The 1,153,433-nt window shown below is 36.7% G+C and overlaps 8 protein-coding genes and 2 long non-coding RNA genes across 59 annotated transcripts; 5 read left to right on the top strand and 5 right to left on the bottom strand.

Moving 5' to 3' along the window:
• Positions 1-44,253: 44,253 nt before the first annotated feature.
• Positions 44,254-300,623, bottom strand: ATE1 (arginyltransferase 1). Of its 18 annotated transcripts, none has more exons than XM_007478886.3 (14): positions 300,533-300,623; positions 297,446-298,401; positions 288,816-288,879; positions 286,831-286,893; positions 281,892-281,995; positions 279,489-279,746; positions 272,716-272,945; positions 267,924-268,052; positions 266,867-266,995; positions 233,947-233,979; positions 162,514-162,695; positions 157,580-157,679; positions 93,704-93,824; positions 44,254-47,364 (listed from the first exon to the last, which is right to left on the bottom strand). In XM_007478886.3, exons 2-14 carry the CDS (start codon positions 297,549-297,551, stop codon positions 47,186-47,188), a joined length of 1,698 nt encoding a protein of 565 aa, XP_007478948.1. In that variant the 5' UTR covers positions 297,552-298,401; positions 300,533-300,623; the 3' UTR covers positions 44,254-47,185. The 18 variants fall into 18 exon arrangements, with proteins under 18 accessions (XP_007478948.1, XP_007478951.1, XP_056659216.1 ...); XM_007478889.2 differs by lacking the exon at positions 300,533-300,623 and adding an exon at positions 297,180-297,201 and having other exon boundaries at positions 297,446-299,636; XM_056803238.1 differs by lacking the exons at positions 266,867-266,995; positions 300,533-300,623 and adding an exon at positions 297,180-297,201 and having other exon boundaries at positions 297,446-299,636.
• Positions 159,199-161,340, top strand: LOC103095209 (MKI67 FHA domain-interacting nucleolar phosphoprotein-like). The gene is given in 2 exon segments (XM_056794370.1): positions 159,199-159,213; positions 160,367-161,340. Coding segments are annotated over 2 exon segments (873 nt in total). The 3' UTR covers positions 161,225-161,340.
• An 11,671-nt stretch (positions 300,624-312,294) lies between the features above and the next one.
• LOC103101299 (uncharacterized protein C10orf120 homolog) lies at positions 312,295-315,673 on the bottom strand. Its single transcript, XM_007478885.3, has 3 exons — positions 315,049-315,673; positions 313,641-313,716; positions 312,295-313,143 (listed from the first exon to the last, which is right to left on the bottom strand). The coding sequence occupies exons 1-3, from the start codon at positions 315,240-315,242 to the stop codon at positions 312,343-312,345; spliced, it is 1,071 nt and encodes a 356-aa protein (XP_007478947.2). The 5' UTR covers positions 315,243-315,673; the 3' UTR covers positions 312,295-312,342.
• Positions 315,674-327,443: 11,770 nt separating this feature from the next.
• Positions 327,444-375,592, bottom strand: NSMCE4A (NSE4 homolog A, SMC5-SMC6 complex component). Of its 2 annotated transcripts, XM_007478867.2 has the most exons (13): positions 375,489-375,592; positions 372,470-372,524; positions 358,531-358,846; positions 355,743-355,823; positions 354,430-354,560; positions 347,472-347,623; positions 336,895-336,994; positions 334,138-334,228; positions 333,782-333,876; positions 331,881-331,929; positions 329,443-329,534; positions 329,243-329,346; positions 327,444-327,629 (listed from the first exon to the last, which is right to left on the bottom strand). In XM_007478867.2, the coding sequence occupies exons 3-12, from the start codon at positions 358,796-358,798 to the stop codon at positions 329,284-329,286; spliced, it is 1,122 nt and encodes a 373-aa protein (XP_007478929.2). In that variant the 5' UTR covers positions 358,799-358,846; positions 372,470-372,524; positions 375,489-375,592; the 3' UTR covers positions 327,444-327,629; positions 329,243-329,283. The 2 variants fall into 2 exon arrangements, with proteins under 2 accessions (XP_007478929.2, XP_056659139.1); XM_056803161.1 differs by lacking the exon at positions 372,470-372,524 and having other exon boundaries at positions 375,489-375,565.
• A 37-nt stretch (positions 375,593-375,629) lies between these two features.
• Positions 375,630-680,931, top strand: TACC2 (transforming acidic coiled-coil containing protein 2). 23 transcript variants are annotated; one of them, XM_007478877.3, is made up of 25 exons: positions 375,646-375,782; positions 406,472-406,561; positions 408,938-408,997; positions 437,751-437,929; positions 465,411-470,804; positions 471,418-471,525; positions 527,063-527,188; positions 548,058-548,192; positions 610,008-610,144; positions 631,071-632,385; positions 635,205-635,240; positions 637,752-637,812; positions 640,478-640,679; positions 646,508-646,569; positions 648,556-648,671; positions 649,582-649,747; positions 651,349-651,489; positions 652,421-652,510; positions 659,897-660,040; positions 660,516-660,592; positions 663,864-663,907; positions 671,886-672,046; positions 672,886-672,992; positions 675,767-675,887; positions 680,366-680,931. In XM_007478877.3, exons 2-25 carry the CDS (start codon positions 406,529-406,531, stop codon positions 680,429-680,431), a joined length of 9,081 nt encoding a protein of 3,026 aa, XP_007478939.2. In that variant the 5' UTR covers positions 375,646-375,782; positions 406,472-406,528; the 3' UTR covers positions 680,432-680,931. The 23 variants fall into 23 exon arrangements, with proteins under 23 accessions (XP_056659021.1, XP_007478939.2, XP_007478932.2 ...); XM_007478870.3 differs by having other exon boundaries at positions 640,478-640,781; XM_056802986.1 differs by having other exon boundaries at positions 375,661-375,786; positions 640,478-640,781.
• LOC107652066 (uncharacterized) lies at positions 572,301-581,626 on the bottom strand. Its single transcript, XR_001629500.2, has 2 exons — positions 581,467-581,626; positions 572,301-574,389 (listed from the first exon to the last, which is right to left on the bottom strand). It is a non-coding gene; the product is annotated as an uncharacterized LOC107652066 (long non-coding RNA).
• LOC103099075 (uncharacterized) lies at positions 658,577-695,437 on the bottom strand. The gene is made up of 3 exons (XR_001629495.2): positions 695,282-695,437; positions 668,868-668,945; positions 658,577-658,797 (listed from the first exon to the last, which is right to left on the bottom strand). It is a non-coding gene; the product is annotated as an uncharacterized LOC103099075 (long non-coding RNA).
• A 65-nt stretch (positions 695,438-695,502) lies between these two features.
• Positions 695,503-826,124, top strand: BTBD16 (BTB domain containing 16). Of its 6 annotated transcripts, XM_007478881.2 has the most exons (18): positions 695,507-695,717; positions 697,313-697,376; positions 698,761-698,826; positions 699,652-699,800; positions 708,424-708,497; positions 712,048-712,155; positions 733,858-734,001; positions 738,868-738,957; positions 740,119-740,233; positions 755,871-755,940; positions 758,456-758,586; positions 766,289-766,408; positions 808,532-808,623; positions 812,225-812,307; positions 815,028-815,105; positions 819,040-819,138; positions 821,482-821,670; positions 825,968-826,124. In XM_007478881.2, the coding sequence occupies exons 3-18, from the start codon at positions 698,806-698,808 to the stop codon at positions 826,034-826,036; spliced, it is 1,632 nt and encodes a 543-aa protein (XP_007478943.1). In that variant the 5' UTR covers positions 695,507-695,717; positions 697,313-697,376; positions 698,761-698,805; the 3' UTR covers positions 826,037-826,124. The 6 variants fall into 6 exon arrangements, with proteins under 6 accessions (XP_056659132.1, XP_016288168.1, XP_016288172.1 ...); XM_016432682.2 differs by lacking the exon at positions 766,289-766,408 and having other exon boundaries at positions 695,504-695,717; XM_016432686.2 differs by lacking the exon at positions 821,482-821,670 and having other exon boundaries at positions 695,504-695,717.
• Positions 826,125-902,353: 76,229 nt separating this feature from the next.
• PLEKHA1 (pleckstrin homology domain containing A1) lies at positions 902,354-985,971 on the top strand. Of its 5 annotated transcripts, none has more exons than XM_007478865.3 (13): positions 902,354-902,761; positions 924,310-924,470; positions 933,077-933,133; positions 941,378-941,423; positions 948,050-948,147; positions 954,717-954,848; positions 956,535-956,678; positions 959,874-959,942; positions 970,289-970,353; positions 971,197-971,260; positions 980,338-980,427; positions 981,974-982,014; positions 983,340-985,971. In XM_007478865.3, the coding sequence occupies exons 2-13, from the start codon at positions 924,330-924,332 to the stop codon at positions 983,548-983,550; spliced, it is 1,158 nt and encodes a 385-aa protein (XP_007478927.1). In that variant the 5' UTR covers positions 902,354-902,761; positions 924,310-924,329; the 3' UTR covers positions 983,551-985,971. The 5 variants fall into 5 exon arrangements, with proteins under 5 accessions (XP_007478927.1, XP_056658955.1, XP_007478926.1 ...); XM_007478864.3 differs by having other exon boundaries at positions 902,355-902,761; positions 981,974-982,044; XM_056802967.1 differs by lacking the exon at positions 981,974-982,014 and adding an exon at positions 917,477-917,701 and having other exon boundaries at positions 902,355-902,761.
• Positions 985,972-1,021,651: 35,680 nt separating this feature from the next.
• HTRA1 (HtrA serine peptidase 1) lies at positions 1,021,652-1,107,052 on the top strand. The gene is made up of 9 exons (XM_007478862.3): positions 1,021,652-1,022,752; positions 1,055,628-1,055,727; positions 1,056,201-1,056,405; positions 1,094,782-1,094,976; positions 1,098,042-1,098,074; positions 1,102,355-1,102,469; positions 1,102,716-1,102,773; positions 1,104,144-1,104,239; positions 1,106,340-1,107,052. The coding sequence occupies exons 1-9, from the start codon at positions 1,022,263-1,022,265 to the stop codon at positions 1,106,506-1,106,508; spliced, it is 1,461 nt and encodes a 486-aa protein (XP_007478924.2). The 5' UTR covers positions 1,021,652-1,022,262; the 3' UTR covers positions 1,106,509-1,107,052.
• The last annotated feature ends 46,381 nt before the right edge of the window (positions 1,107,053-1,153,433 follow it).

The following is a 1,153,433-nucleotide window of genomic DNA, read 5'->3' as shown; positions in this document are numbered from 1 at the left end:
CACAATCTTCATGCAGCTGGGGGCAGGGGGTAATGTTTTCACTGGTTTAGGGAATTCCTGGCAAGGAAATTCTCTTACAAATGCTGATCTACAACTGTCTTACAATGTAGTCTTTCTTTCTTCTTTCTTTATTTCTTCTTCCTTCTTTCCTTTCTTTCTCTTTCTTCCTTCCTTTTTTCTTTCTTTCTTTCTTTTTCCCTTCCTTCCTTCCTTCCTTTCCTTCCTCCCTCCCTCTCCCTTCTTTCCTTCCTTCCTTTCTTGATTCATTTTCATTCCCTCCCCTTTTCCCTCTCCCCCTCCCAGAGTCAACAAGCAATTCCCTTGGGTTATACAAATGAATAATATATACTAGAACGACCTCCAGGAAGTGATGCAGAGTGAGAGGAGCAGAACCAAGAAAACATTGTTCACAGAGACTGATATACTGTGGTACAATTGAACAAAATGGACTTCTCCATTAGTCTCATTGCAATGTCCCTGAACAACCTGCAGGGACCAAGGAGAAAAAAACACTACCCACAAACAGAGGACAAATGGTGGGAGTAAAAACAGGAAGGAAGGACAACAGCTTGACTACAGGGGTGGAGGGGATATGATAGAAGACAGACAGAATGAACACTCCACTATGGAAACCAATAGCAAGGAAATGGGCTCTGGTTGAGGACACATGTGACACCCAGAGGAATCACGCATCGCCAATGGGAAGGTTGGGGAGAGGGGTGGAGAAAAAAAAAAGTGATCTTTGTTTCTAATGAATAACGTTTGAAAATGACCAAATAAAATAATGTTTAAAATAAAAAAAACAAAAAACAAAAATAAATTAAAAAATAAATTTGCTCAGGTAAAAAAAAAAACAAATGAATAATATATATTCTTAAAGAGACACCTAGGGCTTTGAAAGGTTAAAAAAATTAGTATGTGTAAGAAGCAAGATTTGAACTCTGAACTCAGCTCTCTTGCTACTATGGCACATTGTCTTTCTATATATAATGGCACAAATATATGTACATACACACTGGAAAGTCTGGGAAATAATTTTAAGTAACTGGAAATATTTTGGAAACATGCTACTTTTGAGTTCACATTTATTCAACAAATAAAATGAAAGGTCTTTTCTCATTTTCTTTGTACATCACTTAACATAGGATTTTAAAAAATTATGCTAGTAATAAATGTCATTGGATGCTAATGAGACTAAGGTAATAACCTATCTTCTTCTCAGTCACTATGGAGTGGGTCAGGCCATTTAACCACGAATAAATATCCTGCAGAATACAAATAAAGAAAGGACTGGGGGATCTAGAGTTGGAAGAAAATTTAAATATAATATTTCCATAGGGTCATGTCTGGAAGGGTCTTTAGAGGTCTTCTGATCTAACTGGGGAGATGGGGAGAGGAGGAGCTCATGAGAAATGAGTATGGGAGATTCACTAAACAACTCTTACCTTAGTTTCCTCATCAGGAAAATCAGGAAATTGGGTTTGATGGCTCTCTAAGGATCCCTTCCAAGTCTAAATTTCTGATCCCTATGAACTGGTAGAGTATTTAGTGTTAGAGAGGGCTACTTTATAGCAGGGGGCAGCAGCCCAGAGTCATTGAAAATATTTCAGTTTTTCAACTTCCTAAAAGAGACTTTTAGCAGCTAAATGGAAGAGTGTATAGGGCTCTGGACTAGGACCTCAGTTCAAATCTTATCTCAGACACTAGCTAGTGAGCAGCTAGTCACTTCATCTCTGCCTACCTCAATTTCTTTACCTATAAAAATGGGGATAATAGCACCTACATCCCAATTTCATGTGGGGATTAGATGCAATAATATTTATACAGTGCTTTACAAATGTTCAAGCTCTATATAAATGTTAGTTGTTATTATTTCCATTATTATTTTGACTCCAAGAACTCTTTGCCCATTACCAGTATCTATTCAATGTGTGTATGTTATTATTATTCCAAGTGACAACACTGGCTCTGGAGTCAGAGGACCTGAGCTCAAGTCCCATCTCTAATGCAAACTATTTGTGTTGTCCTTGGCCAGTCTCTCTCTTTTAATTAAAAAAAATATTTAATTAATTAATTTAGAATATTTTTCAATGGTTACATGATTCATGTTCTTTCTCTACCCTGCTTCCACCATCCCCCTCCCGTAGACAAGGAGCAATTCCACTGGGTTTTACATTTGTCATTGACTTGGCAAGTCTCTTAATAGTCTCTGGACTTGGACTCCTGGGGCAGGTAGGCAGCACACTGGAAAGCCCACCAGATCAGGAGTCATAAGGACACAGATTCAAATTTGGTCTAGGACATTTCTCAGTTGTGTGACCTTGGACTCGTCACTTAACCCCAATGAGCTAAGCCTTGCTGCTCTTCTGTCTTAGAATCGATACTAAGAAGGTAAGGGTTTAAAAAATATAGAGAAAGATCAACAAGAAATTATAGCAGAACCAGGAGTACATCCTTCGCAGCAACAGAAATATTGTTTGAAGAATGACTTCTGGATGTCCAACGCCAGAGAAAGAACTGATGGATAGAAACATGCATGACACAGTTTTATATATACACACATTTATATTTTGTCCCATGATGCTTTCTCTAGAGAGAGTTGGGGAGGGAAAGAGGGAAGCATCAGAACTTTCATGTAACCAACAAATAATCAAATATCTAACTTTTTAAAGATATAGTCTTCCATGGCTCCCTTTCTTTAGCTGTAAAATAAAAGATTAAATTGCCTCAGAAGAGCCCCGATCCTGTGCTACTGACAAGAGCCGGGTCCTACCATTTCCCAGGACCACCACGTAGTCCCCTTGTGAGGGACGAGAGTCCTGAGGGAAGCACCAGGGAAGAAGAAGGGCAGAAGTTACCGGTTGGTCTCTCCAGCATTGCCATGTGCTTCCTTGAGGCTTAGGGAAACTTGCAGGCAATTGGTACAGACTCGGGCACTAGCAGAGGCATGTCAGGAGTTGAAAGGAATGTACTTGCTCCCACCTAAATATCAAGGCAGCCCGAGGGATTTCCTGTTCCCTGTAGTTAGAAGAAAATTCTTCCCCTGGGGGAGGGGGCCATTTGTAGGTCCCATTGGGTGTGGCTCTGGGCTTGCCTAACGCAGGAGCGGAAAATCTGTTGATCAGCCCCAGGGACATGGGATGGGTGGTCCCACCAAAGGGTGATAAGGCTCCCTCGGGCAGGAGCGGTTTTGTAGGAGAATTTTTAAAAGCTCAGTTCCTGCTCTGAAGAGAAACAGCAAATGACCCAGTTTCCTAATTAGAAAGCTTTGCTTTGTGATTTATTGGTTCCTGATAACTAATAGCTCTTATTTCTAGATCACCCTCAAGCTTGCAAAGTACTTCATGTACGTTTACCTCATGTGATCCTCATAACAACCCTGGAGGGGAGGCCGGGAATCAGCGCTATTTTGAAGACGATCATTTTACAGATGGGGAAACTAAGATCTAGAGAGGTTAAAAGACTAGCTAATATCACGCAGCTAGTCTAAGGTGAGATTTGAACTTAAGTCTTCCTGACTCCAAGCCTGGCATATTGCCCAGCTATCCCACACTATCTGTTAAGTAGAGAATTCACTGCGTGGAAGCAGATATCCCTCATCCTCTTTTAGAAACATTAACAAAGCATTTAAAATTATCGTAGTGTGAAGCCTTTGATGAATTCGAAAGAGAAACCTTTAATGGTCTTTAACTATTAATTCCTCTCTCTTTTTAACTCAGGAAGGACTCCTTCCTGGAAATGATTTGGGCAGTGATCAGAGAAGGTTAAAGGACCTTCAGTTTAAATTTAGCACCCTAAATCTTACAACTGACAACCTATAACCATCCCTCAAAGGTTAAATAACATCTGAAACTTTTGATATTTTTTAGTGTAAAATCATCCTTTAAATTCTCACAATACGATATACTTGCTGTACTGTTTTAGACAAATGCCTCCCTAAATAAAGTTTAAATGCCCTTACCATTAATATGCTAGGATTGACTATGAATTTGAGGGTGGGGGTGGGGAGGAGGAACTGGTCAGGGAGGCTATCAATTCAGAGGAAAGAATTAATGAATCTAAAACTCCTTTCTACACATTGAAATCCTAGTTTTCTCCTGTGAGATTGTTCATAGAAATGGAAAGAACCATTAGATTTAGTATCGTTTTAGCCTCCTTTCTCTCAGCAAAGTCTAAAATAAGAGTGGCATGGGCATTGTACCCCTAGAAACTCTGGCAAACTATTATCAGGGAAATTCCTTTGCTCCCTTACTCCCAATCCAAAACATTTGACCCAGAGAGGATTATCTTCCTTAGATTGTCCCAATGATTTGAGATGGACAAAGACCCACCTCATCCATCTGTCCTCCAGATCAGGAAAACCATCCCATGCCTCCAGGCAAACCTCTTTGCCCCAACCCCTTGCTGAGTCATGTCCTCACTGCTGTAAAAGAATATAAAAACCCCAGAATTGAGGCATCCACTGATGCTGTCTTGCTGTCTTCCTGAGGAGCAGCTCTTCCACCCATGCTGTTCCACCTAGGAGGCAGGCTTCCACCTATGATGCCCTCCTGGCCAGATTCAACATTGCTGTCCAAATTAATACATTTCTTTTTTTTTATTTTTAACCTGTGTCAGTATCTTGCATTCTTGCAAAAGGTATCCTTCCCAAACCCCAGGGGTTCACCTCTGCACCCCACAACAGGAGTAGGTAATGGAACAAGCCCCAGAAAGGACATGAAATCTTAGCACTTATTAGTGGGGAATAAGGGGTTAAATGATCTTTTTGTTTTCGTTAAAATTTTATTTTGACAAGCAAACATACTGCAACATACTCCCAACCTTGTGGTTCACTTATTCAGTCATGTCCAACTTTTTGTGATTTGGTAGACCACGGCCCTTCTGGTCCAGGGGGTTTTCTTGGCAAAGACATTGGAGTGGTTTGCCCTTTCCTTTTCCAGTGGATCACCTTTTGTCTGAACTCTCCACTACCTTTTGGGTAGCCCTGTGTGGAATAGCTCCTTGTTACACTGAACTGCACAAGCGCCTCCACCATGAAAAGGCAGTGGTCCCAGAGAGGACACTTACAATTAACCCCAATAATGTGCAAATCTTAAACAGTTAAGTAAAACAGTTTAGAGAGTGCAGCTGATCAGAAGGTAGGCTTCTAGGTGATACTTGAAGAAAGCCAAAGAAGCCAAGAGGCAGAGATGAGGAAAGCAAGAATTCCAGGCATGGGAGATTGCCAGTGAAAATTCCTGGAGTCTGGAGCTGGAGGTTCTGATGGAAGGAACAAGGAGACTAATATCACTGAGTCACAAAATACAGAGTGGGAATAATGTGTAAGAAGACTGGATGGAAGGAGACAGGTTATGAAGGGCCAACAGTGGAGAGGATTGGGAAACCTTAAGAGAATCGAAAAACATGATTTGATAATGATTTTTGCTTACTACACATTCTTGGTGATACATGCAGCCATCTTGGGCCAGTAAAAGCTTTTTCTTAGTAGCTTCAGGGGTCTTTCTTGACTCTTATGGCCAAAGTCATCATGCAGGTCTTTCATTATGTAGAGATTAAGTTTATGGTTGGACTAAATATAAGAGAATGGGGGGAGGGGCAGCTGGGTAGCTCAGTGGATTGAGAACCAAGCCTAGAGACAGGTCCTAGGTTCAAATCTGACCTCAGTCACTTCCTAGCTGTGTGACCCTGGGCAAGTCACTTGACCCCCATTGCCTAGCCCTTACCATTCTTCTGCTTTGGAGCCAATACACAGTATTGACTCCAAGACGAAAGGTAAGGGTTTAATATATATATAAAAGAGAATGTGGGTGCCAATTTAAAAAAAATTAATACAACTCAAGTCAAAATTACTTTTTAGCAGCTTTATTTACAAAAGAGGGAAAGAGGGAAAATAGAGAAATGTAAAAGGAAAGTAGAGAAAATATCTAACCTTACACACTAAATATTTGCTCCAGCACCTGGCTCCACTCCAGTAGCGCTCCAGGAACCCCAGCCAGAGCGCCCAGTGGTGAATTAAGCCTTCCCCCTTGGGTCAGCTTTTTTTACTCATCAGGAGAAGATCCAAGAGCAGTCTTACCACAAGTAGTCCAAGAGTCAGATTCCCAGTCCAAGTCCCAAACTGGAGATCCTCCAAAGGGAAGACCATAGGAGAAAGTGTGTTTAGACAGGAAGTTCAGGGCTTTTACAATCCTTTTTCCATGTCACTTTCCATCCCTTCCTCCACTTTTTAGGGAACAATTGCAGTCTTTTAATTTTCTTAGCCCTGCCCAGAGGGCAGTCAGTCACTTCTGGAGGCATAAAAACCATAGTTTGTGAACCTCCCCTACTTAGAGTTAAGTAGGGATGTCTTTGCTTTGGTTGATTAAATTTAAAAGTAGGCAAGGGGAGAGTCAGTCCCATCTTCACAGTTACCATAGATTGAAAGGCTCCAGGTAGCTTCAATCCCTTTCTGGTTCTATGTAGGGGATCAGCTACAGAATTCCATCACAGTTCCATCTTCTGTCATCATCCCAACAATAAGATGTTTTTTGGCAACTGGAACTTGAGTCATTTAGCATTCCTTCCTTGGTTTTTGGCTTTTGTCACTTTGTTCTTCATTAGCTATTTGTTTTCATTACCAGCCATCCACAGACACGGGCTGAAAGGAAGGTGCATTTAATCAACAAGGTTCACACATGCACCTGGCGTGCGGCTGGTGAAGGTCCTCAATTCTCAGCTACGCTTTTATTTGATTGTAGTCCAGTTTCCTGGGTTCCACACATAGTCCTCATTTTAGAAAGTTTATATTGGCAGATACATGAGAAATGATTTGGTGAGGGAAGAGTCTAGAAGCAGCAATGAGGAATGGATGAGAGAAATGTTTGTAAAGATGGGATCCATCAGATCAGACAAGCAGGATAATGAAGAGTAGCCAACTCACCAGACTGGCTGTGAGAAAGACGTGTTCAAATCTCACCTCAGACACTAACTGTGAAACCCCGGGTCAATCATTGCATTCCTCTGGGTCTCAAGTTCTTGTTTTGTTAAATGATGAAGGTGAATTCAGTGGTTTTTAAGGTTCCATCCTATGATCCTATAACTTGGCAACCAGTAACACGAGAGGAGGCAAGAGAGAACAAAGAATTGAGGATGGTTTTGGAGCTGTGAGCCTGCCTGGATGACTGGAAAGGATGTGATGCTCTCAATAGGAAAAAAAAAGTTTGAAAGAGTTAGGTGAAGAATTACCTTCTTGCACATACTCCTCACATGCAATCAGCTGTCAAGTCTTACTGATTTTACATCTTCAGTATCTTTGGCATTTGAGCACGGCTCTCTACTCACACCATCCGAGTTCATGTCATCACCTCTCACTTGAACCTATTGCAATAACCTACTAATTGCAAACGTCTTCCTGGAGTTGTTCTCTGCTCCATTCCATTCTCTGCACAGCTGCCAAATGGATATTCCTAAACTGGAGGCTGACCATAGCAATATCCCAAACCAGAAGCATCAGTGGCTCCCTGTCTCGGGGGATAAACTTCTCTATTTTAGCTTTTAAAGTCCTCCATAGTCTGGCTCCAGCAAGTCTTTCTAGGCTGATTAGACATCCCTTCCGCTAAAACTCATGTGTTCTTGTCAAGCTAGTCTGGTTGCTGTTTCATTCGTCTTTGTGCCCTTGCACAGACTGTCCCCTAAGCCAAGAATGATTTACCTTCCTCCGTCTGCCTCTTGGAATCCCTTGCTCTCTTCTAGGCTTAGCTACAAGAGGCTTTTCTTAAGTGGACCCACAGCAATAACAATGATAATGTTTATAGAGCACTTTAAGGTTTGATTGATTCCTTTTGATTTATCCCTTTCTTGGAACTTCTGGGTCATCTGACCAGCCAGATGATAGATTAAGTCGTTTTCTCCAAATTTTTCACAATCCCACAGTCCCCTCCAAAAAAGGAATTAAGAGCCAGATATACAGTAATTACAACAAAATCCACAGAAGACAGAATCTCTGACAAGGTAAAAATTCTCAATTAATTAACACTGGAGAGCTCTAATACTTAAAAGTGTTTATGCGTGCCCTCTTTCCCAACCACCCCCCATGTGTCCCCAGCAGGAGCACAAGCCAATTTACAACCTAAAATGACATACCCTGCAAACTTGAGTTTAATCATCACTCAGTTGCACACACACACACACACACACACACACACACACACACACACACAGACAAGATGAAAGTTCAACCAAAGGGAGTCATTTTAGGCTTTCCTGCAAAAAAGTAAAAATTAAAAATAAACCAGAGTTGAGCCGAATATTTGATTTGTGAATATTCTTAACAACAGAAACATTAAGAAACTGCCAAGGAAATAATAAATAATAAAATTAATTATCTCATGCATTGAGGATATTATTTAAAAAAGAAAGACTGACCTAGAGGATAAGATAATGAATAAAGATAGATTAAATAATAAGAGATTAAAAAAAAAGATAGGGAGAGGGGGCAGCTGGGTGGTTCAGTGGTTTGAGAGTCAGGTCTAGAGATGGGAGGTCCTAGGTTCAAAGCTGACCTCAGACTTCCTAGCTGGGTGACCCTAGGCAAGTCACTTAACCCCCATTGCTTAGCCCTGTATAGTTAGAAATTCTTGAACCCCTAAAACTACATTATCCAAAATTCCTTTCTATATTACCTAGAATCCTTTTCCCTTTTCCTGCGTTCTTGAGTTTACATGATTGTATTTAACTTTGCTGTGACTCTTCCCTCTCTCTCTTCAGTTTTCATTATAGTGTTTTTTATTATTTTAATAAAACTTTTAAAATATAATACTTTAGTTTCCCTTACCACTCTTTTGCCTTGGAATCAATACACAGTATTGACTCTAAGAAGGTATGGGCTAAAAAATTTTTTTTAATTTAAAATTTTTATAAAGAGACAGGGAGATAGGAGATAATGGAACTTAAGGAAGCAGAAGAAACCAGGATAGAAGAGCTGAACTGGAGCATCATGGACTAACTCACCTGACCCATCATCAATTTTGTAGGTGCAAAAGGGAGAGAGATACACAAGATTTGTTGTTGTTGTGTCATTTCAGTCATGTCTGACTCTTCATGACTCCATTTGGGATTTTCTTGGCAAAGACACTGACATGGTTTGCCATTTCCTTCTCCAGCTCATTTAATAGATGAGGAAACTGAGGCAAATAGGGTTAATGACTTGCCCAGGGTCACATAATTAGTAAGTGTTTGAGGTCAGATTTGAACTCAAGAAGCTAAGATGTCCCGACTATAAGTTGGCACTTTATCACTGTACCGTGTAACTGCTTTAGATACAAGATCCTTCTGTGTATAAGAGGGATATAGATGTATTTATGAATCTGTGCTATGGCAAGGCCCTTTATAAAGTCCAGTTATCTTGATTTGACCACATCTCTTCTCTCTCTTCTCTCTCTCTCTCTCTCTCTCTCTCTCTCTCTCTCTCTCTCTCTCTCTCTCTCTCTCTGGATTTCAGAGATAAAACTCTCCTATTTTTCTTACGTTACCTAACTTTTGTTTCTGGTCTACTTCACTGGGTTCTCCTCTTGCAGTTCTTTAAGGTGAGTACTTCCAAGGTTCCATCTTTGATCTTATCTTTTTTTTTCCATGATTTCTCCTTTAGTCATTTCACTTACTGCAGAGGCTTTAAAAAGACCTCACCTCTCCCTTGTCAGTCCTGCCTTCTCCTTTGAGTTCCAGACCTGTATCTCCAAGCATTCATAGGATTCGGACCTCAAAATCAAGTCCAAATCCAGATTTATTATTCCCCCTCACCAAATTTGCTCGTAAATCTGATTTCACCATCATTGATGATGGCTCTTACCCGTGTTTGAAAACTTGATGTTGTTGGTATAAGCCAGGGAGCAAGGCATGGTGGAGAGTATCCCCTCTGGGGTCAGGGAGATTGGGGGGCAAATCTTGCCTCTGATTCTTACTCCTAATGGGGGTTTCAAATGAATCACTTCACCTTCTCAATTGGTTTTCTCCTCTATTCAATCGGAATGTAAATACCTGCATTACAGGCCTCCCAGGGTTGTTGTCCAGCTCAAAGAAGTTAAACTGGGCTGAGTTTTGGTAAATCTCAGGGGGTCAGAAGTCATCCCTTCGCTATGCCTTTGCTCAGCTGTTCCAGGCATTTCCAGTGCTGTCCCTCTTCCACTTTACCTGCCCAATTCCTATCTATCCTATTTTGCCAGCCAGAAATAACCTTCTACACACATTCCTGTGGACCTCACACAGAACTCTGCTTTGCATATTTAATTAACTTATCACATAATATAATCCATTCAAGTTATCTTTAGATCTTCTTATCTTAATGGATGGACTTGTACCTTACTTGTAATGATCATTTCCTCAGAGATTCCTGAAGTGCTTTTCATAAAGTAGGTATTTAATTGATTTAGTATTTATTAAGCATTTGCTGTATTCCCAGCATGGTGCTAAGCTCTGGGGATGCAAAGAAAAAATTTAAAAAAAAATTGTTCCTGCCCTTAAAGAGCTTAAAACTTTCTGCTTAATGGAATTGAATTTTTTTTAGCATAGGGGATAATTAGCCTAAATTATAGGATCAATCCCTGTTTTGCATAATTACTTTCACCTGTTTGCATGACCACAGATTGTATTCTTAATCACAGCTCATCATCTTGAAAATGTATGCTATGACTTTTGTGGTAGTGAGAAACTGGAAACAAGTGGGTATCCATTGACTGGAGTAAGATTAAAATTAATATTCAATAACCCCAAGTATTATATTTTATAAGATTTATTAATAATCACTTGAAGGAGAAGAAATAAAAAGACATGAGTAAAACCTCAGCAACAAGAAGTTTTCTCCGATCTGATAGCAGGAGAGGAAAGAAGAGAGGGGGAGGGTTACCAAAACTTTATCTCCAAAATGTCCCTGAAGACAAAAGTGGGATGCTGGGAATCATAGTTCAAGGGTACAGAAATTAATTACACAGTGCAGAATGGCTGCACAAATTGTGGCATATGAATAAAATGGGATACTCACTCTACTGCCAACAAATATGAGAAATTTCATTCAGAGAAACATAGGAAGTCTTCAAGGAAATGACCCTGAGCAAAATAAATAGGAATAAAAATTCAAATAATGACAAAACAATAACAAGAGCAATACAAAAAGGGAACTGAATTCAGTTTAATTGCAATGGCTAACACTTGACCCAGAGAACAGGTTATAAAATACTTCAACCTGGTAGAGAAGTGGGCAGCTACCAGTATGGAATACTGCATATGTTATTACACATGGCCATTTTATTCATCAATCTTTTTTTATTTTTCTTGGTTACAAGGGAAGATTCAATAAAATATGGAACTATGTCAAGGAATTTCTTTAGTGGGGAAGGGGCAGGTCTGTATATGGACAGGTGAAAATCTGGACAACAAACAGTTCGTTGACTCTCTTATTAATGGAGGGTTGTGTCATCCTCGTATGAAAATATATTCAAGAATTGAGATTGCTGGAGTTAGAGATGGGAAGGTCTCTTAGAGACCATCTAGTCCAGCTCTCTTATTTACAGAGGAAGAAATGAAGACCCAGATAAGGAAAGTAACTTGCCCAAAGTCATTTATATAGCTAGGATGGAGCTGAGCCAAGAGTATAGCCATGATCCTTTTTCACCTGACTGCAAAGCAATTACTAAGTTTCAAATCCTTGAACAGTTATGAAACTGGTTTGTTCTTCCAATATTGGGGACCTATAAAGCCCTGCTCTGTCAGTTAGATATAAAAATCAGCTTTCCCCCAGCAAATGTCCTTGCCCACAGTGGAATAAAATTGGGAGATAAGCGTATGTTTTTATTGCACAGCAGGCAGGGTAAAACATGGCACAATAATAGATGAGTTCCAGTCCTAGGCACTTGGCCTTGTATGGCGCCTGCCCCGAGTCTTACATTTCAGCTAGGCTGCCCTTCCCCCTCTCTTCGACCTCCATAAAAGGGAAAGAACCTTCATAATAGCCAACCACACATAATTGATATTTGCAAAGTTTATATATTTGTAAAAAAAAATGCTCACATGAAATGCAGACACATTTGGTTTTGATTCTCTTTGACTGACTCAGGGAGCAGTAAAAGATCTCCCTTCCCTGGAGAGGATGCTTAGGTCAGCCCATAAATTTTCCAAGTGCGGCATGTGGTTTCAGGCGCATGTCCCTTATTAAAGGCAATGGGAGCTGTGTGGCTCTGCCCTGAGAGACTCCCAAAGTGTTGGCCATAAAATGCCCATCAGAAATGGCAGCCCCGTTGACAGGTTCAGGGGAGAGAATGCTGACTAAATGGATGGCTCGCATCCGTTAGTCTGTTTGCACCACTGGACTCATTTCTCAGAAGCCCTCCTAGAGATCCCAACTCCATGCATCAGAGAAGATGCTGCATTAAAATCTTAAGAACAAACATCCAATGGGAGTCCAATTGGTCATTGAATCACCTCTAGAAAACAGCTTTACAAACACTCCTAACCCCGTTGAAGATAATTTGAGGGAAGCGGAATGGATTTATGGAAACAGCGCCTGCCCTCCCAGAAACCCACTTGAGAATTTTCCAATTTGACTGGTATCCATAGGGAGTGCTGACAAACAAACAAACAAAAACAAAGCTAAAGAGGCAGAGGGGTGCTCGGGATTTGGAGTCAAAGACCCACCTTGGTTTAGATGCAGGATCTGTTACCTTTCCTGGCCTCAAGTTCTTCATCTGTAAAAATAAGGGCATGTGGGACCACAAAGATTCCTTCTAACTCTAAATCAATGATTCTCTGATATTATGACAACACATGGGGGGGGGGGGTTGCTTTTAATAGCCGAGGGGTGGGAATTAATTTATCCCCCTAGTAGTCATATGTCCATATTTTCATAGAAAGGAGAAAATCTACCAAAAAAAAAAAAAGATTTATGCATGTTTATATCCTCAAGAAAAATTCAAGGTGAATTTGAATGCTTAATATATATATGACCTAGCAAGATTTTCTTTATCTGTTTCTAGGGAAATAATCCCTGATATTGCCACCGTGTTTTTAATTTCTCAAATCAATCAACCAACAAGCCTTTATTAAATATCTAGTGTATGCTAGGCATCATAATACTATGAAATAGATTGGGTAATAATTAGTAATCCTACTTGATAGGATCAAGTATGCTAAGAGCTGGGAGGAGATGCATACAAAATATAAAAACAATGCTAGTTCTTGATCTCAAGGAATTTAGATTCTGGAAGAAGGGAAACTACATATAAGGATGTATTAGCCCTGGAGAGATAATTTCTTTTTGTGAGATTTAAAATGGTTGAGGTCTTAAACTGTAGTGAGTTAAAATGGTGGAAGATATAAATTGTGATAGATATAAAAGAGGGTGAGTAAATTTGACCGCAGAAAATGTTTCACTACAGTGTCTTGGTTTTTAAATCAAATATAAGGTGGTCGCCAGGGAAATATTCCCAATTATTCAATTACCCAAGTCAACTGGGTTTTATAGAGATTTTAATTAATACAAATGTGGAATTAAAGAGAAGAGAGAAAGAGAGAAAAAGGAAATAAGTATGAAGAGCCTTAAGCCAAAATGGACTAGACCTGAGTCTTAAGAGAGAGAGATCAGTCAGTCAGTCTTTTAACACTCACCACAAGGTCTGCCTAAGCAAGGATTCTAGTGACACCAGGCCAGCTCCATCTCAGCTGCTTTCACCAGCTCCCTCCTCCATCTGAATGTTTCAGAATCAGTCCTTCCTCAATCTGAATGTTTCAGAATGACCTCCCCTAAGTTCTTCCATCTACCAATCACTGTAGATGTTTTCCAAAAGACAGCCCATTTTGAATTCACAGCTGAGTAGATTAGTCTCTTTAGTAAGTCAGAAAAAAATGCTACTGTGTCAACTAATTTCATTAAGAGAAAACCTCTGAGTAAGTTTTCACCTTTTAGGTCTAAGTAGTTTACAAGTTGCCCAACCTTTATAGGCACTTAGCATCCCATTGTATCAATTCATGGCTCAAAGAACTCCTTTCCTTTATAAGTATGGTTTTCAAGTACTTTCATTGTTTAGCAAGGAGTTTTCTGCCCTAAAGCAGTCAAGTACTGGTGGAATCGAGGTCCTCCCATAGCAAGGAGTTTTCTTCCCTAAAGCAGTCTTAAGTAGGGGTGGAGTAGGGATACTCCCATAGCAAGGAGTTTTCACATTCAAGTAGAGTTCTCACTATCTGGTAGGGAATTATTTCAAGTAGGAAATTGGAGGATTCCTCAATGTAGAGTAAAATTTTTAACATTCATAAGTCTGTGAAATTTTAAGGTTTACATTTTGTAAAGTTGTAGGTGGAACAGGTACATTGGCCTGCTTCTCCAAATTCAGGCAAGTGGCATCTGCTCTTCAGGGTTCTAGGGTACTACAAGGGAACTGGGGTGTTCTCTTTTCTACCTCCAGCAGCTCAAGCCCCCATTGACTGACTTTCCCCCTTCTGCTAGAGACCCCAGTGACTCAGGTTCCAGGTTCCACTTCACAATTTAATATTTAGTTTCTAGAAAAGGACATTTACTTTGAAGATTCTACAAGAACAGAAGCTGGAGGACACCCTTTCCCCTCTCCTGCCTTGGTCTCCAGAGAAAGTATACTCATTCATAGCATAATTATTTTATAGCAATAGTCCCATTAGAGGCAGCCTGACAACTGGAGGAGTTCTAATCTCAGCTGCAGCTGAGGCCTGGATGTCACTTCTCTGTTCCTTGGGATAGTGATTAAGAGTCACTGGCAAACACTGGGGTATCCAGACCCTGCTCTCCCTTCACTGAGAAGGGAAGAATGAATGCCAAGCCAAGCAAAGAACCCAGACCTATATTCACAGAATCACACGGGGCTTTGGTGGGAGGACTCAAGACCTCTCCTCTTAGAGCACTCTCTCTCACTGAATCTGAACAGAGAAGGAATTCAAAAGATCCACCAAGAATTCAAATGGAGAGAAAATGAACCAAGACTTAGCCAAGGCTAAATGCCCTCCCATTATACTCTCTCCATTAGAACAGTGTTGGATTAGACCTAGATAAAGCCGAGAGATTATTTTTGTTTTGGATAATGAATTTCATTTAATGTACATGCAGGTAGTCTATGCATGCACATATTTGTGTATGTGTGCCCATGCAATATACACCAACACATGGACCATGCATGTATTTCCAACCTGAAAACCTTAACCAATCTAAAATTCATTTATCAGCATCCTCTAGACCCAATCTATCAGTATGCTGAGAATAGACTGTGCATGATAAATGAATGAAAAGGTATTTATTAAATAAGACATTTATTTGTCAAGAACTGCACGAAGCTCTGGAAATGCAAATAAACAGAGGAGATAGCTCTGGCCTTCAAGAAGCTCACATAACAGGGAGAGACAAAGAGTATATGCATCTTCTCAACAAAATCAAGAAAATTCATTATCCTTCTTTCCAAAATCCCCCTACAGGGGGCATCTGGGTAGCTCTGTGGATAGAGAACCAAGCCTGGAGATAGGAGGTTGTGGGTTCATATATGACCTCAGACACTTCTTAGATGTGTGACCCTGAGTAAATCAATTAACCTCAGTTGCTTATTCCTTACCATCTTTCAGTCTTGTAATGGATGCTTTATATAGATTCTAAGATAGAAGGCAAGGGGTTAAAAAAAATTCCCTTACAAATGGCAGTGCAGTGGGAGTAGGTTTTTACTTTAAAATTTTAACTATAATTTTCCACGGGAAGAAAATATCTTTGTCCTTTAAATATCGATCAAACTTATGATCATCCTTAATATTATTGTTTATCATCTGAGACAAAATAAAATCTATTCCATCCATATTTCACTATATCCTTATTTATTTTGCTAATGTTTCCCAATTATATTTCAGTCTGATTCAGGTAGCACTCAGTAGTATGCTTAGAAGTGTGTTTGACCCTACTGCCCTACTCAATATAATTGCAGATCTCGGCACATCCTTTTTGAGTTTTATATCTTGGTCATTTGTAGTGTTAAGGGTTAAATTTTTGGTAGGAGTTTGACACAAATGTGGAGAATAGTTTGATAAAACACAAAACACTAAATTTATTCTTAGAAGTTCAGATAGAAAACAGGAAGGAGGAAAGTAAGATTATTACTCTAATATCTTATAACTGTTATACCTAAATTCCTAAACCTTCCTAAAATTTCTAAAAAACTCTACTCCAACTGTCTTCAAGGACAGGTTCTTCTGCCTGAGCCAGGTGAGGCCTAATTTATCTACTCTATCTACCTAAAATTACATTTGCTAACTACCTAAGCTAATCAATAAACATTAATCTCCTACAACCTCCTTAAATCCGGTTTCCTAAATTCCAACTGTCGGTGGGTTTAAACTGCCAGTCTGACTGAGACAAAGACACACTGACCACCTGCTCTCTAGGGAATCCAAAGGCAAAAGTCACCTCTCTTAACTGTCTTTCTCTTATATACTTTCCTCATCTCCTAGGTGATGGAATCTTCAGCTCTCTACACCTCTTCCTTAGAAATGTTTCTGTTCCTGCCTCTTTTCTGCCTCTTAAAGAGACAGAGGGAGAGATAAAGAGACTCCCTTTAACACTAGATACTCATCCTAGAATTATTTTTTTCCTTGTACCAAAAGCAGTTAAATTAAAAGATCCAACAAAGTCTAGGTCCGAAAATGTGTGCTGCATCCTCTGTCTACAGAGAGAAAGGAGGTGGGGTTTGTTAGCTGTTCTCTCTAGAATTAATATTGGTCTTTTCAATTATTCAGAGATGGGCTTCCTTGTCATGTTCTTGTCATCGATGTTACTGTAGATAATGTGTATGTTGTTCTGATTCTTCTTATCACACTGCCTCATTTCATAAAACTTTTCCCAATTTCTGTCAATTCTTCACATTCATCATTTCTTTTTGTATAATTTTATTCCATTACATCCACATAGCATAATTTTCAACCATTCTCAATGGCTAGGCACCCACTTTGCTACCAATACTTTGCTACCATTAAAGTAATGGTACAAACATTTAGTTATTGGATGGGTTGTTCCTTTGACTTTTGTCAGGAGTTTATTCCAATGTTGTTGAAGTTCCCTGGGAGTTCTATGTAGATATTTTCTACAGAAAGAAACTAAAGCACTTATTTCAATGAAGCATGATTTCACTTGGCTTCCAATAACCAAATGTAAAAATTAAAATTATATCTTAATAATAAAAATATTATATTTTCGGATGTTTATAAAATGATCATTAGAAATCAAGGAATAAAGAGGATACAAAATAAAAACCATGTGCCCATGGCTGATTAAGCCATTTCAGAATCCCCACCTTACCACCATCACCACTGGCTGCAAGTCAAAAGAGGAGGCAGAGCCTCAATGCCCACTCAGTATATCCTCTGTCTACAGGAAGTATGTAATGACAGAAAGTCAGTGGGCTCGGTAGCCATAAAATCCCACCTTTAGAAGGAACCTTAGGAATTATATAGTCCAACACATTTTATTTCAGAAAGCAAGAAGGAGACAAGTGAAATGATTTGGCCGAGGTCATACTGCTACATAAATGGCAGAGCAGGGGCCATGTCTCCTGAACTACTAGACCAGTACACTTTTCGTCCTCCCATCTTGGTTCCTCTATCTTTGAGGGAGAAAGGAGCAGACACTATTATAATCTATTTCTCAGACTAGGAAAATGACTTACAGAAAGGATAAGTAATTTGCTTAAGGTCACAAAAAAAATGAATATCATAGAGGCAAACTTAAAACCCAGGTCTCATGAATCCTAGACTATTATTCTTCCAAATTTCATTGAGGATCATAGTCATTTACTACACTCTGTAGCAAGAACATTCATGACATTCTATTTTAGAAGAAGTTGAATACATACACAAAGATTATTTTAATGTTAAGGAAAATAGCACTAAAAGACATCATAATTCAGATTAATGTAATGAAGAATCTTTTTTCTGGAGAGTTGAGAAGAAATATACTTCCTCTCAGCAAAGAGATCATGAACAATGGATGAAACATATGACATACACTTTGATTTGCTTAATTCTTTTTCCTTATAAGGAGAGATCTATGGAGGGATATATTATTAGGAAACAATTTTTAAAATTTAAGTTAAATATAATTACAAAATGTAAATTATGATGAAATAGTAATATTGTATTAAAATTAAAATAATATATTAATATATAATATAAATTTGACAATTATAATAAAAATTATGTATTAAACACATGATAAAAAGGATCAATAATTATTTGAAAGAGCTACTGAAACAGTAGTGCTATTCATGTGCCTCATACCCTTCAACTATTCCTGTGTTTGTTTTCACATTTTGTCTTTTCTATTGCTTCAAAATGACTGTTACAGAGGACTATATATTGAAAGATTCCATCATTTCTCTTCTACATTTGCATTGCATTAATTTCACATTCTAATACTTACAAGCCAGCAAGGAGCATTCCAGAAAGAGAAATTCTTTGTTTATAAAGAAATTCGAGTGTTGCCCTTGGTAAATCTCCTATGCATCCAGAAAAAAAGGAAGATCTTTAAAAGTTTATGAGAGTCAACATCTTTAATCCATCTTGCCCTGAAAGGCAGATAGTAGGAAGCATTCCCTGGAAACTTAAGAAAAATATGAATATTAAAAGCCAATCAATGATTTCACTTTGATACAATGATTTGGTGCCAGAATTTGTTTTAGAACTATAATTTCTTGATTAAACATCTGCTTTAGTATGACATATTTGGACCATATGCAGTTACCTTCTACAAAATATGTTTCAGCTTGATTCATTCAATTCAATTCAATTCCACAAACATTATTAAACACTTACAATGTACCAGGAACTGTTGTTTGTACTGGGGGATACAAAGACAATCTTCTACTGGGCAATGGTAATGGAATAAGTACAGAAGTCACTACAAAGGATCTAAAGAAGTAATTTCAAAAGAGAGATAAAGTATTAATAAAATGCATGTGTTTATATATATGCTCATATCTATTTCTTTTTATTGGTATCCTTCTTGTCTTGTTTTTCTACTTTAGTTCATAAATTCATTAAGGGGAAGAGATTTCACATCCCATCCCTATTTATTTAGTATTCTGTACAATCCCTTAATTCCTATTCATGAATTCCCAAAATAAATGGATGATGTAAATCAAAAATTTTAGACTCAGATTCTGCACTGCCGCCTACCAGTCCTGCTCTATTTTTTGCTGATAGATAGAGATATTGTTAAAGGCAATGACATTATAGACATGAATTCCTTTCACTGTCTAATTCAAAGAACATCCACAGGCTCAGAAGAGTTCATGGATCGCTGGAAATGATAACAGATGTGACTGTATCCAATCAATTACCCCAGCTATGACTAATCTCCAATAGCAAAATGAGACTACTTTTGTGGAATTGATCAATAAGCCTACTATGTGCTAGACATTGGAAACAACACAAAAAGTCACCCCACTTTCTGATCTTGCATTCTGGGCAATATTATCCTTATACTGGCCGGTGGCCACATTCTCTAGTTTCCTTATAATGGGCTGGTCAGCCTGAAGAACTTGGGGATGGGGATGGGAACTCCACCCACCTATAGAGTTTGTAACCAGTCTAGGATTTGGTAGATAAATCATAGGGAGTTTTCTGAGGTCCGCAGGGGTTAAGAGACTGTCCAGTGTCTCAAGTGTCAGAAGTGTTGGGTATTCTTGACTCCAAGATCAGTGCTCCACCTCCTATGTCAAGCTGCCTCTTGTCCTTAGTGTTAAACAAGAGTTGCTTGTGGTTTAGCAAAAAGATTTGGAATGTGGGGAGGCGGATGTGGTTGGAAGTCCCAGAGCCATTCTCCAGACCAGGAGAATGTTGTACAAAGTAATAATATTGTAGGATGATCAACCATGATCAATAGTTTAATATCACTGTCAAAGCCGGCATCTTGACTGAATGTGTGATTTCCCCATTGGGGATCTCCCTCTGACAGTGATGAGTAACACTTTCTCTGAAATTTCAAGACTTCTAGAGTTTCCTGGGGCTTTAAGACTTATTCCTGTAGCCAGTTTGGGGGAGAAGCGGGTCTGAAACAAGGTCTTCCTGACTGAAGGACTCTTTTTCTTATTGTATTGTAAGATTAAAATTGATATCCAATAACCCCAAGTATTATATTTTATAAGATTTATTCATAATCAATTGAAGTAGAAGAAATAAAAAGACAAAAGTAAAAAGCCTGAGTAAAGAGAGGTTTTCCCAGCCGGGTTAGCGGGGAAAGAGAGACGAGCAGGGTCACACAAACTTTTTCTCCAAAACGTAAGGATGTAACATGAGAACGAAAGTGGGATGCTGGGAATTGGAGTCCTGGGGAGCGGATTCTAATTACACAGTACAATTATGAACAAGTAGGAGCTAAAATTCTGCCCAGTGTAGGCATATATGTTAATTTAATGTTTAGAGGCTTAGAAGTAGTATCCAACAAGGGTTCTGAGCCTTGTGTGTTATGGAGCCCTTCGGCCATCTGGTGACACCTATGGGCCACTTCTTAGAAGAATGTTTTTAAAACCATCAAAGAAAATACATAGAATTATGATAGAAACCAGTTATTTTGACATATGGCTATCCAAATATTAAACAAACAAAAAATATGAACAAAGCCTAGTTTAAGAAACTTGCAAGTTTTAAAGAACCATAAAACTTGCATACTGTTTGACCCAGCAATACCACTACTAGGACCACATACCCAAAATATCAAAGATACGGGGAAAGGACCTATTTGTACAAAAATATTTATAGCTGCTATTTTTGTAGTGTCAAAGAACTGGAAACTGAAGGGATGTTCAGCAACTGGGGAATGGCTGAACAAGCTGTGATAGATCTTTTAATGGCATACTATTGAACCATAATAAATGACAAACAAGATGATCACAAAAAACCTTGAACAGACTCATATAAAATGATGCAAAGTGAATTGAGCAGAACCAGGAGAATATTGTACACAGTAACAATAGTATATGATGAGCAATTGTAAATGACTTCATTGTTTTCAACAATGCAAGGACCCAAGACAACTCCAAGAGACTCAATATGAAAACAGCTATCCACCATTCTAGAATGGAGTCTGAATGTAGATTGAAGCACACCATTCTTCTCTTTATTGCCACCATTCATTTTTCTCTAGTGTAAGTGATATGTGTCTTCTTTCATACCAAGATGAACGTGGAAATATGTAGGGTATGATGACACATGTCCAACTTATGCCAATAATACCCGCCATCTTGGGGAAGGGGAGGGAGAAGGGACACAGAGAATAAAAACAGCAAAATGTTGAAAATTGTATCAACATGCGAACTGGAGAACAATTGGGAAATACATCCAAAGAGCTAGAAAACTGTGCATACCCTGAAACCCAGCAAAGCTAGGTCTGTTTCCTAGATTAGGGAAAGAGGAAAAGGACCCTCATGTTTCAAAATATTGATAGCAGCTCTCTTTGTGGTGGCAAAGAACTGGAAACTGAGGGGATGCCCATCTGTTGAGGAATGGCTAACAAAATTGGGGTATACGATTATGATGGAATATTACTGAGGCATAAGAGACAATGAACAAAATGCTTTTTTAAAAACCTGAAAAGAACTCTATGAGATAATAAATAGTGAAATGGATAGAAGCAGGAAGACATTATACACAGCCACAGAACTAATATTAGAAGACTAAATGAGAATGTTACCTCCAGAAAGTGAATAGAAAGACAAAACGTAGGGGCAGCTGAGTGGCTCAGGGGATTGAGAGCCAGACCTAGAGATGGGAGGTCCTAGGTTCAAATCTGGCCTCAGACACTTCCTACATGTGTGACCCTGGGCAAGTCACTTTATCCCCATTGCCTAGCCCTTACCACTCTTCTGCCTTGGAACCAATACACAGTATTGACTCCAAGATGGAAGGTAAGGGTTTAAAAAAAAAAAGAAAGAAAGATAAAGCATAAAAGACTTAATTTATATGAAGATGTTGGCCTCCCTGACAATATCCTATGATCCTTTGTGAAGCAGGGAGACTGGAGAGGGACTGGGACACTTGTGGATGGGATCTATCATGTAAATATAAAGAAAAGTAAGGTAAACATATAGAAGTTTTGTGATTTCATTCATTGCAATGTCTTCTTTTTCTTTATGTATGGAAATGCATGTTTTGTTTGGCTTTTGTAAACATTTGGAATATTAATTATTAAAAATAAATATAATTTTAAAAGAAAAAAATGGTATCAACAGGTAATCTGGGAGAAATTTAAAATTTTTATTCTTTAAAAAAACTCTCATGTCAAATAAAAGAATCTCAGAATTTACCCTCAAAGGTCAAGAAATACACCTTTCCTTTTTAAAAATATGAGGAAGTTAAGGCTGACCTAGGTTAGGTAATGTACCCAGGAGTCACAAAACTATTTAATGCAAGGATTGGGCCAAGAACTCCAGTCTTGCTCCTTCACCAATAATACTTAGGTCCATCCTAGAGGAAAGTGAATTTGAGCAATAATTCAGATCCTACCTGACTTAATTAAAGATGCCTTCTGAGGACAAACACGTTAAAGTCCCAAAGGCCTCGGGGGCAAGAGTCCCAGAGAAGGGCAAGCTGTAGCTGCAGGATATGCTAGATGGATGTTCAGAGCTGTTTGTCCACAGAGCATACTGAAACAATTACTAGCCCTCTCCAGCTGATTGCATCTGTGTATTCTGTTACAAATCAATAAGATGATTCACTGGGAATGTCATGGTGCTCCCTGTGCTCAGTAAGTAGGTCAGAATACAAAGGAAACTGGGAAGTGTATCTCACAGCCTTGAACTTGCTCTGGAGTTACCAATTTCACAAAGTCGGCCTGAGCTGGCTAAGAATCAATCAATCAATTAATATGTATTAAGCCCTTGCTATGGGCCAGGTACTAAGCTGGGTAAATGGAGATTTGGAGCCTTTGGACTTCTCAGAATCTCCATTTATACAAAGCTAAGCGCAGGGAAGATGAATTAAGAAGCTAGAAGGCCAAAGAAGCTCTCAAAACGAGTGGCCTAGGCCTGTAAAAAGAAAAAAAAAGATCCGATTGACAAACGTAATATGGGGTAAAGTGAAATTTGACAAATTTTTCAGTTTAAGGAGGATTAGTTTCTTTGGTTGCCTGTTTCCTCGCTCCTCTTCTTAATCTCCAACAAATGCAAATGGTTCACCTCCAGTGTGAGTCAGTTTCTTCGTGTACATACAAATGAATCATCCAGGGTTCATGGTAAGAGAATTTATCTTTGTCTTTGTTTGGGGAATATATTTAATTATAAAAATACAAATGTTAAACAGGGATCACACTGATCCCTTTTGAGAATTTCCAGTTCTCTTGCAGCCCCCCCCACCTTTTTTTTTTTCTGATTCCAAGCAAAACAGAATCTTGTTCTTCTGCAAGCAGATGTTCCTCACCCTTTCTCATCCACAATGTCCTACATTCCCATCCCTGGACATTCGGGATCGCTGCACTGTATGCCCATAAAAGATTTACTGCTGACTTGAGTTTTCATTTAGGAATTACATAGCTGAATTCCTTGGCGACCTTAAATTAATATATATCAGTCTTTTAAAGTGATTCCCTTGTAACACCATCTGATCACACACATAGACATTCACTCAGGTTTGAAACACTCAGGCATTCACTTGGTGGGCCCTTGCCAATGCAGCTCATCTGTCTGCTTAAGATTCTAGAGGGTCAAGTCTAGAAGAGACCCTGCAATCATTTTTGCAGCTCTCTCGGAATGAATTTATTTTGCATATAATTTCAGATCATGAAGGTGAAATTTTTCTTGCAATAGCTCTGGGTCTAGCAATTGAAGATACATTAAGCAAATTGTGGGATTTTAATAATTTTAATAAAATGGCAAATGTGAAGAATGTGTGAAGTCGTGGGCAGTGAGGCAGAGACACTAAAGCAGAACCAAAAGAATGAACGATCTATAATTACGTAAATAAGAACAATCACAAAAATCTGGATAAATGCACAGAAAAAAAAAATCCAGACGTGCTTTGCTGTCGTTCAGTCAGATCTGACTCTGGGACCCTATTGGGGGTTTTCTTAGCAAAGATACTGGAGGAGTTTACCATTTCCTTCTCTAGTTCATTTTACAAATGAGGAAACTGAGGCAAACAGGATTAAGTGAAGTCCACGGTTACATGGCTAATAAGTGTCTGAGGCCAGATTTGAACTCAGGAAGATGAGTCTTCCTGACTTCAGGCCCAGCACTCTACCACCTAATTGCCCCTATGTAGTCACAATAATATTAAAAGCAGTGAGTGTACTTTTTACAAAACAAACTATAAGTAACTAAAGTTGTCATGTTTAATTATTGATACATTCTAGTTTTTATATTGAATATTTATATTTATCAAGGAATATTTAAGTTTGTCATAATTCTTTTTAGAATATCAACCCTTGCAAAATTCCATTGGTAGGCACTCTAGATACTATGTCAATACTACAAGTGCTTAGCAGCTTCAGAGATGACTTCTGGACTTCTACCCAAGCTAATATTGAGATGGGAGTTCTAGCATAAAACTTTAAAAAGTCTTGTTGTATTTTCCTTGTAAATATTTGTTTTGTACGTTGTTATTTTTATGTGTTAAAAATAAGTAAGATGTTAACTTCTTAATCAGTATTTTCTAGCACTATTTGTCTACCAGGCACAAAAAAAATACTAAGATACAAGATAGATTTCCCTTTATAGTAGGACCTTTAAGAAGACTCAAACAGGGAGCAGCTAGATGCTTCAGTGGATAAAGAGCCAGACCTAGAGAGGGGAGATCCTGGGTTCAAATCTGACCTCAGACACTTGATGCCTGTGAGATCCTTAACCCCATTGCCTAACCCTTACCACTCTTCTGCCTTGGAACCAATAGAAGGTATTGATTCTAAGATGGAAAATAAAGTTTAAAAAAAGATTTTTTAAAAAAAAGAGTTGAGCATACAAAACTATATATGGTGATTCCTGATTTATTTCATGAAAAGAGATTCTCCAAATAATGAGTTCTCCCGGCATCCTCTCTACCTCCCACAGGCAGAAAGGAAGCTGAGATTAGAGATGGCCCAGATTTTCTGGAAGGGTCCCCATTTAGACAAAAGAATGTATACTTGTAATGATGCTTTGCCAAAGGAGTATCTATCAGGCTTTGAATTCCCATTTGGGTTTCAGAAAACACGCTTACTGGACCTATCAGCTCCATTCCATCTCCAAAATCCATTTCTTCCCATAAAGTTCAGCTTAGGTAGGTACCACCTGGTCCTTGAAAGTGTCCCTGGCCCTCCAGGTTGAGAGAGATCACCTCCCCACCCCACATTTCTAATAGAACTTTCCCTAGAAGATAGGGATCTTGGAGGAAGCAATTCAGAGCTGAAATACTGGTCCTGCAGTCCCACAAATGGTTTTATGTTTTAAGTTTCAATCTCCTGGGAGGCTATAAGGTTTTTCCCCTGCTATGTAAGTAGTTATCAATATATAAGTGAATCTCTTGTGTTTTTAGTAAATGGAAATAAATAGCTGTCCCCTACTTGATGTATACAGTACAAGAAACTTTTCTACTACCTTTTGGGGGGGAAGCCCTAGACATGAATCCAAGGTCAGCCTGAAGTCATCTTTCCCAGGGCAGCAGAGAAGAGGTATAAAAGTTCAGAGAGTTTGAGAAAGTCTTACTTCTCGCTTTGGCCAGGTTTCTTAGAGATTGAACCTGGTCCAGTCCAGAGCTGAGAGCAGCCTCTGAGGGGAGAGGGAGAAGGTGAGTTTCCCCTGGCCTCCAGCTCCTAGCAATTGTTTTTCTTGTTACACTTAAGTGAAATCATATGCATGAAATACCTGGTAATCATGAAGTGCTATATAGATATGAACTCTTACCATTTTACTTTAAAATACCATCTCCTTTTTTTAGGGAAGAAAAAAAAACCCTAGGATTAATTTTTTTTTTCCAAAACTCTTTATTAAGTAGCAATCTACATCTGTGCCTGGATAGATCATTGGTGTCGGGTATATATTATTTTTAGCTCAAACCTTTAATTTTGTTAGCAAAGGAAAACCTCAGTGAGGAAATGTCCTCTCTCAGTTCAGATGGGCACTTACTCTGCCATTTATCGTCTTAGAGAGTTGGGATCTTGGGGAAGTTAAGTGATTTGCTCAGGGTCACACAATTGGTGTGTGTCTAATGTGGAATTTTAACCCAAAACTTTCTGCCCCGGGGCCAGCTCTTCAGCCACTATTCCCAGGTACTTCTAATAGGTCCCTTAATTAGTGTGAAATTTTTCCTGTTTGATGATTTTCTACACAATTAAATTATGAAATAAAAACACACCCCAAGTAGAAGCAAACCCTGAAAACACCATTGAAAGGAGACAAAATCTTAACCAAAATAGGACTCGCGTTCTTCTTGATGCTATGAGGAAGCCTCTTCCTGCCCCCTGGTGGTCACAAGGACAATCAAAGCAGGACCATAAAAGACAAAAAAGCAGGATGGCCACAAGATGCGGTCATTGTGCACCGATATGCCCCTGAAGCCTCTTTCCCATTCGTCCCTTCAGCAAATTGACTCGTTTTTCTGCCTGGGTCTAAGACGTCTCGGGAAGATGACCCCTAAAGTTTCTTCTAGTTCTACATTTTCTGAGACTGGGGCTCCATCTCTTCAGGGCGTCTAATAGAGATCCCGTTGTCCTGCTCCAAAAAGCCTGCAGGGCAGCTGGGTGGCTCAGTGGACAGAGAGCTGGGTCTGGAGTCTGGGAGACCTGGCTTCAAATGTGGCCCCAGATACTTTCCTTGAGTGACCCTGAGCAAGTCACAACTCCATTTGCCTACCCTTGCCTTTCTGTCTTAAAGTTGTTATTAAGGCAGAAAATAAAGGGTTTTTTTTTTAAGCAGTTATATTATATTAGTTATTTTATCATTATTGTTTCAATATTGTTTCAATCTGCTGCTTTTTGGCAGGGTGACTGTTTCGGGGAGTGATCAGCAAGCAACTCTGCCTTCTTTATTATCTTGACATACTATATTAGCATCTGAGTACATTTTCAATACTTTCTATTTTTTTTTTTTACTGGATGGATCTATATTTTTTGTCCAAATTGGTGATAGTTATTTTTTTTGGAAATGCTTCTAAGCAAGTATTTGTGTTTCTATAAGTATACTTTTTCTCAAGTTATTTCCAAAAATTATGCCTGAAAATGCTATATAAAATCAGAAGATAGCAAATAGAATGTAAATCAATTGGAAAATGTTTGCCATAGTTTAGGGAAGAGTTGACCTGGGGGATCTGTCCTGGAGGTGGTGGCCATGTAAATGGATAAAAGAGAATGGATATGAAAGTCTGAAGGACTTAGGAAAAAGAATGCTTTCTACCTCCAGAGAAAGAACTGTTGGAGTAAGAATGCAGATGAAAGTGTATGATTTATCAATTATTTATTTGGGTTTGGGGGTTTTGGTTTTATAGGATTATTCACTTGCAAAAATGAAAAAATAATATGGAAATGTGTTTTGCGTAATAATACATGTATAATTCTCAGAACTGAGCTGGATCATTGCATTACTCTTAGTAGCAAAGTCTATTACATTTGATCATCCCACAATATTTAATTTCTTTAATTAATTTAATTTTATTTAATTTTATTTTATTTCAATGTTCTCCTGGTTCTTCTTATTTCACTCTGCATCAGTTCATGTAGGTCTTTCCGGCTCTTTCAGAAATCATTCCATTCATCATTCCTTAAGCACAACACTGTTCCATCACCATCCTATACCACAATTTATTCATCCATTCCTCAATTGAGGGATATGCCTTTCATTTCCAATTCTTTGCCAACACAAAAAGAGCAACTATAAATATTTTTTTACAAACAGGTTCACTTTTTAAATCTCTCTGGGGATACAGACCTAGTAGTGGTATTATCAGATCAAAGGATATGCATTCTTTTATATCTCTTTGGGAATAATTCCAAACTGTCTTTCAGAATGGTTGGATCAATTCACAACTCCACCATTAATGTATTAGTCTCCCTATTTTGTCATATCTCCTTGAAATAGAAATGTACACTGAGAGAAACTATTACTCTTATTGAAATAGAAAGATAAACTGAGGGAACTGTTGTCCTCTGACTGGCTATGACTAGAGAGGGCTGCTATAGGAACCGAAACCTGCTTATTGGTAATGGAGGTAGGAATGAGAAACACTGAGGGATGCCACACAGGGATACTGGTACACAAAGGACTGCTCTGGGGTTTTGCCTATTGATTCCTACTGATAGCTGATTCTTCAATCTATTTCCTAACCTCCTTCCTCCCTCACTCTCTCCCTTAACCCACCCTTCTCCACCCAGTTCTTCTTGAAGCCTTTGGCTCCTTCCCTCCCCACTTGAGTAAACTATAAAGATTCTCTTTTCTTTTCCTTTTTCAAGTCAAGGGGTTTATTGGGATAACAGGATGGGAAACTGAGATAAGAGGAATGAGGATTTCCATAATCTAAATGAGGTAATTTTAGGAAGGGCTGAGAAAGTATTCCAGTCACAAAACTGTGACTATGAGACAGTTAGGGAGATAGAGGACAACGGCTTTTCAAGATTTTCTTTCTTCTTCACAAAAAATCAGTAAGGTCTCTCAGCTTAACCCCAGAAAGAAACAAAGTTCAAAGTCTCTAAGTTTCTCTTGGCCAGCTCAACTCTCATATAGACCACCAACTCAAAAGCCAAGTTTCTTTTCTTGTCAGCTTCAACTACCCAGAATCAGAGAGACTGAGAGACCAAGTCCAAAAGCCAAGTTTCTCTTCTCATAGTGAACTTCAACTGCTCAGAGCCAGAGAAACCCCCAAAACCAAGTCAGGCTCACAAAGGTCTTTCAGCCAGGTTCAAACCTCCAAGGAGTGCCTTCCAGTCAGAGACAAAGTCCCCTCCCCCTCTCAGCTCAAACTGCCTCCAATTGGGAACATTCCATTGGAACCCTGGTTCTTGCATCTTGGTCCACAAGTCCTGCAAAACCTCTCTCTCTTCATGTCTCTATCACACCCTCCAACATTTATCATTTTCCTTTAATGTCATATTGGCCAATTTTATAGGTATGAGGTGGTACCAGAGTTGTTTTCATTTGCATTTCTCCAATTAAGGGAGATTTAGAACATTTTTTCATGTGATTATTGATTTGATTTCTTCATCTGAAAATTTCCTATTAATATCTTTGACCATTTATCAATTGGGGAATGACTTGGATTCTTATAAATTTGACTTAGTTCTTTATATATTTGAGAAATGGGACCCTTATCAGAGAATTTTTCCCAGTTTGCTGTTTCCATTCTAATCTTGGTTGCATTGATATTGTTTGTACAAAACCTTTTAAATTTAATACAATCAAAAGAATTAATTTTATATCTTGTAATGTTCTCTGTCTCTTGTTTGGTCATAAATTCTTCCCTTCTCCATAGATCTGACAGGTAAACTATTCTATGTTCCCCTAATTTACTTATAATGTCAATATGTTTAAATCATTTACCCATTTTGACCTCATCTTGGTATAGAGTGTGAGATATTGATCTAAACCTAATTTTTATCATTCTGTTCTCCAATTTTCTCAGCAGTTTTTGTCAAATAGTGAATTCTTATCCCCATATCTGGGATTTTTGCATTTATCAAACACTGGAAAACATTTACCCCTAATCTATTCCATTGATCCTCTCTTCTATTTCTTAGCCAGTACCAGATTGTTTTGATGATTACTGCTTTATAGTATAGTTTCAGATCTGGTACTACTAGGCTACCATCTTCCCCTTTTTTTAAAATTAGTTCCCTTGCTATTCTTGATCTTTTGTTCTTCCACATGAATTTTGTTATTATTTTTTCTAGTTAGGTAAAATAGTTTTTAGGTAGTTTAATAGGCATGGCACTGAATAAGTAAATTAATTTAAGTAGAATTATCATTTTTATTATATTAGCTTGGACCACCCGAGCAATTAGTGTTTTTCCAATTGTTTAGATCTAGTTTTATTTGTGTGAAGTGTTTTGTAATGTGTTCATATAGTTACTGGGTTTATCTTGTAGAATAGATTCCCAAATGTTTTACGTTGTCTAGAGTGATTTTAAATGGAGTTGCTCTTTCTAACTCTTGCTGATTTTTGTTGGAAATATAAAGAAATACTGATGATTTATGTGGGTTTATTTTGTATCCTGCAACTTTTCTAGAGTTATTAATTATTTCAATTAGTTTTTTAGTTGATTTTCTAGGATTCTCTAGGTAAACCATCATATCATCCACAAAAAATGATAGTTTAATTCCCTTATTGTCTACTTTAATTCCTTCTCTTAAATGCTACATTAAAGGCACTATATATGCTGCCAGGGACACAAAGGCAAAAATGAAATAGTCATTGGCCCCAAGGAACTTAATTATATCAGGAAAAATACAACATGTACACAGATACTACAAGATACATAAGGTACAGAAAAACAAACAATTTGGGGGAAGGGTAAGAGATGAAGGAAGAGGGAGGGAGAATTTCATAGTAAGTAACACCTGAGCTTAGCCTGGAAGAAAGATAAGAATTCTGAGGAAAAGGACTGGGGGGATAGTCGATGCAAAGTTATGGAACAGAAAGGAGATCAAATGTTTAGACTGGAAAATAGCTGAGAGGTCAGTTTGGATGGACTATAGAGTTTATGAAAGGAAACTATAAAATAAGTAAGTCTGAGGAATAAAATGAAATATCTGGAAAGTGATGTTAGAAACAGATTAAGGAAAGGTTTAAAGACTAAGCTGAGTTTGTCGTTTATCCTAGATATAATACAAGAATTATAAAGTTGGTAGCTGTATAAAAAAATAGTTTGGAGGTGGGAAAGATTGAATGCAGAAAGAACAAGAAGGAAGTTATTGTCATTGTCTAGGTAAGATGATGAGAGCCTGAATAAGGAATAATGGTCATATAAGTGAAGAAGAGATAGGCACAGAATAGAATTTATAAAAGTTGGCAACTGATTTCTTATGGTAGGTGAGTGAAAGGAAATTGTTGTGGATTACTCTGAGGTTGCAAAACTTCAACCAGAAATTAGGAAACTTGATGAAGTTTATAGAGAAAGATAAATTTGATCATGTTCACCTAGATATCCAGTCAGAGATGACCAATAGGCAGTTAGACCTGTGGCACTGGAGTTAAATAAAGGGATTAGTTAATAGCATTGGATATATAGATTTAAGAGTCATTAATATGATTACTGAACCCTCCTAGAGCCCACAGGTGTTAATGAGCTCACTAAGAGGGTGTAAAGAGAAGAATGGCCAGGACAGTGCCATAGGGAACACCCATGGGGGTAGAGGTAGAGAAGACATAGATAATATTTCAGTAAAGTCCACTAAGAAAGTGAGGTTGGACATGTAGGAGAACCATCAGAGAAAAACTTCACAAAATCTCAAGGAGGAGAGTATACCAGGAAGGGGAAATAGTTAACCAGGACAATGAAAATGACATGAAGATAAGAAAATGCTATGAAAGTTCTAAATTATTAGTAATGTTAGAGAAGGCCATTTCAGTTGAATGGTGAGGTCGGAAGCCAGACTTCAAGGAAATTGAGAAGTGGAAGGTGAAGAAATGGAGGTAAAAATAAATATAGATAAATTTCTAAGACTATAAAAGAGATATTAGTAAGATGGTTGAAGGAATGTCAAAATCTAATGATTCTTTAATAAAAACTGGAGTCTAGGTCATATTTGTAGTATCAAGGAAGTAGCCTTTGGGCATTAAGAAGAGGTTGAAGGGGAGATAAATAAACAATGAGGTAAGTTGTCAGAGGACACCATAGTGGATCAGATCAGGAGTATTAAGTAGATCAAGGGGCTGACTTTGGCAAAGAAAAGGGTCAACTCTGTCAGGAATTAAAGCAAAAGAAGAGAGAATTCATAAAGGTCTAGAAGGATTTTAAGGTGTAGATCAGAGGGAAAGTGGGAAGACTTTCAGAACAGCCTCTATTTGAACAGGTTATTTTTATTTTTATAAAAGGGCAGGGGAGTACACTAGGTAGACAGTGTAGAAAGATAGAAAGAAAGTTTGGAACCTATTATGGTCATTAAGACCCTGGACAATATATTTAGTACACATGATCCTGCATACGAAGCTTTTTTGACATAAAGGGAGAAAAAATAAATTTATTTCTCTTATTAATAAAGCCTGGGGAAGGAATGTGGTTCACTGACCAGAGCAAGACACAAAATGGGATGTTAATGATGAAGGAGAATATTTACAACTATGCCATGCTAGAGATGCATTGCTAAAGGCAATGAGAGATTGCTCTGATAGGCCAGGTACATGGACCAAGTTTGAGAGTCTTAAGCAATCAGATGATGAAACACCCTCCCATTTTACGGATAGACTTATTGAGCTGGGAGGAAGATACATAGACCTTGACCTTTCCAAAGAGAGAGATATCAGGCAAATTAGAAGACAGTTTATAAATAACTATTGCAAAGTGGACCAAGATTATTTTAAGACAAACTGCCCAAACTGGCCTAATATGGACCTTGAGGAATTAAGGAGAGTCACAGTTTATGTATCAAAAGGCCATGAACAGAAAAATGTAGAGACAATGATTTGGTAGAAACATTAAGGAAGGAACTAAAATCTTTAACTGAAAGATTTGATAAAAAAAAATAAAAGGAGAATGAAGGTTAATCAGTGGTCATTTCCACTTTACAGGAATCCCAATATCAATCACATATATGCCATGTCTGTGCAAAAAAGAGTGACATAATGATGAACTGTAGGAGCTGGAAATAAGCAATTAGAAATAACAATTTTAGAAATAACTTCAGAAATTACAACTTTAGAAATAATAACAATTATGGAAATAATATTCCAAATCAGGCAACCAATAATTCACACCAAAATATCCAACAATAATATATCCACAGTGGAGCTTGCCTGTTATATAATCAGTGTACAACTGACCCTCAGTCTAGAATCCCAAGGTAATATCCAAAGATCTTTATAAAGGTGTTGGGGGTGGGGGAAGGCATTGGAATCAGAAGGTACAACCTTTGATTTCCCAGACCCTGATGTCTTAATGCCAGTTATCCCTATCCACTGCCCCCTCCATATAGTGATGAACGAACCTCATAATCATAATACTTATTATAACTGTCTCTTGGACACAGGAGCCTCCACATCTGTATTGATGAGTACACCCAATTCTGATTATAATTCCATTGGCTCACTAAATGTAGTGGGGGAATCAGGGCTACCTCTAGAGGTCCCAAAGCTTTCCCCTCAGATGGTGTCTGTGGGACCCTTAGGAGTGAAACATTCTTTCCAGTCAGGAGATGATGGAACTCATTTTTAAAATCCCAGCTGATATCTCTGAATCTCTCTGGGCAACATCATCTTCTGATGCTGACCTCCTTAAATCAGCTGTTCCTGTTCAGATTGGGACAAGATCTGGCCTACCTTCTTCCATTCCTCAGTGCCCTCTATTGGGGGAGGCAGTTGAAGGAATTGCCCCAGTGATGAATTCATTGGTTGAGCAGAAAGTAATGGTTCCATGCAGGTCTGAATGTGGTACATCCATCCTGCCTGTAGAAAAGCCAAGATTGGGCTCTGATTGAAAAACTGTCTATGGATTTGGCCAGGACTTAGGGGCTGTAGATAATCATATCATAAAAAAACATCCTGTGGTTTCAAACCTAAACTCAATTATCTCTAACATTCCTAGCACAGCTACATACTTTACTCTAGTAGATTTGTGCCCTGCATTCCTCTCCATACCAATTCATGAGAATTCCAGGCATATATTTGCCTTCACCTGGAAAGATTACAAGGACCTGGTATTGTTTGCCCCAAGGTTTTGTGGACAGCCCTACATTGTTCTCATAATTTTTGAATGAAGATGGAGATACTATTAAATTTGAACATAGCCATTTAATTCAATTATGGACTATTTGCTCTTGGCCTCATCAAATGCCATAGTGTGCCAAGAGGATAGCAAACATCTCCTTTTAGAGCTACACAAAAGAGTCCACAAAGTCTCAAAGGAAAAAGTTCAGTGGTATCTCCCCAAAGTGAAATATTTAGGGTTCACTTTAATTGCTGTTCTCATTCTATTTCTCCTAAGTGCATTGAAAATATTCAAAAATTGAGCACACCCTCCTCTAAGAAGAAATTGAGGGCAATTCTTGGAACAACAGGGTTTTGTAGGCAGTGGATCCCTTGCTATGGGGAAATCATTAAGCTCCTTATAGCACTAACAAAAATTTTGGTCCCTGAACTGCTTAGATTATAGGTGGAACACCTGTCAGCTCTTTTACAATTAAAACAGGCTATCCTGTATTATTATCCTATTTTGCAAATTTTAATTTCTTTTGAGAGTAAATTTTAGAATAAGAGACTTTCTACCTCCCAGAATCCAGAAAATTGAACTGCTTACAGAAGGTGCAATGAAGATGCCTGCAGAGACCACATGCTGCTCCAAAAGATCCTGAGTAAACTTTTGGATGTGCTGAATTAAACTTTGGGGGGGATTGAATGCATTTGTTTTTAATGTACACTTTTATGCCAAAGGGGACTTCCCCCTAATTGGTTTTGTTCTTTTTTCTCTTTTTTTCCCTCATCCCCAAATTATGGTAATTTCCCCTTAGAAACTACAATACTGTATGTGCCTTTACTTAAAAATCCTTAGAGTTATAAATTGATTATGTTTAAAATGATCCATTGGGGAGACTGGTCTCCCAATAGATCCTAGGGGAAATGTGTATTTTTTAAAAATTGTACACTGGAGACTTTATTTCCCAGCATCCTTTACTCTTCTCAGGGAGCTCCCATTGTTGCATCCTGGTGTAGGGTTTTGATATAAAATTTTCTAAAACCCACACTGGTGGGGCTTTTTGTTTGGTGACTTTGGCACAAGCATGGGAGGCTACTGAGGCTCTGGCTCTTTCCTCTGCTCACTAAGCCAAAAACCCCTTTCTCTCTCACCTTAATGAAATCCTATTAAATTTAAATTACTAAGAGTATTTTCCTTTTTTACACCTTACACTACCCTCATACATCTTTGACTGAATTATCTATCCCAAATCACTTTGCTTTCCTCCCCACAAGAGGAAAAGTTATTAAGCAGTGGGTAAGAGAAAGGGAACTCAAGAATACAACCGATAAAGGAATTAATAAAATACTTATCTTTTAGAAAATACCTTGCTTACTAATCTGGAGGGAAATTTTATTCTTGTCAAATTCTTAATCTTTCTCTGCTTATTACTTCTCCTGCTTATCACCTGAAGCTGACTAAAGGAAACTGGCAGAATCCCCCAACTTTATGACTTTTACCCTAGGGAAAAGACAACTACTACTACTATTTCTCTACTCCATCCCCTCATGCTAGGTGCTAGATGTTGTAAAAAATAGACTCGAATACAGGACTACAATCCCCATGAGCCTTTGCTCCACTTCCCCAGAATGCCTTGTAATCTCACCTGGGCCGAGATCGAGAAGGTATTTAAGTTGATTCAAAGGCTTTTGAAGGGCTCTTGGCTCTTTTTGGACTTCCGTTTTGGAGCAGACACGGCTCTTTCCATAATGTAGGTGAGGTCTAGGCCTCTGGCCTAGACACGTGTTTTTTCTTATCCTGTATTTTCTTTTAATCCTTAACTTTAATAAACCTCTAAAAAATATAATACTCCTTGCAGAGAGAAACTAATTTCTACCTGCCTCAGTCTCCCCATATTCCATAAATTTTAATCTTTACAGTTATGGCGACCTAATGGGAAAAAAAAAACTCAATCTTCTGAATTCTTTTCTGATCTTTAATTCAACTTTTAATAGCTAGTACCTAGAAATTTTTTTTTGAGCCATATCTCTCTGGCCAAGGTTTTCTACCCTCAGAAAGCTGCTACAGGCTCCGGACCTGCTGCCCACCCCACCTGGCTCCGTCCTGCCGCTTCCTGCCTCAGCCTGCAGCCCTGATCGTCCTCACCTGGTACCTGGTCCCAGCCTTGCCCACCCCCGCAGCCGCTCCAGCTCCTGGCCTCTCACCGGCCCGCTGCCTGCCTATTTCTGCGCCCCAGACCCATGAGCGTGACCCCAGCCGGCTCATCACCCAGATCCTTGGAGCAGATCGCTCAGGACTCATTGCGACCAGCTGGTAACAGTATTGGCCACGTGGGCAGAGGGGAGAGACCAGAGGGAAAGGAGACCCGGTAATTTTCCCTTAGGCTAAGCCTCCACGTGGCTGGGGGTATTGGCCGCAGGGGTATCAGAGAGGGGAAAGAGAGAAAAGACTAGAGAGAAGAAACAGATCTTTTCAAACAGAAACTTAATAGCAATGGGCTGTTTAAAAGGATTTTTGACTCTTCTGGCAATTTCATTGATTTTGCCTGCCTGTCTGGGAGCAGACTCAGCCCAAAGATTCAACTTTAACTTTGGGGAGGAAAATGGGTGGCCCAGCGAACTGGAAGCCAGGCCCAGAGACGGGAGGTCTCTAGCTAAAATCTGGCCTCCAATGCTTCCCAGCTATGGGGCCCTGGACGGATCCCTTGAACCCCTTAGCCTAGCCTTTACTACTCTACCTTTGGACAATAGACATTTAAATGGATAATTAAAAACAAACAAACAAACAAACAAACAAAAAACCCCAAGGAACTTTGAAGAGACTAAAGGCTACAGTCACTCAGAGTTGGACTTGAAGACAGGCACTCACCAGGAGTGAAGACACTTGGCTGTGGAACTGGACCCTTGGAGGAGCTCATGCAGGAGACTTCAGACTGCTTTCCTTTTAGATGGTCACAGGGTGAGTGATAAGGCTGACTCCCCTTTTCTTTGGCTTTCTAGAGAGGCCCCTTGGCCAAGGCCTCTGAACTCCTGCCTGGTTCAGATGAGGCCAGAGCAGATAGATAAATTCCCTTTTCCCTCTCTCATTCTTAATATCTTCCTCTACTGAAAAATAAACTACCATAATTCCAGTTACTTGAGTAATCATTTTGGGATTTAGAAATTAAATCCCTGGTGATCACAATTTTAATATTCAGTCCAACCATATAAAAAATTTTAACATATCCAATCTTTTTTCAACAAATTTTCCTATCATCTCTACTCTCTAATTTCAGTTTCTCCTTATCTACTTGCTGCTCTGCTGCCTACAAACATACCTGTTTCTTCACTAGTTTTGAAAAAGCTTTTGATCCCTTTGATTATGCAGATTATTGTCCTATATTTCTGCTCCCTTTTGTGGCTAAACTCTTTCAGAATGCTGCCAAAAATAGGTTCCTCCATCTTCTTTCCTCTCACTATTCTTAACTCTGCCATCTAGCTTCTGTCATCATTCATCTGATGAATCTGTTCTCTCCAGAGGTACCAATGATCTTTTTATGACCAAATCTAGTGGGCTCTTCTGTCTTTATTCTTGACTTCTCTGCAGTCTTTGTTAACAAATAATCACTTTTTCCCCCCTCCTTCACACTCTTTTCTGTTGTTGACACTGCTTTCTCCTGATTCTCCTCCTATCTGGCCATTCCTTCTAAGGTCTCCTTTGCTGTTCTAGATCATATCCACCAACTTTGGGTATTCCAAAGGGCTCTTTTTTAGGCCCCCTTATATGTTTTATTTATCTAATGATCTCATCAGCTCCTACAAATTCAATTATTATCTCCATGTAGAGAAATCTCAGATCTATCTATCCAGCCCTAACTTCTCTCCTAATCTCCAGTTTCACATATCCAATTGCCTACTGGACAGCTTGAACCCTGTAAGATTAAAAATTATATCCAATATTCAAAGTAACATATATTATAAAAATTTATTAATAATAAACTTGAAGTAAAGGAAACAGAAAAATCATGAGGAGAGAGAGAGAGAGAGAGAGAGAGAGAGAGAGAGAGAGAGAGAGAGAGAGAGAGAGAGAGAGAGAGAGAGAGAGAGAGAGAGAGAGAGAGAGAGAGAGAGAGAGAGAGAGAGAGAGAGAGAGAAAACTACTCCCAGTCAGGGGAAAGAGGAGAGCTTGGGAAGAAGAGGGTGAAGTTCACAGAAACTTATTTTCAAAAACATGAAGATGCAAAGTGGGGGATATATTTCAAGGAATTCTGTGAAAAGTAAAGGAATTCTGGGGAAGGTAGTCCTGGGGCACAAAACTCCATTTATACACACAGAAAGTCCAAAACCAAATTCATCTTTCCCCTAAGCCATCCCTCCAATTCCCTATCTTCTCTATTACTACTGAGGATGTGACCTCCTAGTTACTCATCCTTGTTGTATCATCCTTGATGACTCTTCATATTCTTCCAGCCCCTTGCCACACTTCACCTTTGCAGCTCTTTCAGATATTTCTCCCTTCTCTACTCTCTGACAGTGCCATCTCCTGGAGGGGACCTTCATCACCTCATACCTTAACTATTAAAACAGCCTTCAAGCTAGTCTCTCTGCTTCACCTCTCTGCCTATTTTTAGGCATCCATCCTTCAAAAAACAAATTGAACTTCCTAAAACACACAATCATGTCACCTCTCTGTTCAGTTAACTCCAGTATTAACTCAGTATTACTTCCAGGATCAAATAGGAAATTATTGGCTTATCCTGCCCACTTCCTACCTTTCCAGTTTTCATATACTTCATTCCCTGCTCCCCAAGAATTGATACAGTGACACTGGCCTCTTCATGCCTCCAAGGACAAGATCCTCCATCTCCCAGCTCTAGGCATTTGCACTGGTTGTCTCTCCTGCCTTGAAAGGTGGGTAACTTTCTCTCACCTCCTCCTCATCTCCTGGCTTCCCTGCCAGAAGCCTTACTTAGTCCTGCTTCAATTTAATGCCTTCTTTCTGAGATTCTCTCCAATTTATACCGTCTCTATGATGTTTGCATACTGTTTTTATTATCAGACTGAGTTCCTGGATTGTTTTTGTTTGTTGTGATCTTTCTTTATATCCCTTAGTGTTTATCAGTGCCTGGCACAAAGAAAGCACTTAAATACTTAGTGAATTGACTACATAGATTCATGTAATAAACGTCAAAAGAGAAGATAGTGCTGAGTAATGATAACAAAGTAATAATGAAATGTAAGGTGTTTATCTCCTCCTCCTCTTTAAGGGAACCCCCAGTATTGGAGATGGCCAATATAGTATATTCTGGAAAGAACTAAGTTTCTGTAGGTGTTATAAGATTTAAAGAATGTGAAATAAAAATATTTAGGGTGAAAGTGAGTTTATTTCACTTAAGTGGGTTTTCCAGATATAAGAAACACTGTACTTTAGTGAAAAGCTTTTAAAAAAATTTAAATGTTTTAGACCTGAAAAAAAATAAACAACAGTATTATAGATTTCTCTGTCTTCTAGGATTTTGAATATTTTAATCTTATTTTTAATAACTAGTAATTATTGTAAATATTAGTTATTTCAACATTAATTGATTTTAAGATGTGCACTTTAAGAACTTTACCATGTTTTACAAAGGGAAGTCATATAGTAATTTATTTAACTTGATCTGACAACAATGAGCACTCCTTATACAGGTGAACTTTAAAATGAATCTCTTTATGAAATTGCTTTTTCTAGATTAGGCTGATGACACTGCTTAGTCCCCTAAAAGTTTCAAATGTGCTTTGTGGACAATACTTACTAATTCCCTACTCCACTGGGATGATTTGGAACTAAATCAGATAAAATGGTATATTACCTGAGTTCCTGAAGATATACAGCTTTGTATAAACTTATAAGGTAATTAAATCATACTCTCACAAGATATTAGTGTATGTGATTGAGAATTACTTAAAATGCCTTTTAGACAAGTTTACATCTGTGTGTATTGGCATGTTTGTATGTATATAGACATACATGAACATATATTTACCTTTAATTTGGAACCAGCACTATATAAAGGGACCTGCTGGATCATTTTCTGGTTCACTTAGAAAAATGACTAGAATGGTAAGGAGCAAATTACTACATGCAATATATAAATAGTTGGTTTTAGAAAAGAGGGGAAAAACTAGGGAAAGAAAAATTAAGGCTAGAAATATTAGTTTTGATATTTTAATCTATTAATGGATAACATATTTATAGATATTTTCTATTATTGTTTCCACATCCTAAAGTTAGTTTCCAGAAAATAAAAGCACAGTATTTCATTCATATATATTTTTGTTACATGTTACATTTCAATGTAGCAGCTAACAAAGAATTTTGACTGAATTAATTCATACAAATTTTTTTCAGTGTCTAGTTTTGTCATTATTCCAAGGTTAAACAAAGGTAAATACCAATGGGTTTTGAAGACAAAGAAATGTAATTTTAGATAATAATAGAACATTCTATGGAAAAATTAAAGATCAATTACACATTACTTAAATAAATAGAATAATTTATAAAATTCCTAAATGCAATTCATCTTCTATAAAAGCTTTTGTTTTCTTACTTGGGCAGAATTCTTTCTTGGTCATATTCCAAATCATAAATATCAACATAATATTTCTGATTTATCTTCTACTTCTGTGCATCATTTTTTTCTTGGAAAGACATATATATTATTATACTTCTGAAGATTCTTTTAAAGTCACAAACTACTGCTAATTTAGGATTCAAGGAAATATTAATAATACATAATAAGGAAATTTTTCCATTTAGTCAGAACAAACTTGTTTGAAGGAAAAAAAATTAAATGAAAAAAATCACAAATAACAGAAATGTTAAGATGATAGAAATTTTCTTTTAAAATTCTGAGTTATGCTTTAATTTTTTCAATTGCTTTTAAACAGTTTAAAAGATCACATCAATAAACCATTTAGTTCAAAGTATTAATGAGGAAATATAGAAATTTAGTCTAGGAAAGTGGCACTCTAAAATATGAAGGTTAATAATTGATAAATAATTGTACTTTTGTAGTCACTCAAATAACTAAACATCTAATGAAAACAATATACTATGAAAAACCATGCTAAAATAATTTTTATTTAATTGTACTTTAATTTTTATTTTATACTTTCTTTTAACAAAATTCTATAAAATATAATTTCTATTTAATAAAATTCTATTTTTTTCTCTGAAGAAATTCAAATGAAGTTATCAGAATATTGAATATTTACATCTTGAATTATTTTATCAGGTTATGTGGCTACTACCAAAATGGAGATAGTCAAATCTTCACTTTCTTCATTTCATAAAATAATTTGCATTAGCAACAGCTGGATTTACAAGTTGCTGTCTAGTCGTTACAATTTTTTTAAGACTATGCTGAACAGGCACACAGGACTTCTCACATACAACTAGACTAAGAGCCTCAGGCTCTGAATTTAAAAACCTGAACTGCTATTTTTTTTTTCTATTTCATGATCAAAAAGGTCCATTAACCAAGAAATGCTATTCATTCTTCCTGAATACTGAATTACCAAAGTGTGATGAATTGGTCTTCATGAACTATTCATGAGTTCTCATTTAACGCTAATTACATTTAAAAAAAAAGCCTATGCTAAATGATTTTAAGGCACTGGCACAGACTGAAAAACCATGAAAAACTAAAAGTTCAGGGAAAAAATTCAATCCAAAATCACACTGTGGTCAAATTATGCAAGTTGGACACCCGGTATTTTAACCTTTCTTTTAAAGAGTCTATAGTCTATTTGTAGCACTGTAAACACTTAGAAATTCTTTTATTTGCTGAACTTCTTGATCAAACTTCATTGATGAAAAATATTTTTATGATGCATTAGCGCATTCTGCTTTAAGCTACTCTTTTCCTCATAAAAGCTAAGGTGTCTTATCAACCATGACTTTAATTTTTTAAATATACAAGCATCAAATTAAAAGTTGTATATGTCTGTGTGAGTGTGAAAGCAACCTATTTTTAAAATCACAAATGCAATAGCTTTAAGACTCCTATGACATTAGTTTTCTTATGAATATTTTATTAGGGATTTCTTTTACATCTTATAAATTTGGGGGAATAATGAGATAGATTATACATAAAATTGAGTTAAAGAAAATAGAAACAAAGTTCATGATCTCAACATTTTTGAAAATTACTATTTTAAATTTAAAATAAAATTCCTTATAAATAAGCTTTACATAAGGTTTTTCTGTAGATTAACCAGGTTATGAAGATATTAAATTGGATATTTCATGAACTATATTTCAAAATGAATCCCCAAAGTATTTTACCAACTCATTTCAATAGGCCAAGAACTGGAGTGAAATTAACAGCAAAGTTTTCTCTTACTTCATTGTTAACATCATTAACCAATTGGTATTCTTTAAAAAATTTTTTTTAAATTATATGTCTATCTCATTATTTAATTTGACCATACTGAACTGCAACTGTGTAACAAAAAAAAATTAAATCCTCATCATACATATGCTTAGTCTAGCAAAACAAATTTTCACTCTGGCCATGCCAAAAAATGCAAGTCTATTTTTTTACATTTTATTATTACCCCTCTGGCAGGACATGAGCAATGTGTTTCACCTTTTTTAAAGTCCTCTGCACTTATGGTTTTTCACTGCATCACAGTTCTAAATTCTAAGTTGTTTTTTTCTACAATGTTGTCATCATTGTATAAAATGTGCCCTTATTTCTGCTCATTTTGTTCATCATCACTTCTTTGAAGTTCTTGTTCCCTCAGAAACTGGATATTTTGTCATTTCTTATCCCATAGCAATATTCCATTATATTCCTATTTTTTTGGAATTATGGAATTATGATTTATGTGATTTATTTTATATTTTACAACTGTTTAATTTATTATTTCAATTAATTTTTTCATTTACTTCTTAAGGCTTTCTAAATAAGATTTTCACTTAATATGCAAAAAGTGAGGAATTTTTTTCCTCTTTGCCTATGTCAATTCTTTCAATTTCTTTCTTGTCTCATTGCTTGCTATAGGTAGCATTTCTAGTGTTGCGTTAAATACTTGGGCATTACAAACTCCATTTTTTTTTAAAAAACATTTTCTTAATAGTAGCAGCACCATTAGTGAAAGAGTGAAAGACTATAAACAAAGTGCAGCACATGAATGTAATGGAATATTGCTGTGCTAAAAACAAATTTCAAATACGGAGAACATTGATAAGCAAAACAGTGCAATGAATTGATGCAGAGTGAATAAGGCAGAAAGAGAAAAACTGTATATATGTATATAGAACATATATACATATAATGTGTATATTTATAAATTGTAATTAAAATAATGCAAATAGAAAAATAACAAGGTGACATTAATTATTGTATAATTATAATGCTCAAGCTTGACTCTGGAAGAAGAGTTAAGAATGTATGCATTTCTCCCATTACTGCAGAGATAAGAGGAAGTATGAGTATGGAATACTGCATATACTAGCAGACATGGTTTATATGTTGTTTAGTTTTGCTCTTTTCTTTTAAAATCTTTGTTATAAAAGATGGCTCAATGGATAATGGAAAGGGGAGAAAATATTTGGTAAAGAATGTGAGATAACAGAAAAGGTTATAGACACATTTTTTTAAAAGTAATGAACATTGAAGGTAGAGGCTTAGGGGAGATTCCTATGATCCAATGAAGGGCAGATAGTGAACAAGGAGAATGGAAATTTGGAAAATGTCACGTTATATAGCACTTCCAATAAGTTATAGGCTATCTATAGCACTTGAAATCTCATGGAGTACTCACAGTCACCCTACTGTTATCAAAAGTTTCCATTCACTAGACTGTAACATTATGAAAGAAATAAGAATTAAGACAAATAAAAACAGAAGGTAAGGAAAAGATGCTATCCCTAACAAAGGACATATTTTGCATCAATGCAGATCAGTAATGAATTTTAGAGATATCTGCAAAAACAGAATAAAAATTATGATTTATTTTATGTTCAATTTGATAAATATCTATTCAGTAAAGCAATTAATATTTAGAATGCATTGCTCTAATGCACTTTAGACATTTTAACCAAAAATGGGAATAATTTAAGAAATGCTTCTGTTAATTTCTGTGTAAATTTAGTTTCTATAAAATTTTGAGGAATGTTATAAATTTTTTAAAGTGAACAATTATCTCTTAAATTTATCCTTCATTCAAATCCAAATTTTCACATATTATTTTTTTAATTTAAAGAGATATTATTGTATTTTATTCTATTCTTAAATTAGGCAAAATATTTAAACAACTCCTATTATTAGAAAATACATGTAATATTCAATTAATGCTATCCATTGACTTCAGTGTCCTCACTCAGTGTCCTCAGTGCAGATGACATGTACTCAAGGAAAAAACCATGAAAACCTATAGTACATAAGTTCTGATGGATAACAGCCATAGAAGAAACATCTTTATTTTTTCCATTTAAGTTTCATGTAATTTTCAAAAAGCATTTACAAAAGCAATAAATTTACATGTATCTTTCATCTTACATTCACTGAAAATGAATACATCCAAGTAACTACCAATTAAAATACATTTTCCAATTATTATTCAATTTTCCTTTTTTTAATTTCTAGTTGACATTAGTTACTTTTAGTTATCTGACAATTAGTCATGTTCCTTCTTTACTTATACTAAAATAATCCACTGCTTAAAATCAAACCGTAATGTTATTCAGACATTCTGAATAGCTCATTTAAGTCATATATTCTACATTAAACATAATACATGCACTTGGTGTAATCAAAATAATTTTTAAAATAGACTAAACAGTGTTGAAGACTTACATTTGAAATAATAATTTCCTCCTCAAAATAACTGAAACCAAGAAGAATACAGGAATTAGAACTTAACCTCAATGTTTTTGAGTATTAAAAACCCAGATAACATTATTAAGATAATGAAAAGCCAAGAAAGCTAAAATAAATAAAATTAAAATGAAGTGGTAGGTATATATCCTACAGTTCTGTTCCCATCATGAGGAGGCATAAATTTATTCATAATCTGAAAGGGTCAGTAGTATACTACGGTCAAAATTTTTAAGTTTTAAATACTATGACTTTTTTATGGTTCTTTTGATCTCCTTAAATTAATTACTAACACAGAATAATAGGTCAACTTATTAACAGAATGGTTTGCTAACTAAAAACCTCAGATATCTCTTTTTGGGGTTCCTTTCAATGTAACCCCTTTAGTCCTGGAAGACTTTGGGCTAGAAGAATGAAACTTACACGTTTGACTTAAAAGTCAATCTTAAAGAGAAGTCTAAATATGAATATAGCCTTTGGATAAATGTACTCCAAACACAATTTGTTCCGTAAATTTACTTAAGTCATATTATAGACCTAGACTTATGAGTCTATAACTGTGGGGCAATGTTAGAAATTATGCTCTACCAGTAATTGAATCCTCTTACAAAGAATGTTCCCTATGTTAGACTTTGCAATAGAAGAGGGGATTTTTATTGCATGCTGCTTAAGAGAAATTTTAAGTCTTAGGCTTCATGTTTTCTTTAAAAATACTATAAAGTTACAGGATTTTTTCTTTTAAACAAAAAGAACTTAAACATTTGTACAAAAGTTATTTTTTGAAGTAGACATCTTTGGAACTTCTATCAATGCTGATATTGCTCAAAATATTTTTAGAATTTATATTTAGGAACTGCTGTTAAAACTAGTTGATGTGGACCAATGAAAGAAATCGGTCTCATTACTTAGTAACAGGCACACTTTATTTATGACCAAAAAACAAATTAACACTCATCACCACTGCAGACAATCAAAACAATGTACCACAATCTTTGAAGAAAATTGCCTAAAGAACAATCCTCAAAAACTTTTTTGCAATGGAAACATTATTAGAAGAAGTATATGGCAACCTTGAAGTGGGTAGCCTTCATTTGAATGCAAAAAAAATTGCTTGCATTACTTGATAGTATTTGGATCAAATGAAAAGTGTTCTCAGTTATGACATTTGAATACCGCATGTCTGAGGCAAAAGTCTAAACCAAGTGCATGGTATATTTCTCAGGTAAGACTTTTAATGGAGTTGAATACTCTTAATTTTACTCAGAAAAGAAGAATGCATACATAGAAGACAGCAAGGGGGCCAATGGACAAGGAGCTATCAAGAAAAATTGTGACTGGATTACTGCCTGGGAAACTCCTAGGAGGGGATATGCTCCCAGGCTTTGATCAAAAGAATATTCTGCATCCTTAACTATCAAACCCAGGAACATTTACGAGATTGACCTTGATCTTACTCCTGAGCTAAAGTAGGAGACTATGCAAAAAAGGAAGGATGGGTATTCCATCTCCAAAATAACATAAGTCACATAGGCAAATTTGTGACAAAAGAGATTAGAAAAAATACTAATTTAGACTATAACGATAGAAAAATAATTATGCATTTTTAAGTCTCAAATTAATTTTATGACAAGGAAATGGAGAGAAGGCACTAAGACATAAGAATAATTACCTTCTGATTCATGTCTCATTAAATATTATTCTTTAGTAAAGCTAGAAAGAGGCTAGACAAATTTCATCAATAACCCATCAGATGTCATATTCTAAGAAGAGAACCAATGTGGAATTTTTGGCTTAACCTCTGACTTTTATAGAACTTGGATCATGAGAAATGATATAGTTGCCCAAAAACCCATCTTTCAAGATTACTATAAATTCAACAGATAATATATTAAAAATAAAAATGCTTAATGTTCCTGTTTTTTGTTTTTTTAAAAGCACTATCCAGCTTCATTACATGTTATTCTATAATGTATAACCTATAGATTTTAATAACATATATAGATATTCCCCAGAAAGACATGACTGTTTAAACCGAGGAAATGCCTTAGTTTTTAAATATGCCTCTAGGAAATTTTCTTTACCAAAATTACTGGCTATTAACCAAGTTGGGGCAAAGATTATGCTTTAATTTTGCCAAAAGAAAAATCAAAGCACATCTATGATTCAAATCACTTAGATGCACCATAATAATTTTACTTGCCATAGAAAATCAACAAATGACAAGTCTAATGTAGTTTGGATAAAAAATAAAAAAAAACAACTTTCAAAACCCCAAGTGTAAGACTAAACATCTAGGCATATTTTTTAAATCTCTCTATACATTACATACTTCACAAACATTTTATTTTAAATATTTTGAGAGTAATATAATAGTTAAAATAGGATGCTTAATTTTAGATGGTTACAATGTTATCCTGTGGATCTATTAACAAAGAGATATGTTAATCATAATAAAATGGAGTGCAATCATGTAGTAGGTGGGATGAAAGTGGAATATTAATTCTTTAATAATTCTTTTTTCAGCTTCTAAACAGTAACATCCTTTCTGAACAGGTCTGTCCCACCAAGTCTGCATATTGTTGAACGACGGCTTCATCACTTGGTCCTTTCTGTCGTTTTTTATATATGTTGTAAGGCATAATTGTTCTCTTGTAAAGTACCCGTAATCGGTCAAGCTCTTTAATTTGTTCTTCATCAACTGCAATCAAACAAAACAATCCAAAAATTGTAAATTAAACTAATATTCTGAGTTTTATTTAAACAAAAATGGAACTGGATTGTCCAAAGAAAAGACATATAGAATCTAAATTATGGTATTATATGATATGATTAAATGCTGAGCTTTGGAAAAGCATCACAAGGAAATATAATACAATGTTAAACAATTTGATTTAACAGACACTGACACAAAATAATGCTCTAAATGCCTATCAAATATTAATTTTCTTCATTAACACACAAGATCAAAGTATCTCTGATTTAGAACTATAAGAAATCTTGATCATCATCTAGTTCCATCATCTAATTGTCAGATGAGGAAAGTGAGGCCCAGAGAGATGAAGTGACTTGTCCAACATGGCTCAGGTAGCAAAAGTAACCTTCCTCCAAATCCTCCAAGACCAATTCTAACATTTTCCTGGGCCATAGAAGACAAGGCAGTTTGGAATAATTACAGTCCATTTTTTAAAGAAAGTTCAAATACCTTACTAAAAACTCAGATGTATCTCATAGATTTGGAAGCTCCCTTCAAAGACACAGGCTATCTAATCTATATATCCCATTCACACTGGCCCATCCTCTGTGACCCCTACCCAAAACCAAATCTTGCCCTAAATTCACTGAGTTCACGATGAACATATGCTAGAAGCCTTCCTCTCTTTCTCTTGCCTCTAAACATAACCAGTCCAACTTCTTTCCATAATCCTTTCTATTTCCCTGTGTGATAATCATTTTCAATTATTTGAAAATGGCTGTAATTTCTGCCATACAGTAATACTGACTGAATAGTGTAAACCTTAAAATTTCTCAGACTTATGAATGTTAGGGGTTTCCCCCATTGGGGAATCTTCTACTTTAAAAAAATTCCCTAGCAGATGGTGAGAACTCTACTTGAGTGTGGGGGCTCCTAGCTATGGGAGTGTCCCTGCTCCACCCTACTTAAGACTGCTTTAGGACAGAAAACTGTTTGCTAAACAAAGAAAGTACTTGGATCCATGCTTATGGTGGGGCAAGGAGTTCCTTGAGCCAGGCCTGTTTTTAGAATTGATACAATGGGATGCTAAGTGCCTATAAAGGTGGGGCAACTTGTAAACTACTTAGACCTAAAAGGTGAAAACTTACTCAGAGGTTTTCTCTTAATGAAATTTGTCGACACAGCAGCATTTTTTTCTGACTTACTAAAGAGATTAAAACTACTCAGCTGTGAATTCAAAATGGGCGGTCCTTTAGAAACATCTACAGTGATTGGTAGATGTAAGGACTTAGGGGAGGTGACAGAGGAGATTTTGCCCTTAAAAATAAGAGCTCAGAGAAGAGCAAAAGAGGATCTCGATTTCTGATTCTCATTCTGGAGGAGAGCTCCTTGAGGAGCTCCTCTGAGGGGCTCCTCTGAGGGGCTCTGCCCCTCTGGGGTAGGAGCTCTAGAGGCTCTTGAGAGAGAGGCCCTTTGAAACAATCTCTGGCTGGAAGACTCTTTGAGGAAGGATGCTGGCCTGGTGTTACTAGAATCCTTGTTTAGTCAGACCTTGTGGTGAGTGTTAAAAAACTGACTGATTTCTCTTTTAAGACTCAGGTCTAGGCCATATTGGCTTGAGGCCCTTCATACTTATTCCTTTCTTACTTTCTCTCTCTCTTTCTTTGATTACTCATTGTATTGTTAATTAAAATCTCTATAAAAACCCAACTGACTTGAGTATTTGAATAATTGGGAATATTTCCCTGGCGACCACCTTATATTTGATTTTAAAACCCAAGACACTGTAGTGAACATATTTCTGCGGTCAAATTTACTCACCCTCTCTTATATCTATCACAATTTATACCTTCCACTATTTTAATCACTACAGTTTAAGACCTCAACCATTTTAGATTACACAGTAGTTAATATAAAAAAGCCTTTGCTTTTATGGGAAGCAAATTATCATTAAAAAAGCTCTTCAATTTCCTGAAAGCAATCCAGTTTGCTCTCCTCTTGTTCAATTCAATACACAATTCACTATTAATTTATCATTACTGTTGATTCCAAATAAACATATTGATGGACAAAGCTCTACAGGTTGATTATTTAAATATATGTGGCACTATGGACAAAAGAATTCTACAAATTGGTAACTTTTAAAGTCACCAAGTTTCATTCATAAATCTTACTTTAATCTTCTCTGCATACCACTCTGTTACATGAAGCATAAACACCTGCAATGAGGTCTTCTGCTGACTCATCCCTTTTAGAGTAAGGCGGCCTGCTATGCTAGAGAACTCTGGGAGTGACATCATGAAGCAAAATAACAACATTTCATTAGGCACGCAATCTAAAAATAATGCAGGTTTGAATGTGTGTGGATTTAATTTACACATTTTCCCATAATACATTAGAAAGTCCTATAGAGACGCTATGAAATTCCCAATAGAATTTCAAGTAATGAATAATTTTCACGTTAAAATTCAAATGGTTTCAGATTGAATGCTCCAAATACCCTTTAATAAAATATAAATGTAATTGTTACATTAGTAGTATTAAGATCAAAATGTCATTCCCCAAGAGGGTTCTATACTATATTTTGGAAATGTCTAGTAGTTTTAACATTAATGCAAAAGAAAGGTAATAGAGGAAGTAATTCTGCTTCAAAAATCAAAACACAACATATTCTAAAATCAAATATAAATAGTTTTGTGAATACTTGTGCAACTTTATTATAAATTCTATCATTTAAGACAGTCAAGTTCCTTCATTGACCTCTTTTTTTAGGCTAGCAGACAATAAAGAGAAAAATGTTACTACTACTACTTGTGTTGACACTATGCTTGAAACTTAGGGGTTTTATTAGCCACAGTCTGACTAAAGAATGGCCTAGGCTAAAAGTCAGGAAATATTTAATAGTCATAATCACTACAACATAATTTAAAGATACTTTTAGTATTTAGACTTCTACATATGACCTTATTCAATTAAAAAAATAGCCATGCTTTTGATGGAACTCCACATGCCTCTGCTCTAATCCACTCCATGTGTCCTGGCAAAGCACTCTTTACTGACTGACTAGAAGTGAAGTCATTCTCATATTCTTATGGTTCTCATCTTGGCAGTCAACTTTAAGGTATTAAAGGGTTATACTCAGCCCTTTAGGTTGACAGTTCTGCCCTAATGAAACCAAATGAGGAGCAAGAGATGACTTAGGCTTGCCAGTGATAAAAATCCAATACTATTTGACATAACTAAAATAAATCTGCAGTCCTTCTGGGGGTGGAGCCAAGATGACAGAGTAAGGCAGAGCAGCTCAAGGTTACCATGGGAATCACTTCCAATCAATTTTTTTTTAAAGTCACAAAATGAATACAAGAGTGAAAGACCCAATAAGGAGACAGAGTGAAACAACTTTGAAGAAAAGACTTAAAAGATAGGCAGAGAACATCTGGGGGCACTAGAGTGAAAGAGGAACACAGTTAGCAAGACTATAGCAAGGTGGGAAGAGCAAGCCAAGCGAAAACCATACCCCCCCACCCTACATCTGCTGTCCCAGATTCAGGATCTAAGGCCAAACCAACATTCATACCCTTAAACCCTATCTGGGCAAATAAAGGTCCACACCACTTGAGGTTTCAAATCTGTGTTGAAGTCTGGAATAAAGATGAATCAAAGGAATGAAAAAAAAAGAGGAAAACATGAAATATCTTATTTAAAAAATAACTGAGGAGGTGGAGTCAAGATGGTAGCTTAGAGGCAGCAAAAGTTCAGACCTCTGTAAACCCTTCCTCACCAATCAAAACCATAATATTTTGAGGGGACTGAAAACCAAATCTAACAACAGGAAAGAGCTAGGGAACCCTCCTCCTGGACCCAACTTAAAAGGAATGCCCCCTCCCCCCCAAGCCTCAACTCTAGAACACGTGGGTTTAAGTGGAAGGAAGGAGGAAGATCCCAGGGGCCTTCCCCCATCTACAGTGCTGAGCCTCCAGTGGTGGCTAGAATCTCTGGGTGGACAAGGGCACTAGTCCAGAGGGAGAACCTTGCCGGCAAAACTGTGCCAGGCTCAGGGCTTAGAATACAGGAGGCATAGAGGCAGCTGGAGAATAAGCACTAGCAGGCAGCCCAGTTGCAGCTGAAATATTTCATCTTGTGCCCTGCCCCTCCTTTTCAGGAGGTCTTAGCCTCAGGACACAGCCAGCTTTGCAGATCAATTCCATCCTGGATCAATCTCAAAAATAAGGGCAGATAAGAAACCATCAGAGGGCAAGGAAGCTTAAGCTCCAACACCCCTCCCCCACAGACTGATCTGAGAGCCTCTCTGACTAAGCTACAAGGGCAAAAGCTGTAACAAACTACAGGCAACAACTTTGACAACAGGGCAGTAAGCCCAGCTGCTTTTCAGCTTCTGCTGTCAGCCAGAAAAGAACAAACTACCTGATCAAACAGCAGAACAGAGAAGAAGCCCCTTCAGGACATATCAGCTCAAACTCACAGATCCAGCACAAAATGAGAGGCGCAAGACTACAGGCAGGGGAGAAGGGGGAAATATGAGTAAACAATAGAAAAAGAAAAAAGAAATTACAAAAGACGGTATCTATCCAAGCAATGAACGAAGAGCAAATGAAACAAAAGGAGGATCAAGGAACATGAAGCAAAAACACAGAAACTCCAGCAAATTGGACACAGGCTTTGGAAGAACTCAAAATACAATTCAAAAAACAATTAAGAGAGGCTGAAGACAACTGGGAAAAGAATTTAAAAAGCAAAATAAATCATCTTGAAACAGAAAATAGTGTCTTCAAAGGCAAAATTAATTGGCTTGAAAATGAGGCAAAGGAGATGGAAAATGAGTCAAGAATATGAAAGATGACCTCCAAAGAAAATCAGGCCAAACGGAGAAGGATGACCAAAAATCCAGGGATGAAATTCAGTCTTTAAAAACTAAAATACAACAACCAGAAGCAAACAACTTCACAAGGCAGCAGGAAACTATAAAACAAAATCAAAAGAAATAAAAAAATTGAGGAAAATATGAAAAACCTGATTCACAAAATGGAAGATTTAGAAAACAGGTCAATGAGAGACAACTTAAGAATCTCTGGTCTACTGGAAGATCATGACAAAAGAAAAAGCCTGGATATCATTCTATAGGAAATTATTCAAGAAAACGTTCTAGAGCAAGAGGGAAAAGTGGAGATTGAAAGAATCCACAGATCACCTCCTGTACTTAATCCCCAACTAACAACACCCAGGAATGTTATAGTCAAATTAAAGAACTACCAGACCAAAGGGAAAATAGTACAAGCTGCTAAGAAGAAGTCATTCAGATACCATGGAACTACACTTAGGATAACACAGGATCCTGGCTTGTATCTACACAGAAGGACCAAAAGGCATGGAACATGATATACTGGAAAGCAAGGGAACTAGGTCTACAACCAAGAATCAACCACCCAGAAAAACTTACTATATTCTTGCAGAGGAAAATATGGTCATCTAATAAAATAGAATATTTCCAAGTATTCGTAAAGAAAAGCCTGGACCTAAACAGAAATTTTGATGTGCAAACACAGAACTCAAGAAAATCACCAAAAGGTAATTAAGAAAGGGGAAAAACTAAAACAAAAAAAATTTTTAAGGAACCCAATAAGTTAAAATGATATGTATCCCTACAAGAAAGGATACTGGTAACTTTTCAAAATTATTATTATCACCTTGGAAGCTAGAAGAATTATACTTAGAGGGAACAGTGACAAACTGTAGAGGATGAAATCCCAAGACATAAACATGTGTATAGATATATGCATGCATAAATATATATGTATGTAAATACATATATATAAAACTAAAGGTAAAAAAGGTTAATACTAAGAAAAATGGGAAAAGAAATAAAATGGGGTAAATTTATATGTCATAAAGAAGAAGATGGCAGGAGTGGGAGAGAACACCAATAAACTAGAAGGGTAAAGAGGTTGGAGATAGGAAATACTTAGTTCTTACATGCATTAAAATTGACTCAAAGAAGGAAGAACAATCATATCCATTGGGGCAGAGAATTAATTTGCACCCTATAGAGAAGTAGAAGGGTAACAAACAGATGGTGAGGGAAGCAATACAAGGGAGGGAGAGGGTGGGATGAGGTAGTTTAAAAATACCATAAAGAAAAGAAGAGGGGAATAAGAAGGGAGCGAGAGGGGTAGAAATGGAAGTAAAATAAAAGGTGGGAATTAGGGGGACTGATTGAAAACAAAACACTGGTGTAAAAGAAAATAGTGAAAGAAAAGGCAGGACTAGGAGTAGAAATCAAAATGATGGGAAATACACAGCTGGTAATCATAACTCTGAATGTGAATGGAATGAACTGACCCATAAAACACAAGCAATTAGCAGAGTGGATTAGAAACCAAAATCCTACCATATGTTGTCTACAAGAAATACACATGAGGAAAGTAGACACAAATAGGGTAAAGGTAAGCAGATGGAGCAAAATCTATTGGGCATCAACTCAGAAAAAGAAGGCAGGAGTTGCAATCATGATATCTGTCAAAACCAAAGTAAAAATAGATCTAGTCAAAAGAGACAGAGAAGATAATTATATCCTGATAAAAGGAAGTATAGACAATGAGGAAATATCAGTACTCAACATGTATGCATCAAATGGCATAGCATCCAAATTTCTAAAGGAGAAACTAATGGAGCTTAAGGATGCAAAAGACAGAAAAACTGTACTAGTGGGAGACCTGAACCTTCCTCTATCAGAACGAGATAAATCAAACCAAAACATAAATAAGAAAGAGGTAAGAGAAGTGAATGAAATCTTAGAAAAATTAGCGTTAGTAGATATGTAGAGAAAAATAAATAGGACAAAAAGGAATACACCTTTTCAGCAGCACGCAGTACATTTGCAAAGAATGACCATGTACTAGGGCATAAAAACATTTTAAATAAGTGCAAAAGAGCAGAAATAATAAATGCAATCTCTTCAGATCACAATGCAATGAAGATAATAATTAGTATGGATAAATACAGAGGCAAATAAATAATTAATTGGAAATTAAATGACATTATTCTCCAAAATCAGTTAAAAAACAAATCACAGAAACAATTAATACTTTCATTGAAGAAAATGACAATAATAAGACATCCTTTCAAAATCTATGGGATGCTACCAAACTAATAATCCAGGGGAAACTTATATACTTGAGTTCATATATTAACAAATTAGGGAGGAAAGAGGTCAATGAATTGGGCATGCAAATTAAAAACTAGAAAATGAACAAATTAAAAATCCTCAGATGAAAACTAAATTAGAGATCCTAAAAATTAAGGGAGAAATTAATAAAATTGAAAGTCAAAGAACTATTGATTTAATAAATAAGACTAAAAGCTGGTACTTTGAAAAAAAAACAAATAAAACAGACAAAGTACTGGTCAATCTAATTAAAAAAAAGGAAAGAAGAAAACCAAATTAACAGTATCAAAGATGAAAAGGGAGACCTCACCTTTAATGAAGAGGAAATTAAGGCAGTCATTAAAAACTATTATGCCCAATTATATGTAAATAAATATGGCAATCTAGGTGATATGGATGAATATTTACAAAAATATAAATTGCCTAGATATACAGAAGAAATAGAATACCCAAATGACCCCATATCAGAAAAAGAAATTAAACAAGCCATCAAAGAATTCCCTAAGAAAAAAATCCCCAGGGCCAGATGGATTCATAAATGAAATCTATCAAACATTCAAAGAACAACTAATCCCAATATTACACAAATTATTTGACATAACAAGCAAAGAAGAAGTTCTACCAAATTCCTTTTATGACACAAATATGGTACTGATTCCAAAGCCAGGCAGGTCAAAAGCAGAAAAAAATGATAGACCAATCTTCCTAATGAACATAGATGCAAAAATCTTAAATAGAATACTCGCAAAAAAGAATCCAGCAAGTGATCACAAGGATTATTCATTATGACCAGGTAGGATTTATACCAGGAATGAAAGGATGGTTCAATATTAGGAAAATCATCCACATAATTGACCATATCAACAAGCAAACCAACAAAAATCACATGATTATCTCAATAGATGCAGAAAAAGCCTTTGATAAAATACAACACCCATACCTATTAAAAACACTAGAAACTATAGGAATAGAAGGACTTTTCCTAAAAAGAATAAATAGTACATATCTAAAACCATCAGCAAACATCATCTGCAATGGGGATAAACTAGAAGCCTTCCCAAAAGGATCAGGAGTGAAACAAGAATGCCCATTATCACCTCTATTATTTAACACTGTACTAGAAACACTAGCTATAGCAATTAGAGAAGAAAAAGAAATTAAAGGTATTAAACTGGGCAATGAGGAGACCAAGCTATCACTCTTTGCAGATGATATGATGGTCTACTTAAAGAATCCTAGAAAATCAACACAAAAGCTAGTGAAAATAATCAACAACTTTAGCAAAGTTGCAGGATACAAAATAAACCCACATAAGTCATCAGCATTTCTATTTATTTCCAACACCTCTCAGCAGTAAGAATCAGAAAGGAAAATTCCATTTAAAATCACCCTAGACCATATAAAATACTTAGGAGTCTATTTGCCAAGATAAACACAGGAACTATATGAACCCAACTACAAAACACTCTCCACACAATTAAAAAAGACCTAAAAAATTGGAAAAACATTAATTGCTCATAGGAAGGACTAGCTAACATAATAAAAATAACAATCCTACCCAAACTAATTTACTTATTTAATGCCATACCCATTGAACTACCAAAAAACTTTTTTACTGAATTAGAAAAATACCCATAACAAAGTTCATTTGGAAGAACAAAATATCATGGATATCTAGGGAAATAATGAAAAAAAATGTGATGGAAGGTAGCCTTGCAGTACCAGATCTCAAACTATACTATAAAGCAGTGGTCATCAAATATAAACTTGAATATATAGAGGAAAACTATAAGCAAATTAGGTGAACACAGAATAGTATACATGTCAGATCTTTGAGAAAGGAAAGATTTCAAGACCAAGCAAGAGTTAGGGAAAAAAATCACAAAATGTAAAATAAATAATTTTGATTACATTAAATTAAAAAGGTTTTGTACAAACAAAACCAGTGTAACCAAAATCAGAAGGAAAATAACTGGGAAACAATCTTCCTGACAAAAGTCTAATTACTCAAATTTATAAAGAGCTAAATCAATTGTACAAAAAGTCAAGCCATTTCCCAATTGATAAATGGACAAGGGATGTGAATAGACAATTTTCAGATGAAGAAATCAAAACTATTAATGAGCACATGAAAAAGTGTTCTAAATCTCTTATAATCAGAGAGATGCAAGTCAAAACAATTCTGAGATATCACCTCACACCTAGTAGATTGGCTAACATGACAGCAACGGAAAGTAATGAATGCTGGAGGGGATGTGGCAAAGTTGGGACATTAATGCACTGCTAGTGGAGTTGTGAACTGATCCAACCATTCTGGAGGGCAATTTGGAACTATGCCCAAAGGGTGATAAAAGACTGTCTGCCCTTTGACCCAGCCATAGCACTGCTGGGTTTCTGCCCTAAAGAGATAATAAGGAAAAAGACTTGTACAAGAATATTCATAGCTGCACTCTTTGTGGTGGCCAAAAATTGGAAAATGAGGGAATGCCCTCCAATTGGGAATGGCTGAAGAAATTGTGGTATATGTTGGTGATGGAATACTATTGTGCTCAAAGCAATAATGAACTGGAAAAATTCCATGTGAACTAGAATGACCTTCAGCGATTGATGTGGAGGGAGAGGAGTAGAACCAGGAGAACATTGTACACAGAGACTGATACACTGTGGTACAATTGAATGTAATGAACTTTTCTACTAGCAGCAATGCAATGGTCCAGGAAAATTCTGATGGTCTTATGAGAAAGAACCTATCCACATCCAGAGTAAGAACTGTGTGAATAGAAACACAGAAGAAAAACAATTGCTTGATCACGTGGTTTGATGGGGTTATGATTAGGGATATAGACTCTAAATGATCATCCTAGTGCAAACATCAACAACATGGAAATAGGTTTTGATCAAGGACACATGTAAAACCCAGTGGAATTGCACATTGGCTATGGGAAGGGGGTGGTTGGAAGGGAGGGAAAGAGTATGATCTTTGTAACCAAGGAATGATGTTCTAAATTGACTAATTAAGTAAAATTAAAAAAAAAAAACTGACCTGGAAAATAGATCCAGGGAAGACAATATGAGAATTACAAGACTATCTGAAAGCCATGATTAAGAAAAAAGCTTGCACATCATCATACAAGAAATTATTAAAGAAACCTGCCCAGATATCCTCAAACAAGAAAATGAACTTAAAATGGAAAGAATTCACAGATCACCTCCAGAAAGAAATGCTCAAATGACGACTTCTAGGAATGTAATAGCTAAATTCAAGAGTCACCAAGTCATGAAGAAAAATGCTGCAAACAGCCAGAAAGAAACAATTCAAACACCATGGAGTTATAATCAGGATCGCATAGGACTTTGTAGTTTCTACATTAGAGGATCAGAAGGCATGGAATATGATATTCAGGAAGGCTTTGAAATATCTAAGTTTACAACCCTGAGTCATCTACCCAGCAAAACTGAGTATATTCTTTCTGGGGAAAAATGGACATTCAATAAGAGAAGATTTCTAAGGATTCCTGAGGAATAAGCCAGAACTAAACAAAAAATTTGAAGTCCAAATACAAGACCTAAGAGAAGCCAAAAAAGGTAAGAAAGAAAAAATTTAAGGGACTCATTAAGGTAGAAATGTTTGTATTTCTGCATGAAAAGAGAATATCTTTTAGCAGTAGAGCAGACAGATGGAATATACTTAGAAAGAATGGAAAAGTAAGCTGATTAAGATGATAGGATGTATATTATGATACAATGTTTATTAAGTATTATATGTATATATGATATGTAAAAAAAGCAAATGGTGAAAAAGAGGATTACCTTGAGAGAAAAGGGAAGGGAGAGATAAAATGGGGCAAATTATATAACATAAAGAATTATGAAAAATCATTATGAGGAGGAGAGGACAAAGAGGGTGATGGGCAATACTTACACTTTATTCTCATCAAAAAACAAATATACTCATTGGGGTATAGGATTATATCTTACCATATAGAAAAGTAGAAGAGGAATAAGATAAGTAAAGGGGCAGGTAACTGGAGGGAGAGGGCAGTGGGGGTGATAAAAAGCAAAATACTGGTGAGGAGGAACAGAGTAAAAGGGAATATAGTAGCATCTAAAGGGAAAATAAGATGGAGGGTAATACACAGTAATCATAACTGAATGTGAATAGGATGAATTAATCCATAAAATGGATGCAGATAGCAGAATGCATTAAAAAATATGTTGTTTAAAAGAAACACATTTGAGGCAGGGTGAAAAACACAGATTAAAGATAAGAGGCTGAAATAGAATTTATTATGCAACATTTAAAGTAAAAAAAAAGCAGAAGTAGCAATCATGATATCAGTCAAAGCTAAAGTAAAAAGCAATTGGATTAAAAGAGATAAGGAAGGAAATTACATCTTGCTAAAAGATACCATAAACAATGAACAAATACTAAACATTTATGCACCAAAACTAAATGAGCTAAAGTTGGCAATAGCTAGTAAAACCATACTAGTGGGGGACCTCAACCTTCCCCTAGGTTCCCCAGATAAATTAAACCAAAAAATAAATAAGAAAGAAGTAAGGGAAATGAATGAAATGTTCGAAAAATTAGAGTTAACAGATATCTGGAGAAAACTAAACAGGAATAAAAAAGAATATACCTTCTTTTCAGCAGCACATACCAAGATTGACCATGTACTAGGGCATAAAAACATTGCAAAAAAATGCAGAACAACAGAAATAATAAATGCAAATTTTTCAGATCATAATGCAATAACAAGTATAATTAGTATGGGATCATAGAGACGCAAATTTAAAATTAATTAGAAACTAAATAATCTAGTTCTTCAAAACTGATAGGTCAAAAAACAAATCATAGAAACAACTACTGATTTCATTGAAGAGAATGACAATAAAGGGACAACATATAAAAATCTATGGGATACTGCTGGGGGGCCATCAGTCCACCACACCTTGACAGAGTCACGCATGGTAGCTGGGGAGACCACAGAGTGGTCCTTGGTGAGATGTGATTGCCCACCCAACCCCCTTTTACATGACCTCTTTCATCAATGCCCCTTACCTATGAATTAGCATGATTATTATTCCCCCTAGTCTCAAAAGAAATAATGCAAGAGCAAAACACCTGTACCCTAATTCTCTAAGACATCACCAAAAGATCAGACCCTTAAACCCAATCCCCAAAAGACTATCATGGGCTAACTTTTACTTAGGTACATAATTCCTAGCAAAACCACAGCTACAGGACAAGCCCAAACTTTCTCATGAAGCCAGCACACAAATCAATCATAGAGGACCAAGTGATAAGTACAAGTACATCAAGCTTCAGTATGTCTCAGTGATTCAGGAACTCCCTATTAGTCAGGAGTCTAAATTTGAATTGTGTTCCCAGACCCCTCAGTCCCTATGGTATGACTGTTGAATTGTCTTCTAAGAATTGCTGATTAATTATTCCATTTTATTAAAAGCAATACGTAATTTTTCTTGGCTGTTTGTAAGCTCAAAACTTCTCACAGGGTAATGAGAAAATTAAGCCACCTGGGACAAAATCATTTATCTTCTGTGCAACCTTTATTCTGTCTGTAATCACAATACAAAAATATAGAATGTTAATCAAGTGATTTGTTAAAAGTTGATGTATCACTTTTCCAATTATCTCTCTTTGATTTTGTGTATCTGCATGCCAAGAGAATGGGCATAAAAATAAAGATCAGACATTGGGAAAGTGGAGTAGCTATCAGATGCAAAGCAATACCATGGCTGTAATGATTAAGCTGTCTTCCGTTTGTTATTTTTGTTGACTGAGTTGTGGGCAAGGGTGGACTTTGCCCATGACAGGATACAGCAAACATAGTACTTGGGGGAAAATTTCTATCTCTGAGTGTCTATATCAACATAATAGAGAGGAAGACAACCAATGAATTGGGTTTACAACTTAAAAAATTAGAAAAGGTACAAATTAAAAATCCCCAGATAAAAATGAAATTGGAATCCTAAAAATCAAAGGAGAAATTAATAAAATTGAAAGTAAAAAAACTATTGAACGAATAAATAAAAAATATGAGCTGGTACTTTGAAAAAACAATTAAAATAGATAAGGTATTGGTAAATCTATTTTTAAAAATTATTATTATTATTAGTAGTAGTAGTAGTAGTAGTAGTAGTCGTCGTCATCGTCGTCGTCTCGGTAACCGAGGATGGCCATTGTCTTTGTGTGCTTTCATCTGTGTGTAGATAAGTGTGCACAAAAACACTTGTGCGTGAAGGAGATTTAAGTGGAAAAGTCAATGCACAGAGACAGTCCCACTCTCTCGGCATTGGAAGCCTGGGTCCAGTGACACGAAAAGTTGTTACACCTGGAGACTTCCTCAGCTGCATTGGATGGCCGTGTTGTCTTTTGTGCTCCAACACGCCCTGAGCACTCCACAGTGCTTTGCTGTATCACCCTCTCAGCCTCTGAACCTTCTTATTGGTTTCTTCCGTCTGTTCAGCCAAAGCAGTCTTCACATGCTGGGTGAGCAAATCCCTGGTTCACCAGGGGTCTATGACCCGATGGCTACTTTCACAAGGTTTAGCCGGCCTGTCGAAGCCATTGCCTGAGGTGTGGCCATCAGAGGACCTAGTTATTCTAAAATCTACATTCTGATGACCTCTTTGGGTCAAAATGTTCTCATCTGTGAAATGAGGGCACTGGGCTAGCCAGGAGCATTATACTTGCTGCCCCCAAAACTGCACAGTGCAACAGGAACCAGATAAAAATGTAACTGAGAAATTTTTAACAATAAAAAAAAAAAGACAAGATAGGTAATGTTAATTTGTGGTTTTCTAAGTTAATGCTATCCATAAGGATCCATTTCAACTTGTTTGGCACCACTAGGCTAGCCTATGATTCATGGAATATAGTACAGGGCATACTTTCTATCTTTCTTAAAGTCTGTACTACACCATTCAAGGCTCATTGATTGTCCTGTATATCCCCAAGGGGAGAGGGGAAGATAGAATGTCTCTTCTCAATGCACCAGAGTCTCACTGCTCAGGTTTGCCATTTCCAATCCATTTTTCTCAGGATCCCCTAATGATATTAGTTTTATAAGGATTCACAGAATGCTGGTGCCCTACAATAAAATATAATGGACTTCTCTACTAGCAGCAGTACAACAATCTAGGACAGTTCTGGGAGACTTACGAGAAAGAACACTATCCACATTCAGAAGAACTGTGGGAGTAGAAACAGAAGAAAAACAACTGCTTGATCACAAGCAGTTGATGGTTGTTATGGGGATATGATTGGGGATGTAGACTCTAAATGATCACCCTAGTATAAATAAAAATATGGAAATAGGTCTTGATTATTTGATTATTGAATTGCGTGTTGGCTACGGGAGGGTGGGAAGGAGAGGGAAAGAACGTGAATCTTGTAACCTTGGAAAAATATTCTAAATTAATTAAATAAAATTTTCCAAATAAAAAATATTTTTTTAAAAAAGAATGCTGGTGCCACAAGGGGACCACCTTAGCCATCTAATTCATTTTTTACAACAGAAATTGGCACCCAGGGAGAAAGGACTTGTCCAAGGTCATAGAGTCAAGAGCATTTTCCCACATGACTCCATCCTAACTCACCTTAGGTTCATGTCACTATCAGTACCGTGCTTAAGCTGGGCCATACTGCAAATGTTGTCTGGTACAGAAGGGATGTCTTTGGGATTCTGCACAGCTGGTCTTATATACCTGCTTACCTGTACTTAATTAAATGCTTCTCTCCATTCAAGGCTTAACTCAGATGTACCTCCCTCCATCATTCTTGCTTGATACCCATAGCTAAAAACATTCTCTCTCGATTCAAATTTTCCTAAAGCCTGATATTGTCTAGGCCTCCTTTGCCTTTTCTTTTTTAATTGTACAAAATGTCTCTTGCATGTTGTAGTAACCAAAATGTGTAGGGAATGCTGGAAAATTTGAGTTTAAAAAAAATCTATACAAAACATTTTGCTTCTTTTTCATAAATGTCCTCAGAAAGTTCTTCAAAATTTCTAAATTGTATATTTTGAAAAACAAAGAACAAAAGTCATAAATAAAACCAAGGCATTAAAATATCCATAAAACCATTTCTTGAAATATGTAATTTTCATGGCATGGGATTATGTGATCTTAAATCCTTGTAAGGCACCTCTGGCAGCTCCAGCCTGTCCATCATTTTCAAACTCCATAAAAGTAATGTGATGTCTCCCAGGTACCAATCATACTTCTTTGAAACCAGGAAACTGATTAAACAGCATAGATAATACCATTTCATTAGTCTTCTCTGGCAAGTTATTTATGAATACAATATAATTTGATGTGTAGTCAGGCACCTGAGGATTTAGGGTTGAATTTCCTTGAGTGTTCGTTGAATTTGGTGTAGCCTGACTAGGCCTTTTGTTTGCGGCATTAGCAGTTTGTTCCAAAGATTTAGCCTTTTTATTTTCTTTTCTCCAATTGATAAATGGTCAAAGGATATGAGCAGGCAATTTTCAGATAAAGAAATCAAAGTTATCAATAGTCATTTGAAAACATGTTCCAAATCACTATTGATTAAGAGAAACTCCAATTAAAGCCACTTTTAGGTACCACCTCACACCTAGAAATTGACTAATATGACAGACAAAAAAAAGAAAGAAAGAAAGAAAGAAAAGGTCAAACATTGGAGAGGGAGGATATAGGAAAATTGGGAAATATATGTATTATTGGTGGAGCTCTGAACTAATCTAACCATTCTGAAGAATAACTTGGAATTATATCCAAAGGGCTATAAAACTGTGCATACCCTTAGACTCAGCAATACTACTACTAACTCTGTATTCCAAAGAGATCAAAGAAAAGGGGAAAGGACCCATATGAACAAAATGTTTTTAGCAGCTGTTTTTATGGGGGCCAAACATTGGAAAATAAGGGGATGTTGTACAACTGGGGAATTGGCGGAACAAATTGTGATATATAATTGTCATAGAATACACTACTGTGGCATAGGAAATGATGAGTAGGATGATTTCAGAAAAATCTGGGAAGACTTACTAATGCAAAGTGAAATGAGCAGAATCAGGAAAACAATGTAGACAATAAAAGCAATGCTCTAGGATGATCAACTGTGAATGACATACTTATGTCAATAGTACAAAGATTCAAGAAAATCTGAAGGATTTATAATGATAGTTAGGAAGTATCTAAGGCCAGATTTAAACCCAGTATGTCCCATCTCTAGGCTTGGCTTTCAATCTATTGAGCCATCTAGATGCCCCCATATAATAGAGAGTTAATATTTACTGGTTGAAAATAGGTGGCTTTGATTTCTGTGCTCAATTGAAGAAGTTCCTCCCCTAATTCTATTGAAATGACTTATAATATTAACTAATTCCATGTTTTTGTGAAAGCATTAATATGGGATAAGTAGAGGGGGAAATCTGCACTATTTTGTGAAACTGAAGAAAAAATAATTTCTTTTTTGAAAATTACACATCACAGGAAAAGAATACTAAAATAATTTGGTCTTAACAACATAACCTAAATTCCCTATGGTATTTAATGATCATTGTTACCAATATGAAGATTTTAGCTGGAGTTCGGAACAGAGAAACCTAGATTTGCTAAATTAAGCTGTCTAGGTGAAAGATCATATTAGGAATACTATTAGGGATACCGAGTCCCATGTTCCATCTCCCAACTTGCCTTGGATTTATCATTAAAACTTATAAAGCACAGTCAGATTTGTCAAGTTCCTTGGTTTATATTTGAGGAGGTACCTGAACCAAGATCAACAGAGAGCCATCTAAGACCATTCCCTGCTGAAGCAAAGACTCCGAGGCTTGTCTCTGGATCCTCTCTATGTCCGGCAATCTGAGGTTATCCTTGGGTTTATTTGGTGAGGGAGACCTGTCTTCAACTCTCCATTTCCCATTCTCTTCAGGGAACCTCAATATACCTGTGCAGTAACTGTCCACAGCCTCTCTCAAGAGAAGTGAAGAGAGAGTAGGTGCTAGCTCATTCAAGCTCCTACTCCCTCCCACATTCAGATCCTTCTCCAGAAACTCCTTGTGAACTCCACTGAAATACTATCTAAGACAGTGGACAGATAGAGCCTGTATTTTAATCTCCCCAAACCTTACTTTTTACACAACTTATATGTTACATGAAAAGTAATATAGAACTGTTTTGTCATAGTTGCAGCCAAACTATACTTTAAAATGGCAAATAGGACAATGAAATACATATTATACTTGCTAAAGATGCTAATAAAGAATCTTTTAAAAAGGCAAGTAAAGGATGATAATATAATTTATATAACACACTAAATATGTTATATTACTATTCAGTTAATGTTAGAGATAATTTCAAGCTAATTCTATGGCTTTTTCTTTCACCCACTCATTCTTTAAGATTGATATTTAGGGGTAGCTAGGTGGCTTAGTGGATTGACAGCTAGACCAAGAGAAGGGAAATTCTAGGTTCAAATCTGAACTCAGACACTTCCTAGCTGTGTGACCCTGGGCAAGTCACTTAATCCCCGGTGTCTAGGGTGTCTAGCCCTTACTGCTCTTCTACTTAGAAACAATATTGATTCTAAGATGGAAGGTAAGAGTTTTTTTTTAAAGATTGATATTTAGTCTCTAATTAATTCAAATTTTGTGTTTCTGTGTTCCCTTATTACCTATAACGTTAAATGCATTATAGTCTGAAAAGGATGTATTTATCATTTCTGCTTTTCTGCATTTAGCTATAATGCTTCTATGTCCTAATCTATGGTCAATTTTTGTAATGCTAACATGTATTTTGGAAAAAAAGGTATAATCCTGTCTATTCCTATGTTATTCTCTCCTGATATCTATCATATTTAACTTTTGATTCTATTCATCTCTTTGACTTCTTTATTTTTTGGTTAGATTTATCTAGTTCTGAGAGGGGAAAACTGAAGTCTCCCACTATTATTGTTCTGTTATCTATTTCAATCTGAAATTAATTTAGCTTTTCCTTTCAAAATGTGGATGCAATAACATTTGATGCATATAGGTTTAATACTGATAATGCTTCCTTATCTATAGTGTCTTTTTACATAATGTAGTTTCCCTGTTTCTCTTTTGATTATATCTATTTTAGCTTTAACTGTCAAAGAGCCTATTTTTTTAATCATCTGAGGCATAGTATATCCTACTCCAACCCTTTATTTTTACTGTTTATGTGTTTTAAGTGTTTCTTGTCAATAGCATATATTACTAAGTTTTGATTTTTGATCCAATCTGCTATTTCCATTTCATGGGTGGATTCATCCCATTCACAAGGAAATCAGTTCCTGAAGTCACCAAAGGAACTCATGAGCATCTGATTTGAGGCAAATGAGCAAATGAGAGCCCTGGAATTGGGAGTATAAAAGAACTGATTTCAACTCCCACCCTCACAAACTTATAAGCTATGTAACCCCAGGCAAATCATAATTTCCCTCAGTCTCAATATCTGTATCTGAAAAGTGGGGATAATAATAGCACCAATCTATCTAAAAGAGTTATTGTGAGGGCTAAAAAGAATAACCAATGCATAGCACTTTGCAAACCTTAAAATGTGTATAAAACATTTTACATAAATTTCATTTATATAAAAATATTTTTTATTTAAGATAAATGTTTATTATTGCTGTTGCTAATATTCCATCTGTAAGGTTTGTTTTATGTCATAAATCCAGCTGTATCCTAGAGGTTTTCTTTTGGAAAATTTAATGATGAGTACAACTCTACTTTTCAAGCACCACATTTTCCTTGTATGACTAGATCTTTTGATCATTATGAAAAGTGGTTGTGAGGAAGGGAAGATCTATTATAAATACTGGGAATAGCAAAATGGTTTTATATAAGTTTTTAGGGCTTAATTTTAAAAGGATCTGGAGACTAATGAGCTATGATCATCAAATGTACTATGCATATAGTTCAGAGAACATTGTAAATTTCCCTACTGTTGGTATACTCTGTACTGAATTGAAAACAATTTCATTAATAGTGGTAGAAAACAAATAATACAGGATTGTGAGGCAAAGTATCTGAATTCCAGTTCAAGATTCACCACATGATAGTTAAAGGATCTTGAGTTGTCACAACCTATTCAAGCCATTTCAATTTTTCTAATCTCTTGTGAAAAAAAACTATATATTTGTGAACTACCTTTTTAAAAATAATAGAAGCATTACCTATAAGGTATTATTATGCAACTGGAGGGGGAGGAATTAAAATCAATTTATGCTAAGAATACAAATAATCTCCTTAAATTTCTAAGAGAAAAGTTCTGATAACTTTGGGCCATCTCTTTAAGGAAAAAAAAAAGAGTTACACATGAGGATAAGATTGAGGAAAAAGACAAAAGAAAAATCACTACTTTTTTTAGAACCATAATCTATTCCCTTTTCAAGCAATATGACCTGAAAAATATAACTTCCACTTGCAATCTATCTTTTGTTAGCTATTTTTGTGAATCATTATCCAGTAGGAGTGTCACTGTAAGGTCACTGGCCTATTATGCCCCTCATATGCTCCTGGCAGGCTTATAGATAGATCTTTCCCAGCAGGAAAGATGAAGTATTAAGTAGAAATGAAGAAGTTGCCAGAGATTTCTCAACCAGGAGATTCTTCCCCCTTATCATGCCCACCTCCCTCAGATACCCTACTTCTTACATATTTAACTATACTAACCTCTATAAATTAGTGTCTGTAAGGAGTCAACTAATCTTCAGGAAATTAACAATGTAGTTAGATCAAATATATTAGAACTATAAATCAAATATATTAAAGTCAAAATACAGTCTAAACTTTTCCCCCCTGAATATAACCTCAGAATTTGAGACCCCTACATTCTCAAATTATAGAATGCTGCCAAATTTGCTTAGCTGACAGAATAATGAACCTAAGAATTCAATATCAGCACAGCTCAAAAAAAAAAAAAAGAATTTTTTTAATGTACAGTAAACTAGGTTTCAGTCAATCTGGGATAAACATAAATGGAGAATTACTAAGGGTACAATGTAAATTACCCATTATACTAACCAGAATCAATACTGAAGCCATAAACAATGGTCTATTAAAACACGCCAATCCCTATGACTGGCAGCTTCTGGAAATGTTTTCAAAAAAATTTAGTTGCACTGGACTCTTAAAAGAATGAATTACAGGGGGCAGCTGGGTAGCTCTGTGGATTGAGAGCCAGTCCTAGGTTCAAATCTGACCTCAGACACTTACCAGCTGTGCAACCCTGGGCAAGTCACTTAACCCCCATTGTCTGGCCCTTACCACTCTTCTGTCTTGGAATACACAGTATTGATTCCAAGACAGAAGGTAAGAGTTAAAAAAAAAAAAGAATGAATTACAGACCTTTGTCATTTGGCCATAAATGCAATATTTCAAGCCAAAAGAATGATTCATTTGATGTTTTAAAACAAGCCAAACATACCAAATTCTTAACAAAAGAAAATTGCCCCATTCTAGACTTTTATATATATCTTCTTTTCCCCTAAAAATAATCTTATCACAGGGGCAGCTAGGTGGCTCAGTGTATTGAGAACGAGGCCTAGAGATGGGAGGACATGAGTTCAAATCAGACACTTCCTAGCTGTGTGACCCTGTGCAAGTCTTAACCTCCATTGCCTAACCTTTACTGCTCTTCTGCCTTAGAACCAATACACAGTAGAAATAATAATACACAGTATTGATTCTAGGACAGAAGATAAGGGTTTAAATAATAATAATAATATAACCACATAGATATTTTATCTCCATTTTACAAAAGAAATAAAGCCCAGAGTCACAGTAAGTACTGGTACAATTATCTGTCTACTGAACACTAAAAATAAAAGTATCAGTTGTCTTTTTTCCAATTTGTACTAACAGTATATCTGGTTAATGTCTTTCAGTGTAAAATGAGTTTAAAATTTAAATTTAAATTTAATTTATATTTCAAATATCCATGGTAGTCTTGTATATATGCAAAATGATCAATGAATTAACAGAAATCAGATATTTACAATCCCTTGAGAAATAAAATCTGGAATTCAAAATCCATCAAAACTTAAGAATTATGCTAGAGCAATATAATATGTAATAAAATTATTGTCAATATCAATAATAACTATTATTATTATTATTATAGTTAGCATTTATATAGTTCCTATGCTGTTCCAGGCACTTCAGTTAAACACTGATAGTGTCATAACTTTTACATTTTCTCAATTTTCTCTTCTAGACATCAAAACTACACTCGGCTAGAGTAAATGCTTTGAAAGGTAAGAATAATGAGCTACATTAGAAAGATATTATACACATGAACATCTTTGCTAGATCTACAGATGCTTCTATAATAATACTTATATTCATATTGTAAACCTCAAAATTTCTTAGACTTATAAATGTTGGAAATTTCACCATTGGGAAATTTCATACTTGAAAAATTTCCTATTGATAGTGGGTCTTGACTATTGGAATGTGAACCCCATTGGCATGGGAGGTTCCTTCTCCTACCTTCTTAAGATTACTTTAGGACAGAAACCTTTTGCTGAACAATGGAAAGGACTTTGACCTATGCTTAAGCATAGAACAGGAATTTCTTTGAGTCATGATTGATTTTAGAATTGATACAATGGAGATACTTGGAATCAATCTCCACCCTATTCAGTCCTAATAGGATTGAGTAAGGGCTGCAGCCTAGATCAAAATTTAATTATTCCAATCTCTACCCTACTCAGGTTAACAGGATTTAGAAAGGGCTGTAGCAAAGGATCAAAGATTTAATTATTTGAAAATATGACCTTCAACAGACATGTGCAAAGCCAGAGACCTCTGGGCGGTCCTGGGTTAAGCTAGAGCCTCCATTGGCACAGGGAAATTGATGGACAGGTGATTGGTAGATGTGAGGACTGAGGGGAGGGAACTTGGATGGTTTCCTTAAGGATAGGGGGGTCTGAAGACTCGAGGAGGTGGAGGAGTTTGTCGGGGTGGTTGCGGTGTGCTCTGAGAAGCTTGCGCCGAAGGAAGCTGAAGGTGGGGGCTCTGAGACTGTTTTCTCCATTTTTGGTCACGTGAGTAATAGGGACTGATCTCCTTTCATTGCCCCAGCTATCTAAGGGCTTGGGCCTTTTGGCCCAGCCTAAACAGAAGGGGTATTTAAGCCCTATTCCCTTCTCTCCCCTTTCTCTCTCCCTCTATCTCTCTATCTCTAATTCCTTTCTTCCTCCTGTTTGTAATTAAAACTCCATAAAAGGTTGACGGCTGACTTGAGTTTTCATTAAGGAATTACATAGCTGAATTCCTTGGCGACCTTAAATTAATATATATCAGTCTTTTAAAAGTGATTTCCTTGTCACAATATATTACATTAAAGTTTATACTGCTCTTTCCTCACAATAATCCTATGAAGCCGATATATTACTACTACATAGTACTACCTATACCTTATAGATTCAAAGAAGGTGTAGAAAATATTATAACAAATATTTTACACATACAAAGTATATTTTTAATAGAGTAGTAAATTGCAAGTTGACTTATTTTAAACTGTTTATTCATTAAAGATTGGTTTACATTGCTATACAATTACAGCCAAATGAACACATTTAAAATTAAGTGTTAGCTAATGTACAACTCTCTAGTAAATAATTAATCTTTTAATTAAAATGAAGAAGAACAAATTATAAAAAAATAAATAAAATATCCTTATCTTTAAATTCTTTATCTTTAAAAAATATCTTTAAAATATCCAGGTGTTCTGGATAAGCCAATTCTTTGCAGCTCAATTACTCTAGCAGAAAAGAAGCTTACAATTTTTTGAAATAAATATTCAAAAGCATACTACCTAGTTTTAGGGGAAACTATATCTAACCTTCAATCATCTACAGGATTACAATGATTCAGAGGAAAAAACCAAGAAGATATGGCACTGTAGGCAAGAATCAAAGTTTGTATGGATGAAATTGTTCACATACCATACAGTCAGAAACTGCCTCACTTTAAGCCTAAGGCATATCTTTTCTTTCTGATTTGAAATCAAACTTTAGAACCTAACAGACTAAACACTTTGACAAATACAGTCAAAATTTAATAATAAACCCAACTTGCTTTCACTGAAACAATAAGTCATTGTACTTTAAGTCCTATTATTTTAACACTCTAGATGAATGGAATATGTGAAAGATATTTCCTGTATGGCACATAAACAATTGTATCCTCTAACATTTCAGTGTGATTGGTGGTAATGTGAAAAAAAGATTTTATTCAAAAAGATTTTAAATAAACAAATGTATAAAACAACTTATACCACATAAAACTCAAGCCTTTCAACACAAATTTGAAATCTGTGATACCTGCAGAGCACTTAATCTTGCAAAGAAAGTACTGAGAGGTAATAATATTTAACAAAGACAGATATGAAAGAACTTCAAACTAAAGTTATGAGAGAAACTTTGAACCATTAAAAAGGCAAACTAACTCAGTAAAAGCTAGGGTTGCAGAATTCAGAATTATATGCAAACATACTTTTGAACCATAAACAATGGACTTACATATGATAAATTAATTTTTACCTATTAGTTTAAATTGAAGTGGCCATTTGTAATACTTACATATATCTAAACACTACAAGATGCTCAAATTGCTCCTCCCTACTTCAGTTGACTATGAACTAGTTATAATAGCAATTCACATCATTTATATCATAACACTTTAAATTTTACAAAACACTTTTACCACAACTACACTGTGAGCCATATAATACAAGTTTTATTATTTCCATTTTGTATACAAGGAAACCAAAGTTCAAGCCTGCAAAAGACTTTCCCGTTTTGTTGTTTAGTGAGGTCCAAGTCATTATGATTCTGAACGGGGTTTTCCTGGCAAACATTTGGAATGGTTCCCATAGTCATTGCTAATAAGCAGAATTTGGACCCAGGTCTCCTGACACTAATTCTGACTTTTTTTCCTACAATTACAGATTTAGTTAATATTCATGAATTGGTAAAATATATTGGTTTTTATAGTTAAGCATAGATTATAGAGACCTGAAAACAAATGAATATAGTTAAAGAACTTCTTTAAATGGTCCTAGGCCCTTTTCATGATAAACACAATCAAATAACAAAATGAAAAATATAACAGATAGGATCTGCCAGTTCAGTATTTGAATGAAATTAGCAATAGGAAAAATCTAAGAAGCACCTATAAATATTTTGTTTGGAATTTAATTTGGAATTTTCAGTTGTCTGAGGTTTGAAAAAAGTAAATACAATTTTCTGTTTTCCTTTTCGTGTGTTAAATCCTTTGAGTGATAAAATATACAACACAAATAATTTTTTAGTATGACTCATTTTTTTCTAAAATCATCCTATTTAAAGTTACAGTTAATGCTGATAATTACCTATAAAATTTGCTGTTTATTTTTTTATGAACCCAGATCTCTGACTCCAGAGCCAATATTCTTTCTCTTATACTACGCTTAACCACCTCATTTAAGAGAGGCGGAAACTAAGGCCAGGAGAAGTTAGGTAACTTGTTCATGGTCACAAAAATGTTAAGTTGAATGCTTATTATTATATTAAAATTCAGGTCATGGAATTATCTTCTACACTTTTCTTTCAATCCTACTACCTCACATAATGAGTTTACCAGAAAAAATCACTCACTCATTATTTATAGTTGACATTTATCTTAACCTCTTTTTTTTTTTAGAGTTTTCTAACAAGATATAAGGCCACAGAATTAACTATTCAAGGCAAATACAGTCTGCTCTTATTAAATTTTTTGGCAAACCAGGTCCAGAAGTTTATTACTCATCATCAGAAGTCTAAAATTAGATCATTCTTGGATTACTTATCTTAGTTCCTCGATGTGTTAAAAAAATAAGAAAAATGCAAGGATTTTAAAAGATCTGTTTAAATTATTTTGTTATTTAATAAAATAAAGACAGAAACTGATACAATAGAATCTCCTAACTGTTTTTATAAGCTCTTAGGAATCAGAATGGAAGTGAGTTAATAATGACAATCTTTCTCAATCATTTACTACAGGACTACCTCATGCTATACACTGTATTGAGAACTAAAAATGCAAATACAAAAAGAAAAGAAAAAAAAGAAATAATCTTTATTCTTAAAGAATTTGTGTCCTATAGGGAAAAACAACACATACATATGTAAGTATATATAGAATAAATGCAAATAAAATATATAATAGCTGAAGGAAAAGCAAGTAGCAAAAGGAGATCAAGAAAATCTTTTGGGCAGAGGTACTGGTGGAATGATACCTTGAAGGAAGAGAAGGAATGTTATGAGATGGAAGTGAGAAGTACATTTCAGGAAGGGGTAAAGAGCCAGTGCAAAATACAGAGATGAGAAATGAAGTGCTGTGCATGAGGAGCAGAAATAAGGCTGCCTTTAAAGTTCAGGAAAGGGAGCAGTATATAATGAAGCTAGAAAGGCAGAATGAAGACAAATTGTGAAGGGTTTAAAAAGCCAAATAGAGGAATCTATGTTTCATCCTAGAGGTAAAAGAAATAACTAGTATTGGTTGAGCAGGGCAATGATGTGGTGAGACCTCTACTTAAGAAAAATCACTCTGACAGTCCTCTCAGTGTAAAAATTAAAATTAATCATCAATAATTAAAATATTATATTAAAAAGATTTATTAAAGATCATTAGGAGCAAAGGAATAAAAAGGTAACAAAATAAAAACCACATGCACATGGCTAATCAGCCTGTTCAAAATCCCCGCTTACCACCACAGTTGCCAGCAGGAAGGAAAAAGTCAGACCAGGAATACCCAATGAATTTTATCCCCTGTCTACAGGAAGCATATAACAACAGGAAGTCAGTGGGCTCCCAGGAAATGTAGTTTTTTGGGTAACATTTCCAATTACAAATCAGAAGGATTAGAGTAGGAGGATCCTTAAAGCAGAGATCAGTGCAAAGCCCCTGTAATATTCCAGGCAGGAGGCTGCTGTATGAAGAGAAGAGTCCTATGCCATAGATGTGAAGAAGTATAGCAAAAGCTTGATAATTGACTACATATGCGATTAAGGGAAAGTGAATAATTGAGTCAATATCAGGGTATAAACTTGGAAGGTAGAAACCAGGCAGGCATGTTTTGGAAGGAGGGTAAGACAGAATTGTCTTTTGCATATATTGTATCAGAGGGGTCTCAGGGTTATCCAGTTTGAAATGTGGACATAGCAGCTGGTGATGCAGGAGAAGTTTATTAAGAACCTCTTACTATGTACTAGACTTAATGCTAAGAGCTTTAAAAATATTTAATTTGATCCTCAGAACAACCTTGGGAGATAGGTGCTATTTGATAGGTGCTTCACCATTTTACAGCTAAAAAAACTGAAGCAGATGGAGATTAAGTGACTTGTCCAGGGTCACACAGGTAGTACCTTAGGCAAGATCTAACATAAGAAATTCTTTATTCCAGGCCCTGTGCTCTGCCCTAGCTGCTTGTGAATGCTTCTACTTTCTCAGTTTCTTTACTAGATCTTCAGGCAGAGAAGGGAAGAATGGAGGGGAGGGGGGGAGCAGGTATAGCAGCAGGAGTGAGGAGAAACTTTGGAAGAGCTTTGTTAGGTAGAGAAATATGGAGTTAATTAGGAAGGAATAAAATGATTATACTCTGATGCAGAGACAGCCAAGTGGAAGCAGGATACATAATTTTGGAGTGAAATCAGTCAACATGCTGGGTGACTTCTGGCAGCTCTGTTGAGCAGCACATGTGTAAAAGCAGAGGAAATGAATTGTGGGACCATCCAAAGCTGTGATCTGCCAAACGATGATCAGGAAGAGGATAAAGGGGAAAGCAGAGGACAGTGTGGTGCTAAATCTCTCAATGATAGGATCCGATTTTTTTTTTTAAACCCTCACCTTCTGTCTTGGAGTCAATACTGTGCATTGGCTCCAAGGCAGAAGAGTGGTAAGGGCTAGGCTATAGGGGTTAAGTGACTTGCCCAGGGTCACACAGTTAGGAAGTGTCTGCGGCCATATTTGAACCTAGGACCTCCCATCTCTAGGCCTGGCTCTCAATCCACTGAGCTACCAGCTGTTCCCGATAGGATCAGATTTGTGAAGGAAGGTAAAGCAAATGGAGAGAAGGGGCAAGACCTAAGGAAGTACTGACAGTTAAAGGGACAGGAGGCTGCAGAGAGATATGAAGGAGAAAGGCAGTGACAAAATCTTATTCATGTCAAGGAATGTTAGAATTTTTGATTAAGGAAGTAGAACATAAGTGGGTAATGGTGAGATCCAGGGTCTGGCCATACTTGAGCGTGGCTGAAATGTATCAGAGGAGGAGGAGGAAACGGGACCTGAGGGGACTGAGATCCTGGGCCACAACTGCTAAAGTCCCCTTCATTTGATTCAAGAACTAGGGAGGAGAACATGGTAAGCAAGGGGCTGAATGCCTTCTGAATGAAGAGATGCAGAGCTTGGAGTCATGATGCATAAGTCCAAGACCAAGACCAAGACCAAGACCAAGAGCTCCACCAGAAGTGGAGCTCACAGTGTTGGGACTCACCTTCAGGAATGAGGCGGTAAGGGGCGGGCTGCAAGTGAAGTTATAGTGGTCAGGGAGACAGAGCTTGGAAATGAGAGCTCAGAAAGAACAAGCAGATGTAAGAAGAGAAAGAGATCTACAGCAAAGGAGAGTTTTTCCCCTTATGGAAAGGGAATTCCAAAGGGTACATAATGGAAGGGATAAAGAATCTGAAAGGAACAGTAGGATACAGCTGAGAGGAGAGAAGGCTAGGATGCCTAGTTATCCATCCTGGGATTAAGTAGTATGGTAACAGGGAGAATAGTGAGAGGTAGAGATGTTTGCTAGCTCTAAGGGACATAGTAGGGGAAGTAAGTATTGTTCACATTCTACATGAGGTAACAAGTTAGGCTATCTAGGGCTTAGTCACATGCTTACACATCCTGGCTAGGTGGAAGAGGGTCTGAAGTATACTGAACCTTAGTCAGCCTTACTGCCTAGACAATAAGAAATCTACAATGAAACAGGGTATCTAAATGATTCTCTAAATAAATCCTGTTTTGGAAAAAATAACTTAAAAAATAAAATTTCATGAAATTCCAGATAAACATTGAAAAAGTACAGAAAATAGCATGCTGACCTATTTTTAAAGGCTGGGATATATATATATATATACACACATATATATGTACATATATACATATATTTTAAAAGTCTATTGATAGAAGCACTTTTATAGTAGCAAAGAAGAAGTAGATGTTCCTCAACTAGCAAGTAGCCGAAAAAAATATGGTATATGACAGTAATGGGATATTATTATACAGTATGAAATGAAACACAGAAAATTTGTATGGACTGATACAGAGTGAAATAAGCAGAACCAAAAGACTGTCAATTTGTTAGTTTAATCTAAAAACTGACCATTTTTAGATCTCTCTACCAAATATATAATACAACTAAATGAAGATCAACTCAGAGTGATCCTGGAGAATTGGTAATAAAACACCCACCCTTCCTTACAACAGAGGAGGGGGATTATTAAGGGAAAATGTCATATGCATTGCTGAATAGGCTTTGGTATTTAACTCATTTTTCTTTTTAAGAAGAGAAGATTCACAAAACTATTAAAAAGCACATGAAGAAGTGTTCTAAATCTCTTATAATCAGAGAGATGCAAATAAAAACAACTCTGAGGTATCGCCTCACACCTAGCAGATTGGCTGGCATGGCAGCAAAGGAAAGTGGTGAATGCTGGAGGGGATGTGGCAAAGTAGGGACATTAATTCATTGCTGGTGGAGTTGTGAACTGATCCAGCCATTCTGGAGGGTGGTTTGGAACTATGCCCAAAGGGCAACAAAAGAATATCTACCCTTTGATCCAGCCATAGCACTGCTGGGTCTGTACCCCAAAGAGATAATGGACAAAAAGACTTGTACAAAAATATTCATAGCTGCGCTCTTTGTGGTGGCCAAAAACTGGAAAATGAGGGGATGCCCATCAATTGGGGAATGACTGAGCAAATTGTGGTATATGTTGGTGATGGAATACTATTGTGCTAAAAGGAATAATAAAGTGGAGGAGTTCCATGGAGACTGGAACAACCTCCAGGAAGTGATGCAGAGCGAGAAGAGCAGAACCAGGAGAACATTGTACACAGAGACTAATACACTATGGTATAATCGAACGTAATGGACTTCTCCATTAGTGGCGGTGTAATGTCCCTGAACAATTTGCAGGGATTTGGAGAAAAAAACACTATTCATAAGCAAAGGACAAACTATGGGAGTAGAAACACCGAGGAAAAGCAACTGCCTGAATACAGCAGTTGAGGGGACATGACAGAGGAGAGACTCTAAATGAACACTCTAATGCAAATATTATCAACATAGCAATGGGTTCAAATCAAGAAAACATGTAATGCCCAGTGGATTTACATGTCGGCTATGGGGGGTGGGGGGGAGGAAAAGAAAATGATCTATGTCTTTAATGAATAATGCTTGGAAATGATCAAATAAAATATTAAAAAAAAGAAGAGAAGATTCAATAGGAGTGGAATTCAGAAGGAGTGCTTTTAGAAATAACTATCATGTTAAAATAAAAGCTATCAATAAAAATGATAAAAGTCTAACTTTAAGCACAAGCATTACCAAGTCTGACATTATAGAGAAAAGGAATTTCAGAAAAAAAAAGTACAATCCACGACAAATATCTTTGTCTCCACCTTCCCCAAGAACTAAGTTAAATTGGGGACACACAGAAAAGACAATTTGAGGTCTAAACACATTGAATAAGTGAATGAAAAAAATTTATAAAAATTTAATATGTGACAAGCACTGGGGAAACAAATGCAAAAGGAAATATAGTCCCAATCTCAAAGAGCTTGTGTATTAATAGGAAGACATAATAGATATAGGAATATGGAGGACAAGGAAGACTGTTTTGGTTTGGAAAAGTTACAAGAATAGGAAATAAGGCAATAGAGAAATAGCCGTGAAATATGTTTTCCAAGAGTGCTGGTAGTAATTATTTGATTATGGTTGGGGATGGATGGTAGATAAGGTATATGCCCATGGTGGCAAGATGTCAAAAGATGAAGTAAAGTTTGAGTGAGGCTGGACAGTTAAGGCAGGATACATGAGATCCTCAACAGATTGATTAGCCCCAAGTTGAATGTCTCAGACATAAAAAGATTAAGTAGCCCTCTACAGCATGGTTTTTGGTCCAAACATCAAGTGCCTGGCATGGAGTAACATTACTTTTAGTATGTTATTAAAATCAGGTTCCTCAAATTAAGGGTACTTTGGAGGCTATGTAGTATTAAGGAAAATGACAGATATGGTTGGAGTTTTGAGGTTTGGGTTCAAAATCCAGTTTTATAACTTAGCTATGTGACTAGCCAAATCACAACTTCACTGGGCTATAACTACCTTACTTATAAAATAAAAAATAGTATTTGTACTATTTGCCTCCCAAGATTGTAATAAGGAAAGGTGCTGGTAAGCTATTACTTATTCTATAAAGTAACCAAATTTATATTACTATCAAACTTTAAATTTCATTTTAAAAATAGAAATTTGGGGTTTTTTTTAATTGGCAAAGTGATTTATTTTTTAAACTTAACTTTCCCAATGAATAAAAATCTATTTTCTCTCCCTTACATTGCTCCCTTCCCCACTGAACAAAGAAAAATAGAAACAAAAATCAGGTAACAAATATGCATAGTAAAGAAAATAAATTCTTGCATCAACCATGTCCAAAAAATAAATCTCAATCTCTGCATGAGTACATTACTTCTGTTAGGAGGTGGGTTACGTGTTCCATAGTGAGACCCTCTAGAATTATGGATTAATCATTGCATTTATCAGAGTGATTAAATCTTTTGAAATTGTTAGTCTTTACAATGTGATTATTATTGTATAGACTGTTAGCCTGATCTGTTTGTTCACTTTATCAGCACATAGTAAATCTTCCCAGGTTTTGTCATCCCCTATATTATTTCTTACAGCACAACTGTATTCTATCTCATTTGTATACCATAATTTATCTATTCCCCAAATTATGGGCATCCATTTTTCCATTTTGTTTTTAGTTCCAGGTCATCAAAAAATGAACTGCTATAAGTATTTCTGTACAAATAGTATCTGGACCCACTGTTTTAGTACATTTTATCACTTTTTGAGCATGATTCCAAACTACTTTCTAAAATGGCTTCACCAACAATGAATCAACATAGCTAGATCCTGATTAGTGTAAATAAGCTGAATATTTCCATTGAGTTGGAACCAATGACCATATTTTTGATAATTATAACTTGGGATACATATGACTATTTCAAGGGATTCATTATTCACATTAACCAAGACCTAGCTGTATGCCTTTCTCCCCCGCAGTTCCCCTAGCATTTCACATTTTCCTTTTTTTTTTTGTGAACTTTTCCTATCTGATAGACAAAATGGAATTTTAGAGTTGCTTTAATCTGCATTGCTCTGATAATTAGTGATTTGGAGCATTTTTAGATTTCTTCCTCCAAAAACTGATCATTTCTATCTCTTATTTGGTCATAAACTCTTCCTATATACATATATGGCTCAGTCATAATCTCACAACAAATTAGTAAAACAAACAACATAATTTGTTATAACCCTGACATCTGAAGACACATAATATCAGTATCCCAGACTTAAATTTATATTAAAAGTTCTGATTATCTACAAATTAATATCTAAAAGGAAGCATGGCAGTGCTTTCTGGGATGGCTTTAAAGTCAGAAAGATTTGGTTTCAAATACTGCCTCTAACACATACTGACTGAATATGGGTCACTTATAGCCTTAGTAACCAAGGCAACTAATGAAGACTGAAAGTCACAGAAAAATTATTGACCTTGTTGGTAAAAGAGTGTTTCCATGACAGGATTTACCTACACCAGTAATGTCAGAAGAATGGCTCCCTCCTTCCCCTAAACTCCCTAGCTAAAATTGCTTGTGTAATCAAATCATTGAAAAGCTTGTATTTGTAAGTCACTTCGCCAACTGATAAATGATCAAAAGAAAGAACAAGAAGTTGTCAGATAAAGAAATAAAAGCTATCTGTAATCATATAAAAAAAACAATCTGTCACTATTTATTAGAGAAATGCAAATAAAAACAACTTTGATTTACTACCTCATACCTATCATGTTGGGTATTATGACAGACAAGGAAAATGACAAATGTTGGAGGGGGATGTAGGAAAATTGGGACATTAATGCACTACTAGTGGAAATGTGAACTGAACCAACTATTCTGTAGAGCAATTTGGAACTATGCCCAAAGGGCTATAAAACTGAGCATACTCTTTGACCCAGAAATACCACTATTAGGTCATTATTCCAAAGAGACTCTTTAAAAAAGGAAAAGAACATATATGTACAAAAATATTTATAGAACATCTTTTTTGTATTGGTGAAAATGGAAACTGAGGAAATAACCATCAAATGAGGAATAGCTGAACAAATTGTAGCATATGAATGTAATAGAATACTATTGTATTCTGGAAAGATTTTAATGAACTGATATAAAGCAGAAATAGAACATTGTACAGAGTGGCAACAATATTTTAGGATGATCAACTGTGAATGACACCATAGCATTTTTTAATGTGGCTTCTTTTATGTTTTGACTAATATGGAAATGTTTTGCCTGCTGCAAATATCAAATTGCCTGATATCTCAATGTGGAAGAAAGGGAAGAAAGGAAAAAATTTGGAATTCAAGTTTAAAAAAAAAACAAATATTATATTTTATGTTTATATATAGTTGGAAAAAATAAAATATTTAATCTTTTAAAAAGCTCTTATTTGCTATCTAACATGCTTAACTTTAGCAGGTATTTAATTTTTTAAAATTAACTGATAAAAAGGTAATTCAATATATTTTTTTAAAATCTGATATTTAAATAACATTGTTGGTAATCTAATCAGTATGGATATACTACTGCCCTCTACAGATGTAGACTATATAAATCAGTGCAATTCTTGGGGGGGGTGGGGGTGGGGGAAGGTTATCTTTTTTTTTTTAATTATTACCTTCCATCTTAGAATTAGTCCAAATAAGGCAAAAAGCAGTAAGGGTTAGGTAATAGGGTTAAGTGACTTGCCTTAAATGACTTACACAGGTCATACAGCTAAGACGTACCTGAGGTCACATTAGAATTAAGGAGCTCCTGTCTTTAGGTCTGGCTCATAATCCAATGAGCCCCCTAGCTATCCATTTTATGTGTGTTTTCCCATCAATTCCCCATAAAAGGTTCTTCCTTGCTCCATTCCTTCCATCTCCCAATGGAGGCCTTCATTTAATTCTTCTAGTATCTCTAAATACCAATTACTGGATAGGTATCCCACCGCTTTGTCTCATTCTATAATTAATAGTTTCACCTCTTTTTTCATAATGTTTTCTGTGCCATTTCTCATAGGAAAATTAATTACAATGTAAACAAAAAAAAAACATTTGCTAGCATAGAAAATGGGTATCCTCTCAATGCTATAAATGTAGTCACAGAATTCCAAAATTAAATCTGCCAAGAATTTATATTTTAAAAATGTGTTTAGCTCCTTTTGGGCATAAAAAATCATTGTATCTTAGGGCTGAAAAGTACCTTAAAGTTTATCTAATCCAAGAATCTCATTTTATGGATATGGAAATTTAGGTCTTGTGAAAAGCGAATCCTTTGTTCTCTTTGCCTAATTGGAGTTAACACTTTGGAATAACAATAACTTAAGTACCCTTACTTAATGCCTCACTAGGGAAAACAGGATTAACTCTTTTTTTTGTCTACTTTTGAATTAATCAACAAAAGTGAATATACCATACTTAACCCTAAAATAAGGGAAGTCCACAAACTCTTACTCCTTAGAGGAGAGTTAACACTTTTAGAGGTGAGAAGCCAACAAGATACTTGGAAGATCTCCACCCTTTTTTCTAACTCAAACAGCCAAAAACTTTTGAATTCTTTTAAGAGTTTACACACACAGAAACATGTGAATCCAAAGGTGTGAATCCTAGGAGGAGAGTCGCTACCTTCAGAGGATGAAAGGTGTGTCAATTATGGAAACTCTGATTGGACCCTGTGAAGAGGGACAGGGATAGAAAACCAGCATGAAAGCCATAGAATCCTTCTGCTTGGGAGAGTGATGAAGTTGAGTCTTATGGAGACTTCAAGGGAACCTCATTGGAGAATATAGTGTGGATCCTGACTTTAACTTCACTCTCTGACTCCTGGACTAATTGGTTGGGTGAGTGAAAAAGCTGACTCCTTTCCTAGTTTCCTAAGAGACTAGCTTCCATCTTGGAGGAGGCCACATGTTACTCACTACCAGCCCTCCTGGCAGAGGACTAGTACAGGTATTTTCTCTAACCTCTTTCACATTTCTCTACTTTATTGTTTCCCCTCTATTTTGGTAAATAAACTGTGTCCAACCATTAAATTTAACCTTTATAGCCTAGAACACTAAGTGACTTGGCTCAATGTAATACAGTGAGTTATCAAGAACAGAATTCAAGCCTACTGACAAATGTACCTGGCATAATGACAGTTTAAATGCTTTTCACTATTAAAGATAGCTGTAAATCAGGGAAGGACTTAATTGGTTCCAAAAGTTAATACATGTAATTATGAACTAACAATGTTGTGAAATGAAGTTTTCTATTTTTTGTTCAGTCATTTTCAGTCATGTCTGACTTTTTGTATCCTCATTTGGGTTTTTCTTGGCAAAGATACAGGAATAGTTTGACGTTTCCTTCTCCCTCATATTACAGATAAAGAAATTTAAGACAAACAGGGTCACTTGACTTGCCCAGGGTTACACAGGTAGTAAGTGTAGACGTCTAGATTTGAACACAGGAAGATAAGTCTTCCTGATTCCAGGGCTGGTACTCTATCCACTGTGCCACCTAGCTGTCCCAAAGGTTTTTATAGCTTTTATCAATGAAAACAAGAGTATTTTTATATAAGCCAAAAGGTTTAGTTAAAGCATGCACCTTGTATTGCTTTCCCTTAACTGCAGAGTTGGAAGCAGGATAACTAGTGTTTAAAGCACAGCTTAAGTTTTGAGACTAGGTTATATTGCTAGTTAATTCTGCTATATATTTTTTCTTTTTTAAAATTTATTTGTTATAAGGATGACTGTTTTAGGGAGAGATTTATTAAGAAATAAAAGTGATATAAAAACAAAAGATATAAAAAAATTTTTTTTAAGAAACATTCTTTTTTATTTGAGAAACTCAAATATTCAGGTGTACTATTGATATAATTCCATTGGGGAAGCAGAAGGAAACCTTGCTATACAATGTAAACAAACAGCTATTTTCAGTGTTTAAAGAAGCAATGCAAGAATTGAAGGCAAAGCTTTATGCTTATTAGCAGTCTATAAAGGTACTTGGAACATGTGCCCCTTTTAAAGGTCACATCATTAATTATCATTAACCACAGGAAAGATATCAAGATTTTTATGGCATCTTTTGCTTGAAGACTTCAAAATAATTTTATAAATGTGATTGAAAAGAAAAGGCATTGTTTTCATATTTCTTGATGAGCACTTAAACATTAAAATAGAAATAACATAAGCAACTATGTAAGAAGTAACTTTCATTACCTAAAACAAATCCATTTAATTGACAGTCATTGATTCACCTTTCTCTTAGCATGTTTGTGAGGACATGTATTATGATATCTTCTTTATGTGGAGAAACTGGGCAAATGTAAATTATTCAATTTAATCTTGAATTAGAAGAATTAGAAGTAGAATCCAGGAATTCTAACTCACTAATAAACTAATATCATTAGCCAAGTATTACCCAGCTGCCAATCTGTAGCATACTTATTCTGGTCTATAATATTTTTATTACCCCAAATCCTTATTGTTTGGGGGGTTTTTAATTTGCACTTTAAAAAAATCCCCAAAACTATGGTTACTCTTTTCCTCTTCCTTATTCTTTATATTCTACTCCTCCATTATAGCAACCCAGAGGTTTCTGTCCCTTTAAACAAAGAAATTAATGACTTTCTACAAAGCAACTGAAGTTTCTATTAGTGTCATTTCCTGCTTTATCACTAAATGGAACCAAAGAAAATGAGGTTTTAAATAGTAAGAAACATTCAAGAGTCATATGTTACGTGTCAGAAGCTTATCTACTGCATTGTCAGTTTCAGGTACAACAAAGCAACGACATTCTATAGCTTCCTTCTTTCACTTATCTTGTTAGTTTTCGCTTCACTATATCTTGCATGACAAATTTAATTTTTTAAAGAGAAATTCACTAATAACCTAATGTGAATATTTTTTGCCTGTACATTCTTCTCCATAGACATATGCTTTAAATAATTTATAGAAGGCAACAGAGTACAATGCACTTCGTGTGTGTGGTGAGCAATAAGCTGATACCAGTACATATAATATTTTAGAATAGGTTTCTAATGTTTGACAAAGCTTAGGAATGCTGGAAAAGTTTAGTTTTAATTCTTCCCCTTATTGTTGGTCACACTTCTAGTTCCATATAGCATTTTACTTTTTATTAATGTAATATTACATTATTATCATTATTATGTACATTTCATAGAAGAAAAATAAACAAGTCAATTCAGTTTAACTGAAATCTATTACAAATATGACCTAGGAAAAAAAATTTTTTTTACAAGAACAGCAATCCTATTCCAGTTCCTTTATTTATAATGAAAACATTGTGTTAATACTATCATGTAAAGGAATACACTAGTAAAATAAACCTTCTAGTTTGCATCCTCATATCTAAGCCTCCAGATTTTTTTTTTTGGCAGAAACACAACAAGTTGGAATTTATGAAAGTGGAGCTCATCAGTTCTTAAATACTTTCCATTATTATGTATGGAGCATATTCTTAGATGGAAGTTGGGTGGAGCTGGAAAAAAAGAGACTTAGAAATACTTAGAATATGGCTGACATTTCTAAGGACCTTGCAATAAAAGGATATTTTATCCTTTAAAATATCAAAATGCTCTGAAATATACTATTCCCAATAAATGTGCCCTCTACTACTACTTCATACAGGCTCCCTCAAGCAGGGTAGAAAGGAAAGAGTTCTGAACTGGGAGTCAGGATATATATATATATATATATATATATATATATATATATATATATATATATATATATGTGTGTGTGTGTGTGTGTGTGTGTGTGTGTGTGTGTGTGTGTGTGTGTATGTTTTATAACTTTTCCTAATCTCAATTTTCTCATCTAGAAAATGAGGGGAAACAATACTTGTAATTAATACCTCACAGAATGACTGTGAGAAAATTATTTTTATGAATGTTAAAATGTGAATTTTTGTTACTATTTAACTAGTAAAAGAACTAGAGTACTAGAGTAGGAAAAGCTAGTCAGTCAATAGGGACTCAATCAATAAGCATTTATTAAGCCCCTACTATGGTGCCAGCCACTGTGCTAAGTATTAGGAATACAAAGAAAGGCAAAAAACAATCTTGGCATACAAGGAGTTCAGAGTCTAATAGGGAAGACAACAAGTAAAATACGTCCAAGAAAAATCGGAGATTATCTCAGATGGAAGACAATAAGATAAGAAGGACCAGAAAAGGCCTCTTGCAGCAGAAAAGATTTGAGTTAGAATTTGAAAAGAAGTCAGGGAAACTGGGAGGCAGAGAAGAGAAAGGAGAGAGAATTCCAGTCATGAGGGATAGCCAATCAAAATGCACTCTGGAGAGTATCTTGTACAAGAAATTATGGAGGTCAGTGTCACTGGATAGAGTATTGGGGACGAAGGGGCAGGAAGCCTGGCAGAATAGGTAGAGACTAGGTTATGAAGGTTTTAAAAGTCATTGAATTTCATGTCTGAATTTGGAGGTATTAGGAAGTCACTGGAGTTTACTGGCTAGGGGAAGTGACATGATCAAAACCTGTGCTTTAAGATAACTCTGAGAACTGAGTAAGGGAATGGATTAGAAAGGAGAGGGACTTAAGGTACAGAGACCAACCAGAAGGCTATTTTAAGAACCTAAGTAGAAGGTAGCAGTAATGCAAAGATCCAGGACAATTCTGAGGGACTTATGAGAAAGAATGCTATCCACATCCAGAGAAAGAACGTAGGAGTAGAAATACAAAAGAAAAACTATGTCCCCAATCATATTCCCATAGAACCATGTGAAGATCACTGACATAAGTAAAATCCAGTGGAATTGCTCACTGGCTATGGGAGGGGGGTGGGAGGAGGGGAAGGAAAGAACATCAATCATGTAACCATTGAAAAATATTCTAAATCAATTAATTAAATAAAATTCTTCAAATTAAAAAAAAAGAAAAAAGAAAAATATTCCAAATTAATTAGTTAAATAAATGAACTTTAAAAAAAAAAACTAAGTACACGTAATGAGGGCCTCACCAGTGTCAGGAGAAAGGGGTGCATAGAAGAGATTTTACAAGGTAGAATGGATAGAATTTAGGAGAGAGGGGTAAGAAAGGGTGGAAAGTTGAGTATAATAACTAGGTTGTGAGCCTAGGTGAATAGAAAGATAGTGGCACCCTAGAAATTAGTAGGAACGTTCACAAGAAGGGAAAATTTGAGGGGGAAAGATACTGAATTTGGTCTTGGCCATAATGAGTTCATGATATATATATTGCAACATTCAATTCAAGACATCTGTCTAAAAGACATTTGAAGATATGACACTGGAGGTTAGAACTAATAAATAAATCTTAAGAATTATCAGCAATGAGATCTGTGGGAGCTAAAGAAAATTCTCAAATAAAAATATATTCTAGAAAAGAAAAAAGGGTCCAAGATTGAGCACTGAAGGATATCCATGAGTAGTGGATATGACATAGATGAAATTCTAGCAAAGAAAATTGAGAAAATGAGGTCAGACAGGCAAGAAGAGAACCAAAAACAAACAGAAGACAAACTGCAGAGACTAAAGATGAGGAGAAAAAAAATTGTAGATGGCATTCTTAAGAAATTTAGACATTAAAGGGAAGAGAATAGCTAGCAGAAATGGGCAAAACAAATATGAATTTTTAGAAGATAGGAAAGACATAAGTGTACCTGAAGTCATTAGAAAAGTAGTCAGTAGATAAGGACAGATTGATGGTTAGTGAGAGTTGAGATAAAGGACATAGCAATCTTCTAGAGATTATAAAGTGGTTTGCCTTGACAAGGAGGACCACTTCTTTATGTGAGACATGAGTGAAGAAAGGGATAGGAATAGAAGGAATCTGAATAATATGAGAAAGGAACAAGAAAAACTTCTCAAGAAATGGTCTCAATTTCATCAGTCAACAAGCCTTTACTAAAACACCTACTATGTGCCAGTTACTGTACTAAATATTACGGACAAAGAAGGGGGCAAAAAAGTCCTTGTCCTCAAGGACCTCAAAATTTAATTGGAGAAACAACAAGCAAACACATATATACAAATAAGCTATATGTGGGATAAATGGGAAATAAATGACAGAAAGAAAGCATTTGAATTAAGAGGGATTTAGAAAAACTTCTTGTAGAAGATAAGGTTTTAGTTGGTACTTGAAGGAAACCAGGGAAGTCAGTATGCAGAGATGAGGAGAGATTAGTCCAGACAGGGGTTGGGGAGGAGTCAGAGAAAATATCTGGAGCTGAGAGATATCTTGTTGGTGGAATAGCAAGGAAGCCAACATCACTTGACTGAAGAAAAGGTGGCAGGGAGTAAAGTGTAAGAAGCTAGAAAGAGGTTAGGTTATAAAGAAGGGTTCTGAATGCCAATCTGAGGATTTTATATGGTCTTGGTGACAGGAAACCACTGGAGTTCATTTGAAAAGAGGGGTGATATGGTTAGATCTCTGCTTTAGTTTTGCGATTTTGGCAGTTGAATGGAGGATGGATTGGAGAGAGGAGGCAGACAGATCCACCAATAGGCTATTTCAATTATCCAGGCATGAAGTGATGAAGGCCTACCACAGTGTGGTGGATAAATCATGGAAGAGGGCATATTCAAAAGATGTCGCAAAGGTAAAATTGACAGGTCTTGTAGCAGTCAGTGAAATCTGAGACAAAGTTTTTAGCCAAAAGGGTGGGAAGAGCTGGAAACCAGGGAGGTTTAAGGAAGGATGAAAAGTTCTAGAAAAGTCACTGTGGTAAGAAGGATAGTGAATTGTTTAGGGAAGTGTAAAAAGATTGCCTTGCCACAGTGAAGGTCCAATTGAGATGATCATTTTGTGAATTTAAGTAGATAATTTATGTTTAGAAACTACTTTGTAAATATAATTTTAGGGAACTCCTGGGGCTGATTTTCTGTGAGTTTTCCCAAATTAATCTTTCTACCTTGACTAGAGACCCTCATTATAATTTTAAGATATATGTAATTTTATATTCAAGTGAGCAAAAAGTTTGAGGATTAAATGGCTCACCTAAAACATTCTTAATAATATATTATCACATACTAATTGCCAAAGGCGAAAAGTGTACATTTTAGAATCCAGATTAAACTGAATTTCCCTTTCTTTTTAGGATAATAGCTCTCACTAATTAAAATCAGTTTGACTTCATTTAAACACTTTTAAGCAATTGTAAATAAATTAAGAAAGCAATACCAGATTAGAAGTAGGAATACAGGAAAGAGCTCTCTCAGATAGAGTTAATCAAAACTCTACTGTTCTTTCTGCCCTCTAATCCTTTCTGATTTGGAAAACTGTATCCCATGCTGGCAATGAATTCCTTCTTCACTTCTATTTTTCAGAATTCCAAGTACTCCTCAGGATTCAGCATCAATGTCATCTATGAGAGGGCTTCAGTCCCCAAATTACCTTTTATCTATTTTACATGCATACACAGAAACACATACATGTATATATACATGCACAATACATATATATGCATATATATGTATATACACACACACACACATATACACACACATATATATGTACACTTGTTAATACCTCCCTCTCTTCCCCACTAAACAACTCAAGGGCAAAGACTTTTTATTTCTATATTTGTAACCCAGCATTTTACTCAGTGCTGGCACACAGTAAGTATCTACTAAATGCTTAGTGATCATATGATAGGCATGGTAGAAAATCTACAAAACTTTGGGACACAGGTTCTCAAAAAAAAAAAAAGGGATGCAAGTTTCACAGTGTGCCTCAAAATTAGCTATTGCATTATTACAGATAAAAATTTTTTGAATAATTTTAACATAAATTTTGTTAACCCAGAATTTGTAGTATAATTTATGTGCAAAATAAACAGCTTGTCCATTACATGTATGCACTAGCTTCAAAACACATCAGACTTTATCTTTCCTAGAAAAGACTAGGATATTTGTACATTGAGTGCTATACCTACTTATCATCATCCCTTTTCTATAAATTATCTATATTAGACTCTCCTTCAGTTTCATTCCTTATTTTTTTTTAAACCCTCACCTTCCATCTTGGAATCAATACTATGTATTGGTTTCAAGGCAGAAGAGTGGTAAGGGCTAGGCAATGGGGGTTAAGTGACTTGCCCAGGGTCACACAGCTGGGAAGTGTCTGAGGCCAGATTTTAATCTAGGACCTCCCCTTTAGGCCTGGCTCTCAATCCACTGAGCTGCCCCTCATTCCTTATTTTTTGTAGTAATTACAGAACTGTATTCCTCTGTCCCTTTCTTTCCCCTCTGGAGTCTGTTACACTCAATGAGCAGATCAGATGCTGGAATAAGAGATTTATCAGAAGAACTCCAAAAGTCAGAAAAATATACAGGAAAAAAACCATAGCATATGATGGTGCTGTCTCAAAATACATAGTTCAACTCAACATGAAAAAAAGGAAAAATGTAACTGAATCATCATATTTTCTAACTCTATCAACATTTAAGTATAAACCTAGGAAAACCCCTATTACTTAATACTATATGAAGTTCTTTCTTAAGGGGTAAGATTAGACAATAGGATATTTTAAAGAGTGGTAAAATTTTTATATAATTAAATGGCATTTTAATTTTTCAGTTTCTGTATGCTAGTTTACTTTAATATGTTACTTTACTTTGTTCAGAGAGCACAATAAATGTAACAGATTTTCATTTTAGGAAAGATTTCCTGACCCATATACCCTGCCATCTAAAAATAAAAAAGTAAATAAGTAATTCATCAAAGACTAAGTTTTCTCAGAAGACTGTAGCAGAACTGTTTGATATCAGCAGGAATATTTGGGGAGAAAGAGATATAGTTGCATATTGAAAATGGATTTTGTTAATAGGAAAACCTGGAAACAATCATTTGGGCCCTTTCAGTGCAAGATCACCATTAAAAAGATAGAAGGGATAAGAATTAGTGACAACAGCATCATGCAGTGCTGTCCAGGTTGTTCATTTTATACTGTACATTTTTTTCTGAAGGAATTGGAAAATTACAGATTGCAGTAGGTCATGAAAAAATAACATGGCCCCTGAGTGGAAAGCAGCTTCCTCACAGACTACTATTTAAACCTCAAATGACCACATCTCACAGCATGCCCAATACATTTCAGCATGTAACTGCATTTTAATTTCCTAAAACCCCAGGATGTCAGTCTGATTTTAAGTCACGTCTGGGCTGTGATATTCAATACTGATAAAATTGTTAAGCTTGGACTGAAAATTTCAAGTAGATAGGATATAACAAATCCTCATGTTGTTCAAATGTCATCTTTTGAATACTTTACTCATTATCTCATTATCTTTCTCTGAATTTGTTCTCAAAACTGAATTACAAAAACTATTAAGAGAATCTCTAAAGAACCATATTATATAACTAAATGGTAGATATAAATAGTAAATATAGACAATAACAATTTGTTAAATAACTACTAGAATTCAGCCACTGTGATAAATTAGTCAAGAGCTAAGTATATAAAGATAAGAATTAAATAGTCCCTGTCTTCAAGGAGTTTACATTCTATTGGAGGAAATATACAAGCAAAAGAAATTCAGAGACATTTTTTGGAGGAAAGGCACTAACAACAAGGGAACTGGGAAAGGCTTCAAGTATTCTGTTTCACATATGTAACAAAGTGATTTAGGAATAATTTCAATGGCATATATACATATGGCATATTGGCTTATAACTAATCTTGGGTAAAAGATGAGAAAAATGAGAAAAATTCATCATTAATATCAATGAATATTTATGAAATCCCACTGCCCTACAATATGTAACATTCAGTTAATTATTGGGCAAATTTTATGAAATGTGAAGTTGTGGTCTCTACATTTCCAGATTCAATGTCAATAGGAAAGAAAGACTAAATAAAAATATGAACTAAACTGAAAAGTTTGAGATGAAAGGAAATTCAAAGAGATTTAAAGCCAATTTTAAAAGGTATTAAATTTTAGATCTAGAAATGACCTTACAGATCAATCTTTATTAGGAGATAGGTCATGATTAAAAGAGAAATTGTCTATCAAGCTGTTACTCAAAAAAGTCTGTTTTTAGTTTGAAAGAAGCTAATGATGAGTCAAAGTGTTCCTTTTTCCTTTCTACTGTTGTATTGTTTTGTTTTTCCCTTGGACTTCAAACCTGGTTAAGACACATTTAACAGAAATTAGTTTCCAAACAAGACCACTGAACAAGCATGGGGAAGGAACAGGAACCATCTTTACCTCTAATTAAGTGATCAAATCAAAAAGCTAAAAATCACTTATTTAAATAAATGGCTGTGGTATAGTAGAAAAAGCACAGCATTTGCAAATCCAAAGACCTGACTTCATGTACTGGTTCCAACATTCACTAGCTATGTGACCTGAGGCAAATTACTTTACCTCTGAGTCTTAGTTTCTTCATCTGTAAAATAAAAATGCTCAAAAAGCCAATTTTTATGAGGCTATTTCAAGGGTCAAATACAAAAGTAATTTTCTCATGCTTTTAAAATTTAGATATTTTGTAACTGTATGCTAGTAAATGTTTAACAACTGGCTCTCAAATGGAAAAATATATACAAGACATACTTTTAAACTGAATCTACATTATTACATTTTTGTCTATCTCTGATAGGTCCATAGTATCTTAAAATGTAAAAACCATTTTCTTAGCAGGCTTTTTTGATCCACAGATTCTAGTCTGCCAACCCCTGGTCTAAACAATCAACATAAAAATAAATCACACTCAGGGTTTGCCAATTTCAGAGGTGCATCTATTATGCACACATTGAAAAAAATTTTAAATGCTCTTGTGAACCTGTTAAAGATGGTTCTAGCACACCCCTGGTGCTATATAAATGCTATAGAAATGAACTTCATCCTGTTACTCTTCTAGAATAATTACTATTTTTAGAAGAGGCTTTGGGATTAACCAGTCATTTTATACTTAATCCCATGATGTCATTCACCCTGATCTGTGTTTTCTGTGCTCCCTTCTCTCTCCTTGCCTTTGTGATTTTTGCTTTAAAAGCTCTTATACTGTAAAAGGCATTGAGCACCCTGGTACAACAGTACCTGCAGTGTTCCAATGGCACATCCCCTGGATCCTGTCCAATTAAAGACACAATTAATAAGACTTCTAACTCCTTTAGTCTATTTATCCTAAGTCATAGGTCAACAATGTAATCCATGAGCATTACTAATTTTTGGAGCTTCCTAAGTTCAATGATATGTTTAGCAGACACAAACTTGTAATATTTAATGTTTAATGTCTAATATTTGGATGCTAAGCACTTAGTGCTAAGCTATTCAATCAAATACTATATAAATACAAAACTAATAATTTTTACTGATTGATTAACTCTAGAAAAAGAATAAGCATGTGTGACACCTGGATCAGTTTTGAGAAATACTATTGTTCTTCACCATATGTATTTCATTTTTTTTCTCTCTCCACTATTTTTTGGCACTCAAGGTATAACAAATGACTGTGTACCATTGCAGAGATGCAGATGAAGCTAAAAAAAAGCTATTCATTAAAAAACTTTGATATTTTTCAATTATGTTTTATATTTGTTTAGTGATAAGAAATCCAAAAGCTTAACAAAAACACATTTAAGCAATGCTCTGTTTTGTTTTTAAATCTCTGATATGTTTTTAGTCTTTTGATAAGTGACTTGACTTCTCTGGGTTTGTTGCCTCATCTGTATGGTGAGGAAGCTGGAAGAAATCATCTCTAATGTCCAAGCTCCAAGCTCAAGAAACCATCTCCAAATCATCTCCCTTTAATTAGTTCTAAACTGTAGGGAGTCTATGAAAACTAGATAACATTTGCTATAATTTCAGAAGTTAATTATGTAATCAAATTGTCAGAGAGGAAGATTGCCATTTAATGTACTTTGGATCTACTATAGAGTATACATGCAATTTTGAAAATAATTTTCTATTTTAATATTTTAACTACAAGATATGAAATAAATATTATCAAATAAAGGTGATGCTAAAATTTAAAATGTCTATGAAATGTAAGAAAACATTTGTAGACCATACTGTACAAAGAACTAAGGGGCCACAAGTTTAATATATATTGCCTCAGTTATTTAGGTGCTCAATTCTTTACAGCATAGTGTAACTCCCTCCCTCTCATAGATTTCAATTATTGATCAAGAAAATGGCTGGAACAAGGTTATGACCTTTCATGACTTCGTACCTTCCTTCAGTCCACATACCCCAAGGCTGCCAAGTCTGAATTCTAGACTCGCTTCTCTTACTAACTTCTTAGATGACCTTGGAGGATCATCAAGTCTCTCTGAGCCTCAATACTGCTATTATGGATCCTAATTCTCTCATTAATGCCTTTGATGACTTTGGGAGATCATTTATTCTCTCTAAGACTTGTAAAAGGAAGAAAGGTTGCACTATATTTCTTCTAACTCAGATGTTTTATGATTCTATTACTTTTACACTGAGACATACAATAAGGACTAATTAAGAAAATGGAAGCTGTGATCCTGGCCCTCAAAGAACTTACAACATATCCTAAGGGACTAGTGAGGAACAGCAGCACAGACAAAAGGACCTTAAGATTTTATTTCCAAGCCTATGCTCTCCACTTCACTCCCTACTTTTAGTTCTCTCCCTTGCCCATGTACATATACATGTATAAAAAATTTATATAAAGCTATCTGGATCCTTTTAAGAACAAATGTCATGACACTGATTGATAATAAAAAAGTCTGACAATGTTCAGACATACCTCCAGTTATAAACCTACCTGCTTTTGTGTCTTGGTTGAAGCGACAGTATTTAGAATTCTCAAGTGCAGGCAGACACTGTTCTATGGGTACCCAGACATATGTCTCTGGACACAGCAAATCGGAAGGTTTATATTGACCCTAAAAAGAAAGGAGAAAAAAAGTACAAATAAGTTAATGATACAACTTCCTGGCTACCAGGTTGCTAAGAAAGTAATATTTTTAATCATCAGTCTAAACAAAGTCAACCAGAAACATCCTTACTGTACAAATTAAGTGACCAGCTAGTGATTATTTCACCATTTTAATAATACAAGTTTAATTAATAAATAGCTTTCTAAAATTGACACTGTACATTTTATATTACCTATCATTTGATTAACTTCAGCTTTCCCTTTTCACCAAAGTAAAATCCAAAAATCAGCATTATGGAACTGATAGCTCACTAGAAAATTGACTTAAAAGCAATTTGCTTCAATCAAAAATTATCGAAATGAATGCAGACAGGGAGCAGCTGGGTAGCTCAGTAGATTGAGAACCAGGCCTAGAGACTGGAGGTCCTAGGTTCAAATATGACCTCAGACACTTTCCAGCTGTGTGACCCTGGGCAAGTCACTTGACCCCCATTGCCTAGCCCTTACCACTCTTCTGCCTTGGAGTCAATACACATTATTGACTCCAAGACGGAAAGTAAGGGTTAAAAAAAAAAGAAAAGAAAAAAATTATCGAAATGAATGCAGAATTCAAATCTTTGAAAATGTTGCATGATAATTTTGATTATATTTCTGTTGATGTTTTAGAACTTTAAATACTGATAATTTCCACAAATGAAGATTGACTGTTATTCAAGAATACATTACAGAACTTAATGGATTCATCTTCACTAAGAATATATTTGCCAATATCAATATAAGTTTATATGCTTCAATTCTATCTGGAGTACATTAAACAGAATTGGGGGGGGGGGGGAAGATGAGCTTTTGCTTGTAGACCTTTTGAAATTCTCTTCATATGAGTTTGTTTTTTTCAGTGCCCCTGGTCACAATAATAGTTGTTTATTATAGGAGTTGTAGTTTTTTTTTTGTTTACTCATTCTTTCAGCTCAAGTAAAAACACAGCTTGGCTACAAGATCAACTAGAATTCTTTGAAGAAATGAAACAAGAGTTCCAAAACATTAAAAATAAAATGAGAACCCCAGAGGAAAAGAACAGGATAAAAAATTGAAAGTTCTAGAGAAAAGACTTGAAAAGGGAATTAACAGCTTAGTATAAGAGATACTAAACCTTTTAACTAATAGGCTCCTGAAAAAATGGAAAATTAAACAGATTTCAATGACTCAAAGAAACAAAAAAAAATTAAAACAAAGTTAAAAGACTGTAAAAAATAAAAGAAACAATAAAATTTAAGATACCTTGGATCAAAAACAATTGATCTGAAAAGTAGATCAAAGAGAGAGAAATTTAAGAATCATTTAACTACCTGAAAACCATTAACACAAAAAAGCCAAAATATAATACTTTAAGAAATCATGAAATAAACTGCACAAACCTATTAGTTGGAGGCAAAGTAAAAATAGAATCAATCCACTCATCACTTTCTAAAAGAAACTATAAAATGAAAACTCCTAGGAACAAAAGAGACAAAACAGATCTTCTAGCTCAAAGGGAAAAAATGCTATAATCATATATAAAGAGAGAATTCAAGTATCATGATGCCAGTCAAGATCACACAGGAAATAAAGAAATCACACAAGATTTAGCAGCTAAGACTATGAAAGAGCAGAAAGTATAGAAAACACTATCATCAAAGGCAAATGATATAGGACTACACAACCAAAAACAATTTACCAAGCAAAAGGGAAGGTTATTCCATTGGTGGGGAGGATAATGAACCTTTTATGAAAGAGAGGACTTCCAAGCATTCCTGATGAAAAGACCACAACAAAAAAGAAAATTTAAAATATAAACATAAATGTCCAGAGAAAATTTAAAAGGTAACTGTCCTTCTTGTTATTTCTCAAGTAAGACATTCCATATCTCTCAACCTCCAGACATTTTCATTGACTGTCCCCCATGCTTGGAACTCTCTCCTTATCTCTGCCTCCTGGCTTCTCTGGCTTCCTGTAAGTCACAGCTAAAATATAATCTTCTATAAGAAGCTTTTCCCCATCTCATTTAATGTCTTCCCTCTGCTGAATATTTCAAAGTGATTCTTTACATAGTCTATTTGTACTTAATTGTTTGCATGTTGTCTCCAGAGTAGACTATGATCTTCTTATGAAAAGGGACTCTTTTGCCTTTTATTGTGTCTCCAGAGCTTAGCATAGTGCCTGGCACATAGTAGGTCCTTAATGAATGTTTGGACTAATGATCATGCAAGGAAAGAGAAGATAAAAGAAATAGGATAAAGAATAAACATCTCACATAATCAGCATGAGTGCCAAGTAAATTATTTTAGACTATACAAAGGAGGAAAGAGTATGGATGAACTGGATACCACTTGAATCTAATACTTTGTTTTGATTTGTTTAAAGGAGGATAGTATATCCAAACACAAAGATTTTAGTGTATTATATTTTCATCTCCACAAGAAAAGGAGGGAAGGAGGAGAGAAGCAATATGAGCAAAGGCAAACTTAGAGAGGGTTTAATCATGAGCAAAAGAAACTCTAAGCTTGGATGGTAAATTGTGGTTAGAGGCTTAAAAGGAAAGAAAGTAACAAACTGTAAAAGTTTAGGAGAGAGGAAGAAGGGTATGGAAGAGGAAGCTGATAAAGAGAGTAGTACTCTCAAACAGAGTAGTACTGAGCATGGAGCAAAGAGAGTATCAATGAATTAAGATGAAAAAAATACAGAAATAATTGTAACTGTAAAAATAGCAAATATTAAGCTAATAGCAGAGTCAGAACTAAAATTCATATCTTCTGATTCCCAGTCCAGTGATTTTTTACATTAAAACAATAAAGTCATCTATAATCCTCTCTTTTTTAATTCACTCTTAATTCTCCACAACCCTAACCCTTTCTCCAAGGTAGCCTTCTCCTAGAATAAAGAACAGCTAAATGAAGCAAACCCAACAAATTGTCTCTGAATGACAACATAGGTCTTATTTTGTAGCAATATTTCATTGTCATTCTTAAGACAGTCACCTCATTGATCAGAGTTCTATGGTTTTCCTTACATTTCTACATTTTTTGTTTTAAAAAAGCTCACAATAGCTTTTAAAATGCTATTTTAAATAATACTGCCTATAAACTTCCTCCAAACTTATAAAAGACCTACTCACTTTAACACCATCCTCTCTCCCTTGCCTCCTTCTAAAATGCCATTTGTGTCATTGTGTTAAAGAAAACAAAAATCACATACCAATAGCAAATACATCCAACATTTTCCCCATCACATAAATCCATATTAAAACTAAACAAAACAAGAGAAGTTTAAAAGTTTAACAAATATGCTATAATCTCTGCCAGCTTTTAGTTTGGCTTTCGTCAATACAAACTCATGGTTATATCTCATTTCCCAAGTAGCTTTACAAACATTCTTCTATAATTTTACATAGAAAATTAAAATAGTTCAGTACTAAACAAAACTCCATTCTCTCTCTAACTTTGGCCAAGAACTACCAGTCTTCAAAAATACTAATAGCAATAGCTTCATATTTACATTTTGATTTAAGTTATACAAAGTGTTTTAAATCCACTAATAGGAGGTATTTTCTTCCTACTAGATAATGATTCATACCAAATACTTGTGACTTTTAAAAAAATTCATTTATGAAATTAGTGGGCTCTTTTCCTACTCATTTATGGCTGATTTCTATTGAACTATATCTTACTACCTACCATCAGAGAAAAAATTACTAACCCTCTGATTTCCTTACTTTCTCACTAATTCTTTTCATATTTTCCTAGATGTCCTTAGGGGAAAAAAAACATTTCTTTGTAATAAAATGAACAATTAATTAAAAAAAAAACAGTGGCCAAAGTAGGTCATTATTCTATCTGAAAATCTTATAGAAAATCTCAAGGCAGTGAATATATGGATGCTTATTCTCACAAACTGAAAAAAGTTCATAAATTTACACAGGTTGAAAATCTTGAAGTGCAGGGTTTTAATTTATTGAAATAAAGTCTTAAAAATATATTTTTTTGCCTTTCAAAAAGACATGTGGGAACCTGATGTATGCAAAAATTGACATACAAGAATTCCCTTTCAATGGTCTAAATTACATGTAAATGAGTGGTTGATTCCCTAACTAAAATTTCAACTATAGTAGTTTTGCTGGTTATTTTTTTCTATTTTAAATATAGTAAAAGTGATTAAAATGCTTTCATATGATTCACTAAAGTAAGCATTCTCAGCTTATAATTGGAAACATTTGGAGATAGACTTGGGAAACCATAATAGATGTGAACGTACCAATTCACATTCTCCATTCTGAAGAATTTTCATTCTACAGTTTTCAAGTCAAAACTGAATAGATTTTCCCTTAAACTTCTGTCCAAAATTAAAAGATATAGTCTCATAAGATAATATTCTGCTGATTATTTAAAAAATATTTTGGAATTTGTTTATGTATGAGATAAACACAAGTTTACATAATTTATTGTTACAAAATTCAGCTACTAAAATTTAAGAGTTAGAAAGAAAAAAAGATACTTGAGGGATTGGGAAGAGGTGGAGAGGTTAAATACCAGTAGCACTCAAAAAAGAAAGATTAAACACACATTTAAGTCTTTTATCAGTCAAAGTGTACATCTGCAATCTATTCTTCCACAATAAATCTATTGATCTTTTATTAAAACTCAGTTAGGGCAACCAGCTGCTTAAAAAGAAGCTCTAATGCTACATAAACAAAATGTTCCAAAATTGTCCATAGCAATCCATTAAAGCAGAGCTGCACCTCAGGAGAAAGTGTTAGTCAGGCTAAGAGCTTATTAAATACAGTCTCTGTTCACTGAAAGACAACACCAATGGAATCCCATCAGCAAAGTACTACAGCAGACCCTTTACTCCCAGATTTCATTACATAAACAGAGATTGACTTTATCAGTCCCCAAGAGAGTACTTTATGAGTAACTCTAGCTGCTCTGTTTTCACAAATTGTGTTTGGACTGTGCCATACTGAGCTTGTGAGGTGAGCCAGGACTAGTAAAGACAAAAGGGCTAAACATCTGAATCCATTTGTGCTTCAAAAATTCTCAAAGTAAACATATGTACTCCATGTGCTGCTGTACCAAACTTTCCCAATATTGCAAATGGGAAATGCTTTTGAAATCTTAATGTTTCCCCCAACTGCTAAATCGTAGTATCTCTTTAATTAAATACCATATTGTCCTTCAGACATTTACAATAAAGTAATTTTACAACTATATTATTTACTTTATTGGTAGCAAACAACACGAAGAAGTGGAGGTTCTAATTCAATTTCTTTTATTGTCTTTATTTCCCTATTGAAAACACTGAACCAATTATTTTTTCTTGAAAATTTAAAGAGGAGGAAATTAGGAAAATCAATTTTCAGTCCCAAATTAAATTTTAAACTTTGGAGAGGTTAATGAGCTGAGCAGAAAGGAAACAAGGGAAAGTGAAGAAAAAAAATCTATTTACAGGGGGAAAAACTTATAAAGAAAAAAGAGCAAAAGTAAAAATTGAAGTTTTTTTCTTTTAAAGATAAAGTAAAAGGTTAACAGATAGTAAAGCTGAATTAATAAGGAATTTTCATGACAGACATAATTTTTCCATATATTCATTTTCCTAACCAGCAAAAGTCTCACACCTACTCATGATTTTGTTTATAACTTTAAATTATAAAATAAGAACATTACATAGACCATAGTACAGAAAAGGTACAATTTCTGATTTTACTTTAAAAAAAATATCTATTGGTTAAAACTTCCAAGTAATTTAGTGGATTAGTCACTTAAAAATATTTTAAGTGAGTTTAATCATATATATATAGTCGTCAAATCAATAAAATGTTAAAATATTCTTGAATTAATAATAAGCAGGTTTTATAAAATTACTAAGCACTCTAAAAACATCCATTTTTCTAAATTATAATTGTTATCTTCTCCCAAAATATAAGAACAATAAATAGTTTTCAATGGCTAGACAATCTTAACAGCAAACATTTGGTTATTCACAAGCCTGGGGAATAAAAATTGGCTATCTACATATTACATACATTCCAGAAGTGATTTCTTCTAATCACTTTTCTTTTTCTGCCTGATATTCAACACAACTAACTTAAATGTTTTATTCTTAAGTAAAAACTATTCCTCTTATATTTGCAGGCCCTGTTAAAAATTTACTTTCTCTATACATCAGTGTCATTATTGTTATATCTTTGAAGAAATAATTTTGCTGAGATGCTGTAGTGCTTTGTTGTACAGGGCCTTTATTTCAGGAAATTCATAAAACACTTTAAGTGATTTTCTCTTCTAAGTGATCTGTAATCCAAATGTGAAGAATATACTTTTTTCTAAATGAATTTGAATATATTCAAAGGATGAATAAAATAGTATATTGAAGTTTATGTCATCAACATGAAACAATCTTAGATGACTATTAAAAACACTTCCCTTAGGGGGCAGCTGGGTAGCTCAGTTGATTGAGAACCAGGCCTAGAGATGGGAGGTCCTAGGTTCAAATCTGGCCTTAGCCACTCCCTAGCTGTGTGACCCTGGGCAAGTCACTTGACCCCCATTACTTAGCCCTTACCACTCTTCTGCCTTGGAGCCAATACACAGTATTGACTCCAAGATGGAAGGTAAGGGTTTAAAAAAAATTTTTTTTTAAACCACTTCCCTTTTAGTGATAACCTCTTTTAAACACGTTCAGAATATTCCTTAGTCCACTAGCTATTTCACTGCAGAGTAAAAACAAATTGCCTTTAATACCTATGCTGTATTTTTAGCAACTCAATATTTTATCCTCATCCTTTTCTCAGTTCTCATCTTTCTTTACCTCTCTACAGCTTTAGATACTCTCAACTCCCCTTCCACATTCATGCATATATTGTTCTAAGATTTCTACCTACTGTCTGACTCTCCTTCTACTTCTCCTTCTACAAAGGAAACTCAGTTTCCTTTGATATATTATTATCCATCTCCTGTGTCTAACTATGGATGATTATCCAAGTTTCTGTACTGACCCTTCTCATTTATTTCTATGCCCTCTCTACATAGATGATGCTCAAATCCACACTATACTTCTAGCCCTAATCTCTTTTCTATAGTCAAATCCTATACTGCCAACTTCCAATAATTTCTCTATGATTCTTCAAGCTCAATATATTTTCCCCAAAACTTGTTCCTCTAGCAAATTTCTTGGGGGCACACAACTCAGTATCCACAAAGGACTGCAACCTCAGACATCTTTAATTCTTCTCCTCTCTGTCTCTCTCTCACCTCTCTCTCTCTCTTTTATCTCCTATAACCAATCAGTAGCTAAGCATAACTCCACAACTCTCACATTTGTCCCCTCCACTTGAATGGCTACCTATCTAGTTCAGGTCTCTCCCATGTGCTACTGCATTATCTCCTTAACTGGCCTCTTTGTTCCAGGAATTATACTATACAGTTCATCCTGTATAGAACTATCAAAATCATCTTTCTAAAGCAGTATAACTATGTCACTCCCCTATTTGCCTCTGGGATAAAATAAAAACTCTTTGACCTGGCATTCAAAGTACTTTCTTTTTTCCCCACAGTTTTCTCATTCCTCAAATTATGTGTATTACACTAAGTCTGATGGCACTACATTAGTCATAAAAATAATTCTGGTTTTAAGGAATTAGTATGTTTAGAAGACTTGCTTCAACATAAATAGCTATTGGTTTGCAGTGACTTTAAGGTAATATGGTAATTTATCAACTTCTGGTACCATAGCTCCTAAATAATATAATTTAGTACCCAGAATGCATTTCACTAAACATTTTCCTCAAATGTTTCTTCTTTAAGGCTTGGTTCTAAAATCTCCCCCACCTCCCATTCATATAGGCTGACAATTAAATGAGAATTTTGGCTATTCTCAAACTTCTTGTATAATCTTTGAAACTTAAGATCTAGAACTGTTGCTAAATAAGTCAGGTTTACACGTAATTATTTGGCTTTATTTGGAAGAATAATTATCTCTGTAGTTTATAACACTGTCATTAACTCTGCAAACAAGTATGCAGAAACTCCTGGATGAGTTCATAGGCTCAATACAAAAATGATTTTCAATAAAGTTAATTTTTACAAGGCAGTTTAAGAAAAATGTTTAGTCATAAATTAAGATATAAAAAAGACCATAAAACTAGCATGCATTGTATGTATAAAGATTTTGAAAATAACATTTTTATATGACTAGAATTTAAACTAGACATTAACATGAGGAATGATTAAGCTAGCATTTTAGAATCTATACTCCTTTTTGAATCATTGAAGTTACCTTTAGAAACAAAATTATATCTTTTACTAAAGCAAATAATTTGATATTTAATCAGAAAAAACTACAAAACAAAAAAACACTGTAAAGTAGTAGCAATTAATCCATTAATCGAGAGTATATATATATATATATATATATATATATATATATATATATATATATGCCAGACTCTATTCTAGGTATTAGGTATGCAAAGGCAAAAGTATTATTATTGATAGTATTAACCATCAAAGTAATCTTAAAATAATTTTGTTTCCTTAATTACATGTAAAAACAATGCTTAACATTATTTTAAAATTTGAGCCAAATTCTCCTTCTCTCTTCCTTTCTACCCTATTCCCTCCCTGATATAGCAAGCAATCTGATACAGATTTTACATGTGTAATCATCTAAAATATTTTCCCATTTTAGTCATCTTTTGGAAGAGAAAAACAAAACAAATACCAAAAAATGAATGAAAAAAGTGAAGTACAGTATCTGCATTCAGACTCCATCAGTTATTTCTCTGGGGGTAGATGGCAATTTTCACCATTAGTCCTTGGGCATTATTTTGGATCACTGAATTCTTAAGAATAGCTAAGTCATTCACAATTGCTCATCATATAATATTGCTGTTACTATGTACAATGTTCTCCTGGTTCTGGTTCACTTCACTTTGTATCAGTTCATGTAGATCTTTCCAGGTTTTCTTGAAATCATATAAAGCATGACCTATTCAGCCATTCCACATTTGCTAGGCATTCCCTCAAATTCCAGTTCTTTACTATCACAAAAAAAGATCTGCTATATTTTTTCTACAAATAGATACTTTCCCCTTCTTTTGATACAGACCTGTTAGTTGAATTTCTGGATCAAAGGGTATGCACAGTTTTAAAGCCCTTCAGGAATAGTTTCAAATTACTCTACAGAATGGTTGGATCAGTTCACAATTCCAGCAATGGTGCATTAGTGTCCCACTTTTCCCACATCCCTTTCAACATTTACTGTTGTTTTAATTTGCATTTCTCAAATCAAGAATGATTTAGAGCATTTTCTTCAGGTGACTATAGAGAGCTTTGATTTCTTCCTCTGAAAAGTGACTATATCTTTTGATCATTTATTAATTGGGGAATGGTTTGTTAAAGGACTTTTTAAAAATTAGTTTTCTATTATAATAATAAAGTTTTAACTAAATAATTACTAAGAGTTTTTAATGTTAAAATTAATGAAGGATTTGTACTCCTAAAGTGCATTTTTTTCCATAGTTCTGTCATTGGAGATAATGACTTAACCTAATGACCCTCTAAAGTCTTCACAACATAGCTTTTTCAAAGACAGATGGAAAATTCTAACATCACTTGAAAATTCTTTGAATATGTGGCATTTGGTTATTAGTTCTCCTTGAAAGTATTGAGGGTGAGGCTAAACGTATATAGTACAATTACTATTATCTTTAGTTGTAAAACTATCTTTAGTTTAGCTAAAAAAAAAACCCCAACTATTAGTAACTAAGACTATATAGACAATTCATTTAAAGTAAAAATTTCATTTTTCCCAAGTAGAGATTAGCAATATTTCCAAATAATATGCCAATTGGTGATTCTTGTCATGGTAGAAACAATGGGAAGAGTGGATGGTGCCCTTGAAAAACCACCAGCATACCAATAATAATTTATCTATCTTAGCTGTACATAAATTTAATCCTGATTCTTTATAAATCAACAAAATTTAATCCTGAATTCTTTATAAAACAACAAAGCAAAATAATATGGTCACAAATTTGAAGGAAAAAATTTAAATCTTAACACAGGATTAGAAAATAATAATTAGGCAAATTTCCTAGGTTCTTCATTAACTAGAAGAAAACCCATTTAATAAATTGCCAAACATAAACCTTGATGCCAATAATGAAAGAAAAAAAAAGAACCTCCAAGTAATAATAATCTTTATATATCTTAGTCTGTTAAGGACAATGAATATTAGAATTCACAGTTTCATTTTGTTAGTCCTACATATTAGCTTTAGAAGAAATAATCTGAGGTCCCTTCTAGTCCTGAATTTATGATGCAATGATTTATTTTAATAGCAGAACCTACTACTTAAAAATTAATAAATGAAAAAGCATTTAACTGCTTATTACATGCAAAGTACTGTAATAAGGGGGGGGGAGAAAAGCAAGACAGTTCTTGATCTCAAAAAGTTCACATTCAAATAGGGGAGACAACACAAAGGAATGTTTTCGATGCAAGTTAAATGGAAATACCCATTGGTCCTTAAGGTACAGTGGAAAAGTCAATGGTAATAATGCCTTTTCTTGTATGTAATTTCCACTGGTTAAAATCATATCAGTTTCTGATATTGAATAGTTTTGACAATGCCAAGAACTTTTGATAGTAAGAACTTTTTTCTGGGTCCTCAGCAACTGTTGCAGGAACACTAGTAGGAACAGTTATTAGGGTACATCTCCACAGAGATTATTTCCCAGGATAATGGCTTCATACACAAGGTTGGAGGTATTACTATTTCCAAAGCTAGGCTCTTGGGTTCCTTTATGGTTGTGGACAACCCACAGTGAAGTCTAAGGGAGATGAGTATCAAAATGATGGTAGTGGTTTGACTTGTTTGGCAGTTGGGGAATGGTCACTAGTTGGTGCTGAGGGGTAAGGAAAGTACTACTCCACAATAATTTTCTTCCCTAAATGATGGTTCCAGGAACTGTGCTGGAAGCAAGTATGGTGATTTGGGAGGCACTGCTATTCCGAAGGCTCTTGGGTTCAGGGTCCAAGGATGTCTACATAAACATCTAAGGGAAAATGGTGGTCAAGGGTGTGTTCATGGTGATTTTACATGCCTAGCACATGAAGACTCTCATTCAGTGTCTTAATACTTCAGAATTGGGTGCCTTTGAATAAGAGATTCTGCAATTAGTACTATACCCTCCAATGTGGTCAGTAATATACATTCATAGCAATAATTTTTGAGGAAGCAAAGAGTTAGAAACAAAGCAAGTTATTCACTTGCTGAGAAATAGGTAAATAAACATGGTACCCAAACATAAAGGAATATTACTGGGCCATAAAAAATGCCAATATAAAGAATTCAAAGGAGCAAGGAAAGAATTATATGAACTAAAACAGATTAAAGTAAAAACAAGAAGTTTAAATATGTATATATTTACATACATTAAAGAAAAAAATAAATTAGTATAAAATTACTACCACTACCACCTTCCACTCTTTCCTTTCCCCTAGTCTTTGACAAAGAGGTGATGATTCTCCTTACCAAGCCCAACCTTTGTTCAAAGGCATTTGATGATCTCCCTTTCTAGTTTATCCAGAAGATTACATCCTCAATTATCCCCAGTACCCCACAACCAGTCATAAAAGTCCAGCCTCTCTCTAACAATTGGTTCTTTCCCATTGTTTTCAAACATGTGTGGAAAGGAAAACTGAAGCAAGTTTTGGACTTTCTGCCACTCAGGTGGAACAAACAGCAGTTGGAATGTTAGAGAGAAGATATTGACAAGAATGACAGTTGGTGGGGGGAGGGGAATTTGGAGTGACAGGTGGTCTGTGGCTCTCTTTCCCTGCCCTCGGACTGAAAGGAGCCTCTCTCCATGTCTCAGGATAGAAATACCTCTATTCCTGATTTTTCCCAACTGTGGGCTCTATCTGGATTTCTGTGATCATGTCATCAAACAAAAAGGATTTAAGGCAAGCAGTTTGAACTGTAAGGCTGATCTTTAGGGGAGTCAGTCCAAAGAGACAGGCCTAACCAGATCTGAAGGTCAGAACCTTTTCTTCCTCTTACTGTCTACTGCTAAAGACTTTGAACTTAAGAAAGCTATCATAGATATAGATAGCATAGACAGAAGTAAAAGAAATCCTCCACCAGCCTGTGAGGCCTGGCCTCAGCTCAAAAGCTGAGAGAGACTAAAACCCAATCTAGGGAAATCCTGATTCCCTCTTCCTTGATACCTCCCAATCCAAACTTGTTATTAAATTCATCTTGAGTTAAATAACCCACAGTTATGTAAGAAGACTCTCATTTCAGGGGGACATAGAGGGAACTGAAGCTAAGGACAACCATTAAACCATAAACAGTTCTTATCGGATCCCTGCAGGGTGACCTTGGTCTGGGGGAGGCTTGTCCCTCAGGGATGGGGTTTGTGCTTACCTACTCTGGGGTATCTTCAACATCAATCAATAGAGAAAACACCTCCTCAGGCAATCATAGGTGGCCCATTTCTCAGGAACCCAAATTTTCAAAGATAGCCTCTTGGCATGGGGTTATCTCTCTCCTTTTACCTCACCAGCAGCCATATTCCCTCTCTCCTTGCAACTCCTCCATTCCTTTATTACAAAACCTTCTTTATCCCCTGTCCCTCTTCAATCCTCTACAATCCCTTTAACTATTACACATTTCCTTGTTTCCTCAATTCTTTCTTTTTAATCTTATCTTCTGTCTTAGAATCAACACTGTACATTGGTTCCAAAGCAAAAGAGTGGTAAGGGCTGAGCAATGGGGGTAACAGAACTTGCCTGGGGTCACCCAGCTAGGAAATATTTGTGGCCACATTTGAACTTCCCATCTCCAGGCCTGCTCTTAATCCACTTAGCCACTTGCTAACACTATTCATTCTTTTTTTTCCCCACCAGTCAATAAATATTTTTTTAATTACCTGCTATGTGTCAAGCACTATGCTAAGAACTGAAGATATAAAGAAAGTTATAATCCCCTTTCATTCTTAATATACCTTCACTGGAACCTACTATTCCCTCAAATTATCATTTGATATCTTTCTCCTTTTCTCAAACTCCTTGAAGAAGTTATCTAGACCCACTGCTCACTTCTGTTCTTTTCTCTTTCCTCAATCTTTTTGCAATTAGAGCTTTTCAATATATCACTCATTGAAATGACTCTCTTCTACCTTATCAATGATCTCTTAATTGCCAAATTTGAAGGTCTTTTCTTAGTCTTAATCATTTCAAACTTATCTACTATATATTTGACACTCCTGACCAACCTCTTCTTTTGAAAACTCTCCCCTCTGGGTTTTTCTCTGTTTTTCCCTCTCTGAGCCAGTTACAATGAGAGTAAAGTTTAAGCACTGCCCATGACCATCCTTATCCTCTCCTCCTCATAATAATTTTTCACAATTCATTGTTATATAATTTGCCCCATTTTTATCTCTCCCTTCCCTTTTCTCTCAATGTAATCCTCTTTTTCACCCTTTGCCTTTTTTACATATCATATACATACATATAATCATATTTACATATACATTGTATCATCATACATCATTTTATATATCCTATCATCATAATCAGCTTACTTTCCCACTCTCTTTCTAAGTATATTCTTTCTATCTGTTCTACTGCTAAAAGATATCCTCTTTTCACATAGAAATACAAACATTTCTACCTTAATGAGTCCCTTAAATTTTTTCTTTCTTACTTACCTTTTTAGGCTTCTCTTGGGTCTTGTGTTTGGACTTTTTGTTTAGTTCTGGCTTATTCCCCATGAATGCTTGGAAATATTCTATTTTACTGAATGTCCATTTTTTCCCCTGAAGTAATATACTCAGTTTTGCTGAACAGGTGACTCTGAGTAATAAGCCTAGATCTTTCACCTTCCTTAATATCAAATTCAATGCCTTCTGATCTTTTAATGTAGAAGCTGCTAAGTCCTGTGTGGTCCTGATTGTAGCTCCATGGTATTTGAATTGTTTCTTTCTGGCGGCTTATAGTATTTTCTCCTTGACTTGGGGGGGAGGGTAGGAGAGGCTTTTGAATTTAGCAATTATATTCCTGGAAGTTTTCATTTGAGGATTTCTTTCTGGAGGTGATCTGTGTATTCTTTCAATATCTATTTTATTTTCTTGTTCAAGTATATCCGGACAATTTTCTTTGATAATTTTGTGTATTATGATGTCTAAGATTTTTTTTTTTTGATTATGGCTTTCAGGTAGACCAATCATTCTGAGTTGTCTCTCCTGGATCTATTTGTCAGTTGTTTTTTTAATAAAATATTTCATGGTTTCCCCCACCACTTTTCCATTCTTTTAAAATTTATTTTATTGTTTCTTGATTTCTCATGAAATTATTAGATTCGAGTTGCTCAATTCTGATTTTTAAGGCCTTATTTTCCTCTATCAGCTTTTGGGTCTCCTTTTTCATTTCTTCTATTCCCTGCCCCCCCCCCCCCACTTTTCCTCTGCCTCTCTTAATTGGTTTTTCAAGTCTTTTTTGAGCTCTTCCAGAATCTCTATCCCATACATGTTTTTCTTTTGGATTTTGTGTGTCTTTGCTTTGCTCTCACTGTCCCCTTCTGTGTCTGTACCTTGCTCTTTGTCTCAATGAAAATTCTTTGAGTTAAGTGCTTTTTTGGTTTGCTTATTTTTCCTACTTTTTTGTAAGTAGGCTCTGTTTTCTAGGATGTTAGGTTTACCCTCTTAAACTTCGGTCCTTCCTTGATGATCCCTTGGCTTATTTTTTTTTGTTTCTTCCAGTTTTCATTCTTCCACGGTGGTATGATGGGCTAAGAGTTGGGAGCTCTGATGGTCTCCTCCCACTGCTGATTAGATTAACCCTTGAGATACTGATAGCTTAAAAACTTTCCTCAGGCTTGGGTGTAAGCTTTTGGTCTGACTCTGAGTTGTTAAGGTTAGGAGCTGCTCAAATTCTAGCCCCAGGCTCAGGCTCAGGTTTTTGGTCTCAATGTGTACTTGATCCAATCAGTTACACAGTTGATTGCCCTGTCCTGGAGCTTCACCCTGAACTCCTGGCAAAAAGATCTGGACCACCTCCCAATTGAACAAAGGGCCCCAAACTGGGGTCTATGACCTAACCAGAGCCCCAGATTAGGACTTCCAGCTTTCCTCTGGGTCCAGACAGATCAGTCCCCCTCAGCACAGACCGCCCTGGGTTGGGATTAAAACTTCACCAGTTTTGAAGCCACAGGGGATGTACTTTGGCTTGAACCCTTATTTGCCCAGGTAGGGTCTCAGGTTCTGAATGTTGGCTTGGCATTACATTCCAAACCTGGAACTGCAGATGTGGGGTGGTGGGGTGGGGGTTGCTCTTGGCTTGCTCTTCACTCCTTGCTACAGTCTTGCTGACTGTGCTTTCCTCTCACCACAGTGCCCCAGATGTTCTCTGCCTACTTTTTAAATCTTTTCTTGAAAGTTGTTTCTCTGTGTCTCCTTGTTGGTTCTTTCACTCCTATATTCATTCTGAGGCATTAGTTTAATATTGGTTGGAAGGGATTCTCATGGTGACCTTGAGCTTCTTTTCTTTACTGTGCCATTTTGGCTCCACCCCCAGAAGTTCCCCTCTTAACATAACCTTCCAAAGTTGGAACTAAAGTAGGATATTGTTTTACATGATCAATGCCTTCTCAGGACCCTTCATGTAAGTTGAAAATTATACATAATAGTGAACCACATTACTGAATCAGTATTTCTTATACAAACATACCTAGGTACATTATGACTTTTCATAGACTTATCAGAACTACAAGCATCATTACTCTTGTACTTTACAGTCATTATTAATAAATAAATAACATTAATGAAACAGAGAAACACTGCGCTGACAAAGATATGAATTATTACAAGCAAGAAATCTGGACAAAGACTGATATGGAAGCTAATGTTTGGTAGAAAACAATGTAATGACTAAATGATGCTTATCAGAAGGAGAATAAGCATGACTGGGCAAACTGCTATGAGATTTTTTGGAATAAAGGTGTAAATTTAGCACATAATTAAAATATTTTATTTAAAGATTTTTCTGCCTTTACTTTTTTCAATTGCCAATCATGTATATTTGAATTCACAAATGCTGAGTTTGAGTAAAACAAAGTCTTGCTATATGTCATAAACATCTTTATTTTTTTATTCTCACTTTAAAGAACCCCATTTTTTTTTTAATAAAACCCTTGCCTACTGTCTTGGAGTCAATACTGTGTATTGGCTCCAAGGCAGAAGAGTGGTAAGGGCTAGGCAATGGGGGTCAAGTGACTTGCCCAGGGTCACACAGCTGGGAAGTGTCTGAGGCCAGATTTGAACCTAGGACCTACCCTCTCTAGGCCTGGCTCTCAATCCACTGAGCTACCTAGCTGCGCCCCCCCCAAACCCTAATATTTAATGAGCTTAAGAGCCTCCCTTAATAATGCTTCCTTTTAAATATGTGAAAATGTCTGAATGAAGACTAGATAATTTATCAGAATGTTTCTAAAAGTGTAAAATGGTCCAACCAAGAAGTCTTGGTGTAAAATTTTCCAATTAACATGATTGTTAAAAGATTAGGAAAGGAATAAAATTTCCTCCTAGTATTATGTAAGAGAAATAATTTAAAAGGAAATGTAGGTTAAGTTGTATAATAGGATATAATACCAAAAAAATTGAGAAAACTCTTTCCATTGTATTTAAGGTAAATGTTATCATTCTCATTTTCTTTTTTTGTCAAGCCTCCTGAGAGAAATGAGGCTGGGGAGAAGTTTCATTTCCGTTATTGCAAAAAAGCTGACATCACTAGACTATTCAATTTTCTTTAACTCTCTTGAGAACTAGCAAGCTATGCTTAGGAAGTACTGAAAAGGAAAATTACCTTTAAAAGTGCAGCACTTCAACTTGAAATTCAAATGGCTCACCAGAGAATAGCACTACTAGCTTCCAAAAGGGTGTGTAAAATGTATCATTACCTAAATAAATCTAATAATTCTCAGCAACATAGGGGTATATTTGCCTTTTATGAGTTAATGGAAAGCAACAATAGCAATCAAATGAATTTTGGGGGGGAAACATTCTATTCAAAACCATGTTCTGTTTGATTTTCTCATATTCTTTCTTCCTCTCCAGTTTAGTTTTAAATGGATTCTAATATAAAATTCCAATTTGTCTTAAAATAAAATTCCAACTGAATATGCAATAAGGAAGATTTTCGTAATATTCAGCATGAATTTGCAATAACTATATTAATCAAAAACAAAGGAGAAGAAAATAATTTCATTTCAATCATTTCAAAGGGAAGTGCATTTTCTTTATATGTATGTGTATATATGTATATGTTTGTGTGTATATGTATATGTATGTACAAAACATTCAAGTTAATCCACACTAAATGAGTATTCACATTTTTAGTATCTAAGAAGTTCATCATTTATAACCAGGGAGAAAAACTTCAAATACTCTCCCCCGCCCCCAAAAATATATTTATTTGTGTGATAGGAACTGGCCAATAGGGGTATCTACTGTTCAGGCAGGTCCAGAAATTTAATTAAACACTAGTTTTTCATCTTCTGTGATAAATACATTCCTGCTCAAAAGTTTACAATGAAAACAAGAACAGAATGATGATTTCTCAAAATCCTCAGCTCAAGGACTTAATCCCCACAGATAAAAATATTCATGTAGAAGAGGCACTGATTATTATATTGTAACTCACTTAAGAGTCTAAATATTTTAAAGTTCCAAAACAAAAAGACAAATAAAACAAAATTTCTTAATTATTAAAAAGTTTAAATATATATAAAATGCCTAAAACAAAAAATTCCACAAGTACTTAAATTAACTATTTAATGGCTTACATAGTATCACAAGTCTATTTCAATAAAAGGTAGTGGGTTTATGTGAGCACGTATAGAACATGCCAGAGTACTGCTAGCTATTACAATCTTAAGCCATTTCTACATTTAGATACTTTGTATGAAAGTAATACTTTAATAATTTAAATGATCTACAAATTTTAGCATAGCATAGCACAGGCACTTTTGTCCACCAGTACAGATTTAAATAGTTCATACTCTTTTACAAATTCTTTTGACTAGAATTTACAGTAGTTAATCATCAATCTCTTTTAATGAGCCTGTAGTAGTAGTAGTCTCTCGGTAACCGAGGATGACGATTGTCTTTGTGCATTTTCATCTATGATAGATGAGTGTGCACAAAGACACTTGTGCGTGAAGGAGATTTAAGTGGAAAAGTCGATGAACAGAGACAGTCCCACTCTCTCAGCATTGGAAGCCTGGGTCCATTGGCACGAAAAGTCATTACACCTGGAGACTTCCTCAGCTGCATTGGATGGCTGTGTTGTCCTTTGTGCTCCAACATGCCCTAAGCACTCCACAGTGCTTTGCTGAGTCGCCCTCTCAGCCGTTGAACCTTCTTATTGGTTTCTTCCGTCTGTTCAGCTGAAGCAGTCTTCACATGCTGGGTGAGCAAATCCCTGGTTCACCAGGGGTCTATGACCCGATGGCTACCCTCACAAGGTTTAGCCGGCCTGTCGAAGCTGTTGCCCAGGTTGTGGCCGCTGCCGCATGCTCACAGTTACTAGGAGCCACAAGTGAGAGGCTGGAAAGCTGCCCTAAGAGGGCATGTCAAGCCCTCCATACCAGAGATACTACCCCTCCCTGAGCATCCCATACACTTATCTAAACTGTCCTTAGATAACAGACTCATGGTTGGGCTTATATATTTGAAGCATTACTAGCTTGATAGCACCTGGGTTTGACTCCTACCTCTTCCACTTGCTATCTGTGAGACTTTGAGAAAGCTACAATGTGACTTAACCTCCTCTGGGCCTCATTTTCCTCATCTGTAAAATGAGGTGTCTGCAAAAGACAAGATGACCCCTGAGAGCTCTTCCAGTTTTAACTGAATAATATTATAATCCTAAAAAGTATCACAAAAGAAAATGACAACAATGTGATGATATACTCAATTTGTGGGAAGGAGTTAAAGCAGTCTGTAGGAGAAAGTGTTTATCTCCAAATGTTTTTATAAACAAAAGAGAAAAAAACAGATCAATGAACTGAGCTTGAAACTAAAAAGATTAAGCATCAAATAAAAAAATATCGAAGTAAAAATTACTGAAACAAAAATTTTTAAATGAACCAAATTGAAACAAAAAAAGCTGAAATGATAGTGGGTTTTTTTTTATTTGTTTGGTTTTTTTTTTTAAGTCCATACCTTTTGTCTTAGAATCAATACTGCAGATGGGTTCCAAGGCGAAGAGTAGTAAGGTTTAGATAATGGCCATATTTGAACCAAGGACCTCCCATCTCTAGGTCTGCCTCACTCTCTATAACTGAGCCACCTAGCTGTCCCCAAAAGACTTTTTAAAAAAGATTTTTAAAATGTTTGTATGATTTTTAAAAAAGAAAAGAAACCCAAATTGTTGATATAAATGAATGAAAAAGGATAATTCACAACAATAAAAAATGAAATAAGAGAAAAGTTTCCAATTAAATGACAAAAAACTGATAATTGATAAAATGGAAGAAATATTTGCAAAAACATAATCTCAGATTAAACAATAAAAAGTACTTAAATAATCTAATACCAGAAGGAAATTAAACACTGAAAGAACAATTAATTCTGTTATCAGGTGAAAAATAAGCAAAGAAGTTTTCAAAAAGTAAGGAAAAGGAATTCTGTACTTTTTGTATGAGGTATGTGGTGATACCTAAACCAAGGAGAGACAAAATAGAGCCAGAAATACTAGGTAACAGTAAAAAGATTGCTATTAATGATGAACCTCAACTAAAAACTAAGCACAATACAACATCAAAAAGATTATAAACTAAGACCAAGTCGTATTTATATCAGAAAGAATATATAAATGGTTTCAGATAAGTAAAAGCATAAACATAACAGGTCATGTTAATGACAAAAAATTTAAAACATTACTTTATCAATGAATGCTAAAAAAAAGGGTGCTTTTGACAAAACTTAATATCTATTTCTGTTAAAGACAATAATCTTCCATTTGTATGCACTCAGGCAGTAGTTTTTATGCCCATTCTCTATGTTTATGTGTCTTTGAACCATGTGCAAGCTCCTTCCCTCACCTAGCAGCAGCTTTCTTCCTGCCTCTTTACTTCCCTTGGAATTTAAGGTTGACAACAGGTAACTGAAAACACAGAAAGTGAAATTGAAGATAAGGGGAAGACTACTGTATAATGGAGAAAGTCTGGAGACCTCTCTAATAAGATCAAGGTTTCTTAAAGCAAGGCTGTCCATTATCATCACTATTTTTTAACAAAGTGTAAAAGATGATAGTAGGATTAGGACAAGAAAAGACATAGGTAAAGAGTGGAAAAAATCCTACCTTTTTTTGCCAAAGATATGATGAACAATCTAAAGTAAGAGTTCTTAATCTTTTCTGTATCATTGACTCTTTTAGTTTGCTGAAGTCTATGAACACCCTTATCCCCAATTCCTCTTTCATGTTCAATCAAGACTCTGGCTTCAAGCTGTGAAAGTTTCCTGTGGCCATGACAGCCAGCTTGATCACAGATTTTCAGGAGCAAAAGTCTACCAAAGGCTGCAACAGAGAAGCACCAATGAAGAACCAGTGCCAGGGAAAGTAGTTCTGTAATGCTGGTGCCAGCAGGCTCTAAATTCCTAGTATCAAATCAGAGAACTAAGGAACAGAGGGAATGGGATAGGTCACCATTCATGTGATGGACCATTTATCACTCCGTAAAGCCTGGGGGGAAAAGCATAGCATCCAACTGGGGCCAATTCCAAACACTCAAAAGTCATTTCATACAGAGACCTAAGCTGGTGAACTGTGAATTACTCAGTGTGGGAAAGGTAAAGATGCTCTGAGATCCAGCCACTAAGTTTCAAAACTACAATCAGAGGAGAGGGAGTCCAAAAGTGAATGATAAGGAAAATTGGGGGGAGGGGGTAGTACAACTGAAAATTTCAAGAAATCTAACAGATCTTGAACATAAATACATAAATCAATAGGAAAAACAATAACAACAGAAGGAAATATGGTCTCTAGATCTAATAAATTAGTTCTGACATCTATGAACAAATAATACAAAATAGAAGAAAATGATTCAACACTTAATGAAATAGAGGACCTCAAGAAATTTGAAGAACAAGAAGCCACAACATGCTGTACCTAAGTGATTTTAATGAGAACTATGAGAGTTGAACTATATCCAGAACATTAAAAATAATGAGCAAAATTTTAAAACTTCAATATACAAAAAAAACCTCACCAAGAAAACAAGAAAACAGAAGAAAATAAAAAGTAATAATATTAACAAATTATGCTCACTCTGCAAGCCTTTCATCCTTTATCACAAAGTATAGGGTCTATTCAGAACCCAACTGCACTTTGATTGTCTTTGACCTGCTCCATTTCAGATCTGGGCTGGTTCACATTTCCTTAAGCATCCTGGTGGCCTTCTGCTCCAATCTTAGAATATTCATTCTGTACTTAGTGGGGACAGACAGTCCACATAGCCCACTTCAGCTTTATTTCAAAACTCTAGATCTGCCGGCCTCAGCCTTTACTTAGATGAAATTACAGTCATCCCTTGCTATATCACGGTCCACTTATTGCTACTTCACAGGTTAAAAATATTGCAGGATCTGGGAAAATTCTATGCCCAACGGTTGCTTCATCTCAGAGTCTGCTCTCCTGGAAGGACCTAAGGCTTAAAGAAGATTTTGAGACCAGTAGAGGAAAGAGGTTTTTGGATCTGGCTGCTGGCAGCATCAGTAAGAAGATCTCTGGACCTGCTTGTATATCTACCAACTGAAGATCCTGGCCCTATTTGATTGGACTCCTGGTGTGAGACTTGGATATTAGAAAGTTAATGCTTAGCTTAATAAGACAGTTTAGTTAGTTTATAAAAGTTAGATTTTAAGATAAATATAAGTATAGCTACTCTGTTCCTTCCTACCCTCCCAACCAATAAGTTTGAATTTATTTTAGTGTTCCCTTTTGTTCTTTCCTCACCCCAAATCCCATCTTAACAGTTTTGGTGAGCTAGTCTAGCCTTATCAAGATGAAGAGGCCCAGTCTTAAAGAAAAGGAAAAAGGCATTATCCAAATAGGACAAAATCACAGAAAAGGAGATAGCATCACTTGGAAAAAAACCAGCTGCCACTAATCAATGTGTACCTATATCATGCATCTATTCAAAATAATTGCAATTTTTGTGCTTTTTCACATATCTATGACTACAGGAAGGACAAGCATAAAAATGTTCTTTCAAGACAAATAAAGAACATAATTCTACATATGGTTACAACTGTCATAGTACTTGAGTTGTAATCTGCTGCTAAGAAAACCAGCAAGTTTATGAATTTGAAAGAGTTAAGGTTGAGTATTTAGCCAAAGAATAAAAGAATGATGTTCAGTTAACAAGTAGGTATGACAAGGGTAGCACTTAAAATTTTGAAACAAACAGCTCAATTATTGCAAATATGTGCTCCAAAGTTTTGGATAAGACAAGAGCTATTATTTAAGCCTTTCAAAGCAATCTCTTTGAATATTTAGTATTTTATTTATTCAGTAAATAAAGGAATATTCTCAAGGAGTTCTCTTCCATAATTACAGTCTTAAAAGTTCTTCAGTTATTCAATATCTTTGTTAAATGTAATCAAATATATTTTCTAGAGCAATAACCTTTAAAAACACTAAAAGAAGTTACTAGGATGCCATATCACTCACTACTTTCTTAACTACTTATGTCCAATTTAACTTTTAGTAAAAAAAAAAAAGTTAGAAAAATATACCTCTTGAAAATTAAGTATAATACAATAAAATGAAAACTGAGCCCTTTGTTTTGATTATTTTACTTAGAATAATAATTTGAACATTGCCTTAGGCAATGTCTGGAAATAGTAAGGTTTCAAAAGCACTGTTGAACTAACAAAACCCTTGCATTTACCCCATGCTCAAAAAGTGAATAAAACTTTTTGCCAGTATCTCATCCAATGCTAACCAACCTTACTAAACTTACTAAATTGACCCCAACAAAAAATTCTGCAAAGCCTTAGGGAAATAATTTATTAAAGCTAATATGAACTTAAAAAGACACAAAAATACTTAGCATCACATAAGATTCTTCATATTGTGGCCCCATTTCACAAAGTATGTCAAAGTTCTATTACTCTAATGATGCTATTATTGAAAGCAATTTATCAGCCAGGAGTCGGCCTAACTCCATGAGGTTGAACTGGTATGTACTGCCTTGAATAAATGCTGGCAGAAATTTTGTTTCTAGGTCATGTATTCTATTCTAAAACAAAGTCAAGCAACAATGATACATAGTTTGTAACATTCTTAATTCAAGTCTGGTGTAACAGTAACATCTACAGGATATCTCTTAGGACAAGTTTCTAAACATATTCCTGCACTCAAGATTAAGAGCATTTTTTAAAAATCAGTAGGTGATGAGAAAGGAGGGTTGGTTATTGAGTAAAAATTAGTTTGAATCTTAGCATTCCATACTAATAATATGCCTGTGACCCATGCATCCACACAGCAGTAGTTTCTTCCACATATATCTACTTTTCCTGGTTTCAACAGGTTGCTATTACATTGAATTACCTACTTCAACATGCTATTTTCTCTTCTAAAAAGAATATTAAGACAGTGACCAAAAACTATATTCACAGTGACAATCAATTAGCAGTAGAGTAGGATAAGAATATTAAGTGCTTAGCAAAATGCTAGGCACATAATAGGTGCTTAGTAAATGTTTACTGATTGCTATATAATAATAGCTGATTTTGATTACCACTTAAGCACTTTACTGATGCTATTTGACATTAAGTACATCAGGTGTTATTACTGCCACAAAAGATGACAATGCTGTTTCAGAGAAGTTAGGTGGCTATCTACTACATTGGACACACATGGCCATTCATTCTTAAATATTGAATTTTAAGCCCTGGTTGTCCAGTTCTTCACCCAGCATTGCCACTGCTACTATGTCACACAGTTGCCTTTTTCATGACCCTCTCCATCTGCCCCTCCTTGGTTAAAAGGAACAGAAAAGAAAGCTTTTGCTACCAAAAAGAGCTCAACATTTGCATATGATTATACCAAAAGGCAGTAAACCCTTAAATTAAAATGTAAGTACATAGTTCCATGTTCCAAAGGATTTTGTAAATGACATATTACAGGTATTTCTTTTGAACTTCTATGAAAAAAGGGTGCCATGATCATTCTGGTTTTAGTTTTCATAGTTATTGTATAATAGGCTGAAAGGGACCTTTTAGCCTTTGGGTTAGAGGTCATGCACCTGTTTCCAAGGCAGGACTTTTGTCTAAAACAATCTAGATTTTTCAAAAATCACTAGGAAAAGAGATTCTACAACCTTCCTGGGTATAAACAGTCCTATGATAATCCTCCTCAATTTTTATATAAATAACAGAAATCCACACACTCACTTTTTAGTTGATCAATTTACACACACACACACACACACACACAGGTCACGTTCTAATAGAGGTCCAGATGACATGTAAATAACTATGCACATAACATATTATATACATTCACTGTAAGGGAAGGCACTAGTAGTTGGGGGAAGACGGAAAATGCTGCAGAAGGGGGGATTTGAGTTGAATTTTGAAGGAGGCAGAACTTTCCAGGCATAGGGGCAGCCATAACAAAACCATGGAGTTAGCAGATGAGAGAAATGTGCCAGGATAACAGTAGGCCAGTGTAATTCACTGTAGACTATGTGGGTGAAAGTAAAATGTAAGAAGACTTAAAAGTAAAGGAATGGGACTAGGATATGACAAAGCCATTTCATATTTGATCCTAAAGCTTTTTAGGAGCCACTAGCATTTGGCAGGAGACTGGGGAGGAATATGAGTAGGAAAGAGGTGTTTGGCAGGCTGATAAGCTCCTGGGGTATGGATCAGGGTGTAAAGAAACTTGAAGCACAGAGAACAACCAATTGCAATCATCTAAGCATAAGGTAATGAGGGCATCTACTAGGGTGGGAGCTTTATGAAGAGAAGATATTAGGGAAGGGAGATGTTAGGAATGTAAAAATAACAAGAAATAGAAAATATCTTGTTTCCTTGCTAGCCCAAGATCCCTGAACCCAGAATCTTGAAAACCATCCCCCAAACCATCAGGCTTACTTCTAGCCTCACCCCTGCCGCTATTGTTGGGTACAAGGGTACCTTCCTCATCAATACTAATAACTAACCAAATGCCAGCAATATGAATGTAGGTACCAGAACCCTGAAAACGGCCACTCCCACCCACATTCCCCATCATTTCTCCTGCTTCCAGTCCAACCTTCCCAGTCATCAGTGGCTCATTCTCATAATGTCTCTCATAAAGCAGACAAACTAGCCTCCTTGAAACAAGGTAAGTGTAAATTTTAGATTTACTCCACCCTGCTTGGTCTTTAGAATTCTAGCAACCAGGAATGTATACACCCCCCACTTAAGGACTAACTGTGAGGAGGATGGCCTATGACCCACATGTGCTAGCAAGTGACAAATCAGAAACAACTGGCAGACCCCTTGGGCTGTCCTAATCCAAGCTTAAGCTACCATTGGCATATGTGAGACACAGGAAGTAATATAAAGAACTGCCTTTATATTTCACATCACTTCCTGTGAGTGGGAGCTTTGGCAGAGTTGGCCCTGGAACTTGAGCCTAGAGGAGCTCCTCAGACTGCTTCCTTTTAGACGGTGTCACGTGGTGAGTGATAAGACTGCCTCCCTTTCCCTTGGCTTTCTGAAGAGGTCCCTCGGCCAAGGCCTCTCAACTCCTGCCTGGCTCAACCCAGGCTGGAGCAGTTTAAATTCCCTTTGCTCTCTCTCTCTCTCTCATTTCTTAATCTCTTCATTCTATTGTAATTAATCCACCATAAAAATCCAAAACTGATGAGTATTTTATTGGGATTGAATTTAAATCCCTGGTGACCACTAAAATAATATATTCAGTCAACAACCCTAATTTTACCCTTAACAGTCTGGCTAATCCATGAAGGTTGTGACAAGTACTCTCAAATCTCTGTGAAAACTTTCTTTCCTCTTACTCTATTACCTCCTCAAATCAGTCTTTTAAGAATCTATAACTCAGCAGTTCAAAACACAACTGAGAGATCAGGTGAGTATAAAACATTTTTTTTTCTCTTTTATCCTTAATTTGAATTGAACACAGTCTTTTTTAACCTGAAGCTGCAGGACCCTGAGGTCTTTGCCAGGGAAGCTGTTTCCAAATATCCCTTCCCTTAGGTAACAAACAACCCAATTGCCAACCCTCAAACAACCCAATTAGCCACCCCTCACTGACAATACTAGCTGGCTAGATTACTCTTAACTAGCAGTGAGAAAAACCTGGAGGTCTACTTTACTTCCCCCCCCCCCACCCCCCAAGCCCCAATTTGTCTCTAGTTTTTAAAAATTAAGTGAGAAGTAAAAAAGTCTGGTGAGGCCAGCTAGGAAAGTGGAGGCTTTGCTCAAAAAGGAAAATGGTTTTACTCTGAAGGGAAAAGAGAGAAGGCTTGTGACCCCTCCCAAATTAAGCAAAAAAAAAAATCAGCCTTAGCCTCAAGCAAAAGGCTTTGTTTTCTGTCCTTATTTGGCCTAGGAGTTGATTGGATTAAAAGGCTCTTTTAAAGGACACTACACCCAGATCTTTTGTTTTCACTCCCTGACTTTAACCCCTAGCCAGTAGCGACATCTACTGACTAAAACCAGAATTATAAATAATTACATTCTACAAAATTTGTATGACATTTGAAAAATTAGGGACATTAAAGATTTCAGAATGCCTCCCATTTCTTATGTTCTTAGGTCATTTCATTTTTATACTCTTAAATATTGTGACAAGAAATGCTACCTTGAGAAAATTTGAAGCTAAAATTCAGGAAAACATGCAAAACAAATTGGATAAATGGGTCAAGTGGCAACTACTGACCCCACCCAAAACATGTCTGACCCTTACAAACCTGCTTCCGAACCTCTAAATAAGGAAATTCCTTCCCCCGAAATAGAGATGGAAAACACCTCTCCTATAGTTTAGCTACCAGACTACTTCTCTCATGGTCTGAAAATCTTGGCTGAACTTACTTCCCAAAGCCCTTCTCCTGAAATCCAAACTTCTGAAATCCCAGTTTCTCCTGTTTCTTCTCTCACTCCAAAACCAATTCTAGTCCCAAGAAAAAACTGTCCTTCTAAAGAAACCCATTCTAGTCTAACTGGCTCACATGTACCAAATTCAACTAGAAGTACCTAAAATAGGATGCAATGGTGATATGGTGACTAAGGTACCATATAACGTTTACTCCTCAAGAAGTCAACAACCCTAATTTTACTCTTAACATAAGCTGAGGGAGAGACAGGAGATGGCATGTACTAGGCTAAGTCAAACCACCATCACCTTTAGACCCACATGGAGACAGTCCAGGGTCTGAATCCAAGAATCTTGAGAACTGCTTCCAGCCCAGGGTCCTCAGTCCCTATCCTGGAAAGCAGGTAGCCTGGCATCTGGTCTTACGGGTGTTACAGAAACATCTACTGAAGATGTAGAAAAAGAATGTGTCTTTTTTTAAAGTACCTGATGCTTAAATGTTTCAAGATCTGAAAATTATGTGATTTTATCAGTAAGGACATGAAAAAGAAGGAATGACCATCTGCTTTGTTGCCATATCTTAAGGACTATGGGCACTTTCTGGTTTGACTTACAGCTGAAACCTTTTCTTTGTGCTGTCTCTATTATCAGAACATGAGCTCCCTGAAAGTGAGCTGTTAAAATTTAATACAATTCTTTTGACATAGTAAAGACTTAATAGATATTCATTCGTTGAGCCTCCTCAGCTTTGCTAGAGCTGTAAGCTAGCATTTGTCAGAAATGAGAACTTTCCAGTACAAAAGAAAAAAGCAGAGATGCCATCTTTGGAACATGTTGTTTCCTTTGCTTCCAAATGAATGCAGTTGTGAAAGAGAATTTAAACTCTCTTTGTCTATTTTAAGTTAATCAATCAAGAACCTGTAGTGCCCTGCCTTTCTCACTTAGTCATTAACATTAGTTAGTAAGAACCTTTTTACTAGAAAAGGAAGTTCATACCTTAAAAGACCACAAGCACTGCCCCTCCCTGAATAGTGCTAGGCAAATTGGTTGGCTGTGATTGATTCCTGAGATGTGACAAGGAGAGCTGACAGGTAGAAAAAACTGCATATAAGCAGGAGCCTCTGGGACCCTGAGAGTTCTTTTTGTGGTCTTTTGCTTTATAGTCATGAGCTCTGGTGAGGTTCTTTTGCAGCTTTGGATTTTGGCTTCCTGATTTGGACTTTGGATTCTGGTGAAGATTTGGCTTTCTGCATTGGAGATTTGGGCTGAAGAGGGGTGCTTACTCAGGTGAGACTCTTGCTTCCTTGGTGTGAGACTATCCTTTGTGGCTCAGCCTCTTTGGTGTCTGTCTTTGGTTGTTGAAATGCCTGGCTGGAGACACTCTCATGGACTGGTAAGATTCACATTCAGATTCACATTCACGATCTGGAGGCTCTCAAACCTAGACTTATGGTATTTTTAGATAGGCAATATTTTCTACCTCCTGCCTACATTTCCCTTTCTTACTATCACTATTTTGCTGTAATAAAACTACTAAAGCTACTAATAGACTCACGATTTAAGAGTTAATTTTTATAAATGGCAACAACAACTTTTTAAATTTGCATATTTGTCAAGACCATTTTAATTATTACACAGTAGACACAAAACTAAAAGCTTCATGGTATCTCTTTCTCCAGTCTTTATGGAAGGCATCATCAGTCATAAAGATTGTAATTTAATAAATATCACTTGAATACATAAATTTTTGTGAACTTTCTCCTTTTCTCTCCCTAAAATGGCCACTGATTTCCTAGATTTAGGTTATCTGGCTCTTGACATCTCTAGAAACTTCCTAGGGAGTCCTGTGTCATCCTGAATCTAAGTCAAATGCCTATCTGAGGCCTCTTTGATACACAGACTTTTTAAGAGGTTCTTCTGAGCCCACCCCATACAACTTCCAGCTCCTGTCTAAGGTAAAATGAGCCAATTAGCCCTCATTGGACACAACATCACCAACCACTATCAAGCTGGACCTTAAATAAAGGCATATAATAGATGATGAATAAATGCTTATTGAGTGAATTAAATAGTCAAATAACCTACCTCCCTCAAAGACCACTTTTTCAGCCCCTGATATAGAGAGCAGGACTCAGTCCTCCCTCAATGGAATGCATACTCCCTCCCACTCATATCCTCTCTATCCCAGTGATTGAGAGCTACAGAAAGTACAAACCTTATTCTGTGCCTTCATCTCCAACTACTGACCCTTTCCCTTCCTCTCCCTCAAACCTATCCCTCTCTCCAAATGTCCCATATCCCACTCCAGATCTATGACTCATTCCATTTGAACTCTCTGGAATGCCTTTACAGCAGGCAGCAAGTTTACTTTCATCTTGATTTTCCTTTCTCAGTCCTCTTTCCACCTAGGCTCATTGAGACATGGCTACCTCCTGATAACTGCACCACTGACTACCCTTTCTAATACTAAATGTGCTTTAGGTCACTCACTGCTTCTCTAGTGCTGAAGAGGGAGTCAGAATACTCCCTGCTCCCAACTGCTATTTCCAGACTCTCCCTCTAACACCATCACATCCTTGGAATTTCACACTATTCAAATTTATCACTCAATCTAGATCCTGGTGGCTGTCTTCTATCAAAAAATGGAACACTTCAATGAGTTCAGTGTGTAAAGATTAAATTTAACTCTCCTCTGATTGTGAAAATGAAATTAATTAACTCTCCCCTGATTTGTGAATATTAAATTAACTCCCCTGCCCATTTTTAGATTTAATCACCAAAAGTGTAAACATCCCACTTAATCATTAAGTGAGGTATGTGACCCACATGTGCAATAGTGGGTAACGAATTAGAATCAAACTGACTTCCCCCTGGGCAGTCCAAAGCAAAGCTTCAACTATAATTGGTAGACATGAAAGTGGAGGAAGGCATAGGAAGTGATACAAAAGAAAGTATCTTTAAAAGGAAGTTACAACTTCCTGAGACAACTTTGGCTTCTTCTGGGGTTCTGAGTTTGAATTGAAGGTTGGTAAAGAATCTGCTGAGTGGACCTGAGAACTTTCCTGGTGAGACAATATCTCTCCTTTTGGATTGATACGTGGTGAGTGAGAAGAGCTTACTCCTTTCCTGGATATTCTGAAGAGACTAGACTCAGGAGAGACCTATTCTCTTGAGAGAGGCTCCCTGCATCCCCAGGTCCTTGGCTCAAAGCTGAGGTCTCTCCTGCTAAGGACTAAACTCCTCTGCCTAGGTTGAGCCAGGGGCTGGAGCAAAATACTTAGTGTTTAGGCTAGATATATTACCCTATCCTCTCTATCATTTATTTCACTCTTTCTATATTTTGTAAATAAATTGTTAAATAAATCTCTTGAAATTAATTAAAATTCCTGGTGACTCTATTCTTAAATAATCCAGTCCAAACTTTTATATAAAACCCCCTATTTTCCTTTCACAAGTGGTAGGATCAAAATCTTTCCCCCCACAAATCCTACCCTCATTTTCAGAGAGAGAGAAAGAGATTAGGCAGACAGACAGACAGACAGACAGACAGACATATAGATAGATAGATAGATAGATAGATAGATAGATAGATAGATAGATAGATAGATAGATAGATAGATATAGACAGCCACTCCCTCAAATAACTGAATTCCCTGTACCAAAATCTACTCGGTTCCCATGATCTACCCCTACCTTTTATCTCAACTAAACATAGAGGGGACCAGATCTTTCCATTACCTGCAAGTGTTTTACTTCCACTATGTGTTGGTTATTCTGCCTGGTTTCAACTCCAATGAATAAGATGTCCACCATCACAGGTAAAGTTCTATCTTTACCATGCTGCTAACTCAAGGCTTAACTGACATCATCTCTCTCAGCCTTCTCTCCCCTCTAGGCTGCTCCCCATTTCCTCTAACCTTCCTGCATCCTTTTGGGTCTCTCTCCCTTGATTGGACTATGAGCTCCGTGAAAGCAGGAAATGTCTTTCTTTTCATCAATTGTATCCCCAGTGCTTATATAGTGCCGGGCACATAGTAGATATTTAATAAATGTTTACTTGATTATTGGAGTGGATGTTCATGAACTCTGGAGATTCATTGATCTGATAATAGCCTATCATTCCATCTTTCACGATTCCTTATATACCCCAAACCTACTTTTTATCCTCATCATGACCTCTAATCCCTCCACCCCTCAGTTCACTCCCAGGCAATACATTGCCTCATGTCCAACTCTTTGTGACCCCATTTGAGATTTTCCTGGAAAAGATAATGGAGTAATTAACCACTTCCTTTTCCAGTTCATTTTACATATGAGGAACCTGGGGCAAACAGAGGTTAAGTAAGTACCTTGCCCAGGGCCACACAGATATTAAGTGTCTGAGGCCCAGTTTGAACTCAGGTCTTCCTGACTCTAAGCCTGATGCTCTATGCTACCTAGACACCCATAATTAACTCTATATTGTCTACAATCTCCTTCACAATCTCTTCACCTTGGTAAATGAGTTCAACTATCCTAAAAACTCAATTCCCTTGCACTTTTGTACTATCCTAGATCATGTCTTGCCAAATGCTAATCTTGGCTTACTCCCACAATTTTCCATTCCTAATTTACATACTGCTACGTGAAAATAAATAAAGTCATGAAAAGACAACAATTTAGTCCACTACATATTTACATTATGTAATCTTAAATGGTCCTTCATTATAGCAAGGCAATCTTTTCATGCTACCATAATAGATTCACTTCCACAGTTACCACAATGAATATTTTCTGTAAGATTTAAATTTAGGTTTTATGACTAAATATGAGAGTTATAAGAGTAATATTGTGGTCACCAATTGTAAAATATTATAGCTTAAGTCAAAATGACTTTTAACAGCTTTTATTTACAAAGAGGTGGAAAGAGCAAAAGTGTAAAATGTAGATAGACAGATTCCAAACAATCCTACAAGCCCTTCTCTGGTAAAGTCCAGCTCTGCAGGCAGAGGCTCCCCCCCCCTCCCAAGTCTTTATATCCACATGGATTTCCCAGTAATGCTCAGCCAGAAGTCTCGGTGGTGTCTTCCACCAGAGTTCCATCAAGGCAGCCTCCTCCAAAGCCAAGGCAGGAATCTCAGCCACTCATTCCAAACACCAGGAAAGGAATTATGTCCCAGACCACATTGGTCTCCTTTTATACCCCCTTTTCCACATCATTTCCTATCTTTTCCCCTCTTCACAGAAATCAATTGCAATCTTTCAATTTGTCTAGAACTGTCCAAGGCAGGGCAGTGTTTGTGGCCTTTGGGAGTGCGAACTAGTAAGTGACTTGTGAGCTCCATTACCTAATGGTTAAGTAGGGTATTTTAAGTTCTTGATTTGATCAGCTAAAAATAGACAAGGGAAAAATTAATCCTAACTTCACAATTCCAAAGTTTCTCATAAATCTTCCCATAGAACCTCTACCTTAACCCTCTTAGCTGAGGATGCTACTTCATAAGAGCAGACCCAAACCTGAGCTCTTTCTCTCCTTTTCTCATCTCACATCCTCAGATGTCTTCTTCCACTGTCTCTTCCTTCACCTCATCTTTCATCAAAAGATGGTCCCCTCTCCTTGCCAAGGTAAACTCCTCTGCAGGTAACCTTAATCCTATCTCTGCCTATCTTCACTAGCCAATTGCCCCTTCTATCATCCCTACTCTCTAATTTTCCATCTCCCCCATCTACTACTTTCTTTCCTGCTACCTACAAACAAATCCATGACTCCTCCACCTTTAAAAAACTCACTTTAGGGGGCAGCTGAGTAGCTCAGTGGATTGAGAACCAGGCCTAGAGATGGGAGGTCCTAGGTTCAAATCCGGCCTCAGCCACTTCCTAGCTGTATGACCCTGGGCAAGTCACTTGACCCCCATTGCCTAGCCCTTACCACTCTTCTGCCTTGGAGCCAATACACAGTATTGACTCCAAGACGGAAGGTAAGGGTTTAAAAAAAAAAAACTCACTTTATTTCATCCCTAATAGTTATTGTCCTATTTCTCTCCTCTCCTCAACTAAATTCTTTGAGAAAGATATCTACAATTGATGCCTTCACTTTCTCTCTCTCAATTCTAAGGTCTTGGTAATCTGGCTTCTGAGGTAGATAAATTTTATGAATAGTTGATTTTGAAAACTTTGATAATTTACTTTAGTAAGAACTAATCCCAGCTAATAGAATATCTAATAACCAAGTTAAAACAAAATGAATATCTTTTCTATGATGTAATTACTCATAGAATCAAGAAGTTAATCATCTAGATTATGAAATATGAAGTGGGGAAAAAGTTGTATAAGAATAAGAATAGTTATTAATTAGAAATCAAAAGTATAAACTCCCTTTCAGTTAATTAAAAATTCTCTCACTGTACCTACAACCACAAAACCATAAGGCTTCTATAGTATTGGCTGTTGAACACTTGCAACATTTCAAAGATCAGCCTACTTAAGCCTGAATTATGGCACATTGGAAACTATGGTTATTATGCAAAAGAATTTTCTGTGGAAATCTGTAAATCAACTTCTCTGCTCTCTTGCATTATAAAACTCAAACATCTTAACACTGTGATGGTGAACCTATGGTATATGTGCCAAAGAGGGCATTCAGAGTACTCTTTGTGGGCACTAGGCTACCCTCCCTCCACGCCTCCCACCTCTAGAATCCATTACTAGAAAGGCAGAGGAACTTGGGTGGAGCTGTTCCCCTCTCCCTCTCCACTGTGCTTGATGACATTTTTTTTTTACATCACCTGCCCCTCTGCCCAGTAGCCTAATGGAAGCACTTCCTATCTCTGATGTCTGGAATAAGTTGGGCTGCTCACATGCAGCAGAGCTGGAGGGGAGCAGAATGCTTGGGCCACTCTCCTCTCCTTTCCACATGTGCCTGGGAAACGTCCTCAATTCACCTATCTCTCCACCCATCCACCCAATGGGAGCACTTTCTCCATCCCTTAGGGGGGCAGGGCAGAGCATGGAACATTGACTCTAAAAGGTTTGCCATAACTGAAAACACCCCCAATATAAATTCTCCCCTCACTGTAAATTCCTCTTTTTCACTATAAAGTGAGCTCTCTAAAACATTTGACTGAAAAATGTATGTCAGTAGACCTTGTTTTATGGCAATCACTGACCTTGCAAGAAAACATTATGATCCAAAGTTTGTTTTATCAGTATTTTCCTTTCTAGATAAAGAAATTCATTTTAATACTTCTGACTTCAACATTTAACTGAAACTACTCTCTAGTCATCAAATGATCTCAACTGCCAGATCTAAAGGTCTTTTCTCAATCCTCATCTCTACTTGAACTCAGATTGACTAGATATAGGACCCTAAGTGAGTTACTTAACCACTGTCTAATTCAGTTTCCCCATTTGTAAAATGATGATAATTGTAGTACCTATCTTACAGGACTTGTGTGGGAATCAAATGAATGAACAAATGTGTATAGCATTTTTAAGATCTAAAAGCACCACATAAATGTTGTTGTTATTAACCTCTCTGTTGTCTTTTACATCTTCAATGACAACATTCCTTCTGAATGCTCAGTTCTGATGGTCTTTCCTGGTTCTCCTATGTGTCTGGCCATTCCTCATTCTGTTTTCTGAGTTCTCTTTCAAGGTCACAACCACATGGGTATCTCTCAACCTCTCTTGAATTCACGTATCAAATCTATTGCTAAGTTCTATTGATTCTACCTTCATGACATTTCCTTCTTACCTCTGCAGGTTAGCACCTTCTCTGCAACTCAGATTCTTAAAGTTACTTAGACAGAATTCTCAGAGGCTTAATGACTTGCCCAGGATCACACAACTGGGTCCTGTCTTGAGGCAAGTCTTCCTAGCTTCAAGCTGATTCTTGATCCACTGCACCACACAAATATATAATACAGCAACAATAATCAAAAACTATTCAGAGGTTATTAGAAAATAGAATAAAAAAGAAAGAACAAGAAATAATCAAGGGCAGTCCAGTATTCAATAAGATCAAGAACACAAACTATGGGATAACTACCTTATTAGCAGCTACATGGCTCAGTGGATAAAGTGCTAGGCCTAGAGTCAGGAAGACCTAAATCAAATTCAGCCTCAAATGTAGAGCTGTGAACTGATCTAACCATTCTAGAAAACAATCTGGAACTATACCCAACAGGCCATCAAATTGTGTATATGCTCTGACTCAATAATACCATTAAGTCTATATGCCAATGAGATCAAAAATGGAGAAAAAGGACTTATTTGTTAAAAAATATTTTTACTGGCTCTTGTTGTGGTGGCAAAGAATTGGAAACTGGGGAGATGTCCATCACCTAGGGACTGGCTGAACAAGTTGGTAAATGATTGTAATGGAGTCCTACTGTGCTATAAGAAATGGCAAACAAGACGATCAACAACAACAAAAAAAAACCCTGGAAATATTTATATGAAATTATACAAAGTGAAAAAAACCCTGGAAAATACTGTACACAGTAACAGCAATAATGTTTGATGATCAACTGTGAATAGCTAACTATTTTCAGTGATACAAGGATCCAAGTCAACTCCAAGGGACTCATAATGAAAAGGCACCATAGAAGGAATTAATGGAGTTTGAATGCAGATTAAAACATGCCATTCTTCACTTTATTTCCTCCATGAATGTTTCTCTAGTGTGGGTGAAATGGGTCTTCTTTCACAATATGACAAACATGGAAATATGTATTATATGATAACGTGTACATCTTTTATCTTTCTTGGTGAGGAAGGAGATATAGTGGGGAGGGAGAAAAAATGTCAGAAAATAGTTATTAAAAGGTATATCAACAACAACAAAAAAACTAAACTAATTCAGCCTCAGACACTATCTGTATGACACTGGGAAAGCCATGTGATCTGTTTACCTTAATCCATTAGAAAAGAATATGGCAAACCACCCCAGAATCTTTGCTAAGAAAAGCCCATGGACAAGTCTAAGGGGTCACAAAGAGTTGGACACAACTGAACAATGTTGACATGGAAATCAACTAACCTATAGAAATAGTCATGAGAGATTTTTGGTAGGTATTGAAAATTTCTACCTGCTACTATAATTCCAAGAGCACACACTGTGTTGATTACCCATTAACTAAACCATCAAATTTAGTATGAGACTTTTCAAATTTTTAATTCCTTGAACTTAACATCCCAGTCCTACTTACCTGCATTTGCAGAAATTATCACTCATATGTTGCCTGCACTCTCCTCTTACTACAGCCTTTCAGAATCTTTGTCTTCCTTCAAATGGCACCACAGATGCCAGAACTTCTCCCTGAAGTCTTCACCAACCTCCTCTTAGAGCTGTTAGTGCTTTCTCCTCAACCTCAAATTCATAGGGATGATTTTTTCTATCTTTCCCTTGTCCCATTTATGCTCTGCCTTATATTTACTTTTGTCACCTAATGCCCTATTCTCCTTGAGAGAATTCTGCTTAACAGTCCTTACATATTGTCCCTTCTCTCTTCTGATATTCCATTGTTAGTATTGTATCCCATTGGTGGTTTTCTTGATAAAGATACTAGAGTAGTTTGCCATTTCCTTTTCTAGCTCATTTTATAGATGAGGAAACTGAGGCAAACAGTGTTAGGTGACTTGTCCAGGGTCACACAGCTAATATCTCAGGCCAGATTTTAATTCAGGAAGATAAGCCTTCCTTACTTCAGGCCTAACACTCTATTCACTGCACCAACTAGCTTCCCCTATTCTAGTATAAGCCTACATTACCTCAGTTTTTAATTATTGCAACCACATACTGGTGGGGTCTGCCTGCCATAAGTTTTTCTCCCTCTTCCAATCCATATTCCACTTAGCTGTCAAAGTAATCTTCCTAAAGCACAAGTCTGACCAGGTCATTCCTCTAATCTATAAACTGTAGTGGTTCCCTGTCATCTTTAAGATATAAAATTCTCTATGTGGCATTCAAAGCCCTCCACCTCCATATTCTGTACTTCCTGACTCCCTTGACTTCCTTCAAATCCCACCTTCCAAAGAAAGTCTTTTGTGATCTCCCTTAAATTCCAGTACTTTCCCTCTGTTGATTATTTCAAATTTGTCCTGTAGATTAACTTGTTTACATAGTTGTTTGCATGTTATCTCTGCTATTAGGCTGTGAGCTCCTTGGGAGCAAGGGCTGGTCATTAACCTTTATTTGTATTCCCAATGCCTGGCATATAGAAGATACTTAATAAATATTTACTGAGTAATGGCAGGGATTCTGTAGATCCAGTAATTAGCCTTGACACTGCACATATACTTAATATTTACTAAACTAAATTGAATGTGTAAAATATAGAGAGACTATTTTACTTCAGTTTCACAGAATGAAGATACACAAATTATCTATTGGATTTATAACTATCACCAATTTTCTTGATTTTCTAAGCTCATGGAAGAAAAAGGTCATGGATAAGGCATAAAACAACATATCAAATATCTATAATTTCATCAGCTTAAGAACTCCCAGCATCTACTTTCTACAATTTAATTACAATTTGTCTAAGGCTCAGAAATATTATGACTTGTGTGATTACAAACAAGGGAGTATGTCTCAGGCAGAATTTGAAAACATCTTCCAAACACCAAAATCAGCACTTAATCCAGTATATCATTCCACCTCATGGAAATTAATTATTTAACAGATAGCCAGCTACACAAAATACATTCAGATATGTTTTATACACATCTAATCTCTTCCTAGGTTGGCTCTAGAGTATGTAGCCTGGGAAGTAGTAGGAAAAAAAAATCACAAAAAGGACACTATATTATGTTTGGAGATTATCAATAGCTAGATATAGTCGGTCAATTACAACATTAATAGCAGACCACTTACAACACAAACAAGAAAACTGTATAGGTTGGTCTAAATAAATCACATGGTAGAATCTTCATTGCATAGATATTATCTGCTTTAAAAGTGATGTGGAAGTTATACATGCCACTCTGTCACTCAAAAAAAAAAAAAGAGAAAGATTTAAGGCACTCCTGAGATCATCAATGAATTTTTGGGGCCCCTTAGGATAATGAAAAAGACATTAGTAATTTCTCACTAATGTATCATTCATAGGACCATTTGTTTCAGGCTTGGTTTAAAGTGATTGCAAATTAATCTTTCTAATTGCTATTTTTAAAAACAACAATAGTTAGATTACTCCCATAATAATTCTGGTGGTATTATAAAGTTCTAGAGCAGTGGGTTCTCAACCTCTCAATTTGTAGCAATGAGAATACATAATGCATATCAAGTATTTACATTCTGAATCATAACTGTAGCAAAATTGCAGTTTTGAAGTAGCCACCAAAATAATTTTTTGGTTTGGGGTCACTGCAACATGGGGAACTGTATTGCAGGTTCACGGCATTAGAAAGGTTGAGAACCACTATTCTAGAGAGTTGACTAGCAATTCAGTGACTCTTTGGAGTATATAGGAATATGAGCTCGAAATAAAGTTATATTATTTGGAGGTATTCCATTGTCAAACAAATTATTTCATCAGAAATACTGTTTGTGATATAAAGTTGTAAATTTGCACAACGCTTATTATCTAACTAAAATTTTTATTCATATTCTTTATATACAGTCACTTAACATGACTATCATCGTATTAATGTATTCTTAATATGCATAAACTATATTTTAATATTTCAAATTATAATTTATTTATATTTCAAAATCAAACTACTTTTAAAAGGAAATATTCAAATCAATTAATATTTTCATCATGAAGGACATCATTTTCACTGATCCAAATCAAATCATAAAAATTTTAGTTAGTACCTAATATAACTATTTATTTATTTAATTAATTTATTTATTTTTTTAAAAACCCTTACTTTCCGTCTTGGAGTCAATACTGTGTATTGGCTCCAAGGCAGAAGAGTGGTAAGGGCTAGGCAATGGGGGTCAAGTGACTTGCCCAGGGTCACACAGCTAGGAAGTGGCTGAGGCCAGATTTGAACCTAGGACCTCCCGTCTCTAGGACTGGCTCTTAATCCACTGAGCTACCCAGCTGCCCCCCTAATATAACTATTTAAACCAGTATAGTCAAATAGGGGCTACTAATGTATACATAAGGATCCTTGCAGGGTAATTTCAATAATTTCTAAGTTGATATTAATATTTTTAATTTTTAAAATATTTCCAAATTACATTTTAGTCTAGTTTGTACCACCCTCAGAAGTTCTGTGGGCCACACATGGCAGAGACCACCAGTCAAATGCATCTGACAATTATACTATATGAGATACCCCAAATTCAACAAAAAAGACTACTAGGTAAATTCTGAGTTGCAGTTGAATTTTGCCAGCAATATAAAAGGAACTCTAGCTCTGCTGCTCATTAAATCTATAACTTGGGATAGTCACTTAATCTCACTGAGTCCCAGGTCCCTCAGTTCTGAAAAATGGGGAAGTTTCTAAAGTTCCTTAAAACTCTATGATTTAAGAGCCCATCAATTTAAAGCTTTACTTACTTCTTTGATTTTTTAAAAATAAAAATGTCTTAATATTTCAGAAGAAAATAATTTTAGATTATAAAATACTCAAATCTCATGGTAAAGGCATTGAAACAACATGGAGAACAAGAGAAATTCTGTAAGTGATCAGTATCAAAAGTTTTTGCTAAAATTCTTTTTATTATGTCCTGACTTCATTCAATAAGCTCTTACCTTAGAAAAATACACCAACTGATGAGAAAAGCAGGCTTAAAAAAATAGTAGTGGAATTTGAAGAAAACACTTCAAGCCATTTAAATTCAATATTGACACCAATTTACAGATATAAAAATCTTCAATTTTATTTTGTCATTAAAGATGTCATATGAAATTAGAGACTAAATAAGAGACTAAGTAAATATACATATGTGAGAGAGCACCGCTAAATGCATTTCATACAACAAAGAGAACATTCATTTATATTGTTTCATGGGGAAAAGTTGACTTTAATTATCCTTAGAAGTATAATTCTTATAAAAGCAAGTTAAAATACTAAGTGATAACTAGAATATAGATTCTTCAACTAAACACTAAATTGGTTACATCTGATAGACAAAGATATTCCCACATATGGTGTAACTTGAATGAAGTCTGTACCATTCATCATTATATTATCTATTTCATCATTTCTTTTAAATATATTATTTTTCACAAAGTGCTTAAAAATCAGTTGTTTGGAAATTTTGAGTTTAACTAGAGGATTGATTAACTTGTATATCCAAAAAGAATAACAATTTATGGTTGAAATATTGAGAAGAAGAATAAATAAGAATTGTCAAAAATAAAAATATAAACTAAAGATATGTGAAGCATAAAAATCCCTTTAAACAAATTAAGAATATTTATAATCAAGTAGCACATAGTAAAAGTGTTACTATGTTTGTAACATTAAAAAATGACATGACCCACTGTTAAAAAAATATAATTCATTGGTAACATATTGATCAATATCATTTTATAGACAGAGAACTGAAAATTAAATGACCTGTTAAATTATTTTTAGCCTGCTTCTAGTCTCTCCTTTCTTTCTCTAATCCATTCTTTCACAATGCTACCAAAATAATATTCCTAAAGCATAGGTTTCATTCACTAGGTTTAAATCTTCAGCCCTACAGAATAAAATATAAACTCTTTAGCTAACGAATAGCTCAACCTAGATGTCTCAGCAACATATCCAACTCAACATGTTCAAAATTGAATTCATCAACTTGCCCCCCCCCAAAAAAAAAAACAAAAATCTCTACTCTAAAACTCCTTATTTCTAGAACCATCCTCCACATCATAAAGGTTAGACACCTCAGTTATTTTGGATTTTCTTGCCATTAATCCTCCATATCTAATCAGTTTTCTGTTTTCTCTTCAGTATCTTTGAACTCTCTCCCCTTCCTGCCCCTCATAATGTCATCAACATAGTCAGTCAGCCTGGACTATTTATAAAGAGCCCCTACATGGTTTTCCTGACATCCCTTTCTCCAATTCATCCTTTATACAGCCATAAAAATTATAGAAATCACTTATATGCTCAAAATTTCCAATTCCCAAGATAAAACATAAATCCATTAGCCTAGCATTCAAAGTCCTCCACAAATTCACTCTAATTTGCCTAGTCAGCTATATTTCAAATTGTTCCATTTCCCAAATTCTATGTTCCAGCCAAAGTAGATTACTAGCTATTTCACAATCAGTAGTGTATATAAATCTACTGTCTCCTACCTTAGTGAATAACTTCCCTTCTACCACCAATAACAAACCCTCTTTATTAACTGTGTTCATTTCTTTCAAGATTCAGCTCAGGTCCCAACTCTTGGAAAGTTTTCACTAATCTCTCCAAGTTAATAGCATTCTCATCCTTTTCACTTTGACTAGTATACTCATTTGCTCTAAATCACTTACATTTATAATGCATACCTGCTTTATCTATCCCTTTTCCTCTAATTAATCTATGATGGTCCCGAAGAATTTATATAAACTGTCATTATTCATCTTTTTATATGCCTGGCAATACAATTTATATGCCTGGTAGTAAGCATTTAGCAAATGTTTAGAGAATCTAGAGCATTAAGAACTCCTCAATCCTCATATTTCCCCTGAAACTAAGTATAACTGATTTTTTATTTAAAATATTAAGTGATTTTTTCTTTATGAAAATCAATATGGCAATACATGACTGTGTGCAACTTGATGACATTTGACATTAACAAAATGTATGATGAATAAGAAATCAAGCTCTTTATGTAAGCCACCAGCACTATGTTGAAGGTAGAGAGATAATTTATATTCCTTTCAAGATAAGTGAAAACCATAGGGACTTCATGTATAAACATGGATTGCACCTTGTTGTGGGTTTTCCCATTAGGCTGCAAATTCAAATATGCTGAAATCATGTTAAGTAATTTTGTGGTCAGAAAATCTTGAAATGGGGGTGGGGAACAGGAGAATTCTCAGTATTTTAGCTGAACACATCCAAAGATTTTGCACATATGGATCTGTAGATTACTGCTGCTTAGGTTTTTCTTGATACTAAATTCTTTTTTTTTTTTCTGAACAAAGTCCTGCAGAATTCTAGGGGCACTCTTTGACCATAATCAGGCTGAGTCATTCATTTAAAAATGATTAATCACAGATGAATCAGCCTTTTGTTTCTTTTCAGAGCCCTTTCTAGTGTTTCAACTATCTGATGTCTGGCCATGTCATGATACCAAAGTAGACTGCTTGAAGTGAATTCATTTACTTTGGCCTGCATACAAGTCTGGATAGAGAATTCAGTCAAAACACCTCCTTTGGATCATATAAGTCTTATAAGCAGTATACTAGATGGTAGTATGGTAAGAAACTTTGAGTTAGGTTTAATACCCCAAAATACTGGCAATTTTTCTTGGAAAGAAATAAATGTTTTCTTGTGCACTCACTGTATGTAAAAAAAAATAAGCTATAATATCAAATAAAGCTGAATTATTTACATATTAATATTAAACATTTTGTGACCCCAAAAAAAGCTTCACCTAAAAAATAAACAAGTAAAATTCCAATCAATTAAGAGCTGAAAGTCAAATAAAAGGTTTGAGAAAGAAAAGGGAACACAAAGGAAAAAAGCAGTATTAAAAATGTAAATGCAACATTTTAAAGCTAATAAAAAATAATCTGAATGTAACAATTATCAATCAAAAAATTATAAAGCAAAGATGGGAATGAGGAAAAATAAAAGGAGCCTAGATCAGTACCCAGAGGCATTAAGATGCTTTTAAAAAGTTAATAATAGCAAAAACATTTACAATAGTTAATTCTTTTTGTAACAGAAGGTGTTTTAAGATTAAAAATTCACCCACATAAAATCACCCCCATTTATATACGTATCACCAACAAAGTCCTGCAAGGAAAGAGATACCTCATTTAAAATAATCATAGATGGAATAAAATATCTGGAAATATACTTGCCAAAACAAACCCAAGAACTACACAAACATAATTAATAAACACATTTTACACAAATAAAGTCAGATCTGAATAATTAGAGAAATATTCGTTGTGTATTAGTGGACAGAACCAATACAAATAAAATTACAATTTTATCTAAACTATTTACTTATTCAATGCCATGCCAATTAAATTACAAAAAAAATTATGGAGCTGGGGAAAAATAGCAAAAATCGTTTGGAAGAACAGATAATATCACAGGAATTTTTTGTAATTATCAAAGAAATTAATTAAAAAGGTATAAAGGAAGGAGGTCTAGCTGTACTAGATTTTAAACTATTATAAAGCAGTAATTATCAAATCTATATGGTACTGGGTAAAAAATGGAAAGGTAGACTAGTAGAATGGAACAGACTGAAAAAGTAGTAAAAGATTATAGTGACCTTGTATTTGATAAAAGTGTAAATCCAAGTTTTAGGAATAAAAATTCACTATTTGGTAGAAATTGACAGAACAATTGGAAAGCAGTTTGGCAGAAAATGCTTGTAGACAAATATCTTCTACCATGCACTAAGATAGATGAAAATGAATACATAACCTAGACACAAAAGGAGACAATCATGAGCAAATCATAACAAGGAACATTTTGCCTATCAGATTTATCAATAGGAAAAGAATTTATGAATAAACAAGAAATGGAAAAAGTCCTATACAAATAAAATTAATGTAACCAAAATTAGAAGGAAAGCAGAAAATTGGGAGAAAATTTTTACAGATAGCTTCATGAACAGAGGTCTCATATCTAAAATATAGAGAGAACTTCTTCAAATATATAAGAATCATTCCCAAATTGAATAATGGGCAAAAGATATGAAACAACGAATTTGGGAATGAAGTAATCAAAGTCATATGTAGGAATATGGAAAAATGTACTAAATCACTATTGATTAGGGAACTATAAACCAAAAAAATTCTAAGATATCCCATATCACACCTATCAGACTTGCTAAAATGACAAAAGGGCAAAATGACAAATGTTAGGAGATGATGTGGGAAAATGGGGACACTAATACACCGTTGTGAAGTGATTTAGTTATTTTGAAGAGCAATTTGGAATTATGCCCAGAGAGCTATAAAACTGGGTATACCCTTAGACCCAGCTGGGTGTATTTCACAAGAAGATCAGCAAAAAAGGAAAAGAACCTATATGTTCCATATTTATAGCAGCTCTCTTTGTAGTAGCAAAGAACTAGAAACTGAGGGAATCTCAATCAATTGGAGAATGGGTGGTCAAATCATGAGTTATGATTGTGAAGGACTACTTCTACGCCATAAGAAACAATGAATAAGTTAACTTTAAATCTTTTTGCCAAATGAGATTTCTATGATGTGGAGAATGGAAAGACCTACTGAGATACCTGGTAATAAATTGTATTAAATAAATACTTTTTACAAAAAGATCTGGCACTATGATTACATTAAAAATGAATTTACACAAATAAAATCAATGCAACCAAGATTAAAAGACAAACAATAAATGGAGGAGATTTATAGCAAAACATCTCTGACAAAAGCCTTATATCTCAAATATATAGAGAACTCTGTCAAATTTATAAGAATATTACACATTTAATTCTGAGACAAAGAAGTTAAAACTCTCTTTAGTCATATGAAAAAATGCTCCAAATTACTAAAACTCTCTTTAGTCATATGAAAAAATGCTCCAAATTACTATTAGGGAAATTCATATTGAAGCAACTGTGAGGGGCCACCTCACACCTAATAGACTGACAAAAAAAGGAAAAATGACAAATGTTGGAGGGGATGTGGAAAGAATGGCACACTGATAAACTACTGATAGATTTGTGAACTGATACAACCATTCTGGACAGCAATCTGGAGCCATGCCCAAAGGGACATAAAACTATGCCATATATAGCCTTTGACCCAACAATACCACTACTAGGTCTCTATCCCAAAGAGATCAAAAGATAGGGAGAAAAGACCTAAAACAGCTTTTTTTTTTTTTTGTGGTGGCAAAGAACTGGAAACTATAAAGATAGGATTAACACTCCCCTTTCCTATTTTTAGCTAATCAAATCAAGAACTTAAAGTACCCCTACTTGACACTAAGTAAGAGAGTTCACAAGTGACTTGCTAAAGTGGCTGACAAGTCCAAAGGCTAATGCCACCCCACCTAGGCAGTGCTAGGCAAATTGAAAGACTATGTAAAAATGGAGATTTGAACCCCAGACTTCAATCCCCAGAAGTCCTTGGCAGTTCCCAGAATTCCCTATAATATCACCTGAATCCCCACCTGAGCCAAGAACAAAATTTGTATTTAAACTGACTGTACCGCCAAATTGCTCTCTGTCTGCTTTTGCTTCTAGGCTCACGCGACTCTCTACCTAGCAGGCAAGATGTAACAAGTAGGTTGCACGTGCTTTCTTATTTTGTATTTCTTTATTTCTTAATTCTAATAATCTTTAATGAACCCCTAAAATATAATACTTTTAATAGAGAAACTAATTTAATTTTTACAGTTTGGCCAACCACATCGGTTGTGACGGAATACCCTCAATCTTCTTAACTTTCCCAAATCTTTTCTCTTCTGTGACTAAGTTCAGCTTTTAATAGCTACTGCCTAGATTTTTTTTTAAGCCAAGTTTCTCCAAGGCTTTTCAGAAAAGCATCTTGATCAACTCACTGGAGCCTGCTTGCCCTTGCCTGCTCCTGCCTATAGCCATCCGCTTCAGACCTTCTTGATTCAATATAGCTCACTTGGTCCCAGCCCTGCCTGCCCGGCCCAGCCTGGCCCAGCCCGGCCCTCCTGCTGCCTACTTGCATCTGCACTCCAGCAATCCCGACCTCTGCTCTCACTCACCTGGCCCAGCTGATCCCCAGCCCTAGCAACTCTGGCCTCCAACCCAGATGGCTCATGGCCCCAGGCCCAGCCCCAGGACCCAGGCTGCTGTTAGCAGCCCGAATTTCTACAGGATCAAAAACCAGCTGGTAAAAAAAAAATGGGGATGATTTTTTCCTTAGGCTATGATTAGTCTCCACATGGCAAGGGGCAGGGGGTAGGGGGAGAAAGAGGAGAAGGAAGAGACTTTTACTAACAGGAACTTACAAGCATGACTGCTTTAAGAGGATATCTTTTGAGTGCATTGATACTTTTATTTACCTCACCTGAGAGTCAGGAGAAAATTTCAACTCCCTGCAATTCTTTGGCCAAATTTGGGATTCCAAAAACCCACCCTCACTATGGGGAAGCAGCTCAGTGTCTCAGTGGATTGAGAGCCAGACCTAGAGATGGGAGGTCCTGGGTTAAAATCTGGCCTCAGTCACTTCCTGACAGTGTGGCCCTGGGCAGGTCATTTAACCCCCGTTGCCTACCCCTTACCAATTTTCTACCTTCTGACAATAGGCATCTAAATGGATAAAAAAAAAAACAAGGAACTTTTAAAGAGACTGGAGGTTATATTTTTAAGGCATTTCAGACTCCAATGTTTTATAAAAATCTCTGTATTTTATTGCATTTTACTTATTGTTTTAAGATTTAATCTTGTTGGTTTATGTCCATATATTACTGCATTCAATACTATTCTGTTACACTGAAACATTTTAATGTACTGGGTTTTAACTATTGTTATATTCTGTTGCTTTTCCCCTATAACCATACTGAACATACATTATTGAGTAAGCCCATATAAAAACAGCTTTTCTATTTTTGACTTTGTAAATTGTCACATAGAGGATAGATGGACTCCATCAGAACATTGCTACAATTATATAACAACCTTTGGAAAATTTAATGAGCTAAATATCTCAAGTTGATTTTAAGGGGCTTTTAGACATGATTTGTATATATATTTTTTAACAATCTCTGATCTTTTTGCCTGCCCCTAACAGGAGGTGAGGCCTACTTTAGTAGCTGAAGTTAAATACAATTATAACCCCCCACCTCCCACATTTAGAAAAATGTGAACAGAAGCTGGGAAGTTGATCCCAGGGCATATAGCACCCCTGGATGGCTCCCCAAAAGAGGAGCATCTCTCATTTATAACTCTTCAACTCACTTCACTTCCACCAGAATGATATCTAGAATTCTTGATGATGTTCTAAACCCAAAATAAGTTTTACTTTGTTTAAAAATATGTTTACCAAGGTTGAAAGAATTGCTATGTCTGTAAAAATTATGACAAATATCCATCAGTTCATAGGCTTTTAAAAATGCCATACAGCAAATCATGTGAAATATGATAGTGGGTTTGTTTCTTATTATAATTAACTGGACTATTGAGAATCGTGGGGATAAGAATACCTACATATTTGTACTACTGTTCTCTATTTTAAAAAAAACTGTTACCTTGTAAAATTCAATATTAACTCACAGTGGATCATGGCCAGATATGAAAAAGAAATGGATCTCATTTTTGGTGAGATTCCATATTTTCTTAGCTGACATAGTGTGTCAATGATTATAAGCTACATTTTTATTTTTAAAACTCTTTTATTATTATAATTTTCTTGCATGTGCAAAATACTATTTCAGTTTTTTCTCTCCTTTTTATATTTGAAGCACATGTCACCAGTATTAAGATTTTCTTTAACTTTGATTTAGCAGTAATAATAAAATAAAAATTTAAAATATATTTGCTATAATGTCAATGCATGCCCCAAAAGCTCGAGACTATAAAAATGATGCCACTAATTGTTTAAAAAAATTTGCTTAATGATTCTGTCTGATTCCAGGACAAAATATACAAAAGAGCCATTGCTCAGGGCCAAAGAAGCACAAAGCTAACCCTGAATTGTGCCCAAAGAGCACACAGGTCAACAAAGAAACCAATCCAGGAAGGATTGATACACTTCTAAGCCAATACAAAGGACTTGAACCTAGTGTGAAGACTCAAGGTTGGGATGCTTAACATATGTTAAGACACAGGCCTTCCTTGTATCCACACTCTGAAAATACTTAAGAGGAGTATCCCAAACTTGGCTCCTAACCTGGCTCCTATAATCTAGTCCCTTTTCTGTCTTTCATAGGGTGGCAAACTTTCTGTAGTCCTGGCTACTGACTGGGTAAATGCTTACTTGCTTATATCATTTTAATTGGACCCTGATTCAAGGACATGTTATAGATTTATTTTTCCTTAGAAGTTTTACACATAAGACTTTGGTAGTCTATATTTTCACCCAGAAATTAGCTTTTTTATTTGGAGTTTTCTGATGTCTTTTTAATTTCTCTTACCAATTGATTCATATACCTTATAACTCAGCCATGCATTCCTAAATGATCCCTGTGTTTTTCAATAACCCTCTTCAAGGGGGGGATGTAAAAATATTATTATTTTAAATTGCAAAGTTTAAATTCCTTTTGAGAAGAATTTTAGGTTAAGAAACATGATACCTCTCTGAATCCCAAAACTGAACTGTTTGGAGAAGACACCATGAAGATGCCTCCAGACGACAAGCTGCACAAGAAGATCAAGAATGAACTTTGGGTGTGGTTAATTGAACATTTATTTGCATATATACTTTCATGCCAAAGGGGACTGCCCCCTAATTGGCTTTTTGTCAATGCGTCTAGCAATTATTAGTTTTGTTCTTTTTTTCTCTTATCCTCAAATTATTGTAATCTTTAAGTTGATTATGTTTTCATGATCCTTTTTGGGGAAACCTTTCCCAATAAGGATCAAATGGAGAGATGTAAAAATGGAGATTTGAACCCCAGACTTCAATCCCCAGAAGTCCTTGGCAGTTCCCAGAATTCTCTATAATATCACCTGAATCCCCACCTGGGCCAACAACAAAATTTGTATTTAAAATGACTGTACCACTGAGTTGCTCTCTCTCTGCTTCCACTTTTAGGCTCACACATCTCTCTACATAGCAGGCAAGATGTAGCAAGAAGGTTGCACGTGCTTTCTTATTTTGTATTTCTTTATTTCTTAATTCTAATAATCTTTAATAAACCCCTAAAAATATAATACTTTTAGTAGAGAAAGTAATTTAATTTTTACAACTGAGATTGGTTCCCATAAAGTGGGGGAGTGACAAGAAGTGACATGGAAAAAAAGACTATAAAAAGTTCTGAACTTCCTGTCTAACAGACTTCTCCTTTGAACTTCTTCTCCTTTGGAGTTCACCTTTGGACACTCTACATCAGTGAGCTAGACTGAAGGAGGAGACTCTATCCCTGCATCCTGTGTGGGCTTGCTGGGCGAGTAATTGGCCTTTCTTTCCTTACTTCTGAAGAGACTGATTTTGGAGAGGCCTTCCTTTCCTGGAAGAGGCTGCATTGGTGGAATCCTTGCTGAAGACTCCACCAGGACTTCTGGCTGAAGATTACTGAGCCCTGCCAGGGCTGAGCCAGAGCAGCACTTAGAGTGGTAAGCTAGATAATTCTCTACCTTCTTCTTACATTTTTCCATTTTTACTCTTTCCATCACTTTGTAAATAAAGCTACTAAAAGTCATTTTGACTTAAGCTATAATATTTTTAAATCAGCAACCACAATATTACTTTTAGAATTCTCATATTTAGTCAAAACCCTAAATTTTTAATTCTTACAAAACTGAAGGAATATCCATCAATTAGGGAATGGCTGGACAAATTGTAGAATATAATTGTAATGGAATACTATTGTGCCATAAGAAATGAAATAAGATGATCACAAAACCTGGAAAGTTCATATGAAGGAATGAAAAGTGAAGTATACAGAACCAGGAGAATGTTGTATACAATAATAGCAATAAAGTATGATGATCTAATGAATGACTAAACTATCATCAACAACTCTGAGGGATTCCTGATGAAAAAGGCTCTCCACTGCCATAGAATGAATAAATAAGTGATGGCAAACCTTTTAGAGACCATATGCCATACCCCACCCCCCACCGAGTGCCGGGTATGTCCCACCCCTCACCCCACACAGGGGAAGGGGAAAATGTTCCCATTGGGCTGAGAGGGGGAGGGAAGTGGACTGAGTACTCTGCTACTCTCCAGATCTGCTGCTTGTGAGCCTCCCACCTTATCTCCTGTGAGCTCCCACTGGCTGTTGGGCAGAGTGGAGGGGGATGTGAAAAAATGTCTTCGAGCTTGGTGGAGAGGGGGAGGGGATCAGCTCTACTCAAGTCACTCTGCCATTCTAGTAATGGCCTCTGCGGAGGCAGAGGATGCCCACAGAGAGCACTCTGCATGCCATCTTTGGAACCTATACCATAGGTTCACCATCATTGAACTAGAAAGTGTCAGTGTCCAAATACATGAAACACACTATTCATTTTATTTCTTCCCTGAAAGGTTCTCTAGTGCAAGCAATATATATCTCATTTCATAATATGATGGACAGAAAAATATGTATATGATAACTTATGTACAACCTATATCATATTACTTGCCTTTTGGGAGAAAGGAAAGATTTTTGGACAAACCTAATATGAATATCTGTTTCTCTTGGATAAATATATATAATTATAATTTATCACATATTTATAACAAATCATATTACTATGTTATTGTTGTTACATATATATAAAAAAGGAAAATAAATAGTAACAAAAAACCTAATTAAAAAACTGGTGTTTAAATTAGGAAAAAAATAAATGAATGAAAAAACAAAAGTAGCTGAATTTGTGGCTTCTAATTCCAAGGCTTATAGATCTATGCTGATATATCACTATTTTTGGGAATACAAGAAATATTCTGATCTTTTTTTGGGGAAATATCTAGTTAGATGACCAGAGAAATCTTCAAAGCAAGGTAAAGGTGTTTTCAAATATTTTTGAGTGCCATTACCACCACTCAGCCCTTAAAACCCTTACTTTTTATCTTAAAATCAAAACTATATATTGGTTCCAAGGTATAAGAGTGGGGGGGAGGGGCTGGCCCACAGCCCTCCCACTAAAGGAAAGATAGAAGGTTGGCCTTGAGGGAAGGATTGGAGCCAAGAGGATGGATAAGGAAGCAGGCAGACACACACACAATATTTAACAAATGAGCTCCACAGAATAAGCTCAGCTACTTAGCCTTCACTAGGACCTGAACCAGTTAAGTAGCTTCAAACTAACATAAGGGAGTAAGCAATGAACATGGAGATTAGCTGAAAGAAAAGCCACGATCCCTTACAGCCTGGGCTGCAGGTACAGATCAGTCCGGCCTGAGGAGAGGAGATAAGAAAGAAATCACCTGTTCCTTAGAGCTGGTACTCTAAGCACGAACCACTTGAGGATAAGAGATCCAGGAGGAAAGGTCTTTCAGAGAGAGAGAGAGGGAGAAAGTTAAAGTTGAGGTTGGCCGGAGGCAAAGCTCCAGGAAAGACAGAGACAGGTGAGGGGTGATAAGGTAAAGAGAGCTGGATCTCTGTGGAGCTCCTATTTATTATTATTGAGATGCAAATGTACACAATACATAGGGATGAGTACATAGTGGATTACCATTGGTTAATTGTAAATTATGACAAGGTATAGGTGTGGTTTGTCTCAGCCAGGTGAGCACAAAGAAACCTAATTTCGGGCCTAAAGCTGGGGGACTCTGGGATCAAGGGTCAAAGGCTTTACTTGCCATGCGCAGATCTGAGCATGGGCTCTTCTAAGGCAACCTTTACATTTTAACTGTTTCCCTTGATCATAGATAGGTGTGGACTTCTACACAAGGCAAAAGAACAATAAGGGCTAGTTATTGAAGAATGAGTGAACTTGCCCAGAATCACACAGCTAGGAAGTGTCTGAAGTCATATTTGAAACCAGGATCTCCTATCTCTAGGCATGGCTCTCAGTCACTGAACCTTCTATAGTTAGCCTTGTCTTCAAATACCTTTGACGAACTGTCATCTCTATTGTGGTCTCTAAATTTTTTTGACTATGTAATTAAAAAGGAAAAAATAACTTTTGAGTGTTCATCCCCAATATATCTATATTTTACTTAAAACCCCAAAATTTGAATTTTAAGATAATCAGAAGTTGAAATATTTAAAATATTTTTTATTTTATGAACAAAAGCCCAATTACTCTCACTAAAAATAAAGTAATATTTTTATGGTGACAACAAAAAATTTTTTAACCCCTAACTTCCATCATGGAACCAATACGCAGTATAAGGACTAGGCAATGGAGATTAAGTGACTTGCCTAGGGTCACAGCTGGGAAGTGTCTGAAGCCAGATTTGAACCTAGGACCTCACAACTCTAGGCCTGACTCTCAATCCACTGAGATACCCAGCTTCCCCCATCCTTTTACTTTATGAAGAAATTCAAGTTATTAGAATGAGGCTAAAAAGTATGACTTTGGAATAAGATCTTTTATTATGTCAACCATTGCCTATAATATGAAGGAAAATATACTGCAGTAACCATGTTGAAATACTTATTTGCACTGTGCTTATAGTAAACTATTCCTGGGATACTTTTTTCATGTGTCTCCATTTAATTCACCATAAATAACAAGGGAACCATAATTATTCAGGAACTTTTTTTCCTTAAGGAAATTCACTAGCCAGTCTCCAAGCCCTTCTTCTTAATATTTGTAGATATACTTGGTGGTTCCATCACAGGATGTCTTACAAGAAAGTCATTCTCCTGATCCATACTTCTTTTGTGTTTTTAATAGTTGCTCACATATAACACTGCATTACCTATATCTGTCTTTGTACTAGTTATCCTCTATTTCTAGAATTCACTGCTTCCTAATCTGTATCTTTTAAAAATTTCTTAATTTCCTTCAAAGTTCAATTCAAACTGTTCTTCTAGATTAAGACTTTTCAACTCTCATCACCCCACTCCCCTTCTGCTAAGATTTCCCCCCAAAATCATCATTTATCTATGCCACTATTACTACTACTATCACCATTCTATTATCTATTTTGGATCTATCTATCTATCTATCTATCTATCTATCTATCTATCTATCTATCTATCTATCTATCTGTACTTGATATCTCCCCTATATTCTTTAAAGCAAAGAAGATTTAACTTTTATCATCATATTCCCAAATCCTAGAAGGTGGGAGGTGACAAATAAAAACTTGCTGATTGTCACTTTCTATTGACCATTCAAGTAGACCCAGCTTCCTAGCCTAACTGATGTATGCCATATCATCTACTTAGCCCTATGGTAGCCACTTCTGCCTCTATCACTGTCACTTCTCACCACTCCCACCACAGCTGCTGGTCTTTAATGCAAAGGTTCTTAATATTTTTTTTTAGGTCATGTTACCCTGTGACTGGTGAAATCTATGGATTCCCTTTGAAAATAATGTTTTTAAATGCACAGAATAAAATACAAAGGATAATAACCCAATTACATAGAAATACAATTATTAAAATGATTATTGAAAAACAAAATAAGTCCTTAGAACCCAGGCTAAAAACTCCCTGCTTTGGAAAAGTGGAGAAGAAAAAAGGAACAGCCAGACATCAATTGAACACTTCTCTTCGGTCTACACAGCTTCATCAGACTCAGTCTCCTTGGACTTGTTGCCTTCATCACTGGACACCACCACCTTTTACAAGTGTTGCCACCTATGGTCTTTGCTCTTGATTAGTCACTAGTTCTTGTCATTCACCACCATCCCTTAACTGCCCTGGTCTCTCCTTCAGACTGCATCTTAAGTCAAAAAGTATTTAAGTGCTAAGCACTAGAAAAGTAGGAATGAAATACAAGTCTCTGCTTTTAAGGAGTATACATTCTGACAGGGAAGACAACACAGAAAGAGAAGAAAAATAAGGAAAGTAGGGGAGAAAAGGGTCTAGGGCAAAAGCACAAAAGAGAAAACCTATCCCAATTGTCACCATTGTCCAATCTTTGGAGGGCAACAAAGAAAAAGAGAAAATGTGTGGTTTCCTTGCCAATGGCCCTATTAAAAGACAGAAGCCTCCATCAGAAACCACAGAGCTGAGGGTGGAGAGATCCTGACCTAAATGCACCCTCTTTGAAGCAATGTTCTATAAATAATACATTTCTGTATAGCTTCATGCTATAAAAGAAATTCTATTGAGGTAGATTTCTGTACAACATTAAGTTTTTAACAAATGAAATGGAATATCTTGGGAAGTAAAGAGGAAAGTATCACTGGAAATATTCTGGCAGATGTGGGACATTACTATGGACCACTATTAGCAGTGCCACCGCTGCTATGACTATGATTGTAATGATGACAACTGCTACTACTACCATATTCATAACTACTATTGGTAGATAGGGAAGTCATCTTAGTTAAAGCAGCAAAGTACTCTGAAGAAGGGACAGAAGGCAGCATATGCCAATCAAGTCAAACCACAACTAAGAATGCCCTTTAGACTTGATGGAAACATAGGACAGGACCCTGAATCCAAGAGTTTTGAGAAGAGTAGTGACCCTCAGAGCATAATATCTGATCCCATCCCAGGTCACAGAGACACCACTGAGAGAAGCAATCACTTTGGAGAATGAGTCCACCTTCCTCACTGCCATCAATACCAAATAATCAACTGCCAGTAATGAGCAGGTATGATCATAAGCCTGAAGAATAGCAGCTCCTTGATCCACGAGATCAGCTACTAACCAAGTCTCTATAGCCATCAACCCAAGAGCAACCCCTTTTAAGATACAGCCTAGCAACTACTTCTACAGGTGTTAAAACTACTTTGTCTTTGCATGATATCTTTTCCATCTGATTTGATACCGAAACCTTCTTTATGTATTGTCTCCCCTATCGGAGTGTAAGTTGGGGGGAGGGGGGGACTGTTTTACTTTTCACTTACCATCCCCAGTACTTATGATAGTGCTTTGCACAAAGTTAGTACTTAATCACATCTTTTTTTTTCTTTCATTCTTATTTGTCAGGGATGTTGTAGAAAAGAATCCACCTTGATTTGAGAAACTGGCTTGGATAGTCTCTAAAGTTCCTTCCGAAAACTACAATTTAATAATAAAATCAACTATAATTCTCCATTAAAACACAACTTTATTATTATAAGCTGTTAACACCACTAATTTAGAAACCCTTTTAAAATGTAGGTTTTACTATTAACATGTTCTCTCAAGAACTGTTTAAAGAGGGAATTTACATTATTTGTAGTTGCTTTTGAACAAAATGCTATAATTTGGTGATCTGATTCTGTCTGAATGAAAAATTATTGTTACAGTTACTATGGGATACGTAAAAGTATCTTCAGGAGACAAAAGAGTTAGATAATCAATTTTTAAAATTCAGTTATGTTGAGCAAGAAATTGGGTCTACAACCACCTCATGGTGCCTGTTTTTAGGGGGGGCCTTTCAGGTCAGTCTGGTTCAAAGTACATATAAATCAATCTGTACATTATTAGTTAGCAAAAGGTTGTGAGTCATGATATCCCAACTTGTCATGATATCCCAACTTGTCATGATATTTCTATGCATAAAACTACTCAGGTGACACTTGCATTTGTTTTTAATATCATCTTAACAGAAAAGGAACAAGTTCTTTCTGTATCTGGAATTTGTTAATATATGAAAAGTCTATTGAGTTAAGTATATCAAAAAACTTTGTGTCTTACAACAATCAAACTTTAGCTCTTCTTACAACACAGAGTTCAAGAACAGCTCCCCTATGTAATTTTCTAATCCTAAAACAATGGGCAGGCAGGGGCAGCTGGGTGGCTCAGTGAACTGAAAGCCAGGCCCAGAGACGGGAGGTCCTGGGTTCAAATCTGGCTTTAGACACTTAGTAGTGATGTGACCCTGGGCAAGTTCACTTAACCCCCATTGCCTAGCTCTTACTGCATTCTAAGACAGAAGGTAAGGTTTTTTTTTTTTGTTGTTGTTGTTGTTGTTGTTTTTAAGTGGGGAGGCAGGGAGGCTCCAGGTAAAATAGAAGAGGTGATGCATTAAAAAATCTAACTACTTATCAAAACCTCACAACAGCAAAAAATGCACCAAGTAATTAACAAAAAAATAACAATAAAGAAGAGGGAATATTTCACACAAAGTTAATTATTACTAGAAAAACAACCACAGGTGGCATTAAAACCAGTTTTCTGTTCAATCCCCACTGCTGTACCCAGAGCAACATGGCTACAGTGGTGTCTGTCACTGTATCATAGGGCTTGCCCTTAGCCATGATCTAGCCAGACAGCCTATGGCCCCAATAGTTAGGAGAGCTTGAGCTTGTGAATTCACTCAGCAATGGAGCTCTGAATGAGAGGAATCTAGTAAAGCTCAGTGATGCTCTAATACTATCTAGAACAGAATAAAAAGGGTATTCAAAAAGAAAGTTCATTGAAGTACATTATAAGTTAAGGCCTACCTCAACATCCTAAAACCAAAAGAATAAAAAAGCAATTAAGAGTGGAAATGATAACTGAAAGAGGAGAAACAGATTTACCAAAAGTCGAGGTTAAAGATAGCTACCCTGCTCCATCTTTATTGTTTGCTTTTTTTTTACCAGGCCTGGAATTTCATTGCTATAGTGTGAAGAGTGAATCAAACTTTCTTTATCAATCAGCAACTTTTAAATTAATCAATCAAGAACTCAAAGCACCCCTACTTAAAACTAAGTAAGAGAATTCATGAGTCACTGCTAGAGTGGGTGACAATTCCAGGGGACACTGGTAACCCCTTGGGCTATGCTAGGCAAATTGAAAGACTGCAATTGCTTCCCGTAAAGTAGAGGAAGGAACAGGAAGTGATGTGGAAAAAGGACTATAAAAAGTCATCAACTTCCTGTCAAAAGGAACTTTGCTTGGGAACTTGGCTTTTGGACTTTGCCTTGGAACTCTGCGTCAGTGAGTTGGGCTGAAGGAGACTCTTTCCCTGGATTATGCACCAGCTTGCTAGGTGAGTAGCTGGCCTTCCTTTCCTGACTTTTGGAGAGATTAGTTCCGGAGAGGCCTTCCTTTCCTGGAGAAGGCTGCCTTGGTGGAATTCTTGCTGAAGACACCACTGGGTCCTCTGGCTGAAGATTACCAAGCCCTGCTGGGGCTGAGCCAGACCCAGAAAAACACATAGGGTGAGAAGCGAGACATTTTCTCTATCCTCTTCTTACATTTTTCCACTTTCACTCTTTCCACCTCTTTGTAAATAAAGCTACGAAAAGTTATTTTGACTTAAGCTATACTATTTTTAAATCAGCAACCACAATATTACTTTAGACCTTTAATATTAGCATTAAAACCCAAATTTTTATATTCTTACAATAGAGAACATTGTCTGAATACTGAAATTTTTTTCTACCAATCTAGATGATAACTTACTCTGTAATATAATCTTAAATGTCTGAATAAATAAGACTTGCCCGTGCCATAGAGCTACACTGTATCTCAGTGGGGATTTAATTCATATCTTCTTGACTATAAGGCCAGCTCTCCACTCACTCTGCAATTGTTTCCTTTATCGCCCTTGTATCACCTTAAAGTAGCAAGAAATGAACTAAATCATAGTGAAGCAATCATAATAAACATTAAAGAGGGTAAAAGAAAATAACTCATCACAAGAAAAATCAGCAGAGAGTCTGATAGAAAAAGAAAATGGGAAAACCATTCTTTAAAAATATCCAATACAATAAATAAATATTATGAGGTGAAGCAAATTAACTTGAAAATCCTCAATAGAAATAAAAGTACTATAGAAATGACCACAAAACCATGAAAATGAAAAGTAAGTTCCAGAATGGTTCAGAAGAACAATGTAAGAATTAAATGTGAGGCAAGAAAGAAGGGCAAAAAATAAAAATAGAAATGAGTATATAAATGAATACTCCCAAAGAAGTTATCAAAAAGACTGGTAAGAAAATTTTAAAAGTTTAATGGAGAATGCCTCTAGAGTAGAGAAATAATCATACTTCAGAAATCTTCAACTTCCAAATTGTCTGAATACTTTGAACAGGTTGGAAATATAAACTTCGTTAAAAAAAAGTCATGATCATCACAAGAATTCAAAGGCAAAAGTAGTTGTGGTAATATTAAATTCTGATCCTATCTAGAGTTAAAAACCAACAGTTCGAAATTAGAGAAGTATTACAAGATAATTAAATCATCTATGCTCTGTGAAAGGGAATTTTTATTTCCTTTGTCTATTTTAAGTTAATCAATCAAGAATTTAAATTATCCTCACTTAACACTTACTAAGTCACTAACAAAGATAGTTTATGCCCTAACAGGCCACAAAGCACTCCGCCCCCCCCCCCTCCCCTGGGCAGTGCTAGGCAAATTTAAAGACTGTGATTGATACCTGAGATGTGATGAGGAGAGCTGATAGATGGAGAAAACTGTATATAAGCTGGAAAGTGAGAGAGATTCAGGGTCTTCATTCTTGGCGGTCTTGGTCCTATGTGTGCTTAAGGTTTTCTGAGGTTTTCAGAGTCTTTTGGCTCTTTGGATTTCAGCTTCCTGATCTGGACTTTGGATTCTGGTGAAGATTTAGCTTCCTGCATTGGAGACTTGGGCTGAAGAGGATTTTTACTCAGGTGAGACTCTTGCCTCCTTGGCATGAACAACTGCCCTTTGAGGCTTAGCCTCTTCGGCATCAGTTTTTGGTTGCTGGAATGCCTGACTAGAGACACTCTTGTGGACTGGTGAGATTTGGATTCACATTCTCAGCCTAGAGGCATGTGAATTTTAGATTACTCCACCCTGCTTAGTCTTTATAATTTTAGCAACTAGGAATGTATACACCCCCACTTAAGGATTAAGTGTGGGGGAGGATGGTCTGTGACCTCTGTGTGCTAGCAAGTGACAAATCAGAAGCAACCGACTGACCCCTGATCTGTCCTAAACCAAGTTTAAGCCACCATTGGTACATGTGAGACACAGGAAGTGATGTAAAGAATTGCCTTTATATTTCATGTAACTTACTGTGAGATGGTCTTTGATGGCTTTTTGTGGTGGTTATTGACTTGGAGGGCTGGACCGTGGAGACTTGAGTGTTAAGGCTGAATCCTCTTTCCCTGGCTTTCTGAAGGCACCGAGGAAGCCTCATGGCTGGAAGCCGAGCTAGATTTAATCTTCTGGGAAGGCCCCTTGGCTGAGCCCTCTGAACATCCCCTGGCTCAGACCAGGTCAGAGTAGATCTTCTACCCTTTTCCCTCTTTCTCCCTCATTCTTAATTTCTTCCTTCTATTGTAAATAAACCACCACAACATTCTATTCTGAATTGAGTATTTCATTGGGATTTAGAATTTAAATCCCTGGAGACCATTAAATAATATATTCAAGTCTTCTAAAAATTTACCCTTAATAGGCACTAGGATTAGGACTTATCGTGTTTTTAGTGAGGTGATATTTTCTACCTCCTTCCTATATTTCCCACCTTAATATCTCTACCTTGCTATAAATAAAGTTACTAAACAGCCTATTGACACATAATTTAACTTTAATTTTTATAAATGGCAACCACGACAACTTTTTTAACTCAAAAATTTAGTTTAACCCTTATAGCTCACAGTTAAATGTTGTTGTTGTTGTTTTTAAGAAAAGTGCTTTTGCAAACAAGGAAATAAAATTTAGCAAAGTCAAATTTGTTGATGTGGAAAAATTAAAAATAAACTAATGGTGATTTGTTAAAAGACAAGCCAAAAGAAATTACATTAAAGTTCTGAAATACAATATATTTAATTTAAAAGGTGCTCAAGGAGGGGTAGTATCTATGGTATGGAGGGCTTGTCGTGCCCTTTTAGGGCAGCTCTCCAGCCCCTGCCCCTCACTTGACACCCAGCTCTCACTTATGGCTCCCAGTAGCTGCTAGCATGCGGCAGCGGCCACACCCCAGGCAACGGCTTCGACCTCCATGCATAAGTGTCTTTGTGCACACTCATCTATACACCATAGATGAAAACGCACAAAGACAATCATCATCCTCAGTTACCGAGAGACTACTACTACCCAACACATTTAGATTATGAAATCATGATGTTGTGATGAAAAGTATTTCCAAAGTCTAACAGTATAAAAAAAACTTCATATTAAGTACTCAAAAATTCAAAAATGAAAGAAATATTACCTCAACAAGATTAAAAGAAAATAATACTGAAAAAACCCATCCAATTTCTATAAGTCAGGAATAATGAATCTGAAAACAGGATTCAAGAAGATAATTAATTATAAGGATTATAGTCTTAAAAAAAAAACCAAGCCCTTAAATATGAACTCGTGGAAGCAAAAGGCACAAGAGTATTTGACACAGGGAAATATTCAGAATCCACCTCATGCTGACAGGGTACAACTAGAAGATTAAGTCATCAAGAAATGAATTCTTAAGATAGTCAGAGAAACAAAAGAGGTCAGTTTCCATAACAAAACAACGAACTCTACTACAAGGAGGCCAATCATTAATGAAAAAAAAATGAACTTTCATGGAAAAAGGAGGAATGAGTTTTCTTCAAAACGAATCAAAGGTAAGGACAATATTATAGAAATTAACCAAACCAATAAAAATAAATAAATAAATAAAAAGTCTGGCTAAATAATTGCAAAAAATCAATGCTTAAAAAAAAACCCTCCTAGACTGAGATGGAAAGAAAGAAGCCATAATTATTTTTGGTTTTGTGATCAGCATTGAAGAAGGTAGAGGAAATAAGAGCAGTATACTAAAGAAACATATACAAATGTGGAGGAAAAAGTTCCCATATAAGGGGTTGAGTGGAGGAAGGAAGGAAAAGGGCAAGGTAGGATTTGACAGAAGTTTTACAATGACATTTCAAAAGATCTACTTTAGGCATGGCCATCCCCCCTAATAGTACCATTTCCAATTTTAGAAAAGTGTAAAGCTTTAGTACCAGGAAATTTCTGGTATATACAGCAGCTGAAACTCAGAAGAATGGGGGCACTGGTTTAAGAATGGGTTAAGGATTAAATGAAATGGCTCACAGTTCAGCCATGCCTTTGATTTTGGATATAGAGTTCTTACCATTTCTTACTGTCCTATACTTGGATTTACTACTCAGATGTTGAAATTCTTTTAAATAAATGAAGAGGGGGCAGCTGGGTGGCTCAGTGGATTGAGAGCCAGGCCTAGGGATGGGCAGGTCCTAGGTTCCAATCTGGTCTCAGGCACTTCCTAGCTGCATGACCCTGGGCGAGGTACTTCACCCCTATTGCCTAGCCCTTACCACTCTTCTGCCTTGGAACCAATGCACAGTATTGATTCTACGATGGAAGGTAAGGGCTTAAAAGTAAATAAAGAAATAATAAAATAAATGAAGAAAGAAAACAGTGGTAAATAAATTATGCTAATGATGGTCTTGACAGAGAAGGAAGTAGTAAGACTTCAATTTTACAATAACCTTACCTCTTATGAAGATCACAGGAAATAAAAAGAATACAATAAAGCCCACTAATGAGAAAAGAGATTTTTATAGCATCCTAGAAGACAGAAAGGGTTTAAAAAAAATCTACCACATGTCAGGCATTGTCCTAAATGGAAGATAAAAAAATAAAGATAAAAACAGTTCTTGCTCTCACACAGCTCACAGTCTAATGGGAACATGCAAACAAGCTACCTACAGGAATTGAAGGACACAGAGGTCCAAGGAGATTCTTGTAGTGAGCACCTGGATCAGGGAGGTGGCAGTGGGAATAGATAGGAAAAACATAATAAAGGAAGACTCAATAGTCATTATTAACCTAGTAGATGTATGGAGAGAAAAGAAAGGGTCTAATATAGGATCACAGATATAGAGCTAGAAGGTACTTCAGAGGCATCTCATCTACCCCTTTCATTTTATAGATGAGGATATAGCAGAAAAGACAGCTTAAGTGAATTGGGAAAATGTCACAAAGGAAATATTCAAACTCAAATCCTCTAATTCTAAATTCTAAGCTCCACACCTATCATAAATCTCTTTCCTTCCCAATTCAAAATTCATGAACTGCTCTGCAGTGTACAAAGTACCAACTCCTTAGCTAGCATTTAATGTTCTCCAAAATATACATTCCTGCTTTTTCAACTTGATTTCCCATCACTCATTTGCATAAATTCTCCTTTAAGTGTTACCTTCCTTCAAGGCACAGTTTGAGACCCATTACTCCCTAAATAATTTCTTATTAGGGGCAGCTGGGAGCTCAGTGGATTGAGAGCCAGGCCTAGAGAGGGGAGGTCCTAGTTTCAAATCTGGCCTCAGACACTTCCCAGCTATGTGACCCTAAGCAAGTCACTTAACCCCCAACTGCCTAGCCCTTACCACTCTTCTGCCTTGGAACCAATACACAGTATTGATACACAGTATTGATTCCAAGACGGAAGGTAAGGGTTTAAAAAAAAAAAGAATTTCTTACTGATCTAATCCTTATCACATCTTCCTTTGATATCATATAGTATTTTTTCCTATACTCACTCAGCACAATACAAATCATTGTTTTATCATTCCTTGTCCTTTTATGGATATGTTCTGTTTCCAAAACTAAAGGAACTCTAAGTCATGAGAGATGCAGAAACCTCATTTCCTGCACAGTAGTATTGTTAGGATCAAATGAGATGGTGTAAGTGAATAAAATGTTCACATTAAATAGTTTATATTTCATCCTTGAAATCCTAGCATTACAAAAAAGGTCCTTTTGATATTTCTATAGTTAGAGATAAAAGTCTGGACCTATAATTTCAGGAAATTTCTGAGTGAGGAAATCTCTATCAATCCTGGTAGGCCTCGTCTCTGTAATTTATAGTTTTAGTGAGTTGCCTAGAGTACTGAGAAGGTTGAGTGTTTTGATCACAGTCACATTCATAGCAATTATATAGCAAAAGTGAAATTTCAGTCTAGGTCTTTCTGGCTTCAATGCTTCCTCTCCAATTCACTCTATCATGTTTCCTCGCACTTTGGTAATTAAATAAGTTAAAACTTTAAAATAAATTGGCAAGATTCTTTCACAAAATCAGCACATACTTTGATATACTCTTGAGGTCAATACAAAGGTATGAATAGATAAAAATGGTAAAATAATTTTTGAAAAATGTAGATCTGCAGTAAGGAATAAGAAAAGCCCAGGATACATAGCTTAAAGAGAAACCTGGCACCCATTCCCACTCTACACTTCATTCTCTTCCTGGTTTTGATCCTGACTTTCCATACTTCAATACTATCCTTCAGCTGTTATGTTATTCTGTAACTTCCCTTAGTGCCTAGACACTCCTTGGCCTAGAACATCCAATCAAACTTGGGACTTTCTCAATCTGGAATATCCTTTAACTAACCTGTCCAATTCTTCCATTGATCACTTCTTCCTTGGGTCTCCATTTTTTAGAGGAACTCAGGCTGGCCAACTTCCTTCGTGGCTCTGCTCCTGACCTGAACTTCAAAACCATACCTAACCTGTTGTCTTATCCTGGACCTTCCTTCAGACATGAAGGTCTTGTGTTCTTTTTAGTCTATGTGTAAGCTCAAATGAGAATACAAGTAAAGAATAAAACAAAAAATGGGTCCAATGAATATTCTATGGTTTAGTTGAGGACATTAAGGGAAGCTTTGCTGAGAACTATAAATTTCCCAGATTTCTGCATATGCAGATTACCCCACATCCTAAAGGAATATAATAAACAAAGTTCTACTATTCAATAAAATGTTTATTTCTTTAGATAAGACTTACATTATCATGAGTTTTAGATCTTGCAGTTGTTATATGGTATGATGAGAAACATACACATAAAAAAAATCACAATATTTACCCAATCAAGCAAAGAATTAAATTCACTTATTTCCATTTATACTTGATAAATGTTATGAATAAATTGAACCTTACCTTATATCTCATTTTGGGGCAAGAGTGAATGTAGAAACCCATATAGTAATAACTGAGTTGAGAAGTTTTCTCATGAAGTTGCCTAGTAAATGCAATTTCCCTGTAAATAATAAATGAATAAAGGATACTTAATTAACTTTCAGTTCTAATTTTTGAAAAGAATATGTGATTTAATAATACAATTATTTTATGAAACTTGAGCATGAATTACCTAGAGATTCAAAGTCTTGAAAAAAATTGCAAGTACAATTAAAGAAATAACTACAATCCTCTATATTATTCTTAGTTGTTCATAGTTATTTGTAGCAAGTGCTAATTTGAAATTCAAAGTACATAGGCTCTATTTAACAAAAAAGCCGAAGGAATTTATTCAACAGTTTCCTTTTGATACTCCTCTTCAGCAGATAAAAAATCTGAGTTTGTGATTTTATGTACTCAGATTAAAGCAATATACATATCAAATACTTAAAATACGCACATTTCTCCATAACAGGTATATTTTCTACAAGGATGCATTTTCTAGGAACGTGCATATAAATACCTTTATCTATATGTAATATAAAAATGTTTTCCTAAATCTAGGAAATGATTTATTATCTTTTCTAAATAACAGAAAAAATGGGTAGCATTACTTAAGCAAAAATATAATCGGGATTTCCAGTGTAACACAAGTGTTTAAGGCAGGTGTAATCAGAAATTAGCCATATCTCAATTTAACAGTCTCTTCCTAGTTGCCAAATGGAGTGTTGGTAGTAACTGAAAGTTATAACATTTGTATTCACAAAATTATAAGTACTCATCCCTGTGACTAGAATAAAATTCATTCTTAAGTGAATTGTTCTCTGAAGTCCTATTTTATGGACATATATCTACATTTTTATTTCTGAAATTAGCTAAAAATATTTATTCATTCAACCATCAATATTTACCAAATAATTGTTACAGATAAAAGGCACTTATGCAAGGCATTCTGAGTAAAATCCAAAAAAAGAATAAAACTGTCCCTAATCTCATTCAAAAGCTGGTAGGAAAGATAAAATGATATAAAAGTATAAGAAGATAATAGAGTATTATGGTAATCAAGAGCAGGGGTAAATTACTTGTGGCTGAGGGAACAGACAAAACTATATGGAATAAATAACATCTAAGTTACTATTTAAAATGAAACGAAAGGAAAGATTACTCTAAGTAAAAGGCACAGGATAAGCAACTGAGCAGGGGAAGGAAAAACCTTGAGTGCTCACAAACCAATAGTTAATCCCTTTGGCAGAAAGAGGTACTAAAGTATAGCTGAATGACTTGTTGATTTGGGAGTCAGGCCTGAACTGGCTTAAAGCCACACTTAATGGGTTATGACCCTGAACAAGTCTTTAAACCTTGTTGAGTCTTACTGTCCCCATTTGTAAAATGGAGGTACTACTACTTGTATCACTAAATTTACATGATAAAGAAAAACTATAAGCCATAAAGCACTATATAAATTTGAGTTGTATTAGTTATTAACAACACAGATTTCTTCAATACTTTAAGGATGTGTGATTTCATCAGTGTAGGTCCTTCTCTTTCCATTAATGTGATAAAAATCTCTCCACAACTTAGGTGATCTTTTAAAAGTTACTATGGGAAATCTGATGGTGAGCTTCTATAAATTTAAGACAGTCTTCATTTAACAGGCAAAAAGTATATTTATTGAGCCCATACTGTCAAGATAAACTAAAACAGGGGAATATATTCATATGTAAAAATAATTTTTCTAGATAACAATTTTAAATAATAAAATTGTGAGTAAATATTCAACCCTTTTGTAAATCTTCCATTAAAGCAAAAATACATATGAACTCTTCAGTTACATCTATTAAAAGCTTGCTGATTGGCTGATAGATATATTACATGACATCTTTAAAAATAACTGCTAATTTAAGAGTCATGTCTTTCAGCCAAGTTAAAGATAAATAACTGAACTTTCAATGAAATACATCAAAATTGATGCTAAGTGCATAACTTGCCATATGACCTACTGCTCCCACTTTTGTTTCCATTTAACTTCATTTTCTTACAACCTTTTCTTTTTCTACCCAGAAAATGAAATTGTCACACAGCATGCAGAAAAAATTAATAATAACTATACAGTGGCAACTTCCTTACACTGAAATTGCTTCTAATACTTCCTCAAATTTTCTCATGTGTAAAAAAAGAAATTATGGATACCTTATGCAGGGTTCTATATAATTATTCTGGGAACTGGTCATTAACTCCCTCAAATGCAGAAAGATTAATGAAGCATTCCTTAGCTTTAATCTATTAACCTATGAAGATATTTTTGTATACTTATAGTTTCAATAAAAATTGTTACCCAAGAAACAAATATTCTCAGCGTTCATCTGAATGGTCTATAGGAATCTAATAATACTCTGCAAGGTAAGAGCCATATAAATTAAAATTGATAAAACATATAGCAAGGGGGAAAAAATCAAACTTTTAATTAACATATATACATAAAAATCCTGGTCTTCTATTAGTAAATATAAAATTTGAAAAAGATACTTATAATGAGAACTGAATGTTATGTTTATAAGAGAATGCTTTAATAAAATGTTATAAAAGTATAATAGTAATAAAAAATAGGAAATTTGCTTATTGGACATCTTAAAGAAACAAAGAATTTTGAGATATGATAGCGCAGCAGTGTTCAAAAGATATGGCTGAGGCTACGGCTACACATATAGCCTCAGCATTGAAGTTGGCGAACACAGTTCCCAAAGAGCTTTTGTCACTGGACCCACAAAGCTTCAGATCGAGTTTCAGAAGCATGTGGCTAGTGTCCGCAAGTGCGGGGCTAATAAGCCAGAGAAACTGAGTTCTGGAGTGGTATATTTGGGTCACCTTCCCAGAGGACTTTATGAACCTCAACTCAAGGAATACTTCACTCAATTTGGAACTGTCAAAAGACTCATGCTTTCCAGAAGTAAAAAGACTAGAAATAGTAAGGGCTATGGATTTCTGGAGTTTGAATCTGATGATGTTGCTAAGATTGTTGCTGATAGAATGAATAACTACCTTTTTTGTGAACGGCTACTGAAGTGTAATTTTGTGCCACCTGAAAAAGTACATGAAGAACTTTTCAAAGGCTGTGAGATTCCATTTGCAAAGCCCTCTCATCTAGCAGTAAAACGTTATAACAAGGAACGAACATATAAAGAAAAGATAAGAATGAAGAAGCAATTTAAAAAGAAAGAAAATAAACTCCAAAAGAGATTAGCTGAAAAAGGAATAGATTACACATTTCCTAAATTAGTTTTATGAAACAAAAGAAAAAAAAAGGTTGCAGGAACTACTACTCTTCAGAAGAATGTTGATAATAAGGAATTGCCCAAGAAAGAGAAAATGAATGTTTCAGATACTGCCCTTGATACTGTGGCTAGCCAGGGTGCCACACCTATTTGTTCACCAACATTTTTAGAGAGGCGAAAAGCTCAAGCAGTTGAAATGAATGATGATGATGATGATGATGATGATGATGATGATGATGATAATGAAATTATATTTACGCTACAACCAATTATTAACAAGAAAGGAACACTATTGACTCAGACTCTACCAAGTTCAAGAAGAAAAAAGGCAAAGAAAAATAAAGGATTATCCTGAATATCACATCTGCTCGGGGAACTTGGGTTTTGTTATTAGAACCTATTTTTGCATATATGATGGCAGTTTTGAGTGGTTCTTCTTAACCATTTGTTCAGTTAATTTTGTGGAGGAAATCTTTTGTAAAATTCTTCCATTTACCAATATAGATGATGCTAACTGAAAAAAAAAAAAGAAACAAAGAATTTGTTATGATCTAGTTTCAATATAGTAGATACTCCTGAGAAGCAATCCTAGACCAGGAGAAGGTAACTCTTTTTCCACTGAAGGTTATTCAATCCAAAGATAAGAAAGCCATATTAACTTCATTTAGTAATTGTTTCATTTTATTTTATTTATTGTTCCACTGAGGTACTTCTTAAGTTATGAGCAAGGGCAATATAACTTTTAAAGATATGCAACAACAAATTAAAAAACTCTGAGTTTACATTATGATCTAAGAAAGAATGAATTTAAGGGAAGTAAAAAAGGAGAAAAAACAGATAATGGCAAAAAAGACAAAGAGAGTTACAGAGTAAGAAGATAAAGAGAAAGGGAGAGATATATCTATCTAGTGGAAATAAGAAAAGCACAGAGAACATACACAGAAACCTCCTTTCAATACAGAAGCACACAGAAAAAGCAAAAGATTACACAAAGATTTTATGAAGCAACACTCCCATCTTTTGGAATTTTTAGATATTGCAGCTAGTATTTTTAAGGCAAGTTGCATATTTGTAGCTAAAAGCAAATAAGGACATCATCTCTTATTAAAGGTTACTACAAAAAGAACAAATTAAATTAAAGACTAGAGTTTTCTCATTTTTGTTCTGCATAATTGTTATTACTAGACAACCATCCCAAAATAAATTACAATACTGAGTTTGACCAACTGAAATAATACTACTATAATGAATTTAAATACAACTAAAGATCTATTTTTATACTAATGATCACTAAAGTGACAAAGATAAAATTAATAACAAAAACATAAATAAGAACACGATAAAGTGTCTCTGGTAAAGTTGGTGAGGCAAAAGTAGAAACTGAAGAAATATGTAGAAACACCAAATTAGGTAATGCAGAAATATTAACATATAAAAACAAACAATATAAAACATTAAAATAAAATTTATCTTAGCAAGTAGGTATCCATTCTAAAGATGCTACATTTAGAGAGCATTATGACAATAAAATACCATAGCTTATAAATGAACTCCTGTCACAGGGGGTTAAGACAAAGTTAAGATAAGAAATAAAAGACCAGGAACTGCTCTAAAAGGACAAAGAAAAAATACAAGTCATCTTACCATAGGGCAGAGTAGACACCCAAAGACAGAAATGAGTAATCAGGGTCATAGTACAGGTACACAGATGATACACAGTATGGAAGGATATCAATGACACCCACAGCAATTATCTTCCCATCCAGCCAATACTGTTGATGAAAAGATCCATAACCACAATCAGGTCCATTAGGAGGATTCTCTGCCTAAGAAAAAGCACAACCTCATATTAATATTATTGGAAGTTTTTTCTTTATATTAACATTATGAGGAGAAAAAAATAACTATGCAATAATTGATCCACTATAATTCTTTATTTCACTAAGGTTTATATGATTTCCAATTTTTGTCCTTTGTCCCTGACACTTATCCTATTCACATTCTATTGTCCAGGATCATAACCTTTTTTTCTCTATCAAGATTATTATTGCCATAATTTCTGATATGTATAAGAAATTTAACTCATGTTTTAAATTAAGTGCAAGCCTTTATTTTTTTATGTTTATTTTGTTATCAGTTTCTAAGTTAATATTTTAAATTTATGAACAGAAATCATTACATTTTATGTTGTAATTCCAATAAATATAAAATTATAGTTCTTTGGTTCCATTTGAGAGTCAATTAGGGACAAAAAGAAAGAGGATAAGAAAGAAAATATATAAAACACAGAAAGGAAAGATGAAAAAATGAGAGGTTAGGGAGCTCAATAAATTATAGGTTATAGTAACAGATGCAGAAAAAGCTTTTGACAAAATGTAACCCTTATTACTATTAAAAAAAACTAGAAAGAAGAGTAATTGGTGGAACCCTTTTAAAAAAATAAGTAGTATTTATCTAAAACTAAGAATGAGTATTATCTGTAATGGAGAACAACCAGTAGCCTTTTCAATAATATTAGGAAAGAAGCAACACTATCCATTATCACCAATATTATTCAAAATTATATTAGAAAGGCTAATTTTAGCAAAAAACAATAACAAGAAATTAAGGAAATAAGAATAGGCAATGGGAAAACATAACTATCACTTTTTGTACTTGACAGGGATTTAAAGAATCCTAGGGAATCAACTAAAAAACTAACTGAAAAAATAGCTTCACCAAAGTGATAGTATATCAAATAAAGCCACATAAATTATCAGTATATTACCAATAAAACCCAGGATAAAGAGAGAAGAGAAACCACTTAAAATAAATGCAAATAATATTAAAATACATTAAAGTCTACCTGCCAAGAAAAATATAGACTATATGAACAAATTTATTTTTAAAAAACTTTTCACAAAAATGGAAGGATGGACAGATGGATGGGAGGGAGGAAAGAGGGAGGGAAGGAGGGAAAAATGAGTCATGAGGTAAGAATCACAACAGTAATAACTAACTGCTACATTATTTTAATAATTATATACTCTTCAAAGTGTTTTTTACTATTATCCACTTCATTTTTAACTGCTAATAAGTTTTTCATAGTAACTACTGTTTGTAGATCTTCATAGGATCCTAAACCTTTGGAGGTTCTGCATAGAAAAGTATTCATCTATTCCAAAAGCATCAGTAACAGCAATCAAAATGACATTGACTCAAGGCTGTCAGTTTCCTAACTTTGCCCAATGACATCAGAAACTAGAATTATCTTTTAAATTTTAAGTTAAAGTGGTTTTAATCTAAGGGACCATATTCAAAAGGAAAAGGGAAATACTTTAAAAATCTGTTACCAAATGATTTTTGAAAGGCAAAAATAAGATGTTGCTATTTCTGACTCATTCTGTAACCTTAAATTACACTGTGGAAGAAATTGCCTTGCTCTGATTTTCTTCCTCTATAGCCCCACATCTCCTGGTTTCAGACCTTTATACAATGTAAAGCCAATTCTATTGATCCTGGGAGTAAAAGAAAAATACAAGTGCAAGAAAAAAATAAGAAGCACCCACTAGACTATGTAACAATCCTTTTTTATAGCTGATGACTCACAGTTAATTCTCAGACCCTTTCTTTGACCCTTGTATATCTATCCTTAATTCCTGATCTTGGCTTTAAGTATTTCTTCCTTCAAGACTCAGTTCAGATGCCAACTCCTCCAAAAAACTTTCCCTAATAGTCAAGTGCTCTTTCCTAAAGGTAGCTAAGTGGTACAGTAGATACAGTACTGGGCCTGGAGTCAGGAAGACCCGAGTTCAAATGTGAACTCCAACATTTGCCAACTGTTTGACCTTGGACACGTCTCTATTTCCTCGACTGTAAAATATGATAATCATAGTACACACTATCTCTGCTGCCAGGCTTCCCCAATAGCTAAAAATTCCATCTTCAATAGGAAGACTTTCCTGATCCTTCTTAATTTTAATTCCTTCCCTCTGTTGATTATTTCCAATTTATCCTGTATATACTTTGTTTGTACATAGTTTGCATGTTGTCTCTTCCAAACAGCAGCACAGTGCCTAGAAAATAGGAGTTAAATAAATGCTTTTCCTTCTTTCTCAAATAATCTTGTAATTATTTGATTACCTGTTAATATGAGGTATCCCTTAGCAAAATGTAAGTTTCAAGGACACAAATTGTTTCTCATTTTTATTTTTGAGTCTCAAGGGCCTTAAATAATTCATAAATATTTTAGCTGAAGTCAATTTGTGGGACTAATCTTTTCTCTCCTTGGCCAAAAGTTACCTTTCTTATTTTTTTCTATAGCCCATCTCTGGCCCATCTGACTTGTTATGTTCAAGCCTTCTTTCTCTATAGCCTAACTCCTGGGCCAGCCTAGTCTTGTCAACACTAAAATTTTAGAATATCATAAAATTACTTTCCCTTCCCCATCCCTACCACCTCCCAATTAGAGATTCTTGGAATATCATCAATAGGACAGCAATTGAGCAGGTCTATCTGTGTAAAACCTAATTACAAATGTATTTTAGGATGAACCTTTTAGAAAATAGTCGAATCCTTCCAAATTAACAGAGTAGATGTAAAGAGGTCAATTTAGGTTCAACATGCTAGAGAATCTTCCTAACTTTCAGAGCAAACTAAAAGTGAAATCAATTGCTTCAGAAGATACTGAGTTTTCTATCATGGGATGTTGTAAGCAGAGGCTATAAGACCATGTACCAAATATTTTATGATAGAAAAATGTTGCCCTAGCCAAACATGTATGTTTTCTGTAGGAATTAATATAGATCTAAGATTAAGGAAGAACAAACAGAAGCATGATTCAAAAGGGAAGGAATAAGGTATTATAAAATTTCAACTGGCATACTTTAAATGACTACAATTTTCTCAAGTGCTAATAAAATCTTAAGCAGACTCTTACAACTAGAAAATGTAGATGACATTAACTACATAATAGGCAATAAACTATTTTTTTACTCAGTGATTTTTTTTAAAAAAAGCTGTATTAAGGAGACTTTTTGCGATCAGAGAAATGAAAATGTCAATCTACAAATAATAATGCAGGAAAAGTCATCATTGAAATGCCATGGAGGAAGAAATAAGCTGTCAGTTCACACTGCCCAAGGAGAGAGCCACTAGGGAAAAAATCTCAAGTCAAGACCTGGGATATTTTTCAAAGATTCTGAATTATTCAACAACATCCAATTGGAATATGGCAAGATTCATAAAATCTAGTATATAACTGAAAATTGGTTTAATGAACAAGTATTTTTTTTTTTAATGTCTCCTGAGTGTCAATACAATCAATGCCTTTTTACCATGATATATCCTCACTTTCCTCCCTAAGGTATTTTCTCCCAAGAAGAGGCAACTATATAGTCATAAATGTGCACTGCAGCCTTCAGGAACTCATTTACTCAGGTCTTTCAAACCAACCTGGTCTTCTCCATCTTGCTTAATTTCTCTAATGTCTTTGTTTTACTCTTTTGAATCTAAATATAAACAATTTACCTCTCCTTAAGACTTATTTTCTACCCTATAATTCAGGTAAAATTTGGGGACTTTGCCTAACAGAAAGAGCCTTGGATACAAGTCCAAACAAGTGAGTGTGAATCATGGTTCTGTTAATTACTTCCTAAAACTTCAACCCTGGACAAATCACAGGTTCTCTGAACCTATTTCTTGTACAATTAAAGGCCAGACTAGATGATTGTTAAGGTTTTTCTACATTCTACATCTTGTGACATGTATATTGCTACCATAGCTTTTTACAGTCGTAAAATGCTTCAATTATGATCTTTGAACATTTCATTACATAATCAATTTTGGCCAAATGTGCATCCCTACACCAACTAATAATAAGTACCTTTCCACCAGAAATAGTATAAATATGTATGCTAGCCTATGTGGGATGATATTAATTCAGAGAATGAAAAAAATGATCACATCTATCAACAGCATCAGGAAGAACATGACTGTGAGAAATAGAGGGAAATTTCGAGGGGTTTCAAAACGAGAACATTACTAGCATACACTGGGAGGATGCAGGAACATTAATCTAACTAGAAACGAGGTTCTTTTTCTTGATTCCTATTTTTTCTGAACAGAAAAGACTTGGAACCCTCTCTAGGATCTTAACACAAAGTACACTATAATAGGGAAGTCTTTTCCCAATTTGTCTCTAAGCTTATTATAGTATATTTCATTTTAAAAATTCAACATATAGACAATATTTGTAGAATTCCATAAATTCAAACTCCTTGAAAGGGCCATTTACAACAAAAGTCTTCATTTCTTTCCTTTCATTCTTTTCCTAACTCTCTACACAGTCTGGATTCTGACCACATCATTTAATCAAAAAAGCCCTAATTTCTTTCCTCATTCCCCGGCTCATACCTCCAACTGCTCATCAGACATCTCAGCCTGCATATCCCATAGACATTTTAAATTCAACATGTCCTAAACTGAACTCATTATATGTTCCCACAAACCCTTCCTAATATTTTCCTAATATTAAGGATACCACTTCCTAGTCACCCAGGTTTTCAATCTAGGACTCATCTTTTACTTCTCAACTGCTCCCCAGCCCCATACCTATCTATTGTCAAGTAACATTTCTATTTTACTTCAACATAATACATAAGTTGAATATATACATTACCAACCACCCCGACCCCATGCAGCCCTTCTCTCCTCATGTCTGAATGTTCTTAATAGCTTGCTGGCTCTCCTTACTCCAGTCCATACTCCACTCAAGCTGCCAAACTGATCATCAAAAAGCAACAGTTTGACCATGTCACTTCTTTTATTCAATAAACTCCAGTGGCTCCCTATCATCCCTGGGATCAAATATGAAATACTCCAGTTTTTAAAGCTCTTAACAATCTGGCCCCTTTCAATTTTTATAGTATAGTTAGACCTTACTTAACTCTATAATACACTAATAATGATCTCCTTGTTCTTAAAATAAAATACACTAACTCCAAAATCCAGGCATTTTCACTGGCTGTATCCCACACCTGGAATTCCTTCCCTCCCTAATCTCTACCTCCTAGCATCTTTGGTTTTCTTCAAGTCCCAGCTAAAATATCAACTTTTACAAGAAACTTTTCTCAGTTCCTCTTTAATGTTAGTGACTTCCTTCAGTTAAATATCTCAAATTTATCCAGTACATAGTTTGTTTCTACACAGTTGTTAATATGTTGTCTGCCCAATTAAAATATGAGTTCCTTGAAAGCTAGGCCTGGTGTGTGTGTGTGTGTGTGTGTGTGTGTGTGTGTGTGTGTGTGTGTGTGTGTGTGTTTTAAGTTCCAGGGTTTGGCACAGAGGAAGTATGTAATATTTGCTTCTCAACTGACTAATTTATCTCCATATGAACTGGAGTTAATCATTTGGTGTTATAATCAAATATCATAATAAATTTTTCAGATTAAAAGGACATAAAGGATAGGCTCAAAGGAGTCAGGATGAATTAGAACAAAGGATGGAAAAATCTCTAACATGAAATCTTATATGTACAACTGATGGATTCCAGAAGGCATGAATTGGGGGTCATCCCTAAAGATATACCATAAGAACTGCCATTAAATTCAGGTTTGTTAACTCAAAGTCCATCCATCAACCTGAAATAAGACTCTTATTTAAATATAATCTCTTATAATCCAAAGCATCTTGTAAAGATCTATAACTGCCACATAGCTAAGTCAGAAAAACTAGAAGACCATTTACACAATATCTACAATAATATAAAATAAAATAGCATTGAAAGACTTCAGAATACTGATCAATATGGTGAACCTATGCCCTCAGTAAGAGAAGGAAAATTGCCTCTTCAAAACAGTGGCAAATCAAAGGTACATAACGAGGCATATATTTTCATACATTGCTAAATGCTCTTTTGTTTTGTTTAACTAATTTATTGGGATAGTGGGCTTAGAAAAAGGTGCTAAGGGGAAAAATCACTGGAAAGTGCCAATGATTTTCTAAAAATAGAATAATAAAAGATTTTTAAATGCAATCTTACTTACTAGCAATATTTCAAAGTAGTCTACACGAAAAAAAGAATGATAATATGAAAGCACAGGGTGAGTAGAGGGTGAGATAAAAGTACAAAGAATAATAAAATCTGTTTAAGTCATAAACCAACAGATTTCTTGGAATAAATCTAAAACTATTCAGTCACCTCTTAAAACGTTTGAACAGCAACATTATTAATAAATCATACTTTCTTATCAATTCATATGCTGCAATACACTACTTACACACCTGTCAACTACAAATGTTATCAGAGTAAACTGAAATTATCTTTATAAACATTGTATATAATGAACTATTGAAGTTGTACTTAGCCAACATCTGCTGACTCTACGTATCAAACTATATGTTCAATTTTGGTACCAAAAACATTTCAAGATTTATAAATTTTAATCTACTTGGAAAAAACTCATGGTTGTATACCCTAAGCATGCTTTTATTTTCTTTCATTTAACTAATCCTTGCATAAAATTCAATCAATCAATAATTTTCTATGTGCCAGACATCAAAGATATTAACAAAAGTATAAGAGTACTTTACTTCAAGAGGCTTACATTTTAACCCAGAAGAATGAATATGAATATAAGCATAATGTATATTAAAATATATAGAATATTTCCAAAATTAATATAAGATTGTTCCAGGAATGCTCTACTAGAGACTGAAAGGATCCAGAAAGGATTCATTAGAATGGTGGTTCTTCAGTAAAGTTTTGAAGAAAAACAGAGATTCCAAGAGTCAGAGGTAAAAAGAGAATGTATTCCAATAGGGACAACCAATGAAAAGATATAGAGAGGAGACAACATTATGTATGTGTGTGTGTGTGTGTGTGTGTTTTAAAACCCTTACCATCCATCTTGGAGTCAATACTGTGTATTGGCTCCAAGGCAGAAGAGTGGTAAGGGCTAGGCAATGGGGGTTGAGTGACTTGCCCAGGGTCACACAGCTGGGAAGTGTCTGAGGCCAGATTTGAACCTAGGATCTCCCATCTCTAGGCCTGGCTCTCAATCCACTGAGCCACCCAGCTGCCCCCAACATTATGTGTTTTTTAAAAAAGTGAACAGATCAATATAGTTAGTCTACAGATTGCATGGAGAGGAATAACTTGTTAGAAAACTGGAAAGGTAGAAATGAGTTAAGACCATTAAATTCCAAACAGAGGAAAGTTTACAGTTGATCCTAGTGCCAAGAGTTAATGAGGAGCGTGATATTGTCAAACTTGATAGACCAGGGTTGAGATAGGGAAACCAAAGTGAAAGTTGCTACAATATCTGAGTGAGAGGTTTAGAAAGCCTACTCTGTGAGAAGAGAAAAGAGGATAGATGAGAGGAATTTTGTAGAGGTAGAAATGACAAGATGTAATAGGATGTATGTGGTATGGGAGTGAGAACTCAAAATTAGCAAGGAGATTACCCTGAAGATGATAACATGGGTAACTAAAAATAAGATGGCCCTCTAAACAAAACAGGGCAGTTCAGAAGGTTTGGAGGGGGAAATAAAGGGAATAAGATCTGCAATGAATATTGTAACCCCTCCACCTATGACCACTCACCACCCAAAATGAAAAAGAAGTCAAATCAAGGCTCTTACTCATAGGAGCTAGAGACTGCCTTCCAAGGGTTATCTGCTGCAGCAATAAGGTGACTTGAAGGACAGGGAGTGAATATGATAGGATAGGAAGGGTTCCAATGATCCCAGTGAATGGTAATTAGGTTATAGCCTCCCAGAGGGGATGACTTCTTATGAGAAAAAGGAAAGATTAGGAACTTACAGAGTAGAGGGAGAGAGGCAGAAAGATAAGAACAGGTAGAATTATGCAGGAGAGAAGCCCCACTATTAGTTATCACAGGAAGACTAGAATAAAAGTGGGATGCAACTCATTTTCCTCGCCAACGTTAGGCTACAGTCCCCTTCAAATCAGAATGCAGGCCCCAAGGTGACCTTCACTTCCAGTTTGGAAACACTCAATAGTAAATTCTCAAACTTTTGGGCACCATTATTTCTTTAACATCCTTAAATATTATTGAAGACACAAAGGCCTATTGCTTCTATGTGTTATACCTATCAGTGCCTACTGTACAGTGATTCCAGGATTGCTTTGCATCTTCAATCATTCTCCACTCACTGATCAAGGTGGGAAAGCTCCCCACTGTCACATCCAGGCTCTCTTCCTTCCTCCATCACTCAGTCACCTCTTTTTGTTTGAGAATCATTATTCATAATCTGCTACCAATAAAAATTCTGGTAGCTATTATCTAAAGACCCACTTTCCAAACTCCAGATCACTACCCTTTTGAGTTCAAAATTTGGCTTACAATTTTTCTCTCTTCCTTGTCTCATGTCTTCATAGGAAGCAGCTTCAACATATATACTGATTCTCTCTCAACCATTCAGTTACTCAATGTACTTATCTCCCATGAACTATACTCCTTCATCCAAATTCAGCTATTCAAACATAACCAATTGGCTTTTCACCTCTCCCTCTGTCTTGCCTTACAAAATCCAACAATTAATCCATGACCATGATTTCCAATCCCTCAAACCCTCAATTCTCTCCCAGACCATCTCCCCTGCACTAAACAACTCTCATTATATTACCAATCCCGCCTCAACCTTAGATTATTCTTACTCTTTGTCGCTTTCACTCTCGTACATATGGTGAAGAACAAAGGCGAAGCACTAATGCATTGCTGGTAGAGTTGTGAATTAATTCAACCATTCTAGAAGGCAATTTGGAATTATGCCCAAAGGGCTTTCAAAGACTGCCTACCTAATGATCCAGCCACACCGCTAATGGGTTTGTACCCCAAAAAGATTTTTTAAAAAAGTTTGTACAAAATATTTATAGTTGCGCTTTTTGTAGTGGCAAAAAAAACAAACAAACTGGAAAACAAGGGGTGTCCCTTGATTGGGGAATGGCTGAACAAATTGTGGTATATGATAGTGATGGAATACTAATGTGCTGTAAGGAATGATGAACCGCTTGATTTCTAAATGAACTGGAAAGACCTCCATGAACGGATGCAGAATGAAATGAGCAGAACCAGGAGAACATTGTACACAGAAAGTGAAACGTTGTGGAATGATCAAATGAAAAAGTTTGCCACTAACAGCAATGCAATGATCAAGAAAAATTTAAAAAAAGAAAGCTATCCACATCTAGAGAAAGAACTAAGGAAGTAGAAATACAAAAGAAAAACATGATTTATCACTCAATTATGAGGACATATGATTAGGGATTGTGGTTTTTAAGAGATTATTAAACTATGAATAATACAGAAATGGGTTTTGAATAATAAGACATGTATAAACCAGTAGAATTGCTTGTCAGCTCTAGGAAAGAAGAGGGAAGATGGGAAGGAGAGAACATGAATAATGTAACAATGGAAAAATATCCTAAAAAATAAATTTTTTAAAGGACAAAGGTGTAAAAAATCATAGTTCTATACATTCCTCTTTCTTGCTCCAAAGCCTTCAATTAATTAAACATTTATTAAGCACTGATTAGACTATGTGCCCAGTGTTGGGGATACAAAAACAAAGGGTTCTCCAATTTATCAAACCAAATAAAGTCTACATGCCTTAGCAAAGGCTTAAAAGATCTCTGTAATAATCTGTTTCCAACTGCCTTATCCATTTTCATTCTTTTCCAAAAAAGGTGCCACCCTGAATGTGAACAACAATCTTTCTCAAATACATTGTATGTTTTCCCCCCTTTTTTAGCCTTTACTCATAATTTTCACCCCACCTGGAATAGTCTTCTACCACTATTTTCCTACCCCAACATAAACCCTGTCTATTCTTTAATATCCAACTCTAATACAATCTCTTTAGAATTTTGTTTGATTCCTCTCAAATGAAATTTCTGTTGCTGTGAATTCTCACTGTATTTTGTTTGTAATTCTACTTAAGGATATATAATATACCTGTACTTTATTTATATACATATCTTTTTTCCTTCTGAATATAAGAGAACTTTGAAGGCAGAAATCACATCTTATACACCTTTAATATTAAAAGTTTGCATAAATTAATCAAGTTAAACTAATATTATTGTTCCATCCTTCATTTTTAAAGAGGACCAACGGCATCACAAGGTGATGACTTGACTTGTGTGAATTGGATTTAGGGGGGCAGAGTTGCAGAGTTGAACAAAGTCATTAGGTTTTAGTATAGTGAGTATAGACTCACAGAGTAAATGGATTATTCAAAACTATTGTTATAACCAAGATCTCTTTGATTCTACAGTTCTCTTTACCTAATTAGATCACTCTTTAATTCACTATATTTTGCTTTTCTGAGTTTCCTTTTGAATTGAAAATCTATTCTCTGCCTCAGAATCAGAACCAAAGGGCCTACTTACTCATCATCATTTATCAACTCTTGAAAATTAACTCTAGCCAATTAGCTGGATGTATATGTACACAAATATACACATGCACACATATACATGAGAAATATGTAAACAAATAGCCCATAGGTCAAACTATGGGATAGCCAGGAAGATGTATACAATGGAGGGCAACATGAAGCACTTTAACTTTTTATGCACAAGTATTATGCAAATATATATAATTACAGAGGTCTAAGAGTAGCTATCAAACTACAGCTCTTAACATCTACAACAAAATAAGAAACAGAAATCATTTTATACCAAATGAGAGCTAATGATAGGTTTTCATTATATTAAAATAGGAATTAAATTCTAAAGAAAGAACTCATTTAATACAAAGATTATTTAAACTAATAATCAACTGCATTTAAATTTAAAATTTAAATTTAATTTAACTTTAAAACTGCATTTAAATTTAAATATGCCACACAGAAATAGTGGGGCCTAAAAGTCAGAGAGGTGACCTTGGAGTCAGCAAGACTTCTGTTCAAGTACCATGTCTGACACATACTGGTTATACTAATTTAATTAATTTAGTTAATTTCTCACTTCCACATATGACAGATCAAGACACAATCTCTCCTACAGTGCTCTAACCAACTCTCTAAAACTATATAACATGCAGAGATGATTCTGATCTACATTGGTAAATTGGTAAAACAACACTGGTAAATGTTGTTTTATTAACCAGGATTGCTCTATATCAATGAAAGAAAAGGTCTGGTCCTTATCCCCTAAATACAAAGTCAACAATATGTAATTCTATACTGGTTCAACTACTGCCTGCCTTCTTCCAAATATGGCTTATAAAACAGTGAAGTACAGCCTACTATTAGACTACACAGTGATCCCTTCCACACTTTAACTTTCCTCATTGTGATTTCAATATACTGAAGCATAAGAAATTAAGTGAGAATTGTGGTACAGTTTTGTGGAAGCTGCAGATGGCATAGAAAAGTGTAGATGGGACAAGAACCCACTATTTGACGAAAACTGCTGGGAAAATTGGAAAACAGAATGGGAGAGATTAGGCTTAGATCACCCTACACCAAGATAAACTCAGAATGGGTAAATGAGTTAAATAATGAAGGACATTATGAATAAATTAGGTGAAGATAGGATAGTAAATTTGTCAGATCTATGGGAAAGGAAAAAATTTAAAACCAAGCAAGAGATAGAGAATATTACAAAATGTAATAGAGAATATTACAAAATGTAAAACGAATAATTTTGATTACATTAAATTAAAAAGGTTTTGTACAAACAAATCCAATGCAACCAAAATTAGAAGGGAAGAAACAAATTGGTAAAAAATCTTTATAACAAAAACCTCTGACAAAGGTCTAATTTCTCAAATTCATAAGGAGCTAAGTTATTGTACAAAAAAATCAAGTCATTCCCCAATTGATAAATGGTCAAGGGACATGAATAGGCAGTTTTCATATAAAGAAATCAAAACTTTCAATAAACACATGAAAAAGTGTTCTAAATCTCTCAGAATTAGAGAAATGCAAATCAAAAAACTCTGAGTTATCTCCTCACACCTAGCAGACTGGTAAATATGAGAGTTGTTTTAATAAGTACCATACATTAACTGGGTCAGAAGAAGGATAGTAATACAGAGGGAAACATATACAATTATTGATTTTATTAACAGGAAAAGGGATGAAGGATTTGGGAATAGAAGGAAGGAAAGCATAACTGCTAACACTTATCCCAGATATTAAACTTTCTAATACCTATCCTAAAATCTAAATATCTAAGCTTCTTAAAGTTAAGTCCAACAAACTAACAGAATCTCACACACAAGAGTCCTTGATGAACCAGGAGTCCCAAATGATGTTCACAGATGCTGGAGGGCAGAGATCTTTCTCCAGTCAGGGTGTCCAGTAGGCCAACTAGATATACTCTCTCACCCCAGCTGAAATCCTCAAAGGCCAGTTGTCGATGGATGATCAGGATCTTTTCAGCCACATACCTTACTCCTTCTCCTGCTCCTCCAGAAAGAATGGCAGTTGGAAAACCCCCCACCTCAACTGCTTGAAACCTTGACCCAGTAGGCTCATGAGATTCCAAGTCCCGGAGCCAATCATTTGCAATTGCTAACTTTCCTTGATATAGTCGCTACTTTGCACAAAGCCTAAATTGTGTTGAAAACACTATTTTGGCATTGGTGTACAATCTGAAGTACTTAAAAATTGCCTAAATTAAAATATCTACCCCAAATAAAAAAGAACCTACACTCAACTATCTTAATCTAACTAATACTAACCTATTCTAGGGATTTTAACAAGGAAAGGGGAAAAGGAATTAAATAATGAACAAGTACAAATTTCAAAATGAGCAAAGCACAACAAGCAAATAACATCAAAAGCAAAAGATGAACATAACTTCCATGCAAACATTAAACTTATAAATACTATTATCAACTAATACAGAATATTCTAACAATAACAATAAACACAACATTGCATAAGTTTTTACACAGAAATTTAACCAAAACATTAAACTAACATGCAAATACCTATAACAATAGATTTAATCGAGCTATGTACATAATTTACACACATATATACACATAGTATGTGCATACAATATATACATACATGCCATACATATGTACTTATTTACATACATCATATTTATACATATATTACATATGATACAAATATATATACTTACACTATAATACAATTAATTTATAATCCTAACTATCATAAATACTATTTACATATGTATATACAGGTTTGTGTGATATGTGAAGTTATGTTATTTGTGTTATGTAATGTATGTTGTAATGCAAGTTAGTATCTAATCTTATCTACTTAAACCTACCTAACTAAATCTCTATTTTCAAAATTCTTCTATCTAAATTTCTATACTAAAACTAAGTATCTAAGTAGCTAAGTTTTGTTAGTAACTAATTACTCTACAGCTAAATATAACAATGTTAGTATACTAACTATATACTGTTTCACTCATTCAAATAGTGATTCAATGTAATCTAAGCATGCATATATTTTTGTTTTTATGTTTTGTTATGTTGTTACTTTATGTTATGTTATTTTGATAGTGTAATGTCAATGTTACTGTTATATTAGTGTTTTGTTACTGTTGCATGCAATATACTTACCACTATTTCAAATCTTTCCTTTTCTTCACATATCATTTTGCTTGAATACTTCTCTTCCAATTCCATGGTAGTAAATATATTTATGTTTGTGTGAATGTTATGTTGTTTTGTGTTATAATACATTACCCACAATTTTAATTCATTAGTCCATTAATTCTTTGATCCTCTTCATTAGAAATTCCTCAAAGTCGTTAAATTTATAAGTTTCAGTCTTTTAACAATGTTCATTAATTCCTGAATTCTCTTCTTGATCTGCATTGTCCTCTTCTAGCCTCCTCTACTAGAATAGTCCTCTGGTTACTGATCTTTTTGACTGTAGACTCAATTTGCCTGATGATTCTAACTTTCTACAATATCTTCTTCATTTTCTTCTTCAATGATTAGTAAAGTCTCATTATTTATACTTTGTGCTAATTTTATATGTGAACAATTATACCATGAATCTCTACCCAAAACTTATACTGAAGATGGAGAAATTAACACAATGGTGTAAGGACCTACCCAACTCCCTTGTGTTGCTGATGTTTTAGCAAAATTTTTAACATATGCCATATCTCCTGGTTTGAAATCATGGAGAGAAAAATTCAATGGATCAGACTGAATTAATATTCCCATATCATGTAATTCCTTGAGTCACTGTTGCAAAGCACTTAAATATGAAGCAAGTGGATAATCTCCTCCTAAGAGTGATATATAGACTGTCTTACACGTTTTTGCTTGTAGTGGAACATGTCCAAAGAGCATTTCATATGATGATAAATGTAAATCTACTCTTGGTCTCATACGTAGGTAAAACAAAGCTATGGTAAGAGTATCTGGCCATTTGAGATGAGTTTCAGCACAGATCTACCCCATCACAGTCTTGAGTTCCCTATTTATGCGCTCCACTTGACCTGAACTTTGTGGGTGATAAGGAACATATTTTGGTGTTATTCCTAGATTCTCATACACTCTTTTCAGGAAGACTTGGGTGAAATGAGATCCCTTATCAGAGTCTATAGTTAGTGGTACTCCAAATCTAGGTATAATTTCGTTAATCAACACTTTCATCACAAAACTAGCCGTATTTGTATTTGATGGAAAAGCTTCAGGTCATTTGGTCAATCTGACTACTATTACCAGGCAAAACTTGTATCTTCCAGCTTTTGGCATGCTGATGTAATCAGCAATCAATGTAATCAATGATGTAATCAATTTGTAGACTCTCAAATAGACAATATGCTAAAGGTCTATCACCTAAACCTTTCTGTCTGAATGCACCTTGATTGAATTTTTGGCAAACAGAATAACTTGTACAGATCTTACTTGCTACAGTACTTATTCCAGGAGCTACTTTTTTTTTTAGCCTCTTTACAGTCAATTACAGCTTGAGTACCAAAATAACCTTTTGTGTGGATGGTTTGACACAAAGAGGGATATAATTCTTTTAGTAACAGCAGTTTTCCAGTATTTGCAACCCATATTCCATGTTCTTTCCTTGCTCCAAACTTCTCCTTTCATTTCTAATTTCTGAGTCTACATAAGGTTTTTCTGGATCATCAGATTCAATAGTTGACGAGTTCATGACATATACTGGAGCATTCCTGGCAGCAAATGTTGCAGTAATCTCTGCCATATGTATGACTTCTACAATGGATCACAGCTAGCTGTTTAGGTTTCTGGGTAGCATCCAACAAGGTTTTCCCAGTGTAGTAATAAAACCTCATTGTTTCCAGATCTGTCCCCTAGCATGACAAACAGAAAGCATAACGGGAGTCTGTATATAGTTGCACTTTTACCATCAGCCAGAAGACATGCTTGCTTCAACGAGACTAACTCTGCACCTCAAGCACTAAAGTTACTAAGTAATGAGTCATACCACAGTGTCTCATATTCTGTGACAACTGCACACCTGTACATCTAATTCCATTACACAAATATGAAAAACCATCAGCGAATAAAACCAAGTCTGCATTTTCAATTGGAGTGTTTTAAATCCATCCAAGGCATATCCACTAGATCTATTACTTCTACACATTCATGTAATAGTTCACTGTTCTTTGGAAAATCAGGAAGAAGTATACCTGGATTTAATATACTACACCATCTCAACTAAATGTTTTCACTACCTAGGAGTATAATTCATTGATCGGAATATGCTTGAATACAAAATTTCCTCATTAGTGTTCCTATTTGATGTGAACAATATACGGTCAATAGACATGCCAAAATGAAATCAGCTGACTTCTGAACTAACACAGCTGTAGCTGCTATACCCCTTAGACAAGGAACTGTACTAGCAGCAATTGGATCTAGCTGACAACTATAGTATCCAATTGGACGATAACTTTGTCCTAAAGTCTGTGTCAGCACACCAGAAGCAATATCTTTGGTCTCATTTACAAACAGTTGAAATGGTTTTGTATAGTCCAGGATACCCAAAGCTATTGCATTTAAAATCACTTACTTAAGCTTACTTAAGGCTTGCAGATGTTCAGGTTTTAGTTTCAGAGATTCTAGTTCTGTATTCCTGGTTAGATCTGTTAAACACTTAAGTTATTTCACTATATCCAGATATCCATTGTCTACAAAAACCAGTTGTTCCAAGAACAGCTCTTGAGTTGCTTCTTGGTCTTAGGTGCACTCCATTTCTGGATGTGAGCTATTCTTTTCTGTGTGATACTTCTGGATCTCTCTGACAACCCAAATCCAAGATATTCAATGTGAGGGAAAACCCACTGTAATTTTGCCTTGGAGATTTTATGCCTACATTTATATAATTCAATCAAAAGAATCTTGCTATCTCTTAAACACACTTTAGCAGATGGGGATGCTAAGAGGATATCATCAACAAAATGTACTATTTTACTCTCCTTAAATATTATAGTTTTAAGGTCTCTATTCAAAATTTGTAAGAACTAGCTCCAGGAATCAGTGAATTCCTATGGAAGACGAGTCCATGTCCACTGGGTTTTCTCCCAAATAAAAGTAAAGATCTTTTGAGAATCCTCGTGAATCAGTATCAAGAAAAACACTAAGAATAAATCTACCATGGTGAAATATCTTGCTTGACTTGGAATGGAAGAGATTATAGCAGCTGGGCTTGGTACAATAAGATGTGTCTTATACAACATGATCATTTACAGCTGTCACATCCTGGATGAATCTGTAGACAATTTTACCATTCAGATTTACCTTTGACTTTTTTAATTGGAAGTATAGGTGTATTGTATTCTGAGAATCAAGTATTATTATCCCTTGTTGGATTAGGGACTCAATAATAGGTCTGATACCTTCTATTGCTTCTTTACTTAAGGGATATTGGGTACACAAGGACCTGGTCCTTCCTTAGTCCTCACCCTTTCTGGAGTAGCTGATTTCAATAGACCTACGTCTATGGAAGACTTTGACCATAAATCTTCAGGGTTATCCTCAGGAATAGGATAGATGGAATTGAACTCATCCGCTGCACTAATTGAATCTATGAACAGCAATGGAAAAGCTTTTGGAGATTCTTCTGGTAGATGTAGTGATATATCACCAGAATCAGTACACTGGATTATTGCTCGTAATTTACACAACAAATCCCTAGCAAGAAGATTCATGGGGCAGTCTGGCATACAAAGAAATGCATGCTCCACAGATAAAAGGACCTAAAGTAATCATTTTAGGTTGTAATTTTGCTACTGTTTCTGGTTTCCAGTAGCTCCTATTACTTCCATTGTACTAACAGCTCTACAATCTTTAGGAAGACTTTGTAAAACTTATTTACTGACTCCAGTATCAACCAAAAGATCATATATCTGAATACCTATTGTAAAAGATACATAAGGCTCTGTACTATTTGAAGGCTGAAATGTTTCTCATACTGGTGCTAGCACAGTAACATCAGAACAAAGCTCAGTCATTTACTGTCTATCCAAGTGTATATCTGCTTGAATTACATGATATTCCCAGGAATTTACATTATCAGTAAAGGAAAATAATAAATGTTGGAGGGGATGTGACAAAATTAAGACACTAATACACTGCTGGTGGAGTTATGAATTAACCCAGCCATTCTGCAGGGCAACTTGGAACTATACCCAAGGGGCTTCAAAAGACTGCCTGCCCTTTGATCCAGCCATACCACTACTGGGTTTATAACCCAAAGAGATAATAAGGAAAAATACTTATAGCTGCATTCTTTGTAGTGGCAAAAAATTGGAAAATGAGGGGGTGTCCATCAATTGGGGAATGGCTCAACAAATTGTTGAGTATTGATGGAGATGGAATACTATTGTGCTAAAAGGAATGATGAACTGGAGGAATTCCATGTGAACTGTAACGACCTCCAGGAATTGATGCTGAGGAAAAGGAGCAGAACCAGGAGAATGTAGTACATAGAGACCAATGCATTAAGGCACAATAGAACATAATGGACTTCTCTATTATAAGCAATGCAATGATCCAGGACAATCCTGAGGGACCTAGGAGAAAGAACACTATCCACATTCAGAGAAAGAACTGTGGGAGTAGAAATGTAGAAGAAAAACATATGATCGATCACATGGTTTAATGGGGATAAGATTAGAGATGTTGACTTTTAAGTGATCACACTACTGCAAATATTAATAACATGAAAATAGGTTTAGAACAATGATACATGTATAACCCAGTGGAATAGCTCATCAGCTCAGGGAGGGGGGAAGAAAGAGGGGAGGGAAAGAACATGGAAAAATATTCTTAATTAACTAATTTTTAAAATAAAGAAAAATTTTAGAAACTTAGAAATGAATACTTAACCCAAAATTTACAATAAGGACCATAAATACCACATAAAAAGAAAAACAAAAAAAATCTGAATTTCTTCTAACCCCTGCAATGTGGAAGGAATAACTATAACTTGCTTGCCAAGATCCAATGTATTCTAGTATAGAATTTACAGAATTTATAGAATCTGTGTAGGCCTTTTTTGGAGAAGTATGGGGTAGTTGTTTTTTAATTTAATTTTAACCTTGTCTGCCAAACCTAAAGGTCCTTAAATTATTTCCTTTGGGGCTAGTTCCAGATTACAATTCTTTATACCCTTCTCAACCTTATGGAGAACACAATAACTTGGGAATAGGGGTGGGGGGACCTTTAGTTGGATTTATTTATAGATGACCTGATATAGTATCTCTAATTCTGTTTTATTTATTTACTTATAAAAAGACAAGTTCAGTATTACTATGGAATATATGTTTAGTAACCCAAGCATGCTATCTTTGAGAGGCTTATAAAATCTAAGCACTAAGTTAATAACACGACATACTATATGATCAGTGGTCACAGTCACAGAACTTCTGAGTTTAGTTGCCTCAAGGACTTGACTTTTCCTTCTTGACTGTATCTATGCGCTGTGTGTAAGCCTTGTTAACACATACTCTACCATTTAAAAAAAAACATTTCACTAACTTTTGTTTTTTTAATATCACTTTCACTTCCAAATAAACATCCTTCCTCTAACCCCAGATACACACACAAAAAAAGAAAACACATCCTAATTCTTGTCCTATAAAAAGAACTAACTGTTGAATACTGGGGTGACTGAGTAGAGATGCTATACCTCTCTGATTAATTAGTGAGATAAGTATATATATCAACATTAATAGTTTAAAACTGGGTTGAGTGCCAAATTATCACAATGTGCAAGGTAACAACAATAAAGTACCCATGTCTTCTTATCACCTGTTTTTTGTACCTCATTTATGCCAGGAGTAAACATTAAAAGAACAAAAACTAATGTGCATGACTAACTTCAAGGCCATCACTGAATTTGAAGAGATATAAAGGAGGTTTTGAGGAGAGACATCAAAAAACTCAATACAGTTTTAATGGAGGATAAATCCTGTTTTTCTTCCCTTTAACACCCATAAGTTAATACCCTACCATACCACAAAAATCCAACAGGCTTTTAGTAGTCTTTTTATGCAATTTGTAAAAACTGAGTTTATTTAAAAATAACCATTTCAGGTTGTTTTTGTGAAGCAATGAATAAAAACTTTAATTATTTTTAAAACAAAACTTCAAGTGTTCCCTCAAGCCACCAATACTCAAAAACAACCATTTGATAATTCCAGAATTGCATGCATACACACACGCATACACACACACACACACACACACACACACACAAATGACAACTAGGTAGTGCTAGACTTGGGAGTCAGGAAGATTTATCAAATCAGCCTCAGATGCTTTCTAGCTATGTGACTGGTCAAGTCACTTAACCCTCCTAATCTTTAAAATGAGCTGAAGAAGAAATTTGCAAACCACGCCAGAATCTTTGCTAAGAAAACACCAAAGTAGTTGTAAAGTCAGACACAACTTAAAATGACTAATGAACGACAATATATATTGTAAAAATGGAGATTCAAACCCCAGACTTCAATCCCCAGAAGTCCTTGCTAGCTCCCAGAATTCTCTCTAATCTCCCTGAGTGCGAGATCACAAATTATTATTTAAAGGAGCTCTCTGCCTACTGGAGCTCTCTCTCCCTACTTCTGCTTCTTAGCACACACAGCTCTCTACCTAGAAGGCAAAATGTGAGTGGTTGTGAATAGGCTCTCTGGTCCTAGCCACGTGCTTTCTATATATCGTATTTTCTTTATTTCTTAATCTTTAATAAACCTCTAAAAATATAATACTTTTATTACTAGAAACTAAATTTTAATCTTAACAGTATGCATGTATATATACATACATACATATATAAACAATATATAAAATGCTTGTGTGTATACATATGTACACACAATTATTACAACAGAAATCTTTGTATAACTTGTTATAAAATTGTTAACACCAGGTTACTTAGCTGAGAAGAAAGGGTAGGGATCTTCAAAAATGTTCACACAACCAGGAATGCCTCTGGAGAAATAATAGTCCTCCTTACCAGACCTACTAGTAACACTTAATGGATTAGTTAGGGGGGAAAAAAAGACACCTGAAATGTATTACAAGTTGTGTATAGTTTAGAAAAGATAGCCATTTTGGGAACCAGTTAACCATGAGAGCACTTCCTCAGTATTGGGGGACAAAAGGAAGGATTATCACACTCCCCTGAGCTAAGTGGCACTCTCTACTATGCCCTTGCTCTGTTCTTTGCTTTTTAAAAACGACTCCAGGGAAGAATAAAAGATGCAAATATGAAAGAATGCTCTAAAAGAGAAAAGTTCACACTAAAACTATTGTTTGGTTTTACCTGACAGGCATCACTTTCACAAAAATGACAAACAAAAATAGTCAATAAGGGAAAAGCTATGAAAATGCAAATGTACTAATGTACTGCTGGTAGAGCTATAAATTGGCCTAATTATACTAGTAGCAAACACCTCATGATTATACTATAAAGGTCAATATCTGTACATCCTCTATGACTCAGTTATAAACTCCTAACCATATGCCACCCCAGGGGAATCAAAGGAAGAAAGGCTTTATTTATCTTTGCATGTGCTTATGTATACATACATTTAATAAACCTCTCTCTATATATATATGTGTTATATATATATATATATATATATGCACTTATAAATAGTCATAGAGGCACTTTCTGACTAAAAAAAGAAACTAAAAAGAAAGCAGGTAGCCAAATGGGGAAAAAATTAATGGAATATCACACCATAAGAAACGACAACTATAAAGAGTTGGAAATGAAGCAAGAGTAAGAATTTATATAATATCTACAAAAATGCAAAAGAAAACCACACCAAGAAAATGTAGAGGGGATTAATGTCTCCAAAGAGCCAGCTGATGATGAAGCATGTTTCCTACTTTTCACCAGATAGTTGGTGGACTGAAGCAAGGAAAGAAACATACATTTTCAGGTATATATTTATTAATTAGTTTTGCATAACTACTTTTTTTTTAGAAGCAATGGTTATATTGGGAGAACTGGAGGAGTCACTTGGAAGTATTAACTATGCATTAATAACAATAGCTAACATTTATATAGTATTAACTATGTGCCAAGCACTGTGCTAAATGTTTTACAATTACTATTTTATTTGATCCTCACAACAACCCTGGAATGAAGGTACTACCACAGTCACTATTTTACTGAAGAGGAAGTTGAATCAAATAGAAGGATTCAATGACTTGCTCTGGTCACACTGCTAGTAACTGACTGAGGCTAGATTTGATCTCGGGTATTCTTGATTCTAGGCCTAGTGATGTATCAACTGTACTATCCTATCTGCCCCAATGTAAACAATGTAAAAAAGAGCATCAATAAAACATTTTTAACAGAATTAAATGTGATACCTTCTAAAGTACAATAAGTTCTGCAGTTAAGTAAGAGGAGTGAATCATAGAAAAACAAAGACATATACATAAGAATACACTGCCTATGAGAAATTCTTGTGTTAATAAAAGCTTTCTGAACTCCATCTCTATGGTATGGCTATCATTGGGCAGAATTTAGATCCTCATATTGCAAGAGTAGGCAGCGGTTGTAGCTTTAATGGCACGACTGAGCAAACTCCTGGTATAAAGGGAAAAGGAAACTTCTAGAAGGAAAAAGGACAATCATGCCCTATCCCACTCCTAAGTAGATACAGCCTTTAATCCTAGGGGGATTTTTAACCCCTTTAATCTAATGGGAGGAGAAATACTCCTTATATAGGCAAATAGGTGACCTAATGAAGAGAGTGCTAAACTTGGGAGTTGGGGTTGTTTTTTGTTGTTGATGTCCCACTTTTCTTGACTCGATTTTGGATTTTCTTAGTAAAATACTGGAGTGGTTTTCCATTCCCTCTCCAGCTCATTGTACAGATGAGGAAAATGAGGCAACTGGAGTTAAGTGACTTCCCAGGGGCCAGAATTATACTCAGGTAGATGAGTCTCCCTGAATCCAGGCCTGGTATACTATCCATTGTTCCACCCAGCTAACTGTCCAGAGTTAGGAGAAAATTAGCTATTTAAGCCTGGTGTAACATTTAAAAGAGTGGATGATATAAATTATAGTAGATATAAGAGTGGGTGAGTAAATTTGTGACCGCAGAAAATATGTTTCACTACAGTGTCATGGTTTTAAATCAAATATAAGGTGGTCACCAGGGAAATATTCCCAATTATGAATATACCCAAGTCAACTGGGTTTTATAGAGAATTTAATTAATAATACAATGAGGAATTAAAGAAAAGAGAGAAAGAGAGAAAAAGGAAATAAATATGAAGGGCCTTAAGCCAACATGGCCTAGACCTGAGTCTTAAGAGAGAGAGATCAGTCAGTCAGTCTTTTATCACTCACCACAAGGTCTGTCTAAGCAAGGATTCTAGTGACAGAGTCTCGTCAGAGAGAGTTCCAACCACAGTCCTCCTCAAAGAGCCTTCCAGCCAGAGACTGTTTCAAAGGGCCTCTCTCAATAGTCTCCAGAGGGACAGAGTCCCCTCAGAGGAGCTCCAGCGAGACCTCCTTAGAGATTGTCCTCCAAGAGCTTCCCTTCTCCAGAGCCTCTCTCAAGAGATTCTCCAAAAGGATCCCCCTTCAAGAGATTCTGCTTTTTCTTATATAGGGGGTTTCCTCCTATGTCACCTCCCCTAAATTCTTCCATCTACCAATCACAGTAGACGTTTTCCAAAGGACAGCCCATTCTGAATTCACTGCTGGGTCGACTAATCCCTTTAGTAAATTTGAATCCTAAAAAACACTGCTGGGTCGACTAATCCCTTTAGTAAGTTTGAACCAGAAAAAACTTCTGAATAAGTTTTCACCTCTTTGCTCCTGGCAAGTTTACAAGTTGCCTGACCTTTAATAGGTACTTAGCATCCCATTGTATTAATTCTAAAAATAGGCATGGCTTAAAGAACTTTTTGCCTCATTATAAGTATGGGTTTAAGTACTTTCATTGTTTAGCAAGGAGTTTTCTCCCCTAAAGCAGTCTTAAGTATGGGTGGAGTAGAGGTCCTCCCATTTCTGATCCAAGTAGAGTTCTCACTGTCAAAATGGAGAATGTTCCTAGTAGGGAATTGTTCCAATGGAGAATTCCACAATGTGGAAATTTTTAACATTCACAAGTATGAGAAATTTCAAGATTTACACTGGGACAAGTGATTCAACCTCTATCAGCCTCAGTTTCCTCATCTATAAAATAAGGATAGTAAAAGCACCTAATATCATAATAATACTAGCTATCACTTATAAATTAATTTAAAGTTTGCAAAGCATTTTCCAAATAGTATCTTATTTTATCCTCATAACAACCTTGGAGCAGCTAGATGGTACAATGAATACACAGTACTGGGTTTGAAGTCAAGAAGACCTGAATTTAAATCTAATTTCAGACAATTACTAGTGTTGTGAATCTGGGCAAATCACTTAAACTTTGTTTGCCTCAGTTTCCTCATCAGTAAAATGGAGATAAAAATAAGCACCTCCCTCCCAGGACTGTTGTAAGAATTAAATGAGATAATATTTGTAAAAGTGCACATTGCATGGCACATTATAAACACTATGTAAGCTACTACTACTATTATGTGCTATTATTCTCTCCATTTTACAGATGAGGAAATAAAGGCAGAGATATCAAATCACTTTATTTCTCTTCTTTTACATAAAAATTTTCACAATTTTAACAATACATTATAGTGCTTTTCATAATAGCATATCAAAATATAAATACTAAATATAAATAAGGTTTTTCTTTTTTTTTTCACTCAAAACAGTTGAAAAGATGAAGAAAGTAATAAGCAAGGGAAGATTCAAATTGGATGATATATGAGGCTGTGAGTAAAGAGGCTCAGATGTTAGTTCAGGAGCTGCCCCATGACCTGGTGGGAGTCACTTCACCCCTCTGGGTCTCCAAGTAACTCCTCATTCTAAATGACCTTATTATTAATTAAAAATGAAATATTTTATAGATATAATGCTTATATTCATAAAATGTTGTGATAAGAGCTTTAAGAAGTAAATTCAACTGAACTTAAAAAGGCAGGAAATACAATCAGTCAACTGAAAAGATCCACATGAAATTATTTCAATGTATATTGATTATCTATAACTCTTAGAAATATATTTTTTAAAAACCTATTTTTAAAGTTTGCCAAACATTTCCTAATGTGTGAAATGGATTTGTGTGGCTTTCCCAGATGAAACATTTGGCTTATTTCAAATAAAGTCAGATTAGATCAAATAATGTTTAAATTACAAAAGATCATTTGGTCTTTTATCTAAAAAAAACTCCCAGGACAAGTCTGGGATAAAGGCTTCTAAATTCAAGGGCAACAGCAGATCTCAGGTACTTTTTATCTCATGAACAGATTTAACTCTTCTTGGGGTTTGTAATTCTTTTGCATATTGAAACTTGGCTCACATTCTCAAGATTGTAAATCACAGCCCCCTCAAGATAAAGGGACTAGACAGAGGAGAGAGGGAAAGTCTTGTGTCAGGAATATTATAAACAGTCTGTTCTTATACCCAGAATTTTGCATTTTGTGCCATTAGGACATTTTGTAACTTTTCATGAAAGTAAATAAAAACTGATGCCTTACCATACCTGCTACTCTCCAATTCCAGTTTGTTGAAAGTGGGAATATTTCAGGGCATTTATTTTTATCCCACACACATTTTGGGGGCTCATCCGGGATCTTGAATCAGCAACAGGCTCTCAGTCTCATCTTTTGGGAGGTAATATGCATTAACCAGTGCTTTTGGCTACTTCCCAAGAGAAGAAGGTCTGTGAGCCTTTGTCAGTTTCCAAACCCAGAAAAAGGAAGGGAAAATAGGATTGAAAAAAGCAGTGAAGATTCAGAAAAGCTGCAGCAAAGTGAGTACATAAGTATACATGCAGGACCCAAGTGAGGGGGAGGTTTGATCATGACTCTGAAAGGTTCCTTTGGACATGAATGTGTGGGATGCATCACAGATGTGGGATGAGTGTGGCACTACCCAGTACCCAGTTCTGGTTTTTCCTCCAAAGAGCCAGTTGGAAAAGAAGCAAAACAAGGGTTGTATGTGTACAGGAGATGTGGGGGAACAGGCCAGAGTAGGAGGATGTTCCCAGGTTTGCTGAGGATTTGCAAAGTTGAAACAACTCTGGCTAGATCATGGGATCCCAGACAGGGAAGCCAAGGGATACACAAAGTTTTTTTCCTCCGTTGCAAGACACCTCAGGCAAGGCATAGGTTGCACTGTTCTGAGAATGAGCAAGTCAGATTTACCAGTTTTCAGAATATTCTGAATTGATGAATCCAAAGGGATTCAAAAATTGGGGAATTTTCTGCTGGCAGGGATTTTTACAGAGTTCTAGACATTCTGATTCAAAGGCAGATGAATAGGCACTGAAAATGAGGCAAGGAAGTTCAAGTAGAAAGAACAGCAAAAAAGAAAAAAAGAATTTGTATGAAATGACCAGAAATAGCCCTTCAGGAATTAGGTTAGAATCCTGGGAGAATGTAACTAAATTTAAATATATGAACAAACAGATAATGATAAAATATTGTTGTCTAAAATGGATTGGGTTGCCTCTAGAATGAGGTGTTTTGACCCAGGTTCAGGTCCTAAGAGGACAGGGTATCTTGTTGAATCTTTACATGAGTTCAAAACAGCCCAGAAATGAGGAAGAATGTGTTTATGCTAGCCTCTGGCAGGCAGAGATAGGAACATTTGTTCTAAATGAGAAGAAGGAGGTTTTAGAATTATGTAAAGAGGATGAGAATTCGTGGGATTCACTTAAAGCTCTTCCTCCCCAATATTTACCAGCTCTGGATCCAACTCTTCTACCACCACCACCACCTCTTCCTATTCCCCAGGCATCGGCACCCTGATCTGAGAGTATAGTTTCTCTACCTACTACTCCTGGATCCCTGTGTCGAGAACTTAACTTGTGGAGAATCAGAAGAACCTAACTAGTTGGTATGGGGAGGGGGGAAAACAAAGCAGTATCCACTCATGGAGATGCCATTAGGATTCATAATTGCATATGTTAATGCTTCCTTGAGTGGTTCTAAAGTTGGGAATTTCAGGAAAGAGATGAAAAATCTCCTGAAGGATCCAATAAATTTAGTAGACCAGTTTGCTCAATAACTCTATCCTCTATTTCTTTAAAACCATTACCTTCTGTCTTAGAATCAATACTATGTATTGGTTCCAAGGCAGAAAAATGGTAAGGGCTAGGCAATGGGGGTTAAGTGACTTATCCAGTGTCACACAGCTACAAAGTGTCTGGAGCCGATGACTCAGTCCTAATCTATATCCCTGGTTTAAGATAGTGTTCATGTTGAACTATCTTCTCTCAGAAGAAGAGCAAGGTAAGATTAGTCGAGCTTTTATGAGGGCCTAGGACCATGAGCATCCTATAGGGACTAAGAGATGAACAAAAATTCCCTCTTGTGATAAAGGATGAAAAGGTTTGCAATTTGCAAAAACTGTTGAAAAAACTGAGAGATGCAAACCTTAGGGAATAATTGACAGTAGCATGTGACCGGGGGGTCACATGGGAGCCTGAGCCTTCAGATCTGGGAAAATTCTATGCCCAATGGTTGCTTCTTCTCAGAGTCTACTCTCCTGTAAAGACCTAAGGCTTGAAGAGGATTTTCCCTGTGATCAAGAGAGGAAGGAGGTTTTCTGGATCTGGCTGCTGGCAGCATCAGTAAGAAGTTCTCTGGACCTACTTGGAAATCTACCAACTTAAGATCCTGGCCCTATTTGACTTGGACTTGTGAATTTTAGATTTTCTATGCCCTGATTAGTTTTTAAAATTCTAACAAACAGAAATGTCTACACCCCTACTTAAGGATTAAGTGTTGAGGAAGATGGCCTATGACCGACATGTGCTAGCAAGTGACAAATAAGAAACAACTGACAAACCCCCTGGACTGTTCTAAGTCAAGCTTAAGCTACTATTGATACATGTGAGATGCAGGGAGTGATTTTAAAAAGAGTCTATATATTTCGCAGCTCTTCCTCTCTCCAGCCACTTTGGCAGAGATGTGGCTCTGGCTCTCACAGAGACATGGCTCTAGCTCTGTCTCTCAAGACGTTGGTCTCTGTTGGAAACGTGGGGGATGTCGGGCAGCTTTTGGCATCTTGGGTTTTGGCATGAGCATGCTAGGTGAGTGAGTTTAGGATGATTCCTTTTTCCTTTACCTTCCAAAACACTATTCTCTTAGGAAGCCCATAATCTTCTGAGGAGGCCTCATGGCTGAGTTCTCTGAACTTCGCTTGGCTTAGGCTGAGCCGGAGTAATCTTATACCTCTTTCTCTTCTTCTTCTTAATTCCTTCCCTCCATATTAATTAAACCACCATAAAATTCCCAAACTGACTTGAGTATTTTTATTGGGATTTGAATTAATCCCTGGTGACCACTAGTATAATATATTCAGTCAAAAACCCTTAAATTTACCCCTTACAACTTCCTGGTGTGAGACTGGGATATTGGGAAGTAAATGTTTTAGTTTAGTAATATAGTTTAGTTAGTTATAGATATTATCTTTTAATTAAGTATGAGAAAAAAGTTATTCCTAAACCCTTATTCCTTCCTACCCTTCCCAAACAATTAATCAGAATTTATTTATATGTTTTCCTCTTGTTTTTTCCTCACCCCAAATCCTACCATAACACTCTCCAATATCCAAATTTGAATAACAACAATCCAGTCCATCAAAAAAATATTAGAGATCTTAGGAAAATTATTATTCAAGGGCATAAGAACAGCTGTGCCCTGGAATAAGAACCTGAATAAGATATGTGAAGTCAAACAAGAGAAAGATGAAACCCCCACTGTTTTTTTGAATCACTTGAAAGATTTGATGAGCAGATACTCTGGTCTAGATGTGACACACATTGTTGGGCAAGGCTTTTGAAAGACCTACTTTGTAACTACTTCCTGGACAGATATTAGTAGAAAGCTCCAGAAAGTGGAAGATTGAGTGAATAAGTCACTGGATGAGCTATTACAGCAAGCCTAAAAGGTATTTGTGAGAAGGGGGATGATGAAATGAAGGGTAGACTAAGACAATGCTTCAAGTTCTGCAACAAAAGAATGAGCATATGACCATCCAGACAGTGAAAGATGAACTACAACAAGGTCAAATTAGGAATGAAATAATTCCCAGAAAGAAAGGAAGAAAAAATCAATTACTTGCTATAGCTGTGGAAAGGTAGGTCATTTGGAAAAGGATTGTCCCAAACAACAAAAAGAGCAGAAGAATTTCTCTTGCTCATATTTCACTACTGTTGGTTGGGTGATGGGGACAGGAAAATGTTCTCCTTTTACCCCAGTCACAGTAAGTTTCCTGTCACTAAGCTTAGACACTGGGATCAGGACAATAAGAGACAACCTAGCAGCACCCATGTCTATCAGGAAGCTAACCTCCACTTCCTGATCCCCAACCTTCAGTGTTATCAAGGGCTTCAGGTGGGAGTCATCAAAGAGGCCCTGAACCCTTCAGTCTTCAGTCTCTGAGAGAATTTTCTGTCATCTTTGTTGTTTGGGACAATCTTTTTTCAACTTTTTACTTATGTGTTCATAAATATTGTTGAGATATGCCTTGTGTGAATCTTAAAAACTCTCAGACCCTACTTCAGAATACTTGGTTAAGACCATTCCCCATTTTAAACAATGAAGGAACTTAGTCAGGAATGTGAGAACTCTACTCCACCCATACTTAAGCATACTTTAGGGTAAGATAAAGTTGTAAACTCTTTACTGAACAATGAAAAAGTACTTAACCCATACTTATAGTGAGGCCACGTACTTAAGCTACGTCTATTTTTAGATCTAATACAAAAAGGTGCTAAGTACCTATGAAGGTCAGGCAACTTGCAAACTTGCAAGGGGCAAAGAGGTGTGAACTTACTCAAAAGTTTTAGTCTACCCAGAGAAGTTGAGAACTAAAGAAGGTGTGAATTAAGAATGGTCAGTCCTTTGTAAAAACTTCTACTGTGATTGGTAGATGTGAGAACTTAGGGGAGGTGATATAGGAAAAAATTCTCTTTAAAAGGAGCTCAAAAGAGGTATCTGAAAGATTCAGCTTGCCAAAGCTGAACTGGAGAGAGGCAGCTTGCCAGAGCTGCCTTGAAGGGCTTGGTGGCTGAACTTAGTTCAGCTTGCTGAAGCTGAACTGGTGGATCTCTCTGAACACTAGAATCTTGCTTGGGACAAATCTTGTGGTGAGTGGATTAAAGACTGACTGATCTCTCTCTTAAGCTTTAAAAGCCTAGGCTGGCCTATCTCTTTTCTCATTGTTTCCTCTTACTCTCTCTCTTTCATTAATTCCTTATTTGTATTCATTAAAATCTCAATAAAAACCCAGATGACTTCGGTAGATTTCATATTTGGGAATTTTTCCCTGGCGACCACTATATTTTTTATTTGAAACCATATTTATGTGGTCACAATTTAAGGCAACACTCTTTTATCTGTCACAGTTTATGCCATACACTACTTTAAATATAACAGTTTATGGCTGACCACAAAATTGGTGAAAAAACCCTCAAAAGTTTCTGTGAAATCTATTTCCTTTCTCTCTTTATTACTTGCTCTATCAGTCAGTCTTTTAAAATGTGCTAACTCGGCTTCAAAATACAGCTGCAAGAACGGGTGAATAAAAAAAAAAACATTTTGATTCTCCTTCCTTTAGAGAACAACTGCCTAAATTGGGATTAAGAAAAACCTGGGAAAAGCTTTTGGCCTTGTCCTGCTTCCCATGTGTTACTTTAGAAATATGTGGTTACAGCCAGTTCACAACATACTTAACAGCTCCATGGCCAACCTTGTAAAATTCGCATTCGTTGTCCCTCTGAAATTTCTCATACCATGGGGCTTATGGCAAAGTATAATTGACACACTGCTTCCCCTTGGGATTTTGATTGTTATAGCTGTAATATTGTATTTCTTTACAAAACCTACTTCTCAGTCAAAACAACCAAGTATTCCTTCTACTACTCAACAAAATGAAGAACTAAATACTCGGCTTGAGCTTATGGAGGAAAGTTTGGGGGAGATCATAGCTTTTATGAGAAGCATTAAAAGAGAGTTAAGAACATTATCAGAATCTCTGTCCCACCCTTCTCTGAACAATAACCCTCCTAACCAACCTACCCCTCCCCCTGTCCCCTAAGCCTCAGTCAGCCCCACACATTCCACCCTGAGTTCACACCCCACCCATGCTGATCACCCTACACAATCCACTCTAAGTTCACATCCCACCCATACTGAACAACCTAATGCCTCTAACCTAAATTCACACCCTACCTCTGATCCTTCTGCCACTATGGGACAACAAACCCTCTCCTTCAGTGTGCCCAACTCTTCTCTTTCTCATACCTAACCCATTGAGAATGGAGCAAGAAGCCTAGAAACAGAAACAGGAGTATCAAATAATTCAGCTAGGTTATTTCCTTTAAAGAAAGTACCCACTTTTAATAAAAAATAGAAACTTGATCTCTGTAAGACATCATACACCTTTTAGCCCTGAAGATTTAAATAAATTTAAGGAAGATCTTCCATCATTTGAAGAAGAACCAATATTAATTATAAAAAAAATTAGAGAACATATTCAGAACTTTTGACCCCACTTGGATGGATGTTGAAAATTTGTTTGAGACATTTTTAACAAAAAGAAAAAAACAATTATCGTCTCTCTGGCTAATCAAAAACGAGGTAGAAGAGGACATTATTGGCCAACTGAAGATCCACATTAACCCCAATGTTGAACTAGATCACACAAAACTAAACCAGGCCAGAGAAGCATTATTGACAGCCATGAGAGCATGCTCAGAGAGACCTGAAAAATGGTCAAAATTTGAAAGAACCCAACAAGATATTGATGAAACACCCTCCCACTTTATGGACAGACTTATTAACATAGGAAATACATATATGGACCTTGATTTATCCAGAGAAAAGGACATTAGGCAAATACGTAGGCAATTCGTTGAGAATTGTTGTTCAGTGGTAAAAGACTAGCTGTCCTAATTGGGACTCTATGGACCTTGAAGAATTGAGGAGAGTAGCAACCTATGTTTACAAAGGTCGTGTAAAAAGACCTGAGGAACACAATACGTTAGTGGAAGACTTAAGAAAGAAATTGAAATGTTAAAGAGACAATTGAAAAATAAGGGAGAGACTGCAGCCCCTTTGTGGGAATTCACAAATAAATCAGTAACCTGCCACTTCTGTGAGAAGGGCCACAAAATGATGGAATGTAGAACCTTTCTTAAGATGATCAGAAGGAATACACAGTTTAATAACAACTTTAGAAATAATAACTATAGAAATGATGATAATAATCACAGAAACCAGAATTTTAGAAAATTTAGAAATTATAATAATGACTATGGAAATAACTATAATGACTATAGGAATAAGAACCTTAGAAACCAAAATTATAGAAATAGGAATTGGGAAAATAATGACAGTGCTTCAAATGAAGAAAATGATAATGCCCAACAACAATATATAAGAAATGGTGCTCATCCAAAAAATAGTTTAGGTGCTAATGACCCTCAGAGGGGTGCCCAAGGAACATTCCAAACACAATGAAGGTGTCTGGGGGGGGGGGGGCTGGGGCACAGGAATCAGAGGATACAAACTTTGATTTTCGGGGCCCTGATGTCCCACTACCTGTTGTCCCTATCCACTGCCCTCCCCATACTAATGAACCCCATGTTACCTTAAAGGTGGGTAACACCTATTATGATTGTCTCTTAGACACTGGAGCTACCAGGTCTGTATTAAAGAATGTACCAGATTTAAATTGTTATTCCATTGACTCACAAAGTATAGTGGGAGTATCAGGAATATCCCAAAGAGTTAAAAAAAACTTCCCCCTAGAATGGTGTCTGTAGGACCCCTAGAGGTACAACATTCCTTTCATTTGATGCTTGACTCCCCTTTAAATTTGCTGGGGAGGGATCTTCTATGCAAACTCAGAGGCACAATAACTTGCTCCCCAGATAGCTCCTTAACATTGGAAGTACCAGAGGAATCTTTAAATTTACTCCTTGTACTTCTCTCAGAGAGCCAGGAGGCAAAAGAACCTTCCACTTTTGAAAAACCTAAAGATATACCTGAGTCTCTTTGGGCCACATCTCCTTCTGATGTAGGCTTACTTAAATCTGCTGTTCCTGTGCAGATAAAAACTAAATCTAGCCCACCTCCTTCCATTCCTCAGTATCCCCTCTCAAAGGAGGCAATTGAGGGTATTACCCCAGTTATTAACTCATTAATGGGGGATAATAATCCCTTGAAAATCTGAACACAACAAGTCCATCTTGCCAGTTAAGAAACCAAAAAGAGGGCCCGATGGCAAACACCTCTATAGATTCATAAAGGATCCGAGGGCAGCGAATAATCACATTATAAAGAGACACTCTGTAGTTTCCAACATAAATACAATTATTTCCTCTATTCCTAGCACAAATACATACTTTACAGTAGCAGACTTGTGTTCAGAGAACTCCAGGCATATTTTTGCTTTTACCTAGAAGGGCTCACAATATATATGGAGTCGTCTGCCACAGGGTTATGTGGAAAGCCCGAGTTTATTTGAGCAAATTTTGAGCCAAGACACAGATAATATATCATTTAAAAATAGTAAATTAATCAAATATGTAGATGGCTTCAACAGACACAGAAACATGTCAAGAAGATAGCAAACACCTTCTTTTGGAATTGCACAAAAGAGGACATAAAATCTCGAAGGATAAGGTTCAATGGTGTCTCCCTAAAGTAAAATATTTGGGATTCATCCTGACTGCGGGTGCTCGTTATATTTCTCCAAAACGAATTGAGAATATTCAAAATTTAAGTGCTCCTACTACTAAGAAACAGTTGAGAGCAATTTTAGGAGCAACAGGGTTTTGTAGACAATGGATTCCTTGCTATGGAGAAATTACTAAAAGCCTTATAGCAATTAGAAAAGATTCGGTCCCTGAACCCCTCAAATTGGAGCCTGAACACTTGTCAGCTCTATCAGATCTAAAAAAGGCTATCATGTCTGCCCCTGCTATAGGTATCCCAGATTACAACAAGCAATTTACTTTGTATGTGCATGAGCGAAGAGAAGTAGCTTCTGGTGTTTTAACTCAGACTTTGGGACCTTCTCAGCTCCCAATTGCCTATTATTCTGCCCAACTGGACCCAGTAGCAGCAGAAGCACCTCCATGTCTTAGAGGAGTAGCTGCTACAACCTGACTAGTGACAAAAACTACTGTTGATTTAGTATTGGGATGTCCATTAACAATCATGTGCACACATGAGGTAGAAGCATTGTTGCTAAAGCATAGAACACAGACATTCTCAGATCAGAGAATTACAAGGTATGAAATAACCTTGTTAAATAGTGAAAACATTACCTTGAAACACTGTACAACCTTTAACCCTGCCACATTGCTTCCAGATTTACCAACTTCAGGAGAACCATTACACAATTATGAAACATTAGTGTCCATGGCAGAAAAGCCTCGAGATAATCTATTGGACACTCCCTTAGACAATGCAGATCTGATTTTATTTACCGATGGTTCCTCTTTTATGAGAAATGGCATACGCAAAACTGGATCTGCTATAGTCTCAGAATTTGCCACTGAATGGTCAGATTCACTACCCTCTAACATTAGCACTCAAGGAGCAGAACTCATAGCTCTGAAGCATGCTTGTACAATTGCCAAGGATAAAAAGGAAACAATTTATACAGATTCTAGATATGCTTTTGGCAGTTGTCACTCAGTCAGAATGCTATGGCTCCAAAGAGGATTTTTAACCTCAGCTGGAAAATCTATAGCTAATGCAGAAATTATTTATGAAGTTCTTTCTGCTCTACAGCTGCCTGAAGCCCTAGCTGTAGTTCATTGCTCTGCCCATACAGGTAGCACTGACCCTGTCTCTAGAGGAAATGATTGAGCAGATGCCGCTGCAAAGCTAGCAGCCATAGAAGGACCTGGATTAATTTTAACATTAACAACCACTGATTATTTAAATTTATCACTTTCCTATAATGAAAAGGAAGTGGAAAAGTGGAAACAAAAATTTAAAGCAAAACAGATTAATGGAGTATGGGTGTCATCTGAAGGAAAACCCCTGCTCCCTAGAAGTTTCTATCACCAAATTTGCCAGTCTATTCATAAAAATGGTCATTTTGGCACCCAGGGCATCGTGGACTCTGTTAAGAGAGTATGGAGAGCCCCTGGTATAACTACTATAGCCTCTAAAGTGTGTTCAGCCTGCTCTACCTGCCAAGCATATAACCAACATGCATTTCGTGGCAAAGCCTTTGGTGGACGTCCTCTGAACATCTACAGATAGATTTCATAACAATGCCAAAAGCTGAATTTTATAAATTTTGTCTAGTCATTGTAGATCAACTGACCAGATAACCGGAAGCATTTCCTGCGACCCGAGCCACAGCGGATTTTGATGCTAAGATACTTTTAAAAGAAATTACTCCTCGCTTTGGACTGCCAGCACATATTGATTCAGATAGCATAAGTCATTTTACTGATTCTGTCCTAAACAAGATATATTCTTGCTTGGGGATAACTCCCAAATTTCATGTTCCATATCATCCCCAGAGCTCAGGCCAAGTGGAAAGGATGAACAAAGAACTTAAGACTATGACTGGAAAATTATGCACTGAGACACATTTAAAATGGCCTGAAATTCTCCCTCTAGCCCTATTTTATCTTAGAAGCAGGCCTAGAGGAGACTTACACATCTCACCATTTGAGATGCTTTTTGGACATCCGCCTATACAGGCTAAACCTTTCTCCCCTGCATATACATCACTATTAGGGGGAGATACTACTATTGCTTCCTATATACAGGAGTTACAGCACAAACTATGTGAACTTCATGAATCTGGAGCAGCAGTACAAGTCGGACCACTAGACTTTTCTCTTCACAACCTGAACCCAGGAGATAAAGTGTATATTAAGAATTTCAAGCGTACTGGAGCCACTCAGCCTTCGTGGGAAGGGCCATTCCAAATATTATTAACTACTCCAACATCTATAAAGGTTGGAGAGAAAAACTCTTGGATTCATTACTCACATGTGAAGAAAGCATCTTCTGTTGAGACTGATTGACTCTATCCTATCATACCCATTGAAGATAATAATCAATTGACAAATGGATGCTGTTTTACCGAGAACACATTGAATACCTGATTTTTCCCCTTATTTTTTATTGCTTTCCTTTTATTTTTTATCAGAATACTTGATTTTTTTATTTTTTGTACTAAAGGTACATACAATCAATTAATATTTTCTTTTGCAGTAATACAAGATTAATATATATATATATATATATATATATATTCATGCTATAATGCCAATGCACACCCAAAAGCTTTAAACTATGGGAACCTGCGATTTATTGATAAAACATTATGGTACTGTGATTAATGATTGTGTATGATTCCAGAAAATAGGATAAAAACAAGGAGCACAGACTTAACCTGAAAAATGACAAAAAGCACACAGGAAATACTAATGTGAGACTCGAGGTTGTGACGCTTGACATATGTTAAGTTGTAGGACTTCCTTGTATCTACACTCTGGGAAGTACTCAGACAAGTACAAAATTTGACTATCATGCTGGCTCACTATATCCCTGAGAATGACAAAAAAAATCAGACAAGGCAATGACACTTCCCTATAAAATAGAATTCTAATTCTTTTTCTTCTTATAGTACGGCAACTTCCTGTAATCATGGCTGCAAATGGGGAAGTGAAATATTACTGCATTCTGTCCTACAGACTTGTGAGATAGAAATTACTTTAAACTGGACCTGTACAAGGGTCTATTTTGAATTTTTTTTCCTTATGTTTTTGGTTGTGTTTTTCTATTCTTTTGATAATTGACTCATACACCCCCATAACTCAACATTGCATTCTGAGCTGAACTGAATTTTTTTAACACCTACTTCGGGGGGGGGGGGGTTGTATTTTAATTTAAAATCCAAGAAATTTTGATTTTTTGAGATTGTATTTTTATACAAATCCAAGATTTTTATTTTGTTCAAGAAAAGATCTTCAAGGAAGAAGCTTGCTAACTCCTAAATCCAAAGAATGAACTGTTGCAGAAAGATGCTGGAAAACCCACACTACATCAGGAAGATCAAGAATGAACTTTGGATATGGTTGATTGAACTGAAGTTTGATAGAACATTTATTGTAAATGTACACTTTTATGCCAAAAGGGACTGCCCCTAATTTGGCTTTCTGTCAATGAGCCTAGCAAAACATTGGTTTTGCTTTCTTTCTTTTCTATTCCTCCCTCACTACTCTAATTTCCTCTTAGAAAATTGAATCTTGTATATATTCATAGTTAGAAGTGCATTTAGGACTATAAGATGATTATGTTAAATGATCAATGGGGAGACTAATCTCCCAATGATCATCAGGGGAGATTGTGAATCTTAAAAATTCTCAGACCCTACTTCAGAATACTTGGTTAAGACCATTCCCCATTTTAAACAATGAAGGAACTTAGTCAGGAATGTGAGAACTCTACTCCACCCATACTTAAGCATACTTTAGGGTAAGATAAAGTTGTAAACTCTTTACTGAACAATGAAAAAGTACTTAACCCATTCTTATAGTGAGGCCAAGCACTTAAGCTAAATCTATTTTTAGATCTAATACAAAAAGATGCTAAGTACCTATGAAGGTCAGGCAACTTGCAAACTTGCAAGGGGCAAAGAGGTATGAACTTACTCAAAAGTTTAGTCTACTCAGGTGTGAATTAAGAATAGTCTGTCCTTTGGAAAATGTCTACTGTGATTGGTAGATGTGAGAACTTAGGGGAAGTGACATAGGAGAAAATTCTCTTTAAAAGGAGAGCTCTCTCTGAGAGAAGGGGGCTAGCTGAAAATTCAGTTTGCCAAAGCTGAATTGGAGCTCGGACTAGTTGGGAGTAGCTGGGTCTCTCTGAACACTAGAATCTTGATTGGGACAACTCTTGTGGTGAGTGGATTAAAGACTGACTGATCTCTCTTAGGGCTTGGGCCAAGGCTGGCCTAGGCTGGCCTGGGCTGGCCTACCCCTTTTCTCATTATTTCCTCTTACTCTCTCTCTCCCTTTCATTAATTCCTTAATTTGTATTAATTAAAATCTCCATAAAAACCCAGCTGACTTGGGTATATTTCATATTTGGGAATTTTTCCCTGGTGACCACTTTATATTTGATTTAACTCAAGACAATATCTTGAAACCATATTTCCGTGCTCACAGTTTATACCAACCACTACTTTCATTGTAACACTTGCAAAGGATTTTTAGCAGGAACATCTCAAGGACCTCTGATAGCAACTTGGAGCAGAGGAACAAATTTCCTGAGAAGACCCATCCCTAACAGTAGAAGATGATTTCTGAAGACAGAGTTTGTTGGCTATGGGAATACTACCTAAATGCAAGGAAGTCTAATGTTTAATCAATGTTAATTGCTATTTTACTGATTTCCTCTGTTTCTATCTGGAACTTTGTTAATAATACTCTAGAATATATTCCAAGAACTATAGAAAGTATGTATGTGTATACACACACACATACATATACATATACATATTATATATATATAATCTTTTAAACCCATTCCTGCCCCGAATCAGTGTTGAGAATGATGATTTTGAGGAAACAAAAGGTCCAAGATTTGAAAAAGATAAATGAAGAAGATTTTGACTGGAATGTTGAAATGATTCTTCAGCAATGGAATGAGAAAGCACACAGTTAATGAAAAGAGAGAGAAGATCGTGTGAAATGGATTCGTATGGCTTTTCCAGATGAAGCATTTGACTTGTTTCAGTTAAAAGTCAAATTGGCAATAATGTTTAAATCACAAAAGAACATTTGGCCGTTAATCTAAAAAAATCCCAGGACAAGGGATTTTTGGAGGAGGTGATTGATAGCAAAAAAAGCCAGCCTGAGAAAATACAGAGGCTTCTAAATTCAAGGGCAATTTTTATCTCTTGAGCGTATATAAGGGGGATGTAACTCCTGTTGCGGTACATTGTTAGATTAAAAATAGTTTTGAGGTTTAAATTGTTGTAGATAGGAGAGTGGGAGCCATAAACTGTGATAATTAAAATGTTTTGGAGCAATGGAAATATATATAACAATTATGACCGCTGAAATATGTTTTCTACTGTGTCTTGGTTTTATATAAATATAAGATGGTCGCCAGGGAATATATTCCCAATTTACGAATATGCCCAAGCCAACTGGGTTTTATAGAGAAATTTAATTTATAATACACTGATTAATCAATAGAAAAAGAGAGAAAGTAAGAAAGGAATAAGAATGAAGGGCCTCAAGCCAATGAGGCCTAGACCTCAGTCCTAAGAGATAAATCAGTCAATTGGTTTTATCACTCACCCAAGATCTCTCTAGGTAAGGCTTCTCATGCCAACCTCAGGCTCCACCTTCAAGAGAGCCTCCTTTCAAGAAATGTTTCCAGAGAATTCTCCTCCTGACTCCTCCTGAGTTCTCCTTCCACAGCTTCCTTCAAGACCTCTCCAGGAGCTCTCCCTCCAGGACCTCTCTCCTCTCAGACCTCCTTCAGAGCAAAACCTCCTCAGTCCTCCTTCAGAGCAACCTCCTCAGTCCTCCTTCAGACCCCGCTACCTTTTAAGCCAACAATCTAAGTTCCCTCCCCTCAGTTCTCACATCTACCAATCACTGTCGATGTCTCCGCTGTGCCAATGGTGGCTCTAGCTTAACCCAGGACTGCCCAGAAGCCTGGCCTCTTTGCACATGTCTGTTGAAGGTCATATTCTCAAATAATTAAATCTTGATCTTTGCTGCAGCCCTTCCTAAATCCTGTTACTCTGAATAGGGTGGAGATTGTAGTTTCCAAGACCTGGTTCTGTCATTCCAAATATCTCTATTGTATCAATTCTAAAATCAATCATGACTCAAAGAACTTCCTGTTCTATGCTTAAGCATAGGTCAAAGCCATTTCCATTGTTTAGCAAAAGGTTTCTGTCCTAAAGTAGTCTTAAGTAGGGAGGAGAAGGATCCTCCCATACCAAGGAGTTTCACATTCCAATAGAGTTCTTACTATCAGTAGAAAATTTTTTCAAGTATGAAATTTCCCAATGGGGAATTTTCCAACATTCATAAGTCTAAGAAATTTTAAGGTTTACAACATCTTTCTTTTGTATACTGAAAAAACTTACATGCTCAAGATTGTACATCACAGCCCTCCTTGCCTCCCCTAGACAAGGGAGCTGGACAGAGGAGAGAGGGAGTCTCCTGTTAGGAATACTATAAAAAGTCTGTTCTTAGATCCAGGCTTTTGCATTTTGCCATTAGGGCATTTTGTGACTTTTCATGAAAGAAAATTAAAACTGATGCTTTATCACACCTGCTACCCTCCAATTCCAGGTTGTGAAAGTGGGAAGTTTTTGGGCCATTTATTTTTATCCCATACACTAGTGATTTTAGATGTAGGGACACTGTTCATACTCTAAACTAAAATAATCAAAAACAGAAAGCCCACTAACAAAGGCTCCAGGGAATAAAAGGAATAAACGGCAGTATAGGCTAAGGGAAAGAGCACTGGATTTGGAGTCCAAATTCCTGCCAGGCCAAAAACCTTGGACAAATCTAGACCAGGAAAATTAAAATTTCACCATAATATTTGTACTATTTAGCTTTCAGGGTAGTTGTAAGAATTGTGTGAAAGAGTATAATGGAAGCGATTCATAAATTATATACAAATAAAAGGAACAATGAATAAATATTAAAAGTTGCAACCTTGCAGAATATGCTTCTATGTATATAAAAGAAAATGGAAAAAAATAGTTCTCCAAAATAAAAGAAACAGGTACAACATAAACTGTCTATAATTAGAAAGAATGCAGATGTCCAAAGAATGGAGAAGGCAGGACTCTCCATAAAAAGGCAAAGCTATACACAGAATAAAATAAAATGAAATAAGAATTAAATGCTTGCTTCAAAAACAGAGCACTATGCTAGGTATGGTCCCCAAAATTTGGAAGGAGGCTCCAGAGTAGGTGTGGAGCAGAGAGAAAATCCTCAAGTCGTAGTCACCATTTTTCTCTTCTCTGACCCTAGGATCACAACTAGAAACACTCAATGACTATATGAGCCAAAGGAAGCAGGCAGCTCATATCCAATCCAACCCCAGAAAGTGAGGACTTGATCAGCAAGCAGTAGCAAGACATAGTGAAGAGAACAATGAACATGACAATCAGGAACTAAAGTTTAAATGTCACATTAGATGTTTACTAGTTATATGATCATAAGGAAATCACTCAAACTTTTTAAACCTCAGTTTCTTATTTGCAAAATAGAAATACTACTACTACTTATTATCTTCATCAAGTTGTTGTCGAGGTCAAATAAGACAATGAATAAAGTGCTTTACATATGTTAAAGCATGCTAAATAAATACCAGCTATTATTATTATCAATTGTTAATTCCCCATGATTAAAAACATGTTCAGGATCCTCTTTTCTCTTAGCCCAATGATCCAAAGACAAATACTAAAGTGAAAATTCTCACCCCTTCCTGCATCTTAATGGTACATCATACTTGTTTTAATTTGCACATCCATTAATTATTAGTTATTTAGAGCATTTTTCATGACTATTGATAATCTTGATTTCTTTCTTTAAAAACTGCTTAGTAATATACTTTGACCATTTATCAATTGGGGAATGGCTCTCATTAATCTTAATCAATTCTAGAGTGATATTTCCTTATGAAATAAGGGACATAAGCAAAAAATAAAAGATAATTTTGATTACATGAAACAAAGTATTTTGCACCAATAAAATTAAGACAACCATGATAAAAATAGAAAGTATTAACTGAAGCAGAAAAAAATGACATATCTTTGATAAATTACAAATATCTAAGATATATAAGGACCTAATATATCTATATAAATCAAGTCACTCACAAATGGACTTATTAGAAGATATGAAGCAAAACATAAAAAATGATATTTGAAAGCTTGTTCCAAAGTGCTTTCCAGAATTATTGGAACAATTCCTAGTTCTACTTACAGTGTTTAATGTGGTTGTCTTTCCATAATCCTTATAACATTGATTATTCGGATCTTTCATGATCTTTGTCAGTCTACTGGGTTTGAGGCAAAACTTCAGAGTTGTTCTGACTTATAGTTTTGTGATTATGTTATCATATAATTCACCCCTTTCTACTTTCTTTATGAGAATTGTATGATCCACTTTTTGATCCACTACTAAGCATACTTCAAAAAGATAAATGGTAAAAATAAAGATCCCACTTAGATCAAAATGTTTAATGAAGCACCATGCATTTATTAAATGTTAAGGGAAAGATAGCTAGGTGGCTCAATGAATAGAGAGATAGTTCTGAAGAAGTAAGGTCCTGGGTTCAAATATGGCCTCAAGTACTTCCTAGCAGCATGACCTGGGGTAAGTCACTTAATCCCAATTAAATAGCCTTTACCATTCTTAGGTGTAGGAATGGATACTTAAAATCAATTCTAAGACAGAGGATAAAGATTTTTTTTTTAATGTTAAGGCAACTAGGTGAACAAAATGACTGACCTCGATGGGTGACCCTGGGGGCAAGTTACTTAGGTTCCTTCATCTATAAAATGAGAATAATAATAGCACCTATCTTCCAAAGTTGTTTTGAAGATAAAATGAATTAATACTTGTACATGCTTAATAAAACAAAGTGCTATATGAATACTAATGATCATAAGGCCATTATAGTCACATTTATGTTATATAAATTTATGTAAATTTTTCATCATAGTGTGATATATTAAAATGATACAACAGATATATTTTATCACTATTTTATTATTACTTTATTATAATTACATATAAATTATTGGTATAAAATATAATACAATGTTATCATTACTTGGAAATAAAAATATGGAGTGTATTTTCTTTATGGAATAGTAGCAAAAAACAACAGTTGTCTGCTATGAGAAACAAGCTATACAAAAAGCCATGGAAAGGCTTATATGAATACATGCACAATGAAGTTAGCAGAACCAAGAAAACATTACACACACAAGTACAACAGTACAAATGGAAAGGATCAGAAAAAAATCAAAACTGAATGCTATGACATTATAGAAAATAAGACAAGTCCCAAAGAAGAGATATAAGAATATAACATCTTCCTATTTTTCACATGGGTGGAATACTATCAGTGTGATACCCTGCATATAATATCATATTTGTATGATGTATTGTTAATTTTTTTTCTTTTCATTCACATGTTAGAAGAGATAAGCCTCAGAAAAGAGTAGAGGGAAGAGATATTTTAGGAAATGTGGGTGATGTAAAAATAAATTATCAAAAATGTTTTGATTTAGCTATGATTTGAGAATCAAAAGAAAAAGTGGGAAAGATGAACAAAAGACCACTAGGTGAATGACTAAAGGATACAAGTGATATATAGCTAAATAACAAGGTCAATATGTTGAATTCAAAAATGGAAAACAAAAAGAAGAAAACTAAAGGATAAACCCACAAAAGGGTTAGTTTTTCTTTCAAATAATTCTTCTGTTGCTGCCAACTTCTAAAATGGTGTTGAGACAGCACTCTATTCAATCTGCTGGCTGAATTTGTCTCAGAAAAGAGAATTTCAGGAATCTCTTGGTCTCTGATATACAATACCTTTTATTTAACTACATCTAATTGAAGACACATTTTGTGTGGTGCCACACAAAATTTAATTGAGGTTTAGAAATGTCAATAAAAAATGTCTGTAAGAGAGAATTCTAATATAAACTTAGCAGGGGAGTATGCATCAGCATCTACAAAACCACACAAAATTAGGAATATAATAGGAATCTGTTGCATAACTTGATGAGGTGACAAAAAGCCCTTTTCCTATGAAGCTTAATGAGCTCTATTAGTCTTTAGCTTGCAGAAATGTAAAAGGGCCAGTTCCACAGAGGAAAGTAACTGACTCTCTGACACATGGCTCCATTCAAATAGCAACATATCAAATTACTGATACAATCACTATAACCTGACAATTTCATTAGTCATGTGGTAGTTAACTCTTTAGGATCTATAGCAAAGAGCCAAAAAAAAAAAAAACCCACACAGTTCATATCTATTTGATTTTTTTAAATTTGTAAATTTAAAAAATTGAAATTTTACCATAAGCTACAAATTTCATGTTTGTTTGATTCCTATTTTAAAAAAAAAACACATAAGCAATTATTTCTCATTTACCAAAACTTGGTATTTGTCATATTTATTTCTAGATCTACATGATTTCCAAATACTATCACCTAACCTCAAAGGTACTGACTTAGAACAGAAAGAATTAGCAAATCTAAATTTTGCAGTTTAAAAAAATGTGCATGGGTGTCCAGAATTAGTCTTACCCTAGAATATTAAATTCTACAATAGACATATATACTGTAAACATAGAGAAAGATTCAAAAAGATTACAATTCAAAAATATTATGAAAAATAATTCAGTCATTAATAATACTGATGTTGCCCTACTCTTCTTCACCCTTCCAAGTTCAGATCTGTGAATTCAATGGCATAGGTAATTCCAGCAGAAAAGATTTTGAGAAAACAAGATTTCAAAAGATTAAAGGGAAGGAGAAAAGAAGTCTAGGAGATGCTAAAGAATGCATTTCTGTACTGATGATGAAACAAGCCTAACTGGACAAAGAAAAGATGCAGCAGAGGTGAAGACAGAGAAGTCAAGATGGCGGTGTAGAGGCAGCGAAAGTTCAGACTTCTGAAAACCCTTCCTTACCAATTACAAACCAAATGCTCCTAGGGGATTGAAAATCAAACCTGACAACAGGACAGAGTCAATGAACCCTCCTGCTGGACTCAACTTAAAAGGTACATCCCCCAAAAGCCTGAATTCAAGAACAGTCAGGTTTAAGGAGCAGGAAGAAGGTTGGTTCCTGGTGCGCTGAACCTCCAGCGTTAGCTGGAACCTCTGGGCCGGCAAGGGCGCTAGTGTGGAGGGAGTACCTTGTGGGCAAAGCTGTGCCAGGCTCAGAACATTGAACACAAGCCGTGAGCATGCAGTTGGAGAAAAAGCACAGAGCAGGCAACCTAGTCGCAGCAGCGGAGACACTCCATATCCCACCCCCTTCCCAATGTTTTGGCCTCAGGGCACATTCAGCTCTGCAACTCAGCTGGGCTTATTCTCATCAAGCCTTCAGAGGGCAGGGAAGCTCAAGATCCAACACCCCTCCCCCACAGACGGCACTGAGAGATTTGCTGACTAAGCTCCAAGAGGGAAGACTGACAGAAAACCCCAAAACCATAGATCCAACACATAATGAGAGGAGCAAGAGTGCAGGCAACTACCGGGGGGGTGGGGGTGGGGGGGGAGAAAAGGCAAATATGAGCAAACAACAGAAAAAGAAAAAAGAAATTACAATCGACAGCTTCTATCCAGGCAATGAACAAAAAGCAAACAAAGAAGGATAAAAGAACACCAAGCAAAAACACAGAAACTCCAGAGAATTGGACACAGGCTTTGGAAGAACTCAAAATACAATTCAAAACACAAGAGAGGCTGAAGATAACTGGGAAAAGAACTTAAAAAGCAAAATAAATCATATGGAAACAGAAAATGGTGTCTTGAAAGTCAAAATTAATTGGCTTGAAAATGAGGCAAAGGAGATGAAAAATGAGGCAAGAAGATGAAAGATGACCTCCAAAGAAAATCAGACCAGAAGGATGACCAAAAGCCAGGGATGAAATCCATTCTTTAAAGACCAAAATACAACAATTTGAAGCAAGTGACTTCACAAGGTAGCAGGAAACTATAAAACAAAATCAAAACAATGAAAAAATTGAGGAAATTATGAAGCACCTCATTCACAAAACAGAAGATTTAGAAAATTGTTCCAGGAGAGACAACTTAAGAATCATTGGTCTACCGGAAGACCATGACAAAAGAAAAAGCCTGGACATCATCCTACAGGAAATTATCCAAGAAAACTGCCTCAATATTCTAGAACAAGAGGGAAAAATGGAGATTGAAAAAAATGCACAGATCACCACCTGTACTTAATCCCCAACTGACAACACCTAGTAATGTTATAGTTAAATTCAAGAACTATCAGACCAAGAAAAAAATATTACAAACTGCTAAGAAGTTATTCAGATACCAAGGAACTACAGTGAGGATAACACAGGACCTGGCTGTATCTACACTGAAGGACCGAAAGTCGTGAAATATGATATTCTGTAAAGCAAGAGGTGAAGACAAAGATACATTTCCAGGTAAGAATAATCTGTTTTTTCTTTTGTTTCACAATACTTATCTCCTAAGCGGGAGAGGGAAAAGTATGAATTAATTGATAGGATAGTGTTAGAGATGATTAAAAAAAGATGCATCAATAAAACATTTTAAAATACACAAAATTAGATGAAAAGTACTTCTTGAAGGACCATAATCATGCATAAATTTTGTTACCCTCTTGTTAAATTTTAAAATACTTTCTTTTTTAACCACTGACCTTCTGTTTTAGAATTAATATTAGGTACTTGTTCTAAGGCAGATACACAATAAGGGCTAAGCAATTGGAGTTAAGTGGCCTGCCCAAGGTCACAAAGTTTCGTGTCTGAGACCAGATTTAAATCCAGGACCACTCATCTCCAGGACTTGTTCTCTATTCACCGGGCCACCTAGCTGCCCCTAAAATACTTCTAAAAGAACTCAGCCCTCAGTTCCCCCTTCCCTCTTTTCTGGGACCCTCCCCAAAGTTTCTTTTGTTTCTCCCTCCCCTAAACACTTTGTTCATCCACATCCAGAGCCTATCTCAATTTCTTTTGGTGCTATTCTGGCCCTTGCCCCTCCAAACCCCCCTGAGGCTCTCAACATTTCTGGGCCTTTCAACCCTGCCCCACAAGCTCTAAGAGTACACCCTTTCATTCTCTTTATCCTCACTTTTTATATTCAGTCTCCACTCAGGCTTTAGACTCAATGTGGAAAATGTTAACTCCCCTAAGGGCATGCTTCCTTTGAGGGAAATTGCTACACATGATCAGAGGCAACTTGGTGACATTAGGAAATCACATTCCAGCCTCCTCGGATCTCAGCATGAGGATACAGAATACACCCTGCTACGATATTGAACTCCTGATTGTTTTCTGAAAGGTCAAAGCCATTTTTCAGTTTTAATCCAAACTGGGGTGATATAATGCCTTAGCCATTGAGGGAGATAGACAGGAAATACTAGTAATTCTCACAATGAAGATGTGAAACATTAGTCATTACAAAACTGACAATAGAACTCTAGTAGTACTAAGGACTAGGTGAGGTTGTGAGTTCTGTTGAAAGGAATGAGGGATTGCTCTACTCCCCCAGAAAATTGGTAAAAATTGTAATATGTGCATTGGGAAGAAAATGAGCATCCAACCCAGTTTTATGAGCACATTTGTGGGGCAGCAAAAAGATACACCAATTTAGATCCAATTAAGCTCAAGTGACACATCATGAGGCACCACTTTGTGAACCACTACTCCCGAAAAATAAAAAAATACTTTCAAAAGCATTGTCTTTGTCCAGCCTAGACTAGTATGAATATAGAACAGCTAAAGAGGATGTCTGTATGTTTTTGAAGGGTGTGAGATGGGAAAAGAAAAAAGCCCAAAAGGAATAATTAGAATTAAACAGGACAGGGAAAGAGAGATGACTATTTTGGTTCCTATTTTAGTATCTTTAGTTCAGGAACTCATAGCTCCATTGAAAGAAGTTTAAAGACTGTTAGCAGGCAGAGGTTCAAAAAAGTGTTAGCAGACCAGGTCATGTAACAATAAATTGTAGGAGGAAAAATAAGAATTTAGAAACAAAAATTGAAGAAATAATAGAGACTCCCAATAGGGCTTGTACTCCTCAAGAAAACCACAGCACCCTTCAAAGTGAACTGTTAGTGTGGGGGACAATGGAGAAATATTGTGAATTGTGACAATGTAAGGAAGGAGTGAAGATGAGGTCTACTCCTTTCCAGATCCTGATATTTTGAGGTAAATTCTTCTGGTCTGTTCTCCTCACCCTACAAAAGAGCCTCATGTGATCTGTAAGGTTGGGAACATTTATTATGACTGTCTCCTGAGCACTGGGGCTTCCATATCAGTGTTAGTGAGCAAATCAATTCTGAATATAACCCCATAAGTTCTTTAAATGTGCTTGGAGTGTCAGGGAAACCTCAAAATGTTAGTAAGCTCTCTCCTCACATTATCTCCATGGGCCCTTTATCAGTAGAAGTCATTCCTTTTAATGCTGGAAAGAGCTCTCAAGTAAACTAATATCATGCTATCCAGACAGCTCTTTGTCCCTACAATTGCCTGAGGACTCTCTGATTTTGTTCATGGTCCTTCCTCCTGATAGTCAAGAGATGATAGCCCCTTCCTCTGAAATCCCAGCAGATATCCCTCAATCTCTCTGGGCCTCATCCTCTTCTAATGCAGATCTACTTAAATCAACTATTTCTGTTCTGATTAAGAGAAAAGGTAGCCCCCTCATCTTCTATTCCTCAGTAACTTTTAACCAAGGAAACTATTGAAGAGATATCCCCAATAACTGGTTCATTAATTGAGCAAGGGATAACTTCATGTATATCTGAACATAGTTCACCACTTCTCCCAGTAAAAAAGATTAAACCTAGATGCGAAGCTTATTTATCAGTTTGTACAAGATCCACATGCAGTTAATTCACAGATTATATCTATGAATCCAGTGGTTCCAAATCCTACAGTCATCATCTCCTCAATCCCTAGTGAAGCTAAGTATTTTTCTAAACATTGATCTGTGTTTTGTACTATTCTCCATTTCTATCTATATAGATTCTAGGAAAATATTTGCTTTCTACTGGAAAGGTTTCTAGTGGACATAGACAAGATTACCTCAGAGATCTGTAGACAATTCAACCTTATTTTTTCAAATTTTACAACAGGATCTAACTAAATAATTTTTAAGGGCTATTCTCTATTTCAACATGGTAATGACTTGCTTTTAGTGGTATCAGATACACAAATATGCAAAGAACACAGTGGGCATCGCTTTTTAGAGCTTTACAGGAAAGGCCACAAGATTTCTAGGTCAAAGTTTCAGTGGTACCTTCCAAAAGTGGAATATTTAGGCTTTATTTTAGCTGCTGGAGTATGCTCCATGTAAAAAATAGACTCGAATACAGGACTACAATCCCCATGAGCCTTTGCTCCACTTCCCCAGAATGCCTTGTAATCTCACCTGGGCCGAGATCGAGAAGATATTTAAGCAAAGGCTTTTGAAGGGCTCGGCCCTTTTGGACTTCCGTTTTTGGAGCAGAGAGGTCTCTTCCATGATGTGAGGTTATTTTGTCTAGGCCTCTGGCCTAGGCACATGTTTCATACTTGTATATTCTTAATCTTTAACCTTTAATAAACCTATAAAAAAATATATATTCCTTGCAGAGAGAAACTAATTTCTACCTGCCTCAGTCTCCCCCTCTCCCCTAAATTTTACTCTTTACAGTTTGGCTAACCACTACGGGAAAAAGAACTTTCAGTCTTCTGATTTCTTTTCTGATCTTAAATTCAGTTTTAATAGCTAGTACCTAGAAAGCGGCCCCGCCGCTTCCTGCCTGCAGCCTGCAGCCCTGATCATCCTCACCTGGTACCTGGTCCCGGCCTTGCCCACCCCCGCAGCCGCTCCTCCTCCTGGCCTCTCACCGGCCCTCCGGCCCTACCTGCCTGCCAGACCCTCCAGCGTGACCCCAGACGGCTCATCACCCAGATCCTCGGAGCAGATTGCTCAGGACTCATTGCGACCAGCTGGTAACAGTATTGGCCACGTGGGCGGAGGGGAGAGACCAGAGGGAAAGGAGATTTTCCCTTAGGCTAAGCCTCCACGTGGCTGGGGGTATTGGCCACCGCGGGATCAGAGAGGGGAAAGAGAGAAAAGACTAGAGAGAAGAAACAGACTTTTCAAACAGAAACCTAAAAACAATGGGCTGTTTAAAAGGATTTTTGACTCTTCTGGCAATTTCATTGATTTTGCCTGCCTGTCTGGGAGCAGACTCAGCCCAAAGATTCAACTTTAACTTTGGGGAGGAAAATGGGTGGCCCAGCGAACTGGAAGCCAGGCCCAGAGACGGGAGGTCTCTAGTTAAAATCTGGCCTCCGATGCTTCTCAGCTATGGGGCCCTGGACGGATCCCTTGAACCCCTTAGCCTAGCCTTTACTACTCTACCTTCGGACAATAGACATTTAAATGGATAGTTAAAAACAAACAAACAAGAAAAAACAACCCAAGGAACTTTGAAGAGACTAAAGGCTCTAAGGCATTTCAGACTCCAATGGTTTATTAAAAAATCTCTGTATTCTATTGCATTTTTTGTTTAAGGTTTAACTTTGTGATTTTAAGTTCATATATTACTGGATTGAATATTATTCTGCTTGAACTGAAGGTTGATCGAATTTATTTTGAATGTACTGAGTTTTAAAATTCTGTTGTTTTTCCCCTATAACTGTGTTGAACAAATATTGTTGTGAATAAGCCCATATATGAAAAAACAGCTTTTTTCTATTTTGCTGAGGATAGATGGACTTCAGAACTGGTTATAATTGTATTAACAACCTTTGGAAAATTTAATGTGCTAAATACCTCAAATGATTTGATTTTAAGGGTTTTTTTAAATATGATTTTTGGAATTTTTTTTAACAGTCTGGTTATTTTTGCCTGCCCCTACCACGAGGTAAGGCCCATTCTAGTAGCTGAAGTGAAATGTATTTTATAACCCCCAACCTTCCCACATGTGAATGGAAGTTGGGCAGTTAATTTCAGGGCATTTGTATCCCTATAAGCCTCCAAGAAAAAGGAGCACCTTTATTTATACTCTTCAGCTCACTATTTTACTTCTACCAGGATGATATATAGATTTCTTGATTATGTTCTAAACCCAAGATGAGTTTTACTTTGTTTTAAAAAATATGTTTAAATACCAAGGTTGAAGGATTGCTACGTTTGTAAAAATTGTGACAAATGTCCATCAATTCATAGGTTTTAAAATGTCATACAGCAACTTATGTGAAATATGAAAGTGTGTTTGTTTGCTATTGTAATTAATTGGGCTATTGAGAATTTTGGGGATTTTGATATCTACATATTTGTACTACTGTATTTTTAAAGATGAAAAATTGTTAACCTTGTTCAATTCATTTGCCTTCTACTCACAGTGATCATGGCCAGATACAAAGAGGAAATGGATCTCATTTTTTGTGAGAAAGCCTTGTATTTTCTGATGTCTTTTTAATATCTCTTGCCAATTGATTCATATACCTCATACCTCAGCCATGCATCCCTAACTGATTCTGAATCTTTCAATCACCCACAACACGGGGGAATGTAAAAAAAATCATTATTTAAATTGCAAGTTTAAATTCCTTTTGAGAAGAATTTTAGGTAAAGAAGATGCTACCTCTCTGAATCCAGAACTGAACTGTTGGAGAAGCCACCATGAAGAAGCCTCCAGACCACAAGTTGCACAAAATTGAACTTTGGGTGTGGTTGATTGAACATTTATTTGTATGTATACTTTTATGCCAAAGGGGACTGCCCCCTAACGGCTTTTTGTCAATGTGTTCAGAAATTATTGGTTTTATTTTTTTTTCTCTTATCCTCACACTATTGTAATCTTTTAAGTTTATTATGTTTTTATGATCCTTTTGGGGAAAAATTAATTTTTCCACAAATGATCACACGGGGGGAATGTAAAAAATAGACTCGAATACAGGACTACAATCCCCATGAGCCTTTGCTCCACTTCCCCAGAATGCCTTGTAATCTCACCTGGGCCGAGATTGAGAAGATATTTAAGCAAAGGCTTTTGAAGGGCTCGGCCCTTTTGGACTTCCGTTTTTGGAGCAGAGAGGTCTCTTCCATGATGTGAGGTTATTTTGTCTAGGCCTCTGGCCTAGGCACATGTTTCATACTTGTATATTCTTAATCTTTAACCTTTAATAAACCTCTAAAAAAATATATATTCCTTGCAGAGAGAAACTAATTTCTACCTGCCTCAGTCTCCCCCTCTCCCCTAAATTTTACTCTTTACATCCATTTGCCCAAAGTGCATTGAATCTATTCAGCAATTTGCAGCTCCCTCTTCTAAGAAATAGCTGAGAGGAATCATGTGGGCAACAGGGATCTGTATACACTGGATTCCATTATGGGGTAATTACTAAGTTCCTTGTTGCTCTAACTAAAAATCCAGTCCCTAAACTACTTCAGTTAAATTGCCAGCACCTGTCAGCACTCACAGAATTTTTAGCCATTTTATCTGTCCCTGCTCTAGGAATTCCAGACTATAAAAAATCATGTACTCTGCATGTACAAGAACTGATGGAAATAGCTTTTGGGGTCTTGACTCAAGCAGGTTACTATTCTGTATAGCTGGATACAGTCATCACTGGAACACTGTCCTGCCTCAGGGTGGTTGCTGCCACAGCTTTTACTGGTAGAAAAAGCCTCAAGACATAAATTTGGGTTCTCATTTAATTGTACTCACATGAGGTTGAGGTATTATTGTTCCAAGATAGAATACATGAATTTTCAGATAAAATGTTTGCTAAATAGGGGAACTTTGTTAGGGAATGAAAAAAAATCACCCTTAAACACTGTCCACTTCTTAATCTTTGAACATTGCTTCCTAATTTGCCAGTCTCAGGGGAAACACAACATAACTGCATCAGTGGTGAACAAGGTTCTCTCTGACACACCACTAGAAAACCCTGATTTAACTCTATACACTGATGGTGGTTCTTTTATAAGGGATGGCATATGCCACATGGGTGTAGCAGTTGTATCACCATAATACCATCTAGGCAACTTCATTACTTTCTATTTTTGGTACTCTGGGAGTGGAATTTCTAGCCCACCAAAAAAAAAGCCTATATACTTGCTGAGGGAAAGAGAGCAACAATTTACATGAACATGCTTTTAGGGTTTGTCATGCTGCCGGGATACTATGGAATTAAAGAGGTTGTCTGACTACTATGGCAATATAATGCAGAAATTATGGAAAAAAAAAACTTTTCTCTGCTCTTCAGCTACCAGCTGGCTTGGTTATTGTTCATTGTTCTCCTCCTACAGAAAGAAATGACCCTGTCTCTAGAGAAATCAGCAGGCAGACATGACAGCTAAGTTTTCTGCCTTAGAAGGACATGGATTCATTTTAACTCTGCCATCTAATAATAAACCAATTGTTTTTCTCTCCTCATGATGAACAGGAAGTGGCCGCAGGTATTACCAGTATAGCCTCCTATGTGTGTGCCTCTTGCGCTATCTGCCAGGCATATAATCCTCATGCTTTCTGTGCCAAAGCTTTTTGGTGGGCATTCCATGACTTACACACTTTTTGAACATTTGCAAATTGATTTTATCAGTATGCCTAAAGCTAGACATTATAAAGTTTGCTTTGTTATAGGTGATCAACTCACAAGATGGATAGAAGTCTTCCCTAGACCTCGTGCTAAAGCAGCTTTTGATGCTAAAATGTTATTAAAGGGGATTGTTCCCTCATTTGGCCCACCTGCAAACACTGATTCAGATAGTGGAATTCATTCTACTGATTTTGTTTTATCACATCTATTCTTATCGGGGAATTACTCCCGAAGTCAATATACCCCAACATGCCCAGAGCTCAGGCCAAGTTGAACTTATGAATAGAGAACTTTAAAACATGATTGGCAAATTATACTGAGATTCAATTTAAGTGGTCTGAGATTCCCCCCTTACTTAGCCTTATTTTATCTTGCCAGCAGACTCAGGGGAGATCTACATGTCTCAACTTCAAAATGCTTTTTGGATACCCCCCTATATAAGCCAAATGTTTTACCCTGCATTCATATCATTACTTGGGGGGCAAAAAGGGGAACATTTCTGTTGCTTCTTATAGATAAGAATTACAGGTCAAATTACATAAACGTCATGACCCTGGGGCTATAGTACAAGTTGGACCCTTGGACTTCTCACTCCATGACCTACACCCAGGAGACAAGGTATATGTAAAGAACTTTCAACAAAAAGGAGGAACTCAGCCCACTGAGAAAGGTCCTTTCCAAATGTTGCTAACTACTCTGCCATCAAAATTAGAAAGAAAAAAAAAAAGCCTCTTAGATTCATTGCTATAATGTAAAACGAGTACCATCTACTGATGTTGATTATCTGTCCTGCCACGTTCATTGTACATTATTACTGATTTGGTCTTGCTTTTATTTTTATTCTTATCTTTTTTATGATTAGGGATTTTCTAGATAAGCCTAATTAGTTCATTTTTTTAAATGCTACTCTCATTTTGTACTATTTTGTTTTCAACATTAAGCCACATTACATTTTCCTCTTTGTTTCCTCTTCTGATGACTGAACTAGGGATAATGCTAATATTAAGGTCAATAGCCAGGCAGGGCCATTAGACCATATGAATACTAGGACTATCACCAGCTGGTCCACTGAAGCTGTTTTATTATGGACAACAATTCCAGTCTAGATGAATCTCTGCCATACCTTGCACCTCATGAGTCATATATTGCCCAACAAGCCTTTTGCCCCTTTTGGATTTTTTTTTGTTATATGTCACATCAAAAGTGACAGGTAGAGCCCATCTACCTGGACAAAATCACTATCATTGGTCTTTGAGAGATTCAAAGATTTTCAAATCTTGGTTGATTTTAATATGTCTTTTAAGGTAATTTTCAGATATATGGAAGAGCCACTACCACTGACTGACCAAGTGCCCACCTTTGACTTGTGTTTTTAAAAGAGGTAAAAGACCACTGAGTAGCAAATATATGGGTGACAATGTAAATGCAACCTTGTTATTCCATTCTGGAAGAGACGAGAAACCCAATTTGTGCAAGGAGCAATTTCTGACAAATCAGATGCAGAGAGAGAGTGGGGAAGACACAAGAAGAAAAAAAAAAACAACAACCAAAGGTTCCAAGAGGAAATTTGAGGGAGAAAAAACTTCAAATGACCACACAACTTCCAGCTAGGAGCAAGAGAGAAGTGGCAGGTCTCTCAGGCCAGGAAGAAGTTTGGATCTCTCTGGAGATCAATTGTTTCCCTGTGAACCCCTGGACACCTCTCACTCAGCTCTCAACAACAGCACAGAGCCATCAATGAATACTGTGGAGAGGGGCTTGAAGAAGCCCTCCACTGAGATCCTCTTTTCAAGGGTCTCATTCTCCATCTCTCTCCCTAACTTGTTCCTGAACTCCAGTACTCAAGCTAGTTAGCTCAGGAGTAGGGCCAAACCAGCAGCTGGTTGGAAGAGGGATCAAGGTGGAGAGCTTTGAACCCCAAGACCTTAGGGGGGCCTAGTCTGCCAGAGAGGACAAGTCAAATGGGCTTCCTGCTCACCCACTTCCCTTGCCTAACACCCTTACCTCTCCTTTCCTGTCTGAACCCAAATAAATTGTCTACTACTTTAGAATTACATTGGACTAGTTTCTGATATTAGGAAAGGGGACAGAAGAGTTGGGGAGAATCACACCTCTCCCTAAAGGGGAAGGCTAGCTCAGGATCCCAGTGATCCAAATAATCAGACCCAAGGAATAACCATCTCTCCAGGGTTGTGGAGTAAACCAAGGTCTGGGAGGGAAGTGGAAGTTGGTGTACCTGAAGGATCCAGAGGTAGAAGAGTCCATCCTGCCTCTCAACAATAACTGAGACCAAAAGGGAGGCAGTGTGTCAGCTTACCAAAGCTTTTCCCTCTAGTTCTTAACCTCCATCTCCCAGAACCATTTTCTGAGGAGACATACTCCCTCTCTCAGGGAGACAAGACTTGGTTACCTTCCCCCAAAAGAAAGAGAGAGGAAGGTCAATTTCTTCCCCCTCTTCATTCTTTCAATTCTTTCTGTCTCTCCCTCCCTTTCCCCTCTGTTTCCCTTTCAGACCATACATTACAATTCCCTCATTTATCTGTGTTAAGATGAAGCTTAATAGCATAAAGGATAGATCACATAAATACATATCCTGTGAAAATATTCCTGACTCATCTTGATTGAAAACAGATAACCCATAGGATTTGGTGATGCTCAGACAATAAATGCTAAATATGTTTGTAAATCTTCAATTTACTCTTCCCTTCCCTAAGGGTGGCACAGGAACTGTGGTTTGGCCTATGTTACCCCATCAGTGTGAGTGTATAATTATTTTATTGGCTGTATAGACAAATCCATAGCTAGGACTCTGGGAACTTGATGCATACACAGAGTAAGAGACTTAAGCCTAATTCAGTAACCATTTCATCTGTAGCACAGAGATTGTTCTGGACTGCAACACTCACTTTTAGTATGATGACAGTAATAGATTCTATTAGGAATATCTCTGCTAAGGTCGAGAAATTGGCTCAGGATACAGTTTGAGCCATCTGCCAAACTTCTAAGACTATCTCTTTCTTCCAGGAGGAAACTGATTCCTTGGCAAAGACAGTCATGCAGAACTGGCTAGCTATGCTGACAGCTCCTGCTGGGGGTGCAGCTGGGGGTGCATGTGCTCTTATTAAATTAAAAATTAATCTTCTCACATAAATAGATCAGGTGAAATTGTTATAAATGTCAATGAACTTCAGAGAATTTTGCATGACACAGGTTACTTTAGAGACCCATGTAATATCTGATGGTAGATGGTGGAACCTCAATGTCTGCAGGGCACAGGTTTGTTGGCAACTATGGCCAAATGAGCCTTTTTAATCCTAGGAAATTTTGTTCTTTTCAGACTTTGTCTTAGTTGTTATATTAAAGCTTATGTCAAGCTTTTACCAGGAGAAAAATCTATGTATGAGTACTAAAGATCATAACCATGTTAGAGATATAACTATCTATAGATAGAGATTTAACTTTAAAGTAATGAATCTATATATTTTAATGCATATGTTTAACTGTTACAATTTAATGGGGTTTGACAATTATTGTTTTGGGGTTTTTTCTTATTTAAGTATGATTTTTTTGTAAAACTTCAGTTTACAGAATAACTGATATTTGGTACTGAAAAATCAGTTTACCATGTCTAACAATCCTGATAACATTGAAAAAGCTTAAACTATTGGAAAATGCCACTAGTTATTACATCTTATGGGGCTATAATTGATATTTGATTCAGATTCAAAGAAAACTACACAGGCACTGCAAGTCGCTGATCAGTGCTGATAAGCAGATTATTATGGATGTCACCTCTGTGGGGGTGATAAACATCAGTGCCAAAGTGAAGGGGGCTATCTCTGAGGAGAATGGAAGAAGCAATTGTTCAATAAAGTTCTGAGGTTGGCCTTCCCTGATTTTACCTATATCCCTATTTGGCTCTACCTTCAGCTTGCTATCTCTACAAAAGAGTAGAAATCAGAATGGGGACCACACTTTCCTTTTTGTCAGACTTCTTTCCCTTTTTTTCCCTTTGGCATGGCAACTTTCTTTAGTCACAGTAGATAGCGGGTAAATACAATGTTGACATACATGCTTATAGGATATAAACTACCTCCACTAGACCTCGAATATGTATCAGGGACTTATTATTATATATAGATATTTTTTTCTCTTCTTGTTTTTGGGAGAAGTAATCCATATATTATTTAATATTCCTTTTTTTTTTTAAGTAAAAACCCTTACCTTCTGTCTTAGAATCAATACTGTGTATTGGTTTTAAGGCAGAAGAGTGGTAAGGGCTAGGCAATGGGGGTCAAGTGATTTGCTCAGGATCACACAGCTAGGAAGTGTTTGGGGTCAAATTTGAACTCAGGACCTCCCGTCTCTGGGCCGTCTCAATCCACTGAGCCACCCAGCTCTATTTTCCTCCTTCTTTCTCTGGGCCACCCATACTCATCACTGCTCATACTCAGTCCCAGCCAAGCCATCCCCAGCCCCTGTCCCTGAGCTGCTCCTGCCTGCACCAGCCTTCCCAGTGCACAGAAGGTAAAGTATAACTCCTTTCCCCCAGCCCCTAGTACTACAGTGGCTTTCAAGCTGCCCTACAGTTGCTGCACTAGTCCTTCTAGCTGTATGCTCACTACTACCCCACTTTGCTTCTGGCCATACCTAACCCTTCCCTCTCCCCACATAGTTTTTTTCCCCTCAAACTCTTCCCTACACCCATGTGTGGTGTTTAAACCTCCAGTTTCCTCCCCAACCCTATCCCTAGGCTCCTGCTTTGGGGGGTTACACCTGCCAACTTAGCAGGTGGGGACGGGTGTCTAGTGTTTTTGGTTTTGATATTCAGTTACAACTGAAGAGACACAACGTTGCAAGCAATGTTTGCAATTTTAAAAGAAAACCTTTTGTCCTCAATGGTTTTTCTACAGTTGTTAAAACCTTAGGTGTTCAGACTGGCTTTTTCTTTTGATAAACCTAGGAGGTTTTCTTTTTATTAACCTCAACACTAAACATTAAATGGCTACCCTGCTTCAAATGCAGACCCAATTGGATAATTTCGAAAAATCCTTGCCTAGTCTCTAGATGCAAAAGGAAGATTCCTCACCACCTATAACTCAGATAGAATTTCTCCTCTCTCATCTTGTACAGCTCCTGGCCAATCTTCCCTCTCCTGCCCTGTGTCCCAGCCTCCAGCTCTGCCTATCCCTGGACCCATGGGGCTCCTCACCCCCTCCTCCTTCCCTGATCCTTTTCCTTACTTTCTCTGTATCAACACAGACACCCAGCAAAAAGACAAGAACGAGAACCAATTCAATTGAAGTCCTTTTCCATTTAAGTGAAGTGCCCACTTAAAGATGAATGGGAACATGGTGACCTTAAGGAACAACACACCTTTTATACCCCATCATATTAAAAAATTCAAGCAAAATGTTCTTTCTTTCAAGGATGAACCTGTGGTCATAATAAAGAACTTGGAGAACATGTTTTCCACATATGATCCTTCATACCAAGATGTACAAAACTTGCTCCAAGCTTTTTTGACCAAAAGGGGAAAAAGTAAAATTATTTCTGCTGTTAATAAAGCCCAAGGAAGGAATGTAGTTCATTGACCATGCTCTGGTTCATTGACCAGAGCATGAACTGAAATGGGATGTAAATGATGAAGGAGAATATTTACAACTATGCCGTGCTAGAGAAGCATTTCTAAAGGCAATGAGAGACTGCTCTAATAAGTCAGGTACATGGACCAAGTTTGGGAGTCTTAAGCAATCAGATGATAAGACACCCTCCCAGTTTATAGATAGACTTATTGAGCTGGGAGGAAGGTACATAGATCTTGAACTTATCAAAGAAAAGGATAAGGAAAATTAGAAGACAGTTCATAAACAACTGTTGCAAAGTGGTCCAATATTATTTTAAGTCAAACTGCCCAAACTACCCTAATATGGACCTTGAGGAATTAAGGAGGGTAACAGTTTATGTATCAAAAGGTCATGAACAGAAAAATGTGGAGACAAATGACTTGGTAGAAGTATTAAGGAAGGAAAACTGAAAGACTGGATAAAAAAAGAGAATGAAGGCCAAGCAGTGGCCATTGCCCTTTGCAGGAATCCAAGTATCAAACACTTCTATACCACTTCTATGCAAAAAGGGGTCACATAATGACAAACTGTAGGAATTAGAAACAAGCAAATAGAAATAATAATTTTGGAAATCATAATTTCAGAAATTACAACTTTAGAAATAATAACAGGAACTTCCAGTCAAGATGGCGGCTTAGACAAAGCTAAAGTTCAGATCTCAGGAAAACCCTTCCCGACCGATCTCAAACTATAAGCTCCTAAGGTGCCGAAATTCAAAACGATCAACAGCACAGACCCTGGGAATCCTCCTCCTGGACCTGGACCTGGATCAAAAGGTACGGCCCCCCTCAAAAGCCAGAACCCGAGATCACTCGGACCTAAGGGGTAGTAGCGCAGAGTCCAAGGCTCCGTGAAGCCGCAGCCCCGCCCCGCTCAGAGAGCAGGGTCGTCTGAAACAACAGTAACCCTCAGGGCGGGCAAGACAGCCTCACGGGCTGGATCCTGCTATCCAAGTCTCAGTGAAAGTCACTGCCCTCGGAGCTCCGGGAAGCCGTGGCTCCTTCCTCCGCAGAGAGCAGGGTCCTCTGAAACAACAGCAACCCTCAGGGCCGACAAAACAGCCTCACGGCCAGCTATTCTGAAGGCAACTTCCGGAAAGCAACCCGACTCAGTCCAGTCGAGGGAGCACATTAGCAGCAGGGAAGCAGATAGAGCCGGGGGAGAGTGTGGCCCGCTGGTCCTACCCTTCCATTCCAGTTCCAGTGAAAGTCATTGCCTTAAGGGATACTCAATTTAACCCAGGGAAAGCTCATAGAACCGACAATCTGCCTAGGACTAAAGCCTCTGAACACCAGACAGAGATAAGAAAAGTTAATCCTCCCCATTCAGAGATGGCAAATTCCACAGAAGCACTGAAGCCCCAAAATCCCAAGAAAAATAAGAAGAAAGGGGCAACTTCGGACACATTCTACGGAGCCAAAATACAAAATGCAGAGGAGATAGAAGAGGATACGCAAGAAAATGCTCCGAAACCTTCCAAAGGAAATGGAAACTCTCCACAAACCCATGAAGAATTTGAATCAGAAATGACCAAAAAGATGGAAGCCTTCTGGGAGGAAAAGTGGGAAATAATGCAAAAGAAATTCACGCATCTACAAAACCAGTTTGACCAAAGTGAAAAGGAAAACCAGGCTTTAAAGGCCAGAATCAGGCAGCTGGAAGACAATGATCGTGTAAAAGAGCAAGAATTAATAAAGCAAAGCCAAAATACCAAGAAATTAGAAGAGAACATAAAATATCTCACCGACAAAGTGACAGATCTGGAAAATAGAGGGAGAAGAGATAATTTAAGAATAATTGGACTTCCAGAAAAGCCAGAAATAAACACCAAACTCGACATGGTGATACAAGATATAATCAAAGAAAATTGCCCAGAGATTCTAGAACAAGGGGGCAATACAGCCACTGACAGAGCTCACAGAACACCTTCTACACTAAACCCCCAAAAGACAACTCCCAGGAATGTAACTGCCAAATTCCAAAGCTATCAAACAAAAGAAAAAATCCTACAGGAAGCCAGAAAAAGACAATTTAGATATAAAGGAATGCCAATCAGGGTCACACAAGACCTTGCAAGTTCTACTCTGAATGATCGTAAGGCATGGAACATGATCTTCAGAAAGGCAAGAGAGCTGGGTCTTCAACCAAGAATCAGCTACCCAGCAAAACTGACTATATACTTCCAAGGGAAAGTATGGGCATTCAACAAAATAGAAGACTTCCAACTTTTTGCAAAGAAAAGACCAGAGCTCTGTGGAAAGTTTGATACCGAAAAACAAAGAGCAAGGAATACCTGAAAAGGTAAATATTAAGGAAAGGGGAAAAATGTTATCTTCTTCTTTTACTCAAACTCTCTTCTATAAGGACTACATCTCTATCAATCTATGTATACTAACATGTGGGGAAAATGTAATGTATAAATAGGGGGTAAAGAAAGACCAAATAGAATAATCTTTCTCACACAAAGATTCACATGGGAAGCGGAGGGGAAGAAAACTCCTATAAGAAGGGGAGGAAGAGAGGGGTTTTTTACTTAAACCTTAATCTCAGGGAAATCAACTCTGAGAGGGAAAAACATCCAGATCCATTGGGATCTTGAATTCTATCTTACCCAACAAGGGTAGGGAGAAGGGAAAACCAAGGGGGGAGGGGGAGAGGGAAAACAAAAAGGGAGGGAAATAGAGGGGGTAGAGGGAGGGAACAAAAAGGGAGGGACTAAAAAGGGAAATATCAAGGGAGGGGACAAGGGGGACTGATTCAAAGTAAATCACTGGACTAAAAGGTAGAGCCGAAGAAGTGTGACAAAGAAATCACTTTAAAAGACTGATATATTTTAATTTAAGGTCACCAAGGAATTCAGCTATGTAATTCCTAAATGAAAACTCAAGTTTGCAGTCAACCTTTTATGGAGTTTAATTACAAATAGGAGGAAGAAAGGAATTAGAGATAGAGAGAGAGAAAAGAGAGAGAAGGGAATAGGGCTTAAATACCCCTTCTGTTTAGGCTGGGCCAAAAGGCCCAAGCCCTTAGATAGCTGGGCAAAGAAAAGAGATCAGTCCCTATTACTCACGTGACCAAAATGGAGAAAGAGTTTCAAAGGCCCCCACCTTCAGCTTCCTTCAGAGCAAGCTTCTCAGAGCACACTCCAACCACTCCGACCAACTCCTCAACCACCACCACCTCTAAGTCTTCAGACCCCTCTCTCTTTAAGGAAACCATCCAAGTTCCCTCCCCTCAGTTCTCATATCTACCAATCACTGTCCATCAATTTCCCTGTGCCAATGGAGGCTCTAGCTTAACCCAGGACCGCCCAGAGGTCTCTGGCTTTGCACATGTCTGTTGAAGGTCATATTTTCAAATAATTAAATCTTTGATCCTTTGCTACAGCCCTTCCTAAATCCTGTTAACCTGAGTAGGGTAGAGATTGGAATAATTAAATTTTGATCTATGCTGCAGCCCTTCCTCAATCCTGTTAGGACTGAGTAGGGTGGAGATTGATTCCAAGTATCTCCATTGTATCAATTCTAAAATCAATCATGACTCAAAGAAATTCCTGTTCTATACTTAAGCATAGGTCAAAGTCCTTTCCATTGTTGAGCAAAAGGTTTCTGTCCTAAAGTAATCTTAAGAAAGGAGGAGGAGGAACCTCCCATGCCAATGGGGTTCATATTCCAATAGACAAGACCCACTATCAATAGGAAATTTTTCAAGTATGAAATTTCCCAATGGTGAAATTTCCAACATTTATAAGTCTAAGGAATTTTAAGGTTTACAATCCCCCCTGATGATCATTGGGAGACTAGTCTCCCCATTGATCATTTAACATAATCATTTTGTAGTTCTAAATTCACTTCTAACTAAAGATATACACAATATTCAATTTTCTAAGAGAAATTAGAATAGTGAGAGAGGAAATTAAACAATATGATACTCCAAAACCGTTTAGTTAAAGAAGAAATCATAGAAACAATAATTTCATCGAGGAAACTGACAATGGTGAGATATCCTTTCAAACCTTTGGGGATGCAGCCAAAGCGGTAATCAGAGGTAAATTCATATCCCTGAATGCTTATATTAACAAACAAGGGAGAGCAGAGATCAATCAATTGGAAATGCAAATGAAAAAACTCGAAAGCGATCAAATTAAAAACCCCCAGCAGAAAACCAAACTAGAAATCCTAAAAATTAAGGGAGAAATTAATAAAATCGAAAGTGATAGAACTATTGATTTAATAAATAAGACAAGAAGCTGGTACTTTGAAAAAACAAACAAAATAGACAAAGTACTGGTCAATCTAGTTAAAAAAGGAAGGAAGAAAAGCAAATTAACAGCATTAAAGATGAAAAGGGGGACAAGCACCTCCCATGAAGAGGAAATTAAGGCAATCATTAGAAATTACTTTGCCCAATTATATGGCAATAAATACACCAATTTAGGAGAAATGGATGAATATATACAAAAATACAAACTGCCTAGACTAACAGAAGAGGAAATAGAATTCTTAAATAATCCCATATCAGAAAATGAAATCCAACAAGCCATCAAAGAACTTCCTAAGAAAAAATCCCCAGGGCCTGATGGATTCACCTGTGAATGCTATCAAACATTCAGAGAACAGTTAATCCCAATACTATACAAACTATTTGACATAATAAGCAAAGAGGGAGTTCTACCAAACTCCTTTTACGACACAAACATGGTACTGATTCCAAAACCAAGCAGGTCAAAAACAGAGAAAGAAAACTATAGACCAATCTCCCTAATGAATATAGATGCAAAAATCTTAAATAGGATACTAGCAAAAAGACTCCAGCAAGTGATCAGAAGGATCATTCACCATGATCAAGTAGGATTTATACCAGGGATGCAGGGCTGGTTCAACATTAGGACAACCATCCACATAATTGACCACATCAACAAGCAAACCAGCAAGAACCACATGATTATCTCAATAGAGGCAGAAAAAGCATTTGATAAAATACAAAACCCATTCCTATTAAAAACACTAGAAAGCATAGGAATAGAAGGGTCATTCCTAAAAATAATAAACAGTATATATCTAAAACCATCAACTAATATCATCTGCAATGGGGATAAACTAGATGCATTCCCAATAAGATCAGGAGTGAAACAAGGATGCCCATTATCACCTCTACTATTTGACATTGTACTAGAAACACTAGCAGTAGCAATTAGAGAAGAAAAAGAAATTGAAGGCATCAAAATAGGCAAGGAGGAGACCAAGTTATCACTCTTTACAGATGACATGATGGTCTACTTAAAGAATCCTAGAGATTCAACCAAAAAGCTAATTGAAATAATCAACAACTTTAGCAAAGTTGCAGGATACAAAATAAACCCACATAAATCATCAGCTTTTCTATATATCTCCAACACAGCTCAGCAGCAAGAACTAGAAAGAGGAATCCCATTCAAAATCACCTTAGACAAAATAAAATACCTAGGAATCTACCTCCCGAGACAAACACAGGAACTATATGAACACAACTACAAAACACTCGCCACACAACTAAAACTAGACTTGAACAAATGGAAAAATATTAACTGCTCATGGATAGGACGAGCCAATATAATAAAAATGACCATCCTACCCAAACTTATTTATCTATTTAGTGCCATACCCATTGAACTACCAAAATACTTCTTCACTGATTTAGAAAAAACCATAACAAAGTTCATTTGGAAGAACAAAAGATCAAGGATATCCAGGGAAATAATGAAAAAAAAAACACATATGATGGGGGCCTTGCAGTCCCTGACCTAAAACTATATTACAAAGCAGCAGTCATCAAAACAATTTGGTACTGGCTAAGAAACAGAAAGGAAGATCAGTGGAATAGACTGGGGGAAAGCGACCTCAGCAAGACAGTATACGATAAACCCAAAGATCCCAGCTTTTGGGACAAAAGTCCACTATTCGATAAAAACTGCTGGGAAAATTGGAAGACAGTGTGGGAGAGACTAGGAATAGATCAACACCTCACACCCTACACCAAGATAAATTCAAAATGGGTGAGTGACTTAAACATAAAGAAGGAAACCATAAGTAAATTGGGTAAACACAGAATAGTATACATGTCAGACCTTTGGGAGGGGAAAGGCTTTAAAACCAAGCAAGACATAGAAAGAATCACAAAATGTAAAATAAATAATTTTGACTACATCAAACTAAAAAGCTTTTGTACAAACAAAACCAATGTAATTAAAATCAGAAGGGAAACAACAAATTGGGAAAACATCTTCATAGAAACCTCTGACAAAGGTTTAATTACTCATATTTATAAAGAGCTAAATCAATTGTACAAAAAATCAAGCCATTCTCCAAATGATAAATGGGCAAGGGACATGGATAGGCAGTTCTCAGATAAAGAAATCAAAACTATTAATAAGCACATGAAGAAGTGTTCTAAATCTCTTATAATCAGAGAGATGCAAATAAAAACAACTCTGAGGTACCACCTCACACCTAGCAGATTGGCTAACATAACAGCAAAGGAAAGTAATGAATGCTGGAGGGGATGTGGCAAAGTAGGGACATTAATTCATTGCTGGTGGAGCTGTGAACTGATCCAACCATTCTGGAGGGCAATTTGGAACTATGCCCAAAGGGCACTAAAAGAATATCTACCCTTTGATCCAGCCATAGCACTGCTGGGGCTTTACCCCAAAGAGATAATGGACAAAAAGACTCGTACAAAAATATTCATAGCTGAGCTCTTTGTGGTGGCCAAAAACTGGAAAACAAGGGGATGCCCATCAATTGGGGAATGGCTGAGCAAATTGTGGTATATGTTGGTGATGGAATACTATTGTGCTAAAAGGAATAATAAAGTGGAGGAGTTCCATGGAGACTGGAACAACCTCCAGGAAGTGATGCAGAGAGAGAGGAGCAGAACCAGGAGAACATTGTACACAGAGACTAATACACTGTGGTATAATCGAATGTAATGGACTTCTCCATTAGTGGCGGTGTAATGTCCCTGAACAATTTGCAGGGATCTAGGAGAAAAAAACACTATTAATAAGCAAAGGATAAACTATGGGAGTGGAAACACCGAGGAAAAGCAACTGCCTGAATACAGCGGTTGAGGGGACATGACAGAGGAGAGACTCTAAATGAACACTCTAATGCAAATATTATCAACATAGCAATGGGTTCAAATCAAGAAAACCTGTAATGCCCAGTGGATTTACTCGTCGGCTATGGGGGGTGGGGGGAAGGAAAAGAAAATGATCTATGTCTTTAATGAATAATGCTTGGAAATGATCAAATAAAATATAATATAAAAAAATAATAACAATTATGGAAATAATATTCCACATCCAATTCCAAATTAGGCAAATGATAACTCACATCAAAATACCCAAAAACAATATAGCCAAAGTGGAGCTCATCCACACTAAACTCAGGATGAGACTGTCCCTCAGATTAGGGGAGCCCAAAGTATTATCCAAAGATCTTTATGAAGGGGGGAGAGATTAAGGCACTGGACTCAGAGGGTACAATCTTTGATTTCCCAGACCTTGATGTGTAAATGCCAGAAATGAAAAGGAATATTTCCCTTCCAACAAAATAGTATAAATATATACAAGAGTTTATTTATGCCTATCATTGAAAAGATTCTCTTAGAAAGTTAAAACCTGGCTAATAAGCATAATGAAATATCCAAATCACTAGAAAATATTAATTTGGATCATTATTAAACTTAACCCAATTTTGTAAATATGTATTTTTCTTAAGTAGCAAAAGCACCTCAAAATGACTTACAGTATTTAGAGCTTTACAACAAATAAGTATCTGTATTTTTAAAACAGACACTACACTGTGAATGACATAAATTTTTTGGCGGGAAAATTTGTGGCTCCATATTTAAACTGTTTGTATTGTTGAATCTATAATATTCTGTTACTCTGTCATTTTTCTCTGCTGTAATTTTTGCTATAGGATATATCTGTTTCACTGTCTTATTTGTGCCATTCTATACTTGAACTTAAGAAAAGTTCATAAACTAGTTAGAAGAAACTTGTATTAGTAACCTTTAGATAAGTTGATGTGTTTTGTGTGTGTGTGTGTGTGTGTGTGTGTGTGTGTGTGTGTAAATTTTGAAAATTTTCTTTGAATGTGCATGGCCTGTTATACTACTGTTTTGTGAACCTGTTACTTTGTGAAAATCATTTGCAATCACACTGCGAAACATGACTAAGTTAAAATGGAAATAGATCTCAATTTTTTTGGTGAGAAACCTTTGTCTTCTACCTCTCCGTGGCTGGCACAGTGTGTCACTGATTGTAAGATATATATTTTTCATTTTTAAAACATTTTTTATTATTGTTTTTCCTTGCATGTGCAATATAGTATGAGTTTTTCTTTTTCCTTTTTATTTTTTGTACTTGAAGCACATGTCATCAATACTAAAAGATTTTTTTAAATTTTAAACTAGCATTAGGTTTAGAATGTCCATTAGCCCTAAATGTAAATGCATGCCCAACAGCCACAGACTGTGGAAAGTGCAACTGGTTGTTTAAATATTATGAGACTTTGCTTCATGAATGTGTCTGATTCAAGAAAAAGGGATCAAAAAGGAGCACAGACTTCACCTGCACAATGCCAAGGAACCACAGATTTAACCTGCATAATGCAAAATGAACATACAGGTCAAAGAAACAAATCAATCCTGGTAGGATCAATGAGATTCTGCTCCAATATGAAAGGACTTGAACCTTGTGTGAAACTTGAGGTTGCAGCTGTTTGACATATGTTAGACACAGGACTCCTTGTACCACACTCCTTGGACAACACTTTCTATCAAGTATCTAACAATGGCTGTTCTGGCTCCCCTATACCTGAGAGACGAGGAAAGATCAGACCAGGTAATGATATTTCCCATTTGTTTCAAAAATCTAGTCCCTTTTTCTCTTTCATACTGTGACAATTTACTGTAGTCCTGGCTGCTGAGTGGGTAAGTGCATGATTACTATTACAGACTTATCAGACATAAATCACTTTGATCAGGTCCTGATTCAAGGACCTATTATAATTTTATTTTTTTCTTACTTAGCATTTTTTACATATAAATCTTAGTTATTTTATGTTTCATTCAGTAGTTACTTTTTTCTCTTTTATTTGAATTTTGTGATCTTTTTTTTTTTTGGCAAGCGATTCATATGCCTCACACTTCAGCCACGTATCCCTGTGTGATCTATGTGTTTGTCAATATGCTCCTCGGGTGGGGTGGGGGGGAAGGGGGAAATGAATTATTATCTTATAATGCAAAATTTAAGTTCTTTTGAGAGTAATTTTAGGGTAAGAAACTGGCTACCTCCCAGAAACCAGAAAGTAACCTGCTTGCAAAAGATGCCATAAAGATGCCTGCAGAGACCACACACTGCTCCAAGAGATCCTGAGTAAACTTGGATGTGCTGAATTGAAGTTTGGGGGGGGTTGAATGCATTTTTTGTATGTATATTCTTATGCCAAAGGGGACTGTCCCATAATTGGTTTTGTTCTTTTTCTCTTTTGTTTCATTTTGTCCCCAAATTATTGTAATTTCCCCTTGAAAACTGCTGTATTATATGTCTCTTTAGTTGAAGTTATAAGTTTGGTTGTGTTTGCAGGATCCACTGAGGAGACTGGTCTCCCAATGGATCCCAGGGTGATGCGCGGTTTGAAAAAACTATGCTGGGGGACTACATCCCATCCCCCAGCATTCCCTGTACCTCCCAGGATTCCCTTCCCTTTACATCCTGGCATGGGATTGGTCTATAAATGGACCAATCCCATGCTGGAAAGGTTTTGTTTTTTTTTAAAGACTTTTGACCAGGTTGAGTTCAAGAGCAGAAGGGGAGAGCAGGAGCTTGCCTGGTATTTTTTCCTTATTGAAGACCTTTTTTTCTTCACATTTCCTCTGATTTCTTACTTTTTTTTCAACATAGTGACTCAGATTAGTTAAGCACAGCCAAATAATTCTGTGACTACCTCTCTTTTACTCCAACTTTTACTAATAATTAAAAATTAATACACAGTCTCAAGAAAATTTATTCATAATACTTACTACATGGAAATATGAGTATAATGATATGGATATAAATAACCTATCTGAGTAAAATCGTGAGAAAAAACCTCATATTATTCTTGTGGAAAAGATGGACAGACATGGACTGAAATATTTAATTAGATGAATTCAGAAGATGTTGGAGAACTGGAATCAAAGGCAAGTTGTTAAAGGTTCAGTGTCAATGAGTCAGGAGATCTACAGTGAAGTACCAGGTTCAGTGTCAATGAGTCAGGAGATCTACAGTGAAGTACCCCTAAGAATTTGGCACTGTGCAGTTGAAATACCTGTATCACTTCAATAAATGCATAGTTGGCAAGTTAAATAAATTTGAAGGATGAGAAGGCTGGGAAAAATTGATAATATACAGATGACATTCAGTATTTTAAAAGATCTTCACAGACTAAAATACTGGATTGGATCTAATAAGGTGAAATTCAAGAGAGAAAATGTAAAATGTTATATTTAGGAATACACTAAAAATCAACTTCACAGGCACAATATGGGACAGGCATGGTTACAAAGCAGTTTTCTGGAAAAGATCTGGAGTTTCAGTAGTCTGTGAATTCAATATGAGTCAGCAGGATCATGTGTCCACCAAAAAAGAAAATACAACATTCAGCTGCCTGAAGAATGGCATAGCTATCTGGCATAGGAAGGTGATAGTACCACTATATCCAAATCTCATCTAAGACACAGGAAAACAATACAGGCCAAAATAATACAGCTTAATAGTAAGGTGGTTAAGAATGCTGCAACTGGAGTCAGAAACATGCACCTTCCAGAGTTCAAATGTGGTCTCAGATACTTGCTAGCTATGTGATGCCGGGCAAATCACCCTGTTTCTCTCAGTTTCCTCATCTGCAAAATGAGCTGGAGAAGGCAATGTCAAACCACTCTAGCATCTTTGCCAAAAAATCCCCCAGAGTCCATCAGAGTTACACATAACTGAAATGATCAAACAACAAAATGGCAAAATAAATGGAAAGAATAACAACATAACAGCCAAAATGAATAACGCCAAAACATAACAACAAAACTCAATTTGAAAGAAAAAATACAAGAAATCATTTCCCCATTCCTCACTTTTTTACAGAAGGATGTGAAACACGGCACATCACACTTTTTTTTAAAGGTTTATATAGTTCCCTAAATTTCCCTCCCTCTTATTCTTCATTATAAGCAGGGACTCTTTGGAAAGATGAATAGGGAAGAATATATTGAGAAATTTCAATGTTTAAAAACAGAAGATATAGATAAAAATGTAAATAAAAATAAAAGCAGGGTTTTTAAAAAATCTCATCTAAGAGTACTTGTGTTCAGTTCTGGGTACCATGGGAGAGGCCTATACATTCCTAGAAGGAAGAATATCCAAAGAGGCAAAGCAACCTTGGTGAATGTATATATATATATATATATATATATATATATATATATATGCCTTCAAGTATTTTAGGTGTGGTTGGGTGGAAGAAGTATTAAATTTGTTTTGTTTGTCCTCAGGAGGCAGAACAGAGAGCAAAAACTTCCTAGCAATTAAAGATGCTTGCCAAAAGTGGAATGAGCTACTTCAAGAAGTGGTGTATTCCATGTGTAACCCAGTAGAACAGCTTGTCAACTTTGGGCAGGGGGGATCATGAATCATGTAACCATGGAAAAATATTCTTTAAAAGAAGTGGTATATTCTCCTTCTTTGGAGATCTTCCAGCAAAGACTGGATGAACACTTGTCAGGAATGTTATAATGGAGATTCCTTGTGTATGGGTTGGACTAGATAGGGTGCCAAGATCTCTTCCAATTCTTAAAATCTAAGATTCTGTAACTTCTCCCTCTCTCTAAAAATCAAGTGAAATGTACAATTTTATCCCAACAATCTAACATACAACTCTACAGTTTTTTATTTGTTCCATGTGATAAAGTCTTATTTTTTTCAACCACAGTTAACTTCTTGAAGACAGTAGCAATTTCTTACTTTTTTTGTTCCCATCATTAATTCGAGCACAGTTTGGAACTCTTAAGAGCCTTCAATAAATGCCCAGGAAATTAAAAGAGAGTAATAGATAATACTGACTTAATTAAGGAAATGTTTTAAAACTAAGGATGAGTTTCCCAGGGACAAATGAAAAAGAATACAAACTGAAAAATGCTCATGAAAATGACCTTTTGTGCAGAAAAAAAAATATGACTACATGGTTTGATGGAGGATTGGGGATGTTGACTTTAAATAATCGCTGTATTGCAAATAGTAATAATACATGTAAACCCCCCCACCCAAAAAGGCTTTTGGTAATAATATTGTAGTAGTTATTATCTAAAGGAATTATCTTTTTCTCCTAAGTGCCTTTAACAGTTTTACTAAGAACTATATATCCAAATACCATAAATCCATGATTGTACTTTATTATATACTTGCCTATAAAAAACTATAATAACAAATATGCTATAACAATCTAGTTCGAATAATAAGTAAATTCTTACCTCCAGTGGTGAACTGCAAAGGAATCTTGTGAACTGCATAATGTGATTGGAACAGAATCATATTCCCAAAAAAAAGGAAGACACACACACGAAAGAAAAATAAGAAAAAATATTATAATTCAAAATCCATTTTAAATAATTACATCCTTAAATATACTAAAGAAACTTAAAATACTAGAAATATATTTTTTAATCACTGAAAAGTTCTAATCTTCTGCCCTCTTCAGCTCTAATTTGTCTTTTTCCTAGTGCCCATGTATAATAAGGCTTTTGAAATCCATGACTTATACACTATTCCCTGAAATTGAAAGTACAACACAAAGGCTGGATAACTTGTCAGAGATACTATAAACAGCAATTCATAAACCATATTTGAAGGACATTCCTAAAAGATTCCTTCTATCTCTAAGAGTCTATACTTTTAGCCCATACATATGTATATGTACATACATACAAACACATGTATTTGTATGTAACACTGCTTATGAACAATTTAAAAAAAAGGAAAAGAATAAGTTCTGAAACAGTTTCTGGTACACTCTTCTGGATTTCTCTCTCCCTACTACTACTGGATTTTTACAACTTGCAAACTAATTTAATATTACAATATGAAATTATAAAGAATAAAATAAATTTTAATACTAGATATTTTAAATATCTATGTCTTCCTCTCCCCTTTCTGGCCCCAACTCATTATTAATTAATTTGAGTAGTAGTAATAGTTTGCATTTACCTAATATTTTAAAGTTTATAAAATATATTACATTATTACCTTAAGATTGAGACCAAAATTCTATCTTTGTTACTTATTGACTGTGTCACAATGGGCAAGTAACAATCTCTCTAAGCCTCAATTTACTCATCTACATAATGCAAATAATATCTACAAATATTAATAATATGGAAATAGGTTTTGATCAATGTAAAACCCAGTGGATTTGTTCATTGTCTATGGGAGCGGGAAGAGATGAGGAGAGGGAAAGAACATAAATCATGTAACCAAGGAAAAATACTCTAAATTAATTAAATAAATAAATGAATTTTTTGGAAAAGAATGGAAATGATATCGATGGCTCCTACCTCACAAGTTTGTGATGAAATTCAAATGAGATAAATGTAGAATATGTTAAACTTAAAACACTTGCTATTTGTGGTCTCCAAAAAAACTAACATATTATTACCATTACTCTTACTTTCCATAAACAAAAAGAATTTTAGTTTTTTATCTTTATTATTAGATGAACATTCTGGAAGTCTATATCAAGTGATCAAATTATCACCACTATAGGTTTGTACCACAATCTAAAGAAATTCAACTCCTGTCATCAAAAACCCTACTTTAATCAGTCTACATAAGCAAGTTTCTACCTTTCCTAGAGTAATATTAAATAATAATGAATAATAGCATATTTATATAATGGCATATAGTTTGCCAAGTATTTTAATACCACTATAAGTAAGTCTAATCTTCAATATCCACAAATTAGAAAACTCAAGTTTCAATAAACAAAGTGACTTGCCCAAAATCACAAAGGTATTAACTGTCAGGGTTGGGACTTAAATTTGTGTCATCTGAATCTAAATCTGTGCCTTTTATACAATTTACTGATACATTTGATTTTCTATAATAATTTTTGGTATCTTGAACTTAATAACATCCTATATATAAAGAACAGAAAGAGGACTGTATGTGAAATCCCGAAACTTCACTACATATGATTTTTTTAAAGTACATTCTGAATTCCACATACCATTTCCAAGATTTTCAGTCTTAACTTCCTTCTGTTCTATGCACTTTTAAAAAAGCTTCATTGATATATTTTATTATTCATTTTTTGCCTCACTATCACTACCCACACTTCTATTCCATCAATAATTTTTTCTTATGAAGCCTTCCTTTCTTGAACTGTAAGAATAGTTAATTAAAACAAAATCCACATTCTTATGTTGATAAGAGGAGTTTTTCTTTATGATAAAATATTTTTGAAAGATTCTTCTCTTCTTTCTGTACATTTTACTCTGCATCAGTTCATACAAGTCTTCCCAAATTTTCTGAATATGTCCTTTTCATAAATTCTTTTGGTAAAATAATGGTTGTGTTCATATAGTAGAATTTATTCAGTCCTTTCCAACGAATGAGTACTACTTTAGTTTCAAGTTCTTTGTTATAGCAAATATCACGATGAATATAAAATCCAGCAACATGAGTCTCAAAGTTTTAAAATATAATCAGAAATTAATTTTGTTTTGCATAGTTTACAAGTTTTTTTCTGAGAGTTTTATATATGAGAAGAATAATATGATGGTTCAATTGACATAAAATGTGATTGCTGGTAAAAATATAGATATTAGGTCTTCATAACTGTCTCTAGATCCAACAGTGTATATATTTTTCTTTAATTTCCATTTTGAGTTAGAACATTCATAAAACAGGTATTTAAAAAGGATCTAAAACTTCCCCTCTGAAGTTGAAAAACATGAAATACAAAAATCAAATACAAAATACAAAAATTCATTCTCCAAAGGGGGAAAAAAAACAAATGACAAATCACAAGTTATATATCCATATTTCTATTGGCAAATGTGAAAAAGGATTCCAAATTCTAATCCTTCTATTAGTTAAGTTTAAAAAAAAACTTCTAAACATTTTACTTTATCTATTTACTATTTACCTTCATATAATATACTTTGAGGAATTAGGAAATAAGAAAAATAAATGATTGCAAAATGCACTTGGTATACTGACTCCATAATTAGAATTCTTTTAAAGAAAAACAATCATGATAACCAATTCAATATAACTAGATCCCTTCTATATCCTGCTGGCAGCCCATATTAACAATATTTTGTGAATGTAGACGTAAAACTGCTTTGAACCAGAAATATTGGGTAATAAGCCTGTTCACAAGTAATTCCCTAACTTATAGTAAATATGCATTTTTAAAAATGTTCCCTAAGAACATCCTAGTAAATGTGATATTAAATGTTCTTAATAAAATTTAAAACTTTTACAATATTAAGTAATTTGGCTAGGAAAATATTCATATATATATATGAGAATACAATTCATTTTCATTCAAAAATCATTTATTATGCACCTACTCTGCAAAAAGCACTATGGATACAACACAAAAATAAAAAGTCACAACCTTCAAGGATCTTACAGCTCTCCCATGGAAGAAGTCAATATGAAAACATGAGGAAGAAGAGAACACTAATAAGGAGCCATATCAGGAATGATTTCTTGGCAGAAATGGGGCCAGAATTGACCCAGGGAGAAGATAAGAGGAAGAGGTGAAAAAGTAACCCTTTCAAAGGAAAGCAGCCACATAAAATGGAATGTCAGTTCAGAAATGGGGAAGAGCAAAGCCAATCAGCTGAAAGAGTACTTAAAAGAGGTAATAATGCAGCAACAGATTGCTAATGTGTTATCCCTCTAAAAGGGCTGCCTGAACCCTTACTAAGAATGGCTTTAAAGCAATGTTGAAGAGTTAATAATTTATCTCTGAGAAAGCATAGAACCACTCAAAAGTCTTTATCAGGATCTATGCTTCAGATTATCTTGGCAGCTCTATACAAGTTGGAGGTGAAGAAGAGAAAGGTTCTAAGCAGAGAAACTAGGAGGCTACAGCAGTAAGTTAGACTTGAAATAGGGTGGTAGCTATGTCTGTATAAATAAAGAGGTGGATTTGAGAGAGGTACAAAGAGGTGGATTTTGGAGGTAAAATCTATTAAGACTTGGTAAACTGACTGCATTTGGGGGAAAGATAAGGAAGAGTAAAGAGTCAAGAATGACCAAAGACTGAAAAACTGAGTGACTTTAAGGATGAAGGATAGCATTAGCCAAGAAAAAATGGGTTATCTGGAAGAGAAAGTGGTTTGGATGAGAAAGAAGTTCAATTTGGTTCATACTTTTTGACCTACTTATGGGGATGTCCAAACAAGCCATCAGTGATGTAAGTCTAAAGTTAAGGAGGGAATCTGGATATATAGACAAAAATAACTGAGTCTATGAAATAAACTGACCAACTAAGACATCAAGACCACAAAGAAAGAATGTATAGAGAAGAGATTCTAAGTTACATACCTAATTAGGAAGTCAGAGAACAAGATGCTTGTCACAAAAGCCTAGAAAACAAAAATTAACCGGGAAGAGTGGACAATCAGTCATATCAGAAGCTATAAAAGAAAGACAGAAGTAAGAAAAAGTCTTTGGATTCAGAGCTTGAAAGATTATTGTTAACCTTCAAGTAGTTCCAGCTGACTGACAGTTTGAAAAGCCAGCCTACAGAGGGCTGAGAAGGAAATGAGAAGGTATGGAGCGCAGACAACAAGCTAGACAGCTTTTTCTATGAGTTTGCCTGTAAACAAGTAGAAAAATACAAGACAATGGTTTGGGAGTATGGTAGGGTCCAGGGAGGGATTTTTGAGAATGCAGAAGATCTGGGTATTGTTAGTAGGCTGAAGAGCTTTATGCATAAGGAAAATCAAAATTGGGAGGGGGAGTGAAGAATGACAGAGAAGCTGCCAGAGGACATGGAAAGAACATGGCAAGGGGAAAGACCATCTCTCTTCCAATATGGAAGTCAAGGAGAAAAAGGCTTAGAGGAGTTTTTAAAAATCAGAACTGAAGAGAAAAGAGCAATCATAAAAAAGCTGCCTTTTATTTCTAAGTAGGTAAGAAAAATAAGACAAGGGTAGGGAAGGGTTGAGGAATGAAGAAAAGAAGGGAATAGCTGCTCTGGAAAACACAGAAGAAAGTCAAATGAAGAATAAAGGGACAAATGATCAAACTGAGAGGCAGTATAGCACAAATTCCTAGCAGACATTCTGCATGTTTCTGTCACTTCCTCCAGCAACACATTGATAGAAATGGAGGAAACAGTTGATGGGAGTAACCTAGGGCTAGTGTTTGGAAAGGCAGAAGCATCAGTAGAACAAGATGCATGGAATCTGTAGAGGACAGTGTAAAGTGAAACTGGTTAACTACAGTAGCTAAGTGGTACAGGGGAATCTTGAGAACTAAATTCAAATCTAGACTCAAACACTTATTATAGCTGTGTAACTCCAAGTTTTTTTTTTAACTTTTTTTTAACTTCTGCTTGCTTCCATTTCCTCAGCTGTAAAGCAGAGATTAATAATAGCACCTACTTCCAGGGTTGTTGTGAGAATAAAATAACATTTTTCTGAGGCAACAAAGTAGCATAATGAATAGTACTGGATCTGAAGTCAGCAAGACCCAAATTCAAATTATGCCCCAGACAATTAACAGCTGTGTGACCCTGGACAAGTCACTTACCCACTGTCTGCCAGTTTCCTAATCTATAAAATGGAAATAATATCACATATCTTGAAGGGCTGTTATAAAAATCAGTGAGATATTTGTTACAGTGAAATTTGTAAATCTGCAAACCTTAAAGAGTTTTAAAGGGCAGGTAGGTGGTACAGTGGACAGAAACTGGGCCTGGAATCAGAAAGTCCTGGGTTCAAAACCAGTCTCCGACACTTATAAGCTGCAAGACCCTTTAAAGTCACTTAACTGCGGTTTGTTTCAGTTTCCTCAACTGTAAAATTAGGTTAATAATAGCAATTACCCTATAAGAGTTGATGTGAGGATCAAATAAGATATTTGTAAAACACTTAGCACAGTGCCTGCACATAGCAGGTACTATACATAAATGGCTAACTATTATCATTGTTGTTATAATAAGGTCAAGACTTCAAAGGAAAGAAAGGTAAGTCAGAAAGGTTTGAAGGACTATGAAAAATTAATGGAAATCATGGTAGGGCAAAGAAATGTTTAAGAGGAGTGAAAGGGGAAACAAGAAAGAACAAGGTGTAATTTTTTCAAGAGGATTCAGAGTTCAGAATCATTAAGGTAGAACAATTACCAAGAGTGAAATCAAACATCCCCATTCCTGGGTGTAGCTGAGGCAGAATGAAGGTGATGGTAATAAAAATTGAGAGGTTCATTGAATTAAGAGGCTGATGTTTGAGGGGTGCTCAAAATTAACTGAAAGCCCCAAATGAAGCCAGAAGTTGGGGTAGAGAGAAATAAAGAGCCAGATACCAAATACTTTGTGAGAGCTGATAAAATGACTTATGGATAGAAAAGTACCAATAACAAGGATGGAAGGAGACTCAAATGCTGAGAAATTAGGGCTAAGAAAAGGTCTAGCACTAGCAGTGAGCAGCAAGGAGTATGATGACTTCTCTTTGTGACCCAGTGTGCTGAGACCTAAGAAGCATAATACAAGAGACACAAAGTCCTAGAGAGGATAGCAAGGAATACAGTCTTCAGGTAAAGTGGTAAAGTTAGGCTTCTGTTAGTGCAAGAAGTCACTGTGGGAGCATAGTAAAAGGAAGAAGGATAAGACAATGGAAAGTTTATTAATGACAGAACAGAGGATTCCAGAATGCACAATGGAAGGATAGGACAGAATAAGCTGTGTTAACCTATAACTTCACATTTTAGTATAAAATAGCCAACAATTCATTATCAAAACATTTATTCAAACATTTTTCTGAATAGAATGACACAAATTTGGTTCATATGCTGTAAGTAGAAGAAAGAAACAATCTCTCAACTATAAGAACCAATCAAAATGTATAACAGCAGTCCTTTCTGCTTTATTTTTACTTTTATTAAATAAGGAGTACTATTTATATATCTATTGGCCATTTCAAGTATTAGATCCTGATACAATCTAACTCAAAGCATAAATGTGATATCCAAGAATATGCATAAATACAAAAGTATTATGTCCTGTTTAAAAATTAGACAAAATTTTTCATTAAATTATGTAAAAATAACTTCTTTGAATAACCAAAATCTGCTTCTCATTCTTATTACATATCTGTTACTTTCTATGCCTTTGATTTTTCACTACAGCTGCCAAAACTTTCATGCATTAAAAATTACATTTCTAGTGACCCTTCTCTTCACTCTTTAACCTACACACTGCAATGCTTCTCAAATTGTCAGGAGACAATATTTTTTTTTTCATGAGTAACTATGGTTGTTTTGTAAAATAAAATCTCCATTTACAGTTTTAGCACTTATCAAATTAAAATGCAACTCAATGTGAAACTTTAAGTATATCCAGAAATTTAAAAGCATTAAATTTTGCTAAGATTTTAAATTGAATTATGGATATCTTTAGACTTTTCCCCCCTAATTTTGGCATATATTTATGTTTTTTCTAATTGACTTTTAAATCAATGTGAATATTTAGTTTTTAAGAAAAAGTACCATCTATAAGTATATAATACTTTGAAATTTAGCTCCAAACAAAAACTAAAATTCTACTTTTTAATATTCTGTTATGAAAAAAGTGGCATTCATAAGAGCTAAAGATATAATAACTACATCACTCATCAGAAAAGATCCTCTAGACATTCACTTGCCCCTTGAACCTTCTCACTTTGGACCATTCCTCCTTATCAATGCCAATTCTTTTCCCCCAAATGAGTTCTTTCCAGGCCTCCATTGGGGGGGTGCGGGGGGGGGGTGTAATTTAGCCCTAATGGCTCTGCTTCTGACTTTTAGAACTTTGTCATCATGTCTTGGGTGCCATCTCATCACAGAACTTTCCTTAGTGCCTGGTACCTCCTCACCCTGGAACATACATTGACCTCTGCAATCTTCTCACCCTAGAGCAACTTCTCCATTTTGGCAATTCCATACCTGGAACATAATATGATCCCTTTGTCTCAGTTCCCCATTCCCCTAGTTTTTAGCTTTCTTTTGTGGTCTTCAATTCAAGCTCCTTGAGGGCAGGGATCATCTTTTTTGTTTATATTTGTATCCTTAACGCATAGCACAGTTCTTGGTATATAATACATACTAAATTCTTAGTGCCTTGCCTTATCTGATCTTTAACAGAAATATAAATGAAAAGGACTCTCCACCTACCCCCAAACAAAATTCAAGATTTGAGAACCAAAATTCATAACCTCTGCATCTACTAATTTCATTTGGAGAACAGAGAGACATAAATGGAAAATGAAGACCATTTGTCAAATTAAATCTCTAATAGGTCTATAGTAGTTAAAAACACTTTTTGTTAGTAGAGATCTCAAAAATAAGAACTACAAACCAGAAAACATTATGAATACAATGAGCAACATGCCAAGTTTGTCGATTAGAAGAATCTAAATTAAATAACACAGTGGATAAAAGGCAAGGTTTAAAATTTAGGAAGACCTGAGTTCATATACTTCCTCAGCTACTTACTAGAGGTGTGGCCCAAGGCAAGTCACTTAGCATTGGTTTCCTCATCTGTAAAATGACAGAGTTGAATTTGGCCTCTAAGATCTATTCTAGCTTGAAACCCCAGGATCTTTTTTTTTTTTTTAAAGATTAGGATACTGGAAGCAAGGAATATGTATGAAAACTCTAGACTAAAGGCCAAATCTCCTAGTTTCTTTAAAAGCAAAAGCAATATGAACAGAAAAATAATATAAATGATATTCCATTTGGGGAATAATTTCATCATAGTGCTTGCACTAAAGTAGACTATAAAGCTAAGAGTAAATGCTGAATCCAAATGTATTTCTGCAATCAAAAACATATTTCAACTAAACTGCTCCTGAAAAGTGGAGGCACTGTGTGACCACAGATGCTGTCTGCATTTACTTAGCCAAAAACACTAGTCAACTACTATTTCCAAAAATATTATTCAAGATTTTACTGGCAACTAAACAGTTTTCTAATTGGCTTATATCATCACAGAAATCTAAGGAGGTTTCATTACCTTTTAACTACAAAGTGAATAAACTGCTATTAGAACTATCCCAGACTTATTCTACTTAACAAAGTATTAGCTACAATTTGTAAATGATCACAAATAACTTATACCTGCATATTTTCTGTAATTTTCAAAAGTAGCTATCATATTTTTAACTGGCAATTGAAGATAAAAACTTATGGCTGGACAATTTGGAAAAAATGGCATGTATGCTTTTAAAATATCAAACCAATTTATCCTTCAAATAAAAATAGTAGGCTGACAGTCAGGATATATTCTGTTTACTTATACTAAAGAAGATCAGCATGTAAAGTCATAATTGAAGTACTCTGGTAAAATATTTCCAAAAGGCCTTCATTAAATCTTTCATGGATTTAAAATATTCATCATACAAAATAACAAGGCAACAAAAGTCTTGATACTGTATTCAAACAAACACCATTTTTAAAAATTAAATATTTTTCTGGGTATCTATGTCTTTATAGGAAATAGAAATTCTCTCTAAATGTAAAAATAGGTTAATATAATTCATCTATTTCAGAGGAATGTTTGGACAATGAAAACTACCAACTAAAGTGCAGAGTATTTTCTATACTAGAATTAGATTTTTTTACATTATTTTAATGGAAAAATAAGATTTTTAAAATTCTTAATAAAACTATCCAGTGGTAGCTCTTTCCTCTAATCTTCACTTTACTTGTTAATGCTGTGGCTAAGACAAAGCAAAAGCATGTGCTCACAACGGTGTCTCTGTGTCACACTGTGTTAAGTCTTACAATAGTAACTTTTTCATTATTATTTTATTTATCATGGTGACATATGATCAATGATCTTTGAGGTTACTATTCTAATTGTTTTCGGGCTCCATGAATTTCATTTATATAAAATGATTAATTTAATCAACAAATTTTGTGTGTGTTCTGATTGCTGGCTCCACCAACCAGCCATTTCCTTGTCTTTCTCGCTCTCCTTGGGGCTCTCTTTGAAAAATATTACATATAAACTTAGAAAAGAAATTAGCAAGGTTTGAGAGAATTGATTCCAATTTTGAAATAGGTTCTATTATGGGTAAAATACTATCAAATCACAGAGCACACTACAAAGAAATTTTCATGAAAGAAAGTCAATCTATGCAGCAAATTTCACTGTTGTCTTATTTTAAGAAACTGCCACAAACACCTCCAAAATCAACAATGACACCACCCTGATCAGTCAGCAGCCATCCACCTTCCAACAGCAAGATTAGGACTTGCTGAAGGCTCAAATGGTTAACATTTTTTAACTATGAATTATTTTTTCATTATTGCTATGTACATTGCTTTATTAGACATAATATTATTTCACACTTAATAGACTATAGTTTTCTCTGTCTGGGAAACCCAAAAATTCATGCAACTAATTACTGAGATGGTCTGGAACCCAAATAGAAATATCAATGGAGTATGCCTGTATTTCTCTTCTTCTCAGCTCTCATTATATCTATCATCTTATTTGTTTATTCAAATAAACATATAAACTCAGATAATCTCTAAAGTTATTTCCAGAACTGGGAAATTTAAGAATCTAATTAACACATTACCTCAATTTGTACTCCTTTTTCAGAAATGTTCAGTAAATATTTCTATTATTGTCAGGAGGGTTCTATACAAATGACAATATATAATTAGCATCTTCAAAATTATGGTTCTGTTATATTTTCAGACATTAAAGTAGTTTTTATTATTGTTAATAATAAAGTACAAAAAGAAGTGTATTGGTTAAATTATAAAGTGACCATAATTTGTAGTTTCTTGCCATCTGTAACATTTCTCCCAGTTCCCAAAAGTGTATCAAAGAAGGATTTTAATATAATTAACTAGATAATAATTGACCTATGTAGTCACTGTAAGAAATAACAAATGATATTTTGTACATAGTAAGTCACAATTATTTATTGATTTTATATTTTAAATAAGGCTTTTTTCTCTGGATTTCAAATAATTAGTTTAATTAAAATATTAAGTATAAAATATGATCCCACATCTGAATGAAATAATTCTAAACATTATAAAGAGAATACTGTTTTAGAGAGAAAACACAATATTGTTTCTTACTTATTTCTTACCAAATAATATTGTTTCAAATCTGAAATGATCAGGCACACAAGCACCAGTGCTCGTTAGAACAGATTATCAAAACTAAGAGTACATTAAGGAGAAAAACTTAGGGAAAATATGGGTAAGGTAATAACCACTCACTTAAAAATATTATGGATGGGGCAAACCTACATTACCTCTTTTACTTTTCCAGAAGGTGGTTGCCAATTTGCTACCAATTTCTGGCAGTTTGCTAAGTACCTAAGTACTGAATAACAACCTCCTATCCCCAAGACAACAAAGTTCTACCAAAACAAGTGTCCAGTTAGTAAGCATAGATTAAAAAAAAAAAAGCATATTACATGCAAAAAAAAAGAGACTTTCTCCCACTGATACTTGTAATAAAGAGGATTAATTAGATGATACTTAAAGATCCTTGTAGCTCAAACATCATCCTATGATTCTATATAATATAATTTAGTAATATGTAAAATAGTTTTCACATCAGTTTTTTGATTACTGGTTTTATTAGTATTTTTAAAATTTGTCAGGTAAATATATTTAAAAGAATGAAATATTTTCAATGTGATTTTTAAAATTTTCAATCAGGGAAACTCATCTTGAGAAACTATTATCTTTAAGAAAAACAAAATGGAATCTTTAAGAGTCAACTGCATTTGAAAAAGTTCATTTTAAATCTCTGCAATAATAAACAATTTGGAGCCAGTTATTTAAAATCTACCAAATCTTTTAATTTCTTCTGTGGATGATATGATTTAAATGAATTTCTGCCTGCTCTTGGTCTTCTATCTGAATTTCTGTACTAGTTCATCATTCTTTCTTGTCAAGGAAACAAAAAACACAGAAAAGAAAAAATCTGGACACCAAAACATTTTATCCTTCTTGACAATATAATTCCTTAAGTCCTCCAAAATTATTTTCTTTCTATGCTAATATTTAGAAGCATAAGATTAAGCTATTGACAAGTACTTATTAACCATCTCCTATGTACTAGGCACTAGGAATACAAGACCAAAGAATAAAACAATTCCTACTTGAAAGGAGAAATGGGGAAATACAAGTACATATAAATAAACATCTACAGCATAAAGTTAATAAAGACAAATATATACAAAGTAGTTCAAAACAAAGTAATTCATTAGGAGTGAGGGCACAAGAAGTTGAATGGGAGATCAGGAAAGGTTTCGTTCAGAAAATGCTACTTTTGCTATCTATAAGTCTTTAAAGAAGTTAAGGCCTGAAGCAGAGAGAAAGAGTAAAGTCCAGGCACATGAGAAAGCCAGTGCAAAGATTCAGAGACAGAGGGTGGAATACTGTGTGTGAGGAACAGGGAGAAGACCAGTTTGGCTACACAGAGAGTATAAGAAAAGGAGTAATGTCTAATAAGGTTAGGAGAGGCTCAGGTTATTGTCTGAAGTGAAGGGCTTTCCAAGGCAAAGTTTATATTTTATCTTAGAGGTAATCAGAATCCATTGATTCAATAGGAAAGTATCATGGTCAGATATACACTTAAGTAAAACTACTTTGACAGCACTGTGAGAAGAGGGGATTTGCGGCAGGGAGATCAGTGAGGAGATCACTGCAGTCATCTAAGAGAGAGTTAATGAAGGCCTGAATTATATTGGTAACTGTTCAATAAGGGCAAAAGGATAAATGGAAGAGAGGCAGTGAAGGTAGAAACACCAGCATTTGACAACTGATTACATACGTGGTTTGAGGGAGGGATGAATCCAGGAAAATGAGAAAGTTACAAAACAGTAACTGGAAGGATAGCACCATCCATAGAAATAGAGAAGTTTAGTTGGTGGCAGGCTGTAGAAGAAAAAATAATGATTTGTTTTAAAGATAGCATGAGTTGTCTCTGGGCCATCCAACCTATAATGTTCAAGACAATCAATGATATGGCACTGAAACTCAAGGGGAGAGACTGCACCTGGAAGATCTGATCATTTGAGATCATTTGAACAGAGATGATAATCAAATCATAGGGCATAATGAGATTTCAAAGGAAGAGAGTACAGGATTAGAGAAGAGAGCCTAGGATAGAACCTAAATTGAGGGGATCTGATATGGATGATGAGCCAGAATAGGAGAAAGAGTTGTGGTCACACAGGCAAACCAAGAGAAAACAGTGTCACAAAAACCTGGAAAAGAGAAAGATTCCAGAAAAGCATGGTCCATAGTATAAAAGCCAGCAGATAGGCAAGAAAGATGAGGACTGAGAAAAGAGTATCAAATTTAGCAATTAGGACAAGAATCTTATGCAGGTACCTTTGCAATGGAAATAGGAAGATAGTATTATTGGTAATAGCTTCATCTCTCTAGCCAATCACAATTTTAAAATAAATAAATAAATAAAGGTTGTAGTCCTGGCTCTACCACTACCCAATTGCAGTGTATTAGGAAAATCACTCAATCTCTGAGTCTGTACTAATAATAGTTTTTATATAAGGCTCCAAGGTTTGAAAAATATAACCCAATCTTATTTGATAGTACTGTACTGAGTGGTAAATACTATCATTGTCAATAGCTCTATGCATCTCATACATTCTTTCCAGAGATATCAACCATTTCCTTATCCCTTCTTGCCTGAACTATTGCAATAACATTTGAATTGGATTCTTGCCTCAAATCTCTCTCCTTCCCTCATTGATCCTCTCCACAGATCGTGAAGAGTAAATCAAACTTTGTCTATCAATCAGCAAATTTTAAATTAATCAGTCAAAAAAACTTAAACACCCTTACTTAACAATAAGAGAGTTCCAAAGTCATGTACTAAAGTGGATGACAACTCCAGAGGCCACTGCCCCACCCCTTGCACAGTACTAGGCAAATTGAAAGACTCTGTAAAGTGCAGGAAGGAACAAGAAAGGTCATGGGAAAAGGTCTAGAAAAAGTCCTGAACTTCCTGTCCAAGATATATTGTGTCTTAGAGTCACCACATCCCCGTTGCCAGGTACTTCTCTTAGAGGAAAAAGGCCTGTAATTGAATTTGGTACCTGTGGGTCAGTTTGACTAGAACAAGTTTCTTTAGAAGAACGAGATTTCCTTGGGGCTGGAATTGGTTTTTGGGTGGGAGGACATTTCCTTGGGGCTGGGATTGGTTTTTGGGTAGGAGAAGGAACAGGAGACACTGGGATTTCAGAAGTTTGGAATTCAGGAGAAGGGTCTTGAGGATTAAGTTCAGCCAAGATTTGCAGACCATGAGAGAACAAGTCTGTTAGCTGAGCTATAGGAAAGGTGTTTTCCATCTCCATTTCGAGGGAGGGGATTTCCTCATTTAGAGGTTCAGAAACAGGTTTGTCAGGTTCAGGCCTGTTTTTGGTGGGGTCAATATTTGCCAATTGATCCTATAAGAAGCACTTTAAATTATCCAATTGGGTTTGTATGTTCTCCTGTATTTTAGCTTCAAATATTTTTTTATGTTTTCCTGTATTTTAGTTTCAGATTTTTTTTTTGTTTTTCTATACTTTAGCTTCAGATTTTTACACAATTTCCTGTATTTTAGCTTCAGATTTTTGCGTGTTTTTCTGCCAGCTTCAAATTTTTTCAAGTTAGCATTTCTTATCACAGTATTTAGGAGTATAAAAATGAAATGACATAATAACATAAGAAATTGGAGGTATGAGACTTCCAGTCAAGATGGCTGCTTAGAAGCTGCAAAAGTTCAGACCTCTGAAAACCCTTCCTTACCGATCACAAACTGAATGCTCCTAAGGGACTGAAATTCAAACTTAACAACAGGACAGAGCCAGGGAACCCTCCTTCTGGACTCAAATCAAAAGGTACGCCCCCCCCCCCAAAAGCCAGAATCCTAAATCACTCAGGTCTAAGGGGAAGGCAGAAGGAAGGTCCCAGGACCCCTCCCCCCCATCCCAGAACGCTGAGCCCGCAGCAGCAGCAGGAACTTCATGGCCGGCAAAAGGACCTCAGGGCCGGCTGTTCTGAGGGACGCACCTTGAAAGCAACCTGGGCCAGTCTCGAGGCATCCAACACAGACGGCAGGGAAGCAGCCTGAGAGAAACAGGGGGAGTCTGTAGGCCCCTGGCTGGGTCCTTCCATAGGAGTCTCACTGGAGGTTTCTGCTTCAGGGCACATCCAGTCGAACCCAGCTGAACCTAATCCCATCAGGAGTCCTCAGAGCTCAGGGAGGCCAGGACCCACCCCCCTTAGAGTACAGGACCCTCTGAAAGGACAGGAACCTCAGGGTCAGCAAAGGCATTGAGGTACCTTGTGGACAGTGCTGTGCCATGCTCAGAGTGTGGAAGTAAGGCATCGGAGAAGCAACTGGAGGGAACTGAGAGCAGTAACACCTGAAACGCCAGCAGGCAGGGGAAGGCAGACCCTGGGCTTCTTCAGGAAGACAATGCAGCTGCGGAGAACAGACAATTTGCCTGGGGCTAAAGCCTCAGACCATCAGACAGATACACTAAGAGCCAGTCCTCCTCACTCAGATTTCTGACTGGAAAGGGGAAGAAAAACCACAGAGATGGCAAACAGTACAGAAGAGCAAAAGCCTCCAAACACCAAGAAAAGCAAGAAGGGGGTGACTTTGGACACATTTTATGGAGCAAAAATACAAAATACAGAGGAGACAGAAGAGGAAACACAAACAAATGCTCCAAAACCTTCCAAAGGAAATGGAAATTCTCCACAAACTCTTGAAGAATTTAAATCGGAAATTATCAAAAAGATGGAAGCCTTCTGGCAGGAAAAAAAGAAATTGGAGGTATTCTGAAATCTTTAATGTCCCTAACTTCTTCAACTGCCATATAAATGTCGGAGAATGTAGTATTTGTTTATATATATATATATATATATTTTTTTTTTAACATGGTTATTTTTCTAGCAGCCTCAAAAGACACACGGGGAGCAGGACAAAGCCAAAACTTTCTCCAGGTTCCTCTCAGTGCTAATTAAGAGTAATCTAGGCAGTATTGTCAGTGAGGGTTGCCAAATTGGGTTGTTTGTTCCCTAAGGGAAAGGGGATTCATACATAAACACCTTCCCCAGTCCTGCCACTTTTAGGTTTAAAAAAAAAAAATCTGTGTTCAATTCAAATTAAGGAGAAAAGAGAAAATAAAATGTTTTATACTCACCTGATCTCGCAGCAATATCTCAAACTGCTTAAAAAGTTGACTTGAGGAAGTAATAAAGAGAGAAAGGAAAGAGATTTCACAGAAATTTGAGGGTTCTGGTCACACCCTTCATGGATTAGCCAGACTATAAGGATAATTTTAGGGTTGTGACCCAATCTAAATTAATTTTAGTCACCAGTGAATATCCCAAATAAAATACCTGTCAGTTTGCAAATTTATGGTGGTTCAATTAATATAGAGGGAAGGAATTAAGGAGAAGGAAGAGGGAAAAGGTGTAGAATTTCTCCCGCTTGGACTGTACCAGGAGGAGTTCAAAGTCCTCTACCACGAGGTCTCTGAAGAAGATTGGTGGCTTTATAAGAGGAGAGTGTTTGGAAGGTAAAGTAGAAAGAATCAGCCTAACCTCCAAGAGGGCTCAGTAAAGATGCCTCACCTGAAGTAGGCTACTCAGTTTCCTCCAGTATGGTATCAAGGAAAACTCCTCCATGGCCCCTTGCTCTCTCTGTTTTGGGGGAACATTTGGTCATAGGGTAATGTCATTAACAAGGAAGAGGCATTCTTTGAATTCATGTGAGGTGTCAAAAAATGTGGTCTTATCCTCACTGCCTAAGAACCTGTACCTTTCATTCTTAGCCCCAGCACAACTCCCTAGATTTCCTATTATGAGATTCCTTTTAATACTAATAGTTAATTAAATGAACTAATGCAAAGTTATGAGCAGAAACAGAATATTGTACACACACCCAGTAATAGCAACACTGTACAATGAATAACTGTGAATGACTTAGCCATTCTGATCAATACAATGGTCCAAGACATTCTGAAGGGCTTATGATGAAAAATGCTATCTACCTCCAAAAAAAGATCTAATAGAATATGAATGCGGAATGAAATATAATTTTTCCACTTTGTTTTTCTTGCTTTTTTGGCAACATGGCTAAAATGGAAATGTTTTAAATGATTTCATATGTCTAATGGATATCACATTTCTTCCCATCACAATGAGTGGGAGAAGGGTGGGAGGGAATTTGGAACTCAAGAAAAAATTTTAATAAATGTAAAGGCAGAAATGGCAAGAACTGGCAGCTGACTGGATATATGGGAGAGGAAAGAGGAATGGAGGAAAACCCGAAGGTTAAAACTTTGGAAGACTGAAAGAATGATGGTACCATTAGGTAGAACCTTTCTTTTTTTTCTTTTTTTTAACCCTTACATTCAGTCTTGGAATCAATACTGTGTATTTGTTCCAAGGCTGAAGAGTGGTAAGGGTTAGGCAATGGGGGTTAAGTGACTTGCCCAGGGTCACACAGCTGGGAAGTGTCTGAGGCCAGATTTGAACCAAGGACCTCCCATCTCTAGGCCTGGCTCTCACTCTACTGAGCTACCCAGCTGCCCCCAGGTAGAACCTTTCTGAAGGACTACAGAGAAGACCTACAAAGGTATGGATGAAGTATATCTGCATTTATGAGTATCATAAGTGTGAATATCAGACTTATAAGATCACGCATCCACTGAAATATTAAAGCATTGCTATATTTCTATCTGGCACTACCTGGGATGAATATACTTATCGCGCTAGGTAAATGTCATTTTCTTCTATATTTATAATTTCAGAAGCCTTAGAAAATAAATTTTCAGAGAAATCCTTCTAAAAATTTACTTTAATTCCTCTGCTCTATGAAGATGCTAAGCATAGTACCCTAATACATAGCAACATATGTGTATATCCACATATATATAAATCTATGCTCATTTTAATAGGCAAAATTCATTTTCTGCAAGCATATTTATATACCAAATTCAGCATAACAAATATATTTAATGTAGCAAATTAGTGACTGAGATACTTTTCTGTTAAACTCTTAGAATCAATACTGTGCATTGGTTCTAAGACAAGAGTATTAAGGACTAGGAAATGGGGGTTATGTGGCTTGCCCAGATTTACACAGCTAGGAAGTATATGAAGCCATGTTAAAAGCCAGGGCTTCCCATCTGTAGTCCTGGCTCTCTGTCCACTGAGCCACCTTGATGCCCCCAAGATGCTTTTTTTAAAAATCATATAAGTAATTACTTCAAACCTTTTGAAATGTAAATCAATTGCCTCACCCCAAAACAAACATTACTTTACTACTTAGACTAAATCATCAATGATTTGTATTGCTCACCTGTCAAATTATTAGTAGAATGCCATAAAACCTGATCCTTCTTGGATATAATGGAAAAAACAGATCTAAAATGCAAATGCTAAAAACAAATGGCACTCATAGCAAAATCATTCACATCACAGGAGCTTTACACTCATTAAAATGTATTTAACTGATTATTGGTAAAATCTCAGTATCCATATTCAGGAAATTAAAAACAGCTTTTATTATTACATTACTAACAACCTAAGATCTTTTACCATCATTTGATTATTCCTTCTTATTTTATATCATAAATTTAAGAACAGCACTTTCTATCCTGAATACTTTTCCATTTGTTAAAAAAAAGGATTTTTCTTCCTAATTGTTTCTTAAGAGAGCTATCAATCTGCTTATCCATCTATTTCTCAAATATTTACAAGGCACCAATTATATGCAAAAGAATGTATTAGGTGTTTACTTTCCTGTCTTTCATGAAAATAGTCTAGACTACTCTTATAAGCATGAAAATCATGTAGAATCAGTGCCAAAGTTAGGGAAATTATCTAATACAAATACCCATTTTATAGGTGAGAAAACCAGAATCCCAGAGAAGTCCACCTTGCTTAAAAACCTACCACTGTAGCAGAACTGGGTCTAAAAGCAAGAGGTCTTTAATCTTTAGCCAAATCTTCCTATATAACATCATGTTAAGGATTTCCTAAAGATAAGTGGTTCATTTCCTTTTCAAGTATATAGACCCCAAAGTCACTCAGGGAGGCAGAGTCAAGATATGTCTGCTTAGATGCAGCACAAGTCCAGACCTCTGAAAACCTTCCCACACCAATCAAAAAACACAGCCCTTTGAGGGGACAGAAAACCAAATCTAACAATAGGACAGAGCTAGGGAACCCTCCTGCTGTATCCAACTTAAAAGGTATGCTCCAAAAAAACATGAATTCTTGAACACTCAGGTTCAAGGGAAAGGAATAAGGAAGCTCTCAGGACCCCTCTCCCACCTACAGTGCTGAGTCTTTGAAGTGGTTGAAATCTCTGGGCAGGCAAGGGTGCTAGTCCAGAGGGAGTGCCTTGTTGGCACACTTGTGCCAGGCTCAGGTCATTGAACACAGGGGGTGGGGAAGCAGCTAGAGGAAAAATGCAGAGAGAGAAGCCTAGCTGCAGTAGCCAAAACACTCCATCTTGCCCCCCCCCCCCCACACACACACACTTCTTGAGGTTTTGGCCTCAAGGCACATCCAGCTCTGCAGATCAACTCCACCCTGGCTTAATCTTATCAATAGGACAAATAAGAAGCCTTCAGAGGCCAGGGAAGCTCAAGCTCCAACACCCCTGCCCCATAGATTGCTCTGAGAGCCTGCTAACTAAGCTCTAAGGGCCCAGGCTACAACTACTACAAGCTGCAACCTTGATAACAGGGTGGGAAGACCAGCTCCTTTTCAGCTTCTGCTGCTAGCTGGGTAAGATCTGGCCTCAGCGCTCATTAATACCATCAGCCTAACCTGATCAATCAGCAGAGCAAAGAAGAAGCCCCTTCAGGACAGAACAGCCCAAACTCACAGATCAAGCACATAATCAGAGGAGCAATATTATAGGCAATTACAGGGGGGGGGGGGGGGAGAAAGGAAAAATATGAGCAGACAACAGAAAAAGAAAAAAGAAATTACAATCAACAGCTTCTATCTAGGTAATGAACAAAGAGCAAATGGAACAAAGAAGAACCAAGGAACACCAAGCAAAAACACAGAAACTCCCAGCGAACTGGACACAAGCTTCAGAAGAACTAAAAAAAAAAAATTCAAAAAACAATTAAGAGAGGCTGAAGACAACTGGTAAAAGAACTTAAAAAAGCAAAATAAGTCATCTGGAAACAGAGGCACATGAACTAAAACAAGAAAATCAAGTATATGGGCCCTTTTTTAATGTCCTGATTGCTCCTTAAACTCCCTACTACAGGAATTAGACTATTAATATCTGAGAAAATACACAGTGATAAAAAGCTACTATGAAGTTAATCTTGGTTTTAAATGAATTTGTATGTTAGCAATCACAGCAGCATCTACATTATCTGAATAACAGTAATATATATGTTCAGGACATTTTTCAGTTTACAGAAGGTGTGTTTGCTTATTTACAAATTCATATATGGTTTCACTGACCCCCTGAAATGATTGCTTATCCTCCTAGGACTTTATAGTCCACAAGTTTGGAAACCACTTTTAATGATTAACATGATGCTTTCAGAAAATGGCCCTCTAACTCTCACTTGAAGGGAACCACCAAAGGAGCTTAGAACTCATTCTACTTCCACCCTGTTGGAGTTGTTTTCTCCTACAACTTCATTAATATCCCTCTTGGCAAATGTCATTTTTGGTACTTCTTCCAAACTCTACTCAGAAATTTATCAATCTCAGGTTTTCTAAAAAATACTGCATTTCCCCACAAAAGATTTCAAAATGATCATTTACTCTTTAATTGTATCATTATATCCAATTTAAGTAAACCTTTATTAAGTATCTATTTTGTGCAGGTCACTGTGCTTAGTACTGGGATACTGAGAAATTAGAATTTGTTACCCTAAAAACTATGATTCCCTATAAAACGATACCCAGCAAAAATTATGATTCCTAGAACCCAACTCATTTCCTGTCATTATGTGCTGACTTAGACAGGATATAAATTTGGTGGAGTGTCTAGCCCTCTTTTGCCAATTGGTGACTTTGGTGGAGTGGGCATTTTGAGCAGGTAGAAAAACTTAGTCACATGGTTCTATTTTGTCAGATAATAAACTTAATAAAAATAATACTTGAAGTGTTGGATATTAATTTAATTCTTACATTTATGGCGATCAGAAGTGGAGTTCAGAAACCTTTCTCTCCAAGTAGATTAGTATGAAAAGAAACCAAGTTTCTCCTGCCATGGCTTTTTATCCCCCAAGCCCCATCAATTCTTTACGGAGCTGCCTCCTGTTGCTGCTGCTAACTTCCTGGGTGGTCCCAGTCACCCACTCCTGTCTGCTCCTGCTCTCTGGAGGTTTAGAAAGTATGAAATCCCTCTTTCCCTTACATTGCCAACAGCTGAGTGCTTGCTCGCTGCTTGGCTTGGAAGCCTGAGTGTGTTTCCCTCTTAACTCTCTGTCCACATGGCAGGGGAAGTAAGCCACTCCCTGGTGTTTTACCCCTGGAGGAAGGAGAAGGAGAAGGAAGTTTAATCTTCCAAACAGGAAGTAGAGTTGTAAGCATGGTCCACTCTATGAAAGAGCAGTCCATTGCCTATTTCAAACAGCTCCCAGTTTTAGGATGTTTTTTCTTCCTATCTTTCCTGGGTGCACTGGTCCTTATGATTAGCTTGCCTGAGATTCATCTCCCTACACCCTCTTGCCATTCTGGTCTGCCCAGCCTAAACAATACATCCAATATTGGATTCCTCCACACTATGTTCATCAAGGAATTCTCCCTCACTATGGCAGATCCCAGAGGTGTGACAAAAGGAACCTAAATGGATAATGATCCTAGGGAGAGAAAGGAATCTTAAAGAATATTGAGGTGGATTTTTAAGCCTTTCCAGACTGCATTATCTTATGGAAGTCTCTGTTTCAGATTTGAAAAAAAAGGCTCTTGAATTCAGTGCCTGTATTCTGTCACATATTTTGTGTTTGCTGATTGTTTCTTTTAAGATTTTAATAGTTCTGTTATACTATATCACTTTAAGTTATTGTGTTTTGACAATTAACTATATATGCTGTTACATACTCTTTATACCTCTCCATAGGACTGGACTAGAGAAAATACCATTGCAAAAATCCAGAAAATTTTAATTATCTAAAAAAAAATTAATTAAATTGATTTTGCACCTCCAAAATACAATGGATGAGACATATAAAAGACACGCCTTTGGAGCTGTTACAGTATAATGCCAAAGGAGGGAGCAAACCCAAGGGGTTTGATTACCCCATGATGGGTTATAGTCTTATACGAGAGGTGGGAAAATTAGGGGGAGTGATACCCCTAAATGGCCCCCAAGAGGGAGCATTTTCAGCCAAGATTTAAAGCCATGAGCTTCATTGGCTACCTGAGTTTATCCCTGTGTTAGTCAACACCCTCCTCAGGGGAGATTGTATAATTGTCATAAAATTCTAGTTTTATAAAAGTTTTTCTTGTTTGAGGGTAATTTTAGGCTAAGAATCTAGAAGATGAATTGCTTGAAGAAGGCACCATGGAGATGCCTACAGAAACCTCACACTGCACTAAAAGATCCAGAATGGAGACTTCCGGGTAATCATGGCTGCAATCTAGACGCGGCACGCTTCCTCTCCCCAGCACCGAACGAAATAGACTACATCAAAGGAGCATAAAATCACCTTTGGAGGAACAGAAGGACTCCCCAGTACCCCACAGAGGCAAAGGTACGTGGGGCTTGAACATTTCCACACTAAAACAAGAAGGAAAAGCTTGCACAGAAAAGTGAACTGAGCCGCCCTTCCCCCACCCCACCTCCCCCACTAAACCAGAGTGAGCTACCTGAGCGCTCACCGGGACAGCGAGTGAGTGGGGAGCGTCTCTGTCTGGGGGGGCACTCCAGGGTCCTTGGGATCTGGGGACTGCCAGGAAAAAAACGTCTCAGGGCGCTTTTACTGGAGAATCCAGCGGACCTGGACTCGGTGCGGGCTGCACTGAACAACGCGCGCTGATTATCTGGGCGGAGCTGAATACCTGGGCTCGGAGGCTGGGAAGAACTAGTCTGAAGCAACCTAAATTCACAGAAAAACCGCTCTTATAACCCAGACCCCAGACCAAAAAGGAAAGGGAAATAAAACCACCAAAGGGATGGCTCACATGGCCCAAAATCAAGCCTCCAGGAAGAAAGGGAAAAAAGTGACTATTGAAAACTTTTATGGTGGAAGTACCCAAGGAAAAGAGGAGAATGAGGAGGAAATCCAAAAAAAATTCAGAACACGCCTCCCAAAATGGAAACTATCAACAAGCTCTGGAAGATCTCAAACTGGAACTTATCCAAAAGATGGAAACCTTCTGGAAAGAAAAATGGGAGAAAGAGATCAGCTGTCTGACAGATAAGACTGCTCAATTGGAAAAAGAACTCGAAGCATCCAATAGAAGGGCAGACAAGGCTGAAAAGCAAATCCAGTCCCTAATGACCAGAATTAAGGACCTCGAAGAAAGTGAGATGATAAAACAGCAAGAATCAATAAAGCAAACCCAAATAATTAATGAATTGGAAGAAAACAGAAAATATCTCACTGAGAAGGTCACGGACCTGGAGAACAGAGGAAGACGAGAAAATCTCCGTATCATCAGTCTCCCAGAAAAACCAGAGGTAAACAACAAATTGGATTTTATTCTAGAGGAGATTATAAAAGAAAATTGCCCCCACGTTCTGGAGCAAGGGGGCAAAATAGAAATAGAAAGGATTCATAGAACACCTTCTATACTAAATCCCCAAAAGACAACGCCTAGGAATGTAATTGCCAAATTCAAGAGCTTCCAAGTAAAGGAGAAAATCCTACAAGAAGCCAAGAAGAAGAGCTTCAGATATAAGGGGGCTCCCATAAGGATCACACACGACTTAGCGGCTAATACACTAAGAGACCGCAAAGCATGGAACACGATATTTAGAAAGGCAAGAGAGCTGGGTCTCCAACCAAGAATCAACTACCCAGCAAAACTGACTATATACTTCCAGGGGAAAGTATGGGCATTCAACAAAATAGAAGATTTCCAAGCATTTGCTAAGAAAAGACCAGAGCTCTGTGGAAAGTTCGATATCCAAGCACAGAAAGCAAGAGAAACATGAAAAGGTAAATATGAAAGAAAGGGAAAAGGAGATAAATCTTATCTTTCTCTTTAAGTCAAACTCCCTTCTATAAGGACTACATATACATCTAATTATATATATTAATATGTGGGGAAAATGTTTTGTGGAACTCTTATAAATTGTATCATCATAAGAGTAGTTAGAAGAAACATGCATAGGGAAAGATTGGGGAATTAAGAAGATTTGGGGAAAGTTGGGGCAAAAAAAGGAAAAGGGAGGGGGGAACCGTGATAATACTAAGATTAACTTCAAGAAATAGGGGGGGAATCAATAGAATAAACTTTCCCATATAAAGATACACATGGGAAGGGGAGGGGAAGAACTCTCATATGAGAAGGAGAGGAAGAGAGCGTGAAGTGGAATTACTTAAACCTTACTCTCAGTGAAATCAAATCTGAGAGGGAAGAACATCTAGATCCAGTGGGATCCTAAATTCTATCTTATCCATTAGGGCAAGAAAGAAAGGAAAATTAAGGAGGGGGGGGAGGGAGTACAAAAAGGGAGGGAAGGAGAGGGGGGAGGGGAAGGGAGCATAAAAAGGGAGGGGCTAGAAAGGGAAGCATCTCAAGGGAGGGGACTAGGGGGACTGACCTAAAGTAAATCACTGGTTCAAAAGGAGAAAGCTAAAGAAGAAAGGTCAGAACTAGGGGAAGACATCAAAATGCCAGCGAATCCACAAATAACAATCATAACTTTGAACGTGAATGGGATGAACTCACCCATAAAACGCAGACAAATAGCAGATTGGATTAGAACACAAAACCCTACCATATGTTGTCTTCAAGAAACACATATGAGACAGGTTGACACTCACAAGGTTAGAATTAAAGGTTGGAGTAAGACCTTTTGGGCCTCAACCGATAGAAAGAAGGCAGGAGTTGCAATCATGATATCTGACAAAGCCAAAGTACAAATAGACCTGATCAAAAGGGACAGGGAAGGTAAATATATTCTGCTAAAAGGAAATATAGACAATGAGGAAATATCACTAATCAACATGTATGCACCAAATGGTATAGCATCCAAATTTTTAATAGAGAAACTAGGAGAATTGAAGGAGGAATTAGACAGTAAAACCATATTAGTGGGAGACTTGAACCAACCACTATCAAATTTAGATAAATCAAATCAAAAAATAAATAAGAAAGAGGTAAAAGAGGTGAATGAAATCTTAGAAAAATTAGAATTAATAGACATATGGAGAAAAATAAATAGGGACAAAAAAGAATACACCTTCTTTTCAGCACCACATGGCACATTCACAAAAATAGATCATACACTAGGTCATAGAAACATGGCACTTAAATGCAGAAAAGCAGAAATATTAACTGCAGCCTTTTCAGATCACAAGGCAATTAAAATATTGATCGGCAAGGGTACATGGAGACCCAAATCAAAAATTAATTGGAAATTAAATAACATGATACTCCAAAATCGGATAGTTAGAGAAGAAATCATAGAAACAATTAACAATTTCGTTGAAGAAAATGACAACGGCGAAACATCCTTTCAAACCTTATGGGATGCAGCCAAGGCAGTACTTAGAGGAAAATTCATATCCCTGAGTGCATATATTAACAAATTAGGGAGGACAGAGACCAAGGAATTGGAAATGCAAATAAAAAAACTTGAGAATGAACAAATTAAAAACCCCCAGAAGAAAACCATACTAGAGATCCTAAAAATTAAGGGAGAAATTAATAAAATAGAAAGTGACAGAACTATTGAGCTAATAAACAAGACTAGAAGCTGGTACTTTGAAAAAACAGACAAAATAGACAAAGTACTGGTTAATTTAATTAAAAAAAGGAAAGAAGAAAGGCAAATTAATAGCATCAAGGATGAAAAGGGGGATCTCACCTCAAATGAAGAGGAAATTAAGGCAATCATTAAAAACTACTTTGCCCAACTATATGGCAATAAATATACCAACCTAGGTGATATGGATGAATATTTACAAAAATATAAATTGCCTAGACTAACAGAAGAAGAAATAGTTTTCTTAAATAATCCCATATCAGAAATTGAAATCCATCAAGCCATCAAAGAACTGCCTAAGAAAAAATCCCCAGGGCCTGATGGATTCACCAGTGAATTCTATCAAACATTCAGAGAACAGTTAACCCCAATATTACACAAACTATTTGACATAATAAGCAAAGAGGGAGTCCTACCAAACTCCTTTTATGACACAAGCATGGTACTAATTCCAAAGCCAGGCAGGCCAAAAACAGAGAAAGAAAACTATAGGCCAATCTCCCTAATGAATATAGATGCAAAAATCTTAAATAGGATACTAGCAAAAAGACTCCAGCAAGTGATTAGAAGGGTCATCCACCATGATCAAGTAGGATTCATACCAGGGATGCAGGGCTGGTTCAACATTAGGAAAACTATCCACATAATTGACCACATCAACAAGCAAACCAACAAGAATCACATGATTATCTCAATAGATGCAGAAAAAGCCTTTGATAAAATACAACACCCATTCCTACTAAAAACACTAGAAAGCATAGGAATAGAAGGGTCATTCCTAAAAATAATAAACAGTATATATCTAAAACCATCAGCTAATATCATCTGCAATGGGGATAAACTAAACCCATTCCCATTAAGATCAGGAGTGAAACAAGGATGCCCATTATCACCTCTATTATTTGACATTGTATTAGAAACACTAGCAGTAGCAATTAGAGAAGAAAAAGAAATTGAAGGCATCAAAATAGGCAAGGAGGAGACCAAATTATCACTCTTTGCAGATGACATGATGGTCTACTTAAAGAATCCTAGAGACTCAACCAAAAAGCTAATTGAAATAATCAACAACTTTAGCAAAGTTGCAGGATACAAAACAAACCCACATAAGTCATCAGCATTTCTATATAATTCCAACACAGCTCAGCAGCAAGAACTAGAAAGAGAAATCCCATTCAAAATTACCCAAGACAAAATAAAATACTTAGGAATCTATCTCCCGAGACAAACACAGGATCTATATGAACACAACTACAAAACACTTTCCACACAACTAAAACTAGACTTGAACAATTGGAAGAACATTAACTGCTCATGGGTAGGACGAGCCAATATAATAAAAATGACCATCCTACCCAAACTCATCTATCTATTTAGTGCCATACCCATGGAACTTCCAAAAATTTTTTTTACTGATTTAGAAAAAAACATAACAAAGTTCATTTGGAAGAACAAAAGATCAAGGATATCCAGGGAATTAATGAAAAAAAACACAAAGGAAGGGGGTCTTGCAGTCCCAGATCTCAGACTATATTATAAAGCAGCGGTCATCAAAACAATTTGGTACTGGCTAAGAGACAGAAAGGAGGATCAGTGGAATAGACTGGGGGCAAGCAACCTCAGCAAGACAGTATATGACAAACCCAAAGATCCCAGCTTTTGGGACAAAAATCCACTATTTCATAAAAACTGTTGGGAAAATTGGAGGACAGTGTGGGAAAGATTAGGCTTAGATCAACACCTCACACCCTACACCAAGATAAATTCAAAATGGATGAATGACTTGAACATAAAGAAGGAAACTATAAGAAAATTAGGCGAACACAGAATAGTATACATGTCAGACCTTTGGGAAGGGAAATACTTCAAAACCAAGCAAGAATTAGAAAGAGTTACAAAATGCAAAATAAATAATCTGGATTACATCAAATTAAAAAGTTTTTGTACAAACAAAACCAATCTAACCAAAATCAGAAGGGTAGCAACAAATTGGGAAACAATCTTCATAAAAACCTCTGACAAGGGTTTAATTACTAAAATTTATAAAGAACTAAATCAATTGTACAAAAAATCAAGCCATTCTCCAATTGACAAATGGGCAAGGGACATGAACAGGCAATTCTCAGCCAAAGAAATCAAAACTATTAATAAGCACATGAAAAAGTGCTCTACATCTCTTATAATCAGAGAGATGCAAATCAAAACAACTCTGAGGTATCATCTCACACCTAGCAGATTGGCTAACATGACAGCTATGCAAAGTAATGAATGCTGGAGGGGATGTGGCAAAGTGGGGACATTGATTCATTGCTGGTGGAGTTGTGAATTGATCCAACCATTCTGGAGGGCAATTTGGAACTATGCCCAAAGGGCGATAAAAGACTGTCTGCCCTTTGATCCAGCCATAGCACTGCTGGGCTTGTACCCCAAAGAGATAATGGACAAAAAGACTTGTACAAAAATATTCATAGCGGCGCTCTTTGTGGTGGCCAAAAATTGGAAAATGAGGGGATGCCCTTCAATTGGGGAATGGCTGAACAAATTGTGGTATATGTTGGTGATGGAATACTATTGTGCTAAAAGGAATAATAAAGTGGAGAAGTTCCATGGAGACTGGAACAACCTCCAGGAAGTAATGCAGAGCGAGAGGAGCAGAACCAGGAAAACACTGTACACAGAGACTGATACATTGTGGTACAATCGAAGGTGATGGACTTCTCCATTAGTATCAATGCAATCCCTGAACAATCTGCAGGGATCTAAAAAAAAAATACTACCCACAAGCAGAGGATAAACTGTGGGAGTAAAAACACCGCTGAAAAGCAACTGCTTGACTACAGGGTTGGAGGAGATAAGACTGAGGAGAGACTCTAAATGAACACTATAATGCAAACTCTAACAACAGGGAAATGGGTTCGAGTCAAGAACACATGTGACAACCAGTGGAATCATGCGTCGGCTATGGGAGAGGGAAAGGCGGGGGGGGGGGGGGGGGGGAGGGGGGGGAGGGGAGGGGAGGAAAAGAAAACAATCTTTGTTTCCAGTGAATAATGTATGAAAACGACCAAATAAAATAATATTTAAAAAAAAAAAAGAAAAGGAAAAAAAAGATCCAGAATGAACTTTGGGTTGTAGTGAAATTGAACTGTGAGAGGGTTATAACACATTTATTTTGTATATATACTCTTATGCCAAAGGGCACTGCCCCCTAATTGGCTCTTTTTCCAATGTACCTAGCAATCAGTGGTTTTATTCTCTTTTCCTTTTATCCACAAATTATTGTAATTTATAAGTTAGTTATGTTTAAAGATCCATTAGGGAGACTAGTCATCCAAAGGATCTCAGGGGGAGGGGGGATGAAATTAGAATCTGTTAACCTAAAAACTACAATTCCTAGAACCCCACTCATTTCCTGCCATTACATACTGACTTAGACAGGATATAAATTGTTCCATGTCTAGCCTTCTTTTGCTTCTTGTCAGTGGCTCTGGTGGAGTGGGCATTTTGAGCAGGTAGAAAAACTTAGTCACGTGGTTCTATTTTGTCAGATAATAAAATTTATAAAAATAATACTTGAAGTATTGGATATTAATTTAACTCTTATGATACAGAAAGAGAAAGAACACAATCCTTGACCACATGGAATTTATATGAGTGAAGGGAGGAAGTGATGGATTCCAAGGAAAAAAGTCAGCATAATCTACGGCAGTGAGTAATGAAGTAAAAAGGAAGACCTAAACAAAGAATCTCTAGGAATATGTGAGTAAGAGAACCCTTTTGGCTCAGGAGTAGTGGAGAAAAGGGAGGTGAATCACTTCAGCTGAAGGTCTCTGAAAAGCAGCAATGAAGAGAGCTATCACTCTAGGTGTAGAGTAGAATCTGAACAGATTCAAGATCACAGAGGGGTCATGGAACTAGGAAAAGTCGTACACTCAGATCCCAGCCCTTCCACTAAGTGCCAAAATGAGCAGGCCAAGTCATAACCTGTCCAGACTTCATTTTCCTCATCTATAAAATGAGACTTGAACTTCACTCAGACCAGAACATAGAATTTGCTATTGAATGGTTTTAAAACAAGTGAATGATATGGTGACTATAAAGGCTTTAGGAATATTATTTAGGCAACTGAATCCATTAAGTTTTCGAAATTGGAGAGGTAGGACAAATGGAGCCCAATTAAGAAACCTGTGGGGTAATCCAAGCAAAAGATGAGAGTGGCCAGAAATAAGGTGGCAGGACTATGAATGGAAAAAAGTGCATAGATACAAAATATGTTAAGAAGGTCATTAACAAAAAAACTGACTAGAAGAGGGAATAATAGGCAAAAGAAGAAAAAAAATGACAAGGATGTTTTGAGCCTAGGTTAAAGGAAGAAGAATTGTTGCTATCAAGAGAAATAGGTACCTGAAATACAGGTAGGACAAATGATGAAATTTAATATGGGACAATTTGAATCTAAAGTACCAATGTCTATCCAAGTAGAGATGCTCAGCAGGAAGTTGTAAGTTCTATCATCACAGATAAGATAAGGTAAACAGAGATTAATTGACTTATTGAAGGTCACACAACTAACAGAGTGAAGATTAAAACCCAGCTTGCCTAACTCCAAAAGAAGCAATCTATTATATAGTACCTCTCTCCTTTGTTGTATATTGTACTTTTAAAATGTTTTAAGTTTAATTCAAAAATTTTTTAATATTTCTTTTTAAAAGGTATAGGGATCAGTAGTGTGTTCCCAGGAAATCATATGAAAATTACTTTGAATTCTGAATTTTCATTTTCCTATAGTCAACTGGAGATGAAAACCAAATACAAGTATTTTCAATATTTAGCATGTTTTCTACTTTCTGAGTATCTTTCAGTGGGATTTGCTTTTCAGAAGTGTTATGACTTGATTTTTGCTATTTTAGAATATATAAGCAGACAACCTATATTTAGTTCTTCTCTCACCCAACAGCTGAATAAGTAACCAACTTTTCTATTTTTATGATTGTTATGCAATTACCATCAGATGAAAAATGAATTTTATGTGTGAAATCAACTGACTGAAGAAACTGAATGTTTCTAACTTAAAATGTTTAAAAAACAATGAACAGAAAAAAAATTCATTATTAAATAATCTTATTCTACTAAATCAACAATGGTACTCTAAAGAATCTTCCACACTGCCTTGAAGGACTGTTCGTGAGCATGTTTTAAGTTAAGCCTGATAAAATAGGGAAACTTTTGAACCTAATTCGTTTCTGAGATTAGCTAGGTTTTTTTTTCAGAGAATATTAGTTAGGAGAGTATTGATAATTGTAGATATTGGGCATAATAACAATTTACTTATGGAAGCAAAATACACTTTCATGCATTTATAAATGATTTTTGTACTCTTTGGTTTAAACTAGATTCCTTAAATAAAAGCTCCAGGAGATACAAAGAAAACCAGTAAGATCCCAGGCGGCTTCTTTTTAGCAACTGGTCCCAAAAACAAAGTAATGCTTATAAATACTTAGGTAACAGGTTTTGATGGTCTAAAACAGCAAAAGGTGGTCCTCACCCAGCCCAATGCTGAATTCTATGGAGAGCTATTCTAAGGTAGCTGTAAGCTAAACAAGATTCTCTCTTAATGGAAGCAAAAATGTATTTTTTGCATGTGGAGAGGTTACCAACTTGCTAAGAGACAGTCCAAAAGATGTAACCCAAGAAATATCTTGGTTTGAAACAAATTTTTCATCTTCAATACTTTAATTCTTTTAAACTTGATATTTCAGAAGAAAATAAATTGTACTATTTGATAAAAGCCCTTAACATTAAATGGTGTGAATGAATAATATTAAGCAGCATCAAATACAAAAACATGTAGTTGTATATGTAGTCATTCTATGAGCTATTACAATACTGCTACAACACAGGGTGTACATTTTACTTTGACACTTAAATAGGATAAAATAAGAATGATGTTCCCACAAGTAAAGAATTTAAGTTCTCTTTACAGAGGAAAAGAAAATAAAGGACAAACATATTGAACAGCACAACACAAAGTAATGATACACAAAATATTATTTAGAGAAAAAGTAAAATCAAACATGAAAGACATTTTTGTTTTCACCATATCTACCTAAGTCGTAATGAAGTAGTTTAAACCAATATATATGTGAATATAATTATTTGTCATCATATTTGGTTTCTTTGAAAGTCTGTTTTCCTGTATGATAGATTTTTTTAAATTGTTATGAGAAATAAATACCATAATATATGCTGTGTTTTAAAGTCTGGGTTTCAAAGGCAGCAATATTAGCTTTGCCAACAGCTAAAGCATAATCCTGCCTCCTCTTTCAGAAACATCTATTTGCACATTTTTTCTATGTAAATTTCCAATAACAATAAGAATGGCACAACGAACAGGGACTAAAGAATTACCAGAAATGCTTAAAATTCAGGTTAACCCCTATTATGCCCAAGTAAAAAGTCCTGTATGTTTGCAATATTATCAGAGAAATGCAAGATAAAAAAGCAATATCTCGACCTTATAACAATAAAGTCTACCTATATCCTTTTTGCACATTATCAAATCCATGAATAATAAAGGGATATCACTGAATGATTCTCTTTGATTCTCACAACAACTCTAAGTTATGATGCCCATTTTCTACATAAAAAAACTGAAGCTGAGATGAAGATGTGATCAGTTATGTAACTTGTAAATGAATAGCAAAAGACTATGGCAATGCTCAGATCTTTGCCTCCAGAAGATTCCATATGCTCTACACATAGCAACTTATTTGTCCTTAGAACTACTCAGTGACCTAGGTCACATTTACTTTGGGATTTCCCAAAAGCTTGCTTTTCCTCATAAGATTCTATAAGGTAGCAGTACTACAAATATAATCACCCCTGCAGTAAAGATGAGGAACATATTCATAGTGACTGAATGATGTGTACACCACCACAAACTGATGGGGGAGCTGGGCCAGGAGTGCTCTTTCCTCTATTCCACACTGCTCGCAGAAGGATGTCACATTGCCTTTATAAACAGAGAACTGTCATCTGGAGCTTTTGTTGTCAGCCCTAATTATGACAGCTAGTCACATGAGGAATCAAGACAGGCAGCCACCTGAAGCACCATTCTCCATTAGATTATGCTTCTCAGGCTTGTTGGAGGCAGAGCATAGCTTTAGCAGTTCTTTATTATGGCATCCTAATAGTTTACAAACATAAAATCATCAACAGAGGCAAGAACATGTAACAAACAGTACCTCGGATTCCCCACACACAGCTGCTGTATCCTTGTGTATGGCCATTTGATACTTGGCATATAAAGAGAGTGACTGGCGGAAGGACGACTTGAACTCTGGGTCCTCAAAGGAAACAGGTACTAACCTCACCTTCAGAGCAAGGAAAATACAGGTATATAATATTGAAACTTCTCTCTGATGATATGCTTCTGAAGGCAAGGCTAGTGTAAGATCTCCTCAACTCCACTTCCAAAGCTCAGCATTGGAATCTTACCTATAATGAAATAAACCCTACTAAGGGTTAAGTGGCCTAAAGGGTAAACTTTATGAAACTGACTATAGTTATCTCTTTAAGGGTCAGTACTCTATTATCTGTTTCTACTCACTTATTACAGTTCTCTGTGTACAGTGAACATCCAATAATTTTTATACCTGCCTATGACAATGGCAACATTCTTAGCTTCCATTTTATTTTCCCTCCAGAAGTTTTAACTTTGTCTTCAGGATCTTTTTTAACTATTTAAAATTATTTAATTACCCAAACTACAAAGTGGGCAGAATATTATGGCTTTTAATAAACTATTTTTCTAATTCCACTCATATTTTTAAGGATGGTACTATAACCAAAATAATTTGACATTTCTGTACTGCTTCTGTTAATTATTTTAAATATGGATACAGAATGTTTACAGGGTTGATTGAAATACAAGCATCCTATAAAGATATGAATTGGGGTCTAAGAAAAATTTCTGAGTATAAAACACAGGATTATAAAGATTGATCATCAACAACAAATTGAATGCATCTAAACCCACTAACCCTGTGGAAAGTAAAATTAGCTACTTTGTGTGGCACATTACCATTTAGAAGTTATATATCGGTGGTATCTAATGAAATTTGCACTTCCAGAATGTTCATTAGTTTACTATTTCTATCTCTTTGAAGATCTGCTTCAAACTGAATATAATCAACATGTACCATAAAATAAAATTCATTCTCTAACCCAGGATTCATGCAATGGTATTAAGTTTAGGGGAAAGTTCATATTGAACATAAAAATTATACTTGGCCTTCTGACCTGGCTTACAGTTGGTTTATCAGGTGGGTCCTGGTGAATAACCATCTGGTAACGTTTATAGACCTGGTAAGACTCCTGAAATGAGGCTTTGAACTGGGAACTTGGTGGGGATGATCTCACCACCCTCACCTTCAGAAGGAGTTGAAAAACAATTCTCATTAATAAAAAAAAATCAGTAATAACCATTCATTCCTGAAAATAACTGAAATTTTTTTATTTTAGAAGACACATGATAACTATATGTTTATTGATGTCAACATTAAAAATGAATCAAGTAATAAAACACTAAAACTGAATCAATTAATAAAACTTTTAAATTTATTACTTCTGTTGCCAAAAGAGGCACACAAATTACAGGAAGCACTCTCAATTTCTACTTGCTAATTCTGAAGTTAATAAAGATATTATTTAACCAAACTATTACATTTCTAAAGTTGATTTAAATTATGAGTGGCTTTCACTTTTGATTTTTGGATATCAATGGCATATGTTAGTATTTTCCCTAGAATTGACTATAGAAAACCAACAAAATCAATTTTAATATAATTTGGTTAAAACGTTCTTTCTGTAACATAAAATTACAAAAGGGTCAACAATTACTTATCAATTTGCTTTATTATGAAATCATACTATGAATATTCATAAAATCTGAAAATTAAAAATATTTTAAAATAATTTTGAGAAAGGAGAGAAAACTTTTAAAATGAAACATTTTTATCTGTAATAAATTAAGATTGTTGATTTGTATTTTAATTTTAAATTTTGCTTCTGTAACATTTTATCCATAGGAGCTAATTTGGGGGATATATTTAGGCACCAAATATATAAGAATAATTTGAAATTTAATGCTTAAGATGCAAAGGGTATTAAAGATTTTCCATTCCAACCCTTTTGCTTTATAGATGCAAAAACTGAGGTTTAGGATCAGAGAAGTGCTATGACTTGCCCAAGCCCCACAGTCAGTCACTGAGCAAGGCCTTAAGGCCCAAACCCATTCCCACCCCACCCCACTTTTAGCAAGGATACACAAAATATGGCCCTTTAATGTACATAGAAAACTTTAGGCCAAGAAGTACATTTTACACTTTTAATAACTTTGTCAAGAAGTACCTAACATCTTTAAATTTAAAACTAAGATATAAATATTGCAGTATATATGTATTTTTTTAACAAAAAGAGGAGCAAAGAGAACTGGCTCTAGAGCAAGTTTCTTAACCTTTTTTGTGTGTCATGGATCCCTCTGACAATTCTATAAAGCTTCTGGATCCCTTTCTCAGAATATTTTCACTGTACATAGGATTACAAAACAAACTATTTTTATTGACACAGAGATGTAGTTTTTCCCACAAAGTCCTCAGACCCACTGAAATCTAATGGACCCAGGATAAGAACCTCTTATCTAGATTCTCCAGGTCCTAAAAGAACCTGGCTCTAAATCCCACTTCTGATGTTTATTATCTATGTGATCTTGGGCAAGTCACTCACTTGTAAAATGAGGAAGATGGGACTATAGACTTTGAAGTCCCTTCCACCTTTAGATCTATGATCCTTTGATATTTTCATTAAAATTAAAAGTGTGAAGATATATGTGTATACATACACACATATAATACATACACACATATATATGAATTATATATTCAGGTAAGAAATGAAAACTGTAATAAACAGAAATCAACAAATCATTAACATTTTGTGAAAATAGTTCCTTTAGATACAAAGAGTGACATCTAGTGAACATATAAATCCCTTATATCCTATTATGACATTCGGTCCTGAAAAGAAAAAAGTTAGCATCTCACTTTTAAGATTCATCTTAAACTCAGAAAATAAGCTATCAATCAATTGAACCATATAAAACTTTTGAAATTTTAAGTGGCAATTAATTATCAAAAAGATTTATCTTCCAAGTGGGTCCTTGACCGCAATTGTCAAAAATTTCAAAATGTTCTGCAGGGACAAAATAAGTTATATTTTCTACTAAAAATAGTAGAGTAGCATATATCTAACAAACTACTAATGTTTGCTAAGAGGAAAAGGGTTTGATACTTTTGATAACTATTCTACAGTACTTTCTCTTTCAATGTTTTATTTTTATTCTTAAGTTATAATGGAGGGGGTGTGAATAGAAACCTGGTTAAGTATGACAGAGCTGAAGGATAAGACTTCTGTTAAAAATGTCTCCCCATACAAAGCTTCAATATTCCCAATGAAACCACATTTGGATCTCTGATGATACTTCCTTGATGGAATTTGGTGTACTCTTGCCTCAGTACTCTGTGGTTCACTGATAGCATATTATGATGAATGATTTGAGTTGTGTATATATATATATATATATATATATTTTATATAATATAATATAATATATTGCATGAATGAAACAGAACTATATGTGAGTGGTTAAGTGAAGGATAGTGTACTTCTAAGCTATTTTAGGGTTGGCTTTTAAAAGGGAAAGGATACAGAGATGTGATGAGAACCACACAAAGAAAAGCCAATCTAATCTGATGCCCACAGACTGATTCCTGGAAAGCCAATTACAGGCACAGAGTGAGGCAAGAGTAAAGCCTTTTTGTTGTCTTGTTTTACTTGACTGTACCTGATAAGAGGAGGGAGTTTCACTGGAAAGCAACAATGATGTTAAAAAAGAAAAGAGGGGGCAGATAAGGTGGCTCACTGGATAGAGAGCCAGGCCTAGAGATGGGAGGTTTGATATTCAAATCTGGTTTAAAGAAATTTCCTAGCTGTGTGACCCTGGGAAAGTCATTTAATTCCTACTGACTAACCTTTAGTACTGTTCTGCCTTGGAATCAATTCTTAGTATCAATTCCAGAACAAAAATTAAAAGTTTTTTTAAAAAAGAAAGAAAAAATAAAAAAGCATCAGTGTAATACTTTATTTTTGTTTCTTTTTAAAGTGCAGCCTGTGTAGCCTCTGAAGTCCCTCTGGGGAACCATGTGACTCCAGGAGAGGAAGAACCATATTGCCCTGGAGCAGCAAGAACAGTGATGATTCAAGAACCAACCAATCTTCTAGTGACAAAGATTAGTTTCTGAACAATACTGCATTCATAGCTCAAGCAGGAGTTGGAACTACAGGTCAGCAAAGGACACATTGCAAAAAGAACAACCTGGAAGCTGCCTTCCACTACTATTGCAAATTATAAGAATTGTGCAAATCTGTGGGAAAGGATTGATTCTCTAGCAACCTCAGTTCTTTTCCCAAGTTCTGGGTGGTATTAGAAGTTTCAACAGCTGACCAAGTAGAAAGAGACCTATTCTTTAACAATTCCCAATGACTTTCTCTTTGGGAGGGAAGACTCAACCCTAAGCTATTATCTTACACCTGGAGGAAAGTATGGTTCCCAAGTAAACTGGAACTAACCAGAACAGCAAAGGGTGAGATAAGAGGCCTCCATGATTTTTTTCTATCAGGTGAAATAAAGTCTATCTTATATGTCAAATATTGTTAGCTTGGGTATTTATGTAGAAGCTGAGGGCCTTTTTACTTTTTATACACATGCAAACATGAGTTATATGTTGACATTACCAGGTAGATTCTGGGTAGGGGGTATAAGCTAAAAAGAGATTTTGAAAAATGTCCTTAAAATGAACTTACTCTACATAATCATAATAGGGTTTACAGACCTCAAATTATGTCTGTAGGGTACTCAATCAGATGGTGGGGAAGGATTAGGTATATGACTTCCAAGTCTTTTGACTAGAGAGAGAAAAAGCTGTTTTCTATTTATTTAAAAAAAAATTTTGTTGTCCTTTTACATTGTGTGGTAGTTAGAGCACTGTATTCCAATATCTAGAATCAAATTCTATCTCAAACATTTAGTAGCTGTGTGACCTTATCATTTAATCGTTCTAAACTAAGCCTTGAAAAGGGAATACTTATAGCACTTACCTCACAAGGTTGTTGTGAGGATTAAACGAGATGTTAAAAGCTAAATATATATCAGCTATTAGGGAATTTATCATTTTTGATGGGAATGGTTTCAGTCAGTCTCTGCTATAGTTACTGTAGTTGTGGTTAAAAAGATTACTTTGTGAAAGTAACATTAAATCTATACTAGACATTACCTAAAAATGATTTTTCTTTTTTCCAAATCAGCTCTACAAGGAAAAATAAAAGTTGTAGAAGCAGAAATAGACGTATTAAATGTCTATTAAGTATAAACAAGTTCAAGAAAAATTTAGCTAATAATAGACTCTTAATGGTAGTAAGAAAAATGACCTATGTTTTAGATCATAATTCTAATCTCCTTAAGGTAAAAATCATGAAGGGAATCTGTGCTTTCCCATATAACATACCTTGGTACCACTGCCAGTCAAGGAATATTTGACTGGATAAACATACTGTCTGACTTACTGTGATAATCTAGGAATTATGTATAATCCCTCCTTTACTTAATTCAAATTTATAATCCAAATCCAATTTTTAAATGTCCATTTTCCTGTCTAATTTTAACTAAACAGAAATTGTTATACCAAAGAGTCAGAGCGCCCTCTACTGTGAAATATTTTATTTTTATAGCTATTTCTCTCTCAAAGGTACTTTTCATAACTCAAAGCCCTATCTCAAATTAAAGGTTTAAAAAAAGAAAGAAAAATAACACTGAATTACAAAAAAGAAATAAAATTTTTAAATTTGGAAAATTTTAAATCTATTCCGTACAAGTTCACATCATTTACTTCCTTCAATTTAAACAACATAGTTTAAATTTCCTAATTTCAACTTAAAGATAAAACTATGAATGAAAAATCATTATGTGACAGAATACCTCTAATCGATGTGCAGCATCCTCAGGTAAGGTGTCAAAAATGAAATCTTCAATGGATTTAGGCTGATTTAATTTAGATTTTTCTGAGGGCAAAAGCTGTGGTTCATGTTGAACTTGGACACCTTCAAGCTTGTCTGTCTGACTCTTAAGAATGAGTTTCTGCCTTTTCCTTTCTTTCCGTATATCCTTTGCTTTTCGACATGGAGGCTTACTCAAATCAGCCCCTTTGCCTAAAATGACCAAGATATGTGTTAAGATTTTTCTCTAAGTAAAACAATATTTTTCAAAGACACAATAATTCTCCAAGTTGTCCCTAGGTCAGACACTGCTACTGCCAACCCAAAACAGATATTCATAGTTCTAGTGAATTGCCTTTTGATGATTATGCCTTTCTCCATTACTAGAATTCACGACAAAGATATGGAACTCAACACAGTAGCATAAACAATTCAGGAACCTGGGAGTCAGGAAGATGTAGACTAAAACCCCACTTCTGGTATTTTCCCTGTGTGACCAAGATCAAGTTATTCAATCACCCTGGGCCTGTTTCTTCTTGTATATGTAGTCTAGAGATAAAGTGTCTACCTCACAGTTCAGCTCCCCAAAAGCTGAATCATCTCTTTGGAATTCTCAGTCAAAAGATGGGGGCAGGGAGATTATGTGACCCTGGGAAAGTCACTTAACCACAACTGCCTAGCCTTAATTAATACTCTATCAGTTCTAAAACAGAAGGTAAGGGTTTTTAAAACAAAAGTGAGTTATCAGTAAGGGTACATGGAGAGCCAATTCAAAAATTAATTGGAAATTAAATAATATGATACTCCAAAATCGGTTAGAGAAGAAATCATAGAAACAATTAATAATTTCATTGAGGAAAATTACAATGGTGAGACATCTTTCAAACCTTATGGGATGCAGCCAAAGCAGTACTCAGAGGAAAATTCATATCCTTGAGTGCATATATTAACAAATTAGGGAGGGCAGAGATCAATGAATTATAAATGCAAATCAAAAAACTTGAAAGCTAACAAATTAAAAACCCCCAGAAGAAAACCAACTAGAGATCCTAAAAATTAAGGGAGAAATTAATAAAATCGAAAGTGATAGAACTAGTAAATTAATAAACAAGACTAGAAGCTGGTACTTTGAAAAAACAGACAAAATAGACAAAGTACTGGTCAATCTAATTTAAAAAAGGAAAGAAGAAAAGGCAAATTAACAGCATCAAAGATGAAAAGAAGGAACCTCATCTCCAATGAAGAGGAAATTAAGGCAATCATTAAAAACTACTTTGCCCAACTATATGGCAATAAATATACCAACCTAGGTGATATGGATGAATATTTACAAAAATATAAATTGCCTAGACTAACAGAAGAAGAAATAGAATTCTTAAATAATCCCATATCAGAAAAAGAAATCCAACAGGCCATCAAAGAACTCCCTAAGAAAAAATCCCCAGGGCCTGATGGATTCACAAGTGAATTCTATCAAACATTCACAGAACAGCTAATCCCAATACTATACAAACTTTGACATAATAAGCAAAGAGGGAATTCTACCAAATTCCTTTTATGACACAAACATGGTACTGATTCCAGAGCCAGGCAGGTCAAAAACAGAGAAAGAAAACTCTAGACCAATCTCCCTAATGAATATAGATGCAAAAATCTTAAATAGGATACTAGCAAAAAGACTCCAGCAAGTGATCAGCAGGATTATTCACTATGATCAAGTAGGATTTATACCAGGAATGCAGGGCTGGTTCAATATTAGGAAAACCATCCACATAATTGACCATTATCAGCAAACAAACAGACAAAAATCACATGATTATCTCAATAGATGCAGAAAAAGCCTTTGATAAAATACAACACCCATACCTACTAAAAACACTAGAAAGCATAGGAATAGAAGGGTTGTTCCTAAAAATAATAAACAGTATATATCTAAAACCATCAACTAATATCATCTGCAATGGGGATAAACTAGATGCATTCCCAATAAGATCAGGAGTGAAACAAGGATGCCCATTATCACCTCTATTATTTAACACTGTACTAGAAACACTAGCAGTAGCAATTAGAGAAGAAAAAGAAATTGAAGGCATCAAAATAGGCAAGGAGGAGATTAAGCTATTGCTCTTTGCGGATGATGTGATGGTCTACTTAAAGAATCCTAGAGAATCAACCAAAAAGCTAGTAGAATTAATCAACAACTTTAACAAAGTTGCAGGTTACAAAATAAACCCGCATAAGTCATCAGCATTTCTATATATTTCCAACACAGCTCAGCGGCAAGAATTAGAAAGAGAAATCCCATTCAAAATCACCTTAGACAAAATAAAATACTTAGGAATCTATCTCCCGAGACAAATACAGGAATTATATGAACACAACTACAAAACACTCTCCACGCAACTAAAACTAGACTTGAGCAATTGGAAAAATATTAACTGCTCATGGGTAGGATGAGCCAATATAATAAAAATGACCATCCTACCCAAGCTTATTTATCTATTACTGCTATACCCATTGAACTTCCAAAAAAATTTTTTACTGACTTAGAAAAAACCATAACAAAGTTCATTTGGAAGAGCAAAGGGTCAAGGATATCCAGGGAAATAATGAAAAAAAAAATACAAAGGAAGGTGGCCTTGCAGTCCCAGATCTCAAACTCTATTATAAAGCAGTGGTCATCAAAACAATTTGGAACTGGCTAAAAGACAGAAAGGAGGATCAGTGGAATAGACTTGGGGTAAGTGATCCCAGTAAGACAGTATATGACAAACCCAAAGAGCCCAGCTTCTGGGACAAAAACCCACTATTTGACAAAAACTTCTGGGAAAACTGAAAGACAGTGTGGGAGAGATTAGGTCTGGATCAACACCTCACATCCTACACCAAGATAAACTCAAAATGGGTGAATGACTTGAACATAAAGAAGGAAACTATAAGTAAATTAGGTGAACACAGAATAATATACATGTCAGATCTGTGGGAAGGGAAAGACTTAAAAACCAAGCAAGACTTAGAAAGAGTCACAAAATATAAAATAAACAATTTCGAGTACATCAAATTAAAAAGTTTTTGTACAAACCAAACCAATGTAACCAAATTGAGAAGGGAAGCAACAAATTGGGAAACAATTTTCATAACAAAATCCTCTGACAAAGGTCTAATTACTCAAATTTATAAAGAACTAAATCAATTGTACAAAAAATCAAGCCATTCTCCAATTGATAAATGGGCAAGGGACATGAACAGACAGTTTTCAGCCAAAGAAATCAATACTATTAATAAGCACATGAAAAAGTGCTCTAAATCTCTTATCATCAGAGAGATGCAAATCAAAACAACTCTGAGGTATCAACTCACACCTAGCAGATTGGCTAATATGACAGCAAAGGAAAGTAATGAATGCTGGAGGGGATGTGGCAAAGTAGGGACACTAATTCACTGCTGGTGGGGTTGTGAATTGATCCAACCATTCTGGAGGGCAATTTGGAACTATGCCCAAAGGGCGATAAAAGACTGCCTGCCCTATGATCCAGCCATAGCACTGCTGAGCTTGTACCCCAAAGAGATAATAAGGAAAAAGACTTGTACAAGAATATTCATAGCTGTGCTCTCTGTGGTAGCCAAAAATTGGAAAATGAGGGGATGACCTCCAACTGGGGAATGGCTGAACAAATTGTGGTATATGTTGGTGATGGAATACTATTGTGCTAAAAGGAATAATAAAGTGGAGGAATTCCATGGAGACTGGAACAACCTCCAGGAAGTCATGCAGAGCGCAAGGAGCAGAACCAGGAAAACATTATACACAGAGACCGAAACACTGTGGTACAATCGAATATAATGGACTCCTCCATTAGTGTCAATACAATGTCCCTGAACATTCTGCAGGGATCCAGGAGAAAAAAACACTATCCACAAGCAAAGCAACTGCTTGACTGCAGGGGTGGAAGGGACATGAATGAGGAGAGACTCTAAATGAACACCCTAATACAAATACCAACAACATGGAAATGGGTTTGAATCAAGGACACATGTGATACCCAGTGGAATCATGCGTTGGCTAGGGGAGGGGGGGGGGGGGAAGAAAAGGATCTTTGTTTCCAAGGAATATTGTTTGAAAATGACCAAATAAAATGTTTAAATTGAAAAAAAAAAGTGAGCTTATTCAGGAAAAGTCTAGTTACAATTTCTCTAGGACTAAATTGTTAAAATAAGACTTACCACCCTGGAAAATGTATTTGTCTGCTAAAAGTGAAATGTTGAACTTTTAGAGAAAAATTAAAGATTTTTAAATTGTAAAATAAATTTTAATCCATAAAAAAGTTGTATGATATATTAGTCCAATTGGGAAAAAATTTCTTCAGTCAGAAAATGCTTCTAGACTACTCTTGTTATACTAGTGAAAGAAATGCTAATCAAATTTCAATTTCTATGCTAAGGAAATTTTAGAAATCAAATTCTGGGGGAGACATTAAAATGAAAAATTGTTCAAGTTCTAATATGTAATATTCAAATTAGAAATGAAAAACATAACCTTTACATTTCTTATCCAATACTTTAAATTATGTTATTATAAATAAGAAACTAGAAATTAAAATTTTATAGAAGCTGCTCTGTTTAGTTTGAATTAATTCTGAAAGCACCATTTATTGGTCATTTGTTTACCCAAATTTTTACATAAACAACATTATCTTAGAAAATATGTGCTTATATGTTAAGCATTTCAATCTGGAATTTTTTTAGTACAGTTAAACTTGAAGAATATGATTACATTGCCTTAGGATGACCTAAATTTCTGACATATCCACTAAATATAAACAGTCTAAACTTACACACTGGATTGTGTTCAAAAAAATGATTTGTAAGATGGCTGTATGGATCTCAGAAAGCAATTTCCAACAGAAACAATTTAAATGGTAGTTATTAAGTTTTCAGACCAAGCCAAAAAAGTATATTTACATATAATATCATCCTCATTTACATATTTAATTTAATTTAATTTAATAACATATTTAATCATTTACATATTAAATCATCCTCCCCATTCATCATCATGGCATGATGGGGTTACTGAAAACTATGCCAGCAGAGAACATTACCAAGTTAGAAAGGTTTCTGGGTCAAATGTATCTCACCAGCCTAATTCAGAAATGGTCAAGACCAGAATCTTAGCCATGAGGTAAAAGGTTCTTTTCTGCCAGTCAGTCAAAGTCGTAGTCTTCTAAGGCACAGAAAGATTTTATTTCATAAGTAGAAAAAAGATAAACTCAGACTGGACACCTAATAGTATTTTAAAACCTACATTGGCGTTGATATCCATGTAGCAATAATGTTTCTATGAGAAAACACTCTGAGGCTTTTGACTTGGGACAAAAGAAACAAATCTACCTCTCATTCATTTGGTATAGAAAGAAATTTCTCATCCCTTCCCCGCCAAATGTTGGCAAGTATCCTAGAATGAGAGATCCCATGAATTTAGGTAGTGACAACAGCAGCAGGATATATGTACTTGGAGTACAGATAAGAAAAGGAGGTTGGATAAGGACACATAGGAGGTGAACAAGCCTCTTGAAAGAATAAATACTGGAGAATACTTTCCACTCAGTAAGCTCCCCAGTGCCCCTTTCTCTTCTTCAAAGTGCATCAAAAATTGGCCTAACTACTGGCTTTCTCCTGCTGAGACCTACTGCTATGGATTAGAATCCATCCTCTTCTCTAACCCCCAAACATCAATTCCACATCTATTCAGTAAAGAAGAGAGATTTGGAATAATCAGCTTCTATGGAGGGAAGAACAAGACAGGGCTACTTGGATAAAGAGACAACATGTTGCTCACAATTTTCTCACAAATTTGAAGTTCCAGAGTTCAATTCAATTTATCAAATATTTATGAAAAGCTATTCTATACAAAACACTATTAAGTTCTAGACACATAAAAAAGCTCTCCTGACCTCAGAAAGCTTACATCATATTTTACAAATACAACCCTATAGAACAACTTGAGGCATCAAGAAAGGCTTCCCATGAGAGATGGCATGTGAGATGAACCCTGAAGAAAGTGAAGGGTTCCAAGAGGCAGAGGTAAGAAGGGAGTGGATTCCAAAGATATTGGACAACGTATACAAAGGTACAGAAGTAAGTGATTAGAAAGCCAAGTGTAGGGAATGGTAAGGCATGAACGGGAAGTGATTAAAGTAAGTTTAGGAAGGTAATCTGGAGTTTACACTGAGAAGATCTCTATATGCCAAGCTGAAGAATTTGAATTTTATCCTACAGACAAAAGGGAACTACTAAGACTTCTTGAGGAGGAAAGCAGTATAGTCTGAACTTTGCTTTAGGAAGATTATTGTGGCAACTTCTAGAGAACAAAACAGACAGGAGAGAGAATAGAAGCAGGGAAGCCAAACAGAAGGTTATTGCTATCATATGAGCCTTAATCCTGATTACTGAGACAGGGTTTCCTGAGTGCAATTGATGTAGAAAAGGAATTAATAATTGCTTATTAATAGTTACAAAACAGTTGCTCAAGGAAGTGGTTTCTAGCTTTTTTCAATACTAGGAATGAGGAGAGATATTTTGATTGACAATCCATCATATCTACTTATTGATGAGATGTAATATGTCAGGGTTTTATTGCATACAAAAGAATACTGGTAATTAAACTACTAGCTTAAGTTGCTGTTTAGTGACCATAGTGACTACAGCAAGGAGAAAAGCATTTATTCAAGATGGCAAGACCCCAATGGTCAGTACCTGGATTGGGAACTGTAGGAACAACTTTAACAGAACTTGATGGCTCACCAGACCCCAGTTTCTCTTTTTTAGTATATGATTGACTTAATTCTTTAGTTTCCTTAGCACCCAAGTCTTCTTCTTTCTCCTTCACTTCACTCTCTACAACTTTGTTGTGATCTTCATCAAAGGGTCTATGATCAGACTGTATGTCCAACTTGCTTTTTAGAGCAAAATCATCCACAGCAGCATCATCCATTTGAGAATCCATAGGCTCTTCTACAAATTGGGGGAGGGAGGAGGGAAACTTCAGTGAGTAAATTCAGTAACTTAAGATATCTAAACTTGAGAAGAAAAGTATTTTCTTATCATGTGAATATGTCATATACAAACTGATCACTCTTAAACCCACTCAAAATAATGGCAATTTCTAAATTTAGTAAAAAAAATGAATTTTGAATAATAAAATGTTAGAACTAGAAAGAACATTAGAGATCATTTAATCCAATCTCCCTCATTTTATAAATGAAGAAACTAGTCTCAGAGGTTAAGTGATTTTCGCAGTTAAAAAGCTAAAGAAAGAATTCAACTTGAAACAAGGGCTCTTTTCTCCCAATTCACTGACCACTACATAAGCAAAGATAATGATCGGTTTATATATAGTATGCATTATAAAAAGTTCATTAGTGAATCAATTATTTAGAATTTAGAATACATTTTTCCCAAGGAGATCATATAATAAATGAGATAGGAGCATTTTTAATAGAATTTATTCCCAGGTATCTCAATTCCTTCCTTCCTCTTCCCACACCACAGAAGACATCACCCAACAAAAAGATATGTATATATAATAATGTCTTTTATATTCCTATTTGTCAGTTTATTCTCTGGAGGTAGACATTCACAAGTCATTCTTCAAATTTTTAATTCTATAACTATAAATAATAATCTCTTGGTTCTATTCATTTCACTCTTCATTATTTTGGGTAGGTAGGTCTTTCCTTTTTTTTTATTAATCTGATCATCAGCATTGGTATTGCTATGGCTAAGGGTACAAAAACAATTGTTATAACTCTCTCAGGAGAGTTCTAAATTGCTCTCCAAAATGGTTGGTTCAGTTCACAATTCCACCAACAGTGTATTTATTAATGACTTCATTTTTCCTGCATCCCCTCCAACATTTGTCACTTTGCCCTTTTATCATTTTGGCCAATCTAATAGTTGTGAGATATCTCAGAATCATTTTGATTTGCATTTCTTTAATCAGTAGTGATTTAGAGCATTTTTCATGTAACTATATCTGTCTTTGATTTCTCTAGTCAAATACTGTTCACACCTTTTGCCCATTTATCAATTAGGGGGTTGCTCTTAGTCTTATAAATTTTACAAAGTTCTCTTTCTATTTTAGATATGAGACCTCTATCAGAGAAACTGTCTATAAAAATTTTCCACAGTTTTCTGTTTTCCTTCTAATCTTTGTTACACTACCTTTATTTGTATAAAACCTTAAATTTAATGTAATAAAAATTATTCATTTTTTCATTGCACAATGCTCTCCCCATCTCTTATTTATTATAAATGATGTTTAACCAAAAAAGGCTATTTTATCCATGTTATGATTGGACCATAATTCAATAGTAGTTCTAAAGTTTCCTGAATTCTCTAAGGTCTACTATAAATAGTATTATAGGAACTTCCCATTTTAAAGCTGGAAAGGAAACTGGGAAGAACTCTATGAACTAACACAATATGAAATGATCAGAATTAATAGATCAATTTGTACAATGATATTATAAAGAAAAACATTGTAGATATTAGAACTCTAATGGATATAATAATAAAGTACAGATGACTAAAGATAAAAGATGTCACCCACCTCCTCTCTGGGTGGATATGGGCTTAAAAATGCAAAATGAGACACACATTTTTTAGCATGACCACTGTGGGAATTTGTTTTGCTGGCCCATAAATATCTATCTTAGGGTTATTTTTCTCTTTTTTAATTGTTCAATAGTTGTATAGGTGCAACAGGAAAGAGAAATAATGAATGCTTTTAAAAATCAAAACAAAAACAAATAAAAAAGCGTGGGGAAAATAAACCCAGTGAACCTGGATATTGTGTATAATCCTATGTGAAAAGTTATTCTAACTACTCTTATCTTAGAAGAATTAAGGAATCTTAATAAAGCCCAAAGGAAAGACAACTACATGGAAGCTATAAGTGCTGACAGTGGTTCACTTAGATGGATATGAATCAAACAAAATTATTTAATTTATTTGCACCTCAGTTTAAAAAGAATAATTACATCTTTCTTCTATCATTCTGAATAATTAAGATCACCTAAATATCCTTAAGACAGATAAAATGATTTATAGTTACAAAAACAAAAACAAATATCTGTTTAGAACTACATTCAATCTTACCTGTAATATTCCCTTTAGGAAATTCTCCTTTAGACAAAAACTTCAACATTTTCTTTAAAACTTTCTTATGAGATTTTGATGGCTGGAAATGTAAAGGTCGGCATCTAAGAAAGCAAGATAAGTTTAGAAATTATACTTAAATTTCAAACTAATGTAATTTGTTCTCAGTACCTAAATCATCCAGCCAGTTAGTTATATCTACCTCTGAATATTGAGAAATTCTTATGAAGATACCTAATGTCAGCCTATCAAGTAGCTATTTAGATTCCATAATATAATCAATTTTACTTTGTTACATAATTTGTAGATATGTTCCCATATGAACAATAAGGTTTTATTTAAATTAGTGTAAGAAGTTTGTTAAAAAAGAAAAAGAAAAAGAAAAAAAAATTGGGTTCTAGTCCACAAAGCTAAATGTAAAATAAAGCATTATAACTAGCCACTTTAGAAAATGTTATGATACATGCTAAATGCAAAATATTTTCCTATTTTAACATTCCTTTAATAAGATATGTTGATTTAACTTTATATTATTAAACAGCATAATATTTGGCAAAAAGCTTTCCAAATATTACTGATCAGAATAAAAAAACTATTGTTACTTAAGAAACTATTAAACAAAATACGGCTTCCTCCCCCAGAAAATATTAGTTTAACTTTCCAGGCTCAGACTAGGGACAAAGCATTCAGACTTTGCCCTAGTACTCTGGAAGCAATGAAAGCTTATGGTCTCTAATCTGTATCTAGGACCCTAGTTTAACACAATATTCAATATTCCAAGAAAGCAGCTATTAAGACTACCTCAGAAATTCCCTCCAGTGTGAATAGCTTAGCTCAAATACAAAATCCAAAATTAGAAAATAAAAAAGAATTTTCCCATAATGAGTTATGATGGTGGCAGAGATACATTTAGAACAAACAGAGAAAGAGCCTCAAATTAAAACATAGCTTGGAAGAGATGAAGCAAGAGTTTTTTTTAAGTTATAAAATTTTTTTCATGAATAGAATAGGAACAATTGAGGAATAAATTAGAAGATAAATGAAAGATATGAGAGAAAGAAATGGAAAAGGAATTAACAGCTTGGTACAAGATGCACAAAACCTTGCCTATGGAACAAATCTCCTGAAAATTAGAATGGACCAAACAGAAACCAAGAATTGCATGAGGCAACAAGAAATACTAAAACGAAGTCAAAAGGCTAAAAAAAGGATGAAAATGTAAAGTATACCATCACAAAAATAAGTGACCTGGAAAACAGACAAAAGAGAAAAAAATTTTAAGAATCAACTGGACTATCTGAACATGGGTGACCAGAGAAAGAGCCTCGATAACATATTTCAAGAAGAAAATTGCCCAGATCTCTTAGAACTAGAGGGCAAAGCAGAAAAAGAAAGAATCCACAGGTTACCTCCTGAAATAAACCCCAAAAATGGAAACTCCCAAGAATATCAGAGACAAAATTCAGAGTTTCTAGGTCAAAGAAAAAATAGGGTAAAAAGAAAGGAATAATTCAAGTCCTGAAGAACCAAAATCAAGATCTAATAAGATTCATCAGCCATCACAATAAAGTAGCAGAGAAACTGGAATATGATATTCCAGAAGGCAAAGAATATGGGTTCATGTCGAAGAAAAAACTACTCACAACACTGAACATAATGCCACAGAGAAGAAAAACTGCCTATATTGAAACAGAGAATTTCCAAGTATTCCTAATGAAAAAAGATCAAAACTACAGAGAAACTCAGAAGTCCAAACACAAAAAGGAACAGAAATACAAAAAGGTAACATAAATGAATAATGGTAAAATGATCAAAAGAAAGAAGAACACATAAACACACACACAGTTGGGCAAAGAAATACATTTCACTCAATAAAGAAATAATAGGAGAAGAGGAAAAGGGAGGTAGGAAGAATCAGAATGAAGATATATTAAGGAAGGAATTATTCTTAAGCAAAACAAATTCGAAGGATGTGCAAACATAGTTATAGCTCTTTTTGAGGTGGCAAACAATGGGAATCTGAGGAGGTCTCCATAAACTAGGAATAATATGAACATGGTATGGTAAATAATTGTAACAGAATATTCACATGCTAAATTCTTATCAGTGTACATGAACAACTAGGATTCCAGAGAACTAATTATAAAATATGTCACCCACTTCCTTATAGAAAGGTAAATGAAACTAATATTTTTAGGACATATCCAATGAGAAAATTAGTTTTAATTGACTTTATGTTTGTGATGTCATTTGTTTTTCCTCTTTCTCTAAACAGTGGGGGCAGAAAAGGTAAGAAGGCAGTTCTTGGTTGATTAGAACATTTAAAAAAAAGAAAAGAAAGCTGATCAACTACAATTTCTGAGGACTCATGATCAAACAGAGTCTACAACTTAATAAAGAGATAATGGACTAAAAGTGCAGATTGAGACTATTTTTAGACATGGTCAATGAAAAAATTTGTTTTAACTATAAATGTTTTAAAAGGGTTTGTTTTTGTTTTCTCAATGTGCATGTGAGTGTGCACACTCACATGCGTGTTCACGCATGCACACATGCATTGTGCACAGGGAAAGATGAGAGGGAATGAAGGTTGATCTTTGAAAATAAAGTAAAATTTCATTTTAAAAAATTAAAAGCAAGAAAATTTCAGAGTATTTCACTAAGAAAACAAATGTTAAATTCTATATGAATATAAAAATACTTTAAACCATATTCAAATACAATTACTAATTATAAATACTGTTTTTAAAACCAGCAATGATTCTATTAAATTGGCTCTAAAAGGCTACAATCTTAGAAATATAGCTGTTTACTTCTTCTTAACACAATTCCTTTCTTCCTTGGAAGAATAGCTCAGGCTTTTGTTATTCCAAAGAACTAGAAGCTAGGGAGTGCCCACCAACTGGGTAATAGTAAAAAAAAATGATGGAAAATAAAATGCATTGGAGTATTATTGAACCATAAAAAATGAAGGGATGGTTTCAGAGATGCCTGGAAAGAATAATGAGTTGATGTACAGTGAAATGAGTAAAATCAGGAAAATAATTTATATGGTAACATTGTAAAGAAAAATAATTTTTTAAGACTTAAGAACTCTAATCAAACCAATGATCAATAAGGATCCCAGAAGACTAATGAAGAAGCATGCTACACCCACCTCCTAACTGAGAGGTAATAGACTTAAGATGAAGAATAAGACACATATTTTCAAACACAGCCATTGAGAACTAGAGACAAGGTTGTCAAAAAAAGGAAAATAAAGAAAAGAAGGTCATTGAAATATTTTTGTAAAGCAGAAGAAAAAATATAAAGGCCAGAAAGAAATACCGAAAGTCAACACAGGTGGAAAGTAACATTGAGAATTTATTATATATGTAAAAAGAAAACAAGATTCCATAATAGATATTTGAAATTCTATGTACAATCTCCTTTTTCTTCTCCTTTTCTATATCTAAAGAAATGCTCATTTTATGCTAATTTTCAAAAATAAATGTTTTTAAAAGTCACACCACTGGAGACAGCTGGGTAGCTCAGTGGATTGAGAGCCAGGCCTAGAGATGGGAAGTCCTGAGTTCAAATCTGGATTCACACACTTCCCAGCTGTGTGACTCTGGGCAAGTCACTTAAACGCCCATTGCCTAGCCCTTACCACTCTTCTGCCTTTGAACCAATTCATAGGATTGATTCTCTAAGGCAGAAGGTAAAAGGTTTAAAAAAAAAAAAAAGCTCAAGGTACTCACCATCCTCTAGAACAATCATTTCCTTTCCCAATTATTAGTGCTCTTCTCCCTCGCCTAAAATTACTCTGTACTTTCTATATAAATGTTGTTTATACTTGTCTATGTATATGTCACTTTTCCTGCAGTAAAATGTAAGCTCCTAAAAGATATGGAGTTTTCCATATTTTTATCCCCAATTGCATAATACAATGTTTGGCAGATGGCATATACTCAATAAATGCTTATTGGATTGAACTGGTTGTAGAAAATTCTTCTTTTTAAAGAAGCTTTTCAACAAAACTATCTAGTTTAGACTATCCCATGTAAGATTAACCATGTCAAAGAAGGATTGAACTTGTTCTATCTGTCCAAAGGTGGCAAAATTAGAAGTGGAAAAATGCAAAGAGGTGATTTTAAGCTTGATGTTTGGAAAAGCTTCTAACAATGAGAGCTATGCAAAAATGAAATGGACTGCCTGAGGAAGTATGAGAAGTAGCCCCAAACTGATGTATGTTAGCAGTAGCTGGAAGACCACTAATTAAGTCTGTTATAGTAGAGATTTCTTTTGCATTGTACTAAAAGGCTACTGAGGTCCTCTCCAATTATGAAATTCTGTGATACTCTGATGCGTGCTAATATAAGAGATGAAGAAAAAGCAAAATTAAGTATAACTCTCAATATTACAATGAAATTCTTCTTCTTATATGCTAGTCAGTCCATCAGTCAGTCAACGGGGTTTTATTAAGAGATAACTAATTGCTAGTCCCTGTACAAAATGCCTGAAATACAATGAAAAGCATAAATATTCCTCATCCTCAAGAAACTCACAGAACATAGAAGGTAAAGGACAGTGAGGTGTAGCAGTGGACAGAGATCCAGCTCTAGAGACAGGGAGACTCATTTCCTGAATTCAAATCTGGTTTTAGATACTTCCTACCTATGTGACCCTGAGCAAGTCACTCAATGTATTTGCTTCAGTTTCATCTGTAAAATGAACTGGAGAAGGAAATGGCAAACCATTCCAGTATCTTTGTCAAGAAAAGCCCAAATGGGGTCAGGAAGAATGAGACAGAACTGAAATGAATGAATAACAATAATAAAAACATACAAGGCAAAGATTTCATCAGGACTAGACTCAAAGAATGCAACTTTCATACCAGAGCTCCACTATTTCTATTAATACTGTGCTTGAAAGAGTATTTGCAAAACAAAGGCCTTACCTTATGGTGTACTGAGGACAACATGTTTGATTCATAACAGGTTTGTATACATACTTCCCACTTCTAAAATAACAAAATATTCTTGTTAATTTCTCAGACTTTTTCCTATACACAGAAGATTAAAATATTTCTCAAAGTAAAAATCTAATCACTAATACAGAAAACTTTACTTTTAATTGCCCTTCCTCAATTAAACATTTTTTCATCTCTTGATAAATGTATAAATCAAAACTATTTCTTTTCTTCAAACTCTTCAATATAAAGGCATGCAATGAAAGTACTGACTCCAAAAGGGCACATCATCATCTCTATGGCTAGTGAAAAGATACAGGCCTGAGTTTGAACCTAGGATTTCATTAAGAATGATATAAATTGGGCCAGCTGGGTGGCTCAGTGGATTGAGAGTCAGGCCTAGAGACAGGAGGTCTTAGGTTCAAATTTGACCTCAGACACTTCCCAGCTGTGTGACCCAATATACAGTATTGATTCCAAGACAAAAGGTAAGGGCTTTTAAAAAAAGAATGATATAAATTAAATTTAGGCTGAATATTGTGATGAAAAAATCTTCCAATAAAATCCAACTATGATGAATCATCAGAGTGTGGACATGGCCCTAGGTTCTTGGTAGTAAAAGCTCTGGTGAGGTTCTCCCCAACTTGGTTAAGTTCAGAACTCCTTTTATCACCAATTTGGGTCTCCATGTAACTATATCATGAAAATCACAAACCATATGCTGTAAGATAAAAAGCAATTAAAATCCATGACAAAAAATATATACTACAGAAAGGGCAAGTTTTTATAGTATATATAAAAAGTAAATATAAAAAGCTGATGGGCAGAAGAACTATTATAATTATATCTTCAGGTTCAATGCCACAAGAAGGCTTTATAATCAAGCCTTTCTGATGTCTCGATTAAACTAAAATGGACAGATCCAAAGTTTAATCACTTCATACCAAAGTCTACAAATAAGTAATAGCAATATAACTTAACTGTTAAGTCTAGTTGAATAAAATTCAATACAATTTGCAAGCCAAGATGAGAAATTAAAGATATTCAAAATTGCGAGATGTAAAAGATTTTAAAAGTATGAACAGCAATTAAATTTTAAGCTAAAAAGGTAGCAGTAGTAAGAATGATAGCATCTAACTTTTTAAGTGCTTTTATATTCTTTAGTTCATTTGACCCTCCCAATAATACATCCACTTTACAGACAGGAGTTATTTGTCCAGCCAATATCACAAAAACTTTAATTTGAGATAAGAACACAGGTGATCGTAACAATTAGTACAATACCCTACCCATCAGAGATTGTTTCATTACTTAAACATAATACTAAATACTCTAAACACAACATTTAATCATACTACTACTTTTGCCACAATTAACTTAAATGCAAAAAAGGCTTTAAAAACATTTTGGAAAAGCAACAGGGTGTTACAAACAGATACAGAAGTTGCCAACAAGACAGGAAGACCTGATTTTAAATCTTATCTTTGACATTCCTTGGCTGGGTAATCCTGGGCAAATCCTTTAATCTCTCAGTACTCAAAATAGCTAAGGCTTACTTTATATTACACAGAAGTCAACCCATCCTAGACTTTCCTCACCAAGGAGTTCCCTTTGCTACTAATATCAGAGGTCTAATCCCTGTCTTGATTTTTAAGATTTTATTAGTCTTGTCTTTATGTCACAGTTAATTTCTACAATACCACTCCCACTGAACTGACTTGTAAATTAAGAAAAACAACCTCAGCCACTATATGTGGAACTTTCTATACAAAACCCTCCTCCCCTCCATCTCTCTACAGATGCATCTGCTCTTTTGGACTGACCAAAACTAGACAATATAATTCATCTCCTAGGAAAGTTTATATTTGTAATAATGTAAACTGTAATGTCATGTAATGTAATTGTAATGTAATAAATATAAATTCCATGAAAAACCCATGGGGCTAGAAAGTGTCTGTATTAGGTAGTTTTACCTTCGCCATCCACGGTCTATAAGATCTTGGTAATCTTGAACTGTCATTGAATGTGCCCACATACCTGTTATCAACAAATAAAAGTCAAAGTTAATAATTCTAACGGATTCAACATTTTAAAATAAGTACAAATTTTAATTTTTAATTATGAAAATAAACATCAGTAGCAAAACAAATGTTTTGTCCTGGAAACTACATTTTATCCGAGGACTTCACCCATTGGTATTAATTTTCATAATATTACCTAATACATGAATAAATCAACTTTTATTAATATGCCACGCACAGTGCTAAGAGTTATAGACATAAAGACAAAACAAAACAGCCCCTTGAGGAGTTAGCTTCAGCAAGAATTCATCTCTGACTCATCTTGAAAAAGGTACCTCATCTGATTCTCTTCCATTTTTTTAAAAATGCCTAGGTTAGCCATTCCCATGTTTGAATGAGAAACACCAAGGCAAATATGCTATTATTCACCTTTGGAATGTTTTAGGTACAACAGGTCAAGGTTCTACAATCTCTAACACAAAAGAAAAGTCAATGGCATTGTGGAAGTCTTAGAACTGCCTAGGGCCCTCTGATAAATGCTGTCCCTAAAGCTTGTTTATAATAACACAGCATAGGGAACATATAAAGAAAGTCTATCAGCCAAACAGGTTTCCCAGAAATACAATGTTCTGACATACAGAAGTTCTACTTGGCTTTCTTTCTCTCATTCCCTTGCCGGCTTGCCAGCAGGAAAGCCCCTTCCTCCTTGCTCCCCCACTTTCTTACCCTAGGCTGTACAGAATCCATTGGGGCATTGCCTACTGGCAGAGCAAGTGCTACAAGGTACCCTTCCCATAACATTCTTACCAACTGCTCTCCTACCTTCTCTCCCTGCCCCAAATGATTTTCCCCAACCTATTGTTATGGAAAATATGCCACAATTCCCATTCCCCTGCTATCCTCATGCCTATTCTATATTTCCCAGAAGTAGCAAACAGGTCCCTCTACTAGGATTCAAGCCTTTAAAGCTGACATGGTTATTCATATCATTCTAAACAGGAGGTTAATCTTTCCAGTGTGAAGCTATCCTAAAGATCCATAGACTAAGATCTTTTTAAAACAATTTTAGGAAAAGATATTGCCAGTCAACTGGACCAGGAAAGCAGATATCCTAGAGAAGATGCTATAATGATCATCATGATTCCAGACAGACTAAAAAGATATTATCAATAGAAGATGTCCCCAGAAATCAAACACTGCATCATGAAGCTCTGAGTGAGCCTTTGGATATAATGAACTGAATCATGGAGATTGGGCCCACCATCCATTTTTGTTCTTTCCGTGTTTTTTTAATCTTGATTCTTAAAAATCCTTGTGCCAAAGAAGGGGAATGCCCCCTAATGGTTCCTTAATGCACCAAATGATCATTTTTTAATATGTTAAGAAATACCCAAAATGTAGTTAGACCCGCCATGAAATGTTTATACACACTGATAAGACAGTCCTGAAATGTATAGATATTATATATGGGGATGGTTCATTGGGGAAACTAACATGTTAATCTCACAAAGTAAATCAGAGGAGGGAGTGTGTAAATTTAATATAAATTATACCTCTTTTTAAAAAAGGAAAGTTCTGAAAACCCACTTTGGTTGGTATCAGCTCCCTTTGATTGGACATGTATGCATACTCTGGTACAACTCCAGGGGCCCAGAGGCTCTCTGGCACCTGGAAGAAGCCGGCTCCTTGTCCTATGTGACTTCTGGCAACCAGAAAACTAGCCTCTGACCCAGACTGAGGTCAAGTCTGTCCAACCAGAAAGACTCAGAAGGAATGACAACACCAGGGGTTTTAAGAGAGGGTTAGAGGAAGCAGCTTTCTCTTAGACTAGAGCAATGCTGACAAATATTTCAAGATCACATGCCCAAACTACACTTTCAAGCTGCCTGTGAGCCGCCCCCTCCCCCACATTACCCTAGACAGCAGAGGGAGGAAGTGCTTGCATTTGGCAGTGGGGCATGTGAAAAATGTCTCAGGCATAGTGGACAGGGGGAATCACGCAGTCCCTTCCCACACACCTTACCATCCTTACCATGTAAACACGGGTCTACAGGCTCTTCCACTTTTGGTTAGGGAATGGAGGCAAGCACAGTAAACTCAGACTAGGTAGGTGTGGCCAGGTGATTATGTGACTATTGTGTAATTAGAAATCTGTTACCCTAAAAACTATGATTCCCAGGAGCCCACTAACTTCCAGTCAGTACATGCTGATGTAGACAGGAGATAAACTGGGTGGAGTTCTTGGTCTAAATCTCCATCTTCCTATGGACACATTCTTTTTTGATCAGGTAGAAAAAGTTAGTCACATGGTTCCATTTTGTTAGATAATAAACTTTATAATACATAATACTTGGAGTTATTGTATGTTAATTTTTAAACTTATACCATCGCTTTCTCTTACTCCAACTTTTACTAATAATTATATATTAATATAGTCTCCAGAGAATTTTAATCATAACACCAGTAAAAAGGAGGCCATTTAATCCTTATTATTTGCCCTGGCACTGTCCTACAATCTTCTGGGCCTTACCTTCTTTCCTGAATCTATGTCTTTAAGACCCTATGACAGGGTCATCTAACTTACTATGTACTCTTAAAAGACCCCTGAGCCTTGTCAACTACCCCACTTCTGCATCTTTAGGACTTCTGAGCTTCTCCATCCATCCGAAAGCTGAATTCTCAGGGGCTATCACACATTTAAATTTATATTCCTAGCATTTAGCAGAGTGTTTCACACATGGTAAATACCTAATTTTTTTTTTCATTCATTCTACAGGCTTTATTTCATTCAAGGTGGCATGTGCTAAGTACCAATGAACTAGGAACCTTTGCAAGAGGCTCCTCTATGCTGCAAGATTCCATATTCCAAGCTATAATCAAACTCAAATCAGTATTTTCTGAAAGTGATTCATCTACATGAGCTTTCAAGACTAACTGAGATAAAAAAAGTCCATGGTTAATAATTGAATTTTGGAAAAGACTTCAAAATAGATTAATCAGTGAATACATTTTTACTGACATGTAGAATATACTACCTATAGACCCCATATGACAATAAGTACTATCTATACTCTTATTCCATATATTTAAAGCAATACTTAATCTAATTCCTTTTTATGGTGAAATATGCCAAAAAATAATGATAACAATATGATGGCCTCTGTTCTTAGCTCATTTTTTCAAGTAGCTTCTATATGTATTTGTCCATGTCTGTGCTTTGTAGCTATACAAAATACTTAACAAATGCCAATCTTTTTGAGAACTGAGAAGAACACAATGGAGAAAGCAAAAGGTATGCTGCATTTTGCATCATTACTAGCAGCATCTAGGACTGGCAGGTTAGTTAAAAGGGCTCCTGAGAAGTGAGAATAGTGACTCCTAACAATACAAACTAAGGCTAGCAATAAACAGGTGGCTTTTTGAGAAATTTGGTTGTTTGAAGAGTCCTAAGGAAATGCAGGTAAAGTTCCAGGGTTCAGGAAGGGCCCAGGTATACTGCTGGTGCTAGCTTACCTCTGGGTTTCTCCCTGATGAGAATATGCCTATCAACAGTTCAATGATTAGTGGAAAAGAAGCTACAGAATGGGGAAGGAAGTACTTCCTTCTGTTTCCTTTCCCCAGGCAACTTATAAGTTCTATGACTGTAATTAGAAGCTTCCCTAAAGGTTATAGGACCAATTTTTTAACAGAGACAAGGTGTAATAATATTACAGATAAACCCTAGCAACATTTCTTTTAAAAAATATTTTGTTATGTTTACTGTTGTCTTTTATTTTTAAATCATGTATTTATTTCCAAATATATTCCTCTATCCAGCAATTTATCTCATGTAACAAAAATTTTAAAATAGAGGGGAAAAAAATCCTACAAAACTAACACATGGATGGGATCTGAATAGTCCTCCACAATGGTGGGATGGGCTGCATATTTTTTCAATCCAGGGGTCAAACTCAGTCATAACTATGCAGTTATCAATTTTAGTTTGCTGTTCTTTCCTATGTTCTTTTTCAAAATGGATGTGTTACTGGACATAAAGTTTTGATAGTTCTGTTTCATTTAATCTGTATCAGTTCCAAAGTATTCCCATGCTTTTTTGCATTTCTGATATAAAACTTTTCTGTGATTCTGTTGTATGACCCTTGTTTGAGACTTCAGAACTCTGCAGGGAAGACAGTTTAGGAGTATGGATTTCATCCATACAGGAAATGGAGAGCCAATAAAGGATTTTAAACAGTCAAATAATGCATAAAACGATTTTTATAAAGATTGACTCAGTCAGTGGTTTATAGAAGTAATTATGAAGTGCAGGCAAAGAGTGTCATGCAGTGAAGAGAATTGGATTTGTAGTTCAAGGACCCAAGTTTTAATCCTGGCTCTGCGTCTCACAACTTTGTAACTAACCTTCATTAACTCATCTAACCTCTACAAGCCTCAGTTTCCAAATCTTTAAAATGACAGCACTGGAACAGATGATGATTAAATTCCCTTACAGTTCTAAATCTGTGATGCACAGAGCAGTGGCAGTAGGAGAAACAGCACTAGAGTTCCCATTTGTCTCTAAAATAAAATACCAATTGTTCTCTTTGGTATTTAAAGCTCTTCACAATCTTGTCTCCAGCTACCTTTCTACCCATTCCTCACTGAAGCCAAAAAGGCATCATTGTTGTTATTCCATTTCCCATCTCTGGACCTTTGCATAAGAGGCCTTCATGCCTCCTCACATCTCTATTTATAACCATGACCAACCTAGGCAGGTCAGGGTCAGGCAGCAACCTTCCCATTAGCAGTCTTGCACAGGATCAGATTCTCTTACTCAGTTCAGTCTTCACACATCTGCCAAACTGATATTATTTCACCACCTTGTTTAAGAAGCTTCAGAGAATTCACATTATCCTTGGGATAAAATACAAATTTAATAATCATAATCTGGCTTGCAGATAATCTTTTCATGCTGATTGCACATTACTTGCCCTGGAACAAAATGAACTCTAGCCAAATTAGTTCACAAGTTGTTCCTTTTATATGGTAACCCTCATCCTGTCTCTAGACCTTTATACTAGGTTTCTTCCATCTTGGAATAATCTCCCTCATCTCTACCTCTTAAATCCCACTAGGTTCCTTCAAATCTCAATTCAAATGCTCCTTTCCCTCCTTCAAGAGGCTTTTCCTGACCTCTCTCCAATTGTTACTGACCTCAGGACTCCAATATCCAACATTATTTCCTTGCCTGCAAACGTAATGAACATGTAGAATTTAAGTTCCCTAGTGAGCATTGTCTCCCCAGTGCCTAAATGATGCAAGGCATATAGTAAAGACCTGGTGCTTATTAAGTGATCGGAACATACTCTCTCCTCACTTCTATCTCCCAGAATCCCTGGTTTTTCTTCACAAGGCTCAGTTCAATGCCACCTCCACATAAGATCTCCTCTGATCCTTTCCACATTGTTACCTTCCCCACACTCCACAAATTATTTTGTGTTTTATATTTAGTTGTGTTTGTGCTACTTTCACCTAACAAAATGTAAGCTCCTTAGGGCAAGCTTTATTTCATGTTTGTCACTGAATAGTAATCAGTAGGTGTGTAATATATGTTTGTTGAATGAAAGGATAACATTGTAAAGTCAACCTCAGTTACAGGATCATAGACCTAGAGGTGAAAGAAAATGTCATCTAATCCAACTCCCTTCATTTTATCAATGAGGAAACTGAGGTTCCCAGATATTAACTTGCCCAAGCTCATTTGTACAACATACTAAATACTTCCAAGTCTTCATCCTACCACCTGAAAATCTTAGTGTTTGTTCAAAGATTATATAGTACAACTTCTACCAAAAGCATGCATTTATTCTAGAACACCACATTTGTACTCCCTTCTTTCTAGGTTTTCATGATGCTGTTTTCTTCTGTTTTTCCTCCTACTTGTCTAATCAATCTCAGTCTTCTTTGCTGAACCTTTATCCAGGTTACATCTATAAAGCACAGTTGTGTTCCAAGGCTCATTCCTGGACCCTCTTTTCTCTATGCTATATTCAGCTGGGAATATCATCAGAGCTCACGGATTCAATTATCATCTCTGTGCAAATGACTCTAATATCCATTTGTTCAGCTCTGACCTCCAGTTTCACATCTCTAATTGCCTACTAGATATCCTGCACTGAATGTATTACAGCAGTTTTAAAGTCAACATATCCAAAAATGAACTCATTATCTTCTACCCCCCAACCCTGTCTTCTCTCAAACTTCTAAATTACTCATGAGGGCATCACCATCTTCCCAGTAACCCAAGCTAGATATCTAAGGGAGTCATCCTGGACTCCTCACTCTCTCACATTCACCATCCTATCAACTGTCAATTCTTATTGCTTCTACCTTTGCACTATCTATCATTAGTATGATACTGCCCCTTCTCACCTCTGACACTGCTACCAACCTGGTACTGGTCCTCATAACCTCACACGTGGACAGTACAAAAGTCTTGTGGTTAGACTCCCAGGCTTAGGTGCCTCCCCATTCCAATTCATTCTCTACTTAGCTGTCAAACTTATCTTCCTAAAGTATAGGTCTGATTATGTCACCCTATTCTCCACCAGTCAATAAACTCAAGTGGCATTCTATTATCCTCTAATATGAAATACTAAGACCTGTCATAACCTGGCACCTTTCTACCTTTATGGGCTTTTCAAACCTTATTCCTTTCCTCACACTCTGTGATCCAACTCCTAGCTTCCCTGGCTTGCTTCAAGTCTCAGTTAAAATCCACTTCCTACAAGCTTTTCCTTGCCTTCCTTAATCTTAGTACCTTCTGATATCATCTTCAATATAACCTTTCTTCTTGCTGGCACATTGTTGTTTTGATTTCTCTCACTTAAGGTCCCACTTCTAGAGATCAGAAACTGTTTTTTACTTTGTAACCCCTTAACATAGTATCAGGAATGAAGCTAAGCACTCAATAAATGCTTGTTGACTTAACTTGCTAGAAGACTACCAATAACAGGAAACTCATTACCTATCCATTTTGAACAACTAATTAAACAAATTATTGTGTCTTCTTACTGTGTATGTACCACTTATCACAGGGTTGGTAGAACAGTTACTAATCTCAAGGTTTTATAGGCAAAATATGCCCATAAATATTTATAAAACAAAATACTAAGTACAAAAATAAGGTTCAACATATTTTTTAAAATGAATGGAAAAAGGATCATTCTACATGGAGGGAAAGATCCAGTCAAGATAATAGAATCACTTGACAGAATGGCAGTGTTCTGTGAAAGAAAGATGAGAACTGAGAAACAGTATAGGGGAAAGGGCATTAGCTCATGAATGAAAGGAAGTTGGGTTCAGATCTTGCCTCTGAAAATTGTGTGATACCTTGAGCAAGTTAAGTTATGGTTCCTGGAGCCCAGTTCTTCCATTTGCATAATGAAGCAATTGGACTGCATGGCTCTTTCAGTTCTAGATGGCTTCCTTCAATTCTTTCACTAGTACAGTTTGGCAACAAAGGTAGGATGCAAGGAAGTAGGGTCAAACAAGACCTAAAAGGTATTCAATAGCTAGACTAAAGTCCTCAAAAGGCAGGACAAGGAATATGTATTCTTTCTTAGGGGAAATTTGTGAGACAATAAAGTCACTTAAGCAGTCAATCTCTTCTTTATCTTTTCTCAAGCCAACCTGAAAACGAAATTAATCTTTCTTCTAAACAAAATTTTCAAATGTATTTTTAAAAGCGATAAACTGCAATAGTATATAATGGGAGAGGAGGGGAGAAGGGGGGGGGGGGCGGGAGGGGAAGGGAATAACCAAACACTGGACAAGGAATTTGGAAGTCTTAATCTATGACTGTTTCTAGTGCTACCTCCTCTAGGTAAACCCAGGCAAATTAATTCCCCCTTTCCCAAACCTATTTCTATGGTGTACTGGACCAAATCATCATAATTACATTAACAAGCACTTTAAAGAAGATGGCTCTGAAGGATCTTTCTACTCTGACTTTATGCAATATTTCAAAAAGACACAGGAGGCGGAAACAGCCTGAAAGCGATGAATACTTTTTTAAGTCACTGAAAATAAAACTAAAAGCACATGGTCTCCAGGGCTTATGTCACCACATTAGACTCGCTTCCTTTCGGAGTGCCCAAGGAGTCTGTCAGTCAGTCAACAAGCATTTATTGAGCGCCTACTATGCGCCAGCCACTGATGATACAGTGAAAAGTCAGTCTGTCAACAAGCATTGATTGAGTGCGATTATGTGCCAGCCACGGAGGATACAAAGAAAGGCTTAAAGACAGCCCCTGCCCTCAAGGAGCCCAGTCTCACTCGGAACTGAAGAGTCAAACACCTGGGGGCAAAAAAAAAAAAAGGAAGCTCGAGAGGTAGGGTACAAACTCTGGGGACTACAGCCCACGCGCGGAGGAAAGCTGAGCGTCCGCCCCACCGGCCCGCAGCCAGTCAGGAGCGAGTCTGGCCTCGCTCTGCCCGCCCCCGCCCCGCCCCGCCCCTGGGCCCCTCCCGTTACCGCGCGGACCAGGCAGGGCTGGGCCCGGCAGGCATAGAATCGGGCCTGGACAGCTGGGTTCCCTCACCATTGGAGCGGCTGCCCGTCTCGTTTTTGCAGTAGCCGCAGTGGTAGAAGTCCTCGCCCTCGAAGTATTCTACGATAGTCGGGGATGTTCCGGGAGCCGCAGCCATCTTCCCAGCCCCGCGGCCAAACCCAGCCGCTCCGAGCCGCTGCTGCTGACACCCCACAATGCCCCGCGCCGGCGAGCGGTGGGGCAGGCGGAGACGGGGCGGGGAGGCGGGCAAAACCACCGGTCCCCCCGAGGGACAAGCCTCGCCGGGGCTGACCGCGGCAGCCGGGGTGGGATGACGACACTCATGCCATATTTGGCAAGCACTACGCGGGACTCTTTTTAGTCCTCCCTTTGAACAACGGCCATCTTCAGTGACGGCGAAGCTGCTGGGATTGCAAAATGAGCCGCGGGAAAAACACCGAGCCGGGGGAGGGAGAAAAAGAGAGAGGAAGGAGGGAAGCTAGGCCGAGACAGCGCGGCTACACTCACCGCTGGAAACTTTGCCCGCTGGGGAGTCGCAGTAGCCGCAGCGGTAGCCCTCTTTAGGCCCCTTGTACTCCACCACGGACGCCATGCCGGGCTTGTAATCTCAGTCGGACAGTGCGGCCTCCTCCCGCCGCCGGGGGGCGACTCTGCACGGAGCCCCACGGCGCCCCCTGCTGGGACGGAACGAGCCGGAGTAGCCGCAGCCTGGTTTCAGGGGGCTCTAGCCGCCCCAGGCGAGAGCGGGGCGGAGCCAAGCCTTGGCCTGTGAGCTTCAGCTTTTACTTTCACTTCTAACGTTTTATGGAGCAACTGCCATGTTTAGCGGCCCTTGTTGCTTGGTGGAAAAAGCTAAGCAGAGAAAAACCGAGCGGAACTCCCCCACCTTGCACGAGGCTCCTCTAGGAAAAGGTGGAGAAAGAGCCAGGATTGATCAACTTGGTGGGTCATACAAGATCTGACCTTAAGAGCTTCGGTTTCCTTATCTGTAAAATGAGGATAATCATAATTAATGGCGAGTAGAGGCTGGTGGGATTTTAGCTGGAAGATTAGCAGTAAGAAAGAGGAGGGAGCATGCGGGGGGGGGGGGGGGAGGGGAAGGAGGGAGGTCTAAATTAATTCAGCATGTTATTCTCTTTTTGAGTAGTTACTTTTTCCATTTATTTCTGAAGGATCTGTTTTGCCTAAGCCTGATCTTTTGGCAAATTCCATGGTAATTCGTTTAGATTTTTTTTTTTTGAGAGATTTTTGCAGCTCAAGTTGTCAAGCTGGAACTTTTTTGATCGACCAGTTATCAGTGAAAATGACTTGTCAGTCACATGGTGCAATATATCTACCCAAAAGTGAAGAACAATTTCAACATTTTCTTTATGTAATATTTGAGATAAACTTACATTGCTCAAATATCTTAAGATAACATTAAACCAGATCTCTACTTTTCTCCCATACCCAGTTCTCATTAAAATATAATTTAAGGACACGTCTTTGCATGGTGAATAATGGGGCTTCAGGCCAGCAGGACTGGGTGATGTTAAGCTAGTCAAAACACTCCTTATCCTAGGCAACTCTGAAGCTATTGTAAAAAGATCTGGACATGCATTGGTAGAGGGAAATACTTCATCTTGGCATTTTCTGTGTCGGTGAAATTGAAGACCAAATTTTTCTGTCAAGACACAAATACTGCCATCATTATTACAGCTGTCCACACCTGCTACCTAAAGCTATATCTCTACAGCCCCCCACCTCCAACCCATACCACACAGGTCTACATATTTGAAAAGACTTACAAAGTAATAATAATGTTCTTTGAGCCTGTGATTCTCCACATCTTGGAAGCTCTCATTCTTTGATGGAATTGTATGTTTTTACTGTAGTACTTACTGAGGATTAGTTACTGCTTGTCAAAAGATTAGAATTTTCTAAAAGCTGTCTAATGGAAATGAAGGGATGGAATGTTTTAAATTGAGACTGTCCTGGAAAATCTGAGTGTTTTTTACATCCTACCTTAAATATGCCATCTCTGTCTCTATTCATTTCCATTACTTCCTTCTAAGAAAGTACATGCCATTGTTTACTGCATTTTGTATTCACTTTAACAAATTAAGTTTAACTCAATAAATGTAAATGTAAAGCACCCATTGGTTGCTGGGCATTGGAATATAAAGATGAAATAAAATATATCTTGCCTTCAGGGAGCTTTCTAATAAAAGCTAAGATGTACCCAACTAACAATAATAATAATATATTAGAATATAAGTGAAAAAAGGAGTCCAAAGTGCTGTGAGATTTGAATAGGAAGAAATTTAATTGCATTTGGTAGGATCTGGAAGGGTTTTACATAGAAATACGACACTATTAGAATTTAAAGGTGAGTACAGCACTACTCTTAACTTTGTATCATCCACAGCACATTCCTTGAACATAATACTCTACAATTAAATATTCACTGAATAACAAACTCTATATTTAGTAATATTTGAGACACTATGTAATATCCATAGAATAATGAGACACTAAATCAGTAGGCATAGATCTTAACAATCACTTTTTTTCTATAAAAGTATGATATTACATGTTTAGGACCAATGGATATGGAGTCATTTCATAAGTGACTTTAATATCAAATATTTTAGCTTGCCAAATTGAACTATATGCTGGGGAAAAGAGATTTTTTAAAACATGTACAATTTAAATGGTGTTGATTACACTTATTTCACCCTTCCATTCAATAAGTTTGTGCTCATAGTTAAGTTGATATGAGATGTAAATCTGCTGTCCTCTCAGTCCTCAATTGATCTCACTCTGAGTGCCTGTCATATGATGAACATCACTAATGAGAGTATGCTTCTAGAATCTTCTCTTCATCATGCTCATGGATCTTCTATCCCTTCTACTTACACCAAAACAGTATCCTTAATAGGTCTTCCTAGAATTCCTGGTTAGCTAAAATCACCCCTCCCTCCTCTTTGATGTCCTTGTATCTTTTCTTTAAACTTCAAGTAAAGTAGGAAAAATAGAGTTATATGCTGCTGTGATCCACCCCCTATAGTTTAGATAAGAAGTCCTTTTAAAAAACATTTTCCCTTAAATAACAGTTTTCCTACCCTAAGCTTTTACCTGTTTAGTAGGCCTAGTTTTCATATCTCTTCTGATTGAGCAGAATGAAAAACAACATTTACATTCAGTTATTTCCTTAGCAACCATCAAACCCATCTATTCTTTGATATGGACTGCCTTCTTAAAGAGACCCAGCACTTTTCCAACTAAATTGTTTAAACATAATTGTTCTCTCCTTTATGGATTACTTAAAGGAATTTCAAGAGTAATTTTGACTGACTGCATGATTTTTACCCCTGTTCACTTTAGAATCTAGCCCTCCCCTTTTCTAAGTTGTGACACCACTGTAAAAGAGATCTAAACTTATAATCAGAAAAAAACCTAGGTTCAAATCCTGCCCCTAACACCAGCTTTGTGATCCCCATGGACAAGTCAATCACTCTTTCTTTGAGCCTTAATTTTGTAAGGGGTGCAAATAGTGAAGTACTAATTCTTGAGAGTATTTTTAAACATCAAATAAGATAATACATGTCCTTCCTAACAATAATACTATATAAAAGCCAACTAGTATTGTTCACCGTGTGCCTTGTGTGAAATGCTTCATTTAAGGGAAACAAACCAGATAACATTACCCCTTTTGTTTTTTATTTGGATCTTTAATAAGCATTTCCTTCTCCCCAAACCTTTTAATAAATCCACTTGGTTGCTGGGGGAACCTGCTTTCAGTTTGGAGTGGAGGACCCTACTATGCTTCTACATAAGATCATGAGTACTAGAGGCAACTGTTGCCTACTTACTACATGAAGACAAAGATGGAAAGCCAAGACTGAGTTTGACTTAAACCTTTTCTCTTTGGTGGGGAGCAAGGCAAGAACTGCTGTTGACCAGCTGGGTCAGGGGACCTGGCTACCCAAGTGGCTGGCAGCTTAGAATATATAGTGTCTATGTTACTTCTGTCCCTGAAGTATCTATTCTTAGGCAGAGGATTGGAGGGATGGAATAACCAATAGAGCTAGCCAGAAGCCTTAATAACTGAAGCCCTTTGGCAACCAGCTTAATCCAGCTCAACAATTCATCTACTTGATGGTGAAGCCTTATGACCAGCAAGCAAGAGTAATCACTTATCAATCTGCTATGAAACACCCAAAAGTGAACTCTTTAGTGGAAATGTTTGTAGCAACAATTTTAAATTTGTACCCACTCTCCCCAGAGATTAAGGTGGTGAAGGGAAGAATATATTTAAAATGTAAATAGTTGTATGGTATAGTTTGGAGGTGGGATGGATGGTTTTGGTTCTTGCCATATTTTTAAAGTATTTAAAGTATTTTTAAATATCCCTTCATAAAAATTAATTGATATAAATTGATTATCACTGATGCTGAGGAGATACCAACTGGCATTGGCAAATTATATGGGGAAATAATCACTGGCGGTTGCTATTAAGCAAGTATAGTAGAATGAGAACTTGAGCCAATAGCATTACAAAGACAACCCAACCTGTTCAGGATTGAGGATACCTCAATTTTAGGTATTCTCAGGATATCCCTGAATTTTAAAGGGGGAGAAATAACAAACATCTGGAGATCCAGCCTATGCATACTAGCGGGAAATTGGGAGAGGAAATTCAGAGCCTACATTCCCTACAGAGAGAACTCACATAAAACTAAGATGTGCAAAGTAATAAAATTTACTCATTTTTTAAAGAGCCACAAATTTTTTACTCCTGTGCAGAAGTAAAAGGAAACTTAGTGAACATCTTAAGTATGGAAAATTAATAAACACTATACCTCTTTCTCTTGGAATCCTGTTGACTATTTCTCTGTAGAAGGGATAGGATACCACAGTTGTTTGTATTTCTCCCCCTGCACACCCACCTCCCAATAGAATGCTGTAGCTCTCCTTGAATGAAGACATCATTTTGTTTTGACTGGTACAAAATAGAACTTAGCAAACATTGTTGGAGCAGCGAGGTGGTGGTTCCGTGAATAGAGCTAGGCCTGGAGACAGGAAGTCCTGGATTCAAACTTGGCCTCAGACACTTCCTAGCTATGGGACCCTGGACAACCCTAGTTAACCCTAGTTGACTAGCCCTTACCATTCTTCTGTCTTGAAACTAATGCTTAAAATAAGGTAGGGGTAAAAAAAAATGTTGGATTGAATTGAAAAGGGAAGCAGAATTTAAGATTGTTATCTATAGCCCCAGAGTTGCCTAGCACAGTGCTGGTAATATATAGTAGGTTTTTAAGTAGTTATTTATTGACTAATAGGGTATTTGCTTAGAGCAATCTAAATAATGAAATTCCTGAAGAAACTGGAGGTCAGTTTCTTCACAAGAGTTCCCAAATGCCTCTCCTTTCTCTTTCATTCAAGAGCTCAAATTAGCTTTTGGGACTCCTAGGGGATATTTAGTCCATGAAATGCCACATACAATATGTTTGGCTAGATTGCCATCTCGCTCTCCTTTCTTTGCCTGCCTCAGATATATTCCTAAGCCACTTTTTTTCTCTCCAGTCCAAAAGCACTCACTGAATGTTATTAGTTCTTTGTCCAATGTTCAAGAAACTGCTAGAGACCAGACATGGTGGAAGGACAACCCCAACACAATGAGATGAATCCCTCTAAGAACAAAGGGGCACACTGACTATATCACAAAATTTGGTTTCAAAATCCTATCATTCACTTTCCTGTGTGACCCTTTATGCAATGCTCTTAACCTCTAGGCTTCAATTAGCTTATTGGAAAAATGAGGAAAAAAGCAAATCAAAAGTAAGAATTTATGTGATGAAAACAAAGACACTTTGTGAGGGAAAGAACTTATGCAAAGGAACAAAGAAAAATCCTAGCCAGTTTACTCCAATCAAGTAATCTGAGGCAAAAAAAAAGTATACATAAGTCAAACATGCAAAAAAATTTTAAAACTTAGTAGAATAAAACAACACTCCGTATGAAAAATGAAAATAGCACTTCATGTAAAATTCCTGAGTATGTAATTCTCAAAAGATATTAGAAAAAATGTTATTAAAAGTTTGTGGATCCTATGGTCAACTTACTAATAATATATATATATTTCTGAGATGAAAGTACTTTCATAGTTATTACTATTAGACAGCTACCATAGAAAGTCCCTAAATTATTCTCCTTCAAAATAAAAGAGTTAAAACTTCACCGAGTTGGAGGAAGAGATAAGATCAACACTTTGAAACCCCTAAAGATGAGTCAAATCTCCGAGAGGATCCAACAAAGGAGCATTGGATGCTTGTGCTCCATACTAGGGGATATGATCAGCTCAGTGTTAACATCTCCCCAAGGGTTGAAGGTGTAATAAGAGACTTAAAAGAGACACCCCACAGTGCCCTGTTCCAGGAAAAGAAGGCAGAAATATCAGGAAACTTGCCTCCTCTACTAAAAAACAATATCCTATCCTGGAATCTAGGGCACATCTTAAGCATATGATATAGAAATGCACTTTATCTCTTTACTGAAGAAGATAATGAAAGGAATACCATTTTCTTGACAATAAAAAAAAGATATCCCCAAGAAGATAAAATGGAGCCAAAGCAGAATGGGCTTAGAATAAAATACTTAGTAACAAAAAAATTATAGTCTATTAGGATTCTCAAAGAACAGCAAATGCTGAAAAGCATGCCACTTAATAAAAAGTAAATAACATTTTAAAAAATTTTTATTTAGTCAATTTAGAACATTATTCCTTGGTTACAAGAATCATATTCTATCCCTCCCTCCCCTACCCTTACCCTTCCCATAGCCCATGCGCAATTCCACTGGGTATTACATGTGTCCTTGATCAGAACCTATTTCCATGTTGTTGGTGTTTGCATCAGGATGTTCATTTAGAGTCTACATCCCCAGTCATATCCCCTCGACCTATGTAATCAAGCAGTTGTTTTTCTTCTGTTTCTACTCCCGCAGTTTTTCCTCTGGATGTAGATAGTGTTCTCTCCCATAGATTCCTCCAAGTTGTTAAGGATCACTGCATTGCTACTAATGGAGAAGTCCATTACATTCGATTGTACCACAGTGTATCAGTCTCTGTGTACAATGTTTTCCTGGTTCTGCTCCTTTCACTCTGCATCACATCCTGGAAGTCATACCAGTTCCCATGGAATTCCTCCAGTTTATTATTCCTTTGAGCACAATAATATTCCATCACCAACATATACCACAATTTCTTCAGCCATTCCCCAATTGAAGGGCATCCCCTCATTTTCCAATTTTTGGCCACCACAAAGAAGGCAACTATGAATATTCTTGTACATATCTTTTTCCTTATTATCTCTTTGGAGTACAAACCCAACAGTGCTATGGCTGGATCAAAGGGCAGATAATCTTTTAGCGCCCTTTGGGCATAGTTCCAAATTGCCCTCCAGAATGGTTGGATCAATTCACAGCTCCACCAGCAATGCATTAATGTCCTGACTTTGCCACATCCCCTCCAGCACATCATTACTTTCCATTGCTGTCATTTTAGCCAACCTGCTAGATGTGAGGTGATACCTCAGAGTTGTTTTGATTTGCATCTCTCTGATTATAAGAGATTTAGAGCACTTTTTCATGTGCTTATTAATAGTTTTGATTTCTTTGACTGAAAATTTCCTATTCATGTCCCTTGCCCATTTATCAATTAGAGAATGGCTTGATTTTTTGTACATTTAGCTCCTTATAAATTTGAGTAAATAGACCTTTGTCAGAGGTTTTGTTATGAAGATTGTTTCCCAATTTGTTGCTTCCCTCCTAATTCTGGTTACATTGGTTTTGTTTGTACAAAAACTTTTTAATTTGATGTAATCAAAATTGTTTATTTTACATTTTGTGATTTTTTCTAAGTCTTGTTTGGTTTTAAAATCTTTCCTTTCCCAAAGGTCTGACATGTATACTATTCTGTGTTCACATAGTTTACTCATAGTTTCCTTCTTTATGTTCAAGTCATTCACCCATTCTGAGTTTATGTTGGTGTAGGATGTGAGGTGTTGATCCAAACCTAATCTCTCCCGCACTGTCTTCCAATTTTCACAGCAGTTTTTATCAAATAGTGGATTCTTGTCTCAAAAGTTGGGATCTTTGGGCTTGTCATAGACTGTCTTAAGTCACTTACCCCAAGTCTATTCCACTGATACTTCTTTTTGTCTCTTAGCCAGGACCAAATTGTTTTGATAACCACTGCTTTATAGTATAGTTTGAGATCTGGGACTGCAAGGCCACCTCCCTTTGCATTTTTTTTTCATTATTTCTCTGGATATCCTTGATCTTTTGTTCTTCCAAATGAACTTTGTTATGTTTTTTTTTTCTAATTCAGTAAAAAAAGTTTTTTGGTAGTTAGATGGGTATGGCACTAAATAAGTAAATTAAGTTTGGGTAGGATGGTCATTTTTATTATGTTATCTTGTCCTACCCATGAGCAGTTATAAATAACATTTTTGAAAACTCCTAAAACAAAAAAGGACTCCAGAAATAGGACTTGAAAGAAAAAGATCAAAGAAGAAAAAATATTAACTAAACTTTTTCCAATTCATACACCTTTGGTGAAGGAGGAGATAAATGAATTTGACCAGGTCACTATTTACTTCTTGATTTTGCCTTGTGACCAGTACAATATACTAACTGAAAATTCACAGAAGACTAAAAGCACTGTTCCATAAAGAAATGTTAAGTATTCCACTATTTTGGAAAGAAAAAAACAGGAAAAGGAAAGATTATTATTTGGCTATTTTTTAAAGTTTTGTCTTACTTTGCATCTTAGCTGAAATGCATTTTTATGGCTATCATTAATTCAATGGCCAAATACCTTTTGTTCTTGTGAGGCCTTAAGGGTTGCAAAGGAATTCACATGCTAGAATTCCCTATCACCCCCTTACTATCTCACCCCAACTTTTGTTGATTCTATCTTTCCATAAATTGGTTTGAAGCCTTAATTTTAAGATTTAGAAGGGAATGTTGGAAGGGTTTAGCTGGGGGGGGGGGGGGCTGTCCTTAATCCATCCCCCTTTCCCTCATCTTTAGCCTTTATCTGTGGGTTCCCTTCTACCTTCAATATACCTTAGTATCCTTCATCCTCCGACAATAGTTCTATATATCTTCCCTTTTCTCAGCCAAATTCCTTGGAGAAGCTTCCTGCCCACTCTTTTTCTTCAACTTTTTCACTCTTTCCCCAATCTTCTATAATCTACCTTTCCTGTCTCATCATTCAACTGATATCAGTTAATAATTATCGACTATTTTAATTGCCAAATCTGATAATCTTTTTTCAGTCTGCATCCTCCTCTACATATTTGCTGTATTAGCACAGTTGACTAGCTTCTCCCACAGGGTATTCATGAAACCACCCTCACCTGCTTCACTTGCTATGTATCTGATTTCACTTTCTCAGTCTCTCTTCATGGCTTACTATCCCTAACATGACTCCTAACTGGGGATTGTTTCCTTGGCCCTCTTCTCTGATTCCTCTACATGCTCTCTCACTCAGTAACTGCAGTAGCTCACAAGAATTTAATTATCATTTCTATGATGATAACCTACCCGTTGATATGTCCAACCCTAGTCTCACCCCAGCTTCAACTTCACATCACCAGTTGAATGTTAATTAATATTTCAAACTGGATGTTCCAGAGACATGATCACCAAGTCCACTCAAAATATTTTCCCTACAAACTTTTCCAAATGTCCTGTTTCTTTAAAGATACTCCCATAAACTTCCTGTGTCACGGAGATTGTAATCTCAGCATTTACCCTAACTTCTTTACCCTCCCCATATCCAATCAGTTGCCAAATCTTGCCTTTTTTTTCTTTCACAACATGTTTTTGACGCTAAGTCCTCTGCTCTGCCACTTCACGTAAGGCCCCTCATTACCTCTTGCCTTAGTTTGTAATAATCTTCCTATTGATCTCCCTGCCTCAACTTTATCCCCACAGCACATCCTCCATACTAAAGTAATGTTTCTTAAGCACTGCTCTGATCATTCTCTCAACTCTTATGACTTTCTATTGCCAGTAAGATAAAATGTTTAACTTAAAAACATTTTTTTTCAGATTACATTGATACAATTTTTAATAATCGTTTTCTGACATTTTTCAGTCTGTGTTTTCTCCCTCCTCAAGATAGCAGGTAATAAGAGATAGGTTGTGTCTGTGTCATCATTATAATACATATTTCCATGTTCATCATCTTGTGAAACAAGACACATATTGTTTACACCAGAGAAAAATTCAGGGAGGAAATGAAGTAAAGAATGATGTGCTTCCATGTACATTTAGACTCTGCCAGTTCTTTCTGAGGCAATGGATAACCTGTTTTCTTCATGAGTCCTTTGTAGTCACTAATAACAGTGAAGTCATTCACAGCTGATCATTATACACTATTGTTGCCAAGTGCAGCATTCTCCTGGATTTGCTCAATTCACTCTGTATCACTTCATAGAACACCTTCCAGGGTTTTTGTGAGCCCCTTGTTTGTCATTTCTTATGGCACGATAGTCTTCCATTATAATCATATACTACAACTTGTTCAGGCATTCCCCAATGGATACACAGCCCTTCATTTTCTAGTGCTTTGCCACCACAAAAAGAACAACTCTAAATATTTTTGTACAAGTGGGTTTTTCCCCCTATCTTTGATTTCTGGGATACCTAGTATCGCTGGATCAGTTTGATGGCCTTTTGGGCATGATTCCAGATTGCTTTCCAGAATGGTTGTATCAGTTCACAGTTCTACCAAGAATGTATTAGTTTTAATACATCCCCTCCAACATTCATCCTTTTCCTTCTTTGTCATGCTAGTCAATCTGATACACATGAAGTGATATCTAAAAGTTGTTTTAATCTGCATTTCTCTAAATAATATGATTTGAAACATTTTTTCATATGTCTAAAAATAAGATCGTTTTAATTTAATCTGAGAATGGCCTGTTCATCTTCTTTGACCTTTTGTTAATTGGAAAATCTTTGTATTCCTATATCAATTTGCTACATATTTGAGAAATGAGTTTTTTGTTAAGAGACAATTGCAATATTTTATTCCCAGTTGTTTCTTTTCTAATCATTTTTGCATTAGTTTTTTGTGTGTAAAAACTTTTCAACTTAATTTAGTCAGATATCATACATATTATAATGTTCTCTATATCTTCTTTGGACATAAAATCTTCCCTTATCCGTAAGTCCAACAGGTAAACTATTTTGTGCTCCCCTAATTTGTTTATAGTATACCTCTTTATTTCTAAATCACGTATCTATTTTGACTTTACCTGGGCATATAGTTTGAGGTGTTGTTGGTCTGTGCCTAGTTTCTGCCATACTGTTTTCCAGTTTTCCTAGCAGTTTCTGTTGAATAATTATTTCTTCCAAAAAGCTTGGATCTTTGGGTTTGTTGAACACTAGTTTACTATGTTCATTTATTTCTGTGTTTTGAATGCCTAAACTATTATATTGCTCTACCACTCAGTTTCTTTGCCAGTCCCAGATTGTTTTAACAGTTGCCATTTTATAATATAGTTTGAGATCTGGTACAGCTAAGCTACCTTCATTTTTACCCCATTAATGCTTTTAATATTCTTGGCCTTTTGCTCTTCCAGATGAATTTTGAATTTTTGAAATTTATCATTTTTTTCTTGCTCTATGAAATAATTCTTGGTTGGTATAGCACTGAATAGGTAAATTAATTTAGGCAGAATTATAATTTTTATTGTATTGACTCAGACATCCCAAGAACAATTAATTTTTTCCAATTGTTTAGATCTGACTTTATTTGTGTGAAAAGCATTTTGTAGTTGTGATCATATAGTTCATGGGTTTGTCTTACCAGGTAGACTCCCAGATATTTTATACTGTTTACTCTTAATTTGAACAGGATTTTTTTACCTCATAGTTGGGCTTTTTTTTGTAGCATAAAGAATGACTTATGTAAGTTTATTTTATATTCTGCAACTTGGCTAAACTTGTTAATTGTTTTGATAAGTTTCTGGTTGATTCAAGTATATCATCATATCATCTGTAAAAAATTATAACTATTTCCTTATCACCTATTCTAATTCCTTTAATTTCTTCTTATTGCTAGAGCTAGCATTTCTAGTATAATACTGAATAGTAGTGGAGATAATGGAATCACTCCTGATCTTATTGGGAAGGTTTCTAGCTTATTCCTATTACAAATAATACTTACTATTGCTTATTCCTATTACAAATAATGCTTACTATTGCTTATTCCCTACAAATAATGCTTACTATTTATCATTTTTTAAAATGTTCCATTTATTCCAATGTTCTCTAGTGTTTTTAATAGTAATTTGTGTTATATCTTATCTCAAAAGCTTTTTCTGCATTTATCAAGATAATCATATGGGTTCTATTGTTTTATTATTGATATGGTCAGTTAATGCTGATGGTTCTCCTAATATTGAACCATTCCTGGTTCTGCATTCCTGGTATAAAATCCACCAGGTCATAGTGTATGGTCCTTGTGATAAATTGTTATAATCTTCTTGCTAGTATTTTGTTTAAAAAAATTTGCATCAGTATTTATTAAGGAAATTGGTTTATAAGTTCCTTTTTCTGTTTTTTTTTCCTATTACTGGTTAAGGTATGAAAACTATTAGTAGTAGTCTCTCGGTAACCAAAGATGGCAATTGTCTTTGTGCATTTTCATCTATGGAGGATAGATGAGTGTGCCCAAAGACACTTATGTGTGAAGGAGATTTAAGTGGAAAAGTCAATGCACAGAGACAGTCCCACTCTCTTGGTGTTGGAAGCCTGGGTCCAGTGGCACGAAAAACTATAATGAAAACTATAATTATGTCATTAAAGGAATTTGGTAGTTTTTTCCTCAGCTATTTTTCCAAATAATTTATATATCAGGGTACCTTACCTGAGGGTCAAGAGAGTAGAATTTAAAGTGAGTATTAGCAGAGCTTTATATGACAGAGTAAGAACTGGTCATTTTTTTCTTTGCACTCTTGATGCTGGGATTTGCCCCCAGGAACATGTATATATCTCCAGGATTTTTCTTCAAAAGACCTGTCCCAATATTTAAAATTCATTTGTGAATCCATCTGGCCCTGGGGCTTTTTTTCTTAGGGAATTCATTGATGGCTTGTTAAATTTCTCTTTTCTGAGATAGGATTGTTTAAGTACTTTATTTCATCTTCTAGCAATCTGGACAATTTATATTTATCAACCCATTTCACTTAGATTATCAGATTTATTGGCATATCATTTGGAAAAATAACTTCTAATAATTGCTTTAATGTTCTCTTAATTGATTGTGAATTTGCCCTTTTCACTTGATACTAGCAAATTGGCTTTAATTTTTTTTTATCAAATTAACCACTTTTTTACCTATTTTATTTTTCCTAAATCATGATCTTTAGTTCAATGGTTTTCTTACTTTCAATTTTAATAACTTCTCCTTTGATTTTCGGAATTTTAAATTGATTTTTAATTTGTTCTTTTTCTCGTTTGGGGTTGGGCTTTTTTTTTTGCTATATACCCCTGAATTTATTGATCTGCTCTCTCTCTGTCTCTCTGTATCTGTCTCTTTTGATATAAGCATTTAGAGATAAAAATTTCCCTCTAAGTAGTGCTGTGGTTGCATCCCAAAAATGTTGGTATGTTGCCTGCTTGTTCTTCTCTTTAATGAAAGTATTGATAGTTTCTATGATTTGTTCTTTGATCTACTCATTATTTAAGATAAGGCTAGTTTCCAATTCATTTTTAGTGTAATTTTTATAGCATTATGGTCTGAAAAAAGATTTAATTTTTGTTTTATTTGTTTTCAACTTTGCTTTTTAATAACTCTAACCTTCTGTCTTAGAATCAATACTAAGCATTGGTTCCAAGACAAAATAGCAGTAAGGGCTGGGTAGTGGGGGGGTTAAGTGACTTGCCCAGTCACACAGCTAGGAAGTGTCTGAGATCAGAAGTGAATCCAAGATCTCTCATCTCCACTGAGCCACCTAGCTGCTCTCTTTTGTTTGACTTAAAGACTTACAAGTCCTGTCTCCAACCTCTCTTCCTGCTTCATTGTACACTACTTCCTTCCCTCACTGCAATATACCCAGACTTTTCTTCTCAATGTTTTTTTTTTATTCATAACACTCCTATACCCCATTTTCCTCACCTTTTTACTAGCCTCATTTCATTCCTGGAATGCACTCCCTCTTTGAAATAAATTTCTTCCTATAAGATACAGCTCAAACACCCCTCTTCCTTCTTGATCCCCCATCAGCCCTTCCTCCCAAATTTTACATTTAGTCATCTTATTTCTAGCCTCTTTTCAGCATATGTTTATAGATGGATTTGTTGTCTTTCTTATTAGAATGTAAGCTCTATTAAAATAGGGACCTTTTCATTATTTGTGCCCAGAGCACAGCATGTGGCATATAGCAAGCTTGTTAATTGATTAGCTATTCTGAATAAAATGCTTTTCCTAAATTATCTTTTTCCTACTTCTTTTTTATTCTTACCCAACTCTTTGAGGAAAAAGTATACTTTTGAGTCTACCTTTGCTAGTAAAAGTAAATTTTAAATTCTCACATCAAGGCTATTCAGAGGTTTAAGAGCGAGTTTAGGCTGCTATGTTATACATGCCTTACCCCTCCAACATGAAAAATGAACTTTTTTATTCTTTCTTATTCCCTTCACAATTTAATTTTATAGAGGTATCATCTAGTATTATAACTTCTATTTTAAAAGCCACAAAAAGTATTTTCATCCAAAATATTTAAACTTTGGCCTTAGAAATCTTTTTTTTTAATTTTATAGTATTTTATTTGTTCATTTCCATGCATTTTTCATTAAAGACAAAGATCATTTTCTTTTCCTCCCTCCCACCCCCCCCCCCCCCCGTTGGCCTTAGAAATCTAACTTTAATAAGAATTCATCTTTTCTAGTTTACTCTTCAAAAATGGTGGTATTTTCAAGAATACTGAACAAGTTGGCATTTTGTTTTTATTCTCTTCCTGCTTTTTCTCCCCTTTGAACTTTGACTTTTCAATAAGGATTCTTATTTCCAGCTGCTTTCCATGTCGAGGTTGGAGAAGTGGATAAGCAGCAACCCAATCATAAACTCTTACTTGCTTTCTCTTCACCTCAGGTTTGGAAACTAGAGGAAACTGCTTGGGGATTCTGTGAATATGCTTTTCCATCTGACTTTGCATAACCTCTCTCCCTCGTATCATGCGCTCTCGATGTTCTCTGATTTGCTTTGTTGCCAGTTCTCTCATCTGCTCACTTGTTTTAGGTCTTTTCTGGTTGTCTCTATCCTCTTTACTTTCTGCTGTCCAAGCAGTTGGAAGAAATTTTTTCCTTTGGATATTGGCAGAGTGTGGCAAGTACATTTTGCTTCTAAGGTTTCTAGCATGTTCTGTTCTATAAATATGCCTTTCTATTTGCTTTAATTCTCTCTCACTTACTAAATAGTCCCATTTTGGGGGATGCCATATTTCTTCTTCTGCAAATAGTTCTGAATCCTCTTGTGAATCAGGTGAAAAATACCTCTGCAACTGAGCCATAATTTCATCTTGTTTGCTGGAGGTGTAATAAGCCTCAGCTCGGCTGAGCCGGTAGTCCAGAGATGAAGACTTGAATTTATGGATGCCTTTACGCTCCTCTTGATATTTTTGAGCTAACAATTTTTTTGCAGCTGCACTATGTGTTCCACCTAAACGCTGTCAAAGTAAAGTACAAAATTTACAATTATGATGACTTTTCTCCAAAAAACATATTTTAAATATTTGCTGTCTGTGGAAAATACCAGGATCAGAATATTTTAAAATTGCCACAAAAGGAGGCCTTTTTAATACAAGTTTAATAGCTTATTGTATAGCACAGGAAAGAATCTTTACGTTTACCCTTCACTACCATGTATGTATTCATTATACAAGTATTCCCAAACATCTTCATTACTAAGCATCTCTCTCAGGGATTTTGTTTTGTGAGGCATCATCACTACATGTCAATAAACAAAAAAAAAATTCTTTTGTCGGGTGATCATATGTGAAAAATCTAAAAAGTACATTCATAGTTTACAAAATAGCCGGGGAAAAATGCCAAAAGAAACTTCAAATTAAAATTATCATTTGGACCTCTAGACTTTCAACCTGTTTGTTCATTCTTTCTGGTAGCCTCCAAATTGCATGATGATTTGGTATGGTAGTTGGCTTACCAAGATCTTTTTCTCTAGAGGGGATCGGAGACCTCTGGCAATCCGAGGGTCTTGAGTATTTTTGACCCAGGCTAACCTGGAAAATAAGGTGGAATCAGGCTGAGAGAAAAGTCTTAGAGAGAAGTGAAATGTGACTAGACTCTTTGATACTGTCAAACGGTGCAATTTCAGAAACCATGGCAGGTTCCCTGTATCTGTGGGGCATATATATAGTCCAAAACCTACCACGAACATTTGCTGACCCCTATGTATGTGTTCCCTTTCCCTGCTCCTGTCCCTCCGCTCTGGTCCCCAAGGTCTCCCATCCACTCCCTCAAACCTTTTTAAAAGAAAAGTAGGGATAGAAAGTAAAAGCAGAAGAGAGGGCTGATGCTTCCCAAGCCCCATAAGCAATCAAAGGACACCACAGTAAACAGAACTTCAGATTCTATTTATTCAGATAGGGGGCCCTGTGATAATCTGATCTGATCAATGGAAATGACATTTAAAAAGTGGCATTAACATCTTCTTTGCCACTGTAATCCTAAGGACCACAGGACTTACCTTTTTTACGTTATCACACTTAGAGAACAAGGACTGGTTTACTTTTCTAAACCCAATGCTCCATACATAGTACTTAATGCTTCATTCCTTGTACAGAGAAAACTGGCCTCTGAGATCTAGGCCTATGGTATCTGCTTTGCTGCTTAAAGGACTGGGCACTATTATTTAACTTTTGCCCCTGGGAACTCGTGAAAACTGATTCGCAGAGCAGGTGCTAATCTCAATAGGTTGAGGCAATTTCCTTCTCAGGAACACAAGACCATAGATTGAGAACTAAGAGAAACCCTCGGTGCCATCTAGTCCAGCCCTTTGATTTTTAAGTTCTCTACACCATTGGGAAAAAAACAAAAACAGGTTCTATTTAAAACTTTTTCAAAAGGAAGAAAAAGTCTTTAAATAGTTTCTGATATGAATGAACCAAAAGGCATAATAATCTGTATAGTTATGGTTAGGGTATTTCATTTACTGGTTGAAACCTATTCCTGAGAAGATATTGTGAATAGAAAGCCAGCATCAGTCAGGAAGATATGGGTTTAAGACTTGCGTCTTACACATACATACATTCTGACTCTGTCACCCTGGGCAAGTTACTTAACCTCTCTAAGTGTCCCAAAAAAGTCTAAAATTATAAATCACCAAACTGCATTGATAGAAGAGAAATAAATCACTAGGAGTAAAATATGGGTCTAGACCTCATTCCCTTTTTTTTCCCCTCTTGGGAAATTAAATCGTTTCTCTACAGATGGGCAAAGTCCCATAAGCATTGTTATTTCTCATTAGAAAAATAGTTGTCCTTCCAAAGGAGAACAAGAAACATTTACAACCTTTTATTCTTTCTCCAAAAGGGGAATCTGGTGATACTTACTGCTCTTGTGCACTTAATGTCAACCAGTCTGAATCTTTGATGGGTTCATGGGATTGCCGATCACTGTCCAAAAAGGATTCTTCAGAGATAGAATTTTCTGTATGTGGAGGTGTTTTGCTACCCTGCAAGGATTTCTTTTCTCTCAGTAGCCATTCAGCAATTGCCCTCTCTGCTTCTAATTGCATATACAACATGGTTGTTTTCCAGTCCTCCTTAGTGCCTTGTATTCCTTTGTCCTCAAACCTCTAATTTTGCCCTACAATTTTACACTAAATTCTCCTCCTCTTTCCTTCTGAGTTGCTTTCTGTTTTATATTCTGCCTCTAGTCTGCAAATACTGCTCTCTCTGGGTTTGGAGTAGATAACTGCACAGAATGAACATTTGCTTTTGCCTTGGGTTTGTTTACAGGCAAATTAATGGCAAGCTATGAGGAAAGGTCACAAACACTTCTTATGTCATCACTGGCCAAGTCTGAAGCAATTATGAAATAGGATATGAAGGCACTAAATACACTAGTGTGGCAGCTGTGAGAGAGGAAGAGAGGCAATATATCCCAAAGAGGTTGGGAAGGTAGACCTGCCATTAGTGTCAGCAACTCTGCCATGGCAGATTGACACCTTGCCCAGCAATTTGTCACTTTAAAGATTTGCCCATTAGCATTGAAAGGTTCATCAGCTTGCCAAGAGCTACAGCAATATGAACCAGAGGCAATACCTGAACATCCTTGAAACCATTCCCTCTTTTACCACCCCACATCACACTGCCTCCTTAACCTATATTTTAAAACAATAAACATCAAAACTACTTATTATGGGTAAAAAAAATTGAAAACAAAGTCAGTGAAACAATGATAAGTAAGATCCAGAAGCAACTGAATACAGAAACCTAGATCTTAACCCCCAAACACAAACCACTGGGGGATGAGATCCCTGTTCAACAAGAGGTACTGGGAAAACTTCTGATAGAATGTGAGCTTAAATCAATCTCTTATACCATATATCAAAAAAGCTTCAAGTGGTTACATGGCTTTAACATGTTATGATTGAGGGGGCAGCTGGGTGGCTCAGTGGATTGAGAGCCAGGCCCAGAGATGGGAGGTCCTGGGTTCAAATGTTACCTCAGATACTTCCCAGCTGTGTGTCCCTGGGCAAGTCACTTAACTCCCACTGCCTAGCCCTTACCTCTCTTCTACCTTAGAACCAATACCCAGTATAGATTCTAAAACAGAAGGTAAGGGTTTGTTTGTTTGTTTTTAAAGAAAAACAAAACATTTTATGATTGAAATTCTTGAGAGGCAATATTTCTTAATTTAATTTATTAATCAACTCCTCAAGATCATCTAAACTAGCCAGGCCACAATCTGAACAGGCACCAGTGAGAGTGAGCAGGACAAAAGAGAGCTCAGCAAAAGAGCCCGGGTAGCCAGAAGAAAGAAAATGCAAGAACCTCTTGGGCACCCCTGGACATCCCAGGATACCTCTGATTGGTAAATAGTTACCAAAAGGTGGAGTTAGAGACCCCAGCTCCTCCCTCATTACTTCATCACAAGAGATGGGTCTTAAGGAGACCACCAGGCTCTTTTCCTCTCTGCCATATGATTTTTGGCCGCCGAATTTAGCTTGCTGGTTTATTTCTTTACCTAATCTTTCAAGAGGGTCAAGAAATGGCTGCTCAGGCCAACCCTAAATTCTGTTATCCTTTTAAGATGTAAATAAAAGGAGTTCCCAACTCAGTTTCATAGTCTGGGATAAAACAAAACAAAACTGTCTCAGCCTTAAACTCAAACTCTTCTTGGGAAGCCAAAGGGGAAATGATTTCACACAAAATATCACAATTCAAATTCATTTCCCACAAACATAAAAAGCCACATTATAAAAACAAAGTTAGAGAACAAAAGTATATTTCATATTTATGTTTTTGGAAATAATTTGTACAGATCAGAAAAAACTAAATAGGATATTTTAAATATTGTGAAAAGTTAATATTAATCTGTATCCTCTTTTTTGCCACCCCAAACAACTTTTTAATTTTAAAGCAAAAAAATTTTATGGTTGAAGTGCTAAACTGTATCTCTCTGAGGCCATGGGTAGACCTTCCTCTTTTTGTCCAACCTGGGAAAATATTGAGGGTATGAATCTTCTAATGAAAGGCTTGGGAAAGGCACAGCACAAAGTAAATAAACATATAGAGGAAGGGAAGTTCCTCTCTTTTCCTAGAACCACTGACTTAGGAGGGTATCAGGCCTGGCTCAAGGTTGTCTAGGCCTACTCCCAGCTAAGGCAGCTGAAAGAGCTAGCCAGCACCCCTAAAAATGATCTAAGTCCAGTTGTAAAAATCCAAGAGAATAAAGTCAGACTTTCTACATACCCCTGAGTCAGGGGAGTCCATGTCCACTGGGAACCTTTTCAGTTGAAAGTAAATATTTTTCTAGAATTTATATGAATAGGAATAGAAAAGAAAGTAGAACAGAGATCTATCACTGTAAAATATGTAGCTTCACTAGGGATTGAGGAGATGGTAATTACAGGGTTTGGCACCACTGGATGCCTAGGTATTACATGTGAATTAATTGCACACAAATCCTACACAAAACAGGCTTCCCATTAGAGCCTAGCTTAGGTTTTTTACTGGGAAAACTGGTGAATTGTATTGGGAGTTGCGTGAAATTATTATTTCTTGCTTAATTAATGAATCAATTATTGGGATATTCCTTCAGTAACTTCCTTGGATAAAGGATACTGAGGAATAGAAGGTGGGGGACCACCTTTTATCTTAATACTAACAGAAATAGCTGACAAGCAGGTCTACATCCAAAGAGGAAGAGGCCTAGAGGGAGTCAGGGATATCTGCTAGAATTTCAAAGGGAAGAGTTACTATCTCCTGATTGTCAGAGAATCCACAAGGAACTTCAGAGACAAAGAACCACCTGGAGAGCAAGCTATTCTGGCCCTGAGTTTACATAGGAGATTCATGGGGGAATCACACATTAGGAGGAATGAGCATTCTATGGACCTATAACATGAGGGAAGGAGAAAGTTTACCATCATTTTGAGGCTGCCCTGACACCCCAACACATTGGAACACCCCATGGAGGCTCATTCAGAATTGGTTTTGCTCCTTAAGACAGATCTGGAGGCTCCAGTATCCAAGAAACACAAAGTGCCAACATCCGATAGGAGCATCTTGTACAGGCTTAATCCTAAAACTGGTTGGGAAGCTCATCATCATCATGTAAACCTCAACATTTCTTAGACTTATAAATGTTGGAAATTTCACCATTGGGAAATTTCATACTTGAAAAATTTCCTATTGATAGTGGGTCTTGTCTATTGGAATGTGAACCCCATTGGCATGGGAGGTTCCTTCTCCTTCCCTTCTTAAGATTACTTTAGGACAGAAACCCTTTGCTGAACAATGGAAAGGACTTTGACCTATGCTTAAGCATAGAACAGGAATTTCTTTGAGTCATGATTGATTTTAGAATTGATACAATGGAGATACTTGGAATCAATCTCCACCCTATTCAGTCCTAACAGGATTGAGTAAGGGCTGCAGCCTAGATCAAAATTTAATTATTCCAATCTCTACCCTACTCAGGTTAACAGGATTTAGAAAGGGCTGTAGCAAAGGAGCAAAGATTTAATTATTTGAAAATATGACCTTCAACAGACATGTGCAAAGCCTCTGGGCGGTCCTGGGTTAAGCTAGAGCCTCCATTGGCACAGGAAAATTGATGGACAGTGATTGGTAGATGTGAGAACTGAGGGGAGGGAACTTGGATGGTTTCCTTAAGGATAGGGGGGTCTGAAGACTCGAGGTGGTTGAGGAGTTGGCCGGAGTGGTTGCAGTGTGCTCTGAGAAGCTTGCTCTGAAGGAAGCTGAAGGTGGGGGCCTCTGAGACTGTTTCTCCATTTTGGTCACGTGAGTAATAGGGACTGATCTCTTTTCTTTGCCCCAGCTATCTAAGGGCTTGGGCCTTTTGGCCCAGCCTAAACAGAAGGGATATTTAAGCCCTATTCCCTTCTCTCCCTTTTTCTCTCTCTCTATCTCTAATTCCTTTCTTACTCCTATTGTAATTAAACTCCATAAAAGATTTATTGCTGACTTGAGTTTTCATTTAGGAATTACATAGCTGAATTCCTTGGCGACCTTAAATTAATATATATCAGTCTTTTAAAGTGATTTCCTTGTAACAATCGCCAATGACATACTCCCATCTATGCCAGTTTTCTGGATGGGTAGAGCAGTTGCACATTGCTTTTAGTCCATCCCTGGCATCCTGTAACTTCACTGAGTCCTCAAAATTATTCAGGTCCTGTTGTGGATCCTTTAATGGCCACCACTTCTCGTCCCCATTCTGGGCATTATGAGTGGCCTCCACAATGGCCTGTCTTTCTCCCTGAGAGAAGGGAGAATGCTTTAGAGCCCTTCCATCCACCCAGGTTGGATTAAAAGCCTGAAAAATGGCCTCCAACGTGAGCAGCCATCAAGCAGGGCCAGTTCCTAATCAAAGGTGGGAGTATCCCCATCCCAGTCCCTCTTTGGTCATTCATTGAGACTTCCTTCAGAGGAAACATGCCCTCAGAGGAGCCATTATTCACTCTTTTGGAGTGTAGAGTCTGTGGGAAGCCAGAGGAGGAGGAGGGTAGGGTGGAGGTGGGGAGGCTGAGAGAGGAGCTGAGAATGTGGGTGGCATGATGGGGGATGGGCAAACCTAAATGTGTGGGGGTGGGGTCAGAGGGATAGAGGCACACCTGGAGGAGGAAGAGGAATGGAAATGAGAAGGGCTTGAGGGGTGGAGTGTAGAATGGGAGGGTCCAGGGCATGGAAAGGAAATAGAAAATAAGTATGGCCATAGGCAAAAATAATGTTATGGGGAGAAGGGAGCAAAAGAAGTCTAGAAGGAGGGTTCCTGAAAAAGAGAGTAAGGGGAACAGGCAGAAGCAATGGAGGGCTAGAAAGGAGCTGTAAGATAAGAACATCAGATGCACTGGGTATCTCCTTGAACTCCACTGTAACTTTTCAATAGTCTTTCCCCACATTTATTGACATATTCGTATTTTTGTTACTCTTTATGTTACATTTTGTTGATGGTTTTACTAATATTGAATTAGCCCCACATTTCTGGTATACCTAATTTTGTTGGCTTGTATAGTCTTTTTTATATGTTGCTATAACACCTACGATAATATTTTATTTAAAAATTGGGGGGGGGGCACTGTTCATTAAGAATATTGGTCTCAGAGGCAGCTGGGTAGCTGAGTGAATTAAGTCTGGCCCTGGAGGTCCTGGGTTCAAATCCGACCTCAGACACTTCCTAGCTGTGCAACCCTGAGCAAGTCACTCAACCCCCACTACCTAGTCCTTACCACTCTTCTACCTTACAACCAATACCCAGTATAGATTCTAAGATGGAAGGTAAGGGGTTTAAAAAATAAAATAATAATTAAAATAATAATTCTAAACATTTTGAATTTTGAATTCCAAATTCTTTCTTTTCATATTTCCTCCTCTCCCTGAAATGGCGAGCAATTTGATATAGATTATACCTATGCAGTTATGCAAAACACTTTTCTATATTAGTCATGTTGTAAAAGAAAACACTGGGTGTCATTATCTTTAACGAAATTATCTATTGTTTCTATTATTTCATCTTTGACCCACCAATGCTTCAAAATTAGGTTATTTGGTCTCTAGTTAATTTCAATCTTTCAGTGACCCCTATATAACTTCATTCCATTATGCTCAACAAATAATGGTCAATTTCTCCACTTTTGTGCATTTTTGAGGGCCTTTTTCCCTGACACATGGTCAGTTTTTGTAAAGGCACCCTGCACAGCTGAGAAATAAGTATACTATTTTCATTCAGCAATTGCCATAAGTCTGTCATTTCTAATTTTTCTAAAATTAAAATCAGGTTTAATTTTGTTCTTTGTTTACTTTTTGGTTAGATTTGTTTGTCTGAAAGGGATACTTTGAAATCTCAATAATAGTTTTACTATATTTTTCCATCTAACTTGTTTACCTTTTTTTATACTTAAAAAAAAATGTAATGCCATGCTATTGGGTGCACATATAAGTACTGATATTAATTCATTTTCTAAGGGTTCTTTCATCACAATCTAGCTTCTCTGTTCATATATTTTAATTAAGCCTATTTTTGCTGATGTATTATCTAAGATCATGATTGATATCCCTGACTTTTTTAGTTCATCTGATATGCAATAGATATTTCTCTAGCCTCTTATTTCTTTGTCGATTTTTATTTTCCAAAAATGTTTCTTGTAAATGCTGTGTTTATTGTTGGATTCTGCTTTCTAATCCATTCTGGCATCTACTTCCATTTGTTAAGGTGAGTTAATTTTATCCACATTAACAGTTATCTGTGTATTAATTTTGCATTTTTCTCCATTCTTTTTTCTTTATAAAGCAATATCTGTCTTGTTTTATACAATGACAAATATGGAAATCAGAAAATGGGAAATTATATTACATAATTATTATTAAATTAAAATTATTACACAAAATAGGAAAATATGTATATGCTAATATATGTACAACCTATATAATATTACCTGACTTTTGGAGGTGAAAGGAGTGGGGGGGTGAGAAGGAATGAGACAGACTTTTGGACATGGTAAATGTGAGAATTCATTTCTACACAGGAATGGCCACAGGGAACATTTACAGAGAGAGACTGTGCCCCAAGGCAAGAAAAGGTTCATAATCAGGGTGGACAAGTAGAAGACTATGCAAATCAGAAGGGGTGGGAGGAGGGTTGATATTTAAATCTAATATATCAGAACTGGAAACAGGAAAGATACATACACAAGCTGATGGTTACAAAAATACTGTTCACTCAACTAGAAAACAGGAAGGAAATAGAAGAGTAAAAAATGAGAGGAAGATATTGAGAGGGAATAGTCCTAAGAAAAATAAACTCTAATGATATACAAAAATATAGCACCTTTTTGTGGTTTCAGAGAACTGAAAAATGGGAGGGGGTACCCACCAATGGGGGAATGGCTAAATACGTTATGGTATATAAGCGTGGTAGAATAATATTATGCTCTAAGGAATTATGAAGAGGATGATTTCAGAGAACCCTACGAAGACTCACTATCCTACCCACCACCCAGTAACTTTTACAAAACTTTTTCTTCCTTCTCAAACTTTTCGTAATTTCCCCTTTCCCCTTCTCTCATCCTTGTCTCCCCTATTTCTCTGAACAAATTAAGGCCTTGTTATAGTGGAGTCAGGATGGCTAAATGAAAAGCTTAAAGTCTAGCTTCCTACTATCCCTTCTTCACAACAATCTAGAAAATGCAGCAGATTGAATTTTGATTGAGTCAAAAAGTCGTCACAGTAAGTCATTTTTCCACTGCAAGAAACTTAGGGTGTCAGAAATGGCCAGGAGTGTACATGGAGCATTCCAGAAGCTCATCGACTGAATGAAGGCTAAGACAGGACTCCAGCATGGGAAACACTGGGACAGAAAGAGATCCAAAGAGATCCCTGAACTAGCGCTGGTACTAGCAGAAGGAAAGGATGCCGTTTAGTGGCTGTTACCCACTGTCTGATTCTAAGTAACAGATCCAGGGCATGTAGGAATAGTAGTATTGTGTTTGGTCCTAGATACATACACCTAGATACAAGGTAATGGTTTTAAATAAAACTAAAGCCATTCAGGCCATTCTTAGGGGGAAATGTGGTTTCGGAGGAGAAAGAACATTAATTTTTGTGTGCAAATTCAGTGCCTAGCATTTGTTCCATCATGAGGAAATTAAATTGTATAAACTAGGTAGGAGTCATTCAATGATAGCTCTCTTCTCCCTTCTCAACTGATATTCCCCAGATACTTTGTTATTATTTACTCCCCCAATCCCTATTCACATGAGGAAGTGACTAACCTCTTTTAGTATATTTTGCATAGTGTACATGGATATTTGATGTCATATTGCTTGCCTTCTTAGTGGGTGGAGGAGTGGGGGTGGGTGGGTAGGAGTGTGAATTTTAAAACTACTCCACCCTACTCAGATATACTTGAAGACACTCTTTAACAGAATCAAGAACTTAGTACTTTACATTACTCCACCCTACTTAGACATACTTTAGGGTAAGATAAAGTTGTAATCTCCTAATTGAACAATGAAGGTACTTAGTTTTCAACTTATAGTGAAGCTAGAACTTTAAGCTAAGTCTATTTTTAGACCTTAATACAAAAAGGTGTTAAGTAACTATAAAGGTTAAATTAATCACAAAAAGTTCAAGTAACTAACAAAAGGTGAACTTAACAAAGAAGTGTGAAGTAGCTCAAAAGATATGAACTAATCAAAGAAGGTGAGAACTAAAAGTATGGGCAGTCCTGGAGAAAGCCTTTGATGTGATTAGTAGATGTGAAAATTTAGAGGTGGAGACACAAGGGTGAAAGGTCTATATATTTGGGATTTTTTTCATCTCTCATAAACTCTTTCCCCGGAAAGTTGGATCTGGCTGTTCACTTCCTGTGAGCAGCCTAGGCACTAGTTCAATCCTGGAACTCAGCCTGGAGGAGCTCACCCAGACAGCTTCCTTGAGGTCTTGTGGTGAGTGATAAGACTGACTTCCTTTTCCCTTGGGCTCAGGGAGGCCCCTTTGGCCAAAGCCTTCAACTCCTGCCTGGCTCAGCCGGAGTCAGAGCAATTTAAATTAATTCTTTTTCCTCTCCCTCTCTCTTCTCCTTAAATTCCTTCCCTCTATATAAATTAAATTACCATAAATTTCCAGACTGACTTGGGAATTTTATTTAGGGACCATTTAAATCTAGATTTAAAGTCACAACTCTAAATTCATCTTTACAGTCAGGAATTTGGAATTCCAAATTTAAAAAGAAAATATTTTAAAATTACCTCCTTAGCAAGGCTAATCCCTCCACATACACATTATCCCATTCCATCCCATCTTCTCTAGCAGACTGTCTTCTCTATCATCTCCATTCTTTCACTAATCTTTAATTGCTGTCTACTGGATATTTCTCTACTGTCTATAAGCATGCACACATCTTCCTCATCCTCAAAAATTTGTCCTTTCCACAGTTAACATCTTGTATCTCTCCTCTCTTTTGTGGCTAAAAATACTCCTTGAGAAAGTTTTACAATTAGTGTCTTCCTTTCTTCTCATCCTTATTTCTGCAATCTGACCTTCAGTCTTAGCAGTAACCAAAACTGTGGATCTAGTTCCTAAAGGATCCTTTACATTCCAAATCTAATGGACTTTTCTCAATCCTCACTCTTTTTGAAGCTTCTATAGCTTTGGACACTCTCACTCTTTTCCTTGATGTTCTTTTCTCTCTGGGGTTTTGACACAGCTCTCTCCTGTTTCCCTTCCTATCTTTCTGACCACTCCTTTGTCTTTTGGATTCAAGATCCTGTTGTCTCAGAGTCCTAAGAGGCTGTATTTTGGGTCATCTTCTCTTCTCCTTCTATATTTGGTGATCTCATCAGCTCCCATATTTTCAATTATTCTATGTAGATGATTCTCTGATGTACTTGCTGGTCCCTAACCTCTCTCCCACTGCCCAGTTTTCAAGTATATCTCCAGTTGCCTTTTAGATATCACAAACTCCATGGATGTCCCATGTCCCATGTATGTCTTCAACTTAACATGTTCAAAGTTGAACTCATTTTTACCCCAAAGCTACTTTTCTTCCAACCTTACCTAGTAATTTCTAGTGCCTCAGGCATCCAGGGCCACAACTATAACACTTCATCCTCCTATCAGCCATATCCAGTCAGTCGTCAAGTTCTGTCACTTCTACCTCTCTAACATCTCATTCCAGTAAGAATGGGAATGTCCTGCTTTGTCCAAAAAGGCAGACAAGGCTGGTGATTTCTCCATTTCTCCCTCCCCCTGCTCTCTTCTAGGAAGTATTGCTTATTCTCTAATTTCCATTTCCTGGTTTAGCTCTTTTTTTTTTTGGCCATTTAGGATGAGGTAGCTTTGTACTATATTAAAAATTTGTATATATATTGGGGTAAAGAACTAAGAGAGGGATCATAGGTGTAAAATTCTGGAGAAACAGGTTTTAAATTTCTACAGATTTATCAAAGGTACCAAGTCTCTTTCTAGTCATTAGACCCTTTCCCTCACTGGTTACTTGAAATAAACCAAAGATTTTGGTATTTCACTTTTATAGCTTCCCCAAAGCAGAGAACAAGTGAATCTGGACCGATACCTAGACACATATGAGCCCAACAGCTTGATGGCGCTAAGGAATAAACTGCAGCAGATATTTGAGGGGCTGCCTCAGCTACCCTGACCTTTTCTTCTTGTTCTCTGTTTTACCCAAGTTTGAAAGGGTATCTGCTTCTTAAGGGCTAGAGCTGAGGGCCTTGAATAGAGTTCACAGTCATAGCCTTCAGAGGAGATATGGAGGCCTAAGGATTGGAAGGTCTCTACAAGAGGTTGGAGCCAGACAAAAGGAACTGGTATTACTATTCACTATTTGTTAAACTACGTTTCTTTTCTTTCTTTCTTTTTTTTAATCTGTACCTTCTTTGAATCACTACTAAGTACTGTTTCCAAGGCAGAAGAGTGGTAAGGACTGGGTAATTGGTGTCAAGTGACTTGCTCAGGGTCATACAGCTACAGGGTGCCTGAGGACAAATTTGAATGCAGAATTCTCATCTCCAGGCTTGGTTCTATCCCCTGAGCGAACTAGCTGCCTCTCAATTACTCTTAATATTGGTAGAAATATAGCACTGCTGCTATTAAATGATTTTGTATTATTTAAGCACTTTTAAAAACTATTTGTTGTCTGAAGCCTCCACATTATTATGATAAATTAACTCCATCACTGTCCCAAACCTACTGCAGTTTCTTGAAAGACAGTCCTGTTATAAACTCCTGAGTAATGAAGAACTTTAAGATCTCAAATGGGCAGATTTTGGAAGAATTTAAGAAACAAGTATTTATTTTTTAATGTTAAGATAAAGATCACCTAGGAGCCCCCAAATGTGTGGAGAAGCTGGCCCTTCTCTACACAATCGTTTATTCCAAGTTCCTACATCCTAAAGGGTGCTAGGAACAGACTTCCCTAGTGAAAGATTCCCTCCCTGAGATTATTTTTAAAAAGCTCACTGGCTCTTAAGTATTCTTTTGTCTTAATTTGTATAATTTCACCGATTCCTGTATATTATTAGCTTGGATAAATGGATTGACTGACTATAATGTTTTTTGTGTACCAAGCATTGTTGGGCAGCTAGGTGGCATAGTAGTGGATAGAGTACATGACTAGAAATCAGGAAGACCAGAACTCAAATTCAGCCTCAGATACTTGCTGTGTGTGACCCCAGAAAAGACACTTAACCCTTTTTGCCTGTTTCCTTGTCTAAAATTAGCTGGAAAAGGAAATGGTAGAGCACTTCAGTATCTTTGCCAAGAAAATTCCTAATGAGGTCACACACAAAGAACCAGACACGACCGAATAACAAAACATGCTGGCCAAGTGTACTAACTGCTAACTTCTCCATAATGAAAAGCAGCTTTTATTCTAAAATTTTAAGAATGCCTAGGACCTCTAGAATACAACATCTGCCCTCAATCCAGGTTACTGGTGGTAGGGACAGCCATGGCTCCCTAACTCTCCAGGAAGTTCATGGAAATTAGTATCTTCTCAGCAATGAGGTGGGAAAGATTCCAGATATCTATGCCACACTGTACAGGTTAGCTGTTCTGTGGCAAAGAGCCATTTACCTATATCATACAAATGGCTGTCATGGTCAGATAGGCCACAGTTCTGTTGCTGTCACTCTACACCTTACTTCCTTCCAGTGAGTATTCCCTTGGACTAAAGATTAAAAAATAGTTCAGCAAAACCAATGAGCACATTATTCAATATGACAGCATAGCTGATATTCCTTATCCATAAAATGTCATTGCAATAATCTGGAAAAAAAGTGGATGAGGGACTAAATTAAGGCTGGAAAGAGATCCAGATGCAAGAGATGTTATGAGGACAGAAACAGTAAGATTTGGAAAATTTTTTTTTCATTAGATGTTGGGGATGGGGGTGGGAATCTGCCAAGGACTCCTGGACACTATATGAGTAACAAACTTGGGAGACTGAAAGAATGGTGATGTCTTCAAAAGAACTAGAGAAATTTGGAAGGCTTGTGGGTCTTCAGGGAAAAAACAAGTTAATTTTTCATGTTGAGATGTCTCTGTAACATCCAGTTTGAAAGTTCCAATAGGTATATAGTGATAGGAGACTAAAGCAAAAGGAATTGGGAATGCAACTGAATATAAAAATGTGAGTCATCTGCATAGGTACCTGTGAAGACTCATGAGTAAATAACCTACATAAAGTTCTATGATCCTAAACTATAATAATGGAAGAATCAATAAAAGACAGACAATTATGTAACAGATATGGCAGTGAATTTCTTTAATCAGAGGAAAACAAGGCAGCTTCATAAACTATAAAATAAAATACATATAAATAAAAAAACCTAAACATATGATTCTCTGAAAAACGTGTTTCATAATACAATAAATGATATGTGCTTCTTTCCATTCATGGTGCCAATTTTCATTTGGATCACCTAAGAATAAGGAATAATCAATCAAAAACACAAATTGAAATAAAATCCAATTAATATAGCTTAATTTGCTGGATTGTCAGGAAAGCCCCACAGACATACAAGACAAGGCATATCACATATTAAACATGCTATTCTGATTTTTATACAGGTCAAAACAAAATCAATGATAGCTTTATGGCAGGAAAACCATTACACAAAAGAAGCTTGAAGGTTATATAAAGTTTACATAATCCCACTTAATTTACCTCACTGATGGTAGCAAATTTCATGGGATGATGGTAGGTATTCAATGTATTTTTTTTTTGGTAGAAACTGTTTTCTCGCCTACCCCTAAGTATTTTCCAAGTCATTGCCAGGCTATTGGCAAAGAGGGGTCCCTCACAAAAGGCCAAGGAAAGAAATAAAGGGAATCTATGGATTAGAACTACCTTAACCTCAACAGTTAACTAAAACAGCAGTAAGCTTTATCCAAAAAGAAATGTAAATAAACATGACTGATTAAAAAAGGCACATTATAATGGCTGGTGATGACCATTATTATTGGACTCCTAGTATTCATTTACTTAAGTGAAATTGCAATTGCCTGGCAGAGACCCTATAGAGACCTCCTTTCTCCCAACACCAAATTTTTGGTGCTATTCCCACTTTTATTGGCAGACAAACAGGATGCTGGAAAATAAAATGTTTATCTACACAGCTACCAAAAGCTGTAGATATGAAAAACAATATTGTCATAAAATCTGAAAAGTCAAAATATTAACAGCTAAATTATATTTTGGTAATAAAATAATGGTCAATAACTAATGGCAAAATATTAATCCTAAAAAGTACTTCAAATAACAAGGATGTCATTTCAACCCATTCCTAAGATTTCTACCAAGCTCGAGGGTATAGAATGTGCAACAATCAGCTAATGGGAAGCTCTTCATAAACCATCTGATGACTAATTTCATTATAGAAAAACTTTACCACATGAAAATGTATTTTGTAAAAGAAACTAAAAAAAAAACTTAAAAAAAGCTCCATTTGCAAATACAATCAATTGTTAATTCAATATTTATAAATTATCTATGAACAATTTCCAGAGTTATTTTGCTATAAAATAAATATGAAATCAAAATATATATTAACTTTATAAAGGTTTTATGTTAACTCCTGGGGTGTCAAAAAGTGACAAGCAAATGAAATATTTACAACTTTATCTGAAATCCGTTTTTCCTAATCTTTAATTTTTAATTTGAAATTAGGAGCCACATATACTTTCCCCCATATAATAGCAGTAAAAGAAATCAATTCAAGAATTGGGAAAGTCAAACATCTTGGTGCTCCTTCAAAAGGATAAATTCCTGTTCTAACTGTTTTTAACATGAATATTTTTTTTTTTTGCCAGAATCACCACAGAACTCTAACCAAAGAATAAACTTTGCTAGCTGATCATGTTTGTTCTGCCAGTGTCCTACAGTCAAGATGACACTTATGAAAAATGAAGCTGAGGGATACACATCAACTATATAAAGGAACCTAAAACTATAGAACCCAGAGCCAATTATTATCTCCATGGCATATGTCATTTAGGAAAGTAGTTTTGGATGCAAAATAACACAGAACCATACCTTAGACAGTAAAAACTCAGTTTGCATTAAAAGACTGCATTTCACTTGCTACAGCATGGAGGAGAGATCATAGGCTGTGAAATTTCAAAAGTTCTCACAATGTCCTGGTAGAAAAAAAAAGAACATTAAAGAAAATATCATTCGACTTAAAAACAACATAAAAAGTCAAGATCTCACAAAATGAGGATATGTGACTTTACCTTCCAATCTTGATAACTCAGTGATATAATATCTTGGTGTCTGATTTGTGTACTTTCTTCTTCACTTTCCTCATTACGTTGGGTAATGGGCTCTGTTAGACAAAAAAAAATTTCAAACATTAGTAAATCATAAGAGTTTTCCTTCTATAATAAATTTTAAATTTATAAAATTTATAAAAATTGTACATTTAAAAACATTTGTTATTGAATTAAATAATTATATGCCACTTCATTTAAAATATATTGAATGCAATCCAACATGTGACATATAAACATATTATCAATTTATTACAATAACAATATGAATTTTCTTCCTTTTATTTTCAACAGTAATTGTGTATTGGATAAACAATTATTTTCCTCCCCATAAATGTGTTGAGTACTTCTGGTATGTATAATAATACATGAGGAATTTTGAGTGAAACTATGGAAGGAAAGATTACTACTACTGATGTTGAGGAGTTTGCTATATAGTTGGCTAGATCATACATAAAACAAAGGGAAACTTTCAAAACAGCATATATTTGTACACAAGAACATATGAGACATACAAATATGAGAAAGTTTAGAAAAAATGAAATCGAGTGATCAGTGAAGTTTTTCTCGAAAGTCATGGGTTTGGTGTTACATACTATAAGAAATAATTAACAGGTTGGTAGAATAAAGGGGAATGAATTCTAAGTGAAGAAAAAGGTTTATATGAATCTAAAAATTATTAATAATACCTAAGGGGGTGGAACAAACAAATTGGTCTGGATAGAACAAAAGTATTCTGAATAGTAATCAGATTGAAAAGGAAGAAGGAACTATGTTATTTAAAGATTTATTGATCCGGGAAGTTTCTGGATGTGATAGGTAATGGGAAACCATCATAGCTTAAGAAATAAAAAGTGGTATATGTTGGTGATGGAATACTATTGTGCTAAAAGGAATAATAAAGTAGAGGAATTCCATGGAGACTGGAACAACCTCCAGGAAGTGATGCAGAGTGAAAGGAGCAGAACCAGGAAAACATTGTACACAGAGACTGATACTGTGGTACAATCGAAGGTGATGGACTTCTCCATTAGTGGCAATGCAGTGATCCTGAACAATCTGCAGGGATCTAAAAAATACTATCCACAAGCAGAGGATAAACTGTGGGAGTAAAAACACCGATGAAAAGCAACTGCTTGACTACAGGAGTTGAGAGGATATGACTGAGGAGAGACTCTAAAGGAACACTCTAATGCAAATACCAACAATAGGGAAATGGGTTTGAGTCAAGAACACATGTGATAACCAGTGGAATCGTGCGTCGGCTATGGGAGAGGGAAAGGTGGTGGGAGAGGGGGCGGGGAGGAAAAGAAAATGATCTTTGTTTCCAGTGAATAATGTTTGGAAATGACCAAACAAAATAATGTTTAAAATTAAAAAAAAAATAAAAAAATAAAAAAATAAAATTGGTTCAGAGGTCAAAAAAAAAAGGAGATGATTGCAATTGTTAAAATATAGAGTACTTTAGAACAGTGGAGACTATAGGAAGATCAAATGAATGAGACATTTATAACTGAAAAGAATGAGGTATTTATATTTAGACTTCTACGAAAAGCATTATCCTAAGTAATGGATTTCATCCAATCTCACCCAAGAGAAATTATGGTAGAAGAAATGACAAGAACTTTTGACAATTAAATTAGGATATAAGGGAGAATTAGCAAACAAGGGGCAGAGCACTCCAAAGATAAGTGCAAGAAAAACATGGATGACAATAATTTGATTAAAAACAAAAGTAAAAATAGGAAATAGTACTTCTTAGGAGCAAGATGACAACTGGTTTAGTTTTCAACAGGCTAGGTTTCAGGTGGTGATCTGATGGGCAACTGCAAATTTGGGAATGCAGATAGAAACGGGTGGATTAACAAATGAATGCTAACACACTGTATTAAAAGACACAGAATAAAGAAAAAGGAAGAAAATCTAAAATGGAACATTTTAAGGAAATCTTTAAGGAAATTTAGAGGACGGTAATAAATATTTATCTAGAATCTATAAATTTCCAGGCATTGTGCTAAGAACTTTTTTTACAATATAATCTCATTTGATCCTCAATAGCCTTGCAAGACAGATGCTATTCATCCCCATTTTACAGTTGATAAAACTGAGATAGACAAAGGTTAAGTGACCTGCCCAGGATCAAAGCTGGTGAATGTCTGAGGCTGAATTTGAAATTAGGGTTTTTTTAGACCCTAGTATCAGAGCTCTATCCAGTTGTTTCATTTCTCAGACTTTATGACAATGTATTTAGCTATACTTTCATTTATTGTTTTGAACAACTTCATCTTATTTACGTGTAAACCTTCTAATAGAACTCAGTTGCTCTTAGCAAAATAGAAATTTTTAATTTTTTTAATTTAAAAAGTCTCTATAAACTAAATTTTTTTTAACAAAATCATTACCTATTATTGGCAGTTTATCTTGGTCAAGCCTTATCCTTGCAAAACCATCCTAAAACACAAATATGATACATTATTTTACCAAATGTTATTATGAGAAAGCATCTTATTTTCAAAGCCTCTCTCTCAAATAGTAGCAACACAGCATCAGAAAATTGAGGTAACAGTACAAATAAGGGTTAGAAACCTGATTTTCCTTACCTTCCCTGTCATGCTGTGGACAGTAATATAAATCATGGTATTTGGCATTAGAAAAGACCTATATACACAAATCTATGCTGAGAATAAACACAAAATCTCAGCTACCTCAATGGTATGTTAGAAGTCAGCAACATTTAGCAGGCCAATTTTACAGTAAGAAAAAAATAGCACTGAAAGCTGTCTAGCAATGGGAAAGACTGTCTTCAAAAGGGGAGGTTTCACTGTCACTAAAAGTATCCAAGCAAGAGTTGGACAAAGGTAGGATCTATCTATGTGACCTATCCATTCATCCATCCATCCATCCATCCATCCATCCATCCATCCATCCATCCATCCATCCATCCATCCATCCAGACTCAAGAATCAGTGCTTTATTCATTATGCCACCCGTCTTTGACTTAATGCTCTGCAAAGTATACTCACATTATGACTTTATAAAACCAAAAAATATTTGATATCTTTGATTTTTATATTACCAAAATTTTTCCCAGTGTCTTTTTCCTTCCTCCCTCACAAAGAGCCAATTCATCTAACAAAGAATAATTTTTAAAGAAAAAAGTGAAAGCAGAAAACCAATCTAGCAGAACTGATCATACATTGGAAAAAGTCTAAAAAACTTTTGTGCACATTCTATATATATGAGTGGAATAGGGATGTTTTCTACTTCTTTGGGGACATATGTTACTTTTAACAATTATAGGGGGCAATGTACACATGTATCTGATTAATCTGTACCAAATACAGGTTTCAGGTGGATGGGAAGACTGTCAACACTGGAGGCCCCCTTAGGATTTCTGGGCTTTCATATTCACTCTTTGTCAGAACTCATTTTTGTGTTTTCTCCCCCAACTTGAGTTTGGGCATCCTTAGGAACAATGACTGTCTCATTAGCACTTAATACAGTACTTAATCCATAGAAGTGCTTAAAAAATACTTTTTCTTCCATTTATTCATACATTCTATGACTGACATTTACTTTAGAAAGCTTTATAGTGGTATAATATGAACATAAATCAAGTGATTTTATATATGTTTACATATATAATAACTGTTTTTTGCTTTAAAGTTGGTACAGTACTACCAATCGGAAATGCATCTCCTAATTACATGATTTCTTTCTTTCTTTCTTTTTTAAAACCCTTACCTTCCATCTTGGAATCAATACTGGGTATTGGTTCCAAGGCAGAAGAATGGTAAGGGCTAGGTAATGGAGGTTAAGTGACTTGCCCAGGGTCATACAGCTAGGGAGTGTTTGAGGCCAGATTTGAACCTAGGCTCTCAATCCACTGAGCCACCCAGCTGTCCCCCTAATTACATAATTTCTATTAGAAACTCAGAGTAAGTCTTCATCTTTTTAAGAAAAATATCTTAGTATTATCTCAATATTGGTTCAATGATTAGCTGTATCCAAATCTAATTATGTTTTAAAATAGCTTTTAAAATGTCAAAGCTATACTAAAAATACTGATTTTATTTTAATTAATTCAATATTGACAAGGTAAAACCAGTGTTTCAGAAAACATCAACTAGTTTGTACCTGTGTGAGTTTCTTTTGGCTATTCATATACAAACATCTGTATTCAAATAGGGAGGAAAAATAAAGATTTTTAGAAAACTAGCTTTAACAATTATTTTGCATTCATATTGTTTGTAGCTTTTAAAAACTTATATAGATAGTTAAAATTTTTTTAATTAAGTCTTACCCTTATAATGAAGGAAACATGGAAGATATTTTCCACAGTTCGGGCAAAAGAATCTGGATCAATTACAAAGTCAAAGAAGGATATAGGAGTCTCAGCTATAAACAAGGAAAAATAGAAAAGAAGAAGTTATACCTTTATACCAAAGTTCATATGACAGCATTTCCTGAGTGAAAGTGATTTGAACTAAAAGATGGCAACATATTTTATAAAAATGTTTGTAAAAATATTCTTAAAAATCATTGTTTTAAATAGACTTTTAGGATAAAAAGAAATGCCTAATCACTTCATTTAAAATTTACTTAAAATTTTATAACAGTTTCTAAATGCATCAAGTTATAAGTTGAAGTCACACTCACGCTCTTCTCTAAAATAGGTCTGCAGTAATCCCAAGATCCTTTCTACCTCTTTTTCTGTAGCCTCTTGGTGGGATTCTTCCATTTTTTTCAACTGGAAATTACAAGCAAGTTAACAAGCATGAATTCTCATCATCATAATTATAGAGAAAGGTACTACCCAAAACAAGTTGAGCCACATATATGCTTATTCATATGGGAGACATGAGGGTTTTTAGTAAATCACCAACTCAAGTTGAAACAGTATTGTGACATGGAAGTCAAAAAAACTAATGGGATCCTAAGTTTCATTAACAGGAGTATTATGTACAAAAGGAGAGATGGTAATTTTATTTTATGCTGCCCTGATAAGAACACATCTTATGTATCAGCTCTAGATTTCACACCACATTTTAGAAATACTGATAAAAAGACATACACTAGAGGGACAACTAATTTGATGTGTGGACAGGAAACTCTAGAACAGTTGATGACAAACATTTTAGAGATGGAGTACTGGGCCCCATCCCCATTCCACCTCCCAGACTAAGTGCTGTGCCAGTCCCTCCCCAACATGCTGGGTATGCCAACTTCTACACCCACCCACAGAGGGAAGGGAGAAAGCACTCCCATTGGGCTGCTGAGTGGAAGGGCCAGGGAAGTGTGATAGAGACTGGGAGAGAGGTTTTGCAGGACAAGCCAAGATGCAAAAAACAAGTCTGGGGACCTGTCTGTCAATCAAAAAGAAGGTTCCAAATGGAATGATCCCAGGAAGAGAGGCAATTGAGGCTGGCTGAAGGACCCTTGTGGGGTGGGCTTGGCTTTGGGCTTTCTGACCAAAGGAGGAACTGATTCTGTCTCTGGCTCTGGGAGTTGAAGCTGACCAGGGGAGAAACTGGGACTTCTGACTCTGTCCCTCTCTCTCTGATATTTGACTGACCAAAAGTTGGAGGAAAGCCAGGCTAAAGGAGAGACTTTCTTGTTGGCTGGCTGAGGGAGAAAAGCCCTGAACAATCTTGTTGGCTTCTGTCCCAAACTGAAGGACCCTTTAACTGTCCCTGAGTCACAATTGTGACAAGACTGACTATTTCCATAACCCTCCTAAATTCTCCTTATAGATTAGGGACACCCCTATCCCCTTCACCTCAATTCCCATGCTGTTTGTTTCCAATAAACCTCTTTACCTGAGAAACGAGAACAAAAGCAGTTTCTCTAAACCTCACAGTCACCTTTAAGTTACATAGAAAGGAGACTGACAAGGGGGAGGGGAAGGGAGGCAGGTGGGAGAAGGTGAAAAGGGAGGGAGTGAAGGGAGGAGAAGGTTAGGGAATAGATTGGTCCATTAGCTTCACATAGGGATCAGTAGACAGACCCCAGAGCATTCCCCTGTGGCAGCATCTCTCAGCATCCCTCTATCTCAAGCAGTATTTCTCAGTCTCTCAAAGTACTTCTATCTCCACCATTGTAACTAGGTACCCCCAAGTGTGTTCTCATACTAGTAGCAGCTCTCTCTATTCACAAGTCAAGAGTATATCAGTCAGTTACAACAAGAAATAGTCACAGATTTGCTTAATTTACTTACACAAATAATACTATCACAGAAGTGAGGAATGTCCTCAGTGAGTGTAGAGAGGGGGAGAGGAGTGGCCCGAGAGCTCTGCTCCCCTCCAGTTCTGCTGCCTGTGAGCTGCCCACCTTATAGAGTGTTCCCATTGGGCTCCTGGGCAGAGTGGCAGGGGATGTGAAAAAATATCATCAGGCACAGTGGAGAGGGGGAAGGAGAGACATTCTGCCCGAGTCTGCCTTATTAGTAATGAACTCGGGGTGGGGGGTGGGGAAAAGGGAGGTCAAGTACCCAGAGAGTGCTGTGTGCCATCTTTGGCACTTGTACCATAGGCTCGCCATCACTGTCCTAGAATATAGAGATAACATGAAGATACTGAGGCTATTTTATTTAGCCTACAGATGAAAAAACCTAGATGGTATGTGATCATTGTCTTCAAATGTTAGAAACAGCTATCAAATGGAAAAGTGATTAGATTTATATGTTTAATTCCAAAGGGTAGATCTAAGTGCCACCAGTAGAAAGCGCAAAGAGGGAAATTTCAACTTGATAAAAAATAATTAAAAAGTTAAATTAAAATTAAAAATTAAAAACAACCTCCTTAATAATTAGAACTGTCCCAAAGTGGAATAAGACTTCAGAAGGCAATAATCTATCACTAAATGTTTTCAATGGGGATTGGATAATCACTTCTAAGGGATATTATATAGAAAATTCCTATCCAGGTATAGGCTAGTCTAAATTATCTCTGAAGTCCTTTGCAAATATGATATGCTGTATTTATTTACTCTCTCTAGCTGCAAAATGCATTTATTTACCAAGTAGCAGTCTGGATGACATCCAAGTATAAACTTGTCAAATACAATAAAGATTCCGTTTAAAAAGAATAAATGTAAAGTTTCCATTTCTAGTAACAGAGCTTAAAAAATTATCCCTGCTAATAGAAGAAAAAAGTAAAGTTAACAAATATAATTCTCAAAATGCTTATAGAAGAGAAACTGATAAATGAATTCCAAAATGAATGAAAGCCAGTTCCCTTAAATTTTTTTAAAAGCAACCAAAACATGAAAATGATAAATGACAGGAAAAGCACAGTTCTAAAAATTCATCCCATTTTCCTATCTCATGACTCCCATATGACAATGTCCTTTAAACTTATAAAGATGGCTGAATATCGCATCTAAATATAAAAATGTTAATGACTGCAAGAAGCAAACCTCTGCAGGCATGGCCCTTTCTTCTTCTTTGTTATCTTTTCTTTTCTGACGTTCATTCCGTTGCTTTGGCACAGGAGGATCAGTCTTAAATGAACCAAACCTATTAGAGAATGAGAAAAAAAATCTCTATTCAAGCAAACTATAATTTACCCAAGTAATTTGGTAACTCCTGCTCATCACTCCTGTACATCACAAAGAGTGCTTCCTTTGGGGGTAAATTTTGATCTGAGTTTGAATGACAACTGTCTTTGGGACTTTGGACAATTCCATTTACTTCTCTGGACCTCACTTTTCTGATCTTTAAAATGAGAAGTTGGATTACTTTTTTAATGTTTTACTCAACTAAAAATACCTTTTGATACATTTTCAGTTTCTCTTAAGTGTTTTAAGTTTGCCCTAATAAATCTTCCTCAGATTACTAGTCCCTAGATCTTGTAATAATTTTTTGCAGGAGATAAAGGATAGAGAAGTGGGGAAGAAGAATTTTAAATGGGATAAAGCACTAGGTACGAGTGAAGCAAGAACTGACAAGGACAGAGATCCCATTCCCTACTGAGACTATATTTCTAAAAGGAAGAATTTTATTGTAGGAGAAAAATTTCAAATTTAGAAAGTAGAAATAACATTAAAGATAACCTCACCTATGACATTTTAGAGATCAGGAAACAGACCAAGATAATTTAAATGACTTGTCTGTGCTCATAAAAGCAGTAAGCAACAGAATTAAGATTTTAATTCAGGCTGACAGACTCCAAATCTAGTATCTAACCACTATACTAAGTGTCTCAGGAAATCTTAAAATAAGTAAAATCTGTTTTAAAGTAGAGACAGCATGTTGTAGAGCACTTTCCAAACTTTTTTGAACATACACTGAAACAATAAAATAAAATTTAGGCAATTCCCAGTATGTGTATATTTGCTTATTTTGTAAAGTATACCCATATATTATCATATTAGTAACTGTGTTATGTAATTATGCACATATAAATATGTAAAGATAATAGATATAAAAGGACATGCTAAAGATAAAATAATATTTTATCTCAGAGCCAATAGGGAGCCAATGGAACTTGAATGAGACAGTCACATCTGTGCTTTAGAAAAATCACTTTGACAGCTATCTGGAGGATGAACTAGAAAAGGGAGAGACGTGAAGTTATTAATGAATTACTTAAGAAGCCATTGAAATTTCTCAGATAAGAGGTGATGAGGGTCAGAATTAGAACAGTGCCTATGAGAGTAAAGAAAAGGATAGAGGCAATATGTACATGGTATAAATGACAAGATCAGGCAACTGATCAGATATGGGAAATGAATGAAAACTTAAAGATGACATGGCAGTTGAGAACATGAGCGATTGCTGATGTCCTCTACAGCAAAAGGGAAATTCATAAGAGAACCAAGTTTTGGGGATAAGATAACAATAATATGCAATGCAGACTGTAACCCCTTAAATGAAAAGGGGTAGAGTATCCTCTTATTTACAAAACATTTTCCTGGAGGGAGGAGCAAGCCAAGTGCCTGCTACTGCCTTGAGAACAAGGCGTGCTAAAGACACTGTGGTAGGGTGGAATTTTGACAGGAAATTCCTTACAAGTACTGGGTGAAACTTAGGTTATGACTACTCTAAGGCGCCAACACCGGGGCAAAGAACTAGGGAAGTTAGCAATGGGAAATGGCAGAGTGAAGCAGTATAGAGCCACAAATGGATGAAGGAAGTAAAACTGATAAGTTAAAGAAAAGTCCAAGGCTGGCTTAGGGAAAGCAGAAGGATATATCCCTTAAGGTCATATAGCATGGCTTCTACTTTGGAGAACAATGGACTTGGTATCAGAGAGCATTATGGTTCAAATCCTCTCAGATACCTCCTAGCTATGTGACTCAGTAAGTTTCGAGGCTTCAGTTTCCCCAACCTATAAAATGATGGGGATGGACTCAATGACTTTTTAAAAACTCCTACCTCTAAACGAACATTTCTATAAGACTTTCATCCCAATTTTCAATGCCAGGTTCTGAAGATCCCCTGAAGAGTAGTTTTCTAACAACTAAGTCTAGTAGTTTTTTCTACTCCTACCCTCAATTTCCACTTATTAAATTCTGTTGTTCACCTGAGGGCTCAGGTTGGATGCAATTTACCATAAGTCTATGTTCATCACATCCCCCAGATAACAAAATAGTTAATGTGGGAGACATGAAAGGATTTTAATTTGCTAGAAGTACAATATGAATCAAAGTGAGATGACTGTTCAAAATAATACAATCTTAGGCTGCACTGGTATTAGAAGTGTCTAGTTTAAGGGAATTAATAAATACCACTTGCATGTTGTATTGATCAATTCACATTTGGGGTACTGTATATAGGTATGAGAGTCAATCTCTAGGGAGCATATCTAATAAAGAACAACTAAGATATTTAGGACATATTAACAATTGAAGTAAGTCTAAAGAAGAAAAGATTTCATGGACACAGGACAGTCACTTTCAAATATCTGAAGAGCTATCATGTGGAAGAGAGAATAAAAACTTAAGTTCTCCTGCACCAGAGAGAAAAATTAAAGGATTGTAAATACTCAATAAAACCAAGTAAACAACATAATGTTTAAAAGCACCACGGGTAAAAGAACCAATATTATACTAAATATATTTGTGTATGAAAAAGAAGAACATCTAAACACATGAGAGGAAAATTAGAAATGATAATCTCTAATATCTCCCGACTCTAGTAATCTGGAGATTGCTAAATGGGAAGAGGAAGGATTTTACATTTCAGTCATGCATTTTAAAAAGCTGACCATGTGGGGGAAGCTGGGTAGCTTAGTGGATTGAGAGCCAGGCCTAGAGACGGGAGGTCCTAGGTTCAAATCTGACCTCAGACACTTCCTGGCTGTGTGACCCTGGGCAAGTCACTTAACCCTCATTGCCTAGCCTTTACCACACTTCTGCCTTGGAGCCAACATACAGTATTGACTCCAAGACGGAAGGTAAGGGTCCTTAAAAACAAACAAACAAATAAATCAATAAAAAGCTGACCATGTATTAGGGAACAAAAGCTTCACAAGAATAAAAAATAAAAAGTAGGAATACTGAAAGCATTCTTTATCACAATGTGATAAAATTTTATTCAATAGTCTTTGAAGAAAAAAAATAACAATCAACTAGATATTCTATTATGATCTTAAAGAACTGTAGGGTCAAAGAGCAAATCATAGAAACAAGAAAAATCTTATCCAAGAGTATAACAATGAAAAACAGACCAAAACTTCCAAGATGAAGCTAAAATAGTCTTTGGTGCAAAATTTATATTTTTAAATGCTTTCATAAGTAAGAGAAAAAGAATAAAAACAATGAACTGTACATGGAGCTTAAAAAAAAAACCACATCATAAATCAAAAACTCCAATTTAACACCAAAGCAGAAAATTTGAAACCGAAGAAAAAGATTAACAAAATTAGAAGCAAAAGAAATAAAACTTTTTCTGAAAGAAAAAAATCAAATAAAATAATTAGCTTATGACTTTTTAAAATCACAAAAAGACTAATTTTCATAAAAAAGGAGAATTCACAGTTGCAAAAAAAATCACAAAAACTCTTGCTCAATTATGTGCCAATAAAACTAATAAGAATAACTGTGATTTAACAGATGAGTGAAACAACTGAGTAACAACAGACAAACTTATAAAAATGGTATCCAAATTAAGAGAAGAAATATTCTCTAAATAATCCAGTATTAGACAAATTGAACAAAGCCATGAGTGAAATCCCTGCAAGAAACCCCAGAACCAAAAGAATTTAAAAGTGAATTCAATCAAATAGTCAATTTTGATATTTTTTTGAAAAAAAAAAGAGGATTTTAAAATTCTGCAATCCAAAATTGGCTTTGATATTGTGTAATTAGAATCTGTTACCCTAAAAACTACAATTCCCAATACCCCACTCTCCTCACATTATGTGCTGACAAAGGGAGGATATAAATTTGGTATAGCCCCACTTCTCACTCTCTTCTTCCTACCGGGACTTTGGTGGAGTAGGCTTTTTTAAATAGGCAAGGAGAACTTAGTTACATGGTTTTAATTTTGTTAAATAATTAAGTTTTTTAAACTTCTATTTCCTTTTATTACTTCTATTTCAAGTGATTATTAATAAACTTTTTAAAATACTTGGAGTTGCTGGATATTAATTTAAGTCCTACATTTATGGTAACCAGAAGTGGGGTTTAGAACCCTTAATTCTCTGAGTAAATTAGTTTGAAAAGAATCCACATTTCTCCTGCCATGGCTTTTTAAATTCTCTCCTCCAGGAAGTAGTAGAATCTCGGCCCGTCTGCCTTACTTTCCCCTGCTATTTCTGCTGCTGCGGCTTCTGCTTCCCTTATTGCCTGGGTGGTCTTGCCCTCCATTGCAGCCTCCACTGCTGCTGCTGCTGCTCCTCCTCCTCCTATTGCTGTTGCTGTTAAAGTATTAACCCCTCTTTCCCTTGCATTGCTATGACCTGAATGCAAAGCCTGGGTGTTTCTTTTAGGTAACAATCAGCCTCCTAAAGAGCTTTTACCATAGATGATGCTTCTACACTCTTAACTCCCTGTCCATATTGGCAGTGGAAGCAAGTGGCTCCCTGGTGTTTTTTACACATGGGGGATGGGGAAAGAAGGTTACTCTTCCAAACAGGAAGTAGATTTGCAACCAATTTAATAAGCAGAATTGCAAGCATAGCCCAGTTTTCTGCCTATCTCAATATGCTTCTATTCCGGGAGAGCATTACAGAGCTCCCACACCTCAAAGTTTTGGGGTACCTTTTCTTCCTATCACTCCCAGGTGCACCTGTCCTCGCAATTAGCTTGAGTAATCCCGAGATTCAGGAGAAAGATTCATCTCCCTAACCTCCTTGCCATTTTGCCCTGCCTAGTCTTTGCAACACATCCAATATGGGATTCATCCACACTATGCTCGGTGAGGGTATGGGAAACCCCAGAGGTGTAACCAAAGAAACCTTGATGAATGATGATACTGGGGAGGATAAAGAACCTTAAATAGTCTGGAGGTCAATTTTTAAGCCTTTTCAGACTTCATTGTTAACTCATTCAGTTTTGTTCCCCTCCAAATAGTGAAGATGTCTCTGTAATGTGGCCATTAGAATTGGAAAAAAAAATGACTCTTGAATTCAGTGCCTGTATTCTATCACATATATTGTATTTGTTTTGAGATTTAATTTTGTTTAAGTTCACATATTGACCTAACTAATACTATTTTGTTACAATGGATCACTTTGGTTATTATGTTTTGGCCACTAGCTATATGTTCTGTTACTATCTTTATTTGTACCTCCCCATATGACTGGACTGGAGAAATTATAAAGTCCATAAAAACTTGTATAAACCCTTTTCCATGGCAAAACCATAGGTCCTTATGGATGCTGAGTTTGTCACCAGCTCCATCAAGTTCACATGTTGCCTAAATGGTTTTTTTGTGCCTTTTTACCTTTGTTAATTGTCATATAGATGATGATGGATGAACTCCAAAGTGCTTACAATCTTTGGAGAATTTAATGACCTAAAAATTTAAATTAATTTTAAGGGGTCTTCAGAAATGATTTTTAGATATCTAGCAGCACCACTATCTGTGACTGATCATTTGCCTACCTCTTGAGTTGTTTGTAAGAAGAGGTAAAGGGTCCATTTAGTAGCTGAAGTGAAGTGCTATAGCACTATTATATTTCCCACCTCCACATTTATAAAAATGTAATGGATGAGACATATGAAGTGATTTTCACTATTGTAGCCCTCACCTTCACAGTGCAATGGATTGGACATATAAAGACATGCCTTTTAAGGCTGTTACAGTCTCATGCCAGAGGAGGGAGGTTCATCTGGAGGTGGTAGTTTTTTCTAGGGAGCGTGGTATCCCTTAATGGCCTGGGAGAGGGAGCATTTCACATGAAGCCTAGTAGCTTCTGAATGGTTTTTTATATTTGTAATTCTTCAGTTTACTCTACCCTTTTACTAGAATGATCTAAATTCTTGGTGACATTTTCGACGCAACAGGTTTTCATCAGCAATACAGAAGTTTGTGTTTTTTATGGGCTCTTCTGCCAAATTTTAGAATGATGGCAGTAACAGACTTTTAAAAAAAATGTTTCTGCCAAGGATGAAAGATTTGCTAGATTTGGAGAACTTGTGACAAGTATCCATGAGCTTTAGTGGCTATAGACTTATGTGAATCCTAATGATAGTGGATCTGTTTGTGATTGTCATTTAAATATGTTCTTATGATTTGGGGGATTTTGGTACTTCTTGAATGTGCATTAGCTGCTCTACTGTTTTGAAAAGCTGTTACTTGGTAAAAATCATTTGCACTCACACTGAATCATGGCCAAGTTAAGGAAATGGATCTCATTTTTGGGTGACAAACTTTTGCATTCTGTCGCTGTTGGGCAAATACATTATGTCACTGATTGTGAACTATATATTTTTGATTTTTTAAATTTTATTGTTTTTCCTTGTATATGCAATGAGATATTTTGAGTTGTTTTCTCTCATTTTTTGTACTTGAAGCACATATTACCAGTATTCATGGCTTTTTGATTTTGCACTAATTTAAGTTTAAAATATCCATCTGTTCTAATATAAATACATGCCCCAAAGCTTTAGACAATGGAAACCTGCCATTGATGGTTAAATATTATGGAACTTTAATTAATGATTGTGTCTTATTCCAGGAAAAAGAATCACAAAAGAGCGATTAAACAGTGCCAAGGAAGCAAAAGTTAATCTGCACAGTCACTACAAGTACAAGGTCAAGGAGACCAACCAATCCCAATGGGATTGATGAGAATCTTTACCAAGACAGAAGACTTAATTTTGGAGTTTGAGGAAGTGGCTGTTTGACAACATCAGATGCAGGATTTCCCCATGTCATATTCTGAAAGTACTTCAATTTAGCTAGAATATTGGCTCCCCTATCCCTGAGAACAAAGGTAAAATCAGACCAGGGAATGCTATTTCCCATTTGCTACAAAAAGCTAGTCCCTTTTCTGTCTTTCATAAGTGTGACAATTTGCTGTAGTCCTGGCTGCTGATTGGGTAAGTACATATTGCTGCAATGGTCCTCCAGGCATGTGGGACATAAACCACTTTATTGGGCCCTGATTCTAAGATCTGTTTTAGACTTATTATTGCCTACTCAGAATTCTAATATACTATTTAATATTGACTTTTTTCTTTTCCTCTATTTGGTTTTTTTATGTTTTTTGAGTTCCTTTTAACAACTGATTCACATACCTCAGCCATGTATCCCTGGGTGATCTGTATGTTGTCAACATCCGCCTCAGGGGGGGATTGTATAACTGTCATAAAATTCTAGTTTTATAAAAATGTGCCATGGAGATGCCTGTAGAAACTACACACTGCACCAAAAGATCCAGAATGAACTTTGAAATATAGCGAAATTGAACTGTGGGGGGTTGAATGCATTTATTTTGAATGTGAACTCTTATGCCAAAGGGGACTGCCTCCTAATTGGCTTTTTGTCAATGTGCTTAGCAAACATTGGTTTTGCTCTCTCCCTCTTCTATTTCCCTCTTATCTTTTAACTGTTATAGTTTCCTCTTAGGAAGTGCAATATTGCATGCACCTTTAATTAAAAGATCTTTATAGGTATAAGATAGTTATGTTTAAAGGACCCATTGGGGAAACTAGTCTCCCAAAGGATCACAGGGAGATGTATAATTAGAATCTGTTACCCTAAAAATTACAATTCCCAGCACCCCACTCTCCTCACATTACATGTTGGCGTAGGGAGGATATAAATTTGGTGTAGCCTCACCTCTCACTCTCGTCTTCCTATCAGGGCTTTGGTGGAGTGGGCTTTTTTAAACAAGTCAAACAGAACTTAGTCATGTGGTATTAATTTTGTTAAATAATTAAGTTTTTTTACTTCTATTTCTTTTTTATTCCTTCTACTTCAAGTGATTAATAAAAAACTTATAAAATCAATACTTGGAATTACTGGATATTAATTTAAGTCCTATAATATCGAAAGCAGGGAAAGGCAAAGCTTAAGAAAGATATAAACCAAGATTCCTAATGCATATTAACAAAATGTCAAAAAGAGTCTTAGATTTTAAATAATACGATCAGGTTAGATTTATATTAGCATTATAGGGCTGGCTAAATATTAAGAAAACCACAAACAATTTTTGTTGTTCTTCAGTTTTTCAAATTCTTCACAATCCCAATTTGAGGTTTACTTAGCAAAGAGCCTGGAGAGGTTTGTCACTTCTTTCTGCAGATCATTTCAAAAATGAGGAAATTGAAGCAAACAGGGTTAACTGCCTTGCCCTGGGTCACATAGCTAGTGTCTGAAGTCACATCTAAATTTAGGAAGGTAAATCTTCCTGATTTTAGGCCCAGTATTCTATCCATAATGCCACTTATGCTACCTATAAATTCATTAATAAAAAAAAATTTTTAAATTAAAACCACATAATTATAATCAAGATGTTAAAAGTAAGATTTTTTTAATCTAAAAATTCTAGTATGTCATGTAAGAGATTTGTCTATATCTAATATTTTGCCAGACCGCTTTCCAATTTTATATAACAATATAGAAAGCATAAGAATAAATGAACTATTCCCTAATATGCTAAGTAATCTATATATTTAAAACCAAGAGTAAAATTATATATAGAAGTTATACTTTTCCAATATCACAGGTAAAGCAAGGATTCCTATTATTAGTGCTAAAATTTAACAGTTATAAATTATAATGACAGCAATAAAAGAAATGTAGGCAATGAACATAAGCCAAGAAGAACTATACTCTCACTTGTGGAGATATGATGATTTATCCAGAAGAATCAACCAGAAAGTTCAATGAAACAAATTCACATAAATCATCAGCATTCCTGTTTATTACTAATAGAACCCAGCAGGAATACAATGAAAAAAATGCATTCAAAATAATTACAGAAAATATAAAATATTTGGTAATCTATTAGGATATACATAGAAACTACATTAATAAATTACAAAACACACTTCATGAACATACAATGAAAGCTAAATAATTGGATAGGTATGCTAAGCCAATATCATCGAAAAAACAATACTATCTAAATAAGTCTATTTATTCAGTGCCACATCAAACTTACCAAAGAACTACTTTAGAACCAGAAATTAGTAAATTAATCTTGAGGTACAAAAAGTCAAGAATCTCAAGGAAAATGGAAAAATTGGGAAAGGGAATTAGAAAAGCAGGAAAGAAACTACCTCTAGGATCTATAAAACAGAGGAAGACTTTACAACCAAACATCAGATAAAGAAAATTTAAGACAATAAAATGAACAAAAGGGATCACAGACAAATTATCTGGACTCACATAAATAAATCAATCAGTCTAAATAGCTGGGAAAAAAAGGGACAATTTTGATTCTATAAAATTAGAGAAGTTTTTGCACAAAACAAAGCCAATGCAGTTAAAATGAAAAGAAAAATGAAAATGGGGGGGGGGATATCTTTACATAGAGCTTATCTATGTAAGTGGATACTAAATTTACATAGATAGATATGTAAATAGATATATATAAAGCTAAGAAACAGGAATTGATGCAAATTTCTAAGAACAAGTCATTCCTCAATTGATAAATGGTCAAAGTGTGAAATGGCAACTTTCAAAGGAAGAAATCTAAGCAATCTTACAAAATAAGTGCTCTAAATACCATAATTAGAGAAATGCTATCAGAGTAATAACTCTGATATTTTACTTAATACCCATCAGATTGTCAAAGTTCACAAAAAAAAAATGACAAGCCGCAGGAGTTGAAAATAATATACTATTGGTATAACAGTGAATTGATCTAACCATTCTGGAAATCAGTTCAGAATTACAACCAAATAGTCAAACCAAACATTAAATTACACATATTCTCTGATCTAGCAAAACCACAATTAATGCTCTATACCTCAAAGAGATGAAAAAAATTAGAAGACCTACCTATATAAAAATATTTTTAATAGCTCTCTTTTGTAGTAGCAAAAAAGACAGCTAAACAAATCATGGTATATAAATTATTCTTATAAGAAATTACAAAATGGAAAGTTTCAGAAAAAAATTGGAAGGATCTTTATGAAATGATGCAGTGAAATGAGAAAAACTAGGAGGACAACTTATACAGTAACAGGTTTTTTTTTGTTTTGTTTTGTTTTGTTTTTTTAAGTTAAAAGACAAGATCTCTGACCAATGCAATGACAAATCACAATTCCAGAGGACTGAAGATGAAGCATGCTACCCACCTCCTGACAGAGAGGTGACGGACTCAGGATGCAGAATGAGACATACATTTTTGGACATGGCCAATGCAGGAATTTGCTTTGCTTGACTATGCATACTTGTTATGAGGGTTTTCCTTTTTTTCTTGTTCATTTGGGGTGGGGAGAGTTGGGAGGGAAAGAAAATACATGCTTGTTAATAGGAAAAAAAAAATTTTAAGTGCTTTATGAAGTTCATCTATACTCATGCCAAACATGTTATTTCTAAGATAAATTGTTGAATATCAACCCTTCTGCCATTCCCCAAATAAACTTACAAAAAGTGGAATGTTGGAGCACTCTTCAAGAATCTTATTGATATTAATCCTATTCTGAGCCAGGAATCTTGAGGTAAGAATCCAATAATAATAGTTTCTTCTTCACTGTCACTTTCTTCTACTTCAAGCCGATTTAGGCCCATAAACTTAAGCTGAAAGAATAGGGGGGGAAAGTCTTAATTTAGCCAAATGCTTAACTTACCAGGGAAAAAACCATTCCTAAGTCTGATTAGAACTTTATCATATCTCAGGGATACACATAGCTACAACATAGCAGCTAAATAAGTTTATGAATAGCCATGAAATAAATTGCATGTCGCATGAAAAGGAAAGCTTACTTATTGAACCTAAAAGAAAAATTAACCACCTAAGTCATAAACTCTTAGTAAGAAAGTATAAAGGTCTAACTCTTTAGCATCTTAAAAATGCTGTTTTCTAGCAACACAATGTGTACTAGATGTTCTTGCACATGTCTACCAATTGTGAGAGAATTCTTTATTGTGTATGCTGAGTTAACACTAACTTAAGTACCCCTACTTAGTAACTCACTAGGCTGAAGATAAGATGAACTCTCCTTTGTCTACTTTTGAATTGAATCAACAAAATATTAAACACTCTACTTGGTACTAGGTGAAAAGTCAGCAAGGTACTTAGAGAATTCACAACCTTATAAATTCAATCAAATTAGGAAACTGTGAACTTTTTGATTCAATCAGCCCGGAATCTGTGAATCTTTTTAATGAGAATTTAACCTTTAGAAGGTGAAAAGTTGATCCTACAGACACTGCCCCCTGGGCAATGCTAGACAATTTGGAAATTGTGATTGGCCCCTGTGAACAGGGGAGGGGACAACATGTCACCATAGAAATCAAGCCCTGAATAGTCTGAAGAGATTGCCTTCTGGAGATAAGTCTTAAAATAGTCTTCGAGGAAGCTTTGCTGGAGACTACGACTTGGATCATGGGCTTGGAACTTGGCTTCACATTGGACTCTGACTCTTGGATTACTTCGTTGGGTGAGTAAAAAGCGTACCTCTTTCCTAGCTTCTGGAGAGACTAGCTTCCATCTTGGAGGAGGCCTTGTGGTTACTCATTACTAGCCTTCCTGTTTGAGAGCTAATTGATCTCTGTCTGGATTAAGCAAATCCAGAGCAAAACATTTGATAGGATAGATAACTTTTCTATCCCCCCTCACATTTCTCTTCTTTATTGTTTCCTCTCTATTTGTAAATAAATTTCTGACTCAAGTTATAATAAATACTAGAGACCACATAATTTCACATAATCATCGTCCAACCATTAATTTAACCTTTACACTAGCTCAAATGTCAATCAACTACTAAGAATGTGACACATGTAAAACACTTTTCTGGTTGCTCTAAATATATAAAATCAATACTTTATGTCCTCAGACTGAAGATTATATCTTTGGGAGAGTCACAGATTCAAGTGGCCATTTTTAATAAGGCCAGTGACACAACAAATGAAATTTAATTAGAAAAAACAATCTTTATTTAAAAAAGGGATACCTACATTAGACTAATTCACTAAAATAGAACTCTGAATATATAGAATATTAATCAACAAATATTAACTGAGCAGCATGCATCATGCTACTAAGCAGTGAGGACATGAACATTTTAAGATCTGGTTCTTGCTTTGGAGTATTTAAGTAACCAACTTTAATACAATCAAAATGGTATCACAAAGTCAAAGCATAGATGTATGGTCAATTTTGTTTTGCTAATCCAAGAAAATTGGAGTGATTCAATTACATCTGAAAAAGGATATTATTTATTTAATTTTTCTAGATAAAGTTAAGAAAAGGTTCAAAGTATTCAGGAGACAAGACCAGAATCTTGAGGTCATGTCAATCTATAGGCTTTTCCCTATGTGAAATTTCCTTTACCCTATGGCTGGCCTATTCTTCCCTGCTGTTCCTCAAATCCCTAAGACTCAGTTATAATCTGCCCAGGCAAAAATCCTCAATCACAAATCTCATCTAATGTTCCCTTCAAAGTTCCTCCACAGCTTGGTCTGTGCCATCCAGAGTCTCTGCTTTATCAATGCCATTTCACTTTCTACCTTTATCAACATCTTTTGGCAATAACCAAAACCCCATTCCTTACCATCTACAACACTGACAAATCTCTCTCATGCCTTGGATACAAGGGGCCAGCAAGAGGAGTTGGTATACCCATTGCTCCCCACTGCTACTTGCAAATCCTCCCTTTGCCAATTCTCAATAAGCAACTTCTGCTACTTTGAAGACCATACCTTAAAATTATATTGTCACGTTCACAGCCTCATTAGGTCATATTCAATGAATACAAGATTAACAAGGTGTAAATTATCTCCAATCAGTTCTCACCAAAATCTTCATTCTAACACTCCATCTGAAACCTCTCCACCACTCTAATATTCTTGCCAAAACTACCCTTCCATTTTATCATATTCTTCTATTCCTTTTGGCAGTTTGTCCCTTTGATCTCTTGTAGACTTGGGAGAAAGAGACTTAACATTCTATGCACAAGTTGTATTCCACCCACCCACAACCCTAAAGGGATCCTCCTAAAAGATAGGGGCTTTGTCTTAGCTCTTGAACAATGCCTTATAATACCTAGAAGCTTAATAAATGCTCACTAAACAATGACTATTAGCATGCTTCATTAACATCGAAGAAAAGGTTAAATTAAGTGAGGAAAGTTCCAAAGCATGTTAGGTAAGGTATATATAAGAATTGCAGGCAGCAAGATAAGAGCCATACCAGAGAGGGGCTCTGCTCTACATCCATGGAGGCAGTCATCCTATTGCTGAGATCAGTGCTGTGATGAGATCACAAAAGAACTGAAGTAGCAGCATTTCAAGACCTTTGTCAAATAGTGACAAACACAGCAGAGGGAACAGAAGGGAAAGGGAATAGGCATTTTTATAACACCTATTATGTGCCAGGCTCTAAACCAATGGGGTGTCCAATGAACTACAATCTTAAGCCAAAACAAGACAGTGGTCATCTACTTCCTTTTACCTAGATGGACAACCAAACTAAACTTCTCAACTGTGTGTACTCCAGGAGGCCCCTGCAACTATTCTTGTGCTTGATACAATGAGAAGAATAATAACAGCATCTGCGGACAGGAGTATATGGAAGATTTCAATATTTACAGGGAAGCCCACGTTCACAAAGACTTTGCATCTCCATGACAGTAGCAAATACAATTCTAAATCCTGAGCCTTTGGATGAGTGCCAAAGCTCTGTTATATCCAACAGGAAATTATGTATAATTTTGATATATGCAAGACACCTTGTTGGAAGAAAAGTCTTTTAACACAGCATGTTGCTCTACTGAATCAATTTTTAAAAACTATCAGGAGTAAGCAGAACCTACATTCATATATAACATATATATATATATATATATATGTACACACACACACACACACACACACACACACACACACACACACACACACACACATATATATATATATATATGTATGTATATCTAAAAAACTGTAATAGTGATGTACCGGTAAAGGCATAATCTAAAGGGAAATATTACTTGTGAAAACTCATTTCCTTTTAAGGTCCTTACCAAATTTCAATATATGTATTCTTATTTTCATGTAAATTTTATAGAAAGGAAGGTAAATATATAGGTTGGTAGTTGGTACTGGGTCCTAGGATCATAGATTTGGAGATAGAAGAGAACTTAAAAATCAAGTTCGACCTCCTCATTTACTGAAAAGTTAAGTTGCCCAGACCACACACAAAAAAGTATATGAGATAGGATTTGAACTCATGGCCTCTGACTCCAAAGCCAGTTTTCATTGTACTATGTGATACATCTTGCCTCTGGTGGGGTGGGGGGAGGCTAGAAAAATTGTCTAAGATTTCCCCCCACACTTTTCCAGGGGGATTGCTCTCTTCCCAAACAGTCAGACCTACCACTTCCAGCAGATACTCTTTCTCTGGTTACATTGGATCTAGTCCAGCTGCTTTTGGCTGTCCTTATTTTTATCAGTACCTTTCTTACCTTTTCTCTACATCTATCTGAGGCTATGATGCTATAGTTCAGTGATAAGGCTCTTCATCTCTTGATGATGGAAAGAACTGGCTCTAACAACTTTTACCAATCTTTTTTTTTTTTAAACTCTTACCTTCCTTCTTGGAATCAATACTGTGTATTGGCTCCAAGGCAGAAGAATGGTAAGGGCTAGGCAATGGGGGGCCAAGTGACTTGCCCAGGGTCACACAACTGAGAAGTGTCTGAGGCCAGATTTGAACCTAGGACCTCCCGGCTCTAGGCCTGGCTCTCAATCCACTGAGCTACCCAGCTGCCCCCAACTTTTACCAATCTTTTGTCTGTTTTCCTACTGTCCTCAGGATGACTCTACTTAGTTGGATCACTGTAACAAAGCTCATTAAACTGGTTTTACCATATCCTGCATGTTTTTAAGAGGAAATATTTATCATAATCCAACACTGTTCTCTGTAAGACTTAACCAAAAATTTCATGTTATAATCCATTGTTTTCCCAAAATTCCATATATCTCCACCTGGCAAGTATTTGCTGATTAAGGCACTTTATTATTTGGTATCCTTGTTTTAACAATTAATTTATATTGGTTAAACTTTGGTGTGAAATTGTAACTGAGTCTTTACTTCTTTCCACGTCTTCTGTCCCTCTTCCCCCCCTGCTTTTTGACCAACTTGTTACAGTGAAAGCTATTAAGTTGTATTCCATTTTTATGCTTTCATAGTTTTGTATTCATTTTAATGCTTTTGTTTTGTTTTTTTTTTAAACCTTTCTTCCATCTTAGACTCAATACTGTGTATTGGTTCTGAGGCAGAAGAGTGGCAAGGGCTAGGCAATGGTGGTTAAATGACTTCCCCAGGGTCACACAGCTAGGAAGTGTCTGAGGCCACATTTGAACCCAGGACCTCCCATCTCTTGGTCTGGCTCTCAATCCACTGAGCCACCCAGCTGCCCCCATTTTAATGTTTGCTCTAACAAACTCATAGTCAGACTATACAAAAACAGCTGATTCAAGTAACTCCCACATCAAAAATGCATTGTTTCCTATTAAAACATAATTAATAGTGATGTTAATTGGTGTTTGCCTTCCCATTTTTCTAATAAATACAATATAAAGGCATTAGGCTTTTATGTAGCCTAAGTCTTCTGCTTCTATTCCTTATTCATTTCTCACTAGTTTGCAATTCAGTCCCCTCCATCTTACCCCCTAAAACCTCTTCTTCCTGAAAGATCATTTTAGCACTGAAATTCATGCCTTGAAAGTCCCTGCAGCTCCTCCTAGAACCTCCATTTAAGAAGGGTGCCCAGATCAACTATCATTTCATTCTTGCTTCCTCAGCAAAATACAAACTGGAATCCTCCATCATGCCCCCAATCAGAGCGCCTAACTCCTCTTTTCATTGTTAATTTGCCCTTCAGAATGTAAACTACTTGAGGACAAGGATTGTCTTTCTTTTTGCTTGATTTTGTGATTCTAGTGCTTAACACAGTACCTAGAATAAAAGCATTTAATGTTTGTTGATCAACATTTGTTGTCTAAATTATTTCTGATCTGTATTTTCCAACATTCTTCATCATCCTGATCTATTCCTATCACTGTACTTCACCTTACCACCAAGTATCCGAATATATGTTAAGATCCTCAAAATCAAATCCAGGGTACAATTCTTACCTCTTTATTCTGTGCAATAAATATCTGTGCCTAATACGCAATTACTCTACTTATTACAAATAACATGCAATACCCAATGAATGGCCTAATGAGAATTTCTTGTTACCTTTGGATGCACAATAAAACTGAATCCTCTATTTACTTCATTCAAAGGGGAAGTTCTAAGCCATCTTTGGCTTTAGCTATTTTATTTTGCCTTCTATTTTCATTTATAGCAAGACTATAATAGCATGCCCACATATTGATTACTGGACAAAGACCTCATACTTTGAGTACCGGCAATATATTTAATCAACTATTCATTATGTATGACTAGCTTATTCCTCAAACACAATGCCTCACTCAGCTCTTAAAAGGCTATAGCAGTATAAGCTCTGGCTGGTTCTAGTATGTGGGACAGGCTTCAAGTTTAAGTCAAGCCAACAGAATGATTATATGCTTTCTGAAGCCCAGTCTAGTTAAGTACGGAGAAAGGCTCATCATTAGTAGTTTGGCCACTTGGTGATGATTTCTTTAGTTATGGAAATTCATGAAACAAAGAAAAATATAAAACAATCTTCAATCCCATGCAAGCCATTTCAGGCTCTACAGGACAGTGGCAGAGTGATAAGAATTCTTACTTGAACTGTCTATAAATTTTAAGTAAGCTGTCTGTTTGGTGGGAGTCAATCTTTTGAAAGAAGTCAATTTTATTAACAGATTATAATTAAAAATAAAAGGATCAAAGTAGGGAACTACTTAGGCTGGATTTGAATTTCACCCTTCCACAGAGGAAAAAATGGAAATTCTAAATAACTTTTGGAATTCAACCAGCTCCAATTTCACAAAGAAAAAAAATAGTCTTATTTTTTAAGTGTCAGAAACCTTCAGACATTATGTTAAAGCAATACATATATCTCTATGATTATAGTAAATTTCTAATACCCAAGTTATTACATACCTAACTATTAGCTCCATGCTTGATTCCAATGACCATCAGCTAAACTTAGTGGTTTATTTTTAACCAAGTCTTTATTTTTAACCATGAATCAATGTTAGGAATGAAAGTTCTAGATCATTCCCAATAATCCACAAAGTCTAACAATTGACTTATTTTTCTCCTAATCACTTATTTATAATAATCACAAAAGTCACAAAGGAACTGGAATATTAACACTTAAGTCTGAAAAAGAAAGTAATTTTAAAATCTTTTCAAAATCTAGTAAAGTGAAATAGAGGTTCCTAAAATTCAATGGCTTTGAACTTACTAAATCCTCAGCAAATGATGAAGGATCAAATAAAGTCATATCAGAGTGCAACTGATTTGCTTTTTCTTTACCCAAGTCTGAAGCCAAAACAAGAAATTGGGCATCTAGGGCTGCTTCTCTTGCTTGAGACACTGTGCAAAAGAGAACAAAATTATCAAGATATAAAAGAAAGAACAGCCAAAGTGTCTGAATTCAATATATATTAGTCATGAGAATAATTTTACCCGTATTAATTTGTTGCTGGACTTTTTCACTTGGGATATGATATCCCTAGAAACTAAATATTACCTTTCTCCTAACCAGATATTCCATCTCTGCTCTCTGTACAAGGCTATCCTTCTGTCAAGAACATGCTCCATCTTCATTGCTACTTTTAGAATCTTTCCTCTTAAGGCTCTACCCAGGAGCCATTTCCTTGATGAAACCTTACTTGATCCCCCCAGTCATTAGTATCCTCTTTCTGAGGATCAACAATCTATAGCTGGAAGAAATCCTAGAAGCCATTTAGTCTAACACTCTCATTTTACTCCTGAGGAAACTCAGGCTTTGACACCTATGTCACACAGGTAAAACCTTTGAAAGGTGGGATTTGAACCTACTTTTTTGTGCCCAGAGTCAGTGTCCTTTTTTTCACTATCCTATGCTATCTTTTAAATGGCTTTCTATTCATATGTACACAGTGTTTAAAATCCTTTAAGGGTTTATTTCATTTTTTATCTTTACATGCCTATCATTTCACACAGGGCCTCACACAAAACAGATTTTTTTTGCACTGAATTTCCTAAAACAGAATTCTTATCTCTTTACCTAAATAAAATTCTTCTTTTCCCTATTTCTGTTAGTTATTATTTTACAAGCCATTGAGACTTAATTAAATCTTAGTCATCTCTGATTATTTTCTCCTCCCCTATATCCAGTCATGATTATTACAATTTATATAGCATTAATCCTAAGTGATACAAAAAAGCACAGGCTTCAATCAATGTTAGGCAAATTGCCAGGAAAGTAATGGGATATTACTGAACTGTAAGAAATGATGATAATGAAGAATCCACACAGCCTTGAAGATGTATGGAAATGATGAACAACAAAGTAAGCAGAGCCAAGAGAATGTAGAAAATGATAAAGATACAAGTAAAACAATACTGAAAGACAACACAATTCAGATCAATACAATAACCAACCCCTTCTTACAAAGCTCTCCTTTTGACAAATTTGAGATCAGCAATTTGAATATAGTTTTGCCTTCAAGTAGAGTCATTTTAATATTCCTGGTTAAATTTAAAACACAGCATTAGTAAAAGCTCACTTACCTCTGTTAAAAAGCTGGTTGGCTTGTTCAAGTGCATCTGTTAATTTGTTGCTTTTTGAACTCAGCATATCTTCCCGTTGCTCTATTTTAAAAATACATACTTCAGAAATTGAAACATTTACTAGTATATCCTTGACAAAACTCAACAGCTATAGCAACTACTTCTAAAGGTCCTGTTTCTCAATGTTTCAGAAATTATCATGAAGATCTTTAACTTGACACAAAGGTGGTTTACTGTTTTAAAACAGTCTAACAAATGTAGGATCCTTATTCCTTTATATTCTGAACTAATTTTTTTTTATATCTAATGAGCTCACCCTCATATAACTAGCCTATAAAGGGTATGTAGCATGTAGTCTGACTGTATCAGGAGTCAGAAGTACCAAGTTCTTTTTTTAAAAAACCTTTACCTTCTCTCTTAGAATGAATATGGAGTGTTTTTTATAAAGCATAAGAATGCCAAGGATCCAATTAGGGTGGAGGGTAAGTGATTATTTGAGCCCAGGACACTTCTAGTCCCTAGGCTTGATGCTCTATCCACTGTACTACCTAGCTGCCCCAAAAGAACTGAATTTTACTCCAAATTTTGCACTTTTACCACCTTGGTCAAATTACTCTTCATTCTGGGTTTTACAAATGAAGAATGGGGACAACTTTGCTTTGAGAACATTTTGGAAAACAAAATTTAAGGCATGATTTGCATATGGTCCTAGCCTGTAATTTCAATGGGGTAAGGAATTCCTCAGTGAAAAAAAAAAAACAAAAACTCTCTCTACCAATGTAGACTAGCAACTGTTCTGCAACTTTTAATCTCAGAGTTACCTGGGACATTGAGAATGACTTGGCCAGGGTCACATTGCCTGTAAGAGTGAGAGGAAGGGCTTGAAACCTCTTCCAGTCTCAGAAGTCAGTTCTTTGTCCATTATGTTCTGTTTTATCTACTTACATAATAGGGCATTAACACCAATATCATGATGATGATGATTATTTTTTTTTTTTGATGATGATGATTATTAAGTAAACAGCACAATCCTCTTTAAAAGAAAAGGGAAATTTTGTATAGTACCAAGTGCTACATCAAAGTACACTGGGGAAGAAAAGGTCCTTTGTGACAGTCAATTCTAGCCTCTACATCCCAGGAAGAAGACTAAGATTCAGAAGGGTGAATGGCTGGTCCAAGGCCACATTGACCAGAAGCCAGGCTTACCTTCTCTCCCCCACAGGCTAGTGAAATCTTTTCATAGTTCTCCACTACTTCACACTCTCCTTCTGCCTTTTTGGTGGTTATTTTTTGAGATCCCAGTACTATATACCCTTTGTTGCCTTTCTTTTTAAAAACAACCTTAAGCTGTGTGACTTGGGCAATTGCTAGCACCTCCCAGTCATCTAACTTGGAACCAATAGCTCATATCAATACTAAGACAGAAGGTAAAAATTTTAAAAAGACAAAACAAGGAATCCTAAAAGGTGCTAGGAACAAAATCAGTAGGCAAGAGGGAACAAAAATAGCATCTCACATTTATAAAGTACTTTCTTCAATAGTCCCTATGAAGTAGTCAATTATCAACTGTATTTTGGATAGAAAACAGTTCAATTATCAAGCATTTATTAAGTGTCTGCTATGGACCAGGCACTGTACTGAGCCTAGATTTAGAATTTAGTTCAAGAATTACTGCTTTTAAAGATGAAAAAAGAGCATATGAAGTGTCTTACTCAGGATGACATAGATATAGCTACTGAGTTCAAATTCATATATCTATGTGACCCTGGGCAATGCCTGCCTCAATCTGCTCATCTGTAATATGAGGATAATAGCCTCAATCTCTGCTGGTTGAGAAGATAAAATGAAATGTTTGCTTGTAAAGTGCTTTGCAAACCTTTAAAGGCAGGTTTAGTCATGTCCAATTCTTCTTGACCTCATCTGGGGTTTTCTAGGCAAAGATACTAGAGTGGTTTGCCATATCCTTCTCCAATTCATTTTACAGATGGAGGAAAACTAGGGTTAAGTGACTTGTCCAGGTTCACCCCACTAGTGTCTGAGGCCAGATTTGAACTCCCTAAAATTAATCTTTCTGATTCTACGCCTACTGCTCTACCTACCACACTACCTTGCTGCATATTATTAAAAGCTCATTATTATAGTGATTCTGGGTAGAGGTCAGCTATTAACCCCATTGTACAGATGATATGGGGCAGCTAGGTGGTAGGGATGGAAGAGTGCTGGGATCAGGAAGCCTGGAGTTCAAATCTAGATTCAGACACTATACAGGTGTGTGACTCTGGGTAATGGCCTGCCTCAATTTGCTCATTAGTAATATAGGGATAACAGTATCTACCTCCCACAGTAGTTGTGAAGATATGTTGGTTTGCAAACCTGAAAAAATATTTATTAAATACATACTATCATTATTATTGTGATTCATTAGTTGTGAAGATGGTAGGATGGTGGTTTCTAAAGCACTTTACAAACTCTAAATTTTTATTGCTGTGACTCAGGGTGCTATTAATCCCAACGGACAGACGACTAGAGCAGGGGGGAAGAGCTCTATCTAGTTAATATGTTCAGAGTTCAAATCCAGCCTAGCTGTGAAACCCTGGGCCAGTCACTTGAGTTTTTTGCAGTGAAAAACACTGTACATAAGCCCCCTCCCAGAGTAGCAGGGGGAACCAAATGAGTTGCTAATCGTAAAGCGCTTATTAGCACACAGAGGGAAAGAGCTCCTCCTCCCCCTCCTCACGGAAAACCCCTCCCCGTCCCCTTCGCTCCCTACCCTACTACCCCCGCTCACGCTGCACGTTGTGAATGAGCTCGCGGTACTGGTGACGGATCAGGCGCCGATTGCAGTCGTCACCCTCCAGCTCGAGGTTAGGCTCCGAGGCTCCGGGGGTCTGGCAGGTGTCGTCCTCCGCTGTCTCGACGCCATCGCCCCGGTCGTCCATTCCCTGGCTGCGCTGTGGAGTCCGGCAGCCACTTGCCTCTCGCGGAGCGGGCGGGAGCGAATCCCGCTGCCTGCTGGTGCCCGCCCGGGCGGCCCCGCGGCCGTAGTTGCCCGACATGGCCCCGGACCCACTATTTCTTCTCTGAGGAGAGTAACTGTTGGCAACCTGCGGGGGGAAGAGGGGGAGGGGAGAAAGATGGGCTGCTGCGCGTGCGCAGCAGCACCGGGTGGCTTCCCGCTTTCTGTATTAGTTAACTTATCTTCCTGTGCCAAATTAATGAAAGACGGACGGTGGCCCAGAAAGCACAAAATGCGTTTGTTTTCTAAACGGAGACAGTGGATACAACACTCCTAGAGCTTCGCTTTCCTACGCCTGTGGTTGTGTCCTGGAGGCTTCTCAGGATAATGTTTTTCAAATGCAGAAAATAAAAGGCATGTGTTACAATGGAGGTGAAATACGGTTACCAGAATATATATAATATATATATAAACAATTTTACTTACTCCAGATAAAGAACCTCTGCAGAGAGGGAGGAGTTTGCAGGTCACATCCCATGCAAACACCCCAGGCTGGTGGCTTCTTTATTTTGCTTAGCAACGTGCGCCCCTCCCACCACCTATTTTATGTCTTCACCTTTCTTAAACAACATGTGGATATCCAGTAATTTCCACATTTTATCCAAATAGAATTAAGGATTTATTGCATTGTTTATAACATACTTAAATGTAAAATAAAATTGCATCCCAAAGAACTGATTAAATCCTTTTTGGAAATATCAGTATCAGTTATCTTTATAAAAAAGACAAAAATTTGTGATGAATAGGCTGTTTTTCAGTAAAACAAACAAACTTCTTGTTATTGGTGGTATTGCTACTAATAAGTCTTTTCCATGAACCACTGTAGTGATATCTTGTCATTGAAACAAACTAGCAGTTTGTACCTATTTTTTTAAACTTTTTTCAATTTAAACATTATTTTATTTGGTCATTTACAAACAATATTCCTTGGAAACAAAGATCTTTTTCTTTTCCTCCCCCCCTCCCATCACCCCTCCCCTAGCCAATGCACGATTCCACTGGGTATCACATGTGTCCTTAATTCAAACCCATTTCCATGTTGTTGGTATTTGTATTAGGGTGTTCATTTAGAGTCTCTACTCATTCATGTCCCCTCCATCCCTGTAGTCAAACAGTTGCTTTTCTTTGGTGTTTTTACTCCCACAATTTGTCCTTTGATTGTGGATAGTGTTTTTTTCTCCTAGATCCCTGCAGAATGTTCAGGGACATTGCATTGACACTAATGGAGAAGTCCATTACCTTTGATTGTACCACAGTGTATCAGTCTCTGTGTATAATGTTTTCCTGGTTCTGCTCCTCTCACTCTGCATCACTTCCTGGAGGTTGTTCCAGTCTCCATGGAATTCCTCCACTTAATTATTCCTTTTAGCACAATAGTATTCCATCACCAACATATACCACAATTTGTTCTGCCATTCCCCAATTGGAGGGCATCCCCTCATTTTCCAATTTTTGGCCACCACAAAGAGTGCAGCTATGAATATTCTTGTACAAGTCTTTTTCCTTATTACCTCTTTGGGGTACAAACCCAGCAGTGCTATGGCTGGATCAAAGGGCAGACAGTCTTTTATCGCCCTTTGGGCATAATTCCAAATTGCCCTCCAGAATGGTTGGATCAATTCACAACTCCACCAGCAATGAATTAATGTCCCCACTTTGCCACACCCCCTCCAGCATTCATTACTTTCCTTTGCTGTCATGTTAGCCAATCTGCTAGGTGTGAGGTGATACCTCAGAGTTGTTTTGATTTGCATCTCTCTGATGATAAGAGATTTAGAGCACTTTTTCATGTGCTTATTAATAGTTTTGATTTCTTTGGCTGAAAACTGCCTGTTCATGTCCCTTGCCCATTTATCAATTGGAGAATGGCTTGATTTTTTGTACAATTGATTTAACTCTTTATAAATTTGAGTAATTAGACCTTTGTCAGAGGATTTTGTTATGAAAATTGTTTCCCAATTTGTTGCTTCCCTTCTCAATTTGGTTACATTGGTTTTGTTTATACAAAAACTTTTTTAATTTGATGTAATCAAAATTGTTTATTTTATATTTTGTGACTCTTTCAAGTCTTGCTTGGTTTTAAAGTCTTTCCCTTCCCAAAGGTCTGGCGTGTATACTATTCTGTGTTCACCTAATTTACTCATAGTTTCCTTCTTTATATTCAAGTCATTCACCCATTCTGAGTTATCTTGGTGTAGGGTGTGAGGTGTTAGTTTGTACCTATTTCACCTAAATAAGATGTGAATAGCAAATAGCAGTGAAATTTATATTACTTTGTTTAATATAATTCTTTATTATCAGATAATTCTTTTTTCATCCATTGTGTCAACATGGAATCTAGGAATCCCAAACTTGTTACCTAGCAAGATCCATTTCCTTTTGCAGCTCATTTTACAGATAACATTTATATATACATGTATGTGTATGTATATATGCATATGTACATATGGAGAGAGAGAGAGTACATTTTTTAAAAAAGTATTCATCAAATCTACATTTCAGAAGAAAATTTTTGTTATAAAACTACTTTATCATCACTAAAGAAAAATGATCATTTCTTCTCTTAGCTAACTCTATGAAGCACTTTGACACAAGAAAACTAGGGTTTTAGAGCACTGTAAGTGACCTATGCTCTACTCCAATGTCACATAATCTGCAAAGAAATTTCCTTTTAATGGATTTATTAGTAAAGCTGATTACTCTTGAAACAACTTGAAAAATTGTGTAACTACTGATTCATATTTCTCAGTATAGTGAAACATAAATAATGATCCCTCTGAGACATTTTTTCCTAGCTTGAACTTTTACACTAGCCTCAGGACAACTACTATTTTCAGATTCTAGGGGTACCTCTGGTTCTACATTCCTAAGAGTTCATGAGCACCCCTTAGTAAGCTTTCCATTAGTTCTTAGCAAAAGCATTCACTCTGACATAGTAAAAAACAGTCACAAAACATTTCCTTGCACAAATCTGAGGTATACTCCCCCACAATTTCAAACAGAATGTGGGGAACGAATAGGAACAAACTTTGAGTACATTGGTGGTGAGGCACACACATGTGGAACATGTTTCTAGGAAAACTCATGATCTTGTGGTACAGGGATCTGAGGTTGTTTTTGTCCTCACACTACTCCCTCCTGGGGAAAACATCTTTCCTGGGTGAGCCACTCCATTGGGTTCTCTGGGTCTGCTCTTCTCCACTACCAAATTCTCAAATAACAGGACTAATTTGTCTTCAAATTCATGGTTAGCTCTTTTCTTTGCTGCTAAGTGTCTTATTAACTGAAGACATTTCCTGCCTGGAATGCTGCTCTTCTCTGTGTCTGTATCTCTCCATTGTCAGCAACTGTCTCTGCTCTCTGCTGGGAATTATTCAGACTGACTTGGAAATTTAGCTTTTGAAGGGTCATCAGAGCAACCAATGGAATGGCCTGCTTGAATTCAACTAAGGCAAAAAATTGTTCATGCTTTACATAGAGAAATACAGGACATATGTATATTGGTACAGCTAATAGTTCTATTCCTTCCTTTCTGTTTCTAGGTTATTAGATAAACCATGCTCTTTGGATTTGCATTCCATAAGGATCACAGACAAGTGATTTGAACTTGTTGGTTGTTGGTTTTCTTGTTGATTTTTTTCATTTATGCCTCATTCTTCATGACTCTATTAGGAATTTTCTTGGCAAAGACACTGTAGTGGTTTACCATTTCCTTCTCCAGCCCATTCAACAGATGATAAAACTGAGTCAAACAGATGATTTGCCCAAGGTCACACAGGAAAATAAGTGTCTAAGGCTTGATTTAGACTCAGGAAGACGAAGTCCAATGTTCTATCTGCTTCATCACCTAGCTTCCCAGAGTGGTTTGCTTCTTCCTTCTTCAGTGGAAGGATTAAGCAAAGAAAGGTTAAATCATTTGATCAGTCATATAGCTAGTGAGTGTCTGAGCTGAACTCAGATCTTCCTGACTCTAGGTCCAACACTCTATCCAAAGAGCCATCTACCTGCCTCTGTTCTGACTCATATCATAGTAAATCAGAGTCTAGTTCTGCTAGAAAGTGAAAAAAGAAATTGACATGGGCTAACTACTGAAGTGTGCTCTAGATGAACCAGCATTCTAAGGAAGCAAAATCCTTATGCATTATGGAAATGGGTACAATAATGTAACATATATGCCTCCTCAACAATTCAGTGATGCACATGGTAATGCAAATATCAATAATATGGAAATAGGTCTTGATCAATGACACACGTAAAACCCAATGGAATTGCACGTGGGCTACGGGAGAAGAGAGGGGAGAGAAAGAACATGAATCATGGAACCATGGAACCATGGAAAAATATTATGAATTAATTAAATAAAAATTTAAAAAATTCAGTGATGCAGAATTTGTCTCAAAGAAACTAGCCTGATTGGTAAAGGAAATACACCAGAAAACTGACTGTCCAAGTACAAATCAAAACAAAAAAAAATATGACATTTTCTCCGCTCAATCTCTGAATACTTAGGATATACAAGGAGAGTTCTGGACAGAAGATCTCCCCAATATACACCTAAAAATTCACAGAGAAAACAAATATATCCCATATGCAGCCTCCATTAGCTTAACCTGATACTCTAATGACCTTTGGTATAGGGGCAAGAGTTACTCAAGAAATATTTATTAAATGCTTACTATGTTCCAAGCATTGTAGTAAGAGCTTGGGATTCAAAGAAAGAGAAAAACAATTCTTGCCTTGAAAGTTTACTTCACATTCTAATATGGAAGTCAACGTGTCACACACACACACACCCCTAAGTGCTAGGACTACCATAGGAGGTAAAAGACAGTCTTTGTCCTCAGGGAACTTATAGGCAAAAGAGGAAGACAGTAAGAAAAATATATGTAGAAGCAAACTATATACATGATATAAAGACACTTAATAAATTTTCTATGTGGAAGTCCCCTAGAATGAGTGGCTCACCCAGATATTCGTGAAGAGAAATATGGAGTCAGGCGCTAAACTGAGTGAGGATAGATAGAGGCACAAAGATCTGAACTTTATAATAAATAAATAGCATAAACTGGATAGCATAATCAAAAGAGAATTTGGCAGTGATCATGATGTAAAGAACACATAGATCCTGAGTGGAACAATGGACAAAAGAATTTAAATGGACGAATTTAAATTTAAATAAAAGAATTTAAGGAAGTGAGTAACTGAGGACAGAGAATGGGGTTTGTATACAATTCACTTGAAATCTTGATACAAGAAGTATGTCTAATATTGCCCAACCAATGAGATTATCCCCTTCAATTCAATCAAATATAAACTTATTTATGTTTCGTAAACTGGACATAGACGCATCTTTAATAGTTGAGCCAGGCCCAGAGACAGGAGGACCTTGGTTCAAATCTGGTTGCAGACACTTCCTAGCTGTGTGATCCTGGACAAATCACTTAATGTTAATTGCTGAGCCCTCACTGATCAATTGTAGTATTGTATCAATTCTAAAATACAAAGTAAGGGTTTAAAAATTAGTTAATTTAATTCCTTCTTATCTGGTCGTTACTTTCTCTTACTATATCTACTAATGGATTGAGGAAGGTTAATTAATTATATAGAGACTAAGCACCCATGTACTGCAATATACATAAATTGTATGAAGTTGAATTGTAAACTAATGGTTGTCAACCTGCTTTTCATCCTTTTGTCAGCTGAGCATCATCAGGGCAGAGTTCAGTACAGTTCTCTGATGATATATCATTTTCATTTTAAAAATCTATAAATTATACTGAAATTATTTTCGTGATATAGTATTGCCAAAAGCAAGTTTACAAAAGAACAAATCTTTCTTAATATCAGTTTCTAGACCATAGTGTGAATGTAATCATATTTTAGCCACTTTAACTCCATATACCAGTTCATCCACCTGCCATTTTGGAAATTTTAATTTTACAATTAATCAATCATAGAGCCTTTAGGCATATAAGCAATTATATTTTTCACTATATCAGCAAATAGAACCATTCAAAATTGGTTTGCATATGATTAGACAAGAATCATTTTGATAATCAGAGATGCAGGTGGAACCCATGCTTCGTCTAACAAATAGGACTTCTTACACTTAGCAATTCTGTAAGCAACCTTATATAATGCAAATTCTAATGTTGCTTAGGTGGTTTTGCAAACAGCTTGTTTTTGTTATTAGAAACATTTTTTTTCTTGAAAAAATGTTCTTGCATTGTCAAGATGTTGTACAGTTGATTAGATTTCATATCATCTATGGTTAAAACATTCATACAAAGCAATTACGGTCTGTGTTCTCTATCAATAATAGTACATGAGAATCGAAAGGATAACTATAATAAATTTTATTAAGATTTTTAATTTTGTGTCTTTTTTTTGCTGCTTAAACTTTTCTTTGTTGTTTTTGCTTATACTAGTTTCACTTGCCCCAATGGAGAACTAGTGGATTTTCTCTTCAAACCTGTTATGTTTGTCTACTACAGATATCATTTCACTAAAAACTAGAGATAAAAAGAATAAAAATAAGAAATTTATGTTTAAATGTTGAAATTTCAAATGGTTGTAATTTTTCTTGAGCTATTTCCATTTTTAATAGTTTAAAAGTTCCCCATATATATTTGAGGGGAAATGAATTTATTAAATTTTACTTTCCAAATTGAATTATATGAAGAAACATGAGATATTTTTGTGGTACTTTTTACTTTTAATAGAAAGATTTTTAAACTTTTTTTTTAGATTATGTCAGATCCATATGCAGCAAGTAACACAACAGCACAATTCATCAGACTTGTCCCTATGTTAATGGGGTAGATTGTACCTACATCAATATTCATCATACATTAACTCAAAGTTGACTTAATTTGCTTATGCCATTATAACATGGCCATTCACCTACATATAATAAGGGGTGTAAAGTGTGACTCAAAGGGAGGCCAGAATAGATAGATATCTAGAGAGGGGATACTGGAGTAGAATTCTTACTTTTTTAAGTCTAGGGGATATAGTTTTTAGGTTCAAGCTATATTGCTTGAGGCAACGGTAAAGACTGGTGAGGGAAGGATTAAGGGACTATGGTTTACCTTTTCAAGGAGAAAATCCACTTCATCAGAAATTTGGAGTAAAAGAACAATTCAATTTATTTGTTTTGATGACAGGAATAACTATAAATTATGGAATAACATAATATTTGGGGAATCCACATTGTGAATGACTCAAAGGACTAAAGGGGAGACATGATGGGTATAAATAGGCAGCAACATATTAACAATGAAAATTTGTGCTCAAGAAGCAGCTAAAAGGTATTAGCCAAGAGCTGTATGATTGGAAAAGTAGATAGGACAATTATGTCTCAAGAGTGAGAGATGAGTACAGGTCAATAGCATGAGTACGATGCTATCTATTTGATACTGGAAGAGAAAGAGAAAGACTTCCATATTCCAGGGTGGGCACTTTTTGAAAGGATTTATAGGAAGGTGTGTGTAAGAATTGGTGGGATGAGAAAGTATGGATGAATTACAGTTTGCAGTGTTGTAAAAGATTACCTTTGTTGGAATATAAAGCATCTGGAATCAACTCAGTGAGCCCCTTAAGTATGGGTACATTTGATTCTCCTGTGAAATCAGGACTCACGTCTTCCTTAAAGTCCAAAGTACAAGGCTGTCCTATAGGGAAGTGTCCCAAGCCCACCAGGGCAGGGGCTAGGGCTATACATCTATAAGTATAATTTGGAGTGGGGAGGAGGAAGGGAAGACACTAGTATTTGGTTGGAGTTCAAGAAAGGCTTCATGTTGAAAGTAATATTTGAACTGAGCTTTGAAGGAAATTATGTATTTTAAGAGGTAGAGGGGAGATGTGCATTCCAGGTGAAGGCCAGTATATGTAAATATATACAGTTTGGAGCTGGAATGTTATATATAAGGAAAAGAAAAAAAAAGAACAGTTTGGTTTTAATGAGAGTGCATGAAAGGAAGAATATTTTATGATAAAGCAAGAAAAGTATGCTGAAGTCAAGTTGTAAAGGGCTTTAAAAGTTAAAAAAAAGTTCTTATTTGAATTAAAAACAAACCATTCCTTCCATCTTAGAATCAATATTGTGTACTGGTTCCAGGTAAGGTCCAGTTGAGGCCCTAGACCTGCCACTCTACCACTCAGTAACCTCCCACTTGAATATTTCTCCAATATTTTATTTTTGAATGCGCTGATATTTCTATAGATAAGAGGAAGCTCTTGAAGTTTTTGGAGTAGTGGAATGCCATGGTCAGGCCTGTGTTTTAGGAAGACCACTTTTGTGGTTGTATAGAGGATAAATTGCAGAAGGATACATGAGACACAGTCCAGCAAGAAGGCTATTTCAGTGATCTGGGAAAGAAGCCATAGGAACCTGAACTGCAGTGGTGACTATATAGGTATAGAAAAGGGGATGGAGATGAGAAATGTAAATATTGAATCAACAAGATTTCTCAGTTGATTATGTGAAGAAGTCAAGGGTAGATGAAGAGTTAAGGAGGATTGTGAATTTGCTCAATTCTCATCCAAGAAAAATCAGAGAAGCTAGGATTAATCATCGTTGTAGTAGCAACTACAAAGGAGATATTATGTCCAAAGTTTCATATAACTGCCAGTAATTTCTAAGTACTTGGAAGGCTAAGAACAAAAAAAAAGTATTCTTAAGATTCTATTTGAGAAAAAGATTGAATTATTGAATTAAATCCTACACAACCCATATCCATGACACTCTCTACAACATATACATTATAGACGAGGTCTTATTACTCTGATTATTTTTTAAATTAAAATTTTTGTATGAAAAGGAACTTTAGTCGAAGGATTTATTATTTCTACCAACATGATTCAGTGAAATATTAGACCAAAGATTTTGGATAGTCCTTTGAAGTTAGTAAAAATGTGACAACTTCTCCTTCAAAGAAAAAAAGTAGAAAAAACTGTACATAGAGTACTAATTTTCTCTGTTGCCTGCTCCAGGTTAAAAAATTATGCAAGAATTACTCATCTTTACAAAATGGTTTCTTTATATGCTAAACTGATGACAATGAGAGTATATATGAGTGATATTAGACTAGTTCTTCAAGTTAAGAGCAGCAATCAAGATGTAACTGAACTGATAAGATTTTTTTTTTTTTGGTAGAGGAGTGGTTCTACTTGGTTCTTTTTAAGAAATTTCATTTTCATTCAAATGTGTCTGAAGAAAGGGTGTTAGGAAGTAGATGACACACTACTAAAATATTCCCATTTCCTCAATTTATAGCCCAGAAAATCATGGCAGAATGAATATTTCATAGCTTAACAACTTCCATACTTCATTATGCCAATGTACCTGTAAACTAGTCAATATATTTCCTCTAAATAAGGATTTTAACATATGCCTATCCTGTGAGATTCTTGTTCATGTTCTTCTATGAGTTCAGCATAAGGTAGTTTACATAACATGCTTGACACCTTCATATTCTTCCTTATTTTATTTTTTAAGATATTTTAACACATAATTTTCATTTTTATGTCATTTGTATTTGCCATTGCAGTCCTTCCCTTTCTTCCATAAAGAGCCATCCCTAATTCCAAAATATGAAAAAAATGGAAAACTGCAAAATTAAACAATATAATAAAAAGCCCAGTTATATTTGATATCTTATGCTCATGATCAAAAATGAGTGAAAGAAATTGTCATTTGATCTCTCTTCTTGTGGGATGAATTTGGTCATTCTAATTTCATTACATTTAATTTTAATTGTGTTGTCATTCTTTCCATTTACATTGTTGTAGTCATTATTTATGTTGCTTTTCTGGTTCTGCTTCAGTTTGCATCAGTTCATATAAGGCTTTCCATGCATTTCTGTATTTGTCATATTTGTTATTTCTTATTCATCGTTATCTTCCACCATATTCTTGTATCACAATTTGTTCAGCCATTTCCCAACTGATGGTTATCTTTGTTGTTAGGTCTTTATTAACATACCCAAAAAAGTGTTGTGTAAATATTTTAGTTTATATGAGGCCTTTCATTTTGTCATTGATCTCTTTGCCTAGTATATGCCCAGCACAGTAATTTCTGTGTCAAATAAAAGGGATGTTTTAGTTATTTTCTTAGCATGATTCCAAATTGTTTTCCAGAATGATTCTATTAATTCATAGAGCCAACAAAGTGTATTAATGTGTGTTTTCCCATAATGTCTCCAACATTGACTATCCCCATCTTTTTTCATCGTTGTCAATTTTCTGGGTGTGAGGCAAAATCTCAGAGTTGTTTTGATCGACATTTATGTTACTATTAGTATTTTCAGGGCATTCTTTCTTCTGGTCATTAATAGTTTGCAATTCAACTATTCATTCAGATACACTGACTACTTTTCACTTGGGAGATGAATGGCTTGTGGTCTAACATATTCTTTGAGTAGTCGATATAACTTGATTTCAGACCTTTATCAGAGATCTTTGATTCTACATTTTTCTTGAGCTCAGAGGGCTCTGGATATGCATATGGATAGCTTTCACTCTCTCAACATGGCTGAGTAATCTTTTCAGTTATTAGTTTTCTTGGTAATATAATTTACTTTTCTTTAACATCATCACTTCTTTTAGGCAATAATAGTAATAGTAATGTTCATAATGTTACCTCCTGTAGATTATTGCCCTTTGAATGTTCCTCAATTTCAGTTCTTCAGACACTGTAATATTCTATAACTCAACCAAGAGAAGAATAATGTTTTTTTAAATGGGCTTTTGAATCATGTAACTATGGAATAAATAAATTTTAAAAATTGGCTTTTGTTTCAGAGAGAAGTTTAGGGTCACTCAAAGAATTTTGCAATTTCCCAAAGACATTCCAGCCTTCTCTCTTTGTGTTCAATTCTAAGTCCAGACGTTATTTTTCAAGCCTTAAAGGGCTGGCATGTTTTGATTGGGAAAGGCAGTGAGTGTTGTGTCTGACCCGACTATATACCAATTAACCTCTTTAACACTACATCAGTATATCATAATAACCACCAAAACCACAGATCAGAGAAGCATGTAGATTTTGTTTCCTTCTTGCCCTGATCCACATTCATTGTACAATGGACCAGAGCCCCATATCCTATTCCTTATCTTTTCCCCTTTTCAATGTCCTTTTTTTTCCCACCGTGAGCTCCCAGTATCTCCTAAGTCACCCTTCCTGTCCAGAAGAAAAGGATCTCATATACTTCTCCCTACTGTGATAGAGACTTGGTATATTTTCATTGTCTGCCCAGATACCTATTTCTCTAGTATGTTATGCAGGAGATGTTCTTTCAGGTGTAGATTGGATTAAAAGGCCTCCAAACTCTGAGATCCTATGAGAGAAATTCTATAGACTATTAGTTTAACTGCATTTCATGTAGTCAGGATACGAGACTGAAAAACATTAGTAGTAAATTAAACCTTTAAAGTGCTTCTGAGTGGTACCTGGAATCATATAAAATCATCTTAAGAGAAGGGGGAACAAATTTAAAGTGGTTGTGATTATTGGGTGATCATAGTTCTCATTTGTGTTATAATATATAGAGTCAAATTATAGTAACTTATCATCACAAATTATGTCTCAAAGTATAGTTTTTAAAATTATAGAATCCTTTTACCATTCTAAAAGAACTGACCAAAATATAAATTAATATACTCCTTGTAACAACGCTATAAGATAGCTGATTGAGTACTAGTGTTTCCAATTTACAGTTGAAAAAAACTGAGTCTCAGAGAAGTTACCATTTAACCAAGATTACATAGCTAATAAATGACAGACAGGTTACTGATAACTAGTCAAATGCTCTAATTATTAGATATTTTAGAACCTCATAATCTTAAATGACTTTAATCTTAAAGCTGATCTTTTTTAAAATTAAAAAAGTTATTTAGAATATTTTCCCATGGTTATATGATTCATGATTTTTTCCCACCCCTCTTTCCTTCCCACTCCCAGAGCTGACAAACAATTCCTCTGGGTTATACATGTTTTGTTGTTCAAAGCCTATTTCCATAGTATTCATATTTGTAGTAGAGTGATCTTTTAACATGAAAACCCCAATCATATCCCTATCGAACTATGTAATCAATTATATGTTTTTATTCTGAGTTTCTGCTCCTACTGTTCTTTCTCTGGATATGGATAGCACTTTCTCATAAGTCCCTCAGAATTGTCCTGGATCATTGCATTACTGCTAGTAGAGGAGTCCATTGTGCCATAGTGTATCAGTCTCTGTGTATATTGTTCTGGTTTTGCTCCTTTTGCTCTGCATCAATTCCTGGAGGTTGTTCCAGTTCATATGGAATTCCTTCAGTTCATCATTCCTTTCAGCACAATAATATTCCATTACCAAATCAAGGGACACCTCATTTTCCAATTTTTTTTGCCACCACAAAGAGCACAACTATGAATATTCTTGTACATGTCTTTTTCCTTATTATCCTTTGGGGTTACAAACCCAGCAGTGCTATGGCTGGATCAAAGGGCAAGCGTTCTTTTAAAGCCCTTTCGGTATAGTTCCAAATTGCCCTCCAGAATGGTTAGACCAATTCACGACTCCACCAGCAGTGTATTAGTATCCCAATTTTGCCACATGCCCTCCAACATTTATCACTTTCCTTTGCTGCCATATTGGCCAGTTTGCTAGGTGTGAAGTGGTACCTCAGAGTTGTTTTTATTTGCATTTCTCTAATCAGGAGGGATTTAGAACACTTTTCACGTGCTTATTGATAGTTTTGATTTCTTGATGTGAAAATTGCCTATTCATGTCCCTTGACCATTTGTCAATTGGGGAATAACTTGCTATTTTGTAAATTTGACTTAGTTTCTTATATATTTGGGAAATTAAACCTTTGTCAAAGAGTTTTGTTATAAAGATTTTTCCCCCAGTTTGTTATTTCCTTCTAATTTTGGTTGCATTGGTTTTGTTTGTACAAAACCTTTTTAATTTGACATAATTGAAGTTATTCATTTTATATTTTGAAATGTTCTCTATCTCTTGTTAAAGCTGAACTTCTTAAAGATTAATGTCTTTAAAATGCTGACCAAATCCTTTAGCTCCCAGTCATTTAAAGTATTTAATATACTGGGAGGCAGCAAGGTGTAGTTTATAGACTGCTAAGTCAGAGTCAGGAAAACCTGGATTCAAGTATTACCTCTAACATATTCTGGCTCTGTGTTTCTGGCAAGTCACTTAACCTCTGAGGGTCCTAGGTCTAGGCAATTCTTTAGTTCTAAGTTTCAGAGCAAGTACCTACCACCATTGGTGGAGAGAATTTCCTTACTGGGAGTTCCCTATGTCAATGAAATTGCAAGTCCAAAAAGATGAGAAGCCAGTGTTGGAGGGTTTGGTAGGCTTTGTAAATTGGCCCAAACATTCTGGAAAGCATGAAATTATGTTAAGAAAGTGACTAAAATATTCACATTCTATGATCCAGAGATTTCATAGCTAGGTATAGGAGCTCAATCACAAAAAGAAAGACCCTATGTACTCTAAATTATTTTTACTAATACTTTTTGTAGTAGTTAAAAAAAAACAACAAAAATGTGGATGCCTATTGATTGGGATAAATATAACACATGAATGTAATAGAATTATCTAGAATATAATTAAATAGAACATGATAGAAACTTAGCTAGGTGGTGCAACGGATAGAGAAGTCATGAAGACTCATTGTCCTGGGTTCAAATTTGTCTTCAGATACTTACTAGCTGTGTGACCCTGGGAAAGTCACTTAATCCCTGTTTGCTTCAGTTTTCTCATCTGTAAAACGAATTGGAGAAGAAAATGGCAAATCACTCTCATCTCTTTGCCAAGAAAGCCCCAAATGGGGTCAGAGTTGGACACAACTGAAATGACTGAAAAGCAACAATAGAATATAACCATGCAGTAAGATTCATTCAAAATGATGAGTATAAAGAAATTTAGAAAAATGTATATGAATTGGTGCCAAGTAAGAAAGGACCAGGAAAAGAAAATCACAATGATTGTAATCGTGTAAATAGAAATTACTATAAGAACAAAATCATTTCAAGTTGAATGCAATGAAATTATAAATGACTAACCTTGACACCAAAGAAGAAATATGAGAAGGCTACATCCCTGCTTCTATGAAGAGGTGGGAGCCTGGGGGCAGATCCCTGAATATTGATGTGTAAGATTTTTTTTTGGTTTAAGTTTATTTATTTATCGAATTTGTTTATTACATTAAAGTACCCATGTATTTCCTTGCCTCACTCCTCTCCCCATACTAGAGAAGGCATCATTTGATTAAAAAAATAAATATATACATATATACATATACATATAAACTAAGAACATTCAAAATATTCTTTAAACAATATTTCTGTTGCTGTATATAGTCTTCTCTTGGTTCTGTTCTTTTTGCTCTTCATAATTTCATGTAGGTTCTAAACCTCAGATTTCCTAATTCAAAGGGCCTATCCCATAAGGCCAGATTTTTGATGAAATTTTACTTACAGTAAATTATTCAATTAAATTCTTCTCATTCCTTATAAGTGATAAACTTCAAGGGAACAAAAAAAAAGAGAAACATGATTTTGTGTTTAGAAGATTGTTAAAAAATCATTCTTTTCATCAGGGCTAGTTTTCAAAATGGATCTTGAGGTCATCTTATCCAACTTCCTCATTTTACATATAAGGAAACTGGGGTTCCCATAGGGGAAGAGAAATGTCCAGGGTGATAAACCTAGATTGTTACAGAACTAAGACTAGAATCCATGTCACCAGAGTTCAAATCCAGCGCTATCTACTATTCCACACTGACTCTTTAGTGTCAGCTCCTGGCCATCTTAATTAAACATGTGACAGCCTATTATGACAAACTGAAATGATATTTCCCAGTAAGTGGATATTTTAAGATGACCAAAAGCAATTGAAGACCGTTGAGAGATAATTTTGACTCAGAGCCTGGTGTCTTAGAAAGAACAGAGAAAGAAAAGAGAGCCAGGAGACCATGAATCAAGTTTCAGGCTTGCCACTGAGCTAGCTGGGCAAGCTGTTGCCTCTCCTGCCCTTATTTGCTTCATCTATACAGTGCCTAAGAGGGAGGACTAAATGATTTGTGATTAATTCCAGAACTAAACCTATCATCTTTTAAACTATTCTATGCCTTCTTATCTCAATTTTAAAAATAAAAATAGTGTCACTCCTATATATTCTATAGTATTCTTTCAAAGACAGAGAGAATGTGGAAAAAACACTGCCTTTTGAAGCAGATGATGTGGATTACAATCATTTTTAAAATTTAAAATTTATTTATTTATTTGTTTGTTACATGAAAATTCTCATGTAACTCTCTCCATCTATCCGCTAAATACACAATTTACCAAAAATATATATGTATTTGTAAAGCTATGTCTTGCTTGTTTCTATTTATCAGTTCTTTCTCAGGAAGTGTGAATACAACAAGTCATTCTTTAAACAATATTTCTGTTGCTGTATATAATGTTCTCTTGGCTCTGCTCATTTCACTCTTCATAATTTCATGTAAGTCTAGCCATTTTTTTAAAATAACCTGCTCATCATTTCTTACTGCAAAGAAGGATTCCATTACAATCATATACCACAACTTGTTCAGCCATTTCTCAAATTAATGGGCATTTCCTCAATTTTCAGTTCTTTGTCACTAAAAAGAGAGCTCCTATCAATATTGTAGAACAGTAGATTCTTTTCCTTTTTCCCAAATCACCTTAGAAATCAGCCTTAATAGTGGTATTGCTGGGTCAAAGGTTATACACAGTTTCATAACTCTGGATATAATTCCAGATTGCTCTACAAAATGGATCAGTTACCAGTTCCACCAATAGGGTATTAGCTTCCTCATTTTCCATATCCAATGTGTAAGATTTGCTGAAATATTTTTTCTTTCTTATTCTTTGTTATAAGGGGCAGTTCTCTGGAAGAAGACACTTCCTCTTGGCATAGAGTTCTCAACCTCAAACCAACTCATATTTGTACAATGCTTTGATCCTAGGGATTAATAAGGAATCATGAGTAGGAGACAGAAAAACAATTTCAAAAAGTTACAATATCAGAAAGTTTTTTTCTGTATATTTATTTGAACTTGAATACTGAGTAATTATGTCACAGGAATAGATTGGGGATATAAATGATATGAAAGCATAAGATGTCAATAGAATGTTTTAAAACAAAAAAAGAAAGTATGAGGCCAGTCAAAAAATTTTTTAAAAAATTTTAATGGTCCAGGAATAAAACCTATTTTTAATCTTAGAGAACTGCCCACAGTTCAGACAAGTTATGTGCCCTGTGTTCAGTTTCAAAGGTAATAAATGTCAGAGACAATATTTGAACTCAGATCAATGCCATTTCCCATGCTGAGGCACAAACTTTTTACAATACAAGCTTAAAAACTTCTAAAAAAAAATCTCATGAACACAGGTCTCCTTTTAAAGTTGAATAAAGAGGAATTTATTTAAGACATTCCAGGATAAAAAAACAACTGCTTTGTTTTATGAAACCTACAGGGGCATATGTGATCAGCATGACGTGCTACCGTGTACCAGGAGGTCCATTAATTTCACAGGTTGTTTTCCACCCCCTTGGTCTTAGTGTAAAGCACAATTTGGCCAAGTCAAAGTATAGGGCTATTTCAATTAAATAAACTGCATTAGAGTGTCCAGGATGCCTTTGCTTTCCAGGAGGCTGCACAGAACACCCCCACCCCCCGCCCCTCCTTAGCCCTACCTGAAGGCTGTTATTCTTGTGTTGTTCTCATCTTGCGACTGAAAATTCCTTTTGAGAACTGACGTGTCACAGCAGTAAAGCTCCCAGGGTCAGATTCCTTACACTTCGCTGCCATCCAGCATAGTGTTCTCAACCTTTAGCCAACTCACATTTATAGAACGCTTGCTTTCATGTGATCCTGGGGTGAAAAGAGGGACTATGAGTCGGGAGAGAGAAAAACAGTGGTGAAAAGTTACAGAATCAGGAAGAGAGTGGTCTTTTTCCTTATTCTTATTCATGCTAGAACAACAGCTGGTAAGTAAGTCACAGATCCTATTTTCTTTATTCCTTTTAATGAACTTGTACTTTGAACTAGTTTGGCAACTGAGATTAGAAGGATAAATGTTCAAAAGTCTTTTTTTCCCCCTCATACAGCAAACTTTAAAGCTCATTTGTGATTCCATTTTTGGTCTGTTTTTAAAAAATAAGAGAGTTGTTACTTCTTGCCCTAAAAATAGCCAGTGATTTTTAAAGCAAAATAGTGGCAAGTATCCCAGTTTTTCTGAGCCTCAGTTTCTTCATCTTTTAAATGAAAGGGTTGAGCTAAATTGTCCAAGGGTCCCTCCTTTCCAACCTTAAAATTCTACAATTTAATGAGTCTGTCAGCAAGAGATATTATTATACATTTGTAGTTAAGCAGCAATGTAATTTAAGAAGGTATTTGAACTAATGACTTTATGGAAATAAGTTATTTATAAGCTCTTAATCATGTTGGCTTATAATTGCACTTGTTGTCATTCTTCTTTGGATTTTCACAAAACAGAATAACTTTCCATGCAGATTTCCTGCTCTGTAAAATGAGAGAACTGGACAAGATGATCTCTAAAAGCCGTGTTCAGATGTTGTGATTATTAATTTAAGCTTCCACAATGTTCATTCAAAATGTGTTTTCTAGATTGATTCTCAGTGGTAGTTATTAGCTACACAGACAGATTAAAGCTGATCCAAGGCTGACCCTAAGGCTTGGGACAGTCCACATATTGTGTTACTAGAATATTTAATTTTAAGGAATCATTGCCATTCTTTTTACAATTTGGTGTTTGAGTTTGGAGTTTTTAAATAAGTTCTGGGGATTCTTAATATCCCTATGATTCTATAATTCTAATATCTGAATTCTATAATTCTATAAATATAGAAATCCTATAAACATAAAATTCTATATATCTATAATTCTAAATATCTGAATAATTTCAGATATTTTCCCATAGTAGTAGGGAAAAGAAACACTATAAAATGGTGCTTTATTTCATGTTAAACCAAACACAACTTTAGGAGATAACTACATAAAATGGAAAGAGCAATAGACTCACCATTGGAGGACCTCAAACTTAATCCTGGTTTGACCCCTAAAACCTGTGTGATCTGAGATAATTGACTTAATTTACTTATCCTTTCTTTTTTTCTCTTTATTTTTAATCATCCTTTTTTTAATTTTAGTGTTCTTATTTGTAAAATGAGGGTATTAGACAATATGGTTTCTAAATTACCTTTTAAATATAACTTATGATCCTCTGGTCTTGCTATATGTTTAGGATATTATAGGACAGCAGTGAAAAGTTAAATTTGATTAATTTTCTCTGAGGGAAAAGGAAAGTAGTATCTTTCAAAATTTGTATTTGTGCATCTCAAATTCATTATGTCTAAAATAGAACTCATTTTACTTCTGCCTCCATCCTTCCATTCACCTAAGTTTGGAACCTTCAAGTCATCTCTTTCTTCTCTTACATTCTTACCCCCAGTTCCCAACTAATCAATCATCAAGTCTGCCTACTTCTGCCAAATCTCCTATCTATCCCCTCTTCTCAGGTCATGCAGTCTGTAGTTCACACCCCCATCACCTCTTACCTGGTCTTTGCTGTTAATTTCATCTTTCGCTATTTAATTTCCATCCAGCTGCCAAATTAATATTCCTAAAGTATAGCTTGACTGTGTAATTCCTCTTATTAATAACTTTAATAAGCTCCCTGTTCCTCTAGAATAAAGGACAACGCCTTCTGTTTAGCATTTAAAGTCTTTCATAATCTGAATGCTTTCTAGAATGATTTGATATTACTTCTCCCTTTTGACCTCTAAAATTCAGCCCAAATGGTCTATTTGAGGTTTTCTTCATATAGTGGCTCATTCACCAACCCAATGGCTAGCACTATCTGTCTGCCATATGCAAAACATTTTCCTTTAAAATCTCCTCTCAGGAGCCTATATGCCAATAGCCTATTCTATATGAGGCCTTTCTTAATTCTCTAGGCCACTATACTCTCCTTCCCAAATGTTAATTTGTATTTACTTTGTATATATTTTACATTAACTTACCTGTGCACATACATATAGGTCAGGAACTATTTCTTACAGTGTCTTGCACAGAGTAATTGTTTAATAAATGTTTGCTGAATTGAATATATTCTGAGGTTGAAATGAAATTATGCAATCAGAGACCTGGAAGAGAACCTTGAAAGGCTACTTAATCCAACCCACTGACTCCATATAGCACTACATTCAAATGATTCCCTAAAGATAAATGCCCTTTCCTTAAAGGTCTATGAACAATAATCCATGATACCTTCCTATCTCAAATCTCATCTTTTAGTCATATAAATATATTCACCTATTTCTTCTGCCCTGCCTTCAGGGGAAACACTCATATGATGATCTTTAGAAGGGATGGAATTTAAGACTACCTTGAAGGACCAAGCTGCATCAATTGAAAATGACATTTTTATTAAAAATCCAGAAGGCAAAAAAATGAAAATTTTTATTTCAAAATAAAATTATAATAAAATCTTTGTGTTGATTTATATATGTGGTCCTGCTACTGTTAAATCCCCTCTCCATCTATTCTTTGCTGGAATTGAGAAATGTATTTCCTTTAGCATCTCCCAATATTAAACAAGATGGTGCAGAAGATAGGGTGCCAGGCCTGGAGTCAGGAAGACTCATATTCCTGAGTTCAAAACCAGTCTAAGAACCTTACTAGCTATGTGACCCTTGATAAGTCACTTAACACTGTTGCCTCAGTTCCTCATCTATAAAATGAGGTGGAAAAGGAAATGGCAAACCATTCTAATATCTTTGCAAAGAAAACCCCAAATGGGATTATGAAGAATTGAACATGACTGAATAAAAACAACAATATTAATCAAACATAAATTTACTGATTAGTATGATGGTTACAAAGATCAGAGACCTGATGCTTTTCTCTGAAAAGTTTATGGTCTAATTAGGGAGAAGTTCAGCTCAGGGAGAAGACAGTTTAGAAAGATACCCTGAAAATGGGAAGAGCCAAAGGGTGGTACAGTTTCTAACATTCTGTGGGAGTTCAGAGAAGCAAGATGTTGTGACTCAAAAAAAAAAAAAAAGATTTGTGGGAAGGATGTGAGCTGAGCTAGAACTTAAAGGAGGAGCCAGATTTGGGGAGAAAAAAAGGAAGCATCCCAGACAGAGATAATAAATGATATGCATAAAAACACATGGAAAAGAAAACCCAATGGGGACAATGTATAGATAGGTTTAGGGAGAGTAGAGGATTTGTGTCAGGAAGTTCCTGGAAAGACTGGAAGGGTCTTGAATACCAGGTAAAGGCATTCAGATTTTATCGTAGGTGGTGAGAAATGGTACAAGAGTTCTGGGAAGAGAAATTACACGAGAAAGTGATGTTTAGGAAGGTTTACCTGGCTTCAGGTTGGAAAATGGATTGGAGGAAGGAAAGATGGATGAAGCTGAAATTAGTTCAAATACCAACAATTCAGGTGTGAGATGGTAAAGACTTAAAGAACATGGAGGGAATAGGAATGAAAAGGAAGAGATGGATGCAAAAGACATCCAAAAAATCAACAGGACCTGAACAATGTCTCAATGGGGAGGAAAGCCAAGGTGACCTCTTGTAAAGAAATATAAACATAAATGCATTAAAAATTATAGTTTGTAAGGATAAATTGTGTCTGTTCTTCTGTCCTTGTGAAACATATATGTATAGAAGAAATAAGTATTTTTGCAACATTACTGCCTGAGGTTTCCTAAATATTATTAATAATAGTATTTAAGTTGATAGAGTGTGATTAGTGCCCTTAGTATGTAACAAAAAAAGGGGAAATCCTATTGTGCCAGATTAAAGTCTGTGAGCAGCCCATGTGGACTGGAGCCAAGATTAGTTTCCATGAATTTTAATTAGAGATTAACTCCAGCATTATATACCAGTGTTGTAAATCAAATAAGTCCAGGCAGAAAGAAGAGCTTTCTATGGTCAAACAAGCTAACATCTGTTTGCAATCTGGTAGAATGAATTGTGTCTCACTATTCTGTACATGAAGAATTCTAAGGCGCAAAAAAGTATTTATGGATGAGTATGTTTCTGGTTTGTATTCATTATTCAATTCAGCAACATTAACAGGCATCTTCTGTGTTCTGAATGAGCCCCGTGCTAGAAGCTGGGAGAAATACAAACTTTAGATAAAAGTATGGTATAATCATGATGCTAGCATGTAACTTTGGATTATTAATAATAATATTAGACTCGAAGGATCATGGCTTACATTTATTTAGTACTTTAAAGTCTGTAAAGTGCTGTACATACATCATTTCATTTGCTCTTCACAACAACCCCATGAGGTAGGTTACCATTATTTATTTATAACTGTTTTAGAGATGTGTCAGGTAGGTCTCACAGAGGTCCAAAGATCTGGCTATGATCACAGAGCTAGTAAATGTTAGAGGTAAAAGCCCAACCCTGTATTTAGACAGCATTTTATAATTCAGACCTCATAACACTCTTCAGGAATAGGTACTACAGGTAACAACCATTTTACAGATGAGGAAACCAAGGCTCCAAGAAACTAAGGGACTTGGCCAGAGTTAAACAGCAAGTATCAGAATATGAGAATTAAGGACAGGTTCTTCTGACTCCAAAGTGTATGCAAAAAACTTGACGAATTTTTTTCAAAGCTTGGATCAAAGAATGATTACAGCTAAAAGAAGCTATTAAAGAAAGAATGGTTGGCTGTAAAGCTGAACCTCATGGATCTGATTCTCAATCTGGTCCGTTCAGAAAGAAGCTCGATTTAATCAGTTCATCCAAGGTTCCTGAACGCTGAGGAGCTGATTCACCCACTACTGGAACTAGAATGCCAGTTTGCTGACTAACAATGACAAGTGAACTGGTTTCAGTCTTTTGTATGGGTGTTTCTTCCAGTTGAATCAATCCACTTAGGAGGCCAATTTACAAAGCCAGAAGGTTGTTGCTGAGTGTAGAATTGAAACCAAAGGAATTGGAAGTTAGGTACTATTTCCATCAAATCAGGATAGTTTGACAAATGATACTTCTCCACTCTGCCTATATTTCTTTCCAAAGAACCAATAGATCATCTTTAATCCAAGCATCTTTTCTCCTGAACAGTGCTGAATAAACACTAACAAATTCTTAATCTTTGGTTTTCCCTTTCCTAGCCTCTAAACAGACTCTTCTGTTATGAAAATATTACATTTAACTCACACAATACAATAGAGAATGGAATACTTTTTAGACTTTTGAAGTATTTTTTCCAATTACATATAAAAATTATTTTTAAATCTTTTTTTTTTAATTTTCAGTTCCAAATTCTTTGCCTCCTTCCTCTCCTCTCAATCACTTACATGTTGGTCACTTCTTGAAGGAGATTCTGGTAGACCCCAAATTCAGTTTTGGATACTGTTCTTCATGGAGGAGATCATGACTTGTTAGTCACCCAAAAGCAACATTACCTCATGCTATAGTATAGTGCTAGAGTGAAGGGTTTGTTTACTTTAGCTATACTTTAGATTCCTGTTACCCTGAGGGGGTTTCAGAAGTCTTTACTCTCATCAGCAGCCTATTCACACGTCATCTCTTGGCCAACTTCATTTAATGCCTATGTTATTTCAGAGTGACACTTTCCTGACTTTGTTTCCAAATTACAGAGGGAGGCCCCAGATCAAGGTTTATAACCTCCATGTTTTGGGGAACATATATTTCATTTTCACATATGCAGAGAACCAGTCAACCAATTGGGCAATGATTAGATTTCATAAGATGTGTAGCAATTGGACGCACTTTCAGGTATTTGGTAAATGTCTGTGAGCATTCTTTTGCAAAAATTGATAATAAAGCTCAAGTTAGAACCTGACAAAGTTCTTTTGCGTCTCAAATTTCATACCAACCAGATGAGACAGCTAACACTTGGACTCTAGGCCAGTCACAAGATCTCCTGCTCATATTTTCCAATTCTTTGAAGAGCATTTCATGATATTAATGTTTGTCTTGCCAAATGAGAAGTACACTCTTTGGCAGTTGATTAATGCTTCCTCCATGCCTACGGTACTTCAATTTACTTTGGAAGACATTTCCTCCTCATTTTTTACACTTGAAAAATCTCTGGTCTCTTTTTACTTAGAATACCTTGTAACACAACTTTGCTCACATTGCATTCTATCTTGTATTATAGTTATTTGGCTCTCAGTGGAATTTTACAAATTTCCCTCAACTCTGAATATAAATTCCTTAGAGGCTATGATCATTATTTTATTTTATTTTTATTTTATTTAAGTTTTTTTTCATGATTCCATGATTCTTGTTGTCTCCCTCCCCTCTTCCCTCTCAACTCTCAAAGTTGACAAGCAATTGCACTGGTTTAGACATATATTATCATTCATATCCTATTTTCATATTATTCATTTGGGTAATAGAGTAATCTTTTAAAACCCAAACCCCAAATCATATACCCACATAAACAAGTGATGTCATATGTTTTCTTCTGGATTTCTACTCCCACAACTTTTTTCTCTAGATGTGGATTGCATTCTTTCTTGTAAATCTCTAAGAGTTGTCCTGGATCATTGCATTGCTTTTAGTAGCAAAGTCTACTATATTTGATCAGCCCATAGTGTTTCAGTTACTGTGTTTAATGTTTTCCTGGTTCTGCTCATTTCACTCATTATTCTATATAGGTCTTTCCAGTCCTTATAGAAATCAAGCACATCATTCCTTATAGCACAACAGTATTCCATCACCATCATATACCACAAGTTGTTTAGCCATTCCCCAATCAAGGGACATTCCTTCATTTTCCAATTTTTTTGCCACCACAAAAACTGCAACTATAAATATTTTTGTACAAACAGAACCTTTCCCATTATTTTTTTTTGTCTTTTGGATACAAACCTAGTAGTGGTATTGCTGGATCAAAGTACATACATTCCTTTAAAGCCCTTTGAGCATTATTCCAGATTGCCTACAAGAATGGTTGGGTCAATTCACTATCCTACCAGCAATGCAACTGTGCCCCAATTTTGCCACATACCCACCAATTTTTATTATCTTCCTTTGCTATCATATTGGGCACTGCTAGGTATAAGGTGGTACCTCAGAGATGTTTTGATTTGCATTTCTCTAATCAGGAGGGATTTAGAACATTTTTTCATAATTATTGATACTTTTGATTTCTTCATCTGAAAACTGTCTATTCATATCTCTTAACAATTTGTTACATGGGGAATGATTTGATTTCTTATAAATTTGACTTAGTTCTTTGTATATTTGAAAAATTAGACTTTGATCAGAGAATTTTGTTATAAAAATTTTGCCCCAGTTTATTGCTACCCTTCTAATTTTGGTTGCATTGGTTTGTTTTTTTTTTGCACAAAGAATTTTTTAAATTTAATATAATCAAAATTATTCATTTTACATCCTGTAATGTTCTCTGTCTTTTGCGTGGTCTTAAATTCTTTCCTTCCCTATAGATCTGACAGATATACTATTCCTTGTTCACTTTATTTACTTATAATATCACCCTTTATGCTTAAATCATATATCCATTTTGAATTTATCTTGGTATTAGGTGTGAGATTCTGATCTAAACCTAATTTTGCGATACTATTTTCTCAGCAATTTTTGTCAAAAGTGGGTTCTTATCCCAAAAGCTTGTATCTACTGGTTTATTGAACACAAGATTGCTGAGGTTATTTATCCTTAGTCTATTCCAATGATCCACCCTTCTATCTCTTAGCCAGTACCAGATTGTTTTGATATGATCATCATTTAAAAAAATCTTCATATCACCAATTCCTACTACAAATAGTAAGTGTTCAATAAATGCTGAATAGAATCTTGGCTAGAGAGGAAAACATTTATATAGCACTTACTATGTACCAGACATTGTGCCAAATGATTCATTACTCTGGGAGGTAGGTACTATTAACATCCTCATTTTTCAGTTGAGGAAATTGAGGCAAACAAAGGTTAAATGATTTGCTTGGGTTCAGACTAATAAGTAGGATATCTGAGGCAGGATTTGAACTCAAGTCTTTTTGATTCTTGACCTAGGACTCTATCCACTGTCTCTGGCTAGGGCTAGATAGCAAGCCAATGGTAAACAAAGAAATGAAGATTTATAGTCCTGTAGCTTATCTGCATATAAGGTGTTAAGTCTTGATCTAAATCTAATTTATTAATATGATTGATTAAATTTATAGTTTTCTTAACATTAAACCAATCCTGTATTCCTGCTATAAATCCAGCCTACTAATAGTGTATAATCTTTGTGATATGTTGTTTAAAGTTCTCTGTTAATATTTAATTTAAAATTTTCATATCTATGTTTCTTGGGGATATTGACCTATAACTTTCTTTTTCTGTTTTGAGTCCATGTGGTTTGTATATCAAGACCATATTTGTCAAAAGAAGGTATTAGAGGATAGTCCCTCTTTTTCTATTTTTGCAGTTTTTATAATATTGAAATTGTTTTTTGAATATTTGATAGAATTCATTTGTGAATCCATCATAATTTTAGAGGCCTGATGATGAAATGTGCTATACATTATAGAAGTGAAGGACTTAGGGTACAGAATGATATATATATATATATATGTATATATTTTTTTTTATGTAACCACTGAGGAAATTTGTTTTGCTTGACTATACATATTTGTTGTGAAAATTTTATTTTCTTTTTTTTTTCTCAGTGTGGGTATAGAAAGGAAAGACAGGAAAACAGATTTCTATTTTTTGGTTTTCTTAAAAAATAGGTTAGGGAGTGCTTTAGATGTGGCCTGTTGAAGTCTTTTAGATGAAGCCACTGTACAATTCATTTTACTGACCTGTTTTACTTTGTCACAAGAGACTTCACAGAATGAGAGTAATCTGTAAGCATTTATAATAGAAAAAACAAAATATAGCCATAAAACTTTTCAAAAGATTTGATTATGGTGGTCATGGAGGGGGCAGAATTGAAGCTTCCAGGGTGCTCCTTGGGGAACATAGACATTCTCTGGGTATTTGCTTCAGAAATAACTCCTAGGATCCTTCTAAAACAGATTACACAAATAGGAGAGGGAGAGCAACCTTTATGTGGCAAGGCTCCTAGATTTCAGAGACAGTGATAGGGTTTCTTTCCCTGCCTCTGCCCCTGACAATGTAGCTTCTCTACTTAGACCCATAAAGTCTACCATTTGAGATTCAAACCCAAGGAGACTGAGGACCTCTATATCTTTGATTTTTCTCTTTAAATGTAAAGTTTTAGAGTGGAAGCCTCTGAAGCCATTTTCAGAGTTCACCTTAAGGCTAGAACATTAGTACTGCAATGGAACTCAATTACATCAGTGCTTTGCTGATCATTGTCCATAAATCCTGTAAAACTTGTGTATGTTCTCCCACAAATTCAGCATCCTGGGGGTCTCTGGATGAATTGAAGCTACTTGCTGCAATGGGGTAGGGTAGGAGGTGAAATTCTAAGAGAAAAGAAAGAGGAGGAGTAAAAGGGAAATGGAAAAAGTATTAGAGACAAATTTAACCTACTTTGAGACTGTGGTAGAGGACTATTTCTGATTATGGGACAGATGATCATCAAACCATCCAGAGGCTCTTCAAACATGAAGAAATCTCCAGTCTGCTGTGTGGGAAAAAAAAAAAAACAACAACCAAAACTCTTGCCCCTTCCAAGGCAGCTAGTATATTGGAGGGGAAGAAATATTGGAACCTAATCCAAATTTGTGTACTGACACTCATCGTCTATGCTATTTCAGACAAGTCACTGTTTTCTGGAACTTAGTTCAGTTTCCTCATCTTTATGTAATGGGGGACTGGCAATGATAGCCCAAACCTTATGAGAACATAGTGTTTTCTGCTTGAAGCAATCTTCTTGGATTCCTTTGAACTTTGGAGGATGTATAGTGACTCTTCTAGTATCTGTTTATCAAGGGATGAAGAGAAAGTCCTCTTTGTTGAGCAGGAAATGATCAAGAGTACCAAAGACTCCCACCGCAGCAACTAAAATTCTTCTGAGAACAACTGAGTCAGAAAGCATTATGGACCTCATCTAGAAGAAGGACCTTAGAATTGGTTTTCTCCCATGTAGCCTATGAACACATGGACGGGCTGTTGTTCCTGCCTCCTCTCTGTCTGTCTTCTTTCCTTTGGTTTAGGACCTTGTGAAATTTCAAGAGCCCCAAGAAGTGGGGTGTGCCAGTAGCCCAGTGTGGTATGGCATCAATTTCCTGCTTGACCCAATGTAATGGCAGATTTGATAATTTGATAATGCTGGGCCATGTAGTAAGAAAGTTAACCATACTATATTCAGAAGTGAATTTGGTGGGGCAAATGTTCTGTTGCCACCATTTTATTGGAGCCCATTGTTTTCCGGGACCTAAGGCAGTATAGAGGAGAGTGGGTCCCTAAGTATTAGGGAAAGGGAATCTTTATAACTTCTGTTTTTATGGGATCTTCTCAGGAAATGCCCCCTTGTAAAATGAATGGGATTGATCAATGATTTTTTTTTTAATTTAGTCATTTCAGTTGTATATGACTCTTCGTGACTATTTGGAGTTTTCTTGGCAAAGATATTGGAGTGGTTTGCCATAGGAAACTGAGGCCAATAGGGTTAAGTAACTTCCCTAGGGTCACATACTTATTAAATGTCTGAAGTCAGATTTGAACCTAGGAAGATGAATTTTCCTGGCTCTAGGTCTGGTATATCATATCTATCATAGCTGCTCCCATACTACCTTTAAGTGGTGATTGATATTGGGGAAACCACATCAGCTTGGGGGCTCAAGCTAATACCATTAGAAAGAAAATCCCAAGTCCCCAGAAGTACTTCTAGAAAAGTCTGTTTTGCTTTGTGAAGCCTGACACATCCATGTGAGTGGGAGTTGGGATACAAATTGAGTCTAATAAAGATATACAGATAAAAGGAACAAATTGTATTTGATGATCTTAAAGCTCTACCTAGCTCTACCATTTCACAATTCTATACAATAGCAAAAAGTAAGAAGATTTAGCAAGGCACCTTGTCCTTCAGGCCTGCTGGGCTGTTCTCTGGTACATTAAACCCATCATTATCTAAATAGTCTTCTTTGAAATAATCCTGCATTTGTTGTCTCCTCCATTAGAATGGAGGCACTTTGAAGTCAGGGACTGAGTTTCTGTCTTTCTTTTCTCTACCCAATGCTTAGCAGAGTTTCTGGCACACAGTAAATTCTTCTTTTTTTAATTCTTAATAAATATTTGGGGATAGGCTGACCTGGCAAACTTCTTCCTGGTAGCTATTTGGTGTTCTGCTCTGCCTGCTTCTCTTATAATAATAGAAAGAGCACAGGATAGAGTCAGAAGAAGTGTGTTCAAATCCTAGGACTTCCCAGTGTGGGAATGTATCATCTATCAAAGTAGATCATCAATTATTTTGCAACTTATGGTATTAGAAAGTCACTGTAGTCCTGCAAAGTTAAGTAACTTGTCTAGAGTCACACAGCCAGTGTGTGTCTGTCATAAGAGAAGCTTCATATAGCCACTATTTTGCCTGAGATGGCAAGTCACATAATTAGCTGAAGCATTTAAAATTTAGTTGAGACACCAAAAGTTTAGCTTTGGTTAATGATGAAAAATTTTCTGATTGTTTATTTTAGCTGAGAAATCTCATCTTTGATCTGATGTTATCTAACTAGTTCCTGTTCTGCCTACAAATTCCAGTTAAAATCCCCAAATATTTGCTAAGTAAGCTAGGTAGTACAATGGATAGAGTACCAGTTCTGAAGTCAGGAAGACTTGAGTTGAAGTCCAGCTGTGGACTGTCCTATGTGACTCTTAGCAAGCTTCTTAACCCTGTTCATCTCACTTTCCTCATCTATAAAATGAGCTGGATAAAGAAATGGCAAATCATTCCAGTATTTTTGCCAAGAAACTCCACCCCCCAAAAGAATCATGAAGAATTGGACATAACTGAAAATGTATGAACTCTAACATTTATTGATCTGATCATCAATTTACCTGATTCTCTCTCTGCTCTCAGTTCTTTAAAACTAGAAATCTTTAAATTCTTCTTTACTCTCTATAAAATTCTAATTATATCCATCCTGCCTGTCCTACACAAGACTTTTGGAAATGCTGCTCTTGTGCCATGGAACTATGCGAGCAAATAAGAAACCAGTTATTAAAATATCTATATGTGTTGATAGATATGATTGGCATCAGTACCTATCAATGAATCCTGAATGTTTTAACATCATACCAGGAGTAGAACTTGAACCACATCTTTCTGTCTTCCAGGCTGGCTCCTAAAAAACTTCCTGAATAACGAACCTATAAATCAATGCTATCATTAAAAGTAATATTATGGCCTTTGAATGGCCAAGTGCTATTAAAACCTGCAGCCTCAGGAGGGCACTCTAAAGAGACAATCATTATATACCTATTGTGCATATTATATGAATTAGTTAATACAACAACATCAACAAAATGAGCTGTCACTTAGTGATGTCAGTGAATCATGGTGGGCAACCATGGTCATATTAATTACTCTCCTTTATAATAGATTTTAAACAGCTATAAATCCTTAGTATGAGAGACTGTTTGGTATAGGGAAAAGAAAACTATGCTAAGTCAGAAAACATGGGTTTAAGTCTCAGCTGTTTCAAATTTCCTAGATTTGTAAGCTTGGCCACGTCACATCATAATCTGAGCCTCAGTGTCCTCATTGTATTTTGGGGATAATAATACCTGTGTCAACCTCCCAGAGTTCTTGTGAGGCTCAAATGAGATCATATATGTAAAGTGTTTTGCAAACTTTAATGCTTTATTTGTACAATAGCTATTGTGATTATAGATGTCAATTTTGTCACCTGGGAATCACCATATTACTGTAAGGTGTCATTAAAAAAATGAGGAAGAAGCACTCATGTTCTTAATAAGCCTCAGAAACACTGGATACCCAGCATCTTCTGAAGAGCTCAGCTAAGGAAGAAAATCTTTAAAACCTACTAAATAGGACAAAATTGTGATTCTTGCTCTCCAACAAATAAATGAATGATGAAGAAAAGCATAGATTGGCTCAAAGGGTAGCAAGGAAATTCTGAGTTATTTTAAAAAATATAAACTTTAAAGGAACACTTTACAAGCTCTGAAGAAGTAACTTCCTAGGTCATTTGCCACCCTCCCACCAATACTGGTCAGAGTTCTTTCTAAGGCGGCAGGTCTTCCTGCTTATTATGTGCCAGGAACAAGTTGGCCATTTTTCTGGTAAGTTCAGCTGGTCTATATGTAAATGCCCATGACTCTAAAAAGTATTGATATCCTGGATTCTGACTTAAACACCTAAGCATTCTGGTCAGGCTATATAAAGGGATAAAAATAATTTCCATGGCAAATTCTCTTCTTCTCAGGAGCCTTCCCATGTCCCAACATTCCCTCCCTTCCTTCTCTCTTCTTCAAAGTCATCTCCATCCCCATTATATTTCTCTTGTCCTTGATTTTTCAAAATAACAGCATTGTTCAACTTTTGAGTCAAACACCAATGTCTGGATTTTTGTGGGTTTCAACAGCTTGTTTTCATAAGGAGTTTGGTTCTTTCTAATTTCTAGCCTTCGTGGAAACTCTGAGTAACTTAAAGCTGAAGTTTGAAAGTTTCAACAAGGATTTGTTCTAAAAGGGAAAAAAATGAGCAAGGGTAAAAAAGAGACCCTTTAGTTCAAATCAATATAAAGTTTTGGATTTTATACTGGACTGAATGACTACACTTATGGCTGATTTGATATATCTATATTTTCAAAAGTGTATGTACATACACACATATAATACATACTAGATATAATATATAACATGAATTATTATTCTCAATTTAACTTTTAAAAATGGTATGTGTAATGTAAGAAAGAGAGATCCAGAGGATTACAATGGGAAGCCAGGCTGAAGGAAAGATCAGCTGAAGAGCAGCAGAGGAGGGACAGAAAGAGACAAGCTCCAACTGTCAATGGTCTTCCAGCCTGGGAGGTGGAGGAGGAAAGGAGGTTTTCCTAGAAGCTGAGAAACAGCCCATCTATATGGGGCCTGTTATTCCTTCTGGGACCCAAAACCACCTCCACTAAGACTCTTCAAGAACAGTTACTGGAATTCTCAAGGGGGTTTTGGATTTGGACTCACACTGGCCAGAGTCATCCAGATCTTTCCTTGAGATTTCTCTCTCTTCCTGAGATTTCTCTCTTTCCCTGAGATTTCTCTCTCTTCCTGACCTTTTCCTAGACTCCTGAATTAAAAGCTAGTTAGCTGAGGAATAGGGATCAACCAGCAGCTGGGTGGAGGAGGGTTCAAGGCACTCAGCCTTGAACCTCAAGAACTTGGTGGGGGGGCAGTCAGCCAGAGGGGACCAGTGTTAGGGTTTCCTACTCCCCACTTTCCTTGTTTGACAACCCTATCTCTGTGTGAACCCAAATAAATTGTTTACTACTTTAGAATTAGGTCTTGTTGGTTTCTGACACTAGAAAAGGGGACAGAAGATTTGGGGAGAATCACATCTCTCCCCAAAAGGGGAAGGTTAGCTCAGGATCCCAGGGATCCAAACTCAAAGAACAACATCTTTCCTTGATAGTGGGGTGGCCCCAGGTTTCTTTTTTTTTTTACTAGTCACAATATACTATTTTATTTTTTATTTTAAATTTTATTTAGTCAATTTAGAACATTATTCCTTGGTTACAAGAATCATATTCTTTCCCTCCCTCCCCAGCTTCTTCCCTTAGCCAACACGAAATTCCACTGGGTATTACACGTGTCCTTGATCAGAACCAATTTCCATGTTGTTGATGTTTGCACTTGGATGTTCATTTACAGTCTACATCCCCAATCATATCCCCCTTCACCCATGTAATTAAGCAGTTGTTTTTCTTTGGTGTTTCTATTCCCACAGTTTTTCCTCTGAATGACTCCAGGTTTCAGAAGGGAAGTGACAGTGGGTGTCCTCCATTCCCAGAACTATTCTCTGAGGACACATACTCCCTCTGTGTTTCTTACATTACATATACTTATTAGGAATCTACTATGTGTAGAGCATTATACTAGATACAAGAATGTATAAACAGAAAGGAAGCTGCCCTTTTCCTGAAGGAGTTTACATTTTATTGGGGGATAAATCCAGGTTTTGATAAACAATTATGGGAGTTTGTGAGCTCTTAGGGCAATGGCAATCACTACAAGCTAGTATGGCTTCATCAAGAATGGTTAATTCCAGACTAACCTCATTTCCTCTTTTTTAACAGGATAACCAAACTGGTAAACCAGAGGAATGCTGTAAACATAGTATACTGTGACTTCAAATAAAGCATTTTGCAAAGTTTCTGGATAAGGAGAAATATTAAATACATTTCTATGGTTAGTCTCCTTCCTCTTCTCAACAGTCTCCTCACCCCTCTCCATTTCCTCCCTTCCTCCTTCATACTTCAAAATCCTCTCTTCATCCCCATTATATATAGTTTGGTTGGATTATAATTGATTGAATGACTGGACTCAAACAATAGGCACCATTGGGTCTATGTCAGTTTGGAAGGTCTTCTCTCAAAAAGTAATCTAAAAATTTATCCATGTCCTGTGCTGTTCAATATTTTAACGAATGATAACTTGGCATGTTTGTAAATTTTCCTGGAGGTTTGAAGTAAAAAATGAAACATTTCCTGCAGTTTACATATTATAGGGAAAAGGCTGTAACATATATATACAGATAAGTGCAAAATACTTGCAAAACAAACAAAACAACTTGAGTAGGGAGAGCAGAGTAACACTTGAGGAATTTAGGATACATGGTCCTTAAACTAATCCTTGAAAGAACTAGGAGGTGGGGGGAAAGAGGAAAAATATTCCAGGAATAGGGAATGACCTGTGAAAAAGCAGAGATTAGTATCCTAATTTGTGTAATTAAGGATTTGTGAATATCCCTTTTATTGTACTCATCTTCTTCCTCTGCCATTGTTAAGGGTTAACAAAATCCAGAAAGGAGCACTGCAAACTTTAAGGCAAACTTCTTGTGCAATGTTATGGCTCAAAACCCATAGGATCATGGATCTAGAACTAAAAGGGACTTTTCCTAGTGCTCTCATTTTTACAGATACAGAAACTGAGGCCTGGAGAAATTAGTGTCTTTTTCAAGATTACACAGGTAGTGAGTGATAGAACCAGAATTTGAACTCATGTTCTGTGTCTTTAGGTTCAGCGGTCTTTCCACTATCCTATTCTAGGCAAAGGATTAGGGGTGTGATGTAGGGAAGGGTTAAAAAGACTAGCAAATAGACCAAGATAGACTTCTGATTAAAATAGCAATGTAAGAAACCAAGAAGGAGCCAAGATGGAGGAGCAACAGGAAAAAGCATAGCTTAGCTTCCCTTCAAAGTCCTCCAAAAATCCAGAAAATTTGCCAGATTGAATCTTGATGGGGACATTCCCTTCCCTGCCAAAAGAACAAAAAAGTACATTTTTTTTCCAGCCTAGGTAAGCATAGGGAGACAAATAGAGAGATCTATGAACACTGGGGAAATCAAAGAGCTAAATCTAAAAGCTAGTATTAACTATATCAAAGACATGTTAAAGGTATCTCCAAGAAGATAAAAGGTAAAGCAAGGATTTCCATTTTCATTTTCTATAGTTCTAAAAATACTGGTTTTAGCAATAAAACAAGAAAAATTGAGGGAGTATGCTGATTTACTTGGAGAGATTAATAGAATATTCCATAAAATTAATAGAATATTCCATAAAAAATGACCAGCAGGTCAATTTTGGAAAAACAAGGAAAGATCTTTATAAAATAATGAAGAAATGAGCAGAACTAAAGCATTATATACAGCAATAGAAATATTGTTTGAAGGATGAAATGTATACCCACCTACCCATAAAAATTGATAAATAGAAATAAATAAGACATAGTTTTAGGTATATCTTTTTGTCAAATGATACCTTTTCTAATGGGGGAGGGGAGATAAAGGAGTTAATGGGGTATTTTAATGTAACAAACAAATTTAAATTAAAAAAATTAGTAGAGAAAATAATTTCAACCAAATGTTAGCATGTAAAATTAATCCATATGAATTAGTAGCCTTTCTACTTTGAAAAAAATAAACCAGCAGAATGAGATAGAAGAAGAAATTTCATTCAAAATAATTAAAGACTATATAAAACTTTGAGGAGACTACCCTCCCAAAATAAACAAACTATATGAAAACACTGCAAAACATTTTTTACATAGAGGAAGGCTTAAATAAATGGACATATGATAATTGCTATTGAATAGACTGTGTCAATGTAACAAAAGATTTTATTACTAAGATTATTCTGCTTAGTCAAAATGATAAGAAAAAAGCTATCAGTCATTTTGTAGAACTAGAAAATAAAGAGTAAAACTCATTTGGAGAAACATCAGGGAAATAATTAAAAAAAAGTAGGATCTGAGGGCCTAAAAGTATTATATTAAACAATATAAGTAAGTAGTAATTATCATTATTTTTTTGTTGCTGTAAAAAACAAAAGAAAAAATGATCAGCAGAACATGTTAAATACTCAAGATCCAGAAGCAATTGAACAGTGTTCAAAGTTTAAACAGACTTTTAGGATCTCAACTACAGAGTAAGGGCTTGCTATTTGACAAAAACTCCTGAGAAAATTAGAAAGTTGTCTGGTTGAAATTAGGTTCATGGAAAAATATAATATTGTATGTTAACATGAGCCACAAATGGATACAGGACCTAGATATAATAATATATATTATAGCTATATAATATATTATGATATTATAAACAAATTAGAGAAACATAGAAGATAATTTTTATAATTTTGGATAAAGTGAACATTCTTGATCAAATAACAAATAGAAGAGACCACAGGAGAGAAAATGAAAACTTCTGAATATGAAACATTGAAAAGCTTCTGCCCAAACATTGTCAATGCAGGAGGAAAAACTAAATGGGTAGCAATGATCAACCAAAAAAACTCTTCAGCAACTTCCTCTGGTGAAAGTTTCCTATACAAGATTTACAGGAAACTGATTTAAATATATGAGAACAAGAATCATTCTCCAATAAATACATGGGACAAAGATATGAATACACATCTTAAAGAAGAAAGCTATCAGCAGCCATGGGGAAAATGTCCCAAATTTTCAACAGTAAGAAATATGAATATTAAAACAACTCAGAAGTTCCATATCAAATCCATAAAATAGACAAAAAAGAAAAAAAAGGAAAATGACAAATGTTGGAAGGTCTCAAGAGAAGCAGACTCATTAATGAACTGTTGATGGATCTGTGAATTGGTCCAATCATTTGGAAAATAATTTGGAACTTTGCCCAGAAAAATCGCTAAACTTTGAAGTCATACTTTTTGACAGAGTGATGTTATTACTTGGTTTAATCATGAAAGTAAGAGAGAAAAGATCTGTAGTGGCACAATTTATTGCATCAAAGAACTGGAAACAAAGTGGATACCAATCAGTTGGGGAATGGTTGAATAAATTGTAGTATATGAATGCAATGTATATTTTTGCATCATAAGAAATAATCAAAGGGATGAATTCAAAGAAACCTGGGCAAAAATTGTATGGGCTGATGCAGAATGAAGTGCATAGAACTAGAAAATGATTAGAACATTTTAAGGAAAATAATTTTGAAACAATTAAGAATTCTGATCATTGCAACAGACAACCAATGACTCCAGAAGCCCAGTGATGACCATCATACTCCTACAAAGAGGAGATGGTTTAGAAATGCATAATGAGATGAACCTGATCAATGTATGTATTTATTTTGCATGATTATTTTTGTCATAAATGAGGTTTGATTTTTTTAACTTTAGGAATCTTTTGAGAGAGAATGGATGATTGGTAGTGATATGAAAAAGAAAGAATATAGTCAATGAAGTGTTTTTAAAATGCATAGAAAACAGCAAAAAAGTTCAGAGGGAGATAGACAAATAAGATAGCTCTGAAATGTTGAATTTGTTGAAGAAAAGAGCTAATTATTCATAATAGAGATTAATGATATATATAATCCTCTTTTGTCTGTATATGTAAATTGCCATTTTGTTGGCATTTCTCAAGTAGAGAAAAAAATATTTTAAAAAGTCCATGTATGGCCATCATCATGTATAATAATATTTATATAGTATTTTAAGACTTGCCAAGTGCCTTAAAAATTCCATTTATAACTATTAATATTAAAACTATATTAAAAGTATTGTCTCTTCCAGTAATTAGTATACCATTGTATACTTTCTCCACCCTTGAATCTCTTTCTTCACCAACTCATTCACCTTACAACTGCCAAAGTGATTTTTCTAAAGTATAGTTCTGACCATATCATTTCTCAACTCCAAATGGCTCCCTATTATCTCTAGGATCAAATGCAAAAATTCATCTTTTGTTATTTAAAGTTCTTCACACCCTGATTTCTTCCTACTTTTCCTGTCTTCTTAAGCATATTATCCACACCAGAATGAAGTGCATAGAACTAGAAAATGATTAGAACATTTTAAGGAAAATAATTTTGAAACACTTAAGAATTATGATGATTGCAACAGACAACCAATGACTCCAGAAGACTTTGCTCTGCCTCACCCAAAATGCCTAGAAGGCACTTTCTCCTAACCTTTGCCACTTGCCATCTCTATTTTCCTTCATTTAGTTCAAGTATTACATGAAAATTTTCCTGAAATCCTGATATTAGAGCCTTCCCTGGTCAAACAATATTGTATTCATTTTGTACCTAGTCTGTGTGTGTATGTGTATACTCTGGTCTGGACATATTCTCCCTCCTTGCACTCTCATTCATGAGTTGGCTTTCTGCATTGATAATGTTTGTACAGAAATTTTTCCTAAGTTTCGTCATCAAACTTGTCCCTTTTATCTTCTGTAAACCTCCCTGCTTTGTGAGTTTTCCCCTATTCATGCCTGTAAAAGCTATCTACTTCCTTTCTCCTCTAATTTCTTTAGATATGACATCTTTACATTTAGGTCCTGTATCCACAAGAAGGTTCAGGGTGGAATGTTTATCTACACCTAATTTCTAATTGACTTAAATATAATTTTCTCAGTAGTTTTTATTGAATAGTTAAATCTTACCCAGTAGTTTGGTTTCTTGTATTTATTGAACACACAATCCTTTTGAATACAATAGGATGGTGGTTCTTAGGAACCTAATCTGTCCCATTGATCAAAAGTTCTATTTTTTAAACAGTACCAAATTGTTTGGATGAGTACTACTTTGTAGCACAGTTTGAGATCTGGTACTTCGAGGCCTACTTTCTTCTTACTTTTTTTCATCATTTCCTTTGAGAGCTTTCACTTTTTGTTTCTTCGGATGAATTTTGTCATATTTTTTATAGCCCTACAAAGTTATTATTTTGTATTTGATTAATATGACATTGATTCTATAAATTCATGTAGCTAGTTTTATAATTTTTATTACATTAGCATATCCTCATTGTAAACAGTTATTTTTCTCCAGTTATTAAATTTACCCTTAATTTGATAAGGAGTTTTATAGCTGTATTCATACAGTTCCTGTGATGTCTTGTTGATGAACTCCCAATTATTTTATATATCCTTTATTTTTTTAAATGGCATTTCTTTTTCTCTTTCTGCAAGATTTTGCTGGTGATATAATTCCCAAAGGATGACATTACATATATTTTGTTTTATAACCTACAGCTTTATTGGTTATTAATTCTATTGACTTTTTAGGCCTAAGTAAATCATCATGTCATATACAAAAAATGTGACAATTTTTTTCTTGTTTGTTTATTATTTCAATTTCTTTTTTCTTATCATTACTATAACTAATGTTTCTAGAATGTTGTCAAATAATGATGATGACCATTATATAGGCCTCTAGTATTTCTCCTATATAAATGAGCTACCCGTGGATTTAGATAAAAATGGTTTATTATATTAAGGAAAATATTGCTTATTCCTATTGCTAATTGCTTGGGTTTTCTAATTTTTTTAAAACTTTGTAAGTGGTTATTGTACTTTTTCAAAAGCCTTTCATCTCTTGATATACTCATCTGATTTTTATTGTTTTAATTATTAGTTGGTCCATTGCATTTACATTTTCCCTAACATTGAACCCCAACTCTAAATTCCTGGTATAAATCTAACATGGTCTTAGGGTTTAACATTTTTCATTATTGATGTTACCTTTTTGACATCATTTTATTTAATATTTTTAGTTCAACATTTGATAGGGATACTAATTTGTAGTTTTTTCTCTGCTTCACTTCCTTCTGGTTTCAAGCTCAGTACCATATTTTAAAGAAAAAATTATTTAATAGAATTTATTCCTAGATATCTCAGCCCTTCATGAACCTCTCTGCACCACAGAAGGTATCACCCAACAAAAAGATGTGTAAATATAGATTGTGGGCTTTGTATTTTTTTCAATACATTCTCTCAATACAAATTAATCTTAAAATATTAATTCTATAGCTTTATATAGTATTGTCTTGGTTCTATTCATTTTAGTCTTCATTACTTCATGTAAGTCTTTCCAAGTTTAAAAAAATGAACTTGCTCATTATTTCTTACAATATATAGCAGGATGCGATCATAATCATATACTACAACTTGTTCATCCAATCCCTGATTAATAAACATCACCTCAGTATCCAGTTCTTTGCCCCCACAAAGAGAGCTGCTATAAATATCTTGGAATATATAGGTTCTTTTCCTCTTTCTTTGATCTTCATGGGAACAGTCCCAGAAATAGCATTGCTTAGTTTAAAAGGATATGTACAATTTTATAACTCTCTGGGCAAAATTCCAAATTGCTCTCTCAAATGGTTGGATCAATTCGCCATTCCACCAGTAGAGTATTAGTGTCCTCATTTTTCCACATCTCCAACATTTGTCATTTTGTCCATTTATCATTTTAGCCAGGTTGATAGGTGTGAGATATCTTAGAATTGTCTTGATTTGCATTTCTCTAGTAGTGATTTAGAGCATTTTTTCTTATATTTATAAATGGCTTTGAATTCTTTATCCAAAAACTGTCTGTTCATATCCTTTGCTCATTTATCAATTAGGGGATGACTCTTATTCTCATAAACTTGAGAAAGTTCTCTATATATTTGGATATGAGATTTCTATTATAAAAACTTTCCCCACAATTTTCTGCTTTCCTTCTAATCTTGGCTGCATTAACTTTATTTGTACAGACACTTTTAGCATATTTCTAATAGAAAGATTTTTTAAGTATTTTTTCTATTTTCTTAAGTTTCTATAATATTGTTATTTGTTCTTTGAATATTTGACAAGCCTCACTTGTGTATCCATCTGGTTCCAAGTTTTTTTCCCCCTACTGTGAGTTATTTTATAGCTTGTTCAGTTTCTTTTTCTAAGACTGACACATTTGCATTTTCTATTTCTTATGCTGCTTATCCAGGTAGTATATTTTTGTAAATATTCATCCATCTTATTTATTAATTTTGTTGTCAGATAATTGGGTAAAATAGTTTCTAGTTATTTCCTTTAGTTTCTCATCATTTGAATTCTTTTTCCTTTTTTATATTTTCAGCTTGTTTTTTCTTTTATTTGATATGATAGATAATGCTTATCTATTTTATTTACTTTTTATTTATTTTATTTTATTTATTCACTTTAAATCCTTATCTTTCATCTTAGAATCAATTCTGGGTATTGGTTTTAAGGCAGAAGAATGGTAAGGGCTAGGCAATGGGGGTTAAGTGACTTGCCCAGGGTCACACAGCTAGAAAGTGTCTAAGGCCAAATTTGAACCCAGTCTGGGTTCTCTGGGCCTGACTCTCAATCAATTGAGCCACCCAGCCGCCCCCTTATTTACTTTTTAAAATCAGTTTGATGCTATTTTAATTTTCATAATCTCTTTTTTTAATCAAGTTTTTATTTCTTTGGAATTTTTTATTTGAGGCTTTAAAAGATTTTTAGGAATTTATTTGCTTAATTCATTGATCTATTTTTTTCTGTCATTTGTTGCTTTAGCTACATTCCAAATTTTTTAGTACTCACTGTTGTAATTTTTTGTTATTGATGAAATTATCTATTATTTCTATAATTTTTCTTTTACTCATCAATTCTTTACAATTAAATGATTTTGTCTTCATTTAAATTTTAATCCATTCCTTGATTGTCTTTGATTAGTTATAATTTTTATTTTAACATGTTATTAAATTATGTATCTAATATTTCTGCTCTTATGCATTTACGACACTTTAATTCCTTATTTAAGGACATGTTGTAAAAATGCCATGTACATTAAAAAATTTGGATATTACTTTCTATTCCCTTTCAGCAATTGCCACATAATCAGCACTGACCTAAAATTCTGCTCAGGTCCTTAATTCCTTTCTTTCTTTCTTTCTTTTTTTGCTAGATTTCTCTAAGTCTGAAAGGGTAAACTGAGGTCCCTAACTATTATATTTTACTATTCTTTTTTCCATGTAATTTTATTAGTTTTTCCTTTTAAGTATTTAGATTCTATTTCATCCATTGGATTCAGGTGCATTTCAATGAATGTTAGGAACAAAGAGAACCCCAGAAAATCAGAGAAAAGGCTATCCATTGTTCCTCACTTCTAATCACTGTGCCCATATCCCAATTCTATCTTCCCATTTAAAATTCCCTTTCCTCAATTTTCTGTCTCTATTTTCAGTTTTGTGCATATATATGTATGTGTACATGCCTTTGTATGTGTTCAACTGTCCTTTGATTCAGATAAGAATAAAAGTTATAAGATGCTTACTTCCTCTAGCATGTCCTTCTTTTTGAGTGCAGGTATAAGAAATAATAAGTTCCTCCTCCTTCATAACTTAGCTAGAGTACTCCATTTTCCTTTCTTTTCTTTCTTCTCTAAAAACAATCATAGCAAAACAAATATCCCCATGTTTGTTTAGTGAACTCTCTTAACTTCCTCTATGTCCCTTGTAGCCATTAGAGTTTTTAAGAGACATTTGTCTCTTTCTTCCCATTAGAATGTAAACATTTCATCAATATTATTTCCATTCTAGTTGCTAAAATGTATTTGCCATTCTACATTTCTTTTGACTACTTTGTTTGAATAATTGGAAGTCTTCTAAACAATTGGAGGTCTATTTTTACCTCTGTAATATTATACTCAGTCTTACATGGAAAATTATTCTTGGTTATAAAACTTTCTTTTGCCTTTTGGAACATTGTCTTCTAAGATTTGACTTGACTATTCTTTATGAGTAGTAGAATCAACAAACATTTATTAAGCATTTAGTTATGTGCCAGGCACCATGCAAAACCCTGGAAATACAAATTACAAGCAAAAAAGAAAAATGGTTCTTGCTCTCATGGAACACAAGGAGGAAGACAGCCCATAAAAAAGAAGCTAAAAGGAGCAGGGGTGATGCAAAACATATCCTTGAGAGGACAAGGTAGGAAAGGTCTGAATTTTCAGGAGTAGAGCCCAAAGAGAAATGAAAACATAATCATCTGGGGCATTTTCCTTAACATGGTTATGGGAGGAAATGGCCAATTAGAGGAACAGACCCCAAAGGAAAAGTGAATATCCAAAACGAGAAGACTACCATGACATGGTGGAGAAAGAACAGAGACCCAGGAAGAGAGTCAGGTGAGTAGCAAAAGCAAAATCTTGTGGGCTCCTCACTATAATTCCTTGGTATTTTATACCTCTTCATCTAGCTAGTTATAGGATTTTTTTTCTTTGAGTTGTAAATTTTGGATTTTACTTATGGCATTCCTGAGTGTTTTCAATTTGGGTTTCTTTCAAGAGTTGATTAGTGGATTCTTTGTATTCTTATTTTGTCCTCTCATTCTAATACAGTTGGACAGTATCATTTCATGAAATATTGGATCTCAGTTCTTTATTTGAACACAACATTCAATGAGTTTTTTTAAAAACCATTATCTTTCATCTTAGAATCAATACTGTGTATTGATTCCAAGGCAGAAGAGCAGTAAGGGCTAGGCAAGAGGGATAAAATAACTTACCTAGGGTCACACAGATAGGAAGAGTCTGAGGCCAATTTGAAAAATGTTCTTTGATTCTTTGAGACTAAGCCATTTTTCTCTCCGAGGCTTTGCTTGTATTGTTGATAAGGTACTTTCTTCTTATGGATTTACCTCTTCGTTGTCTTTTAACACATAATCTTTTTTCATTGTGTTGGGTATTTTCTTCTACTTACTGATTTCTCCAGCCTCAGTTTCTATGTTGGGACTTTATTCCCCAAAAGATCCAGAATGCTCTCTTGCACAATCTTGCATGGAATAAACAAGCCACATTTGGTCATATCCCCACTTTCTCATGCATCTTTGAATGTTTCCATATCCTCTTGCTTCTGTGCGGCAGCCTTCAGGCTCAATATCATACTTGTTTACCTGAGTCCATTCTGGCTTCTCTAGCAGGACTCCTGTCTTAGTGTCACTAAGGAGGATTTGGAAGGACCATATTTGAGTCTCTCTAACACCACCAGAGAGCCAATTAGAATTAGAATTATATAGGAATCTTTCAAAAGTACCCCAGTTGATTTGTTGGGAATAGCAGATATTTAATGTGGGTGGGAGAAGATATGGGCATTGATCAGGGACTCTCTTCCATTTAACAGAGATAATGAAGTTTTGAAGTTTAAATCCCTTTCAGATTTTGAATTCAAGCATTCACAATTTATAAAGTGTACGAAACTTTTCCTGATTGAACTATTCAAAAATTGTAAAAGAGGTACAAAACCAAGAGTGGCTCATTCATAATTTACAAAGAAAAGGTAAAGAAATGGCCTTGTATTTATTTTATTTTGTAAATCCTTCTATGTTTACATCTCCCCAATAGAATGATAGAATATAAGTTTATTAAGAGTAGGAACTATTTCATTTTTGCCTTTAGGTATTCAGTGCCAAATGTTTCCCCTAGCATGTGTAGGTTCTTAATAAACTTAGAGACTATTTAGTTCAATTCTTCACACCACAGATGAAGACACTGGGGCCCAAAGCCAGGAAATTATTTATCAATTTCCCCCAAACCTTTTAGTGGCAGACCCAGTACTGCAACCCAAGCCTCCTTACCCTTGGTCCAAGGTTCTTTCTTATCACACTCTTTCTCCGGGTCCAACAATTTGTATTTCAAGAAGAACCTCCTAGAATAATAAACCCCCTTAAAGATGACACAACGGTGGTTATTTCAGAACCATGCCAGGGCTTGAAGAGAAAGTATTGCTGGGCAGGTGAGTCCCTTGGCAACTCTCCAAAGTTACCTCATAGTCAGCAATCTTTTCTCACATATGGGCTGTTCCCCACTATCAGGGATCTCTATAAACTTGATGCATTTGTGCATTCTCTTGTCAAAACCAATCATTCATTTTTAAGAATAAACAAGTGCCAGACTGTTAGCATCACCATCTTTCAAAGTGTGTATTGCTTTCCAGCATTATTTACTACAAAGTAATTCCCATGTATAAATAGTATGTTTAATTCCTTTTCCCCTAGACAGGAAAACTCCAGTTTCCTGCTTTAATGGGCTAAGGACGAGCAAGCATATAGTATTCCAGTATGTTTTTGTACCCTTGCATTCAGCCCCACTGTTGTAAATCACTGACATAGTTTTAATTTGGATAAGCCCTTTCTAAAAGGAATTCTGCTGATGGAATAATTGGGAAAGGCCTCAGTGGTAAAAGCAACGAACTAGTTATTAGCGCCAATGTGTTCAGCTCTTCGTTTCTAAAATGTCAGCTCTGTATTAGAAACTTTCAGGAAGCCTCACTTGGGCCATGCCCTGTCTAAGGAGGTATGAAGTATAGCTGGTTTCCATCTTCCAGGGCTGACTGAGGGTGGAGACAGTACTGTTTGTTAAACTGGTTAAGGTGGCTTAGTTTAAAGCTCGTATGATTCTGAATGGAGGAGAAGAAAGTACTTTGTGAAATCACATACAGCTGGAAGTCAAATAATCAGGTTTGGTGCAACTAGGGGTTACCGAGCCCCCAACTCATCTCTTTAATGTAAGTATAAAACAAAGTTATATTCTTTGGAAAAAAGTATTATTGGAAAATAAAGGGACTATGATTTCAAAATTTATTAAGAAAGTCTCTCTAGTCAGACCCTTCATATGTGCTTTTTAAAAATGCACATCTAATCAGAGGTAGCTTTCCCATATTTGTCTATCTAATTGCTTTGAAATATTTTAGATGTTTTGGTTTTAAAACCAAATATTTGCTTTTATTTTGTTTAATATGCATCTTAATGGAAGGGACTGTTTAATTTTGAATTTGTAGCTACATGTTAAGGATTTAAGAAATGCTTATTTACAAGTAAATGACTCCTTTACAAAGTTATGATAGTTGGTATACTGTTTTTCTTTTCTCTTTTTCTAACTAGGAAATATTTTCCAAATGGATATTTTACATTCATGTAATACTCTAAAATTTGTAATACAATTTCTCCCAAATCCTGAGGTGGGTAGTACAAGTATTATTGGATCCATTTTACAGATGAAGAAACTGAGGCTCTAAGAAGTAAGGGGCTTTCCCATGATCACAAAACTAAGTAAATGTCTGAAGGAGGATTTAAATTCAGGTTTCCTAACTCCAAGGGCCTATCTCATGCTGCCAGATTTTGATGAATTTTTAATTTATAATAAATTCTTCAAGTAATTAATTTCTTCTTATTCCTTATAAGTAATCAATTTCAAGGGAAGGAAAATATAATTTTATGATTAGAAGATTATTTTTTAAAAATCATTTCATCTGGGCTAGTTTTTCAAAATCGATCTAGATGTCATCTTGTCCAACCTTATTTTATAAATGAGGAAATTGAGGTTCACAGAGGTAAAGAGAAATGTTTGGGATGATATACCTAGATAGTTACAGAACTAATAGAACTTATAGAATATATAGAACCTATCCTCCTGAGTTCAAATTCAGGGCTATCTATTATTCCACATTGACTTGTTAGTGTTAGCTCTTGTTCATTTTTTTTTTATTAAAAACCCTTACCTTCCATCTTGGAGTCAATACTGTGTATTGGCTTCAAGGCAGAAGAGTGGTAATGGCTAGGCAATGAGTGTTAAGTGACTTGCCCAGGGTCACACAGTTGGGAAGTGTCTGAAGCTAGATTTGAACCTAGGAGCTCCCGTCTCTAAGCTTGCTCTCAATCCACTGAGCTACCCAGCTGCCCCTTCTTGCTCATTTTAATTAAACATGTGATAGCCTATTATGATGAACTGAAATGACATTTTCTAGTAAGTGGATATTTTAAGCTGTCCAAAAGCAATTGAAGACTGTTGAGAAATAAAATTGACTGAGAGCCTGGTGTCTTAGAAAGACTTAGAAAGTCTGAGAGCCAGGAGACCGTGAATCAAGTCTCAGGCTTGTCATTGTAGCTGGCAAGCCTCTCTTGCCCTTATTTGCCTCATTTATATAATGTCTAAGAAAGTGGGGCTAAATGATATGTAATACCTTCCAGCACTAAAAGTCTATCATCTTTTGACTGTTCTATGCCTTGGTATCTTAAAAAAAAAATTATATATCCTCATTTAAAAAAAAATAAAAAAATACACTCCTGTGTATTCTATAGTATGCTTACAAAGACAAAAGCAGTATGATACTTTGGAAGCAGCTGATTTTTTAAAATTTAAAATTTATTTACTTTTTTGTTACCTTCAAATTTCCAGGTAACTTGCTTCCTCTCCTCTCTACTCTAGAGAAGGCATCATTTGGCAAAAAGATTTAAGTATATATAAAACAAAGTCTTGCTTGTTTCTATTTATCAGTTCTTCTGGAAGTGCACATAAATGAGTCATTCTTCAATCAATATTTCTATTGCTGTATATGATGTTCTCTTGGGACAGCCCATTTTACTCTTCATAATTTTCTTTATGTCTTTCTATGGTTTTAAAAATTAACCTGCTTGTCATTCCATCATAATCATATGCCACAACTTATTTTGCCATTCCCCAATTCTTATTTTAATGCTTATTCTTTATATGTTCTTGAGAAGTGACAATCTCCCTGGGCCTCAGTTTCATCATCTGTAAACGGAGGAAGTTGGACTACATGGTCTTGGAGGTACCTTCCAGTTCTAAATTTATAATGACCTTTATGTCTCTTATAACTGCTATATTAGAAAGAACTATGAGAGGAGAAACACAGAAGAAAAACTACTGCTTGATCACATGGTTCAATGGGGATATGATTGGGCATATAGACTCTAAATGATCACCCTAGTGCAAATATCAGTGATATGGAAATAGGTCTTGAACACATGTAAAACTCATTGGAATTGCATTTTTTGGAGGGAGGGGGAAGAACATGAATCATGTAACCATGGAAAAATATCCTAAATTAATTAATTAAATAAAAATTTTCAATTAAAAAATAACTGATATATTCCTAGGGGAGGAAAAATAAATCGATGTTTTTTACAATTAAAAGATGTTAAGAATGAAGACACAAAAAAAACTAGCTGAATTTTGTATCAATTTGCAGTCTCACCAAATATCATAACAATCTCTCTTTTTTTATCCCTTGACTTCTGTCTTCTAATCACTTCTGTATATGGGTTCCATGGCAGAGGAGTGGCAAGGGCTAGGCAATAGGGTTAAGTGACTTGCCCAGGGTCACACAGTTTGGAAGTGTCCGATGTCAAATTTGAACCCAGGGCATCTTATATCTAGGCTTGGCTCTCAATCCCCTGAGCCACCTCACTGCCCCAAGATCCTAACAATCTTGAAGAAAATAGCATGCAACAGCTATGGGATCCCTTGTAACCATATAAATGGAAAGCACCATCATTGTGATGATGAGTAATAACACTATTCAATATATTCCCCTATTAGGCATTTTTAGTTCAGTTGGCAGTACAACCCTGTACAAGGGGGCAGTCTAATTCAGGCTTAGGTTCAGATCTTACCTTTGACACTTAATTTACCTTTGTAAATATATTAAGTATATATTAATATATTTAATTATATTTAATTAAATATAACTAATATATTTAATTAACACCTTCTTCATCTGTGAAAGGAGGGGTTTGGACTGGAAGAACTCTGAGGTCCCTTCCAGCTCTGATTGGGCTCTAATGCTACCCATTTTCTTAAAGCAGAAGAACCACATTCTAATGTCTCCCAAGTCTCCGCTGGAGTAATAGATGTAGATGTATATCTCTGTGTCAATTACTTTGATAAAAACACACACACACATTGTTGCTAGTAAAGACTCTGATGACCCTTTGCCTTTGAATTGTATTGTTACCAATTGTGCTCAGCCAACTCCAGGCATCCGACTCTCAAAGGGAACAGTTACAAAGACTCAGCAGCGGCAGCCTGGGCAGCAGCCCCGACAGCCAAGGCACTGCCTCCGCCTCTAACGCAGCACTCTTGGCAGGACCATGTCTCCGCTTATATAGTCACACGTAACTCAGGAACACAGTAACAAAACTGGCTTTTCGGCTGCGTCTGCCAACTTTGGGGTGGTAAAAAAAAACAAAACCATGCGACTGCCAACCCGTATTGGGAAAGAACTCCTGGGTGGCACTTCGCTCTCCAGAGAAAAGTTTTCCAAAGCAATTTTCCATGATGAGGCTGTTGAGAAAGAGTCCGAATGCCTTATAGGAGCCGCAGAGCTGGAGCAGATGAGTGCGCCCAAAGTAGGGGTCCTGTTCTCTTGGGGTTCACAGACTCCTATTCCTTTTCATCTCTTCCAGTTGCCTGTTTCTTCCTAATTAAGACGGGCCTGCTGAGAAGTGTGTCTGCCTATCACAATGGGGAACGAGAACAGCACCTCTGACAACCAGGTGGGTGTTAGGAAACTTCTTCACTCTTCCTCCACCCTGGCTATCTACCCCCACCCCCCCACGCCATGCTTAGTCTCTATGGAAGCCAATTTTTTTTTTTCCTGGCTGGAAACATCCTCCTCATCTGGCCAGCAGCTCATTAGTAGGGATGAAGGAGCCTACCATTTCTGTCTTTTCCAGGATTCTATTTTAATTTAGGTATAGCTTTTTTTTTTTATGGACAATGGGGGGCATTTTCATTCTCTCGATATCTGTGGCATCCTCTTCTTTATGAAATAGATTTCACAAATTCTTTCTAGACTCTGTAATTAATAGCCACATAGTTTCAGTAGTCTGGTTAAAATAGAACCTGCCTTCTCTGGCCCAGAAAAGTTTGGGCTGTTGGAAGGTTAAAGGGAAAAAAAAAGGGTAACAAATCTATATTACTCAGAGCTGTGAAGGAATGTGAAACAGATTGTCTTCATGATAGATAAGGTTTCAGTTAGCTTTTCTAAGCCAAAAATGTACAAAAATTGAAGATTGGATTTCAGTCTTGTAGTATGTAATGTTTCTCATCCATTGAGATTTCATAATGGAGGAAAATAATTCTGGCAATATTAATCACATGTCTTGGCACAATCTCATCTAGCTAATTAATGCAGCAAGAATATGATGCAGATTTAGAATGTAATGGTATTGAATTCCTCGAATGAGAAAATTAGATCTAGGTAGTTGGCATTCTCCATCTGGCTTTCTGTCTGCCTTCTTCTCCTTCTGATGCAGGATTTCTTAAGAGGAATCCTGCCTTGACAACTTCAATCTGACCTTGGAGACCTGTGTACTTTGACTCCTTGAGGCATAGTCTGGGAAATAGTGGGATGCCCTGGAACAGGGACCTCAAACACAAAAGAGAAAGTGTGCACAGGGGCTGAGCAGAACCATGCAATTCAGTCTCTCTGAACAAGGAGTTATCAAATCAACTTTTTCTTTTGATCAAATTGGAATTAATAGACATCTTGGAGAGGGATGTTGGATCTCAGGACAAAGGTCCTGCAGGGTTTAAAGAGACTGCTACACCAGCTAGGGAAGAGACAGAGCATGAAGATGAGTGGGTAGGACACAGTAAGGAATAGTTCACTTGGGGTCCAGCCAGTTGAGGAATGGGAAAGGGGAGGAAGTGGGCCATCTGTTTCTTATTTTAGTTCAATGAAATCCAATAAACATTTATTAATCTTATACAAATTTCGTAGGGATACAAAGTCAGAAAACGTGAAATTATCCCTGATCTCAAGGAATCAATCAGTCAACAAGCATTTATTAAGCATCTACTATGTTCCACACATTCCTCTAAGCAATGGGGAAATAAAAGAAAAATAGGAGATAATCTCTGCTCTCAAGGAATTTATGATCTGATGGGTAGAGGGACCATAAATTAAAATAATACATGTAATAGAAGGGGGAAAAGAATGTTAACAGCTAGAGGGAAATCAAGGATGCTTTCATTGAGCAGTTAGCATCTGAGTTAAGTTGTAAATGAAGACCCATAGAAAGCATTTTGTAGATGTTGAATTGAATTAGATGACCAGAGCAAGTCACTTCCCTTTATCCTACCTAACTAGGTGCTAACCTTCATTATTTCTATCTGCTGAAGGAGCAAAACTGCTGTCAATGCCCTGCCATTTTCAGTACCTTGTGACAAAACCCCTAGTACACTACCTTAGTTATGGAATTAGAATATTATGCCTTTCCCTTTTCTTCAGATGGATTAAGAAGTTTTTGTGAAGGAACACAAAGATTTAAATAATAGTAATACAAACAGATGAGAGCTATATACTTAAAACAAATATGAAATTTGAGTTTTTGAGGCTATTGACCTGGAAAATTTTCTCCACCTCTCTAATTTTTGTTGAATTCTTACTTCTAAGATAAATAACATTCTATAAGAGATTTAAATTTTCAATATATCTTTATTTTTCTTTTATCACATTTGTCACATGGCAATCCCCTTTCTTCTCTGCCTCCTGATTTCCTTCAAGACTTTTCTCAAATTCCACTTTTTCAAACCTATCCCTAAGATCTGCTGAATGTGGGTAATTTCATGGGGCCTACAATATGGGGAAGGGAGGAAAGCAAGAAGATCCTTTGTGTCTTTAATAACTGGGATACTCAAAGAGGCATCATGGTACCTTCTTTTTTTCTTTTAATACCATGTCAGCAATGATTTAAACTTAATTTTACTTGGATAAAACTTGAAGGGATGACTCACAAGATATAATTTATTCTGACTCCCATATGCTTTAGAGAAGACCTTGAACCCCATAACTCCAGTGTTGCTGCTGCCAACAGGTGTTTTAGCTCATGGTATACTCATAACCATTTCACTATATTTGCTTTCAGTCAGAGGATGCTGGCTCAAATAACATCATCCTGCTGCCACCAAATCCGGGTGTACCACAGGTACTGGAAAACATAATTGATATGCATGGCTTGCATTTCAACCTGTTGAAAGCATTTGTGGATAGTTTCCAACTTTGTATTCGGCATAACTGCTTTGGAAGCTTTTTTAGGGGGGTCTCTCTCTCCCACCCCCAGCAAGTTGTGGAACATATTCAAAATTTGCTTTCTCTTAATTATGTGGTTGGATTTTTAAAAAAAGATATTTCTGCACACCCTCAAGAATATAGTGCTTAATATGCTCTTGGGAGTTGGAGAAGGTCTGTGTTTGTAATAGTAAATTAGATATTGGATATTAGATCCTTTTTGGTAGCTCTTTGCTAAATCCCTTGGGCTAAGTTTTGGGACTTGGTTCCTAGAGGTACCATTTCTCTCAACAGGGCAAACTAAATTGATGTAAAAGAATGGCATTTATAATCCAAGGCAATATCCTTATGTGGTGTTATAAAGGACAAAAGCCGTGCTGCTTTGGCTTATATATTAGTCATTTGGGAGACCTTGAGGAACAAAAATGATGTGCCAAAACTGCATCAATTTCATCATTTTTGTGGATTGTTGATTTTTATGCACTGATTGTGGGTTACTATGATTGAATAAATTAATTACCTAGCAAATTAGCTCTTCAGCTGTTGGAGTCTCTCCTTGGCCTTTCCATGCTAACTTGATAAAATGCTGAACAATACAGGGGTACTCAATGATAAAAAAGAGAGCGGCTATTATTCAGATTTTAGGAAGTTCACCTACTCTGTGGTGCTGCGCTTTGTGCCCATCCCTACCACCATTCCAAAGCCTGTATGCTTTGATTTTGTTCCATTTTTGTATGACCTTAAAGCATTTGCAGGTTCCAAATAAACTCTTTCATTCTCTATTACCTCCAGGATCTAATATAAAATTCTCTGTCTAGCTTTAAAAGCCCTTCATTTACAACCTAGTTTCTTCTTAACTTTCCAGTGTTTTTTAATCTTATACTCCTTAACATGCTCCATAATTCAGTTACATTGGCATCTTTGCATCTGACACTCTATCTTCTTGACTTTGTGCCTTTTCACTGGGTGTCCCTCAATGCCTTGAAATTTCCCTGCTCCTATCTGCCTTCCCTTGGAATTTCCTGACTGAAACCTAATTTGAAGGATATATATTCGGGGGCAGTAGGCAATAAAACTAGTTATGTATTATAGGGCCAGCTTTCAAAAGGACTGTTTTCATGGTTTCCTTCAAATCTTTTCTTAAATTTTACCTCCCTCAAGAGGCTTAGTTCTTCTCAATGTTAGTATCTTCTCTTTGTGTTTATCCTATATGTGTAGAGTTGTTTACATATAATCTTCACCATTAAATGTAATCTCCTTTGGGACATGAGCTGTTTTCCCCTCTCTTTGTAATCTTCAGTTATATTTGATTGTTCCTCAGTCCTTTAATTACTGTGTATAATGTTTTCCTGGTTCTGCTCATTTCATTCCTCATCAGTTCATGGAGGTCTTACCAGTTCTTATAGAAATCAAGCAGTTCTTCATTCCTTATAGCACAATAGTATTCCATCACCATCATATACCACAATTTGTTTAGCCATTCTCCATTTGAGGGAGACCCCATCATTTTCCAATTTTTTGACACCACAAAAACACAGCTATAAATATTTTTGTACAAAAAAATCCTTTCCCCATTTTTGATCTCTTTGGGATACAAACCTAGTAGTGGTATTGCTGGATCAAAGTACATGCACTCTTTTGAAGCCCTTTGGGCATAATTCCAAATTGACTTCCAGAATGGTTGTATCACAGAATTTTACTTTATTAGCAAACACCATTTCTATGCATTGTTTCCTTATTTTCTGTCCTTCTTACTTGCCATCAACAATGGTTCATTAATGACCCTCCTGAATCTGTCCAATAAGCCTATGTTACTTAGGATGCTCTCAAATGTGAGTCCTAGAAAGCCATATCCAAGTCTGAGTTCTCTAACCAAGATCCTAAGATGCCATCAATGTTTTTATTTTACCAAACTAAACAAGAGGAAAAAATAATTCAAAGTAAAAGGCTTTTAAATACAATACAATAGAAAAACAGACCACAATTTCCCCCAGATAAACAAGGACAATATTGTACTCCAGGTTCTCATGTCACTTGTAGGGGAAAGGAACATGCAGAGCCTAGACAACTCATGTTGTCTAGGAGCTTCTTCAACTCAGGAGCTTCATCCTGACATCATCCCAGTTGGTACTTTATTTTTGGTTTCTAAAATCACTACTTGCAAATTTTCTGTAGAGCAAATGGTATTATTTTCTGGGCTATTTTCTCATCTGAAATTCAAACTGCCAGTATTATCTACTATGCTGCCTACTGAACTGCTGCTCATTTTCCACTGAATTATAGCTGTGATGTAGCTTATTTGACATTCTGTGATTCTATGATTCTCTGTGAGAGTGTTGACAGCTCTTTTAGCTCTTAGCCACATGGAGCTACTTCATTCAGCTCTTTTGTAAATTAGGCTCACAAATGGATCCAGTCAGCATAACAAAAGCCCTGTGAGATTTAAATCAATATCCAATAACTCCAAGTATTATATTTTATAATGTTTATCAATAATCACTTGAAGTAGAAAGAAAATAAACTAAAAGAAAAAGAAGTTCAAACCTAATTATCTAACAAAAAGTAAACCCATATGCTTAGGTTCTCCTGCCTGGCATAAAGTCCTCTTTCCCACCTTGATCAGGGAAAAAAGAGTGAGGGGCAGGGCTATAGAAAACTTTTATCCTCCCTACATTAGCACATAACATGAAAGGGAACGTGGGAAGCTGGAATTTAGAGTTCTGGGGAGCAGATCCTAATTACACATGACAAATATACCTTTAAAAAAAACTACTTACCTTCCATCTTAGAATCAATACCAAGTATTGTTTCCAAGGCAGAAGAGCACTAAGGACTAGGCATTGGGGGTTTAAATGACTTGCCCAAGGTCACACAGCTAGGAAGTATCTGAGGCCAGGTTTGAACCCAGGAGCTCCCATTTCTAGATCTGGCTCTCAATCCCTAACAAATATAGCTTTTAAATTGCAATTCACTTTCTCAGGATTATCTACTATTTGGGATAAAGTGAGAAATTTTCAACTCTTTTTATGCTTTTTGTGTCTATTGATAGGCCACAAAGATTATCCTAAAGCTTCCCTCTAAAAATATTGCCTATAGTTATAGTCAAATCTCTTCTCTTCTTATACCTGGATGTCTGGTGTTTGTCAGGATCAAATTTCACTGACAAAGAAAAAGGAAGAATGAACCATTACAGTATAGTTGGTTTAGAACAGAGATTCTTAACCTCAGGCCTATGAATTTAGCTTTAAAATTTTTTTATAGTATGTCAATAAAACTGATTTCCTTTGTAATCCTATGCATTTTGTTTTATGCATTTTAAAACATTATTCTGAGAAAGAGCTCATAGCCTTGACCAGATAGCCAAATGGATTCTAGGCAAAAAAAAAAAAAGGTTAAGAATCCCTGGTTTAGAGTTACCTGTAAAATGGATTCTAACTTCTGGTGAATCCATCTATATTTAACAGTGTGTTAGGTATTGGGAAAAGATATGAAATTTAGATGACATAGTCCTTTTTATAGTAGAGGAGGACACACAGAGAAACAATGATAGAATAGAACACTGTGTTACAAACCATAAGTCCAGGCATTATTCAGACCTCATTTACCTAGGACTTAGGGGACTGAAAAATAGGATTTAGGTTCAGTCTGGGGAATAAAGTAGTGCTGGAAGGAAAAAAAAAACCCTGTGATTTCCCAAGGGAATGGGCTAGATGAGGGACCCATTCACTAGAAGGAGAATAAAAAAAATACACTTGGAAGAGATAGTTTGGTGCTTTGGAAATGTGCCAAGCTAATTAATTCATATGAGACTGTGTACTGAAAATTATCTTAACTGTAGTTTAGACACTAAGTTCTCCTTATATTATAGTAAAGCTTAGTCACAAGTTTCATAGGGTTCAGAATATTTTTTGACTGAGGACATTAGAACAGGTGGGGTACCACCAAAGAAGAGAAAGTAAGAAAAAAATGTTTTTTGAGTTCCCAAAGTGAAAATTTGCCCAGTGCCAATGGTAGCAAGAAAAAAAAATCATGTCTCATTCCAAAGACCTCCTTTGGAATTTCCTAATAGGAGCCCAACTTTCTGGGAATATATTTTGGTAATAACATGGAATAAATATTATAGAGTCAATTTTCACAGAAATTTGAAAGCCAGGCAATAAAATTTTGGACTTTGTACCAGAGATAGTAAGTGTCTATTGTGTTTTTGAGCAAGAAATATTTAAGGAAGGGAAAAATATTTTAGGAAGATTATTGTGACTGTACCATCAAGGATTAGTATTCTAGACAATATCAAGACATAGTATCTAGGATTAGAGAGTTGATAGCCCTCCCTAGTCAAATCACATCTATAATATTGGGTTAACTTATAGCCACCACAATTTTAGACAGTACTTGGTAAATTAGAGAGAGTTCAAAAGAGGGCAGTAACATTAGTGAAGGGCTTTCAGATCATACCATATGAAGGTCAGGGGGTGATTGGGCTGGCATTGAGAAGACTTAGAGGCAAGGAAATGATATTCTGTGTTCAAGTATTTGAAGAGCTGTCAAATGGTAGAAGAATTAGATTTGCTATATTTGGTCTCAGAGAGGATGGATGTTGTCTAGAAGCTTTATGAAGAATTATAATTGAAGTAAGGAAAAATTTTCTGATAACTAGAGATATCCCAAAATAGAATGGGCTACAGGGTTTAAAAAGGAAAATTGTCTCCCAACAGTTGGAACCCAATATTGGATCATTTGGGATTTACCTTAATTTTAAGGTTTTATTCCCTTTAAAATGCAAATACCTCTGAAAAAGATAAAGCTTTTAGCTGTTGACAGATTTAAAACAAGAAGAGAACCTCCTTATTTTACATATGATAAATACAGTATTTACTGTGAATTAGATATGCTGCACTGACTTCTGTGTATGCATATAAAATAAAGCAAGGAGTTTATATTCCAATAGAGAGAGAAAAACAATAGAGAGGGAAAGGGATTAGCCTGGGTGGCTTGGTTTAGAAATGGTGGCCAGGAAATGATGTGGAAACCTGGTTCTGGGTAGGATAGGGCAAAAGCTTTGTCAGAATTGGGGATGCTTCTAGGGGCAGAGCCCAAGGTGAGAAAACTATTACCCAGAGAAGTTTTTGCACTTAGGTATATTTGTGTACATTTCAACTCTGGCTTTGACTTTCTCTTCTTTGGGATGGAGGAAAAGATTCAGAAGTTATTGGAACCCCTGAATGGAAAGAAAAGGTTGAGCAACAAGGGGAGAAAAGGTAACAGAAGAAATAATTGGAAGTCTAAATAATAGCAAACTACCTATTCTCAGTTTTAAGTGGACCCTAGTAGCAAAAATAAACAGCAGAAAATTTAATTAATGATGGGAGGCAGTAATTAGATCTAAATGGTGTCACAAGGTGGCACAATTTCAAATGATTATCTCTAGATTCTTTAAAACAGTTCTTTTTAATATCTTTTAATTTGTGACAGCAGATATTACATATTGAAGTTGTCACCTGACAAATTACAACCCATACAACAATTCTAATGCTTTGGGATGATTTAGATCTGATTAGGATAGAGAGCTAGCATTGGAGTTACAAAGAACTGGATTCAGACATAGACTACCTGTTTGGCTGTGTTAAGAATTCACAACCTCGGGGACAGCAAGGTGACTCAATAGATTGAGAACCAGACTTTAGAGTTGGGAGGTCCTGGGTTCAAATCTGGCCTCAGACACTTCCTAGCTGTGTGACCCTGGGCATATCACTTCACCCCAATTGCACTTCTACATTGGAACCAATACACAGTATTGATTCTGAGATGGAAGGTAACCTCTAAGTGCCTCAGAAACCTCTTTAAGATAATTTCTTCATGGAGGATTTCCTGCCCTGTAAGAGTCTTGATCTATTAAACAAATAAAATAAAACTTGAAATAACTGGAAGACAATGAAAAAGTCCCCATTTATACAAACCTGTAACTTATGGGATAGCTCTAAATCTAGACTCATCACTAAGACTGGTAGTTTGTAAAATACTGATACTCCCCCAATCTCCTTGACTTTTGTTATTGGTCATTTGTGTTAGGATGTTCCTGTTTGGGGTTTTCCTGGCAAAGATACTGGAGTGGTTTACTATTTCCTTCTTTAGCTCATTTTAGAGATGAGGAAAAGGAGACAAACCAGGTTAAGTGACTACTTATTCAGAGTCACATAGCTAATAAGTGTCTCTGAGACTAGATTTAAACTCAGGAAGATGAGTCTTCCTGATTCCAGGTCTACTTCTCTATCCACTGTACCACCTAGTTGTCTTCCCCTTGTCTTAACCTTTGTCTTTATTTTTAGTCCTGACCTCAAATTTCATCAATGTATGGCTCTCCCTCCATTGCAACCATTTCAGATTGGCAAAATTTAGAAGGTGTAATGATAGAGCATTGAATTGGGGGTGTTGAAAAGGAAATGATTTGCTCAACATCAATCCCAGCCCTACTATGTGTCAGGGACAGGACTTAAACCTAGGTTTTCCTAGCTCCAAGACTACCCCTCTACCTGTACTTCCTCTCAAGCTCTATGGCTTTTCAACCTGGCTAACAAATTTACATGTTATTTTAAAAAGGAGCATGTTTTCATAGGCTTGTCTAGAAGCAATCCCTGCTGCCTGGGTGGAAAGAGGCTGTGCCCCACCTCATTTCAGATGTCAGGGGACTTTCTGAATTTCAAAGCACTTACAAACAAAATTTCCAACATTGCTAATGCCCCTCTTCTGTTTGTGTTTCCATTTAGAATTGCTTTATTGATTTAAAGAGTTGCCAGCTGCTGCTGATTCTACTTAATAAGATGAATCAACTATTCAGCTGCAAACCCTAGCTGCCCTGTGAAAATTATTTGCTGCATGCTGGGACCTGAATTGTTACTCCAACATCTCTCCAGGCAGCTAATCCAGGACTAAGAAGTGGGGTTGGCCCAGCAAGCCAAGTCTGACTTGTGATATTAAAATACCCAGCAAGGAAACCTAAGCTTGCTGTCATTATGCTTGGGTCATTTGTTTTCTCTAGGTTCTGGACTGGAGGAGGGGTGCCAATGAAATGGATTTAGGCAGATAACTTCTGAGGCTCCCTCCAGCTCTAAATCTATGATTTATCAGCCCCCCTAACTTGTTACTGTAGTTTTTCTCCAGAAAGTAAAGGGAGAAAGATGATAGCAGTGGGTATCTTAAATTTCATGCTTCTCTTTTGCAGTAAACTGTAATGGTTTTTTGAATGGGGGATTGAGTGAATAGGGGAAGGTAGTTTATCAGAATGTCTTATATTTGAGATAAAGAGATGCTCTCAGCGAGTCTTAGAACATTGATGCATGTAGTGACTCCCATGGACAAAAAGTGGAGGAGATTGGCTTGGCAAAGATAGGACTGTTTTCCGGAAGTACCTTTCTCTAATTTTATTTGTCAGAGGTATTGAAACATGACTTGGGCTTGTGATGAAACCTCAGTTTTAGTCCTTATCTCTTTAGTTTGAACCTGCTGGCTAAGGAGCCTGAAGAAATCGGGGTGAGTTAGGGTTAGAAACAGAAACAAACCTCTCTAAGTTTGAACAATAAGTCTTCGAATAGACCTGTTTTCCTTTAGTGCAGCAGTCTACTTAATAGAAAAAAGTAATAACTGGACCCCAGGAGAGTTGGGAAGAAGATTTTGACACATTGCCACATTTCAGGTAGATGCTTTGTCCCTAAATGTACCTGTGGGTTTGCCTACCAGTCAACATAATTCTGTCCTTGCTCATTCAACTCAAACTAATTTGAAGAACCCTCCCTCTCTGAGGGAGCAGGTACAGTGTGTGAAATCAGGAATGGATTTTTTTAACCAGGAAATCTTTACATATTTTATTTAAGAAACATGTTTGGATTTTCACAAAAAATAAAGCATAGGAAAGCTTAATTTTTCCTAGTTTCAGTTTACAAGTGAGCCTATAGCCATTAGACAGATGATTATTTGAGTCAATCACAGATACTGTCTTCCATGTGAAGGGATCCTGATGTGGTTTGCAGAAACTTCTAATCCTCAAGAATCAATGATGATGATTATTGTGAAATTTCTAATTTTAATAAAATGTATCCAAAGTTTATCAGAGGCAAGATACAAAGAATAATGTATAATTTAGGAAGGAATCTATCATATGTAGGTGCTCCAGAGGAATAATTAGAATGTCTCTTGGCATAGTGCTTTAAAAGGCTCATAGATTGTCTTTCTTGTGTCATTTCAGTGATATTGCTAGTGTACCATCTTCCCCATTTTTCCAGAGGGGAAAAGAGATGGGGGGGGGGGCTCAGTATTAGTGTGAATTTGCCCAGCTTGTAAATTGTAAAGATAATTTTAGGGTTGTGACTTAAAATCTAAATTAATTGGTCACCAGTGAAAAAATCCCAAATAAAATACCCAAGTCAGTCTGGAAATTGAAGGTAATTTTAATTAATATAGAGGGAAGGATTTAAGGAATAAGAGGGAAGAGGGTATAGGATTTCTCCCATCTGGCCTGTGCCAGGGGGAGTTCAAGATTTCTACCAGTAGGTCTCTGAAGGATATTAGAGGCTTCTAAGAGGATAAGTTTAGAAAGTAAAGGAGAAAAAACTCAGCCAGAAACTCACCACCGAATAAGACAATAGCTGTAGCCATGCCAAGATGCCGAAAGGCCCAGCACTCTGCCACCAAAGGTACTGGAGAGAGGAAGTGACAAGAAATATATAGACCTTTTACTCTTGTGTCTCCTCCTCTCAATTTTCACATCTACCAATCACATCAGAGGCTTTTTCTCCAGGACTGCCCATTCTTTAGTTCTCATTTTCTTTGATTAGATTATATCTTTTGAGTTACTTAACACTTCTTTGTTAAATTCACCTTTTGTTAGTTACTTGAACTTTTTGTGATTACTTTAACCTTTATAGTTACTTAACACCTTTTTGTATTAAGATCTAAAAGTAGACTTTGCTTAAAGTTCTAGCTTCACTATAAAGTAAGAACTAAGTACCTTCATTGTTCAGTCAGGAGATTACAACTTTATCTTCACCATAAAGTAAGATCTAAGTAGGGTGGAGTCATTTAAAGTTCATAAAATGTCTGGCTAGTATTTGTACCTAGGGCCCCAGCATTCATCACCACACTGTATCTTTAATAACAACATGTATGTATAAGAGAGGAACAAAGTGGTAAGTGGACAGAGAGAGGAGAGAGACTTTCTGGCTTTGAGAGATAGTATTTGAGTTCCTGAATGTCAAAACATAGTTGTATTGAGAAAAGTTGATGAGGTTTTAAAAATATGCTTTATTTATGAATCTTTGCCTGCATAAAACTTGTGTACATGTTGTTTAGTAATATGGTTAATTTGCAAAATCAATTTGCTTTTTTTGGATATGCTCTCTTGACTCCAAGACAATCACAGGGTCAAAGAGTTACAACAATAATGAGTCAGTTTTTTGAATAAATAATCTTTTTATTGAAGCAGATGACTTATGGAAAGGAAAGTCAGTGTAGGGTATTATTGTATAGGCAGTCATGTGAATAGGACTTGGCGTTAGGAAGACCTTAGTTCAAATGTGGCCTCAGACACTAGCTGTGTGACTCTGGGCAAGTTATTTAACATCTATCTGTCTTAGTTTCCTCTAAAAATGGTGATACATATAACACCTACTCTCCTAAGGTTCGATAAAATGAGAATATATTTATGAAGCGCTTTTCATACTGAAAAGTGCTACATAAATGTTAATTATTACTATGCATTAAAAGAAAATAGAGAGAAGCCAAGCATTATAATTTCAAAAATCAATTTCAGTTAGCAAGCTAATTTCCTTTGATTTTTGTGCCAATTATTGTCCCTCTTAGAACTGACTCTTAAAGAATATGCATTGGCCTTCAGTAGCCTTAACTGCACATGGAAGAAGGACCAAGACAGATAGTAGTGTTTTGAGATTTGTTACTATTCAGTCATTTTAGTTGTGTCCTACTCTTCATGACTCCATTTGAGATTTTGTGTGCAATGAAGGGCCTGAAAGGAACACACAGGGAAGATGGAGCGGAAGAGTTGAGAGGGCTGTTCTTCCCCTCTCCTTTTGGGAGAAGGTAACCAAGTCTTGTCTCCCTGAAAGAGAGAGAGTATGTCTCCTTAGAGAATGGTTCTAGGAGGTAGAGGACAAGAACTAGAGGGAAAGCTTTGGTAAGCTGACACATTGCCCCCCTTTTGGTCCCAGCTATTCTTGAGAGGCAGAATGGAGTTTTCTGCTTCTGGATCCTTCAGGTACACCAACTGCCACTTCCCTCCCAGACCTTGGATTACTTCACAGCCCAGGAGAGATGGTTGCTCCTTGGGTCTGGTTGTTTGGATCACTAGGATCCTGAGTTAGGCCTCCCTTTTGGGGAGAGGTATGGTCCTCCCCAAATCTTCAGACCCCTTTCCTAGTATCAGAAACTAGCCAGACCTAATTCTAAAGTAGTAGACAATTTATTTGGGTTCACACCGGGAAGGAGAAGTAAGGGTGTCAGGCAAGGGAAGTGGGTGAGCAGGAAGCCCTATTGATTTGTCATCTCTGGCAGAGTAGGCCCCCCCCCAAGGTCTCGGGGTTCAAGGCTCTCTGCCTTGATCCCTCTTCCAGCCAGCTGCTGGTTTGGCCCCTACTCCTGAGCTAACTAGCTTGAGTACTGGAGTCCAGGAACAAATTAGGGAGAGAGATGGAGAATGAGACCCTTGAAAAGAGGATCTCAGTGGAGGGCTTCTTCAAGCCCCTGTCCACAGTATTCATTGATGGCTCTGTGCTGTTGTTGAGAGCTGAGTGAGAGGTGTCCAGGGGTTCACAGGGAAACAGTTGATCTCCAGGGAGACCCAAGTTTCTTCCTAGCCCGAGAGACCTGCTTCTTCTTTCTGGCTCCCAGCTGGAAGTGAGGTGAAGAGAGTGATCAGTTGGAGTTCCCCCAGCTTCAGGTTCCCTCCTGGAACTTTCAGTTTTTTCCCCCTTCTTGCACCTCCCCTGCTCTCTCTCTGCATCTGATTTGTCAGAAATTGCTCCTTGCACAAATTGGATTACTCCTCTCTTGCATTTGGCAAAGATATTAAGGTGTTTGTCATTTCTTTCTCCAGTTCATTTTACAATTGAGAAAAGTGAAGCAAACTGGGTTAAGTGACTTGCCTAGGGTTACACAGCTAGAATGTGTCTAAGGCCAAATTTGAACACAGGTCTTCTTGACTACAGGACTGGTACCTTATCCACGGCACCACCTAGCTGCCTTTGTCACATGCTTACATGTATTTTTTTAACTGCCTCTAATATGCACCATTTCTTCAGAACCCTCTAAATATCATGATGAATAAATATAGGATTTCTCAGATTTTCAGACCTATGATTTAATCCGTATTGGGAACTCCCTTTGAAGGAATGCCCTCCCCCGATGCAGATTGTCATCTGTAATTTACAATTTTAGAGATGAGATAATTTGCTCAGGTTCATGTAGCCAGTTTGTATGAGTGTGTAGCAGGGGATGTGGGTTAGGTGGGAAGACTTGAGTCCACATCTTTTTGATTCTGAATTCAGTTCTCTCTCCACAATGCCATAACTGCCTCTTAGAGACAGAGCCAAATTGGGGATTAGTCTTTAGCTGAAGTGTAAGATGCTGGAGTATATAAATACCAAATATGAGTCAAGATGGTGAGATTAACATAATAAACATCAAAAAGGTATCTAAAGGGATAGTAGTTTCAAATTACCTACAATAAAGTTTCTTTCTTCTTCAAAGGTACATACACATGGAGAGAAGTTCCATGTTGGGCCATATCAAGCTTTGTTAGTTTGAGGTGTGAGTGCCCTTCCAAATTCCAAGCTTTGCTCCTTGGAGATTTAGTTCTGGTTATAAGAGCTATAGGTAGGCCAGCAAGAAAAGATGGCCATCTGGGGATATCTAATATCCTAATCTGGCTAATGCTTTCAGTGCCTCCCATCCCCACCCCCATCCCCATCTCTGGTCCTGACCAGCTGCCCCAAGGTTTGCATCCTTGCCAGTGCATTGCCTGTTAAGCTGTTTTGCCTTCTCTTGTATGCTAGGCACCCATTCCCAATTTTTCAGAGAAATTTAGAAGTTTTCATAAAACCTTAGAATTGGCTGGAACCTTAGATCCATCCCCCCTTTGATTTGACTGAAACATACGTCTACTAGGTGCAGAGGACGTTGTTCTGGTTCATGGGGGAGATTCAAAGATGAAAATAAAGACAAGATCTCTTAAGGAGCTCAATCTAATGGGCGTATATACAGATAACAATAATACACAACAAATAAATTGAGTCCTAGTGAGATACCCAACCAAGGTCACACAAAAATTGACTCACGGCAGTTGCCAAGACGAGGACCCAAGAACAAGTCCAGTATTCTTTCTTTTTGTGATGCTGTTGAATCGGGCATGAAGCCCAGAGCTTGAAGCTGGAGGTTTGCCAATGTGGAAGTGGGAGACATTTAGAATAGTATGACATAATAAGGTATAGTATAAGACAATAGAACATATTGAACATCTAGTGAGAACCTTTTGTGGGTCCTTTCATGAGAGCAGAACGTTCTCCCTGTAGGTCATGAAAGAGTAGCCTCCCCTGAGCACATCCCATCTTATGTCCCTCTGCTTGTTCATCAGTTCTCCACACGTGGGATGTTCATCTCCCTTTGATGAGAATGATGGGTGGCCTGCTGCCTCTAACATTTAACATGTGTTCACCCTCCATATTTGGCCAGCTTGGCAGTTGTTTCTGAAATCTGATTCCTGAAGTCATGGGGATGACCTTTGGTCTACTTCCCAGCATTCACCTGCAGCCACATGGTTCCCTATATCAGATCCTTAAGGAAGTGCTTGACTGGTCATCTTAAAGGATTGGAGCATTCAAGTCAACATAACCAGTAAGCTTGGGTGTCTGCAGAGAGCTACAGGGAGGGAAAAATTTAAGAGGTAATATCAGTGGGATCTGTGGGAACTTGGGGTGAGGAGTGAGAAGCTTCTTTCTTTCTTTCTTTCTTTCTTTCTTTCTTTCTTTCTTTCTTTCTTTCTTTCTTTCTTTCTTTCTTTCTTTCTTTCTTTCTTTCTTTCTCTCTCTCTCTCTCTCTCTCTCTCTCTCTCTCTTTCTCTCTCTCTCTCTCTCTCTCTCTCTCTCTCTTTCTTTCTTTCTTTCTTTCTTTCTTTCTTTCTTTCTTTCTTTCTTTCTTTCTTTCTTTCTTTCTTTCTTTCTTTCTTTCTTTCTTTCTTTCTTTCTTTCTTTCTTTCTTTCTTTCTTCTTTCCTCCTTCCCTCCTTCCTTCCTTCCTTCCTTCCTTCCTTCCTTCCTTCCTTCCTTCCTTCCTTCCTTCCTTCCTTCCTTCTTCCTTCCTTCCTTCCTTCCTTCCTTCCTTCCTTCCTTCCTTTCCCTCTTTCCCTCTTTCCCTCTTTCCCTCTTTCTCTCTCTCTCTCTCTCTCTCTTTCTCTTTCTTTCTTTCTCATAAGTCATGTTAGGAATGGAAAGTTGGCACAACTGTTTTTAAAATTGTTTTCAATTGCAGAGAGGATATTTGTATATTCCAAACTGCTTCCAAAGGTTATAGATTTTAATCAAACAAGGCAGAGAGAGAAGAAAAAGTGATTTGCAGAAGCAACTTAAGAATAAATTTGCCTTTGGGATTGGATTTTTTTCCAATTTCTTTCTTTATTTCAGTCCTCTATTGTTAAGAGTAAATGACAACTTCATAAATGCCGTTTTTAAGTGATGCCGGGTTTACGTTGAAACATCAGACCTCTTGGAATCTTGTAACCTAATACACTGAGCAGCAGTGCTCAGTGCTGTTGCTAGGATGTTAAATCTAGGGGGGGGGGGGGGGGGGGGGGGGGATGGGAGACTCAATGGGAGTTGTAGAAAATATGGCCGAAGGGAGCTCAGATATCCAAATAAATTTTTTTCAAGATTTGCAGAGGCTGTCATATTAAAGTTGAATATTATAAGTTATTCTTTTTAATTGCTTTGTACTTTAGTGTCCATAAATATGCTTTTTATAAAACAGAAATGACAATGTTCTTCCAGATCTGACTCCTCTGGAGTAGATGAGAGGAATGAGAGGAGTAGCATGTCAGCTTTTTAATTTCCTAAACATTTTATTCAAACTCATATATTTTTTGCCTGGGGAAATTTTCATTTGTTAGGTATTTAAAGGGCTGCTCATTTAATGTATGTTATTTGTATCTGATCTAGTGCTAGTGGATATGACAAAGTCACTCCAGGATTGCTTTAAAAGGATCTGGCTTATGGAAAAGAGTACAGATTTATTTGATTTTCAGAAAATCACATTTTCTTCCCTTGTCATGTAAAGATTTTAAATAGGACTGAATCTTGTAAAATTTTGCTGACAGCTTAATTAATATTTGCCAAAAATCTTAAAAGATTAAATTTTACATAGCCCAGAAATTTGGCACAGGCATTGATTTGAAGTTGTAAAAACTCAACAATCCTGATTATCAAGAATGATTCTTTTTATTTCATTTCCTGAATTGCCATAGTAAATTTAAAAATCATCCCATTCATTTTTTTATCTTTGCTAAGTTGTCTAATGACCATTATAGTTTGTGTTGAAGGCAATTTAAACTCCCTAATATTCTGATTTGAGGACTCAGCAGGGATTCTTGCGGCATTTTATAGATCAGGCATAACAATGCTGGGACCTGATATTCAGTATTATTCTGTATGACATCCACTTACATGAACCTGACTGTGGCCAGTTCACTTTTTACCAGGTGAGGACATCTGTTCGTCCTCTTGTCATTTCAGCATTTAAGGATTTTAAACAGTCACAATTCTCTTCCCTATATCCCAGGCTAACTGAATTGTAAGAAATAATGAAGGTTCTTGAGGTGTACCTTGGCAGAGCCATAGTTGAACTCATCCTCCTGAGCTCAAACCTGACCTCAGATACTTACTATGACCCTGGGCAAGTCACTTAACCTTGTTTACCTCAGTTTTCTCATCTGTAAAATGAGTTGTAGAAGGAAATGGAAACCACTCCTGTGTCTTTGCCAAGAAAACTCCAAATAGGATCAAGAAGGGTCAGACAGGATTGAAATGAATGAACAAAAAAAAAACCCTGGGGTGCTTATGCCTGTGTTAGCCACTTCTAAATGAGATATCCTGTGCAGATACTGGGAAGAGATCTGGGTGATCCAGTCACTCAGAAACCTACAAGAAATATTCCAGAAGAGCCCAAACAACTTTCTATTAAGTCCACATAGCAGAGGAGCAAGAGCACTGAACTTGCTGTCAGAAGACCTGTGTTCAAGTTCTGGTTCTGCCTTTTACGAGCAGGGATGGCAGGCAGTCATTTTCCTTCTCTGTAAAATGAACAGGTTGGACTAGATGTCTTCCAAGTTTCTTTCTAACTCTGACAGTCTATGATACCATGTCATTTGTATTTTTTAGACTAGAAATATTCATAAAACTTCCGTGGTTCCCCAATCTCATCAGTGAATCCTTCTTCAGTGTAGACCACAGCTCATCCATGGCTCTTCTTTGTCAATAGTCAATAAACACTGAGGCAGCTAGGTAGCACAGTGGATAGAGCACCTGGCTTGGAGTTGGGAGGACCTGGTTCAAATGTGACCTCATATACTTCTTAGCTCTATGACCCTGGGCAAATCATTTAAAGTCAATTGTCTAGCCCTTGTGGTTTGTCTGGCGTAGAATTGATATGATGACAGAAAGAGGGTAAGGGGTTTAAAAGGAAAAGAAAGACTATAAACATTTATTAAGTACTTCTTATGGGCCAGGCACTGAGCTAAGCCTCAGGGATAAATATGAGATAAATAAATATGAGATTTAAAAAACAGTCCTTGCCCTCAAGGAGTCTAGAGAACACAAAAGGAAGTACAAAAGAGTGTGGGGTGGGGAGGAAGAGGAAGAGGAAGAGGAGAAAGTACCCAACATGGTGGCTCATTGGAGAAATCAGTTAGAAAAGTCTCAAAGTAGTGCATCCAGGGGAGAAAAGAGGTCTCTGAGCTGACCTCTCATTATGTACTATTCTTGGCAGAGTTCTCCAAGTCTAATATCCGTCTTTCCAGAAGAAATCAAAGGAACATCTGATGTGATATAATCAGGAATACACTAAAATATCCTAAGGTTCTCCCCCTATAGAGTTGTTTCCTCTTCTCTTTGACCCCTCCAAAAAAACAAACAAACACCCTTTCCTTCTAACTTTAGCCTCTTCTGTGAGTTTTTTACCTGAATGATCTGGGACAGTGGTTAATCCCTTCAGAAGGCAGAAAATAATAAACTATCTGAAGTGAGGCAGGGGGAGAGATTCCCTTCCTTGGTCATCAATCAAGCATTTATTAAGTACCTACTGCTGTTACTAAGAGCTAACATTTATATGTCACTTTAGGGTTTGCAAAGAAAGCCCTTTTGTGATTTACACAATAATTCTGTGAGGTAGATGCTATTAATATCTCCATAATCAGGGGATCAGGAAATTAGGCTTTGTTATTTAGCTGTTTTAATTGTGTCTGACTCTTCATGACCTTGTTTGGGATTTTCTTGGCAAAGATACTAAAATGGTTTGCCATTTCCTTCTCCAGCTCATTTTACAGATGAAGAAACTGAGACTAAGAAAGGTTAATGACTTGACCAAGGTCACCCAGCTAGTCTGGGACTGCATTTTTTTATAATCCAACAAACATTTGTTGAATACCTAATACCTGCAGGGCTCTTCTAGGCAGTGAAAGCAATAATACAAAGAAGAACTTAAAATTTCCACCTTCCAAGAATTTTGAGACAAGTAGGACTGGGAGATGAGACTTGAGACAGGGAGGGGACACATATGCTCCCATCTTCTTTTGTATTCATTTGTAAATTTAAGGTGCAAAGTATTATGGAGGGAGTTTAAAGTCACTTCTAGCTGGAAGCATCAGAGAAGGTTTACTGGCTCTCTTTTCCTACTTGTTTTCTTCTTTCTCCTCTTCATCCTCATCTTAAATTGACTTTATTGTCATTATTTTAATTTTTAGGGCTGCATCTGTGATTTCATCATTTTGGGGTAAATTATAATTAGTAATATTTATCTCTCAAAGAGTTTAATATAGTTTATATAAAGATCCCTGGGATAAATTCTAGCTCAAGTGAAATTCCAGGATATAAGATGCGTGCTTTCTTTCAACAGTAAAAGAAAATGATGTAGTTTATTGTGTTTCCCTTTCTACTTTAGCTGGAAGAAAACTTGATGTCCAATTTATTACCAGGCAGTAGTTCTAAGGTTCCTGGTAGTACCTTCTCCTGCTTTCTTAGATGAACTTTGTTTTGTATTTCTCCAGAATGTGTCCTGTCCACAGGTAAACAAACAATTGTATTTTAACCTGTCTGCAACCTGAAACCTTCTTGGAAATAGTGGGGTGTGTAAGTGGTAAGTAAAAAAAAAAAAGGAAATTAAGAGGATGGGTGACATTTATATGAGGTCATTTTTTTTCTGTTGGCAAGGACAATAGCAATATGATCTGGTTGATAATGGTTTTTCCCTCTCCCTCTGTGTTGTGGTGAATTATGTCCATTATAAGTTGAAGGAATATGAGATTGGCTTTTTCTGTTTTCTTGAACTGCTGACATTTTGACTTCATATTGCCTTGGGCCAAATAAAATATTTTTGCCAGGAGGGGATTCCCAGGTTGGTTTTATTTCTAAGAATGTAAACAAGTCCTCAGGGACTGCCATATACCTGAATTTGTCAATATTCTTGACATTTAACACTTACTGGGTAGATAGCAGTCCCCGAAGGTTTTTCCTTTCCCTCTAGGGTCAGTTTTAGAATCATACCACATTTCAAATGCCCTAAACTTTTTTTTACATTTCTGTGCTTTCAAATGTGCTATTTCCTCTCACTCAAATTGCTTCTGTGTCTTTTAAGACTCAACTCAAGTGTCACCTATTCCATAAAAACTTTCCTGATCCTTCTATAAAATGTCTGTACAGCTTGGACGAGGATGGACCTCTCCTTCTTACAAATCCCTATAAAATTTCAGGCCAATGTTTCTTGTGGCACTTACTATATCTTGCCATAAATTGTAGGTATTTGTGTGTCTGTCTCATCCACTAAGCCCCTTAAGGTCTACAATCATGTCTGATTCATTTTATAACTTCCACAATGCCCAAGCAAGTACCTTATATGTAGTAGGACTTTAACCTGGATATGATTTTGAATTAATGAAAACTAGGAGTGAATTTAGATCTATAAACATTTCCATGTGGCAATATGGTAAAAATCAACTTCATAAATCAAATTTGAACAGTGCTGAGTTAGTTGTTATGTGAAAATATGTATGAAAATAAAAACCAAGTGGGGGAAAATCTATCTCATAGCATCTTCCTCGGTGGCTATTAAAACTGAATAGAATGTTCTAATCATGCTTCGATATATCCATCATCTTGTTGGCATGAGTATTTAGCCCGCCTTCCCTCCATTTCCTTATTTAAAATGCTAGCCCTCTATGATTTCTCATTAGGTGTAATTATGGTTTATGTTTCTGTTGTGTCCTCTGTAACCCAGTTTTATCTCCCACAAACTTCCCTTCACTTTACACCTAATCCTTTCATGATTTTATCTTTTTGCCATCCCTTAGACTTGGCTTCCCTCCAGAAGATGCTGTCTTGTCTGACTGTCCTTAATTGTAATGGTTGCATCTTTTCTCATGTCCCTGACACACTGGTCCACTCACCATTGCCACCACTGCCCTCTTCCTTTGCCACCATCACTAAAGAACATAATATCCTTTTAGATTCATTCAGTCTCTCAAGGCAATTATCTATCAAATTATCCATCTACTAAGGTTATTCTCCCTCATTTCGGAAGGAATATCAATTTCCATATGTTGTTACACTTGCCATTTACAAACCGACTTACTTTCAAGGATGTTCCAGGTTGTATCTGTAGACAAGACACATTCTGGAAAAAAACATCATTTGTTACCTGGCTTACAGACTTTCTGTCCATCCAACCCAAAGTCTTATCCTATTATACTTTATATACAAGTTGATATTTCCTCAGACATCCAATTCATCAATCTCTTTCACTTCTATGACCCACAACTTGTTCCCCCCTCAGCCATACATAGGCATATTCTTGAACTCACTGTCACCATAATTTCTGTAATCAAAACTTTGAAAATTCTTGTATCCTACCATAAAATACTAACTTTGCATTGCTCTTCCTAAATCTGATTTTTAAAATTTTAACATTTTTGGTATTTTGAACTTCACAAACAGAACTTGGATATTTTTATATATAAAGAAAACTATATATGAAAAGAATCCATTATTCTAAATCTATTATTCATATGCCCTTCTCTCTTCCATTTTTAAAAAATTTAAAAATGTTAAATTCTTATTTAATTAATTAATTAATTTTATTTATTTAAATAAAAAAAATTTTAAATTGACCTACCATTCCTGCAAGCTATCACCTTCTACAGCTTTCTTCTAGTTCATGGCCAAACTTTTGGGGAAAGCTGTCTAAATTTATTGCCTCCACTTCTTGAACCCCTTGCTGTCTAGTTTCCATTCTTATCAACTCTTCTGAAACTCCTCTCTCCAAAATTACCAGTGGTTTCTAAATTGCCAATTTCAATTGTGTCTTCTTAGTCTGCATCCTTCATGACTTCTCTGTAGCATTGGGCATTTTTGACTGCATTCTCTTCTTCAGTACTTTCTCTTCACTGGGTTTTTTGACTTCTCTCTTAGTTCTTCTGTCTAACATAATACATATTTTCATCTTTGTCTTATTGCAAATTCTCTAGTTTCTTCTACAAATAAGTATGTATTTTAAATAGGTGTTGCTTTTGGCTGCTATGCCTTTGCGTTTGGAAAGGTGATTGTGCTTGTTGGCTGAGGTGGTTTCTGGCAACATGATATAATGGGAAATACACTGATCTGGGAGTCAGAAGAGATGAGGATTCAAGTGTTGCTTCTGCCCACAGAGGGTTGTTGTTGTTAGGATCAAAAGGGCATTGTAAACTTTAAAGCTCTTTACAAATATTAGCCAAATGTTAACTTGGGATATCAGTGTTGTTGTCTTTGGGAGTACCTCCTTCCCTGGTGTAATCCTTTTATCTATAGCAACAGGAAACATCAAGTGTCTTAGCAGTGTATAAGATCCACGCATTCTCTGGCTGAAGATCTTTAAAAATTTTTTTCTTATTAAAAAATTTTAATAACACATTTCCACATAAGTTTTCCAAAGTTATATGATACAAATTGTTTTCCTCTCTTCTTTTCCCCACTCCAGAGCTGACAAGCAATTCAATCTGGGTTATATATGTATAATCACACAAAACATGTTTCCATTTTATTCATTTTTGTAAGGGAATAATCTCATAAAATCAAAACCCCCAAACATCTACCCAACTAAACAAGTGATAAATTCTTTGCCACCACAAAAAGAGCAGCTCTAAATATTTTTGTACAAACAAGTCCTTTCCCATTTTAAAAAATCTCTCTGGGAAACAGACCTACTAGTGGTATTTTTGGATTAAAGGGTATGGATTCTTTTATAACCCTTATTTTTACATTTATATACATATATACTTATAACCCAGATTGCCCTCCAGAATGGCCAAATCAGTTCATAACTCCACTAGCAATGCATTAGTGTCCTAATTTTGCCACATTCCCTCCAACATTTATAATTTTCTTTTACTGTAATATTGGCCAATTTGATAGATGTGACGTATTTTAATGTGCATTTCTCTAACCGAGAGTGATTTCATATGCTTATTGATAACTTTGATTTCTTCATCCAAAAACTGACTATTCCTATGTTTTGACAATTTGTCAATTGGGGAATGACTTGGATTCTTATGAATTTGACTTAGTTTTTTATATAATTGAGAAATTACACCTTTGTCAGAAGAATTTGTTACAAAATTTCTCCTTAGTTTGTCACTTCCTTTCTAATCTTGGTTGCATTCGGATTGATTGTAGAAAATTTTTTAAATTTAATATAATCAAAATTATTCATTTTACATCTTGTAGTGTTCTCTATCTCATGTTTGATCATAAATTCTTCCCTTCTCCATAGATCTGACAGGTAAAGTATTCTATGTTCCTCTAATTTACTTATAATATCACTCTTTGTGTTTAAATAATATACTCATTTTGACCTTATCTTGATATAGGATGTTAGATATTGACCTAAACCTAAATTTTTCCATACTGTTTTCCAATTTTCCCATGCCTGGAGATCTTAGAGTGGACAGTGATTCTATTGGGAAGTCAATAAACAAATATTTATTGATTACCAGACACTGTGCCAGACACTGATGAATTCCTGAAGTTTAGCCAATCAGTCAATATATATTTATTAAATGCCTAGTAAGTGGCAATTATGTGCTGAAAACAAATACAAAAAAAATGAGGCAATCACTTGATGTTGTCCAGTCATTTCAGTTATATCTGACTCTGCGATTCCATTTGGAATTTTTTGGCAAAGATACTAGAGTGGTTTCTCATTTCCTTCTCTAACTCATTTCACAGATGAGGAAACTGAGGCAAATAGAGTTAAGTGACTTGTCCAGGGTGATATAGCTAATGTCTTGGCCATATTTGAACTTGGAAAGATGAGTCTTCCTGACTCTACGCCCAGAACTCTATCTGCAGTACCACCTAGCTGCCTACCTCATCACTTTAGCATTTATCCATTCTATGTGTCTTCCCACATTTCTCTCTTCCTAGTCCTATTCAAATGATTTTTTTCTTTGGCCCAAGCCAATAAAAAATCTAAAATCTAAAAATATAAATTTGTAATTGAGAGGTAATAAGTTTTGGTAGAAAAAAGATGATGCCCTGGGACTGTAGTGTTTGGACACTGGAGCAATTAAGTCCTATTGTCAGAACCTACTATGTCCTGAGGCAGCCCATCTTACTTCTGGACAACTCTGATTGTTGGGAAGTTTTTCCTTTTCAATCGAACTAAAATCTTCCTCTCTCATTTCCACTTATTGATCTTGGTTTTGCCTTCTGGGGACAAAAAAATTCCAATCCAATCTCTGAAACACATGATATCTTCATATGTTTGCAGGCAATTATGGCATCCCTCCAAATATTTTATTCCAAGCTAAACATTCCAGTTCCTTCAACTGGTCCATATATAGCTTGGTTTCTAGTTCTCCTGACAACCTGGCTACCAGGGGACACTCCAAATCATCACTGACCTCTAAAATTTTGGTGACTAGAACTGAGTACACTATTCCAGATGCAGTCTAGCTTAGGCAGACTTCAGTGGGACTATAATTTTTCTAATTTTGGATACATCTTGCTTCACAGACTTGAACAGGTCTGTGATTTTGGAGATCACTGTGTGGGAACTCCCTCCACTAGTCTGCACTAGTCCTGGCCCCTCTGTACCTCAACAAGCACTTTCATGAGCGTCTGGGGCTGAATAAATTCATTGTCTGCCAGCTATCCTTTTAGCACTTAGCTAATCCTGGGCTCAGATGATGCACACATTGCCAGACCCATCCATGTCCAGAAGCCTTCAGCTTTTTCCTTGTGCTTCGGTAGCATAGCTTTTGAGACCCCAGAGTTGTCCCTTTCATGCTGTAATGAATATTCAGTCCGGAGATCAATTAAGTGGAAGAGTCACGTGTGCTGTTTTATCAATGTAACCTCACTTCCCATTAGCTTCTGGGGCTGCTGGGTTACCCTGTTAATTCAGATTGAACTTGTAGTCCATTAAAGCCATTAGTCCTTTCTGAGTGACCTTTCCTTCTTTGGTTCCATTTTCTGGAACCAAAAGCATCTGGAAAAGCACTAAAAGCTAAGGGAATTAGCTTCTCATCACCTAGCCTCTATCAATTCTATGCATTTTCCTACAGTGCTCCCTTTTCTGGTCCTATGTAAATGATTTATTTTTACCCAAGCAAGTATATGATTCTATAATCACAGCTGACAGACAATATCATGTGATGGGGAAAAGGCAAAGGATCATGTGATTTAGAAGACCTTGGGTTTGATTGTGTGATCTTGGGAAGTCACTTAATTTCTCGACTCTGTTTTTTATTTGTAAAAAAAGAGAGGAGTGGACTAAATAATTTCCAAGGTCTATACTTCTATATGTTAAGTTCAATATATAAAGTTTTTATATATAAAGTTCATAGGCTATTTACATGCTTATGAACTCATTTATTATTTATTTATTCATTAGCTGGCTAATGTTTGAAGCAAGTGGTTTTCCTCACTCCCAGTATGGAAAAGTTTGTTTTATTTTGGACTGTTAAATGTGTTAATTCTAAAACCAGTGTCCTCTTGCCGGCATTTTAAATTTGGAATCCGTGACACTTTAAAAAAGTTGATGTGAGGAAATTTTAAGAGAATTGAAGGAATTAGGACAGCAAGTGGTTAATTGTGGGAACTGAGTGAACCACATTGATTCTCTCATGTGACTCAATTATGGAGCTAGCTTAGTTCCCTTTCTATTCAGTTGTGGGCCGAATCCAAATTCTGTCCTATGAGAAAAGTTTATTTGTAGAGATTGGGAGACAACCATATTGCATTATCTGAACCTAGCCCTGGGTGGTTGGGAAACTGGACAAGCTGTTTAGGGATCTTTACCCAAAGATCTGTTGAACACAACCTCTTCCAGATTCTAAGATTAGTTTAAGGAACTTTCTCATAATTATATATCTCAAACAACCCATATGTCTCATCTGAAAACTGGCTTCATACTGAATTAGTTACTGCTTCTATTTTCCTTTAATTGTTAAGAGATACTTGGGGAAAAGTGGGATACCTCTTCTGAATTCAGGGAATGTACCAGTTTTCTCTTCCCCTCCCAACTTGGAAAGTCCCTAATTTTTCATCTAATTTGAAATACGATTATCTAATGTTGTTTCCTTTTAATTAATTAGTCTTATTTGACTAATTGTTTTTACTATAAAAAGGTCTAACACCCCCTGTATTTGAGACCCAACCCCAAGCTGAGGAGGGGACTTGGTCCCAATTTGTTAGGCAATTGGCATGTAATAGTAAATCAATATGTTCAGAAGATCAGATCTTTTGTTTCCTCAGTCATTTCATCTTTCACTGGTTACATTGTTAACTATATTTAAATATAATTGATTTCCTTTGGTCATTTTTTGCTACGTACTTGTCATTGTGAAATTTAAAATATTATTCTAAATAGGTTTCACTAGACTTCCAAAGGGGTTCATGACACAAAAGAGATTAAGAAACCCTGATCCAGGACCTGTATAGATGGGAAGCCTGGGTTAGCACTAGCCAATTATTGGTTTTTATGTTCTGTTGTTGCTGTGGACCCCAAAAATTGAATTGATAATAGAACGAATAGCATTGATATGCTGGAGAACATCTGAAAGAAAACAGCCATGATGTTATATGAAAGTCATTTGGAGGAACTGGGAGTGTTCAGTTGGTAGAAGACTTAGGGCAGGGAAAAAATAGCTTTCTTTAACTGAAGGTCTCTCATCTGGAAGACAGATTAGTCTTATTCTGCTTGTCCCCAGAGAGAAGAATTGGGAACAATGGGTGGAAGTTGCAAAGGAAAATGGATATAAGGAAAAGCTTCCTAACAATTACAGCTATCCAAATGAGGAATGGGGTATCTTAGGAGGTAATGGTTTTCCCCTCACTGGAGGTCTTCAAGCAAAAGTTGGGTACCTACTTGTCAGGTATGTTGTTGAGAGAATTATTTTTCAGGTATGGATCAAATTAATATGGCCTCTGGGGATCTTTCCAATTCTGAGATTCCATAGTTTGGTCACAGGGCAGGTAGGTTGTATAGTAAATATAGTGCTAAGTCTGGAGTCAGGAGGACTTCATTTATCAGTTCAAATCTGGCCACAGACATTAGCTATGTGACCATGGATAAGACACTTAACCCTTTTTGCCTCAGTTTCTCCATCTGTAAAATGAACTGGAGAAGGCAATGACAAATGACTCCAGTTTTCTTGCCAAGAAAACCCCAAATGGAGTTGGATATGACTGAAAATGACAGAATAACAACGCTAATGTAAAATAAGGTTTTGATCTTAGTTTTCCAAAAGCAAACAAAAAAGATTTACTTTTCACCTTAGATTTTGAATTCTTCTTGTTGTTCAGATCCATGATTTTATAGGGATAAGGATCTTTTGGTGTTGAAATTACCACCACTGATGCTGATCAGCAGTTTGTGTGTAATTTCTAATCTAAGAGAATTACTTTGAGCAGCAAGACACTGGTCTTACAGCTAGCATATATCTAAAATAATACTTAAATCTACTTTCTTCTGACTGCAAAGCTGGTTTTCTATCCACTTCATCCCACTGTGTCTCAGTTCCTTTAATGTTGCCTAAATGTTTTTTTCCTGTTATTATTCTCATCACAAACTTTTTGCTCTCTTCCCTCTCATTTTCATGAGTTTAGCTCTCTTTATGCAGAGATCCAAGATACAGGTATCTAGGTATAGATGGGCACTTCCTCTTGCCTGCAGGACCACTCTAACTGGATATCCTGTAGTTATCTCAAACTCATACTGTCTTAAATGAAGCTTGTTTTCTTTTCCTCCAAAATCTACCCCTCCTTCAAATTTCCCTGTTTTTGTTGAGGGCATTCCAGTCACTCAGTTTTATAATCTGATCCATTATTGACTTTTCCCTGCCTCAGACTGTCCCTTATCTAATCAAATGCTCACTCTTTTCAGTTCTTGCACCATGTACCTGCTTCCTCTCATGGAGCCATGAATTTAGTTTGGGTCCTTATATTTCCTCTCTCCTGGACTGCTTCAGCATCCTCCTAATTGTGCTCCTGGCTTCCAGTCCTCCCATGTTTGCTCTCTTGACCTCACAGCTGCCAAATAATCATCCCACTAGAAACTATAGAGCCTTCCTATTTGTTGTTGTTTCCATTCGTTATGTCTGACTCTTTCTGATCCCATTTGGGGATATCTTGGCAAAAATACTAGAGTGGTTTATCATTTCCGTTTCCAGCTCATTTTACAGATGAAGAAATTGAAACAAACAGGGTTAAGTAACTTGCCCAGGGATACACAGCTAAGAAATGAAATCAGATTTGAACTCAGGTCTTCCTGATTCTAGGTCTAGTACTCTATTCATAGCATTATCTTTCTATTACCTCTAGAATTAAGGTAAGTTTCTCATCCTACAATCTTGTTTCAACTTATCTTTCTTGGCTCAGTGCGCATTACTCTCCTTCACACACTCTAAATTTTGGCCAAATAGACTTTCTTGTGGCTTCTTGTATTTGGCATTCTGTCTCTATGCTTTCCCACAATTCATCCCTCATGCCTATCATGTGCAGCCTCCTCACCTTGACCACTCAGGATCCCTCACTTCTTTTTAGACTCAGTTCCTGTGCTACCTCATTTAGCATGTTTGCTTTCCTGGTCTCCCTAGTTATTGATGCCCTCTTTCCTATTCAAACTGTCATGTATGCTAATCTGTTTACATGTTCGCTCCCATAACTTGAATGCCAATTCATAGCGAATATGAATTATTTTCCCTATATTTTAAAAATGTTGCTGGTATGTCCTCTGTACTTGGTAGAGTCAGAGTGTCATAGCTATATAGTTGTAAGTAGCAGCCCAACTAATTTGATTTGACAGGTATTTGACTCAACATAAGCATTATTTTCATTGACTGAATAAAGGAAACCTTTTCCTAGAGTTGAAAGTAAAGGTGACCATCTCTCAGAAAGATCTTGTCCTTGAGTAGAATTACTAATCTTTATATTTTATATTATATTTAAATTATTTATATTTTTATACTATTTAATTATATTAAATGAAAAGTATGGAATATATTATGTATTACATTTATTTTATTGATATATTTGTTATATTACATTTATTTTACATTTCTATATTTTATAGTCTTAACAATGAAACCTATCCAAAATTGGAATGGGTTTTGGAGGTTGTCAAGCAGAAATTAGACAACTGTATATTGAGGAAATTGTAGTTGTAATTCCTACTGCTAGGACAGAAATTCTTAGCCTTGTGTGTGTGTGTGTGTGTGTGTGTGTGTGTGTGTGTGTGTGTGTGTGTTAATGTTAGTCTTGGATCCCTTTGGTAGTCTAGTGAAGTCTATAGACCTCTTCTGTGAATGACCAGATAACGTTGTTTGTTTTTTTTATTAAAACCCTTACCTTCCATCTTGGAATCAATACTGTGTATTGGCTTCAAGGCCGAAGAGTGGTAAGGGCTAGGCAATGGGGGTCAAGTGACTTGCCCAGGGTCACACAGCTGGGAAGTGTCTGAGACCAGATTTGAACCTAGGACCTCCCGTCTCTAGGGCTGGCTCTCAATCCACTGAGCTACCCAGCTGTCCCCTCAGATAACATTTTAAAATAATTAAAGGAAATGCCAAATTTCAGTGAGAAATTAATGAAAATAAGATGTAATTTTTTTCTATCCAAGATTCCCTGAAATCTATTCAAGGTCCCCAAAAGAAGAATTAGGGATCTCTGCTTCAGGTTGTGGGTTGGACTAGTAGGATGCTAAGGTCCCTTCCAAATTTCAAATTTTTCTATCTGTGAAGATGTGTTCTCCTTTCTAGGCTTTACATTTAAAATCTGGAATATTTAGGACAATTTGAGAATGTTTAATCTAAGTCTACTTAAAGACTTAACAATCTTATTATTGGTGTTTTGATGGACCAAATTGAGGACGACAAAGATCAAAGACTAGACAGATTTGCTTGGAGAAGGGAATACCTCTGCCTATTCCACATTAGTTCGTAGTTTTCCTGAGCAGTAGTCAGACTGATCCCAGGACCTTGGGATGAGGCTAAGCCTGTGGATGGAGTTAACTGGCTCTCCTTGAGGGACCTGGGCACCCATAGGAGCAGGGATCCAGATTAATCATTATAAATCCTAACCTTTTGCTTCAAGCAAAAAGTCCCCTTTGTGCCATGAACCACTTTGAAAATCTGGTAAAGTCTATGGACCCTTCCTCAGAATAACGTTTTTAAATACATGAAATAGAATATGTAGAATTATAAAAGATGCCAATTATATTGAAGTACAATTATGAAAATATCAAAAAAACAAGTTCACAGAACCCAAGTTAAGGATCTTTGCATCTGGGGCAGCAATAGAAAAGGTTTGGATAGCATCTAAACTTCAGTAAATCAGGGAGAAGCCCATTAATTGGGATAAAGATCAGAAGAATCACAAGGTTTATTTTTCCTTACCTACTGAAATACATTGGATACATCTAGTTGGGCAACAGTTAACAAGATTCAAGAAGGCTTTTGAAGATTGGGAAGAGGAGGCAGGGAGCTGAGGTCTTGGTTGGTAAAGTCCAGAGCCTGGAAAATCAGAGTACTGCTGAACAAGATTAGAGAGCTCTCATCCTAGAAATCAATTGGTCAACATCTACTAAGCAATGTGCCAGGCATTATCGAAACTAATTTCTTTTTACCCTGTTTTATATTCTCTGTTATACATGATGAGCTCTGTACTAATAGAGGCAGATCATAGCTAGGAGCTCAGAGACCTTTAGGTGATTCCTGGCTGCTATTGGGGGCAAGAATAGAGAAACTAGGATTACTTCTCATTTTGAAGCTTTATTCTATGACAAATGAGACAAAGAGTCTGCCAATGCCCTCTCCTCTCTTTATGCCTTATTTAATTCCCTTTTGTTCTTTTCCCTCCCTTTTTTCTGTTTCAGGGGGTGTCCCCGACTCCTGCACCAGAAGCAGCACAGCCTGCTGGAAGTAGTTATGATATAAAGCAGAAGCCGGAAAAGAAAACTGGAAACACTGGTAGCAATAACTCCTCTGGTGTCTGGCCAACTACAGCTGTGTCCCATGTTGAAACTACACCTCCGTTACTGAGCAGTGCTACCAGGTAGGAATAGATTTTTAGGGAAATAGTAGACTCATGGCATAGCCTGGCATCTGATAGTCTGTACAGTTGTTGTTTAGACAATCCAAACCAACAGGTCAGATAACCAAAGAGCTGAAAACTTCACTGCTTTCCATCTATCTTTAGAATCAGCTTGTATTAGAGTATTTGAAAATTCAAGTCTAATAAGCCTTAAATAAGTGCCCTCACTGTGGTAGGCTCTGGGAATACCAAGATAAAAGGAAAAACACTCTTGGCTCTCAAAGAGACAATAGTCTATTAGACTGGCAGTCTTCTTCCAGTCATGTAGTAAATGTGCTATGTGGCCTCTTATCCCTTCCAAGCTCACATTCAGACTTGAAATGTAAGATTGAGAAAGTGAAAAAGACTTTCAGAAGAGTCTGCTTCCTGTCTCTCTTGATGACAGGGCTAATTATTGGGGTAGCCAATTTGCCAATTGGGTGATAAACTCAGGCAAAGGACAAATGTCCCAGATGGGATTGATGGGCATAATCCAGACAAATATGGGACTAAAATCCAGATTGCTTGATTTTTGTAGCCAATTCTCAGCCAGATTCAATATGTCCAAAACATCCATGATGACACTCTTGTCCCACAAGACCAGACACATGAAGCTTTACTTGACTTGGAAGCTTTGCCATTTCCTTTGCTATATGACACTCCTGAATATAGGAGATTTTTCCATCCTTAGATTTAAAAGCACACTGTACCATAGCCATTCCCAAAGGATCTTAGCCACAGCAACTCTGCAAAGAGGTTCCAATTTGGGGTTTTGGCTGCTTAAAATAAATACAATTGACTACAGGTGTTTGGAATTCTCAACCTCTTCCCCATCCTTCCCCCTCATCATCTGTAAGTGGCCAACATGACTCATTGTGTAATTTAGTTGTGTAGTTTCAGGGGGAGGGACTAGCTACTCTCTTGGTATGGGTGGAAGATTTTTTCAGGGAAATGGAAGCAACTGAGATTCTGAGTGTTGTTGTCCCAGAGAGGAAACCAGCCATACCAGAATGGTGTCACTTTTCACCCTTCCCTTCTATTTGAGGTTTCCTCTCTCCTTTCTTAAAGCCTGCTCCATTTTTGAAATTTTTTTAGCACTAGTATAGTGGTTGTGATTCCTGTTTTCAACCATACAAATTAATTAGCCCAATATGACCATGAAATTAATTAAAGACTAATTTTTTCCTGAAATTTATGCATAACAGAAACCACCCTTGGCAAAGACTCAAGTCTTCATTTCTCTTTCTGTTGTGGTTGAGAGAGCCCTTCAGCAGTTTATGGGTCTGGGTTTTTTGGTTTTGCCTCACATCTGGAAGGGCAGTAACTTCTCATGACCCCAGCCTCTATCACTTTTTTTTTCCTCTGAAAATTTGCCACTTGTTGAAATGAAAGTGCAACAGGAAAGAGGTACCTTCCCATTTTTGCCTTAAAAAGTAGTTTCCTATTGACAAAATATGAATCCTTATCATCAATAAGAAACACAAACTATTTGAATGCCTACTATGTGCCAGGCAATGGTAATACAGGAACAGAGGGGCAGAAATCTAATTTTATATCTTGAAAAACTAACAATCTAGTTGGGAAGATGTGGAAAAGGAAACACAAGCTGTCTTGTTTTGTCAAATAATGATATGCAATAATGGGAATAGGCTGTTAAGATTGTCTACTATTGTATTTGGTAGAATGAACATAGACTGCAAATAATGATATGAGTTAGACCCAGAATTGAGCAGAGGAGTAGAATGGACTTAGGGGATTTGCAAAATTCTTTTTACCACTCCCCCAGCTTCTCTCTGAAATGAAGATTGGTCTTTTAAATATTGATGTTCTTTAAATGATGTTATTCAGCACTAAGTCATAGAATACTATTTATTGTCCCTGAATAATTGAAAATGAGAGTCCTTCAAAGAACAATAGTCAGTCAACAAGCATTTATTAAGTGTTTTCTATGTGCTAGACACTGTGCTAAATGTTTTACAAATAGTATCTCATTTGGTCCTCACAACAACCCTGGGCAGTAGGGGCCATTGTTATCCCCATTTTTCAGATGAAGAAACTGAAGCAGACAAAGGTTAAGTGCCTTGCCCAGGCTTAAACAGTTAGAAAATATCTTGGGCAGGTTTTGAATTCAGGTCTTCATGATTCCATGCATAGTGCTTTATTTACCTGCCTATCTGCCTACCTCCAAAGGGGAAGATAACATATATAAATAAATAGATCCAAAGAAGACTATATATATATATATATATGTGTGTGTGTGTGTGTGTGTGTGTATGGTAATCTTTATATACATATAGGTGTACATATGTGATTATGGTTATACTCACATATATATATATGTTTCTTTGAATCTAATTATTTATATGCTGTTTTCCCCTTTGGAGGTAGGTAGATGGTACATGATGCTATATATAGATAGGTGGTATATGATGGTATGTATATATACATATATGAATATATGTATAGATGATATATATGTATATATTTATATAAATATAAAATAATCCTAGAATCCTAGAGAGAAAGACATTAGAAACCGGAAGAACTAGGAAAGAAGTCCTGTGGAAGATGGGCTTTACCTCTTTAAGTTGTATCTTGAATAATATCAGGGGAACTAAGAGGCAGAAGTAAGAAAATAGAACATTCCAGACATGAGGAACAGCCAGTACAAAGGATGGGAAATGGAATGTCATGTAGGAGAAATAGCAGGCAGGCTAGCTGGATGACAGAATATGTGGAGAGGAACTAACATGTAAAAAGGATGGAAAGGTAGGGAGGGATCAGACTGGGAAGAACTTGAGTCAAATAGAAGAGTTAATATTTCATTCTTGAGATGATAGCTACTGGAGTTATTGGTTAGTGAAGTGACATGATCAGACCAGTATCTTAGGAAAATCTCTTTAGCAGCTATTAGAAAGATTAATTTGGAGTGGGGAGAGATTTGAAGCAGGGGGACCAATTAGGAGGTGATTTTAATAGTCCAGGTAAAAAAGACATGAATTTGAACTTGAGGAGTGGCTGTATGGATAGAGAGAGAGAGAAAGTGATATACACAGAAGATATTGCGAAGGTAAAGAGCTGTGCAGTGGACATGATCAGGTTATACCATGCTACCAATGTGGAATTACCAAAGATAAGGCATGGAAAAGTTATGATCATGGAAATAGATGAGCAGAAAAGAGGAAAATTATTACTTTTATTACATAGTAAAGGGGGTAGAGATGACTGATGGAGGCTCCACATGCTTTGTGGATATCTAACTCAAGGAAGGCTCTTAGCACTTTGGATGTCAGAAGACATGGATTAGGACAGTGATGGCAAACCTTTTAGAGACTGAGTGCTCAAATGGCAACCCTCACACTGCATGTGAGCTCCCACCCCAGACAGAGGAGGGAGGAAACACTCCCATTGGGCTGCTGGCCAGAGGGGAGGTGATGTGAGAATTGTCCTCAGGCAGGCATGGAGAAGGGGAGGGCATCAGCCCCCTCTGGCATGTGTGCCATAGGTTTGCTAACACAGGATTAGGGTCACAGAGGATAAACAGAGATGAGGGGTTGCAATCTATACCACTAGAGTGCACCAGCGATAATTGTTGAATCATACTAGTAGTTTAAATGGAGCAAAGGTGAAGAGGCAGAAAAACACAGATCATTCAGGAGACAATGAAGAGACCAATGGAGCTTAAATGGGGAATTTAGGTAGGAGAATACTTAGAGATAAGTCTGGAGGGGTGAGTAAGCACCAAAATGGAAGCCAGGTGGCCCAGAGGACATAGTACTGAACTTGATGTCAGGAGACATTAAAAAAAAATCAGTAGTATTCAGATCCTGCTTCAAACACATGTTAGCTGAGTCATTTAACTTCTCTCAGCCTCAGTTTCTCCATATGTGACATGGAGATAATAATAGCACTTATCTCACAAGGCTATTGTGAGATCAAGTAAGATAACATTTGTAAAGTGTTCTGCAAACCTTGAAGTGCTATTTAAATGTTCATTAGTACTATCATCATGGATAATAATAAACTCTAGAGGGCTTTGAATGTCAAACTAAGATGCTTAAACTTTAGCCTATGTGTAATAGGAGAGGCAGAAATGCATACTAAACTTAAATATGTAATTAACTAGTGTTAAGATTATTAACTCTAGTGTGATGGATGGATGGATGGATGGATGGATGGATGGATGGACTGAGGTCTGGACTCATGCAGCAGTTTAACATGACTATAATGTTGACCTAAATAAGGTTAGTGGGAAAGGGATTCCTAAAAATAATACTAATAGGTAACATGTGCATGACATTATGAGGATTGGAAAGGATTTGCTTTAGTAAAGTAACTGTCTCATTTGATCTTCCCAGCACCCCTCTGAGGTAGGCTCAGGTTATGTCAGGGTTATCACCATTTAAAAAAAAGATGGGCTGTGTGACCCTGGGCAAGTCACTTGACCCCCATTGCCTAGCCCTTACCACTCTTCTGCCTTGGAGCCAATACACAGTATTGACTCCAAGACGGAAGGTAAGGGTTAAAAAAAAAAAAGATGGGTGCAGATCTTGCCTCTGCTGCCTCTAGCCTGGGTAACTTTGGTGAGTCACTGGATCTCTCCAGATCTTAGTTTACTCAACTATAAAATGTGGGTCTTGCATTAGATGGGCTCTAGGACCCCTTCTGGTTCTAGAGTTATGATTCTATGATTCTGTTCATGGTGAGCCCTACTCTGGGCTCTTTTAAGTATAATAGAAAAGTTAAAGTTTGGAGCTTTGTGCTGTTAGCTTAGTGACTCAAGGGCTGAAGACTCTCTTCCCCTAAAAGAACAACTACCAAGTTAGGGGATAGAGCAGATTAAATTAAAAAGGAAATTAAAATGAAAAGGATTGATATTAGATCCAGAACCATAATGTTTTGTAGTTTACTTTCATGTTTTAAACATAAAATTTATTCTTCTTTGGCTTATCAGAGGCAACAAGTTGACACAGTGAATAGAGCTCCAGCTTGGAGAGAGACCAGAGTTTTAACTTCAGCCTGGACTCTGATACTTCTTAGCTGTGTGAGGCAAGTTATTTAACTTCTGATTGCTTCAGATTCTTCATCTGTAAAATGGGGACCCCATTATTATATTATTATGTATTATATATTATAGCACTTACCTCCCAAGGTTATTGGATGGATAAAATGAGATAATAATTGTAAAGAACTTAGAACAGTGCTTGGAACAAAATAAACTCTATATCAGCGTTAACTATTGCTATTATTATTATTTTTACATATGTAGTTAGGGGTGACTAGTTAGCACACTGAATAGAGCATTGGATTTGGAGAAAGACAAGAGTTTAAGTCCTGACTCTGACACTTATTAACTGTGTGACCCTATGCAAGTTACTTAATTAACTAATGGCTGCCTCAGTTTCCTCATCTGTAAAATGAGGATAAAAATAGCACCCACCTCTTAGGATTTTTGTGAAGATTAAATGAAATGATAATTGTAAACCTCTGAACCCCATGCCGGCACATAGTACTATATAAATATTTATTATTTTTTCATGGCTAAAGGCAGCTAGCCAACACAGTGGATAAAGCATTGCCCTGGAGTCAGAAAGACCTGAATTCAAATTTTGCCTCTGACACATACTAGCTGTGTGACTCTGGGCAAGTCATCTAACCTCTGTCTGCTTCAGTTTCTTCAACTGAAAATGGGGATAATAATAGCATCTGCCTTTTGGAATTACTGTGAGGATCAGTTGAGATATTTGTAAAGCAGTTAGCAAAATCTCCTGTAACATAATAAGTGCTTAATAACTGTCTTGAATTAAAGATTTTTGGTGGCCATAGTTTAGTGAGAAAAGCAATGGATTTGCAGCTAGAAAACCTGAGCTCCAGCATTGCTTTGCCACTTACTAGCAGGTTGACGTTGGGCAGGAAGTTTAACTTCTCTGAGCCTCAGTTTCCCTCTCTATAATATTGAGATAATAATGGCTATGCTATACTAGGTGGTTGCAAAGAAAGCAACAATATTCAATATAAGTATCAGTTACTGTTTTTAACTTAGCTGGATTGCATTCCTATCCCTAGCCAGTTGTCATGTAATTTGTCACAAGGTGGCACTTTGTGGGTGGATCAACTTCAACTCATTCTGACTCTTGTAAAAAGAATCAAAACCAATGGCAGCTCAGTCTTCTTTGTAAATAAAAACTAAAATTACTTATCAGTTCTTAAGAGACAGGTCCATTATTTCCTGCCTTAAGTTAATGTCCTGAATACTAGGATATCAGCCATTCCAGTGTCTGGTGGTTCTCTGTCCAGAAATAGAATCCTAATCACTTTTCAGTATGCCAACATGTCGGTGTGTTGATAACTTTGTTTATCAACAGATGTTTCTATGTGGCAGAATCCATTGGATCAGGTGCCAGGAAACCTGCCTTCTGCCATTAATAACTGTGTGACCTTTGGTGGGGTGACTCAGCCTCTCTGGTTCCTACTTTCATTATCTTTAAAGTGAACTCACTAGCGCTGACATTCTGAAGTCTAGATGCCTTTGGTCTCCTGGAGGCAGGGAGTATTCCTCATCTGCTTGGTTGGCCCCTCCTTCCAAACCATTTATTTGTGGAATGATGTCATGATTAAGTTGGGACACTCAGAAAATGAAGACCTTAGAAGGACAAATACAGTCAACTTTTAATGTTAATGTTCACATTCAGCTCAGCTCCAGGAAACATGACAGGTAGACATATTAAAGGTATCACTTTCTATAGAAGAATTTTCATTTAAAACTAAAAATCTCTTGGTGTTTTGGGTAATGGTAACTTAAGAAGAAAGGAAGGAGAAATGCAAGAAAAACACAAAATTCCTTAAGAAAGATAAGGCTTCACATTCAGGGGAAGGGATGTTTCCCAAACTGTTTGCCATGTGATCTTTATATTTAGCCCAGTGCCTGGCACATAGTGGGTGCTTAATAAAAAATAAAAAAATAAAAAAGTGGGTGCTAATCTAATTGAATTGAAAATATGTAAAGTTCAAACTATGATAAGCCAGTTCTAGAAATGAAATTTCTTAGCCTCAGCAAAAAATCAAAACCAACCAAACAATCCCCCACTTCCACCTTCCCTCCCCCAATTAAAAATATGATCTGGGCTATTTACAAATAACAAGTCTGACCCAACAGACCAGGCAAAGCTTTTTATAAATGCCCAGCATTTTCTTAAACTGCTCATTTCTACCCCTCCCTGCCACTCTTGTAAAATTCCCTGCTCCACGCCTGTACTCCTGACATGCCAGGATGTGTCCAGATAGGATGGGATGGGATACAGCTTCCACCCCTCCCAGTCCTGTGGATGACTCACCAACACCCCCAACAGGAAGTAAACACTCCCAGAGTTCTTCTTGGCGTGACTTTCTGAATGAGAAGATGCTGTCCTTAAGGAGAAGAGCAGCTGTCTTTTGGTGTTGGTTGGAGAAAAAGGATTTCTTATATAATGCATGATGCTTCTGGGAGGGATCTGTATTTAAAAATAAAAGAAATTTAAATTGATTAAAACATAGCAAGTCTGTGGAGCAATGCCTCATCCAGCTCCAAGAACTCTTCATAATAGCTCTTTTAAGAAGGGAGTTAGGACAAAAAAAAATACTGCTTTGTCCCAGCCAATTAAATCCCTGGATGCAGTTGATTGCCATTTCCTCCAGATAATAGTAATCCAGCCCTATTACAGAAAACCAAGGATTCTAAATTGTTGTTCAGTCATTTTTTAGTCATGTCCAACTTTTTATGACCTCATTTGGAGTTTTCTTGGCAAAGATACTGGAGTGGCTTGTCATTTCCTTCTACAGCTTATTTTAAAGATGAGGAACTGAGGCAAACAGAGTTAAGTGACTTACCCAGGGTCACACAGCTAGAAAGAGACTCAGGTTAGGTTTGAACTCAGGTCTTTCTGAGTCTGTCCTTCATGCTATATAATAGTAAGTTTTGAAGGAGTAAGCTATATAGAATGAAGAGTCTTTCATTTTATGCTATAGTATTTAAAAGGCAGCAGAGTGTAGGGATTAAAACCCTGAATCTCAAGTAAGGAAAGGTGTTTTTGAATCTTGATTTCCATCTTTACTGTGTTACTTTGGGTAAGTCACTTAACTACTTTAAAGCTATTTTAAAAATTGAAAATAATATCCACACCTGTATCTCACAGTGTCCTGAGAAAAGTCAATTCAACAAGCATTTACTAAGTGGCTGCTAGGTGCCAGATAAATCTTTGTAAATCTGAAAGTTTGATAGAAATATGAGTTACTAACCTTATTTAGAATAGAAAGATGCTGATTATATAATTTTTCCTACAAGAAAAATTCCAAATGGGTTTTAGAAGTTTAAATTAGATTCTCAAATAAGTTTCTCTGTTGTTATGGAAGGCTGGACATCCTCCAATGTCCTGTAGGCATCTTAAATCCAATATGTCCAAAATTTTTCATATTTTCCCTCAAATTCTCTTTTAGTATCTGCCTTCCATATTTGTTGTGAGGATCAAATGAGATAATATTTGTAAATATTATTTTGGTACGCATTCGTTGCTTAATGAATCCTTATTCCTGTTCCTTCTCCTGTATTACCAAACTTCCCCATTTCTATTGATGGCATCTTCCTTGACTCTTCTCCTCCTTTGGCTCCCATACCCAAGCCTTGAAGATGGCACCTCTGCCACTTCTAGGGCATCAATTTCTTTCTTTTCCATCAAACAGTCTCTGCTCTAATTCAATTTCCCATCATCTCTTGCCTGTTCTATTACAACAGCCTCCTAATCTGTTCTCTGCCCTGCAGTCTCTACTCTCTCTCTAATCCATCCTTCGCAGTAGATGTGTCAACTATGCTGCCTGTGGGCTGCATGGGACCTGTAGCATGCCCAGTACTGCCAAACCTAATTAAAATATAATTGGGAAATGTTTAACAAAATAACTAATGCAATAGAACATAGATAATGTTAGTAGGTGATTTTCCCAGTTGATATGTGGCCTGGAGGGATGCTTATTCCAATTTAATGGCCTTCATTTCAATTTTTCTATTATTCTTGAGGCACCTAAGTGGTGTAGTAAATAGAACAGTGGGTTTTGTAAAAATTAATTATATATATATACTAATAAAATATTATATTTTATGAGGTTATTTTATTAAGGATTATTAGAAATTAAGGAATAAAGAAGATACAAAATAATAATCACATGCCCATGCCTGATTAGCCAATTCAGAATCCCGTGCCTAGCTTACTTACTACATCATTGCAATGAAATGGAAGAGAGAGAGGGAGGCATTACTGCCAGTTAAATACTCATTGTGATCTCGCCCAGGTGGAGACTCGGTTGAGATTATAGGGAATTCTGGGAAATGCCAAGGACTTCTGGGGATTGAAGTCTAGGGTTCAAAATCTCCATTTTTACAGCTTGTAGTCAGGAAGATCTGTGTTTAAATCCAATTTCAGACACTTAATAGTTGTGTGATCCTGGGCAAGCCACTTCACTTCTATTTGCCTCAGTTTCCTCAACTGTAAAATGGAGATAATATTAGTATCTGTCTCCCCAGGTTGTTGTGAGGATCAAATGAGATGCTATTTGGAAAGTACTTGACACAGATTCTGGCACATAGCGAGGATTATTTAAATGCTACCTATTATTATTGAGTTTAACACCACTTCTCTACACAATTGCCAAACTGATATCCCTAAAAAACAAATTTGACCATGTCTCCCCTCCTAGTCACCAATTTAAAATACCTTTCCATGTCTAGAGCGTAAAGCCCACCATTGTCTGTCTCTGACAATCTTTGAAAGCCATTTAATATACTTCCCCTTCATAGTCTCCATTCTGGTTAAATTGGCTCATTAACTGTTTTAAGAGCACGATTTTCATCTCCCAGATCCATGCCTTTGTATAGGTGGTTCCTAGAGCCCTTCTCACTCCTACTTCCAACATTCCTTCAGAAAGTAGGCCAGATGTTGCCAGTCACCAAACGGGTGTTATGATGGGGTATAAAAAATAGAATAACAAATTGAAAATCACAGAACCTTAGTTCAAAACTCAGCCACTTCTCTGGGCCTCAGTTTCCTTTTCTATAAACTGAAGAGGTTGAATTAGATCCTTTGTTTCCATACTTTATTGATTCTCATCCATACTTTTAAGCATACACTCCCACTCCAACAGATGGATACATATTTAAGTATATATGGATTACTGCACTATATATTATGTGCATTCTAATATTTTATGTTTGTATTATGTGCTAATTTATTTATGTTTATTTTCTAATACATTGTGTGTATTATAACATTTTCTAAACTATATTTTACACAATTTATAATCCTAGAGAATTGTCTAGAGCACTGAGAGATTGTGACTTACCCAAAGACATACAGCCATATGAATCACAAGTGGGAGTTGAAACCAAGTCTTACTAGCTTCAAGGCCAAGCTATCTACATGCATTAAAAAAAAATCCGAATCTAAAATGAATTAAAAGGAATGAAATCATTATTTGAAGAATTATTTTGAAGAACTACTTATTAATGGTTTTCTGTAGTGTGGCATGTAAGGTGTGTGCTGCTGGGGTGTTTATAGGTCAGATCTCCCGATTAGGGTAGCTAGGTGGTGTGATGGGTGGAGAGAGCCCTGGCTTGGAATCAGGAAAATTCGTCCTCATGAGTTCAAATCCACCTTCAAATTCTTTCTAACTGTGTGATTTTGGGCAAGTCACTTAACCTTGTTTGCCTTAGTTTCCTCATCTTCAAAATAAGCTAGAGAAAAAAATGGCAAACCACTCCAGTATCTCAGCCAAACAAATAAAAGAGGGTCATGAAGAGTTGGACGTGACTGAAATGACTGGGCAACAACTTGACTTTCTGCCTCCCTGTTTGCCTGGGGAGGAGCATATTCGGTGGACTGTCTGGTACAGCCTGCCTTGCCTGTAAGCAGAGATAAAAAAAAAATCAGCAGAGGAAGGCAAGAGCTGCATTCAGGTTAAACAGCGGTCCTTCCCTCCTCCGGTCTAACGCTTTCATTGTGCACTTAAATGAATCATCTCATAAGCTCTCAGGGAAGTGCATACTCCACTTTGGAGGCCACTAAACTAGATGACCTCAGAAGTCCTTTCTAGCTCCAGAGCAGGGATTCTTAACCTTTTATGTGTCCTGGACTCCTCTTGAGAAGTCTTTTCGTAAAGGCTATGGACCCTTCTCAGAATAAGGTTTAAAGGCATAAAAGAAAATACAAAGAACTATGAAGGAAAACAATTCCATTGAAATAGTTATCCATTCTTTACAGTTTCTAGATCTCAGGTTAAGATGCTCTGCTCTAGACTTGTGATCCCAAGAATGTTTCCTGATTCACAGCTCCATTATTAGCACTGTCTCCCCCTTGAAATAACAAAGAATGTGTGTGTGTGTGTATGTTGGATTTCTCCAATAAAATGTGAATTCAAGTGTAGTTAGGGATGGTTTGTGAGAGCTTTGTGTCTCCAGGACCTAGCACAGTGCCTTATATGCAGTGGACACTTTAGAAAGGTTGATTGAACACATTTACTAAGAAATTCAGTGGAATCTGAAGCCTGTGGTTGGTATTTGTGGATCTAGAGCCATTGAAATAATCTTAAATCAGAAATGCTTCTAGCATGGTGGAACCTAATAATTACATAGTCTTTCTAGGTGCATTTTGGTAGAGCTTTTTTTCCCCCTAGAGTGAGTTAGGTTCCAGACTTTGAATATAATAATAGGAACTTAGATTGATAAATCATGGAAACCCCTGAAAAGATGGGCAATTCTAATTTTATTACCCTTATTCTATAGATAAAGAGACTGAATGTTAGGGTGAATTCGAAACTGGTAGAGAAGGGACTTAGATTTAGGTTTTTCTGATTCTTCTTCTCCCTAAATCACATAGTCTCTGTATCCAGCTATGAATGAACTATGCAATGAAGTGAGCCTGGCCCTTGGAAAAAGTGTCAAAACTAATTAAATATGGGTTACTTCCATTTTCCACCTTCCCATTCTCACTAAATATCCAAAATCTCTTCTGGTTTCTCTTCATTATGAGAGGCTTAAAATTAGTCAGGCTAAAGTGGAAATGATTGATAACAGCTTAACTCTCTTGGGAATACGACTGTCAAACAGAGTCAGAGCTGCAAGCTAAAGGAATAAGGCTACTTTCTTTTGGAATTTCAGGCATCAGCCAGCAGGTGGGGAAAGTATTTGGCAAACCTCCAAACTTTCCTATGGTCTCTGAAATCACACTCACCCGAAGGTTTAAAGTCAGCCTTGTCCAGAGCATCAAGAGACATTTGGCAATCTAACTTTCTGAAGCATTTTCCAGGATTAGAAATCAATATTTTATACTGCCTTTTGAAGGTCAAATTGCAAATATGAGCCCAGAAGTTCCTTAAAGTCAAACATTTGGTTCCTGATATGTATACATATTTTTGAAAACATAGAAAAAATTGATAGAGACTTGGAAGAGATCCCAGTAGTAAAACATTTTCAGACTAATGCAGTAATCCTTGCAGTGCATAGCAGGAATGGCAGGCTGTTTTGATATAATTCTCAGACAGTTCATGTATGGTGCTTTTAGGAGCCTTTAGTTGTAATCGTAAACCTTTGGTGAATGGTTTTTTCCCCTCTGACTCTACCTGGGGTAGTGAGAGTGGGATGTGAGTGTCTGACTTAAAAAAGAGATCTCCACTCAGAAGCTGCATCCAGGTATCTCTTAGCTAATGTGGATGTTAGTGACCATGTAAATTTGTTCTTTACTCCTGAACAGATATTGAGATGCCCAATTAGAACGGAAAAAAGTAGCCTTGGAGTTAATGGTAGTAGATGCATGCAGCAAGTTTAACCTTCACAATTTTTTGGCTCCCACTATAATTTAGAAACTGTGTTTATCCACTTGATAATTTAAAAAAATTCCTAGCCTACCTGAACAGCCAAGGATTCAGCACCATATAGTTAGTAGGCAGAGTTTTTAGTCCCATTTCTGCCTCTGATCAGCTCTATCAATTTGGGCAAGTAACTGGCCCTTTCTGAGCCTCTGTTTTCCCCTTTGTAAAGGCAAAGGCTATTAGAGGAATAGATGGCAGGCCAGTGGCTGGTGTAATCATGAGCAATTCCTTTAAACTTCTTAGTAACTCTAGATAATTCTCTAAGACTATAAGGAATTATTGATTTAAATGGTAGAAGAAATTTCCATGTCAAAAGTTTTCTAAATGGACCATATCCTATATTTGGACAAACAAAACAAAACAAAAAAAGGTGATTAGACTAGTTGGTTTCTTGTCTGTGTTTCTAACTCATTTGCTCTGTGGCTTTACCTTAAGAAAATGGGCAAATTCTTGTAGAATGAGGCCCCTAAGTCTAGAAATTGGTGAAATTCTAATTGACTTCATGCTGGCACTGGATTGGATCTCAGAGCAGTCGCAAGTAAAGAGGGGAGGCCAAGTAGGGCTGCTCTCCTTCCCGAGTTCTGCTGTGAGTGTCACAAGCACAGGTTACTTGAGAACCCAGTTCCAGACCCATGGAGACACTGAGGACGCAGCAGTGAAAAGAACATTCTGAAATCCTCCGTTGGTTCGGAGAGCCAGAAAAGGATGTTATCTTATTCAGACCCACTGCCAGTTTCAGGCTTGTCACCGAGCCTGTCACAGCCCCAAACGAGGGCACTCTGGAAGAGCTGCTTAGAAATCCAGCTTGAAGCAAGGGAAACATTTGCCTGCTCCCCCATCGCTCTACCCCTCCCTTTTCAGGCTGCAGGCTGGCATGCAGCTGTTCCAAGCCCTTGAAACAGCTGAAGCCTCTCTGTTTCAAAGACTGGCAGTGGGCTCATGCCTTTACATAACTCCTAAACAATAGTGACTGGACAGGCCAAAGAAACATTCAGCTGGCTGCTTAAACTCCCACTTGCCTGATGTACTTCTCAATGTTCTTTTACACAAACATGAAACAGAAATGTCCCTTTTTGCTAAGCTTCTTAAGCTTTAAAAAGGAAAAAAAGGGGGAAAGGGGGAAAAAAAGGCAAAGAATCCTTTTAATCTTTTGCTGAGAAATTTTTGGACCCCTCCAGAGTCGGAAATCTAAGAGGAAACACAGGAAAGAAGTGATGTTTTTCCTTACAGAGCTTCTCAATGAAGCTGTCTCACAAGCATGCTGACTCTTGAGTCAGTGGCCTTTTATAGTGTTGGACGTCATCCTTGGGATCGGTCCATTTCCCCTTCACTGTTCTTGCTTTACCCACTGCTGACCTGGAAAAAGGAGGCAGGGGTCCCCCCAAACTGGAGAGTCCAGGGCCTGGGAGAATGGGAGGGGATGTTAGTGACCATTTAGTCTAATGCTCACACATTTTATAGAAAAAGAACCTGAGATCCAGAGGTGGGAAGTAGCTGCTTGTAGCTTACTGAGGAGTCCATGACCTTTAACCAGCTTGCTCCCAACTAATCTATTTGGAGATGTTTCCATTTAAACCTATGTGAAGAGGCAGATTTATTCAGCTTACGAGAAAGAGGGAGATGATGAACATTTGGATTCATTGGAGCTTTAGAATTCTAAAGAAAATGAGTTTCATGAAACATGATCTCATTTGTTCCCCAAACACTCCAGCAGGGGAGGCGGTACCAGTGGCCTTATCTCCATTTTAGGAACCATAGTCCAAGCTTAAGTGATGCCTCCCAGCTGACGTAGTGCCTACCCCAATATAATTCTGGGTCTTTGTCCTACAACTGTTATTATCCCATTTGGGCAAGTGAGGAAACTGAACATCGCTTAAGGGAAAAAAAGGTGGGGAGCTAGCACTTAAATCCAGAGTCCTCTATCTCCAAATTCAGAGCTGTTTCCGCCTCTCTTTTTTACTTCATGATGTGGTCTGTGGTCACATTGCAGGTTGAGTGATGGCTTCTTTCATACAGTTCTTTTGTTAACCTACAGAGATAAACAAATTCAATGATTCCAGTTAACAAAGGACAGTGACTTTTTAATGACTTCTTAATAAATTCCACCTTGGGGCACAGAATAAATAAATAGTGCTTCCCCCATTCTCACAGAGTTTGTTAGGTTGCAGATGTAAGTTAGAAAACTCTGGGTCACAGAAACATAGATGTAGAAGCGGTTGGGACTCTGGGGGATCATATCTATTCTGTGCAATCCCTCTTGTTTTGAAGAAACTGAAACCCAGAGAAATTATATGATTTGCTTGAGATCACACAAGTGACGGAAATGGAATTTGAACCCAAGTCTCTGACTCTGATCCTTTACCATCATACCACACGGGGTGGAACTTTATGGACTCTAAGTTGATTGACTAGCTGTCAGGTTTCCAGGTCATATGCCTAACACTGACCTGAAAGGCTTCTTGTAATGTCCCAGTGCATCTAACTTACTTCCAGGGAGTAACTTGAGGAATGAAGACTTAGCAGCTATAGCCTTGTTGGTAAAAACAATGATGACCTTGATTTTTGAGGCAGGAGAGCCAAAATACCATCAGACTTCTAACACTCTTAAGTACAGGCTAGCTCTGCTGAGAACAAGCATCAACTACTTCCTTATATCAAAAGATTTCATCATGCTTTCTGTTAGTAGAGAGCCTTGCACACCTTAAGAGATAGCTTTTATGAGTCAGTGTCGGCAAAACAATTCATCACTTTTTTATTGCTATGCTTGTGCAAACTCATTGTTGATGATGTTCATCTCCTTGTGCTCACCAGGCGTTTCTTCACTGTCTTTTTGCTTCCCTGTAATTTTGATTATTGTTAGCTGCAGTTGGGCCAGCAGAAGGCAGTATGATGCAGTGTCTTTGGAATCAGAAGATTGGGTTCAAATTTAATCTATGAGGCTTACTACTTTTGCAGCCTTGGACAAGTCACTTAAATGTCCAACTCTTCATGAACCCATTTGGAGTTTTCTTGGCAAAGATACTAGAATGGTTTGCCATTTCCTTCTCCAGCTCATTTTACAGATTTCTTTTTTTACATTACATTTACATTAGTAGGAAGGAAGGAAAAATAACATTTATTAAGTGCCTTCTCCTTGCCAGGCATTGTGCTAAGTGCTATTTACAAATATTATCTCATTTGATCCTTACGACAACCCTGGAAGGTAGATGCTATTATTATCCCCATTTCGCAGATGAGGAAACTGAGGCAAACAGTGGCTAAGTGGCTTGCCTCAGATGACACAGCTAATAACTGTCTGAGCCTGGATTTGAAGGCAAGTCTTGCTGACTCCAAGCACAGTGCTCTATGCACTATGGTGTCCCTTGGGTGCCTGTACAAATTTAACTACTCTTCTCTGGTGAGAATTGTTTAAGTACTTGAAGTTAAGTGACCATATTCCTTCTTAGTCTTTTCTTTTCCAAGGTAAATATCTCTAATACCCCCAACTGATCCTTTTATAATCTGACCCTTCACATTCTGGTTGCCCTCATTTGAACATTTTCTACTTATTAATGTAAAATATAGCAACATGGTTTGGCCAGTGCATAGAGGAACCATGACTTCTTGTTCTGTACTCAATTCTACTCTAAATGAAGTCTGAGGTCCTCTTTTGCAGCTTATACATAGTTGTTTACATGTTGTCTCTCTCAATAAACTGTGAGTAATGTGAGGGAAGAGACTGTCTTTTATCTTTCTTTGTAGTCTCAGGATTTAGCACAGTACAGGGTACACAGTAGATGCTTAATAAATGTTTGTTGAATGATTGACATTGTCCTTCTTGGCAGCCAAACTCAAAGTTGATTCCTATTGGACTTGTAGGACTAAGACTTCAGCATCTTTTTCTATATCAACTCTTTTCTAGCCACATTTCCCCCTATTTAGTACTTGTGGAATTGATTTTTTGAACCTATTTATACTCTATTATATTTATACTTATTAAATTTTTTAATTTATTTTATTTTATTATTTTATTATTTTATTTTATTTATTTTATTAAGATTCTATGCTTTTGCTCCTTTTGTCCAACTTTGTTTTGTTAATGCTTTTAGTTTTAGCAGAAGCTAAACACCTGAGAGAGATGCAAAACCCAATTTCTTTTAGGAGTATTATCATATGATTCCTAGAATATCAGAGCTGGAAGGGGTCTAAAAGATCATTTAGTGGTGTTAGTCATTTTTCAGTCATGTCCAACTCTTCATGAACCCATTTGGCATTTTCTTGGCAAAGATACTAGAATGGTTTGCCATTTCCTTCTCCAGCTCATTTTACAGACTTTTTCTTTTTACATTTTACATTTACATTTACATTTTACACAAGAAACTGAAGTAAATGGTTAAGTGACTTTCCAAGGGCCACACAGCTAATTTGTACCAGATTTGAACCCAGAAAGATGAGTCTTCCTAATTCCAAGATCAGTAGTTTATCCACGTTATTACCTAGTTGCCCCATGACATCATCTAGTCCTATTTAATTGCTTTATAGTAGAGGATATTAAGATGTCGAGAAGAGTGGCATGTCTGAGGTCACCCTACTGAGTTGGGGTACTACACTAGCAGAAAGTCAATTAGTATGTTTGAAGTCATGGCTCTTGTACTTAGAGGATTAGCTACTCACAAACATAATGGACAAGCTGAGTCACGATGAGCCTCCGACCCCTTGGTAGCTTCTAAGAAAATGTAATAAAAACTGAGTTGCTTTCATAAGCAGGGGAGTGAGTTTTTAATACATATATGAGGCAGGAAGCAGAAAGGGCTACACCTCAGGAAGTTTGTCAGAAGCAAATGTAGATGAGCTAGAAATCCAGTTGTGCTCCTCCTACCTATGATTTTATGAACCAACAAGTGGACTGTGAAGTCCACTTGCCCTTGCCACTCTTGCCTTCAACCAGTGCCTCTTCAAGGGTGAAGGAATTCACTCTTCAGCCATTCAGAGACTTACTGCCCAACCTCTATCCTGATCTAGCTTATTTAGGCGTTTGCTTTTTTCTTGCTGATTTTTGATCCTTGGTTTTTATTTTTTATTTTTTCCTCTTGAACTTATTTATTTATTTTTATGGAAAATTTTATTTAATTAGTTAATTTAGAATATTTTTTCATGGTTACAAGATTCATATTCTTTTCCTCCCATTCCCCTACCCCTCTCCCATAGCTGACATGCAATTCCACTGGGTTTTACATGTGTCATTGATCAGATCCTTAGTTTTTAATTAAACCATGGGGCTCCTTTATTAATTCTTGGAAAAGGAGGCAGGAAGTTAAAACCATTGGCTAAGACCAGTTAAGATAGTTGGCAAAACTAAAGTTTCTGTAATGTTTGGGGTAGACCTTTGTGCGCTCTCCATTATGTTAGATTATTGAGTATAGGATGCTAAGATCCATCTTTGTCCAGGAAGTAACATGAAAGTTTGTATCAGTCAGTTGGCATTCATTAAGTATCTGCTATGTGTCAGGCACTTGTGATACAAAAAAAGACCAAAAAAAAATCCCTTCGCTCAAGGAACTCCCAGTACAATGGGGGAGACAACATGGAAACAACTATGTACAAACAAGCTATAGATAGTCTAGATTGGGGGCAGATAGTGGAGGGTAATAGCATTAAGGGAGGATCTGGCAGGTTGTCTTATAGAAGAAGAGCCTTGAAGAAAGCCAAAGAGTCCAGGAAGCAGAGATGAGGAGGGAGGGAGGGAATTTCAGTTTTGGGGGACCAGCAGTAAAAATCCCCAGAGTTGGAGGATGGAATGCTGTGTATAAGGTGTCCAGCCTTATCTCACCTTACTCTCTTCCAAATACAATTTAACTAAATTAGACCAATTTCTGTTATCCATAGTCTGCATACTTTCTTGTCTTTCTCCATCTGTATCATTGTTCCAGTTGATTATAAGTGCCTAGAACATCTTTTGTTTCTCCTACCTCCATTTCTGTTGCATTCTGTTTTAGAAAACCTACATTTTCTGTCTTGGAATCAGTACTGAATATTGAAATATCAATTCCAAGGTAGAAAATCAGTAAAGGATAGGCAGTTGGTGTCAATTGACTTGCCCAGGGTCATACAGCTTGGAAGTGTCTGAGGCCAGATGCCAATTCAGGTCCTCCTTTAGGCCCCTGGTGAATTCTCCTCCATGAAATCTCTTCTTATCTTCTTCTGTCCCTTGGTCAAGTTGATAATAATTTCTCTTCCCAGACTTTGCATCCTTCCTAAGAACTGAGATGTATTCTAATTCTTTGAATATGTGTATATTTCCCTACTAGACTATAAATTCTATAAAGACAGAATCCATCTCTTAAATTATTCTCCCTCAGCAACTTAGCACAATTCCCTATGCAGAGTCATTGTCTAGTGAATGTTTCTTAAACACTGAATATTTTGTGGAGAAGAGGAGAAATGAAGTTCATGGCTTTAGGATTTAGAGGTCTAGACAGAGTAGTAGATACTTACAGATTCTAGGGACAGCTCCCACCATTTAGTTGTTGGGTATTGTATTGCTTTGCTGCAGACTTTTCCCCATTTTCTCTCATCCACAACAGTATCCACAAATATTTTAGGGCATTTAGGTGGCTCAGTGGATGGAGAGCTAAACCTGGAGAGGGAGGTCCTGGATTCAAAATTTTGTCTCAGATACTTCCTATTTGTGTGACCCTGAGGAAGTCACTTAATCCCAATTGCCTAGTTATTACCTCTCTTCTGCTTTGGAACCAACACGTATCGATTCTAAAATAGAAGGTAAGGGTTAAAAAAAAACAAACACCTAAATATTTCAACTTTGACCCCTCAACTGTGTTGTAGTAGTGATGTGCCCTTTGTACCTCAAAATGAACATATGTGAGATAAAACTGGATTTTAAATCCTGGCCTTGAACCATATAGCACTGCCAAGGTCAGCAGAGTCTCCAGGCATCCTCCAACGGACTAGTGTTTGGACAAGTGAAAGCTTGTGCATTTTTAATTGAATCCACTTTGTCAAAATTCTGGAAGACCTTTCCACAGAAGTTCCTTTTTCCATTAAATGTTATATTCTAGATTTTAGCGCATGGAAATTGTCTTGGCCCTGCCAACAGGTCAAGGTTTTTTCCCCCCTTTAGCAGTTGTTCTAGAGTTAACTGAAGGTATACAGTTCTCCTGTCAGTCAAAACATACATTAAATACTGTCCTGAGGCAAACTCTGAACTAGGTCCTTAGGTAAATGGCAGAAAAATAGCCTATGTATGGCCAGGTAGAGTGGCGCAGTGGAATGAGCACCAGAATCAGAGTCAGAAGTTCAAATCTGACTTCAGACATTTACTAGCTGTGTGATCCTGGGCAAGTCATTTAACCCTATTTGCCTCAGTTTCTTCACCTGTAAAAAATGAGCTGGAACAGGCAATGACAAACCGCTCCAAAATATTTGCCAAGAAAGCCTCAAATTGGGTCACAGAGTCAGACATGACTGAAATGACTGAATAAGGAAACATATGTAAGGAGACTTCTCTCAGGAAGATCTGGCAGGTTAAATACATGAAAGGTTAGAATTTCTCTATGACAAGGCAGAATCAATAACACAATATCTAGTTTGACTTGAAAGGCATTGAAATGACCTCCTACCCCAAAATATATATGAAGTTTTCATATCAATTCCTCCTTGCTCTTAAAGAAAAGGGTAGAGTAGTATAATAGAGAGAAGGTGTAGTTTCAGGTCCAAATTTCCTCTTGATTAATTGTGTGTCCTTGGGCAAGACCCTTTACCTTTCTTGGTCTTAATTATTCCCTCCTTTAAAAGCAGGAGTTTGGGTAAATTAGAAGTTCTTTTATATCATGGATTCCTTTGGCATTCTGGTGAGAACTTCGGAACTTTCTCAGAATGTTTTTAAAAGCATAAAATAATCTATATACAGTTGCAAAGAAAACCTATGTTGAAATATAATTATCAATATAAAAAACACAAAGTGTTCATGGGTGCCTCAGGTAGACCTCTGGCCTACATGATTCCTAAAGTTCCATTTCAGTTCTAATATTGTGAAAATGTCCTTGTTGGCTTGTACTTTGGGAAGAAGTCAAACAGTAAGCTATTTATCAGCCATTGATATCTTGCTATTGGGTAGTTACTTGGAGAAGTGGATATAGTGCTGGGCCAGAAGACAGGATGATGAGTCTTCCTGAGTTGAAATCTGCTCTCAGACACTTATTAGTTACGTGAGCCTGGGCAAGTCACTTAGCCCTGTTGGAATCAGTTTTATCATCTGTAAAATGAGCTGGAGAAGGAAATAACAAACCAGTTCAGTATATTTGCCGAGAAAATTTAAAATGGGATTATGAAGTATCAGATATGACTGGAAATGACATATTTTTAATTTTAAATTTTATTTAAAATTTTTTCCATAATTCCATGATTCATGTTATCTCCTTCCCCACTGGGTTATACATGTATTATCACTCAAAACCTATTTCCATATTATTCATTTTTGTAATAGAGTAATCTTTTAAAACCAAAACCCCATATCATATGTACCTATATAAACAAGTGATAACTCATATGTTTTCTTCTGGATTTCTACTCCCACAGTTCTTTCTCTAGATGTGGATAGCATTCTTTCTCATAAATCCCTCAGAATTGTCCTGGATCATTGCATTGCTATTAGTAGCAAAGTCAATTATGTCTGCTCATCCTACATCATTTCAGTTACTGTGTATAATGTTCTCCTGGTTCTGTTCATTTCATTCCACATCAATTCATGGAAGTCTTTCCAGTTCTTATAGAAATCAATCAATGCTTCATTGCTTACAGCACAATAGTATTTCATCACCATCATGTACCACAATTTGTTCAGCCATTCTCCAATCCAGGGATATCCCCTCATTTTCCAATTTTTTTGCCATCACAAAAAGTACAGTTATAAATATTTTTGTACAAACAGGCCCTTTCCCACTTTTTAAAATTTCTTTGGGATACAAACCTAGTAGGAGTATTGCTGGATAAAAGGACATGCATTATTTTAAAGCCTTTTGGTCATAATTCCAACTTGCCTTCCAGAATGACAACATCTTAGCTTCAACTGGTTTCCATTGGGTCAGGTTCACTTAGCAAATTTCTGAGGGAAAGAGACTTGATAGAGAAATCTTAATTTAGGGGGACAGGAGGACAAGAAGGGAAAAAAAGACTAGAGTATGAAGTTCAGTTTGGTTAAACAAACATATATTAAAGACCTACTGTTGTGCAAGGTAAAAGGTAACTTGATATAGTAGAGAGTTGGTCTTAAAGTCAAAAAGACTTGAATTCAAGTCTCACCTGTGGTAGAAACTGGCTATATAACCCGGGGCAAGTTATTTAACTTCTCAGAGCTCCAGATGACTTTCAAAGATTATAAGCTGCCAACAAGGTGTCCATCTTTATTGGTTGTGGAAGTTCCTCACTGGACCATGGGATCAAATAATTCTATTTCATGTGAAAGACACCATACTAGGCACTGAAATTTGTAGTCAGGAAGGCTCATTGTCTCCATTATACTTGAGGACAGACTGGGTAATTGGATAGTCATATTGAGAGAATTTACCAAAAAAAAAAAAAAAGAGTTAAGATTTATAATAAACTAGGTGGATTTCATTTGTTCCAGGAAAGAACTGAGTAATCTACTTGTTTTTAGATTGTACTAAACTTCTTTCGGTCAGTTCCTGGGTTCTCTATAATTGCTATCTTTTCTGTGTTCTCTATTAGAGTCAAGAAAACTTGGGTTCTGATCCAGTCCCTATTACAAATCACTTAATCTCTGTTTGCCTCAGTTTTTTCATCTGTAAAATAATCTGGAGACAAACTACTTTGATATTTTCACCAAGAAAACCCCAAATGGGTTCATGAAGGGTCAGACACAACTGAAGAGCAACAGTTATTTTTATTATTATACTTCTGTGAACACTTATAAAATGGATATAATAATACCTCTAGTATGAAGCTCAAGTGATAGCATGTACTTAAAGCACTTAAAAAACCTAAGCTTCTGTCTTGGAATCAATTCTGTGTATTGGTTCCAAAGCAGAAGAGTGGGAAGGGCTAGGCAATGGGGGTTAAATATCCCACAGCTAGGAAGTGTCTGAGGTCATATTTGAATCCAGGACCTCCTGTCTGTAAGCCTGGCTCTTAATCCAGCTGTCTCCAAAGCACTTTCTAAACCTTATAGTGTTAAATAGTTGTAGGCTGCTAACACTATTATTAATACACACAAATATAAAAGGCAGCTACATAAAGTGATGGGTGCAGAGCTGGTCTGGAATCCAGGAAAACCTGGGTTCAAACCCTGCCTCTGATACATGCTGGCTATGAGCCCCACATAAGTTGCTCAGCTCTCAGTATTCTAGACAACTTTCTAAGAATATAGAAGAAGGTGTAATATGCATCGATGGATGGGGCTTCCTTATTCTGATAAAATCAGAAGTCTAACCCCTGACTGTTTCTATACTCCCACGTACATAATTTGTGTACTATACAATAATCTGCAAAGAGACTCAAAACCTTATTTCTAATTAATTTTCTTCTCAATAAAATAGCTTTAGACTACACATTCTTTAAGGTGATTTCTTACTCTATTTAGATATTAAGATGCTAGCTTTCCTTTTATATTACTTTGATAAAACCAGAAAACAATTTGTGGGATATGGTTACTATTTCAATGTCTTTCGGTGCTCAAGTATAAGCTAATTCTAGGGATAACTTCCACTTATTCTATTTTAGAAGATTCATTGAGAATATTCATGCCTGTTCACTGACTGGCACTTAAGTGTACGTTAGATAAGTTATGATGAGAGAATCCAAAGGGTCACCAGCCTTTTAGGAATGAATCTATCATTGTTTTCTACTAGGATAGTTTGAAGCTCTTTTCCTTATTTTCCACAATGGAATTGAAAATTGACCAGGTTACTAGTAGCCTGTTTTTGCTGCTAGAAGTCTCTGGTTACTCCCACATTATTTCCATTAATTATATTGGTATTCTGATTTCATGCAAAAAGTTTGAAGGATGTGGTCCAGTCCTTATAGCCACACAGACTTTATTCAGAAAGGGAATCCATTGTAAAGATTGAATGCCTTCCATTGTGGTGTCCAACTGGCCAACAGAGTGCTCAGTTTTATTCTGTATAATGTCCTATCAAGTTGAACACTGAGTCTAAATCACAGAAGCATAAAAGGACATTTTGTGGACTGTAATTAATGCACAGACCTAAACAGATTAGTTCTGAGGAAAATTTCCCCCTGGCAAATCTGCTCCCAGTGAGTGGCTTTTAATTTAGTTTTGACATAAATATCTATTGACACAAAACTAAGGAGATCACCAGCATCCAGATCACATGCAAGAAAATGTGAGTTGTTTCTTTCAAAGTTGCCTATATCTTGACATGTTTGTGCCTAGATACTCTTTGATGATATTTGCTTAGGTTTTCAAGGTTCTAGAATGAAGTAAGTTTATAGCCTTGTCTGTTGTTTACATCACTTCAACCAAACTTGACCATAGTCATTTACCTACCTCAAGTGGATTTTTGCAGAGGAATGGAAGTAAAAAGTGCCTTAGCTTAGTTGATTGCCTATATATCTGATGGGATGGGCTATATTTGGATATTGATTGCTTAAAACTGACCTAAATGGAGATACTCTATTTCTGAATTATATGTGGTACATCTTTTCTACTACTCAACTATTCAATCATTAGTTTAATGAATAAGGTGTAATTAAATTTATGGAGCTTATTAAGATGAAAATTAATGAGCTGAGTTCAGTGTGGTTTAATCTATAGGAAATTTCAATAGGTAGACAGTGCCCTAGATAGGAAGGTTGATTTTCATGGAAACCTTGTTGATTCCTATAGATTCCATTGAGACAATCTAGTCCAGGGTTCCTTAACACTTTTTGTGTCATGGACCCCTTTGGCAGTCTGATGAAGCCTATGGATCCTTTTTTACTGTGATGTTTTTAAATGCATAAAAATTTTTTGAAAAAAATTACTAAATAAATCAGTTTGTAAATATTTTAAAAATTCACTGGACCTTTGAAATTTATCCATAGAGCCCTTGGGGACTCTGTGGATCCCAGGCTAAGAATCTCTGGTCTAGCCAGTAACAACTTTGCAGTTGGCTTAAGGAATACATTCCCTACCTGAAAGTTAGTAGCTTCCTCTGATTTATTCTTTCCTCGATGGTCATTTTGGAATATAAGATATTGGATATAATTATCCCAATTTGATTTTTCCCCCTTTCTTTTTTTTTGCAACTCATTTTTTTTCAGTTTCGTTGATGTTTAAAGAATGCTAAAATAGCAGATAAAGAAGTACTCTTTCATCTTCCTTTGGCACTTTTCTAAAAAAAATAATGGGTAGGAGGCAGCTAGATGGTATCTCTATCACAGTGGCTCAGGGGATTGAGTCAGGCCTGGAGGTGGGAGGTTCTAGGTTCAAATCTGACCTCAGACACTTCTAGCTGGATGACCCTGGGGAAGCCACTTAACTCCCATTTCCTTACCCTTACTACTCTTCTACCTTGGAACCAATGGAGATAGATTATTGATTCTAAGATGGAAGGAAAAGGTTTTTAAAAAAATGAGTAGCAAGACCTGTGGAAAACTATGATAGTATTATAGAATGTTAGGAATTAAATTTCAAGGAAGGAAATGACTTGTCCAAGGATTACACAGTTATGGACATAGAGTCCATTTTCCTTGATTCCCACTTAAGAGCTTTTTCTTTTCTGCTACCCATAGTATAATTATGGAAATAAGATACATAAAAGAAACATCATTACTTTGATTGGAGCATACTTTACAGATAAGCTTATATTTTAGGTATCATCATTGAGATGGTTCATATTTATAAAGAGATGAGTATGAGATTTGAGTTATCCAGTACTCTTCAGTTTTGATAGTGGTAATATCAAAGTCAAGTTTCACTCCGATGATTTGTGAAAGAAGCCAGTTGAAGTATATCTCTATACTTATATGTGTGGATGTGTTTTAGGGCATAGGGAGCTCATTAGCCTAGACCACAAAACCTATGCTGGCACAGATTTTACAAGTCAAGATATTATATTTGCTAAACAACTTTTAAAATGACTATGAATCATTGAATGACTTTCTTTACCACAATTTTGTGTTTGGTCACATTATTTGGTCATGTTAATATTATTAGCTCCATTTTACAGAAGAGGAAAAGACCTGTATTTAAATCCTGCCTCAGATATTTAATAGATCTGAAGTTCAGAGAAGTGTTTTTTACTTTGGTCAGAAAGTCAGAAAATGTCAGAGTCAAGTCTCCTGCTTTCCATTCTAACGTTCTTCCTGCTAGGCAGGACTTCAGGTCCTTCATGTATAAAAGGACAATAATTTCTTTTCTCTCCTTCCCTTCCTTTCCTTCCTATCTTAGTAATAACTAAGAGAGAAGCGCAGGGGCTAGGCAAACAAACAGGGTTTAAGTGACTTGCCCAGGGTCACATAGCTAGAAAGTATCTGAGGCTATATTTGAACCCACATCCTTCCAAATAATCTCTTCCAAACTTGTTCCATGTATATTCTTTCTGTACTTGTGGTTTTGTTGGTATAGGGAACTCCCAGCAGGGAGACTACCTCTCCCAATGAAGATCAGTGAACGTTTTGCAACTTATAGTCTTAATTATGCTGTGTAAGTGACTTGCCTCAGGACACACAACCAGTACCTACCTGTCAGAGGAGGGACTTGAACTCAGATCATTCTGACACCAAGGCTAGCCCTCTATCTATATGGGAAATATATTTGAGGATATCAAGCATGCACATGTAGCTCAGATTGTGCTTTCATAATTTGCCTTCTGAAGTTTGAATCTGATTTTCCTGTTTTTTTGTGTTTTTGTTTGTTTGTTTTTGTGGGAAGAGAGGTGGTAGTGGAAATGTCTTGTTTGTCTTTTTTTTTTCTCCCAGTAAGGCAGCTAGTTGCACAGTGGATAGGACTGTGGGCCTGGAGTCATGAAGATCTGAGTTTAAATCCTACCTCAGATATTTAATAAACTTGTGACTTAAGCTCTGTTTGCCTCAATTTCCTCAACTGTAAAATAGGAATAATAATAAAATCACCTACCTCCCAATATTGTTCTGAGGATCAAATGAGATAGAATTTATGACAACTGGTAAGCACAATTCCTGGCACATAGTAATAGACATTATATAAATGTTTATTCTCTTCCCTTTTCCTTCTCCTACCAGCTGCTAAGTAGTATTAGATATCTCAGAGCAACACAGTTGAGATTTATTGCTTGAGGCATTCTGAATGGAGAGAGGCATAGTGGCAAGATTCCTATGAGGCCTGTGAGCAGGGCTCCTGTCCTGATTTTTTCCTCTCTATCTTGGTGACTTTGGCAAGTTCCTTCTTTGTTAGCTCTCTAAAAATTCTTCTAGTGCTAGCATTATAGCTATTATTTAGTCTCTACAATAAGTCTGACTACATGGGAGGAATGACCCCAAACACCCAGTACTTTAGTTGCTTTTTGGGGATGGGGTGGAGAATTTGTTTGCTTCTGTCCTCAATGATATTGAACCAATGAAACATTTCCATTATTGGCAGCATCAATCATGGAGTCACCAGTGACTACACAGTGGAGGGTGCAACCAACCCCAGTTGTGCTGAGTCTTTGGAGGTGATTGGACCAGGAGAATTCCTACAGAAAGACAAGAAGACAACAGTGTCCAACTCCTCATCCTACCCAGCTGAAGGAACACAGGAGAATAGCATCCCTGGCTCCATGCCTTTTGCAGAACATACCCAGGATATTATCCAAGCGAATCAGGCCTTGGGCAATGAGGATGGCCTCGCTCTGCACAGTAACCCAGGGGAGCCCGTGCCAGATACGCCTGAGGAAGACCAGGTGGCACTTGCCCAAGTGATAGATAGCAGTGTGGAGACCAGTCTGGTCACTCCTGTTGTTCTTATTGATGATGGAAAGAATGAACCAAGGGAAGGGGGAAGGGATTCTTCTTCCGCTGATCATGTTACCCCATTGCAAGGGAAGCCAAGGACACATTCAAGGATATTGGAGCCATTAAAACCAATGGCACAGCTGTCTGGGAAGGATGATCCACATGGCAGCTTTTCCCCTCCAGGGAAAGAAGCAGATTATGTTACCACTCAAGAGGCCCAGCAGAATCCAAGGCCCCTGCAAACAAATCACGAGGCCCCAGCTGTAACCCAACAAGGTGAAGAGTACACAGATGGGACGACTGATGTGCTGTTGAAAGGCGAGACCCTATCACTGAATGCTACTGCCCCAGTATCAGATGGAGAGGAAGGCAAAAAACATCAGAACTGGGCTGATGATTCTGAAGTCCTCAATGCCCACTGCCAAGGTTCTAAGAATATAGGATCTGCCCAAGAAACTAAGGAGAATGCTGTTCCTTTGGAATATCATCAGGAACCAATAGCAACTAATTTTCCTCTACCAAATTTACCCCAGAATCCTGTCTTGGATCCAGAGACCAAAGGTCCTTTGAGGGAATCTGTCACCATAACTGATACTCAAAATCCCCTTCTGAGTGGGACACAAGAAACTTTATCTGAAAAACTAGACCCCAGTGCCAAAGAAGATGGGCTTAAATCAGTATTTTCCCAAACACAGGAAGTAGATCTGATTTCCAGTAAGGTTTCAGAGAATACTCCATATGCAGCTGCTACTATTGCCGAAATGGGATCTAGTTGTTTGGCTATAGAAACTCCTGGTGTCTTGGCTACTGAGATTCTTCCAGACCCCACAAAAGAGTATCCCATGACAGATGTAGGAAGGGTACCAGAGGATTTAGATTTGAGTGGCGAGAACAAGCATCCTGAAATGAGGCCTAAAAATTATCCTGTCCATTTATCTAAGGATGAAATAGAAACTCCCTTGAGTGCAGAAAAAACAGAGAGAATACAAGGGGCAATCCCCACTGTGTCTCCCACTGGGTTAGATAAAAGCATGGAGGCAAAGCTGGAATTGAATGACAAAGGCCAGGAACTTTTTGATGCTGAAAACAAAAATGGCAGTAAAGAAAGAAATCAAAGAATATACTCTCAAGGAAAGGAAGTTGCCACTCAGAATACTGAATGCACAGAACCTGTACATTTAGAAGAGACCTTACTTGATTCCAGCAGCAGATCCAATCAGATTGTGGGTGAAGTGAAAACCACAAATTTGGAGCCTCGCTTGCTTCAGCATGGAGACTCAGTACAGTTGTCTAAGAAGATTGAACCAATGGAGGCAGAGCAGCCTGACAGTCAATCAGAAAACTCACCATTGTGCTCCCTAGCCTATGAGATGATTGATGGAAACTGTGCTGCTATTGGTACACATGATCTACTGCCTATGCATAGTGGAAACACTAATGTTCAACTTGTTGAGCAGGCTGTAGATTGTGGACAGGCTACTTCTAAGGAAACTATTCTAGAGGTTACAGGTCTAAAACCTGAGCTCCCAGATACTCTTCAAGGTACCAAAGGAGGGGAAAGAAAAAAGTCTGTTTCAATTGCAAAGCCTGGGAAATCTGATATATGTGTATCTCCCAGAGGTGGTGTTAATCCTGAAATCCAGGCAGCTGAAAGTAAAAGACAGCATAACCAAACAACTAAGATGCCTTGTAGCAAAGATGCTGAGGTCCTGCTGGTAGCTACAGTTGAACCTTTAATTGCTCCTGCTAATGATGAAAATGGACAGGAATTCAACCCTGTTGTGAAAAACCATCCCAATGATGAGATCTTGACTGTAAAAGGTGGAGTAGAGCCCCAGGGTCCAGAGCAGAATCAACAGGGAAGTGCATTGTCTGCAGGTAACAGCAGGATAAGAATCACTCAGTCAGGAAACCCTGAACCATTAGCAGGAACTTGTTTCCAACAATCTCACTTGTGTTCAGAATTTTCTGCCTCCTCAACCTTTGGAGATAAAACCACTCCTTCTGAAAGTAGGAAAGACATTTCTCCAGATGGTCTTGAAGGGATGAAGACCAGGACTGAAGATTTCTCAAAAATCTCACCAACCCCAGAACCTAAGGAGGATTTGAATTGTCCTTTGCCCTGTGGTGGACAGGAGCCAATTCCAATATCAGAATTCCAAAATAGGCAGCACGAAAAAGATCTGAGTGATAGTTCAAGTGCACATGACCCTAAGGAGTTCATTTTGGACAGTTCTTCAACAGAACAGTTGGACTCAACAGCAATAACAAGAGAGAAGCTGCCTCTGGTGATGGACCAAGAGAAACAGTGCAGTGGTGACCAGTCCTTTGCTATTTCTTTTCCTATTGTGGTCAATTTAAAAGACTCTTTTCTTCAAGATAACTTAAATGTCAAAACAGAAGAAAGTTTTTGCACTGGGCAGATGCTTGACAAGCCCCAGCAGGAGAAGGAGGATGCTTTGATCTCTGGCAATCAGCAGGAAGAAACATGCCAAGAAAATGGGTTTTCTAAGGCAGCTGACATGCACACAGAGATCAGCAGCTTAGATAATATGGAAAATCCATGTGAAAAGGAGGAAGGGGCTCTACCTTGTCATCTAGATACACAACCAACTATTAATGCTACTGACATCCCGCCTGCTCCAGCAACTGGAACAATCAACATCATATCTCTTGATGTCCCAGAGAAAGTGCTTGAGGAAACCTCAAATAGCAGCCAGATTCTGTTGGATACCCAGGAGAAGATAGAGCTTCCAGTCATCTCAAACCAGGAGGCTCAAAGGCACCTGCCACTCAGTGGCAAAATCAGCCCCCAAGAGGACCACGTTGAACAGAATTTTGAAAGCGTATCTACTGATAAAAGTAGGAATGTTGATCAAGAAATCCTGGATACATGTCTGGCATCACAAAAGTTTGGAAAAATTGTTCCAAATGAGAATTTCCTTCAGACTGAATGTGGTCCTGAGATGGATACTGAGCTAGATCCCAGTAGTGGTGAGATTGATACCTTTGTCTCAGGTAGTCCCTGCCAAACTGGGCAAAAATCTGTCAGCTACAAGAATGACTCATGGCTGAAAAGTGAAATGGGTGGAATTGTCAGTAACATCCTGGGTGTTTCAGCATGTCAGATCATCTCAGAGAGAGAGCAGTCAGAATTGCCAACTGCTGGTGTTTCTGGACAGTCACTAGAGGTAACTTCTGAGAATTTTATCCTCAATACAAACAGTACTGATGGAAGAAAATCAGAAGATAGCAAGACAAGGAATGCCTCCACTAAAGAGTTGAGTGTTTCTGGAGACAGTTTCTATATTGAAGGAGAGTCTGTGTTCACTGCTGAGGACTCTGCTAATTTGCCTACAGACTACCTCTCACCCACATTGAAGCCTGTACAGACAAGGGAAGAAATATCTACAATTAAATCCAAAGAGGCCCAAAACAAGGGGAACGTCAAGTCTCAGCCAAGGAATTCTGAGGAAAGTATCGAGAAAATGGCAGAAGTTCCAAGAGGGGGACCAGAGAAAAGTAATGAGAAGACAGGAGATTCTGCTAAGGGGAGTATGGAAAAATCTGATCATGAGAACTTGGGGTTGAGGCAAACTGGCATTATGGCTGAATTTCCTGACTTCAAGGCACACATCAGCAAAATATTTGAGAAATCTGTCCTCAGTGCTTTCACCACTGACCGTCCACAGCTTACACTGCAAGAAAATTCAAGGGTTGAAGGGAACCCAATGGGAAAGGACTCTTTGGTGCAGCTAAGCACAGAGAAACATTCACAGCATGGTCAAGGAGGAGACTATATCATGATTTCTACTCCTGATGGACAAGGGGTAGACAGAAAAGAAAAGGAGCAGAGGTTGACTTTAGAGAATATCTCTTGCCAAACTACTACCCTGGACAAGTTGACTTATCAAGAAGGTACAGTTGCAAAAAAGTCACCAGGCTTACCTGCTCTTACTGAGAAACAGCACCTTGATACCAGCTTGGAAAAGAATGGAATTGCATCTGGTGTCTCACAAAAAGAAAATAGAACAGAAAAGTCAGAAACAGCTGGTGAAAAATGTACAGGGATTACATTTGAGCATCAAAAGCTTCAAGGAGAAGGAAAGCAGGGATTCATTTCAAGTCTCCCTTTAGACATTGCTGTTCAGAAGACACCTATGGAAAATGCTCCCCTTTTTAAGGATGAGGAGTATTATGTCATCTCCCAGACCCATGCAAAAGTGCCTTCATCTCAAGAGGGTCTGAATCCTCCAGGAAGCCAGCAGAGAGAAATACCCCTCAGCAAAAAGGTGCCCAAAAGTGATGGGATCTACGCTTCAATTGGCACTGAAGAACTGGACAACATTCCAGAACTCAGGCATGTCCAGGAAATTTCCTCTCCACCTGTGGACATTCCAGCTTCTACAGCTACAATTAATAAGCAGCTCAGTGCTGGCCTGCCGAAGGATGAAAAGCAGCCCCAAGGTGGTGACAGTGCTCACAGTGACTTAAAAACTGTGGAGAGCCCAAGAACAGAAACTGTTCTGGATTTACCAAACCCCAGTGGGATACTGACACCCTCTATGGTTGATTGCTTCAAACAAGAGCTAGGTTTGCAAAGCTTCCAGTTAGATGCCTTACAAGAACCTGGCTTAGTGATAGAAAAGGTTTCCAAAGCAAAAAGAGAGAATTATTTTACTAAAGTGGAGCCTGAGGTTTACACCTCTGATGATCAGCCTTTAAAAACCATCCCTGAAACAGGTACTACGAGAGTGTTATTTAGTTCAGCTTGTGACTCAGCTTTGCAAATGAGACACCCAAATCAAATCCCAGAGTCCCAGAGTGGCTCTCTGAAGACAGTTTTGGGGATGGAGGAGAAGAATGCCTCTGAGTGTTTGGAGAATCAGACTGGGAACCAACAGATTGAGGAGCATTCTGAGCATGAATTCTCACCACTTGACAAGAATGACAAGATTCCTGTCTGCTCACTTCCTGAGCCAGACAAAGGACAAGTCCAGAAACCCCAAGATGTTGTTTCAGAAGAGGGACTCACAGAAAGGTACTTAGAACCAGTTAATTCTTGTGGGGAATCATCCTATTCCTTACAAGACTAATTAGAGATTAACTTCCTAACTAGAAAAATCAATTTAGCATATGGGTGGGCTTTCAGGGAATTATATCCTCTTTATTCAACTGCTTAAATTCTCATCTGCTAACTTCTCTGAATTGCAGCAATTTAGACTTAGTACTTAAACAACTGAAAAGGGAAATAGTTGGAGAATCATGACAATTATTAATTTATCACGTGCTTTCTTCAATTCTTTCAGTTAAATTAAAACTGTTTTAAAGTATGAACTGTTTACTTTTTGCCCTGTGAATTGTAGTGTCATAGGTCAGCAGTCATTCATATAATATGTTTTTGGTTCCTATGGGAATTTTGATACATCTGTTTTCTAATCTGGATTTGCTTAGGAGAAGCATATTTGGGGGGGAGGCTGATAGGCTTCAAAAGTCCCTCAGAGCTGTTGAGTGAATGAATTTAATTTTTCCCGTGCATTTTAGCTTAACTGTTGCACGAAGCTCTCATTGGAAAACCATGTGTTCATTCAAAGAAACTTGGAGATGAAAACCAGCTAACAAATTGTACTTGTTGCTTTCTTCCATCACTTCAGAAAGAGCCCTGAGCCTGGTCAATCTCTTCTCTCCCTGGTACCCCAGAAGAATGCTCTAGATATTACGGCCATTTCAGTCAAGTCTGATGAGGATGACACGGTCAAAAGGTAAAGTAACAACTCCAGTTATTTGGAGAACCTTCATGCCATTCTAGATGTCCTATAAAACAATATGCAGGCCTTCTGACTTGGGTTTTTTAAAAAAGAAGAAAATAACCACTCTGCTTACATTAGCACTTACACTAGTAATAGTAACAGAACTAAAAACCTCTTTTATTTATTTCCTACCATGTTAAAAAGGGAGTTTCTTTTGCTTTTCAGTCCATTTTAATTTTGAGATAAATTTGCTGAACATTGGTCCAGTTTTGCATTCCACTTCCATGAGTTCACTTTTGAATACAACTCTTGGTCTTCCAAGACCCTCTCTGGGCTTATTATGAAAGTGAGGAGGTTGGCCTAAACAATTCATCATTTTCCTTCCAAGTCTAAGTCTTATGAATCTACATAGATGTATATAGAAGCAGGAAAAAAAGTCTTTGACTCTGGACAAGTTATTTAATTTCTTTATGTCCCAATTTCTTTGTCATTTTAAATTAAGGCATTAGACTTGATGGCCTCTAAAGTCCCTTCCAGTTCTCAATCTATGAAATCCCAGAATTCTATGAATCCCAGAATTTACCATCCCCCTCACCCCACCATAGCCCTACTGTCTTTCTCCCATTTGCTGCATGGAGACCTACCCCACTCTCAGTGGACTTTTTCTAAGCGAATTGCCACCTATTATTATTAAAAGATGCTGCTTTAAAGTGGTTTCCTTTGGGATGTTCTGGGCTGGGAGTAGAAAGGTACAAAGTTAAGAAACATTTGTGAACAGACTGGGTTTAACTCTTTTTGTGGTTCTCCGTATGACTATACGTGTGGTAGATATCGGACTTTAAATTAGTACCTGTGGCCACCAAAATGCACTCTACCAAACAGCTGCTGGCATCTTATAAACGATTTGATTAATATTTTGCACATGCTTTAAGAATGTACGATCACCTGTTTTTCGAGTCTGAACACTTCTTCCAAGAACCAGCTGCCTTCAGTGGCCTACAATAGCAGCTCTATTATCTTGGTGCCTGGGCGTGTGGGTGCCCAGCATGATGTATGCATATTCTCCATAAACACATGTAAAATTAATCTCCAATCAGCACTTGTTTCTGCTACTGACTTGTCTCAGTTCCCTAGGGCTTTTGCTGGTATGTATTTATTACATTCCCACTCAGGGTGTAGAAAAGTATTTGCTCAACAGGACAAGATTAGAGTTGTAGGTATTTTTCTTTTTCACATATAGATGTATATATTTTATATATGTGTGCATGTATATAAATATTTTAGATACTTGATAAAATTAATCTGTGAGTTAACCATTCTTAACATGGAGCCCTGGAGATAGTTGATACCTAAATATCAGGAGGCATCAGATTGTGATGGAAAGAGTTTAGGATGTAGAATTAGAAGATCTTCCTTCAAATGTGGTTGTTTCACTGTCTATCCACATAACAGTGTGCAAAGCATCTGATCTCTCTAACCCTCATCTTTACAACGAGAAGAATGATACATTCACCACATAACTGTAAGGGTTTTTTTTTTGCAAGGAAATAATTTTATATACTATAAACTGCCATTCAACTATGAGATACTATTCATGCACAAAAGATGCTGGGCGGGTCTTGATGATGGACAACAGATGGACTCCCTGACTAACAGATTGGGTCCCATGTGAGTACAAATAGCTAAGAGCCTGAAAAATTGATGGGATGAGCTAATAATCTGTTCCTTTTGCAATATGATGGCAACATGGGTCTTGGGTTCTCATTTGCAGTAAATGTGTATATTGGAATTGATTTAATATAAAATTCATGTTGCAATTGTTAAGTTTTCAATTCAGACTTGAGTTATTTGAATCAAAGTTCTTCCAGATTACAACTCGGAAAGTTGAGGAAAGAATGAATGTAATAAATCTTTTGAAAGAAGAATAGGCAAGATTTAGTGATTGATGGATGTGGAGAGAGCTAAAAAGAGGAGCCAAGGTTTTCAGATGGGCAGAATAATAGTATTATGGTAAAAAAAAAAAAGGGAAGACTTAGGTAAGGTAGTAGGTTTTAAGAAAAGTTGATGCGTTTGGGTTTAGTTATGCTGAATGAAATACTATATATGATCATATATGGCTATTAATTTTATAAACAAACTTGCCTATCTTTATTTTTAAATCCCTCGCAATCTGAAGATTATGGTTGTTTATGAGGCAATTCTGATGGATGCTGATCTCAAATAAAAGGGAATAGTGTAGCTCGACCATGGGTTAAAATCTTGCCTCTGATGTTTATTATTTATGTGACCATAGGCAAGGGAAAGGGATAAGCATGTAGGCCTACTATATGCCAGGCACTATGCTAAGCACTTTTCAGAAATAATCTCATTTGAGCCTCATGAAAACCCTATAAAATAGATGCTATTATTATCTCCATTTTACAGGTGAGGAAACTGAGGCAAATAGGTCAAATTACTTGCCCAGAGTACACAATTAGTAAGAGTCAGGCTGAAATTGAACATGGGTCTTTCTGTTCTGAGATCTCTATCCACTATGCCTCTCTGTGCCTTAGTTTCCTCATTTGTAAAAATAGAATGTTAGACTAGATTGATCTCTGAGTACCCTTCTAACTCTTGCTTTGTGATTCTATAATCCACGATTCTTGCATATGTTCTGATAATGGAAGGAAAATATGACTTGGAGCTTGAATTATTCAGATGGATAATTTATCATTTATTCCTTTACAATGGACTGTAAATATCTGGCATAACTGAGTAACTGTGCCATTCAATTTTAGTAATGCATTAAGTGAGGAGAGCACTGAACCACCGTAGAAAGACCAGGAGTTTGAAACTAGGGAGAATTCAGAAATAAAGGGACCATAGTTGGTTATAGGAGAAATGATTGACTAATATAGGCTATTACCTCCCTGTCAAGAAATGGAGAGAGCTGATTGTAGCAGTCTTTGCATCCGAAAGGAACTAGTATGCCAGAACCCAGAAACAAGATACCCCAGGCTTCCATTATTTGTCAAGAACTTTCCACTGCTATTAAAGTGGAGCACAATACAATTTCCACTGTGTTAAAGAGGAACTCAAGTAGATGTGGCAAATAAAATTACTCTGAGAGATCACCATCTGCATAATTTGACCAATGGGGTCTCACATGGAGAAGTCATAGGTAAATGTCTCCTTGCCTATCTCCTTCCTGGTAGGGACTAGGCATTTGAAAGTTTTTATTTATACACCACTTGAAATATGGCAATTTTTGGGAGTTATCTCTATTTCAAATCCATTCAGCACAATCCCAGTAAGAATTGGTGCAATACTTTTTAGAACAAAGTGACTCTGCCATGAGAAAATTGACTGTTATCCTTATGAGAGTTTGTCTACCATCTTGCAACTCTAGGTGGATAGCTGAGCAGTTTTTTGAGCTCCCCTAAGCAGTAAGAGAGGCACCATTATTCTTGTGTTGCTCAGGGATGTGGTATTTGTATTAATGGCAGCAGGTGTGGCACAGTCCAAGAGACAAACAAGATTCATACATTATTACTCAAGTACTTTAGTGGACTCATGATGTCACTGATTTTGGAGTTCCCTCTAATGATGCTCACAGATCATAAACTCTCTTTGCCTACCCATCCTGTTCAACTTTTCTTCATGTTTTCCTAAAACATTGTTTGAAAAGCAATAATAAGCTAGCGCAATATAAAAGTACTTTAGTTTATTGTATCAATCAATCCTCACACCAGCCCTATGATGTAGGTAGTGAAAGTAACATCATTGGTTTTATAATGAGAAATTTAGACTTGGGCTGTGTGAATACCCATGGTCACCTAGTCACTTAGGGACAGAGCTAGGTCTGCCTTTAAATGCAATGTTTTCCTCTCTTAATGCATTGCTGAAATTAAATGGCATAGTTACCCAGTTATGTCTATCAGGCAGAAAAAGTAGGAGTCTCTAGTTTTAAATTGAATTTTGCCCAAGGTTCTCTTGAACCACCACTTCCGTCCCTCTCTCCCTCCCTCCCTCTTTTTCTCCCTTCCCTCCTTCCCTCCTTCCCTCATCCCTTCCTCCCTTCCCTCCTCTCCTTCCCTTCTTCCCTCATCCCTTCCTCCCTTCCCTCCTTCCCTCATCCCTTCCTCCCTTCCTCCCTCCCTCCCTCCCTCCCTCCCTCCCTCCCTCCCTTCCTTCTTCCTTCCTTCCTTCCTTCCTTCCTTCCTTCCTTCCTTCCTTCCTTCCTTCCTTCCTTCCTTCCTTCCTTCCTTCCTTCCTTCCTTCCTTCCTTCCTTCCTTCCTTCCTTCCTTCCTTCCTTCCTTCCTTCCTTCCTTCCTTCCTTCCTTCCTTCCTTCCTTCCTTCCTTCCTCTCTCCCTTCCTCCACCCACCCTCCCTTTTTAAAACAGTCTGATGGTTTAATCAACAATCCTTCATTAATAGGATGTTTTTTTTTTCCATGATCTCTATCTGTGTTCTTAAATGACCAAGCAAGCCCAGTGGAGACTGGAAGACTGCAACAATGCAAAGAGGAATGAGCACACATAGAAGGCTTGCCCTTTGTGTGCATACATGAAATATGACAATATTCATATGTTGTATCTTGTATTATTAAACCCCACTTCAAATTCATTCTGCATCATCCCAGCTAGCCCTTTGCTGTCACTTGACTCATTCCCTACAATGACTATTCCAAACTTTTCCTTATTTCTTGCCTTCCTTAATTTCACCTCTACCCTTTGCAACTTTGAACTTTACTTTCTGAACTTTCTGCCTTCACACTTATTTTGTACTTCTCTAATGAGCATATGAAATATGATATATTGTATCCCTTTTCTCTGTTTTTCCTCTTTCTTCACTCTGATCTCTGTGAGGACACAGATCATCTCTTTATCTAAAACTGTTATTGCTTTTCTAATACCTTTATATACAGCTTGTATTTACAATAGATAAATACTTGTTGATATTTGTCCTTCATTTTCAAAGAGATGGATGACATCACTGGGTGATGTCTTGAATTGTGCATGAACTGAATTTAAGAGAGTCAGAGTTGCACAAAATTGTCAGCCTCAGTCTTTCTTCCAGAGTCACAGACAAGAAAAAAATCAGGACAACCAGAAAAGGCCTGGGACGTAGTGAATGATCTTCATGTCTTTGATGTCTGACCAAGCTCCAAGTAGTACACAGCAATTACTTCAGTCACATTCATGGTTGTAGAACAATTTATTTTTCATTTACTCATTCCACCAAGGGAAGGCTTCACATGTTTGGGGTAAACATCCCCATAAATCCCTGATAGGTTTGTGATCTGTCAGTTACCCTCAATCCAGTTTAGTTTATCTACCAAGATGGTTCATTGGGGTATAGCCACTGCACATGCAATAGCTTCTTGGAACCATAGGTGAGAGTTGAATGTTAGGTGGACACCAAAGGTAGATGAGCAGTCCTGAAAAGGGCTCAGCAAACCTTCATACCAGAAGTGTTAGTATGTCTTGAACACCCACATGCCCCAGATAAATACCTGTTGGTTGAACGAATGAATGCATGTGTATCTTTATGTGGAATGGGGTTGAGCCATAGTTTTCCTTGATACCACATAAAACTCCAGATTTTTAGATGAATGAGGGAGTTAGATTAGGTAACTCAGTAATCCATCTCAATTTTTCCCATTTGTTCTTAAAGAGGTCATTGAAATAATTTTTTTACTATTCTAACATCTTTTTCTTCCTGTGTCCATTCCTCCCTCTGCTCTTGGTGTCTTCTATGGTTTATTGATTAAAACTTAAGTTTTACTGATGCTTTTTTTTATATCACAGTTGTTTCTTTGCCCCCCTCCATGTAGAACCCTCCCTTGTAACATAGAAAAACAGTTAAGCAAAAACACCTGGAATAAAGATGCTTCTGACAGTGTATATATACAAGAGAACAGTAATTGTTTGGGAAACCTAAAATTGGAAATTTTGTTTATATTTCTGAGCCAGAAAAGCTGACCTCGCCAAACACATTTCTAGATTCTTCATCTCACCAATTATGGTCATGCAGGATCAATCACCACAGAGGGTTTTTCATTTGGGGAAAGTGGTACAATTATGTCCTTGCATTTAGACAGACCTTTTGAATTACTTGTGCTCTGTGAGTAGCTTGAGTGCTCACTGATGCTTGCTTTCCTTTAGTATGACTTCAGATTAAACCATCTGAACCATGAGGGGAAGAGAAAGGGAAGATAGAAGTATTGTAATTGGCTGAGAAAATACAGTATTGGTTCCAAAATAGTTTTGCAACCCTATTCCTTTTCTTACCCCTTTGCTCTTTCACCCTATTGGTTTTTTCCCTTTTTCTCATTCTCTTTTCTCCTACACTGCCCTCTCTATTCCTGAAAAGTATTAGTCATAATAATGAGAATAAGTTTTTATATTAGATTAAGGTTACAAGTAGAAAATAACAGCCCCACTCTCTCTGCAAGTCTAGGGAGACCTTGAAGCCAGCTTATTTTCTCAGATTATTCTTTTTTTTTATTTGATCATTTCCAAACATTATTCATTGGACACAAAGATCATTTTCTTTTCCTCCCCCTACCTCCCATAGCTGACGCGTGATTCCACTGGGTATCACATGTGTTCTTGATTCGAACCCATTTCCATGTTGTTGGTATTTGCATTAGTGTTCATTTAGAGTCTCTCCTCAGACATGTCCCCTCAACCCCTGGAGTCAAGCAGTTGCTTTTCCTCCGTGTTTTTACTCCCACAGTTTGTCCTCTGCTTGTGGATAGTGTTTTTCTCCTAGATCCCTGAAGATTGTCCTGGATCATTGCATTGCCACTAATGGAGAAGTCCATTATGTTCGATTGTACCACAGTGTATCAGTCTCTGTGTACAATGTTTTCCTGGTTCTGCTCCTCTCGCTCTGCATCACTTCCTGGAGGTTGTTCCAGTCTCCATGGAATTCCTCCACTTTATTATTCCTTTGAGCACAATAGTATTCCATCACCAACATATACCACAATTTGTTTAGCCATTCCCCAATTGATGGGCATCCCCTCATTTTCCAATTTTTGGCCACCACAAAGAGAAGATTATTCTAAACACTGTCTTCCTTTGGATTTTGTAGATTTCATGGAACATTCAAGAATAGGATGAATATTAAATAGTTGCTTTTTAATAGAATGACAGGCATAGTGGAAAAGAAAGACAAGTTCAAATTTTGATTGTGAAGTTTATTTACTATGTGACTGTGGGGAAGTGGAGCCATATCTGGAAGTTCTTGTGCCCAGAGTAAATTCAGGGGAGGGAAGGGGCAGAGGATAGACTGCTTTAGATATTGGGAATGAGTATACTTGTCTCCTAAAGTGTCTTATCTGTAGCTCCACAGTGTGACTGATTGTCCGTGATTACCCAATTAGAGGAGGTAAAGAAATTGAAGAAGTGACATTGGCCGAAAGGGTGTGGGATGGAAGAAGGCAGGTCCTGGGGAAGGGTTATCATGGTAATGGTGTTCTAGGATAGCCATCTTTGGTAGGGCATAGGAGTGTGATTAGTCATATGGCATGAATTGGCCAGTAGAACACCATGAGGCATGGAAAATGAAGTGTGTCTCTCTTGGATGTTCACATCCTGATTTAAAGCTTTAGAGTTCCTCCCAATGATATTTCTGTAATAAAATAATTTTATTTCATTGAGCTTTTGTCACTTTACTATTTAAGTGGTTATTGTAATCTTTGTACTGTTTCTATCAGAGAGTTACATCATATTACATGCATCAAGTGGCAAGAAGGTGGCACATTTGCTCATCAGGACAGTCAATCACCTTGAGTTGAGAGATGCAGAGTTGAAAAGATTAAGTTATCCAGGATGTTACTCTAAGAAATATTGATTGAAGTGCTATATAAATGTAAGCTCTAATCTTAATTAAGATGTGCTATGAAAGAATTCTCATCTTTAGCTATTTCTTATATTTGTTCACATGTTTGCTGGAAAATAAATAATAAGTTTGAATTCCTTAGTCACATCCCAGTTTAAATCCTGTCAGGACCGGGAAACAAGAGACCTACCTATGCTTTCTCTTTCTGCTCTCTCTACTACCTAGCTGGGTGACCTGGGTCATGCCTATTGACCTCTCTGTTCCTCAATTGTGTTGTCTATAACAGAGAATAATAATATGTGTTCTGTATTACAGGGTGGTTATTAGGACAAAGTGAGATAATAAAGAACAGTACTTAGAAAAATAAAACATTGTATGAATGGTATGTATCATAATAAAAGCCTGGTTTGGAAACAAATGTAACATTTTTGAAAAATTATCTCTAGACCTCAGAGATCTTTTTAAAATGTAGCTATATTTTAACTTTGGTGATCTACAATTTAAAGACTATTCATTTTAGAATATTCTATGATTATACATATGTATGTACACATATATAAATAAAAATATCTTTTGGAAGAATTAAGAGTAATAGATTCAGAGCTAACAGAGACCTTTGTGGTCATATAATTCAAGGCTGTCATTTTATAGATGAAGAAACTGAGACCTGAAACGGTTAAGTTAGTTGCCCAAAGTTCTGAGACTCTAGATCATTTTAAATTAATACTTGGTTTGAAAAAACCTTTTTTGATATTTTATACATTGCTTAGAAATTTCTGAGCCTCTTCCTTTATACTTCCAGAAAGCAGTCCCTCATAATGAAGAATTTAACAAAGGAAGAAAAAAATTTAATTAAAACCAACCTACACATTGAAAAATATGTTACTTGTTTATATGGATATATGATTTGGGGTTTTAGTTTTAAAATATTACTCTATTACAAAAATGAATAATATGGAAATAGGATTTGAATGATACTATATGTATAACCCAGTGTAATTGCTTGTCAACTCCATGAGTTGGGAAGGAAGAGGGGAGGGAGACAAGAATCATGTAACCAAGGGAAAATTTTTTTGAAAAATAAAATAAAAAACAACTTAAAAAGTATGTTAGATCAAGTGTTGTACACCCATGGATGCTGATCTTTTCAAAAGATCATGGGGGGATATCTTTTTCTATCTCTTCCTTGGAATCTATATTTTCATTGTTTCATTTTTTTGTGGTTATTGTTTTATATTGTTGGAGTCATTGTATATATTGTTTTTCTAGCTCTTAATTTTTGTATCAATCCATGTCTTTCTATACTACTTTATGTTCATCATGTTCATCCTTTCTTACATAGCATAGAAATATTCAGTTACCTTCAGAGCCCATTTGTTTAATTATTCTACAATTAATGGGCATCTACTTTTTTTTACTTCCTTGCTCCACAAGTAATACTGCTATAAAAATTTTGGTATTGTAAAAACCATGCAGAATGTAGAGACCTTATTTTTGTCAGTGTTCTCCTTGAGATATAAGCCTAGTGGTGGAATCTTTGGATCAAAGCTTATGGATATTTTAGTCCTTTTATCTGAATAATTCTGAATAGTTTTCCAGAATGTACAAGTGCATAGCGCCGCCAACAATGCCATAGTGTACTTATACCTTCAAAACTCCATCAACATTGACTATTCCAGTGTTTTGTCATTTTTACTAATTTGTGGGGTGTGGGTATGAAAACAGGTTTGTTTTGATTGGTATTCCTGTAAAAATTAATTATTTGGCTTGTTTTATTTAATATTATATTGTGCAGTTTTTCTTTTGAGTGTTCTTGTCATTGGCTACTTTTCTATTGAGGAATGATTTTTGCCCTTATTATTTATTTAGTACCTTTTGAACATTTCTAGAAGGGGTGGCACTGCTCTGTGGGGGGAAATGCCATTATAATTCAAGTTTGTGAGGAATCTAAAAGCAGTGTTTTTACTATTTGGTCTTTTAGACTTAGAGGGACCCTTTATAATCACACTGTAACTAAATCCAACAGACAAGCATGGGAGGGGGAAAGTATCCAACAATAATTCAAAAATCTTGGGGGAATTTAGAACTGAAGGTGGTAATTACCCAAATTAAACAAGGACAGATCGCTCCTCCTTCTCTTGTGGAACCTTTAATTACCATGACCTGGCTGAAGCTCTGACATCAGGTTTGGATGCAGCCTTATTTTTAGCAACAATATTTTGGGATATGCTGTTATTTAGGAGTGAAGCAGTCACCATAATGGACCATGAAAAACTGAGAGCTTTGGGTCCAGGTACCCATTTTTTGCTACTTAAAGAATGAATGAAAAATATACAATGAGATTAATTCTAGTGGCCTCGACGGTTTAGTTTGCAATCTGGCAAAGATTCATAGATTTATAGAATTTTAGAGCTGGAAGGGAACTTGGAGGTCATGTAGTCCAACTCCTTCATTACAGATGAGGAACCTAAAATCTAGAGTGATGAAATAATTTGCCCCAAGCACTCAGGGCCAGGGAATATGATGACAATGATAATAACAGTAATAATCATATTCATATCAGGCTTTAAGGTTTGCAGGTATTTTATGCAGGCTCACTCATTTGATCGTCATTATTGAGGTAGGTGCTATTATTATCACCATTGGACAGTTGAGGAAACCAAGGGTCGGAGAAGTTTGTCCCTGGTAACACAGCTAATGTGTGTGAGATGCTTAAATTTGGGCTTTCCTGATTCTAAGTACTGTGTTCTAGCTATGTTACCATCTAGCTGCCCCAGTGGGCAGTATTAATGGGGGTATTGTTGTTGGAAGAACTGGATCCTATCTTTATAATGCTGCTTCACCTATAAGGTAACCTTCTTGAAAGGAAATCTTGTGCCTTATTTCATCTTTGTTTGTTCTCAGCATGCAGCACAAGGTCACATACATGGGAATTGGACTGTTAGTATATGTATTGACTGTATTATATTATAGCGGCTGTTAGTATCAAAGTATAAGTAGATTTTAAACTGAAAAGCGTCTCAAAGGGCAATGAAATCTTAGAGATCATCTTATCCAATCCTATCCTCTTACAGATGAGGAAACTGAGGCCTCAGGATCAGGACTTGCCCTAGGAACACACAGAATGGTAGGAGCAGAGCCAAGATGGGATCTCAAATTCTCTAATTCCAATTCCAGAACTCTTTCCACTATATTGCTTGATGGGATGGCACCATGACAATTTATGAGAATTGACTTATGACAAATATAGTCCTCCAAATCAGCCTTCTCATCAGGCTTCTAAAGGATGTCCCTTGTTTGCCCTTAAACAACAACAACAACCCTTACTTTCTTACTTGGTAATAACTCTAAGACAAAAGGGCAAGGAGTAGGCAAACAGGATTAAGTGGCTTGCCCTGGTTTACATGATTCACATATGGCCTCAGTCCTTCCGACTCCAGGCATGGTGCTCTATTCATTCTATTACTTAGCTGACCCTTCTCTCATATGCCTTTGCATTGAGTTGTTCACTGAATAAAAGCCCAGCACAAAGATGTGGTTTTAAAATTGATTTCCTTGTGCTCTTAATATACTAAGAAACTTTGGAGGAAAAGCTTGTGTAAACATGGTCTAACTTACTAGGGACCTGGCTTGACCTTTTCTTCCCCAGGCATAGTAAGTAATCCAGTATTAAATATTTTAATAGGTTTGTTGACTCCAGTATGGATTTCCTAACTCTTTCCCTTTATTCGGGTACTTGGGGCAGGATCTGATTACTGATACTTTTAGGGCCCTTTACTTCCCTTTCTATTGGAAAGGTAGTTATTTGAGAAGCAAATTTTCAGGAGAGTGGCCTAACTCTGTCCTTTGGAAGGAAAGAATATTTGAAAAAATATCAGGGAACTTGGATCAGCTGCTGCACAGATGCTGGAACAACAGGATTAAAGCATGGTTTAGGGAAAAGCTCTAAGGTGAAGGTCAGAAGAACTTGTTCTTGACTCTGTTACCAATTATATATGTGATCTTAAGTGAGTCACCTTAGTTCTCTGGGTTTCAGATTTCTTTTCTGTAAAATGTAGGTGTTAGATTAGCTGATCTCTAACATAACAATTGTGACATAGCATAATTTTTTAAAAAGTCAGTGCATAGAAATGAAATGAACTGCCTGGGCTCTGGTTAAAGACTCCTAACAGGCATCCCTTCTTCTAGTCTCTCTTCTCTCAAATCCATCCCTCACAAGCTGTCAAAATAATCTTCCCAAGACACAAGTCTGACCAAATCACTTCCCTGCCCAAAAATCTACCATAGCTCCCTGTTGCATTAAGGATTTTAACAGAAACTTTTTACTTAACCTGGCATTTAATTAACCCAAAGGGCCAAGAGCATCATTTGATGTAAAAGTGTATTTTGGTCCTTCAAATTATTCTTAAATTGCAGTACTTCTTTAAATTGGCTCCAGCCAACCTTTCTATAGCCATATTTCACATTATTCTCTTTCATGCACTTCAGTATTCTAGCCAAACTGGATCTGGATTGGTTATCTTCCATACATTCACACAATTTGCCCTGCGTGCCTAAATTGTACTCCCTTCTCCTTTCTATCTGTGTTAAAAGTCCTTCTCTTCCTTCAAGCACCACCTTTTCCATAAAATTTTCTAGAACCATTTTTTTGAGTGTCACTCCTCAAGTTTTCCTGGAGTGTTTTGTCTGGCTCTCTCCTATAACAGTGTCTTGCCCATAAAAGCCTCTAAAACTATTTTTTGAAATTGAAATGAATCCCTTAAGTGGACTCATCAAAATCATTCAACAAACATTTTGGGGCTTGTACTCTGGGCTTGGGAGAAATATACAAAGTAGTCTAAATCACCACCCTCCCATCAGGGAGTTTAAATTTAGTTGGAGTGAAAAGACTGGTATACATGAACAAACAGAACAGAATAGGAAAGGACTAAATTGTGGGGAACAGACTGTGTTGCCCAAGTTCAGAAGAAGGGAGTCCTCTGAAGGCTGGCATTCTCAGGGAAGGGTTTCTTGAAGAGATTGGATTTAAAGTTTGGTCTTGAAAAACAGGCAGGATTTTTATAGGGGAGAGAAGCAAGAACTCCAGATAAGGGAATCAGTTTGAATAAGCCACAGAGGCAGGAATGAGCATGATAGGGAATAGAAAAGTGTGCAGGGTCAGTAGTAGCATATATAGTCCTTGACTTTCACATTACAAGGCCTCTGCCAATTATACCCATTACCCATGCACTTAACACAATGCCTGCAACATAGTAGGTAAATAATAATGTTGATTGTTTGATTCAAAAATCTCCTGCCCCAGCTTGTTCAGTTTCTGAGACTTGGATGGCTTCCCTTCCACATAAAATCATGCTTTTTCAGAACATCCTAGGCTCTCCCCTAGCTTGTACTTAGGGGATCTGTTGGATATTTTCTAGGGATCCCACAACTCTTCTTCCTGTTCTGCACAACCTTTCTCCCAGAATCCCTGAGATTCTCTATTACAATTAAACTAACATGTTTGCTGCTCCTGGGACTCGACATTCCTTCTCTCGCCTCTCTATCTGTGCAGAAATTGTCCTGCATCCCTGAAATGTGCTCTTGCTTCTCCTTTTGAATCCTCAGTTCATTTTAAGGCAATATTCATCCTACCTTTGATCTTTTTAGCTGGTAGTACTCTCTCCTCAAATTGTAATGTATTTATCTGTTAAAGCATCATATATTATGGGTTGGAATAATTTAAGCCCCTTGTGGAATTATATTTTGTTTTAGCTTTCTTTGTTTAGCACCTTACAAAGGACCTTGGACACAGTTCATGCTAAGTAAATGCTTATTGTATTGATTTTTAAGCATTTCAGCAAAATTATAATGAACAAAGTAATAGTATATAATTTATTGTTGGTAAAATATGATGGTTATGGCCAAATGGAATAAGAGAAAATGTCAGTGAACTATTTGAGTGGTATATTGGTACCCCCAAAACGAAAATATAATTCAGAAAAACATCCCTAGTGCATTGAAAGGATCTTTTATGAAGGCTCTCTGAAAAGATAATATATATATTATACAAGATTAGAAGGCTTAAAGGGGTTTTCAATTTGCATTATTGGAGAGAGTATCCATGCCGTGAAATTATGGATTCATCAAAGTTTAGTCTCTTCTGTGAAAATTTGGCTAGAAATGTGGTCAGAAATGAGACCTCTTTGAACTATTTAAGTACCTGACATACCATTTTGACTAATAGTACATTTTCTAATAAAATAGCAAAGCTTTAAGTTTCTGTAATAGAAAATTTGATGAGGTTCAGTGGATCCTACATATCATTCCATTGCTTTGTCTCTCCAATTTAAGGCACTTAAGAAATTGGAAGGCAGGACAAGCCACAAATAATAAAGCATTAAAACACACAAATGCGCAGACCAATCAACTTCAGCAAATCCCTATTACTCTCCTGGTTTAGAACTAATGCTACCTAAATCATGGGTTTCATATATGCACCACTTCTCATGTCTTTGTAGTGATAGTTTTGACCCTGCTTCCCTAGTTCTGGAGGAGATATGGCAAACGACTTCATTAATCTTTACCAAGAAAACCACATTGGCAGTATTTCCTCTTGGGGTCACAAAGAGTTGTATGTGAATGAATGAATGACTGAACAACAGTTGTCTGGTTCAGGTAGTGCCTTCGTCCATTAGTCCTACTAGTGCTTTGACATGTCGCCCTTTTTTAAAATTTTTTCCTTATTTTTTCTATGATTTGGCACCTACTTACCTGAGAACTTGTTAGCAGCACCTCCTACTCCCTAATCCTGAGAGGATTCACTCAGGACCATGGTTCCTCCATAAGAAAAGGAAATGAATATATCTTGACTCTTTTGGGACTTAGGTATGGGTCTTCTGCATTTTCTGCTGGGCTAAATAAAGCATGCCAATTTTTATGTTTTGTTATACTGAGTGCTTTATAGAAATTCACTTCCTTTTTAGGGAAACACATGAACCATAGTCTAATGTTCCCAGGGGAAACTCTGGGTCAAAACCTGACATGGGAAATTCAGATATAATCTGGGGAAAGGGGGAAATAAAACCCAAAGAGATTATGAGACACACCAAAAGTTGAATCTAGTCAATATGAGTCTAGAGCTCTCATTCTGTTTTCTAAGTTATTGATAGAACCCAAATCTAAGCCCTTACTTAGAGGAATAGTACAAGTATGTGCTTATCAGGCAAATGCCTTTTTTTCTCTATGGACCAAATAAGCTCCAAATAAATGTCACTAATTCTATTAAATAGTATGTTCTTTGTTCTTTTGCCCAAGAGTATTTGGAATTTGCAAATAGTATCTTACAACGGTAGTTATCCCTAGAGGAATTGTCTTTCTGGTAGAAAAGACTTATGCAGCAGCAGCATCTTAATAATGTCATTCAAAATTGGTAAATTGCCTTACATACATGATTTCATATGGTGCTCACTCAAATCTTGTGAAGTGAGTATTTTTTTATTCCATTTTACAATTTAGGAAACTGAGGAAGGGAAAAAGCTAAGGGACTTGACTGCATCCATGTAGCTACTAACAACATTCAGAAGCAGAATACATATTGAAGTCTTTGTGGAAACTTGGAAACTGGTGCTTCAGCCACTGTTTTCCTTCCAATCTTTCTCATTACATGTTCAGACTATTTATGACTGACTATACAATCTATATACAGAACATACTTTCTTCCCCATGGAAAATCAGGGCTTTGGGGTTAATGTCCTGAAATAGATTATCGTAAAGATGCCCAAACTAATATCTGTGGTGGGAGGATTCCAAAAGTTTTTAGAAAACCAATTAATCTTAATGTTTGGTAACATCCTCTAACTGTATTTTATGGGACAACCTCTGGCTCCCATCACATGAGTGCAAATTGCTGAGCTACTGTCCATTCCTCAGAGTACCCGAATGACAAACGGGGATGGGGCTGGAAGTAGTCAGACCCTAGCACTGAGGCATAGAAAATAAGACTTTTCAAAAATAATGAGCTGGAGGAGATTTGTCTGGGCAAATGACCAAGTGGCTGCTGCATAAACATGTGAGACCACAGTTGGCTAGAAAATGAAAATTCTGAAGGGGGATGCCAAGTGTGGGCTTATTCTATCAGCTATAGGGCTGCCTTTCTGTGTTATCACCAAAGGACTTCAGAGAGAGCCCCCACAAACTACTGCTAGCCTTATATCAGGAATGCTCCATTCTTCAGAACCTGGTTTACCTGGGTAAAAATCACTTGATGATGACAAGGACTGTGGGTGTGATTTGGATCATTGGTGGATATATCTTTAGCTATGAGGGTTGGGGGATCCATGATGGCACAATAGGTTCCGTGTAAAGATCACTTCACTTTCCCCTCTTTCCCTTTTCCTTCATTTTGTCATTGGATTATATCTGATGAGCAACACATGTGTGCACACTAGCTCCCAAACTTTGTGGAAAATGAATTAAGCTTCTGCCTTTGTTATGAGACAGTCCTGAGTTTCTTTTGCAAATCACCGATTGCATTACCTAGAAACTACCATCAGCATCAGGCATACACTGAGCAAGAGATCTCAGTTTTGCCTCCTTTCTTTTAGAGGTAGGTAAATAAATTGCTAAGAGATATTAGTTGGGATGATAGAAAGAATCGTACATCAAATAGAGATAGGCAGGCACCTGAAGTTGTCTGGAGCTCCAGAGAGGGAAGGGGACTGGTCCAAAAACAGAGAGGCAATCCTCTTTGATATTTCTTGCAGAAGACATTCCATGTCCCTACTCTGGGGGATTCATCTCCTATGCCTGGAAGTCTCTTCTTCCTCATCTTTTTCTCTTAGCTTCCCTAGTCCCTTTAAGTCCCAATTAAAATCCCATCTTCTACAAGAAGCTTTTTCTGATCCCTCCTAATGCACTAGCATTAAGCCCTCTGTCTGTGGATTATCTCCATTTCATTCTGTCTGTTTCTTCTTGATATGCAGTCATGTACATGCTTTTTCCTCATTACTCTGTGAGCTCCTTTTGAGCAGAGACTATTTTTGGCTTTTCTTTGCATCTCTTTTGCTTAACACACTGCCCAGAACAGAGGCATTTAATAAATGCCTCTTACTAACCAACCTAGCAAAACCTAGATTCAAACAAGGACTGGCTAATTTCAAATCCAACGCTGTTTCCACTGGATTATGATCAATTTGTTTATGAGGAAATGATGGCTCATAACCAGTTCAAGTCTTCCCATACCAGAGTTTTTGAGCCCCAATGATTTATGAGAAGGCATCTTGATATAGTTAAAAGAGCCCTGGAATTGGCATCAGAGGACTTGGGCTAGAATCCAGATGCAGTGTGACTTTGGGCGAATCAGCTTCTCTGAGCGTTTACTTTGTACATCTGTAAAAGAAGAGACTACATGAGATGCCTCAAAGGTTTCTTCTAGGCAGTTAGGTGCCACAATGGATAGGGAGCTAGTTTTGCAGTCAGGAAGACAGTTCAAATCTGGTCTCAGATAATTACTAGCTTTGTGACCCTGGCCAAGTCACTTAACTCTGTTTGCTTCAGTTTCCTCATCTGTAAAATGACTTGGAGAAGGAAGTGATAAACCATTCCATTATCTTTGCCAAGAAAAACCCAAATAGACACAACTAACTGACAAAATAGTAAGGTCCTTTCCAGCCCCAAATGTGTTTGTATGGAAAGTTCAAGGAAGAAAAGTTGGAAATACACAAAGCAGTCAGTTTCTAATATATTTGACTGCCTTTGGTGGTTGATGACAAGAGAAAACCAAGTTCTTATGGCTTCCTTCTGAGTATAGATAGCTGGATGTATGTATGTTCGAGGTACCCTTTGGACAAGGGGCAAACACTTGTTAGCTTAAAAAGAGGGAAAATCAAATTGTAATGGCTTAAAAGTTTTTGACCAATTTTGAAAGTCTTGAGAACCAGGGCCAGAGACGGGAGCTCCTAGATTCAAATGTGGCCTCAGACACGTCCTAGCTTTGTGACCCTGGGCAAGTCACTTAACCCCCATTGCCTAACACCACTCTTCTGCCTTAGAATCAATACAATGTATTGATTCCAAAATGGGAGGTAAGGGTTTAAAAAAAAGAGAGAGAGATCTGAAAGTCCACTTTTTTGAGATAATTTTTAGTGTTCCTTACCTCACTACCACAGTCACTTGAAAAAAGTACTATTCCTTAAAGTCTGCCAATGGACACTTCAGGTCTTTGTCATAAATTACTTTTCCTTTAGCTCAAAAGAATAAAACAAATTGGGACAAGTTAATGCTAATATGAAATCTAGAAGTTGGCAAATATGTGAGGGCTGTAACTGCCAAAATAAGTTTCTGTTGTCCTTTTTATGATAATGGCGGATGGTATAATGAATAGAGCCCAGGACCTATAGGTAGGAAGATCTGAATTCAAATTTGACCTTAGACACTTACTAGCAGTTATGTGATTCTGGCCAAGTCACTTAACCTCTACTTACTTCCGTTTCCTCAACTATAAAACAGATATAATAATAACACCTATCTCACAGAGTTGTGAGGATGAAATATTAAAATATTTGTAAAGTGCCTGACACACAAATAATAAATGCTGGTTTATTTCCCTTCCCATTTTGTTTCCTATTATTGATCATACATTGGATCTCCTAAACAGCTTTACATGTACTACACAAGCTTTGTGTGAAGAATAGCTTTTTAGAAATCTTCCCATTAAAGCATGCTTTAAGCTTTACTTAAGGTCATTCCTCTCAACAATACTGTAGAGGTGGGTGGTACAAGTATTAGTGGGTCCATTTTATAGATGAAAAAAGTAAGTCTCAGAGAGGTGGTTTTTCATCTAAGGTCAAGCAGCTTGTATGTGGTAGATCCAGGACCCAAGCCCAGTTTCCTCTTATTCTTCTTATCTTATTCTTTTCACAGTACCATTTTCCCTCTAAGCGTGTCTTTGGAAACATCAGCCTTCCATGTGAAATGTTGCCCAAACATTCTGTCAAACAATCTCCTTACCCTCTCTCTTATTATGAGATGAGCTCATTCAAAAAATGTCTCAATTAATTGATTAGTTGCAGGAACTGGGCCAGTATGGGCTTAGTCTTGTCAGATTGAGTAGGTTTTTCCTGACACAAAAATAATCAGATGATGAGGTCAATTAAATGAAACAACTGGCCAAGTTTGTTGGAAAAACAAGTTATTCAAACTGATCATTTGGCATAAAAGAAGACTAGGAAAAAAAAACCCTATCACCCTAGTTCTTTGAATTTCTGACTTTTAAACCAGTTGCTTTAATGTCATGTGGATTATCTGACCCTTCCTCTTGGGAAAGTTCTCCTTGCTTAAGGAAGCCAGGAGCAGCTGTGGGGTTTTGCCACTGCAAGTTAATCTTGCTTCCTTTGTTTGAATGTTTGATATCAGGGCTAGGCCAAGTTCAAATCACTGGATGTTCTCTGCTCAATTCTTTTTCTGAGCCTTCTGAATCTGAATCTTTAAGAGGGCAATGTATTTGGCAGTGTTGTCAGGTCTACTTGCTTTTTGGAATAAGACACTTTGCTGATCAAATAAGACTTCTACCTTCCCCGGTGAAGTATTTAATTCATGGAGACCTTCATGTGCCAAGCTGACTTTGTCTTTGTGTACAGCACTCTCAAGGAAAATTCCAACACTGTGCCTGGAAAATCTGGGTGAGGCTAAGACACCACATGGAATACTGCCCACACATTTTTCTGTGTGTAAATTTGTGTCCAAGCTGACATTTAGTTTTAGCATGGGTGGAGATAATGCCTGAATTTTCTGAGGGCTTGAGTCTAGCCTATAAATATTTGTCTGTATTTCTCCGTCATTCCTCCCCCTACCATTCCCCCTTTCTGCCTCCCACCTAGCACCATAGTATCTCTTTGTTAGCTGAGATTTGCCATTGGGTCAATGCTGGGCCTCACCTTATTGTTCATGATGGAAAACTTGGATTAGGTGTACAGATCATGACCCAAATAAGAGTATACTTTTGGAAAATAGCTCCACTAAATTTTTTTTTACTAAGAAAAGCATATGAGGGAGGAGCTATAAAAAGGAGAAATCAAGTTGCTATTAGCTGATACAAAAGTTGATCCAATGGGACAGAGGTAAAGTCAGACAGATATTCCTTAAGCTTCTCAAGCAGTATGCTTTTTATTGACATAATTTCAAATCTTAGGTAGTTTAAGCACACAAAACAATCACTAGAAATTTAGACCTTAGTGAAATGAAAAACCAAATGTTATTTTCAAGCCTTAAAACCTCTTAAAAACATGAATCATCTTGGCCAGTAGTAACAGTAGAGGATAGGTTGCTATGTGATAGTGCAATATCATTTTTCATGAAGTTCAGCTATCAGAAGTGTTTGATGACAACCTGAAGAAGCCAAGATGGGCATTTTGGCATGGCCTTCTAGTCAGTGAATGAGCATTTATTTATTGAGCACTGTGTTAAGTTCTAGGGGCTACAAAGAAAGACTGAACCCCCCCCCCCCAACATGGTAGCTACATTCAAAAAACTCACATTCCAATGGGGAGGACAACATGCAAACAACTATGTATATGCAAGTATATACAACTATGCATATACATGATGTCCTTATTTATGTGTGTGTATACACACACACACACACACACACACACACACACACACCGTAAATTCAAATGATCTTGGAGGGAAAATACTAGCAATAGAAGAGGGTGGGTCAGGGCAAAACTTCTACTGAATAACTCACAGACCACAAATGGAACTAGAGAATAAGTCACTCTAGTTGGATGTTGGGTAACATGGGCAGATAAGTATTGTTATATGAGGAAGTTGAATGTAGAAATATTCCATTGACTCATGGAAGCCTAGAGTTTCAAGGCACTTGGGGTGCCATCAAGTCCAGCCATTTATAAAAGGGTTTCTTCTATAATGCCTCTGGTAGTCATCTAGCCTCTGCTTGCAACACAATGAGAAACACAAAAACAAAATGACAGACAACTCACCATCTTAGGTACTTACTAGCTATGTAAACCTGGGCAAAGTCACTTGACTTCTGTCTTCCTCAGTTCCCTCATTTTTGGATTCAGCATAACAATAGAACCTACCTCACAAGGTTGCTTTGAGGGTCAAATGAAATACTGTATAAGTGCTTTGTGAACCTTAAAATACTCTATAAATGCTTGCTTATGTTGTTGTTATGAGCTACGTCATTCCATTCCCTATAGGTCTAATTATTAGCAAATTCTTCCTTATTCTGAGTGGAAATCTATCTCCCTCTAATTCCTACTTGTATATTAGAAGGAAAGACAAGTTAGTATGGCAGAAAAGTTAAAGAATGGAGAGTTAGTTAATAGTTCTTACATTCTGGTAGTAGCTATGCTACTATTTCCCTAGGCTTCATTTTCCTTGTCTACAGAATGAGAGAGTTGAACTACATGACTTCTTTGATTTTCTTCCATGTCAGAAATTATATTATTCAAAAGTAGTGTGAAATCTATGAAATTATGAGCAGGATAGATAAAATGAATATGAGTTGTTTACTAGATCTGAGAATAGTAAGACTGGGGTATATTTCTGTAATGGATGCTTAGCACAAATATGAAAACATTCATGATCCTAAGGACTGGAGCTGGCAGGAAATATAAATAGATTCAAAAGGGTCTGTATAAATTCCTAAGTGGCAGAGGCATACAAGGTTATTAAAAGTATCCAGAATTCAATTCAGTGGAACATATATTGACTGAGTGCTACAGTTTGCAAAGAATTGTACCTAGGGGCTCTGAGAGATAAAAAGATAACTAAAATTCAAATTATGCTTTTAAGGAATTTGCAGATGAGTCAGATAGGAAGTAATATCACCTATTTCTATAGTTCTTTAGGTTTTCTTACAAGAACCCTGAGAAGTATTAGATTCTAATCCTTGTTTTATAAGTGAGAAGCTGCAAACTGCTGTTGAGAGAGACTATCAGGGCTATATGATTCTTAAGTGGCATAGCTGGGACTTGAACCTAGGAGTTCTGACTCCTTTTCCAATATTGTCTATATCATATCTTCTTGTTGTGGCATGTTCCAAGAGGTATTGTGTAGTTTTAGAGAAGGGAGGAATATTTGATGTGTACATATGTGGATGTAAAGAAATCAGAGATGGCTCCATGGAGCAGATATAATGTCAAATAGGCTTTACAAAATTTTGACAACTCTTTAGATACAGGGGAGGGATAGTATTCCAGAGAAGGAGGTGAGAGAGGGAGGGAGGAATGGAAGGAAGGAAAGAAAAGGAAAAAGGAAACAGGGAGAAATGGAAGGAAGGGAGGTAGGAAAAGAGGGAAGCAAGAAAGGAAATAAAGGATGGGAAGAAGAAGGTATGAGTAAATAAAAAGACTAAAGGAAGGAAGCAGGGAGAGAAGGAGAAATGGAAGGAAGAAAGAAGAGAAAGAAGGAAGAATGGAAGGAAAAGCATTTATTAAACTCATACACTTGCTAGACACTTTATGAATATTTCATTTGATCTTTACAACAACCCTGGTATGTAGAAACAAGAAAATATTAGAAATAGGGTAGCCCTTAGCATAGTATCTGACAGAATTGAATGGAAGATATGACTGGATGATCTATCCCAATGAATTTACACTGAAGAAAATACAATTTCATTGGAGTGGACCTAGAGGAAGTTGGGGGTACAGTGACTGGAATATTGAACCTGGAGTCAGTAAGATTGGAGTTCAAGTCTTTCCTCAGACACTAGTTGTGTGACCTTAGACACGTTACTCAATTTCTCTCTGCTTCAGTTTCCAACTTGTGCAATAGAGAAAATAATAGCATCTACTTCATAGGGTTGTTGTCAGGATCTAATACAATCACATAGGAAGTTTTTAAATCTCAAGCTATTTGTTACATAAATGCTACCTATTTAATATCAAGTAATATTTATTATTTTGTGATCAAATAAGAAAGTAATTATAAAGCTCTTAGCCCAGCGTCTGACACATAATCAGTGCTATATAAATGTTGTTATATAAATCAGTGCTATATAAATGCTATATAAAATAAAATTTCTATTATTATTATAAAAGTATTATTTTACATTAGGTTACAGAGTATAAAATGTGGTCTCTGCCTTTAAAGAACTTATAACATATTTAGAGAGATAGTATATATACTTGTTCAGTCATATTTTAGTCATGTCCAACACCGAATGACCCTGTTTGGGATTTTCTTGGAAAAATTCTGGAGTGGTTTGCCATTTCCTTCTTTAGTTCATTTAATAGCCAAGGAAACTGAGGCAAACAGAGTAAAGTGACTTGCCCAGGATCGCACAGCTAATAAATATCTGAGTCCACGTTTGGATAGCCAAGGATGAGTCTTCCTGACTCCAGAGCCACTTAGCTACTAAAGGTATGTGTGTGTGTGTGTGTGTGTGTGTGTGTGTGTGTGTGTGTGTGTGTGTCTGTGTGTGTGTATACATATGACAGTAAATGACAAAAAAAAAACATATGACAAATACCAAGTTCCTGTAGAAATAAAATAAATAAGAACTGAAAGAGTTCAAAAGAGGCAGCATTCCCTGAGGTTTAGGGTGGTCTCAGAGGAAGCGGGGTTTAAATTGATCCTTAAGGGATAACAATTAGCCAAGGCTATTTCAAACAAGGTGGAGGGAATGGAGGAGGAAATTTGTACCATGTAAGATGAACTTGGGTGGGAGTGGAGATTTGGTGATGGGAAGTAGTCAGACCTGAAGTTGATTAAATTAGCTAAGACTAGATTGTGGAGAACCTTGAATATTGGATTAAGGAGTTGGGTCTTTATCCAATAGACATTGGAGAGGCACTGAAGGATTTAAACTTTTTTAGTCCTTGTCTATCTAAAGGAAATATAAGCCTTAAGGGAAGGGATTGTTCCTTATACTTTATATTTCCCAAGAATCCAGGTACATGTCTGTGCGCATAGTGGGTGCTCAATAAAGACTTGTTAAATGTATTAACAAAGGTGTCACTTCACCTTTAGGAATCCAATACAGCAAGCATTTATTAAATGCCTACTATGTGGAAAGTACTATGCTAGATGCTATAAATTAAAACAAAAACAAAGTCCTTATTTACAAAGAATTTGCATTTTGCTGTTGTTCCTGGCACATAATAAACAACTTAAAATATGTTAATTGATTTCTGGGTTACAACATGAAAATAGAAAAGGTACATTTGCTTATAGGAAAACAAATTAAAGAGTTCAGGTCATGTTTCTGATAAGAGGTGGCACATAAGAAGCTTTGAATAAAGTCAATGAGTTTAAGGATTAGAGTGCAGGAAGGACTTTCCTCTCATAGTAGGACAAAGTATACAAAGGTATGGAAGTGGGAGATAGAATGTTGAGTTTAGGAAGCAGTAAATTGGCCAGTTTTGTGGGGGTAGTATTCCTCTACTTGGGTATAAGAATATAGACTAAACAGACCATTAATTCTCCAAGCCCAAGGTGTTAAATTCTGGGAACCATGCTTGACATAGTTTCCTTTGAGATATTTTTAAAGCTACTCCCTAGGACTCCATTTTAGGCATTTGACCTAATATCCACCAGCTTCTCCTGGCAGATTGCTAATGTATGATCTTTATTTAGGGAGGTGCCATACCTTACTCTCCCATGTGTCTTGTTCACTATCAATTTAGCAGTGAATTTATGTGCAAGTTTCAAATCTCAATCTGTAATTCTCAGTACTTCTCCATTGGACATTTTTTTCCCTTTGTAAGGTGGTTTAGTACTGGGGTTAGGGATTAGAGAGAAAGAAGGTTAGAGAGAAAGCAGGGATCAATAGGATCAAGTTGAAATGACCTTTCCTGTGACTCTAGTCTGTCTTCATTCTGAGTTCCCATTTCAGTTATGGCTGCTAAATTCCACAGTTTAGCACATATTTATTTACTAATTTTTTTCACCTATGGTTGTCTTTTGCCTCAAGCTAGAGGCTAAATCCTTGAAGACAGGGATTCTATGACACTTTGTTTGTTGCTGGCCAGAAAATCAGATAATCAGTGAGACTGATAATGATTTGGTTTCAATCATTTGGAAACCAATATATCATAAAAGCTATTCATCAGTTATTCTACAGTTTTACTACATGATTGGCTTACCACCTTGTAAAATTATATCTTGTTCATGTTTTCTCAAAATTTCAGATGATCACCTCAATATTAGTGGTCAATAGTCCTACTCAATATTTTTATTTGCTGGAAGTTCCTTTTGTCTGCTAGCCCATTTGATTGCATGAGCTTTGAGACATTTTCTTTTCAAGACTCATGATTAGAATTGGCCTCCCAAAGAAGTTGGCATTTAAGACTTGTCACAATCTGCAACCACTTTCTCTTTTCTTACTTTCTATGAAGTAGCCAAACTGGACTATTTGCCATCATTCATATGCATTCTAAGCTTTCTTGCCTTTGCATCTTTGTTATTACCTCTTCCTTTGACATTCCCTTCTCCCATATTTACTTATAGACATTTTTCTAATCCTTCAAAATCTGGTTTAAATGGCATCTCAATTCACTAAATACTCATTAAGCACTTACTATGTGCTAAAGAACTTCCCTAGATACTAACCAAGATGCTGTGGATACAAAATAAAAAATTTAATTGTTCTTATCATTAAGAAGCTTACATTCTACTAGGGTTGGGATGACCAGTATGAACAGAAATAAGTTGATGCAAAATAAATATACAGTGATTTAAGAAAGATGGAATAGAGTGCTAACAACCAGGGGCATCAAGAAAGTCCTCTTATAGAGCAAGTGAGAGTACTTAAGTATGAATCTTGAAAGGAACCAGGGATCCTAAAAGGCACAGGCAAGGAAGGGGTAGCATTTAAGGTATAGAGTAGGGGGGGAAGGGGAACACAAGACAGAATGTCATGTATAAGGTACATCCTATAGTCCAATTGGGCTGGAAAATACAAGGTGGGATAGAGAATAATTTTAATATTTTACAAGGTCTCTAGATTATTTTTCAGTTAGAAATTATCTTTACCTCTTAAAATCTTACATAGTATATTGCTTGAACTGATCTTGTGTGTTTATTCTGTTTTGCATTCTATTTATTCAAGTATATGTCTAAATATCCTACCTAAACCAATCTACAAGTGTTCATTTTTCATATTCTCTTTTTTAACGTACTTGTCAAAAATCAATATACATAAACATTAACCCATACAAAGAATGGAAAATATTATATATGAAATTATAGCTTTATTGTGAATAGATTTTTAAAAAATTATATTCATTTTAACATGTATCAATATTGCTCTGCTTATTTGTGGCTCCCTTTGAATCTCCTCTTATGGGTATTATAAACATATTTAATTGATACCCTTCCTTTTCTATTTTTTTAATATCTATCACTTCCCTACGACTTTACTCCTACCCTATAAAAAATAACATCCTCCCTTGTAATGAGGAAGTGCACCCAATCTAAACAAATTTATCCATTGGTTATGTCTGAAAATGTATGTCTCATTCTGTATCTGAGGTCCATAATCTTTCTGCTAAGAGTCAGGAAGTATGCTGATTCATCAGTTTTCTAAAGTCATCATTGGTGATCACATTAATCAGATTTCTTTAGTCTTTCAAAGTTGTTTTCCTTTATGATATATTGGTTATCATATAAATTATTTTCCTGGTTTTTCCTATATCAGTCAACATTGGTTCAAACAAACTTTCCCACATTTCTTAGAATACATTCCTTAAGGCATAATACTAACCCATCATATTCATGTGCCATAATTTTTGGGGTCATTCCTAAATTGATAGACACCCACCTTGTTTCCAGTTTCTTGCTAAAACAAAAAAGTGCTGCAGTGATTGGTGTGTGCATATGGATCCTTTCCAAGCTCCTTTGATCTGTTGGGTGTGGGGTAGGAGGGTGAATGGGGGTGATAAATGTCTACATGTGATATGGCTAAATATATTGTATGGTTTAGTGACTTTTGAAATACTGCTCTAAATTGATTTCTAGAATAGTTGGACCATTTCATACCTTCACTAAAATGGCAGTGAGGTGTTTTTCCTCTTACATCCCTTCCAACAATTACTGTTGTTCATTTTTCCCACCTTTGCCAACAGGATACAGGTGAAGTAGGTCCTCAGTGTTATTTCCATTTTCATTTCTCTTATTAGTGATAGTATTTTTCCCATAAAGTTGTTGATTGTTTGCTTTTCTTCTTTTTGAGAACTGCCTATTTATGACCTTTGACCATTTTTTCTTGGGGGAATAGTACTTATTATTATATATTTGTGTCAATTCCCTGTATATTTTGGATATCAGACATCTATCAGAGAAATTTGTTGCCAACATTTTCTCCTAGTTAATTGCTTCCCTTCTGATTATAATTGCATTAATTTTGTTTATAAGAAACAACATGTATTAAGTGCTTATTATATGCTAAGTACTTTGCCAAGCACTGGGGGTGCAAAGAAAGACCTGTCCTGAAGAAGCTAGCATTCAAATGGGGAAAATAAAATACCTAAAGTCCTTATGTAAAGATATTTACTGTGTGAATGACTGGTAATCTCAGAGACAAGACTCTAGTAGGGGATATAAAAGGCCTCCCTAAGAAGTAGGGATTTGAGTTGTATCTTGAAGGAAGCTGGGGCAGAGGTGAGGTGGGAGAGCATTCCAGGTATGAGCAACAACCAGTAAAAAGATAGAGACCAAAGAATTGGAATGTCATATTCAAGGAACAACAAGTGATTGATTGTAGATGGATTATAAAATTGTATAGAGAGGAGTAAAGTATAAAAAGACTTGAAAAGTAGTTTTCTTTGTTCTTTGAAAAATAGTTTTCAAGTTCTTCACTTGAAAAGTGAAGAGTTTTAAAGGCCAAAGAGAAGATTTTACATTTGATTCTAAAATTAGTAGAGTTAGGAATGTATTGTGTAGGAGAATGACAAGGTCCTTATGCTAGCCATGGAGAGAGATTCTAGGCATGGGTGCCAATTTGCAGTATACATCTGTAGTCCAAGAAAGAGATGATGAATACCTGAACTAGGGTGGTGGCCATTTAAGTAGAGAGAAGAGGATGAATGACAAATGGTACATGTTGGTGATGGAATACTATTGTGCTAAAAGAAATGATAAGCAAGATGATTTCAGAAAAAGCTGGAAAGGGCTGCATGAACTGCATGAAGAGTGAAATAGGCAGAATGGGAAATAAAATATACACAGTAACAGCAATATTGTGTGATGATCAAAATGTGAAAACTTGGTTACTCTTAACAATGAAATGATCTGGGACAATCCTGAAAGACTCATAATGGGGAAATGCTATCCACATCGAGAGAAAGAACTGGGGATAAGCTGGATGTGGATCAAAGCATGCTATCTTTCACATCATTGCATTTATGGTTTTATTTTTGGGTTTTGGTTTTGTATGAGTGTGCTCTTACAACATCAACCAATGTGGAAGTGTTTTGCATGATAATAAAATAAAATTTTAAAAATACATAAAAACAATTCACAAATATTAAATCATTTTGCCTTCAAAACAAACAAAAATTAAAATGTCTGGATTTGCCAAGAATATGGCAAATATCACAGTAGTAGTATATAAACAAATATTCTTGAAAATGTTAAAAAAAAAGTACCAGTGGAGCTATGGAACTATGGGGAACTAATAGATAAAAGACATGGGAATAACAAGGTGTCTGTAAGTGTCTCCTTTCATCTGTGAGGAGGAAGAAATAGGGAGGGATGAGGACTCAAATATTTCTTAGCTCTACTTGATTTCTTTTAGTCCCAGTTTAATTCCTTTTAAGTCCCAAGAATACTCCTGAATGGATGGATAGTGGTGTATGGTTTGTCTACATTGTCTTCAAAAAGTTGTCTCAAAGGTATATCTAGATTCAGAATTAAAGTGACCTTATATGTCATCAAATCCAATGCTAATTTTATAGATAAGATATCTGAGGTCAGAGAATGATTAAATGACTTGCTCAAGGCAATAAGTAGCAGAACTGGGATTCAAATCCAGTTTTTCTAATGCCAAATCCCATGTCTTTCCCACTATATCATGTTGCCTTCTTAACCTGAATGTAAATATGTGCTAGCTTCTAGACCTTTAACTAGCTGTTCGATTTAAGGCAAATTAGTTCACTTTTCTGATGTCAGTTATCTCATAGATAAAATAATCTAATAGATGATCTCGAAGGTCCCTTCCAAATCAGAGCATCTTTGATCTAAACTACCCAAAGACTGGGGTAATTATTTCATAAGTATTTCTTTCAGATCTAGGACCTAAAGATTGATTGATGAGCTAGGGACCACATTTTCTGTTGAAAATATTTCATTAATTTTAATACATCAATGGATCTGTGATCTCAGTAAGCCTTGGACCTTAGGCAAGTCACTTGCTCTTCTATGCACATCAGTTTTCTTATCTGCCAGATGATTGGATTGGACTAGATGAAATCTTAGGTTTATTCTAGCATTGAATCTATGCTTCTTTGGCTACCCACAAGGATCCATGGTCAGTATTTCAAATGATCTATGTCCTGTTGTTCAACATTTTAGGACTTTCCCCTAAGACTTCATGATATTCCATAGGTACCAGTGGAACAAGTGGAATCTCTCTTTGTGACTGTCCCACCTCATTTTCTGGTCATGTACCTATTTGAGAATATCTTTCATATTGCTTCTCCTGTTCAGGGTATTAGGTTTGATAGGCTATAACCTACTCACACTGATCATATACCTCTGCACTGTACTTTGAGGGACCTACAACCTGAATTTTTTAAAGGCTGTGGTGTTCTATAGTGGAGAGCCATATAGTATAACTGAAAGACCTTTAGAATTAAAAAAAAAAATCAGTTTTTGTTTCAGGAAGAAGGCTCAGGGAAGGCTGGGGTTTGAATTCTGCCTCTGGAGCTTACTAGATACATGATCATAGGCAAGTTATTTCACCTTGCCGAAAGCCAGTTTCCCAGGCTGTAAAATGGGGAATGTCTATAGTATCTACTCCAAGAAACTTATGTGAGGTTTAAATGAGATAATTTTATGAAAGTGTTTTGTAAATCCTAGTAAAGTATTATTTAAATGTTTCCCTCATTTCTTTGATTGTTTTTCTTTGCTTTGTTTCTCTCTAGTTTCTCTGACTTTTCACCACTTAAATGTGAGACTTCCCCAATCTTATGGCCTCAGCTTTCTTCTCTTCTCTTTCCACATTCTCTCTCTTGACTCTCAACATTTAAACATCATTTGTATTCCTATACAGATGACCCTCAAATTCACATCACCAGGGCTAGCATCTTATATGAATTCTAGATCAATATTTCCAACTGATCATTAGAGATCTCTATTAGGATGTCCTGCTAGCACTTCTGCTCATTTTCCCCAAATTGAATTAATTATAACATCCACCAAAACCTTCTCCTCATCCTAACTTCCTTATTAGTGGTACAACTATTCTCCTAATTGGGCTCCAAACCTTAAAATCATCTTTGAGATTCTTTTCTCCTTCATTTCCCATGTTTCATTAATCACCAACTCCTGTAATTCTGTCTCTGCTGATATCTACCCCACTCTTTCATTATGTATACCACCACCCTAGATTAGGTCCTTCTTAATATTTACCCAGGTTTTAGCAATAACTACTACTGCATCTCCCTGCCTCCAATCTCTTCTTCCATCCAAACCTCTGTATATTCTCTTGTCAAATTAATCATCCTAAAACAGGGAACTGAACAGATTGCTGTCTTCTTTAGAACCCTTCAGTAGCTCTTTATTGTCTAGAAGATAAAATCAAATTATCTTGGTATTTAAGGTTTTCCAAATATGGTTCTAACTTTCCTTATTTCAAACCAGAACCCTTTATCTACTTTATACCATAGAACAGAGATTTGTAATCTTTTTGTGTCATGGACCCCATGAGCAGTCTGGTGAAGCCTATGGCTCTCTTCTCAGAATAACATTTTTAAATAATTAAAGGAGGAAATGCTACTTTTTTTTATTAGGGTTCAAATATAAATATATAATAAATAAATCAGTATATATATATGTAAGATAAAGATGAAATTTTTCCCAACCAAGTTCATAGACTCTGTGAAGTCTATTCACAGAACCCATTTGGGTAGCCTATGGAGCTCATGTTAAGAATTGGCCTCCTGAGCATGGTCATTTTCCTACCTCCATATTTTTACTCACACTAGTTCTTATGCCAAGAATCCCCTTCTCAACATCTTTGCTGTTTGAAATCATACCAGTTTTTCAAGACTTGGTTCAAATGCCACCTCTTCCATTAAACCTTCCTTGGTTCCCCAAATGGAACTGATCTTTCCCTCCTCTGAAATACAATAGCCACTCTAAACACTCATTCATATTACATTCTCCTTAGGGTCAAGGGTGTATACATACATGATGTATCTTCTTTGCTAGACAGTAACTTTTTTTGAGAGCAGGAACTGTTTTACTTATCTTCTACCTTTTTCTTCTCCTTCCCTCCTCCCCCATTTGCCTGCTTTAGGGCCTTGAACCTTGTGATAGTCATGAACAAATCTCTGAGTTTAAGTGAGGGACTAGATTTGTGAGACTGCAACTTTAAGAGGAGGAAATAAAACGCTGAATCATTTATGAGTCTTTTGCCCTTTGGTCTCTGAGTGTGCAAAATATACAGAGTTGTTTTTTTTTTAACTTAAATGGGCATACCTAATATATCCACAGAACCTTGTGAGTATATCCGTACAACTTTGCTTCCTTAAAGAACAATCATAACACTAAGTAAGTTACAGTTGGCAGAGGGTGGGCATTAAAAGAGTTAATTTGGTCTGTATGTTTTCTTTTTAAAAACACACACACACAAAAGCCCTTCAGAAGCCTTTATTGATTGGGACCTTACACTCTACTTATCTCACAGGGGCCTGTAGTGGGAAAGAGGACAGGATTTGCATTCAAGAGAGACCTGGCTTTAAATCTAAAGTGTCCCCAGCCACTTACTAGTTAGGTACTTGGAGCAACTTTTAACCCATTTCCTTCTCTGTACAATGGGAAAGATAATATTTACACAGCCTACTTCATATGTCTGGTGTAAAGCTGAGTTTTGAAAATTTATATAGTACTATGGAAGGGATGACTATCTAGTGAAGAAACGACTGGATATAATTGAGCAAGAGTCAAAGTCATTCCAGCTTTCTTTCCCTTTGGGATCCTTTGTGCTTGACATCTTCCAGTGTGGTTGCCTATTCCTTTCAAAGAGGCTCTGAAGTGAAATAGTAACCAGCATTCATAGTCTGCATTGTTTGGCCACCAGGTTTGTACTTTGCTGTTTTAATCATTTCACATGTCAATGTCCTCATTGCCTAGCCTTGCCATGCGGAGTGGAAAGAGTTGTGGAAAGACCCAAACAGCTATCAACTTGTCATGACTCAAAAAGTCCTGGAAGGGCTGCCTGTAATGCACTCAAGGGAAAAAGAATGGGAACCACGTGCCTCTCTCTCTCTCTCTCTCTCTCTCTCTCTCTCTCTCTCTCTCTCTCTCTCTCTCTCTCTCTCTCTCTCTCTCTCTCTCTCTCTCTCTCTCTCTCTCTCTCTCTCTCTCTCTCTCTCTCTCTCTCTCTCTCTCTCTCTCTCTCTCTCTCTCTCTCTCTCTCTCTCTCTCTCTCTCTCTCTCTCTCTCTCTCTCTCTCTCTCTCTCTCTCTCTCTCTCTCTCTCTCTTTCGCTCTCTCGCTCTCTCTCGCTCTCTCTCGCTCTCTCGCTCTTACTCAGTGTGGGCTAACTTCTTGGCAGGGCTCACAGACTGGGTGTTTCTTCATTGAGCAGACCCCATCCTTTGGGCTTTTAAGGAAAGTTGGAGTTTCAAGAGGAGAGGGAAGGGATGGGGGGAAACAGCACCGCTGCCAGCCATGCCGCCCCCAATTCCTCCAGCCAGGAGCCAGATCGGATGCCTCTGGAGCAATCTCCTGTTAGTTAGATACCACCCTCTCCTCGGCTTGCCTCGGGGGAGGAGCCTTTGACCGACGGCTGGCTGCCGTTTGAGAGTCATTGGCCTTTGTGCGTTTCCATTTCCAAGCCGCCCTTCTTCATTCAGAAGGGAAAGCACCCGGGAGACATGCAGCCCCAAACAGCTTGGAACTGGGGGATGCTACCTGGGCTGATTGGGACAAGTTCGTCCTCAGCCAAGGCTCTGCCTTGAAGTCTGGCGGCAGGCAGCAGGCAGCGTGGGAGTGCGTCCGGACTTCGGAAGTCTCCTTTGTAGCAATGGTGGCTATATAGAAGTGACCTCCCCAAGGAAGGAAGGAACTGTATCCCCGCGTTTGTTTTTCTCCAGTCTCTCGTCCAGTCCTCTCTCCTCCCCTGGCGGTCCCAGGGTGATGGTTCTCAGCCTCAGTTCTGGGCATTCGCCTACCTTGTCATGGGTAAGTGCACTGTTCTCGATGGTGGCGGGGACAGGACAGCAGTGAACTTTCAGTATTCGGAGGCAGGCAGACGGGCAGGCGGGCAATGTAACCTCAGCTACCAAAACGAATGGGGGTATTTAATTTATAAATGATTTATTTTTTAAAAAGTATTTAAGTTGTAATAGTGCTATTTAAACAACAGCAACAAACAAAAAAAAACGAGTCGGTTAAATGTCTACAGGTCTAGAGAGGGGTGGGGGCGGGGGCCGGAGTTCCAGGTAGTCTGAAATAACTACCTAACTACCTGGGACTTCTAAGGAATCCTGTTGCGCCCCCCCCCCCCCCCCCCATGCGGATTAATGTTTGTTGTTAGTAGCTAGGAAGGGCTTGTCTTGGGTGATGGACATAGAAGCCTGGTTTTCCCTCCTCTGAGGTCTGGCATATGCCAGTGTACCTCAAAGCTGTTTCAGAGAGCTTTATGTTCTAGGTGAAGCCATAAAACTTTTGACTTCCTCTTAGTTGGGGGACTTAAATTCCGTAATAATTAAGTCAGCGGGGCTGAACATAATTTAGGGCTTCCAGAGGAGCATGTGACCTTCAATTATCTTTCCTTGGTCTGTTTGACTTGCAGCTATGTCAACGATAGGAGCATTTTATCAACTTAAAAAGAGTTTTATGTGGACTGAGATATCAGTGACAATAGTTGATATAGGGTATTGTGTTTTTGTTGCTAAGTATGAGGACAGGATTTGCCAAAAACCTTCTGGCTATTAGTATAAAATTTGTTTTATGATTTGCTAAGCTTCATAATTTTATTTTTAAAATTAATATCCTCTTAAAATTATATTTTAAATATATCAGATTTTTTCTCTGCTTTATGGAGAATTTCCCCTTTTGTAATCTAATTTAAATGGGCAAAATGAGAAAAATGTATATTAAATAGAAAACATGGGATGGAAGGGGTAAAATGAAGGTGGATAAGTGGAAAAGGAGGCACATTTGGAGGAGTTTAGAGAGTAAAAAAAAAGTTGAATCCCTATAAGACATCCAATACATTACACTGTGAAAGGAACACTGAAAAACTATCACTAGTAAACATGTTTGTGATAATCTACTTGAGGAGGGAGTCTTTGTATACTTAGCCCTTGTGACAGAATTTAGAATTTTATAATTAAAAGCCTTAGAGATCATCTCACCCAACTGTCTCATGAAGATGAAGTCCAGAAATGGGAGGGGCCTTACCCATAATATGCCATATCCTACAGGAGGAAATGGCAAATAAAGAGTCTGGCTTTAAACTTTACTTAAGGAGTCTGCCCAAGATAATTGCCTCTGAATGAAAGGTTCAGGTCTTTTTAGTCAGCAGGGGATATTGAGATTCTGGTTTCTCTTTGACTATAATAGGCAGTTTGAAGTAGGTGTTCATGTTTTATTTGGAAGCAACTTTATTTAGGGATTGATCTTCAAACAGTCTCAAAGCCTCCTTTCATAGGTTGTTTCATTCCCCAAGTTGAATTATTGTGTAGCAGAAATTGTCCTTGCCAGGTAGTCAAGAAACCAGGGATCTTATTCTCATTGTGACTGTGTAAGTTTGGGGAAATCCCTTCCCTTTTCTGTGCCTTTGTTTCTCCAACTGTAAAGCCAGGGTTTGGGGTCCATAATCTGTAAGGTTCCTACTCTTCCAGCATTAACAGTTTATGACTGATTTCTAAATCAGAATGTTTACTGAGGGACTGTATCTTGTTTGACAGCTGGAAACTTTATAGAGGGAGGGAACTTGCTGAAGGCTCCTCTGGGAGTCAGTGACTGAATTGGAGCTCAGAGCTCCCAGGTTTCCAGTTCTACCAGACATGCTGCCTCTTCTTAATAAATGAGGTTAGTCTTGTCTGTGCCCTTTTAGGGGGATGGAGTGGGCTGTACCCTTGGGGCTCCTTCTTAAAGGAACTAAAGAGGGATAGAATTTCCTCAGAGCATGTCTTCTAAGCATGAATCTGTCAGACTGCAGTATTGACACCTGGAGGGAATGTCTTAAAACCTGTTGTTAGTTGTTTGCTATCCACATGTTGGAGTCAAGTCTCTGCTACCCAAAGTGGTAGAGTAGTAGGTAGTTTACTGAAGTTGAAATCAGGAAGACCCAGGTTCAGATCCTGCCTCAGAAACTTAATAGCTATATGACCCTGGGCAGGCCACTTAACTATATGAAGCTTCAGTTTTCTTATCTGTAAAATGGGGATCAAATAGCAATTAGCTCTGTGGGGTTGCTGTGGAAATTAAATGAGATAATGTTTGTAAAATGCTTTGAAAACTTTAAGGCACTATATAAATTCTAGGAATTGTTATTATTATTAATATGGGCAACTAGGTGGAACAGTGAACCAGGTGTAGAGTTAGAAAGACCTTAGTCAAAATCTAGATTCAGAAACATACTAGCTGCATGACCCTGAACAAGTTGCTTAACTTTATTTTACTTCAGTTTTCTCATCTGTAAAATGAGCTAGAGAAGGAAATGGTGAATCCTTCCAGTATCTTTGCCAAGAAAACCCCAAATGGGGTCACAAAGAGAATTGGACATGATTAATTGACTAATTAAGAAAGTTATTTTTATTATTATTGTTATAAATTATCTATGACTCATTGTCCAAAAAATATTTTTTGACCAACTGTGATACTCCAGGTACTGTCTTAGGCATTGAAGGGAATTAAAAACAAAATACTGTTGTTGCCTTTCAAGAGTTTATAATCTAGTTGGAGAGACAATATATATGCATGTAGAATCCTAACAATTCAAGATAATATAGAATTGGTTTTAAGTGAATGGTATGGGCTTGAAGTGCCTTGAGATTTACGAGGCCAGAGTGAGAGAAAGTTGCCTGGGAAGGTTAGGAGTGGAAAAACTGCTATAGAGATAATGTGTTAGTTAATAAAATAATCTAGGCCAATTTCGAACCTGGAACTTTGTAAGGTTTGGAATGTACATTAATGCTGTGTGCCTTTGGAGGTAATTGGGACCTAGCGGAAGGGACACTGGATTTGATCTGAGGAAAGACCTCTTTTTTGAACTAAAACTTTGGCATAGATATAGGCAGATCACTCTCTGAACCTGTTTTATTTTTAAATGAAGATAAAGAATAATAATTGCATTTAAATAGCTCTTTAAAGTTTGTAAAACACTTCCCATATGTTATCTCATTTCTCATCTCAATTCCATCCTCTAGACTACCTAGTGAAATAGTTGTTATTATCCTCATTTTATAGAAGAGGATAAGAAAAATTTAAGTGACTTGTCCAGAATCACAGCTAATAAGGCAAGTCTTGAACTCAGGTCTTCTTGATTCCAAGTCCAACAGGATCCACTGGGCCATCTTGCTTATTGACTTCCACAGGATTGTTAAGAGGAAAGAGGTTTGGAAACTTTAATTTGCTTTCGAAATAGAATTTATTTTTGTCCACTGATTTTAGCCAAATGGAAATGATTTTTGAACTATATGGGCCATGGTTCCATTAGCATAGAGTTCTATTTTATAGTTTAGGGAACTAAGACTCTGATAGGTCAAATGACCTATATGAGTGAACATGGCAGGTCAGAAACAAGAAGTCTGTAGACTTTAGAGTGCCTCTCTTTTTTCTGGTGGATCTGTGGATTACATTCACTTAGTCTTTCTCAACTTTACTGAAGCTTGTGCAAACCAGCTTTCTTCCCTACTGAGGTCCTAATCCTTTGTTTATACCATCAATAACTATTTCCACAGCAACTGTGGTAATAGCAAAACACATCTCTGGAATTATGAAACCTTATGGGAGACAGGAGAGTAAAATACAAGGAGGAACTATGAAGAAATAAAATTCTACAAGAAAATTCTTTTCTAAATATAGAATGAGAAATTTTGAATTGATTTGATACTTCAGCAATTTATAAATGGAAATTTTTATCTCAGAATTTACTTCCTTTCCCCAAATGAATATGACACAAGTTTATATGGTCTTTTATTTTTAGGTAATTATAGAAACCAAACAAGTACACATTTCAAAAGTCATATAGTGGTCTATTCTACACAATGGATACAGACTGATCCTGTGGATAAAGAACTGAATTTGGAGCTATAAGAGAGCTGGGCCATACCTCTGGCCTGATGACTTATTAGCCATGTGCCTTTTAGAAGGTCTTTTAAATTTTCTGGGCTTGTTTTTACATTCTGTAAAATGGGGATAATAATTCTTATACTTCTTATATTTCAAGGTTGTGTGGAAAGTGCTTTGTGCCCCATATAAGTGAGTTGTTATTGATATTTTATTATTATTTCAGCATTTGATTTGTCAATTATATTAAATATTAACAAGAAAACAAGATCCATTAATAGACTCTCATTCCAAATTCCATCTATATTAAAATGATCTTCTTTTTCTTGATGGAAGGATGAGGTGGATAACTTTTCTTCTTTTTAATTCACTTCAGCAAGCATTTACAAGGACCTGCTTGGGGATGGGGCTATATAAAGACAAAAACCAAACATTCCCTGCCCTCTCCAAGGGAGGAAATTCCCTCCTTGGGGGAATAATCTTGTACCCAAATAAATATAAATTGTAATCAAAGTAAAAATAAAGTAATTTTAGGGAAGGAGGAACCCACTAATAACTGGGCAAGAAGAATTTGAAACATGAACTGAGCTTTGAAGAGAACTGAAGTTATAATATACCTGTATGTCACATGCTGAATTCTGAAAGTTGTAATAGAGGGTTTGTTTGGTTGTAAAGAAAGAAAGGGAGAAAGAGTGGAGACCTCCTTTTCTCAAGTTGGGGTTCAGGAGGGACAGCTGATGTTTAATTTGGCCAAGGGAGAGAAAGGGGAAGTGAATCTGTAGTTCCCCCCTTCAGCCTCCTCTCAGTTATGGCTACCCACCCAAACTGCCCTTGAGTTCCCTTCTATTACTATTATATACAAGAGCTTTTCCCCTGAGAGAGAGAGAGAGAGTATTCTCTCTTTCCCACAGCTAGAACTGTTTCCCCACTCACTCTGGATTCAATTGGGAGAAAAACAACAAACTTTATTCTAGGTGATCAATCAGGAATGACACAGGGAAATGGCTGTAAGGAAGAATCTGTGAGGAAAGAGGGAAAGATGTCCCTAACTGGGTAGACCTTCCTACCCCCTCAAGTTGGGGAACCCAGGCCTTGACAGCTTTGGGCCCCCCTGAGAGATTCAGGTTTGAATGACCCTGGTCTTGGTCACAACCGAACACAGTTCAGATCCAGGGCTCTAGGAGCTGTGAAATGATCTTGTTAGCTGCTTTGTTTCTTCTCAGATTGGTCATTTTCAGTTGGGAAATCAGTGGGGAATGGTGTTCAGGCACCAAGAGGAAGATTTGAATCTTTTCCTCAGGATCCAGTCTTAATAAGACCTCCTTTGGCTGTCTCAAGACTGCGAGACCTGACTGACTTTAGTCAGAACTTTTTGGCTTCTCAAGATTCCAGACCTCCTGGGGCCCCTCCCCAGTTGAGTAGAGAAGATTTAGCAGCACCTCAGCCTGTCACTCTTCCTTGAGTTCAGATCTCTGTCACAATCCTCCATTTCCTTTTGTGAGTGTGGCGTCACCATGATCCCATGCAACTTACTTACCTTATCTCTATTACTATCATAATCTAGCTAGTGTAGCTATTATTCCCACTTAACCTTCCCCCTTACCAAAATAACAAATCCTATCCTTCTGGGGATCTGGGGAGATCTTGTCTAGTTATATAGTTCTGAAATATATTACTACTAGACACAGGGTCCCCTTAGGAATTTTAGAATCTGACTTGTATATTTAAACAAGCCTTAATTACCTTGTATACTCAAACTAACAAAAGTATTAAATATGATAGATTTTTTGACTTGTGCTGGATTTTGGCAATAGCAAGCCCCTCCCAGTGAACCTCATTTCCTTTTCCAGAGGTTCAGTTCTCAATTACTGAACATCATTTAGCAAAATTTCTGCAGTTTTGGGTTCTTTGGATTGTGCAACATTCCAGTATGACATCTTTCCTCAGCCTCTCATGGGACTTTGTGATAGGACCAAAGGCAGTGACTGCTTTGCTTTTCATCTATGCAAGATCATACCACAGTGTTCTCTGCCCACTGTTAGGTTTTTTCCTCTGCCTCTTAGCATAGCACAAGCAGTATGTACAGGACATGACATCCCCCAGTCACTTGGGTCCATGCTGGCTTCACTTTGACATGGTGGGTTAACCTGGCAGTTCTAGCTTGGTGTATCCAATATGTACCTTTAGTCTCCTTACCTATCTTGGGTGTGGGTGTGGCAGGGAAGGGTCTGGTAAGGGAGAGGAGAAATATTGTTTTAATTCCCATCTGCACATTCCCATTCCATATTGGTGTATATTAAATAGTCATTTCTTAGTAATCTAGTGTATTCATATATAGTGTATATAGCATATTAGTATCTAGTGTTCCAAAATTCTGAGTGAAAATAAGCCATTTTTAGAGCTTAAAACTATCCCAAAAGTTTGGGAATACCTTGTGTCAATTTTCTGATTTGCTTTTTATTATAATTGTAGGCATGTAGACAGGGTTACTAGGTAGTACAATAGATAGAATTCTGGGCCTATAGTCTTCAAGTAGAAATCTGGCCTTAGAAACGTACTAGTTGTGTGACCCTGGGCAAGTCACTTTACCTTATTTGCCTTGGTTTTCTCAAAGTATAAAATGATCAGAAGGAAATGGAAAATCATTCCAGTATCTTTGCCAAAAGAACCCCAAAGAGTTGGACACAACTGAGATGACCAAATAACAATAAGAGTGGGCAGTTTGTCAACCGCCAATTATGAAGTTGATCCTGTAGATGACTAAATACCTAGTATATTATTAAAATGTCAGTTTTAGTAGTAAGCAATTGTAGCAAAAAAAAGTTTTTGGCATATAAGTTAGAAGACCTTTCAGAAAGTTATTCTGCCAATGACTAGTTATCTGATTTTAGCTGCTGCTTTTCTCCCTCAAGCCTCAGTTTCCTTATTTGTGAAATAGTGGGATTTTAGGATGAAATTAAATTAGATAAAAAATAACACATTTGTATGGCATTCTTATAAAGTTTTAAAAATACTTTTTCTTAACCTTACTTTTCTGTCTTAGTAACACAGCTAGGAAGAATTTGAGGTTGGATTTGAATTCAGGTTCTCCTGACTCCAGGTCTGGTGTTTTATCCACTAAGCCACTTACCTGCCCCTCAAGTGCTTTTCTTATACCCACCCCGTATAAATCATTTCTAGGACAAATATCACCATTTTATAGATGAGGAAACAGGCTCAAGGAGGTAGGGTTTGTCCATAGTTACCTGGCTGGTAAATGGTATAGGTAGGATTTATGTCCAAGTCACTTCTCACTCTATCCAATACCGTGCTGGTGAATCTTTCTCTGTAAAGTTATTTTCAGACCTTTGTGATTCTGTCATTACATGATTTTTTACTAGAATGAAGTTCTTGGAACTTTCCGTCCTATCATACCAGAGCAGCATAAGTTGGCTGTAGAAACATGTTTGCTTTTAGGTAAATAATAGTAAAATTCTCATCTCAGCATCTTTTATTGATTTGGGTATAGCATGCTAGTCCTGTGATCATTAACGTGTTCTTGTGTTGGACATAAACACAAGAACTGGGTCAATGACTGACCCCAATAAATGTAGATGAATAGATCATTACCATCAAGGCCTTCCTCAATACAGCCTTCTTTGACCCCTGGATGAAAGTAATCTCTCCCTCCTCAAATGTCCCTTTGCCTAGCTTTATTTGCTCCTATCATAGTCTACTCTGAATTGGATTTATTAGTATAAATGTTGCAGCTTGCTTCTCACCCTCACCCCTTTAGAAAATAAGCTCCTTGAGGGCAGGAATTATGCCCATGTCTTTTTTTTCCCTTCTTTGTTTCTCTGAGGCCTAAGATCATGTTTCAAATATAAATGCTTAATAAACATTTATTCTATTGAATTCTTTATTTCAGCATCTCCAGTGCACTTTCTTTCCTTCTCTCTGTTCCTATTCAACATTGTTATCAATTGTTTGGATGACAGTCTAGTTAACATGTTTGTCAAACTTTTAGTTAACATTAAGCTGGGTTGTTTTGCTGTTGTTCAGTTGTTTTAATCAGGTCTGACTGTGACCCCTTTTGGGATTTACTTAGCAAAGATACTGAAATGGTTTGCCATTTTCTTATCCAGCTCATTTTACAGACGAGGAAACTGAGACAAACAGGATTAAGTGACTTTCCCAGGGTCACACAGCTAATAAGTGTCTGAGGCCCAATTAGAATTCAGGAATATGAACCTTTATGACCCCAGGCCTCAGGATCCTATCTGATGACTCTACAAATTAAAATAATAAGTGAGATCCAACAGGATGAAATTTAATGCTGATAAATGTAAAGTTCTACCTTTGGGTTCAGAAAATCACTTTTAGTAATCCAGTATGGAGCTGAAGGGAGGCATATAAATAAATGAGAGGAATTGGCCCAACTTTTCAGAAAAACAATTTGGAATTGCCCTAAAATACCCATACCCTTTGATTCATACGTCACACTGCCATGCATGTGCTCCAAAAAGGTTCAAGGCAGAAAGGTCTTCTATATATAAACATAGATTCATAGTAAAATTTTTTTGTAATAGTAAAGATTTTGAAACAATGGCCAAAGATTGGGGAAATGGACAAGTAACATATGTATATGTTAATGTAGTGGAATAATTCTGACTATGAAATAATGAATATGAAGAATTCAGAGTCATAGGAAAGCTAATATCAACTTATGCAGAGTAAAGTAAGCTAAGTAGAAAGAATGATGATTACAATGATAAAAATGGAAGGATATTAAATAAAATTAAAAGCCATGTAATTATAATGACCAAGCATGTCCCTAGAGAAGAATGAGAAAAAGTACATACCTCTTGTCCCTTTTTGGGTAGAAGATGAGGATTATGGGTATGAAATATTGAACTTATTATTGGTTTCATTAAACTACTTTTTTATATTAAGCCTAAGGCTAGCCTTGAAGAAAACAATTTACTTTATTCATTATAGGATTTTTGAAAAGTGACTGGATAAGATGGAATAGTAGAGTGTCTTGGTATTATCTTCTTTATTCTTTTCCTTTAAAGCCAATATCTCTTATACTTAACACAGTGCCTGATGGGGTGTTCAAGGAAAAATAGTACCTCTGGTGTGAGGGCTTTCTGAACCCTTTTAGGGATACGTTTCTCCTTCGGTATCCACCTGCTACTCAGCTCTCACTTGTGACTCCAAGAAGCTGTAATATGCACAGCAACCAAATCACGGTAAAAATCATATTAGCAGATCAAATTGAGAGTAACTGATAGACATCAAACATATTGGTGAGTTAAGGAGTTGTCTTCCCTGAGTATATGAAGACTCCCTCCATAGAAAGTACAGATGCAGACAGTTGGTTGGTTCCAACAGCCATGGAGGCAGCTGAAGCAGATGCTCAGGGATTCTTACAGCTTGGTTAGATGTCTGAGATACCAAGGTCATCCACTGCATCCTGATCTGTCCCCTGCTGTTTACTTTTGTCTGGTTACTGGACTTTGATGATTCTGGAAGAGAGTGTGGCTGATGACTTTGTGCAACTCTGATGCAGTTCATTTCAATTTATACATCACAGTAATGCCATTTTGGTCCTCTTTGAGCACAAAGGCCAATCAACTAAGTGGCCTGGCACCTAGTAGGCACAATATAAATTCTTATTTCTTTTCCTTTCCCTAACATATTTTTTTCTATCTCAAGGCTCTTGTATATTAAAATTTTAATTTTTTAATGTCCCTTTCCTTTTCTTATGTTACTAGTATCCTCTAAATTTGTCTCTTGGGCAAAGTACTGGTGATTTTACCCTACTTTCAGCTCTACAACATGGTTTTATTTCCTGCTCCAATTGTCCTGTAGTCTTGTGGTCCAGAGTTTCTGTTGTCTCAAGTCCTCTAGCAATTGGCATATAGGAACTGAGAATTGTGAACTGGAGAAAATTGCTGAGGCCTTGGATGGGCTTGAGGGCAGCACAAAAGGGTTGTCAAGATGGAAAAGCATGAGCAATAAACAAGTCTCTTAGCCCTGGGGATAAGGGACTGGGAAAGAAAGTGTTTGATGGCATGAAATAGACACCACCACTACTGAGGACTAAGACCAGGACTTTTGTCTTTTAATATGTTTAAGTGACCAACTGGACATGATAGATAACAACCGAAAGTATCAGGAAGAACTGTGGGCTTTGGAAGCTATTTACAGGTTTTTAGAAGACTAACAAAGTGACATAAGAAAAACTAAATATTTGTTCTGGTTGCATTAAAGGCATATTAATTATGTCTCTTGGGGCCTCAGTTGCCTCAAATATATAAAATGAAGGGGTTTATCATAGGATCTGGAAGCAAACTTAAGACATTTCAGTTTAACTCCTGTCATTTTACAGATGAAAAAAGGAAACTGAGGCCAGAAAGGTTAAGAAATTTGCCCAAGATCACTTAAGAGAGAATTTCAAAACCAGGTTTCTTGATTTTGAATAAAATATTCTCTCTGTTGTACAATACTTATTTCAAAGGTCTCTTTTAGTTCTAACAGTTTATGAGTATAAGTAACTTATTGATTTTCATATCATTACCATTTTACATAATTACAGTCCATAGATTTAGAGAACTAAAATTGGTTTTAGTCCAGAGGGAGACACTTAAAGTGACTTTTAATTAATCTGCCCTTGTTTTCTTTTATGTCTATATGTTAAAAATAAAAGATTAATTCATGCTCATTTGCAAAATTTATAACTTAAATTTAAAGGTGAATAGTTCTATAGGCAAGAAACATTTTCTTCTTTCTTGATTTTGTTTTTGTTGTTTGTTTTTGAGAGAAGTTTAAACCTTAGTATAGTAGGTTGGTATCTACTTACACAAACTTTTTTTTTTTAAACCCTTACCTTCTGTCTTGGAGTCAATACTGTGTATTGGTTCCAAGGCAGAAGAGTGGTAAGGGCTAGGCAGTGGTGGTGGGGTGTTAAGTGACTTGCCCAGGGTCACACAGCTGGGAAGTATCTGAGGCCAGATTTGAACCTAGGACCTCCCGTCTCTAGGCCTGGCTCTCAATCCACTGAGCTACCCAGCTGGCCCCTCAAACAAACTTGAATCCTGTGAAGAGACATCATTTTGGAAGGCATTCATTTTTGAGATTATACAATATTCATCCATTAAGCATTTACTATAATAGGCTATGGAAACAGTGGGATGGTTCATTGGACTCATTGGAAAAGATCTTGGTATTGGGAAATATTGGAGGCAGAAGGAGAAGGGGATAGCAGAAGTTGAGATGGGTAGTCATAGAAACAATGAAAATGAACTTGGACAGACTTTGAGAGTGGAGATTAGGGGGAACTGGTGTGCTATGGTCCATGGGGTCACAAAAAGTTGTATGTTACTGAACAACTGAACAACAACATGATAGACTAGAGACAGTTTTTTACATAAGGCACTCTCCTTGCCCTCAAGGAGTTTGCAACCTAGTAGTAGAGCATAAGGCACAACCACAAATTACGAACAGATAATATTGCATGAGATATGAACATTAAAGGTATAAAACAGTGAAATGTGAGGCCCTGGGATTAATGATTCAAAAACTCAACCAATATATTATGCATTTACAGTGTATCAAACTGTACCAGTAGAACTAACTATGAAGTATATTCATGGAACCTAATGGGATTTAAACTGTTACAATATGCTTAATTGTTATGCCAAAAAGAAAATAGTTGCTAACTTTTTCTAAAGAGATTCTATGTCCCAAATATAGGATCCTTCCAAATAGAGATTATACATTTCAAATATAAACTTCTTGAAGCAAAATAAATACACAGCTATGAACTGATAAGCAATTATTGTGTCAATGTATCAGGTTTTTATTTACTTTATAATTATAGTATCTTTTCCAGTTCAAACAGTTGACACTTATTTTTATCTCCATCAATCATCTTGCCTTTGTTATTTGTGTTGTTCTCTAAGAGGGTGATTATTGACTGTACTTGTGTCTTGTATAAGTCAGATGTGGGAGGGGGGGGGAGTATGATCTTGATTCAAACTAGTTTTGTACTTTTCCCTTCGGAAACATCTTCTCTTTTGACATCCCATAAAAACCTGAATGAACATTCATTCATGTGGCTCCTATTAATCATGAAAGCCTCGACAATAGGATTCCTCTTTTTAAGGTATACTGAGAAATCAAGTGATTTTTCCACAAGGGCATCTAGTGACCCAGAACAGAGAAAGTCATATAACCTTTGGCATTTATCTTTCCTGGGTGACCTTGGACAAGTTAATTCACTCCTTTGGGTCTTTGTTACTTGTTACAGAAAAAATGGAGTTTGAATTGAGTAAAACCCCTTATGTCCTTTCTAGCTTTTAATATTTTATAATTTTGTGATTTTTCTATGAAGAACTAAGGAATTTGGTATTTTGTTACTGCAGGCAAGTCTCTGGTGCCTTAATTTTCACCTGTGTAAAATGAGGACCTTAGATTATATGGTATTTTTGTTGATGTTCAGTTGTTTTAGTCATGTCCAACTGTTCATGATCCCATTTGGTTCTTTTTTTTCTTTTTTTTTGCAGAAATACTAGAGTGGTTTGCCATTCCTTCTCTATTTCATTGAACAGATGAGGAAACTGAGAAAAACAGAATAAAATAATTTGCCCAGTGTCATACACCTAGTAAATGTTCAAGTTCAGATTTGAATTCAGGTTTTCTTGACTCCAGGCTTAGCATTTTATCCACTGTGTCACCTAGTTGATATGTGGTTTCTAATTTATAACCTTCTATTATCCTATGACACACTGGTCCTGAAATGGTTATAACAAAGCTAATAACATCTTTTTCTTTCTCAGCTTCTTGGGGCAAGCCAAGGCTTTTCGATTAGTATTACTTACAAATCACATAAGTTTCAGAAGAAAGAACTGAGCAATAAAGGGCCCTTAGTGGTCATTCCCTTAAAAGGAGAAACTGAGGCTAGAGAGACAAGGCAATTTATCCAAGATTACACTACAAATTAGTGGCAATCCCAAATCTTGAACTAGGGTCTCCAGATTCCAGAGTTTAGTAGCTCTTCAATAGTAGGATCTCTTCCAACTTGTTTTCCTACATAGGCAGTTTCTTATTTTAACTGCTTTGGTTTCTTCTGTTCTGTTTATTTGATTCCAAGTTATATTGAATGGTTTTTGCTGATGAAGAGGACAATACCATATACCTAAGGGAACATAGCTCAAGCAGAGTTATTATTCCATTTTATAACCATCTCCTTTAAAATATAACTATTAGGAATGTATTCTACTTGAAAATACAGACTTCTCACTTCTATTATTTAACTTTGTACTAGAAACAGTAGCAGAAGCAATTAGAGAAGAAAAAGAAATTGAAGGTATTAAAATTGGCAATGAGGAGACCAAGCTATCACTCTTTGCAGATGATATGATGGTCCACTTAAAGAATCCTAGAGAATCAACCAAAAAGCTTGTTAAAATAATCAACAACTTTAGCAATGTTGCAGGATACAAAATAAACCTGCATAAGTCATCAGCATTTCTATATATCTCCATCCCATTTCAGCAGCAAGAATTAGAAAGAGAAATTCCATTTAAAATCACCCTAGACAATATAAAATACTTAGGAATCTATCTGCCAAGACAAACACAGGAACTATATGAACACAACTACAAAACATTCTCCACACAACTAAAACTAGATCTAAACAATTGGAAAAACATTGATTGCTTAAGGGTAGGACGAGTTAACATAATAAAAATGACAATCCTGCCCAAAGTAATTTACTTATTTAGTGCCATACCCATTGAACTACCAAAAAACTTTTTTACTGAAATAGAAAAAACCATAATAAAGTTCATTTGGAAGAACAAAAGATCAAGGATATCCAGGGAAATCATGAAAAAAATGCAAAGAAAGGAGGACTTGAAGTCCCAGATCTCAAACTATAAAGCAGTGGTCATCAAAACAATTTGGTACTGGCTAAGAGACAGAAAGGAGGATCAGTGGAATAGACTTGGGGTAAATGACCTCAGCAAGACAGTATATGATAAGCCCAAAGATCCTAGTTTTGGGGACCAAAACCCACTATTTGATAAAAACTGTTGGGAAAATTGGAAGACAGTATGGGAGAGATTAGGTTTGGATCAACATCTCATACCCTACACCAAGATAAACTCAGAATGGGTGAATGACCTGAATATAAAGAAGGAAACTATAAGCAAATTAGGAGAACACAGAATAGTATATTTGTCAGATCTTTGGGAAAGGAAAGACTTTAAAACCAAGCAAGAGCTAGAAAAAAAATCACAAAATGTAAAATCAATAATTTTGATTACATCAAATTAAAAAGCTTTTGTACAAACAAAATTAATGCATCCAAAATTAGAAGGGAAGCAACAAATTGGGAAACAATATTCATAAAAAAAACCTGACAACGGTCTAATTATTCAAATTTATAAAGAGCTAAACCAAATATACAAAAATTCAAGCCATTTTCCCATTGATAAATGGGCAAGGGACATGAATAGGCAATTTTCAATTAAAGAAATCAAAACTATTAATAAGCACATGAAAAAGTGCTCTAAATCTCTTATAATCAGAGATGCAAATCAAAACAACTTTGAGGTGTCACCTCACACCTAGCAGATTGGCTAACATGACAGAAAAGGAAAGTAATGAATGCTGGAGAGGGTGTGGCAAAGTCAGGACATTAATGCATGGCTGGTGGAGTTGTGAATTGATCCAACCATTCTGGAGGGCAATTTGGAACTATGCCCAAAGGGGTGCTAAAAGACCGTCTGCCCTTTGATCCAGCTATAGCACTGCTGGGTTTGTACCCCAAAGAGATAATAAGGAAAAAGACATGTAAAAAAATATTCATGGCTATGCTCTTTGTGGTGGCCAAAAATTGGAAAATGAGTGGATGCCCTTCAATTGGGGAATGGCTGAACAAATTGTGGTATATGTTGGTGATGGAATACTATTGTGCTCAAAGGAATAATAAAGTGGAGGAATTCCATGGGGACTGAAACAACCTCCAGGAATTGATGCAGAGTGAGAGGAGCAGAACCAGGAGAACACTGTACACAGAGACTGTTCCACAGTGGTACAATTGAATGTAATGAACTTCTCCATTAGTGGCAATGCAGTGATCTTGAACAACTTGGAGGAATCTACGAGAAAAACCACTATCCACATTCAGAGGAAACACTGTGGGAGTAGAAACACAGAAGAAAAACAACTGCTTGAATACATGGGTCGAAGGGATTTGGTTGGGGATGTAGACTCTAAATGAACATCCTAGTGCAAACATCAACAACATGGAAATAGGTTCTGATCAAGGACACAAGTAATACCCAATGAAATTGGGCATAGGCTGCGGGAAGGGAGAGTTTAGGGGAGGGAGGGAAATAATTTGATTATTGTAACCAAGGAATAATGTCTTAAAATTGACTAAATAAATTAATTGAAATGGAAAAAAAAGTCCACCAAGAAATTATTTTCATGAATGCTTAGACCACTCTAACTATGAGTTATAACAGGAAAGTACGAAGGAGGATAAATGAGCGGCGATTATGTCATGAAAATTATTCCAAAAAATCTGGCTGTCCTGTAATAAAGTAAACATGTATTAAAAGTGCAACTATTCTCAAACATTTGTCAACAAAACAAACATTGCTCTAAGAAATCTAAGCTTTATCCAGAAACATGTCATACAAAATGAATGCTTATAAAAGCACCATGTAGCTGGGGGAAAAAAATTACCTGGAAAGATGTCAGCATGTATATGCTATGGATAATGTGTGAAAGTGGATAATGTCCATGTTAACAGATGAATATCTAGCATGTATGTCTGGAGTGAAATAATATATGATGGTGAGTGTGAAAAACTAGGTAAAGACTAAGCTATCACTAGAAAGAATACATAGAAATATGACTAAATATATATATATATATTACATATGTTTATTTATATAGTAATACTGAGCTTGGAATCGGGAAGAGTCATCTTCATGAGTTCAAATCCAGCCTCAGATGCTTAACTGTGTGACCGTGGGCAAGTCATTTAACCCTGTTGGTCTCCATTCATCATCTGTAAAATGATATGAAGAAGGAAATGGCAAACCACTCCAGTGTCTTTGCCAAGAAAATTCCAAATGGGGTCACAAAGAGTCAAAGATGACTGAAATGACTAAATGATAATAAGAAGTAGTAATATATACAGTAAGTATAATACATATAGTAAATACATGTAGTAAGTGGGTTAGATATTAGGAAACTTAGTACTAGTCTAGGCTTGTCATTCAGTAGATGTGTGTCTGACCATAGGCAAGGAAACTTTCTAGGGTTCAGTTGCCATATCCTACTCAAGGCAAGTCTGACATACCCAGTGGGAGATGATTTCCACCTGGGAAAGAGATGCATGATATCAATGGATTTCTTGGTGTAAAAAAACTTAAGAGATTTATCTAATTTCCTCATTTAATAGACAAGGAATCCGAGGTCCAAAGACATGAGCCGACTTGCCCAGAATGATGTAGGTAAGGAGACAGCCACAACCGGATCCACAACGAGGAGACAAAAACTGAAGAAACAAAACCAAAACACAAATTCTACCTGAGTTGGTGCAAAAGAACGTCCATCTAGAATTGAGATTTACAGGACGGGGCTGGGAAATCTGGGAGATATTAGCAAGTCATACTGAAGAGAAGAACAGGGCGTTGTACAGAGCTAGTTGAGTGTCTGAGCCCAGATTCTAACTCAGGAGGATGAGCCTTCTTGACTCTAGACCTCGTACTCTATTCATTGTGCCACCTTGCTGCTCTCTAAAAATGCTAGTTATTAGAAGCAATGTGATGATCCAGGACAATCCAGAAGAACTTATGGGAAAGAATACTATTCACATCCAGAGAAAGAACTGTGGGAGCAGAAACACAGAAGAAATACATAGGATCCATCATGTGGTTCTTTGGGTATATGATTGGGGATTTTGACTTTAAATGATCATTCTATTGCAAATATGAATAGAATGGAAATAGGTTTTGAACAATGATACATGTAAAATTCAGTCAAACTGCTCATCAGCTCAGGGAGGGGGGAGGAAAGAGGGCAAGGAAAGAACATGATTCATGTAACTGTAGAAAAATATTCTAAATGAATAATAAAAAATTTTTAAAAAAGAAAATACAGACTTCTCTGAGGCCTTAATTCCCTGGCTCAAAATCTTGACAGGCTAGAAAATTGGGCTGAATTGTCTAAGATTGAGTTTTAGTGAGCATCAGTGAAAGGTATTGGGTTCTTGGGTTCAAAATGTTGACTTCACAAATATAAAATGGTGGAGATATGCTTTTTTTCCAAAAAAGATCTGGGGATTTTGGCAGACTACAAGCTCAGCTTGAGTTAGCAGTATGATATGACACCCCATTCCCCCCAAACTCCACAAAAAGGTCAGTGCAATAATGGGCTCCAGGGAGAGGTAAGGTTTAGGAATAAGTGGTAGTTCCAATATACTGGACTTAGGTTACACCACACTTAGCAAATTGTGTTCAATTATGGGTGCCACATCTTAAGAAAGACATCAATAAGGTAAAAAAATATCCAAAGAAAGTTCATTAGAATGGTGACAAGCATCTGGTTCACACCATATTAGTGTTGTCTGAGGAACTTGGGGGTTTTGAACTAAAGGAAGAAGGAGCTCAGGAAGGACATGATAGCTGTATTTAAATATTCAAAGGACTCATATGGAAGAAGAATTAGACTTGTTCTCTTTGACTTCAAAGAGTTGGAACAGTGATTGGATAGTAGAAAGAGATAAACAACCTTAATGGGGTTGAAAATTAATATTGAATCTGGATATTTTTTGAGAAATGGTTCCCTTTTTGGTTCCCAAGAACAATTTGATTTTTAAAATTATAAAACTGTCTCTCCCCCAGGCAATGAAATTGGGCCATGTCCTCCTTTCTTTGTCAAGATGTAAAAACTGCCAAGGTGGAGATATGTAACTGTATCTGCATTTATAAATTAGGAATTGATTAGGTGATGAAATCAACTACGCAGGTGCCATGTTGGGAAGTGTGCCACCACATAGAAAGTTGAATGAGAGCCTCTTGGCATCCTCCTGAAGCCCACTTATTCCTGTGATAAAATCCTAATCTTCTTTCTTAGAATTAATACTCTGTACTGGTTTCCAGGCAGAAGAATGGTAAGGGCTAGGCAATGGGAGTTAAGTGACTTGCCTAGATTCATAGCTAGGAAGAGTCTGAAGCCAAATTTGAACTGAAGATCTCCCATCTCTAGGCCTAGCTCTCAATCCACCAAGCCACCTACCTGCTCCTAAAAGGGATTATTTTTTGAGGGGAAGAGTTGGATTGGATGGCCGCTGAGGTCTCTTCCAACTCTGAAATTCTGTGATTTCTAGCATTAATTTCATGGGACTATTACAAAATGCTTTGTAATCAATGTGAAATGCTACATATACAAGGGGCTGTCATTGTTATTTATTGAAGTTGATGATTCTGAGTCTCATAGGGAACCTAACAGTACAGAAGCTTTATATGCTTCACCTTCCTTGTCAACACCAACTAGACTTGCTCCCTGGGGTCTCCTAAACTGAGTGTCTAGGAAATCACATCTAAAACCAGAGCACAGGTGTCTGGTCTTCAGAGAGAAATATAAACACTGTCTGAATTCTTAGAGTAGAATCTTAGAGTAGGATGTCTGTAACTGTGTTAGAAGTGCCTTTGCTATTTTTTCTCACTATCACCAAATGGAGCCTGGGTCCACAATAATCCAGACAAAAGGATGTTATATACCACTGGATAGACTGGGTTCAAATGCCCAGATATCTGCCCCATACTGGATATGGAACCCTACTTCTCAGGGTCCCAATCAGATCTCCAAGACTCTAAATTGCAGTGAGGTACTGATCTACATGGGCAAAAGAGAATTTCTTCACTTGGAATTCCCATTACCAAGGAAATCACAGGATCAGTCCCCCTTACCCCTGACCCCCTATCACAATGGATTTTTTTCTAGGTAACATTCAATAGGCATAAACAGTATGGACTGAATCTCACCCATTTTTTAGATGACTTTGTGACATTCTTATCTTGGAGAGATTTGAAAAAAAGCCATTTTTAGCTACAGTAGAATTTTTAGAAACTCTCTCAGATCTTAGTGACTCCAGAACCTCTTTGGAAAAATCTTTGTTGATAAAAGCTTCATTTTGATAACATTCCAATAGCAAACAACTCCTAGGCTGCCTGACTCAGCTTACAGTGAGCTGTTTGCAGCTGTTTTTTAGCAGCTGATTGTAAAACTGCAGTGAGTATTTTTTTGAGGGAGGGTAAAGAAAAAAAATCAACTTCAATCATACTAACTTCACAGAAAGTGGCAGAATTTAGCAGATATTTGTAGGAGTAGATTTAATACTGTTCCTTACTGAATATGTTTGGTCAAATATAGTAATACTCCATTTGCATGGAGGACTCCATCATCCAAGGACTAACTTCAGTGACTGCTGATTTAGAACCTACTATGTACAGAACACTTTAAATGCTGGGGGGGGAATACATAGATCCAGTCATAGAAAATATTTATGAAGATCTTTCCATGTATCATTTTATTTGATGCTATAATAGTTATATGAGAGAGATAATATTATTGTTTTCTCAATTTTACAGATGGGGAAAGTGAGGTTAAATTGCTTGCTGGTGGTATGCAGCTAGTATCTGAGGCAGAGTTTGAACTCAGCACTTCCTAGTACTTTATTCACTATATCATCTGGGTGAAGTTTTGCGAAGTATACTGGTAAAATATTTAACAACTTGATCCCCAGAAATGAATGACACATTTAAGTTTAATCTGCATTATTAACATTTCCTCCCCATCACTTTCTCAAGATTAGACAATTGGCAAAATAGTAAATCAAGCCCCAATTTGTAATGTTTTCAGATTTCTGTGGTATGAATTATAGCATTGAAAATTTTACAATTCACCCACCAGAACCACTGGAGCAAGATTCTAGGCAGTTTCAGTATACTCCTAGATTGGTCCATGCTGTCATGGAACTTATAATCTAATGGGGCATGTTTGTGGTGGTAGTTAAAACACTACAAATAAATAATAATTGCCAAAAATTATTAATGAAATATCCGTATGAAAGATAGAAATCTAAAGCTTGTTGAGGTACCAAGGAGCAAGGATTATTACTGCTTGGAGGAAGGATGCTATTTCACCTGCAGGAATAGATGATATTTGCATTGATGATGAATTGAATTTGGAGCAACAATATTTATTACTGTACTCACTTTATATAAAATACCATGTGTGAAATACAAAGAACTAGCATAGTGCTGTGCACTTACTACTCAATAGGTGGTTCAATGAATGTATGAAAGAAAAATAAAGCACAATATCTGCCCTCAAGAATGTTATTTCTTAATGTGAGGATAAAGCATATGTAGTACACAAGGTTTACAAAGTGTACAGGCATTCAGAGAATAGAGAAATTACATCTGGATGGGGTGAGAATAGTGTTAAGTTTCAGAATTTAAGCAATAATATTCTGAGTCGTGGCTACAATAATTGCAATTTAACAATAGCTTGTGTTTATATAGTTTCTTAAAATTTGTAAAGGTCTTTATATGATTCTCACCACAAACAAGTGAGGTAGGCATTGTAATTACCCCCTTTTTATAGATGTGGAAATTAAGAATAAGAGCAGTTAAGAGCAGTTAAGTAACTTGTCTAGGTCACATTTCAGCTTGTAAATGTTTTAGACAGGTTTAGAACTCCGGTCTTCTTGACTCTGAATCCTGTGCTATACAACTGCCCATAATATAGGTCTATCTTAAGACTTCATTCTACTGGAAAGGTTTTTTATTTGTTGTTTAGCTCTTATTGAGTATTAACTTATAAATAACTTTAATAATGGTGCTTATATTTTTCAGTCCTCAGAAAATTAGAAGGCATAAATTATGAGGAAGGGTTGAATACCAGCATTAGAAAGAACAAGTGACAGCAAGGGAATAAACAAATGGATCAATATTCTATAGTCCAGGACAGAAAGTAATGGTCATAGAGATGGCCCTCCATCACTTAACATCTTGAGACCTCAGCTTCCCCATTTTCAAAATGAGAGGATTGGGTTATGAGCTCTAATGTCCCTCCCAGCCCAAAATTTATGATTCTGTATTGAGAAAAGATTGTCACCTGCAGTGTGTTCATCATTTAAGAAGGCAAGGATGTATTTCTTACTTCTTGAAAAGATTTCCTTTCAAAATTGGTAAAAACAATATTTTTAATACAGCAAAATATTTCATTTATGTGGAAAATTTGTTTTTGTTAACTGTATTATTCCCCATTGATGTTGGCTAAAGATAATGTTAATGAATTTTCTTCTGGTTTAGAACAAGATTCCTAAACCTTTTCAGAGTTTAAAATAATAATGACAGAAAGCACGGGAGTCTTTGCTCAAACTTTTGTGGTTTTTCTGTGTTTCAGTGAACTGAGTATTGCTGGGTTTTTTTTTTGGAGGTTGTTTATTTGTTTTTATTTAAATTGTAACTTAATTGCCATAGTTTTGATCACTTAAGTTGAACATTTTCCAAATGAACTAACAGAGAATTATGGGGGTCACTACCCAATTCTTATCGCCCCCCATTTATTCTTATTTCCCCCAAGTTTCTTTATCTTCACAAAATACCATGTTAACACCACCACCACCACTACTAATACTGTTTCATATTGTAATGCTTTAGAATTGTCTAAAGCTCTTTCACATGTCTCTGGGGAAAGGACTGGATTTTGCACCAGATTTTGTATTTTGGCTCTGCTTCTTTAAAACCTATGTGATTTTTGGGCCTTCTTAACTTTTCTGTGCTATAAAGTACAGACTTCTGCATAGATGAAGAGACAGCAGACTCACTCTGCCCAGATGTGGCCTTAGAAAAATCCTAAATGGAGTCCAGTGTACTATACTTGATTACAGTCTGATTTGGGATCATTTTAAAGCAAGTCACACACACTGGAGCCATACTGTGGAGTGAAATTCATTATGTGGCAAGAAAGCATTGGAATGAATTCAAAGCAGCTTTATTACTGACATATTAAATGAATTTTTGTGTCTATCTATATGGGAGGTTAATATATAAACCTTGGAGGACAGCCTTATGACCAGTGACCATTTTCAGACTGGGATAAAATGTTCTTTAAAAGAAATATTCTTTTATCTAGTAACAATTATCTTCCTAAAAAACCCACAAAAATTTAATAAAATCTGAGTTGTGACTTCTGACCTCTTCCATTCTCTTCTCTTTTTTCCAGTTCTCCCATATTAGATGATGTCATCCATTCAACAGCATCTATTTATCCATCAGCTCATCCTGTAGCTGTTTCTTCTACTTGTCATGATGTTACAGTCCTGGATACTGATGAACTGACTGCTTCAAGGTATGGTTAAAGTCTGATGAAAAGAGCTGAATGATGTGTGGTTACAGCTTCTTCTACTCCATCTCTACTTTAACTGTGCTCATTTAAGAAATTGTTATTATTATGTATGTGTAGATAGCCTCCCACGTGGCATAAGGTGAGGAGTATAGGGAAAGGCTCCCTTCCCAGAAACATTACCCACTCTGATTTTTTAACTAGTGCCTCAAAATCCATCATTGGAGATTCATTCCATTATGATCTTCAAGACCCTTAATAAAAGGCAAATTTTGGGGGCAGCTGGGTAGCTCAGACACTTCCCAGCTGTGTGACCCTGGGCAAGTCACTTGACCCCCATTGCCTAGCCCTTATCACTCTTCTGCCTTGGAACCAATACACAGTATTGATTCCAAGATGGAAGGTAAGGGTTTAAAAAAAAAAATAAATAAAAGGCAAATTTCTCTAAAGATAAAGACTGTAAAGCTTACATTTATATAATGCTTTAGAGTTAACAAAGGACTTTCCTCACAATTGTATGTATTAGATAGTGCATATGTTATTTTTCTCATTAAACAGGAGACATGAAACATGATGTATTTAAAGAAGTTAGTAACTTTGAAAACTGGGAAATAAAAAAAAAAACTTAACATCAATGACTTGGCTTAACATTATTTCTTAGAGAAGTTTAACTGTTATAAAATTAATCACCATAGTGAAGAAGTCAAAAGAACCCTGAAATTGCCTCAGCCAGCAAACATTTGATCTCCTTGCCAAGCAGAGACATGGCAGCCAAAACCAACAGAAGTTTATCATAAAAGCTCATTTGTAAAACATTATAGAGGATGATGATGGAAGATTATAAGCAGTCATTTCACAAAATAGCAATAAGTGAGGAAAAATTAACCCATAGAAACTTTGACATAAGAACTAAGGCAGATCATTCCATCTATTTATAGATAAAAGAATGAAGTTAACAAACAGGAATAAAATAGAACAGATCTTTTAGCATTTTATAGTGATCTGATTTCATTATCAGTAATGGAACAGCCCCTCTTTGAGCTCTGATGCTTCTGTGTCTGAGGGACCTATATGAGGGAGTCATAAAGACACATGAAAAAATGAAGTTGAAGAGTTACCAGAAAAATGCTCAAAACACTCAGAAGAAGTCTATATTAGGAGTGACATGATTTGAAAAGCATTCAGTGGTCAGTTAAGATATTTCAAAGAAAGAAAGATTACAAAAGGATAGAAAAGATCACATATGATATTATGTTTTAAAAAACAAAAAACAGAAGTGATGGAATGGAAATTAGAACTTCTGACCCACATGCCTACTGCCTCATTCTTGTAAAATCTTTTTGAGAATGATTTATTAAAGGCATCCTTTATGGAATGATTTTAATATCTTAAACTTAACCAGTATCAGCAAAATAAGTAATCAAATGCATAAAAGCTAAGTAAAATCTTAACACCAAATCCTCAGAATCTGACAAAGTAGACCTTTTCAATTGGCTTCCCTTCCTTGCTGAATTTTATAATAGTGTTTGATTTTGTGGAGCAAATGATAGCCCTTTAAGGGCATCACCATATTTTTTTTTCATATCTTTAAGAAAAAAACAAAAAAATTGGTTTCCCATGAAGGACTTCCTTTCATTTGGGGGTATAACATGTAAACAACTTGAGGAGGAAGATCATAGTTAAAATTAAGGGAACTGGGAAAGGTTTTGTGAAGGAGCTGGTGTTTAAATTGCACATGGGAGGGAGTCAAGAATTCTAAGAAAAAAAGGTGAAGAGGTAGTACATTCTAAGCATGGGAGAGAGCCTGAACACAGTCATGGAGATGGGAGATAGCACACTGTTTTGTAGCCACAATGGCTAGGCCAGATTGGCTAGATCATAAAATGTATGAAAGGGGAGTAATTTACAATAAATCTGGAATAGGTTATACTGTAACCTGGAGTTATATTGTAAGTGGCTTTCTTTCTTCCTTCCTTATATAATATTTTATTTTTTGTCAATTACATATGAAAACAGTTTTTAACATTCATTTTTAAAAATTTGAGTTTCTAATTCTCTCCCTATCTTCCTTTTCCCCTCCCAGAGGCAGTAAACTCTTTGCTATAGATTTTATAGTTGCAGTCATACAAAGCATTTCCATATTAGTCATATTATGAAAAAAACATAAAAAGAAAAATAAGGAAAAGTGAAAAATAATATGCTTCAATATGTATTCAGACTCCATCCATTTTTTCTCTGGAGGTGGATGAATTTTTCAACATGAATCCTTTAGAATTGCCTTGGATCATTTTTCTGAGAATAGCTAAGTCATTCACAGTTGATCACTATACAATATTGCTGTTACTCTGTATGATGTTTTTTGGTTCTGCTCACTTCATTTTATATCAGTTTGTAGAAGTCTTTCCAGGTTTTTCTTAAACCATCTTGCTTGTCATTTCTTATAGCACAATAGTATTCCATTACAATCATATACCATAATTTGTTCAACCACTTTCTAGTTGATGGACATCCCTTCAATTTCCAATTATAAAGAACTTTCAGTGACTGACTGAGGGGTTTATATTTTATCTTAGAGGAATTAGGGAGATAAGAGAATGACATGGTCAGACCCCATGCTTGTAGTAGATTATTTTGGCAGCTTTGTGGAGGATGGATTGGAGAGGTGAGAGACTGTAAGATGAAAAATCAGTTATGAGATTGTTGCAGTAGGCCAGATAAGATATGAAGTAGTCCTGAAGTAGAATAATGACTTATGAGTGAAGAGGAAGGAACATTTATGAGATATCTTATGAATATAGAATCAATAGGCAACTGATTTCATTTGGTGTAGTGGGCATGGGAGTTGGGAGTGAGAAAGAAGGAAGAGTTAAGATTATTTAAAAAAAATCTGGGTGACCAGGAAACTGCTAGTAACCTCAAGAGAAATAGAGAATTTTAAGAGAGAGCTCAGCTTATTTGGGTCAAGATAAATTCTGCTTTTGACATTGAATTGGAGGTGCCTACAAGACCTTTTAGGTTATCTAATAGGCAGTTAGTAAGGTGGGTTTTGAGTTTGAGAAAGGACATCAATTTAGAAATCTTGCCAAATAAATTTGCCAGTATCTTGGAGGATGTCATCTGTAGAGCAATAAATGAAATAGGGATTATATAATGATGGTGAAGTTCCCTTGTTTTTAGATGACATTTTGCTGATTATATCAAGATCAGGAGTATGACAGGAGCTCCATAATTAGATCCACCAAACATTCAAAAGAAATGGGCTTCATAAATCACATAGGAAAAACTAAACAGATCAATATATATTGCTTAGAGTATAGCACATAGTTGGATGGATAACCTATTTAATCAGTCCCTCACTGTATTTAAATACTTCACTGAAAGTGGACAGCAAATTGGACCCTGACCTGAAAAGGGAAGAGATAGTTTGGATCACATTGGTGGAATATCCAGGGTTTTTTAAGATCCAAAGTTACTATCAAAACCCCTCCACATTTTTTTTCTTCAAATGACATTTTTCATTTATTCTTTTATTTTCATATCCTCTGATTTCCTAGTATATTGTTCTTCCTTTTCTATCTCTGAGAACCCTCCTTTATAACAAAGATATAAAGAAGAAAAAGACAGCTTAGCAAAATGAACCAATAGATCAGCCAAGTGTGATATGTGATATCACTCCCAGCCATACTTACATACTCTGTCTCTACAAAGAAAGGAGAGATATATATTCTTATATCTCTTCTTTAGAGCCAAGCTCAGCCTTCATAAATCATATCATTTAGTTTTATTTGTGTCCATTTATAAGATTATAATGATTCTATATATTGTTTTCCTTATTCTGCTTTACTTTTGTGTCAATTCATATAAATCTTACTATGCTTCTCTATTTTCACCTTATTCAGAATTTCAACTCTACATGACACACTGAAGTTGTTTACAATTTCCTTTTCAAGTATGTCCCCATTTTACAGATAAGGAACTGAGGCAAATAGAGGTTGAGGGACTTGCCCAGCATCACATAGCTACTAAGTGTTTGACATCTGAGACCTTCCTGATTCTTGTCTCCATACTCTTATTCATTTCATCACCCAGTTGCAACTCAAAGTTTCTTATAGCATAGTAATATTCTCTTATACATTCATAAGCTACAGTTTATTTAGCCAATCCCTAGTCATTCATCATTTACTTTGTTTCCAGTTATTTGCTACTATAAAAAAAGTTCTGCTTTAATTATTTTGGTGTATATGGAACCTGTCTTTTAGAAAATACTTTTCCTTTTCTTGGGAATACCTTTTATTTAATGAAAAGAGAAGAAAATGACACTTGTATGAGAAATATAGAGAAAAATTTGAGGCAAAACATGATCAATTCTAAGACCTTGAGAGAAAACAACTCTTCAGATAAAAGTACTTAAATGGCCTGACTGAAAGCAGCTCAGAGGCAAATATACTGACTCATGATAGAGTGAACTCAAGTGTATTGTTTTCCAGTACTCAATCTGAACATAACTGGTTTCAGGACTTTGGAATTTATTGGGGATGATTGTTATTGCTCATTCCAGTTGTGTCTGACTGCAACTCGATTTGGGATTTTCTTGGCAAAGATATTGGAGTGATTTGCCATTTTCATCTCCAGTTCATTTTACAGAGGGGGAAACCAAGGCAAACAGGAGTAAGTGACTTTCCCAGGATGACATAGCTAGTCATTTGAACTGATGAAGATGAGACTTACTGACTCCAGGCTAGACACTTTGTCCTGAGGAAAATGGAAAAATTGTACTAGACTGTTAGTGTAATATCTGATAAATGTTTAAAAAATAAAAGACTTACTTAATATTGAAAGCAACTTCTACTTAAAAAATTTTTATTTGGAGCAAGAAATTTGGAATTTTCCTAGAACAAATCAATCAAACAATAATGTTAAAAGCTCACTATATTCCCAACTCTCTTCTAGGTGCTGGCAATTCAAAGAAAGGGCCAAAATAATTCTTGCCTTAAGAAGCCAACATTCTAATAGCACACATAGATATGTTGGTATATACAAGATATGTGCAGCATATGTATCTTGACCTAGGCAGTAGATATTTAGTCATATTTTAATTTAAAAAAGAATGTTTCGGGTTCATATTTTTTATTTTTATCCATGCAGGGAACTCTCTTTGTGGAAACTTCCTCCACTGATTCAGAATGGTAACTCCATTGTCACATAGCCTTAGAGAACTGCCCCTCAACACCATGACTTGCATGTGGTCACAGAGCAAGTATAACCTGAACCCAGGTTTGATTGATTCCAAGGCCAGTCTTTTATCTGCCTCCTCACACTGTCTCTTGTCAACATGGAATCTAGGAATCCCAAACTTGTTACCTAGTGAGATCTGATGAACCCCAGTTTTCAGATTTAGCTTGTAGATTGGAGACCCCAAAGATTGTACTTGTTCCCTGTTCCCATGGGAATCTACCCTGAAGGGAATCCTAAGTTAGAAGTTTCAGACTGAGAGACCCTCAGGAAAAAGGACAATCCTGGTTGGATGAGATAAGCATATGCCAAGGACCCTCTTTGTTTTAGGTAGTCTCCCCTGTTGTATTAGAACCTTTCCCAGGAAGATCCACACCTGAGCAGGAACCATCCTTTAGTGTCCATTGTAAGAGGCCCCTTCTCTTACACCCCAGCCTCTAGCTATGATCCTTTTCCCAAGCTTGATTGTAACCTGTCAGTGTAGTTTGAACACTTCCATTTCCTTGTAGCTATAGTGATGTCAATCATCTTTCCCTGCCCCTGGACTCCCCAAATGGTATATAGGTTCCCCAAGTTCTTTTGTTCCCTGGAGTCCATCCTGAGTCGGTGGCACTCCCAGGGGTCACTGACCAGGGCGTCCAGCCTCTGTGCAGTCTCAGGGAGCAGCTCTATTGTCGTAACTTAGTAGTGCTAACCCCTTTACCCCTTGATTAAAGAGTGACTGACTACTTAATAGTTCTGCGTTTTTTCTAGTTGACACTCTTTAAAAGAAATACTAATTAAGAAATGAGATTTTCTCCACTTAAAAGAAGTCAGAATCCCTATGAGGAAGGCGGTACCGCCCCTGCAATTACTGGTTTCCATTTCTTTGTTCCATTTGCCACACCCCAGCACCTCAGGAATGCTGCCTGCTGTTCTGTCCTGCTGGTCTGACAGATGGTGTGAACTCTCTTTTGATGAGACATGTTTTCTGAATTTGAGGTCTCCTTATCATTAAAATGGGCCAGCTCTCCTTTATTTGCCACTGGTCAATCCCTAAGGACCAGGTTAGGTTGAGGAATGGCTTCTAAACAATTACTCAGGGAGTCAAGTCAGGGCCCTGCAATGGAGAAGGCCTGCCTGTATATAACTTTTTAAGGTTTCTTTAGCTCAGGAGTATAGGATATCTTAAAAACTGGGCTCCTTTTGGGCTAGTAAGGAGAAGAGGATTTATGCAAAATTTATGAGTAGCTAGCAAGAATAGGAAAACCACATGCATATACTCACTTGGGATATTATGTTTGGGTTAGGATTTTTGGAAAATTAATTAGTTTTGTTACATTAAAGTTCCTAGCTATCTCCCTTCTTCCCCTCCCCTCACTAGAGAAGGCATCATTTAAGGAAAAAAAAATGTGGATATATAAAACTATGCCATGCTTGTTTCTGTTTGTTGGTTCTTTCTCTTCTTCATCACACAATATTTCTCTTGCTGAATATAATATTCTTTGTTTCTGTGTGTTTCCCTCTTCATAATTTTATGTAGTTCTTTTCCATTAAACAATCTCCTTATTCCATTACAATTATATGTCACAACTTATTTAGCTATTCTCTAATTGATGGGTATCCCTTCAGTTTCCAGTTCTTTGCCACAACAGAGCTGCTATCAATATTTTAGGATATATTGGTTCTTTTCCTTTTTCCCTGATCACATTAGAAAACAAATTTACACACACACACACACACACATGTGCGCGCACACACATATTCATAGTCTCCATGGATAGAGCCAAGGAACTCCAGATAGAAGTTGCAAGAGGAAAGATTTGAGCTCAACTGGCTTATTTTCAGTTTGAGCCATTCCAAAGTAGAATGGGCTGCCTTAGAAAGTGGTGAATGGGTATTCAAGCTAGAGCTGGAGGGCCTCTAGTTGCATTTAAATTGCAGAAGGAATTCCTTTTTAAGTATGAGTTTGATTAGATGCCTAGGAAGGTCCTTTCTGGTGGTGTGATTAGAATACTGGAGCTAGGAGGGACATCAGCTATCCCATTTTAGAGGAGAAACTTAGGCACAGAGAAAGGTGATTTTTCTTGGCTTCCACAATTATCTATTAATCAATAAACTATTTTCCTTACATCACATGAAATACAAAATATCCAAAGAAGAAAAGATTTTGAATAGGAAAGAGGTTGTTCAAAAGGTATGGGACTGACCAAGAATGACTAAAATTTACTGAAGAAGCAAATGACGAAATATTGACTTTCATGTTTTAAGACTCATTTGTTTTGCTTTCCTGTCAAAAGAATGGGAGCTGAAGAATTATTAGCTCTAATAATAACATTTAGGGTGGCAAAGAATTAGAAATTGAACGGATGCTCATCAACTGAGGAACAGCTAAACAAATAGTGATATATGATTGTGAAGGAATGCTACTGTGCTATAAGAAATGACAAACACGATACTTTCAGGAAAACCTAGAAAGATTTAGGTAATTGATACAAAGTGAAGTGAACAGAACCAGCAGAATGTTGTACACAATAACAGGAATATTTTATAATAATCATCTATGGAAGACTTAGTTATTTTCAGCAGTACAGTGATCTGAAGTAACTTGAAGAATTTATTATAAAAAATACTTTCTACCTCCAAAGAAAGAATGGATGAAATCAGAATATAATTCAAATCATACTATTAAAACTTTATTTTTCTCTCTTGTTTTTTGGTCTGTGTTTTTTTTTTTTGCAACATGGCTATATGGAAATATGTTTTGAATAACTGCACATGTATAATCGGTATCAAATTACTTGTCTTCTCAAAGAGTGGAGAGGGGAAGGAGAAAGAGAATTTGGAACACAAAATTTTGGGGGAAATAAATGTTAAAAATTTTACACTTAATGGAAAAAATAAAATAAGAGGTTTATGAAGTACTTTACATATGTCACAGTAGAAAGAATAGGTTATATGATTGGGGGGTTGGGAATATAATGAAAAGAAAGAAATTCATGGAGGAGAGGGTTTGAACAAAGACTAAATGATTTTTGCCTTTCAGTATCATTTAACATTTACCTCACTTTGTTGGAAACATGAAAATCTTTCCTATGAAAGAGCAATTCTGATTAGAAATTATTTGGGTTTAAAAAATGATTAGGTAAAGGCCTATTTAAAAATTTGTAACTGCCTTAATGGCAGAATTTTTTTTTTAAGTACAGAAATTCTGTCTTGCAAGGAAAAAAAACCTACTATTGTTTCTTCTTCCCTCATCTCTCTTTTCTCTCAGATTTTCCTTTGTTAAAGGGTAATGGAGTGTGTGCTTTGTGCTCCTTCTGCCTCCCCCTTTCAGGAATTGTTTTTACTGAATAAAGGAGAAGATAACTTCTGGTTCTCCCATAGAAATTGGTTTTCAAATAAAATCAAACAAGTTTTGATGAATATCCATCTTTATTATTGATGACCTGAGCAGAACATCAAAGATGATGTTCCTTCACAGGGAAAATCAGACCATATTGCCTTAAGGTATCTACACATCTAACTTCAGAATTTGTTAATAAGGGGAGCTTGAAATACCTTACTTGGCTTAATTGTTGGTCTTAGGATCTTCACACAGTATTCTGAAAATATCCTACCTAATGATCTACTAATGTAAATCTTTGGAATCATGATTTACTTTTATCTCATTTATTTCCATGCAGTTAAATGATGCTTTCCTGTTCACCACTCCATATCCTTCCCCAATTCCCCTTAACAGCTAATAAATTTTGGTAAATGTGAGCATACACATATACAATAACGCTCTGTTTCTCTCTGCCTCTCTCCCACCCAACCCCCCAAATACATACACATTATGTGTACATATATACGTATATATATATACATGCACATATATGTGTGTGTATATATATATATATATATATACACATACACACACACATTAAAGTGAATGTCTGTTGATTGATCTTTTGATCTGAAGGTGAGCTCTCCAAAGTAGCTGGTTCAACTGTTATATTGTTTCAAAGCCTTGCCAAAAAAGCATTGTAAGCGGGGAAAATGGTTGGACTGGATTATTTAAGAGTATGGTTGCCAGGAATTTAATTTATTCCAAAGAGATTTATTTACAATTTATTTACAAAATGTAGAAAGAATAAAGCAAGAAAATCAGAGGGAGGATAGGGTAATATATCTAGCTTAAGCACTAAGTAATTTACTCCAGGTCCCTGGTTCAACCCAGGCATGGAGAGTTAGTCCTTAGGCCTCAGCAAAGCTGAGGACCTAGGGAAGTCTCTCTCAAGAGGCTAGTCTCTTCAGAAAATCCAATATGAAAAGAGTCAGCCTTTCACTCACCATGTCTCGGGTCCAGTCAGCAGATTCTCCACCAGCCTCCACTCCAAGTAGCATTGCCAGTAGAACTGTATTTGGGAAGTTGTCACTCTTTTAAAGACAATTTCTCTTGTGTCACTTCCTGTGCCTTCCCCTAATTCTATGTCTACCAAGCACAGTTGAAGCCCTGCTTTAGGACTGCCCAAGAGTCAGTCAATTCTGATTCGTCACTCACTATTGCACACATAGGTTACAGACCTCCCTCTAAATGATTAAGTGGGATTTTTATACTTTTGGTGATTAGATCTAAAAATGGGCAGATCTCCATACTCAACTTTTAAGAAGAGTGTTTACACTTTTGGTGATTAAATCTAAAAATAGGCAGGGGTTACAATTTAATCTTCACAGCATATATATACTGAGCAGGTTGTGGAATTTAAACTCTGGGAAAGAGATCAAAGCTTACAGAAGCCATTGCCCCAAGAAATCAGGCTAGTTTCTGACTTCTACTTGGTTTGCCCATCACCATCAAGTCAATTAGATTACATTGTTTGGTTGTTTTTTGTTTGTTTGGTTTTTTGCATCTTAATGTGGTTTTGGGATCTGTTCGACACACACATGAGATCATATATACATCTTCGGTTACTTCGTAGGTTACTTTGTCTCAAGAATACTCCAAGAATCTGTTGTTTAAGAAGTATAGGGAATTCCTTATGTGGAAACTTCCTCCCTTTCCAAACATAGATTGCAACAGATTTTTGAGTTAAGTCCTAGGGAATTGTATAAAGCACTTGGAAGTCATAGGAACATAGATTTATAACTAGATGGGACCTTTGAAGTAATTAAGATTGACTGAAGCCCAAAGGAGGTTGTGACTTGATCATAGCCACACAGCTTTAAGTGTTAGTCAAAATTTGAAAGCAGGTCTTCTTGATGTCTTCCCTGGTACTGTCTACTACACCAGGCTGCCTGCTACGTTTAAGAAAATAGAATACCAAAATTAGAATTTACAAAACAGAAATTTGGTAATAATTCATTTTACAAGAGAAGTCACCACAGTTTTTCTTTAGCTAATTTGTTTAGCGAATTTTAAAATTAATTTTGTTTGACCAAAAATAATTGAATTGGTTGTTTCTCAGAAATTATCCTGGATAAGATCAGGTATACTTTTTATTAATATAAAACAATAAAATCTTGCTTATCCTGACCATGCTTCATTGAATTATACTTAAAGATTTTTGGAACTAGAAAGGTCTTTAGAGAATATTTGCTGACTTGCTTCATACTGTTTCTATTTTGCGTTGTAATTGTTCTGTCTAGATATTTTATATGTATAAATTTCCTATGCCCCAAATAGATGATAAATTCCTTGATATCAGGGACTCCATGCTTTCTTTTGTGTCCCTGGATAATCCTTTGAACACAATAAACACTGAGCAAATAAGTGATGGTATTTGTTTAGGGGGAGAGAGAGAAAAAATGAATAATTCAATAGTCATTTGGGGTATTGAATCTTCAGTGATTTTTTTTCTTTTGGAGTTCACATTTTTCTTTCTTATTGTATTTGAATGAAGCTACAATTAAAATTGTTTTCTCTTGTTATTTGGGAGCAGAGGAATATAGCCTAAGGAGGTTCTGGATGGGATGTGAGAATTAGGAAGCTAGCTTGGAATAAGAAATTATTGGGGATAACCTGTAAGCAAATATTTGGGGACAACCTATCAGCAAATATTTGAGTTGAGCACATACCATGTAATTTAGTCATGCATACAGACACTTGTATACTGTATAGCTGTGTGTCCTACTAGTGATATGGAAGTCAGCTAGATTTACTTTAAAAAGTTTCATTGCACAGCATTTGATCCAATTTATTTCTCTCTCAGCCTATGTTCTGATTTCCCATTCAGAGTCTTTCAAAGGCAGTTCTTTTGAGTCCTAGCTGCTCTGATATTATGGATCTCCCAGGAGAGTTTAATTAAAATCTAAATCTCCTTGGACCATTTGCCCAGTGCTCATCATTGATGGGCCTAAAGCTCCTCAAATCTTCAGTTTCAAAGCATTTTTTTTTCTTTCAACATACATTCTTACTACTAATTTGAGCTTAGTTATGGCTCAGATGATTTTGTGATCGGGTGCTCTTGGAAAGGAAAAAAAAAATAGGCAGCCTCTGAGGAAAGCCCATTATGCTAAATATCTTCCAGATGGTGATGTGAAACAGGAGATAAGACACTGTCACTCCATCTGTCCCATAAAGGAATTATATATTAGGTTTCCACCTCAGGGGCAGTTATCTCTCCCTATGGTGATAGTCTAATACTCGCCCCTTAGGTCAGTCTAGTGTTTGTCCTTGGACAGAGGCTTAGTTTGGCAACTCTAGCCAGTCTCTGAAATGAAATTAGCAATCAGTTCACTGTAAGATCTGCCAAGAAATACTCAAAAGCCTTTGTACAGAGAACAAAAGAACACCAGTTGTTGACAGTATATCACTACAGTTGAACTTGTGTTCTTCTCAAATAGAACCCAAACAACTGCTTGGGAAAACTTTCTCTTAAAAGTCACTCACCTACTCTAAAGGTTACATGTATAAGAATCTGTGACTTAATGACTTCCAACATTGAAAGATTTCTCTCTCTCTCTGTCTCTCTCTCCTCTGTCCTTCTTTTTCCCCTCTCCCAACTGTTTCTCCCTCTCCCATTTTCCCCCTCCTCTTTTTTTCTCTTTTTCTTTCTATGATTTCTTTCCAAAGATCCTAAATAGGGTTTTTTTTTTTAAGTTCACATTCAAACACATACAACAACCCATCTAAACTCAATTTCTTTGCCATTCTTATTTGAAATGGATTATGTCAATAAAATTGATAAATTCTTTCTTTGGGCATTCATTTAGAATCTTAGAATGTCAGAAATAGAAGGGGACTTAGATATCTTTTCTAACCCACTCATTTTACAGAGGTAGGAATCTGGGCCCTGCAAAAGGAAGTGAGATGCCTAAAGTTAAACAAATCAGCAATGGCCCAGCTTTATGAAAGTTTGGGATTTTTTAGCTTCAATCCCCAACTGTTTTTTAGTTTATAGGAAGTAGTATAATCCCTCCTGTGAATGAATCAGTTAGCTCAAAGAGGTGGTACTATCTATTGAAAATTTCAATAGCTCTTCCTGCAACTGAGCTTTGCACAAGAGTAAATAGATTATTATAAACTTCCCTAACCTGGCGATGGGAAGGGAATAAAAGAATTGTACATCTTATTTTGCTCCACATTTATATATATAAATGAACATCCTACCCAAACTTATTTATCTATTTAGTGCCATACCATTGAACTTCCAAAAAATTTCTTTACTGATTTATAAAAAAAACATAATAAAGTTCATTTGGAAGAACAAGGGATCAAGGATATCCAGGGAAATAAAGAAAAAAAATACAAAAGAAGGGGGCCTTGCAGTCCCAGATCTCAAACTATATTACAAAGCAGCGGGCATCAAAACAAGTTGGTACTGGCTAAGAGACAGAAAGGAGGATCAGTGGAATAGACTTGGGGCAAGTGACCTCAGCAAGACAGTATATGATAAACCCAAAGATCCCAGCTTTTGGGATAAAAATCCACTATTCGATAAAAAACTGCTGGGAAAATTGGAAGACAGTGTAGGAGAGATTAGGTTTAGATCAACACCTCACACCCTACACCAAGATAAATTCAAAATGGGTGTATGACTTGAACATAAAGAAGGAAACTATAAGTAATTTAGGCAAACACAGAATAGTATACATGTCAGTCCTTTGGGAAGGGAAAGACTTTAAAACCAAGCAAGACTTAGAAAGAGTCACAAAATGTAAAATAAATAATTTTGACTACATCAAATTAAAAAGCTTTTGTACAAACAAAACCAATGTAACTAAAATCAGAAGGGAAACAACAAATTCGGAAACAATCTTCATAAAAACCTCTGACAAAGGTTTAATTACTCAAATTTACAAAGAGCTAAATCAATTGTACAAAAAATCAAGCCATTCTCCAATTGATAAATGGGCAAGGGACATGAACAGGCAGTTCTCAGATAAAGAAATCAAAACTATTAATAAGCACATGAAAAAGTGTTCTACATCTCTTATAATCAGAGAGATGCAAATCAAAGCAACTCTGAGGTATCACCTCACACCTAGCAGATTGGCTAACATGATAGCAAAGGAAAGTAATGAATGCTGGAGGGGATGTGGCAAAGTGGGGACACTAATTCATTGCTGGTGGAGTTGTGAATTGATCCAACCATTCTGGAGGGCAATTTGGAACTATGCCCAAAGGGCGATAAAAGACTATCTGCCCTTTGATCCAGCCATAGCACTGCTGGGTTTGTACCCCAAAGAAATAATAAAGAAAAAGACTTGTACAAGAATATTCATAGCAGCAGTCTTTGTGGTGGCCAAAAATTGGAAAATGAGGGGATGCCCTTCAATTGGAGAATGGCTGAACAAATTGTGGTATATGTTGGTGATGGAATACTATTGTGCTAAAAGGAATAATAAAGGGGAGGAATTCCATGTGAACTGGAACAACCTCCAGGAGCAGAGTGAAAGGAACAGAACCAGGAAAACATTGTACAGAGAGACTAATACACTGTGGTACAATTGAAAGTAATGGAATTCTCCATTAATGTCAATGTAATGTCCCTGAATAATCTGCAGGTATCTAGGAGAAAAAACACCATCCACAAGCAGAGGACAAACTGTGGGAGTAAAAACACCAATGAAAAGCAACTGCTAGACTACAGGGGTTGAGGGACATGTCTGAGGAGAGACTCTAAAGGAACACTCTAATGCAAATAGCAGCAACCTGGAAATGGGTTCGAATCAAGAATTTATGTGATACCCAGTGGAATCGTGTCTCGGCCAGGGGAGGGGAGGGGAGGAAAAGAAAATGATCTTTGTCTCCAATGAATAATGTTTGGAAATGACCAGATAAAATAATGTTTATAAAAAAGGATATACATATATCAATGGCTATCTCTGTCTGCATATATACAACCATATACATCCTCCTATCACTTCTTCTTTATTAATCTGTACGCACACAATGATATGTTCACATTACTGCATCCACACATACATAGGGAAGAATTAGCTGTACAGAAAAGGAAAAGGAAGCCTTACTCACCATCCTGAAGGCAAATGATGCTGTACTCTGAGTTTGCAAGATAGGATCACAAAGACATTATTCCTTTTTCAGGCTTATGAAATGCCACTAGCCTAAGGCAAAGTTAGGAAGTCAGCATATTTCTTTAATGCTTCTAAGCCTGATTCTGCCTTGCTTCTTTCTTTCATTTTTCTTCCTCCTCTCCTCTTCTAAATATGTATTGAGAGCCTCTCATTTGAAAGTTATGAAGTTTTCTGCTTTGAGAGATTCCCTATAGCAGATGAGATAGGACACGCAAAGGTAATTAACAATAGAAAACAGCATTTAACTAACAAGTGAGAAGGCATACAGGATGTCCAGAAGATGGTTCAGTGCTTCGAACACTGGATCTGGAGGTAGGAAGACATGAAGTCAAATCCAGCCTCAGATATGTAATAGCTATGACCTTGGGCAAGTCACTTGCCACCTATATTTCTCTGTTTTCTTGTCTGTAAAATGGGGATATTTGTAAATGAGATATTTTAGGATGCTTTGCAAACCTTAAAGTGCTACGTAAATGGTATCTATTTTATTAATATTAGAGGATTTCAGAGGAGGCAAGACACTCACTATAAATTAGGGTGGCTGGGGAACAATTCACATAGCAAGTAGATTTTGAGTTAATGTTTGAGAAGTGAGTAAGGTGATGCAGATACAAAGGGAAAAAGATTATCTTTGGCTGTTTTCTGCTAGACAAAACTTCTGGGCCTTTCCTTTTACATCCAGTGCTCTCTCAATTCAGATTTGCTTTTGAACAAGGATTCAGTATTAGTAATTTTCACCTTAGAGATGATTTAAGCCAATAGTTGACTTCTTTCCAGAATATGTACTTTTTAAATTTGGTCTCTTGTTAGATAATAAAAATTTTTCACACCACTGACAACTAGGGAGCCTATGTTTGGGGCAGGGTAGTGGGGAAGCCTTTCCCCAACCCTTTGAAATCATTTCCATGCCTGCCCCCTGAAATGTGCACATTTTAAAGTAAATACCCTAAACAGGAGAGATAAGTATTACTAGTTTGTATGTCCTAATTTGTTTTACATAATTTGGATATATTAAATATTAGATTTCTGTGTTTTGGTTGTCCATGGTCACCTTTTCTTGATCTCTAGTTAGATCTCTAGTTCTAGATCTTTCTCCTAGGCTTCCTCTTTAGATATTCCATTAGGTATTCTTCAACCTTAAGGGATGATGTTAGCTGGGGGAGGGGAGACAAAGGGAGGTTAGAATCTATAATGAACACTAGCATAGCCTCAGTCTTTGAAGTCACTTTTAAAAGCTTCTATTTCTCTGGGAGAAAGGTCCTTTGTCTAATGACCAGAGTATCCATCCAGGTAAGCCCTAGCTAATAGCTAACATTTTTATAGCACTTAATATGTGCCAGGCACTGTGTGTGAAGCATTTTATTATCTCATTTCATCCTCACAAAAATCCTGGGAGATAGGTGCTATTATTTTCCCCATTTTACAGTTAGAGAAACTGAGGCAAACTGGCGTCACATAGCATAGAAAATCTAGCCAGGCTAGAAGGGGACTTGCCAAGTGATACTGTAGGTAACTTAAAACATAGGTCACCTGGGGCTTAATAGATTCCAGCTAACTATCTACAGTACAGCTGACAAGGGTTGGTCAATGACTGATATAATCAGGTCACTGAGGACAATTTGGACCACACTTAAGTCATCTTCATTTCCTTCTTACTCTGGAGGAGCTGCTCTGGTCAGGAAGATTTGCTGAGCCCATAGGCCTTTAAAATACCATGAAGAACTTGTCATGCTTACCTTAGAGAAACTTATAGTGTACTGGGGGAATTGGAGAGTTACATAAATAAAAACACCTTGAATCTGGCCTCAGAAACTTTCTGGCTGGGTGACCCTGGGCAAGTCACTTAACCCCCATTGCCTAGCCCTTACTGCTCTTCTGCCTTAGAACTAATACAGGGTACAGATTCTAAGATGGAAGGTAAGCGTTTAAAAAAACAACATTAAAAATTTTAAAAAATCGAGAACAATATCAGTCTGGACTTTTTTCCTCTTGGCAGATGTTCCCTATTTCTTAGGGTTTTTGTTTTTCTATTTTACTTTACCTTGTTGAAGTTCATTTAAGAGCCCAGGTGTGTTGAGTTACTCTGCTTTTCCAAATTTTATTGAGCCTGACCATTATTAATTAATGCTAGAAGAAGGAGGAGTCAGATGTGTGGGAGGTTGGGAGGAGAGAAGAATGGGGATTTACTATTCTTAGCTGTAGAGTGATTTGTTTAGACCCATTGAGCTAAAGTAATACAGAGCCAAGCAGGAAGGGTGTGACTGTGGAGAATTCCTTGGATAACAAGATGGAATGATGGAAGGGGGAAGGGTGGCCAGGATGCCCTCTGGGAGATTTCCCTGACTCATCTAAGACTCACAGCTTCTCCTAGGGTAGGAAGTCTAGCAGAGGAGATAACAAGATTTAAAAGTTGGAAGTAATTTGTGTTAAAACTACTTGGGGGGGGGGGGGGCAGCTGGGTAGCTCAGTGGATTGAGAACCAGCCCCAGAGACGGGACGTCCTAGGTTCAAATGTGGCCTCAGACACTTCCCAGCTGTGTGACCCTGGGCAAGTCACTTGACCCCCATTGCCTAGCCCTTACCACTCTTCTGCCTTGGAGCCGACTCCAAGACAGAAGGTAAGGGTTAAAAAAAAAAAAAACTACTTGGGTACATCAATAGATGATAATGCACAAAGACAATTGTCATTCTTGGTCACCAAGAGACTGCTACTATACTATACTTGGTGTGGTGAATGGTGAAGCCACTTGATTTAACTGGCTGGGCTCTTCTCTTAACACTTGAGTCTTCAGGAGCATGTACAGTATTACAGAGACTTCTTGTAGTCTTTAGTGGAGCTGCCAGTAGGGTAATAGATATTTCCTCTGCCTCCTGCATTTCCCCCCTAGGGTTTGCAGGACTGGCATTTTTGTTTTTTTTCTTTCTCTCTTGATTCTAATGTGGATTTTCTCTCTTTACCTGTCATTCTTTTCTAAGATGGAATCTTAGAAACTTGCTTTGAGATTGTGTACCTTAAACCAGAAGAAACACCATTCCTAAACACACAGTTCCTAGATGTTTAGTGAGTGGAATCAGATTTTATTTATTCAGAGTGACCACTGGGGCAGAAGGGGTAAAGGAGATAAGTCTTATCTGAATTAGTGAGGCATCATTATGATTCAGTGCTTTGAAAAGCATGTCTTGATTACTTTTAAGCACATGCAGTAATGGAAACCAGGACTCTCACTTTAATCCCTAGATGCCTAGGATACATGTTTGTTGAATAAATAAATGAAAATAGCTTTTAATTAGTAAATTCTTTGGATTGATATGCTATGAATTTCTGATTTCCTCAATATCTTTGCAGGGACTTCAATAGTAGAAGCCAACTACAACCTTTCTGTGACTTAGGAGATAAATCCTAGAAGGTTGCCTAAGGCACTGAAAGGTTAAGTGACCGGACCAGTCAAATAGCAATGTGTCAGAAGTGGAATTTTGAACCCATGTTTTCCTGATTCCAAGCTCAACTTTCTGTTTACTAATTCATCCTCTCCACTCTCCGTTTATCCATTATTTATATGTACTTCTAAAGTAATTCTCCTAGTTTAATCCCCCCCCCCCCATTAGCTCTTAGTTTTTTACCTTAACCTTTCAAGGTAGATTCTAGCCCACCCAACTTCCAGATGCTTACAGAGGCCAAATCATTGGTGGTAGAAAGCCCTGGGTGAGAAGCTTTCTCTGTTCAACATAAATTGTGGCACTTTCTCTTCCAGGATTGGGGTAGGGGTGGAGTGGGAGGCAGAGGGCAAGAAATTCATTGACTAGTCAAGGGTCACAGAGCCAGTGAGTGTCAGAGGCACAATGGAACCAAGAACTTCTTGATTCTGGGGCCAGCTCTCTATGGACTCTAACACTATCTTTTGGTGTCTGATTTATTAAAGTTTTATTTTATTTCCAAATACATTTTCCACATTTTATCTTTATGAATATTCAAAGGTATTTTTATTTGCTTAAAGAAACCTGTTCTCCCTGCCCCTCAGCTGCCCTGTTCTCAGGGGGGAATAATGGCCCCAACTCCTCCTATGCATTCTTTTTTCTCTAAGTCAGCAAACATTTATTAAGCACCTGCCATATGCCAGGTCCTGTGCCATAGTGTGCTGTGCCACATTGGAAAGATCCTAGGACTAAGAACAGGCCAGGGATATAGGTTTTTCCCAACTAGCTTAGTGGCCTTAGGCCCTTGAAGAATATATAGATTTTGCCAGTGGGTCCAAAGCCAGAATAAATTGCCTAAGACTCACAGTTGGTTAGTTTCTGGATCTCAGTTTTTCATCTGTAAAATAGCGAGGTTCTCTTCCATCTCGAGCCCTTCAAAGTCTATCTTTGCTTCTCCTCTTATGCTGGTCTCTTATACTTAGACTAGTCTTACAGTGGGATCTTTAAACCTTGAGACATCAACACAACTCAATTTTTGTAAGAAATAATAAGGAAGGAGGGGAGGGAGGGTATCCTTAATTATTTGCTGTTTGGAAACAGCAGGTGTGGAAGCTTGGGAGGAGAGGAATCCATTACTTGTAATGAAGGCTGTGAAATCTCAATCACTGATACTTTTCAGGTGATGACCTAGCAGCTGGATTTCAGAAACCTCAACTGCTGAGTCATTTCATTTTAGCCTCATTGACTCACTGTAAAGGGCCCAGCTTCTCTTCTTTTTTCTATCTACCAACTCGTTTGGACAGCTGGACTGAGGTTCAGAAAGCAAATTCCTTCCTGGCCCACTTGGCTACAAACTGTTCACAGTTTTGTTTCCAAACAGACAGGGCATTTTTGTTTTTGCTGATTTGGGGAAATTAAAACTGATTTTAAGTTGCAAAACAGGGATTTTGCTCCCTTGGCTTTTTGAGAGCATATTTTCAAGTTGTTGGATCATGTGATATTTTCCACTTCCCATCCCCACCCTCTTCTCTAGCTAAACCAAGTGTATTTCCAAAAACCTTTTTAAGGGACAAGTCCCTACCTGAACACTTAGCAGTTACCATGACTGTCCAGTAGAGGACACCCTTTCATTAAAATACCATCTTGAAATCATCTCTAAGCATCCCCCCCAAATCTCATTTCCATGCTCTGTGCTTTGGAGTAAATCCTTCCAGAGAAAGGGGCATATATCCCATGAGTGCATCGATGTACTTCATTCACTTTTCCATGATCTAAAACTACTTAGTCTTTCTAGGAGACATCCTCAGGGATCATCTTCCCTCTCCAAATTTCTTATAACTCCTTTTTTCCTGGGTCTTTCCTTTGGGCTTATGCATGGAATCTCACAGTTGCAAGGGTTATCAGAGTCCATCTAGTTCAATCTCTACCTGTATTTGGAACTTGAATTTCTTTTATAGCATCTCAGATGAGTGGTCCTTTAGCCTTTGAATGAAAATCTTTAGTAAGGGCTCATGACCTCCCCATAGACTGCCCATGCTACTTTGGGAAGCTCTGATTTCCCTCTTCCTTGTATTACAGTTGCTTCTTTACTTTTTTTCCTCCACCACACATTTATAATATCTGATCTTGAGACCAGAACTGTATTTTATCCACAGAAATAAGCATAATGGTTTGTCTCTAATAAGAGCCTAATAAATGCTTATTGAATCCATGGTTATTAAAGTTCTTATTTCACTACATGGACTTTTGTGTTATATTTAAAATAATACTAATAAATTGCAGTCACTTGAATATCTAAACTTCTTGAGTGAAAGAAATGTCAGATTGGGTTTTGTTTTTTTCATAACAAGGGATTGGATTTGGTAGTGACAGCATAACAGTGGTCTATAGGAACATTAGAGGTCACCAAATCCCTATCCCTCCATTTAAAAAAATAAGAAACTGAGGTACAGAAGGGTTAAGTGGCTTGATTAGGTTCACAAACTAGTAAATGACTAATGTAGGATTTAAACTCAGATCTTCCTAACTTCCAAGATCAATCCACTATACCATCTAATTGTATTTTCTACCACTCAAAAACAGGATTTCCAGGGAATAGCATAACAGTATTGTTTCTTTAAATAGCCTTTTTCTGGGAGGAGCAGGGAACAGTTTGGTAAAGTTTTATGAATATGGACATTAAGAAACAAAGCTTCCATTCAAAATAATTCTTCCATTGCTTTTATAGGACCTCCAAGGCAATAGCAACCTGTGAGAACATTGTTCCCTCATCCTCTGAGGACTTACATTTGGCTCCCACCCCAGCCAATGATACAGTATCACCAGCTTCTCAAAGCCAGGATCTGAAGAAGGACTTAAAAAGGTATTTTTCCAAGTGTGCCTAGGAACTGGTCTCTCAGTAGAACCTCACAAAACTAAGAATGAAAAGAGGTGAAAGCCAAAATTCAGTTTTCCTTTTTATCAAACCAAGGCATATCACTGTGACTCTGGGCAGCAGGCACCAACTTCTCTGGATGTGATTCTCAGTGTGGCAAATATAGCCTCAGGTTTCATCTGTTTTGGCTCAGAATGTGTGATAATTGGGCTTTGCTCTCTGAGCCCCATTTTCATAGAATGTACAAAATGAACGATAGAAAAAAAGAATAAAATCTACCATTTACATGCAAATAATTGAGAATTTATTATAATCTTGAAGGCAGATTTCATCTTCCTATGCCATCTCTCAGGATGCCTTGTACATATTAGACACTCAATAAATATTTCTTTAAAAGAATAAAGTATGCTAATTATGAATCATTGTTTGTATTTATGGGTCCTATAAGGAGTTCTTCTGGGAGAACTCTTTATTAGCCTAGTTTCAATTTTAAACCAATGTTTATTGAATGTCTACTATATGAATAGCATCAAACTAGGTGTGAGTGGATAGAGAGAATCCTAAACTCTGTCCCTGAAGAGATTATGATCTTTCAGGGGACAAACACAGGAAAGATTAAATAACAGTCAAGGAACAAAAATACCAGAAGTGTCACAAGGCAGTATTTGTTAAACATCCCATGAATAATACAGAACATGAATGCTATAGATAGTCAGAAGAGGTCATCATTGTGGGCTGGTTTGGTCAGAAAGGTTTTTATGGAGGAGATGGGACTTGAGTTAGGTCTTGAAGGATGGGTAAGGTTTGGATGGGTAGAGAGGAAGAGAGGATGTTTCAGATGGGGGCAAGCAATGTAAGTAAAGGTCCTGAAGCAGGAATGTGAATTGAGTATTATAAAAAAATTAATTGTTTAGCTTTCTTTACACATGATTCTTCAGGATTATGTATTAATTAAAAAGATATTGGCTACCTACAAACTATAGTTCATGTTGTTCATCAATTCAGATAACTTAATGAGCTTTTATTACATAATCAGAGTAGTGTGAGGCATCCGAAGGGAGCTATTGAATTCTTTGCTCAAGGGCAAAAGTATTGTTTTGTCTGATTTGAGAAGACAAAATGAGAAATAGCCAATTGAAATTGCTGAAGCATTTCCATGCCTTTATAAGGAATAAAGCTTAACAGAGCTGTCCAAAAGTGGAATGGGCCTGCTTCAAAAACAGTGGGTCTGTCATCACTTGAACTCTTTGAGGGAAGCCTGGATGGATGATGACTTGTTAAGAGATATCATGGAGAGGATTTCTGGTCAGGTATGGACTAGAACTGGATGTCCTTCTAGCTCTCAGATTCTGTGCTGACTTTTATATCCTCTGCTCTAAATTTTGGCAATTTATATAGTGGTGTAAAGAAGCTGGCATCCTGTTAGTTTAGGTTCTGTGTGTTGAATTAAAATGAGATACTCATAGGTCACTCAATAGCTAACAAAAAATCTTCTCAATCAGAGCAGTGCGATAACCAAGAAGGATATGCATTGAGGACATCTTGGTTGGTTCAGCTTAATGGAGCTTCCTTGCTTAGTTTACTCATCATTTTCTACCAGCCAAGCATCAGAGAGCTGTTGCAGCTCTTCCTGTTGCCTAGTAGTCAGGCAATGAGAAAGTAACATAGATAATCTGAGCCTTTAGTCCCTTGAGCCATTCAAATTCGAGGGATGGTCTCAATACCTTTTAAGGAAAAATGAATGTGCATTGTGGTGGGAGGAATTGGGTGGTAGTGGTGGGGGATTTAATTAATTGTTCCATCTACAAGTGATAAAAGTTATAAATATCAGCTCACAATATAATAGACTGTCAGAGTTGGTTAGGCATTCAGAGTTCATCTAATATAATGTTCTCATTTTGTAGATGAGGAAACTTGAAGCCTATATCTACTTGTTATTGACATAAGACTTCTAGAGACACTGTACCTAAGTATCCCATTTATTTTAGCCCCTGTGGTGACAGAAATTAGGGCTTCCCACATCCTAAAGCTAGTGCAATTTCACTGGGCTAGTTGATGTTGTATTTATGTTAATATCTCTAAATTCCAACCTTCTATGTTGTTACCATCTGCAGCATCATAGTGGCAACTCTGAACCATCAGAAGCCCTAATCCTCGACCTTTTTTTCAAAATGGACCTTTTATTTATACCTTCTTGTGGTGCTCATGAAGTTTTCAAAGTAGATTTTTTTCAACATGTGAGGAGGTGAATTCATTTCACTGAAACTTGCATTATTCACCAGGGCAATAGGAAAGCTACAGACCTCATTGATGTTTTATGATCTTGATGATTCATTCTAGATCAGTTCAAGTTTCAAGCCAATATTTGCCCCTTTGGGGTATAGCAACTTTTTCTTACATTATCTGTGTAAGGGCTGCTGAAGTTTATTTCTTTCCTTTCCCTCCTTTGGAAGTATGAAGGCACATATCCTGCCTCTCTGAACTCAGGGTGACTCTTCATACAGAATCAACAGATGTTGTGGCCCATAGCTATCCACAGTGACTTCCTGTCACCAATGAGCCCATACATTTTAGCCAATCCAATATCTGTTGCAGAAATCATGACATCATTCCATATTTTGAGCTGAAATGTGGGCTTTTCTCCAAGAATTTTCACACTCCCACACTATGATTACTGATATTCATTAGGCCACAAGACTTATAAGATTCAGAAAAAAAAAACACATGTGGCACAGAGGGAGGTGGGGGAGTTATATAGTAAGGAGAAAGAGAGTTCAAGTCACCATACCTTCTGAATCAAATGTGACTGAAGCCAAATCATATCTCAGGAGAAAGATAACTCACCTCTGGGAATGATTAACAGTTGAGCACCTCAAGGGACCCAGATGTGTTGAGAAATGTAAGATGGCCACTATGTGGCTTGTTGCCATTATTCTATCATTTCTGCTCAGGAGGGAAGAAAATAAATTAATTATGGCTAGACCAGAGAAATTGGCTTGACCTCTTATAACTGAATGAAGTCAGACAAGAACATCTGGTGGAAAGAAATGAAGAAAAAGGAGATCCAAAGGCCTCCCTTTATTAGATAGAAAAGTATAGCCATTTTCCTTTTCTGGCACACTAGGTCCTGACAAAATGGTTAAGGAGTTTTTCCACATGAATGGGAACAACATTTGAGCCAAAGAAATCAAATAACAAATTCAATTCTTGAGGTTTCCAGGTTGTGATTCTCTCTTCTTTCTGCAGGTGAATTATATATCTAAAATATATTTCTTATATGAAGCTTAATAGGAGGACTCAGAAATTTCTTAAACAAGGTTAGGCTTATAAAGTTTCTTGTAAATGTAAAGTTCCATGTGAGTGAAAGGTATTATTATTAAGAAAGCAAAAGTAGAGAGGGATTGGCTGGGATTTAAAATAGTCCTGGAAGAAATAATAACAATAATTAAAAGTATTGTCAAATGACAAAATCATGTAAATGTGACTATGAAAATCAATGAGTTTATGGTAGCAATTCAAGACCGGGTAATTTCCACAAGAAACTAAAGAAAAATTATCCTGAAGTCTCTTACACTTACAGAATAATGTAGTGCATATAAAAAGATGATAGAAACTATGCAGGATATTGCTGTTGATGGCAAAAATTCTGCAACTACAAAATATCTAGCAGAACACAACCTATTGGACAAAATTATGCATCAGAAGCATACTGTCTTTAATAAACCAATAGATGGCAAATATAGTCCTCAGAGTATTTTTGAGAATTAAATAAACCATGTGGGAACTAGAATATCATCATAGTGGAAATTGTTGTCCACAATCACCCAGACACAATACTGATCAATAATGATTTGAGAACAATATTTTTAGTAGATCTCACTGTAATAAAATGCCTATAATCTCCAAGTGACAGAAATAAAATCTTTCGATACAGAGAGATATAGTGAAGAAATCAGGTCACATCAGGATGAGGTACATATCAACCTGCTATCCTGTCTTTCAGAAGTTATCCCGAAGCTGCTTTCAGAAAACCTATAGATTCCGAAGTCAGAAAGACTGATCTTTCTAAATTCAAATCTGACCTCAAACACATACTACCTGTGTGACTTTAACCAAATCACTGATACCTGTTTATCTCAGTTTCTTCATCTGTAAAATGAGTTGGAGAAGAAAATGGCAAGCCACTCCAGTATCCTTGAGAAGAAAACCCTAAATGAGGTCACAGAGTGTTGGATATGACCGAATATGAGTATACATGCCACAACTTTAATTCAATTACAGAGTTCTTTTATCCACTAATTCACAGAAGGTTAAATACTTTTAAGTAATAGGATAGCACCTTGTCTCCAGATTCTTTCTATCTGAAGTCCCCTAAAAAAGATGAGATGAATTAGATAATATAATGACATTCATGTTTCTCTAGGACTTTACATGCTTACAAAATAATGTCTATGCAATAGTCATTCCTCATTTTACATATAAAGAAACTGACTCAGAAAGGTCTAATGACTTTTCCAGTGATGTCAATGCTAGTAAATACTGGAATTGAGATTCAAGACTACCCTATGACTCCACTTTTAATGACCATATGAAATGTCTGTGTTAGGTAGACTTGAAATATTTATTCACAGATCATGGAATAGGGAACTATAGAGTCTAATGCATGGCAGAATGTATTTACATAAATGATGCTTTAATCATTGTCTTAGTCTTATTCCAGCTGTTGTATGGCAGACAACTAATTAATACATTGTACAATATTACCATTTTAATGAGACAGAGAAAATGCTCTCCAACGTCAGATTTCAGAGTTCTTGGTTGACTTAGAATATATTGATTTTCTTCAAGTTTTCCTAAGCAATGCTATCCAACTGAAAGCCTTGTATGTTGGTGGAATAAATAATTTGGAGAGGTTATTGGTATCATAGGATTAAATGATTTAGAGTTAAAAATGACCTTTCAGAGAATCTGGTCTAACTCCTTCATCTTATAGATGAAAAAACTAAGGCCCAGGTAGTGAGTGATGTTGGTCATTTAGCCAATAAGCATTTAAGGTCTTATTATAGACAGCTAGGTGGTTGCTGTCAGGAAGACCTGAGTTCCAATGTAGCCTTACATACTAGCTAAGTGATCTTAGGCAAGTCACTTAACCTCTGTCTTAGTTTCTAAAACTAGAAAGTGGAGATAATAGTTCCTACTTCCCAGTGGGCAAGTTACTTATCTGCCTCAGTTTATATTAGCACCTATGGCAGCTTTGTGATGCAGTGGATAGAGTTTGGAGTCAGGAAAACTCATCTTCCTGAGTTTGAATTTGATCTCAGAAATGAACTGTGTGACCATGGGAAAATCACTTAATCCTGTTTGCCTCAGTTTCCTCATCTGTAAAATGAGCTGGAGAAGGAAATGGCAAATTAGTTCACCATCTTTGCCAAGAAAACCTTTAATGGGTCACAAAGAGAGACAATACTGAATAACAACAACAAAGCTTATTATGTGCTAGGCACTGAGCTAAGCCCTGGGAGTGAAAGGGAAAGAAAAACACTCTTCCAGCCCAAGAGGAGGGGATGCTGCCTTTATTTACTAAGTGACTTGAGAAGTTCACCTCTTTGGTAATTCTTCCAGCTCTAGTAAAATGAAAGAGTTGGACTGGATTTACTTCAAATTCAATACAGAATTACTAAATATCTATAATGTGCAAGGAACTGATGATACAAAGACAAATGAAACTGTATCTGCCTTCAAGAAACCCATATTCTGCTGAGGGAGGGAATACAACATGCATACATATTAGTAAATAAAGTGTATTTTAAAATAACTTTAGGAGGGAGAGAACATAGGAAGTGACTTTTTAGGAAGAAGCCCTTGAGTTATGCTTCAAAGAAAGCTGGAGATTTTTTGAGGCAGGAGTGAGAAGGAAAGGCATCGCAAGTATGGGGGTTGGGGTGCAACTTTGACAAGCCAAAAAACAAAAAACCAAACAAACCACCTAGCAGACTCAAGAGTTCCATGATTCTTCTCATCATGCAAATATTAATGAAATGCTGGGCCCAGGTATTTGACTGTCATTCTGTGTGGACTGTTTGTCCAAGGCATGCCATTGTATTGGAAAGAAAAACTCAAAATAAATAAGAGGAAAAGAGCATCTGGCTGCCCTCAGTGAGTGAAAGTCATCCAGCCTGGATATAGTGCATCCCAGTGAACTGACTAGACTAGTGGATGTGATTGCTGAGCTCCTTCTTGGCAAAAACAGCCAAACAAAGAAGATGAAGCCATGAAGATTATAAATGGAGCTGAAGAAGAAATGGAGTCCAAAATATTGTCCTTATTTTCCAGGAGAGGGAAGAGGTTGAGATTTCCCAGTTTTGCAAAGGCTGTTGACCTTGACTTCTATTCCTAGCAGAATGCTAGCACTTGTTATTTTAAAAGTGGTTTGTGCACATTTAGAAAGGAAAGTGTTGATCCCTAGGAGCTACAGGTCACATGCCAGGCTAACCCCTTTCCCTTTTCTGATAGGGTGATTAGATGAGTAGATTATAAGGATGCCGCAGATACAGTGTACCTAGATTTCAATAAAATGGCATGCTTGTAAAATTTGCAGACAACATAAAGCTAGGAGAGGAGTTAACTAACTGAGCAAGGAGCTGGAATTTTTGATAGGCTAAAATTATGGGCCAAATTGAATAAGCTGACGTTTAATAGAGGCAAATGCACTAGAATTTTAAAAACTCAACCGTATAAATAGACAGATCTGAGATGAGATTAACACAGACAATTTGTATGAAAAAAAGGTCTCAAAGTTCTTGTAGAATGAAAGCTCAGTATAAAGAAATAGTTAAATATGTTAACCTAAAAAGCTAATATGATTGTGGACTGCCATGTTTTGAGAAATTGCTTATCCAGAATAAAAGATGTGCAATTGCACAATGGACTCTGCTCTAGCCATACTGCTGGAGTATTTTTTGTCTACTTCTGGGCACCCTATTTCATTGGTTTATCTACCATTTGACAAAACTAGATCATGTCCAGAGGAATGCATTATGATTTTGAGAGTTTTAGAGCTATGCCAGGTGAGGAATGGTGGAAGGAACTGAGGTGTTTAGCATGGAGAAGAGAAAAAAATGGAAGTGGGACATGAGAGTTGGTATTTGAAAGACTATCATGCAGATAAGGGCCTTATTTGATGGGCTCATGACAGAGGTGACAATTAAGAGTAATGAATGGATAGAGTTTGCAGAGAGATTTGGGCACAATATAAAACTATCCTGGAGTTTAAGAGGTAGTCACAGGAGAGAGCAGGTTCTACCTCACTAAGTTGGATGCAATGTCTTTAATCAGAGGATGGTTGATCACTGGTCATGAAAGTTATAGGGAGTGTTCTCAGGTAGCCTCTGAGGACCCTTCCAGTGCTGATATTCTGTGATTTTTGGTGTCTGTGGCAGGGCTCTAATTGGCAATTAACACATTTATCTTTCCTGGTGGTGTTATATTTCATTATGGATTCTTTCACGGGTTTCTTTTCTTTAAAGGTCCTCACAATTTGAGTATCTGTCTGTCACATCAGGAAATCACTATAAACCTGCGTGTCAAATCTTATTTAACTAGAGCTTAAAATATTTTGTTTCAAGGCGAATGTAATGAAAATAGTGATGCACATTACAAACTATTCTTGCCTGCTAATTCTCTTGAGACTTGCTGTGTCCCACCTCACATGAGAAGGAATGAAGTTATTCTTATTGCTCACTTTCTAGGATTATAGAACAAGAGACCCCACCTCTTGAGAAGCCAACGGATGATCTGGGCAACAGTGAATGGATATTCCTTGGAAAGGGGTCTAGATTTTCCCAATAGTACCTGCATAGTGACAGCTGTGGGCACCCCATAGTGTTTGGGCTATAGATGCTCTGGGATGGGGACTAAGAACAGATCAGAGGGAAGAGATTAGGAAACTTATTTAGCAGAAGGAGTGTTAATGTGGAAGGGGGGGATGTTTGGAAATATGAGTAGGGCTAGTTTCATTGGAAGCAAATCCTGTATTTTGCTTTTTATGCCACCCATATTCTCTCCCTTTTCTTGGTTGATCACTTGTCTTTGGGGTTAAGATATGACTTGAGAATACTGCTTTAGACCATAGGCCAAATGAAACAAGATGCCTGTCCCCCATAGGGTACTAGTATATACCCTAGTTAAAGGATCAGTACCCAAAGGTGAAACACTCATTTTAATTACAAAAATAAAATTATTAAAGGACAGTGAATATCCCACGGTCAAATATAGTGTTATTGCATAGATGGGTGAGAACATAAGGGATAGGAAGTGTCTATTCTTGATTTTTCCATATTTAGAGGGGGAATAGATGTTATCCTTCAACTTCTACTTTTCTTCTAAGACAGGCATATTACTTTGAATTCATAGGCTTACCTGAAGGTATTGAAAAGAGAGGATCAGGCATTCATAAAATGAGTCAAATTTAAGAGTGGAAAGGAAAGTGAATTCCAAGTAAAGGAAGAAACCAATACAATATTAATTTTAGATGATCCCTCTGTGTACTTGACTTTGCAGAGGTGACAAAGAAGACAACAATCACTAGAATATTCCCTTTATGGGATTATTCACCATCAGTAGTTAGTCAGAGGTATCTTTAGCAATCACATCAATTTCCAGATGGGTTCAATTGATATCATTAAAGCAAGACATGAGCCAGTGACTTGTGCTCTCAGGAGTGTGAAGTTATGAGTAATGTGAATATAACTGGAGCAATTAGTACCTTCCTATCTGTTTTGGAACATTTTTATTCTTTGGTGGCATATTATATAGTTCTGCTTGTGATTTGCCTTTTTCCTGGGTGTCTGGGAATCACTGGCTCATAGACAGAGCAGGGAAGGGATCTCAGAGGCCATGATATACAACTCAGTCATTTTACAGATGAGAAAACAGATCCACAGAAGTAAATGATTTGCTTAAGGTCCCCACAAACACTGTCAGAGGTGAGGTTCTATTATTCCAGAGCTAGTGCTGCTTCCTCTGTTCTTTACTAACTCTTGTTTATACATTCTGTCCCAAATTAAGTAATTGACAAAAAGAAGTTTTGCTCCTTAGTCCCTGAAGATAGCTTTGCTAGTATCAAGCTGTATGCCTTTATCTCTGCCTTTGTAACTGAGCATCATCACCTGAAGGGACAAACTCCCAGGATCAGAGACTCCTTTTGGTGTCTCTTTGGTTTAACACAGTCCAAAAACCAAAAAATACTTGGTTTCCTTGACTAGTATCCATTCATATTTTCATTCCATAAGTATTTGTTGAAAATGTGCTATATTCAGGGCACTGTGTTGGGGGGATTCAACACTTCAAAATGGGGAGTGGTCACAGCATCTACTTTAACATTAATTAAAACAGTAATATGGAAATCAATGAGTTAATAGTGTACTCCAGAGCCCTTTTTTCTTTCCAATATCTTATGGGAAATGTTTTTGGTTCATAGTTTAGGTTTTCATGTGGTACCTAATAGTATTATGTAGTATAGAGAAGAACAATGTGAAGGGGAAAGGAAAAGCATCTACTATTTGCCAGACACTGTGCTGATTGTTTTACAAGTATTATCTTACTGGATCCTCCCAACAACCTTGGGTGCCATTTTTTTCTTTTTTTAACTCAAAAAGATTTTAATAACAAATTGCACTTAAGTTTCCTAAGTTATATGATCCAATTTGTTTCCCTTCCTTCTTCCCTCCCTGCCCCAGAGCTGGCAAGTTATTTAATCTGGGTTATACATGTATTATCTTGTGTCATTATTGAAGATAGGAGAGACATGATTGTAGCAATAGGAATAATTGAAGGTGCCATTATTATCTCCATTTTATAGTTGGGGTAAGTGATTTGACCCCAGGAGGTAGGTGCTATTGTTTCAGTCACTACTCTTTGTGACCCCATCTGTGGTTATCTTGGGAAAGATACTGAATTGGTTTGCCATCTCCTTTTGTTCATTTTACAGATGAGGAAACTGGACAAATATGGTTGAGACTTGTAGGGCCTGCCCCAGGGTCACATAGCTAGTAAGTGTCTGAGATCAGATTCAAACCCAGGAAGATGGAGCTTCCTGGCTCCAGGACCAGCATTCTATCCATTAGCTTTCATAGGTGCTATCATTTTACAGTTTACAGTTGAGAAAGCTGAAGCAGCCCCAGGGTCACATAGCTAGTGTTTGAGGCTAGATTGGAACTCAGTTCTTCCTGACTAGAACCCACTGCACCACTTAGCTGACTAGGTGACTTCCATCTTAAAAGCAGATCTGGGTACAAGTTCTAACTTCAACACTTACCAGCTGGGTGACCTGGGCAAATCACTTTCTCTCTGAGCTTCAGTTTCAGGATCTATTATAATAGAAAGCTCTCAGTCTGTGGAGTCAAGATCTGGGTTTCTATTCTACCTCTAACACTACCTGTGGGACCTTGTGTAAAAACACTTAACCTACCTGGACTTGATTCCTCATCTCTAAAATAAGAGGGTTAGACAAACTAGCCTCTGAGATCCCTTCTGCATTTAGATCTATATAATACTAATATTTCCACCTGCAAATTAGGGTGAGTCTGTATGCTTGGAGGAGAGTAATATGTACCTTGCCATTCTCGTAGGATTTCGGTAAGGAAAGTTCTTTGTAAACTTTAAGTTGCCATTTAGATATAAGCTATTATTAGTGCTAGTACCCAATATGGACATGGCCATCTCTGAAGCCAAGGAATCTATTTGAGATAACCATGTGCTTAAGGAAAAAAATATCTTTAGAAGATAGAAGCTTGGGACTAAGCCACTATTCTTTGTAGCCAGGGCATTCTTTTTTTTTTTTTGGTAGTGGTATTTGGAAGCAAGCCAAGAATGAGTCTCTAAAGAAAAGAAAGGAAGGTGGTAGGTGGGCTTTTAGGGGAGAGAATGGAAAAACTAGAAGGAAGTATGAGAGAAAAGTGTTCTATGATGGCTAAAGCTAGGATAAGGTTAAAAATTCTCTCTAGAAGCATGTCAAAGAGCCCCAAATTATCTAACAGGCATCTTTTTTCTGGTTGAATTAATTCTGACTCCTCTTGGGAATACTTAACAAAATCTCTCAGATCATTAGCAGTTGGGGATGTGGCTATAAGGCATTAGTATGAGGACAATTTAGAATGCTGCACCCCACAGCTGAAACAGAGGCAGACCACATATTGTGACCTAAAGGGACTTTCCTGCAAGAAGAAGCATCTTTATAACAGCTAGAGACAGACTTAGCTGAGGTTACTTTTTCCTTTGGGCAGTTGTTCAGAGGCTGGCAGAAACTTCCTTCCTTGGTAGCACATCAAGGTAGGATGTTTTCTGGATATGGAGATTAGTTGAGGGTAGATTATTTGTACTGGTTCTGATTGGGGGAAAGCTGGGACAAGATTTAACTGGAGTGTCCTAGAAGCAACTAGAAATTTCATGGGGAATCTTGCATTTGTCGGGATTGGCAGGACTTTGTTTTTTCTTTCTTTAAAAATTTTTTTTTATATTTTAATTTTAGTTATTTTTTTTACCAATTACATGTAATAACAAATTTCCACACAAGTTTTCCCAAGTTATATGATCAAACTTATCTCCCTCTTGTTTATCTTCCCCTTCCCAGGGCTGGCAGGTGATTCAATCTAGGTTATACCTATATTATCATGCAAAACATATTTCCATATTGTTCTTTTTTTATAAATGAGTAATTTTGCAAGACCCCAAACCCCAAACATAAACCCAAATAAACAATTGAAAAACTGTAAGCTTTCATCTGCATTCTGACTCCAACAGTTCTTTCTCTGGAGGTGGATAGCATTCTTTATCATAAGTCCCTCAGAATTGTCCTGGATGAATTTTAGCAATCATCATCTAACCTCCTCCCCCTTTTACAAAAGAGGACATTGAAGATAAGAGGTGAAGTTCAGCATAGTACACTGGAAAGAGAACTGAATGTGGAATCTCAAGAATATAAGGATTAAAAATTAAAGAGTTGGACTAAATATACAAGAAATGTGGTCACCAGAAATTACCTCCAGAAAAGCCAGGAAAGAGAGTCAGCCCTTTTCACTCACCCACATGGTAGTCCTAAAGGAAAAAAAAAAGAGCAGCCTGAGGTCCCCAGCTGGAGGTCCTCCAGGGCCAAGTTTGAAGACAAAAGAGCTGGTCACAGGAAATTCTTGCCACTTTTAAAGACCCTTCTTTTTGTCATTTCCTGTGCCTTCCTTCCACTTTATATGGACCAATTTCATCTTTTAGCTTAGTTTAGGACTACCCAGGGGGCTGTCAGCTGATTCTGATTTGTCACCCACTATAGCACACATGGGTCACAGATCTCCCCATACTTAAGAATAAGTGGGGTGTATACTCTTCTGGTGATTAAATGTAAAAATGGGCAGGGGAGAGTTAATTCCATCTTTATAAGACCCAAGTACAAATCTTTTCTCTGTTATTTACTGCCTGGGTGATTTTGGGCAAATTTCTTCAACTTGGGGATTTTAGCCTCCTCTTCTTCAAAATGTTTAAGTGAAGATGGGGAAGCAGTGTGGTGCCATGGTTAGATTACTGACTGGAGTTTAGAAGACTCTAATCAAAGTTTTACCTCGTCCCTTTATTACCTGGGTGACCTTAGACTCAATTAGTCTTTTTGGACCTCAGTTTCCTCATCTGTAAAGGAAGGGATTGTATTAAATGGCCTCTAAAGCTGTGATCCCATGATTTGATGACTTTTAAAGTTCTTTTCCATGCTCATTCTCTCTTACAGTTAGAATCAGGGCATCATAATGCCAGATCTGACAGGGATCTTGGAGATGTAAAAATTAAATTATATTTCTAGTAATAAAATTATTATATTTTTATGAGATTTATTAAGGATTATTAGAAATCAAGATACAAAATAATAAACCATGTGTCCCTGGCTGATTAGCCCATTCATAATCCCCAGTTTTAGCTTACTTACTACATCGTTGCTATGGAAGAGTGAGAAGAGAGGGAGGCATTACTGCCAGTTAAATACTAATTGTGATCTTGCCCAGGTGGAGACTTAGGTGAGATTATAGGGAATTCTGGGAAATGCCAGAGACTTCTGGGGATTGAAGTCTAGGGTTCAAATCTCCATTTTTACATGCAATAACACCTACCTCTCTTTCATTGCAATGACGTAGTAAGTAAGCTAAGCACAGGGATTATGCATGGGCTAATCAGCCATGGGCACAAACGTGGTTATTATTTTGTATCCTTGATTTTCTAATAATCCTTAATAAACCTCTTTTAAAATATAATATTTTTATTTAATTAGAGATACAATTTTAAATTTAACAGAGATAACTCAATCTCTCATATTTAGTGAACTGAGGCAAAACAAAGCTAAGTAATGAGTCTGAGATCACATACCTATATAATAGGCAGAGCCTGATGGGCCTTGAACCCAGATCTCTCAAGTTCTAGTTCAGCCTTATTTCCACTACACACTTCTCTTTTGATGATTTCAAATCTAAATTCTCTTTCTGATGTTGCAGAGCTTCCTATTATCCATTCTTCTTTTGTGCATAGTCAATCAGAAGATGAAGCAAATGGGGTCAATTGCTTTAGGCCCAAGTAATCTTCCTGTTGCTACAATCACGTCACTCCTATCTTCAAGGGGCAGTTAGGTGGCTCAGTGGATAGAGCCAGGCCCAGAGATAGGAGGTCCTGGGTTCAAATACGGCCTCAGATAACTTCTTAGCTGTGTACTCTGGCCAAGTCATTTAACCCCCATTGCCCAGTTCTTACCACTTTTCAATACTATCAGTATTGATCTTAGTATTAGTACCAAAGATAAGGGATTTAAAGGAGAAAAAAACAACTTCCAGTAGCTCCCCATTGCTAAATAAAATATGAATTCCTGTCATGTTCAAGGCTTTTATTCAAGCATACTATTCTCTATGTTCCAGTCAAACTGTCTTCTTTTCTTGTCCTCTAGTCTCATTTGCCCATACCTTTGCTCAAATCATCCTCCTCTTATAGAAAGGTCTCCCTTCTTTTGCTTCTGGCTGTCTGTTAAAGTCCTTTCCTCCCTTCAAGGTCCAGCTTATTTTAACTCTCCTTAGATCCTTCTTTGACCACTCCTTTCCAAGGGAAAAAGATCCATCTCACTATAAATGCCTCAAGTCACTTTGCCTGGATTTCTCCTTGGTGTTTAATGTCAGTTGACCTTGTATCTTTAATTTGTATATTTGTCCTCTGTATCAGAACTGATAGCAAAGCCAATAACGTACCTATTTTCCCAACACCTGGCAGTTCATAAATATTTGTGGAATTAATACTGAACTCCAAGAAAAGTAAAGTTGTTGGGACAGAAAATAGTCTGTAAAGCTGAAAGTTCGCAAAGTTGTTACTACTTCTGCCTGCCCTATGTTCTTAATCTTTCCACAATCATTCCACCAGTGTCTATTATTTAACTCTCCTGGGAATATTTTAAATTGTTTTCAGCTGAGCCTTTGAAAGCAAACAAAAAATCCTCAACTTTTTAAAGCCTTAAGGATTCCCCCCATCTTATTTCCCATCATCCCATCTTACTCATGGCCATGAGCACACTGCACGTATCTTCAACAAAAAATTACCTCAAATGTGTAAAGTTGCTTTCTTTGGAAACTGATTTAGGGCTCCCATTCTTAGAATGGAGAATACATCTATGTCCAGAGGGAAGTAATAGCCTCTTGCTAGAATTCATTGTCAACAAAGTGTTAATTGGTACTTTGTTCCCTTTTATACCAATCAGTGAAAGGACTATTGCCCATCAGATCAGATTATATATAATATCTGTACAGATTAGGTTGAAGCCTGGGGAGTGAGTGGGCCATGGCTAGTGAGAACTGAGATAGAGAATACTAGGGATTGATTTTAGCTTGTTTTCTAAAAGAATCATTTAATGTGGTTTTGTTATTAAAAGGAATCACCTCACTACAATTTTGAAGTTCTCCCCTCTAGAAAAATTGGGGAGATGTGTATCAGAATTGTTTTACCTATAAACATAAGCTATGCCACCTTTTGTTGCCCCCTCATTTTTTATTTTTGCTTAAACCTATGGAAATTTTAGGTTTTCTTTTAAATTATTATTAGGAAAATTTATTTTTGCAAGTTGGCAGTAGATATATTGGGCTGAAATACAAATTAACATGAAAATAGAACTTTTATGTTTACATTCTGTAGACATGTACAGAATATGAAGGTAGAACAGCCTTGCATTTCCAGACAAAGCTATATATTTTGCTGAAACACCATGGATGGCAAATACTAGGTCCTGCCCCTCTTTTATTTTTATTACATGTTTGCCCTTGAATGTAACAGTGAATAGTATATTAGCCCCAACTACCTAAAGGTGAATCATGTTAAATTTTACTCCTCTCCTAAGTCTCTGTTAACTGTAAGGGAGTTAAAGATGTTAGATATCTGCTATGGATTCCAGCCCCCACTGGGTTTGCTTCCACAATATTAGGGATCCCCAGTTCCATCTAACCACTTAACAGTGATATTAGTTTTACAAAGTATTATTTACTTCCAAAGTATTAGAAAAAATATACATTCTGCACACCCCCTTAAAAAGGGAAAATGAATCGTTTAAAAAGCATATTCAACTCACATTTTTTGCCAAACCATCTAAAAGTATCTTATGCTCAGCCCCTTGCTTTTTAATTGTGTATCCTCTTCATAATGAGACCTTGAAGTGGAGAACCCTGAAATGCCTCAATACAATGAGGAAATGGAGTAAGCTATTCTTCTGAGAAGGTTTCCTAGGAGGGAGGGAACTCATCCAGATGTTTATCCATCAGTTTTCAACTGCTTCATGAATTTTCAAAGAAGACAAGGGAAATCTATTACAGCAAGTTGTCTTTTCTTAAGAAAAGTAATATTCTAATAAGGCTTAAGCCTAGATTTTGATCTGGGCTTTATGCTAGAATCTCTCAAACTCTTTAGAAACCAATACCACCCCCCAAAAACTCCAGACAAAAGAAAACTGTCATGAGAGATACAGAGTAATTTAAGGTCCAGTTTCTCTACTCTCCTCAGGTTAGAGTCTCATTACAACCAAGGTTCTTACATTTCAGAGCTTGCTGGAAATGACATGAAAGTGATTCTTTAGGTAGTGAGACAAACTGGTTAGTAACCAAGATCCTTTTTATCTCTTTGATTCTTGAGGAGAGATAAATAGACTGAGAATCTGGGAGAACTGAGTTCTAATCCCTTCTCTGCTGGGTGGGAGAGAATAAGAAATTGTTTTTTCATTCTTTGTATTTGTATTCTTAGTGCCTGGTAGAGAATAGCTGCTGAATAAGTGACTTTTGATTGGCTGATTGAAGTTATTTAGACTCAGTTGGACTCAGTTTTCTTTTCTGTCAACCCACGATGTGATTGTGAAGGTGCACTCCAGCTTTAAAATGTTATGTGCTTTTTAGATCACTTAAAGACCATACGAGGTATTGTCTTTTATTTACAAGAGGTAAACAGAAAGAAAATGTTGTTCTCTCCTGAAAAATTAAAATTCTAAATTTTGGAGTGTGCCTATACTTTTTTTCTTTTGGTCTTTGATTCTCTAAAGCACATAAGCTAAAAGGTGAGAGGGGCATAGGGTTATAGGATTTAAGCATTTTTTGTGTCTGAATTGAACTAGATGACTGCTAAAGACCCTTTATATTAATAAATTTCATAAATCTATTAGTTAGAGCCAGAAGGAATTCCATTCTTCTGTATTCATGTCTAATAAAGTCTTTTTTTTTCCCCCTTAAAGGCCCAAGTTAGATTCTACTTTCTCTTTTCTCTACTTCCTCCAACCCTCAGGTAAAAATGATTAGCCTTTTCTTACCTTGACTTCTCTTTTGCATTTATTTCACATTTCTTTGCATCAAAGGTTACTTGGTTTAATCCTTCCCTTGAATGGATGTGAGGTCCAAAAAAATGAAAACATTTGTCCAAAGTCATGCGGGTAATAGGTGGAAGAGCTAGGATTCAATTCCAGGTCCTCTGGTTTAACATCTGTTTTTTTCCCACTATACCACACTGATTCTATTACATAGAATATAATAGAATGTATAAGACTGATAAATAAGGTCAAATCTGTCAATGATAGTTACCCATTACAATAGTAGCCCACTACATTAATGCTAAGGTTGAGAACCATTTCAGTGGTATAATTCTCAAAAGTTTGTATAAAACTATTAAGTTTATTCATCTCTTTCTAGATAAGTAGGTTAGACAGAAAGGAAAGAAAACCCATAAAACATAGTTGCATTTGCTTAATATAAAATGTTTTATAACAAATTAGGAAAAATTGCAAGCATCTGTTAATTTTTATAATAAGCACATCCATAACATTATTTTTCTATCAGCTAGATGGAATAATTCCATCAAAGTATTAACTGGGATGACCTGTTGTCACAAATGGATTATCTCCACGTGATCTTGGTTTTCAGAGGAAAAAAAGAAATTGGCATTCTAAAATAATAACAGCAATCATAACTAATCTTTATATAGTGCTTTAAGGCTAGCAAAGTATCTTATAGATATTATTTCATTCGACCTGAATGTATTTTTAAACTATCATGCTTCACTTAATGCTGTATTAGTGACTACAAAGAGACCCATCTGCCCTTCTGCATTTGTTATGAAATGTGGAGATATTTTACTGTTAAAATAGAGTCCACTCCCTTAGATTAAGATATAAATAGAGGCAATGATGTTATTTCAAATTCCAAGAATTCTGGGCTAGTCTGATCTGGAACCTGGGAGTTAGAATTTTTTAAAAGTCCAAGATACTTGCATCCATTCTTTGACTCAAAAATAGATAGCACCACTTGAGATTTTGAATAGTTCACCCACTAGCATGTGGAAAGTCATTTGCAACCTGAATCACTGAAGACTTCCATGACCTAGATGGTTTACCCCTGTGAAAACAGGTGGAAAGGATATTAAAAGGTTATAGTAACTCTCCTAATTAAAAAACAAGCAAGACTGAGAAAATGCCTACATGACAGTAGGTTTGTAAATATTTTAAAAACCTTTTCTTCTTTGAAAGTGTTTGGATTTTGGAAAATCTTTCTGACCTATGAATATCATGAAAGTCAACATATATGTTACTAACTGAAAAGTTGCTCAACTATAATGTTTAATTCTTAGGTGTGTTGATAATAAGACCATATCTCAGAGATGTATGTATAATTGCATAATTAGTCCTGGACTTGCAATCAGAAGATCCAAGTTCAAATCTTAGCTCAGACAGTTACTAGTGGTGTGATATATAACCCTAGTCACACTTAACTTTCTTCAGTCTTGGTTTTCCCCTTTATAAAATGAAGATAATACTAGCCTTTGTAGTTGTTGTGAGGCTTGAGTAAGATATAAGAAGTGCTTTGTGTCCATTAAGGTGCTATATAAGTATTAGTTATTTTTATTCTCAATTACCAATGTCTTTCTTGAGAAGACCTTTCTCTCTGGCACAAATACCTTTCATATCAATAACTTTTAAGTTCTGTATTTCTTTAGTGAATTTTCTAGCAGATCAGTTAATCCAAATATCCCATTAAAATCTTGTCACTGACCTTAAAAAAACAAACAATAAAAGCAACTTTGAGTAGAGTGGAAAGAACATAACTCTTGAAATGAGAAAGACTTGATCTTGAGTGATGGCTATGACACTACCCAGTTATGGGATGTCATCTAGGTAAGTCACTTTGGTTCTACCACATTGCTATTGCACAATTCATTAAGCTGTTGACCTTTTATAGAGGTGAGTGCTTTCCATGAATATTGTAGCAGGGTCCTGAGTGTTTCTAGTCTTAGTAGATTCTAATACTAAGATACTAAGTAGTCTTAGTAGTTCCTGATGGTGTTTTTCTCTGCTTATTCCAATATAAGTATAGGTTTTACATTGCTTTGGTATTTCAGGTCAAAGTTAAAAAATATATAACTTCTTTTTTGAGCTTCTAGGTGTCAGAACTCAAAAAAGTCCTGTTGTTTTCTTCCTTGGTGTGAAACAGAACGTCATTTCTTCATTAGCCTCTTTTGGGGATTATTTTAGAGGATCATTTATCTTTTGCTGCATTCCAGGGTCTAAAAAGAAAAGCATTGTTAACACTATTTTTTTTCATGTATCAATTGAATGAAGTTTGGTTTAGTTTTACTTGAGAATGATGCCACTGAGAGAATTGTTCCTATTTGAAAGGTACTATTGGGGCAGGTAGGTAGCTCAGTGGATTGAAAGCCAGGCCTAGAGATGGAAGGTTCTGGGTTCAAATATGGCCTCAGACACTTCCTAGCACTGTGACTCTGGGCAAGTCACTTGACCCCCATTGCCCAGCCCTTACTGCTCTTCTGTCTTGGAACCAATATATAGTATTGATTCTAAGGTAGAAGGTAAGGGTTTAAAATAAAAAAGTTAGATACTATGTTTGAATTTGGTAACTATTGGGCAAATACAGTCAGAAGAGATTTCTGAAGTTGGGCAGCAATTCAGCAAACATCTATGAAATGTCCACTGTTTGCAGAGCACTGTAGAAACCAGGAAAAAGTAAAAACATCTTTTCATGGTTAAAATCCAAAATGGGTAGATCTCCATACTCAACTTTAAGTACTGTGTTTATGCTTTGGGGTTAAAATCTAAAAATAGACAGGGGATTACAATTTAATCTTCACAATCAAGGAAGAGCTAAGTACCTTCATTATTACAATCAGGGAGGAGCCAAATCCAATCTTCACACCACCTGTAGCACAGATTCTTGCAGAAAATAGATGTTCAAAATATATTTGTAAATTAGTTATGCAAAAATAATCTGGACACAGTTTCTCTACCAAAGGTATGAACACCCATTTCATACTTCAAGTGGGAGGTCTGTCACCCATATGTGAAAGAGTGGGCAATCCTGGAGTGGAGCATCAGCTGTGATTGGTAGACATAAAATTTAGGGCATGTGATACAAGAGAAAAAGGTCTTTAAAAGTGGAAACAGAGACACAGAGGACAGGTACTCGGACCTGGAGTGAAGGGACACTTGGAGTGAAGAGACACTTGGAGTGAAGAGAGACTTGGAATTTTATTTATGGTTGGATTGAATATTTAATTGGTCACCAGGGATTTAATTTCTAAATCCCTTGAATAAATTACTAAAGTCAAATGGAATTTATGGTAGTTTATTTTTACAATAGAGGGAAGATACTAAGGAGGAGAGAAAAGGAGCAGAGAGAGACAGACAGAGAGAGAGAGAGAGAGAGAGAGAGAGAGAGAGAGAGAGACAGAGAGAGAGAGAGAGACAGAGACAACAAGATATAGGCTAGCCAGAGTTTATGTAGTAAACTCTAAGCAAAGAGATCATGAGTATAGTAGACAAAGAATTCCAGTAGTACCTGGAATAAAAACAAAACAATGTAAACTCCTTGACAGCAAGGCTAGTTTTCTTTTTGTATTTCTATGAACATGAATTTATTCTGTCTTTTAAAAGAAAAACAAGCTATATATAATAGGGATTCTGTTTTGTATACAATTCCTTCCATTCTATGGTTTATATGGAAATGCTCATTTGGTATTTGTCATCAAATTAAATGAAAAACTTCAGAACAATAAAAAAGAACACAAATATAATAAAAACCTGGTTACATGATCTTGAAGAGTGGGAGGCATCCATCCTGTTTTTCCCATTCTTACATTGGTAATAGTTATGATACATCAGTTGGCAGCAGTCAGTGGGCCAACAAAACATAATACTAACTCCATGGGTCACATTCTCTATTTTTTTTTTAATTTAACATTCTTACTAGTTTCCAAATGGATTTCTCTGTGGTGTGACCTACTTTTTCTGAGGCCTGTGGATCTGTGCTAATTAGCGCTTAGGGGGTACTCCATGAGCAGTATTTGGATGCTTCTGCTGCTATGGCAACTGAAGAGCTTCCTGAGATTCCAATTTGTGATAGTAGAGCTTAACATGTGTTTTTATTGTTATGATAGAAGTTTTTTTCTATTATTTGCCTTCCTTGACTACTTCTGTCCACTTCGGTTATTCTTGCCACTGAACTTGATGGTATTTATAGTCTGAATCATGCAATTTGACACTTGTACCTTTCTTTGTTTCTATTTTTCTTTGTCTCATGTGGGTAATCGTTGTTTATCTTTCTAAAAAAAAAGATTGTAAGCAACTTTAGAACTGAGAGTGTTTCTTGTCCTGTTATTTTTGTTTTTCCTACTGTGTCAAGCACATAGTGTAGAGCCAATGAGTACTCACAGGATTTATAACTGGAAGAGACTTGAGAGCTCAGCTGGTACAAACCCTTCACATTTTATAGGTCTTCTCTACAAATATCTGACCAGTGGTTATCCAGCTTTGTCTTGAAGACTATATCACACCCATACAGTCCATAAAGAGAGAGGTAAACTGGTTTGTCTGAGATCATCTTTGAACTTTGCACTGAAGGAGAATTTGGTGATCATCCAACCCAAATCTCATTCTGCAGAAGTGTAAACTGGAGACCAAGGGGATAGTTAAATATTAGAGCCAGGATTTGAAGCCAGGGTCTCTGGAACAGAAAAAAAGGCTATTTGATTTATCAAGATTTTATAATGTTGAAGATAATTATAGCAGGCTAGCCTACCTGGCTGCTCAGAAACCTGTTTTGTTACTTTTGTGTTTTTAGATGTTATTCTGATGGCTGAAACTGAAGGATAAATGAGGTGCTACCATTATCTGGATTCCAGAGAAAAGGAATATATTACTGTAGTTCATTTTTCAATATTATCCTTAGGATAGAAAAAAAAGAACTCAGTTCAGCTTCCTTTTGTGAATTGTCTTTCCAGTTATATTATAAGCTCTTTGAGGGCAGAGACTGTCTTTGTTTTTATTTGTTTATATAAACCCAGTAGCTAGCACAGCACCTGATACATTGTAGGAACATAATAAATGTTTATTAACTCTTCCAGATATATATGTATACATTATACATATATGCACATAAAACTATGTGTATATATATACTCATACACATAGTGTTATATATAGTATACAACTATATATACTATATATGTATGTACATAAATACATACATATATAGTATGCATGTATTGTAGGCCTGGCATGTAGTAAATGTTTAATAAATGCTTTTTGAATACATTTGAATATATAAACATATTTGTATATGTATATATGTGTATAGACACATATATGTATACATGTGTATGTATATACACAAATACACAGAGGTATTTTCCTTTTCCAGTGACAGAACAATATACTGAATACAAAACCTACATTGGTTGCTCTGGCAAATTTTCTAATTATGTAAAATTGAGTATTCTGGGTATCTATGTTAATATCCTCTTATGAGGCTGTAAACTCTGTCTTAGATACACTTTCTATCTCTCTGGTCCTTAGCAGAGTCCTCTGCAAAAATTGGTTGGGTGAATGAATAGATCAGTGAATGAAATGTATGTTGTGTATTTTAACTATTTTTTCATGCATTTGAGGTAGTTAAAATAAGGAAAAAGAAAATCAATTGCTATCACCTCGTGTTAAGTTACTCAGAAAGAAGTATTGCAAACTGTGAGAACACGGTCCCTTTCCTCAAGGTATTTACAATCTTGAGAGGGCTTTACGATGTTTTTTTTCCAGGTTGACTTGGTAAAACTATTTAGCTTAGATCAGAGAGACCAAATAAGAGAGACCTGGAAGCCTCCTTATAATATGAAAATGAACCCAGAGGGTACTTTGGATAATAGTCAGATGAATGCTGAGTGGGAGCTCTGTACTATGATAACACTGACTGGTGTTGAGTGACAGCTTCCTCTAGAGTGGATTCTACATTGAGATCCCCATCATCCCAGCCCTCTGACAGTTCCTGCTGGCTCCCTGGGAGATTGGCATATTCATTAGCTATTATTTTAACATTAATGGAAAGTAAATCCTCTCAGTGCTTCTTGGAAATTCCATGTTGTTCTCTCTCAGGAAACAATTTGGATTTGCTGGTTTTCTGTTTGACACTGCTGTTAAATATTAGCATACAGGAGTCAGCTTTTTATTAAGCTTTAAAAACTCTCCTCCTGAGTGGTGCTTACCAAATGCTCTGATCCAGATTTCCCTATCTGTAGTTAGTACAACCTTAATGTGGTGCGATGTGAGTGGGGGAATGGAGTGTATAGTATGGAACTTAAACATCTTTGAGAAGAATACATTTTTTATAGTATTTTGCTTTCACTCGTATTTTGAATTACTTGATCAATGAATTAAGAAATAAGGGTTAGGGGCAGCTAGGTGGCTTGGTGGATTGAGAGCCAAGTGTAGAGATGGGAGTTCTGGGTTAAAATCTGGTCTCATACTTCCTAGTTGTGACCCTGGGCAAGTCACTTGACCCCCATTGCCTACCTCTTACTGTTCTTTTTTCTTGGAACCAATACACAGTGTTGATTCCAAGATGGAAGGGTTTAAAAAAGAAAAGAAATAAGAGAACTAGGCAGCAAGATGAATGGAGAACTAGGTCTAGAGTTGGGAGAACCGGGATTCAAATTTGATCTCCAACACTTCTTAGCTGTGTGATCCTAGATAAGTTACAAATTACCTAGCCCTTGATACTCTTCTGTCTTAGAATTGATACTAAGAAAGTAAGAGTTTAAAAAAGAAAGAAAAAAAGGCAGCTAATGATTATCTTGGGTTATGTTTACATAGGTTGCACTGTAGTCCTTGATTTTTAAATAGGCTATGTTCTAAAACTTTGTTTAGAATGAATTTCCCAATCAAAACTATAAGTTGAATAATGAATAAATTTCCAGGTTAGCTCACAAAACCCTATTGAACTCATAATTTAGCTGAGTTAATAACTGGTCACATTAGACTAAATCTCTAAGATCCCAGAGATCATTTCTGCGTTGGAATACTAGAAGTTAAGGTGCTATTGTACCGTACAGTGCCTCTCTGCACTAAACCATGAATCTCTATGAACCCAAACTCCCTTGAGTCTTAGTGAAGTGGAAAATTTAAAGATTTAATGTCAGGGGACCTGGATTTGAATCCTGGCTCTGCTACTTATTGCCTATGTGACCTTCGGCAAGACTCTTCACATATCTGTTTTCCCATCTCCAAAATGAAGGGGCCAAAAGGTCTTTAAGATACTCGACTGGCAGAAGAAGGAGAGGCAGTGATGATGAGTGATGAGAAAGGCAATCTATAATCTATGAGAAAAGCATTCTGAGGGGTTGAGAACTCCAATTCCAGAAGATGAAGTTAATAGTTGCAGGGGTTGTTTTAAGTTCAGTGGTCTTCCATTGGCAATTGTCTGCCCTTAAAATCAGACACCAGTGGGCTATTTGATTAAACAGCTTAAAGAGGAAATTGAATTAAGATTTTTCTATAGCCCTCAATTTTTCTATCTTATCACCACAGTTACTACAATGCTTTGGGTTTTGAATGGCTGCATTGCTCTTTGGTTTGTGTGAACATTAGGAATGTGTTTTTCCTTTGTGGAGAAATCAGGTTTTTGGCCAAATATGGTATGAGTAGCAAATGGAGAATCTGTGCTCTCCCTTCTTCCTTGCTGGCTGGGTGAGAGCCCCTCAGACTTCCGTAAATGGGCACACTTTTGGATTGAGGGTGAATTGCTGTTTCTATTCAGAGCCTGCAACCCATCACAGGTTCAACCATTCTATCCCTGGGAATCACAGTCTTTCCTGAGTTCATGTTTAACCTGAAGAAGGGGTGGGGGGTGGGGAAGCAAGCTTTTTGACTAGAGAAAATGGTTAACTGAGATGTCAAGCCTATGGCTCTGGGATGCTCACACACTGGCTTGTTTACCTTGGCTTACCCAGGCCATTCTCCCCACTTTCCTTGATGGGAGAGTCCATTGCCTTTTTTCCAAGAGGGATGAGCTACACAATGGACCCGGCTCGGATCTTACAATTTGTGCTAGAGTCCTTCCCCACATCAGTATTGGAAAATGATCATTGTGCTCCTCCAATAATAGGAACTGGGCATACTGGATCTATTACCCGATTCATTTGCATTTCAAATGCCTAGGGCCGGCGACACAATGCAATGGTTCTGCCTGCGGGTCCCCCAGGGCGACACAGCACAGTAGCTGACAATGTATGCTTAAAGGGAGGGTCTTCATTTCTTTCTCTTCCACTCTCTCTCTCCTAGCCAGTAGCAGAGCCTTGCAAAGGTGCTGGTTGTTCAGCTGGCTTGAAAGTGGCTGATTAGGGATTGATGACATCATCGATTCTTACACGGTAGCTGGGATCACTCTCCGGATCCCCCCCTCCCCTTTTTAAATAAGAACAGAATCTTCGCTTGGACCACACACAGACACACCATCCTGGCTCCGGTTCAGGGAAGGGAAGCTGGAAGGGAAGCTGCTGCTGAAGTGTCTCCGCTGCTGTTCCTGTTGCTGCTGCTGTGGCGGCTGCCGCCGCTACTGATGCAAGCAGCTGTTTCCATCTGCAGTGCAGTATCTATCCCAGGCCAGGCAGGCAGAGCTCTCAGGGCTCCTTGCTGGGGGAATTTAGCAAGGAAGCTGGCCCTGCTCCCCACAGCTAGCCTCGACTCAAGGGCAAGCCGAGGATGGGAGGGTCTCAGTCTCTCCAGCAGGCCCCAACGAGCAGCCTAAACCGGGAACCCTCCGAGGCAATGTGAGTGCTCTATCTCCAAGCTCCATGTCCCCGTTCTTTCTCTTGCTATGATTGCTCTCTCCCGCTCTCTTTCCCCCTCTTTCTCTTTGTATCCCTTCTCCTCTCGCTCTGTCTCTCTCTTATGCATTCTGCCAGGTCTCTTACCATGCTGCTTGCTTTCATGTTGGGTCTTTGTTAATGTCGCTTTAATTCCAGAGGAGCAGTTAGAGGCTTGCAGGGGCAGGGGTGGGGGAAGATTAGCAAACCGCTCCCCCAAGACCCCCTTTTAGCCCTTCTTGACATATTAGAGCTTCGATTCCTCTTTATCCAAAGGATCTTCTTCAATGGTCTGTTTCATGTAGCTGCCTCAAGTATGTGACCTGGGGAGAAGAAATCACTTGAGAGTTTCTGTTTAGATTGCAGAGCATAAGGCATCATTTCTGCACAGTGTTTGGGCTTCTCTTCATACAGGCATGTTTCAGCTCAGCTCATCAGGCTCAGGAGTCACATCTGGTTTGGAATTATTTCTTGCAAGGAAGTACCATAACTGGCTATTGGCAGTGATCTTTTCCTAGGGAGGAGGATTGTAAATGATAAATCCACTCAGAGAGAAATGACTGCTATTAATGGTCATCCAAGTAACTTTGTCAATTGCATGTAGCAGGAATCCAGTTTGGGTTAGTTTAAACACCTATTTATGTGAAGACAATCCTAAAAGCACAGCCATTTGCTAAGTGTAAACCAAACTGTATGGACTCGGTATTTTATAGTATCAGGCCTTAGCTGTACATTGAGCCAGGAATCTAAACCACGGAATAGAGTGGCCTTGATCCTCAGTGTGTGTTTGTGAGAATTGCCATTCCTATTATTGCCATTCCTCAATGTATATAGGCATGTTTAGAAGATGGGACTTATTAAGCAGAGATGTCTGCGGAGCTCATGTTTCAGGGAGTCAGGCTGGCATCCACAGTGAGCTTCCATGTCCTAATCTTACCTGCTTTCCCTTTCAATGTGTTTCTGGGAAGAGTGTTTTAAGGAATGGGGGGAGGTGGTGATTGGTGGAAGAGCTGTTTATTTGCAGGTTAAAAATCTTTAAAAGACAATAGCTGATGTACTGAACTAGGGTAGAATGGCCAAATAGTCCAAATAGATCTTTTCCAATGGTTCCTAAGACCAAAGCATAACAGAAGAAACAGTGAAATGATGCAGTGCTCAGCTATGCTATGGGTTGAACCCACGTTATTTCCCAGGTTTGTAGCTTCATTTTCAATACTGATCAAAGCTTGGTGGTTGTGCTTGTACTATTTTATTTTCTACTTTACAGATACAGAATTCATCCTCTTAAAAAACAGGAACAACATATTTCCTTGAAATGCTTTGGATCTTGAGCTAATACAATCTTATGTCTATTTTTGACTCTCAGTATAATGGATTCTAGTCTATTTGGAAAAAGCATTTCTTAATTCATTACTGTTTTACATTATGAGATTAACAAAGAATTCATCAAAAATTGATAAAAGATACCAGTGGTAGTAATATTCAGTATAGACCTGAAATGCAATGATAGGCCATTTAAATGTATTTCAGAAAGTATGCTGTGAAATCTTTAGAAACTCAGCTCATCAGTAGCTATCACCTGATTCTTTATACATTTGAATAAAAAGAATAGCTAATTTTTACTTCCAAAAATTGATCTTTTAGAATAACCATCCCACCATTTCAGGATAATGGAGTTCAGAGCATTCAACATTTTAGATATAGTGCTGTAAAAATAGAATTTTGGAATTAAACAGACTATGCATAATTGGGCATGCATATTAATTTTTTTGAGTTGTTGTTCCATATATTCCCTTCTTAGAATTCTCACCAGAAACTTCCTCTACCTGAGCAACATTAATTCTAAAACTTTCCTAAACATAGATCTTTAATATATACCGTTTTTGCCACACAATTTTCTCTTCTTGCTACACCTTAACATTTTCTTTTTTTAAAAAATAGGATTATTCAAACGCTTGGATTTTTGCTTACTGCTCTCCCTTAGCAGCCTATTTTTGACATTATCAAATATTAAATAACCTGGATTTATTATTACAGAGCAATACTGATTAAATTAAAACAAAATCTAACATTTCTTTTCATCTCAGTAGAAACTTCTTTCAGTGAGGTTGTAATTTGGAAAGAGACTAAGAGAGAAGAGTTAGATGACTATCAAGTAATTGAAATTTCCCTCTACCCAGTCTGTATCTTATATGTGCCTATTCTCTCTCCTATTAGCATGTAAGCTCCTTGAGGGAAGGGACTGTTTATTGTTGCCTTTTCTTTTTGTATCTCCACTACTCATGATATTGTCTGACATCTAGGAAAAGCTTAATAAATATTTGTTAATTGTTGCTGTTTTTTTTTTTGAGAGAGTAGAAATACAATTTTATTCCAAGTTTCAGATTTGAGATTTGAACAAGGACTTTAAGTTTCTAAAGGACTAGACTGCAAACTCCGGCCACTTCTTTCTCAGTACAGGAATAGAAGCAGTTATGGTAATGGTGAATTAGCTTTATAATCTCTAGTATCTATTAGAGAGGGAGATGGAAACACAAAGGAGGAACTGGAGTAGTAAACAAGTTGGGTTTCTGGAGGGTGAGGGATGAACCACTATAAACAGATATGTATATCACTTTAACTTTTTTATTTGCTTTGTCAAATCCAAGCAAATTCTAGTCATGCTGTCAATTGTATTTCAAAGCAACAAAAAAATAGAAGAGTGAAAAAAATCATAGACTCTGTATCAGAAAGCTACCTTTAGTAACATGTCAGAGCTGGACTAGACCATCCATGTCCTGAAGTTAGGACTTCCACAATATCTTATATGTGCCTTTGGACAACCCACCTCTTTTCTGTGTCTCAGTTTTACCATCTACAGAACAATGGCATTGAATTTGATCATTTGAAGGTACTTTCCAACTCATAAGTCTATTAGGGAATTGGCAATTTTTGTTTTATTTGGACTTGTGAGTTCATTGGTATTATAAAACTCCTGATTGTGAAACTTTTATTCCCATTCCCAGTAAGCACCTGGTCAGAATAACTTTCGGTTTTAGAGATTTACCTGGGTGGCTGAGAAGCTGAGTGAGTTGGTCAGAATCAAATACCTTCTATTTGTCAGAGAAGAATTCAAACTTTGCTCCTTTTGACTGACTCTTTATACATTATGCCATACTGCCTCGATGCTACAAACAAATTTATCTTGAGAGGTAATTTTTAGTGTACACAATGTATTACCCTGCCACAAAGTATATTCTGGAAAAGTTAGGCTTCTAAAATATTATCTTAATGAGAAATTCAGGAAATATCTTCTAAAAGACTTTTGCTTTGTATTGTGTAGTAATAACATTCAGATTCTTTACTCTTGTTCTAGAATATCTGTGGATTGTCCTAATAAGCACAACCTATTCTTACATGTAGTGTAGAATTAAAAGGGATGTTCATGGTAGGTGACTGAAAAACTATTAAAACCAAGATCTCTAATTGAAAATTCATTTAGCAGATGCTTCCCAAGGATCTTTCATAGATAACATGCGGTGCATGTGTAAGCCACTTTCTCTGAACTCAAGAAGTTTAATTGTCTAGAAAGGATGGCAAGACATGAAGAGAGTAGTACCATGTCAGTAATCAAAACAGAGAACTAACATGATTACTTCTGCCTGGGTGATTAGAAAAGGTTTCATGAAGTAGTTGGGTTTAACAAGTAGACCTGGAGACATGGAGAATAAAGAATATTATTAGGCTGAGAGAATTTCACAAACTAAATTGTAGAAGCAGGAACATGTAAGTTTGTTGGGTAATAGGATCCAGAGTAGTTTGCTTAGCATATATACCATTTGCAGTCATGAGAAGCAGGCTTGAAATGTAAAATAAACCATACTAGAGCTGAAGGATTTGAATATCAGGGTAAAGAGTTTGTATTTCATGTGTTAGTATGAAAGCTCCCTTTTTTCTGAGAGCAGGGGACAGCCACTATTGCCATTGTACTCCATTTATATATTTGAGATACAAATAGTTCTAAATAAAGGACTCTATCATGTAGCGTACCCCTGTGGAAAATTTGAAAGAATATTAACAATATTCACAAAGGGTTAAAAGAGGTGGATAGACTATAATCCATGATGCTGGAGGAAGCAGCTGTATCATTGAGATCAGACATATTGGAGAAGAGAACTCTGAAGAATTATGAACAGAGGAGTGATCTGATCAAAGCTATCAATGCTTTAGGAAAATTAATTTGCTAATTTCAGATAATAGCTTATATTGGAACAGGAGACTAGTGAAGGAACATTTCAGCAGTCCAGGGAAGAAGCATGGAGGTCATGAACTGGAGTGGTGGTGTAGAATTGAAAAGGGAAAGATAGAAGAAATTTTAAAGGAGGATTGATTCAATGGAAGGGATGATGGATGGAAAAATCAAAGATCTGGTCTGATGCCCAAGAGAATGAGAAATTGCTGATGTTCTTGACAGACAAATAAAGAAGTCAGAAGTCACTGCTTGGGAATGTCTATGGTAGAAATCGAGACGATGATGGCTGCTGTACTGAGTTTAAGTTGTTGATAGGATATCCAGGTAGAAAAGTCCAATAGGCAATCAGACAGGAAGGACTAGACCTGGGGAGAGAGTTCAAGGGTAGAGATAGATTTGAGAGTTATTCCCACAGAACTAAAAGTTGACACTATGGGATTATAAATGAGGTAGGGAGTCTGGAAGAAATATCTGAAGGCTAGTGGTTAGGAAACCTGGGTTCCAATCTTAGAGTTCTCTCACCCAGTTCTATGACCTTAGACCCAGCTTCCCCATACATCATGACTGTCTAAAGAATGGGAATAAATACAATACTTTCCTGACCTAATTACATATTTGCAGTGAGGATCAGAGATAATAAGTAAAAGGACTTTGAAAACCTTAAAGATGGTACAAATGCCAGGGAAATGTAGACATATTCTACAAGCTTCCTGGGCTAGATTACAAAAATGAGAAAGACAGTGTGGGCTGCTTTCTTTAGACTTCTCTGTATCTTTCTTATAGCCATCCTCTGGAGGCCACATGTGACTAAGTAGTTTATCTTAATTGACATTATTACTAATGTGGGATGAATGCAAATTTTTCTCTGGGCTTTATAGTTGCTTAGCCTAAGAAGAGATTTTTTTTTTTAGCTAAAAAATTGAAATGATTCACCCTCTTTTATAATTTGCCTACATTCCTCAGGTTTACTGATCTGCTGATTCCTTGTTCCCCAAACCCTTACCAGACTCCTCCCAAAAGCCCTAGCCTTTGTTATCAGCTCTCTTTATTATCATTTCAGGTTACTCTTTCTTATTTTCTTATAGATAAATGCATATGTTTATTGATGTTCTTGTCTTTCTCTCTTCCTTATGAAGACCAAAAGCATGTTGCTATTTTTCCCTTTGCCCTTTTCTTCCTATAACCACCCTCACCTTGAACATTTTCTCATTAGTAAAGGAGTAGAATGAGAAGACAGTATGACTTCAGTGTAATTGCCACTTGTGGGCCTGGGACTCCTGCCTGGGGTTAAATCCTTGAGATAATTTCTGGCTCTCCATATCCCACTTCTTTTCTGCAAGGCTGAGAGCCTCTGGCTTCTTTAGTTCACTGCCAACACACCTACTATTTTTCAGCTGAGTTCTTCTCTATATATCTATAACCCTTAGGAAAAAATGGTTTACAACTTCTCCCTTATTTTGCTGTCACTGAAATAAGTACACAACTCTTTAGATATTCAAAGGTAAAGAGGTTCTTAATGCTCCCTTCCTTCCTTCCTTCCTCCCTTCCTCCCTTCCTCCCTTCCTCCCTTCCTCCCTTCCTTCCTCCCTTCCTTCCTTCCTTCCTCCCTTCCTTCCTTCCTTCCTTCCTTCCTTCCTTCCTTCCTTCCTTCCTTCCTTCCTTCCTTCCTTCCTTCCTTCCTTCCTTCCTTCCTTCCTTCCTTCCTTCCTTCCTTCCTTCCTTCCTTCCTTCCTTCCTTCCTTCCTTCCTTCCTTCCTTCCTTCCTTCTTTTCTTCCTTCCTTCCTTCCTTCCACAAAGTCTTTGGATCCCTTCTCAGAACAATGTTTTTAAAGGCATAAAATTACACAGGGAAACCAGTTATACTGAAATATTTTTTAAAAATAAGTTGTTGGAACCCAAGTTAAGAAACTTTATAAGGGCTTTTTACTAAAGGTGGTTGTTGTTCAGTCATTTTTAGGTGTGTCTGACTCTTTCTGACCCCGTTTAGGGTTATCTTAATAAAGACTACTCTAGTCTTTGGTTTGTCCTATCTTTTTTTCAGATCATTATAGATGAAGAATCTGAGGCATACTGGGTTTAGTGACTTGCCCAGGGTCACACATCTAGTAAATGCCTGAGGCAGGATTTTAACTCAGGTCTTCTGACTCTAGGCCTAGAACTCTATCTACTATGTCACCTAGCTGCCCCAAGCTGCATGTAATCCCAGGGAAACAAAAGGTACAAGTTACCAATTTAATAAAAGTCTTAAATTCCTCTAGTAGGTGACTCTGGACTTCAGCAAAATGTGGAATGTGGATGTAGCCACGTCAAGTCTATCTTTCTAGCGTCTTCCCTGTTTCATTGAATCATCTTTATTTTTGGTCTTGTCTCTTGAGTCATCTTAGCTGTACTTAGTCTTTATTCTAGCCAACCTCTCAGGCTTCTGCTCTAAGATTTGGGTTGGTATGGGCTCTAGATCAGGTGGGATTTTGTTTGCCCCCACTTTCAACCAATAACCTAGTCTTATCTCTGGACATGCACTTTCAATTTGGTGAGCAGGCTCTTCCCCTACCTAACATTCTCATATTTCCTTACCCCTTTGTAGACTACCTTGCACTGACATGTTCATCATCTTTTCTTTTTCTCATAACTTTGAAAGCCCTAATATTATCCCTGACCCATTTTTCTTTGTTATCTGTTTAGGTTGAGGTATAATCAGGAATGGGTTGTTAAGAAAAATCCTGGACTTGAGTCAAGTACCGCTTCTGGTTCTAGAGTAGAATCTTGGTGTCTAATCCCTCTAATGGACATGGCTATGGTGATAGGTTCCACTGTTTGTTGGATTTGTAAGTGAAAAAAAGGGGGGTTAAAGATGTCAACTCTATTTAGAGATGGGGAAATTGAAAACCTTCAGAAAAAGGATGTGACTCCTAGAAAGTCACACAAGTTTACTGTGGCAGAACTGAGATGTGAACCTTGATCTTCTCTATTCCAGGCTCTTTCTACTATATCATGCTTCTGGAGCTGGATTGTATTACATAAGCTTCCTCTTAAGAGCATTAGATTCTTTCCCCTCTTTTAAAGCTTGTATATTCTCTCAGCTCTCTCATTAAGCTCCTATTTAAAGTCTTAGGAATGTCTCTAGTTCAATTTTTAGCTCATTTATAGGGCTAAAATGACTGATGCACCCTGAACCCAATGACTGATAAAGCTCAAGTTCCTAGATACTGTAGTAGGTTCTTTTGATCCGTCTGGTGCTCTTTAACTCCCCTACCCCCAATATACACACCAGAAAATGGCTTTTCTAGAATCTGTCTACAATAAAGAAATCAATAGTAAGAGGACTGGTCTCTGTACTCTTCATTAGCCAAAGGGGTTACCTTGTTGTATCTTCTTGCTGTACAATTGAGATTGAGTATCTCCTTATATTAGGGTCAAATAGCCAGGAATGGGATATCAATGGAGTACGCTAGTACAGGCAGGCTTGAGAGCCCAGCTCCTCTGCTTTTCCTCCTCTCTCTCCACCTCACTGCTCTCCCTCCCCCTCTCATTTATTTCTACTGTTAGCAGCCTGTTTCTGAGGCTATATTGTTGGTTGCCTAGGAACCTACTTTAGGCTGAAATATGATTGGCTGATCTTGTCAAATTGATTGCCAGAGCTGGGGCAGCATCTTGGGTGTGCGAAGGATTTTTAAACAATTCCGTTTTCATCCCTTAAGATTAACAGTGAGGAGTTAGTTACTCTAAATGATTGCTTTTAAGAAGTCGGCTGTGAAATTGATTGTTCATGGTATAATATTTTATTCTGGGTGAAATGAGTTTGGCCACAAGGAATATTTTTAAAAGACTGAGTCAGCCAGAAATGCTTATACACATCCATCCTGTGATGAAAGCTGGTGGCCTGGGCTGATGTTTGTTCCCATTTTTATTCATAGATTACTTTTAGCTGTTGTTTTAAGAGTATAGATCTTGGGTTTTCTTCACTGCCACCAAATAGAAGGAACAGGATCTGAGGTGTTAAAACTAAGATTAGAGGGGAGAATATGTCTCTCACAGTTTTCTGCCTATCTCTAGTAACACAGAGTGATTATCAGATCTTATTCTCTTAAAATCATCCCTAACATTGGAAAATAGATGAGAATATAAAGATTACCTAGTTTAGCCCCTTCTTCACAACTGATGTTTAGTGACTTGCTCAAAATCACATACACCAAAATTTGCACTGAGATTCTCTGATTCTAAATGCAGTTCTTTTTTTGAAATAGATAGGTATCTCAAACTTATAGTCTTTCCCCATAAACTCACCCTTCTTCCAAACTGCTCTATGTCTGTTGAGGACAATATCCTGCCTGGATTCACAATCTCAGTGCCATCCTTGATTCCTTACTCTTGTGCATCCCATATATCTAGTCATTTGCCAGATTCTTTTGTTTCTGCTTCCATTACATTCCTCTTCCCTCACATAACAACCACTCTACTAGCTCAGGAATTCATCATCTCTTGCCTGGATTATTGCATTAACCTCCCAGTTGGTCTCTCAATCTCAAGTTTCTCTCTCCACAAATCCATCTACTACATAGGTATCCTAATGAGTTTTCCTAAAGTGTCAATCTTCTCATGCTAGTTTCAGTAAATTCTAGTGGTTCCCTAGTGCTTCTGGGCTCAAATACAAATTTTGTTTTACCTTTAAATCCCTTCACAACCCATCTCCAACCTATCCATTCAGCCTTATTACACATGACTTCCCTTTACACATACAATGGCTCAACCAAAATAACCTCATACTTTTTCTAATAATTGACACTTGCCCCATTCCTGTGCCTTTATAATGATTGCCTCTGATGACTAGAATTCACTTCCTCATCACCTTCATCTCTTGGAATTCCTAGTTCTTTCAAAGCTCAATGCAAGCTGTACTGTAAGCCTCCTGGTCTCCCAGCTCTAGTGCTTCCCCTCACCCCATTTATCTTGTATCTGTTTTGTAGATGAGAGGCACACCCTAATGGAGAGAAAACCAGCCTCAAAGCTAGGAAAATCTGGACTTAAGTCCTGCCTTTGACATATATTGACTGTATGACCCTGGGCAGTTCACTTAATGTCTTAGTGCTCCCAATGAATGGTGTCTAACTCAAAAAGAAATTGGGGCTACTAAGCCACATGTAAAGATCCTCCTGAGTCACATAATGACTTTTGTTGTTATTTAGTCATTTCAGTCTTTCTGACTCTTTATGACCCCATTTGGAGTTTTCTTGGCAAAGATACCAGAGTGGTTTATGATTTCCTTTTCCAACTTATTTTACAAATGAGACAATGGAGGCAAACAGGGCCAAGTGACTTGCCCAGGGTCACACAGCTAGTGTCTATGGCTGGATTTGAACTCCTTTTGACTCTAAGCCTGATGCTCTATCCACTGTGCCACCGAGCTTCCCAGGCTGGTACATATTAGGTGCCTAATAAATGTCCCTTCATTAATTGATTGACTGGTGGTGAAACAAACAGTTCCTCTATTAAACACATACACAAAAGCTTTCTAATACAGAAGGAAAAACAACTCTTAGCCAACAAAAGCATTGATCATTTTGGGGGTTGGGATGTTGTTCCTCTGAAGCCCTGGAAGTTTCAAATACTACTTTTTCCTCTTTCCTCTCTAGTATGTATCTTTTACTTCTCTCATTCTTCTGTTTCTTCTCCCTGAAGCATGTGTTCCCTTCCTTAGGGAAGTCTCTATGCTGTTTCCTGGATGCCAAGTTCCCTCCCAGAGGGGTACCCTATTGTTCATTTCACAGGTGCAATATTTTCTGCAATCCCTCTCTGGTCCTTGACTGCTTTCTTCTAGAAAAGGTTTTGAGAAAAGATGTCATCTAAAAATTACTTTTTTATTTTCCCCCTAATGAGCCTAAGAGCCCATTAAGTGCCCAAGAGTGGCACTAGACAGCTCGGTGGATTGAAAATCAGCCTGGGAGATAGGAGGTCCTGAGTTAAAAAATATAGCCTTAGACACTTCATAGCTGTGTGATCCTGCTGCTTAGCCCTTACCACTCTTCTGCCAGGGAACCCATATTTAATACTGATCCTAAGACAGAAGGTAAGAGTTTAAAGAACAAAAAAGATCCTGGGAGAATATGGCAGAGAGATGGCACTCTGGATTTGGCTGCACAGAAGACTGGGGTTCAGATCCCAGATTTGCACCTAACTACCCATGGACATGTCAGGGATTCCAGGAATTTAGTTTCCTAGTCTTTAAAATTAGAAGGCTGTACTGAATGATTTCTGAGATTCTCCTCTGAATTCTATGATTCTACAGGTATTGCTATCAGTGGCTTTCCCCCTGCTATCTAAATTGGAACTTTGAAGAGAAAAAGTGATTCTGTCAAATTGTCTGTGGGTTTTCTTTGCCACAATAAGTCCCAAATACTCCTTGGGGCTTTTGAAGTCTCTTAAGGTTACACAGCTGCCAACTCTCTTTATTTAGGAGGGCTCATTCCCTAGGGCTTTTCTTGATTAGCTGACTGCTCACTGGGTCCTCTCTCTTATCCTTAAATGGAGCGGCACTGTCTCCTATCCTCTTAAGAAGAACCCTGCCAGGTCTGAGGGCTGAAACAGGCAGTGGAGATGGGACTTGGGGCCCTGAGTTTGGCTTGAGGTTGTTAAAGGCAAACTTCAGTATCTCCTTTCTTTTACATGCCAAATGTTCCCTTTTAGAACACTTGTAGATCTCTTATGTTCTCCCAGTTCACTTCAGAGCCAATAGTTTTTCTCAGAACTAAATTATACTACTACTAACTAGTATGTATGTAGTGCTTTAAGATTTGCAAAGTGCTTTACAAATAGTATCTCATTTAATCCTAATAACAACCTTGGTGGGGAGGGAGTGGGTGTTAATATTATCCCAGTGTTACAGATGAGGAAACTAGAGCAAACAGAGGTGAAATGACTTGCCTAGTGTGACACAGTTAATAAATAGCTGAGTCTGGATTTGAATTCAGATAATCCTGACTCCATATCCAGCACCCTGAGTGATAGGTCTAATGGAGCATTCTTGGATGTTTAACTATTGTTTGTATTAAATAGTTGGTTAAAACAAACTTGGGAAATTTCACTGAGGCTTTTTCTAGTAGAAAGACCTTAAAGTAAACTCAGTGGTTTAAAATTTTCCTTTTTTCTCCCCTCACCTTTCAGTTTACTTAAGTAGACTAGGGCAAAAAGAGGGAGAGTTGGAGTGTATAGAGCAACAAAGTCTGTCACCTAAAAGAGAATCATAGAATTCAGAGTTGGAAGGGATCCTAGAAAATACCTGGAATATCTGGCTTCTCCATATCACTGAGTCCTTGGGGGGGGTCTAACTTCTTTTATAAAAAATTTATTATCATGCAAAATACATTTCCATATTATGGTCATCATTGTAAGAGCAAACGCCTATATAACCAAAACCCCAAAATAAAACCATAAATACACTGATGTGAAAGATGATGCCAACAGTTCTTTCTCTGGAGGTGGATAGCATTCATAAGTCTTTCAGGATTGTTCCAGTTCAGTGCCCAAGTTCAGTGCCCAGAAGACAAGTTTTCATAGATAATCATTGAACAAGATTGCTGTTATTGTGTACAATGTTCTCCCAGTTCTGCCTATTTAGCTCTGCATCAGTTCATGCAGATTTTTCCAGATTTTTCTGAAATCATCTTATCATTTCTTTTAGTGCAATAGTATTCCATCGCCAACATTTGCTACAGTTTGTTCAGTTATTCCTCAGATGATGGCCATTTCCTCAATTTCCACTTTTTTTTTGTTACTACCAAAAGAGCTGCTATAAATATTTTGGTACAAGTAGGTCCTTTCTCCTTTTTTTTTTTATTATCTCTAGGATACAGACCCAGTAATGGTATTACAAGATCAAAGGGTATGCATTGTTTTATAGCCCTTTGGGCATAGTTCCAAATTACTCTTCAGAATGGTTGGATCCATTCACAATATCAACAGTGCATTAGTGCCCCAATTTTGCCACATCCCTTCCAACATTTACTACTTTTGTTTACTGCTATATTGGCTATTCAGATAGGTGTGAGGTGGTATCTCTGCACTGTTTTAATTTGCATTTCTCTAATTGAAGTGATTTAGAACATTTTTTTCATATGATTATTGATGGCTTTTGATTTCCCATGTCTTTTTTTTTTTTAAGCCCTTGTCTTCCCTCTTAGAATTATTCTTGTGTATTGGTTCTAAGGCAGAAGAGCGGTAAGGGCTAGGCAATGGGAATTAAGTGACTTGCCCCTGGTCACACATACCTGAGAAGAATCTGAGACCAGGTCCTTCTATCTCCAAGTATGATGCTCTATCTACTGTGCCACTTACCTGTCCCTTTGGATTTCTTTAAGTAGCAGTGTTGAGGAAGGAGGAAATAAAGAGCATAGTTTCCCTGGGGCCCACATTCCTCATCTATAAAATGAGGGTATTAGATTAGATGGAGCTTCTGAGATCTCTTTGAGCTTTAGGTCTCTAGTGTCCTGTCACTGTGATCACTCTGAACTAGGCAGTTTTCACAGGATAGGAGGCAAAGCCAATTGATATATCCCTAAACTTTGTGCTACTGTGTGTTCCTTTCAATGCAAAAGACCAAATCTTTATACATTTAAGTGTTTCTCACATCTCTAGACCACCCACTGGTTCCTCAAAGAAATGGAGCAAGACCCAGGGGAGTGGTTATTCCAGACTTCCCATCCCAATCTACCTAGGATAGCCTGAGTAACCTTGGACAGAAGTTTCTTATCCAGTGGTAGGAAGCCCCTGGGAAATTCAAGAATCACCTAACTACCAGCAACCAACAGTTCATCACCATGTACCTTTGAAACTCATCTGCACCTATTGCAGAGGATCCCTGAAGAGATAGCAGCCTATGAAGGTCAAAAAATCTAAAGTGAGTTGGAATCCACATTTAGCAAGTCTGTTGGTAAAGAGCAGAGTGATGGATAGTAGTTACTGACCCCTGGCATTTTCATAGCTCATAATGGTCCTATAATTTTAGCATGCTGTTTGTTTATAATAAAGTTTATCATCTGGAAAATACTTGAGCTTCCTCTTTGTAAATTGTCATGATCCAGATGTGGGAAAAATACTAAAATTACAGTTACAGGTCTGTTAGCAAACTTTCACCTCTCAAAGAGCTATCTTTTCTGTATATCTACCATGGTATTCCCAGTGTTCAATATAGATCAGTTTTATGCCTGTTTCTCCTGTTTTTATGTGAACTTCAAAAGTAGTTAGATCAAAGGAAGCTCCTGCCTCTGAGATTCCTTTTCTCTGTCAGCCACCAGGCTTGCTGATTGAACTCACTAATTCTTCATTGTTATACATTTAAGGGACACTAATAAAGTGCTCTGGATTTTTTTTTCCACTTCAGGAGAGGACAACTGGATAGGACATCTTTATTTTCAGGAAAAAAGGTCTTTCATGCATTTATGCCATATATGAATGGAATTTCTAATCAGTGCCTTGACATATATAATTTGTGTTTATTTCCTTAAAGTAGGGAGTTGGCCCCTAAGCAGAGAGAAAGAGAGGGAAAGTGAATGCATGTGTATGTGTGTGTGTGTCTATGTTCATGTCAACGTCCATCTAGTTGTTTGACTGTCTCTGTGGAAAGGGAAGTGGGTGATTGGATCACCATAATTGTAGAAGTGATTTCTTATGGTATTTGTTGCAGAAGAAGTACTCAGCCAAAGTACAATGGCCCAAGATTCCTATTGTGGGTAAGAAGTAGAATCTAGAATCAAAAAAGAGGAAATGGGAAGGAAGGAATGAATGATTAACTCTTCCATCTAATTTTTATTTTTTATTTATATTTCAATTTATATACTTATATAAATTATATCTTTTATACAACCATTTCCTAATACTTGACATCCTTCTTCCACTATTCTTCCTTACAACAAAGAAAAAGTAAAGCAAAGTCCAGGCAATAGTGACCTTTTCTCCTTCAAAGTCAATTCAATTTAACGAGAATTTATTAACTTCCTATTAAGGTGCCAAAAATGTAAAATAAAATAACAACTCTATATGTACTCAAGAAGTTTATGTTTTACTGGGGAAGGGGAGATAGGAGAATAATAGATCATATAAATAAGTATGAATGGATGAATGAAAAAGCATTTATTAAGTACTACATGCCAAGTACTGTGCTTAGTGCCAATACTACACATACTAAAAGAAAGTTAGTTTCTACATTTCAACAGGAAAGGATTCTCATGGAAAGCACAGTCTTGTGAAGCTGTTACTTAAGTTGCTTTGTTTTATAACCTAAAAAAATCCATAGAGAAGGCTAGTGAGACTTGGGAGGGGCAGCAAGTTGTTTTACAAAATAGCCAGAGGCTAAAGAGTGGTAATACCTGGTCAGAATAGAGGGCTCTGGGTAAAACAGTTTTTTAAAGTAGCTTTGGGATGGGAGGAGATCAGTTCATAGTAGCACTTAACAGGACTAAAAGGAAGTAGTCTGACCCTGAAGAGGGAGAATGTTCTTGACCTGGGGGACAGCCAGAGAAGACACCTGGAAATAGAGGGTTTTGTTTGTAAAATAGATGAGTAATATATAAGAAGACAGGAGAGGTAGGAGAGGGCTGGATTATGATGAGTTTTGAATGCCAGAATGTTCATTTTATATTTGCTCCTTGAATCAATAGAAAACTACTGGAATTTATTTATATATGAGGGTGTGTGTGACATGATCACATCTACATTTTAGGAAAATCACTTACAGGCTAAATAGGAAATGGATTGGAGTGGGGAGAGATTTGAGGCAGGCAGACCAAACATCAGCAGTGTCAGAGAAGAAAAAGGGGTATATTCAAGAGATGTTGCAAAGGTAAAATCAACAGATCTTGGCAACAGCTTGGGTATGAGAGATAGTGAGAAATCTAGGATAATTCCTAGGTTGTAAATTACAGTTAAGCTTCAGATGCTCTTTTCTGTCCTTCATTTGCCTTATTAGTTTGCTTTTACACACATATAAACTGGAATCACTGGGTGAACAGAATCCAGATTAGAAATCTACTAACCTATCTGTGGCTCCTTAGCAAGTATCAGGAGACTTGGGTTTCAGTTGCTGCTTGCTAGTTCTGGAATTTAGTTACAGAACCAAAATTAATTCATGGAATCTCATAATTTTAGAGTTGGAAGAGACCCCAGACTCTATTTAATTTAAATCATCCCCATAGAGAATCTCTCTTGTTACAATATCCCAGATCCAGGTGGTCAATCATCTGCTGTTCACTTGATGACCTTCAGTGAATCTACCTGTGTGGCTTTAGGAAAGTCTCTCAGCCTAGGGGTTTTTTTCCCTCACCTATAAAATGGGAGTATTAGAATAGATGATTGAGAAATTCCCTTTCTGTTAAAATCATATACAATTGCTGAGTATTCTATGAAGGTTTCTTCTCTACTCTCCACAATCTCCTTTTCATAGGCTCAAATGGAGAAATCGATTGGTGTCAGATTATAATGATTGTCCCTAGCCCATGAAAACAACCCATTTGGTCTCTTTCCCCTTCGTTCTCTGAAAAAAATTGTAAGATATTTGGTTTCAGGCCAATAAACATGAATTATTTTGAAATTCAAAGGAAGATAGCTATGAGAGAATTCTTCCCGCCCCCCAGTTAACAGTATTGGTCAGCTGGCAAGAAGTCTCTTTACTCTTTCGAATTCCTTTGCCCTCCATTGCCTGTGAGGAGGAGAAGCAAAGGTGTTAGGGGATTAGGTTTATTTTTGAAGGGAGAAGGGATGGTGAAGGGTAACCACTGCCATTCTGACAAGATGCAGTAACTGAACCAGCCTTTCCCCTCCGTGTTAGGTGTGATTATCAGGATATTAGAAAGCAACCTTTCCTCTCCTGCATCTAAATCACATGCAGTTTTTAGAATTACCTTCCTTGACCTACACAGCTGATTCCCCATGAAGCTACATGGGGTCATCCACTCATCTCTGTAGCCAGATGTAAACAATAATGGGGTTTTAGCTGCCAGTGACAATCTCTAGTTCAGGCTTCTAAAACCAGTTGAATGTATAGAGGTAGAACAAGATGGAATAGAGTTAAAATGAGATCCAAATTGGGAACATCATCTACTTTGTCCTTGGCCCTAAGAGACGCTAAGCTATTAGCTCCTTAGTATCTTTGCCTGTTCAGGGTATCAGTGTCTCCTGATTAGTTAGCAACAATAATAATAGTGGCATATTGAAATAATGCTTTAAGATTTACATACATTTTCTTTGTTTCTTTTTTCCATATCTCTCTCCCTTCTTTCCTTCCTTTCTCTTTTAGAATCAATATTAAGTATTAGTTCCAAGACAGAACAGTAATAAGGGCAAGGCAATTGGAATTAAATGACTTCCTTGGGATCATACAGATAAGAAGTACCTGAGGCCATTTTTGAACCTGGAACCTGAAGTCTCTATTGGCTCTCAATCTTTTGAGCCACTTTGATGTCTGTCCTTACATATATTTTGCTTTCTATTTCTTTTTAAAATGTTTCAATTGATGTCTTTTTAAAAAATCATCATATTTCCCCCCAGTTTCTTTTCCCATTCTCTTCCCAGAGAGCCACCCTATGTAACAATTTTAAAGAAAAAAGGGGGAAAGGCAATACTGACCAATATACTTAAAAAGTCTGAAAAATATGTGCAATATGCAACATTTGTTGACCTACCACCTCTGAAAGGAGTGAGGTGGAAGTATTTTCTCGTATTTCTTTAGAGCCAAGTTGACATACATTTTCATTTTATTCTTATAAAAACTTTTAGAAAGGTTTGATTACTTACCCAGGCTCATATAATTGGAGTTGGATTCAAATTCAAGTCTTTCTGATTCCAAGTCTGATTCTCTAATTGCTATTCTGAGCTTCTTCATGTACTAGAGTGATAATAGTACCAGGCTTAGATTTTGCTTGTTCTTAGATGGAAGACTGAAGGATGTTTTAGGAAATGTAAGGGTTATATTTAATGGTTGGACAATAATTTTGTGAAATTATGTGGTCACCAATATTTAATCTTGAGTCAGAAATTTATTTACAAATATTTACAAATAAAGAGGAAACAATAAAGAAGAGAAATGTGAGGGGAATCAAGAAGCTATCTATCCTATTAAACTAAATGTTTATTCCAGGTCTGCTTAATTCAGGCAGAGAGTAATTATCTCTCAATCAGGAAGGCAGGTAGTGAGTAACCACATGGCCTCCTCCAAGATGGAAGCTAGTCTCTTAGGGAACTAGGAAAGGAGTCAGCCTTTCACTCACACAACAATGTAGTCCAGGAGTCAGAGTCTAAGTTGAAGCCAAGCTTCAAGCCCATAATCCAAGGCACAGTCTCCAGCGAAGCTACTTGGAAGACTCTCCCCAGTCAGAAGACTGAAAACACTCAATTTCTTCAGACTATCTTCTCAAAGACAATCTGCTCTGAGGGAGTTCTGAGCTTTCTTTTTTGATGACTAATTTTCTCTTCCCCTTTTCACAAGGGCCAGTCACACTTTCCAAATTGTCTAGCATTGCCCTGGGGGCAGTGTCTGTGGCATTCACACCTCTCATCCTTTGAAAGGTGTCAACTCTTATCAAAAGAGTTACAAGTTTCTTTGTTAAAAGGGTGAAGTTCTCCAAGTAAGTGACTGTGAACTAACTCTCTTTCTTAGTGTTAACTAGGGGTGCTTTAAAGTTTTTTATTGATTAACTTAACATAGACAAAGAGAATGAAGAATTCCCTTTCACAGTACTATATGTAAAGATAAAGCAAAAACAAACTCTATTCCTTGGGTAAGGAAAGGACTCATAATGAAAATGAAGAACCTTAAGCTTCTTAGAAATACACACACACACACACACACACACACACACACACAAACACATATATACACACACATATATTTTTATACAGATTTCAATGACAGCTCTGATACATCCCTTCTAACTATAATATTCTATGGATTAAAACTGAATATAGTTAAATAGCATTCACTGACTTGGCTACTAATTTATTTTGTGAATTTAGGTATATGACTATCTGGGCTTTCCTTCTCTGGAAATAAGGACATTTGATTAGATGATTCAGAACATAGTACAGTAAATAGAGCACTGAAAGTGGAGTTAGGAGGACAATTAGGGTTCAAATCCTGCCTCAGATGTACTATATGATCCTGGATGAGTCATTTAATCCCTATGAGCCTCAGTCAATAAATTTACATCAATAAAATTTCAGTTAGACCTGATGACCTTCTGGCTCTAAATCTCTGATTCTGTTATCTCAAAGGTCCTTTCAAGCTTTAATGTCCTTTATGTCTATAATTCTCTTTTACTCAATAAGAACAGCTGACCTTGATCCAGAACCAACAAAATTCAGGGAATGTTCCTCTGGACATTTGGTGCCTGTATAAATGTGTGTGTGTGTATGTATATGTATATATAAATTAAAGATTTAAAAGAAACTTCATAATAGTTAAAGTAATATGGGAGAGGGAAATAAAGAATTAAAAAAGTGATAAGGCATCTCTATCCAGAGTTTTGACAACCAGGTCTCTGGAAAGCAGGACGTACTTTAAAGTTTAATTTTATCATGAACATGTAAGCAATCAGCAAAACAAATCAAACCTTGATCTCTAGTATCCAAGGTGAAAATTTAACAATCTTCTCTCTCTCAAACTAATTAGAGCTGGCTCCAGCACAACCCTTTCTCCATCTCATCTTTACATTCTTAAAAGAAACTTCATAATAAATTACAGTATAGTAATAAGGGAAAGTGTCATTAAGGAGAGACTTAAAAGAGATCAATCACCTATATATTTTTTTGCCAATGTAAGGGACTATGGGTATAGAATAGTGTATATACAGTTAGGCTTAGTTGTGATGGTTAGTTTTTCTAAACTGCTTCCTTTGCCCTTCCCTTATTCTGTGTTATAAGGGTAGAAAAAAGGGAATGGATGCCTAAATGAAGAAGATATGAAAACAAAAAAAAATAGCAACAGCATTTTTAAAAATGACCAGTCACAAACTTTTGTCCAGAATAGTCACTTGATCAATTGGATAGAAATAGAATGGGAGGAGGAGAGAAATGGAAAAAGAAAGGACAGGATTGTTTTGATTAGGTACCATAACATGCCATGCCTTCTTTCTCTCACACACCTGAGTTTTCAGTTTGTAACTTGATAGTCAGGTTGGCTTTGTATTTTATTGATCCTTGTTCCTTGAGAAAAAGAATTCACCTTTGTATTTAAGGATTAAGTTTTGAAATATAGTATGGTCATCCTGGAACCAACCTTCCTCAGGCTCAGCCCTGTTTTAATATCCAACATGAGTTCCTAAACTCTTGTGTTGGATGATGGTGTTCTATAAAATAGATTGGGTGACAGTAAAAAAATGGCTTGAATTTTGAAATTTTAAAGAAAAACTTTGTAGAAATGTGATGAAATTTATTGGTATTAATATCGTTATTGATATAATTTACAAAATAAATTATTCCACTCAACCTATCCTTTTTAAGTTAAGATAAAATATCAATATCACTATTCTTAATATCTGATTGTATAGAAAATTTTCTGCCAAAAGGAAATATTTTGGGCTATGTAGTTAGAAATATAGAGAAAATTTTTCAAAAAAGGCATTAATAAGTTATGTGAAACCAAAGTTTGTTTTTATAAAATTAATTATAGTGAACTTGCAAGGGAGGAAAAGAATAGTGATTTTAGAAGACTTTTAAAGCTACTTTTAAAACATTCATTTTATTTTATATTTTTCCCAAGCATTTATTTTCTCTCTCTCCCTCTCTTCTCCAATTGAATAAGAACAGAAAAGAAAATCCAAATAACAACTAAGCTTATTCAAGAAAAACAGATTCCCACATTGGCCATGTGCAAAAAGTTATCTCATTCTTTGTTAGGAGGAAGGTAGCATGCTTGCTATTTGGTGCCCTGGAAATGTAGTTTTTTACTGTATTGATCAAAGTTTTAATGTTGCTTTTAATTATTCTCCTGGTTTTGCAAACTTCACTATGTATCAGTTCATAGAAATCTTCCCAGTTTCCTTGGAGAATTTATAGATAAGGAAAAAGTAGTAGTAGCAACAAGGAAGGATGCTTGGGAAGAGAAGAGAGGACAGAAATTGCATTTGGCCATTTGTTGTAATCAAGAAACAAGGAAGTGGTTCTCTGTAAGGCTTTTAAAAAACAAATATAACGAATTGTCCAATGATTGGCTTCTAAGCAGATTGCTAAAGCAATAGAAGAAAACCACAATAGAGGTAAAAAAATTGGGTGTAGCAAGGAGTTAAAAGTCAGTGGCACAATGGAGCTGTGATTTGATTTACAGAGGCAGTTAGACCCAAGCTTTGCCACATGGACAATTGCTTTTGAAATATTCTTTTTAACTTATGTCTGTTTTTCACTAGTGGTCTGCTTGCTTCCATTACAGCAACATTCCCTCTCAGGCTTCTTAAATCTGCTGAAGGAAGACCTTTTAGGGTCTTCCATCTCCTCCCTTTGGAAAATGAGTCCTGGAGAAGCAAGTTCCCCTCTCTACAATCAGATTGTCCTGTTTTCATTCTAGGGATTTTCACCATACTAGAGAACAGATTTTGACACTGTAGTAAGCTACATGTGCAGTGTGATTAGGAAATTCTTCTGTGGGTGGCTTCCAGCTGGGAAATAGATATAGAGGATGGAGGCTGTAGCTGACTTTCAAAACAGTTCTTTCTACTAGGATCTTTAAAGAGGGTTGCTAATGCCTTGGAAGAATGGAGGGTCTTCAGATTTCTTTGAGGAAATGTTTGGTCCTCTATCTATTTCTAGTCTTCTTCCCCTCCCCCTAGGGTTTACAATATGTTTAAATGCCAGGAAACCAATCTTTTCATCCTTTCTGACTCCCACTGGGGGTCACCTTGAGTGATAGCATGGAGATTGCATCTCCATCTGGAAAAGGGATGTTAAAAATATCCATTATCTTAGGATAAAGTGAAATTGCATTAGGAAATCCTTATTACACTATGATAGTTAGTGAATAATCAAGAATTTGCAGACCAAAGGCCCAAATTGTACTAAGTGACATGTGTGAACCTCTTATCTCTCATTAAGGAATATTGTTGGGCCTTAAAGTGAAAATTGTATAGAGAAAATTAGGGTTTCTCCAGGACAAATGTCTTATAATACTTAATGAGTTTCTGATTCATCCCTTCCTTGAATGTGACCTCACATTAATCATTTTGGGGGCAAGGGGATGAAGCTAACTTCATGACTGAAGTTTAACATAAGATTTATTGAGTTTTCATTTACACAAATCTAGAAGCTATGAAATTATCATTGTTTTTAGACTCTTGTCAAACCGAATTGACTAATTCCATCACCAGTTCATAGCCCCATTGACTCATAAAACTAATACTGAAAGGATCTGTGCTAATGATAAACTAGTCTTTGGAGTTACTGACTAACTTCTCATATCATTCTCCTCTCCTCTCATGGGGTTTTTGAGCTCTAACTCATTGACTCACTGTCTTTTGCCTGGACTGTTTCTCTCACATGTTCTATTGTCATAGTTTCCTAATTGGTCTCTCTAGTTTTTCTCTTCTTTATACAGTTTCCTCCCAGATACTAAAAATATTTTCCTATGGAACATTTCACCTCCTTATTAAAAAAATCTTCTGTGACCTCTAGGATTACTGTACAAACTGCTTTGCTTGGGGTATAGGGTTCTCCATAATATGCCTCCTTTCTACTTCCCCAGCCTTATTTCCCAGTATTTTCCTTTACATATACATTTCAGACAAACTGCTCTGATAATATGGCGATATGTTATTACTGTATTAATTAGCTACCAACTGGTCTACCATTGTCCATATTTACCCTAATCAGTTTCCCATTTCCAGAGACTAGTTACTTCCTAGCTTCACTCTCACATCCTTACTTTCCTTGAAAGGTCCTCTCAGATACCACTTCTGTGAAGCTTTGTTGATCCTTGTTCTCTACTCGGATGGCTACCACTTTAGTTCAAGTCGTTGTCATCTCTTGCCTTTTATTGTAATGGTCTCTTAATTGGTATTTCTCAAGTCTCCCTGCCTCACTTCATTCTGCTGCTGACAAAGTGATTTCCCTTAAGGGTAGTCCTGACCATATTGCTCGCCTACTCTCTTCATGTGATCTCAAATTTACTTGCTGGTATACATCTCCCAGGAGAAACTTCACTCCTTCAGGGCAACAATAATTTCCATTTTCGTCTATATGCCCCCTGTACCAAGCAGTGGCTGGTGTGTAACAAATGTTTACTTGCTCACTAAGCATTTAGAGAAGCAGTGTGGTATAGAGAACAGGCATTGAAACCAGGAGGATCTGGTTTCAAGTTCTGCCTTAGCCCCATCCCATACTTACTGGTGTCAGGAGTTTAGTAACTTCTTGGTGCTCTAAACTCTAAGACTAGAATTAAGTTGCAAAGCAGATATTAGTAGAGTAAGTTCCTTACAAATGAAATCACAGGTCTGACAGAGACAGAGACAGAGAGAAAGGAAGGAAGAGAAAATCAATGGGCATTTATTGAATCCCATTTACACACCAAACACTATGGGTACAAATACAAAAGTCAAAATAGACCTTGCCCTCAATGAAAATACATTGTATTGGTAGAAAAGAAAATGGACACAGAAGATTAAATACAAAGTATATACATAGAGATATAAAGTAATTTCCCAGGGGAGGGATATTGGCAAGGGGGTGACTAGAGGGGTGGGAATCATACTTTTCAATAAATACTGGATTTAACTGAGATATAACATGGTAGAGAAAGACACTAGACCTGTGGCTTCCTTAATATAGGAAATTTCTGGGTAGGGAAACTGTCCCTACCACTGTAAACAAGCAACTTCCTGTGGCTGGGGCACTGAGTGGCTAAGTGACTTGTCTAGGATCATACAGTCACTATGTTTCAGTGTTAGGACCAAGGTCTTCCTGGTTTCCATCTGGCCTTAGAGTAAAAGAGTTTTTAATTTGGCTTTGGGAGACCTGAGGTAGATGGAATTGTGACTCTGACCCTTTATCAGCTGTGCAACTAGGCAAATCATTACATGTTCCAGAACCCCAGTTTTTTGTTTTCTTTTTGTCAAATGAGATTGTTAATCCTTAGCAATATTTCTACTACCAATCTCAAAGGTTTATTGTGGGCTAATGCTGTTATTTATTATAAATGAGAAATAGGCAGTGTAAGTATCTTCAAATGATGTCCACTAAGAGTGGTAATAAAGCCAGCTACAACAGTGGGAGCTTGAATGGGAGAGTAGTCACTTTTTCTCCAACTCTGAGCTCATTAAGGTGCATATTCCCCGCAGCAATGAGGATCAGTTCATCCATGCTGTCCTGTACTTTGCAGCTCCTATCCATGTCCTTCTATAGATTCATCAGAGAGGGGTAGGGCAGGTCAGCCTCTTTACATCCTCCTGTAGTGTGAGGAAACCAATGGAGGATGTGTACGTTCTGCCCATCACTCTTCCTTTGTTCTTGCCAATCTTTTTTTCAATCAGTTGTTTTCTTCATATCATACACATTTTTTATCTTATGCTCTCTTCTAGGGAGTATATTTTCAGTAATATTTTACATGGTATTTATTTGTGTCTGTATGAAAGACACACATAAATAATAAGTAATCATCAGAGTGGGTGCCTACAGTGCCTTATGCACATAATCCATGGGATGCAGGAATGGGGCATCAGTTCTTCCTCAGATAAACATAGGAAGGACTCCTTATGTTTTGATAGTCGGTCTCTAAAATATAAGCTGAGGGAATTCGAATTCTCTGTGGTTCTGAAGTCTAATTCATCTTAGAAAGCTTCTTATAAACATCATCTGTATTTTATGAAGTACAGGTTATAGTCACAGGGTGACAGAATGACCAGTCTGGAGTCAATGATGGACCCTAATTTGGATTTTTTCATTATAACACTTCAGGGAGGAGTATTAGAAATAGGTATCATTGAGACAGAGATATTACAGAGGGGGAGGAAATACATCCTACATAAATAGGTGTCAAGAGGAGATTATGAATTTCTGAATATGTCAGCCAGGGACCCAGTGGGGAACATGACTTAGGAAGCAGGAAGACCTGAGTTCCAATCCAGACTCACATACTCACCAGATATGTGACCCTGGGAAAGTCACTTAACTTCTCTCAGCCTCAGTTTCCTCATTTGTAAAATGAGGATAGTATCCGTACCTACCTTCCAGGGTTGCTATGAGAATCACATGAGACAATATTTGTAAAGTGCTTTGCAGATGATAAAGTGCTATTTAAATGATAGCTACTGTTAGCCACCTGTTTTGAATACAAATATGATACTGTCTGTCTAAATCATTCTATGTCCTTAGTTCTAAAGTTGAAAGTTTGCATTTTGCAGGAATGAAAAGTTTATGTTGGAGGTTAGAAGTGCTTGATCAGTCATTGATAACCAGGGCCACCTTTGGCTCTGATGAAGCCTAAATTATATGCCAGCGCTTTTGTGTGTGTGTGTGTGTGTGTGTGTGTGTGTGTGTGTGTGTGTGTGTGCGCGCGCGTGCGTATGTGTGTGTAAAATAAATATCTTAAAATGATAGATGGACGTAAGAAGACCACTCTACAAAGTTTCAAAGTTTTAGATGATTTTTCATGGAGCTTATAAGAAAGTCCAATTGCATCACAGAAACTAAAACAAACACTGTCAGCATTTCTTTTGTTTTGCTGAGTTCGATTCCTCTCAGGGTTGCTGCACTATAATTCAATGAACACTCAAGTGGAATTTATTACTTCACGTCATGATGCCATATTCCATAGCCATTTTAGCAGTGAACATCAGGCTTTGCAGGGAGAAGTCAAGAAAGCCAGATATTTTATCTTCAGGTCATACATTTGTGTGCATCTCTATTACTCTCTTGGGATTTATACATTTAATAAAAATTCCTTATTTTTGCCCCACTCAGTTATCATGGTCAGGGAATGGAGTGTTCTGACATTAAATATTCTCATTATCTCATCATTCTCAACATCAATTATAGACATTTATTGAGCACCTACTATATTCAGGTTTTTGTTCATGTTTTACATTTATGTGATGCTTTACAGTCAGTCAGTAAGCATTTATTAAACATCTACTATTCACTGAAGAAAGAAATGGAAATCCATTCCAATATCTTTGCCAAGAAACCCCATGAATAGCATTGGCGTGCTATGTTCCATGGGGTTATGAAGGGTCAGACATGATTGAAGGAACTGAACAGCAACAACCGCCCATGCACAGTGTTCAGGCTGTCTTTTCATTGACTTTCTCATTTGAGATGTGCTGGCTGGGCCTTATTCTTCCTACTTAACAGACTGGGAAGCTGTGAGGCAGAGAAGTTGAGTCACATAGCTAATAACTGGCTAACAGAGCTGAAATGTGTATAAAGCTCTTCCTTGCTGGATTGACTACTGCAGCTGCTTATCCTTTGTAACCTTGAGCAAGTCCCTTCACCTTTCTTCTCCTTAATTTCCCCACCTTTAAAGGAAGGGGGTCTGAGTAGGTGACCTCTAGGATCACCTCACTCCCAGCCCCAGCTTTCAGAGTCTACGAAGATTTTCACTCACTCCGCTGGGGCTCTTTGTACTCTACTAGACCACACTCTCTACCAGTTTTCCAAGAAATACAACAAAGTAAATTGTGTAGTAAGCACAGGACTACAATAGGCATAATTTAATCTTTCTTCAATGAATCAGAACCTTATGGTGCTGTTGGGTCATCATTCTCAACATCAATTATTATGAGGATATTATGGAGAAAAAAAATGGTTATTTGAGCTTTCTGGCTTTTGGGTTAGAGATTTTCCTACCCGACTTTCCTCCAAGGAACTGAATGCTTACTGAATTTGAAAAAAAGGGACTCATCCACGGAGACTGAGATGTGAGGCCCCTCAATGAAGGTGAACACAAGCCCTCCTTCTTTCTTTGTCTTCTCTGCTTCCTTCCCTTTCACTTTTCCTTCCTTATCAAATATGAGATGCCCCCAAAGTCTTGGTTTAAAATCAAATAGCTTAAGCTTCACAGACTTTGTATAGAAGTAGCAATTCCATTTGTTGGCTTTTTTCCACCTCAAAGAGAGACTTTCTAAGGGAATTAGCACTAGATTAGCCCATTTCTTCCCCAGATAGCTGACTTCCAAAACTGGTGGAACCTAATATAGAAGGAAGGAAATAAGCATTTATTAAATGCCTATGATGTGCCAGACACTTGATCATCACAATAACCTTGGTAAGTGTTGTTATTGTCCCCATTTTTCAGTGGAGGAAATAGAGGCAGATAGAAGTTACTGGTTTTTGCCCAAGGGTCTCTCAGCTAGTAACTGTTGAAGCTGAATTTGAACTCAGGTCTTCCTCACTTTAGGTCCAGTCCTTTTTCTACTGTGCCATTTAGCTTCTCCAGAAATTAGGGTGGAAGCTCAGATTCTTGGGATGTTTGGTCAGCTCCTGTAGCTAGCTGTAAAGAACTGGTCACTTGTACTAAAACTTAGGCAATATGGTCTACTGGTTGTATCCAGTGATAGAGAGACCAGGATCCCCCCAAATTAGGTCTGATAATTCACTGATTTGGGCAAAGGGTGCCCCAGGTTTCCAGTCTGAAGTGACAGAATCAGCACCTATAAAATCCTAAAGATTGGAGAAGGGATAAAGAGGCCTGGACTACCCACCTCAAAAGGTTGCTGTTAGAAAATGCTTTGTTAACTTTAAGACCCCATAGAAGGAGTGATGATTTTTTCCTCTTGAGGCTTGTAAACAAGCTGGGCAGCTTCCAAAGCTTGTTGGAAGAAGAGTTAAGTTACAAATAGTTTGTCATTATCCAGTAAGTGTTTAATTCAAAACTATTTCTGCATTTCCTACAATTGTGCTATAGGCATCAACGCCTTTATTTCTTAAGCTTAGGGATTGGTGTCATTTTGTAAATAAGTTCTCTCTAACAATGTGTGTTTATGAGAGTGCCCAGGGACACATGCTGTCAGAGAAAGCTATCCCAAACTCTTGTCATTGTGAAAATGTTTTATCTTGCAGATGTTTCTTGGCTATCACCCCTTAAGGGCAATGAGGGCCTAATTTAATTTGTAAATGCTTGGGAAATAACCAGTGTGCCTGTACAGTCTAAGGTTCTGTCCTTTGGATGGGGGAGGAGGGATTCCCCCTCTATGATCAAGATTTCCATGGAGATTTTTTAATGCACTGCTCTGTGAAAGTCAGCAGCTTTGGCTCACTGGGGATAAATGCAATCACTCTGAGCGGTGACAAACCATGAATCTCCAAACACGATGGAAGTGCTAATACTGAGTTATAAGCAGCTTGGTAAAAATAGAATAATTGACCTTAATAGTGGTCACTCATTTTTAACAGCCTGGTTGAAGTCAGATGAACTTTTTCAAGGTTTCTAGTTTCATTGTAAACATTTTTAGTTATTTCCCTTTTGCTGTTGTCCTCTACAGAAATTCCATTAAGTGACTGTTATGTATAAACTGAAGTTTTGCTCTATGGCCTTGCTCTGGGTATTTTTTAGAAATATAGCCTGTCATTAAGAAGACCAAATTCTCCAATGTCACCATCTCTACTTTTGCCCATTTCTTTTGATTCTTTGCTCTCTGCTGTCATTTTTGGATGTAATAATAGTATTTGTGGCTTTATAATACCTACATCTTACTTTATTTGAGCATCGAACTTTTTATCCAGAGAAATCTGGGTTCTAATCTTTCATTCAACACATACTCATGGGAATCTTGGGTTAGATGCCTATGTTGTCTTTAGTTTTGTACCCACCCAGACAATAAAACTGATCTTTGATTGCCACGTCTACCAGCCCAGTTTATGAAGTATGGTTATGTTTGTTCTCATTGTTGTATGTGGTTCAATCATATTCTACTCTGTCACCCCATTTGTGGTTTTCTTGGCAAAAAATACTATAGTAGCTTGCCATTTCCTTTTCCAGACCACTTAATTGATGAGGAAAACAAGGCAAACAGGGTTAAGTGTCCTTGCCTAAGATCACACAGCCAGTAAATGTCAGAGACTGGATTAAAACTCAGGAATGTAAGTCTTCCTGACTCTAGGTCTGGCCCTCTATCTACTGAGCCACCAAGCTATTCTCATCAGGGAAGGCATACACCCTCACCTAGCCCAGATATCACCAATCAATTATGCTTGATCCTACTTTATGTTTTGGGACCACAAAGTGATCTTGTATCCCTGAAAACAAATCCAGAGAAGAGTCATAGGAGGCTAGAAACATCATGAACACGCAAAACTCTACTTAATCATATTTTTCTTCATTCAAGGTATGAAGATGATGGAAGTATAGGAAGGGGACTGTCCCTTTCCTCACCTTTAAACCCATTCTGCCTATAGTTCCCAAATTTCCTTTCTATAATGCTGATAATTGGAAGAGTCCTGTGGTATCATCTAGTTCAGCTCTCTCATTTTTAGGTGGAAGAAATTGAGACCTAGAGAAAATGAAGGAGGTAACTTACTGAAAGTCTCATAGCTAGTATGGAACAGAACTGAGTGTTTAATCCAGGATTCCTCTGTCCTCTACCCATTAGACTGGAGCGTGGAGCTAATGATGAGTATTTTGATGAGTTTCACTAGAGAAATATGTTGATTTGTGCTTCTCTTGGGAATTTATTCACCCTAAAAATAGCTTCATGACAATCAGTTGACATTTAAGAAACAGGTAATTGTTTCAGTCCCTGTTTTCTACATTTCCTTTTCATTAAGAATTGCTAGTATGACAGAATTTTCTAGTTCTAGCACTTTATATGCAGGACAAAGTATCGAATTATACAGGCAGCACACAATGAAGAGACATTCCACATTGTCAAGCATGGGGTGGGGGAGCTACTAACTAAGTTACTTACCTTGGATAAACTATTAACCTTGAGGACTAAATGACTTCTAAGTGCTTTCTAAGACTAAATTCATTTAATCTACAATTTAGTGTTTAATTTGGAAATATATCCTGATAAGGTAGCAGAATATTAGCTACTCTTAAGTATTTCATTATTATTATTAATAGTTTGCAGCAGAAACACAGCATTTAATAAGGTTTTGATGCAAAAAAATACCTCAAGGCACCTTTTAAATTAGCCTTTTTATGAGCTTTTAAAAAAAAGCATCATTTGTTTTTTTATCATGCTTACTTCCTAACATATCTCTCTCCCCCACTCTTCATCCAGAGAGGATTATCCTTCAAAGAGGCAGCATCAAAAAATCAAACTTTAGCTCTAGAAATAAATACTATAGATCTTTATTATAGTACACCTTCTTGCCTATACCTTACCATTTGGTGAAGGCATATCATCATTGACCTTTGTAACCATATAAGGCTTGAAAAACTATTTATACTCATAATCTTATTTGATACTCATTCATAACAGACATGTAAGGTAGGTGCTGTTATTCCCATTTCACAGGTAAGTCTCAGAGGGGCTAAGTGACTTGTCCATTGACATACATCTAGTAAGTGTTAGAGTTAGAATTAGAATCCAGCTTGTTGAGATTCTAAATCCAGGGTTCTGTCAGTGAAATGAGAAATATTTGTAAAGTGCTTAGCAGAGTACTGTTTTTGCTGTTGTTCATTTATTTTATTCATGTCCCACTCTTTGTGACCCCATTTGAGATTTTCTTGGCAGAGATGCTGAAATGGTTTGCCATTTCCTTCTCCAGCTCATTTTACAGTTGGGAAATTGAGGCAAACAGGATTCACTGACTTGCCCAAAGTCACACAGCTACTAAGTGTCTGAAGTTAGAATTAAACTTGGAAAAATGAGTCTTCCTGACTCCACACCCTTCACTCCACTCTTTCTTCTCTGCCATCTCACTGTTCCACAGTGCCTTAATTCGTGCTTAATAAATGTATGTTCCCTATCCTTTTCCTGTATCTACTATGATTCATTTTCTATACCTCCCTTTATTTATTAAGCATAAGCCACTATGTATTTTGCTCTTGATATCATTGCTATTTCAGGAAAAGATACCCAGTATTGCATTTTGCTTTGGTTAAAATCACTTGTTTGTTGCCAGCCCCAAGAGAGGGGAGGAAAGGGAAGGAGGGAGACAATTTGAATCATATAACTTTGGAAAACGTATGTGGCAGTTTGTTATTATATGTAATTAGAGAAACAAAATCTTTATAATAACAAAATAAAATGGTAAAATCACATGCATGAATTTGCTAGTATCTATATTTAAGTTTTTGAGATTATTATTTTTCTTCAATAAAGTTCTATTCTGATGTCCCTTTAGTAGTGGTAATTCTTGCTTCTTAAAGGCAATGCCAGTGAAACCTAAGCTGGGAGGCTGGTACAACTTTGAATATAAGTGGAGGAGTGCATTATTTGTTATATGAAAATTGGCCTCTCTAAGAGCAGACTCAGCACCAAAAGGCTCATTGCCAAGTGGTGGGAATTTCCACCCTCCCCCCCCCCCTTCTTTTTGTAATAGCAACTGCCTACTAAAGCATGGAGGGGTTGCAGTCTCCCTTGGAGGGAAGTCTCACAACTAATGAAGTTAGCTTGTTTGGAATGGTGAAATGTGCCACCTACATAGCATATATTCTATCCATGCATTTGTAAAGTGATGAAGTCTTTATAATCTGGAAAAGTTGTATCTCTTTCTGATACACCAGCAGTTTGCCAGTTTCAGTCTTGGCAAATGAAATCAACCTCATTTTGGAGCTACAAGAGAACATTGTTTTTCTAGTAGGGGAAATAAAAATTACTGTTTCTATGCTGTTGGGACTCACAAATACTGCTATATTTTTATGTGCAGACTCATTGTGGGTGGAACACAGAGATTCCTAGTCTTGAAATACTTTTTTGAGCACAAGGCCATTGAATACTGAAAAACAGCTCATTAAAAATGCTGCCATCCGCTGCTTTGAGTTAAATTGCTTTCAGCTACAGAGTTTGCTGAAATGTGCAGGGGTCTATGCTTGGAAACAAAGAGTGAACTGAGAGAAGTTGATGCAATGCTAATCATTGATAGTGGCATTGTGTTTTAACCAGGAAGTTGGAGTAAACAGGCAGTAGGAACAATAGCTCATGTCCTCTTGGCTCCTGTTAGGACTCTGTGCAGGTATTATGATGGATGGGCACCTCCAGAACAAGTGGTAGAGTCTAGGCAGCTGCAGGAACACAGATCTCATTGGAATTCAACAGAAATGCTAAAGAGCATCCGGCCCATCATACCACTTGATCTGTCAAGAAAGAGCCGGAGTCCTTTGTGCTCTGATAACCACATGCTGCTACCCCAGAGGGAGACAGAAGCAAGTGGAATAAAATATACTTTCTTTGCTGGTGCTTCTGCAGGTGTGGAGCTCTGTGAAGGCATCTAAGGACCAAGATAAGTCCAGGAAACTGATAACTAGGGAGCAGTTGTTTGTTTGCTTTGCTTCAATTTCTTTTTCAACATCTAAAGAGATGTGGATTCTGTAGGAAGCCAACAGTAAAGGAATTAGTTGGAGGATATTTTCTTCAGATAAAATGGCTTTCACTTCCTGGCATGTCTGGTCTCCCATGGAGTGGGCACGTTGGATGTGGACGGCTGTAAGAAGCACTGGAGATTACAATTTCTTAGTCCTTCAGGGAATTTCAGGAAGGAGGCAAGTTGGTTCTTTCTGTCTTTCTAATGTGGTTGCTTTGTGCTGCAGGTCTATAAGAATGAGGGTGAGACTTAGGGAAAGACATAAAAAGGAACCCCACACTAGGGTTATTGAATCTAAATGTGTAAAACCTGTTTTCTCTTTGTGTGTCAATGTGTAACTTTTTTGTATTTTTTCCTACAGGTACAAAATTTTTTAAAAATTTCTATTCCCTAGAGGGGGGTTCATAGAATCATATGATCATAGGTCTAGAGCTAGAAGGGACCATAGAAATTGTCTAATTCAGTATCCTTATTTATAGAAAAAACTGAGGCCAATGGAGTGAAGTGATTTCTCCTAAGGTTTTATAGGTAGTAGGTGTGAGAGGTGGGATTTGAATCTAGGTCCTCTAACTCCAGAGTCTGTTTTTTTTCCAATATACCACCCTCTCTCACAATACAACAGAGAGATTACAACAGATATTTTTTTAGATATCTGGCTGTACCTGTGCCAAGTGCTAGACAAATATAAAGTTTAATAAAAGTGTTTTCCTTACCTTCAAAGAGTTTATAATCCAAAGTTTGGTCCATGGGTATTCTGTGTGGTTTGTAGGATAATCTCTTTTGATATTGATACATATTAAAAAACAAAACAAAACAAAGCTCTCCTTTTGTTTCTTACATGAATTAATACTTCAATTGTGCATTTAAAAAATTGTAATGATTTCATTGGTGTTTTCTTCTTCTGTTTTGTCTCATTATTTTTAATGGTGTTAACTAGAAAACACTTTAGAAGGGGGAAGGGAGCAGAGAACTTTTTTTGCTAAATTGGTCAGTAGACTAAAGAATGCTTACTGAATGTTCTGGGATTCATTACTTTCCATTGGCACTCGGTCATACTTCAAAAACATTAATTTCTCCATCTCATCCTTTTTTTTCTGTGTTGCTCTGACTGGAGAGTGATGGAGGTTGTTGGGAACCCAGGATTTTAACAGCTTAAGAGCAGAAATCTAAAGAGTTAAAGCTGGTTCACAATTGGCATTAGAATCAGGGATTTCAGATCAGCCAAACAACAAATATTTATTGAGTGCCTCTTGTGATTAAGCAATTCTAAGGTATATAAAGACATGTAAGAGGTAATTCCTGTCTTCAAGAATAATTACAGATGTACCAGAGAGATAAATAAGACTTAGGAAATAATATTTCAAGGACCTATCACTTCATTGAATGTGGGTCAAAACAGATGATAACTTACAGTCTTAAAGAATACCTGCCTAAACCATAGAGAGGGTATGTGACTTTGATCATCAACCCAAAGCTACTCAGTCTGTCAGAAGTAGGACTTGAACCCAGTTCTTCCTGATCCTAGATCATCCTTCTGCCCATTATTCCATATTGTCTGTACAAATAGATAGTTTATGACAAGTACTAAATGAAACATAAAAAGTGTTTCCGAGTTCATAGGAGATTGAGATGGCTATGAGCTAAAGTGGGTTTGTGAAAGATTTGATAGAAAATACCAGGAAGACCTGGAGTCAGTATCTACTTGGTTTCCTATTGCTTGTGTGATCTTGATTGTTTTTCATCTCTGAGCCTCAATTTCCTTATCTGTAAAGTTAGGGGATCAGAGTTAATGGCTGTAAGAAAATCCCTAGCTTCTCTTCCTAATCCTGTGAGGTGAGACTTAAGCTTTGGCTTTGAGGGCTAAACTTAAAGCTAGGTTGTTACTATAGGACTGAGTTTAGGCAACCTGGTTGAGTAGAGAAGATAACAAAGTGGGAGACATGAAAGCTGATGTCAGTACTTAATTCTCTTGCTTCCCTAATGGTTGACCTGCTAAGCACTCTTAAGAACTTCACAAATGATTTTTTTGTTGCTATAAAAGCCTCAGGAGATTCTTTCTAGTCAATTAAGATAAGGATAGTCACTGTAGGAGAGACAGTGAACTAAGCTGTTGAAAAAAGATTTTTTGTACAGTATTGGGAATGCCATTATGGAGAAATTCTTCATTCTGGTTCAAAATTCTGGTTCAAAAGGTATATATATATATATATATATATATATATATATATATATATATATATATATATATATATATAGTATTTTGTTTTGTATATTATTCTCTTAACCAAGGGCAGGACTCTTAATGCTCCTCAATAAAACACTCATCTTTTTCATTTCAAAGTGTAGCCATTTTGGACATGCACTTGTAGTGGTTTTGTTTTTGAATGGAAACCTAATTTGAGAATGAAATTCATTGCAAATATTTTGACCACACCTTTCTCCCTTATATTGTGACTGGGGAAGCCTACTTTGAATTTGTGATCATGTGGAGCTTATAATATACAAACCTCTTGATTATGCATTATGCTTAAATGATAGAAGTGTTCCCTGGAACACACACACGCGTGCATACACATACACACATGTGCATGCCCAAATCTTATTCAATCTTTCTGTGTCTGCTTACATAATTCTGTTCCGAGAAATGTGCCTTAAGTTCTTTTTTTAAAAAGACCTCATTATATTTGTTTTCCATGCAAAACTGGGAAATGCCTGTCTCCAGTAGAATTGAACTTGAAGTAGGCATTCATTGAACAATAGGGCCATATAAAACCTATAACAATGATATTCTTCCTTAGGAAACATGATGCAAAATGAATTTATTAATTTTTACTCTACATCCAGCCTGATTAGAAACTGAAAAAATTGTATCTAAGTGTCACTCAAACAACAAACATTTATTAATGTCCAGGTATTCATCTGTGATACTGGGGATGTGAAAAAAATGAAACCATCCCTTTCATTAAATACTTTACATTTTTGTTGTCAGATCGCCTCTTAATTGATCACTTTGCCTTATCTCATCCCTCCCTTTTGCAATCTGACTCCCATACAGCTGCCAACAGGATATTCTTTTTAAAAAAATTTATTATTTTGTTTGTTGCATTACAATTCTCAGGTATCTCCCAACCTCCTTTCCCTTCCTGCATTAGAAAAGGTATCATTTAACCAAAAAAAAACATACATGTAAATATAAAATGATGTCTTGTTTGTTTCTGTTTATCAGTTTTTTCGTTGGAAGTGGAGAGATACAAGTCATTCTTCAAAAAATATTTCTATGAGACAGCTAGGTTGCTCAGTGGATTGAGAACCAGGTCTAGAAATAGGAGGTCCTGGGTTTACATCCAGCCCCTGACACTTCCTAGCTTTGTTACCCTGGGCAAGTCACCTAACCTCCATTGCCTAGCCCTTACCTCTCTTCTGACTTAGAACCAATACATAGTATTGATTCTAAGAAGGAAGGTAAGGGTTTAAAAAATGCTTCTGTTGTATATAATGTTCTTTTGGTTCTGACTGTTTTATTCTTCATAATTTTGTATAGGTCTTTCTATGTTTAGCTTTCCTTTCCTTTCCTTTTTAAAATTTGAGTAAGGGTTAAGCAATTGGGGTTAAGTGCTTTGCCCAGGGTTGCGCAGCTAGGAAGTATCTAAGTTCAAATTTGAACCCAGGATCTCTTGTCTCCAGGCTTTCTATTCACTGAGCTACCTGACTCTCCCTTTTCATGTTTTTCTGGAATTAATGTCATCATTTCTCATGTCATAGTATTATTCTATGACAATCATATGCCACAATTTATTTAGTTATTCTCCAATTGGTAGCTGTCTCCTCAATTTTCTTGCCATTACAAAGAGAGCTGCTATAAATACTTTAGAACATATATGTTCTTTTACTTGTTCCCTGATCACTTTAAGAAATAAACCTAATAGTGATATTATAATTCTGGTTCAGAAGGTATATATAGTTTTTTAGCTCTTTCAGCATAATTCCCAGATTGCTATCCAAAATGGTTGGATCAGTTCATAGTTCCACCAACAGTGTATTAGTAACCCCATGATTTTCTTAAACCTCATTTCTGATTATGTATGACCCTATCTCTGTCTCATGCTCATCCCTTTCCACCACTCAATAATTTCTAGTGCTTCCTTTCTATTTCTACGATCACATATAAAATCTTTTGTTTGGCATTTATAAACAACCTGACTTTTAAATTTTTAAATTTTATTTCTTTATTATTTCAATGTTTTTATATTCCCATTATTCCCCTTTGTAGACACTGTAACACACACACAAAATTGTAAGCTGCCATCTATTTTACCTCTCTTTGACTTCCCATCCCTTAGTATAGTGACAAATGGTAGGTGTTTAATAAATGCTTATTAATTGGTTGATTTTGTTGGAAAGCTCCATTGACTACCATAGTTGTGAAACTCTCCGATCTAAATCAGTTCATTTTCTCTGTTTTGATCAGGAGTTCTGACTCTGAAGAAGCATTTGAGACTCCTGAATCAACAACTCCTGTCAAAGCCCCTCCGGCCCCACCACCTCCACCTCCAGAAATCATCACAGAACAAGAAATCAAACCACAGCCACCCCCAGAAGACCCAGGTAAGGAAAATGAGGGGTGGCTAGGATTGCTCAGGAGGGAAGTCAGTCATGTGTTTGTTAATTCCAAAAAGAAAGGGTTCCAATATATTTGGAGACTTGGCTAGAATAGAACATCAAACCCCAGGAGTTCATTTATATCCTTAGGAGGGCACTAAATGTAATCTGAGCTCTTTTTGCAAACTGGACCTTGAAAGCATGTTGTTGTTTAGGGATATGTGTGAGGAGAGTTTGAGCTTCATGCATATTTTAGTACAATTAAGTGCACAGCATGTGAAGATAATGAATTATTTCATGCAAAATATTGACTTTATCTATTTGTGGAGGCTTTAAAAAATTCTGGTGAAATCACCCATTTAACTGAAGGTATAGTCTATGGGAGAGTAAGGGATTTGAAAATTAAAGATTAAGAGAAGGTAAATTAGGGCCAAAAGGGGCTCAAAAGAGCATTCAAGGGAATAATATCCCAATGTAGTCTTAAAAATCTTTGTTCACTGACTAACCCCATATTTTCTGTTATCTGACGATATTCTCTCTCATTCTTTCTCATTTACTCTCTTCTAATAATATGTTTAAACATGGCCACAGATGTGTTAATTCTAGATGTTGATATTATTAGTCCTGAACATCCATCCCATGAATTACTGCTAGTCTTCTGAAATCTATCTCCTTGTATCTGAATTTCTTTTGCCAAGGAGGAATTTTGACACATATCTGACATATTCATAGAAAAATGTTTATTTGGAGGAATTGAAGGAGGAAGGAAATATCAAAAGTGAACACATTATGCTGATTTAAGAAAATGTTGAACCTCAGAAGAAAATAGAATTTTGGCCTGGATGTTGTTTTTGCAAAATGGATATAGTACCATTTTAGATCTCTAGGTTTGAACAAGCCATTGTCTCAAAAGCAATTGAGATCAGGCAGTGCTTTGTTCTTCAGCAAATATACTTCCCGAGGCTCATGGATAAGAGGGGAAAAATCAAGGAAAACCTACTGCCTTTGCTAATGTCAGAAAAATGCCTCAAGGAGTGTTACAAGTTGACAAATGCAATTTTAATACTCTTGCCAGCAGGTTTTCTTCAGTGGTATCAATCAGTCAGCAGCAGTATCCAGATATACTTAGCAAATTTGAGACCTTATTCTCAAAAAGAGTAATTTCTTTTTATTTATTTGATTGCAAAGTGGGAAGGAAATCTATAGGGATTCTTCTATTTCTCTTTTTTTTAATCTACTTTTATTTACTTTCCATCTATAATAAAACTCATGGGGAAAAGCTGAATGGTACTTAATTATTTAGAATTTTTAAAAAACTCATTTCAACACAGCTTTTCATGGAAAATTACTGTGTGCCAAGCATTTTATAGTCTTTTGATCCAAGGTGGAATTAAAATGAAAGTATTATTTGGGGGGGTTAAAATTTTACTCCTAAAAATGCACAGTATAATTTAGAAAATGATAAAAAGGAAAACCCAGCTCGTTCAACTCTCAGGGAGGTGCTCAGGGGCCTTTCTATTGCTCTAGTCTTAATATTTATCTTTTTTCTTGAGGCAGCTAGGTAATACGCTTCAGTGTTAGACCTGGAGTCAAAAAAATCCGAGTTCAAATTCTACAGAGAATTTAATCAAATATAATATGATCCAAAGAATTAGTGACAGAGGAGAAGATGGAAGCTAGATCTCTTGACTCCTAGGTTAGTTCCCTTTCCACTCTGAAATATAGATATTAATCTCTTAGAAAACTGTCTTTTCAACATGGAAGCCTGCATGATTATATTACAAAACACTCAAATCTACGTTCTATTTTGCTGATTGGCTAAAGAAAAGAAAGCAATCTTAATAGAGAACTAAACCAATGAAGGGTTAGGAAAGAAAAATCTAAAAAGTCTGTGATTTTTAACTATCAGAGTCACTGCTGAATCTTACTAAAAGAGCAGTTTTACACAAAAGCCAAAAATCTATCCAGAAAACTTAAATTTTCTATTAAACAATCTTTTAAAGATCTGTTATACAATTGTCTTGATATGTGTTTTGCTTACATGCTATAATTGCATTTCTGGGGACAGTTTCTATCATATATATGAGGTAAAGACTCAGGGTCCATTCCTAATTAATTGGTTAACTTTGGGCTAGTTTTTCTCAGGAACTTGGTTTCTTCTTCTTTAAAATTTAGGACATTAGGGGGGCAGCTGGGTAGCTCAGTGTATTGAGAGCTAGCCCTAGAGACGGGAGGTCCTAGGTTCGGATCTGGCCTCGGACACTTCCCAGCTGTGTGACCCTGGGCAAGTCACTTGACCCCCATTGCCTAGCCCTTACCACTCTTCTGCCTTGGAGTCAATACACAGTATTGACTCCAAGACGGAAGGTAAGGGTTTAAAAAAAAAATTTAGGACATTAGATGAGATGAAATTAAAAGCTGGTGCTAGGTCCAAAAACCTATGAATCTGTGCAATAAAATCTTTGACAAATCTCTGGAGCAGAGGTTCTAAGCTATTTTTTGTATTCTGTACTTCTTTGGCTGACTGGTGAAGTCTATGGAGTCCTCAGAATCATATTTATCTTCTACATTAGTTATTGAATGAAATGATAAAAATCAAGATGTAAGATGATTTTTTTTTATATCTAGCTTTATAGATATGCTGAAATCTTTCCATGAATCCCTTGGGGATCCTTGTGTCCCAGATTAAGATTCCCTGCTATAGAAGAAGGACAAAGGCATGTGTCAAACTCATTTAGGAGTTGATTAAATTACAATTATACAAATGCCTTATATCTCTATGAAGTTATATAGCTTTATGAATTCTTTTGCAGACATTACTTAATTTCAAAATTAAATTAGCCCAGGGCATGGATAATGTTCTACAGATGAAGGAAACTGAGCCTCTAAGAGATGAAATGACTTGTCCAAGGCAACACAATTATTAGATAGTAGACTAGGACTTGGAATCATATTTCCCATCTTCTTGTCCAATGCTTTTCTTACTGTACCACACTAGTTCAATCAAGCAATTTCAGCATAGCCAGATGGAAGATCAAAGTATCCTGAAAACCAGAGGGACCTTGACCTTGCCAATGAAACAGGGGTTAGTGATGCAGAAGAGTTGCAAGATGCGCAGCAAATATGGTGTCACAGGTGAAAGGATAATAAGGACTAAAGGAGAGAATGATTTATTCAGCTGGTCATTATTCTTCTACATGATGTCATTCCTGGCACAACAGACCCCCCCCCCCCTAAGCTAATCAAGATAAGCCTTCTTAATTCTATCACACTCAGATTATGTTTAATGAATGGTAGACTGTTAACCTCATCCATGCCAGAACTCTGCCAACCACAAGTGTTTATTAAGGATGAAATGTGAGGGGGAGACAAAGCCTATGATTGAGATTAAGGAATAAGGATAATAGAAAATTCCATTCCTAAGCAGGCTTGACATTTATCTATAGACTTACCTTTTGTTTCTTCCTAGAATGAGTTAATATTCTTTGTGTGGTTAAATTTGGAAGCCTTGGGGTTGATCAGATCCTAGGGACCCAGCATGAAAGGCTTAGGAATGATACAGCTTTTATAGCAAGCACAATTTTATTTTAAACTAGGAATTTACTTGTCACTCTGGATTTAAAGTATCCAGCAACTCTATCCAGAACTGCATTAATAGAGGACCCAACTTGGATCTCCATCTTTCTCAGCTTTGTACACAATTACATGATAAGACTTTAATTGTAGTTATCTTTCGGAAATGCAAGATCTTTTCCATTTGGCCCCTTGTTTTGTTGATGAAGTGTGTCAGCACAAAGGAATTCCATCTTAGGAGTGGCACTTTATGAAGGGGAGGAGCATGGGGTTGGGGTCCTGCTGACTTTTTTTAATGGGATATTTGGAATTTGATGTCTTGGATTCAAATCTTGATCTTTTCGTTTTCCTAGGGGAAAATCACAGAAACTCTCTGGGCCACCTATAAAATGAGATGGGATTAATTGATCTTTCAGTTCTCAATCCTATGATTCTGTGTTAACTTGATGATTTTCAAATTACAAGGCACTGAAACTGTTTTAAGCAAGTTACAGATAGGGCTAGAAAGGTTTATTGGATGAATGACGGACAAATAAGACCCAGTGGAAATCAGTGTGTTTCCACCAGGGCTGTTCCCAGTGTATGCAGTTATCTCAGAACCTCAGTTCAATGTCCTCTGAGATCCATTGTTGATACCATCAAAAGCCAATGTGCCCAGTGTATGGGCTGCTGCAATCAGAGTTTGAGCCTCTTGATCTCTACTGGGAAACTCTTGAATAATCCCCCTTCATGGGGAGGCTGGGAAATAGAGGAAAATGGCAACAAAAGCAGAGTGTATGCTAGACCTGGAGTCAAGGATGTCTGAGTTCAAATCCTGCCTCAGACTTTTTACTTACTATATGACTTTGAGCAAATCCCTTAGTCTCTCTCAACTTCAGGTACTTCATCTGTAAAATGGGAATAATAAGAGCAGCTATTTCATGGGGTCATAGTGGGAATAAAATGAGATAATATATGTAAAGCGTTTTACAAACTTTTAAGTGCTATGTAGATATTAGTAATTGTTATTTTATCTTATCTTTGGGAAAGATTGAGGAGGAGTAAATCTGCCATATTCCTTCTCTGAGTCTGTCTATATCTTTATCCTGCTACACTTATAGGTCCCATAGACATGGATCTTATAAGCACTGGAATTTGTCTGGGTTCTAAAAGATGGAGACAGATTTAGCTAAGTTCAGCTAACACCAATTTAAGCAAGATTTTGGTAAAGCCAAGTAGAAATACTTCATTAGCTTAATGAGTCTCAGCATGCTGATCAAAATAGATGATGCCCATTTATATAGCATCCTTCTTCCCCATCTTCCCAACCATCCATTTGTGCCTGGCTTCAAGACTTTAAAAGATGACAGTTTCAGTGAGCAGCCTTTATGAATTATTGTGGCCCCAAATTCATCACTTGGTAACCAAACCTTTCAATGACAAAACTCTACGAATTAGGTTCTTTACGGTCCACAATGTATCTTATGATCCATACTGGTGGTAGGTTTTAATACTAATCTAGGTATTCTAATAGAATTAGCAATCTTAATTGCTGTGGTGAAGCAGTCCTCATTGAGTTCTTCTTGAGAAAATTTCTTACCCTGAAAGTCTTTTTCATCTTAGTTAAATAATTAGCAGAGAGGGCAATTAGCATTTCTCTGTACCTATGGCCTTTACCGTTTTACAAATAAACATTCCAAAGTCAGTAATTGAGTAGGAATGGGGAAAAGATAAGGGCAGAAGACTCCAGAATGAAAATCTCATATTTTAAAATGAAATAGCTGGAATTGGTGCTAAAGGACTTAACTCCCTTCATCCCTTGCTCATCTCCTACACATCATCATAAAAACCTGTTATTCAGCAGTATAACATGGGTTAATCTTTAAAAGCATTGAAGCCTATTCTACAATTCCCTTTTCTCTCTATCAGGATTTTGAGGTTTATATGTTCCTGAGGCCTTGTCCTCACCAGTCTGTGAAAAATGATGACCCACCAGAGTACCAACAGTATTCCCAATGGCTTTCAGGTTTCTTTTAATGCCTCTGTAATCTAATTGATTTATAAGTGTGTGTTCAGTTCTTAGAACAGCCACAGAGTATAAAGCCTGGGGTTCCTTTTCACTGATAATACAGGCAATGGATCCTATTTCCATACACACTGCTGTTTTCTGATATTTTCTTCCAAGGAAGTAGGATGTTTAATGGGTTAGGAGAGGATGACAAGGCACAGTACACACTGTACCATCCGTCAGTGTCTCCAAAGATGAAGGGAGGCTAGATGCCCATGGGGGCTCTTGCTGAAGTGGGAGGAGGATTGGGCAGTTTCTATCAGGGAGAGAGAAAAGGAGAAGGTGGCTAATTATTGGGAGTGAAGAATTCACATTTTATGACCTTGTTACTGTGTATGCATAGACCGGATGACATCTTTATTTTATTGTGATTTACTGAATTAAAACCAAACTTCAAATAGCAACCTCTATAAAAGCAGAGTTCTTTCTCCTTGACCCACTCTTGTGGGTTTGGATTATCAGTGCTTTTTATGAACCACCATTAAATCAGAGGCTACTTCATTTCTGAAATCACGCCAAGACCAGACAGTCTTAATTATCCAAGGAGTTTATTCTTCACAAAGGTTGTTCTTATCCCAGAATAGGAGTAATATATGGAAGATGCAAAAGAAGCAGATTTGAATTTGATATAAGAAGAGCATGTTTTTCCCCTAACTATTAGAGTCAAAGTAGAATAAGCTGCTTCAGGATATAGTGGGTTCTTCTTCACTGGAGACCTTGAAGCAAAGGCTGAATCATTAGGTGCTGGAGATGTTTAATGGAGATATCACTGAGCTTTGTATTGAACTAGATGACCTCTGAGATGCCTTTTAACTCTAATTCTGCTGAGTCTCTGTTGCTAGTGGGAGAGTGGGTAAAGCTCTGGATTTGGAGTTAAGACCTGAATTTTAATTCTGCCTCAAATCCTAACTAGGTGCATGACCCTGGGCAAATCAGTGTCTTACTCTACTCATGTCCTCATTTACCCAGCAGGGCTAATAATAATGCCTACCTCCTAGCATTGTGAAGACTAAATGATAATTTAGGTAATACTTTGCAAACCTTAAAGTGCTATATAAATATTGTTGTTGTTAAATAGATGCTTTCTCTCCTCATCTGTATTCCCTGTACACCCAAGCCAATTGCTGCCCATTCATGCCATATCTCCTGTTTCATCTGTGACTTCCCATAAATCTTCCCAAAGGAACTGCCCATTCTGGTGGAAGCCTTCCTCTAAGCCTTTAACCATTTCATGGGTACCAGCACAGGTATTGTTATCCACCTGTTATCTCTCCTTCCTCACATGCCTAGCCTACCTCTTTCTCCAAATATTCATTTCCATTGAGATCTTTTAACTGCCACTTCTTGGTGAGTCGTTGGTGGTCATAGGTTGCTGTAGAGTTAGTATGCAGCCCATTAAACTCAGAAATAGCCCTAAAATTACCCATCTATGTTCACCTTATCAAAACCTGTTCATAGAAATGAACTGAAACTTATTTACATTAAGATGTAAATGACTGATAATAGTTCAAGTGTCATGGATGGAGAGAGACTTGCATTTAATCAGAATCAAAACCTTATGCTAAGGGATAGAACTCTGGATATTAGGCATTCACAAATAGAGATGGTAGAATATTTTTTGTAGACCATTACCTGTTCCCTCTCTGCAAAGATAGCCATTCCTCACCTGCCCACGCATCCTTTTTTTTTTTAATTCTTTCCTTTGATCTTGAAATTGATGCTAATTATTCATTCCAAGGCAGAAGAGTGGTAAGGGCTTAAGTGGCTTGCCCAGGGTCACATAGGAAGTATCTGTGGACCTCTGGTCTCCAAGTTTGGTTTTCTCTCTAGCCATGGAGCTACCTAGATGCCCCAAGGCAGGTAATCTTATCCTTATGCTCATTTTACAGAGAGAGAAACTGAGTCTCAGGGAAGCTGATTAATAAGCTCAGGATCACACAACTATTAAATGTCCAAAGTAACATTTGAACAGATATTCTTGATTCTAAGCAGAATTCTGTCATATCACCTAATTAATTGTCCCAGTGATCCATGAGGTATAAAACTCCTCCTTAAAGCCATCAGCCTCCAAATGTATCAGAGTCATTTGCTGCCATTCCATAAAACCTTCTTGTATGAAGACCAGTCTTGATAACCTAAGAAGCTTGCTACCTTTAAAAGAATTCTTGACACTCCCTGGCATATAATTTCTTCTTCTTAGGATCCAGACATAAAACCAGACACAAGCTACTAGTTGCCTTCCCCCACCCCATTCCAACTTATGGGATCCTATTTTCTTAAATGTATAAAAATTGAATAACTTACAGGAAGCAATAAAAATAATTACAGTTGGCCTCTGTGCTATATTTGAAAGTTTATGGATCCCTTTTCCTTTATTATTTCACTGAAACCTCATAATTGCCCCCAAAGGGCTCCCATTTACCAGTGTCCATGTTACAAAGAACAAGAGCATCCATTTGCTTAAAAAAAATCTCAAGGCACTTTATTTAAAATAATCATAGTTGCCATTTATGCAGAACTTTAAGGTGTTCAAAGCACTTTATTTTATATATTATTTCATGTGATTCTCACAACAATCCTGTTTAGGAGGTGCCTTTAGATTCTAAATGATCCTAGAAACTTACACCATAACAATTTTTGAGGCAACTAGTTGGTGAAGTGGATAGAGTTAGAGTCAAAAAGACCTGAATTCAAATATGATCTGAGATAATTACTAGGTCCTGGACAAGTCCTTAAATTCCATTTGCTTCAGTTTCCTTATCCATAAAAATGGAGATGATAATAATATCTATCTCCCAAGGTGAGTGCAAAGATAAATGAAGTAATATTTGTAAAAAGCCCTGAGAACTTTAAAGCATTATATAAATGTTGTTATCATCCCTAATAATAACAATATTGCTTTTGTTATTATTCCTAATAGTAATGCTATTGTTTCTAATAATATTCTTAATAATAATAACTGGATATATAACTTTAACATGTATATATATTGCCTATAGAAGTGGACAGCATTATATAAGTATTTGTAATAATATAAACAAACATAAATGAAGGTACTTTAATAATAATGATAATGAGTCAAAATTATAAGAATTGTCTTTTTAACCATTCCAATATGATGCTCAAGGGCATTCTTTACCCTACTTAGTTAAAATTCTGCTTGGCATCATTTCAATGGTAACTACATGATTGGGACTAAATGACCTAGGGAACTAGAGTATGGTATGAATAGTTTCTGGATCATTCAAACAGAAAATAACACTGAATAATGTTTTATTTAGATCTAGTTCATCTAAATAATTTTGAGATATTTCTAATATGTACTCACATTTAAGTAACTGCAGTAGGATAGTATCCACACAATTAAAATATAGGATTGGTTTGTCTGAGTATTAAAGCATTTATTTTAGAAATAATATTATTGAACAATTTTCTTATACAGCTTTAACTTCTGGGAGATATTAATTTTATTTATTTATAAATGCTTTATTATAAGCTTTATTAAATGCCTTCTAGTTAACTTGGCAAATGTTTGCATTTCAGTGAACTCATTTCAATGCAGATTGTGTCATAACTCGTGAGTCCCATCTTAATTTTCATCAGGATTCTTTCTCCATTGTCCTTTACTTTTCCTCATATACAGTAATAGTGTTCTCTGTTCTGGTTCTGCTTTTTTTGCTTGCAAAAGGGCTTAAAACATAAAAATCTTTTGTGATATCTTCATTTCTCTCATGTTTATTGGTTTTAAGTTCATTATTATATGTATTCCATTACTTCAGGGTATCACAACACATGTAGCCATTTTTGGACATCAGATTACTTCCAGTTTTATTTATTTAACAATTACAAATGCAGCTTTTGGAATATATTTTAACAGACAGCTCTTCTCCTCCCCCATTTTTACTAATGTATTTAAGGTATATTGTCAATAATGGGATTATTGGAGTTGCCAACAGTGTCATAGGGACTTGCTTAGGATCACCAGACCCAGCACCATGACCTAGAGGTCTTATCTCCAGGACTTGCTCTTTCAAACACATCATGCCTTGAGTAGAAGTGAGCACTAGATTTTGGTTGAATGAGTGTGGTCAATTAGAAGTCACTTTTCAATAGAAGTAGATTTATGTGGTATGTTCTTTGAGCCCTTCTGTGATTACTGACCAAATACACAATTCAGTTTCTGCAAATGATCTCTTTGTGGGAAAGGTGAGCAGCTCAGTTGGTGGAAAGAGCTCTAATTAATAACAACCAGAGGAGGGTGATGGAAATCGCCACTGGAGAAAAGAAAAAAAAATCAATCAGATTACATCAATTATACCTTATTAGCATTAACTAGAATAGAATAGAATTGAAGTATAACTTTCTTCCTCATCCTGGGGTTCCTGTAAGTTTTCCAAATGTTTACAATGAACCACACACTTTCCTTCAAGTTCTAAATATTTCTTTCTACATGCTGCCCTTCTCCAGGGACAGAGGTAATCATAGTGCAGCTCCAGGAGATTTCTTTCTTTTTCTTTTTTTCAGACACAGCTAACACAGGAATTTATTTTTCTTGGACTATACATGTTTGTAACAAATTTTGTTTTTCAATATGAGGAGAAGGGAGAGAGAAAAATTAGGACTGAAAAATCAAATAAAATTAAGTTTTCTTTTCTAGTACCAGGAGATCCCTAATTAATCTTTCCAAATATGAGTTACCTTCAATGGCTCATTCATCAGGTTTAGCTCATAAACCCTACCTAGGGCAAAGGGAATTTATGACAAAGGACACATCACAGAATGTGTTAGTTCCTTGAAAGTAAGTGTGTGTGTGTGTCTAGCACCCTGAGAAGGAAGCTGCATCATTCATTCAGCAAGACTTTGTTAAGCAATTACTAGACAGTGTGCTGATATAATGAAATGATTACATTTAGAATGCCACAGTTTAAATTTCCATTCCTAAAAGATTATCTTCTTATAGGGAAGCTTAAGGTTCCATAGTGGATATAGTGCAGGATTTGAAGTCAAAACCTGAGCTTGAATTCTATTTGGGACACCTTCACTAGCTGTGTGACCCTGGGAAAGTCATTTAACTTTTACGGCCTCAATTTCCTTATCTGTACAATGGAAATATTGTACAGTACTTATTTCCCTGAGTCTATTTTCATCTAGATCAAATGGGTTAATGTTTGTAAAGTACTTTGCAACCCTTAAAGTGCTGTGTTGTTGCTATTTAGTCATTACAGTCCTGGCCTACTCTTCATGATCATATTTAGAATTTTCTTTGTTTTGTGTCTTTTTAAATCTTTACAATCTGTCTTAGAATCAACACTGAGTTTTGATTCTGAGACAGCAAAGTAGTAAGGACTAGGTAATTGAAGTTATGACTTTCTCAGGGTCATACAGCTAGGAAGTGTCTGAGGTCAGATTTGAACCCAGCATCTCCCATCTCCTATCTCTGGCTTTATCCATTGAGCTACCTGTTCCTTCCTTTTAAGATTTTCTTGACAAAAATACTTGAGTTGTTTGTAATTTCCTTTTCCCAATCCATTTTATAGATGAGGAAACTGAGGCAAACAGTTAAATGACTTGCCCAGGGTCACATAGGTAGTATGTATCTGAGGCTGGATTTCAACACAGGTCTTCCTGACTACCTACCTGTCACTTGTAAAGATTAAAATTTAGGGGGAACCTGAGGCAGGGTAGAAATTAGTTTCTCTCTGCAAGGAGTATTATATTTTTAGAGGTTTATTTAAGATTAAGAACTTAAGAATATACAAGTAAGAAAAGCATGTGTCTAGGCCAGAGAGAGGCCTAGACAACCTCACCTACATCATGAAAGACCCGTCTCCTTGCAAGCGGAAACAAACAGGAAAGAAAAGAGAGGCCCAGAAGCTTTTCCAATCAGGTTAAATACCCCATCTCGATCTCAGCCCAGGTGAGAATTCAGTGATATTACAAAGCATTCTGGGGAAGTGGAGCAAGGACTTCTGGGGATTGAAGTCCTGGATTCAAGTCTCAATTTTTACAGACTCTATCCACTGTGCCACCTCGCTGTCCTAAGAACTATGTAATAGCTAATTATTCTTACATGGTTAATCTAAACAAAATATTAGTGGGTCATTATAATACCAAAAATGAAGCATTTAGAGTGGCTTCTTCCAAGTATTACTAGTCACACATTTTCAATGTGTTTTATAGTATATGATGATTTAATTAGTGGATGTCAGGTTCAGACAAGAAAATCATAGTGAACTGCTGAGCAGCATTTTGTTCTTGGAGATAAGAATGTGCAGATGGCTAAGTGTCATATCTGCTAAATATTGTATGATTCAGAGGTGGGCTGCTGCTTCCTTTTCATATGGCCTGTGCACACTTCCTTCATATCTCTTTACCTTTACTGAATGAAAATCCTCAGTCATATTCCATTTTTTTCACTTATTCCACAAACATTTATTAAGCACCTACACTGTGCTAAACACTGGTGGGAACACAGATAAGGAAAAAGAAGTTAGCCCTCTGCCCTCAAGAAGATAACAGTTTAATGGGGCAAGACACACAAAAGGAAGCTGGAATGGGGAGTGGGAACTGGAAACGAGATGTGTATCTGCCTTGGGGCATCTTGTTCTGTGGAGTTGAGACCAAGAAAGCTACAGATGCAAAGTGGAGCGATCTGTGAAGTCCAAGTTCTGCCTTCTAAAAAGGAAAGCTTTGGGTACATTTCAGTGCTCTGCCTTCCAGAGGGGATAGGAGGCTCAGGAAGTTAGTATAGCATTGAGTATATACAAAATTGAGTTAAATAGCCTATAATGAGCAAATTTCTGATGATCAGCTTATTCTGGAATGGGCATCTTGTTTCCAAGACTGAGCTGAATTGTAGATGCTTCCAGTCTGATAAGAGAAAAAGACACAGACACAACTGAGGTGAAAAACATGCTACCTTCTGGATTTGACCCTCAGAGAGCTTTAGAGACCATCCTTTCCCATCTCCTTCCCCTCAATTCATTCACATTTGAAACTACCCCCTATCTGAGCTGCCTGATGGGTGAGTACAAACTCACATGCTTATTAAATCTAGTCATCTCCAGACTATGTTTCATATGCTGTCCAGTCACCCATCAGGTAATTTGGGGCATCCTGCAAATCTTGTTCCATCCCTGGATATGGCTTATTTTTCCTTTTTTTCCCCATGCCCAAACTCCTATCTTTCCACCTCTTATTAAAAGGAAATAGTAATCAAATCAGAATGATGGTGGCTTCTGGGAAGGGCATGATAGCCCCAAGCTCTCTGATTCCCCAGATCAGAATTCCCTTCCTTGACTCTCTCCCTCCATAAGTGTTGTCTCTGCATAGGAGAATATAAACCTCTGGTGGGTCTCACTTTGGTATTTGTATCCCTAGTGCTTGTCACATAGTAAGCAGGTCCTTGATACATGTTTATTCATTCATTTGTATATGAGGTGTAGGCATGAGAGAAAGCTGTTTGAGAATGTGGTTCATATTTGGGCTGCAGAGAACAATCCATTCCGACTGGAAAACACTGTGCATGTAGCTGCTTGGCAGTTCTGTTTATGATCACCATCCCATGACTGCTCATTTCTGTCTTACCTTTGGTAATTCTGGTTCCTTTCACTAGAATGCTCTCCCTCCTGCCGTTTACCTGTCTAGACAACAAATGTTGGTCTTTGCCTGTCTAGACAATAAATGTGCTATGAAAGGAAAAGAAAGAGAAGAGGAGAGAGAAAGAGTGGGAAATAAAAAGAGAGGGAAAGAGCAGGTCATGCAAATTATAAGCCAGGGAGTGTGACTTCAATTGCTGGCAAAACCATTTAACATATTATTAAAAGGGTGGTGAATGAATATTTAGGGGAAAAAAAAGCCTTGATCAGAGGGAGCCAGCATGATTTCAGCCAGAACAAACCTTACCAGCCTAATCTCCTTTCCTATTTTAATAGTTACTAAAGTGGTAGGAGAGGAGGATGCTGTCTGTAAAATTTACTTAGATTTTAGCAAATCATATGATACAGCCTCTCATGCTATTTTGTTAGAAAAGGTGGAGAACTGTGGACTAGATATTGGTACCTTTAGGCAGTCTCATAAATGTCCAAACAGACAGATTCAAAGAGTAGTCATTGGTGTGGGTCAACATCACTTAGAAAGGAGTTCCATAGCAGAGCGCCCTGGGAGTTTGAGCTTGCCCCTGAGACATTTATCATTTTTATCAATATCTTGGATCAGGGCATAGAAAGCATGTTTACAGATGAGGCACAGCTGGGAGAGATAGTTACAAGCAATATGTCAGAGGTGACCTAAATAAAGGTATCTTGACAGGTTAGGACATTAAGTTGAATAAAGTAAGACGAAATTTAGTAGGGATAAGTATAAAAATCTTATTTATGCTTGAGTAAAAGAAAACTCAGGCTCATAAATAAAACATGGGAGACATGGATAGATAACAATCTGTCCCAAGATGATCTGGGGAGTTTAGTGGTTTGCAAGTTCAGTATGAGTCAGTGTGATCTAGAGTTTCTAAATGCTAGTATTTGACTGCATGAAGAGGAACATATCATTCACTGTAGGGAAGAGGATGGTACTTATGGTACATTGCCTTGGTCTGGCCACCCTTGTTATTATACCTAGTTCAGGCCACCACATTTTATTAAGGATGTTGCAAAAGGCAGTAGATGGTGCAGTGGATAGAGTGCTCGGCTCCGAATCAAGAAGACCCAAATTTAATTCCAGCCTCAGAAACTTACTCTGATTCTTGACAGATCATTTAATTGCTGTCTGCCTCAACTGTAAAATGAGGATAGTAATAGTGCCTTGCCTTTCAGTGGACAAGTCACTTAACCTACATCTGCCTTAGTTTCTTCAACTATAGGAGAGTAATGATAGGGTTGTTATGAGGATCAAATAATCTAACATTTGCAAAGCATGTAACACAATGCTTGGCACATAGGAGGGACTTCATGCATGATTTTTCCATTACATTAAAATGGAGAGCATCTGGAGAGGCCAACCAGGTTAGTGAAAAAGCCTTGAGAATTTGCCATATGAAGATCAGTTGGACCGATGGGCAGTTAGCCTGGAGTAGAGCATATAGCAGAGTATTCTTGTCATAAATATTTTAATAAATGTGATATTTTTCCAACTGTTTATTGAGAAATTGTAAATATTACTCATTGAGACATAGTAATTACTATGTAGTAGTACCTATAGTAATTACAGCCTATAGTAAATTGACAAATTCCTAGAGGGCAGAACTTGAAGTAATGGTTAAGACTTTTCAGTGAAACAAATCTTAACTTGATGAAAGGATCCAGTTGGAAATAGTAATATTTAAAAATGGAATGGGCTACTTCTGGAAGTACAGAGTTTTCCCCAAATTGTAGGTTTCAATGGAAAGATTGAATGACCATTTGTGGTAGATGAAATTCTTTTCCAGAAGTGGGTTGGACCAGAAGACTTCTTTCTTATCTGTTTTTCTAAGAAATTTTGTCTTTGAAGGCTTGTTCAAATCTTGCCTTCTCCATCATTCTCTCTTTTAATTCAGTTTTAATTTTTCTCATTCATTCAATACTTTTATTTCCTTCCATTTAAAAATTGATAGTCTTTTGGGGTTTTAAAAAAAATCTCAATACCATTTCCTAATATAGTCTCATCATTCAACCCTCCTTTGAAGAAAAAAAAAAGATAGTTTAGATTAGAGCTGCTGGGAGTGACCCAAATATGATAGCCCATACAAATGTCCTACACTTTTAGATCCCCACCTCTCTATTATGAGTTTTAGCCTTTGTCCCCTGGAATCCACAATATTCACTGCAATTAATTTGAATTTGTTCCTTTTTAGTATTTCCTTTACGTTATTGTAATCATTGCATATTGTGTCATCTTGATTGAATTATCCCTTCTCTGAATCCCTTTGTATGAAATTTCATGTTTTTCTGAATTCCCAATATTCATCAGTTTTATGGCACAGTGGTGTTGCAAGATATTCATATATCATAATTTCTTTAGCCATTCTTTATGCAACAGCCTCTGTGTTCCCAGGATTTTTTGTTGTTATTGTGTCAGAGCAAATGAGTATTTTATTATACATGGGGACTTTGTTCCTTTCTATCATTGACCTCATTGGGATATATTCCAAGTGGTGGGATGTCTGAGTCAAAGGGTATGAAAAATTTAGTGAATTTTCTCACATAATTATAAATTGTTTTCCCAAATGATTGGATTAATTCACAGCCCCAACCTCCGCTTTCTTGGTTTGCTTGATTCTCACAGCTCCTCTAAAAGTGACTAATTCCATTAAAAAAAAATTCTTGTTTCAATTTTAAACAGTAGTATATAGTTTAACATTGAATATTTATCTAATCCCTTCAAATGCATAATTTGTCCTTGTCCCTAATTAGATTGAAAAGTCTACAAGAGGCAAGAGGGGTCATAGACTTTTGTCTTTCTCCGCAGGGACATCTAGCAAATGTTTAATATTTTGCTGCTGGTCAGTTGATTGATTCACTCATTAAGGTTGTATTTAGAATTGGGAGAAGAAAGAAGAAGACTAAAGTTTGAGCTGATAAAGGTTCTTTTCTATATCACTGAAGAAATAAAAGTTATAAGGAGAATCAATAATTAAGGTGAAATTAAGTATATCTTCAAAATACTTTAATAAATATAAGCTAAATTTTTCTAGCTATTTATTATAGGAATGATAAATACTCCACATTGAGGCACAGTAATGCCAGATTGTAGTAGTGTAAATAAAAATTTTCCTTGATTATTCAAATTCAACAAACATTTATTGAATGCCTACAATGTATGGGGGAGTATACTAGGCACTGGGGATACTGAGATAAAGTGTGTCACAATCCCTATCCTTAAGGAACTTCCATTCTTCTGGGAGAGAGAATGGAATGTGAACTATATAGAAATAAATATAGTGCAAATTAAGGTGGGATGGGATCAAAATAGAGCTCTCTAGCCCTTACTGTTCTTCTGCCTTGAAGCCAATACTTAGCATTGAGTCTAAAACACAAAGTAAGGTTTTAAAAACAAAAAAAAAAAGGAAGTTCTTTGGTAACATTTGAGAAGATGAGAAAACATTTTGAGCTGAGTCTAGTTGTCTAACAGCATTTATTAGATGCTTATTATGTTCTTGACCCTGTACTGAAAACTCAGATACAAAGGGAAAAATAAATATGGTCCCTTCTCTCAAGGAACTCACATTATAATGATGTCTGGAAGAATTGGGATTAGCAAAGATTTTGTGGAGGAAATGTTACTTAAGCTGAGCCTTGAAAGAATAGGCTAAGATGCAGTAATGCCTCTCCTTCTTAGAAATCATATAATGTAGAAAGTGTGTTATTTTTATGTAGCATGAGACAAAAATCTCTCTTTGAGAGTACCCACATGTAAATTAGACATGCATATTTTCAGTAAGAGTAACAATGAGTAAGAAAAACATTTTCTAGGGACAAAAGTTTTCTGTGATTAGAATTCATATTTTTCAGAAAGTAAAAGTTATATTAATACTGCTCCTGGCAAAATGAGATCATGGAATTTAAGATTCTCAAAGCTCAACTGTAGGTAGTTAGCTCAGTGGATAGAGAGTCAGGTCTAGAGTTGGGAGGAGCTGGGTTCAAATTTGGACTCAGACACTTTCTGGCTGTGTGCAAGTCACTTACCCCCATTTGCTTAGTGCTTGCCTTTCTGTCTTAGAATTATTACTAAGGCAGAAAATAAAGGTTTAGAATAAGAGAAATCTTAAAGCTTTCCTTTTTCTAGTTTCTTTTTTTAAAACCTTTACTTTTCATCTTAGAATTAATAATATGTTTAGGTTCCAAGACAGAAGAGAGTAGTAAGAGCTAAGGAATGGGGGTTAAGTGACTTGTCCAGGGTCACACAGCTAGGAAGTATCTGAGGTTAGATTTCAACTCAGGACCTCCCATCTCTAGACCTGACTCTCAGTTCACTGAGCCACCTACCCCTTGCCCTTATTCTAGCTTCTTTTAAATGATTTTATATTTAGACAGCATCATGCTCTACAGGGTCTTCAGTAAGACCTCATTTATTTAGTGGTCACTTTTATTGCTGGCCCTCAGTGACCCAGAATAGCATAACAGATTTAGGAGAGTACTTATTTTTTGAAGCAGTGGCAAAAATAGCTGAAGACAAGCAAAGATGTGAAAATAACACTATGAGCTGTTGCAATTGGTAAAGAAGAACTTTCATTGTGATAGCAGTGTTTGTCTATAAATGGTGAAAAGCATGATAAAAGGAGCAGGAGAATCCTAGGGATAGCCAGGAGGCTCATTGGATTGAGAGCCATACCTAGAAATGGGAGGTCTTAGGTTCAAATCTGGCCTCAGACACTTTCTAGTTGTGTGACCTTGGGCAAATCACTTAATCCCTGTTGCCTAGCCCTCACCACTCTTTTGCTTTAGAACCATACACCATATTGATTCTGAGAAGGTAAAGGGGAAACAACCAAACAAACAAGAAAGAGAAAAATGTCTGGAAGAATTGGGTATAGTGAAGATTTTGTGGAGATGTTACTTAAACTGAGCCTTGAAAGAAGAGGCTAAGAGTCAGAACAAGAAGAAAATAGGAAGGGATAGAAAACTGGATAAGAGAGAAGAGTGTGACACATAGGAAGAGTGGAAGGAAAGATTGCTTATTCAGAGGCAGACCTATCTGATCTGGGAAAGCAGGTGAGGGAAAGATAAGAATCAGAGATAACTTTAAGCTTCCTGGATAACTAGCCTAAAGGTGATACCAGGTAGCAAGGAATATGGAAGGGAGCAGCAGCAAATCCACTGAACAGGGTAAGGCGTGACTGCTAAAAGTGAGTACCCATGGTGATGAAGACAAAAGAAATAGCAGTTAGGTCAGCAGAGCAATTCAGAATCAAGACAAATTGAGTCAGGTGTTTTTTAGGAGCCCCAGAGGACTTTGCTGGTACCAGCAAATACAGTGTTTTATTATTCATTTTTATTCATATTGATTGTGAGACATCTAGAAAAAGGTCCAATATGTTCAGTATATTCTATACTATGACAAAGAAATGTATAATGTATTTTTAGGGGAAAATGCTTTGATGACTATCAGAGGGGGAAATTATGCATCCAGAATCCACCATCCAACCAACCTAGGCATCACTATGCATTTCCTTGGACTTGTTCTCCAGTTGCTTCAGATGTTTGCATCTAGGTTGGGTCCATGATATCTACATGAACTAGGTTAGATGTTTCTTTAGGGTAGTATTCATGTTAGCAACCAGCATTTGAGATGGGTGATAGTAAACCACTAGCTTTATTTGGGGGGTTTGCTTTCTATTACTGAACTGTCTGAATTGACCATTTTTTCTCATGTTGTATTGATACAGCCAAAGGTACACTCCACATTGGATTGTTGACTCTCCTGTGAGCATCTTCTCCTTTCTTCTGTTTTATCTTGTGACTATACATCTGCATATTTTCCTTTGGGAGGTGGTGTGGTATTCTTGACCAGCACCAATACTGAGAAATTTGTAAGAGGTTTAAAAAAACAACTTCACCTTTCCTCAGGTTGCATGGCTGAGAGCTGACACAGTTTGCCACCTGTGCATGATAATGTAGGGTTGGATGCTTCCAAGTACCATCCTAACTTCCTTTCAGCTAGCCTTGTCCAATTCAAATCAGCTGGACCCAAATGTGGAAAGTTGGAATTGGCTACAAGGAGCATTTTATTTGGGTTTTCTGGGCTGGGGTCCTCATGGAATGAAAATTATTTTGTACTTTGAGCAAGCATCATGTCACATTTGGAATTTGCTAAGCTTCATTGCTAACCTCCCACTTTGTCCTACTGGATATTGGAGTAATAATTGCTCTTCTGTGAGCTTTTCCATCTGTACAGAACAGATAGTTTTTAAAATGTGGGAATTTTCACTGATAGTAAGTGCTATTTGTGGTTATCTTCTCTCCCAAGAGAGGTTAGGCCATATGGTTGGAGACCATAGCTTCAGGTTATCTTCTTGTGTGTCTAAAAGAATACAGCTTTCATAGTATTCATTATAGAGCAAAAGCATGTTAGTTCATGGTTCGTTTTTTTCTATAGCCTATTTCATTGCTTCCCTTCTCTCCTACACCTACCATGTGGCCCTCCCATCAAATTATTCTTTGAGGAGCCTCGAGTTGAAAACTTTTCTGTGCAATATGGAAAAATATATTGATTTACTACTTTTGGTATCCAATATTACTTTTATCCCAAATGGTATATACATTGACAAAGGAATGATTCTATAAAATTTTTTTTTGCTGTTGATTTCAAATTTGCATTTTTCCCCAAATGAGGGAAATTGGAGGTTTCTCTAAGGTTTAATACTTGCATAAATTGGATTTAGTATAGGGAAATGACTTTAAATGGTGATATTGAAAGACTGAACCAATTCCTATATTATGGGGAGGCTACAGAAGGTCATATATATATATATTAATTTTTAGCTATAGTTATATAAAGTTGTATTTCAAGAGACAAGGATTTGTCTCTCAGTGTCTTAAGTTATGTAATAGTGAACCTAGTAATAATATTCTCCCCTTAATAAATGAGTTTGTTGGCTTAGTGGATAGAGAGCCATGTCTAGAGATAGGAGGTCCTGGGTTCAATTTTGAATGTATAACCTTGGGCATGCCACTTAACCCCAATTGCCTAGCCCTTATTGCTTTTCTACCTTGGAAATAATACTTAGTATTGATTATAATACAGAAGGTAAGGGTTTAAAAATTGAGGTCACAATATTTTAGTAGTTTGGGGAAACATTACAAATGGAGATCATCATGCCCTAATTAAAAAAAATTCATACTATGTGCTACTGGGGCTAATTGCAGGAACATTAAGTGCCCCTAATTTCAAAGAGAGAAAGATGCCTCTAGAGGACTCTTTGGGCTATAAATTATTGTTTAGAAATTACTTGATCCAATTTTTAACATGGAAACCCCAAGTTCATTCTCTTCCCTCTCATGAGTAGATTTCCAGCTATGGGAAAACAGAGCTAGGAAATTATACTTTTTCAGGTTGCTGGACACATCCAGTAGTTTCTCGTGGGCAATTCATTATTTCCTCTTTTTAGAACTTGCCTGAAATTATTTATTAAGTTGGGAAAATGGAATCTCAAAATCTTGCAGCCTAACCTAGTAGGCATTCCAGCGGACCCCTGAAAAAGAACTATGCCTCCCTTTTAGCTGATGCTGTTGCTTTGAAATTTCCTCATTAGCTCTGAAAATTTAAAGTTCTGACTGAAGGAAAGAAAGGAAAAGGCAAAGTTGAACATCTTTGACCTGTTTGTTTCTATTCCTGCAGGCTTGTGTTCTGAGACGGTTTCCCTCCCAGATGTGCCGCATAGTGAATCAGTGGAAGGAAGCCCTTTCCGTCCTCCATCACATTCTTTCTCCACCGTCTTTGATGAAGACAAACCAATAGCCAGCAGTGGGACATACAACTTGGACTTCGATAATATTGAAGTGGTAGATACTTTTCAGACCTTGGAACCCAACTCCTTAGATGCCAAGAATCGGGACTCCAAAGTGAATGTCCGGAGAAAATCGACAGATTCTGTCCCAGTCTCCAGATCCACTTTGTCCCGATCTCTCAGTTTGCAAGCTAGTGACTTTGATGGTGCTGGTTCTGCCTCTTTGGAAAATAATGAGGCAGTGGCAGTAGCAGCTGATGCATACACCACAGGTACAACTAGTGCTTCTAGTACCCTTAAGAGAACTAAAAAACCCAGACCCCCTTCCTTAAAAAAGAAACCGGCCACCAAAAAACCCACAGAAACACCACTGGTCAAAGAAACACAACAAGACCCAGTGGAAGAGAGTCCTGTTATTAGTGAGGAAAATCCAGTATCTGAAACAAATATTGACTTGGGTAAGATAGAAGGTTCAGGACCAGAACTCTCAGAGGAGAGCCCACTGGAGACTACTGTTGGATCAAAATCTACCTATCCCCTGGACCCTGATATTGCAGAAGGGGATATTCCACCAACCACTGGCAGCACCAAAGTACAGAATTCACCACCAATTGGGAAGAAAACATTGCCTCTGGCCACTGCTCCTGAAGCAGTGGAGGTGACCCCATCTGATACTGGAGGGCAGGAGAACTCTCCAGCCAAAGGGCTCTCTGTAAGGCTGGAGTTTGACTATTCTGAAGATAAAGGAAGTTGGGACGACCAGTTGGAAACTCCGCCTCCCAAAAAGATAGGTAAAAAGCCAGTTGCCAAAATGCCACTAAGGAGGCCAAAGACTAAAAAGACAGTGGAAAAACTTGATAATGCTCCTGCCTCACCCACCAAGTCCCCTGTTGACCCGAATGAAATCCCTATCTCCAAAGGCTCTTATACCTTTGATATAGATAAATGGGATGATCCCAACTTTAACCCCTTTTCTTCCACTACAAAAATACAAGAGTCTCCCAAACTGCCTCAACAGACCTACAACTTTGATGCTGACGTCTGTGATGACTCCATTGACCCATTTAAGTCATCTTCTAAGATCTCTAGCTCCCCTTCTAAGTCCCCAGCTTCTTTTGAGATCCCAGCCAATGCTGTTGAAACCAATGGTGTAGAAGGAGACAGTGTCAACAAGCCTGCAAAGAAAAAGAAGACGCCTTTAAAGACGTAAGTTCAAGGGTAGAGTTGTATAAGGATTTCTGAAGGGATAATGCATATTAGAATGATTCTCATCCTAGTGTCTGGATATATTTATGAAGACTCTTGCCTGGGCTTCAGTCATTATGGAAATGACATTGGATAGGGAGAATATTTTGCCCAATTCTTTGCAGCAGTTTTGATGGAATTTTCTCAATCATTTAAAGGCTGCACATCCAAGAACTACCATCAAGAAGTTCCTTAAAGATTTGGATCCCTGAGCTATTGTATTATTAAGTTAGTGTTTTTAATATTTTATTAATTTTTGACACCAGAAACATTATTATTTTGGACAAACACCAAATCCTTAAAAAAAAAAAAAAGAAACAGGTCCTTTATGCACTGAATTCTAAGAGAAAAACTTTCGCTTTGCACATCCGTGTACAAATTTGTTTCCTGAAATGGCTGAGTGACCAGGAAGCCTGACCAATTTTTTATTTATAAAATGTTTGTAACCCTTTTGTAGTGATTCTCTTCTGTCCACAAAATGGGAAATTAGAATCACACTTGAGAAAAATCTGTGGACCTTTGGGTTACCAACTCATTTGTTGAACTTATTCACTCTCTTTGGTTTAGAAGAGAAAAATGCACCATTTTCCCTTGGACTGCTGGGACTAGCACCAGCACTTTAGCTCCTCACCCTAAAGCTGTTTGCAATCAAAAGTCCCAAACCCTAGTCTTCCAAGTGGAACAAATAATACTTTAAAGGAGGGAACAGTTATTTCCAAATTTTATCAGACCATTAAAAATAATTACTAAAAGTAATGCATTTTAAAATTTAGATGTATATTGACTACAGTGAGCTCTCTAGGCAACCTCTATAAGATTATAAGTTGTAGAAAAGAATGTTATTTTGCATTGGTAGAGATATTATTTATTGTGTAGGAGATGAAGTATTGGATTGGGAGTCAGGAAAACCTGGGTTGAGATTATAACTCAGACGGTAGTAGTAGTAATTCTAGTACCACACCCAATATTATTACTACCATCATCACCAGCCCTACTACTACAGCTACCAACTAGCTAGAATTTACATAAATCAAAATTCTTTACAAATATTATCTAATATTATCCTCATAACAATCCTGAAGGGAAAATATTATTAACCTCAGTTTATAGATAAAGAAACTGAGGCAAAGATTAAGTGATGTAAGACTAAAAATGAATGAATACTCCAAGTATTTAAATTTATAGGATTTAATAACAACAAAGTGAGAGAGAAAAGGGGTTCCTTCAGCCGAATGAGCAGAGCAAAGAGCCAGAGACTCACCAGCCTTCTTTGCTTGAGCCAAAGGGGGAAAAAAAGCCCTGCAGTGTAGGTTTCAGCAAATTTATAAACAAACCCATGCCAAGGCACAACATAGGGATGCAAGATAAGGGAACTCCGGGAAGAGTAAAGAATGCTGGGAAATGAAGTCCCTTGGCCACAATATTTTTAAAACCCACAGTGGTTTGCCCACTCATAGCTAGTAAATTAGTTCAGATTTGAATTTGTCTTTCTGACTCCCAAGCCCAGTACTATATCCATTGTGCCACCTAACTGCCTAGCAGTAGGACCTTTGGCAAATTCCCTCTCTGTGTCTCAGTTTCCTCATCTATAAAATGAAGGGGTTGGACTTTCTATCACTCTATCTAAGATCCCACGAGTTTCCCCTATGCTCGAAATCACAGGTTCAGTCCCTGTCACTCCCCTTAGAAGGAATTCATGGGTGACATTCCAGATTCAGAAGCCAGCTGGCTCCTTAGTAAAGGTATTGAATCTAAGTCTAGTGCTGTTATCTGCTTAGAAACCTTGTACTTTTCCTCCATTTGGGGTTCTGTGCCTGGAACCTTTGAAGATTTCATAGTCCTTTTGTGTCCAGTCATCATGCTGAGCTGCCATAGAGCAAAGGACAGCTGCTGCCCTCTGTCTATCCTCTTAGCCATGGATAGGGAACAGGTGGCCAGCTCAGCTTGTGGTCAGAACATGCCCAGGATTTAACATAGGAGGAGAACTCAGAATGTCTCAGGACAATCGTGTGTAGATCTAGAAGGAGATAGCCTTGAAATCACCCTTAGCAGGAGGGCAGGATCAGACAATCTAGGGGAACTGATTAGGAGGTTTCCTGTCTCTGTTTATCCTTAGAGAAGCAGAATCAGTGGCAGAAGTCATTATACCCCAAGCTTCAAATGGAAAGAAGGCATGTTCTTGTCATTTGAAATGCCTGACATCAAATCTCTCTTTTTGGGAGGGAGGATGAAAGACATGGAGCATTTGGGGAGGAGAGGGAAGGGTAAAGGATCAATAGAATTGACATATGCTAAAAGAAAATTGATTCTTTGTGCACCAACTTATTATCCCCAGCCCCACTATTGATCTCCTTGAGAGCTCCTGGGCATATGTTGCCAAGTCAAACCAGTAAGCATTATTTAGTGTCTACTATGTGCCAGGCACTGGGGCTACCAAGAAAGGCAAAAAAGCAGGCTAAGACAAGATGGAGCTGTTCTGAGCAGTATTTCACTCTCATTCCCTACCCCTTAGCCCCCTGCCATATATGGGGCAGCACTTGATGGCTTGGGAGGTTCTGAGCCTTGAAGATCTGCCAAGAAAAACTGGAAGGCTTAAATCAAGACATTTCCCAGAAAGTCTACCTCCTCCTACCATCTTGAATGTTTAAGGCTTTTTCAACAGGGTCCACAGTGGATGATGATTTTTTTCCTAACACATTAATAATCAATTGTCTGCAGATTTATCTTTTTTGTCAGTTCCTTCTGTCTGTCTCTCTTTTTCTTTGTCTTCTTTGTCTTAGGATGGTAGAAGATGTGATGTCTGTATGTTCTCTGTTGTAAGTAAACTTAATGGAATCAGATTCTTATGCTATAAAGGGCTTTCCCTCACCCCCCCATCTCCCACCCCCATTTCTTTCTGGCTTCTGAACTTTCTTTGTTTATAATTCATGGCTGTTCCATAATATTTTTGTCGCATGATGGGGGAATTATGGGGCATGGGGTTTCATGGTATTGTGAGTCATCATTTTGTTTGTTATGATTCACACAAGTGAAATTGCTTGCCTGCCTCTTGGGAATGAAATTTTTTTTTCTCCCTACATCCAATGTTATCATGTAAACCTATTCTTTCATTTTTTCTTTGCATTTTTTCCCTTTCCTCATTGGTTGGATGGGTAGAAGATTGCTTTGGTTAACACCGTGACTCAATTTACAACTATACACCAAAATTTGAATCCATAGATTTAGACTCACAACCAGTCCTGGAGTATGGCTTGCTCTTTCTAATGGGCAGCATTGAAATGTTTTAGTAATTACAAACTTACACAAAATTCTCAGATCCAGAAGCCCTTAGGCCAGAAATCTTTTATTTTTTTCTTTCTTTTTAACTATTGTGTGCACGGATGATAAAGCAATCCATAGCCCTTCATACATTCCCCCTCCTTGTCTTCAAAGACATTGATGGGCTGTCAGTTGGAATGCACCCTTGGCATTCATGTATGGTTGCTCTAAGCTTTGATGAAAGCAAAGCTGATCAACTCTAAGCTTTTGCTGCTATGCCCTGGCCCACAGAGCTCTATCAAATGGCCCAGGTGTGGATAAGAGGGAGGTAGCTTCTCTTTCTTCTTTTCCTTAATTATGAAAACCAGCATGATCTTAAACAAGTATCTGGCAATGCCCTAGGGAAGGATACTTGCTTTACCTCGGTCTCTTCTGCAAAGGGGACTTTATTGATCCTTCAGAAGAACTTTTAAGGTGTAAAGAATATACATACAATGTGTATATTTTTATGCTTAAAAATTATATATGGAGACCTCTCAATTGACTGCTCTCAGAGAAGTTGCTTTTTTGCTTTAGTGTTTTACTTTTTAATATAACAATGCCATTGTTGGAATATTTTGGTTGAAAGAAAGTGAAGATTTTGATTGCTAAAAGTTACACTGCAAAATAGGTGGGAGACTTAAAAAGAGGTTATGATGAGCATAGCAGTCAGTTCCCTCATGTAATCACAGCTCAACCCTTAGGGATATATAATAATAATTCTTATGGCTGTGGTACAGAATGTAAAAATGGATTCTGTACTTGCCTAAAAATATTCTAGTCTATTTACCCAAGCTGTTGTATTTTAATATGTTATACTCTGCTTCCTGGGCTCTTTCTTGTATGTATCCATCTCTCACTTCTCCTAAGCTTACATGGTAACTGTGGTGTAGCAGGAGTTTGGTAAATGAGATACTCCCATACTTCAAGATTCTCAGTGAATTAAGTTGATAGGAAGTCCAGAAACTGAAACTATCCCTGGGTAGTCTATAGATTGCCATGGGATCTTGGGAAGCTACCTAGTACATCTTGCTACCTTTTGTCAAGGTCAATGGTATCTTGGTAAATGGTAAGCAGTTTATTATCCAAAAGAATAAATAAATACATGAAAGCATGATACACTTTCAAGTTTAATCTGTATTATTAACATTTTCTATCTTTATTCAGTCAATACAGTTAATGAAACAATTAACCAAACCCTGATTTATGGTGCTTAATGACTGCCAAAGTATGTCACACTGAAAGTGTACCAATTGCTTCTCACAAGCTGGTATGATTAAACTCTAGTATACCTATCATACTTATGCCCTCCAAGAGAATTGAGACTGTATCTATGTGCATGTACATATACATTATGCAATAGAGGTACATATATGTGGATAGACAGATAGACAGATAGATTGTTCTTAAAATAAAGAGATGCTTTAAATAGCCTTCAGAAGCACTTGTTGACCCTCACATTTCATTTTTGTGGCAGGCTACTACCAGTCTGTCAATCTGGTTGTGAGTTCTACTCTAGTTGACTAACTATTAAAGGAATACAATAACATCAGCTTTGTAGGCATATTGTGAAGTCAAGTGAGGTAATATTTGAGAAATATATTATGGCCCTTCCACTAAAGGGAGAATATTTTTAGAGACAATGAGCCCATCAGTTTTTCCCCTTGCTTGGTCTAATGTTTTTTTTTTTAATAAGACAAATACAATTAATTGGCTAAAACATTGGCTTTTTGAATGTAGTTATAGTTCTACCCTAATTCAGCTTCACTTTCTGGATCCCTTCTCCAAAATGGCATCCCTTTGTTATAGACATGGCTTTCTTTTACTTTTTCTTGGGGACAAATTTGTAGTAGTTGCTAAAAAGAGAATTTATTTTCAGGAGGGATGTATTTCAGTAATGCTGGTGTGGTGTACATGGGAGTATGGAGCAGGATGGGCTAGCAGGAATGGCAGTGGTAGTCCGCTTTGTATTGCATTGGGGTTCCCTATGCCTCTGTTTGTTCTGTTTACATTTTAAATTTTGTTTTCAGTGATACATTTAGGGTGAAAAAGTCGCCAAAACGGTCTCCTCTGTCTGATCCACCTTCACAGGTACATAATATTTTTCTCATATTATAATTTCATTGCTTATGGGGAGTTTTATTCTGAAATAAATATTTTCAATCCCTTAAGGTGAGTTCAGGGTAAATTTTCCACTCATTATGGATGAGTTTCTAGTGGGGCAGCAGCATGGGAGGTCTTAGTGAAAAGACCCAGAGTTCTCTTCCGATCTATCATCTCTGGGCTAAAACAAGGGATTAATACTTTCCCTGTGTAATTCACAAGGTTGTTGTGAGATTTAAATAAATAATAGATGTGCAAGTGTTTTGTAAAAATTATAATCGGCAGAGTCTTGTATGGAGCATTTGGATTGTTATTGTGAGGAACTAAAGAAAGCAAGTTTTACTTTGCCTGCTTTGAGTCATTCTTCAGTGACAGAATCACAGTCATCATGAAGGAAGGGACCTCATAGACCATCTAATCCCAACCATTATCCCCTCTACCATCTTCCTGACATGTGGTCATCAAGCCTGTATGTATTATAGACTTCTAGTAAAAGAATAACCCACTGCTTGACTCAAAGCCACTCATTCTCCTTTTTGGTCATTTTCATTATTAAGGAGATTTTCTTTGAACCAAGATTTGTTTCTTTGCCAGATAGTTGCCATATTCTATGGATTTTTTTCACTTCTATCCCTTGATTTACATTTCTGTTAGCTTCATCTCCTTTAAACTCTAATTACCTATTTCTTTTCTCAACTATTTTAATAGTCTCCTGATTGTTCTTCCTGCCTTTAGTCTCTCCTTCCTCTAGGACATTCTTCATCATTGCCAATGTAATCTTTGTAATCCATAAATCCATCAGCTCCCCTATTCAAAATCCTTCCCTGGCTACCTGTTGCATAAAGGATACAATATAAACCCCTGACTCTCACATCCAAGGTGTTTCCTATTCCCCTTTATGGATTCCTCACATTTCCTAAATTTGCCCTGCCTTCTCTGACCTCCAAGCATTTATATTATATCTATACTCTGGACCTGAAACACGTTTCTTTTTACTGGTGAAATCTTTCCTTTCTTTTATTGCCCAGGCAAAATGTATAGGCTATTAAGAATCAGTTTCTGGACATCTCTTCAATTTCCCAGCCAAAAGGGATCTTTTCATTCCTGAATCTTTCTTGCCTCTTCCACTTTGATCTGCCCCCTCCACTTTCTTCATTTTTGCTCATATTACAATTTATTTCTATTCATGTCTCATTCCTTTATTTAGATCCATTCTAATTATGGAAGATCATTCTTTGGGGGAATAAGAAGATAGTTTCAGAAAACCTTAGTTGGCCTCTAGAGGAACAGGTGCAGTTTATTTTATGCCATTCTATTCTGACCAGTTAGTCTTTGAAGTACTTTGAAAATATCTCAGTTGTGAAGGTCAGAGTACAGTGAGTATATGAATGATAATGATCTCCAGTTTGACAACAGTGTTTTCAAACAAATACAAATAGATCCTTGCATGCCCCTCATATTGTCTTAGGAATCCCCAAATTGATATTATTTATTTTCTTTTAAATTTATTTATTTTTATTTATTTTGTTAAACATTTCCCAGTTACATTTTAATCTGGTTAGGGTGGTATTGTGTATTTGAACCCTCTATTCAAAACTCCTAGCAGAATCTCTAGCAAGATTTAGTTGTACAGATAATTCATTCTTTAAAAAAAAAAAAAAAAACCTTTTCTTCTTAGAATCAGTACTAAGTATTAGTTTCATGGCAAAAGGGCAATAAAGGCTAAGCAATTGGGGTTAAGATAGGAAATGTCTGAGGTTAGATTTGAACCAAGGTCCTCCTAACTCTAGACCTGGCTCTCTATCCACTGAGCTACCTTGCTGCTCTTCACATTTACTCTTGCATCAAAACATATACTAGAGCTTTGACAGGAGGACTAAGAAGTAATTTCTCATAGAAATGTGGGAATGGAGTTCATTTTCAAATATGTTAAATAGTTTTCTTTGTTTGAGTTTTTGTCTTCTCCCGATTATTATATTTTCAAGGAACATAAGCACTCTTAGCTCTCTAAGGTATCGTGGGAATAGAGGGAGAGAGCCCTAGATTTAGTGGCAGAAGAGCTTGCAAGCTTTTTTTAGGACTCTGGGCAAATCACAACTTTTCTCATCCTCTATCTTCTCATTTGTTCAGTGAGGGAGTTTTATCAGAAGATCCTTTCCAGCTCTAAATCTATGACTTACCATTGTCTTTTTGTGTTTGCTTTTAACAGTAATGGGAAATTGCTACCTTACAAGTATATATTATGTTTAAGACTGTATTATATATATTCTATCACATTCATGTGATAGAATATGTATAATATGATATAATAACATATAATATAGTATACATATATAATATATTAAAGTATTATTTGGGTTTTCCTGTGGGTAATTGGAAAAAAAGCAATTTCTATCTCCACAAAGCCAATAAAACTACTTTCAAAGTTGTAAAAGATCCTTAAGTGGTTTTCTAGTATTTCTTGACAATTGATGACTTCAAATTACAATGATATTGGGGTATATTTAGTTTACCAAAAGAATGACCCTTCATCAGAATTTGCATTCTGGAAAAGCTGGTGGGAAAATTGGGGGAAAGGACAAAGCTCTGGGTTGGAAAAGGCATTCCTGATTGGAAAATAGAATGAATTAAAAACAATACTTGCACCTTGCAGGATCCTACTCCACTGCCTACACCAGAAACACCTCCAGTGATCTCTACTGTGGTCCATGCAACAGATGAAGAAAAACTAGCCGTGACTAATCAGAAATGGACTTGTATGACAGTGGAGCTAGAAGCTGACAAGCAAGATTATCCTCAGCCCTCTGACCTGTCAACTTTTGTAAATGAGACCAAATTCAGTTCTCCCACAGAGGGTAAGCAAATTAATGGCCATTTGGATCCCAACCTCAGCCTGGAAAAACTTGCTTCTAAAGAGCAAGAAGCAATGAAGGACCATAAAGAAAAGCAGAAGCCAGGTAATGTGGGCTGCCAGTTGACATGTTCTTTTTAAGCCCTGGAGATGAAAGCTGCACTTTGATTTAATGTGTGGCTTCCCCCTGCCCCCTTAAGCTATAACTGCTATATTCCACCATGGCTGGTGGGTCCTAGCACCTGATATGAGCTTTGCTTCTCTTTGCCTGCATTGCTGGTGATTGTGAAGGGCTCAGCCCAGAAGGGTTGAGTCCTCTAGGGCCAGGCTGGCAGTGATGCTGAGCTTCCTGATGCCTCCTAATGAGCCCCATAGCTGCTGAGATGTGTGAGCTAAAGAGGTTGAAATTATCTGGTCAGTCATCGTGATTGAAAACCTATACCAGCAATGAATCTAAACATATTTACTAATAACAGAGGGAGTCTTTTGGAAATGGAATCACTGACTCTAAGCTTCTTTAATTTCTAGCTTCCTCTTCAATTCCTAGATTTCATGTTTTTTCTTAATTCTGTGCATTATAAGAAAAGCAAATTTCAGGAAAGCCTGGCATCTGAATAAAGTATGCCAAAGGGAATCTAAAAGTATTTTATATATCCAGTTGAAGGCATTGGTTTGTGAAATTCAGGAGAATTGCATACTGGGACACCTAGCTGTGGTGTTGCTATGGGGAGTTACCTTAATTAATTTCTCTGAGACTTATCTTCCTTACCTGTATGACAGGCATAGTAATGCATATCCTGAGACATAGCCTAGTGGATAGAAGACCAGCCCAGAAATCCTGGGTTTCTCTCCTCATCTAGCTCTATGACTATAGTCAAGCTACTTAAGCTCAATGCCTCAGATGCAAAGTAGTTGCTGATCTGTCTCAAAGAATAGAGTCTCCAAGCGAAGGTTCCTTTAGTGAAATCACATCTCTGTCTCTTTTTCCAGCCCGTAGCACAGTGCCTAACACAGAGCAGGCACTTAATGAATGCTTCTAGATGTGTGTATGTTTGTGTATTTCTGGGTGGATGTGGGGTGGAAATCAAAGAACGTAAAATATGTGAAAAATGCTAAACCAATAGAAGGGGTTACCATTATTCTTTTAAAGAATATTATTGCTAAACTAACGTTTAAAGGCCAAGAATAGACCGTTAGAATGAAAGATTTGCCAATCTGACCAGGATGGAAAATATTTGAATATGATCTTAGTAACGCCTAGATTGTGTCTGCTGTTTGAGACCTAGACTAGCTTAGTCGGCTGTCTATGGAGTGATGAATTCTTTGATCACAGCAACCCAGTGTTGAAAGCTAGACCCACAACTAGAAATTTTGTTACCTGGAACTTGTTGCATGAATACATACCCAAATTAATTTTGTAATTCATGATATGAAAAATAATAAAAGGAGTAAGAAATTTATTCGAGTAAGTAAGGGATTAGCTATTTTATTGACTTTTTTAGGCTAATAAGGGAGTTTGTTGTTGAGTTATTTCAGTGACTCTTTGTGACCCCTTTTGGGGTTTTGTTGGCAAAGATACTAGTGTGGTTTGCTTTTTCCTTCTGCAGCTCATTTTACAGATGAGAAAAACGAGGGGAAAGGAGTGAAGTGACTTGCCCAGGGTCACATAGCTAGTGCTTGAACTTGGATTTGAACTTCCTCGACTCCAGTTCCAGCACTCTCTCTACTGTGACACCTGCTAAGAGTATTTCCATGTTAAATCTTTGCCTCTTCAAAATTCAGTTCCCTGAAATGAAGCTGCAGTCATAGCAGTCTAAGCAGGACTCTCAGACATCTGTTAAGTTATTACTTTACCCAAGGGTCGACTGTCTCTTTCACCCCTGATTTTTTTTAAGGGAAAATGGAACAAGCATTTATTAAGTAACTACGATGTGCTAGGCACCTGGCTAAGCATTTTACAAATCTTTCGTTTGATCACAATATTAGTTAACTTCTAACAAAGTAGAATGGTAACATACTTTTCTGGGTGGTTTTAACTTCTCATCACATAAGAATTGTCCCAGTAGTAATGTTTGGTTTCAAAGTGATTTCAAAATCCATCTGGAAATTAGTATCAGGAAATACACAGCTTTATTGTTTTTTAAAAAGTGCTTTTTAAACCTTACAGCAATACAGAAACATGAATTTGTATTCAGTTTGAAGGCATTCCTTCCAACTCTTGCTAATAATAGAAAGAGTACCAAGATCCTAATTAAATGCTAATGACCATACCATGCTCATGTACTGAGTGGTGTGATGTTCCAGAAAATCTAGATAACAGTAATTATATCACACAATGCTTCCTCTTGAGATTACTTAAATAACTGGGCTTTCCCTTGGTCGTTTGGTTTGTACTTTGGGAAATCTCTGAATTATACAAAAGAATTTCCACTGTGAGTCACTTAACACATTTCTCAGTACTTTTGTGAATATCTCTGAAAGCTGCCTTTATGGGGCTTGACAAAGAGCAGACTGCCCAGATTTTGTCTCTTTGGGCTCTCATTTGGTCTGGTATTTTATATATCAGTGATGGAATTTCTTTCCCTTGTTTATTTTGGTGGTTGCTGAGAGGGAAATGACTCCCTCTTTATTTACTACATCCAGATTTGAACTACGTCATCGACAAAGCACCATCTTCTTCCACAGTTGGAGAGGGCTTACTGTCAACTCCATAGATTAGCTCCATCTTTAGCAGATGGAGAGCACTTGGCCACTTGGTGGAGTTAGATGTCAGGGCAGAGGAAAGCTTTTTAATCTCAGGAACAAAGGATGCTGTCTTGTCAGCAGGTATACATGTCTCTTTTGATATTTTCAACAGTACCTGTTGTTTTCTGATGGTTAATTATTTCCTGGGGTTTACTATATTGACTCATTCTCATCCTTTCAGACAAACAAATAGGGAAAAGCATTCACTATCATTCTCATTCTTCTGCTGTTTTTAGTTTTAGCCAAGTTTTAGCAGGTCTGCAACCTAATCCTGATGAAGTTATTCAACTGTGGCTGCTGAAGCTCATCTCCACCTCCCAACATTTTAGTAAACTCACTCAGATTGTGTCCAGTGTGACAACATTTATCTCTAACATCATCATCGACAAGAAAATACTCCTAATATGTAAATGTTTATGTTGGCAGTATAGTTGAAAGTAATTCTTTTAAATGATTATGGAGTGTTATTACATAGTGAATAAATTGGTGGTCTCTTGTAATTTGCTTTCTGAATGAACATAATTGCAGTTTAGGATATGCTATAGGACATAGAAAGGATGTGATATTTACAATCAGAGATTGTATATCCCAGACCTTCAATAAAACAAGAAGTTTTTGCATTTGAAGGAAGTCAGGTTCGTAAGCACCCCGGCATGCATGAGTCCTCATTCTATGTGATCTTGGAGTTGAACTAATGTATGACATGGTCCCTCTCCTCTTTGATGACTATGGAGGGAGAACAGAGGGGAGTGATACCAAGATATGACTCCAAGTCAACTGAGATATGTGCCACTAAGATGTGAACACCAAGTTAGTTGAGGTATTTCTTCCAGGTCCTGGAAAGAGCACTGCTAAACAGAAGAGCTGCCTCATTGTCCAGCTTATATTCTTAGAATCTTAATTTGGCTCATCATTTCATCAAGCTAAAGATTACTGTGTACAAAGCATTTTGGACATGGATGTTATCACTGTTCTAAAATCATAAGTAGGAGGTCTAAGAAAGCTATTTTTTAAAAAATGAGTCATAGATTCACAAATGCTTTTGATCCAGGGAGAAGTCCAGTCATATCTAGGATGGATACTCATGTATAAAATTAGGCTTCCTCTTGGCTGATTCAGCACATTTTAGATATCTATGTTTATTCCTTATTCTAACTGCCTTAGTTTTGAGCTACAATTTCCCATGTTGTAGAGGAAACAGATGAAATTGGGCAATTGTACAGGAGAAATAAACCAGATGAGATATCTGAAATTTGGCACAGATTTGCTGGCTAGATTAGATGATAGATGGAAAGTTGCTGAATATCAGTCTTTTGGAAAACACTTTTTTCTTTTTATTTTTTTGGTCACATTTAGCATGTATGCTTTCAGCTGTTGTGAGAAATACTGGATTATTGCTTTTGAATAATTAAAGGTCTTGTATTGCCAGCCATACTAACAATATCATGGGGATGGGCACAGGCTGAATCATTCATTCTGTCTACCATATAAGAAAAGGAAGTGCTCATATAACAAACTTTTGTACCTTATGCATTAGAGAAACCCTGGTGTCCTGAATTACAATGAATTTTGCTTATAGTATTTTTCTAATTCACTGGCACTATAATGTGTTTATTGTAGTGTCATAGAATGGTAAAGTAGAAAGAAAATTAGATGTCAGTTAATTGAATTATCCATGACTTTTTCCCTAAGTGACTCAACAAAAAATACAAATTATTTATGTTTGAGGCTCTCAGGAAAAAGAAAGCTGTTTTTAGATGCCATTATTTCATAAAATCATCTTTATCCTCAGGAGGGAGTAGTTTCTTAGAGCAAAAAGAATTTGTTTTGCCACAAAAGACATAGAGAGGATCCCAACAAATTGCTAACACCTTTTCAGTTCTTAATTCATTGACTCTTTACAATACACAAAAAAATCTACTTTGAAAAATTGCATTAAGTAATATTTTATTTTGAAAATTATATTCTAAATGACCAATAAATAGAAATTAATGGACCTAGTGAGGAATCACCCTGAAGTGTTGGTACTGAGGACTTTAGGCTGGACCATGCACAAAAATGATTCATTAATTAAGAATAAAAAGTTGACATAAGTTTGTAATTGTACATCTCTGATGAAAACGTTTGATCATTCTTCTTTAGTGTCTGTATAATTTTGTATCAAAAATTATATTGAAGGGTTGGAAATTGAATAGACATCCAAAAAATCCAATTTAATGGATTTTAGAAATGTTTCAGATAATATTTAAGGTTATAAGGCAGTTTAGTATGATAGAAAAAAATGGTTCAGGAGACCTGTGTTCAAGTCCTGGCCTTAGTGCTTACTCTCTATGTATGTGTGTATGTATAGATATAAATATATATCTGTGTGTGTATATACATATATATAACGTTTATGTATATATTACTTAAACTCTTTAATCCTCCATTCCTTACCTTTAAAATAAATAAGATATTTATATTCCCTATCTTACAAAGACTATTATGAAATGTAAAGATTAAAATTTATATCTAATGCTCCAAGTATTATACTTTATACTATTTATTAAAAATCAATTTAAAGCACAGGGAAAGTAAAATTTAGGGAAAGCCAAGCCAGCCGCTCCCTACCTCCATGTGGGTCCCAGCAGAGAGAGAGGTCGCCTGGGAGTGAGCATGGCCAAAACTGAAATTCAATACGAAATTAACCAGTGACGCACGTACATGGAAAGAATCATTAGCCTACATGATCTCTCAATTTCCCAACTCCAATTTTCTATAATTCTCTAAACCAATAAAGAGATAGGATCACTTCCATAAATGAAATTTTCAGTTTCACAATTTAATTTACCTATGGTATCTATTGATCTCATATGGCAGATACTCTTTCTCAGCAGATTTCAGCAGCAGCAAACAGGGAAGTGTTTTCTCTTTTCTTGTGTATTAGCTTTCAGTTTTTATAAAAGCTTTAAAACTGGAGGGCAAGTCAAATTGCTTGAAAAACAGACTTATCTGCAGCATGATCTAATAAATACAGGCCAGCTACAGTGTGGACTAGCCATTTTTTCCTCAATGATCCTTAATATTGGTCTTTTGTTTCTTTTGCAGAGCTGGATTATAGAAACTCCTATGAAATAGAATATATGGAGAAAATTGGCTCCAACTTACCTGTAAGTTCTTTCTTTACCTTCTTTGTATCAATTATCATGCTTCTATTTATTGTTCTGTACTGTAAATATTATGAGAATATAAGAACCAAGAGCAAATTGTGTTTCACTAATTGTAGCCAGAATAAATGCATAGAAAATTAGTTTAGTCTCTGTGTTAATATCTAACATGAATAAAATAGTTTAAGAAATAAATAATGGAAAAAGTCTCTGCTACAAAACCACTTCAGTTGATTCTGGAGTGTTTGTCTCTGGGAAATTAAAGTTAGAGCTTTCGGAGGAGAGAACTGTTTTATTTAAAACAAGCAAAAACTCTCCAATAGAGTCCTCTCTGATGTCTCATCCTGGTTGGTAGGTAAAAACTCTAGGTTCTTCAGGGCAACTAGATAGGACAGTGGGTAGAATGCTAGGCCTGATGTCAGAAATACTGACTCCTTAGTTCAAATCCATTCTCAGACATATACTGTTTGCCCCTGCCAAGTCAGGTAGCCTTTGTCTGCCTCAGTTTCCCCATATAAAATGGGGATAACAAAAGCACTTACCTTCCTGGATTTTATGAGTATCAAATGAGAATGTTTGTAAAGGGCTTTGAAAACATTAAAGTAGCTATAGAAATGCTGGCTATCATCATTAGTTCCATTAAATAAACATCTGTTGTGGGAAGAATACTATTGTAAATTTTGAAAGAAGAGCACAGAATCTTTTTTGTCATTGAATTTATAGTTTAATAGATATATACTATTCTCGGGGATATGTGCCTTTAAAAGGCAGCTGGTAGTACAGTGGATAGAGCTCTTGGCCTGAAGACCTGAATTCAAGTCCAGCCTGACATTTAATACCTCTGTAATGCTGGTCAAGTCATGTAATCTCTGTTTGCCTCAGTTTCCTAATCTATACATGAGGATAATAATAGCCAAAGGTTTTTGTAAGCATTCAATTATGTAATAATTGTTAAGCCCTTTGCATGGTGTGTTGCTTGGCACATAATGAGTTCTTTATAATTGTTAGCTATTATTACTGTTATTAGCATCATTCATTGTTATTAAAGATGGTAGAATAAAAGCTCTTCATCACCTCCTGACCTACGGTTAACTCCCTAGTTCCTCTGGCTTGCTTTAAATTATAATTCCTATAGGCCTCTGGGACTTCATCTTCTACTTTGGCCATTACAAAAAATCAGTTATAGATGCAGTTGACTGGCTCAGATGAATGACTATTTCACCCTGTATATGGTTGACTGAGCCCAGTGTTCCTGCTCTAGAAAAACTCTTGCCGCATTGCTTTTGAACCCTGAGAATAAATTATAATAGATGTAGTACTTTTCTGTGTTTGAACTTTCTGGCTTGGAATGTTGTGGCCAGTTTATATTTTTTATGTATTTCTTGGTTTCCTTTTGTTTGTATGTGTGCCAAAACCTTAGTTTGTTTAATTAATTTATTAATCCTAATTTGTTTACTTAATAAATCTGTGGCTCTTGGTCCACAAATCTTCTACATACACTACTTCTTTTACCACTTTCCATACACCTATCTATTTAGGGATAAAGAGATATGATGCTATTTCTGTAAAATGGGAACCTGAAAGTCATCATTACTATCTTTGCTTCCTGTGTCATCTCTGAAGGGTTATCAGCCTCCAAATTGGACTGACCCATAGTGAAGTAGACTCTAAATAGGAATTGACTATACTGAATATGAATCAATTTCACAGAGAAATTTACTAGAATCAAGGGTATAAGTATTGGCTATATTAAATAATCAGCTTAAGATCCAGTTATTGTTTGTTATAATTATTTAGTTACTTGATAAAGAAAAGATTTTATATTAATAGTGATTTGTCTTAGCTGTATAATTGAAAATAACAATATCTGCTCTTGTCTGTCATCAAGTTGCTTTACCACATTAATTCTACCCAGATTATTCTAATTTATTGGAATTGGATTGGAATTTATTGGAATCTAATTGGAATTAATTTCCTTTCTTTTCACAGCATGATGATGGCACCCCAAAGAAACAGTCTCTGTATCTTATGTTCGATGCTCCTCAGGAGAGTCCAGTCAAATCTCCTCCAGTTCGGTTATCTGATTCTCCAACTCCATGTTCAGGGTACATTATTCTAATAAGGAACCTGTAATACTTAAATATTTTCTACTTGAATGGATGAAAAAATATTAAGTGCCTTCTATGCACCTAGCACTATAATAAGTACTGGGGATACTAAAAGAAAAAGCAAGTCAGAACTCTCTTCTCCAGGAATTTATATTCTGTGTGAGAAGATAGCACCAATGGGATGTTCCAATACAAGGGGGATGGCAAGATCCAAACAACCTATGAAAATTATAATTTAAAATAGGCAGTAGAGGCAAAACCCTATTTTATTGTCTTTATATATTTTCTTCCATTTTATTGCTTCCTAATACCACTCTAACCTATAACTGATTAATAAATTCAATCATTTTGGAGTGAGCATGTTTTGAACTAAATCACAATCTCTTAAAAATACACATGTGGGATTTTTTTCTCTCTTTTAATTTCATCTTAGTGCATTTCTAGATATATTCAGGGTCTCATTTCCAATTTTGAATGTTTTCAACTTCTTCCACTCCTCCTTTGTTTCTCCTTGAATATAGAGATTGAACCCACACTTTCATGGTCCCTTGAACTCTTCTTCCTCTATGTGCTAGTAATCTTTAAGAAAAGGAGTTGGCCAGAATAGATGTAGAAGCTGACTGCTGGTTCCCCTCAACTTGTTTGAAGCTTTAAGAGTATCCCCAAATCCTTCAAGGTGTAGATTGGATCTGCCTCTCCCTTAGTCCTACCATATAGATACATGGCAGAGTCTATACCAAACTGTTGTATTACCAAGCTATGATATCTCTGCTACCATCTTTTTCAAGGAGAAAACAATTAGAAGTTAAGTATTCTTGAAAGACCTAAATGATATCTTATGTTCACTCTGATTTTGGATGAATTTCTGGATAAAGAAAAGGATAAGCAACATTTTTTCCCCTCTTAGGTCAAGTTTTGAAGAAACAGAAGCTCTGGTGAATGCTGGAATGAAAATCCAGCATCCAGTCTCACGAGTCTTGGCTCCAAACCAAGAGACACATTTGCAGGCTTCAGAGAAATCAAGCCAGAAAGAGTCTATGGGCTTAGGAACAACTTCAGATGCTCTCGAAAGAGTAAGTGGTGATTTAGAATATAATCAGACCCCATGAATGCACAGGTATCTAGCTAATGGACTAAAAACAACATCTCACTGTTCAAAATGCATAAATAGTGAGTTCCAAAGCCTAGAAACACATTAAAGTAATTTGTCCTAGAAGGTACAGTTACCTGAATAAGCCATCTTTGGAGAGAACAACATTATAGAAGTAAATCTATTTTATTTAAAATTCCTATTGTGTTATTTACCATGATGATGTCACTATTTTCTACTTGAATTCCTTGTGGTTGAATTGTCACCTGAGCATTCATCTGCTGATCTTTTACTTTTCCTAGTTCTTTTATGATGGTAGTTTAGGCCATTAACAGTTGTGCTAGGGAAGAAGGATAACATTCTTTTGAGGTGAACAGCAGGTTCTCCTGTCCTTGGGACCCCATTTAAAAAAAAGAGTCTTATCTCCTTTTACACAATGAGATCTTAGAGCTCAGATGTAACTGTTTACAGTTTGAAGCCTGATAGAGAAAAATCCATTCCCCTGCTATCCACAGGCTTTCTTAAGTATCAGAATTTTTTTTCTATTTTTTCAAATTTTCCTATGTAACACCCATTATTTTATATTTATTTACTGGAAATAGAGTATGCTTCAAGATTTAATATTTTACTTTTATTGCACTGAATTGATTTGTTAATGAAAATTAACTTCCCATTTTAATGACTCTTTAATGAGACATCTAGGATACCCAGTGGATCAAAATGCCAGGCTTTGAGTCAGAAAGAACTGAAATCAGAGGTCAAATGACCTCAGACACTGGCTGTGTGACCATGGGCAAGTCACTTAACCACTGCCTGCCTCAATTTCCTCATCTGTAAAGTGGGGATAATAATAGCAACCTAGGATTGTTGTAAAGATAAAATGCATTAAGATTTGTTGAGTGCTTTACAAATCATAAAGTTCTATATAAACGCCAGCTACTATTTTTATTATTATATGTGAAAGTGTATTTTCTTTCTAAGTAATCACACAGTGATTACTTAGTTTATAGTTTGAAATATCAACAAATGGATCATTTCCTTCTCTTTACCCAACCCTAAGCTGCTCCCATCCAGTTTGCAGTTAATAATCAAAGAGTATATTGGGTTTTTTTGTTTTTATTTTACTAATGGGCTATAGGAAAGAGAATGTTAGCTATCAACATGATTCAAATAGCCAATAATTCTCATCACTACCAAACCAATCTCAAAACACCTATTGTTGTGGCAGCTAGATGGCCTGCTGGATAGGGAGCCAGTCCTAGAGAAGAGAAGTTCTGGGTTCCAAACTGACCTGAAACTTCCTAACTATGTGACTCTGGACAAGTCACTTAACTCCCATTGCCTAGCCTTTTTTTCTCTTCTACCTTGGAACCAATACATAGTTTCCATTCTAAGAGAGAAGGTATGGGTTAAAAAATAAACAGAACAAAAAAAAACAAAAAAACAAAATCTGTTGCCCTTAAAGAATTGGTTATTTCTTTAGCATGAAATAAAAAATGTCAGGTCAATAGATGATACTCACCTAGACATGCTATTCCTCTTTTTCTCCTCTATTTTCTTTTCTGTATCCTCCTTACCATGTAGACAGCTCCTGAAGATTCCTATGTCTCTGCTGAAGCTCTCCTCAATAGGATATCTCATCAAACCTCAATATGTGATGCACTTGAATATCTAGAGCCTGATTTAGCAGAAAAGAACCCCCCAATATTTGCTCAGAAACTTCAGGTTTGTAGCCCAAGTGTAATCTGTCAGTGTTCCTTTCTAAAGTTTATCACACCTCAGTAGAGAATACAATCTCTTAAACATAAAACCAAATGAATTAAATGGGGGTGAAGAGGGGATAAGAGGTTGGGAATGGTCAAAAGTCTTCCAAATAAAATATTTTCTTCACCCAGAGATATATTTTTCCCCTAAGGATGTAAAAATGATGCTTATGTTGTGATTATATTCTTAACAAGATGATTCCTTTTAAACATGGAAATGAGATTAAGGCTTCATTTTTCAGAGGTCATGCAGTATCCCTAAAGGCATTTTTAGTAATTTATTCACTGAACAGGCTATATTAAATCACCCTTGAGTGAACTATTTATATACATGAGAATTTTTCTGACTCCTATTGCAATAACATCTGGACACAGTGTAACATCTGGAATCAAAATAATTATCTACCATCTAATTTAAAGTTGGCGATTTGAATTGCTTTTCTTTATGTGAGAAGACTCTCTTATGGAACAAATCTCAAGAGATTATGAGAGCCATGTGAGAGATGAAGCTTTGTTAATTGAAATTATTAGGAAACTTTATATTGAAAACGTAATTTTGGGCAAGTAGGAAAAGGAACAAAAACAACCAAAAACTTTACAAAAAGAGAAATTTTGAAAAAAAATCATTTTCATCCATATAATGTTTATGTTTCCTGACATTTATTTGAAAGGCTTCTGCATTGTTCTTAATTTAAAAAAAAATTCAGCCTTCTGCTTTCTTGGGCTGCTGAGGTGTTTCTCATGAAAAGAGCACTGACTCTGTGTGTTATTTCTGAGTTGTCATCCCAACACGTTTACGTGTAGCATCCATTCTTTGGATGTGGACCACATTTACATCCTGTCTTAACGCATTTTTCTTCCCATGGTTTACTCATGATGCCACCATCTAACAGGAGGAGTTAGAGTTTGCAGTCATGAGGATAGAAGCACTGAAGCTAGCCAGACAGATTGCCCTGGCTTCCTTTGGTTCCTTAGATACCAAGGTACCTGCTCCCTGCCTGGAATGCAATGCTACCTGGGTGTGCCATGTGTGCTGATAATGAAACAGGAGGCTGCTTTCCTAACCATGAGGCACAAGTGTGGTGCTAGAGACTTGCAAAATAGCATGTTCCATAGAAGAGGAGGGACCCCGTCCTCTAATCTATGAGAAATTGTTCCTGGGAAGGGACCTAAAAACCACAGTCCCCATAGATTTCTCTCTCAAGTGCTAAATCCCACTGACAGTTTGCCTAACTCTTTGGTTTGAGCCAGAAACTCCTCTGATATGTTGTGAGAGTACTATTCAGCAGTTACATGCCAGCATTAATTCAGTGGTGATGACAAGCCAGTATAGTATAGTCTTGATGTTGTAGGAGTTTTGTTCTTGATCAGCTGTGTGTGAATGTTCACACCTGGCACATAGTAGGTGCTTAATATTTATTGATTAATTGTATAGTGTAGTCTGTCTTTGATAAAGAGGGCTCATTTTTTGGATTTTAAAGTTTTAGAAGCTCGGAGCTTTGTTCTCTCAGGTCCTAGACAGTTGTAATCTGAGATTAAAGAGACAGAAGTTCTTAGTCTCAGCTCTTTTGAGACCCTGGGCAAATCATATCACCTATGTGGGACTCCATTTCCTCATCTCTAAAAGGAAGTTGAACTCAGTGATATCTATTGTCCTCTGCTTTAAGATTCTGTATGTTTTAGTGATAGTAATAATGGAGATTTAATCACTAATAGAGACTAAGTCTAGGTTTTAAAGGGTTAATAATCTTTGTTGTTTTTAATCATTGGTATTCATAATCATAATGACTATAACAATAAAGATGATAACTAAAGTAGTAAAAATATCATATTTAGACTTTTTGAAATACTTTCTTATTTCTTATTTTTATTCCATCTTCACAGTGAATTGGGGCAGATGTAATTACTCCCATTCTACAGATAGGCAAACCAAGACTTAGAAACATTTGGTGACTTTTTCAAGGATAAGCAATGAATCAGTGGTACAGCTAAGACCAGATCCTAAATCTTCTGATTCCTAATTTAGTGCTCTTTCCATCCTAATTCAAGTTGTTCTATTCCTGATGGTGTAATGCTTTTTTTTTTACCCACCTTCTTGTGACATGCCAGTAGGAGATACACTTGTGTTGTCTGATTATGATGTCAATATTCAAGCAATGTGCCTGGACAAGTTGAGTGTGCTGTGCTTATCTTGGAAACTCTCCCAATTTAATGAGAATGCTTATCACTTCTAATATTCAGATTGGAGGGAATTGGACCCAGGAAAAAAGACTCAATTGTTAATTACTAGTCAGCAGTTTTCTTGTTCCTTTTATTATTAAAACAGAAAATTGCTGGTTTGACCTCAACATCTTCCTTGTTAATTTCTTTTGGAATAGGATATTCCAAAGCTTTGGGAAATTGCTTCAGATAGGTACCTATCTCTACTATCTTAGAATAGCTTGGCTCTGAAAGTTTACCCAAGTGACTATTATGACTATTCCCTGAATACTTGTTCTTGTAATCAATATTGATGAGACTAGCTGCCTCCAACCTCTTTGGAATTATAGCTCATGTTCAAGTTATGATTCAGTTTGTTGTTATTGGATGGAAATTGCTGGGAACTTGAACTTCTTCTGAATTTGTATTTTAAAAAATAAGATAAAAAATAAATTTGAAACTATTCAGTGGTCTAACCCAGTGATTTATTTCTCCAAGTATCTTATAGACTCAAATGAGAGTGGAAGAAATATTATCCTGGACCCTATTTTCATCTTTAACTTTTTGCCACCATCTATGGTGTTTAGACCTTTGGAGAATTAATGATTTTGAAGACAAATTGTCTGTCTTTTCCTAAGCTGAAATAGCCCAAGAATAGCTTGTTTCATATAAACTCAAAATTCCACTGAATCTGTGATCTCTTCTATGTAGCATATGTTTACAGAATTCCTACTTAGTTTCTGGAAAGTGATGATGCATCAAGAAAGAAAATAGCAACTCCTTATGCTGTTTGCTCTTCTTACAAACATATTTCTTCTGTAGGTAACATAAATAGATTATGTCAGTTTAAGAAAAATTCGAATGGGGTCACTTGGAACTAAAACAATGTTATGTATATGTAAGGGATCATGAAATATGATGTGGTGTGAACTGCACATGACTTGTAGAGTAGACCCAATTTGTGTTCTACATTAGACTGACACTACTTACATCATTGCATAGTTGATCCTTAAGGAAAATAACAGATTTATCTTTCATTAAAGAGGAAGCATTCCATCAGGAAACATCAATTAAAATCAAATGCCTGTTTGGAATTTTATCCTTATTTCTATGTACATCTGGTTTGATTGAATTCAGTTATTTTTTTAAAAGGGGACTTCATTCATGTGACTACATTTGCCATTGAACTTTTCAGTTTTCAGCTTGCACTTTTGCTTTTTATATGGACAGAAACTTCATGTATTTTCTCCACAGGTTTGCATGAGATATTAGCAGTGAGGGAGATTAATTTCAATTATATATTTCACTCATCCTGATTAAAAAAGCAACTAGCTTTTCTGGAACAGGAAAACTCAATTAAAAAGATGTAATTACACATCTCACCAAATAATTGTATGAATAGGTTGTTTGTGGAATAGAAAAAAAAAAAGAAGCATATTATTAGGAGAAATATTTTGTTTTCCATGAAGGTCACTTATTCCTCTAAGATTCTTCTGATGACAGAAATGTGAAATTTTGAATCACAAAAAGTAATAAAAATCTTTAAAAAGTAATATACAGTATCAAAATGGGTATTGTCAGGCATAGGTAGAACTGGAACAAATAAACAAGGTGGGGTTGATAAAGTAGGTTTAAAAGAACAAAAGGAAACTTTTCAGTCAAATCAGATGGAACAGGCATTTATTAACCACCCACTATTTCAGACATTGTGTCAAGCTGGAAAGGAGAGATAGAAGGACAGTCATTTAGAAACAATAGATTGTAAACCCTGATGCTGAGAGAAGATTCCAACCGTGATCAGGGACAGGAGAGTATCCTTTATAGGAACCAGAACTTAGTATAAGACAGGCAAGAAAGGAAAAATAGGAGACAAAAGAACAAAAGAATGTGCAACAGGCAGGAAGATTACTATCACCTTTCTTTTGGAGTTGGAGTCAGTGACTGGCCTTCCAGACCAGGTACAATAGCAATTCCTCCACCTGGTCAGTAATGGTATAATAGTATATATTAGTATAGTATAATATTATAAGTGCAATAAATATAAATGCAAGGATTGCCCATACCTGGCAGTTCCAGACAATTTTGATCAAATGCCCTCATTTCTTTCCAGACCCACTTAGTTTTATTAGTCCACACGCACCATGGATGGTATGCTAATTTGGGCAAGATTTTACATTTTTTTAAATATGCATAACTATTTGATGCCCAAGACTTTTCCACTGAAAACATTGAAGCTATTCCAAAGAAATATTTCTGTGCCTTATCTGGAACCAAGATCTTTAAAGCAGAGAGTATCATTTGGATATTTCAGCAATTTTTCTTGCTGTAGTTGTGAGAGAACTTATTAAAAAATTTTAAAAAATCAGTCTGCTACTTAAATTTATTGTTTGCATGATGCCAGAGAACAAAACTGACTGGATCTTTGGTCAAATCCATGAAAATAATTTTATATATTTTTAATGTGAATGAGACATTATTATGTGAACCTACTATCATATTTTCCATTCTCATCTGAGAATTTTTAAGAATAATGAAACAAAGAGAGGCAGCATGACCTCATAGACAGAGCCAGTCCTGATTTCAAGGGGACCTGAACTGTAAACTGAGATCTCTTCTAAATCCTCTTCCATCAAACAATTCTACAATTCTCTAACGTATATGAGCTGTGTGATCATGGATAAGTCACTCATTTTCTTAGTGTTAAGCAAATTTCTAAGACAGCTAAGTAGCCTGTTTACAAAGGTGAAAAGAGGTTCCAGCCTGGGATTTTTCTATACTGATGAAATCACAATTTTCAGATTCCCCCCTCAAAAAAAGGACATGTTGAAGGAAATGAAGCTATTTGCTTTTAGTGAGAATTTTTTTTTTCACCTACTGGATAAATCTACTCAAGAATTCATCAGCTTGTCAGTAACAAATGTATCAGATCTATGCTTTGTAATAATGTAGTGCTCATTGTACTAAGGCCCCCAGACTCAATTAGAGAACATTTATTTTGTTAAATAATAGACCATCAGGAGATCTATTCATGCAAGCAGTTGGGTAAGTGTGTAGAAATCAGTGGTGCCAATCGATTGTGGCCAGGTTGGCAGTCCCAATGTATGTGTGATTCATGAACTTTTGTTGTTTGAAGCCAGGCTTGTTCGTCAAGGTGCCACGATTCATGATCCTAGTTTGTGATCCTGTTGGCTTTTTTTGTTTCTCTGAAAGGGCTATTTCAGGATTGTGTGAGTGAGCAAAAGCCTAATCTCAATCTGATCTTAAAACACTGTAAATAAGAGGCAAAGCTGTTCATTTCAGTGAAAGAGAATTCCTTGGGGTTAGGGAAACCCAGAGTGCAGCAACTGCATTTCATTAACCAACAGATGTACATTCACTCATTCAAATTGGTTGTGAGACCATTACTTCTTTTACAGAAAACACCAGGTGGCTGCTATGAAAGGTGATAGTGAATCTCTGTATCCAGCAGGGTTGGTTTTCCTTTGTTTTGAAAGCTCATCAATTTCTGACTTTAGTTTTCAGACTAATACTAGAAAGAAATTTTAAATTCATTTAATTTGGGATTATGCTTTAGCAAGTTTGATTTTATATTCAGGCAAAATTGATTCATATTTAATCATTGTAGTAATATGACCACAGGTAGTTTTCTTTATTTTAATGGGCTTTAGTCTCCACATCCATAAAAGAAGAGAGTTGGACCAGATAAGGTTTCTTCCAACTCAAAACATCCCAAAATTCTAAGACCATAACCTCTTTCTTTTGTAATATGAATTAGCACCTGAAGACAAATAATTTTTGATAGTAAAAAGGAGATAGCATGATATAACAGAAAGAGCACTGGCTTTGGAGTCAGAGGACTTGGGTTCAGATCTACCACTGATGTTTTACTATCTCATGACCTTGGGCAACTTGCTTTAACCTCCATGTGCCTCAGTTTCCCCAATTGTAAAATGGACAGGTTGGACTAGGTGACACCTGAGGTCCCTGCTACCTCTAGATCTGTGAGACTTTAATCCTTATGCAGAAGCCTTTTGCTCATGAACTTGCACTCTCATGGTTAGCTTCAATCCATGTCTTATCTTCTGTTTTCCTACAAAGAAGTTTCCTTACATTTAATAAATTGAAAAACATTTAAAGAAAAGTAGTTTACCTCTATACGTATGATATTTGAGCACTTGTAGTTTCCCCCCGATAGTTTAGTCATATTCTCCCCAATGAGATATTGGCAAGTTTTTAGTCTTCCTTAATATTTTGCAAACGTGTACACCTTTATGGATTATATTTGCATGCAACTATTTATAATGGAGAATTTATCTATAATTCTAAGGACTGAAGTCTAGGTAAACCACCATTTGAATAAAGAAGAATTTGTTCTAGGCTACATCTCCATGGTGAGTGGCAGTCTTTTCATAGCTGAGTATTCTTGGTCAAATCATAAGAATAAAACCATACCAATAGAAACCTACCTCTAGAACAAGTTAAAGCATTTATTTCCCTTGCATGAGTATTACTAACTAGACATAACAAATTGCTTCAAACACCTCCAGTCCTATCCATTAAATTTTTGTTTCAGTTTTGTTATATTTACTTACTGAAGTAAAATTTTCCTCAGTGTGATAGGAATAAACTTGGCAATCTGTATTTGTATCTGAATAATTCAGCCAATACTAAGGCATCTTCTTGATTTTTTTTCCAATGACCAAAAATGAGAACTTATCCTTTAGTGCCTCCAGATATCACCTTCTCCATCCTCTTATATATATATATAATAATATATATAGCTGTTTATCAATAATTCTCAAATTATATGTATTGCCCTTTAAATGATATAATATTTTAATAGAGTGTCATCACAGAATAGTTTTTTATTTGTGCATAATGACCAAGGAGATAGGGCAGATCCTTTTATTCTCACGTATTTATTTCTCCATGAAGTGAGAGGTCCATTGAACGTGTGAGACCACACCTGCCAACACTACTTGCAGTAGTAGTACTTGGGCTGGTTCTTTATGCTTTCTCCAACTTTGGCAACCACAGTGGATGTTTTCAGCTTCAAATTAAATAACAACACCTAAAAGTTAATGAATGGGACTGAGATCATGATTGATTTATCCTTTTCTTTGCAGTGAAAAATCATGCTTATTTACTTCCATAATTTACTCTACTAGTCTCTGGTTCCTGTTGTGACTCTGTGCACATAGCATCATGTTTTCACATGCTTTCACAGTGCCAAACATTGTCATAGCATCATTTAGTAGAATGTTAGAGGCTGGGAGGGGACATCACAGGACAAAGTTATTATTACCATTCTAAGATCACCCACCATCTTGATTCTATGGTAACCTCATACTGAAAGGATTCCTGATCAATTTGATCAAACTTATGGAAGCACTGGTCATTGAGGGTGGGGGGGAGGAACCTGGTTGTTTGGACATATTAAAAAAAGTTGCTGTGATGGACTGAAATTTTCAATTTCTAATTCTTTGTCATGTAAATCCATCTTGAGGGCATTGACTCAGTCAGCTATAATCAGCACTGGGAAAATGGCTTTTTAAGGTCAAATTGATTGACTAACACCTCAAAAATACCACCTGATCTAGAGTCTCACAAGGGAAATGTATAGTCCTGAAATGTAGGCAGTCTTACAAAGGTGATCAAATACACATCTATTGCAAACTGAGAAAACAGAATTGAAATCCAACATCTGCTTCCCCCTCTTTTTTTTTTACATCGTGTGTATGCTAAAGAAGTAGGATCCTGTTAGAGAATGACTCTGGCTGTTCTTACTTGTTCTGTCTAAACTTTTTTTTTGCTTCCTGATAAATGGCTGTGATAAACAGACTTCTCATATAGTCTATTGAAAAGCAAACTGTACTCCCATCTAACTTCATTGTTTCCAGCACAGGTGCACAATGATAGATTTTTCGTGGATTGTTGTCACACAGTTTTCCCATCCATTTTCATGACTCTTCACATTTTCTCATAGTTTTTTGTGTTCATCATTTACAAAAAAACAAAACAAAACAAAACAAACAGCACTTCCCTACTCCCCCCACCCCCAGCCCCAAACACATACATTATAACTGACCCATTCATGAACCAGATTATTGTGATCTTTTTTGTCTTAGGATTAATGTTAATTTTTTTTTTAATTAACAACAATTCCACAGAGAGAGGCTGCCCTCCCAGCAGATGTCCCCATCTCTAAAACTGCCTTGTACTCTCGCCTTGGGACTTCCGAGTCAGAAAAACCTCCAGCCCTTCTTTACCAACAGTCGGATTTAGATGCTTCACTCCGAATCGCTAGAGAAGAGGTATTTCCAATGTGGGATTTGGAGATGGGGCCCCTTTGATTGACTCATTAAAGATCTGGTTCCCAACACATGTAAATAAAGAACATATATGTGTAGAGTCCAAGACAACCTCATCTTTGACCATTTTGTTCTTATTTTAAATGCTATGGGTAAAAGAGGGATGGTTGATGAAGCCAGGTTTTGATAGTCTTCAATACAGTCACCGTGAAATGTGTCTGTAGAATTCAATTGGATTTGTGGCCAAAAATATTCTCAGTCTCACTTCTCTGTGATCAGGCATTGCCCAAGGATATAAATGAGTTATTCTCTCTCTCACCAAAGTCCACCAATCAGAAGTACAGCTTGGTTGGGGTGGACTGTTCCTCTCAAGACATGTTTAACTGGTTGCTTTTTTTTTTCTTCATGTATCTTCAAGTTCTGTGAAGATTACTTGGCTCTAGACTGACTTATCAAATATTTCCTCCTTCAATACTAGATCATCACAAAGGAGAGAGAGGTCTCAGAGTGGAAAGACAAGTATGAAGAAAGTCGACGAGAAGTGATGGAAATGAGGTCAGTGATTAAGTTCAAAGAGCCAGAGTTGAAAGATTTATCTTCTTGTTGCCCTGAAAATTCTTATGCTATGAGTGATCATGTGAGACATCTTGGATTAGTGGCCACAGGGCTGGCCTTGGGATCAGGAAGACCTGAATTCAAGTACTAGTTATGTGACCAAAGGCAAGCTCTTAACCTCTCAGACAGCTCTCTAAGACTCAGTTACAGATGAGTGGTTCATCTGTGTCAGTGGAAGTTGTTTCCACACTGGAAGCCTTCCACACTGGTGAACTCACAGAGCTGGACTCCCTCTAAAAAAAGTGAGTAATCATTATTGATTATAGGTATCATTACTGGTTTCTTTTCCTTTATTTCTACCTTTGGGAAGTCTTATGTGCAAAATTCATTGGTTTTTCTTTGGAATTACCATTTGTTATGCTTGTTTAGTCCAGACCTGTGATTTATCAGCGTAGGAAAATCCCTCTATTAATGCAGATCACAACTATTTTGCAATTTGTAATTCTAGGGGCTCATCAGAGGCAATAAGAGGTCCATATAGTCTGTGTGTATCTGAGATGGGACTTGAACTTGAACCCAGATCTTCCTGTTTCGTAGACCTTTCCTCTACTCAATGCTATATGGTCTTTGTTCATGGCACATATATACACACACACATATATATGCATGTGCATATATACATATATGCATACATACACAAAACATAAGATCTGTCCACATAAAGTCTTTTTAAAGTAAAACTATTGAATTCAGTTACCAAACCTACTCCCTACTCCCCAAACCAATAAATACATCATTTGTTACTATTTTAATGAACAGATAAGACAACTAGACTGTGATATGGACTGCATTTTCTTTTCCATCTATATATTAGATAGCAAAATATTTCTTTCTTTGTCCTATGGATGCTTTCTATTTTCTGATTGAATCTTTCTGGCCACATCTGAAACTATAAATACTGTTTGTTTTTAAAATACAACCTTACCTTTTGCAGTTAAACTGCACCTTACCCAGTGAAATTTTGGGGATGGTAACAGGAATTTGAAGAAGCACCTATTAAGGATGCTGTAAGAAATTCCAATGGACCATTTTTGTTTGACAACTTTAGACCCTAGACTGGTATCAGAAGTATTTTTTAACAGTGGGTAAGCTGATGATTCCTGGTCATGTTAAGAGAAAGTAGCATCCTCTGATTTATGTTATGGTCGAGCCCCACCACCTCAACCCAAAAAGAATATTTTAAGAGCTAAAGCTGCCTTTTATACTTTCTGGGACCAGCCCCTCCCCTGTTCTCTGTATCCCTTAGGAATATTGGTATTTGGTCTTTTCTCCTTAACAGTTTGCCTATGATGCACATTCCACAAATAATGACATATCACACACACACACACACACACACACACACACACACACACACTAGCAAAGCCTTTGAAAGGACAACTATTTCTATGAATGCTAGAAGCAAAGGGATGAGCTGGAAAGATATGGCTTTGACTCTTCTTACATAAAGTATAAAATATGTCTGTAGAATTTAATTAGATGGGTAACCCTGAATGTCCTGTTAGAGCTACTTTTGTAGCTCTAGTAGTGTAATGGGTATTGCATAGAGGGGGAATCTGGCTATTGGAAAAAGTGTGGTTTAGTAGAAAGATGATTTGATTTGGAATTGGACGAACTGGGTTAAAGAACGAAGCTGCCCCACTCTGAGCCTTGTTTGAGCTTTGCTTGTTTTTGTTGTAATTTTTTTAATTAAATGAAAACAATACTACTTACATGATCTATTTTAGGGTTGTGATGAGAATCCTATTATACAATATAAGTGAATGTGTATTATAACCATAATGTAAATATTATGATTTATAATGGTGCTAATTCTCTTTCTTCTAGGGATAAGAAAAGTTAGTTCAAGTCTTTGTGAAATTGTTACAAATTTTGTTTTTGTTTTTTTTTTCCCTCTATTTGTGTCAGGAATAAGGAGAAACTTGGGCCAGGATGTGTAATCAGTCACCAATTAAGGCTCTGGATTAAGTGTATAGTTTCATTGGGTATACATATCATGCCTTCTTTTGGTTAGGAAAACCAACTGTTGGTATAGCCAAAATGCTCTTCAGAGAATTGCCTTACTGTAAGGGTAGACCTACTGTATGAGCAGCTAGACAGCTCAGTGAATAGAGCACCAAGGCTAGATTTTGGGAAGACCTGAGTTTGGGTCTGGCCTCAGACATTTAGCTAACTAGCTGCATGACGCTAGGCAAGTCACTAACACTAAATTTGGGTTTGCCTAAATTTCTTCATCTGGAAAGTGAGCTGAAAAAAGAAATGGAAAAGCACTGCATTATCTTTGCCAAGAAAACTTCAAAAAAGGTCATGAAGAGTTGGACATGAGTGAAATGACTAAACAACTATAGGCTTACTATCATAACTCAGTTTTAAAGTGTTTGCAAAATTTGAGAGTTATCTCATGCTGAAGAGAAGCAAGATTTCTCATGAATGAAAAACAATGATTTCTAGCTCATTCCACAAATATTTATTGAACACCTACTTTGTACAACTCTGTGAGGCACGCAGGAATGAATAAGACCTCATCTTCAAAAAGTTCAGTAGGAGACTTAAAATGTGGACACAAAGATCAATAATACACAGAAGCATACAATTGATGCCATAAGAGAGGCACACATAAACTGTTATCTGAGTTTAAAGAAGGGAGAGGACACTGTTGAGGACTTCATGAAGGAGGGAACATTTTAGATTTCTGTGGAAAGATAGAATTTCAACAGATGGAGATGAGGGGTAAGAGAGGAAGAAAGAAGTGGGTGGGAGAGGCATTTCAAAAAAGGAATAGCTTGAAATGCTAGTATTTTAACTTGATTATGGTAGAGAAGCAGCCTGTAAGGAGAGAAATGGGAGATAAAATTGAGAAGGTAGAAAAGGGCTAGATCATGGAGGATGTTAAATGCTAAATTAAGGGGTTTGAACTTCTTCGAAGATAGTATGGAGCCACTAAAGTTTTCTGGAATGAATGGATGGAACGAATATTTGGTTTACACCTATTGTTCATGTGTGTGTGTGGACAACTCGCAGAAGTAAAAAACCACTTTATTCAGTGGAATTTCTATAAGTTGCTTCCTATTTAGAGATAGCCCAATTCTTTATCCATAAATATGCATTGCTGTCATTGTCTGTGGCTTCTTGGCCTCATGAAATAAAATAATGTGTCATGAAGGATCAGGACCCTTGGAAAATATCTGTACTGATCTAATTTCTCTTACAGGAAAATAGTAGCAGAGTATGAAAAGACCATCGCTCAAATGATAGGTAGGTGCTAACTTTCTGATGGGTATTGTCCTTACATCTTGATTTTATAAAGATTTTGTGGGGAAATTTCTATTCTATCAAACAATCCCCTACAGAAAATATACCTAGGTTAAAGAAATAATTGATTTAGAAAATTTATTTGGATATGGAAACATCATTGACCCACCAGCACAACCCAAAACCTATGAATGCAATCTTAGCTGTTTTCCTGTAATAAGGGTATCATCTTTATGACTTCTCTTTAATCCACCTAAACTCCCTGGTCAGGAATAAATTTAGTCTAGTTTCTATGATGTATGCACCCAGTTTGTTCATAGCAAAGAACAAATTCATGTGATAAGAGATCATCTTCATTCTAAGTGACCATTAAATCTTTGAGACTTACTAGCCAGATCTATTTTATTTTAGTTTTTTTGGTCATAATGAAAAAATCCAATTTATACCTTTAAATTTTAGTACAAATCCTTCAACATAAAGCTTAGTTCTGATTAGGTATTATTTTCAAGAAGCTTAGGCATATTTTTTTTTTACCAAGTAGAAGCTTTGTGTGAATACAGTAATATCTAGATTAACTGGAATGCAAGTTAACTGAAAACAAAGCAGAAAAGGTATTTTGTTTCATTTCCTCTTATTGAAAATCCTGGTCCTATGATTTATGTCCCTCTCCTTCCTTAGTAAATATAATATCACAAACATAACTTCTTTAGCAATTAACATCTGGTAATTATTTTTAATGTCAGTTCTTGTACAGTGTTGTGCATATGACAGATCAGGAATGTTCAGCATTTACTACAAAAAGTTACATTTGGCCTATACCTATATTTTAGGTATTTTCTTGAGTTTGGGTCTCTTCTCCCTAAGATAAGAGAGGTGTGTAAGGAGATTTAGAAGTGGGCAATTAGAGGTTTTGTTACTGCATTCCAGTTAATGAAGGTTTTACCATATGGAGACAAGATAAAAAGTTGCCTTTGGTGGAAGATAAGATGATTTTTCTGAATAATGATTTGATAAATTTCATCTGATCCCATATTATTATACTAATAGTTTTGGCATCAATGGAGAGGGCATCAGTTTCACCATTTTCCATTCTAATGAACTGTAGTATAAGAGCTTTAAACAGATAGCCCCTTCCCTTCAATGATATGAAGAGAGGAAAATTGCCAAAAGCTCTTCATGTTTGGATTTTGCTGTGTTATCTAGCTATGCATAATTTATTATTTATTATCTTTTATTAGTGTAACAATTTATGATGGTATGTGTACATGAAGCTTCATCCTTTCTTGAGTTAAATTTTATTGAAAGTGATAATGTTGAAGGTCTGTGTCCTCCATTATCTAGTATTTGACAACTTAATAAAGCCCAAAGGTTTTTGATAAAACCTTTTGATGTGGGAACATCAGGAAAACCCATTACCATTTGTCTCTTCACAGCTGAGTAATAGCTTCTTAGTATTGCTCTTGGTGTGGATTTATGAGCAAATATTGAAATAAAGAAAGGGGGAGTTTCTGCTCATTAATGAAATTCTGCCTAAAGGCACCTTTTGTTTCTACAGCTGTTTTTTTTAATAAGCTTCATTGCTTGCTTTTTTTATTGCTTCCCCCCCCCCCTTACCCCTACATACATACAGTAAAGCAAACAAAAAAAGAGAAAGAAGCATTCTTGTTTGTGGCCTGCCCTAGTTGACATAAAAAAAGGATATTTTTCATTCTGCTGCCTTCTTTACAGCATAATCCCCTGAGATTGTTTATTCAGCCAATGAGTACCTTTCTTTTTTCCTTTCCACTCAATCTCATGAAATATGGACAGGTCTGGGCAAAAAAGATGAATTATAACTAAGCTTCTCTGAAGAATCAGAATTCTTTCTTTCATAATATTTTTATGTCTCTAGACCCTGTCATCCTGCACTGACACAAGAGTTTATAAATGTATCACCTGAAGATCTAATCTAACAAGCAATATGGTGACAGCTTCACTTTGATAGCTTTCTGAACATTTGTTGACAGTTTCATGTATTTCTCCCAGTATCTGGTGCTCTGATTTCTTTCCAGCACCTGGTCCAGTTATCTTAAGATTCCTGCTTTCAGAAGTGTCACTGCCTTTGAAAAGAAAATTTCATTGTGTATCTTTCCACCCTCCATTCCCAAATTCTCATTCATCTGCATCCATCTACTTTTTCATTGCTTAAAAAAAAATTAAACACGGCATGTTTGTTGACAACGTCAGTCCATCAGCCATGTAGATAGCTGATTAAAGGCCACCTTTGCATTTAAAAGTTCCTTTTGTCCTCTTCTGGAACAATGGTGTGCTATTAATATAACTGAAAATTGAAAAAGGACTTAGCCCGCATCAAGGCTATTTTCTAGGGATCTCTTAACACTGCATGAAGTTCTATGTAGGAAAAAACCAACACATTTCTCTTTTAATAGATTTCATGCCTCTGTTTTCATCCCTCCCTCCCAATCACTTCTGTGTTCTAGGCATCATGCATGACAAACAGTTAATGCTGAAGGGAAGCTAAGAGCCAGAAAATGGTTTATATATCTAGGGGTCAGACCTGTAGTTTAAATTAGAGCCACCTTCCTTACACAGAGAGAGTCCTTTGTGGCTATGACCAATGCTTGTGTCTGTTACATTTCCTAAATCTTTCATGTTCCCAAACACTTGCATGTGATGACAAAGTTCTTTTGCATTTTCATTTCAGTTTGTGCCATTTTCAATCCCCTTTGTGATTTTTAAAGCTATTAACCAATCTTCAGCCTAAATGTTAATAATTCAAGATTTTTAAAAAATGCTTCTGTGCTTTCTGCATTTCAGGTTGTTTCACTGTTTTTTTCTGCTTTCCTAACAATTTCCCTTGTTATCTGTTTTGCTTTCGTTTTTGTTGCTTCTTGTTATTTGCTTGCAAAACAAAAAGGCAAGCCTGGTAAGTAACGCTTCTCATCCACTTTTGACAGCTTCATTATGCACTCTTAATCTTTTTGGCTTTCTTTGCTTTTATTTTGTGTACTTGCTATGTTCCCTAAAAAAATTACAGGCATTTAATTCCATTATTAGAGTTAAGGTATACCTACATATACATTTTTATAAACATATAACTCCATCATTGGGGCTCTAGAATACCTAAAAATAAAAAAAATTTTCAGAGGCATATTTTTCCCATCTCTCCTAGAGCACTTGTGGCTCAAGGGCTTATTTCAAGATTGTAATCATGAAAAGAGGTTCATATTTGTGAATAATTACATCTTTTGCATCAGGAAGAGAGAAAATTCTATTTTAGAATTGAGTCTGAAAGGATATAGGCAAAGGTTGTAAGATTATCTAAGTCAGAAAGGAGTTTTAAAATGTTTTTGATAATTTTTTTCTGGTTAAATAAAACCAAAATGGACCCACAAATATATATGGTATATATGTTCTGGGATCTACAGAAGAAAAACATGAAGCCAACTTGGAGACAAAAGCAATTTATCTTGTGAAGCAACTCCAAATACCCTTTTAGTTATTGTAGCTTTAGATATGAATCTTTAAAATGTTAATGGGGGGATACTAACTCCTTTTTTGCCTTGTTAGACACTAATCTATTTCATAGCACACTATAACTTTTTTTAACTCTTACCTTCCATCTTAAAATCAATACTTTGTATTGATTTTGTATTGATTGTATTGATCCAAGGCAGAAGATCATTAAGAATTGGGCAAAGGCTCGGAAATGACCAAATAAAATAATGTTATGAAAAAAGAAAATAAAAGTGAAAACAGAAAAAAAATATTCATCCATATCACCCAGGTTGCCATATTTGTTGCCATCTAGTTGGGCAAAATAGTTTTAAAAAAAAAGAATTGGGCAAAGGGTTGCCCAGAGTCATAAACCTAGAAAGAGTCTGAGAACAGAGTTGAATCCAGGACATCCCATTTCTAGGTTTGTCTCTCAATTCAGCCACTTAGCTGCCCCCAGCACAAAATAACTGTACATTGATGCTAGTCAGGGCATATGTATTATGGAATTATGATAAGGCAGTTGCCCAAGGTCCCTCTAAAATTTCTGATAATGGATTTTTTAAAAACTTGGAACATTTAAAAATTGACCTGGAAGGACCCTTAGAGATCATCTAGTTCATCTCCCTCAAAAACAAAGAGAAACTATGGCCCATTGTGGTAAAGTAACTTATCCAGAGGTCACACAACTAAGAAGCCACAGAGCTAGGAAAGGAAGCCAGTTCTTCTTGGCCCTCAGCCCATTAGTCTTCCCACTATAAGACACTGTCTTCACTTCTTTAATAGCACAAGATTGTGTTGAATTCTAAGATACAACCAAGCTCCGAAATCCAGAAAAATAAACTTCACCAATTAGGGGGACTGGGATGCTATAAATCTGAGAATTTAAAGCATCCTCAAATGTTTTTTTCTAATTCATAGCAAGAAAAGGAAACATCTTGGCATTATTTATAGCTTCTGAATCTAGTTAAAGGAGAATTAACTATCATTTCTGTCAAAATGAGCCCTTTCTGGAGATAGCTGGTCTTTGTGTGTTCACTTTCTGCTGTGGCCCTCTAGCACAATGTGAAGCCAACTATGACTTCACCAAATATATCTCAACACCTAGTTTGATCTGGGTCTCTGGGGACAATTTCTCAATTTTCACAGTGGAGTCCCCAGGAGACAATTTCACAGAATATAACTGCTTTCTCCTTTCTGTTGAGTCATCCTAAGGAGTAAAAGCTAAAATCAAGAAGTAAAAATTCTGGGGGAAAAAATTGCTCCCAATGGAAAGGTCACAGCAGAATTTCAATTTACCAGTTGTAAAGTGATATGAGCTTATGGGGCTTTAGTCCTGATGAAAAGACAGGTGTAATTTCCTGATTAGACTAGTCTAAAAATAATTCCAGGAAGAAATGGTTGAAAGGAACAATAAGTAGGACAAATACTTGTCAGCATGGGAGGGAGTAGGGAGTGTTAAACTTACCAAGATGGTCTCTTCTGGTTTCCTTCATCTGAATTAGTCTGTCACAGCTGGACCAAGAGTCAGTCTCATTTTAGATCACTGTACCAAAAAAAATAATGCCCTAGTTTGACACAAATAGTCCAGTGATAATAGAATTTAACATTTCCCATGTCCCAAATTAAGTTCCTTGGTTTATTTGGGAGACATTATTAACTAGAGTTTAAGTGTAAGACAGTTATACTGGCTTTATCTTGTATTGATACTGGAAGGAGCATGCACTTTCTTTTTTTCACTTATTTAATTTTCATTTAGGTAGTGGTAGAACTACCAAACACTTCAGCCATAATTGGACTTTGATCCAAGTTTGGAGTTGGATTCTAGAGCAAAATGCAATAAAGTTTTCATAGACTCAGAGCCATCACAGGTCATCTAAAACCTTTCCCTGACCAAGAATAACCTCAATAATAACCCCAACAAATGAGAGGAAGGGAGCCTTTCAACTAAATGGAAACTCATTCAATTTGTAAAAATAAATTGTGGTTAGGAAGTCTTTCTTCACACTGAACCCAATGCTGCCTCCCTTGCAGCTCTTTCTATCCTTGGAGGCCAAGCAGAAAAAGTCTAATCCATCTTCCAGTTGACAGCCTCTGAAAACTTGAAAACAGCTACCATGTTCTCCATAAATCTCTTTTTTAAACTAAATATCTCATTTCTTATCTGATACAATTAGGCAATCTACCTCCCTGTTCTGGTGGCTCTCTTCCATGCCAGTCTATTAGTGTCCTTAAAATGTAGCACTGAGAACTGAACCCTGCACTCTAACCATAACAGAGAACACAGTAGGACCATCCCTTCTCATATTCTGGAGGCTTCATTTCTTTTTATGCAAATATAAAATCACCTTAATATTCTGGCTGCCATAATATTATTGACCCTCTTTGAGTTCATGGTCCCTAGATCTTTTTCAAATGATCTGTTATTTAATTATGTCTCCCTTTTTTTTTTCTACTTTCTATCTTAGAAGATCAAGTGTCCTTGTTCTTTATCCAGACAAATCACTCTATTTGTACCCTTATTCTCATATATTCCTTTTCCCTCCCTCTCTCCCTTTTTTTTGTCTCTTTCTCTCCCTAGCCTGGTCCTCCCCCCTCTCTCTCCCTCTCCCTTTATCACTCTTATACTCTGTTTCATTTTCAGTCTTTCCTTTCCATTAGTTCTTTCCTATTTTCCTACAAATATATTCATGTATTTTCACTCCTATAAAAACCTTCCTTCATCTGTTCTACCTCCAAAATACTACCAATCCATTTCTCTTTTTCCCCCTTTACCACCTAATATCTTGAAAGCCATAATCCAACTCCCAAAATCAGCTTCTTTCTCAGCCTTTTTTCTCTGGCTTCTATCCACATTACTAATGAAACTCCTAATGGTCATCAATAACTTTCTTAAATCCAAGACAGATGATTTCAGTTATCATTTTCTTTGAATTCTCCATATCTTTTGGGACCATTGATAATCTCCTGCTTCTGAATACCATATTTCACTTTCAATCAGATTATAATACACTTCCTTATAACTCTAACTCCTTCCTCTCTTTTCCTTTGTATTCCTTATTCTTTGCCAAGCCTCTAAATGCTATCCATTCAAAAGATTGTTCTCAGCTATCTTTTCCCTCTAAAACTTATTCATTCCAGTGACTTCAACTATCATTTCTATCCAGATGACTTCCAAAACTACATTTCTAGTCCCAACTTTTCTCCTAAATTTAGATAATTGAATTAAGACCTTTTCATCAGTCTTCTTATCTTCTCTTCCCTTCTACCCAAAATTGATCCCTATACTGATATAATCCCTAGTTTAGACAGTGCTGATATCATTTATCTAGTCACTTGTCCCTGAAACTTTGATGTTAATTTTGGTTTTTACTTCTTCACGTGTCCAATGATTTATCCATTTTTGTCATTTCTAAATCTTGAGCTCCAAGAATAATGAATTTTAAGAAATGAAAAGGGGTACGTCTCATCAACCATACATGGAAGAATCCTGATGTGTAGTATAATGAGAATTATTCAGTCTCTAAATAAAGGAGGGGAAGAAATCTAACCCCTCTTAAATAGGATAGCCCTTCACATACACACCATATCTTTTCTTTTCCAGACTAAATAATCCCAGTTTCTTCAACCAGTCCTTATAATATTATCAACTCAGAGCTCTTCACCATCTTGGATGCCTTCTTCTCTTTTTTCTCCAACCTATCCAGGTTGATCTTCCTTAAACATGCTCACTTCATTGGTTCCTTATTGCCTTCTTTTTTTTTTATATTAAAGACTCCACTGACTGTCAGTACTCTCTCTGTCCAGACTTATCCCACACTATCCCCTGACTCATCTACCAAACCAAATTATTTCCTGTTATCCAAGAATGCTATGTGATATATAACCTACATGCATTTGCTTGTGCTATGTCTGGATACCCCTCTTTGCCCTCCCATATCCACCTTTTTGAATCCTATCCATTCTTTAAAGCTGAACTCTCAAATACCTCTCATCCATAAAACCTTCCCTGAGCCTCTCCAGGCAGTAACTTCCTCTCCAGCAAGCACAAGGTCTATAACTCTTCATGTATGTAACCTGTATCATCATAGTGATGGTTATTTGTGTATGTGTCATTTCTCTTTCCTAGTACATTGTCAGCTCTATCACAGCAGGGACTGTCTTATCTAACCATAATATCTCCCACAGTGCTTAGCCTAAGTGCCTAATAAATGTTTAAAGTTGACTTTTTTAAAAAAAAGACAGATGTCAGGTTTCCACATCAAATGATCTAATGATTCAGACTCAGTATTATTTGGCTGGTATTCCTTTATTCTTCCACTTCAAAGGGAGAATGCTGGTACCTTCTAGAAAATCATTCTGTTTCAGAGACTATAGTAACATGGTATCTTGCTCATTAGGCTCAGTTACATGGGACAAGACTATTAGTAAGGCAGTGCATCAACCATAGGCTTAATTATTTGGAAATTTTCTATTTCTGAACCAGAGGATGAACAGAGAGAAAAGTCAGTCTCCCACCATACTGTCCAACAGCTGATTGTGGAGAAGGAGCAAGCTTTGGCAGATCTGAACTCCGTGGAGAAATCTTTAGCTGATCTTTTTAGGAGATATGAAAAAATGAAAGAGGTCCTGGAGGGGTTTCGCAAGGTAGGTTTTAGGAATTGATACTTAGAGCCTTTAGTCTTATGTATTGCGCAGAGATACTCAATTTGGTGAACAAATATCGAGTTCTTGTTTTCTCAGATTTCTCTTTTAATGGGTATGGGCAGTTGTGTGAGAATAGTCTCATGGTTCATATGATCACAGCTTTCAAGGTCCAAAGGTCTGACCCTCCTGTTTTACAGACAAGGACAATTAGATACAGAGGGATTAAAGTGAACATAGGTATTTTGCATCTGAGGTGTGACTCAACTCTGGTTTTTTTACTTTAAAGCCAACACTATCCACTCTACGACACTGCCTATTCTGTCCTGGACTCATGTGCTGGCTTCAGAATCAGGAGAAGCTTTAGTTTGAATTCTGTCCTTGATACCAGTTGTGTGGGAGCCTCAGTTTCTCACCAATGAAATGGAGATATCAATACTGATAGTAATCCTCTTACATGACCATGTGAGGTTCAAATAAGATAATGTACTTTAAACATTTATAAATATTTAGGTGCTATATGAATATCAGTTATTTTTAATATATTTAGTTCAGAATTGGGTATTGATTACTGCATGAAGGGAGGACCAAAGTAAGGAGGACAAAAGTGTTTTTTGAATTAGAAAAAATGATTCCTTTTAGGAAAGGGAATGAGTAACTAGTTACTGTTATGGAAACATTTTTTAAAATAGTCATATTATATGTGGGTTAAAATTAGCTATAGAACCCTGGAGTCAAGTGGTTTTGCTTCTGCTAGAAGCAGTGAGTTCTCTAGGTTATATTTTATGCTGGTGAGTCTCTTTTGTCTCCTGGGGTCTGATGTCATTTTCCTTCCTTGCTAGAATGAAGAGGTGCTAAAGAAATGTGCTCAGGAGTATTTGTCCCGTGTGAAAAAAGAAGAACAAAGGTACCAGGCACTCAAAGTACATGCAGAAGAAAAACTGGACAGGTAAGTTATTTTTCAGCATGTCATTCTTGATTTCACACTCTCTCACCTCCCTATGTCCAACCAGTGGTCAAGACCTGTTATTTTTTCCTTTTGGAACATCTCTTAAATAGCTACTTTCTTTCCTCTGATCCTGCCGCCATCTTGGAGCCAGTCCTTGTCACCTTACACCTGGTCTATTACAATATCCTCCTGGTGGGTCTCCCAGTTTTAGGTCTTCCCATTCCAATCTCTTCAATTCAGCTGTCATACAGATCTTCCTAAGGCACAGGTCTGACCAACTCACCACTATTCAGCCAATGTCAGTGGTTCCCTGTCACCTCTAGAATCAAATATAAAAAATCCTCTGTCTGACTTTCATAGCCTTTTATAATCTGGCCTTTCTTCTTTCCATCCTTACTATACCGTATTGCCATACTTACTATACCTTATTCCCCGTGAGTATGGCCTTCTTGCTATTCCTCCCACAAGAAGCTCCAAGTCCCAAATCTAAGTACATTATATTGTCACTGTCTCCCTTGCCTTCATCTCCACTTCCTAGTTTTTATGGCTTCCTTCAAATCTCAGCTGAAGCCTCACCTTCTGCTTCTCTTTTATTCTTAACACCTTTGCTCTGAGATTACCCCCCCAATTTATCCTAAATATGTCATTTTTAAATTGTTGTATTTAGTTTGCGTGTTGTCTCCACCATTAGATTGTGATTTCCTCAAGAGAAGATTTTTCAAATCTCTGTATCTCTAGTGCTTTGCATAATGCTTTCCAAAAGTAGAAGCTAAGTAAATGATAGTTGACTGACTGTACTGAATATTTATTTAAAAAATCAAGTCTGTATGTTATAGATTTATCAGTTTATAAAAATTCATTTAAACAGATTCGCACCATAGGGGGCTTCTGCTTCTGCTTTTAAAGATGAATATTGATCATTTTATTTTCTTGTAGAAACCTATTTAATAAAAAAAACAAAACATCATGACTGGAAAAAACAGCAGGATAGTATTTAGATCCCAGAATTTACAGAAATAAACTCTGAATACATATGCATAAATATGTGTAAACATAACTTCTTAGACTGGATAAATTATTAAATGTATGTATAAACATTTTCCTAGAGAGAACAAATTTTCAAAATATATTCAAAGAAAATCCATGGAAATATTTACCTTACTTTGTGGAATGTAAACCTTTACAGAAAGCTTTCTTAGTTCATAATATTAACTTGTCTGATTGGCACACACACACTTCATTTGGGAGATGAGGAGAAAAAGATGACTTCCCCAAAACTTAGCTCTGAAAAGAGTGACAGCATTTTCCTTTTGAACAAAAAAACATGCTTTTTTCCTAACCAAGGTTGTGTCTTCCTAAAAAATTTTCCATGATTTTTGAATTTCAGAGTAATATTATTTGCCATGTTGATGATTTGGCATTAGGAAAAATGCTATTTCACCAGGAACTAGTTAAGGCATATTATGAGGAATGAGCCAAAAAGCTATTAGAAATTTAGGAAAATAATCCTGGTGGAGTGTCAGTCTTCTTACCCCTTCTTCAAGGTAAGATGTACAGAAAAATGTGGGCATTGCAGACTTCTGGCATATGTAAATGATCTTGATGTCATTTTATCCCTGGCTATCTTGCTTTCAGTTGTGGTATTTTGGTAATCATTAGCAGGAATAGGTTTAGGACCAGGGAGCCACTCCATCTAAAGTCTCCTTGATGAAGGTTTTCAGAGAAATCCAGGGAGACCTCTGTGAACTGATGAAGACTAAAATGAGCAGAAGCAAGAAAACAATGTATACAATAATAATGTGTAGAAATGAAAATTTGGGAAAGAATTAAGAATTCTGGTCAACTGTATATCAATAATAAATATATTTCTTGCCTTCTCGATGGGAGGGGTGAGGGTGAAGATAGGAAAAAATTTTAGAACTGGAAATAAAAATAAAATCACAAAAATTTGAAATAAAGAGTAAGAAAATATTCTGCTTATTAACACATTGATCAATGACAATTTCAGAGAACTGCTAAAGAACAGTTCTACCTACCTCCTAATAGAGGGGGAATCGACTAAATATTCAGAATGAAGAGTGCATTTTTGGACCTGGCCAATATAGGAATTTGTTTCGCATGTTTATGTCTATGCATTATAAGTAATTTGTTGTTTTCTTTATGGGGAGGGGGGAAGCAATGAGTTATGGAAGAAAAAATAAATAAATGCTTCTTGTTTGGAAAAAAATAATTAAAAATAAATAAAATCTGCCTATTTTCCACTTTGGGGTTAAATTTTTTAAGCTTTAAGAATACCAAATTAAGTTCCAAAGTGCACGATCAATCAATCAACAGTTTTTTTTTTAATTAAGCACTTATTATGTCAGATAAATAAGGTTAGCCCTGTAATTTCATTGATGTGGGGAACTCCCAAATGATCAAACTTCTTTCAAGACATTTTCTCAGAAATTAAGAATTGTTAGAACAAAAGGTCCTTGTGATCTCCAGAGCCTGGCACATAGTAGGCACTTAATAAAGGCTTGACTATAAAGTTACATGAAACACTTGACAGGTTTATTGGCTTGCCTTGGGTCATATAGCCAATACTTCCTGAATTCAAGCCAGCTCTCAGTTTACTACAACATTTTTGTAGTATAATATGATGCCTTTTGGCAGTATAATACAATAAACATTATATATAACTGAATTGAATTATCAAACCATAGAAAGGAAAGTAGAAATGTTAATGTTTCCTTAATTATTAGTGCTTATCTATGCATCATGTATTCCTACAGAGCCAATGCCGAGATTGCACAGGTCCGAGGAAAAGCTCAGCAAGAGCAAGCTGCCTACCAGGCTAGTCTCCGAAAAGAGCAGCTAAAGGTAGATGCTCTGGAAAGAACACTGGAACAAAAGGTAATTCATTAGGTGACTTCATCATGTTCTCAAAGCAAAGCCTTCTTGGAGCAGTAAGTGTTTGCCATTATGTCAGTTTATCAAAGATAATGTGGCTTCCTCCTTCTGCTTACTCTCAAATTGAAGCTAACAGAATGTGGCCAGAGCCAATGGAGCATTTATCTTTTATTCGGGTGAAAAAAAAATTCCTTCTTACACTCTGACTTCCTGAGTCTGAGTCTTTACCCCCTTTTCAGCCTTTCCACTTGACTCTTCTTGGGTACTCTGAATGGCAGCATTTTGGGGTTCTTCTCATGACCTTAAACTCTAAATGTAGTAAGTTTCCTGATGTCACAAGACTCTTAATTCTTTGGTAAACTCATTTCTACTCTAGTACCCTTGAGAAGAGAGTCTCAAAACCCTAGAAAGTATTATTATTATTATTATTATTATTATTATTATTATTAAACCCTTACCTTCCATCTTAGCATTGGCTCCAAGGCAGAAGAGCAGCAAGGACTAGGCAATGGGCATTAAGTATCTTGCCTGGGGTCACACAGCTAGGAAATGTCTACATTTGAACTCCCATCTCTGGGACTGGTCTCAGTCCATTGAGTCACCCAGTTGCTCCTACCCAGAACGTATTATTAGTTATTCCAGCCCCTTTGGAATAAAAGTAAACATTAAGAGTAAAGAAGGTGTCTAGTTTAGTCACTTCGGGTCAGGAATCAAAAATTCAACAACAATCATAGTTATTGATCCTTAGTGCTGAAATGGAAATTAAATATCCCTTAATTCAACATTCTCATTTTCTGTGTGGGGAAACTAAAGTCAGAGGTGAAGTGATTTATTTGCCCAAGATTTGTATTTGTATTTAAAGGACCTGAGTTTGAATACCAGCCCTGCCACTCTCTGTATGACTTTTAGTGAGTCACTTAATCTTTCCACAGCCTAGTTTCCTAATCTGTAAAAAGAGGTAGTTGGAGCCAATGACTCCAGTGGTCCCCAGTCGTACATCTACTGTGAGATCCTATGATGTCATGAGTAAGTAGGGTCAGAACTCAAGTCCCCTCATACAGAACAGAGCCTCCCTTCAGGGTGAGCTCATTGGGGCTTTTGTTAGGGCTCTAGTGAGTGAAAAGCAGCCTCTGTTCTTTGAGAGGTCTGGAGGAGGTGCTTCCCCTTTGCTGCCTGTTGTCTAACCTGATGTCTCTGGAAAGGGACCTACTTAAAGCCCCAGACTGACAGGTATGAGGTCTCACTGTCTCAGCAGGCGCTGGCTCCAGGGTCTCTGAGGTCTTCAGTACTCGTTATAGTCACTGGAGCTATAGCTGGAAGGGAGCCAGGGCAGAGTAGTGGACATGGAGGACAAGAAGACCAGGAAATCTTGCCCCAGACACGTATTGGCTATGGGATACTCCCAAGGAATTCTCCCTCTGTGAGCCTCATGGCTTCATCTTTGAAATGAAGGGGATGTATTCAAGGAATTTCTAAGATTCCAACCAGAAATCATTTCAGTCTTATTTGACTCTTGTGACCCATTTTGAGGTGTTCTTGGCAGAAATACTAGAGTGGCTTGCCATTTCCTTTTCTAATTCATTGTATAGATGAGCAACTGAGACAAAGAGGGTTAAATGACTTGCTTCGGGTCATACAGCCAGTGTCTGAGATTGCATTTGGATTCATGAAGATGAATCTTCCTGATTCCAGGCTCAGTGCTCTATCCTCTGCACCACCTAAATAATATCCCATAGTCTTACCAAATCATCTAGGCCAGGGGTTCTCGACCTGGGGTCCATAGACCCAGGGTATCTCTGAACATGGCTAAGAAAAAATATTGCATCTTTATTTTTACTACTAACTAAATTTTTCCTTTAGTTATTTAAAAACATTATTCTGATCAGAGGCCTTCCTGTTTCACCAGACTGACAAAAGGGTCCATGGCACAAAAAGTGTCCCCCCCCCCCCCCCCATCTAGTAACCTTTTCATTTTACAGATGAAAAAAAAATCTCCAATTAAATTAAATGACTTTGTCAAGGCTACATAGATGTTGAACTTAGTTCTTCAGACTTTCAATCCAGATTTCCATTATGTCATGATGTAGTAGAGTCAGGAAGATTCATCTTTCTAAGCTCAAAACTGACCTCAGACACTTATTAGCTGTATGACTCTGGACAAGCCACTTAATTCTACCTCAGTTTCCTCATTTGTAAAATGAGCTTGAAAATGAAATGGCAAATGCTCGTGTATCTTTTCCAAGAAAACTCCAAATGGGGTCACAGAGAGACACGACTGAAAAGCAACCAAACCACAACAAATGAGGGAGAGCTTACTTAGTGCTTGTCCTGAAGGAAATATATTTTGGTCAGGATGGGGCCATCATTTAGCTCAGATAACAATGTACACATTTGTGATCATCCCACTATTTCGTTTTTTTCCTTAGACTTTGCATGGTACTTCATACCTTTGTGTTTATATCATATTCTTCATTTTTGTTTACTACATGGTTATCACATATTTGTTTTGTAGTAATTTCCACATATTTGATCTTCCTTACTAATGTTTATTCTCTTCCCTTACTGGACTGTAAGTTCCAAGAAATCAGTCATTATATCTTAATTATCTCTCCATCTCCCGCTATTGCTTAATATAGAAACTATTGACAGGATATCTTCACTACTCTTAGGATCTGTGATATTGTTGTTGGCAAAGGGTAGGGAACATCATTTAGTGCATACTGTGTACCAGGCACTGTGCTAAGTGCTTTACAAACATTTGATTTGATTGTTACGATAATCCTATGAGGGAGGTGCTATCCCCATTTTATAGTCCGGGACACTGAGGCAGTCAGAGATTCAGTGACTTGCTCAGCCTCACAATCTAATGAGTGTACAAGACTGGGTTTGAACTCAGGTGTTTCTGACTTTAGACTCAACACTGTCCACTGGGTCATCCTAGCTCTTGGTTGTGCTACTCCCTCCACCAGTGTAGATCACAATCCATTCATTCTTTAGTAATCAATCTTCTGAATAGAGAAGATGGAATTCCTGTAGGGGGGAGGGGAAAGCCATGACCTCTTGGCTAGCTTTCTCATTATAATTCCCTCTGATCTTAGCCCATGGTCAACTCCATGCCAACGTGGGCCATCAGAATATAAGAGGAGGGAGGGGTTGCAGGTCATAGATGCTTAATAAATGGTTGTAGAGAGGGCAGTTGGGTGGCTCAGTGGATTGAGAGTTAGGCTTAGGTTCAAATCTGGTCTCAGATACTTCCTAGCTGTGTGACCCTAGGCAAGTCACTTAACCCCCATTGCCTAGCCCTTACCACCAACCAATACACAGTATTAATTCCAAGATGGAAGGAAAGGGTTTACAAAAATAAAATAAAATTAGAAAAAATTTAAAAATAAATAAATAGATGTAGAATGAATGGATGAGTTTTCATGGCAAAATGTCTTCTGGTACCTTATTCAACTTTATCTAGTTAATCAGATACTTGGGAATAATTGGGGTGATTAGTTACCCACTTGAGGAGTGAAGAATCCTGGGTATCTTCAAAAGATGTGGAGACAGATGATATATATGATTTAACAAAGTGACAGCCAGGAAGAGATGCACATGAATGTACCAGCAATCCTTCTGTTATAAGGAAAATCTAGTTCCCAGTTGTCACTGATGGTTGAACTGGGTGCCTCCCACTGAGAACAATTATAATCCAATTGTTTAGATAAGTTGGTTGTGGGAGGAGTTCATTTGATTGGCTTTGGGATGACAACTGATTTAAAAAAAATTTTTAAACCCTAAATTCTTTGTGTTGATTCCAAGGCAGAAGAGTGGTAAGGGATAGGAAACAGTATTTATTTAAGTGACTTGCCCAGGGTTGCACAGCTAGGATGTATCTGCGGCTAGATATGAATCCAGGACCTCTTGTCTCCAGACCTGGCTCTCTATCCACTGAGACACCTAGCTGCCCCTGACAACTGACTGTTAATTTATAAAGGCCAGAAAGCTTAGCCATGGTTTTGTTTTTATTTATTTTTTTCCTTTTAGGGATGGAGAGTGGAAGAAATTTCTCATTTTATTTTTGCTCATAAAAACATAAGGTTATTCAGATTGGCGGCTTTTTGAAGCTTCTATCAGTACCACATATACTTTTAGATGCTTTGAAATCAAGTCATTTTAGCCTCTTTATGCAATATTAGTTCATTGGAGATTCTTGATTCAGCAGTCACAATTTGAAGTCAAGATGTAGCAGAAACAATGCTAACACTAAACTACATAGGATTATTTAATACTTTTTTTCTGATATTTCTCAGAAATTCTTGCCAGTGAGTTACTGGGTTTTTATAGAAAGAGAGAATCCCTAGAATTACTTGTCTGATATATATCAGACAAGTAATTCTGGGGATCAGAAGGGCATAGTAGATAAGGATTCCCAAGAGGAGCCAAAATGAATGTTTTTCTTCCAGTAAAAATCTCTTTCTTTCCTTCACTTTCAGAATAAAGAAATAGAAGAACTGACCAAGATTTGTGATGAATTAATTGCCAAAATGGGGAAAAGCTAATTTTGAACCAAATTTTCGGACTACACTATTGAGTGCAATATGACCATTGGCACACTGATGTCCATACCTTTCTGTGGACAGGTTATATTTTCACTTTTTCGTATGCACTACTGTATTTTCTCTCTAAATAAAGTTGATTTAATTGTATGCAGTTCTCAGAAAACTATCAGAATTTCTTGCTATTGTTTGCATTTTCATAGTATAATTCATAGCAAGTTGATCTCAGAGTTCCTGTATCAGGGAGATTGTCAAATTCTCTAATAAATGACAAATTGCTGATCCTAGCTTATCCCTTTGTACATGAGTTCCCATGTTGGGTGTCTTTTGGATTTAATATGAACACGTATAACTTTGCATGGGGACTCTTGCCTTAAGGAGTGTAAACTTGATCCGCATTTGCTGATTTGTTTTAAAAAAAAAAGAAAAGAAAAAGAAAAATGCATGTTTCAAATAAAATTCTCTATTGTAAATAAAAAATTTTTTTCTTTGAAACTTCAAAACAAGTGTGGCTATGTTTTATACTCTATGAAGACATTTGGTGCCAAATCCCTCACTCCCTTTGGATAACCTTTAAAAAATAGTAGAGGAGGCAGCTAAGTGGTTCAGTGACTAGAGAGGCAAGTCCAGAGATTGGAGGTCCTGGGTTCAAATGGGATCTCATACACTTCCTAGCTGTGTGACTCTGGGCAAGTCACTGAACCCCTCTTATCCAGCTCTTACCACCCTTCTGCCTTAGAACTAATACATGGTATTGATTCTAGACAGAAGATAACATTGTTTTAAAAAAGGAAAAAAAAGATTAGTGGAAAAGAAGACCTGTTCTTGTTGAAAGAAAGGGTAGACTAGATTTCAAATGTTCTTTCAGGTTTCTTGATCATCAGCTGCATGATGTAGAGAGGAGGGAGTTCTTTTTCTAAACCTCGTATCCATTTCTCTATCTGTAAGAGACATATCTTGAGAGAGAGGAAAAGTCATCCTATGCCTTGTCTATAACACGAAGCTACTGAAAAATACTGATGATCTTTAGTAAATGAATTGACCAAAATGGTTTAGTTATGGATAAAAAAAAAACTTTAACATTAGTTTTTAAAAAATCCAATTTCTCTTTTATGGATTGAAAAAGAAAAAAGAGTCTGAATTCCTCTAAATAATTTTCTTGATGAATAAACACTATAGTAATAATAACTTTTATAGCACCTACTGTATACTTTACACATATCTCACTGTATCCTCACATTAATCTTGGGAGGTAGATGCTTATTTATCATCCCTCTTTTACAGATGGGAAAATGGAGACAAACAGAAATTGAGTACCTTGCCCAGGATCATACTACTACTAAGTGTCTGAACTCAAATTCTTACTCCAGGCCTTGCACTCTATTCACTATACCACTTAGCTACCTCTGGTTGTTTTGGGGGAAAAAATAAAGCATTATATAAATGTTATTATTATTACTCAAACTAAAATTTATCTGTGATTTCATTAATGTGGGTAATCCCTCCAATAAAGTGGACCACAGCCCATCAATGCCTATTCATTATTAACAATAATTCTAAAACTGTTTCTGTTCATTTTAATGTAGATGACATTAATTGAATGAGTTTAATTTATTAACCGAAACATTTTCTGGTCATTTAACTTAACACTTAAATATTAGGAAAGGACTACCATCATGCTGTGCAAAATATGTAGTCTAACTGCCCTTGAGGCTAAACTACTCATATGTCATAATTTATTTAATTGTTGCTAGCTAGAAATTATGAAATTGTCAGGTGATCACAGTTTTACCTGTATAGGAGAAGGAGTAATAGGAAATAAGGGATAACTGGGTAAGGATAGTATATATTTTATCTCTGCATCCACCACAGTGCCTTGGACATACTGTAGTTGCTTTAACAAATGCCTGTTGGATTAGATTAAATTTGATTAAATTAGTATTGAATTGAACTGAAATCAAACAGAATTGGAAGCAAATCAGAGACATTAACCCCTAGCCCAGTCTGATATTTTCAGGACTGCCATCTCTCACCAATGGAAGCAAAGCTGATGGTTGTTTTCCTGGTTTTTGAATCATCTTTATCTTCAAGTAGAAGAAAAAATTGTTCCAGTGATCCACAAAATGGGAAAAGTTGGTCATCCTCAATATCTCTGTCTACCTTGGCAGAATGAAGTAGGGAGCTGATCTGTTGAATGCATCGAGGTATATGGCCAGTTGGTGCCACAAAGGGAAAAGCAAAAAAAATCTCTGCTCTTCAAAAGCAGAGTGGTGCCATCCTTGGATGTTGGACTCTTGCAAACTGGAAACATCAGTTCTAATCCTACTTTTGACTTTTTTGACTTTTCTGATCCTTGCTGCATGACCATGGGTAGACCCCTAAAGCTCTGGGCTTGGATTTTGTCATCTTCAACATTTGCACTACCTACCTCACAGGGTTGTTGTGAGGAAGTGTTTGTAAGCCTTAAAGCACTATGGAAAAGTCACTGGCCCAAGAAAGTTTGTGCTTTCTTTTGTCATATTTTTCTTTAATTATCTTTGTTGAAACAGTAAGAGATTCCCAGGAGGCATCTGCTGCCATTCCCAGCTTCTTCAAGATCCTGCCTTACTCTGGACAGCCATACATGCATGCTAACCCATTGTCTTCTCCTGCCACCAGGAAGGGAGAACACAGAGCATCACATCGCCACTAGTGTTGGGTGGACCTTCGACCTTCTCATTCATTCAGGTTCCTGAGATGCTCATCTCAGTCTTCACATTTGTCTTTATTATATATGTTTTCTTTCCCCATCTGAGAAAAACTGGTTGTGTGTATCTATGTGGACTCTGGGCAAATTCCCTCAAGTGCTCTCAGCCACCCATATCAAACTCAAATAGAAACAGGGACCTCTAATCCATACATAAGGATCCCTGCAGGCTACATAGTGACTTCACTTGAAAATCTAATGTTATCTGTTATTGTATTTTTATTTTGTTAAATATTTTCCAGTTACATTAAGAAGAAACCCTTATCTTCTGTCTAAGAATTGATATTATGTATAGGTTCCAAGAGTAAGGACTAGGCAATAGGAGTTAAGTAACTTGCCCAGAGTTACTCAGCTAGGAAGTAGCTGAGGCCACATTTGAACCCAGGACCTCCCATCTCTAGGCTTGGCTCTGTATCCACTGAGCCACCCAGCTGCCCTGCTCCAATTACATCTTAATCTGATTCAGGTCCTCTCAGGAGAGTGGTTGAGGACAGTGCATTTAATACTTCCAATCCAAGCAGCATTCTATGACTAGAAATTGCCAAGAAAGTCCTGAACTGACTTGGTAAAGTTTCTTCATCTGAGTTTCCTCTACATATGAAATGACAGGTCAGATCTCTAAGCTAGCCCCTGTGGTCCCTGTGCCAGTCTGAACCATGAGCTCAAAAGCTTATATTTCCTGCATACTTGAATTCCATTCCTGACAGTGTCCTCCATCCTAATTCAGACCTGATCTACTTCCCCCTGACGCCCCCAGAGGCTTTGCTTTATTGGATAGTTTTGTTTTTCCTTGGCTAAATGTCATAATACAACCAGTTGTAGAGATGATACACTTGGTCACAAAGCACAGTGGTTGTGGCCATCCTCTGCCTGGCTTGGTCCATCAAGACTACTCTAGTCTGTCCATTCAGATATCCAACCGTGACCATGTTGGACATCTGAATCAGTGTGTGCTGACACGTTTGACTTTGGTCTCACCCCCCAGGGTTCAGTAACTGGGTACCGTTTTTCTATATTAATGCACCCTCCCACAAGTATCTTGCTGCTATTCCATCTGTTGTCATGATCTCACAGGAATCTTTGACCTTTAATGTGGTGCTGCAAATCTTCCTCCTCTCCCCTTGTGCCCAGGTCTTAACAGGGCATATTTCCATGAACATTTCAGTATGAATTCTTTCCAATCACTCAGTTTCCCTCCCTTTGTGGCCTTTAAGATTTTTTCTTGAAATTAAGGGACAGGAACAGCTACTGAGCTCAGAGGATTGAGAGCCAGGCCTAGAGACAGGACATTCTCAGTTCAAATTTGGTCTTAGATACTTCCCAGCTGTGCAACCCTGAGCAAGTCACTTAACCCCCATTGCCTAGCCCTTACTGCTCATCTGCCTTGGCACCAATACAGTATTGATTCCAAGATAAGGGTTAAATCAAAGAAACAAACCAAAAAAACCCTCAAAGACAGTAATAATAGTAAGTTGGGTGAGTATAGTTCTATAGAGCCCACCATTAACTTTTCTAAAACTAAGTTCATTATTTCCCCTCCTCCAGTCTCCAACCTGAAGTTCCTTCTGATAGTATGAACAATTGACAATCCCTGTCTCTTAAAGCCCATTTTTTTCAAATTAAATTTTATTTTTTCATTTATCAAGCATTTATTTTTTTCTTCCTCTCATCCCATCTCACCCCCCCTCCCAAAGAAAATAAGAAAGCCAAACTCTCATCATTAATCTGCACAGTCAACGAAAATTTCAGTATTGGCCATGTCCAAAAACAAGTGTTTCATCCTTCATTTTTCACATGTCAGGAGAAAAGTGAGTTTACCTTCTAATCCAGGGAGCTAACACTCCAAAGAATAATGAGATTATATAAGGACCTGGAATAGCAACTTTCAGTAATAACCTCCCATTCTCACCTCTCTTCTTCAGCTGATGCAGTGGAGAGAGCCCTGGATTTGGAGAGAGGGGGGTCTAGATTTGGATCTCTCTGCTGTGCTATTTCTTAGCAATGCATCCTGGGCAAGTCCCTCTTGCTATTCAAGTCTTATTTTCTTCATTTTACAGATGGACTCTGGGAACATGCCAATGGGAGTGGGGTTTGGAATTAGGATTCAGAGACTAAGTCAGCTATATACGGAAGTATACAAAGGTAATCCTTATGCAAGAGAATTATCAGCCAAGGGTCCAGATGCACTTTAAGATATTTTATTCCTCTTCTGGTTCACAGTCCCACTCCTACTCCACAGAACCTGTGGTAACATCTGTGTTTTGGTTTCTATTTTCCAGCCCAGCTTCCTGAAGCTGATTTTCTGAATCTGATTAGTCATTTTATGTTGTTCAGTCAAGTCTAACTCTTCATGACCTCATGGCCCATATCATGCTGGTATTGTCCATGAATTATTCTTGGCAAAGGTATTAGAATGGTCCTGCCATTCTGAGATCAGATTTGAACTCAGTTCCACCTAACTGCAGGGCCAGTGCTCTAACCACTAAACCACTTAGCTGCTCCAAGAAGATCTTAGTAATATAAACTTTTATTGAAAAGGAAAGAAATGAAATACAATTCTAAAATGGGAAGCCAATACCAGAGATATACTTCCCTAGAATCAATATCCTTGAGCTTGAGGCTTCTCTAAGAAGAAATACTTTTCCATAAAGTCCTATCTGTGGAAGGGCAGGCACAAGGGTCCTGTCTATCTTTCTCTGTCCCCACTTGCTTAGGCCAACATAGCCATTCCTCTAGTCTGTAAATTATTAACAAAAGACAAGTGCAAGATGAGGGCAAAGCACCTATCACTTGAGACTTTTCTTTTCCATTTGTCGCCACCACTTTCTTACCACCTCCCTTTCTCTTATTTTCTCAGATCTCTTTCTTTCTTGCTAGTCCCACCTAAAACCATACAAATCCCTTGGGAAACACATTTTATTTTCTCCATTACTCAGATTTGGAAAGGAAGGAACAAATATGCCTAGATTTCAATATAGCAGGAAATACGATTTTTAAAAAGGGATTACAATCTATTCTTTACATCTATTCCTTAATAAACTTGATTAGTGAGTGCTCTTGCCATTAACCTTTCAGCTCAAGCTCCTTATTGTGCTCATAGACTATAAAATGTTTTTCATTGTTTCACTTATCAGCGTATCAGCAGGGGAAGACGTGAGAATTAACTCTAAACAGTGGTGCTGTTGGGGTTTTCTGCTTAAAACATTAAGCTTCTTAAGTGCAGTCAGTAGTACCAGTTGGTCTTCACACATTTTTTTCAGGGGGTTTTCCTAGGGCAGAAATGTGGTTGAGTTGTTATTTAGTAATTTTTCAGTTGTGTATGACCCTTCCTGTCACTATCTGGGATTTTCCTGGCAAAGATACTAGAATGATTTGCCATTTCCTTCTCCAGCTCACTTGACAGATGAGGAAACTGAGGCAAAGGGTTTAGTGACTTGCCCAGGGTCACATAGCTAGTATGTGTCTGAGGCCAGATTTGAATTCAGGAAGATATCTTCTTTATTCCAGGTTTAGGGCTCTGTGCACTGTGCCACTAAGCTGCCTGTGTGGTTGAGAAAAAATATTATATTTTGGGACTATGTGGGCAGTAAGGCTGCCCCAAGCTGGCCTGCTAAATGGGATAAAAGATGCAGTGTTAGATACATGGAGTCAGGAAGAGCCAAGTCCCAATCCTGTCTGAGATATTTACTAGCTTTATGACCCTGGACAAGTAATTTAAACTTTCTGTGCCTTAGTTCCTTTTGTAAACTGAGTTCATTGAATTCAATGGCCTCTAGGTTCTTTCATCTCTAAGTCTATAACATAGTAGAAAGGACTTTAGACATGGATTCAGAGGACCTGGGTCCAAATTCTACCTTTAAGGACAGTTCAAATCTGCCCTCAGACACTTGTATGACTGAGGAAATCACTTATTCTCTCAGCCTCAGTTTTCTCATCTGTAAAATGGGGATAATAAGAGCACCTCACTCACAAGGCTAATAATAGAATCTATCTCACAGGATTGTTGGGAGGAGTACAAGAAACAATGCCTGTAAAACACTTCATAAATCTTAAAAAAGCTATAAAAATGTAGGCTAGTGTTGCAGTTGCAATTAAGGCAACAAAGTTCCAAACAGATTCAATTTATTGGTAAGGCTGGCAGGTATCAATAAAAAAAAGGGGGGGGGTCTTTAGTTCCTTAGCAAACTGAAAGAATCCAAGGAAAAGTTTATAAGATTTCTTATAGTTTAAGGAAAATGAATAGAAATAGAATAGCAAGTAAATATGCTATAGAAATAAGTCATCTGGTTTCTGTTGGCGGAAAGGATGATTATTTTTTTCCTTGTTCTAGGGAAAGCTGATTGTGTCCACCTGTATCCTTGCAAAGATAGCTAATGGTACAGAGATAACAGGTCTTGACATAAAAATAGAATAGAGGTGGCAGCTAGCTGGCCGAGTGCATTGAGAGTCTGAGTGAGAGACGGGATTCTGGATTCAAATCTGGCCTCAGATACTTCCCAGTTGTGTGACCCTGGGCAAGTCACTTAACCCCCATTGCCTAGCCCTTATTGCTCTTCTGCCTTGGAACCAATACACAGTGTTGGTAAGGTTAGGTAGGTAAGGGTTTAAAAAAAAAAAGATTAGAGATTTACAGGAAGGCTGAACTTCTGAACTTAACTCCGAGACAAAGAAATATGACTCAAACAGTTATACAAAATGCTGATAGAGAATGGAATCAATTATAAAATGGAAACAATTTGATTCTCTCATGAGTAGTATTAGTTGCAGCAGCAGCCCCAAGCAGAAGCAGTAAGTAACTGTGATCTTGGACAAATTATTTAACCTTTCTAGGTCTCAGTTTCTTCATCTGTAAAAATGAAAGCATTAAACTAGATAACCAACTTTGTATCTATGAGACTGTGAAACTATGACCATTGGTGTAATCTGTGGAATATCAGAGGGAGAAGAAATGAGATTCCAAGAAAGAGAGGCATTAATGAACAATGTGCCAGATTCATTCTGTATGGATGGAGGCTGAGATGGATGAAAGGTTGAAGCACAAGAGAAAAGGTCAAGAAGTATAAGACATGGGGATCAAGATTAAGACGTAATTTGGGCAAGAGTCACAGAATGTGAGATGCCATCTCATCCAAACTCATTTTACACAAAAGGACATAGATTTTGATGCAGAGAATGCCCAAAACTTGCCCAAAGTCACACTTTTCTTGTCATTGTAAAGCCATGCTAGAAGCCACATATTCTGATGACTACTTCAAGAGTCTTTTGTGACGCCATGCCATCAGTCACATTGCCTTGTGCACAAATGCTGTGGAGGAAGAGAAATGGAGGAGAGCTGGAAGGTGAGAGCCTAAGAAAAAAGAAAAGGGGAAAAATGACATCAATGATGATGTCAATGGCAGCTAGGTGGTACAGTAAATAGGCTACTGGGTCTGGAGTCAGGACAACATATATTCAAATCTAGCCTCAGATATTTTCTAGCTGTATGACTGGGCAAGCCATTCAATCTCTATTTGACTCAAGTTTCCCAACAGCGAAATAAGAATAATAATAGCACCTACCTTCCACAGATGTGCAGAAGAAATAAGATAATATTTATAAAGTGCTTAGAAGGCAGAGTCAAGATGGTGGCTTAGAGGTAGCAAAAGTTCAGACCTACTCAAATCCTTCCTCACTGATCAAAAACACAATGCTTCCAGGGGACTGAATACCAAATCTAACAATAGGACAGAGCTAGAGAACCCTCCTGCTGGACTCAACTTAAAAGGTACGCCTCCAAATCCTTTCCCTACTTCTCACTCTCTCTTCTATCCCACCCCCTCCCTAAGACAGAAAACAATCTGATTTAGATTTTTACATGTGCAATCACATAAAGCATTTTTCCTTGCTAGTCATTTTGTGGAAGAGATATCAAGTGGGAAAAAAGAATTAGAAAGTGAAAATATAGTATATTTCAGTCTGTATTCAGATTCTACCAGTTCTTTTATATTGCCGTCACTGTGTACTATGTTCTTCTTGTTTTGCTCATTTCACTTTGCACCAATTCTTATAATTCTTCCCAGATTTTTTTGAAATCATCCTAATTGTCCTTTATAATAGCACAATAGTATTCCAATACAATAATGTATCATAGTTTGTTTAGCCATTCTCCAATTGATAAACATCTCCTCAATTTCCAATTCCTTGCTACCACAAAAGGAACTGCAATAAATATTTTTGCACTAATAAATCCTTTTTCCTTTTTAAAAAATCTCTTTGGAATTTGGGCCTACTAGTGGATATGCAGTTTTTAAAGTCCTTTGAGCATAGTTCCAAATATTTCTCCAAAATGGTTGGATAAGATTGCAGCTCCTCCAAAACAGTATTTGTGTCCCAGTATTCCTGCATCCCCTCCAATATTTATTGTTTTTTTTTTCTGTTATATTAGCCAATCTGATATTTATGGAGTGGTATATCAGAGTTGTTTTAACTTGCATTTCTTTAACAGGAGTGATTTAGTGCATTTTATCTGAAAACTGCCTGTTCATATCCTTTGACTATTCATCAATTGAAGAATGACTTTTATTTTTTTAATAAATTTGACTTAATTCCCTATGTATTTGAGAAATTAGACCTTTATCAAAGATATTTGCTGTAATATTTTTTCCCTAGCTTTCTGCTTTCCTTCCAATCTTGGTTGTATTTTTTTGTACAAACTCTTTTTTAGTTTAATATAATCAAAATTAACTATTTTATATTTTATAATGCATGCTCTCTCTCTCTCCCCCCCCACAAGTTCTTCCCCTGTCCATAGATCCGACAGGCAAAGTACCCCATATTACCTTAATTTGTTTACAGTATCATCCTTTATGCTTAAATCACATAGCCCCAGGGGCCTTGCCTCAGTTATATGATATAAGATATTGATCTTTTCCCAGTTTATGCCATACCATTCCCCAATTATCCCAAAAGTTTTTTGTCAAATAGTGAATTTTTGTCCCAAAAGCTTAGATCTTTTGATTTATCAAACATAAATTACTTTGATAATTTGTCACTAGGTTTTATTGTATCTAAACTGTTCCATTGTTTCACCACTCTATTTCTTAGCTAGTATCATATTGTTTTGGTGATTACTGCTTATAATAGTTTGAGAGCTGGTACTCCTAGACTACCTTCTTTACATTTGTTTTCATTAATTCCCTTGTTATTCTTGACCTTTTTTTCTTCCATATATATGAATTTTGTGATTTTTTTAACTAGCTCTAAAATAATTTTGGAGCAGTTTGATTGGTATTGCACTGAATAAATGAACTTAAGTAAAATAGTCATTTTATTACATTTACTTAGCCTATCCATGTGCAATTAGTGGTTTTCCAATTGTTTAGATCTGACTTTGTGTGAAAAGTGTTTTATAATTTAAGTCCACACAAGTCCAGTTTTTGCCTTGCCAAGTAAACTACAAAGTATTTTATATTGTTTAGTGTTAATTTAAATGGAATTTATTTTTCTATCATTTGCTGCTGGGTCTTGTTGGTAATATTTAGAAATGCTGATGATAGGTGGGTGGTTCAGTGGATTGAGAGCCAGGCCAAGAGAGGAGAGGTGCTAGTTCACATCTGGCCTTGGATACTTCCCAGCTGTGTGACCCTGAGTAAGTCACTTAACCCACATTACCTAGCCGTTACTGGTCTTCTGCCTTGGAGCCAATATACAGTATTGATTCCAATACAGAAGGTAGGGGTTTAAAAAAGAAAAACAAGAAATGCTGATCATTTATATGTGTTTATTTTATATCCTGCAATTTTGCTGAAGTTATTATTTCAACTAGTTTTTTATTAGATTCTCTAAAATTCTGTAGGCACACCGTCATGCCATCTGTAAAGAGTGATAGTTTTATTTATTCATTGCCTTCTAATTCCTTTAATTTCTTTTTCTTCTCTTATGTCATAGATAACAATTCTAGCACAATAATAGTGGTGATAACGGACATCCTTGCTTTACTCCTGATCCTATTGGAAGACTTCTAACTTATCCAGACAATTCTTGCTGATGATTTTAGATAGATACTATTTATCATTTTAAGGATACTATTTATCATTTTAAGGAAAGTGCCATTTATACCCATACTCTCTAGTATTTTCAATAGGAAAGGGCATTGTATTTCATCAAAAGCTTTTCTTACATCTGTTGAGATAAGTATATGATTTCTATTGATGTTGTTATATATCTGGTCAATTGGACTGATAGTTTTCCTAATATCGAACCAGTCCATCATTCCTGGCATCAAACTTATTTTATTGCTCTAATCTTCTTGCTAGTATTTTATTTAAAATTTTTGTATCAATATTTGTTAGAGATATTGGTCTATAGTTTTCTTTCTCCATTTTTATTTTAGGTATCAACACCATATTTTCATCCTAAAAGGAATTTGGTAGAACTCCTTCTTTGCCTATTTTTTCAAATAATTTATATAGTTTTGGGATTAATTGTTCTTTAAATGTTTGTTCTTTCTGGCCCTGGGGAATTTTGAATTTTAAAAAATTATATATAGTGGAGTATAACCCAGTTATATATAACTCAAGTTCAAATTTTCATATTCAATTCCTTCTTTTTTTGTTTCTCTTTTTATATGAAGTGTTCATGTTTATTAAGTTTATAAAAGAAAATATTATTTTAAAATAAGAAAAAGTAACCTACCTTCACCACCTCCTGAAAAAGAAAAGATTGGGCTTTTTGGTTTTCAAATGTGTTTGCCTCTTCATGACTCCATTTGGAATTTCCTTGACAAAGATACTGGCATGGGTTTGTCATTTCCTTCTCCAGCTCTTTTTACAGATGAGAAAACTAGGGCAAACAGAGTTAAGTGACTTGCCCAAGGTCACACAACTGGTAAGTTTCTGAGACCAAATTTGAATGTAAGAAGATAAGTCTTCCTGACTCGGGGCCAGAGCTCTATCCATTGTGCCACCTAAATATTGGGTACCCCTGGCCTAGGGTAAGGACCCGACACCAGAGATGTGGGTTGTTCAGAGACTGTTAAAGATCTTGGGCAAAATATATTCTTCAGAGTTGCTTTTACATTACGGTTCAGTGAGCAAATAGAGGTGTAGTTGATGATTCCCATATATATGCAGCTACGTGGTGTTTACCCATGCAGCTCAGGCTGGCATGAACCTTGCCATGATTCCCTGCCCTCTTTTGACAGTCTGGTGCTCCCAGTTGACCCATGGCTCATGCAAAGACCTCTCCAGCAATGGCTTGGTTTTGACAGCCTACAATTAAGAAACTCTACAGGAGAGTCCTGCAGCTGTAGAGATAAAAGAGCCTCATTCATTCAACAAGCATTTCATTCAGCTGACCCTAATTAGGGGTCTTAATGTGTGCAGAGCACTGTGTCAGGTGGTAGGGAAATTCAGAAAGTGAATCCAAGGCTCAAGAGGCTTGATTTTGCCCCCTCCCGATTCTAGTCACTGCTAGATCTTCAACTGGGGGCAAGTTAAATTATAATTAGGCCAAATCTTTACAGAATAAAAGAATTATAATTAAGGGACGCCAAGCCCTCTGTTCTTCCTTTGCCTCATTTATGAAACTGCAAAGGTTTTGCTTCATAATCTCCATGATCTATTTTATCTTTGAAACTGGATAGCTTTCCACAAAATGACTAATATGGAAAAAATGTTTCACATCATTACATTTGTAAAATCTATATTAGATTGCTGACTGTCTCAGGGACAGAATGAGGGAGGGAGGATAGGAAGGAGGAAAAACATTTGGAACTCAGAACTTAAAAAATGAATGTTAAAAATTATTTTTATATGTAATGGGGAAAATAAAATATTATTTTAAAAAATGTTTAAAAAAGCAAAACAAACGCAAGACACACACACACACACACACACACACACACACACACACTTTATATAGCCATATTTCCATGTTCCCTCATCTACTTGAGTAACCATGTGGCCAGCAGGGGGTGCCATTGTGTGCAAGATGCATCATGCCTAGGTTATGTGTCTAATAGTTCCTTTACTTTGTTGCACTTCTCCCTCTCCATCACTGGCCTATGATATTCTAGTCCAAGTGATTAAGGAGGCAGAATTATCCCTCAGCTGTCTTCTGGCCCTTCTTTCCACCCCAAGTCTCTAAGACTTATTCCTCCGGGAGAATGCATAAAAACTATTCATTATTATTATTATTATATAAAAACCATTATTCCAAAAGCACAAATTGTGCTTTTGGAATAATGGTTTTTATAGTGAGCAGAATTGGAGAGCACTGTACAAAGTAACAGCAATATTGTACAATGATCAACTGTGGATGACTTAGCTACTCTCTTGCAACAATACAGTGATCCAAGACAATTCCAAAAGACTCATAATGAAAAATGTTATCTGCCTCCAGAGAAAGAACTCGTGGAGTCTGAAGGCATTTTCCCTTCTTCTTTTTTTGTTTTTGCTCTGTGTTTTCTTTCACAATATGACTAATATGGAAATAGGGTTTTCATGGTTGCACATGTAAGACCTAGACCAAATCGCTTACTCCCTCAGAGAGTGAGGGAGAGTGGGAAAGAGAATTTGGAACTCAAAAATTTAAAAAACAAATACTAAAAATTGTTTTTTACATGTCAATTGCAGTGGCACGGGTTTCAGTAGGAGAGGAGAGAAGGGAATGTATATGAGCATTTGGGAAGGAGAATTGGCATGATTTGGGTGCAGATTGGAGATGGGGGGTGAGAGTTGAGGATGACCCCTCATTTGTGAACCTGAGTGACCAGGAAGATGGTGATACCCTTAACAGTAATATGGAAGTTAAGAGGAGGGGAAGACTTATGGGAAAAGATAATGAGTTAATTTGAGACATGTTAAGCTTAAGATATCTATCCCAAACCCAGTGGAATCGCGTGTCGGCGATGCGGGGGTTGGGGGGGGGAGAGAAAATGATCTTTGTCTCCAATGAATAATGTTTTGAAATGACCAAATAAAATATTGTTTAAAAAAAGATATCTATCCCAGTTCAAGATGTCTAATAGGTTTCATTTCCCTAATTTTCCCCTCTCTCATCTGAGATCCCTCCTCATCTTCCTTGATTTATTCTTGTAGTCAGTCATATGAGATATCAAGACTTGTAAACTTTTTTAAAAATCTCCCAGGATTCTCCTTGAAATCCTACCCTTTCTATTGACAAGTAATTTCGTATCATGAAAATTATTGATCTTGGAGTCAGAAAACCTAGATTTGAATCCTGATCTTACCTTTTAAAACCTGTGCACTCTTAAGTAAATCTCTTAATCTACTTGACCTCGGTTCCTCATCAGTAAAATGAGTCATGCATGTGGGGAAGGAGAAAGATGGGGTTGGAATTAGATCATGTAGCAGATCCAAATCTATAGGGTTATAAAATTTATTATCTATGTGACCATATGCAAATTACTTAAGGAAGGGACCATTTAAGCATAATCAGTCACTGTACAAAGTGCTTTACAAATTTTATCTCGTTGATTTTTGCATCAAGCCTGGGAGATGAGTGCTATTATTATCTTCATTTTACACTTGAGGAAACTAAGGCAGCCAAAAGTTAAGTGACTTGCCCAGGCTTACCTAGCTAGTAAGTATCCAAGGCTGATTTGAACTTGGGTTTTCCTAAATCCAGGCTCAGGTTTTTCTTCATTATACTATCCCACAACCTGTCTGAACTTCAGTTATCTCATTTGTAGAATGGAGATAATATTTTTACCACCTGCTCCCTCCCAGGGTTCTTTACATCCCCAGTGCTTTGCAATCGAACCAATCAACAACATTTATTAAGTACCCTCTATGTGCTGAACACTGTTGTGAGTGTTGGATGTACAAAGACAACAATGAAAGTCCCTACCATCAAGTAGCATGGTACATGTTTTTCAAAAAATCCTCTTAGATTGGACTGCATTGGAAAGGGCTTTGTAAGCTAGAAAGTACTTTGTAGATGTTTTGTCATCGATATGTTCTTATTATGGCAGGAGACAGAATTCAGAGTTAGTTCCCTATCTAGTCCTTAAAGCCTTCTGTATTACAGGTAATCCCAGACTATAGATCAGGATTGGAGATGAAGTTTGACTTCAGGAGACCATTGGATACCTGAGGGAGACTCACCTAATAGATAGAAGTCTTTATAGGAAGCATCCCTCTGTGTCAGAACAAGGAGTCATTTTAGGTCTCTTCTCCCAATAGGCCATGACTTTCCTTCTAGGGGGCTACAGTGTCAATGAACATGGGAAGTCGGCCTCACCTGAGCCCAGGACAGGAACTGCATGGAACCTTCCCTACTGTCTCCAGGGAGACCACAACTGCCTCCCAGGGAACCAGGGAGACTAGCTCTCACATCCAAGAAACTGAAGTGGGCGAACAACGAAGGGCCCCTTCCAGTTGTCATGAGCCCTCTGCAAAAAACAGACTTGCAAGGCAGACTATCCTTTGCCTAAGATCCAGCAACTCTGAAAGTATATCCATAAAGGCCACCACTATGCCAGCTTCCACCTTCACACCAATTCACTGATCTCAGCCCCAAGGATTCTAGAGCTTGTTAGTGGTAAGTCTCACTTGGTGTTGTTATTCCATTTCAGAGAAAATCAGCACAATCAGAATGGTGGAAAATGCTTTGGAGTCCCAAACATTATTCTCCATTACTGATTCTCTAACCAGAAATAGGCTGACTTATTAAAATTATATTTTAAAATGAAACCAACATCTTAGTAAGGTCAAATAGAAAGAAAGAAACGACAGAGTTGAAATAATGAACCACTTGCCTTTTTTCATATAAGTCACTTGACCCCTCTCTTCCTCCCCCCTCCCCAGATTCTGACACTCATTAGGGCTCTGACCATAGGCAAGTCACAACTTCTCCAAGCTTCAGCTTTTTCATCTGTAAAATGGTCATAATGCTTGCCCTGCTTACCTCCTTTTTGGATTAAAGTGTCTTGTAAACCTTGAAGCAAATTTTAAACTTTCAGCCCACTAGTCTTAACTATGATTAAAATATGATTGGGAAATGTTTCACAAAATAAATGAAAATGCAATATAATATAGATAATGTCAACTTGTGGTTTTCTAACTCAATATAGGGATTGCAAGGATCAGTTTCTAATTGAGTTTGACACTATTGGGGTTTTTTTTTGTTCATTTATTTTTAAAAATATTTTTCCATGTTTACATGATTTGTTTTCTTTCCCTTCCCTCTTTCCTCCCTCCTCCCGGAGCTAACATATAATTCCAATACAAATGTTATCACTTGATACTTATTTCCATACTATTTGTTTTTGCAATAGATCAATCTTTTAAATAGAGCATTCTTTTAAAACCAAAACCCCAAATCATGTACCTATATAAACAAGTAATGTCATATGTTTTTCTTCTGCCTTTCTACTCCCACAGTTCTTACTCTCCATGTGGATAGCATTCTTTCTCATAAATCCATCTGAATTGTCCTGGATCATTGCATTGCTACTAGTAGCAAAGTCCATTACATTTGTTCCACAATGTTTCACTTTCTGTGTACAATGTTCTCTTGATTCTGCTCATTTCACTCTGCTTTAGTTCATGAAGGTCTTTCCAGTTCATATAGAAATACTCCAATTCATCATTCCTTTCAGTACAATAGCATTCTATCACCATCAGATACCATAATTTGTTCAGCCATTCCCCAATCTTAGGATATCCCCTCATTTTCCGATTTTTCACCACCATGAAGAGTGCAGTTATGAATATTTTTGTATAACCCTTTTTATTATATTTTTGGGGTATAAACCCAATAGTGGTATTGCTGGATCAAAGAGCAAGTGTTCTTTTAAAGTCCTTTGGGCCTAATTCCAAATAGCCTTCCAGAACGGTTGGATCAATTAAAACTCCATCAACAATATATTAGTGTCCCAATTTTGCCACATTACCACCAACATTTATTATTTTCCTTTACTGTCATATTTGCCTATCTGCTAGGTGTGAGGTGATACCTCAGAGTTGTTTTGATTTGCATTTCTCTAATCAGGAGAGATTTAGAACACTTTTTTCATGTGCTTGTTGATAGTTTTGATTTCTTCATCTGAAAACTGCCTATTCATATCCTTGACACTATTGTTAAATGCTGTGTAAAAAGTGTGTGGTCATTATTATTATTTCTTGCTATGTAAGACTTAGGAAAAAGTCCCAGGAGGAGCAAGGTACCCAACATCTTGGTGAGACCTCATCTACATTGGTAAGATCTATAGCTTAATTTATTACCCAAACCTAACAGCAGGACAGGGCTGGCATTTTGGATAAGATTTGGGAGAAGGGGAGAGCCTCTAGGCAAGGGAGGAGGACCAAGAAAGAGAAAATCCTAGTTGACCTGCATATTTTGACATAGGACTAGTTTTATAATATCCTACAAACTTTGTAATTAAGATGTTCCCCAGGATATGGATCTAGATGTGATTCTCTTGAGCAGGATTTTTTTTTTTTAGTGTTATAGATTCCATTAGCAGTCAGTCTGGTGAAAAGTCTATGGACTACTGCTTGGAATGTTTATAAATTCATAAAATCAAATATATAGAATTACAAAGGAAACCAATGATATTGAAATAAAGGGATCAAAATATTTTTTAGGTCAAGAATCTGTGCTCCAGAGCAACACCCTCATTTTATAACTGAAGAAACTGAAACCCAGAGAAGTTAATTGACTTACTCAAATGCACTGTTCTTTTTTTCCCCTTTTAACTCCCCCCCCCCTCCAAATTACATATTGGTACAGTTTTCAATAATAGTTTTCCAGCATCTTGCAATTTATATTCTTTCCCTCCCTCCACCACTCAGCCTTCTCCAGGATGGCGGGCAAATATGACATGGTTATACAAGACATATTTCCATGTTCCTCATGTTGTGAAAGAAGACATATATTGCTCATACTAGAGGAAAATTCATGAAGCATACTGTTATTTTCCCATACACTCAAAATACATTTTCCCCTAGAGAGATGCCCTAAAAGAAGGGGTAAGTGCTCTTTTCTGAGCAAGGGGAAAAAGAACCTTTTTCTAGTCCCACAGGTTTAGTTGTGAGGGTGAGGAAAGAGTACAAGGAAGAATAATCACTGTCATTCAATGAGTAACTTATGTCCCAGGGTTTATTGGTAGACAAAAAGAGTGGCATTACCAGGTACCTAGTATTAATCCTCCTCGGTTTAATCTCCTAAAGATCCAAAGAGCTTCTAGTAGCCCTTTCTCTAGCTTTCTCCTGGCAAGAAATCCATTGATTCCACAAACTTTCCTATCAAGTCTTCTGCTTGATGAAAGAAAACAAACAAACAAAAAAGCACAATCTGACCTACAGTGTGGTTGCTTATGGTCTTGTCTTCACTGACTCCTAAGTGAAATTAAAGGACATTGCTCTTAAATTGGTAAAGGATGATGATAGCCCAGTAAATATGAAATCTAAAGAGAAGAGCACCTCTTCTAGAAATATGCATTTAATTTTAGTAATTGTCTTTATTACACTCAAAATAGTTAACCCTAACTTGCTCTGGGAGAAAGTTCACAGGAAACAAAATCTGTGCAAAGGTAGTCTGGGGGATTTTGCCTCAACTTTGCCTCTCTTCCATCTTCCAGGTGATTGTTCAGACTCTTTCATAATACTTTGAAGAAATCACATCAATGGAAAAAATGTTTAACCAGGTATGTAGACTGGTGTCCTTAGAAAACCTAGGAAACTGTGATCCAGAAAACCTTTGATTTGCAGAGGGGACAATTGGGTCTGAGTCTCATCAGCAAATTGTCTTTAATTCCTACTCAGAAACAGTAACTTGCCTCATTGTTTTCTAGACAGGAAATCCCATCTTTAGAGTGTGAATTCTTGTCTTCTACTAAAAAAAGAGATATCTTTCCTATTTAATATAGGTATCCTTTTCCTGGCCTTTTGCCTAAGGAAACTCTTATTCTAAATAACGGAATCCAAGTTACTTTGGGCTTTAAAAGCATCTATCCTCTCACTACAAAATTTTTACTTTTTTTTCCTGAAAGGATATTTCACTATTTATTTTAAGGTTGAAATGCATGGTATTATGTTCTTCCTTAAGAGCTAATGTCCTGTGGTACCAAATTCAGCCATTGCAGTTACACAGTATTAAGTTCCATTTTGCTGTTCTTTTCATTTGCATTATTTTAGCTCTATCATTCCCTTAGTTTTGTTTTTATTCCAGTCTACATTGGTCCATTTTTTCTCACATTCTTCTAAATATTTTATATCCATAATTTCTTAAGGTATAGTTAATATTTCATTACATCCATGCACCACAATTTGTTTGGCCAATTCATTGCCCCACTTGATGAGCCCCTGCTTTTAAGAAAGCCTTTATTTTCAAGAGATAAATACTTATGAGAACAAATATTTGCACAAAGACAGATTTGTTTGCACACTAACTGCTTTTCAAGTTAGAAACCCTAAATAATGAAAGAGAGCTAACAAGATTTTCTGTTTCTTTCTTTGGGTTCTCAACTTAGCAACCAGCAAGGTTGGAACGCAGAATCAATGGAGCTAATGATCGTTGGCGCTTTTCAAAAGAGCCTAATCTGGGTGACCTTCTGGGGCTCTCCCAGTTAACTAGAGCAACTGGAGAAGATATCGACAGTGAGCTAAAGATGATTGACAGGTAGAATGTAAAGATACATTTCCACAGAATATAGCACTTCTGTAGACCATGTGATTAGATAGCTTGGTCTAACGTTAGACTTTTCAAGTTGGGGTGGAAGGGTTTATTGCTGTTTTTTATATATTATGTAAGACACAAGAATAGAGATATGTCTGTAGGAAATATTCTAGTACTGCTATGGCACATTTAGATCTACCTAGTGAAATGCCAATGTAACTATTTCCTTTGGGTTTATTTCAGTGGAATGGTTAAGCCCCAGAATAAAACATTCTAGTTATACCCATTAAAATGGGATGTTGGTATTATTTCCTGATTCCTTTGACACATGAAGCTTTGGACAGGATAGAGTTTTGTAGAAGACCTCACTCATGCTCAGTGATCACACAGAAGGGCTATTCTCTTGAGAACACCTGCCTTGTTAGCTGATCAGAATTTAAATTACTCTCTTTGTACTCTGGTAGCCCATTTGGGAAACTGGAGCCCCTCTTCTTGTGTAAAGCTCCTTGTGGTAGGATTTTGAGCACTAATATCTTTAATCTCCCAGACTCTCCTGCCTTTGTACACCATCTCTAGGTACAGAGAGCAATAGATGTGATCTCTTGTAGCAGGGTATCTACTGCCTTTCTCTTTCAGATGTATTTGATTTCCAGGTACATTTGGCTTTCTCTTCTCCCGGGGAAACAGCAGCTGACCAGTTGCCGATGGATTATTTAGCTTATGACAACCTAAAAAATGAAGTGGTCCTCAGTCTTGTGTAACTTTTCCCCAACTTTGTAAGACAGTGTGGCAGACAAGTGGTAGAGGATGCTAAGATTCATACAAGTTTTAGACTTTCCAAAACCTTTAATAGCTATTAGTACTCTCATGAAAGTTCCTTGTCTGATCACTGAGTAGACACCCTATTAGAAGAACTGGATTCATAGAAATCTTGGTATTCTCAGTATGATTGAAACCAAGATGAAGACAACAATAAAAAGTTACAACTAAAAGGAAGGTTTTTTCCTAGATTCTCCTTAGAGATGAAGGAACTGGTGGCATTCACTTAATTTTATATCCCCAAATCCCCCAAAGCATCATTTCATAGGATATTTGATCACATTCTATTGCAGCATTCTTAATAAATAGTTGCCAGAAGACCACCATTAAAATTGAAGCCTATTCAATAACACATGTCACAGAGGATGGGGAGGAAGAGAAATTCTACAAACATCTCAGACCCTCCTAATTAAATCAACAAATCAACTTGAATGTTTGCTGACTTCACTAAAGAAGTGGGAAGGAATACAGGAGGATGACTAAAAAATGTTGGGAAATATGATTCAAGACTAAGAAAGAGACCAAAGACTTGTGGAGTTTCAAATAAGCTTCACACTGAGATATCACAAAAACTTTCCTTGAAAAAGAATAAGAATGTGCTGAATATCATGGCCATAATTTTTCAATGGGAAATACACTGGATTTGGAGTCAGAGGACATGATTTAGAACCTGTGCTGTTCTATTTAGTACCTGTGTGACCCTTGGCAAGTTATTTAACCCCTTTGGGCCTCATTTTCCTCATTTCTAAAATGAGCAAATTGAATTAGATATTCTCTGAGCCCTCTCTTAGAATTAAATAATTTCTGTGGTCCCTCCTAGTTCTAAGTTTGTCAGCCTTGTCAAAATCACAAAGAAAGAAACTGATTACATATTTAAAGAGTAGAAATGACTTGTTTACTAATATGAGAGTTGTTCCTAAATTGGTGGTCTATGTATATTTAGACCACTGAGTTGTTAAGACAAAAGGCAGAATTAAAGCAAAGCTAGAAGTATAAAAATTGGGAAAATATTAGATGTGATTATAATCACCCTGTCCTATTAAGTAAGTTATTAATTAAAAATTAGGAAATGACAGGAAATAATGAATCACCAATGACAATAATTAAATGCAAATGATTGCCCAATACAAATCAATTACGATAGTAAGAGAGCAAAAGATTCCTCATATTATCTTCATCTTCAAACACTTGACTTTCTTGCTACCCACATAGAAAGGATCATGAATAGCAAAACTATTTTAGACTATTAACTTGTTTATAAAATCATAGGGAAGATCATGGGAGATTATGAAATGTATCAACTCATAAAATCGCAAGATGCATAGGAGGGTAAGACCAGTTTAAAGTGAATCTAGACACTCAATCAAGGAATGTCATCCCAAGAGTATTTAAGAATGAAATTAGAAGACAAAAACAGAAGAAATATGGAAATAATATGCAAAGATGTCTATGCCATATTATTTTCACCAGTGAGGAGAATGAATCTACCAAGCACAGAGTCTAATATCACAGTCCTGGAATTACTTTTTAGAAAAGATAGGAATGCCACTGATGCTGAGAAATGCAATTGAGTTACATCGAGTATGATTAGAGGAGATAGATCTATTCATGAGGTCATGTAATGAAAAGTGTTAAGAGAACTTTTTAAAAGGAATCTGAAGATGTTGAAAGGTACCAAAGATGTGGGAAAATAGGGAATCTTTTATCACTTTCTCAAAAAAAATAACTGAGAGCAACTATAGGTCTACTTTTCCATTCATATAAATTTTTTATGAAAATGACATGCATAAATATTGAAGACATGTTAAAGGTGAAACAGTGGATAGAGCCTTGCATATGGAGTCAAAAAGACCTGAGTTCAAATCCTGCCTCACTGACTACATGTGTAACTCTGGGCAAGTCACTTAACCTCTGTCTCCCTTAGTTTCCTCATCTATAAAATGGTGATTAAGGAAACTACTTTGCCTACCAGAGCTGTTTTTGAGGATAATATAAGATAATATTATATTGTTATAAGATTTTTTATAATTTTAAAAATATTTTTATTTACAAATATATATGTATATGTATAAACATAAATATTGTTTAGCAAGCTTTAAAGTACTATATAAATATTAGCTCTTATCATTGTTATCCTTGATGAGGATGTTAGTAAAGAAGGAAATTTTCATAAGCTATGTTGCATAGTTAAATGCATTTTCACCATCACTCAACTGATTGAGAGATATCCATGATACAAAATCCTACTGAATTTGCTTTTTATTGACTCTAAAAAAGACTTTTATTTATTAGAGAAAAGTGCAACTTTAAAGCCTTCTTCCAACAAAGTGTCTGCCATGTAAACTGTTCCTCAATTCAGTTGGGTAAGCATCTTGACATGGAGGTAGACTTTTTTAATGACTCTCTGATCATTAATATCAGACAAGGTATAACACCAAGAAATGTCTCCTCCTTTCCTCAGTCATGGAAGAAAGAAAGCATTGTCCAAGTAGAACAAGAATTCCCTGTAGATGGTGAGGTCTTACAGATGATAATGACATTTTTCTGGTTGCATGAATCTCCAGAACCTTGCAGATACTCCTTGACGAAGGCTCATATTTGAACATTAACATTCCTTTGACATTGTGTGGTTGTGAACCATGTAATACTCTGGTCTCCAGTGAATTAAAAATGACTATCCCCCCAGAGAGTAGTGGAGATGTGCATGGCAGCTGGAAGCACACTGCAACACATAGCAAGAAACTATGAGAAAGAATTGGAGTAAAAGACCTCATCCAATGATCAACAAAGACAATTCTGAGCTGGTCACATGGTACAATGCTACTGTGGGAAAGCTTCATTGCATTGTTTGAACCTACCCCTGCATGGCTGAGAAACCTGAACTATTGCTTAGAGACCAGATTTATTTAATGCTCAACTCAAGACTTAGATTGTGCTGCCCAGAAATCTTTCAAATTCAAAGATTAATGTAAGCAATTTCTCCTGCCATATATCAAAAACCCATGCTTCATATGTGAAAACTGCCTCTGTGCAGATCACCATTTCCTTACTCCTTTGTTTGAATTCTTCATTATGTGAAATTGACACAATGGGGAGCCGGGAGCCACCCTTTTTTCTTCTCTCCCCTCTGTCTGATGACTTAATAAACTTCTTTCTAAATCATTTCAATTCTGGGTTTTCTCTCTGCCACATCACAAGGAAGGGACTACTGCTGGGCAGACTGTGTTATCCTCACAATGAGGAGAGAGTGAGGAAAGCTCTAAGAATTTTGGATGAATTCCCTATGGACAACTTATGGTAAATCACAGACAAGAGCTTCAGTATGGGCAGATTGAACAATTAAGTCCATATTTCATTAATCTCACTAAGTTCATATTAAAGAGATCCCAAATCCCACTGAGTGGACATACTATGCCAGGTGATGGGGGTGCAAAGACCAAAAATAAACCATCTCTGACATTAAGCAGCCCACATTGTACTGAAGAATATATTAATGTGCAAATAATGATTATATGAGGTGTAGTGTAATAGAAGTAAAGAAGAATTTAGATAAACCTTTTTTAGAAAAAGCTAAGGATGGAGAAAGCATGATCAACTGAAAAGATGGAAGATAGAAAAGAAAAATTTAGGAGGTGACACTTGAGCTTGGAAAGATAAAGAACCAAATGTCAGGGATGAGGAGAGATTTCATTCCAGGCTTGCAGGATGGCCTGGAAAGGCATATTAAAGATCTATTAATAGCTTAGTTTTATAGCAATGGAGAGAATATGGAAGTTAATATCAAATAAGGCTAGAAAATTAGGTTGAAGCAAAATTTTTGGTAGGTCTTTAAAAGCAAATCTCAAAAGTTTCTCCTTAAGGCAACAGAGAGCAACAGTCAAACCAGTGTCTTGGGGATATTTTTGGCAACTGTGTAAAGGATGAATTGGCCTAGGTATACTGGAGTAAGAAAGTAATTACAATAGCAATACAATTACAATTCCAAGCAAGAGGTAATGAGGCACTGGAGTAGTTTGGTTGCTTTGGAAATGCAAAGGAAGAGTCAGATGTAAAAGATGATGTGGATGTAGAATTGACAAATGATAGAAAATGAGATTTGGAGGAAGAGAGGAGTTAAAAATGACTTTGAGGTTTTAAACATGGGTGACCATGAAGATGACAGTTACCACTATAGGAATAAGGAAATGTGGAGGAAGAGTAGACTTGAGGGAGAAGGTAATAAGTTTAGTTTTGAACATGTTGAGTCTGAGATGTTGGCAGAACATCCAGGTAGAGGTGTAGGACTAGATTTAAAAAAAGAAAAAGATCAGAACTGGTTATATATTTTGGCCATATAGATTTGGGTGTGATTCACACCCCCTTGACTGATTTGTTTGATTTTGATTCCAGAGACACCACGCCTCTCCCAGAAATAGGTCCTTAAATGGAATTTTGTCATCACAGAGGTTTCAGTTTTGGTTTTACACTATCTTAACACCCAGCAACTCAGTGCTTCTCCTCTCTGATCAGAGGGCTGAAGGGAAGAGCAATAAATTCCTTTTAAAGCATCCCTTCATAGAGGGCTCACATTATTATAGCTAACTTCCTTTTCCATCAGCTGCTCTGCTTGGTATCCTCTCATATCCAGCCCACTCCTACCCCTTTTTAAGTTTCTTTCTGTATATTGTTTTCCTCTATTGTTTTCTAAGTTCCTTGAGGTCAGGGACTATCTTTATTTTTCATATTTCTATTCCCAGAGCTTACCACAGTCCCTGGCATGCAGAATGCATTTAATAAATATTTATTAACTGTTGACTGTGTAGATAAATGAAGCCATAGATGAGACCATTAAAAGAGAATGTATATATAGAGAAAAAGAGATGGCATGGGACAGAGATTTAAGGGATGCTCCCATTTATGGAGGGCAACATGGATGATAAACCAGCAAGAAGGACTGAGTAAACAAATAGGTGGTGTCATTGATTACTCAGTCAGGTTTCATCTTTTAGGAAGTCCTGGACCTCTGATGTCACTCAACCAATACCATCTTACACATTCTCTGCTTCTTAATTCACTGGCCACATTGATGTACAATAAATGGTGATATCACCAATAGAGGGGACTTGCCTTTAGTAATATTAATCTAGGGATGTGTGGGCTAGTTGTTTATATAACTTTTTTCCTTACCTTAGTCACTCACCTAAGCATTACATTTCAGCTAGCCCCTGTTGTTGGCTCTTAGTTTTTATTCACACATTTTAATATGTGGAGAGGCGCAAAGGATAAAGTTGAGAAAATTTATTTCTTATCAGCTAACTTCTCTACTGCATTTCCTCAGAGATAAGATGATTTTTGTATAAATGGATACATTTAAATGCTTTGCCATTAAATATGAAAAATGGAACATAGGGAAGTCAGAGGGAACTAGAGAACTAAAAGGTGACAAATGTCAGAATTTGCCAAAGGGACCAAGGCACAGAAAGCGAAAAGTTGAAAAATGACCCTTATTGCTTTTTGGTTTTGAAAACTTCTGACTTTTTTTTAGTTTAAATTTCAATAATTCCTTCCCTTCCCTCATCTTCTATAAAGGAGACAAGGTGGCCCTGTTTACATATGGGCAAGTAAGGGTCTATAAGGTGGGCATAAAATAATGAACAGAATAAGGAGTAGTTCAGTAAGGATTAGAGGCAGGGGAAATTCGTGCCTGGTACAAATTGAAGCTTTAGAAGAAAAGGCATGCATAGCCAGCACAATACTTAAGAATCAAATCTTCTGGCAACTATTTTCTGAAATAAAATTCTTGCCAAAATAAGGCTTCACATGATATCTCAGAACTTTGTGAATTCTAAATGTTATAGCAAAAAACAAAGCAATACAATTTCTAAATGGGCTTCTCAGTGGTATTCTATAAGATTCATGACAATCATATAAATCCTCTCTTTCTCCTATGGGTAAAGTCTTTTCATTCTGAATAATGGTCAGTAAAATCAGGGTACAGATCAGGATGCACTCTAAGATAGCTGGTAGGATTTAGAGCTGAAGGGTCTTTAAGAACTATCTAACCAATTACATGTTGCTTTAGAAAGGACATTGATAAGATAAATAAGTCCAAACCTGTTACTTTATAAAGAGAAAAACTGAGGTATAGAGGTGAAGTAATTTGCCCAGGGTGGCTGAACTAGTAAATAGCAGGCTTGGGAATCTGAGCCCAGATCTTTTGGTTCCAAGTGCAGTAATCTTTCCATTCTCTCACTTTGCTCCTACAGGCTTTTACATGCCTATCTGCCATCTTAGCTATGATTAAAGCTCTCTTAGTACATACCAATGGTAAAGGATGGGAAACAAAGCCCATTTCTTTTCAGTAACATTGAAACAGTTCACCCTGAGGGTCTGGATTCTTCAAAACCCCCAACACAAGCAAGACATCATGCCCCTGCAGCTTTGTTGATCAGGAGTTAAGTCAATGTATGACAATTCATGTTGTAACGGTGACCTTCTAGCTCCGTTGGTTAGATGATATAGTACCAGATAGGTCATATGTTTAATCTTCAAATTCTCCAGTGAGCTTTGGTCTGTTCCACAGTCACGGCCTGCCCCATTAGCCCTTGCCAGCTATCTTGAAACATGTGACCTTGGCTACAAGGTGAACTGAATGAAAGAGTGCAGTTGGCTCTAGGTAAATCCATCCCCACTGTTAAGAAAGGCTGAAACCTACAGATGATGAATAAGCAGAGTCATCTTTGCTTGGAAAGGGCAACATATCAACACCATTCCAGTCTACTATTGGTTCTCATTATAATCTCCATCCCTGAACTTCCAGAATGTGAAATAGCCCTGTGGCATGACCGAAATTAGTTAAGTTAATCTTTCAGGTCTTCATCAATTCTGGTTGTTTGGCTATCTCTGCTCCTAAGAGGAGTTGGGGGTAGGTAGATACTATTTGAGTACCATTATATTTTTCTCAACTGCTAACTCAGTATGATGATGATTAGATGACCAACACAATATAGTTCATATTAGATTAGAAATCTCAATAGGTTATCTGGTACCAGTTCATAGAATTAAATACTAGCTAAGTAAAATGCTAATCTGCTGCCTGCAATGGTTTTGAGGTAGTCTTTTTCATAGACTGAAGAGCCAAATAAAGACCTCAGGTCTTTCTCACGTCAACTGTCAAAAATAGAAGCTGACCAAAAATAGAAACTAGCAAACTGTGCCCAATGTGGAAAAAAAAATATTTCAGGTGAACTTGTGCCCTGATTATAGGCAGCTGTGGGTGGGGAAACTTTCACCTAATATGGAGGGGAAAACTGGGGTTCGAGTCTTACCTCTGTCACTTGGTACCCTTGGGCAAGTCACTTAACACTGTTTCCTTATGGGTAAAGTGAGGATAATGTACTATCTACCTCAAAGAGTTATTGTGAAGCTCAAATGAGATGAAGTCTGTTAAGCACTTTGTAAACCACAAAGAATACTGTCTTTGGAGACAAGAGACCTGGGACCAAATCCCAGCTTTGGCTTTTACAAGCCACATGATCACTGGCAAATCACTTATCCTCTCTGATTTAGGGAGCTTAGTTTTTTGTTGTTGTTATTTGTTTGTTGTCTCTGTAATACAGAAATAGTAGTTGTACTATCTATCTCACAGGATAGTTGTAAGGAAAGGTTTTGTAAATAAAGAAGTCATTAGTGTAAGTTATTACTAAATGCCATGTAGTATTATTATTGAATCATTTTGGTTAGAGATGATGGTGATGATGATGATGTGATGCTATTTGCAAAGTGGGTATCAATATTAATTCCTGGATTTAAAATAATTCTTCTTAAGGTTACATATTCCACATCTTCAGAAGATCTTAACTGGTGGAATTAAAAAAAAACCCAGCCAGCACTCATTGGCAGGTGAGTCTCTAACTCCAGTGATATAAATAACTTAGATTATTGTGTATCTATGTAAAGAATGGGGTCTTGAATTCATGGACTGAATCTTAATGGTAATCCAATAAATATGTTTAATGTGCTTATGAGCATAAGCAAGTTATCAATAATCCACAAACAATCTCATTTTGGAATGAAAGCTTAATTAAAATACCATTTATGAATATATTTATTATCCCTTCCTCATTTTTGCTATTAGTAAGAATTTAGTTCTTTGATATGAAATGTACTTTTGTATTTCACTAAGATTTTTTTTTTCTGTAGAGGAATCTAGAAATAGATAAAAATCAATGAGAATTCTCATCCAATAAGAAAAAAAGCTAGTTGGGTTTTGGAAGGACTTAGGTTAGTTAACTTAGCTCCTGCCCAAAGTACAAAACTTAAGGAATGTTCTATTCCTTTATCCATTATTGCAATTATAACTGTCAATTAACAAAAGACCTGAGCTAGACATTTCTTATTGATCTAAAATCTTGGGCAAGAGTTCCTAACCTGTGTGTAAATGTAATTTAAATTTTACCCCTCATTCTAGAAGACTCACCTTATTCAGTAGGATACCATTGAGTCATGTAACTAAATGGCAATGTACCAATTCAGCCAATTCAGTTCCTGACCAGTTGAAGTCCCTATAGGTGATATATTTAAAATTTAGGACTCTAGGTTGGGAACTGAAGTAAAGCTTGGCCAATTAGAGATGCCCAGAAGGAGAGAATTTAGCTGAGTGACTATGGGCAATAGAAGTTCCAGGATGGAACTCTTTCTCCTTGGCCTTATCTTATCTGACAGGGTGATCCAGTCCCAGCTTGTCTGAGGTGGCTGTGGCTTGGTCTGTATCCTACCTGGCTGAGCAATCTCTGGCAAGTGGCCTATTGCAGCATCCTGAACACAAGCATGCAGCTTAGAGAATTTTTTTTTTGTTAGACTGACCAGGTGATCTTTTTTCTTTCTCTCTCTAACTTTTACAAATACTGATTATAATATAATATACAGTCTCCAAGAAAATCTTAATCATTACACCTGGAATCTATAACTTCAAAAATTATTATAATAACTATATTTAATTGTAATTGGCTTCTTTTACAATCCTATGTTATTTCATTTTTAATTTAAAAGCATTATTCTCTCTCTCTCCCTCCCTTTCTTCCTCTCTCCCTTTCCTTCACTCTCTCTCTCCTTTCCTTTGCCCTCTCCCTCTCTCCCTCTCTCTCCATTCCTCCTTCCTCCCTTTCTCTCTCTCTCCCTCTCTCCCTCTCCTTCTTTCCTTCTCCCTCTCTCCCTGTCTCTCCCTCTCCCTCCCTTCCTTTCTCTCTCTGTCTCTCTGTCTCTGTGTATGTGTCTGTCTTTGTGTCTATCTATCTGTCTTTCTTTCTCATTTTTCTAGCTGTGTGACCCTGGAAAAGTCACTGCTTCAATCCAGTATCTTTGACAAGAAAATCACAAATAGGTTCACAAAGAATCAGAAGCAACTGAAACAAATAACATAAACTCAACTTGAGTTGGGAGGTACCTTACAGATTATTGAGTCCCACCTTCTCATTTTACATATTAAAAAGGCAAAAAGATTTGCCCATAGTCACCCAGCTAATTAAGCATAAAACTAGAAATAGAACTCATATCCTGGTTCTCGGGTTAGTGTTCACTGCATGATACCTATATTCATATTGTTGAAAGAAAATTCTTTCCTTTTTGACTTTTGTCCTAATTAATGAGGCAAAACTCAGGACTAAGTATATTAAAAGGAGTTTATTAAAAATACATCAAGGTAGCAACACATTGATAGACTGATCTCTGGAGACCAGTGAACTTTTCGGGGTAGATCAGCTTTTTATAATTAGATAAAGACAAATTCTGATAGGTTTGCATCAGCAAAAGAAGTTGGGCCCTTGCAGCTCAGTTCCTCCCCAAATACATTACATTTTGCATAGGTAGGATTTTGAATGTGACCATTACTACACAGCTGAGGCATGTAGCTTGTCTATGTGACAGATTGAGTGATGCCTCTCCCTCAACACTGATTTACCAACAGGGTTGAGAACACAGCCTTACCCATACTCGTTGTCAGAAGGTGCTTTTCATCTCCAGGTTACACAAATGAATTTGCCTAAAAGATGCTTATTCAATTCTAAGTCACAAAGACCTTGAATGGGATGTGTAAATATACTCCCAAGCTGTATACAGAGAACAACTTACATGAAGCAAGTTGTCTATAGTAAAACATATTCAGTCATTAACCATATTCAAATTACACCATGTTAAGATTAAAATTCTCTGGGGAATATCTTAACTCAGAATTATTTTTTTAAATAATAAAAAGTGAGCCAGAGAAAGAAAAGGTACAAACCATGTGTGACCAGCCATTTCCTTAGTAGCCTCCTCCCTGAGTCAACTATGCAAGATCTAAGCCAGACCCTGAGTGCTCTGGCACTACCTTAGCCAGCCCTGAGACAGAGCACCCATGCTGACATCCTTCTAGCTGCCTTGCCCAGGCCAGATGTGCAGTTAGACCATGGGTATGCCAGCATTCTCTTAGCCACCTCCTCTCTCCATGATTCTAAGGAGAGAAGACCCTGCTTGCTTTCCTTCCTCCAATTTATGTTTCTTATGATGTCCCTTCCCCAAGCTCCTCTGACTTGGAGGACTTTTGGAGTCAAGTCTTCTGGATGCCAGGAGTCATCATGCGGTCCTTAGAATGGCTGCACAGCACCAGTACGGTATCTCTCTGCATGATAGGGAAGAGTCCACCCGTCACCTCAGAGAGATATAGTTCAGAGTTTCAAAAGTAAGATATTTTGCTTTAAAATCCAAAGGTGCCCCCAAAGGGGTATAGACTAGTGTTAAATTTCCACAACAAACATGCATTACTGCTTTCTTTAAACAACAGACATATCTTTAAAGTAATTCTTGAGGAATTGCGTGAGGACATCACACAGGTTTTAATCCCAGTTTAAGTAACAGCCTTAAGTAAAATAATATTCCCTGTTAAGATAACACAAGATAACCGTAAATTACTGTCTACTAAGGTAACTGCATTGAATTTCTATCCTTTAAAAGAAAAACAGAAGAAATTCCCAACAGCCTTATATAAGTGAACATTTACAGCTGTTTTACAAGGTCCTTTGTCTTTAATATTACGAAAGAATGAGATTCTTCAGGGACCTGTTTATGCTATGGAATGACTTCCACTTCATATCGAAACAGCAAAATCTTTTTCACTTGCAGTTATTATGGTAATTAAGATGTTTTGGTATTATTCCAATAACTGAAAGATTCAGTGTTGCAGTGACAAACCCCCACTGTTTCCCTTCTTTGATAATAGAAATTTGTTATGAGAGGAAGAAAAGGGACATGATTATTAAAAGTATTAAAACTGGTTCAACAGATCCAAGCCTAAGGTCACCGAATAACAACAGAGGTATACTAGTATAAAGCATCCCTAGCTCTGTTTGAGTTCAAGTTAGTCATGAGTTAAGTTTCTGGAGCATTCAGTCATACAAAGTCCTGCTTCCATTAACAGGGTGCCAAAGCCAGACTCGGAATACAACCAACAGGGGAAGTGCTCTATCCAAAAGGAAACATAATTGGGAAGCTGAGTCAAGAGGATCCAACCTTCAACCATGCCAAGGTCATCCTCACAACCTTTCTCAAATGTAGATATCTTCACCAGCAATAGTTCCTGGACCATAATCCCTCTGGGTAGCACCTGGCATTCCCCCTTGAATGGTAGACTATTGGCCTTATGACCATGCAGACAATCAGACCTGAAATCAAAACTCAAAATAATATCAAAGTACAATCCCATGAAATTTCATCTCATATAGAAATTTTTCCTCAAATAGTATTTTCACTAACCCCAAATCTGGGCTAAATTACTATTTCTTTCCTGGTACTCCAATAAGTTTGGCATTCCTTAAAATTTACTTATATATTCTCCTAGAGTTTAAACTCATCCTTTTATAAAATTCTATCACTAGAAATAAAAATAAATACAGGTATCTTTTCTCAATCATGACTTTCCTCATCTTAGTTTCAAGATATTATGGGCTGGCATAAGAAATTAGGAATTTGGGGAGAGTTTTGTAGAAACTACAGGTGACACGTGAAGGCCAGCAGATGATACAGAAAATGTTTAGAAACCCAGAAATGCAAAAAAAAATGCATAGCACTGTATAATATAAACATATTTTATTTTTAATATAAATATACATAATTTCTAAAACTGAAATAAATAAAAAATTAAAGTTTGTAAAAAAGAACGTAAAAGCTAGCAGATAATACACTAGGCTGGAAATGATAACATTAACCTACATATAGCCTGTGACCAAATACTTAACACAGATTTTGCAATAAGGTACTGTAAATACCCCATAAAAAAGGAAAAAAATTGGACTTCTCTGATGCTAAGACCAAGAATTTTACATGGATTTTCCGTATTGTGGGGGCACTGAACCTCTAACCCCCACAATGTGGAATAGATACATTCTGGAATTTCACACAAATCGTGAATGTATGGTAATTTACTAAAAAACCTGGAAAAAAACATTGGCCAATTGCTATAAATCTATAGAGTAACCAAAATTGGAGTTTGTTGAAGTTAAATTGGCTCAAGATATAACTTCAATATCTTTACTATGTTGATATGCTTTACAAGTAAGAGGTCAAAAACCTTAGATAAAACTCACACTCCATTATAAATGGGTTTAAAATTTCTCCATCATTTTTGTAAGGGGATGCCAATTATGCAGTAAGAGTTCCACAGTGGACTGAGATCTTGCTTTGTACCTTTCTTACATATATTTCCAAATTACCTTATATAGGATTATTTAATTTTATCATCTTTTGCATTTTAAAAAACTAAAACTCTGTATAAATTCAATAGGAAGTGATTACATTCCACTAAAGAAATAATAATAACAATAGTTAATATTTATCTAATGCTTGTATATCAGACATGGTGTAAAACTTTACAATCCTGAGCTCCTCACAACAACCAAAGGAGGCAGATGCTAATATTTCATCTTTCCTTTTGGACAGAAGTGAATTCACACAACCAATAAATTTCTCAAATTGGATTTTAACTTGTGTTTCTGAATCTATGCATTTCCCCGCATTATCATTTTTCCTCCTAATGTCAAATAACAAATATATTCTTACACTGAGTTCTAATTTACCAAAATCATAACCGAGGAGAACATTGTAATTGAGATCATGATATGTTTTATTTTCAGTACCAAATCAAATCTGTATTTATAGTCACTAATAAACATTTAAATATAAATTTATCCAAGGGTCCCTTACCATTAGCACTCCAAAAAAAGAAAAGAGCCCAATTTATAAATACTTAATTTTAAAATTTCTCAGCTTCCAATAAGTTTGTCCCTATTTTCTTTCAAAGAGCTAGATCAAGTTTTTGTCATCACCCAGCAGCAGTTCTCAACCTGTGGGTTTGTAGCAATGAGAACACATAATGCATATCAGGGTATTTACATACTGAATCATAACTGTAGCAAAATGACAGTTTTGAAGTAGCCACCAAAATAATTTTTTGGTTTGGGGTCACTGCAACATGAGGAACTGTATTGCAGGGTCGCAGCATTAGAAAGGTTGAGAACCAGATCTAATCAGTTCTTTTTGTGTCCATTGAAACAGTTCCCTAAATTTTTCTCTATCAATCCCAGAGTCTTTTAAAATAAGTGGCTCTAAACAACAAGGTTTTTTCCCTTTCAACTTTTATTTTAATAATTACTATTTATTAGCAGCAATGTTCTGCTATATAAAGTGCACAAAGATGAGCGTGCACAAAGATGAGCGTGCACAAAGATACTTCTGCGTGAAAGAGATTTAAGTGGAAAAATCGGTGCACAGAGACAGTCCCACTCTCTCGGCGTTGGAAGCCTGGGTCCAATGGCACAAAAAGTCGTTACACCTGGAGACTTCCTCAGCTGCATTGGATGGCCATGTTGTCCTTTGTGCTCCAACATGCCCTGAGCACTCCACGGTGCCTTGCTGCATTGCCATCTCAGCTGTTGAACCTTCTTATTGGTTTCTTCCGCCTATTGAGCCAAAGCAGTCTTCACATGCTGGGTGAGCAAAGCCCTAGTTCACCAGGGGTCCATGACCTGATGGCTACCCTCACAAGGTTTGGACAGCCTGTCAAAGCCGTTGCCCGGGGTGTGGCCACTGCCACATGCTAGCAGCTACTGAGAGCCACAAGTGAGAGCTGGGTGTCAGGTGGGGGTCAGAGGCTGGAGAGCTGCCCTAGGAGGGCACAACAAGCCCTCCATACCAAGGGTGCTACCCCTCTGTGAACACCCCATATATATATAAAGTACTATATATGGGAAACACAATATACAAAACTTCAAAAAATTAAAATCCATTTATTTCCATTGCCATAAAAAGGTAGGTAGCACATAAAAAGTATTCAAACTTGTGGTCTATTCTTCAGGAATGTAAACTCTAGGTATACAATTAAAAAACAAATATTGCTCTGAAAAAATTAGCATTACTACATAATCAGAAGATAAGGTAACAAAGGAAGTGGAGCACAATAGAAATTATACATGAGAAAGATCAGACTGATAAAAAAAACAACTTCACATCAACATATTATGTGGATTTGGACTAAATGTCCTTCCACTTTTAAAAAAAGTGATATCCCATTTTCTACTTTCTCCAATGCTATAATCTATAGTTATGAAGTAGTTATTAACTACAAAAGAATTACACAGTACAAAAAAACAAAATATATTTTATGTCTGTAATAGGGGTATTAAATGTAATTTTAACACTGATAAGAATAATTAACCGTAATAAGCACAATTTTACTAAGCAAGCCTGGAAAAAAAATCCATCCTCATCAAAAGCTGTAAAGTTGGGATTCAAGATGGTGGCTTAGAAGCAGTAAAAGTCAAAACCTCTGTGACTTTCCTTCCACACCAAAAGCAGAAATAAGCACTTCAAAATAGACAGAGAGCCAAACTCAACAAGACAGAGCCACAGATCTCTCCTACTCGATTAAGGGCAAGATTCAACACCCCTTTCCCACCTACTGCACAAGATCTTTAGTAGGACTTGTGGAGGAGACTCCAGCTGACGGTGGGATCCAAGGGCAAGGCTGCAACTGCAATGGAGTTCCTGGGCACCACTGGGAGGCTGCTGGCAGAGAGGAACAGAAAGGAGGACAGAGCAGCTTCTACACCTTCACCTTCACCTTCACCTTCACCTTCACCTTCACCTTCACCTTCAGCCACTGACAGCAGCTGGGGAAGATTTGGCCTAAGGACTCATTAATACAATAGGTCAGCTCAATCAACTAATCCAATTTACCAGCAGAACAGAGAAGAAGCCCCTTCAGGGCAGAAAAGCTCAAACTCACAGATCCAGCAAATAAACAGAGGAGCAAGAATACAGCCCATAAGGAGGGGGAAAGAAGGAAGACATGGGTAAAATCTAGCCATACTAATGCTGAGATTTTATCCCGAAGAGACAATAAGGAAAAAGACTTGTACAAAAATATTTATAGCCACACTCTTAGTGGTGGCAAAAAATTAGAAAATGAGGGGATGACCTTTGATTAGGGAATGGCTGAACAAACTGTGGTATCTGATGGTGATGGAATGTTATTGTGCTACAAGGAATAATGAACTGGAGGAATTCCATATGAACTGGAATGACCTTCAGGAATTGATGCAGAGCGAAAGGAGCAGAACCACCAGGAGAATGTTATACACAGAGACTGGTACAATTGAATGTAATAGACTTCTCCTCTAGTAGCAATACAATGATCCAGGAACTTGTGAGAAAGAATGCTATCCACATTTAGAGAAAGAATTGTGGGAGTAGAAATGCAAAAGAAAAACATTTGATCATTCACATGGTTTGACAGGGATATGATTAGGTTTTTGGTGTTAAAAGATCACTCTATTGCAAATATGAATAATAAATGAGACTGAATTTCTTGAATTTCTTCATCATTTCCCCCCTGTTGATGCTCCTTTAAACTTCAAAGTTCAGTGCTATCACTTAATAAATTCTAACTTTCCTCTACCTTTGCATGTTTGGAAAATGGAAACTCACTTCATAATTTGTATCCTGTGCTGATTGTAGGAATTTGTCACAAAAGAAAGACTTTAACTTTCTTTATAGTTCTTACATGGACACAGAGTATGTGGGTCAACACTATCTGACTTCATACCCAGCCCAAAGCCATCACTGGCTCATGCCATAACTATTTCACTCTGGGACCATCAGTATCCAGGTTTAGAAAAGGTCCCAATTGGGGTGAACCCCAGATTACCTTTTCAACTGTTCACTTCTCCTCTGAGTGCCTTCCAGGTTCACAAAAATATCAATGATGAGTCAATCATCAGACAGCCTGAAATCCAAGCTTACAATAATATCAGGTGCAATACCCATAAACCTTTTGTCTCAAATGGCAAAAATCCTACTCATTGTTGTTTTTTAGCATATTATTTATTTATTTAATGAATTTAGAATATTTTCCCATTGATACATGATTCATATTCTTTCCCTCTCTTTTCCCTCCCATAGCCAATGAGCAATCCAACTGGATTTTACATGTATCATTGATCAAGACCTCTTTCCATAGTATTAATATTTGCATTAGAGCGAGCATTTAGAGTCTACTTCCCCAATCATATCCCCATCAAACCATGAGATTAAGCAAATGTCCTCTGTGTTTCTACTCCCACAGTTCTTTCTCTGAATGTAGATAGTGTTCTTTCTCGTAAGTCTCTCAGAATTGTCCTGGGTTATTGCATTACTGCTAGTAGAGAAGTCCATTACATTCTATTGTGCCACAGTGTATCAGTCTCTGTGTACAATGCTCTCCTGCTACTGTTCCTTTCTTTCTCTCTGCACCAATTCCTAGAGGTCATTCCAGTTCACATGGAATTATTCCAGTTCATTATTCCTTTTAGCACAGTAGTATTCCATCACCAACAGATACTATAATTTGTTCAGTCATTCCCCAATCAAAGGACATCTCATTTTCCAATTTTTTCCACTACAAAGAGCGAGGCTATAAATATTTTTGAACACGTTTTTTCCCTTATTATCTTTTTGGGGTACAAACCCAGCAGTGATAAGTGATATGGCAGGCAGTCATTTAAAACCCTTTGGGCATAGTTACAAATTGCCTTCCAGAATGGTTGGACAAATTCACAACTCCACCAGCAGTGCAATAATGTCCCAATTTTTCCACATCTCTTCCAACATTTATTATTTTCCTTTGGTGTCATATTAGCCAATCTGCTAGGTGTGAGGTGGTATCTCAGAGTTGTTTTGATTTGCATTTCTCTGATGATGAAATTTAGAACACTTTTTCATATGCTTATTGATAGTTTTGATTTCTTTATCTGAAAATTGCCTATTCATGACCCTTGTTCATTTATCAATTAGGGAATGGCTTGGTTTTTTGTACAATTGACATAGCTCCTTTTAAATTTAAGAAATCAGACCTTTGTCAGACATTCTTGTTATAAATAATATCCCAATTTGTTGCTTCTCTTCTAATTTTGGTTGCATTGGTTTTGTTTGCATGAAACCTTTTTAATTTAATGTAATAAAAATTATTCATTTTTACATTTTGTAATATTCTCTATTTCTTGCTTGGTCTTAAATTCTTTCTCAAAGATGTTACAGGTATACTACTCTATGTTCACCTAATTTACTTACAGTTTCCTTCTTTATATTTAAGTCATTTATCCATTCTGAATTTATCTTGGTGTAGGGTGTGAGATATGGACCTAAACCTAATCGCTCCCATGCTGTTTTCCAATTTTCCCAGCAGTTATTGTAAAACCCTACTCATTATTGTTGAAATTGTTCTAATTCTATTAATTTTCCATAATTTCAAACAAGCTTCCTGCTTACTTGCCTAGTTATTCTAATGGCTTCTAAAAATCTTCACTTTAAATAAGTGTGTTTTTCTCCTTTAACTTCTCTATATAGTAAATGCCAATTCTATATCTTCTTTATACCTTATTTATTTGTCATGCCATGGTTGTCAAAAGACTTTCTCTCCCTATCTCAAATTCTAATTAAAATTAGTTTATTTTATTCAGTTTTTATTCACATTCACTTTTTTTTCTTTCTGAGAACACTCAGGGCTCTCTAGTTTGCCCCTCCTTCTTGGCAATAGGGGGAGATTAAACAGTTAATAACTTAAGCTCATTTGTTTAGAGTCATTGGGATTCCATTTTTAAATTTATATGGATTCCTATACATTAAGGAGTCATGTGCCTCAGTATCAATGAGAACCTTTGCTTCGATAATGGAATCATTTTTCAATAAATAATCAGATTGATTTGTGGTCAATAATCCTGTCTTTTTACTTCACAAACTTCTGCCAGAATTCTGCCTTTCTCTTATCTCTCTATAAATAGAGCTATGGAAAGGGAGAGGGAAAAGCTACAGACGAGAGGATCTTAGTCTTAAAATAGTAAAATTATGAGACTGGCATTAATTAAATTTGTTAGGATTATTTAGATACATAAAATATGAGAAATAGATAGAGAGATTTAAAGTAGCCTAATCTAGCTCCCATGTGGGTGCTTCTAGCAGCAAGTTTCTTCTCCAGACACCAGAGACAGAGTGAGCACTTCCCCATTCTCCCATTTTATCGCCTTTTATCCCGTTCAAATTCAGAGTCATGTCCTATTCAAGTTTAAAGTCATGTAGGCTATGCCAGAATGCAGGGCATTCTGCAGGGCAGGCAGGGCAATATCCCACCACCACTCCAAGAGAGGGGTGTAAATTCCCTTCACACAATCCCCCTCTGGAGACATCCATTCTAAGATACCTCGATTCTAATTCAATAAGTCTGTCATAGAACTGAGATAGTCTCTCATTCTCTTTCTGTCTGAGGTCATCAAATTTAGTCCAATTACTTGGCCTGTCAGAAAGCTTTCATTCCCCTTAATAATGCATTCCTAGTTTCACATAGATGCAGGTCATCTTTGGCTGAATTAAAATTCCATTTCAGGTTTTCTACGGGCCAATGTGCTGCATCATCATTTTGGGATCCATTCACAATGGAAAGGATCATATTCCTTTCTCCTTCCTTTAACAGAGCATGAAGTAATTCTGTAATGTCTATCTAATTGGGGTTATGTGTCCTAAATATACTCTCAAACTTCTTAATCACCACCATAGGTTGCCCTGCCTGCGTCTCTGCATTCCTGAATTCTGGTGTAGGCTCCATGACTCTAAACTTGAACTGGATGTGACTCTGAAGTTGAACCAGATGTAAAAGAGAGGATAAAAGGGGAGAACCAGGAAGTGCTCACTCTTTCTGGTTCTGGTGTCCAGGGAAGAAACTTGCTGCTGGGGTTGCTGCTGGAAGCACCCATGTGGGAACTAGATTAGATTACTTTAAATCTCTCTCTATTTCTTATCTTTTACCTATCCAAGGAATTTTAATAAACTTTATTAATTTAAGTCCAGTCTCTTAATTTTACTATTACATTTGGCCACACAAGGATGCAGGCAGGGCAATGTCCCACTGTAACCTCAAGAGAGGGGTATAAGTTCCCTTCACACAGTCTCCTGATTTGGGATTCTTCCCAAACTCTTTTCTTTATGCATTTTAAACAATTCCTCCCTTTACCAGAGCAACAAATAATTTCTTTGGAGACATTCAACATTTCTTTCCCTTTTCTCTTTTCACATTCAAATTGTACTATTTCTATAGCAATTTTAAAAATAATAACAGGTTGATAGTTCCAAGCCTGATCTCTCAAAATAAAATTCTGACATAACACAAATAATTTCCTTTTTAAAGACACTCCAAAACTTGTAGTTTCTCCTTTTAATTAGCCCATTACATATGTAGCTTTTAGCTTCTTCAAAGTCTTTATTTTCATTAGGTCCCCAAGAAAATTTTTTTAATCACTTTATGTAAGGGTTGCAATATCTGGGTGTGCAACCACCAATAACCGAATTAACCTATAAGCCTCTGAGCATAAATTTTACACTTTTAGAAGGACCTTGAATTTTCATAGGATTTATTTTTCATCTAAAAACTCCTCCTTCACATATATTCCATCTATAAGTTCCTGCTTTTATCAATATCTCTGATGGCTTTGGTTATTTTATACCAGATGAAGATTTAGTCAAGTTAGCATATCAGGGACTCTTAGGTTACTTTTCTAATGTTTATGAGGCAACTTATTAATCATTAACTTACCTATCATTTTTAATGACAAACTCATTTGGGACATGAAATGTTCATCTTAAAATTAAAAACCCAAACAGGCCTTTTGTTTGGCAGGGCTGCTCACTTTGCCCTCCTAAATGACTTCTGAAAGCCTTATAAGTTTACAGTTAAAATTTTTCTTTTCTCTTTAAAATTTCCCATATAGTAAATACCAATTTTACATTTTTCCTTTATTTTATCACTTACTATTTTCATCCTTGAATTGCAATGAAAAACAATTACATACACTTTCTCCTCTTCTGTGAGTCAGAAAAGGGTTAATAAGTTGGCAGGTGGTTTTAACTTCTTAGTTGCACTATCTCAAATTTGTCTTTCTAAGATTTATTATGGCTCCATAGCCCAGTTGTTTGCAGTACTGGGAAATGAGGAAAATAATTATTTATTAATAACAACTTTCTTTTTTTTTCTTCACAGCTTAGACTTCCAACATAAAACTTGCATATTTGAAACTTTTACATTATATTCCTCTCAATGAACTTTAATTAAAAGCCTGAAAACTTTTAAATTGACTTTGATAAGTCTGTTAACAACCTGTTTCCTTCATTTTCCAATGCAAAATTCTCTCACTGACTTCTAATTGCTTTTTCATTACCATTGGTCTTAAAACTTTACTCTTTTTCCCTTCAAACCTCTGAGTAAATCAGAATTATATTTGGTAAAGCCGAATTATATTTTATATTCTCATTCTCCCCACTTCATGTATCTACTTACATTGTTCATACATTATGTCTTCTGGCTCTCATAAAGAGGTCCCATGTTCTCCTATGCCTTATATCTTTCATATGCTTATTCTATACCTTTTTCACCTACTATGACTTAGTCTTGCCAACACTAAACCCAACTCCCACCAACTATTCTGTCACCTGCTTTTAGTGGCTCAGAAGAGCCCTGTTTATATATTATATTATGTTATGTTATGCTATGTTATGTTATGTTATGTTATATATTGTCTTAGATAATTCATTCTAAACATTAATTTGGTTCACAGTACAAATTCATAAATCATTGTGTTTACCCCAAAATGCATTCTAACAAATTGCATTTAAATCCATATTTACATTAAGTAATAAATTCATTTTACCCAAGGTACATATTTTGGCAACAATTTGTTTATCCCAATCAGTTACAACAAATGTTTACAATTTCTGAATTCCTTTTGCAATATTCCAAACTCATTAGATGTTTCATTCCAATTTTCCAATTTCCAAATTTAAAACTCCTTCTTCTCCAGTGTTCATTATATTTTCATTTTTTGTTTAATTCAATAGTACATACATTAAAATTTGAAAACCCAAATTTAGATCATACAGAATTTTCTCCCTATTACATCACATTTTCTTCTTCTAAGCTGGTACTAAATTTTTATATACTTTACAATTCATTAGACTCTCATTTTCATTAAGCAGCCAGCACAGCACTTATCAGAAGTTCACCTCTCATCCATTTCTTTAAAGTAGAAATTCTTTCTACTGATTAGGATGGCTACCCATTACATTAATTAAAGAAAACTAAAAAAAGAGTATGGATGGGGGAGAGACACAGAGTTGATACAGTACTTTCCACTTAGGGATCCCTCAGAATACCCAGCCTTGATCTCTGGGTATTCTAACCTACAGTTAGTGAGAGTGAAGCAGAATCACTTTCTCTCACTGGGCCAGTTGAGCAAATGCCTTATAGATGATTGATATATAAAATCAATATCTCTTTTATTTTTAGAGGGAATACAAACTGAGTATCAGAACAAGGGGTCCCTAACTCCAAGGGATCTAGCTATTCACCCAACAACCCTCTACCTCCCTCACAAGAGGGAGTCTTTGAGTCTTCTGGCTAATTTACCAGCTCCCTATTTCTATCTAGATGTTCCCCAAAAGCTGACTAAGCTACCTATCTATGACTCTCAGTAGTTGGTTAGATTTAGTTCAGAAAACATCTTCAATATCCATCATGATTGCTCTCAAATGGTTAAGTCAACCCCAGAGGGTCTGATCCCTGAGGTAAACCCTTAAAGCCAATCTGACAAGATTTTTAGATAAAACCCTTCTGGAAAGCACAGCAAATATGGTCAGATCCTTTTCTAGATGATTTAGGGGTTTCTCCTTCTCCCCAGTCAAGTTGAGGTAGCTAAGCTCCCATAAGCCACCCCTCCACCCTTCCAGACAGGAAGAACCAAACCTCCTACAGGAAGTCACTCACTCTACCTGTTGTCCCTTCCAAACTGTTCCTCCTCAGCCTTCTACCTGATAATATCCTTTCCCTTGAGTTCTTGGTATGTGCCTTAAAGATAACCTTCTACTTCTCTTAAATCTTATCCTGTCTCTATCCTTTTCCCATTACAAAACATTATACTTCTAATTTCCAGTTGACTCAAACAAAAACCATTTAGGTATGTCCAAACATTCAAATCTCTAACCCTTGTTCATTTTAAATTTCAGTGAGAATAGACAATTCTCTCATCATTAAGTTTTGTACAGAATCAAACTTATCTTGGAATCTTATAAAACTGATAGACAATTTTCAAAACTGAATCACTTTACAATCATTTCACACAATTCCACAAATACGTTCCAGAATCATTAGTGATTTTTCCAAAGTCATATCTTAAAATTATTTAAATTAAAATTAACACCATTAACAAAAATCAAATCATGGGATCAAATCTCCCTCCTCTTGTTCTAATCTTCCCCCTACCCTACTTCATTGGCCAGCTGAAACAGGGCAGGGGAAGAATGTAGAACAAATCCTTTTTTTCACTTAGATGATCTTAAAGTTTAAAAGATTAAAAAATTCACACCCATGTGTTTCTTCTTGAATCTCTCAAACACATTCTCTGGTCTATCTATTCCCACTTTCTAGAATGATGGGAGACAGAGAGAAATAGATTTGCCTCAAAATTATTTAGAGGTTTCTTTTCCCAAACCTGCTTTTGAGGGACAACAAAGGGACACAATACAAAAAGACCAAACAATAATTAACATGAAAGCATGCTCCAAAATCAATGTTAACCAATTCCTTCTCAAAATAAAACCTTATAAACCTTCACACTTGGGTTAAGCCTTGTGCCAAAAGTTACCTAGGAGGTGATAAAGCTCCTCTTCTACCTTGCTGGTAGGTTCCTACTCTGGAACCTTTTCCTTTCAACAGTGATCCTGGGGGTCTGCAGTTTCCAATGATCCTCGTAGAGCTGGGTTTGGCCAATGCTCAGCAGGCCTCCAGACACACATCTAAGGGAGTTTGGCATAACTCCAGTGAGGCAAGACTTCTGAAGTTCCGCCCAGGTGGACTGTATACAGTGGTTCAAAGGGCTAGCTCAGTAGAATTCCCAGTCAGAGAATGAAAATGTTACAACAAGGAATTTCACTGAAACTCTGGATCATGGAAAGCAGCAGGTTTGTTAGCTGGAGCCATCTCCCAAAAGCTAAGCTCAGAATAGCTATAGAATATATAGGGTTTATGGATAAAAGTGGAGTAGGGAACAGGGAATAGGAACTGAAAGAAGTTGAATGATGGGCCTGTTAACAATCCTTGTTTAGAGAGCAGAGAAAGAGGGGACAGTGAGCAGGCCTGGGCACAGACAGGTCAAGACAAAGGGAGGGGATGCAGGAAAGGGAAGAGGTGAGTCAGAGTCTGATATGTCTTAAGAAAGTAGGCAGGAGGGGAGATTCAGAATTCAGGGAATAAAGGAAGAGAGGATATTCAGAGAAAAGGGCAAAGCTTAAGATTCTGCCTCTATAGCCTCTCTCTCAATACTAGGTCACTGAGTCAATTTATCTTTTAATTGTTCCTCTATTTGGTGCTAACCATATATATGGAAACAACTGAACAACAACAAAAAAAATATATATGGTTTATTACCATATTCAGTCTTATTTCATACCTTTATCCCCAACTGCCACATCTTAATTTCTGTTGTTTGCAACAAATAAATTTGAGCAAGCACTAGAGGCCATGAGTCACTGAATCAATCCATCTTTTAATATTATGAAAGGTCTAGAAATAATGGCTCTTAACTATGACCTAACCAGTGGCATTAGAAGTTCTAGCTGCTGAGAAGAAGCCTCTGGGTCTCAGGGTTGTATTACATCAGGGTTTTAAAATACTTAAAGATGTGGATTTTTGCAGCAAGGGGTAAAGTTAGTTATTCCAGGCAGAGAACCCATCTAATCTGAGGAATATCTGAATTAGTTGGCTTCCTAGACAGCAAGCTCTCTGTTTCCTTTGACATGTTCTACAGAGAACCAGAATAGCTACAAGGGGTTCCAGGTAGCCCATGGTCATCTTAGGGGCAATTTTTAAAACTTAACTGGCTTCAAACTGACCTCTTAAAGATAGTCCAGTGGTATCTCAGCTTTTTGGAGATGAAAAGGAGAGTCTGAACACCACCACCCCCCCCAAAAAAAAACCAGGACTGCTCTAGGCAAAATGTTTAAGTAGGGGAATGAAGGAAATTGAGCTTGATTCAATTCAGCTCAAATTTAATTCAAAACAAACCTTCAACATTTATTATGCCAGGCATTCTAAAAGACAATGAAACAGAAAAAAAGCAGTCCCTACCCTCAGGATGCTCATAATCTTCTAGGCAATAGGATGCATGATAGGGATGAGCTCTGATGCAATAAGTATAGGGAAAATATGTACAGAATAAATACCAAATAATGGGAGGTTGGGGTGGGAAACACGAATGGCTGGGAGATAAGGATAGGATTCCTATACTAAGTGGCATAAATTATTCTGAAGAAAGCTAGGGGACTCTACAAAGTAGAGATGAGGTGAACAGCCTACACAGTGAAATAGTCTTTTCTAAAGGACAGAGACCAATAAGGTCTATGAACCTATTGCAAAGGGGATTTGAAGGATGTGACACTATTTGTTTTCTATCTATATTACTTTTTTAAAAAAACACAAAATTCTCTATCTTAGAATCAATATTGGTTCCAAGGCAGAATAGTGGTACAGGCCAGGCAATGGGGGTTAAGTGATATGTCAAGGGCCATACAACCAGGAAGCAGCTGGGGTCATATTTGAACCCAGGACACCCCCTCCGCCCCCCACCAGTAGGCCTGGCACTCTATCTACTGAGCCACCTCCCTGCCCCAACTATTTCCTTAATACATGATGTAATGCCAGTAAAAAGTTTTCATGTATTAAGAAAATAGTTGGAAATTCATGGCTAAGATTGCTGTAGAGAGGAAGCACGGGTCTTCTTCTCACAACCAACCAATATGAAACACCTCAAAAGAACAAAAATCAAAATCAGATGAATGAAGGGACTCTACTGTAGGGTGCAGCCTTGAAGGTAGGCAAGGTTTGTACATTTCCATACTATAAAGGGATAAAATTACTTCTACCAAAGCATGAGATGATCACCCCTTCCCTCACACCACCTCTGGCACCAGATACAGAGCTAGCACTGGGAAATCTCTAGGTTCTGGGGAGGAGGGATGTTTTAGGATACCACAGACTTACCCCTGAGGGCAACAATACTTGGGACCCCAGGAGACTGAGAAACATGGAGCTTGGGCACAAAGATAGGGCAGAGAGGGGCTGCCCACAACAGATGCAGTAGAGACTAAAAAATAGCCTCAAGGCAAAAATCACTCTGTTGCTCCATTCAGAGGGAGCTGTCTACCTTCCTCACTCAGACTTCTGACTGGGAAGGGAAATTAAAACTAACACAGCAATAGCCACCAACACCCAAGAACTACAATCTACAACTACACCCCCCCCAAAAGAAAAAGAAAGAAAGAAAGAAAAAGCCTCTGACCCTGGATAACTTATATGGAGAAAAACAGCAAACTACAGAGGAATCATCAGAGAGTGACAAACAAGCAAACACATCCAAACTATATGGAAATTGGTCATAAGTTCTCAAGGAACCAAGTAAGAGAGATAGAAGAAACTTGGCAAGAAACATTAGAAATAGTTAAAAAACAAAACAAAACAAAACAGAATCTCCCACTTGGAAAAAGAAGTCCAGAAATCACATGAAATGATAAGAAAATTAGAGGCCAGAATTGACCTATTGGAAGCCATGAAAAGCAGGATAGACTAAGCCAAAAAGGAAAATCGAAAGATCATAGATTAAAACCAGTCTTTAAAGACTAGAATTGGGCAAGTAGAAGCTAATGATCTCACATGATAGCAAGAATTAATAAAGTTAAAAGAATGACAAAAATAGAAGGAAACATGAAATATCTCTTTGAGAAGATGATGAACCTGGAAAACAGGTCCAGGAGAGACAATTTGAGAATCATTGGTCTACTTGAAAACATAGAAATAAACAGAAACCTTGGCATCATACTATAAGAAGTTATCCAAGACAACTCCCCTGATTTTCTTCAATCAGAGGGCAAAAATAGACATTGACAGAATCCATAGATCACTCTATACTAAATCAGCAAGAAAACAACCCCCAGGAATGTAATTGCCAAATTCCAAAGCTTCCAAGCTAAGTAGAAAATATTACAAGAAGCCAGAAAGAGAGAATTCAGATATCAAGGAACACCAATCAGGATTACACAGTATCTGGCAGCCTCCACACTAAAGGACTGCAAGGCTTGGAATATAATATTCATAAAAGCAAGAGAATTGGGTCTACACCTAAGGATCAACTACCCATCAAAACTGACTATATACTTTCAGGGAAAAGTATGGGCATTTAACAAAATAGAATATTTCCAAGTATTTGTAAAGAAAAGACCAAAACTAAATTGAAAATTTTGATGTCTAAATACAAAATTCAAGAGAAACATGAAAAGGTAAACAGGAAAGACGGGGGAAAAGTTTTTAAAGGTTTCAGTAAGGTCAAATTATTTATATTCCTTTATGGAAAAATGATATTTGCAACTCTCAAAAACTGTATTCACTATCATAGTAGTTAGAAGAATTATTCATAGGTAAAGGTTTGGGTACTACATGGTTTAAGATTATATGTAAAAAGGGGGAGAATAGAAGATGGCACCAATAGAAACTTGAAGGAAGAAGAAAAATAGGATAAATTATACCACATAAAGAGTTGCATGGGGGGAAGAGGGGAAGAATACTATTATAAGAAAGAGAGGAAGAGAGTGCTAATAGGTAATACTTAAACCCTACTTTTAGTGGAATCAGGACCTGATGGATTCACAATTCTATCAAACATTTAAAGAACAATTAATCCCAATATTATATAACATATTTGACAAAATAAGCAAAGGAGTTCTACCAAAGTCCTTTTATGACACAAATATGGTACTGATTCCAAAGCCAGGCAGACCAAAAACAGAGAAAGAAAACTACAGAGCAATCTCCTTAATGAGCATAGATGCAAAAATCTTAAATAGAATACTAGCCAGAAGACTCCAGCAAGTGATCACAAGGATTATTCACTATGATCAGGTGGGATTTGTACCAAGAATGCAAGAATGGTTTAATATTAGGAAAACCATCCATATAATTGACCATATCAACAACCAAACCAACAGAAATCACATGATTCTCTCAATAGATGCAGAAAAAGCCTTTGACAAAATACAACACTCATTCCCATTGAAAACACTAGAAACTATAGGAATAGAAGGGCCTTTCTAAAAATAATAAACAATATATATCTAAAACCACCAGCAAACATCTGCAATGGGGATAAACTAGAAGCCTTCCCAATAAAATCAGGAGTGAATCAAGGATGCCCATTATCACCTCTATTATTTACCATTGTACTAGAAACACTAGCTGTAGTGATCAGAGAAGAAAAGGAAATTGAAGATATTAAAATTGGCAATGAGGAGACCAAGCTATCACTCCCTGCAGAGGATATGATGGTCTACTTAAAGAATCCTAGAGAATCTACTAAAAAGCTAGTCAGAATAATCAACAACTTCAGCAATGTTGCAGGATAAAAAATAAACGCACATAAGTCATCAGCATTTCTATATATTTCCAACACATCTCAACAGCAAGGGTTAGAAAGAGGAATTCCATTTAAAATCACCCTAGACAATATAATATACTTAGGAATCTATCTACCAAGACAAACACAGGAACTATATGAACACAACTACAAAATATTCTCCACACAATTAAAACTAGATCTAAACAATTGTAAAAACATCAATTGCTCATGGTTAGGATGAGCTAACATAATAAAAATGACAATCCTACCCAAATTAATTTACTTATTCAGTATCATACCTATCTAATTACCAAGAAACTTTTTTAATGAATTAGAAAAAAATTATGACAAAGTTTATTTGGAAGAACAAAAGATAAGACTATGAAGGGAAGTAATGAAAAAAAAAGTGAAGGATGGGGGCCTAGTAGTACTAGATCTTAAAAGTGTACTATAAAGCAGTGGTCATCAAAACAATTTCATACTGATTAATAGACAAGAGGGAGGAACAGAGGTCATTACCTGGGGTAAATGACCTCAGCAAGACAGTGTATGATAAACCCGAAGATCCCAGCTTTTGGAAAAAAAAACCACAGGATTTGACAAAAACTGCTGGGAAAATTGGAAAACATTATGGGAGGGTTTAGGTTTAGGTCAACATTTCACACCCTACACCAAGATAAATTCAGAAAGGGTGAATGGCTTAAATATAAAGAAGGAAAGTATAAGTAAATTAGGTGGACACAGAATAATATATCTGTCAGATATATGGGAAAGGAAAGATTTTAAGACCAAGGAAGAGATAAAGAATATTACAAAATGTCAGATGAATAATTTTGATTACATTAAATTAAGAAGTTTTGTGCCACCAAAACCAATATAACCAAAATTAGAAGGGAAGCCACAAATTGGGGGAAAATCTTTATAACAAAAACCTCTGACAAAGATCTAATTACTCAAATTTATAAGAGCTAAATCAGTTGTTCAAAAAAATCAAACCATTACCCAATTGTTAAATGGGCAAGTGACATGAATAGGCTGTTTTTGGATAAAGAAATCAAAACTATCAATAAACACATGAAAAAGTGTTCTAAATCTATAATACAAATCAAAACAACTCTGAGGTGCCACCTCACACCTAGGAGATTGGCTAACAGGAGAGCAAAGGAAAGTAATAAATGTTGGGGGGATGTGGCAAAATTGGGACACTAATGCATTGCTAGTGGAGTTGTGAATTGATTCAACCATTCTGGAAGGCAATTTGGAACTTTGCCAAAGGGCTTTAAATAATTGCCTGCGAGACTTCCGGTTAAGATGGTGGCTTAGAGAAAGCTAAAGCTCAGATCTCCTGAAAACCCTTCCCTACCGATCTCAAACGATAAGCTCCTAAGGCGCCGAAATTCAAAACGATCAACAGCACAGACCCTGGGAACCCTCCTCCTGGACCTGGACCCGGTTCAAAAGGTACGGCTCCCCTTAAAAGCCAGAACCCGAGATCACTCGGACCTCAGGGGTAGGAGCGCAGAGTCCAAGGCTCCCGGAAGCGGCAGCCGCGCCGGGCTCAGAGAGCAGAACCCTCAGGACCTTCTACAGTCCCGGTGAAAGTTACTGCCTGGGGCTTCCGCTGCAGAGAGCTGGTCGAAACAACAGCAACCCTCAGGGCGGGCAAGACAGCCTCACGGGCTGGATCCTGCTATCCAAGTCTCAGTGAAAGTCCTTGCCCGGAGCTTGGGAAAGCTGCAGCCCATCCCCCCGCAGGCCGACGAAACAGCCTCACGGCCAGCGATTCTGAAGGCAACTTCCGGAAAGTGAGCCGGGGGGAGAGTGTGGCCTCGTGGTCCGACCCTTCCATTCCAGTTCCAGTGAGGCATATTCAGTTTAACCCAGGGAAAGCTCATAGAACTATCTGCCCAGGACTAAAGCCTCTGAATACCAGACAGAGACAAGAAAAACTAATCCTCCACATTCAGAAATGGCAAACTCCACAGAACCACAGAAGCCCCAAAATACCAAGAAAAATAAGAAGAAAGGGGCGACTTTGGACACATTCTATGGAGCCAAAATACAAAATACAGAGCAGACAGAAGATAATATAAAAGAAAATGCTCCAAAACCTTCCAAAGGAAATGGAAACTCTCCACAAACCTATGAAGAATTTGAATCAGAAATGACCAAAAAGATGGAAGCCTTCTGGGAGGAAAAGTTGGAAATAATGCAAAAGAAATTCACGCATCTACAAAACCAGTTTGACCAAACTGTAAAAGAAAACCAGGCTTTAAAGGCCAGAATCAGGCAGCTGGAAGACAACGATCGTGTAAAAGAGCAAGAATCAATAAAGCAAAGCCAAAATACCAAGAAATTAGAAGAGAACATAAAATATCTCACCGACAAGGTGATAGATCTGGAAAATAGGGGGAGAAGGGATAATTTAAGAATAATTGGACTCCCTGAAAAGCCAGAAATAAACACCAAACTGGACATGGTGATACAAGATATAATCAAAGAAAATTGCCCCGAGATTCTAGAACAAGGGGGCAATACAGCCACTGACAGAGCTCACAGAACACCTTCTACACTAAACCCCCAAAAGACAACTCCCAGGAATGTAATTGCCAAATTCCAAAGCTATCAAACAAAAGAAAAAATCCTACAGGAAGCCAGAAAAAGACAATTTAGATATAAAGGAATGCCAATCAGGGTCACCCAAGACCTTGCAAGTTCTACTCTGAATGATCGTAAGGCATGGAACATGATCTTCAGAAAGGCAAGAGAGCTGGGTCTCCAACCAAGAATCAGCTACCCAGCAAAACTGACTATATACTTCCAAGGGAAAGTATGGGCATTCAACAAAATAGAAGACTTCCAACTTTTTGCAAAGAAAAGACCAGAGCTCTGTGGAAAGTTTGATACCGAAAATCAAAGAGCAAGGAATACCTGAAAAGGTAAATATTAAGGAAAGGGGAAAATGTTATCTTCTTCTTTTACTCAAACTCTCTTCTATAAGGACTACATTTATATCAACCTATGTATACTAACATGTGGGGAAAATGTAATGTATAAATAGGGGGTAAATAATTGCCTGCCCTGTGATCTAGCCATACCACTGTTGGATTTATACCCCAAAGAGATAATAAGGAAAAATACTTGTACAAAAGGATTTATAGTTGTGCTCTTAGTAGTGGCAAAAAAATTGGACAATGAGGGGATGCCCTTTGATTGTGGAATGGTTGAACAAATTATGCTATCTGTTGGCAATGGAATACTATTGTGCTCAAAGGAATAATGAACTGGAGTAATTCCATGTAAACTGAAATGACCTCCAGGAATGGATGCAGAGTGAAAGGAGCAGAACCAGGAGAACATTATACACAGAGACTGATACACTGTGGAAAAATTGACTGTAATGGACTTTTCTACTAGCAGCAATGCAATGATCCGAGACATTTCTGAGGGACTTATGAGAAAGAACACTATCCACATCCAGAGAAAGAACTGTGGGAGTAGAAACACAAAAGAAAGACATTTGCTTGATCATATGGGTTGATGGGGATATGATTGGGGATGTAGACTCTAAATAATCACTCTAGTGCAAATATTAATAATATGGAAATAGGTCTTGATCAATGACACATGTAAAACCCAGTGGAATTGCTTGTTGGCTATTTGAGGGGATTGGGAGGAGAGGAGGGAAAGAACATGAATCATGTAACCATGAAAAAAATATTCTAAATTAAATAAATAAATAAATAAACTTAATTAAAAAAAAAGAAAATAGTTGGATGATTTTTGATTACAAAGAATTGATTTTTAGTCTTGTTTTTGTCTAGAAAATTCCCAAGTCCCAATACTTTTTTTGGCCTTTTCATATCATTGTACCAATGATAATTGCATTGCTCTTTTCTGGCTTTGGGTTTACCTCCTCTCTCCATCTTAGTTTCTTTTAGTTCTTACCTCTTCCTCCTCATTCATTCCCTAGTAAGTGAGAAGGTTTCACTTACTGGCAGGCATTTAGGCTCCCAAATCACTTCTGTTTTCAACACTTTAAAAGCTCACCAGGGCAGGAACAGTCATCAGTTCCAACAAGTAGCATAGAACCATAGACTTAGGGGTGGATGAAACCTTAAAGGTCTTCTAGTCATAGGATCTTAGAGGTCAAGTAGTCCAAACCTCTCACTTTACAGAAAAGAAAACTGAGACCAAGAAGAGTGATTTATTTTCCCAGTCATCAAAATAGTATCCACTGTGCCACCTAGCTGTCCACTATACTATGCTAACTAATGGAAATTTTCCCGACTGCCTCAGGTTGATTATCTAAGTTTTCCAGGGGTAAATCCATACCTGTGGTAGAGTAAGACAACAAAGGAAGAATAATTAAAAGAGATATTTGGGGCAGCCAGGTTGTATAGTGGATAGAGCATTAGGCCTGGAGTTAGAAAGGACCTGGGTTCAAATCAGACCTCAGATACTTCCTAGCTGTGCTTTCTTGGGCAAGACACTTAACCCCAAACTGCATAGCCCTTACTGCTATTCTGGCTTGGAACTGAAATTAATAGTGACTCTAAAATAGAAGATGGAGGGAAAACAAGAAGGAGGAGGAGAATTAGGAGGAGGAGGAGGAGGAGGAAGAGGGAGAGAGGAGAGGAGGAAAAGGGGAAAGAAGAAGAGAAGAAAGGGATGAAAGAAGAGGAGAGCCAGAACCTTGGGGAACCCATAGTTACTGCGAATGACTTGGGAAAGGAAGAAAGGAAGAAAGGAAGAAAGGAAGAAAGGAAGAAAGAAAGAAAGAAAGAAAGAAAGAAAGAAAGAAAGAAAGAAAGAAAGAAAGAAAGAAAGAAAGAAAGAAAGAAAGAAAGAAAGAAAGAAAGAAAGAAAGAAAGAAAGAAAGAAAGAAAGAAAGAAAGAAAGAAAGGAAGGAAGGAAGGAAGGAAGGAAGGAAGGAAGGAAGGAAGGAAGGAAGGAAGGAAGGAAGGAAGGAAGGAAGGAAGGAAGGAAGGAAGGAAGGAAGGAAGGAAGGAAGGAAAAAAGAAAGAACAGTCAGACAGGTAAAAGGAGAATCAGAAGGATGCAACATTATGAATATCAACAAGGAGAGAGTATCCAGGAGGTAAGATGGGGAATGAGAATGTCTTTGTGTTTATGCTTCCCCTAAGTGGTTACTCCTTAGAACATTCTAGCTAGAAATATCATCAAACATTTTGTTCAAAAAGCTTTTCTTTCCTCAGATGTGACCCTTGAATGTCTGGGCTTCAAATGGGAACTCCATCAACCCCAGCTCTTCAATTCAGGAACCCTAACGAAGCTCTACATATATGCATTGTCCCAGAAAACCACAGACCCTCTGAAAGATTTGGAGAAACTTCTAAGAGGTATCTTTCTATCTGATCCAAGAGCCCAATATGTACTGGGGAAGTGGTGGGGGGGGGATACTCGTAAAATTTCATTGTGAGCTTAAGGGCTCTAACACAGATATTGCCTTTAGATAGCTGGGAGAAGGGTTGACTAGCCCCATTGCCAATATTTTTGTTTGTTTGTTTGGGTCTCTCATTTTATCTGTGTAAGGATTTTCAGGTAAAAAAATACCTTCTCCCACTATTACCTCTACAATTCCCTCTACAATAGCACCTTCCCTTTAGCTTATGGTCTTAGACAGTTCTCAATTATGCCCTGAGAGATTAAATAAATGACTTACTCAGGGTCATACAACCTGTTTGTATCAGTCACTCTGTCAGTGTACAAGCCCTTATCTTGTGTCAGACATTGTCAGAGAAAGGATTTGAACTCAGTTCTTTCTGGTCCAGAATTCAAGTGTCTATTTCACACCATACCTCTCATCTCATATTTGCAGTGTTTTATACTTTGCAAAATGCGTTCACTTTCATAATATTTTTTGACCCTCATAAACAACCCTGAGAGGTGGGTAAAGTGATTTGGCTAATAAATGACAGCGGTAAGGGGCAGCTGGGTAGCTCAATGGATTGAGAGTCAGGCCTAGGGAGGTCTTGAGTTCAAATTTGGCCTCAGTCACTTCCTAGCTGTGTGACCTTGGGCAAGTCACTTAACCCCCATTGCCTAGCCCTTACCACTCTTCTGCCTTGGAGCCAATACACAGTATTAACTCCAAGACAGAAGGTAAGGGCTTAAAAAAAATAAATAAATGACAGCGGTAAGACACAAACTATGCCCTTTGAATCTCAAATTTGAGCTCTTTCTACTGTACTATGGTATGTCTCTAAAGGAAAATGATTTCTTCTTAGATCTATGAAGTCCTGCCTATAAAACTGCATTCTGTCTTTTATCTGTAGGTTTGGAGGCCCAAACCTTGCTGATCAAGTTTTCACAACTTTAAAAAGCAAATCCCACTCTTGTCTCCACAATTAGCAAGTTGCCCAGATGGCCATGTATAGCCATGTACTGTCCTTTGGCACTGTGCAGCATGGCCTCATGCCCAGCACGAGAAGCAGGTGTCCCAGAAAACCAGCAGACACTGAAGCCTACAACGTGCTGTAGGACTTGAGTGGAATTTTAAGTAGGAGATAGCAAAGCTCTGGGACAATGGCACCAAACAGGTCACTGGAGGTGCTTAGCCTGCTGACTCTACTCCATGGGCTTAGAGAATTCCTCTGATAAGGAATGGGGAAGATGACCATAGATGTACACATCATGAACTACTGCCCTGCCCAGTTAGGGAGAAAGAGGCTACCCCATTGGGAATACTATACTAACATTAACAGTTCCTTGTACTAGTGTTAACAGTTCCTTGAACTGTAGGTAAATAGCTGGGAAATAATGGTTTGGAAGATTAATCATTGTTTAATATCAATTAGCTTACCTGAGCCTCAGTTTCCTCATCTGTATAAATGAGAGAGTTGGATTCAGAGGCCTGTAAGAGCCCTTCCAAACTCTAGATCTGTGGTCCTATGATTCTTACATAGGTTCTTAAAATCTCTATTTTAAGTATTTCCCTTCCATTTGGCTTCCATATGTCTCCTGTATATTTTCCCCCTTAGGAGAGCATTCCAGGTTGTTTCCCCATTGGATCCAAGTTACTGGTTGATCTATGATGGGTACTCCATTGATTTAGAGTAGGAGTCCTCAAAATATTTTTATGCCATGGATTCCATTGGTAATCTACCAAAAGCTAAGGACCTCTTTTCAGAATAATATTTTAAGTATATAAATAAGAAACCAATTATATTGAAAAGAAAGTTGTTGATTTATTTTTAAGCAAGTTTATTAATCTCAGGTCCCTGGACTATACCCCCAACCCCAAAGAGTTTAAAAGGAGAAAAAGAACAATAGAATGAATAAATCGGTAATTTTAAAAGATGTCTCTTAGCATTATTTTCAGTGTTAAGTCTAAGTTCTTTGAGGGCAAAGACTTCATTATATATCCCTCAGGACTTGCATGTAGCTTCTGCCTGTTAAGTGTTTATTAAATTGAATTGGAATTTTTATTTGATTTAACCTAGTAAGTCATCCAAACTGATTTGATTGAATTTTTTGCCTCTGACTTATGCTTGCTATCTGACTGGCTAGTGATTGGAAGTTATGAAGAGATGGACTCCTTTAGAAGTGCCTTAAATACTTATAAATTTTGAGCATCTGCTCCAAGCATCACAACTTAGTTAAGTCCAAGGAGGAAAGAAGGATCACTGAACATCATCTTTTCATTGTATAGAAGGGTCTACCCACAATAGCATTTTATAGATTTCAGAACTCAGTGGGATCTTGCAGATGAACTAGTCCAACACTCTCATTTTATAAATGAAGAAATTGGGAACTTAAAAAGGTCTGTGGTTTGCCCAAGGTTGCCTGGTTGTAGCAAACAAGAATTTTAATTTAAATTTTCTGACTCCAAATCCAGAGTTCTACCATGTTGATGTAAAATGCTATAATATCTAAGGCCTCAAAGGAATAAGTGCCAGATCAGTGATTTTATGAAATAGATTTCCTATTACTGATGCAGGTTGGCTCTGTGTCCACGATGAAGGTTTTAGAGAATTGATTAGATCACTGAGAGCTTAATTGCCTTATCCAGAATCATACATAGTCTTTATATGTCAAAGGTAGGCCTTGAACTTGGTTTGTACTGGCTGCAAGGTCAGTTTTCTATCACATTATTACAAAAATAATTCTTTCTATACCACTTCCAAGTTTTACTGCCTTGGATAAACTTAAGGTTAGGATTTCACTGTATGCTTTTTCACTTAATGATTTCATCAATTTCCATGGGTTCAATGATCATTTCTATATAAATTATTCCCATATTTATATATTTAATCCTAATGTCCCTGATGAGCTATAATCATGATTCTCTAAATGCTTCTTAGCCATTTCAAACTGGTAGGTCCTATAGACATCACAAACTCAAGATGTCCAAAAGAAAACTTAGTATCTTTTCCCCAAAATCCTTTTCTCTCTGAACTTTGGAGAGCACCACTCTCTTCCCAGCCACCCAGGCTTTCAACTTCAGTTTCACCCTTAATTCCTCACTCTTAATCTAATCCATTGTCCACTCTTGCCTTTTTATCATCACAACAGCTCTTATTATCATTCATATAGCTCCAACTCTATCTTAGACTCTCACTATTTCTTGCCTGGGCAACTGCAATAGTTTCCTAACTGGTTTCCTTTGGTTCAATTCTCTCCCCACTTCAATCCTCCACTCAGCTGCCAAAATGACTTTTCTATAGCATAAATCTATGTTGCCTGCCCTGCTCAATGAGTTTTAGGAATTCCCTACTACTTCCAGCATCAAATATAAATTCCTTTGTCCTTTTATAATCTATCCCCCTACCTAATCTTCTTACAACTTATTCCCCTCTGCGTATGCTAAATCCATAGAGTATGGATATAGGAGGTGTTCAGGAAGGACTAGCATCTCTGGGGTGAAGGCTTGCTCAGTCTTTTTCAGGAATAGTCATCCACCTTTGGTGTCTACCTGTCATCCACCTTTCACCTGTGACTCCAAGAAGCTGTAGCATGATTGTGTATATATATATATATACATATATATATATATAGCCACACCTCAATAAATTCTCTAGAATTTATTCTAGAGAATATTTATAGAATAAATTCTTAACCCAATAAATGGGTTAAGACAAGTCAAGGGTAAAATGATAGGCCACAACCACATTGATGAGTTGGAGGGGGTGCTTACCCCAAGTATGTGAAGATTTTCCCTGATGGAACAGGAGGATGAGTACAGTCTTTTCCAGTGGCCATGAAGGTGTATGAAGCAGGTTCTGTGGAGTGCCTAAAGCATGGTTAGACATTGAAAACACTAAGGACATACTCTCCATCCCAGGCTATTGTCAGTTGTCCTAACTTTTGTCTTGCCACTGGACTTTGATGACTCTGGAAGAGAGTGGGAGGCTTATGACTGTATGCAACTCTGCCTCACTTAACTCAATTCACCAACAAATCAAGTTATCACCCATTGATGCCATTGGTCCTCTTTAAAAAGGAAAGATGAACAATATTCTATAATCTAGTTTCACTGACCTTCTTGTAGTACCTTGAACATACTCTGACTCCCATCCTTATCCCGTCTCCTGTATCTGAAATCCTGTTCTCATACCTCCCATCTCTTTGTTGCCTTGACTTCCTTGAAGACAGCTCATATTCCATCTTCTCTAGGAGGCCTTTAACAGTTCTCCCATGTACTCTTGCCATATTGCATTCCTAAACTCCATACATATCTTTCCTGAACCTAGTTATTTATGTGCTGTCTCCCCAGTTAGGATTGGAACTCCTTGAGAGCAGGGACTATTTTTGGTCTTTCTTTATACTGACAGTTCTTGGCATTGTGCTTGGTACATGGTAAGCATTTCAAAAATGCTTGTTGATTGAATGACCAACTGACTGGATTGAAGACCTTCTGTTTCCATATATATATGGAAAAGTGGGTGGTAAATTGAATGGCTTCTCTCAAATCTTCTCTAGCTCTTAAATCTATGGTCCTAAGACAGGTAGAAAGAAACTGACAGCCAAGTTGATTGCCACTGTTGGCCAAGTTCCTCTGTCTTTTGCAGTCTTCAGTGAAGGGCACATGACCATGACAGTTTGTTTAGAGAGTGATAAGACTTTGAGAGCCTTCATAGCTCCTTGCCTACTCCTTGGGGTGTGGGGAGGGTGGACTATCATGAAAATATCTGGGAACGTTGACTATGGCTGGAACAGTATCAGTTGCATAATTCTCAACATATGTATCCCACTTAATTTCTTAGCTCAAACACCCAAGGAAATCAAAGAAAAGACTTCAGTAAAGAAGATAGTCATTTCCTTGAAGATTAATGATCCACTAGTCACTAAAACTGGTAATGTAAACTGCCTTGTTTTTTGAGAATGTCATTGAATTAGACATCCATGTATGTGAAGAACCAGTGTTAATAATCTATTCATTTAAATGAACTGAATATATGAAAAGGAAAAAGAAGCTTACAGAATAAAAAATAGCTAAAGAATTTTTACTCTGAAAAATAAAAATTAAAAATGAACATTTAGTGAAATTATTAAAGATGGAAGTAAAATTCTTGGCAAGGAAATATTGTGGGATATAAGGATAGGCAGTCAAAAAGGTACAATGTCAGGTATGTGGCCTCAGAAAAACTTATGTTCCTTGGGTACAAATGAACATCTGGCTTAGGAAATCCCTCTTCTTGGACATCCTTTACCAAAGACTCTCTTCTTTAATATGATCTACCAACATGTCCATCACCACTCAGCTTCTAGCCTCATGCCTTGTCCAATTTGGGCCCACTGTGTCACCATTCTTTATTTCCACACCTTCATAATCAAAATAAAATCCTTTATTTTAATGCAGTGCAGGCCTCTCTGGTTGTACCTAAAGTCTGTAACCACAGACTCTGTGAGCTTGACCATTTTGGTGTTTGACCAGCTAGGAAAATAGATCAGTGTGGGAAACAACTGATGTGGTTAAACCACTAGTCAGAATGGTCAAATTAGGTATATTTTCACATTCCCAAAGAATATTTCATATACCAGAGTTTTACAATGATGCAATTTACTAGGTCATTAAAATTGGCAGATATATTTTAAGCTCCATCTAAAGAGAATTAATTATTTAAGCACCCCAAATACCTTGTTAGTAAGTGATTTCAAGGTTAAGAGGGACTGTCAGGTATATACTTGGCTTGCTCTCTTCTTGTAACCTCTCCTTTCCAGCATTTATTCAATATATAGAGAGTATTCAAAGTCCTTTTCTTCCATTTGTCCTGGCTTTCCAAATAAGGTGGTCTGAATGATTTAAGTTCATGACAAAAAGCTGTCTTCACGGAATTCTGCTCTTAGACAGTTGGTCACTGGTTTTCTGATCATTCTGTCCTTCTTAGGGCAAAGAGCCCAGGGAATTACAATGTGGGCTCATTTATAAGTCTTTTGGATGGAGGAAGTTGAGGGACTTGCCCCAAGGAACCTCATGCTGAAGCAATTTTCTCTTTGAATGTTGCTTCCTACAGCCTTTGCCACAGCCCTGAAGAGTCTATACAGCAGTGACACAGAGGTGCAAATGGAGGATGTCCTGGGCGTTTTGGCATCCGCACACATTCTCCAGTTCTCTGGTTTGTTTAAAAAGTAAGGAAACTCCCAGCTTTTGGGACAAAAATCCACTATTCGATAAAAACTGCTGGGAAAATTGGAAGACAGTGTGGGAGAGACTAGGAATAGATCAACACCTCACACCCTACACTAAGATAAATTCAAAATGGGTGAGTGACTTAAACATAAAGAAGGAAACCATAAGTAAATTGGGTAAACACAGAATAGTATACATGTCAGACCTTTGGGAGGGGAAAGGCTTTAAAACCAAGCAAGATATAGAAAGAATCACAAAATGTAAAATAAATAATTTTGACTACATCAAACTAAAAAGCTTTTGTACAAACAAAACCAATATAACTAAAATCAGAAGGGAAACAACAAATTGGGAAAAAATCTTCATAGAAACCTCTGACAAAGGTTTAATTACTCATATTTATAATGAGCTAAATCAATTGTACAAAAAATCAAGCCATTCTCCAATTGATAAATGGGCAAGGGAAATGGATAGGTAGTTCTCAGATAAAGAAATCAAAACTATCAACAAGCACATGAAGAAGTGTTCTACATCTCTTATAATCAGAGAGATGCAAATCAAAACAACTCTGAGGTATCACCTCACACCTAGCAGATTGGCTAACATAACAGCAAAGGAAAGTAATGAATGCTGGAGGGGATGTGGCAAAGTAGGGACATTAATTCATTGCTGGTGGAGTTGTGAACTGATCCAGCCATTCTGGAGGGCAATTTGGAACTATGCCCAAAGGGCGACAAAAGAATATCTACCCTTTGACCCAGCCATAGCACTGCTGGGTCTGTACCCCAAAGAGATAATGGACACAAAGACTTGTACAAAAATATTCATAGCTGCGCTCTTTGTGGTGGCCCAAAACTGGAAAACGAGGGGATGCCCATCAATTGGGGAATGGCTGAACAAACTGTGGTATATGTTGGTGATGGAGTACTATTGTGCTAAAAGGAATAATAAAGTGGAGAAGTTCCATGGAGACTGGAACAACCTCCAGGAAGTGATGCAGAGCGAGAGGAGCAGAACCAGGAGAACATTGTACACAGAGACTAATACACTGTGGTATAATCAAACGTAATGGACTTCTCCATTAGTGGCGGTGTAATGTCCCTGAACAACTTGCAGGGATCCAAGAGAAAAAAAACACCATTCATAAGCAAAGGATAAACTATGGGAGTGGAAACACCGAGAAAAAGCAACTGCCTGAATACAGAGGTTAAGGGGACATGACAGAGGATAGACTCTAAATGAACACTCTAATGCAAATACTATCAACAAAGCAATGGGTTCAAATCAAGAAAACATCTAATGCCCAGTGGACTTACGCGTCGGCTATGGGGGGTTGGGGGGGGAGGAAAAGAAAATGATCTATGTCTTTAATGAATAATGCTTGGAAATGATCAAATAAAATATATTAAAATAAAAAAAAAGTAAGGAAACATGAGTATGACTGTGAATAGATAGGGCTGATCCGAAGGGAAATTTTTTGAAAGGATCCTGATGTTTTCCTACTTTTCCCTTAAGCAGCCTTCCCTGACTTTGTAATATCTTTGCTTTTCTGCCTCATGCCCAGTGCCCTCGTGTTGCTCCAGATGTGCAGGTGCCCCATCTGATTTGCTTTCTCTGGGCAGTCCCTGATGCCCTGGCCTTTTCCTTTCCATCTCCCAAAGCCAGCTGGAAAGGATTTGAGGCAGATAATGAGGCACAATGTTGTGGAAAAGAGCACTGGATCAGGTGCAGAATATCAAGGTTTTAAAATCCTTTTTACCTGAAGGGGCTAGCTCAGATAACTTCAGAAGTCCCTTTTGGTGGGGAACTTTTATGGCTTTATAAAAGATGAGACAGAAAAGATGGAAGGCATTGCCCAGGAGTCAGGAGATCTAGCTTATCCTCAGTCACTGCCTGCTGTCAAATGTTGAGCTCAGGTTACACATTTTCTCCTCCTTGGCATCAATTTCCTCACATGAAAAATCATAATCTAATAAGAGGTGAGTTATTTCTCAAGTGAAGTTTTTCATATTAATAGGGGGAAATGAATACAAATGGATTTTTTCTAAATATAAAATTTCAGGTGTCAGCATTTTTTAGGCAGAAGAGTATTTGCATTTGCCTAGTAAGTCATAGGTAGTCAATGATTCCTCCCATTGCTCAAACTGAACCTGTTTGCAAGTTCTTGACTGAGTCTCTTATTCATTAAGGATAGAGATAGGGACTAGACCTGTTACTTTAATGATTCAGGGAATCCCAGTTGAGGAAACTTCCCTCTACCAATGCAGGTCAGTACCTTCTCTTTAACTTAAAGATTTAGAGAGTTGCTAATGAACACTGAGAGGTTGAATGACTTTCAGACAGTCACATAATCTGTATGGAACCTGAATCCAGATCTTCCTGGCTTTGGAGCCAACTTTTTATAGAGAATGTTATGGCTTCCTCTCCTTTACTCATTAAATTTTCTTATTTGGAAATCCCACATTGGTATATTTATGATCAAAACTTTAGAGTTATATCTATGGCATATTTCTGGGTGTTGGCAATGCAAATAGGATTGGACAGAGGCTGGAACGGAAGAGAATAGATGTCTTCAAGTGAATTGTCCATTGACTTGAATACTTGATTTTTTAGGTACTTGGTGAATTCTGCTGCCAATTAATCTCTCCCTAGAAAGGGGTTGGGGTGGTTTGGGTGTTCAAAGAAGACTAGGGCCTCTGGTGCTGAGGGCTTTCCAAGTCCTTTAAATGACTACTCATCTATCTTTGGTGTCTACCTTTTACCCAACTCTCACTTGTGACTCTAAGAAGCTGTATCATGCATAGGGACCACACCCTGGTGAACTCTATGTAGAAGTTTGAAACCAGATTGAGGGTTACAAATGGCTTACGAATTCATTGGTAAGTTAGCAGGATGACTACCCTAAGCAGGTGAAAACTTCCCCTGGTGGAATGGTAGGATGAAAACAGTTTGTTTCAAAATCCACGAAGGCAGTTGAAACAAGCTTAGAGCTCGACCAGATAACAGACACCAACGTCATCCACTACATCCCAGGCTGTCACCAGTTGTCCTGACTTTTGTCTTTCCACTGGACCTCAAAGACTGGAAGAAAGAGTGAAGCTGACAATTTTGTGCATCTCTGCCTCACTTAGATCCAATTCATGCATAAATCAAGATATCACCCCATGATGTTATTAGTCCTCTTTAGAAACAAAGGACAAACAACCCAAAAAGGAGTCAGATTTTTTTTTATATGAATTCATTTCATTAAGCAGCAAGGTGGTACAGTGATTAAGAGCTCCGGACATGGAATCAGAAAGACTTGAGTTCAAATTTGTCCTCATTTACTAGCTATATGACCCTAAGCAAATCATATAACCTCTTTTTGCCTCAATTTCCCCATGTATAAAATGGGCTTAATAATAGCACTTATCTCCCATGGTTTTTATGAGGATCAAAGAAGATGAAACATGTAAAGGACTTTATAAACCTTAAAGGTCTATATAAATGCTAGCCATTACTATTAAAAATTTATTTTGAAAGCTTAATCCATTTAAAGTATGGTGATTGTAGGGAGATGGCATTCAAATAAGTTTTTATCTAAATGCTATTTGAAATGTGGCCAGAGTGTTTTCAGACAGGAAGGCAGAGATGTTATTTATAGTTTGTGTGGAAAGGCTTTGGTTGTAATGGAAAGAACCTAGTATGGAACTCATGAGAACTATGATCTGTGCTAAATTATGCCATTGATTGATTATGTGAATCTGAATTCTTTAAACCATTAAAAAAAATCTATATCCAAGGCTAACCTTTTCTACCCAACCTGTTTCAAAGGATTATTGAGAATAAAATGGGATTGTGTAAAATCAATTTGTAAAGTGGTAAGTCTTATAAAAATTGGTTCTTGCATATCCACAAATCTAGCCCCACTGCCACTCTTCATACACTAATTTAAAAGTAGTTGGTGTTTGCAGATAGTTTGGCAAATGGGTAATTCATAAGTGTGAATACATATGCATATGCATATAATATATAACATGCATGCATGTATGTGTAAAATATGCATGTATGTCCATGTTTATATATACATGTATATTACATATGAAACACCCAAAGTTGCTATAAAAAGTACTTCATCTCCTCCTAGGACTGCCTCTTTTTCCTCTCTAGTTCTGCCATTTTATCAGATACTTAAGTAATAAGTATTTCAATTTCATAGGGCATTCTCTTGGTGGCATTTTCATTAGTGATTGACTGATCTCTTCATCTAGATTCTAGATTTCTCAAGAGTAAGAGTCACACTCAGGAGGCAGCTAGGTGGCTCAGTGGATAGAGAGCCAAGCATAGAGACAAGAGGTCCAGGGTTCAAATGTAGCTTTAGATACTTCCTAGCTCTGTGACCCTGGACAGGCCACTTAACCCTATTTGCCTAGCCTTTATTATTCTCCTCTGGAACCAATACTTAGCATTGATTCCAAGATATTAGGTAAGGATCTTTAAAAAAAAGTTATGTTTTCCTACCCACTTCAGTACTCTGTACATTGTAGGATTTAAATAGTACCACCACTATACTCAGTAAACATAATCATTTGTCACTGAGGATGCACTTTTCATGACACCAGTACAAATGTTTGAAAAATGAATTCATTTAAACATCTAATTCTTTGGTCTATTGAGCCCATGTTAGAGACTACCCCATAACATAAATGTTAGGGGTACATTTGGGGAGCTTTTCTTTTGGCTTATAGTGCCCACCTAGAAAGTAGAAAAGGATGAAGATCTGGCACCTTTGGACTTATGATATCACTTTTAGATTAGCCCACTGTAGTAAAGGAATATTTGGGATAACTATCTGACTATTTCAGTATGGTTCTCATGGACTTGATTACATCTAAGTAGGGTTCCTAAGGTCCAAGGATTAGCCCTTAGCTTTTCAGTTTCCAATAAACCAATTTAATCAGATCAACCAAGATTGATCAGGATCTAGGGAATTGATTTCATATTAATTATACTCTTTTTAAAAAGGAAACCCTTATCTTCTGTACTGATTCCAAGGCAAAAGAGCAGTAAGGGTTAGGCAATGGGGGTCAAGTGACTTGCCCAGGGTCATACAGCTAGGAAGTGCCTGAGGCCAGATTTGAACCTAGGACCTCCTGTCTCTAGGCCTGGCTCTCAATCCACTGAGCCACCCATCTGAGCACATATTAATTATACTCTGAAGAGTCTGATTCATAAATCTTAATGCCAAACAAATTCATTTAAAATGGAAGTTAAACGTTTTAAGTGACCAAAATATTTTAATCATTTCGGTGTCTGAAATTCAAGTCACCAAGTTATCCCTATGTTACTACCTTTCCTGTTACCACCCTTCATATTCCCTTCTCACTTCTCTATATGACCTTTAAATCATACCCCCCAACTTCCTTCTCCCTTATATTACTCCCTCCATCACCCCCTTTCTTATTCCCTTTCTATTTCTGTATAGGGTAAGATAAGATTCTATGCCCCAATGCATCTGGCTGTTAAACCCTCTCTGAACCAATTCCAATGAAAATAAGGTTTAAGTATTACCCATAACCACCCTCATCTTTTCCCTCATTGTAACAGGTTTTTCCCCCCATCGTACCTCTGTATGTGTTACAATTATTCCACTTTACCTCTTTCTTTCCATTTTTCTCAGTGCAATTCTCTTTTTTACCCCTTGATTTTTTTTGCATATCATCCTAAATAGCTTACTCTGTCTATGTATATTTCTTCTAACTACATGATAAAATTTTAAGAGTTACAAATATTATTTTTCCATGTAGGAATATAAACAATTGTTTTGGTGGGTAGATGATTCTTGGTTGTAAACCCAGTTCCCTTGTCTTCCAGAATATCATATTCCAAGTCTTCTGGTCCCTCAGTATGGAAGTGGCCAGATCCTGTATAAACTTGACCAGAGCTCTATGATATTTGAATAGTTTCTGGCTGCTTACAGTATTTTCTCCTTGACATGGGAGATCTTAAGTTTGACTATAATATTTCTGGGAGTTGTCATTTGGGGATATATTGTAAAATATGCCTTGTAGATTCTTTCAATCTCTATTTTTATCTTCTTATTCAGGAATATCAAGGCAGTTTTCTTTGATAATTTCTTATAATATTTTTCCTAGGATTTTTTTCATCATGACTTTAAGGTAGTCCAGTAATTCTTACATTGTCTCCTTGGTGCTGTTTTCAAGGTCATTTGTTTTTTTTCAGTGGGCTATTTCATCTTTTCTTCTAGCGTTTCATTCTTTTGATTTTGTTTTATTGTTTCTTGATGTTTCATGAAGTCATTGGCTTCTATTTGTCCAATTCTAATTTTCAAAGACTGATTTGCTTCCATAACCTTTTGATCCTCCTTTTCCATTTGATCCATTCTACTTTTCATGGAATTATTTTTTTCCATTGGATTTTTGTGCCTCTTTTTCCACTTGACCAATTTTGCTTTTTAAGCTGTTACTTTCTTTTTGCATTAATTTATTTTCCCCATTTCTCTTCCACCTCTCTTATTTGACTTTTGAATTCCTTTTTGAGCTATTTCAGTGCCTGGGACCAATTTCCATTTTTATTTGGAGTTTTACATGTAGTTGCTTTCTTTTCACTGTTCCCTACTGAAGGAGATCCTTGCTTTTCTTTGTCTCCATAAAATTTTTCCATGACTAGATTTTCTTTTACTGTTTACTCATTTGCCCCCAGCCTCCTTCCTTTTTTTTGCCTGTAGACTGAAAATTCTGAAAACTGCAAATTCTGTCTCCTCTGCTAATGGCTTGCATGACTTAGAGCACTTACACTAGGGCTAGGGGCTTCACCACAGGCTTGAAAGGGCTAAGCACTAAGAACTTCAGGTCTCATTGTGAGCTGGTGCCAGTGCATGGAACTTTAAGGGGTAGGTGAGGGGTGCTCTGCTGTTGGCTTAAGCAAGGGCCCAACATCCTACAGGTGGCCTATGCCCAGGTTCAGAACCTGGCATAGTAGGTGGGGGATGGTTGACCAGCAGTCCTTTCTGTGCGGTTTTGCTTCTGGTTCCCTCTTATTCCATGAAAATTGACTCTGCCTACCTTTCAAGTTATTTTTTGCAAGGGAGTCCCCTCACTTTGTTTCCTTTTTAGATCTCTGACTTTAGGTATTTCAAGAAGTTATTTTAATTTTATTTTGGGAGGATTCTCAGAGTGATTTCAGCTTTTGCTGCTACTAAGCTGCCATCTTCCAAGGTAGTCCTGTAAGATGAGTTAGCAATCAAAATACTGATTGTTGAATCATATAACAAAAGCGAAGAAAGTTCGATGATCTTGTGGGGATTATAACAATTTTTCTGTTTGGCATTTCACAGCCTGGCCCCTTCCTATATTTTGAATCTTCCAATACGTTACCAGCTCCCTCCCCCTTTATCATACTGGGCTTCTTGCTGTTCCTCAAAAACAATACTCCATATCCATTCTTTTACATTAATTGTCTCCCTTACTTGGAATTCTCTTGACTCTCATCTCTACAATTTCATTGCCTTGCAGTTAAGTGACTTGCTCAGGATCACATAACTAGTAAGTTTCCAAGGTTAGATTTGAATTCAGGTCTTTATGACTCCAAGCCTGGCACTCTATATACTATGCCACTTAGTTGCTCCATTTGACATTATGGCAAACATTTAATTCCAATAGGACATTCTCTTAAAATTATAATAGAATTTGTACTCTCCTATATGAAAATGAGAACAAATTTTGTTATCTTTTGTTATAGGGACTGATAGTTCCTAGTTTTGAACCAAAATTTGAAAATATATCTTAATTTGAATGTTTGTTTCCCTATAGCTTTCATATGATCTCCATATGGGCTTCTCCACACAATCACATACTTTTAAAAAAGGAGAGGACATTAGAAATCATATAATACAACTAAGCTCCAGGGAATTGAAATCATTTGCTGAAGATCTGGGCAAACTTAACTGGGATTATGAGAGTCAATTAATAGTAAGAATAATTCATGATTAGGAATAAAGGCAGATGGAGCCAAGAGGTGAGTTTGTTTTACGATTTTTGGGAAAAGCTGTTGATGTAGAGAATTAGGTGGAATATGACAGCAGAAAGCCCTAATTTATCAGACTGAAAAGAGATGATCTCCTTGGTCCTTTCCATACAATCTTAAAAGCCATAGGATCTTAGACCTGAAAGAGAACCTTAGAGGTCACCTTGCCCAATCCTCTCACCTAAAGCAAGGATTTATCTTGCTTTCTCTTGAGTATGATTCCAGTGCAACTTGGGCATCTGGTTCATTAAGTAGTTATGATAGAGGTTACCAGGTGTCATTCCTCTGACTCATCCAGCAATGTGGGAATTTGCACTTCAGTTTCTTGGCTAGATAAATTGCTGGGTGACATTTAAACACGTGCCTTGAGAAGAATGTTTTTAAGACTGTTTAGGCTTATTTATTCTGAGTCAGAATGTCAGGGCTAGAAAAAGATTAGAGGTCATCCTAGAAGTCTTCTTTTGGCTATCCCTGATCAGTGGGAGTCTACCCAATTGTGAAAGATCTCCCAGGATAGTACAATCAAGAAAGCAAATCTAGGTAGACCATTATACATAACAATAACATTTCACATTTATTTAGCATCTTAAAATTATAAAATATTATATATATATATTATTTAAGTCAATACAACAACCTTATAGAATGCATGCTATAGATATTTTTGAATTACATTTGTGGGGGGCAGAGAGGCTCAGTGGAGATAGCCCCTTGAAAGACAGGCCTACAGATAGGATTCAAATCTGGCCTCAGACACTTCCCAGCTGTGTGATCCTGGGCAAGTCACTTAACCTCCATTGTCTAGAGCCTTACCACTCTTCTGCCTTGGAACCAATACACAGTATTGATTCTAAGACAGAAAGTAAGAGTTTAAAACAAATTATATTTAAGGAAATTGAAACTCACTGTGGTCGTGACTTACCCGAGGTCATGAAATTCCTAACTAATAGGGATAATACTGTAGCCCAGATCTCCTGAACCCTAAGGAGATGTTCCTTCCACTATAACATAGTGAAATTCATGCCTCCTCTACTTTTGACTATTTGTAAGACCAGCAGTCCAAAGAACTTTGTTTCATTGGAAGAAGGTAGAAAACTAGTAAAAAAAAAAATAAATTAGAAACTAGGAGAACCATGGCTGGAAGGGACCTTTGAGATGATCAGATCCAACTCCATATATTTTACAAATGAAAAAATTAAGATCCGGAGAGGTTAAATGATTTGCCAGGATCACATAGATTTAAGCAAGAGGCATGGCCAGGATTTGAACTCAGATCATCTTCCTGGGTTCAAATCTGGCCCGAGACATTTAGTTGTTGTGTGACCCTGGGCAAGTCACTTAACTGTGTTGGCTTCAATTTCCTCATCTGTAAAATGAGATGGAGAAGGAAATGGCAAACCACTGTAGTATCTTTGCCAGGAAAACCCCAAATGGGGTCATTAAGAGTCAGGCATGATAAACAATTTACAAATGCAATCAAATTCTCAGCTTGTAATATGAAGATGAAAATCAAAACCAGTTGAGAACAATAGATAAAGATATGAAGGGGATACAACATGTAATAGTGGTAGCTACAATTTAACCTGTTCAAATAAATCATTGAGGGTAAAAATGTACAATGAAATGAAAATAGAGTGACATGGAGTGTCACAATTTGCAACAGAGATACTTTATGGATATAGAACAACTGTTACAATGAGGCAAAAAAACCCCAGGAAACCCTACCTTACCTTTCAAACTTTTGACCTCCTCCCCAAATGGAAAGTCAAGGGCAACACTGGTTTAGAATATAAGTTCTTTTGCAAATCTTTATAGAGAAGAATAGTGAAAGATTATGAGTAGTATTGTCTCACAAAACAGTGAAAAGCAATAGGAGGTAAGCCAGTTTTGTAGTTGGCTTAGTGTGGAGGCACTTAACGCAGAGTTTCTGAAGAACATTTAAAAATTAAACTTGGAGGAGATAAATAGGTGAAACTTCAAGCAGATGTTTCTACATTTCTATAACAGATGTTTTCTTTACCAATGACAGTATAACCATCATATTTGGATTTCATGACAAAGAGAAAAGCAACTGAGCTTAACCATGTAATAGAGAGAAATTCATACCAGAGGCAACCCACTTTTGAGAACATTGAGGCATAGATTCTGAAGATACTGAAAAGAAAGAAAATTACAAAACTATTGGGGGTTGGGGGAATCTGATCATTTACAGATTGTATATGCCTACTTTTTATATGTATAAAATTTATTTGATTGATCTATAGAAAAAATTGAGGGTATCCTTGATAAAAATACAAGAAGGAAAGAGGAATATTTTCTCAAATGCTATTGTATAGCAGACCACATTTTCACATTTATATGAATTTCTAAAAGCTACAGATCCTACTGTTCATAGTATTTCATCTGTAAGTGAAATGTATTTATAGAGGCTTTCCTCCCAGAACATGTATATTGTAAAATCATACAAGATTTCTTCTAAGGCTTCACATCAGAGAAATCATTGCTCAACAATTCTCTGACTGTTGATAAGTAAATGTGGCATAGTTTAATTCCACTGCTCCTTCATATTCTAGATCTTTCAAAAAACTGGTTCTTAGTATCTTCTCCTAACAAAATTATTATATAAATTTTGCATATGCAACCACATACACATATAAATATATGTATGTATATGTTCATATAGATAGATATTTTCTGTTGTTCTCAGTTGTGTCCATCAGTAATGAGTTGTTGGTCAGATGACCACATTTGGGAATGGCTAGTAAGTAACAGAGTTCAACCAGGAAAAGTCTTCCTAATCCCAAGCCTATATTCTATCCAAGTGATGGCAAACCTTTTAGAGATGGAGTGCCGGGTCTGACCCCCCCCATCCCACCCCCCAGATCACTTGCCATGTCACCTCTCTCAGAGACCACGTACAATGCTCCTTCCCCCACCAAGTGCCAGATGTACCCTGTCCCCTGCCTTTATCCCACACAGGGGAGGGAGAAAGCACTCCCATGGGGCTGTTGGGCAGATGACTGGGTGAAATGAGATATGTCCTCAATTAGTGTGGAGAGTGCGGCCCAAAACTCTGCTCCCCTCCAGCTCTGCTGCCTGTGAGCCACTCACCTTACCCCCATGTTCTCCCATTGGGCTGCTGGACAGAGGGGGAGGGGAGGATGTGAAAAAATGTCATCAGGCACAGTGGAGATGGGGAGGGGAGCAGCTCCAACTAAGTCCCTCTGCCTATATAGTAATGAACTTGGTTGGGAGGGAGGGCAGTCACCACAGAGTATTCCATGTGCCATCTTTGGCACTTGTGCCATAAGTTTGCCAACACTATTCTGTCCACTGCTACACCATATAAGTATACAAACACATATATATGTATGTATATATATATTACATTCATATTATATGTATACACATTCAATAGACTATATATTCCTTGAGGACAGAGACTGTTTCATTTTTGTCTGTATTCTCAGTGCCTGGAACAATATAGGTGCTTGAAAAAGGTTTATTATTTGATCTAACATCCTTCTGATTTTTAATATGAGGCAGAAAGCAAGGAAGATGAATATTCACATAAGCTGTTCAGCTCTTGAAGGAGGATGTCTAGTATAGAGTCCAAATAAAAGAAGGATTCTTAATAGGTAATTACATTCTCCCAATTCTGTTTGTGGATACCATTGGACTGGTTGTATCATATCTTGAAATATTACAGAAACTAGTATGAGAAATATATAATCTTTCAAAGGAGTTTCATGTAATAGTCCCAGGAGGAAAACAACTTTTCCAAACTATTGTCAACATGGAAAACTAGAGATCCCCAGTTTATTTAGTTTGAGGGTAGAAACCCCAGGTTTTGACCTTGTCACAGGAGAGGTTTCCCCCTGAGGGAAGGTCCCTCTTCACCAGACAATAGACATCCACTTCAGGTGGGGAGGCAGACCCCATTGGAAGTCAAGTAACTCTTTTGTCTCCAGAAGCCTTTCCCAGTGTATCACACTCTCCTTCCAAGGATCGAACTCGGGACCTTCAGCTTGCTAGACTGCCACACTACCTACTGCTCCAAAGCTGAAGTGGATGTCTATTGTCTGGTGAAGTGGGACCTTCCCTCAGGGGGAAACTTCTCCTGTGACAAGGTCAAAACCTGGGGTTTCTACCCTCAAACTAAATAAACTGGGGATCTCTAGATTTCCATGTTGATACAATGTATCATATGAAGCTGAGTAAACAGTGCAAAAAGTAGATCAGTATATATGTATATATATATATATTTTTTTTTTAAACCCTTACCTTCCATCTTGGAGTCAATACTGTGTATTGGCTCCAAGGCAGAAGAGTGGTAAGGGCTAGGCAATGGGGGTTAAGTGACTTGCCCAGGGTCACATGGCTGGGAAATGTCTGAGGCCAGATTTGAACCTAGGACCTCCCATCTCTAGGCCTGGCTCTCAATCCACTGAGCTACCCAGCTGCCCCCTCAGTATATATATATTTTGAATAGATACTGTTGATGAGTAGTGGGCCCAGAATAGAGTAGGAGGAAGTGAGGAGATTGGCTTGCATTTGGGAAATTGCACAACATTGCTAACAGTCCCAAACCACGTCCTGAAACAAAAACCCGCCTTTTAACATCAATATTCTATCTGTGATGCTATGTGGTTATGAATTATGGAACAATTTCTAAAGAATCAAAATTTGGAGTGACCTAAGTGGCAATGGAGAGACTTAAACTGGGTATAATAAATTATAGCATATTACCAATGAAGATTTGTGTGCAAGAGGTAACAAAAATATAATCCAAGTGGTGTGTATTTGGTTTTCCAAGCAAACTAATCCAGGTGGACTAGACATGTACTAAGTGTAAAGACCAATTTACAACCAGTCTAATCCCTCCATTGGTTCTCTTTTAATGTTAAAAGATCCAAAGGAAAGTGTCTAACCTACTGGCCAGACTCCCTACGGAGTATTTTTGGAAGAACACAGGTGAAAGTCAAACAAGATGAGCAGTTGTAATTGGATCACAAGCTTCACCAACTTCATCATTCACATGAGCTTTCCCACTGATGTTAACATGTATACAAATATTGAGGATATTCAGTTTGAAGATAACAAATTCCTGATGTTATACTTTTTGTTTAAAGCATGACTTCATCATACTTATCATAAATTGATTTCTTTTAACAACAGAATTACTTTTTTTGATGTCTGACTTCTTATAAGCTCAGAAAATTGGAATAGACTTGGGGAGAGGCCATGAATCCAAGAGAGCTGCTGTTACAACAAGGCTACTAACACCATTCTGCTTTGTAGAAGGCTCCCAGAAAATACAATACCTCTGATGGTTTGTTTCTGCTCTTTTGCTTCTATTTTGTCATCCTTTATTGAACTAGCAAACCATGTTTAGGTCAAGCATGGTTACGATAAGAAAATTCTATGAGTGTGGTGATTCTACCTTTTTTGTGAAAGTATAGGATGATGGGTTTTTTAATGCCAGAACACCTAGGATGAGTTTCTTTTACTTTACTTAAAATTGGCATTCAAAAATAAAGCTCTTAATCATTGGTCATTGTTTTTAGCATGAGGCTACCATGTGATGTGGTGTCCAGAGTAGTAAATTTATCATTAGAAGTCTTGAATGGATTTTGCTAGTTTTGCTACATGACACATGAACCTAGGCAAGTCCTTTAACTTTCTTAATCCTGAGTTTCACCAAATACAAGCAGGTATACCATTGTTCGTGTTGTCTATTTTATAGAGTTGTCAGGAGAGCCAAATATAAGACGACATATAAAGGGATATATTTATCTTTCATCTCTTTATAAAGAGTTAAATTAATGCCTCATGTATAAATATTCTTATTTTGCATCATCTCCTAGTGTCTATATGACTAATTCATAATTCAATTTACATAAAACTTAGAAATTCACAAAGTTCTTTCTTTTAAACTGCTATCATAGTGGTATGATATAGGTAGAAGGAGCACTGTACTAAGAGAGAATATGGATTGGAATCTTGACTGTATTTGGGAGCTTGAGTAGATTGGTTTACCTTTCTGAGCCTTAGAGATTGGTTTACCTTTCTGAGCCTTAGTTTACCCTCCTGCAAAATGAATGAACATACTATTGAAGGAACTGAATCAGATTGATCTTGATATAATTGTTGTAAATGAAGCCAGAGATCAGAAGGACATTGAGGCTAAATGGAAGGATGACTCACTTGCTCTCCCAGTTGCTCAAATCAAAGGATTGGAAGAGTTTGATTTTACTGTGTGTCTAGAAGTAAGAAGAAATTAGATTTAAAGTTATAGATCACCAAAATGGGAGTCTAGAGGTGTGTGGTGGTCGGGAATATGCTCCATATATTAACGATGAAGAATTACTCAGAAGAAGTGGAATAAAGGATGCCACCAATGAGATCTTTGATGGGAAAAATGGCCTGGTCATGTAGCATGAACAAAGGATAATGAGTGGATAATGTGTCCCTCTAGTTTCCACAAAATGTAAAGAGATGTTGAGGAAGGAATTAAGCACATTGGGTGGATGGCCTGGGGATGATGTGTGAACAGATGTGGACAAAATGACAGCATGAAAAGGCATGGATGGGTTGTGTACCACTGAAGAGCATACCTATATTGATAAGATCCCAAATGCATTAGGGCAGCACAGAATGTTCCTTCTGTGAGGTAGGTATTACAAGTATTATGATCTGTTCATAATGATAATGAAGAAACAAGCTTGAGACCAGTGACCTATTCTTGGTTACATGACTTCTATGTCTTGAGTTCAGGTCCTCTGACTCCTAAGAAGGTCTGTGCCTTTCGAGGATAGAGTACTGTCTTTCTGACAGTAATTACAAAGCTTGGCATTTATTTAGCAAGAATCCTTCAAAGAACTCGTTATTTTCATATCTGTTATCATCCCTTTGGGAGTATTATTATCCTCTCTCTCAAGACAGAAATAAAATGAGAGAGATGTAAGATGACTTACCCAGGATGCCATGCTCATACATCTTCTATATTTTGAGAGGGTCCAGACTTGCAATTTCACTGGTGTAGAGAATTTCCAGTGAGAAATACATAGGATCTATATAGTGCTTTAAGGTTTGCAAAGCTCTTTTACATGTATTATCTCATTTTATCCCCACAACAATGCTTGTTATTGGTAGAGTGTTATAATTCCCCCTCACTCCCCAGATGAGGAAACTGAGGCAGACAAAGGTTAAGTGACTTGCTCAGAGTTGCACAGCTCGTAAGTAACTGAGACCATATTTGAACTGTAGCTTTCTTGACTTGCAGCTCCAGAATTCTACCCTCTGTACTACCACTTGCCTAGAATATTAACTCCATCAACCAATACATCTCTGCAATTTTTCTATATATTATAGACTATCTGCAATATTTCTATATCTTAGAAAGTTTTCAGGGACACTAAGGTTGTTACTTGCTCAGAGTCCCATAGTTGGTATGTTTCATAGGTAATATTTGAACCCAGTTCATCCTGCCTCCAATGGTGCCTCTATCCACAACACTATGCTGTATCGACTTAAATTTTTTTTAAATCAATGGCATTCAAATTCTAGGACACTTTATAATAGACAACACTCTTGATTCTTTCTTTCTAGGTGTGTATCCATGATGAAGGATGGAATTTCACCTTCCACCATTCATACTTTTTACATGGCTGCCTGCAAGGTAATTCATGCTGGAAACCTACCACATGGGGGACTTAGCTGTTCTTACATCTGGCATTAGCTCTTTTCAATACTTAAAATGACAATGTGTGTGTTTTTATTTAGCATCTGATACATGCATGAATCAGGTATTTATAAACCTATAGAATACATCTATTCAAAAGTTAGAACTAGTTCAATTTATTCTCCTTTTTTTAACCCTTACCTTCCATTTTTGAATCAATATTGTGTATTGATTCCAAGACAGAAGAACAGTAAGGGCTAGATAATGGGGGTTAAGTGACTTGCCCAGGGTCACCCAGCTAGGAAGTGTCTGAGGCTAGATTTGAACCCAGGATCTCAGATCTTTAAGCTTGGCTCTCAATCCACTAAGCCACCTAGCTGTCCCCATTTCAATTCATTTTTGAACCAAAATTCACTCAATAATCCAGACTGGACAAATCACATAGAACTCTAGACACATACTCACTAAGATAGAGTGTGACAAGATTCTTACTTCCCTCATTTTACTTTTATCCTTATTAATTTTCATCTTAGATTCAGTCCATCATATCCTAAGCTGTCAGTATTTTATGTATTATTTTGGAGCTCAAAGAATATTACAATGGAAGGGATATTAGAGGGATCATCTAGTTAAATCTCCTATTTACATTTGAGAACTGAGTCCCAGAAGAAGTTGCAACTTCCCCAACGACCCACAGTGGCAGCAAACTCAGATCTCCAGATTCCTAGATTCCAAGGTTATTTTCAAATAGGAAAAATTTGTCTACAAAATCTCTTCTTACAGAATCATCACTTTCCCCCTTAGAACCCTTCTTCCCCCAAGGATTTTCAAACTGTCCCAAGATATACTCCCAAATTCTTCATTCTCTAAAAATTTAAAATTCATTCTTTCTTTAAAAATTGTTCTGCTCTCTGTCCCATACCCTCATAGTCTTGTTCTCAGAGGCCAGTAAATCTGACAAATAAATATGATCACAAGTACATTGGAGCCTACTCACACAAAGCACATGAGAGCTGACTGTAAAATGTTCACTATATGGACATTAGTTTTCAGAGATCCCATTGTTAAACATTTACTAGCACACCCCTGTTAAGAAACTAATGACTGGAAAAATCACTTAAGTCAGAAGACCTGGGTTTAAATCTCAGCTCTCCCATTTACTAGCTGATTAAGTTAGTTTACATTCATGGCCTTTCATTTTCTCACCTATAAAATACAGGTAATAGTACTTGTGTGGTTGTGAGATTCAAGTGGAAGAATATTTGTAAAAGACTGAAACAAAAACTGCCATAAAAATGTCAGCTGTCATTCCATCCCTACTGCAGGATATATGCCACCTTAACCAAAATGACAGTGATTCTGACTGGGCAGACTATCAGTCTGACAGAATGTTTGAGAGCAAAAGGGATAACAGGGGAGATATTTTTGGTGGATCTTTCAAATTGCACAAGTCCAGAGATGTGCTGGAGCCAGCTCATACTGACTGGCTCAGGAGAATTATTTGTTAAATTTTCAAGCATGCACATTTATACTCCGCAAATCGGCAAATCCTACAGATCAGGGCTTGATATGTTATTTTGCTGACTTTAAAAAGTGATGGAGAAAAATGTAAAAAATACAAATTAAACTTAAAAGTGTGGCAAATATGTAGTTTTTTAGAGCGTCATTTGTTAGTTACCAATATATCCCTGAATCCATGCCTTCTCAAAAGGACTGACATTTCTCCCAATTGTGAAAGTCTTCAACTCAACATCTAGAACAATGCTGATTACTTAAAATGACTCATCTAGAACATTATGGATGCCCCCTACTTAGTGTGATGAAAGAAATAGGTATCAGGAATTACATGTAATCCCAGTTTATGAATAAATGCTGATGTACAAAGTCATTTGATGAACTTTCCTGAATGAGAGAGAGAGAGAGAGAGAGAGAGAGAGAGAGAGAGAGAGAGAGAGAGAGAGAGAGAGAGAGAATTAAGTATCCCAAACTGGAGACCTATTTCCTTTTGGAACAGTAAAATATATCGGAATTAGGGGTCAGAGGACCTGGATTTGAATTCAGACTTTGTTGTTTCCTATCTGGGTGATCTCCTGGACCTCAGTTTGCTCCATTGTAAAAATGAGGGATTTTGAGTGAAATCCCTTTGAAACCTTGTGAGATAACAAAAAACCATTCTGTCTTCCTCCTATGCTTCCTGTCATGTACAAAAGAATTACCTCAAATATTTAATTTCCTTTTATTTTTCTATCAGTTTAATCTTCTTTTTGCAATGTCCTTCTTTGCTTTCCTACATATATTTGTTACAAGTGCTTGACTTTCCTTTATTTCCATGAGGGGAGGAAGAGAAAATTAAGTGCTTGTTAATTGGGGAGAAAAACAATAAAAACAAATATCCCCCTTTGTTGTTGAACTAGGCTAGTTTTTAATGGCTTAGTCATGCTAGGCCTCGCCACTAGGTGGTGCCCAGAGCTCATCAGTGACTTGACAAATCTCTTTTCCCCATCTCCATCAGTACAAGGAAGAATCACTTATTTCGGCCTGTGAGAAGTGGCTAGAAATGAACTTGGTTCCTCTGATTGGGAAGCAGATTCACCTCCGGACAATACCTCAAGAACTACTCCAGAAAGTACTGCGGTCAGACAGGTCAGTGGGTAGCCCATCAATGGCTCTCTTTTGAGGACTGAAGACTTGGGAGGGATCTAGAAATACAGTACTGGGTAGTGGATAGCTAAAAGAGGGGAAAAGAAAGTTTTATTTAGGGACTGCTAGGACTAGCATTCTTACTCTTATTCCCTAAAAGTATTAGTATTCTCTAGGGCACAAAATGAAATGGGAGGTATCTAGGTAGGTCTTATGGTCTTCTTTCCAGTCTCATAAAGGGAATGCTCTCCTTTTAAGCCCCAGATTATATTTCCCTCTGTGCAAATAAGGGGAGAGAGGATGAAACAGATCATAGCAATGGGCATGATCATAGATCCCAAGCTAGAAGGGATCTCAGAGGTTACCTAGTCTTGCACTTTCATTTTCTAGATGAAGAAACTGAGGAACAGAGGGTAAGTGGATTGCCCAAAGTCATACATCCTCAAGGTTCATCCTTCTTTTCCTTATTAGAAATGTCCACCCCTGATTAGGTCATATAGAGATAGTTGGGAGAATGTTCCCCTTTCCCCATTTTCTCCCTACTTTTCCTCCCATTTCAATCAGTACAAGGAAAATCTTCCTCCTGGATCTTAACACTCCAAATTCCCAAGAGCGCCTTTTCTGGGCAGATGAATTTCAAAAGTGATAATTGAATTCCACCAGGGATCCCACTAAAATTTTAGGTGTCCAGTTTGAAATTAATGTTTTCCTCACATCCCCTCAAAGAAAAGCATTCAGATTTTTTTTAATCACCAGCAGAACAACTCTCGAGAGTCGTATCATTAGTCAATTCTTATTCCAGAATGGCAGATTCTTGGGGACAGGGCAGTTGGTTGTCAAGCTTATCTTTAATGGAGAATGAACTTGGCAGAGCATACTTCCTTCCCTCTCTACTATACAATGCTTTGTTATCAAATAAGGCCTCACTAATTCAGGACCCAAGACCTGATGCTGGCAGATCTGTCTTTGTTCAATGCATCATCCTTTTTCTGGGTACAGCAAAGAAAATGTTTTGAAATGGTTGGATTAAAGATAAACACGTCTTCTCTTGCACTTTCAAAACATTCCCACTCTCTTGGAAAGAGTGTGCTGTTGTACTCTGGTAGTATTTGACCAAGGGCGGAAGGGTGTTAAGGGGAAATGGGGAAACATTTGACTATGAGCCAGAAAACTGGAGGTGGGATGAGGACTTAATTTCAAAATTACTACAGGGATGGAAAAGAGGCCAAGAAACTGAAGCGTCTAGCGTCTTATTTCCAAAACTAGGGTAGTTGTGACTGACTTGTATAAACTGGCTCTTTTCCCCTTTTGTCCAATCCAAAGTTTTGTCTGTACAGTGAGTACCAAAATTACTATAAACTTACTTCAGTGTTGTATAAATAGCACCCATCCCTGGATGAGTTAGGATTTGGATGGCCAACCCTGTTGGAAGGATGAAGCCCAATGACCAAAGCTTATAACTGACCAGGTTATGCCTTGTCCAGACAATCGCCAAAAACCCCATTTATGAAATACTGAAATTTGAAGAGGTACCAGACAGCACAGGAGACAAACGTTCTTAAACAGCTCTCATAAGGATAGGTGTGATTGGCTCACCTTGTTAAAAAAATTAAAAGTGGAATCTCCCTAGTAATGATCTAGCTTTTAGTTTCCCAGGCTTCCTTTAAATCTTACTTTCTACTGGAGACCTTTCCCAGCCCATCCACCTGCTGGAGCCTTCTCCTCTCCTATGTATGTATCTTGAGTGTACCTGTTTATTTAGATGTTGCCTGTCTTCATTAGAGTGTAAGACCTTTGAGGCCAGGGACTTTGCCTTTTCTTTATATCCCTAGAGCTTAGCACAGTGCCTGACACATAGAAGGTACTTAATAAATGCTTGCCTTAACTTGGTTGGTTGGTACAGATTATCTAAGGTAAAATGGATAAATTTGGTTTAGTTCTAGGAAGACAGTTCTGTTTTATGAAGAAAAATCTCTGAGATAAAAAGGGCTTTGGATGAAGATGCCAAATGCTGCCATTAACTTCTAGTTAACTTCTAAAGGTAGATATTTGGTGCAGGGCTAGAGAGCTAGCCTTAGAACCCGAGTTCAAATCCTGCCTGAGACACATACTATGTGTTCCTGTGCAAGTTACTTACCTCTGTCTACCTCAGTCTCCTTATCTGTAAAATGAAGATAAAAATAGCACCTACTTCATAGGATGAAATGATATAATCCATGTAAAGCATTCTGCAAGCCTTATGGCACCACATAAATACTACTAATTATTATATTATTATTCCATCTGAGGGCCAATGTATACCCTTCCCCAAGAATTGCCCTTATGAAACCTTGGGGACTGCTTGGGTCTTTGGGAATTAATATTTGGAGTTGAGGGCTAGTTGGTACACAGTCTCTCAATTTTTCCATTAGATCCTAGTCTGGTTCTGTTCAACTCATGACTTTCCTCGCTCCCCCCCATTCCATGTTGCTTGGACTTCAGTTTCTTTGGGGGGGCAGGGTTCTCTCCTTCCTATAAACACCCTGAAATAAAATATGTATGGTTTTCTGGAACTTCATCTGTAGTGGTTTTTCCCATGTTTACTTGGGCATTCAGTGGGAAATTAATTTTCTTCTGAGAGGTCACCACTAGGTTAGTTTGTTATGGAAACTCCCAAGCCCTGTGTAACCCTCCTTCTTAGCTGTGTTTCACTGGAACTTATAGTCCTCGTGTAATTTCAAGAACAGAGACAACCTCCAGCCATCAACTAGTTCAATCTTCATTCTTCATGAAAAATATTTCACAGGAGAGGTAGGTGGCTCAGTGGATAGAGTACCAGACCTGTAATTGAGAAGACCTGGGTTCAAATCTGACTTCAGACACTTCCTAGCTGTGTGACCGTGGGCAAGTCACTTGACACCAGTTGTCTAGCCCTTATCACTCTTCTGCCTTGGAACCAATACTTGTATCATTTTTTATACAGAAGATTAGAGTTTAAAAAAAAAAAACCTAACCCAAACCTATTCCTACCATCCCAGAATGATATAACTTATCTTTTAAAAAATTTCCTCTGATTTTAATAAGTAATCTATATACTAGGAAAATCACTAATTATGAAAACAAAGATGGTGCTTGATAGAGAAAGCATTCATTCCATCGCTTAGATCTTGACTTCCTAAGCTCCTTTAAAGAAATTATTATAATCATTATTATTTAAAGATTGGATCTCACAACTGATTGTCTGACTTTGACCTGCTACTTTTTAAACCTGGAACAAGTCATCCTTGGTGAAATGGCAGCCCCCTCCTCCTGGGCCCTCATCATAGTAATGCTGTAGCTCAGTCTTTCATTTAAGAGTTCCACCTGCCTCAGCCTTCCAGATTACAAGAGTTATAGGCATGTGCCTCAGACCCAGATGAAGGACCTAATACTAAAAGGATCCCTCCAGATGCTTAATGATTTCTGAAACTATTCATTACCTAGCAATTAAAAAGAGGCCCACTGTAGTTGGGTGTTAGCCGATAGAGTGTAAGGGGGAAAGGTTTTTTTTTTTTTTAATGAAAAGGTTGGACTGGATTATTTAAGAATAGGGTCACCAGGAATTTAATGGAATTCCAAAGAGATTTATTTACAATTTATTTACAAAATATAGAAAGAGTGAAGTAAGAAAATCAGAGAGAGGATAAGGTAAGATACCTAGCCTATGCACTAAATATTTTGCTCTGATCCCTGGATCAACCCAGGCAGGACTTAGCAGGAGAATTTTCAGCCTTGAGCTGAAGACCTGGGGATGCAGGGAGCCTCTCTCCTGATAGGTCTCTCCTGAGGCTAGTCTCTTCAGAAATCCAGGAAAGGAGTCAGCTCTTTTACTCACCAGTCCAAAAGGAGAGAATTAAGGACATCCTCACCGAGTACAGGGTCTCAGGTCCAGTCAGCAGATTCTTCACCAGTCTCCACGACTCAAACTCAGAACTCTGAAGAATGGGAGCAGTCAGAAGTCCTAAGCACAAAGAACTAGAGAACTCTCAGAAGAAGCCCTCCAAAGATCTCTGAACAATCCCTCACAGGAAGTTGTTAACTCCCTTTTAAAGACACTTCTTTGTGTCGCTTCCTCTACTTTACTTGGACAAATTATAGTTGAAGCTTTGCTAGGACTGCCCAGGGGCAGTCAATTTGATTCTGATTCGTCACCCACTACATCACAGGTGGGTCACAGACCTCTCTCACTCAAGTGTGAATGGGGTGTTTACACTTTTGGTGATTAAATCTAAAATATGGGCAGGGGAGTTAATTTAATCTTCAACTAAAGACAAAACTCTGGTAAACTTCTGCACTTCCTGAGTAAGTAATCAGCTGATGCCTCAATCAGGGTCCTGTTTTCACTTTTGTTAAAGGATAGATGCTTATGAAGCTCTTTACACATTATCTCACTTTGTCCTCCTAATAAGCCCTACAAATATTATCATTCCCACTTTCCAAATAAACTAATCTGAAGACAGACTAAGTAATGATACAACCAGAAAGTGCTGAAGAGTTGAGCCTAGGTTTCTGCTGACTCCCACCAAGTATAGATGCCTTCTTGCTACATCATGTTACTTTTATGATAAAAACTTTCCTCTCTGCTTTTTTTAAGGGGGGGGGAGATTTAATTTGATTCTATCATAATTAAAGCCATTTGCATCCCTGAGAAAATGAAACTATTTAATTCCTTCTTGGTATTATTTAAAATTCTTATAAACTTAGGGGAAGCTGGGTGGCTCAGTGGATTGTGAGCCAGGCCTAGAGATGGGAGGTCCTAGGTTCAAATCTGGCCTCAGACACTTCCCAGCTTTGTGACCCTGGGCAAGTCACTTGACCCTCATTGCCTAGCCCTTACCACTCTTCTGCCTTGGAGCCAATACACAGTATTGACTCCAAGACGGAAGGTAAGGGTTTAAAAAAAAATTCTTATAAATTTAACTTTAAACACTAACAATGAGACATATTTGAAAGTTTGAAAACATGAATAAATATGATATCCAGAGAAATTTATTATTTACTCTCTGTGTATATCTTCTCTTCATCCTTCCCTCAAAAAGTCTGAATTTTATATATCACAAACCTTAAAGAGACACATAAGCATCTACCCTTCAAAAAAAATGAAAACAGGACGTTGATTGAGGCATCAGCTGATTGCTTACTCAGGAAGTGAAGTTTACCAGAGTTTGGTCTTTAGCTGTATAGGCTAACACCCAACAACAGTGGGCATCTTTTTCATTGCTAGGTAATGAATAGTTTCAGAAATCACTAAGCATCACTTCTTCAGCAAGTCCTCTCTGAAAAAGAATTATTGTTTTTTCTGGTACACCATTATCTCAAAGGATGCTAACCCAAATATGCACCTAAACCCACTGGATCCCAATGCAGTAACCAAAATAGAAAATCTTGCTTAAATAATTCTCCTTCACAGTATAAGGGAAACAGAATCTTAATTTATATGTTTTAGTAAGAGACATGTCAAACCTTACTTATAAACTTGCATAACTCAAACACAGACAATTTTAATTTAGACCACAATGGGAATGAATCATTTGACAGCTCCTTGATACTCTAAATCTTAAAAAAAAAAAAAATTCCTCTCTCATGGGACAGCACAGCATTAAGCTCTGTAGGAATTTTCCCTTTCTTGCCTTAACATTATTACATGGTTTTTTCTTACCAAGGTCAAATCCAAATGCACCAGCAAATGACATAAAAACCAGATACCAAGCAAAAGTCAACTCTGTGCTTGCCAAAAATAGCACGAAATGGTGGTAATATTTCCACTGTCCTTTCTGAAAACAGATTCGTGCATTCATAGGCTTTCCATCCACCATTGCCATCAAAAGTGGCAGCTGAAAGAGTCATCAACAGAGCAGTGAATATATGGGCATGCATAGAACAAGCCAGAAATAAGGAGGATACCATCAGCCATAGTTAGGAAATGCAAATTAGCTACAGTACAATTAAGTTAGATCTATGGATTGCAAAGTCACAGAAGGTTAAGGAACTAAAGTTGTAGGAAAGTGGGAGGTTTGAACATTCCTAACTTTCCAAGCTTGTGGTTATAGAAAGCATCCACAATCTCTCATGTATCATTATCCCATATAGTATACCTGTTAAAGCAAACTAGGCTAGATGGTCCATTCTTATGTTTAAAAAAAATTTTTTTTATTGTAAATATCTTTCCATGGTTACATGATTCATTTTATCTTCCTCTCCTTTTTCCTCTCCCACACCCCCTCCCCAGCCGACAAGCAATTTCACTGGGTTATACATGCATTATCACTTTATACCTATTTCTGTATTATTCATCTTTTTTAACAACAATCTCTTAAAACCAAAACCCCAAATCATATACCCATACAAACAACTGATTAATCATGCATTTTTCTTTTGTGTTCTACTACCACAGTGCTTGCTCTCAATGTGGATAGCATTCTTTCTCATAAACCCCTCAGGATTGTCCTGGATCATTGCATTGCTACTAGTAGCAAAGTCAATTACATTTGATTGTTCCACAGTGTTTCAGCCTCTGTGTACAATGTTCTTCTGGTTCTGCTCATTTTGCTCTACATCAGTTCATGGATATCTTTCCAGTTCACATGGAATTCCTCCAGTTCATCACTCCTTATAGTATTCTATCACCATCAGATACCACAATTTGTTCAGCCATTCCCCAATTGTGGAATACTCCCTCATTTCCTTTTTTGTCACCACAAAGAATGGCTATGAATATTTTTGTACAAGTCTTTTTCTATTATCTCTTTGGGGTACAAACCTAGTAGTTGTGTCACTGGATGGGCATGCATTCTTTTAAGGCCCTTTGGACATAATTTCAAATAGCCTTCTAGAATGGTTGGATCAATTCAACCTCCACCAGCAATGCATTAGTGTCCCAATTTTGTCACATCCCCTCTAGTATTTATTATTTTCCTTTACTGCCATATTGGCCAATCTGCTAGATGAATTCTCATTTTTTTATTGAAACGCCATGACTAATCCCACTTTCCTCAGGTAGGATCGAAAATCTAACCTTCTATTTTAGCAATAAAACATAGCATAACATAACAAATATAACAGCATAAATGACATGATAAACTATTATAATAATTATAGTAGTATGTTAATACTATAAAATTAATACTATATTAAATTAATGCTATCATATAATATATGAGAATGCTATGATATAATAAAAGAATATTATAACAATAACTTTAGTTGTGTTAGGCTTTTCAAATGAGGATTTTTCCACCATTTAGTTTTACTCCCCTTCCAGTTTTACTCTGTCTAGTCTGCATTTACATATATGTGAAAGGATACAAGTCTGGTGAGATGGAAAAATAATCCCCAGATATCTTCAATTCACTCAGTTCAACTTATTTCAGCAAGAATTTATTAAGTTCCTGTTACTGAATTAGAAATCTGAATGAAAGACAAAAAACCAAACATTGTCTGGCAAGGAACCCACAGGGAGAGAATGGGGAGGGGGGAAGACCAAGGGGGTGGAAGACAGAAGGAGGATGATGTACAATGTTCTCAAAAATCTCTTCTGGTTCAAAATCCTATGAGTAAGTAATGTTCTCCCTTGAAATAGTTCTCAACATTTTCTTCATTATACTATTTGTTACAGGTGTGAAAGATTAGTAAGGATCTGCTTTTCTAAATAATTTATTCCTTTCTGTCTTTTTTTTTTTTTGGTCAGGGTATTTACTTTCAGTGAGTTTGATCTTCTAAAAACAGCACTATACTGGGTATATCTCCAACTAAACCTCAAACTTCAATCAATTCCAATCTATGAAACTGTCCTGGCATTTTTTCACAGGTAACAAGCCTCAAATGTTAGTTATTATGTAAAACAACAACAATCGCAAACTTCAAATGACTTCCCATGAGATGTAATTGAGTTCTACAATAAGAGTAGAATGCAATTTCATTATGGAACATAAGATCTGAGGATGGATTTTAGCAAATTACTTACTTAAGAAACATAAATATAGCTGTTATAAAATGACCATATGGTTTTGCAAATTTGTTTTATGTTTAATAATAAGCATTATATAGTTGGAATATATATCTCAGAAAAGAAATACTATGCTGGTCTTAAAATACCTTATGTTTGAAATGTATTTTAATTAGGTTGTTGTCCTTATTTAAACTACACTAGCCAAACAAAATACTATTTGATTACTAAGCAATTAAATATGCATACATAGAAAAAACAATGATTGTGAGGTCAGAAGATCAAGGTTGAGTGCTAGTTCTTACAACAATTGATTGTGAAACTTTGAATCAATCACTTCAACATTTTCCCCCACTTATGTAAAATGTAGGAGTTGGACTGGATAATCTCTAGGGTAATGGTCCTTAAACATTTTGGTGTTGGGATCTTGTTATACTCTTAAAAATTATTAGGGGAAAGGGGACAGCTAGGTGGCTCAGTGGAATGAAATCTGGATTAGCAATGAGAGGTCCTTGATTAAAATATGACCTCAGACACTTCCTAGCTGTGTGAACCTGGGCAAGTCATTTAATTCCCATTGCCCAGCCCTTACTACTCTTCTCCCTTGGAACCAATACACAGTATTGATTCTAAGCTAGATTGGGTTAAAAAATTATTAAAGACCCCAAAGAGCTTATGCTTATGTGGCTTGTAACTATTGATATTTATTACATTAAAAATTAAAACTGATAATTTTAAAAATTTATTTAATTATTAAAATAATAAACCCATACATTAACATAAACAGCATTTTAATAAAAACCATATTTTCCAAAACAATAAAAATGTAGTGAAAAGAGAAGCATTGTTTTATATATTTAATTTTTTATTTATTTGTTTATTGCTTTGTATCTCTCTCCCTCCTTCCCTTCTCAACACTGGAGAAGGCACAACTTGACCAAAAAAAGTATGTATATATATGTATATAAGCTATGTCTTTTATGTTTCTGTTTATCAGTTCTTTCTTTGAATGTGGATATTCCCAAGTTGTTCTTTAAACATTAATTCTATAGCTGTATATGTAATGTATTCTTTGTTCTACTCATTTTGCTTTCCATAATTTTATGTATTTCCCTTTTTAAAAATTAACCTGCTCATCATTTTTATGACCCAGTAGTATTCCATCACTGTTATATACCACAAATTGTTCAGCCATTCCTCAATTGATGGACATCCCCTCAGTTTCCAGTTCTTTGCCTACGCAAAGAAAGCTGGCCAAATTATTTTAGAACATGTAGGTTCTTTTTCTTTTCCCCTGATTTCCTTGGGAAATAGACCCAACAGTGGTATTGCTGAGTCTAAGAATACATGCAATTTATAACTTTTTGAGCATGATTCCAGATTACTATGTTACATATTTTGCAAGTTTCTTTAATGCATAGCTTAATAGAAGAAAACTGAGTTCTCATATCTGCTTCTTCATCCCTATATGTTGTTTTGATTGAGGTATATAAAGAAAATTGGGTCTCATGTAGTTATATCATTGGAAAAGAGAAGAGTATTTCAGTAGACAGATAACATTTTAGTGTTATTTTGAAAATAGTTTTGACTTTGATGCCTAGAAAGGATTTTGAGGGTCTACAGACCACACTTTGAGAATTGCTGTTCTAGGAGATCTTTCAGATAAGACATTCTATGAGTTTTTAACTTTCTAAAGCCACATGTTTTAGCCATCATTTATCACACACATTGAAAAGGATGAAAGAAAATCTTTATATTAGAAAATAACCTCTCCAATGAAACAGGACCTGGAGAACAGTGATGAGGTAATATGTTACAGGTACACCAGTACTGCTGGGAGCCTAGAACAGTGTTGTGGATTCTTAGATAGTTCAATGAGCAGAACAGCTTAGAATGGTATCTTATGGGTACATCAGTGTTTCCATGATCTTTTTAGCAGTCCTTATCAGTGTCAATTGCAATCTATCATATCCCGTCACTAAGGTGGGTTTGCCCAATGTTATGGGGGCCTTTCTCTTTTAAAATTTTTTTTAAATTTCTTTTAGTGGTATCTTATAGATATCAGTCCACACTTTGGCCATCTCTCTGTTGCCCTGTGCTCTTACTGAATGGTCCATCTCCTTTTCCATTCACTCCAGCTTTTGAGGATGCCTTATTTTAATTTGTTTATGCAAATAATTTTAGATAACATCTGGCACTTGCTTATACTTCCATCCAGTCATACTCTTGCTCTTTGGGTCACCTGTAGTTGTGACTCTGCTGTAGTTGTGGTGTTCCACTATTTTCAGTTATTAACTGACTTTTCAGAAATTGTAGAAAAAAGTAAATAAAATAACATGAATATTGCTCTATATAGCAAGTCTGAAATCCCTGGTTCTTTAAGGTCCAATTACTCAGTCAATAAGCACTTATTGAGTGACTACTGTATGCCAACTGCAGTGCTGGGGTCTAAGATATATAGACAAAAATTAAACACACATATATTCAGTCCATAAAGAATTAATTTTTAATTAAGATGATTTAGAGGATAAGAAAGACCTGATAGTGAAAGAAGTATTTAAGTTAAACCTTGAAGGAAACCAAGGATTATAAAAGATAGAACTAAGGAGAGAATGCATTCTATACCCAAGGAAATCAGTCAGTGCAATAGCACAGAAATAGGAAAAGTGGAGTCATGTATAAGAGATATCAAGGAGCCTAGTTTGACTGGACTGCACTGTGCATGAAGGGAAATATGTATAAAATGAAGATCAAAAAAGTAGGTTAGGACCATATAGTGAATGACTTTAAATCTTAAATAAAGGCAGTGATAAATCTTAAATAAATCTTGATCTTGGCAGTGATATGGAGTCAGTAGAATTTAATGAGAAGGGAAGAGACATGACCAGATATACACTTTAGAAAAATCAGTTTGTGAGGGATGGATGGAAAATGATATAAGGAAATAAGTTGGAAGGCAATTGCAATAATCTAGACAAATGGTTATGAGGACCTAAAACCAGGATAGTGATTCTACAGAAAAAGACAAATGGGAGATCTGTTTAAAAGATGAAATTACAAGGTTTGGCGATTGAATGGATGAGGTGACTGAGAGTAAGGAGCAAAGTATGACTCTTAACTTCAAATCTGGATAACTAGAAGGCTGGTAGTTAAGTACCTTGAAAGAAATAAGGAAATTCAGAAGAGGAGAGCATTTGGAGGGAAAGATAATGAGTTCTTTTTTAGACAAATTTAGCTGAAGATACTTGTGTGAAATCCATCTTGAAATGCCCTGGGAACATTTGATTGTGGAGGTCTCAAGCTCAGGAAAGAGGTTAGGGCCATCTAGATCTCAGAGATATCAGGATAGGTATGATTATTAAATCCACATAAACTGATGAAGTCACCAAGAGAATTTAGAGAGAGAGAAGAAAAGGGTCCAGGACAGAGCACTCTCACAGTAAAAGGGCACATGATGCATGATGATCCAACAAAGGAGACAGAGAAGGAGCCATCAGACAAGTAGGAGACAAACCAAGAGAGAACAGTGTTATAAAAACCCAAAGAGAGGATATTTGCAAGGAGAGGGTAGTAACACTGTGTATTAAGTTGATGTTAGGAAATTCTTGTTCTTGGTAGAAAAGGTCTCTGACTGTGTATGCCTTCTGAGCCCCAGTGTCATGAAATCATGGAATAATAATCATCCCCTGCCAAAGACAAAAATAATAGGTTCTACAAGACTAGCAATCTAATTGCAGCCTCATGCTGTTGCCTAGGACTAGGCAGAGTGTCCCCATGCTACCTGAGAGAATAGATGAGTTCTAGGGTTCCCACAGCATGCTGGAAGTCTAGGATTAGGAAAAAATTCCTACTTTGGCTCAGCTCCCAGGATGAATTGAGGCTACTGCACCCCAGATTCGCCAGATATCAGCAATATCCAATGGCATAATATTCACTGTTCCACATGGGTAATGATACTTTCCAGGTCATTCGCAACTCCACTCTTCAAATATAAGCTGTTTGAGAGCAGAGACTGTTTTCCACTTTCTTGTTTTTACATAGGTAACAGTGCCTCAAACATAATAGGCACATGGTAAATGTTCAATTGAATTGCAATAGAAGTGTGGTGTTGGGGCTAAAGGAAGAGCTGGGGTCAGATCCCACATCTGATATATAGTAGCTACAAGTCATTTAACTTCTGGATGCTCATTACAACTGTTTGAGATAATGTCACAGAGAAAGTATCAACCTGCATTAGTAGAGAGCTTTTTCTCACCTGGGAATGCCCCATACCAATGAACTCACAGGCCCAGTCCCTATCCCTCTCTTTGGCTTATTTAATAAACATCAGTTATGGTCATCCATTTTTAACCAAAGTTCTTCTAGGTTGGTGTATCATTTTGAAAGCAATGAGTCAGATTTCTGGCATAGCTGTTCACCATGTTGACTAAAGCATCCATCTTTAATGCCTTCTTTTTTTGGTCCAGCTGTCAGAATTACACATATTTTGCTCTATTTCTTTGTATGTTCCTCTGAACCCAAGTGTTTAGACTTTCTATTTTTTTCTCTTCCTGATACCCCATGAGACATTCTTTCCTGTGAGTCATATACACCATAAGAAATTTGTGTTTGGCTCAAAGTCAGGCTGTCATTTTGGAAATAACATCTCCACACCAAGAGATAGGAAATGAGCTAAAATGTGAGTGATTCATAGGGATTCTGACTATGTTTACTGTGGGAGAAATTAGTGGGAAATAAGAAAGTGATGGTGTGGGTCTCCTTCCATTTTGTTATGGGACTATGACATCACCTGGTGGCTTTATATACCATTCCCCAAGTCACACATTCAAAGATTATCTCTGACGTTTATTACAGCATATATATTCTCCCTCTCAAGCACAGCTTTTTATTCTTCATGAAGGTATGTTGATTAGATTCTTAAAACCACATTATAACCAGCATGCAGTATGATGTAATTGATTTAAAACCCCTTTGAGACAGTCTCTTTAAATCATATAATCTCATTATATTTCATCTTGTTATACCACATTTCATTTTTCCCAAAGGTTTTTAATGTCATAATATAACTTGAAGTAAATCATGTCTCTGGAGGTGATGAAATTGTATGTATTTGGATATTTGGCTCAGAGATTTCTAATGCCATTTTCCTAGTAGCTTATACCTTAGTTACCCTAGCTAGTCTTTTTATGATGTCCCTTCAGCAGAAAAAACAGTGGGAAGAAAGCAAGTTAAGTTAATAATCAAGAGGTTCTTACTCCTTTTTCTCTGACACACACTGGCTATTTTGATGGTCTAATGGGGCCTCTAGTTCCCTTCTTGCTTCTTATAAAATGGGAATAATGATAATAATATACCTATTTCACAAGGTGATTGTGAGGATCAAATGATATTACATATGTAAAACACTTCATAAACTTTAAAACACTATAAAATTCTATTCTTGGCATAGAAAAAATTCATAGGATCATAAAGGAAACCCATCATATTGAAATTTGGTTATGAAAAATATTTGAACAAGTTCACAGAACTTGGGTTAAGAATTGTTTACTCACCCTGGTGCAGTTATCAATAATAAGGAAATAGGTCTTGATCAATGATATATGTAAAACCTAGTGGAATTGCCCATCGGCTATGGGGTGGGGTGGTGAGGAGGGAAGGGAAAGAACATGAATCATGTAACTGTGGAAAAATATTCTAAATTAATTAAATAAAAATTTTCAAATAAAAAATTGTTTACTTAAAGAAATGATTTCTCTTCTTATTTTTAGGCTCATATTTATTTCCCCACTATCTAGCCCCCTTTCAGACAGAGGTGCCCGATGTCTAACATTTGCTATTCCTCCCTCTTTCCTCCACACAACTCCTTCTCAAACCTTTTTTCCATAAATGAAGACAGTCTTTCATGCTTTCCTCCATCTCTCCAAACTCACTTATCAAATATTATTAAACATGTTTTCTCTCCTCTGACCATTCTGGGCTGCTAATTGCAACATATTCACAACTCACTCTTTCTATTCCATATCAATATGCTATTCCTCCTCCTCGGTTCCCTTCCTTCTTCTCAAAGTCAATCCACATCTTTTACTTTCTCCAAAACTCAGTGTAATAGCTAATAATAATAATAGCTGGTGTTTCTCAAGAAATTTAAGGCTTAACAAGTATTTTCTCATTTTCTCATCATAATAACCTTGGGAGTAGTAAACCATTTTTAGATGGGAAATAGAGGCAGGTGAAAGTTAAGTGACTTGCCCAGGGATCACCTAGCTAATAACTATCTGAAGTTGAATTTGAACTACCTAACTCTATGCCTGGCAGTCTATCCACTATACCAACTAGCTAACTCTAGTATGAAATATGCCAGCCCCACACAAGACTCCCAGTCCTAGCATTCTTTTACTCCATTCTTCCTTGGACCTTATTCCATGCTCCAGGAGCACTTATTCATGTCTTGTCTCATACTTAGGAATCTGCTGTTTTAGAGGGTGATAGACCAAATAGAGTTGGGCAGATGTACCCAATTTAGGAACATTTAAACTTATTTAAACACTTTAGCTTGTACTTAAACCTATTAAAATATTTACAAAATTTAATAGCTCCAGGAGGTCTCATTAATGTGAACACTTCCTCACATAGCCAATCCAGGTCTTCTCTTCTGGGAAAATCTCATTCGTGCTTTTCTATCCTCACATATTAAAGAATGTCCTCTGGGTCATTTATGTTTTGTAAAAAAGTGTAATATTCAGGCTGTTCATCTGTTGTCCTTTATTACTGCAGTTTTACGAAAATAGTTTATTTGGGGGGGGGGCATCTGGGTGGTTCAGTGGATTGAGAGCCAGGCCTAGAAACAGGAGGTCCTGGGTTCAAATGTGATCTCAGACACTTTCTACTTGTGTGACTCTGGGCAAGTCACTTAAACCCCATTGCCTTGCCCTTACCACTCTTCTGCCTTGGAACCAATACACAGTATTGATTCTAAGATGGAAGGTCAGTATTTTAGCAAAAAAAAAGTTTAAATTTTTTTTACTAAGGAGAAATATAACAATTGTCTTTTTTAATACTTATAATGCCATTTTTTGTTTTAACATTACAAATATTTTCAGACAGCATCCATCCCATGAGAAATCTTTTATAATACAAAAAAAAATAAAATAAAAGAAGGCAAAACAAACAATAATGACTTCATCTGAGTGTATGCAATATTCCACACCTGTAGACCCCCCATTTCCAAGAGCTTTTTTGAATAAACAGAAACCTATTTTCTCTCTCCTCCCACCTCTCCTCATCTGATTGAAAAAGGAAAAAAAGAAAAACAATTTTTAAAAAATCATATCACATAGTCAAACAACACCAACTTTCTCTTTGGCTTTCTTTAAAAAAAATAAAACATTCTGCACTTTAAACCTATCAGCTATCAATTTCATCACTGGTGCTCTGCAATCATGCATACTCATTTCATTGTTATGATTCTTATAGCTTTGAAAATTATTTATCTTTAGAGTGTTGTCATTATATAAACTGTTCTCCTGGTGCAACTCATTCTATCCTTCACCAGTTTCTACAAGTTTTTGAGATTATCCATTTTTATAATATTGATGCTATTATATAAATTGTTCTCCTAGTTCAGGTTTCTTCATTGTGCATCAATAGCTTCCTTAAACCATCAATTTCCTAATTTCTCATAGCATAGTTATATTTTGTCCCATTCACATATTACAATTTATTGAGCTATCATCCAGTTACTTGATGGGCATTCCTTTGGCTTTTAGTTTTATTGCCACCACCAAAAGAGCTTCTATAAATTACTTTGTACAACTATTTTTACACATTTCTTTGATATCTTTTAGATATATAGTTACCAGTGGCACAGCTAGTGGTATAGCTAGGACATCTAGATAGATCAGTGGATAAAATACAGGTCTGGAGACAAAAAGATCTAGATTCAAATCCATTCTCAGACACTGACTGTGGGACCCTGGACAAGTCATTTAATCATGCTTTGCCTCAGTCTTTTCATCTATAAAATGGGAATAATAATAACACCCATCTAATAGGTCATTGTGAGGATTGAATGAGATAGTAGTTGTAAAGCACTGAGCACAGTACCTAACACATAGTAAATGCTTCATAAATGTAAGCTATTATTAGTATTTTTATTATTATATATTATAATATATATAAATAATATACATTATAATATAGTATTATATAATAAATAATTATAATTAGTATAATTAAGTCAAAGGGCAAGTGCTGTTTGGTAACTTTTTATTTTTCATAATGATTATACCCATTCACAGGTCCACTAACCATCAGCATAATTATTTCTCTATAGTTCCTCCAATGTTTATCATTTTCTTTTTTTTTTGTCATCTTTGCCAATATGTTGGATGTAAGGTAGAATTTTGGAACTTCCTTTGATTTGTATTTCTCTAATTAGTGATTTGCAGCATTTTTTCATATAATTATAGATAGCCTGGATTTCTTCTCTTGAGAACTATCCATTTGTTTTCTTTAAACCCTTAACTTTTGTCTTAGAATTAATTCTAAGATAAAAGAGAAGAACTAGACAACTGGAGTTAAGTAACTTGCCCATGAACAAACACCTCATAAGTGTCTGAGGCCACACTTAAACCCAGGTTCTCTAGGTGCTCTCTCTACTGTGCTGCTCCCCATTCATATTCTTATCAATTGACCTTTATTCTTATAAATTTGAATCCATTCATTATATATTTTGGAAATGAGATCTTTATCAAGGGAAACTAGCTGCATAGATGGTTTTCCCCCACTTACTTATTTCCTCTTTATTTGTAGCTTTATTGAATTTATGTAACACCTTTTTATTTTATGCAATCAAAATTATATATTTTATTTTCTGTCATCCTCTATATCTCTCGTCTGGTTGTGAACTTTTCTTCCACTCTATCCAAATAGCTGCTAGATAATTTTTTCATATTTTTCTCACTTGCTGATGATGTGACCTTTTATATCTAGATCACATATCTATTTGGAACTTATCTAGGAATAAAGTATATTATGTCCAATTTTCATAGCAGTTTTTATTCAAATAGTGTGGCCTTTTCCCAGGAACTAGAATATTTATGCTTCTCAAGTTCTAGGCTACTATATTAATTTGGTTTTTTCTGTACCTAATCTGTTTCAGTGATCAATCTATTTTTTAAAAGGTACAAATTGCTTTGCAAAGTACTGACTTGTGTTATAGTTTGAGGTACTTCTTTATTCCTACTTTTTTCATTATTTCCCTTAAGATTATTGACCTCTATATTAATTTTGTTTTTTTTTCTAGTTCTATAAAGTAATCCTTTGGTAGTTTGTCATGAAACTGAAAAAGTAAATTCATTTAGATAGTATTGTCATTTCATTAAATTGATTCAACCTCCCATAAGCAATTAATACTTTTTAAGTCTGTATTTCTCTAAACAGTGGCTTGTAATTGGATTTACATAGTTCTTGTATGTATGTTGGTAAGTAGACACCTAAGTATTTTGTATATTCTGTGGTTATGTTAAATAGAATATGTATTTCTCTCTCTTCCTTCCAGGTTTTATTAGCATTATATAGAAATAGCAATGACTTATACAGATTTCTTTGTTATGATGTAAGTTTGCCCACATTAATTGCTTCAGTTAGTTTTTGGTTGACTCTTTAGGGTTTTTTCAGTATGTAATCATATCATCTGTTAAAAAGTGATCATTGTGTTTCTTCTTTACCTATACTTATTCCCTTAATTTCTTTTTCTTGTCTAAGTTGTAAAAGCCAGCATTTCTAATACTAGGTTAAATGAGTATTTTTGTTTCATTCATTCCTAAATTTACTGAAAATGTTTCTCCTTTATTCCTATTGCATATCATGGTAGCTCTTGGATTTAGATATTTGTTATTTTTAGGAAAAGTCCACTTATTCCTACATTGTCTATTACTTATAATAGAAATATATTTTGTAAAACCTTTTTCTGCATCTTGGTATAATTACATTTTGTTATTAATATGGTTAAATTTATTTTTTTTTCTAGTAAACCAATCATACTTTCCTGGTATAAATCCAACTGGTCATGGCATATAACCTTTGTGATAAGTTGTTTTAAGTTTTTTGCAAATATTTTGTAGCCATATTTTATGTAAAATTTCTTGCATCAATATTCCTAAAAGATATTGGATTTAGTTTTTTCCCCTCTATCAACTTTCTATTATTTTTATATGAAGACCACATCTATGTTATAGAAGGAATTTGGTAGAGCTCTTCTTTTGCAACTTTTGCCTATACTTTGTATAATAATTGTGTAATTGTTCTATTAATGTTTGACAGAATCACTTTTGAAACACCTAGTCCTGCAGGTTTCCCCCTTCTCCCCTTTGGAAGTTCATTTATGGCTTGTTCAATTTCTTCCTCTGAAAAGTAGTTATTATTGGGATATTTCATATATTTGTAAATATTCATTTAAAGACTCAGCTCAAATTCCAGCTTCTTTATAAGGCCTTTCCCATAATCCCTCCGTTTCTTCTCTCTGCTCCCCATATGATAGAATCTTTCCCTCTCAGTTTACTTCCATCTACTCTGTATGGATCTTGTGTAACTATTTACATTTTATCTTTTTCATTAGAATGTGAGTTTAATGAAGTTAGGAATCCCCATTTCTTTATATCTCTAGGTCTTAGCATACTGACTAGTGCAAAAAAAATACTGTTTGTTGAATGAGTGGCTGATAGACTTACTGAATCGAACAGAGTTAAGAAAGACCAGTCCTAGGTTCAAGTTCTATCTCTGATAGTCATTGGTTGTAGGACCCTAAGTGAACCATTTAACCTCTTGGTGCTCCCAGAAACCCTAGGATAATAAGTTTCAGGGAAGGTGCCACACCAATGAAACTGTATGAAATTAATAAAATTAGAACAAATATAAACCCCTCAATAAATAAAAAATAAATCTCATAAATCCTTTCTATAAATGAATAAATAGGCTTATGATTCACTGGTTTTCTTGGCCACTCTTTTTCATGTAACATTTCTATGATCTTTGACATTCTTTTAGTTTCTACCCTTTTTATCTTCAAAATCTATCCCTGAATAATTTGAAAGTACTGCTACCTCCAGAGCTGGCTTCTCTGGATTTTTCTCTCTGAGTAGGTGCAGTCACTTTTTCCAATTTCCCTTTCTTGACTGCCAATCTCTATCTCCTTATATAGCCAATAAGATTACCGAGGTGTTGGAGTCTTAATATGGAAGTTCCACTGTCGTCAGTGATGAAAATAGATCACTTTAGAAACGTGAGCAGAGCTATCCCATTTCACAATTATTGGTTTGTCTTTGTTTAATTTCATCTGTAATTGATTATGCAACGATCTGACTTAATGAAATCTCAGGCAAAATTTTCTGTAGGTTTGTTTGCCCTCAACTGTTTTTTTTTTACTATTTTATGAAGTCATATTGGCTTATGATCTTCTAATTGCCTATGCCATATTTTGCAAGTAAATTTCTTTTGTAAACTATTGCTACCATTTCTCTACTTGGTTGAAAGATCCAATGTTTACTGGCTAAGAAAGTCCTTTGGGATCCTCTTGTGATTGTTTTACATCTTACTTATCTAAGAAATGTTGGTCAGATGACCAATATCTTTATTTTTATTCCCTTCTCTTCTTTTTTGAAATCTTTACTTTCCATCTTAAAATTAATATTATATATTGGCTCTAAGGTAGAAGAGTAGTAATTGCTAAGCAATGTGGGGTGAATAACTTGCTCATGATCACACAGCTAGGAAATATCTGAGCTCAGATTGAAACCTTGGACCTCCTGTCTCCAAGCTTGGCTCTCTATCCACTGAACCACCTAGCTGCCTCCTCCTTCCCCCTTCTTCAAAGAACGTAGCTTATTTAAACCATATTGGAGTGATTTACTGGTAAGTATTCTTCTAATCTTTTTTTTCTCTTATTGTGGATTTAGTTTTGACTCTTACCTAGTCAATGGTCTGAATTCAAGATGTACCACTAATCTTAAAATAAGTTACCAGCTATTTCCTATTGGTTAAAATGGTTAATTTAATTTGTTGTTGTTGTTATTTGCTGTTCTCCATTTCTACCAGTCAGACTTTACTTCTTGAAGAATCTGTTTCTACCATTATATGACTTATGAATAATCCACAAGTGTTTGACCTCTTTTATTTCTAAATTCTTTATTACATTTTCCAGCATTTCACTATATCCCTCTAGGTCTACTTTGTCAATAGAGTCATTGAATACAAAGCATATCCTGACCTTATTCAAAAGATCTTGTCAAATTCTATATAATATTTCTCCTCTTAATAATTTGCAAGAGATAGTGATACATAAGTCACAACTATCTCACATCAGGCCCATTTCCTGCGTTCATCTTAGGTGAACACTGAAGGATATGATGAATAAACTGTTCCCAGGTATTGGCATTTCAAATTCATCCCAATGGTTTGACCGATGAGTAATTTTTCTCAGTGTTTTGTAAGGATTTTCCATTGGTCTAATATTTAACAGTAAGAAACAACTCAAAATTGGCATTCCTGGTCCTTTCCCAAATCATATCACTATTTCAGTTGATTTTAATGACCCTCTATTCTGGTATAAAGAGCCTTTTAAAAAGGAAAAGAGCTCTCATTAGTAGTGTTCTTGAAATACATAAATTATGTTTTAGGATGGGTTTGGGATCAGCAACCAGCAGGACCTGAGGTTTACTGATGGGTCACATCAGATCAGAGATATCTGTGACACATAGGAGAATGGGGTGCTAAAGTGAGGTTTTTGCTGGTGTATCTGTGCTACTGGATTCAGGAATCCTAGGATGGTCACTGGAAAGCTGCTTTATGTCAGGTGAATCATTATAAGATGGGGTTTTGTGATGAAGTGTCACTCCTACATATTTGGGGTCGTAGAACAATCTAAAATACCTTTTTATTTGAGAATAGGTCAAAGTACAACTGACTAGCCCACAATAAGAGATAGTAACACATTTTTCTGTTGGAAGCAGAAGCAGCAGAGTAGAATCTAAGGTGATTATACTGTATCTGTCTTTAAAAACGTGAATTTGTGGAGTAACCATGCTCCATAAATATTTAACAGCAAGAGCAGTTACATTTAATTGGAATGGGGTTTGAACAGAGGTTGTTCCCTCGTAAGTGTGTAGCCTGAGGAAAAGGCAAAGTATCACAAGGGATATAATTGAGAGAATGGATTGAAGGAAATAAAAATGTATCTTCAACTGTTTCTCATGCTGGAATGAAACCCACCTCCAGGAGGTCTTTGTGGAAGAATGGACCCAGGTTGTATTCCAGCTCCTAGGAAATGAGCAAATACAAACAAATAGTACATTTTTAGCTTTTCCAACATAAATCATTCAAAAGCCAACTTGAAAGTAAAAAGTGCCCAAACTCTGTGTTGTACCTCTCAAGATGTCTCAAGGATACTCCCAAGATGTTATTTCTTGCTCTAGGAAGCATATCAGAAAAAAGAGACAAGACACTGGATGATGAAACTGGTTTTTTTCCTGGCAGCTTCTATTTAGGAAAAATCCATGGACTTGCCAGAATGAAATGTAATATGGCCATAGAAGAAAAACAAATATGAGTAAATATGGCCTTTTGTAAAATGAGTATCCACTATTCCATCCTAATTATTAGGTTCCAAAGATCAGGGATGATTATGAGAGTTTCCCGCTGAATGAGGGAAGGGGTCTGAAAATATGCCTTTTAAATGCCTTTAGCAGAGAGGAAGCTAGGTGTCACAGGGGTTAGAAATGGGAGGTCCTGGGTTCAGATCTGACCTTGCATACTTCCTAGCTGTGTTATCCTGGGCAAATCACTTAACTCCATTTGTCTAGCCCTTAATGCTCTTCTACCTTGAAACCAAAACTTAGTACTAATTCTAAGACAGAAGGTAAAGTTTATTTTTAAAAAAGAAAAACAAATAAATGACATTAATGTGATGGAAAAAATGTCGGTTAAAAACTTGGGAAGTCTGATGGAGAAGACAGGAGATTATTCTCTAATTTGCCTGGTCAGAAAAGGGAACTATTTAAAAAGGAAACTATTAAGGATTTAGAGCAATTTTCCCATCAAGTATCTCATACAGAATAAATTGGAGTTGTCTTAGCATTGAACAGATCCTACTGGAAGAGAAAGCAGATTTTGAATCTGCTAATCCCTGTCTGGCCCAGAGTTCTGTTTTTGAACACTGTCCCACCTGTACTAACCACATGGCAATCTCACATTCCAAAGTTAGAACTGTCCTCAGCATTTCTGCATTTCCACTTGCCCATAACCAAAAAACTTGAAACTGAAACCTAGGCATGTTATTTAACTTTCTTCCGTTCCCTCTAGTTCCCGGCTAGACACCCACTAGAATACAGAAATGCCCAACCTCCTCACTCCAAGATCATTTCACTTTGGAAAACTTTAAAATCTCTGGGAATTCCACTACTCCAGGAAGGAGAAATTAAAGTACTCTGTCCTAACCCTGAAACCTGGGCTGGAATTATTTTTCAACTACAGTCTCCTCTGCTGCCTTAGTCAGTTTCAGTAGCATATGAAATGCATTTTTTAATTATTCAATTTTTATTTTAATAACAAATTTCCACATAAGTTTTCCAAAGTCATATGATCCATATTGCCTCCCTCCCCTCTTCCCTGCCCCCTGCCAGAGCTGACAAGCAATCCAATCTGGCCTGTACATGTATTATCACAGAAAACATTTCCAGATTATTGATTTTTGTAAATAATTTTGTAGATCCAACCCCCCCCCAAATTACCCAAATAAACAAGTGATAAATCATGCACTTTCATCTGAAATGCATCTTTTGGATTCAGTGAGCAATATTTTCATTTTGGGAGATGCATTTTGTGAAGGTGTCCTCTCTTTTTGCTCCTTCTTGTCCTTTCCCTCCTCCCTTTTTTTCTACTGACGTTCAGTTTTCTGCATCCTTACTCCTTGGTCCCTTATTATATCTTTTTCTCTGACTCCTTTAAATAGGCTTCTGCTAACCAAAAGACTTTAACATGGAGATTCCCCCTCCTCTCCTCTGCTTAAATGAAAATAAATAGATATTTCCCTGCCATACAGATTACTGCCCTTAATACTGAACAGTCTTTTCTGAGTCATTAGGTTGGAGAATGCTCTCCTGTCTCCTCCATGAGGTCTTCCATAGTCCTAACCCACATTTTTTGGCAATCATAAAGTAATTGAAAAGTCATATTTTCAGATGCACTCCCTCATTGAGTTGGAGAGCTTCATAACTCTCCTTATTATAGTTTATGGTGTTCTGGTGCAAGCCAAGGGAAGAGTTCATACTGGAACAAAGCCCTGGAAATCTTTCTTTTGTGTATCTGAGAGGTTCAGCTAAGGAATAAAATAGCAATTAAGGTCCTACTACTGGTGATAAGTTTAAACTTAAATTTTAGTTCAAGTTTGGTTATGACATGATTCCTAGTGTCAGGGGAAAGGGCTTATTTTAATTTTTTTTGCTGTTGTTTTTGGCAAGAAAAGTAGTGAGGTTTTTTTAAAAGCTGAAATTCTGTTGGTGTCTGAATGGAAAATAGTCCATGGTAGTAGAAGGATTTGGGGGACCAGGAGAGAATGTCCAGGAACTCGATTTTCAGATTTCTTGGTCCTATGACTATATAAACAAATATGATGCTATGAAGTTCTTTTTCTTCCTTTGGATTTCTCAGTATATAGATAGTGTGGTGGCAAGAGGCATCCAAGGACCTAAGGTGAAATTCCTGCGATGCTTATACTGGCCTTAGGAGACTCATTTGCCCTCCATGAGCCTCACATTCCTCATCTGCCAAACAAGGGAGTTAGATTAGTGGATCCCCATGATCCTTTCCAGCATGATCCTGGGAACCACTTCAGTCTCTTTGAGTTTCTCTTCTACTTGGCTTTGCAACATGGTTCAACAAGAGGATTCTTTCCCCCAGAGCAAAGCAATTTTTTTTTCATTCTCAGTGAAAAAAAAATACTTGAGCATTTTGAAGAATCTGTTATTTTATCTGTTATTCTTGCCACAGATATAGATTGCAAGCTCTTCATACCTTCTTTTCCTATAGGATTCTTGCTCATGTTTGCCTGTAATCCTTTGGAGAGGACCCACCCAAGGCAGGGAATGAAAGACTTTAGTATCTCAAGGATATTCATTAACCTGAGAGACTATCTATCTGTTGTGTCTCATCATTGGTACTTGATCAACCAATCTCCTTTTCCAGTCGATGTAGAAGTCACAATGGAAAATACACTGTAGTCTCCAATGTCTCTCTATAGGCCTTTGGGTTATTTGTAATTTTAATTATGAGACCTGATGTTCCACAATTTGCAGTGAAGAGAATTAAATCATCTCAGACTACTTCTAATTTACTTCCATTCATTATTTTCTTAATAACTAGCCCTGAACCATTGGTTTGAATTGAACCAATTATTCGCTTAGTAGTGATCATTTGTATGTCAAAAAACATTTATTAAGCATCTGCTATAAGCAACCAGAGCTACAAAGATGAAACAATAGTCTCTCATCATGAATAAAAGAGCAAAAATCTTTATTAAATGCCTACTATGTGCCATGCATTACATTAAGCTCTAAGGATACAAATAAGAGAGTGAGGCAGCTCCTGATCTCAAGCACATCATACTCAATTAAGGGAGACAACACAAATGGGAGAATCCAGCTGTATTGCTGATAAAATAATATGATAATAAGGCCTGAAGGTCCCAAGAGAACCAGTGGGACTGGGGGCAAAGGCCAGAGGACCTCAGGGTTCATCAGCAGATCAGATCACAGTACCTGAAGTTCTGAAGGGGCAAGTAGTCTCCATATGACATGGGAATGCTGAAATAACTGAGGAAAAGCAAAGGTTGGAGCTTCTGAACATATTGATTTATTAAGCAATGCATGCCAGTTGCATAAGGAAGCAGGATTAGACCTCCTCAGCTTGGCACTAGACCCCAAATAAAAGGGGAGATGAATTGTTATACACTAAAAGAAAATAACTAACTAAATATAAACTAGGATACAAGGTTAGGTTATCTGATTTCTAATTGGAGGAAAGATTAGAAGCTTTCTGAGTTGGGAGGAGGATGTGAGTTTGGAGATTTGAGAGGGAGAGAATCAACAGGTGAAATCAGAAAAAGAGGTGTCCCACTCTCCCTAAAGTATCCGTATTCACTCAAAGAACAGGGAAGAGGTAAGACATAAAAGTTGCATGTACAATTGTGAGAAAACTCTTTGCATCAGTCTTTGGATCTGACTGGGTTTCTGGTCAGCATAACCTTGGTCCTTAGTTAAGGATCTCTAAGTCACAGGTAGAAATGGTCCAGCTTCCTAGCCACACAGGGCTAGGTTCAAACAATGCAATAAAGTTTTCTCACCTATCCTCCCACTGAATAAAGTTTTTTTTTTTCACAAGACAGAAATTGGACTAGAAAAGGAACTGAGTTAGATGCAGAATTGTCACAAGATAGAGTCAATGTGGTTCACTCAGTTCCCTCATTCATATAATACCAAATTTTAAATGGCACATAAATGCCAAAAGAATTCATGCCCATTTTAGATAATGGAAGTAGAGATGTGGAGAGGATGAAGAGGGAATGTATCCTAATGATTCCCTGGATGGTTTGATATTTATTTAGAATCCTATTTACCTAACATTATAGAGGGGAGAAGATTATCCATACAATTAATTTTTTTGGATAACATTTTCTTTTTAGTTGGCAAATCTTTTTTTTTAATGAGCCATTTTACTGAAATCTTCCTAAAACATATTATGCCTTTCTGTGCCTTTGTAAGTAAGGGGCATATCATCTAACCATTTTTAATGGTACAGGGTCATAATTATAAACATTGTTGTATTATGTTAAGATATATTAATATCCTCACAGGCTATTTGTTTACTTCCCCTTCTCCATACAATACACAAATACATATACAACATGCATATTACTATACTTTCTAGTTCAGTTTGCATTTTCTCTTTCCATTATTTCAGCCCAGGAGTTGTCAACCTTCTCTGATGTCAGAATGCCCACCTATACCCATATCCTTCTACCAATCTAATTTGTCGCTTCTACTAAACTGTAAGCTGGGCAATGTATAGTAAAGATTATCTTCTGTCGTAAGCACCACATGTAGGAGTAATATTTTACAGCTGGGAAGATGTCCAAAAGAAGGATGACCAGGATGTCAAGTAGACTTAGACTGTGTCTTCATGAGGTTTAGCCAAAGAAGTTGTATTACCAGAGAGATTTAGAGGGAGCATGGTCACTATATTCAACATTTATTATGTGGAAACAGGTCAGACTTCACTCCAAAATGAACAATAAGGAATGGTGGGCAGAAGTTATAGTTTGGAAAATTTTGACTCAAGATAATGAGAAATTGTTTAGCAGTCCAAACTGTCCAGGCTTATGAGGGAATGAGTTCATTTTTATTGGAAGTCTTCAAAGGACAGCTTGCAGTTATTATAGAAGGGATTTATGCTTTAAGTAAGGCTTGAACAAAATTCACTTTGAGATCTCTTCCAATATAAGAATTTTATTCTCTTTGTATCAAAGTATTACGATTGCTCCAAGTCTAAGAGTTTTTTCATATTTTCCAAAATGAATAAATTTTTGTACCTTGCCTTTGTGGCACAACTACTCAGATGCTTCCCTTCCATCTTAGTGTGCTAGAGGATGGAGGTTACTAAACACCTGATCTTACAGTGCCTGACACAGAGTAGGCGCCTACTTAATAAATAATTGTGATTGATATATTACTATATAGGCATACATCTCATAGATAATAACAATAGTATTTATATGATGCTTTAAGGTTTGCAAAATGCTTTACATGTTATCTCATTTGAATCTTGCAACATCCCCATAGGATAGGTGCTATTATTATCCCCATTTTTCAGATGAGGAAACCGAGGTTAAGGGTCACGCAGCCAATAATTGTCCAAGGCTAGATTTGAATTCTCTAGTCTTGCTGATTCCAAGTCCAGTGGCCTATAAAGTGACTAAATGTACTTTACCAAAAGAGTAGTTTTTTTTTCTTAAAAAAGTATTTTTTTTAAATGAGAGAATGTCAAGGACTTTTGGGGAATCCTATCCACTTCCAGAGGAAAAAAACTGAGTCAGGTAGATGCAGATCAAAAAACACTATCTTTCACATCAATGTATTTATGGTTTTACTTTGGAGTTTTGATTTTGTTTGAGTATGCTCTTACAACAGTGGCCAATATAGAAGTGTTTTGTATAATACACACTTGGCTCAGATCATATTGCTAACCATCTCTGAATGGGGGAAGGGAAAGGAGGGAAGGAGATGGTTTGGATCTTATAATTTCAGAAATCATAGGTTGAAAATTATTATTGCATGTATTTTAGAAAATACACTATCTTTGAATTTTAAAACGAGAGAATGAAATATTACCTTAAATTCAAGGAGAAATAACTGCCAGGGTTAGGACTGCATGGCTGCTAAATAAATTCAATATTTTTCCTTTATTTTTTCCTTTATTTAAACCAGAAGTGAGGATTACCTTCTTTTCCTGTGTGTGGGAAGCTCTTCTCAGTTTCTTTTGTCACTCTCTTATTTGAATTAAGATCACGAGCAAGAGCCATTCAATAGTTATCAGTCCTAGTAAGGCTTCTCTCTCTCCATTCCTATTTACAGACTCCCCACAAGCTGTAGCAATCATAGCTCCTGTCCAGGTCTTGAGGCTCCATCACAAAATGACCCAAGCCCTAAGCCCTCCAACACTTGTTCTTGATTATGATGGTGTTTCCTTCCATCGAGAGTGTTGTCCAAGAGGGTTCGTGCATGGTGGTAGATGAGTCAGCTTTGGACAAGAGCAATGTGATGACAAGTATTTTCAACCAGAATCAAATCATTTCCAGCCTACTTTTGTCCTGGTTTGCTTTTACTTTTTGAAATGGCTGAATGTCAATGGATCCTAAGATACAGAGCTGAGAGGCACTTAAGAGATCTTCTATTCCAACTCCTTCAAGAGAAGCTGAGGCCATGAGGGTAACTGATTTGCCCAAGATCACCCAAGAAGTAAATGCTTTATCCAGGATTTGAACTCATCTTCTGGATGATGTCAGATGAAACACTAACAACATTGATCTAGTTTTTAGGATCTTTCAGTTATCAAGTGCTGGAATTATTTTGAGGCATGATAGAGAGAAAGGAGACCTGCTCTGAAGTCAGCAGAACAGGATTCAAAATGTTTTCCTGAGGCTTATTACCTGGGTGACTGTGGACAAGTTGCAATCTCTCTGGACCTCAGTTTCCTCCTCTGTAAAATGAGAAGGTTGGATCAGATGATATCCAAAGTCTCTTCCAGATCTAGACCTATGGTTCTTTCAGGTTTCATGTAGTGCTGCTTAAATGAAGCAAGATTAGATAGTCTGGGGTATTATAATCCAAAAGAATCTATATTGAATTCAGGAAAAACCAAGTTTGAGTGCTACTTCTGACAGATCCTGACAGGGAAACCATAGACAAACTTGAGCTTTTAGTGTTTACCAATCTGCATTGGTAGATGAGTTTTCTCATTGGAAGTTCCCCTACACAGGTCCAGCTGAGAAGCAAATTGACCTCACTTGCAAGCAGCATTTCACTGGTCTATAGCAATGGCTTCATGTAGTGGCAAGAGCACCAGACAAGGGAAGCCTTTTAAAGGCAGGGATTCTGTTCCCAGGTCTGCTGCTCCTTAGACCTGTACCCTCCAGCAAGTCTTTTTCCCCCTCCTCTGGGTCTCCTGCTTCTCTGCAAAGTAAAGAGATCAAAGACAAATGATCATCTAAGGTCCTTTTAGTGCCAAAGTCTGTGCTTTCATAATTCTGTTTGACAAGAAGGTTCACCTGCAAATTGATTCTCTCCTAACAAGTCATTATATAATACAATTGCTAGTTGGGAATTTTTCTGTACCAATTGGTAACTTCATAGTTGAACAACCAAGTCCAGTGGGTGGGCAGAATAAAGCTATGGGGGCCTGCTGAACCCTTTCCATTTCTCTTCAGGACTTATTTTATGGAATTATTTTATGCTATTTTAGATAATGAGACTCATAGGTAGATGGGTCCAATGTTTCTCTTTTAATTATTTGTTTGTAATGTGATAGAATTGAATGTGGGAGACAGAGGGGTTAATCATCGATTAAATAGCTATGCCTTAAACAGAAGCATGCTTTTATTTAGCTTGGGAATGATTCCAATCAGTGTGTTCTGGAATAATAAGAATAGAATTAAGTGGCAAGTACAAGTGACATGTATTGTGTATGAAGTCAAGAAAAGCACTAGTGACATTCTCTAACAACTTGCTGAACATTATCAGGTCAAATGAAACATGACAAATTTGTCCTGTGTGCATTTATTTCAAAAGGGAAAAATATTTTCAGTTCAAAACTCCCAGCAGCCTAATAATCATTGACCCGTCTCACAGAATCTTGCATCCAAGTAAGCCCCTTCTTACTTAAGATTCTTTATTTTTTTTAAACCCTTATCTTCCATCTTGGAATCAATACTGTGTATTGGTGCCAAGGCAGAAGAATAGTAAAGGCTAGGCAATGGGGATTAAGTGACTTGCCCAGGGTCACACAGCTGGGAAGTATCTAAGGCCAGATTTGAACCTAGGACCTCCCATCTCTAGGTCTGGCACTCAATCCACTGAGCTACCCAGCTGCCCCCTGAAGACTCTTAAAAAAATGGCCAAAGCAGTAAATTTTTAAAATGTAGAATAAAGAAAAAAAAATCCCCTTGTAGGTCCATACTTACAGTAATGTGAAGAACTTCATAAAATAGAGGCCATATAGGGTGATGGAAATAGCCTTGAACACACAGTAAGAACTCAGTTTGATTCCCAATTTATTCACTATGATATATCATTTGGGCTAACTATTTCACCTTTCTTGTCTCATTTCCTGTTCTTTAAAATGAGGAGGGTAGGCTAGATGATAGCTAAGGTCCCTTCCAGTTCCAACATTTTCTCATTTTATAAAATAAGCCATTTCTTTTTACCTAAAGCATGGATTGAATCCTATATTTGTTTATTGCCGGTTGTCTCAAATTTGATTTCAGAAGGAGAAATTTATATTGACGCTAGGGAAAGCATTTTCTAAATCATGGGATTTGGGGGCTAGAAAGGACCTTGGAGAGTGCATGAAGTCCAAACCTCTCTTTTTTTTCCCAGGAGGATGTAGGCAAGGCCTTGAATGTAAGGATAAATTCTCATTTTGTCTTGGTGTTCTCAGTTTTGTACAGGGACTAGCTTAAATGCTTGTTGTATTGGCTTTTACAAATGAAGAAAATGAGGTTGAAGTAAAGTGATTTATGTAAAAACAAATTAGTTCAGAGCAGCATCAGAATAAATTCAAGATTTGTCATTTCATTGCTCTTTTCCCACTCTACCATGTTGTGTCCAATGATAACTTACACAAGCAACAAAGCCAGATCCATGATTCAGAGTCCATGGCCCAGACACAGTAACAACAATGTTGTCTTCTATGATAGGCTACAAAAGAACAAGAACAATGACTTGCCTTTCTTTCTTGGAGATTCACTTGGCTAGCACTCAGAGCAGCCTCATCTTTTTCTAAAACCCTTATAGCCATGGTGAATTTAATTAATAACGACTTTGAGGAGATAGACTCTTTCCTGAAATACTTTATTTCAACAATGAAAGTCACTAAACATTTAATGCCAAGTAAATAATACACCCCAGTGAGGAAAATAGTAACTTTTAAATTGGCACTGCTGCTCCATTCTAATTTGAAAGCAAGTGCTGGAATTTTTTCAAAGCCTATGACTTACATGAATGGACTTTAGGTTTTAAAAAATAATACTAACAATGCTTTATATTTTTATAGTTATTAATAGCCTAAAATGCTTTTATATTCATTATTTTATCTGATCCTTACAACAATCCTGTGAAGTAGGCATAGAAGATATTATTATTATCCCCATTTTTTTTGCATGTAAGAATACTGAGTATTAGATAGCGGAAGTAAATTTCCAAAAGTCAATATTTAGTTAATGACAAGAGTTCATACTTTAATCTAGAGCATATCACTTACCTAACTGCCAAAATAATCTTCCTAATTCATACATGGATCTGACAATGTCATTGCCTTGTAAAGAAAAAACAAACAAATAATTAAGGAACTCTTTATTGTTCAAAGGATGATTTATGTGGGATTTAAGGCCCTATACAACTTGACCCCAATTTACTGTTTCTAGGTTTATGTCATATTAGTGCCTTTAAACCAAAAATACATTCCAAACCAAATGGATAGCTAACTTCCCTGAAATCAATTTGCCAATGCCTACTTCCTTGGATTGGGACAAGCTCTCTCCTATGCTGAAATGTACCCCGCCCCCTCTAATCTCTGCTTTAATTTTCATTCTCTTCTTCAAAGTTCAGCTTAGAGGACTTTTCCTCTGTGAATCGTCTCCTGGTTTGGGTTTTTTTTTTTTTGTGCAATATTCTCTCTCTCTCTCTCTCTCTCTCTCTCTCTCTCTCTCTCTCTGTGTGTGTGTGTGTGTGTGTGTGTGTGTGTGTGTCTCTCTGTCTCTCTCTCTCTTTCTCTCTCTCTGTCTCTCTCTCTCTCTTTCTCTCTCTCTCTCTTTCTCTCTCTCTGTCTCTCTCTCTCTTTCTCTCTCTCTCTCTTTCTCTCTCTCTCTCTCTCCCTCCCTCCTTTGAGAGAATATAAGTAGAATATAAGTTCCTTAAGAGCAGGAACTATTTTCATTGCTTTTGTGACCTTATTTGTATAGCTAAATAACTGGCATTTGGTAGGCACTTAATGATTATTAATTGATTGGTTGTTAGGATACTCACCCGACTAGTACATATATCATAAACCCATCTTATAAATTTGACAAAGTTCTCTATGTATTTTAGACATAAGACCTCTATCTGAGAAACTGTAAATATTTCTTCCAATTTACTTTCTTCTTTCTAATCTTGGTTATATTAGTATTATTTGTACAAAACCTTTTAAATTTGATGCATTCAAAATTACCCATTTTATATCTCACAATGCTTTCTATCTCTTGTTTATAAATTATTTTCTTATCCATAAATCTGGTAAATAATACATTCCCTGTTCTACTTTGCTTAGGATATCTCCCTTTATACCTAGGTCATGTCTCCATTTTGATGTTATCTTTGGAATTGGCATAAGATATTGATCTATTTCAAGTTTCTACCAGAATGATTTCCAATTTTCTCAAAATTTTTACCAAATAGTGAATTTTTATTCCAAGACTTGGGTCTTTACTTTTGCCAAACACAAGGTTACTATAAACTTTTACAACTGTTTGTTGTAGTCCATTATGTTCCTCTGATCTAGTTTTCTATTTCATAGTCAGTACCAGATAGTTTCGATTCTCATTTTATATGGTTCTTGCTCCTGTTTTCCCATAGATTTTCTAAAGCAGTCCAACCCAAGGAACTGTTCTTTTTATTGTTCAGGCTACCATTGTACTATATAGGTGGTCTCTCTACCTGTTGTAACTCATTTCATATACCTGGCCAACTTCATGAATATTGATGTACATTCTTTTCTTTGTTCTGACAAACTAGACCAAGAAGTAGAATAAACATGCTTCTTGCTCCTTATTGCTCCTATTCTAATTTCTGGAGTCTTTTGTTGTTTCCCTACACTTCCAGGCTCTGTCCCTACCATCATCACTCAGTGTCTTTTCCTCCTTAGAGATCCAGTGCATCTATCTATATGATTCTGTTTTCTCATGGTTCTTTTCAATATCTATCTCATTATGTTCCTCATCCCACTCCACCCCACCCCAACCTCTATTCTCATGCTTGGGGATGTTTTGTACATGTTGATATGCCTTCTTTACCCTAACTTCCTAGTCAGCTGAACTCTGTGGATTTTATTCATCATTTCTTCCCTGCTGCCCCTCTCTCTCACCAAAAATGTTTATTACCAGGAATCTCATCACACAGATAACTTCAGCTTTGGTACTCATACCTCACCAGAACCCTCAGGAACCTCCGTGTCTCTGATTGGAGGGCTGAAGGGTGGTGCAAAAACCTTTCCCTAAAGCCTCCATATAAAGGGGTCTGAGAAAACTAATGAACCTTGATTTCCTATCTGCTGAGCTCTTTGAATTCCACTCTATCATTATGATGACCTGGGAACCTTCTCTCTCTGATCCTCTTCCTTTTAGCTTAAGTTCAATGTCTTCTCTCATAAGATTGTAGGTTGCTCAGAGGGCAGAGACTATCTTTCCTTTTCTTATTCATGTCCTCAGCATTGACATATAGGCACTTAATAAATGTGTGTTGTATATGGAAATAGGTTCTGATCAAGGACACATGTAATACCCAGTGGAATTGCACTGTTCTATTGGTGCTCATTCCTTCTTTGATTTATTCAAAGATATTTTAGTTTTCCAATTACATGTAATAACAATTTTCAATATATGTTTTCCAAAATTAGAAGATCTAAATTGTCTCCCTTCTTCCCTTCTGTTCCTCCCTCTTAGAGAGAGTAAGCAATTTGATCTGAATTATCATGTATTATCATACAAAACATACTCCCATATTAGTCATTGTTGTAAGAGAATATTCATTCTCTTACCCCCCCCACACACACACCTCAAAAGGTCTCCAAGAACATTTCTGGACCATTTCCAGACCTCCTGGTCTTTGTGAGAACCTTTGGATGGACTTCTGGTCCCTATAACTTCTAACATGAATTGGTTTAATATAAAATACATGATTAAAATGGATCCACACACTTAGGATTAACATAGCAATTTATGATTAATATGACAACACACTTAAAATTACTATAATAATACACACACTTGAAATGATGACTTGGGGTTACATTCTTAATTTGGTTACATACAGAGATTCTAATGTTTGGGACTATATTCTTACTATAAATCACATACTTACAAGGTATCAAACTAAAGTGATTCTTAAATTAATACAAATGAGAGGCTGCTGAATTAAATTTCTTTCTTGCAAATTATAATCTCACTTATGTTTGTATACAAATCTCACTTGAGATGATTCTTATATTTTATTATTTAAATATATTGCCTAATAACTCATTTTCTCTTCCCACATATAGACTGTACCCAGAATGCTTACTAAAGCTTGGTTTATGAATTACTAAAATCAACTTTAGAAAGCCAACAGTCTTAATTCCTCTTATTTGGTTTTATGAGTTCATGTGTTTCTCTTGGAATTTTCCCATTCAGATCAGATTCTGGGTCTTGGTTTTATTCATATGTTCTTAGGACAGAAAAGATTCCTGGGAAAATCTATGTCTTTCTGTGAATAATAACAAAAAAACAAGGCTGCTGGTTTGGTTAATGGGTGCAGCAGCTACTAATGTGGACAGGCTACAGACTAGTTTAAATAGGGTCTCATCTGAAAGCAGAACTCTCTAGTGTCTTTCCCTACACGCTAAATTTGGAACCTGAGGAAGAAAATTAATTCTTCACATGAGAAATCTATATTCTAGTATTCATTGTGTTGAGACATAGTTAATCTCACATGTTCCAGTTACCATGTTAGATGTTCCTAAAGCATTACTGAGTGTGGTATTTAAAAATATTGAGTAGGGGGCAGCTGGGTGGCTTAGTGGATTGTGAGGCAGACACAGAAACGGGAGGTCCTAGGTTCAAATCTGGCCTCAGACACTTCCTAGCTGGGTGACCCTGGGAAAGTGACTTAAACCCCATTGCCTAGCCCTTACCACTCTTCTGCCTTGGAACCAATACACAGTAGTGCTTCTAAGACAGGAGGTAATGGTTTAAAAAATAATAGAAATAAAAATAAATAAAAATACTAAGACCATAAATCTCATGTAGCCTATCCCTCTCTCATTTGTGATTTACTCCTCTTCATTGCTTCTACTTTACATATTATAATATTATTTTATACTAGAATCCCTAGAGTAGATTCACAAGGGTCATGTGGCATTTTTGATTAATGATTGCCAACATGGATCCAAAAAGTCATACATAATTGTGGTAACTTTAATGAACTCTTTATCGGAAACACCCATGAATCATAGACATTGGGCCATTAAGTCATCTCATTCAAAATTGCCCTAAGTCCTATGTGTGAATAGCTGGTACATTTTAAAATTTAAAAGTCTCTCTTTATCTTCTTTCTTTTCCCTTTCTTCTTTCTTTTTTCTTCTGCTATGTCCATCTTCATAGCTACCCTTCCTAGGATTCCCACCTTTCTACTCTCCACCATTCCTATACTACCTAGCTCCTTTATTCCTTCATTTTTCCAATTTCCTGAACATTTTAATACTTCCTAGCATTTCTCAGTTGTCTGCTTCTGCACCTCTTCCTTTATGCTTTATCAGAGAAGACCCAGATATCTTGATTAAATTGCTCAAAAATTAAATATAACTCTTGAAATCAGTTCATAGGGACTTTGACATGAGGCTCCATGTAGGAAATATCTTTTGATTGGTTGGAGAAAATCAAGTCATGCTTCTTGGGCTACATATTAAAAATGTAGGTCATTTCAGAGTCAATCATTTGAGTGGGAAAGGATTCAGAAGTTCCTATCCAAGGATCTGAGGCCCCTAGGAGGGAATTGAACTTGGAGAAAGGGGAGAATGGTTCCTTTTCTCTTCCCCATTGGCCATATTATTAGAAAGACTGAACTAGTAGAAGTCAACACATATAGTTGAGGATAAAGAGAGACATGTCAATGGCAAACAAGTTCTTCTGAGAAAAGACTTCTGAGAAAAGTGTCCAGAGATAAACTGAACCAAACTCTAAAAACTCAGAAAGCTGGGAGGTACATCAGTGTCAGTAGTAGTATCTACAAGGGCCAGTAGCTACACCTCTAGAGCGTCTCTAGAGCATCAGAGGCTGATGGAGGTATCAGTATTAGTAGCTAAGGATATACTATCTACATCAAGAAAAGAGCTCTTCAGAACTCTATAAGGACATTGCTCCTCAGCACTCAGCAAAGAGCTATATCTAAGGGGTGTGATTTGAGATTGTAATTAAGAGGTTTAGTGATTAAGGACAGAAGGAGAGGTACTGCCAGATCACTGTCTTAAGGCAAGCTTGGAACCTTGAGTGGAACCCCAGTTTTCTTCTTTCTTTACTGTTGATACTGTTGATGTTTTTCCTTTAGCTAATTCCAAAAACTCCAAACATCCTCTGTTTCCCAACTGTCACTTGGAAAATCCAGGTTACCCTAGAGAGCCGAAGATTTCCAGCCCCTCCCAAGTCAGACACACTCAGGAGTGTGCCTCAAGTCAGTTGGTTACCAACAGACTTTCCACCTCAGGATTCCCTGTCAGGAATCCTCAAGGCTCCAAGCTTGGCTTAAAACAGTGATCTGGCAGTACCTCTCCTTCCATCCTTAATCACTAAACCTCAATTAAAATCCCAAATCTATTATATTCCTAATAGGGGGTAAGTGTATAGGGCAGCTAGGTAGTATAGTGGATAGATCACCGGGGTCTGAAATAAATAAAATTCATCTTCATGAGTTCAAATCTGATCTGAGACATCTAATAGGTATGTGACCCAGGGAAAGTCACTTAACCTGTACTATTTGCCTCAGTTCCTCATCTGTAAAATGAACTGGAGAAAAAAAATGGTAAGCCAGTCCAGTATCTTTACCAAGAAAACCCCCAATAGACTCACAGAGTCAGACACAACTGAACAACAAATATCTATGGGGAACTCCACAAAGACTCCAAGAGGGAAGAAAAAAAATGTCTAGTAATTCAGAAATATGAGTTACTCTTTTCCCTCATGGATTCCTTATACCTCCCTCACTACCATTTTACTGTAAATTTGAGCTTTCTCTTCCCAAAGTCCTCAGAGTTCACCTCCAACTTGAGAAGAGGATTTCTGTAACCATTGCCCTTGGTATGTTTGCCCAAGTAAATAACTTTTATAAAGGCTAATTAAGTCTAGTTTGATCTTTGAGAAGCAATCAGGTAGAGGATAGTGAGCAAGAGTGTTTAAACCCCATTTTCCTCAGGGTTATTCCTAGAACCCAAAGAAATCATAGTCATCAAGGGAGTTAGGAAAATAGCCCCAAAGGATTTCTACACTTTCTTCTACACTTTCCCAAACTGAAAAAATATTCTTAGGCCTTAAAAAAAGAGAACAAGAAACCCCTCACCTTCTGTCTTAAAATCAATACTAAGGGGGTAGCTGGGTAGCACAGTGAATTGAGAGCCAGGCCTAGAGATGGGAGGTCCTAGGTTCAAATCTGGCCTCAGACACTTCCCAGCTGTGTGACCCTGGGCAAGTCACTTAACCCCCATTGCCTTAAAAAAAAAAATCAATACTAAGTATGGGTTCTAAAGCCGAAGAGCAATAAGGGCTAGGCAACTGGGATTAAGTGGTTTGCCCAGGTTCACACAGCTAGGAAGTGTCTGAGTCCAAATTTGAATCCATAACCTGCCATCTCTAAGCCTTGCTCCCTATCCACTGAGCCAATTAGATATCCCACCACGTGCCTTTGAAACCATTTAAAAACCATTTTGGGGAGCAGATTTTAAATTTCATTAGTGTCAGGAATTCCCAGTAAGGAAACTCCTTCCTCTAATGCAAAGTGACCACTATTTCTCATGTTTCAGATAGCTTCTTAGAGCAATGAGATGCTAAGTTGCTCAACATCATCCAGCCAGTGTGTCAGAAGTGAAACTTGAATCCAAGGCTTCCAAACTCAGAGACTGGCCCTTTTTTCTACACCTGGATCAAAACATAATATTTAATACATGTTATGTGTATGTATCGTAAAAGGAGTGCTGGAATACGCAGAAGATAGGCGTTTTAGGTCTCTACTGCCATCTCTACCACTTATTAGCCCTGTGACATTGGGCAAGTCATTTTAGACTCCTGTTTCTTCATCTGAGAAATGGGAATATTAATGTTTTAACCACCTACCTTACAGGGCTGTTTCGCAAATCTTTGAAGGGTACCTTACAGCCTTCTGGAGTTAAACTGTCCATTGTAAAAGGAGCAAACTGCCCTCTTCCATTACAGTTGCTGCCAAAACACATCCATTTCAAGAAATGCCTTAGGAGGCACTTAGTGAAATCAACCACTGAAAAACTGAAGGCTTTGGGCAAATGGCTTTGGGCCAGGATTTTAACAGAGTAAAAATGGCTTAGAGAAAAATGGAATGAAGGAAATGAGGTCCCTACTGTATGTATGCAGCCCTAAATTCATAAACCAGACTAAATACCTGGGGAATGGGGAGCACACAAAGACACTGTATTTCTAGAGGGGAGCGCTGGGGGGAATCCATTTGGAATAAGCATTTGTTAAAGTCCAGGCACTTGACTAGGTCCTGAGGATATAGATGTCAGCATATCCCAGAGGCTGAAGACATAAAATGATTTTGAATAAGAAAGACTGAGCTCTAATTGATTGTCATGCCAGTCAAAGTTCAGCAGCTTTGTGTCAAGTGTAATTCTTTGTGGCCCCATTTCAGTCTTTCCCCACCCCCCAAAAGATATAGGAATGGCTAGCCATTTTCTTTTCCAGTTCACTTTAGAGATAAAGGATGAGGCAAACAGAGTTAAGTGATTTGGCCAGCATCCAGCTAATAAGTGTGTGGTGCCAGATTTGAACTCAATGATGAGTCTCTCTGACTCCAGACCTGGCATTCCATCCACTGCACTGCCTAGCTGCCCCATAGCATTAAAGGAATTCTTAAAAGTTGTTTGTTTGTTTGTTTTTTTCTGGCATGAACTCATTCTATTATGAGTCTGGTAAATCCTATGGATTGCAATCATAATGACTGAATGTTTACTAGGAAAACCATGAAGGCAGGCTACGTGGTGGTAACTCCATGCATTATTTTCTTACCCTGGGGTCATTTAAAAAATCCTTACCTTCTGTCTTAGAATTGATACCGTGTATTGGTTCCAAGGCAAAAGAGTGGTAAGAAATAGGCAACCGGGGTTAAATGACTTGCCCAGGGTCACACAGTTAGGAAGTGTTTGAGGTCTGATTTGAATTCAGGACCTCTTATCTCCCAGGTCTGCCATGGGATAATGTTAAGGTCTTGGAAATTGAGTCAGGAGACCAGCATTTTTATCTCTACTCTTCTGCTGTCCAGCTCTTCTACATTGGGCAAGTCACTTCAACTTTCCATTTCCTCCTCTGTTCAATAAAAGGACTGAAATAAGTCATCTTTAGAGATTTTATCTTTAGAGATTCCTACTTGCCTCAGCATAAGAATGCCAGCAAGAAAAAAGACTCCAATGCTAATGGTGGATTTGCTAATGCTGGAGGCAGCCTGGAGTAGATTTCACTTTTCCCTTGGATATAAGGTCGCTGGTAATGGAAAACTGTAATTAAAATACATTCTAACATTCAAGGGTCTCTATCATTACAGATATAAACCTTTGGAGTCAAGAGCACACCTATATTAGACACTTTCATCATTAATGTATATATATAGTAAACGTTAAAAGGGGTTTATTTTTAAAAGGGTTGGGTTATATTTTATGTCTGGTCACCAGGAATCTAATTAATTCCAAAGAGATTTTATTTACAATTTATTTACAAAATGTAGAAAGAGTGAAGCAAGAAATCAGAGAGAGGATAAGGTAAGATATCTAGCCTAAATACTAATTAAATTGATTCTGGCCCTTGGGCAGGGAGAGTATAGTTCTTAGCTGGAGGGACCTCAGCCCTTGTAGCCAAGGCCTTGGGGATACAGGGAGCCTCTCTCAAGAGGATAGGTTTCTTTCCTGAGGTCTGTTTCTTCAGGGAAAAACCAGCAGTTAAGAGTCAGCTTTTCACTCACCACCTGTCAGTCCAATCAGGAACAGGGTGTCAGGTCCAGTCAGCAGATCAAAGAATGAAGAATTTTTTCTTCTCACAGGAAATAACAGCTCCTTTTAAAGATGCTTCTTTTGCATCACTTCCTGTGTCTTCCCCTAATTCCATGTCTACCAATCACAGTTAAAGTTCTGCTCTAGGACTGGCCAAGAGGCAGTCAGTCTATTTTGATTTGTCATCCACTATTGCACTTCATGATTAAGTGGGATGTTTGCGCTTTTGGTGATTAGATCTAAAAATGGGCAGATCTCCATACTTAACTTTAAGTAGGGTGTTTACACTTATGGGGATTAAATCTAAAAATAGTCAGGGATTACAATTTAATCTTCATAATGAGAGGAGAGTTAAGTATTTTCGTTATAATCAGGGGAGAATTAAATTTAATCTTCACAATATCTATGTATCATAGAATTGGTAGAAATTGTAGCAGGTCAATACATCCACTCTGAAGTCTGTAGTTAGGGTTACAGTCAAACCACTCAAACTTATGAGTGTCTCTAGAGAATCCTAGAAAGGAAACCCTTCAGCATTTTAAAGGAAACAATTTGTGGCTTCTACCACATATTTCTTCCTCAGACAGTCTAGTAGCTTTCCCACAGTCACCCATTTCTTCAAACCACTGAAAGAGGGGAGCTGCGGGTTGGAAAACTACCAGTCCCAATGGATTATCTTCTTACCTTTGCTCTTTCCTGTGGTAAAAAAATGTGACTATTTAGCTTATGTCATCCCTATCTTTGTTCTATTTTTCCAAGCAAACTTCTTTTTTTCAATCTATCTTTTTCAAGATATGCTTTCAAAGGCTGTAGAAGATCCATTTGTACCCTCTTTTTTACTTCTTCCCTTTGAGTGATTTCATTGGTTATCCACACCTTAGTTAAATAATGGAAAAAGGAATATAAGGAGGTGAGATTCGATTCAGGCAAGTTATCTCTCCTTGTCACTTTTTTTAGAAGAAGAAGATCTAACTGGAGAAGGTAGAGGAGAGAGAGAAAACTCTTAACCTAGTTGAAATTGTTTATAATTCTCAGTGACTTTAGGTTATTTTTGCTAAAGGGCTGATGTAGTACCAGCTGCCCTGCCTCTCCCTCCATTAGTACAAGCAAATTTCTTTGCTCTCTTTTCCACTTCCTCCTGACGCCCCTCAGACATTGTTGACCTAGGTAAAGGAGTCTACTCTGGATGTCTGGATAAGTTAACACATTTTCCTTTGAGTCTCCAGAGATCATGACAATAAAATGGTTACTAGGGAGTTTGATCAGAGTACCAGGCAAGGGTGGGACACAGAACCCCATCATACATTTGACTCAGCTGGGACATTTTGTGATTTGGGCACCACACTTGATTCATGGAAAAACAATCTAAAAGTGTCCTTGGCCCGTCTTGTACGGGATGTGTCCTCAATGAGTGACTTTGTGTTTCCAGAGGGACTTGGAAAATCTGGCACAGTTCCCCCCATATTTTAGGAGGAACCATTTTAGGAATAACTTGTTCCTGGGTATGTGTCTGTCTAAATAGCTTCATGATTATATCAACCCATTTCTGATGACCACCCATGTGTGGATCAGCTGGATTAAAATTGAACATAATACGCCTAATCATTCTATCAACTTTTTAAGCAAATATCTTAATAAAGAAATAATATAGTTTTGTATTTGTATCATGACTGTTTAAAGAGTCTGCCTACTTCATTCATCCAAAAAGTACTTATAGAGCACATATTGTATATACAACATTGGTCTAGTTGTCACAGTCCAGAAAGATATGCTGTAATGCACATTCTCTGCCCTCCAAAAACTGACAATCTACTTGTGGATCCCAGATTTACATATGATGAAGCAGTTAAGTAACAATTGGAACAGTTTGTGCCTTTCCTGAGCCCCGCTCCCCAATTGTTAGAATTTCCCATCTTCCAAACTATTATAATAAGCTGCTATTATTTCCACCTTCTTCTCCTCGGGATCTAGCACAGTGTCTAGAAGTTAATAGATATTTTAAAAGTGCTCATTAAATTGAATCTATACCAAATGGGAAGCTTAGCTATACAGGCTGTAAATACAATAGAAGTTCAAAGAATGGTTAAGAACTGGCAGGATGTACTGGAATGACCTCCAGAAATTGATGTAGAGTGAGAGGAGCAGAACCAGGAGAACTTTGTATACAGAGACTGATACACTGTGGTACAATGGAACATAATGGACTTCTCCATTAGTGGCAATGCAATGATGCAGGACAATTCTGAGGGACTTATGAGAAAGAACTCTATCCACATCCAGAAAAAGAACTGTGGGAGTAGAAACACAGAAGAAAAACAATTACTTGATCACACGGGTTGATGGGGCTATGACTGGGAAAGTAGACTCTAAATGATCTCCTAGTGCAAATAATAATATGGAAATGGTTCTTGATCAGTGATGCATGTAAAACCCAGTGGAATTGTGCATCAGATACGGGAACGGGGGAACGGGGGTGGGGGGTGGGAAAGAACATGAGTCTTGTAACTGTGAAAAAATATTCTAAATCATCTAATTAAATAAAATTTAAAAAAATAAAGAATAGGCAGGATTTGTTGGAGGAGACAGGGAAGACAACAGGATTGGCAACATTTAGAGAGTCAAAGGGAATACCATAAACAAAGGTTTGATGGCTTTGCTTTGAACAATATTTTCCTTTCTAGTACATTACTCTAATTTTCTCAAGAGAACTGAAATTCAAAGAAGTTAAGACTTTTACCCAAGATCATACATCACAGTAAGGATTGGAACAGAAGCTCAAAACCCAGTCTCCTGCGTCAAATCCAATGTTCTTTCCATTATTCTATACTGCTTGAAGAATGCAGTGTTCGTGTATGAAAGGATCACAAGCTGAGGTTGGATTGTGTATTGGGCCATGTTGTCAGAAGCCTTGCTTGGCAGCTTTGAGTATTTTGAATTTTACCTTAAAGACAACGAGAAATTGTCAATATTTTCTGACTTGTACAATGCTGAGCAATGCACTTTGTGGAGAAATTTAGACAATGAAGAAGCATAGATCTAGAGCTGTAAAGGATTTTGGTAGCCATCTATTCTAATTCTTTCATTTTACTCATTGAGGAAAATAAGGTCCAAGTAAGTTAAGTGATTTGCCCAAGATCATCAGAGGTGGGATTTAAACTCAGATCCTGTTACTTCAGGGTCAATATTCTTTCTTCCATGATATCTTGTTAAAATAATTATTTTTATTTCAAACCTTTGGGCAATATAATTGATATGATTTCAATGTAGCAGCCTCCTCTATGGTTTTAGGGAGTTTATTTTAGGAGAAAAATTATGAGTTCAAACATAGTTGTTCTGAATCCCTAGATTGGAAAATTTGGGCAGAGATTGGGCTCTTTGCCTAAATTTACATTGATAACTTTCTAGTTAATCCATGTTCTCTTAGTGGTTGAGACAAAAATTCAGATTATTGGAAATGTTTATGTAACAAAATGGCAGATAATATTATAGTGTTTATAGATAGATAACAGGGAGAGAAATTGGTTAGAGAACAGATCTTTTCTCAGAATTTACCTGAGTCTTTGAGTAAATGAGCTCACTAGTGGAATTAGCCTGAGTTGTCTTCTCTAATATGCTTTTTAAAAAAAATGGTTATGGTCCTTAGTATCTCCTTTATTTGCCAAAAGCTCTGTCCTACCTTTTTTCCTCCTCCTTTCACTGGCTAATGGTTCTTGGTCCTGCTCTTTATTAATCTTTTTCTAAACCTCTAACCTCTCTGTTTCCAAATATTTGGCACACTTCCAAGAGATCTATATGGTTCTGAGATAATTCTTTCTTTTCATACAAATTCCTTTAGATAAAGTATAAAGTAAATATAATATAAGATAGATTATACAGCAGTATATCAATCCGAAAACTTGAAGTGGGAGTGAGCGCTTTGAGTTGGATGGGTCAAAGAAGGCTTCATGGAGGGAATAGCACTCAGATTGGGTCTTGTGTGAAGATAGAGATTCTGAAAGGTGGGATTCAGTGCATTCCAGGAAAGAGTAATAGGCTAAATAGAAACATGAATATAGGTGACAACATCTTAAATTCAGGAAAAGAGTCTAATTTGCCTAGATCCAAGACAATGTAAGGGAAATAATGTGAAATAAGTATGGAAACCTAGATTGGAATGAGGAACAAGGAGCTAGGAACTAGGAATAATTGGAACTGTGAACTAGGTATAGGTTTTAAATGTCAGGTTAAAGGCTGTGCATTTAGGAGTGACTGGAGGATTTTGAGAAGGTGAGTGACCTAGATAGCCCTGTGCCTTTGGAAGATTATTTTTGTAGCTCATAGGAGGAAAGATTAGAGAAGCAAGAAACTAGAGGTGAGGAGACTCATTAGGAAACTTTCATAATATTCTAGGTGAGAGGGGTTTTGCCCGAACAACAGTGGTGGCCATGTGAATAGAGAGAATAGAACAAATTAAGAAATATTGTGGACTTGACAATGGATTAGATACAGTATGGCAGTGAGAGAAAAGAGTCAAAACTGCCTCTAAAGTTTTAAGCTTGAGTGATTGATTAAGTAATAGCAAATATTGTTGTTAGAAGAGCAGTTTTAGGATTGAAGATAAAATGTTTGACATGTTGAGTTTGAGGTGTTAGCAAGATAATTTACTAATACCTCATCCTTTATATGACTGGCAACTAGTCGATGATGGGGAGAAGAGGGAGAGATTGGAACTGGATATATAAATTTAGGAGTCATCTAACTAGAGGTCATAATTAAAACCTTAGGAACTAAAGAAGTTATGAAGAGAATGAATGAAAAGAGAAAAAAGGAGGTAAGGTAGACTTTAGGAGACAATTACACTTAGAAAGGGTAGTAAGATGAACCAGAGAAGTAGGTAGAGAATGGTTACATATATAGGGGGAAATCAGTAGAAATCAATGTCACAAATACCAGGGTTGAAGGGATGATCAATAATGTGAAATGCTACAAGGAGGATAAGCATTAAGCAGTGATTAGCAGCTTTAGCAATTAAGGGGCAATTGGTATACTGTGGTAGAACTGTGAATTGGTCCAGACATTCTAGAAGGCTGTTTTGAATTATAAATAACAGCCCCCCAAAATGAGTAAAATATCCACACTATTTTACTTAGAGATTCCACTGCTAATTGTCTCTGTTAGGAATTAAAAAATGAAAACATAGTTCACATATCAAAATATTCACAGCAGCAGTTTTTGATGTAGCAAAGAACCAGAAATAAAGTGTATGTCAATCTAATGGGCAATGACTAAATCTATTGAAATATAAAATGTAATGTTATATACACATTCTAAGAAATGAGGAATGTGGAGAATTCAGAAAAGCATAGGAAGACATATAAACTTCAGAGTGAAGTAAGTAGAAGAGAAAAGAAATATACACAATGACTACAAAAATGTAAATGAAAACTACAACAAAATAAAATCAGACATTGACTAATGAACAAGACACTTGATCTTGAATTAAGAACTGTAAAATTTACCTTCTTCATAGGTACAGGTCTAAAGCTGTGCAATATCACATAGATTGTTAGACTTTGTTAATGTGTTGGTTGGTTTTGTTAAACTGATTTTGTTTTCTTTCTTTTTTCTTTGATATAAAATATATGAAAAAATAAGAAGGATATATTCAGAGGTGAACTGAACAAAAACAGTATGTCAGTATAATATATTTTTAAAAGAGTTCATCAGTGTTGGATTGGAAGTCTGATTGCAAGGAGCTGGTTGAGGAAACAAGTGGGTGTTAAGGAAGTGGAGAAAGTATATTTAGGCTGTTTGAAGAAAGACAGAGACCTGAGCACATCTAGCAGGAGGGAAGGAATAATATGCAGGGTGATATTAAAGTAAGCTCCTAAAATAGGCAGGAGTAGATGCTATCAAGGGCATGAGTGAACCCATTAGACTTAGAAAAGAGAAGGGTCCTAGCATCCACTGACATTGAGAAGCTATATTGGAAAGTCCTGGTGAAGATGGCAGAATTAAAGATGAGGAGGGGAGGAAAAGGAGCTCGCATTAGATGAACTCAATCTCATTAAAGTAGGAAGTAAATTAATCTACTACAAGACAGTAAATGGAGGTAGAGATAGGTGTAAAGCAGCCATTGTAGGGACTGCATTAAAGGGGCAATTAGATGGGGCAGCCAACTGGTTCAATGGATTGAGAGTCAGGCCTGGAGACAAGAAGTCCTGAGATCTGTGATCCTGGGCAAATCACTTAATCTCTATTGCCTAGCTCTTCCCACTCTTGTGTCCTTGAACCAATACAATATTAATTCTTTTTTATATTAATTCTAAGAAGAAAGATAAGAGTATTTTTGAGTCAGTTAAAGGAATAACTGAGCAAGTTGTGGCATATGATTGTGATGGAATAATATTGTGTTATAAGAAATGATGAACAGGATGCTTTCAGAAAAGCCTTGAAAGACTTACATAAACTGATGCAGAGTAAAGTAAATAGAACCAAGAGAACAGCAATATTGTACAATGATCAACTATGAATGATTTAGCTATCCTCAGTGATATAATGACCTAAGACAATTAAAAAAAAAAGTTATCAACCTCCAGAGAAAGAAGTGATTACAGACTCAAGCATATTATTTCTCACTTTATTTCTTCTATTTTTATCTGTTTTTTCTTTCACAACATGACTAAAATGGAAATGTGTTTTGCATGACTGCACCTATATAACCTATATAGGTTATATATATATATATATATAACCAAATATATAACTATATAACCAAATTGCTTGCTTTCTCCATGAGGGAGGAAAGGAAGAAGGGAAGCAGAGAATCTGGCACTCAAAATTTACAAAAACCAATGCAACCAAAATTAGAAGGGAAGCAACAAATTGGGGGGGGGGTTATAATAAAAACCTCTGACAAAGGTTTAATTCCTCAAATTTATAAAGAACTAAGTCAACTGCACAAAAAATTAAGCCATTCCCCAGTTAATAAATGGGCAAGGGACAGGAATAGACAGTTTTCAGATAAAGAAATCAAAACTATCAATAAGCACATTAAAAAGTGTTCTAAATATCTCATAACTAGAGAAATGAAAATTACAACAACTCTGAGGTACCTTCTCACATCTAGCAGATTGACCAATATGACAGTAAAGAAAAATAATAAATGTTGGAGGGATTGTGGCAAAATTGGGACATTAATGCATTGCTGGTGAAGTTGTGAAATGATCCCACTATTCTGGAAGGCAATTTGGAACTCTGCCCAAAGTGTGCTAAAAGTCTATCTGCCCTTTGATCCACCCATAGCACTGCTGGGTTTATACCCCAAAGAGAAAATGGGGAAAATATGTGCACAAAAATATTCATAGCTGCGCTCTTTGTAGTGGCAAAAAACTGGAAAATGAGGGGGTGTCCCTCGATTGGGAAATGGTTGAACAAATTGTGGCATCTGATGGTGATGGAATACTATTGTGCTCAAAGGAATAATGAACTGGAGGAATTCCATGTGAACTGGAATGACCTCCAGGAATTGATGGTGAGCAAAAGGAGTAGAACCAGAAGAACATTGTACACAGAGACTGATACATTGTGGTATAAATAAAATGTAATGGACTTCTCTACTAGCAGCAATGCAGTGACCCAGGACAATTCTGAGGGACTTAGGGAAAAGAACACTATCCACATCCAGAGAAAGAACAGTGGGAGCAGAAATGCAGAAGAAAAACAACTGTTTGATCACATGGTTTGATGGGGATATGATTGAGGATGTCAACTTTGAATGATCACTTTAATGCAAATATTAATTACATGGAAATAGGTTTTGAACAATGATACATGTAAAACCCAGTGGAACTGATTGTCACCTCCAGGATAGGGGAGAAAGAACATGAATCATGCAACCATGGAAATATATTCTAAATTAATTAATAAAAATTGTTAAAATATTTTTACATGTAATTAAAAAAGTAAAATGTAAAAACTCCACCTCAAAATCAATTAGAGATAAAGAAAATGATTGCTCTGTATCCTAGAGGATCCATTTGATGTTAAATAACAGGAATTTGCAGTGAACCTCATTCTTTCCAATTTAATGAATGTTCTCCAGCAGTGTTCTTTGACTCTGCAATAGGAGAGAAGGTAGATGATAGAATCATCACCTTATAGTTAAAAGCAACATTGCGTGATGGTCAATTGTGAATGATGGCTATTCTCAGCAATATAATAATCCAAAACAATTTCAAATGACTCATGATGAAAAATGTTGTCTGTTCTAGAGAAAGAACTGATGGAGTCTGAATGTAGATCAAAGCATACCATTTTTCACTTTTTTTTCATTGTATTTTTCTATATATGTCTTCTACAACATGAACAGTTTGGAAATATATTGTGCATGATCACACATGTATAGAATCTGTATCAAAATGCTTACTATCTCAGGGAGCAAGGAAGAAAGAGAGTAAGGGAGAGAGTTTAGAACTCAAAATTTTTGAACACATGATAAAATATTTTATATGTAATTAGGAAAAAATTAAATATAATTGGTTGTTACAAAAATATGGGTTTTATAGATCAGTTCATCCCCCTCATTGTTCAGGTGAGGAAACTGAGGCCATGAGAGCAGCAATATTGTATGGTGGAAAGAACTACCATACAGTCAAAGATGTGAGTTCAGACTCCACCTCTGTTGTTTACTACCCATATAGCCTTGGGCATGTCACTTATTGCTAGAATTCACTTTTCCTCCTCTGTAAATTAGGAGGTTGGACTAAATAGTCCCTAGAGTCTCTTCTAGCTCTAGTTCTATAATCCTATAATAGTACAGAGTTCGGTGACTTGCTTAAAATCACACCACCAGTAAATGGAAGAGTCATGATTTATATGTAGATCCTGGACCCCCAAATCCTGTGTTCTTTCCACTGTAGAATACTGCTTCCCTGGCCTTCCCTCACTTCCATTGTTCTCTTTTTTTCTTAATCTTCCTGTCTTAGTATCATCCCCAAGACAGACAAATAGCAAGGGCTAAGCTATCAGACAGACAGGTAGCAAGGGCAAAACTATCAGGGTTAAGTGATTTGCTCAAGGTCACACACCTAGGAAATGTCTGAAACCAGATTTGATCCTAGATCCTCCAGTCTCCAGGCCTGGAGCTTTATCCACTGAACCACCAAGGTGCTCCCTTCTGCTGTTTTCTAAAACATATAAGGAAATTTATTTTAACCATCAGAATTAATGAGACCAGAAACCTCAGAGATTACCAATAACATAAAGCTACTTTCCCTTTTCATAAATATATTCTTTCTGCTCCATCTAAAAAGTCTATCTGGTAAATATTTGAGTAGCTCTGGGATATTATTCTTATTTCAGGTGAGTTTATTTTGTCATTGAACCTCAAATATTTTTGGATATCGTAGAATTGTTGAATCCAAATTCATAAGTTTTGGGATTAATGGAATCAGAACTGGTAGAAAGACTAAAGGGAAGGGGACTCAAAAGTGGATAATCATGCCTTATGAAACTATTTAGTTCTTGGATCAAGATACTACCATGAGAGAAAAATTAAACTAGAGAAAAGTGAAACTAAAAAGTGATAGATGGAGAAAACATTAAGGTTAAAAGATTTGTGACCAAAGTGAGAATGGAGAACTAGTTTAGGGGGAGTAAGGCAATAGGAAGGGTATGAAGGGCAGAAGATTCTGATCAGAAAGGGAAACTGTAGAGCTTGGGGATCCTGGATAGCTTTCCATTTTAGGTGATTGTGGTAGGAAGTATAATCATCAGTCATGTGGAAGACTGGGATCAAGGAGAGACAAAGGTCATGGGAACTGAGGAGATCCATGAACAGGCATGACAAGGTATTCAAAGGATCATCAGTATGAATACTGAAATCAGCAAGGATGGGAGGTAAGGAGTTCACTTGAATATGGAGATGGAGGTGGAGGTTGTAAGTCAGCTACTGAATTCACCAAGGAAGGAGGAATAGGTGCAAATAGAGAATAAGAGGTGATGAGAAGAATCTAGACCAATGTCCAGTAAATTGTACAGTAAATTGAAGTCCAAATTAAAATGAGGTAGGAATGGGAAAACAATTTCATAACCCTTGATATTATGCCTAGACCTGTATAGTGAAAGGAAAGGAAATTTCTGAACACCTTCTTTACTTGTTTTTCTGCTAAGCTTCCCCAAGAAGTGTCCATTTTTGGAACGGGAATTGGGACAGAAGTTCTTGCCTGTATTTCTTTGTTTGCGTCTACATGGCATCACCAGTGGTAAGTTGCAATGTGTGTGTATACACTCTGTAGAATGATTGCATTGTTAGAGGCTCTCCATTCCTCTCTCTCCTTAGCTATTCATTGGCTACCACTAGCAATTATCTCACCCAACTGTGAAATAGCCATTACATGCCAGAAGGCTCTGGGCCTGAATGAAATCAGATTGTGACCAAAGTAAGCAAAAAAACAAACAAACCCAAAACGAAACACAACAGACCCCTCTAAGTTATATATGTGCTGTCTCTGTTTTATACAGTGTTCTCAAAATCCAAGAATATTGGGTGTGGAAAGGATCCTAGGCACATTAATATTTCAAAATGAAAGGGATCTTAGGCATCACTAAATTCAACTTTTTCATTTCATAGATAGCCAGAGAAGTGATTGGATTTACCAAGGGCACATATATAGTTATTCACATAATTGAGATAGTTTAATTCAGAGCTCTTCATTCTTAATCCAACACTCTGTGCTCCACAACACAGGATAATTTCACAAGATTTGGGGAAAATCCTGGGGAAATTAATGAAATAAATATATGAAAAAAATAATGAAATAAAAATAAATGATGAAAATATCAAAGCAATAATAATAAAATTTGGGGAAATTAACTAAAGTCAAACACTGATATTCTCATAATTTAGTGATGCGGGGAGCTGTAGAAAGCATCAGTGACATGGAAATGAACTTTTTTAAACAAAGAATCTATCATGAATGCAGTATTTTTTAATTGCAGCCCTGAGCTCTGCACCTTCTGCTAATGCCTCTATTGACTTGCTTTGGCATAAAGAATGAGCCAACCAACTCTGTGTCCTGTAGAAAAGCATATAAATGTTATCTGAGATTGCTCCTAGATGTAATGCCAATTAATGTTAAATCACAAATAAACAGTATTTTAAATAGAAAAAAAGAAGGAACATGGGGAAACATGCATCTACAGCTCTAAGAAGATCTTGGAATAAAATTTCTATAGGCCTAATGAACTTTGAAAACAGTTTTCAAAGCTCTTTCACACTTTCAAAGTGAATAGAAAAATCTTTATCACTTAAAAGCAGTAAAAAAAAGCAGCAGTAAAACCAGATGAATTTTGTTAGGATGGTTTCCAAAATATACATTGAAAACTGATTCATCAAACTAAAATTGCCACTAATGTACACAAAATATGGCCAGGAAATTCCAAATGGTTTCAGAGAGTGCATTGTAAACTTTATATAGTTACTTAGACTATAAATATTCCAGAAGTCTTTAAAAAAAACAACTTCTGAGATGCAGAAACTGTCTTCCTCAAAGGTACACATATGCTCTCCTTTCCTACAGTTTGTAATAGTTGGAGAAATAAAAAAGTCATACAAAGAGCATTCATTGATTATGCTGATAACTTCTCAAATCAAAAATGTGCCTTAAAGGTAGTTCTCAAATGTTGGTCCAAGATATTCTTGTGGCCCATGAAAGCCTCCTGGAAATGGGCTTTTGTTCTCTTGTGGAGTGGATATCACTAATTTGATTGGGCCCATTTTGTTTGAGGCATACATTTATTTACTGTTCCTTTAGAAGAAAAGTCAGACAACAAGACAATGGATTTTAAAGAGACAAAAATGGCCCTCAGCTGGTTTCTTGGGAGCTTGAGTCAAAGAGTCAAACTAAGGGTGTCCAAATCCAGCAATGTAGAAATTTTTCAGAAGGACCTGTTAGAACTTTAAAGGTAGACCACTGACTTTAATTCTAGCTCTATGACCACTGAACTAAATGGCCTTGTGAATGTTACTTCATCTTCATTGGATTCAATTGTCTCAACTTTAAAATAAAAGGGCTGTACTAGATAAGCACCACCCATAATTCTTCCCCACTCTAAGCATCTAATCTCCAGATATTTGGTCAAGAGAGACAAGATCTATTTGTCTTAAGTATATCATTGCCACTTATCCTGTGAATGTTTTTTGTATTGATTTTAATGCTGAAAAGTGGAAGTGAGTGAGTAAATGATCTATTGCCATGTTGGAAAACCTATGGCACTTGTGCTGAATGGAGCTGTTCCCTTTCCCCTCTCCACTGCACCTGAAAACATTTTTCTCATCACCTGCCCCTCTGCCCAGCAGCCCAATGGGAACACTTCCTCCCTCCCCTGTTTGGGGTAAGGGAGAGTTTCACATGGGGAGTGAAGGTGCAATTTGGGCACTTGGTCTCTAAAAAGTTTGCCACCACAGATCTATTGGGTACTTTTCTTAGTCATCATAGTCCACAACCTGAAAAAAAAATAAAGACTAGGTATAAATTGAAAATTAACTTCTGAAATTATGAAAATAGAAGCAGGCTGGGGGGTAAAAACCATGATTGGCAGCAATCATAATTTAAACGCAGAAACTATGGGTGCAAAAAGTCCAGAAAATCAGGACAAGTAGTAAAAAGCAATGCAGAGGGGATAAAGTGGTGAAAGAAGATAGAGAAGGGGATGTGGAGCAGGGGGAATGGTTACAGAGTCAGAAAATATCACTCATTTAACCATGGATTTGAGTTGTGAACACTAGGCAGCATGGACCCAATAGAGAGGAGAGAGTACTCTGAAGGGCAGGAGTTTGAGGTCTCATTTTTTTTTGGATTTTTTGGGAAATAGACCAACTTCTATCTGTGTCACCTTAGGTTTAGTTCATTAACGTATTCAAATCACTTCAGAGTTATTGGTAAAATCCAAGTCATTATCCCAAAGTTATAAGTACCTTTTGGTATTCTGCTGGTGGAGCTATGGAGGTCTGATTTTCTTCTGGAATTTACCTATCATAGGACCACAGTCCTAACAGTAGCATCTTGATGTGGAAACCCTGATTCAGCACTTCTACCTTAAATATAGATTTGGTTAAGATAAGATACAATTTGGTAAATTTATACTCCTACGATCTTTGGGCTAATATATACATGACTTCCAGTTTCTTCTTTTCCATTTTATTTCCTGCTATTATTACCCCTTTATACTGATTACCCAGAAACTTACTTTGCCAACTAGAAGGGGAATGGTTGTCAGGGGGACCAGAACAAAATACAACTTTAACACAAGGAACATGAAGAAATTTGGAATGGGGCCAGTACTAATTATGAGATGTATAAAGTAAGGCATAATTGGGGAAAGAAGCATGATAGTGGAAGTGTCTTTTAGTTGAGGCCCAGGGACTCCTAAGTGGGGCAGTCCTCCCAAATACCTTAATAAGAATTTTGAAATTTTGAAAAAATTCCAAATACTTCATAACTCTCAGAAACACGCTACTTTCAGGAGACTTTGTCCTAAGAGTTAAGTTGTTACATACACAATCCAAAGTTCCTTCTTAAAACCTTAAAAACTTAAAAATGAAAATACCATTCAAATTAGAGTTCATTCATTCATCATATGTGAGGTTTGTATGTGTAAATCCAAAGATGACTTTAGAATGAAAATAACTGGAAATAAACTCATGTATTAGTCCCATGAAGTCTTTTTTGAGCTTTGCCAAACTCAATTTGAAAACAAGACACCATTCTGCCCCCACCCCAACTCATAGCCTTATTTTTGTATGTGAAATTTTGTGGAGATAAATAAAAACTTCCAAATTTCTTCTTTATTTTTTTCCCCAAGGCAGGCACCTGGAAGATATAAAGCACATTAACTTCTTCCCTGAGACTTGGCTAGTCCGGATTTTTGCCAACCATTACCATGCAGTGAGTTGCCTTGCTTAGAAGAGGAAGCAATTATATGGATTTATTGCTTTTCTGACTTCCCCCTCTTCTCATCCTTCCCTGCCATCAAGATGTGCTTTCCATCTGCAACTATATTAGGAGATCTGAGTGTTTGGGGTTGGGATGACTCTAGAGTAGTAATAGTGAATCTATGACATGGGTGCCAAAGATGGCGTGCAAAGCACTCTCTGTGGGCACATGGCTACCCTCCCCACCCCTAAGTTCATTATTAGAAAGGCAGAAGGACTTGGAGAGACCTGCCCCATTCTCCCTTTCCACTGTGCTTGATGACAATTTTTCACATCCCCCACCTCTCTGCCCAGCAGTCCAATGGAAACATACAAGGGGTAAGGTGGGTGGCTCACAGGTGACAGAGCTAGAGGGGTGTGGAGTGCTTGGGCCCCATCCCTTGCCCTCTCTACACTCACTGAGGACATTCCTCACTTCACTCACCCCTCCACCCAAAAACCCAACGGAAACACTTTTTCTTCCCTTGTGTGGGATGGAGGGGGAGGGGCATGGCACACCCAGCACCCAGTGGAGGAGGGGCACAGCACTCAGTCCAGGAAGGGGAAGGCACAGTACTTGGTTCAGGGGTGGGGTGGGGGCAGGGCCTGGCATTCTGTCTCTAAAATATTTGCCATCACTGCTCTAGCGCCATGTTGGTGAATCTTTGGCACACATGCTGGCGGTGACTGTTCCCTCCTCTTCTCCACCTTGCCTGAGAAAATTTTTCACTTCACTTGCCCCTCTGCCCAGTAGTCCAATAGGAATTCTTCTTCCCTCCCCTGTCTGGGGTAATAGGGCAGCTCACATGTCTTATGAGGGTACTTAGTCTCTAAAAGGTTTGCCATCACTGCTCTAAAGCCTACATTATGTAAGAAGCAAGTGAAGTGGTGAGGGGAGGAGTCATTGCCTTTGGGGTCTGGGGCTTTTCAGAATCACTACAAGCTAATCCCCTAGTCCTGGTATGCCAGGCCACATACAGCTCTGTTTATATAGAGTTCTTTGAGAGACGAGACTAGTAGAATGGCTATAAAGGTAGCCTTCGAGTCAGGAAGACTTTGGTTTTGAGTCATACCTCTGACATGGATTAGCTGTGTGGCTACAGATAAATGCTTTCATGTCTCAGTATCAAAGGCAGCTCTCTGAGATGAAAAGTTAGAGAAGAGCTGCTTGTCCATACTGCTGGAGAAAAATTCCAGATCAAGAATCCCTTACAAGGGCAATGAGGGAGCATAGTAGATGGAGCCTGATGGCTTGGGATCTGAAGACCTGGTATCAGATTTGGTCTTAGATGCTTTCTAGCTGTGTAAACCTAGGCAAATCACTTAACACTGATTGTCTAGCCCTTTCCTCTCTTCTGCCTTAGAACTGATAATAAGATAGAAGGCAAAAGTTTTTTACAAGTTCCTTACGTATTTTGAAAAGATAGACCCAGGCTTTATTAGATAAACAGAAACATAGATAAATGGATGGATGGATGGATGGATGGATGGATGGATGGATGAATAGATAGGGAGAGAGAGAGAGACAGAGACAGAGACAGAGACAGAGACAGAGAGAGATGGACAAATGAACAGATATACAAATATACATTCACACATTTATACATATGCATACATACTATATACATACATACACATATATATGCATATATATGCACATATGTGCCATACATATACACAATACAAACACATGTATGTATATGCATACCCCAAAATAGGTTTTTTAAAGAATTTTATAGAAGATTATGCAATTTTCTCAAGATTGCACAATTGCCAAATGCCAGAAGCAAAGTCTTCTGTCTCCTAAAGTCTACTCTTTCAGGTAGATTCTTTCTAACAGATCACATTGTCTTTCAGTTGAACAACATGTATAAAAGATGGTATCCTTTTCCCATGAGACTCTGTATTCTTAGAGAGGAAGATACTTGTTAGAAGGTAGATTCTGAAGATTTATAGTTCACTTATTAACTTCCAATTAGGTGGATGATAACTCTAGTTAATTGTGAATTTAGATTTTTTAATAATATTTTATAATTATATTGTAATATAATTGATTTTCTTTACAACCTTATATATTTTATTTTATGCATTTAAAGCCATTCTGGGTAGGGTTCTATAGGTTTCACCAGGTTACCCATTCAAGGGTTTTGTGACATAAAAAAAAAAAAAAAGATTAAGAATCACTAGTCTGAGGGCAGCTAAGTGGTTCAGTGGGTAGAGTGCCAGTTCTGAGTTATGTAAACCTGATGTGAAATCTGACCCCAGACACTTCCTAGCTATGTGACCTTGGGCAAATCATTTATCCCCAATTGGCTAACCATTACCACTCTTCTGCCTTAGAAGTAATACTTGCATTTATTCAAAGACAGAAAGGAAGGATTTGGGGGGAAGCTGGGAAAAGAGAGAATCAATTGCTCTAGAGTATATTCATTCAGTGGTATAGCTGAAGTGACAAAAGTGGTAGAAAAGGGTCTCCCTCTGTGTGTCTCACTGCCTTAGTAAATTTACCCTCCCCCACTACCTCTATTGTCTTTGAATTTCTTAGCTGTTTATAAGCTCTCTTAGGAATAAATTAAAACGGAAATTCCATGATGCAACACTTCAGGAGTTGTATTAGAATTAGTCGATTTCAGGATGTAAGGGAAATATGGTAAGTACTAAACTTAAATACTCTCTAAATTGTATACATTTCAGCTTGAGAGTGGTGGAGACATGTTTCATGCAAAAGACCTTTCTACTCAAGCTGTAAGATTTGGTCTCCTAATTAACCAGGTATGTAACTAGCAGAGAGACTTCCAGTCATCTGTCTTGGTTGACATCTAGACATCATTCTATAAATATGTAATTGGCTTTCCCAAAATCAAGACTATAGACCCTGCTCTGGCATTAATTAGCTGTGTGACCCTGTGGAAGTCATTTAACTCCCCTGGGCCTTGGTTTCCCCATCTATATAGCAAATTAGATTAAATCATGTCCAAGTTCCTTTCCATAACTAATGTTTGAAGGTTCTCTGTAGTTTTACTATAAACTTTTCATCTGTTTTCTTTAACATGCAATGGCTTTAATATCTGTATAACTATATTTTTATTTTTATATTATATTATAAATATTATATATTTATTTATAATTAAATAACTTCAAATAAAACCATGGGCTATAATCAACTGGATTGCTCAAACTTTAAAAGGATTGTTTAAAAATATCTTAGACTAGAATTGAATTGTAAGTATATACATTTTATAGACTGCTTAATACAAATGTGGGGGTATGGAAGAGAGAGATAACACAGAAAGAAAAATTATATACAGAAAACCATTCATTCTATATATAAACTTCTATATGTAAACTAAAGTTTCCTTCCTTCCTCCCTCCCTCCCTTCCATCCTTCCTTCCTTCCTTCCTTCCTTCCTTCCTTCCTTCCTTCCTTCCTTCCTTCCTTCCTTCCTTCCTTCCTTCCTTCCTTCCTTTTGCAGAAAACTGGCAAGGACTAGGCAATTGATTTTAAACTTTGTATCACATAACTAGGAAATGTCAGAAGCTATATTTGAATCTGGGTCTTCCTGTCTCCAGGCCTGGCTCTTTATTCACTGGACACCTTTTGAATACCTTTTATATGCAAGACAGTGAGAGCTAAAAACAATAGAAAAAAACCAAAAAACATTCCCTTTCCTCTAAAGGCTTACTTTTAATGGGGAGGTTATTTGTAACATTTAAATGTAGAAATAAATACAGTATGACTTGAACAAGGAGAGAATACTAACAAGTTGGGACCTCAGAGACAGCTTGAATGTTAAATGAATGTTCTAATGGGTTGGCAAACACTGGGATGGGAAAGGAAAGCAGAGGTTAAACCAATGATGGTGAACATATGGCGCTGGTGCCAAAGGTGGCACGTGGTTATTCCCACCTCCTACCCCTCCAAATTCATTACTAGCAAATCAGAGGGACTTGGGTGGAGCTGCTCCCTTCCCCCTCTCCACAGTACCCGACAACATTTTTTCACATCATCTGCTCCTCTGCCCAACAGCCCAATGAGAGAACACAGGCAGTAAAGTAGACAGCTCAGAGGCAGCAGAGCTGGAGTGCTTGGGCCACTCCCTTTCCCCTCTCTACATTTGCTAAGGACATTCCTCACTTTACCCACCCCTCTCCCCAGTAGCCCAATAGGAGTGCTTCTTCCCTCCCCTGTGTGGGGTAAGGGAGGGGGGCAGGACATGACTGACACTTGGTGAGGGGGGGGGTAGAGCCTGGCACTCCATCTCTCAGAGGTTTGCCTCTGTTTGGGTTAGACAAACTGGAGTCCATGGGCTGGGCTGACATACCTGTGCTCTGTTCCTCATCAGTAGAATGAAGGAAGTTTGAATATTTTTTAAGGTTCTGAACTTCTACATATATGTAGTAAAAATTATCAACTACTTATGCAAGTCAGAGGATTCAGGAATGTTATATCCTTGACTATAAACTCCCCCCAGGTGTAAGTTTTAGAATAGATTTATGTCTGTATACTTACTTAAAAAATAAAAAGTCAGTGAAGTTGTAACTAGAATATTTTTTCACTTAGGGGCAAAAAACCTTGGAAGTAAGACAGGTGGAATAGCAGTATAGAAGCTGGTCTGACAATAGACATAATCACAATTAATAAAAGGATCATAACTAACATTTATATATTGCCTTAAGATTTACAAAGTGCTTTGCAAATACTATCTCATTTTTTCTTCCCAACAATCCTGGATGACAGACAAAAGTTAAATGACTTAGCCAAGATCACACAGCCCAAATCTGGATTTGAAATCAGGTTTTCCTGACTCAGATTTTAGTACTCTGTCCTCTGCACCCATTACTCATGATCTTTTCAATGTGTTACATTGGCTCAAATGAATTTTGACACGTTAGCTAGGGCTGGAAGAAGACTATGAGATGAGACTTAAACAATATCAGTAGGAAATAAAAACCACCCCTGCCTGATATGTCTTACTATCAATTTTGAGACAAAAATGGCAAGGCTAAGCAATTGGAGTTAATGGACTTACCCAGGGTCACATAGCTAGGAAATATCTGAGGTCACATTTGAACCCCGATCCTCCCAACTCCAGTACTGGCACTCTCTCCACTGTGCTGCCTAGCTCTGTCCTTGTTCTGTTATAATTCTATACTGAAGAGTGCAAAAGGCTAATTCTTCCTAAACATAAATAGAAATCAATATAAATATGGCAGCCAAAAATCCCAAGAGCCAATCACAATATCTTTCATGCTAGTTATAAGACTTAGTAGTCACTTGGCGCTTAAAGATATTTCACAAGAATCAATTTCCCCTCATATTTATTTATCCCTGGTAGCAACCCCCCAAATTCCTTTTTCAGAGTGTCAGAGGCAGGATTATTTATTAATGTATTTTATTATTGATCAGAGTAATTCCTTATTATACTAATGATTTTGCTGTTCCAAACTACTTCACTTGTTAATTATTTTATTTTGAAAGCAACTCTATAAAGGAAGGTAGTTCATTTTATCTATAAGGAAACTGAGTCTCATAAAGTTAAGCAATTTGACCAATATCATATACTAAGTGACAATAGTACTCACTAGACGCCTGGCTCTATTTCTTGGGAACTGTTAACTATATGATTGTGTACTTAACTTTTCAGCCTCAATTTACTCCCCACATGATACAGTTGCACTGTGCAAATTTTAAAATGCTGTTTGAGTTGGAGTAAAAAATTATTGCTATTAATAATAAAATGGAATCCCTAAAGCATAAAGAAAATGTCAACAAATTATAAGCCAGTGAACTTGATTTTGATCTTGGTAATATTTTAGGAAGTATTATTAAAAGGATAGTGAATATCTAGAAAAAAGGAGTAGAGAACAGAGTCAGAATGGCCTCATCAAGAATAAGTCATGGCAGGACAGTAAGAGGACTCGGTGGATGAAGAACTAACCTTGGAAATTGGAGGTCCTGGGTTCAAATCTGCCATCAGAGACTTCCCAACTATGGGACCCTGGGCAAGTCATTTAATCCCAAATTGCCTACCCTTTCTGCTCATTTGCCTTGTAGCCTATACTTAGTATTGATTATTCTAAAAAGAAGATAAGGATTTAAATTAAAAAAAAAAGTCATGTCAAATTAACCTATGCATTTGACTGATTCCCAAGTCCATACTCATACTGCATTACCATAAATACCTTCTATGGAAACCTCCCCATCTCTCAGCCAAGTCTACATTATAATAAGTTCTGGGCCCATGTCTGTTGGTTACCTTGAGCAGCCAGAACACGAATATTATTGGCTGGTTTTTAAGGTATCTTCAGTGGCCAACTCATCAATCACAATGCCATAGATGTGCAATAATAATGTATTCAGAGTCTCTTGGACTTAAAGAAATGCAGTGAGGCGTTCTGTTTCCAAAGGTCAGAGGACAATGATTTGTCCATCTGATAGGCTGCCTGATTGTCTTCTCTTTGTTGTTCAGAAACACATGGAATGGTTCAAAACAGATGCAATTTGCCACTGAATGAGTCTTTGGATTATAGTCAAAGTATGAGTTTCTTTGTGGTTCTTATCTGAAGATTAAAGTATAGATTTAGACTTTTAAATCAAATATCAAATGAATCTTTTACCTGAATGAAGTGAAATTTTTTTTCTTTATTTTCTTTATTTCTTTTTTCATTATTTTATTTATCTCTTTCCCTCTTCAATACAACCTAGGAATTCAAGATTTACTCAGAAACGATTGGCGTATATGGATTCTTCTTTGAAATTAGGGGAATCAAACATGGTGACTTCTCCTATAGTTTTTACATGCAGGTAAGAAGTAGGTAACATATGAGAAAGTAAAATTTATGAAAGTTTTGCTTTTGAAGCACTAAAGACAGAAAAAGAGACCTTTTAAATCACCCTTCCATAATGAGTAATGCTTTGCGTCAGACAAATGGAAAAGAAGACTAATTTTGTCTGAAGAGGGAATATGGTGTAGTGGAAAAGTATCCTGGAGAATGAGTCAGGAGGTTTGATTTGTGATTCTGTCCCATGCCACAAATTAACTATGTGACCTTGGTCAAGTCATCTCATTTCTCTTAGCCTCAGGTTTTGTTTTTTAATTTATAAAGTGAATAAAAATGGAATCTCTGAAGAATGAGGAAAATGTTGACAAATTACAAGTCAGTGAACTGGACTTCAAATATTGGTAAAATTTTAGGAAGCGTTGTCAAAAGGATAGAGAATATCTAGAAAAAGAAATGGAGGGCACAGAAGCAAAATGGCTTCATCAAGAATAAATCATACCACATTAACCCGTGAGGCAGTTAGGTGGCACAGTGTAGATAAGAGTACTAGCTATACCTGGAATCAGGAAGATCTGAGTACCAATCCAGCCCCAGAAACTTATTGGCTGTGTGACCCTAGGCAAGGCACATAATCACTATTAGCCTCAATATCTTCATTTATAAAATGAGGTTAATAATGGAACTCATCAAACAGGCTTTCGGGTTAATAAAATAATATTTATAAAGTGATTTGCAGACCCTAAAGCAATATAAATGCTAGTATGGGATACTGTGGACGCAATATAGTCAGATTTTAGCAAGGCAATTGACAAGGTATCTAAGCCTGTTCTTGTGAAAATATGGAGAGATGTGGACTAGATGACAATATTTTGGCAGACGGAGAATTGGTTAAATGGCCAACCCCAAAGAGTAGTCATTTATTGTTTGATGTTAACTTGGAAAGAGGTCTCTAGTAGCTCCAGAGTACCAATTAGTCCTGTGCTATGTGACTTTCCAGTGACTTGGATAAAGACACAGATATCAACATGGAATCTAGAAACCCCAGACTTGTAGCCTAGTAAGATCTGATGAACCCCAAGTTTTGGGTTCATCTGATGGTTTTTTGGGTTCAGCTGATGAACCAGCTGATAAGCTGGAGACTCCAAAGCTTGTACTGGTTCCCCATTCCCCTGAGAGAATCCTGAAGAGAATCTTAGGCTAGCAATTTCAGACTGAATAATGGACCCAAAGGTAAAAGACAATCATCCTCAGATTGGGCCAAGCCCAAGTCAAGTGGCTCTTTAGCGAAATAGGCAGCATGTCAGTCTTGTAAGCTGAAGGTCCTGAGTTCACAGTCCTTGAAAGGAGGAAATGATACAGTAGGAGAGGCTTCTGGAGACAAGAAGATTCACTTGGCTTGGGCTTGGCCCCACCTGAAGGGGATTGTCTTTTACCTTTGGGGTCTCCAACTTATCAGCTAGTCCTGAACTTGGGGTTCATCATATCTTACTAGGCTACAAGTTTGGAGTTTCTAGATTCCATGTTGATACAGATAACATGCCTGTCAAAATTATGGTTTACACCAAGCTAAGTTGGGTGACAAAGTCAATATTTTAATAGATCCTGACAGGCTAGAACATGGGTCTGAATCTCTTAAATACTCAATTATTAAGACTAATCTAAGGTTTCATTGATAATGTATCTCCTCCAATAATGCAGTTCATGGTCTATCTATATCTGCCCATCTCACTTGTCCATATTCTTGTCCATATTCCCCCTAAGTTCACCATAGAGATCCATCCCACATGCCAGAAGCCTTCCTCTTTTTCTCCTGACCTTGCAAGGATTCAAGCTCTCTATCTAGTCTATCCTTATTCTCCCTCAGCATCCCATCAAAGGATTAGTGGAAAGTGGGAATATTAGGCCTCATGTTAGCTGTCTTCGAGTATATGAAGGACTATCCTGTGGAGGAGGCAATAGACTGGTCTGCTTGGCTCCAGATTGCAGAGCTAAGGAAGAATTCCCTAAACATTACCGTTATCCAAGTGTAATGGGCTGGGGTAGGAGGAAAGGGGTGCCTCTTACGTAGGGTGTAAGAAGAAAACTGGATGGCAATGCATTTACCTAGCTATGTTGTCAAATGAAAACTTGATCAGGTAGATGCTCTCCCAGGTCTATCCCACTTCTGAGGTTCTGTGAGTCCGAGTACTGCAGACCAATGATGATACTTGCCCAGGGTCACATCATCAGCAAATGACTGTTGTCTTGAAAAAAAATCCAAAAAACAACCCATAGCCCCCACAGGAACCACTGAAATTCTAGTAGGCACAAATAGTTGCCAAACTCTTTTGTGATTTTTCATTCAGTTAAATTAATATCCTTTCAGAGAATCAAATATTCAGAAACGAACTTACCACCCGCCGTAGCTGAGAGGAGCCCAATTAGCCTCAGACCAGAACGCCTAGTGAAATATGAAATCAGAGCACAATCTTTGGTGAATGGAAATTGGCAGGAGTTCAGTACTAATCCAATGACCCAAAAATTTGGACTTAACAAGTCAACTAGCAAAAGTCATGTAAGTTTCTGTTTTCAATAATATGACAATAACAATAACAACAGCAACAACTAGCATTTATATAGTGTCTTAAAGTTTCAAAATGCTCTTTATAAGTTATTTGATCCTCAAAACAATCCTGTGACATAGATGCTATTATTATCATGCCCTTTCTATTGATGAAGCAACCGAGGCTAAGTGATTAAGTGATTTGTCCAAAGATGCACAGCCAGTAAGTGTATGAGGAAGGATTTGAACTCAAGTCTTCCTGATTCCAAATCCAGCACATTGTACCACCTAACATCAACCTTGCAACTAAAGTGGGTGGTGATCTAAGAATGAAGTTTTCTCCATTATTTTGAGCTAGCAATTCCAACTCTGGACAGCATCAGGAGCCCTCTTAAATAATGAGTGGTCAGCATCACATAATCCAATCCAAAGGAGGAATATTCAACATGGAAGATGTATATTAGGATCAGCACTGTACAAGCTAACCTTCCATTGCCCTTGCATTATGAATGAGAAGGTAAAAAAGAAATATGTAGGTTTAAGGAAGTGAGAAGAATACTTACTGCCAAAAATTTTACAGTAACAGAGGAAGGACCCACCAGGCAAATTTTGGCATAGGAGCTTGGAATTTAATTGTTGTTCAATCATTTCAGTCAACTCTTTGTGGCCCTATTTGGAGTTTTCTTGGCAAAAAGATGAGGGTGATTTGCCATTTCCTTCTCCATCTCATTTTATCCATGAGAAAAGTGAAGTAAACAGGGTGGAGTGACTTGCCCAGGGTCACACAGCTAGTAAATGTTTGAGATCAGATTTGAACTCAAAGAGACGACTCTTCCTGGTTCCAGGTCTGGTGCTCTGTCTGATGTATCACCTAGCTGGCTCGAATTTAATTTATCGCTTCTATTATTACACACAAAGTAGCACTCCCTCATTCATTTGTTCATTCAGGCAGTCAATTAGTCATTCACCAAATATCACCCACTGTGCCATATATAAAAAAACAATGCTCAGCTCTTGGGGAAGGTAAAAAGACAAGGTTATGACAAAGTTTCAGCCCTCACAAGATTTTAGAGTCTGGTGGAGCAGGTGGCAGAACAGGGCACAAACCCAGGTAAACTGATGCACAGAATTACATTATAAGAGCATTGCAGTCATACAAAACCAAATGTGGGCTGAAGCTAGAGGAACAGGTTTTATTGACAGATGGATCAGTAAAAGCTTCAAGGAAAGCTTCAGATATGGACTTCAACAGAGAGGTAACATTTCTTTCTTTCTTTGATTTTTTTCTGATGATATGACAAACAACTAAAATTAAGCTTTTTATTCATCATTTTGAAAAAAAAAATGCCTAAGCAGTGTTAGGAAGATAATTCAGTTTGGCCAGAACAGAAACTATTTTGAAGAGATTTCTATGAGGTAAGATGGAAAAGGCAGAGTAATACCAAAAAGGGAAGAAGTCAGGACTGCCAGTTAAAGATATTCAAACTTTATTTAATAGGTAATTAAAAGATACTGGAAAATGTTGGTCTTTGAAGTGACATGAACGGATATGTCTTTGCATAAAGTAGACCATTTTTGGAGTGATATGAGGATTACTCTGGTGTAATGGAAAAAAAGGGAGACATGCAAGAGAGGATGATTTTTTAGAAGGCCGTTGGAGGGGCAGCTAGTAGATGGAAAACCAGGCCTAGAGATGAGAAGTCCTGGGTTCTGTAGAATTTAAAAATTAATATTCAATATTCCAAGTATTATATTTAATAATATTTATTAATATTTAACGTGAAGCAAAAGGAAACTAAAAAGCTAGAGAAACAGGGAAAGCTCACCTAGCCTCCCATGTGAAAAAAAGAGCCAGAGGGAGGAGCCACCAAAACTTATATACAAAGGTAACAAACGAAACAAAGAATTCTGGGACAAGAAAAGAATTCTGGGATATGGAGTCCAATTTTTTTCTAATTATACAGTTCGAATCTAGCCTCAGCCTCTTCCTAGCTGTGTAACCCTGGGCAATTCCCTTAAACCAGTTGCCTAACCCATATTGTTCTTCTGCCTCAGAAAGAATACTTAGAACTGATTCTAAGTGATAAGTTAGTTTTTTAAGGCTATTAGAATAGTACTAATAAGTATATACATATATATGTGTAAATAATACTAATAAGAATATTAGATTAGAATAGGTGGATGAGTAATGAGAGCTTGAATCATGATAGTGACAGGGATTTGTAGGGAGTAAAATTAGCTCGGTTGTGACTTTTTCTAATGCTATCTTGCTATCTGCCTTGAACCAGAATTTAAAAAATCAGATGGTGGGAGATACCAAGATATAAGTCATATTTTTGGGTCCCCATGGGTTCAGGAGGCAAGAGATTGTAGGATAGCCGTCAGTGAAACTTAAAAGTAGGATGAGGGGGCAGCTGGGTAGCACAGTGGATTGAGAACCAGTCCTAGAGATGGGAGGTCCTAGGTTCAAATCTGGCTTCAGCCACTTCCCAGCTGTGTGACCCTGGGCAAGTCACTTGACCCCCATTGCCTAGCCCTTACCACTCTTCTGCCTTGGAGCCAGTACACAGTATTGACTCCAAGACGGAAGGTAAGGGTTTAAAAAAAAAAAGTAGGATGAAAACTATAGGGAGTCAAGTGAAAATAAAGCAAGGAACAGATTGAGAGAATAGAAATGGTTTAAGGGGCCAGGGGCAGTTAGGTGGCATAGTGGATAGTGCTGGGCCTAGAGTCAGGAGGATCTGAGTTCAAGTCTGGTGTCAGATATTTACTTGGTGTGTGACCCTGGTAAAGTTATTTAACCCTGGTTTGCCTCAGTTTCCTCATATGTAAAATGAGCTGAAGAAAGAAATGGCAAACCACTTTCAGTGTCTAAGTGGGGTCACAAAGGGTCAGACATGACTGAAAACAACTGAACAGTGACAACAAGGGTCCAGAGGTCTCAGTAAGTAGGAAGACTAGGTTTAGTGGGAGAGGCAAAAGAATAAGAGGTTATGGTTTGGGTAATAAAATTTCAAAGTTCTATAAATTTCAAAAAGTCTAAAGTCTTGCTATGGTAGCAAATGGCTGAATACAGAGCAGAAAAGAAGGTGATAAATTTGATATTCTAGAGTAAGTCATTAAGGATGATGGAATGGGATGAGGTAGAAAAGAGGACTATGAAACATATTAAAATCTGGACTCAAGGGAGCAGCTGAGTGGCTCAGTGGATTGAAAGCCAGACCTAGAGATGGGAGGTCCTAGGTTTAAATCTGGCCTCAGACACTTCCTAGCTGTGTGATCCTGGGCAAATCACTTAACCCCCATTGCCTACCCCTTACCACTCTCCTATCGATTCTAACATGGATGGAAGGTAAGGGTTTAAAATAAAATAAAATCATAACTAGACATTCTCTAAGGTCCTTTATAGCTCTAAATCCTATTAACTGTAGAAATTATTTGGAGGTGGGAAGATAGCAGCAATGCACTATAACAAGTATTTATTAAATGCCTGATATACACTAGGTACTGGGGCTACAAGAATAAAATACTAGGATGCAAAGCTAGCGATGGAAATAGGGAATGATGGTATAAATGGATGACATGCACTTCAAAAGAAAGAAATGCAACAGCTCTTCTTCATGGTCCTATGAGTCATAGTCAGTGGATGATGAAGTAATTACTGGAGAGGACTTCAAGCAATGTGGTGCCAGAGGACACCCAAAGTTTTAATTTAAGCAAAGGGTGAAAAAGATGTTTGCTAGAAATTTGAGGCTCTGAAGGAGCTTATGGAGAATAGAATGGGGATTCCAAAGAATTCATTGACATGGCTAAAACAGTGAGTTAACAGTTGAAGTGGCCCTGAGCAAGAATAGGGCTGATTAAAATATGAGTTGATAATTTGAGGGTAAGTAATGCAAACTGTAATGTAGGCAGTGAACTTACATGACCAGAATTGGAGAACCAGTACTCTAGAAGGTAAGTTGATGCCCTATGTCATTCTACTCCACTCCACTCTATATTGACATGTTTCCAGCTATTTGGTTAAACAGAGATCAATATTTGAATACTTCAAATGATCTGTAAACAGGTATCTAGTAGCAGTTCCATGCAAGTAGCTGATGAGAGGACACCAGGGCTTGCTGTTCTGTTAGGAACATATGAGCACATGACTTAAGAAAATGAACTAGTGGTTTTAGAAGCCATCAGTAGAAGCAACATGATTTTGCCTGATACAGGCAACAGCAGGACCTCCTTTTTTTTCTTTTTTAATTTAATGGAGCTGTTACTTCAATCCTAAACATCCCCTTTGTTTTACTTTTTGTTTTAGACCTTGAAAATCGAAACTGTGGGCAATCCTATCTATGTGGCTTTTGCATTCATTTTTCCGGTATCGTGACAGTTTCCAAAAGACATGATGGGATTTCTACTACCACTGATCAACATGAAAGAAAACAAACTATTAAAGGGCTCAAGTAAAAAACCAATGTTGCTGGTTGATGTTTGTCACACTCTGCCTAACATTCAGGTCAGTTTAGGGTGAAAAGTCCAATGGACACATGCTCATTTGCCATCTTTGTCTGCAGATTGGCAGGAAATGGAAGATGATTCTTCTCTATATTATTCCATCCTAGTGTTGAGGTATAATGACTTGAAAAATGTTGCAGCCAATGCATCATCTGGCTGTACTTACCTCATTATTCCTTTCTAGGGTGTTGTACAGCATAAAGATATGGCAAACCAATTTTGGTCTCTGCATTTTAGGCCAAACAGATTACACAGTTCCTAACATGAATCAAGGAAAAGGAAAGTAAGTGGGTAGATTGTGTTCTATTTCAACTGGAGGAATGTAGAAGTAAAATGATGTCCTATTTATTATAATATATACTCAAAGATATTAGTATGGTTTCAACCCACTTCATCCTCTGCCCTCACCCAAAAAAAAAGTGGGATGACCTTTTACTCCATTTCCATGTACCATTTAATTCCACAAAGAAAATCATCTTCTATGGCTATGGAGGAATTACTAGATATTAGGAAAGGATATGCTGAGAATGAGATGATTTTACGTAAATTTGGTCATTTATATTGGGCTTAAAGAATGAAGGGAACTATGCAAAAGGAATCAAGAATTGTGTGTGATTTTCACACTTCATGGAAGAGTGGTTAGGTTGATCATAAGTAGAGATGAGGAAGAAGTGAGTTGGGGTAATAAACATCAAACCACAGAAAGGAAGCAGCGGACAGAAGGCTAGATTTTTGAAGGGTAGATGGATATGACCTGGGAGGAAAATTATATTGGCTATAATCTGAAAAATGAATTGAAGGGGGAAAAGGACATTATCAGAGAAAGGGTCACAGTAGTTCAAGAGCTAAATGAGGATAGTTATACAGAAGAAGCATAATCACTGAAAGAGTTCAAGGCTAAGTAATCACCTATTATGGATGGTGTTGAGGAAATTCCTGCACTGGGCGGGAAATTGGACCAGATGACTCTAAGATACTATCACATGTGGGCAGAAAGAAGCACTACTCTCTCAATTCCACACAAAGAATGGTTGTCCAAGGCCCACACCATCTGGGTTCCATCCTAGTAAATTCTGACAATGCTCCCAAAGTGGTATGTGGTAATTACTTGGAGATGCATCCAGTTCACCCACTACTTGGCAACCACCATCCTCTGGCAAACACACCTCTAATTAAAGAAGAAACCTCATACAAATTGTTAAAAAAAAATTTATTCCTCAGAATTTCTTGATAACTGTATTTCACTAACTGTAAAGAGATGACAAAGGTTTCCATATAAACTGGAAGTGAGTGTTTATCAACTTCTTTAGATATGCCTCTAATACTCAAAGTAATCAAAATGGTGAATTGTGAAGCATTGAGAGAGGTTTATTGATAGTCTGTTCCTTAGAAGAGAGATGATGGATCCCTACAAATGGTGTTTGGATTCCTAATTTATGGACACTGACTCAAACTAGTAAAACTTTGAGAAGACTTTGGTTGTTTGTCTAGAAAAGAGGAAAGATCAGAATGACTATTTCATAGACCTTTAGAGTTAGAAGGGACCCTAGAGGTCCTGTAGTCCAATTAATATCATTTTATAGAATAGGAAACTGAGTCCCAGGTTAGATGACTTGCCTAAGGTCATTCATCTAGAATAATGAAATCAAACTTTAGACCTAAATCTTCTGACTCAAAATCGGTTACTTGCTACTTTCCCTCACTAATTATGAAAAGCCTTCATTACAATTTATAGTTCATTTGGCCCCTAAAAGTGCCCAAGTTGATTTCTCTCTTTGGGTATAACAAAAATAAAATAATCTTCCTAAGTTCCAATACTTTAAAGAATAAAGTGTAGAACTCTGTGAAGTGAGGGGGACTGAACTTGGAATCAAAGCTAAATATAACTAGCACCTTAAGAGACAGATTCTCCAACGTCAAATAAATGAGTATTTTGAGAATCAGACAGGCTGAGGATTCAGTAAGACTTAGCAGAACAGCTTACTATTGGACTATTTTATTTGCCTGGTACTTAAAATATTTGCAGGGTAATGTTTAAAATATTCATTAACATATGATTCTTGTCAAGTAACATATAAATATGTCTATTCATATACTGTTTTTTTTTCTATTCTCTTTTATATCTGGAAATGTTTTCTCTCACACAGATGCCTATTCAATTCAGAATAAAATTAAATAAAATACATGTGTATAGATGTTATTTATCAATACAAGTAATGCCTACCCTGTTTGTTTCTTTTGTTGAGGTACACTCCTTTTCATCTCTAGGAGTCCTGAAGAAATCATACAGAGAGGGTTCCGACATTAGTCAATCAAGGAGCATTTATTAAATGTTTTCTATGTGCCAGGCACTGTCCTAAGCACTTAGGGATACAATGAAAGACAAAACAACAATCCTTCAAGAAGTTCACATTCTAATGGGGGGAGTCAACCAGCAGACAACTAGGTACAAAGAGGATAAATTCCGAGTAAATGGAGTAATCACAGAGGCAAGGAAGGCACTATAGAGGTAGGGACACCAAGGAAAGCTTCTTGAAGAAGATAGTGTTGGAAGCGAATCTTAAAGGATACCAAGAGGTGGAAGTGAGAAAAGAAGAACATTCCAGGTATTAGGATGGGGGGTGGGAGGCAGGACAATCAGTGAAAAAACATGGGAGGATAGGCAGCTAGGTAGCTCAGTGGATTGAGAACAGGCCTAGAGATGGGTGATCCTGGGTTCAAATATGACTTCAGAAATGTCCTAATTGTATGACCCTGAGCAAGTCACTTAACCCCCATTGCTTAGCCCTTACTGCTCTTCTGCTTTGGAACTGATATTTAGCATTGATTCTAAGAGAACAAAAGGGTTTCAAAAAACAAGAGAGAGGAATAAAAAGAAGGCTAATGCCACTGGACTTTAGATGATACAGAGACAAGAAGTACAAAGAAAACTGGAAAGGTAGGAAGGAATCAGATGGCTGTGAAGGGATGTAAACACCAAAAGATTTTCTGTTTGATTCTGGAAATTTCAAAGAGCCACCAAAGCTTTTTGACTGAGGGGTGAGAGTGAGAGTGACATGATCAGCCTAGTATTTTGGGAAAATCTTATAAATCTTTGTTAAGTTCTTTGTATCTTGAGAACTACTTAATGGATTAATATATTGTCTAAGAATAACATGGGATGTGTATCTAGAGAGAAACTTTAGTGGACCTCCAAAGCTTGATGAAATCCCCTAAGAAAAGTACAAATGCAACTATTGAATTTCACAGTTGTGAGACTTTGGGAAGATTTCCTTAGTTTTCTGTCATAAGGAAAGTCCACATTAGCTCCCTTACCCAGTGTTTGCAGAGTGCTCAGCCATGTTCTCCATATGAGAATCCTACAGGAAGGATAGAGGAGAGATCTTGGGAAAACTCAAACAATGAGGTTGTTTTTTTTTTCTACGACACCATAAGAAGGTAAAATCAAATGGCCTTGTCCAAAGGCAGGCTCCCCAGTAGAGGATCTTTTCCTAAAGGGTATCTGTGTACTAATGCTAATCCAGTTCTACTTGTTCACTGATTTTAATTTCACAAGTAAGAAAATTTTAGAGAAATCATCAAACTTTACTCCAATCAGCTACGGCCATGGAGAAATAGGCTTCCTTCACATGGGCAACATGAAGCGTTTCTTTCTCTTTACCTCTTTTTCTTTGTAGGTTTTCCCCCTTCACTCATTGATCCCTTCCTATTTGTCATTCTTCCACCTTCTCAGAATGATCAGTTTAGTATTCTAGAAAAGACACTGAGCTGGGCATAGTATATCAAGTCAATAAGCATTAAAGTGCCTACTATATATAGACACCGTGCAATGGGGGAAATGAGAAAAGAAAAATCGCTTCTTTTGAGGAGTTCACAGTCTAAAGGAGACAACATATAAATTATGTACAAGCAAGATTAAATGTGTATATTTTATGCATATATTTTATATATAAGATTACATATAGAGATACATATAAACTAGAGATAATCTAAATTATAGAATAAAATACAGATCAAAATAGTCTATATGGCATATACATAATAAATGAGAGAAAATCTATATCTGATATGTAATAAATTATAGATAGTCTAAACATAGTGAAGATATATAGAGAGATAATCTTAAGAGGGAAAGCACTAGCATTAAGGGGAACTAGGAAAGACTTTTTTTTTTTAACCCTTATCTTCTCTCTTAGAATCAATATTGATTCTAAGGCAGAAGAGCGGTAAGGGCTAGGCAATGGGGGTTAAGTGACTTGCCCAGGGTCACACAGCTAAGAAGTGTCTGAGGTCATATTTGAACCCAGGACCTCCCATTTCTGGGCCTGATCCTCAATCCACTGAACCACCCAACTGCCCCCTAGAAAAGGCTTCTTGCAAGAAGGTGGGATCTCAGCTGGGGTCCTAAAGGAGTTAGGTAAGCTGGGCTCTGTTTTTAATCGGCTATATGACCTAGTAAAATAATTTAACCTCCAGGGGCATTTGTCTATTGAGGGACTCAGATAAGATGACCTGGCCCAAGGCTCAGCTTCCTTTCTGTTTTAACATCGAAGGAGAGCGTATCTTGGGTAACCCTCGAACTCCATCACTGCCCACTAGAGGGAGTGGTCCCCCCTCAAAAAGTAAGACCCGGCACGTACTAGTAGAAAGTAACCGCCAAGATACTAATTTGTGCAGCAACAAGGATAATTAAGTTACTATGCCAAGGGTCAACTTTTCTGCATCTCCCACTGGGGCATTTTGCCAGTTTGGGTTCATCCAAAGAGCCACAAATATATTTAATAAGGCATCTGAATTAGATCATCTGAATTGTGTGTAAATAAAGCTAACCTAGAATCACAGAACGTTAGCCCTGCCCTGTTCGAGATTTCTTGGAGATCCTCTAGTTCCCCTCCTCCGCCCCGTATTTTACAAACGAAGAAATCAGGGTTCAAGAAAGGAGGTGGTTTACTTAAATTCGCCCAGCTTCTTCATTGCACAACTGGAACTAGACATTCAGTCTCCTGACCTCTACTTCGAGTTCACTTTCTACCTCACCAAATGAGTCAACACGTAGAGCTGCTTAGCAGCAGGACTCGCCACAAACAAAACTATGATACCATCAGGGGTGTGCTGGAGCCAGCTCTAACAGGCTCAGGGAGAAGGCTGAATTATTCAATTTTCTGTGTGAATGTATTTACACTAATGGGCAGTTTAAGAATCGGGGATTGTTTTATCGTTTCGTTGATCGGCTAGGCTTAAGAGAAGTGTTAATAGTGCAGATTAAACGTCAAATGGAAGTGCATCCTTTTTTTTTTTTTGAGAGCCTGGCTAGTAAACGTTTTTCTGCACTCTCCTGTATTGCTCTATAAATATTGCTTTTGAGTGCATTTAGCATTGGGTTCTTTGAACACACTGAACAAGCGTGTATGAAAAGTTATGGGAATATAGTTATCCCTAGCCTGGAGGCCTGGTAACTAGGGGCTAATAATAATAATAATAATTGGTTTACATGGCATTTAAAATTTTTTATTTGTTTGTAACATTTAAAATATTGATACTGAGTTAATTCCCTTCCTCCCTTTCCCCTATCAGAGAAGGCATCATTTGACAAAAGGATATATGTATATCTAAAACTATATCTTATTTATTTTTCTCAGTTCTTTCTCTGAAGGCAGACATACCCAAGTCATTCTTCAAGTAATATTTCTGTTGTATATAATAGTCTCTTGGTTCTGATTGTTTCACCCTTCAAAATTTCACATAGGTCTTTCCATGTTTTCCCCAAATTAACCTATTCGTCATTTCTTATAGCACAGTAGTATTCACAGTCCTATGCCGCAACTGGTGTTTTTTTTTATTTATTTTATTTTAAATATTTACTTTTATTTAATTAACTAATTTAGAATATTTTTCTATGGTTACAAGATTCATGTTCTTTCCCTCCCCTCCCCAGCACCGTCTCCAGTAGCCAATTTCCTTGGGTTTTACAACCACAACTGGTTTTAAACTGATTTACCTCCATTATCTCATTTGAACCTCACATCCCTCCAGGATACGAAGCACTTCTGTCTTCAGGGCTCTTGTTTATAACCTCCTACAATTATTTCCTATAAGTATAATGTCTTTCTGCTGTCCTCTCACTACCTAGTCCCCAGACCCATTTCTCTTATGATGTTCTTAATCCAATCTGACTCAAACATTTTAAAGAAACTCTATTGGACTTGGAAAGGTCAAAGACAAAAATATTATTCTTGCCTCCCAGTGGCTTCCTTTCAACATTTGCTTGACTAATCTTTACATACTTGCAAAGTATTCTAGAATTATAGTAACATGGGCTCTCAGAAGTCATCTAGGTTTCTATAGGTAACCACTGTAAAATGACAAGTGGTCATTAAACTTCTCTTGAAGACATATCACCCTACTCTATTTTTAGACAGCTTTTATTTTTAGGGTATATTTCTTCTCTCAAGCCTAAATCTGCCTCAGTGGAATTTCTGTCTATGCTCATTGGCCCAGAGAAAAGCAGAACAAGCCTAATCACTCTTTCATAGGACAGTCCTTCAAATAGTTGAGAATTGATTTTCCCTCTGATCTTCTGAGAATGGCTACATAGGCTCAACCAGATTGCCAAGTGGTCCATTACAAAGAAAGAGTGATAAATATCTACTTTTTTTCCTTTTTTTTTTACTCACCAAAGTAATTTCTACTTTTATCATTACAACTTGATTCCTGATAGCAGTTTAATCATTCTGGGCTGATTGATTACTCCCTTTAGAATATTAAGCCATGCATGGAACTTTAGGATCAGAGGCTTATTTCTCTATATACTTTAAAGTCAGCCTTCCCAAATCTAGGGTGTACATCACACTATACCCATCTTTGTCAAAGATTCTCAGATGAGGGATCATTTCCTTCCAAAATTTCTATCATTTCTACTTTAGTAATCAATTCTTTCTTATTAGTCAGGATGAGATCCAGGATAGCCATCCCCACTTCATTGCTTCCTTTACGTTTTGAAAAAATGCAATTATCATGGAGTTGAGTCAAGAACACACCAGCTATTCTCTATAAGAGGCACTAACATGTATATCACACCTTGCATATGTTTGTCAAATTGGATTGCACTTAATGGTCTTTGCCCTCTTTCAATGTATTACCATTGGAATATTTGAGGTAAAAAAAAAAATTACCCCATTTAGGGATGTCCATGCTTCCTCAATGTGAATTCTATGCTTTTCCCTTTCATTTTCTCTTTCCAGTTATTATCATATTGATGTCCCATAACAATTCTGAAGCCCCACGAATGAAACATCCATTAATAATGCCCTACCTGGCTCTTTCCATGATCCTAGTTCATTATTCTGAAATAGGTGACAGTGAAGTTTCTTAAGGGGTACCTAAATTTTATGGAACTTTCACTTGCAATCGAAAATACAGGCTGGAGTCTTCCAAGTTTCTTGTATTTTATTACAACTGCTGGGAGCAAAAAAAAAAAAAGATTAAAAACCATTGCAGGATACCAATTTTGCCTTTTAGGAAAAGATAAAGGATTCTGAACTTGATTCCAGAACAGTCTAAAAGTAATCCTAACATACTCATATCTAGAAGATGGTAGAGAACATGCATATCATTAATTTTGATGCTTGAGGCTTTTAAAAGAACACTAAGTGCTATTAAAAAAAAAACTTTATAGTTTGCTAACTGTCCAACTGAAGGGTGAGTTTTCAAAGCTGGTCAATAGTCAAATCAATCTCCTATGCCACCAAAAGAATCTCAGATTTTTGTTCTTCATCCTTTTCAGAACTGATAAAGATTTGCTGTTCAATGAGACTAAACAGACCTTGCATACCTTTAGGGAAATATTAAAGGACAAGTTAGAACAAACAGTTCTCCTCCCCAAAAAAAGTATGAAGAAATTTGTGAGAAGCAGTGTGATAGGTTCACTGAATTTGGAATTGGGAGAAACCTGGATGTGAATCCTGGTTTGGTTAACCATGGGTCCATGATGACCATTCTAAGGCTCAGTTTTTTGAGGTATATAATTAAAACTCTTTGTATTTGCATTTTGCATAATCGACTCCAAGGAATAAGACGCCTCCTATATGTTAAACTCATTACTTCTTTTTGTTTGTTTCTTCGTCTTATTTTTTATAAAGATATTTTATTTTACCAATTACATTTCCACATAAGTTTTTCCAAAATTATCAGATCTAAACTCTCTACTTCCTTATCTTCTCTCCCACCTCCTGGAGCTGGCAAGCAATTTGATCTGGGTTATCCATGTATTATCATGCAAAACATATTTCCATATCTTTAGTTGTACGAAAATATTCATATAAAACCCAAACCCCAAAATAATAACCCAAATAAACTAAAGGGAAAAATAGTATTCTTTGGTCTGTATTTCAACACCAAAAGTTCTTTCTCTGGAGGTGGATAGCATTCTTGGTCATTAGTCTTCCAGAATTGGCCTTGATCATTGTTTTGCTGAGTAGCAGCTGAATTCTTCAGTTGATCATTCCATGGTATTGTTGCTACTGTGTTCAATGTTCTCCTGCTTCTGCTTATTTCACTCTGCATCAGTTCATGTAGGTCTTTCCAACTCTTTCTGACATCACCATATTCATCATATCTTATAGCACAATAATATCCCTTCACCAGCATATACCACAATTTGTCCAGCTATTTCCCAATTATTGAATATTCCTTCAATTTCCAATTCCTTGCCACTGACATGGGCACTGTACCCCTCAGAAACCCAGGCCAACTATTATCAGGGAAACTCCATTGCCCTTGCATCCCTGTGACTCTTAACCTAGAAACACCCAATGACCCCACCCAGGGTCCTGAGATATTTACCCTCTTTTGTCCTCTAGATTTAAGGTGGACAAAGAAATGAATCTTTATGCCTCCAGGCAGACCCCAGTCAGATGACCACCCCATCCCACCAAATGCCTGAGGGACTAACATTCTGGTCAGGTCCACACCAGGACATAGCATCTAAAGAGTATATAATCCCCAGAACTGATGTAGTCTGGGGGACAGCCTCTCCATCCATGCTGTCCCCATGGGGGAACAGCCTTTCCTTTCATGCTGTTCTCCCAGGGAACTGCTCCCCATCTTGCTGTTTCACCTTGCTATCCTCCTGGCCACTCTCAACATTACTCTCTAAATTAATAAATCTCTTTTTGTTTTTAAGCTAAGTTTTGGAGTCATTGCATGCTTGCAAAAGGTATCCTTCCCGAATCCCAAAGGGTATCCTTCTGCGCCCATAACACCACCACAAAAAGAACTGCTATAAATATTTTTGTGTAAGTATGTTGTTCCCTCCTTACCTTTTTTTAATCTCTTTGAGATACAGATTTAGTAGTGGTATTTCTGAATCAAAGGGTATGCACAATTTTATAACTCTTTGGGCATAATTAGTGTTACAATTTTGCCACATCCCCTCCAATATTTATCACTTTCCTTTACTGTCATATTGGTTAATCTGATAGGTATGAGGTGGTACCTCAGAGTTGTTTTAATTTTCATTTCTCTGATCAAGAGTGATTTAGAACATTTTTCATATGATTATTGATAGCTTTGATTTCTTCATCTGAAAAATGCCTCTTCATATCCTTTGGCCATTTGCCAGTTGTGGAATGACTTACATTCTCATAAATTTGCATAAGTTCTATATAGATGTGGTAAATGAGACTTTTATCAGAGAAATTTGTTTAAAAATTTTTTTCCAATTTGCTGTTTCCCTTCTAATTTTGGTTACATTAGTTTTGTTTGTACAGAACCTCTTTAATTTAGTATATTCAGAATGATTTATTTTACATCTTGTAATGTTCTCGGTCTCCTGTTTGTCCTAAATTCTTCCCTTCTCCATAGATCTGATAGTTCCATGTTCCCCTGATTTACTTATGGTATAATCCTTTATTTATTTTTTTTTCTGTTCATTTCTCTCCTGTGACAGCTTTATTTTTTTTATTTTATTTAGTCTATTTAGATTAGTTTTCCTTGGTTACATGATTCATGTTCTTTCCCTCCGCTCCCCCCAACCCTTCCTATAGCTGGCATGCAATTCCACTGGGTTTTACATGTGTCCTTGATCAAAACCTATTTCCATATTGTTATGTTTGCACTAAGGTGATCATTTAGAGTCTATATCCCATATCATATCCCCATCAACCCATGTGATCAAGCAGTTGTTTTTCTTCTGTGTTTTTGTTCCCACAGTTTTTCCTCTGAACATGGATAGAGTTCTTCCTCAGAAATCCCTCCGAATTGTTCTGGATCATTGCATTGCTAGTACTAGAGAAGTCCATTGCATTCTATTGTACCACAGTGTATCAGTCTCTGTGTACAATGTTTTCCTGGTTCTGCTCCTCTCACTCTGCATCAGTTCCAAACCTAATCTCTCCCATACTGTCTTCCAATTTTCCCAGCAGTTTTTTATCGAATAGTGGATTTTTGTCCCCAAAGCTAAGATCTTTAGGTTTAACATAGACTCTCTTGCTGAGGTCACTTACGCCAATTGATTCTCCTTTCTGTCTCTTAGTCAGTACCATATTTTTCTGATGACCACTGCTTTATAGTATAGTTTGAGATCTGGTACTGCTAGGCCCCTTTCCTTCCCTTTTTTTTTTCATTATTTCCCTGCATATCCTTGATCTTTTGTTCTTCCAAATGAACTTTGTTATGGTTTTTCCTAATTTAGTAAAGTTTTTTGGTAGTTCAATGGGTAGGGCACTAAATATGTAAATAAGTTTGGGTAGGATTGTCATTTTTATTATGTTAGCTCATCCTACCCATGAGCAATTAATGTTTTTCCAATTATTTGGTATCACCCTTTATGATGAAATCATATGTTTGTTTTGACTTTACGTTGGTATAGGGTATGAAATACTGGTTTATGCCTAGTTTCTGCCATACTGTTTTCAAATTTTCCCCAAAGTTTTTATCAGAAGGTAAATTCTTATTCCAAAAGCTAGGATCTTTGAGTTTATTAAATAGTATATTGCTAAGGTAATTTACCCCTAACCTATTCTATTGATCCACCATTTTATTTCTTACTCAGTAGCACATTGTTTTGAGGATCACTGCTTCATAGAACAAACTCATCAGCTCTAATCTCATCACCATGCTTCTGACTCCAGCCTTCATTGACAACACCACCCTTACCCTCCTCTCCCTTCTATTTGGAGGAATAGGAAGTGGAGGACCAGATTCCCCCCAATGCCTTCCTTTATAGGTGGAAGATACTTTCAGATCACCCCACTTTACATTTGTTATTCTGCCTGGTTTCAAATATATGAAACAAGATGCTTCCATGCTGGGTCTCTCACTCCATTTCTTGCCTCCTTTTCTGTGTTTGTGGAGGACAGGGATTATCTTTCTCTTCATTAATTATATCCCCAGCACTTAACAAAATGCCTGGCACACAACAAGTACTTACCAAATGTTTATTGAATTACATGGGATAAGAATGCTTATACTGATTCCCATACAAATGCTTATACTAATTTCTGCTGAGTTGGAAGGAATATACTCTGTAAGTCTTAAAGTTTTGTAATAAATGTGTACTATTATTGAAAGGCTAAAACTACATACTGTTTTGAGGGATGTAGCCTAATATTTTGGGATGATCACAGACTTAAGGATTAGAACTGGGTTCAAACTGAATCCAGATTCTGTGGCTAACTTGCTTTGTAATCCCAGGCAAAGCATTTTCCCTTTCCTGGGCCTCAAATTTTACATCTTTGAAATTTTAACAACTCAGTGTATAATTTGAGTTAAGAAATACTAGCCTTTTCATAAAGTTGCTCCTTGACAGATGAATCTAGTAATTTAGTATCTGTTTGACCTTAGACAAGTTATTTAGTCTCTCTAGGTTCATCAGTTTCCTTATCTGTTCGGTGAGGGAGGGGGTTGGACTAGATGGTCTCTAATACTCTTTCCAGCTCTAAATCTACAATATTATTTCTGTTTATTTTTTAAAGATGCCAGAATATTAAAAAAAAGGCATAATGCTTCTTGTATATATTTTGTTCATTAGTTTCTTCATCTTATTGAAGGCCAAGTCACTATCATTTGACCAATATACAGTCCAATATGGTAGGTTTCCCAAATTAATTCTGAATGGCTTGTTTTCTATCCATAATGGCTTCCCTTAATTTTAGATCCCAGTAAGACTAGAGTTCAATATGCTCATTCTCAGAATGAGGAAGACTTTCAATTTATCATACCAGTTTTTGGGGACTAAAGCACTGACATAAAGTGAGGCACAACTATTCATGGTATGGAAGGGCTGGAAGGAAAAGCATCAAAAGATTTAAGGGGAGAGCATTTTAAAAAGCAGGAATACTAGAGAATACCACTGTTTGCAAGGAGGTTAAACTCTTATTTCTGAGAAACAATAGATACTGAGAGACTAGGGAATGGGGTTCAGAATGGGCTGCCATTTGAAAAACAAAAGATTATTACATTTTTCCTTTATGAGCTCTATATCTTTGGTGTCCTCAGAAAGGTCTTTTCCCCAGTAATTTTCTCCCAAGGATTAAGTCACTGTTTTGTCTGGAGCACAAAGGGGACAACCTTCAAACTGTCTTGCTTAAAAGAGTGACCCATATTAGGTGAAAATAGCAAAAAGTCAGTAGTCTGAGTTCAAATTCTCATATCCAATTGTCTATTTTGATAACAGTCCAAGGGTGTCTTGGACAAAAATATTCACAGATGATGTTCTCAGTTCTGGTCAACAATTTTCTGAATTAACTAACTCATTATGAGAGTTTATGATATAATAAACTTTCAGTCCATCTTACTTAGGCTATTGGACATCACAATGACTGCCAAAGGCTGAACTGATGAGATAAAAAGATGAGAGGAAGAAGACACTGGGAAAAGTTATTTAAAGGAAACCTCCAGTACATTCTCCTCTGAAAATTAGAATCCTTTTGCAAGTTGTGAAATGCTATGCAAAAATTCCTTATATTCTGCTTTAACCAAACTGACCTACATGCAAACTGAGTATTGAGTATGCCATGTCATGCCTTTACATGCCAGGACTGCAGCTCTTTCTTAGTTCTGCTTGTAAGCAGAAATCTTTAGTTTCATGAAGAAAAAGCTGCCTAGCAGTTCCACCTTTCAAACTATAGCACAAAGTAAAAATTATAAAAACATTTTGGTACTGGATAAGGAATAGAGTGGTGGATCAGCAAAATAGATTAGGTATATAATGCACAATAGTAAATGACAATAGTAATCTAATTTGATAAACACAAAGATCCAAGCTTTTCAGATCAGAACTCACATTTGGAAAAAATTTCTGGGAATATTGGAAGGCAGTTTAGAAGAAAGTAGACATAGAGCAACATTTCACACTGAATATTGAGATAAGTTCATCATGGGTATATGATTTAGACATAAAAGGTGGTGTGAGTATATTAGGGGAGCATGAAAAAATGCATCTCTAAGACTTATAGATAAAGGAACAGTTTATGACCAAACAAGAGATAGAGAGCATCACAGGATGTAAAATGGATAAAATCCAAAAGCTTTTGAACAAATAAAATGAATAACACCAAAATGAAAAGGAAAACAGAAAACTGGGGGAAGTTTATACCGCAAGGTTCTCTGATAAAGGTCTCATTTCTCAAATGTTTAAGGAACTGAGTCAATTTTATAATAATAAGAGCCATTTCCCCACTGATAGAAAATAAAATGATATGAACAGGAGGTTTTCAGAAGAAGAAATCAAAGCTATCAATAATCACATAAAAAAATGCTCTAAATCCCTATTGATTCAAGAAATAAAAAATTAAAGCAACTTTGAGATACCAACTCACATCTATAAGATTGATTAATATGACAGAAAAGGAAAATGACAAACATTGAAGGGAAAGTGGAAAAATTGGAACACTCATGCATTGTTGGTGGAGTTCTGAACTAGTTGAAAGTAGCATATCTAAAACCATCAGCAAGCATCCTTTGCAATAGGGATAAATTTGAAACTTTCCCAATAAGATCAAGGGTAAAGCAAGAATGTCCACTATCACCACTATTATTTAATATTGTACTAGAAATGTAAAATTTAGGAGTAAGAGAAGAAAAAGAAATTGAAGGAATTAAAGTAAGCAATAAAAAATTAAACTATCACTCTTTGCAGATGATATGATGGCATACTTTGAGAACTAACTAAAGAGCTAGTTAAAATAATTAATAACTTCAGCAAGTTTTCAGGTTACAAAATAAACCCACATAAATCATTAGCATTTCTATATGTTACCAACAAAGTTCAGCAGGAAGAGATTGAGAAATTCCATTTAAAATAACTCTAAGCAATATAAAATACTTGGAAATCTACTCAAGATGAACAGGAATTATATGAACACAATTGTAAAACACAATTCACATAAAGTCAGATTTAAACAATTGGAAAAATATTTGCTCATGGGTAGACTGAGCTAATTTAATAAAAATAACAATTCTACCTAAATTAGTTGACTTATTCAGCGTCATACCAATAGAATTACCAAAAAGTTTTTTTTAATAGAACTAGAAAAAAATAACAAAATTCATCTGGAAGAACAAAAGATCAAGAATATCAAGGGAATCAATGAAAACAAAATGTGAAGAAAGTTGGCCTAGCAGTACCAGATCTCAAACTGTACCATAAAGCATTAATTATCAAAACAATCTGCTACTAAGAAATAGAATGGTGAATCAATGGAATAAATTAGATACACAAAATACAGGGATAAAACCTCTACCATCTAGTATTTGATAAACCCCAAAATCCTAGCTCTTGGGATAATAATTCACTTTTGACAAAAATTGCTGGGAAAATTTGGAAACAGTATGACAGAAAGTAGGTATAAACCAGTATCTCATACCCTCTACCAAGATAAAGTCAAAATATAAGTAAATTAGGAGAACATAGAATAGTTTAACTGTCAGATCTATGGAGAAGGGAAGAATTTAGGACCAAACAGGAGATCGAGAACATTACAAGATGTTATAAAACCTTTGATTCATAAATACCCCTACTAAATCTGTATCTCAAAGAGATTTAAAAAAGATAAGGAGGGAAAGGACATACTTACACAAAAATATTTATAGCAGTTCTTTTTGTGGTGGCAAAGAATTAGAAACTGAAGGAATATTCAATAATTGGGAAATAGCTAGACAAATTGTGTATATGTTGGTAATGGGCTATTATTGTGCTATAAGATATGATTGTTAAGGGTAAATTTTTAGGGTTGAGACTGAATATAATAATAGTCATCACCAGGGATTTAAATTCTAAATCCCAATGAAATACTCAAGTCAGAATGGAATTTTATGGTGATTCATTTACAATAGAAAGAAGAAATTAAGAAAGAGGGAGAAAGAGGGAAAAGGGTAGAAGATCTACTCCCGCCTGGGCTGAGCCAGGAGGAGTTCAGAGGTATCAGCCAAGGGGCCTTCCCAGAATATTAAATCTAGCTTGGCTTCCAGCCATAAGGCTTCCTACAAGATGAGGGGCCTCCTTGGAGGTTGGTGCCTTCAGAAATCCAGGGAAAGAGGATTCAGCCTTAACACTCACCTCACGGTCACCTAAGGGAAGCAGTTTCAGGTCTCCACACTCCAGCCCTCTAAGTCAAGAACCACTGCAAAAAGCTGCCAAAATCCCTTTCACAAGAAATGATGCGTAATATAAAGGCAGTTCTTTACATCACTTCCTGTGTCTCACATGTACCAATGGTGGCTTAAACGTGGCTAGAGGGTCAGTCGTTTCTGATTTGTCACTTGCTAGCACACTCGGGTCATAGACCATCCTCTCCCACAGTTAATCCTTAAGTGGGAGTGTATACATTTCTGGTTACTAAAATTCTAAAGACTAAGCAGGGTGGAGTAAATCTAAAATTCACAATCTCCCCTGATGATGTTTGGGAGACTAGTATCCCCAATTGATTACTAAACATAATCATCTGATAACTCTAAAATCTTCTAATTACAGGTGCATACAAAATTTCAACTTCTAAGAGAAAGCTACCATAGTTAGAGTTAAGAGGGAAATAGAGGAGAGAGACAGCAAAACCAATGTTTTGTAGACTCATTGACAAAAACCAATTAGTGGGCAGTCCTCTTTTGGAATAAGAATTTACATTCAAAATAAATGTTCAATAAATCTTCAGTTCAATCAATCATATTCGAAGTTCATTCTGGATCTTCTTGATATAGTGTAGGTTTTTCAGTCATCTTTCTGCAAACAGTTCATTCTCTGGATTTTAGTAGTTAGCAAGCTTTTTTCCTTAAATATCTTTCTCAAACAAAAATTTTAAATCTTGTATTTTTATGAAAATACAATCCCCCCCAAAGTGGGTATTGAGAAATACCCAGTTCAGCTCAGGATACATGGTTGAGTTAAGGGGGTATATGAGTCAATTATCAAAAGAAGAAGAGAAAAAAAACCTCAAAAACATAAAGGAGAAAAAATGGGAGAAAGTCAAACTTTTGGGAGAAAGAAAAAAAATTCAAAATCAGAATCAAAATATCAAATCTATGTATATAAAATTTTGAGTAAATAAGAATAAATTCATAATAGGGCCTTGTATTAGGATCCAATTAAAGTAATTTCTACCCCACAAGTCTGTAGGACAGAATACAATAATATTTCACTTACCCATTTGTAGTTAAGACTACAGGAAGTTGCCATAGTATAAGAGAGCAAAAGGATTAGATTTGTGTGTGTGTGATAGGGAAGTGTCATTCCCTGGTCTGATTTTTTGTCATTTTCAGGGATAGAGGGAGCCAGGACGATAGCCAAACTTTGGTACTTGTCTGTGAGTATTTCCAAAAGAGATAAAAGAAAAAGGAAAAGAATCTATATATACAAAAATATAGCCATGCTTTTTATGGTGGCAAAGAATTGAAATTAAGGAGATGTCCATCAATTGGAAAATAACTAAACAAATTGTGGTATATGATTGTGAAGGCATAAGAAATGCTAAGTGGATTGCTTTCAGAAAAGCTTGAGAATTCATGAACATTGAACTGAGAAGAACCAGTAGAACATTGTGTACAATAATATCATATGATGATCAATTGTGAAAGAATGAGCTGCTTTGATCATGATAATGATGGAAGAAAATTCCAGAGGACACATGATGAAAAATGCTATCTACATCCAGAGAGAATTGATGAAATCTGAATGCCGATTGAAACATTTTTTCTTTTGTTTGTGTAGAAGTCCACCCATAGCTGTGGGCAAGGGAAACAGTTAGTATGTACAAATTGTCTTAGAAGAGAGCATGCTAGTCTTGAGCATGGCTGGGAAAGCCTCTGACCCTTGACCCCAGCTTCCCCCAGGTTAGATGGGAAAACAGGTTTCTTTGTGTTCACTTGGCTAAGAGAAACCACAACTATACTTTGTCATTGACCAATGATAATCATCCCTATGTATTGTGTATATTTGCATATCAAAGAGATTAAATACAGGGCACAGCAAGCTCCGCCTCTCTCTTTCACTTGGATCTCAGCACTCACTATTGATTCCTTTCCTGATCTACCTCTCCCACCTGGGACCTGGCCTTTGGCCAGGCACTTTCTTTTCTCTATCATATCTCCGACCTGTGTGGTATTAATTTTGGATCACTGGACAGGTATAAGCCTTCTGAGTAGTCCACTGATTGGAGTTTCTGCTGTGGATCCTTGATAATTAATAAGGCCTGGATTTCTGACTCATTCCTGCCACCTCATATCTCTAACTTGACTCTGCCACCCCCCTCGAGGCATACAGAACTTCTATCCTTCCTCTATCTTCCTATCTTGAGGCTTCTCCTGGGTTCGAGGAAGCTTCAGTTTGTATTTTCTTTTGCAACATGGCTAATATGGAAATGTATTTTGAATACTGTCACATATATAATTGATATAAAATTGCTTGTTTTCTCAAGGAGGAAAAGGGTTGGGAAAGAGGGAGAGATTTAGAGCACAGGATTTTAAATTATTGATCAGTTTTTTTCATGTAATTGGGAAATATTTAATGAAATCAGTAAAAAAATATTTTAAAACCCTTTAGTTTCCTTCAAGGTTTAGCTTGGGTCCCCTCTTTTGACAGTCTTTTCCTGGTCCCCTTGGTTACTATCTGCTTCATCAGAATATCTGCTATTTACTATGTAGATACTCTACATGTTGATATAAGTTCCCTAAATGCAGGGATGGTTATTATTTTTGTTTTAACTTTTGTTTCATATCCTCAACACCTAACACAATGCCTTCTATATAGTAGACACTTAATATATATTTGTTAAATTGAATTATTATTGCTGAATAGGCTAATTCCTGCCAGCCAACTTACTCCATAACACTTCTCGTCCCTTCCATAATGAGTGAGAGATGCCACATTTTAATAATTATTGAACACCCACAGTCAGGTGATGAGGTAGGTTATCTCCCCTCTTCTTTCTTCCTTTCTTCTCCTATTTTTAATATCTCCCTAACTATACCTCCAAACTCTTTGAGATCCAGAATTGTGTTTTTTTTTATCTCTAGTGCTTGGCACATATACTCCATGATTAATAAATGCTTATTGATTGAGAGAACCAATATGTGAAGTTTCTCATCTCTGTACTTTATGACCTAATTCAATAGCTACTTTCTCCAATATGCCTTCCAGGATTTCCACAGCTAAAGGTAATCTCTCCCTTGTCTGACTTTATGAAATATTTTTTAGTTCTGGATAAATATGGGAGGCAGAATCAAGACGGCAGAGAAGGTACACAGTCCTACCTAATATCTATCAAATTATTCTCAAAAAAAACTATGATATAACACTCCAAAATGAATTCTGGAGCAATAAAACCTGCAAAAAGACAGGAGAACCACTTAGAGGCCAGGCACAAAAGATCTAATGCCCTGGGGTCGAAGTAGAGTGTAAAGCAGAAAGCCACAGAAGGTCACAGCTCTGCCAGAGCTCTCAGTCACAGATGGTAAGGGGAAGAAGGGGGTTGGACAACTGCTCAGAAAAGGATTACAGGGGTCCCTTTTCTGGCTCTGGGTGCAGAACCAAGTTATAGTCCTGTAAACACAAGCACTTAGAACCATAGGGGAGCAGGGGTCCCTCTAAACAATTCCAAGGTAGAAAAGAATGCTTGTGGTTACTTACAAACCAGAGCACAGGACAGGAAAGTGTTAAACACACATCTCCTTAGATCATACCACCATGGAAGAACATTTATATAGTGCTTTCTTTGTGCCAGGCACTGTGCTTTTTATAGCTATTATGTCATTCCTTCTTCATAGGAAAAATTAAGAGGTAGGTGTATTATTCTCATTTACAGATGAGGAACATGAGGCAAAACCAAATGATTTGCCCAGAGTCACATAGCCATTAAGTATCTGAGGTGATCTTGAATTCAGATCCTCCTGACTTTAAGCCCAGCATTATAGCCACTACACCATCCACATACTACGCCTCCAAAATTTAAAGAGGTAGCAATTACTACCATTATTGTTCTCTCACCTACATCACCCACAAAGAGTTGACTGGTGGACATTGCCTTCTGCTTTTCTGCCTCAAGTCCATTGGGAGTAAGAGAGGACTGGACAATAAGAAACCCTCCTATGAGGGGTCTAGGACTCTGCTCTGGTACAAACCTGGGGACAATATTCACCAAGGAAGAATATGGCAAATGAGAGAGGGGACTGATAAGTATTTTTTAAATTTTCTCTTCAATTACATATAAAAAGTTTTTAATATTTTAGAAAGCATTTTGAGTCTTAGATTCTCTCCCTCCCCCAACCCCTCGAGATAGCAAGCGATTTTATACAGATGTTATATGTGCAATCATGTAAAACATTTTCCATATTAATCCTTTTGTGAAAGGAAACTAAAAAAAATAAGTGAAAAAAAGTTTGCTTTGGTCTGGATTCATACTTCACAGTTCCTTCTCTGGAAGCAGAAGATGTTTTATCATCAGTCTTTGGGGATCATTTTGGATTATTGCTTCATTGTATTTGAATCATTGAATCTCATTGGCTGAGAATAGCAAAGTCATTCATAGTTGCTTATTGGACAATATTCCAGTCACTGTGTATAATGTTCTTCTGATTCTGCTCATCTCATTCTGCTTCAGTTCATGGAAGTCTTTCCAAGTTTTTCTGAGCTTCTCCTGCTTGTTATCTCTCACAGCACAATATTATTTCATTGCAATCATATATTATAACTTACTTTATAAATGTTAGCTGTTATATTATCATAAAATGCTTCATTTAAGAGAACAGTAAACCAATTGTTACAAATGTTTTAAAATTTTGTTTGTTTCCAAAGATTCATAGAATTCAGAGCTGAAAGGGATCTCAAAGGTCAGCTTAATCCACCCTTTTCATTTTACACATGATAAAGTAACTTGCCTATGGTCACACTAACCAAGAATCAAACCCTGGTCCTTTAAATCTAAATTCACAGTCCTACCTATTATACCATAATTATGTTCACTTTTTATCTCCCCTACTAGATTATAAAATCTAAAAGTGTAGGGATCATGTCTTACTCATCTCTCATAAAACTGTTTGCCTCAGTTTTCCTCATCTGTAAAATGAGCTGGAGAAGGTAATGGCAAACCACTCCAGTACTGTTGCCAAGAAAACCCTAAAGAGGTCACAGAGTTGGACACAACTGAAATGACTGAACAACACAAAACTGAGTACATAACACAAGCTCAATAAACTTTTGATGAATGAGGGAATAGATGAATGAAAAATGAAAAAAACTACCGTATCCCATCTATATAAATGAGGTAATAATGCAATGCTGTGTTAGTTTTGTTTAAAGTGTAGTATGTTGGTACATTCCCATTACTTCCCATTCTCAAGATACTCCGGGTTTTTGAAAGCAGTGTTGGATTTTAATGACATTGAGAATGAACAGACTGCTGAAACTTGGCTTAGGACTGGAGATCATTCCTTTCTATTTGTTATTCCAATGTTCAGTTGCCTAATGCTATATTTCTTTTAGTCCCAGAGTGTTTTCTTGCAGTTTTCTCAGATGTACCCAGTAAATTTCAACATTCTAGTGGCTTCATGTTGTTATTCCCTTTAATGATGTAGATCACAAGCCATTGGTGCTTTCTCATATTGTGTCTCTCTTGTCAGTATCCTCCCATATATTACCTGTGCATTGGAGGTCATCCTCTAGATCCTCTAATATTTTGGGGGCTGCTCCTTCTGTACTCATGCTATTAGCTTTGTCTCCTTTCTCAATCAGATATTTCCTAAACGACATATCTTATACTACCATATATTTCTCCGTTGGCCATTGGCCTTGGAATCAATCTGTCAATCAACAAGCATTTGTGTAGCGCTCACTTTGTACCAGACACTTTGCTAGGCACCAAGGATACTAAGACTAAAGGGAAACAGTCCCTGCCCTCAAAGAGCTTACATTCTATTAATGGTGAACTCCCAATTCTCTCATTTTACAAATGAAAAAATTAAGGCCTAGAAAAGCAATATGACCTGACTAGAATCAAACAGCTAGTTGGTAGTCCAGTTGATGTCCAAACCCAGATGTCCAAGACCATAGTTTGTTCCACTGTAGCAATCGCACAGCTAGGTGACTCAGTAGACCTGGAGTAAGGAAGGCTCTCCTTGAGTTCTAATATGGCCTCAGAGACTTATGAGCTGCGTGACTCTGAGCAAGTCACTTGAATGTGTTTACCTCAATTTCCTCATCTGTAAAATGAGCTGGAGAGAGAAATAGCACACTATCTTAGTTTCTTTAACAAGAAAGCCTCAAATGGAGTCAGAGTCAGACATAATTGAATAGCAACCAATCACACATATTTGATTTACACAATAGCTACAGAACATTATATTTTACTGATACTCTTTAACTGAGAACAACCTAACCTAATTTTAAAAATAGTTTCAACACAAGGTATTTTAATCCCAGTATAATATAGTGTTTCTTTTTTAAAAAAATAAGAACTTTTACATAATGTTTATTACTGGACATGAAAAAAAAAAAAAAGCTTGAGAACCATATGGTTCTCTCATATTGAAACAGCTATATTTATTTTTTCAAGTAAGTTGTCTATTAGAATACATCCCTACATATTATGCCTCATAATGAAAATATCCTATGTTTCAGAAGATATTCTTGTTATCATATGGACAACTGTCACTGATTTTTTTTTAATAATAATATTAACAGGGGGGAAAAATCCTACACTGATTTTGTCTTTCATCTTTGACCAAGACATTCTCCATAACAAGGGTGAACACCTTTGACAAACTATATAAATTTTACCTATCACTATAGTTATTTCTATTATTTTTATTGTCTATTTTTTATGTTGCCCTTGATAATCAGAAGATAGTTGCCCTGCAGTTAAAGCTATCAAAGAATCTTATAATGATGTTAGCATATACAGGAAAGACATTTTGCTAGAGGTTGTTCTGCTGACATAATTTTTCCCTCTTTTTGTAATCAGCAAATAATCAACACAACAGGATCTTGTATTCTATATATGTTTAGGTAGATTACATGGCTGAAGATATGCTATCCTGCAGAAATTGTCTGCAAAAATCCATTTGTCTCCTCATATTTTCTTCAAATATATCCTCATTCAATATACTGGCAAATGCTTTTAAATAAAGACTTTTAAGGAATAAAATCATGGCTTTATTGGTTTGGCAATTTTTGTTCTTTTGGGTCCCTTCATTGGGCAGTAATTATCTTCATGAATTTTTTCAACCATCTAATATCTTTCATTCCCTGAGCTATTTTCAAAATTGTTCCCTCAGTGTTTTCAAAATTGAGTTGCTACCATTATCCAACTCTTTTTTGTTTACTTGGTCTGGTCCAGATTCTCTTTCCAACTATGTCTTCTTTGGTGCTATTTACAGTTCATTATTTATTGCATTAGCTACTAAGTGTCCAAAAGTGGAGGTTTCAATATCACTGATGATAATACTAGATTACTATAGATATGCTAGCAAAATTTTCTTTATTTTGTATACATTTAGCTATAAGACTATAGATCTGCACATGTCTCCCCCAATAGAATGTAAGTTCCTACAAGAAATTGACAGTTTTGTTTTGTCTTTTTATTCCCAGCATCTAGTGTGGTGTCTGACACATATTACGTTCTTAATAAATGTGCTTGTTGATTAATTGTTTTTGCATGATTTTCTTGATTTGTCAGTGTTTAATCTTCCAAGTAAATCAATGGCTAACAATTTTATTCCATACAAATGAGTCCTACCTTATATTATTTTTTCTATAATTGTCACATTTCTAAGATTCTTTGCTAATGCTGAGGTTGTTGTTACATTAAGACATTTGGAGATGTTATTTTATATGAGGGCCTCTGAACCCTAGCTGAAGGTCTTGCCTACCCATGCACAATCTCTACATTTCTGTGGTAGGTGTTGAGGGAAAAACTTACTCTATTTCTCATGGATCTGATGTTTCTAGAGAAGCAAAAGATTGTGTGCATTCTAAAGCATAGAGAATTCTTGTGTAAAATTATTAGAGAAGAGATGGCGGTGATATAGGGATATAGGCTTCCCCTAGACACCCCAAAACCCCCGATTGTGTGCCATGTCGGATTGTACATAAAAGACTTGTTTTTCTTTGCATTGCTGCAGTGCTAAAGGAAGTTGACTGAGCTAGATGAAGATTTCCTCTGGCTTCTCCCCTCATTCTTGATGAACACAGATAGGCACCTCCCAGCTTGCTCCTGGAAAGCCTCTATTTTATATCCCAGATATCTGATTATCCTATAAACTGAACAGTTCACCCCTTTTTGACTTTGAGGCATAAGACATAACCACATGACCCATCTCAGATTCCAGAGACCCAGTAGTATGCGATCATCATCCTATTTCTAGTCACATGTTGTCAAAAGGGTATAAAAAGCCCAGAACACATCTCCTCAAGGAGGCGGCATTCCATCTGCTCTGCCACCCTCAGTCATTCATTTTGACTTAACCATTTGACTTACATTCAAATTAATAAATCTCTTTTATTTTTGACTTTGCCATTGGAGTCTGTCATTCTTGACAAGAGCAACCTGTCCATATCCAGGGTTTTACCTTAAAGCTCTCCCACAACAGGAGTACCATTCAGTCACGCCTAAATACATCAATTTCCCTGATTTCTGGCTGACTTCTGGACTATGAAAGACTATAACAATTAAAACCATTGCTGTTCTTTCTGTCTCTTTGTCTCTGTCTCTGTCTCCCTTTCCTTCACTGCCAAGACTACTGGTGTAGAATATTATATATATGATATCATTTATGGTCAATGTTTTCCTTGTTTTTGCTGAAATGCTTTTTTTCTTTCTTCTTTTAATCTTTATCACAAAGGAGAGTTCACTCGGTAGGAAAGGGGAGAGGGGAACACATATATCCAGAAAGGAATGTGTGTGGAGAGAAAAGAATGAATTTGTTCTTCTCAGGGTGGACTTCCACTGCAGACCCCATTAGGGAATAAAAATTTGTTTAGGGTTTCAGAATAAGATCTCAAGGACACTTTATTGTTGCCACAGGTCCAGTGAGATGAGAGGTCTCTTATCGCAAGAAAGAAAACCCTTAGGTTATCCTGCCTCCTTATTTCCTCTGACCCTTAGGAACCAGATGAGTCCCTCCAGAGGACATGATTATCCTTTCATAACCTCCCCCCTCCCTGGTTGAAACTCATGAGGGAGCTGATGCTATATAATTTGTTGTTTTCTAATTGGGTAGACTTTCATGCCTAGATTATAAGTTTGACCCCTAGACCATGGGGTATAGGACAGAGGGGGTGGGTGTCTTGCATCAGGAATCTATAAAAAGCTTGTATCTGCACCCATGCATAGCACATTGCCATTAGGGTGTGAACCCTTTCTCATGAGGAAGAATAAAGACTGTATCTTTTACTATCTTCTCTGACTCCAGGTTTGTAATTATAATTTGGTAGGTGGTCATTTTATTTCATCCTACACAAATGTGAGATAAAAAACAAAAAGCATCAGTAAAAGTTAAAAACAAACCAAAAAATATATTCCTTTAATGGAAGCAGGCATTGCCTTACCCATAATGGAACTCTGTAGACTTGCTTCAAATTCCAGCAAAGGTTAAGTTCTGTATTCACTGGGTAAACTCTCAGGAAAGAGGCTCTCTTGGGGCTTTGTGTCCAGACATGGGTTTCATCAGGAAATAGAAGAGGAGCTTCCTTAGAAAAAGAAGAAAAAAAGAAAGGGAGCTTCTAGAGGAAAAATGGAAGAGATGGTGAAAGGATATGTCCACAGGCAATGGGTGGCCCCAGAGTATTTTTGAGAATCCCTGGGTAAAGAACCAGGTTGTTGCACTCTGACATCAGAGACATTGACTAGTGTTCAGGAGATGGTATAGCTGAAGCTACACTCAAAGGACAGATGTTCAAAAGATCAATTCCACCCAAAAGAATCTGGCAACCTGGCACCACAGATGAGGCAATTCCTGGGCCCAACAGTCTGTAGTAGATCATGCTGGTTTCTGAGAACAGAGGAATAACTGACACTTTCCTCACCCATCCATCCACCCAAATACTACCTCCTAGGAAGTTTTTCCCAAGAGTTTTTCATCCCAATCATCCCCATAACTTCAAGGGCAAATGAAATTCAATCTGTTTATGGGATTGTAAATGCTGATGCTTCTTCATTCTCTTCATTATTTATATGATTTTTCTGTCTTAAATGCTTACTATAAGATTTGGGTCTCATCTTGACTATAAATGGAGCTTATTATACTGGTGGATACTCAGGCAATGATTTACAAGATTAATGATCAAAAATAAGCCAACCTGATAGTAGCAAGAGACTCTTGATTCAAGGTTCTCAAAATTTGCTGGGTTCTCCTAGTGTCCTAACTCTGATAGTTAGATCAAACAGACAAAAACACTAGGAGAAAGGAAAAGAAACTATATATCATATTTAGGTGGTTTCCCTACAGATTTTTAAATACTTCAAGTTAGCCTTTGTATTGCATTTTCATGCACACATATATAACTATTTCTGGGGCTCCAATTATACAAAATTCCTAATTTTCTTTTCACATACCAGTTAAACTCCTCATTCCACCTTATCTTCTTCATATTCTCTCTGCTATCTTCCAACATCAGTCTTTTGATGGCTTCAGCAGCACAGTACAAATATGGCTCAGCTTTATCATTAACCCAGTTTTTCCCTCCTTTATCCAAAGCTTATAGCCAGGAACATCAGCAAGTCCTCCTAGCTGACACCAGCCAGACTCCCTTTCACTCTGGATAGCCACCTCTGAATACCTTTCTGAGGGCAGTTTCCGGAGTTGTTCTATGGCTATAGAATGTTTTGTATGAGCCCATTTATCTTTTTTGATGCAACACTTAACTACTTCCTTTCAACAATGGCCACCAAGCTGCTCCCCATTGAGGGAGTCTCCCTTCTCAGATTGTTCTTGAAGCCTGAATGCTGTAGACTTTTATTGTTATTTAGGGCATTAATAAAGAGCCAATGTGGAAATGGAAAAGGAAAATGACCACTTCTGGGACTGTAATGTTTAGAAAACAAAGATAATCTCCTGGTTTTTATATGGAAAGAAAATGTGTTTTTCCTGAGACTTAGATTTGGCATATTAGAGATCAAAGAGCCAGCTAGGAGCTAACTGGGCTTAAAAAGCTTTGGAAATCAGAGCAGGAAGGAGTTTGAGGAACTAAAGTTCTTTCCTTATACTGATGTCAGCCCATGTTACCTACTGGATGGAAATACTGAGGGAGAACCCAATTTGATGTAAGTAACTGGATTATTTCTAAGAACTCATAATAAAATCTGGTTTTCCCAGCAGTAATCCAGACCAGCAAAATCACTGAAAGATCTCAAGGCCAACAAAGGGCAGAAAGGGAAAATTCTTTTGAAATCCTAGATCTGAGTACTGTCAACTAGAAAAAAATGCAGAACTATTAAATAGTCAAAATCACTCTTTAATCAAGGGGTAAAGGGGTTAGCACTAGTAAGTTACGACAATAGAGCTGCTCCCTTAGACTGCACAGAGGCTGGACGCCCTGGTCAGTGACCCCTGGGAGTGCCACCGACTCAGGATGGACTCCAGGGAACAAAAGAACTTGGGGAACCTATATACCATTTGGGGAATCCAGGGGCAGGGAAAGATGATTGATATCACTATAGCTTCAAGGAAATGGGAGTGTTCAAACCACACTGACAGGATACAATCAAGCTTGGCAAAAGAATCATAGCTAGAGGCTGGGGTGTAAGAGAAGGGGCCTCTTACAATGTATACTAAAGGATGGTTCCTGCTCTGGTGTGGATCTTCTTGGGAAAGGGTCTGATACAATAGGGGAGACTACCTAAAACAAAAAGGGTCCTTAGCATATGCTTAGTCTCACCCAACCAGGATTATCATTTCCCTGTGGCTCTCCCACTCAGTCTGAATCTGCTAGCTTGGGATTCCCTTCAGGGTAGATTCCCATGGGAAAAGGGAACAAGTACAAGCTTTGGGGTCTCTAATCTACAAGCTAAATCTGAAAATTGGGGTTCATCAGATCCCACTAGGTAACAAGTTTGGGATTCCTAAATTCCATGTTGACAGTACTATCCATGGAGCTTCCTATAATCCTAAATAGGGACAGGAGATATTTTCTTAGCAATGCTTATTAAGTAAATGTGGCTATGTGTGAAGGAAAACGGGGGAAACTACCCAGGGGAGAGCATAGTCGAGTAGAGAAAAAGGCAAGCTTTTCTGAAACTTGCTGAAGGATTTTGTATTGAGGTATTGTTGCTACTTTAACAAAATAAAACAGGTATCCTAAACTTTTGGCCCCAGACCTCTTTGTCCCTCTGAAAGGAAACTTGATATATTCCAGTATAGCTCCTAATAAGTCTGGATCCATCAGTTTTATTAAAGCCTGGCTGATTAGAGTGGCATTCTGATTTGGACTGTAAGAAGCATACCTCTGGCAAAGGTGTACTAGTAAATTTTTTCTTATAACAGGCCCTTTAAAAAAAATGATAGATACACTTTTCAGTTTAATCTAACTTATATTCATTCACTTTCTCAAATCTACATAATGACACAAATCAAGCTCTCATTTGTAGCATTTGCTGATTTCTGAAGCATAAAGGCTCATACTAAAAAATTAACAATAGACTTTTGAGGGAGAAGCCTGTTTTTATGGCCTATGAATACTTTCTCTGTCTACAAGTGCTGTCTCTACTTCTCTGACTGAAATAATTTTTAGTAACAAGGGAGATGCTCTCCACTAGCATAGGTTCACCAAGAGAAAACCATCTTCTTGAGGCCATCTGAGCAAAGGGCAAACCCTAACTGCCTTCTGTAGACCTTTCCCCCAGGTTAAAGCTAAAGAATCTCTCGAGACAATTAAGAAGGTGAAAGAGGTATCCATTAAACCCGTACAGCCACCCAGCTCTCCAAAAATGTTCAGTGACTTGGGATTGTTACAACTAAATAATAACTGACATTTTTCTGTTTCAATTCTCTACCACTCTGTTCTCATATCAGTGAACTATTCTAGCAAGGCATCAAGGACTTCTTTTTCTAGTTGGGCATATAGATTGCATCACTTCCCCAAATATAATTGTCCATAGTGGGCCTCCTAAGATCATATCCCCTAAGCTGAGCCATTGTCTCTTCTGATAGTCATTGGCCAAAAAGAAGGGATAGGTCTCCCCATCAGTCTTTACATAATTTTAATCTAGTCCAATTAGAAGTCATTGAATATAAGCTACCCCTCCCCCAAGAGATGTTATTTTTATTACATTTAACAATGTTCTGATTGGAAATAAAGAGTATAGTAACTAATTACTAGGAAACACTGTAAGTACCTTTTATACAACCCAGGAAAGCTCCAAGTTTTCAGATAACTCACTGAAGACACTGTTAATCGTTCTGAATATTTTTAGTAATTTTCAGTCCCAGCTCAAGTGCCTAGACATCTTTTAAATAATTGTCCTTTGGTCAAGATCTACAGCAAATGTTAGGCTCTGGTTTTCTAATAATTAGGCCTTTTTTGATAGTGCAGATTAGTCCCAAAATCAAGTAAATCAAATGAATCTCCAAATGTGACCTATGTGGTAAGTGAAAGTAGATGAACTAGTTTTAATCTTTAATCTAAAGGTGTAATAACTTTACCCTCTTGAGTCTTGCCTCCCCTAAAAGGTCTACTTTTGTTCTTTTTGGAACCTAATTTGCTTCTAGGATCAATTCTCGACCTAAGGTCCATAGACTAGGGTCTGTAGATAGATTTCAGAGGGTTCATCAACTTAGATGGGTAAAACAAATTGTATCATTATTTTCACCAACATCTTACTGAAATTTAGTGTTTCCTCCATTTACCTAAAAGCAGTTTTGTGAGAAGTGTTCAATAGTGTTCACCAGACTACCAAACAGGTTTATGGAACAAAAAACTGTCCAATGGGATTCACTAAGGCAAACAAGCAACATGCAGAAGATCAAACAACAAACATTTATTAAGCTTCTACTATGTAACAGAATCTATCATTATAATCACAAAACTATCATTAAGACATGAATGGGATTCAAACTCATTTGTTATCAAATTCATTATCAAGGAACAAACTCACAAGAACAATAGGAAAATTCCTGCAACAATCAAAGATTTGGGGCTAATACAGAGATGACTGTGTTATCGTCCCTTTGCAGTCCTCTGGTTGTGTTTGTCTCTAGTTTCACCTTTCCAAGCTTCAAACACTTCTATGAACCTAGTCTACATCCACTGACTCTACTTATATGCATTGTCAGCTCACCATAATTCCCACCTTAGCTCCAGGAACTTCAAGGAGTCAGTAAGACCTGAGTCCAAATCCTGCCTCTGACACTTACTAGCTATTTGACTCAAATCACTCAACCACTGAGTCTCAACTTCCTCATCTATAAAGTAAGAATAATAATAGCATCTGTCTCACAGGGTTGTTATGAAGATCAAATGAGATGTCATATGAACATCAAATGAGATGTATAATTGCTTTGCCAATCTTTCTTATTTAACTTTTTGTGCTTCTCTTGTGTCTTGTGTTTGAACTTCAAAGTTTTTGTTTAGGTCTGGCTTACTCCTCAGAAATGCTTAGAAATCTTCTATCTTACTGAAGGACCATTTCTTTGCAGAAAGAATATGGTCAGTTTTGCTGGACAGGTGACTCTGGGTTGTAAATCCAAATATTTTGCCTTCTTGAATATAATATTCCATGCCTTTCAATCCTTTAATGTAGAAGCCTCTAGGTCCTGTGTGATCCTGCTTATAGCTCCATGGTATTTAAATGGTTTCTTTCTGACTGTTTGAAGAATTTTCTCCTTAGCTTGGTGGCTCTTGAGTTTAGCTATTACATTCCTAGAAGTTGTCATTTGAGTATGTCTTTCTGGAGGTGATCTATTAATTCTTTCAATTTCAATTTTATTTTCTTGTTTGAGGATCTTTGGGCAGTTTTCTTTGATAATTTCTTATACTGTGATGTCTAAGATTTTTTCTTGATCATAACTTTCAGGTAGTCCAATAATTCTCAAATTGTCTCTCCTAGATCTATTTTCTAGGTCTATTGTAATTTTCAATAGGATATTTCATGTTTCCCTCTTTTTTTTTCATTCCTTTGATTCTGCTTTATTGTTTCTTGCTTTCTCATGAAAAAATTAGTTTCTAGTTGGTCAATTCTGGTTTTCAAGACTTGATTTTCCTCTGTCAGTTTTTGGTTCTCCTATTTCAATTGGCTCATTTCTTCTTATATCACTTTAATTTCTCTTTGCATCACTTTCATTTTTCTTCCCCACTTTTCCTCTGCCTCTCTTAATTGGTTTTTGAAGTCTTTTTTGAGCTCTTCCAGAATCTGTGTCCAATCCATATTTTTCCTTTGGACTTTGAATGTATCTCCTTTGCTTCCTCTGTCCTCTTCTGTGTTGGTACCTTACTCTTTGTCTCCATAAAAATTCTTTAGAATTAGGGGGTTTTTGTTGTTGTTGTCGTCTGCTTATTTTTCCTATCTAATTATAGGTAGGCTAGAGGGATGATATGATGGTCTGAGAGCTGAGAGCTCTGAGAACCCCCTCCCTATGCTAATTCAATTGACACTTGAGACATTGATAGTATAAAGACTTGCCTCAGGCTTAGGTGTAATCTTTTTATCTCACTCTGAACTTGATCAGTTCAGGGGCTGATCAACTTCTAGCCCCAGCCTTAGGCTGAAGTTTTTGGTCTCACTGCATATTTGATCCAATCAGGCACACCCCTGATTGCTCTATCTTGGAGCTCTACCCTGAACTTTAGGCCAAAAAAAAAAATCAGTACTCAGTACTTATTACTATCAGCCACCTCAAACTGTATACTATGTCCTTATCTCAAACCCAGACTAGGATTCCTGGCTTAGTTCTGGGCTCACATGGATCAGCCAACTTCAGCCCAGACTGCCCTGGGCTGGGACTCTGTAATTCTCCACAAGTTTGAAATTTCAGCAATTGACTTGTACCACTATTTTTCCAGGTAGGATCTCACGATCTAGATGTTGGTTTGAACTTAGGTTCTGAACCTGGAACAACAGATGTGGGGTGGGAGTGTGTGGCTTGCTCTTGGTTTGCTCTTCCTTGCTTGCTACAGCCTCTTGCTGACTCTGCCTACCTTTTGGGTTTTTCTTTTCTTGAAAGTTGTTTCACTATGTCTCCTTGTTGGTTCTTTTACTCCTGTAATTGTTTTGTGGCAATATTTTAATCTAGGTCAGAGAAGGTTCTCATGGTGGCACAGAGCTGCTCTGGATTACTCCGCCATCTTGGCTTCACCCCTCTCTTGTCAAAGAGGAATGAATTTCCTTTGCCAAACTTAAAATACTGTATCAATTCTTTTTTACAGACCCAGTAGTCAATGTCTCTGCCATTGCTACTGTTCACAAATATTCTAACACTTCCAGATCCAGCCCCTTCTGAATAGCTTTAAAAAACTCTTTCTTCTATCTTAGAAATGATACTCAGTATCATTTCCAAGGTAGAAAAGCAGTAAGGGCTAGGCAATTGAGATTAAGTGACTTGTCCAGGGTCACCTGCCTTGGAAGTATCTGAGACCATATTTGAACCCAAGACTTTCCATCTCCATGTCTAGCTTTCTATCCACTGGGTCAGCTAGTTATCCCTGGTTTTCTTTTCTTTTGCTGTCCATTTTTATTCTTCCTGATTTCTGTCTAATTCAAGTTCAAATCTGGCCTCAGATACTTCCTGACTGGGTGATCTTAGGCAAGTCACTTAGCCCCTAAGATTGCCTATCTCTTATTGCTCTTTTGCCTTGGAACTGATACTCAGCATTGATTCTAAAACAGAAGGTAAGGTTTGGGGAGAGGAGGAGTTGAGTAAGGGACAAGAGAGAAAAAAAAGTTCTCACCCATACCCACTACATTTTAATTTATAGAACAGATCAGTGAAAGAATTCTTCATTTTTTACAAACTAATCCTTTCAAGGTTCCTTTGAGAGCACCCTTCATTCATTTATAATATTACATAATTGAGCAAAAATTGATTTGTGCCTAGTTACAATAAAAGATGACATTTTTATAGTGCTTCATATTTACAAAATACTTTATAAAATTGTTCCATATAATACTGATGACAACCTTGTGAGGTAAGACAGATATTATTACATCCTTCTTTTTACAGATGAGGAAACTGAGTTTCAGAGATATTAAGTTGGTGGCCCAAAATTACACAGCAAATAATTGGGATAGCATGACTTAGAATTTTTATATTTCCAATCCAAATTAATACCCTCACTTTGTTGAAATTGCATAAGGAAGGTCAAATTGAAAGCTAAATGACCTTTGTTGTTTACTTGACAAATAGGTTCCATTGATAATGATTTGAATGCATCTAGATCAAGTTTCCTTCTAACTGATCTTCTCTTGTGCAATATCTTTCTAATTTCATACACTTATAAATGATTTAACTTTAGAACCCCCCAAAAAAATATGGTTCTAATTTAATTCAGCTACAACCCCAAGTTTTGTCAGGAGACACCAATAAACTTTCTCCACCTTTGTTGTGTAACATTTATAACACCAAGTACTTTCCTATTTTTCCTCATTCTCCATCAATAATCCAGTCCATGTTTCTAAAGCATATGATAATTTGGTTGGGGAATATGATCAGAAGATGAAATGAGTGTTGAAAATGTGAGTCATTTCTATTTTCTATCCTGCCTAACCAAAATAGCCTTAAAAGCAAAAAGAAAATCTCATTCATTTATTACCTGTCTATGAATCACATACTCAATCAAGCTTAGGAAGACAATAAGAGATCATTTATGGGAGAATAGTCAACAGCTCCAGAATGTCAATAGGAATCTGGTAAAATTCTTGGCATTAATAAAATTTATGTTCCATGTCCAATGTTTAAGGACATCATGTCTCAGCATCCAAATGAAGAGCCATTACAGGATTTTATACCTTGAAAGGTCTTTAGACATCATCTATTCTATACCCCTCATTTTAAAGAATAAACCGAGACTGACAGGGGCAAAAATCGTAACTAGAGATTGTAGGATCATGCATTTAGAAGAGGAAACTGACACCCACATAGGTTAAGTAACCTGTCCAAGATCACACAAATGGAAAACAGAGGAGGTAGGATCTGACCCCAAGCCAGGTAGTTAGTGACTGAACAAGGAACAAGTCTCCACAATTCTGAAAGATATAGACATTTTACCTGTGTTAAAATATTACCAAGGGCTGAGCAAGAGTTGTGTAGCATATTAACATGTGGTATGGTGGGAAAGAACCTTATGCTGAGAGTCAGAACACCAAGGTTCTAATTCCTGATTTGTTGCTAGTTAACTGAGTAACCTTCACCTCTCTAGGTTTCTCATTTCTGAAATGCAGGATGAGCTCTAAGGTCCTTTCCAGTTCTTACATCTTATGATTTTATGAAATCGTGGAATATAAATTTAGAAGAGATTGTTGTTGTTCAGACCTTCAATCATTTCCAACTCTTTATGACTCCATAGAACATAGCTATCTATGGTTTTCTCGGCAAGGACACTAGAGAGTGGTTTGCCACTTCCTCCTCTGGCAAGTCCTTTTTGTCAGGCTGATTCAAAGGTTAAGTGACGTGCCCAAGGTTAGACAGCTAGAAAGTGTTTGAGGTTAGATTTGAATTCCAGCCTTCCTGATTCCAAGGTAAGCACTGTATCCACTGAGCCACTTAACTTCCTCCTTAGATATGGAAGAGACCTTAGAGATCATCTAATTTCCTCCCCCTTCCCATGTGCAGTCATTTTTTCCTAATGATGGAACTTTAAAATGAGGTGATTTGCTCAAGGTTACACAGCCAACTAGTGACAGATGTGCTTCTACTCCATCCCTACACCCAGTATCTATTCCATTACTCCTTTGATAACACATTAGGCTCCTTACTACTCATCCCTTGATAAAATACAAGCTTTCTTTGGTTTCTTTAGGGGTCAGAGATTGGGAAATAACCAAGAGGTAGTATCACAGTGGGAAATACAGGTCAACTAACAGATAGCATGAAGGCACGGAAAACTGGGGATGGAGCAAAATAATGGTATAACTGGAGGGGGGAGGGGAAATCAGTGCCAACATCTAGTAACAGAGACCCGCTGAGAAAACTCACCTTCCTCACTTAGTTGTAGAGGAGGGGAGCTATAGATATGAAATAGTGCATGTATTGTTCAACATATTTGTGTTATGTGCTAGTTTTGTTGAACTGCTTTCCCCACTTCCCAGTAAAATCTTGGTTCCAAAGTATGGTGTGCTGGATAGGGCAGGGAAGAAAGATGTATTTGAAAATTAATGTGACTAAAAAAAAAGAAAGAAAATTAATGTGATATAAAAACAAAAGATGCCAATAGAAGTAGGATTGCTTTTTTTTTTACATTTTATAATATTTTATTTGATCATTTCCATGCATTATTCATTAAAGACAAAGATCATTTTCTTTTCCTTCCCACCACGCCCCGTAGCCGACGCGTGATTCCACTGGGTATCACATGTGTTCTTGATTCGAACCCATTGCCATGTTGTTAATATTTGCATTAGAGTGTTCGTTTAGAGTCTCTCCTCTGTCATGTCCCCTCAACCACTGTAGTCAGGCAGTTGCTTTTCCTTGGTGTTTCTACTCCCACAGTTTATCCTCTGCTTATGAATAGTGTTTTTTCTCCTAGATCCCTGCAGATTGTTCCGGGCCATTACACCACCACTAATGGAGAAGTCCATTACGTTCGATTATACCACAGTGTATTAGTCTCTGTGTACAATGTTCTCCTGGTTCTGCTCCTCTCGCTCTGCATCACTTCCTGGAGGTTGTTCCAGTCTCCATGGAATTCCTCCACTTTATTATTCCTTTTTGCACAATAGTATTCCATCACCAACATATACCACAATTTGTTCAGCCATTCCCCAATTGATGGGCATCCCCTCGTTTTCCAATTTTTGGTCACCACAAAGAGCACAGTAATGAATATTCTTGTACAAGTCTTTTTTCTCCATTATCTCTTTGGGGTACAGACCCAGCAGTGCTATGGCTGGATCAAAGGGTAGACATTCTTTTATCGCCCTTTGGGCATAGTTCCAAATTGCCCTCCAGAATGGTTGGATCAGTTCACAACTCCACCAGCAATGAATTAATTTCCTTACTTTGCCACATGCCCTCCAGCATTCATTACTTTCCTTTGCTATCATGTTAGCCAATCTGCTAGGTGTGAGGTGATACCTCAGAGTTGCTTTGATTTGCATCTCTCTGATTATAAGAGATTTAGAACACTTCTTCATGTACTTATTAATAGTTTTGATTTCTTTATCTGAAAACTGCCTATCCATGTCCCTTGCCCATTTATCAATTGGGGAATGGCTTGGTTTTTTGTACAATTGATTTAGCTCTTTATAAATTTGAGTAATAAAACGTTGTCAGAGATTTTTATGAAGATTTTTTCCCAATTTGTTGTTTTCTTTCTGATTTTAGTTACATTGGTTTTGTTTGTACAAAAGCTTTTTAATTTGATGTAGTCAAAATTATTTATTTTACATTTTGTGATTCTTTCTATGTCTTGCTTGGTTTTAAAGTCTTTCCCCTCCCAAAGGTCTGACATGTATACTATTCTGTGTTTACCCAATTTACTTACGGTTTCCTTCTTATGTTTAAGTCATTCACCCATTTTGAATTTATCTTGGTGTAGGGTGTGAGGTGTTGATCAATTCCTAATCTCTCCCACACTGTCTTCCAATTTTCCCAGCAGTTTTTATCGAATAGTGGATTTTTGTCCCAAAAGCTGGGATCTTTGGGATTATCGTATACTGTCTTGCTGAGGTCGCTTGCCCCCAGTCTATTCCACTGATCCTCCTTTCTGTCTCTTAGCCAGTACCAAATTGTTTTGATGACTGCTGCTTTGTAATATAGTTTGAGGTCTGGGGCTGCAAGGCTCCCCTCATTTGTGTTTTTTTTCCCATTATTTCCCTGGATATCCTTGATCTTTTGTTATTCCAAATGAACTTTGTTATGGTTTTTTTCTAAATCAGTAAAGAAATTTTTTGGGAGGTCCATGGGTATGGCACTAAATAGATAAATAAGTTTGGGTAGGATAGTCATTTTTATTATATTGGCTCGTCCTATCCATGAGCAGTTAATGTTTTTCCAATTGCTCAAGTCTAGTTTTAGTTGTGTGGAGAGTGTTTTGTAGTTGTGTTCGTATAGTTCCTGTGTTTGTCTCGGGAGGTAGATTCCTAGGTATTTTATTTTGTCTAAGGTGATTTTGAATGGGATTTCTCTTTCTAGTTCTTGCTGCTGAGCTGTGTTGGAGATATATAGAAATGCTGATGACTATGTGGGTTTATTTTGTATCCTGCAAGTTTGCTAAAGTTGTTGATTATTTCAATTAGCTTTTTGGTTGAATCTCTAGGATTCTTTAAGTAGACCATCATGTCATCTGCAAAGAGTGATAACTTGGTCTCCTCCTTGCCTATTTTGATGCCTTCAATTTCTTTTTCTTCTCTAATTGCTACTGCTAGTGTTTCTAGTACAATGTCAAATAGTAGAGGTGATAATGGGCATCCTTGTTTCACTCCTGATCTTATTGGGAATGCATCTAGTTTATCCCCATTGCAGATGATATTAGCTGATAGTTTTAGATATACACTGTTTATTATTTTTAGGAATGACCCTTCTATTCCTATGCTTTCTAGTGTTTTTAGTAGGTATGGGTGTTGTATTTTATCAAAGGCTTTTTCTGCATCTATTGAGATAATCATGTGATTTTTGTCTGTTTGTTTGTTGATAATGGTCAATTATGTGGATGGTTTTCCTAATATTGAACCAGCCCTGCATCCCTGGTATAAATCCTACTTGATCATGGTGGATGACCCTTCTGATCACTTGCTGGAGTCTTTTTGCTAGTATCCTATTCAAGATTTTTGTATCTATATTCATTAGGGAGATTGGTCTATAGTTTTCTTTCTCTGTTTTTGACCTGCCTGGTTTTGGAATCAGTACCATGTTTGTGTCATAAAAGGAGTTTGGTAGAACTCCCTCTTTGCTTATTATGTCAAATAGTTTGTATAGTATTGGGATTAACTGTTCTCTGAATGTTTGATAGAATTCACTGGTGAATCCATCAGGCCCTGGGGATTTTTTCTTAGTAAGTTCTTTGATGGCTTGTTGGATTTCATTTTCTGATATGGGATTATTTAAGAATTCTATTTCCTCTTCTGTTAGTCTAGGCAGTTTGTATTTTTGTATACATTCATCCATATCACCTAAATTGGTGTATTTATTGCCATATAATTGGGCAAAGTAATTTTTAATGATTGCCTTAATTTCCTCTTCATCAGAGGTGATGTCCCCCTTTTCATCTTTGATGCTGTTAATTTGCTTTTCTTCCTTCCTTTTAAAAATTAGATTGACCAGTACTTTGTCTATTTTGTTTGTTTTTTCAAAGTACCAGCTTCTTGTCTTATTTATTAAATCAATAGTTCTATCACTTTCGATTTTATTAATTTCTCCCTTAATTTTTAGGATTTCTAGCTTGGTTTTCTGCTAGGGGTTTTTAATTTGATCGCTTTCGAGTTTTTTCATTTGCATTTCCAATTGATTGATCTCTGCTCTCCCTAGTTTGTTAATATAAGCATTCAGGGATATGAATTTACCTCTGATTACTGCTTTGGCTGCATCCCAAAAGGTTTTAACAGATGTCTCGCCATTGTCATTTTCCTCGATGAAATTATTAATTGTTTCTATGATTTCTTCTCTAACTAAATGATTTTAGAGTATCATATTGTTTAATTTCCAATTAGTTTTTGATTTGGTTTTCCATGTACCATTACTGATCATTATTTTTATTGCCTTGTGGTCTGAAAAGGCTACATTTATTATTTCTGCTTTTTTGCATTTGTGTGCCATGTTTCTGTGACCTAATGTTTGGTCAATCTTTGTGAATGTGCCATGTGGTGCTGAGAAGAAGGTGTATTCCTTTTTATCCCTATTTATTTTTCTCCATATGTCTATTAATTCTAATTTTTCTAAGATTTCATTCACTTCTTTTACCTCTTTCTTATTTATTTTTTATTTGATTTATCTAAATTTGATAATGGTTGTTTCAGGTCTCCCACTAATATGGTTTTACTGTCTATTTCTTCCTTCAATTCTCCTAGTTTCTCCATTAGAAATTTGGGTGCTATATTTATTTGGTGCATACATGTTGATTAGTGATATTTCCTCATTATCTAAAATCCCTTTTAACAAAATATAATTACCTTCCCTATCCCTTTTGATCAGGTCTATTTTTGCTTTGGCTTTATCAGATATCATGATTGCCACTCCTGCCTTCTTTCTGTCAGTTGAGGCCCAGAAGTTCTTACTCCATCCTTTAATTCTGACGTTGTGGGTGTCTACCCGCCTCATGTGTGTTTCTTGAAGACAACATATGGTAGGGTTTGGGATTCTAATCCATTCTGCTATTCGTTTACGTTTTATGGGTGAGTTCATCCCATTCATGTTCAAAGTTATGACTGTCACTTGTGGACTCCCTGGCATTTTGATATCCTTCCCTAATTCTAACCTTTCTTCTTCAGCTCTACCTTTTAGTCCAGTGATTTACTTTAAATCAGTCCCCCTAGTACTTCCCTTTCTACCCCCCTCCCTTCTTATTCCCTCCCTTATTTTCCCCTGTAGTCTTTTTAAAATTTCCCCCCCACCCTCTCCCTCCCTTGTACTGCTTCCCTCCCCACCAGTCTGTTTTTTACCCTTCTACTCCCCTATAGGGTGCAAATCTATTCTCTTCCCCAATGGATTGGATTGTTCTTCCCTCTTTGGGTCAGTTTCAAAGTACGTAGGAGTTGAGTATTTCCTATCTCCAACCTCTTTACCCTTCCAGTGTATCAATGTTCTCCCCCCTCCGGCCATGAGCTTCTTTGTGACACATAAATTTAACCCCATTTGTTTCTTTTCCCATTTCTTTTAGTCATAACCTCTTTTCTTTTTTAGCTTTTGTCATGTATATATATATATATATATATACATACATACATACACATGTATATGTATTTATGCATGCATATATCTATATACCTATTTATGTCTTGTCCTTTCATCCTATACAGTTTGTCATTGTTCCCTCTAAGTGTAGTTCTTCTAGCTGCTCAGGTGATAGCAACAGTTTTTAAGAGTTGCTAATGACCTCTTTTCTTATAGGGATACATATCATTTTAACTCATTGAGTCTCTTATAAATTTTTTGTTGTTGTTGTTGTTGTTTTTTCCCCTCTTTTTTAATTACCTTTTGATGATTCTCTTGAGTTCTGTGGTTGGACTTCAAATTTTCTATTCAGGTCTGGTCTTTTATTTATGAATGCTTGGAACTCTTCTGTTGTGTTAAATGACCATACTTTCCCCTGTAAGAATATAGTCAGTTTTGATGGGTATTTTATTCTTGGCTGTAGACCTAGTTCCCTTGCTTTCCGGAATATCGTATTCCATGCCTTTCGGTCCTTCAGTGTGGATGCAGACAGATCCTGTGTTATCCTCACCGTGTTTCCATGGTATCTGAATGGCTTCTTCTTGGCAGCTTGTAATATCTGTTCTTTCATCTGATTGTTTTTGAATTTGGCTATAACATTTCTTGGTGTTGTCAGTTGGGGATTAAATACAGGGGGTGATCTGTGGATTCTTTCAATCTCCACTTTCCCCTCTTGTTCTAGGATCTCGGGACAGTTTGCCTGGATAATTTCCTCTAGTATTATGTCCAGGCTTTTTCTTTTGTCGTGGTCTTCTGGTAGTCCAATTATTCTTAAATTGTCTCTTCTTGAATGATTTTCTAAATCGTCTGTTTTGTGAATGAGATGCTTCACATTTTCCTCAATTTTTTCATTCTTTTTGTTTTGTTTTATAGTGTCCTGCTGCCTTGTGAGGTCACTTGATTCTAGTTGTTTTACTCTGGTTCTTAAAGATTGGATTTCATCTCTGCCTTTTTGGTCGTCTTTTTCCTTCTGGTCTGATTTTCTTTGAAGATCGTCTTTCATCCTCTTTACCTCGTCTTTCATCTCCTTTGCCTCATCTTTCATCTCCTTTGCCTCATTTTCCAGCTGGATGATTTTGGCTTTCAGGACACCATTTTCTTGTTTTAGTTCAAGTGCCTCTGTTGACTTAATTTTTAACTTCTTTTCCCAATTGTCTTCAGCCTCTCTTAGTTGTGTTTTGAGTTCTTCCACAGCCTGTATCCAATTCGCTGGGATTTCCAGTTTATCGTTTGCTGATCTCTCCCCCTGTGTTCCATTTGCTGAGTAGTAGCTGTCTATTGTAGTTTCTTTCTTCTGTTTCTGTTGTTTGTTCAATTCACCCCTTCTTTACTCCCCGTATTTGTCTGTGCTCTTGTTCCTCTCATTTTTTTGTTTTTTGGGGACTTCTATCGGTCTCCCCTCTTGGAGCTTTAACAGAAGATCTCTTGGTGTAATCTCTGGGGGAGGGTTGTTGGGGGTTTGAGCTTTCCTGTCCTCTGGAGGCTTTTGATTGGCTTAAAGTACAGCAGTCAATGAGGAGGGTTGTTGGGGGTTTGAGCTTTCCTGTCCTCTGGAGGCTTTTGATTGGCTTAAAGTCCAGCAGTCAATGAGGAAGCTTGGGCTTCCCTGTGTTCTGGAGACTTTTGATGGGATTGAGTTCAGCTTAGTTGGGCTGGGTTTACTCTGAGTTTTAAACTTCCTGGGTGGCTGGAGCAAATATGGAGGATCTCCAAAGCTCTGGCCAGGCTGCCAGGTCTATGCTCCTTCTAGGCTGCCATCTTGACTTCGCTTCTAGGTTTCTGTTTTTTCAGAAGACCCTGCTCTCTTAAGGGGGGAGGTAAGTGGCCTCCCTGGTCTCTGAGGGCTCCTGATGGGATTAGGTTCACCTGGTTTGGGCCGAATGGGCCCTGAAACAATAAGCCTCCTCCTCCACAATCTGTGTTGAATGCCTGGAGACTGGCCCGGGTTGTTTTCAAGGTAAGCCCTTCAGGTTTTTGTTCTTTCAGAAGCTCTGAGAGCTCCTGATGGGATTAGGTTCAGGTGGTGTGGGCCGAATGATCCCTGAGCCAAAAAAAGGAAGAAAAAAAAACAACCTCCTCCTCCACAGTCTGTGTTGAATGCCCGGAGACTGGCCCGGGTTACTTTCAAGGTAAACTCTTTGGAGCAACCCCTTTGCCAGCCCTGAGTTTTCTGTCCTTTCAGTAGCTCTGAGGGCTCCTGATGGAATTGGGTTCAGCTGGTGCCCTAAAGCTGGGACCTCCCTTGAGACTCAGATGGAAGGACCCAGCCAGGGGGCTACAGGCTTCCCCCTTCTCTCTATGTTTCCCTGCGTCTGTGTTGGGCACCCCAGAGACTGGCTCAGGTTGCTTTCAAGGTGAGTCCTCAGAGCCCTGAGGTTCCCGCTGCTGCTGTGGGCTCAGCACTCTGGGTTGAGAGGGATGGGTCCTGGGACCTTCCTTCTGCCTAGCCCTTAGATCCGAGTGATCTAGGGTTCTGGCTTTTGATCCAGGTCCAAGAGGAGGGTTCCCCAGGTCTATCCTGTTGTTCAGCTTGAATTTCGGTGTCCTAGGAGCACTCTGTTTGCAATCGGTAAGGAAGGGTTTCCGAGGTCTGAACTTTCGCTGCTTCTATGCCGCCATCTTGACCGGAAGTCTTTTCAGTAGGATTGCTTTTTAAAAAATACAGTTATGTAACACTTTGTGGTTAAAAAATATTCAATATGCATTCTCATAACATTTAGCCTCTTAGCCAAGCACTAAGCAGGGCAGATAGTATTTTTCCCATTATAGAGATGAGAAAATTGAGATTCAAAAAGATTAAGTCATTTGCCCTTGTATATACATTTAATGGATATGGATTCAGACCTAGGACTTCTCTGCTCTGTTCACCATTGTACCATACCGGTAGCCATACTGTCAGTGGAAATAGGAATAGCAGAATGTCAGGCCTGAAATCTTGAACCTTCTTATTTTACAGATGAGGAAACCAAGGCTGAAGAAGATAATTTGACTTGATCATAGTCATACAGTAAGGTCTAGTGGAGCTGGCACTAACTCTAAATAAATGGGGCTTAAAAAAGCAGATGGAGGAGTGGACATTGAACACTGGACATTTTGGCAGACATCATTTCAGAATAATACTGTCCTGGGTCATTACTGTGAACTTAATATTGATAAGAAACAATACGCCTCTCAGGCTTTTGAAAAAGTAACTACACCTGGATAAATGAGACAGTTGATAGAGAGCCTGAGGGAATTCAGGCTAGAGCTTAACCCTGACTATTCCTTCCCCTAAGAAAGAGTAAACTGTATTTTGCCTTATAAGCTGGAAGCTGATGTCTAGCAGACAAGAGATATTGGGCCCTTAGGCTTTCTTGTTCTCCTAGGGGGTGGGAGGGAGTGGGGAGATGCTTCAAAGGCAAGTTTGAAACTGATAAAGGGTACAAGGTGCTTTTTAACTGAAACAAGAAGAATTAATCTTGATAATTCTCATACTTTGGAAAAGAGGAAACTCCTCCCAAAAGAGTTGAATTACAGACAGATTTTGGACACAGAGACTAGAGAATTTTAAACTAGTTGAGAACATTATCCAAGTCAAGAATTAAAATGAACCTTGGATTAGTCAGAAGACCTGCATTTGGGTCCTAGCTCTGATGTATCTTGGACTTTCTAGATGTTCTGAGCCTCAACTTCCACCTCTGTAAAATGGGGATGACACTTGTATGATCTACTTCAAAGGGGCTATTTGAGATAAGTGCCCTGTAAACTGTAAAGTGATTTAGGATTATGGAATCACAGATTTAGACTTGACAAGGAATTCAGAGGCCAGGGGCTTCATTTTACAGAGAATGAAACTAAGGGCTGGGAGTAGGGATGTTAAGTGACTTACTCATGAAATATGAACTATTATTACTACAATCAATATCAAAACAATTGCGGTGACACTGGGAAAGTAGTAGGAATATTTACTTAAAAAGGAACTCAGGGGGAAAGCTGGGTAGCTTAGTGGATTGAGAATCAGACCTAGAGACAGGAGGTCCTAGGTTCAAATGTGGCCTCAGACACTTCCCAGCTGTGTGACCCTGGGCAAGTCACTTGACCCCCATTGCCTAGCCCTTACCACTCTTCTGCCTTGAAGCCAATACACAGTATTGACTCTAAGACAGAAGGTAAGGGTTTTTATTAAAAAAAAAAAAAGGGAACTCAAGACAGAAGATTTAGTAACCTAGTCTTCTCACTTTTAATCTAAGACTCTTCCTGATAATGCTGGACTACCTGAACTTCCCTTGTTCTATATTCAAAGGTCACACATTAGCTCCACTGTCATCTGGCTTATTTCTGATCACTATCAGTATAATTCCCTGGGTTCTTGCATCATATTGTTACCCCCTTATTATTTTCAGCAAGGAGGAAATTGGAAGCTTAGAAACAGAATGGAGAGACCCCATGTTGTTTTAGTTAGTGATTAGATAATGGCCAATATGAGACAAATGGTAGGTGGGCCCGGTGTTGATTTCCAAGGATGCAGTAAACAGGCTGAGGTTAGCTGGTTAATATAGTCATTGTTGATTTAGACAAGGGAATAGATAGGGTTCTTATTAACTTTCAAATGACCCTAATTTCAGGCCTGAGATGAAGGACTTTGAAGGATAGAAACAAAACACAATGGAAACAATGGAAAATTAGAGAAGTGGTCAAAAATAAAACAAATGCATTTCAATGATACTTCAATATGTCTTCAGTGGATATGAAATTTTATTAATGTGGATATTTTCTCCATCAGATCAATGAGAATTTGAAAAAAAGTCAAACCAATACAAGATAGAGCAGAAATTATTGGCCCCAAAATATTATTGAGATTTCCCATAATGCCATTTCCCCATTTAACATGCAACTGCTTTATATCCAGTTCTAGCTAAATTCTGAAATTCAGAAAGGATAATGATAACTTTCAGAGGGTTCAGGGAATAGTAGGATGGTTTTAGGGTTGAAACTAATATCTATAAGAAAAGGTTAAAAGTCATAAGATTTCTCATTTTGGAGGCATGAAAGATAAGATGCTGATTTAATAATGTATCTTTAATCAGACACTTCTTAGCTGTGTGACCCTGGGCAAGTCATATAACCCTCATTGCCTAACCCTTACCACTCTTGTGCCTTAGAACCAATTCACAGTATTGACTCTAAGATTGAAGGTAAGGAGTTTTTAAAATACTTTTATCTTCAAGTATATGAAAGTCTCTCATGCTGAAAATCAGTTCTCCATTTCCACTGAGGATAAGATTAATAATCTCCAGTTATCTCACAGGATTAGTATGAGGATCAAATAAGATAATGTATTAAAATATTCTAAATTCATTCATTCATTAGGCATTTAAGTCCTCCTTGTTTATAGAACACCATGTTAGGCATCTGGGAAAAGATGATAAAGTTAAAAAAAAGCAAGAGTCCTGCTCTCATGGATATTACAAGCGGGATAAGACATAAATTTGGATAGCCACAATGCCCTATATTAAATTCAATAGAAAAATGTAAAATAAAAAGTATTAAGCTTAGTGCCTTCAATAGGAAGCACCTTATTAATAATGAAGGCTTCCTGGAGAAGGTAGCATTTGGTTCAGGTTTGAAAAGATCAATGATGATAACTAATAATAATGATACTGATGGTGGTGGTGGTGGTGATGCGAATAATGATGATAACCAGCAATTACTTAGTGCTTAAAGATTTATGAACCTCTTCACAAACATTATCCTGCCTAATCCTCTAAACAACCCTATGAGGTTAGTATTTCAGATATTCTGGAACACAGAGAAACTAAATGATGGGCTCACAATTTAATTCCAAAAAAGGGAGAGGGGGGCCTTTTGGATGGGAAGAACATTCCAGGCATTGGGCTATAAAGCTATTAGTACTACAATACAAGATCCAGGATGATTCTGAAGGATTTGTGAACAAGAATGCTATCCACCTCTAGATAAAGAACTTTTTGAGTAGAAATGCAAAAGATGGGGGCAGCTGGGTAGCTCAGTGGATTGAGAGCCTAGAGATGGGAGGTCCTGGGTTCAAATCTGACCTCAGACATTTCCCAGCTGTGTGACCCTGGGCAAGCCTTAGAACCAATATACAGTATTGATTCTAGGACAGAAGGTAAGGGTTAAAAAAAAGGAAATGCAGAAGGTAAATCACTTGTTTATTCAAGTATATGATTTGGGTTTTGGTTTTATAAGATTATTCTCTTACAAAAGTGAATAATATGGAAATATGTTTTGAGTGAAAATACATATATAACCCAGTGAAATTGCTTGTCATCTCCAGGAGGGAGGAGGGGAGGGAGACTACATGAATCATGTAAGTTTGGAAAACTTATGTGTAACTTTATTATTGGAATAAAATAAAGATAAATTTTTAAAATAAAGCTATTCATAGAGATGGAAACCAAGGGTATAATTTATTAGTATACACAACTCTTGGGTGCCAAAACTCCTCTGCCAATTAAAATAGACAACTGTGCTAAAATTCAGAGTCTTCAACAGTTGCCTGGGCTTTTGAGAGGTTCAGTGATTAGCCCAGGATCACACAACTAGTATGACAAAGATTGGACTTAAACCCAAGTTTTATGTTTTCCTTATTCCTTTGGAAGGTTCTGAATATACTACACCAATGGTTCCTAAAATGTTATCTCCAAAACTCTTTGAGAGCATCCACAAATTCAAAACTATTTTCATAATAATACTAAGATATTTAAGTTTTAATACAGTAAATATTGGTAGCTATAACCTATAAAATATAAACCCTTTGGGAGGCGGGGAGGGAAGAGAGGAGGGAGATAAAATGAATAATGTAACCGTGGAAAAATATTTTTAAAATTATAAAAGAAGGGGGGCACCTGGGTAGCTCAGTGGATTGAGAGCCAGTCCCAGAGATGGAAGGTCCTAGGTTCAAATCTGACCTCAGACACTTCCCAACTGTGTGACCCTGAGCAAATCACTTGATCCCCATTGCCTAGCCCTTACCACTCTTCTGCCTTGGAACCAATACACAGTATTGATTCCAAGATGGAAGGTAAGGGTTTAAAAAAATTATAAAAGAAAAAAGAAAGTCACTTCCTCAAAAAAAAAAATTAAAGGGTTCCCGAGATCAAAAAGTTTAAGAACTGCTGCAGAGCATAACATGTTGCCTCTTTCTTTTATCAATTCTTTATATTTACTTGCTTATACAGTATACATTTTATTCTTCCAGTAGAGAAAAAAGGTGTATTTCATCATCAGTTCCCGAGGACCAAGGTTGTTCATTATGATTAGATTTTGATTGCATTTTAGCATCACTACAATTGACATTTTGGTAGTCATTGTGTATTTTGTTTTGGGGGACCCACTATCTTTCCCTTGCATTACTTCATACCAGTTTTCCAAAGTCTCTCTGAATTTTCATTTGTTCTTTCTTATGTTATAACATATATTCCATTAAATTCATATACCAGAGTTGGTTTTGTCATTCTCCAGTTGGTGAATATCTATTTTGTTTCAAATCTTGCTACTGAAGAGAATATCCTTACAAATATATTGTTGTTTTTTATTGGTCCCCCTCAAATTGGAATATGTGACCAATAGTAAGATGTCTGGGTTCAAGGGTATGAATAGATAGTGACTTGATTCATATAATTTCCAACTTGCTTTCCAGAGCTTTTAGATCAATTTTCAGCTACACTAACTGTGCATAGTGATTTTACCATGTGTATTTACTCTTTTCAGGACTGCAAATAAAATACTTGTAGATCCAAGGCTTCTGTAATACTTCAGAACAATGTTGATTAAAGTCTTCATTTTTTTAGCCATAAAGAATTCCACACACACACTTTTCCCACAGGCCTGAAACCTTTGAATTGGCAATTGTAATATGAAATGGTTCATTTCAACTCAAAAATTCATTCATTAAGTATTTTATTAGGTATCAGGGACACAGAGACCAAAGACAAAAAAGGAACAAACTCTGCCTTTGAGGTTGTTGTTCAGTCATTCAATTATGTCCAACTCTTTGTGACCCTCTTTTGGTTACGATACTGGTGTGGTTTGCCATTTCTTTTCTCCAGTCAGTAAGACAGACAGGGGTAACCAACTTCCCAACATCACACTAGTGAGTGTTTGAGGCTGAAATTGAACTGGGGTTTCCCTGCATCCAGGCCCTGCCCTCTATCTCCTGAGCTATGGAGCTGCCTCTAATCTACTTTAAGTATTGGTGAAATCAAAGGGATTTTTGCAATTTCACAGTAGTCCCACATCACTCAGTTTGTCCACTAGCAAATGGAAATGAAAAACCAACTTGCTTGTTTAAATTCCAGCTCTGCCACCTACTATTTAACCTTGGACAAGTCAAGTGATTTCCCTGGGTTTCAGATTCCTCATCTGAAAAATGAGGAGTTTGCAGTAGACAGCTTTTGAGGTCCTTTCTAATTCTAGATCTGTGCGACTCTGCCATGCTCTTCTTTGACTTCCAGAAATGTCTAAAGAAAAACCAACTGGCAAGTTCTATAGGCTCCTTCTAAAACAAAGTGTCTTTTTCAGTGAGTGCTAAATTCAGATGGGTAGGGCTATTATTGCCAAGCTGACTAGTCATTGTCCTGATCCGGTAGGTTGCCCTGGTTATGTGGATACAACCCATATGTTATATACTGCAGACAGGGGTGTGTATGCCTTCTCAGGCAAAGTCCAAGTTAGGAATGGTGTTATTTCCTGATGTGGATTCTCACAATTAGCAGGATGGGAGCTACATCCCGTCTCCCCTGTCAGTTTCCTACTCCTTGGGTTCAAACTACCCTCCCCAAGCCTGTTGACGTCATTGCTTCTCTAAACAGGGGCATCTTGAGCCAAACAAAGCCAGAGTTCTGAGATGGTAATGTGGTCATGTCAGCTGTTCCTCTTCCATGAACATTTTTGATTTACATCTATCTAGAAGATTAACTGATTGCATGGCTGATAAATGAAATCAATTCAAGTCATAGCACTGGGCAAGAACAGTTCAGGGAACTGGTCCATTAAAGGGAAAACTTTAATAAGATTCCTAGGAGGGAACATACTTTGATAATTATTTTAACAATTCCACTTTAAGGTAACTAGAATATCATGAAGTCCATGATTTGTTGGATAATGTTGAATAACTCTTAAGATGTACCTTCATGGGGAACACGCAGTGCTCCATTCTTACAGAAAGGACATTCAAGTCCATTAACTCTTCATTATTTTGCCACCAGTGCCTGGATTCCTGCTAAACATTATGAGACTGATCAATAAACGTCTGTTATATGCAAGACACAATACTACTATAGGTGTGAAGAGGAACCAAAGCAGCTTAAAACCCTGTCCTTGCTTGCAAAAGGGAGTACAGTCTAGCTGAGGAAATAAATATAGGTCTGTACCAAAGAATTATATGAGACAAGATGGTGGCAGTGCTTGGATGAAGAGTAGAGCCACAAGGAGTTACCATTCAGAGAAGATAGCAAATGATCTGGACAGATCAAGGAAAGCTTCCCAGAGGAAATGGGCTTTGAGCCAAGTTTTGAAGGAAGCCTTGAAGGATTTCAGTAGATAAATAGAAAGGAGGAGAGCATTCTAAAGAGGGGAAATGGTATAAATAGAAGTATAGAAATGGAAAAGTGCAAGGCAAATTTGGAATGGATTGTCACTAGAGTGAACAGGTCAGATTGATCTCTAGAGCAACAGCAAGAGATAAATTTGGCAACACAGGTGGAGGATCTACCTTCCCAACACAGTTTAAACAACAGTGGAATTAGCACTGAACTTGGATTAGAAGACCTGAATTTGTCTCCTTTCTGCCACTTAATACTTATGTGGTCTTGGATAAATCCTTTCCTTCTTCTGGACCCACGTTTCCTCATCAGTAAAATAAACAGGTTTGATTATGATTTCCATGCTCCTTTTCAGCTCTAATTCCTAGACCTCTAGAACAGATGAATAGAGAACTCTGATGAATAAATGTCTGCTGAATTGAATAGTAATATTAATGTAGGACTTTGCCCATTTAATTTTTTTTTTTAATGTTAGAGCTGGAAAGGCTTCCTTCCTCTATTGAACCTGTAATTCAATTAAATTCAGTAGCTTTCATGGAATCTTCTTTATGTTATTGGTGGGTGTGGGAGAAGGGATTTTCACCACTTTATGAAATAGACACACCCCTGGAGTTGGAAACAGTTTAGCTGTGAAACTCAGCAGTATTGTAATTGTATGCAAGTCTTTAAGATCAGAATCACCTTTTATTTAGAGGTAGGTAGTGTTCTTTTGCTGACAGGATGGAGCAATGGAAAGCACCATGGCTCCCACTGAATAATCCCTTTATAGGGTGAATGCTTATAAACTTCAGTGCCCTAAGTGCAGGCGGGATGACTCAAGGATACATGCATTGTTAGGGAGAATAGAATAGATAGACCTGTTATTTCTTGGCCAAGCTTTCTTTATTCAAAGCAAATAGACTGGTATTGGAGGGGACTGTTATGTGTGGGTGCTGGGGGAAAAGTTTATAAGAGATTTCAGAATAATGAGAGAGGAGAACTTAAGATCACTAAAGAGAACTGAATTTAGATTTGGGAAGATAAGCAGGGGGAAGAGGATGGAGCGGAGGGCTCCTGGTGGCTATCAAACAAAAAAACCCCAGATTATAGAGATAGGAATATTTAGTCATTTGTTTCACAACAGTGCACCCTGTGACTTTAAGAGATTCTTTTCTTGATTAGTATTTGGAGAATTTTTATCTTTTAATAAAGGCTACATCTTTAAGATCACTCTTTCATTCAGGATTTATTAAGTGCCTACTATGTGCTGACACTGAGCTACGAACAAGCATTGAGGAGACAAAATGAAACAGTCTGCAATGTAGCCAGGAAAGATTAGGTATACAAAGTTAGGGGGATACACCATAGATACAAAATAACTTTGTTGGAAAGGCACCAGCAGCTGGGGAGATAGTGAAATTTTCCTGTAGAATCTGGAACTTGGAGATGACCTTGGGGGAAACTAAGATTTTTTTTTTACATTAAAAATGTTTGACTTAAATACCAAGTAAAATAACTGTAAAATTTCATAAACAAAGCAGTACATTAAAAGAGAATTGAATTTGAAACTATGGATTTCTATTTCATGCTGCTGAGTTTAAAAAGAATCATATAATAAATTTCTTGTTTTCAGAACTTTCCTACTTGTCTATACTTCCTTCTTAATTTCTTTCTATGTTCTTCTGTGAATAATTTTTAAAAATTCTTTAAATAAATATCTTAATTGGGAGTGAGGACAGAGTATCACTATTGCTCACCGTCTAACTCCCCCTCCTCAAAAACTGAAAGGGAAGGGGGCAGCTGGGTGGCTCAATGGATTGAGAGCCAGGGCTAGAGATGGGAGGTCCTGGGTTCAAATCTTGACTCAGGCACTTCCCAGCTGGGTGACTCTGAGCAAGTTATTTAACCCCCATTGCCTAGCCCTTATCACTCTTTTGCCTGGGAACAAATACAAAAAATTGATTCTAAGGTGGAAGGTAAGGGTTTTTTAAAAATAACAACTGAAAGGGAGAAAAATGTAAATATATATACAAAGATTAATTTTCAAGCAAAACAAAGCTATGCCATAGCTACATATAAAGAAGTATGACTGCATTTTGAGTGAATCAGCTTTCTGTCAGGCGGTGGGGCCTCTGAAGACCTGGTTGGTCATTGCACTGAGTTCTTAGGTCTTCCAGAGTTGCTTTTCCTTACAGTATTGCCATCCTTTTGAAGCTTAGTCCCCTGGGTCTGCTCATTTCACTATGTATCAGTTCATACTACCTAGGATTCTTTGAAATTATCTTTCTTTTTTTTGCTAGCTCAATTATATTCCATGCATCCATATACCAACATTTATTTAACCATTCCCCAGTTGATGAACACCTCCCTTAGATTTTATTTTTTTGCTTTGCTTCAAATTAAATCCTCTCTTCTTTTAACCCTCCCTTTCCTGATCACTGATTATTCTCCAATGAGCTTGATGCATTTTTATGCCAAATTGTGTATATGTATCCAATGCTTCAGGTAAAGATGTTTTAAAGCTTTTAGAATTGTGGGTCTGGCACTCAAAGCTTAGAAATAAATAAATTTGAGAGTCATCAACATAGGAGTGGTAACCAAAGATAAGGGAGTACATAATAAGAAGAAGAAAGAAGAAAAGAGGTCCAAAGATAGAACATTGGCAAACATTCACCTTAGTCAGCAGAAAAATAGAATATGGTACCGATTAAAGAGGCAGGGAAAGGTCAATTATATTCTCTTCAAAATGGACTTCTTATTTTTCCACAAACATACTCTATCCTTTCCTGACTCTGTCCATATTCTGCTATCCCCCTACCCTCAACTCTGTAAGCCAATTCTTATCCATCCCTTAGGGCCCAATATCAATGCATCCTTTTCCACCAAACCTTCACGAACCTTCAAACAAGAAGGGATGCCATAGTCTGAGGCAGCTGGGTGGCTCAGTAGATTGAGAGCCAGGCCCAGAGATGGGAAGTCCTGGGTTCAAATCCGGCCTTAGACACTTCCTAACTATGTGACCCTGGGAAAATCACTTGTCTCTCGTTGCCTAATCCTTATAACTCCTCTGCCTTAGGACCAACACAGTATTGGTTCAAAGACAGAAGGTAAGGGTTTAAAAAGGAGAACTGCCATGATATGATACTTTATATTTATTTTTGCATATATATTTTCTCCTCTATAAAGTATGCCTCATTCATATTTTCTCCTCTATAAAGTATGCCTCATTCAGCTTTATATCTTTCAAAGATCAGCATTGGGTCTTCCACAAAGTAGGTACTCAATAAATATTTGTTTGAAAGAATGACAGGTGTAAGAGAATAAGAAAAGGCGAGTAGACTTGGCAGTGGGGGAAGAAATGAGAACATCTCATAGGCTTCTTAACATCCACATTTCCCCCCCACACATGTGTCCACAGTTGAAGGAGAAGCAAACCAGGAAAAGAAGATGGGGAATGTCAAGCATTCTTGAACTCAAGTGAGCTGGGAGAACTCAGCTGAGCTTATAATAGTCCCTGCAGCACATAATGCGGTACTGTAGCCCTGAAACAATCACAAGTCTTTTATTGAAAGGAAATCTTGCATGAAATGCCCGTGCCAAAGATGACTATATTTAAGTCTCCCAGCCTCAGGGGTGGTCCTGCTCAGCAAGACTTGATATTTCCAATACTCCATGTGGGGCTGCCCTGCCGTGCACACCTGCACTGGCTGCCTTTGGCAGGCAAAGCAGCTTTTGATGTCTTCTTATCCCCTCAAGAAGGCAAAGGAAAAAGGGAAGGAGTTAAACAAGCAAGTCTCATTAAAATGGAGTGAATAATTGTGAATGGAGTTCAGGCTGGAAACTTCTGGGTCACACAGCTGTGGATTGTGTGGCCCATTGAGGGTTGATAGGAAAAAAATTACCCTGGGAATTCTAAGTATTGTTCAGAACTGACTGCAGCTTTTATTGTTAGACTCTGATTACAGCTTTTGTTTTGATATAAAGTACAGTTATTAAATGCCAGGCTGGAACAAAGATGTATTTACATGTAAGGAGTGAATAAAAGCACTCTATTTTGGGAGATGTCACAGCTTTAAGCTTGGGGGATGGGGCTCAGGGGGACTGGAGGGAAGGACCAAGGCCTAGAAGGACACTTACATTTTGAGTGGATATTGGAATTTTGTACTGATTTAGCCACTAAGTAGCTGGTCAGTCTTGGGCAAGTTGCTTTGCTTGCATGAAATCTCATTTGTTAAAATAATAAGTATTTGAGCCAGATGATTTCTTAGTCTTCTTCCAGCTCTTGCAATTTTTAGTTATTTGATTTTTAACCAGCACTAGGCATTTTGTGCAGTGTAACGAGCAGGAAAGTGGAGGAATACATAGGTGCTAATCTTGGCTCTTGAACTAACTTGCTATGTGATCTTGAGCAAATTCTTTTGCCACTCTGGGCCTTACTAATGCCCCTATATGTTACATGAGTGATTTGGACTAGTGAACTAGATCAGAGGTGTCAAACATGTAGCCCACGACCATGCTGCCCTAGAAGAAAGGTAATGTTCAAATGTAGTTTTCTTAATCAGTATGCAACAGCAAGAGACCCTTCTATATGTTCAGAAATTTTTAGTTTAACCGACTTTTCATGATGCCATCAGGAGTTTTCTTGGCAAAGTGGTTTGCCATTTTCTTCTCCAACTCACTTTATAGATGAGGAAACTGAGGCAAACAGGGTTAATTGATTTGTCCTGGGTCATATAGCCAGTAAGTGTCTGAGTGCAGATTTAACCTCAGGTCTTCCTGACTCCAGGTCTGGCACTCTATCCTCTGGGTCACCTACATGCCTTACATATGGTTTAATGATCCCCATTCCTATTTGAATTTGACACCACAGGACTCAATCGTCTCTAAAATTTCTTTCAGATCTAACATGCCATATGATCTAGAATGGGACTAGAGGATCACTCAACAATGATAAAGTTTTATTTCTTGCTCCTGACATTAGTCATTTATGTTATGTGTATATGTTTGAGATATATGTTTGCCATTTTGAATTTTCATTCTTAAAAACTCAGGGAAATTTTAACATTGACATCAATTGAGCAAGTAATATTGAGTATAGAACTGTGAAGCTAACAGATACATTTCATACATATTCATGAATAATGAGAATAATGTATTATATTTAGATTTATTGAAAGTGTGAGTTTCCGGTTGTTTTCTGACAAATGATTTTTAAAATTCCATTTTCTTTGTCAAAAGGAATTCCTCTCAGAAGGCCAGGCCTAAAGATGGAAGGTCCTGGGTTCAGATCTGTCTCAGATACTTCCTAGCTGTGTGACCCTGGGCAAATCACTTAACTCCCATTGCCTAGCCTTTACCATTCTATCTTGGAACCAATATACAGTATTGATTCTAAGATAGAAGATAAGGGTTTAAAAAAAAAGAAATCTCTGGATTCTTCCTCCTCCTCCTTCTGTACTATTACTCTATGAGATAAAAGTAAGACATTTTTATTTACATTTTCAGCTTTAGGCATTATACAGGATGTCCCAAAAATGTTGGTCTAGTCTTAAACTTTAATAACTTCAGAAGAGTAGGGGGCAAAGAAAGTTGAAGAAACTAAGACAAACAAGTCACGTGACTTGACAAGAGTCACACAGTTAGTCAATGTCAGATTTAATTTAAATTCAGGTTTTCCTGACCTCATGCCCATTATTTCTCTATCTACTATGTCACTGCCTTCTTAAATGGAAGTATAAATGGTACAAATTTATAAAGAGCAATCTTTGAGAAGTTAATTATTTAAAATTTTAAAATATTTACATTTTTCTTGTTCCTACTCAGTATAACTACTCTCTTGTGCTATTATATATCACTTGTCGATTTTTGAACCAAGTAAAAACGTTCATCAGCTGTCACTCAGTGACAAAGGGTTGCATGTGTAATCATAGCCTTAAGATCCTCTGAAGAACAAGGTTTTGATGTATACATGGCAGTTTTGATGTGATCTGACAAGGACAAGTCTAATGGAGATAAAGCAGGTGACTCAAGTTGCCAAGCAAGAAGGTCTCTTCTACTGATGCACACTTCTGGGAAAAAAATCACCTAGAAACTGTTACCAACTCAATGAATAATGCCAGAATGCCCCAGCTTGTTAAAATTTAAACAAAAATGTATTCAAAACTCACAAATTAGATTAGTGTAAAAGAAATATAAATGATTAACCTTTCAAAAGAAGTTTGTATAAGTTTGTAGTTTAGAAGTTATGAAAGCTTCAAACTGCATGAAGGCTTTTGGGACATTCTGTATGTTTATATGCATGCATTTTAATATATACTTCCAAAAACTGTTCATAGCAAAGTACCATGCATGTAGAGGGTATTTAATAAATATTTATTGAATTGAAGAATACTATTCAGATGTATACATAACTGACATTTACATGGCAATTTAAAGTTTCCAAAAAACCCAACCCTTTACATTTATTATATCTTATTTGAACCTCATAATAGGTACTATTTCCCCCATTTTCAAGATGAAGAAACTGAGATTCAGAGAGATCAAGTGAATATTCATGGTCACCCAGCTAAGGTGTGAGAGGAGGCATCAGAATCCAAGTCCTGCATTTTAGCCTCTAAACAACACTACCATTCTTTATCTTTCAACTGTAGCTGGTGTCATTTAAACATTAGAACCATAAACTCACATCTAGAAAGGGGTTCAGAAGTCTAATCTTTCATTGACAGATATGGAAAAATAAAGCCAGGAATATTGGGAATGAATGCAACATGAGGCAATGAATAGGGCACTGAACTTACCTCAGGATGCTAGGCAAATCATTTAACTATTCTATGCCTCAGTTTCCTCATCTGTAAAACAATGATGTTGGACTCCTTAATTCTCTACGTGTCCATCGAGCTATAAAGCTATAATCCTGTGAACTCTAATTTGTCATTAAAGCAAATGGTTGGAAGACCCAGGGCTTTCAGTCCACTGCTCTTTTCATCATGGTAGACTTCAGAAATAAGCACAATTCAGGAATCAAGGGCTTTATTCTAATCATTCACCTAGGATGAGAAATATTTAATGATGCATCCCATCTCAATTTTGAATTGGAAAATCAGAAAATATCACAACTCAGGATTTCCTCTCACCTCCTCCCCATCCAAACTTCACTCCCACAAGCTCCCCAACATACATCTATCTCCTCATTCTCTCACCTTGCCTATTTGTGCCTTTGCTCCTGCTGTTGCCCTTTGTAAAGCATTATTCCTCATTTAAAAAAAAATGATCCCTTATGGTAAGTGGTGAAAATAAAGCACATTAAATATTAATGAAAACGGGTGACCATTCATTTATTCAAGAAACATTTATTGACTGCCCACTAGGCATGAGACTTTTGAAGTTCTTATGGGGAGCTAGAAGAGTCTGGAGGTGAAAGAGACACAGCAGAAATGAACATGGATCTGGAAAGGAATTGAGCTAAAAACAATAACAACAAAAACAAAGAGATTGTAAACTTTGAACTTGGCTTTTCTGGGACCCTCTTCTGGGCCCTTTAGGGAGTGGCCATCATAACCTCAAATTGTAAAGCAGCCAGCTGTGGCCCCAGATGAGTAGCCTGGATTCAGAAAATCTTGCCTTTCAAGTTTTCAGGGCACTAGAGCAAGAGTTTACATGTTTGGAAGATAGCAGACATTCTGTGCGTGGCAACTGGAGGGTTTACAAGCAGTGAGTGAGAATTAAACAAGGAGGCTGCAGATAATTAAAGTCTGATCTAATGAAAGAGTGTTTAATGAGTCCGTGACCCTCATCCCCCCAAGAGCCAGATAGCCCCTCAAGCCAGTTCACAGTTTTAACAAGGGCCTTCTAAACTGGGCAATGGATTTTGTTACATACTTTCAGCCTTAGCCTGCATCATATGCTACGTGGCAAATCAGAGTCCTAGTGAGAGCAAAGAAAGAAGGCAGAGCCAACTCATTTCTGCTCTCCAGAATTCAGGATGGAATTATCTCCGCTACATTTCTTAAAGCTCCAGGAATTTGGGCTGTCTGCTGACCTGATGAGAATTCCTTTCCCTTGGCTTTAGAGAGTATGGATTGGAAATGATTTTCCATATTCCCAGGAAACTGACATAGCTGCTTCTTTGCTGTTTCCTAAGGGCAAGTCGCATTCCCAGCTCTGCTGCCACAGGCATTAGTAATGCTAAAGGAAGGCACTTTGGTCACCTGATTGGCTGTGTAATCTGGGCAGGTCATTTAATTATTCCCTACCCTGAAGGAACTGACACCTTTCCTATCTTCAAACAGCTCACATTTAAACGTGCTCAAATTTCTAGAATTATAGATTTACAGCTGGATTTCAGTTCAATGAGCATTTAATAAGCACAGATTATGTGCCAAATACTGTGTTGAAGATCACAGATTACAGATCCAGAGCAAGAAGGATTTCAGAGATCATTTAGTTCAAGCCCCTCATTTTATAGAGGAGGAAACTGAGATGCAAAGTGGTAGTATCAGAGGCAGGATAAGAATCCCTTAAGTCCCTGAGCCAATGAGTACTCTCCTCTGTATTATATACAAAGACAAACCAGTTAATAAACATTTATTAAGCACCTACTACATTCTAAACCTGCTAAACCAAAAGGAGTCAAAAGAGAGTCCCTGCCCTCTGAGAACTCACAGTCTAATGAGGGAAACAAGTAAATAAGTAAATACAAACAAGTAATACACAGGATACATAGGAAATAATTAAGAGAAGGAAAGCACTAGAATTAAGAGCGATTTGGCAAGGCTTCCTGCAGAAGACAAAAAAACAGATGCTTAATAAATTCATGATGATCACTTGATTGAAAGAGATTTTATTATACTATGTCCATGAAATAGTGTGGAAATTCCAGGATTGCCATTTAATTTGTGTAAGGGCCTGTAGGTTAGGGACTTCCCTCTACCAATTTAGTTCTGTAGCTGTGCTACAGTTTAGTCTTCAGTTGTTTGGGGCACTGAAAGATTAAGTTTGTGTTGGTGAACCTATGGCACACATGCCAGAGCAATGCAGAGGGGGACTTCTCCCTCCTCTCCACAGGGGCCTGAGGACATTTCTCACATGATCTTCCCTGCCCAGCAGCCCAATGGGAGAGCTTCCTCCCTCCCCTGTCTGGTGTAAGGCAGGAGGGCTCACATGTGGTGTGAGGGTTGCAGTTAGGCACTCGGTCTCTAAAAGGTTTGCCATAACTGGAAATGATTTGACATAAATGGGTTTTCCCAACTCCCAGACTGTTACTTTCTCCATTACTCTATCTATGGATACAAGTGGGAAAGGAAAGGGATATAACATTTAAAAAGAAAAAAAATAGTAAATACATAAAAAGGTACAAAGTCCTCAAGAGTTTAATAAAGCACTTCACATATACATGGTTTCATTCAATATTTCCAATAGCCCTGTGGTAATATACATATTTTGAATGAGTCAGATGGCCAACTCTTTGACCAGGATGGAAAGGCCAAGTACTAGATCCTCTAGTCTTCTGTGGGTCTTCATTCCTATGGACAGAGGATTCAAATATACAATTTTAGTTGAGGAAGCTGACCTTCAAAACAGCCAAGGAACTTGCTCAAGGTGATCTGTCTAATAAGGGACAGAGCTAGCACTCTTCTAAATCCTCCTGTTCTTTCTCTTATAGCATGATCACATAATGAATGATTATAAGCAATGGGGTGTTGTAGTGGGCTTGCACCAAATCTTGAGAACCAATTTTTAGATTTTTTTGGTGTGAATATTTACACTTCAGACACCAGAAGAGTTCAAATAAAAACTTGATTTAGTATTTTGCTGATTGTATAGAGTTAAGAAAGTGAGGGGAAAACATTAATAAGATATATTAAACTTAAGAGTTTGCTGTGGATATACCTTTGTTTATCTAACAGGGTTATAGCTGGAATTGTTTTAAATTAACGTGAATAAAACCTATGTCAGAAAATTTGGAAAAAATTACAATCCTAATTGATATAGAGATACGGGCAGCATGACATAGGGAAAAGAGCCCCAAAATGAATTAAGATTTGAATTCTATACTTTGGGCAAAACAATTTACATAGCTGGTACTCATTCTCTTCCTCTGTAAAATAATGGGGTAATTTAAACTTTACATTCTATAATGTAAGCCAAGAATAGGAATAACCAAATGAGATACAGTCTCCATTTTTCTTTTAGAGGTTTGCTACAGAGGACTAAGACCAAGTCCCTTTCTTCCCTACCTTAATCCTCTCAGTATTAACATTATGTCCTTGGGCTTAAATTGTTTTGATTGGTTGGTGAGTGAATGAATGAGCAGTGAAAACTCAATTGACCCCACTATATCTAGTTGGCCTCAGACCATACTTCTTAACTGAATCAGCCACTTACCAGATCCTACCCATTTTCACCATCTTGCCATCTTCCCTGACACAGCATGCATAGCAAAACATTTCCTTCCATTTCTTGCTTTTACAAATAATCAAATTAATATTACTACTGATTTTAGAAATGGCACAGCAATCTACTTTCCTATTGAAGACATATATATATATATATTTCTCATTTTGTATTCTAAATCGATTACCTCTATACCAGGAGGTAGAAAGTATATTTTAGATATTGATCCTCTGGAATCATGGATGATTGTTGTGTTGATCATAGTTATTATAGTTTTCAAAGTGTTTTTTCCAGTTGTTATGTAAATTATTCTAATTTTGCTTATTTTATTCTTCATTAGCTTATAAAAGTCCCCCAAATTATTTGTTTTTATAGTATTTGATGCTATTGTATAAATTATTCTCCTGGTTCTGCTTACTTCATTCTGTATCTGTTCATATCAGTCTTTCCATGGCTTTTTAAAATCATTTATTCCTCATTTCTTACAGTACAATTATATTCTATTGCAACAGATATCACAAAGTATTCAGCCACTTACTCAACTGGTGGATATCCTTTTAGAGCCACTACAAAAGATTTGGTTACTCTAGACTTTTTCCTATTTCTTTGACCTTTTTTGGATATAGGCCTGTGTGTGACATACTTGGGTCAGAAGGCAAGTACTGTTCAGTGACTTTTAATGTTATAATTAGAAATTGCTTTCCAGAATGGTTTACTCATTCAAATGTCCACCAACAATGAATGAAGATATCATTTTCCCCATACCTCTTTCAATACCTGTCATTTCCTCATTTTTGTCATCTTTGCCATCTGATGGGTGTGAAGTGTAATCTCAAATTTGCCTTTAATCTCATTTCTTTAATTAATGGCATTTTTTTCCATATAGTCATAAATCACCTGCGTTTCTTTCCTAGTGAAGTAAATAATTTCATATTCTTAGACCATTTATCAATTGGGGAATAGCTCTTAGTCTTATAAATAATAATAGGTTCAACATGTTTTGGAAATGAGACTTTTTATTAGAAAAAATACAAAAGTTTCTAATAGTTTCCCTTTTAATCTTAGCATTATTGAATTTGTTTCTGCAAAACCTTTTTAATTTTATGTGATCAAATTTATTTTCTTTCTCTTTTGCCATCTTCTATATATTTTTTTTGAGGGGAGGGAGTCATTAACTATTTTTTAATGCATTGTTAATTTTTCCCTACTTCTCTGATTTGTTTATGGAGTGACCTTTGTATTTAGGTCTTGTACTCACTTAGAATATTTCTTGGGTTAAGGTGTCAAGCATTGATATAAATCTAATTTCTTCCTTAGTGTTGTTCAGTTTTCCCAAAAGTTTTTTGTCAAAGAGTGAGTTCTTATCTCAGACATTGTCATAATTGAGTTTGTTGAATACTAAATATATATTATTTCCTATGTTATGTACCTAATCTGAACCACTAATTTCCCCCTCAAATTTTTAACCAAAAACCATATTGTTTTGAGAATTGTTGCTTGGTAATATATTTTGAGATCTGTCACTGCTTCCCTTCCTTCCTAATTTTTTTCCATTACTATTTTTTTAATAAGATAATGTGTATGTGTGTGTGTGTACATATAACCAAGAGCTAAGGTTATATGTATAATAATAGGTAAAGTAGAATTCTTTCTAATAGAAAGATAAAGTAGATAAGCTAGAATTCTTTTCATCAAAATCAAGGTCAAAACAAGGATCTCCATTGTCATCTCTTCTATTTGACATAGCACTTTAATGCTGGCTATAGCAATAAGCATGAGTAAAGAAGAAAAAAATAAATGTATCACTTTTTGCAAATTTTATGATATTATACTTAAAGAACCTTAAAGAGTCAACTAAAATTAATTTTAAAATAATTTCTGCAGTTTCAGGATTTAAAAAAATCTGCATAAGTCAGTAGAATTTCTAAATAATGCCAATAAAACCCAGCAGAAAGAAATAGGAAGAGAAATTCCATTTTTAAAAATGATAGAATTAAAAAAACATTTGCTAGTCTAACCATCAACATTCACAATAAATACAGCTACAAATTACTGTTTAGAGAAATAATAATAGTATTTAATATTTGGGAAAATATTAATTGCTTATAGATAGGATGAATCAATATAATAAAAATGATACTACTACCAATTAAATTTAGTTATTTAATGGCATAACAAACTACTCAAGTATTACTTTGCAAGACTAGAAAAAGGAATAATAAAATTAATATGGAAAACAATGTCTTGAAATAATTGAAGGAATTGCTAAATTTTACTTAGTACCTAGTCAAGATAAAGATGAACTTTTTTTCTAACCAACTTCACAGATCTCCAGAAATCTGTCCATGGATCTGGACCACAGGTCCAGAACCTGGGTTCTTAAAAAATGTAAACTCCTTGAAGGCAGCCTTGTCTGTAATTTGTAACCTTAGAACCAAACACAATGTATGACATATAGTAGTAACTTAATAAATGCTTGTTGATTTATCAAAGAAGTTCAAAATTAAAGAAATTAGTTCCTTTACTTAGTGTGTCCTTATACTAACCATTGGAAGTCAGCAGACTACAGTTCTTTTTGAGTTCCAGCTGCTACTAGCCAAGCTGTGTGATTCTGAGCAGAATCACTTCTGCCTTCTGGGTCCCCATTTTCTTCCTCTATAAATTGCATGGGTGGAATCAGATATTTCCCAAGCTTCCTTCTAACTTTAATATTCTAGATCCTTGTACACTATCCCTTTCATTGTAGAGGACTATGCCTATCAAAGGACTCCATGATGCAACAATATTTGGGACCAAGAGAAAGCCTTAGTCATTGGGAGAAATTCTCATCATGAATCTTTCAGAAGGTTGTGCTTAAATAAGCCCCACAACCTGGCTATCTTATCATCATAAAAATACTGATCTGGTTTAATATTCTTTCAGTGTAGGCAACTTAAAAACACTACAAGAATCTTTCTGAGGTAGGTTCCTAATGACAATCATGTTGCACAGCTGGGAAAATAAGAAGATGGAATGAAATGGTGGCTACTTTTATATCATTCTGGGAGCATGGATGGAAGCCATAAAAGTCAGACTGGCATGGAAACAAAATGAGGATTTTATACTTGATCTTAGAGGTAATGGAGAGCTGATGGATTTATCAACTAGGGAGGTGGCATGTTTCGGCTTGTGCTTCAGGAAGTTCAGTTTGGCAGGTGAGAGAATGGACTAGAGAGAGGAGAGACCGGCTATTGAAAATAGTCCAGGCATGAGGTGATGAGGAACTGTTCCAGGGTGGTGGCAATGACAGAAGAATGGAAAATCGGTGTATAAATTGCATCTTATGAAGGTGGCATTGATAGGATTGCAACTGAATGGATGGGGGTAGTTAAAGGTAGTAAAGAATTGAGGATGACTTCCAGGCTGAAGGCATGATCAACTGGAAGGATGGTGATGACCTTGGACTGTGATAGGAAAGATAGAAAGAGGGATAGGCTGACAGAGGGAAGATAATAAGTTCAGTTTGGGACATGTTGAGTTTGAAATATCTATGAGTTGGAATAGCTGGTGACACAAAACAATATCCAGAAGTACTGAGGGGTTCCCTAGCTATTTGGAGACTGAAGGAAGTCCTTGTTGCATAATGAGAGCTGATATTTCTATAGTACTTCCTCATTTACAAAGCACTTTATGATGTTATTTCCTTTGATCCTTACAGCAGCACTACAGGTATGATGATTGCCATTTTATATATGAGTCAATAGGCTCAGAGAGATCAAGGCTTGCTCATGGTCACATAGTTAGTAAATGTCATAGGTGAGATTCCAACCCAGATCTCTCCTGCTTCCAAGTACATTAATCTTTCCCCTATAACATGAAAGCTTAAAAAAAAAATCAAGTATGGTTAAAGAACAGCTCAGTTATCCTGGATTAACTTTTCAAACTATTCGCCTAATGCTGTGATACTTTTCTGAGAGCTCTAATGCATCATCTACTTCCTTCTTGGTAAAAGTTCTGAGTGGAGTAGAAACATGAAATAATAGAGATAATTGGAGAAGATTGGGAATACTCTCCAACTAGGAGAGATTTTCTGTGATTAAAACCAGCTACTTTCCAGGATATTCCAGAGGGAAGCTCATTATCACATCTGTGGTGTATAGCCTTTCAGATGACTCATTTTTGTGTTCATAAACATAGTGTGGGCTCAGATCTTCCCAGCCTTCATTCACTAACCCTAGAAATATGTAGTGTACAGATGCATAAATTTGCTATTTGGAAGTACCCCACAATAATTTAGGGAACAGTCTAGTAATAGTAAAAATAATATTTTGATTGTTTGAACACTAGGGCTTCTCTTTTTCACATGTATATACATGACCTGCTGTGTGTGACCTTCACATATATGACTTTTCCCCCTTGGGTCAATTGACCCTAAAGGCTGCAAGAGAGAGATTATGTACTTCCTGTTTCTTTTAGCTAAGGAGCCCTAGGCTCCTACAAATATCTTTATCTTTCTAAAAGCAGTGGACTGTCAGTGAATGAGATTGGTTGACTGACTAATTCTAGAATCTATTCTTTTCCCTCTCCTTTGCCAGAGGCAAAGTAGGTTGATTAGACAGTCTCATTGCCAGTTCTGGCTGACTGGTAAAAGCATTAAAAAAAAAATCCACTTCCTGTAGCCTCACCCAGCTCTAGTCTCTAAACTTCAGGGGAGAAAAGTTATTGGAAAAAAAGAAAATGCTGACCAAGTATTTGGATGGAATAGAAAGGAGAGCCAAAATATGGAATGAATGGCATTAATTTGCTGAAGTTGCAGCTGAACCTGAAAATTCATTACTGAATCCTGAGCCAAAACAAAGTTTAATTTTTCTTTAAAAAAAGGGGGGGGGGGGGGAGAATGAGCAGGTTCAAACTGGAACTAAATCTACCTATATCCAAACCAGAGCAAAACTGGGACATGATAATATTGACAAACTGAATTGATATTTCATTCATTCAGTTGAAATATGTGACTTGAAGAAATCAGACAAGTAGAAGTCACTTTGTAAAATCATTGTCTTTCTTTTAAGACACTTCAGGTTTGTAATGTTTTTCAGAAGATGAATTGTCTTTTTTCCTGTCCATTAAAATATAGTCAAAGGGGGCAGCAGGGTAGCTCAGTGGATTGAGAGCCAGCCCTAGAGACGGGAGATCCTAGGTTCAAATCTGGCCTCAAAAACTTCCCAGCCTGGGCTGGGCAAGTCACTTGATCCCCATTGCCTAGCTCTTCCCACTCTTCTGCCTTGGAGTCAATACACAGTATTGGCTTCAAGACAGAAGGTAAGGGTTTAAAAAAACAGTAATTGGCTCCAAGACAGAAGGTAAGGGTTTAAAAAAAAAAAATATATATATATATATATATATATAGTCAATTTCATTTTTGGTGGTCTTATTTACTGCTCCCCAAGGCCAACACCTACCCATCCTTTTTTTCTGAAGAAAGCATGCATGATATAGAGGCATCAGGTTTCTATATAATTTACAAATTTTTGACTTTTCATTTCTTTTACAGGAACCATACTTTCCAATAGATTTCTCCGCATCATCTCCTTTCCCCATCTTTGTATTGAAATGATCATGTATCAAATTATATTCCCTGATTTTGAGAATTTGTGTGCCACTGATGGTGAGTAAGTAGCAATTATTTTCATGCTCCTGAAGCCTCAAACAGGGTAGTACCACAAGTGACTCAGGAGATTACCCCGAGTTAGACTTGTCTATCATACTATAATTATGGTGGCTTTTTTGTTTGTTTTACAAATACTTATATCAGGAATACAGTAAGTGATTACCAAATGCCCCATAAAATAATATTTCTTATGACTTTTGTGAGCATGATAAAATCAAATTTGCCAATTCTTTTCTTTGAATATCTAAGGAATACCAATGAGCACCCCTTCCATTTAACTGTAACTTCCTTCTGATTTTTATGTTAAGAATGTCAAGAATGAGAACAGCCAGGTGGCTCAGTAGATTGAAAGCCAGGCCTAGAGACCGTGATCCTGGGTTCAAATCTGACCTCATTTACTTCCCAGCTGTGTGACCCTGGGCAAATCACTTAACCCCCTTTGCCCAGCCCTTACTACTCTTCTACCTTGGAACCAATATACAGTTTTGATTCTAAGATGGAAGGTAAGGGTTAACAAATAAGAATGTTAAGATATAATTCACCTTCTGTCTTATGTCCACTCATTGGTGATTGGATGAGGATTTCTGATTTAGAGTACCAACAGCCAAATGGAAGTTTGTTAGTGCTCTAAAAACTATAATTCTTATAGTTCTTATAGTTCTAGAACCCCTGTTCTGCCCCCTCTGTCACCAAGATTACAGAAGGGGGGGTGGCACAGAGTCTATTTTTATTTGCTGTCATTTCATGGATTGCCATGCTCAAAAAAAATTCATCAGTAAGTGGCCAAGCCTATTTAATGTGTCTTTCTGTAGTTGGTCCTTGGAAAACAGGACCATATTTGAAGGCTTTTTCTTCCATCAGAACCTGCCAGAACTTCTCTGCTGATATAACATGGTCACCTCCATGCCACTTGGAGGGATTAGAATGCGATTTTTAAAAAAATCCTTCTGAATTGTCATTTGGCTTTCTTTTGAGTCTTCATTTTAGCCAAGACCATGCCACTAAAAAAAAAATAGTTTGGCTAAAAGATGTAGTCCAAGTACTTAGTACTTACTTAGTACTTAGTAGGTGCAGAGCAGTTTCCATTACTTTCTTCCACCCCCATATGTAAAGGTAAGGAGATCTTATCTTGAAAGAAACTAATGACCTTGTGACATTGGATGTTACAATGCCTCTAAACAAAATGGTTGAGCAGTCTAGACGTTTTATAAAATACAGTTGAGTAAAAGTTGGTTAGTTGTTATCTGTCATACTTGAAAAGGACCAAAATGACTTTACTCAGTATCTTTTGACTCAGACTTGGATTTAAAGTGAGGCAGAGTTGCACAAAGTCATCAGCCTCACTTTCTTTTCCAGTCATCGAAGTTCAGTAACAAAACAAAAGTCAAGATGACAGGAGATGGCCAGGGACACATTGGATGACATTGGCTTCTTCCATGTCTAACTAAGCTCTAAGTGCTCCATAGTGCCTGCTTCAGCTGCCTTCACAAATCATTTGCATCCATCCAGTCTACCAGGGGGAAGTCATCATATACCTGTGAAATAACATATAATTGACACACTATGTGTAAAGTGCTCTGCAAACCCTAAAGTGGTATGTAAATGCTATGATTATTGTTATTGTTGTTATTAATAAAGAATGGAATTTTTGGACTATAGCTTTGTTTCTTGCATAGTTGATATGATACCATAGAAGCAGTGAAAGACCTGGAATCAGAAGCAGAAGAATCATAACTAGGACAGGACAACTTTTTTTTTAAAGCTTACAACATCCCAGGAAGGCACCTTCTTTATGTAGCAGCTATCTGATTCACTCAATCACAATTCTTGTGTCCCATAACTCGAATGACCCTGCTCCCTTGCCCAAAACTGTGCTGCCATGCCCAGGGTCATCTTGTCACAGAATCTATCTCATCCTCTCACTGACCCTCTCCTCTCAACCTTCTCCTTGGATTGGGGGTTGAGGAGCTATTATTACCTGTGCTGTGGGGACACTGATCAGTCTCTCTAAGGTCTGGCTCATCCTGTCTTGGTGCAGCTCTTTCTTGGACAGTTTGTTCTTTGTTCATTGCTTCCAAAAAACAAGAAAACTGAAATTTTTTTTTTGCCTCAGACTTTTACATTCAATAACCAACTATTGCTGTAGTCAAGCCAATTCCCTTTTCTTAGCATCAGTTTTTTAAATCTATAAGGTGAGGATAATAATTAGGCTACCTATCTCACAGGATTATTGGGAGGAAAGTGCTTTGTAATCCTTCAAGTGATTCATAAAAAATGAGTGATTATTTTTTCAATGAAAATGGTTGTTGTGATTTATTTGGGCATTTTTCAGTTGTGTCACATACTTTGTGATACAATTTTGAAGTTTTCTTGGCAAAGATACTGGAATGGTTTGCCATTTGCTTCTCCAGCTCATTTTACAGATGAGGAACTGAGGCAAACGGTTAAGTGACTAAATTACTCAAACTAGAATGATTTCTGTCCAAGACACTGAAGAAAAACATAGATGCTCGCATAGATCCCTGGTGCACTATGCTAAAGACTTCCTTTGAAGCTAACATTGAGCCATTCATGATTACTCTTTGGGTCTAATCATTTGACTAGACAACATCACACCATCTTTTCCACAAGAATTGTATGAGAGACTTTATTAAGTATTATGTTAATATCTAAGTAAACTATATGTCCAGAATCATTTTGTTTTAGCAGCCAGTTAATATGGGGGGGGGGGGAGTTGGAGGAAATAAAGAATTGTTAGTTTGGCATAACTGGTTCTTGAAGCTTCACTGTTTTTGTGATCATCCTTTTCCTAGATGCTATCAGTTCTTTAACCATATATTTCAGAATTTTACCAGACACTGAAATCAAGCCCATTGGGCTATAGTTTCCAGGATCTTTTTTTTTTTTAAGTTATTTTCCCTTCTGCAAATCCTGAGGTACTACATCTGTTTTCCACAAATGTTCAAAGGCCACTGTTGCTGAATCAAAAACTATATCCACCTTTCCTTCTGCACTAGAAGACACAGATCCCTTTTGTGATGTTTTTCTTTTTTTTCTGAAACTCTTTTTTGTTGTTATAGTTTATTCTGAGCCTTAGTCCTTAAAAGAATTAAAATTGTTTTTTTAACTCAATAAGAAAGTTATAAAGTAATATTGTGGTAGCCATTTTAAAATATTATGGCTTAAGTCAAAATGACTTTTAGCAGCTTTTTTTTTTTTTAAATTTACAAAGAGGTGGAATGAGTGAAAGTGGAAAATGTAGATAAAGAGACAGATTCTTAACAAGCCTACCAGCTCTAAGAGCTTCTCCAGCGAAGTGAAGTTCAGTTTAGCACCCCCCCCCCCCCCAGGAGGCTTCCTCAGGTCTTGATTTCTGCATGGAGTCTTCAACTAGAAGTCCACCAGCTCAGCCTCCTCCAAAGCTAAGGTAGTAATTTCACTCACTCAGCAAGCAGACACAGGATCCAGGAAAGCAAAGAGTCCTCCTCAATGCAGACAAAATGACTAAATCCTCCGGATTGGCTTTTTAAAGCAGTTTTCTTAATGTCAGTTCCTGTTGCTCCCCCTATTTTACAGGAACCAATCACAGCCTCCCAATTTGCCTAGCACCGGGGGAGGGCAGGGGGAAGTGGCCTTTGGAGTTGCTATTTAAGTGACTTGTGAATTCTTGTACTTAATGGTTAAGTAGGGGTGCTTTAAGTTCTTAATTTGATTAGCTAAAAATAGACAAGGGGAGAGTTAATCCTATCGTTGCAATGCTCCCTGTGATTCTTTGGGAGACTAGTCTCCCCAATGAATCATTTAACATAACTAGCTTATACCTCTAAAGATCTTCTAGTTAAAGGTGCATACAATATTGCACTTTTTAAGAGGAAACTACAATAGTTGGAAATAAGAGGGAAACAGAAGAGAGAGAGCAAAACCAATGTCTGCTAGGCACATTGACAAAAAGCCAATTAGGGGGCAATCCCCTTTGGTGTAAGAGTTTACATTTGGAATAAGTGTGTTCAACCCCCTTCAGTTCAATTCACTACATCCCAAAGTTTATTCTGTATCTTTTGATGCAGTGTAGGTTTCTTTATGGCACATAAACACTTCATTTTCTTTATTAGGGGAGTTAACGAGCTTCTTTTCCTGAAATTTTCTTCAAAAATTTAAAAATCTTGGATTTTACGAAAATTATACATCCTTCATAAATTTTTCTTATATCACATGTTGATGTTATAGGACCATTATCTAAAAGACTTCCCCCACCACAGGTGTCAGACTAGGTTGTTGTTGTTGTTGTTTTCTCTTAAAGATAACAAACCATTCCTAGTATTGGACTGGCTCAGGTGGCTAAGGCTCAACCTATATTTATATTGAAGGCAGCTTTCTAATGGCCTCTGGCCTCTGGCCAGATTGACATGGTTTCTTGATCACTCAAGGATATAAAAAAGCCCACCCATATGGAATAAGTCTTTTAGACCCACTGGATATCTTAAGATTCACCACATCCTTCACTGAAAAACAGACACATTTCTAAATTTCCCATGTAAAAGCACAGGGGACTAAGTGTACCCAGGCTAAGAGCTTCTGTAAACTTGTTGAATATCCTTTCTCTGTCATGGCTAAGTAAACCTCTTTCTGTTAACCATTGGCCTATTTATGAGCTTTGTTTCATTCCCATATGTAACTTTAACTTTCCTGAATCCAGTCTACCCTTTATATATGCTTTTGTATTTATCCGCTATTGTCTGTCTTTGTTTTCATTTTTTTTTCTTTTTCATATTTAGGTTGATAATAGTGATCTCATGAGATATAGGTAAAATGCTATGATTATTTACTAAGGAACAGTCATTGAAACTACATAAACTGAGATTCCAGATGTGATGTTTAAAAAATTAACTTGTTTTAAGTTCTGATAACTATGATTTTCAGTACTTTTAGGGTCACTCTGAATAACTTATAGAATCTGACAGTTGTAAAGGATTTTTTTTTAGTGCTTCTTAGACTAATATCTCTTTTTTTGTGCATAAATCTATTTTACAAACTTCTTGACAATTAGTTGTCTGACTTCTATTTGAATACTCCATGTGTCCAAAGGGGTATTCACTACATTTCCCAACAACCCATTTCACTTTTGAATAGTTCTTAAGGAAGTACTTTAGATCAAAGATGAACTCTTTTCTCTAACTTTTATCGACTGGGGCTAGTTCTACCTACTTGTGCTAAACAAAATAAATCCTATCCCTCTTTCCCATATGTACCTTGTATTAGAGACTCCTTCTTGGCCTGAGTAAGACTTTGAGATTTGGGGCCACATCCTGGCAAAACTACCTTGGCAGGCAGGGTCAACCAGATTGAGACTTACCAACAAATCTTATATCTGTCAGTGAGTTAGAACCTCAAATTCCCAAGCATGTGAAGAATTTCTAGGTGGAATGGGTGGATGAGAACAATTTATTCCAACTACCTTGAAGGCAGCTGAAGCAGGCACTGTGGAACACTTCTATCTTGGCCACGTGGAAGATGCCAAGGTCATCCACTGCATCCTGGACCACTGCCAATAATCCTGATTTTGGTCTTGCTGATGGACTTCAATGATTCCAGAAGAGAGTCAGTGAGGCTGAAGAATTTGTGTGCCTCTGCCTCACTTAAATCCAATTCACATTCAAGATGTGTCACCCTGTTATGTCCTTGGTCATCTTTAAAAATAAAAGGAATAAAAGGGGACAGCCGATTGCTTCAGTGGATAGGGATTTGGACCTAGACACGAGAGATCCTGGCTTCAAATATGGCCCTGGATACATCCTAGTTGTGTGACCCTAGGCAAATCATTTTACCCCAATTGCTTAGTCCTTACCCCTCTTCTACCTTGGAAATGATATATTTTTAAAAATTAACCCTACATATCCCTATAAATATTACATAAGATAGAAGATGAGTTAAAAAAAAGCAAAAAAGAAAATGAAGGATGATGAACAACAACACTTTGGGAATCTCTTCACTTCTACTATAGGATCTATCAGCATTTAGTACTTCCTAAAAGGTATACCTTGTGAAGATGGGATTGACTCTTCCCTTGCCTATTTTTGAATTAATCAACCAAAACCTGAACACTCCTACTCCTACTTGGCACTAAGTGGGAGAGTTTGCAATGTAATATATGGCCAGAAAGGGAAAACACACACACACAGAGGAAATGGAGGGAGAGAGAGAAAGAGCTGAGAGAATGGAGAGGGGGAAGATTGACCTTCCCCTTTCTTCCCTTTGGGGGAAGGTAACCTAGTTTTGTCTCCATGAGGGAAAGAGTATGTCTCCTCAGAGAATGGTTCTGGGAGATGGAGGTTAAGAACTAGAGGGAAAAGCTTTGGTAAGATGACACATTGCCTTTCCTCTTTGGTCCCAACTATTCTTTTTTTGTTGTTGTTTTTTGTTTAAAACCCTTACCTTCCATCTTGGAGTCAATACTGTGTATTGGCTCCAAGGCAGAAGAGTGGTAAGGGCTAGGCAATGGGGGTCAAGTGACTTGCCCAAGGTCACACAGCTGGGAAGTGTCTAAGGCCAGATTTGAACCTAGGACCTCCCATCTCTAGGCCTGGCTCTCACTCCACTGAGCTACCCAGCTGCCCCCTTTGGTCCCAGCTATTCTTGAGAGGCAGGATGGACTCTTCTGCCTCTGGATCCTTCAGGTACACCAACTGCCACTTCTCCTCCCAACCTTGGATTACTCCACAGCCCAGGAGAGATGATTGCTCCTTTGAGTCTGGGATCCTGAGCTAATCCTCCCTTTTGGGGAGAGGTATAGTTTTCCCCAAATCTTCAGTCCCCCTTCCTAGTCTCAGATACTAGTCAGTCCTGATTCTAAGTAGTAGACACTTTATTTGGGTTCACACAGGAAAGGGAGAGGTAAGGGTGTCAGGTAAGGAAAGTGGGTGAGCAAGAAGCTCTATGGACTCATCCCCTCTGGCAGACTGACCCCCCCCCCAAGATTTCAGGGTTCAGGGTCTCAGCCTTGACCCCTCTTCTGGCCAGCTGCTGATTTGGTCCCCACTCCTGAGTTAAGTAGTTTGAGTACTGAAGGTCAGGAACAAGTTAGTGAGAGAGGTGGAAAATAGAGATCCTTGAAAAGGAGGGGGGGGGTGTCTCAGAGTTCATCTTTTCTGAGTCCCAGTCCTCAATATTCATCGATGACTCTGAGCTGTTGTTGAGAGCTGATTGAGAGATATTCAGGGGTTGACAGGGAAACAATGATCTCCAGAGAGACCCAAGCTTCTTCCTAGCCAGAGAGAGCTGCTTCTATCCTGGCTCCTAGCTGGGAGAAGTGAAGAGATCAGTTGGAGTTCTCAAGCTTCAGATTCTCTGACTGGAATCTTGAGCTTTTTCTTCTTGCACTTCTGCTCTCTCTCTCTGCATCTGATTTCTGACTTGCACAAATTGGATTTGAGTTCTCTCTTAAGGCAAGTCACTTAGAGAGCTCCACTCAGTCAGAAACTTGTGAATCCTTTGATAGGAGTTTACACCCTTATAGGAAGAGAGGTGGAATCTACAAGCACTTCCTTTATTTAAAGACTGTGATTGTTCCCTGTAAAGTGGAGGAAAGGACAGGAAGTCACACAAAAAAGGACTATAAAAGATGATGAACTTCCCGTGTAACAGGTCTTCATTCTGAATTTTCAGATTGGAGGATTTTCTCCTTCCCTTCACCTTGGGACTTTGATTTTTGGCTTCACTTGGACTTGGGATTCTGGCTCTTGGACTGCTTATGGTAAGACTGCTACTGGATTTTCTCCTGGTGAGTGAAAAGCTGACTTTCCTTTCCTGGCTTCTGGAGATTTTAGTTCTGGAGAGTCCTCCCCTTCTTGAAGGAGGCCCCATGGGTTGAACCCTTGCTTAATTCACCACCAAATCCTCTGGTTTAGGGTTTAACTAACCCTTCATGGCTTGAACCTGGGACTGGAGCAACATTTAGGATGATAAGCTAGACTTCTTACTCTACTCTCTTTCACATTATTCTACTTTCACTTGTTCGACTTCTATGTAAATAAAGCTACTGAAAGTCATTTTGACTTGGGCTGTATTAATTTTAAAATCGGCAATCACAGTATTATCTTAGAATTCTCATATATTTAGTCCAACCCATAAAATTTAATTCCTTACAACCTCCACTTTCCTTACAAGTGCTCAACCCAGCAAGGGTTGAAGTAGTTTTATTAACAAAGTAATGATATAGAAAAAATACTCTTCCAAGTCCCCAGAGAGTCATCATCTCCTCTCATGTACAAGGGGTAGCCCTCCCAGGGATATGAAAATTTCCATGACTTGTAGAAGTGCATTTTGTGAGGCTTCAACAAATGAGGAGGCTGGAGCTTTCTCCACCCTGGTACTCTTCCGTTTTTGCCTGTCCTCTCTTCCCTTAGCTTATAATAGGTGAGCAATGCTCTTTATGGAACAGATCCTTGCCCTTCACAGTTCTGCTTCTTAATACATGATATCCCTAATCAATCAACTCTAGTGACTTCCCATTACTTCTAGGATCAAATACAAAACACTCTGGCATTTAAAATCCTTCATTAACTAGCCCCATCCTAATTTTCCTGTCTTCTTACACCTATTACCCAATATATACTCTTATATCCAGTGACACTGGCCTCCTTCTTGTGTACCAGTTGCTTAATAAATACTCACTGACTGACTGATTGATTGTAGTATAGATTATAACAACCAATATAACTACTTGGAGGTCAACAAGGAAGAGTGAAAAACACAGCAGATCTAGAATCAGAGAAACTGAATTCAAGTCTTATCTTGGCCACTTATTACTTGCTTGATATTGGGGTGGGTTACTTTGGGGGGTCTCAATTTCTTCATCTTTCAAAGAGGCTTCTAAGGCCTCTTCCAGTTCTAAATTTGTGATGACTTTCTTTGCTGGCTTCTGAATATGCTAGTCTCTTCTATATGGTAATTATTGTTTTCCATAGGGAACAGGCTCTCTAAAGGTATTCAATATGGAAGGACTATTCTACTGTTTCTGCCAAATATATTATATTTGAAAAATCATACCTTCAAGCTAGAGTGCCTGTATTCTGTTAAAACATTTTTGTAGCCTAGATCCTATAGTCCTTGCCCTCTCACTCTAAGGATCTCTTAGGATTTGGGAAGACTCTTCTTTCCTTATTAGAATGAATCCATTTTTCTCCTTAGCTTATGATGAAGTCACCTTTTTTTTTCTCATGGTGGTGTGAATCCTGCTAACAGGACATATTCCACTGGATTTGGGTGTTTGGTGGAATGTTCTTATCCTCTCCTTCCTTGTTTGTCTGTACTCCAATTTCCAGTGGGACCCTTGGGCCAGGTAATTCAAATGACCCCAAGGCCCCTATGGGAAAGATCTCTAAAAGGAAGGTAGAGAGGGTAGAGACACCTGCTTCTAGGTTACTAGCCAGTGAAGAGGGACATGTTTGTAGTCTTTGCTACATCTCTGGTAGCTCTTTATATATTTGACAGAATGTCCTTCCAAGTCATCTCTTCTTTACACTAAACACTTCCTAATTCTCTATGCTTCCTCTTTACAATCCAGCAGTTCTTTGAAAACAATACTTCAGCTTTCTTCCTGGTTTTGTACTGGCTACTCTCCTCCCCTGGAATGTTCTGTTTCCACCTCTTAAACTCCTTGGTTTCCTTCAAGACTCAGATCAAATCTCACCTTTTACAGGAGATCTTTCTTAGTCTTTCAGTCTTACTGCATTCCCTTCTCAGACTGCCTCCCATATATTCTATATATCTTCTGCATATTTAGTTATTAACAACATCCTGTGTCTTGCATTAGAATGCAAATTTCTTGAGGGCAGGGCCTTTTTTAAAAGCGTTTCTTTTTTATCTCCAGCATATTAAATGCTTGCTGCTTGATTATTTGACTTACATCAGTACTCATGAAATGGTTTTGAGTTCTTCTGACCTTATTCTCCTCTGCATATATTCCAACTTGCCAATGCCTCTCTTAAAATATCATACTAGGACCTGAACACAGTATTTCCAGATGTGATCTGATTAGCACAGAATATAGTGTAACTATTATTAACTTCCTCATTCTGGATATCATATTTTTATTAATATAGTCTAAGATCACATTGGCATATTTAGTAGCTTCTTTACTAAAAATGAGTTTATCCTAAACCAAGGTAAAAATTTAGACTCTACATTTCCTGGTCTGAGTCTCTCTGATTTATGGTAAGGGACATCCATTTTGATTAACAGCTCTAAATTAGTTAGAATAATAATATCTACCACTATGGAGAAGAACACTATATTTAATGTAAGAGTACTCAGCTGCACAAACCTGTGCCAAATCAAGACATTCAACCAGCATCTATATTAAGTGCATACCATGGACAAGGCACCAAGTCAAGGACTGGGGATATAGAAAAAGGCAAAAATTCATCTCTGCTCTCAAGGAATTCACAGTTTCTGACAACATGGGGAATAACTAAGTATCTATAAAATATATTAAAGAGAAATTGCAGGTAATCTTAGAGGGAAGGCAATTAACATTAAAGGGGATAAGGAAAGGCTTTTTGGGGAAAGTTACTTGCCCTTCTTGGGGCCTGTAAAACGAGTCATTAATCATTAATATTTACAAAGATTTGTGTAGATGGCTGAGATGGAAGGATGGATGTCTATTCCCACTGGACTATTTGGAGATAGAAATCCTTAGGAAGAATTAAGGTACAAAGAATTTGTGAAATTTATTTCCAAGGGTCACTCAGAATTTCTCCCATCACTCAAATCTACTCCAGCTAAGGCTCTCTTTTCTTTGTAACGGGGCAGCTCCCAAAGCTCCAACACTGATGACAAGACAGATCCCTCAACTCTGTGTTCCAGCAAGAAATCAAACCTCACCTTTCTGAGGAAACTACAAATCCCAACACGCCAGGCGGCACTCAGCGAGGCTCTCTTTCCTGGTGGGTGGGAGGAGTAACACTCGTTTCAGGGCGGACCCAGACCCCCAAACATACCACATGCTCCCTCGCCCCTTTCAGGGCAAAGAACTACAGAACCCGACAGGCTACGCCAGCGGGATCCTCGGTCTCGGCGCCGCATTGCATGCCGGGACTAGTAGTCTTGTTGGGACTGGAGCAAGAGGGTCGGAGGGAGGAACCGGCTTTGGAATCTCAGCTGCTGTCTGAAGTAGGGAGGCGAAGAAGAAAGCCGGCGCGCCTGCGCGGCTTCCTGGGTTCGGTCCGCCGCCGCCTCTCCTGCTCCTGTTCCGTGCCTGTTGGACTCTGGCGGGGAGGGGAGGGAGGGGGGACTCGGGGCGGAACGGATGCTCCCTTGCGTGCGGAGGGAGCTAATAAAGTTTTTGAAGGAGGGGATAGCGTGGGGGAATCCATACGGAGGGGCGGGGCTGGGGTGAGAGGAGCCGGAGGCTAAAAGAAGAGAGCCCACGGGACGCCGGCGGGAGCAGCGCCGCCGAGCCCAGCCGAGGCGCCGGCGATCTTCCTTCTCTTCCCCCTCTAGGAGAACCGGCCCGGGACCCCTGGTGAGTGCTGGTGGGTTGGGGACCGCGGCAGCGGCCGTGCTGGGCCCCCCTCCTCTCCCCTCCCCCTCCTCCCTGCGGCTCCCGAGGCGAGGGGCGGGCCCTTCCCGGGACGCGCCGGGGCCCGGGGGAGTGGGGGGAAGGTCGCGGGCGGGGCCACCTCGGGCGGAGCCGCAGCCTCCCGGGCTCGCTCCCCCAGACTCTCCCCTAGAGAAAGCAGCCATCCCTCCATTCCTCCAGTCTTCCATCCTTCTATCCCTTCCCCGGACTCTGAAAAAAGTCCTTTTCTTCAAAAAACAAAACAAAAACTTTGCAACTGCGGCAATATTGAAGAACTGGTGGAGGGGGGAACTTCACCTGGGGTCTGGGAACTTGTGGTTTTACGTTTGATGTTTTAGTCCGTGTATTTTATTTTATGTCTTAAGTTCAAAAGACTGCCAAAGGAGTCCATGACCCTTCCCCTTTCCTCCAAAATAGAAAAATAAATGAAAAAGGTTAAAATCCCCCTTTGGAGAGATTGCAGTTTGGGCTCCCCAAGAACAAGATTTGTGGAAGCCAAGCCTAGGGCCGTGAAGCTCCCACAGATAGCTTTTTCTCTTCGTCTTTCAAATCCACCAGCGGCCGCCTTTATTACTACTATTATTATTATTCTGACATCACCTTTCCTAGCAGGCTTCTCAAGGGCTAAAATCGGTGGAAGGGGAGAAAAAAAAGATTTTTTTTTTCATGGTAGAACTAATAAGGGCAAGAAAGTTGGCAAATAATTGCTCGGGAAGAGGGTTTTGTCCTCCCCTCAAGGAAATATTGTTAAGTTTTGTGTGCTTATTTTTTTTCTCCTTCATTGACTGAAGGTTTCTGAGGAGTATGAATTCTGCTGGAAGCCCTGTTAAGGTCTCCTACCCTCCCCCGCACTCCCCTTCATCATATTTCATTGACAGAGGGTTTTTCCTGGTGTATGAATTCTTGTGGAAGCTAGTAAGCTCACCCCCCAAACACCTGAAATTCATTTCGAAGGTGGGTTTAAGCCTTTTCCCCCTACTTCATTGACAGAGGGTTCTCCTGGTGTATCAAAGCTCAAGGAAGCTGTTATACTTTTTATTTCTTTCATTAGCAGAGGGTTCTCTAGGTGTGTTAATGCTGGTGGTAGCTGTTTTGCTTTTTTCTCCACCCCCCCCCCCTCCTATTTCATTGAGGCAGGGTTCCCTAGCTATATGAATTTTGTTGGAAGCTTTTTCTTTTTTTCTAACTACTTCATTAACCTAGGGTTCTTATGTGTATGCATGAATGCTGATGGAAGCTGTGCTATGCTTTCTTCCCCTACTTTATTGACAGAGGGTTATCCAGGTGTATGAATTCTGCTGGAAGTTGTGTTGATGCTTATTTTGTTCTACTTCATTAATGGAGTGTTCCTAGGTGTATGGATTCTGTTGGAAGCTGCATTGTGCTTTTATTTTTCCTAATTCATTGATAAAGAGAGTCTGTAAGTATGCGAATTCTGCTGGAAGTTGTGTTGTGGTGGAATAAAACCTGTCCTTGAGTGTGTAGGCAACCATGAAACTGATTTGAGTGCAGGTAATCATGAAACTAATTTAAAAACTTTTTTTTTTAATTTTAGAGCATCACATTTGCAAATAAACTTTTCTTTTAAAGTTTGATTGTTCCCTAATTGGTCCAAAATGCATGCCATTTCTATATCGTAGAGCCAGAAGATACTACAACTAAATCGTTACCCATTTTACAGGTGAAGAAATTGAGATCCAGCAGTCATGTAATTTGCCTAAGGTTGGGCTCTTCCGAAGTGCTCTACTCAATTCAGGCTCTTTCTACCTAATTGAGATGTGCTGGAATCATCCTCAGTGGTTTTTTTTTTAAAGATCTTTTTACCCTTATAGGTAAATCAAGACAGAAAAGACATTATGACAGTGAAAGTGACTTTTTCATAGTTGTCTGTAGTATTATTTTTGTTATTTGTTGCAAAACCTACAAAACATTTGTACCATGTATTATATAAATGTTGGTAATCCTGCTTGTTGATTGAATTTTGGGGCAATCAATTTTTGAAAGTAGGATGGAAGAAAACTTTAAGGAAGGAAAATTGTTTAGCCTTTTTTGGTTCTCCACTCCCCCACTGAAGTTTACTATGCTAATAAAAAGATATACTAATTAGTATATCTATATACTAATAAGTATATAAATGGTTTCTTTTCTCTCCATTTATCTTTATCTGTGTTCAAAGTGTTTTCTGCAGTGATTTAACAAAATGCTCTTTATAATGTGGCATTTTTGGTTAAAAAGTTTTTTTATGTGGCTAGTGTTGGAATAACTGACTTACTGTGGCATTTGAACAATTGTATTAGACCTTTAAAACTAGTCAATCAAATGCTTTTTGTTTGGTTCTCTAGAAAGAGTATTAGATCTGGAGTTGAGAGGACCTGGTTTAAATCTGAAACTTTCTAACCTGTGTAACTTTTGGCAAATCACTCAAATGATCCTCAGTTAGCAAATGTGAGGGAAGGAATTGACTTCTTGACTCCCCTAAGGCCCTTTCAAGCTTTACATTTGTGATCCTTAATTACAATTTTTTGCATACTTTTTCTATTGTACATCATTACGTTGAAACTCACTGTAAGTTTGAAATAAGGATTACATGATTAGGAGAAAAAATAATTTGCAAAATGTTATCTTTTCAATTTTAACTTAGTTTCAATGTCCTTGGAAAAGGATATCTTAAATAATATTGACCTTTAAGCATTACTTTCCATACATGAGCAGGACTGAAGCATTGATAGCAAGAATGAAATGCATTCAGCTGAGATTGTTTCACCAAATATAGTCAGGACTTTTTTTTACTTCCTAACTTGTTTTATTATTTCTAGTTCAGTTCACTTTTGGAATACTGTCAGTCAGCTAGCATTTATTAAACATGTAAGTACTATGTGCCAGGACCTAGGCTATGTGCTGCGGATATAGACAATGAAACCAATAAATTTAAACATTAAAATATGTTGTTTCTTTTAGCAGAATTTTGGATGATAAACATTTAGTTCGTCTATCATGCTGTGTGTCCCCCAAATATTTCCATTGGCCATTTTTTTTATAGGCAGTTTGTATATTATACCAAGTTGCTCTTTAATATACTAAAATTTTAAAGAATGTATACACACATAAAATACATTTTGCAGAATTAGTGCTTTATAGCTGCTTTAGAAAAAATATTGAATAGCGAATGAGTCTTTTTTTAGTGATATTGGGATACTGAAATCAGAGGAGGTATCTAAAATTAAAGCAGGTTAGTTGTGTATGACTTGGCTTTTCTCTTATGCAATAGTTTATCAACCAGAATAAGAAAGACAGTAAAACAGGATAGCGATACAATTGTTAGGAAACTCCCATGAGCTCATAATCCGGAAGGACCTTTTTAGAAGTGCTTAAGGATGTTAGGGATAGCATAATGTTATTTATTTATTGGTAAAGATAGCTACGTGTATCAAGTACTTCTTTGGAACATAAAGAATCAATTATAAACCATTGAAAGTTCTTAGGACAACATCAGGAAAAAAACTAAACATTTAAAAATGTTATTGAGTCATAATATATTCTAGAGTTGTATAAGAGCAACTCCTGCCAATTCTTCTCAAAAGCACTATATTATAAATCTGACAAATAGTCAAATACTGATAATTTCACAATTGTTTTGACATTGGGATACTTTGTGATACAGAATGGCTTTACAAATTATGAAAATATACTTAATTATTAGCATAATATAAGAGACCATGACATTTGAGTGCCTTGTTTGGAACTAAATAAACCCTTATACTTGCTCATGCCTTAATTCTCATTTGAAATCAAGCAAGAAAAGTGGTGTTTAGATTATAGCAATTATTCCAGTGTTAGTCACCATGATCTCTATTATATAGTACCAGCTAAAGCATTTAGAATTTTCAATCTTAACGCAATTTTTTAAAAAGAAATTAAATTTGTATACAGGAGCATGAGATTGTTGATAATTCTAATTTTAAAATATATTTTTGAATCCCTCAATATATTTTTACTGAGATTGTTTCCTAGATAAAATAAGTAATTGCTTCAGCATATTTGTAATTAGGTGTATATATTACATTTTTCCTTAGTGGTAATTTCATGTACCATTTGGAAGTATGTGAAACTGAATATGAAATGTGTTTGAGATAATAGAATAGTATATGTCAGGTAACTGGTTGACTTAACTTTGATATGTATGTGATGCTTAATTATTTTTAGAAACATAAAAATATGAATGGGATATTTTCTTTGAAAAATAAGACCTTCCTGTTGGAGTTAGAGCCAACAGGAATCTGTTACTCTAATGAAAGGAAGGAAACTTTTTTTAAAAACTGCCTTAACCCAAAGTATTCTTTCCTCCCTTAAAGTTGCAGTGTGATATAGAATGTATGGGTGTTTAACTTCTCTAGAAGGAAGTATATAAACACATTTTCTTTTGCAAACAGGCACTTTAGGAAATCTTTTGTTTAGTTCTGAGTTGCTTTGATTTAAAAACTTAATTTACCAAAGATGAGTTCTACTTTTAATCTAAAAAAAAATATTGATGACTGTTGATGTATTTTGAAAAAAACACACGATTACGAAAAAGCTATGGTGAATTCATGAAATATTTTAAAATGAAATTCTTACTTAATTCATCACATTTGCCTGCTTTTTAAAAAAAGCAGTATTTTGTATGTGTGAAACAGTATTTAGTCTACAGAAGGAATATTTGCCTAATTATCATACTGAGTTATTTAATGAGATGTCCCATGTAATAATTCTGCACCCCACAATCTGTGACCTACAAATTGGGAACTAGCACAAGCTGTCTTTAGATTGAAACTTTTGTTGAATGTGAAGAAAGTCTGAAATTTTTGGGAAGTAGCAATTGTTTTAAGTAAATGTGAAACTAGTATTTTAAATACTATAAAACCTGGAGGATATTAGTTATTTTTAACAATTTACTGAAAGCAAAAACACAATGTCTTTAATTTTAATCCCTGTGAATTGAGATCTTTTTTCTGATGCTATACTTTTCTTTCCCCTTTTAAATGCCCTATTGGCTTTTTCTTTTAGTTAATTTAATATATCTAGTGATGCCCAAAATGGATGCCTTTCACCTCCAGGTTTTATGACCCTAGAATACTGCCTTTTGGGGATTTACCTTTTAGAGTATTCTATTCCTCTCCCAATCCACCCCCCACCCCAACTCTCTCAATTACCTATAGTAGTAGATTGTATATCCCCATCTCCTTGACTACTTTTAATCTGCTGTAGATTTAAGAACTGAAAACCCAACATATTCTGCATCATGATTTTCTAAGGGCTTCCTTACAATAGACCTGTGAATTGTTATAGTTAGTATAAGCATTGTTATTTCCATTTTACAGAAACCAAAGTTCAGAGAGCTTATGTGACTTGCTTGTGGTCACAGGATTGGTGCCTGTCAATTCTGGGATTTAGATCCAGCTCCTAGGATTCGCTACTGCTTTGTGTTCTACATGCTGCTACCTGTCAAGCTTGAGTTGTTTTTAAAGCTACAAATAAATAATTTTGTCAGGGATCTTTGAAGAGTGAAAACACAGAAACCTTAGTATATGGACTTTGACACATTAATTTTTTCTGCTTAAAAGTTCTTTTTTGATTAATTTTCTATTTCTGAACTCGTATTCCATATAAATGAGAGTATCGCTTAAAAGCTTTGGATAGAAGAGCTATTTCTGTGCAAGTTTCATCTCTCTCTCTCTCTCTCTTTCTCTCTCTCTCTAATTCATTTGCCTTTTCACTGTTTAGTTAAAACGGTGTTTGGATAAAAGAAGTCTTGATAATTCTTGTGTGGCAATTGTGATTGTGTATGGCCTTTAAAATCAGAAATCTCATAGATGTTGAGATGGAAGAGGGTCTTGGAGATTTATCTAATTCAAGCTTCATCTCCTTGTTTTACAGTTAAGGAAACTGAAGTCCAGAGAGAACGTCATAGGCCAAGTGCAGAGTCAGGATTTGAACCTAAATTCTGTAAAATTAAAGTCCTGATGGTTTTTTATCTATTAGTTGAACATCATCAATCAGAAATAGCATATAATTATCCATGACAATAAATAAGAACCTTTAAAAACATAGTAAAAGTGAATAAACTTCTTCATTAACTTGATTTTGACTTGAAAGCTTTATAATAACCCTGCTTCTTCAGAAAAAGATCCCTTCTCAGCTACATTAGGATTTCTTCCCTCTTAAAATTTTTTCATTATTATTCAAAATGTTTACATATCCAAATAAAACAAGCATTTTCATGTACAAAGAAAAAGAAAGTATTACACAAATGAAATTATAAATCATCTTATACGTTTAACTTAACTTTTATTCATATTTACATAATAGATCTCTTCCACAAGGGTCCCAACCCCTCCCTATCCTTCCACATCACATGGATTTTGTCAGAGAAGCCAACATATTCATATCTATTAAGTCTTTCTTGTTTTATCTTTCTCTTCACTTTCTGGAGGTAACATTTTTCAGTTTATTTTCCCAATATTCTGTGGCTGTGTATATTGTTCCCCTGGTTCTACTCATTTCACTGTTCATTATTTCATATAGTTTTTTTCAGGTTTTTAAAAAAATATCAGTCAGTTTATTGTTTCTTATGGCACAGTAGTATTCCGTCACAGTCATATTCCACAGTTTGTTTAGCCATTCTTCAACTGATAAGCAGTTCCTCAGTTTCCAGTTCTTTGTCATTAAAAGAGTTGCTATAAATATTTTGGTACTTATGGACTTTTCTCTTTACCTGTTCTCCTTGGGAAATAGATCCAGCAATGTAGATTTCCTCCGTCTGGCAAGAGTTTGGTTGTATAAATGAGGTTCTGTTGGTGGTCTGGTTGGATTGTCCAATAGTTGAGTGACAAGAGAATGGCTTCCAAATCTTTCAGTGATGCCCAGTCAATGACCAAGTCATCCTACTTTGATATGTGAAACATTGGGTAACACTGTATTTTAATGCAGAGTTTGATGTATTTGTGTAATCTTCTTTATAAATATATGTGTAGGTAGGGGTGAGTGTGTGTGTGCGTGTGCGCATGTATACTATTATTGATTACTTAGCATTTAATAATTTAAAGAGCCAACTATATAATAAGAATGGATAAAACAATTTTTTTCCTTTTTATAATGTAATTTACTTTCTGCATGCACTGTGACACATCCATGTGAAGTCTCAGTGCCTTTGTACCTTGGGAGTCATTCTTGGTTTTTTTCTCCTATACTTGAAATTGATGTTATTATTTAAGAGTTCATTGTATTGTATGCTCTATTTGGGTATACAGTACATTATGAGCTAACATCTGAAAGATTTCACTATTGACTCAGTAAAATGACAATCATATTTGAAGCTAGAGACTTCTGCAGAATTCTGCTGTGCTTTGCTGTTTTTTTGTCAGAAACTCCTATAGATGTTCGAAGTATAACATTGAACCTGAAATATTCCATCCTTTATGATCAACACCATTTAATTCAGGAAACTTATTTGGGAAATTCATCAAGAAACTGGAGTAAATCTAGAGTAGAGTAATTAGCTTGGTAAGGGGACCCAAACCATGTTAAAGGATGATTGATCAAAAGAACTTGAGGTGTAGTCAAGGAAGATGGGTTGAGGGTAGGAGGAATATCATAGCAGTCTTAATGCAGTTGGAAGGACTATCATGCGGAGAGGGGATGAGTTATGCTATTTTTGGTCACCATGAGTAGAACTTAGAACAATAGATACAAGTTATATAGAAAGGCAAATTTTGCCTTTGCCTTGTAAAGGAAAAATTGGGCTTTTACAAAGATGGAATGGGGCTGCTTTGAGGCAATAGTTTCCCAGCTATTGGAGAATTTTTATGTCTGGGACCTCTGGAGTATCTTTTAGCTCCTTGATTCTGCATTTTATGTTTGTTCACTATAAATTGTTATAAGTCATCATGGTATAGCATGTTTCCATTTCAAGTCCCCAGACATGACTTAAAGATCCACTACATATAAATAAAGCACAGTTCTGAATGTCTGTAGATTTCCTATACTTACAGATGTGTTTACAAATTTCCTTTTCTTTTCCCATGGATATTGCTCCAGAGTAAGGAAGTAAGCTGCCCTGGGCTGTAGGTTTGATGTGATGGGCTGCTTTGTAGGCTGTATAACCCAATAGTCATCTCCTTTTTCCTTTTTTAGGATTGTACACATGCTGTGTTCTCACTCTTCTCTGCTTTTCACTTCTTTCAGCCCATTCAAGCTTTTAAGACTCTTTCTTTCACATAAATATGTGCATCTTTCTTTTCTTCTTCCTTTATAGAACCTGAGTTAGAAGGAACCTCAGAGACCAACAGGTAAATTTGTACTTAAGCAGTAAATGTTTAAAGAATTGTCATTAGTCAACAAAATAAGTATTTATTAAAGTACCTAGTATGTGTCATGGGAACTGTGCCTGGAGATGGAGGATACAAAGACAAAACAAAACAATGCCTGCTTTTAAAGGGAACTTATATTCTACTTAGGCAAGTAGCCTGTACATATAAGTAGGTACAAAATATATGCAGTGTACCTATCAGGTGACTTGGAATGAGAGACTTGTCAGGAAAAGCCTCTTTAGGAGGTGGAGCTTGCACTTTTTGCAAAGCCATGGATGAGAGGTGAAATGAGCCTATACTATAAGGGAGTACTGTGTAATAAATCTGGAAATGTATGTGATCCTAGAAACAGTGACCCAGCTGTGAAATTTCTTGAGAGGGGAGTGGCATGGTTATTGGACTTTAGGAATATCACTTTGGTAGCCATAGGAAGAGGGAGCATTAGTGAGAGAAGAGTCTAATTAGGAGGATATTGACTAGCCAGATCAGAGATGATGACAGCCTGAACCAAAGTGGGGCAGGTGATATAGGAGTGGAGAAGAGGGGAGAGATTTGAGAGATGTGGAGGTAGAATGGACAAAACTTGGCAACTGATTGGATAGGGAAATTGAGAGGTGAGTGAGAGGTGAGGAGTTGGAGTTGAAGCCAGCTTGTAAATTTGAGTGATTACAGAATATTGTCCTTGACTGAAATAGGGAATGGATTTTGGATGAAAGAAAAATTGTTCTGTTTTGGCTATATTAAGTTTTTACTTTAAGTGGGAAACCCATTACCTTGTAAGGAAGACTTTTCCACTTTGGGGTAGTTGTAATTTCATTCTTGGGATCCATTTATTAAAGGTGGAAATTCCTGCTATGATTATTAGCGTCTCTTTAAGGTCTGTGGCTTATTAATATGTTTGTATTCCTCAGAGAACTGAAAATAGAGTGAGTACTCCCTAAATTTGCTTATTGTTTTAGAATAGTATTGCAAAAGAACATAGATGAACGAGGTCAGTAGGATGAAATATAGGCCAGTTTGGGTGAAATGAAAATAGTGGTGATGAGGGAACTGTGTAAGATGTTTCAAAAAATTATTGCCAAGTTGGGAGATTTATATTTTATCCTAAAGGCGGTATCAGAAGCCAATGAAGATGAGTTTAGTTTTAGCTTTGTTGAGTTTGAAATGCCTATGGGATAGCAAGGTGGAGATGCTCAGCAGGTGGTTGGAGAAGTTGGACTAGAGCTCATGAGAGAGATGAGTAGATGTGTAGGTTGATTTGAGACTCTTCTGCATAGCTATGGTATTTGAATTCATAGGAGCTCTGAGAGATTGAGAAAAATAACATCTGGAGGGAAAAAAATCCATTGGATTTAGTAGTCTTGTGGTGACTTGCAAGATATATTGCTAAGTGAATGGGAGGTGAGGGTGGATAATATAGAAAACTTTTTCTAGGATTTTGGCTATGAAAAGTAGGAGATAAGATATACTTGTATTATAAAACCAGAAATCTAAAGTGCCATTTGTTGTTATTCTTATAAATGTGTTGGATATATTTTTTCTTCTGATAGAAAGCAATATTTGATGATAATTTCTCTTTTGATAGGAAAAAATGTTTATAAATATTTCCTTAAAGCACTTCAGTAAGTTGCTATATTTACTCACAAAGTTTTTATATAGAAAAACAAGGTAATTTTTTGACTTGCAAATGTGAGAGTTGATCCTATTTGCACTAAAGCAATTTTGGTAATCAAATCAAACTTTTGAATTCAGTTAAGCAAATATTCAGACACCTGTAAGGTACTGTTGTCCTAATTGTTTTGATGGACAGAAGTATGAGAAAGATAAAGTCTTTGCCCTCAAGGAGCTTATTAGGGGAGATAAGATGAATACATAAATGAATTACAAGGAGGAATATAGTGGCAGTAGAGAGTAATGACAAAGTGATACTCCTAAGAGAGAGATGGCCTTGGAGCTGAGCATTAAAAGATGAGTTTTAATTTATTGGGCAGAAATGGAGTTAAGGAGAATGGGCCACACTCCCAGGTGGAGAGAACTGCCTAAGTAGACCAGATACTAGTCATAAGTTGTTTTTTTCTTATAGAATAATAGTGAATGATAAAGCCATTTGATCCTACTTGAACTAAACAAGTTTTTATTAGCTTTTGAGCTTTTTTTGGTTGCTAAATACAAAGACAGGAGCCCAAAAGTTCTTATTTTTAAGAAACTTATATTTTAATGGAGGAGACATGTACTGTACATATATATCAAACACACATGAAGAAGATACAGGGTAAACTTGAAGGGGAAGGTGTTTACTACTGGGGGAGGGAGTAAATAGGAGCCTTCTAGATCATCTAGTTCAGTGCCCTTATTTTTCACATCATCCCAGAACTAAAGTAACTTTTGTAACTTATAGCTGACACATGGCAAACCCAGGCCTCCCAATTCCTAACCTTTAGCTTTCTTATATCATACTGTCTTTTTTATATGTGATAGTAAAGAGATTGGCCTTACTGGATTTATATTGCAGGACAGAGGGGAATAAGCTTCATAGTAAACAGGGGATCACTTTGCAGAGCAATATAAATGCCACTGGAAAGGAGTTACTTGGTCCAGTGTAGGTAGTTTTTTGGATGTCTTGAACAGGGCGGGTAATATTTGTCATTAATTTGCCATGTTATATTGTTTAAGCAACGTATTTTATCTCTCCAGGCTTGTTTCCTCCTCTATAAAATGAGGGGATTGTACTACATCTATGCTCTAGCATTCCTTAACCCTGAAATGAAAGCAGTGTTTTAGGAAGCTAAACAGGCAGTAATCTAACAGGGTATCTCTAAGTACAAAACACCATCCTTATCTATGTTGGGACTAGGGTGGTAGGCAGTTTTAGAGGGAAGGGACAATTGGAGAAACAAAATGATAATCATTAAGACTTTGTGATCATATGTAAAGAATAAAGTAGATGAGGCAGATATGAGTCCCAAGGTTTTAAGCCCATTAGGCTTGGAAATAAGTATGCCTTTGATAAAAAGTCATTATTAGAGAGTGAAATTTATTTGTGTTCTCATAGTCTTATGTTATCCAGTGCATACAAAAGACATGTTTCTTTTACTCAAGGAGTTTACCATCTAGTAAACTGAATAATAGTAACTTTCTTATTTGTTTAATTATTTGCAGAGAGGGGATTTAGGTAATTTGTCTCCCTTATCCTTTCTGGAATCTCTTGCCCTATTTGATCTTAGTGGACTTTAAAACTGGTTCTCTGAACAGAGGGAAGTGAATCTTGATGCTCAGTAGTAAAAGTAGCTGATTTTTTGTGATATATTGTGTTCCTTGGAGTTTGAATTGTTTATGAATGAAGGGGACAGTAGTAATTATTTTTCAGAATGCAGTAACATTTTGATTATTGAATGTAAATTTGATGAAAAAAATTTGAATTCTGCCTGGGTGAGTTAAGAATTTTGGTGAAGTTAACAGTTGTGAGAGATATTGTGGTACAAGGAAAAGAATGTTGGATTTGGAATCAAGGAATCTGAGTTAAAAAACTGTTTCAACCTCTTGCTACCAGTGTGAAGTTTACTGCTGAAATTGTTGAATGTGTTGTTAGAATTTAAGCTCCTTAAGGGCAAGGAATGTCTTTCTTGCTTTTATTTGCATCTCCAGCTGTAGCCTAGTGTCTGCCATATAGAAAGGAAATGATTTTTCCATATATCTTTCTCTCCATTAAAAACTGAGAGAAACTTTAAAGGCAAACACATTCTATATAACAAATAAATATTAGTCAAACAAAGTGGATCCTCACAATGCTCACAAAAAATGTGCCCCAATATCTTGTTTCCATCTCTTCTCTGTCAGGAGCTAGGTAATATGCTTTGTGATAGGTCCCCTGGAGTGGTCAGTCAATGCATTTTTTCAAAGTTGTTTTTCTTTATGATATTGTTGCCTTTGTAGAAATTATTCTGCTAGTTCTATTTATTTCACTCTGATGTAGTTTATACTACCCAGATTTAAAGATGTCTTTTTTGATATTTGCTAATGACTTACTACAATAATATTTCCATACAGTATAATTTGTTTAGACATTCCCCAATAGATTGTGATTCTTTGCTTTTCTTTAATCCCTCCTTTTATTTTCTCCTTCAGGATCAGGAAGTTTGTGATTATTCCCTCCCCTTGTTTAGTTTGATGAATTTCTATAACAAACTGTTGTGTACATCTGTGTAAAACTTTCCTTTGTCTATTGCAGATAAGAGTGAACTTCATCTGATAACCACTCCCCCCCCCCAGCCTTTTCTCTACATTTGTTTACACTTCTCACCTGCCCCATTTAAGAGAAATGTCCAGTTTCATCTTTTTCTTCCTACATGAATGCCTTATTTTTATTCTTTTTTCTTTCCCCTCTTAAAGCCCTCAGAATATAAAACAACCTTGCCCTCAGGACCTTTGTTTTTCTTTTTTTTCTTTTTATAAATATAACACACTCCATTTTCTTTGAAGATATTGAAGTTCTCGAGTCACACTTTTTTTTTTCTTTTATTAAAATGTTGGCAACAAATTGTCATGGAACCCCTTCCAATTGCTCAAAAATAATTTTACCTTTATAAGTTTCTCTTGACTCATTTGCTTGTATTTTACATTCCTATTCTGTGCTGGTCTTTTCATCAAAAATGTCTGAAAGTCCTGTATTCCATTCGACACTTTTATTCCCCTCTTATAAGATTTTGAATATTGTATTCTAAGAGCTCCTCTTAATAGAAGCTTCTAGATCTTGTGATTCATTAAATTGTGAGCTCCTTGAGGGCAGGGACTATGCCCTGGAACATAGTAGGGGCTTAATAAATTCTCACTGATTCTAGTTTCTTGGTACTAGAAATGCTTCTTTTTAGGTGTTTAGAGTATTTTTTCCTTCTATATGGTCACTACAGTGCTTAGCTTAGTATACCTTGTAAGGGCTTAATAAATACTTGTTGATTGATTCTGGATTTTGACTATTGACATTCCTGGTCAGTCATGCAACACACATTCATTATGTACCTCCTATGTAGGAGGCACTGAGTGCCCAGAGGATGCAAAGAAAGGCAAGAGACAGCTCCTGTTCTTATGGAACCAGTAGTAGAAAACCATGTGCTGACAGCTACATACAGACAAGATCAATTCAGGATACCTTGGGGGCAAGCTTAGAGAGAAGACATTGGTAACAACAACTAACATTTAGATAGGGTTTACTGTGTGCCAGGCACAGGGGTAAGTGCTTTTCAATTATTATCTTATTTGATCCTCACAAACAACTTTGGTGCTATCATTATCTCCATTTTACATATGAGGAAACTGAGGCAAACAGGTTAAGTGACTGGCCCAGAGTCTCAGAGCTTGTGTCTTTGGTTGAATTTGCTCTCTGTTCTTCCTGACTTCTGGACTCTTTCTCAATCCAGTGCTGCCTAGCAGCTCCTTAAGATTAAGGAGTGTAGGAAAGGTTTCTTGCAAAAAATGAGAATTAAAGATAATATAGGAAGCCAGGAGACAGAGATGAGGTGGGAGAGCATTATGAGTGAAAATTCTTGGCATCTGAGATGTGTCCTGTGTAAAAAACAGCAGGTAGTGCCAGTGTGCCTGGATTATAGAGGATGTTGAGAGGAGAAAGATAGAAGACTATAAAGGTAGCTGGTGGGGGAGCTGGAAGGGAGAATGTTGTGAAAGACTTTAAAAGCCAAATAGGTTCTTATATTTGATCTTGGAGATAATAGGGAGTTGAAATTTTTCACTAGAGAGGTAACTTGCTCTCAATTTAGGGAAGATCAGTTTGAGAGTTGATTGGACTTGATTTTGGACTGAAATGTGGGGAGATGAGGCAGAAAGAAAAACCAAAAGTTTATGCAATAGTCTAGGTATGAAATGAGGAGGATCTGAATCAGGATGATGACGATGTCAGTGTAGAGAAGGAAGTATTTACTAGAGATGTGAAGGAAGTAGAATCTGTAGGACTTGATAATGATTGAATATAGGGAATGAGTAAAGAGTTTGGGCACTTTTCCTTTGTGTTGTGAAGATAGAATTAACTCTCCCTTTGTCTATTTTTAGTTAATCAAATCAAGAATTTAAAGTACCCCTACTTACTAGCTAGCTAACCATTAGGGAAGAGAGCTCACAAGTCCCTTACTAGTTCACATCCCAAAAGATCACAAGCACTGCCCACCTTGGCTAGTGCCAGGCAAATTCAAAGACTACAATTGGTTCTTGTGAAGAGGGGGAGAGACAGTAAATGACATGGGGAAAAAAGGAGTATAAAAGAAGAGACCAACATGGTCTGGTTTCTGTTTCCTTGGTTTTGAAGAGACTAGTTCCTTGGAGGAGAGACTCTTCCCTTGGATTCCACATCAGTGAGTAGAGCTGAAGAGACATTTTTCCTTGGAGTCATTCTGCATTGGTGGAACTCTTGCTGAAGACACCACTGGGAATTATAACTGAGGAATACCAGGAAATCCACGTGGAGATCGGGACTTGGGGAAGCCCTATCCTGATGCTGAGCTGGAATTCACCATAGCAGCACTTGGGGCTGGTAGGCTAGGTCTCCTTCCTATATTTCCCACTTTCACTGTCTCTACCTTGTAAATAAAAGTTGCTAACAGTCATTTTGTCTTAGGGGCTAATATTTTATAAATGGTGACCATTTTTATAACTCATATTGAGTCAAAACCTAAGTTTAATTGTTACAGTGTGTATGTGTATGCTTGTGTTTAAGGGATAGGATCAGTGGGTTCCATTTTCACTTAGTAGACATTGTGGCAGTTTTTGTTTATAATTTCTTGCAATATAGTGTCTTAGCTTTAAAAAAAACTTGGTTTCTAGGAAGCCCAGTGGTACATGTATTCTTTATCTTTTACCTGTTTTCTAGGTCAATTGTTTTTTGATATCACAAGCTTTTTGGTGGGATATTGGTCCTACTTTATCCCATTCTTGTTCCCTTGGGTTCCTGCATTGACCTCCACCTCCTGAGACTAGGTCAGCATAGATCTTTGAGGTTCTAGGTTGCTAGATCTCTATGGTATCTTCTGACAGAGAATTAAAGTCCTCAGAACCCCACTATTGACTAGGTTCTGTCTAAGTGCTGTTACAACAGTGTTACTCTGGCTTTAGCTATCCTCAAGAGTTTCCAGGATACCCCACTTTGCGCTGTCTGACCTCCCTGAGACACAGAACCCTGTAGTTAGTTGTTGGTTGCAGGTCTGTTGCTGGTTGCAATAGATAGTTGAGCTTGTTTGCTTTTTCTGGTGTCTCCCTTTCCTATTGCCACTGGTTTGGAGACAGAAGAATTCATTATAGATACTTACTGAATTTTTTGATCATTATTTGGTCTGGTGCAAATTTTAGGTTTTAGCTGGAGTAGATATGCTGGAGCTAGGCAGGCTGCCTTGGTTCATGAAGCCATCCTGGCCAGAAGTTAAGACAACTGACTAATTTTTACTACCTGGGTTTAAAAAAATTGCAGAGGGGGCAAAATTTATGATTAATTTTACCATATTTCTTATATTTTTGTGTTTATTCAAGATTCTGGCGTTCAGCAAATATTTGTTAACTTCCTACTGTGTTCAAGGCTGACAAATAGCTATTTGCAACTGTTAGCAAAAATTGGTTAGGGAAATAGTAAATATAGATTTTGTGTACTTATAACATTTGTATGATTATTTTTTCATTTGGCAAAGCAGTAGACAGGTAAAATATTTGAGTAGGCATTGAATCACAGAATTTTAGAGCTGAAAAAGAATGTAGAGATTATTTGTTTTGTACTTTTGAGGTCTTATTTGCAAGGCCTGGTTAGTTTATTTTCCTTTTTTTTCCTTAAGAACTTAAAAAAAAAATTCTGAACTGAAACACCAGATAAAATGAGCACTTTGATGTACATGGTATAGAAAAAAAGAGGATTGTACATGAAAGTGATTCTCTTTTGTGTGCAGCTTGCTTTTCTTGTAAAGTATAAGAATAAATTCAATGTAACTTTTCAGAGCAGTTTTGGTGGGATACGATTCTTTTTGGCCTTCTCTTCATTCCTTTGCATTAAAAGAGTTTCAATGATCTTCTTAATTTGAAAACTGTTAATCTGATTTTTAAACATTGGGAAAAATACAGAATTTAAAAAAATTTTTTTAAAAATGCATATTCTTAGGGAATGGTTAGGAATTAAGAACAAGTTATAAAAAAGTGAGATATGACTGTACATATGAGAATCACATTCAACAGTCTCACCTATATAGAACCTGGCTGATAATTGGAAGTAAGCCAAGAAAGTTCTTTGAATAGTAAAAATACATTTTTCAAATAAAATATAAAAGTTCACTCATTTTACTAAAAGGAAAGGCTCATTTAGGCTTTTTTTCTTAATTTACACACAGTTCTAAAAATCTTAGTTATTTGATTTCTAGACCTTTCTGATTTAAAATTTCTTTGAGATAAAGTAAGAGCAACCACATTCTAGTCTATTCTGTATCTGTTTCTCTCTATTCACACTCCACAAACATCCCCTCTGCCATTATTTAATTCATCCTTCATACCACTTCCTGAACTAGAGTGGTTTTATTTGTAATGTAAGTGTTGAGGAGGAGGTAGATGGGAGAGCTATGGCCGAGGAAAAGTTGATGAACTCTGGCAACTGATTGAAGATGATGATGGTTAGTGAGAAGGAAGAGTTGATGTTTCCAAGGTTTTGAATTTACTTGACTGGAATAATGCTGATACTCTGGGCAGAAATAAGGATGTTAGGAGGATGGAAATAGGCAGGGAATTAACATGCTTTTAGACATGTTGGGTTCAATATATCTGTGGGATAGCCAGTTGGAGATATGGTACTGAAGCTTAAGAAGAAGCTGAGTGCTGGATATGAAGATTAGGGAGCCAGTTACATAAAGCTGTTTGCGTCAAGAGGAACTGATGAGATTGCTAAAAGAGAAAAAGGTTTAGGGCAAAAATAGAAGAGGGCCCAGGATGCATCCCTGTGGTATGGTGTGTGTGTATAGGGGGGTGATGTGGATGAAGAACAACTGGAAGACGAGTTGAATATTTGGTCCCTGAGATCTGATTTAGCTCAGTGTCTTAAGAACTTATGATTTTGAAGTGAAGACTGAAAAGGATTAGGTCTGTAGGTTGTAAAAGAACCATGACAAAGCAGTGTTAGGAAAACCCAGGGGAGAGAGACAGGTCATTAGATTTTACAACGAAAAGATCATTAGTGTGACTTTAGAAAGAGCAGTTTCAATTGAGTGGGGTGGGGGAAGCCAGATTACCAGGGGCTGAGAAATTAGTGGGAGGTGAGAAAGTGGAGGCAATGGGTATAGATAGCTTTTTTTTTTAGAATTTGTCTGTGAAAGAGGAAAGATAGAGGTTAATAGCTTGAGAGTGACCATAGAGTTAAGCAAAGATTTTAAGTCTGAAAAATAGTCACATTTATAGGCAGCATGCAAAGGAGTCAGTGGTTAAGAAAATATCCACTATACAAAGGAGAAAAATGATGATTGAAGAAGAGTTCTCTGGAGGAAACTATATAAAGGGCACATTTTGAGGGGTGGGGTTGACAAGATGATAGACTACACATTCATCTGAAAATATAACCAAGGAGAGAATTAAAATATGATGCCTAGTTGATTTCTGTGGAGAATTGGGGAGAAAAGGGATCTTGGAATGGATGATCTCCATTTTTTTCAGTGAAGTATGAGGTTTTCTTGATCAATCTATTCCAAAGAGTAGTCTTCCCATATTTCTCCTCCTTTTGTGACCAAACTCCCTTAATAAAGCTGTCTGTAGTCGATTCCTTCACTTCTTGTTCTTCTTAACTCTCTACTCTGACTTTGTACTTTATTCAATTGCAATTACTCTCTCCAAATCTAATGGCCTTTTCTCTATCCTCTTGGTAGCCTTTGACATTGTTGATCACCTTTTTTTAAAAACCCTTACCTTCCATCTTGGAATCAATACTGTGTATTGGCTCCAAGGCAGAAGAGTGGCAATGGGGGTTAAGTGACTTGACTGGAGTCACATAGCTGTGAAGTGTCTGAGGCCAAATTTGAACCTAGGACCTTCAGTCTCTAGGTCTAGCTCTCAATCCACTGTGCTACCCAGCTGCCCTTTTTTGATCACTTTCTGATTCTTCTACTGATTACCCCATCTCACTTTCCTTTGTTGAATATTTATCTAGGCTATCTTCCTACTATAGGTGCCCACTAGGCTCAGTCCTGGGCCCACCCCTGCCCTCCTCCTCAGGTCTTCCAGACTCTGTAGCCAGGTTTCATCACCTAGCCCCTAGGTACATTTCCTGTGCATTTTCTCTGGCTGTCCCCAAGGCCTTAAATTATCTCCCTCCTCTGCATCTCATCTACAGGTTTCTCTGGCTTCTTTTAAGTCCCAGGTAAAAGTGGATCCAGCTAAAAGCATAGTTTTTATAATAAAATTTTGCTAGATTCCCTCAATCTTAGTTCCTTCCTTCTGAGATTATCCCCAATTTATTTTGTATATGTATCTTGTTTGTATATGGTTGTTTACATGTTGATTCCCTCCTTCTACTGTGTTTTCTGAGAGCAGAAATGTGTTTTTTTGCCTTTATTTGTATCTTTTCACTGCTTAACATTGTGTCTGGCACATGGGTAAGTGCTTTAATACTTATTGACTTGACTGGGCCCAGTCATTGTGGTTGTGGACTTCTTCCAGTGATATTTTGCTGCGAAACTTTAGTAGTATTGCTATATTATTAGTTTGTGCTAGTGGGTTATGCGGATCAGATCAGGAATCATCTGTATTTTTACAATAAATGTTTGACACTTTTAGAATATTCACTTTTCCAAGTGGGTAAATTATCCCATAGAGATTTTATATGGAATCAGAAAAAAGTCAGTTGTCTAATCCCTTAGATCTATATCTAATTCTATGTGAAGAGTATCCAAAAGTGTCTTGAATGCTTTGGAGCATGCCCTTAGAATATTAGCCTCCATTGGGGTCAATTTGGAAGGGACTATATGCACAGAGAAATACTATTGGGACAAATACTGCTCACAGATTAGGGTTTTTTAATTGTTTAGATTTTTGCCTAGCTTGAAAATTTCTTATCTTCCCTCAGAATTGGTCAGTCATCTGTTATATAGTTCCCCACAACTTTGTAGTCTCCTTATAGTCTGTGTTGGTGAAGGCATGGCACATATGCCCAGAGGCATAAAGGGAGCTGTTCCATTGCCTCTGCCCCTCTTCACCGGGCCTGTGGAAAAATTTTCTCGTGCCAGGCCCTTTGTCCAGCAGCTCAATGTGGGCAATTCCCCTCTGCTGTCTGTGGTAATTCAGTGGGCTCATAGGCAGCTTGAAGGTGCAGTTTGGGCACTGATCTCTAAAGGGTTTGCCAGCACTGCCATATAGAGTTCCACATGGTTCATTTCATAAGTTATTCATGTTAAAGCATCCATAATTTGCCAGGTACATTCTAGAATGTAGAGCAGATTATTTTTTTTTTTAACCTCAGAACTTGCATTCTGATTGAATGACTCTTGAGGGCCTTTCAGAGCATTTTATGCTATCAAATATAGTTATCACTCTATTGGAAGTGGTGCCTTTTATAGAGACCTATCATTTTGCCTCTTACTTTGATCCATAAAGTACTTTATAATTCACTTCAAAAGACTATTTTTTTCCTCAGTTTCCAGTTGGCAAGCACATTTCTGCTGGTGGTTTCATGGTGTTAGAAACTATTTCTGCTAGACTTACATGTTACTTTTGTTGGAAGTCAAATAGATTAGATAGACACAGGCTAATTGGACTAGGGCTAAAATAAATTTCTTCCCTGATTCTCTTGGAGATATCTTGAATTCTGTAAAAGATGTTTCTATCTCTCAGTTGATTCATGACAGATTTGTGGACCAGATTTTTGGGTTAGGTCTGATTTTGAATATACCGTCAAATGCCTCCTTGTTTTATATATTCCATTATAATTTTCAAATACTTAAAAAACAAATAAACTAAGTTACAACTTCATTGAAACTTCTTCTGCCAGTGCCACTTGGTAGCTGTTTTAGCACCACAAGTTTAGTGAGTTGTCAGGGTCACTGAGAGATGAAATCTCTTGCCCAGAGTCCCACAACCTGGGTTCTGTGCTCTCATTTGGTGTCCTCCCTTCGCTGCCATGCTGTCTCTTGGTTACATAAGCATAATGCAAGCATTCAAGCATGTTAGTATTTAGAACTTAACATGAATCATAGTATCATAGGATTCAGTGCAGAAAGGGGACCTGAGAAATCATGTAGTCCAACACAGTTTAGAGAGGAAGATATTTAGAGCAAGAAGATTAGGACTTGCCCAAAGATAATAAAATAATTCAGTGGTAGAGAAAAGCCTCAAACTCAGTTTTTCATGAATTCCAGTCAATATATATGTATGATGGTCCAAACTCATCTTCAATGTGTAGTCTTAGGGAGTTATGGGGCACTAACAATTCTCCACATCTACACAGTCAGTAAACATTTAAGTGCCTATATTATGCCAGGCACTGTGTAAGTGTCAAAAATGACTTCAAAGGGGCAGCTTGGTGGCACAATGGATTGAGAGCCAAGGCCTAGAGAGGGGAGGTCCTGGGTTCAAATCAGACTTTCTAGCTGTGTGATCTTAGGCAAGTCACTTAATTCCCTTTGCTTAGCCCTTAGCATTCTTGTGCCTTGAAACCAATACAGAGTATTGATTCTAAGACAGAAGATAAAGGCTTTAAAAAAAATGACCCCTAAGCCCACTTTCTATCTCAATTGATACATTGCCTTTCTCATATGTCTAGGTAATTATATCTATGATGTAGTTGTAAATATAAATATAATAGCGTACTGCGTGGGTGACTTCTTTGTAAGTGTTTATTGTTTAGCCCTGAAAAGAAATCTACAAGCTATTTAATAGTTTACCACTATGGGAAGAATTCATTTTTCTTCCCTTCTCACAGGTGGGTAGGTTTGGAAGTATGGCTACAAATGAAATAGGGGAGTAATCTAAAGGTTAAGAGTTATGATGTTTTTATGTACACCAAACATTTGATCTATTGAACAAAATATTTCTTCAGTGTATTGTTTCTGAGTCCACAGAAGAAAAACTTGAGTAGTTTTATTTTTGACTTTTTTTTGTAGGAAGCTTACTTTTGTTTGTTTGTTTGTTTTTCAGTGTAATGTTCAAGCTCAGAAATGCCTTATGTGGATCGTCAGAATCGAATTTGTGGTTTTCTAGACATTGAAGAAAATGAGAATAGTGGGAAATTTCTGCGCAGATACTTCATCCTGGATACCAGGGAAGATAGTCTGGTCTGGTATATGGATAATCCACAGGTCGGTAAAGGAACCTTTTAAAGCAATTTGCAGATAAACATTAAAACCCTCAGACTAATGCAGTATGTTTCCATTAATTCTCCCTATCACTACATAACCATATTATGATGCCTCCTTATAAAAATTACTATGACCCTGAGTTTTGGAAGGCTGTGCTAAAGGGGGCTAGATTCTTCTGGGACAGACTGTACATCTGTCATCTAAGGCCTGGCTTGGCAAAGTTCAGAGAGTCTGTTCACCAGTTTTGGCTGATGAATTATGAAATTTTGGGCTACAGAAATTCACAAAAGATTTAACTATAAAGTCATTAAAAGGGTTGTGTGTTTGACAGTGCAAGGGGTGCTTTCTCTGCCAAAGTCACAGGTCTCTGAAGTAGTGTGTGTCTAATCAGATATTATAATAATAATAGTAATAAAAACACCTTTATATGGCTCCTTAAGGTTTGCAAGTACTTTTTTTTTTTTAAACCCTTACCTTTCGTCTTGGAGTCAATACTACACATTGGCTCAAGGCAGAAGAGTGGTAAGGGCTAGGCAATGGGGGTCAACTGACTTGTCCAGGGTCACACAACTGGGAAGTGTCTAAGGCGAGATTTGAACCTAGGACAGCCCATCTCTAGGCCTAACTCTCAATCTACTGAGCTACCCAGCTGCCCCCTTTTGCAAGTACTTTTATGCATACTATCTCATTTATTTCTCACAAAAATCCTGTGAGATAGGTGCTATTATTATCCTTATATTACAGATTAGGAAATTGAGGTTTAGTGTTCAAGTCACAGTAACTAGTAAATATTTGAAGTAGGATTCAAACTTGAGTCTTCTTGATCCCACTTCAAGTGTTTTGTCCATTGTGTTCTATTCAATTTCTCATTTTCATTTTTGCTTTTTTTGCATGAATATTCCATTAATATTTTGTTTCAGTATGTTTTAGTATTGCATTAGTATTTTGTTTCAGTATGTTTAAGTGCAAGGATAATTATGTAAGACTTTTAGTCTTTTAGATGTTCCTGGTTTGCAAGCCTTGTCTAACATTTATAGTGACCTCATAAAACTGTTATGATTTATTCACAAATCAGCAACTTATATCTCAATGCTTACGTACTTGCCTTTTCATGTTCTCTTGTGAGATTTGTTTATATTATAATAATTCCATTGATATTAAAATTTTATTGATGCCTTTTATTTTTTATGTTCATTTTTTAAATGATTTTCTTCTTATCTTCCCTAAACAAGTAAATACTTCTTTTTTACAAAGACTTAAAAAGAGAGAAGAAAAGTTTAGCAAAAACAACCTGCACACTAATCCTGTCCTGTGGTGTATGCACCACTCATTACCCCACTTTTGCATTGAAGGATGGAAGGTATGTTGTTCAGGGCTAGACTTAGTTATTATAATTACACAGCACATAGCATCATTTAAAGGCTAAATTTTACTAGCACTCAAATCATTTAGGTAAATTTTGTAATATTAATCTGTAAGCTAAACACTTGAAATCATAGAATTTTAGAGCTGGAAGAGATCTGACTCCAGGCTTTTCATTTCAGAGATGAAACTTAGACTCATGGAGTTTGCCTAATGGTCCACTTTCAGGTAGTGTTTGATTAATAAGATGATATAACCAGATCTTTTGAGTCTCTTTTTTCTGTTCTTTCCTGTTGTTCCTTCAGAAAATGTACAACTAAACAAACACAAGTAGGGAAATGTTTTCAGAGATTATTTTGTGAGCCAAGCCTGGGGTTTCTCAAAGCCGGGGATCCTTCTGTCTAGGTGGAGCGGTCAGGTGAATAATGAAGAGATGAGAGATAGCTGAGTGCTCAGACCTGTGCTTAGGTGTCAGACAGCTGTTCTACCTTGGAATAGAGTTTGTGCTTATTATATAGCCTCAGTGAATACATGCTTTCCTGGTACATAATCATTTTTCAATATACATGATCTTCTACAGATAATTGGATAAGTCACACATTAACAAATCACTTAGTCAACATTCTGTGATCATTTACTATGTTGCTACAACAGAAATATTCATGATGGAGATGAATGACATAGAGTAATCTGGAGGTTAGTTCCCCCTGACCTGTGAGATGACTAGCTAGGAGAATCATTGTTGCTTTTGATCAGCTTTTGCAATCAATTACTTAGGAGATGGGTAACAAAACATTTCATAGCTAGATATGGGGTTAGAGGGTAATTTAAGACAGACTGAAATCAGGAATTTCTTTAATTTCCAAGTTACATTTTTCTTGTGTTGCATCAAAGCACCTTAGCAATATTGCCTGGTTATAAACATAATGAACCAGTGAAGTGTGTCAGTAGCTTGTGCTTCAGAGGAGTGATTGATTGATTGTGGTGCTTATGTGTTTGGCCAACAGATGGGTGTGGGGCCTATGAATGTACCTCTTTTAATTTTAATAGTAGCTGAATATGAAAATGTAGGGATTTGAAAAATATAATTTTGACAAAAGGTAGTTGGAGTTTTCTATAAGGGGCATGGCTTGTTTTAGTATACTAGTTTATTTTCTTTTCTATAGTCAGTTTTAAACAGAAATCATTCTATTTAAACTAAACAATAAATTGAGTAGTTATAGGAACTAGTTAAAAAAATTATCTTTATCTTCTAGCAGCTTACATTTCCCCACACACAATTTGATTTTTTAACCTGTGATCATGGCATTCTGTGGTTTTTTACTTTTTACACACAGAAGCTTAGGGTACCATTCAGTATGTTAGAATAATAGCCTCTGAGAGATTTAAAAGCTTAACATTTTGATATTGAAAAGTAACCAACATTTGGAAAAATCATTTTGCTTGTGGTTTGATCTCAGACATTTTAATATTTTAGTAAGTATTCTAGGAATGAAAGGCAGAGGGTAGATGGGAGGAACAAGATAAATATCTTTGTCCTTGAGACATAATAATTCATATATTTAAAGAGAATAAAATAAAGTGATAATTTAGTTTATATTTAAAAGATGTTTATAGTCTTTACTTTAAAAGTAGCTCATTTAAATGTTACTGTAAACAGGAATGAAAGCTATGATGAAAATAGACAAGGTTAGAAATAAAAATAAGTATTTTCACAGATGAATAAATATACTTTTGAGAAGTAATAATAGTTGACTTTCCATGAACAGTATACTTTACAAAGCCCTTTTTTCCTTTTTCATTTGATCTTTAAGTAATAGCCATCCTTATTTTACAAATTAGTAAAGTGAGACTTTGAGAAAATTTAATACAATGAATAGAACACTCGGTTTAGAGTCATAGAATCTATGTTCAGGTCCTGACTCCTGCTTACTACATTCATGTCTTTTGGGTAGTTACTTAAACTCCTAGGGACTCTTGTTTTCCTCATCTGCAAAGTGTGTGTGGGAAGTGGGAGATGGTGGAAGAAGGTGGGGTGTAGCAGGTGGATTAGATTACTTTCAGATTCCTTCTTAGTTTTAAGATTCATGTTAATTCCAGGGTAAATGACATAGTTAAGGTATGTAATGCTATTGGATTCCATATAATTAACAGCTTTTCTATTGTGCCAAAGTTTATATCAACTGACAAAAAGTCATTTAGAAACTGACAAAAAGTTACAAAACTATTGCTAAAGTAGCTGAACTGGGTATGTTGACTATAAATTTATGTTTTCTAATTTCTGTTTATTGGACATTTTATCCTTCCTGTACCTGAAGAAGAATCTTCTTTTCCAGCCTACCTGAATTTCAATTTTATAACTTTTACTTAAAGTTCTAGAATGAGAATGATCCTCTTAACTCCCAAGGACATTAGTAGCTCTAATTTTTAGGCAATTTTTCCTTACATCAAGTTGAAATTTTCTTTTTTTTAAATTTTATCCAATAATTCTTTGAAACCAAGAATAAGTCTAATTTTTGCCCATGACAGCCCTTTAAATACTTGAACAGCTCTAACCAAACCTCTTCTGGCATGGACTCAAATTGTTCCTTATTTTGGTTGCTTTTCTCTGGATGCTCTCCAGATTATCACTATTATTCCTAAAGTATGGCACTTAGAACTGAACACACAAATCTCTAGATGTAGTCTATCTAACCAGAGCAGAAAGTATTAGGCTTAATGCCACGTCATGTCACAGAAAGTACATGTCTCTCAATATAACTCTAACTTTCCTGGCTGCTCTGTCATACTTCTGGGTCTCATTGAGTTTGTGATCTATTAAAGCTCCCAAATCTTGATCATACTACTGTGTAGTAATAAATAAGGTTAGCTTGTCATGATCTGCCTTTGATGATGCCATTAGGCAATCATATTTCCATTTTTTGAGGAAGAAGACATATATCACACATACTAGAAAAAACTAATGAAAGAAATAAAGGATCAGTATTTCTTTTAAAGATATTCACTACCTGGCTAATAATTAGTCAACTTAACTGGACTATAACCATTTATCCACCAATTATTTCAGGACCCAGGGATGTAGTTTGTTTGGGCCAGGTGACTGAAATTCTTCAAGGGCTGCTAAATGCTCTCTTATTTCTACTTTTAAAATATTAATTGATTTTATTAGCTATGTTTATTCTGTTCTTTTCAGCTGGAATTGGCGAGATAGCTTTGTGCAACAGAAAGAACACTATTTGAAGTTAATGAATCTGGGTTCAAATTCTACCTTTTACTACCTGTTTGATCTCAGAAAACTAGTTTGACCTCTGGGCCCAAGTTTGTTCATCTGTAAAATGAGGGAGTAGAACTAAATGACTTTTAAAGTCTTCTTTAGCTTCTGTTCTAAATTTATGAGTCAACCTATGGATTGAACATCTCAGCTTTTTATCTGTTGAGAGTTGTTATATTTTCCCTAATGTAACTTTTTTTTTTTAACTCTGACTTTCTGTCTTAGAATCAGCACTACATATCTATTCTGAGGCAGAAGAGAAGTAAGGACTGGACTAGGCAATGGGGATTAAGTGACTTGCACTGGGTCACACAGCTAGGAAGTGTTTGAGACCAGATTTGAGTTCAGGTCCTCTTGACTCCAGACCTGGTGTTCCATTCACTGAGCCACCTGCTTGCTTTCTGGTAGAACTTAAACACCCCCCCACCCCCCCACCCCCCACTCCCTGCAACCCCCAAAGCCAAAGTAAACTTTTCCTCATTGTCCATAGCTTCCTTCATCAACCTCAGATACTATCTTATTAATTACTCATTCACTTCCCAAATCTGCTTTTCTTTCCTGAATTCCTTGCCTTTAGCAGCTTGGAAAACAAAACTTCAGTCAGCCTGTACCCTTTAGCTCTGGAGTGTCTTGCCTGAGACACTATTATCTTTAGCAGTGCTTCCTGAGTCCTTCTGGAAGAGGATTCATGTTCTTATAAATCATCAATCTGAATTTGTCTGACACCCATTTAATATCAGTGCTCTCCATTTTGACAGTGCTCAGGAGGTTCTCTGCTGTGCTTGGATACTTATTCCAGGAAGACAGCAGACCTCTATCTTTATTGTTAAGCCCACAGATAAACTGCATCAACTCACCAAATGGTTTATTTGTCTCCTTCCCTATCCCGACTAGATAATCTCTTGACTGAGAGTACCAGAGTGGCTACTTTATCCTTCTTTAGAGAACAAGCAGCAACTTCTTCAGAGCATACTTGTCAGTCTTTGGGAAGAGAATCAAATTTTTATTTTAACTTCAAGTTCAAAGATCCTTCCACCATTTCTCTTTTGTGTGATACTTTCTTACCCATCAGCATCCTGATAGATCAGGATTTTGCTTCTGCCTTTTAAGATCCTTTTTTCTTACTGATTTTTCATATACCAAGTTGAACCCATCTTCTAGTTTTTAAAGGAACAAACATTTCATTGCCTCTGATAAAACGATGCATTCAGAGACATTCCTTCATTCCTTTTACTCTCTCCTAGGAAGGATACTAACTTGAATTCAAATTGATATGTGAATTATGATTTTGTACAATTCACATCTCTGAAGGTCTCAATTTTTCCTTCTGAAAAATTATTGGGGTCAATTAAATGCTTTTAAAGTTACTTTTTAGCCCCAAATCCATTATTCTATATCTGTGATCTCCCACCTCAGTCATAGTCCAATCCTGTATTTTCAAATGTCTGCTAGATTTCTCTGTGTGGTATGTGGACAACTCAAAATCAATGTGTATAAAACCAGATTTCTCATCTTTCACCTCATACTAGGTCCTCATCCTGTTAATGGCATCACCATTTTTCTATTCACATATGGAAGTGAAATGAATATCTTCTTAACTAGTGTGTCTACCTGTGACTTCTTTCTCTTGATTTAACCTATTTCTTTTGCCAGATTATTTTTTTCTCCAGATTTTGACTATGATCAGTCATATTACTCCTCAGAACTCTTCAGTGGATCCTCATATTCTGTGGAAATAAAGTTGAAAGGACCTACTTTGACTTTTAAATTCCTACAGAATTGAACAACCACTCACCTCTTCACACTGATTGTCTCCTACTTTTTCCTTCATTGATCATTCATGCCTGTCCTACTGAGACTGTCATTATTAAAACATTCCTCAAGAATTTCTGCTGTACATTCTTCCTGTCCTTCTAGGTCTGGTTCAAATGTCAACTTATGACTATCATTACTACCACTTGGGAGTGATCTCTTTTTAGTTCTTAATATTAATTAAGATTCAGCTTTCTATTATAATTAATTGTGTACATATCTTAGCTTCCCTTCTAGAAAGTAAGTCCTGCGATGTCAAGAAGCAAGTTTTTATTTACATTTAATAACTCCAGATTGGTATTTTAAAAACTTGATTCTGATCATATAATTGACATTGTTCAGAAATTTTTTTATTGGTTCTTCATTGTCAGTAAAAATGTTGTGTTTTTTTCTTTCTTGAGCATAATGAGCTTTTAACAAATATTTGCTGAATGAATAGAAACATGCATTCTGGGGACCTGAGTTCAAATCTGGACTGAGATAATTCCTAGCTACGTGAATTTGGACAGGTCACTTAACCCCAATTACTTCTCCATTGCTACTTTTCTGTATTAGACTTGATACTGATATAAAAGTAAGCATTTTTAAAAAAAAAGAAAAGAAAAAGAAACGCATTCTAGTAAAGACTGATCTTTAATGTCAGGCTCAAGAAGTTAAGTTCCCAAACTGACCAGTTCAGACCAATTCAAGAACCTCTTGAGAATTGTGTAGATTATTGTAAGGAAGAACTAAAGGCCCCCTTTATTCTAAAAATAGCTATAATTCATGGAACAGAATTAAAGCAGTAGACCGTGAGCCAAAGTTAAGCAGAAGCTCATTGTTCAAGAAGCTATATAGAAAGTATAAAAAGTTGTGTAAAAATACACTTTATCGTTATGGCTACACAGAAGTTGAATTTTTGAAATTTGAGAACACTTAGGGAAAAAGAGTAGAAACAGGTCAAGTATGAAGGAATCATTTAGTTCCAGCCTTTCTTTTTTTCATTCCCTTGATTTGTTTAAGCCAGAGTTCTCTATGCTTCAGCCAAACTGGACTAGTAATTATTTTTTCAATACCCTTAGATTTTCTTCCTTAAAGCAATCCATCATTCATGTCTATTCCTGTGCTTGGAATGCCCTTGTCAACCTTCCTCTATTTTTACCTGTTTTGAAATACTGCCTTTTAAGGCTTACCTCAGATACAATATCTTCATGTGTCCTTTCCTTATTCTTATCCTTCTTCCTCATAAATATAGTTTCTCTTTTTTTTCTTAGTATCCATAGACCTTTTCAAAAGCTCTCTTGTGACAAGTCATGCTCTGACTTGTATATAATTAATTGAATATTTTTCTTCTTGTTTAGATCTGTAAGTCCATTGAGATTCTTACTTACTGTTGAATTCCCCATGACATCTAAAACATATAGTTATTGAGTTGAGGCGAATTAAATCACAAAGCTCTCTATCTTGTCTTTATAGCATGAATTGCAACTTATTGCCTAAAAATTTATATAATTTGTCAATTTTCAAAATAATAATTTTCAAAACTCAAAAATAACACTACATCATTTAAGTAAAAACCAAAATAGATTTTTAAATCCTAGGTTTACAATTGCTCTAACAAAAGGATATTGATAGACTTTTGCCACTTTTTGATGACATTTTGACTTGTATGTTTATAACTTTTAATCCCATTTCACTTAGAACCAGCTTGTTGCATTATTTATAACTATACAATGTGGTGATTAATGCTACAAAAAATATTTCAACTTTTTGGGTTATTTAAGAAAGGACAAACTTAAGGTAAAAAAATTAATAATAATGTCTTCTAAAGTGCTTCTTATTACAGTGGAATCGCGCGTGGGCTATGGGAGAGGTGGTGGGAGGGTGGGGAGGGAAGAAAAGAAAATTATCTTTGTTTCCAATGAATAATGTTTGGAAGTGACCAAATAAAAATAAAAAAAAAAGAGTGCTTCTTATTAGAATTGCATAAAGTTCTTTATTATCATCATAATAATGATGATCTCTAGGGCCTAATGTGAAAATATTAGAGGTGCTGACATATGTAGAAAATCTTCAATCTTAGCTTTTTTATTAGTTTTAAGAGTATAAATGTGGAATAGTAGCTTGCAAAATTAAATATCTTTAACATTTTATATTAATCATAATCCTTTTTGTCCCCTAGAATCTTCCTTCTGGATCCCCACCTGTTGGAGCTATTAAACTCACCTACATTTCAAAGGTACTTGTTTTTGTACATATCTTATCTAGTCTGATAAATAGAAGGAACCACTTTGTTTTTATTTTAATAATATTGACAATAATAATAATAATAATAAGGTTCTAAGGTTTAATAAGAGGATTCAAATCCTATTCAAACCAAACCCAATTATGGTTGAGATTATTAATACAGTTATAATTAGAGATTTATGGAGCAAAATGAAATTATTTTCTGGTAGTTGGGACAGATATAAAAATTGTCATTTTTGTGCTGATACAGAAACATCCAGGAGAAAAAGAACTGTTGTTTCTCATTACCATAATTTTTAGTAAGGCTTAAGTTTTGCTTATGGTTATAAATTTTAAATTTATTTCTATTATTCACCAGCTATAACCTTTTGAAATTATGTTTACATGTTTTACTTTGGTAAAAACACAGACCTTTTTATATTATAAAGAAGAATTTTGCCTTACTTTATTACCACCTTATATTTTTTCCTTCCTGCTTGTTCATTTTCACTTCTGACATTACCATTTTGAGTTTTTAAAACTAAATTTATTTCTGCCAAGATGAATGCAATTGTTTATTTATATTATCTCTTTTAAGAACTGAGATTGAGATTTGTGACCCTAGTCTTAATTATTTTTTTTTAATCAGAGATTTTGTTTATGTATTTACATATACATGCAAGCCTTCCCTCCACACCCACATACCCCTGCCTTAATAGAGAGCTGCTTCAAGAGTTGAAATTTAGGGGAGAAAGAGAGAAAGGAGGTAAAGAGAAGCAAATAAGCCAACAACTTAACACACAGCAAAAGATACAGATTTGAATTGTGATACTTTGAAATTCATGAGGCAGCTTATGAATTTAATCAACAAATATGAACATTTGAATAGGCAAAGAATAATAGAAAGTATGAAACTGTAAACTTTGATTAAGTATTGCTTTTTTGAGTGTATGTTAAGTTTAATGTAGTTACAAAGCCATTCTTTGTTTCTGTCCTTTTCTCAACTTCCTTTTAGTCTCTTCTGTGTTTTTAAAAATGTTTGATTGTTGTTTTTTTTCTCATCACTATCCATTCATCCTTTCCTCATAAGTCTATCCCCTAACCATTAAAAGCCCTTCCTTGTAACAACTAAATAGTCAAGCAAAATAAATATACCCTCATTGACTGTGGTAATGGTATAGGTCTTATTCTGTACCCTTTAGCCCATCATGTATTTGCCAACGTGTAGAAGGCATGCTTCATCTTTAGTCTCCTGGAGTCACAATTGACTGTTATAGATCAGAATTTTTAATTCTTTCAGAGTTGTTTTCCTTATCATTATTATAGATTTTGTATAAATTATCCATCTAATTCCATTTGTTGCATGCCACATTAGTTTATTACAGGCCTTCCCAGGTTTCTAGGAAAGAATGCTTCATGATTTTCTGTGTTGCAAAAATATATTTTTGCATCCAGTATTTGTTTAGTTATTTTCTAATTCATGTGTACTCGTTTTGTTTCCTACCCATATTCACTGACTTTCATACTGTATTTCTTCTCTGTTTCTCAACTAAACTTGAAAAATCCATCTACACTAGGTGTCTCCACTTCCTTTACATTCTAAACTGTCTGAAGTCTTAACTCTTACCTCATTGATAGCTCAATAGGAGCTGCTCTCTCCATAGTCACCACTGGTTTTTTAATTGCCAAATCTAATGGGATCACTTCACAGCATTTGTTGCTCTTGGCTATCTTCATCTCCTGTATACTTTCTCTTCGTTTTCCTTCTACTTATTCTCTAATCTCCTTTGCTAGAGTTTCTTCCTCCTATTATCTGTGGGCTTATAACTTGGTAATCTTATCAACCCACTTGGTTCAATTTTCTCCATATAGATGATTCCCAATTCTATGTATAGAGCTCTTGTCTCTCCTGAGCTCTAATTCCTTCTTATCTTCATATCAACTTTGAGTTTGACCTTTCAAACTGTATGGACTATAGACAAACACAGTATGTCCATAATACAACTCATACCTTTAAACACAATTCTCATCTGAATTTTCGGTTATAATTGAGGGGAACATATTTTCCATCTTTGTGTCATCCTTGCCTTGTCTCTTATTTATTACACACATCTAATCAATTGCAGATATTTTATACCGTTTATATTTTGAATGGAATTTCTCAAATTTTTTCCCTTTAGCTTTTGTTAGTAATATGGAAAAATACAATTTTTATGGATTTCTTATATGTTCTGCCACTTTGATGAAGCTACTGATTTGTCTTGATTAGTCTGCAAATAAGGATAATTTTGCTCCTTCATTAATTAATTAATTCCCTCAATTTCTTTTGTTTTTATACCTAGCATTTCTTAAATTGTGAACTAATAGTTGAAAAGAGAAAATACTCTTGTTTTACCCCTTAGTGGTACTGCTAGGGGTTTTAGTGTTCACTTATTAATTACAAGTGAATCTATTTAGCCTTTTTAAAGAAATGCTTTTGGTCATAATGAGGAAAAATTCTTTTATTACTGTGCTTTATAGTGTTTTTAACCTAAATGACTACCATATTTTGTTAGACCTTTTTTTGTATATTTTTAACATAAGAAATTATTCTGATTATTTTCCTAATATTGACCCATCATTGCATCCTTGGTGTAAATCTAACTAGATTATAATACATAATTTTAAATTTTATTATTATAGTCTTTACAAATACCCAAAGGAATATTTGATGTCATCAATTTGGAAATCTCTTTCCAAACATATAGAATCTATCCATTCCTGAATCCTATGTAAATCTTGTTCTCCCATAAATTCACCACTGGGAAGTGTTGGGGAGGGTCCAACCAATGGGCTGATGGCCTTCCTTACCTTTTCCTGACATCTACAGTATTCTAATATACTTCACTGCTCATAACTCCCTGTATCACTTGAATATCTTTTCTTCATAAAATATTGTTTCTTGATGACTTCTTTTGCTTCTATACTCCTTTGAAGTTTGTCATTGTTTATATGTGGCATCTTGCTTATTTTCATGTTTATCTCCATTGATAGTAAGTTTTAATTTTCTGGAGAGAGTCCTTGTTTCTTTGGTATATAGCAATACTCATATAATATTGGATGTCATGCCAAACTTTCTTTAAGCTCATTTTCCCTTCTATTGCTTCTCTGGGCTCTAGTTTTTACTCTAGTAGTGTTTAAATTTTTTAAATTAAACATTTATTATCCTTTTTGCTTTTTTATTCTTAATTGGTTTAGTATCAGAGCTCTACCTGTCTCGTTAAGGGGATTTGTTATATACCTCATTTCTCAATTTTTTGAGAACAATATGTGCATCAAAGAGGTCAATTACTTTTCAAAAAACTATTTGATTAGATTCCCTTCTCAATTTATATAATGTGAATTTTTTTCTTTTTAGTTCATTTCTGGCTTCTTCAATTTTTTAATTGAGATTGGACTATTTGCCATCTTTTCTCTGTGATTTTGATATTTCATATAATATTTACTCTTTTACATCCTTAGTTTTTGCTGGAATGTATTTAGACATGTTTATATCTGTTGTTTCTTCTTTATTCATTGTAAATTCCTCCCTCATCTTTTTTATTTTGAAGCTTGTTTTTAATATTTCTCTTTAAAAATCATATTAATTAATGGTTTATTAATGTTTTAAGTAAAAATCCTCTATTTGGTTTACCTTTTCAGTAGTCTTTTTGCCAGGTCTATTTTTCCTTTGATTCCTAAAATTTTGTCTTTTGCTCTTATTTTGGGATTGTTAATTTGTTGAGGAGGGTGTTAATCTAGGTAGAGAGAAGTGGGATAGTGGTGACAGGGGGTATGTAGTTAGGTGGCCTGCAGTACTCTGCTTCTGGAACTCAAAGTTTTTAGGTAAATTTTCCTTTACGTACTTGGAGGCAATGTCATTCTATGAACATATATTTAATATAGAGGCTCTTTCATTAATGATGATATCTTTAAATATAATGTTTTCCTACTTCATTCTCAATGATAACCTATTGCCTTATGTGGAACCATGATTTCATTTGCTGCTTTTTTTACATTTGACTGAAAGAATAGTAAATTTTATTCAATCTCCTTATTTTATTTCTTTGTGACTGAGTATTATATACAGATTATTGTTGGGTCCTCTTTTCTAATTCTTTCTGATACTTTATTCTTTATTATGGACAAATTGAATTCATTAACATTTGAGATTTTAAGTTTTTAATTTTTTTCTGTCAAATTCCACTATATTACTTTTAAAAGATAAATCTATATTATATACCTGGGTTGTTTTTCTTACAACAACCTGATCATATTCTCTTTTCTCAGCCTGTAATCTCTTTTATTACCCAGCCCAAGCCCAGGTTACTTAATTCTACTTTTATTGTTATGCTTTTTCTTTTTGTCCTTCCCCATTTCAATTGCTAAGACAGGAATGTATTTCAGGAGCTTGTTTATCTTTCCCAGTCTACTGATCACTTATCCTTTTTAAATGCCTTTTCTTTTTGGGATTCCACATTCTAAGAAATATTCTACTCTTCCTACTTTCTTCTTCTAAATTATTCTACTATCTGACCCTCTTTCATGACCTTTGTCTATTATATTTTCCCTTTGTTCACTTAGTGACCTTCCTGGGAGGTGATATTTTTGAAAGATAATTTTTTGTATTCTTCTTTTTTTTTTAAACCCTTACCTTCTGTCTTGGAGTCGATACCATGTATTGGCTCCAAGGCAGAAGAGTGGTAAGGGTAGGCAATGGGGTCAAGTGACTTGCCCAGGGTCAAACAGCTGGAAAGTGTCTGAGGCCAGATTTGAACCTAGTGTATTCTTCTTTGTCTAGGGAAGATGAATGTGTATTATGAATCTCTTCATCATCCCTTTCCTACCTGCTTGTTTGAATAATTTTTGTTATAATAGCTCTATCCCCAGAAATACTCATGTAGGTTATAGAATAATGTAGTTGAAATAGCATTATGTTTAGAGTTTGCTGTACTGGATTGAATCTAGATGCTTCTATACACTTCGAAGTCAGCCATTCCATACATTTATTCTCCCATATACAAGTAAAGTAGTTAGACTACATAATTTTTGAAAAAAACCCTAAACAAAATATTTAATTGTATGAATTTGGCAGTGACCAACAAATTATGAAGATTTTTATAGTACCTAAAACCAAGAGCCAGCATTAACTGTAATAATAAACTAAGTACCTATCTAATAAAGTCAGGAGTAAAGCAAGAGTTTCCATTGTCACCATTACTTTTTGATACAGTGCTTAAAATACTAGTTACAGTAATAAGAAAGAGAAATTGAGGGAATAAACACAGGCACATAGGAACAGAATTTTTTTTTAAACTAATGGTTTACTTAGAGAACCTAGAAGCAATAACTTTAACAAAGTCATACAATATAAAACAAACCTACAGAAATTATCAGTCTTTATGTATATTACCAATAGAACTAAATGTATACAACTACAAAACATTCTTTACATAAGGCTGCACCATTATGTAATAAAAAAGCCATACTATCTAAAATAATGTTCTTATACAGTACTATACCAAACTATAAAAGGAATTGAAAAATAATAACAAAATTGATTTGGAGCACAAGGTCAAGAATCTCAAGGAAAATGGTGAAAAAATAAGAGCAAGAAGGATTGTGACCCAGAAGTGTCAAATCCCTAACTCTACCTCAAAGCATTAATCATTAAAATGATTTGATATTGGTTAAGAAACAGAGACATTGACAACTGGAACAGATTAGGTATACTGTACATATAGAGAAATGGGTAGTCTGGTATACATTAGTCTCAGAATTCCCACCTTTCAGGATAAGAACTCATCATTTGACAAAAACTAATGGCAGAACTTGAAAGTAGTTTGGCAGAAACTAAGGATACACCACTATATATATAAGATTATTTCCAAATGGGTACCTGAGTTAGACGTAAATGGTGGTATCATAAGTTAGAGAGGCAAGGAAGATACTACCTCTCAGATCTCTGGTTTAGGGTAAGAGTTCATCATCAAACAAATGTTAGGGAGGATTATAGAAGATAAAATGGACAGATTTGATTATATAAAATTAATATTTTTGTGCAAACAAAATTAGAAGAGAAATAGGTAATTGGGGGAAAATAATCTTTGCAACAAATTTCTCTGATAAAAGTTTCATTTCTAAGATATATAGAGAACTTATTCAAATTTGTAAGATTAATTTTCCTAATTGACGTTTAGGCAAATATGAACAGCAATTTTCAGAGAAAAAAATTTTAGCTAATAATAGTCTTTTGAAAAAAATGCTCCAAATAACTAGTAATAAGGGAAATGCCAATTAAAATGCTCTACGGTTCCATCTTATACCAGTGATATTAGCGAAGTTGACAAAAACAGAAAAATGACAAATGTTGGAGGAGCTATGGGAAAACAGGATAATTAATGCACTATTGATAAAACTTGTAATATATAAATATGATAATATATACAATAGATATATTATTATATATAATGTATATTTTATATACATTATATATACATATAATATATGTATATATTATATACATTATATATATAATATAAATAATATAATAAAATCTAGTTTAACCATTCTGCAGAACAATTTGGAACTATGTTCCCAAAGTAATTAAATTGTACAAACCTTTTGAACCAAAAATACCACTGGTAGGCCAATTCCCCAAAGAGTTCAGAAAGAAAAATGTACCCATATGTACGAAGATATTTATAGCAAATTTTTTAGTGGTGGTAAAGCACTAGAAGCTAAGAGAGTTCTCATCAGTTGAGGAATGGCTGAACAAGTTATGATATATGAATGTGATGAAATATTATTGTGCTATAAGAATTGATGAAGGGGATGGCTGCAGAGGATCCTGGAAAGATTTGTATAAACTAATGCAAAATAAAATGATTAGAATCAGGAGAACAATTTATACAACAGCAGCATTGTAAGGACACATAAGTTTGAAAGATATAGCTCTGATGAACACAGTGACCAGCTATGTCCTCTTCCTTTCAGAGAGCTGATGGTCTGGGGTCATATTGAGATTTATTTTTAGACATTGTCAGTTTGGGAGTTGGTTTTGCTTAACTGTGTATTTGTTACAAGGTCTTTGAATTCACTATTATTTCTTCTGATTCAGTATTCTATTCATACATACCATGATTTGTTAAGCCATTCTTCAGTAGGCAGACATCTACTTTTATTCTTTTCTACCACAAAAAGTAACACTTCAAGATTTGCAATTTCCAGCATAGTGAGGTGAAAAGTTATAAATGTTATTATCCTCATTTTTCATATTATGAGGAAATTGAGTCTCAGAGAGAAAGTGAATTACTTACCCAATGGTTATACAGCCAATTGGTATCTGAGTTAAACTCCTGACTTAAAGCCAGCCGTTGAAACATTCATATTTTCTCATAGTGACTTTACCTCAAGGTAAACCTCAATTTCTTCCAAGTTTGGATCCCAAATATCATATTTCATTTGTCTAAATCTGTAGCAATTTATTTCATTTTAGCCATTTACTAAATACTTATTTTGTGTTTGGTGCTGAGGATATAAAGACAAAACAAAATCATTCTTGCTCTCAGTGAGTTTGTAGTTTACCGGCAGATACAACATATTTTCAAATGAGTAAATATATAACAAGAAGAAAGAACATTAAACACCTGTCAGGATCTGGAAATGCTTGGCATAGGGTGACTCTTTGGCTGAGCCATAGGTGGCAGTTGGAACATTCCAAAGATTTATAGTAGTTTGAAGTTGGAATTTATAGTTGCTTTGAATTCTTGTGAAGAGTCATAAATATAGGTTTCAAAAAGTGATTGATGGACTAATTTTCCACTTTTCATCCAAACAAATATTTATGCATAACAAAGTTTACTTTTTCCTTTCATTCATATTTCCCTTAAGAAACAAGCAAGTCTATCTTAACAAAACATTGATGTCATTTAAAAGAAATCTCCCAGAGATGTAACCTAGCATCTAGCATGGCACTTCACATATAATAAATAAATTCCTTAATAAATGTTGCAACAATTATTTAAATTAGATTGCTATTTTCTGCTGCCCTCAGAGTTGACCTTTAGATTGATCTGTGATGCCTTCATCAAGATTAAATGATTTAAATCACTTTAAGTGCTGTAAAAATAAGAGTTGTTTTGTAGGGGTAATAATTTGTATGTGAGTTTATAGTGTTTAAGGTTTAATATAGCTAATACAAAAAGATACAGTGTGACATTTCTATTTTTCTTGTTAGGTTAGCGATGCAACTAAGCTAAGGCCAAAGGCAGAATTCTGTTTTGGTAAGTAAGTATAATATTTTTACACCTCATTTTAGGCTAGGCTGACATAATCACATCAGTTATTAATTTGTGGAATTGTTCTTAACACAATTTTGTTTTCTCTGTGTATTCTTTCTCCTCCTTTATCACTACAGATATTTTCTATATTTCTTTTATCAATCCTTTCCCATCTCATCTCTGCCTCCTGGCTTCCCTGACTTTCTTCAGGTCTTAGGTCAAGTTCCACCCCTTGCAAGTAGTCTTTCTGGGGCACCCTCTATTGCTTCCCCAACCCCCACCAGCAAGTACCACTTTTCTACCCTGGCTAGCAAATGCATTTACATAATTGTCTTCACATTGTCTCCCTGAAATCTGGGATCACCTTGAGTACAGGGAATGTTTTTCTTTTTTTTAATCTTTCTTTACTTCCCTAGGACTTCGTGTGTTCCTAGCACATAGTAGACTTCATAAACGCCTTATTGACTCTCTTGCAATCTGCCCAGAGTGTATACTAAGGGTGGTGGTAATTTTTATGGATTTATAAAATTGGAAATTTCAGAAGAAGGTGGCAGCATTATTTCTATTTGGCTTTACTTCCTTTCTGTTGTAGTGTGACTTGCGGGCAAAAATAGATGGTTTCTATTGGATAAACCCAAGTGACTTGTATACTCCATCCTCTCATTGTTTTATTTAAGATGAGAGTTGGATTTTGGATTTACTGTAGGTATTTAACTTTTGTTATAAGTCTAAAATTGCAAGTACTGTTTGTTATGAGGGCTTACACTGGTAGAAGAGGCACATGATTGCAATAAATGAATATAGTAATTTTCACTTTGAGATTTTAAAAAAGATTTATTTTTAAAAGGTTTTATAGTTGATTTATCAGTCCTTTTTTGTTTTTCTTTTGTCCTGAGTTCATGTTTAAGATATAGTTAGATGTTAAATCTTCTTTTTCTGTTTTTCATTTTTTTCATTTATCTGGTGACCTAATTTGGCTATCTTGCTTAATAGGAAAAATTAAAAGTACACATTGTCATTATTATGTATAATATACTGTTTACTTTTATAATTTCATAGGAAGAACACAGAAGTAAACCATTAAATTTAATAGACCAAAAGTAGTTTTATCTACTGTATGTTCCTTAAGTCTTCTTTCCTAGATATTTTTGTCTAGTTATTAAATTAATTCTTACTAGCAACAAGATCCTTTTGAATTTGTGATTGTAGTCTGTAGTCTCCCATTCTGTTGCAACCACCATTCCCTTAAATATCCCAGGAATGAATTTGCAGAAAGTTTTGTAGGCACTTGACATCACCCTGACCATATGCATGGTAGAACTGACCTAATGACTAGGGTCTTCAATCAGGGCTGAGATGATGGGTTGGCTAGTATAGAGACAATTCTTAATGAAGCTTCAGAGTTCATATTAAGCTCTTCTATGTAGTATTCAAATTTAAGATGCTTTTCATTATGGGATTCTAGTTGGAATGGATGTCTTCTGTTTTTGTGTATCTATACCCAAAACTCATTGTTGGTCCCAGATGATTCATTGGTCACCTGCTTTCTTTTCTTCCAAAAGCTTTCTGTTTGGCACTTGTTGCTTCCAACAGAGTTTCTTATTTCCCTGATTCACAGCTGAAGAGAACAGTTTCAATTTTCTAAGGAATTATACTATTAAGGAGAAGCAATAAAAAGACTCTCTTCTGGAGCCTTTAATAACTCCACAGTGTTGTTCCTACTCCCAACTACTTCCTTTTTATTAGTGACACTGTAAGGGAAAGATGAAGTTGTACCTAAGTCTCTCAGTTAGGCCTCCAGGCCCCTGGTGTTGGATTTGGCACTTGGGAAACAATCTACTATTACTTTTCTGTTGTTATTGTAGAAGGGTACCATCATGTAGGCATGCAAAGAAACATGAAACTGAGAGCTGCCTGTGGCTTCCTGAGGGTCTTCCCCTCCCCCCTTCCTTACCAAGGCTCACCTGAGGCTCTCAGTAACAGCAGAGGGCTTCATGGAAATGAATCTGCCTGGTTGGTACCGGTAGTCCTTTTCTCTCCTGAGGCTATTTTTATCTCCCTGGTATTACAGGTGTCATGTCAGCCCAAGGCTAGTCACACAATTAATGGAAACACAGTGATTAAAGTGGCCCCAGAGTGCTTTGTGGCTTATTGATTTCCTCCCCACTCTTTTTTATTTTGGTAATCTTATTTTCCTATTTCCATATCAATTTCTCTAATGCATTGCTACCCCTGGATTATTTTCTTGTTCTGATTTTTAATATGGCATCTGGGTCTTAGTGTTCTTAAGTAGAGCCTGCCAGAATGCTTAATGTAAGATGTATATGTCTAAGGGCTGGAATAAATTTTGGCTACATTTTAGAGATTGGATTGCCTAATAGGCAGATAGATGGTACAATAGATAGAGTGCCAAGCCTGGAATCAGGAAAACTTATCTTCTTTGTTTCAAATGTGGCCTCAAACTCTTTCTAGCTGTGTGACCCTAGATAAGTCACTTAAACTTGTTTGTCTGTTTCCTCATCTGTAAAATAAGCTTAGAAGGAAATGACAACCAATACAGTGTCTTTGCCAAGATAACCTCAAATGGTTCATGAAGAATTGGACATGACTGAAGCAACTGAACAACAACATTTTCTAATTTCATTGGATCTTCACTGCTTGATGAGTTTGGCCCCTCATCTAGGGACTAGATCTAGAAGAGTACATCAAGATGCTATGTGAAGAAGTACCAAAGAGTTAAATTGAAGCCAGATGTTAGGAAAAACTTTATAACAAAAAGAACTGTCAAAAAGTAGAATGAGAAGTGATGGGCTCCCCTTGGAGCTCTACAAGCAAGATTCAATGAATACATTGATCTGCTGTCATAGAGATTCTTTTTCAGGTATAGGTTGATTTCTAAAGTTTCTTCTAACTCCAAAATTTTTGCTTCTGTTACATTACTATTCTTTTACTCATCACCTATTGGCTTTCTTTCATATTACCCAAAATGGGCCCTTCCAGACCTTCTCTTTTTACCCTACTTAACCTCTTGTACTTTTCCCAATCTTAGCTAATGGCCTTTTTCTCTCTCCACTTTAATAGGAAGCAAAGACTCAAGACCATCTATCATGAGTTTTTCTTCTCTCCTCTAGGATATGAGAAAGAGGTGATTCTTGTACTGCTACCCTTAATTTCATACCTTCCTATTTCTTTCTGGAATATATCATGCTCATCTCTAATCTTATATCCCTTTTTACTGTTCCTTCCCTGCCACCTATAAAGTTTTCCACATCCCCATCTTTAAAAAAAAGGAAAAAAGAAAAATTAACTACCCTTTCAAATTGTAATCTTATCTCCTCCTATGTGCTGCTAGAAAAACATCATCTCTTCTTGTTGCCTCTGCTGCCTCCTTGCCCATTCACTTTTCAGTTTCTGACATAATAGCCTCCAGCTCCTCAATTCTACTGAACCTGCTCTCCCTGAATTTACAGTCTCCTACTGAATCCAGATGGTCTTTTCTCAGTAATATTTCTTGACTTTTCTGCAGCTTTTTACTCTGTTGACTACTCACTCCTCCTGGCTGTTCCTTCTTTGTCTTTAGTGATGTTTTTTTCCTGCTCTTCCTACTTGTGTGACCTTTGCTTTGCAGCCTCCTTTTCTAGTTTATTATTTTCCTCACAAGTCTGTCTTAGCCTCCTTTTCTTTTTATGGAGATCTAGTTGTCTTCCTTGTATTTATTTATTTGTTAGTTGTCATTATTTATAGTTATCATTTCTACAGAATTGGCTTCTAGGGCCATAGGGCTGGCCCCAAATTTCTCTCCTGAGCTCTCCACATGAATATCCCAATAGGATATCAAACTCAATATTTCTATAACAGAACCAACCATTTTTCCCTCCAAACCTGCTCTTCTTCAACATTACTCTCTTTCTTGTCAAGAGCCCTAGCATCTTTCTGTTCACTCATGTTCATAACCAGAATCATCTTTAGTGCTTTTCTTTTCTTCTCCTAATTCCCCTCACCCTCCTATGCTTTTCTGTTCTTTGTTTCTCTTGTGCTTCACATAGAACCTTGCATTAGAGGATGCGCAAATGAGTGTCAGACTGGGTGCCAAGTGGAGCCACCACCCTCTTCCTCCCCACCCCCCAAAAGTTCCCAATCCCCACTCTTAAATTCCCATCAGTGCTATTTTCACCTTTTTCCTCCTGCCTGGACACTCCCTCACTTTATCCCTACCCATTAGATTCACAATCTCCATTCCATTCTGACTTTTAGGTCCACTACTCCCCTTCCTAGTGGTGGTGATCTGGTCCCCTCCAAGCTCTCCTCTTTGTAGCTCAGACATCCTAATGTTTCTTCAGAGTTCCTGGCCTTAACCTTTGCCCTGAAGATCTTGAGACTGCCTTCTCTGCAGCAAAATCCTGTGCTATGTGTTGTTGTTTATCCCAGTCAGAGTGTGATCTCCTAGAGACTAGGCCTTCTTTTTCTGTAGGTTTCCTTAGTAATAAATACTTTTGTTATCTATTCAGTACATGTTTATTGAATTGTTTACTTGCAAATATTGTAAGATTCTGTAATATTCATTCCATTTTACATAATTTACTTTCTGGAGTTAGAAATCTTGAGTACGTAATTTATTTCAGTTTAACAGATTAACAGACATTTAAGGGCCTATTATGTGCAAGATATATCCAAGGCATTAGATTCCAAAGACAAAAAAAAATTAGAAACATTTTTTGCTAACATGGAACTTAAATTCTTCTACCGTATTGTTTTATTTGTTTTCCCCCTGAAATTAGTTATAAAGCAAACTAACTTTGGCTGATGCTCAAGCCCTTTGCATAGTAAGTATTCACTATTTGCATGAATGATGAGAAGGCTTTGTTTTCTGGGGTGAGGAAAGATCATAAAGATCATTTGATTCAGTAATTAGAAAAAAAATTCTTTTTCAAGCATTTTTGTTTTATTTTTTAACCCTTTTCTTCCTTCTTAGAATCAATATTATGTATTGGTTCCAAGGCAGAAGAGTGGTAAGGGGTAGGCATTGGGGGTTAAGTGACTTGCCCAGGGTCACACAGGTAGGAAGTGTTTGAGGACAGAATTGAACCTAGGACCACCTGTCCTTAAGCCTGGCTCTCAATCCACTGAGCCACCCACCCTTTAAGCATTTTAAAGAATTATTAATTTGTTAGTTATATTGTTAATATGTCTCTGTGTTTTATCATGAAATTTAAAAGCCTGTGTTGCCCTCCAGGAAACCTTAAATTCTGACCTTTAGGAGACTAGTTCTTCTTTGATGTTTCTTTTGTAGCTTTATTTTTAATACCATTAGTTCAATTCAAGGAAGCACTAAATGACCTAGTATAAAGTTGGTGAGAAGAGGTAGACCTAGTTGGGAGTAAGGATATGGGAAGGCTAGAGTCAAGGTGGGAGAGTCCTGTACCCATGTGGGGATGGAGAGGGAAATTTTTGCTTAGAAATCTGAGCTTCCACATTGGAAGAATAAGAGATGGTAGGAGTTTGCTGGCGGTAGGACACTAGTCCCTGCAGAGAACCAAAGGATCAGAGCAGCTGTTGCTGATAGCAGGGAGCAAAACACAAGAGTCTCTACTCAACTTTACCTCAAAGATAGAGTGTGGTGTTTTGGATTTCTTAGTAGCACCCCTGTGGGGACTTGAGGTCTCAAGTAGGTCCAGTCAGCAGAGACTTCAGCAGTGATATCACTTTGTTCACATATCCTGGCTTATTCTAAAAAATATTTGTCAGGAAAATGCAGATAATGTAGAAACGTTTTCTTTCAGTGGTGGACATTGATAGTGTGCAGATAACTGTTGCAGTACTTTGGTTTATGCAGCAGTTATGTTTCTGAAAAGGTTTATGTAAATAAAACTTTGATGATTTATATAATATTTTACTAGATAGTTTACAACATTTGATTCTTACCTCACTTTTCTTTCACATAGTTAATGATGTATAACCAAGCAATTAAGCATAGATTACTGTTGAAAGTAACTGCTCATTTTTTCCTTCAATTGAAGAAAATTGTATATTGAGAAGACTCTCTTCCTTGAAGTTTGGATTTTTGTATATTGAATTTTCTTAAAACAGGGCATCATTATTAAGCAGCAGTTATTTCTACCATCACTTGAAACCTTTTTGGAGGGAGGATGCTGAGCACTAGAATTGGAGTCATTGCATCAAGTTTGAAATTTCAGCTCTACTGCTTGCTACCTGTATGACTTCAACAAATCCATGAACCTCTTTAGCCTCAACTGTAAAATAAAAGGAGGTGGGGTAGGTAAGATGACCTGTAATGCCCCTTCCAGCTCTAAATCTGTACCTTTCTGCTATAACTTCAAGTCAAAACAGATTATTAAAAGGACTTGTGCAAGTTGACAGTTTACTTGAAACTCCCAGGATTGTCAATTTAGAGTTGGAAGGGACTTCAGGGGCCATTTAGACTAGCCCCTTTATTTCATAAATGAGGAAATAAGCCTAACAGGAATTTGTGACTCTGTCAAGATCCTCCATACAGGCAGCATCAAAGTTGGGATAAGATTTATTTAAAACATTTCTTCAGTTGTTATATTAACATAGACTTAAAAATAGTTTGGTTTCAATTTAATTAGTGATTATTTTTGTCTTGATAGTTATGAATGCAGGAATGAGGAAATACTTCCTACAAGCCAATGATCAGCAGGACCTAGTAGAATGGGTAAATGTTTTGAACAAAGCTATAAAAATAACAGTAAGTATTCTTATTTTTTCTTAAAAGTCTTGATGTCCATAAGAATCTATATATCTTTTAAGATTCTAGTTTCGTGACAGTTATTTACTAATCTTTATTGAAGTAATATTTTTATTTCCCAAGTAATGTTTCCTCTGAAGAAGTTGACTCTTGAAGTACATTTTATATACCCCTTGCATTCTCTGGTTACCATCCGAAAATAAATAATTTCATATTTATATAAAAATCATCCCAACAATGAGTTAATATAACTCTGGTTTTGCTCAGAGGTTAAGTTGCATTTTTTTGTCTTGCGCTAGAACAGCTTGTTACCACATGACAGTGAACACCCACACACGGCATCTGATCTCGACATGAAGCACAAGTTATTTTTAGGGTTTTTTTTTACTGTGTAGTTTCAGGGAAGCAATTTCATGGACTGATTCAGAAGGTCATATTCTTCTAAGAGTCTAACTGACCACATGGGGCAGATACTCTTTTAGCAACTATTTGCTCTTTTTTATTTAGGAAAATCATTTCTAGTAACTGTTTCTGTGTAGCTTCAATTAAGCAGTTTGTCATGTTAAACCACAGGTTATTAGTCATATTTTAGATTTTTAAGAAGCATTGAATGATTTTAGATACCTTTTCTACTACTTTAGGGTTCTTTATGCATCTTTGTATCTGAAATACTATAATATCTAATATTTTCTAAGTCACAATTTGTGGTGAAATAACAATATTTTAAAATATGAATAAATATATATTACTATCAATTTGCAGCTTTATCTTTCTCATGTTCAGAACTTTTTTTTAGCTCTGAACAGGTATCTAGTATCAATATTGATATTTTATATTGTTTCCATTTAGAAAAGATTTACATAAAACTTAGGAAATTTGCTTATAAAAATGTTTCCAAATGGATTAAAGATGATATAGCTTAAACATTTTTTTTTGGTAATATTATTTGATAGTGTTTTAATGTAAAATACCTTTGTAATACAAAGTGAACCTAGAAAAAATGGACAACTTTTTTTAGTATAATGAAACTATTAAGGAGGTGCCTATACTTTTAATTGTATTTATAAGTTTTCTTCATTTCACATTTTACATATACATACACATGCATATATGTATGCATGTAGAGAGTATAAATTGGGACTGTAAATGTATTGAATTATATAACCTACAAAGTAAGACTTTGTTGATAAGAATATTCTTTTAAAATGAGAAATTCATAGTTCTAGCTAGTTAAAATACTGTGCACAATTTTACTGGCTTTTTGATTTTCTTTTCTGTGGGAAAATTACAAATAATTTTAGCAATGTAGCATTTTTTTTAGTGATCTGCAGAATATTGTATAGTATAAACTTTGAAATTTTTTTCAAAACTTAAAATTACATCTGTTTTGGAAGTATATCTTTAGGGGAAGAGAAAGAGAGTAGTTGATTGTTTAACTGTATTTTAATTACAGTGTCTTGCTATCCTGATGGTCTGTCCACCTACATAGTTGCCTGGTATCTTTTCTTAGATACTTTATGTAGGCCTGTGTGAATGCTGGTGGGTGGTTATGTTTTTTTTTATTTCTTTCCTTTTTATAAAATATGGGAGAAAATAAATGACCTAAACTTGAAGGCATATAAACCACAAGATTTTGAAAAATCAAATTTTAAAGCAAATTGGCTTTTAACTATATCCTTGTGTTAATGTTGAGCCCTTCCAAAATGCACATCATAACAATACAAAAAATGTTTTTACTTTAGATTTTAACCTGCATTTTAAAAGTCTGATAAAGCTTTTAAAATGTTGGTAATGTCATAATTCCTATCCTGGCAAAAAACCTTATGAATTGCTGGGTACTTTATTTTTGCCAGAGAGAATTGGAATAAAACAGAGAAGCAGGATGGTAGGGGTAGATAGTCCTGGAGTTGAAATAAGGAAGATGTGGGTTTAAATTTTGCCTCTGTAACACAAAAATGTGTGGTCCTCTTTAAAGCAAACTTTCTGAACCTAGTTCCATCATTTGTAATTAGCCATGACATCTGTGATTCTTACTTTGAAGGGTTTTTATAATTACAATGTGATAATATATGAAGCATTTAGCAAACTTGAAAGTAGCATCAGTTCTTGTTGTAGGATAGCCTGCCTGCAGGGCCTTGATGCTTTTAGTCATTACTTTATACTTTTATATTCTTCACTGAGAGCTCAAGTCTGAAGTCTTCTTAGAGGCCCAAATGATCTAAAGAATAAACATTGGAGTGCTTTGATTTTGCTTTAGTAATTTTGGTTCATGATATTTAGGTCAAATAAGATACATTAAGCTATTTCTAAATAATTCTTTCTAATAATCATAAATTATTAGGTCTGCAGAGCTTTTTTTTTTTTTAACAGCATAGTGCCCTTCTGTATCTAAATCCTAAAATCTTTTTCTATTTAACTGTGCTAATTGGTTCCCAGGAAACATGAAGATGGGTGAAAAACTTTACTGAAGATTGGTCAGAGGGGTTAGTTCCAAAGGACAATGTAATAAATAAAACTATTATAGCACAGTTTTCTAACTTTATGGTAGAGTTTAGTGAGATAGTAGTGACTTTAATCAGAAACAGCATTGATTAGGGTGACTGTGATCCATAAGGTGCTTGTGAAATATGAGTCCCTTTTTAATTTTTTTTGCTATTTATCATCTCAGATTCAGAGGATACAAACACATCTTTGTAGAAAATAGTCATTTTGAGGGGCAGCTGGTGGATTGAGAGCCAGGCCTAGAGACAGGAGGTCCTGGGTTCAAATTTGGCCTCATACATTTCCCAGCTGTGTGACCTGGGCAAGTCACTTAACCTCCATTGCCTAGCCCTTACTACTCTTCTGCCTTGGAGCCAATACACAGTATTAACTCCAAGACTGAAGGTAAGGGTTTAAAAAAAAAAGAAAGAAAATAGTTATTTTTCCACACAATCACAAAATTTGCATGTTGTTTTTTAAAGGAGTTGGAATGAAATAGAATTATGGTACATTTCTGTGATGTTATCTAAGTAGTTCTCAATAAGGCTATTTTCTTATTCTCATTAAGCAGTCGCTTATTCCTATTTTAATGGGTGATTTTTAAACTTTAACTAGGGGTATTTTTAGATAGACTGATACATATTTTATTGTTTATTTTTGATATATTTTCTTTATTGATTAGAAATACAAAGTAATCAAAATTTAATTTTTTTATTTTAGTTTTTTGTTTTTATATTTGAATAATCCTCTTAAACCAAAACCCCAAATCATATACCCAAATAAACAAGTGATAAATCATATTTTTCCTTCTGCTTTCCTACTCTCAATAGTTCTTTCTCTGAAGTGGATAGCATTCTTTTTCATGAAAAAAGTTCAGTTGTCCTGAATCATTGTACTGCTGTTAGCAAAGGCTATCACATTTGATCATTCTACAATATCACAAAAACTAATTTATTTTTACTGTAAGTTTGGTATCACATTGTTGTCATGGGAATTATTCTTTGTTTAACATTAAAAGTTTTATAAGGGTCAATAGGAGGCATTGAGCTTAATTAAGACTTTTGTTTCTTTATTGTCTTTTATATTTTAAAACAAAGCTTTACTATGAATAAAGAGAAAATAGAAAGCCAACATGAAGTTCATAAGATAGCAAAATATTTCAATATGTTAAATTTAGCAGTGGGGAAACACCTTTTCAAAACAGGTATTCAAACTAGAGTGCATGGCTAACTTTCAGCCTAGGATATCCATCTTGTCTCTTAATAAATAGATTTTATATACTGTACTGAGCAGATAGTTCTCTTTGGTGCATTCTAAACAGTCTTAGGCTATGAAGATGCCTGATGTCCATTATAAATTGTTCTGGTTTATATCAATGAAAATAAAATGAAGTAAAGTATCATCTAGCAAGCAGGGTACTGATTTTCAAAAGTGCTCTAAAGGTTCAGCCTCTTAGAATAACTACAAATTATTCTTTGGACCTAGGAGTCTGTTCTGAAAGTTTCCAGAAGCACCCTTGGTACATTTTGTTTTTGCAATTAAAATTATTGTACTGTGACAACTGGGTAGACAAAATTTTTGCTAATCTTTTTTTCCTTGGGAGTTAAAACATTGGATTTATTTATTTATTTAAATTACAATGTTTCTTTTACTCAGTTGTAAAGTTATATGAAGCTTTCAATTGGAACTTCATTTTAATATAAGGAAATGCTGAGAAAACTGAAATGACAGAGTTGATTTTTATCTAAACAAGCTACTCTACTTGGCCATTAGGCCTTTATAATGGGCTTCCACAAACAGATCTCTTTAATTCTGCAAACTCTTATTTAAATCACTAATACTTGCTTTAAGCTTATTCTGGGTACCTCTGTGTCTCTACTCAAACCGTGTTGTCTCTAATGCTTTTCCTCCTCTGTCTCAACCATTTCTGTTTATTGAAATTCTTTCAGTCTATAGGTACCTAGATTGAGTAATCTCTTCTGTGAAACCTTCTCTAGTTCTTTTCTGTCACTGGGAAAAAAGTAACAACAAACATTTATTAATTATTATTAATTACCTACTAATGGTATAGTGGGTAGAAGACAGCAGTGCAGTCAGATAAACCTGGATCCAGATTTTCCCTTGCAAGGTATATTAGTTGTGTGAATGTGAAGAAGATATAGTGATAGAGTGCCCCATCTTTTTAAAATGTAATTTTAAAAATTTATTTTTCAAAATTCATAAAATTAAATAACATGTAAAAGAATTCAAGTAACTAAAGTTTAAAATGATTTTTTGGTGTAATTTTAAAAAATTTACACTTCTGAAGTTGTTAAAGCTTTAAATTGCATTAAACCTTTTGGGACACCTTATTTATGGATTTACATAAATTGAAATAAATTCTTTTAAAAACAAAAAATCTTATCTATTCCATAATGCTTCATATATTTTCTAGTGGCAAAGAATAGAGAAAAGTGCCTCTTCCTTTGGCAACTGTTAGGAAAAGAACTCTACTATGCATAAACTTTTCACAGTATAACACATAAAGAAATTGTGGAGATAGATTCTAAAAGGTGACAGACAGTAATGATCTCATAATTATTATGCACTCAAAGTTTTCTAGTATATTTATGCAAGTATCTTTTTATATACTAGATTTTAAATTCCTTGAGGCTTGGGCTTACATCTTTTTTATTTTGGAAGCTCCCTAAGTACCAAGAACAGTAGTTCACACATAAGCATAGCATCTATGGTTTTTATTCAAATTATCGATAAAATTTTCAGTCAGGACAAGATCCCTGTGACATTCTACTGGATATCCACGTTCAAGTTGACACTGATCCATTTCAGAAGACCTAGGTTAAAGTCCTACCTCTGCTAAAAACTCAGCTGGATGATTTTGGCTTCAATTTCATTTGTAAAATAAGGCAGTTGAACCTCGATGAACTCTAAAAGTCTCTTCCAACTCCTACATACTATTCATTTGTGCCATGTTTGATAATTATATCTACTTGATTGTCCCATTAACAGAATTGCATATTTTGAGACCACAGCCCTGCCAAAAAAAAAAAAACAAACCCAAATATACAATAACATGTTCAGTACCTCTGAAATTTTGTTGATATTTTAATTCCTAAATTCTGCTTTTGCTATTTTTGTATCTTGGTCCAATTTAAGAATGAATTTTCATACTCATTATAAAGTATTTCCTTTATCTACCTTGAATTTTTTGTTTAAACTTCTACCTTCTGTCCTTATATTAGCTCTAAGACAGAAGGGCAGGAGTTAGGCAAACAGGGTTAACTGACTTGCCCAGGGTCACACAGCCCAAGATGTATCTGAAGCAATATTTGAATCTAGATCCTTCTGACTTCAGGCTTGGGGCTCTATCCCTGTACTACCTCGTTGCCCCTCTTTTCTTAATTCTTTTTGTTTTAAAAAGATACATAAATATTTTATATTACTCTACCATTATCATCCTCCACCCTGCCAGGCCAAATGGTTCCTTGGTTAGATACTCTAAAATATTCTATATTGTTAAATATAATTTTGTGTATTTTTATCATCTGAGAATATTTAATAATAATAATAATAATTAAATGATTGCTAGCACTTTAAGAATTGCAAAGCACTTTACAAGTATTATCTCATATTCACAACCCTGAAAGATAGATGCTATTATTGGCTCCATTTCTTAGATGAGAAAAGTGAAGCAGACATGTCTGAAGCTTTATTTTAACCCAGATCTTCCTGATTCTAGATCCAGAACTCTGTCTACTACTGCACTACTTTATCTTCAAGAATTTGTAATTTTATTTATTTGGCCAGGCTACAAGAACTCCATGGCTTTTCAAATAGTTGTCATGAATTGCTTGAGATGGAAAAAAATAATCACTCATTGTTGAAATTCTGAGAAAATATTAACAAGGCTTAATGTCCAAGAATAGGCCTTTAGTCAGTTGTTGAAATACACAGTTAAGCTTGTGTTCTGCTTATACTTCACTTTATACTTCATAATATCAGACTTGACTGAAGGAAAATATATCAGTGATTGGAAATTCTGGCTAGAAAATATTGTTTATAATGACTTGAAATAATTTTTTTTTAAGGTACCAAAGCAATCAGATCCACAGTCTCATTCTGATAGCTTAAGTCGCCAAGTTGACACTCCAGGTGGAAAAAAGCAAGTGTCTTACAGGACAGAAATTGTGGGTGGTGTACCTATTATAACACCAACTCAGGTAAATAACTTGAAACTCATAACAGTTTTTTCTTCTGGGTGACTATTGAGTTTCTGAATTCACTTCTAGTACTAATATAAAATTAGTTCTTCCTCACCTTACTAAAAGTATTTGTGCATTGTGGATTTTATTGGAGGTTTTGTTTTTTAATCTTTTTTTTCTGAAGAATACTTTCACTGGGTTTAGATGAAGAAAGTCTATGATATGAAAGTTCTGAACTTTATTTCTAACAGACTTAATTATCCCTATGCAAGAAATGTCATTTTTCCTAAAGCATAACTATAACAAGCCTCAAAAATATATTGGAAACTATATTTTGGGCTTGTTTTGAAAATTATTTTATTTTGATATGCTTTATAAATACTTAATAAACTTTTTAATATTTATATCTTTGTTGTTTATTTTGGTTATATGTATACTCAATGATGCTTTTATTACTTGGGTATCTATTGTATTATTTCATAATCATATTGAACATTTTCTTGAAATTACACCCAGTAACTTAAAAGTCCTTGAACTGATTCATGGCATAGGACATGCTTTAGAGTTCAAATGGAATTAGTAGTAGTAGGGAAGATTTAGAAAGAGTCATTTGGCCTGGCCTATCTTGATATTTACATATTCTTTCTTGGTACACCACAAAAAAGGGGAAAACATGTCATTCATTTTTTCAGGGCCTGGAACTTCAGGAATAATGGTATCATTTTAACAGTAACAATAATAACAAGTTTTATTACATACTAGATTTTTCAAATCTTTTGGCAGGAGAGAAAGAGAGTAATAGAGAATTCTTACTCTGTATATCTTTTCTAGGGTCTGGACCAGACCTACTCAGGATTATGTGAACTTTCTTATAGAAGTAGGGACTTAATATGATCATATAGATTTAAAGATTTAGTTAGACTAAGCTTCTAACAACATTGTACTTTATCATGCTTTAAAGTAAATGGGAAGGATTTGGTCTGTACTTATATTAGGAAATTTGAGTACTTCATCTGCTTGACCATTTTAATTTTGTATAGAATTAGGGATTTTGATGGAGTTCCATTTTAGTGCTATGGAATCAATGGCAGGTGCTTTTAAGAAGCTCAAATTATTTTTCTCTTTGGCATTTTAATGATGTTACTAATTGAAGGCATGAATTCAGTGAGTAGGTTTTGTTCATTTTTATTTAAGTTTTATTTTCTTCCTTTTTTTTCCCCTCAGAGAGGTGAGAAAGGAGATGGGTAGAGAGATGAGAAATTTTAAATAATTCAAATCATTTGGGTGATGTTGAACTCTTTGGGTCAGGGAATAAATAAGAACTTCTGAGGATGACTTAAGGCCCCATGCTAAGGTTTAGAGTTCTTTAGGGAATAATTTCCCTTGGTATGTGTAATGGATTAACTGAGAAAATCTTAACGTAAAATCTGATATACATCTAAATGAAATTGAGATAAGATTTATTATGTATGTCCTATTGGATTAAAAAAAATTACCTCAGAAACTTCCTAGCTGTTTACTCTGGGAAAGTTGCTTAACTCCAATAGCCTACTAGGCTGTCTTCTGTCTTGGAATCAGTACACAGTATTGTTTGTAAGATGGAAAATAAAGTTTTTTTTTTCGCAAAAAAATGTTAAAAAAGCTTTTGTACCATAAGTAAACATGATCATCTCCCCCCACCCTCCAATCTTTGTTTCATTTTAGAAAGAAGAAGTAAATGAATCTGGTGAAGGTATTGACAGGAATAATCTGAAACGGTCACAAAGCCATCTTCCTTACTTTACTCCTAAACCACCTCCAGATAATGCAGTTATTAAAGCTGGTTATTGTGTTAAACAGGGGGCAGTGGTAAGTAACTACAATTAAATAAATACTCTTGAGTAAAGATAGTAATGTAAAATAAATATCCTTCATGCCAGTAGATCTTATCACTTAGCTTAAACTGTCACCCAAGTTATTTTTTAAGTTGAACAGAATTTTATCACATTTGCCTTTCTAGTTTAAGATACAAGGACTCAAACAGAAATGCAGAGAGGAAATAGGAAGTTCTGTAGGTGTTGTGGTCTTGCTGGTTATTGGGAGGGGAAAAGGGAGGAGAATATTTTCTTTTTGTGTCTTGCTGTGGCTTCAGGGGTGACTGTGTGGAATGAAGTTTTGAGGACCACAGTTCCCTGCTACTGAGGACCATAGGTTTGCAGATACTAAAGAGAGAGCCTAAAACAGAATTATCTCTCAAGAATGTGCCCAGTTCTTTGTGGCATTTTTTAAAGTGAAGTTTTAATAGTTTTGGGGGGCTTTTATTTTCTTAGTTCTCTTTTACTTTTTAGTCTAATAATATAAAAAAAATACTTAATGGCAAATTCAACACATTTTTTGTTGCTCAAAAAGATTATGTTCTTTCAAGAGTAATTATTGAAGTTGTTTTTGTTAATAGTCAATAAACATTTATTAAATACCCATTATGTGCCAGGGGTTGTGCTAAGCTCAGAGTGGGAAATATCCCCAGATATATTAGATAATTAAAGATAATTCTGGAGTAAGACAGTCCCTCCCTCATGGAGCTTTCATTCTAATGGGGGCAAAAACAGTACATAAAGAGCTGCTGATGGAAAATGAAGAGTTTAGCTTAGGAAATTTTGAGCCCTGGGTAAAGAGAGGCTTTAACATTTTGTTGCTCTATATTTTAGCCTTCTAATTAGACGGTTGAGATAGCTGAGGGTGCTGAAGAAGTGCTGAGTTGAGTAATCAGCTTCTCCAAGATGATGGAATTTCAGGGGATAAGCTTGATCCGAGGGGAGGCATGAATATTGGTAGTATAGAAACCAGAGCAACTGACGGAAAACAAGGATGGAATGAAAGGAGAAATATGTACATTTTTTTCCTAGCAAGCTATGAAAGGGGACAAGTGAAACATATTTAGAATTATTTTATTTAAAAATTTTTCCTTGATACTTCAATTTAAGTTTGACTTACTTATATGGTAACGAAGAGTTGAATTCAGTTCAAATTCATCCAGTGCAGCTTGGCAGCTAGGTGGTGCTTGAATAGAATATTTGGCTTGCTCCCAGGAAGACCTGAATTCAAAATCCTCCCTCTGGCACTTCTTTCTACCTGTGAAGTCCTAGGCAAGTCTCTTAACCTATATGCTTCAATGTTCTCATTCATAAATTGGGGTAAATGAAAGAATTAGAGAAGAGAATATAGTGGAGTGGGAAATAAAAAAAGTAAATAGAAGCAAATTAATTTTCTATGGAGCAGGCATTCCAAGAGGGCATATTAACAGCAATGGGTGGCCCTGGAGTGGGCATTGTGGGAACTGGTTTGAGATGAACAGGAATAAGGGAGTAATATGCAGTGGAAGATGGAGAACAGGGTTTGAATAATGGAATCTGGGTGTTCAGGATCATTGAGATGAGGATGTTATGACTAGATGAGAGTTTATTAGTAGTTGATGAGTGACTTCAGATGGGTTATCAATATCACTATGGTTTTGGCCTCAGAGTGGAATACTCTGGGTTGTAGGTACTAAGGTGAAGGGACCAGTGGAGAGAGCTAATGGCATGGTACTGCTGCTTTCATTTCTCTGCAGCTAGCCCAGACCAGTAATTAAACCTAGAAAATCTATTATATACAATACATTGGTTTAGGTATAGGGATATTTTCAAAGAAAAATAAGAAGTGGGTCCTTTATTTCATATAACTTAAGCAGTGGTTTAATTTCCTGTACTTGTTCCAATAGTATATGGTGAAGAAGAGGGAAATCTCCTTATTAAATTTTAGAAAGTAGCCCATCAAATTTCCAGTTCAATTAATTCTCTAAACCATTTGTATCACAAGAACTGAAATCCAGCATCTTTTACTTTTCAGAGTTTTGTTAAAACCACAGGCTGGAGTAATATAAATTATATCATTTGAGTTAAAAAAATTTTTTTTAGTTCCAAGATACTTTATTTTCCCAATTACATGTAATTATAAATTTCAACATATGTTTTCCAAAATTACAAAATCCAAACTATCTTCCTTTCTTCCTCCCTTCCTCCCTCCATCCCTCCCTCCCTCCCTCCCTCTTTCCCTGCTCCTCTCCTTCCTTCCCTCCCTCCCTCCCTCCCTCCCTCCGGACTGGGAGATGGTAAGCAATTTGATATGGGCCACACATGCATTATCACGTAAAAAAAACTTCCATATTGGTCATTGTTTTAAGGCACACTCATACAAAACCAAAATCCCAAAATATAACTGTAAATAACAACCAAATTCAAGATAAGTACACTTGAATCCACATCAATCCAACTCCAACAGTTCTTTCTCTGGAGGTGGATAGCATTCCCCATGATAAATCCTTCAGGGTTGTCCCAGGTCATTTTGTTGCTGAGAGATGCCAAGTTTTCACAGATAATCATCATACAATATTGCTGTTATTGTGTACAACATTCTCCCAGTTCTCTTTATTTTGCTTTGCATCAGTTCCTATAGATCTTTTCAGCTTTTTCTAGAATCATGTTGCTTATATTTTATAGCACAATAATATTCCATCATCAACATGTGCCATAGTCTGTTAAGTAATTCCCCAGTTGATGGACATTATTTCAAATTCTAATTCTTTGCTACCACAAAAAGAACATCTGTAAATATTTTTGTACAAGTTGGTCCTTCACTCTTTTTTTTTTATTATCTCTCTGAGATACAGACTCAATAGTGTTATTATAGGATCAAAGAATATGTTCAATTTTATATGGTCCTTTGGGCATAGTTCCAAATCACCATCCAGAATGGTTGGATCAGTTCACAACTCTACCAACAATGTATTAGTGCCTCAATTTTGCCACATCCCTTCCAATAGTTATCACTTTGCTGTCATATTGAATCTTATATGTGTGAGATGATACCTCAAGAATGATGTCATTTGTATCCAAATGGGAATAGAGAAGTTTTTCAGCCTTTGGCATTTCTGACTTTTATGTTTCTATCAGAATAATTAAATGGCTGTTAGCATTTGATGTTCTTAGAAACAAAAGTCTTACTGTTTGTTTTCATCTCTGGCAGATGAAGAATTGGAAGCGAAGATATTTTCAATTGGATGAAAATACAATAGGCTACTTCAAATCAGAACTGGTAAGTTTCTTCAGCCCAAACTTTGATGTAAAGATTATTGTTTAGAGCAGGGTGACCTGGGGTACGTATCCTCTTGGGAATCTGTGGATTCCACAGAAGATCTACAATTTATTTTTTAACTGACATAAAATTTCTGGATTTAAAAACATTATTCTGAGGAGTCCAGAGTCATTGCCAGACTGTCAGAGGAGTCTGTGACAAAAAAGATTTTTAAAAGAACTGATTTGGAAAAGGAGTGTCTGTTTGTCACAGACAAGCGATTTTAGCCATGAAGCCAGGTAGATGAAGATTCAAATATTGCTTTCTTTTTTTTTTTAAAACCCTTACCTTCCATCTTGGAGTCAATACTGTATATCAAGTATTGTGTTCTAATACTTTGAGTTTGGGCAAATTCTACCCCCAGTGCTCTAGATGAGAGGTGTGAAATCCACCTGGACCCCCTCAACACCACCAAATTAAAAGTGTCATTGGGAAATTTTTACAAAATAAATTAAAATATGATAACAACATAGATAATGTTAATTTGTGGTATTTTAGTCAGTATGGGTTAGCAGCTATCATTTTCTATTTGAGTTCTATTCCACTGCATAGGTAAGTTGCAAAGAAGATGCCAACTTACATTGGGAGAGGGAATTTCCTCTCACAGGATTTCCTAGTACTAATGAATTCATTGCTTCAGCCCTTATCCATATCCATGTATTATAATGGTCATGTTTCTTATTTCTTATGCTTCCTTGGGATTCTGAATAACTGATTCAGGTCTCTGATAGATGCCCCTTTTGAATGTTATTTGTGTGTGTTTTGCTAATGTTGTCTACATGTATCTGGATCATAAAAGGATCATAAAAGCAGAAAGGGTAAGGCAGTGTGATCTATTGGATGGAGCCAGGAAGAGCTGACTTTAAGTTCTCCTTGTATACTTTGCATCTAAGGGACCCATAGCAAATCAAAATTTCCTAGTGCCTTTCCTGTGTGTCTGTAGGAGGAAAAGTTACAGATGAGTTTGCAAACCTCCTTTGATAAGGGGAATTCTTACAACGTGAGTTCCTTATACCAATAAAAACATAGGTTGAAAACAAAACAAAACTGAAGAGCCACACTTGAAAGGTAAACCTATATATGTTCATAGAGGGGGCAGAAAATAAAGCCAGTCATCATTGGAAGCCAATATCAGGCATGAGGGTTTTATTTTCTTGTTTTTACCCTCTTTCATTTTTCTAACCTGTCAATCACTGTGGGGGAAAATAGGTGATGTTTCTTTTAGAATGTAAGGATTTTCCTTCCTTGTTTTAAGTTATTTGTGATTTTTCATGATGTTTGTATTAGATTTGATTTTAAAATACATAGTGTGAGATTTACTGACTTTTAATATTTTATACTGTATATATTTAGGAAATATCTTAATGACTCAGTTTAAACATAAGTGGATTTCTACTGTTTTAAAGCAGCTACCTGATAGTTAGTAGTAGTGTGTCATGTCAGGGATTGAAAAAAATGTTAAGTATAATTTTAACTCAGAAAAAAGTAGAGAGGTCAGTATTGTTTGACAAAATAGTTCACATTTATATAGGACTTCAAGGTTTACAAAGCACTTCATCCTCATAATCCTTTGCAATGCATTGTGTGTGATGCTAAGTTGTGTTGTGGTACAGTAGAAGCAAAATATGTGGGTTTGAGTTCTAATGCAGCAAAGGGCAAAGTCATTGAGCCTGAGCTTCACTTTCCTGGACTGTAAAACAGGGATAATTTACACTACTTACCTTCCAGGATTGTTGATAGAATTGGTAATAGAAACTATACTGAATTAGCAATCAGATTGCATCATTGTGGATATTTCCTTCAATGATAGGTTTGCAGCTTTTCTATAGCCACTTATGCTGTTCTTTTCTAAATTCTCTTATAAGTTTGCCACTAGTCTATTCAACATTTTTTTTTGCCCCTAATATTCTTTTTTTTTTAATATTTTATTTGATCATTTCCAAGCATTATTCATTAAAGACATAGATCATTCCCTCCTCCCCCCCTAACCCTCATAGCCGACACGTAAATCCACTGGGCGTTACATGTTTTCTTGATTTGAATCCATTGCTTTGTTGATAATATTTGCATTAGAGTGTTCCTTTAGAGTCTCTCCTCTGTCATGTCCTCTCAACCGCTGTAGTCAGGCAGTTGCTTTTCCTTGGTGTTTTACTCCCACAGTTTGTCCTCTGATTATGAATAGTGTTTTTTCTCCTAGATCCCTGCAGATTATTCAGGGACATTACACCGCCACTAATGGAGAAGTCCATTACGTTCGATCTGTGTACGATGTTCTCCTGGTTCTGCTCCTCTCGCTCTGCATCACTTCCTGGAGGTTGTTCCAGTCTCCATGGAATTCCTCCACTTTATTATTCCTTTTAGCACAATAATATTCCATCACCAACATATACCACAATTTGCTCAACCATTCCCCAATTGATGGGCATCCCCTCGTTTTCCAGTTTTTGGCCACCACAAAGAGCGCAACTATGAATATTTTTGTATAAGTCTTTGTGTCCATTATCTCTTTGGGGTACAGACCCAGCAGTGCTATGGCTGGGTCAAAGGGTAGATATTCTTTTGTCGCCCTTTGGGCATAGTTCCAAATTGCCCTCCAGAATGGTTGGATCACTTCACAACTCCACCAGCAATGAATTAATGTCCCTACTTTGCCACATGCCCTCCAGCATTCATTACTTTCCTTTGCTGTTATGTTAGCCAATCTGCTAGGTGTGAGGTGATACCTCAGAGTTGTTTTTATTTGCATCTCTCTGATTATAAGAGATTTAGAACACTTCTTCATGTGCTAATTAATAGTTTTGATTTCTTTATCTGAGAACTGCCTATCCATTTCCCTTGCCCATTTATCAATTGGAGAATGGCTTGATTTTTTGTACAATTGATTTAGCTCTTTATAAATATGAGTAATTAAACCTTTGTCAGAGGTTTCTATGAAGATTTTTTCCCAATTTGTTGTTTCCCTTCTGATTTTAGTTACATTGGTTTTGTTTGTACAAAAGCTTTTTAGTTTGATGTAGTCGAAATTATTTATTTTACATTTTATGATTCTTTCTATGTCTTGCTTGGTTTTAAAGCCTTTCCCCTCCCAAAGGTCTGACATGTATACTATTCTGTGTTTACCCAATTTACTTATGGTTTCCTTCTTTATGTTTAAGTCACTCACCCATTTTGAATTTATCTTGGTGTAGGGTGTGAGGTGTTGATCTATTCCTAGTCTCTCCCACACTGTCTTCCAATTTTCCCAGCAGTTTTTATCGAATAGTGGATTTTTGTCCCAAAAGCTGGGATCATTGGGTTTATCGTATACTGTCTTTAATATATTTTATTTGATCATTTCCAAGCATTATTCGTTAAAGACATAGATCATTTTCTTTTCCTCCCCCCCCCACCCCCCATAGCCGACGCGTAAGTCCACTGGGCATTAGATGTTTTCTTGATTTGAACCCATTGCTTTGTTGATAGTATTTGCATTAGAGTGTTCATTTAGAGTCTATCCTCTGTCATGTCCCCTCAACCTCTGTATTCAGGCAGTTGCTTTTTCTCGGTGTTTCCACTCCCATAGTTTATCCTTTGCTTATGAATGGTGTTTTTTTTCTCCTGGATCCCTGAAAGTTGTTCAGGGACATTACACCGCCACTAATGGAGAAGTCCATTACGTTCGATTATACCACAGTGTATTAGTCTCTGTGTACAATGTTCTCCTGGTTATGCTCCTCTCGCTCTGCATCACTTCCTGGAGGTTGTTCCAGTCTCCATGGAACTTCTCCACTTTATTATTCCTTTTAGCACAATAGTACTCCATCACCAACATATACCACAGTTTGTTCAGCCATTCCCCAATTGATGGGCATCCCCTCATTTTCCAGTTTTGGGCCACCACAAAGAGCGCAGCTATGAATATTTTTGTACAAGTCTTTGTGTCCATTATCTCTTTGGGGTACAGACCCAGCAGTGCTATGGCTGGGTCAAAGGGTAGATATTCTTTTAGCACCCTTTGGGCATAGTTCCAAATTGCCCTCCAGAATGGTTGGATCACTTCACAGCTCCACCAGCAATGAATTAATGTCCCTATTTTGCCACATCCCCTCCAGCATTCATTACTTTCCTTTGCTGTTATGTTAGCCAATCTGCTAGGTGTGAGGTGATACCTCAGAGTTGTTTTTATTTGCATCTCTCTGATTATAAGAGATGTAGAACACTTCTTCATGTGCTTGTTAATAGTTTTGATTTCTTTATCTGAGAACTGCCTATCCATGTCCCTTGCCCATTTATCAATTGGAGAATGGCTTGATTTTTTGTACAATTGATTTAGCTCATTATAAATATGAGTAATTAAACCTTTGTCAGAGGTTTCTATGAAGATTTTTTCCCAATTTGTTGTTTCCCTTCTGATTTTAGTTATATTGGTTTTGTTTGTACAAAAGCTTTTTAGTTTGATGTAGTCAAAATTATTTATTTTACATTTTGTGATTCTTTCTATATCTTGCTTGGTTTTAAAGCCTTTCCCCTCCCAAAGGTCTGACATGTATACTATTCTGTGTTTACCCAATTTACTTATGGTTTCCTTCTTTATGTTTAAGTCACTCACCCATTTTGAATTTATCTTGGTGTAGGGTGTGAGGTGTTGATCTATTCCTAGTCTCTCCCACACTGTCTTCCAATTTTCCCAGCAGTTTTTATCGAATAGTGGATTTTTGTCCCAAAAGCTGGGATCATTGGGTTTATCGTATACTGAGGTCGTTTTCCCCCAGTCTATTCCACTGATCTTCCTTTCTGTTTCTTAGCCAGTACAAAATTGTTTTGATGACTGCTGCTTTGTAATATAGTTTAAGGTCAGGGACTGCAAGGCCCCCATCATATGTGGTTTTTTTCATGATTTCCCTGGATATCCTTGATCTTTTGTTCTTCCAAATGAACTTTGTTATGTTTTTTTCTAAATCAGTGAAGAAGTATTTTGGTAGTTCAGTGGGTATGGCACTAAATAGATAAATAAGTTTGGGTAGGATGGTCATTTTTATTATATTGGCTCGTCCTATCCACGAGCAGTTAATGTTTTTCCATTTGTTCAAGTCTAGTTTTAGTTGTGTGGAGAATGTTTTGTAGTTGTGTTCATATAGTTCCTGTGTTTGTCTCGGGAGGTAGATTCCTAGGTATTTTATTTTGTCTAAGGTGATTTTGAATGGGATTTCTCTTTCTAGTTCTTGCTGCTGAGCTGTGTTGGAGATATATAGAAAAGCTGATGATTTATGTGGGTTATTTTGTATCCTGCAACTTTGCTAAAGTTGTTGATTATTTCAATTAGCTTTTTGGTTGAATCTCTAGGATTCTTTAAGTAGACCATCATGTCATCCGCAAAGAGTGATAACTTGGTCTCCTCCTTGCCTATTTTGATGCCTTCAATTTCTTTCTTCTCTAATTGCTACTGCTAGTGTTTCTAGTACAATGTCAAATAGTAGAGGTGATAATGGGCATCCTTGTTTCACTCCTGATCTTATTGGGAATGCATCTAGTTTATTCCCATTGCAGATGATATTAGCTGATGGTTTTAGATATATACTGTTTATTATTTTTAGGAATGACCCTTCTATTCCTATGCTTTCTAGTGTTTTTAATAGGAATGGGTGTTGTATTTTATCAAATGCTTTTTCTGCATCTATTGAGATAATCATGTGGTTCTTGCTGGTTTGCTTGTTGATGTTGTCAATTATGTGGATGGTTTTCCTAATATTGAACCAGCCCTGCATCCCTGGTATAAATTCTACAACTTGATCATGGTGAATGATCCTTCTGATCACTTGCTGGAGTCTTTTTGCTAGTATCCTATTTAAGATTTTTGCATCTATATTCATTAGGGAGATTGGTCTATAGTTTTCTTTCTCTGTTTTTGACCTGCCTGGTTTTGGAATGAGTACCATGTTTGTGTCATAAAAGGAGTTTGGTAGAACTCCCTCTTTGCTTATTATGTCAAATAGTTTGTATAGTATTGGGATTAACTGTTCTCTGAATGTTTGATAGAATTCACTGGTGAATCCATCAGGCCCTGGGGATTTTTTCTTAGGAAGTTCTTTGATGGTTTGTTGGATTTCATTTTCTGATATGGGATTATTTAAGAATTCTATTTCCTCTTCTGTTAGTCTAGGCAGTTTGTATTTTTGTATATATTCATCCATATCCCCTAAATTGGTGTATTTATTGCCATATAATTGGGCAAAGTAATTTCTAATGATTGCCTTAATTTCCTCTTCATTGGAAGTACTGTCCCCCTTTTCATCTTTAATGCTGTTAATTTGCTTTTCTTCCTTCCTTTTTAAAATTAGATTGACCAGTACTTTGTCTATTTTGTTTGTTTTTTCAAAGTACCAGCTTCTTGTCTTATTTATTAAATCAGTAGTTCTATCACTTTCGATTTTATTAATTTCTCCCTTAATTTTTAGGATTTCTAGTTTGGTTTTCTGCTGGGGGTTTTTAATTTGATCGCTTTCTAGTTTTTTCATTTGCATTTCCAATTGATTGATCTCTGCTCTCCCTAGTTTGTTAATATAAGCATTCAGGGATATGAATTTACCTCTGATTACCGCTTTGGCTGCATCCCAAAAGGTTTTAACGGATGTCTCGCCATTGTCATTTTCCTCGATGAAATTATTAATTGTTTCTATGATTTCTTTTTTAACTAAACGGTTTTGGAGTATCATATTGTTTAATTTCCAATTGGTTTTAGATTTGGTTTTCCATGTACCATTACTAATCATTATTTTTATTGCCTTGTGATCTGAGAAGGCTGCATTCCTTATTTCTGCTTTTCTGCATTTGTGTGCTATGTTTCTGTGACCTAATGTATGGTCAGTTTTTGTGAATGTGCCATGTGGTGCTGAGAAGAAGGTGTATTCCTTTTTATCCCTATTTATTTTTCTCCATATGTCTATTCTAATTTTTCTAAGATTTCATTCACTTCTTTTACCTCTTTCTTATTTATTTTTTGATTTGATTTATCTAAATTTGATAATGGTTGTTTCAGGTCTCCCACTAATATGGTTTTACTGTCTATTTCTTCCTTCAATTCTCCTAGTTTCTCCATTAGAAATTTGGGTGCTATATTATTTGGTGCATTCATGTTGATTAATGATATTTCCTCATTGTCTAAAGTCCCTTTTAACAAAATATAATTACTTTCCCTATCCCTTTTGATCAGGTCTATTTTTGCTTTGGCTTTATCAGATATCATGATTACCACTCCTGCCTTCTTTCTGTCAGTTGAGGCCCAGAAAGTCTTAATCCATCCTTTAATTCTGACCTTGTGGGTATCAACCCGCCTCATGTGTGTTTCTTGAAGACAACATATGGTAGGGTTTTGGATTCTAATCCATTCTGCTATTCGTCTATGTTTTATGGGTGAGTTCATCCCATTCACGTTCAAAGTTATGATTGTCATTTGTGGACTCCCTGGCATTTTGATATCCTTCCCTAATTCTAACCTTTTCTTCTTTGGCTCTACCTTTTAGTCCAGTGATTTACTTTGAATCAGTCCCCCTTGTCCCCTCCCTTGATGTTTCCCTTTTTAGTCCCTCCCTTTTTGTTCCCTCCCCCTCCCCCCTCTCTTTCCCTCCCTTTTTGTTTTCCTTCTCCCCCTCCACCCCCCTTGGTTTTCCCTTCTCCCTACCCTTGTTGGGAAAGATAGAATTCAAGATCCCAATGGATCTGGATGTTTTTCCCTCTCAGAGTTGATTTCCCTGAGATTAAGGTTTAAGTAAAAATCCCTCTCTTCCTCTCCTTCTTATAGGAGTTTTCTTCCCCTCCCCTTCCCATGTGAATCTTTGTGTGAGAAAGATTATTCTATTTGGTCTTTCTTTACCCCCTATTTATACATTACATTTTCCCCACATGTTAGTATACATAGATTGATATAAATGTAGTCCTTATAGAAGAGAGTTTGAGTAAAAGAAGAAGATAACATTTTTCTCCTTTCCCCTTTCCTTAATATTTACCTTTTCAGGTATTCCTTGCTCTTTGTTTTTCGATATCAAACTTTCCACAGAGCTCTGGTCTTTTCTTTGCAAAAAGTTGGAAATCTTCTATTTTGTTGAAAGCCCATACTTTCCCTTGAAGTATATAGTCAGTTTTGCTGGGTAGCTGATTCTTGGTTGAAGACCCAGCTCTCTTGCCTTTCTGAAGATCATGTTCCATGCCTTACGATCATTCAGAGTAGAACTTGCAAGGTCTTGTGTGACCCTGATTGGCATTCCTTTATATCTAAATTGTCTTTTTCTGGCTTCCTGGCTTTCTTTTTCTTTTGTTTGAGAGCTTTGGAATTTGGCAATTACATTCCTGGGAGTTGTCTTTTGGGGGTTTAGTGTAGAAGGTGTTCTGTGAGCTCTGTCAGTGGCTGTATTACCCCCTTGTTCTAGAATCTCTGGGCAATTTTCTTTGATTATATCTTGTATCACGATGTTGAGTTTGGTGTTTATTTCTGGCTTTTCTGGAAGTCCAATTATTCTTAAATTATCTCTTCTCCCTCTATTTTCCAGATCTGTCACCTTGTCAGTGAGATATTTTATGTTCTATTCTAATTTCTTGGTATTTTGGCTTTGCTTTATTAATTCTTGCTCTTTTACATGATCGTTGTCTTTCAGTTGCCTGATTCTGGCCTTTAAAGCCTGGATTTCTTCTTCAGTTTGGTCACACCGGTTTTGTAGATGCGTGAATTTCTTTTGCATTATTTCCTACTTTTCCTCCCAGAAGGCTTCCATCTTTTTGGTCATTTCTGATTCAAATTCTTCATGGGTTTGTGGAGAGTTTCCATTTCCTTTGGAAGGTTTCGGAGCATTTTCTTGTGTATCGTCTTCTATCTCCTCTGTATTTTGTATTTTGGCTCTGTAGAATGTGTTCAAAGTTGCCCCTTTCTTCTTATTTTTCTTGGGATTTTGGGGCTTCTGTGCTTCTGTGGAGTTTGCCATCTCTGAATGTGGAGGATTAGCTTTTCTTATCTCTGTCTGGTGTTCAGAGGCTTTAGTCCTGGGCAGATTGTCGGTTCTATGAGCTTTCCCTGGGTTAAACTGAGTATGCCTTAAGGCAATGACTTTCACTGGAACTGGAATGGAAGGGTCGGACCAGGGGGCCACACTCTCCCCCAGCTCTCTCTGTTTCCCTGCTGCTAAGGTGCCCCCTCGACTGGAATGGGTCGGGTTGCTTTCCGGAAGTTGCCTTCAGAATAGCTGGCCGTGAGGCTGTTTTGTCGGCCCTGAGGATTGCTGTTGTTTCAGAGGACCCTGCTCTCTGAGGGGCGCAGGGTTGCGGCTTCCCGGAGCCTTGGACTCTGCGCTCCTACCCCTTAGGTCTGAGTGATCTCGGGTTCTGGCTTTTGAGGGGGGCCGTACTTTTTGATCCAGGTCCAGGTCCAGGAGGAGGATTCCCAGGGTCTGTGCTGTTGATCGTTTTGAATTTCGGCGGCTTAGGAGCTTATAGTTTGAGATCAGTCGGGAAGGGTTTCCGGAGATCTGAACTTTAGCTTTCTCTAAGCTGCCATCTTGACCGGAAGTCTCTATTCAACATTTTGAGACCTTCCTCACTTTTTCTTGATATATTGATGTTTCTGGTGGAACATGTGGACTGTCCATTGGTTATTTATTACCTCACTCAAACTACATGACCAACCCACATTTTTCACATGTTTCCTTGAGACCTCTTTTGTCTCTGATTCTCTTCGTTAGTATATATTTGTAATGCGTTAAAAGCCTCTTTAATGAGAATTATTATTTCCTTTTAAGTTTTTAATTACCAAGATAAAAACCTTAATTTTTTTTTATTTCTTAAAATTTACATGCATTTATTTTTCTCCTTTCCACTCTTTCCCCATTGGAAAAAAATTTTTTTTTTAAGAAAGAAACCCTTGTAATAAACATACATAGGAAAAAGAAGGCAAATTCTTTTGTTGACTGTGCTTAAAAATATATGTACCATTCTGCATCTTACTTTCCTCTTAGGAGATATTTCATCTTCATTCTTTTGGAATCATGGCTTATAATTGCATTGTTCTACTTTCAAGTCTTTCAGAGTTGTGAAAAAGGAAACCTAATTACTCATTTTAATAGCTTAAAAGTAAGTCAGGCTTTTCCTAAAGGTAGGCATGAGACATTTGAGGGATGATCTGCCAGTTTTCTCTTTATAGCATGAAGTTTTGCATTTGATTTGTAGTGATCATGTTTTGGATGACTGATTAGAAGATTAAGTTTTAATATTGATTCCCAAGGAAAATAACTAACCCTGAAAATGATATTAAAAGAAAAATAATGTGTTGACTTGGTTTTTGGCAGGAAAAGGAACCTCTCAGGGTAATACCACTTAAGGAGGTTCATAAAGTTCAAGAATGCAAACAGAGGTGAGGAATACTGATTTAAATCCTGTTTAAATGTTTTGTCATAGTTGAATAGGTGATATGTCTCTGGCTTCTGATATCTACTTGTCAACTTTTTTTTAGTTTCATTATTTAATTGTTTATAGTTGAGAACTTATTTGACACCTATTTTTAAAAAGTCACATTTAAAAGATTAGATTTTTCTGTGATCTTCATGACAAAACAAAATATTAGAAATATATTTTTAATTTTTATAAGCTTTTAGAGAAAAATAATTTTAATACAAATAGTCTATATTTGGACAACTTGATTTGAAATGTTTTTTTTTTTTAGATTAATTTTAGTACTCATAAGAGCTACAAATGTAACTTGCTTGAATAATTTGTCATTTCTGCTGATGTTTGTCCAAAGATAAAATAGAAAACAGCTTTGAAACTGAAACCAACATATGGAGGAGAGGGAGGAAAGTATGCTTAATCAGCAGATAGAACCATGCACAGATAATCAAAAACTTATATAATAGCTTGAAATTGAGATCCTTAAACATAAACATTTTTATTTGTATTATAAATGTAATATACGGATGTGCCATAACTTTCTTTTCTTCAGATGAGATATTAGTAAAGCACTTGACAAAGTAGGCACTATAAAAATGCTTTGTCCTTACCTTCATGCTCAAGTCAAAAACTAAAATAAAGTTTAAATAATAGTTGCTAATTTGAGTTTCTTTAAATTAATCTAAGACTTTGATTTTTGACATGTTTATTCTGAAGTTTACTTTTTTAAAGTCTTGATTTTATATTTGTTTATTGAAAAGATGAAAGATGAGCATGTAGTATTAACATTTGGATATTTTTGTTTTCACAGTGACATAATGATGAGGGATAATCTCTTTGAAATTGTAACAACATCTAGAACCTTTTATGTGCAGGTAAGATAGTTATTTTGAGATCCTACAAGAAAATAGAAGGTAGTATTAATGTAATGCATGTATTAGAATCTGTCATTTGTGGAGTTAAAAAAATTATACTCCATAAATAAAGAAAAATACTTTATATGGAAGGCTCTCTTTGTGCTAAATCCTTAAGAAATAGAAAATAATCTTTCCATTGTTAATATCCTTAAATTACTTTAGAATGAAAAAAATGCTGTTAGAATTTAAATTTTTTGTTTCATTTGCTGTCTAATGATAGCTATTGATTCATAACTGCTGAAACTATTTTTCTTGGGGTGCTAGGTATTATTTTATTCACTTTTTTGGCAAGCCTTTAATTTTCTATTTTACTTATTATTGTAATTTTATGATAAATTATGATAAAAATTAAGAGTTAATTATCTTAACATTGTAGGGTAATTGATTATAGTTTCTTCATCTATTTGGTTATCTTGTATTGTAAAAATGCAGTCACTAAAGAAATGAAAATTCATGTGCCAATTTCCATTTCAAATGTCCTAGAGATAAAAACTTGATATGACTTTTCAAATTGATTTAAAGGTGGACATAGAAGTAGGATATTGAAAAGTATGATGAAAAATGTGGTTCAGAAATAAAAAACAAAAAAAAATCCCAACGATTATTTCTTTTTTTCTTTTTTTTTTCAATTTTTAAAAAAATCCTTACCTTCCATCTTGGAATCAATACTGTATACTGATTCCAAGGCAGAAGGGCTGGGCAATGGGGGCTAAGTGACTTGCCCAGGGTCACACAGCTGGGAAGTATCTGAGGCCAGATTTGAACTTAGGACCTCCCATCTCTAGGCCTGGCTCTCAATCCACTAAGCTACCCAGTGGCCCCCCCAAAGATTACTTCTTAAAAAAAAAAAAAACCAGAAAAAAAACACAAGATTAGGAGGCACTAGACATAGCAAACATCAATTAACATAAAATAAGTTTTGCATTTATTTTCTCTTTCTTTAAATAATTTGTTTATTTAATTTAGAATATTTTTCCATGGTTACATGATTTATGTTCTTTTCTTCCCTTTTCCCTTCCCCCACAACAGCCGATAAGCAATTCAACTGGGTTTTACATGTGTCATTGATTAAGACCTCTTTCCATAGTATTGATATTTGTAATAGAGTCTATACTTCCCCAAGCATATCTCCATTGAACTATCAAGGAAATGTTTTTCTTCTTCATTTCTACTCCCACACTTCTTTCTCTGGGTGTGGATAGAGTTCTTTCTCATAAGTCCCTCACAATTATCTTGGGTCATTGCTGCTAGTAGAGAAGTCCATTACTTTCAATGGTGCCACAGTGTATTAGTCTCTGTGAACAATGTTCTCCTGGTTTTGCTCCTTTCACGCTACATCAATTCCTGGACGTCTTTCCAGTCTCCATGGAATTCCTCCACTTTATTATTCCTTTGAGCACAATAGTATTCCATCACCAACATATACCACAATTTGTTCAGCCATTCCCCAATTGATGGGCATCCCCTCGTTTTCCTATTTTTTGCCACCACAAAGAGCGCAGCTACAAGTATTTTTGTACAAGTCTTTTTTCTTATTATCTCTTTGGGGTACAAACCCATCAGTGGTATGGCTGGATCAAAGGGCCGGCAGTCTTTTACAGTGCTTTGGGCATGCCTTTCCAGAATGGTTAGATCAATTCACAACTCTACCGGCAATGTATTAGTGTCCCAATTTTGCCATATAACCTCCAACATTTATTACTTTCCTTTACTGTCATATTGGCCAACCTGCTAGGTGAGAGGTGGTATTTCAGAGTTATTTTGAACTTCTTTAATTATTAGAGATTTAGAACACTTTTTCATGTGCTTATTGATAGTTTCTTTATCTGAAAACTACCTTTTCATGTCCCTTGCCCTTTCATATTTTAACAGAAAGAAAATGGTACTTTACTCATATTGGAGTCATTCCTGAACCAGCCATCTCTGTATAGTGTCATATTACTGACTTGTTAAAGTGTGTATCAAAAGTAGTGTAAAACCAGGAGAGAGAATAAAAATGAAAGGCATAAAATCAGTGACCAACCTGAACTATTTAAACTAAATTTAAACTAAATCCATTTCCCTAAAATGAGAAAGTGGATAGAAGAACAAACATAGACACAGATTATTTTTCTAGAAAACTTTAACCAATATAAATCAATTGTCATAATGAGGAGATAGAAAATAGTCAAGGAACTGACTCATCAGCATGCTCTGGATCTCTTTTCCAAGTAGAAAGGTTGAAGGAGGAAAGGAAATACTCATTTATACAATCTCTTCCATGTGAAATGTGAAGGTACTTGCTAAGTGTGTGTGTGTGTGTGTGTGTGTGTTTGGTTTTTTTAAACAAATATCTCATTTACACCTTATAGCCACCCTGTAAAATAGGTACTTTTGTTATCCCCATTTTACACTTGGGGAAACAAGCAAATAGCAGTTAAGTGACCTGCCCAGACAATGTCAGTTTATGTTTGACACTCATTTGTAAAATCTTGTGAAGGATGGAGGAGGAGAATAATGAGAGTAACACTAACAAAAAGGGAAAAAAGAGCTGTGCTTGATCATTTAAAAAAATAAGCAAAAGAGACCAAAAGGAAGTTCATAAAGGAATATAATTAGAGCAGTGTCAGAACTACCATGTTAAAGTTGATTTTAACAAAAGAACAAAACCCCCACAAATGTAATGAAAAAAAAAAAGGACAAGCCATATATAACAGAATTAAGTAATTTCTTGTGTAGATTCCTTTTTTAAAAATCCTACATGTATTAATATGCCCATTTCGAAGTTCATAATAAAAAAAGACAATGTATTAATTTTTTTTTTTCAGAGAAGGGTGTCAGGTAATGCCTTTGGCTTAAAATTGACTATGTGACTCTAGGCAAGTCATGGAACTTTTCAGTACTCTAGGCAGCTTTCTAAGAGAGAATGTTCAGAAAAAGAAACCACTGTGCATTGGTAGAGAGCACTCCCTCATCTGGGAATTTCTTATATCACAGGACCAGTCCCTGATTTTGAGATTTCATTTTATAAAATAGAAGCCTTGGAGAAAAATATATTGGCCAGAGATCCCAAGTAAGAAAGTCATTCTAAGGGCATTTAAGGACAAAATTATAAGGAATACAAGCATAAAAAATGAGAAAAATCTATAACCACTATCAAGGACAGTGCTTCTGCCTCATTCAAATTCTTAACATTATGGTCCCAGATATACTTCATGAGAAAGTGGTAATAGGACTTTAAAAAAAATACAGAAAAACAAGAGAAGAAAAGCAACTGCTTTAGACCAGATAGACAGAAGACTCTTAGACTGGAGACTACATAATTTTGAAAATAATGGGGAATTGATTCTGGAGGTTTATGAAAGAGGAAGATCTCAAAGGCATAGGAAAATTTTTTGAACTTTATTATTGTCTGAAATATGATTGAGAAAACAACCATAACTATCCATCTGTATGCCTTTTCTTCCTACTTCTGTAGTATTTTTATGAGAACAGTCTAAAATATCAAGACCATTGTTATTGAAAGTCCAATATAAGGATAGGCAGATTTTCACAAGTAATAACTCTAGCAGAGCATAGGAAAATTTAAGGTTTCCCTATGCTTTTTTGGTTGGTTTACTGTTAAAAAAAATATTTGATTTGCTAGGGGAAAATCCAACTTAGAGTCTTCTCCAACAAAGTATGTCTTTTCTAGCTATCAATATCATATAAAGTACCTTAGAAGGTGTCAGAACAGACAGAACAGAACAATCGACCCTCTAGATTATTAATATCAAGTGAAGCTTAAAACAGACATGCTCACTAGCTATGTTTTTATATCTGCCATGGAAGATGTCTAGCACAGAATTCAATAAAGAAGGACTCCCTGAAAATGATTAGACCCACTCCGCACTCCCGTTTGCAGATTACATTGTGTTAATTATATCAAGTCCTGGGAGTTGATCTTAGAGGAAAAACCAAAAGAAAGAAACCTCTTGTCCAAACTTTGATATAAAGTTGAGTGGACTGTAAACCACCAAAATGTGGTTGCCAAAACTGTGAATGTTAAAAAATGTAAATGCCAAACTGTAAAGGTTTTGGCCAAACTGTAAAGGATAATTTTAGTGTTTTGACTTAAAATCTAAATGAGTGTTGCCATGGGAAAATCCCCAAATATGAAAATACACAGGTCAGCTGGGTTTTATGGAGATTTTAATTAATATAAATGAAGGAATTAAAGGAAAGAGAGAAAGAGACAGAGAGACAAAGAGAGAGAGACAGAGACTTTTTCCCAGGACTGCCTATTCTTAGTTCTCATCTTCTTTGGTTCTCACCTTCTCTGGTTAGATTAAATCCTCTGAGTACTTCACACCTCTTTGTTCAGCTTGCCTTTTGTAAGTTACTTGACCTTTTAGTGATGAATTTAACCTTTATAGATACTTAGCACCTTTTTGTATTAGATCTAAAAATAGACCTAGCTTAAGGTTCTAGCTTTATTATAAGTATGAGTTAGGGACTTTTCATTGTTCAATCAGGAGTTTGCAACTTTATCTTCCTCTAAGACACTGTCTGAGTAGGGTGGAGTAATTTTAAAATTCTCAATACATTCCTGATCAAGTAACTCCAAGCTCAGTGGATTAAGAGCCAGTCCTAGAGACGGGAAGTCCTAGGTTCAAATCTGGCCTCAGCCACTTCCTAGCTGTGTGACCCTGGGCAAGTCACTTGACCCCCATTGCCTAGCCCTTACCACTCTTCTGCCTTGGAGCCAATACACAGTATTGACTCCAAGACGGAAGGTAAGGGTTTTTTTTTTAAAAAAAAATGGGGAATAGCTTAATCAAATCTTTTAAAGTAGAGTCTGAATAGTTTTAAGATTCACAGGACAAAACTAATGTTTGTTCATCAGTATATATTTATATATATTTCAGAGATAGTAAAAAATGGACTGTGTGCTGGGCCCAGAATTGAGTGAGGAGAATAAGCCTTTACTAATTATATAGTTCTTTTAAAACCTCAAACTTATTTCTGAAACAAAAGTCCATCTCTATAAACACCAGCATTTTTTTTTTTGTAATACAAAACTATGAGTCTCAGAATACTATAGTTTCAAAAAATTGAATTTGAAAATTACTCAAAGGTCTCTTGAAAAGGTCTATGGTAGAAGGAAGTAGGAAAGAAGGAAAGCATTTATAAAGTGTAACTATGCTAAGAGTTTTATAAATATCTCATTTGATCCTCATAACAGCCCTGGAGCTAGGTGTTATTGCCATCCTGTTTTTACATCTGAGGAAATTGAGGCAGACAGAGCTTAAGTTTGTATATATGTTAACAAGTTTGTCCAGGTGTATAAGGTTGGATTTGAACTCAGAACTTCCTGATTTCTAGTCCAGTGCTTCAGTTACTCTCTTACCTAGCTTTTCTCCTTGAGGAAGGAATTGGAAAAAATGTAAGACTATAGAAGAAAGAATTGAAAGAAGAACTGGGCATATGCAGATTGCAGCCTATTAAAATTAATCAGTAGGCATTTATTAACTGGCTCTGTTAGAAAAAAAAAGAATATATGGTCCCTGCCTTCAAGAAAGTTACATTATAATGTAGTAAATACATATATAAATAGGTACATACAGCTAGAAACAGAATAGATGGGAAGACACTAGTAACCAAGGGTATCAAGAAAAGTTTACCTATAGGAGATGGTATTTGAGATGAACTTTGAAAGGAACTAAGAATTTGAGGATGTGGAGGTGAGAACTGGGAATTGAGGAGAGCTAGTTCAAAGGCACAGAGATGGGAAATGGAGTAAGTACCATGTGCTTACTCCAGTACAACTGCTTTGTATGCCTTTATTTGCAAATATTTTTAAACCAGTGCCACTGGATTGAAAATTATGTGGGGGTAGTAATGGTGTAAGGAGTAAGACTTGAAAGGTTGTGTCAAGGAGGGGAGGGGACCTTTATAAAAGGTTATGAAGAACAAAGAAAGGGAAAGGAGGGGTCCCAGGTCAGGCAAAAAGTTACATAATCTTACTCGGGGAGCAGGAACAGGTGCCATTTGGCAGCCCTGTTACTCTTGTCCCAGAATCGGGTCATAGACCCACTGGGGAGTGTTGAGGGGACATGAGCCTAGGAGCAAGGGACCAGGGCAGGTTGTTCTCACAGGGGCCCATGCCTCAGGTGGTCAGGACCAGAGAAGGGGAAAAAAAAAAGATTAGAAGACCTAGACTGGGTTTGGAGGAGGAAGAAGCAAGTACAGAAGACAATAGCAGATGGATCACTCACCCCAGGAATGGAGCAGAATCTAACATCTAATTCCCAACCTAGTTTGAAGCCAAATTGTAGTAGAATAACCAGAACAGGAAACCCATACCTACAGAGCATTCCAACTGACTGATGGTGACTGAGCCCAGAATATTCCACTGGAGCTCTACATAGAGGAAAGCCTCACAGTTGTGTTGCTCAGACCCAAACCTAAATCAGGAATTTGTAGAGTTCAGACTAGGAGAGTAGTGTTTGGACTTTGTTCTGAATCAAAACCTTTTTGGCAACATTGAAAACTTGCAATTCTTTATCCTTAATTTTCTCTGATATGCTTGAACACATAACATGTGGTGTCTGAGAAAGCAATAGCGGGATCCAAGAAGGCACAAAACAGGGCCAAGGATGGCCCAGCCATTTCCTCTAGAATTTTACAGAAGTAGACCCTAACAGAGTCTGAAGTCAAGAAGTAAGCTGGAAGAATAAGAAACAATACCAAAAGTTAGAAGAAGCTAGTTTAGTGACAAGAATGTTTAAGACAGAAATCTAGAAGAAGGGAATCACTCCAAAGCATTTATATGCAAAACCCTGAATTAAAACAGAACTTTGGGCATAAATTCTGAACTAGAGTTCCTAAAAGAAAAGAAGCTGTTTTTTTTAATAGTTACACATTATTTTTTTTTTATAAATGAAGTGAGATTATGAGGGGAAAGAATTAGAAAAGAAGTGAGAGCTGTAGAAGGAAGAATTGGAAAGAGAATTAATAGCTTGACACAAGACATAAAGTGCTTATTCAAGCAAAAGAAGACTCCTTGAAAATCAGAATGGACCAAATAACCTGAGGGGTTACAAAGGGGGAAATATGAAAAAATAGAAGAAAATGTATCTCCTAGCAAAACTTGGTAACAAAACAACTGGCCTAGAAAACCGATCAAGGAAGAAAAAAATTGAACTACTTCAGAATCAAGGTTACAAGGAGAATATCTGATTTACTGAAAGCCATGTTGGAAAAAAAGAGCCTACATGGTATATTAAAAAAAATCATTTTAAAAAACATTGCACAAATCTTATAGAACTAGAGTACAAATTGGAGATAAAAAGACACTACTAGTCATCTTCTGAAAGAACCCCTAAAATGAAAAGTTTCAAGAACATTTAGCTAGGAGTCATCATCAAGATCACAAGATTTATCAGGTACCGCTTCAAAGTAGTGGAGAACTTTGGCATTTTATATTCAGTATGGCAAAATATAAAGGCTTACAACCAAGATATCTTATCCAGCATACTCAGTTTTATCCTACAGGGGAAAAGTGGATTTTTAGTGAAATAAAGGACTTCTAAGCATCCCTAATGAAAAGAGCAGGGCTGAATGGAAACTTTGAAGTACAAACATAGGAGTTAGGAGAAACATGGGAAAATGAATATGAGTGAAAATTCTTAAGAAACCAAACTTAACATTCTGATGTGGGAAGGAATTGCTACATGTGTCCCCATAGAGCCCTCTTATCAACAAGGCTTAATTAGACAGAAAAGCCTTGAGAGTATTTTGTTTTCCTTTAAAATTTTTAAAGATTATACTTGAAAGGCAGTGGGGTGCATGGAGAGAGGACGTTATCTTACACAATGTCAGTGTACAAGTAGAAGTCTACCCAGACAAGGAAAAAGGAGTAAGAGGAACAAGTAACACTTGAATTCACCATTATCTGAAATGGTTAGAGGAAAAAAAATAGTACAGTTAGAATTGCATAGAAAAAAAGTATTTCCATAGGGAAATAAGAAGGAATTGAGAGTGGGTTGCAGGTTAAGGGAAAGATTATTCCTAAGCAAAGAAAATTCTAAACACAGAAGGTAGGTCTCAACAAAGGTTTTAAAAGGCAAGAAAGAAAGGATAAGAAACTCTGATCTCTCTTTAAGTAAGGAAAAGGAGACAAAGCAACAGCAAAAAAAATAATTAAATAAATAGAGTAGAGAAGCTACATTTTACTGAAAAGCATCATAGATGATGAATTAATATTAATACTAAAATATATCCATATATGTATTTTGATGATATCTAAATCCCTAATTCAGTGAATTATAGGAAGAAATAATAAAACTAATAGTGAGAAACCTCACTTTCACTTCATTTCAGTCTAGATAATTCTAACCAAAAAGTAAGAAAGAAATTAAGAATCTGAGTAGAATTTTAGAAAAGTTAGTATATATTGTTTCTCTGGTAACGCTGCTGAGTTAGAAGACCCAGGGGAGGCTTATCCTTCTGGCCATTTTGTGCAAGGGAATTTAGGGGTATCCTTACATCACCTAATAGGGGAGACTCCTTCATCTCCCTGTCACCCACTTATAACAGGGGAACCCAATTTCTTGAGTAACACCCCTTGATAGCATAGCCCAGAAGAGAGAGAGAGAGAGAGAGAGAGAGAGAGAGAGAGAATAGGAGCCTCTTCATTTAGGCTTCTACCAATCAGCACCTTACTTCCTCCTCAACTAACTCCTTTAGACCCTCAAATACCATCCCTTAAGAAGCATCAGTGTTTGTTTCATAAATAATCATTACAACAGGAATTTAGAGAACTTACTCCAACCTTCTTATTTTACCAATGAAGAAATTGATGCCTAAAGTTGGGAATGGCTTGTCCAGAATTATCTGGCAGAATCAGATTTGAGCCCACGCTCCAGGGCTCCAGTTTGAGTACTATTGCTCTAATAATATCTTTTGATCGTTATATTCAATATGGACACAAGATAAATTAGTTCACATTTTATTAAAATGGAAGCTTCTCTTTAAGAAAATAGGATGAAATATTTTCTTGTCTTTCCTTTTAGGCTGACAGTCCAGAGGAGATGCATAATTGGATTAAAGCTATTTCTGGTGCCATAGTAGCACAACGGGGACCTGGAAGATCAGCAACTTCTGTATGTTTCTGAGCTTTTCTTGCTTTCTAAGGTTTATTTCTATTATATGAACTTGTATATCTTTTCCTTCCTCTTAATCCTTCTTGTCTTCCTCTTGTAGTGAAGTATTTTGCATGATAACTGTCATACCAACTAGATTTGCAAAAATAATGCATTTCTAATTTAATGCTTACTGTTAGTGTTATGTATTTGTACCTTTTTGTGTGCATTGTACTGTCTAAATGCACAATCAGGAAAACGTGTTTTCCTTGGTCTGTTAATCTTAAGTCTTGGGGTAAAGTTTTAATAACTATCGATTTACAACAACCACTAATTCTTAGTATAAAATTGTTTTTCAAATTTTTGAAAACTTAGGTTTTATTTGATCAATTGTGCGATTTAAGTCATTTTTACTACTAGGGAACTTTTACTATCCTGAGGACCAATTTACATCTGTCCTAAAGTCTATCTCCTACCCTAAAGGTACTGAACCTTAATCCAAATATTTTCAAATTTGGGAACCTTCAATGTGATTAAGTGTGAATTAATTTTTGTTGTTGGAGACCTACAGTGCCATTTTTGGGTTGCATGTCTAGCCCTGATATGTCCTTATATCTATGAAGAGAATTGAAAATTGTCTTTTCTTTAAATCTTCTTTGATATAACAACTCAATTAGATTGCATTTTGATCAGAATCCAGTCAATATCCAGATCCATAAAGCAAGGGAGAGTACTTCAGTTTATATGTGTGAAAGTAGAATTTCTTCTTCATAGAGATAATTTAAAATCATTTTTGTGCAGTGTAACATATGACTATATTTACTTGGCAGTATCATAAGGAATAAAGTCCTTTACCTAAAGCATTGGGTTTGCCTACTAGGTACCTTTAGAATGATTTTAATACATAGAGACAAATTAGGTTTGTAGCCTCAAATATGGCATAAGTGCTGAAAGATACAATAAAGGTTTTTTCCTCCTTCAAAAATACTAGAAAGACACCTATATAATTCCGTATTTGTAGTAAATTTTCAAGTATTTATTTAATTTGTACAAGCAAGGAATAAGATTTGGTCAATGATTAAGAACTCTAAACTCTGCTATGAAAGAGATGTTCTCACCTGTTCTTGAAATTCTATACCACAGTCTAGAGAACTCACAGTGTCATATAATAATCACAACTCAAATGTTGATAAGTCCAAGTCATATATTTTCCTAGTGGTGATATATTTCTTACAAACAGATCAGTACTTAGAAACCAGTTTTTGCTTGTTCTTCAACATTCAAGTCATTAGATGTATAGGTTTTTAAAATTATAAGTGAAATCTTATATAGGTAGTAACTCTTTTAACCTAATGGTCCCTGTGAACTTTTCAGCTTTAAAGTATGAGTCTTTCTGCAAAAGCAATGGGTGTTGGAGCAAGGAAAAATTGGAGAAGGGTGTTTGTGCTTTGTGGTGGGGGCAAATTGGGCATTCTAGCTATTCCTCTCTCTCAGCAACACTTTTTCTCTTTTCCTCCTTCTCCTAAGTATAGGTTAACTCTAATCTTAGCTTTGCACTGTGTTCCAGATGCGGCAGGCCAGAAGGCTGTCGAATCCTTGTATACCGAGGTATACATCAAGAACTGGTGAATGCAGCACGTATGTGGGCTCTCATAAATTTGCCTTCTTAACAGAGGGCTAGGACTTTCACACTACTCACCACTTATCATAGAAAGTTGAGTTAACTAAACTACCTCTTGCAGTTATTATAACTGCTTTTGTCAACACTAACCAGTTATCAGGTTTTATTTATATTGGATAAAATTTAGACAAGTGGCCAAAGAAATCCATACATGTGTTATGGTATATAAAATAAACATCTCGATAGATAACATCAGCTACAATAAAGCTTAAAATTAGGAGTAATTAATGTCAAAATTAGTTTAATAAATTCCTTTGAGAGTTCCAATTTTTACATTACTCTTCATATCTGATATTCACTTTTGACCTAATGACCAGGTATATGCAAATTCATACATGTACATGCTCTTGAATAATAATAATCTGCCTGACATTTGAAAACACAGATGAAATGAAGCTATCATAGGGAAACTAATATTTGAGCAATTTTAGCATTTTGTTTTCAAAGCCATAAAAGAACATAGTGTGTTTGTTATATAGTTATAGCCAGTTAGACTAGCAGTCTTATTTAAGCATATCCACTGATGCAATCAGTAAAAAATGTATGAAGTTTGTTTCAATAAACATTTTACTTACATGCTTCTCTAACACTATAGGTCTAAAGACATTGCTTAATGGTGAAATAAAAAAATTCAGAGTAAGTCAGGTTGTCAGGTACTATCTTTTTTTTGAAAATAAAACAAAAAACAAACACCAACACTGATGATTCCTTTTCTGTAATCTGTATTTTTATTTTGAGCTACAAATATTTTTCTTTTTTAACATAGTATGGAGGATAGTTCCCATTATTGAATTTAGGATATAGTGTTTTTATTTAGATGAGATCATTCTGTTAGCCTTCCATTAGAATACATTTTTCAGTTATCAGTGGAACACTTTACTAATTAGAACAGCTTAGGTCCATACAGTTTCTGGAGCTGCCAAGATTAGCCTTAGGGAGAGACAGACAGACAGACAGACAGACACACACACACACACACACACACACATACACACACATACATATACACACACATATAACTGGTTTCTTAGCTGAAATGGTTGTTGGCTCTCACTGCTATACACTCACCCTTAAAAATGCATTGCTTTGACAGCACCTGCTTATTTGTGCTACCATGGCTCATGCTTTGCTTTATGTGTGTGTGCATGTGTGCATGTTGTGTGTGTCTGTGTGTGCTTCGTTTTTCAGAGTCTCACACTGAGTCACTCCTTTGTTCCTAATAACCATATTTGACCAACACTCCTCTTCACAGGAGCATTCCAACTGTTCTTCAGAATCCAACTATGCTTTCCGTTCTGCCAGTGCAACAGCAGCCACCTCACATTCCACAGCCCCTCGCCACAACTCTCTGGGCTCAAGCTTTACCATGGAGAAGCGAGGATTTTACGAATCTCTTGCCAAGGCCAAACCAGGGAACTTCAAGGTCCAGACTCTCACTCCAAGAGAACCAGCTTCCAAAATGACTGTACAAGCTGTGCCGAAACCTCAAAATCACAATGGCCCTCAGGAAAGGGATAATGACCTAGTGGATCTGGATGATGCAAGCCTTCCAGTTAGTGATGTATAGAATGGAAGCTTTGGGAGATAATGATCCACCCCTTAAATGCTTGATTTCCTTTTATAGGGGCTTGTAGCCAAAGATGAGAAGAAAAGAAATGGAGAGGGTAAAATAGATTTGGGGAAGATTTACATGAAATGTACTGCCTCTAACCTGTTTTTCTTACTACCTGGTATTCCTGGGTAATATAGAGAATGGCCAAATATTAGAACCAATCTCTTAAAATACTAAGAATGTGTTTCAGTACTAATGATCTAAATTTGGTTCAGTAAATACTGATTAAGCACCTATTAAGAAATAAAATGTTTTCTTCTGAGTGATTGCACATTTGTGTAAACCAGTCTTAGAAAATTTGACAATTTCATACATATGAAATTAAAAACATTCACTGGGGGGGGGGTTATATTTGTCTTTTTTTTTTAAAGGTTGATATGAAAATTCATTTTAAGTATTTCAATATCCATACCTTTTAATTGATCAGCATTCTCTTTTGAAAAGTTACCATGCTAAGATACTATTTGCATCTTAAGTCTGTGGTGCTGCAAAATTTTCTTTAGAATGTTGGTGATTTTGGAAATTAGATCTTTTTTTTTCTTCTTTTTTTAAATGCACTGGTTCTTAAGGTGAGTGGGAGCTTTTGCACATCAGGTATTATTATTGGACCATCTTTATAAGGATTTGGTTGGATTACACTAAGGGAAAAATGGGAACTCAAAACTACTACATCCTAGACATTTGAATTAAATACATTTTATATTACATCAGGCCTTGCTTTGTTCAATGATGAAAATTGTATTATTTGGTATGAGTTTTTTGAGAGATTTGATTTTTCTTATCAATGTTTTGTGAATAATTCTTGTTTCTATATTTGGATCAGTGGAAGACCTCAAGTTTATTTTATATGTAAAGACATAATTGATGAACCTCTCTTAGTCATTCAATTGTGGCCTGTAACTTTTGTCACTGATAATCTATATCAAGTGCCTGTGTTTTCTCATTTTGTTTCTAAACATTTTGAGATCAATGTGTTCATGACCCTACCTTACTGGTTTAAAACCTTAGGATGAGATTGTTTTTGAGTAGTATAATTTGTATTAAACTATTTAAGATAACGTCTTATGCTAGGGATATCAGAATACTGATATTACATCTCCTAGCTGTGCAATATGTACATTTCTAAAACTGAATTCTGGATATACATTATATTATATGTCATAAATATGAACAATACTTCTTAAGGAATCTTTAAATTTCAGATATTTAATAGTAAATCTAAATTGAGCATGTACCATTTTGTGATCAGTTTTGAAAACATTTGCTTTAACCAAACAATCTTGAATTTTATGTGCTGCTATTTTTGTGATTAAAATTTGCCATTTTACGGTAGCTTGTTTTCTGAAAATTAATAGATAACATGTCACGTTGGTCTCTTTATTTTCCAAATTGATTTCTTGTCTATGAAATACTGAAGTTTTCTACTAAAATAGTGGGACCTAAGGGTCAAGGAATCTGCATAATGCCAGAATTAAGTAAAACAATTTAAAAAATCAGAATGGATAAAGGACGCCATTGTTGAGGGTTTTTTTTAAATTCATAAGCTAACTTTTAAAAAGTTGTACTTGTAAACTATTTTCATTTTCTTTATCAGATTGTTTTAAATTTTGTTTTTTGGTCTAGATCTGTGATTTCATTGGTGTAGAGGATTCCTGGTCCCTCTAACCAATGCAGATCGGCAACTGTTCTCCAATTTGTAGCCTCAGAGTTAACTTGTTGGGATGTAAGTGACTGCTTATGGTCACTAGTCAATAGGTGTGAGAGGTGAGATTTGAACCCACTCCTGCCTATCTCTGAGACCAGCTATCTATGCCATGTATTTTGTGTCTCTTGTCAAATGCCTATGAAAACTAATTTCATAATTGAACTCTCCTAAAGCAATTTAAAATTGCTGAACTGATGTATCAAAAATAGTAGTTATTTTGAACATTTCTGAAAGCATACCTGTGAAGAACACTTCATTCTAGACCTGAACTTAACTTTCTTTGGTACAACTTTTACCTTGCATGATCATTTTAGTATATTTTGGTATTGACAATTTGACATATTTGGTGGAGGCAAAAGTTTAGCTCCATTTTAGAACTTTTTATAGAACTACTATGGTAGTTCATTAGCATAGGAAAATGTTCTTGTGGTTGATAATTGTCAGGGTCTCCTAATATTTATCAATACTTTTATAAATCTATGAAAATTAAATTATTTTAGAACTTGTGCTGTTTCTTGTAAATATGTCACATTTTGAATTGTCAATAAATTAGTTTGGATAATTTAATAGTTGCTTCCTTTTTTTTTACTATGTTGCAAAATTTTTTTCATAATTGGGAAAGCATATTTACCTGAATTCTTCCTTTTTTCACTTACTTAAATTTAAGTTTAATTAAGTTATATCCACCCCCCCCCCCAAACTGGTTGAATACTGTAATGACTAGCTAATAAACTGATCAGATTGAATTTCAGTTCTTTGTTGTTCATTTTAGCTTCTTTAGCTCTTCTGTAGCATAACAGCCAGAATCGAGTTCTTAAAGAAATGGAAATTATGTTAATTCATTGATTTGAATTTCAAATTTAGTGAATATTGAGATTTTTGATAAAATATTTTGCTTGAAAAATAAAGATAAGCTTCAACTTTAAGCTAAGATTTTTGGGTCTGTGAAGACTGGATTTAGCTATTTCCTGATTGTAACAATGAAGATACTTAGTTTAACAAAATCAGGAATGTCTTGGAAACTGTAAATTATTCCACCCTACTTAGACCTTACTTTAGGGGAAGATAAAATTGTAATCTCCTGATTGAACAATGAAGGTACTTAACTCTTACCTTATAGTGAAGCTAGAACTTTAAGCTAAGTCTATTTTGAGATCTTAATACAAAAAGATGTTAAGTAACTATAAAGGTTAAATTAATCACAAAAAGGTTAAGTAATTCACAAAAGCTGAACTTAACAAAGAAGTGTTAAGTAACTCTAAAGATATAATCTAATCAAAGAAGATGAGAACTAAAAAGAATGGACATTTAGAGGAGAAGACACAAGAGTGAAAGATCTATATATTGGCTCATTTCCTCTCTCCGGTACCTTTTGTGGCGGAGAGTTGGCTGATAGCAGCATGCTGGGCCTTTTGGCATCTTAGCGTGGCTACAAGCTATTGTCCGGTTTCTGGCTGAGTTTCCCTCCTTTACTTTTCCAACTTTATCCTTTTAGAAGCCTCTAATCTTCTTCAGAGACCTAGAGGCAGGAATTTTAAATTCCCCCTGGTACAGGCCAAGCAGGAGAAATCCTATATCCCCTTCCCTCCTTCTCTTTAAATTCCTTCCCTCTATATTAATTAAATTACCATAAATTTCCAGACTGACTTGCGTATTTTATTTGGGATTTCCCCTGGTGGCCAATTAAATCTAGATTTTAAGTCACAACCCTAAAATTATCTTCACAGGTCATAGTCTAATGTAATGATTTCAGGGGGGAAATAGGCCTGCTGGTTATCTTGTTAAGTATTAGAAAAAAAATTTCTTGAATAAAATTTATCTTCATTTTATAGCACACTGTATTTTGAGTGATATGGGATGGTTAGCAAAACTGATTAAAATGCATAGTATGGTTAAAATTCAAATCAGACATTTAATTCTCATATGAATCATTTAGTATAAAGAAAAAATCCCAATTCATGACCATAGACTATATCCTCAGGGCTGTCAGCCTATTAATTTACAAAAACTACTATTGGTCTAGATGAGATTAGTTAAAAGGTAATAGTTGAATTAGAACAATCTAACAAAACTAATTGCTGAAGTAAAAAGTTCATACACCTATTTAACAAAATGCCTTATTAACAGTTCAATAGTAATATTATATTGATGTAAGAACTACACAAATAGGGACAGCTAGGATGGAATAGAGTGCCAACAACTGGAGTTGGGAGGACCTGGGTTCAAATCTAGCCTCAGATACTTCCTAGCTATGTGACCCTGAGCAAGTCACTTAACCCTATTTGCCTATATTTTATATATAAAGATACAATTGATTAGTCTCTCTTAGCCATTCAGTTGTGGTCTGTACCTTTTCCCATTGATTGTCAATATAGACAATCTGTGGGGTTTTTTTTTTCATTTTGTTTCTAAAAATCTTGATCAATGCATTCATGACCCTACCTTACTCGTTTAAAACAATGAGATTGTTTTTGAGTAGTACAGTATTAAATTAAGATCGTGCTTAAAAAAACAACACATGTAGTAAAGGAATTTTGTCAGTGGGCATAGTGGCTTGTGTTCTGTACTTGGAACTAGCAATATCTGATTTAAAAACATCCTCTACAAAATAAGGTTTACAAGGCAAAAATTAGCAAAGAGGTCCATCCAACTCAGTAGGGAAATGGAGGGAGAGGGATGTAAGAGGGAGGACAACACAGTGAGAGAATTTGTAAAACACCTGATTCTGAAGAGGGGGATAAAAGGGAGAGGGAAGAAGAAAAGCCAAGAACTCAATTTTAAATATTTCCATTATTTGGGAGCAAATAGCTACAAAACTGTAGATAAATGTAATAAAATATTATTGTGGCATAATTAGGAAATGGCAACAGAGATGGTCTAAGAGAATCCTAGGTAATATTTACAATAGATCTAAAGTAGAACTGGCAGAACAATTTATTCACAGACAACATGATAAAGAAAAATAAAGACAAGAATGCTGATTAAATAATGACAAATCATAGTTCTGAAAGTTTTATGATGAGTCATGTTACCCCCTTCCAAAAGAGAGACATGATGCAGAATAAAATATTTTGGAGGGGCATGGCCACTATGAATATGTTTTACTTGGCTCTGATTATTTGTTGTGAGGCCGTTTTTGTTTTTCTTAAGGCTTTTAATTGGAGACAGGGAGGTTAGCAAAAGTGCCAAAAAAGGCAACTTGGTAGTTGAAAATAAAAGGATAAGGCAATACAGAAAAGTAGGACAGTTTTGAAAATAAAGCATGGAATTTTTTATCCTTTAAGAAAAGCATAAAATGGAGATTAGTAGTCTCACAATCTCATTTTCATGATCTTATAGAAATATTTAAATATTCTCTTTTGGCATTTAAATTTAGATTAAAAAATAAAGAATATTAAAGCCTTTCCCTGACATTTACTCAATGTATGACCCCGGGCAAGTCACTTACAGTCTCTCACTCAATTTCCTCATTTGTAAAATGGGAGCTAATCTGTAATATCTGCTCAATACCTTAAAGGTGAGCATGGGGAAGGCTGTTTGCTGTGAGTATGGGTAGACTTTAAATGTCAATTTTGATGCATGTTGTAATGGCTAATGACTGATTCAAGAAAGCTCTGTTTTGTACACATTTCTTTCACTACCTTAAATCCCTTTATACCTTTATTTTTCTACATAACACAGACAAGTGTCCTACTTTTCTGCCAATATTAATGTGCAGTATAGAGAAGTCAACTTTTAATTTTTTTAAGTATCCCTTACACCAGGAAAAAATTTAAAAAAAGATAAAATTTTGTGGGAAAAGGGAAAGGAAGCTATTAGATTGGGTGAAAGGGAAATTACCTGTGTACTTCACTTTATAACATTCCTGTCTTCCTGAAAATTGGGAGGTATACTGTGCAAAGCTTTATTTAATAAAGTGTTCAACCTGATCTGGTACCAAGACTGGTATAAAAAGCAATCATTGCTTCTAGACTATGGAAATATCTTACAATTTCTCTCTCAGACCTCATTTCAAATTTTGTAACTCTTAATGCATCCAAACATTCATAACATTGTTTAAAGTGGCCCCCTTTGCTTATTTAAACTTTGCAATCATCACTTTTAGTGCAGAATGGATACATAATAAATATGTGTTGGATGAATGCACAGATTTAAATATGTATTGCCATATCTTTTCTTCAGAGACCTTTTTACCTCTTTTACTCCTGAAAGGACTGAAGATGTCTCCTTTAGCTATTGCTTTGGTCATCTAAAAGGCTTTTTGGAGACTCTCATTGACTTTTAGTTGCAATTTTGAGTAGAATGAAGAGGTATGTGGGAATATTATACAAATCATAAAAATCCTGATTCTCATATCTGGATTTGTGTATTCTAGATGAAAAAGCGTTCCTTTTCTTTTCCTTCTCTCCTGTGCTATTCTGTTGTTCCAGACATGTTTATATGGTGCCCTTTGTCTGATGATCAACTTTTCTTCAAATCTCCCAAGCCATACCATTTCTGGAATGTCCTTTATTCATTTTACCATTCAAATAATCATTAAAATCCTGTTGTTTCCCCCCCCCCCCCCTTTCTGGGAAGCCTCAATTAGTTTGCCAAAAGAGATGTTGAATTTCCTATATATATTTAAAGCTTATCTTTTTTTAAATCTTAAAATGGAAGTGCCTAAATGTTCAGGAGTTCATTTATTTTTATTTTCTTTGGCATTTTTGGTACCATTTCTAGTCTCCTATTTAGGCACTTTATTAATGATAATAAGGATCTCATTCACCATTGTCATCATCATTCCTTTCAGGGCTTTGATGATTATTTTTGGGGGTCTTCCACACATCAGTGTCCTAGTGATGTTCCTACTAGTAGACTATGGGATCATATTGGCAATCCCCTTGTTTTACAGTTGAGGAAACTGAGGATCAGAGAGGCTAACTAACCTGTCCAGGGTCACAAATCTAATAAGTTCTTTAAGAAGGATTTGGATCCAGTCTTCTATCTTGCCATCTATATCTATCTATATCTATATCTATATCTATATGGCTTTTAACCTCAAGAAGATAACAATGCCAGTGATGGGGATATGTTTTTTCCTAGAATTTATTCTCATGTATTAGTCTTTCTTTACTCCTCTTACTCTAAGGGTCCAAGAAGTCATAATCTCCTTATAAGTAGTTATTTTTCTCAGTAGTTAAATCTATCTATCTATCTATCTATCTATCTATCTATCTATCTATCTATCTATCTATCTATCTATCTATCTATCTATATTTCATTAAGTTGATAAATTAGTTAAAAGAGGGGAAGAAAGATATTTTGATCCAACCATGCTCTTTACTTGATATTGGTAAAACACTTTTCTCTAGTTTCTCACTTGTAAAATATGATGAGACTTACATGACATCCCAGGTTGCTTCCAAAGTGAACATTTTATAACTTTGTAATTGTGTGACATTCCTTAGTAACCCAACAAATTTCTTCCCTTTTAGCTTTGTGACATAGTAGCAGGTACTTTATTGATTTTTAATCCTCTTAGGACTTTAAAAGCATAAATTTACACATTAAGGCATGTGAAATGAAATCTGAAATCTTCAATGTGGATAATTAAATTTTAAAAAATCTTTTTAGTTTTCCTTTCTTTTCTACATGGTGGCCAGATATTTTCATTCTTGGTATTTTATTTCATGTCATGCTTTGCTATCACACATAAAAAAATTTCTCCTAGAATAGAAGTAGGTGATTATTTGTATCAAACTCCACAATTGGTGAATTTGGTGAAGAAGTCTCCTTTGTCTTTGAAAGAATTAGTTAGTTTTACAGATGCCCATAAACTTACAGATATGATACAAAACATATGTAAATTACTTATATTTTTATGCCAACTTTTCCCATATATGCCTCTCATCTGATTTCAGTATAATTTAACAATTATTCTCATTTAAATATTAAATAGGACAAAGTAGTTTCTACCAGTGTTGCCAGGTTGAGATAGCCTTTTGAATTTTAATTATTATATTTCATTATAAAGTAGCATTCTGCCATTAAGCTGAATGGAATGAATTTTCCAATGAACTATATGACACCAGTACTATATTGTACTACTCCTGTGGTAATAGCACCACCTTCTGGTCATATGACAAGTCTGGGTTATATAATGTCAGAAGGTCAATTTTCAATATATTATTTAAACTACCCCACAATTTTAATTTGATTTTGTTTTTATATTTTTAAAATGTTATATTTAACTTACATATTTTTCCCAATCCATAAAATTTAGGAATCACAAATTTTGTTACCTAACAGGTAGCCACAATTTTCTTTAAAGCAGCCACATTTATTTCCAGTTAGGAATTGCATTTAGTGAATTCAGCATTGATTGCTCACAGAGTTGACCATGATTGAAGGAAAGAGATTGAACTCTTTAGCATTAGTGAATTCAGCAGTTCCAGTGATAGAGATAATCAGAGATAAACATCAAGTTGTTTACAACTAGAAGCCCTGCTATCTTCCCAACTAACTACCTGCCCTGTTAGCAGTGAATGCTGTTTATTTGCTTATTTTTTCGGTTTGGTTCGGCTTCCTCTGTTCTTTGGTTCTATGGTTGGTTCCCTGTTGGAAGCTTTGTCTAGTCTTTGTTCCCCAGCCACATGATCAAGACAACATTAGCTACTTCAGGATCCTCTACTTTCTTTCATGAACAGTCAACTCATTTGATAGAAAGTCACTAAATAAAATTTCATTTAAAATACCAAACCAGGGCAGATGTCTAGGATAAGTTTGCTTAAATCACTCGCTGGCTGACCTTAGCAGTAGGATCCTTTCTTGTCTCATTGATAGTCTAGTCTCTTTGATGCTTTCATCTTTAGGGATGCTGTATGTATGTGGGAGTATTCTGTCTGAAGAATACTTTCAAGTATGATGGTGGAGTGGATAGAGTACTGGCCTTGGAATGAGGAAGACTTGGTTCAAATCTTGCCTACAGTACTTACTGTGGGACTCCTAGCAAATTATTTAGCATTTCTGGATTTCAGTTGCCTCCATCTACAAAATGAAGGGATTGAATTCCATGACCCGTATGGTCCTTTCTGATTCTAAATCTATGAACTTATACTTTCTCTTGGAAATACATTCAATTTAACAATGTTTTAGGGAAAAACAAATAAAAAATTTGAAATTAAGTGGTAATCCAGGTCAGTTGGGATATCTTCAACTTAATTCTGGTAAGCATAAACAATTGACCATCTATAGTGGGACTGTACTTAGTATTGATATTTTTCATTTTTATTTAAATATTTTTCCATGGTTACATGATTCATGTACTTTCCCTTTATGTCTCCCCCCTCCCAGAGCCAACAAATAATTCTTCTGGGTTATACATGTGTTACCACTTAATACCTATTTCCATATTAATCATTTTTGTAATAATCCTTTAAAAACCAAAACCCCACATCCAATATCCATTCAAGCAAGTGAAAGATCAAATGTTTTCCTTCTGTGTTTCTATTCCTACAGTTCTTTCTCTGGATGTGGGTAGCATTCCTTCTCATAAGTCCCTCGGGATTGTCCTGGATCATTGCATTGCTATCAGTAGCAAAGTCAATTACATATGATTTAGTTCTCCTGGTTCTATTCATTTCACTCTGCATCAGTTCATGGAGGTATTTCTAGTTCATCATTCCTTATAGCACAACAGTATTTCATCACCAGCATATACCACAATTTGTTCAGCCATTCCCCAATCGATGGACACCCTCTTATTTTCCAATTTTTTGCCACAAAGAGCACAGCTATGAATATTCTTGTACAAGTCTTTTTCCTTATTATCTCTTTGGGGCACAAACCCAGCAGTGCTATGGCTGGATCAAAGGGCAGGCAGCTTTTTTAAAGCCCTTTGTGAATAGTTCCAAATTGCCCTCCGGAATAGTTGGATCAATTCACAACTCCACCAACAATGCATTAGTGTCCCATTTTTGCCACAAGTACTGATATTTTTGGAAAGAACCAGACTTTATCAGAAATTCATGTATGATGACCATAGCAATATGAGGAAGGAATAATAACCAAAGTGAAGCTGAACACTATATCAAATGGACAACATGCTCTCCTCTCCCCTCTTTGGGGACTATGAATATGGATGGAACATTGAATATATGATCAGACTTTTTTGATGTATTTAGTTTTGTCAAACTTGTTTATTCTTTTTGTTACAAGAGAGGGATATGTTTGGAAATGAAGTTGGTATACAAACAAGATATTAAAAGGTTTTTAAAAGAAACATATGTGTACTAACATACATTACTTAGTGCTTGCAAACAAAATATATTGAAACTAATCTTGTAATATTGGTCAGAAAGATCAATATATTTATCTATAACTCCCAAGATCTACCAAAGGTGTATTTATCATAGGTATATTTATTCTTTGTGTAGGAATGTAAGCTTCTTTCATTCTTGCCTTTGTGTCCCCAGAGTCTGAGAGACTATCATGATTATCATCCAGCATGTACTGGTTTTGGAAAAGCATTAATCCAAATGAAAAAGGGGGTAAAAGAGGCACAAATATAGCTGTGGAGAGAGATGATGGCAATGGGAACAGATGTGTGAGGGGCTTTTGTTTTCTGAGAGGAGCTCAGCATTCCCAAGAACTGAGGTTGTTATTTTAGCCCTCTGATATGATTGAATGGATATATCCCTTTCTTGCTATATTGCAGACAACTCTGAGGAGGTAAGCTGGAAGTGGAAGCTATTTGTGAATAGGTATTGGGAACACTGAAGACCTAATTCAAGAGCGCTAATTGTAATTTTAGTTCTGTTACTAACTAACCAAATGACCTTGGCCAAGTCACTTTCCTATTTGACTTCAGTTTTCTGCAGGAAGGTAGGGATGGCAGGAGGAAATTTTATACAATAACAACAAGAATTCTGATCGATAGGAGGACCAATTACTATTTCAAAGTACTGATGATAAAGCTTCTTCCTGACAGAGGTGATGGATTCAAGTTGTAGAACATACTTTTTTTAGACATAGGCAACATGGGAAATGCATTTTGTTTGATTATGCATATTTGATACAATGACTTTTCTCCCTTCCCTTCAGTTTTGGGGATAAGGAAGAGGAAAATAAGGTATAGAGTTGCTATAAAACAGAAAGAAGAAAAGAAAAAGGACAAAATGAGTTCCAGACAAGCAGAACAGATCTAAAATTTCATGTAGATTTTTAAGTTTATTACTTGTTTTATTTTTATTACAAAGAGAAGCAATATCAACAAAACAGATTCCACAAATTCATGTAAAAATTTCTCCTATGAATATGCCAATGCCTATTTCATTTGATGCTTGTTAAGTTAGAACAAAAAGAATTAAAAATAAATAAAATGAAGTTTTTTGGCCAGAAAAAGAGATCTATAAAACACAATAACTCTAATTACATTTATTTCAGATTACTTATGGACTAAATTATGATGGTAGCTATGAAAGTGGTTCATATTTTCTTTTCTTTTTTTTAACCCTTACCTTCTCTCTTGGAAGTGATACTAAGAATTGGTTCCAAGGCAGAAGAGCAGTAAGGACTAGGCAATTAACTAGGGTTAAGTGACTTGCCCAGGAGCATACAGCTAGGAAGTGTCTGAGGCCATATTGGAGCCCAAGACCTCCCATCTCCTGGTTCTCTATTTACTGAGCCACCTAGCTGTCCTTCTTAAGAATTTCTAAAATATTTTATTACTATCCTGGAAAAAAAAATTCCCTAAAAGAACTATACAATTGTTTACAGAGACTTGATTATACTGAGGCCATGTAGGGATTACATTAAGTATAAAACACACTTATAACTGAATTTTTAACCATTGTTATCTTTGGACAATTTAATACAAATTGTCCGTCTACAAAAGTGAATAACATTTTTATACATATATGCCACAGGGAAAAGATTCTATCAAGGTGCTACTGTTAAATTGGAAACATGATCAGGACTTAGTGTAGAGCCCTATAGCTATGGGAATACAGAAACAGTATATCAGTGAGCTTCTAAAAATAATTTTGGGTAATTTTAATATGAATGGTATAATTCAGAAGGCTTATTCAGCAAAATCTTAAGAAATTTAATCTCTACTTGTTGAGACAACAGGGCTATAAGTGACTAATAGATAATGTTTGTGTAGTTCATGAACTTTGAAGTTAGTTTGATTTTAATTTTTTTAAGGTAAATCTTGGTTAGTTAGGTCCATGAGTTAGCATGAAAATTTTTTCCTATCACTAATAAGTCTTTTGAGATTGAATTGATAAAATGTTTCAGGGCTTACATTGAACCCCATCAAGCATGTTGCTGTTATTATAGTTTCTCTTTTGGTTCTTTACCCCTTGAGGAAACATATCCATACTTAATCCTTCCAGGAAATGGAGGCTTTAAAATCTGAAAGAGATGTTTTAAAAATAAGTGATATGTTTTTCCAAATGTCTCTGCTTTGTGTTAGCTATTGCTGACTGAAGATTCATAACTGTTCATACTCAATTGTCCCTACTGTTTTTGTTAGTGCCTATATTGTACATCACTTTTTAAATTCTAGTTTTTATATGTTTATGGTCTAGAGGCATCACTAAAGTTTCTAGTGTAAAAGGACCATAAAATGGTCACTAGGTGAAATGCATCCATCAACAGGCTATTAATTTTGGATGTAAATTGGCCCATTTAATTTGGAAATATTTACTCTAAATGATCTGATGATTCTTCTGGACAAGATCTATCAAGTCCCTGTTCAAAGTATATCTGTCTCTGGAGAATGAAAAAATTTAATGAGGCTTCTAAGGAACTATTTTGGAAAGGCAGATGTTCTGAATAAAATGTTCTATAGTTTGTATTAATTTACTATTTTGTAAGCATCCGAGGAACTCAACACTTATGAAAGGGAACAAAGTCTTGGCATCATCTGCAATTTAGAATCATTGATTTGGAAGTAACCTTAAATACAATCTAATCCAACAGCTTCATTTTACAGATGAAGAAGCAGGATCGTGGAAGTGAAATGAATAAAGTTTGCTTTTTTTTAAGGTTGGTTAGCAACATAACTCTGGTTCAAATTTAAGACATGAGAATGCTAGTTGCTTCACTTCCATATCACAATTATAATTCTGAAAAATTTTTTCTTTGAAAATTTAAACTTTGATATAACCAGATTTCCTATAAAAAGTAAATTTTAGTCAACTGGTCAGAATTTTTCTAAGGCATACAGTTGTTCCATTAATATGTTTCCATTGATATGTTTCCTTAGGCATACTTTTTTTAGTAGTATTGATTGACTTTGTGTTTTATTCTGATCCATTAAGCATTTTAAAAATTTATTTAAAATTTTTAAAAATATTTTTCCATGTTTATATGATTCATTTTCTTTCCCTCTCCCCTCTCAGAGCTGACAAGCAATTACACTGGGTTGTACAGATGTTATCACGATTCCTATTTCCATATTATTCATTTTTGATATAAAGCAATTTTTTAAAGCCTAAACCCCAAATCACATACTTATATATACATGTGATAAGTGATGTCATATGTTTTTCTTTTGCATTTCTACTCCCATAGTTCTTTCTCTCAATGTATATAGCATTCTTTCCCATAAGTCCTTGGAGTGCCCTGGCTTATTGCATTGCTACTAATAGTAAAGTCCATTACATTGGATTGTTCCACAATGTTTTTCTTTCTATGTACAATGTTTTCCTCATTCTGCTCATTTCACTCTACATCATTTCATTGAGGCTCTCCCAGTTCATATGCAAAGCCTCCAGATCATTAGTCCTTACAGCACAATAATATTCCATCACCATCAGATACCACAATTTGTTCAACCATTCCCTTAATTGATGAGCACTCCCTCATTTTCCAATTTTTTGCTACCACAAAGCGCGGCTATGAATATTCTTGTACAAATCTTTTCCCTTATTATCTCTTTTGGGTACAAACCCAGCAGTGGTATGGCTGGAACAAAGGGCAGTCTTTTAGCGCCCTTTGGTAATAATTCCAAATTGCCTTCCAGAATAGCTGGATTAATTCACAACTCTACCAGCAATGCATTGACAATACCAGTGTCCCTATTTTGTTAGGCATATTTTTCAATTCATTCCAACTAACCCTCAAGACCCATACTAAACCTCTTAAAGGTTTACACTGTTTAACTTCGCTTTATAAATTAGCACAGTTCCTGGATTAGAATAGGGTGATAGATCACAGTGGAAATGACTGAGAAGTGGCGAATGATGGCATTTGAAATGCCAAATTGTACACAATTCTTTTGGAAATAGTAATGCTCTTCTCAGTGTATGTCAGTGTTAGTAACAATAAGCTTATTATTTTTACTTCAAGTAAGTTTGCTCAGTTAAGTGTCTTTTATGCAAATGGTTCTGAGGAAAAAGCAATATGAAGTTTACACTGAGAGAGTTTGGAGTCCAGTTGAGGGAGACAAGATTATCGTACTTAAAACTGCTAGAGGGAAAGAAACATATCTATATCTATATATCTATATGGAAATCATGCAATGGGAACTGAAACATAATAAAAAGAGAAGCAAAAAATCACTGATGGTTGGAATTATTGGGAAGCTTTGTGAAAGAAGTGAGATTTGAATTGGCAATTGAATGATGGTGAAGGAAAAAGCAGAGGGACACATTTATCCTATGTAACTATTAATCTCTGTACATTTTGATAGAAAATTGAGCATTTTCAGTGAAGATTTACCAGCTGACGATGGTATCTTTTTCTTCCTTTTTTCCAATTCTTCTATGTGACTTTAAATAGTTTTAATTATTTGACTTGGTTGGTGCTATCCACCTTAATTTCCTACTACTTCTTGAGTCCTCAATTTAAGGGACATCAAATTAATCCCTACTTCTCTGTCTATGCTCAGTTAATCACTTCTTTTCTCTATTCAGCGTACTTTCCCCTTCTATTCTTCTTTTATCCAGTCTTACCCTTCAAGCTCTGCCTCCTCCATTAACCCCTTTCCTACTATTCCAAACTCCCTTGATTTCTCTCTTCTGAAACTTTGTTCAAATTAAACTTTAAAGAAAAGCAGGACTTAGTTTATATCCCTGGTCTCTAATTGGTTGTTGTGACTAAGGCTTTTCTCAAATGGACTTAAGGTAAGATTGTTTTCTTTCATATTTTCCAGATCACCCAACACTAGATTTTCAGCAAATTCAAGCAAACATTTAAGTGACTATGCACAAAAACACCATACAAGACACATGGAATACAAAGAAAAAAAGATATGAGATAGTCTCTGCCATCAAGGTTACATTGTACTAAAGGTGAGGGAACAAAACAAAACATTAGGAGTCAAATTAATCTGAGTTAATACTTCTTTAATTTCTGGCTTTATCTTATGGCTATTTTCAATTTGGATAATTGGTCCTTGCATGATTGGTGTTTTACCTTGGAAAATCTGGACTATCTGATTTTGTAATTTTTCTTTTTTCTTCAACTTTCCCTACTAAAAGGAAATTACCTCAGAATCTTAAAGGGGTAGAAAATGAAGACAATCCAAAGTTAGCATTTTGTTAATCAGTTTGGCATCAAGGATAAAAAAAAAAGAATTTTGGCACTTATGGTAGATATAATTTAATGAACTAATGAAAATACTCAATTTTGAAATAGCCTGTAGAGCATCAGTTCTCAACCTCTCATTTTGTAGCAATGAGAATACATAATGCATATCAGGTATTTACATTCCAAATCATAACTGTAGCAAAATTACAGTTTTGAAGTAGCCACCAAAATAATTTTTTGGTTTGAGGTCACTGCAACATGAAGAACTGTATTGTGGGGTCATGGCATTAGAAAGGATGAGAACCACTGCTGTAGAGGAAGATTTTTGCTATTTTATAGGTTTCCTAATTCCAGGTCAGGATCTAAAATGAAATGGCAGAAAACAGAATTATCTGTATTGTACATATTTCCCATGGAAGTTTATACAATATGATGGGAGAGAATTTATGGATTAGGAGAGATAAAAGCAATAAAAGCAAAAAGAATTACATTATTTTGTAAGAGGCACATGATGGAGGGTCTGAAAATTATTTAAGAGGGAGCATGTATATAGGTATTTTATGTCACAGTCAGACATAGGACTGTTTATAGTTGAGAAGCAGAGTTGCCAAATTCACAAATGTATTTAACTTAGAAGTTTAGAGGTTTATTTTTATCTAGTACCAAATTATCCTACCTTTGTTTTCCCCTCCTTTTAGTGTACTATTTTTATTTTTCCTTCTTTTTTTTACCTTTTTTAAACATTCATTACATGGCCCATTCATTCCTGAGATCTCTGTTTTTCCTTATTCTATTTTTAAAATATTTTTTATATTTTTCCTTTGAAGATATTGTAATATTTATTACAATAAATACAAAAAGTTGTCTCGAATAGTATGTGTCACTATTATTTCTTTGTGTTGTACTTTTTATGTTAAATCGTTTTTGTTTTCATTTCTCAGCCCTATCTTTTGTCTAATTCTCTTCTATGCCTGTTACAGTGGTGCTGAATTTTTTCTAGTTTTACATGGGAACAATAGAACCATGAGTCTTTCCCTGCAACTTTTATAGCTGTTGGGGTAGTAAGCAATACTTAATATGGTCCAGTCCATTTTATGTCTGTAGCCAATTTTCTATTGAAATTTTTAAATACTATATCTCCTGGTTTGATGTTGTGCAAATTGTAACCCAGGGGTACTGTTTGTTGTATCAAGCCCATTTAATGCAACTCTTTTTTTCTTGTTTGTAAAGATTGTATATATTTAGTTAATTGACAGTCTAGATTGTGAGAAGTTCTATGTCAGAGAAAGGAAGATGTGATAAGATCATTACGTTGTTTGCTGCTTCTTTTTGTTCTTTAGTTTTGTTTTGTGCTGTTGGAACCAAACATTCTATCTGTATGCAGTCTTCTTCCTTTTCATTTTTCCCTTTTCCTTTTTGATGTTATCCCATGTACCTGGCTTCATAACTGACTTTGTTTGGCAGCACCTGAGACTACTTGCGAATAATGTAGTTTTGCTCCTTGTTGGATGTATCTCTCCATGGTTTCTAAATTTGGTGCTTGCAATGAATTCTTGCAATTACAATCACAACATTTTGTATTTGTTCATGTATTATTGCTGCTATACTTTACATTGCTTTTCCAAGACCTCTGTTTGTGATTAGCTTGGAATAATTGTGCCTTTAAATAATAGTCTCGAACCATGTGACCCATTTTTCCACAGAGGAAACATCTGGGTACATTTCTCCTTTGATTGCTTTGTGTGTAATTTTTTGTGGGTTTGTATGATTGCTGAGTGGCTAGATTTTTTTATTTCTTCAATTTCTTTATGTTTACTTGTGCTATTTGCCTCCTTGAGCTTGGCTTTAAGCTCTTTTATTATTTCATCCTTTTCCTCTAGCATTTCTTTATGACCTGACAATATGTAAGTTGCAGTTTTTCTTAAATCTCCCAGACTTAATGTTGCCCAATCTGGACGTTGAAGTTTAAAATATGATCTAATAGGTGTGTTACTGCCTTTCAAAAATTGTCTCCTTATGTGTTGGAGATTTTGTTCAGTTAAATTTTCAAATCCAAGCACATCCTCTGCTACTTCAATCACTCTATCGAGGAACTTTGATGGATGTTCCCCATTTTCCTGTCTCAATTTCTCAAATTTTCCCCAAGTATCTTGTCTTTTTGAAAAACTTTTCATTGCCTCTAGTAAGTCTTCTCTGGCCTTTCTTAGGTAACGAAGATTTTCATTATTAGATAACTCTGTCTGTTCCTTCCTCTGGCCATGACGTTAAATTTGGATTGTTTCTTGTTTCATCAAGGAATTGTTGTTTTTCCCTTTTTGAAAATAATTCTGAGAGAAGAATTTCAGTGTCCTGGAAATCTAGATCATAAAGCCTAATTGTTCTTTTAAATTCTTTTAAACACACAACAAGACATACCTAAAAATAACAGTGTAGTTCAGCAAGAAAATACAGATGGGGCTGAAAGTGGAATTTTATCATCTGGAATTGTGACAAAAAATAAGTTGCAAAACATATTAAAGAAATATGCAATCCAGGCTAGATAACCCATGGCAAGTAATAGTTTCTTTGCCATCTTGTGTCTTGAAAAACATTTTGCAACAGAAAAAAATGTTTTTAAGTCTGGCCCTTTAATAGTGTGGTTTCAAGAGGAGTGGTTTCTTTTGGGTGTGGCATCACTAGGCAGATTAGTTGCACTCAACACTGTTCTCAAAATGGTTACTTTTCACAGTCACATAGGCCTTTGAAATGTATGCAGGCCCAACTTCTCTGACAATTCCAATTGCCTTCTTTTCCCCAAATTCTTGACAAAATAGGTTGGAAAACCTAGCTGGCTCTGCCAAAACTGTAATATTTATTGGGAAAGGATGGGGAGGATAGGAAAAACTGGGGGATAATGGGAGGTTTGTATGGGGATATTGAGGACTTGAGGGGAGAGTTGGGAATATTGCTTTGTGAGGCAAAGGAGAGAGATGCCCCTTGTTGAGAGGAAGCAGCAGGGGTCCGATAAGGACTGTTTGTCGTTGAATGACTAAACTGAAGTTCAGTTCCCTCTATGCCCAGAAAAGATAGTCCACTTATCTGACTGCGAATTCAAATAATACAAAATTTAATAACCAGTTGGGATTGGAGTTTTTTTCCTCAGCTACAGAGTTGAGGCCAGGCCCCAGAAGCTGGTGGAGGGTTTCTCCCACTCCTGTCTGCTCTATATCAGTTCTACTTTGTCTAATTCAGAATCTTAGCAGTAGACAGAAATCAAACAAGAACAGTTCTGACCTTCAGAAGTGATTGGGCCTGAATCTTCGGGCTGAACCAAGAAGAGGCACACCACATCAGAATGGGCTGAACAAACTCCTCTCTCCTCCCACACCAGGAAGGAACTAAAACCCCAGCAGGAAGGAAGTGCTAGTCACAAGACCCAACTGCCACTCCCAGGTGCCCCTTCCCCCACCGACTGTCAGTCTTGTTTCCTTTCCACAATATTAAGGTCCCTTTTTAATTTAAAAAAATTATATTTTCAATCCTCAAGGGGTATACTTAGTTTTATAGGATATGTTATTCTTGATTGTTCTTTGCATTTAGGAATATTTTATTCCATTATCACCTGTTGTATATAGTAGAAGCTGTCTTGCTTTGTGTGATACTGACTGAAGTTCCTTGATATTAGAATGGCTACTTTCTGGATCCTGCAGCACTTTTTTTCTTTAATGTTGGAATCCTAGATATGACATTTCTGACTTTTATTTTGGGGATTTCTCTTAGGAGATAATTGGTGGAATATTTCTAGTTCGACTTTGTCCTCTGGTCCTAATAGATTTGGGGAAATTTTCATTATATTTTCTTAAAACATTGTATCTTGTTTTTATTTAAATATAATTTTTGGGAAACCCAATGATTTATAAATTATTTCTCCTTGATCCTTTTCCTAGATCAGTTATTTTTTATATCCAGCTACCTGAATGTTTTATTTTTTAATCTTTTAACTTTGTACTAATATTCCTTACTGCTTGATAGAGTTATTTATTTCTGTTTGGTCTAGTTTAGTTTTGGGGGATTTCATTTCTTGAGTAAAAAATTACTGATTTCTATATTTCTTTATCTTCCAATTCTTTCATGTGAAGTTTTAATTTCATTTTTTAGCTATTCCTTAATTCTTCAAAATATTTATGTGTCTGGGTAGCTGTGTGGCTCAGCAGATAGAGAGTCAAGCCTGAGATGGGAGGTCCTGGGTTCAAATTTGGCCTTAGATACTTCTTTGCCACATGGCCCTGGACAAATCACTTAGCCACAATTGTTTAGCCCTTACCACTCTTCTGATTTGGAACCAATACTCAGCATTGATTCTAAGGTAGAAAGTAAGGTTTTTTTAAAAAAAAGATATTCATATGTCTCTCTCTATCATTAGACAATATGCCAGATAGAAAAACTGACATGGAATCAGAAAAACCCGAGTTAAAATCTTGCCTCAGACAGTGGTGTGACTCTAAGCAAGTTATATAACCTTCTTTAGTCTCCATTTCCTCTTCTGAAACTTGAGGATAATAATAGCATCCATATCATAGCACTACTCTGAAGATCAAATAAAATGATATCTGTAAAATGCCCTGTCTAAATGTTAGCTATTATTATAAATTCATTTGTTGTTGTTGTTAAGTACTAAAATCCTTGTGGAAAAGCCACTTTCTCCTTTGAGTCTCCACATGTAAGAATTGTATGCCCCCTGTTTGGAACTTCCAGATTTACTCATCTTTCAGACCTCCAGATCTCAAAACTTATTTGTTTTGAAACTAGTTGGTGTTTTCTTTGATTTACTCATTTCTCCAGCTTCAAGTTCTGTGTTGGGGCTTTGTGCCAGATCCAGGTGCTTCCCTTTCCCATACCCATTGTCAGTATTGAGAGGGCTAGGTCTTCAAGACTCTGTTGCTTCAGGATGGAATATTATGGATCTAAGGGCCCTGGGGCTTGGGCTTTCCTGGTCTGAGCATAGGCATTTCATAGACACCCCAGTGCACAGACACTGACCCTTGTGCTATAGTTTCTAGATACCCGAGGCTTTCAAGATTCCCATCCTGAAACTTTGGCCACTTGATAGTTTCTTAGGGGTTGCCCTTTATTCTTTCTGCCTCTGGACACAGACCCTTGCAGGCTAAATGTAACCCTGATCCAACTCTGGTTGATCCGGGAAGCTACTTTGAAGTGAAGCTGGTTTTTCTGGTGTGTCTTTTTTTTTTTTAATTGTCCTTGAGCTTCTGGCTAACATTTCATGGACTTGTAAGGTAGAAGAAGTCATTTATTGTAGTTTCTCATTGGATTTTCTGACCATTATTTGATCTTATATAAACTAGGATTTTGTTGAAGTGGTTGTGTGAGAGATGGGCAGTCTGCCTCAAAATGTAGGCAACCATCTTGGCTGGAAGTCATTCATGAGTAGACAAAAAACACATAAACAGAGAACAAAAAAGGGACCGTTTTAATTCTGTAAAATTAAAAAAGTTTTGAACAAAATCTCTATAGTTAAAATTAGAAGGGCAATGGTTAACTGGAGAAAAATTCCCAACAGAAAAATTTTCTGTTAGAGATCTTTTATTTAAGGTATGTAATAAACCGATTCAGATAGATTAATAATAGCTAGCATTTATATAGTGCTTACTATGTGGAAGACATTGAGCTAAGCTTTTTATAAATATTATCATATTTGATTCTCATAACAACCTTAAAAGGTATGTGCTATTATTATCTCCATTTTGCAGTTGAGGAAACTGAGGCAAATAGAGGGTAAGTAACTCAACCAAGGTCAAATAGCTATTAAGTGTTTGGGACTGAGTTTGAACTCCGGTCTTCTTGATTCCAGGCTAAGCATTCTATCCACCGTACCAGATATATAATTATAGCTATTCCTTGAAGAATAGACATAGATAGTTCTCACAAGTATCAATCAAAATGATCAACAGCAATAAGAAAATCGCAATTAATAAGTATTAAAATTAAAGCAATATGAGGTTCTATCTCATACCCATCAGATTGGCAAAGATGACAACAGGGAAAATGACAATTGTTAGAGAAACTGGTGGAAGACAGGTACACTAGATTCTGGTTAATCATGTAATGATCTAGCCCATCATTGGCAAAGCATTGGCATGTGTGCCAGAGCCAGTGGAGTGTGGGGGGAGTTGCTCCGTTCCCCCTCTTTCCAGTGCTTGAGAACATTTTTGCAAGCCTCATCCCTCTATCCAGCCACCCAAAATGAGGACTTTTTCTCTCTGCGCTCTTGGGTAATGCAGGGGGCTAACAAGCAGCTTGAAGTTGTAGCTTGGGCACGTGAACTCAAAAACCTTTGCCAACACTGGTCTTTCTGGAAACTAATTTGGAACTATGGCCCCCAGTTCAACAAACTTTCCTTTGACACAGTGATATCATTACTAGGCTTATACCATAAAGAGACCAAACAAAGAGGGAAAACATCCATATAGACAAAATATTCATAGTAATTCTTTTTGTCATAGAGAAGAACTAGAAACCAAGGGGGTAATTCTGGGTAGTGTGAACTGATACAGAGTGAAGTGAGTAGAACTCAAGAGAACCATTTATTTAAGGATAGTAACAATGTAAAGAAAAACAACTTTGAAAAACTCAAGGATGATGGTCAATGCAATGATTAAGCAGAATGTCAAACAATCTATGATGAAGCATGCTACTCACCTCCTGGTAAGTGATATAGAAAGAGACATACAGTTTTGTACATGTCAAATGCGTGGACTGGCTTTGCTTTCAGTGGATGGAAATACTGGACCTGACCTGGAGTCAGGAAGATCTGAATTTGAATCCAGCCTCACACACTTAGTGTACACTTAGCTACATGACCCTGGGCAAAACTCTTAATCTCTGCTTGCCTAAGTTTCCTCATTGTAAAATGGGGATAATTATAGCACCTGTCTCCCAGGGTTGTTGTGAACCAAATCAAATATGATAATATTTGAAAGGGCTTTATGAACCTGAAAGTGCTATATAAATTATTATTAGCATTATGTTGTTCCCTTTTTACTGGAAAAGGGATATGATGGTGACGAAGGACCTAGAAATAGTAATGACCTCCCCAAATGAGAAAAGAAACAAGAAAATTACTGAATTATCTGTTTTAAAAAATACACAGAAAGGAATAGAAAGAAATTCATAGAGAAACAGAGAGAAAGAGGTCAGCTTTGAAAGTAGCATTTTGAATTTATTATATATTCAGCTCATATCACATCTGGATTTACCTTCCCTGTCCACACATATCCTACTAGATCAGTTTCCCAGAGCAAGGCAACTCTTGTCTCCCTTAAATTCCTTTTTAAAAAGCCCTTCCAAAACTCCAAAACCCCCGCTCCTGTCTTGGGATTGATACTAAGTGTTGATTCCAAGGCAGAAGAGTGGTAAAGGCTAAGCAATGAGGGTCAAGAGACTGGCACAGAGCCACTCATCTAGGAAGTATCGGGGGTCAAATGGAATCAACCTTCTGTCTTTAAGCTTGGTTCTCCATTCACAGAGCTTACCTGCTGCCCACCCCCATATGCTTTTTAATTATTAATGAGCAGTTCATTTTCCTCACTCAAATATGCAATCAGGGATAGAGAAGGATTGAGTTCCTTGGGTGGAGCCTTTTATTTTTTTTTTAAACCCTTACCTTCCATCTTATATTGTGTATTGGTTCCAAGGCAGAAGACTGGTAAGGGCTAAGCAATGGGGGTTAAGTGACTTGCCCAGGGTCACACAGCTAGGATGTGTCTGAGGTCAGATTTGAACCCAGGACCTCCTGTCTCTGGGCCTGACTCTCAATCCACTGAGCCACCCAGCTGTCTCAGGTGGAACCTTTTGTATGTACACTCAGTTCTAGCTCAGCAGCCATCCAAGAGGCTTTTCTCCATCATGCAGTAAGTTTACAGGGGGCAATCAGAATCCCAATACAAGCTCTGAAGTGGAGATCAGAGTCCTTCATTATGCAACATCACACATTTCTGGAAGAAGTCTCCCTAAACTTCCTCAATCGATGGCAACTGCCTATCCTGCATGTCCTGAGGAGGCTGGGTCTCTTTTGGCCATACGGGAAGGTCAAATGCAGAAGCTGAAGCTTAAATACTTGGGCAACATAATGAGAAGACAAGACAAGACTCTTTGGGAAAGGCCCTGCTGTTGGGAAATAGGAATAAAATAAAAAGGAAGAGGGGGCAGCTAAGGATGAGATGAATAGAAAGTGTCATTGAAGTGTCATTGATCCTGAACTTGGATGAACTCAGAAAGATGGGCGGAGGACAGGAGGGTCTGGCAAGCTGTGGTCCATGTTACAACTCTCAGCAGATTCCCCAGTTTTGACCCGGGCATTATCTTCACCTCCTCAAACTCTCTAACCCAAATCAGTTACCAAATCTTGCTTGAACTCCATAAGTACAGCTCTGATCATGCCATGCTCCTGCTCAATAAACTCCAGGGATTTCTTGTTTTTCTATAGAATAAAAAACTCAGCTGAATTCCTTTTTTTTTTTACTCTTATTTTCTGTCTTAGAATCAATACTGTGTATTGGTTCCAAGGAAGAAGAGTGATAAATGCTGGGGAATGGGGGTTAAGTGACTTGCCCAAGATCACACAGCTAAGAAGTAAAGGATGTCAAATTTGAACCCAGGACCTCAAATCTCTAAGCCTAGCTCTCAATCCACTGAGCAACTTAGGTGCACACCCCTCTCCCAGCTCCACTAGCTTTTTAAAGCCTTTCACAAACATGTCTTAATCTGTCTTTACAGCCTCATTGTACATTACTCTCCCTCACAAATTCTGATTCTCTGTTCCTCACTGACACTTTTCTCCTGGCTCTCTCTGTCCCATTGCACTGGCTATATTTCCTCCTCATCTCATGCTCTTCCTTCCAGAGAGAGCTCAAGCATCATTGAGCCTTTCCTGATCTGGGAGCTCCTCTCAAACAACTGAACTGTTTGGTATTGATTTTCTTTCTATTTGTTGTGTATGTGTTTTTCTATATCCTTATCATCAATCCTGTTGGAATGTTAGCTTCTGAGTAGAGGTAGCTTAATTTAGTATATTTGTGTCCCTGGTGCCTAGAAGAGAGTGTCTGACAAATGATGGGTATTTAATAATTGCTTGTTAGGGGAAGCTAGGTGGCACAGTGGATAGAGAGCCAGACTTGGAGATGGAGGTCCTGGGTTCAAATATGACCTGACACTTCCTAGTTGTGTGACCCTGAGTGAATCATTTAACCTTAATTGACTAGCCTTTACTGCTCTTTTGCCTTGGAATCACTACTTAATACTTATTCTAAGACAGAAGGTAAGAGTTAAAAAATTGCTTATTGGATTGATTATTGGAGAGGGTTTGGGGTACGGATTTGGGGTCAGAGGACCTGAGTTCAGATCCCAGCTCTGCTACTTATTAACCATGTGATCTTGAACAAGACATTGATTCTTTTGGGTTCTGTTTCCTAATCATTAAGTTGCAGATGTGTGCGCTTAGAGGAATTTCTGTTTTGTGGTCTCTGTAAACTAGTTGCTTGTGGTATGATAGAGATGTATAATTTATTATTTTTAATTTTTTGTTATTATTTTTAATAAATTTTATTTTTTCCAGATTATGTCAATACAATTTCTTAATATTTGTTTTCTGATCCATGTTCTTTCTCTCCCTTTCAACCTTTCCCCATTCTAAGAAAGCAGGTAATATGATATAAGTTGTAGATATATTATTATATAATACACATTTCCATGTTTGTCATGTGGTGAAGGAAGAGATATATTGTTCACACTCGAGAAAAATTCATGGAGGAAACAAATGTTTCCATTTGCATTCACACTCCATCTGTTCTTTCTTTGGCTGTGGATCTCCTTTGTTTGTCATGAGTCTCTTGCAGTTGTCCTGGATGCTTACCTTGTTGATAATAGTCATTCACAGTTGATCATACGTAATTGCTGTTCCTGTGTATAACCTTCTCCTGGTTCTGCTCACTTCACTTTGCATCACTTCATTTAAGTCTTTCCAGGTTTTGGGGTGATCATCTTATTTGTTAATTCCTATGGCACAATAGTATTCCATTATAAACCTATACCACACTCATTCCCCAGTCGATAGACATCTCTTCAGTTTCCCAGTTCTTTGCCAAGAGCTGCTATGAATATTTTTGTACAGGTAGGTGGTTCATTTCCCCTATCTTTGAGCTCTTTGGGATATAGACCTAATAGTGGTGTGAATACTTTTGTGGGCCTTTGGACATGGCTCCAGATTGTTCTCCAGAATGGTTGTATCAGTTCAAAACTCCTAATTTTTCCACATCTCCTCTAGCATCCTGGTATGATTTACATGGCAGACTTCATGAAGCATATTTTGGGGGCTTATATAGGAAGAATATTGCCCTTCTTTCCTCAGGGTCTTAATGATCCCTTAATGACAGGAATATGGCCAGAACTGAATGGCAAGCTAAAAGGGATGCTGCATTATATATTTTCAATCCCTTCTTTCCCCTTGGACTTCTGTTCATAAAATGAGAAATACCCAAGAGTCAAGAAAACCACATCCAGGTCTTCTATATCAAATATTGAAGAGTGATAGAAATAAGAATAATCACCTTCAAGCTAAACCAATTGGATGGGGTTGGAGAGAAATCTCACTTTGCTTCTCAATAGCAATGCTTACTGGAACCCCCCTCCCCCACTAACCCTTTTATCTCTGAGACAGAGCAAAACTTCTCCCTTTATTTTTTATCAATTTCAGATATGTGTGCTCAGAGGCTTTTCCCATCCTTCATCAAAGCTCTAGGAGAAACATGAGCACAAAGGGGAGAAGTTGTGATAACTCTCTCTAATTTCTGGGAAGGCAGCTAGGTGGTGCAGAGGCTAGGAGCCAGGAAGCTCTGAGTTCAAATCTAATTTCAGAACTTGTTAGCTCTGTCCTCTGATCAAGTCACTTAAATCCTATTTGCCTCAGTTCTTCTGCAAAATTGGGATGGACTGGATAAGGAAAGGAAAACTACTCCAGTATTATTACCAAAAAACCCCCATGGTCTTGTCATGAAGAGTCACCCATGATTGAACAATAACATCTCTAATTGGGCAAAGGAGGGTTTCCTCTATTTCCCTTTTCATCCAATTTCCATGTCAATAAAAGAGTGAAGTGTTTGTATAATCTAGAAATTGGTGCTGATAAAAGAGTCTTGGAGGAGTGAATTAACACAAAGATATGGGATGGGGGCTGAAGCAAAAATATAAATTTCACATTTTAATATTTTATCAGTATTTTATCCTCTATATCAGAACTCTGGGCAATAAGGAGTTAAAACATGCTTCTGAACTGAAAGAACAAAGGTTGTAACCATCACCAAGAGAGGAATAGCCCAGGTATTTGTAGACTTGAGTATCTTCTAAGAGTACATGGGGAGATTTCACCCTACTTCCACACACACACACACACACAAAGGCTAGGCATCCTGGGACACATGGGAAAGAATTTCAATAGAACAGCATCTGTTGGCCAGGTCAAGGATTGTTCTCTGAATTAGTTCATACCCTTTTGCTAGAACTCCAAGTGATGGTACTCCAGGTGTGAGTGTTTGCCACCTCAAGAATGAAGTGGGTTGGATGGTCTTGACAGTCCCTTCTAACTCTAGATCTAGAATATTGTGATTAGACTTGTTTATTAGAAGATTAATCTGGCATTATTGAGTAGGATGGATTGAAGAATCCTAAACCATTGCTTTATTATGCCCTGCTGCTTCCCTACTTTAACTACAGAAGCTAATTTTTAAAACCCTAAGAGGATCTGCCTTGATTGCCATTATAATACTCCAATAATAAAAATAATTCATGGCATTTACGTAATGTTTACAAAGCATTTTACATCTATTATCTCATTTGATCCTCACAACATCCTAATGAGGTGTAAGTAACTAGGTATTTTTAATAAATGAAATTACTTTTACATTTTATGAATATATTGTATGTTTCAGAGTCTATTTTTTGATGAAAGCCAAGAAAACTCTTAGTCAATTTCCTCCAAATCAATTGTACTAAAGGCCATTTGCTTGAAAACCATTTGCCTAAAAACACCAAATACTGATGCTATGAATTCCAGGCTAAGGACTATGAGCTTTATTTATCAGGCAATGAGCAGCAAAGAAAGAATATTAAATTTTGAATAATAAGATGGGTTAAAATTTCAACTCTGCTAATTAATTATTACTTGTTTGACCTTAGACAAGCCATTTGCCTTCTCTCAACATTTTCTTAACCATAAAATATGGGGATTAGCCTAGATAGTTCATATATCCCTTCCAGCTTTAAATCTATAATCCTGTGATCAGATCCATGCATTAAAAAAGATTAATCTGACAGTGTTGTAAAGGATGGATGGGGGGTGGGGGGAGCTAGAAACAGAAGAAAACAGATTACTGTGGTAGCTTACCAGAGATGTAATAAGACCAGAGACAAGGTTGTCTTTGAAGATAATGGAAAAATTCCATGTGTGAGATACTATAGAAAAAGAAAACAGTAAGATAGTACAAAGGTAATCAGACTGAGTTTAGTCTCTGCCACTAACTATGTGATGTTGATAAGTAAACCACTCTGTGCCTTAACTCCATCATTTAAAAAATGAGAATGAAAATATTGTACTATCCATTTCACAGTTTATTTTTTTGGTGAGGTGAACCCCTTTTAAACCTTACAACACTATATATGTGGCTTATTATTATGAGAATGGACAGTATTTAACAACTGTTTCCGAGTCATATATTCAGCTAAGTGGTATAGTGGATAGGGGTATTGGGACTACAGTCAGGAAGACCTGAGTTATAATATAACCTCAAACAATTATTAGCTGCATGATCGTAGGCAAGTCATTTAGCTTTGATTTGTCATAACTATAAATAATAATGCCTATCCTGATCTTATAGGGGTGTTTGGAGGATCAAACACAAAACTCTGAGACTGTGTCTGGCACATAGGAAGGAAGCACTGCATAAATGCTTGTTACCACCATTTCCTCCCTGGTTGAAATCAACAGTCTCATGCCCAATTGGTTAATTTTAAAAAGGCATCTATTAAGCATCTATTATGTGGTTGTCAGTGGATATCCTTTTATAGGTATTTTTTCAATGGCCATTAAGTCAAATGATTGCATTACTTAACTTTTATACCTTCACAATACTTATTCTCCTTTGCCTTCCAAATATGTATGGACATAGATATATTTACTTTTTTCTTACCTTTTCTGTTCATATTTTTATTAGTCAGAATACACAAACAGACTATACAATTATGCTCCCATTCTTAGGCATGAAGGTTTGGCAAGATCATGGCATCATAGATTTAGAGTTGATTGTTTTTGAACTTTCAACCTCAAAATGACACTGAATCACAACAGCTCAAAACTGAAGGGGAACACTAGCTCAACTCAAACCCAAACAGCAATCTTTTGCAAATAGTGGTCATTTCATTTCCTCTAAAAGATCTAAAGTGAAGGGAAAGGCATTAAAAAGTTCATGACTATCTGAATGTTGGACCAAATCTAATAAGACAAAATTGAATAGGGATTAATGTGAAGTCCTATTTAGGTACAAAAATCAATTTCACAAAAGCGAAATGGAGAAGCCATTACATGGAGAAGTTTTTCTGAAGATCTTTGGGTTTTAGTGAACTTCAAGATAAAAATGAATCAACAGTGTAATATGGCACCTTATAAAAAGTTAATATGATTTTAGGCTACATTAAAAGAAAAAGGAATAGCTAGGTGGCACAGTAGTGAAAGTGCAGCCTGGAGTCAGGAAGACTCATCTTGAGTTCAAATCCAGTCTCAGAGGCAAGCTGTGAGACCCTAGGCACATCACTTAACCTTCTTTGTCTTGGTTTCTTCATCTATAAAGTGAGCTAAAGAAGGAAAAGGGCAAGTCACTCCAGTATCTTTGCCAAGAAAATCCCCAATAGGGGGTGAATTGTATGTGACTGAGAATGACTGAACAACAACAAAACAAAAAGGCACAGCACTTAATAAGATGAGGGAGGTGGGATCTTTCCCTCTACTCTGATCTTATGAGACTTCATTTAGATAATTATGTTCAATTCTGGGTATCACATTTCAAAGAGGCTATTGATAATCTGGAAAACATCCAAAGGCATTGATCTTGATATTGAAGTCTCAGGCTTATGTCATATGAAGAAAACTGGGGTGTTTAGCATGGAAAAGAGAAAACTGGGTCTTGGGGAGGGGGAGATCAAAGATGTCTGCAAATATCTGAAGGGTTGTCATGTAGAAGAAATATTAGATTCATATGGCAGAAATGGGAGCAATGTTGCAAAAGTACAATTTTAGGTTTGATGGGGAGAAAAAAAACTTGGATATGATGAGATATAAGCCAAAGTAGATAGTAGAGTTTTTCTTCATTGGTCTTTGAACAGAGGCTGGAGTGATTATTTGTAGAGTTTATTGATACCTTGGCTTCTTTCAAGATTCAGCTAAGGTACTATTTCCTACAACAAATCTTCCCTGATGACCCTGATTGTGAATGTACTCTTATCATTTTACATGGTTTATCTGTATCTCAATAGAATATAAGCTCCTTGAGGGCTGATTTTTTTTCATTTTTTTCTCTCCAGCAGCTAGCATAATGCTTTGAACACAATAAGTCCTTAAACATATTTGTTAAATTGAATTAAATTCTATTGCTTTCATCCACTTCCTCTAGCTATAATCACAGAATTTCAACTATGGAAGGGAACTCAATGGCCAACTCAATGGTCTAACCCATAATTAAGAAGGAATTCCCTCCACAGCATTACTAATAAATGGCAATTGCTTGAAGATTGTCCATGAAGGGAGAATCACTTTCTTGAGGCAGCACATTTCACTTTGGGATAACTAATTGTTAGGAAATTATTCCATATACCAATCCTAAATTTGCTTCACCACTTCCACCCATTGCTCTTAGTATATAGGAGGCTATGGTTTACATGCTGTTTTGCATTTATTGCTTAGTAGGAAGTCCTGCAAGTTAATTAGATTATTTTTTTTCCTGTTGTACCAAAGTATAACTTGACAGGCTGAGAATTTATTTTTTAATTTTAATTTTATTTTTATAATCTTTACATTCCATCTTAAAATCAATACTGTGTATTGGTTCCAAGGCAGGAGAGTGGTAAGGGCTAGGCAATAGGGGTTAAATGACTTGCTGGGGGTCATACAGATAGGAAAGGTCTGAGGCCAGATTGGAACCCAGGACCTCCCATCTCTAGGCCTTGCTATCAATCTGCTAAGCTAACTTGTTGCCCCCAACACTGGGAATTTAAATGATTTAAATGCCCAAGAGCACAGTATGTTACAATTAGGATCTGAACTGAGATCTTTTGGCTCTGAATCTGGTACTCTTTCCACTATACTCTGTCCACTAAGGTCATAACAGGCCAGGTTCAATTCCTTTCCCACATGACAGCTGTCTTCAAGAATTGGGAATGCTCTCACAATCTTGTCTACCTTATTTCTTCTACAGGGCTAAACATTTCCAGCTTTTTTAACTCACTGAACAGCATGGTCCCTTGGCATCCTGTCTCCCCTGTTTCAGTTTTTCAATGTCATTCTTAAAAGGTCATGGTCCAACTAAATACCCTACAATAGATGTGGTTTGAGTGGGCCAAAGGACAGCAGGTTTATTACCTTCTCATCCTGGAAATTATAAATTTCAATATAGCCTAAGATTCCCTAACTTTTTAGGCTGTTACCTCATTAAGTCTGTAGTCTACTTATGTCTCTAGATTTTTTTTTCACATAAACTAATTGTGCCTCATCTATTTTGTGCTTATTAAGTTGACATTTTGAGTCTAAGCTTAGGACTGTGTATTTATCCCTATTGCATTTTAATTTTTTTTTATTTGGAATCACTGTTCTAGTCTAGCAAAATATTTTGGAAACCTACCATCCAATGTCTTGGATAATCCTTTTGGTTTTGTGCTATTTGAAAAACTGATAAGCATTCCATTTCTTTCTTTATTCAGGTCAGTGATAAGGGTTTAGAAAAGTAGGAAGGGAGCCCTGGGAAACTCCATTGGATAGCTCCGTCTGAGAAGATTGATTCCTTAATAACTATTCTTTCTATCTAGTTATTGAACCAGGTCCTCATCCACCAAATTGTATCATGATACCACTCTCTAGTTGATCCACAAAGATAATGGGAAAGATTTTATCAGGTGTGTAACTGAAATCTAGATATACTATTTATGTATATTTCTTTGTCCAAAACAGGTCAAACAGTTCAAAAGAGCAAGAGGTTAGTATGGCTTGACCCCATTTTCACAGTCATATGACCTCTTAATCAACAAGTCTCTTTCTAAATGCTCATAATTCATTTCTTTAATAATATGTTCTAGAATTTTTCTAGGAACAAAATTCAGATTTACCAACTTTAAATTTCTAGACATTCTCATTTAGTTGAGACAGTGTTTGCCCTTCCGCTCTCCAGAGCTCCAGTCTTTCATGGATTGCTGAGGGCAGCTCAGAAGTCGTGTCCAGTTGTTCTACCCTGCTCTGCCACCTTCTCCCTGCTGCCATCTTTCCTGAACTACTCTGAGCTGCTGCTAATTGCTGGAGTTGTTTTCAGTTCCTAGTGTTTCTGCCTCAAAAGGGAGCATCAAACTCCGGGATGACCTTCAACATGCATTCGTATGCCTATACCAAAGTCTCAGTTTTCTTTACACTTATATTAAGCTGAAATGTGCTCCTTACAACTTCTATTCATTGATCTTGGTTCTATCTTCTGAGTCCAAGAAGAACAGAATTCCCTCTTCTATTTGAAATATTTACATGTTTAGACATAGAAAGTTCCTGTACTCTATATTCAGTTTTCCAGCCACATACCTCAAGTTGTTTCAACTACTCCTCAGATGTGATTTTGGGGGAAATTCTAAAGTTTTCTTCAATTTTTAAATTCTATGATTCTTTTTTTTTAAACCCCATTTCTTTTTTTTTTAATATATTTTATTTGATCATTTCCAAGCATTATTCGTTAAAGACATAGATCATTTTCTTTTCCTCCCCCCCCCACCCCCCATAGCCGACGCGTAAGTCCACTGGGCATTAGATGTTTTCTTGATTTGAACCCATTGCTTTGTTGATAGTATTTGCATTAGAGTGTTCATTTAGAGTCTATCCTCTGTCATGTCCCCTCAGCCTCTGTATTCAGGCAGTTGCTTTTTCTCGGTGTTTCCACTCCCATAGTTTATCCTTTGCTTATGAATGGTGTTTTTTTCTCCTGGATCCCTGCAAGTTGTTCAGGGACATTACACCACCACTAATGGAGAAGTCCATTACGTTCGATTATACCACAGTGTATTAGTCTCTGTGTACAATGTTCTCCTGGTTCTGCTCCTCTCGCTCTGCATCACTTCCTGGAGGTTGTTCCAGTCTTCATGGAATTCCTCCACTTTATTATTCCTTTTAGCACAATAGTATTCCATCACCAACATATACCACAATTTGCTCAACCATTCCCCAATTGATGGGCATCCCCTCGTTTTCCAGTTTTGGGCCACCACAAAGAGCGCAGCTATGAATATTTTTGTACAAGTCTTTGTGTCCATTATCTCTTTGGGGTACAGACCCAGCAGTGCTATGGCTGGGTCAAAGGGTAGATATTCTTTTGTCGCCCTTTGGGCATAGTTCCAAATTGCCCTCCAGAATGGTTGGATCAATTCACAACTCCACCAGCAATGAATTAATGTCCCCACTTTGCCACATCCCCTCCAGCATTCATTACTTTCCTTTGCTGTTATGTTAGCCAATCTGCTAGGTGTGAGGTGATACCTCAGAGTTGTTTTGATTTGCATCTCTCTGATTATAAGAGATGTAGAACACTTCTTCATGTGCTTGTTAATAGTTTTGATTTCTTTATCTGAGAACTGCCTATCCATTTCCCTTGCCCATTTATCAATTGGAGAATGGCTTGATTTTTTGTACAATTGATTTAGCTCTTTATAAATATGAGTAATTAAACCTTTGTCAGAGGTTTCTATGAAGATTTTTTCCCAATTTGTTGTTTCCCTTCTGATTTTAGTTATATTGGTTTTGTTTGTACAAAAGCTTTTTAGTTTGATGTAGTCAAAATTATTTATTTTACATTTTGTGATTCTTTCTATATCTTGCTTGGTTTTAAAGCCTTTCCCCTCCCAAAGGTCTGACATGTATACTATTCTGTGTTTACCCAATTTACTTATGGTTTCCTTCTTTATGTTTAAGTCACTCACCCATTTTGAATTTATCTTGGTGTAGGGTGTGAGGTGTTGATCTATTCCTAGTCTCTCCCACAAAATTCTATGATTCTAATGAAATATCAGTGCTGAAATTGCAAATGGTTTAGGGGGAAACACTTTGTGCCTACTCATCATTACAACTAGCATTTATTTATAAAGCATCTTAAGGTTTGCAAAATATCTTATAATTTTTTTTTTTTACAGAAACCCTGGAAGGAAGGTAGTATCATTATTTTCATTTTACAGAGGAAGATATTGAGGCAGAGGGAGGCTAAGTGACTTGCCCAAGGTTACATAAATTATAAGTATCCAAGGTCATATTTGAATTTGGATTTTCCTTGATTGAAGTCTGGCACTCTTGGAATTGAGCCACCTTACTTGTAGTATTAGTTACTCTTGTGAAAGGTGAAAGTTGATATTTGCCCTTTTCTTGACAGAAATTTAGACAGCATTTATGAAATACCTGCCACATGCTAATTCTGTGGTTGGTGCAAGGGAATACAAATCTACTGCTCTCATAAGGTTTATGATTTATTCAGTGGTTAAAATGCAAATGATTTTAATTTGCAGTTAGTATATCAGGTACAAAACAAAATGCTATCTGGTTCCAGAGGGGAAAAATGTTGGGGAAGGGCAGAGAGGGGATGAAGCATGGAAAGATTAATGGAGGAGAAGGTGGTAATTGAGTTGTGCTTGAGAGAGATCAAGAGGAGATTCCAGTCTCTGCAAATAGCATGAACAAATGCAGAGGTGGAAAAGTGTTTCTGGGTTGGTTTTAAGGACAGAGTCTTTCCGTTTGACCAGGGTTTAGAGCCTGTAGAGAGAAGTAATATGAGAGAAGGCTGGAATGGTGAATGACAGAAAATGGGCAAGCTTCAGCTGGATACATTTGTTTAGTTGGCCTGTGGTATCATGAACTTTTGTCTACTCCAGTGGACCAACTGTGAGCCAACCTATTTGATTAGTGACAGTGGAGAACATGAATCATTTCTGTAGCAGATGTCAGTGAGGGGGATGTCTCTAAATGAGAATCTGAAGCTCTTGCAAATTTGTACAAGTAGATATGTTCGAACTAAAAGATAGCAGAGCCTCCCAGGTTCTGACTAATGTGAGAAAGATGAATCTGCATTTATGAAAAAAGGAGTTGCAAGAACTGGAGGGGGTAGAGAGGGGAGAGAGAAGGATAAAAAATTTAGGTTTTAATGCAAAGAAGCAAATGGCTGACTTTATAGAGATTCCCAGAGATCTCTTTATTCAATGTATTATTAAGGATGGTTTGTGATTTAAGTATTAGAAATGCAAATAGGGGTAAAATAGAGCACTGTCAATAGACCTGATGTTTACCAGCATAGGCAAATCAGTTTCTTCATGTGTTAAATGAGGTCAGTTAGATTTTCCAGACCCTTCTACTTGCCAAGGTTGTTTATAAGATTTAGATGTAGAAAGGGATCCCTAAATAGTCTATCCCATTCATTTTATGGATGAGGAAACCAAGGACTGTTAAGTTAAATGACTTTCCCAAGGTCATGCAATCTTGCAAGGAATGACAGGTCATCTGATATCAAATTCATTCAAATGTACACTGCAATCAAACTAATGTATGTGAAGTGCTTTGTAACTCTGCACTATCAGCTAAATGTAATTTATTATGATTGTAATTTCCAAAATGCTTTAAAATTGTTCTTGTAAGCATTTTGTACATTGCCATTATAATATTAATTTGCACTGTTTTTTTAATAGTCCTACTCCAATGCCTCATCATGGTATTGGGGTGACTGGGTTTTTTTAGGCTATGACATCAATAGGAAAGCTTGAATATACCTGATCAAGGTGGAAAGGCTCCAAGAAGCAGTCTGTTGTTTGGAAAGATTTGGTCACTAGGCCCAGAACTCTATTCACTGAGCCATCTAGCTTCCTCTCCTCTTCATCTTCCTACTATGTCTTCTTTGATCCACTCACATTAGCTTCCTTCTGTTCCATGAATGAAACAGTCCATCTCTCTGCTCTAGGCATTTTTGCTGGGTTATTTCTCTTGCTTGGAATGTTCTCACTCAGCATCTCTGCCTTTTGACTTCCCTGCTTTCCTTCAAATTCCAACTAAAATCCCATCTTCTACAGAAAATCTTTCCCAATCTGACTTAATTTAATGCTTTCCCTTTGTTAATTATTTCCTACTTATAGCTTGTTTGTACATATTTCTTGCTTATTGTCTCCCTTATTAGACTCCAAGCAGTTTGAAGGCAGGGAATGTCTTTTACCTTCCTATCTGTCCGGCAGGTAGAATGTACTTAAATGTTTACTGACTGACTAGCTTGCTATGTTGATCTACAGTATGCTACATACTTTTTCTAACATTATTTCCCCATGACTATAATGATAGCAATAAGTCTTTTTAGGATGCTTTAATTCTTGGAAGGAAAAATATTAAATCAACATGTATTATTGGTTGTGATTCTAAGACATTCCTAAATGCTTAATTCCCTAATAGGTTCAAGAATATTCCAGAAGACTCTAGACTCTTTCTATTTCTTTGTGGGATAAACTGAAAAACAACTTACATTTATATATGGTGCTTTAAGGTTTGCAAAACACTTTACACATATTATCTCATTGATCCTCATAATGCCATGGAGTAGGTGCTAATAATATTATCCCCATTTACAAATGAAAAAAACTGAGACTTGATTTAACTTTAAGTGTTCCTGTTCCCAATTCTAGTACTCTAGCTTCTTGGCTATCCTTTTTTGCACTATTTGGAAAGCTGAGAGATAGTGAAGCATAGCAGATAGAAAACTGGACTTGAAGTCAGAAGAGGTGGGGTGAAATTCCACCTATGTTGCATACTGGCTGTGTGACCATGGCCAAATTAATTTATCTCTTTTGTAGCTCAGTTGTTTTTAGTCATATTTGACTCAGTGATTGATCCCATTTGGGGTTTTCTTGCCAAAAATACTGAAGTGACTTGCCATTTCCTTCTCCAGCTCATTTTACAGATGAAGACACTGAGACAAACAGGGTTAAATGACTTGCCCAGGGTCTCATACCTAGAAAGTGAGGCCAGCTTTGAATGCAGGAATATGAGTCTTCTTGACTCCAGTCAGCACTCTATGGACTGTACCACCTAGCTGCATTTACCTCTTCTTTCTACTAACTTTCATTAGGTATTTTCTCACCCATGGAGTTCACTGTACTAATGAAATCCCTATCCCCCCCATTCAGAAATGGAAGAGTAGCAATGTTTCACATAAGCCTAGATACTAACCTCATCCTGCCTCATGTCACCAAGATTGTCTTCTTGGTGGTAATCCACTCCTGATTTCCAGTGTGTGGTGTGGTTAAAAGAGCCCTAGACTGAGAGTTTGAGTTGCAGTTCTCCCACTAACTCTTCAGGAGACTCATGAGCAAGCCATTCCCCTGATGGTTCTCAGTTTATTGTAAAATGAAAGTGGTTGGATAGATTTCTAAAGTTCCATTTCATTTTTAATGATCTATGTTGGGGGTTTGTGAGGAGGGTTTCACATATTAATATCACTTTTTGTTTCTATTCATATATTTTTTATATTTCTTAATTGCTTCTAAACACCACCCTGGGTGAGTGGGGGAAAGAAATATAAATCCTTTTTAACAAATAAACTTGGTAAAACAAAACAAATTTCTATATTGACAACATCCAAAAATGTCTCATTCTGCATACTAGTCCAGCTCCTCCCTGTCATGAGTGGGGAAACATTCTTCACCATTGGTCTTTTGGAATCATGGTTATTCATATCATTAATCATTATTCTGAAATCTCAGAATTGTTCATTTTTATGAGATTATTACATAAATTGTTCCATTGGTTTCATTTGCTCTGTATCAATTCATAAAACTTTTTCCAGAGGTTCTCTGAAACAGACTTTTCATTTTGCATGGTACAACACTATTTTGTTACATTCATAGCACAGTATTATCTTCATGCTACCTAACTCCTGGGAATTTTACCCTATAACTTTTGTTGAATAAACTAAAAAGAGACATGGGGAAAGTTAACTTTGTAAAGCACAAATGTCACTTTTGTTTCCCTGATTGGTTTTCTCTGTAAGATTCTAGGCAAAGCATTCATACTGACTGATTACACTGATACTACAAGACTGATCATATAGCTGGTCACACAAGCAGAGCTCAATGCTGTGTATGTGCTTATAACTGAGAACTGCTGTGAGAACTTTTCTCCTTTAGCTACTTGCTCCACCCTTCTGACCCTCTCACGTTCTTCTTTGCCGAGAAAAGTATTTAATTTTTTGTGAGCCTGAGTCATGGAGAGAATAGAACGGGGAGAATTCTAGAAAGGTGAATTGGAACGGAGCTTGCAAAAATAAAATCCATTTTCAGTTTGTAATACTTTTTACTTTTTAGCCTCCTTACTTGTGCCCTTCCCTCTCTCAACCTCCCATCCCAACCCCCACTCCATTCTCTCAGGGTTCTCCCATAGCATCTCACTCTGATTGAGCCCTGCCAGTCTTCCCTTGCTCAGACCCGCCTGGCATCCCTTCGCCTGGCTCTCCCTTTCTCTCAGTCCCTCCTCTTCCTTCCCCCTCCATCCCTTCCCCCGCCTGCGGGCGCCGGGCGGTCCTCAGCTGAGCCAAGAATCTGGCCGGCCCCCTGGCCAACAGCGCTTTAGGCTTCAGCCTCTGATGCCCTTCCCAAATCCTAATCGTCACCGCCCACAGAAGCCAATGAGCTCGGGCCGGCTCACGCAGATATACACACGAGATTCTTCCCCCCTTCTCTTTTCAGTTGGTTTAAAAAGCAAACGCTGCCCCTATTCGGAGCGATTTGAAGTCTTGTCCTCTCCACAACTAGTCTTCCTTACCTCCTCCCCAGCGCGCTTGGCGCAAACAGCTCTGCTCTCTGCAGGGGCCTCTCTTCTCTCTTGGAGACTAGGGAATCGCTAAATTCCCGAAGCCTTGCCTCCCAGCCAGCCCAAACCCCGGGGCGCCTCTCAAATACCCGTTCTGTGTCCTGGACCAGCCGCTTCTCCTCGTCACATCTCGTTATCTGCAGCACAGCGCATCTTCCCCCTTCAGGCTGACCATGCCTGTCCGCGGTTTAGGGGCCGCGCTGCTGCCCTTCCTCCTCCTGCTGCTGCTCTCTCCCGTGCCTGGCGCCTCCCAGCTCTCCAGGAGCCGCTATGAGGCTAGCCCCGTGGGCTGCCCTGAACGCTGCGACCGCGAGCGCTGCGCCCCACCGCCGGACAACTGTGAAGGCGGCAACGTTCCGGACGCTTGTGGCTGCTGCCAGGTGTGCGGCGCCAAGGAGGGAGAGGCGTGCGGTGGGGGCGCTGGAGGCGAGAGCCCGTGCGGTGAGGGGCTCCAGTGCGTGGTGCCTTTCGGGGTAGCAGCTTCGGCCACAGTAAGGAGGCGCGCCCAGGCCGGGTTGTGCGTCTGTGCCAGTAGCGAGCCGGTGTGCGGTAGCGACGCCAAGACTTACGGAAACCTGTGCCAGCTGAAGGCAGCGAGCCGGCGTTCCGAGAAACTCGGACAGCCTCCAGTCATCGTCATCCAACGCGGCGCCTGTGGCCAAGGTGAGCGCATGTCGGCTGGTGAGGAAGTGGGTGTATGTGTGTGGAGACTTGCCTTCTTGTTGCCCTCTGAAGTGGTAACTAGATGTGTGAGTCCCCTGTTGGGACGTTAGTGACCCTTTTATAGAACCATAGCCTTTGGGGCACTTATTAGGATTTTAGGTATCTAGCTCAGTTTTCTGTCTTTAAAAATAAGGAAACTGAGGCTCACAATATGACTTGGTATAAAGGTACCACAAATATCAAGTTAGATTCAAACTCTGGTTCTCCAACTCCAAATCCAAGACTCCTTCTAGTCCTTTATTATTAACAACTTACATTTGCATAGCACTTTACAGTTTTCTGAGGCCCTTCCTATCTATTATCTCATCTGACAAAAGCTTTGGGAGGGGGTATGCTGGAAGGTGAATTTATATTTTTCAGATGAGATTCAGAATTCATATGACTTGTCCAGACTTACAATTAAGTGGTAAAGCCAATACTAGGATCCAAAGATTTACTCCCAACTCCCACTGTGATGCTCTTAATCACACTCTCTCTTTTTTAAAGGGAGCAGAAGTGTTAACTTTTGAATTGGTGCCTTGGCAGACTTTACCAACCTCTGTGTCATCAGCTTGGTAAGGGATAATGAAGAATGAAATGTCAATGGGGTAGGCTCATGGAGGAATGTGGAGGCCAAAAGAACAATTATAATTCCCATGGTTTCATTCAAAATGCTCCTCTCCATAGGTGAACTCATTTTAAAGGGGACACCAATTTAATAGTTGTGATAGTTTCACAGAATTACCACCGGTGCACTTGACTGTTTTTAAGTGCTTCTCACCATGTGCTCAAAAAAAGAAAAGGAAAAATAAACTGCCCATTTGGATAAGGAATTCTGGTTTGGAATAGCTGATGTATAGAGAATTACTTAGGAAGAAGGGATGGATTTAACTTCTTGTCTTCTGTTTCATTTTAAAAGTAATTTGAAACAGCAAACTTGGAGAAGAGACATGAGTTTTGTTTTTTTTTTAAAGGAGGGGTAAGAAAGGAATTTGAGAAGAGAAAGAGTTTATATTTCCAGGTGGGTCATTAATATGAAGTGTTTCTTATTGGGGGGGGAATGGAAGGTGTAAGAAATCCTGGGGGGGGGGAATCACAAGCAACATAGAATTGGTAAGTCGTCCTCTGAAACCAGATGTTTCTAAATGAATAAAAGCTGCCAGTTTGAATACAGTTTGGCAAAGACCTTCCTGCTGTCACCCAGAGCCAGATTTTCTTGTACTAACAGAAAGGGGGGTAGTGGTGGTGGGAAATAAAAAAGAAAAGGATTTTATCCAAATTTTCTTTTTAGGAACATAAATACTTAACAATATGACAAACCTGAGAAATCATCTTGGGAATGGGTTTTTGGACCTATTTAATCACTTTATAAATAAATATAAACTAGTTCCTTCCCTCAGGGAGCTTACTTTCTTGGGGAGCTAAGATGGATTCATAAAAGAAAACCAATCAACTTACATGGTAAACTGTATGATAAAAAAGACTGTGATACAGAAATTAAATACAAAAGTTTAGATGATGGAGAGAGATGTGGGGGGATGGACCAGGAGACTGTAGATTACAGTTTTAAGGATGCTGGATTTGGAATCTGGAGACTAGAATTCAATTCTTAGTTTTGAGCCCCAGTTTCTTAATTTGTAATTTCTCTAGTGCTATAAGACAATCTCTTAAGTTTCTTCTAGCACCACAAATCTATTTTAGGGGAAGATTTTAGTTGAACTAAAAAGGAAGAGAAAAAGGAAGGACTTTCCAGAGGAGGGGAATACCATAGACAAAGAACTGTAAGTGGGAAAGCACAAAAGATGTTTGTAGACCAGAAACAGAGAGCAGACTAGTTTGGCTGAGCAGAAAGCAGTGAGTAGACAAGATCTGAATCTGGAAAGGTCTGTAGAGTTTGAATTGATGATGGCCTTGAATTCCTGGCCAAGTAAAGATATTGGACCTAATCCTGTAGGCAGCAGGGGTTATCAAAGCTTCTTGAGCTGGGGAGTGACAGAATAAAAGTGATGTTTAGGATTAATCTGAGAAAGTACTTAGCAGCAGGGATAGGGGTGGGTGTGGCTTGATGGGACCTGTGACCAGACTGAAGGAAATTGTAATAGTCTGAGTGTGAGGCAACAGTTTTTAAAAATATATTTTTAGAGAGCAAGCCAACTCTTACTGTTTGTATTTGAACTTCGCCAGGGCCTTAAAAGTCTCAAGGTAGCAACAGCAGTCAAGCTATTTCTAATTTATCCTCAGCTGGGAGTATTCACTTAACAAGCTTTGGAATTCACAAAGTTATTAACACTTGGAAAGCAGAAAGTGGCCACTTGGTTACCTAATTATCTTAAACAAGCACTGGTGGCCCTGTCTGCCTGCAGCTTGGGAAAAGAGCTGTTAACAAAGAGGCTGGAGAAGTGAGAAAGAATCAAAAAGACTGGAAGCCCCAAGTAGTTGGTTGTTGTCTAGACTGTAAGTTCCCCAAAGGCATGGACATGTCTTATGTCTTGTATAGGCAGGCAGGTAGGTATATCCTGTTAATTGGCAAGGTAAGGAAGAGACTATGGCTTCTCCAGTATGGTCAAACCTCCCATTCGAGCTGGGACTGGTTATCAAGTAAGAATATGCCAAGAAAAACGATAATGATGACTAGCATTCATGTAGTGCTTGAAGGTTGGCGAAACACTAGACATACATTTTGGCATTTGTTTGATCCTCCCTATGAGGCAAAGAGGAATTTGTCAAGGTTCCTGCAGTTTGTTGGAGGTAATATCTTCTGCAGGGCCTGGCATGGTATGTTTTCTTAGTCATTTAATAGAGACAGCAAGATGATTTTGGTGGAAGGGGGATGAAACTTAGAATCAGAGGGCTGAGGTTTTTTCCCCAGCCCTGCTGTGTATTCACCATGTAATTCCGGGGGTAGTTTACCTAACCTTTCCTAGCATTTTTCTTAACAATTAAAGTGGGGAATAAAAATCCCCCTATCTTCCTCATAGGGTTGTGAGGACCAAATGAGATATGGACTCTCAAGGATGTTGTCACCACAAAATGCCATATTAATGTTAGCTATTATTATGATAATACCTACATTTTAGTAATTCAGGGAGATTTTTTGATTTTATTGATTTCAGTATTCTCGGTCTTGTTGTTTAGTTATATCTGGCTTTTCCTGACCCCATTTGGGGTTTTCTTGCCAAAAAGATACTGGAATAGTTTGCCATTTTCTTCTCTTGCTCATTTTACAGATGATAACACTGAGGCCAGCAGGGTTAAGTTACTTGCTCAGGGCCACATAACTAGAAAGTGTTTGAAATCAGATCTGAACCCAAGACCTCCTGTCTCTAGGCCTGGCTCTTTATCTACTGAGTCACCTAGCTGCCTCTCTGCCACCAATCCCTCTTACTGCTAGTGCCTCCCCTATTATTTCCAATTTATTGTTTCCATCTTGTTTGTAGGTAGTTGTTGGCATGCTGCCTCCCCCATTAGACTTCGAGTTCCTTGAGAGCAGGGACTGTCTTTCACCTTTCCTTATGTCCCCAGCACTTAGCACAGTGTCTGGTACATAGTTAGCATTTAATAAATGATAATTGACTTAATTGAACTTAGCTAATTCAATCTCCCTAGCTTGGTAAGGGTTGTGAGAACTTGTTCCCTGCTGGCATTGCCTTCAGGAACGTTCAGGGTCACCTCCTTTCCACAAAGAGGCATCACAGGAGGGCTTGAGTGAAAGATCATTGCTATTCTTAAATGTTCATTGAATGAGTCTGTTCTCCTGGTTATAGAAGATGAGGAGGCAGCATTTTGTAAAACCCAGAGAATTTCTACATACTTCTAAGAGCAGCATGCATGCAGAAGTGCCTTCTTCATGCCAGGCACTGTGCACAGTGCTAGGGATATAAAGAAAAACCAAAAAGCAAGAGGAAAAAGAAAATGATAAGCACAGTCCCAGCTGTTGATGATCAAAATGAAGCTGGTCTTTCTTGTGTTCCTTTCTAGGGACAAGTTATGGTTTATTCTTGAAGAGAGAGTATATAAAAGGCTGCCCTGAATTTTTTCTAGAGTATATTCCCCTAAAATGACTCAAAAAGAAGGGAGGAAAGAAGGGGATTATGAATCTAGATGTGAGAGATAATAGAGTGAAAAAGAAGAGAAAAAAATAGAATGAGGAGATTCTGAGATACTCTAACTATACTGGAACCTCCCAGGATACATGGTGAGTGTTTCAGAGGAAAGGATTCTGTTTAGTTTCTAGGTATATAATTCATTGGCAAGAGCAGTGATATGGTTTAGAGTATTTGGGTGAAAAGTAGAAGCATTGACCTTTGGGAAAATAAATTGTCCTCATCCATATACCTTAATGGATCTTCTTTTCAGTTACTCTCACTCTGTATTAGAGTTTTATAAATTAGTAATGGGCTTGAAAAAATATCAAGTGACATCTACTTTGTTGCTTTTGAAATAGCTACACCAATGCTCAAAATAACTATGTATTCAGTAAGCAATTATAAAGCATCATGAGCTAATTGTGGTCAGAAGTAGCAGGAGAGCCAGGAATTGTGGGCTAGTTTTTTATTTCTTTTCAGATTTGTGTGATCCTAAACACCTCTGCGCTTCCAATTTGGTAAGTTAATTTTCCATGAGTTTATATTTCAAATGAATAAATATCTTTGATGCCAATGTTTAGTTGTTTCTTTGTTGTTTTTTAACATGACATGTAACTGGTAGTGTTTAGGATTTCTTTGAGGACAGTTAAATAACAAGCAAGAATGCTGAATGAAGAGTAGGTTGTACAATATAACTTTCAATATAATAGAAATAATGTAAATCTAATGCTTTACTTCTGAAAAAAATCTAAATGAGGTACATATGAAGAATCAGAGATTAGATAACTCAGAATTGCATATATCATGTAAATTATGAGGAGCAAAGCCAAAATTTGAACCCTACTAAAATGGTTTACTAATTATATCCAATATTTGGTCCATTATACCATGATTCTTCTGTGTTAAGGACTGAATTAATTTTTTCTCTTCCCCAATTCAGACAACTAGGTGGCATAGTGGATAGAATATCAGGCCTGGACTCTGGAAGTCCTGAGTTTAAAACAAGCCTCATATATTTATTAGCTTTGTGATTTTAGGCAAGTCACTTAACTCTCTTCACCTCAGTTTCCTCTTCTGTCAAATGGGCTGGAGAAGGAAGTGGCAAACCACTCTAGTATCTTTGCTAAGAAACTCCAAAAAAGTTAGACATGAATGAACAACAACAAATTCAAATAATATAATAAAATAGAAATGTATATATTTTATATGTATAATATTATTATATATAATATATGCCATATATTATGAATACTATCTTATACAAATTATGTATTTATGTTTTAGAGAGTGGCGTGATTTAATCTATAAAGAATGATCCTTAATATCAGGAAGACCACATAGTAGGTGTATAATCATGAGCAAGTCAACCTTTCTGTGTTAAGACTACATAACTTGCAGAGAAGATTTCAGCAGGCATTGGAAAGAGGGAGTTTTCTAGTTCAGAAATACTTTATACTAATGAAATCACAAGTCCAGCCCCGATCTCTATATTTTATTGTTTTTGATGGTTGAAAAGATATTCAACTTTGAGTGGATATGACTCATTTTCTGCCTTATTATGTTTTAAAAGATTCTCTGATGGCAAGGTAATTTTTTGATCAAAGGCTCCCTTATGTTCCATGGGTTATGGTGACCATATTTTCCAAAACAAAAATCTGGACACATGGTCTCATTAGAGGATGTTCTACTTGCAAAGCCTCATTAAAAGCATAGTATATTTTCTTGGCACTGGGACTCTAAGAAATCTGGGTACTTAGGATTATTGTAAATATGGGGAGAAGAATGCTATAGCAGAAAGAACATTGGAATTTAAGTCAGAAAACATGAGTTCTAAATCATTTTTGCCACTTTCTAGGCTACATGGTTTTGGACAAGTCATTTCATCTTGATGAGTGGTCACAGTTTTACTTAGCTATGAAATGGATTTAGATGGATTAAACATTACCTATGGATTATTCCATCTGGAATGCTATATGATTCTGAGAGTCTGGATTCTAACTAAACAGAGTAGGAGGATGAATGAAAGGGAGATCTCCTTTGAGCAATGAATTATGCTCTTTCTAACCCAGAAACTATTTTCCCCAGTGACCCAGTTTCTCCAAAACCCTTTTTGCAGTTCCTTTCTTGGTAATTAGCAAGGTGAAGATTATTTTTCCCTATAGGAGTTGCTGGGATGGAACTGAAGTCTGAAAGATGAGGGCTTATGAAATACTGGAGTTATTGAAATTATTTCTCAAAGAATGGCCCCCTTTCTCCCTTGGTCCTCCTTAAAGACAGACAGCTTTGGAATTTTAAAATCTATCATATGGATTAGGTAAGGCAGATGACCAAAGCAGCCTTTGGCAACAGACAGGGCCACCTTGTCAATTTAAGGTACCTTTAATTGGTTATAGAACACAGTTTTGTTTTTTTTTAAGAAAGAAAAATAATCCGTTATTAATAATCCCTCCAAACCTGGTGTTTGGAAATCTTTCCCCTTCATTTCTTTGTTTTTTTTTCTTTTACATTGAATAAGAGGTTTACTCAAAGGCAGAGGATACAGAACAGACCCTATGGTCTAGAGAACACAGAAATTAACATGAAATTATAATCATGATTCCCTGGTGGTGTTGGATTTACTACTGGAATTGCTGGTAGTTTCCAAATTTAATAATCAGTCATTCAACCAGCATTTATTAATCACCTACTATCATGCTAGGTACTATGGTAGGTTCTGGGAAGACAAATGCAAAAAGTGAAATAATCTCTACTCTAAAGGACTAATAATAACACTAATAATTGCTAGCATTTTTATAGTGATTTAACATTTGCAAAGCACTTTTACAAATATGATCTATTTGATCCTCACAATGACTCTCTGAAGTGGGTGTCATTATTATCCCCATTTTATAGATAAGATAATTGAGGCCAAGGTCACATGGCTAGTATGTGTCTGAGGCAGGATATGACCTCAGAGTTTTCCAATTCCAAATCTAACACTGTATTTGCTGAACTACCTGACTGCCTATGCCTATGAGGAGCCTACATTCTAACCAAGACTAACCAGTGTGTCTTGATCAGAAGATTTTGGACATCATTTTTCAAACGTGGGGAACCCTTTCTGCTTGTTGTGCAATAAGGTTCTTCAGAGAGAGCAACGATCTGTTTACGATAAACTCCCTTTTCAATTTTGTTATGGGGCTTATTGCATGGGAGGAGATCTGATGTGGGCTTCATTTTTCCAGTGTCCTCCAAGAACTGAGTCATCTTTGCTCCATGTAAATTGGAGAGCTTTTGGTAAGCTGCCAGTATCTTAAATGGCTAATCAATTCTCAGTGGGGGAGGGGAGGTGATGCTCACAGAAATTCCTGCCAATTTTGATCTAACTAGAAAATGACTGCCATCTGGAGACTACAGGAGAAGGCAGTAACATTCACCATTTCTTGGCAGAAAGGGAACCCTGAAGAGAAGATCCTTATTCTGTCACATCTCCCCAGTAGTAAATTCCCTATGGCAAAGTGTGGCAGTAAGATGGTCCTTATATGTGGTGCCCTATTGAGACACCTACCAAGAAGTGAATGTTAAATTATGAATTTTTTCTTGTTACTGACATGTCTTTGTGTCCTAGGAATTTTTTTTTCTTGACAGCATAAAGTTTAACAATTCTTGATAGTTCTTTAAAAAAAAACAAACACCATTTTCTTCTGTCTTGGAATCAGAAGTATTGATCCTAAGGTAGAAGACTGGTAAGGACTAGACAGTTGGGATTAAGTGATTTTTCCCAGGGTCACACAGTTAGGAAGTGTCTGAGGTCATATTTGAACCCAGGACCTTCCAATCTCCAGGCCTGGCTCTCTGTCCATTGAGTAACCTTACTGCCCCTCCTTGACAGCTTTATTTGCTTTGTCAGTTTGTCCTTAAGTTATCTCTTTCATAGATGGTCAACATGAACAAAAGTAAGACTAGAATTAACCTAGGTCCTCAAAAAAGAGACATGATCAATCCCTTTCCTCAAAAAACAGTTAATAATTCATTGATTCATAATTCAAGTTCATAACATCTACCAAGTAGAGTGTTGTAGGAGTTAAGGTGCTGGGAGATCTGGGAACCAGTTTTATCCTAGATGACTTTGAGGAAGTCAGTTTGGTTAGAATGAGAGGTTTGGACAAGATAATCTCCAAGGTCCCTTCTTGATGCTAAAGATATGTGATTCAGTGAAAAGTTCTTTCATTTGACAATAATCTCTTGGCTGAGAATAAGGAGAGCCAAAGCCACAAACTTGTAAGCACAAGGAAGAACATCATAGACATCATTTTGGAAGTTCCAACCTCAAAGTCCCTGAAGCTGTTTGCCTAGTTAGTTATGATTTTCCATGTAGCCTTTAAAAGGAAAAAAAAAAAGAAAAGAAAAAAATAGCTGAAGTGGCTTTTAAAAACTTCCTTGACCTGAAATACTCATAAAAAACTATCAGTTTATGGGGCTAACTCTGCCCCCCCCCACAAAAAAAGTTCTAAGCTCAAAAAAATGTCAGTGAACCATAATTACAGTGTTATGCTGGAGGAGAATAATCAGCACAAGAATTATAATGAACATAATAAAGTGAGTGAAATGTTTCAAGTTTTTTTATAACCTCATCAGTCTTTATCTGGGACAAAATGGCCAACCTCTTAAGCCACTGAAAGCCATGCTGACCAATAAGAAAGCAATCTTAAACTGCTATCGAATAAAAGTCGCTCTTTACTCAGTTATTAAATCATCTTCTCCAGCTTACAAGTCTTTCCAGTTAGTGGTTGTTTTTTACTTTTGAAAGACAAAATATAATATGACAATCTATAGAAGGAAAAAATCTAACTGAATTATGCTTTGGGAGCATGGTGGGGTTTGAACAGAATCAGAGAATATTTGAGCTGGAAGTCTTAAGATCATTTACTTCCACTGCTCCTTTTTACACTTGGGAAAGTTGAGTCCCAGAGAGGGTGACTTGCCCTAGGCCACACAGAACTAGTCAATGGTAGAGCCAGGTTGAGAACTTAAGTCCCATGAATGGCTCTGTCACCTCAATGCAGGCATAAGCTTGTTCAGGATGAATATTTACTAAATTTAATGGAAGAATATAGTGCAATGAATAAATAATATTTATTTAATAATAATAACTAATATTTAATAAAGTAGTTTTCCATCAGGTTCCCTGAAAGGTATTTTTGAACTCTTATGTTGATACGATTTTTTTCTTAAATAATTGGTTCTTACAAGGAAGTAAATGAATGTAGCATTAAAAATGAGACCATTTTGGAGAAATGGGAATTATGTATCAGAGAGTAAAAATAACTATTCTTATAATTTGTTAAATTATAGAATGTTAGAGATGAATGAGACCTTCAACATTTTCTAAAGCAATCTACTTTATATATTTGGAAATTAATGCCCAGAAAGAGGAAACAACTTTGTCTATGACCATACTAGACATTTGAGTGTAATTTTGTATGACTCTAGGCAAGTCACTTAATCTCTGTTTGCCTCAGTTTCCTCAACTAAAAATGAGGTTAAAACTGGTACCTACCTTGCAGGCTCATTGTGATGATCAAATGATAATATTTATAAAGCCCTTAGCACAGTGCCTGGAACATAGTTGTTCTTGTTCTTGTTGAATCATGTCTGACTCCTTGTGACTTCATGGCTCATTGCTATCCCTGGAGTTTTCTTGGCAACGATATTGGAATGGTTTACCATTTTCTTCTCCAGTGGATTTTTTTGTTGAGCAATCAGAAGTTATGTGACTTGCCCAGAGTCAAACAGCTAAGAAGTGTCTTGGGCTGGATTTGAACTCAAGTCTTCCTCTCTCCAGGCCAAGTGCTCTTAACCATTGAGCTCTTGGAACATAATAGGTGCTGTATAAATGCTTATTTCCTTCTTTTCTCTGTAGTGGAAGAGCAGGGACAGGAACCCACTCCTTCTGACCCCTTTTAGACTAAGAAGATTGCTTCCACTGCACCTCCTTGGTTTTAATTGTTTCTGAGCTGATTACTTGAGCCAGAAATTATTTTGCATCTTCATGCCTTTTGCTAACTTCCTGTTTCATTTCCCTGCCCCCCAAAACCTCACCTTCTTCCTTTCTAAATCTTTTTCTTTGCTCCAAGAATGTCTTATCAGTCAATCATTCTCCTTCTACCTGTAACTCTGGTTCCCCACCATTCCTCAGTTGCACTCTGAGGCCTGGCTTTATCTTTGATTATCTTGGTGACCTTTAGCAATTTCCTTTAGATTTATAGCCTCAGCTTCCTCATTTGTAATATTCATGTTTGAATCAGAACAAGGTTCTAAATGTTTTGGGGTTTTTGGATCCCTTTGTATCTGGGAAATCTGTGCCCATATACTTTTTAAATGCATAAAATAAAATATGTAGGATTAAAAAGGACACCAATAATATTAAAATAAAGACATAATTTATTCCTCATGAAAGTTCCTGGACCCTTGCAACCTATCCACAGATCCCCAAATTAAGAACTTTTGGATTAGCCAGTTCAGAAGCCTATGATCCTTCTATGAATGTGTAAGGCTTGATGTTAGGTCTTGGCATTTCTAACATCACTTTGTTTTCATTCTTTCCCTTCCTCTTTTCACAACACCCAGCTCTCCCTACTTCCTTCCCTTTGACTTGATCCAGAATCCTTATTCCTTCCCCAGAATTACTGATCCTTACTTCATTCAATCCTCTTAAGAAATTGATGTCTCTGGAGTTTCAGGCATCTCACTCTGGGCCATTTTGCCTAAGGAAAGAGAATTCCAGAGGGAGACTGAATGATTTTGGCAGAGCAGCCTAACAAGGAGTAGCCGGAGCAGGAAGACTGCTTAGCTGAGAAATCTGGGAAGGTCAGGAACTGAGCCAGATGCTTATCAAGGGGAAAGTTGATAGTGTTTTTGTGAACTGAGCTTTCAGCTGTTTCCCTAAAGATAATAATAGGTACATCATGTTTGGTTTTTGGTGGAGATTTTTGAAAAGAAGTTGTATAGGTAGACGATGTGAAAACTGAAAAAAAAAATATTAACAAAGTTAACAAAAACATTAAAAAGCATCACTCATTGTCCAACACTTCGCATCACCTTAATGAGGAAAATGATATTGAAGGAGGACCTGAGTCCTGAATTTCATTTTTTCTCTTGGCTCTGATTCTATCTAAGTCTGTGTGACTATGGGTGATTATTTCTTAGTTTCAGTTTTTTTCTCCGTGACATGGGGATAATGGCACCTACTCTACTGACCTCACAGGGTCAAATATAGTCTCTTTGCAAGCTCTTTTGAAACCATGGACTGGCCATTTAAAGTTAAGTTCTACAATAATATCACTTGTTTTTAGGTATAGAGTGCTGCAGTGGGGTGAGTGGCAAGACCCAGGAGCTCCATAGTTTATGTCAGTTTGTCAAATGGGGGTGAGGCAGGCCACTCTCATCCAAGCCTTGGGAGTGATCAAACAGCCTAAATGGGTTCTGTGTCAAGGAGGGAAGGATTGAGAGAAAAGCATTCCCTTTTTGTCATTGAAAGATAAGGGGACTGAATAATAGAACCAACCTGTGACTCCAATACCAGTAACTGGTCTATAGAGATTTGCCATCTGTCTGCCCAAGTTACTACTAGTTAATATTCTGAGTTTCATTCCATCTGTCCAGTTGAACTTTTTAGGTCCTCTTTCCCTCAGTTTATTTCATTTGCCTTACAATCTTTGTGTAAGGTTTGGTCAGAGTCTCTGAATGAAGTATATTCTTTCACCAAGTAAATAATATAGGAATTTGTAATTCAGTTCTATAGTCTGGCACATGGAACATTTCCCCAACAGAGCTCACTGTGAACTTGGAAATTACTCCACCCTAATTAGACATATTTAGGGGAAGATAAAGTTGTAAACTCCTGATTGAACAATGAAGGTACTTAACTTACCTTATAGTGAAGTAGAAACTTAAGCAAAGTCTTTTTTTAGTTCTAATACAAAAAGGTGTTAAGTACCTTGGTTAAATTAATCATAAAAAGGCCAAGTAACTCACAAAAGGCAAGCTTTTTGTGAAAGCTTTGTGAAAACTCACACACACAAAGAAGTGTGAAGTACTCAGAAGATATAATCTAACCAGAGAAGGTGAGAACTTAAGAGTGGTAAGAACTAAGAATGGGCAGTCCTGGAAAAAAGCATCTACTGTGATTGGTAGACATAAAAATTTAGGGGAGGTGAAATAAGAGAAAATTCTCTTTAAAAGAAGGCTAAAAGTCAGTTAAAAAGATTATTCTGAACTCAGTTCAGGAGATTGAGTTCAGTGGAGGACTGGAACCCAGCTTGGAGATGGTCTCCTGGTGAATGATAAGACTGACTCCCTTTCCCTTAGGCTTAGGGAGGCCACTTTGGCCAAGGCCTTTAACTACTCTCTGTCTCTGTCTCTTGCTTAATTCTTTCTCTCCATATTAATTAAAATCTCCATAATTCCCAGCTGACTCAGGTATTTTATTATTTGGGAATTTTCCCTGGCAACCAATCATTTAGATTTATGTCAAAACACTAAAATTATCCTAACATCACTGAGCTGTCTATGAGACATGATCAGAAAGAAGATAGCTTGCTCTACTGGAAATAGAGACCATTTTTCTCACTTTTCTCCCCTGTTCAAGCTATTATGCAGGAATTTAAGAAAAAAAAACAAACAAAAACAAAAACCGTATCATTAATTCCTTCTTGACCAAAGTGGACCATAAAGAGGACTAGACCAGAATGGTTATCTTCACCTTAATTTTGAAGATCTGTGGTCTAAAGGCCTCTGGCTGAGAGAGCTTGTTCTTCAGAGACATGTATAAAGCGCCTCTTACAGGCAAGACATAGCCTTGTCCTGAAAAGTATTTTCCCCTCTTCATCCTTTACATCCTTGGATTTGTAGCCCATATCACAAGGAGAGATGGGCTCTTTTGGGGCTTGGCCCACATCTTTGGAATTCTCCAGCTCATGTCCTACTTGGAACATTGCAGGATGGTCCAGAGGCCCGCATTTTCTCCATCTTCTCCATCTTCTCCCCACTCTACCCACATTCAATTAACATAGAATTTGCAGTTGCAGCACTGATTAGGATGGGGGTTGGTTTCCTGGTATGTGTGAGTCTTGCTTCTGTTTTCTGTTTTGTTTTTTTTCCTGTCCTAGACTTGGGGCCAGATGTTTTGACCAGTTTCCTTGGAATTTACATTGTGAGGCAGACAGAATAGTCACTCTATCTGAAAGTGAGGCAGAATGAATTTTGTAGGCTGTGTCCATTGGCTCATTATTTCTGTAACACAGTAGACAATCCCACCCCCCAGCCCCCTTCCCAGAGTAGTAGTTTTTGCACAGAAGACAATATTATCCCTACGTCACACCTCATTATTTCTAGTGACAAATTTAAATTTATTTTTTCTTTGAGTCCCAGACTCTGTTTCCTGAGATATGACCCACAGGGAGAGAGGGTGGTCAAAGCTCATTGGAGGAGGAGTTCTAGGCTAAACAACAGGTTCTATGTGCATCTGAGCATTCATGTCTTCCCAAATAGCTCATTTTAAATGTAACTTTCCTGGTTCATCATCCTTTCCTCCCTCCCCTTCCCCCATATGTTCTGGCCTTTTCTCCCTTGGCTTCTCACAATAATTCTTGTATCTAAGCACGAAATCCCACAAAACAGGCTTTTCTTTTTTGTAAACATCATCTTTGCTCTCACTGAATATGTCCCATTGCCTCTCTCTACCAGCTGCACAGTTATCTTATAAAAGGGACCAGTGTCAGGTTTAAGTTAGCATTCTAACCACTGTTCCTGTTGTTCATGTGTACCCTAACTTCCCCATAGCCAACTAACCTCTGCTTTCCTGGTTTGTATCCAGGAGGTCTATTTGTCCCTTTACATATCCCTAACTTTTTTTTTCCATTCCCGATATCTCTTCTCCTTTTTGTTTTCTCCAATTTGCTTGTTTTTTCTTTATTCCTTTTTATTCTCTATAGCTCAAGCCTTAGTCCCACAGTGACCAGACAGGCATTTCTTTGACCTATTCTTTGACCTTTGACCTTATTGACCTAAGAAGATTCCTGAACTTGGAAGACATTTTGGTTTAGTGGGAAGCCGAATGAGCTTTGAATTAGGAAATCTGAGACCTCCTTGTACATTGCTAATGAATGCCCCAGGGACATGTGCTTGATTCTGTAATGTTTAAAATTTTTATTATTGAATTGGTTAAAGGCATGCATCACATGCTTATAAAACTTGCAGATGGACAAAGCTAAGAGGGATAACCATGCCTTGGGTATTAGGCAACTAATAAATGTTTATGTTGAATGAACTAGCATGTGAGAACTGTGAGGAAGTCCTATCACTCAGAGCTTAATTTTTCTGCAAATGAAAACAGGGTGAATTAGGTGAGAAGGTCCTGAGAATTTCAGAATGGTCAAACTGAGAGGAGCCAGAGAAATCAGCTAGTTGAGCCTTCACATTTCACAGTTGAGAGACCTGACGGTCAGGCAAGTAAAGCAAGGTCAAAAAGCCAGGAAGTAGCACAAGTTGGGACAAGAATCATTTCTTTTGGACTCCCTAGTCCAGTACTTCCTGGATTTTTTTTTTTTACTGTGCCACTTTGTTTAGTGAATCTCTGTTAAATGAATAAATTGAGGAAAAAGATGTCCCACTTCCTGTTCATGGTGTAATGGAAAGAACAGTGAATCTGGAGTCCAAAGTCCTAGGAGTTCTGGTCTCAAACTTGCCTATTGCTATATGACTTTCCAAAAACCACTTTCACATGATAAATGTTGGGTTTCTTATCAGCAGAGTGGATTAAAAATACATGCACTGCATTGCTTTTGTCTTACAAAGCCATTATGAAGATAAATCAGATAGTATATACAGACATATATGTAATACTTGGCAACTGTAAAACCATTAACTTGAATTAGATTGCTGCTTGAGTTCTAGAATATGCTGTGAAAGGGATGATTAATGGATATCTAGAAAAGGAAGTAGTAATCATAAAAAAGTCAGCATCAAGCATCAGGTAGTCACACATAGCTAATCTCCTTTTCTTTTTTGATAGATAAGCTATCTTATAAAGTAAAACACTTGACAAGTCTTTCATGATCTTTTGAGATAGGAACTAGATCAGGGATCCTAAACCTGGAGGTCTGGGTTTTTAAAAAAAATGTATATTTTGATAATGATTGCAATATGATTAGATTCCCTTGCATTTTATCTTGTGATAATTAAAATGTTTTGGAAGCAAGGGAAATATATAACAATTATGACCGCTGAAATATGTTTTCTACTGTGTCTTGGTTTTATATAAATATAAGATGGTCGCTAGGGAATATATTCCCAATTTATGAATATGCCCAAGCCAACTGGGTTTTATAGAGAAATTTAATTTATAATACACTGATTAATCAATAGAAAAAGAGAGAAAGTAAGAAAGGAATAAGAATGAATAAATCAGTCAGTTGGTTTTATCACTCACCCAAGATCTCTCTAGGTAAGGCTTCTCATGCCAACCTCAGGCTCCACCTTCAAGAGAGCCTCCTTTCAAGAAATGTTCCAGAGAATTCTCCTCCTGACTCCTCCTGAGTTCTCCTTCCACAGCCTCCTTCAAGACCTCTCCAGGAGCTCTCCCTCCAGGACCTCTCTCCTCTCAGACTCCTTCAGAGCAAAACCTCCTCAGAGCAAAAAACTCTCCTCCTTCTGTCTGCAGACCCCACTATCTTTAAGGAAACCATCTAAGTTCCCTCCCCTCAGTTCTCACATCTACCAATCACTGTCGATGTCTCCCCTGTGCCAATGGTGGCTCTAGTTTAACCCAGGACCGCCCAGAGGTCTGCCCCTTTGCACATGTCTGTTGAAGGTCATATTCTCAAATAATTAAATCTTGATCTTTGCTGCAGCCCTTCCTAAATCCTGTTACTCTAAGTAGGGTGGAGATTGTATTTTCCAAGACCTGGTTCTGTCATTCCAAGTATCTCTATTCTATCAATTCTAAAATCAATCATGACTCAAAGAACTTCCTGTTCTATGCTTAAGCATAGGTCAAAGCCCTTTCCATTGTTTAGCAAAAGGTTTCTGTCCTAAAGTAGTCTTAAGTAGGGAGGAGAAGGATCCTCCCATGCCAAGGGGTTTCACATTCCAATAGAGTTCTTAGTATCAGTAGGAAATTTTTTTCCAAGTATGAAATTTCCCAATGGGGAAATTTCCAACATTCATAAGTCTAAGAAATTTTGAGGTTTACAATCTCATGCATTTAAAAACATGATTAGCAGGTTCACAGTGTCTTTAGACTATATCAGGCTGTCAGGAAGGGCCATGAAACCCAAATGAAGTTAAGATCTGCCCCAGGAGCATATTTGCTTGATTCTGTAATGCTTAAAAATTTTATTATTGAATTGGTTAAAGACATGTGTCACATGCTTATAAAACTTTCAGATGACACAAAGCTAGGAGGGATCACCATGTGTTGGATGATGCATTCATGAATCCCCAAAGATCTCAGCCACCTAAAATGTTGGGTAAAATACAATATGACATTTCAAAAGTATAAATATAAAGTATTACATACAAAAAGGCATGATAAGAGAAGAATTATTCTGAATAAGATATGAAGGAGATTAATGGACTTCAAGTTATGTCAGTGGTATTATAAGACAGCCAAAAATATAATGAAATTGGAATCCACTGAGGGAGGTGATAGTCTTGCTGCATTCTTTACTTGCCCTTAACAGACCACATCTGACATATTATTATTTCTAGTTTTGGGTGCCATATTTTAAGAAATGCATTCATAAATGGGAAAATTTCTACAGATGAACAACCAAGATTGCAAAGGGTATTGAGTTGTAGCCACATGAAGAAGGTCTGCTGAAGAAACTGGATATATTTAACCTAGAGGATAGAAGATTTAAAGGGACATGATGCCTGTTTTCAACTATTTAAAGAGCGATAGATGGAGGAAGTTTTTGGCTCCATGTAAAGAAAAAGGTCTTTGGAGCTCTCAAATGGGCTGCCACAGGAAGTAAGCAAGTCTCTTCTCACTGGAGGTCTTAATGTAAAGGCTATAAGAGGGATGAGAAGATATGGGAAGAGAAAATTCTTGTTTAGGTATGAGTTGAACTACTTATCTTCTAACTTTTGGAGTTTCTGATTAATAATAATAATGATAACTAGCATTTATATTGCACTTTATATATTTAACTCATCTGATCCTACATTAACCCTGTATGATAGGTGCTTTTACTGTTTCGATTTTACAGATTATGAAAATGAGGTACAGAGATTTAACTTACTTGCCCAGATTCATATGACCATTAAAAGTCTAAAGTAGGCTTCAGATTCAGATCTTTCTGATTTTAAACCCCTGTTCTATCCACTGTGCAACCTAGCTATGTTTGGGATATGCATTCCTTTTTTTACTCTCACTTATCTACTTGTTTGAATCTACTCATCCTTCAAAGTGAGCTTAAGTATTTTCCCTTCTATGAAATCTGCCTTGAGTCTCCCAGATGGAAATAATTTACTCTTCTTAAACTTTTATGTTTCTTGCTAGGCATGGGACACAGCTTGTACAAAGGCAATGGGGAAGGAGATATGATATTGTATATGTGCAATTAATTTTTACCAATTACATGTAATAACAAATTTCTGCATTAGTTTTCTGAAGTTACATGATCCTAATTATCTCCCTTCCTTCTATCTCCCCTCCCAGAGCTGGCAAGCAATTCAATCTGGGTTATATATGTATTTTCATGGCATTCTATACATATATCAACAAGGAAACCACTTTGACTTTAATGCAGAATACAGGGCAAGAAGAATGCACAATCAGCCTGGAAATAGATTGAAGAAGAGTTTGTCTTAAAGGCATAGGAGGGAGCTACTGAATATCTATATGCAGAATGGATTAGCGAGGGGATACTCTAGCAGCAAGGAGACCAGTTAGGAGGCTCTTGTGATATTCCTGGTGAGAGATTGTAAGGGTCTGAGCCAGTATGGTTGTATAAGAAGAGGAGGATGACTGTGAGTTTTTTAGGAGAGAATTTATAAGACCTGGAAACTGATGGGGTATGGTGGATGTGAGTAAATCTGAAAGAATGAGGATGATTCTTTTACTTGTCATCTTGGGTGATCTAATGAATGATAGCTGACCTGAACAGAAATAAAGAAGTCTGAAAGAGGATGGGTATAAGGGGAAAGATAATTGAGTTTGGTTTTGGACATACTGAGATTGAGATGTTAATGGGATACCTATTTCAGTTGGAAAGGGGAAACTAGATTGAGATCAGGAGACAAATGATGACTGGATTCATAAATTTGAGATTCAGTTGACAAGCATTTTTTGGGCTGAAACAATCTGTGCCCTTAAGGAGCTTACATTTTAGTAGAGGAGAAAATTGATCATTGAAACCGTGAAAATAGTTGGATTTTACAGAGAATGTGGAGAACATGGGACAGGGCCTTATGATATACACACAGACTAATTGAGAAATGGATGATGATCCAGCAAAATAAGTTGAGAATTGGTCAGAGAGGTAGATGAGACCCAGGATGATAGAGCAATGTCATGAAATGTCAGGGAGGAAAGAGTATCCAGGAGTGAGTTACTGGCATCTGCCTTTATGGAGAGGTCAAGGATGAGGAATAAAAAAACCCCAGTAGATTTAGTGACAAAGAAATCACAGGTGGCCTTGGAGCAGGCAATTTTAATAAAGTGGAGTGGACAGAAACCCAAATGGAATGGGAGAAGAGAAATAAGTGGGAGGTGGTAAAGTGGAGTCAAGGAGTGTAGCCAGATTTTTTGCTGTTTGGCTGTGAAAGGAAAGAGATATAGGACAAATGCCAGAGGGGATATTAAGGTCAAGGGGAAGTTTTTTTCCTCATTTTTTTTCTCTTAAAAAAAAAGATTGGGGAGATTTAGACATGTTTAGGAATCAGGAGATAATTCAGTGAATAAAATAAGGTTGAAAATAGGGTCCCAACAGGGAAAGGGGACCTAGGGTTGAGCTCAAGTTACTGCCTCACATTAACATGAGAGATTGAAGTGTTCAAAGTAAAATTTCCTTTAAATGCTTGCAACACTTAGGGATTAAGTCGGTCACCCTAAATTTCCTTGATGGATTCATGTGACACATAGAGTAATCCAAATGGACATCCAGACTGCTTTCACTAGGACAAGCAGGATATTTTAAAAAGAAATCAAACTGAGGCATCAAAACAGTGTAGGAATCCAAGAGAATGAAAAAAACTATAGATGGTTGCTTGTGACTTTTAGGTGCAGAGGGTCTTAATTATTTATTTGTCAGAGGCCTCCTTTTGCAGCTTGGAGAAGCCTATAGATTCCTCAGAATGATGTTTTTAAATGCATAAAATAAAATACAATACAAAAGGAAAATCTCCATAAGGACAAACTATCTGGACTTATCAGACTAAAGTTTGTCATTTCTTATAACTCAACAATATTCTACTTCATTCATGTACAATCATTTGTTTATCCATTCCCTAATTAATAGGCAACTACCATAGTTCTCTTTCTGCACATAAAAGTGCTGCTAAAACTAATTTGGTTCACAAGGAGACATTCCCTTTATCTTTGACCTTGAGGAGGTTCTAACTATCAGGGATCTCTCTTTGGGTAGGGAAGGAAATACACATTTATATAGCACCTAGTATGTGCCAGGCACTGTGCTAACTACTTTTACAAATATTGTCTCATTTGATCCTCATGACAACCCTGTGAGGAAGGTGCTATTACTGTCATCTCCTATTTTAGAGTTGAGGACACTGAGGCAAATAGAGATTATGTGACTTCCTAGGGACATAGAGCTAGTGCTTGAGATCAGATTCAGTTAGGACTTCTTGACTTAGCACTCTCTCTATTCATTGGGTCAGGGATGCCTCTTTTTTCAGTCCCTGGAAGTTGTTGTTGAAATGCAAATGTGTATTATGTAGCTAATTAAGGGATATTGTAAAGAAATAATATAAGGAATGAGTTTGGCATAATGGAAAGCACTGGAATGGGAGACTTGGGTTTTGGTACTGATACTGAAACTACCCAGCACTATAACCAATTAATCAATAAATACTTATTAAGTGCCTACTATGTACCAGTACTGTGCTAAACTCTGGAGATACAAAAAGAGGCAAAATACAGTCCCTGCCTCAAGAAGGTTATAATTTAATGAATTAGAAAATCATTTTACTTTGGAGTCTCCCTCTCTACATCTGTAAAATAAAGGATTAGACTAGATTTATACTAAGGACCTCATCAGTTCTAAAATCCTATTTTGGATTAGATCTTAATAATCTATTTAGCTAGTCCAGATTTAGGGTAGATGGTGGAGTGGTACAAAGACCTTGATCAGGAAGAAAGCATTAGAATTTGAAAAGAGACAGAGGAGCAGAACTGGAAGAGTGACATGGTAGATTCAAGATGGTGGTTCAAAAGAACACAGGCATGAATCTCCCAAGATTAAAGTCTGTGCTCCAAAGTCTGGGAAGAAGAGATGGTAAGGAGTCAGGGTTTCATAAAGTTTGTACCAGGGAAACCAGATGGGTTGGTGAGGGAACAGGCTATGATGTCAGAGTGGTTTGGTTCAGAAGCCCAAAAAGTGGACTTAGGACCTAAACAGGAAAGAACTTTAAGGACTCACTGAGAGTGGTGACAGGTAGCAACTGACTATTTAGTACTTTTAATCTCAGGCCATCTCCTGTAGCAAAAGCAGTTTGATTTAGAGCTTTGAACCTTAGGTAAGAATATGACAGTAGATGTACTCTTCAACTTCCTATTGCTAGCAACCCAGATTGCTTCACATCATAATAAAGTTCAGTTGGGCAGCAAAAGCTGCCTATTAGGGTTAGACTACAATAGGTAATATACAAATTATTGTATATTACAAAAATACTACAAAAAGAAGTCAGCAGGAATGGGAAAAGGCTGACAAAACAGATTTAAACAAAAATTTTCCCTGAATGATTGAGGACTTAGAAAATATCCTTGGGTTGAATAATTAAGAGATAATTAGCAATTTAGACAGAACAGTTTCATGCTAGTGAGGTGAATCTACTTTGCAAAGGTGCTGAAATGAATAAAAGGAGATGATGGGGACATAAAGATTGGAGATGACTTTACCCCGCTCCCCCAAGGAGTCTAGTTATAAAAGGGAGATCAAGTTGGGATGGGGTAGGATATGGTAAGTGTTTTTTAATGATGCTAAAGGAGGCAAGTTTGTGGGGAGCACAGAAGGAGTAAATAGAAAGTGGTGGAAGATCATAGAGGGAGGGGAGGGTTATTGGATTGATATGCCTAAAGAGATAGGAGAGAATGTATCAAGGAGAAGGATGTAATCAGAGAGGAGTGAAGAACAATTATGTCCCCCTTTCCTGACTTCCTGCCCCTCTTCCAATTCTTTATTTCATTTGGTAATACTTGAAACATCTTGGCATTTCATCAGTGTGAGTACTTCTTGCACACTATAGCAGATCATCTTCATGTGGAATCTGACCTTTTTGCAGAAGTGCTCCAATATTTAGGTCACCTTTCTTGTTTTGGAGTAAAGGTCCAGTATAAGTGTGTGTATTGCTTTTATTTGTCCAGAAATACAAATACATTTCCTGATTGCCACACCACTGATTGCTATTCCTTTATGTGCAGAATGCTTTGGGTCTCAGTCTTAATATGTCAATTTAGAAGTAAAACAAAAATACTTCCATAAAACTCCAGGGATTGAAGGCTTGTCCCCAAGATTATCTGATGAATTTATGTTGTTGATTGATAATTTACTAGGAAAAGAGAGATACTCTTGGGTGCTTTACTCATAACCAAAGCTAGCAATTGGCAATTTCAAAAGACTGAGACAATGTGGGTGGTTTCTCTTATGTTGGATCATTTGAACTCTTCCTAGCTGTGGGGAGTTAAAAACCAGTAATCAAAAACATATGTTTATGTGGTACATGATGAGAGTTTTCCCTTTTCCCTTTCCAGAATGACTCGCCTCAATTGCTTCTCAGTGTTTTGCCATGTAACAAATTGTTAGATCCTTGATATCAGTTTGTTGCTCTGCATTCAGGATAATCTTAACTATTATTTAATATTCTACCATCTCCTTGTTCCATAAGTACTCACTCATATCTCAGTGAATTCTAGAGCTCATTGATTTAACTACTACCTTCTTGGGTTTTGGTTACAATCCATACCTTGTCCCAATCTATGCATGTCTTCTTTAAAGAATTCACCTTGCTGTTTCTTGAGCAAAATATTCTGAATCTTAGCTCCATGTCTTTTCTCTGGTTGTCTCCCATGCCTGCAACGCTCTTTTTCCACATTTCTGCCTTCTGGCTTCCTTGGTTTCCTTCAAGTCTCAGCTAAAATCTGACCTTCTATAGGAATCTTTTTCTGCTCATTCCATTACCCTTAATGCTGGCTCTTTCCCTCTGAAACTGCCTTTCATCTACTTTAAATCTTCTCTCATATACATAGTTGTTTGCATGTTGTCTCCCTCCTACTCTGAACTCCTTGAAAGCAGATATTATTTATGCTGGTTTTTTGTATCCCTAAGTACCTAGTAAAGTGCCCGGAAAGTATCAAGGGCCTAAGAAATGCTTGTTGAACCAACCAACTGACACTAGAACCCTTCTATTTGGCTACCATTGGATATGGCCTATCCAGCCATCCTGTCCCTTACTTTTACTATCTAACCAGCTCATTTATTTTTCAAATCATATATTATCTTGATGACTTTTACCTTTCTATTAAAAATTTTTAAATCCTTTATCTTAGTATCAGTCTATATCTTGGTATAAATTCTGAGATGGAAAAGTGGTAAGAGCTAGGCAGTTGGGATTAAGTGACTTGCCCAAGGGTTACACTGCACTAGGAAGTGTCTGAGGTCAAATTTGAACTCAGGTCCTCATCTTTGATTACTTTTACAGTTTCTCACCTTCAGGTCATCTAGGAGCCTTAGAGATACAATGTGATTTTGGAACATTTGGAAGATGTAGCTAATTGCCCTCTAGTTGGACATTTCATTAATAATTACATGATATGATACTGGTTTAGCTCTAATAAAAAAAGGCAGAGAAAAATGGGGCTCTTTCTTTATGGCAGTATCTTTCTTTGCCAACGAAGAGCTTCTTTTTGGCTACCACACCCCTTTGTGTGTTTTCTGGAATTAATTTTCTTGAGAACAGGAACTTTTGTTTTTTATATTTGTGTCTTTACCACTTAGCAGAGTGTTTGGCACATAGTTAAACTCTTTAATAAATGTCTTTTCATTTATTTTCTCATGGAAGATTCCTTCTCCCTCTCCCCTATTTTTCTACACATGGAACTTTAATTGAAATGATACATTTTATTAAATGAAATCTTTTATAATTGTGAAATTAGTGGAAAAATCAGCCAGAATTCTGAGATTATTACAGTTTGGGATCCAAAAGTTCCAGTTGTTGTTGTTATTTGTTTTTTTTTTCACTCTCCTCCCCTAATAAACTAAAATATTTTATGCTTTTCATATTTTGTACTGTAAAACTTGAAAATAAGCAAATCCTAAATATGTTAGTGTCACTATTCTTTTTGATGCTACATTAACCCAGTTATTAAAGTTTATAAGTTGTGGGTGAAGTGCTCTTTATTTCTTTTTAATTAATATTTTATTTTTTCCTAATTACATACAATAATGAAGTGCTCTTTAAGTCTGATTATTATTACAATGATGACTTAAAATGACTCTTAACTTTTTCTCTTATATGAACTGCCTCAGCAGTCAGGGGAAACTTAGGGGTCCTGCCTCAAAATAATGTCTTTACATGCATAAAACAACAAAAGTATTATAATGAAAATCCATTATATTGAAATGATTACCAAAAACTTTTAAAAGTTCACAAATTTATGATTAAGAAGCTGTGATCTAGACTAATGCTATTTCATTTTATGCTTCACAAAATGATTTACCACACAACTACTCAATGAGATAGGTAAGAAAAGCAGAAACTCAGCAAAAGTAGGTAGAAACCAGATGACAGAAACCAGATGTTCTGACTGCAGACATCCAACCAATGCTCTTTCCACTTGATCATAAATTGATAGTAATGACGATGAAAGAGAAACTTTCCTATACACAAGGAAAGAGGAGGTATCATTAGTATTTTTTAGCTTAGAGCACTTATGGCAAACCTTTTAGAGACTGCATGCTGTGCCCTGCTCCCCAAAGCCCTTGTTTTGTGCCCTGCTCTCCCTAGACTGGGTGCCACATGTGCCCTGCCCCATCCCTTACTCCATACAGGGGAGGGAGAAAGCATTCCCATTGGGCTTCTGGGCAGAGGGCCAAGTGAAATGAGGAATGTTTTCAGCAGGAGAGGGGGAGGAGAATGACCTGAGTGCTCCCCTTCCCTCCAGCTCTGCTGCCTGTGAGCCACCCCCCTTACCTGCTGTGAACTCCCATTGGACTTCTGGGCAAAGGAGCAGGGGGTGTGAAAACATGTCATCAGGCACAGTTGAGGGGGGGCAGCTCCACTTGAGACCCTCTGCCTTTCTAGGAACGAACTCTGGAGAGCAATAGCCTGTGTGCCAACAGAGAGTAATCTGTGTGCCCTCTCTGGTACATGTGCCATCACTGGCTTAGAGCAAATAGAAATATATCTGCTATGCTGCTTCCCTATAAAAGACATTGACAACCTGGGCAAACTGCTTAAAGGTAGTGCAAAAGATGGTGTGGACTGTTAAAGTGACTTTCTTAGGACACATGCCTGATTACATAATATTCAGTCATGTCCGACTCTTCATGATTTTGTGGACCATATTGTCCATGGGTTTTTTGGGCAAAGATACTGTAAGTGGTTTGCCATTTCCTTCTCCAGTGGATTAAGTCAAACAGAAATTGTGATTTACTTAGGTAAGTGCCTGAAGTCAAGAAATGTCTGAAGCCAGATTTAAACTCAGGTCTCCTGACTCCAATGCTCAATCCACCAAGCCATTTAGCTGCCTGCTTGATTAGGTAAACTCAATAATCTCTGCTGCCTCTCTATTACTTTTAGAGTCAAATACAAACCCTTTTGTTTTTTAAAGCCCTCGACTACCTGATTCCAACTTACATTTCCAGCCTGTCTCCCCTTCTTGATCTCAATGGTCCAGTTGAATTGGCTGTCTTTTTGTTTATCACCTATGTAGAGCAGATCATCTCTGGCTCTATCCCTTCCTTTGTCCAAGTTGTCTCATATGCCTGCATTATACTCCTTCCTTTTAGAATTCTTAGTTTTCTTCCAAGCAGAACTCAAAAACTACTTTATATATGAGGAAGGATTATAGTTTTGGCAGGCTATCCTTCCTCTTGGAGATGCTCCGTTGGTAGCCAGAATTGCAAGACTGAACATTTTTGGAGAAGTGCTCAAGGACACGAGTCAATTATATACAGTTGATCTTTGAAGTCTTTTCCATTTATCCTAGCATGGGCTCAGACACATATTACCACAATTCTCTTGACATGGTTTCCAAAGGTAAAACAACCAACAGAACACCCCAAATCCACTGAAGACTTGTATCCAGGATGCCTCACTACAATGAGAATACTGCTTTGACATGCCCCAAGCCACATCTGACTGCTCTTTTGTTCTCTCTGTAGCCCCCAGAATTGGAGGAGCCACCTTTGTACAAAGATGCTCCAATAGCATTCACTCTGTCTGCTTCCTTTAAATACCTTGGCTCCTGGAACCATGGGCAGGAAGCCAGTGTGAGCTGAGCTGCCTCACCTCAGCTGCTCTCTGGAGCCAGGACACGATGATGGAAACCTTGCCAGGGCAATTTCCAGTGCCTCGTTCCCTGTCTTCTTTCCTGCCTCCTAACCTTGTTCTGCATTCCCTCCCCCTCTACTGTCCGGACCCAAGATCAGGAAACTAAAGCCTAGAGTCATTAATTGACTTGTTTTTTTCAGCTTTAGGAAGTTTATTTTAGACAAGGGTTATAAGTTTAGTCACAATCATTCTGAGCCCCTAGTTAGGATAATTCCTAGCATGTAGGCAGAGGATGGGCTTTCCACCCAACTTTACGTTTATATCTATGACTAGTTTATCCCTAGCCTTTTTGTGGCTGAGGAAAAATTCAATTTACTGGAAACATTTGAGTAATGAAAAAATTGATTATATTGTAGTGTCTGCAGATAGACAGAAACTAGGATGGGAATTTGGGAAAAGAGGAGCTTTCCTTGGACCCTAGACTGAGTTTTCTGATTGGAGATGCTGGTAGAGCCAGTGCTCCTTCTTGATATCTTTCTTCTGTGATACAATTCAGTTCTACTTTTTCTCCTCAAAGGTGTTCTGGGAAAGCCACATGTTCAAATTTTTGGCATTCCTCCTCATTCCAGCTAACTCCATGGAGTCAGGATCCATACTGGACCCAGAGGAAAGATCAAAACCTTCCAGCCTGTTGTAATTTTAGGTTTCCTTTCTCTCATTTCCCTTTATCTAATGACTTTCAAAGACTTTCACATTTAATTTATGGTCATTTAATTGATATGTATTTTCACCTTATAGTTAAAGTATGTCAGCTAAAATGGGGGAGTTAGGGGGCAGCTGGGTGGCTCGGTGGATTGAAATCCAGGCCTGCAGATGGGAGGTCCTAGGTTCAAAGCTGGCCTCAGACACTTCCTAGCTGTGTGACCCTGGGCAAGTCACTTAACCTCCATTGCCTAGCCCTTGCCACTCTTTTTCCTTGGAGCTAATACATAATATTAACTGTAAGATGGAAGGTACGGGTTTGAAAATAAATAAATAAATAAAACAAAATGGGTAGATTGCTTTCAATCCCACCTTTTAACATATAAACAGAGTAGTTATGAGACATCGAATAAAACTTTTCCAAACAACAGAAAACGTCTCCCTTCATTCCAAAGTAAGTCAAACTTCTAGGTCTGATATTTTGCTACTAATTGTAGCAATTTTCTTTTCTCAGTTCAATGATATTGTATTTTATGATTTACTTGATAATGCCTCTGCCAATGTTTATTAGTTGCCCTATTCAGTTGTTCTTTTAATCTATAGTTGGGCTGCCCATGAAAGTTTTATCATTTAGACTTTCTACTCTGTTACACTATTGTTCCTTTCTGTAATGATTTAATATTGTAGCGTCCATTGCCAAACTACACCCAGAAGTATACTGATCCAGTTTGAACAGACTCTTGAGAGCTAGCTAGTTGTTAAATTTTCACTGTGAGCGTTTATGCCTCAGAAGTTATCAAATGGTATAATTCAAGTCTGATTTTACTATTTTTTTATTGTTTAGATTTAAGAAGGTGATGGGAGAAAAATTGCTGATGTAGATTAAACTTAAAAGTGTGTCTTGCATATATTTTTCTCTCATAGAAAGCTGGTTGTTTAACATTTAACAACATATGTGCATCCTTTTTTTTTGGTAAGGAGATGGAGTGGAGAATAAACAGAAGTGTAGAATCTAAGGATATTAAACTTGTCTTTTACCTTAGAGCTAATCTAGTTCCAACTCCATATTTAAATGATGAGGACAATGAGAACCATAGGGCTTAGGCATCTGACCTTCTTAGGGTGTTAGAGGCAGGTCTTGTCTAAGACTAGAGACCATAGTGCCTAAATTAGGGCTATGTTTCCCAGTTAAAGTTAATTAAATGGATTTGGGCTAAGGTGGGGATCTAGGGGTGGTATAGTGGATAAGTTTTGGCCATGGAATCAGGAGGATCTGAGTTCAAATTCAGTCTCAGATATGAACTGTGTGACCCTGAGCAAGTCATTTAGTCCTGTTTGCCTCAGGTTCCTCATTATAAAATTAATTGGAGAAGAAAATGACTTTCTTTTCCTATAAAACCCCAAATGGGATCATAAAGACTTGGACACAACTGAAATGAGTTAACAACAATGGATTTGGAGAAGTGGGGAGTTAAAGAATCACCCTCAGCTTGAAATGAAGCTTTTATATATATATATATATATATATATATATATATATATATATATATATTTCAGGTGACATGCTTCAGGTCTCTTTTCTTATCTGTAAATAATAGGTTCAGACTAGAATAATTAAATGATTACTATATTCCTTCCCTTTTTAAAAAAATCTCCATATCGGATTCCATTGTGGAGGCTTTACAAGTGGAAATGGAAAATGATGTGAAATGTTTTAATTCATCCCTCAGGCAGAAGGTTTTGGCAGCTGGAGGTATCATCAAATAATTCCAAAAACCTTACACCTTTTCAAGCAGTCTTCGGCTTTAGTGGAGTTTAACTCCCCCCCCCTTTTTTTTTACTTAAGGAAGCAGAGTCTAAGAAAGATTCTAATATACTTGCTTACAAATTTCTCTGGGTTAATGTTTTCCAGGGCTTGTTTACAGAAGGAATATTTCCATTGCCTTTATTTATATTGCCCTCTTCCAGGAGGACCTAAGCAGCTTGCAGATGGAATAAATGGAAATACCTGGAAACACATAAGGAGCAAATGTGATAGAATTGCTGGTTTCCTGTTTTCATTCATCTTTTTCTTTCTACTTTATCTGGATATGAGTTGTGATATGATGTCAGGAAGTAGCAGAGTACTAGAAGTTGAGAAACTTGCATAACTTGGGCTAACACTCTCAATGCTCCTTGGGTTTTTTTTTAAGCCATCTTTAATACAGGAGTAATAATATTCACTTTTTAGGCAGCTTGATGGCACAGTGGATAGAGTATTGGTCTTAGAATGGGGAAGACTCATCTTCTTGAGTCTAGCCTCAGACACTTGCTAGCTATGTGACCCTGGGCCAGTTAACCCTGTTATAATCTCTGTGCCCATCCCATCCCAACTACCTCCATCTTTTTTTCTTAGCTTTCTATAATCTGACACTTACTAGCTGTGTGACCCTGGGCCAGCCACTTAACCCTGTTTGCCACCATTTCCCCATCTGTAAAATGATCTGGAGAAGGAAATGGCAAACCACTCTAGTAGCTTCTCTAAGAAAACCTCAAAATGGGAGTAGGAAGGCTCAGACACAATTGAAAATGAATGATTAACATCAGTATTCATTTTGCCTGTATCTCAGTAGGCTTTAAAATATAAAGTCAGCTAATTTGAAGATGCACTTTGAAGAACAAAAAATATATATCTCTTTTATTTTGAATGCTATTAATTAACCTTGTTTTTTGGGGTATAGTTTATTTTTGGGGGGAGTAAGGGGGACAGATGTAATTTTTAAAAAGTGACTTTTAAAAGTAAACTCCACTAGTCAAATTTGTAAAAGAGACCTGCTTTATTCATAGTCTGGAAATAGGTGTTTTGTGAACAAGAAGGTAAACTAAATAGAGATTTACTTGGGTTCTTGAGAGATGTCAGATGTCGGAGATAGTTCTTCCCCCAAAGTGAGGAAGATGGGATACTGTGGGCCCTGGCAGCAAAGCTTTTGACAATGACTCTTTGAGGAAACAATTCCTAACAAATGTTGCTCTGTTGCTGGAAGAAACTACTGATGTGCAGCTGGGATGACTCAGCACTGATCCCAGATGTCCTGAGGTTTTGTAGGTATACCAGAATTTACTCAATAGCTGCTCACAGCATACCAATGGATGCAGTGAAATGTGGGTGTTTGAAATAAATAGTAGTAGCAGAAGATCTCACCATTTCCTCCCTCATTCCAATAAAAGTCATTGTGAAATTGAGAATCTACCTGGGAGGTAGGCAGGTGCCTCTATTAAGATGGAAATGCTGGGTCCTTGGGATGTTTTTCCAAATTTTATTGAATTTTTTCCTCTAACAAGCACTTATTTTCTCTCTCCTTCCCCTAGCCTCCCATCAAATCATTAAAAAGGAAAACTAACAAATATTCATAGAAAAAAATTAGTCCTTAGTATTTTAAGATGGGGACAAACTATGAACTGCCCCTTCCCTTGCTGGAGTTTCTGGTCAGTTTTCAACTTATAGATGGTATATATTATAAATTTCTGTGGACTGAATTATAACCTGAAAGCTGTAGTAATCTAGAAGGGTGAGACAGGACACCTTCAATAGTGTCTGGTGTGTTAATTTTCCCAGGGGCAGATCAGGAGGGCTCTAATGGGCTCTTTTAGAGAAAGCTTAGAAAAAAAGATGAAGATGTTTGGAATGGGGTGTTTATAGATATAATAACTAGCAGGTGTTATTTCAGAAGTCTAGGGAATAGACTGAGTAAAGGATCTTGGAGTCCAAGTTAGATAAAGAAGAACTCTAGAATGTATCAATCTGTTCTAGAAGAACCAGTATCAAAGTTGTAATAGAAGGATCTGAGAGAGATATAGTGAGTTGAGAAAAATATTTAAGAACTTATCACTATTAGGGTAATGTAAAGGAACATACATAGAGAGCAAGAAGTGAGCTGAATATGAGGAGATATGAGAAAACCTCCAAAATCAAGGGATAGGAAAAAGAAATATACCATTGAATGAGAAAAAGGAGAGAAAGTTGGGGATAAATTATCTCCTATGTGATTTTTACATGCCTACAATATGGTAGAAGGTGGGAAGATGGGGAAGTGGGCAGTATTTGAACCTTATTATCATCAGAACTGGTGCAAAGTAGGAATAACATCCACAATCAGCTATAGAAACCTATCTTATCTTATGGGGAAATGAGATGGGGAGGAGGAATGAGAAAAGTTGGGGATGGACAAAATAGAGGGAGAACTTGGAGAGGCAGTAGTCAGAAATAAAAAATTTGTGAATGGGGAAAGATTGAAAGAAGAGGATGAGGACAAATGGGAAAAATAAGATGGAGGGAAACACACAATTAGAAATCCTAACTGTTAATATGAACAGGATGAACTCATCTATAAAATGAAAGAAGTCAGCAGTGAGTGGATTAAAGTGAATTGAGAAAAGGCAATGCTATTTCTTTTTCTTTTAAATACATTTGTATTGATGTCTTTTATTTTTCACATCACCATAGTTTTCCCCATGTCTTTCCCCTTGCCCTCCCAGAGAATCATTCCATATAAGAAATAGCATTTTTAAAGACAAAAACAAAAGAAAAAAGAAGAAAAAATAAATCAATAAATTGAAAAAATTTGAAAATGTGTCATACATACCACCTGTGAATCTCCCTTTTGTAAAGTGGTTTGGGAACAAGATGATACTATTTGAATGAGAAATTCTTTGGGTTACACTAGAGTGCCAAAGTGAAAATGATGTGATACTTGCAAAAACAAGATTGGGGAGGTTAAAGGAAAGCAATAGAATAAGAATGCTAGTTAGGTGGTGAATTGGATAGAGTGCTATGCCTGGAGTCAGGAATTCTACCCTTAGATACTTAATAATTATGTGACCCTTATTGTGTGATTCCTTATTTGTAAAATATAGAGAAGGAAATGACAAACCATACCAGCATTGTTGACAAGAAAACTCCATTTAGGATCAGACATGACTGAACTACAAAATCAAGATGCTGGATGGTAGAAAAAAATGGCAGATCTAGGATTGGAATTTGTTCTTTTGGGACAAGTAATTTAACTTGTTTCCAACTTAAAATCTATTATCTTAGTGGTTTCCACTTAAATTAGCTAAAAAAAAAAACACTTATTAAGTGCCAAGGTACTGCTCTTGAATTGAATTGAAGACAAAAAAGGAGACAATCCTTATACAATAACAGTTTATATTCTACTGGCCAATAGATTGAGATTTATTTGAATGACTTGATGGGATGTATAACAAATAAAAAGTACTAGGAGTATGAGTGAATAGGTATATGGTCATGTTTATTATAGAAGGGATTTTATCTTATAATATTCTAAACTTTTTTATTTTATAGATGAGGAAATTGAAGCTCAAGAAGTTAATTAGTGGGAATGGTAGTGCCTACATATATGTATATAATAATAATAGCTAATATTTATATAATGATTTAATGTTTGAAAAGCAATTTACAAATATTAGCTTGTTTTATCCTCAGAACAACACTGGGACATAGGTACTATTATTACTGTAAAGGCTCTTCAGGCATAGCTGTTAACTCTGTGTTGCAGGCTACCCTTTTCCAAGAGGGAAATTCCAGTATTACTCTCATTTTATAGATGAAAGTTAGAAAGGCAGATATTAAGTGACTTATCCAGGTAACACATCTTGTAAAGGTCCAAAATTGGATTTGAATTCAATTGAGTCCTCCTGACCTCTAGATCTGGCAGTCTGACTTACCTGCATGGTATATGTGTACACAAACAATTGGATATTTTCTGACTTGAGTTAATAATTTGCTTATTTTCTGGAAAGCATATATCACCTCCTTGGAACTATATCAGAAGCATCATGAGCTTTAACCAGCCTTCTTATTTCTAGATCATTTTCTTCCCCATCTTAATTGGTCAAAGGGAGTGAATGAGGTAGGGGCTAGAGAAGGTATTTTGTTTTGCTTAAGCGAGACTACAGAAGTTTGAAAGTTATAGGCTAAGCACTAAGGAGGTAGAAGTAGATGGTCATAATTGTAGGTCACAGTTGCTTGTGGGAACCCCAGGCATCACATTCTTGTGGAGAAATGATAGAGAAGAAAGAAGCCAAGAATAGCAGTCAAATTTAATAGATGCTATGACCTTATCAGTGTAGGATTCATTCCTCGAGAGCTGGAAAAGAACCTATTTCTGTTGAGAAGAATTTTCAGGGTATTATGTTTAAGAAGTACAAAAGATTTTTTTCCTCCTTGGGAATTTCAAAGACCTCAGCTGGTATTTTTGGCTGCTTATATATAATCCATGTCTTCAGGCAGCCAAAGCACAGAATTGTTATGCATCTCTTTCCATTTCTGTTCCCAGGGCAGGAAGATCCCAATAGCTTGCGCCATAAATACAATTTTATCGCAGATGTCGTGGAGAAGATTGCTCCAGCCGTGGTTCACATCGAATTGTTTCGCAAGTATTGAAAGCATTGCATTTTTGTTTTTTTTTTCCCACAGGGTCTTCCATTAAATACACTCTTCAATTAAGAGAATGTTATTGTTGGGCTACTTTTGAGATGATCAAAATACTTAAACTGTCATTAAATATACATTATATATACAGAGACATTTTTAGACGTATAACCATATCCATAAAAGAAGATAGAGAAGAGTTTTTCAATTAGGAAGCTTTCCTTTAAAGACCCACTGTCCTAGTCCCCCCCTCCCCAAAAACATTTCTAGTAGTTCTTGCCCTGGAAAGGTAACCCAAGATTTTAGAATATGCAATTTTATTTTGATACATTAAAATATTGGAATAAAGTTAGGTTGTTATATTTCCCAATATTTTAAGTCACAGATAGAGGAAATGTATTAAAGGGCCAAAGAGTTCATGTGTTGGTTAGTCTACTGTAAAGGCTCTGCAGGCATAGCTGTTAACTCTGTGTTGCAGGCTACCCTTTTCCAAGAGGGAAATTCCAGTAGCCAGTGGGTCTGGATTCATTGTGTCTGAAGATGGCCTGATTGTTACCAATGCCCATGTAGTGACTAATAAGCATCGGGTCAAAGTAGAGTTGAAGAATGGGGCTACTTACGAAGCCAAAATCAAGGATGTTGATGAAAAGGCGGATATTGCGTTAATTAAAATTGACTACCAGGTGAGCCTCCTAAACTGTAATTACTCTGTATCTGATTCATAATATCTTTCTTTTGAGGTTTAAGTTGGGGAAGAAATTTGTGGGAGGGGGATTCCTGCTGTTTTACTGGTCACATTGCTCACAGCATCTGTGTTTATACTGTATAAATTCATTTAATGAGCTTCAATGCTCAAGAAATGTACATTACTTTGGTGGGTTGAATGATCCTTGAGCAGCAGACCTAGTCCATTTCTCAATCCATCTTTGAAGCATTTATAACTTGATAAAACATATGGTTGCTTAAACTTCACTATTATCTCTCTTTTCAATTCAGGGTCGTCTCCATATCACAGTGGGTTATTGGTATGATTCAGCTGGAATTTCTGAAGCCACTTATGCTCTGATAGTTTACATTCATTGTCAAAGGAGATAAATAGCCTTGCAGTTGTGCTACATGAATACCAACTATCATTGCCATTATTTTTGTTGTAGTATAAATTGCCTTATAATAATCTTATTAACTATTGATTAATTTAGTAAACTTTTTTTCCCCTATGAAAGACAGAAATGAGAGACAGTCAGTCTCTTTCTGAAGGATCACAAATTCTGAATTGGTGGAGTTTATCTTACAGAAGTAGCAGAACGAACATTGACTTTGGGAATCAAAAGACTTAGATTCCTTAGTGCTCTCTCTGCCTTTGTCTCTGACTGAACTTAGCTTCTCTAGGACTCAGTTTATTCATCAGTAGAATGAGGAGTTCAGACTGGCTCATCTTCAAGCTCTGTTAGATTGTGATTCTGTGGTTTAATATACTAGTGGCACATTTATGTCTCCAGAAAGAATGCATACTGTTAAGGTTATTTGAGAACTCACAATATCTGGTGATCTGGCTTCTGTCTGAAATGAGAAATTAGGCACTTAATAATAATAGCTCGCATTTGTATAGTGTCTACTACACTGTATTCAATACTTAACAAATATTATCATCTCATCATCCCACAATCTTGAAAGATATGTGCTGCTATTCTCCCCATTTTACAGCTGAGGAAACTGAGATAGAGGTTAAATGACTTGTCCAAAGTCACATAGGTAGTAAGTGTCTGAGACAGGATTTGAACTTATCTTCCTGATTTCAGGTCTAGTAATCTATTCACTGTACCATCTAGCTATTCAGAGTAAGGCAGATTGAAACTAAAGAAAAGGTCAAGATCATTACTAGGGGAAATCACAGTGATAGGTCTGGAAGGAATCTTAAAAGTCAGTCCTCTTACATGTGTTCAAAATTACCCTGGATGTATCAGTAGTAGAGTCTAAAACATTTTGGAGTTTGCAGACTTTTTTAAAATTCCTACTGTAAAAAAATGAAATCATGGGCTACATTTATTCAAAAGTTAAAATCCAACTTGAATTGTATATCCCAGGTTTTTCTATTGTATTTATTTTAAAGGTCTGTATAGACATGAGCTACTTTTATTTGCAAATATAGCTATTTTAGTATATTTAGTGTATTTTAGTATAAAATATATTTTATTATATTTAGTATATAGCAAATATAGCTATATTTAGTATATTGTTCAAGAGAGAGCATCATACCTTATTCCCATTAAAAAAAAAAAAAAACTGTCTAAAGAAGACTCACTCTATCACTTTCTTACCACTAGAGTGGGATAGTGATCTAGTATAGAACCATAGATGCCTCTCAATAAAATTACCCTATCTTTGAAGTTGCTGATAATTAGTAGGAAGATTATGGATACATATGACCTATACTTTGCACATGTTGTATTTCCCCTGGTGGATTATCAGATCCTTGAAAAACCAGGATTTTTAAAACTTGTCCTTGTGTTCCCCAGAGCCTGGCACATAATAAGAATCTATACATATTTGTTGATTGAATGAGTGTCAATAATTTGTAGTAACAATAATAAGTAACAATATTTGTCTTGAAGGCTTGCAAAACATTTTTCATATGTTATTTCATTCAGTCCTCACAACAACCATAGGAAGTAGATGATATTATCAGCCCTGTTTTAGAAATGAGGAAGCTGGTACCAAGGAAGATCAATAGACGTATTTATCTTGGGTGTCATAGCAATATCTGAGATTGGATTGAACTCAAAGTTTTCTGACTAAGGGAAATACTTTATCTACCAGTTGTCACTGATTAGCTTTAGTTAGCATTAACTTATTTTCTGCTTCTTCACATTATGAGGAAATAAAACACTGGCCTTTGCTCATTTGGTGTTGGGTCATTGAAAATGGTTTTTAGAGGGAGCAGGCATTTAACAACTTAGTTTAGGTATTGCAGTGAATTGTATCTCTGTTATACTATCCTTTTTTAAAAAATATTTTATTTGATCATTTCCAAGCATTATTCATTAAAGACATAGATCATTTTCTTTTCCTCCCCCCCACCCCCCCGCCATAGCTGACGTGTAAATCCACTGGGCATTACATGTTTTCTTGATTTGAACCCATTGCTTTGTTGATAATATTTGCATTAGAGTGTTCATTTAGAGTCTCTCCTCTGTCATGTCCCCTCAACCGCTGTAGTCAGGCAGTTGCTTTTCCTCAGTGTTTCTACTCCCACAGTTTATACTCTGCTTATGAATGGTGTTTTTTTTTTCTCCTAGATCCCTGCAGATTGTTCAGGGACATTACACCGCCACTAATGGAGAAGTCCATTACGTTCGATTATACCACAGTGTATCAGTCTCTGTGTACAATGTTCTCCTGGTTCTGCTCCTCTCGCTCTGCATCACTTCCTGGAGATTGTTCCAGTCTCCATGGAACTCCTCCACTTTATTATTCCTTTTAGCACAATAGTATTCCATCACCAACATATACCACAGTTTGCTCAGCCATTCCCCAATTGATGGGCATCCCCTCATTTTCCAGTTTTTGGCCACCACAAAGAGCGCAGCTATGAATATTCTTGTACAAGTCTTTTTGTCCATTATCTCTTTGGGTATACTAACCTTTTAAGTATCTTATTGGTTTCTTTCCATTTAAATCAGAATTAGATTGAGTCACTTTTTGGGGGGGGGGGAGTGTCCTGACCTATGATTTCATTAGTAGTGGTCTTCTCAACTTCATGCATGGCAAATCCACTGAGCCACCTAGTTGCCTCTCCAATATATAGTCTTTTTTTTTTTTAAACTGTCACACAAAACACACTTCCATATTGGTCATTGTTGTAAGAGGAAATGCATACATAACTAAAAGTCTAAAATAAAACCAAAGATAAACTGATGTAAAAGATGACTCCAATAGTTCTTTCTCTGGAGGTGGATAGCATTCCTGTCATAAGTCTGTCAGGATTGTCCCAGATCATTGCATACAATATATAGTCTTAAAGAATTGTCAGAGGCACTAAGAAATTAAATTATTTGCCTAAGGTCAGACAGCTAGTATTTGTCAAAGGTGAGACTTAATTCCAATATTTATGTCTCAAAGTGGAGTTCTCTAAGCATGGCACCATGATGCTTCTCAAATCACTCAAGAATCTAGATGGTACAGTCAGGAAGACCTGGGTTCAAATTTGACCCCAGGCATTTCTTAGTTGTATGACCCCAGTCAAGTCATTTATTCCCATTTTATCAGTTTCCACTTCTATAAAATGATATGAAGAAGGGAAATGGTAATCTACTCCAATACCTTCACCAAGAAAACCCCCCAAAAGATCATAAAGACTTCGACATGACTGAAACAATTTAACAAATTAATCCCAATTCAATGATATCTTTATTTTTGAAGCGATGATTCTGGAATATATAGGCAGATAGTAGATATTTGATTGGAATAGTTCTGAGCCCCCTAGTCATATCTGAATGGGAAAAGAGGGCTAGATGCAGAAAGGATGAAGCATAAATAGATTCAGAGACTGAGCATGAAAGTGTTTATGAGAAGGCCTGTGTCCCAAGGTAGTGATGACTGCCACTTTCAGTAACAGCATGCCAGAATCCCTCAAGTCATTTATAATACCAAACCACTTTTTTGTCATATAAACTATTCTTCCTGGCAAGAGGAACTGAATTCAGTTCGGTAAATTTTTAAGTGCCTATTATGTATAAGACAACATGAAGGACTGGGATTGCACAGAAGAAAACAAGAGTTGCTCTTAAGATGTTTACCATCTTAATAGACTTTGCTACTAACAGCAGTACAATGATCCAGGACAATTCTGAGGGACTTATGTGAAAGAACACTATCCACCTCCAGAGAAAGAAATGTGGGAGTAGAAATACAGATGAAAACATGTGACTTATCACATGTTTATTTGGGTATATGATTTGGAGTTTTGCTGTTTACTTTTTATTGTTTTTTTTTTTGTTACAGAAGCGTTTTATTGGGGTTTTGGTTTTTAAAGACTGCTCTCTTACAAAAATGAATAATATGGAAATAGGATTTGAGTGATAATATATGCGTAACCCAGTGAAATTTCTTGTCAACTTCAGGAGAGAGGAGGGAAGAGCGGAGGGAGACAGAATGAATCCTGTAACCTTGGAAAACTTATGGGTATATTTGTTACTGGAATAAAATAAAGAAAAAAAAAGACAAAATACAGAAAAAGACATTTACATTCTATTGAGAAGGATAAAACACATCCACAGATAAGCAAATGCAAAGTAATTCCAGGAGGGAGAAAACTCCATCTACTAGGGGAACATCAAGAAAGATTTCACATAAGCTCCGAAGCTGGATCTCAAAAGGAGCTAGGGATGCTAAGAAGAGATGATGAGGGAATGTATTCTAGTTTAAGGAGACAGCCTGGAGACAAGAGTTGGCAGGTTGAGTTCAGGGATCAGTTAGCAAATAGACCAGTTTGGCTGATGCCCAAGTGTGTGAAGGAGAAGAATAGGAAATAACTCTGAAGTGATAGGTGGAAGCTGGATTATGGAGGGCTTTCAGTGCCAGGCTGAGGAGTTTGCATTTTATCTCAGAGGAAGTAGGTAACTAGAGAGGATTTTTCAGTAGATGAGTGGTCAATCCAATGTCATTTGGAAGCTATGGATAAAGGGTAGATCCGAGAGGGGAGAGAGACTGGTTAGGAGGCTTTTGCAATGATAGGTAGCAGTAGGTAAAGAGGACCTGAGCTGGGGTGGCAGTTGTGTCAGTGCAAGTAATTTATCACAGTTACTGGAAAAGCAAATGAATATCCTTATTGATACCTGTTTTTAAATCTGTATTTCTGATGAGTGAATAATCCTGTTTAGGAAGACACTGTTTATTCCAAAGGACCAGAAAAAAATGATGCTGAGAATATGGTTTGCCTTACTTATCCAACCTCACCACATTCTGTAAATCTAACTTGTGTGGTTGGTGGCATATCGGTTTTTTAGCTTCCCTTCCCAAATGTGTGAAGCAATCAGAGTAAGCAGCATTCTTTCCTCTTCTCTCCTCTCCCTTTTTTTTAAACCCTTGCCTTTTCTTTTAGTATCAGTTCAGACAGAAGAATGGCAAGGGTTAAGTGTCTTGCCCAGAGTCACACAGTTAGGGAAATGTCTGAGGTTAGATTTGAACCCACATCCCCCCAATCCATACCTGGCACTCTATTCACTGTGCTACCTAGCTGCCCTTGTTTTTTCCAATTATTATGTTTATGGGTATATATGCATTGTACTTATTATAGGTTCTGTCCATTAAGAAATGCCATTTCTGTTTCTCTAGTGAATTTCCCATCATTCTAGACACGCTGAATAGAATCTTGACAACCACTTGCTGGGAGTATTCTTGAGGAAATTCCTAAATGGGAAAGAGTTAAGACTAGAATTAATCAATCAATGGTTATTTATGAATTATTTATTCTATATATCAATTGTTATGGGAAAGGGTTAAGACTATAATTAATCAAGCAATTGTTATTTATGAATTAGTTATTCTATATATTGTTATGGGTTAGGGTTAAGACTAGAATTAAGCAATTATGATTATTATATACATACTATGTGCCAGGCACTGAAAATTCAAAGATAAAAGTAATAAAATGGTTGCTGCCTTCAAGGAGTTTATACTCTAGTTAGGAGATAACTTGTACATCTATGGATATATATACCCAGCTGTCACAAGATAATGGTCTTAAAGACCCCTTCCAGGTCCAGTATTCTATTCATCTCAATTCTCTTTTTGCTGCCACCTACTATGTTTCAAAGGTGAAGCCTTTTTCTAGTTTTAAGCCTATGTGAAAACTCAATCCTGGTGTCTGCCCTGGCATGATCAGTCAGAGCCTGAAAGAGCTTAGCCAGAGGAGGCTTCATGTCATATTTCCAACCTGCCTCTTGCTAAATCCTAGAAGTCTAGTCATTCCAGCAGCATGCACACTATTGACATGTGCTTCTGGCTAAAAAAAAAATAGGGTGCCTAAAATAATGTAGCTTTTCAAAATGGCATAGGAAATGAAAGAGGATATTGAAGTGTAGGCACCCACACAAAGGACAGCTTTCCACTGACTAAACTGCTTTTCTGCTGATAGTAGTTGGAAGTAGGAGGCCAAAAAGACCTCATCCAGATTTTTCCTTTTGTTCTCCTGCTTTGGTGATGGAATTTTCTTGACAGGATTGAAATTATTTTATATTCTTTGTGGGAAGTGAGGTTCCACCTTGATAAACAGGGACTGAGACTGGATCCACGACTTCACTGGCAGAGAGAACTCCCAGGTTAGGAAACTTCCACAACCAGTTTAAGTCGACCCCTTCTTTCTGAGTTATAATGCTTGAGAGTGGCTTAGAGCAAGGTCACAGAATAATACATGTCAGATGCAGCATTAATCTCCAGTGCTTCTGGCTTCCACATCAGCTTTCTCTCCATTTTGCCACATTGCTTCATTAATAAACATGTTCCCAAACATACAGTAATGGGGGGGGGGTATGCCAAATGGAAGATGGTGAACTAAATATGACTTTGCAGGATATTATCCTATCCTACAAGCAACAAAAACAGATGAATTGGTCAGGTGAGGTCAAAAATGATTACAAAGCAGTGATTACAAATAAATGATTACAGCAAAGGAAAGTTTAGGGGAAATGAGATTCATTTCCAAATTGTGCTCTGTGAGGAGAAAACTAAAGGCAAGAGACCCTTAATATCAGTCAACCAACAAACATTTATTAAGTATCTACTATGTGCCAGACATTGTACTAAGTGTTGGGATACAGAGAAAGGCCAAAACAGCCCCTACTCTCAAAGAGTTCCCAGTCTAATGGAGGAGAAATAAAGATCATTTAAATCTTTTTTTTTAAACCCTGACTTTCTATCTTAGTATTAATTCTAATACAGAAGAATGGCAAGATCTAGACAATTGGGGCTAAGATAGAAGAAGGGCAAGATCTAGACTTGGGGCTAAGATAGAAGAAGGGGAAGATCTAGACAATTGGGGCTAAGATAGAAGAATGACAAGATCTAGACTTGGGGCTAAGATAGAAGAAGGACAAGATCTAGACAATTGGGGCTAAGATAGTAGAATGACAAGATCTAGGCTTGGGGCTAAGATAGAAGAAGGACAAGATCTAGACTTGGGGCTAAGATAGAAGAAGGGCAAGATCTAGACAATTGGGGCTAAGATAGAAGAAGGGCAAGATCTAGACTTGAGGCTAAGATAGCAGAAGGGGAAGATCTAGACAATTGGGGCTAAGATAGAAGAAGGGCAAGATCTAGACTTGAGGCTAAGATAGAAGAAGGGCAAGAACTAGACGTGGGGCTAAGATGGAAGGGCAAGATTTAGACAATTGGGGCTAAGATAGAAGAAAGGCAAGATCTAGGCAATTGGGGCTAAGATAGAAGAAGGGCAAGATCTAGACAATTGGGGCTAAGATAGTAGAAGGGCAAGATCTAGGCAATTGGGGCTAAGATAGAAGAAGGGCAAGATCTAAACAATTGGGGTTAAGTGACTTGCCCAAAGTCACATAGCTAGGAAGTATCTGAGGTCATATTTGAACCCAGGTCCTCCCAACTCCAGACCTGATGCTATGCACTGTGATACCCTTGTTTGAATCTTAACGAGACAAAAGTGGAAACCATCACATTAAAAAAAATTAAAGCGCTACCCCCAGCTCGTCTCCTCCCATTTCATTTATGGGCACTGCTCTTCGAAATAAGTGATCTTTGAATTAGAGAAGGTTTGTCTTTATCACTCTGTGGGTGTGCTTTTCCATGGTGTTCTGCATAATTTTCCTAAGCCCAAGTGTACCAGAAGAAGCTTATCTTTCAAAGCTGTTTACACTCGAGGCTCATGTTGTGCCGCTGTGCTGTCTGGACTTGTGGAAACAGGATGTATTTAAGCTCCTTCTCCTAGCCTTTAGTCACACAACAGTCACCTTCCTCTCTTAGAATAGGAAGTGTCACTCACTATGTGGAGCCAAGTCCTGCCCCAGGATACAAAACACATGTTCGTCTCATGCATCAGCAGACATGGACCCAGGGGCAAGATTTTGCCTAACTTTGAGAACTTGAGCTACAGGAAACAAGAGACAACATTTCTGGTGTGCATGTCAACATTTTAATGGGCAACAGCTTTGAGAGCAAACAAGTTCATCTTCAAATGCGCCTTGCTTCCAAATGTGTCTAACATGAACCACTTGTGGAATTGGTAGTTTGTTAACATTCATTCAGAGCTTTCTTCCTTTTTTCCCCCCATGTGGTAAGCCATTCAGACAAGATTTAAAAAGTGTACCAAGTGAATGGAGAGGCATGGTTCCTTCAGGAAGGCAGTTCTGACATGCGAGGGAAGTTCTGAAGTTCTGAAGAATAAAGGAGGGAAAATTTAATGCAGGGGTTCCCAACTTTTTTGGATCTTTGTTTCTCTGGGCTTTTAGTAAGCCTTCCTGTGTCCCCTGTTCAATATCTAAAGAAATAAATTGTAGTTTTTATGTGTTCACAGGAGAAACCTTTTTGTATCCCTATTCAATATGAAAGGAAATCAGTTCTAGGGTTTACTATGCATATGAATGTAAGAAATATGATAATGATTAATTTCAGTAGAATAATATATTTATTGATCAAGTATTCCCCATACCTCCTTGACAAACTTCTTATAACCAATAGGAGAGAGGAGAATGAATAATGTATTTCTTCAATTGGGAACTTCTGAGTTAGAGGAGTTAGGAACGACTGTTTTATTCTGACTCAAGTGACTTACTAGTGGCTCAATTTTATGAGGAAATGCTGCTAGGAAGGGAGCAGGTGTACTATAAACACATTCTCCTCCTTTGCCCTTGGAAGGTATACCTCCTCCAGGTTTCCATTGGACCTTCTAGAATCATCATTTTAGAGGAGAAGCATTCTTCATACCTTAGAGCTGATCTGCCTTAAACTTGATATCATCTAATCTAACCTCCTTGATTTTCAGAAGGGGAAACTGAGGTCCAGGGAAATGAGACTCCTTCAAGGACACATACTGAGAGAATGGTAGATACTGGATTAGAACCAGGAATTTTTGACTTTCTCATTCAAGTGTTCTTTCCATTACATGGTGGTCATGGCCAATGATCGTGAATGTGGCTTTGCCCAGAAGTGCAGCAAGATTCCTGGTGTTTGGTGGCCCTGTTGGTCCCACAGGATTGTATAGTTTTCTGTGGATATTCTGTCCAGGTGACATCTCCAATGAGATTAGTGTTTGGAAAACAGCTGGAGTGAGGCTTGGTATTTTTTTCTTGGGAACACATAAATTATTTCCTCTCCATCTCCAATGCCACCCAACACCCTGTTTGAAGTGGCTACTGAGAGGTAACCTCTGAGGTAGAGTGTGGTATTTTTCCGCAGGGCTGTTCCATTGCTGAGTGTGCTGGCAGTAACAAGGTGGGTCGCTTCAGCCAGGCACTGAATGTTGTGGGAGAAAAAGGGAAGTAAGTAAAGAAGGAAGGAGGAGAAAAGAAAATCAAGGGAGAAGAGGACAAATGGAGGAACCTCTGCTATTTGACTTTGTTGAGAGAAATTATGTTTGTGTAATGGGCTGAAGACAGTTTATGACTAGTGCTCACCAATGAGAGTGCTTTTTTCCTGTTAGGATTAATATCATATATTTACATGGAGAGAGGACCACCTGATAGTCGAAAAGACTGAATTAAACAGAATTTTCAGGATGCCGCTTGTAATTATAATGCAGTAAATAGAACCTTAGTTTTTCTGTATAAATCTAATGGAGGCATGTGGGACACAATAGTGACTGTACCCTCAAATTGAGAAGTCCAGACAGCAGAAGGGACCAGTTAAGGTCAGGGCCTCCCATACTGAAATTTCAGATAGCATTCCTTTAACCTTTGTAATCACAGGGGAAATATCTCTAGCCCATTTGCTGAGTTTAACCAAAGGGAGAATCCTAAGGAAATTTGTTTTTTTCTGTAGAGCTCTTATGGACCTTATATCATCCTCCGTTGCTCCTCTCCGCAAAGCACTAAATCTCTTGGTGCAGTCATCGGTTGTGAAACATGTAGGCTTTCCACTGCTTCATGATTTCAGTGGTTTGGATGCCCCCCCCTTCTGGAGTGCAGCCCACAACCTTTCCAGGCCTCCCATCTTGTGTGATTCAAGTTCATATGACTCTATAAATGCTCTTGAGGGTGTTGGGGAATATGGACCAGTATAATGCTAAAGTTCTTTACTCATTATTCCTTACTTGAGACACATGACTGTCATATCTTTTCTTTTAAATTTAATTTTATGGCTGTCTTTTGTTTTTATAGCACCTACATTTCCCAAGTATCCTTCTCATCCCCCTTCTAGAGAGCTATCTTTTATAACAAAGAAGACAAATGAGAGAAAAAAGTTCTAAATAACCAAAAATAACTAAAAATTAAAAAAAAAAACTAACCAAATTATTAAAAAGTGCTTGATAGTATGCCCATAAGCTTCTACTTCTGCAAATAAATGTGGGATGGTACCTTCTCATATTTCTTCTTTGGGGCCATACTTGATCATTTGCTCCATCTTTTCTGATCATGTTCTTTCATGATGATAGTTGCCTTTTATATCACTTCTTGAGGGAAATTTATTAATAGAAATAGCCTGGGGTCTTTCCATTGCCCTTTGGATCACTTATATACAGTAATTAGAGCGCGAGACCTGGAATTAGGAAGACCTAAACTCAAATCCAGCTTCCCACTCTTATTAGCTGTGTGACCATTGGCAAATCACACATAACCTTTTTAAAGTCTGTTTGCTCATCTGTAAAGTGGAGATAATAATAACTAGCCTCCATGGTTAATATGAGCATAAAGTATTTATAAAATAACTTGTAGATGTTAGAGCCCTATATAAATTCCAGTATTGTTGTTATTGTTCTGATATACATTGAGCATTTAAATAGGTCATGTTGAATTGTTGTCTTGATGACTCAGGGGATTTCTTTTGACATGAACATCATTCATTTATTTATTCAGTATTTGTTGTACACATATGCTAAGCATTAAGAGGGATACAAAGCTGAATAAAACTGAATTCTCCTTCCTATAAATATCTCAATGAACATTTGGAAGGTGGGGGGGGGTGTAGAGGAGACATTACTGGGTAGTCATACTCTGGAAAAAGAATTAGATTTGTTTTACTTGGCCAAGGAGGGCAACAGGTAGGTAAATATTGGCTCACTACAAGAAGAAAAACAAACAACTTTCTAACAATTAGAGTTGGCTGTAAATGGAAAGTGTTGCCTCAGGGACTAGTCAGCCCTCCATCTCTGGAAGTCTTCAAGAGGAGGCTGACTGACTTTGTCAGCCTAGCCGGAATTAGCTGATCTGATGTCCCTTCCAGCTCTACAAATCAGTGATGCATAATCCATGAAGAGAAGGGCCATGCTGTTGCCCAAAGAGCCATTTGATCTTAAATCAAACTTTCTACTCTTGTTGTGGGCTCATTCTTGCTCGACCTGGGAGGTGGGTAGCAATGAAGACACTTGCTCAGCAAATCAGAGCTGTTTGTGGACATGGAAGGCTGCCTGGAAGAAACAGAATGGGGAAGATGAAAGGGAATAAAACATGGGTGTGATGGCTCTTGGTTAAAGTGTGACTCATAGCACAGTCAGAGTTCCCCTTAATGAATTTGATTTTCAAAAGGAGCTGACTAAAGGGGGGGCGGTTTGTACATCCAAAATTGTTTCTTAGCAGAGTTCTAAAATCAATCCACATAATGTTAAACATTTATATTCAGAGTTGCTTCACAGCTTCTCCAGAGCTGGGCAGGCATTCTTAGGAATAAGAAAAATTTTAGCAGGATGGCTTTAGCTATTTTTTTTTTAGGTCTGTTTTTCTTAGCCTTTTGGCAACTCTTTTTTCATTCCTTTCTATCATTTTATTTTCATTTTTAATCTCCCATGTGTTTTGCGTGTTGTCTCTGCTTTTCTTTGGAAACAATTCCTACTCAGTCATACTGTTGATTGTTCAACTCATCTAAGGTCTGAATCTCTTGTAGTTGTGGGCTTCAGAAGAGTGTGTGGATTAATTGAATACATAAAACTGAAAAGTTTTTGTACAACTAAAACAAAACAAAAGACTTCATGAATGGAGTTATGTTTCTACTTTAGAGTGGTTTTCTTAGCATTTTGGGGGGGGGAAGATTTTGTTATCGTTCAGTTGTTTCAGTTGTGTCTGACCTTTTGTGGTCCCGTTAAGGGTTTTCTTGGCAAAGATACTGGGGTGGTTTGTCATTTTCCTCTCTAGCTCATTTTACAGATGAGGAAACTGAGGCTAACAGGATTATACAGTTAATACCTGTCTGAGACCATATTTGAATTCAGGAAAATGAGTCAAAGACTCAGACCCAGTGTGCTAGCCACGCTGCCACCTTCCTGACCATTAGATAATGTAAATCCAGACAGACAGCAGAGGTGAAGACAGCTTTCATCACATTGAATAAATCATTTGTTTAGAAGGTGTAGATTAATAAGGCCTTGTTAGGAAAGATTCTGCATGTAGTTTTCTTTTGGAATGTGAAAATATTACAGTTCTCCTGAACTCTCAAAAACTGGAAACCCTTTTGTGTACTCTGGCACCATTTTAATAACTTTGTTGATTGTTAAAAGACATTCTTTAGCTATATTTTTTTCTTAATATGACAATGTTTATGTTTGTTATTTTTTCCTCTCAGGCACCCTCTACTATCAAGTAAGTTTAAAATAAGTCTATTATTTATGGTATGGCAAAGTTGTTCCAAGGGACTACTGGGATTGCTTTTCTGTAATAAAATCCCAATTTGTGTTCTGATCCCCATCTTCTTCCCTACCCTCTTCCCCCAACCCCAGTCCTGACTCTGGCCTCTAGAATGCCTTCTGTTCCCTTTCCTCTTCCATGAAAGATTGTCACTTTGTGCTGCTTTTCATAATAAACCAGAACCAGAACAATTTCTCCATGCTCTTTACTGGGTGATAGATTTATGTCACATGCTTTATGAGCTTGAGTGAGCTTGCCTTACCAATGAGAGAAGATTCAGACCTTTCTCCCATTTCTTTCTCTAAAAGATACTAAAGTACCCTTGATGGATCCCTTGACTATTTAAAAATGATTATCCATACTGTGTTAAAATTTATTGGCATTCATATATCCCAGGGTACTGATGTGTATTTAGTGGAACTAAGTTTTTCTTTCTCTCCATCCCCTTTATCAGACTTACTGTTTTGGACCAGTTCCAACCAAATTCCCACAATGGAATGGAACAAACATTTAAGCACCTACGATGTGTCAGGTACTGTGCTAAGTGCTTTACAAATATTATCTCATTTGATCCTCAATCAAATAATCCTGGGAAATAGGTGCTATTATTATTTTTTACAGTTGATGAAACTGGGACAGACATAGGTGTCCAAGGTTGCAAAAATAGTAAATGTCTGAAGTTCGATTTGAACTCTGGTCTTCCTGACTCCAGGCCCAGGGATCTATCCACCATACTACACTGTCTTTAGACAGAACATTCCTATTTCACTTCTATAGTGAACCCCCCTCCCCCCGGTATCTCTTTTTGGTAGTAGTTCTTGACCAAGAATACATAGATAATCAAGGGTCCTTTGTACTTAGATGGGAAAAAATTGCTCATCTTTATTTTTTCATCTATATTTATTTTCACTAACCTCTCATTGAAATTTAGTATTTTCTTTTTTATGAATGTAGGTAACAAACATTATTCCAATGAAGTCTGTAGGCTTCATTAGACTGTCAAAATGGGGCTTATGATGGAAAAAAGGTTAAGAATTCTTGATTTATAGGATATTTGGCCTAGCACACATTTTAACAAAGGTGCCACAAATAGCTGAGAAACATGAATATTCTTTTTTGTTTACATTTAATTATTACTAGAAATTGATCATACTCAATTTTCCTATCCAATTCAAAAGTCTTTCTCTTTTTATTTTCCTAAAGATGAAAGGAGCACAATAAGATACCCAATAATAATAGTTTTGCTCTCTGTTTCTTCCTATCATTCAATTAGCTTTTCTTTTAAATATTTGATGCCATGCAATTTGGTGCATAGTTTTATGGGTAAATTAATTCCATTCTTTCTCACTCTTATGATAATTTAATGTTTTCCCTTCATCATATCTTTTTGTATTTTTCCTCTTTCCTCTCAGCCCTCTCTTTTTTTGTTTTTTGTTATTCTGAACTTAACACTAAGAAAAGTGAACATTGTCACATAAATAGATTAGAAAAGGAAGACTGCATAATCAAAAAGGAAATTTGTCTTATACCTGCTTATTTCTTATGTTGATGTATAGAATTCTACATACTAATTTCAATGTCTGTCTCCCTATGTACCTATTCCTATTCTCTTCTGATCATTCTTTTAAATTTCTCATTGATTCTTGCCTTTTTTCTCACTTTTTTTTAGCATTACCATCACTAGCCTCCTTTTTCCACTCAATTCCTCCACCCCCAAAAATGAATTCACCCCTTGTAAAGGGGAGGAGAGGAGCAAGTAAAATGAATTTACACATTACTCACATCTAAATATGTATCTTGTATTGCTCCTCTGGTTCATCATCTTTTTGTTAAGAAGTGAGAAGCAGACTGCATCATTGGTCCTCTTATATTATGGTTGCTCATTTTATTAGTCAGTTATCAAATTTATTAAAATTATTTTTATTTAGAATTTTGCAATTATTGCATAAATTGTTCTCCTGGTTCTGCTTTCTTTACTTGGCTGCAGTTCACACAAGACTTTCTAGGTTTCTCTGCATCCGTCTCTTTTTTCCTTTTAGAATAGTATTGGATTATATTAATATACTATAATCTTTCAGTTATTCCACAATTGCTGGCACCCCTTACTTTCCAGTTCTCATATTTTTGCATTTCAACATTTCTCCTGAGCCCCAATCTTTTGGTTAGGAATTACTCTTAACTCCTCCATTTTTTCAAAAGTCTGTTTTTCCCCCTGCAGGATTAAACTGCAGTTTTCTAGGTAAGTTATATTTTTCCTTTTGGAATATTTGGAATATCATGTTTCAAGATTCCCTCTCAGTAACTGCTACAAACTCTTCTATGATCCTAAATAAGCCCTTAGTAATTAAACTCTTTCTTTCTGGCTACTTAGTATTTTTTCTTTGACTTAGAAATACTGGATTTTTGTGATAGCATTTCTAAGTGATTTTAGTTTGAGTTTATTTCATGAGATTTTTTTTTTTAGGTTTTAATAGGCTCAAGTTTTTATTTTGATCATAATTTTTCAGGATTTCAATGATTCTGATATTATTTTCCCATTTTCAGAAACTATTCTGTTTCCCTGATTAGTTTTTTTATCGTAGTAGGTATTTTATGTTTTCCATTTTTTCCTTCAATCCTTTTATTTCCTTTCTAATATTTCATATTTTCTAATGAAATTGTTGATTTTTCACTCAAGCCTTTCTATTTTGGGTGAAGTCCCTTCTTTAGGTGAATTTCTCCATTTTCTGTCTAGAGCTTTTTTTCCTTTTCTTTCAGTTTTCTCTCCTTCAACTCTTATTTCAATAGTCATTTCATTTTTAATTTTTTTCTTCACTTCTTCATTTCATTCCTGTAGTCCCTATGTGCCAAAGCTATTTCTTTCCTCAAACCCACCCTCTTTGCTTTTAATAATTCTTTTGGTTTTACTTCCTAGGCTTTTTGTAACTTGGTGTATTTCTTAGTTGTTCTTTGTGGTTTCTTCTGATTACTCATTTTAAACCTCAATTCTTACTTAGCAATTTTATTCTCTTTGACACTTTTGGCTGGATTAAGTAAGACTTATTTGGTCCACACCATAGTCTGGATATTGCTTTCATGTGGATCTGGAGCAGATGGTTGCTATTTGTCTCTCTTTCTGCCTCAGTCCTTGACTTTTGTCTGTTTCCTTGAAGTCTACTATGTGTTTTAGTACCTTAGCTAGTCTTTCTCATTTTTTTAGTCTGACTCTTTATGGGGGGTGAGGCAGGGAGAATGGGTTTCCCTGAATCATCTAGGCTTAAGTACAGTAGCCTACTCATGGCTAGGTCTCATGGCTGATTGGCTCATAAGACTTAACTTGCTTTGTTTACAATCTGGGCAATTTCCTCCTCCTTAGGTAGCCTGGTTCCCCTTACCTAAATTGCAGGGGTGGAACTCAACATATTGGTGCTGGAACTTACTACATACACTCAATTGACTTTAGTTTTACTCTAATTTTGATCTCTCTCTCTCTCTCTCTCTCTCTCTCTCTCTCTCTCTCTCTCTCTTTCTCTCTTTCTCTCTCTCTCTCTCTCTCTCTCTCTCTCTCTCTCTCTCTCTCTCTCTTTCTCTCTTTCTCTCTCTCTCTCTCTCTCTCTCTCTCTCTCTCTTTCTCTCTCTCTCTCTCTCTCTCTCTCTCTCTCTCTCTCTCTCTCTCTCTCTCTCTTCCTCTTTTCCTCTCTTCCTCTCTCCCTCTCTCCTCTTCCTCTCTCCCTTCATCTTCTCTGCCCCCTTTCTCTTTCTTTCTCCCTTCCTTCTCCCCCTCCCTCTCTTCCTCTCCCCCCCCATCTTTCCATCTCTCCCTTATTCCATCCTAAATTACTCCTTTTCCTCTTTTCTCCCTCTGTGAAAAGGGCCCTAATCTGACAAGATAGATGCTGTGGGGAATGTTTAGTCTGAAGAAGGGAAGATTGTGAAGACACAGTATTTGTCTTCAAGTGTTTGAAGGGCTGTCGTATAGAAAGAGAGGTCAGACTTAGTTTCCTCTCAGAGGGCAGAAGTAAGAGCTCTGCAGTTGAGCAGATTTCAATCAACTCTAAAGGAAAACTTCCTGACAATTGCTGTCAGAACTGTCCAGAAAGAGAAAGGTGGGCTACCTTAGAAGACATTGGATGGGGTTTTCTTTACAGGGAGTTTTTGTTAGTGGCCAGGTGATACTGGCTTGATACTTTGTCAGGTTATACCAGTGACCTCTGAAGTCCTTCTTAGCCCTGAGGCTTTGTGACTGAATAACATCACACCAATAAAAGAAAAGGAGTTGAAAGGATTATGTGTGGTGACAGACAAATGGTTTGGCTTTCATTAAGTGTACATTTTTCCTTGTCTGGTTGCCATGAAATATATACAGTTGCTAGCCATTAAGATTTTATTTAACAGTATTTATATTTTGTAGTTAAAACAGTAACAATAAAGAACAATTTTAGATGCTAAGCTTTTTTTCTCTGACACCCTCCCCCCCCCCCATATTTTGGCATTTTAACAGGCCTGTAAGCATTTTTTCTTGGAATTTAAGGAGGAGGCAAGTATTGCTAGAGTTTGTAGTTTGTAAATTAGGGGTCAGTTTCAGTCGACAGAATTTTTCCCTTTAGCACTCATTAAAAAAACACACACACTTTTCTAAAGCATGTATGCATAAATAACTTGGCTATATCATTTTGTCTATGAAGAGGCAATTTTCTTTGTTTAATTTTTTTTAATTTAAAGAAATGAAAGGCTAGCATAACTACTTCCAGAAGACATATTGAGTCACACAGATAAACTGCAGCCAACTTGTGTAACATTAGCCTTTGAAGCAAATGCTAACCAGCACAGAGCCCAGCTGGAAAACTCAGCAAAATGAAAATGCAGGGTGCTGGCCAACAGCTGGACTAAGTGCCTCCTCCTCCAGTGGCCAAATGCAGATTCAGCAACAGCAGGGTTTTTTGTGACATAGGAGCTCTTAGCATTTTTCATTGGCTAGGGAAAAAAAAAGTGACTTCAATCAGAAAAGGAAGACATTGCCAGTTTTTTTCCTTTGGCTGTTGGCTTACTCATTTTTCTATTTCCTCTTCCTTCTCCATAACCTGGGCAGAGGAAGTTACCAGGGAAAAGGTGTCATGAAGGGTGAGAGTGAGGACTCAAAGGAGTCCAAATGAATTGAATTCTGTAAAATCTACGTTCCTCAGTAGAAGCTGACTCATTGGTCCATTGTATTATATAGTCATCTCAATTGATTTATTAGTTTAGTCAGTGGCTGCTGGATTTTGGGCAAATTTCCTCCTGTCTCTTGAGGCTCCAGAAGTTGCTAGGGATCTAACTTATGTTTGGGGAGTTGTACAAAAACAGTGTGTTACTTTGAGAAGGCCTGTGATCTGACTTGAAATGCATTTAGATAAGGTCTCAGACAAGTCATTTGTTAAGTTGTGCTAATGTGGACAGATTTGGCTCCTCCAAAAGGATTACTGGGGTATAGGAGAGGATGAAGTCCTTAGGACTTGGATCATGAACTCATAGACCCTTAGAATTGGAAGAAACCTTACAGATTATCTAGTTTAACTTCTTCATTGGCTCATATTGAAAGACTTATCCAAGGATACACAGTTATTAATTGGCATAACCAGACCACAAATTCAGTGTTTCTGATTCCCAGTTGAAAACTTTTTTCACTGTCCTGCTTTTCCAGAATTGGAGATTTTGTTCAGTATTTCTATGACTCTTGACACCTAATATTCAGCACTTCTCCCCGCAACCAGCAGTGTCATTATTATTTATTATTATTATTTATGTCATTGCAGAGCATTTTAAGTAAATGATAGGTGGTTTTAAATTTGTTACTTTATTGGCTTAAGAATTACCTGGATAAGAAAAATGAATTTCCTTCTACCAATGCAGGTTGGCACTTTTCCTGCAATCTATAGTTTTAGAAAATTGTTTAGAAGACTGAGAAGACTCACCCAGGGCTATAAAGTCCATATAAGTCAGAGCATACCCAGTTCTTCCTGGCTAATTTCCTCCCTCTTTGAAGTCATATTGTTTCTCTTATTACTTTATTCTTAGAGAAAACCTAAATTTCATTATTTTGTTGGGCCTGACTTCAGCTATAAACCATAGAGGATGGATTTTTGTTATGTGCTTAGTCAGAATCCCCTGTAGTATCTGAACACAGATTATTCCCATTCATGTTAAATCTTTCAGATGTCTGTTCTGACCAAACATCACTCCATCATGCTTCTCGGATGTCCCATCTTAGTAGTTCTTTATTACCATTAGATGTCACTAAGAAATAACTATCTCTGGGTGAAAATTAGTTTCATATTGGTATTTCTTTTTGATGAGTTTGCATACAGGCCCTTCTGTCCTTTATCTTTAGCCATAATCTACCTTTTCTAATCTCATTTCTCTTCTCTTTTCTAGGCCAACCCCCAAAACCAGTCAAGCCTCCTTGGATTTCAAGGATTTTTAAACTATGGTCTGTGAAGTTAAAAAAAATGATATCTATAGTTTAATATAATTGGTTTCCTCTATAATCCTATTTTATTTTATACATTTAAAAGCATTATTCTGTGAAGGGATCCAAAGGCTGCCAAAGTCAGTCAGCCCCTATTTTAGAATATAGCCACATCTCTTACCATGCACAGATTAGAAAGAGAAATCTTCACAGCTTTCGCTAAGCCACAAGGAACATTTTAGACTTTGTGTTTTTGGATCAAAATCAGTTCTTGCCCAATGCTGGAACATTCAAGCCTTTATTCAGTTTAAACCCTTGGTCACCATAACATTTATGGGATTGTAGAATTTGGAGTTGGGAGGGATTTTCAGAGGTCACCTTATCCCATCCCTATATCTGATCAAGAATCTCCTCTGTAAGATGCTGCTCAATCAGATATTGGTCTGAGAGCCCTAGTCTTTAAGAATAGCCCATGGGTTTATTCTTATGGCAGATCTGCCTTCTTATTGTTTGGAAGCTATTAGAAGAGCATTACAAAGATTGGTCACTCACCACTCCTATAGTGTGGCACAATGTCATAGGCTATAAAAAAGAAAAAAAGAGAGGAGCTTATGATCCATATTGGAAGAAGAGGCTACAGTTCAGGGATAGGAATTCTTAATTTCAGAGGGCTTCTAAAACATTGGTCTATTTGGTAGAATCATTCTTATTGGAAATCTGTAGGCTCAATGAAAAGGCAATATATTTTTTAGGCTCTCAGCCCATTTCTGCATACCCAGGCCTCTACAGAGCCTCTGATCCAACCATAGCTAGCAACTTTTTACCATCTTCCAGTTAACTATGAATTTTCACTGCTTTGCATTAGCAACACTTGGCACCAACTGGCTGGTTCTGTAAGTCTGCAGAATATTTTCAAGTACTTCTTGCCGATGTGGCTAGCATCCATACTTGGTTCCAAAGGAGTCTTTTGTTATTCAGTTTTTTCAGTCCTGTCTAAGTCTCTTTGGGGGTTTCTTTTTCTTTTTCTTTTCATAGAAATAGCATCTGAACTTTGCCTTCAATGATAGGTAGACTATCCATAGAAGGGAATATGGTTGAAGGATTCTAGCAAAAGCATGAGGGAATGCAAGTAGCATTAGTTTTAGACCATATGTTTGCACCATGTATAAGAAGCTACAAATGGATTTGACCTAAATGTAAATGAAAGAGGAGCTAGCTTTCCTTTCACAACTTATGATGAGAGAAAAGTTATTAACTAATGAAAAGATGATCAGAGAAGAAAAAATGGACAAGTTTGAGTAGATTAGGTTGATTTGATTTCTTTTGGTAACAAAAGTAACAAAGGCAGAAAACATCAATGAACAAAATTTTAAAATAAACTTATGAGAGAAGTTCAGAAAGGGATACAATTGGAGCAGTTCCTACTATTGTGTTATAATGAATATATACTTAAAATTATGTAACAGAAGTTCAATCATCTCTTCTATTCTTTGTATGCTAAAATGTTCCATGTTTAAGTTCACATTTTAAAATTATTTTTAAAAAAGTAGACCGATTTATGTGAAGAGAGAAAACACTGGGAAAAGGTAGGAACAAAGTTGTAGAGGACTTTCAAATTTATTTGGATGTTAAAATGCTATTCAATCTTGGAAATTTTAGCCAAAATGTGTTTGGTAGTAGTCAATACATAAGTCATGAGGTCTATTTTTCTTTTAGAAAAAAGGAACCCAAACCTGAATGTTAATTGTATGTGTAGCACGGTTTTGAATTTAGAATATACAGATTTGATCATTGATTTTTCAGATGAATAGCAACTTACTTTTAGAAAAAAAATGAAATTGTCCTGTCTTATAAAACTGAGCAAATAAATATTCTCAATGGATCTGTAACTTAATATTTTAAAGAAAAGCAGAAAAATCAAGTCAACAAAATACTATGACAGAATCTAGTTGAAAATCTAGTTAATGTTTCCTTCAGGCATTAAATAGGCACATGCCAGGACATTGCCATTCACACCTCTTTAGAAAAGAAGCTCTATGATTGAGTAGTTAAAGTTTATTTTACTTTATATCTTAAATTTATTTCTTTACTATCTATATTTTTTCTTCAGAACAGTTCAAGGTATTTAATTTTTTTATTCTAAGATTTTCATATACAAAAAGTAAAGGAATAGAAGTGAGAAAAAAAGCATTTGAGGGTTGATGCTGTTAATTTTTGTGCATGTGGGAACCATCAAACAAATTCTAAGAAAATAAAAATGATATAATTCCTTTCTTTAAAAAGAGTAAGAACTTGGCATGATTCATTCCTTACATTTTTTATGCTATAATAAATTAATGACAAAGACAAATAAATCATATGTAAAATTTTATTCAATTGTTTGCCAGTTCCTTCTCTAGCTCATTTTATTGATGAGAAAACTGAGCTAAATAGGATTAAATGACTTGCCCAGGGTCACACAACTAATAAGTGTGTGAGGCCATATTTAAACTCTGGGTTTTCTGATTCCAGACCTAGGGCTCTATCCACTGTACCACCTAGCTGTCCCTCACCTCCAACCCTGGGAGCCCAGCTAATGGAAATTTTAAGTATAGAATAACACTTGGCATATGTATATTCTGCATACTCTTTCAGGACAAAGTCATGCTATTTCATCTATAATCTACAGCAATCTACTGTAGAAAGAATTATTATATTTTGATGGAAAAGATAATGAGGGATGTCAAAATCCCTTGACAATGGTGTAGATATGTCTTGGAAAACAGGTAGGAGAGGCTCAGATGGACTTGTCAAGGAGTTAGCAGATAGCTATTGTTTCCTTACCTTTGAGGAATTCTTTCCCCAGTATCCTAAGTGGCTTTTAGAAGAACCTATTACATTTTTTCCCAGGGGCACACACAACCTCCAAATTTAGGGGGAAAGACTTTCCGGATCTACCTTAACTCTTGTTTTTCTTGCTTTCAAAATGTGAGACTCAACCAACCATGGTTTAGTGAGCTAACCTAAATGATAACCAACCCAGAAGCTTGGATTCTCCCTGCTTTTATCTGCTGGGAAAGGCAGCCCAGAGAAGAGAACAGTGTTACCTTTCTTTGTTACAGCTTTTAGAAGCAACAGTTGCTTTACTTCCCTACCAATCAACTCCTGATTATGGTAATAGCTTTAGATTGGGCAAGTGAAGTATTCAAGAATATTTCATTGGATCAGTCAGATTTCTAGCTGCCAACCTCCCCAAGCCACCTTTCATAACTAAAATCACAGGTTGATTTTCCTTCATTGATTAAGTATATAATCAATTTCCTGGTTTGATTAGGGAAAGAGAAAAGTAGAAAGAATATGCTGGGCAGAAAATGGTGTGTGTGTGTGTGTGTGTGTGTGTGTGTGTGAGAGAGAGAGAGAGAGAGAGAGAGAGAGAGAGAGAGAGGTCCTTTATGTATATAGTAAGAAAACTTTGATTACTTCCAATTTTTAAAATTAAAAGATATACACAATACATTAAAACATAACCACTTATTACTAATATCTTGGCATAAGCCTTCTTGCCTATCATAAGCCTTCTTGCCTATGGCTGGCATTGGCTTATTTACATCAGAACTCATCTGAAAGAAAGATGGGGTTATGCAAACTGAGGTGGTGATATCTTTCTTCTGATTTCTTCACCCTCTTGGCAGAGCAGTGGTATTTAGTTTGAGGTCTTGGGGGGGTTCTCATCCACACAAGGCCCCTCTTAGGATACTGTCTTGTATGGAAATCATTAAAGAAACCCAAATCAATGATCTGTGAGATACTTTGCTTACTTTATTTAGATGTGTGGAATTCCCACCCCCCCCCATTGTCTTTAGACACTGTTCCTTTATCCCTATTAAACTGAATGATGAAAATGGTGAAATGAAAATGGTGAAAAATGGTAGGAAAATTAAATTGCATAAAACTTCCTGTCTTAAAGAATTTCTCTGGCTAAATGTATGCCAAGTGTTGGGGAGGCTGTCTGAGTTACTGTATATCCTTGTGGGGCCTCTTCCTTTGCACATATTTAGTTATGTGAGACATAGCCTTCATAGTTGGCCTTTTCCCCTGTTATGATGAGAGCCACATAATAATTCTGCTGACTTGATTTCCTTTGTTTCTAAAGTCTGACTTATGTTTTCTGTTCCCTTCAACTACTTGATGCAATGGGTCATGCATCTAATAAGGGCAACAAACTTGGCTATTTGAGTAATTCTGGTACTTTTCTATTATCCCCAGAAGTTAAAAAAGTGATCTATAATATTTAGGATGTCACTACATGATTTCCAAAACAGTAACATGTACAGTATTTCATTTGATACTTGCAACCACCTGTGAGTTAGGGAGAATGTGTATCATATTCATTCTACAGATGAGGAAACTGAGAATGGGAAGGTTTTGACTCCATACTAGACCTAAGTCCAACATTCTCTTTCCACTGTATACTCACTGCCTGAGGAAACAGTTATTATTTCTTTTTAGATAATGGATTGGATAGAAGCACTTTATTCTTTTTATAAGGAAACAATCCCAGGTACGATAAGGATCCTCAATGACCAACCCAAACATTAGCTCAGTTCTACCTGAGATTTCTGAATTTGATTCTCTGAGCCCACATCCCAGAACTTTTGGGATAAACAAGTGCCCTAACCTTACTGTTGCCACCAGCAATTACATGCACTTATTTCCTTTCATCTGACAAGCAGTGGTGGGAATCGAATTCCAAGTCTAGGAAGAGACTCTATGTAGATAAAGGAGAATTAACCCTAGAGCAGAGGCATAGGATTCATATCCAACTGGATACTCTCTACCTACATTGTCCTGGAAAATTCATTGAACCTGGTTGAACTAGGTCAAGAGTTCTTTAATCTCTTTTGCATCATGGATCCCTTCCTTATGCTTTGGTGGGCTGGTGAATGGCCCATGGACTCTTCTCAGAATAATGCTTTTAAGTGAAAAAAATTAAATACATAGGATTACAAAGGAAATCAATTACATGGCTTTTTTTTACCAGTTATAGTGAAATAAATACATGAACCAATTATAATGAAATAAATAAATATATACATATACATATATAATACATATATATTCTCCCCCTCCCCCCATGTAAGTCCACAGATGTCTTAAAATCTGTATCAGTGAACTATAGGTTAATAACTCTTGGGCAAAATGGCCTTTGAGAGCTCTAATAGTCCAGACCTTTTTTCCTGAGGATCCAATGAGGTACTTGAGATCATTTATTTATGTAGGTGGTATAAAGTGAAAAGAGGAATACAAAGATATCTTGTGGTTACTTTTTAGGAGTTTGCAGGCTGAGAGATGGCTCTACTGTATGCAGTTCCGGAGAGAACATACAGACATTGGAACCAAACCAAATCTCAGTACAGGAACAGAGTCGAAATGACTTTATGCTTCCAGAGCAGGAGCCAAAATTTTGCATGTAATTGTACTCTCTGCCCATATCGACATTTCATTCTTTGGGGGAAAAAATTCCCTGCTGAGTAAAACATGTGTCTAGACATTTGCTGAAAAAGAAATGCTAATTTCCCAAAGAGCAGTTTGGCTAGTTTATTTATCATTGCCTTAAGCAGACAGGCCTGAGGTGAGGATTAAGACTGGAAGAGAGTCTGGCTTTTATCCAGTAGAGATGATCCCAACACTATTGCTGCAGTCCAGCACATGCTGCTTAACCATGGCCAACTTGGCCCCATAGTGGGTTATTACCTGGTGTAGTAGCCAACTAGACGTATTGGTGTCATCATTTTTCCCTTATTCTAAAATGTCTTTGTGCCTGTAATTGCTTTGAGGAAGAGAGGAGGATGATTCTCAAATTTCCCTCATTTAATTCTACTCCTTTGGAAATGGACCACATGGTTTTCATGAAAATGAACTGTCCCTGAATTCTAAGCTTAAATTTAAAATAGTGTGAAATATTTATTTTTATATATTATATTCTTATATCTGGGTCCTGGATTAGAGAGGTTCCAACGAGTTTGTTTACTTTTATGCTTCCTTTGTTCTTAGCAATTCCAAGGAATATTTCTCTGTCTCCACTTTGATAAAAGAGTCTTGTTGATTATCTACACTTAAGAAACTGATGGAGAAAAAGTTAATACAGATTAAACTTAAAAGTACATCAGGCATACTTAAATTTTTAAAATTAATTTATTTAGTTAATTTAGAACATTATTCCTTGGTTACAAGAATCACATTTTTTTCCCTCCTTTCCCTCCCCCCACCTTCCTGTAGTCGATATGCAATTTCACTGGGTTTTACATTTGTCCTTGATCAGAACCTATTTCCATGTTGTTGGTGTTTACATTAGGATATTCATTTAGAGTCTACATCCCCAACCAAATCCCCTCAACCCATGTATTCAAGCAGTTGTTTTTTTTTCTGTACCCACAGTTTTTCCTCTGAATATGGATAGTGTTTTTTTTCTCGTAGATCCCTCCAAGTTGTTCAGGATCACTGCATTGCCACTAAAGGAGAAATCCATTACATTCAATTGTACCACAGTGTATCGGTCTCTGTGTACAATGTGCTCCTGGTTCTGCTCCTTTGGCTCTGCATCAATTCCTGGAGGTCATTCCAGTTCCCATGGAATTCCTTCACTTTATTATTCCTTTGAGCACAATAGTATTCCATCACCAACATATACCACAATTTGTTCAGCCATTCCCCAAATGGAGGGCATCATCCCCTCATTTTCTAATTTTTTTTCCCACCACAAAGAGCATAGCTATGAATATTCTTGTACAAGTATTTTTCTTTATTATCTCTTTGGGGTACAAAACCAGCAGTGCTATGGCTGGATCAAAGGGCAGACAGTCTTTTATCACCCTTTGGGCATAGTTCCAAATTGCCCTCCAGAATGGTTGGATTAATTCACAACTCCACCAGCAATGCATTGATATTCCAACTTTGCCCCATCCCCTCCAATTCATTACTTTTCCTTTGCTGTCATGTTAGCCAATCTGCTAGGTGTGAAGTGATACCTCAGAGTTGTTTTGATTTGCATCTCTCTGATTATAAGAGATTTAGAACACTTTCATGTGCTTATTAATAGTTTTGATTTCTTTAACTGAAAATTGCCTATTCATGTCCCTTGTCCATTTTTCAATTGGAGAATGGCTTGATTTTTTGTTCAATTGGTTTAGCTCTTTATAAACTTGAGTAATTAGACCTTTGTCAGGGGTTTTTGTAATGGATATTGTTTCCCAATTTGTTGCTTCCCTTCTAATTTTGGTTACGTTGGTTTTGTTTGTACAAAAATTTTTTAATTTGATGTAATCAAAATTATTGATTTTACATTTTGTGATTTTTCCTAGCTCTTGCTTGGTTTTAAAGTCTTTCCTTTCCCAAAGATCTGACAAGTATACTATTCTGTGTTCACCTAATTTGCTTATAGTTTCCTTCTTTATATTCAAGTCATTCACCCATTCTGAGTTTATCTTAGTGTAGGGTATGAGATGTTGATCCAAACCTAATCTCTCCCATATTGTCTTCCAATTTTCCCAGCATTTTTTAATCAAATGGTGGGTTTTGGTCCCAAAAGCTGGGATCTTTGGGCTTATCATTGACTGTCTTGTTGAGATCACTTACTCCAAATCTATTCCAGTGATCCTCCTTTCTGTCTCTTAGCCAATACCAAATTGTTTTGATGACCACTGCTTTATAATATAGTTTGAGATCTGGGACTGCAAGGCCTCCTTCCTTTGCTTTTTTTTTCATGATTTCCCTGGATATCCTTGATCTTTTGTTCTTCCAAATGAACTTTGTTATAGTTTTTTCTAATTCAGTAAAAAAGTTTTTTGGTAGTTTAATGGGTATGGCACTAAATAAGCAAATTAATTTGGATAGGATTGTCATTTTTATTATGTTAGCTCATCCTACCTATGAGCAGTTTTTCCAATTGTTTAGATCTAGTTTTAATGGTGTTGAGAGTGTTTTGTAGTTGTGTTCATATAGTTCCTGTGTTTGTCTTGGCAGATAGATTCCTAAGTATTTTATATTGTCTAGGGTGATTTTAAATGGAATTTCTCTGTTTAATTCATATTGCTGAGATGTGTGGGAGATATATAGAAATGCTGATGACTTATGTGGGTTTATTTTGTATCCTGCAACTTTGCTAAAGTTGTTGATTAATTCTACTAGCTTTTTGGTTGATTCTCTGGGGTTCTGTAAGTAGACCATCATGTCATCTGCAAAGAGTGATAACTTGGTGGTCTCTTTGCCTATTTTGATGCCTTTAATTTCTTTTTCTTCTCTAATTGCTACTGCTAGTGTTTCTAGTACAATGTTAAATAATACAGGTGATAATGGGTATCCTTGTTTCACTCCTGATCTTATTGGGAAGGCTTCTAATTTGTCCCCATTGCAGACGAAGCTTGCTGATGGTTGCAGATATATACTGTTTATTATTTTTAGGATAGGTCCTTCTATTCCTATGCTTTCTAGTGTTTTCAATAGGAATGAGTGTTGTATTTAGTCAAAGGTTTTTTTCCATCTGTTGAGATAATCATGTGATTTTTGTTGGTTTGCTTATTAATATGGTCAATTATGTGGATGGTTTTGCTAATATTGAACCATCCTTGTATTCCTTGTATGAACCCTACCTGGTCATAGTGAATAACCCTCATGATGACTTGCTGGAGTCTTTTTGCTAGTATTCTATTTAAGATTTTTGCATCTATATTCATTAAGGAGATTGGTCTATAATTTTCTTTCTCTGTTTTTGACCTGCCTGGCTTTGAAATCAGTACCATATTTGTGTCATAAAAGGAATTTGGTAGAACTCTTTCTATTGGGATTAGTTGTTCTTTGAATGTTTGATAGAATTCATTTGTGACTCCATCTGGACCTGGGGATTTTTTCTTAGGAAGTTCTTTGATGGCTTGTTCAATATCTTTTTCTGATATGGGGTTGTTTGGGTAGTCTATTTCTTCCTCTGTTAGTCTAGGCAATTTATATTTTTGTAAATATTTATCCATATCACCTAGATTGCCATATAATTGGACATAATAATTTTTAATGATTGCCTTAATTTCCTCTTCATTAGAGATGGGACCTCCCTTTTCATCTTGGACACTATTAATTTGGTTTTCTTCTTTCCTTTTTTTAAATTAGATTGACCAGTGCTTTGTCTATTTTATTGTTTTTTTCAAAGTACCAACTTCTAGTCTTATTTATTAAATCAATAGTTCTTCGACTACAATTTTATTAATTTCTCCTTTGATTTTTAGGATCTCTAATTTAGTCTTCATCTGAGGATTTTTAATTTGTTCACTTTCTAGTTTTTTAATATGCATGCCCAATTCATTGCCCTCTGCCCTCTCTAATTTGTTAATCTACGATCTCAAGGACATGAATTTTCCTTTGAGTATTGCTTTGGCTGCATCCCATAGATTTTTAAAGAATGTCTCATCATTGTCATTTTCTTCAACAAAGTTATTAATTGTTTCTATGATTTGTTCTCTAACAGATTTTGGAGAATCATATTGTTTAATTTCCAATTAATTTTTGATTTGACTTTCCTTACTAATTATTATTTATATATATTGAATATACATAATGAATATACTATATATATGTAATTATTATAATAATGATTATAATACTTACCCTTACTAATTATTATTTTCATTGCATTGTGGTCTGAGAAGGTTGTATTTATTATTTCTGCTCTTTTGCACTTCTTTGCAATGTTTTTATGCCTTAATACATGGTCACTCTTTGTGAATGTACCATGTGCTGCTGAAAAGAAGGTGTATTCCTTTTTGTCCCTATTTATTTTTCTCCACATATCTACTAACTCTATTTTTTCTAAGATTTCATTCACTTTCTTACCTCTTTATTATTTATTTTTTGGTTTGATTTATCTAGTTCTGATAGAGGAAGGTTCAGTTCTCCTATAGTTTTTCTATCTATTTCATCCTTGAGCTCCACTAGTTTCTCCTTTAGAAATTTGGATGCTATGCCATTTGGTGCATACGTGTTGAGTACAGATATTTCCTCATTGTCTATACTGCCTTTTATCAGGATGTAATTACCTTCCCTATCTCTTTTAACTAGATCTATTTTTACTATGACGGATATCATGATTGAGACTCCTGACTTCTTTTTATCAGTTGATGCCCAATAGATTTGGCTCCATCCTCTTACTTTTACCCTATGCGTGTCTACCTTCCTCATGTGTGTTTCTTGTAGACAGCACATGGTAGGGTTTTGGATTCTAATCCACTCTGTTTTCGCTTGCATTTTATGGGTGAGTTCATTCCATTTACATTCAGAGTTATGATTACCAGCTGTGTATTTCCCAGCATTTTGATTTCTACTCATAGTACTGCCTTTTCTTCTTTCATTGTTTTCTTCTACACCAATGTTTTGTTTTTAATCAGTCCCCCTATTTCCCAACCTTATTTTACTTCCCTTTCTACCCCCCTTTTTATTCTTCTCTTATTTTCTTTACAGTCTTTTTAAACTACCCCCACCTGCTCCCTCCCTTGTACTGTTTCCCTCCCCACCAGTCTGTTTGTTACCCTTCTACTTCCCTATAGGGCACAAATCAATTCTCTGTCCCAATGGATTGGATTGTTCTTCTTTCTTTGGGTCAATTTGAATGCACATAAGAGTTGAATATTTCCTATCTCCAACCTCTTTGCCCTTCCAGTGTATTGATGTTCTATGCCCTCCCGCCATGAGCTTCTTTGTGACATATAAATGTACCCCCTTTTGTTTCTTTTCTCATTTCTTTTAGTAATAACCTCTTTTTAGCTCTAGTTATATATATAGTATATATATGTATATGTGCATATATATATATACATATATATGTATTTATGTGTACATATGTCTATAAACATATTTATGTCTTGGCATTTCATCCTATACAGTTTGTCACTATTTGCTCTAAGTTTAAATCTTTTAGTTACCCAGGTGATGATAACATTTTTAAAGAGTTACCAATGACCTCTTTTCTTATAGGGATACATATCATTTTAACTTATTGGGTCTCTTAAAATTTTTTTTCTTTTGTTTTTCTTTTTACCCATTTTTAAAAATTTACCTTTTGATGATTCTCTTGAGTTATGTGCTTGGGCATCAAATTTTCTGTTCAGGTCAGGTCTTTTCTTTACAAATACTTGGAATTTTTCCATTTTGTTAAATGTCCATACTTTCCTTTGTAAGAACATAGTCAGTTTTTCTGGGTAGTAGGTTCTTGGTTTTAGACCTAGTTGTAGACCTTGCTTTCTGGAGGATCATATTCCATGCCTTTTGGTCCTCCAGTGTTGATGCAGCAAGATCCTGTGTTATCCTCACTGTGGTTCCATGATATCTGAATGGCTTCTTCTTAGCAGCTTCTAATATTTTTTCCTTGTTCTGATAGTTCTTGAATTTGGCTATAACATTCCTGGGTGTTGTCAGCTGGGGATTAAGTACAGGAGGTGATCTGTGGATTCTTTCCATCTCTACTTTTCTCTTTAATTCTAGAATATCAGGGTAGTTTTCTTGGATAATTTCCTGTTAGATGATGTTCAGGCTTTTTCTTTTGTCATGGTATTCTGGTAGACCAATGATTCTTAAGTTGTCTCTTCTAGAATGATTTTCTAAATCTTCTGTTTTGTGAATAAGATGCTTCATATTTCTCTCAATTTTTTCATTCTTTTGATTTTTTATAGTGTCCTGTTTTCTTGTGAAGTCGCTTGCTTCTAGTTGTTGCCATCTGGTGCTTAAAGACTGGATTTCATCCCTGGCTTTTTGGTTATCCTTTTTCTTCTGCTCTGATTTTATTTGGAAGTCACCTTTCATCTTCTTTGCTTCATCTTTCATCTCCTGGCTTTAAAGACACTATTTTCTTGTTTTAGTTCAAGTGCATCTGTTTCCAGCTGACTTATCTTAGTTTTTAAGTGCTTTTCCCAGTTGTCTTCAGCCTCTCTTAATTGTGCTTTGAATTGTATTTTGAGTTCTTCCAGAGCCTGTATTCAATTCACTGGGGTTTTTGTTTCTTTGCTTGGTGTTCCCTCATCCTTCTCTATTCCATTAGCTCTTTGCTCATTGCCTGCATAGAAGCTGTCAGTTGCAATTTCTTTTTTCGTTTTCTGTTGTTTGCCCATATTTACCCCTTCTTTATTCCCTTCAGTTGTCTGAGCTCTTGCTCCTCTCATTTTTTTTGGTGGTTTTTGGCTTTTCTTTTTGCCTTCACCCTTGAACCTTTGTCAGTAAATCTCTCAGTGCAGTCTGTGGGATAGAGGTGTTGGAGCTTGAGCTGCTCTGCCCTCTGGAGGCTTTGATGAGATGAAGTCCAGCAGTCTGTGGGGGAGGGGTTTTGGAGCTTGAGATTCCCTGCCCTCTGAAAGATTTGATGGGATTAAGTTCAGCTGGGTTGCTGGATGTGCCCTGAGGCCAAAACCTCGGGAGGGGGTGCAATATGGAGTGTCTTTGCTGCTGCAACTAGGCTGCCCGCTCTGCATTTCTTCTCTAACTGCTTCCCCACTGCTTGTGTTGGACGCTCTGAACCTGGCACAGCTTTGCCTGTAAGTCACTCCCTCCAGACCAGTGCCTTTACCCACCCAGAAGTTCCTGCTGCTACTAGAGGCTTATCACTCTAGGTGGGAGTGGGGGGCCGGGGACCTTCCTTCTTCCTTCTCCGTAAACCTGATTGTTCTTGAATTCTGGCTTTTGGGGGCATACCTTTTACTTTGAGTCCAGCAGGAGGGTTCCTTGGTTCAGTCTTGTTAGGTTTGATTTTCAGTCCCCTGGGAGCACTTAGTTTGTAATCAGTAAGGAAGGGTTTTCAGAGGTCTGAATGTTTGCTACTTCTATGCTGCCAACTTGACCCAGGCATACTTTTAAAGAGATGATTAATATTTACCAGCACACTGGTAAATTACTGGTTGTAATACTCTAATGGATCTTTCAGATCATTAATGTAGGGACTCTTTTTAATTATGCAGGAAAAAAAAAACCTCATCCATTTGTTATCTGTTGCCCTTACTGGGTGACCACACCATCTTTGTTTCCCCTTCTGTATATTTTTTTTTTGTTGTAATCTTTTATATTTCTTGCAAAATTCTTCATTTGCAATGTATTGCACTTTAGGTAATGTTCACTGTATAGTATATTATATCCTATAATTCATCCATTGCATAACTCTCAACTGTTCTTTGTGAATTGAAATGATAGTAAATACAATGATAATAACAAAATCACAGAATCTTAGAATTTGGGAGATGGAAGAAGCTTTACTGGCCACCTAGTCTTACACACACATATGAAGGGTGACACAGTAGATAGAAGGCTGGACTCAGTCAGAAAGGCTCAAGTTCAAATCTTACTTTGGACACTATTTCTGAGACCTTGGACAAATCATTTGACCTCTGTTTGCCTCAATTTCCTCAAATGGAGGATAAAATAAAACGATGATAATGATTTATGTGATATATACTGATATAAGATATATTACATGTAATATATAATATATTTAAAATATGGTATATATCTACTAATATATAATGGTATATTGATAATGATATTTTGCCAGAATGGTTGTGAATATAAAATGTGATATTTGTAAAGTACTTAGCATAATTCCTGGCACATAGTAAGCTTTATATAGATTATAGCTATTATTACTAACTACTATACCATATCCAGTAATTATTTCCCCAATCTCTGCTTTAAGGAGAGTGAACCTATTTACTTATAAAGGAACCACCCTTGGATAACTCCAGTGGTTAAAAATTTCTTCTCTGAGAGCAAACCTAAATTGTTCTCTTCAGTGTTCGCCTATTCTTGGTTTTGACCTCCAGGGCCACATAAAAGAGTTCTTTTTTAATCCTTTGCATGAGAATCCTTCAGTTACTTGGACAGCTATCATATCCTTTCTTATCTTCTCTGCTCCAGGTTAAACTTCCCTGGTTGGTTCAACTGACCTTCAAATGACATGAATTCAAAACCCTTCACCAATCTGACTCCTCTCTCATGTACACTTTCCAGCTTATCAATGCCCTAAAAAAACCAAACAAACATGGCACCCAGATCTGAACGTAGTATTCCAGATAAGGCACACATTTCTCCTTTATAGTTATAACTCTTTGTACTTAATAGAGATGGTTCTAGGGGCAGCTAGGTAACACAGTGGGTAGAGTGCCATGCCTGGAGTTGGGAGGACTTGCATTCAAATCTGTTCTCAGATACTTCTTAATTGTGTGACCCTGGGCAAATTACTTACCCTCATTTGCCTTCAGAGAGAGAAAGAGAGAGAGGTGGATCTAACCATCTATCCTAGAGGGAAAAAAAGGATGAAAATCATATTAAGCATTATAAGATTTATTGGATAGTCCATTAAATAAGTCCCTAATTATATGTATGCCAAGTGATATGGATGCATAGATATATGTACACATAATAGATAGACAGTATACATGTCTAAGAGCCCTTCCATCCTTAATTTTCGGATCCAAAGCCCTACAAATAGCTAATCCCACAATTGAATAGATAGAAGATAGCTGGATTAAATTAAGGAATTTACATACTGTGTTCAGTTTTCCCAAGGTATTCCCATTTTTTTCATACCATTATTTTCTAAGTGGTACCATGTAGCTATAAATCATGGAACATGATCTCAGAAATGCCACAATTGCAAGGAGCCTAAAGGCAATGGAATGACGGGTGGAGGCAAGTAACTCTATGATGTATTGCCAGAATGTGGTTGGCCTTCAAGAAGCATTGTAAAAGATGTGCTCCAGGACATATATGAATAGACAAGAGAGATGATGTGGAAAAGGAAAGGATAAGTACTGTAATAGAGGAGTGTATTTGATGGTATATATTGTAAAAATGGAGATTTGAACCCCAGACTTCAATCTCCAGAAGTCCTTGGCACTTCCCAGAATGCCCTATAATCTCACCTGAGTGCAAGATCAGCATTTATATTTAAACTGACTGTACCGCCTACTTGGGCTCTCTGCTTCCACTTCTAAGCACATGCGTCTCTCAAGATGTAGTGAGTAGGTTGCACGTGCTTTTCTTATTTTGTATTTCTTTATTTCTTAATTCTAATGATCTTTAATAAACCTCTAAAATATACTTTTAGTAGAGAAATTAACTGTTACTATATATATGTATATGTATATATATATATATATATATATATATAGAGAGAGAGAGAGAGAGAGAGAGAGAGAGAGAGAGAGAGAGAAAATGATGGGGTCCTCTCCCCTTCAAGTCAAAGCAAAGGAGGGGTATCTGATATTAAAGTTTGGCCAGGAAAGAGGAGGGTGATTCTGTGGTTTCCCCCCTTCAACTTTCAGTATGTGATGGCCCCTCACTAAACCTGCCTTGCTATTTCTATCTAGCAAAGTTCTTTCTCTAGGGGAAGAGATATTACCTCATCCCCCCTCCCCATCTCAGTTATAACTGCCTTTTATTCAGTCTTTAGCTAGTTGTAGTGGATAACAAAATTTATTCTAATGTAACAGGGATATAGGATGAAGTTGGGAAAGGCTGGTAGATTGAGGCAAAGGGGAAGAGGATGGAGGAGTCCCTAGCTGTCTAAACCATTTCCACCAAAATTGAGGTGACTTGAGCTTAATGGCCTCAAGCCCCTGAGGGGATCAGAGTGATGAACCCTGGCTTTAACCTTGCCCAGCAGGTGCCTCAGTCCAGGAGAGGGGAGACTGTGATGATTCTTCTTGTGGACTCTTTTCTTTTCAGTCTCTGTCCACTTGTTGGAGGGGGTTTAGGAGGACAGAGATCAGGAGTTAATGAAAGAAAGGGTTTCTTGGGATCAGGACCCAGTCAAAGACTAGACCTTCACCGTAGCTGTCTCAAAGCTAGAGACCGGGCTCCAACTGCCTCTCTCTGGCTTCCTTTCCTCAGGATTCCAAATCTTCTCAGCCCATCCCCTCCTGCTGCTGCTGGAATCTGTGCAGCCACTCCAGATATTTTCCATTTCCAAAAAGTCTCTGGGTTTTCTTCTCTCACACAGTACTGCCCTACTATCTTCAATATGTTTGAAAATCTCTGGCAAATTGGATAGTTATTCAGTTGGGTAGCTATTAAATACTTGGTTAGAATATCCTTTTCTTTTTCTTGATGTGAATACCTCCTTCACTAGTTCAGACTTCCATTCATCCGTGCCTTTTACCCTGTGAATATCTTACTCTTGCTGTACCTTCTCTACGTAAGGAATATTGCTACAAAACATTTTTAAACACATGTTTTCATTATCGAGGTAGTGCAGTGTGAAGGAAAATATACTCTGCTTTGGAATAAGAAAAGTGCTGAAATCAAATTTCACCTTTGGCACTACCTGTGTCATGTGGGCATGACATTCATATCTCTGAACTTCAATTATCTCACCTGTAAAATGGTGATCATATTCCCTCTACTATCCTCATATAGCTCTTGGGATGATTGAATGAGATGAAACGTATGCCGCAGTCCACAAATCTTAAAATGCTGGCTATATACCAACATTTCTTCTTCTTATCACTCTTCCCTTCTTATATTCTTATATCTAAAAAGGGAACAAATTCATTTTACTTGGTCCTGGAGAAGTAAACCAGGAGAAATGGGTAGAAGTTGCAAAAAGTCTGGTTTCCAATACAAGAGGGGAAACATTAGCTCATTCCAAGAAACAGGAAGGCTGAGCACACATGTACAACACAAGTCTTCTATCTAACAAAGTGTGGTCCTGACTCCTAACCTGCTGTGATTGCTGGAGAAAGTCATTTCTTGGCAGGGGTCGCTGGCCCCCAGCCACTATAAATTTTCAGTTTTAAGAGATCTCTGGTGTGTTTTTGGGCTCAAATGATCTCCAAGAACACAGCAGACTATGAAGGGAATGTTGTATGCTCTCACTTCTGGGGAGGCAGGAGTACCCAGACAGAAACTTCCCTCTATTGGGAAGAAATATCTTGAAGTGTAAACCTGGGATTTTCAGAGATGAGTCCCAGGCAGACACAGGACTTCTTGGCAGCCATTCCATTGGTAATTGTTCTTACACGTTTTTCTGTTCTTCGGAAAAATATTAGGTTGAGAGTCCAGAGGACCTGGGTTTCAGTTGCCTGCCTCCTACTCACTACACATTTGGCTTCTTACCAGTGCACTTAACCTGTATGTGTTTAACAGAATGAGGAGCTTAGCCCAAAGTTCCTCCAACTCTAATGCCTATGATCACTTGGGGAAGTTAATGCTTCTACTCCAGTCTGAAAACCAGTTTTTATTCATTGAAGTAATATTTTTTCCTTCATGCCCTTTCCTTCCCTGTTATTCCTTTATGTCTTTCTTTTGATTAATTGTATCCCCAGTACTTAGCCCAGCACCTGGCATGTCCATGCTTATTGAATTATTCTTTTTTCCCAGAGCTACCTTTCTGGGGCTTGGCCTTCTTGCCCCAGCTTTTTTTGCACCCCTGAAAGGGCTAGAAACCAGTCCTTTTCTGAGGCTGATGAGCACAGAACAGACATTTGCTGAGTGCCAGTTGGCTTCAGGGTCTGGGACAAATATCGATGGCCAGGCAGCTGCTTGATTCAATTTACGGAGCAAAGAGTGAAATCGCTCAGGAGACTTGTTTGGCTCTGGACTGGGGAGGAGGATGAAGTTGTCCTCAGGTGTTCTTGTACTCTCATCTTAAGGCTGCAGTTTATTATCGTCTAGGAGGGAGAATTTATACTCACTGCCCTCTTAAGATGCCCAGATGAGAGGGCAGTGGTTTTATTTTATTATGTTTCATACCTAAATATAGATGTTTATGACCTACAAGTCATGGATATGGCTTGCCTTTATAGAGCCATTTCATTTCTCAGAGGCCCAGGTCCCTGGGAGGGTCAGCCATCCTTGACTGGGAAATAGCAAAATCATACATTATTTGGCTACTTTTTACAGCTCTCTCCACTATGGATTGTCTGCCTGGGTGCTGTAAGTGAAAGAAGAAGACTAAAGCATTCAACTACTATTTTTTCTCTTTCTTTTTTTTTTTAGTTCTGATCTATAAATGGTGACCTGAACTGGGGTAGGGTAGCTAGTGTTTGGGGCATCCTTTCCCTCGCCATTGTAACAATTATTTTATTTAAGAGGAGGAGAAAGTAAATCAGCTAAATCTTGGCCATGATCTTTAATATCTTAAGCCCAGCTGAATCCAAGCAATAACACAGGGTCATGTTATTAAGAAGGGTGTTTTCTATCACTTGGCACCTTTGCCAGACAGACACCTGAGACAGTGAGCCTTTGTTCATGTTCTCATCACCTGCCTTGATCACTGACGGATGATGGATAAATGGTTAGTAGTATGGGGAAAACTTAACAAGCTCTAAATCTGCCTTTCCCCTCAGGGGTTGAGTCTGATGATTATGTGTCTGCTGCTTAATCACTGAGCCCTCCTCCTCACTTTTCCTTGACAAATATGTGAAATCCATTGTCTTTTTGCCTTGTCTCCTAATCTCTCCCCTGGCCCTGAAACAACCATAGCAAGTGTGTATTAATCATTTCAAGATGCTATCAGAAACAGAAATGCACTATGGCCCTAAGACATTTTCCTTGGCAGGAAGAACACAAATATTCATGTGTTTTATAATAGCTTATGATTTATTGGGTACAGTTTGTGGAAAAGGAAGTCTTATTCCTCTAGGATTATGTACCTCTCCTGGAAAACAAAGGGGATATGGTTACCATTTGTGACTCCCGGAAATGCTTCGTATATGCCCACTGGTCTGCCATCTGCTTTGTCGAGGGTGATAGCCGAGCGTGTGGTCCTTGTGTAATGCCTCTTGCTTTTAGAGGAAAGGCATGTGCTGTTTTTTAAAAAGAAAAATGATTGTTTACAGGGAAAGCTGCCAGTCCTCCTTCTTGGTCGATCCTCAGAACTGAGGCCTGGAGAGTTTGTGGTTGCAATTGGAAGTCCATTTTCACTTCAAAATACAGTAACTACTGGGATTGTTAGTACCACCCAACGAGGAGGGAAAGAACTAGGGCTGCGGAATTCAGACATGGACTACATTCAGACAGATGCCATCATCAATGTAAGTCTTGGTTCTTCTTTCCCTGACTTTGATTTGATATGGATGAGGAGTTCAGAGTGCCTCTTTTTCAGTCTGAGGTCTTGGGTTCAAATTTCAATTCATTTGCTTATTTGCTCTTCTAAATTTACTTTTAGTCTAGTTCAGGGTGTAATGATAATGAAAGTAAAATTGTTAAATGTAATGTTAATTACAATTATTGTGGTCATCATTTATAAAATTAACTCTCAAGTCAGGAGTCTGTTAGTAGCTCTTAACAATTAAGGTTTGTTTGTTTGTTTTTTTTTTTTAATAAAAATGGAGATACAGGAAAAAAAGGGAAATGTAGGAAAGGGAAAGAAAAGATCACCTATCTAAAATAATACCCTGAGCCAAATCAGGAAGCCCAAATCCGAAGCCACCAAACTCCTTGAGCCTGCAAAAGACCCTCAAGCACACAGCAGTCACCAGAGCTCTCACTCAAGGTCATTTTCCACTACTGCTCCAACCCAGAGAGAGAGAGACCTTCCCTCACACACCACACCTTTTTACTTCTGTCCCCCTCCATCCTGCAAAGTATGCATGTAAAATGGGATGCTGGGTAGGACAAACTTAGGCAATGGTTTCCAACCACTCAAGGGAGTGTGATTTTTGGTGTGTGTCATGGATCCTTTGTTTGGTGAAGCTTGTGGACCCCTACTCAGAATAATATTCTTAATGAATAAAATAGGATTAGAAAGGTAAACATTTATATTGAACCTAATCATAGAAATACTTAAAAAATTTAAAGACCTCAAGTTAAGAACCTGCGCTCAGGTTCCTCTTCTATAACATGTAGATATTAAGCTAATTTTCTTCTAAAGTTCTTCCCAATTCCAAACTTACCAGATGGGAGCAATCCTTTTAGAAAAGGGTTATTTATCAGCATATGCATTTTTAAACTTCTGAAGCCGAGTTTCCCAGAACATTCCCCATCAGTTGAATTGCAAGGTTCTTCATTTAAAAGTGACCCTGTTATTTACTAGCAGTGAGCAGATTTCCTCTTGTGCAGTCCTTCTGGTCTTTGAAAGCATTTATACAACATTTTAACTTGTCAAACGACCCACTTTTTGAGGTGGATAGCACAAGGAAATGATTTATAAAGGAACTGAGATTTGGAAGAATGAAGGGGCTTTTCTAGGGTCATACCACTAATAGTGTTGGAACTGAGATTCAGCAACGTAATGTCTGAAATTTATGAATTGCTTTAAAGTTTTCAGAGGACTTAATGCATGTTATCCTATTTGACATTCTAATCATGTCCCCATGAGACTTAGCTAGAGGTAGGATGGTGGAGTGGAGAAAGAGCCAATCTTGGAGTTAGTAAGTTAGTAAAGGGTCAGGGCCAGGCACTGACATATACTGGCTACATGTCCTAGGGTAAGTCATGCGATTTTTCACTCCCTCCAGGAAACTTTCTAAGACTTTAAGTTGCAGAGAAGGAATGTTGACTAACCTACATTAATAATTCTTCATCAAGAGCTCCCCTATATCAATGAAATATCAAGTCTAGTCCTACTTAACCCCAGAAAAAACAAAAATAACAAGCAAAAAAAAAAAACCCTTGACATAACCCTGTGAAGGAGGTACTACAAGTATTATTTTCTGCATTTCCTAGGTGAGAAAACAAAGGCTCAGAGAATTTAGGAAATTTTATTATAGTTCGATATCTAGAAAGAGTCAGAGGCTGGGCTTGAATTAAAGTTCATTTACTTCCAAGACTCATACTCTTTCCACTAATACCATGCTAACTCACAAACCTAAATATCAAAAGAACAAATTAAAAATCATCAATTCAACACCAGATTAGAAATCCTGAAAATCAAAGGAGAGATTAACAAAATTAAAAGTAAGAAAACCATTGAATTAATAAATAAGACAAGGATCTGGTTTTGTTAAAAAAAATAAAAAAGATAAACCATTGTTTAATTTGATTTTTAAAAAAGAGAAAGAAGAAAACTACATTACCATTATCAAAAATGAAAAGAACAATTTCACAACCAATGAAGAAAAAATTAAAGCAATTATTAGGAGTTATTTTGCCCAATTATATGCCAATAAATCTGACAATCTAAGTGAAATAGATGAATATTTAAAGAAATTTAAATTGACTAAAAAACTAGCAAAAAAGAACAAATTAAAACCCAGATAAATTGCCTCACTTCAAGTCTGTTGTACTTTCTAGGAAGCAGTTAGCCCTTTAATACTTTTTTTTTGAGCTCCTCCCAAACAACTGGTAATGCTATCTTTTTTTTTTTTCAGCATTCTGGAGAGAAGCCAAAATAGCCCCCACTTTTGCCAATGACTAGCAAGTTCTAAATTTCTTATGGATGGAGAGGGGGGCATAATTTTGGCAGTTTCTCTATTTTTCTCCAAAACGTGATCACTCTTTTCCCAATACACACAGCATGAAGTCTTGGCTCAAGCTATTAGACTTGTTTTAAATTGTTAGAATGAGGCCAGGGATATTCTTTTTTCCCAAGCAGTCTTTAAGAAATCATACTTTCCGCCTTCAAATGTCTCCTCATAGGATTGGTTTTTCTGAAAGCCATTTTTTCACATTGGATCAGTTTCTAAGAAACACAATGAGTTCTCAGGCACTCTTTACTTCTAACCAGGAGGCTCTATTCCCAAGCCTTTCTGACATCAGGGTTGCTGAAGCATGAAGTAATGGAAATAAAATGGAGCCAGGTTAACTCCATGCTCCCGTGACAGGGCAAAGGTAAAACAAATGAGTGTTCTTGGGATTTTAAATAAACTAACATCTTATTTCTTTCTAGACATGGGGGGGGGTGCACTTGCTATGTCACAGAGTCATGTCTTGAACTTTGTTAGTTTTCAAAAATGATCTGCCTCTCCATTTAACTTTCAGCAAGAAGTTAGATAACTGACAAGTCCAAGAATCAGGAAAGAATCATAGGTCAGCCTTAAGCTAAGTCAGTAATGAATCTGGGTTTTGTATACTGAAAGCCACCAGGCTCCAGATGTGTGAGATGGATAAATGCATTGACAGAAATCATCCTAATCCTTTAATTTTTGTTTAATTTCAGTATGGAAACTCAGGAGGCCCTTTAGTAAATCTGGTAAGTCCTTTTTAAATACTAATTTTATAATATCTATTAAGCATTTGATAAACATTCTTTTTTTTTCTCTCACAGAAATGATAATTGCCAAAGAAGTTTGTGCAATTCCAATGAGTAGTTCTGTGACTATCCTAGCTTCTGGCAGCTTATCATTATAAATTTATGTAGTCAACTCAGTGATGCAATTGGGAAGACGCAAGTTCAAATCCAGCCTTAAATATTTATTAGCTGTGTGACCCTGGGCAAGTCACTCTATCTTTGTTGCACCCCATTTCCCCATTTTACAAATGGGGCTAACACTAGCACCCATTTTGTAGTAGCAGGTTGTGAGAGTAATATTTGTAAAGTGCTTTGCAAAATTTAAAGCACATTATAAATGCTTATTATCATTATTAACTTCTTTGAATAAATCATTACTACTTCATTTGATAAACATTTATTAACTATGTTATGTAGAATATTGTGTGAGGTAATAGAGAATTTAGATTATACAAGGTCTTTTGCTTCTCAGAATTTAAAATCTAAAAGAAATGATAAAATGGCAATAAATATAATGTATTACATGGTAACATGTGACATTATGTAAGAGGTAACATGGGGTATTAAATAGAGAGCCTGCCTAAAATCCTGGAAAATTTGAGCTTGAGTCTTACTTGTGATATTGGCTATGTGACTTTGGGCAAGTCACTTGTGCCTCAATTTCCTCATTTGTAAAATTAGGATAATAATAGCCCTTACCTCTAGGTTGTTGTGAGGATCAAATGAAATACTATTTATAAAGCCCTTTGTACATTTTCTGGAATAGAGCAGGTGCTTAATAAATATTTATTTTCTTTTTTTTTTAGTTTTTTCTCTAATTGTAGTGATTGATTTGGTACTTACTATCCACACTCTTGTGCTTAATGACCCAAAAGACGAGAAGCTGAGTTTAGAACTGAAGTTCATGGAATAGAAACAAAAAATTTCATTGTTGGAAGGCATCTCCCTCACAAGCTATACCTGAGGTGTCAAACACACAGCTCATAGACTGCAGACCACAGGCTTGCCTACAATTCTTCTGAGTTAACCTATTGAGATTAAAATTGGGAAAAATACAATAGAACACTGATAATGTTAATATGTGGTTTTCTAAAGCAGTTTGTGGCCCACAGGAACTCTTATGTATGGCTTAATGGCTCCTGCTTCTATTTGAGTTTAATACCACTGATCTCAGCCAACTCAACACCTGCCAAAGAATTCTCTCTATCATGTACCTGACAAGGAGTCCTTGATCCGTTGTTGTGAGACTTATGGATAGGAATAGATTCATTCCTCTCTTGAAGAGTTTCTCTGAGACCTTTGGCAATTAATTCCTTGGTTGCATTTTTCAGTCTGTCTTACTTTTTGTGATCCTTTTGGGGTTTTTCTGGCAAAGATTTTGGAGTGGTTTGCCATTTCCTTCTCAAGTTCATTTGACAGATGAAGAAGCCAAGGCAAATAAAGTGAAGTCAAGACAACAAGCATTTATCAAATACATAACCTACTTTGTGCCATGCACTCTGCTAAATTCTAGGGATGCAAAGAAAAGCAAAAACCAAACAAACCAGACTTTGATCTCAAGAAGCTCATGATGTAAAGAAGTTTCTCTTTAAAACCTAGATCCAGCCAGTTTATCTCTTCCATCTTTAGCCACTGCTGCTGTTATTGCCTTCTTTTCTGCCAACAGAATAAACCAATTTTCCTTTCCATGTATTTGAAGTTTCACATGCTTACAGACAGGTCTCTTCTTCAATGATTTTTTTTCAATTGATTCTCATAGGATAACATTGAGGCCCCTCACCTGATAGTTCTTTTCTGGACAATCCAGGAGATGGATACAAATTTAGAATTTTCCTTATTAAAATTTGCAAATCCACATGGAGTAAAGCCATAACCTTGACCTCACCCATAAGTTAATTGGCCTCAAATAAACTAGGTTTTACAGTGCTTAGAGCTCTGGGTGTGGAGTCAGGAAGACTCATCTTCCAAGGTTCAGATCTGCCTACACACTTGCTAGCTATACAATCCTGGGCAAATCACTTAACCCTATTTGCCTCAGTTTCCTCACCTGTAAAATGAGACGAAGAAGAAAATGACAAACCATGCTAGTGGCTTTGCAAAGAAAACCCCATATAGGTTAATAAAGAGTAGGATTCAACTAAAAAAAATGCCTGAACAACAATAAAATAATTAATTGCATAAGGGCCTAGATAAATTTTAAATGGCCATAGGTCTTCATGACCAAAGGATTATGGTATATTAAATTTGGAGTGGATTTTAGAGATCATATAGTCCAATTCTCTCTTTTTTACTTCTAAGGGAACTAAGGTCTAGAGAGGTTGTATTTCTAATCTGAACATCAGTACAATAAAGTAGCCAGGACTAGGTAGAACCCATTTCCAAATAACTAGTTCAATATTCTTTCTACGACTTTAAGGGCTTGAAGGTCCTTTATGGAATTTCCATTTAAAAAAGAAGTGTTTGCCAAATTTATGTTGTTTCGGAAGTTGGCAGTTTGCCTTTGTAATCCCATGTTTGATAAACATTAAACAATGGAATTAAAACTTATGTTTCATGGCATAGGTCATGCTCCTCCATTGTGGGGGGGGAGAAAAAGAAGAAAATCTTGTCACAAATATGCATGTTCTAAGCAAAATAAATTCCCCCCCCTCTATCAGTAGGTGGGTAGTAGCACACTTCATCATTGTCCTCTGGAATGATGATTAGTCATCACTGGTGATCATCATGGCTGGTCAGAGTTTATAATGTCTTCATAGTGTTGTTATTGTATCAGTGGTACTCCTGGTTCTGCAAAGACAAAAATGAAAGTTCCCACCCTCAAAGAACTTAACATTCTATCAGTGAGATAACACGTTACACATAAACATATTAAAACTAAAGAAGTGGTTTTTATTGGCGGAAGAGACTAGCAGTTGTGAGAAGTGAGCGAATCAGTAAAGATACAATTTAGGAAGTACCTCTTGAACTGAACTTTATAGAAAACTAGAAATTCTATCAGATGGAAGCAAGATGAGATTGTGTTCCAGGCAATGAGCTTACTGAGCAAAAGGCAAAGGAAGTTATAATGTGAGTGCAGATCAGCAAGATGACCAGTTTTGCTGAATTTTAGAATACATTGAGTGGAATTCATGTACAATAATAATCCTGGAAAGAATAAGAAGGAGCTGGGTTGTGAAAAGATTTATATTTGCTCCTGGTAGCAATAGGGAGCCACTGGAGTTTATTGAACAAGGAAATGGCACAATCAAATCTATACTTTATGAATATAATTATTTTTTCAATCATGGTAGAGAGGATGGATATGAAGCATGGAAAGACTTCTGAGGTAACAACAAATTAGGACACTATTATAATCTGGTCAAGAAGTGATAAGAACCCAAACTAAGATGGTGACTATGTGAGGGCAATCTGGGGGATGGATACAAGAGATGTCATAACTGATTTGGCAGGAAAATGAAGGGTGAAAGCTAAAGGTTATGAAACAGGATAACTAGGATGTTGGTGATACTTTCCCCCCAAATAGAAATGTTTTAGTTCCATCCTATCTTTCTAGTCTTCTTACACCTTACTCTTGAACACATACTCTGATACAGTGACAGTGGCCTCTTAGCTGTCCCACCAACAAGATAATCTGTCTCTTGGCTTTGGGCATTTTTTCTGGCTAGAGTGTTCCAGGAACTCCCCTTTGACATCTGGACTCCCTGGCTTCCTTTAGACTTAAGCTAAGTCCCATCTTGTACAGGAAGTCTTTCCCAACCCTTTTAATTCCAGTGCTTTCTCTTTTAAAATTATTTTGTTTATTATGTATGTTGCTTACTTTGTGTATATTTGTTTGCATATTGTCTCCTGTAGATTGTAAGATCCTTGAGGAAAAGGACTGTCTTTTGCCTCTTTTTGTATCTCCAATGCTTAGCATAATGCCTGGCACATAGTAGGCTCTTACTAAATCTTTATCAAATGAATGAATAAAAAGATGATGAGTTTGGTGGAATGATAATGAGTTCGTTTTGGAGTTGTTGAATTTGAAATGCCTATGGTTCATCCAGTTTGAAATGTGTGGGACTAGATTTCAAATAACATTTAGTATACTGGAGCTATAATTCAGTAGCTGAATTATTTCCTTCTGCTGAACTTCTGCCACCAGGAACTGACCTAATACATTTTTTGAGGTTACTAGCAAAAATTTTTCATTTTTTAAACAAAACTTCACATTCAGTAAACTACTTATCTTTCTGTTTCAGGATGGTGAAGTGATTGGAATTAATACCTTGAAAGTGACTGCTGGGATCTCCTTTGCAATCCCATCTGATAAAATAAAAAAGTTCTTAACTGAGTCCCACGACAGACAGGCTAAAGGTATGGTATCACCAAGACATTCATGGAGAGCCACTGTGGAGCCTGAGGTCAGAATCCATGCCTCTCTTGCATGAATCAACTGTTGTAAACATCATGGTACCTTTCACATAAAGCCGACCTCTTAGTAAGCCCCCTAGAACCCTCAGAGCTTAACTTCAAAACAGAGAATATGGTGCCACAGCACGCATTTGTTCTCCATGAACAACTAACCAGGAATGTTTTATATTTTACCTTTTGCTTTCATAGGAAAAGCTGTCACCAAGAAGAAATACATTGGAATTCGAATGATGTCACTTACATCTAGGTGAATAAACAGGCTTTTCTTTTACTTTATTTTTTAAATAACACTTGAGAGTGAACCTCAAAGTTCACAGTGGTGTCCCTGAAAGCCAGTGAATCTGTCTGAATTTTTCTAAATATTTAAGACTAATGATGATGTATTATATAATGATAATTCACATTTACAGAACACTTTGAACTTTTACCAAGTACTTTATAATAAGCCTGTATGTTAGTATTAACCTCATTTTACACATGAGGAAACTGAGGTACCAGGAGGTTGCATGCCATGTCTATAGTCTTATAACCAGTAGTATTATCACCAGTGCCCAAATAAAGTTTCAATACACTGTTCTTTTGATGACCTCATGTTGTCCAATACTCCAAAGTCATCTCTTTTACAATGGGCTCTTTTCCCATAAGGATTTCAATGGGAATTTTCACAAAGCTGCTCTTAAAAATATCAGGGCTTTGTGGCATCAGATTAAAATGAGGAAACCTTGGCTGTATGAGGGACCAGAAGTACTTATCCAGTTATTCAAACTGGATCTCTTATTTTGTAACCTATTCTTTCAGCCAAAATAATTTTGTCACATTCTTCGAAAGGACAGATCTAGATGGTTTGGTTTTTTCATTCTTGTTTTTCTCTTGTTAATTTCATTGAAACACACATTGCTAAGAAACCCTGAGTGCAATCTTTCCCACCAAGCCGAATGCTTTGCCTTCCAGATATTAAATTTTGCCAAGTAAATATGTGGGAGTTTACTTGTAGGAATGCTGGGTCAAGCACATTATTATGTGATTGAAATGACTAGTGATCCTTCCCTTTCCCCATCTTCACCTCTGCCTTAAGCAATTTCATTTTAATTTTTATGTGTCATAGCAGGTTCATAAAAATCTTTATGGAGAAAGCTGATGTACTACAATGAGAGATGTTTGACCTATGATTGCTTGACAGTTAAAAAAGATTGACTAAAACTATGCTAGTTATTTTAAGGGCTTAGCTATAAATGGCAGCACATCACATACCATTTCCTGGAGGTTTAATGATTTTCCAAGGACTAAACATGGTGGTGTTTTTTGGAGGAAGGGTGGCACACTGGTGGAGGGGGAGGTTACATTTTGAAATATTAACAGTAAAGTAGTTTGCACCTCAGATCAAAACTGGTGATTGTAGAATCTGTAATTTGTAATCTACCAAAGCATTAAAAAAAAAAGACTTAATAATTAGTCCTACTTAGGACCCTGATCTAGGCAGCCTAGTGGCCACATCTTATCCTGGCAATAAGGTAAGGAATCCATAGCTAGAATCTGTTTTAATATTTATAAAGTGGACTGAATTGAAATCTTCACAGTTAGGTTAATATAAAAATGATGTGTTTTCTTCCTCCACAGTAAAGCTAAAGAGCTGAAGGATCGCCATCGAGACTTTCCTGATGTCCTTTCTGGAGCTTATATCATAGAAGTAATTCCAGACACCCCAGCTGAAGCGTAAGTTAGAATTTTTCCCCTCCCTATGATTGACCCACTAATATAGTCCCTTACAAAGAGAGAGTCAGCACAAATGGTCATTGTTTCACTTGTGACTAAAATGTGAGATTTGGGGTCTGTTCCTGCCATGGGACTTGGATTAGGATAACGTTCAAACTTGAGCTGCCTGAGACAGAGAAGAGGAAGGAGGCCCCCTGTTCTCTAAAGGAATGACTTAACTTTTCTAACAGATGGTATGAATCTATTGTGAGTATGTGATGGATTGATGATTTCATCAGCATGGGGAGTCCCCCATCTTGGAATTCCTTCCATCAAAGCAGCTTGAAATTCCATTTATTACTTATAAGATTAAACCCTAGAGAACTGTCTGAAGAACAAAGTTACTTGTGAGTTGTCTAGGATCATGTGGTTAGTGAATGTTCACATGGGCTTTTTGTGCTTTTAGCTATGGTAAAGTTTTCTGAGCTTGTATTGGTCTCATCAGTCACAGCTGGGCACGTTGTCCACTGACCATGGCATGGTGGTGTCATTTTGGGTCTATTTTGAGTATGAAAGAAATCAGTTAAGTGTCGGAGATGGGATTTGAACTTAGGTCTTCCTCTCTCCACTATCCAGACTACCCTCTATCCACTATGATATATGCCTTATCTATAATGAATATACAAGTTTTTATCCTTTGAGAATCTCTGTGGGAAAGTTAGAGAGGGAAAAGGAAGCTCATTTTTAAGGTCCACATGAAAAGAAATGGATCATTTGCAAATCAGCATAAATCATGTTGCTAAGAAAAGTGCATCAGTATTACCTGTGCAGATGATGAAAGGAATGCAAAGTTACTCTTTTAGGTTAAAGCTAGAGAATGACAAACATGGAGTATTATGAAAGCAAAAGGTGCAAAGACTATTAGTTTTGGAACTAGAAAACCAAGGCTCATCTTCCCTATTAAGTACCATTGTGACATTGAGCAAGATGGGACATCAGTTTCTATAACTCTAAAAAGGGGAGCTTAAAAAGATAATACCCAATGCCCCATCTAGCCCTGAAATCTAAGATCTCATTTGTTTTTATTCTTTTAACCATGTCTGACCGCTCTGACCCAGATTGGGGTTTTTTTGGCAAAGATACTGGAATGGTTTGCCATTTCCTTATCCTACTCATTTTACAGATGAGTAAACTGATGCAAACATTAAGTGACTAGCCCAGGTTAACATATAGCTAGCAAGTGGCTGAGGCCAGATTTGAACTCAGGAAGATGTATCTTCAGGCCCAGCACTCTCTCCACTGATCCACCTAAGTGCCCCCCAAGATCTCATAACACTGAGGAAGTTGTGTAACCCCTCACTGCCTTAGTTTATTCATCTGTAAAATAAGGACAATAATTACATGTAGCACCAACCACATAGGGTTGTCATGGTTAAATAATTTTTTTCCTAGAAAAAGTTTTTTTTAGCATGGTTGGAGATGTGTTTCCAGTTACTTTATTCTATTAGAAATTTCTTGGCCAAAGTAAATTCATCATGCTTATATTAGCATTGTTAATTTATTTTGTATGAAACCAATTATTTAGCATTAGCCAGAAGAGTTCCAGAGCAGGTATTTTAACAATGGCAGTGATAGATGGTTTTGTATTTATTTTCTTTGGAGATTTTTAGAGTAATTCCTACTCTATTATTAGTATATAGTATATATATCTCGTATTAGGGATGCATCCTTACAACACTGTCTCCTTTCCCTCTCAAACTTCTCTCTTCTAATACTAAATATTAGCTCAGTGGGTTCTGGTCTGCTTTTCAGACCTACTGAGAACCTGATTTTCTACCTGGCAGATTCCCAGCCCAGCACAGGGGGTAGAAAGAGACCTTGGTGAGTTGGAGGTCTAACTCGGACACTAACTAGCTTTTTTACATAAGGCAAACCAATCTGGGTATCAGCTTTCTCATCTCCAATAGGAGAATGTTGGATTAGCCAATCTCTAGGATCCTTCCTTTTCTAAATCCTGTGATTTTCTATCCCATCCCATAGTACCCCCAGTGGTTCATGTAGAGAGTTCAAATTGAAGTGTCGTGAACAATATATACTAATTTCTCTTCTTTTATGTTGCAGCGGAGGCCTCAAAGAAAATGATGTGATAATTAGCATAAATGGAAAATCTGTTGTCTCTGCCAATGATGTCAGTGATGTCATTAAAAAGGAAAATACCCTGAACATGGTTGTCCGCAGAGGCAATGAAGACATTATGATTACAGTGATTCCTGAAGAAATCGATCCTTAGGTAGAAACACGAGCTGGATTCCGTGTTTTCTCTGAAGGCATTTCCAATCGACTGCTTATAATGACTCTGTGCTGGTACAGGAAATATTATTAGACTTTTGACCAACATTTTGCTTGTTCAGCAGAACAGCACTGGCCAACAAAATAACTTTTAATAGGTTTAAGGCAAAACAAATGTAATGCTACAGATACTCAGACAGTAATTATTTCCTTCTGTATCTTATGTACACAGCATTTTCTCTTCTGCCAACTTCGTCTGTTCCTGCTTAGAGGGTCAGCATTTGTTTCTTTCTTTCTGCTGAGTCTTCAGCTTAGCCCAACTAATTAAATTGATCAAATAGCCAGTTAAAAGGGTGCCAAGCGGATTCCATAATGGCACTTGGAGAGTTGGTTGGAAACACCATTGCAATGAGATCAACTGTTGGCGATCAGGAGTGGGTGAATGCTGACTGATGAACAGAATCTAGGCAGCTTCCTTTCAGAAGCCATGCCCCACTGGGAGTACTATGGCCTTTGAGTTAGAACTATTAAAATACTTGTACATATTTTCTTCCTTGTGTCATTTATTTATCAACAGATGGACACATTCTTTCTGAGATGGATGTTTTTGATGGTCATTTCATGAAACTACATCTGTACATATGGGGCTGAATTCTTATGGTCACATAGCAACTGTTTTCAACTATCCTGTGTCAGAGATTGCCCTATCTGACCTTTGAGGTTCTTTCCAATTCCTATCAATCAGTGAACATTTATTAGGCACCTACTGTGTGGAGATGCAAAAGGAGGCTAAAGAGAGCCAATGTCCTCAAAGAACTTACAATCTAAGAGAGACAATATACAAACAAATATTGGCTAATGAAGCTATATTCAAGCTAAATAGAAAATAATTAACAGAGGTAAGGCACTAGAATTAAGAAGGAATAGGAGGTACTGATTTTACAAATGCAGTTGTCAATATCTGAAAGTCATGTGACTTGGGATGAGGGCTCATCAAATTAAAGACATCCTATCATATCTCACAAGGCCAAGGACTTTTTGGAGAACAAAGCACATCCAAAAGGCAAATACAGAACACAAGTCATCAATATATTGTGTTCCTTCAATATAAAATGTCCACAAGTTCATTATAGCTACCATAATGGGACTCAATATAAGAACAGAGAATTTAGTTCAATTAAATGGAAATCTTGAGATGACTCAAAAGCCCAGTGAAGCCTTAGACTCTCTAGAGTGTTCAAGCAGCCGATAGTAGCTTTGACTATTGAAAAACCTTAACTCACCTCTAAGGTTCCAGCTCTGATGTCCTAATTGTGTGAGTTCACAAAAGTTACTTAGCTTCTCCAACTTTGCAAAATCCTAGACTGCAAGTTACCCCAACCTAGTCTATATCATTACAGCGTGGCCCCAGTAGAGAGGAAAATATTTTTATTCCAAGAAAAGAGACTTCAAGCCTGCTTTGAGTAGCCAGAATTGGAGCAGGAATGGATATCCTGTCTAGCAAAGCAATATTGTAGAGTCCAGGATGGTATGAAAAGGGCTGCAGAAACACCAATACTTCATCCATGGAATGTGTTTCTTTTTTTAGTTACTATTTGATGACAGCAACAGCAGGGCTGTGTCCAATAACCAATGACCTCAGGGGTATGGTCTCAAAGAAAATGTCACCTGTGTTTGTTTTTCTGGGTGGTCTCATGTCCTAGAGAATGGCCATAGGTGCTGGGGGCGGGGTGGAAGCTGGTCCCTGTTAAGATTGCATTTCTAAACATGACATGGAGTCCCAGCATCCCTACACTCAATTTGTTGCACTTTCGGCAGATGATCAACCAAGGAGGAATCTGTCATGGTAGATGGTGAGGTTGCAGCTTTGTCAAGCCTCAATAGCATCTCTGTGCAAGTTTTGTGATGGAGGAGGGAACAGGGATCTGGGAGCAGTTTGAATTAAAATACCATGAGAGTTAATCAAGTTTTTTTTCCCCACCTTACTCATCAGTCACTTCATCCGAGTTTACTTTGCCCAACTCACCCCTCACCCCCTTCTTTTCCTAAATTTTTGCAATTTTATCCCTTACTCTCTCGTCCTTACTCTATCCTATCTTTGGGTTGGTGTAGTATTTTCAAGTAAATTGTGAAATTGCGAAGGGAATACACTTCCCGGGGTTATTCTCTTTGTCCTGTGAATTCTAGCAGGCTGGAGATTCTCCCTCTACACTATAAATTGGCTTTTGCAGGCTGTCAGGATGGTTCTCTTGCCAGGATTTCTCCCTCTCTATGTTCTCTGCTATGATGAAAATGCTTGTAAGCTTTTTTGATTAGAAAATTTTCTGTTCCTACCACATAGCTACAACATCACAGGCCTTGATCTTTGACTTCCAGAAGACCTTAAAAGTCTAGGGGTTATCAGCCCACTGCCCTCCTGTCCCTTATTTAAAGAAATTTGCTTGATTTACCTTTAGCTGCTTGGCCATCATAGTAAGACCTTGGCGTTTCAGGATCTCCACACTATTTCCCAATGGCTTGCTCAGCTCTCTGATGATTTTCCTTTCTCAGAGGAATGGTTTTTATCCTACTCTCTTCCCTGGCTTTTCCTGTACCTACCTTTGAGCCATGAGGCAACATGCTTTTCTAGATGCTCCCTTCATCCTCTCTTCCAGTATCTCCCCTCCCCCAGCAACATATGAGCAATGCCAGTTACCAGAACACTTACTTTGGGTATCAATTGATCTCTGCCACCAAATCTCTAATAGTTGGTTTACATAGAGTCTTGCAAAATAGTCCTTTTAGATTTTCTGTCAGAACCATAGTTTCACAGCATTTCCCCTTGTTTTAGAGGCAGAAACCTCACTTATATTGATTTGCATTATGACCTTGAATAAGTCCCTGTTTCTTTCTGGTTCAGCTTTTCTACCTGGAAAGTGGTAAGATTTGTGTCTGACAAGTGTGTAGTTCTTATTCATGGATTGATCTCTTATTGCTTGAGACTTGAAAAATGATGGATGTAACCCAGATGGTTGATTCTCAAGCACTGTCAAGGCCAGCAGGTATGCTTAGCCCATCTTGGAGAGTGGCACTGAGGTGAGTGCCAAAGCTGAGTGAGGCTATATTGGTTTGGAATGTTTTTGGATGAATGCTATAATGATGCAAGACACAAAGTGCCCCATGGCTTTCAGATTAGCATCAGTTCAAGTCCTTTAGTTGGATGTCCATTTTTGGTTTTGGTCAGGCTCACTTAACACCAGTTCCATCATAGTCTGTAGAGTTCTGAAGATGGCGAGCATTACTCTGAGAAACTTCTTCATCACACTCCCCTGTATCATCTCAGACTAGTAGGTTCACTCCAGACTAATCTGGATCCACCAGATCTGCATAGGAGAATAGTATAATGCCTAGGAATTATGAATTGGACTCATTGGTACTGTAAAATAAATTAAGGTCTTTGCATCTGTTTCTTTGTAAAACATTGGTATTGAATTTGTTTTGGGCAGATGGATGGCCCAGTAGATCATCTGATAGACCTGAGTTCAGTTCCAGTCTCAAAAACTAGCTTTGTGACTAGGCATGTTACCTGTCTCAGTTTCAGTTTTCTAATTTGTAAAATGAGGGGGTTGGATTAGACAACTGTAGGGTCCTCTCAGTTTTCTAAATATTATCTTAGGAAAGTCTCTTTGGGTTTCAGTTTTCTTATCTTTCAAATAAGGATTTGGGGTTAGATGATTTCTGTTTCCACTTATGCTATTTTATCATTCACGTTGTTTGCCATTTGCCTTCCTGAAGCATGTGTGGGCTAATAAATGATGTTCCAATAATAAATATTAAATGTACTCATAATAATCATGGGATATTGCATTGATAGAGGTGGAAGGGACCTCTGTGGCCATCTAGGCCAATCCTCTTATTTAGCATTAGAAAAAGCTGAGATGCAGGGAGTTTAAATCACCCAAGTTCTTATAAGCAACACACTTTGGAGGCAAGATTTGAACCCACTTCTTCTATCTGCTGACTGAGGGCAAATGGCCAAGTCAAAACAATTTTTCTGGATGGTTCATTAAGCTCTACCTCTGTACCCAGTACAGAGTATTTGTGAGAGCCATGTCCAAAGTTTATATTTTGAAATTAGCTCTGGGATCAGGGAATAACTGATAAAAATCATGCTAATGTAACATCTGTAGTAATAGTCACTGTCACCCAGCAGGAGCACTTTTTTTTAATTTCCATGAATTCTGGTATGAACTTGTTACTGCTCTTCTCTGAAATGAGAGATCTGTTCTCTCTGGCATGTAATATTTCTTATCACTGTACATGAAGATGGAAATGAGTAAATCCTTTGTGATAGACATATAATCTTTTGCCCCTGGTGAAATTGCTGGAAACACTAAGATGTTCTACCTTTCCATATAATGTCTCTTTGGTAATTCTCAACTTGGTTAAGGGAAAGAGGGCTGGTGAAGGTCATTCAGGGGGTGGTCCTAGACTGTCATGGACCCTACATTTTGGTTTCCCATTTACAGTTATGGGATTAAAGTCTCTTAAGAATGTTCAGGACATAAAAAAAAAAAAACAACCTTTATCACAACCCAGGAGAGCATAGACTCATGGAATCTCCCAGAGACTCATGAATAGGTATAATCTCACACCAAAGACTTCCTCTTGCCAGGAACCTATTATGTTAAAACATAAGAAGTTTGTTGGGATGCTTTATTAGTGATCATTTATGTCATTTCAATACCATGACATATTTCCTAAAATTTCATAAAATACTGCCCCCCTTTTTTTTCTAAAAATGGAAGACAAGAAAAAGTTACTCAATTCCAATGTATTTGATTTGGAGATTTTTGTAACACTCTACAATCTCCTCTCGCCCCCTCCCCCCCGACTCTGATAACTGGAAACACAGCAATGGTGTTGCAACATCAGAACTGGAAATCATTATACCAAAAACTGGAGAAGAGTTTGTGTACATCGATGCAATGAGCTGATATGGAAACTTGAGAAGGTTATTAGGCTAAGAAGGACAGGGCAATGTCTCATTGGTTTTTGTATTGCCTCTTGAACCTTGCATGGTACCTTCAATGTAGTATGTGCTTACAAAAAGTGTGTTAAAATGAATTGTTTATGTATTTTCTCCAGAGTCCAATATAGTGATTTGTATGTAATTTGTTGTAGTCTTATTGATGGCCCATTAGTTTCTGAACTGTGATGTAACCATTTTAGGTTAATTTGGAAGTTGAGAGACAAATATGGAAGAAATATGTGGGATGTGAACAGGTGTCATTATGAAGATGGGAAGTAATTGGAAATAAAGGCAACATAATTAAGAGAAGATGGCTGGTTTTGTTGAATCTATACAAGAGACTGATTGGAGCAGGTATTTTAGGCCAAGGGTGAGAAGGAAAGTATTTGAGACCAAAGATCAGATCTAGGAGTATCTAAGTATTAGATGATAAGGGCTATAGTCTCAGATTCTTTAACCCTAGAATATTGTAAAATTTTCTTGTGTTAAATAATAAAATGAGAAATTTCATATCTTAGGTTTTCCTAGTAGAGTAGAAAGATGGCTTAATTTTGAGTCAGAAGTTCTGAGTTCAAATCTATTTACTGACCATGCGCCTTTGGGCCCTTGTTTCTCATCTTTGTTAATGAAGAGGTTGGATTTAGATGGCCCCTAAGGTCTCTTTCAGCCCTAAAAGCTATGATCCTGTGCCATGCATGATGACAATTTAATATCTGAAACAGAAAACAAATTAGTCTATCATAGAGGTACTTGGTAGACCATGTATGGAAACAGACCTGTAATGTTTCCAAGTGTAGAGCACAGTACCTAAAGTCCTAGAACTCCAAAATATAGCTGAAAGTGATTGGTGTAGATCAGCAAAGAGCCAAAGATGGTAGCCATGCATGAAGGAAGGGTGATAGAGAAGAGAATGCCAATAAAAGACAAATGTAAGGTATGACATACATACTTTCTGTTTTATGCTTTCTATAAATCATCATAGCACAAAATATCAATAATATGGAAATAGGTATTGATCAATGATACATGTAAAACATAATGGAATTACATGATGGCTACAGGAGGGGGACTGAAAGGACGGGATGGAAAGAACATGAATCTTCTAACCATAGAAAAATATTCTAAATTAATTACTTAGATAAAATTTTCTAAATTGAAAATAAATCATCATAGCCCAGAGTCTTGGAATTGGAAGGAACTGGAAAGGCATTCAGGTTCAATTGCTTTCTTTGTACAGTAGTGTCCTCTCTTTCTAATACATTCTAAGACCTACAGAGGATGCCGGAAACAGAGGATATAAATGGACATATGCTGACCCTATATATCTGTGTTCTCTCTACCTTCTCCTGGTGCTTTGTGGTCTTCTTCACTCCCCCACCCCAAAAAAAACCCAAAGTGAAAGTGAAAGCAAAAGAACTGACTCCTAGTATCTTCTTGAGTAGAAACTGGAAAATGAAATCCAGATGAGGGGTGGCTACTGTATATGCATTCCTTGTACTGAGTTCATAAGAAATGGTCACCTCCAATGACAGAGAACTGACTATTTCATTCCATTGTGGGATAGTTGGGTTTCATTCTTCATTGATCTAAAATCTGTCTTCCTATAATTCCATCCTATAGTTCTACCCTCCTTAGTCCCTTAGAATACATCTAATGCCTTTTCAACACGCTGTCCTTTCAAATAATTGAAAATAGTCCTCAGTTTTTTTTTTTTTGCTTAGCTAAATATTCACATTAAAAATCTGGTTCTTATATGTCATGATTTCAAATCTCACCATGGATGATGGTTATCATCTTGCCAATATATCCTGAAAGACGGCACTCTGTAAGTGGTCAGATCAGCACTGAGCAGAACAGGACTACCTCTTTCCTCATACACTCTAGCACGACATTCTAGCACTGCAACATAAGGCACTATTCATTTTTAATCCAATAAAACTACTCATTCACATGGAGGTGGGCGCATGATGATGAAAATATTGGATAAAAATGGACACCTTTGCCCATTCACGAGTTTATTGGACAAGCATTTATCAAGCATCAAATACTTGTAATAGGCAGGTTGGGGGAAGTGAATGCTAGACATACAGAAGGCATATAGGTGAGCAAACATTTAAAAGAATTATTATTGAGCTCTCATTATAATGCTAGGTTCTGTGCTGAGGATTGGGAATGTAAGGACTGACAACCCCCCCTCCCCCTTCATTTTAAGAGTTCACAATCCTGGCTTTGCATGATATGATTTAGATGTGGCAGAGTTAATCTTGAGGGGTTCTGGTTTATAATTTCTACAATCCAAAATGATTTTCCTTCCTAATTTTAACCAATCCAACCTTAATTAAGTACCTGATATGTGCCCCTTTGAAAGAACTGAACAAAGTAAAATAATAATGTTATATCAAATACTAATTAGAGTTTCTTAAGCCCCCCTGTGATGTACTATATATGTACTATATATATATATAATCCTCATTTTATAGATAAGGTAACAGGTTTTCATAAGTTATGACTTGCTCCTGGTCACACAATGACTGTCAAAGAAAGGAGTTGAACCCAGATTGTCCTTATTTCCAAGTCTGCTTTCCTATCTATCTTAAAATTCCAGGCTACTGTTTGTAAACTGCCTGATAATCCCTTTTCTGAAGAGACTTTACACACATCAAATTGAATTTGAAGCATGTTTCCTAATGTATTAATTATACCTTACTTTTGGATAGTTCTTTTATGAAGACATTTTCAGATTTGGACTCTCATTTACCTCTCCCAACAACCCTGGGAAAGAGTCAGGCCACCACTTTGCCAAGAGTCAGTTAGTTATTTGAAAGGCTGCTGAGGGTGCCCTTGACCTGGGTGTTTCTGTCTGGAGCAATTCAAACAGAAGATCCCAGATATACAAGACAATTCCACTTCCACTTAGAGAAATGCTTTTCTGATCATATCATTCAATCGTAATTTGCATAAAGATTATTGAACGCCAAGAAATTGTGTCATTTAAAAAAATCAAATAATGCCCTGATGCTGGAAAAATGTCATCAGATGAATGAATCCTGCATGGCAAAAAATGCTTTAGCAGACACCAGACATCCCCGGGCATCTGCCATGTCTCTGAATCATTTATGGAGCTTGGAGAGATCTGCCAAGCCACTTATCTGTTTATTAATGGAAATGATGATTCCACCAGAAGAACTGGGCTAAGAAAGAGAACTGGAGTTGTGCTTGAGCCTAAGCAAGTCTCAATAGCTCCCTGGTACATGGATCAAAATTAGGGTGGAGCAGGTAAAAAGGAAAATCCATTTCTGCTACTAAGTAATTGCTTTATTTAGGACACTTAATTGAAGTTTGCTCAATCTATCCTGGTTGGGAAGCAAAGCAAATAAAACAAACAATGATAAGTTTTAAGTCTTTTTGTTGAAAGATAATCAAGACAAATCGATTTTTGAATTGAATCTTATTTGTCTTAAGGACTCTGTTATAAAAAAGGTTAGAACTGGAAAACATCTTAGATATCATGTAGTCCAACCTCCTAGTTTAACAGAAGAAGAAAATGATGTTCAGAGAGAAGCTACTTTCCCAAAGTCACACAGTCATTGACACAGTTAGGACTTGAGTCCAAATGTCTTCTCTTCAAGTTGTGCTTTCTGATATATCATGCTTCCTATAAATGTCAGCAAGTAGATTTTTTTTACATTTATTTTTTAAATTAACATGTTTTTATACTGTAATCCTTGCCTGTTAAACCTTTTTAAGCTCCATTCACCATGGAACCCTTCCTTATATCAAAAACATTAAATCAAATCCAGCTGGCAGAATAGACTCCCTTCCTTTGTTCCCATTCCACATCCATATCCCCCTCCTCTTAACTAAGCAGTCCTCAGACCAAGCTGGTCCAATATATGTCATCAGTATTAAATTGTTTTTAACAACGCTATCTTTATATTGTAGTCATTTATTATATTGTTCACTTGCTTCTCCTCTAACCATGTAAATCTTCCAATGTTTCTCTGAATTCTTTATTCATTTCTTTTATCACAATAATGTTCCATTATGTTCATATAACACAATTGGTTCAACTGTTACAATTTGATGATTGCCCAATTCATGTCCCACTTTTTGTTACCACAATCTCTAAGGAAGCTCAGAAAATTGCAGAATTAGAGGACTTAACAACTGGAAGGGACCTCAGTGTCTATCTTGTTCAACCCACACCCAAAAACTAATGTGTCTGAGAACTGGTCACTCAGCCTTTCTTTGAAAACTTCAGTGAAGGATTGTCTATTATTTTTCTGAGCCTATTTTTCTCTTTGATCATCTTTCATTGATATTTTTTCCTGACATCATCCCTAACTTTAGCTCTTTTCAGCTTCCACTGACCACTGCCTATTGTGCCTTCAAGGGTCAAAGGTAACATGTCTTATCTCCTTTTCATATAACAGCCCTTCAGATACTTATATAAAGGTATAGCAATTAACTGTCCCTTTTTAAGATGTTCACTATCTCTTTAATTATTATTTCTACAATTTTACCGGGATGAAAGTAAAAATCAGTAGCCCATAAATTACAAATTCACTCCCCCCCCTTATTTGAAAAATCAATATAACACATACCCCTTTCCAAATCTGTAGTACCTACCAAATTCTCCATATTTCAAATATTACCGATAGTGCCTCATCAATCACATACATCAGGTGTCCAACATATAATTCACATGGGTTTGTTGATGTGAATTTAGCAAAGGAAGCCAGGGGTTTTCTTATGATTTTGATATTTAACTTTGGAATTAAAAGTCCTATGTTTAAATACTGGCTCTGCCATGAATGACCTCTGTGATCTTTAGCAAGTCATTTGGTCTCTCTAGTAAGTACTCCATGTGCTCATCTGTAAAATGAGGTAGTTGTACTCAATAACTGCTATCCCTTTCCTATGAACTCCTTGTTAGCGTGTTTTTTTCTATTATTTCCAGAGAAAGGTGGAGATGGAGAAAACAAGCAAAATAAAAATTCAGTAGCTTTGTCTGTTGCCAGCATTCATTATCCCATCTGTTCCAAGCAGTGATCTTATCACTTCCATTCCCAATAAAGTTTTTAAAATATTATTTTCTCCTTAGCATTCTTTGCCAGCCTCAGCTCATTCTAAGCTTCAATATTATTATGTGTTTCTTCATATTCTTTTCTTTTTATATTTTGAGTACCAGATTCTCCCCTCCCTTACACTCCTCCACTCACTGAGAAGGCAAGTAAGATGCTTTTTACATTCTTTATAGTAATGTGCCATATTCTTGCAGTTATTTTTTACCAACCTGGCTTCCATTTTTCTACATGTATATCATTAAAAAATTTAAACTGGATGATGAATTCTTTGTTAATTCATAACAGTCTTGCCAGACAACTCTCCCTTTTTGCAACATATTTGGTGATTTATACATATACACACATATTCATATTAATATGCATATATACCCATGTAATTTTACATGCACATGTATTTTATATCTATGATATAGGCAATTTTCTTCATCCCCAATCCTTTTAAGGACCTTTTAATTAGATTTTCAAATACATTCTCATCCTCCATTGATACGTTCACTCAACCACTGGCCAGGAGCCTGTCTTTTCAAATTATGTTCCAGAAATACAAAACCCTTTCTCAGACACCATCTTGGTGTCCATCAGACACCAAATATCTAAATAGATATTTATTTCCTAGATAAATTTTGCTTTTCTGTATCTTGTTTCCCATGATTGGCAATGAGTAAAATAAGACCTGTATCCCTGGGGTCTTCAGTTTCTTGCACTGCCCAAGACTTGGCAATCTTTGGCAAAACTGGTAGTTATCTTCTGGCAGTATCATATGAATCACTAGAACAGGGCAGTAGACCTCCATTTTGAAAAATCTTGGAAAGATCTCTATTGTGTCTTGGATAAGGATTCATGGTAGATTACAGATATTTCTATTCTTGTTATCAGGTGTGATACCCATCAATAGTACTCTTTTCTCTCTAGATTTCTGCAACACTACTCTCTTCTGGTTCTCCTCAGACCTGTCTAACTACAGTTACTTCCTCCTTAGGGAACCTAGTTCTCTACTCTTCAGGAAGAATCTCTATTTTTCTTTTTATTTTTAGATCCCAGCATTCAATTGTCCTTTTTCTTCTCTTTGTCTCTGCCTCAATATGACATTTTCCCGCTCTCCAATATCTTAAGCTCAACTTTCTTCTCTATTCAGATTGTTTTCCTTCTTTGAAGCCCATAGTTCATTATTTTTTCCTTTGATGAAAATGCCATTGTTTCTATTCCACTCAAATATGGAGAGTTAGTCCCCAAATTCCTAGACTTCCCCTTTTAGCAACAAGACCCCTTGACTTTTGAGTTATTTGTCTATGGAAGAAATATAAAAATAGAACATTCAATGCCCATCATTTCCTGCTCTCTAAACAGATTATAATTCTCAGCTTTATTCTTTGACCTTTTTGCAAGTATTTACATCTAATGTCCTGAGCTCCTTTTTGAGATCTTTACAACTTTTTAGTACCTCTTAAGTACCTTCTTTCTTTTTTATAACTTTTCAGCTACACCTATTTCATTTCCCTTTTCTCACTAACCTATTTGTTCCATCATTTTATTTTATTTACCCCTCTGTTGTGCATTATCAACTCCTCCTTCCTTTTTCTTTCTCCTTGAATCCTTTTCTTCAAGTCCTTATTCTATAATTTTACTCCTTCAAATCAAACCTTCCCCTCCTTTCATTCTAGCTATTCTCCTTCAATTTAATCTCCCATTTTTTTCAAATTTCTCTTACACCAAATTCAATCTCTTGACAAATCCAAGCCCCTGAAAATCACTTTCATAGTTTTTTTCTCCTTTTTCAGTTTAACTCCTTGTCTCATAGAAACTCAGAAATGAATATAGACTTCAAGGTTGTTATCCCATATTTTTACCCAAATTAAATTTCTGTCCTTTCTTCAGAAATTTGAAGTTTTCTATACCACTATCATAATTTGTTTGATTTTTATTCAACTTGAGTAATTTTCTGTTCTCTCCCTTTTTCTCCTACCAATTTCTCCTTTGGTGGGAAACAGAGCAGGATTTGATCAAAGAATAAAATGTATTTCTGCATCCAACTGTATGTGTTTTTCCTTTTTTTTTAACCAGTTCAAATGAGAATGAGGTTCAAATATAAGCCACTGTCTCCCCCTTTCCTTGTATTTAAAGAGTCTATATAGACACATTCTGTGAGATAATTTTTCCTAACCTTCCCCCTACCCTCTCTATATATTCCTCTTCCTCTTTCTATTTTTTCTTAAGACTATTAAGATATGCCAGAATCATCCCCTTGTCTAATTGGACTCCCCATGATCTTGATGATTATAGGATTCCAAGGTGACTTATGTATAATTTCCCTTTATTTTAGTGTAAGCAGTTTGTCCTTATTTAGAACTTTACCATTATTTACTCATATCTACCTTTTGATGTTTCTCTTCAAAGTTTCTATTGCCTCTCTGGCCTTTTCACCAAGAATACTTAGGAATTCTCTATTTCATTAAAAACTCATGTCTTCCCTGTAGCTTGATACTCAGTTTTACAGGATTGAGTTATTCTTGGCTATATATCTTTTGTTTTCTGGAATATTGTATTACATTCTCTAAACTCTCTTGCAGTGGTGACTACTAAGCCATTTGTGATCCTAACAATGGCTTCTTGGTACTTGAATTCTTTCTTTCTGACTGTGCTATTTTTTCTTTGATTTGGAAGTTCTAAAGTTTAGCTATAAATGATAATGTTTCTGGAAATTTTCATTTTTAGTTAGTTGGGTTTTTTTAGGAGGTGACCAGTGGAAAATTTCTAATTTCCTTTCCTTTCCCATCTTTGCCCTCTCAATTCTAATTAATTTGGGCAATTTTAAAAAAGATTTTTAAAAATATCATGTTAATGGTCTGTGTGTGTGTGTGTGTGTGTGTGTGTGATGGTATTCATATAGATTTTAAAATATTTTCTCCTCTATTTTCTAGGTCAGTTGTTTTTGCTATACAATATCTTACATGATCTTTTTTTTTTTAAAGATATCTTACCTTCCAGTGGTACTAATTATCAATGCCAAGGCAGAAGAGCAGTAAGAGTTAGACAATTGGAGTTAAATGACTTTCCCAGGGTCATACAACCAGGAAATATCTGAGGCCATATGTGGACCCAGGACCTATCATTTCTACGTATGACTCTTTATCTACTGAACCACCTAGCTCTGCCCTTTATCTTACATTTTTTATATTTTTCAGCTTTTTGAATTTACCTTAATATTTCTTGTTACCTCATAGAGTTATTATCTTCTATTTTGTTCTTTCTAAATTTCAAGGGTTTGTTGCTTGGTCAAGGTTTTCTACCTCTTGTGCTAAGTTGTTAATTTCCTTTCCAATTCTTTCTTCCATAGCTCTAATTTCTTTTCCAGTTTTTTCCTTTAATTGGCCAAATGGAAAAAGATCTACCAAAATTCATTGAAGAAAAGAACATCTTAAAAAGCAGAATTGGCCAAAAAGAAATGCAAAAGTTCATTGAGTGAAAGAATTCTTTACAAAGTAGAATTGGCCAAATGGAAAAAGGGTTACAAAAGTTCATTCAAGAAAATCATGCCTCAAAAATTGGGTGAGTGAAAGCTAATGACTCCATGAGACTGCAACAAATAATCAAACAAAATCAAAAGAATGAAAAAATGTGAAATATCTCATTGGCAAAACAACTGACTTAGAAAACAAATACAGGAGAGATAATCTAAGAATTATTGGACTACCTGAAAGCCATGATCAAAAGAAGGTCGTAAATATTATCTTTCAATAAATTATCAAAGAAAATTGCCCTGATATTCTAGAAGCAGAGGGCAAAGTAGAATTTGAAAAAATATACTGAGCACCTCCTGAAAGAGATCTCAAAAGGATCCCTAGTATAAATAATATAGTCAAATTCTAGAACTCTCAGGCCAAGAAGAAAATATTGCAAGTAGCCAAAAAGAAACAATTCAAACTTTGTGGAACCACAGTCAGGATAACACAAGATTTAGCAGCTTCTACATTATAGGAACAGAGTGGGCTGGGATACAGTATTCCAGAGGGCAAAGGAGCTAGGAGTTCAACTAAGAATCACTTACCCAGTAAAACTGAGCATAATCCTTTAAAGGAAAAAGTCCAGTCAGAGACATAGAGGGCTTTCAAACATTCCTGATGAAAATACCATAGCTGAATGGAAAATTTGACTCTCAAAAACAAGATTTGAAGGAAGCATAAAAAAGTATGTGAAAGTGAAATCCAAAGACATTCAATAAGATTAAATGGTGTACATCCCTGCATAGGGAGTTTATTCTTGTAATGCCAAGGAATTTTATTATTATTAGGGCAGTTAAAAGTTATTAGGGAATAGTGGGCAAAGGTATAGGGATGATATAAAAAATAAAATTAAGGCATGAGAAAACGGAATGCACTGGGAGGAAAGGAAAATAGAATGGGGTAAATTATTGCACATAAAAGAAGCATAAAAGATCTTTTACAGTGGAGGGGGAAATGTGCTGGGGGAAGGGGACAGATGACTCTTACTCTCATCAGAACTGGCTTAAAACATGTATGATCAATAACATATGTAAATTTATCTTACCTTACAGGAGAGTAGTAGGAGAAGGGGAGAAAAGAAGGGAGATGGGGCTAACAGAAAAAAAAGGGCAACTTGGGGGAGGTGATGGTCAGAAACCAACATCTTTCCCATTAACATTCATTTCATTTGTATAAACCTTTTAAACCCTTAAAAACTCCCTACATTTAAACATTTTTTACTAGGACTTATAGTTGAATATTTATTTGCCCAAGCTATGTTTTTCTCTGAGAAACTACTTATAGATATGTTGGAATCACTCTTTTCATCTCTGTCACTATAATAACTCTTTTTGGTGGGGTTCTTTTTTGTTTATTCATTCTTCCAGCCTCCTTCTTGACTTTGGACTTTGTTAGGGCTGGGTTCTATGGCACTTCTGGAGGGATGGTCTGGCGTGGCTCTGTTGCTACTTTCTTGTGGGTATTGAATGTTGTTATTCTAGGATCTCAAGGAGTGGCTGAGAACCTGAAAGCTCTCAGCACCCCCAAAACTGTCTAATTCGAAGTCTCATTTCTGTTTCCCATCAACCTCCCCTGTCTGAGCTCTACAAATTCTTGATCTGTGTTTTTTACTTAACCAGTGTAGATTGATGCTGAATTAAACCTTTATCAGTCAAATGGAAAGCTCTGTATGTCCAGAAGGTCAGAATTGTAGACTCCCGTTTGGTTTGAGACTCCTTACCTGGTTTTTCATCCATAAGCTGAGCTAGATGCTGGGAATGAGACCCTGCTCTGTGCATCATGTCCGAGCCAAACTGCTGCTGCTATTGTCATTGCAGGCTTTATTGGTACACTGTCCAAGGTTTTCCTATCTGAGAGTGCCACTCACAGGCCCAGGTCCTCTTCTTAGTTTGACAAAGCTACTGGGTCATGCCTGCCCCTGTTACAGTGCTCCAGTATGGGTCTGAGAGAGTCGTGTTTCAGTCTGGGACCTCTTCTTACTCAGTGTACAACCTCTTCCTAGATACCGAGCTCAACTCCAGTCCTCAGTGTCTGTAAACCTTTCTGTCTCTCTCCTTAAGCTAGATGTTCTGGAAAAGTGAAGCAGTATTACTTTATCTGGATTTCCTCATCAAGAATAGATTTGATACATTTTCTAGATTTTTTTAGAGCAATTTTGTGGAGAATTTTGTCTCCATTTTGGTTCCACCTCCAACAACATAGATTTGTAGCCACAAGTTTTAAAGGAAAAGACAAGGGCAAAGCCCTTAAAAGAGAAAGATGGCCTAAGTTGAGAGCTTGGACTATCATTCATTTTGTCCTTATATCTGTAGTGCCTAATTTGATATGGGAAGTCAGCTCTTGAATTCTTTTTCATTCTCTTTTAGTAGAGAGATTGCCTGACTTTTTCTTTTAAAAACTTATTTTTGTTCAAACCTGGGATTTTACCGACTTGGGGGAACTTCTAGTGTGGAAACTGCCTCCACTGATGCAGATGGAAACTTATAGTCTTAGAACTTGAAACTTAATAGTCTTAGAAAATCACTTGGGGGCACTAAGTATCTAGCTCACAGCAGTAGGAGCAGGAGCAGCAGCAGCAGCAGCTATATAGTGCTTTAAAGTTTGCCAACTGCTTTGTATATATGTTTAAGAGGTAGGACTTGAACCTAGATCTTCCTGAACTCAATCTATTATCCTTTTCATATGTATCTGTTATCTGCTATCATTTACATATGTAGTAGGTGATTAATAAATGCTTGTTTGATTAGATGAATGGTGGATCTTTTGGATCTCAATGCCAGAAAGGACTGACTCCTAAACTGATGGGGAAATTACCATGTCAAGAAAGAATTCAGTATTTGTTAAAGTTGAACTGGGAATAATCTCAGACTGACACAGAGCCTACAGCAGGCTCTGTTGCTTCCCTTCCCTTTCTCTGCCTGAATGATTAGAGCATTGTTGATACATCTTAAAAATATTAACAGAATTAATAATAATAGTTCCTATTTAAACTTTGAAAGATTCCAAAGTACTTTGTCTACAACAACCCATTAAAGAATGAACTTCAAGTTTCTCCCTAGATTCTTTTTTTTTTCTCTCTAGTTCTGAGTATGGTGACCCAGACTTGGAACAGGACCACTTCTAAGGAGGCTTTGGAGGCAGAAGATTTTAGTGGCAAGAACCATAGAGCAGTATTTAAAGAAGCCACATAGGCTTGTAAGACAGCATGGTACTGAGGAAAAGAATGCAGGTTTGGGAGATACAATATCTCAATTCAAATCCTGGGCACTTGTCACATAGGTACTAAGTGTCAAAAATAGGATTTGAACCCCAAGAGTCTTGTGTTTCCAAGTCTAGCACATTTTAATTTATCATGCTGTCTATCCTAAAAAGATGTATAATTTTAATCATATTAGTTATATTTTATTTCTTAAAAATTTTGTGCTTTTTACATAAATTAGTGTCTTGTTTTATCAAAGATCTTTTGTATATTTATTAATGTAATCATATGAATTAAAACAATTATTTTATGCCGGTGGTTTGCTTAAGATTGAAAAATCTCCTTATTCCTCTTATAAATTCCAACTGGTCATATTGAATATTTTTTGCATATGTTAGCCTTCATGCTGATATTATTATTTTTGAAGCAACATTAGTTATTGATATCAGCATATGTATTCTTTCTCAGCTTTATCCATACCTGGTTTGGAAATTAGGATCATATTAGTTTTATTAGAAGATTTTAGAAGCACCTTTATCTTTTTGAGAATAGTATATGGAGAGAGGATATTATTTCTTTAGATGTGTGATAAATTTATTAATCCTTCTGGTGAGGATTTAAAATTTCCTTTTGGGAACTCATTTAGGATTTGCTAAATTTCTCTTCCTAGGACTGGGTTGTTAAACATTCTCAAAAGCAAGTTAATTTTGAAAAAAATGGAAAGACCTACATGAAATTATGAAAAGTAAAATGAACAAAACCAAGAGAACATTATATACAGCAACAGAAAAACTACTTGAAGAATAACTTCTATATGTCTACTTTGAGAGAAAGAACTGATAACTAGAAATAGGATAATTATATGTATACATTTACCTTTTTGTAAAATTATACCTTCTTTAAAGTGGGCAGGAAAGGAGGGAGCTGTGGGTATTTAATGTAAAAAATAAATTTTTATAAAGGAGGGATAATATAAACTATATACATATAATAAATGACAAGATACACTAACTTACATGACAATATATTTCAACACGTTAATAACATATTGGTTGATTCTGAAAAAATAAAACTTGTGCAAAGAATAAGAATTAACAGAGTCAAGCACAGCTACTATCTTGCTCCCTTTATAACCATTGTATTTCTTTCTTCTGGCTGCAAGCATGTGGGTTTTTTAATGTATTTTAGGTTTGAAATATTTCATTGGTTTATTCAAAAAATAGAATGTATAGTAGAAAGATTTTGGAATTGTGAAATCTGGGATTGAGTTTTGACTCTTTCATGGATTGTATCATTTTGGGTAACTCTTCCATCTTTGAATATCACTTTCTACCTCTATAAAATAAAGGTTTCAGATTTGATGACCTCTAACACACCTTCCACCCTTAAGATTAAAAAGCAATGACAAACATGCACACATATGCCCACACGTGTGGGTTTATTTTATTCTCCATTAGGTAATGAATTGATATTAAAGTCAGGAAGAAGTCTTTTATAGTTGTTTTTCTTCCAACTTCTATTGTTGCTTCTGGCTAGTTAGCAATCTCTGGACAGATTAAGATGGTATTAAATCTTTATTGGGCACTGAGTCCTAATGTGGAACAGGAGATCAAGTTAATCAAAGGCTCCCTCTGCTTACATAGTGGAGACTGCCACTGTTTAAAGTTGACTGTTTGCTCTGGATAAAAATCTGAGACAAGGACACTCAGGCTTAACATACATCTATGCATATGCACTTAATGGAGACCCCTCTGAACATTATAGCTCTTAACCTCTCATTTCTGTGTTCTGAAGTATGGTTCTATGCCAGTTATAGGCACCTTTGGCTCAGGAGCCATTCTCTTACAAGTGGTCTTTCCCTCCTCAATTTATTTAATATTTCATTGTTTCTTGTTTTTTGTTTTGTTTTGTTTCATACTCAGAGTTCATAATTTTTTCACTGGAGGATGATGACATTTTTTAAAATCATGAGTCCTTTGGAATTGTCTTGGATCATTGTATTGCTCAGAGTAACCAAGTCTTTCAGTATTTGATCATCATAATGACATTGCTGTTACTGGTGCCCACTGATCTCTTGGGTCTTCTCAGTTCACTTTATATCAGTTTACATACATTTTCATCTTTTCCTGAAATCATCCCCTTCATAATTTCTTTTTTTAAATAGCAAAATTTATTATTTCCAGATTAAATGGCAATACAATTTTTAATATTTGTTTTCTGACACTGAAATCTGTGTTTTCTCTAAACTTAATCCTAAATCTTAACCCTAACCCAATCCTAAATTCACTTCAACTCTGACTCTAACCCTAACCCTAGTCCTCCCTAAGAAGGCAAGTAATATGTTGTAGGTTATACATATATTATCATGTAATACACATTTCCATTTTGTGAAACAAGACACATATTACTTATACTCGAGGAAAAATCATGGAAGAAATCATTATCTCTTTATATGCTGTATTACCCCTGAGGACAGTGGATGTTTTTCCTTTTTTTTCTTTGCATTCCCATTGTTTTGTGGGTAAGAGTATCATAGAATGGTAAGTTTGGAGCATGTAGGAACCTTTAGAGGTCATCTAATCCAGCCCTCTTGGTTTATGGTGAGGAAATTTACACTCAAAGAGCTTAAGTGAATTACCTTAAGATATAGAGGTAGGAAATAGCAAAGGAAGGATTTGAACTTAGTTTCTCTGAGTCTAGAACTTAATACATGTTTGTTGAATTGAATTTGAGAAGGTACAGTGGAAAGAATATGTGTGTGTGTGTGTGTGTGTGTGTGTGTGTGTGTGTGTGTGTTACATTTATTAGTGAAAATACATGACTGCACTAATTAGTTTTGTGTCCTGGAGCAAGTCATTTGGACCTTATATTCATTATATGTAAAGTAAGGAGATTGGAATAATGATCCCTCTAATCCACCAGTAAACATTTATTAAGCACCTACTGTGTTCCAGGCACTGTGAAAAACTCTGGAGATACAAAAAGAGGCAAAAGACAGTCCCAGACCTCATGGAGCTTACAATCTAATGCAAGAGATAACTTACAAACAATTGTATACAAAAATCAACTCTATACAGGATAAATAGGAAATAATTTAAAATGGGAGGGCAGTGGAACTAATAGGGGTTGGGAAAAGTTTCCTGTAGAAAGTGGGGCCTTCGCTGGTATTTATTAGAAGCCATGGAAGTCAGTAACTGAAAAGGGAGAATATTCCAGGCTTGGGAGACAGCCAGAGAAAATTCTCAGAGCCAGGAGATGAAATGTCTTTGATGTTGGAATAGCCAGGAGGCCAGTGTCACTATTTTGAAGAATACATGATGAGGAGTAAGATGTAAGAAGATTGGGAAGGTAGGAAGGGGTTTGAATACCAAACAGAGTGTTTTGTATTTGCTCCCCAAAGCAATAGGAAATCACTATAGTTTATTAAATAGGAAGGTGGCATGATTAGAGCTTCACTTTAGGAAAATCACTTTAGCTGCTGAATGGAGGACATATTAGAGAGGGAAAATATTTGAGATAGGTAGACCAACTAGAAAACTATTTCAATCACAGGAATGAAACAATAATGATCTGCGTTAGAATGGACAGTGTTGAGAAAGAAAAGAAGGGGACAGAAGAGTTGTAAAAAAGGTGAAACCTCTAAGTCTTGGAAATATCTTGGATGTGTATGTGTATGAGAGAGGAGGGAGGGAGGAAAGGAGAGAGAGAGAGAGAGAGAGAGAGAGAGAGAGAGAGAGAGAGAGAGAGAGAGAGAGAGAGAGAGAGAGAGAGAGAGAGAGAGAGAGAGAGAGAGAGAGAGAGAGAGAGAGAGAGAGAGAGAGAGAGAGAGAGAGAGAGGACCTGTGGGTTGGGAGCATGGTGTTATCCTCTACAACAATAGGGAAGGTATATCAGGGGTAAGGTTTAAGGGAAAAAATGTCTGCTGCCATATGTTAGGCTTTTATTTTCAATAGCAGCACCACCTTATCAAGAATCATAGAATATGTCTGCTATAAGGTTAGCTCTGGCAAAAGTAGGTACTCCACAAAACTTGTCTTCAATCCCACATGTTCCCTTTTCATACTCAGGTTCAGTTTCTGTAATGTTACTTTTTATTTCTATTTATTACATCCAGTGACTACACTTCCATCAAAACCTGTTCTCTCCAATCTCTGAGAGTCATTTATTCTTTAATATGAAATTAAGTCTCCAAATCACCTTTTCAAGTAGCATTTGAAAACTTTTACTGGCACCATGAGAAAAAGGACACTATTTGGGAGAAAGAAACTTTGTGAGTGGTCATTTTTACTAGGGTGAATAGAGTTAATGCTAGAGCACAGGATTCCTGCAAATTAGTTGAAAATTTTCTTCTTCATTTTATTCCCAGGCATAACTTTAACTTTCATTTTGAAACATTTTTCTTTTTCTTATCTGAAAACTAAACTATGTAGTCCAAGTGTTTTTCTTTCAGCCTTAGATGCCAGAAAGATTAGAATCAAATTCATTGTCCAAATGCCCAAATGTGGTAATTGTCATAAATTAGAAGACAGAAAGACTCTATTCCTTCTTCTGAAGTTACATGCTGCTTCTATTTATTGAATGACCTTGGGAAAGTCATTTGAATCCCAGTTTCTTCCATTGTAAAAAATGGGAATAGTACCTGCCTTGTTTATTTCACAAGGTGGTTGAGAAGACTAAATGAGATAAAGTGTCTGAAAGTGCTTTGTATATAGCTGACACAAAACATTCCTTGCTTGCAACTCTCTTCATTGGTGGGTACTTCTCACTGTCTAAGGTCAGGAGTAGGGATAGACATTCTCCTGGCTTTCTACTCTTTTCAAGTGGCTCTCTGCTACCTTTCCTCAATCACCTTTTAGGGTAGGAATAATGTTTATCAGAATCTCCTGTTATGTAAGTTAGACCAGTTCTTCCCCTAATAATTAAGGAAGGTGTCCTCAACCCTATGTTGGTTGAAGGAAACCTAGTGACATAAAAGAGGCCATCTCACATGGGGTCAGAGCCTTTCAGACTTGGTGATATCCCATGTTCTGTACTGCTCAACATGCTAATTTCTTTGCAGGTGGGGGGTACACCTTCCTGAACCAATATTGTAATTTTTAGTGAGTATCTTTTCTATGAAATAGTTGAGTAAACTTCCTTTTTTTAAGCTGTTAAATTAGTTATAGCAGTATTTTCTTTCATTCCAGTCTTGGAACCTATTACCAACTCAAGCTGAATTAAACTCAGCTTATTACCTTTTCCTCTTTTGGGATCTATGCACTCCTTCTCAAAATCCTCTCCCCATTTTGATTGCTATCATCTACTGACCTCCAGATAATTGTCTTTACTTCCTCAATGACTTCATTGGCTGATTCATTGCCTTCCTCTTTGCATCTTCTTCCATTATCCTTGGGAGCTTCTATATTCATATTGACAAGCTTATTCAAAAGTTCCTCAACCTACTTAACTCTAGTGACTTCCATTAGCCACATCATTACCTTCTATTTCACCATCTCTCAGAATGGTACTTTAATTTTCAGCTACCATTTACTATCCTTCATTATATTTTATAGTCAATAACTTACTGGTTCATATTGATTTTAGTGCTAAATTCCACCCTCTCTCCTGGTTACTTCTATGGCAAACGTCATAGTACAAGGCAAGTGCTACCACTCTTATGGACTATTGCAATAGTCTTCTCATTTTATCCATTTTCCACTTTTCTAATTCACCCTTTATAATTCCAGAATATTATATTATCCTAGAAATAATCTTTCTTACATTAAGATCTAGTCATGCCACTCCTTTCCTAAAAAGTCTTTTGTAGCTCCTTATTATCTTCCAAGGAATGTTGAAATTATTCTACTTGACTTTCAAACCCTTCCTAACTTTGCATAGGCTATTCCGATCTTCTCTTCTAATTTTTCTGACTATGTACTCTCTACTTTATCCAAACTAGACGATCCTCTCTCTCCCCTTTGTTCCTTCCCACACTCTGGGCTCTCATGACCTTCTGACTTTCTACTGATGGTTACCTATGCTTGGGAAGCTCACCCTCCCATCCCTTGTTTATTTAATGCCTACTCATCCTTTATTTAAAACACAACTCAAATGCTGCATTCTAAATGAAACCTTTCTTGATTTTTCCTCAGCAATCTCCACTCTCATATTGAGAAAAATTTAAAACTATGAGAGGTTAAGAAATTAGTCCAATAAGCAAAGGATAAACTATGGGAATAGAAACACTGAGGAAAAACAACTGCCTGACTACAGCGGTTGAGGGGACAAGACAGAGGAGAGACTCTAAACAAAACTCTAATGCAAATATTAACAATATGGCAATGGGTTCGAATCAAGAACACATGTGACACCCAGTGGAATCACGCGTCGGCTATAGGGGGGTGGGGGGGAGGAAAAGAAAATAATCTTTGTCTTTAATGAATAATGCTTGGAAATTATCAAATAAAATATTATTAAAAAAAAAAAGAAATTAGTCCAAGATCACACAATCATCACAGATGGGATATAAGCTCCAGGATTCTCATTCAAGAGCCAGAGCCACTTTCACTATATAATATTATGTTATAGCATATGTATAGTATATTATATGGTATAGTATAGTGTATTTTATATAATATTGTGTTATAATTATGGATTTGTATTTTAGGAAATTTCCTGTTTCCTTAGGGCCTACCACAGTGATTTACATCTACCAGACATTTCATAAATGTTTGAGGTATTGTAGTATGAACTGTAGATTCAATGTGAGTGTGTGAGCTATTACCGTTATTATCCCATATATGTACGTTGCAAAGGACACTGGTTATACAAATGTAAAGGTGTATTATTTTGGCTCTGTTCTCTCTTTAAAGTTGGCAACTGTGACCTCAATAAAATGTTCCCTTTGTACCTTTTTTACTAGCCTGTTTCAATCACTTCCTTAGGAATGTCAACACCCATTTGGAATTTATGAATTCCCTTAGTATTATTATGTCTTTGAGGGGAGGGGTTGGCATTCATGGCTAGCTTCTACAGGCCATAAGAATGTTTCCTGGGGAGGGGATAACAACAGCAAATCAAAACAGACTGGTTTTTAGGTACCACTTTTCCAAATACAGTTAGTGAATTGTGGCAGAGAATTGTCATTACCCACAACCAGTATTAATGACCATCCGCATGAATGTTTTAGTAATCAAGTCTTTAAATGGTAAAATTTGTCAAAAAAGACTTGTAAAAAGAGCTTTTCCCTAACTTTTCTGAGAAAAGAAACAGTTCAGAGACATCTAAGATGGCAGCTGCCCAGCAGTGGAAATGGTGCAGGGTTACTATAAAAATACTTTCCTGATCTGGATAATGGGCATTTCATCTGGTCATTTTATTTTATAGTAGTGGAAAGTAACAACCAAATAATTTGGCAATGGTCCTCATTCAGCAAAAATGACAGAGATGACTTCTGTTGGGATGGGAAGATCCATGGTATATCTAGCTCTCTTGAAATCATTGTGTTGGCATTTAAAGACTTGTATATATTTTATATGACTTTCAAAAGACCATTCATATTCTATATCACAACAGCAGCTCATCTTTTGTAGCTTCCTCTAAGGTTAGAGCAGTCCAAAAATGGAAATGATGTCTCCTAGTATGATACTTCATAGAGTATCATTTTTGTAATTATAATATGAGAAAAGTAACAGTATAACAGAAGACCAAACCTGACAAAATTCTAGAATATATCATTAATGGAATTGTGAACACTTACACAGAGAAACCATGATCACTTACAGCAAACATTTCTCCAACACAAAGTGGTCATGCTAGACTGATCTCATTTCCTTTTTGGACAGGGTTATCTATCAGGATTGTAAAATAGAGCATTGTTAGAGATGTCATATACTTGTACTTCAGCATGATATTTGAGCAAGACTGAAGTATGCATGTAGCTTTCTAGCCAAGATGTAGGGGTAACACGTAGGGGTAGGTGATAGTATAGTTATGTGGATTTGGAACCATTTGAGCGAATGGATTTTGAAAGTGGTTATGAATGTATAGTCAGTCCACAAACATTAATATGTACCTACTTCTTTCCAGTCATTTTGTTAAGTCCTGGGGAATTCAATGAAAGGCAAAAGATAGTCCCTACACTCAAGAAGTTCACAGTTTAACAGAGACAACATGTTAGAAACTATGCACAAACAAGCTATCTAAAGGATAAACTGGAGATAATCTTGGAGGAAGGCATGAGAATCAAGGGAGATTAGGAAAGCTTTTCTTGTAGAAGGTGGGATTTTAGCTGCAACTTGAAAAAATAACAAGCAATCCAGGTGATAAAGAGGAAAAGGAAGACATTCTAGTCATGGGAAATAGTAAGTGAAAATGACAGTCCAGAGGCAGAGTATCTCATATGAAGAACACAAAGGAAACCAGTGTCGCTAAATCATGGCACACCTGAGTGGTGGGTGATAGAGTATACAATGTAAGAAGACTGGAAAAGTAGGAAAGGCCACATGATAAAGGGCTTTGAATGTCAGACAGAGGGTTTTATACATAAATGCATTGAATATTGTGTATGTGTATGTATGTGTGAAGATGTCAACTTGGAAACAGATCTTAATTGGAGGGTGCCAATGACCTATTTTTGACTCTATGCTGTTCAACAATTTTTATCAGTGACTTAGATGAAGGCATAGATAGAATGTTTATTGAATTTGCAGAAGATATGAAAATAAGGATAGTGTGTTGATGACAGAATACAAAATTAACTAAAATGCTCAAAGAACAGATATCTTATTTCATAAGAAATGTAATAGGAATAAATGTAATGTCTTACAATTCAGTTCGGTGAATCAAGTAAACAAGGCTGAGAAATATGGATGGATAGCAGTCTGTGAAAAAACTCCTACTACTTGAATGCAAATTTAACATGAAGTGTTGAATTGAACTGAATTAGGCTGCATAAATGAGTATAGAACCCTAAATAAGGAAAATGACAGTCCTGTAGTGAGATAAAGTGTCGTGTTCCACTCTGGGTGCTCCAGTTTAGGAAGAACATTGATAAGCTGACGAGTATGGCCAGAGGAGAGCAACTGGATTGTTGAAGAGATGAGATCATGCCTTCTGAAGATCACTTGAAGAATCTAGGAATATTTAGTCTAAAGAAGAAGATTTGGGGGAATTTGAAGGGAATTGTGCAAAGGAAACCCAAGACTGAGAAGTCAATTTGTGAAGGGAAGTAGCATGCCCATAAAGACATACTTTTGTTTACACTGCCCAATTTGGGAAGAGCTTAGCCTTGATGACTTGAGAAAAACATCCACATATATATTCCCAGGGGATAAGCAACAGGCTAATGAAAAAGATGAGATCATTAAAGACCTAAAGCAACAACTTAAAGAGGCTAATGCAACCATTAAACAGAAGGAAATTGATGAAATTAAAAATATAGTCAGATTACAAGCTTACAGACCAAGGAGAGATGTACAATATAGGCAGAGATTCAATAATCAGAGGTGCTTCCTTTGTGGAAAAATTGGGCACATAGTGAGATTTTGCAACCAAAAACAAAAATTAGACCTGAAAACCAATAACAAGAGATCATGGAATAGCAACACAAAATACAACATAAAACAAAACCATTCCCAGTTCTGTGATTATGTGTGTAAAAGCTCATCTCATATGTTGATCTACATTCTATGCAAAAATACATACAGCAAGGAGTGAAAACACGTTACTTACAGGTCCTGTCAGGTACTGCTAAACAAAGCCAATTATGAAGCTAGGTGCAAGGGGTAACATCAAAAGGCAAAAAGGGAAAGAGAAATGTGAAAAATGAAAAGGAAGGAAAATGCATGGAAATAGAATTAAGTGGTCCAAAAGCAAAACATAAAACTAAAGAGCAGATAGAGAAAGAAATCAGATAATGATGTAACAGAGATTAGAGAGAAAATCTTTGGAACAGTGGAACAAGATACAAAAAAGGGGAAGGAACAGATATTGCAACAATCTTTAGGACACAAACTTTGAATTTATTAGGAAACTATAAGATAGAAAGCAAAGAACACAAAAGATTAGATTCAATCAATAGTGAATTGCAACATTTCTCGGCACAAGACAAAATAACTTAGCAGAAAGGGAAGAGTATATCTTAGAAATTGAAAGTACAGGATAAATAGTAATAGCAAAAGCAAAAACAGAACCATATGTGATACAGAGATTAGAGTGTTCTAGAGATTCTAAACAAACTTCAACTGAATTAATTGAAGGGCATAAGCAAACAACCAAATGGTCTAATGGGGAGGAAAATGCAGTATCTCAGAACATTTAAATTAGCAGACCTCCTGGAGACAAAGAAAAAGGGATGATATTACAAAAGAACATACCAATGACATAATAGCAAAGTCAATCTTAAACTGAAATGTCAAAGAATTCCAACCAATAGCAACTGCACGGGAAAAATCAAATACACATTATTATGCCATTCCTAAGTCTCCATGCTAATGCAATTCCATTGCAAACTGTTGATGGATTGCAAAATGAATATTCAAAACATCAAAAGAGTACTATAGCTGAAGAACAAAACTGGGATATGGGCAAAATAGAAATACAACCACCTATGGTCCAATTATGCCAAAAAAATGAAAACATTGAGCCTAAAGTCATGATCAAAGTGGGTAATGAAATATACCCCACTCTTATTGATACAGGGGCAACTAAATCTGTTCTAAAAACATGTTCTGAAGACAGCAAAAATCACAAGATACATACAAATAATGATTGTTACAGGGGAAAAACAGAGGGTACTGTTGATGGGAAAATTGGAGAGAAAAAGTAGGGAAAGGAAGGAAGCCCGGGGTCTCCCCTTTGCTCTGGAAGGGAAATTGACCAGACTTTTCTTTTCTAGTATAATTATGCTAAGGTTTTAAATTAAATGAAGCCAGACTCTAGGGATAGTTAAATAGGCTTATTTGGGCCAGGAAAATAAATGTTTGGGAAAGCTAGAGAAAATTAGATCTCCAGCCTGGGGATTAAAAAGGTCTCAGAGCAAAAGGCTCTTCTCCAGAAAAGGCGCCCAAATCCATGCTTCTCTCTTTTATATCTTCTCAGACACGCCCCACAAAGGAAGTGGGATGTGTCTGAAGAAGTTGGGGTAGAGAGTCCTGGGAGATGTAGTCTCCCAGGGTTCAGATCCATTTTAAAATGCACATTCTCCCCTGTGATCCTATGGGAAACCAGTCTCCCCAATGGATCAAAACAAACATAAATTTACAATCACAATCAAAATAAGGGGTATATACATCAGCACAAGAGGAAAATGGCAACAATTTTTAAAACAAATGAAAACCAAATACTTGGTGTTTTTTTTTTTTACAAAGAAATCAGAGGCAATCCTCTTCTTCACAATTATATATAAAAGGCCACAAAGTTTCCAAATCAAAACTACAATGGGTCATGCCTAAAGTTGAATACCTAGGATTTATCTTGGATAAGGGGATGAGAAAGATTTCCAAAAAATGAGTAAAGGACATCCAAAAGCTCAGTGTGCCAAAGACAAAAACAACTGAGAGCCCTTTTAGGAGTAACAGGTTTCTGTAGATAATAAATCCCAGGCTATAGCCAAATAACAAAGTGCCTGATGGACTTAACCAAAAACATAGTCACAGAACCTTTGAAACTAACAAAAGAGCATCTCCAAGCCTTGGCACAGCTTGAGGAAGCAATCACAACAGCTCCAGCCTTAGGTATTCCAGACTATAACAAAGAATTCCATCTCTTTGTACATGAAGCAAGAGGTATAGCTTCTGGAGTATTAATCTAAACTTTAGGATCTAATTTTAGGCCAGTGGTATATTACAGTACACAGTTAGAAATAATCAAGAAAGGAATGATTCCTTGATTGAGAGCAATCATAGCCATAGCAACCATTATTCAAAAATCTAATTTGGTATTAGCATCAAAACTTAATGTTTAGTCTTCAAACCAACTAGAGTCCATATTGAAGAAATGTCATTTACAAGTTTGCACACAGCAAAGACTTTCTTAATATGAAATTGTGTTACTAAGACACAAAAACATCACACTAAAACATTGCCAACCATTGAATCTGGCTTCCTTGGTACCAGATCTGCTGTTTGAAGGGGAATCCATACATAATTGCCAGGAAACAATATCATTAGTAAAGAAACCAAGAAATGATTTAAAAGACATGCCACTGGAGAAACATGAAATTGAAATGAATACAGATAGTTGGAGCATGGTATTTAATGGGGAAAGGTACACCGGAGCAGCAGTAGTAACATAAACAGATTCATTATGGTATGTATCCTTACCAAAGCATGTGAGCACTCAAGGAGTTGAGCTTTGTTAAAAGCTTATCAAATTGGGAAAGATAAAAGGGTCAATATTTATAGCGATTCCTAGTATACATTCTCAGTAATTCACGTCATAGCAGAAATTTGGAAACGAGAGGATTTTTGACACGTGCAGGCAAAGAGATCTCATATGACAAATTCATAATAAAACTTTTTGAGGCCGCACAATTGCCCAAGGAAGTGGCAATAATCCACTGCAGATCACACATGGGGGCTAAAGATCATGTGTCCTTAGGAAACCACAGAGCTGACATTATAGCAAAATTTGGAGCTAGAGAAGGACCCCTCCATGTACTGAATTTTTCACTAGTTGAATAGGACAATCTAACATGCCTATAATGAAGGGGAAATTCAAACATGGATAATAAACTTAGGGGCTAATCAAGAAGGGGGCATATGGTTTTTACAACTAGGCAAGTCTACCCTGCCTAGAACCTTATTCTATCATGTATGCAATGCAATATATGCACAAGGACACTATAGAATCTAAGCCGTGAGATGATTTTGGGTGGTACCTGGAATATTCTCATATGCCATAAGAGTCTGTCAGAAATGTAAAATTTGTATTCAGTTCAATTAAGGAATGTATAAGACCAAAGGGTTAGGGGGTTCTCCTTTAGCATATACTCCATTTGAATGTATACAGATAGATTTTTATCAACATATCAAGAGACAAAGGGCTTAGGTATTGCCTTGTAATCACAGACAGACTTAAGTAGGTGGCCAGAAGTTTTTCCTGCCAAAAAGAATAATGCAGAATTTTTGGTAAAAATCCTGTTAAAAGAACTCATTCTTAGATTTGTGATTCCCACCAAATTGGACATAGATTGTGGGAATCATTTAACTCAATCAATATTAAACGAAATTTATAAAAATCTAGGAATAGAAGCAAATTACCACATACCATTATCATCCCCAAAGTTGAGGGCAAGTGGAGAGATTAAACACAAAGACATTAAAACACTAATTGGGAAATTTTATGCAGAAACATATCCAAAATAGACAGACATTCTACCATTAGTTCTGTTCCATCTTAGAACAAGACGAAGTAGAAATTTGCACATCTCTCCATTTGAAATGCTATATGGACACTCAATTTAGCAGGGAAGGACCTGAAAACCAGCTTACATAGATAGCCATGATAGGAGGAGACTTCCAGTTAACCAAATACATACAAGCTTTACAAACCAGAATAGCAGAGTTGCACAAAATGGGTTTAATACAGCAAACAGTACCCCTGGATTACAATTTACACAACATCAAATTAGGAGACAAAGTATACATTAAAATTTTCAATTAAAAATTGGCTACAGACACAAAATGGGCTGGAACATAAGAAGTATTGCTCATTATACCGACAGCTATAAACATTGCAGGGAAAGACTCATGGTTCCACTGTTCCCACATAAAACCAGAAAAATCCAACACCACTGTAACAGAGATAGAAGAAGATAGTTAGACAAAAGATAGTGCTGAGAAATGAAAACAAAAACTGATTAACATCAAAGAATATATCACAAAGAAAGAATAGTGCCACATAATGTTCCTAACAACAAGAAATCCCATCAGTCAACTCTTAAACAACAGTCAAGCATGCCACATCTACAAGAAGAGAACAAGAGAACCATCCCAGAGGAAAAGCAACAAGAAAAGCTGCCAGAGAGAAGAAATAGATTAAAAGCTGAAATGGACAGCTAAAATTTTGAACTTTGTAAATTTGTATATACAAGAAGAGGACAGACAGAAAATGGAACTTATATGTAAGGCTAATTGCAGTGAGAGCATGAAAACACAATTAATTTAACATATTAGGGATAAGACACGCAACACTACATAACTTGGAAGAAAGAAGGGATTCATCAGTGAACATGAAAAGTAGAAATCAGTAAGTATATACATTCAACACAACATCATAGACACAACACAAAAAATCACAAACATATATATATATATATATTTGGAGACCTCATGTAAATAAACAAGTATCTGAACTTGAGTCTATGCAAAACGTAAATTTGTATATATTAATTAGTTCCATAAGGTCCTAGGCAAATGAAAAGATCAAAAGATATTTCTATCTGACAAACATCAGGATAGGGAACAATGTATATTATTATATAATGCATAAATAATCTCTGTGAATAGTTTATATACTGTAACATAGGTCAGTAACAGTGATAGGGTCTGTAAATATGTAATATAGTGTATAAAAGCATTGTATGTGAGATTTGGGTATAAATTAGTGTAAGGACTTAGAAAATAGCTTATAATAAGTAGGGAATAGATTAGGAGTTAAGTTAAGCATAGGATAGATAGTTATACTTAAGAATAGAAGTAAGCTACATTTGCAGATAGTAAAGTTTTATTTATTGTAAAGCTGATGCTGAAATTGTGTTAATGGAAATTAATAGATAGAATAGTTTGCAAATAAACATAGATAGGTAGTGTAGAAAAACTGTATTAGTTTAGACTTAGCAAGAGTAAGTAATATTAGCATTAGGATTCACATTTCTTTGTAATGGTTCTGGTAACAAATTTATTTTACTGGATTTATTGTAAACACGCAAACAACCCTTATCCAAAACTTTCCTGCACAGAATTCCTTAGATTAGATAAATTTAGCATAGAATAGCAATATAGTAATTGAAGGAAGTTTATTATTTTGGGGGGAGTAGTTAGAAATGAGATTTAGTAGCAATTGGTAAGTATAATACATACATGACCTTGGGAAGGTCACAATCTAAAAAAGGGATGATTGTGAAAAGGAAAACTGAGACTGAGAAGCCTTCATTAGAAAGAGGCTTGTGGGAGAAACTACTGAAAAGAAAGGTTTTTGCCCTCTGAATTCTACTGAGAGACAAGCTAGTACCAGAGCTCTAGATCACAATCTGTGGTAAAAAGCCTTTTTCCTTACCCTGAAGAGAGATAAAATTCCTGATATCTTGAGAGCATCAACTAAAGGAAGAACAGAACAACAAATGCTACTGAAAGGGGCTGATCCCTTAAATTTCATGGGGTCACCCTGAAGATCTTTCCTATCCCTTGACCTTCCCAAGAAGGACACTTGCCATCTGTTTAGTTTAGGATAGTGACAGTGATTAGAGAAGGAGAAAGAAAAGCTGAGGCGGAGCCATTTTGGCTCAGCTGAAAAAGAAACAAAGACTACCTGTAGGATCTCCTTTTTCCACAAACCTACTCTCCTTCTGTTATTTCTAGAATTATTAAACAACTTTATATTGAAGAAACTCATAGTCAGATTCAAACTGAAGAAAGAACAAAGAAAGAGAGGGTGGTGGGCTAGTCTAGCCATTTAACCTTGGCCAAACAACAAAAGCCAACAGGGATAGTCTGCCAGACAAGTGGACTTCTGAGGATTCAAATACCAGCTAAGTCTTAAAAGAAGTAAACTCCATTATTTCCCAGAAGTCTACTCATTGAGTCGTGATGGTGAGTTCGAACTCTGAGCATTTGCTGAGTAGCAGTAGGCCGTTGTTGTTCATATTGCCCACGCTGTGTTTGCCGAGCACTCCTTTCCATCTTTCATGGTCCTGGCCAACACAGGCGTTGAAGTCTCCCAGTAGTATCAGCTTGTCATTTGTGGGCACTGAGTGCAGGACGGCACTCAGGTCAGAGTAGAACTGCTCAATGGTCTCCTCTGTGCTGGTCAGTGTTGGGGCATATGCGCTGATGATTGTGGCATACCTGTCTTTGCTGAGAGGCAAATGGATCTTCATGAGCCTCTTGCTGATGCCCACAGGCAAGTCTGGCAGCTGTTTGAGCAAACTGGTCTTGATGGCCAAGCCAACACCGTGGATTCTGTCTTCATTTGAGGCTCTACCTTTCCAGAAGAAGGTGTATCCAGTGGTGGGTTCGCTGAGTGATCCCTCTTCTGGTAAGCGTGTTTTGCTTAAGGCTGCGATGTCGATGTTATATCGCGCCAGTTCTTTACCGATTAGAGCTGTTCTTCTCTCAGGTTTTGGGGTATTCTCTCTATCAAGTAATGTCCTGATGTTCCATGCTCCTAGTAGGAGTTTCTTTGTATTTTTTCTTTGATTTCGACCCCTTAAAGGGGATGACCCACCAGCCGCGGTGTGCTGACCGGGTGTTTGTAGGGCAGGCAATGTTTGGGACACCTTTTCTAGTACTCTCCCTTGATTAGGGTGAGCAGTGCTGTCCTAGAGAGGGCTGCTCAGTCGCCCAGGATGCTGCCGAACGTCCCTGCTGCCCACAGGCGTCACTCCCCCATCGCCGCAGGTCTTGAAGTGGGTGGACGGGGTTAGAATAGGTGAGTGTGCACAAAGATACTTGTGCGTGAAGGAGATTTAAGTGGAAAAGTCGATGCACAGAGACAGTCCCACTCTCTCGGCGTTGGAAGCCTGGGTCCAGTGGCACGAAAAAAATTGTTACGTCTGGAGACTTCCTCAGCTGCATTGGATGGCCGTGTTGTCCTTCATGCTCCAACACGCCCTGAGCACTCCACAGTGCTTTGCTGCGTCGCCCTCTCAGCCATTGAACCTTCTTATTGGTTTCTTCCGTCTGTTCAGCCGAAGCAGTCTTCACATGCTGGGTGAGCAAAGCCCTCGTTCACCAGGGGTATATGACCTGATGGCTACCCTCACAAGGTTTAGCCGGCCTGTCGAAGCCGTTGCCTGGGGTGTGGCCGCTGCCACATGCTAGCAGCTACTGGGAGCCACAAGTGAGAGATGGGTGTCAGGTGGGGGTCAGAGGCTGGAGAGCTGCCCTAGGAGGGCACGACAGGCCCTCCATACCAGAGATACTACCCTTCCCTGAGCACCCCATACATGCTCAGAGTTCGAACTCACCATCACAAACACTGTGTTCAGAATGGCAAACAAATATAAAACAATGTGGATGCGCCCACAATCAAAACAGTGGCATCTCATTGACTACATCATTGTACGCTGGTGAGACATCCAGGATATAAAGATCACCAGAGCCATGAGAGGAGCTGAATGCTGGATACACCACGGATTGGTTAGAGTGACTCTTCAAATGCGCATTGCACCTCGCCATTCAAAATGTGCCCAGACAGTTCGCGCATTTTACAATGTGAGTTGTCTTAGAGATCCATCTTATTTGTAAACATTCCAGTCCTGCCTGGACAACAAGCTGTCTGCCAAGGGACCACTCACTGGAAGCTCAACTGAGAAATGGAACCAGTTCAGAGATGCAGTGAAGGAAACATCAAAGGCAGTCCTAGGCCCAAAACAATGCAACCACCAGGACTGGTTCGATGAGAAAAACACTGCTATTGAAGACCTATTGAGCAAGAAGAACAAAGCCTTTATGGAGTGGCAAAATAACCCAAACTCTGCTCCTAAAATGGACAGATTCAAGTCTCTCCAAGCCACGGCACAGCGTGAGATCAGGAAGATGCAAGACCAATGGTGGGAAAAAAAGGCAGAAGAAATCCAGCGGTTTGCTGATATGAAAAACTACAAACAATTTTTCAGTGCCCTCAAGACTGTCTATGGGCCATCAAAACCCACCACCACTCCCTTGCTATACTCTGATGGTGACACTCTCATAAAAGATAAAAGAGGCATCAGCAACAGGTGGAAAGAACACTTCAGTCAGCTTCTCAACCGACCCTCTTCAGTCAACCAAAGCACCCTTGACCAGATCCCCCAAAACCGCTCCATTGAACAACTTGATGTCCCTCCTTCAATAGAGGAAGTCCAAAAAGCCATCAAACAAATGAGTGCAGGCAAGGCACCCGGTAAAGACGGGATCCCGACCAAGGTGTACAAGGCCTTAAATGGAAAGGCGCTCCAGGCATTCCACATAGTAGTGACCAGCATATGAGAAGAGGAAGACATGCCCCCAGAACTCAGAGATGCCTCCATCGTAGCCCTATACAAGAACAAAGGCTCACGAGCAGCCTGTGACAACTACAGAGGCATCTCACTACTCTCCACTGCCGGAAAGATCCTCGCCCGTGTTATACTCAACAGACTCCTGTCATCTGTTTCAGAGCAGAACCTGCCTGAATCACAATGTGGCTTCCAACCAGATCGCAGCACCATCGACATGGTCTTCAGGTGAGGCAAATGCAGGAAAAATGCCTTGAGCAGAACCTAAGTCTCTACATTGTCTTCATAGACCTGACAAAGGCGTTCGACACAGTGAACAGGGACGCATTGTGGGTGATCCTCAGCAAGCTCAGTTGCCCAGAAAAATTTGTCAAACTGATCCAGCTCTTTCATGTCGACATGACAGGGGAAGTCCTATCTGGTGGAGAGACTTCTGATTGCTTCAACATCTCCAATGGCGTGAAACAAGGCTGTGTCCTTGCTCCGGTAGTATTCAACCTATTTTTCACCCAAGTATTACAACATGCTGTGATGGATGTAGACCTGGACATCTACATCAAATACCAACTGGATGGCTCACTATTTGACCTTCGCCGCCTGACTGCAAAAATAAAGACAACAGAGAGACTCATCCTGGAAGCTCTCTTCGCAGATGACTGTGCTCTCATGGCCCACCAAGAAAATCATCTCCAAACCATTGTGGACAGGTTCTCCACCGCAACAAAACTATTTGGCCTGACTATCAGCCTCAGCAAAACAGAGGTGCTGTTCCAACCTGCACCAGGGAGGCCAACTAACCAGCCATGCATTACAATCGACAGCACGCAGCTTTCTAAAGTCAACACTTTCAAGTACCTGGGCAGCACCATCGCCAACGACGGGTCCCTAGACCATGAGATCAATGCCAGGATCCAAAAGGCCAGCCAGGCACTTGGGCGGCTGAGCTCCAAAGTCCTCCAACACAGAGGTGTAAGCACTGCGACGAAGCTCAAAGTGTACAACGCAGTGGTCCTCAGCTCGCTCCTGAACGGTTGCGAGACATGGACACTGTACCGGAAGCACATGAAACAGTTGGAGCAATTCCACCAACACTCTCTCTGGTCAATCATGAGGATCAGATGGCAGGACCGAATCACCAACCAGGAAGTCCTCGACAGAGCCAACTTCACCAGCATCGAAGTCATGGTCCTCAAAACCCAGCTACGATGGTCTGGACCCGTCATCCTCATGGACCCACAGTGAATACCAAGACAGGTATTCTATGGTGAACTGTCAGCTGGACTCAGGAAACAAGGCCGACCAAAGAGAAGATTCAAGGATCAGCTAAAGTCCAACTTGAAGTGGGCTGGCATTACACCAAAGCAACTAGAACTCGCTGCCTCTGACAGAAGCAGCTGGCAAACCCACATTCACCATGTCGCCGCCACCTTTGAAGATGAGCGACGTCGACGTCTTGCCGCTGCGTGTGAACGCCGACACCAGGCCACAACTGCACCTCCCGTAACAACTGGCGTCCCATGCCCCATGTGCCACAAACTGTGTGCCTCAGCCTTTGGACTCCAAAGCCACATGAGGGCACACTGTAGATGAAACTGCACAAAGACAATAGTCATTCTCGATCACCGAAAGACTACTATATATACTCATTGAGTCACTGACCCTGTAATCAGGGGTACCTCTTTCATGGGTTGAATGTGAAAGAATTACAAAGATTATCTCTCAGCCCAAGTGGGTACCTCTCCCTTTACCTCACCAGTCCCTTGTGTCCCTCTCTGTCCCTTTACCTCCTCCATTCCTTGTTACAAACCCTTCCTTATCCCTTGTACCTCAGTCCTTACAGATTTCATATAAAAAAGGGAATAGAGATATACTTCTTGACCAAAGAATATATTTCTAGTAGGAAGAGGTAGAGATTTCAAGGATGCTTCTTATCTGTGTGACCTTGGGCAGTTTATAACTCCAATTCTCTAGCCTTTATTGCTCTTCTGCCTTGGAATCAATAAACAGGATTGACTCTAAGATGGAAGAAAGGGTTTTTTTTAGTAGTGTCTATAATAGGATATTAGATAACTGAGGATCTTATTCTGTAAGGTCATATTTATGAATATCAATTTATACTTACTGCAGCATACATAAAGGGTTCTTAAGCTTGTGTGTGTGTGTGTGTGTGTGATGGATCCCTTTGGCAGCCCTACCCACCAGCAATCAATATTTTTCCAGTTGTTTAGATATGACTTTTTGTGTGAAAAGTGTTTTATAATTTTGTTCATATAATTCCTGTGTTTGTCTTAGCAAGTAGATTCCCAGTTATTTTATATTGTCTAGAGTTATGTTTTTTTTTAAATAAAAACCCTTACCTTCTGTATTGGAGTCAATACTGTGTATTGGCTCCAAGGCAGAAGAGTGGTAAGGGCTGGGCAATGGGGGTCAAGTGACTTGCCCAGGGTCACACAGCTGGGAAGTGTCTGAAGCCAGATTTGAACCTAGGACCTCCCGTCTCTAGGACTGGTTCTCAATCCACTGAGCTACCCAGCTGCCCCCTAGAGTTATTTTTAATGGAATTTCTCTTTCTATTTCTTACTGTTGAATCTTATTGGTAATATATAGAAATGTTCTCACTAGTGGCTCCTAGTAGTTGCTAGCATGTGGCAGCGGCCACACCCCGGGCAACAGCTTTGACAGGCTGGCTAAACCTTGTGAGGGTAGCCACCAGGTCATTGACCCCTGGTGAACCAGGGCCTTGCTCACCCAGCATGTGAAGACTGGTTTGGCTGAACAGATGGAAGAAACCAATAAGAAGGTTCAACGGCTGAGATGGCAACGCAGCAAAGCACTGTGGAGTGCTTACGTTGTGTTGGAGCACAAAAGACAACAGGGCCATCCAATGCAGCTGAGGAAGTCTCCAGGTGTAACGACTTTTTGTGCCACTGGACCCAGGCTTCCAACGCCGAGAGAGTGGGACTGTCTCTGTGCATCAACTCTTCCACTTAAATCTCCTTCACGCACACGTGTCTTTGTGCACACTCATCTATCATAGATGAAAACGCACAAAGACAATCATCATCCTCGGTTACCGAGAGATGACTACTATAGAAATGCTAATGATTTATGTGGATTTATTTTATATTCTGCAACTTTACTAAAGTTATTGATTATTTAAAGTAGTTTTTTGGTTGATTCTCTAAGTATACCATCATATTTGCAAAGAGTGATAGTTTAGATTCCTCATTGCCTATTTTAAAAATTACTTCTTTTCTTATTGCTAAAGCTAACATTTCTAGTACAATATTAAATAACAATGGTGATGATGGGAATCCCTGCTTCACCACTGATCTTATTGGAAAGGCTTCTTGCTTATCCCCATTGCAGATGATATTTGCTGATGCCTTTATGTACATACTACTTTATCGTTTTAAGGAATGGTCCATTTATTCCTATGCTTTCTAGAGTTTTTAATAGAATGGGTGTTGCATTTTGTCAAAGACTTTGTCTGCACCTATTGAGAAAATCATTTTTTTGTAATATATGGACTAACAGTGTAGAAATCCCCCAACCATTAAGTGGCCTATTAGAAAGTTCCCAGCTCCTATGCGAAACATAGTAAAGTAGATGGTGTCTTCCTCTTTTATAATAACATGTTTTTGTCTTTGGATGAGACCCTGAAGTTTTGTCTAAAAGTACTTCTTGCACAATTGTAAAGGTATTTGGTCTCTTTCCTTTGTCTTCTGTCCTTGAACAGGGAATGTTTTCTTATTCCAATAATATCTTGCCAGTTGCATTCCAAATTCTCCCATTTAATACTGCCAATTAATTGTGAGATTAAAAATGAATAAATACTCAAAGTATTTCTTATATAGGATTTAATAATAATAAGTGACTAAGAAAGGGGTTAATTCAGCCAAGTGAGCAGAGCACAGAGCCAGAGAGACCCACACCTGCCATGCTTTACCAAAAAACCCAAGCACAAAAAGAGCCCCACAGGTGGGTCTCAGTCAAATTTATCTTCCAAGCTTCTGTATGTAAAATGACATAACTTAAAAGGATTCTGGGTAAATATAGTTCAGGTGTAGCAAATTTTTATTTGCACATTTCCTTGGCTTATTCCCTCTTCTTTCTCTAACTTTCTTCTGTAAAATGCTTTAATTTCCTTTAATAAGTTTCTACAGAATGTTGATATCTGGGTACTTTCAATGGGTCTGTAAGATTATAAAAAATTTGTACCTAGAAACCTGAAGTTGCTATCAGCAAGAGCTTCATCTTAGAATACTAATAAATCTCTTTGCTTTCATTTTGACGTCTCTTTTTGACCAAAGGTTATCAAACTATTACTGAGGGGCTTGTTCCTCTCAAAAAAATGAAAGAATTCCCTAGTGGGACTTTTCTAGCTTTTCATACCAACTATTCTATAAGTCCTTTATCTCACATCCTCCTACAATTTTCCCAAATGTCTTGGACCTTTGTTAAAACCATTATTATCAACTCTTTCCCTCTTCCTTTTTAAATCCTACCTTGACTCCAAGGTCTAGGTCAAATATTACTTCCATTAAATTGTTACTGATCAGCCTAGCCCAGGCGTGATTTCTCCCCACTTTGGCCTTCAAATGCCTATTGACCTCACTGTACACATACCACTTTTCTGTAACTTATTCTGTTACAAATTAAATTCAGCAAGAATTTAAGTGTCTACTCTGCTCACGTCACTGTGTAGGACATTGAAAATACAAAGATAAAAATAAAATAATCTTTGCCCTTACAAAGTTTACATAGGCTTTAGATTCATAGCTAGAAAGGATCTTAGAGCAGAGCTAGTCCAATCCTATTTTATTTTTTAAAAATTTCTTAATTGTCTTAATTGCAAAGTTAAATATTAATAGACCTGAACATTTCAACAAAGAACAGAAAATGAGGATAGTATGTGAAACTGTGAATCTCTTTGTAACATGCCAACATCTACTTGCTTATGTGTCTCCCCTGATCTTGCAGCTTTTTTCTTCTGTGTATTCCTAACATTTCAATAACATTTCATTTTTTTGTTCTAGTGTCACTGTCATCACCTACTCCCTCCTGTAAAAATTCTCCTGTAACCATTCCCTATAAAAATAAGGAATCTCCCTTATAAAAAATAAATGTAATAAAGCAAATTGAGTTTACATGTTGGTTTTCTCAAGTTATATGTTCATTTGGAACCTCTAGAGTATTTATTCTGTCATAAAGGTCAGAAATATGTTTCAAAACAGTCTTCTGTAGTCATAATTGGTCTGAATTAATTATAGTTATTATTTCAAAGTTGTTTTCCTTTACATTGATGCAATCATTATATTAATTGTTCTCTGGATTCCGCTCACTTCACTCTGCAAAAGTTTATACACGTCTCAAGTTTCTCTGAATCTACCCCTTTTGTCATTTCTTATGGTTTAATAAACAATATTCTATTACATTCGTATACCACAATTTGTTCGGTCATTCTCCAATTGTTCATCATTCATTCTTTTTCCAATTTTTGGATGGGATAAAAATGATGATCTAAGGGGGAACCAGGAGGCTCAGTGGAAGAAGGGACAGACCTAGACATGGGAGGTCCTAGATTCAAATTTGACTATAGATACTTCCTAACTGTGTGACCCTGGGCAAATCATTTAAGCCCAGTTGCCTGGCCCTCTGCTTTGGAACCAAAACTTAGCACTGATTCTAAGGTGAAAAGTTTAAAAAATGGTGCAATAAATATTTTTTTACACATGAGTACTTTCTGTCTTTGAATTATGAGCTTCCTCATTTTAAAGATGAGGAAGACACATTCATAAGTAAATCTAGACAAAGCACATGCAAAATACTCTACAGTGATTTTGAGAGGGTCAGATGATTAATGGGATTAAAAAAGGCTTCATGGAGGAGCTGAAACCTCAGCTATATTTTGAGGGAAACTAAAGATTCTACTGGGCGATGAAGAAAAAGATTCTCAATATGGGACACTGTGCACAAAGGCATGGAGTACTTTGTATGCAGAGCAACTAGTAGGACAATTTAACTAGAAGAGAAAATGTATGAAGGCGAATTTCATGAAGTAAGCCTCAAAATGCAGGGAAGGGTTTTGAAGATTGTGGAGGGATTTTAACTCTTGCCTAAGGTTTTGTGCATATATAGCTTTTATCTTTCCAATCATATACATGTCTTAAAAATAGACCTGACCTTCCATCTTTGAATAAATACTATGTATTGGTTCCAAGGTAGAAGAGCAGTAAGGTCTAGGCACTTGGAGTAAAGTGACTTGCAAAGGGTCTCCTAGTTGGGAAATGTCTGAGGTCAAATTTGAACCCAGGATCTCCCATCTCTGGACCTGGCTCTCTATCCACTGATTGAAGATATGTAGCTTTATGTAGCAAGCACTTTATGAATCATTTAAACACTCAATAAAAATGTGTTAATTGAGGGCTACTGACCAAATGGGGAGAAATATTTTTCCCTCTGGGCTATAATTTCATCACTGTAGGGAGATTGTTTCTAATTGCAGATCAGAACTTGGGCTATAATGTATAGTTTTAGATAGCTATCTAAGGGGCACTCAGACATTAAATTACTTGCCTAGACTCTCACAGGATATGACAGAGAGAGAACTTTAAAACCAGACTTCCTGACTACAAGGTTGTTTTTTCTGTTTCCGTATAATACACTACCTCTCAGGCTACCCTTTGACCTTCCACCTCCCCTTCCCCTGCTCTCATTGTGGATAATTGGAATTTATTTGAGATTTGTATGTCATAGAACTAAAAGACCCAGAATACGAAGCCTTCATGATTTCCTTTGATATAGTATATTTGAACAGAAAGTGATTTTTGTTTATTATATGATACAGTTTGCAAATGATGTTCTTCTGATCTTTGGTATGGTATGTATGTGACTTCCATATTCCCTTTTGCAATCTTATGCTCCTATTGCCCCTTAGACTAGCTACTTAAAAACTTACTATATTAACTAGAAAGGGTTTATGGTGGTGGTAGGACCATAACAAGGTACAATCTTAATGCAAAGAGAAAGAAGGGAGAAAATTAAGTAAGAGAAAGAGGAAAAAGGAATAGGAAGGATGTAAGAATTGGCTTTACTTCCTAAGCAGGCATACCCTTCTATAATTAATTGTGATTTCCACTTATAGCTATAACACCACATCAGGCACTGGAATCATCCATCCCTCTTGATAAAGCCCAGATGGTCCATGTTAGAGGCAGCTTAGCATCTGCTCTAATTTTATATCTGGGTTCTAGGAATTGCTCCTTTGTCCTGTTCTGTCCTTGTTCTATATTTGGAATCCCATGGGAGAGGGTGGAACAGATACTCTCTCAGACTAAAAGGGGACATGGATGTCTGCAGTTCTCGATGAATCTTTAGAAATGCCAGAATGTTGTGGGTGATTTGGAAAGTTGTGAGATTGGCCTGGAATTGGTGATGGAGGCAAAAGGGAATGAAAAATGGGGATTATGGCAAAAATATCCTGAATTAGTATGGATGAGATATCCAAAGAGGATTAGCACCCCTAGTGTGAAGGCTTTCTGATCCCTTTTCAGGGATGCTCATTCACCTTTCATCCAACTGCTATCTGTAGCTCCAAGAAACTATAATATATACACCTTGGTAAAATGATCTGAGCAGATAGGCTAATCTAGTTTTAAGGGTAACTAACAAATCAAGATATCACCCTGTGATATCATTGGATACCATTGGTCCTCTTTGAAATAAAGGACAAGCAACACAAGCAATCTGAAGAGTGAGAGCCTTGGATCTGAAATTTATGTATTTCAGTGTGTGTGTGTGTGTGTGTGTGTGTGTGTGTGTGTCCATGCGTGAGCGTGCATATGCGCATGCACAAGTTTGCATGTATGAGTAACATTTTGTAACTGGAAAAACCTTTGGACATCATTGAGTTCAACAGAATAATTATTGTTAGGGAAACTGAGGAACAGAGACTTGCCCAAGATCACATAGGTAATTAGTAGTGAAGTTAGAAGTAGAACTCAGATCTCTATTAATAGTCCAGTGTTCTTTCCACTATACATAGTTTATCTAAAAATATGCTTGATAGAATAGTTAATTAGTTGATTAAGCACGGCTCATAATTCTTCAACTGATCTATCCACAAAAGTCTGATGATAGAGAAAGGCATTAGAATAGGATACTTTCCCTCTGGTTTGTGAAAGAAGTACCAGAAAAGAGAAACTGAGAAAGTATCAATAATTACAGACCCATATGGCTTCTCTTTTTCTTTAAAAACGTTTTATTGTTGCTTTTTACATTGCTATCACTTCCCAAAACCCTCCTTCCCCAGAAGAATCCTGCCTTGTAGCAAAGAACAGCTAAGAAAAACAAAATGATAGACTGATGTCTGACTACAGTGTCTTTTCTACAACCCTAGCCTACCATCTTGTTCCCAAGAGAAGATATTTTTCACCACCAATCTCCTGGAGTCAAGCCAAGTCAGTGTAGAGTTCTCAGTTCTATGTTCTGATGTTGTTAAATGCTATTTTCCTTTATATTATTATGGCAATCAGAGATATTACTCTTCAGCTTGTTAACTTGGCCTTCCATCTATTTAAATCTACCCAAATTTCTCCAAATTTTTGGTATTTGGTTTTTTCCCTTCTTCTGACACAGTAATATTGCATCATTTTCATGCCCTACATGTGTTCAGTCATTTCCCAGTTTTTTGTCACTATTCAAAAAAAGGTTTTGTTACCATGAAGAATACTGCTGTGAATATTATATTACATATAGAACTTTTCTTCACTGAATTCCTTGAAAATATGCTTAATGGTGGGAGTTTTGAGTAAAGTTGTATAGTTCTTGTAGAATTTTCCTGTATAATGACAAATTATTTTCTGGGAAAACTAGACTAATTCACAGCTTCTCTAGCCTAGTACTAATATGCTTGTCTTTCTAGAATATTATTGATAAGGATTATTTCTCTTGTAAAAAATAATTTCTGCCAACTTGATGGGTATGACATGAAATCTCAGTACAGTCTTAATTTCAATTTCTTTTGTTTTTAATGATTTGTGGCAATCTTCTTATGATTGTCAGTCATTTTGTATTTCTTCTTCTGAAAACTGCTTGTTCATAAGTTTTAATCACCTATCTAGGAGGAATGACTTTTCTATATGATTACTCTCCTATTTCTACACAATATAAAAATGTTTTATGAGAATAATCAACACAGCCATTGAGGGGATCCTTGAAATATGTTTCAGGAAGGAGACAATTTATCATTTGTAAACTATATTCAACATACAACTGTCTATATACTTATGGCCATAATTCCTAGTCTTATTCTTTTGCCTGGAAAAAAAACCCCCAACAACATTTTCTTTAATACTGTCTTAAAGTTTTTCTTCTACAAGTTGTCTTTTTTTCATAGCAAAAAAATTAGCAAGCAAGTGGGTGCCCATTGATTGGGAAAGAGTTAAACAAAATTTGGTAGATGAATGTATTGGAATATAATTGGATTATAAGAAAAAAACAAAAAGGAATAATTCAGAAAAATTTGGGAAGAGATAAATTCAAAATGGGTAAATGACAAATATAAAGAGTGAAATCACAAATAAATTAGGTGAACATACAATAGTATATCTGTCAGCTCTGTGGGAAAGAAAGGAATTTAAGACCATGCAAAAGATAGAGAACAATACAAAATGTAAAATGAATGATTCTGATTATATCAAATTAAAAAGATTTTGCAAAACAAAACCAATGCAACCAAAATTAGAAGTAAAGCAACAAACCGAGAGAAAATTTTTATAACTGAATAGTTTGGGAAGATTTGAATGGATGGTTGTAGAGTAAGGCAAATAGATCTAATGAAGTTGACAAGCCTGCCAGCAGTAGTAAGAGATTAAATAAATGTTATTCGTAAGACATGGGTAAACAGATGCTTACTCAGAAAAGGTAGTTGTCACTGCCCAGAGAAGAGCCAAATCAAAGAGGGATTTCCTGGAGTTGCTAAGGTTCTCAGCATGTTCCTATTTGCAGATGATAATATGTTAATTGCATCAGTGTGGAGTTAGTGACTTGAACATGGTGATTTTTAAAGTGTTGTGGCCAGGGGAACTGCATCCCCCAGCCCTTAGGGGTTCCTCCCTTCTACTTCCTGGCATGGGGTTGGTCTTGAATGGACCAATCTCGTGCTGGAGGAGGGACCATGCCCCCTACTTCCTAGCGTTGGATTGGTCTTGAATGGATCAATCCCATGCTAGGGAAAGGCCATGCCCCCTACTTCCAGGTGAGGGATGGACCAATTCCATGCCTAGAAGGGAAGTTTGAATTGAAATTGATTCAAAGTTTAGAGAATTAATAAAGTTTTTAAAAAGGATCAAAAGGGTAGAGTTTTTCTTTTAGCATTTTCAATTGACAACCTACAAAGGGACCCCAGAAACCACCCCTCCCCCAGTCTCAGGCTTACTGCCCTTCCTATCCACACAAAAGGTGGGAAGCCTCTACCCAGCTTCCACTTTATCTACTCCCTTTTATCCCTTATCCCTCTCATCCTTCCCATTCTCTCTTCTCTCTCCATTTCTTCCTCCACCTCTGCCTTCCCTCCAGACCCTCTGTAGAGCTGAGGTTTTCCAGCTCCTCTGGGGGAACCCCTTCTGAGATCTACTGTAGGTTTTTTTTTTTGCCATCTGGCTGATCTCTCTTTCTCCCTTAGTTCCCCCTCTCTCTTCTTCCTTTCCCCTGCTCCAGCCTAGCCTTTCTGGCTAATTTCTTTCTTTCTCTGTCCTTTCTCCTCCAAATCTAGCTTCAGACCTTTTGTGGAGCTGAGCTTTCCAGCTCCTCTGGGACCCCCACTGAGAACTCTTCAGTGCTCTTTTCCCACCAATTTCTCCTGTCCCCTTCTCTCTTCTAGCCCAGCTCTCCAGCTGTCCTTTCCCTCTCCTCCTCCTCCAGCCTAGCTCTTTTTCCTGCCAGCTGACCCCCTACTGATCAGATCTTCTGATTGACCCCCTTTCTCCTTGCTTTCCTGCTATCCTCTTTCCCAACCCCCTCCATCTTTTCCTCCTCCTTGCTCTCCCCAGATCTGGTACTCTCCACCTTTCTTTTTTATTCTTTTTCATTCCACCTACCTCCTGCTTCTTGCTACTATTGCTCCCTCCCTCCCTGCCTCTCTCCCTCCCTCACCTCCCCCCTTCTCTCTCTCTCTCTCACTTCCTGCCTGGCCCTCCAGGTTAGCCTCTCCACTCAGGTGTTCAGCCAAAGCCCCATTACCCGCCCCCCCTCGACTTCATCCCTCCCACCAGTAATCCCCAGGCTCCCTCTCCTGCTCCTGCCTGATCTCTGCCACTGGATCCCCTACTGAGAGTTCTTCAGAAGCAGGTAAGGTATACATCCTTTCCCCCACTCCCCTAGCACAGAGGCTCCCTGTATCCTGCTCCCCTACACTCATGTGGATTTTTTTCAAACTCTCCCCTAACCCTGTGGAACCTCCAATTTCCTTGCCCAATTCTGTCCCTGGGCTCTTGCCTGGGTTTGCACCTGCATTTGCTGTTTTTTTTAAATTTGTTCCATTCTAGATCTAAAATAAAACACAATGTTGCATACTAGGTTGGCAACCTTGATTGATAGCCTTTTGTCCCCTGGGGTTTTTGATAACCTTAGGGGCTCAGTCTATTTTTTTCATTTTCTAATATTAGGAGGTTTTCTTTTTCTATACCTCAATAATAAATACCAAAAGGTCTGCCTGCTTAATATGCAGTTTCAAATGCAGGCCCAACTGGAGATTTTGAAGAGATCCTTGCCTGATCTAAAGCTATAACAGGGAGATCCCTCTCTACCTCTACCTCAGGTGAAAGATACCTCTTCACCTATACCTCAGAGGGAAGATCCTTCCCCACCTGTACCTCAAGTGGAATTTCTCTTCTCCCAGCTCATATATTTCTGGCCACCCTGTCGTCCCCTGCCCCCTCTCCCAGTGC

The sequence above is a fragment of the Monodelphis domestica genome, chromosome 1, assembly GCF_027887165.1.
Source record: "Monodelphis domestica isolate mMonDom1 chromosome 1, mMonDom1.pri, whole genome shotgun sequence".
Lineage (NCBI taxonomy): Eukaryota > Metazoa > Chordata > Mammalia > Didelphimorphia > Didelphidae > Monodelphis > Monodelphis domestica.
The sequence above is the reverse complement of the archived record's forward strand: the minus strand, read 5'-3'. Positions and strand labels throughout refer to the sequence as shown.

Coding starts and splice junctions, on each gene's coding strand:
- TACC2 (XM_007478870.3), top strand. CDS start 406,529: ATGGGGAACGAGAACAGCACCTCTGACAACCAG. Junction 652,511..659,896: donor TTGGTTCCTTAGATACCAAG/GTACCTGCTCCC, acceptor ACAATTCCACAG/AGAGAGGCTGCCCTCCCAGC. Junction 672,993..675,766: donor GCAGAAGAAAAACTGGACAG/GTAAGTTATTTT, acceptor GTATTCCTACAG/AGCCAATGCCGAGATTGCAC.
- NSMCE4A (XM_007478867.2), bottom strand. CDS start 358,798: ATGTCGGGCAACTACGGCCGCGGGGCCGCCCGGGCGGGCACCAGCAGG. Junction 355,824..358,530: donor GCTCATTCACAACGTGCAGC/GTGAGCGGGGGT, acceptor TTTTTAAAATAG/AGCAACGGGAAGATATGCTG. Junction 329,347..329,442: donor TGAGTTATCAAGATTGGAAG/GTAAAGTCACAT, acceptor TTTTTCTACCAG/GACATTGTGAGAACTTTTGA.
- BTBD16 (XM_007478882.2), top strand. CDS start 698,806: ATGGAAAAAATGTTTAACCAG. Junction 766,409..808,531: donor GTCCTGGCATTTTTTCACAG/GTAACAAGCCTC, acceptor TTTTCTGCTAAG/CTTCCCCAAGAAGTGTCCAT. Junction 808,624..812,224: donor TCTACATGGCATCACCAGTG/GTAAGTTGCAAT, acceptor TTTTTCCCCAAG/GCAGGCACCTGGAAGATATA.
- PLEKHA1 (XM_056802967.1), top strand. CDS start 924,330: ATGCCTTATGTGGATCGTCAGAATCGAATTTGTGGTTTTCTAGACATT. Junction 956,679..959,873: donor GTGTTAAACAGGGGGCAGTG/GTAAGTAACTAC, acceptor CATCTCTGGCAG/ATGAAGAATTGGAAGCGAAG. Junction 970,354..971,196: donor GTTCAAGAATGCAAACAGAG/GTGAGGAATACT, acceptor TTGTTTTCACAG/TGACATAATGATGAGGGATA.
- ATE1 (XM_007478886.3), bottom strand. CDS start 297,551: ATGGCTGCGGCTCCCGGAACATCCCCGACTATCGTAGAATACTTCGAG. Junction 279,747..281,891: donor TCCTAAAGGGAATATTACAG/GTAAGATTGAAT, acceptor CCCAATTTGTAG/AAGAGCCTATGGATTCTCAA. Junction 268,053..272,715: donor ATGCTGCACATCGATTAGAG/GTATTCTGTCAC, acceptor CTCCTTCTGAAG/GTGAGGGTGGTGAGATCATC.
- LOC103101299 (XM_007478885.3), bottom strand. CDS start 315,242: ATGTTGTATATGCAATTAGAAGCAGAGAGGGCAATTGCTGAATGGCTA. Junction 313,717..315,048: donor ACATTAAGTGCACAAGAGCA/GTAAGTATCACC, acceptor CTTATTTTCCAG/GTTAGCCTGGGTCAAAAATA. Junction 313,144..313,640: donor CTCTAGAGAAAAAGATCTTG/GTAAGCCAACTA, acceptor TTACTTTGACAG/CGTTTAGGTGGAACACATAG.
- HTRA1 (XM_007478862.3), top strand. CDS start 1,022,263: ATGCCTGTCCGCGGTTTAGGGGCCGCGCTGCTGCCCTTCCTCCTCCTG. Junction 1,094,977..1,098,041: donor AGACAGATGCCATCATCAAT/GTAAGTCTTGGT, acceptor GTTTAATTTCAG/TATGGAAACTCAGGAGGCCC. Junction 1,098,075..1,102,354: donor GAGGCCCTTTAGTAAATCTG/GTAAGTCCTTTT, acceptor TTTCTGTTTCAG/GATGGTGAAGTGATTGGAAT.